We start from the raw sequence: 917819 nt of genomic DNA on the forward strand, positions 1-917819 counted from the left end.
TCACCTCAAACTGTGCAACACAACAGCAATGCATCACTATCGTACTGCACAGCAACGATGCATCACTAATCTACAACACATCAGCAGTGCATCACTATCGTACAGCACATCAGCAGTGCATCACTTCCAACCTGACAGCATGGCCTCAACGCAGCAGCGCATCACTACTGTGCAACACAACCTCAACATGGCAATGATTCACCTCAAACTGTGCAACACAACAGCAATGCATCACTATCGTACTGCACAGCAACGATGCATCACTAATCTACAACACATCAGCAGTGCATCACTATCGTACAGCACATCAGCAGTGCATCACTTCCAACCTGACAGCATGGCCTCAACGCAGCAGCGCATCACTACTGTGCAACACAACCTCAACATGGCAATGATTCACCTCAAACTGTGCAACACAACAGCAATGCATCACTATCGTACTGCACAGCAACGATGCATCACTAATCTACAACACATCAGCAGTGCATCACTATCGTACAGCACATCAGCAGTGCATCACTTCCAACCGGACAGCACAGCCTCAACGCAGCAGCGCATCACTACTGTGCAACACAACCTCAACATGGCAATGATTCACCTCAAACTGTGCAACTCAACAGCAATGCATCACTATCGTACTGCACAGCAACGATGCATCACTAATCTACAACACATCAGCAGTGCATCACTATCGTACAGCACATCAGCAGTGCATCACTTCCAACCAGACAGCACGGCCTCAACGCAGCAGCGCATCACTACTGTGCAACACAACCTCAACATGGCAATGATTCACCTCAAACTGTGCAACACAACAGCAATGCATCACTATCGTACTGCACAGCAACGATGCATCACTAATCTACAACACATCAGCAGTGCATCACTATCGTACAGCACATCAGCAGTGCATCACTTCCAACCTGACAGCATGGCCTCAACGCAGCAGCGCATCACTACTGTGCAACACAACCTCAACATGGCAATGATTCACCTCAAACTGTGCAACACAACAGCAATGCATCACTATCGTACTGCACAGCAACGATGCATCACTAATCTACAACACATCAGCAGTGCATCACTATCGTACAGCACATCAGCAGTGCATCACTTCCAACCTGACAGCATGGCCTCAACGCAGCAGCGCATCACTACTGTGCAACACAACCTCAACATGGCAATGATTCACCTCAAACTGTGCAACACAACAGCAATGCATCACTATCGTACTGCACAGCAACGATGCATCACTAATCTACAACACATCAGCAGTGCATCACTATCGTACAGCACATCAGCAGTGCATCACTTCCAACCTGACAGCACGGCCTCAACGCAGCAGCGCATCACTACTGTGCAACACAACCTCAACATGGCAATGATTCACCTCAAACTGTGCAACTCAACAGCAATGCATCACTATCGTACTGCACAGCAACGATGCATCACTAATCTACAACACATCAGCAGTGCATCACTATCGTACAGCACATCAGCAGTGCATTACTTCCAACCGGACAGCACAGCCTCAACGCGCAGCGCATCACTACTGTGCAACACAACCTCAACATGGCAATGATTCACCTCAAACTGTGCAACTCAACAGCAATGCATCACTATTGTACTGCACAGCAACGATGCATCACTAATCTACAACACATCAGCAGTGCATCACTATCGTACAGCACATCAGCAGTGCATCACTTCCAACCAGACAGCACGGCCTCAACGCAGCAGCGCATCACTACTGTGCAACACAACCTCAACATGGCAATGATTCACCTCAAACTGTGCAACACAACAGCAATGCATCACTATTGTACTGCACAGCAACGATGCATCACTAATCTACAACACATCAGCAGTGCATCACTATCGTACAGCACATCAGCAGTGCATCACTTCCAACCTGACAGCACGGCCTCAACGCAGCAGCGCATCACTACTGTGCAACACAACCTCAACATGGCAATGATTCACCTCAAACTGTGCAACTCAACAGCAATGCATCACTATCGTACTGCACAGCAACGATGCATCACTAATCTACAACACATCAGCAGTGCATCACTATCGTACAGCACATCAGCAGTGCATCACTTCCAACCGGACAGCACAGCCTCAACGCGCAGCGCATCACTACTGTGCAACACAACCTCAACATGGCAATGATTCACCTCAAACTGTGCAACTCAACAGCAATGCATCACTATTGTACTGCACAGCAACGATGCATCACTAATCTACAACACATCAGCAGTGCATCACTATCGTACAGCACATCAGCAGTGCATCACTTCCAACCAGACAGCACGGCCTCAACGCAGCACTGTGCAACACAACCTCAACATGGCAATGATTCACCTCAAACTGTGCAACACAACAGCAATGCATCACTATTGTACTGCACAGCAACGATGCATCACTAATCTACAACACATCAGCAGTGCATCACTATCGTACAGCACATCAGCAGTGCATCACTTCCAACCTGACAGCACGGCCTCAACGCAGCAGCGCATCACTACTGTGCAACACAACCTCAACATGGCAATGATTCACCTCAAACTGTGCAACACAACAGCAATGCATCACTATTGTACTGCACAGCAACGATGCATCACTAATCTACAACACATCAGCAGTGCATCACTATCGTACAGCACATCAGCAGTGCATCACTTCCAACCTGACAGCACGGCCTCAACGCAGCAGCGCATCACTACTGTGCAACACAACCTCAACATGGCAATGATTCACCTCAAACTGTGCAACACAACAGCAATGCATCACTATTGTACTGCACAGCAACGATGCATCACTAATCTACAACACATCAGCAGTGCATCACTATCGTACAGCACATCAGCAGTGCATCACTTCCAACCAGACAGCACGGCCTCAACGCAGCAGCGCATCACTACTGTGCAATACAACCTCAACATGGCAATGATTCACCTCAAACTGTGCAACACAACAGCAATGCATCACTATTGTACTGCACAGCAACGATGCATCACTAATCTACAACACATCAGCAGTGCATCACTATCGTACAGCACATCAGCAGTGCATCACTTCCAACCGGACAGCACAGCCTCAACGCGCAGCGCATCACTACTGTGCAACACAACCTCAACATGGCAATGATTCACCTCAAACTGTGCAACTCAACAGCAATGCATCACTATTGTACTGCACAGCAACGATGCATCACTAATCTACAACACATCAGCAGTGCATCACTATCGTACAGCACATCAGCAGTGCATCACTTCCAACCAGACAGCACGGCCTCAACGCAGCAGCGCATCACTACTGTGCAACACAACCTCAACATGGCAATGATTCACCTCAAACTGTGCAACACAACAGCAATGCATCACTATTGTACTGCACAGCAACGATGCATCACTAATCTACAACACATCAGCAGTGCATCACTATCGTACAGCACATCAGCAGTGCATCACTTCCAACCAGACAGCACGGCCTCAACGCAGCAGCGCATCACTACTGTGCAACACAACCTCAACATGGCAATGATTCACCTCAAACTGTGCAACACAACACAACAGCAATGCATCACTATTGTACTGCACAGCAACGATGCATCACTAATCTACAACACATCAGCAGTGCATCACTATCGTACAGCACATCAGCAGTGCATCACTTCCAACCGGACAGCACAGCCTCAACGCGCAGCGCATCACTACTGTGCAACACAACCTCAACATGGCAATGATTCACCTCAAACTGTGCAACTCAACAGCAATGCATCACTATCGTACTGCACAGCAACGATGCATCACTAATCTACAACACATCAGCAGTGCATCACTATCGTACAGCACATCAGCAGTGCATCACTTCCAACCAGACAGCACAGCCTCAACGCGCAGCGCATCACTACTGTGCAACACAACCTCAACATGGCAATGATTCACCTCAAACTGTGCAACTCAACAGCAATGCATCACTATTGTACTGCACAGCAACGATGCATCACTAATCTACAACACATCAGCAGTGCATCACTATCGTACAGCACATCAGCAGTGCATCACTTCCAACCAGACAGCACGGCCTCAACGCAGCAGCGCATCACTACTGTGCAACACAACCTCAACATGGCAATGATTCACCTCAAACTGTGCAACACAACACAACAGCAATGCATCACTATTGTACTGCACAGCAACGATGCATCACTAATCTACAACACATCAGCAGTGCATCACTATCGTACAGCACATCAGCAGTGCATCACTTCCAACCGGACAGCACAGCCTCAACGCGCAGCGCATCACTACTGTGCAACACAACCTCAACATGGCAATGATTCACCTCAAACTGTGCAACTCAACAGCAATGCATCACTATTGTACTGCACAGCAACGATGCATCACTAATCTACAACACATCAGCAGTGCATCACTATCGTACAGCACATCAGCAGTGCATCACTATCGTACAGCACATCAGCAGTGCATCACTTCCAACCAGACAGCACGGCCTCAACGCAGCAGCGCATCACTACTGTGCAACACAACCTCAACATGGCAATGATTCACCTCAAACTGTGCAACACAACAGCAATGCATCACTATTGTACTGCACAGCAACGATGCATCACTAATCTACAACACATCAGCAGTGCATCACTATCGTACAGCACATCAGCAGTGCATCACTTCCAACCAGACAGCACGGCCTCAACGCAGCAGCGCATCACTACTGTGCAACACAACCTCAACATGGCAATGATTCACCTCAAACTGTGCAACACAACACAACAGCAATGCATCACTATTGTACTGCACAGCAATGATGCATCACTAATCTACAACACATCAGCAGTGCAACACTATCGTACAGCACATCAGCAGTGCATCACTTCCAACCAGACAGCACGGCCTCAACGCAGCAGCGCATCACTACTGTGCAACACAACCTCAACATGGCAATGATTCACCTCAAACTGTGCAACACAACAGCAATGCATCACTATTGTACTGCACAGCAACGATGCATCACTAATCTACAACACATCAGCAGTGCATCACTATCGTACAGCACATCAGCAGTGCATCACTTCCAACCAGACAGCACGGCCTCAACGCAGCAGCGCATCACTACTGTGCAACACAACCTCAACATGGCAATGATTCACCTCAAACTGTGCAACACAACAGCAATGCATCACTATTGTACTGCACAGCAACGATGCATCACTAATCTACAACACATCAGCAGTGCATCACTATCGTACAGCACATCAGCAGTGCATCACTTCCAACCGGACAGCACGGCCTCAACGCAGCAGCGCATCACTACTGTGCAACACAACCTCAACATGGCAATGATTCACCTCAAACTGTGCAACTCAACAGCAATGCATCACTATCGTACTGCACAGCAACGATGCATCACTAATCTACAACACATCAGCAGTGCATCACTATCGTACAGCACATCAGCAGTGCATCACTTCCAACCGGACAGCACAGCCTCAACGCAGCAGCGCATCACTACTGTGCAACACAACCTCAACATGGCAATGATTCACCTCAAACTGCAACACAACAGCAATGCATCACTATTGTACTGCACAGCAACGATGCATCACTAATCTACAACACATCAGCAGTGCATCACTATCGTACAGCACATCAGCAGTGCATCACTTCCAACCGGACAGCACGGCCTCAACGCAGCAGCGCATCACTACTGTGCAACACAACCTCAACATGGCAATGATTCACCTCAAACTGTGCAACACAACACAACAGCAATGCATCACTATTGTACTGCACAGCAACGATGCATCACTAATCTACAACACATCAGCAGTGCATCACTATCGTACAGCACATCAGCAGTGCATCACTTCCAACCGGACAGCACGGCCTCAACGCAGCAGCGCATCACTACTGTGCAACACAACCTCAACATGGCAATGATTCACCTCAAACTGTGCAACTCAACAGCAATGCATCACTATCGTACTGCACAGCAACGATGCATCACTAATCTACAACACATCAGCAGTGCATCACTATCGTACAGCACATCAGCAGTGCATCACTTCCAACCGGACAGCACAGCCTCAACGCAGCAGCGCATCACTACTGTGCAACACAACCTCAACATGGCAATGATTCACCTCAAACTGCAACACAACAGCAATGCATCACTATTGTACTGCACAGCAACGATGCATCACTAATCTACAACACATCAGCAGTGCATCACTATCGTACAGCACATCAGCAGTGCATCACTTCCAACCGGACAGCACGGCCTCAACGCAGCAGCGCATCACTACTGTGCAACACAACCTCAACATGGCAATGATTCACCTCAAACTGTGCAACACAACAGCAATGCATCACTATCGTACTGCACAGCAACGATGCATCACTAATCTACAACACATCATCAGTGCATCACTTCCAGCCGTACAGCAAAGCCTCCACACATCAGCAGTGCATCACTTCCAACCGGACAGCACAACCTCAGCGCAGCAGCAGAGCATCACTACTGTGCAACACAACCTCAACATAGCAGCAATGAATCACCTCAAACTGTACAACACAACAGCAATGCGTCACTATCGTACTATCATCATCAGTGCATCACTTCCAGCCGTACAGCAAAGCCTCCACACAACAGCAGTACATCACTCCAAAATGTAGAGCAGAACTTCAACTTGGCAGCGATGCATCACATCCAACCAGTCAGCACAGCCTTAATGCAACAGCAGTGCATCACTACTGTGCAACACAACTTAGACAGTGCAGCAATGAATTACCTCAAACTGTACAACACAACAGCAATGCATCACTCTATTGTACTGCACAGGAACGATGCATCACTAATCTACAACACAGCAGCAATGCATCACTTCCAGCCGTACAGCACAGCCTCCACACAGCAGCAGTGCATCACTACTGTGCAACACAACTTAGACATAGCAGCAATAAATCACCTCAAACTGCACAACATAGCAGCAATGCTTCACTTCCAAACGTACAGCACAGCCTCCACACAGCCTCAGTGCATCACTACTGTGCAACACAACTTAAACATAGCAGCAATAAATCACCTCAAACTGTGCAACACAACAGCAATGCATCACTATCGTACTGCACAACAACGATGCATCACTAATCTACAACACATCAGCAGTGCATCACTATTGTACTGCACATCATCACTGCATCACTTACAATCGGACAGCACAGCGTCAACGCAGCAGCGCATCACTACTGTGCAACACAACCTCAACATAGCAGCAATGAATCACCTCAAGCTGTACAACACAACAGCAATGCATCACTATCGTACTGCACATCATCAGTGCATCACTTCCAGCCGTACAGCAAAGCCTCCACATAGCAGCAGTGCATCACTCCAAAATGTAGAGCAGAACTTCAACTTGGCAGCGATGCATCACATCCAACCAGTCAGCACAACCTTAATGCAACAGCAGTGCATCACTACTGTGCAACACAACTTAGTGCAGCAATGAATTACCTCAAACTGTACAACACAACAGCAATGCATCACTCTATTGTACTGCACAGGAACGATGCATCACTAATCTACAACACATCAGCAGTCCATCACTATTGTACTGCACATCATCAGTGCATCACTTCCAACCGGACAGCACAACCTCAATGCAGCAGCAGCGCATCACTACTGTGCAACACAACCTCAACATGGCAATGATTCACCTCAAACTGTGCAACACAACAGTAATGCATCACTATCGTACTGCACAACAACGATGCATCACTAATCTACAACACATCAGCAGTGCATCACAATTGTACTGCACATCATCAGTGCATCACTTCCAGCCGTACAGCAAAGCCTCCACACAGCAGCAGTACATCACTCCAAAATGTAGAGCAGAACTTCAACTTGGCAACGATGCATCACATCCAACCAGTCAGCACAGCCTTAATGCAACAGCAGTGCATCACTACTGTGCAACACAATTTAGACAGTGCAGCAATGAATTACCTCAAACTGTACAACACAACAGCAATGCATCACTCTATTGTACTGCACAGGAACGATGCATCACTAATCTACAACACAGCATCAATGCATCACTTCCAGCCATACAGCACAGCCTCCACACAGCAGCAGTGCATCACTAACGTGCAACACAACTTAGACATAGCAGCAATAAATCACCTCAAACTGCACAACATAGCAGCAATGCTTCACTTCCAACTGTATAGCACAGCCTCCACAAGCCACAGTGCATCACTGCTGTGCAACACAACTTAAACATAGCAGCAATAAATCACCTCAAACTGTACAACATACCCCATTGTATCACTCTATTGTACTGCATATCAGCAGTGCATCATTTCCAACGTACAGCACAACTTCAACTTGGCAGCAATGCAATAACTACCAACTGGACAGCGCAGTCTCAATGCAGCAGCAATGCATCACTACTGTGCAACAAACCTTAAGCATAGCAGCAATGAATCACCTCAAACTGTACAACTTAACAGCAACGCATCACTCTATTGTACTGCACATCAGCAGTGCATCACTTCAAACCATACAGCAGAACCTAAACTTGGCAGGAATGCATCACTCCAGACCATACAGTACAGTCTCAACACAGGAGCATTACATCACTACTATGCAACGCAACTTAAACATAGCAGCAATGAATCACTTCAAACTGTACAACATAACAGCAATGCATCACTTTATTGTAATGCACATCAGCGCTGCATCACTTCAAACCGTACAGCAAAACTTCAACTTGGCAGCAATGCATCACTCCAAACCATATATCACAGCAGCAGTGAATCACTGTACTGTACAACACAACTTAAACAGCAGCAATAAATCACCTCAAACTGTACAATGTAAGAGTAATGTATCACTCTATTGTACTGCACATCAGCAGTGCATCACTTCAAACTGTACAGCAGAACTTCAACTTGCCAGTAATGCATCACTCCACACCATGCAGCACAGCATCAATGAAGCAGCAGCGCACCACTCTACTGTACAACACAACTTGAGTATAGCAGCAATAAATCACCCCAAACTGAACACATAAGAGCAATGCATCCCTCTATTGTACTGCACATCAGCAGTGCAGCACTATTCTACTGCACAGCAGCTTCAATTCAGACAGAAGCAAAGCACTGGTCCACACCATGCAGCATAGTTACCACACAGTACACCACATCTTCAATGCATCACTCAAGAAACAACCACAGTTTCAACATTAACACTAGCAATGCATCACTACTATACAACAAAGATTTAAAACTGCAGCAGCAAACGTTTCCTCGACCTACTTATTGTAGCTGCAGCTTTGTCAAAAGAATTGTAACCATTTGACAGCAAGCTTCCTTCATGCATGGCACAGGTGGCTCTGCTGCTCGCCTATGGACGCAGCTTTCAGGAGGACCTGCACAAGTAGGATTCCAAAAGCCTAATCATTTATCTGCCTGGCCCGTTAGAAAAAAGTTGGTTAAAACAGTGAAGTGTGGCACATTTTAACTTTTGAACTCTAAACCTGGAACCACAAATAAACAAATCACTTAAAAAGTATGAGAGATTTTCTAAATGGCGGGCAACCAGATGTACAATTGCAAGAAGCAAAAGAACACAGAAGTTTCTTTACAAAAACTATTTCCCCAAGAGTTAATGATCCTTCCAGAAAAGCAAAATGTAAAGCAATTGTAGGAGGCTGGCTCATTTTATGATGTTCACCTATGATGTAGCACCCTATACGGAGTCCACGCAACCCTTAGTGTTAGTGAATAGGTGTCCAGATAGCAGAAGCTCTCTTACCAGTAGCTGAGGCGAGTAGTTAAAACTAATCCAGGAGGAATGTAAAGCACTTGCAATACCACAGTAGTTAGACAATAACTTAGTCACATGAAAGAACCATACAAGTGTTGCAAAAATAAAACATATTTTATTACAGCAATACTACCACACTGCCATTGGTGTACCTCCCTTTGGAGATGCTACATACAATTATACACATAAAATAACCACAAAAATAGCAAAGAAATATACAGGGCCCTAGGGGAGGGCCAAACCATATACTAAAAAAGTGGAATGTGAAAGTGGGACCCAACGGTCAGTGTGATGTGGTTAGTTAGGGGCTGGGGCCAATTAGAACTACCAGCGGTAAGTACAGCAGGTGACCCCAGCAACCAAGAGTAAGTCAGTTACCCACCCATTTGCCCCATGGACTAATACAGGAACAGGGGTGTGGAATTTATTAAAATATCTACTTGTCCAGGGGACAGGTTGCTTCTCAAATCTACTTGTCCTGTAAAAAGATCTACTTGTACCTTTGGTGCCATGTAGTGTGGCGACAAATTATGGCAGCAATTAATAGCCTCTCTGATTATGCCAGGGCTACTACCATAGTAGGGCTTGAATACTTGGAGTTTCAATCCCTACTGTAGCAATTTCCTTATTTTGCCACCTTTCTGCAGATCTGCATACTGGGGCTGGAGGAAGCAGTAAGCAATAGTTCCAGGGCAGGAATGCCTTTGAGTCTGCAAACCTACTAACCTGCATGTTTTAAAGATTTTTACCAGCTTCTCTCTAATATTTTCCCATAATAAGAAAGGTTGGACATTTACTCCTGACAATGGCAGAATTAGAACTTCTTCCAGGGTTGGGAAGAAAGTGGCTGGAGGGAAAATGAACTTGCAAATGCTCAATAGATTTTCACATGAGCAAATCTACACATCGTATTTACCCATGCTAAAATACAGTTCACAAATATTTTATAGGGGTACGACATATACCATGGGTGCACTTTTGTGACTTTCTTTAAGAATTTGGGGCCACAAGTAGGTAGGTTCAGATTTGTGACCTGCAAATTGCGAGTCGCAAATCCGAATGTAGGATGGTGTCCTTGACACCATCTGTGATTCGCAAGGGCTTCGCAAATGCCCACATCATGAATAATCATGAGGTGGGTCGCAATTTGCGACCCCCTCGCGAATGGTGGCCTGCTGGAGACAGCAGACCACCATGTCTGTGACTGCTTTTCAATAAAGCAATTTTTTTTGGGTTTTTTTGTAATGCAGCCCGTTTTCCTTAAAGGAAAACGAGATGCATAACAAAAGCGAAAAATGAAACGTTTTTGTTTCATTTTTTCAGAGCAGGCAGTGGTCCGCAGGACCACTGCCTGCTCTGAAAAAATGTTTACAGTGACATTCACAATGGGGGGGAAGGGGTCCCATGGGGATCCCTTCCCTTTTGCGAAAGTGTTAGCACCCATTTGAAATGGGTGCAAACTGCGATTGGTTTGCACCCGCGTTCGCGGTCACAAAACAATCCTACATTGCACTGCGAGTTGCAATTAGGAAGGGAACACCCCTTACTAATTGCGAGTCGCAAACCCGTTTTGTGATTCGGTAACCAGGTTACTGAATCGCAAAACTGGGTTTGTGCATCACAATGTGCTTTTTGCACGTCGCAAACAGCGAAAGTCGCTGTTTGCGACATGCAAAAAGCTACCTACATGTGGGTCTTGGTCCCTAATTAGGTCTGGTGTTAACAAAGACATTTTGTTTTTATTAAACTTCTATTTCTCTCTCTTTCGGCTGGCTGGCTTTACTGTGAGTGATCGCATTCTGCTCTTCCACAAGGAGCATATTGCCACACAAAGTAGTTTTGTTCAGTGTCAGGAACTACAGTGGCAATCAGTGACGTAACGAAACTGGAGGGTGCCCCTTTGCAAAGAACATGGAGGAGCCCCCTCTCCAGACTCACTCAGGGCAGGTACTGAAGGGGCCCCCTGGAGGGCGGCTGCGGGGCCTTTGTTATGCCGCTGGTGGCAACGTGTGCTTTAAGAGTTCAAAAACTTTTTGGGGGGGTTTTGCCAATGTTTGTTACAATGTTGAGGGCCTGGTAGCTCCCACAACAATAAAGTGTTACAAAAGCCATGTCAAAACAAGATACGCATTGATGAAACTAAAAGACTTATAAAAATATGTCAGATCAGTTGGCTTTGTCAGTGTTTGTTTATTTTCATGCTTCCCATAATCGTGTTGAAAATGGTTACACTGATTTTCCATTAGAAATATTTTTGGGAAATACTAGCATGCATCAACACATTTTACTAAATGACACTTCATTTGCATATAATCAGAGAGCATTCTGGGAGCATTATACTTAGCCTCTTAGCCTAAACTTTTCAAACATTTGTGTACATGTTTTTTTTTTTTGTACTGGAACCAACGTCAGTAGTGAAGTGTGACCTTAAAACATTTATTTGCAGCACGCACCCTAATAATGAAGGCTTTCAAATAATGAACCATAAATACAAGTTCAAACAGCACTATCTTTTGGAAACACATTACCTCAACTGCAGAGAGTTCCACTCTCTGTAAACAGGCAGCCAAAGGGTTTGTGCTGCAGGGGGTTGGGCCTACTTGTCCCAAGGACAAAGTAAACATAAAAACTTGTTGCCCTTGACCCCAAACAAGATGTCCCGGGCGTCAGGGACACAGCTGCAGAGGGGAGAAGATACTCTTTCTGAAGATTGGATGCCTGGACTTGTCCAGCTGCTGTCACGACCCCAGGAATAGGCCAGTGGAACCCAAGGACAGAATCCAGATGTGGAGGACCTGCAAAGGGAGGAGACAGGGTCCAGGAGTTGATGAAGGTCCCAAAAGTTGCCTACAAGCTGTCCCTTGGCGGTCGTCAGAATGCAGCAGGGTAAGTGACTAGCCAGGTTACCAACAAGCACTGACAAGTGTGAAAGTAATAAGATGAAAAGTTTGCAAAGTTGTGGGGACCAGCATGGTTTAGGAGACTCTACCCAGGAGGGGGAGTCAGAGCTGGCCCTCAACACACAGGAAGGCCAGCAGAAGTCAATGGAGTCCCCACGAGTGACCCACAGACGCTGGACACAGGGAGTCACAAGGAGGCATTACCAGCCCAGCAAAACAGAAGTCCCACATCGCAGGAGGAGTTGCAGGAGTGGAGCTGATAGTCAGTTTGCAGAGTGGTGGAGGCTTGGGCTACTTGAAGGCTGAAGATCTCCTAGAGAAAGAGTCACCAAGCCTTGTCAAGTGCAGCAGTTGCAGTGAACAGGGGAGCCATCCAATGGCAGAAGCAAGGGCCCCCAGTCTCCCAACTTGAATCGAAGACAGGTAGGATACAGAGGAGGCCATAGACTCACCACCTGTGTTGCAGAATCTTCGGATGTCCAGAGACAGCAGACCCCACCAACCGGTCGACGATGCCTTGACGTGCCTGTGGATGCAGGGGAGTGACTTTTTCACTCCAAGGGAGATTCCTTCTTGCTACCTGTTAGAAACAGAGCCCTTGTGACCCGGGGAGGATGCACAGCCTCGAATGCTGCAGAATTCTTGCAGGACCCGGAGAAATAATGTTTTAGTAGAAGACTTCCCACCATAAGCAGATTTGTTCAGTTCCAGGCGAAGACCAGCAGCAGTTCCAGAGGCCAGGGGCAGAAGATGTCTTGCAGAGAGTTCCTTGTAGAGTCTTGCTCAATGAATCTGAGGACCTACCCACAAGGGAGCCCTTACGTAACTCTAAAAGGGGGTGGGTCACTCTCTGCAGTGACCTACCTATCAGAGGGGATCAGGGACATCACCTGCCTGCCCTAACCAACCAGCTGTTCCCAGGGACCTCTGCTCATCTTATTTTCAAGATGGCAGAATCAAGTGGGCATGTGGCAGAGCTCTGGGCACCTCCCTAGGGGAGGAGCTGGACAGGGGGGTGGTCACACCCCCTGTCCTATGTGTAGTTTTGCACCAGAGCAGGAACCAGGGGCTCCTGAACTGGTGCAAAACAGATTATGTAAGGAGTGCCCCAGATGTACCCTTCAAAGTCCGGTGTTGCTCAGAGGCCCCCACGCCCCAACCCTTAGACATCTAATACACAGGGAGAGGTGGTCACATCTCTCCCTTGCAGTAAATCCTTTGTTGTGTTACTCCACCCTGAGCTTGGCTTATCAGCAGGAGGGCAGAACAGTGTCTGGGGTCAGCAACAGTGTGGACTGTCAGCTGAACCCAGTAAGGCTGCATAGGCAGAACTGGGGAATCCCGTGGCCTAGGGCAGTGGTTCCCAACCTTTTGACTTCTGTGGACCCCCACTTTATCATTACTGGAACTCGGGGACCCCCACTGAATCATTATTGGAATCCAGGGACCCCCCAACGAGTCATTACTAAAAGTTGGGGACCTAATCTTTTATTATTTAATTTTCTAAGCAGTCGCAGACCCCCTGTGGAGACTCTGCGGACCCCCAGGGGTCGTTGGACCACAGGTTGGGAGCCACTGCCATATGAAACCCCAGAGTACATGGTATCATGCAACTTACACTGGAATCGGCGTAGTTGCATGATTCCAACATGTTTGATACCAAACATTCTTAGGTTCGAAGTAGTCATTATGTAGTTGGACCACTTGACTTGACCAGTATCCACTACAGACTTTAAGGTGGCTTCCTCACACTTACAGAGTCCAGGAATTGGCCTGGGGTCTGTAGGGATACCCTGCTCACGCAGTGATACCCTCACACTTAAAGACATGCATCCTGCCCTTGGGCTGAAGGGGTGACTTGTGGGGTCTAAGAGCAGTGGTTAGGTTTGGCAGTGAAAGGGTGCATGCACCATTTCACACAGGCTGCAATGGCAGGCGTGAAGTCACCATTTGCTAGGGCCTCTATGGGTGGCGTAATACATGCTGCATCCCATAGGGGACCCCTAGTGTACCAAAGCCCTGGAATATATGGAGAATCCTGTTGTGGGTGTATATAAGGGATTTTATTTCTGTCAATTATAAGTAGGAACAAAGAGTAATTATGCGATTCTGTAGTTAAATATAAGGATACTTCTTTTATTGTTGTTACACATTTATCCAATTTGCTTTCTTATCTTTCTTTGATCCTTTTTGTCCTCCCTCTCTTCATTTATTCTGATTATTTCTTCTGTTCTTGTCATCTTCTCTTCAAGCAAGTACTTTTTTTGATGTTTGTTACTTCCTCCTCTTCTCTTGTGTAGGTATCTCTGGTCTTAGGCACCGTTCCCGAAAACATGGAGGTCAGAGGAAAAAAAGAAGAAAAAAATATGGAGTAGGTAAGTATGTCTTCTCTTCCCAGGATAGACTATTCACACCTGGTGGGAAGGGCAGGGGGAGAGTGGGACTGGTGAGGTTTGTGACTACAAATCTATTTTCTAGTCTGCTTTTCTGAGTCCAAGTGTTCTTGGTGAATATTAGGGTGGTGAAAGGTTGGAAAAGATAATAAATAAAACAACAGTCCAGTCTCTTATAATATTTGTATATCTTCTGTTTCTCTTTTCCCCTCTTCCCCTCCCTTGTATTTTTAATGTTGGTACACAATTGTGGCAAGAACTCCCATACATGAAACAGCCATGACCCTCCTGGGACGTGGCGGGTGATCGCGTCCTTCTCCTGGGTCCACTCGACTCCGGCGGGGAAATTTGGTTCCCCAGTCTCCTCCGGCTCTCCTCTCATCGTGTCCCTCGGTTGGACTGGGCAACTCCTCTTCTCACTCGGCGCGTCCTTTCGTTCCCCGTCTTCCTCTCGCTCTCCTATCACTGCGTCTCTCTATTGGACCGGGCAACTCCACTCCTCACTCTACGCGTCTTGTCGTTTACCGTCTTCCTCTCCGGTCGGATCTTCTGGCGTCTTTCACCTTTTTCCCTCCTCCAGTCCTGCGTCGACACCCTCTTCTTCCGGGTTAAGGTGTTCTAGAGGGCAGACATTGATCTTCATGGCTCCCCTGCAGTACTCGTTTGCCGGCCCCACTCTGTACGTGGGACTGTCTGTAACAGCCACTCTGTTACAGGTCCATATGCATTGACATGGTTACCCCCAAGTCTATGTTCTATTGAAAAGTCCATCCCCTGTAGGGGAATGAACCACTTCAAAAGTTTGGGATTCTCACCTTTCAATTGCTTGAGCCAGAGGAGGGGCTTGTGGTCTGTCTGAACAACTAAGTGAGTGCCAAAAAGGTATGGCCCAGACCACAGCAAAGGCTACCCTCTCAACGGCTGGCCAACGCTTTTCTCTGGGGGTTGATCCTGGCCCTCTTCATTTAGTTGTGAGAGTACTACTCCTATTCCTACTTCAGAAGCTTCAGTCTGGACAATGAATTGTTTGGAATAGTATGGGCGTTTGATAATTGGAGTTGAGCACATGGCCTTTGTCAGGATACCAAAGGCCTCTTGACAGTTAGCTGTCCACAATAACTTTTTGGGCATTTTGTTAGAGGTAAGATCATTCAAGGGGGCCACAATAGAGCTATAACCTTTTACAAATCTTCTATAGTACCCAGTCAGGCCTAGAAACGCTCTGACCTGGGTCTGGGTAGTTGGAGCAACCAAATCAACCATGCTTTGGATTTTGCACTGAAGGAGCTGAACTTGGCCTCTACCTACCAAGTGACCCAAGTAAATCACTTTGCTCTACCCTAACTGGCATTTTGTCACCTTGATAGTGGGGCCTGCCTTTTTCGAGGCCTCAAGCACAAGTACACTCCTGAGGTGGACCAGATGATCCTGCCAGGCGGAGCTAAAGACAAAAATATCATCTAGAGATGCTGCACTAAAGTTGTCCTGGCGTGCCAGAATTTGATTCATCAACCTCTGGAATGTGGCAGGTGCATTTTCCTACCCAAAGGGTATCACAGTAAAGTGAAGGTGCTCACCAGGAGTAGAAAATGCGGTCTTAGGCTTGGCAGCATCAGTCAACTTGATCTGCCAATAGTCTGCTGTCAGGTCAAATGTGCTGAGATATTTGGCTGAGCCAGAATATCAATCAGCTCATCTGCCATAAAATTGGATGGGCATCAGTCTTAGTGACTGCAGGAGGCCTCTGTAGTCCACAAAAAAACTCATCTCTCTCTGTCTACCCTGGGCTAGCCCAAGGGCTATCTGAAGGCGTAATTACCTCCAAATCCAGCATCTTTTGGACTTCTGCCCTGATGCAATCTCTGACATGGTCAGCCTGCCTGTAATGTTACTTTTTACAGGTAGACTATCACCTGTGTCCACATCATGGCTACACCTGATGGTTTGACCAGTGGTCAAGGAGAAGAGTTCTGAGAACTTGTCTGCAGTAAGCTTGTTGCTGTTTAGGGAGGTAGTCTGGAAAGACTATTCCATCTACTGAACCATCAACAGGGTTGTGGGAGAGAAGGTCAGGTATTGGGTCACTCACTTCTTCCAGCCCCTCATCAATGGCCATGAGCAAGCTCATGTCAGCCCTGTCATAATAAGGCTTTAGGCGATTCACATGAAGCACCCTGTGGGGGCTTCTGGGAGTGCCTAGGTCAACCAGGTCAGTGGCCTCACCTTTTTTGCTCTATGATTGTGTGAGGGCCACTCCACTTGTCTTGGAGTGCTCTTAGGGCCACAGGCTCTAAGACCCACATCTTCTGTCCTGGCTATTAAATACTCAGTACAGCCTTTTGGTCATGTCATACCTTTTGAAGCTCTTGGCTGGCCTCAAGGCTTTTGGGAGCCTTCTTCATGTCCTCTACCATGCGTGAACGCAGGCCTAGCACATAGTCAACTATGTTTTGCTTAGGGGGTTTGAGAGGTTGCTCCCATCTCTCCTCTACAAGAGCAGGTGTACCCCTAACTGGATGTCCAAACAGAAGTTCAAATGGATTGTAGCCCACTCCCTTCTGAGGAACGTCTCTGTAAGCAAATAGAAGGCAAAGCAGTAGGACATCCCATCTTCTCCTAAGTTTTTCTGAGGGTCCCATGATCGTGCCTTTTAGGGTATTCTTGAATCTCTCAACTAACCCGTTTACTTGTGGTTGCTAAGGAGTGGTGAATTTATAGGTTACACCACATTCCTTCCACATGGCTTTGGGATATCCAGACATGAAGTTTGCACCGCTGTCAGATACAACCTCCTTAGGAAAGCTCACCCTGGAAAATATTCCCAGGAGGGCCTTGGCCACTGCAGGATTTAAAGTGGACCTAAGGGGAATGGCCTCTGGGTACCTGGTGGCATGGTCCTCCACCACCAGAATAAATCTGTTCTCAGATGCAGTTGAAGGGCCAGTGGGGCCAATATTGTCAACCTCTACCCTTTCAAAAGGGAACCCAACCACTGGAAGTGGAATTAAGGGAGCCTTTGTGGTACCACCTGTCTTGCCACTGGCCTGGCAGGTGACACAGGAACAACAAAACTCAATCGATCAATCATAGATTTGTAGAGCACAACTAATCAACCGTAGGGACTCAAGACGCTGTTTGTGGGCGTGCTGCTAAGTCAAAGAGCCAGGCCTTGAGGTCCTTCCTGAACTGCTTTAGTGATGCAATCTGCCAGAGCTTGAGAGGTAGCGTGTTTCATGTCCGGGCTGCCAGGTAGGAGAAGGATCTTTCTCCTGCTGTGCTTTTCCGGATCTTGGGGATGGCTGCAAGAGCGGGCTGGGGGGACCTGAGATGTCTGTTGGGTACGTACAAGGCGAGGCGGTGGTTGCGGTATGCCAGTCCTATGTTGTGCAGTGCCTTGTAGGTGTGCATCAGGAGCTTGTATGTGATGTGTTTGTTGACTGGGAGCCAGTGTAGGTCTCTGAGCTGGGAGGAGATGTGGCTGTGTCAGGGAATGTCCAGGATGAGTATGGCTGCTGCATTATGAAATCTTTGTAGTCTTGATTGAAGTTTCTTGGTGACGCCCGCATAGAGTTCATTGGTGTAGTCCAGTTTGCTGGTGATGAGTGTGTGGTTGACTGTCTGTATGGGGTGTGGGTGTAGCAGGTCGCGGACAGATTAGAAACAGGTCAGAGATCACAAGTTTTAGGTGAATTTATTTTATTTTCCTTAAGAGTTTCTTTTAATGTTGTTTGGTATGTCCAAGTCCCAACAGTTCTTGTATTTAAGGTCCATTTTGTTTCTCTTCCCAGGTGTGTCTTCTCAGGTAAAGACCTCTGGACTCTCCGACCAGGTGAAGAACCTGTGGTGTTGGACGGTCGTCGTAGGAAGCAGGAAAGAGAAAAGGAAAGGTAAGTCTCGAAATTAGGGGACCTGGAGTGGTGTTAGAAAGGGAAGAGTGCGGTGAGGTGGGAGGGGTCTTGGGGTATACCCCAGTCCTATGTAAGTTATGTCCGATAAGGGTGTGCTCCCCGTGATCCAGAGTACTTTTGTGTATGAACAAGGGCAGTCCAAGTATAGAGGAAGAAAAGGAAGAGGGAAAAAACCCCAAGATATCTCTAATAATATACTGAGAGGGGGACTGTTGTAATCACAGTCCACCTGAGGTTGACATGCAGTGGGTTAAAGGGGGGGGGGGGTAACTTCTATTCTTTGGTGCCATTAATTTGATTATGGTGGAGGAATAAGAAAAAAAACAGAGGAAAAGGAAAAGAACACTTGTGGATTTACATGCAGGCAGGCTCTCCTCTTTTTATCCCTCTACCCTGCTGGAAGCCTTCCCTGCTCAACCCTTCCCTCCTCCGCTCCCTTCTCCCTCCCAAGAAGCATCCGGTAGCTGGTTTGGCGGCAGGAATGTACCTGCCTTAGCCACGCCCCTCCAGGGACGTGGCGGTCAGTGGGACTCTCGGGGCTTCTATGCCCCGCGCGTTGCACGGCTTCTCCGTCTCTCCTCTGTGCGTCCTCGTCCGGCTTCTCACTTTCTTCTTCCGATGCGGACGCGTCGGTTGTCCATTTTTTATGTTTAGGGAAACCCGGAAGTCCGGGTTTCCGACTGCTTCCTCTTCCTCTGTGACATCTTCGGTGCCCTCAGGGCACCCTTTTGTCCCGTTGGCGCTGCACCGAGTAGCCGGGCTGGAAATCACCCGACTACAGTGTCTTTCTCATGTTGGAGGGAATCCACTTGAAAATCTTCTGCAGGAGTCAGAGGGTGTGAAAGCATGACAAAGAGACGGCGTTAACTTGGCGGGTCATAGAGAGAGGAGTCCAGGATGATGCCCAGGTTGCGTGCGTGGTATGTGGGGGCAGGGGCATTTCCCAGAGCGGTGGGCCTCCAGGATTCCAGGCAGAAGGGGTGGAGCCGACTACGAGGATCTCTGTCTTGTCCGTGTTGAGTTTGAGGCAGCTGGCCTCCATCCAGGCGGCGACTGTTCTCATCCCGTTGTGGAAATTTCTCTTGGCCTTTACAGAGTCCTAGGACAGGAAGAGGATCAGTTGGGTGTCATCGAAGTAGTAGACTATGTTTAGCCCATGTTGTTAGATAATCTTGGCAAGCGGGGCCATGTAGATGTCGAAAAGTGTTGGGCTGAGTGAAGAACCTTTGGGCACTCCACAGCATGTGTCTTTGGGTACTGACGTGAACGGCGGTAGTCTGACACTCTGTGTTCTTCCGGTGAGGAAGGACCTGATCCAATCCAGTGCTTTATTTCAGATGCTGACGTTGTGTAGTCTGTCGCAGAGGGTGGAGTGAGAGATGGTGTCAAATGCAGCGGAGAGGTTGAGGAGGATGAGTGCGGCCATGCTTCTGCAGTCCAGAAATGATGCGTGTGTTGTCAGTGGTTTCAGTGCTGTGGTTGCTTCTGAATCCTGATTGGGATGGGTCCAGGATACAGTGTGTCTTGAGGAATTTGGTGAGTTGCTGGTTGAAGGTCTTCTCCGTTACCTTGGCTGGGAGAGGTAGCAGAGAGATGGGTCTGTAATTCTTCAGCTCCATAGGGTCGGCGGTGGGTTTCTTGAGTGGCGGGTTGATTTCAGTGTGCTTCCAATTTGAGGGGAATGTGGTGGTCTCGAAGGATCAGTTGGTAGTTCAGCAGAGCTCTGGTGCTATGGTGGTGCTGGCCAGGTTGAAGATATGATGTGTGCACAGATCCAGATTGGATGGAGTTCATCAGTCTTTGGGTATCCTCTTTGGTGATGAGGGTCCAGAAGTTCAGTATCTGGTGAGGTGCTAGGTCCGTGGTGGTGAGTGATGCTGGGAGTGTTTTGGTTCCTGAAGCCTTCATAGATGTCCTGGATTTTTCAGTGAAAGAAGGTGGTGGCTAGGTCGTTGCAGAGGTCTTGGGAGAGGGGGATGGATGAGGTATCTGTCCCAGGGTTCGTGAACTCTTTGAAGATGGCAAAGAGCTCTTTGCTGCTGTGAGTGCAGGTGTTGGGGAGTGCTTGAAAGGCGGCTTTTTTGGCGGCACTGATGTTCTGGTGATGCATGGTGACTGCATTTTTGTAGGCTGTCCAGTATTCTGTTGATTTGCTGATCCTCCATTTCTGTTCCAGTCGTCTGCGGGGGCGCTTGGATTCCTGTAGGTCTGCCATAAACCATTTTGGTGTTTTGCTCTGTCGATATCCTGCTGTTTTCCTTAGGGGGGCTACAGTGTTGGCACAGTTCGATAGCCAGGGGTTTAGACTGCGTGCAGCTTCATTGGTGTCTGCTGTGTCCGATGGGAGGGAGTGGTTGACAGTGTTAATGAGTTGTGCTTCCATGACTTTGCCCCAGGGTCTGCCGAGGGGAAGTAATGGCATGCGGTGTTCTTTGTGAGGGTAACGTGGACGTACTTGTGGCCGGTCCAATGGTGTTCGGAGGTGTGCGAGATGATGATGTTGTCTGCTGCTGAGAAGACGGGGTGTAGAATGCGTCCGGCTCTGTGGGTGGGGATGTTGACAAGTTGTTTGAGGCTGAGAGATGTGAGGTAGTCCAGGAGGTTTGTGGTGTTGGGTTCATCGTGTGTATCAAGTTGGAAGTTGAGGTGCGGGATTGGATGTAGTTGGAGGAGGTGAGCACTTGTGGGACAAAGAGGTCGGCGATGTCTTCAAAGAACTAGGGTCGGGGCCCAGGTGACCTGTAGATGAGGATGCCCCGGAGGGAGGTGTTTGGGTTGGTCTGAATGTGGAAGTGTAGGTGCTTTTGGGTTGATTAGACTGCTACTCATTGGTGGTTGGGGGGCAGATGTTGTTCTTGTAGACTATGGCAATGTAGACTACGGCAATGCCTCCTCCAGGCCGGTTGGCTCTGTCCTTGTGGATGATTTTGTAGTTGTGTCTTCAGACATATGGGGGCAGTGAAAGTGTAGGACAAGTCTTTTCCTGGTCGTACTCTGCCCAGGATGCCCTGCAAGGGGAATGTAATGGGCTACGGTCAAAAGGAATTCCCTAAACCTCTGAGGGATAACCAACCTTGTGGTGGCACCAGGCTTGGGGTCTCTAGCCTCAGAATAATGAAGCTCATTCTCCCAACAGACTCTGAGGGATCCACTGACATCCCCTGCCTCCTGTGCAGCAGCTTTCTGTCTGAGGCCTTCAGGAGAGGGGCAGGACTTCTGCTCCAAGCTCAGCCCCCCCCCCCCCTGCACCCAAAAGCTCTGCTGTGTCAGCAAAAAGCTCCTCTGATGCAGGTTCTTACAAGGACTTTGATCTTCCCCATGAGGGGACTGATCCTCACTTGAGTCCTGGGTGGGAAGTACATTTGTACCCTTCCTACCTCTCTTCTTGGGAGCTGACTGGTCCATACTTTCAGGCTCCAGTGCTCCTGATTCTCCCTGTTTCCTGGCCTGTGTTCTTTTTGTCACAAAGACATTGGCAGGGATAGCCAGCATTGCTGCACGGGTCTGCAGCACCACTTCATCCCAGGCTGAAGTCTCAAAATCAATGCCCATCAATCAATAGGAATCGAAGAGGACACTACAATGTTTTTAGGGCCAGTAACCGCCCCACCAGCTAAAGTTACCAACTGGATGGGGTAACAATTAGTGATGTTGTCTGCATTGGTAACTTGGTAACTCTGACCAAGCAGGATCTGCTCAGGGGATACCAGTGTTTCAGTCACCTTAGTGACACTGGCAACTGTGTCACTGTAAGCCTCTGCCTCAATACCATTCATCAGGGGGTGCTGCCCTTTTTTCCTCATATTAGGAGGCCAGGCAGCCGAAGTGGCAAGGTCAATGCCACCCTCTGATACCAAGACAGCTTCAGTGGTCTATCTGACTAGGCCAGGGTCCACTGCACTCCCCAAGGTGAACCCACCTTGGTTGAAGTACTACCACCAGTGCTATTGCTAGGGGCACTAGGAGGAGTGGTATTAATGGTAGTACTCTTGGTGTTTTTCTTAGGACATGTGCTGTCACTGTCCTATGGCCTCTTTCTTTACACAAGAAGCACCAAGGTTTCTTATTGGAGTCTTATTGGAGGAGGGGAAGCAGGAAGATTTGGACCCACCCCCAGAGGAATTTTGTGGACCTAATAAAGAATCCTTATTTTTATCAGTGGACCTCTCGCCATCTTTCTCCTTAAAAGAAGAACCTTTCTTCTCTGATCACCCTCACTGTGAGTTTTCTTACTAACCCTGGTGCGAACCCATGTGTCTGCCTTCTTTCCCAATTTTGGGAATGAGGTCAGATCTGTGACGCCACGAGGACTACGGCGCCCAACTTACAGACCGCAGTCAGATCAGCGGTCTGTGTCCTGGACGCCCATTTCTGCCATGGGCCGCGGTTTGACCCGCGTTTACGACCACTACCTATTTTTTGGTCCACAGCGCGATCGGTACATCTTTCTTTGGGTGCTGCTTCGTGCTGCGCCCACCTTTTACCCTTATAATCTCTCTACCTATTTTTTTCTGTCTTTTTTCTTTTTTCTATTTTCTTGTTTTCTCTTTCTTTGTGGTTTCCCTCTTAACAATCTTTTCTTCTTCCCAGGAGTCTGTGTTTCCTTCCCTGCATGCTTTGCTTCCTCTTTTACACCATGGCTATTTTTCCATTCACTCTAATGTGGCTTTTCCCAATTCAAGATGGTGTCTTCGGAACTTCCTGTGTGTCACTTCCAGTTTGCCGGTATATAAGCACAGTTGGTCTTTTGTTCCTTGCGTTACAAACACTTCCGTTATGGTGGTGCTCCTAGCTCCTGTATTCAGTGATTTTTTTGGACTACTTGTTTTTTCGTCTGCAGTTTTTGCTGATTCTAGTTCATATTCCACTTCTCGTTTTTCCTACCTCTTTTTCAGGAGTTCCTTGCCTCTGAGGTATTTCCCGGGATTGTTTTTTTTTCCTCTGGGACTCCTTCTGGAGGTCACGGTCTGCCTGGTGTTACTCTATAAGCAGCACCGTGGCTACTGGAAAGGGTCGCCCTTACCTTGGTCAGTCCAGAAACAGCAAGAGACCAAGTGGTGCCTCTATACTGACAGATAACTGCGGTAAGAAGCATTAAGATCGTGACAAGATCTGAGTCCACCTGGTATTGATGCAGTTTCTCAGACACACAGTTATTAAGAATGTGCTCCCTCATGATAAGATTGTACAGCCCTTCATAGTAATCCACATTATTACGATATAACCAGCCTTCCAGAGCCTTAACTACACAGTCCATAAAATCTACCTAGTCCTGGGAGGACTCCTTCTGAGTTTCTCTGAACTTAATTCTAAAGTCCTCAGTGGTGAGCCGCCCAAACCCATCAATCAGACCCTCCTTCAAGACCTGGTAGTTATCTGCATCTTCCTCCCTTAAAGTCAAATGTTTGTCTCTGCCTTTGTCTGCAAAAGAGAGCTAGAGGATAGCTGCTCACTGCCTCTGAGGGACCCTCTGTACCTTACAGGCCCTCTCTAAAGCAGTCATCCACTTGCGGATGCCATCCTCAGCCTTGTAAGGGGGGACTATCCTGCTGAGACTCCTCTAATCAAAGGAATCTTCCCTGACTCTGTACTGTCTTATACTGGGACCATGGTGTTCTAACCACATTTTTTTCTTTCCCTTTCCATCTCTAGGGCGTCCCACTCTACAGCCAGCTACTGTTGTTTCAACTTGAGCTTGGCCTGCTCAAGTCTCGGCAAACTGAACCCCAGAACTAGGGATCCCTCATGTGAGCTAGAGTGGATGGAGCCCACAGCAGAAGCTGAGGCATGAGAAACTGAGGATGAGGCAGATAGACTGCCTCTGGGGACTCTCTTTACCAATCCTGGGGGAGTAAATATGGGTCTACTGCTATGACCCTCTCTTGTGCTCCCACACAACTCCCTGCATTGTCAAGATTTTCCGCAGCACCCAGGAACTACCTGGTACCTCCTTTTCCAGCCTTGGGTTTCACCCTCATCATCCATTTTTCTCTCTATATCAGGATTTTGTATGCCATCCTGCCTAAGGAGGTCCAAGAGAATTGTTTTGTTAGGGTTTTTACCTTAACTTTTCCAACTGTCAGAGGGCCCTGAGTTCCCTGATCATCAGGCCCTCATACCTAGGCTCCTGAGTCTGGGCAGCTCCCTAAACTGTAGACATGGTACTAGAGTAGTTTGTGTGCTATACTTACCTACTTTAAGTCTCTAAACTTTTAAAAAGGCTTCGAGAAAGGGCTATGCTAGACCCCGGACTACCCAGGCAAAAAAAAGTTTAGGATTTCCTGCAGCTAGTAGTGCAGTATGTAACCAATAATAGTGATCTTTCTTATGAGAAGTCACTGCTGACCAAGTGGTAAAGCAATGCAAGTGTCTTATCCCACCACTGCACCACCAATGTAGGAGGCTGGCCCAGTTTACGGAGTACACCTATGGTGTGGCACCCTACACTGAGTCCAGGCAACCCTTAGTGAGTGTGAATAGGTGTCCACATAGCAGAAGCTCTCTAGGGGTAGCTGAGGCGTGCAGCTAAATCTAATCCAGGAGGAATGTGAAGCACTTGCAATCCCATAGTAGTCAAACATAACTTAGTCACAAGAAAGAACCACACAAGTGTTGCAAAAATAAAGGATTTTATTACAGCAATACTACCAAACTGCCATTGGTGTACCTCCCTTTGGAGATGCTACGTACAATTATACACATAAAATAACCACAAACATAGCAAAGAACTATACAGGGCCCTAGGGGAGGGCCAACCATATACTAAAAAAGTAGAATGTATAAGTGGTACTCCAACCAAGGGAAGTGTGGTGGTTAGTTTGGGGCTGGGGCCAATTAGAACCACCAGAGGTAAGTACAGTAGGTGACCACAGCAACCAGGAGTAAGTCAGTTACCCACCCAGTTGTCCCATAGGCTAACAGAGGAAGTAGTGGCTGGAGGTTGCAGAATTCAGGGTCCTTCCCAGTGGACCTTGAGAAAACCAGCAGGCAGGAGGATGGATGGGGAGTGCCCCCACCCCAGGATATACAGAAGACAGGAGTACCTACACTGAGGACCCAGGTACAGAGGGGAGGAGGAACTCTCTCAAAAGACTGTGAATGCCTCGGATTGTCCAGCTGCTGTCATGACCTGGGGAGCAGGCAGATGGAACCTAATCACAGATTCCAGATGTGGAGGACCTGCAAAGGAAGGGGACATGGCCTGGCACCCAAGGAGGTGCCCAGGTGTTGCAGGTGGCAATGCCCACCCTCCTGAAGATGAAGTTCCTTCTAGTTGGTGAAAGAAGAGGTCCAGCTGTGGGGTCCAGGAGTCGATGAAGATCCCAAGAGTCACCTATCTCTTGATGGTCGCAAGTTTGCTGGAGGGTCAGTGACCAGCCAGGTCACCAACACTCACTGGAAAGTGCAAATGGAAGCAGAAAAGAAGTTTGCAAAGTTGTGGGAACCAGCAAGGTCCAGGAGACTTTACGCGGGAGGGGGACTCAGAGCTAGCCCTCTGCAGTCAGAAGTAGATGGAACCCCATGAGTGACCCTTAGGCGCCGGACACAGAGAGTCACAAGGAGGCCTTACCAGCTCAGCAAAACAGAAGCCGCACGTCGCAGGAGTTGCAGGGCAGGAGCTGATCTTCAGTTTACACAGTGCTGGGGGCCAGGGCTTGGAGGCTGAAGATCTCCCGGAGGAAGAGTCAACAAGTCTTGGAAAATGCAAAAGCTGCGGTGCACAGGGGAGCCAGTCCAGTGGCAGGAGCAAGGGCCCACAGTCTCCCAACTTGGGTAGAAGACAAGTAGGACCCTGAGGAGGCCACAGACTCACCACCTCTGTTGCAGGATCTTCGGATGTCCAGAGACAGCAGACCCCACCAGCCGGTCGATGACGCCTTGAGGTGCCTGCGGATGCAGAGTAGTGACTCCTTCACTCCAAGGGAGATTCTTTCTTGCTTTCTGGTGCAGAGTCCTTGTGACCCTGGAGGATGCACAGCCTTGGATGTTGCAGAATTCTTGCAGGATCTGGAGAAACAATGTTGCAGTGGGAACCTTCCCTCCAGAAGCAGACTTGTTCGGTTGCAGGCGAAGAACAGCAACAGTTCCAGAGGCCAGGGGCAGATGATGTCTTGCAGAGACTTCCTTGTAGAGTCTTGCTCAATGAATCTGAGGACCTACCCATGAGGGATCCCTTAAATAACTCTAAAAGTGGGTTGGTCACTCTCTGCACTGACCTACTTATCAGAGGGGGGCAAGGACATCATCTGCCTGGCCTAACCAACCAGATGCTCCCAGGGGCCTCTGCTCATATTATATTCAAGATGGCAGAATCAAGTGGCCACCTGCCAGAGCTCTGGGCACCTCCTCTGGGGAGGAGCTGGACAGGGGAGTGGTCACTCCCCTGTCCTTTGTGTAGTTTCACACCAGAGCAGGAACTGGGGGTTCCTGAACTGGTGCAAACCGATTTTTGCAAGGAGGGCACCAAATGTGCCCTTCAAAGCAGTCTGGTGGCGCTGAGAGGCCACCCCACTTCAGCCCTTAGATGCCTAATACACAGGGAGAAGTGGTCACACCTCTCCCTTGAAAGAAATCCTTTGTTCTGCTCCTCTAGCCTGAGCCTGGCTCATCAACTGGAGGGCAGAACAGTGTCTGAGGTCATTAGCAACACAGAGTGGCAGCTGGGCCCCGTAAGGCTGCACAGGCAGAACTAGGAAATCCCCTAGGGAAGTCCCAGAGTACAAGTTATCATGCAACTAATACTGGAATTGGTGTAGTTGCATGATCTGAAAATATTTGTTACCAAACATGCCTAAGTTTGAAGCAGTCATTATGTATCAGGACCACTCATGTTGACCAGTGTCCACTACATACCTTAAGATGGCTTCCCTGCACTTACAGAGTCCAGGAATTGGCCTGGGGTCTGTAGGGGTACCCCGCAAATGCAGGGGTACCCTTACACTTCGAGACATGCACCCTGCCCTTGGGGATGAAGGGCCTACCAGAGGGGTGACTTATAAGGTCTAAGTGCAGTGGTAAGGTTTGACAGTCAAAGGGTGCATGCACAGTTTCACGTAGGTTGCACAGGCAGGCCTGAAGTCAGTTTGTGAGGGCTCCCTTGGGTGGCATAATACATGTGCAGCCCATAGGGGACCCCTGGTGTACCAATGCCCTGGGTACCTAAGTACATATACTAGCCCCTTGGGTGGCGAGGACGTAATGTTTACCTTCCCCCCAGGCAGGGATGGCATCAGAATTGGTTCTGCTGCCACCCCGACCCCCTCCCCATGACATCTGATGACGTCAGTGAGCGATCACGCTCCAACTTCATCAGCGGTCACCCCCATCGACCTGAGGAGAAACTGATTTGTTTCTCCTCGGGACGGATGAAGGGGCAGTTCGGAGAGGCATGATCGTGCTGCAGGAAGGCCGACTAGACACCAGGGACTTTGTTTACTTTTAGTAAACAAAGAATAGGACCGTCCCCTTGGGCAAGGGTCGCTCCCCAAGGAGGGCATTTTTTTTTAGGCCATTTCGGGCTATTTTTATTAGGCCAATCTGCCCCCTAAAGGGGGCAGAAACCACTAGACACCATGGTTTAAAAAAAAAATTATTTTACATAAGGGGAGTGGCCCTTTGGGCAAGGGCCGTTCCCCATGGAGGCATCTTATTTTTAGGCCATTTCCACCCCCCTTGGGGGCAGATCGGCCTATTTCTATCAGGCCCATTTGCCCCGAAGGGGGGCAGAAACCACTTAGGCACCAGGAATTGTTGTGTGTGTGTTTTGTTTGGGGGGGGCAGCCCCTTGGGCAGGGGTCACTCCCCATGGGGGCACATTCCTGTTGGCCATTTCTTCCGCCCCCCCCCCGGGGGGGCAAATCGGCCTATTTTTGCTAGGCCCTTCTAACCCCAAGGGGGGTGGAAACCACTCAGGCACCAGGGATCTGTGTGTGTGTGTTTTGTTTGGGGGTTGCCCCTTGGGCAAGGGTCACTCCCTATGAGAGCACATTACTGTTGATCATTTCTGACACCCCTTGGGGGCAGATAGGCCTATTTTTATTATGTCCATCTTTCCCAAAGGGGGGCCGAAACCACTTAGGCACCAGGGATCGGTGTGTGTGTGTGTGTTTTCTGTTTGGGGGGGCGGCCCCTTGAGCAAAGGTTGCTCCTTATGGGGGCACATTACTGATGGCCATTTCTACCATTTTTGTAAGGCCCATCTGTCCCCAAAGGGGGGCAGAAAGGCCACTAGACACCAAGGAGGAATTTAAAAAAAAAAAAAAAGAGGGTGGTGGTATGGCCATACCTCCACCCCAAATAAATGGGGACAAAGTTGTTCTGCACACTGGTGGGCAGATGTGGCAATTACCCCTGATCCATTCCTGGGGGGAGGGCAGAAAGCCTACTAGATGGCAGGGAATAAATAACAAAATAATAATAATTTTGCCAAATTTTGAGGTTTGCAAAGGATTCTGGGTAACAGAACCTGGCGAGAGCCCCACAAGTCGCCCCATCCTATATTCCCCTAGGTGTCTAGTTTTCACAGATGCACAGGTTTGCTAGGTTTCGGTAGGTGCTGGCTGAGCTAGAGGCCAATATCCACAGATAGGCACTTTCCAAAAAACACATCGGTTTTGAATGTAAAAATGTGATGTATCCATGTTGCGTTTTGGGGCGTTTCCTTTCGCTGGCACTAGGTCTACCCACACAAGTGAGGTACCGTTTTTATCGAGATACTTGGGGGAACACAGAATAGAAGAACAAGTGTTATTGCCCATTGTAGTTCTCACATGTAAAGAAATGGCTCCCTGTTGCAGTTACCCCCCACTTTTTGCCTGATACTGATGCTGACTTGACTGAGAAGTGTGCTGGGACCCTGCTAACCAGGCCCCAGCACCAGTGTTCCTTCACCTAAAATGTACCATTGTATCCACAATTGGCACACCCTGGCATTCAGATAAGTCCCTTGTAACTGGTACTTCTAGTACCAAGGGCCCTGATGCCAAGAAAGGTCTCTAAGGGCTGCAGCATGTCTTATGCCACCCTAGAGACCCCTCACTCAGCACAGACACACTGCTTACAAGCCTGTGTGTGCTGGTGAGAACAAAATGAGTAAGTCGACATGGCACTCCCCTCAGGGTGCCATGCCAGCCTCTCACTGCCTATGCAGTATAGGTAAGACACCCCTCTAGCAGGCCTTACAGCCCTAAGGCAGGGTGCACTATACCATAGGTGAGGGTACCAGTGCATGAGCACTGTGCCCCTACAGTGTCTAAGCAAAACCTTAGACATTGTAAGTGCAGGGTAGCCATAAGAGTATATGGTCTGGGAGTCTGTTTTACACGAACTCCACAGCACCATAATGGCTACACTGAAAACTGGGAAGTTTGGTATCAAACTTCTCAGCACAATAAATGCACACTGATGCCAGTGTACATTTTATTGCAAAATACACCCCAGAGGGCACCTTAGAGGTGCCCCCTGAAACTTAACCAACTAGCTGTGTAGGCTGACTGGTTCCAGCAGCCTGCCACACTAGAGACATGTTGCTGGCCCCATGGGGAGAGTGCCTTTGTCACTCTGAGGCCAGTAACAAAGCCTGCACTGGGTGGAGATGCTAACACCTCCCCCAGGCAGGAGCTGTGACACCTGGCGGTGAGCCTCAAAGGCTCACCCCTTTGTCACAGCCCAGCAGGGCACTCCAGCTTAGTGGAGTTGCCCGCCCCCTCCGGCCACGGCCCCCACTTTTGGCGGCAAGGCTGGAGGGAACAAAGAAAGCAACAAGGAGGAGTCACTGGCCAGTCAGGACAGCCCCTAAGGTGTCCTGAGCTGAAGTGACTCTAACTTTTAGAAATCCTCCATCTTGCAGATGGAGGATTCCCCCAATAGGGTTAGGATTGTGACCCCCTCCCCTTGGGAGGAGGCACAAAGAGGGTGTACCCACCCTCAGGGCTAGTAGCCATTGGCTACTAACCCCCCAGACCTAAACACGCCCTTAAATTTAGTATTTAAGGGCTACCCTGGACCCTAGAAAATTAGATTCCTGCAACAAGAAGAAGGACTGCCCAGCTGAAAACCCCTGCAGCGGAAGACCCGAAGACGACAACTGCCTTGGCTCCAGAAACTCACCGGCCTGTCTCCTGCCTTCCAAAGATCCTGCTCCAGCGACGCCTTCCGAAGGGACCAGCGACCTCGACATCCTCTGAGGACTGCCCCTGCTTCGAAAAGACAAGAAACTCCCGAGGACAGCGGACCTGCTCCAAGAAAAGCTGCAACTTTGTTTCCAGCAACTTTAAAGATCCCTGCAAGCTCCCCGCAAGAAGCGTGAGACTTGCAACACTGCACCCGGCGACCCCGACTCGACTGGTGGCGATCCAACACCTCAGGAGGGACCCCAGGACTACTCTGATACTGTGAGTACCAAAACCTGTCCCCCCTGAGCCCCCGCAGCGCCGCCTGCAGAGGGAATCCCGAGGCTTCCCCTGACCGCGACTCTTTTGAACCTAAAGTCCCGACACCTGGGAGAGACCCTGCACCCGCAGCCCCCAGGACCTGAAGGACCGGACTTTCACTGGAGAAGTGACCCCCAGGAGTCCCTCTCCCTTGCCCAAGTGGAGGTTTCCCCGAGGAACCCCCCCCTTGCCTGCCTGCAGCGCTGAAGAGATCCCGAGATCTCTCATAGACTAACATTGCAAACCCGACGCTTGTTTTTACACTGCACCCGGCCGCCCCCGCGCCGCTGAGGGTGAAATTTCTGTGTGGACTTGTGTCCCCCCCGGTGCCCTACAAAACCCCCCTGGTCTGCCCTCCGAAGACGCGGGTACTTACCTGCAAGCAGACCGGAACCGGGGCACCCCCTTCTCTCCATTCTAGCCTATGTGTTTTGGGCACCACTTTGGACTCTGCACCTGACCGGCCCTGAGCTGCTGGTGTGGTGACTTTGGGGTTGCTCTGAACCCCCAACGGTGGGCTACCTTGGACCAAGAACTGAGCCCTGTAAGTGTCTTACTTACCTGGTTAATCTAACAAATACTTACCTCCCCTAGGAACTGTGAAAATTGCACTAAGTGTCCACTTTTAAAACAGCTATTTGTCAATAACTTGAAAAGTATACATGCAATTTTGATGATTTGAAGTTCCTAAAGTACTTACCTGCAATACCTTTCGAATGAGATATTACATGTAGAATTTGAACCTGTGGTTCTTAAAATAAACTAAGAAAAGATATTTTTCTATATAAAAACCTATTGGCTGGATTTGTCTCTGAGTGTGTGTACCTCATTTATTGTCTATGTGTATGTACAACAAATGCTTAACACTACTCCTTGGATAAGCCTACTGCTCGACCACACTACCACAAAATAGAGCATTAGTATTATCTATTTTTACCACTATTTTACCTCTAAGGGGAACCCTTGGACTCTGTGCATGCTATTCCTTACTTTGAAATAGCACATACAGAGCCAACTTCCTACATTGGTGGATCAGCGGTGGGGTACAAGACTTTGCATTTGCTGGACTACTCAGCCAATACCTGATCACACGACAAATTCCAAAATTGTCATTAGAAATTGATTTTTGCAATTTGAAAAGTTTTCTAAATTCTTAAAAGACCTGCTAGGGCCTTGTGTTAGATCCTGTTTAGCATTTCTTTTAGAGTTTAAAAGTTTGTAAAAGTTTGAATTAGATTCTAGAACCAGTTGTAGATTCTTAAAAAGTATTCCAACTTTTAGAAGAAAAATGTCTAGCACAGATGTGACTGTGGTGGAACTCGACACCACACCTTACCTCCATCTTAAGATGAGGGAGCTAAGGTCACTCTGTAAAATAAAGAAAATAACAATGGGCCCCAAACCTACCAAAATACAGCTCCAGGAGCTTTTGGCAGAGTTTGAAAAGGCCAACCCCTCTGAGGGTGGCAACTCAGAGGAAGAGGATAGTGACTTGGAGGAAAATTCCCCCCTACCAATCCTATCTAGGGAGAACAGGGTCCCTCAAACCCTGACTCCAAAAATAATAGTCAGAGATGCTGGTTCCCTCACAGGAGAGACCAACACCTCTGAAATCACTGAGGATAGCCCCAGTGAAGAGGACATCCAGTTAGCCAGGATGGCCAAAAGATTGGCTTTGGAAAGACAGATCCTAGCCATAGAGAGGGAAAGACAAGAGATGGGCCTAGGACCCATCAATGGTGGCAGCAACTTAAATAGGGTCAGAGATTCTCCTGACATCCTAAAAATCCCCAAAGGGATTGTAACAAAATATGAAGATGGTGATGACATCACCAAATGGTTCACAGCTTTTGAGAGGGCTTGTGTAACCAGAAAAGTGAACAGATCTCACTGGGGTGCTCTCCTTTGGGAAATGTTCACTGGAAAGTGTAGGGATAGACTCCTCACACTCTCTGGAAAAGATGCAGAATCTTATGACCTCATGAAGGGTACCCTGATTGAGGGCTTTGGATTCTCCACTGAGGAGTATAGAATTAGATTCAGGGGGGCTCAAAAATCCTCGAGTCAGACCTGGGTTGATTTTGTAGACTACTCAGTAAAAACACTAGATGGTTGGTTAACTGGAAATGAAGTGTGTAACTATGTTGGGCTTTATAATTTGTTTATGAAAGAACACATTTTAAGTAACTGCTTCAATGAAAAGCTGCATCAGTATCTGGTAGACCTAGGTCCAATTTCTCCCCAAGAATTGGGAAAGAAGGCAGACCACTGGGTCAAGACTAGGGTAACCAAAACTTCCACTGGGGGTGACCAAAAGAAAGGGGTTACAAAAACTCCCCAGGAGAAAGTGGGTGACACTAGAAACAAAGAAAAAGAGTCCTCTGTAGGCCCCCAAAAACCAGAACAGGTGGGTGGGCCCCAAGACACAACCCAAAACAAAGGTGGGTACCAGGGTAAGAACTGGGATGCCACTAAGGCATGGTGCCACAACTGTAAACAGTCTGGGCACCACACCAAGGACACTTCTTGTCCCAAAAACAAACCTCAGAACAAAATTCCAGGGGTAACCAGTATAGCCATGGGAGATGACTCTTCAGATGAGGAGGTCTTCATAGCCTTCAACTGGAAACAGGGCCCAACAGGTGAGTTGGAGATTCCAGAGGGAAGTAGACACTTCCACCACCTACTGGTGAATGGAGTCCCAACCACTGCCCTGAGAGACACTTGTGCCAGTCACACTATTGTGCATGACAGGCTGGTGCTCTCAAACCAGTACATCCCAGGTGAGACTGCCAGGGTAAGAGTTAGCCTAGACAGGGTCACTAAGAGGCCTGTGGCTTTAGTACCCATAGAAGTGGGTGGCACTCTTAGCTGGAGAAGGGTAGTAGTCAGTACAGACCTCCCCCTTGATTGTCTCCTTGGAAATGACTACCCAGAGGTTAGTCAGAGCTCAAGAGAGGAACTGGTCCAGTGCCAGTCCTCTCCCAAGGTTTCTGGAAGTCCTGCCTCTGCAGTAAATGCAAGCAGGCCCCAGAAGAAGAAGAAAAGAAAACAGAGTAGGAAGGGTGGACAACCTTTAGCCAAGGTTACAGCAAGCCAGGGAGATTCTGCTCCAGTAGGGGAGAACTCCAAAAATGGCCCTGATAAAGTCCAACCTGACCCACAAGAAGTCCTGGCTAGTCAGGCAACTGTTAAACCTGAGTGGGTGGCTCCTCAGCTAACAGAAGAAAGAGTGGAAGAAGGGTGTTCACTACAAGATGTGGTAACCCCCCACTCCAATACAGCGGACAGGCAACCTGAACCCAAAGAAGCCTGTAACTTAGCCCCTTCCCTTTTAGGTGAAGAGCTAAAGGTGTGGTTCTGGGCACTGACAGCTGTCAGTGGCCTCTGCTGGGTGTTAGCCTTTATGGCTGCACTATCCTTGGCATGGTGGTCTGACCCCATGCCAAATAACAAGTTAGGCCCCCTGACCCTGTTGGTCATGGTGGGGTTACTCCAGCTCTGGGTAACCTCTTTGGGTAAGCTAGGGGTGACCTTGGCTAAGATAAGATTAGCAGAAGTGGATACCTCTGACCTCAAAATAGAGAGAATGGGTGAAGACATAAAAAGCACAGACAAGAGGCAGTTCAGACTAGGTCCTATCACTGTGGAAGTGGGTCAGTTCCCCAGAGGGAATGACCTGAACAGGAGGATGTAAGGCAGAGTAGGCCCTGCAACAAACCAGCCATTTCCTCTACTCTTCCTCGCCTGACAGACTAGGAAGACTCTTCCAGCGTTGGCTGAGTCTCCTGGCCTGTGGGCTGGGGGGGGCTTGTGTAAAGAAATGGCTCCCTGTTGCAGTTACCCCCCACTTTTTGCCTGATACTGATGCTGACTTGACTGAGAAGTGTGCTGGGACCCTGCTAACCAGGCCCCAGCACCAGTGTTCCTTCACCTAAAATGTACCATTGTATCCACAATTGGCACACCCTGGCATTCAGATAAGTCCCTTGTAACTGGTACTTCTAGTACCAAGGGCCCTGATGCCAAGAAAGGTCTCTAAGGGCTGCAGCATGTCTTATGCCACCCTAGAGACCCCTCACTCAGCACAGACACACTGCTTACAAGCCTGTGTGTGCTGGTGAGAACAAAATGAGTAAGTCGACATGGCACTCCCCTCAGGGTGCCATGCCAGCCTCTCACTGCCTATGCAGTATAGGTAAGACACCCCTCTAGCAGGCCTTACAGCCCTAAGGCAGGGTGCACTATACCATAGGTGAGGGTACCAGTGCATGAGCACTGTGCCCCTACAGTGTCTAAGCAAAACCTTAGACATTGTAAGTGCAGGGTAGCCATAAGAGTATATGGTCTGGGAGTCTGTTTTACACGAACTCCACAGCACCATAATGGCTACACTGAAAACTGGGAAGTTTGGTATCAAACTTCTCAGCACAATAAATGCACACTGATGCCAGTGTACATTTTATTGCAAAATACACCCCAGAGGGCACCTTAGAGGTGCCCCCTGAAACTTAACCAACTAGCTGTGTAGGCTGACTGGTTCCAGCAGCCTGCCACACTAGAGACATGTTGCTGGCCCCATGGGGAGAGTGCCTTTGTCACTCTGAGGCCAGTAACAAAGCCTGCACTGGGTGGAGATGCTAACACCTCCCCCAGGCAGGAGCTGTGACACCTGGCGGTGAGCCTCAAAGGCTCACCCCTTTGTCACAGCCCAGCAGGGCACTCCAGCTTAGTGGAGTTGCCCGCCCCCTCCGGCCACGGCCCCCACTTTTGGCGGCAAGGCTGGAGGGAACAAAGAAAGCAACAAGGAGGAGTCACTGGCCAGTCAGGACAGCCCCTAAGGTGTCCTGAGCTGAAGTGACTCTAACTTTTAGAAATCCTCCATCTTGCAGATGGAGGATTCCCCCAATAGGGTTAGGATTGTGACCCCCTCCCCTTGGGAGGAGGCACAAAGAGGGTGTACCCACCCTCAGGGCTAGTAGCCATTGGCTACTAACCCCCCAGACCTAAACACGCCCTTAAATTTAGTATTTAAGGGCTACCCTGGACCCTAGAAAATTAGATTCCTGCAACAAGAAGAAGGACTGCCCAGCTGAAAACCCCTGCAGCGGAAGACCCGAAGACGACAACTGCCTTGGCTCCAGAAACTCACCGGCCTGTCTCCTGCCTTCCAAAGATCCTGCTCCAGCGACGCCTTCCGAAGGGACCAGCGACCTCGACATCCTCTGAGGACTGCCCCTGCTTCGAAAAGACAAGAAACTCCCGAGGACAGCGGACCTGCTCCAAGAAAAGCTGCAACTTTGTTTCCAGCAACTTTAAAGATCCCTGCAAGCTCCCCGCAAGAAGCGTGAGACTTGCAACACTGCACCCGGCGACCCCGACTCGACTGGTGGCGATCCAACACCTCAGGAGGGACCCCAGGACTACTCTGATACTGTGAGTACCAAAACCTGTCCCCCCTGAGCCCCCGCAGCGCCGCCTGCAGAGGGAATCCCGAGGCTTCCCCTGACCGCGACTCTTTTGAACCTAAAGTCCCGACACCTGGGAGAGACCCTGCACCCGCAGCCCCCAGGACCTGAAGGACCGGACTTTCACTGGAGAAGTGACCCCCAGGAGTCCCTCTCCCTTGCCCAAGTGGAGGTTTCCCCGAGGAACCCCCCCCTTGCCTGCCTGCAGCGCTGAAGAGATCCCGAGATCTCTCATAGACTAACATTGCAAACCCGACGCTTGTTTTTACACTGCACCCGGCCGCCCCCGCGCCGCTGAGGGTGAAATTTCTGTGTGGACTTGTGTCCCCCCCGGTGCCCTACAAAACCCCCCTGGTCTGCCCTCCGAAGACGCGGGTACTTACCTGCAAGCAGACCGGAACCGGGGCACCCCCTTCTCTCCATTCTAGCCTATGTGTTTTGGGCACCACTTTGGACTCTGCACCTGACCGGCCCTGAGCTGCTGGTGTGGTGACTTTGGGGTTGCTCTGAACCCCCAACGGTGGGCTACCTTGGACCAAGAACTGAGCCCTGTAAGTGTCTTACTTACCTGGTTAATCTAACAAATACTTACCTCCCCTAGGAACTGTGAAAATTGCACTAAGTGTCCACTTTTAAAACAGCTATTTGTCAATAACTTGAAAAGTATACATGCAATTTTGATGATTTGAAGTTCCTAAAGTACTTACCTGCAATACCTTTCGAATGAGATATTACATGTAGAATTTGAACCTGTGGTTCTTAAAATAAACTAAGAAAAGATATTTTTCTATATAAAAACCTATTGGCTGGATTTGTCTCTGAGTGTGTGTACCTCATTTATTGTCTATGTGTATGTACAACAAATGCTTAACACTACTCCTTGGATAAGCCTACTGCTCGACCACACTACCACAAAATAGAGCATTAGTATTATCTATTTTTACCACTATTTTACCTCTAAGGGGAACCCTTGGACTCTGTGCATGCTATTCCTTACTTTGAAATAGCACATACAGAGCCAACTTCCTACATCACATTTTCCCCTTCCAAATGTAAGACAGTGTGTAAAAAAGAAGTCTATTTGAGAAATGCCCTGTAATTCACATGCCAGTATGGGGACCCTCGAATTCAGAGATGTCCAAATAACCGCTGCTTCTCAATACCTTATCTTGTGCCCATTTTGGAAATACAAAGGTTTCCTTGATACCTATTTTCACTCTTTATATTTCACCAAATGAATTGCTGTATACCCGGTATACAATGAAAACCAATTACAAGGTGCAGCTCATTTATTGGCTTTGGGTAACTAGGGTTCTTGATGAACCTACAAGCCCTTTATATCCCCGCAACCAGAAGAGTCCAGCAGACGTAACGGTATATTGCTTCCAAAAATCTGCCACAGCTGGAAAAAGTTACAGAAGAAAACGTGGACAGAAATGGCTGTTTTTTAGACTCAGTTTCAATATTTTCTTATTTCAGCTGTTACTCTCTGTAGGAAAACCTTGAAGGATTTACACAAATGACCTCTTGCTGAATTCAGAATTTTGTCTACTTTTAAGAAATGGTTAGCTCTTTGGGATGTACCATTGGTTTCATACCCATTCCTGTCACTAACTGGAAGGAAGCTGAAAGCACAAAAAATGGGGTATGTCCCAGTAAAATGTCAAAATTGTGTTGAAAAATGTGGTTTTCTGATTCAAGTCTGCCTGTTCCTGAAAGCTGGGTAGACTGTGAATTTAGCACTGTAAAACCTTTGATGACGCCACTTGCAGGGAAAAAAACACATGCTTTCTTGTGCAGCACTTTTTTCCCATTCCTCTCCCCCTCTGATCGCCCCCCACCCCAGAAAACATATTTGTTTTTTGGCTAATTCCTTGGTCTCCTCCAGGGGAACCCAGAAACCCTGAATCCCTTTACAATCCCTAGCATGTTGGGAAAAAGGACGCAAATTTGGCGTGGATAGCTTATGGGTACAAAACGTTATGAGGGCCTAAGCGCAAACTACTCCAAATAGCCAAAAAAAGGCTTAGCACGGGAGGGGGGTAAAGGCCTGGCAGCGAAGGGGCTGGGGACTTACAGGGGTACACCAGTATGCCAATTGTGGGCGGGGAAAGTAACCAACAACTAAATTTAGGGGAGAGAGCACTGTCACTGGGGTCCTGGTTAGCAGGATCCCAGTGAACTACAGATCAAGCACACTGACATCAGGCAGAAAGTGGGGGTAACTATGCAGAAAGATGGCACTTTCCTACAGCAATAACCAGTGTATTTTTCTGAGGAATGATGCTATTGCTACAAGTAGCTGCACTATAAGGTTTAGACCCAGAGCTGTTACAACACAGATATTTGTAAAGCAAGGCTCACTCAAGAGAGAGAAGCTTTACTCACACACAGTGCAGGTGGGAGGGGAAGGTTCCCCGACACACAGGCAGCCCTCATGGTACCCAGCATCTTGGTACAGGGAGACTGTGGCCAATGATCGGCTCCGGAAGGAAGCTGAATTCCAGAACTGTATTCACCAATATGTTGCCCCCGACTGAAAGCAGCTGGTCAGTCCCAGGTCCCAACAGCAACTGAATGCCACTGCAAGAACCTGACACCATCATTCCAGTCCAGAACATGAGGGGACACACAAAGCCACACAAGGGAACTACAGCAATACGAGGTAAGCAAAGACAACCAACTCAAAATAACATCAGGTCAGTAAACAGAAGTACAATGTGATAATGACCCAGAGACATCTGCAGCGGGAAGGCCTCCGCCAGTACAAGCATACTAGTGTTTTCCTGGGATCTCTCATCTCCCTCACAGACGGAAATATTAACGATGCATCAGTGATTTGTTTCTCCTAGACTAAGAACAACTAAAAAAACTAAATTAAAAACGGAGGCAGTCGTAATTTTGTCATTTTAATCTCTTTTTTGCAGAGATGATCGGCGGCAGCATAGCTCTGCCGGGCGCGTGAGTTTGTTTGCTTCATACTAGAGTGGGTGCAGCGGTGCCGTTGTTATGCCTTGCTGTGCTCCTCCAGTTTTAGCCAAGCCCTCATTTCCCTCACTTTCCCAGGACGTCAGAGGCGTCACTCTAACGAGTCCCCATCCAATTCAGAACTGACGTCTGATTGGAGAATATTTTCAAACACGAGGCTTGTTTAAAGGGGACTGTCAGTGCAGGGTTAACAAAGGTCCCACACACCCAGTGAGTATTTTAATGGTGATATCTGTGTTGATTCAGTCAAGGTGCAGCAGGCCATAAGGATTAAAGTCTTCTTTGCTCCTGCACACTTCAGGGGTGTGGGAAGAAGAAATTGAAGTTTTTTTCTTCTAAAGGGGCTTCCTCATGATGAAGGGACAAGAGTCTTTGGGGTCCAGTGGTTGGATGGCCTTGTGCGGGGATGACTGTTGTCACAAAAAACAGTTTCCCTAAGCTTGCCTGACCTCTTACTGTCTTTGCTGCATATTTCAGCATTGGAGATGGAAAGGAGTCTTCAGACATGGACCCCCTTGATCTCCTACTAAGGCGGTAAGTGGGCAGTGGCCATTTCTACGGGGTCACCAGCACAGTTAAGTAAGAATGGATGCAGGACTATGCTCTAATTTCCTGGGGCTTGCCTGCCAGGTGTCACACATCACGTGTGATACTAACTCAAAACGAACAAATTCATTCACTAAGGTATTAGTCATGAGCAGTTAGTCTGTTTTAGTAAGTGAAATCACTGGTAACTAAACACAAGGAAATGTTCCCTTTCACAGAATCACTGGCCGTCAGTGGATGAGAGGCTTTCACAAGTGTCCGATTTGGTGCTCATGGTTGGCAGGTAGCATCCCTTGACCTACACCTGACGTACACTTCCACCTGTGGAGTGGCCTGAGCAAGTTTCAACAGACTCTTGCACTTAGACAAGCCTGTATGGGGGAAGTGATGCAGGAGGTTGGTGGGACCGTGTGCAGTAGGCGTCCTGGAGGTAGGCTGTGCCGCAGGAACCTGGGGTGAAGCAAGCAGAGTGCTGGAGAAACCTGGTGGCACAGTAGGACCTTGGGTGGGAAGTCTTGCTGCAGAAGTACCTCAGACACATGCATGGAAGGAAGCATTACGTGAACTTAGGAATGGCTACGTCCAGGCACTTTAATACTGTATGTGGTCAGAACTCTGATCCAGAAAGTCATAGAGACATGTTGTTTTCATTGTGTATCTTAGTTTCATTTGTAGTAAGTTTTCATATTTGTATTAAAGTGTTTTTTGTTTAATCAAGTAAAGCACTGACTAGGCATTAATCCTATTATCCGATATTACTGTGTAAACTATATTCTGAGTGTCTAGTCCACCTCACCTCCTTGACTAAGCCTTGTACTGCTCTGTCTCGCAGCCCTGGTAGAGTCAGGCGCTAGAGAGGAGTACTTGGTTACCAGGTTTGAGGTCTAATAGTACTGTAGCCCCAGGACACCAGTGGTGAATGACTCCAACTGATGCAGCTGGAACCCAGTAATCCTTGACTGCCTTGATATCCCAGCAATCGAGTCACACCACCGCAGCGAGCCTGACAGTTGGTCCTGCAAATGTAAAAAGGCCAAAAGTGCTGAAAAATAACCTTTAATAGTGTCCACTGCAATGCCTTGGTCAGCCAAAGAGAAAGAGGAACAAAAAAACATCCAACAGCTTGGTTTGTAAAAAGTTAATCTTGCAGATATAACACCAGGCAACAAATCTGTTCTAGTGTCTGGTATAAATGGAATTTGTGGAGGAGCGCCTGGTTGCAAGGATACTTCCACAACCTCAGGCCGCAGATCAATTGCAGTCAACTGCCTCTGCTCAATCTCCACCCAAGGAGATGTAGATTGCGCTGGTTCAGGTGCAAGACCTTACCATGCTGCTGCAACAGAAGATTCCCTCACAAAGTGGAAGCCTGTTGGTGGAGAGTTACTCATGCTCAGAACTTCCACAGACTCTATGCTCTTGGTCTAATCTGTTGCTTTTAGGATGACTTGGGCCTGGTCACTCCTTGTCTTTTTCAGAACTCTGAGCAGAAGAGGAAGTCCTGCGTCCCATTCCATTCAGAATGCATCTCCTAGTGAGGATTCCTGCGGAACCTCCAATGTGCAAAATCTCTGACATCATGTTTTATTGACAGTGGCACAAAAGGTCCAACCAGTGTTCTCTTCACTGTCTGAAGGTGCTCTGCGCTACCTCAGAATGTAGATTCCACTCATGACCTGAAAAACGCTAAATGTTTAACTCATCCACTCTTGCATTCAGGGATCCTGCTAAGTGGCTCGCGATCAGGGACATGCCCAGACGCTCAAACCAAATCCAGAGGTGCAAAACCTCCTGGCACAGGACCCAAGGCCCCATGATACCCAGCTTGTTGCAGTACCACATGGTGGTGGTGGTATCTGTGAGAAGCTGCACCTACCTTCCCCACTGGATGGCAGGAAAGCCTTCAACAGAAGACAAATGCCTGCAACTCCAACAGATTGAGATGAGGTTCCGTCATAGACCAGAATCCTCTGATATCTACCTCCCTTAGATGACCTCCCCAATGCAGTAGTGATGTGTCCATCACCGCTGTCAGCTCTGTGTTAGGAAGGGATAGGGGACGGCCGTTGGATCAATTGCATTTGAGCAGCCACCATTGCAAATTGTGAGCGGCTGTTTCTGAAATCTGAATGGCAGGGCCCACTAGAGCTTCATATTCCATTGCAGAGCCTCCATTTGCCAGCTGGCATGGTCAACCAGGAAGATAAAGGAGGTTAAGAGACCTAGACGCCTCTGAACTGCTCCCACCCAGATCCAGGACCAAAGCTGAAACTTCAGGATCAAAGCCTGAATGACCTAGACTCTTTGCAGCGGAGGGAATGCCTCAAGATTACACACGCTCTGTCAAACCTGATCTTTAAATGAATTTCTGTAAATAGTTACATAAATATTGTCTGTGACACAGCAGAAAAACCATGGAGCTAGGGCATCTAAAGAAAGCTGAAAGAATCTTCCACAGAATCCACAGGAGGATGCTTCATTGATTCCTACCAGGCAACTTCTTAAAGTCTGTTGCACGCATTTACATTTCTGGAAAACCCTCCATCAGAAATATATGTGCTCCAATAATCCCCTTCAGCCATTCCCATGTCTGCTTTGCAGAGAGGAACCTGCTGAGTAGTGCATGGTTATTCTAATGCCTGTCACTGTCTGTATTTGGTTTTTGCGGAGATGAGGAAGACAAGATCTCAGGATAATCTCACAACTTTTAGCTAAAAGAGGTTTATGGGACACATGGGATCATGAGCCAACCTGAGTGTTGCAGTGGTGTGACCGAGATGAGTACACCAGTCCTGGAGAAGTACATCTGCCCCCAGCTAGGGTCAAAGGAGCTAGAATAAAGTTCACAAGAATCTAGTTAATTAAGAACCTCAAGCGCACCATAAGACAAGTTCCATTGATGGTGAATTTCCCACTGATTGGGCTATATCAGTAGAGAGACTTCCTTGCTTACCTGCGTATGAAGCCACTGCCTCCACACGCCACTGGATGGTTCCAATCCCCCACCTGCTGTGAGGGTCCAACAGGATGCGCAAGGCCAAGAGGACCATCAGGTGCAACAGCTGCAGGACCAAGATCCAGGCTTGAATCAGACACAAGGTCAGACTCCTAAATATCTGCAATCTTTTGAGGAAGAGCAAAGGCCCTCATCAGGTTTTTTTTGTGCACCCTCATCTACTCCCTTGTAGTAAGTATAATTTATAGTGCTACAAAGCACAGTAAGCAATAGTTATGAATACCAGCTTGCTTACAAGCAACATTCAGTACTTAGTAAAATACATTTCTAAGGGATATCTGTTCCTGATGATTGTGTAAGTTCACTATTTTTGACACATGCCAGATTGGATCTGGAAATATTTGTCGCAAAGTCTTGTTACCGGTGCTAGGCAATAGCAATAGCATAGGATGATATGGCCAGTCCCTCGAGTCTTCGCTGATGTTATGTGCATTTGTAATCCTGACGCTGAGCAGGTGCCTGTGCCTAGCCCTACCTATGGTAGGTTGGTTCATCGTCCGGTCAAATAAAAAAAAATAAGAGGCGGAGGCTCTGATTTGGAGAGGGAGGACTCGCTGTATGTTAAATTATGTATCAATCCATGTGTGGTGCTTGAATGCCAAGAATATCAGTTACTTTTTTCTACAACTCCATAGACACAGGATCTGGAGCTCACAAAGGCTTACATCTTCAAATCCAGTACAGCCTGTTATTTATCAATATCCATGAAAGACCTACATTGTGACCACCTTTGCAGACTGTGAACTTCCCAAGACAATTCTTCCTGGATTCTCCAAACTGGTGTTTGTGTTCTTAAAAATAAGATTTTGTATCCTCTTCTAAGGAAAGTAGATGCACCCACTACTCAGCACCAATAATCAAGGTCTTCTTTCAAAATGGGGAAAAAGGTCCAAGTAGAGAACCTCTTCTTCTTCAGAGTTCCTTCCTACTCTAGATCATCTTTTCCAGGTCTCCATCCTGACAGCAAGTTCAACTGCTCTGCAGCTCAAAGCCTTCAGCTGTGCCATGCTGGTTACCATTGCAAATGAACTCACTGACAAGGCTCTTCAAGGGGTCAATGTACCCAAGACCTCTCCTTGTGCAACCAGCAGGTTGGCCTTTGCTCCGTCACTTTCAAAACTAGCCCTGATCTTAACCGTGAAGCTAAACTCTGCTTCTGAGGCTTTCTTCTTTGGCACAAAGCCACGTTGGCGCTTGTTTTGTACTAGAAGCCCTCCCTTACACAGGTGATCTTTGACACTGCAAAAATTAAACCTGAGAAATCTCTCAAAGATATGCAGACTAAAACAAAAAGTATTTCTAGTTTAAACAGAATATCTTTTTTATCTAATAGTGGAAATTTCCCATTTATCTGTGCATACCTCGGAATGACAACTTTGATGGGAGCAATTTGTTACCCCCTATAGCATTGCTAGCAGATCTTGGGTACACCAATGGAATGTACATCTCTCTACAGATAGAATTTCCATCACAGGAGGATCTGGTATTGCTTAACTAGATATCATTTTGGGCGATATTAAAGGCGGCTACTACCAGCAGCACATCCTTGTATATAAAGACACCCCTTTTTATTGAGATTTTAGCAGGAAATCATTCATCAGTTAACAACTTTCCCTTCCAGTCTGTAACATATGATATTACTCATGCCTGGAAGATGAACCATAAGGTGATCAAGCCATGTCTAGGCCCAACTACTGAAGGAGTATAAACCTGCTCTCATGGAACACCCCACCCCTAAAGTGGGTGTGAACATCCTTAACCAGAAGGGCTAATCATACATGCTTTTTAGGCCTTACTTAAGGTGGGTGGCATCCCTTTGTACAGCCTGATATTTTAAAAAAAGACAGACTCTCCGAAAGAACATTTTTGTTCATGACAGATGCATAGTCCCAGAGATTATGAATACATCACCTTAAGAATACATCTTCCAGGCTTCCGACTGGTTTTTCTCCAGCTGTGTCTCTTCAGCACCACCAGATAGAACTACGCAGCCCCAGCCGTGACTGAGCCTTCGGATGGGACATCACTAGTGTGGTTTAAGCACCATCTAGCATACTAGCTTCAGCTCCTGTTTTTCCATTGATCACCGAAGTCTGGAGCTGTCCCTCTCTGGACCTCACTGGCGAATTCCTAAGCTATCAGCAGCCTCTAGGTAAAATATCTCCTTAAGGGGTCTCAGTGTTTAAGCCTTGCAGACACTGGCATCAGAACAAGTCCATTTAGGACCACCATTATAACTGTATGTGGTGTTTTCAGTTGGAATGTGAAGCAACCACAAGCAAGCCTGTGATTGTGCTTTCAAGGGGTCTATCTGGTGGTTCACACACCAGGATACAAACTTGTGCCATCTATCTGAGTATACAGATTTGGATGACATGCAGATAAGATCACATCCACTGCGTCATCTGTCAAGACTTCCCAACTCAGTCTGCAGGCCTGAAGGTGTAGGTTCTGGAGATGTGGGTGGAGAACTTTCCCATACAGCTGGGAAAGGAGGTCCACCCTGAGGGGAAGGCGAAGTGGAGAATACTTGGAGAGCTGCAGATCTTCATACCACACCCTTTTTGGCCAATCCCGGCCACCAGGATGATTTGGACCCTGTCCGGGAATATCTTGCCCAGAACCCCGTGGAATAAAGGGAATGAGAGGAAATATAGTGGAGACAGAAGTACCACTCTAACCCAAACAAGTCCCCTAATGCTCCTTGCCCCAGATGCTGAAGGGTATAGAACTTTGGGCAATGTGAGTTAAGACATATGTCAAAGAGGTAAATGTGGGGCATGCCTCAAATATTGAATATTCTCTTCACGACCTCCAGGCGCAGAAGCCACCTGTTGGCAAGATGATGCTGACTCAGTTCATCTGATCCAGGATTCAGGGAACCTACTAGGTGATTTTTGCCACCAGCAACCTTCCATGGCTGTGCTTTTCCAGGGTTTCTCAGGAGAGAACCCGGGGCCATCCTGCTCCTTGTTTCGTAATAAACCATATTGCTGTTATTGTCTGCCAAGATTTCGACTGACTGACCGCAATGGAAAGGGAAATGGATTGAACGCCAGGACAATCGCCATCAGTTTCTGCAGATTTATGTGAAGAGACTGCTAATCCGGAGACCAAAGGTCTCTGACACCCAGTTCCTCCAGCTGAGCACCCCACCACAGGGTGGCAGCATTCGTCTCCACATTGTTCATGACAAAGGAGGCTCAATCAATCAATCAGGTGTTTATTAAGTGCAACTACTCACCCAAAAGGGTCTCAAGGCTCGGGTGTGGGGGGGATAGCATTCCTTAGTGAGGTGGTTCTTCGAAAAGCCTTGTCTTGAGCTCCTTTGTGAAGTTGAGGAGAGAGGTAGTTCGTCAGACGTGGAGCGGAAGGGCGTTCCAGGCTGTGGCTGCGAGGTGGGAGAAAAAGCGTCCCCCTGTTCTAGTTTTCTTGATGCGGGGGACTTCTGCGAGCGAGAGCTAGGCTGAGCTTAGGGTCCTGTGGAGTACGTGGAAGTTGAGTCGCCTGTTCAGGTAGGCTGGCCCGGTGTCGTGGAGGGGTTTGTGTGCGTGGGTGAGGATCTTGGAGGTGATTCTTTTCTCTATGGGAAGCCAGTATAGTGGGCGCAGGTGTTGAGAGATGAAGCAGTGTCGAGGCAGGTCGAGGACCAGTCTGGCGGCGGCGCTCTGGATGTTCTATGGTTTGTGGGTGAGTTTATTGTTGAACCCGGTGTAGAGCGCGTTGCCGTAGTCCAAGTCTGCTGGTAATGAGGGCGTGTGTGGGACGGTCTTTCTGTGTTTGAGGGGGATCCATTTGAAGGTCTTGCGTAGGAGGCAGAGGGTGCGGAAGCAGGTGGATGTGACCGAGCTGATTTGGAGGTCCATGTTGAGTTTGGAGTCTAGGGTGAGCCCGAGGTTGCTGGCTTGGTTCGTGGGGGTGGGCGGGCTTCCGAGGGTAGGTGGCCACCAGGAGTCGTTCCACACGTCGGGTTGAGGGCCTATGATGAGTACTTCTGTCTTGTTTGCGTTGAGTTGAAGGCAGTAGTTTTTCATCAAGTTGGCGACTGGTCCCATGCCTTTGCGGAAACTGTGTCTGGCTGTGTTGGGTTCGTTGGATAGGGAGAGGATGAGTTGGGTGTCATCGGCATAGGAGACAATGTTGATTCCGTAGCTTCTGACGAAGGCGGCCAGCGGGGCCATGTAGAAGTTAAACAGCGTTGGTCTGAGGGAACTCCGCAGGTGGTAGGTGTTGGGTTTGAGAGGAAGGGGGCGAGTGTCACTCATTGAGTTCTGCCTGAGAGGAAGGATTGGATCCAGTCGAGGGCCTTGTCTCTGATTCCGGCTTCGTGAAGTCTGCGTTTCAGGGTGTGGTGGGAGACTGTGTCGAAGGCTGCCGAGAAGTCTAGCAGGATGAGTGTGCCATTTCTCCCTTGTCCAGCAGGGAACGGATGTCGTCTGTTGCAGCCAGGAGGGCTGTATCAGTGCTATGTTTTTTTCAGAATCCGGATTGTGAGGCGTTGAGGATGTTGTGGTCTTCGATAAAAGTGGCAAGTTGGCTGTTGATGGCTTTCTCGATGACTTTCGCTGGAAATGGGAGCAGGGAGATGGCCTGAAGTTTTTGAGGTTGGCTGGGTCTGCCGAGGGTTCCTTAAGGAGGGCGTTGATCTCGGAGTGTTTTCAGCCGTCGGGCAAAGATGCATCAGCTAGGGAGCGGTTGAGGTTCACAAGACATCCTTCTGAAAAGGTTCCCTCCACACCCCACCAGCAAATGTCCACAGAAACCACAATGGAGTCTGTGAGGTAGCCCTCATGTTGGAACCACTGTCTACAAAGGCACCACTAGAAAGCCCTCTTGTGCCAGCGTGTGAGCGTGACCAGGAGAATGCAAGAAGTTAGGAGACAGGTTGGTCTCTGCTCTAGTACTTCCAAAACTGTGCCTGATCTTATGCCCGAAGCTAGCTTCTGCGGCTTTCCTCTTTGGCACACTGCCGCTTTGGCACCTGTTTTAACACTGGTGCCCAAGAGGACTCCATTACACAGATGATTTTAGGAGACTGAAAAAATGAAACCTGAGAAATATCTCAAATAAACACAGAACATAACAAAACAAAAAGTATTCATAGTTTAAACAGAATATTTTTTTTATCTGATAGGGGAAATTTCACTTATCTTTGTGTACCTAGGAATGACTACTTTGATGGGAGCAACCTGTTACCCCCCTACAGCATGGCTGGCAGATCTTGGGTACACCATTGGATCTTGTGTACACCAGACTAAGGACACATAGGACTGGAATCTGAGCCACCTTTACCTGGAATCGTTGACTCAACACATGGATATCTCACACTCTGTGCTCCAGTGGAAAGGCTATTCCCAAGGTGGTATGAAGTACTGCCTCAATGAACAGGTGGCACTGAGAGGGTTCCAGGTGAGTCTGGGGCACATTGGGACTTAGCAGTCCTGCATCATGGATGCTGGGACCGCACCATCTTCAAAGTCCTTGCCTTCAGAGGCTAATCATCCAGGTATGGAAAAAAACAACAGAATTCCCAACCTCCTGAGGTGAGCTGCCACAACTGACACCATGTAGGAAGTTGTCTCTGTATGCACTATTTCAAAGTAAGGAATAGTATGCACAGAGTCCAAGGGTTCCCCTTAGAGGTAAGATAGTGGCAAAAAGAGATAATACTAATGCTCTATTTGTGGTAGTGTGGTCGAGCAGTAGTCTTATCAAAGGAGTAGTGTTAAGCATTTGTTGTACATACACACAGGCAATAAATGAGGAACACACACTCAGAAACAATTCCAGGCCAATAGGTTTTTGTTATAGAAAAATATCTTTTCTTAGTTTATTTTAAGAACCACAGGTTCAAATTCTACATGTAATATCTCATTTGAAAGGTATTGCAGGTAAGTACTTTAGGAACTTTGAATAATCACAGTAGCATATATACTTTTTACATAAAACACATTTAGCTGTTTTAAAAGTGGACACAGTGCAATTTTCACAGTTCCTGGGGGAGGTAAAGTATTGTTAGGTTTTGCAGGTAAGTACACCACCTACGGGGTTAAGATTGGGGTCCAAGGTAGCCCACCGTTGGGGGTTCAGAGCAACCCCAAACTCACCACACCAGCAGCTCAGGGCCGGTCAGGTGCAGAGTTCAAAGTGGTGCCCAAAACGCATAGGCTTCAATGGAGAGAAGGGGGTGCCCCGGTTCCGGTCTGCCAGCAGGTAAGTACCCGCGTCTTCGGAGGGCAGACCAGGGGGGTTTTGTAGGGCACCGGGGGGGACACAAGTCCACACAAAAAGTACACCCTCAGCAGCGCGGGGGCGGCCGGGTGCAGTGTAGAAACAAGCGTCAGGTTTTCAATGGGAGTCAATGGGAGACCAAGGGGTCTCTTCAGCGGTGCAGGCAGGCAAGGGGGGGGCTCCTCGGGGTAGCCACCACCTGGGCAAGGGAGAGGGCCTCCTGGGGGTCACTCCTACACTGGAGTTCCGATCCTTCAGGTGCTGGGGGCTGCGGGTGCAGGGTCTTTTCCAGCCGTCGGGATTTTAGAGTCAGGCAGTCGCGGTCAGGGGGAGCCTCTGGATTCCCTCTGCAGGCGTCGCTGTGGGGGCTCAGGGGGGACAACTTTGGTTACTCACGGTCTTGGAGTCGCCGGAGGGTCCTCCCTGAGGTGTTGGTTCTCCACCAGTCGAGTCGGGGTCGCCGGGTGCAGTGTTGCAAGTCTCACGCTTCTTGCGGGGATTGCAGGGGTCTTTAAATCTGCTCCTCTGTAACAAAGTTGCAGTCTTTTTGGAACAGGGCCGCTGTCCTCAGGAGTTTCTAGTCTTTCTTGAAGCAGGGCAGTCCTCTGAGGATTCAGAGGTCGCTGGTCCTGGAGAAAGCGTCGCTGGAGCAGGTTTCTTTGGAAGGCAGGAGACAGGCCGGTAGGACTGGGGCCAAAGCAGTTGGGTGTCTTCTTTCTTCTTCTGCAGGGGTTTTCAGCTCAGCAGTCCTCTTCTTCTTGTAAGTTGCAAGAATCTAAATCTTTAGGTTCAGGGAAGCCCTTAAATACTAAATTTAAGGGCGTGTTTAGTTCTGGGGGGTTAGTAGCCAATGGCTACTAGCCCTGAGGGTGGGTACACCCTCTTTGTGCCTCCTCCCAAGGGGAGGGGGTCACAATCCTATCCCTTTTGGGGGAATCCTCCATCTGCAAGATGGAGGATTTCTAAAAGTTTGAGTCACCTCAGCTCAGGACACCTTAGGGGCTGTCCTGATTGGCCAGTGACTCCTCCTTGTTATTCTCATTATTTCCTCCGGCCTTGCCGCCAAAAGTGGGGCCGTGGCCGGAGGGGGCGGGCAACTCCACTAGCTGGAGTGCCCTGCGGTGCTGGAACAAAGGGGGTGAGCCTTTGAGGCTCACCGCCAGGTCTTACAGCTCCTGCCTGGGGGAGGTGTTAGCATCTCCACCCAGTGCAGGCTTTGTTACTGGCCTCAGAGTGACAAAGGCACTCTCCCTATGGGGCCAGCAACATGTCTCGAGTGTGGCAGGCTGCTAGAACCAGTCAGCCTACACAGGTAGTTGGTTAAGGTTTCAGGGGGCACCTCTAAGGTGCCCTCTGGGGTGTATTTTACAATAAAATGTACACTGGCATCAGTGTGCATTTATTGTGCTGAGAAGTTTGATACCAAACTTCTCAGTTTTCAGTGTAGCCATTATGGTGCTGTGGAGTTCGTGTTTGACAGACTCCCAGACCATATACTCTTATGGCTACCCTGCACTTACAATGTCTAAGGTTTTGCTTAGACACTGTAGGGGCACAGTGCTCATGCACTGGTGCCCTCACCTATGGTATAGTGCACCCTGCCTTAGGGCTGTAAGGCCTGCTAGAGGGGTGACTTATCTATACTGCATAGGCAGTGTGAGGTTGGCATGGCACCCTGAGGGGAATGCCATGTCGACTTACTCGTTTTGTTCTCCCCAGCACACACAAGCTGGCAAGCAGTGTGTCTGTGCTGAGTGAGGGGTCCCCAGGGTGGCATAAGCTATGCTGCAGCCCTTAGAGACCTTCCCTGGCATCAGGGCCCTTGGTACCAGGGGTACCAGTTACAAGGGACTTACCTGGATGCCAGGGTGTGCCAATTGTGTAAAACAAAAGTACAGGTTAGGGAAAGAACACTGGTGCTGGGGCCTGGTTAGCAGGCCTCAGCACACTTTCAATTCAAAACATAGCATCAGCAAAGGCAAAAAGTCAGGGGCTAACCATGCCAAGGAGGCATTTCCTTACAACCTTCAATAAGACTTGTGATGTCTATGTCACACCAAAGGGAAGGACTGCAAATTGGTAGTGAGTCGAGTCTACTATAAAATACAGGTACGTCCTCTGGGATTTCCGGATAAGTATATGGAAATACACATCCTGTAGGTCGAGAGACACCATCCAGTCTCCAAGATTGAGTGCCAATAGAACCTGCGCAAGGCACATTGGGCCAGATGTAGCAAAAATAAAAATTGCGAGTCGCATTTTGCGAGTTGATGCGACTCGCAAAATGCGAGTCGCAAATTGGAATGCCAGAAAAAAAAGCGATCCGATTTTGCGACTCGCAGCCGGACTCGCAACGCTGTGTGCGAGTCCGCATTTTGCGAGGTCGCTGTTTGCGAGTGTGCAAAAATGAACTTGCAATTAGCGAGTGGGTGTCGCAAATTGCGAATACCTTCAAAATTGCTTGCAGATGCAGCAGAACACTCCAGAAAGCATACCAGAACACTCTGGAAACACTTCCTGGCACATGATGATGGCATCACAGCCAGGAAGTTAACAAATACACCTGGGAGGAGGGCTCAACAGTGAGCAGTGTCTCTGCCACTCACAGTAGGGTGCTGAGGAGTGGTAGGCACAGCACCATGGACGCAGCAGGGACCAGCCAGGCTGGCAGGAGGGGCAGGAGATCATAGATAACAGCCAGGACAGATTAATGTGGCACATGGCGTTAATGTGCCACATGACTGGTTGGCATTTTCCTGCCCATGGACAATTTCAACTTGTATATAGTTTCTTCATGACATTAATAAAACAGTTATTTTTGTTCCACTTAACAAATGGTTAATAGGTGAGTATGGTGGGAGTTGACACGTACCGTCCAAAATATTGCGTTGCAATGTGGTCCCGTCTCAGTCTGCCTTGATTAGCTAGACTCCTATCGCCATGATGGCGATGTGGTTGTTCTTGCTCTTCATCATCAGGATCTGGGTCTGCAGGGGTGAGAGGTAGCCCACGTCGGGTGGCTATGTTGTGGAGGATGGCGCATGCGACTACAATTTTGAAAGCGGTAATGGGGGTGTATTGGAGGGCGCCTCCACTGCGGTGTAGGCATCTGAATCTTGCCTTCAGCAGTCCGAAGGTGCGCTCGATCAGTTTCCTGGTCCTCTTATGCGCACTGTTGTATTGCCTCTCTGATTCAGTTCTGGGTGTTAAAAACGGAGTCATGATCCAAGGCCTGAGAGCATATGCACTGTCACCTGTTGGGCACAAAAGTACATGGTTAGGAAGTCCAGATTGTCGTGCACAGTGACCTGTGTGTATGTCTGCAAGTGTCTGTGGCTCTACCTAGGAGGTAACCGTCTCCAAATTCCCCACGTTCCAGGCGTTGATGTATCCCACTATGCCTAAAAATGTATGAGTCATGGGTACTGCCAGGAAACTTAGCTACGATGTCCGTGATGACATAATGGGCATCACAAACAACCTGTATGTTGAGTGAGTGGGTACACTTCCTGTTGCGGAAAATGTGTTCCAGATTAGCAGGGGGGCATATTTGAATGTGTGTCCCATCTACACACCCTATGCCATGAGGAAAGTGGACAATGCGGTAAAAGTCCAGCTTGGTGCTGTTAATTTCTGCCTCATTCCTTGGTAAGTATATGAAGTGAGACATGTGCGTGACTAAGGCATCTAGGAATGCCCTGAGGAACCTTGACACTGCACTTTGGGATACCCCACCTGCCACGGCAATGACCCCCTGATAGCTCCCTGAGGCCAAGAGGTGCAGTGCGCATAGTACTTGCACATGCGTAGGGATGGCGCAGCCACGCAGAGTCTTGTGTTCTAGCTGTGGTTTCAGTAAATCTATTAATTCTAGAATGGCTGCGCTGCTAAGGCGGTATTTGTCATAGATCTCCTCTTCAGTTTGCTGAAAAAGAGTCTGCCTGGTTCTATATATCTTCTCCTGTCTGTGGTCCCTCCTCCTCCTCTGCTGGGCTGCGTAGACTCTCCTCCTCACTGCTATCAGGTATATCTCCGCCATCTTGAGTAACCCAGATGCCTTCTGGGTCCCCTTTTATACTTTGGTAATGGTTACCACCTGCTCTGAGTTAGTGGTAAATGGGACATGCAAACTGGGCTTTTTGCGACTAGTCGCAATTTGCGGGTTGCAATTGCATAAGGTTTGCGACTCGCAAATTGCGACTTGCAATTTGCGGGTCGCAAAATGGGGTCGCAACGGATGCGACTCGCAAACGGGTCCCATCGCTTTTTGCGAGTCGGAAATGGGCTTTTTGCATCCCATTTCCGATTTTGCACTGTCGCAAATTGCGAATCGGCCCGTTTGCGAGTCGCAAACGTTTCCTACATCTGGCCCATTATCTTTGAACTTCCCTTTGCAGAGGAAATGGCTCCAGACCCTTATGTCCTGGATCAAAGTCCTCAGTACATCTTTTGAACAGGGAAGTATAGGGAATAGCATCCTTAACCAACTGCTCTGGCACCAACTCCATGGATCCTTTTTGAAGCAAGGCTGCCATGTTTTGCTTCAGAAGGAGGAGGATGGGGGAGGGATCTAAGGGGAAGACTCCTGGAGTGGTGGGGTACACACTTCTTTTACACAAGTTGTAAGACCCACTGAAAAAAGAAAAAGAAAAAGGGAAACCAGGCCTCCCACCTGTCTCAGAAGAACAGATGTGGAAGAATCGGAGCTGCTTTGACTGGGGAGGAAGATGAAGGAGTGACTGCTTGGGTGGCTGGACATCCTCTCCCTCCTTTCCTGTGGCCTCTATTTTGTGGCATTACATCCCGAGCAAACTGCGCGTGACAGAACTAATCTTAAATGTTCCAGGGCTGAATAGTCCTTCACTTAACTAGTTTAGTGCCTTCAAAGGACAGATCCATGAGTGAGGACTGGACATCAGAGGAAAATCTGGCTGTTCTGAGGGAGGTATGCTAGTCAACCACAGTGGATGTCCCCAAAGATCTGGCGGCCAAATCAGCACATATAGTCCTGAGTGGATTATTTATCCAGATGTTATCTGACCATCTCTGATAAGGTCTTAAAAATGGACCTGGAGTTCCTACAGAAGATTAGGGATGAGATGGCCCACCATGTTCCACAGCGATTGGACAAAGCGTCCTAGCAGGCACATAGCATTCAATAACTGAAGTATTAGGCTTCCCGCTGCAAAGATTCTTGGCCCAAGCCTCCATTTTATTTGATTCACTATCAGCAGAGGTAGTAAGGAAAGTGCCAGGGGGCACACGAGAAGAGGATGAGAACTGAATAACAAGGCTTTCCAAAGACGCAGAGAAAAGGGGAACTGACGTCAGCACAATGGTGGGGGTGCTCTACGGAGTCAGTAGTGTTATTGGGCTGTCACTTCTGGCATCAAACGGAGCTGGCACCCCTTACTGTCAAGAAAGAGGTGTGGAGAAAAGCTTTCCAGACCAATATGGCACCTGAGGAACTATGTAAGAGGGGCAGGATCTGCAGATAGAATTATCTAGCAGAATAGATGGCCACAAGCTAACATTTTCCATTCATTGAATGTGTGGCTGTAGAGATGCATGCTCGGCATAGACTAGAAAGCAGTTTCTCCCCAAAGTGAGCAGATGATGCAGGTGTTTGTAATAAGGTTCTTAATTTCTTAGTACAGTGTATCAAACTAAAGCCTACCGGTGGGCTTGAACATCCACATAAGTAGAGTTTAGTAAAGGAGTGAGGTGACCTAGTGGCAGATGAGAACTGTAGTTCACAGAAACAGAAGTTCAAAAGGTGGACTGATAAGTCATGTGAGATGCACATTAAAGTTTCAAATTGGTGTTAGGGGCTTTCTTGGGGGTCCTCTATGAAGGGTTGAACATGGTTTTTAAAAAAAGGGATAAATGCACTCTATTTTGCATGCATCGTGCAAGTGCAGCTAAATGTAAATGCATGGACGTGTGTAAGGAAATGCCTCCGTGGCATGGTTACACCCTGACTTTTTGCCTTTGTTGATGCCAAGTTATGATTTGAAAGTGTGCTGAGGCCTGCTAACCAGGCCCCAGCACCAGTGTTCTTTCCCTAACCTGTACCTTTGTTTCCACAATTGGCACACCCTGGCATCCAGGTAAGTCCCTTGTAACTGGTACCCCTGGTACCAAGGGCCCTGATGCCAGGGAAGGTCTCTAAGGGCTGCAGCATGTCTTATGCCACCCTGGAGACCCCTCACTCAGCACAGACACACTGCTTGCCAGCTTGTGTGTGCTGGTGGGGAGACACTGCCTATAGGCATAGATAAGTCACCCCTCTAGCAGGCCTTACAGCCCTAAGGAAGGGTGCACTATACCATAGGTGAGGGCATAGTTGCATGAGCACTATGCCCCTCCAGTGTCTAAGCAAAACCTTAGACATTGTAAGTGCAAGGTAGCCATAAGAGTATATGGTCTGGGAGTCTGACATGCACGAACTCCACAGCACCATAATGGCTACACTGAAAACTGGGAAGTTTGGTATCAAACTTCTCAGCACAATAAATGCACACTGATGCCAGTGTACATTTTATTGTGAAATACACCCCAGAGGGCATCTTAGAGATGCCCCCTGAAACCATACCCGACTTCCAGTGTGGGCTGACTAGTTTTAGCAGCCTGCCACACACCAGACATGTTGCTGGCCACATGGGGAGAGTGCCTTTGTCACTCTTTGGCTAGTAACAAAGCCTGTACTGGGTGGATGTGCTTCTCAACTCCCTCTGCAGGAACTGTAACACCTGGCGGTGAGCCTCAAAGGCTCACCCCCTTTGTTACAGCACCCCAGGGCACTCCAGCTACTGGAGTTGCATGCCCCCTCCGGCCACGGACCCACTTTTGGTGGCAAGGCCGGAGGAGATAATGAGAAAAACAAGGAGGAGTCACTGGCCAGTCAGGACAGCCCCTAAGGTGTCCTGAGCTGAGATGACTCTGACTTTTAGAAATCCTCCATCTTGCAGATGGAGGATTCCCCCAATAGGATTAGGGATGTGCCCCCCTCCCCTCAGGGAGGAGGCACAAAGAGGGTGTAGCCACCCTCAGGGCTAGTAGCCATTGGCTACTAACCCCCCAGACCTAAACACACCCCTAAATCGAGTATTTAGGGGCTCCCAGAACCTAGCAAGATAGATTTCTGCAACCTAAGACGAAGAAGGACTGCTGACTTGAAAGCCCTGCAGAGAAGACGGAGACACCAACTGCTTTGGCCCCAGCTCTACCGGCCTGTCTCCCCACTTCAAGAAAAACAGCAACAGCGACGCGTTCCACAGGGTCCAGCGACCTCTGAAGCCTCAGAGGACAACCCTGCATCTAAAAGGACCAAGAACTCCCGAGGACAGTGGCTCTGCTCCAAAGAAGAAACATCTTTGCAACAAAGAAGCAACTTTTAAAGAACACACGTTTCCCGCAGGAAGCGTGAGACTTTGCACTCTGCACCCGACGCCCCCGGCTCGACCTGCGGAGAACCAACACTACAGGGAGGACTCCCTCGCGACTACGACCCTGTGAGTAGCCAGAGTTGACCCCCCTGAGTCCACCCAGCGACGCCTGCAGAGGGAATCCAGAGGCTCCCCCTGACCGCGACTGCCTGCTTCAAAGAACCCGACGCGTGGTAAAGACACTGCACCCGCAGCCCCCAGGACCTGAAGGATCCGACCTCCAGTGCAGAAGTGACCCCCAGGTGGCCCTCTCCCTTGCCCAGGTGGTGGCTTCCCCGAGAAGCCCCCCCCGTTGCCTGCCTGCTTCGCTGAAGAGACCCCTGGGTCTCCCGTTGAAACCTATTGCAAACCTGACACCTGTTTGCACTCTGCACCCGGCCGCCCCTGTGCCGCCGAGGGTGTACTTTTTGTGCTGACTTGTGTCCCCCCCGGTGCCCTACAAAACCCTCCTGGTCTGCCCTCCGAAGACGCGGGTACTTACCTGCTGGCAGACTGGAACCGGGGCACCCCCTTCTCCATTGAAGCCTATGTGTTTTGGGCACCACTTTGACCTCTGCACCTGACCGGCCCTGAGCTGCTGGTGTGGTAACTTTGGGGTTGCTCTGAACCCCAACGGTGGGCTACCTTGGACCCAACTTTGAACCCTGTAGGTGGTTTACTTACCTGCAAAACTATCAAACACTTACCTCTCCCAGGAACTGTTGAAAATTGCACTGTCTAGTTTTAAAATAGCTTATTGCCATTTGTGTGAAAACTGTATATGCTATTTTGCTAATTCAAAGTTCCTAAAGTTCCTAAGTGAAGTACCTTTCATTTGAAGTATTACTTGTAAATCTTGAACCTGTGGTTCTGAAAATAAAGTAAGAAAATATATTTTTCTATACAAAAACCTATTGGCCTGGAATTGTCTTTGAGTGTGTGTTCCCCATTTATTGCCTGTGTGTGTACAACAAATGCTTAACACTACCCTCTGATAAGCCTACTTCTCGACCACACTACCACAAAATAGAGCATTAGAATGATCTATTTTTGCCACTATCTTACCTCTAAGGGGAACCCTTGGTCTCTGTGCATGCTATTTCTTACTTTGAAATAGCACATACAGAGCCAACTTCCTACATTGGTGGATCAGCGGTGGGGTACAAGACTTTGCATTTGCTGGACTACTCAGCCAATACCTGATCACACGACTAAATTCCAAAAATTGTCATTAGAAACTGATTTTTTAAATTTGAGCTATTTTTCTAAATTTTTAAAAGTCCTGCTAGGGCCTTGTGTTAGTCCCTGTTAGCATTTCTTTTAGAGTTTAAAAGTTTTGTAAAAGTTTGAATTAAGTTCTAGAAATAGTTTTAGATTCTTAAAAAGTATTCCAACTTTTAGAACCATAATGTCTACTGCAGAAGAGATAGTAATGGAACTCAACCTCACCCCTTACCTGCATCTTAGGATGTCAGAGTTAAGGTCTCTCTGCAAAATCAAAAAGATTAAAATTAAAACTGGTTCAAACCCTACCAAAGTACAGCTCCAGGAGCCTTTGGCAGAGTTTGCTAAAAACAACCCCTCTGATGATACCTTCCAAGAGGGGAAAGCTAGTGATGTGGAGGAATTCCCACCCCACTCCTAGTTAGGGAGAGCAGGGTTTCTCCAACCCTGTCTCCACAAGTGATAGTCAGAGATGCTGCTTCTCTCACAGGAGAGTCCAGCAACTCTGGAAGCATTGAGGACAGCCTCAATGAAGAGGACCTCCTGCTAGCCAGGATGGCCAAAAGATTGGCTTTAGAGAGACAGCTCCTAGCCATATAAAGGGAAAGACAAGAGATGGGTTTTGGTCCCATCAATGGTGGCAGCAACATAAATAGGGTCAGAGATTCTCCTGACATGTTGAAAATCCCAAAAGGGATTGTAACTAAATATGAAGATGGTGATGACATCACCAAATGGTTCACAGCTTTTGAGAGGGCTTGTGCAACCAGAAAAGTAAACATATCTCACTGGGGTGCTCTCCTTTGGGAAATGTTCACTGTAAAGTGTAGGGATAGACTCCTCACACTCTCTGGAAAAGATGCAGAATCCTATGACCTCATGAAGGCTACCCTGATTGAGGGCTTTGGATTCTCAACTGAGGAGTACAGGATTAGGTTCAGGGGGGCTCAAAACTCCTCGAGCCAGACCTGGGTTGATTTTGTTGACTACTCAGTCAAAACACTGGATGGTTGGATTCATGGCAGTGGTGTAAATGATTATGATGGGCTGTACAATTTATTTGTGAAAGAACACCTTTTAAGTAATTGTTTCAATGATGAACTGCATCAGCATCTGGTAGACCTAGGACCAATTTCTCCCCAAGAATTGGGAAAGAAGGCGGACCATTGGGTCAAGACTAAGGTGACCAAGACTTCCACAGGGGGTGACCAAAAGAAAGGGGTCACAAAGACTCCCCAGGGGAAGAGTGTTGAGACACCCAAGGGAAAAAGTAAAGAGTCTTCTATAGGGCCTCAAAAACCTGCTCAGGAGGGAGGGTCCAAAGCCTCTTCACAATCCAATTTTGGGTACAAGGGTAAAAACTTTGTTCCCAAAAAGGCCTGGTGTCGTAGCTGTAATCAGCAAGGACACCAAACTGGAGACAAGGCCTGTCCCAAGAAAGGTTCCACATCTAACTCTACTCCAGCTAACACTGGAATGGCCAGTCTCCAATTGGGATCAACAGTGTGCCCAGAGCAAATCAGGGTTCACACTGAAGATACATTAGTCTCTGAGGGTGGGGTAGATTTAGCCACACTGGCTGCCTGGCCCCCTAATATGCAAAAATACAGGTATCAACTCTTAATTAATGGGACAAGTGTAGAAGGCCTGAGGGATACAGGTGCCAGTGTCACCATGGTGACAGAGAAACTGGTTTCCCCTGGTCAATACCTGGCTGGACAAACTTATCCAGTCACCAACGCTGACAATCAGACTAAAGTACATCCCATGGCTATGGTAACTTTAGAGTGGGGAGGGGTCAATGACCTGAAACAGGTAGTGGTCTCCTCAAATATCCCTGTAGACTGTTTTCTTGGAAATGACCTGGAGTCCTTAGCATGGGCTGAGGTAGAACTCAAAACCCATGCAGCCATGCTGGGTATCCCTGAACTGGTGTGTGTCAAGACAAGGGCACAGTGCAAGGCTCAGGGTGAAAAAGTGGTGTTGGAGCCTGGAAAAAGGGCCCAACCCTCCAAGAGAAAAGGAAAGAAGACTGGGGAACCAGCTTCAACACAACAAGAGAAAGAGAACCTCTCTTCCCAGGAATAAATTCTGCCCTCTGAGGAACTGAGCACATGGAGTTAGAACCTTATCAGGTTGAGCTCCTAGGCCCAGGGGGGCCCTCAAGGGAACAGTTGTGTAAGGGGCAAGAAACCTGTCCCTCTCTTGAAGGCCTTAGGCAGCAAGCTGCTGAAGAGTCCAAAGGAAAAATAACAGGAACACATAGAGACTATTGGGAAGATGGACTCCTTTACACTGAGGCAAGAGATCCCAAACTTGGTGTCACTAGGAGCGTGGTATTGCCTCAGGAGTTTAGGGAGTTCATTCTGACCTTAGCTCATGATATTCCTCTTGCTGGGCATTTGGGACAGACCAAGACTTGGGAGAGATTAGTCAACCATTTCTATTGGCCCAACATGTCCCAGAAGGTAACCGAGTTTTGTGTCTCCTGTGCCACCTGTCAAGCCAGTGGTAAGACAGGTGGACACCCAAAGGCCCCCCTCATTCCACTTCCAGTGGTGGGGGTCCCCTTTGAAAGAGTGGGTGTGGACATAGTGGGTCCACTTGACCCTCCCACAGCCTCAGGGAACCAATACATACTAGTAGTAGTGGATCATGCTACTAGATACCCTGAAGCAGTTCCCCTTAGGTCGACTACTGCCCCTGCAGTAGCCAAAGCACTCATTGGTATTTTTACCAGAGTGGGATTTCCTAAGGAGGTGGTGTCTGATAGAGGTACCAACTTCATGTCAGCATACCTGAAGTATATGTGGGGTGACTTACTGTAGGAAAGTACCATCTTGCCTGGCATGTTACCCCCATTTTTCACTGTACATATGTTGTTTTAGTTGTATGTGTCACTGGGACCCTGGTAACCCAGGGCCCCAGTGCTCATAAGTGTGCCTGAATGTGTTACCTGTGTAGTGACTAACTGTCTCACTGAGGCTCTGCTAACCAGAACCTCAGTGGTTATGCTCTCTCATTTCTTTCCAAATTGTCACTGACAGGCTAGTGACCATTTTTACCAATTTACATTAGCTTACTGGAACACCCTTATAATTCCCTAGTATATGGTACTGAGGTACCCAGGGTATTGGGGTTCCAGGAGATCCCTATGGGCTGCAGCATTTCTTTTGCCACCCATAGGGAGCTCTGACAATTCTTACACAGGCCTGCCACTGCAGCCTGAGTGAAATAACGTCCACGTTATTTCACAGCCATTTTACACTGCACTTAAGTAACTTATAAGTCACCTATATGTCTAACCTTTACCTGGTAAAGGTTAGGTGCAAAGTTACTTAGTGTGAGGGCACCCTGGCACTAGCCAAGGTGCCCCCACATTGTTCAGAGCCAATTCCCTGAACTTTGTGAGTGCGGGGACACCATTACACGCGTGCACTACATATAGGTCACTACCTATATGTAGCTTCACAATGGTAACTCCGAATATGGCCATGTAACATGTCTATGATCATGGAATTGCCCCCTCTATGCCATCCTGGCATAGTTGGCACAATCCCATGATCCCAGTGGTCTGTAGCACAGACCCTGGTACTGCCAAACTGCCCTTCCTGGGGTTTCACTGCAGCTGCTGCTGCCAACCCCTCAGACAGGCATCTGCCCTCCTGGGGTCCAGCCAGGCCTGGCCCAGGATGGCAGAACAAAGAACTTCCTCTGAGAGAGGGTGTGACACCCTCTCCCTTTGGAAAATGGTGTGAAGGCAGGGGAGGAGTAGCCTCCCCCAGCCTCTGGAAATGCTTTCTTGGGCACAGATGTGCCCAATTCTGCATAAGCCAGTCTACACCGGTTCAGGGACCCCTTAGCCCCTGCTCTGGCGCGAAACTGGACAAAGGAAAGGGGAGTGACCACTCCCCTGACCTGCACCTCCCCTGGGAGGTGTCCAGAGCTCCTCCAGTGTGCTCCAGACCTCTGCCATCTTGGAAACAGAGGTGCTGCTGGCACACTGGACTGCTCTGAGTGGCCAGTGCCACCAGGTGACGTCAGAGACTCCTGCTGATAGGCTCCTTCAGGTGTTAGTAGCCTATCCTCTCTCCTAGGTAGCCAAACCCTCTTTTCTGGCTATTTAGGGTCTCTGTCTCTGGGGAAACTTTAGATAACGAATGCAAGAGCTCATCCGAGTTCCTCTGCATCTCTCTCTTCACCTTCTGATAAGGAACCGACTGCTGACCGCGCTGGAAGCCTGCAAACCTGCAACATAGTAGCAAAGACGACTACTGCAACTCTGTAACGCTGATCCTGCCGCCTTCTCGACTGTTTTCCTGCTTGTGCATGCTGTGGGGGTAGTCTGCCTCCTCTCTGCACCAGAAGCTCCAAAGAAATCTCCCGTGGGTCGACGGAATCTTCCCCCTGCAACCGCAGGCACCAAAAAGCTGCATTACCGGTCCCTTGGGTCTCCTCTCAGCACGACGAGCGAGGTCCCTCGAATCCAGCGACTCTGTCCAAGTGACCCACACAGTCCAGGGACTCTTCAGCCCAAGTTTGGTGGAGGTAAGTCCTTGCCTCACCTCGCTGGGCTGCATTGCTGGGAACCGCGACTTTGCAGCTACTCCGGCCCCTGTGCACTTCCGGCGGAAATCCTTTGTGCACAGCCAAGCCTGGGTCCACGGCACTCTAACCTGCATTGCACGACTTTCTAAGTTGGTCTCCGGCGACGTGGGACTCCTTTGTGCAACTTCGGCGAGCACCGTTTCACGCATCCTCGTAGTGCCTGTTTCTGGCACTTCTCCGGGTGCTACCTGCTTCAGTGAGGGCTCTTTGTCTTGCTCGACGTCCCCTCTCTCTTCAGGTCCAATTTGCGACCTCCTGGTCCCTCCTGGGCCCCGGCAGCGTCCAAAAACGCCAAACGCACGATTTGCGACTAGCAAGGCTTGTTGGCGTCCTTCCGGCGGGAAAACACTTCTGCACGACTCTCCAAGGCGAGAGGGATCCGTCCACCAAAGGGGAAGTCTCTAGCCTTTTTCGTTCCTGCAGAAACCTCAGCTTCTTCTGTCCAGTCAAAGCTTCTTTGCACCCGCAGCTGGCATTTCCTGGGCATCTGCCCATCTCCGACTTGCTTGTGACTTTTGGACTTGGTCCCCTTGTTCCACAGGTACCCTAGATTGGAAATCCACAGTTGTTGCATTGCTGGTTTGTGTCTTTCCTGCATTATTCCTCTAACACGACTACTTTGTCCTTAGGGGAACTTTAGTGCACTTTGCACTCACTTTTCAGGGTCTTGGGGAGGGTTATTTTTCTAACTCTCACTATTTTCTAATAGTCCCAGCGACCCTCTACAAGGTCACATAGGTTTGGGATCCATTCGTGGTTCGCATTCCACTTTTGGAGTATATGGTTTGTGTTGCCCCTATCCCTATGTTTCCCCATTGCATCCTATTGTAACTATACATTGTTTGCACTGTTTTCTAAGACTATACTGCATATTTTTGCTATTGTGTATATATATCTTGTGTATATTTCCTATCCTCTCACTGAGGGTACACTCTAAGATACTTTGGCATATTGTCATAAAAATAAAGTACCTTTATTTTTAGTATAACTGTGTATTGTGTTTTCTTATGATATTGTGCATATGACACTAAGTGGTACTGTAGTAGCTTCACACGTCTCCTAGTTCAGCCTAAGCTGCTCTGCTAAGCTACCATTATCTATTAGCCTAAGCTGCTAGACACCCTATACACTAATAAGGGATAACTGGGCCTGGTGCAAGGTGCAAGTACCCCTTGGTACTCACTACAAGCCAGTCCAGCCTCCTACATTGGTTGTGCAGTGGTGGGATAAGTGCTTGAGACTACTTACCACTCTTGACATTGTACTTTTCATAAGAGAAAAATATACAAAACAAGGTCAGTGTATATACACATAGCCAAAACGTTTTGCATTTCCTCTTTTCTAAGTGCTGAAAAGTACCTCTAAACTTTCAAAAAGTTCTTAAAAGTTTAAAAAGTTTTTTTCTGTCTTTCCAAAAAAGTTCTGAAAACTTTTTTCTCTTTTTCTATCACTTTAACTCTCTCTAAAAAATGTCTGGCACAGGCCAAAGTGTTGATCTGTCCAAACTTGCATATGACAACCTTAGCTGGAAAAGAGCAAGGAGTCTCTGTATAGAGAGAGGTTTGAGTGTAGGGAAGAATCCTTCCTTGGAACTGTTACTTAACATGCTTAGAGAACAGGATAAGGCCATAGGTGCCTCATCTGTTGAAAAAGTACCTAATAGTTCTCAATCTGATTCAGGGACTCCCCCAGGAAAAGATTCAGGAAAGAAACTTCCTAGCCTGCCCATTACTAGACAATCTAGCATAGATGGTAATGATGATGAGCCACACCATATAAATAGTGTTGTCTCACACCATAGCAAAAGCATTTATTCTCACCATACTGGTAGTAATGTTTCTGTAAACCAAGCTGTTAGGGTGGCTTCTGTAAGGGACAGGTCTCCTTCTGTTCATTCCCATCATAGCTCTGTTTCTAGAAATGTCCCTCCCACCAACCCTGATGACAGAATGTTAGAGAGGGAACTCAATAAGTTGAGGGTGGAACAAACCAGACTGAAGCTTAAAAAGCAACAGCTGGATTTGGATAGACAGTCTTTTGAATTAGAGAAGGAAAGACAGAAGTTGGGTTTAGATACCCATGGTGGCAGCAGCAGTATTCCCCATAGTCATCCTGCAAAAGAGCATGATTCCAGGAATCTGCACAAGATAGTTCCCCCTTATAAGGAGGGGGATGACATTAACAAGTGGTTTGCTGCACTTGAGAGGGCCTGTGTTGTACAGGATGTCCCTCAAAGGCAGTGGGCTGCTATCCTATGGCTATCATTTAGTGGAAAAGGTAGGGATAGGCTCCTTACTGTGAAAGAAAATGATGCTAATAACTTCCAAGTTCTTAAGAATGCACTCCTGGATGGTTATGGCTTAACCACTGAACAGTACAGGATAAAGTTCAGAGAGACCAAAAAGGAGTCTTCACAAGACTGGGTTGATTTCATTGACCATTCAGTGAAGGCCTTGGAGGGGTGGTTACATGGCAGTAAAGTTACTGATTATGACAGCCTGTATAACTTAATCCTGAGAGAGCATATTCTTAATAATTGTGTGTCTGATTTGTTGCACCAGTACTTGGTGGACTCTGATCTGACCTCTCCCCAAGAATTGGGAAAGAAGGCAGACAAATGGGTCAGAACAAGAGTGAACAGAAAAGTTCATACAGGGGGTGACAAAGATGGCAACAAAAAGAAGGATGGTAAGTCTTCTGACAAAGGTGGGGACAAATCTAAAAATGAGTCTTCATCAGGCCCACAAAAACACTCTGGTGGGGGTGGTGGGTCCAAATCCTCCTTTAATCAGAACAAGGAAAAGAAACCATGGTGCTATTTATGTAAAATAAAAGGCCATTGGACAACAGATCCCAGTTGTCCAAAGAAAGGCACCACTGCTCCTACCACTACAACCCCTACTGCTACACCTAGTGTCCCTACTAATAGCAGTGGTGGTGGGAGCAAACCTACTAATAGCCAATCCAAGGGAGTAGCTGGGCTCACTTTTGGTAATTTAGTTGGGGTTGGTCTAATTAGGGAGACCACAGAGGCTACTTTAGTCTCTGAAGGGGCTATTGATTTAGCCACTTTGGTTGCTTGCCCCCATAACTTGGAGAAGTACAAGCAACTAACCCTAATAAATGGTGTTGAGGTCCAGGCCTACAGGGACACAGGTGCCAGTGTCACAATGGTGATTGAGAAACTGGTGCACCCTGAACAACACATACTTGGACACCAGTACCAAGTAACCGATGCTCACAACATAACACAAAGCCACCCCATGGCTGTTGTAAATCTCAACTGGGGGGGGGGTAACTGGTCCAAAGAAAGTTGTGGTAGCTTCAGATTTACCTGTAGACTGTCTATTAGGGAATGATTTGGAGACATCAGCTTGGTCAGATGTGGAGTTGGAGGCCCATGCAGCAATGCTGGGCATCCCAGGGCATATTTTTGCTTTAACAAGGGCTCAGGCCAAAAAGCAAAAAGGACAGGGAAGCTTGGATCCTGGAACAATGGACCAAGTGCTCCCTAAAGCTAGGGCTAGTAGAAGCAAACCACTTCCTACTATCCCTCCCTCTACAGTGGATTCTACTTCTGAGGAAGAAGAATTCCCTCCCTGTGCAGAACCTACACCAGAGGAGCTGGAAGCAGACACTGCTGAGCTTTTGGGTGAAGGGGGGCCTGCCAGAGAGGAGCTGAGTGTGGCACAGCAAACCTGTCCCACATTAGAGGGTCTCAGACAGCAAGCTGTCAAACAGGCTAATGGGGATGTCAGTGACTCTCACAGAGTTTACTGGGAGGACAACCTCTTGTACACTGAGCATAGGGATCCTAAACCTGGAGCTGCCAGGAGATTAGTGATTCCTCAGGAGTACAGAAAGTTCCTCCTAACACTGGCACATGACATTCCCTTAGCTGGGCACCTAGGGCAAATGAAAACTTGGGACAGGCTTGTTCCCCTGTTTCATTGGCCTAGGATGTCTGAGGACACAAAGGAATTTTGTAAGTCCTGTGAAACCTGTCAGGCCAGTGGCAAGACAGGTGGCACACCAAAGGCACCCCTTATTCCACTGCCTGTGGTTGGGGTTCCCTTTGAAAGGGTAGGGGTTGACATAGTTGGCCCCCTTGACCCTCCTACTGCTTCAGGCAATAGGTTTATCTTGGTGGTAGTGGACCATGCCACAAGATATCCTGAAGCAATTCCTTTAAGGACCACTACAGCTCCTGCAGTGGCAAAGGCCCTCCTGGGAATATTTTCCAGGGTGGGCTTCCCAAAGGAAGTAGTATCAGACAGAGGAAGCAATTTCATGTCTGCATACTTAAAGGCCATGTGGAAGGAGTGTGGTGTAACGTACAAGTTCACAACACCCTATCATCCACAAACAAATGGACTGGTGGAGAGATTTAATAAAACTCTCAAAGGCATGATTATGGGTCTCCCTGAAAAACTCCGCAGGAGATGGGATATCCTTCTACCATGCCTCCTTTTTGCCTACAGGGAGGTACCCCAGAAAGGAGTGGGCTTCAGCCCCTTTGAACTTCTTTTTGGACACCCTGTTAGGGGTCCACTCACACTTGTAAAGGAGGGTTGGGAACAACCTTTAAAAGCTCCTAAGCAGGATATTGTGGATTATGTACTTGGCCTCAGATCAAGGATGGCTGAGTACATGAAAAAGGCCAGTAAAAACCTTCAGGCCAGCCAAGAGCTCCAGAAGCAATGGCATGATCAGAAGGCTGTTTTGGTTCAGTACCAACCAGGGCAGAAAGTGTGGGTCTTGGAGCCTGTGGCCCCAAGAGCACTCCAAGATAAATGGAGTGGTCCCCACACAATTGTTGAAAAGAAGGGAGAAGTCACCTATTTAGTTGACTTAGGCACTGCCAGGAGTCCCCTTAGGGTGCTCCATGTCAACCGCCTGAAACCCTACTATGACAGGGCTGATCTCACCCTGCTCATGGCAACTGATGAGGGACAGGAAGAAGACAGTGATCCTCTACCTGATCTCTTCTCTTCCACAGAACAAGATGCTCTTGTGGAAGGTGTAGTTTTGGCTGATTGTCTTACTGCTGAGCAGAAAGATAATTGCATAAATCTCCTAGGACAATTTTCAGAACTCTTCTCTACTGTGCCAGGCACCACTTCTTGGTGTGAGCACACTATAGATACTGGAGACAGTTTACCTGTCAAAAGTAAGATCTATAGGCAGCCTGACCATGTCAGGGACTGCATAAAGCAAGAAGTTCAGAAAATGTTGGAACTAGGAGTGGTTGAGCACTCTGACAGTCCATGGGCTTCTCCTGTGGTACTGGTACCAAAACCCAATTCTAAAGATGGAAAGAAGGAAATGCGGTTTTGTGTAGACTATAGAGGTCTCAACTTGGTAACCAAAACTGATGCTCACCCTATACCCAGGGCAGATGAGCTCATAGATACACTGGCATCTGCCAAGTATCTAAGCACTTTTGATTTGACTGCAGGGTATTGGCAGATCAAATTGTCAGAAGATGCTAAACCTAAGACTGCATTTTCTACCATTGGAGGACATTACCAGTTTACTGTAATGCCTTTTGGTTTGAAAAATGCACCTGCCACTTTTCAGAGGTTGGTGAACACAGTCCTGCAAGGGCTGGAAGCTTTCAGTGCAGCATATTTGGACGATATAGCTGTCTTTAGCTCCAGCTGGGATGATCACCTGGTCCACCTATGGAAAGTTTTGGAGGCCCTGCAAAAGGCAGGCCTCACTATCAAGGCTTCAAAGTGCCAGATAGGGCAGGGTAAGGTGGTTTATCTGGGACACCTTGTTGGTGGGGAACAGATTGCACCACTTCAGGGGAAAATCCAAACTATTATTGATTGGGTTCCCCCTACCACTCAGACTCAGGTGAGAGCCTTGCTAGGCCTCACTGGGTATTACAGGAGGTTCATTAAGAACTATGGCTCCATTGCAGCCCCTCTTAATGACCTCACATCCAAGAAAATGCCTAAAAAGGTATTATGGACAGCAAGCTGCCAGAAAGCTTTTGAGGAGCTGAAGCAGGCCATGTGCTCTGCACCTGTCCTGAAAAGCCCTTGTTACTCTAAAAAATTCTATGTCCAAACTGATGCATCTGAATTAGGAGTAGGGGCAGTCCTATCACAACTTAATTCTGAGGGCCAGGATCAACCTGTTGCTTTTATTAGTAGAAGGTTGACCCCTAGAGAAAAGCGTTGGTCTGCCATTGAGAGGGAGGCCTTTGCTGTGGTCTGGGCTCTGAAGAAGTTGAGGCCATACCTGTTTGGCACTCACTTCATTGTTCAGACAGACCACAAACCTCTACTTTGGCTAAAACAAATGAAAGGTGAAAATCCTAAATTGTTGAGGTGGTCCATATCCCTACAGGGAATGGACTATACAGTGGAACATAGACCTGGGAGTAGCCACTCCAATGCAGATGGACTCTCCAGATATTTCCACTTAGACAATGAAGACTCATCAGGTCATGGCTAGTCTTATTGTCCTTCGTTTGGGGGGGGGGGGGTTGTGTAGGAAAGTACCATCTTGCCTGGCATGTTACCCCCATTTTTCACTGTACATATGTTGTTTTAGTTGTATGTGTCACTGGGACCCTGGTAACCCAGGGCCCCAGTGCTCATAAGTGTGCCTGAATGTGTTACCTGTGTAGTGACTAACTGTCTCACTGAGGCTCTGCTAACCAGAACCTCAGTGGTTATGCTCTCTCATTTCTTTCCAAATTGTCACTGACAGGCTAGTGACCATTTTTACCAATTTACATTGGCTTACTGGAACACCCTTATAATTCCCTAGTATATGGTACTGAGGTACCCAGGGTATTGGGGTTCCAGGAGATCCCTATGGGCTGCAGCATTTCTTTGGCCACCCATAGGGAGCTCTGACAATTCTTACACAGGCCTGCCACTGCAGCCTGAGTGAAATAACGTCCACGTTATTTCACAGCCATTTTACACTGCACTTAAGTAACTTATAAGTCACCTATATGTATAACCTTTACCTGGTAAAGGTTAGGTGCAAAGTTACTTAGTGTGAGGGCACCCTGGCACTAGCCAAGGTGCCCCCCACATTGTTCAGAGCCAATTCCCTGAACTTTGTGAGTGCGGGGACACCATTACACGCGTGCACTACATATAGGTCACTACCTATATGTAGCTTCACAATGGTAACTCCGAATATGGCCATGTAACATGTCTATGATCATGGAATTGCCCCCTCTATGCCATCCTGGCATAGTTGGCACAATCCCATGATCCCAGTGGTCTGTAGCACAGACCCTGGTACTGCCAAACTGCCCTTCCTGGGGTTTCACTGCAGCTGCTGCTGCTGCCAACCCCTCAGACAGGCATCTGCCCTCCTGGGGTCCAGCCAGGCCTGGCCCAGGATGGCAGAACAAAGAACTTCCTCTGAGAGAGGGTGTGACACCCTCTCCCTTTGGAAAATGGTGTGAAGGCAGGGGAGGAGTAGCCTCCCCCAGCCTCTGGAAATGCTTTCTTGGGCACAGATGTGCCCAATTCTGCATAAGCCAGTCTACACCGGTTCAGGGACCCCTTAGCCCCTGCTCTGGCGCGAAACTGGACAAAGGAAAGGGGAGTGACCACTCCCCTGACCTGCACCTCCCCTGGGAGGTGTCCAGAGCTCCTCCAGTGTGCTCCAGACCTCTGCCATCTTGGAAACAGAGGTGCTGCTGGCACACTGGACTGCTCTGAGTGGCCAGTGCCACCAGGTGACGTCAGAGACTCCTGCTGATAGGCTCCTTCAGGTGTTAGTAGCCTATCCTCTCTCCTAGGTAGCCAAACCCTCTTTTCTGGCTATTTAGGGTCTCTGTCTCTGGGGAAACTTTAGATAACGAATGCAAGAGCTCATCCGAGTTCCTCTGCATCTCTCTCTTCACCTTCTGATAAGGAACCGACTGCTGACCGCGCTGGAAGCCTGCAAACCTGCAACATAGTAGCAAAGATGACTACTGCAACTCTGTAACACTGATCCTGCCGCCTTCTCGACTGTTTTCCTGCTTGTGCATGCTGTGGGGGTAGTCTGCCTCCTCTCTGCACCAGAAGCTCCGAAGAAATCTCCCGTGGGTCGACTGAATCTTCCCCCTGCAACCGCAGGCACCAAAAAGCTGCATTACCGGTCCCTTGGGTCTCCTCTCAGCACGACGAGCGAGGTCCCTCAAATTTAGCGACTCTGTCCAAGTGACCCACACAGTCCAGGGACTCTTCAGCCCAAGTTTGGTGGAGGTAAGTCCTTGCCTCACCTCGCTGGGCTGCATTGCTGCGAACCGCGACTTTGCAGCTACTCCGGCCCCTGTGCACTTCCGGCGGAAATCCTTTGTGCACAGCCAAGCCTGGGTCCACGGCACTCTAACCTGCATTGCACGACTTTCTAAGTTGGTCTCCGGCGACGTGGGACTCCTTTGTGCAACTTCGGCGAGCACCGTTTCACGCATCCTCGTAGTGCCTGTTTCTGGCACTTCTCCGGGTGCTACCTGCTTCAGTGAGGGCTCTTTGTCTTGCTTGACGTCCCCTCTCTCTTCAGGTCCAATTTGCGACCTCCTGGTCCCTCCTGGGCCCCGGCAGCGTCCAAAAACGCCAAACGCACGATTTGCGACTAGCAAGGCTTGTTGGCGTCCTTTCGGCGGGAAAACACTTCTGCACGACTCTCCAAGGCGAGTGGGATCCGTCCACCAAAGGGGAAGTCTCTAGCCCTTTTCGTTCCTGCAGAAACCTCAGCTTCTTCTGTCCAGTAGAAGCTTCTTTGCACCCGCAGCTGGCATTTCCTGGGCATCTGCCCATCTCCGACTTGCTTGTGACTTTTGGACTTGGTCCCCTTGTTCCACAGGTACCCTAGATTGGAAATCCACAGTTGTTGCATTGCTGGTTTGTGTCTTTCCTGCATTATTCCTCTAACACGACTACTTTGTCCTTAGGGGAACTTTAGTGCACTTTGCACTCACTTTTCAGGGTCTTGGGGAGGGTTATTTTTCTAACTCTCACTATTTTCTAATAGTCCCAGCGACCCTCTACAAGGTCACATAGGTTTGGGGTCCATTCGTGGTTCGCATTACACTTTTGGAGTATATGGTTTGTGTTGCCCCTATCCCTATGTTTCCCCATTGCATCCTATTGTAACTATACATTGTTTGCACTGTTTTCTAAGACTATACTGCATATTTTTGCTATTGTGTATATATATCTTGTGTATATTTCCTATCCTCTCACTGAGGGTACACTCTAAGATACTTTGGCATATTGTCATAAAAATAAAGTACCTTTATTTTTAGTATAACTGTGTATTGTGTTTTCTTATGATATTGTGCATATGACACTAAGTGGTACTGTAGTAGCTTCACACGTCTCCTAGTTCAGCCTAAGCTGCTCTGCTAAGCTACCATTATCTATCAGCCTAAGCTGCTAGACACCCTATACACTAATAAGGGATAACTGGGCCTGGTGCAAGGTGCAAGTACCCCTTGGTACTCACTACAAGCCAGTCCAGCCTCCTACACTTACAACTTCACCACACCATACCATCCACAAACCAATGGTCTTGTAGAAAGATTTAACAAGACATTGAAAGGCATGATCATGGGGCTCCCTGAAAAACTCAAAAGGAGATGGGATGTCCTCTTGCCATGTCTGCTTTTCGCCTACAGAGAGGTGCCTCAGAAGGGAGTAGGGTTTTCCCCCTTTGAACTTCTGTTTGGCCACCCTGTCAGGGGACCACTAGCTCTTGTAAAAGAAGGCTGGGAGAGACCTCTTCATGAGCCTAAACAAGATATAGTGGACTATGTACTAGGCATACGTTCAAGGATGGCAGAGTACATGGAAAAGGCAAGTAAAAACCTTGAGGCCAGCCAACAACTCCAGAAGAAGTGGTATGACCAAAAGGTTGCTATAGTTGAGTTTCAGCCAGGGCAGAAAGTCTGGGTTCTGGAGCCTGTGGCTCCCAGGGCACTTCAGGACAGATGGAGTGGCCCTTACCCAGTGCTAGAGAGTCAAGTCACCTACCTGGTAGACCTAGGCACTAGCAGGACCCCCAAAAGGGTGATCCATGTGAACCACCTCAAACTCTTCCATGACAGGGCAGATGTGAATCTGTTGATGGTAACAGATGAGGACCAGGAAGCTGAGAGTGAACCTCTCCCTGATCTCCTCTCCACAGACCCTAAAGATGGTTCAGTAGATGGAGTGATCTATTCAGACACCCTCTCTGGCCAACAGCAATCTGACTGTAGGAAGGTCCTGCAACAGTTTGCTGAGCTCTTTTCCCTAACCCCTGGTTAGACACACCTGTGTACCCATGATGTGGACACAGGAGACAGCATGCCTGTCAAAAACAACATTTTCAGACAGTCTGACCAAGTTAAGGAAAGCATCAAGGTGGAAGTCCACAAGATGCTGGAATTGGGAGTCATCGAGCACTCTGACAGCCCCTGGGCTAGCCCAGTGATCTTAGTCCCCAAACCTCACACCAAAGATGGAAAGAGAGAGATGAGGTTTTGTGTGGACTACAGAGGACTTAATTCTGTCACCAAGACAGATGCCCATCCCATTCCAAGAGCAGATGAATTGATTGATAAGCTAGGTGCCGCCAGATACTTAAGTACCTTTGACTTGACAGCAGGGTACTGGAAAATCAAAATGGCACCAGGAGCAAAAGAAAAGACAGCATTCTCTACACCTGATGGGCACTATCAGTTCACTGTGATACCCTTTGGTTTAAAGAATGCCCCTGCCACCTTCCAAAGGTTGGTGAATCAAGTCCTTGCTGGCTTGGAGTCCTTTAGTGCAGCTTATCTTGACGATATTGCTGTCTTTAGCTCCAGCTGGCAGGATCACCTGGTCCACCTGAAGAAGGTTTTGAAGGCCCTGCAAGCAGCAGGCCTCTCTATCAAGGCATCCAAATGCCAGATAGGGCAGGGAACTGTGGTTTACTTGGGACATCTTGTAGGTGGAGGCCAAGTTCAGCCACTCCAGTCCAAGATCCAGACTATTCTGGACTGGGCAGCTCCAAAAACCCAGACTCAAGTCAAGGCATTCCTTGGCTTGACTGGGTACTACAGGAAGTTTGTGAAGGGATATGGATCTATAGTGACACCCCTCACAGAACTTACCTCCAAGAAAATGCCCAAGAATGTAAACTGGACTGTAGAATGCCAACAGGCCTTTGACACCCCGAAACAAGCAATGTGCACAGCACCAGTTCTAAAAGCACCAGATTACTCCAAGCAGTTCATTGTGTAGACAGATGCCTCTGAACATGGGATAGGGGCAGTTTTGTCCCAAACAAATGATGATGGCCTTGACCAGCCTGTTGCTTTCATTAGCAGGAGGTTACTCCCCAGGGAGCAGCGTTGGAGTGCCATTGAGAGGGAGGCCTTTGCTGTGGTTTGGTCCCTGAAGAAGCTGAGACCATACCTCTTTGGTACTCACTTTCTAGTTCAGACTGACCACAGACCTCTCAGATGGCTAATGCAAATGAAAGGTGAAAATCCAAAACTGTTGAGGTGGTCCATCTCCCTACAGGGAATGGACTTTATAGTGGAACACAGACCTGGGACTGCCCATGCCAGTGCAGATGGCCTTTCCAGGTTCTTCCACTTAGAAAATGAAGACTCTCTTGGGAAAGGTTAGTCTCATCCTCTTTCGTTTGGCGGGGTGGGGGGTTGTGTAAGGAAATGCCTCCTTGGCATGGTTACCCCCGGACTTTTTGCCTTTGCTAATGCCAAGTTATGATTTGAAAGTGTGCTGAGGCCTGCTAACCAGGCCCCAGCACCAGTGTTCCTTCCCTAACCTGTACCTTTGTTTCCACAATTGGCACACCCTGGCATCCAGGTAAGTCCCTTGTAACTGGTACCCCTGGTACCAAGGGCCCTGATGCCAGGGAAGGTCTCGAAGGGCTGCAGCATGTCTTATGCCACCCTGGAGACCCCTCACTCAGCACAGACACACTGCTTGCCAGCTTGTGTGTGCTGGTGGGGAGAAAATGACTACGTCGACATGGCACTCCCCTCAGGGTGCCATGCCAATCTCACACTGCCTATAGGCATAGATAAGTCACCCCTCTAGCAGGCCTTACAGCCCTAAGGCAGGGTGCACTATACCATAGGTGAGGGCATAGGTGCATGAGCACTATGCCCCTACAGTGTCTAAGCAAAACCTTAGATATTGTAAGTGCAGGGTAGCCATAAGAGTATATGGTCTGGGAGTCTGTCATGCACGAACTCCACAGCACCATAATAGCTACACTGAAAACTGGGAAGTTTGGTATCAAACTTCTCAGCACAATAAATGCACACTGATGCCAGTGTACATTTTATTGTGAAATACACCCCAGAGGGCATCTTAGAGATGCCCCCTGAAACCATACCCGACTTCCAGTGTGGGCTGACTAATTTTAGCAGCCTGCCACACACCAGACATGTTGCTGGCCACATGGGGAGAGTGCCTTTGTCACTCTGTGGCTAGTAACAAAGCCTGTACTGGGTGGAGGTGCTTCTCACCTCCCCCTGCAGGAACTGTAACACCTGGCAGTGAGCCTCAAAGGCTCACCCCCTTTGTTACAGCACCCCAGGGCACTCCAGCTAGTGGAGTTGCCGGCCCCCTCCGGCCACGGCCCCACTTTTGGTGGCAAGGCCGAAGGAGATAATGAGAAAAACAAGGAGGAGTCACTAGCCAGTCAGGACAGCCCCTAAGGTGTCCTGAGCTGAGATGACTCTGACTTTTAGAAATCCTCCATCTTGCAGATGGAGGATTCCCCCAATAGGATTAGGGATGTGCCCCCCCTCCCCTCAGGGAGGAGGTACAAAGAGGGTGTAGCCACCCTCAGGGCTAGTAGCCATTGGCTACTAACCCCCCAGACCTAAACACACCCCTAAATCGAGTATTTAGGGGCTCCCAGAACCTAGCAAGATAGATTCCTGCAACCTAAGACGAAGAAGGACTGCTGACCTGAAAGCCCTGCAGAGAAGACGGAGACACCAAGTGCTTTGGCCCCAGCTCTACCGGCCTGTCTCCCCACTTCAAGAAAAACTGCAACAGCGACGCTTTCCACAGGGTGAAGCCTCAGGGGACTACCCTGCCTCTAAAAGGACCAAGAACTCCCAAGGACAGCGGCTCTGCTCCAAAGAAGAAACATGTTTGCAACAAAGAAGCAACTTTTAAAGAACACACGTTTCCCGCCGGAAGCGTGAGACTTTGCACTCTGCACCCGACGCCCCCGGCTCGACCTGTGGAGAACCAACACTACAGGGAGGACTCCCCGGCGACTACGACCCTATGAGTAGCCAGAGTTGACCCCCCTGAGCCCCCCCCAGCGACGCCTGCAGAGGGAATCCAGAGGCTCCCCCTGACCGCGACTGCCTGCTTCAAAGAACCCGACGCCTGGTAAAGACACTGCACCCGCAGCCCCCAGGACCTGAAGGATCCGACCTCCAATGCAGAAGCGACCCCCAGGTGGCCCTTTCCCTTGCCCAGGTGGTGGCTTCCCCGAGGAGGCCCCCCCCTTGCCTGCCTGCTTCGCTGAAGAGACCCCTGGGTCTCCCATTGAAACCTATTGCAAACCCGAAGCCTGTTTGCACTCTGCACCCGGCCGCCCCCGTGCCGCTGAGGGTGTACCTTTTGTGCTGACTTGTGTCCCCCCCGGTGCCCTACAAAACCCCCCTGGTCTGCCCTCCGAAGACGCGGGTACTTACCTGCTGGCAGACTGGAACCGGGGCACCCCCTTCTCCATTGAAGCCTATGTGTTTTGGCACCACTTCGACCTCTGCACCCGGCCGCCCCGTGCCGCTGAGGGTGTACCTTTTGTGCTGACTTGTGTCCCCCCCGGTGCCCTACAAAACCCCCCTGGTCTGCCCTCCGAAGACGCGGGTACTTACCTGCTGGCAGACTGGAACCGGGGCACCCCCTTCTCCATTGAAGCCTATGTGTTTTGGGCACCACTTTGACCTCTGCACCTGACCGGCCCTGAGCTGCTGGTGTGTTAACTTTGGGGTTGCTCTGAACCCCAACGGTGGGCTACCTTGGACCCAACTTTGAACCCTGTAGGTGGCTTACTTACCTGCAAAACTAACAAACACTTACCTCCCCCAGGAACTTTTGAAAATTGCACTGTCTAGTTTTAAAATAGCTTATTGCCATTTGTGTGAAAACTGTATATGCTATTTTGCTAATTCAAAGTTCCTAAAGTTCCCAAGTGAAATACCTTTCATTTGAAGTATTACTTGTAAATCTTGAAACTGTGGTTCTTAAAATAAACTAAGAAAATATATTTTTCTATACAAAAACCTATTGGCCTGGAATTGTCATTGAGTGTGTGTTCTTCATTTATTGCCTGTGTGTGTACAACAAATGCTTAACACTACCCTCTGATAAGCCTACTGCTCGACCACACTACCACAAAATAGAGCATTAGAATTATCTCTTTTTGCCACTATCTTACCTCTAAGTGGAACCCTTGGACTCTGTGCATGCTATTTCTTACTTTGAAATAGTACATACAGAGCCAACTTCCTACAACCAGATACCACACTCCTAAGGAAGTTGTCACCAGGTGGGAAGGAACCTCGTAGCCAGCTGGCTACCAACCACATTCTGCCCTGGGGGCACTTTTCAATCATTTATGGGACACCTAGACCTCAGATCTCAGCCGACTAGAAAGAAGGACCGCCTTGCTACACAGAGGAACCAGAAAAGAGGCTGCACTGATGAGGACTGCACCTGTTGGCTAGCGAGGAGATGCACTGTGCATGCTGTGTACTGCTCAAGAAGAAGCCAGCTCCAGAGCCCAGTCAAACCAAGAGAACTCCAAGGACGAGCTGAGTGGCCTTCCGTTTGCTGCACAGGTGGCACAACAGCTGAAGAATCTTCTGATGGATACTTCTCACTGCAGATTTCTTACCTTGTGAATAGAATCCTTTAGCTGTTGCCACAGCAAGATCTTGCTGGGCTAAGGATAAATAAGCATATTAGGCCAGACAACTGTGCATCTAAAGCTGGGATTTCACGAAGAACAGCAGAGAACAAACTTCTCCCACCATCGTGCACAGATCCTTTTAGTCAAGGGACGCCTTGCTGCCAAGATGACACCCACTTCTTTGGACAGGAGATGAAAACTCATCAGCAGTCTTCATTCAGTGTCCAGGCATGGAGTTGTAGGTAGCACAGACTAGGGAGCGGGATCCTACCCTACTGCTGTGACAGGAGGTCCTCTCAAAGAGGCACCCAGATCAAAGGACAGATGCTCACGGCCCTCACCTAGTCTGGAGCAACTAAGATGATTTGGGCCAACTCGTACCTGATTTTCAGAACTTTGGGCAGGAGACGTAGAGGTGGGAAGGAGTACAGAAGTCCCAAGCTCCAATGCCATTGAAAAGCATCTCCCAACAAGAACCACAATGGGAACAACAACATAAAAAAGTCTGGACACTGCACACTTGGTAGTGGTGAATAGATCAAGCCAGGTTTCTCTTCATTGCTTTAAAATGTCCTGTACCATCTCAGAGTTCAGCCACCATTCATGACCCGCTAGGCAACACTGGCTGAGTTTGTCCACCCTATGGTTCAAAGATTCTGATAAGTGCTGTAGTACTAGGGAAATGCCCTGATGATGCTGCATTTTACAGAGGCACAGGGCCTCCTGGTATAGGATCCATGACCCCCATTCTGCTTTGTTTTTATGCAATACCACATGGCAGAGGTGTTGTCCATGAGAACCTTTGATGGGCGGGAATAATGCTTTCAGTGACTAGCAAATTTCCCTAAACTCTGACCAGTTTATGTGGAGGCACTCTTCCACCAGATTCCAGAGCCCTGTGATCTCCACCTCTCTCATCTGACCTCCCAAACTACCAACAATCCATCCTCCACAACCATTCACTCGGGGTGGGATGGAGATAGATCCAACCCTGGTCTAGCAGCCACCACTGCAGATCTTTTGCAGTCCCTTCTGACTCTCTGATGGAATCTGACAGGTTCCTTTGGTGCTGGGCCCACTGAGACTTCGGGTCCAACTGCAGAGCCTACATGTGCCACATGGCATAGTCCACAAGCAGGATGAAGGAGGTCAAGAAGCCTCACAGCCACTCTGAGATCCAGGCTGAGGATGAAAACATCAGGATCATGGTCCAAATTTCCAGGACTCCAGGAACAGGAAAGCCTTGGAAGAAGACCACATCCAGGATTGATCCAATGAAGGGGAACTTCTGTGAAGGAGTTAGGTGTGACTTCAGCAAGTTGATGAAAAACCCCAGTGAAATCAACAGGTTGGCCATCATTTGGAGGTAGTTCACAACTGTCTGCAACCAGTCAATGTGGTATGAGATGACTGGTATTCCCACCTTCTGGCGGTGGGCAGCGACCAACATCACCACTTTTGTGAACATCCTAGGTGAACCTGTAAGGCTGAAGGGGGAGCACTGAGTACTGAAAGTGCTACCTACCCAGAAACCAGAGGTAACTCCTGTTGGACTTCAGGATGGGAATGTAGAAAAAGGCATCCTGTAGATCCAGCACCATCATCCATTCTCCACGATCCAGGGCAGAAAGAACCTGGGCCAGGGTGAGCATCCTGAACTTGTCCTTCCTGAGAAAATGTTCAGAGGGCAAAGAGAGGATAGGCAGGTCTCCCTTTTTCATCGGCACCAGGAGTTAACAGGAGTAAAAACCAGTCCTGACTTCTGATGCTGGCACCCTATCTATGGCTCCCGCTGTCCAAGAGGGCCCGAACCGTCTGTGCTGGTGTTGACGCTCAGGGTTACAACATTGGTTGTGGTCCTGTAAATAGGATCGGACTTAGCCCAGCCCTGGAACATGGTAAAGGGGTACAGTCTTTGTTGGGAAGGAATCCACTGGAGACTCTATTGGATTCTTTGGGCCCAAAGGCACTATAGAGGGATTCGTTAGGGTACTGAACAGTCCCATTATGGGCTCTCTCTAAAGATCTGGATTCGCTCCGCATTGCCAATGACCCAAGAACTTGAGTTGCTCAGGGCCAAGATTGCTTCTAACGTTGGGGACGGAGTCTGTGGCGGGGGAGTACCCCAGGCGATGCGCAACTTCTCTTGGTGGAAGCCATCATCAGGTAAGTCTTATTAGACTTACCAGATGATTTTGATCTGTACGAAGAGGGCTTGGGAGAATGACCACTGGGAGTAAGAAGGCGTCCTTGATTTCAAGAGGGACCAGGTCTTTTGTTCCTTTTGGTGATGTTCTATGACGTAGAGCTTGGCCTCAAGCTCTCTTATGGCATTCAGATTTATCAGACCACTTTTGTTGCACAATGTCAAGTAACGTGATGTGTACAAAAACCATGAAAGACCTTGTTTGTGGAAATCTTTACAAGGTTTGAACCCGGTTGCTTTTGGACGGGACAAGTCCCCTGCACAGTGCAAAAAGCTTGGAAAATAGTGTCTGCCAATCCTGATAGAAATTGAGGGAGTGATCTCTGGATCCATGGCAGAAGGCACAAAAAGAAATAAACTGTTGTCAGCGCTTGGAGATGGTCACTATGTAGGGGCTCCTACTTCACATCAGGTGCGGAACGGATCAGAAATGGAACTGCACGATGACGTCTGTTAACACATGAGGAAATTCTTCAACCTGGCATCTGAGGGTATTCACAAGGTGAGGAATCTATGGTTTGGAGTATCCATCAGAAGCAGCAAACCATCCACTGATGCAGATGTCATCCTAAAAGGGATGCAGTGCTAGGATATTTAGGTAGAGCTACCTCAAAAGGAACTTTGGGGTCCAGTCAACATTAGAGAAGGATACATTTTCCTTGAATCAGTGTTCATAAGGAAGGTATTGCTATGCCTGGCTTGGCACAGCTTTAGGTGATTTCCAGAACTCATTTAAACACCAGCACAAAGCGTCTTAACAAACAGCACTGAGCTAAGGGACTTGCACCTATTATGCGCTGCTTTACCAGGAGCATCTGTGGGAACGTGGACTAGTATGTAGTGTGGTAGTGTGGTTGTGCAGCCTTACCATGTAATAATGTTACAATCTCTATTAGGTTAAGATGGGTTCCTTCCCAAATACAATAGCTCAGACTTGGGTAGCTCTGGCAGAGAGGAGTCACACTAGCAACAGGGACAAGTGTAAAGCATTAGAAATGCAAAAGCTGTTACTAGGCCACAACACAATAAAAATCCATCATTTTATAAAATAAGAGTATTTTTTATCACCAAACCAACAAAACTCTATTGAGGGGAACCAGAGGTATGATTTTTGAAAGGTAAGTGAAATATTTTAACTTTAAGCTCTTAGATGCAGTAAATGGTTGCGAGAGTGTAAAGATAAGGTCCACACGATTCACATAGAAAGACACCGTTAATCACAGATTTCAAGAATACAACACCAGCTTAAGTTCCATTCGTCCTCTCTACTTTTCAGCTTCTTTCCCCCTCTTCATTCTACCCGGATATCAAATTCCAATCTCCACACTCTTCATTCTCTGCATCACCCACCTTATGTTATCACCACACATCTCCCCCTTTCATCATGAACATAACTGACACATTTACATTTCATATTATCACGAACCGTAAAAAGCTATGATTAATTTACAGTATAATCACACATATTAATCATAATACGTTAGACCGGTCAGCTCTTTGTGTGGTTTCCCCTGTACATTTTGCTTCTGACCTCCTGTTTTTGATCCTAAGCTGAATTTTGTTTTTGCTGGCTTTAGGACTCTAGTCCCTTTACCACTGCTGACCAGTGCTAAAGTGCAAGTGCCATCTGTCTAAATTATATTGGTGATTGGTTTATCCATTTTTGGCATGTTTGATTTACTAGTAAGTCCCTAGTAAAGTGCACTCTGTGTGCCCAGGGCCTGTAAATCAATGCTACTGGTGGGCCTGCAGCACTGATTGTGCCACCCACATGAGTATGTCTCAGACCGGACACTGCAGTGTCTTTGTAGTCAAACTGCCATTTCGAACTGGCAAATGCACCCACTTGCCAGGCCCATACTTTCCCTTTCACAACATGTAAGTCACCCCTAAGGTAGCCCCATGGGAAGGGTGCAGAGTATTTAAAAGGTAGGACATGTACTGGTGTGTTTTACATGTCCTGATAGTGAAATACTGCTAAATTAATTTTTAACTGTTGCAAGGACTATCTCTCCTAAAGGGTAACACGGGGAGTGCCTTGACATATATTTTACATTGTAATTTGCAATTGGGGGCAGATAGAGATATGGATTTTGGAGTCTCTGAACTCAATTTAAAAATACATATGTTGGTGAAGTTTTTTTTTTTTTTTTTTAATGCCACTTTTAGAAAGTGAGTATGTTCTTGCTTAACCATTCTGTGCCTCTGCCTGGCTGTGGAATACATGTCTGGGTCAGTATGACAGTAGGGGTGTTTGTGAATTCATTCTCGTTAGTCACACAAAGGGAGCTGAGGTGTGCCCTGCATATCCTGATGGGTCTTTCTGGCCTAGAGTGGTGGGAGGAGCTGACACTTGCACCTGAATAGGGCCATGCCTGTCCTTACACAAAGCAGTCTCTAACCCCCTAGGGTGTGTCTGGGCCAAGGCAGGAAAGGCAGGGTCTTGTGCACTACAAAGACTTTCTTTTGAAGTTTGCCTACTTCAAAGGCACAAAAGAGTATAAGCATTGGGCTTTTGAGACCACAACTTCAGAATCCTTCTGGACTGAGGACATTCTGTCATGAGGAAGACATAGATGCTGGAGGAATGACTGCCACTCTGCCTGTTGCTTTGCTGTGCTAGCTTGCTGCTTCTATCTTGGGAGTGAAAGGCCTGGACTTTGCTTCCTACATTCTGCTTCCAAAGGTTCTCCAAGGGCTTGGACTGAGCTTACCTCCTGTTAAGAAGTCTCAGGGAAAAAAACTTCATCTGCCAGCAACCGGGCTCTTTTGCTGGGATTCCTGACTTGCCAAGTGGTGCCAAATCCAGTACTTGGGTCCTTGGGAGTGTGTTCTGGTGAACCCAAGAAGAAACTAAGCCCCATATTTATACTTTTTGACGCAAAACTGGGCTGACGCAGTTTTGCATCAAAAAATTTACCGCCAGCTAACGCCATCTCTTTGTGCCGCTCGGGCATCAAATTTATACTTTGACGCACGGCGGCGCAAACCACTGGTCTGAGTCATTTTCTTTTTTACTCAAACCAATGCATCACGTCGTAAAGAAAAACAACGTTACTGCAGCGAAAATGAGTCGGTTTACGACGTCGCATACCGGATACGCGCCTTTTTTTTTACGCAATAGCATCAAAAAGCGGCACAAACCCTGCAAAATGTGCAAAGGAAAACCAAAATGGATCAATGTCTGTGCACTGTACGACACTTTCAAATACAATTCCTGTGTGTAACATTATGGGCCATATTTATACTTTTTGACGCAAAACTGCGCTAACGCAGTTTTGCGTAAACAAAATTAGCGCCGGCTAACGCCATTTCGATGCACCGTGCGGGCGTCAAATTTATACTTTGACGCACGGCGGCGCAACCAACAGGTGGGAGTCATTATTTCGTGACGCACACAGCGGCGTCAAGTCGTAAAGGAAACCAACGTTAACGCGATGCAAATGATTGTGGCTCGATTTACGACAGCGCAACCCGGAAAGCGCTGTTTATTTTGACGCAATAGCGTCAAATTTACCCGCGAAAACTGCCCTTTCAGCAGAGGAGAGCCAAAATGGATCCCAGATGCCACAACAGACCCCAGGAAGATGACAGCAGACCAGGAACCAGCCAGGATGATCCATACCGGAACCAGGACATTTTCAGAAAAAAAAGAAAGTGTCGCTTCAGTGCGGAGGAGCAGGAAATCCTGGTTAAAGAGGTGACGAAACACCAGCACCAATTGTTCATCACCTCTAAATTGCCCATCAGTAGGAGAGAGGCCATATGGAAACAAATTGTGGACAAGATCAACAGTGTGGCTGAAGAACGCAGGACAGTCACCGAGTGTAAGAAACGCTGGCATGACTGCAAACGTAGGACACAAGAAAAAATGGCCAGGAACAGGAAGGCAGCACTGCAGACTGGAGGGGGGAGTCCAGCACACCAGGAGGCCCTGGACCACATGGAGGAGATGGTCGCAGCCGTCATCCCTGAGGAGATCGTCACAGGGATTCAAGGACAGGACAGCGCAGACTACCACGACACAACGCACATGCAGGGTAAGTAGCATGGGGAATTAAAATGCAACAATGATACATGCTACCGGAGGGGGGGAATACCTACTACACAATGCATGTAAGTCAGCACAAATATGAAGTGGCATGGGTAAAGGGGCACGGCAGGGGGGCATGCCCAGCACAGACTGAATCTGGGGCACGACAAAATACAGCACCAACAATAGTCCCATTGGGCCATCCTGTAATTACAACAATAGAGCCAAGGGAAAGCAGCAACAGGTGTGAAGGCCACTACGTCAAACTCACATCCAGGCACTTGTCTGTCAAAATCTATCCTACATCAACTAGGTCCCTATCAGTAATCCAGTAGCCAAAACAACAACTGCAATGTAACTGCCACAACAGTTGACAATAACACCTCTCATCTCTGTGCAGCTATAGTAGCAAATGGCAGGAACCTCTCCATGGAACATACATACCTAAATTAGGGGGTGAGGATGACATCTGCAACTATTTATAGAAATAAGACAAAGGCACCAGTACACTCAAATGCCAATGCCCATAGTTGACACATACATCAGCCAAAGTAAACAGCAATAGGAGCCACACAGCACTAAGGACACACACATGCTGCATACGTCAGGGTCCCTCACGTGCCTGGCTAACAAGGCAACATCACTAATGTCATACTGCTCAGACAACAACATTGAGGAGGGGACACAGGCAACTGGTCACTGAAACACACCTGCACAGTCTGACAACCAAATCGGACCTTGATACGATAAACAGGGCAATCCAATTAAACACACATGACCCAACATCATCTCCAAACATCAACAATGTTTACATCCATACCACATCCTAACATTGACATGCATAGGATATGCCACATCACATGTACATTTCAGGCAATGTGAATAAAAAGTGTTTGGGGCAGGTCCTGAGAGGCAAGTGTGCTGCCAGGGCATTCACAACACCCACAGCCAGTCAAAGTATAGTGTGGTAAGTGTTACGTATACTTTGCGCATTAGCTTCAGGCTTTAGGCCTTTGTGCACCTTGCCCTGAATGTACTTTTACGCATTTGCTCACATCTAAGAGCCTCTGAGCACTTTGCACTAAATGCTTTTTATTAGGCTTCCTATCAGTTATTTTTGCAAATAGCCAGTCCTACGGTGTTGTTTATTAGTCAAATCACACTGTTTTGTCTACTTCAGCACTGGAGTTCGCCAGAACATATTCACTCTGTGCCCCAGTCAAGGATACAGTCTGGTACATTGCCGATAGACGTGGTAGGGGTTAAGATTTGGCATTCCTGCGTAGGGACACTTTGTCATCACGATGACATATTACTTATACAATCACTTCCTTGTCCCAACACACGCAAGAGGGAGTTTCCAAACAGAGAACCACAACTAGACGCTGCCTGCCTTGCTGCAGATGCAGAACCAGATCACAGGCCATTGCTCTGATATGAGGGATGATGTCTCCCCAGTGATTCAGACAGGCAAGCTCGAAGCTTAACATGCTGTGCTCTAAATAGAACAAGCAGAGGGATAGTAGAAACAGTTAGGCACCATGATAGCTTTGTACTAATGTTTTACTCTCCTGCTGACTATTTCAATTCTACCATGTTGTATTGTTTGGGTTATTGTGGCTCACACCTAAATATCTACAAGTCAGTTGTACAATTAAATCATCATATAAAACAAATACTGTCTTTGTCTTTTGTGTATGAGATCATACTGGAAAAGAGATAATTGTTTTGGATCTGAGTGACCACGACTTCCCTGAGAAGTTTCCAAAGATGTCATGCGCTCGGATGTCTAATCATTCCTTTGCCGTGGGAGACATGAGGCACTGCTAGTTAGCCAGAGCAAAAAGAAAGAATCAGGGTGAGAGAGTTAATTACAAGTGGGTCAGACTTAGTCCCCCACACCATTAGCTATCCTGCTGCCTAGAAAGCCAGTAATCTCATGTAGGATTATGAGTGCCCACCCAACAAAATGTCTCTCCATAAGAATTGTTAAACACGGAGGGACGAGTAGGACAAAAAGATGGCTATTCCTAAATTGTTACAAAGCAACACCTAGAGGCAATTAGGCAGACAAGTCTGATAGCTCTATATCATACATGTGACACGCAGGTGGGCCATAGGCCTACAACAATGCCCATATGAAGGACAGCAGATACCAAGACTAAAACAGAGCACAAAGTTAAGGCATCCAAAGGCTTGTATCTTATTGCAAAATTGTCACAACACAGACACACTAATTGTACCCTGTTTCATTGCAGAGGAACATGGATCTCCTGCCGATATGCCTGTCCCTGATTTCCCTGATGACATGGATGACGAGCCCATAAACATTCCACAGGAGACCATCTAAATGGTCCTTGAAAGCCTCCAAACCCCACCTTCAGTCACAGGGAGGAGCACAGAAGAAGCAGCCACCACAGTAGAACCACCCGCCACCCCAATAGTAAGACCTGCCAGCTCCAAGACAGCTGAGGACTCTGACGACACTGGCACCAGCTTCGAAAGAACCGTCGTTGGGGTACAGCGGGAGCTGGCCAAGGAGGTGCGGGTGGGGATGCAAACTATGGCAGCCAGCCTTGAGGGGGTGCGTTCGTGCATGATGTCTTCTGCTGATCAGGCAGCTGCTATGCAAGCCCTAACATCTCTCTTGCAGGAACTTGAAAAAACACAGAAGGAAATAAGCACAGCTGTCATCTAGTTGACACATCACCTACAACTGCAATCCAGTCAACGTATGCACGAATGCAACATTGAACCCCTCAGGGCCGACCTGGCTGCCTACCATCATGATGTGGCTGCCATTCTCAAAAACCAGCAGGCCCTCCTTGCTGCAGTACTGCCCTTAAGAACTCCACAGGGAGCAGCCCCTGGGATGTCTGCCTCCACGTCTTCTAACACTGAGGTGTGTGTTGCCCCTTCACAACCAACAACAACAAGGACAAACCAGGCAACACACACATCAGAAGAAGAAGACATGGAACAGATAACATTCTCACGGAAGAGTACCCGGAAGCACTAGTCCCTGCACCATGTCCTACTTTGACCAAGGTCCTACGTTTTGTCAAATGCCAGTCTCACTACAACTACACTCAATGACTGTTCTGCAATCCACTGTATGACTTGGCCCCATTGCCAGTGAATGTCTCTCTCCTACTATTTGCCAATTCCTGTCCCTCTGCACTGTCTGTGACATCACCCCAGCATGTCAGGAGCATCATCCACACCCCTTCTGTAGGATCACCATGTAAGAATGCACCAGAACGGACCCAGCAAACATGGACAATGGACATTTTGCACTACAGCACCTGTAAATAAAAAGCACTTGCACACCTATTATGTCTCTGTGTTATTTCACACTTCAACTGTGCAGTACATAACTCCAAAGTGCCTGTGTGGCAACCATGTAGATTGTCAATACTACTGTCCTGATATCATGTAGTCTGAAACATCTGTGCAGTGGCCAGGATTGCATCATAGCCTTACCATACTGAGGAGAATAACTGATGAAGGGACTAACCACACACAATCATGCTGTGTTGGACAGAATGATGCACCATCTATAGCTATTCTAGTCAACTAATGGTGGCTGAGAAATGTAGGCACCATGCAATACTAAAACATGAAATTATGCTGCAAAATGTAAGGAAACATTACCAAATTACACTGTATCAATCACCCTTTCTGAGTATACTTCCATGAAGGAAAGTCATGCTGAATGAGTACACACATGATGTAGGTCAACAATGAAAGCAACAAGACAAGAGTGTGAACAACTCCTCATCTACAAAGATCTCCCTGAACTTCACACTGCAGTCCGATCTATTAATTTACCCACAATAACAAGTCTGGAAGCACACTTTGTGAAGTAGGATACATACTCACCAACACAAAACCTTGGTGATCAATGCAAACTACCAATGGTCGGTCTCCCAAATGGTGGATACTTACCAAGTTAGCACACGGGTAGCTGGCATGTTAAACCTCAATTTCATGGGGATGGCGAGCATAGGACACAAATGTCATACAAAAACATTCACCTACACTGATGTCAAGGCCATGATAAAGTAGCACCTAACGCATCATGTAAAGGGTTAACTATATATTTATTACTATATATTAACACAAGAGGCAACTAAGGGAAAGGTAATACCTACACTAATTTAACCTGACTACTACTAACCCACAACTGTCCCTAACTAACCTAAGCTAAACTTACTCTACACATGTAACGAAACGATCTAAACATCAACCCCCCACCCACCATTCTGAGACAGGACACATGCAGGACAACACTTACTAACCTACACACATACTATACTATCCTAAACAAACATATATTTTTTTGTAAATTTATGTATATTTTTTTTTAATTTTTTTTATTTTACATAACAGGAATCCCAACATTGCCCCCCACCCACACAAAAAATAAAGATAGAAAGAATAAGGACCCCCCACCCTCTTCCTTAACACTAACTAAGCTAATTACCTATACTAACCTAATACTAATCCCCAAAACCCAACTATCAGTAGAAAATAGGAAAGAGGAGAGAGGGGAGGGGTAAAAGTTCAACAGGGCAGAAGTCCTAGAGGTTCGCCCTCCGTAGGGTCCGCCTGATGGAGCTGACCCTTTTTTTTTTATATAGGCCACATCCTGGCTCAGGTTGTCCACCTTATTGACCAGCTTGTCCAATTTTCTACTCAATGCCAGGAATGCGGCTGGGTCCACAGGAGGGGCTGATGTAGTTTGTGTGCCAGCCGAGGTTAAGCTTGTGCCAGGAGTTGACTGCCCACTGGAGTGTCCTGGTTGTAGAACACGGCTTGGTCCAGGTCTTGAGGATGAGCCAGGGTCTACTGTTCCCGACGTTGCTGGGGCCACTTGGGGAGACCTGGTGGATGTGGTGTTGGTGGCTGTTGTGGGCAATGTAGGCCGACCCTGTGGTTAGGCCCACCATGCCCCGGAGGCCCGATCCGATTGATATTTGCGGGCCATCCTCCGGTACCCAGACTACACCTGCAGGATGTGCCTGTATCGCATGGCACGCCTCTCAAATTGGTGTCTATCTGCGGCACTCATGTTTGCAGCTGTGAAGAGAAAAGGCAAATAATTTCCCTTGGAATTGCATTGGGTGGAATAGCACAATGGGTTATTTGTACATTACTAGTAATGTATTTGTTGCAGCAATTGTCACAACATAGTTCACTTAAAGGCTCAGAGGAAGTACATGTGAAGCCTGCATACATAAGGGCATCTCACACCTAGCATATCCATGTCTCTACATGATGGATGACATCACCCTAAACTACTCATCCAAATTATGCCTAAGGCATCTGACATTATGGCTGCACCTCTTCCGCATACTGACTTCACTACATATGTCACTCTATGTGATAACTATCACAATCCTCACTCAGTGCCATTTGTAATTTGTTGTGTGCTAATATTGAACCCATGGGCCATAACCGAATGTGGACACTAGGGGCCAGATGTAGGAATATGGAAAATTGCAACTTGCAATTTGCTATGCAGAACGGTGTCTCCGACACTTTCTGCGAGTCGCTATGGGGTCGCTAAGACCCACCTCATTAACATCAATGAGGTGGGTCCCAATTAGCACCCCCTTAGCAACTATGGGCACTCACGGGGATGGAGGCCTGCTGGGAACAGCAGACCTCCATGGCCGTGACTGCTTTTAAATAAAGCTGGTTATTTGTTCCCAAGTGTAGCCCATTTACCTGAAAGGAAAATGAGCTGCACTTAGAAAAAAAACCAAAATCTTTAGGCCCGTATTTATACTTTTTGAGCGCTGCATTTGCGCCGCTTTTTGACGCAAAGGCAACGCAAACTTACAAAATCCAATTGTATTTTGTTAGTTTGCACCGCTTTTGCGTCAAAAAGTGGCGCAAACGCGGCGCTGAAAAAGTATGAATACGGGCCTTAGTTTTGGACTATTTCAGGGCAGGTAGTGGTCCCTTGGACCACTGGCTGTATTGAAAATTTGTTTAGGTCCACTCACAAAGGGGAAGGGTTCCTATGAGGACCCCTTCCAGTTAGCAAGTGGGTTACCATCCACTTCAAGTGGATGGTAACTGCGAGTCCCTTTGCGACCACGTACTCGGTTGCAAATGGAATTGCATACCACTGCGAGTCGCAAATAGGACGGGAACACCCCTTCCTATTTGCGAGTCGGATATGCATTTTGCAAGTATGTTCAGAATCACAAAATCCATTTCTGCATAGCAAACAGACGTTTGCGACTCACAAAGAGCAATTTATGCCATTTGCAACTTGGAAACTGTTTGCTACATCTGGCCCTAGGTTCTAAATAAAGTTGCTAAAGGTCACAAGTACGTGTAATATACTGGTTGCTACAGTCCTAGGTACCCTGTTTCCCATTAACATGGCAGTCTTTGAGGGTGGGGTGGGAAGAACAACCAACAATCCCATGTTCAATGCACACCCAGGAGTGTATAGAAAGGTCAACAAGTATGTGCCTTCACACACAACACCTATAAAGGGCTAGCAACACGTTGGAGTCAGCCAAACATTGTCACATCCAAGGTCCACACATGTCAAAATGCTCTGACTTAGGCCAACATCACATACTATCAGTGAGGCATGTTTTACAACACACACAGAGGAGCTAGAACACCCATTATCATGAGTCGACAGAACACCTAGGCCATTGCACTCTAGTCACACACACTTCTAGTTCAACTAGTAGAAGTACATGCCCCCGGAAGATCCAACCTACAGTGTACACAGAGCATCCTCAACTAGGAAGATGCACATTTCCTCAAAGCCATTTGCCAAAGCTATCTGGGAGAATGTCAGTCTGATATGCAGACTCAGTTCAAGCCAAGTCCCAGAGCAAGTCTTACATTAACCAGTGTATTCCACTTGACTCATCCCATTCCCCATTGCGGCCCAACTGGAATGACCCACAGCCCCTAAATCTGAGAGATGGCTAAGTATTGGTTTACAGAAACAGAAGTGATATTTGAAATCCCACTAAAGCAACAATGCCAATGAACGGGCAGCGCATCAAATCATGAATTCTGTTGAACACACAGTAGTCCATCATGCATCACTAGCAAGCAATAAATATAGCACTCAGGCCACACTCACTGTAGGTATCGGGGTCCTCAAAATGTGCCACCTCTCCCACGGTGTACGGTGCTGGTCCACCTGTAAAGCATGAAAGGAAGAATATACTCAGACTCGGTGCACTGACAAATAATTGCAGTTACTATGACACTGTGTGAATATGACATGGTAATGATACACTTTCCCACATGCTCATACTGCATGGATGAATTTTTATTCAACATTAACATTGGATGAGTCTCCTGCTACAGTTACACACCCTACTACACACATGCAGTGGCCAGGACAGTCAGGTGTTGTCAAAGATACCCCTCCATTAGTATGCCCAAACAATAATGGCTTGCATACATCTCATCATGTGCATCCCAGAGAGACATCCAAAAGCTGGTTACTTGAGGACTGCATGACCCCTCACAATCAAACAGGCTAGGTGGACATTTTCAACACACAGCAACCAGACACACATGTGACATATGTGTGTACAACATAGCTGACTTCATGTGACGTGAAGGCACCACACATTTATAGCATCATCATGGGTTTCAAATTTTCTGTCTAGCTATGGCGTCAACATATGTAGGTATGTTGTTTCTACATGACTTTCTCACTGGCCTACCTGTAGAGTTCAAATAGAGGCATTAACGTGTCGCTTGTCTGACACAAATGCAACACTACATTACATACAGCTACAGGCATCTGGTATGTGTTGAAAACATGAGCCATCTGACTGCTAGCATTGGTCTTCCTACACATTGTGCAACAAATACACATTAGGGCCCATATTTATACTTTAGTAGCGCCGCATTTGCATCATTTTTTGACGCAGAGACAGCGCGAACTAGCAATATACAATTCTCTTTCGTAAGTTGGCGCCGTTTTTGCGTGAAAATGCGGTGCAAAATTGGGGCTAAAATGTATAAATATGGGCCTAGGTTTCCCTAGCGTTACACACATTCAGCTACTTATCTAGCAGATTGGGTAACAATCATCACATGTCCCCACACAGATTTCTATTATTCACATGTAATTGATTTGTACTCACCAACATGGCCACCAATCCTGATTCCCAGGTGGTCCAGCAGGTCCTGCTCCCTGGATATGAGATCAGCCCAGCGGTGCTTTAATTGATGCTCATTCCGCATGCTCCCGTACACCCGGACCAGGTGATGGCGCTCCTTCCCCCACCGGACTTTACGTGCCTCCGTGTGATACCCCTGTATCACACGGCCCCCAGCCTCCAGCATGAGTGGGAGGAAATGGCAAACGAGCCAAATGAATCCCCCCAATTCATCCTCACCCATCCTGGCAAGCAGAGGCCTACCTGACATATTAACTGACTTAAATGAGAAAAATGAAATAAACAAGTAAAAGTGGGAAATGGGGAAAGGTAGAGTAGTGAAGGAAAAAGAAAAATTAAGAAAAATAGCCCAACTAACCCCAAAGTTAAACTACCCAGAACAGACTCCCACAGACAATACAAACAAAAACAATTTTGTACAAAACTAGACTAAACAGACTGAGACAATATTAGGCAACAAGACTAGGATCACAAAAAGACAAAATACAAGGTACACAGGACACAAAAGCAGTTAAACACAGGACAACACCTTTCACACAACCACACAGTCTAGATAAATCTGAGACTGCAAAGTGAAAGTGAAAGTTAACTCCCAGTACAGATTTAGTAAACAGGATATCCTATTACATCACTTCCTGCATAAAATGGCCGCTGTTTTTATGTTCCCGTTATGGGTCATATTTTCACGCATACACAATGTGCGTCATATTTTTTGACGCATAACATTGCACAGAATGCAGAGTCAAAAATTCTGATATGAAAAATAATAAATTCATAAGGTACATGACATGTCCAACATATTGTCCATGTTGCGTCAAATTTCCCACGCATACAGCATGGGCATCATATTTTTTCCACGTACAGTAGTGCACAGAATGCAGAGTCAAAAAATATGATATGAAAAATAATAAATTCATAAGGTACATGACATGTCCAACATATTGTCCATGTTGCGTCCAATTTCCCACGCATACAGCATGGGCGTCATATTTTTTTCCACGTACAGTAGTGCACAGAATGCAGAGTCAAAAAATATGATATGAAAAATAATAAATTCATAAGGTACATGACATGTCCAACATATTGTCCATGTTGCGTCAAATTTCCCACGCATACAGCATGGGCGTCATATTTTTTCAACGTACAGGAGTGCACAGAATGCAGAGTCAAAAAATATGATATGAAAAATAATAAATTCATAAGGTACATGACATGTCCAACATATTGTCCATGTTGCGTCCAATTTCCCACGCATAAAGCATGGGCGTCATATTTTTTCCACGTACAGTAGTGCACAGAATGCAGAGTCAAAAAATATGATATGAAAAATAATAAATTCATAAGGTACATGACACGTCCAACATATTGTCCATGTTGCGTCCAATTTCCCACGCATACAGCATGGGCGTCATATTTTTTCCACGTACAGTAGTGCACAGAATGCAGAGTCAAAAAATATGATATGAAAAATAATAAATTCATAAGGTACATGACATGTCCAACATATTGTCCATGTTGCGTCCAATTTCCCACGCATACAGCATGGGCGTCATATTTTTTCAACGTACAGGAGTGCACAGAATGCAGAGTCAAAAAATATGATATGAAAAATAATAAATTCATAAGGTACATGACGTGTCCAACATATTGTCCATGTTGCGTCAAATTTCCCACGCATACAGCATGGGCGTCATATTTTTTCCACGTACAGTAGTGCACAGAATGCAGAGTCAAAAATTATGATATGAAAAATAATAAATTCATAAGGTACATGACATGTCCAACATATTGTCCATGTTGCATCAAATTTCCCACGCATACAGCATGGGCGTCATATTTTTTCCACGTACAGTAGTGCACAGAATGCAGAGTCAAAAAATATGATATGAAAATTATAATTTCATGGCAAAATATGAGAAACATTTATGAAAATTTATATTTGACTCTGCATTCTGTGCACTCCTGTACGTGAAATAATTATGACGCCCATGCTGTATGCGTGGAAATTTGAGGCATTTTTAAATTTTGTCTTCATTTTTATAAGTTGGGGAAGGAAATTTGTCATGGCCAAACGGTGCTATGTGATACACATTTGTGGTAAGCTAGGACACATGTCCCTTATTGGATGTATAGAAGGCATTCACACTGTAATATTTATGATACCTTAAAAAATGTGTTAACCATATTTGTACACATATTTTGGGCAATTGCTGATGGCTATTTTGAAATGATGGATGGGATACCATGATGTATTCCTTCTCAAAAATGTGTCCACAATTATGATGGTAATGCTTTTATCTATAGTCCAAACAGGGAGTGCAATAGTCACTTACAGTTTTTATGGGGCTAACCATGTCCTATTATGATTTTGTGTTTCTGATTTTTGTTTTACTTTTGACATGTAGGCCACACATGTGCCTTATGCATGTGTTTAGTTCACAAGTACATGATTCTTGTATATTTGGGGGGCGGTAGAGGTGGACTTAGGCCCCCAGCACCCTAGGGTTTGCCCATCCAGATTTGCTAATGTATCCATGGCTTTTATTTATTCTGTTATGCAAAACCTGCAGCAGCAGGCTAATGTAAGGCCATAGGGTATGAATCACTGTTAACCATACATTCATCTCATTTGCCCATTTGACGTTTGCACTATTGATGATTTGGAGCAATCTGGCATACCATTTTGCAATGACTATGTTTGCAAAATCTCAGCGTTCCTCATGTGCTGATGACAACTAGATTGTTGATGTATGTGGCCCTTTATGCATTACTTGGTTTAGTGGCATGTTACATTCTTCCTGCTAGGTTCAAACTGGGACACTACTGTGATGGGCTGCATTCAAATATTTTGTTACTTGGATGACATATGTTTATATGTGTGTGCGAATGTGGATCCACTATCACCTGTCTGGGTGAATGTTGTCACTGTAACTTCAAGGTCTCCTCATGAGTTAGTGGCAGCTAATGTTGTTCCAATTGGGTATTGTTTATATCAAAAATTGAGAGAACCCATTGAGGACATGGTCACGTACACATGGATGGTCCCACCCTGTCTCTGAACACGTGTGATGAGACTTTCAAATGATCAACATTTTTGGGCTGGGTGAGAGACTGTCTCAGGTGTCTGGATCAGGCATGTGTAATTGCCACATTTGTACTCCTGTTGGCCTCTGTGGATGGTAATGTATCATGAAACATCCTACCCTCTGTGAATACATTTGTGATGTTTTTTTTTGGTGTGATGATTGTTATAGCATTATTGCTCAATGAGACGACATTCTTCTTCAGCAATTTCAAACTAAAGGTGGGCAGAAATGAATAGGCCAAAGCATGATGTGGTGTTTGTTATCTGTGTTTATTTACAATTGTGCAATAAGTGTTGTTATAAGAAATTATGCGAAAAAATTATTGACAAGCTGTTGGCGCCTACGCACTCCTGCTGCCGTTTTAGGTTGTTCCCCCTCCTATTGCAGGGCAGCATCATCCTCTTCGTCATCCTCAAGCATGTCTGGGTCTGGTTCAAGGAGGGGAATGTTCCTTTTTACACAAATATTGTGCAATATGGCACAAGTGAGTATGATCTTACAGACCATCTCTGGGGAATAGGGTAGGCTACCGCCAGTTATGTCAAGGCAGCGGAACCTTGACTTTAGGATCCCAAAGGTCCGCTCAACAATGCTGCGTGTCCTCTTATGGGCGTCATTGTATGCCCGCTCTGCAGCAGTATTTGGGTTCCCAAATGGTGTCATTAGCCAAGGCTGGATGCCATACCCCTGATCAGCTGAAAGAGAAACACAGAATGCGATCAATTAGATGTAGGAGGCACTGTTGTACAGACCTTTGATGGCAGTAGTTGTCTTGTGTTGTCTGTGACTCTTTTGTGTACTAATGTGACAACCTATAGTTGGTGGAGAAAACTTTTGGATTGAGTTTTTTCCTTGGCTGACCAAGTGTTTGTTGGCTAACCGTTTGTCAGCAGTATGTATTTGGTTTTTCAGTACTGTGCGCCCTCCCTAGCATTGTGACTTGTCATACAGGTGTCCGTGTGTCTTCACTGGGGGTGAGATGATAGTTCCATGCAGAGTTAAAACATGAAAGTGTAGTTAACACGTTCATGTGAAAGTACCCTGGACATCCCATCCCATCCCTTAAAAGTTATGCAATGTATTAGTGTACAGGTTATTGTGAGACTTCCAATTTGCAAGGTGACATTTAGGCAACCACACTCATTAATGTCTTCACATTAAGCTGTAGAGTAAATTCCAATGTGTGACAGGTTCAATGGTGACTTCAGAAACATGGCTAGTGATGTGAGTACCTCAGTGTGTTCCTGGCTAGGTGTTGCTATTGTGGTGTATGTGTTGTTTGTCCTAGAGGGTTGCTGTGCAGTGTGTATATAAGTTGGATTTTTGTCCTTACCAACAAGTAGTCCATTGCCATACCGTCCATCCTGGAAGTGTTGGTTGATGGTGCTGTGACGGAAGATGAATGCATCATGTACACTCCCAGGATATTTAGCCACAATGTTGCTGATCAATCCTTGGTGATCGACTATGGCCTGCACGTTGATTGAATGTGTGTGCTTCCTGTTGCGGTAGAGGTGTTCACTCGCAGCAGGTGGCACAAGGCGTATGTGTGTGCAGTCGATTGCACCAAGGACGTGCGGGAAGCCACTGATGGCGTAGAACCCCTGTTTTGTTTCCTGCTGCTTCTGCAGTGTGTTAGGGAAGCAGATGTGGACGGGTGTCAGGCGAATGATGGCATCCAGTACTTTTGGCAGGAATGCAGAGAATGATGGTTGTAATATTCCACCAACCAGGGCAACAGTTGTCTGAAACAAGGCACTTGCCAGCAGGTGAAGTACGGCAAGCAGCTTTGTTTCTGTTGGTATGGTGTGGGGTGTCACCAAAGTGGGGGCCAACTGCTGTTCAATATTTCTCAGCAGCTGCTGAATGGCCTGCCAGTTCAACCGGTACCTCTGGATGATGTCGTGTTCCCTGAGGCCATGCAGGGTTGTTCTTGGGCGGAATATCCTCTCCTGCCTTCTGCGCTGCCTTTGGGGTCCCTGCTGTTGTTGTTGTAGCTGGTGTTGTTGCTGCAGGGCTCTGCGTCGACGTGCATGCTGAATGAAAATCACCTCCATGTCTCCCTGTTGCTGCTCTGTTGTTTGTTCTGTGTGTTCTGATTAAATACAGGTGTGTTTCCCCCATTTTAACGCCTGCCCTGACCCAGGCGTAAAATTTTGACGCTAATCGGGCTTTGCGTCATTTTTTTGTGCCGCCTCCCGGCCGAGAGTCATTTTTGCCCGGAAGCATAAATACGGCGCATGGCTGTGTGCGTCGTTTTTTGGACGGGAACGCCTACCCTGCATGTCATTAACACAGGGCGGGTTGCCGCATCCAGAAAATGACGCACATTGCGGAATTTTCCCTTGCGCCGGCTCGGGCGTCAGTGTTTAAATATGGGGCAACGTTTGCGCTGATTGTGCGTCAAAATTTTTGACGCGCAAACGGAGTATAAATATGCCCCTATATCTGAAAGTCCAGTCTCTCAGGCATGATGATACTCCAACATGCATACCACTGCAAACATGTATAGACCCTGTCACTCTACTGTAGTGAACAATACACACACGTCTGCACACATGCAGTGGCTCAAAATATCATGTGGTGACAAACATGCTCCATCAATTGTTTGCAGACTCATTTATGGAGTGTACTCCTCTCATCATTTGTAGTAATGAGAGACATGCAAAGCCACATTCCTGGAGCACTGCAAGACCAGTCACTCAGGTATTGTGGCTTGTGCATCAAGGGACAATCAGTTACTGTGTGATGCTCCTGTGGGTTGACTGAAGGTCATGATTTATCATGCTTTCTATGGTCCCTTACATGTAGGGCCTGTGTTGTGTGTAGGTTACATATGCTACATTAACAGTGTGTACCCTGAGCCACATATGCCCCCTATGACACCATAATGCCAGGGTCCTGTGCGTTAATTAACAATTTGAGGCAAAACATGGATTGGCCATTTTTAATATTTTAATACAACAATGAGATATATGCTAACAGTGTATATTGTGGTCATCCAGGACAGAATGCATGGGCACAGGTGTAGTCATTGCACCTGAAATGTGTCACTCATTGCCCTGTGTACCCATAATGGGTTTTGGAAATCACAGGTAGCCATATTCATCATCTTACATTTGCCAAGTTGGGAGATCAGCGGGTATACAGCAAACTGACACTGTCACATTATTAAAACATGGTTTAGCAAATGTACCACTGTGTCAATCATGATGATGTAGGTTTCAATTTGTATGTACCTTTGGAGTGGCAGCAGTCACAGGAATGCTGGTCTTCTGTGTAGGAAGTTGGCTGTGTATGCACTATTTCAAAGTAAGGAATAGTATGCACAGAGTCCAAGGGTTCCCCTTAGAGGTAAGATAGTGGCAAAAAGAGATAATACTAATGCTCTATTTTGTGGTAGTGTGGTCGAGCAGTAGGCTTATCAAAGGAGTAATGTTAAGCATTTGTTGTACATACACACAGGCAATAAATGAGGAACACACACTCAGAGACAAATCCAGCCAATAGGTTTTGTTATAGAAAAATATATTTTCTTAGTTTATTTTAAGAACCACAGGTTCAAATTCTACATGTAATATCTCATTTAAAAGGTATTGCAGGTAAGTACTTTAGGAACTTTGAATAATTACAGTACCATATATACTTTTCACATAAAACACAAATAGCTGTTTTAAAAGTGGACACTGCAATTTTCACAGTTCTTGGGGGAGGTAAAGTATTGTTATTTTTAGCAGGTAAGTAAATCACTTACAGGTCTCAGTTTTGGGTCCAAGGTAGCCCACCGTTGGGGGTTCAGAGCAACCCCAAAGTTACCTCACCAGCAGCTCAGGGCCGGTCAGGTGCAGAGGTCAAAGAGGTGCCCAAAACACATAGGCTTCAATGGAGAGAAGGGGGTGCCCCGGTTCCAGTCTGCCAGCAGGTAAATACCCACGTCTTCGGAGGGCAGACCAGGGGAGTTTTGTAGGGCACCGGGGGGGACACAAGTCCACACAAAAAGTACACCCTCAGCAGCGCGGGGGCGGCCGGGTGCAGTGTGCAAACAAGCGTCGGGTTCTCTGTAGGTTTCAATGGGAGACCAAGGGGTCTCTTCAGCGGTGCAGGCAGGCAAGGGGGGGGCTCCTCGGGGTAGCCACCACCTGGGCAAGGGAGAGGGCCTCCTGGGGGTCACTCCTGCACAGAAGTTCCGTTCCTTCAGGTGCTGGGGGCTGCGGGTGCAGGGTCTTTTCCAGCCGTCGGGACTTTAGGTTCAGGCAGTCGCGGTCAGGGGGAGCCTCGGGATTCCCTCTGCAGGCGTCACTGTGGGGGCTCAGGGGGGACAACTTTGGTTACTCACGGTCTCGGAGTCGCCGGAGGGTCCTCCCTGAGGTGTTGGTTCTCCACCAGTCGAGTTGGGGTCGCCGGGTGCAGTGTTGCAAGTCTCACGCTTCTTGCGGGGATTTGCAGGGGTCTTTAAATCTTCTCCTCTGTAACAAAGTTGCAGTTCTTTTGGAGCAGTGCCGCTGTCCTCGGGAGTTTCTTGTCTTTCTTGAAGCAGGGCAGTCCTCTGAGGATTCAGAGGTCGCTGGTCCTTAGGAAAGCGTCGCTGGAGCAGGTTTCTTTGGAAGGCAGGAGACAGGCCGGTAGGTCTGGGGCCAAAGCAGTTGTTGTCTTCTTTTCTTCCTCTGCAGGGGTCTTTCAGCTCAGCAGTCCTCTTCTTCTTGTAAGTTGCAGGAATCTAAATTCTTAGGTTCAGGGGAGCCCTTAAATACTACATTTAAGGGCGTGTTTAGGTCTGGGGGGTTAGTAGCCAATGGCTACTAGCCCTGAGGGTGGGTACACCCTCTTTGTGCCTCCTCCCAAGGGGAGGGGGTCACAATCCTATCCCTATTGGGGGAATCCTCCTTCTACAAGATGGAGGATTTCTAAAAGTCAGAGTCACCTCAGCTCAGGACACCTTAGGGGCTGTCCTGACTGGCCAGTGACTCCTCCTTGTTTTTCTCATTATCTCTCCTGGACTTGCCGCCAAAAGTGGGGGCTGGGTCCAGGGGGCGGGCATCTCCACTAGCTGGAGTGCCCTGGGGCATTGTAACACGAAGCTTGAGCCTTTGAAGCTCACTGCTAGGTGTTACAGTTCCTGCAGGGGGGAGGTGTGAAGCACCTCCACCCAGAGCAGGCTTTGTTTCTGTCCTCAGAGAGCACAAAGGCTCTCACCGCATGGGGTCAGAAACTCGTCTCTCAGCAGCAGGCTGGCAGAGACCAGTCAGTCCTGCACTGAACAATTGGGTAAAATACAGGGGGCATCTCTAAGAGGCCCTCTGTGTGCATTTTTTATTAAATCCAACACTGGCATCAGTGTGGGTTTATTATTCTGAGAAGTTTGGTACCAAACTTCCCAGTATTCAGTGTAGCCATTATGGAGCTGTGGAGTTCGTTTTTGACAGACTCCCAGCCCATATACTCTTATGGCTACCCTGCACTTACAATGTCTAAGGTTTTGCTTAGACACTGTAGGGGCATAGTGCTCATGCACCTATGCCCTCACCGGTGGTATAGTGCAACCTGCCTTAGGGCTGTAAGGCCTGTTAGAGGGGTGACTTACCTATGCCATAGGCAGTGTGAGGTTGGCATGGCACCCTGAGGGGAGTGCCATGTCGACTTAGTCATTTTCTCCCCACCAGCACACACAAGCTGGCAAGCAGTGTGTCTGTGCTGAGTGAGGGGTCCCTAGGGTGGCATAAGACATGCTGCAGCCCTTAGAGACCTTCCCTGGCATCAGGGCCCTTGGTACCAGGGGTACCAGTTACAAGGGACTTACCTGGGTGCCAGGGTTGTGCCAATTGTGGAAACAATGGTACATTTTAGGTGAAAGAACACTGGTGCTGGGGCCTGGTTAGCAGGGTCCCAGCACACTTCTCAGTCAAGTCAGCATCAGTATCAGGCAAAAAGTGGGGGGGAACTGCAACAGGGAGCCATTTCTTTACATTCTGATCTTAGCATACACCCATGTCTGTGATAGCCTCCATACTGGGAAGTTAGTTATTGTACATATACTGCATTACATCAGCAGGGGTGTACCAAACTAAACTAGCAAAGTATTAGGGAACTTTATTTGTATGATGTAATTGGTCAGGGGTCCCTTGCACAATATCATGCACGTAATACATTGTGACCATGCATTCCCCAACGTCAGGTATCCCATCATGACCCCATAACTTATGAGAAGTGCATGGCTATAGAGTAACACAGATGGGAAATGCATTAGCTCTGTTCCAGCTATTGTGCCCAAGACCAATTTGAAACACACAGGAACAATGAACAGGGGGCCATGGATAGTTGTTATCCCTCAATTTGTATCATTTGCTTCATGTTATACGCTACAGCTATGGAAAGTAGCACCAAACATTTAGATCTGAACCCGTGTGAATTACTTTGGCCTCCATTCCTAATTTAATTGCGGCACAACCAAGTCAAACTACCGGCCTAAGATATTACCTGAGGTTAGAAAGAAATTGGTACGTATGGGCCAGAATACAGTTCAGACATGTATTCAAAATAATTGGGGAACACATTCAGTCTTGGAATTAGCTGGTAAAAAACATCTCTTTCCTGGTACACTCACAGACCATGGATAAAACATATGTTAGAGCCGCATTAGCATAATCTTTTGACATAAAGGCAGCACTAATTTACAAGCTCCAGTTGTGTTTTGTAACTTAGTGCAGCTGTTGCGTCAACAAATGACGGTAATGTGTAGCAATTATTGTATAACTCAGGGCCACTGTATGTTTAACTTGCATTCCACATGTCCAAAAACATTGCTTGCAGCATAACAACAAATCTGCTACTGTCACTACAGAGCATTTAAATGTGCACATTACTCTATCTTGTACTCACCAACAGGGGCACCAATCACAATACCCAGGTGGTTCAGCAGGTCTTGCTCGCAGGCAACAAGGTCAGCCCAGCGGTGCTTTAGTTGGTGGTCGTTGCGTGGTGTGTTGTAGGCGCGTCGCAGATGGTACAAGACCTTTGACCACCATCTGCCTCCTCGCCTCTGTGTGATACCCCTGTATCACCTTGCCACCTGTTTCGATCATCAAGGGGAGGAAGTGGCACACCAGCCAAATGAATCCCGCCACTCCTCCTCACCCATTCTCCCCAGACCTGGCCTACTGAACATGACAGAAATTTTACTGAAATTAAGGGGTACAGAGGATAATAAAGGAAAAGGAGGGAGGAAAATGAAATAAAAGTAACCCTAAAACAGCCCAACTATCCCCAAACTAACAATACCCACAACAGACTCCTAACACTACAAAGACAAAATTAGACACCAAAAATGACAAAAATACACTTACACAGGATACTACAGACACTTACAAAACACCAAAAGACAATATAAGGAGCACAAAGGAGAAACATTCATAATATTCACACAGAGAGAAGTCAAAACACAGCCACACAGTCTAGAAAAATCACAGACTGCAAAGTGAAAGTGAAAGTACACCCACTGTGCCAATTCTGTAAACAAGATATCCTATTACATCACTTCCTGCCTCAAATGCGGTGCGTTTTTATTATGATGCGTCAAAATATTATGATGCTTAAAGTCTATGCGTACTTTTTTTTTTAATGCACATGCTTACAAATTACCCGCATCCATAGTTCCAAATATTTAGCATTGGTAACCAATTTCATGGGGTACAGTGTAGGAATTACTGCTCTGGGCCAATGGATGTATCATGGCTGTGAGTGTCATTTTTCTACGCATATGCGGCAATTTGTGACGCATATGTGTCTTTTTGGATGCGTATGTGTCAAAATTTCTGTGTTTTACTGGTTCTGGGTCATTTCTCACATTTTTATAGTACATGACAGCTGTCACTATACAGAGATAGGCTGTTTGCACCTACGTTGTGCATTCCAGTGTTTGGGCACATGTGGCAGATCACACTACTGCGGACCATGATCCTCTAGTCGTTGTACCAGATTAGCACTCTTCACTGACGCAATAGATACTCCAACTTTTGGAATACAGATTGGTATTACCCAGTTTGAGCAGGTTGTGCGTCAATAGAGGATAGCAAGGCTACGCAACTTAATGCCTTAACTCATTGCCTGTGTGTCAGTGTCTGTGAATTGGCTATTTCATTTTTAGTTGGCCCTCTGTGTGAACATCACAAGACGTGTTATCATAAATGTGCTTGCATGCATGTGTTGTAAATGTGGATAACCATCAGATGCTAATCAGTGTGGCAATGTGTCAGGAAATGTGTTTGTCATACACGTAGCAACAAATGCTCTGTGTACGTGCCTGACTTGTAGGACAAAAGCATCTCCCACTACAAACTATGCACAGGATAGATAGAGGACGTTTGATAACGTCAATGTTACAAGACTAAGCCATCACATGTACTGGAATGTTGGATACCACTTCCTGGTCACTTGTTTGGATACTACCCATGAGTCAGGCATTTGACAACGCTATGTGGGTACGGTGTTTGCGACACAGAGTCCCAAAACCAATCCAAAAATGTAATGTCATTCCACAGTTTGAGTCATATATATGACCTATGTTTCTCTTGTGGCAGTGGAGGACCAGCAGACCAGCATGTGTTCACATATTGCCATTGTTTAATTGCACAAGGGTGTCCAGTTCAAGTGTGTGGCCATGTGTACCCTGTGTCATTATTGGGGTCCATGTTGTCACAGTTACGTGCAGGTCTAGTCATGAGTCTGTGGAGTCATTCCCTGCATTAACAGAGTATCCTTCAAAGCAGAATTGAACGAAAGCCAAAGAGGAATTGACAACACACATGGGGATAGTCCAGCTATGGCACTGCAGAAGTTTTATGAGACTGACAACAGGGCAACCTTGGTGTGCTCACAAAGTTAATGAATCAGTAATTTTCACCTGGCAGGTTTCATCACAACATTTGTACACAGGGTGGCTTCTAAAATTCCCACTGCAACCGGGAACATCAGTGCCTCTGTGCTGATTAATTTCACAGCTATTCACCACGCAAGGCCCATCAATAGGTTGTGGCCGATGTGAATCTGTGTGTGGATCGTCAGGGCACAAACATGTTTTGTCCTTTCATGAACATTAGCAAACGTTGTTTGTTGTGCTGGAGCCACCATACCCAATCCATGCATACAGCCATGGTACACTGTCACTGTTTCTCACTCATGCATATATGAAACCCAGACAAGGGATGGGCCGTGATTAGGCTATTTGAAGACATGTCCCACACCATGATACGATAAGTAAACTGATTACACTGTACAATCTATTTGAGGATTCATCGTAGACCTACCAGACACAATACCCCAGGAGGAAAGCAGGGGCATGAAAAGCAACTATGAGACAAATGTAGCCACCGAGAATCTTTATGGTAACACAAAGACAGGAACCAATCAGGCTAACAGGATGGAGGCTCTGTCGGGAACTAACATGAACAAGGCAAATACCAGTGAGCAGACTCTGATTGGGAAAAGCTGGAACAACACTGTGGAAAATGAATACTGTATTTGTACTGTGGGCTACAACGTTACACAATCACCCAAAGCCTGTGTTACACAAGTGATTTATATGCCAATGCATAACAAGAATATGCATATAATGGCAGCTTCTAAGCCGTTCCAGGCAGCAGCAAGGGCAGTTCAGGTTAAAATGGCTGGTCTGCATGGAACTGCTCACAGGTGTGTGCAGCTTCAGTCTCTCACAAGTCCTGTAGGTGAGAATCAAGTTCAAAGGGCCAACAGTACCTTTCACATGGGAAGCAATGGACAGTTGATTACAGGTCCTACAGACTACCAGGCAGTGCATTATCTGACCTAAAGTCCATGCAGACAGATGAACTATGACTACGGCATGCCATACTAAAGAGGGAAGCACACTGAAGTCAGAATGTGAGTCTGGGTGTGTGTGGGATTATCTGGGAACAAAAAGTCAATTTCCAGGGCCCCCTAGAGAAGGGTGGGGAGAGACTGAAAACATGGCAGTGGCAGGACTTATGACCTGGGATGGACTGCGCAGGGCATGTCTTGTGAGCAATGCTTGTAATACCTGGGGCACTCATGCTATCCATTTGCAGCTTACATGGACTTCTTGTCACACATACTCCTTGCAGAGATAGCTGATGTCACAGTTACTGCTGTTAAGGGTCTGGTCATATATTCCTGTTACCAATGCAATAGCATATCCACTGCCTCATGTATGAAGCAGTTTATTACCATATGAATAATGGTATCATAGTTGTATGCCATATGCTGCAATGAACCATGTTGCCAACATGTATGTGTGCCATAGCTGTGGTCCTCTTTTTTTTTTTTTTAAACCAGGTTGCCTTCCCTTCAATGATACAAACGGTGATACACCCATCATAGAATGTGGAGATGTCCCGTGTACCCAAATCACTCTCCTTAACTATTATCTCCAGGAGAGATGATTGGCCAAGAACAACTAGACATTCTCAATTAGCAGAGTTACCCTTTCTACCAGTTCACTGGCCTGTGGTCTAAAGAGGGCTACCCTCATGAATTATTCCCATTCTAGAAAGACAACCGGTCATTTCTTTAGAAACAAATTGCACCCAATTGTGGGCCACAATGTTTTTTGGTATCCCCTCTTCCATAAAAACGTCCTCCAGAAATTCAATGAGGGCTCTGTAGTGTTCACCTGGTCTAAAGGTGTTACAACAAACTACTAATGTGTGATAATTCTTGATCCCAACCATCCTACAGGCCCAAGGAAATCAATGGTCAACCTTTCTCACTGTTTGTCAAGAATTTATTTTTCATTAGTTTTATCACTGTTGCCACGCAACACAATTCTTCACCCTTTCCTCAACATCACTGTCCATGCCAGGCCACCAGAATGATGGTCTCACTTTTATTTTTGTTAAACCACATCCTAGATGTCCCTCATGCGCAATAGTAATAATCAGTCTGTGGACCCCACTAGAGCGAACAAGTTGATTTCATCCTCATTAACGTTCCTCCCATTATGCTTAACTCATCTTTTACATTTAAGGCTTCACTTAATTCTTTATTCAAGGAACTTTTGTCACCCCATTGTTGTATAACTCTCACTTCTACTTTTCATCACCAGATCATTCTCCTTTGCAGCATTCCACTCCTCAATTTCCAGTGCTTTCTTTCCCTCAGTTCCACACTCCTCCCTGTCGGACACCTCCTCAATAGCTTCTTCCTCACTGACTGGCTTTCGTAATAGGTTGCAACCACATTTGTCCTGGCCCATGCATATTCTGCATATTTCTACATCAAAATTATAATCCAGTACCAATAATAAGCCCCTTGATATGTGTAGAGTGACATTCCCTTCCAACCCTCTCCCACATTTAAAGATCTAGGTTAAGGGTTTGTGCTCATTTCTCTCTAAAAGGTATCCCACACACATAGAATGTAAAGAGATCAATTCCCCAACAACAAGCTATAGCTTCCTTTTCTCTTACAGAATACCGTTCTGTACCATTCTTGACATGCGTCAATACTGCCCTGATTCCTAAGTTACTGGCATCAGTTGTAATATGTTTTACCTGAAACTTCAAAAGTGGGAGTCTGTACAATACTTTCTTTCACTCCTTTAGATGCTGTTTCACACCAACATCTTTATTTTGCCTTTTAGAAACGTTTGACAGTGCAGTTTCTTTAGTTTGTCAGTACTCTCTAACTTCACTTCTTGCAGCTGTTACTGTTCCACTCCCCACATTAATGTTATTTTCTAAACCTTCAGCTTCCTCACGTATAGTCATAGTTATCTCCTGAACACTCACACAACTATCATGGACCTCTTGTTTAATCTACTGAATCTTTTTACCATCAATCCTTGCTCTGCATAATTTTGCAAAATGTCCTCTCCTTCCACAGTTTCTACAAATTGCATTCTTGGCTGCACAAACTGTGCTGGATGCAATATGACCATGAGCACCACAACGAAAACATCCCACCTCACTAAATTTGGTATTTCTTTGCTTCATGTCGCCATTGTTTTTAGTTTTAGAGACATCAAATTTTTACTTTATATCACTTCTCCTATTGCTTTCCTCTCTATTGTCATATGCACTGCCTATTTTATTTATCACACTTTCATTTTTAGCATTATTCATCATGTCCATCTCCCTTAACCCCATTGCTGTATGTTCCTTACCTTCAGCTATCTTAATAGCCTCCTCCATGTTGGAGTCTTTGTTATGTCTTGTGCATTTCTACTTGTTGTTCCTTGAGTTTGTTCCCTGGTAACCGTGACTTGTGGTGGGAGTTGAGACTGGAAATTATATGCTCCAGCCAAACTATCATTTTCTGAGCTGGCTGCCAGGGGTTGCATGTATTACAGAGCTTCTTAATAAAATCTGTGGCGGCACCACTTCTGCGTGGAATTCACTTCTTAAAAGTGGTGAAGAGCATAGAATACTGCTCCGTTGAAGCTCTTATAGAAAAAGCAAATCTCCGATTCGTTTTGGCTCAGAAGGTTTTCTTTTATTTTCCCGTTAGTGGTGCATCTTACAACTTGATGGTGGCTAACCTGTGGGTGTTGTAGTATTTTGAGAGAGTACATAACACTGCCTGACCTACATTAGCTTGTTGGCGTGCAAAAACATCCACGAGTAATGTTTACCGAAAGTGTGTGGTGTAGCCCATGTTGCTGCTTTACATATGTCAGCTAAAGGAATGTTACCTAAAAACGCCTTAGATGCACCTTTTTTTACAAGTTGGGTGTGCTCCAGATGGAACAAATAATGGCCTTTTGGCTTTTGCATAGCAAGTTTGAATACATTTGACGATCCATCTTGCTATAGTAGATTTAGTAACAGGATTGCCTTTATGTGGTGGAGAAAATGCAATGGACTTCCTAAGGGTTTTGGTCCAATCAATATACAACATAACCTCTTTTTTAACATCTAATGTGTGTAGGGCCCCTTTCAGCAACCAAGTCAGGTTGAGGAAAGAAGACTAGCAGATCTATTGTTTGATTAATATAAAAATGAGACACCACTTTTGGTAAACAATTTTGGATTGGTACGAAGAACCACTTTATCCTTGTGTATTTGGAAAAAAGTTCTTGTAAGGTTAATGTCTGGAGTGTACGGACACGTCTGAGGGAGGATATTGCAACTAAGAAAGCCAATTTCCATTATAGAAACTGTAAAGGACATGAGTGAAACGGCTCAAATGGTGGGCCCACGAGTCCAGCGAGGACCACATTAAGGTTCCAAGAAGGCACTGGGGGTAGTCTTGGTGATATTACTCTTTTGAGCCCTTCCATAAAAGCTTTAATGACAGGAATTTTGAAAAGAGTAGAATGTTGTTTGTTCTAAAGGTAAACAGCTATGGCTGCTAAGTGTAACCTTACGGAAGGGTATGCTAAGTTTGCCTTCTGTAAATGAAGTAGGTAGAGAATTATATTTTGCAGTGATAGTTGGAAGGGATCTCAATTTTGAGCAATGCAATTGTGCACAAATTGTTTCCATTTTGTTGCATAACATGCTGTAGTAGTTGGTATATGTGCTTCCTTAAGAATATCCATCCAATTCTTAAGGTAGGTTTAGATAACCAAATTCTATGACTTAAGGAGCCAAATTGCAAGATTCAACTCCTTGGGTTTTTGGTGTATGATGTGACCATGGTTCTGAGGGAGGTCAGGTTCAAGGGGAAGTTTCTTGTGTGGTAATACTGATAGGTCTAATAGAGTGGTAAACCATGGTTGTCTGGCCCATGTGGGTGCCACTACGAGTGTGAGAGGAGTTTGCCTGAGTAACCAAACCAGATGCTGAAGGAGAGGGAGCGGTGGAAAAGTGTAGGCAAATATCCCTGACCTGTTCATCCATAGAGCATTGCCCTTGGTCTGAGGGTGTGGGAACCTGGAGGCGAAGTTTGGACATTTTGCGTTTGTTTGTTGTAAAAATGTCTATGTCTCGAAAACCCCACTTTTAAAAGTAGGGTAGAAGGACTCTGGGTGGGGTTTCCACTCGTGGACTTGTTGCCACATCCTGCTTAGGGGGTTGTCAAAATTGTTGTATGTTCCTGGGAGGTGTTCCCCTAGCAAGTATATATTGTGGCAAATGGCCCAATACCAAATTATCTGTGCAAGGCGAGACAGCTATACAGAATGTGTCTCTCCCCCCCCCCCCCCCACCTGTTTTTGCACATAACACATGGTCTGTGCGCCTGAGAACTACTTTATTGGTGAGATTAATTCCAAAGGCTTTGAGTGCTAAATGAACGGCTAGCAACTCTAAATACTTGATGGGTAGGGTCCGATGTGCGTCAAAAGACCCTGGACTGTGAGATTATGGAAGTGAGCACCCCACCCTGTATGTCAGGCGTCCGCTGACAGAATGATCTGGGGAACAGGGCCCAGGAACAGCCACCCCCTTAAAAGGCTGGTCTTGTTTTGTTCCACCACTGCAGAGAGTGAAAGGTGCAGCTGTCTACCAACACTAGTTCTTCTAAGCGATCCTGTGCCTGACACCATTGGCGTGATAGACATTCCTGCAGCGGTCGCATATGAAGACGAGCATGTGGTATGATTACAAAGCAAAAAGCCATCATTCTCAGGAGCTTCATGACCGAATTTACAATGACTGGGTGGCTGGGGCGAAAATGAGAAAGCTGTGTTTGAACGTTTTGTATCCCTACTGCATTTGGGCATGCTATTTCTACTGTGTGTTGAGAACGACTCCCAAAATAGGGCTGTATCTGAAGTGGGTTCAGACATGACTTGTGAAATTTATGGTGAAACCTAATTGATGAAGTAAGTCTATTGTGATTTGAGTATGCTGCAAGCATTGATTGAGATTGCTAGCTTTGATGAGCCAGTCATCTAGGTATGGGTCGACATGAATTTTCTGCCTGCGTAAGTGAGCTGCTACGACTGTGAGGCATTTTGTGAACACCTTTGGGGCTGTTGTAGGAAAGTACCATCTTGCCTGGCATGTTACCCCCATTTTTCACATGTATGTAAGTTTGTTTTTGCCTGTCTCACTGGGATCCTGCTAGCCAGGACCCCAGTGCTCATAGTTTGTGACCTGAATGTGTGTACCTGTGTAGCGACTGTCACTGAGGCTCTGCTAACCAGAACCTCAGTGCTTATGCTCTCTCTGCCTTTAAAATTGTCACTATAGGCTAGTGACCATTTTCACCTATTCTAATTGGCAAACTGGAACACCCTTATAATTCCCTAGTATATGGTACCTAGGTACCCAGGGTATTGGGGTTCCAGGAGATCCCTATGGGCAGCAGCATTTCTTTTGCCACCCATAGGGAGCTCAGACAAATCTTACACAGGACTGCCACTGCAGCCTGAGTGAAATCACGTATGTTATGTTACAGCCATTTTACACTGCACTTCAGTAACTTATATGTCTAACCTTCACTCAGTGAAGGTTAGGTGCAAAGTTACTAAGTGTGAGGGCACCCTGGCTCTAGCCAAGGTACCCCCCACATAGTTCAGGGCAATTTCCCCGGACTTTGTGAGTGCAGGGACACCATTATACACGTGCACTACATATAGGGCAATACCTATATGTAGCTTCACAATGGTAACTCCGAATATGGCCATCTAACATGTCTAAGATCATGGAATTGTCCCAAACCATGCCAAATCTGGTATTGGGGTGCCAATCCTATGCATCCCCGGGGCTCCACTATGGACCCCGGGTACTGCCAAACCAGCTCTCTGGGGTTTTCTGTGCAGCTACCGCTGCTGCCAACCCACAGACCGGGTTCTGCCCTCCTGGGGTTTGGGCAGCCCAGGCCCAGGAAGGCAGAACAAAGAATTTCCTCTGAGAGAGGGTGTTATACACCCTCTCCCTTTAGAAATAGGTGTTAAGGGCTGGGGAGGAGTAGCCTCCCTCAGCCTCTGGAAATGCTTTGAAGGGCACAGATGGTGCCCTCCTTGCATAAGCCAGTCTACACCGGTTCAGGGAATCCCCAGTCCCTGTTCTGGCGCAAAACTGGACAAAGGAAAGGGGAGTGACCACTCCCCTGTCCATCACTACCCCAGGGGTGGTGCCCAGAGCGCCTCCAGTGTGTCCCAGACCTCTGCCATCTTGAATCCAGAGGTGTGAGGGCACAATGGAAGCCTCTGAGTGGCCAGTGCCAGCAGGTGACATCAGAGAACCCTCCTGATAGGTGCTTACCTCACTAGGTTGCCAATCCTCCTCTGAGGGCTATTTAGGGTCTCTCCTGTGGGCTTTTCCTCAGATAACAACTTGCAAGAATTCACCAGAGTTCCTCTGCATCACCCTCTTTGACTTCTGCCAAGGATCGACTGCTGACTGCTCCAGGACACCTGCAAAACTGCAACAAAGTAGCAAGAAGACTACCAGCGACATTGTAGCGCCTAATTCTGCCGGCTTTCTCAACTGTTTCCTGGTGGTGCATACTCTGAGGGCTGTCTGCCTTCACCCTGCACTGGAAGCCAAGAAGAAATCTCCCATGGGCCGACGGAATCTTCCACCTGCTCCTGCAGGCACCAAACTTCAGCATCACCGGTACTTTGGGACCCCTCTCATCCTGACGCACGTGGCCCCTAGAACACAGATGGTGGACCCAAGTGGCCCAGACTATCCAGTGGTCCAACTGTCCAAATTTGGAGGAGGTAAGTCCTTGCCTCCCTTCTCCAGACAGTAATCCTGTGCACCACGTGAACTGCAGCTCCTAAGGCTTCTGTGCACTTTTGCAAGGAATCCTTCGTGCACAGCCTAGCTCAGATCCCCAGCACTCCGTCCTGCATTGCTCAACTCCCTGAGTTGACCTCCGGCTTCGTGGGACCCTCTTTAGTAGTGTTGAGACGACCGCTGTGCTCAGTCTTCTTGAACCCAAGTTCAAGGACTCCTGCGGGTGCTGCCTTTTTGTGTGTGGGCTCTCTGTGTTGTTGAGGGCCCCCTCTGTCTCCTCTCCCAAGTGGCGACATACTGGTCCTTCCTGGGCCCGGGCAGCACACTTTTTCTTCAACCGTGACCTTTGCAGCTAGCCAGGCTTGCTTGCGGTCTTTCTCCAAAGAAACAACACTGCATCCTCAAGCACTCCGTGGGACATCATCTGCACAAAGGAGAAGTTCCTAGCACCTTTCATTGTTGCAGAATCTTCAGCTTTTTCCATCCGGAGGCAGCGCTTTTGCACCATCACTCGGGGTTTAGTGGGCTCCTGCCCCCCCAGACACTTTCACAACTCTTGAACTTGGTCCCCTTCCTTTGCAAGTCCTCAAGTCCAGGAATCCGTCTTCAGTGCTTTACAGTCTGTTGTGGTCTTTGCAGAATCCTCTATCATGAGTTTAGTGTGTTTCTGGAGAAGTAGTATCACTTTACTCCTACTTTTCAGGGTCTTTGGGTGGGGTATCTTGGACACCCTTAGTGTTTTCTTACACTCCCAGTGACCCTCTACACACTACACTAGCCTAGGGGTCCATTTGTGGTTCGCATTCCACTTTCAGAGTATATGGTTTGTGTTACCCCTAGGTCTATTGCATCCTATTGTATTCTACAGAGTTTGCACTACTTTTCTAACTGTTTACTTACCTGATTTTGGTTTGTGTGTATATTTTGTGTATTTTACTTACTTCCTAAGAGAGTATATCCTCTGAGATATTTTTGGCACATTGTCACTAAAATAAAGTACCTATATTTTTAGTAAGTGAGTATTGTGTTTCTTGTGATATAGTGCTATATGATATAAGTGGTATAGTAGGAGCTTTGTATGTCTCCTAGTTCAGCCTAAGCTGCTCTGCTATAGCTACCTCTATCAGCTTAAGCTGCTAGAACACTACTAATCTACTAATTAGGGATAACTGAACCTGGCATAAGGTGTAAGTACCATCAGGTACCCACTATAAGCCAGGCCAGCCTCCTACAGTTGTGACCTCCAAAAGGGGTGCTCTTTGAATTGGTATTTTTCTCCTTCTATCACAAATCTAAGGTATTTGCAATGTGCCGGGTGTATGGGAATGTGAAAATAAGCGTCTTAGATTTAGTACCGATAAAAAGTCGCCCTGTTGCAGCAATAGGAGTACATCCTGAAGTGTGACCATATGAAAGTTTTCAGATATGATGCAATGATTTAACAGCCTGAGATCCAGAATAGGTCTTAAGGAGCCATCCTTTTTGGGTATGAGAAAGTATGGTGAATATACCCTGGTTCCCTGATGTTGTAAGGGGACTGGTTCTATTGCTGTTTTGGTCAATGAGCCCTGCACTTCCTGCTTGAGGAGAGTGTGATGTCTTGTGAACGTTCGTGAGTGCGAGGGGGACTATTTAGAGGCGTGGAATTGAGGTCCACACAATAACTATGTTGGATATCCAACACCCGTTGATCAATCATGATTTGTTTGCCAATTTTGAAAAAAGAACTGAAGGTGTCCTCCTACAGGTGTTTAGTAATGAGAGGAAAGGTGTACTGAGTTGATGCTTGGTGGCAGTATAGGAAGTTAAAGGGGAGAAATTTTCCCCCTACCTCTGTAGTTATTCCCTCTATAGGAACCCCTGTAAAATCTTATTTGGGGGGACATGTGGGGTTGACTTTTACTATACGATAACGAGGTTTCAGATGTAGAAGGTTTAGGGGCCTGATTTATATTGAGTTCTATGAAAAGTACCAAGCGAGGCAGGGAGTTGGAGTGCTCCCACGGATTTCGCAACTTCATCGTCCATCTTCTCTAATGCCCGATCTACTTGTGGGCCGATTAGGTGTTCTTTATCAAAGGGTACATTTAATATGGACTGCTGTACCTCCTGCTTAAAGCCTGAAATGCATAGCTACGCTTATCAGCGTAAAAGGACACTAGTGTTTATTCCTCTCACCGCTTGTGTCTGCGGAGTCTGAAGCACAGCAGAACGAATTGTTGGAAATTAATTGGCCCTCACTAACAATTTTCAGGCCTCGTTTCCTGTGCTCCTCTGGGAGGTACTGGAGATGTTTTGCCATTTTGTCCCAGGGAGCACAGTCTTATCTGCCAAGTAGACCTTGAGTATTGGCGACACGCCAGTGATTGGCTGCTTGAGCAGCAACACGTTTGCCAAAAGCATCAATGAGCTTGCTTTCCTTATCAGGGGGCGGAGCATCACAAGTGGCTTGTAAGTTAACTTTTTTCCTGGCAAACGACTAAAGAGTCAGCAGGAATGTGACGGTTAATAAAAACTGAGTTGGATGGGGAGCCCTTATATATTTATTTTCTCTCCACTGGCTGAGTGATAATGTGTGGACTTATGTGAGGTGGTGAGTGCCTCAAAAAGGAAGTAGTCTTCAATTGGCTTTTTGTGAAGAAACAGATGATGGTATGTGGCTGCCCTCCCAGTGAGTTCTTGGAAAGAACGTTGTATCATCTAGCGAAGGTCTAGCTAGATAGTCCTCTGTGTCACTGTCTATAAGTGTGTCTACATCATATTGAGACGAAGGGTCTGTGTCTGAATGCAAAGGGAGATTGTCATCCCCCATGTCCTGGATGTTGTTAAAAGACTGGAGTGAGCCCTGTGGAGAGACGTCAAGGGGGTTACCTTGAGGTGGTGGAGGACGAGTAGGTGGTGAAGTGACTTGAGATGGAGATGTAGGTAGAAGTGGGAGAATCTCGACCAAGTCTTTCTCCATTCTAGTTAGATGGATTAATCACCTCTTCAAAAGAAAGTTGTCGTTTTGAAGTAGTAGAAATGACAGCTTTAACCAGCACTCCCCCTGTGTGTGGCTGTATATGCAGTTGTGATTGCTTGGCATGGAGCTGTTGCTTCATCCTATGAATTATGGACTCAGGGGATGTTTTCGACTCCGAGGCTGCATGGAGTCCCTTTCTTTGCCCCCCCCCCCCCCCCAAGGTGAACTTATCGTTCGGTGCTGAAGTGGTCGGTGCCAAGGCAGGAAGTCTTTCTGGTGTTGAAACAGTCGGTGGCAAGTGAGACGGGAAAGCTTTTGGTGTAGAGGCAGGTGGTGTTCGGCTCGGTATGGAGGTATAAGGCTTATGCTTCGAAGACAAGCTTAATAGCGGGGCCTCTGATTGAGTCTTTGGATGCCTACCATGGCCCAAGAACAGTAACGGCTCGATAGCCTTCACTTCAATGCCAGAACAGGAGGCGTTTTACTCAGGGTTGGTTGACCTTGAGGAATTTCCTGCATCTCAAGAGTTATGTCTGCTTCGGAGGCCGAATCTTGGATAGGAAAAGCCTCCTCTGCTGTAGCCTCATAGGAGTTCCTGCTCCTGTTCGGTGTTTGACATGGTGTCTTGCAGACCGAAAATGTCGGGTGTTTCCTCTACTTATTGCTTCTGCATTTCTCAGCACTGAGCTCCGATCTTGCAGTCTTTTTCTACCGGAAAGACTGTCAGGCCTCACAGGCTTCTTCTCTATGCTCCAGTGACAAGCAAAGGTTGCAAACCTGGTGTAGATATGTAGGACGTTGACTCTGTGTATACTATACCAAAGTAAGGTATAGTGTGCACTAAAACTCCCAACGATCCCCAGAGGCTAAAGTAGATAGTACTAATGCTCTCATTTGTGGCAGTGTAGTCAAGCAGTTAGGCTTATCTGAGGGTAGTGCTAAGCATTTGTGGTACACACAGAGTCAAGAAATGAGTCACACACTCAATGATTAACTCCAGGCCAATGTTTTATGTTTCAAAAAATATACTTTGAAACTTTATTTCTAGAAACAAAAGGATCATTGTTTCAGGTACACACAGTCAGAAGAATGTATCTCTTTGAATTATCAAATGCATTTTCTTTAGAACTCACAGGTAAAACAGTGCAATTTCTCATAGAAAGTAATGCAATCCTAGGGAAGGAAAATTAACAACACAATTTGCAGGTCAATGCTCGACTTACGATCCGGGTTTTCGGAGTTAGGGTGTCTACAGGGCAAAGTTTAGGAAGACACAAAGGGTGCACCACCAGCAACATGGGGCTGGCTGGGTGCAGGGGTCAAAGTTGGTGTAGGGCGCCCAATTGAATCCTATGGAGACGGGGCACTTAGAAACAGCTTGCAGGTAAGTACCCGTGACTTCAGGGCACCAAACACACACCCTCAGCGGCAAAGGGACAGCCAGGTGCACAGTGCAAATAGTGTTGGGCGCCCAATGCTTTTCAATGAGGGAATCTCAGGGGGTCACAAAGATGCTACAGGCGTGGTCCAGGGAGCCTACTGAAGAAAACCAACTGCTGGACAGGTAAGTATAGAGCCCACTGGACGCTGCTGGACTCTCGGTTAGGTTCCCCAAGGCCAGGGGGCTGCAGGTGCAGGGGTATCTTTAGGCGTCAGGAAATCTTCAATGAAGCTAGGTGTGGTCGGGGGGGGGGGGGGGTCTTCTGGATTAAGGCTGCAGGCATTGTGTGGTCATGAGGGGTCAAACCAGGATGGACTCGAGGTCGGAATCTTCTGGGGACCTTAACTGGACTGGTGGGCCATCTGGACACGGGCCGTGGACGTCAGGTGCAGAATGGACAGGACTCGCAGATCCATGGAGGTTCTGGAGTTCTTCATGGAGGTTTCTTCGTGGACAGGGCCCCCTGTCCTTGGGAGATCTTGGTCCTTGGGTAGGCAGGCTTGTAGAGCTCGCTGGTCCTGCAGGACGAGTCATCTTCTTGTACCTGAATTCTTGAAGCTGCAGACAGGCCGGTAGGGCTGGGGCCAAGTCAGCTGTTGTCTGGAGCCGTCTTCTGAGGCTCTTCAATCTTTTTCAGGGCACCAGAAACCTGACCCGCAAGGTTTATGAGTGCCCCTAAATACGCCCAGTACCTTTTGTGGGTGGGGTGGGGATGGGGGCATATTCCTAACCCTACTGCCTAACATCCTCTAAAACAAGATGAAGGATTCTGCCAAGAGGGGTTCACCTCAGCTCTGGGCACCTTAGGGGTGGGGTCCTAGCTGGGATAGGCACACCTCTTGGTGTTTACTAGTTTTCTCGTCTGACTTGCTGCCAAAAGTGGGACTTGGCCCAGGGGGAGGGCATCTCCAGTACAAGACGTGCCCTGGGGCAGTGTAACCCAAGGCAGGAGCCTTTGAGGCTCACTGCCAAGTGTTGCAGTTCCTGCGCTTGTGAGTTATAAAGCACCTCCTCTCAAAGCAGGCTTTGTCCCTGACCCCAGAGAGCATAAAGACTCTCACCCCATGGTGTCAGAAATGTGTCTTGTTAGTGGCAGGCTGGCAGAGACTGGTCAGCCTTACACTAGAGGGTTGGGTAAAATACTGGTGTGTAGTAGGTAGAACGCAGCGCTAGAACATGGAATGTTATCACATGCTATATTCCATCTAGGCTAGTATGCATGTGCATAATGCGGACTACTGTAATTGTGTTTTCTTTCTATGTTATTGGCCACAGTTGCTGGGGCCTGGTTATAAATTGTATTTGAATAGCGCTTACTACCCCTGACGAGGCATTGAAGCACTTTGCTGCAAGTAGCACACTACTCGGGAGCTACATTAGTGGTCAGTCAACTGGTTATTGGGGTTACGGTTAGTTTTGCTAGCTCATTCCATGCATTCCAGCGGTAATTGTCAACATAGATGTTATCATTAGAGGGGGGTGGATAGGTGAGACAATTTTTTGCTGAAATTAATAGATATTGTTATGGTTTCAAAAGAACTTTAAGACAGTTAGGCATGAGATTTTTAGAGTGACTTGTACACAGAAGTTCGGGGGGACAGAAGGTAGAAAGAAGCAGAGGACGACTTTATAAAACATACTTGATGGAAGGCCAATTTTCAAGCAGGATTTTAATGATTATAACAGACTAAGCATTTTTGTAGGCAAATTGTGGCTGTAAACCTGTTGAAAGAAACAGTTTCAAAGATACTTCTCACAGTAAAAAAAGGAAAAACAAGAGACCATATTTAATACTATGCCATACAAAGTATTGTTAGTTTATGCAAATGATATGCACCATAAACAATATATATTATACAAAATGTTATGTAAACACCCCACTAACTTAAAAATATAACAACATAATTAATATAGACACACTCCAGTAACCATTAGCATATTCAGTGCCATGATTGTCACTCATGTAATTTCTGGTTTGGAAGGTGTTGTACCCTTCATCTGCCCCAAGGGCACCCCATGGCCAGCAGAATGGATGTGTCTGGGGTCACCTTATTCTTCCAGCATCCACCTTGCCTCGTAGTGAAGCACACCTGGCCCTGGTTAGCAGGATCCCAGCACCCACTCAGTCAAGTTAGCATCAGATATCAGTCAAAAAGTGAGAGGGGGAGAGGGAGAAAGAGAGAGCGGGAGGGAGAGAGATAGAGGGAGAGGGAGTGTGTGTGTGTGTGTGTGTTGGTGGGGGTGAGTGGGGGGGGTGAAATGTAACCATGCCAAAAAGGGGCATTTTTCTACAGATTGGTCCTTAGAAATTATAAATGACACTTTGGACAGAAACGGAAGTCTGTCCGTTCCATTAGTATTTAATTTTCCGAGGAGTGGAATGGCGGCCCAAAGGGCATGGCCCTAGGGCCTCCATTGAAGTGCGACGATCCAGATAGAATTTTCTTTGGTCCCGGAACACTAAGGAATGGAGTAACACGTTCAATGACAACACCTTCAAACTGGAGGTTTTCCGAACAGATAGGGCCTAATACAACCGGAGCGCGGTGAAAACACGACTGGAACAGACGGCAGAAGAAAACAATAAAAAAGAGTCGATGCCCATGAGCATTACCAGCAAGAGGAGGAGTCACTATACCTAGTGACTCAAAAGACTTTTCGAACAAAAAAAAATCTTGCAGCCTTCCAGACCAGACACTAGACGGCAGAAGTATGCAGTGCAGCCACGCATGCCATCAAACATGGTAATTTCATGTTCTCACTGTAAGGGCATGGTAAAAAGAAACTAACATGCCCTTCCTTTTAATATTAAGTGCTCTGTCTAGTGGGTTACCAAAGCTACCTCACTACATTCTCTCCCCACCCCCCCCAAAAAAAGGCGTAGCTTACTAATACTAAACAAGCATTTGTAATGCAATGGGTCTCATGTTTGCTCAAGTTAGAGCTATTAGCATTGTAAATTCCTAACTGGAATCGCAAAGCAACCTTGTCATTTTGCCTCACCACTATCCCCAACATGTTTACAACTTTAATCTGCAGGTTACACTTTGATCTGTGTAGCACAAACTTAACCCCCTAGAATCTAGAGTACCTGAGGTCTTGTCTTGTTAATATCTGATCAATTTAGTTCACTTGAAATTCTAGGGTAGCAGACAATGGCCACTTTCAATTTGGCACTTTTGCCTTGTGTCACAGTGCATCAACTACACAAGAAAAACATTTGTGATGCTTGTGTCATATGGGTGCTTTACGCTGGTCCCCAGACACAAGTGCTGAGCAAACTACAAGGAAATACAGGAAATTGTTTTGGATAGAAGAGGGGAACCACAACAGCATTAGGCAATGAATCCCCACACTTCCAAGTGATTTTAGTTTGATACTGCTTCCTACTGTTTTTGTTTCCTAGGACTTATTTAAAACAGTACCCATTATTACTCTTGATAATGCAGCACTGATGCCACCTTTATTAGCTTCCTTCATTGCCAGATCCCTCTGGTACTCGTGGCGCAAACCGACTTGTGCAGGTCATTCTCTACACTCAGCCACACTTCCCAAATTGTATAACATTTGCCCAATGTGGCTATATTGTTGTAAACTATCACACTGCCATACATCACATTAAGGCCACAGTGATTGGCATTACCAATGTTTATCTAAACCACTAAATTGCAGGACACTGCAGGGTAAATAAATCAATTTATATAGAAAATGTAACTTACCTAGTGTACGTCTGTTCGTGGCATGTAGTGCTGTCGATTCACATGCTGTGCGTAGTCCGCCATCTAGTATTGGGCTCAGAGTGTTACAGGTTGTTTTTCTTTCAAGAAGCTTTTTCGAGTCACAAGATCGAATGACTCCTCTCGGTGATAGTGTGGATGGGCATCGAGTCCTTTGTTAGATTGTTTTCCCGCAGGAAGGTGAAGTAAGGAGTGAAGAGTTGTATTTGCACATATATATATAGAAAGTAAAGAATATGTCCATGCAATGTATATACATATTTACATTATTAAGCACTAGGACTACAGGCTCCCGAGGAGGAGGGAGGGCACATGTGAATCTGCAGCACTATGCCACGAACAGATGTACACTGGGCAAGTGACATTTTCCATTCGATGGCATGTGTAGCTGCAGATACACATGCTTTGCATAGACTGAAAAGCAGTCCCCTCCTAGAATAAGCGGTGGCTAGCCTGTAGGAGTTGGAGTAGTTTTAAATAAGTGTTTTAAGTAGTGCTTGACCAACATTTGCTTGTTGGCGAGACAACACGTCCACACAATAGTGTTTTGTAAATGTTTGTGGTGTAGACCATGTGGCTGCTTTGCATATGTCTGCCTTTGGTATATTTCCTAAGAATGCCATTGAATCACCTTTCTTTCTAGTGGCATGTGCTTTAGGTGTTACTAATAGTTGCGTTTTAGCTTTAAGATAGCAAGTTTGAATACACTTTACTATCCATCTGGCTAATCGTTGCTTGGAAATAAGATTACCTTCATGAGGTTGTTGGAAAGCAACAAAAAGCTGTTTAGATTTTCTAAAGTCTTTCGTACTGTCTACATAATACATTAGAGCTCTTTTGAGATCAAGAGTGTGGAAAGCTCTTTCAGCAACAATCTGGCTGTGGAATGAAGACTGGCAATTCCACTGACCGATTAATGTGAAATGGTGAAACCACATTGGGTAAAATATTTGGATTTGTCTTAAGTACCATTTTGTGTTTGTGTACTTGAAAGAAAGGTTCTTTTAAAGTGAATGCTTGAATTTCACTTACTCTTCTTAAGGAAGTAACTGCTACCAGGAAAGCAATTTTCCATGAGAGAAACTGAAGAGCGCAAGAATGCATGGGTTCAAATGGTGGTCCCGTAAATGTTAAGGTTCCAGGCAGGAGCTGGTGGAGCTGTAGGTGGAATAACTCTTAAGCCCGCCCATAAAAACTTTTATGACACGAATCATAAACAGAGGTATATATTGTCTGTTTTGGAAGTAGGCTGATATTGCTGTTAAATTAATTTTAATAGATGAATATGCAAGATTTACTTTCTGTAAATTAAGCAAATAACATACAGCCTGTACTGATGCCTTAAGTGGATCAATGTTTTTAGGGTGGCAGTAATATACAAAACATTTCCATTTATTTGCATAGCACTGCCTGGATGTAGGTTTACGTGCTTGTTTTAGAATGTCCATACATTCTGATGGAAGCTGTAGGTATCCAAATTCTACGACCTCAGGTGCCAAATCGCTAGGTTGAGCATGCTGGGACTGGGATGCCTGATCTCACCCTTGTTTTGGGTCAATAAGTCCAGTCTGTTTGGGAGCTTGCGATATGGTACTACCAACAGATCCAATAGTGTTGTGTACCAGTGTTGACATGCCCACGTGGGAGCTATGAGTATCATAGTGAGGGAAATGTGACACATCCTGTTGACCAGAAACTGAATTAATGGAGAGGGTGGAAAGCATAAGCAAATATCCCTGACCAATTGATCCATAGAGCATTGCCCTTGGATTGAGGGAGTGGGTATCTGGACGCAAAGTTTTGGCATTTTGAGTTTTCGCTTGTTGCGAAAAGGTCTGTTTGGTGTTCCCCCACATCTGAAAGTGATATTGAATAACTTGTGGGTGAATCTCCCATTCGTGTATTTGTTGCCGCGTCCTGCTTAAGAGGTCTGCTAGCTGGTTGTGGATCACTGGGATGTATTCTGCTAGCAGGTGAATGTGATTGTGAATTGTCCATTTGTAAATTGTTTGTGCTAGAAAGGATAAATAGGATGAGTGTTACACCTGACCCCCCCCCCCGGTTTTTGCAGATAATACATTGTTGTCATGTTGTCTGTCCTTATTAAGACTGTTTTGTGTATGTTCTGCGGCTGGAATGCTTTGATGGCTAAAAACACTGACAGCAATTCCAGGTGGTTTGTGTGGTAAGTTTGCTGGATTGAGTTCCTTCCCCCAGTATTGTAAGATTGTTGAGATTGGCTCCCTGACCTGTCATGGATGCATCTGTTGTGATTATGGTCTGCGGCGCGGGGTCCTGAAATGGTCGCCCTTTTGATAAGTTAGTGTGATTCCGACATTGCAGAGATTTGTAAGTCTGGTGGTCCAACAACACTAGATCCTGTTGTAGTTGACCCTGTGCCCGAGACCATTGTTGGGAGAGACACTGTTGCAGTGGTCTCTTTAGACGTGCATTGGGCACTATTGCTATGCATGATGCCATCATTCCTAACAGCCTCATGACAAACCTTACTGTGTAAGTTTAATTGACCTGCAATTGGGAAATGAGTGTGAAACGCTTGTATTCGTTGTGGATTTGGGTAGGGTCATGCTGACTGAGTGTTCAGAATTGCTCCTAGAAAAGTTTGAATTTGTGATGGCTGAAGGTGAGATTTCTGGTAACTGATTGTGAACCCTAATTTGTGTAGGGTTTGTACTGTGTGTGCTGTTGACAGTTTAGAATGGTGCTGTCCTTTATTAACCAGTCATCCAGGTAAGGGAAGGCATGTATGTGTTGTCTTCTGAGGTATGCTGTGATTACAGCTAAACATTTTGTAAATACTCTTGGTGCTGTTGTTACCCCCAAAGGGTAGTACTTTGAATTGATAGTGCTTGCCTGCTATTACAAACCTTAGATACTTGCGTTGAACTGGGTGTATAGGACTGTGGAAGTAAGCGTCCTTTAGGTATAATGCTGTCATGTAATCTTGTTTTTGTAACAAGGCAATGACATCCTGTAGAGTGACCATGTGAAAATGCTTTGACAGGATATATTGATTAGAGGCCTGAGATCAAGAATGGGTCTGAGAGTACCATCCTTTTTTGGTATGAGGAAGTATTGAGAATATACTCCTGTCCCTTGCTGACTGATGGGAACTATTTGTATTGCCTCTTTTAGAAGTAGATTGTATCTCTTGTTTCAGCAGAGCAGTGCGTTCGAGAGAGAGCCTATGAAAACGGGGTGGAACCTTTGGTGGAGTAGAGATGAGTTCTAGGCAATAATTATTGCGAATAATTGACAGTACCCATTGATCTGTTCTAATTTGTTGCCAGTGAGAATGGAAATGTTGCAGTCTTCCTCCCACAGGAGATATATGTTGCTGTGGAATGGATGGGAAGTCATTGTTTTGAGGAGATAGAAGTACCCTTTGAGGCTGGGTATTTACCTCTGGACCTGGAATTTTGATCTCTCTAAGAACCCCTGAAAGACCCCCCCCTATTGTAAAACTGTTGTTCCTGTTTAGGAGGAGGACGTGGAAGCCTCTGTAGCTTGTGATTTCACTCCTCCTCTAAACTGAGGTTTACGAAAGGAGCCCCGAAATAGTGTAGTATAAAGGGCTCCCATGGCCTTTGCTGTTTCTGAGTCCTTTATGAGTTTATCAATGGTTGTGTCCACCTCCGGTCCAAAACCCTGCTGTTTACTGAACGGCATATTAAGGACCACCTGCTATATCTCAGGTTTAAAACCTGAGGGCCTTAACCAAGCAGGTCGCCTGATGATAATGCTGGTGTTTATTCCTCTAGCTGCAGTATCAGCTGCATCTAAAGCAGACCTAATTTGATTGTTTGCGATAGCGAGCCCTTCCTTCACTATTTGATGCGCTCTTTTTTTATGTTCTTTCAGGAGATATTGCAGGAATTCTTGCATCTCATCCCAGTGTGCCCTGTCGTACCTAGCTAAAAGGGCTTGGGAATTAGCAATGCACCACTGATTGGCTGCTTGTGTTGCTACCCTCTTACTTGCCGCATCAAATTTGTCAGGGGGAGGAGTACTCCCCAGAGGACTGGCTGTTTGCATGCTTCCTGGCTGCACTGACTACAATGGAGTCTGGTTGTAACTGCTGAGAAATATAAATTGGGTCTGTTGGTGCAGGCTTACATATATATTTTTTTTTTTATCAATTCTGGGCGTTAAAACTCTAGCTTTAACAGGCTCTTGAAAAATATCATCTGCATGTTTGAGCATACCAGGGAGCATTGGTGAACACTTGTGCTGCTTGTGAGTTGAGGATGGGGTGTTGAAAAGGAAATCCTCCTCTAATGGTTCAGCATGCATTTGCACCCCATGATATGTGGCCGCCCTGGTGATAACCTGATTGTACACTGTAGTATCCTTTCATTCGAGTCGAAAGTCCAGTTACCTCTGTGTAGGAAGATGTTTTCGGCTCCGAAGGTGGACTCCGATGTTTCGGCTCTGAAGTGGAGTAAAGTTGTTTCGGCTCTGATGTAGCAGGGTGCCGACTCGGCTCGGAGATGGAAGCCTGTATCTTTCGGCTTGACCCAGACACCGAAAGAGGTGTGGTAGCCTGTTGGGGGACTGTCTTGGCCTTTTTCGGCACCGAACCCAAGGGTCGGTCGACTATTGTTTTCAGGTGGAACCATGGCTAAGAAGCAGTGGTGCACCCAAGGCCTTGCAAGGTTTTTTACTTGCTGGCGTTGGGGCTGGTGTACTCACGTACTGCGCCACAGATATTGCCTGGCTGTCCTCGTTTGAATCTTGCTCGGAGTCCGCATCTGGAATGGAGACTGCAGTTTGTGCCTGTTCTTCGCCAAGGATGTCAGTGGTGGGCTCTGTGAATTTCAACACCATCTCCAATTGTCTTGCTCTTCGACCATGTAACGTTTTCTTTATCGAAAAAACTGACACGCCTCACAGCTTTCTTCCCAATGGTCTGGAGAAAGGCAGAGATTACACACAAAATGCTGGTCTGTGTGTGGCTACTGAGTGGCACTGAGGAAAGAAACAGAATGGAGTCTGTTCCATGTGCCTATGACGCAGAAGGTCCAAGAATGGCGCAGGCGTCCAAAAGGGCGTTTAACCGATGCAGACGGTACAATCGGATGGAGTGCAGTGGGAAACCGCGTTCGAAACTATGCAGACGGTAAAATAAAGGATGGAAAGTTCAGAGAAGTACCGAACCGAAAATCCCGGAGTGAGAGGGAACACATCGCAACCTGACGGCGGAAAGAAAACAATCCAACAAAGGAGTCTATGCCCTGGCGCACTATCACTGAGAGGAGTCACTCGATCCTGTGACTCAAAAAAAGATTTTGAAGAAAAACAACTTTTAACACTCCGAACCCAACACTAGATGGCAATATATGCATAGCATGTGTATCTGCAGCTACACATGCCATCGAACATATGGAAAATGTCACTTACCCAGTGTACATCTGTACGTGGCATGAGACGCTGCAGATTCACATGCTGTGCATTATCCTGCCATCTAGTGTTGGGCTCGGAGTGTTACAAGTAGTTTTACTTCAAAGAAGTCTTTTCGAGTCACAAGACCGAGGGACTCCTCCCTTTCGGCTCCATTGCGCATGGGCGTCGACTCCATCTCAGATTGTTTTCCCCATAGAGGGTGAGGTAGGAGTTGTGTATATAGTAAAAATGCCCATGCAATGGAGTATGTATGTACGTAATGTGTATAAAAATATATTTACAAATTTACAAATGTACAAGTTTTATCAACTTATAACGGCTACAGGCTGCCGGGGAGGCGGGAGGGCGCATGTGAATCTGCAACGTCTCATGCCACGAACAGATGTACACTGGGTAAGTTACATTTTCCGTTCAATGGCATGTGTAGCTGCAGATACACATGCTGTGCATAGACTAGTAAGCAGTTATCTCCCCAAAAGCGGTGGCTTAGGCTGTAGGAGTTGAAGTTGTTTGAAATAATGTTCGTAATACAGCCTGTCCTATTGTGGCTTGTTGTGTCGTTAACACATCTACACAGTAATGTTTTGTGAATGTATGAGGCGTAGACCATGTGGCTGCCTTACAGATTTCTGTCATAGGTATATTTCCTAGAAAGGCCATTGTGGCACCTTTTTTCCTAGTGGAGTGCGCCTTTGGCGTAACAGGTAGATCTCTTTTTGCTTTAATATAGCATGTCTAAATACATTTCACTATCCATCTGGCAATGCCTTGTTTGAATATTGGATTTCCTGCATGAGGTTTTTGGAAGGCTTCAAACAATTGTTTTGTTTTGCGAAACTGTTTTGTTCTATCAATATAATACATTAGTGCTCTTTTAATGTCTAACGTATGTAAGGCTCTTTCAGCTACTGAGTCTGGTTGTGGAAAAAAAGAATGGGAGTTCCACTGTTTGGTTTAGGTGGAACGGTGATATAACTTTTGGTAAGAACTTTGGATTTGTACGGAGAACCACTTTATGTTTGTGTATTTGTATAAAGGGTTCTTGTATAGTAAATGCTTGTATTTCACTTACTCTTCTAAGAGATGTGATAGCTATTAGGAAGGCTTCTTTCAAGGTAAAGTATTTCATCTCACAAGAGTGCATGGGTTCAAATGGTGGACCCATGAGTCGTGTTAATACAATATTGAGGTTCCACGAGGGAACTGGTGGTGTTCTTGGGGGTATGATTCTTTTTAAACCCTCCATAAAAGCTTTGATGACTGGGATTCTAAATAGTGATGTTGAATGTGTAATCTGCAGATAGGCAGATATTGCTGTGAGATGTATTTTAATGGAAGAAAAAGCTAGATTAGATTTTTGTAAGTGTAATAAGTAGCTTATGTTTTTTGTGGAAGCATGTAGTGGTTGAATTTGATTATTATGGCAGTAATACACAAATCTTTTCAATTTATTTGCGTAACAATGTCTTGTAGTTGGTTTTCTAGCTTGTTTAATGACCTCCATACATTCTTGTGTAAGGTCTAAATGCCCAAATTCTAAGACTTCAGGAGCCTGATTGCTAGATTGAGCGATGCTGGGTGCCTGATCTGTTGTTTGTGTTGAGTTAACAGATCTGGTCTGTTTGGTAGTTTGATATGGGGTACTACTGACAGGTCTAGTAGTGTTGTATACCATGGCTGGCAAGCCCAGGTTGGTGCTATTTGTATTAGTTTGAGTTTGTTTTGACTCAGTTTGTTTACCAGATATGGAAGGAGTGGGAGAGGGGGAAAAGCGTAAGCAAATATCCCTGACCAACTCATCCATAACGCATTGCCCTTGGAGTGAGGGTGTGGATACCTGGACGCGAAGCTTTGGCATTTTGCGTTTTCTTTTGTTGCGAATAGGTCTATTTGTGGTGTTCCCCAGCTTCGAAAGTAAGTTTGTAGTATCTGGGGATGAATTTCCCATTCGTGTGTTTGTTGGTGATCTCGACTGAGATTGTCGGCTAACTGGTTTTAAATTCCTGGGATGTACTGTGCTATTAGGCGAATGTGATTGTGAATCGCCCAATGCCAAATCTTTTGTGCTAAGAGACACAGTTGTGATGAGTGTGTCCCTCCCTGTTTGTTTAGGTAATACATTGTTGTCATGTTGTCTGTTTTGACAAGAATGCGTTTGTGGGCTATTAGCGGTTGAAATACTTTCAATGCTAGAAACACTGCTAGCAGCTCTAGATGATTTATATGCAGTTGTTTTTGTTGAACGTCCCATTGTCCCTGTATACTGTGCTGGTTGAGGTGTGCTCCCCACCCTATCATGGAAGCATCTGTTGTGATCACGTATTGAGGCACTGGGTCTTGGAATGGCCGTCCTTGGTTTAAATTTATAGGATTCCACCATTGAAGCGAGGAGTGTGTTTGGCGGTCTAGCAACACTAGATCTTGAAGTTGACCCTGTGCTTGTGTCCATTGTGTTGCTAGACATTGTTGTAAGGGACGCATGTGTAGTCTTGCATTTGGGACAATGGCTATGCATGAAGACATCATGCCTAGGAGTTTCATCACAAACCTCACTTGATAATGTTGGTTTGGGTGTATGTTTAGAATTACATTTTGGAAGGCTTGTACCCTTTGTGGACTTGGAGTGGCAACCCCTTTTTGTGTGTTGATTGTTGCTCCTAAGTACTGTTGTATTTGACATGGTTGTAGATGTGATTTTTGGTAGTTTATAGAGAACCCTAGTTTGTGAAGGGTTTCTATAACGTATTTTGTGTGTAGGAGACACTGTTGCAGAGTGCTGGTTTTTATTAACCAACCGTCTAAGTAAGGGAATACGTGCATGTGCTGTCTCCTGATGTGAGCAGCTACTTCTGCAAGGCATTTTGTGAATACTCTTGGGGCTGTTGTTATGCCGAACGGTAAGACTTTGAATTGGTAATGCACCCCTTGGATTACAAACCTCAAGTATTTCCTGTGGGAAGGATGGATGGGTATGTGGAAATAAGCATCTTTGAGATCTAATGTTGACATATAGTCCTGTTGTTTGAGTAAGGGAATCACGTCTTGAAGTGTCACCATGTGAAAGTGATCTGATTTGATGTAAAGGTTTAGTGTTCTGAGGTCTAATATGGGTCTCAGTGTTTTGTCCTTTTTTGGAATTCGGAAATACAGGGAGTAAACACCTGTTCCCTTTTGATGGTTGGGTACTAGTTCTATTGCTTCCTTTTGTAACAATGCTTGGACTTCTAGTTGTAACAGATCTAAGTGTTGTTTGGACATGCTGTGTACTCTTGGAGGCACATCTGGTGGCAAATGTAGGAATTCCATGCAATAACCATGTTGGATAATGGCTAGAACCCATGCGTCCGTAGTTATGTGTTCCCAGTTTTGGTAATAATCTGTGAGCCTCCCCCCCACTGGTGTTGTGTGTTGGGGGTTTGCGACGTTGGAGTCACTGTTTAGTTTGTGGGGTTTTTGGGCGTTGGAATTTCCCTCTTGTTTTAGGGAACTGTCCACCCCTATATTGTCCCAGAAAACCTCCTCTCTGATATTGGCCATGGTATGTGGGTCTAACTATTGAGGTGGAGGGCTCTGTACTCTGGGCTCGAAACCCCCCTCTAAAGTGTGGCTTCCTAAAAGTGCCTCTGCTCTGTGGGGAGTAGAGCGCGCCCATGGCTTTGGCCGTGTCAGTGTCTTTCTTCAGTTTGTCTATCGCTGTATCCACCTCCGGCCCAGACAATTGTTGTCCGTTAAAAGGCATATTCAGCACAGCCTGCTGGATTTCTGGCTTAAATCCGGAGGTGCGTAGCCACGCATGTCTCCTAATGGTTACCGCTGTGTTTACTGTCCTGGCCGCCGTGTCTGCTGAGTCCATAGCCGACCTTATTTGGTTGTTGGAGATAGTTTGGCCCTCCTCGACAACCTGTTGGGCACGTTTCTGGAACTCTTTGGGAAGGTGTTGAATGAAATGCTGCATTTCGTCCCTTTGTGCCCTGTCGTATCTGGCCAGTAGAGCTTGCGAATTGGCAATTCGCCATTGATTGGCTGCCTGTGCTGCCACCCTTTTGCCTGCTGCATCGAATTTCCGACTTTTTGTCGGGTGGTGGTGCGTCTCCAGAAGTCTGTGAGTTTGCCCTCTTCCGGGCTGCTCCTACTACCACCGAATCAGGAGTTAAGTGTTCTGTAATGTACACAGGGTCCGTAGGGGGAGGTTTATATTTCTTCTCCACCCTAGGTGTAATGGCTCTGCCCTTGACAGGGTCTTGAAACACCTGTTTGGTGTGTTTTAACATGCCTGGTAACATTGGCAAACTCTGGTATTGGCTGTGTGTCGATGACAGGGTATTGAACAAGAAGTCATCTTCTATGGGCTCTGCATGCAATGCTCCGTTGTGAAAAGTAGCTGTCCTGGAAACCACCTGCATGTAAGCAGTACTGTCCTCTGGTGGTGATGGCCTTGCCGGGTAGCAATCCGGACTATTATCGGAGACCGGTGCATCATACAAATCCCATGCATCCGGGTCATCTTTGCTCGTCCCTGTGTGCGTTGGTGACTGCATCATTGGGGGTGTTGCTACTGGGGACAGATGCGGCGAGTGTGGTGGCGATGGCTGTGGAGAAAACTGTGGTGGTGTTTTTTCTTTAGCCACTTTTGCTTTTGGCTGCATTTCCGCCTCATGGAATGCAAGCTTCTGCTTCATTTTAATTGGAGGAAGAGTTCTGATTTTCCCTGTGTCTTTTTGTATATGAAGCCTCCTCTGGGTATGGTCTGGCTCTCCCATGCCCAGTTCTTGTTCAAACCTGTGGTCTTGTAATTGTGAGGAAAGGCCCTGTTCGTCTGTGTAGGAGTTGTGTTTCGGCTCCGAGGCTGCATGTTTCGGTACCAAAACCTTTTCGGTACTCTTTTTCAGTTCCGAGGAAACCTTTTTGCCCTTCGGGGTGCCAATCTCTCGGTGTTGAGTCTGGTCGGAGCCGGTATCTCAGTGCAGAGTTTGTTCGGAGCCGGTATCTCGACCAGAGTCGGATGTTTTTGGCTGCTGGGAGGCCTTTTTCAGTGCCGATGTTTGGTCACTGTGTTTTCGGGTAGAGCCATGGCCTGTTGGCGGTGGCGTCCCCTGGACCTTCATGATTTTTGAATGAGCTTTTGCCGGGGTTTGTTTACTCACGGTTTGTTGCCTCGTTGGCTGCTCACTCTCGGGCTCGTCCAAGTCTGAATCTGGAATGGAGAAGGTCTCCTCTTCTTCGATGTCGGGGTGTCCTGCCGGTGTTGACGCCATTTGAAGTCTTCGAGCTAGACGATCATGCAGTGTCTTTTTGGATCGAAATGCCCGACAGGCCTCGCACGTATCCTCTGTGTTCGGGGGACAAACACAGATTACAGACCAAGTGTTGGTCTGTATAAGGATACTTAGCGTGGCAGTTGGGGCAGAAGGGGTTCCGTTCCATGAGCCTTGAAGATGGACGCGGTCGGGCCGACCAGGTCTCGCCGAGGAGTGGAAGCCCCGAAGGGCTGCCGGAGCTCTTCTTTCTTCGGTGTCGATGTGCTAGCACTAACCCGGTACCGAGCGCAAACAATACCGTTGAATTTTCCGATTGATAACTATCTTTTCCGAACCGAAACACAGAGCGAAGAGGAACATGTCCGAACCCAATTGCAGTTTGAAAACAATCTAAGATGGAGTTGACGCCCTTGCGCAATGGAGCCGAAAGGGAGGAGTCCCTCGGTCTCGTGACTCAAAAAGACTTCTTCGAAGAAAAACAACTTGTAACACTCCGAGCCCAACACTAGATGGCAGGATAATGCACAGCATGTGTATCTGCAGCTACACATGCCATCGAACATATGGAAAATGTCACTTACCCAGTGTACATCTGTTCGTGGCATTAGTCGCTGCAGATTCACATGCTTTGCACATCCCGCCATCTAGTGTTGGGCTCGGAGTGTTACAAGTTGTTTTTCTTCGAAGAAGTCTTTTCGAGTCACGAGATCGAGGGACTCCTACCATTTCAGCTCCATTGCGCATGGGCGTCGACTCCATCTTAGATTGTTTTCCCCGCAGAGGGTGAGGTAGGAGTTGTTTATTATAGTAATAGTGCCCATGCAATGGAGTGAATATGTATATAATGTAGTTTAAAGTGATATATTTACAAATGTTCAAGATCAACTTCAAAACGGCTACAGGCTCCCGGGGAGGCGGGTGGGCGCATGTGAATCTGAAGCGACTAATGCCACAAACAGATGTACACTGGGTAAGTGACATTTTCCATTCAATGGCATGTGTAGCTGCAGATACACATGCTTTGCATAGACTAGTAAGCAGTTATCTCCCCAAAAGCGGTGGTTCAGCCTGTAGGAGTTGAAGTTGTTTGAAACAATGTTCGTAGTACTGCTTGGCCTACTGTGGCTTGTCGTGCCTTTAACACATCCACGCAGTAGTGTTTGGTAAACGTATGAGGCGTAGACCATGTGGCTGCCTTACATATTTCAGTCATTGGAATGTTTCCTAGAAAGGCCATGGTAGCACCTTTCTTTCTAGTTGAGTGTGCCCTAGGTGTAATAGGCAGTTCTCTTTTTTTCTTTGAGATAACAGGTTTGAATGCAATTAACTATCCATCTAGCAATGCCTTGTTTGGAAATTGGATTTCTTGTATGAGGTTTTTGGAAAGCAATAAATAATTGTTTTGTTTCCCGGATTTGTTTTGTTCTGTCAATGTAGTACATTAACGCTCTTTTGATGTCTAATGTATGTAGTGCTCTTTCAGCTACCGAATCTGGCTGTGGAAAGAACACTGGTAGTTCTACTGTTTGATTCAAGTGGAATGGTGATATGACTTTTGGTAAGAATTTAGGATTTGTTCGTAAGACTACTTTATGCTTGTGTATCTGAATAAATGGTTCTTGTATGGTAAATGCTTGTATCTCACTTACTCTTCTTAGAGATGTGATAGCAATTAGAAATGCAACTTTCCATGTTAAGTATTGCATTTCACGTGAGTGCATAGGTTCGAAAGGTGGACCCATGAGTTGAGTTAAGACAATGTTGAGGTTCCACGAAGGAACTGGTGGTGTTCTTGGTGGTATAATTCTCTTCAGGCCTTCCATAAACGCTTTTATGACTGGTATCTTAAATAATGAAGTTGAGTGCGTAAATTGCAGATAAGCTGAAATTGCGGTAAGATGTATTTTAATGGATGAAAAAGCTAGCTTTGACTTTTGCAAATGTAGTAAGTAGCTTACAATGTCTTTAGCCGATGCGTGTAATGGCTGGATTTGATTATTATGGCAAAAATAAACAAATCTTTTCCACTTCTTTGCATAGCAATGTCTAGTGGTTGGTTTCCTAGCTTGTTTTATGATCTCCATACATTCTTGTGTAAGGTCTAAGTGTCCGAATTTTAAGATTTCAGGAGCCAAATTGCTAGATTCAGCGATGCTGGATTTGGGTGTCTGATCTGTTTGTGTTGAGTTAACAGATCTGGTTTGTTTGGTAGTTTGACATGAGGAACTACTGAGAGGTCTAGTAGTGTTGTGTACCAAGGTTGTCTTGCCCAAGTTGGTGCTATTAGTATGAGTTTGAGTTTGTTTTGACTCAATTTGTTTACCAGATATGGAAGGAGAGGGGGAAAAGCGTATGCAAATATCCCTGACCAACCCATCCATAACGCATTACCCCGAGACTGATCCTGTGGGTATCTGGATGCGAAGTTTTGGCATTTTGCATTTTCTTTTGTTGCAAATAGGTCTATTTGTGGTGTTACCCATCTTTGGAAGTAAGTGTTTAGTATTTGGGGGTGAATTTCCCATTCGTGGATCTGTTGGTGATCCCGAGACAGATTGTCTGCTAACTGATTCTGAATCCCTGGAATAAACTGTGCTATTAGGCGAATGTGGTTGTGAATCGCACAATGCCATATTTTCTGTGCCAGGAGACACAACTGTGTTGAGTGTGTTCCTCCCTGTTTGTTCAGATAATACATCGTTGTCATGTTGTCTGTTTTGACAAGGATGTGTTTGTGGCTTATTATGGGTTGAAATGCTTTCAGCGCTAGAAATACTGCTAATAGTTCTAAGTGGTTTATGTGAAACTGTTTTTGGTGAGTGTCCCATTGTCCTTGTATGCTGTATTGATTGAGGTGTGCTCCCCACCCTATCATGGAGGCATCTGTTGTTATCACGTATTGTGGCACTGGGTCTTGGAAAGGCCGCCCTTGGTTTAAATTTATACTGTTCCAAAATTGAAGCTAGGTGTATGTTTGGCGGTCTACCAACACCAGATCTAGAAGTTGACCCTGTGCCTGTGACCACTATGATGCTAGGCACTGTTGTAAGGGCCGCATGTGCAACCTTGCGTTTGGGACAATGGCTATGCATGAAGACATCATGCCTAGTAGTTTCATCACCATTTTGACTTGTATCTTTTGTTTTGGATAAATGGCCTGTATTACATTGTGAAATGCTTGAACCCTTTGTGGACTTGAAGTGGCAATCCCTTTTGCTGTGTTGATTGTCGCCCCTAAGTATTGCTGTGTTTGACACGGCAGAAGGTGTGACTTTGTGTAGTTGATTGAGAAACCTAGTTTGTGGAGGATTTCTATGACATATCTTGTGTGTTGTGAACACCGTTTTAGTGTGTTGGTTTTGATTAACCAATCGTCTAGGTACGGGAACACATGAATTTGCTGCCTTCTGATATGTGCAGCTACTACTGCAAGGCATTTTGTAAAAACTCTTGGCGCAGTTGTTATTCCGAATGGCAACCCCTTGAATTGGTAATGTACCCCTTGGAATACAAACCTTAGGTACTTTCGGTGTGAAGGATGTATTGGTATATGGAAATATGCATCCTTTAGGTCTAGTGTTGTCATGTAGTCTTGTTGTTTGAGCAGTGGGATTACGTCTTGTAATGTAACCATGTGAAAGTGATCCGATTTGATGTAGATATTTAATGTTCTAAGATCTAGTATAGGTCTCAGACTCTTGTCTTTTTTGGGTATCAGAAAGTACAGGGAGTAAACTCCTGTGCCTTTCTGTTGGTTTGGCACTAATTCTATTGCTTCTTTCTGTAGCAATGCCTGAACTTCTAGTCCTAGAAGATCTATATGTTGTTTTGACATATTGTGTGTTTTCGGTGGGACGTTTGGAGGGAATTTGCGAAATTCTATGCAATAACCATGCTGGATAACTGCTAAGACCCAAGTGTCTGTTGTTATTTCCTCCCATGTCCGTTGAATGGCATATTCAGCACAGCTTGCTGTATCTCTGGTTTAAATCCTGATGTACGCAGCCATGCATGTCTCCTTATTGTTACTGCTGTGTTGACAGTTCTAGCAGCTGTGCCTGCAGCATCCATTGCTGACCGTATCTGATTGTTGGAGATACTCTGTCCTTCTTCTACTACTTGCTGCGCTCTCTTTTGGAACTCCTTGGGTAAATGTTCAATAAAGTGTTGCATTTCATCCCAATGGGCCCTACCATATCTGGCTAACAAAGCCTGTGAATTTGCAATACGCCACTGGTTTGCTGCCTGTGCCGCCACCCTTTTGCCTGCAGCATCGAATTTGCGACTTTCTTTATCTGGAGGTGGTGCATCTCCTGAAGTATGAGAGTTGGCTCTTTTGCGCGCTGCCCCTACTACAACAGAGTCTGGTGTTAGCTGTTGTGTAATGTACACTGGGTCTGTTGGTGGCGGTTTATATTTTTTCTCCACTCTTGGAGTAATGGCTCTTCCTTTAACAGGCTCCTCAAACACTTGTTTGGAGTGTTGTAGCATAGGAAGACTCTGATACTGGCTGTGTGTGGACAACAGTGTGTTAAAAAGAAAGTCGTCTTCAATGGGCTCTGCATGAAGGCCGACATTATGAAATGCCGCTGCTCACGACACCACCTGTGCGTAGCCTGTACTATCCTCTGGTGGCGACGGTCTAGCTGGATAGCATTCAGGTCTATTATCTGACACTGGTGCGTCATAAAGGTCCCATGCGTCAGGGTCATCTTGACTCATTCCTGTATGAGTTGGGGATTGCATCATTGGTGGAGTGGCTACCGGTGATGGTTGCGGGGAGTGTTGTGGGGATGGTGGCAGTGTTACTTGTTTAGCCACCTTTGCCTGTGGCTGCTTGTCCTTTTCTTGGAAGGCAAGTTTGCATTTCATTTTGATTGGAGGAAGAGTGCTGATCTTTCCTGTTTTGTTTTGGATATGGAGCCTTCTTTGTGTGTAGTCTGGCTCTAGTGTCTCTAATTCTTGTCCAAATCTGTGTGTCTTCATTTGTGAGGACAGTCGTTGTTCCTCTGAATAGGAACTTGTTTTCGGTTCCGAGGCCGGTTGTTTCGGTACCGAAACCTTTTCGGCTGCTTTTTTCGGTTCCGACGAAACCTTTTTTAATTTCGGCGTCGTGCTCTCTCGGTGCCGACCCATTTCGGTGCAGCTTTCTCGGTGCCGAAGCTGCTCGGAGCCACTATCTCGGGCCCGAGATTGCTGTGTGGCGGTATCTCGACCGGAGTCGAATGACTTCGACACCAGCGTGCCCTTCTTCGGTGCCGATGATCGGTCACCTATTTTTCGGGTTAAGCCATGGCCTGTTGGCGGAGGCGTCCCCTGGGCTTTCGTGGTCTTTTCGTGAGTTTTTTGTTTAGACGTCTTACTCACTGTTTTCGGCGTTTCCTCTGGATCGATCTCCTCAGAGTCCGATTCCTGGATGGAGAATGTTTCTTCATCCTCCTCGAAACGCCCTTGTCCTGTCGGCGCCAACGCCATTTGCAGTCTTCTTGCTCTTCGGTCCCTGAGTGTCTTCCTGGACCGAAACGCTCGACAGGCTTCACAAGTATCTTCGTTGTGTTCTGGCAACAAACACAAGTTACAGACCAGATGTTGATCTGTATATGGATACTTGTTATGGCATTTTGGGCAGAAGCGGAAAGGGGTCCGTTCCATCAGCCATGAAGAGACACGTGGCCGGGCCGACCAGGCCCCGACGGGGGATCGAAAAAAAAAAACCCCGAAGGGCCACTGGAGCTCTTCGAAAATCGGTGTCGATGTGTTGTAAATAACCCGATACCGAACGCAAACAATACCGACGATTTTTCCGAGATTCTAACTAACTTTCCGACCCGAACACGGAGCGAAAAGGAACACGTCCGAACCCAATGGCGGAAAAAAAAACAATCTAAGATGGAGTCGACGCCCATGCGCAATGGAGTCGAAATGGGAGGAGTCCCTCGGTCTCGTGACTTGAAAAGACTTCTTCGAAGAAAAACAACTTGTAACACTCCGAGCCCAACACCAGATGGCGGGATGTGCACAGCATGTGTATCTGCAGCTACACATGCCATCAAACATATATATGGAAAATGTCACTTACCCAGTGTACATCTGTTCGTGGCATTAGTCGCTGCAGATTCACATGCTGTGCACATCCCGCCATCTGGTGTTGGGCTCGGAGTGTTACAAGTTGTTTTTCTTCGAAGAAGTCTTTTCGAGTCACGAGACCGAGGGACTCCTCCCTTTTCGACTCCATTGTGCATGGGCGTCGACTCCATCTTAGATTGTTGTAAGGAAATGCCTCCTTGGCATGGTTACCCCCTGACTTTTTGCCTTTGCTGATGCTATGTTTTGAATTGAAAGTATGCTGAGGCCTGCTAACCAGGCCCCAGCACCAGTGTTCTTTCCCTAACCTGTACTTTTGTATCCACAATTGGCACACCCTGGCATCCAGATAAGTCCCTTGTAAATGGTACCTCTGGTACCAAGGGCCCTGATGCCAAGGAAGGTCTCTAAGGGCTGCAGCATGTCTTATGCCACCCTGGAGACCCCTCACTCAGCACAGACACACTGAATGCCAGCTTGTGTGTGCTGGTGAGAACAAAATGAGTAAGTCAACATGGCACTCCCCTCAGGGTGCCATGCCAGCCTCTCACTGCCTATGCAAGTATAGATAAGTCACCCCTCTAGCAGGCCTTACAGCCCTAAGGCAGGGTGCACTATACCCTAGGTGAGGGCACCAGTGCATGAGCACTGTGCCCCTACAGTGTCTAAGCCAAACCTTAGACATTGTAAGTGCAGGGTAGCCATAAGAGTATATGGTCTGGGAGTCTGTTTTACACGAACTCCACAGCACCATAATGGCTACACTGAAAACTGAGAAGTTTGGTATCAAACTTCTCAGCACAGTAAATGCACAATGATGCCAGTGTACATTTTATTGTAAAATACACCCCAGAGGGCACCTTAGAGGTGCCCCCTGAAACCTTAACCGACTATCTGTGTAGGCTGACTGGTTCCAGCAGCCTGCCACAACCGAGACATGTTGCTGGCCCCATGGGGAGAGTGCCTTTGTCACTCTGAGGCCAGAAACAAAGCCTGCACTGGGTGGAGATGCTAACACCTCCCCCAGGCAGGAGCTGTAACACCTGGCGGTGAGCCTCAAAGGCTCACCCCTTTGTTCCAGCACCGCAGGACACTCCAGCTAGTGGAGTTGCCCACCCCCTCCGGCCACGGCCCCCACTTTTGGCGGCAAGGCCAGAGAAAATAATGAGAAAAACAAGGAGGAGTCACTGACCAGTCAGGACAGCCCCTAAGGTGCCCTGAGCTGAAGTGACTAACTTTTAGAAATCCTCCATCTTGCAGATGGAGGATTCCCCCAATAGGATTAGGGATGTGACCCCTCCCCTTGGGAGGAGGCACAAAGAGGGTGTACTCACCCTCAGGGCTAGTAGCCATTGGCTACTAACCCCCCAGACCTAAACACGCCCTTAAATTTAGTATTTAAGGGCTTCCCTGAACCTAAGAATTTAGATTCCTGAAACTACAAGAAGAAGAGGACTGCTGAGCTGAAAAACCCCTGTAGAGGAAGAACAGAAGACACCAACTGCTTTGGCCCCAGACTTACCGGCCTGTCTCCTGCCTTCCAAAGAAACCTGCTCCAGCGACGCTTTCCAAGGGACCAGCGACCTCTGAATCCTCCGAGGACTGCCCTGCTTCAAGAAAGACAAGAAACTCCAGAGGACAGCGGCACTGCTCCAAAAGAACTGCAACTTTGTTACAGAGGAGCAGATTTAAAGACCCCTGCAAATCCCCGCAAGAAGCGTGAGACTTGCAACACTGCACCTGGCGACCCCGACTCGACTGGTGGAGAACCAACACCTCAGGGAGGACCCTCCGGCGACTCCGAGACCGTGAGTAACCAAAGTTGTCCCCCCTGAGCCCACACAGCGACGCCTGCAGAGGGAATCCCGAGGCTCCCCCTGACCGCGACTGCCTGAACCTAAAGTCCCGACGGCTGGAAAAGACCCTGCACCCGCAGCCCCCAGCACCTGAAGGAACGAAACTTCTGTGCAGGAGTGACCCCCAGGAGGCCCTCTCCCTTGCCCAGGTGGTGGCTACCCCGAGGAGCCCCCCCCTTGCCTGCCTGCACCGCTGAAGAGACCCCTTGGTCTCCCATTGACTCCCATTGGAAACCAGACGCCAGTTTACACACTGCACCCGGCCGCCCCCGCGCTGCTGAGGGTGTACTTTCTGTGTGGACTTGTGTCCCCCCCCGGTGCCCTACAAAACCCCCCTGGTCTGCCCTCCGAAGACGCGGGTACTTACCTGCTGGCAGACTGGAACCGGGGCACCCCCCTTCCCTCCATTGAAGCCTGTGTGTTTTGGGCACCTCTTTTACCTCTGCACCTGACCGGCCCTGAGCTGCTGGTGTGGTAACTTTGGAGTTGCTCTGAACCCCCAACGGTGGGCTACCTTGGACCCAAAACTGAACCCTGTAGGTAATTTACTTACCTGCTAAAACTAACAATACTTTACCTCCCCCAGGAACTGTGAAAATTGCACTGTGTCCACTTTTAAAACAGCTTATTGTGTTTTATGTAAAAAGTATATATGCTACTGTGATTATTCAAAGTTCCTAAAGTACTTACCTGCAATACCTTTCAAATGAGATATTACATGTAAAATTTGAACCTGTGGTTCTTAAAATAAACTAAGAAAATATATTTTTCTATAACAAAACCTATTGGCTGGATTTGTCTCCGAGTGTGTGTTCCTCATTTATTGCCTGTGTGTATGTACAACAAATGCTTAACACTACTCCTTTGATAAGCCTACTGCTCGACCACACTACCACAAAATAGAGCATTAGTATTATCTCTTTTTGCCACTATCTTACCTCTAAGGGGAACCCTTGGACTCTGTGCATGCTATTCCTTACTTTGAAATAGCACATACAGAGCCAACTTCCTACATTGGTGGATCAGCGGTGGGGTACAAGACTTTGCATTTGCTGGACTACTCAGCCAATACCTGATCACACGACAAATTCCAAACATTGTCATTAGAAATTGATTTTTTGCAATTTGAAATTTTTCTAAATTCTTTAGAGTCCTGCTAGGGCCTTGTGGTAGTCCCTGTTAGCATTTCTTTTAGAGTTTAAAAGTTTGGTAAAAGTTTGAATTAGATTCTAGAACTAGTCTTTAGATTCTTAAAAAGTATTCCAACTTTTAGAAGCATAATGTCTAGCACAGATGTGAATGTGGTGGAACTCGACACCACACCTTACCTCCATCTTCAGATGAGAGAGCTAAGGTCACTCTGTAAACTAAAGAAAATAGCAATGGGCTCCAGACCTTCCAAACTACAGCTCCAGGAGCTGTTGGCAGAGTTTGAAAGAGCCAACCCCTCTGAGGATGGCAACACAGAGGATGATGATAGTGACTTGGAGGGTGATTCCCCCCTACCAGTCCTATCTAGGGAGAACAGGGCCTCTCAAGCCCTGACTCCAAAAATAATAGTCAGAGATGCTGGTTCCCTCACAGGAGGGACCAACCTCTCTGAAATCACTGAGGATAACCCCAGTGAAGAGGACATCCAGTTAGCCAGGATGACCAAAAGATTGGCTTTGGAAAGACAGATCCTAGCCATAGAAAGGGAAAGACAAGAGATGGGCCTAGGACCCATCAATGGTGGCAGCAACATAAATAGGGTCAGAGATTCTCCTGACATGTTGAAAATCCCTAAAGGGATTGTAACTAAATATGAAGATGGTGATGACATCACCAAATGGTTCACAGCTTTTGAGAGGGCTTGTGTAACCAGAAAAGTGAACAAATCTCACTGGGGTGCTCTCCTTTGGGAAATGTTCACAGGAAAGTGTAGGGATAGACTCCTCACACTCTCTGGAAAAGATGCAGAATCTTATGACCTCATGAAGGGAACCCTGATTGAGGGCTTTGGATTCTCCACTGAGGAGTATAGGATTAGATTCAGGGGGGCTCAAAAATCCTCGAGCCAGACCTGGGTTGACTTTGAAGACTACTCAGTAAAAACACTAGATGGTTGGATTCAAGGCAGTGGTGTAAGTGATTATGATGGGCTGTACAATTTATTTGTGAAAGAACACCTGTTAAGTAATTGTTTCAATGATAAACTGCAGCAGCATCTGGTGGACCTAGGACCAATTTATCCCCAAGAATTGGGAAAGAAGGCGGACTATTGGGTCAAGACTAGGGTGTCCAAAACTTCCACAGGGGGTGACCAAAAGAAAGGGGTCACAAAACCTCCCCAGGGGAAAGGTGGTGAGACAGCCAAAAACAAAAATAGTAGAGTCTTCTACAGGCCTCCAAAAACCTGCACAGGAGGGTGGGCCCAGAGCCTCTTCACAAAACAATTCTGGGCACAAGGGTAAAAACTTTGATCCCAAAAAGGCCTGGTGTCGTAGCTGTAGTCAGTCTGGACACCAAACTGGAGACAAGGCCTGTCCCAAGAAAAATACCACTTCAAACTCCACTCCAGCTGTAGGAAGTTGGCTATGTATGTGCTATTTGAAAGTAAGGAATAGCATGCACAGAGTCCAAGGGTTCCCCTTAGAGGTAAGATAGTGGCAAAAAGAGATAATACTAATGCTCTATTTTGTGGTAGTGTGGTCGAGCAGTAGGCTTATCAAAGGAGTAGTGTTAAGCATTTGTTGTACATACACAAAGGCAATAAATGAGGAACACACACTCAGAGACAAATCCAGCCAATAGGTTTTGTTATAGAAAAATATATTTTCTTAGTTTATTTTAAGAACCACAGGTTCAAATTTTACATGTAATATCTCATTTGAAAGGTATTGCAGGTAAGTACTTTAGGAACTTTGAATAATTACAGTAGCATATATACTTTTCACATAAAACACAAATAGCTGTTTTAAAAGTGGACACAGTGCAATTTTCACAGTTCCTGGGGGAGGTAAAGTATTGTTAGTTTTAGCAGGTAAGTAAATTACCTACAGGGTTCAGTTTTGGGTCCAAGGTAGCCCACCGTTGGGGGTTCAGAGCAACCCCAAAGTCACCACACCAGCAGCTCAGGGCCGGTCAGGTGCAGAGGTCAAAGAGGTGCCCAAAACACATAGGCTTCAATGGAGAGAAGGGGGTGCCCCGGTTCCAGTCTGCCAGCAGGTAAGTACCTGCGTCTTCGGAGGGCAGACCAGGGGGGTTTTATAGGGCACCGGGGGGGGGACACAAGTCCACACAGAAAGTACACCCTCAGCAGCGCGGGGGCGGCCGGGTGTAGTGTGCAAACAAGCGTCGGGTTCTCTGTTGATTTCAATGGGAGACCAAGGGGTCTCTTCAGCGGTGCAGGAAGGCAAGGGGGGGGCTCCTCGGGGTAGCCACCACCTGGGCAAGGGATAGGGCCTCCCGAGGGTCACTCCTGCACAGAAGTTCCGTTCCTTCAGGTGCTGGGGGGTGCAGGGTCTTTTCCAGCCGTCGGGACTTTAGGTTCAGGCAGTCGCGGTCAGGAGGAGCCTCGGGATTCCCTCTGCAGGCGTCGCTGTGGGGGCTCAGGGGGGACAACTTTGGTTACTCACGGTCTCGGAGTCGCCGGAGGGTCCTCCCTGAGGTGTTGGTTCTCCACCAGTCGGGTCGGGGTCGCCGGGTGCAGTGTTGCAAGTCTCACGCTTCTTGCGGGGATTTGCAGGGGTCTTTAAATCTGCTCCTCTGTAACAAAGTTGCAGTTCTTTTGGAGCAGTGCCGCTGTCCTTGGGAGTTTCTTGTCTTTCTTGAAGCAGGGCAGTCCTCAGAGGATTCAGAGGTCGCTGGTCCCTTGGAAAGCGTCGCTGGAGCAGGTTTCTTTGGAAGGCAGGAGACAGGCTGGTAAGTCTCGGGCCAAAGCAGTTGGTGTCTTCTGTTCTTCCTCTGCAGGGGTTTTTCAGCTCAGCAGTCGTCTTCTTCTTGTAGTTTCAGGAATCTAAATTCTTAGGTTCAGGGAAGCCCTTAAATACTAAATTTAAGGGCGTGTTTAGGTCTGGGGGGTTAGCAGCCAATGGCTACTAGCCCTGAGGGTGGGTACACCCTCTTTGTGCCTCCTCCCAAGGGGACGGGGTCACAATCCTATCCCTATTGGGGGAATCCTCCTTCTACAAGATGGAGGATTTCTAAAAGTCAGAGTCACCTCAGCTCAGGACACCTTAGGGGCTGTCCTGACTGGCCAGTGACTCCTCCTTGTTTTTCTCATTATCTCTCCTGGACTTGCTGCCAAAAGTGGGGGCTGGGTCCAGGGGGCGGGCATCTCCACTAGCTGGAGTGCCCTGGGGCATTGAAACACGAAGCTTGAGCCTTTGAAGCTCACTGCTAGGTGTTACAGTTCCTGCAGGGGGGAGGTGTGAAGCACCTCCACCCAGAGCAGGCTTTGTTTCTGTCCTCAGAGAGCACAAAGGCTCTCACCGCATGGGGTCAGAAACTCGTGTCTCAGCAGCAGGCTGGCACAGACCAGTCAGTCCTGCACTGAACAATTGGGTAAAATACAGGGGGTATCTCTAAGATGCCCTCTGTGTGCATTTTTTAATAAATCCAACACTGGCATCAGTGTGGGTTTATTATTCTGAGAAGTTTGATACTAAACTTCCCAGTATTCAGTGTAGCCATTATGGAGCTGTGGAGTTCGTTTTTGACAGACTCCCAGGCCATATACTCTTATGGCTACCCTGCACTTACAATGTCTAAGGGTTTGCTTAGACACTGTAGGGGCATAGTGCTCATGCACATATGCCCTCACCTGTGGTATAGTGCACCCTGCCTTAGGGCTGTAAGGCCTACTAGAGGGGTGACTTACCTATGCCACAGGCAGTGGGAGGTTGGCATGGCACCCTGAGGGGAGTGCCATGTCGACTTAGTCATTTTCTCCCCACCAGCACACACAAGCTGGCAAGCAGTGTGTCTGTGCTGAGTGAGGGATCCCTAGGGTGGCATAAGACATGCTGCAGCCCTTAGAGACCTTCCCTGGCATCAGGGCCCTTGGTACCAGGGGTACCAGTTACAAGGGACTTACCTAGGTGCCAGGTTTGTGCCAATTGTGGAAACAATGGTACATTTTAGGTGAAAGAACACTGGTGCTGGGGCCTGGTTAGCAGGGTCCCAGCACACTTCTCAGTCAAGTCAGCATCAGTATCAGGCAAAAAGTGGGGGGTAACTGCAACAGGGAGCCATTTCTTTACACCAGCTAACACTGGAATGGCTAGTCTCCAAGTGGGATCAACAGTGTGCCCAGAGCAAATCAGGTGTCACACTGAAGCTACATTAGTCTCTGAGGGTGGGGTGGATTTAGCCACACTGGCTGCCTGGCCCCCTAACATGCAAAAATACAGGCAGCAGCTCTTAATTAATGGGACAAGTGTAGAGGGCCTGAGGGATACAGGTGCCAGTGTCACTATGGTGACAGAGAAACTGGTTTCCCCTGGCCAATACCTGACTGGAAAAACCTATCCAGTCACCAATGCTGACAATCAAACTAAAGTACATCCCATGGCAATGGTAACTTTAGAGTGGGGAGGGGTCAATGGCCTGAAACAGGTGGTGGTCTCCTCAAATATCCCAGTAGACTGTTTGCTTGGAAATGACCTGGAGTCCTCAGCATGGGCTGAGGTAGAACTGAAAACCCATGCAGCCATGCTGGGTATCCCGGAACTGGTGTGTGTCAAGACAAGGGCACAGTGCAAGGCACAGGGTGAAAAAGTAGAGCTGGAGTCTGGAAGAAAGGCCCAGCCTACCAAGAGAAAATGAAAGTCAGCTGGGAAACCAGCTGCAACACAACAAGAAAAAGAGAACCTCTCTTCTCAGGAAGAAGTTCTGCCATCTGAGGGAACTGAGCCTATGGAGCTGGAACCTTATCAGGTTGAGCTCTTGGGCCCAGGGGGACCCTCAAGGGAAGAGTTGTGTAAGGGACAAGAAACCTGTCCCTCTCTTGAAGGCCTTAGGCAGCAAGCTGCTGTAGAGTCCAAAGGCAAGAAAAATGGAACACATAGGGTCTGTTGGGAAGATGGACTTCTGTACACTGAGGCAAGAGATCCCAAACCTGGTGCCACTAGGAGAGTGGTAGTGCCTCAGGGTTTCAGAGAGTTTATTCTGACCTTAGCCCATGATATTCCCCTTGCTGGGCATTTGGGACAAACCAAGACGTGGGAGAGGTTAGTCAACCACTTCTACTGGCCCAATATGTCCCAGAAGGTTAAGGAGTTTTGCCTCTCCTGCCCCACCTGTCAAGCCAGTGGTAAGACAGGTGGGCATCCAAAGGCCCCCCTCATTCCACTTCCAGTGGTGGGGGTCCCCTTTGAAAGCGTGGGTGTGGACATAGTTGGTCCACTAGAACCTCCCACAGCCTCAGGAAATATGTACATCCTAGTAGTAGTGGATCATGCTACTAGGTATCCTGAAGCTATTCCCCTTAGGTCGACTACTGCCCCTGCAGTAGCCAAGGCCCTCATTGGTATCTTTACCAGAGTGGGCTTCCCTAAGGAGGTGGTGTCTGACAGAGGTACCAACTTCATGTCAGCATACCTAAAACACATGTGGAATGAGTGTGGAGTGACTTATAAGTTCACTATACCATATCATCCACAAACTAATGGCCTTGTTGAGAGATTCAACAAGACATTAAAGGGCATGATCATGGGGCTCCCAGAAAAACTCAAAAGGAGATGGGATGTCCTCCTGCCATGTCTGCTTTTCGCTTACAGAGAAGTGCCTCAGAAGGGAGTAGGGTTCTCACCCTTTGAACTTCTGTTTGGCCACCCTGTAAGGGGACCACTTGCTCTTGTTAAAGAAGGCTGGGAGAGACCTCTTCATGAGCCTAAACAAGACATAGTGGACCATGTACTTGGCCTTCGCTCAAGGATGGCAGAGTACATGGAAAAGGCAAGTAAAAACCTTGAGGCCAGCCAACAACTCCAGAAGTTGTGGTATGACCAAAAGGCTGCACTGGTTGAATTTCAACCAGGGCAGAAAGTCTGGGTTCTGGAGCCTGTGGCTCCCAGGGCACTTAAGGACAAATGGAGTGGCCCTTACCCAGTACTAGAGAGGAAGAGTCAGGTCACCTACCTGGTGGACCTGGGCACAAGCAGGAGCCCCAAGAGGGTGATCCATGTGAACCACCTTAAGCTCTTCCATGACAGGGCTGATGTAAATCTGTTGATGGTAACAGATGAGGACCAGGAAGCTGAGAGTGAGCCTCTCCCTGATCTCCTCTCATCAGACCCTAAAGATGGCTCAGTGGATGGAGTGATCTACTCAGACACCCTCTCTAGCCAACAGCAGTCTGACTGTAGGAAGGTCCTGCAGCAGTTTGCTGAACTCTTTTCCCTAACCCCTGGTCAGACACACCTGTGTACCCATGATGTGGACACAGGAGACAGCATGCCTGTCAAAAACAAAATATTCAGACAGTCTGACCAAGTTAAGGAAAGCATCAAGGTGGAAGTCCACAAGATGCTGGAATTGGGAGTAATTGAGTACTCTGACAGCCCCTGGGATAGCCCAGTGGTCTTAGTCCCCAAACCTCACACCAAAGAAGGAAAGAGAGAGATGAGGTTTTGTGTGGACTACAGAGGTCTTAATTCTGTCACCAAGACAGATGCCCATCCCATTCCTAGAGCTGATGAGCTGATAGACAAATTAGGGGCTGCCAAATTCTTAAGTACCTTTGACTTAACAGCAGGGTACTGGCAAATCAAAATGGCCCCTGGAGCAAAAGAAAAGACAGCATTCTCCACACCTGATGGGCATTATCAGTTCACTGTTATGCCCTTTGGTTTAAAGAATGCCCCTGCCACCTTCCAAAGGTTGGTGAATCAAGTCCTTGCTGGATTGGAATCCTTTAGTGCAGCTTATCTTGATGATATTGCTGTCTTCAGCTCCACCTGGCAGGCTCACCTGGTCCACCTGAAGAAGGTTTTGAAGGCTCTGCAATCTGCAGGCCTCTCTATCAAGGCATCCAAATGCCAGATAGGGCAGGGAACTGTGGTTTACTTGGGACACCTTGTAGGTGGAGGCCAAGTTCAGCCACTCCAGCCTAAGATCCAGACTATTCTGGACTGGGCAGCTCCAAAAACCCAGACTCAAGTCAGGGCATTCCTTGGCTTGACTGGGTACTATAGGAGGTTTGTGAAGGGATATGGATCCATTGTGACAGCCCTTACAGAACTCACCTCCAAGAAAATGCCCAAGAAAGTAAACTGGACTGTAGAATGCCAACAGGCCTTTGACACCCTGAAACAAGCTATGTGCACAGCACCAGTTCTAAAAGCTCCAGATTACTCCAAGCAATTCATTGTGCAAACAGATGCCTCTGAACATGGGATAGGGGCAGTTTTGTCCCAAACAAATGATGATGGCCTTGACCAGCCTGTTGCTTTCATTAGCAGGAGGTTACTCCCCAGGGAGCAGCGTTGGAGTGCCATTGAGAGGGAGGCCTTTGCTGTGGTTTGGTCCCTGAAGAAGTTGAGACCATACCTCTTTGGTACTCACTTCCTAGTTCAAACTGACCACAGACCTCTCAGATGGCTGATGCAAATGAAAGGTGAAAATCCAAAACTGTTGAGGTGGTCCATCTCCCTACAGGGAATGGACTTTATAGTGGAACACAGACCTGGGACTGCCCATGCCAATGCAGATGGCCTTTCCAGGTTCTTCCACTTAGAAAATGAAGACTCTCTTAGGAAAGGTTAGTCTCATCCTCTTTCGTTGGGGGGGGGGGGGGGGGGGGGGGGGGGGGGGGGGGGGGTTGTGCAAGGAAATGCCTCCTTGGCATGGTTACCCCCCGACTTTTTGCCTTTGCTGATGCTATGTTTTGAATTGAAAGTGTGCTGAGGCCTGCTAACCAGGCCCCAGCACCAGTGTTCTTTCCCTAACCTGTACTTTTGATTCCACAATTGGCACACCCTGGCATCCAGATAAGTCCCTTGTAAGTGGTACCCCTGGTACCAAGGGCCCTGATGCCAAGGAAGGTCTCTAAGGGCTGCAGCATGTCTTATGCCACCCTGGAGACCCCTCACTCAGCACAGACACACTGCTTGCCAGCTTGTGTGTGCTGGTGAGAACAAAACGAGTAAGTCGACATGGCACTCCCCTCAGGGTGCCACGTCAGCCTCTCACTGCCTATACAGGTATAGATAAGTCACCCCTCTAGTAGGCCTTACAGCCCTAAGGCAGGGTGCACTATACCATAGGTGAGGGCACCAGTGCATGAGCACTGTGCCCCTACAGTGTCTAAGCAATACCTTAGACATTGTAAGTGCAGGGTAGCCATAAGAGTATATGGTCTGGGAGTCTGTTTTACACGAACTCCACAGCACCATGATGGCTACACTGAAAACTGGGAAGTTTGGTATCAAACTTCTCAGCACAATAAATGCACACTGATGCCAGTGTACATTTTATTGTGAAAACACACCCCAGAGGGCACCTTAGAGGTGCCCCCTGAAACCTTAACCGACTATCTGTGAAGGCTGACTGGTTCCAACAGCCTGCCACATCCGAGACATGTTGCTGGCCCCATGGGGAGAGTGCCTTTGTCACTCTGAGGCCAGTAACAAAGCCTGCACTGGGTGGAGATGCTAACACCTCCCCCAGGCAGGAGCTGTAACACCTGGCGGTGAGCCTCAAAGGCTCACCCCTTTGTGCCAGCACCGCAGGACACTCCAGCTAGTGGAGTTGTCCGCCCCCTCCGGCCACGGCCCCCACTTTTGGCGGCAAGGCCGGAGAAAATAATGAGAAAAACAAGGAGGAGTCACTGACCAGTCAGGACAGCCCCTAAGGTGTCCTGAGCTGAAGTGACTCTAACTTTTAGAAATCCTCCATCTTGCAGATGGAGGATTCCCCAATAGGATTAGGGATGTGACCCCCTCCCCTTGGGAGGAGGCACAAAGAGGGTGTACCCACCCTCAGGGCTAGTAGCCATTGGCTACTAACCCCCCAGACCTAAACACGCCCTTAAATTTAGTATTTAAGGGCTCCCCTGAACCTAAGAATTTAGATTCCTGAAACTACAAGAAGAAGAGGACTGCTGAGCTGAAAAACCCCTGCAGAGGAAGAACAGAAGACACCAACTGCTTTGGCTCCAGACTTACCGGCCTGTCTCCTGCCTTCCAAAGAAACCTGCTCCAGTGACGCTTTCCAAGGGACCAGCGACCTCTGAATCCTCTGAGGACTGCCCTGCTTCAAGAAAGACCAGAAACTCCCGAGGACACGGCACTGCTCCACAAGAACTGCAACTTTGTTTCAAGGAGCAGATTTAAAGACCCCTGCAACTCCCCGCAAGAAGCGTGAGACTTGCAACACTGCACTCGGCGACCACGACTCGACTGGTGGAGAACCAACACCTCAGGGAGGACCCTCCGGCGACTACAAGACTGTGAGTAACCAAAGTTGTCCCCCCTGAGCCCCCACAGCGACACCTGCAGAGGGAATCCCGAGGCTCCCCCTGACCGCGACTGCCTGAACCTAAAGTCCCGACGGCTGGAAAAGACCCTGCACCCGCAGCCCCCAGCACCTGAAGGAACGGAACTTCTGTGCAGGAGTGACCCCCAGGAGGCCCTCTCCCTTGCCCAGGTGGTGGCTACCCTGAGGACCCCCCCCCCCCCTTGCCTGCCTGCACCGCTGAAGAGACCCCTTGGTCTCCCATTGACTCCCATTGGAAACCCGACGCCAGTTTACACACTGCACCCGGCCGCCCCTGCGCTGCTGAGGGTGTACTTTCTCTGTGGACTTGTGTCCCCCCCGGTGCCCTACAAAACCCCCCTGGTCTGCCCTCAGAAGACGCGGGTACTTACCTGCTGGCAGACTGGAACCGGGGCACCCCCCTTCTCTCCATTGAAGCCTATGTGTTTTGGGCACCTCTTTGACCTCTGCACCTGACCGGCCCTGAGCTGCTGGTGTGGTAACTTTGGGGTTGCTCTGAACCCCCAACGGTGGGCTACCTTGGACCCAAAACTGAACCCTGTAGGTAATTTACTTACCTGCTAAAACTAACAATACTTTACCTCCCCCAGGAACTGTGAAAATTGCACTGTGTCCACTTTTAAAACAGCTAAATGTGTTTTATGTAAAAAGTATATATGCTACTGTGATTATTCAAAGTTCCTAAAGTACTTACCTGCAATGCCTTTCAAATGAAATATTACATGTAAAATTTGAACCTGTGGTTCTTAAAATAAACTAAGAAAATATATTTTTCTATAACAAAACCTATTGGCTGGATTTGTCTCCGAGTGTGTGTTCCTCATTTATTGCCTGTGTTAAGCCTACTGCTCGACCACACTACCACAAAATAGAGCATTAGTATTATCTCTTTTTGCCACTATCTTACCTCTAAGGGGAACCCTTGGACTCTGTGCATGCTATTCCTTACTTTGAAATAGCACATACAGAGCCAACTTCCTACAATTGTTTTCCCCGCAGAGGGTGAGGTAGGAGTTGTGTATGCTAGTAATAGTGCCCATGCAATGGAGTGAATGCGTCTGTACATAATGAAGTTTAAAGTAATATATTTACAAATGTACAAATGTTTAAGATCTACTTCTGAACGGCTACAGGCTCCTGGGGAGGCGGGTGGGCGCATGTGAATCTGCAGCGACTAATGCCACGAACAGATGTACACTGGGTAAGTGACATTTTCCGTTCGATGGCATGTGTAGCTGCAGATACACATGCTGTGCATAGACTAATAAGCAGTTATCTCCCCAAAAGCGGTGGTTCAGCCTGTAGGAGTTGAAGTAGTTTGAAATAATGTTCTTAGTACAGCTTGACCTACTGTTGCTTGTTGTGCAGTTAACACATCTACACAGTAGTGCTTGGTAAATGTATGAGGCGTAGACCATGTTGCTGCCTTACATATTTCATTCATTGGAATATTTCCTAGAAAGGCCATGGTAGCACCTTTCTTTCTGGTTGAGTGTGCCTTTGGTGTAATAGGCAGTTCTCTTTTAGCTTTAAGATAGCATGTTTGAATGCACTTAACTATCCATCTAGCAATGCCTTGTTTTGAAATTGGATTTCCTGTATGAGGTTTTTGAAAGGCGATAAATAGTTGTTTTGTCTTTCGAATTAGTTTTGTTCTGTCAATGTAGTACATTAGTTCTCTTTTGATGTCTAATGTATGTAGTGCTCTTTGAGCTACAGAATCTGACTGTGGGAAGAACACTGGTAATTCTACCGTTTGATTCAAGTGGAACGTGAGATTACTTTTGGTAAAAATTTAGGATTGGTCCGTAGAACAACTTTATTTTTGTGTATTTGAATAAATGGTTCTTGAATGGTAAATGCTTGAATTTCACTCACTCTTCTTAGAGATGTGATGGCAATTAAAAATGCAACTTTCCATGTTAAGTATTGCATTTCACAAGAGTGCATGGGCTCAAAAGGTGGACCCATGAGTCGTGTTAAGACAATATTGAGGTTCCATGAAGGAACCGGTGGTGTTCTTGGTGGTATAATTCTCTTTAGGCCTTCCATAAACGCTTTTATGACTGGTATCCTTAATAATGAAGTTGAGTGCGTAATTTGCAGGTAAGCTGAAATTGCCGTAAGCTGTATTTTAATGGAAGAGAAAGCTAGTTTAGATTTCTGCAAATGTAGTAAGTATGCTACTATCTCTTTTGCAGATGCGTGTAAGGGTTGAATTTGATTATTATGGCAGTAATAAACAAATCTTTTCCACTTATTTGCATAACAGTGCCTAGTGGTAGGTTTTCTAGCCTGTTTTATGACCTCCATACATTCCTGTGTGAGGTCTAAGTGGCCGAATTCTAGGATTTCAGGGAGCCAAATTGCTAGATTCAGCGATGCTGGATTTGGATGTCTGATCTGTTGTTTGTGTTGTGTTAACAGATCTGGTCTGTTTGGCAGTTTGATATGAGGTACTACTAAAAGGTCGAGTAGTGTTGTGTACCAAGGTTGCCTTGCCCATGTTGGTGCTATTAGTATGAGTTTGAGTTTGTTTTGACTCAACTTGTTTACTAGATATGGAAGAAGTGGGAGAGGGGGAAAAGCGTACGCAAATATCCCTGACCAGTTCATCCATAGTGCATTGCCCTGAGACTGATGTTGTGGGTATCTGGATGCGAAGTTTTGGCATTTTGAGTTTTCTTTTGTTGCAAATAGATCTATTTGTGGCGTTCCCCACATTCTGAAGCAAGTGTTCAGTATTTGGGGGTGAATTTCCCATTCGTGGATCTGTTGGTGATCCCGAGAGAGATTGTCTGCTAACTGATTCTGAATCCCTGGAATAAATTGTGCTATTAGGCGAATGTGGTTGTGAATGGCCCAATGCCATATTTTTTGTGTTAGGAGACACAACTGTGTCGAGTGTGTTCCTCCCTGTTTGTTTAGGTAATACATTGTTGTCATGTTGTCTGTTTTGACCACAGTGTATTTGTGGGTTATTATGGGTTGAAATGCTTTCTGAGCTAGAAATACCGCTAACAGTTCTAAGTGGTTTATATGAAACAGTTTTTGCTGAATGTCCCATTGTCCTTGGATGCTGTGCTGATTGAGGTGTGCTCCCCACCCTGTCATGGATGCATCTGTCGTTTTTACATATTGTGGCACTGGGTCTTGAAAAGGCCGCCCTTGGTTTAAATTTATACTGTTCCACCATTGAAGTGAGATGTATGTTTGGCGGTCTATCAACACCAGATCTAGAAGTTGACCCTGTGCCTGTGACCACTGTGATGCTAGGCACTGTTGTAAGAGCCGCATGTGCAACCTTGCGCTTGGGACAATGGCTATGCATGAGGACATCATGCCTAGAAGTTTCATTACTAATTTGACCTGTATCTTTTGGTTTGGATACATGGCTTGTATGACATTTTGGAATGTTTGGACTCTTTGTGGACTTGGAGTGGCAATTCCTTTTACTGTGTTGATTGTTGCTCCTAGGTATTGCTGTGTTTGACACGGCAGAAGGTGTGACTGAGTAATTGATTGAGAAACCTAGTTTGTGTAGGGTTTCTATGACGTAATTTGTGTGTTGTGAACACTGTTTTTGTGTGTTGGTTTTGATTAACCAATCGTCTAGGTACGGGAACACATGTACTTGCTAACTTCTGATATGTGCAGCTACTACTGCTAGACATTTTGTAAAAACCCTTGGCGCAGTTATTCCGAATGGCAACACTTTGAATTGGTAATGTATCCCTTGGAATACAAACCTTAGGTACTTTCTGTGTGAAGGATGAATTGGTATATGGAAATATGCATCCTTTAGATCCAGTGTTGTCATGTAGTCTTGTTGTTTGAGCAGTGGGATTACTTCTTGTAATGTAACCATGTGAAAATGGTCTGATTTGATGTATGTATTTAATATTCTGAGATCTAGTATAGGTCTTAGAGTTTTGTCTTTTTTGGGTATCAGAAAGTACAGTGAGTAAACTCCTGTGTTTAGTTCTTGTTTTGGTACTAATTCTATTGCTTCTTTTTGGAGCAATGCTTGAACTTCTAATCCTAGAAGATTTATATGTTGTTTCGACATACTGTGTGTTTTTGGTGGGACTGTTGGAGGGAATTCGCGAAATTTTATGCAATAACCATGCTGGATAATGAAAATGTCACTTACCCAGTGTACATCTGTTCGTGGCATCAGTCGCTGGAGATTCACATGTTCTGCATAGCTCGCCATCTGGTGTTGGGTCGGAGTGTTACAAGTTGTTTTTCTTCGAAGAAGTCTTTCGAGTCACGGGACCAAGTGACTCCTCCTTCTGTCTCCATTGCGCATGGGCGTCGACTCCATCTTCGATTGTTTTCCCCGCAGAGGGTGAGGTAGGCGTTGTGTTGTAGTAATATATATACAAATATACAAAGTTGAAGCTAACTTCCGAACTGCTACAGGCTCCCGGGGAGGTGGGTGGGCACATGTGAATCTCCAGCGACTGATGCCACGAACAGATGTACACTGGGTAAGTGACATTTTCAGTTCGATGGCATCTGTCGCTGTAGATACACATGTTCTGCATAGACTAGTAAGCAGTTATCTCCCCAAAAGCGGTGGCTCAGCCTGTAGGAATGGAAGTGGTTTGAAATAATGTTCGTAACACGGCTTGACCTACTGTGGCTTGCTGTGCGGATTGCACGTCTACACAGTAGTGCTTGGTGAACGTGTGTGGCGTAGACCATGTGGCTGCCTTACATATTTCTTGCATTGGGATGTTTCCTAGAAAGGCCATGGTAGCACCTTTTTTTCTGGTTGAGTGTGCCCTTGGTGTAATGGGCAGTTGTCGTTTTGCTTTAAGGTAGCAGATTTGGATGCATTTAACTATCCATCTGGCTATACCTTGTTTTGATATTGGGTTTCCTGCATGAGGTTTTTGGAATGCAATAAATAGTTGTTTAGTCATTCTGATGTTTTTCGTTCTGTCAATGTAGTACATTAATGCTCTTTTGACATCTAATGTATGTAGTGCCCTCTCAGCTACGGAATCTGGCTGTGGGAAGAACACTGGTAGTTCCACTGTTTGATTTAGGTGGAACGGTGAAATAACCTTTGGTAAAAATTTAGGATTAGTCCTTAGGACGACTTTATTTTTGTGTAGTTGTATAAAAGGTTCTTGTATTGTAAACACCTGAATTTCGCTTACTCTTCTTAGAGATGTAATGGCGATGAGAAATGCAACCTTCCAGGTTAGGAACTGTATTTCGCAAGAGTGCATGGGTTCAAAAGGTGGACCCATGAGTCTTGTTAAGACAACATTTAAGTTCCATGAAGGAACAGGTGGTGTTCTTGGTGGTATAATTCTTTTAAGCCCTTCCATGAATGCTTTAATGACTGGTATCCTATATAGGGAAGTTGAATAGGTAGTCTGCAGGTATGCAGATATTGCCGCAAGGTGTATTTTAATGGAAGAGAAGGCTAGGCTAGATTTTTGTAAGTGAAGCAAGTAACCCACTACATCCTTTGGAGTTGCGTGTATAGGTTGGATCTGATTATGATGGCAGTAGCAGACAAACCTCTTCCATTTACTTGCATAGCAGTGCCTAGTGGACGGCCTTCTGGCTTGCTTTATGACTTCCATACATTCTTGGGTAAGTTGTAAGTGTCCGAATTCTAGGATTTCAGGAGCCAGATTGCTAGATTCAGCGATGCTGGATCTGGATGTCTGATCTGTTGGTTGTGTTGTGTTAACAGATCCGGCCTGTTGGGCAATTTGATGTGGGGTACTACTGATAGGTCTAGCAGTGTTGTGTACCAGGGTTGCCTTGCCCAAGTTGGTGCTATTAAAATGAGTTTGAGTTTGTTTTGACTCAATTTGTTTACCAGATAAGGAAGGAGAGGGAGAGGAGGAAAAGCGTAGGCAAATATCCCTGACCAGTTCATCCATAGGGCATTGCCTTGGGACTGCCTGTGTGGGTATCTGGATGCGAAGTTTTGGCATTTTGCGTTCTCTCTTGTTGCAAACAAGTATATTTGAGGTGTTCCCCAGAGTCTGAAGTAAGTGTTTAGAATTTGGGGGTGAATTTCCCATTCGTGGACTTGTTGGTGATCTTGAGAGAGATTGTCTGCAAGTTGATTCTGGATCCCTGGAATAAACTGCGCTATTAGGCGAATGTGGTTGTGAATTGCCCATCGCCATATCTTCTGTGCTAGAAGGCTCAACTGCGTTGAGTGTGTCCCCCCGTTTGTTTAGATAATACATAGTTGTCATGTTGTCTGTTTTGACAAGAATGTATTTGTGAGTTATAATTGGTTGGAAAGCCCGTAATGCTTGAAAAACTGCTAGCATTTCTAGGTGATTTATATGCAGTTTTGTTTGATGTACGTTCCATTGTCCTTGTATGCTGTGTTGATCGAGGTGTGCTCCCCACCCTGTCATGGAAGCATCTGTTGTTATTACGTATTGTGGCACTGGGTCTTGGAATGGCCGCCCTTTGTTTAAATTTATACTGTTCCACCATAGAAGCGAGAGGTAAGTTTGGCGGTCTATCAACACCAGATCTAGAAGGTGACCCTGTGCTTGTGACCATTGTGCTGCTAGGCACTGTTGTAAGGGCCTCATGTGTAGTCTTGCGTTCGGGACAATGGCTATGCATGAAGACATCATGCCTAGGAGTTGTAATATCATCTTTGCTTGTATTGTTTGTGTTGGATACATGCGTTGTATGATCTTGTTGAAATTTTTAATTCTTTGTGGACTTGGAGTGGCTACTCCTTTTGTTGTGTCTATTATGGCTCCCAGGTATTGTTGTACTTTGCACGGCAAAATGTTGGATTTTGCAAAGTTGACGGTGAAACCTAGTTTGTAGAGGGTTTGTATGATTTGATTTGTGTGTTGTAAGCACCTTGTTAGTGAATTGGTTTTGATTAGCCAGTCGTCTAGATACGGGAATACATGTATTTGCTGCCTTCTGATGTGTGCAGCCACTACTGCTAGACATTTTGTAAAGACTCTTGGTGCGGTTGTTAAACCAAAAGGCAATACTTTGAATTGGTAATGTATTCCTTTGAATACGAACCGTAGGTATTTTCTGTGAGATGGATGTATTGGTATATGGAAATACACGTCTTTGAGGTCTAAGGTTGTCATGTAGTCCTGTAGTTTTAGCAATGGTAACACCTCTTGTAGCGTGACCATGTGAAAGTGGTCTGATTTGATGTAGGTGTTTAGTATTCTGAGGTCTAGGATTGGTCTCAGTGTTTTGTCCTTTTTTGGTATTAAGAAGTACAGTGAATAGACTCCTGTGTTTGGTACTAATTCGATTGCATTCTTTTGCAATAGTGCTTGAACTTCTATTTCCAGAAGTTCGGAATGTTGTTTTGACAAATTCTGTGCTTTTGGTGGTATGTTTGGAGGGAATTGTAGGAATTCTATGCAATAACCATGTTGGATAATTGCTAAGACCCAAGTGTCTGTAGTTATTTCCTCCCATGCTTTGTAATAATGACCTATTCTTCCCCCCACTGGTGTTGTGTGGAGGGGGTGAGTGACATCTGAGTCACTGCTTGGTTGTAGGGGTTTTGGGGCTTTGAAATTTTCCTCTATTCCTAGGGAATTGCCCTCCTCTGTATTGGCCCCGAAAGCCTCCCCTGTACTGTCCCTGGTAGCTGGACGGTGTTGCCTGCGAGGTGCTGGCTTGTGTGGCCTGACCCCGAAACCCCCCTCTAAAGGGTGTCTTGCGGAAGGTGCTGTAGGTTCCTCTGCTCTGCGGGGAGTAGAGTGTGCCCATGGCTTTAGCAGTGTCAGTGTCTTTTTTAAGTTTTTCGATTGCCGTGTCCACTTCTGGTCTGAACAGTTGTTTTTCGTTGAATGGCATATTGAGCACTGCCTGCTGTATCTCTGGTTTGAACCCAGACGTTCTTAGCCATGCGTGCCTTCTAATGGTCACAGATGTATTAATTGTTCTTGCAGCTGTGTCTGCTGCGTCCATAGAAGATCGTATCTGGTTATTTGATATGTTCTGTCCTTCCTCAACCACCTGCTTTGCCCTTTTTTGTAGTTCCTTGGGTAGATGCTCGATGAGGTGTTGCATCTCATCCCAATGGGCTCTGTCATAGCGCGCAAGTAGTGCTTGAGAGTTAGCGATGCGCCACTGGTTTGCAGCTTGTACTGAGACTCTTTTCCCAGCTGCATCGAACTTGCGGCTCTCTTTATCTGGGGGTGGTGCATCCCCAGATGTGTGGGAGTTGGCTCTTTTCCGAGCTGCTCCTACTACGACGGAATCTGGTGGCAGCTGTGTGGTGATGAAAACAGGGTCTGTAGGAGGTGCCTTATATTTCTTTTCCACCCTTGGCGTTATTGCCCTACTTTTGACCGGCTCCTTGAAGATTTCCTTTGCGTGCCGAAGCATACCTGGCAGCATAGGCAGGCTTTGGTAGGAGCTGTGGGTGGAGGAGAGGGTGTTGAATAAAAAGTCATCCTCGACTTGTTCTGAGTGGAGGTTTATGTTGTGGAATTGTGCTGCTCTAGCCACCACTTGAGAATATGCTGTGCTGTCTTCTGGTGGGGAGGGCTTTGTTGGATATGCCTCCGGACTGTTGTCCGACACTGGGGCGTCATACAAGTCCCAAGCGTCTTGATCCTGGTCACCTTGGCTCATGGTGGTATGAGCCGGGGAATGTGACGGAGTTTGCGTCGGTGAGACGTTAATTACAGGTGGAGGAGAGGGTGGCGGAGTCACCTTTTTCACCATTTTTGTTTGTGGCGCCTGGTCTGTTTGAAACTCCAGTCTCCTTTTTCTCCTAATAGGGGGAAGGGTGCTTATTTTTCCTGTTCCCTGCTGTATGAAAATACGTTTTTGCGTATGGTCCACTTCGGTGGATTGCGGCTCTTCCTCAAACCTATGCCTTCGCATCCGAGAGGACAGTGATTGCTCCTCTGTATAAGAGCCTGGACCTGGGTCGGTTACGGGTTGTTTCGGCACCAAAACCCTGCCTGTATCTTTTTTCGGCTCCGAGGTGGCTTTTTTCTTTTTTGGAGTCGAAACCTCTCGGCGTCGATCTTCGTCGGTGCCGCTGTCTCGGCGTCGAGCCGTTTCTACACCGCTATCTCGGTGTCGTTGCTTTTCTCCAGCACTTTCTCGATCCCGAGAAGGCTGCGTGCCGGTGTCTCGACCGGAGTCGGATGATCTCGGCACTGTTTGGGCCTTTTTCGGTGCCGATGGTCGGTCACCGAATTTATGGGTGGAGCCATGGCCTGGTGGCAGTGGCGTCCCCTGGGCCTTGTCACTTTTCTTCTGTGTTGTTTTCGACGTCTTACTCACGGTTCTTTGATCGTCGAATTCCTCGGAGTCCGATTCGTGGATCGAAAAGGTTTCTTCTTCCTCTTGTTCCTCGAACTCTCGGTGCGCTGTCGGCGTGGACGCCATCTGAAGTCTCCTGGCTCGACGGTCACGGAGTGTCTTTCGGGACCGGAGCGCGCGACAGGCTTCGCAAGTCTCCTCACTGTGCTCAGGTGACAGGCACAGGTTACAGACCAAATGTTGGTCTGTATACGGGTATTTGTTGTGGCATTTGGGACAAAAACGGAACGGGGTCCGTTCCATCGGCGTTGTTGGACACGCGGTCGGGCCGACCAGGCCCGGACGGGGGATCGAAAAGTACCCCGAAGGGCACCGGAGCGCGTCGATCTTCGATGCGGTGTTGAATCTAACTACGCCGATCCCGAACGCAACAATACCGACGAAAATCTGCCGATATTTACTAACTTTCCGTTCCGAAACTCGGAGCGACAGGAACACGTCCGAACCCGATGGCGGAAAGAAAACAATCGAAGATGGAGTCGACGCCCATGCGCAATGGAGACAGAAGGAGGAGTCACTCGGTCCCGTGACTCGAAAGACTTCTTCGAAGAAAAACAACTTGTAACACTCCGACCCAACACCAGATGGCGAGCTATGCAGAACATGTGTATCTACAGCGACAGATGCCATCGAACTTGCTAGTACCCAAGTATCTGTTGTTATCTCCTCCCAATGTTTGTAAAATTGGCTTAATCTTCCCCCCACAGGTGTTATGTGATGGGGATGTGTGACTTGTGAGTCACTGCTTATTTTGAGGACTTTTGGGGCTTTGGAATTTTCCTCTACTTCTTTGGAATTGTCCCCCTCTATATTCCCCCCGAAAACTTCCCCGCTGATATTGGCATTGGTAAGTGGGCCTCGTTTGTGATGTTGTGGTTTCTGTAGGTTGTCCTCGAAACCCTCCCCTAAAAGGTGTTTTGCGAAAGGTGCCTCTGCTCTGCGGGGAGTAGAGTGCACCCATGGTTTTTGCCGTATCAGTGTCTTTCTTGAGTTTTTCAATAGCAGTGTCGACTTCCGGCCCAAACAACGGCTGTTCATTAAATGACATATTTAGCACGGCTTGTTGAATTTCAGGCTTGAAAGTGCGGAGCCATGCGTGCCTTCTTATTGTTATTGCAGTATTTACTGTCCTTGCAGCCGTATCTGCTGCATCCATTGAAGACCGTATCTGATTATTAGAGATACTTTGTCCTTCTTCCACCACTTGTTGTGCTCTTTTTTGGAACTCCTTGGGTAAGTGTTCTATCAAATGTTGCATCTCATCCTAGTGAGCTCTGTCATATCTTGCCAAAAGCGCTTGTGAATTGGCAATGCGCCATTGGTTTGCTGCTTGTGCTGCAACTCTTTTGCCCGCAGCATCAAATTTGCGACTCTCTTTGTCTGGAGGTGGTGCGTCTCCCGAGGTATGAGAGTTTGCTCTCTTATGAGCTGCCCCGACAACTACTGAGTCTGGAGTTAACTGCGTTGTAATATAAACAGGATCTGTTGGCGGTGGCTTGTACTTTTTCTCCACCCTTGGAGTTATGGCTCGGCCTTTAACAGGATCCTGAAAGATTTGTTTTAAATGTTTTAGCATTCCTGGGAGCATAGGTAGTCTTTGGTACTAGCTATGAGTGGAGGTTAGCGTGTTAAACAAGAAGTCATCCTCAATTGGTTCTGAATGCAAGGTGACGTTATGGAAAGCAGCTGCCCTTGCGATCACCTGTGTGTAAGATGTACTGTCCTCAGGAGGGGACGGCCTGGTAGGGTACGAGTCTGGACTGTTGTCCGATACTGGAGCATCGTAAAGGTCCCATGCATCGGGATCATCTTGACTCATGGCAGTATGAGTCGGGGAGTGCATCAGTGGAGGAGTTGCTACTGGTGATGTGTGCACTGATGGTGGTGGAGAAGGTGGTGGAGTTATTTTCTTTGCCACCTTTGCCTGTGGCTCCTTGTCCTTTTCGTGAAAGGCAAGTTTTCTTTTTGTTTTAATTGGAGGAAGAGTGGTTATCTTCCCTGTGTCTTGATGAATGTGGAGCCTCCTTTGAGTATAGTCTGGCTCTACAGCTTGAAGTTCCTCTCCAAATCTATGTTTTTTCATTTGTGAGGCTAATCCTTGTTCCTCTGTATAGGAACCTGTTCTCGGCTCTGAGGCTGGATGTTTCGGTACCGAAATTTTCGGAGGTCTTTTTAGGCTCCGAAGAAACCTTTGTAATTTTCGGCGTGGTGGCGTCTCGATGCCGAATTTGTTGGTGCCACTGTCACGGTGCCGAAATTTCTCAGAGCCGATGTGTCGGGTCCGAGACTGCTGTGTGGCGGTATCTCGACCGGAGTCGGATGACTTCGACACCAGCGTGCCCTTTTTCGGTGCCTTGGCTCGGTCACCGCTTTTTTGGGTTAAGCCATGGCCTGTTGGCGGTGTGCGTCCCCTGGGCTCTTGCTGACTTCTCGTGAGTCTTATGTTTTGACGTCTTACTCACGGTTTTCGGCGTTTCTTCGGCCTCGAGCTCTTCCGAGTCCGATTCATGGATAGAGAAAGCTTCCTCTTCTTCCTCGAAACGCTCTTGTTCTGTCGACGCCATCTGCAGTCTTCTGGCTCTTCAGTCTCTTAACGTCTTTCTGGACCGAAACGCTCGACAGGCCTCACAAGTATCTTCCTTGTGCTCTGGGGACAAGCACAAGTTACAGACCAGATGCTGATCCGTATACGGATACTTGTTATGGCATTTTGGACAGAAGCGGAATGGGGTCCGATCCATCAGCCTTGAATTCACATGTGGCCGGGCCGACCAGGCCCCGACGGGGGATCGAAAAAACACCAAAGGGCCACCGGAACTCTTCTAAATTCGGTGTTGATCTGTTGTAACTAACCCGATACCAACGTTTTTTCCGAGATTCTAACTAACTTTCCGACCCGAAACACGGAGCGAAAAGGAACACGTCCGAACCCAATGGCGGAAAAAAAACAATCTAAGATGGAGTCGACGCCCATGCGCAATGGAGTCGAAAAGGGAGGAGTCCCTCGGTCTCGTGACTCGAAAAGACTTCTTCGAAGAAAAACAACTTGTAACACTCCGAGCCCAACACCAGATGGCGGGATGTGCACAGCATGTGTATCTGCAGCTACACATGCCATCGAACATATATATATATATAGACACACACACACACCTTTACTAGTCATCATCACCTTTTGAGATTTACCAATATCATTAGTTTCAAAACAAACCTGACGAAATGACATGCTAATTTTATTATATATCAACAAAGAGCCAGAAATACTACATTTTTACTGTGTGCGTTTCAGTTTATTACAATATCGACATATCTTCTGAAATGGCTCACGCTTGATGTGCATAGAAAATTCTACAAAACTGCACCAGCTTCCTACTTTCCCCCAGTTCATTCTCTCCCCAAGTTGCTCCATTAAACCCAACCTGCAAGTGAAAGGTGCCAGAATGTACAAGCAAATACTAGAGGTTAGTTTACTACACAAGAAAATGCAGTTCGAGGAAAGAACAAACTCCCAAGTGGTTCAGGTCTAAGCTATCATGTTATTTCAGCTCCAGGGGGTCCTGGGTCAACTGTTTCAAACAAAACGCCTGCTTGAGGGCCACTCCAGAGTAGAAATGATCTGTGAGAAGTGTGCGGGGTTGGTGTAATCGCTCCCAGGAAGCTGCACGTAAGAAAATGTGTAGGGTGTCCAGGGTGCTCACACTGGATCAAAGGAATGCATTTTTGGGGGGCTGTGGTGAGTGATGTGGCTGAAAAAGGAGACTGGTAAGTCACCACCTTAAGTTTTTAAAAGCGTAATCTCACACAGACCATTCTGGAGTAATCTTTGGAACTAAAACATATGCCTGAATATTGATCTTACAGTTGTACTTGTCCAAGTCTAGTAATTGTGAGGAAATACTCCAGGAATGAGGCTAGAAGTCCAGACAGTGGTTCCTGTCTGATGTGGCAACGTTGCAGCTGAAGATCACCGTACACTAGATATTTTAAGGTTGTACTGAGCTCCACGGCTTGCGATTTTGAAAGCGACTCTCTTGGAAAGATTCAGCACAGGTCATTTAATAAATTGATTTGGATACAACTAATGGTGCCTTTCTTCATTGCTTGCTTTAAGTAAAAATTCATTTTGAGCAGATCTCGAATGACGGGCTTTTGAGTTGCGCCCCTCCGCTGCCCGCAGCGGGAATGTGTGGGGATCACTCTCAAGATGATGGCGCCTTTGCAAGTCCCATCACTATGAAAGATTTGTGTAAGGCAGTGCATTTAAAAGGGTCCGCTCAACTAATGAACACTGAGTACTGGAATACAAATTGTGATGCTTGCATGGAGATTGTGTCCATCGTAAAAGGGCAACATATAATGTTTAAAGTCTCTCGACAATCCAGCAAGGACGTTTACTGGCTGATCCTTTGGTCCATGGATCTTTCCTTCAGTGTGACAGATCTTAAAAGTCAGACTGCAAGATATGATAAGGACTCATTTCACTTCAAAGGATTTGTAGACAGTGCTGCAAACATTCCAGTTTTCTCCATTAGTGGGGTAAGGACAGTCGCTCACAACACCATGACAGGTTGGAAAAGGTTGCCTCCTCTGCTTTAGAACTTGCCGAGCACTGTGGCCAACAAAGCCATCCGAATGTACATGCCATTCTCAGCCTGACGAAAATAGGCAGCTCTCGGGTCTGAGTCAACTTCGAAGCTGCAAAAAGCAAAAGGAGAGGGAGCTTAGTAAATACAGCACCGTTTTTTATTTCCTTATTATTCATTTGTGTAAAGCAGTTTTGTCAAATATTTACGCAGCAAGGACTGCCAGTCCCATCAACTCCCGCCTGATACGCATCAACTGAAGAGCAAGTGCTGTTTTCGGCTCCTTCACTACTTAACCCACACAGTACAAATAATATTGCAATTAATCTATGGAACGTTGGTGCTTTATACATGCTAAGATTCCATTTCATGGGGTGCTCCGTTCTCAGTATGCTATTATACAGTAACATTATGGTGACATTTTACTACATCAGGCATTTTATTGTGTTACAATAAGGTTGGGTCATCGAGGTTCTGGAATTTGGCAGCGGATATATCAGTGAGGTGCGGGTGGCACATTGGTACCAGCTTACTGATTAAACTACTTACCTTCACTCCTGACTCCCACTTCTTTTCAGTGGTGACCAGAAGGAGCCTATCAAAAGGGGTCGGATGCATGCCTAAACTTCACAAAAAGATACTCCAGGTATGAAAAGTCACTTAGCTGCTTACTTTCATTAAAGATACCAAAGAAGTCCTTAATCTGTTAATTCATTTTGACCCTAATGCACAGGTCAGATGCGGAAGCTTTAAATACTTGCATTCCCTAAGACAACACACTGTATAATGACAAGAACCTACTACGAAACATAAATCATGAATATATCACTACAATAAGTTTAATCATGGAATGTGCTAGGTTAGCCATGAGAGAATGAAAATGTCACTTACCCAGTGTACATCTGTTCGTGGCATCAGTCGCTGGAGATTCACATGTTCTGCATAGCTCGCCATCTGGTGTTGGGTCGGAGTGTTACAAGTTGTTTTTCTTCGAAGAGGTCTTTCGAGTCACGGGACCGAGTGACTCCTCCTTCTGTCTCCATTGCGCATGGGCGTCGACTCCATCTTCGATTGTTTTCCCCGCAGAGGGTGAGGTAGGAGTTGTGTTGTAGTAATAGTGCCCATGCAATGGAGTGACTAAGTATGTACCTATTTAAGGCTAAAATAATATATATACAAATATACAAAGTTGAAGCTAACTTCCGAATTGCTACAGGCTCCCGGGGAGGTGGGTGGGCACATGTGAATCTCCAGCGACTGATGCCACGAACAGATGTACACTGGGTAAGTGACATTTTCAGTTCGATGGCATCTGTCGCTGTAGATACACATGTTCTGCATAGACTAGTAAGCAGTTATCTCCCCAAAAGCGGTGGTTCAGCCTGTAGGAATGGAAGTGGTTTGAAATAATGTTCTTAACACGGCTTGACCTACTGTGGCTTGCTGTGCGGATAGCACGTCTACACAGTAGTGCTTGGTGAACGTGTGTGGCGTAGACCATGTGGCTGCCTTACATATTTCTTGCATTGGGATGTTTCCTAGAAAGGCCATGGTAGCACCTTTTTTTCTGGTTGAGTGTGCCCTTGGTGTAATGGGCAGTTGTCGTTTTGCTTTAAGGTAGCAGATTTGGATGCATTTAACTATCCATCTGGCTATACCTTGTTTTGATATTGGGTTTCCTGCATGAGGTTTTTGGAATGCAATAAATAGTTGTTTAGTCTTTCTGATGTTTTTCGTTCTGTCAATGTAGTACATTAATGCTCTTTTGACATCTAATGTATGTAGTGCCCTCTCAGCTACGGAATCTTGCTGTGGGAAGAACACTGGTAGTTCCACTGTTTGATTTAGGTGGAACGGTGAAATAACCTTTGGTAAAAATTTAGGATTAGTCCTTAGGACGACTTTATTTTTGTGTAGTTGTATAAAAGGTTCTTGTATTGTAAACGCCTGAATTTCGCTTACTCTTCTTAGAGATGTAATGGCGATGAGAAATGCAACCTTCCAGGTTAGGAACTGTATTTCGCAAGAGTGCATGGGTTCAAAAGGTGGACCCATGAGTCTTGTTAAGACAACATTTAAGTTCCATGAAGGAACAGGTGGTGTTCTTGGTGGTATAATTCTTTTAAGCCCTTCCATGAATGCTTTAATGACTGGTATCCTATATAGGGAAGTTGAATAGGTAGTCTGCAGGTATGCAGATATTGCCGCAAGGTGTATTTTAATGGAAGAGAAGGCTAGGCTAGATTTTTGTAAGTGAAGCAAGTAACCCACTACATCCTTTGGAGTTGCGTGTATAGGTTGGATCTGATTATGATGGCAGTAGCAGACAAACCTCTTCCATTTACTTGCATAGCAGTGCCTAGTGGACGGCCTTCTGGCTTGCTTTATGACTTCCATACATTCTTGGGTAAGTTGTAAGTGTCCGAATTCTAGGATTTCAGGAGCCAGATTGCTAGATTCAGCGATGCTGGATCTGGATGTCTGATCTGTTGGTTGTGTTGTGTTAACAGATCCGGCCTGTTGGGCAATTTGATGTGGGGTACTACTGATAGGTCTAGCAGTGTTGTGTACCAGGGTTGCCTTGCCCAAGTTGGTGCTATTAAAATGAGTTTGAGTTTGTTTTGACTCAATTTGTTTACCAGATAAGGAAGGAGAGGGAGAGGAGGAAAAGCGTAGGCAAATATCCCTGACCAGTTCATCCATAGGGCATTGCCTTGGGACTGCCTGTGTGGGTATCTGGATGCGAAGTTTTGGCATTTTGCGTTCTCTCTTGTTGCAAACAAGTCTATTTGAGGTGTTCCCCAGAGTCTGAAGTAAGTGTTTAGAACTTGGGGGTGAATTTCCCATTCGTGGACTTGTTGGTGATCTCGAGAGAGATTGTCTGCAAGTTGATTCTGGATCCCTGGAATAAACTGCGCTATTAGGCGAATGTGGTTGTGAATTGCCCATCGCCATATCTTCTGTCCTAGAAGACTCAACTGCGTTGAGTGTGTCCCCCCCTGTTTGTTTAGATAATACATAGTTGTCATGTTGTCTGTTTTGACAAGAATGTATTTGTGAGTTATAATTGGTTGGATATCCCGTAATGCTTGAAAAACTGCTAGCATTTCTAGGTGATTTATATGCAGTTTTGTTTGATGTACGTTCCATTGTCCTTGTATGCTGTGTTGATCGAGGTGCGCTCCCCACCCTGTCATGGAAGCATCTGTTGTTATTACGTATTGTGGCACTGGGTCTTGGAATGGCCGCCCTTTGTTTAAATTTATACTGTTCCACCATAGAAGCGAGAGGTAAGTTTGGCGGTCTATCAACACCAGATCTAGAAGGTGACCCTGTGCTTGTGACCATTGTGATGCTAGGCACTGTTGTAAGGGCCTCATGTGTAGTCTTGCGTTCGGGACAATGGCTATGCATGAAGACATCATGCCTAGGAGTTGTAATATCATCTTTGCTTGTATTGTTTGTATTGGATACATGCGTTGTATGATCTTGTTGAAATTTAGAATTCTTTGTGGACTTGGAGTGGCTACTCCTTTTGTTGTGTCTATTATGGCTCCCAGGTATTGTTGTACTTTGCACGGCAAAATGTTGGATTTTGCAAAGTTGACGGTGAAACCTAGTTTGTAGAGGGTTTGTATGATTTGATTTGTGTGTTGTAAGCACTTTGTTAGTGAATTGGTTTTGATTAGCCAATCGTCTAGATACGGGAATACATGTATTTGCTGCCTTCTGATGTGTGCAGCCACTACTGCTAGACATTTTGTAAAGACTCTTGGTGCGGTTGTTAAACCAAAAGGCAATACTTTGAATTGGTAATGTATTCCTTTGAATACGAACCGTAGGTATTTTCTGTGAGATGGATGTATTGGTATATGGAAATACGCGTCTTTGAGGTCTAAGGTTGTCATGTAGTCCTGTAGTTTTAGCAATGGTAACACCTCTTGTAGCGTGACCATGTGAAAGTGGTCTGATTTGATGTAGGTGTTTAGTATTCTGAGGTCTAGGATTGGTCTCAGTGTTTTGTCCTTTTTTGGTATTAAGAAGTACAGTGAATAGACTCCTGTGTTTGTTTGTGTGTTTGGTACTAATTCGATTGCATTCTTTTGCAATAGTGCTTGAACTTCTATTTCCAGAAGTTCGGAATGTTGTTTTGACAAATTCTGTGCTTTTGGTGGTATGTTTGGAGGGAATTGTAGGAATTCTATGCAATAACCATGTTGGATAATTGCTAAGACCCAAGTGTCTGTAGTTATTTCCTCCCATGCTTTGTAATAATGACCTATTCTTCCCCCCACTGGTGTTGTGTGGAGGGGGTGAGTGACATCTGAGTCACTGCTTGGTTGTAGGGGTTTTGGGGCTTTGAAATTTTCCTCTATTCCTAGGGAATTGCCCTCCTCTGTATTGGCCCCGAAAGCCTCCCCTGTACTGTCCCTGGTAGCTGGACGGTGTTGCCTGCGAGGTGCTGGCTTGTGTGGCCTGACCCCAAAACCCCCCTCTAAAGGGTGTCTTGCGGAAGGTGCTGTAGGTTCCTCTGCTCTGCGGGGAGTAGAGTGCGCCCATGGCTTTAGCAGGGTCAGTGTCTTTTTTAAGTTTTTCGATTGCCGTGTCCACTTCTGGTCCGAACAGTTGTTTTTCATTGAAAGGCATATTGAGCACTGCCTGCTGTATCTCTGGTTTGAACCCAGACGTTCTTAGCCATGCGTGCCTTCTAATGGTCACAGATGTATTAATTGTTCTTGCAGCTGTGTCTGCTGCGTCCATAGAAGATCGTATCTGGTTATTTGATATGTTCTGTCCTTCCTCAACCACCTGCTTTGCCCTTTTTTGAAGTTCCTTGGGTAGATGCTCGATGAGGTGTTGCATCTCATCCCAATGGGCTCTGTCATAGCGCGCAAGTAGTGCTTGAGAGTTAGCGATGCGCCACTGGTTTGCAGCTTGTACTGCGACTCTTTTCCCAGCTGCATCGAACTTGCGGCTCTCTTTATCTGGGGGTGGTGCATCCCCAGATGTGTGGGAGTTGGCTCTTTTCCGAGCTGCTCCCACTACGACGGAATCTGGTGGCAGCTGTGTGGTGATGAAAACAGGGTCTGTAGGAGGTGCCTTATATTTCTTTTCCACCCTTGGCGTTATTGCCCTACTTTTGACCAGCTCCTTGAAGATTTCCTTTGCGTGCCAAAGCATACCTGGCAGCATAGGCAGGCTTTGGTAGGAGCTGTGGGTGGAGGAGAGGGTGTTGAATAAAAAGTCATCCTCGACTTGTTCTGAGTGGAGGTTTACGTTGTGGAATTGTGCTGCTCTAGCCACCACTTGAGAATATGCTGTGCTGTCTTCTGGTGGTGAGGGCTTTGTTGGATATGCCTCCGGACTGTTGTCCGACACTGGGGCGTCATATAAGTCCCAAGCGTCTTGATCCTGGTCACCTTGGCTCATGGTGGTGTGAGCCGGGGAATGTGATGGAGTTTGCGTTGGTGAGACGTTAATTACAGGTGGAGGAGAGGGTGGCGGAGTCACCTTTTTCACCATTTTTGTTTGTGGCGCCTGGTCTGTTTGAAACTCCAGTCTCCTTTTTCTCCTAATAGGGGGAAGGGTGCTTATTTTTCCTGTTCCCTGCTGTATGAAAATACGTTTTTGCGTATGGTCCACTTCGGTGGATTGCAGCTCTTCCTCAAACCTATGCTTTCGCATCTGAGAGGACAGTGATTGCTCCTCTGTATAAGAGCCTGGACCTGGGTCGGTTACGGGTTGTTTCGGCACCGAAACCCTGCCTGTATCTTTTTTCGGCTCCGAGGTGGCTTTTTTCTTTTTTGGAGTCGAAACCTCTCGGCGTCGATCTTCGTTGGTGCCGCTGTCTCGGCGTCGAGCCGTTTCTACACCGCTATCTCGGTGTCGTTGCTTCTCTCCAGCACTTTCTCGATCCCGAGAAGGCTGCGTGCCGGCGTCTCGACCGGAGTCGGACGATCTCGGCACTGTTTGGGCCTTTTTCGGTGCCGATGGTCGGTCACCGAATTTATGGGTGGAGCCATGGCCTGGTGGCAGTGGCATCCCCTGGGCCTTGTCACTTTTCTTATGTGTTGTTTTCGACGTCTTACTCACGGTTCTTTGATCGTCGAATTCCTCGGAGTCCGATTCGTGGATCGAAAAGGTTTCTTCTTCCTCTTGTTCCTCGAACTCTCGGTGCGCTGTCGGCGTGGACGCCACCTGAAGTCTCCTGGCTCGACGGTCACGGAGTGTCTTTCGGGACCGGAACGCGCGACAGGCTTCGCAAGTCTCCTCACTGTGCTCAGGTGACAGGCACAGGTTACAGACCAAATGTTGGTCTGTATACGGGTATTTGTTGTGGCATTTGGGACAAAAACGGAACGGGGTCCGTTCCATCGGCGTTGTTGGACACGCGGTCGGGCCGACCAGGCCCCGACGGGGGATCGAAAAGTACCCCGAAGGGCACCGGAGCGCGTCGATCTTCGATGCGGTGTTGAATCTAACTACGCCGATCCCGAACGCAACAATACCGACGAAAATCTTCCGATATTTACTAACTTTCCGTTCCGAAACTCGGAGCGACAGGAACACGTCCGAACCCGATGGCGGAAAGAAAACAATCGAAGATGGAGTCGACGCCCATGCGCAATGGAGACAGAAGGAGGAGTCACTCGGTCCCGTGACTCGAAAGACTTCTTCGAAGAAAAACAACTTGTAACACTCCGACCCAACACCAGATGGCGAGCTATGCAGAACATGTGTATCTACAGCGACAGATGCCATCGAACATTTATTTTCCTTCGAAGATCAACTCTATTTGCAAACAAAGGAGACTTAGATGGGCAGTACCTTTACTACAAGGATGGCCAAGCTTTATATGCACCACTCAAACGTTAGCAATTTATGTACAAAGTAACCCTTGCTACAACCAGATCATCTTGTAGAAGTGTTAAATAGAAGCTCTTTTGATTATCTGGAAAGGAGTGGAAGAGGCAATCCCTATATTTACACAATGGATTGACAAATAATCCCTACTTGAGGTGCACAACCCAACATAGTAGATCACAGTTGCCATTCCTTAATTTACTAATATATCCTGATAAGGGCAGACTTATAACACAAGAATATAGCAAATCCACAGATAGGAAGTCCTTAATGCAATTCGAGGCACTTAAAGGAATCTGCCAGCTGGAAAGTTCCTATGTCTTAGGAGGAACTGCACAGATCTAAGCCCTGTCAATACACGTGCAAATCTATTCTCCAACTAACGTGTGCGAAGGGCTTACCTGCAGAAACTAATAACCAGAGCCAGAAAACAGTCAAAGAACACAAATAGAAGTGCCCTACTGGAGACCTTCAATAAACCTAAAATTTAAAAAACCTGTCTTCGCATGCCACCAGAGAAAACCAACCTTTCATCCCAAAATACATCACTGTTGATTAAATTATGATGTTCTGTGGACTGCATTACATAAACGCTTTTGTTCTGTATATACTATGTTAGTCCACATTAGGGCTGTGTCACCAGTGCTAAATATGTGATAGAATGAGTGATGGTGGCCAAAGCTCTGCTGAGAAGCCTGCTGCCAGTGCAATTAAATGTTTCCATGCCCACAAGTAAGGTGCTGTATTCTTGAATCCACCTCCTCCCTCAAATCCACTACCAGACACGGCCTCCCCCCTTTACCCCACTCTTGTAGGTTTCTGCTTTCTCCCATTCCAACAGTTTTTAGTTTATCTTTCTCAGTCTTTCTGCTTTGTTTTTTTCCCTCTCTTGCTCTATGTAAAGGTCTAGGAAGAAAAATAAGTGTTGGTCCCCCCCCCCCCCCCCCAAACAATGAGTGCTGGTGGCCCCAGTCAGCTCAAATTAAGCACTGTGTGTCACACCTATATATGAGCCTTTGGGTAAAAATTGAGGGCTATGTAGATGCCAGTAAGTTCCTATATATACCATCAGAAGACATACCCTTCAAAGAGTATCACTTTCCTCTATGTTCTGTAGCTCGAGATGCAGAAACAGTTTTGTAAAGAAGCTTAACAGAAAAAGAAATCACAATTCTATTGAGTGTGATGCTTAATCACTCCTGCAATCCTTTTCCCAGCATTCCACTAGTCAACATACACATTCTGCTATAATCGAACAAAACAGAATTAGAAATGAAAATGTCACTTACCCAGTGTACATCTGTTCGTGGCATCAGTCGCTGTAGATTCGCATGTTTTGCATAGCTCGCCATCTGGTGTTGGGCCGGAGTGTTACAAGTTGTTTTTCTTCGAAGAAGTCTTTCGAGTCACGGGACCGAGTGACTCCTCCTTTTGTCTCCATTGCGCATGGGCGTCGACTCCATCTTCGATTGTTTTTCCCCGCAGAGGGTGAGGTAGGAGTTGAATTGTAGTAATAGTGCCCATGCAATGGAGTGACTAAGTATGTACCTATTTAAGGTTGAGATGATACACATACAAATAGTTGAAGGTAACTTCCAAACTGCTACAGGCTCCCGGGGAGGCGGGTGGGCACATGCGAATCTACAGCGACTGATGCCACGAACAGATGTACACTGGGTAAGTGACATTTTCAGTTCGATGGCATCTGTTGCTGTAGATACGCATGTTTTGCATAGACTAGTAAGCAGTTATCTCCCCAAAAGCGGTGGCTCAGCCTGTAGGAGTGGAAGTAGTTTGAAATAATGTTCTTAATACGGCTTGACCTACTGTGGCTTGTTGTGCGGATAACACGTCTACACAGTAGTGCTTGGTGAATGTGTGAGGCGTAGACCATGTGGCTGCCTTACATATTTCTTGCATTGGGATGTTTCCTAGAAAGGCCATGGTAGCACCTTTCTTTCTGGTTGAGTGTGCCCTTGGTGTAATGGGCAGCTGTCGTTTAGCTTTATTTGGATGCATTTAACTATCCATCTGGCTATACCTTGTTTTGATATTGGGTTTCCTGCATGAGGTTTTTGAAATGCAATAAATAGTTGTTTAGTCTTTCCGATGTTCTTTGTTCTGTCAATGTAATACATTAATGCTCTTTTGACATCTAATGTATGTAGTGCCCTTTCAGCTACGGTATCTGGTTGTGGAAAGAACACTGGAAGTTCCACTGTTTGATTTAGATGGAACGGTGAAATAACCTTTGGCAAAAATTTTGGATTAGTCCTTAGGACGACCTTATTCTTGTGTAGTTGTATAAAAGGTTCTTGTATTGTAAACGCCTGAATCTCGCTTACTCTTCTTAGGGAAGTAATGGCGATGAGAAATGCAACCTTCCAGGTTAGGAACTGTATTTCGCAGGAGTGCATGGGTTCAAAAGGTGGACCCATAAGTCTAGTTAGGACAACATTTAGGTTCCATGAAGGAACAGGTGGTGTTCTTGGTGGTATAATTCTCCTAAGGCCCTCCATGAATGCTTTAATGACTGGTATCTTATATAGGGAAGTTGAATAGGTAGTCTGCAGGTATGCAGATATTGCTGCAAGGTGTATTTTAATGGAAGAGAAAGCCAGGTTAGATTTTTGTAAGTGAAGCAAGTAACCCACTACATGTTCTGGAGTTGTGTGTAATGGTTGTATTTGATTAATATGGCAGTAGCAAACAAACCTCTTCCATTTACTTGCATAGCAGTGCCTGGCGGATGGCCTTCTGGCTTGCTTTATGACTTCCATACATTCTTGGGTAAGTTGTAAGTGCCCGAATTCTAGGATTTCAGGAGCCAGATTGCTAGATTCAGCGATGCTGGATCTGGGTGTCTGATCTTTTGGTTGTGTTGTGTCAACAGATCTGGCCTGTTGGGCAATTTGATGTAGGGTACTACTGATAGGTCTAGCAGCGTTGTGTACCAGGGTTGCCTTGCCCAAGTTGGTGCTATTAATATGAGTTTGAGTTTGTTTTGACTGAGTTTGTTTACCAGGTAAGGAAGGAGAGGGAGAGGAGGAAAAGCGTAAGCAAATATCCCTGACCAGTTCATCCATAGGGCATTGCCTTGGGACTGTTTGTGTGGGTATCTGGATGCGAAGTTTTGGCATTTTGCATTCTCCTTCGTCGCAAACAAGTCTATTTGAGGTGTTCCCCAGAGTTTGAAATAGGTGTTCAGAATTTGGGGGTGAATTTCCCATTCGTGGACCTGTTGGTGATCTCGAGAGAGATTGTCTGCGAGTTGATTTTGGATCCCTGGTATAAATTGTGCTATTAGGCGAATCTGGTTGTGAATTGCCCAACGCCAATTTTTTTGTGCTAGCAGGCTTAACTGCGTGGAGTGCGTCCCCCCTTGCTTGTTTAGATAATACATTGTTGTCATGTTTTCTGTCTTGACGAGAATGTATTTGTGAACTATTATTGGTTGGAAAGCTTTTAGTGCTTGAAAAACTGCTAGAAGTTCTAGGTGATTTATATGCAGTTTTGTTTGATGTACGTTCCATTGTCCTTGTGTAGGAAGTTGGCTCTGTATGTGCTATTTCAAAGTAAGGAATAGCATGCACAGAGTCCAAGGGTTCCCCTTAGAGGTAAAATAGTGGTAAAAATAGATAATACTAATGCTCTATTTTGTGGTAGTGTGGTCGAGCAGTAGGCTTATCCAAGGAGTAGTGTTAAGCATTTGTTGTACATACACAGACAATAAATGAGGTACACACACTCAGAGACAAATCCAGCCAATAGGTTTTGTATAGAAAAATATCTTTTCTTAGTTTATTTTAAGAACCACAGGTTCAAATTCTACATGTAATATCTCATTTGAAAGGTATTGCAGGTAAGTACTTTAGGAACTTTAAATCATAAAAATTGCATGTATACTTTTCAAGTTATTGACAAATAGCTGTTTTAAAAGTGGACACTTAGTGCAATTTTCACAGTTCCTGGGGGAGGTAAGTTTTTGTTAGTTTTACCAGGTAAGTAAGACACTTACAGGGTTCAGTTCTTGGTCCAAGGTAGCCCACCGTTGGGGGTTCAGAGCAACCCCAAAGTCACCACACCAGCAGCTCAGGGCCGGTCAGGTGCAGAGTTCAAAGTGGTGCCCAAAACACATAGGCTAGAATGGAGAGAAGGGGGTGCCCCGGTTCCGGTCTGCTTGCAGGTAAGTACCCGCGTCTTCGGAGGGCAGACCAGGGGGGTTTTGTAGGGCACCGGGGGGGGACACAAGCCCACACAGAAATTTCACCCTCAGCAGCGCGGGGGCGGCCGGGTGCAGTGTAGAAACAAGCGTCGGGATCGCAATGTTAGTCTATGAGAGATCTCGGGATCTCTTCAGCGCTGCAGGCAGGCAAGGGGGGGATTCCTCGGGGAAACCTCCACTTGGGTAAGGGAGAGGGACTCCTGGGGGTCACTTCTCCAGTGAAAGTCCGGTCCTTCAGGTCCTGGGGGCTGCGGGTGCAGGGTCTCTCCCAGGCGTCGGGACTTTAGGTTCAAAGAGTCGCGGTCAGGGGAAGCCTCGGGATTCCCTCTGCAGGCGGCGCTGTGGGGGCTCAGGGGGGACAGGTTTTGGTACTCACAGTATCAGAGTAGTCCTGGGGTCCCTCCTGAGGTGTTGGATCGCCACCAGCCGAGTCGAGGTCGCCGGGTGCAGTGTTGCAAGTCTCACGCCTTTTGCGGGGAGCTTGCAGGGTTCTTTAAAGCTGCTGGAAACAAAGTTGCAGCTTTTCTTGGAGCAGGTCCGCTGTCCTCGGGAGTTTCTTGTCTTTTCGAAGCAGGGGCAGTCCTCAGAGGATGTCGAGGTCGCTGGTCCCTTTGGAAGGCGTCGCTGGAGCAGGATCTTTGGAAGGCAGGAGACAGGCCGGTGAGTTTCTGGAGCCAAGGCAGTTGTCGTCTTCTGGTCTTCCTCTGCAGGGGTTTTTCAGCTAGGCAGTCCTTCTTCTTGTAGTTGCAGGAATCTAATTTTCTAGGGTTCAGGGTAGCCCTTAAATACTAAATTTAAGGGCGTGTTTAGGTCTGGGGGGTTAGTAGCCAATGGCTACTAGCCCTGAGGGTGGGTACACCCTCTTTGTGCCTCCTCCCAAGGGGAGGGGGTCACAATCCTAACCCTATTGGGGGAATCCTCCATCTGCAAGATGGAGGATTTCTAAAAGTTAGAGTCACCTCAGCTCAGGACACCTTAGGGGCTGTCCTGACTGGCCAGTGACTCCTCCTTGTTTTTCTCATTATTTTCTCCGGCCTTGCCGCCAAAAGTGGGGCCTGGCCGGAGGGGGCGGGCAACTCCACTAGCTGGAGTGTCCTGCTGGGTTGGCACAAAGGAGGTGAGCCTTTGAGGCTCACCGCCAGGTGTGACAATTCCTGCCTGGGGGAGGTGTTAGCATCTCCACCCAGTGCAGGCTTTGTTACTGGCCTCAGAGTGACAACGGCACTCTCCCCATGGGGCCAGCAACATGTCTCGGTTTGTGGCAGGCTGCTAAAACTAGTCAGCCTACACAGATAGTCGGTTAAGTTTCAGGGGGCACCTCTAAGGTGCCCTCTGTGGTGTATTTTACAATAAAATGTACACTGGCATCAGTGTGCATTTATTGTGCTGAGAAGTTTGATACCAAACTTCCCAGTTTTCAGTGTAGCCATTATGGGGCTGTGGAGTTCGTGTTTGACAGACTCCCAGACCATATACTCTTATGGCTACCCTGCACTTACAATGTCTAAGGTTTTGTTTAGACACTGTAGGGGTACCATGCTCATGCACTGGTACCCTCACCTATGGTATAGTGCACCCTGCCTTAGGGCTGTAAGGCCTGCTAGAGGGGTGTCTTACCTATACTGCATAGGCAGTGAGAGGCTGGCATGGCACCCTGAGGGGAGTGCCATGTCGACTTACTCGTTTTGTCCTCACTAGCACACACAAGCTGGCAAGCAGTGTGTCTGTGATGAGTGAGAGGTCTCCAGGGTGGCATAAGACATGCTGCAGCCCTTAGAGACCTTCCTTGGCATCAGGGCCCTTGGTACTAGCAGTACCAGTTACAAGGGACTTATCTGGATGCCAGGGTCTGCCAATTGTGGATACAAAAGTACAGGTTAGGGAAAGAACACTGGTGCTGGGGCCTGGTTAGCAGGCCTCAGCACACTTTCAATTGTAAACATAGCATCAGCAAAGGCAAAAAGTCAGGGGGCAACCATGCCAAGGAGGCATTTCCTTACACAACCCCCCCCCAAACGAAAGAGGATGAGACTAACCTTTCCCAAGAGAGTCTTCATTTTCTAAGTGGAAGAACCTGGAAAGGCCATCTGCATTGGCATGGGCAGTCCCAGGTCTGTGTTCCACTATAAAGTCCATTCCCTGTAGGGAGATGGACCACCTCAACAGTTTAGGATTTTCACCTTTCATTTGCATCAGCCATTTGAGAGGTCTGTGGTCAGTTTGAACTAGGAAGTGAGTCCCAAAGAGGTATGGTCTCAGCTTCTTCAGGGACCAAACCACAGCAAAGGCCTCCCTCTCAATGGCACTCCAACGCTGCTCCCTGGGGAGTAACCTCCTGCTAATGAAAGCAACAGGCTGGTCAAGGCCATCATCATTTGTTTGGGACAAAACTGCCCCTATCCCATGTTCAGAGGCATCAGTCTGCACAATGAACTGCTTAGAATAATCTGGAGCTTTGAGAACTGGTGCTGAGCACATTGCCTGTTTCAGGGTGTCAAAGGCCTGTTGGCATTCCACAGTCCAGTTTACTTTCTTGGGCATTTTCTTGGAGGTGAGTTCAGTGAGGGCTGTCACAATGGATCCATATCCCTTCACAAACCTCCTGTAGTACCCAGTCAAGCCAAGGAATGCCCTGACTTGAGTCTGGGTTTTTGGAGCTACCCAGTCCAGAATAGTCTGGATCTTGGGTTGGAGTGGCTGAACTTGGCCTCCACCTACAAGGTGTCCCAAGTAAACCACAGTTCCCTGCCCTATCTGGCATTTGGATGCCTTGATAGAGAGGCCTGCAGATTGCAGAGCCTTCAAAACCTTCCTCAGGTGGACCAGGTGATCCTGCCAGGTGGAGCTAAAGACAGCAATATCATCAAGATAAGCTGTGCTAAAGGACTCCAAGCCAGCAAGGACTTGATTCACCAACCTTTGGAAGGTGGCAGGGGCATTCTTTAAACCAAAGGGCATAACAGTAAACTGATAATGCCCATCAGGTGTGGAGAATGCTGTCTTTTCTTTTGCTCCAGGTGCCATTTTTATTTGCCAGTACCCTGCTGTCAAGTCAAAGGTACTTAGAAATTTGGCAGCACCTAATTTATCAATGAGCTCATCAGCTCTTGGAATTGGATGGGCATCTGTCTTGGTGACAGAATTGAGCCCTCTGTAGTCCACACAAAACCTCATCTCTTTCTTTCCATCTGTGGTGTGAGGTTTGGGGACTAAGACCACTGGGCTAGCCCAGGGGCTGTCAGAGCGCTCAATTACTCCCAATTCCAGCATCTTGTGGACTTCCACCTTGATGCTTTCTTTGACATGGTCAGATTGTCTAAAGATTTTGTTCTTGACAGGCATGCTGTCTCCTGTGTCCACATCATGGGTACACAGGTGTGTCTGACCAGGGGTCAAGGAGAAGAGTTCAGGAAACTGTTGTAGGACTCTCCTACAATCAGCTTGCTGTTGGCCAGAGAGGGTGTCTGAGTAGATCACTCCATCTACTGTGCCATCTTTTGGGTCTGATGACAGAAGATCAGGGAGAGGTTCACTCTCTGCCTCCTGATCCTCATCTGTTACCATCAACAGATTCACATCAGCCCTGTCATGGAAGAGCTTAAGGCGGTTCACATGGATCACCCTCTTGGGGCTCCTGCTTGTGCCCAGGTCCACCAGGTAGGTGACCTGACTCTTCCTCTCTAGCACTGGGTAAGGGCCACTCCATTTGTCCTGGAGTGCCCTGGGAGCCACAGGCTCCAGAACCCAGACCTTCTGCCCTGGTTGGAACTCAACCAGTGCAGCCTTTTGGTCATACCAAAACTTCTGGAGTTGTTGGCTGGCCTCAAGGTTTTTGGTTGCCTTTTCCATGTACTCTGCCATTCTAGAGCGAAGGCCAAGTACATAGTCCACTATGTCCTGTTTAGGCTCATGGAGAGGTCTCTCCCAGCCTTCTTTAACAAGGGCAAGTGGTCCCCTTACAGGATGACCAAACAGAAGTTCAAAGGGTGAGAATCCTACTCCCTTCTGTGGTACCTCCCTGTAAGCGAAAAGCAGACATGGCAGGAGGACATCCCATCTCCTTTTGAGTTTTTCTGGGAGCCCCATGATCATGCCTTTTAATGTCTTGTTGAATCTCTCAACTAAGCCATTAGTTTGTGGATGGTAGGGTGTAGTGAATTTATAAGTCACTCCACACTCATTCCACATGTGCTTTAGGTATGCTGACATGAAGTTGGTACCTCTGTCAGACACCACCTCCTTAGGGAAACCCACTCTGGTAAAGATACCAATGAGGGCCTTGGCTACTGCAGGGGCAGTAGTCGACCTAAGGGGAATAGCTTCAGGATACCTGGTAGCATGATCCACTACTACCAGGATATACATATTTCCGGAGGCTGTGGGAGGTTCTAGTGGACCAACTATGTCCACACCCACTCTTTCAAAGGGCACCCCCACCACAGGAAGTGGAATGAGGGGGGCCTTTGGATGCCCACCTGTCTTACCACTGGCTTGACAGGTGGGGCAGGAGAGGCAAAACTCCTTAACCATGTTGGACATATTGGGCCAGTAGAAGTGGTTGACTAACCTCTCCCACGTCTTGGTTTGTCCCAAATGTCCAGCAAGGGGAATGTCATGGGCCAATGTTAGGATGAACTCTCTGAACAGCTGAGGCACTACCACTCTCCTAGTGGCACCAGGTTTGGGGTCTCTGGCCTCAGTGTACAGGAGCCCATCTTCCCAATAGACCCTATGTGTTCCATTTTTCTTGCCTTTGGACTCTTCAGCAGCTTGCTGCCTAAGGCCTTCAAGAGAGGGACAGGTTTCTTGTCCCTTACACAGCTCTTCCCTTGAGGGTCCCCCTGGGCCCAAGAGCTCAACCTGATAAGGTTCAAGCTCCAAAGGCTCAGTTCCCTCAGAGGGCAGAACTTCTTCCTGAGAAGAGAGGTTCCCTTTCTTTTGCTGTGTTGCAGTTGGTTTCCCAACTGACTTTCCTTTTCTCTTGGTAGGCTGGGCCATTCTTCCAGACTCCAGCTCTACTTGTTCACCCTGTGCCTTGCATTGTGCTCTGGTTTTCACACACACCAGTTCAGGGATACCCAGCATTGCTGCATGGGTTTTTAGTTCTACCTCAGCCCATGCTGAGGACTCCAGGTCATTTCCAAGCAGACAGTCCACTGGGATATTTGAGGAGACCACCACCTGTTTCCGGCCATTGACCCCTCCCCATTCTAAAGTAACCATTGCCATGGGATGTACTTTTCTCTGATTGTCAGCGTTGGTGACTGTGTAAGTTTTTCCAGTCAGGTATTGGCCAGGGGAAACCAGTTTCTCTGTCACCATGGTGACACTGGCACCTGTATCCCTCAGGCCCTCTATTCTAGTCCCATTAATCAAGAGTTGCTGTCTGTATTTTTGCATGTTAGGCGGCCAGACAGCTAGTGTGGCTAAATCCACCCCACCCTCAGAAACTAGAGTAGCTTCAGTGTGGACCCTGATTTGCTCTGGGCACACTGTTGATCCCACTTGGAGACTAGCCATACCAGTGTTACCTGGATGGGAGTTTGGAGTGGAACCTTTCTTGGGACAGGCCTTGTCTCCAGTTTGGTGTCCATGCTGTTTACAGCTATGACACCAGGCCTTTTTGGGATCAAAGTTTTTACCCTTGTACCCATTGTTTTGTGAAGAGGCTCTGGGCCCACCCTCCTGTGCAGGTTTTTGGGGGCCTGTAGAAGACTCTTTACTATTTTTAGTTTTGGTTGTCTCATCACCCTTCTGCTGGGGAGTCTTTGTGACCCCTTTCTTTTGGTCACCCCCTGTTGAAGTCTTGGACACCCTTGTCTTGACCCAATGGTCCGCCTTCTTTCCCAATTCTTGGGGAGAAATTGGTCCTAGGTCTACCAGATGCTGATGCAGTTTATCATTGAAACAATTACTTAACAGGTGTTCTTTCACAAATAAATTGTACAGCCCATCATAATTACTTACACCACTGCCTTGAATCCAACCATCTAGTGTTTTCACTGAGTAGTCAACAAAGTCAACCCAGGTCTGGCTCGAGGATTTTTGAGCCCCCCTGAACCTAATCCTGTACTCCTCAGTGGAGAATCCAAAGCCCTCAATCAGGGTACCCTTCATGAGGTCATAAGATTCTGCATCTTGTCCAGAGAGTGTGAGGAGTCTATCCCTACACTTTCCTGTGAACATTTCCCAAAGGAGAGCACCCCAGTGAGATCTGTTCACTTTTCTGGTTACACAAGCCCTCTCAAAAGCTGTGAACCATTTGGTGATGTCATCACCATCTTCATATTTAGTTACAATCCCTTTAGGGATTTTCAACATGTCAGGAGAATCTCTGACCCTATTTATGTTGCTGCCACCATTGATGGGTCCTAGGCCCATCTCTTGTCTTTCCCTCTCTATGGCTAGGATCTGTCTTTCCAAAGCCAATCTTTTGGCCATCCTGGCTAACTGGATGTCCTCTTCACTGGGGCTATCCTCAGTGATTTCAGAGGTGTTGGTCTCTCCTGTGAGGGAACCAGCATCTCTGACTATTATTTTTGGAGTCAGGGTTTGAGGGACCCTGTTCTCCCTAGATAGGACTGGTAGGGGGGAATTGTCCTCCAAGTCACTATCCTCTTCCTCTGAGTTGCCACCCTCAGAGGGGTTGGCCTTTTCAAACTCTGCCAAAAGCTCCTGGAGCTGTATTTTGGTAGGTTTGGGGCCCATTGTTATTTTCTTTATTTTACAGAGTGACCTTAGCTCCCTCATCTTAAGATGGAGGTAAGGTGTGGTGTCGAGTTCCACCACAGTCACATCTGTGCTAGACATTTTGCTTCTAAAAGTTGGAATACTTTTTAAGAATCTACAACTGGTTCTAGAATCTAATTCAAACTTTTACAAACTTTTAAACTCTAAAAAGAAATGCTAAACAGGATCTAACACAAGGCCCTAGCAGGTCTTTTAAGAATTTAGAAAAATTTCAAATTGCAAAAATCAATTTTTAATGACAATTTTGGAATTTGTCGTGTGATCAGGTATTGGCCGAGTAGTCCAGCAAATGCAAAGTCTTGTACCCCACCGCTGATCCACCAATGTAGGAAGTTGGCTCTGTATGTGCTATTTCAAAGTAAGGAATAGCATGCACAGAGTCCAAGGGTTCCCCTTAGAGGTAAAATAGTGGTAAAAATAGATAATACTAATGCTCTATTTTGTGGTAGTGTGGTCGAGCAGTAGGCTTATCCAAGGAGTAGTGTTAAGCATTTGTTGTACATACACATAGACAATAAATGAGGTACACACACTCAGAGACAAATCCAGCCAATAGGTTTTGTATAGAAAAATATCTTTTCTTAGTTTATTTTAAGAACCACAGGTTCAAATTCTACATGTAATATCTCATTTGAAAGGTATTGCAGGTAAGTACTTTAGGAACTTTAAATCATAAAAATTGCATGTATACTTTTCAAGTTATTGACAAATAGCTGTTTTAAAAGTGGACACTTAGTGCAATTTTCACAGTTCCTGGGGGAGGTAAGTTTTTGTTAGTTTTACCAGGTAAGTAAGACACTTACAGGGTTCAGTTCTTGGTCCAAGGTAGCCCACCGTTGGGGGTTCAGAGCAACCCCAAAGTCACCACACCAGCAGCTCAGGGCCGGTCAGGTGCAGAGTTCAAAGTGGTGCCCAAAACACATAGGCTAGAATGGAGAGAAGGGGGTGCCCCGGTTCCGGTCTGCTTGCAGGTAAGTACCCGCGTCTTCGGAGGGCAGACCAGGGGGGTTTTGTAGGGCACCGGGGGGGACACAAGCCCACACAGAAATTTCACCCTCAGCAGCGCGGGGGCGGCCGGGTGCAGTGTAGAAACAAGCGTCGGGATCGCAATGTTAGTCTATGAGAGATCTCGGGATCTCTTCAGCGCTGCAGGCAGGCAAGGGGGGGATTCCTCGGGGAAACCTCCACTTGGGTAAGGGAGAGGGACTCCTGGGGGTCACTTCTCCAGTGAAAGTCCGGTCCTTCAGGTCCTGGGGGCTGCGGGTGCAGGGTCTCTCCCAGGCGTCGGGACTTTAGGTTCAAAGAGTCGCGGTCAGGGGAAGCCTCGGGATTCCCTCTGCAGGCGGCGCTGTGGGGGCTCAGGGGGGACAGGTTTTGGTACTCACAGTATCAGAGTAGTCCTGGGGTCCCTCCTGAGGTGTTGGATCGCCACCAGCCGAGTCGGGGTCGCCGGGTGCAGTGTTGCAAGTCTCACGCCTTTTGCGGGGAGCTTGCAGGGTTCTTTAAAGCTGCTGGAAACAAAGTTGCAGCTTTTCTTGGAGCAGGTCCGCTGTCCTCGGGAGTTTCTTGTCTTTTCGAAGCAGGGGCAGTCCTCAGAGGATGTCGAGGTCGCTGGTCCCTTTGGAAGGCGTCGCTGGAGCAGGATCTTTGGAAGGCAGGAGACAGGCCGGTGAGTTTCTGGAGCCAAGGCAGTTGTCGTCTTCTGGTCTTCCTCTGCAGGGGTTTTTCAGCTAGGCAGTCCTTCTTCTTGTAGTTGCAGGAATCTAATTTTCTAGGGTTCAGGGTAGCCCTTAAATACTAAATTTAAGGGCGTGTTTAGGTCTGGGGGGTTAGTAGCCAATGGCTACTAGCCCTGAGGGTGGGTACACCCTCTTTGTGCCTCCTCCCAAGGGGAGGGGGTCACAATCCTAACCCTATTGGGGGAATCCTCCATCTGCAAGATGGAGGATTTCTAAAAGTTAGAGTCACCTCAGCTCAGGACACCTTAGGGGCTGTCCTGACCGGCCAGTGACTCCTCCTTGTTTTTCTCATTATTTTCTCCGGCCTTGCCGCCAAAAGTGGGGCCTGGCCGGAGGGGGCGGGCAACTCCACTAGCTGGAGTGTCCTGCTGGGTTGGCACAAAGGAGGTGAGCCTTTGAGGCTCACCGCCAGGTGAGACAATTCCTGCCTGGGGGAGGTGTTAGCATCTCCACCCAGTGCAGGCTTTGTTACTGGCCTCAGAGTGACAACGGCACTCTCCCCATGGGGCCAGCAACATGTCTCGGTTTGTGGCAGGCTGCTAAAACTAGTCAGCCTACACAGATAGTCGGTTAAGTTTCAGGGGGCACCTCTAAGGTGCCCTCTGTGGTGTATTTTACAATAAAATGTACACTGGCATCAGTGTGCATTTATTGTGCTGAGAAGTTTGATACCAAACTTCCCAGTTTTCAGTGTAGCCATTATGGTGCTGTGGAGTTCGTGTAAAACAGACTCCCAGACCATATACTCTTATGGCTACCCTGCACTTACAATGTCTAAGGTTTTGTTTAGACACTGTAGGGGTACCATGCTCATGCACTGGTACCCTCACCTATGGTATAGTGCACCCTGCCTTAGGGCTGTAAGGCCTGCTAGAGGGGTGTCTTACCTATACTGCATAGGCAGTGAGAGGCTGGCATGGCACCCTGAGGGGAGTGCCATGTCGACTTACTCGTTTTGTCCTCACTAGCACACACAAGCTGGCAAGCAGTGTGTCTGTGCTGAGTGAGAGGTCTCCAGGGTGGCATAAGACATGCTGCAGCCCTTAGAGACCTTCCTTGGCATCAGGGCCCTTGGTACTAGCAGTACCAGTTACAAGGGACTTATCTGGATGCCAGGGTCTGCCAATTGTGGATACAAAAGTACAGGTTAGGGAAAGAACACTGGTGCTGGGGCCTGGTTAGCAGGCCTCAGCACACTTTCAATTGTAAACATAGCATCAGCAAAGGCAAAAAGTCAGGGGGCAACCATGCCAAGGAGGCATTTCCTTACACCTTGTATGCTGTGTTGATCGAGGTGTGCTCCCCACCCTGTCATGGAAGCATCTGTTGTTATTACGTATTGTGGCACTGGGTCTTGGAAAGGCCGCCCTTTGTTTAAATTTATGTTGTTCCACCACAGAAGCGAGAGGTAAGTTTGGCGGTCTATTAACACCAGATCTAGAAGATGACCCTGTGCTTGAGACCACTGTGATGCTAGGCACTGTTGTAAGGGCCTCATGTGCAGTCTTGCGTTTGGGACAATGGCTATGCATGAAGACATCATGCCTAGGAGTTGTAATATCATCTTTGCTTGTATCTTTTCTGTTGGATACATGCGTTGTATGATGGTGTTGAAATTTTGAATTCTTTGGGGACTTGGAGTGGCTACTCCTTTTGTTGTGTCTATTATGGCTCCTAGGTATTGTTGTACCTTGCACGGCAGAATGTTGGATTTCGTGAAGTTGACGGTGAACCCTAGTTTGAAGAGGGTTTGTATGATCTGATTTGTGTGATTTGAGCACTCTATTAACGAATGGGCCTTGATTAGCCAGTCGTCTAGATATGGGAACACATGTATTTGCTGCCTTCTGATGTGTGCAGCGACTACCGCTAGACATTTGGTAAAGACTCTTGGTGCGGTTGTTAATCCGAAAGGCAGTACCTTGAATTGGTAATGTATTCCTTTGAATACAAACCTTAGGTATTTCCTGTGCGATGGGTGTATTGGTATATGGAAATACGCGTCCTTGAGGTCTAAAGTTGTCATGTAGTCGTGTAGTTTTAGCAATGGTAATACTTCTTGTAGTGTGACCATGTGAAAGTGGTCTGATTTGATGAATGTGTTCACTATTCTGAGGTCTAGGATTGGTCTCAGCGTTTTGTCCTTCTTTGGTATCAGAAAGTACAGTGAGTAAACTCCTGTGTTTATTTGTGTGTTTGGCACTAATTCGATTGCATTCTTTTGCAATAGTGCCTGCACTTCTATCTCCAGGAGATTGGAATGATGTTTTGTCAAATTTTGTGCTTTTGGTGGTATGTTTGGAGGGAATTGTAGAAATTCTATGCAATAACCATGTTGGATAATTGCTAGAACCCAAGTGTCTGTAGTGATTTCCTCCCATGCTTTGTAATAATGACTTATTCTTCCCCCCACTGGTGTTGTGTGGAGGGGGTGAGTGACGTGTGAGTCACTGCTTAGTAGTAGGGGTTTTGGGGCTTTGAAATTTTCCTCTATTCCTAGGGAATTGCCCTCCTCTATATTGTCCCCGAAAACCTCCTCTGTACTGTCCCTGGTAACTGGACGGTGTTGCCTGTGAGGTGCTGGCTTGTGTGCTCTGACCCCGAAACCCCCCTCTAAAGGGTGTTTTACGGAATGTGCTGTAATTCCCTCTGCTCTGCGGGGAGTAGAGTGCGCCCATGGCTTTAGCAGTGTCCGTGTCTTTTTTGAGTTTCTCAATCGCTGTGTCCACTTCTGGACCGAACAGTTCTTTTTCGTTAAAAGGCATATTGAGAACTGCTTGCTGAATCTCTGGTTTAAATCCAACGTTCGGAGCCATGCATGCCTTCTGATAGTTACAGATGTATTAATTGTCCGTGCAGCTGTATCTGCAGCGTCCATGGAGGAGCGGATTTGGTTGTTGGAAATGGTCTGTCCCTCCTCAACCACTTGTTTTGCCCTATTTTGTAGGTCCTTGGGCAGATGGTCAATGAGATGTTGCATCTCATCCCAATGGGCTCTGTCATAGCGCGCAAGTAGTGCCTGGGAGTTAGCGATGCGCCACTGGTTTGCAGCTTGTGGTGCGACTCTCTTACCAGCTGCATCGAACTTGCGGCTTTCTTTATCTGGGGGTGGTGCATCTCCAGATGTGTGGGAGTTGGCCCTTTTCCTAGCTGCTCCTACAACGACAGAGTCTGGTGGCAGCTGTGTAGTGATGAAAGCCGGGTCTGTAGGAGGCGCCTTATACTTTTTTTCCACTCTTGGTGTGATTGCCCTACTTTTGACCGGCTCCTTAAAGATTTCTTTTGCGTGCCGGAGCATACCAGGGAGCATAGGCAGACTTTGGTAGGAGCTGTGGGTGGAGGAGAGTGTGTTGAATAAAAAGTCATCCTCGACCTGTTCTGAGTGGAGGCTTACATTGTGAAATTGTGCTGCTCTAGCCACCACTTGAGAATACGCAGTGCTGTCCTCTGGTGGAGATGGCTTAGTAGGGTATGCCTCCGGACTGTTATCTGACACTGGGGCGTCGTATAAGTCCCATGCGTCTTGATCTTGGTCACCCTGGCTCATGGTGGTGTGAGCTGGGGAATGTGATGGAGTTTGTGCTGGTGAGAAGTTAATCACAGGTGGAGGAGAGGGTGGTGGGGTAACTTTTTTCACCACTTTTGTTTGTGGTGTTTGTTCAGTTTGGAACTCCAATCTTCTCTTTCTTCTAATAGGGGGAAGGGTGCTTATTTTTCCTGTCCCCTGCTGTATGAAAATACGCTTTTGCGTATGGTCTACATCAGTTGAGTGTAGCTCTTCCTCAAACCTATGCTTTTGCATTTGGGAGGTTAGCGAGTGCTCTTCTGTATAAGAGCCTGAAACTGGGTCGGTTGCAGTTTGTTTTGGCACCGAAACCCTGTCTGCATCTTTTTTCGGCTCCGAGGTGACTTTTTTCTTTTTCGGGGCCGAAACCTCTCGGCGTCGTTCTTCTTCGGTGCCGCTGTCTCGGCGTCGAGCCGTGTCTACACCGGTATCTCGGTGTCGATGCTTGTCTCCAGCACTTTCTCGGTCCCGAGAAGGCTGCGTGCCGGTGTCTCGACCGGAGTCGGACGATCTCGGCACTGTTTGGGCCTTTTTCAGTGCCGACGGTCGGTCACCGAATTTATGGGTCGAGCCATGGCCTGGTGGCAGTGGCGTCCCCTGGGCCTTGTAAATCTTCTTCTGAGTGGTTTTCGACGTCTTACTCACGGTTTGTGTATCGTCGAATCCTTCGGAGTCCGATTCTTGGATCGAAAAGGTTCCCTCCTCTTCTTGTTCCTCAAACTCCCGGTGGGCTGTCGGCGCAGACGCCATCTGAAGCCTTCTGGCTCGACGGTCTCGGAGTGTTTTTCGGGACCGGAACGCACGACAGGCCTCGCAGGTGTCTTCACTGTGCTCAGGTGACAGGCACAGGTTGCAGACCAAGTGTTGGTCTGTATAGGGGTATTTATTGTGGCATTTGGGACAGAAACGGAACGGGGTCCGTTCCATCGGCGTTCTTCTGCACGCGGTCGGGCCGACCAGGCCCCGACGGGGGATCGAAAAAATTACCCCAAAGGGCATTGGAGCTCTTCGATCTTAGACGCGGTGTTGAATCTAACTACGCCGATCCCGAACGCAACAATACCGACGAAAATCTTCCGAAATTAGCTATCTTTCCGTTCCGAAACTCGGAGCGACAGGAACACGTCCGAACCCGATGGCGGAAAAAAAACAATCGAAGATGGAGTCGACGCCCATGCGCAATGGAGACAAAAGGAGGAGTCACTCGGTCCCGTGACTCGAAAGACTTCTTCGAAGAAAAACAACTTGTAACACTCCGGCCCAACACCAGATGGCGAGCTATGCAAAACATGCGTATCTACAGCGACAGATGACATCGAACCTACAATTCCCAAGAGAGCGACCCAGCAGGGAGATGACAACACAGTCTCCTCTATTTAAAAGTTACGTGCTAGAAGTGTCTCCCATCCTCATCTTTTCGTGGACAGCACTTTCAGCATGCATACTTGGGAGACTGAAGTGAACAACATCCCACGGGTTCACAAAGGGATCATCATCAACAAGATATTAGGTGCTATGAGTGCCATGCAACTATCAGCCAGATATCAAGAACGCAATCTGAAAAATACAAAAGGTGACTAAGATCAAAGCACTACATAAAACCACAACAGAATGATAAAGAACTTTCTAATTCATGGAACATATCTACATGGACCCCAAATATATTATCCTGGGTGAGTGCCTTTCTTCAGTTCACAAATGTACCATAATTGGCATGTTTCTAAAACCTAACAGACTTTGTACACTTCTGTCCAGTAGGAGAGTCCACATACTCTTCAACACCCATTTGGATAAGTATCGATTTTACATATGCCATTTGCCTGGTGCAGTATTTAGTTCATTTTATGCAGTGACTTGCACACGTTTGCACTCATTTGTGTTACACTGACACGTTTGTTCATCACTGTTTTAAAATGTAAGTGGCAAACCTGTGAATGTGAAACGCATCCTGCTACTGGTTGTATACCTTAAGATTTTCTTTTTACACATATCTTAAGGCCTACTACAATAATTGAGTACCTACTCTGGCAGAGAGGGGCATATTCTGACAAATGCCATCATAACTCACACAGAGGTTAATTCTTAAGGCAGAAACAAATCAACCACTCTCTAGGGGTCAAATCAACACCCGGTTTGTTTGATTTACCCTAGCCATAGAGACAAGAATAAATCTAAGGTTCTATCAGGATGTAGCTTTAAAACCATCCTACATACACCAGTATAGGCTCTGCTCTTCGCACAAAAATGATGCAGCCACACCAACATCTATCTCCAAATACTCTCTTCTTGAGGGTTGTAGCCCACACTGCAACTCCTAGGGGTATTGTGTGAGGAGGAGTTATATGATGAAGCATGCCACCATTTGGGTGGGTGATCTTTCGTTCAATGAAAAAGGATGTTCCTTTCTTTAAAGACACATCAAGACAACTTCCATACCTAGAGTACATTTTGTGAAATGTATATTTACAATTTATAAAGTTTTTAAGTTTGGGGGATATACTCCTAGGCTTACATCTGTGCCCTCTTGTGTCTAGTCGCATGCATGTCTACGTATTCGTGTAAACTTCTATGGGAATCGAATTCTCTCCGAGAATTGAGCCATCCTCTTCCTTATAGGTGCTTTTCTATCAAACAGCACTTACTAGTGTTGAACTTGCACGATTGGGAGGGTAGTCATTGTTTCTCAATGTTATGTACAGTCCCTGTGCGTACGTTCTGTCAGTTCACGTGTATGCCCTGCAGTCTTGTCACAGGATTGCAGTTGCACAATGGGTCAGGTTGATTAGTGTGTGTGAACCTGGGAATTAGTGTTCGCCTCCATGACTATGTACGCTCTTTCTTTTGTGACATGTACAGGAGGTGAGTTTTGTCAGGTTTACTATTCTCAATGAGGTGCTCAGAGGGAGCCTGTACCCAATCCAACTTATTGGTTATGTCACGGCTTCTGTATGTTCAATCCTGCTGATCTAACCCACACAATTAATCAGAATTGTTGAAGGGGAAAAATAAAAATTGAGGTAGGGCAAATAGTCCTGAAGGTGTACCCCCAAGGAGACTGGAGGCTCTTAGAGAAACTGAGTACATCAATCCTAGTCGTAAAGTTAATTTTTTATATTTCAAGAGTAAGCTATTTTTTTGTCTCACGCACCTTCCAATGCTGTGCAAAGAGGTTGTTTACTAAAGTAATGCTTTTTCAGAAGATGCTAAAAGTTATGTAAGAGTCTGAGGCCTAGACAGACTTGATGGCCCTGACAGACCTCACCAGTCCTGATGTTATAGGTTTCAAGACCACCATGTTATGTTTATTGCTGGATGGGACTGCAGGACCACAACCACAATTAGGTGCCCTCACTTTAGCCCACTGGCAAATAAAACAAATCATGTGATCTCCTTTTTCCACTAATAAATGTCCCCCCTGCCCCAATGATGCATGAGTAGGAAACGGATTTGCTAAAACACTCACTATTGTCTAGCAATTATTCTAGGCACACAGTAGCTGGCTGGCTCCATCATGTATGTACATGGCTGGCCCGCTGCAATTTTATTTACATAAGCCTCCTCTTCATACAAGATCAACAGGACAATAAATCATAAAGATGTTTTTCTTGGTGGCTGTGAGGTCGGAGGGGTCTTAAATAACCAGATATTGCCCATCAGTGGCAAATAAAATCACAAAGCAGTATTAAATGTTACCTTTCTGCTTTCAAATGGCTGGTTTAAAAGACACAAGACAAGCAGTTTCACCCCACACAACACACTGCTTACAACCGATGCTGGACAGTCAATATTTCTCAGGCTCACTGATTCCATAGAACGGCTCCTTGTTGTGAACCTCCACCATTCAACATTCAATCTGTAACACATCTGCCCTCTCCCAAACCTTCACTCCAAAGTGAGTGGAATGGACTGTAGTTAGGTAGCCACATTTTATTCTTAAGAACATGCAACTCCTTGCGATTATTATTCTCTCCCACTGGTAGGAGCCGGGTCCACCTCCACCTGTTCTCAGGAGACTGAGTTGCTCCCCACCTTACCTGATCTCGTTCACACGAGGAAGGGGATGCATCACCACCATCTTTTTCTTCGCTCTGGTCATAATGTGTGGAGTAAGAATAAACTGTCCAAAACACTGTGACAAAAGGAAAATGTAGTGGTCAGCTCCCAAGTGTACGTTTCATAGATGGCAGAATTTTAAGAATGTTAAAGGTTTAATTACTTTTAAAATAAAATGTTCAGCAACAGCAAGAATAAAATAAACAGCACTAACAGCAAGGGGCGTATGTAGAGGTATGAGAAAAGGAAAAGAGAAGCTATCAAATTACAGAATGTGTGAATACTACCGAGCTAGCAGGAATGCAGGTAAACAGGGAGAATTGTTCCCCATTACCGGAGAGGTATGGGTAAATCTAAAGGTCTAGTCATTTCACCTTCAACGCTCAGTCATATTTACCCAGATAGTTCTCCTATTAAGGTTAGCAGATGGCACCCTGTGTCTGTATCTCAGTTTACACCTATTGTAAATATTGATTGAGCGGTGATCAAAGTGTGTTGTAGATCAAAGAATAAGTATTTTTTTTCTGACAGTTCATTCATTACAACCATAGGCATAAGGTACTTAAATGCTGGTTGGAGTATAAGTCTCTCTCATACCCCGGCTAATATTTTCAAGATAGTGATGTTGAGGAAAGCATGTGGAATGTTAACAGTGTGTGTTTTCTATTATACCAGAAAGATTAGCATAAGAAAGGGGACAATCTCCTTTATGTACGCCTTATTTTTAAAAGAACTACTACCCGGAATCTTTGCAGAGGGGGTCTGTGAAGAAAATGTTCACTTACATTGGCCAGACCTTATTTCACTCAGTTTGGAAACTACAAAACTCCATGTATCTGAAGGTGAAAAACTATGATGCACAAAAAGAACAACAAAAGGTGCTGCAACCTTCTTTGTACATAAAATTGAAAAGTATACATGGTTTTCACAGAGAAGTATGTACTTGACATTGTGGTCAAAGTTATGATATGGGAACTGTTTGAGTGCTTTCAGAAACCATTTACAAAGTCTGTAAATCAAAGCATTGGCCATGAACAAGCTAGAGAGACAAACATGGTAACCCAAGTTGGTCAGAAGACAAGTTGGACCTGGGAGCACCACAGAACCACCACCTGTGAGTAGAGCCTTTACACTGTCTGTGGCACAGTAGGATCCACCAGCCGGTCATCATCTTCAGGTGCCTGAAAATGCAGGGGAGTGACTTTCACTCAATGGGAGATTCCTTCTTGCTTCTTGGATGCAGTCAGAGTCCTTGTGACCCTGGAGGATGCACAGCCACAGCTGTTGCACAATTCTTGCAGGAGCTGGAGAAACAATGTTGCACTGGGAGCCCTCTAACCGGGATACAGTCTAGTTTCAGTTCCAAAAGCAGACCAGCAGCAGTTCTGGTGGCCAGGAGCGGATGTCTTGCAGGGAGTTCCTTGAGGAGTCTTCAAAGAATCTGAGGACTCACCCTCTGGGAAGCCCTTAAGTAACCCTAAAAGGGGGCTGGTCACTCTCTGCAGTAATCCACCTATCATAGGGGGTCAAGGACGTAATCTACCTGGCCTAACTAGTCAGCTGCTCCCAGGGGCATCCGCCTAACATGTTTCCAAGATGTCAGAATCAACCAACCACCTGGCAGAACTCCCTGCACCCCCCCTAGGGAAGGAGATGGACAGGGGCGTGGTAACTCCCCTGTCCTTTGTGTAGTTTTGCGCTAAAGCGGGAACCAGGGGTTCCTCAACTGGTGCAAACTGGATTATGCAAGGAGGGCACCAAATGTGCCTTTCAAAACAGTCTGGTGGAGCTCAGAGGCCATCCCAGCGCAGCAATACCTATTTCAAAGGGAGAGCTGGTCACACCGCTCCCCTGCAGGAAACAGTGTCTGAGGTCGACAGCAGCGTGGGCTGGCAGACAGACACCGTAAGGCTGCACAGGCAGAACTGGGGGATCCTCTAAGGATCCCCCAGAGTACATGGGATCAAGCAACTAGCACTGGAATTTGTGTAGTTGCACGATTCCAATGTGTTCGATACCAACCATGCCTAGGTTTGGAGAAGCCATTATGTAGATGGAGCACTCATGTTGACCAGTGTCAACTACCTTAAGATGGCTTCCCAGCACTTACAAAGCCCAGGGAATGGAGTCTGGGGTTTGCAGGGGCACCCTCATACTTAGGAGCATGCACCCTGCCTTTGGGCTGAAGGGCCTACCAGAAGAATGGCTTACAGTATCCAAGTGCAGGGACCTTGATATAAGGCAAGCTCTATATCTGAAGTGAAAGGCGCATACACCATTTCACGCAGGCTGCACTGACAGGCCTGTACTAGGGACTTGGGTGCACCAGTATGCTAAGTGTGGGGTGTAAAAGTTTACCAGCAACCAAATTTAGAGGAGCAACTACGGACACTGGGGTCCTAATTAGCAAGATCCCAGTGCACTACAGTCTAAACACACGGACACCAGGCAAAAAGTGGGGGCAACTATGTCAGAAAGATGCTGCTTTCCTACACTGTGCATCTGACCCAAAAGGATTTTGGGAATTATTACTTGGGTAGACCTCTCTTCCTCCCCAACTAATAACGATTTTTTAGCTAGGAAAATGGGTTAACAATACAACCATATTCATCTATACTGTCAAGCCAAACCTAAAAAGGGCCATCTATTCCATCTCTTATACCTAGACCTCTTCCACATCAAACTAATACTTGAGAGATCATTTGGATGACAGGTAATCTCAGTGACTTAGATCAAAAGGGCAGAAATCGACAAGGAGATTGTATTTGGGGAGGAAGGGGGCTTGGACCACAGATGAAGGCAATGTTTTTCAACAGGAATGTAAGGAAATGCCTCCTTGGCATGGTTACCCCCTGACTTTTTGCCTTTGCTGATGCTATGTTTTGATTTGAAAGTGTGCGGAGGCGTGCTAACCAGGCCCCAGCACCAGTGTTCTTTCCCTAACCTGTACTTTTGTTTTCACAATTGGCACACCCTGGCATCCAGGTAAGTCCCTTGTAACTGGTACCCCTGGTACCAAGGGCCCTGATGCCAGGGAAGGTCTCTAAGGGCTGCAGCATATCTTATGCCACCCTGGGGACCCCTCACTCAGCACAGACACACTGCTTGCCAATGGAACGAAGGAGGAGGAGTCCCTCGGTCTCGGGACTCGAAATGAAAATGTCACTTACCCAGTGTACATCTGTTCGTGGCATCAGTCGCTGTAGATTCGCATGTTTTGCATAGCTCGCCATCTGGTGTTGGCCCGGAGTGTTACAAGTTGTTTTTCTTCGAAGAAGTCTTTCGAGTCACGGGACCGGGTGACTCCTCCTTTTGTCTCCATTGCGCATGGGCGTCGACTCCATCTTCGATTGTTTTTCCCCGCAGAGGGTGAGGTAGGAGTTGAATTGTAGTAATAGTGCCCATGCAATGGAGTGACTAAGTATGTACCTATTTAAGGTTGAGATGATACATATACAAATAGTTGAAGGTAACTTCCAAACTGCTACAGGCTCCCGGGGAGGCGGGTGGGCACATGCGAATCTACAGCGACTGATGCCACGAACAGATGTACACTGGGTAAGTGACATTTTCAGTTCGATGGCATCTGTCGCTGTAGATACGCATGTTTTGCATAGACTAGTAAGCAGTTATCTCCCCAAAAGCGGTGGCTCAGCCTGTAGGAGTGGAAGTAGTTTGAAATAATGTTCTTAATACGGCTTGACCTACTGTGGCTTGTTGTGCGGATAACACGTCTACACAGTAGTGCTTGGTGAATGTGTGAGGCGTAGACCATGTGGCTGCCTTACATATTTCTTGCATTGGGATGTTTTCTAGAAAGGCCATGGTAGCACCTTTCTTTCTGGTTGAGTGTGCCCTTGGTGTAATGGGCAGCTGTCGTTTAGCTTTAAGGTAGCAGATTTGGATGCATTTAACTATCCATCTGGCTATACCTTGCTTTGATATTGGGTTTCCTGCATGAGGTTTTTGAAATGCAATTGTAAGGAAATGCCTCCTTGGCATGGTTACCCCCTGACTTTTTGCCTTTGCTGATGCTATGTTTTGAATTGAAAGTGTGCTGAGGCCTGCTAACCAGGCCCCAGCACCAGTGTTCTTTCCCTAACCTGTACTTTTGATTCCACAATTGGCACACCCTGGCACCCAGATAAGTCCCTTGTAACTGGTACCTCGGGCTCTGATGCCAGGGAAGGTCTCTAAGGGCTGCAGCATGTATTATGCCACCCTAGAGACCCCTCACCCAGCACAGACACACTGCTTACCAGCTTGTGTGTTCTAGTGAGAACAAAATGAGTAAGTCGACATGGCACTCCCCTCAGGGTGCCATGCCAGCCTCTCACTGCCTATGCAGTATAGGTAAGACACCCCTCTAGCAGGCCTTACAGCCCTAAGGCAGGGTGCACTATACCATAGGTGAGGGTACCAGTGCATGAGCACTGTGCCCCTACAGTGTCTAAGCAAAACCTTAGACATTGTAAGTGCAGGGTAGCCATAAGAGTATATGGTCTGGGAGTCTGTTTTACACGAACTCCACAGCACCATAATGGCTGCACTGAAAACTGGGAAGTTTGGTATCAAACTTCTCAGCACAATAAATGCACACTGATGCCAGTGTACATTTTATTGTAAAATACACCACAGAGGGCACCTTAGAGGTGCCCCCTGAAACTTAACCGACTATCTGTGTAGGCTGACTAGTTCCAGCAGCCTGCCACACTAGAGACATGTTGCTGGCCCCATGGGGAGAGTGCCTTTGTCACTCTGAGGCCAGTAACAAAGCCTGCACTGGGTGGAGATGCTAACACCTCCCCCAGGCAGGAGCTGTAACACCTGGCGGTGAGCCTCAAAGGCTCACCCCTTTGTCACAGCACCGCAGGACACTCCAGCTAGTGGAGTTGCCCGCCCCCTCCGGCCCCCACTTTTGGCGGCAAGGCCGGAGAAAATAATGAGAATAACAAGGAGGAGTCACTGGCCAGTCAGGACAGCCCCTAAGGTGTCCTGAGCTGAGGTGACTAACTTTTAGAAATCCTCCATCTTGCTGATGGAGGATTCCCCCAATAGGATTAGGGATGTGACCCCCTCCCCTTGGGAGGAGGCACAAAGAGGGTGTACTCACCCTCAGGGCTAGTAGCCATTGGCTACTAACCCCCCAGACCTAAACACGCCCTTAAATTTAGTATTTAAGGGCTCCCCTGAACCTAAGATTTTAGATTCCTGCAACTACAAGAAGGACTGCCTAGCTGAAAACCCCTGCAGAGGAAGACCAGAAGAGAACAACTGCCTTGGCTCCAGAAACTCACCGGCCTGTCTCCTGCCTTCCAAAGAACTCTGCTCCAGCGACGCCTTCCAAAGGGACCAGCGACCTCTGAATCCTCTGAGGACTGCCCTGCTTCGACGATGACAAGAAACTCCCGAGGACAGCGGACCTGCTCCAAAAAGACTGCAACTTTATCCAAAGAAGCAGCTTTAAAGAACCCTGCAATCTCCCCGCAAGAAGCGTGAGACTTGCAACACTGCACCCGGCGACCCCGACTCGGCTGGTGGAGAACCAACACCTCAGGGAGGACCCCCGGACTACTCTACGACTGTGAGTACCACAACCTGTCCCCCCCGAGCCCCCACAGCGCCGCCTGCAGAGGGAATCCCGAGGCTTCCCCTGACCGCGACTCTCTGAAACCTAAGTCCCGACGCCTGGAAAAGACCCTGCACCCGCAGCCCCCAGGACCTGAAGGACCGGACTTTCACTGCAGAAGTGACCCCCAGGAGTCCCTCTCCCTTGCCCAAGTGGAGGTTTCCCCGAGGAAGCCCCCCCTTGCCTGCCTGCAGCGCTGAAGAGATCCCTTGATCTCTCATTGACTTCCATTGCGAACCCGACGCTTGTTCTAACACTGCACCCGGCCGCCCCCGCGCCGCTGAGGGTGAAATTTCTGTGTGGGCTTGTGTGTCCCCCGGTGCCCTACAAAACCCCCCTGGTCTGCCCTCCGAAGACGCGGGTACTTACCTGCTGGCAGACTGGAACCGGGGCACCCCCTTCTCTCCATTGAAGCCTATGCGTTTTGGGCACCACTTTGAACTCTGCACCTGACCGGCCCTGAGCTGCTGGTGTGGTAACTTTGGGGTTGCTCTGAACCCCCAACAGTGGGCTACCTTGGACCAAGAACTGAACCCTGTAAGTGTCGTACTTACCTGGTAAAACTAACAAAAACTTACCTCCCCCAGGAACTGTGAAAATTGCACTAAGTGTCCACTTTTTAAATAGCTATTTGTGAATAACTTGAAAAGTATACATGCAATTGAAATGATTCAACGTTCCTAATGTACTTACCTGCAATACCTTTCAAACAAGATATTACATGTTAAATTTGAACCTGTGGTTCTTAAAATAAACTAAGAAAATATATTTTTCTATAACAAAACCTATTGGCTGGATTTGTCTCCGAGTGTGTGTACCTCATTTATTGTCTCTGTGTATGTACAACAAATGCTTAACACTACTCCTTGGATAAGCCTACTGCTCGACCACACTACCACAAAATAGAGCATTAGTATTATCTCTTTTTACCACTATTTTACCTCTAAGGGGAACTCTTGGACTCTGTGCATGCTATTCCTTACTTTGAAATAGCACATACAGAGCCAACTTCCTACATTGGTGGATCAGCGGTGGGGTACAAGACTTTGCATTTGCTGGACTACTCAGCCAATACCTGATCACACGACAAATTCCAAAATTGTCATTAGAAATAGATTTTTGCAATTTGAAAAGTTTTCTAAATTCTTTAAAGTCCTGCTAGGGCCTTGTGTTAGTCCCTGTTAGCATTTCTTTTAGAGTTTAAAAGTTTGGTAAAAGTTTGAATTAGAACCTAGAACTAGTTTTAGATTCTTAAAAAGTATTCCAACTTTTAGAAGCATAATGTCTAGTGCAGAGATGAATGTGGTGGAACTCGACACCACACCTTACCTCCATCTTAAGATGAGGGAGCTAAGGTCACTCTGTAAAATAAAGAAAATAGTAATGGGCCCCAGACCTTCCAAACTACAGCTCCAGGAGCTGTTGGCAGAGTTTGAAAAGGCCAACCCCTCTGAGGATGGCAACACAGAGGATGAAGATAGTGACTTGGAGGAAAATTCCCCCCTACCAGTCCTATTTAGGGAGAACAGGGCCTCTCAAGCCCTGACTCCACAAATAATAGTCAGAGATGCTGGTTCCCTCACAGGAGGGGCCAACAACTCTGAAATCACTGAGGATAACTCCAGTGAAGAGGACATCCAGTTAGCCAGGATGGCCAAAAGATTGGCTTTGGAAAGACAGATCCTAGCCATAGAAAGGGAAAGGCAAGAGATGGGCCTAGGACCCATCAATGGTGGCAGCAACATAAATAGGGTCAGAGATTCTCCTGACATGTTGAAAATCCCTAAAGGGATTGTAACTAAATATGAAGATGGTGATGACATCACCAAATGGTTCACAGCTTTTGAGAGGGCTTGTGTAACCAGAAAAGTGAACAAATCTCACTGGGGTGCTCTCCTTTGGGAAATGTTCACAGGAAAGTGTAGGGATAGACTCCTCACACTCTCTGGAAAAGATGCAGAATCTTATGACCACATGAAGGGTACCCTGATTGAGGGCTTTGGATTCTCCACTGAGGAGTATAGGATTAGATTCAGGGGGGCTCAAAAATCCTCGAGCCAGACCTGGGTTGACTTTGTAGACTACTCAGTAAAAACACTAGATGGTTGGATTCAAGGCAGTGGTGTAAGTAATTATGATGGGCTGTACAATTTATTTGTGAAAGAACACCTGTTAAGTAATTGTTTCAATGACAAACTGCATCAGCATCTGGTGGACCTAGGACCAATTTCTCCCCAAGAATTGGGAAAGAAGGCGGACCATTGGGTCAAGACTAGGGTGTCCAAATCTTCCACAGGGGGTGACCAAAAGAAAGGGGTCACAAAACCTCCCCAGAGGAAAGGTGGTGAGACAGCCAAAAATAAAAATAGTAAAGAGTCTTCTACAGGCCCCCAAAAACCTGCACAGGAGGGTGGGCCCAGAGCCTCTTCACAAAACAATCCTGGGTACAAGGGTAAAAACTTTGATCCCAAAAAGGCCTGGTGTCGAAACTGTAGTCAGTCTGGACACCAAACTGGAGACAAGGCCTGTCCCAAGAAAGATACCACTTCTAACTCCCATCCAGCTAAAACTGGAATGGCCAGTCTCCAAGTGGGATCAACAGTGTGCCCAGAGCAAATCAGGTGCCACACTGAAGCTACATTAGTCTCTGAGGGTGGGGTGGATTTAGCCACACTGGCTGCCTGGCCCCCTAACATGCAAAAATACAGGCAGCAGCTCTTAATTAATGGGACAAGTGTAGAGGGCCTGAGGGATACAGGTGCCAGTGTCACCATGGTGACAGAGAAACTGGTTTCCCCTGGCCAATACCTGACTGGACAAACCTATCCAGTCACCAATGCTGACAATCAGACTAAAGTACATCCCATGGCAATGGTAACTTTAGAGTGGGGAGGGGTCAATGGCCTGAAACAGGTGGTGGTCTCCTCAAATATCCCAGTAGACTGTTTGCTTGGAAATGACCTGGAGTCCTCAGCATGGGCTGAGGTAGAACTGAAAACCCATGCAGCCATGCTGGGTATCCCTGAACTGGTGTGTGTCAAGACTAGGGCACAGTGCAAGGCACAGGGTGAAAAAGTAGAGCTGGAGTCTGGAAAAATGGCCCAGCCTACCAAGAGAAAAGGAAAGTCAGCTGGGAAACCAGCTGCAACACAACACCAAAAAGAGAACCTCTCTTCTCAGGAAGAAGCTCTGCCCTCTGAGGGAACTGAGCCTATGGAACTGGAACCTTATCAGGTTGAGCTCTTGGGCCCAGGGGGACCCTCAAGGGAAGAGTTGTGTAAGGGACAAGAAACCTGTCCCTCTCTTGAAGGCCTTAGGCAGCAAGCTGCTGAAGAGTCCAAAGGCAAGAAAAATGGAACACATAGGGTCTATTGGGAAGATGGACTCCTGTACACTGAGGCAAGAGATCCCAAACCTGGTGCCACTAGGAGAGTGGTAGTGCCTCAGGGTTTCAGAGAGTTTATTCTGACCTTAGCCCATGATATTCCCCTTGCTGGGCATTTGGGACAAACCAAGACGTGGGAGAGGTTAGTCAACCACTTCTACTGGCCCAATATGTCCCAGAAGGTTAAGGAGTTTTGCCTCTCCTGCCCCACCTGTCAAGCCAGTGGTAAGACAGGTGGGCATCCAAAGGCCCCCCTCATTCCACTTCCAGTGGTGGGGGTCCCCTTTGAAAGAGTGGGTGTGGACATAGTTGGTCCACTAGAACCTCCCACAGCCTCAGGAAATATGTACATCCTAGTAGTAGTGGATCATGCTACTAGGTATCCTGAAGCTATTCCCCTTAGGTCGACTACTGCCCCTGCAGTAGCCAAGGCCCTCATTGGTATCTTTACCAGAGTGGGTTTCCCTAAGGAGGTGGTGTCTGACAGAGGTACCAACTTCATGTCAGCATACCTAAAACACATGTGGAGTGACTTACAAATTCACTACACCATATCATCCACAAACTAATGGCCTTGTTGAGAGATTCAACAAGACATTAAAGGGCATGATCATGGGGCTCCCAGAAAAACTCAAAAGGAGATGGGATGTCCTCCTGCCATGTCTGCTTTTCGCTTACAGAGAGGTGTCTCAGAAGGGAGTAGGATTCTCACCCTTTGAACTTCTGTTTGGTCATCCTGTAAGGGGACCACTTGCTCTTGTTAAAGAAGGCTGGGAGAGACCTCTTCATGAGCCTAAACAAGACATAGTGGACTATGTACTTGGCCTTCGCTCAAGAATGGCAGAGTACATGGAAAAGGCAAGTCAAAACCTTGAGGCCAGCCAACAACTCCAGAAGTTGTGGTATGACCAAAAGGCTGCACTGGTTGAATTCCAACCAGGGCAGAAAGTCTGGGTTCTGGAGCCTGTGGCTCCCAGGGCACTCCAGGACAAATGGAGTGGCCCTTATCCAGTACTTGAAAGGAAGAGTCAGGTCACCTACCTGGTAGACCTGGGCACAAGCAGGAGCCCCAAGAGGGTGATCCATGTGAACCGCCTCAAGCTCTTCCATGACAGGGCTGATGTAAATCTGTTGATGGTAACAGATGAGGACCAGGAAGCTGAGAGTGAACCTCTCCCTGATCTCCTCTCATCAGACCCTAAAGATGGCTCAGTAGATGGAGTGATCTACTCAGACACCCTCTCTAGCCAACAGCAGTCTGACTGCAGGAAGGTCCTGCAGCAGTTTGCTGAACTCTTTTCCCTAACCCCAGGTCAGACACACCTGTGTACCCATGATGTGGACACAGGAGACAGCATGCCTGTCAAAAACAAAATATTTAGACAGTCTGACCAAGTTAAGGAAAGCATCAAGGTGGAAGTCCACAAGATGCTGGAATTGGGAGTAATTGAGTACTCTGACAGCCCCTGGGCTAGCCCAGTGGTCTTAGTCCCCAAACCTCACACCAAAGAAGGAAAGAGAGAGATGAGGTTTTGTGTGGACTACAGAGGTCTCAACTCTGTCACAAAGACAGATGCTCATCCCATTCCTAGAGCTGATGAGCTAATAGATAAATTAGGGGCTGCCAAATTCTTAAGTACCTTTGACTTAACAGCAGGGTACTGGCAAATCAAAATGGCCCCTGGAGCAAAAGAAAAGACAGCATTCTCCACACCTGATGGGCATTATCAGTTCACTGTTATGCCCTTTGGTTTAAAGAATGCCCCTGCCACCTTCCAAAGGTTGGTGAATCAAGTCCTTGCTGGGCTGGAATCCTTTAGTGCAGCTTATCTTGATGATATTGCTGTCTTCAGCTCCACCTGGCAGGATCACCTGGTCCACCTGAAGGTGGTTTTGAAGGCTCTGCAATCTGCAGGCCTCTCTATCAAGGCATCCAAATGCTAGATAGGGCAGGGAATGAAAATGTCACTTACCCAGTGTACATCTGTTCGTGGCATCAGTCGCTGAGATTCACATGTTTTGCAATAGCTCGCCATCTGGTGTTGGGTCGGAGTGTTACAAGTTGTTTTTCTTCGAAGAAGTGTTTTCGAGTCACGGGACCGAGTGACTCCTCCTTCTGTGCTCATTGCGCATGGGCGTCGACTCCATCTTCGATTGTTTTCCCCGCAGAGGGTGAGGTAGGAGTTGTACTATAGTAATAGTGCCCGCGCAATGAAATGTGTAAGTATGTACCTATTAAAGGTTTAAATAATATATATACAAATGTACAAAATTGAAGGTAACTTCTGAACTGCTACAGGCTTCCGGGGAGGTGGGTGGGCACATGTGAATCTCAGCGACTGATGCCACGAACAGATGTACACTGGGTAAGTGACATTTTCAGTTCGATGGCATCTGTCGCTGTAGATACACATGTTCTGCATAGACTAGTAAGCAGTTATTTCCCCATAAGCGGTGGTTTAGCCTGTAGGAGTAGAAGTTGTCTGAAATAGAGTTTCAAATACAGCTTGACCTACTGTAGCTTGTTGTGCGGATAGCACATCTATACAGTAGTGTTTGGTGAATGTGTGAGGCGTAGACCATGTGGCTGCCTTACATATTTCATGCATTGGGATGTTTCCTAAAAAGGCCATTGAAGCACCTTTTTTCCTTGTTGAATGTGCCCTGGGAGTAATGGGCAGTTGTCTTTTTGCTTTAAGGTAGCAGATTTGGATGCATTTAACTATCCATCTGGCTATACCTTGTTTTGATATTGGGTTACCTGCATGAGGTTTTTGGAATGCAATAAATAGCTGTTTAGTCTTTCTGATGTTCTTTGTTCTGTCAATGTAGTACATTAATGCTCTTTTGACATCTAATGTATGTAGTGCTCTTTCAGCCACAGAATCTGGCTGTGGGAAAAAAACTGGTAGTTCTACCGTTTGATTTAGATGGAACAGTGAAATTACTTTTGGTAAAAATTTAGGATTAGGTCGTAGGACGACCTTATTTTTATGTATTTGTATAAAAGGTTCTTGTGTTGTGAACGCTTGAATTTCACTTACTCTTCTTAGAGATGTAACGGCGATGAGAAAGGCAACTTTCCAGGTTAGGAATTGTATTCTGCAAGAGTGCATGGGTTCGAAAGGTGGGCCCATGAGTCTTGTTAGGACCACGTTTAGGTTCCATGAAGGAACAGGTGGTGTTCTTGGTGGTATAATTCTTTTAAGACCTTCTATGAATGCTTTGATGACTGGTATCCTATACAAGGAAGTTGAATAGGTAGTCTGCAGGTATGCAGATATTGCTGCAAGGTGTATTTTAATAGAAGAGAAGGCTAGCTTTGCTTTTTGTAAATGGAGCAAGTAATTTACTATATGTTTTGGAGTTGCGTGTAGTGGTTGTATCTGATTATGATGGCAGTAACAAACAAATCTTTTCCACTTACTTGCGTAGCAGTGTCTAGTGGATGGCCTTCTGGCCTGCTTTATGACTTCCATACACTCTTGGCTAAGTTGTAAGTGTCCGAATTCTAGGATTTCAGGAGCCAGATTGCTAGATTCAGCGATGCTGAATCTGGGTGTCTGATCTGTTGGTTGTGTTGCGTTAACAGATCTGGTTTGTTGGGCAGTTTGATGTGGGGTACTACAGAGAGAACTAGCAGTGTTGTGTACCAGGGTTGTCTTGCCCACGTTGGTGCTATTAAAATGAGTTTGAGTTTGTTTTGACTCAATTTGTTTACTAGATAAGGAAGGAGAGGGAGAGGAGGAAAAGCGTAAGCAAATATTCCTAACCAGTTCATCCATAGGGCATTGCCTTGGGATTGCTTGTGTGGGTATCTGGACGCGAAGTTTTGGCATTTTGCGTTCTCTTTTGTTGCAAATAAGTCTATTTGAGGTGTTCCCCAGAGTGTGAAGTAGGTGTTTAGAATTTGTGGGTGGATTTCCCATTCGTGGACTTGCTGGTGATCTCGAGAGAGATTGTCTGCCAGTTGATTCTGGATCCCTGGAATAAACTGTGCTATTAGACGAATTTGATGGTGGATTGCCCACTTCCATATGTTTTGAGCTAATAAGCTTAACTGCGTTGAATGTGTTCCTCCTTGTTTGTTTAGATAATACATCGTTGTCATGTTGTCTGTTTTGACAAGGATGTATTTGTGGATTATGATTGGTTGGAAAGCTTTTAGTGCTTGAAAAACTGCTAATAATTCTAGATGATTTATATGCAGTTTTGTTTGATGTATGTTCCATTGTCCTCTTAAGTTGTGTTGATTGAGATGTGCTCCCCACCCTGTCATGGAAGCATCTGTTGTTATTACGTACTGTGGCACTGGGTCTTGGAAAGGCCGCCCTTTGTTTAAATTTATACTGTTCCACCATAGAAGCGAGAGGTAAGTTTGGCGGTCTATTAACACCAGATCTAGAAGGTGACCCTGTGCTTGAGACCACTGTGAGGCTAGGCACTGTTGTAAGGGCCTCATGTGCAGTCTTGCGTTTGGGACAATGGCTATGCATGAGGACATCATGCCTAGGAGCTGTAGTATTGTTCTTGCTTGTATTGTCTGATTTGGAGACATGTGTTGAATGACTCTGTTGAAATTGTGAATTCTTTGTGGAGTTGGCGTTGCTACTCCTTTTGTCGTGTCTATTATGGCTCCTAGATATTGCTGTACTTTGCTTGGCTGAATGTTGGATTTTGCAAGGTGAACCCTAGTTTGTAGAGGGTTTGTATGACTTGATTTGTGTGGTTTGAGCATTGTGTGAGCGAAGTGGTTTTGATTAGCCAGTCGTCTAGATACGGGAATACATGTATTTGCTGCCTTCTGATGTGTGCAGCGACTACTGCTAGGCATTTTGTGAATACTCTTGGAGCGGTTGTTAAACCAAAAGGCAATACTTTGAATTGGTAATGTATTCCTTTGAATACAAACCTTAGATATTTTCTGTGTGATTGATGTATTGGTATATGGAAATATGCGTCTTTGAGGTCTAGGGTTGTCATGTAGTTGTGTTTTTTGAGCAATGGTAACACTTCTTGTAGTGTGACCATGTGAAAGTGGTCTGATTTGATGAATGTGTTTACTACTCTGAGGTCTAGAATTGGTCTCAGTGTTTTGTCCTTTTTTGGTATCAAAAAGTACAGTGAATAAACTCCTGTGTTTATTTGTGTGCTTGGTACTAATTCTATTGCATTTTTTTGCAGTAGTGCTTGAACTTCTATCTCTAGAAGCTGTGAATGGTGTTTTGATAAATTTTGTGATTTTGGTGGTATGTCTGGAGGGAATTGCAGGAATTCTATGCAATAACCATTTGGATAAATGCTAGGACCCATGTGTCTGTAGTTATTTCCTCCCATGCTTCGTAATATTGACTTATCCTTCCCCCCACTGGTGTTGTGTGGGGGGGGGTGAGTGACGTGTGAGTCACTGCTTGTTGGTAGTGGTTTTGGGGCTTTGAAATCTTCCTCTATTCCTAGGGAATTGCCCTCCTCTATACTGGCCCCGAAAGCCTCCCCTGTACTGTCCCTGGTAGGTGGACGGTGCGGACTGTGAGGTACTAGCTTGTGTGGCCTGACCCCGAAACCCTCCTCTAAAAGGTGTTTTGCGGAAGGTGGTATAAGATCCTCTGCTCTGCGGGGAGTAGAGTGCGCCCATGGCCTTGGCAGTGTCAGTGTCCTTTTTGAGCTTTTCTATGGCTGTGTCGACCTCCGGACCGAACAGAAGTTTTTCGTTTACTGGCATGTTAAGTACTGCCTGCTGAATTTCTGGCGTGAATCCAGACGTTCTGAGCCATGCGTGCCTACGGATGGTAACCAACGTATTAATGGTCCTTGCGGCTGTGTCTGCTGCATCCATAGAGGAGCGTATTTGATTGTTGGAAATGTTTTGACCCTCCTCAACAACCTGTTTTGCTCTTTTTTGTAGATCTTTTGGGAGATGTTCAATGAGATGCTGCATCTCATCCCAGTGGGCTCTGTCGTATCGCGCTAGCAGCGCTTGTGAGTTTGTGATGCGCCACTGGTTTGCTGCTTGGACAGCGACCCTCTTCCCGGCTGCATCGAACTTTCTGCTTTCTTTATCTGGGGGAGGTACATCCCCAGAAGTGTGTGAATTTGCCCGTTTTCTGGCAGCCCCTACCACCACAGAGTCTGGTGGCAGCTGAGAGGTGATGAATACAGGGTCCGTAGGAGGCGCCTTATACTTTTTGTCCACTCTAGGCGTTACTGCCCTACTTTTAACTGGTTCCTTGAAGATCTCCTTTGCATGGCGTAGCATGCCTGGGAGCATAGGCAGGCTTTGGTAGGAGCTGTGGGTGGAGGAGAGGGTGTTAAATAAAAAGTCATCCTCTACTTGTTCAGAGTAGTTCCACATTATGGAACTGTGCTGCTCTAGCCACCACTTGTGAATAGGCTGTGCTGTCCTCAGGTGGTGATGGCCTAGTTGGGTATGTGTCTGGGCTGTTATCAGACACTGGTGCATCGTACAAGTCCCACGCGTCTTGATCTTGGTCATCGTGGCTCATGGCGGTGTGAGCTGGCGAATGTGACGGGGTGTAAGTTGGCGAAGCCGGAGTTACAGGTGGAGGCGAGGGAGGAGGTGTTACCTTCTTTGCTGTTTGTTGCTGAGGAGCCTCTAGTGCTATAAACTGAAGTGTTCTCTTTCTTTTGACAGGTGGAAGGGTACTGATCTTCCCTGTCCCCTGCTGAATAAAGATACGCTTTTGCGTGTGATCCACTTCAGTGGATTGCAGTTCCTGTTCGAATCTGTGTTTTTTCATTTGTGAAGACATAGAATGCTCTTCAGTATAGGAGCCTGAAACTGGGTCTGTTGGTGCTTTTTTCGGCTCCGAAAACCCTGTTGTTTGTCTTTTCGGCTCCGAGGTAACCTTCCTCTTCTTTTGTGCCGAAAAATCTTGGCCCCTATGGTCTTCGGCGCCACTGTCTCAGCGTCGATCCGTGTCGACACCGAACTCTCGGTGTCGATGCTTCTCTTTAGCACTCTCTCGGTCCCGAGGAGGCTGCGTGCCGGTGTCTCGACCGGAGTCGGACGATCTCGACACTGAAAGGGCCTTTTTCGGTGCCGATTGTTGGTCACCGGTAATTTGGGTTGAGCCATGGCCGGTTGGCAGTGGCGTCCCCTGGGCCTTTTTGCCTTTTTTAAGTTCTGATCTCGACGTCTTACTCACAGTTTTTGTATTGTCGAGTTCGTCGGAGTCTGAATCCTGGATGGAAAAGGATTCCTCCTGTTCCTCTTCTGTCTCGAACTGTCGATGCTCCTTTGGCGTGGACGCCATCTGCAGTCTTCTCGCTCGACGGTCGCGCAGAGTTTTTCGGGACCGGAACGCCCGACAGGCCTCACAGGATTCATCGCTGTGCTCGGGTGACAGGCACAGGTTACAGACCGAGTGTTGGTCCGTATAAGGATATTTGTTGTGGCATTCAGGGCAGAATCGAAACGGGGACCGTTCCATCGGCGTTGTTCTCCACGCGGTCGGGCCGACTAGGCCCCGACGGTGTGCCGAAATCTACCCCGAAGGGCACCGAAGCGCTTCGATGTTCAATGCGTTGTCGTATGTGTTTATCTCGAACCGGATCGCAACGATACCGTCGAAAATCTTCCGTTTTCAGCTATCTTTCCGTTCCGAAACTCGGAGCGACAGGAACACGTCCGAACCCGATGGCGGAAAGAAAACAATCGAAGATGGAGTCGACGCCCATGCGCAATGAGCACAGAAGGAGGACTCACTCGGTCCCGTGACTCTAAAACACTTCTTCGAAGAAAAACAACTTGTAACACTCCGACCCAACACCAGATGGCGAGCTATTGCAAAACATGTGTATCTACAGCGACAGATGCCATCGAACCTGTGGTTTACTTGGGACACCTTGTAGGTGGAGGCCAAGTTCAGCCACTCCAGCCTAAGATCCAGACTATTCTGGACTGGGCAGCTCCAAAAACCCAGACTCAAGTCAGGGCATTCCTTGGCTTGACTGGGTACTACAGGAGGTTTGTGAAGGGATATGGATCCATTGTGACAGCCCTCACAGAACTCACCTCCAAGAAAATGCCCAAGAAAGTGAACTGGACTGTAGAATGCCAACAGGCCTTTGACACCCTGAAACAAGCTATGTGCACAGCACCAGTTCTAAAAGCTCCAGAATACTCCAAGCAGTTCATTGTGCAAACAGATGCCTCTGAACATGGGATAGGGGCAGTTTTGTCCCAAACAAATGATGATGGCCTTGACCAGCCTGTTGCTTTCATTAGCAGGAGGTTACTCCCCAGGGAGCAGCGTTGGAGTGCCATTGAGAGGGAGGCCTTTGCTGTGGTTTGGTCCCTGAAGAAGCTGAGACCATACCTCTTTGGTACTCACTTCCTAGTTCAGACTGACCACAGACCTCTCAGATGGCTGATGCAAATGAAAGGTGAAAATCCAAAACTGTTGAGGTGGTCCATCTCCCTACAGGGAATGGACTTTATAGTGGAACACAGACCTGGGACTGCCCATGCCAATGCAGATGGCCTTTCCAGGTTCTTCCACTTAGAAAATGAAGACTCTCTTGGGAAAGGTTAGTCTCATCCTCTTTCGTTTGGGGGGGGGGGGTTGTGTAAGGAAATGCCTCCTTGGCATGGTTACCCCCTGACTTTTTGCCTTTGCTGATGCTATGTTTTGAATTTAAAGTGCGCTGAGGCCTGCTAACCAGGCCCCAGCACCAGTGTTCTTTCTCTAACCTGTACTTTTGATTCCACAATTGGCACACCCTGGCACCCAGATAAGTCCCTTGTAACTGGTACCTCTGGTACCAAGGGCTCTGATGCCAGGGAAGGTCTCTAAGGGCTGCAGCATGTATTATGCCACCCTAGAGACCCCTCACCCAGCACAGACACACTGCTTACCAGCTTGTGTGTGCTAGTGAGAACAAAATGAGTAAGTCGACATGGCACTCCCCTCAGGGTGCCATGCCAGCCTCTCACTGCCTATGCAGTATAGGTAAGACACCCCTCTAGCAGGCCTTACAGCCCTAAGGCAGGGTGCACTATACCATAGGTGAGGGTACCAGTGCATGAGCACTGTGCCCCTACAGTGTCTAAGCAAAACCTTAGACATTGTAAGTGCAGGGTAGCCATAAGAGTATATGGTCTGGGAGTCTGTTTTACACGAACTCCACAGCACCATAATGGCTGCACTGAAAACTGGGAAGTTTGGTATCAAACTTCTCAGCACAATAAATGCACACTGATGCCAGTGTACATTTTATTGTAAAATACACCACAGAGGGCACCTTAGAGGTGCCCCCTGAAACTTAACCGACTATCTGTGTAGGCTGACTAGTTCCAGCAGCCTGCCACACTAGAGACATGTTGCTGGCACCATGGGGAGAGTGCCTTTGTCACTCTGAGGCCAGTAACAAAGCCTGCACTGGGTGGAGATGCTAACACCTCCCCCAGGCAGGAGCTGTAACACCTGGCGGTGAGCCTCAAAGGCTCACCCCTTTGTCACAGCACCGCAGGACACTCCAGCTAGTGGAGTTGCCCACCCCCTCCGGCCCGGCCCCCACTTTTGGCGGCAAGGCCGGAGAAGATAATGAGAAAAACAAGGAGGAGTCACTGGCCAGTCAGGACAGCCCCTAAGGTGTCCTGAGCTGAGGTGACTCTGACTTTTAGAAATCCTCCATCTTGCAGATGGAGGATTCCCCCAATAGGATTAGGGATGTGACCCCCTCCCCTTGGGAGGAGGCACAAAGAGGGTGTACTCACCCTCAGGGCTAGTAGCCATTGGCTACTAACCCCCCAGACCTAAACACGCCCTTAAATTTAGTATTTAAGGGCTCCCCTGAACCTAAGATTTTAGATTCCTGCAACTACAAGAAGGACTGCCTAGCTGAAAACCCCTGCAGAGGAAGACCAGAAGACAACAACTGCCTTGGCTCCAGAAACTCACCGGCCTGTCTCCTGCCCTCCAAAGAACTCTGCTCCAGCGACGCCTTCCAAAGGGACCAGCGACCTCTGAATCCTCTGAGGACTGCCCTGCTTCGACGACGACAAGAAACTCCCGAGGACAGCGGACCTGCTCCAAAAAGACTGCAACTTTATCCAAAGAAGCAGCTTTAAAGAACCCTGCAATCTCCCCGCAAGAAGCGTGAGACTTGCAACACTGCACCCGGCGACCCCGACTCGGCTGGTGGAGAACCAACACCTCAGGGAGGACCCCCGGACTACTCTACGACTGTGAGTACCAAAACCTGTCCCCCCTGAGCCCCCACAGCGCCGCCTGCAGAGGGAATCCCGAGGCTTCCCCTGACCGCGACTCTCTGAAACCTAAGTCCCGACGCCTGGAAAAGACCCTGCACCCGCAGCCCCCAGGACCTGAAGGACCGGACTTTCACTGCAGAAGTGACCCCCAGGAGTCCCTCTCCCTTGCCCAAGTGGAGGTTTCCCCGAGGAAGCCCCCCCTTGCCTGCCTGCAGCGCTGAAGAGATCCCTTGATCTCTCATTGACTTCCATTGCGAACCCGACGCTTGTTCTAACACTGCACCCGGCCGCCCCCGCGCCGCTGAGGGTGAACTTTCTGTGTGGGCTTTTGCGTGCCGGAGCATACCAGGGAGCATAGGCAGGCTTTGGTAGGAGCTGTGGGTGGAGGAGAGTGTGTTGAATAAAAAGTCATCCTCGACCTGTTCTGAGTGGAGGCTTACATTGTGAAATTGTGCTGCTCTAGCCACCACTTGAGAATACGCAGTGCTGTCCTCTGGTGGAGATGGCTTCGTAGGGTATGCCTCCGGACTGTTATCGGACACTGGGGCGTCGTATAAGTCCCATGCGTCTTGATCTTGGTCACCCTGGCTCATGGTGGTGTGAGCTGGGGAATGTGATGGAGTTTGTGCTGGTGAGACGTTAATCACAGGTGGAGGAGAGGGTGGTGGGGTAACTTTTTTCACCACTTTTGTTTGTGGTGTTTGTTCAGTTTGGAACTCCAATCTTCTCTTTCTTCTAATAGGGGGAAGGGTGCTTATTTTTCCTGTCCCCTGCTGTATGAAAATACGCTTTTGCGTATGGTCTACATCAGTTGAGTGTAGCTCTTCCTCAAACCTATGCTTTTGCATTTGGGAGGTTAGCGAGTGCTCTTCTGTATAAGAGCCTGAAACTGGGTCGGTTGCAGTTTGTTTTGGCACCGAAACCCTGTCTGCATCTTTTTTCAGCTCCGAGGTGACTTTTTTCTTTTTCGGGGCCGAAACCTCTCGGCGTCGGTCTTATTCGGTGCCGCTGTCTCGGCGTCGAGCCGTGTCTACACCGGTATCTCGGTGTCGATGCTTGTCTCCAGCACTTTCTCGGTCCCGAGAAGGCTGCGTGCGGGTGTCTCGACCGGAGTCGGACGATCTCGGCACTGTTTGGGCCTTTTTCGGTGCCGACGGTCGGTCACCGAATTTATGGGTCGAGCCATGGCCTGGTGGCAGTGGCGTCTCCTGGGCCTTGTAAATCTTCTTCTGAGTGGTTTTCGACGTCTTACTCACGGTTTGTGTATCGTCGAATCCTTCGGAGTCCGATTCTTGGATCGAAAAGGTTCCCTCCTCTTCTTGTTCCTCGAACTCCCGGTGGGCTGTCGGCGCGGACGCCATCTGAAGTCTTCTGGCTCGACGGTCTCGGAGTTTTTTTCGGGACCGGAACGCACAACAGGCCTCGCAGGTGTCTTCACTGTGCTCAGGTGACAGGCACAGGTTGCAGACCAAGTGTTGGTCTGTATAGGGGTATTTATTGTGGCATTTGGGACAGAAACGGAACGGGGTCCGTTCCATCGGCGTTCTTCTGCACGCGGTCGGGCCGACCAGGCCCCGACGGGGGATCGAAAAAATTACCCCGAAGGGCACCGGAGCTCTTCGATGCGGTGTTGAATCTAACTACGCCGATTCCGAACGCAACAATACCGACGAAAATCTTCCGAAATTAGCTATCTTTCCGTTCCGAAACTCGGAGCGACAGGAACACGTCCGAACCCGATGGCGGAAAAAAAAACAATCTAAGATGGAGTCGACGCCCATGCGCAATGGAGACAAAAGGAGGAGTCACTCGGTCCCGTGACTCGAAAGACTTCTTTGAAGAAAAACAACTTGTAACACTCCGGCCCAACACCAGATGGCGAGCTATGCAAAACATGCGTATCTACAGCGACAGATGCCATCTAACATACTTCTTCGAAGAAAAACAACTTGTAACACTCCGACCCAACACCAGACGGCGGACTATGCACAACATGTGTATCTGCAGCTACACATGCCATCGAACATCAGATTCCTGCAACTTAAGAAGAAGAGGACTGCTGAGCTGAAAAACCCTGCAGAGAAGACGGAGACACCAACTGCTTTGGCCCCAGCCCTACCGGCCTGTCTCCCCCCTTCGGAAGAAAACTGCTCCAGCGACGCTTTCCCCAGGACCAGCGACCTCTGAATCCTCAGAGGACTGCCCTGCTCTAAAAATACCAAGAAACTCCAGAGAACAGCGGCCCTGTTCAAAAAGGACTGCAACTCTGTTTCCAGAGAAGCAGCTTTAAAGACCCCTGCAATCCCCGCCAGAAGCGTGAGACTTGCAACACTGCACCCGGCGACCCCGACTCGACTGGTGGAGAAACACCACCTCAGGGAGGACCCTCCGGCGACTCCGAGACTGTGAGTAACCAAAGTTGTCCCCCCTGAGCCCCCACATCGACACCTGCAGAGGGAATCCCCAGGCTCCACCTGACCGCGACTGCCTGACTCTAAAATCCCGACGCCTGGAAAAGACCCTGCAGCCCCCAGGACCTGAAGGATCGGAACTCCAGTGCAGGAGTGACCCCCAGGAGGCCCTCTCCCTTGCCCAGGTGGTGGCTACCCCGAGGAGCCCCCCCCCTTGCCTGTCTGCATCGCTGAAGAGACCCCTTGGTCTCTCATTGAAACCTATTGAAAACCCGACGTGTGTTTGCACACTGCACCCAGCCGCCCCCGTGCTGCTGAGGGTGTACTTTGTGCTGACTTGTGTCCCCCCCTCCCCTACAAAACTCCCCTGGTCTGCCCTCCGAAGACGCGGGTACTTACCTGCTGGCAGACTGGAACCGGGGCACCCCCATTCTCCATTGAAGCCTATGTGTTTTGGGCACCACTTTGAACTCTGCACCTGACCGGCCCTGAGCTGCTGGTGTGGTAACTTTGGGGTTGCTCTGAACCCCCAACGGTGGGCTACCTTGGACCCCAATTTGAACCCCGTAGGTGGTTTACTTACCTGCAAGAACTAACAATAACTTACCTCCCCTAGGAACTGTAAAAATTGCACTGTGTCCACTTTTGAAATAGCTATATGTGTTGTATGTAAAAAGTATATATGCTATTGTGATTATTCAAAGTTCCTAAAGTACTTACCTGCAAGACCTTTCAAATGAGATATTACATGTGGAATTTGAACCTGTGGTTCTTAAAATAAACTAAGAATTGAAAATGTCACTTACTCAGTGTACATCTGTTCGTGGCATCAGTCGCTGTAGATTCGCATGTTTTGCATAGCTCGCCATCTGGTGTTGGGCCGGAGTGTTACAAGTTGTTTTTCTTCGAAGAAGTCTTTCGAGTCACGGGACCGAGTGACTCCTCCTTTTGTCTCCATTGCGCATGGGCGTCGACTCCATCTTCGATTGTTTTTCCCCGCAGAGGGTGAGGTAGGAGTTGAATTGTAGTAATAGTGCCCATGCAATGGAGTGACTAAGTATGTACCTATTTAAGGTTGAGATGATAGATATACAAATAGTTGAAGGTAACTTCCAAACTGCTACAGGCTCCCGGGGAGGCGGGTGGGCACATGCGAATCTACAGCGACTGATGCCACGAACAGATGTACACTGGGTAAGTGACATTTTCAGTTCGATGGCATCTGTCGCTGTAGATACGCATGTTTTGCATAGACTAGTAAGCAGTTATCTCCCCAAAAGCGGTGGCTCAGCCTGTAGGAGTGGAAGTAGTTTGAAATAATGTTCTTAATATGGCTTGACCTACTGTGGCTTGTTGTGCGGATAACACGTCTACACAGTAGTGCTTGGTGAATGTGTGAGGCGTAGACCATGTGGCTGCCTTACATATTTCTTGCATTGGGATGTTTCCTAGAAAGGCCATGGTAGCACCTTTCTTTCTTGTTGAGTATGCCCTTGGTGTAATGGGCAGCTGTCGTTTAGCTTTAAGGTAGCAGATTTGGATGCATTTAACTATCCATCTGGCTATACCTTGTTTTGATATTGGGTTTCCTGCATGAGGTTTTTGAAATGCAATAAATAGTTGTTTAGTCTTTCTGATGTTCTTTGTTCTGTCAATGTAATACATTAATGCTCTTTTGACATCTAATGTATGTAGTGCCCTTTCAGCTACGGTATCTGGCTGTGGAAAGAACACTGGAAGTTCCACTGTTTGATTTAGATGGAACGGTGAAATAACCTTTGGCAAAAATTTAGGATTAGTCCTTAGGACGACCTTATTCTTGTGTAGTTGTATAAAAGGTTCTTGTATTGTAAACGCCTGAATCTCGCTTACTCTTCTTAGGGAAGTAATGGCGATGAGAAATGCAACCTTCCAGGTTAGGAACTGTATTTCGCAGGAGTGCATGGGTTCAAAAGGTGGACCCATAAGTCTAGTTAGGACAACATTTAGGTTCCATGAAGGAACAGGTGGTGTTCTTGGTGGTATAATTCTCCTAAGGCCCTCCATGAATGCTTTAATGACTGGTATCTTATATAGGGAAGTTGAATAGGTAGTCTGCAGGTATGCAGATATTGCTGCAAGGTGTATTTTAATGGAAGAGAAAGCCAGGTTAGATTTTTGTAAGTGAAGCAAGTAACCCACTACATGTTCTGGAGTTGTGTGTAATGGTTGTATTTGATTAATATGGCAGTAGCAAACAAACCTCTTCCATTTACTTGCATAGCAGTGCCTGGTGGATGGCCTTCTGGCTTGCTTTATGACTTCCATACATTCTTGGGTAAGTTGTAAGTGCACGAATTCTAGGATTTCAGGAGCCAGATTGCTAGATTCAGCGATGCTGGATCTGGGTGTCTGATCTTTTGGTTGTGTTGTGTCAACAGATCTGGCCTGTTGGGCAATTTGATGTAGGGTTCTACTGATAGGTCTAGCAGCGTTGTGTACCAGGGTTGCCTTGCCCAAGTTGGTGCTATTAATATGAGTTTGAGTTTGTTTTGACTGAGTTTACCAGGTAAGGAAGGAGAGGGAGGAGGAGGAAAAGCGTAAGCAAATATCCCTGACCAGTTCATCCATAGGGCATTGCCTTGGGACTGTTTGTGTGGGTATCTGGATGCGAAGTTTTGGCATTTTGCGTTCTCCTTCGTCGCAAACAAGTCTATCTGAGGTGTTCCCCAGAGTTTGAAATAGGTGTTCAGAATTTGGGGGTGAATTTCCCATTCGTGGACCTGTTGGTGATCTCGAGAGAGATTGTCTGTGAGTTGATTTTGGATCCCTGGTATAAATTGTGCTATTAGGCGAATTTGGTTGTGAATTGCCCAACGCCAAATTTTTTGTGCTAGCAGGCTTAACTGCGTGGAGTGCGTCCCCCCTTGCTTTTTTAGATAATACATTGTTGTCATGTTGTCTGTCTTGACGAGAATGTATTTGTGAACTATTATTGGTTGGAAAGCTTTTAGTGCTTGAAAAACTGCTAGAAGTTCTAGGTGATTTATATGCAGTTTTGTTTGATGTACGTTCCATTGTCCTTGTATGCTGTGTTGATCGAGGTGTGCTCCCCACCCTGTCATGGAAGCATCTGTTATTACGTATTGTGGCACTGGGTCTTGGAAAGGCCGCCCTTTGTTTAAATTTATGTTGTTCCACCACAGAAGCGAGAGGTAAGTTTGGCGGTCTATTAAGACCAGATCTAGAAGATGACCCTGTGCTTGAGACCACTGTGATGCTAGGCACTGTTGTAAGGGCCTCATGTGCAGTCTTGCGTTTGGGACAATGGCTATGCATGAAGACATCATGCCTAGGAGTTGTAATATCATCTTTGCTTGTATCTTTTGTGTTGGATACATGCGTTGTATGATGGTGTTGAAATTTTGAATTCTTTGGGGACTTGGAGTGGCTACTCCTTTTGTTGTGTCTATTATGGCTCCTAGGTATTGTTGTACCTTGCACGGCAGAATGTTGGATTTCGTGAAGTTGACGGTGAACCCTAGTTTGAAGAGGGTTTGTATGATCTGATTTGTGTGATTTGAGCACTCTATTAACGAATGGGCCTTGATTAGCCAGTCGTCTAGATATGGGAACACATGTATTTGCTGCCTTCTGATGTGTGCAGCGACTACCGCTAGACATTTGGTAAAGACTCTTGGTGCGGTTGTTAATCCGAAAGGCAGTACCTTGAATTGGTAATGTATTCCTTTGAATACAAACCTTAGGTATTTCCTGTGCGATGGGTGTATTGGTATATGGAAATACGCGTCCTTGAGGTCTAAAGTTGTCATGTAGTCGTGTAGTTTTAGCAATGGTAATACTTCTTGTAGTGTGACCATGTGAAAGTGGTCTGATTTGATGAATGTGTTCACTATTCTGAGGTCTAGGATTGGTCTCAGCGTTTTGTCCTTCTTTGGTATCAGAAAGTACAGTGAGTAAACTCCTGTGTTTATTTGTGTGTTTGGCACTAATTCGATTGCATTCTTTTGCAATAGTGCCTGCACTTCTATCTCCAGGAGATTGGAATTATGTTTTGTCAAATTTTGTGCTTTTGGTGGTATGTTTGGAGGGAATTGTAGAAATTCTATGCAATAACCATGTTGGATAATTGCTAGAACCCAAGTGTCTGTAGTGATTTCCTCCCATGCTTTGTAATCATGACTTATTCTTCCCCCCACTGGTGTTGTGTGGAGGGGATGAGTGACATGTGAGTCACTGCTTAGTAGTAGGGGTTTTGGGGCTTTGAAATTTTCCTCTATTCCTAGGGAATTGCCCTCCTCTATATTGTCCCCGAAAACCTCCTCTGTACTGTCCCTGGTAACTGGACGGTGTTGCCTGTGAGGTGCTGGCTTGTGTGCTCTGACCCCGAAACCCCCCTCTAAAGGGTGTTTTACGGAATGTGCTGTAATTCCCTCTGCTCTGCGGGGAGTAGAGTGCGCCCATGGCTTTAGCAGTGTCCGTGTCTTTTTTGAGTTTCTCAATCGCTGTGTCCACTTCTGGACCGAACAGTTCTTTTTCGTTAAAAGGCATATTGAGAACTGCTTGCTGAATCTCTGGTTTAAATCCAGACGTTCGGAGCCATGCATGCCTTCTGCTAGTTACAGATGTATTAATTGTCCGTGCAGCTGTATCTGCAGCGTCCATGGAGGAGCGGATTTGGTTGTTGGAAATGGTCTGTCCCTCCTCAACCACTTGTTTTGCCCTATTTTGTAGGTCCTTGGGCAGATGGTCAATGAGATGTTGCATCTCATCCCAATGGGCTCTGTCATAGCGCGCAAGTAGTGCCTGGGACTTAGCGATGCGCCACTGGTTTGAAGCTTGTGCTGCGACTCTCTTACCAGCTGCATCGAACTTGCGGCTTTCTTTATCTGGGGGTGGTGCATCTCCAGATGTGCGGGAGTTGGCCCTTTTCCTAGCTGCTCCTACGACGACAGAGTCTGGTGGCAGCTGTGTAGTGATGAAAGCCGGGTCTGTAGGAGGCGCCTTATACTTTTTTTCCACTCTTGGTGTGATTGCCCTACTTTTGACCGGCTCCTTAAAGATTTCTTTTGCGTGCCGGAGCATACCAGGGAGCATAGGCAGGCTTTGGTAGGAGCTGTGGGTGGAGGAGAGTGTGTTGAATAAAAAGTCATCCTCGACCTGTTCTGAGTGGAGGCTTACATTGTGAAATTGTGCTGCTCTAGCCACCACTTGAGAATACGCAGTGCTGTCCTCTGGTGGAGATGGCTTCGTAGGGTATGCCTCCGGACTGTTATCTGACACTGGGGCGTCGTATAAGTCCCATGCGTCTTGGTCACCCTGGCTCATGGTGGTGTGAGCTGGGGAATGTGATGGAGTTTGTGCTGGTGAGACGTTAATCACAGGTGGAGGAGAGGGTGGTGGGGTAACTTTTTTCACCACTTTTGTTTGTGGTGTTTGTTCAGTTTGGAACTCCAATCTTCTCTTTCTTCTAATAGGGGGAAGGGTGCTTATTTTTCCTGTCCCCTGCTGTATGAAAATACGCTTTTGCGTATGGTCTACATCAGTTGAGTGTAGCTCTTCCTCAAACCTATGCTTTTGCATTTGGGAGGTTAGCGAGTGCTCTTCTGTATAAGAGCCTGAAACTGGGTCGGTTGCAGTTTGTTTTGGCACCGAAACCCTGTCTGCATCTTTTTTCGGCTCAGAGGTGACTTTTTTCTTTTTCGGGGCCGAAACCTCTTGGCGTCGGTCTTCTTCGGTGCCGCTGTCTCGGCATCGAGCCGTGTCTACACCGGTATCTCGGTGTCGATGCTTGTCTCCAGCACTTTCTCGGTCCCGAGAAGGCTGCGTGCCGGTGTCTCGACCGGAGTCGGACGATCTCGGCACTGTTTGGGCCTTTTTCGGTGCCGACGGTCGATCACCGAATTTATGGGTCGAGCCATGGCCTGGTGGCAGTGGCGTCCCCTGGGCCTTGTAAATCTTCTTCTGAGTGGTTTTCCATGTCTTACTCACGGTTTGTGTATCGTCGAGTCCTTCGGAGTCCGATTCTTGGATCGAAAAGGTTCCCTCCTCTTCTTGTTCCTCGAACTCCCGGTGGGCTGTCGGCGCGGACGCCATCTGAAGTCTTCTGGCTCGACGGTCTCGGAGTGTTTTTCGGGACCGGAACGCACGACAGGCCTCGCAGGTGTCTTCACTGTGCTCAGGTGACAGGCACAGGTTGCAGACCAAGTGTTGGTCTGTATAGGGGTATTTATTGTGGCATTTGGGACAGAAACGGAACGGGGTCCGTTCCATCGGCGTTCTTCTGCACGCGGTCGGGCCGACCAGGCCCCGACGGGGGATCGAAAAAATTACCCCGAAGGGCACCGGAGCTCTTCGATCTTAGACGCGGTGTTGAATCTAACTACGCCGATCCCGACGTTGCGTACACTACCGACGAAAATCTTCCGAAATTAGCTATCTTTCCGTTCCGAAACTCGGAGCGACAGGAACACGTCCGAACCCGATGGCGGAAAAAAAACAATCGAAGATGGAGTCGACGCCCATGCGCAATGGAGACAAAAGGAGGAGTCACTCGGTCCCGTGACTCGAAAGACTTCTTCGAAGAAAAACAACTTGTAACACTCCGGCCCAACACCAGATGGCGAGCTATGCAAAACATGCCTATCTACAGCGACAGATGCCATCGAACATATATTTTTCTATACAAAAACCTATTGGCCTGGAATTGTCTGAGTGTGTGTTCCTCATTTATTGCCTGTGTGAATGTACAACAAATGCTTAACACTACTCCTTTGATAAGCCTACTGCTCGACCACACTACCACAAAATAGAGCATTAGTATTATCTCTTTTTGCCACTATCTTACCTCTAAGGGGAACCCTTGGACTCTGTGCATACTATTCCTTACTTTGAAATAGTGCATACAGAGCCAACTTCCTACAAGGAAGAATTACCACTGATAGTGATAATATTCATAGCGCAGCCACTAAATGTATCACAGTACTTTGTGTTTACAGTTCACTTAATTGAAGCATTTTTCATGATTTATTAATAGTGATGATTTATAGAAATGAGGGGGGTCTAGAGTTCAGATACAACACTGCATTGTGTGTCAGAATACGCAGTGGCATGCTTTATTTCTTTACTGGGAATGGACTAGTGATGCCAACACTCCCTTACCTTGCAAATCACGCAGAGCAGTCAGATAGCAAATCATTTTTATATCCACTGTAAATTCCATAGAACAGAATGTAGGCAAGTACCCCTTTATGACATGGTCACCCCACTTTTTGCCTGATATTTGATGCAATTCTGACAGAAAGTGCACTAGGTGCCTGCTAATCAGGTCCCCAGTGCCAGGTCTCTTTCGCTAAAACTGTGCAACTGTTTCCTAATAGGGAATATCTTTGTCCCCACTGCAAGTCTCTAGTAAATGGAACCCCCGGTACCTAGGGCATGGGTACCAGAGAAGGTCCTCAAGGGCTGCAGCATGTACTGTCCCACCCACAGGGACCTCTCACCTAGCACATGCAGGCTGCGTGTCTTGGTGCAGGTTAAAGTGAAAACAAGACATGGGAAACCGCCTACGTGCCATGTCCATTAATACTGCGAGTAATATATGTAAATCACCCCTACAGCAGGTCTTACAGCTCTAAGGCAGGGTGCATTATATAACATGTAAGGACATATCTGCACGAGCCGGTCTGCCCCTGCTATGTCTTTGTTGATTCTTACACATAGTGAGTGAACAGGGAAGCCATTTTAAGTACATGTGCTGGACACCGGTCACTACGAGTTATCCAGCTACATGATGGCTTCGCTGAAAATAGGGATTTGTGGTACCAAATATCCCATATTAAATAAACCCTTACTGGTGCCAGTATTTATACATACATGCACTGAGAGGGCACTTGAGGTGCCCCTTGAAAACCTACCAATTACCAGTCTGTCTAGTTTTAGCCAGCTTGCCACAACCAGATATGCTTCTGACCCCCAAGGGTGAGAGACTTTGCTTTCAAGCAATCAGAAACAAAGCCTGCTCTGGGAGAGGTGTTTACACTCCCTCCCAACAGGATGACCTGGGAATCTGTATTCCAAAGCAAGGGGGGCTTCAAAGAAACCCACCGGCCTTGTTATGCAGATCTGGTTCGCTCAAAGGAGGGATGCTCCCGCCACATTGTGCAAAAGTCATCTCGCCCTGCAGCAGTTGTGCCTCCAAAGCCTGGGAGGAATGCCTGCCTTCAAAGACCCAGGAACACCCTTGGAGCAGTGAAGCTGCTTCCCTGCATCTTGCAGGTACCCCAAGACAAACTGCGAGGAATCCAGACGGCTGAAAACCCGACACCTGAAAGCACCACTGCACCCGTGCCGCACAGCCAGAGTCTAAGTGGGCCAATGGTGTCAGAGTGGTCCTCCAGAGACAAAACCCCACTTCGGACTTGCCCACTGTGGACCCTCCGACATCGCCTGCGGCCTCTGCCTGCAGGCCGCCTCAACCTCAAGTGCTTGGGTGGAGAAGACCCAACGCCTCAAGACACCTCTGCACCCGTCACCCCTTGCCCGTGGAGAAGAGGACCTGAGTTGTCCCCATGTCACCGAGCATCTCGGATTGGACACCGAATGGATCCCCAGTCCTAACTTGCGGCATCTTTTCGACCAGACCAATCTACACTGAGTAACACTGGGCACTCGATGCTGGACTACATCTCTGCACCCAGCCGCCCCAGTGCTGCCCAGTGTGACCTTTAGCGTGGCCCTGACCCTTGCCCAGTACTTACCATAAGTCCAGGAGATTGGCCTTGTAAGTCACTGTACTATACCTGAAAGCAGTACTTGTTCTTCTCTCCATAGGATAACAGTGCTGCGTCTGAAAATTGCACTGTCTTGACTTTTGAAATCGACCAATATTTGTCTTGCAAAACATACTTACCTGATTTTATTGATTCTGCTCCCAAATCATATGGAAAATGTCACTTACCCAGTGTACATCTGTTCGTGGCATGAGACGCTGCAGATTCACATGCTTTGCACATCCCGCCATCCAGTGTTGGGCTCGGAGTGTTACAAGTTGTTTTTCTTCTTAGAAGTCTTTTCGAGTCACGAGATCGAGGGACTCCTCCCCTTTCGGCTCCATTGCGCATGGGTGTCGACTCCATCTTAGATTGTTTTCCCCGCAGAGGGTGAGGTAGGAGTTGTGTATTATAGTAATAGTGCCCATGCAATGGAGTAAATATGTATGTACATAATGTGGTTTAAAGTGATATATTTACAAATTTACAAATGTTCAAGATCAACTTCGAAACGGCTACAGGCTCCCGGGGAGGCGGGTGGGCGCATGTGAATCTGCAGCGTCTCATGCCACGAACAGATGTACACTGGGTAAGTGACATTTTCCGTTCGATGGCATGTGTAGCTGCAGATACACATGCTTTGCACAGACTAGTAAGCAGTTATCTCCCCAAAAGCAGTGGCTCAGCCTGTAGGAGTTGAAGTTGTTTGAAGTAAAGTTCGTAGTACTGCTTGTCCTACTGTGGCTTGTTGTGTTGTTAACACATCCACGCAGTAATGTTTGGTAAACGTATGAGGCGTAGACCATGTGGCTGCCTTACATATTTCAGTCATTGGAATGTTTCCTAGAAAGGCCATAGTAGCACCTTTCTTCCTAGTTGAATGTGCCTTTGGTGTTATAGGCAGTTCTCTTTTTGCTTTGAGATAACAGGTTTGAATACATTTAACTATCCATCTGGCAATGCCTTGTTTGGATATTTGATTCCCTGTATGAGGTTTTTGAAAAGCAACGAACAGTTGTTTTGTTTTCCGTATTTGTTTTGTTCTATCAATGTAGTACATTAAAGCTCTTTTGAGGTCTAATGTATGTAGTGCTCTTTCAGCTACAGAATCTGGTTCTGGAAAGAACACTGGTAGTTCTACAGTTTGATTTAAGTGAAACGGTGATATGACTTTTGGTAAAAACTTCGGATTAGTTTGTAAAACTACTTTATGCTTGTGTATTTGAATAAAGGGTTCTTGTATGGTAAATGCCTGTATTTCACTTACTCTTCTTAGAGATGTGATGGCAATGAGGAACGCAACTTTCCACGTTAAATATCGTATCTCACATGAGTGCATGGGTTCAAACGGTGGACCCATGAGCCGTGTTAAGACAATGTTGAGGTTCCACGAAAGAACTGGTGGTGTTCTTGGTGGTATAATTCTTTTTAGGCCCTCCATAAAAGCCTTTATGACTGGGATCCTAAAGAGTGAAGTCGAATGCGTAATTTGTAGATAAGCTGAAATTGCGGTGAGATGTATTTTAATGGATGAAAAAGCTAGCTTTGACTTTTGTAAGTGCAGTAAGTAGCTTACGATGTCTTTTGCAGATGCGTGTAAGGGTTGAATTTGATTATTATGGCAGTAATAAACAAATTGTTTCCATTTATTTGCATAGCAATGTCTTGTTGTAGGTTTTCTAGCTTGTTTTATGACCTCCATACATTCATGTGAAAGGTCTAGATGTCCGAATTCTAAGATTTCAGGAGCCAAATTGCCAGATTCAGTGATGCTGGATTTGGGTGTCTGATCTGTTGTTTGTGTTGAGTTAACAGATCTGGTCTGTTTGGCAGTTTGACATGAGGCACTACTGAAATGAACTGCGCTATTAGGCGAATGTGGTTGTGAATCGCCCAATGCCAAGTTTTCTGTGCTAGGAGACACAACTGTGTTGAGTGTGTTCCTCCCTGTTTGTTCAGATAATACATCGTTGTCATGTTGTCTGTTTTGACAAGAATGTGTTTGTGTGTTATTATCGTTTGAAAAGCTTTCAACGCGAGAAATGCTGCCAGTAATTCTAAGTGATTTATGTGAAACTGTCTCTGTTGAGGGTCCCATTGTCCTTGTACGCTGTGATGGTTGAGGTGTGCTCCCCACCCTATCATGGAGGTATCTGTTGTTATTACGTATTGAGGCACTGGGTCTTGGAAGGGCCGCCCTTTGTTTAAATTTATAGTGTTCCACCATTGAAGCGAGGTGTATGTTTGGCGGTCTATCAACACTAGATCTTGAAGTTGACCCTGTGCCTGTGACCATTGTGATGCTAGGCATTGTTGTAAGGGCTGCATGTGCAATCTTGCGTTTGGGACAATGGCTATGCATGAGGACATCATGCCTAGTAGTTTCATCACTATTTTGACATGTACCTTTTGTTTTGGGTGCATGGCCTGTATTACATTGTGAAATGCTTGTACCCTTTGTGGACTTGGAGTGGCAATCCCTTTTCTTGTGTTGATTGTTGCTCCTAAGTATTGTTGTACTTGACACGGCTGAAGGTGTGACTTTGTGTAGTTGATTGAGAAACCTAGTTTGTGAAGGGTTTCTATGACATACTTTGTGTGTTGTGAGCACCGTTCCTGCGTGTTGGTTTTTATTAACCAATCGTCTAGGTACGGGAACACATGTATTTGCTGTCTTCTGATATGAGCAGCCACTACTGCCAGGCATTTTGTAAAAACTCTTGGCGCAGTTGTTATCCCGAATGGCAACACTTTGAATTCGCCCTCTTGCGTGCTGCACCTACTACCACAGAGTCTGGTGTTAACTGTTGTGTTATGTACACAGGGTCTGTTGGTGGCGGTTTATATTTTTTCTCCACCCTTGGAGTTATTGCCCTTCCTTTGGCAGGCTCTTCAAACACTTGTTTGGAGTGTTTTAGCATTCCAGGTAGCATGGGGAGGCTCTGGTACTGGCTATGTGTGGACGACAGTGAGTTAAATAGAAAGTCGTCTTCAATTGGCTCTGTATGTAGGCTAACATTATGAAACGCCGCAGCCCTTGACACCACCTGTGTGTAGGCGGTAGAGTCCTCAGGTGGTGACGGTCTGGCTGGATAACAGTCGGGACTGTTATCTGACACTGGCGCATCATAAAGATCCCACGCGTCTGGATCATCCTGACTGTAAAGAAATGGCTCCCTGTTGCAGTTACCCCCCACTTTTTGCCTGATACTGATGCTGACTTGACTGAGAAGTGTGCTGGGACCCTGCTAACCAGGCCCCAGCACCAGTGTTCTTTCACCTAAAATGTACCATTGTTTCCACAATTGGCACAACCCTGGCACCTAGGTAAGTCCCTTGTAACTGGTACCCCTGGTACCAAGGGACCTGATGCCAGGGAAGGTCTCTAAGGGCTGCAGCATGTCTTATGCCACCCTAGGGACCCCTCACTCAGCACAGACACACTGCTTGCCAGCTTGTGTGTGCTGATGGGGAGAAAATGACTAAGTCGACATGGCACTCCCCTCAGGGTGCCATGCCAACCTCCCACTGCCTGTGGCATAGCTAAGTCACCCCTCTAGTAGGCCTTACAGCCCTAAGGCAGGGTGCACTATACCACAGGTGAGGGCATATGTGCATGAGCACTATGCCCCTACAGTGTCTAAGCAAAACCTTAGACATTGTAAGTGCAGGGTAGCTGTAGGAAGTTGGCTCTGTATGTGCTATTTCAAAGTAAGGAATAGCATGCACAGAGTCCAAGGGTTCCCCTTAGAGGTAAAATAGTGGTAAAAATAGATAATACTAATGCTCTATTTTGTGGTAGTGTGGTCGAGCAGTAGGCTTATCCAAGGAGTAGTGTTAAGCATTTGTTGTACATACACAGACAATAAATGAGGTACACACACTCAGAGACAAATCCAGCCAATAGGTTTTTATATAGAGAAATATCTTTTCTTAGTTTATTTTAAGAACCACAGGTTCAAATTCTACATGTAATATCTCATTCGAAAGGTATTGCAGGTAAGTACTTTAGGAACTTCAAATCATCAAAATTGCATGTATACTTTTCAAGTTATTCACAAATAGCTGTTTTAAAAGTGGACACTTAGTGCAATTTTCACAGTTCCTAGGGGAGGTAAGTATTTGTTAGGTTAACCAGGTAAGTAAGACACTTACAGGGCTTAGTTCTTGGTCCAAGGTAGCCCACCGTTGGGGGTTCAGAGCAACCCCAAAGTCACCACACCAGCAGCTCAGGGCCGGTCAGGTGCAGAGTTCAAAGTGGTGCCCAAAACGCATAGGCTAGAATGGAGAGAAGGGGGTGCCCCGGTTCCGGTCTGCTTGCAGGTAAGTACCCGCGTCTTCGGAGGGCAGACCAGGGGGGTTTTGTAGGGCACCGGGGGGGACACAAGCCCACACAGAAATTTCACCCTCAGCAGCGCGGGGGCGGCCGGGTGCAGTGTAGAAACAAGCGTCGGGTTTGTAATGGAAGTCAATGGGAGATCTCGGGATCTCTTCAGCGCTGCAGGCAGGCAAGGGGGGGGGGTTCCTCGGGGAAACCTCCACTTGGTCAAGGGAGAGGGACTCCTGGGGGTCACTCCTCCAGTGAAAGTTCGGTCCTGCTGGTCCTGGGGGCTGCGGGTGCAGGGTCTCTCCCAGGTGTCGGGACTTAGGATTCAAAGAGTCGCGGTCAGGGGAAGCCTCGGGATTCCCTCTGCAGGCGGCGCTGTGGGGGCTCAGGGGGGACGGGTTTTTGTACTCACAGTCTTAGAGTAGTCCTGGGGTCCCTCCTGAGGTGTTGGATCGCCACCAGCCGAGTCGGGGTCGCCGGGTGCAGTGTTGCAAGTCTCACGCTTCTTGCGGGGAGCTTGCAGGGTTCTTTAAAGCTGCTGGAAACAAAGTTGCAGCTTTTCTTGGAGCAGGTCCGCTGTCCTCGGGAGTTTCTTGTCTTTTCGAAGCAGGGGGCAGTCCTCGGAGGATGTCGAGGTCGCTGGTCCCTTTGGAAGGCGTCGCTGGAGCAGGATCTTTGGAAGGCAGGAGACAGGCCGGTGAGTTTCTGGAGCCAAGGCAGTTGTCGTCTTCTGGTCTTCCTCTGCAGGGGTTTTCAGCTAGGCAGTCCTTCTTCTTGTAGTTGCAGGAATCTAATTTTTTAGGGTTCAGGGTAGCCCTTAAATACTAAATTTAAGGGCGTGTTTAGGTCTGGGGGGTTAGTAGCCAATGGCTACTAGCCCTGAGGGTGGGTACACCCTCTTTGTGCCTCCTCCCAAGGGGAGGGGGTCACAATCCTAACCCTATTGGGGGAATCCTCCATCTGCAAGATGGAGGATTTCTAAAAGTCAGAGTCACCTCAGCTCAGGACACCTTAGGGGCTGTCCTGACTGGCCAGTGACTCCTCCTTGTTGCTTTCTTTGTTCCCTCCAGCCTTGCCGCCAAAAGTGGGGGCCGTGGCCGGAGGGGGCGGGCAACTCCACTAAGCTGGAGTGCCCTGCTGGGCTGTGACAAAGGGGTGAGCCTTTGAGGCTCACCGCCAGGTGTCACAGTTCCTGCCTGGGGGAGGTGTTAGCATCTCCACCCAGTGCAGGCTTTGTTACTGGCCTCAGAGTGACAAAGGCACTCTCCCCATGGGGCCAGCAACATGTCTCTGGTGTGGCAGGCTGCTGGAACTAGTCAGCCTACACAGACAGTCGGTTAAGTTTCAGGGGGCACCTCTAAGGTGCCCTCTGTGGTGTATTTTACAATAAAATGTACACTGGCATCAGTGTGCATTTATTGTGCTGAGAAGTTTGATACCAAACTTCCCAGTTTTCAGTGTAGCCATTATGGTGCTGTGGAGTTCGTGTTTGACAGACTCCCAGACCATATACTCTTATGGCTACCCTGCACTTACAATGTCTAAGGTTTTGTTTAGACACTGTAGGGGTACCATGCTCATGCACTGGTACCCTCACCTATGGTATAGTGCACCCTGCCTTAGGGCTGTAAGGCCTGCTAGAGGGGTGTCTTACCTATACTGCATAGGCAGTGAGAGGCTGGCATGGCACCCTGAGGGGAGTGCCATGTCGACTTACTCGTTTTGTCCTCACTAGCACACACAAGCTGGCAAGCAGTGTGTCTGTGCTGAGTGAGAGGTCTCCAGGGTGGCATAAGACATGCTGCAGCCCTTAGAGACCTTCCTTGGCATCAGGGCCCTTGGTACTAGAAGTACCAGTTACAAGGGACTTATCTGGATGCCAGGGTCTGCCAATTGTGGATACAAAAGTACAGGTTAGGGAAAGAACACTGGTGCTGGGGCCTGGTTAGCAGGCCTCAGCACACTTTCAATTGTAAACATAGCATCAGCAAAGGCAAAAAGTCAGGGGGCAACCATGCCAAGGAGGCATTTCCTTACACAACCCCCCCCCAAACGAAAGAGGATGAGACTAACCTTTCCCAAGAGAGTCTTCATTTTCTAAGTGGAAGAACCTGGAAAGGCCATCTGCATTGGCATGGGCAGTCCCAGGTCTGTGTTCCACTATAAAGTCCATTCCCTGTAGGGAGATGGACCACCTCAACAGTTTAGGATTTTCACCTTTCATTTGCATCAGCCATTTGAGAGGTCTGTGGTCAGTTTGAACTAGGAAGTGAGTCCCAAAGAGGTATGGTCTCAGCTTCTTCAGGGACCAAACCACAGCAAAGGCCTCCCTCTCAATGGCACTCCAACGCTGCTCCCTGGGGAGTAACCTCCTGCTAATGAAAGCAACAGGCTGGTCAAGGCCATCATCATTTGTTTGGGACAAAACTGCCCCTATCCCATGTTCAGAGGCATCAGTCTGCACAATGAACTGCTTAGAATAATCTGGAGCTTTTAGAACTGGTGCTGAGCACATTGCTTGTTTCAGGGTGTCAAAGGCCTGTTGGCATTCCACAGTCCAGTTCACTTTCTTGGGCATTTTCTTGGAGGTGAGTTCAGTGAGGGCTGTCACAATGGATCCATATCCCTTCACAAACCTCCTGTAATACCCAGTCAAGCCAAGGAATGCCCTGACTTGAGTCTGGGTTTTTGGAGCTACCCAGTCCAGAATAGTCTGGATCTTGGGTTGGAGTGGCTGAACTTGGCCTCCACCTACAAGGTGGCCCAAGTAAACCACAGTTCCCTGCCCTATCTGGCATTTGGATGCCTTGATAGAGAGGCCTGCAGATTGCAGAGCCTTCAAAACCTTCTTCAGGTGGACCAGGTGATCCTGCCAGGTGGAGCTAAAGACAGCGATATCATCAAGATAAGCTGTGCTAAAGGACTCCAAGCCAGCAAGGACTTGATTCACCAACCTTTGGAAGGTGGCAGGGGCATTCTTTAAACCAAAGGGCATAACAGTAAACTGATAATGCCCATCAGGTGTGGAGAATGCTGTTTTCTCTTTTGCTCCAGGTGCCATTTTTATTTGCCAGTACCCTGCTGTCAAGTCAAAGGTACTTAAGAATTTGGCAGCACCTAATTTGTCTATGAGCTCATCAGCTCTTGGAATTGGATGAGCATCTGTCTTGGTGACAGAATTGAGCCCTCTGTAGTCCACACAAAACCTCATCTCTTTCTTTCCATCTTTGGTGTGAGGTTTGGGGACTAAGACCACTGGGCTAGCCCAGGGGCTGTCAGAGCGCTCAATTACTCCCAATTCCAGCATCTTGTGGACTTCCACCTTGATGCTTTCCTTAACATGGTCAGACTGTCTAAAGATTTTGTTCTTGACAGGCATGCTGTCTCCTGTGTCCACATCATGGGTACACAGGTGTGTCTGACCAGGGGTTAAGGAGAAGAGTTCAGGAAACTGTTGTAGGACTCTCCTACAATCAGCTTGCTGTTGGCCAGAGAGGGTGTCTGAGTAGATCACTCCATCTACTGTGCCATCTTTTGGGTCTGATGACAGAAGATCAGGGAGAGGTTCACTCTCTGCCTCCTGATCCTCATCTGTTACCATTAACAGATTCACATCAGCCCTGTCATGGAAGAGCTTAAGGCGGTTCACATGGATCACCCTCTTGGGGCTCCTGCTTGTGCCCAGGTCCACCAGGTAGGTGACCTGACTCTTCCTCTCTAGCACTGGGTAAGGGCCACTCCATTTGTCCTGGAGTGCCCTGGGAGCCACAGGCTCCAGAACCCAGACTTTCTGCCCTGGTTGGAACTCAACCAGTGCAGCCTTTTGGTCATACCAAAACTTCTGGAGTTGTTGGCTGGCCTCAAGGTTTTTGGTTGCCTTTTCCATGTACTCTGCCATTCTAGAGCGAAGGCCAAGTACATAGTCCACTATGTCCTGTTTAGGCTCATGGAGAGGTCTCTCCCAGCCTTCTTTAACAAGGGCAAGTGGTCCCCTTACAGGATGACCAAACAGAAGTTCAAAGGGTGAGAATCCTACTCCCTTCTGTGGCACCTCTCTGTAAGCGAAAAGCAGACATGGCAAGAGGACATCCCATCTCCTTTTGAGTTTTTCTGGGAGCCCCATGATCATGCCTTTTAATGTCTTGTTGAATCTCTCAACTAAGCCATTAGTTTGTGGATGGTAGGGTGTAGTGAATTTATAAGTCACTCCACACTCATTCCACATGTGCTTTAGGTATGCTGACATGAAGTTGGTACCTCTGTCAGACACCACCTCCTTAGGGAAACCCACTCTGGTAAAAATACCAATGAGGGCCTTGGCTACTGCAGGGGCAGTAGTCGACCTAAGGGGAATAGCTTCAGGATACCTGGTAGCATGATCCACTACTACCAGGATATACAGATTTCCTGAGGCTGTGGGAGGTTCTAGTGGACCAACTATGTCCACACCCACTCTTTCAAAGGGAACCCCCACCACTGGAAGTGGAATGAGGGGGGCCTTTGGATGCCCACCTGTCTTACCACTGGCTTGACAGGTGGGGCAGGAGAGGCAAAACTCCTTAACCATGTTGGACATATTGGGCCAGTAGAAGTGGTTGACTAACCTCTCCCACGTCTTGGTTTGTCCCAAATGTCCAGCAAGGGGAATGTCATGGGCCAATGTTAGGATGAACTTCCTGAATAGCTGAGGCACTACCACTCTCCTAGTGGCACCAGGTTTGGGGTCTCTGGCCTCAGTGTACAGGAGTCCATCTTCCCAATAGACCCTATGCGTTCCATTTTTCTTGCCTTTGGACTCTTCAGCAGCTTGCTGCCTAAGGCCTTCAAGAGAGGGACAGGTTTCTTGTCCCTTACACAGCTCCTCCCTTGAGGGTCCCCCTGGGCCTAAGAGCTCAACCTGATAAGGTTCAAGCTCCAAAGGCTCAGTTCCCTCAGAGGGCAGAACTTCTTCCTGAGAAGAGAGGTTCCCTTTCTTTTGCTGTGTTGCAGTTGGTTTCCCAACTGACTTTCCTTTCCTCTTGGAAGGCTGGGCCATTCTTCCAGACTCCAGCTCTACTTGTTCACCCTGTGCCTTGCATTGTGCTCTTGTTTTCACACACACCAGTTCAGGGATACCCAGCATTGCTGCATGGGTTTTTAGTTCTACCCCAGCCCATGCTGAGGACTCCAGGTCATTTCCAAGCAGACAGTCCACTGGGATATTTGAGGAGACCACCACCTGTTTCAGGCCCTTGACCCCTCCCCATTCTAAAGTAACCATTGCCATGGGATGTACTTTTCTCTGATTGTCAGCGTTGGTGACTGTGTAAGTTTTTCCAGTCAGGTATTGGCCAGGGGAAACCAGTTTCTCTGTCACCATGGTGACACTGGCACCTGTATCCCTCAGGCCCTCTATTCTAGTCCCATTAATTAAGAGTTGCTGTCTGTATTTTTGCATGTTAGGCGGCCAGACAGCTAGTGTGGCTAAATCCACCCCACCCTCAGAAACTAGAGTAGCTTCAGTGTGGACCCTGATTTGCTCTGGGCACACTGTTGATCCCACTTGGAGACTAGCCATACCAGTGTTACCTGGATGGGAGTTTGGAGTGGAACCTTTCTTGGGACAGGCCTTGTCTCCAGTTTGGTGTCCATGCTGTTTACAGCTATGACACCAGGCCTTTTTGGGATCAAAGTTTTTACCCTTGTACCCATTGTTTTGTGAAGAGGCTCTGGGCCCACCCTCCTGTGCAGGTTTTTGGGGGCCTGTAGAAGACTCTTTACTATTTTTAGTTTTGGTTGTCTCATCACCCTTCCCCTGGGGAGTCTTTGTGACCCCTTTCTTTTGGTCACCCCCTGTTGAAGTCTTGGACACCCTTGTCTTGACCCAATGGTCCGCCTTCTTTCCCAATTCTTGGGGAGAAATTGGTCCTAGGTCTACCAGATGCTGATGCAGTTTATCATTGAAACAATTACTTAACAGGTGTTCTTTCACAAATAAATTGTACAGCCCATCATAATTACTTACACCACTGCCTTGAATCCAACCATCTAGTGTTTTCACTGAGTAGTCAACAAAGTCAACCCAGGTCTGGCTCGAGGATTTTTGAGCCCCCCTGAACCTAATCATGTACTCCTCAGTGGAGAATCCAAAGCCCTCAATCAGGGTACCCTTCATGAGGTCATAAGATTCTGCATCTTTTCCAGAGAGTGTGAGGAGTCTATCCCTACACTTTCCAGTGAACATTTCCCAAAGGAGAGCACCCCAGTGAGATCTGTTCACTTTTCTGGTTACACAAGCCCTCTCAAAAGCTGTGAACCATTTAGTGATGTCATCACCATCTTCATATTTTGTCACAATCCCTTTGGGGATTTTTAACATGTCAGGAGAATCTCTGACCCTATTTATATTGCTGCCACCATTGATGGGTCCTAGGCCCATCTCTTGTCTTTCCCTTTCTATGGCTAGGAGCTGTCTCTCTAAAGCCAATCTTTTGGCCATCCTGGCTAACAGGAGGTCATCTTCACTGAGAGCATCCTCAGTGATTTCAGAAATGTGGGACCCTCCTGTGAGGGACTCACCATTTCTGACTAACACAGTTGGAGACAGGACTTGAGGGGTCCTGTTCTCCCTATTTAGGACTGGAGGAGGGACATTGGCCTCCAAGTCACTAATTTCTTCCTCTGTGATGTCATCATCAGAGGGGTTGGCTTTTTCAAACTCTGCCAACAGCTCCTGGAGCTGAATTTTGGTAGGTCTGGAGCCAATGGTTATTTTTTTGATATTACAGAGAGACCTTAGCTCCCTCATCTTAAGATGGAGGTAAGGTGTGGTGTCGAGTTCCACCACATTCATCTCTGTATCAGACATTATTTTGCTAAAAGTTGGAAGACTTTTTAAAGAATCTAAAACTGTTTCTAGAATCTAATTTCAAACTTTTAACAAACTTTTAAACTCTAAAAGACAATGCTAAACAGGGACTTAACACACAAGGCCCTAGCAGGACTTTTAAGAATTTAGAAAACTTTTCAAATTGCAAAAATGAATTTCTAATGACAATTTTGGAATTTGTCGTGTGATCAGGTATTGGCTGAGTAGTCCAGCAAATGCAAAGTCTTGTACCCCACCGCTGATCCACCAATGTAGGAAGTTGGCTCTGTATGTGCTATTTCAAAGTAAGGAATGGCATGCACAGAGTCCAAGGGTTCCCCTTAGAGGTAAAATAGTGGTAAAAATAGATAATACTAATGCTCTATTTTGTGGTAGTGTGGTCGAGCAGTAGGCTTATCCAAGGAGTAGTGTTAAGCATTTGTTGTACATACACATAGACAATAAATGAGGTACACACACTCAGAGACAAATCCAGCCAATAGGTTTTTATATAGAGAAATATCTTTTCTTAGTTTATTTTAAGAACCACAGGTTCAAATTCTACATGTAATATCTCATTCGAAAGGTATTGCAGGTAAGTACTTTAGGAACTTCAAATCATCAAAATTGCATGTATACTTTTCAAGTTATTCACAAATAGCTGTTTTAAAAGTGGACACTTAGTGCAATTTTCACAGTTCCTAGGGGAGGTAAGTATTTGTTAGGTTAACCAGGTAAGTAAGACACTTACAGGGCTTAGTTCTTGGTCCAAGGTAGCCCACCGTTGGGGGTTCAGAGCAACCCCAAAGTCACCACACCAGCAGCTCAGGGCCGGTCAGGTGCAGAGTTCAAAGTGGTGCCCAAAACGCATAGGCTAGAATGGAGAGAAGGGGGTGCCCCGGTTCCGGTCTGCTTGCAGGTAAGTACCCGCGTCTTCGGAGGGCAGACCAGGGGGGTTTTGTAGGGCACCGGGGGGGACACAAGCCCACACAGAAATTTCACCCTCAGCAGCGCGGGGGCGGCCGGGTGCAGTGTAGAAACAAGCGTCGGGTTTGTAATGGAAGTCAATGGGAGATCTCGGGATCTCTTCAGCGCTGCAGGCAGGCAAGGGGGGGGTTCCTCGGGGAAACCTCCACTTGGTCAAGGGAGAGGGACTCCTGGGGGTCACTCCTCCAGTGAAAGTTCGGTCCTGCTGGTCCTGGGGGCTGCGGGTGCAGGGTCTCTCCCAGGTGTCGGGACTTAGGATTCAAAGAGTCGCGGTCAGGGGAAGCCTCGGGATTCCCTCTGCAGGCGGCGCTGTGGGGGCTCAGGGGGGACGGGTTTTTGTACTCACAGTCTTAGAGTAGTCCTGGGGTCCCTCCTGAGGTGTTGGATCGCCACCAGCCGAGTCGGGGTCGCCGGGTGCAGTGTTGCAAGTCTCACGCTTCTTGCGGGGAGCTTGCAGGGTTCTTTAAAGCTGCTGGAAACAAAGTTGCAGCTTTTCTTGGAGCAGGTCCGCTGTCCTCGGGAGTTTCTTGTCTTTTCGAAGCAGGGGGCAGTCCTCGGAGGATGTCGAGGTCGCTGGTCCCTTTGGAAGGCGTCGCTGGAGCAGGATCTTTGGAAGGCAGGAGACAGGCCGGTGAGTTTCTGGAGCCAAGGCAGTTGTCGTCTTCTGGTCTTCCTCTGCAGGGGTTTTCAGCTAGGCAGTCCTTCTTCTTGTAGTTGCAGGAATCTAATTTTTTAGGGTTCAGGGTAGCCCTTAAATACTAAATTTAAGGGCGTGTTTAGGTCTGGGGGGTTAGTAGCCAATGGCTACTAGCCCTGAGGGTGGGTACACCCTCTTTGTGCCTCCTCCCAAGGGGAGGGGGTCACAATCCTAACCCTATTGGGGGAATCCTCCATCTGCAAGATGGAGGATTTCTAAAAGTCAGAGTCACCTCAGCTCAGGACACCTTAGGGGCTGTCCTGACTGGCCAGTGACTCCTCCTTGTTGCTTTCTTTGTTCCCTCCAGCCTTGCCGCCAAAAGTGGGGGCCGTGGCCGGAGGGGGCGGGCAACTCCACTAAGCTGGAGTGCCCTGCTGGGCTGTGACAAAGGGGTGAGCCTTTGAGGCTCACCGCCAGGTGTCACAGTTCCTGCCTGGGGGAGGTGTTAGCATCTCCACCCAGTGCAGGCTTTGTTACTGGCCTCAGAGTGACAAAGGCACTCTACCCATGGGGCCAGCAACATGTCTCTGGTGTGGCAGGCTGCTGGAACTAGTCAGCCTACACAGACAGTCGGTTAAGTTTCAGGGGGCACCTCTAAGGTGCCCTCTGTGGTGTATTTTACAATAAAATGTACACTGGCATCAGTGTGCATTTATTGTGCTGAGAAGTTTGATACCAAACTTCCCAGTTTTCAGTGTAGCCATTATGGTGCTGTGGAGTTCGTGTTTGACAGACTCCCAGACCATATACTCTTATGGCTACCCTGCACTTACAATGTCTAAGGTTTTGTTTAGACACTGTAGGGGTACCATGCTCATGCACTGGTACCCTCACCTATGGTATAGTGCACCCTGCCTTAGGGCTGTAAGGCCTGCTAGAGGGGTGTCTTACCTATACTGCATAGGCAGTGAGAGGCTGGCATGGCACCCTGAGGGGAGTGCCATGTCAACTTACTCGTTTTGTCCTCACTAGCACACACAAGCTGGCAAGCAGTGTGTCTGTGCTGAGTGAGAGGTCTCCAGGGTGGCATAAGACATGCTGCAGCCCTTAGAGACCTTCCTTGGCATCAGGGCCCTTGGTACTAGAAGTACCAGTTACAAGGGACTTATCTGGATGCCAGGGTCTGCCAATTGTGGATACAAAAGTACAGGTTAGGGAAAGAACACTGGTGCTGGGGCCTGGTTAGCAGGCCTCAGCACACTTTCAATTGTAAACATAGCATCAGCAAAGGCAAAAAGTCAGGGGGCAACCATGCCAAGGAGGCATTTCCTTACAGTAGCCATAAGAGTATATGGGCTGGGAGTCTGTCAAATACGAACTCCACAGCTCCATAATGGCTACACTGAATACTGGGAAATTTAGTATCAAACTTCTCAGAATAATAAACCCACACTGATGCCAGTGTTGGATTTATTAAAAAATGCACACAGAGGGCATCTTAGAGATACCCCCTGTATTTTACCCAATTGTTCAGTGCAGGACTGACTGGTCTGTGCCAGCCTGCTGCTGAGAGACGAGTGTCTGACCTCATGCGGTGAGAGCCTTTGTGCTCTCTGAGGACAGAAACAAAGCCTGCTCTGGGTGGAGGTGCTTCACACCTCCCCCCTGCAGGAACTGTAACACCTAGCAGTGAGCTTCAAAGGCTCAAGCTTCGTGTTACAATGCCCCAGGGCACTCCAGCTAGTGGAGATGCCCGCCTCCTGGACCCAGCCCCCACTTTTGGCGGCAAGTCCAGGAGAGATAATGAGAAAAACAAGGAGGAGTCACTGGCCAGTCAGGACAGCCCCTAAGGTGTCCTGAGCTGAGGTGACTCTGACTTTTAGAAATCCTCCATCTTGCAGATGGAGGATTCCCCCAATAGGATTAGGGATGTGACCCCCTCCCCTTGGGAGGAGGCACAAAGAGGGTGTACCCACCCTCAGGGCTAGTAGCCATTGGCTACTAACCCCCCAGACCTAAACACGCCCTTAAATTTAGTATTTAAGGGCTTCCCTGAACCTAAAGAGTTAGATTCCTGCAACAACAACAAGAAGGACTGCCTAGCTGAAAACCCCTGCAGAGGAAGACCAGAGGACAACAACTGCCTTGGCTCCAGAAACTCACCGGCCCGTCTCCTGCCTTCCAAAGAACTCTGCTCCAGCGACGCCTTCCAAAGGGACCAGCGACCTCTGAATCCTCTGAGGACTGCCCTGCTTCGACGACAAGAAACTCCCGAGGACAGCGGACCTGCTCCAAAAAGACTGCAACTTTATCCAAAGGAGCAGCTTTAAAGAACCCTGCAATCTCCCCGCAAGAAGCGTGAGACTTGCAACACTGCACCCGGCGACCCCGACTCGGCTGGTGGAGAACCAACACCTCAGGGAGGACCCCCGGACTACTCTACGACTGTGAGTACCAAAACCTGTCCCCCCTGAGTCCCCACAGCGCCGCCTGCAGAGGGAATCCCGAGGCTTCCCCTGACAGCGACTCTCTGAAACCTAAGTCCCGACGCCTGGAAAAGACCCTGCACCCGCAGCCCCCAGGACCTGAAGGACCGGACTTTCACTGCAGAAGTGACCCCCAGGAGTCCCTCTCCCTTGCCCAAGTGGAGGTTTCCCAGAGGAAGCCCCCCCTTGCCTGCCTGCTGCGCTGAAGAGATCCCTTGATCTCTCATTGACTTCCATTGCGAACCCGACGCTTGTTCTAACACTGCACCCGGCCGCCCCCGCGCCGCTGAGGGTGAAATTTCTGTGTGGGCTTGTGTCCCCCCCGGTGCCCTACAAAACCCCCCCTGGTCTGCCCTCCGAAGACGCGGGTACTTACCTGCTGGCAGACTGGAACCGGGGCACCCCCTTCTCTCCATTGAAGCCTATGCGTTTTGGGCACCACTTTGAACTCTGCACCTGACCGGCCCTGAGCTGCTGGTGTGGTAACTTTGGGGTTGCTCTGAACCCCCAACGGTGGGCTACCTTGGACCAAGAACTGAACCCTGTAAGTGTCTTACTTACCTGGTAAAACTAACAAATACTTACCTCCCCCAGGAACTGTGAAAATTGCACTAAGTGTCCACTTTTAAAATAGCTATTTGTGAATAACTTGAAAAGTATACATGCAATTGAAATGATTCAAAGTACCTAATGTACTTACCTGCAATACCTTTCAAACAAGATATTACATGTTAAATTTGAACCTGTGGTTCTTAAAATAAACTACGAAAAGATATTTTTCTAAACAAAACCTATTGACTGGATTTGTCTCTGAGTGTGTGTACCTCATTTATTGTCTATGTGTATGTACAACAAATGCTTAACACTACTCCTTGGATAAGCCTACTGCTCGACCACACTACCACAAAATAGAGCATTAGTATTATCTCTTTTTACCACTATTTTACCTCTAAGGGGAACCCTTGGACTGTGCATGCTATTCCTTACTTTGAAATAGCACATACAGAGCCAACTTCCTACACTGACTCATCCCTGTATGAGGTGGGGATTGCATCATTGGTGGAGTGGCTACCAGTGATGGCTGTGGAGAGCGTTGTGGAGATGGTGGCGGGCTTACTTGTTTAGCCACCTTTGCCTGTGGCTGCTTGTCTGTCTTGGAAGGCAAGTTTTCGTTTCATCCGAATAGGAGGGAGAGTACTGATCTTCCCTGTTTCTTTTTGGATGTGGTGCCTTCTTTGTGTGTAAGCTGGCTCCATTGACTCTAGTTCCTGTCCAAATCTATGTGTTTTCATTTGTGAGGACAGGCCTTGTTCCTCTGTGTAGGAACTTGTTTTCGGTTCCGGGGCCGGATGTTTCAGTACCAAAACTTTTTCGGCTCCGACGCCACTTTTTTGCTCTTCGGCGTCGTGATCTCTCGGTGCCGAGATTGCTCTGACCCGGTGTCTCGGGGTCGTGACTGCTCTGTGCCGGTATCTCGACCGGAGTCGGATGACTTCGACACATGCATGCCCTTTTTCGGTGCCGATGCTCGGTCACCTATTTTTCGGGTTAAGCCATGGCCTGCTGGCGGTGGCGTCCCCTGGGCTTTTATGGTCTTTGCGTGAGTTTTGTGTATCGATGTCTTACTCACGGTTTTCAGCGTCTGTTCAGGTTCGACATCTTCTGAGTCCGAATCCTCGATGGAGAAGGCTTCCTCTTCTTCTTCCATCTGTTTTTGTCCTGTCGGCACTGACGCCATCTGTAGTCTTCTTGCTCTTCGGTCCCTTAAAGTCTTTCTGGACCGAAATGCTCGACAGTATCCTCCTTGTGTTCTGGAGACAGGCATAAATTACAGACCAGATGCTGATCTGTAGAAGGATACTTGTTGTGACATTCGGGGCAGAAGCGGAATGGGGTCCGTTCCATTAGCCTTGAAGACGCACGTGGTCGGGCCAACCAGGCCCCGCCGGGGAATCTAAAACCCCGAAGGGCCACCGGAGCTCTTCCAAATTCGGTGTTGATCTGTTGTATCTAACCCGATACCGAACGCAAACAATACCGTCAAATTTTCCGAGATTTTCACTAACTTTCCGAACCGAAGCGCAGAGCAAAAAGGAACACGTCCGAACCAGATGGCGGAAAGAAAACAATCTAAGATGGAGTCGACGCCCATGCGCAATGGAGCCAAAAGGGGAGGAGTCCCTCGATCTTGTGACTCGAAAAGACTTCTTCGAAGAAAAACAACTTGTAACACTCCGAGCCCAACACTAGATGGCGCGATGTGCAAAGCATGTGTATCTGCAGCTACACATGCCATCGAAAATAAAAATACATGCTATTTTTGTAAATTGGTGTGGATCTCCTTGAATTGCGTGTCTCATTTATAGACTGTATATTTGCAGATATCTCACACTTCTCTCTGATTAGCCCAAGCCTGCCAGACGATGCTATCCATTAAAAGAGCACATTGGGATTGCTAGCGCAAGCCCCTGTCCACTAGTAAGGAAACCCTGGACTCTGAACGATATACCTCATGTTGTCATATAAAGAGCCAGCTTCCATCACAGAATCACAAATTGGTGACCCGTATGGCCTTATTAAATGCAAGATAGATAGTAATCATTTAAGCAAACTACAACAGCATATCCAGTAACAACAAGCAATGCACTGAGCAGATGTGTGAATAGCAAGTGCAACCTCCCCCTGTTGAAATACTCAAGGCCTTGTACACGCTGCAACGACTTAACACTTACAGCATCGTACTCCTCCACAGTATTGAACCTCTCCTTCTGGATACGGGTCATGTACAGGACATCAGTGTCAAGAAGAGCCTCTTCGATGTTCTCAAACTCTTCCTGTAAAAGAGGATAGCTGTCATATTCACATATTCATGCAATTGGTCTTTCTCCTTTCTCCTTTGTGCAAAGAACTGCAGTGATACTCTTCTGTTGCCTGGACAAGTATCCCGGCATGTGGGGGGTCCGAAAACTTTGGACTCTTTAAGGCAATCTGTCTTACTAAGGAAAAGTTAGCGATACTCATTACAACAGACAATATGACGAGATAGGGGTAAAAAAACATCAAAACAAATTAAAACAAGAGCACTTTCTTCAAAGAAAGACCAACCCGGAAATTAAAGAGGAAATTAAAGGATGATTTAAATAGCTTTTGGGATGTGCAACTTCAATTTGTCGATGTCAACTAGGCCCGTCATGGATATTGTTACTAATGTCTAGAGAAAGATAGTGAACCTGCTTCTCTGCATTAGTATTCCGAAAAAATAAACAGCAGCATTGCGACAGCATCTTCTCAAGGGTACTATGCATTGTCTCACCTGCTTAATTCCCTTAGAAGCTACAAAGTGTATGATCTCTGACGGCATGCGCAGGTTCTTGGGGGTGACGTAGCGCAGATTCACACGGTACTGGGTCAGCAGACATGCCAGTGAGTGCACGGTACGACCATGCTTCAGGTCCCCGACCATAGTGATCTTTTTGAAATAAGGAAAAAAACATACACGATTTAATACAGCACAGAGCAGAAGTGTGCTTTTTACACTCCGAGTTCCACAAGAGAAAGACAAAAGAAAACTCTGGATGGGAATCTTATATTACCTGCCCACAACTCCTGGAACGGAGTTTGGCTTGTGGGGGAGGAGTGGGGACATTTTGTCCTTTTTTAGGACAGAACATACTTAAGGATTTTCAAAATGTCTTATTGATTCTTTCACTTTCAGCAAAACACGAGCTTCACCAGTCTGACTTGGGAATCCTTAATCTACTAGCTCTGCCGGAGTGCAAGGTGTGCCATGTAGCTTCAACAGCAACAAAACATGCCGAGCTGTCTACCTCGGTTCACAACTGTTTCTCAGTAAAATAACACATAGAAGGCGTTTGCAGACACAGATTGATCAATTATGAAGAATTTTATTAAATTAGAAAAGTAATTTCTTGGCAAGGATATAAACGTCCATTAGATTCTTTATCTTTTACCAAAGTACTGAATCAAAACTGATAACTTGGGGATGTGTGATAAAGAAATTCCACAATATTTAAGAAAACAAAAAGGTTCAGCATAAGTGCAGTGCCAAACCTAGGCTCAACACTAGCACATACGTTTGAGACTGTGTCCTATGACTGGATGAACAGAAGACCAAGTTACCAACTTGTACAATGCTTCCAATATAGTGATACAAGAAAGCAGTTAACACCACAGACCTCTGACTAAGTGAGCATTAAATCCCCTGAGTAAATGAGCTAAGCTACTGTGAAGAAAACCACACAGAATGGATAGGTTAATTTACAGCCTCCAATGTGTTCTGCAAAGAGGCACCCCAACTGCATCTCTCCTGCCTGAAAACTGCTGTAGCGCAGAGTCCTCACAGGGTCAAAGCATACATGCCTTGCTTCCTCCGCGGAACAGATGTAACAGAATTAAAGTAGTGTAAGGAAATGCCTCCTTGGCATGGTTACCCCCTGACTTTTTGCTTTTGCTGATGCTATGTTTTGAATTGAAAGTGTGATATTTTAAAAGTGGACACAGTGCAATTTTCACAGTTCCTGGGGGAGGTAAGTTATTGTTAGTTCTTGCAGATAAGTAAACCACCCACGGGGTTCAAATTGGGGTCCGAGGTAGCCCACCGTTGGGGGTTCAGAGCAACCCCAAAGTTACCACACCAGCAGCTCAGGGCCGCTCAGGTGCAGAGGTCAAAGCGGTGCCCAAAACACATAGGCTTCAATGGAGGTAAGGGGGTGCCCCGGTTCCAGTCTGCCAGCAGGTAAGTACCCGCGTCTTCGGAGGGCAGACCAGGGGTTTTTTGTAGGCCACCGGAGGAGTAGGAGGGGGGGTGGGGTGGGGGGAAACAAAAGTCAGCACAAAAAGTACACCCTCAGCAGCGCGGGGCAGCCGGGTGCAGTGTGCAAACACGCGTCTGGTTTACAATAGGTTTCTATGAGAGACCAAGGGGTCTCTTCAGCGTTGCAGGCAGGCAAGGGGTGGGCTCCTTGGGGTAGCCACCACCTGGGTAAGGGAGAGGGCCTCCTGGGGGTCACTCCTGCACTGGAGTTCCGATCCTTCAGGTCCTGGGGGCTGCGGGTGCAGGGTCTTTTCCAGGCGTCGGGAATTCAGAGTCAGGCAGTCGCGGTCAGGGGGAGCCTCGGGATTCCCTCTGCAGGCGTCGCTGTGGGGGCTCAGGGGGGACAACTTGGGTTACTCACAGTCTTGGAGTCGCCTGGGGGTCCTCCCTGTAGCGTTGTTTCTTCATCAGTCGAGTCGGGGTCGCCGGGTGCAGTGTTGCAAGTCTTACGCTTCTTGCGGGGATTGCAGGGGTCTTTAAATCTGCTCCTCTGGAAACACAGTTGCAGTCTTTGTTGAACAGAGCCGCTGTTCTCGGGAGTTTCTTGGTTTCTTGGAAGCAGGGCAGTCCTCTGAGGATTCAGGGGTCGCTGGTCCTGGGGAAAGCGTCGCTGGAGCAGTTTTCTTCTGAAGGCAGGAGACAGGCCGGTAGGACTGGGGCCAAAGCAGTTGGTGTCTTTTCTGCAGGGGTTTTTCAGCTCAGCAGTCCTCATCTTCGTAAGTTGCAGGAATCTAAATTCTTAGGTTCAGGGGAGCCCTTAAATACTAAATTTAAGGGCGTGTTTAGGTCTGGGGGGTTAGTAGCCAATGGCTACTAGCCCTGAGGGTGGGTACACCCTCTTTGTGCCTCCTCCCAAGGGGAGGGGGTCACATTCCTATCCCTATTGTGGGAATCCTCCATCTGCAAGATGGAGGATTTCTAAAAGTTAGAGTCACTTCAGCTCAGGACACCTTAGGGGCTGTCCTGACTGGCCAGTGACTCCTCCTTGTTTTTCTCATTATCTTCTCTGGCCTTGCCACCAAAAGTGGGGCCGTGGCCGGAGGGGGTGGGCAACTCCACTAGCTGGAGTGTCCTGTGGTGCTGGAACAAAGGGGGTGAGCCTTTGAGGCTCACCGCCAGGTGTTACAGCTCCTGCCTGGGGGAGGTGATAGCATCTCCATCCAGTGCAGGCTTTGTTACTGGCCTCAGAGTGACAAAGGCACTCTCGCCATGGGGCCAGCAACACGTCCCGAGTGTGGCAGGCTGCTAGAACCAGTCAGCCTACACAGTTAGTTGGTTAAGGTTTCAGGGGGCACCTCTAAGGTGCCCTCTGGGGTTTATTTTACAATAAAATGTACACTGGCATCAGTGTGCATTTATTGTGCTGAGAAGTTTGATACCAAACTTCCCAGTTTTCACTGTAGCCTTTATGGTGCTGTGGAGTTCGTGTTTGACAGACTCCCAGACCATATACTCTTATGGCTACCCTGCACTTACAATGTCTAAGGTTTGGCTTAGACACTGTAGGGGCACGGTGCTCATGCACTGGTGCCCTCACCTATGGTATAGTGCACCCTGCCTTAGGGCTGTAAGGCCTGCTAGAGGGGTGACTTATCTATACTGCATAGGCAGTGTGAGGTTGGCATGGCACCCTGAGGGGAGTGCCATGTCGACTTACTTGTTTTGTCCTCACCAGCACACACAAGCTGGCAAGCAGTGTGTCTGTGCTGAGTGAGGGGTCCCCAGGGTGGCATAAGATATGCTGCAGCCCTTAGAGACCTTCCCTGGCATCAGGGCCCTTGGCACCAGGGGTATCAGTTACAAGGGACTTACCTGGATGCCAGGTGTGCCAATTGTGGGAAGAAAAGTACAGGTTAGGGAAAGAACACTGGTGCTGGGGCCTGGTTAGCAGGCCTCAGCACACTTTCAATTCAAAACAGAGCATCAGCAAAGGCAAAAAGTCAGGGGGTAACCATGCCAAGGAGGCATTTCTTACACCTGCTAACCAGGCCCGAGCACCAGTGTTCTTTCCCTAACCTGTACTTTTGTTCACACAATTGGCACACCCTGGCATCCAGGTAAGTCCCTTGTAACTGGTACCCCTGGTACCAAGGGCCCTGATGCCAGGGAAGGTCTCTAAGGACTGCAGCATATCTTATGCCACCCTGGAGACCCCTCACTCAGCACGGACACACTGCTTGCCAGCTTGTGTGTGCTGGTGAGGACAAAACGAGTAAGTCGACATGGCACTCCCCTCAGGGTGCCATGCCAACCTCACACTGCCTATGCAGTATAGATAAGTCACCCCTCTAGCAGGCCTTACAGCCCTAAGGCAGGGTGCACTATACAATGGGTGAGGGCACCAGTGCCTGAGCACTGTGCCCCTACAGTGTCTAAGCCAAACCTTAGACATTGTAAGTGCAGGGTAGCATAAGAGTATATGGTCTGGGAGTCTGTCAAACACGAACTCCACAGCACCATAATGGCTACACTGAAAACTGGGAAGTTTGGTATCAAACATCTCAGCACATATAATTCACACTGATGCTAGTGTACATTTTATTGTAAAATACACCCCAGAGGGCACCTTAGAGGTGCCCCCTGAAACCTTAACCAACTACCTGTGTAGGCTGACTGGTTTTAGCTGACTGGTTTTAGCAGCCTGCCACACTCGAGACATGTTGCTGGCCACATGGGGAGAGTGCCTTTGTCACTCTGTGGCCAGTAACAAAGCCTGCACTGGGTGGAGATGCTATCACCTCCCCCAGGCAGGAGCTGTAACACCTGGCGGTGAGCCTCAAAGGCTCACCCCCTTTGTTCAAGCACCACAGGGCACTGCAACTAGTGGAGTTGCCCACCCCCTCCGGCCACGGCCCCACTTTTGGCGGCAAAGCCGGAGGAAATAATGAGAATAACAAGGAGGAGTCACTGGCCAGTCAGGACAACCCCTAAGGTGTCCTGAGCTGAAGTGACTAACTTTTAGAAATCCTCCATCTTGCAGATGGAGGATTCCCCCAATAGGGATAGGAATGTGACCCCCCTCCCCTTGGGAGGAGGCACAAAGAGGGTGTACTCACCCTCAGGGCTAGTAGCCATTGGCTACTAACCCCCCAGACCTAAACACGCCCTTAAATTTAGTATTTAAGGGCTACCCTGAACCTAAGAATTTAGATTCCTGCAACTTAAGAAGAAGAGGCCTGCTGAGCTGAAAAACCCTGCAGAGAAGACGGAGACACCAACTGCTTTGGCCCCAGCCCTACCGGCCTGTCTCCCTTCTTCGGAAGAAAACTGCTCAGGCGACGCTTTCCCCAGGACCAGCGACCTCTGAATCCTCAGAGGACTGCCCTGCTTCCAAAAGACCAAGAAACTCCAGAGAACAGCGGCCCTGCTCAACAAAGACTGCAACTTTGTTTCCAGAGGAGCAGATTTAAAGACCCCTGTAATTCCCGCCAGAAGCGTGAGACTAGCAACACTGCACCCGGCGACCCTGACTCGACTGATGGAGAAACAACACCTCAGGGAGGACCCTCCGGCGACTCCGAGACTGTGAGTAACCAAAGTTGTCCCCCCAGAGCCCCCACAGCGATGCCTGCAGAGGGAATCCCGAGGCTCCCCCTGACCGCGACTGCCTGACTCTAAAATACCGACGCCTGGAAAAGACCCTGCACCCGCAGCCCCCAGGACCTGAAGGATCGGAACTCCAGTGCAGGAGTGACCCCTAGGAGGCCCTCTCTCTTGCCCAGGTGGTGGCTACCCCGAGGAGCCCCCCCCTTGCCTGCATCGCTGAAGAGACCCCTTGGTCTCTCATAGAAACCTATTGAAAACCTGACGCGTGTTTGCACACTGCACCCGGCCGCCCCCGAGCTGCTGAGGGTGTACTTTCTGTGCTGACTTGTGTCCCCCCCGGTGCCCTACAAAACCCCGTGGTCTGCCCTCCGAAGACGCGGGTACTTACCTGCTGGCAGACTGGAACCGGGGCACCCCCTTCTCCATTGAAGCCTGTGTGTTTTGGGCACCTCTTTGACCTCTGCACCTGACCGGCCCCGAGCTGCTGGTGTGGTGACTTTGGGGTTGCTCTGAACCCCCAACGGTGGGCTACCTTGGACCCCAATTTGAACCCCGTAGGTGGTTTACTTACCTGCAAGAGCTAACAATAACTTACCTCCCCCAGGAACTGTTGAAAATTGCACGGTGTCCACTTTTAAAATAGCTATATGTGTTTTATGTAAAAAGTATATATGCTACTGTGATTATTCGAAGTTCCTAAAGTACTTACCTGCAATACCTTTCAAATGAGATATTACATGTAGAATTTGAACCTGTGGTTCTTAAAATAAACTAAGAAAATATATTTTTCTATACAAAAACCTATTGGCCTGGAATTGTCTCCGAGTGTGTGCTCCTCATTTATTGCCTATGTGTATGTATAACAAATGCTTAATACTACTCTTTTGATAAGCCTACTGCTCGATCACACACCCACAAAATAGAGCATTAGTTTTATCTCTTTTTGCCACTATCTTACCTCTTGGACTCTGTGCATACTATTCCTTACTTTGAAATAGTGCATACAGAGCCAACTTCCTACATTGGTGGATCAGCGGTGGGGTACAAGACTTTGCATTTGCTGGACTACTCAGCCAATACCTGATCACACGACAAATTCCAAAAATTGTCATTAGAAATTGATTTTTGCAATTTGAACTAAATTTCTAAATTTTTAAAAGTCCTGCTAGGGCCTTGTGTTAGTCAAGTTGAAATTAATGATTTGATTTTAAATAGCTGTAATGTTTAACTGAGAGGGCAAGGCTCTCCTACATAACAAACGGTGTAGGAAAGTGCCTTCTTTTGACCTGGCTGCCCCCAAACTGTTTGCCTGGTACTGAAAATGTCACTTACCCAGTGTACATCTGTTCGTGGCATCAGTCGCTGGAGATTCACATGTTCTGCATAGCTCGCCATCTGGTGTTGGGTCGGAGTGTTACAAGTTGTTTTTCTTCGAAGAAGTCTTTCGAGTCACGGGACCGAGTGACGCCTCCTTCTGTCTCCATTGCGCATGGGCGTCGACTCCATCTTCGATTATTTTCCTCGCAGAGGGAGAGGTAGGAGTTGTGTTGTAGTAATAGTGCCCATGCGATGGAGTGACTAAGTATGTACCTATTTAAGGTTAAAATAATATATATACAAATATACAAAGTTGAAGCTAACTTCCGAATTGTTACAGGCTCCCGGGGAGGTGGGTGGGCACATGTGAATCTCCAGCGACTGATGCCACGAACAGATGTACACTGGGTAAGTGACATTTTCAGTTCGATGGTGTAGGAAGTTGGCTCTGTATGTGCTATTTCAAAGTAAGGAATAGCATGCACAGAGTCCAAGGGTTCCCCTTAGAGGTAAAATAGTGGTAAAAAGAGATAATACTAATGCTCTATTTTGTAGTAGTGTGGTCGAGCAGTAGGCTTATCCAAGGAGTAGTGTTAAGCATTTGTTGTACATACACATAGACAATAAATGAGGTACACACACTCAGAGACAAATCCAGCCAATAGGTTTTGTATAGAAAATGAAAATGTCACTTACCCAGTGTACATCTGTTCGTGGCATCAGTCGCAGTAGATTCGCATGTTCTGCAATAGCTCGCCATCTGGTGTTGGGCCGGAGTGTTACAAGTTGTTTTTCTTCGAAGAAGTCTTTCGAGTCACGGGACCGAGTGACTCCTCCTTTTGTCTCCATTGCGCATGGGCGTCGACTCCATCCTCGATTGTTTTTCCCCGCAGAGGGTGAGGTAGGAGTTGAATTGTAGTAATAGTGCCCATGCAATGGAGTGACTAAGTATGCACTTATTTAAGGTTGAGATGATACATATATAAATAATTGAAGGTAACTTCCAAACTGCTACAGGCTCCCGGGGAGGTGGGTGGGCACATGCGAATCTACTGCGACTGATGCCACGAACAGATGTACACTGGGTAAGTGACATTTTCAGTTCGATGGCATCTGTCGCTGTAGATACGCATGTTCTGCAATAGACTAGTAAGCAGTTATTTCCCCAAAAGCGGTGGATCAGCCTGTAGGAGTGGAAGTAGTCTGAAATAATGTCCTTAATACAGCTTGACCTACTGTGGCTTGTTGTGCGGATAACACGTCTACACAGTAGTGCTTGGTGAATGTGTGAGGCGTAGACCATGTGGCTGCCTTACATATTTCTTGCATTGGGATGTTTCCTAGAAAGGCCATGGTAGCACCTTTTTTTCTGGTTGAGTGTGCCCTTGGTGTAATGGGCAGCTGTCGTTTAGCTTTAAGGTAGCAGATTTGGATGCACTTAACTATCCATCTGGCTATACCTTGTTTTGAAATTGGGTTTCCTGCATGAGGTTTTTGAAATGCAATAAAGAGTTGTTTAGTCTTTCTGATGTTCTTTGTTCTGTCAATGTAATACATTAATGCTCTTTTGACATCTAATGTATGTAGTGCCCTTTCAGCTACGGTATCTGGCTGTGGAAAGAACACCGGAAGTTCCACTGTTTGATTTAGATGGAACGGTGAAATAACCTTTGGCAAAAATTTAGGATTGGTCCTTAGGACGACTTTATTTTTGTGTAGTTGTATAAAAGGTTCCTGTATAGTAAACGCCTGAATCTCGCTTACTCTTCTCAGGGAAGTAATGGCGATGAGAAATGCCACCTTCCAGGTTAGGAACTGTATGTCGCAGGAGTGCATGGGTTCAAAAGGTGGACCCATAAGTCTAGTTAGGACAACATTTAGGTTCCATGAAGGAACAGGTAGTGTTCTTGGTGGTATAATTCTCCTAAGGCCCTCCATGAATGCTTTAATGACTGGTATTTTATATAGGGAAGTTGAATAGGTAGTCTGCAGGTATGCAGATATTGCTGCAAGGTGAATCTTAATGGAAGAGAAAGCTAGGTTAGATTTTTGTAAGTGAAGCAAGTAACCCACTACATGTTCTGGAGTTGTGTGTAATGGTTGTATTTGATTAATATGGCAGTAGCAAACAAACCTCTTCCATTTACTTGCATAGCAGTGCCTGGTGGATGGCCTTCTTGCTTGTTTTATGACTTCCATACATTCTTGGGTAAGTTGTAAGTGCCCGAATTCTAGGATTTCAGGAGCCAGATTGCTAGATTCAGCGATGCTGGATCTGGGTGTCTGATCTTTTGGTTGTGCTGTGTCAACAGATCTGGCCTGTTGGGCAATTTGATGCAGGGTACCACTGATAGGTCTAGCAGCGTTGTGTACCAGGGTTGCCTTGCCCAAGTTGGTGCTATCAATATGAGTTTGAGTTTGCTTTGACTGAGTTTGTTTACCAGGTAAGGAAGGAGAGGGAGAGGAGGAAAAGCGTAAGCAAATATCCCTGACCAGTTCATCCATAGGGCATTGCCTTGGGATTGTTTGTGTGGGTATCTGGATGCGAAGTTTTGGCATTTTGCGTTCTCCCTTGTCGCAAACAAGTCTATCTGAGGTGTTCCCCAGAGTTTGAAATAAGTGTTCAGTATTTGGGGGTGAATTTCCCATTCGTGGACCTGTTGGTGATCTCGAGAGAGATTGTCTGCGAGTTGATTTTGTATCCCTGGTATAAACTGTGCAATTAGGCGAATTTGGTTGTGAATTGCCCAATGCCAAATTTTTTGTGCTAACATGCTTAACTGCGTGGAGTGCGTCCCTCCCTGCTTGTTTAGATAATACATTGTTGTCATGTTGTCTGTTTTGACGAGAATGTATTTGTGAACTATTATTGGTTGGAAAGCTTTTAGTGCTTGAAAAACTGCAAGAAGTTCTAGGTGATTGATATGCAGTTTTGTTTGATGTACGTTCCATTGTCCTTGTATGCTGTGTTGATCGAGGTGTGCTCCCCACCCTGTCATGGAAGCATCTGTTGTTATTACGTATTGTGGCACTGGGTCTTGAAAAGGCCGCCCCTTGTTTAAATTTATGTTGTTCCACCACAGAAGCGAGAGGTAAGTTTGGCGGTCTATTAACACCAGATCTAGAAGGTGACCCTGTGCTTGAGACCACTGTGATGCTAGGCATTGTTGTAAGGGCCTCATGTGCAGTCTTGCGTTTGGGACAATGGCTATGCATGATGACATCATGCCTAGGAGTTGTAATACCATCTTTGCTTGTATCTTTTGTGTTGGATACATGCGTTGTATGATGGTGTTGAAATTTTGAATTCTTTGTGGACTTGGAGTGGCTACTCCCTTTGATGTGTCTATTATGGCTCCCAGGTATTGTTGTACCTTGCGTGGCCGAATCTTGGATTTTGTGAAATTGACGGTGAACCCTAGTTTGAAGAGGGTTTGTATGATATGATTTGTGTGATTTGAGCACTCTATTAACGAATGGGCCTTGATTAGCCAGTCGTCTAGATATGGGAACACATGTATTTGCTGCCTTCTGATGTGTGCAGCGACTACCGCTAGACATTTGGTAAAGACTCTTGGTGCGGTTGTTAATCCGAAAGGCAGTACCTTGAATTGGTAATGTATTCCTTTGAATACAAACCTTAGGTATTTCCTGTGCGATGGGTGAATTGGTATATGGAAATAAGCATCCTTGAGGTCTAAAGTTGCCATGTAGTCGTGCAGCTTTAGCAATGGCAATACTTCTTGTAGTGTGACCATGTGGAAGTGGTCTGATTTGATGAAAGTGTTGACTACTCTGAGGTCTAGGATTGGTCTCAGTGTTTTGTCCTTCTTTGGTATCAGAAAGTACAGTGAGTAAACTCCTGTGTTTATTTGTGTGTTTGGCACTAATTCTATTGCATTCTTTTGCAATAGTGCCTGCACTTCTATCTCTAGGAGATTGGAATGGTGTGTTGTTAAATTTTGTGCTTTTGGTGGTATGTTTGGAGGGAACTGTAGAAATTCTATGCAGTAACCATGTTGGATAATTGCTAGAACCCAAGTGTCTGTAGTGATTTCCTCCCATGCTTTGTAATAATGACCTATTCGTCCCCCCACTGGTGTTGTGTGGAGGGGGTGAGTGACATGTGAGTCACTGTTTAGTAGTAGGGGTTTTGGGGCTTTGGAATCTTCCTCTATTTCTAGGGAATTGCCCTCCTCTATATTGTCCCCGAAAACCTCCTCTATACTGTCCTTGGTAACTGGACGGTGTGGCTTGTGAGGTGCTGGCTTGTGTGCTTTGACCCCGAAACCCCCCTCGAAAGGGCGGTTTACGGAATGAGCTGTAATTCCCTCTGCTCTGCGGGGAGTAGAGTGCGCCCATGGCTTTGGCAGTGTCCGTATCTTTTTTGAGTTTCTCAATCGCTGTGTCCACTTCTGGACCGAACAGTTCTTTTTCATTAAAAGGCATATTGAGAACTGCTTGTTGAATCTCTGGTTTAAATCCAGACGTTCGGAGCCATGCATGCCTTCTGATAGTTACAGATGTATTAATTGTCCGTGCAGCTGTATCTGCAGCGTCCATGGAGGAGCGGATCTGGTTGTTGGAGATGGCCTGTCCCTCCTCAACCACTTGTTTTGCCCTATTTTGGAAGTCTTTGGGCAGATGTTCAATGAGATGTTGCATCTCGTCCCAGTGGGCTCTGTCATAGCGCGCAAGTAGTGCCTGGGAGTTCGCGATGCGCCACTGGTTTGCAGCTTGTGCTGCGACTCTTTTACCAGCTGCATCAAACTTGCGGCTTTCTTTATCTGGGGGTGGTGCATCTCCAGATGTGTGAGAGTTGGCCCTTTTCCTAGCTGCTCCTACAACAACAGAGTCTGGTGGCAGCTGTGTTGTGATGAAAGCCGGGTCTGTAGGAGGCGGCTTATACTTTTTTTCCACCCTTGGTGTGATTGCCCTACTTTTGACCGGGTCCTTAAATATGTCTTTTGCGTGCCGGAGCATACCAGGGAGCATAGGCAGGCTTTGGTAGGAGCTGTGGGTGGAGGAGAGTGTGTTGAACAGGAAATCATCCTCGACCTGTTCTGAGTGGAGGCTTACGTTGTGAAATTGTGCTGCTCTAGCCACCACCTGAGAGTACGCGGTGCTGTCTTCTGGTGGAGATGGTTTTGTAGGGTATGCCTCTGGGCTGTTATCTGACACTGGGGCGTCGTATAGGTCCCATGCGTCCTGGTCTTGGTCACCCTGGCTCATGGTGGTGTGAGCTGGGGAGTGTGATGGCGTTTGTGCTGGTGAAACGTTAATCACGGGCGGAGGAGAGGGTGGTGGTGTAACTCTTTTCACCACTTTTGGTTGTGGTGCTTGTTCCGTCTGGAACTCCAACCTTCTCTTTCTCCTAATGGGGGGAAGGGTGCTTATTTTTCCTGTCCCCTGCTGAATGAAGATACGCTTTTGCGTATGGTCCACATCAGTTGCTTGTAGCTCTTCCTCAAACCTATGCTTCTGCATTTGGGAGGTTAGCGAGTGCTCTTCTGTATAAGAGCCTGAAGCTGGGTCGCTTGCAGTTTGTTTCGGCGTCGAAACTGTGTCTGCGTGTTTTTTCGGCTCCGAGGTGACTTTTTTCCTTTTCGGGGCCGAAACCTCTCGGCGTCGATCTGTTTCGGTGCCGCTGTCTCGGCGTCGAGCCGTGTCCACACCGGCATCTCGGTGTCGAGGCTTGTCTCCAGCACTTTCTCGGTCCCGAGAAGGCTGCGTGCCGGTGTCTCGACCGGAGTCGGACGATCTCGGCACTGTTTTGGCCTTTTTCGGTGCCGACGGTCGGTCACCGAATTTATGGGTGGAGCCATGGCCTGGTGGCAGTGGCGTCCCCTGGGCCTTGTAAATGTTTCTTTGTGTGGTTTTCGACGTCTTACTCACGGTTTGTGTATCGTCGAATCCTTCGGAGTCTGAGTCTTGGATCGAGAAGGTACCTTCCTCTTCCTGTTCCTCGAACTCCCGTCGGGCTGTCGGTGCGGACGCCATTTGAAGTCTTCTGGCTCGACGGTCTCGGAGTGTTTTTCTGGACCGGAACGCACGACAGGCCTCGCAGGTGTCTTCGCTGTGCTCCGGTGACAGGCACAGGTTGCAGACCAAGTGTTGGTCTGTGTAGGGGTATTTATTGTGGCATTTGGGGCAGAAACGGAACGGGGTCCGTTCCATCGGCGTTCTTCAGCACGCGGTCGGGCCGACCAGGCCCCGACGGGGGATCGAAAAACTACCCCGAAGGGCACCGGAGCTCTTCGATCTTCGATGCGGTGTTGAATGTAGGTATGCCGATCCCGAACGCAACAATACCGACGAAAATCTTCCGAAATTAACTATTTTTTTCTGTTCCGAAACTCGGAGCGACAGGAACACGTCCGAACCCGATGGCGGAAAAAAAACAATCGAGGATGGAGTCGACGCCCATGCGCAATGGAGACAAAAGGAGGAGTCACTCGGTCCCGTGACTCGAAAGACTTCTTCGAAGAAAAACAACTTGTAACACTCCGGCCCAACACCAGATGGCGAGCTATTGCAGAACATGCGTATCTACAGCGACAGATGCCATCGAACATATATTTTCTTAGTTTATTTTAAGAACCACAGGTTCAAATTTAACATGTAATATCTTGTTTGAAAGGTATTGCAGGTAAGTACATTAGGAAATTTGAATCATCTCAATTGCATGTATACTTTTCAAGTTATTCACAAATAGCTATTTTAAAAGTAGACAGTGCAATTTTCACAGTTCCTGGGGGAGGTAAGTTTTTGTTAGTTTTACCAGGTAAGTAAGACACTTACAGGGTTCAGTTCTTGGTCCAAGGTAGCCCACCGTTGGGGGTTCAGAGCAACCCCAAAGTTACCACACCAGCAGCTCAGGGCCGGTCAGGTGCAGAGTTCAAAGTGGTGCCCAAAACGCGTAGGCTTCAATGGAGAGAAGGGGGTGCCCCGGTTCCAGTCTGCCAGCAGGTAAGTACCCGCGTCTTCGGAGGGCAGACCAGGGGGGTTTTGTAGGGCACCGGGGGGGACACAAGCCCACACAGAAATTTCACCCTCAGCGGCGCGGGGGCGGCCGGGTGCAGTGTTAGAACAAGCGTCGGGTTCGCAATGGAAGTCAATGAGAGATCAAGGGATCTCTTCAGCGCTGCAGGCAGGCAAGGGGGGGCTTCCTCGGGGAAACCTCCACTTGGCCAAGGGAGAGGGACTCCTGGGGGTCACTTCTGCAGTGAAAGTCCGGTCCTTCAGGTCCTGGGGGCTGCGGGTGCAGGGTCTTTTCCAGGCGTCGGGACTTAGGTTTCAGAGAGTCGCGGTCAGGGGAAGCCTCGGGATTCCCTCTGCAGGCGGCGCTGTGGGGGCTCAGGGGGGACCGGTTTTGGTACTCACAGTCGTAGAGTAGTCCGGGGGTCCTCCCTGAGGTGTTGGTTCTCCACCAGCCGAGTCGGGGTCGCCGGGTGCAGTGTTGCAAGTCTCACGCTTCTTGCGGGGAGATTGCAGGGTTCTTTAAAGCTGCTCCTTTGGATAAAGTCGCAGTCTTTTTGGAGCAGGTCCGCTGTCCTCTGGAGTTTCTTGTTGTCGTCGAAGCAGGGCAGTCCTCAGAGGATTCAGAGGTCGCTGGTCCCTTTGGAAGGCATCGCTGGAGCAGAGTTCTTTGGAAGGCAGGAGACAGGCCGGTGAGTTTCTGGAGCCAAGGCAGTTGTTGTCTTCTGGTCTTCCTCTGCAGGGGTTTTCAGCTAGGCAGTCCTTCTTCTTGTTGTTGCAGGAATCTAAATCTTTAGGTTCAGGGAAGCCCTTAAATACAAAATTTAAGGGCGTGTTTAGGTCTGGGGGGTTAGTAGCCAATGGCTACTAGCCCTGAGGGTGGGTACACCCTCTTTGTGCCTCCTCCCAAGGGGAGGGGGTCACATCCCTAATCCTATTGGGGGAATCCTCCATCTGCAAGATGGAGGATTTCTAAAAGTTAGAGTCACCTCAGCTCAGGACACCTTAGGGTCTGTCCTGACTGGCCAGTGACTCCTCCTTGTTATTCTCATTATTTTCTCCGGCCTTGCCGCCAAAAGTGGGGGCCGGGGCCGGAGGGGGCGGGCAACTCCACTAGCTGGAGTGTCCTGCGGTGCTGTGACAAAGGGGTGAGCCTTTGAGGCTCACCGCCAGGTGTTACAGCTCCTGCCTGGGGGAGGTGTTAGCATCTTCACCCAGTGCAGGCTTTGTTACTGGCCTCAGAGTGACAAAGGCACTCTCCCCATGGGGCCAGCAACATGTCTCTAGTGTGGCAGGCTGCTGGAACCAGTCAGCCTACACAGATAGTCGGTTAAGTTTCAGGGGGCACCTCTAAGGTGTCCTCTGTGGTGTATTTTACAATAAAATGTACACTGGCATCAGTGTGCATTTATTGTGCTGAGAAGTTTGATACCAAACTTCCCAGTTTTCAGTGTAGCCATTATGGTGCTGTGGAGTTCGTGTAAAACAGACTCCCAGACCATATACTCTTATGGCTACCCTGCACTTACAATGTCTAAGGTTTTGCTTAGACACTGTAGGGGCACAGTGCTCATGCACTGGTACCCTCACCTATGGTATAGTGCACCCTGCCTTAGGGCTGTAAGGCCTGCTAGAGGGGTGTCTTACCTATACTGCATAGGCAGTGAGAGGCTGGCATGGCACCCTGAGGGGAGTGCCATGTCGACTTACTCATTTTGTTCTCACTAGCACACACAAGCTGGTAAGCAGTGTGTCTGTGCTGAGTGAGGGGTCTCTTAGGGTGGCATAATACATGCTGCAGCCCTTAGAGACCTTCCCTGGCATCAGGGCCCTTGGTACCAGAGGTACCAGTTACAAGGGACTTATCTGGATGCCAGGGTGTGCCAATTGTGGAATCAAAAGTACAGGTTAGGGAAAGAACACTGGTGCTGGGGCCTGGTTAGCAGGCCTCAGCACACTTTCAATTCAAAACATAGCATCAGCAAAGGCAAAAAGTCAGGGGGTAACCATGCCAAGGAGGCATTTCCTTACACAACCCCCCCCCCCCCCAAACGAAAGAGGATGAGATTAACCTTTCCCAAGAGAGTCTTCATTTTCTAAGTGGAAGAACCTGGAAAGGCCATCTGCATTGGCATGGGCAGTCCCAGGTCTGTGTTCCACCATAAAGTCCATTCCCTGTAGGGAGATGGACCACCTCAACAGTTTTGGATTTTCACCTTTCATTTGCATCAGCCATCTGAGAGGTCTGTGGTCAGTCTGAACTAGGAAGTGAGTACCAAAGAGGTATGGTCTCAGCTTCTTCAGGGACCAAACCACAGCAAAGGCCTCCCTCTCAATGGCACTCCAACGCTGCTCCCTGGGGAGTAACCTCCTGCTAATGAAAGCAACAGGCTGGTCAAGGACATCATCATTTGTTTGGGACAAAACTGCCCCTATCCCATGTTCAGAAGCATCTGTTTGCACAATGAACTGCTTGGAGTAATCTGGAGCTTTTAGAACTGGTGCTGTGCACATAGCTTGTTTCAGGGTGTCAAAGGCCTGTTGGCATTCTACAGTCCAGTTTACTTTCTTGGGCATTTTCTTGGAGGTGAGTTCTGTGAGGGCTGTCACAATGGATCCGTATCCCTTCACAAACCTCCTGTAGTACCCAGTCAAGCCAAGGAATGCCCTGACTTGAGTCTGGGTTTTTGGAGCTGCCCAGTCCAGAATAGTCTGGATCTTAGGCTGGAGTGGCTGAACTTGGCCTCCACCTACAAGGTGTCCCAAGTAAACCACAGTTCCCTGCCCTATCTGGCATTTGGATGCCTTGATAGAGAGGCCTGCAGATTGCAGAGCCTTCAAAACCTTCTTCAGGTGGACCAGGTGATCCTGCCAGGTGGAGCTGAAGACAGCAATATCATCAAGATAAGCTGCACTAAGCCCAGCAAGGACTTGATTCACCAACCTTTGGAAGGTGGCAGGGGCATTCTTTAAACCAAAGGGCATAACAGTGAACTGATAATGCCCATCAGGTGTGGAGAATTCTGTCTTTTCTTTTGCTCCAGGGGCCATTTTGATTTGCCAGTACCCTGCTGTTAAGTCAAAGGTACTTAAGAATTTGGCAGCCCCTAATTTGTCTATTAGCTCATCAGCTCTAGGAATGGGATGAGCATCTGTCTTGGTGACAGAGTTGAGACCTCTGTAGTCCACACAAAACCTCATCTTTCTCTTTCCTTCTTTGGTGTGAGGTTTGGGGACTAAGACCACTGGGCTAGCCCAGGGGCTGGCAGAGTACTCAATTACTCCCATGTCCAGCATCTTGTGGACTTCCACCTTGATGCTTTCCTTAACTTGGTCAGACTGTCTAAATATTTAGTTTTTGACAGGCATGCTGTCCCCTGTGTCCACATCATGGGTACACAGGTGTGTCTGACCAGGGGTTAGGGAAAAGAGTTCAGCAAACTGCTGCAGGACCTTCCTGCAGTCAGACTGCTGTTGGCTAGAGAGGGTGTCTGAGTAGATCACTCCATCTACTGAGCCATCTTTAGGGTCTGATGAGAGGAGATCAGGGAGAGGTTCACTCTCAGCTTCCTGGTCCTCATCTGTTACCATCAACAGATTTACATCAGCCCTGTCATGGAAAAGCTTAAGGCGGTTCACATGGGTCACCCTCTTGGGGCTCCTGCTTGTGCCCAGGTCCACCAGGTAGGTGACCTGACTCTTCCTCTCTAGTACTGGGTAAGGGCCACTCCATTTGTCCTGGAGTGCCCTGGGAGCCACAGGCTCCAGAACCCAGACTTTCTGCCCTGGTTGAAATTCAACCAGTGCAGCCTTTTGGTCATACCACAACTTCTGGAGTTGTTGGCTGGCCTCAAGGTTTTTACTTGCCTTTTCCATGTACTCTGCCATCCTTGAGCGAAGGCCAAGTACATAGTCCACTATGTCTTGTTTAGGCTCATGAAGAGGTCTCTCCCAGCCTTCTTTAACAAGAGCAAGTGGTCCCCTTACAGGGTGGCCAAACAGAAGTTCAAAGGGTGAGAATCCTACTCCCTTCTGAGGCACCTCTCTGTAAGCGAAAAGCAGACATGGCAGGAGGACATCCCATCTCCTTTTGAGTTTTTCTGGGAGCCCCATGATCATGCCCTTTAATGTCTTGTTGAATCTCTCAACAAGGCCATTAGTTTGTGGATGATATGGTGTAGTGAATTTATAAGTCACTCCACACTCATTCCACATGTGTTTTAGGTAAGCTGACATGAAGTTGGTACCTCTGTCAGAAACCACCTCCTTAGGGAAACCCACTCTGGTAAAGATACCAATGAGGGCCTTGGCTACTGCAGGGGCAGTAGTCGACCTAAGGGGAATAGCTTCAGGATACCTAGTAGCATGATCCACTACTACTAGGATGTACATATTTCCTGAGGCTGTGGGAGGTTCTAGTGGACCAACTATGTCCACACCCACTCTTTCAAAGGGGACCCCCACCACTGGAAGTGGAATGAGGGGGGCCTTTGGATGCCCACCTGTCTTACCACTGGCTTGACAGGTGGGGCAGGAGAGGCAAAACTCCTTAACCTTCTGGGACATATTGGGCCAGTAGAAGTGGTTGACTAACCTCTCCCACGTCTTGGTTTGTCCCAAATGCCCAGCAAGGGGAATATCATGGGCTAAGGTCAGAATAAACTCTCTGAAACCCTGAGGCACTACCACTCTCCTAGTGGCACCAGGTTTGGGATCTCTTGCCTCAGTGTACAGGAGTCCATCTTCCCAATAGACCCTATGTGTTCCATTTTTCTTGCCTTTGGACTCTTCAGCAGCTTGCTGCCTAAGGCCTTCAAGAGAGGGACAGGTTTCTTGTCCCTTACACAACTCTTCCCTTGAGGGTCCCCCTGGGCCCAAGAGCTCAACCTGATAAGGTTCCAGCTCCATAGGCTCAGTTCCCTCAGAGGGCAGAACTTCTTCCTGAGAAGAGAGGTTCTCTTTTTGGTGTTGTGTTGCAGCTGGTTTCCCAGCTGACTTTCCTTGTCTCTTGGTAGGCTGGGCCATTTTTCCAGACTCCAGCTCTACTTTTTCACCCTGTGCCTTGCACTGTGCCCTAGTCTTGACACACACCAGTTCAGGGATACCCAGCATGGCTGCATGGGTTTTCAGTTCTACCTCAGCCCATGCTGAGGACTCCAGGTCATTTCCAAGCAAACAGTCTACTGGGATATTTGAGGAGACCACCACCTGTTTCAGGCCATTGACCCCTCCCCACTCTAAAGTTACCATAGCCATGGGATGTACTTTAGTCTGATTGTCAGCGTTGGTGACTGGATACGTTTGTCCAGTCAGGTATTGGCCAGGGGAAACCAGTTTCTCTGTCACCATAGTGACACTGGCACCTGTATCCCTCAGGCCCTCTACACTTGTCCCATTAATTAAGAGCTGCTGCCTGTATTTTTGCATGTTAGGGGGCCAGGCAGCCAGTGTGGCTAAATCCACCCCACCCTCAGAGACTAATGTAGCTTCAGTGTGACACCTGATTTGCTCTGGGCACACTGTTGATCCCACTTGGAGACTGGCCATTCCAGTTTTAGCTGGATGGGAGTTAGAAGTGGTATCTTTCTTGGGACAGGCCTTGTCTCCAGTTTGGTGTCCAGACTGACTACAGTTTCGACACCAGGCCTTTTTGGGATCAAAGTTTTTACCCTTGTACCCAGGATTGTTTTGTGAAGAGGCTCTGGGCCCACCCTCCTGTGCAGGTTTTTGGGGGCCTGTAGAAGACTCTTTACTATTTTTATTTTTGGCTGTCTCACCACCTTTCCCCTGGGGAGGTTTTGTGACCCCTTTCTTTTGGTCACCCCCTGTGGAAGTTTTGGACACCCTAGTCTTGACCCAATGGTCGGCCTTCTTTCCCAATTCTTGGGGAGAAATTGGTCCTAGGTCCACCAGATGCTGATGCAGTTTATCATTGAAACAATTACTTAATAGGTGTTCTTTCACAAATAAATTGTACAGCCCATCATAATCATTTACACCATTTACTTGAATCCAACCATCTAGTGTTTTTACTGAGTAGTCTACAAAGTCAACCCAGGTCTGGCTCGAGGATTTTTGAGCCCCCCTGAATCTAATCCTATACTCCTCAGTGGAGAATCCAAAGCCCTCAATCAGGGTACCCTTCATGAGGTCATAAGATTCTGCATCTTTTTTAGAGAGTGTGAGGAGTCTATCCCTACACTTTCCTGTGAACATTTCCCAAAGGAGAGCACCCCAGTGAGATTTGTTCACTTTTCTGGTTTCACAAGCCCTCTCAAAAGCTGTGAACCATTTGGTGATGTCATCACCATCTTCATATTTAGTTACAATCCCTTTGGGGATTTTCAACATGTCAGGAGAATCTCTGACCCTAGTTGTGTTGCTGCCACCATTGATGGGTCCTAGGCCCATCTCTTGTCTTTCCCTTTCTATGGCTAGGATCTGTCTTTCCAAAGCCAATCTTTTGGCCATCCTGGCTAACTGGATGTCCTCTTCACTGGAGTTATCCTCAGTGATTTCAGAGTTGTTGGTCCCTCCTGTGAGGGAACCAGCATCTCTGACTATTATTTGTGGAGTCAGGGCTTGAGAAGCCCTGTTCTCCCTAGATAGGACTGGTGGGGGGGAATCACCCTCCAAGTCACTATCATCATCCTCTGTGTTGCCATCCTCAGAGGGGTTGGCTCTTTCAAACTCTGCCAACAGCTCCTGGAGCTGTAGTTTGGAAGGTCTGGAGCCCATTGCTATTTTCTTTAGTTTACAGAGTGACCTTAGCTCTCTCATCTGTAGATGGAGGTAAGGTGTGGTGTCGAGTTCCACCACATTCACATCTGTATTAGACATTATGCTTCTAAAAGTTGGAATACTTTTTAAGAATCTAAAACTGGTTCTAGAATCTAATTCAAACTTTTACAAACTTTTAAACTCTAAAAGAAATGCTAAACAGGATCTAACACAAGGCCCTAGCAGGTCTTTTAAGAATTTAGAAAACTTTTCAAATTGCAAAAATCAATTTCTAATGACAATTTTGGAATTTGTCGTGTGATCAGGTATTGGCTGAGTAGTCCAGCAAATGCAAAGTCTTGTACCCCACCGCTGATCCACCAATGTAGGAAGTTGGCTCTGTATGTGCTATTTCAAAGAAAGGAATAGCATGCACAGAGTCCAAGGGTTCCCCTTAGAGGTAAAATAGTGGTAAAAAGAGATAATACTAATGCTCTATTTTGTGGTAGTGTGGTCGAGCAGTAGGCTTATCCAAGGAGTAGTGTTAAGCATTTGTTGTACATACACATAGACAATAAATGAGGTACACACACTCAGAGACAAATCCAGCCAATAGGTTTTGTATAGAAAAATATATTTTCTTAGTTTATTTTAAGAACCACAGGTTCAAATTTAACATGTAATATCTTGTTTGAAAGGTATTGCAGGTAAGTACATTAGGAACTTTGAATCATCTCAATTGCATGTATACTTTTCAAGTTATTCACAAATAGCTATTTTAAAAGTGGACACAGTGCAATTTTCACAGTTCCTGGGGGAGGTAAGTTTTTGTTAGTTTTACCAGGTAAGTAAGACACTTACAGGGTTCAGTTCTTGGTCCAAGGTAGCCCACCGTTGGGGGTTCAGAGCAACCCCAAAGTTACCACACCAGCAGCTCAGGGCCGGTCAGGTGCAGAGTTCAAAGTGGTGCCCAAAACGCATAGGCTTCAATGGAGAGAAGGGGGTGCCCCGGTTCCAGTCTGCCAGCAGGTAAGTACACGCGTCTTCGGAGGGCAGACCAGGGGGGTTTTGTAGGGCACCGGGGAGGACACAAGCCCACACAGAAATTTCACCCTCAGCGGCGCGGGGGCGGCCGGGTGCAGTGTTAGAACAAGCGTCGGGTTCGCAATGGAAGTCAATGGGAGATCAAGGGATCTCTTCAGCGCTGCAGGCAGGCAAGGGGGGGCTTCCTCGGGGAAACCTCCACTTGGGCAAGGGAGAGGGACTCCTGGGGGTCACTTCTGCAGTGAAAGTCCGGTCCTTCAGGTCCTGGGGGCTGCGGGTGCAGGGTCTTTTCCAGGCGTCGGGACTTAGGTTTCAGAGAGTCGCGGTCAGGGGAAGCCTCGGGATTCCCTCTGCAGGCGGCGCTGTGGGGGCTCAGGGGGGACAGGTTTTGGTACTCACAGTCGTAGAGTAGTCCGGGGGTCCTCCCTGAGGTGTTGGTTCTCCACCAGCCGAGTCGGGGTCGCCGGGTGCAGTGTTGCAAGTCTCACGCTTCTTGCGGGGAGCTTGCAGGGTTCTTTCAAAGCTGCTGGAAACAAAGTTGCAGCCTTTCTTGGAGCAGGTCCGCTGTCCTCGGGAGTTTCTTGTCTTTTCGAAGCAGGGGCAGTCCTCAGAGGATGTCGAGGTCGCTGGTCCCTTTGGAAGGCGTCGCTGGAGCAGGATCTTTGGAAGGCAGGAGACAGGCCTGTGAGTTTCTGGAGCCAAGGCAGTTGTCGTCTTCTGGTCTTCCTCTGCAGGGGTTTTCAGCTAGGCAGTCCTTCTTCTTGTAGTTGCAGGAATCTGATTTCTTAGGTTCAGGGTAGCCCTTAAATACTAAATTTAAGGGCGTGTTTAGGTCTGGGGGGTTAGTAGCCAATGGCTACTAGCCCCGAGGGTGGGTACACCCTCTTTGTGCCTCCTCCCAAGGGGAGGGGGTCACAATCCTAACCCTATTGGGGGAATCCTCCATCTGCAAGATGGAGGATTTCTAAAAGTTAGTCACCTCAGCTCAGGACACCTTAGGGGCTGTCCTGACTGGCCAGTGACTCCTCCTTGTTGTTTTCTTTGTTCCCTCCAGCCTTGCCGCCAAAAGTGGGGGCCGTGGCCGGAGGGGGCGGGCAACTCCACTAAGCTGGAGTGCCCTGCTGGGCTGTGACAAAGGGGTGAGCCTTTGAGGCTCACCGCTAGGTGTTACAGCTCCTGCCTGGGGGAGGTGTTAGCATCTCCACCCAGTGCAGGCTTTGTTACTGGCCTCAGAGTGACAAAGGCACTCTCCCCATGGGGCCAGCAACATGTCTCTAGTGTGGCAGGCTGCTGGAACTAGTCAGCCTACACAGACAGTCGGTTAAGTTTCAGGGGGCACCTCTAAGGTGCCCTCTGTGGTGTATTTTACAATAAAATGTACACTGGCATCAGTGTGCATTTATTGTGCTGAGAAGTTTGATACCAAACTTCCCAGTTTTCAGTGTAGCCATTATGGTGCTGTGGAGTTCGTGTTTGACAGACTCCCAGACCATATACTCTTATGGCTACCCTGCACTTACAATGTCTAAGGTTTTGTTTAGACACTGTAGGGGTACCATGCTCATGCACTGGTACCCTCACCTATGGTATAGTGCACCCTGCCTTAGGGCTGTAAGGCCTGCTAGAGGGGTGACTGACCTATACTTGCATAGGCAGTGAGAGGCTGGCATGGCACCCTGAGGGGAGTGCCATGTCGACTTACTCATTTTGTTCTCACTAGCACACACAGGCTTGTAAGCAGTGGGTCTGTGCTGAGTGAGGGGTCTCTAGGGTGGCATAATACATGCTGCAGCCCTTAGAGACCTTCCCTGGCATCAGGGCCCTTAGTACCAGAGGTACCAGTTACAGGGGACTTATCTGGATGCCAGGGTGTGCCAATTGTGGAATCAATGGTACATTTTAGGTGAAAGAACACTGGTGCTGGGGCCTGGTTAGCAGGGTCCCAGCACACTTCTCAGTCAAGTCAGCATCAGTATCAGGCAAAAAGTGGGGGGTAACTGCAACAGGGAGCCATTTCTTTACACATAGGTTTGAGGAAGAGCTGCAATCCACCGAAGTGGACCATACGCAAAACGTATTTTCATACAGCAGGGAACAGGAAAAATAAGTACCCTTCCCCCTATTAGGAGAAAAAGGAGACTGGAGTTTCAAACAGACCAGGCGCCACAAACAAAGATGGTGAAAAAGGTGACTCCGCCACCCTCTCCTCCACCTGTAATTAACGTCTCACCGACGCAAACTCCTTCACATTCCCCGGCTCACACCACCATGAGCCAAGGTGACCAAGATCAAGACGCTTGGGACTTATATGACGCCCCAGTGTCGGACAACAGTCCGGAGGCATATCCAACAAAGCCCTCACCACCTGAAGACAGCACAGCATATTCTCAAGTGGTGGCTAGAGCAGCACAATTCCACAACGTAAACCTCCACTCAGAACAAGTCGAGGATGACTTTTTATTCAACACACTCTCCTCCACCCACAGCTCCTACCAAAGCCTGCCTATGCTGCCAGGTATGCTTCGGCACGCAAAGGAAATCTTCAAGGAGCCGGTCAAAAGTAGGGCAATAACGCCAAGGGTGGAAAATAAATATAAAGCACCTCCTACAGACCCTGTTTTCATCACCACACAGCTGCCACCAGATTCCGTCGTAGTGGGAGCAGCTCGGAAAAAATCCCGAGGTTTCCCCTGACCGCGACTCTCTGAAACCTAAGTCCCGACGCCTGGAAAAGACCCTGCACCCGCAGCCCCCAGGACCTGAAGGACCGGACTTTCACTGCAGAAGTGACCCCCAGGAGTCCCTCTCCCTTGCCCAAGTGGAGGTTTCCCTGAGGAAGCCCCCCCTTGCCTGCCTGCAGCGCTGAAGAGATCCCTTGATCTCTCATTGACTTCCATTGCGAACCCGACGCTTGTTCTAACACTGCACCCGGCCGCCCCCGCGCCGCTGAGGGTGAAATTTCTGTGTGGGCTTGTGTCCCCCCCGGTGCCCTACAAAACCCCCCTGGTCTCTATTTTGTGGTAGTGTGGTCGAGCAGTAGGCTTATCCAAGGAGTAGTGTTAAGCATTTGTTGTACATACGCATAGACAATAAATGAGGTACACACACTCAGAGACAAATCCAGCCAATAGGTTTTGTTATAGAAAAATATATTTTCTTAGTTTATTTTAAGAACCACAGGTTCAAATTTAACATGTAATATCTTGTTTGAAAGGTATTGCAGGTAAGTACATTAGGAACTTTGAATCATTTCAATTGCATGTATACTTTTCAAGTTATTCACAAATAGCTACTTTAAAAGTGGACACTTAGTGCAATTTTCACAGTTCCTGGGGGAGGTAAGTTTTTGTTAGTTTTACCAGGTAAGTAAGACACTTACAGGGTTCAGTTCTTGGTCCAAGGTAGCCCACCGTTGGGGGTTCAGAGCAACCCCAAAGTTACCACACCAGCAGCTCAGGGCCGGTCAGGTGCAGAGTTCAAAGTGGTGCCCAAAACGCATAGGCTAGAATGGAGAGAAGGGGGGTGCCCCGGTTCCGGTCTGCTTGCAGGTAAGTACCCGCGTCTTCGGAGGGCAGACCAGGGGGGTTTTGTAGGGCACCGGGGGGGACACAAGCCCACACAGAAATTTCACCCTCAGCGGCGCGGGGCGGCCGGGTGCAGTGTTAGAACAAGCGTCGGGTTCGCAATGGAAGTCAATGAGAGATCAAGGGATCTCTTCAGCGCTGCAGGCAGGCAAGGGGGGGCTTCCTTGGGGAAACCTCCACTTGGGCAAGGGAGAGGGACTCCTGGGGGTCACTTCTGCAGTGAAAGTCCGGTCCTTCAGGTCCTGGGGGCTGCGGGTGCAGGGTCTTTTCCAGGCGTCGGGACTTAGGTTTCAGAGAGTCGCGGTCAGGGGAAGCCTCGGGATTCCCTCTGCAGGCGGCGCTGTGGGGGCTCAGGGGGGACAGGTTTTGGTACTCACAGTCGTAGAGTAGTCCGGGGGTCCTCCCTGAGGTGTTGGTTCTCCACCAGCCGAGTCGGGGTCGCCGGGTGCAGTGTTGCAAGTCTCACGCTTCTTGCGGGGAGTTGCAGGGTTCTTTAAAGCTGCTTCTGGAAACAAAGTTGCAGTCTTTTTGGAGCAGGTCCGCTGTCCTCAGGAGTTTCTTGTCGTCGTCGAAGCAGGGCAGTCCTCAGAGGATTCAGAGGTCGCTGGTCCCTTTGGAAGGCGTCGCTGGAGCAGAGTTCTTTGGAAGGCAGGAGACAGGCCGGTGAGTTTCTGGAGCCAAGGCAGTTGTTGTCTTCTGGTCTTCCTCTGCATGGGTTTTCAGCTAGGCAGTCCTTCTTGTTGTTGCAGGAATCTAAATCTTTAGGTTCAGGGAAGCCCTTAAATACTAAATTTAAGGGCGTGTTTAGGTCTGGGGGGTTAGTAGCCAATGGCTACTAGCCCTGAGGGTGGGTACACCCTCTTTGTGCCTCCTCCCAAGGGGAGGGGGTCACATCCCTAATCCTATTGGGGGAATCCTCCATCTGCAAGATGGAGGATTTCTAAAAGTTAGAGTCACCTCAGGACACCTTAGGGGCTGTCCTGACTGGCCAGTGACTCCTCCTTGTTGCTTTCTTTGTTCCCTCCAGCCTTGCCGCCAAAAGTGGGGGCCGGGGCCGGAGGGGGCGGGCAACTCCACTAAGCTGGAGTGCCCTGCTGGGCTGTGACAAAGGGGTGAGCCTTTGAGGGTCACCGCCAGGTGTTACAGCTCCTGCCTGGGGGAGGTGTTAGCATCTCCACCCAGTGCAGGCTTTGTTACTGGCCTCAGAGTGACAAAGGCACTCTCCCCATGGGGCCAGCAACATGTCTCTAGTGTGGCAGGCTGCTGGAACCAGTCAGCCTACACAGATAGTCGGTTAAGTTTCAGGGGGCACCTCTAAGGTGCCCTCTGTGGTGTATTTTACAATAAAATGTACACTGGCATCAGTGTGCATTTATTGTGCTGAGAAGTTTGATACCAAACTTCTCAGTTTTCAGTGTAGCCATTATGGTGCTGTGGAGTTCGTGTAAAACAGACTCCCAGACCATATACTCTTATGGCTACCCTGCACTTACAATGTCTAAGGTTTTGCTTAGACACTGTAGGGGCACAGTGCTCATGCACTGGTACCCTCACCTATGGTATAGTGCACCCTGCCTTAGGGCTGTAAGGCCTGCTAGAGGGGTGTCTTACCTATACTGCATAGGCAGTGAGAGGCTGGCATGGCACCCTGAGGGGAGTGCCATGTCGACTTACTCATTTTGTTCTCACTAGCACACACAAGCTGGTAAGCAGTGTGTCTGTGCTGGGTGAGGGGTCTCTAGGGTGGCATAATACATGCTGCAGCCCTTAGAGACCTTCCCTGGCATCAGGGCCCTTGGTACCAGAGGTACCAGTTACAAGGGACTTATCTGGGTGCCAGGGTGTGCCAATTGTGGAATCAATGGTACATTTTAGGTGAAAGAACACTGGTGCTGGGGCCTGATTAGCAGGGTCCCAGCACACTTCTCAGTCAAGTCAGCATCAGTATCAGGCAAAAAGTGGGGGGTAACTGCAACAGGGAGCCATTTCTTTACAAAGATGGAGTCGACGCCCATGCGCAATGGAGACAGAAGGAGGAGTCACTCGGTCCCGTGACTCGAAAGACTTCTTCGAAGAAAAAAAACTTGTAACACTCCGACCCAACACCAAATGGCGAGCTATGCAGAACATGTGTATCTACAGCGACAGATGCCATCGAACAGATGTGATTTAGACTAAAAGTGCACTGGTTCCTACTAGCCAGGTCCACAGTGTCAGATCTCCCAAAATTGCAGTTTCCCAAATTGGCAAAACCTTTAGCACCCTCTGTAAGTCCCTAGTAAACGGTACCCCTGGTGCACAAAAGAGGGTCCCCCCTAAGGGCTGCAGCACAAATTGTGCCACCCTAAGGGACCCCCTCACCAAGCACATGACAGACTGCCATTGCAGACTGCGTGTCTTGGTGCAGACAAAAGTGAAAACATGACACTGCACACAGTGTGTGTGCCATGTCCCTAACTCTGCATGCAATATGTGTAAGTCACCCCTACAGCAGGCCTTGCAGGGTGCATTATATTTCATGTGAGGGTATATCTGCAAGAGCAGGTATGTCCCTCCTATGTCAATTCTCAGACACGGTAAGTGGCCGGGGAAGCCATTTTAAATACATGTGCTGGACACTGGTCAATACGAGTCCCCAGCTACATGATGGCTTCACTGAAGATAGGGATGTCTGGTATCAAACATCTCATGTAGATAAGCCCACACTTATTCCAGTGCTGGACTTACCAATTACATGCACCCAAAATGCACCTTAGAGGTGGTCCCTGGAAAACCTACCAGCCTCTGGTGTCCTTCTGCCAGCCTGTCACCCAAGACACTGATCTGACCTCCTAAGGTGGGAGATGCTGCTCACGTTTGTGTGTGGGCTCGCGGATTAGAACCTGCACTGTTTTGGTCTTGCTACTCCGCTCTAAAGACCACCTTTAATTGTGCAGCTGTTCGTAGGCACACATTACTCCGAATGTCGAGGAGCAGTTGTGCGGGCAGAGACCGACTGAGGCTGCGCTCGCCACATTGCAAGGAGGGAACTCTTCATCGTTGGATTGTTCTCAGGCCGTATCTCAGCAGGGATGGATCAATATCATATGTGGCAAAAAAAAATAAAAAATCTGACAGAGCTGTGATTTGTTCTATAGTCAAACCGTTACAGCCACTTTTGGTGGATAAAACGCCTAAAACAGGTATGAATTTCCTTAGCACCAAGCCACCTGTGTATGGTAGTCACTTCTCCAATCTATGGCCACTTTCCATTCTCAGGTGGGACTCGTCGTGGAGAGATCAGAGCTCCTACACACAAACGCAAATTTGGGGAGCGAGTTTCTCTGGGGGTTAACTGCTATGGACCTGGGTCACAAGGCCCTACCCACACCACCTGGCTGCACAGATCATTCCCTTTGTTAGAACAGGCCAATATACAGCTTATTCTGCACAGCTCGTCTAGGGAATATTTCCTTTGTGCAAGGGTAGCTTTCAGTACCTCTGCTCAACAGTTAGTGGACTGATTCCCTTGAGGTGGTTTTCAGGCAGCTTTCAGCAGGACGCAGAACTCCCAGGTTCCTGTTCCAGAACCTGGCAAGTTGGCAAACAGGGAACCCAACTCAGGAGCTAATTTTTCTTTCTCACCTGCACTGGTGACGGACAACTGGTCAATGAGAAATCCTGGCATATTAACTGGCAAACGCCACTTCATATGTTTACAAAGTCTGCAGACAAAGATTGTGGATTTCATGGGGCCATCTCTTGTTTAAGGTGGTTCCTGAATTTGTGTATTCCTCAGAGACTGGTCAACCCAAGCTTTGAACTCAAGTTTCAGAAAGGAGGAGGGGTGGAGCAGAGCTCCGAGTCAGAGAGACCCAAAACAACGGCACAAAAGAGGGAGAGGTTTGCTCGCTTAGCTACCTCACAACCTGTTAGGGATAACACCTTGGGAAAACAATGGAGCAAGACATCAACAAGGACCATCCTTATACCTCAAAGGGGCCTTCTGTTTCTATACACCATGGAGTCTGATCCATTTCAGTGGTGATCAGGGATGTTCTGGAGGAACCCTGCAAACTACACTGCTGCTGGCACACTTCTTACAATTTTTCAGAAGCAGCCATCTTTGTGATAGCATATTCTGGGGGACAGGGTTATGCCCACTTCCCACAGGAAGTTGCCATATGAAGGACGTCGCAGATTGGATGAGGCTCAGCCGCCTAAAGCTGAACTCTGAAAAAACTGAAGTCCTCATCCTCGGCAACACCCCGTCCGCCTGGGACGACTCCTGGTGGCCCACGGCACTCGGCACCGCACCGACCCCCGCAGACCACGCCCGCAACCTCGGCTTCATCTTGGACCCCCTTCTCACCATGACCAAGCAAGTCAACGCCGTGTCCTCCGCCTGCTTCCTCACCCTCCGCAAGATCTTCCGCTGGATCCCCGCCGACACCAGAAAAAACGTGACCCACGCCCTCATCACGAGCCGCCTGGACTACGGCAACACCCTCTACGCTGGGACCACCGCCAAACTCCAAAATCGCCTGCAACGCATTCAAAACGCCTCAGCCCGCCTCATCCTCGACGTACCCCGCAACAGCCACATCTCCGCACACCTGAGACACCTGCATTGGCTCCCAGTCAGCAAAAGGATCACCTTCCGACTTCTCACCAACGCACACAAAGCCCTCCACGACAAGGGACCGGAATACCTCAACAGACGGCTCAACTTCTACGTCCCCACCCGCCCCCTCCGCTCCTCTGGCCTCGCACTCGCCGCCGTCCCTCGCATCCGACGCTCCACGGCGGGTGGGAGATCTTTCTCCTTCCTGGCGGCCAAGACCTGGAACTCCCTCCCCACCAGCCTCAGGACCACCCAGGACCACTCCGCTTTCCGGAGACTCCTAAAGACCTGGCTGTTCGAGCAGCGATAACCACCCCCTTTGTCCCTAGCGCCTTGAGAACCGCACGGGTGAGTAGCGCGCTTTATAAATGCTAATGATTTGATTTGATTTAAGGGGTATAGCGATCAAGGGCCAGTAGCCCATTGGCTACTACCCTACATAACCCAAATACAGATGATCCAAAATGAGTTCCTGATCTGCAAGAGACATACACAGCACATACACCAACGATCATCCAAGTACACAAAGGCAGGATAAACATGCATGTGAAACCAGTCTTTCGTGGAATGGGATGGAGAACCCAGATGCAGGACATATAGCAAGGCAGGGACAAATCCAAGCTGCTGAGCCATGAAGAAAGGTGCAAAGAGCAGGCATCAGGGCAACCTGTACCTCTAGAACATGGATGCAACCAGATACTAGGCTGTGGAATTTCACCATCCAAAGGCACAACTGACCGGTGCAGAACACACATGGTAACAAATCCATGAGCACAATATCACTGGAAGCAATATTCAGTATGGTAATAATGCAAAACAATTTTAGTTGCAGGCCTCAGAACAGCAGTTATTCAAAAGATACTAGAAATGGAGCAGCATGGGAAGCAATTTTAACACAAAGGCACCCTCTACAATTTCAGCCTACTTTGTGTTTTAAGCTACTCACAGTCATCCCATTGACAGTTCCCAGTTCTTCCCGGATGGTAAAGACATCCAACAAAGCTTGTGTGGGGTGTTCTCCCACCCCATCTCCAGCATTGATGACAGGTTTGCGACAGAGCTTTGCAGCAAGCTGAAAAATAGAAAACACTAAGATAAGCGGTTATCAATTCAACACAAAGTGTAATGATGTTGCGTTCACAAGTCCAAGTCGCACATAAGATGTCTGCAAACAAATATTTGCTATAGACAATAAAGTTTCTTGAAAGTTAATTCGAATGAGGGATCATAAAGTATCACTCGCCATTTTTAGGTCTTGACTAAGGCAGTGCATGTATGATCTATGGCAAGACATTTTGTTAGCTTACAATGGGCTTAAATCCCTCCCACTGGTGGCACTGGTTGGTCTCTGCCACTCGTTTGCACGATTATTATCTAAGGGCTTTTGTGGGCTTTACTTCCCTGTCATGAGTTTGTCCCTTCCCTGGAGCATCAATGCATTACTGTGTCCTTACACTTCTCGTTTATTTTGGTGTTACTATTTTCTTTTTAGTTAAGCACTCTACGAGAATGTCTGCGTTTTTCAGTAGTCTCCCTCATGTGGTTCTTTGCCCTTCCCCGTCTAAGTGTTGCTCTGCTTTGCCATGTCTTTTCCTGCCCCAGCGTTTGTGTTGTCATTTTCTAGATGCAAGCGTGCAAATGCCCGGTACAATTTGAAAGATTTTCTTTCCATGGTGCTGAGATCTCATCCTTGCGAAAGACCCCTGGTGTCGAAGGTTATACAGACAAGTTTGCACAGACAGAGCTCAAGACCTGCCCTGGCTCTGGAAATGGCAATCACAACAAGTGACAGTACCTCCACCGCCCCCGGCTGGGGATGGCGCAGCACCATCACATCAGCATAACAACTCATGGTCTGCACAGAGTCCACCAAATTCTCTCCTTTCAGTGCAGACGATGTCGATTCAGAGAAGTTGATCACTGATCCTCCAAGGCGATACATGGCCGAACAGAAGGAGCTGCATGTTCTGGTACTGGCCTCATAAAACATGGAGGCCATCACCTTCCCCTACAAGGAAAGAGGACAGAGCACGAAAACTAGTGAGAAGGTTCCACAATAGTAGCCAACAATCAATGTGGAAAGAGTAATATGCATCCTTACAATGTAACGGGTATGTGAAAACAGCCAGAAAATTACCTAGTAAGTGTTGCTTCTCGGTGTGCATACATATTCCTGCAGACCTATATTTGCTTAGCTGGTATGGGAAACAGGTGTCATTTGTAATCATTACTCTTAGAACCTTATAGTATATATACACATCTGCCCTTCTCCACTGCTAGTTAATCCAGCCTTTACCGATTTCCTATGTGCTGTTAATGACTAGCTGAGCACTATTGTTGCTCTGCTTCAGTGGGAGACAATTTTAGGTTAGGAGGAGGCACATCACTATCTTTAAATCTCCTCTTCATGACCTTCTGCACATTCTTGCTAGTGTGTGATCTGCTTTATAAGTTGCAATGGTTGCATTAATTGAATTAAATGATTCGCACAAATAGAATAATGCATCAATATCTGCCCCACAGACTTTAGGGCAGGAAAGCAGGCGCTGTGGCTGGGCATGGGTATGCTGCTGAAAAAGGACTCCAGGATTGCAAAGCGCTCACCTTCAGAATGTCCAGACTCCTCTCCTTCTGCACCATCATTCGCAAGGTGTGCGCCACATTGAAGAGATGCGACATCTGGGCAGACACAAAATTACAGGCCAGCGTCATCACATATGCATTTAAAACCCCAAAGCTGCCTCCTAACTCGCTGCATGCGATCTTGACCATGGTCTCCCCTGGCCACAAAGGAAATAAAGAAACATCTGACAACCATATTGTAGGAAGTTGGCTCTGTATGCACTATTTCAAAGTAAGGAATAGTATGCACAGAGTCCAAGGGTTCCCCTTAAAGGTAAGATAGTGGCAAAAAGAGATAATACTAATGCTCTATTTTGTGGTAGTGTGGTCGAGCAGTAGGCTTATCAAAGGAGTAGTGTTAAGCATTTGTTGTACATACACACAGGCAATAAATGAGGAACACACACTCAGAGACAAATCCAGCCAATAGGTTTTGTTATAGAAAAATCTCTTTTCTTAGTTTATTTTAAGAACCACAGGTTCAAATTCTACATGTAATATCTCATTTGAAAGGTATTGCAGGTAAGTACTTTAGGAACTTTGAATAATTACAGTAGCATATATACTTTTCACATAAAACACAAATAGCTGTTTTAAAAGTGGACACAGTGCAATTTTCACAGTTCCTGGGGGAGGTAAAGTATTGTTATTTTTAGCAGGTAAGTAAGTCACTTACAGGTCTCAGTTTTGGGTCCAAGGTAGCCCACCGTTGCGGGTTCAGAGCAACCCCAAAGTTACCACACCAGCAGCTCAGGGCCGGTCAGGTGCAGAGGTCAAAGAGGTGCCCAAAACACATAGGCTTCAATGGAGAGAAGGGGGTGCCCCGGTTCCAGTCTGCCAGCAGGTAAGTACCCGCGTCTGCGGAGGACAGACCAGGGGGGTTTTGTAGGGCACCGGGGGGGACACAAGTCAGCACAAAAAGTACACCCTCAGCAGCGCGGGGGCGGCCGGGTGCAGTGTGCAAACAGGCGTCGGGTTTCCAATGGTTTTCAATGAGAGACCAAGGGGTCTCTTCAGCGGTGCAGGCAGGCAAGGGGGGGGCTCCTCGGGGTAGCCACCACCTGGGCAAGGGAGAGGACCTCCTGGGGGTCACTCCTGCACTGGAGTTCCGATCCTTCAGGTGCTGGGGGCTGCGGGTGCAGGGTCTTTTCCAGCCGTCGGGAAATTAGGTTCAGGCAGTTGCGGTCAGGGGGAGCGTCGGGATTCCCTCTGCAGGCGTCACTGTGGGGGCTCAGGGGGGACAACTTTGGTTACTCACGGTCTCGGAGTCGCCGGAGGGTCCTCCCTGAGGTGTTGGTTCTCCACCAGTCGAGTCGGGGTCGCCGGGTGCAGTGTTGCAAGTCTCACGCTTCTTGCGGGGGATTTGCAGGGTCTTTAAATCTGCTCCTCTGTAACAAAGTTGCAGTTCTTTTGGAGCAGTGCCGCTGTCCTCAGGAGTTTCTTGTCTTTCTTGAAGCAGGGCAGTCCTCTGAGGATTCAGAGGTCGCTGGTCCTTAGGAAAGCGTCGCTGGAGCAGGTTTCTTTGGAAGGCAGGAGACAGGCCGGTAGGTCTGGGGCCAAAGCAGTTGGTGTCTTCTTTTCTTCCTCTGCATGGGTCTTTCAGCTCAGCAGTCCCCTTCTTCTTGTAAGTTGCAGGAATCTAAATTCTTAGGTTCAGGGGAGCCCTTAAATACTAAATTTAAGGGCGTGTTTAGGTCTGGGGGGTTAGTAGCCAATGGCTACTAGCCCTGAGGGTGGGTACACCCTCTTTGTGCCTCCTCCCAAGGGGAGGGGGTCACAATCCTATCCCTATTGGGGGAATCCTCCTTCTACAAGATGGAGGATTTCTAAAAGTCAGAGTCACCTCAGGACACCTTAAGGGCTGTCCTGACTGGCCAGTGACGACTCCTTGTTTTTCTCATTATCTCTCCTGGACTTGCCGCCAAAAGTGGGGGCTGGGTCCAGGAGGCGGGCATCTCCACTAGCTGGAGTGCCCTGGGGCATTGTAACACGAAGCTTGAGCCTTTGAAGCTCACTGCTAGGTGTTACAGTTCCTGCAGGGGGGGAGGTGTGAAGCACCTCCACCCAGAGCAGGCTTTGTTTCTGTCCTCAGAGAGCACAAAGGCTCTCACCGCATGGGGTCAGAAACTCATCTCTCAGCAGCAGGCTGGCAGAGACCAGTCAGTCCTGCACTGAACAATTGGGTAAAATACAGGGGGTATCTCTAAGATGCCCTCTGTGTGCATGTAGGAAGTTGGCTCTGTATGTGCTATTTCAAAGTAAGGAATAGCATGCACAGAGTCCAAGGGTTCCCCTTAGAGGTAAAATAGTGGTAAAAATAGATAATACTAATGCTCTATTTTGTGGTAGTGTGGTCGAGCAGTAGGCTTATCCAAGGAGTAGTGTTAAGCATTTGTTGTACATACACATAGACAATAAATGAGGTACACACACTCAGAGACAAATCCAGCCAATAGGTTTTGTTATAGAAAAATATATTTTCTTAGTTTATTTTAAGAACCACAGGTTCAAATTTAACATGTAATATCTTGTTTGAAAGGTATTGCAGGTAAGTACATTAGGAACTTTGAATCATTTCAATTGCATGTATACTTTTCAAGTTATTCACAAATAGCTACTTTAAAAGTGGACACAGTGCAATTTTCACAGTTCCTGGGGGAGGTAAGTTTTTGTTAGTTTTACCAGGTAAGTAAGACACTTACAGGGTTCAGTTCTTGGTCCAAGGTAGCCCACCGTTGGGGGTTCAGAGCCACCCCAAAGTCACCACACCAGCAGCTCAGGGCCGGTCAGGTGCAGAGTTCAAAGTGGTGCCCAAAACACATAGGCTAGAATGGAGAGAAGGGGGTGCCCCGGTTCCGGTCTGCTTGCAGGTAAGTACCCGCGTCTTCGGAGGGCAGACCAGGGGGGTTTTGTAGGGCACCGGGGGGGACACAAGCCCACACAGAAATTTCACCCTCAGCAGCGCGGGGCGGCCGGGTGCAGTGTAGAAACAAGCGTCGGGTTTGCAATGTTAGTCAATGAGAGATCAAGGGATCTCTTCAGCGCTGCAGGCAGGCAAGGGGGGGCTTCCTCGGGGAAACCTCCACTTGGGCAAGGGAGAGGGACTCCTGGGGGTCACTTCTCCAGTGAAAGTCCGGTCCTTCAGGTCCTGGGGGCTGCGGGTGCAGGGTCTTTTCCAGGCGTCGGGACTTAGGTTTCAGAGAGTCGCGGTCAGGGGAAGCCTCGGGATTCCCTCTGCAGGCGGCGCTGTGGGGGCTCAGGGGGGGGACAGGTTTTGGTACTCACAGTCGTAGAGTAGTCCGGGGGTCCTCCCTGAGGTGTTGGTTCTCCACCAGCCGAGTCGGGGTCGCCGGGTGCAGGGTTGCAAGTCTCACGCTTCTTGCGGGGAGATTGCAGGGTCTTTAAAGCTGCTCCTTGAAACAAAGTTGCAGTCTTTTTGGAGCAGGTCCGCTGTCCTCGGGAGTTTCTTGTCTTTTTCGAAGCAGGGCAGTCCTCCGAGGATTCAGAGGTCGCTGGTCCCTTGGAAGGCGTCGCTGGAGCAGAGTTCTTTGGAAGGCAGGAGACAGGCCGGTGAGTTTCTGGAGCCAAGGCAGTTGTCGTCTTCTGGTCTTCCTCTGCAGGGGTTTTCAGCTAGGCAGTCCTTCTTCTTGTAGTTTGCAGGAATCTAATTTTCTAGGGTTCAGGGTAGCCCTTAAATACTAAATTTAAGGGCGTGTTTAGGTCTGGGGGGTTAGTAGCCAATGGCTACTAGCCCTGAGGGTGGGTACACCCTCTTTGTGCCTCCTCCCAAGGGGAGGGGGTCACAATCCTAACCCTATTGGGGGAATCCTCCATCTGCAAGATGGAGGATTTCTAAAAGTTAGAGTCACCTCAGCTCAGGACACCTTAGGGGCTGTCCTGACTGGCCAGTGACTCCTCCTTGTTGCTTTCTTTGTTCCCTCCAGCCTTGCCGCCAAAAGTGGGGGCCGTGGCCGGAGGGGGCGGGCAACTCCACTAAGCTGGAGTGCCCTGCTGGGCTGTGACAAAGGGGTGAGCCTTTGAGGCTCACCGCCAGGTGTTACAGCTCCTGCCTGGGGGAGGTGTTAGCATCTCCACCCAGTGCAGGCTTTGTTACTGGCCTCAGAGTGACAAAGGCACTCTCCCCATGGGGCCAGCAACATGTCTCTAGTGTGGCAGGCTGCTGGAACTAGTCAGCCTACACAGACAGTCGGTTAAGTTTCAGGGGGCACCTCTAAGGTGCCCTCTGGGGTGTATTTTACAATAAAATGTACACTGGCATCAGTGTGCATTTATTGTGCTGAGAAGTTTGATACCAAACTTCCCAGTTTTCAGTGTAGCCATTATGGTGCTGTGGAGTTCGTGTTTGACAGACTCCCAGACCATATACTCTTATGGCTACCCTGCACTTACAATGTCTAAGGTTTTGTTTAGACACTGTAGGGGTACCATGCTCATGCATTGGTACCCTCACCTATGGTATAGTGCACCCTGCCTTAGGGCTGTAAGGCCTGCTAGAGGGGTGTCTTACCTATACTGCATAGGCAGTGAGAGGCTGGCATGGCACCCTGAGGGGAGTGCCATGTCGACTTACTCGTTTTGTTCTCACTAGCACACACAAACTGGCAAGCAGTGTGTCTGGGCTGAGTGAGAGGTCTCCAGGGTGGCATAAGACATGCTGTAGCCCTTAGAGACCTTCCTTGGCATCAGGGCTCTTGGTACTAGAAGTACCAGTTACAAGGGACTTATCTGGATGCCAGGGTCTGCCAATTGTGGACACAAAAGTACAGGTTAGGGAAAGAACACTGGTGCTGGGGCCTGGTTAGCAGGCCTCAGCACACTTTCAATTGTAAACATAGCATCAGCAAAGGCAAAAAGTCAGGGGGCAACCATGCCAAGGAGGCATTTCCTTACAGTGCATTTTTTAATAAATCCAACACTGGCATCAGTGTGGGTTTATTATTCTGAGAAGTTTGATACTAAACTTCCCAGTATTCAGTGTAGCCATTATGGAGCTGTGGAGTTCGTTTTTGACAGACTCCCAGACCATATACTCTTATGGCTACCCTGCACTTACGTCTAAGGTTTTGCTTAGACACTGTAGGGGCATAGTGCTCATGCACCTATGCCCTCACCTGTGGTATAGTGCACCCTGCCTTAGGGCTGTAAGGCCTGTTAGAGGGGTGACTTACCTATGCCATAGGCAGTGTGAGGTTGGCATGGCACCCTGAGGGGAGTGCCATGTCGACTTAGTCATTTTCTCCCCACCCGCACACACAAGCTGGCAAGCAGTGTGTCTGTGCTGAGTGAGGGGTCCCTAGGGTGGCATAAGACATGCTGCAGCCCTTAGAGACCTTCCCTGGCATCAGGGCCCTTGGTACCAGGGGTACCAGTTACAAGGGACTTACCTGGGTGCCAGGGTTGTGCCAATTGTGGAGACAATGGTACATTTTAGGTGAAAGAACACTGGTGCTGGGGCCTGGTTAGCAGGGTCCCAGCACACTTCTCAGTCAAGTCAGCATCAGTATCAGGCAAAAAGTGGGGGGTAACTGCAACAGGGAGCCATTTCTTTACACGCCCCCCCTCAGCCCACAGTCCAGGAGACTCAGCCAAAGCTGGGAGAGTCTTCCTAGTCTGTCAGGCGAGGAAGAGTAGAGGAAATAGGCTGGTTTGTTACAAGGCCTACACTGCCTTACATTCTCCTGTTCAGGTCATTCCCTCAGGGGAACTGACCCACTTCCACGGTGATAGGACCTAGTCTGAATTGCCTCTTGTCTGTGTCTTTAATCTCTCCACCCATTCTCTCTATTTTTGGGTTAGCGGTATCCACCTCTGCTAATCTTATCTTAGCCAGGGTCACCCCTAGCTTACCCACAGAGGTTACCCAGAGCTGGAGTAACCCCACCATGACCAATAGGGTCAGGGGCCTAACTTGCTATTTGGCATGGGGTCAGACCACCATGCCAAGGAGAGTGCAGCCATAAAGGCTAACACCCAGCAGAGGCCACTGACAGCTGTCAGTGCCCAGAACCACACCTTTAGCTCTTCACCTACAAGGGAAGGGGCTAAGTTACAGGCTTCTTTGGGTTCAGGGTGCCTGTCTGCTGTATTAGAGTGGGGGGTTACCACATTTTGTAGTAAACACCCTTCTTCCACTCTTTCTTCTGTTAGCTGAGGAGCTACCCACACAGGCTTAACAGTTGCCTGACTAGCCAGGACTTCTTGTGGGTCAGGTTGGACTTTACCAGTGCCACTTTTGGAGTTCTCCCCTACTGGAGCAGAATCGCCTTGGCTTGCTGGAACATTGGCTAAAGGTTGTCCACCCTTCCTACACTTTTCTTTTTCTTCTGGGGCCTACTTGCAGTTACTGCAGAGGCAGCACCTCCAGAATCCTTGGGAGAGGACTGGCACTGGACCAGTTCCTCTCTTGGGCTCTGACTAACCTCTGGGTAGTCATTTCCAAGGAGACAATCAAGGGGGAGGTCTGTACTGACTACCACTCTTCTCCAGCTAAAAGTCCCACCCACTTCTATGGGCACAAAAGCCACAGACCTATCAGTGACCCTGTCTGGGCTAACTCTTACTCTGGCAGTCTCACCTGGGATGTACTGGTTTGAGAACACCAGCCTGTCATGCACAATAGTGTGACTGACACAAGTGTCTCTCAGGGCAGTGGCTGGGATTCCATTCACCAGTAGGTGGTGGAAGTGTCTACTTCCCTCTGGAATCTCCAACTCACCTGTTGGGCCCTTTTTCCAGTTGAAGGCTATGAAGACCTCCTCATCTGAGGAGTCATCCCCAATGGCTACACTGGTCACCCTTGGGATTTTGCTAAGGGGTTTGTTTTTGGGACAAGAAGTGTCCTTAGTGTGGCGCCCTGTCTGTCTACAGTTTTGGCACCATGTCTTAGTGGCATCCCAGTTCTTACCCTGGTACCCACCTTTGTTTTGGATTGTGTCTCGGGGCCCACCCACCTGTTCTGGTTTTTGGGGGCCTACAGAGGACTTTTTGTCTTTGTTTCTAGTGTTACCCACTTTCTCCTGGGGAGGCTTTGTAACCCCTTTCTTTTGGTCACCCCCAGTGGAAGTTTGTCACCCTAGTCTTGACCCAGTGGTCTGCCTTCTTTCCCAATTCTTGGGGAGAAATTGGACCTAGGTCTACCAGATACTGATGCAACTTTTCATTGAAGCAGTTACTTAAAATGTGTGCTTTCATAAACAAATTATAAAGCCCAACATAGTCATGCACTTCATTTCCAGTTAACCAACCATCCAGTGTTTTCACTGAGTAGTCTACAAAATCAACCCAGGTCTGGCTCGAGGATTTTTGAGCCCCCCTGAACCTAATCCTGTACTCCTCAGTGGAGAATCCAAAGCCCTCAATCAGGGTTCCCTTCATGAGGTCATAAGATTCTGCATCTTTTCCAGAGAGTGTGAGGAGTCTATCCCGACACTTTCCAGTGAACATTTCCCAAAGGAGAGCACCCCAGTGAGATCTGTTTACTTTTCTGGTTGCACAAGCCTTTTCAAAAGCTGTGAACCATTTGGTGATGTCATCACCATCTTCATATTTAGTTACAATCCCTTTAGGGATTTTCAACAGGTCAGGAGAATCTCTGACCCTATTTAGGTTGCTGCCACCATTGATAGGACCTAGGCCCATCTCTTGTCTTTCCCTTTCTATGGCTAGGATCTGTCTTTCCAAAGCCAATCTTTTGGCCATCCTGGCTAGCAGGAGGTCCTCTTCACTGAGGCTATCCTCAGTGACTTCAGAGGTGCTGGCCCCTCCTGTGAGGGAAGCAGCATCTCTGACTATCACAGTTGGAATCAGGGATTGAGGGTCCCTGGGTTCCCTAGTTAGGACTGGAAGGTGGGAATTCTCCTCCATGTCACTAACATCATCCTCTGGGTTGTCATCCTCAGAGGGGTTGGCTTTTTCAAACTGCCAAAAGCTCCTGGAGATGTTGTTTGGAGGGTCTTGAGCCAATTGTGATTTTCTTTATTTTGCAGAGTGACCTTAGCTCCCTCATTTTAAGATGGAGGTAAGGTGTGAGGTCGAGTTCCTCCACATTCACATCTGCACCAGGCATTATGTTTCTAAAAGTTGGAATACTTTTTAAGAATCTAAAACTAGTTCTAGAATCTAATTCAAACTTTCACAAAACTTTTAAACTCTAAAAGAAATGCTAACAGGGACTAACACAAGGCCCTAGCATGACTTTTAAGAATTTAGAAAAATAGTTCAAATTGCAAAAATCAATTTCTAATGACAATTTTTGGAATTTGTCGTGTGATCAGGTATTGGCTGAGTAGTCCAGCAAATGCAAAGTCTTGTACCCCACCGCTGATCCACCAATGTAGGAAGTTGGCTCTGTATGCACTATTTCAAAGTAAGGAATAGTATGCACAGAGTCCAAGGGTTCCCCTTAGAGGTAAGATAGTGGCAAAAAGAGAATACTAATGCTCTATTTTGTGGTAGTGTGGTCGAGCAGTAGGCTTATCAAAGGAGTAGTGTTAAGCATTTGTTGTACATACACAAGCAATAAATGAGGAACACACACGCAGAGACAATTCCAGGCCAATAGGTTTTTGTATAGAAAAATATCTTTTCTTGGTTTATTTTAAGAACCACAGGTTCAAATTCTACATGTAATACTTTGCATGAAAGGTATTGCAGGTAAGTACTTTAGGAACTTTGAATAATCACAATAGCATATATACTTTTCAAATAAAACACATATAGCTATTTTAAAACTAGACAGTGCAATTTTCACAGTTCCAGGGGAGGTAAGTAATTGTTAGTTCTTGCAGGTAAGTAAACCACCTACGGGGTTCAAATTGGGGTCCAAGGTAGCCCACCGTTGGGGGTTCAGAGCAACCCCAAAGTTACCACACCAGCAGCTCAGGGCCGGTCAGGTGCAGAGTTCAAAGTGGTGCCCAAAACGCATAGGCTTCAATGGAGAAGGGGGTGCCCCGGTTCCAGTCTGCCAGCAGGTAAGTACCCACGTCTTTGGAGGGCAGACCAGGGGGGTTTTGTAGGGCACCGGGGGGGTACACAAGTCCACACAGAAAGTACACCCTCAGCAGCGCGGGGCGGCCGGGTGCAGTGTGCAAACAAGCGTCTGGTTTGTAATAGGAATCAATGGGAGACCAAGGGGTCTCTTCAGCGATGCAGGCAGGCAAGGGGGGGGCTCCTCAGGGTAGCCACCACCTGGGCAAGGGAGAGGGCCTCCTGGGGGTCACTCCTGCACTGGAGTTCCGATCCTTCAGGTCCTGGGGGCTGCGGGTGCAGGGTCTTTTCCAGGCGTCGGGATCTGAGAGTCAGGCAGTCGCGGTCAGGGGGAGCCTCGGGATTCCCTCTGCAGGCGTCGCTGTGGGGGTTCAGGGGGGACAACTTTGGTTACTCACAGTCTCTGAGTCGCCGGAGGGTCCTCCCTGAGGTGTTGTTTCTCCACCAGTCGAGTCGGGGGTCGCCGGGTGCAGGGTTGCAAGTCTCACGCTTCTGGCGGGAAACGCTGTTGCCTTTAAGTTGCTCCTCTGGAAACAAAGTTGCAGTCTTGGGTGAACAGGGCCGCTGTCCTCTGGAGTTTCTTGGTCCTTTTAGAGCAGGGCAGTTCTCTGAGGATTCAGAGGTCGCTGGTCCTGGGGAAAGCGTCGCTGGAGCAGTGTCTTTTCGAAGTGGGGAGACAGGCCGGTAGAGCTGGGGCCAAAGCAGTTGGTGTCTCCGTCTTCTCTGCAGGGTTTTTCAGCTCAGCAGTCCTCTTCTTCTTAGGTTGCAGGAATCCGAGTTCCTAGGTTCTGGGGAGCCCCTAAATACTGAATTTAGGGGTGGGTTTAGGTCTGGGAGGGCAGTAGCCAATGGCTACTGTCCTTGAGGGTGGGTACACCCTCTTTGTGCCTCCTCCCTGAGGGGAGGGAGGCACATCCCTATTCCTATTGGGGGAATCCCCCTTCTACAAGATGGAGGATTTCTAAAAGTCAGTCACCTCCGCTCAGGACACCTTAGGGGCTGTCCTGACTGGCCAGTGACTCCTCCTTGTTTTTCTCATTATCTCTCCTGGACTTGCCGCCAAAAGTGGGGGCTGGTTCCAGGGGGCGGGCATCTCCACTAGCTGGAGTGCCCTGGGGCATTGTAACACGAAGCTTGAGCCTTTGAAGCTCACTGCTAGGTGTTACAGTTCCTGCAGGGGGAGGTGTGAAGCACCTCCACCCAGAGCAGGCTTTGTTTCTGTCCTCAGAGAGCACAAAGGCTCTCACCGCATGGGGTCAGAAACTCGTCTCTCAGCAGCAGGCTGGCACAGACCAGTCAGTCCTACACTGAACAATTGGGTAAAATACAGGGGGCATCTCTAAGATGCCCTCTGTGTACATTTTTTAATAAATCCAACACTGGCATCAGTGTGGGTTTATTATTCTGAGAAGTTTGGTACCAAACTTCCCAGTATTCAGTGTAGCCATTATGGAGCTGTGGAGTTCGTTTTTGACAGACTCCCATACCATATATTCTTATGGCTACCCTGCACTTACAATGTCTAAGGTTTTGCTTAGACACTGTAGGGGCATAGTGCTCATGCACATATGCCCTCACCTGTGGTATAGTGCACCCTGCCTTAGGGCTGCAAGGCCTGCTAGAGGGGTGACTTACCTCTAGCAGAGCCACTCTACACCAATCTAAGAGGCAATAGGCCTAAACAGGATGAGATCAGGTCAGGGTTTTGCCGCCCCATGATTTATGGAACTCCATAATTTCAAAGATTGCAAAGTATCTATCTGGTTAAGCATGTCTATTAAGGGAAGTACTTGTCTCCCTAGCCAATACTTCATTCTGGAAGCTGTGGAAAGTAAATATTTATCTGTCTCTATGAACAGCTGGAGGACCCTTGTCAGGAAGACAAACCATTAAAGTCCAGCACCTGAAATGACTCGCCTGGGCAGTAGAAAGACAAACTGCCCTAGAGACATCCGCCAGCTGCCTAGTTGCACAACATCTGGATCTGCAACAGGATCCATTGCCTTCAGTCACTGAGGAGTGTTATCCTGAACCATTACTGATTGTCCCTTACACTGGGGATGCCTGTACATATCACTCCTGTCAACTATGCAAATCAAATTTTTATTTTTTTATTTTTTTAAACTTCGGGCAGTGGTTGGTGAATGTGTTATCAGCCGAGGAGGGCTACTTAGATTCCAGAACTGCTAGAATCATTTCCCAAGCCTGTGTGGTTCTGAAGATTTGTATCAGGCATGTTCTTGACCACATTCTAAGACATGAAACCAAAATCCAAACTGTTCATACCGAAACAAACCGGAATATTGGCTTTGAAATCTGCTCTGCTTTATATAAATCCCAAATTCAATCCAATTTACTAGGGTGCATGCAAGTCACCTGCCACATAACAGTAATGATAGAGAGTTCAGCAGCAAAGTAAAGATGAAACCAAGAGCTAAGAGCTATAGAGTTGTTTGGGGGCTGTCTGTGTGCACCAAATGTCTGTGAGCATTTATCACGTATAATCTTACTTGTAATATAGTCCTTTCCTTTTAAAAGAAAGTAATGCACTGACAATCAAAATATTAATAGACTGTTGGACCCCACTACTTTGAGAGAGTCCCGCCCTAAACAGCACCATATGGCCATTCAGTCACAGTGCAACTGTTCATAGGTGCAGGAAACAAAGGTAATGAAATGAAAATGTCACTTACCCAGTGTACATCTGTTCGTGGCATCAGTCGCAGTAGATTCGCATGTTCTGCAATAGCTCGCCATCTGGTGTTGGGCCGGAGTGTTACAAGTTGTTTTTCTTCGAAGAAGTCTTTCGAGTCACGGGACCGAGTGACTCCTCCTTTTGTCTCCATTGCGCATGGGCGTCGACTCTATCCTCGATTGTTTTTCCCCGCAGAGGGTGAGGTAGGAGTTGAATTGTAGTAATAGTGCCCATGCAATGGAGTGACTAAGTATGCACCTATTTAAGGTTGAGATGATACATATATAAATAATTGAAGGTAACTTCCAAACTGCTACAGGCTCCCGGGGAGGCGGGTGGGCACATGCGAATCTACTGCGACTGATGCCACGAACAGATGTACACTGGGTAAGTGACATTTTCAGTTCAATGGCATCTGTCGCTGTAGATACGCATGTTCTGCATAGACTAGTAAGCAGTTATTTCCCCAAAAGCGGTGGATCAGCCTGTAGGAGTGGAAGTAGTCTGAAATAATGTCCTTAATACGGCTTGACCTACTGTGGCTTGTTGTGCGGATAACACGTCTACACAGTAGTGCTTGGTGAATGTGTGAGGCGTAGACCATGTGGCTGCCTTACATATTTCTTGCATTGGGATGTTTCCTAGAAAGGCCATGGTAGCACCTTTCTTTCTGGTTGAGTGTGCCCTTGGTGTAATGGGCAGCTGTCGTTTAGCTTTAAGGTAGCAGATTTGGATGCATTTAACTATCCATCTGGCTATACCTTGTTTTGAAATTGGGTTTCCGGCGTGAGGTTTTTGAAATGCAATAAAGAGTTGTTTAGTCTTTCTGATGTTTTTTGTTCTGTCAATGTAATACATTAATGCTCTTTTGACATCTAATGTATGTAGTGCCCTTTCAGCTACGGTATCTGGCTGTGGAAAGAACACTGGAAGTTCCACTGTTTGATTTAGATGGAACGGTGAAATAACCTTTGGCAAAAATTTAGGATTGGTCCTTAGGACGACTTTATTTTTGTGTAGTTGTATAAAAGGTTCCTGTATAGTAAACGCCTGAATCTCGCTTACTCTTCTTAGGGAAGTAATGGCGATGAGAAATGCCACCTTCCAGGTTAGGAACTGTATGTCGCAGGAGTGCATGGGTTCAAAAGGTGGACCCATAAGTCTAGTTAGGACAACATTTAGGTTCCATGAAGGAACAGGTAGTGTTCTTGGTGGTATAATTCTCCTAAGGCCCTCCATGAATGCTTTAATGACTGGTATTTTATATAGGGAAGTTGAATAGGTAGTTTGCAGGTATGCAGATATTGCTGCAAGGTGAATCTTAATGGAAGAGAAAGCTAGGTTAGATTTTTGTAAGTGAAGCAAGTAACCCACTACCTGTTCTGGAGTTGTGTGTAACGGTTGTATTTGATTAATATGGCAGTAGCAAACAAACCTCTTCCATTTACTTGCATAGCAGTGCCTTGTGGATGGCCTTCTTGCTTGTTTTATGACTTCCATACATTCTTGGGTAAGCTGTAAGTGCCCGAATTCTAGGATTTCAGGAGCCAGATTGCTAGATTCAGCGATGCTGGATCTGGGTGTCTGATCTTTTGGTTGTGCTGTGTCAACAGATCTGGCCTGTTGGGCAATTTGATGCAGGGTACCACTGATAGGTCTAGCAGTGTTGTGTACCAGGGTTGCCTTGCCCAAGTTGGTGCTATCAATATGAGTTTGAGTTTGCTTTGACTGAGTTTGTTTACCAGGTAAGGAAGGAGAGGGAGAGGAGGAAAAGCGTAAGCAAATATCCCTGACCAGTTCATCCATAGGGCATTGCCTTGGGATTGTTTGTGTGGGTATCTGGATGCGAAGTTTTGGCATTTTGCGTTCTCCCTTGTCGCAAACAAGTCTATCTGAGGTGTTCCCCAGAGTTTGAAATAAGTGTTCAGAATTTGGGGGTGAATTTCCCATTCGTGGACCTGTTGGTGATCTCGAGAGAGATTGTCTGCGAGTTGATTTTGTATCCCTGGTATAAACTGTGCAATTAGGCGAATTTGGTTGTGAATTGCCCAATGCCAAATTTTTTGTGCTAGCAGGCTTAACTGCGTGGAGTGCGTCCCCCCCTGCTTGTTTAGATAATACATTGTTGTCATGTTGTCTGTTTTGACGAGAATGTATTTGTGAACTATTAATGGTTGGAAAGCTTTTAGTGCTTGAAAAACTGCTAGAAGTTCTAGGTGATTGATATGCAGTTTTGTTTGATGTACGTTCCATTGTCCTTGTATGCTGTGTTGATCGAGGTGTGCTCCCCACCCTGTCATGGAAGCATCTGTTGTTATTACGTATTGTGGCACTGGGTCTTGGAAAGGCCGCCCCTTGTTTAAATTTATGTTGTTCCACCACAGAAGCGAGAGGTAAGTTTGGCGGTCTATTAACACCAGATCTAGAAGGTGACCCTGTGCTTGAGACCACTGTGATGCTAGGCATTGTTGTAAGGGCCTCATGTGCAGTCTTGCGTTTGGGACAATGGCTATGCATGATGACATCATGCCTAGGAGTTGTAATACCATCTTTGCTTGTATCTTTTGTGTTGGATACATGCGTTGTATGATGGTGTTGAAATTTTGAATTCTTTGTGGACTTGGAGTGGCTACTCCTTTTGATGTGTCTATTATGGCTCCCAGGTATTGTTGTACCTTGCGTGGCAGAATTTTGGATTTTGTGAAATTGACGGTGAACCCTAGTTTGAAGAGGGTTTGTATGATATGATTTGTGTGAATTGAGCACTCTATTAACGAATGGGCCTTGATTAGCCAGTCGTCTAGATATGGGAACACATGTATCTGCTGCCTTCTTATGTGTGCTGCGACTACCGCTAGACATTTGGTAAAGACTCTTGGTGCGGTTGTTAATCCGAAAGGCAGTACCTTGAATTGGTAATGTATTCCTTTGAATACAAACCTTAGGTATTTCCTGTGCGATGGGTGTATTGGTATATGGAAATAAGCATCCTTGAGGTCTAAAGTTGCCATGTAGTCGTGCAGCTTTAGCAATGGCAATACTTCTTGTAGTGTGACCATGTGGAAGTGGTCTGATTTGATGAAAGTGTTCACTACTCTGAGGTCTAGGATTGGTCTCAGTGTTTTGTCCTTCTTTGGTATCAGAAAGTACAGTGAGTAAACTCCTGTGTTTATTTGTGTGTTTGGCACTAATTCGATTGCATTCTTTTGCAATAGTGCCTGCACTTCTATCTCCAGGAGATTGGAATGGTGTGTTGTTAAATTTTGTGCTTTTGGTGGTATGTTTGGAGGGAATTGTAGAAATTCTATGCAATAACCATGTTGGATAATTGCTAGAACCCAAGTGTCTGTAGTGATTTTCTCCCATGCTTTGTAATAATGACCTATTCGTCCCCCCACTGGTGTTGTGTGGAGGGGGTGAGTGACATGTGAGTCACTGTTTAGTAGTAGGGGTTTTGGGGCTTTGGAATCTTCCTCTATTTCTAGGGAATTGCCCTCCTCTATATTGTCCCCGAAAACCTCCTCTATACTGTCCTTGGTAACTGGACGGTGTTGCTTGTGAGGTGCTGGCTTGTGTGCTTTGACCCCGAAACCCCCCTCGAAAGGGCGTTTTACGGAATGAGCTGTAATTCCCTCTGCTCTGCGGGGAGTAGAGTGCGCCCATGGCTTTGGCAGTGTCCGTATCTTTTTTGAGTTTCTCAATCGCTGTGTCCACTTCTGGACCGAACAGTTCTTTTTCATTAAAAGGCATATTGAGAACTGCTTGTTGAATCTCTGGTTTAAATCCAGACGTTCGGAGCCATGCATGCCTTCTGATAGTTACGGATGTATTAATTGTCCGTGCAGCTGTATCTGCAGCGTCCATGGAGGAGCGGATCTGGTTGTTGGAGATGGCCTGTCCCTCCTCAACCACTTGTTTTGCCCTATTTTGTAAGTCCTTGGGCAGATGTTCAATGAGATGTTGCATCTCGTCCCAGTGGGCTCTGTCATAGCGCGCAAGTAGTGCCTGGGAGTTCGCGATGCGCCACTGGTTTGCAGCTTGTGCTGCGACTCTTTTACCAGCTGCATCAAACTTGCGGCTTTCTTTATCTGGGGGTGGTGCATCTCCAGATGTGTGAGAGTTGGCCCTTTTCCTAGCTGCTCCTACAACAACAGAGTCTGGTGGCAGCTGTGTAGTGATGAAAACCGGGTCCGTAGGAGGCGGCTTATACTTTTTTTCTACCCTTGGTGTGATTGCCCTACTTTTAACCGGCTCCTTAAAGATGTCTTTTGCGTGCCGGAGCATACCAGGGAGCATAGGCAAGCTTTGGTATGAGCTGTGGGTGGAGGAGAGTGTGTTGAATAAGAAATCATCCTCGACCTGTTCTGAGAGGAGGCTTACGTGGTGAAATTGTGCTGCTCTAGCCACCACTTGAGAGTACGCGGTGCTGTCTTCTGGTGGAGATGGCTTCGCAGGGTATGCCTCCGGACTGTTATCTGACACTGGGGCGTCGTATAGGTCCCATGCGTCCTGATCTTGGTCACCCTGGCTCATGGTGGTGTGAGCTGGGGAGTGTGATGGAGTTTGTGCTGGTGAAACGTCAATCACGGGAGGAGGTGAGGGTGGTGGTGTAACTCTTTTCACCACTTTTGGTTGTGGTGTTTGTTCCGTCTGGAACTCCAACCTCCTCTTTCTCCTAATGGGGGGAAGGATGCTTATTTTTCCTGTCCCCTGCTGAATGAAGATACGTTTTTGCGTATGGTCCACATCAGTTGCCTGTAGCTCTTCCTCAAACCTATGCTTCTGCATTTGGGAGGTTAGCGAGTGCTCTTCTGTATAAGAGCCTGAAGCTGGGTCGCTTGCAGTTTGTTTCGGCATCAAAACTTTGTCTGCGTGTTTTTTCGGCTCCGAGGTGACTTTTTTTCTTTTCGGGGCCGAAACCTCTCGGCGTCGATCTGTTTCGGTGCCGCTGTCTCGGCGTCGAGCCGTGTCCACACCGGCATCACGGTGTCGAGGCTTGTCTCCAGCACTTTCTCGGTCCCGAGAAGGCTGCGTGCCGGTGTCTCGACCGGAGTCGGACGATCTCGGCACTGTTTGGGCCTTTTTCGGTGCCGACGGTCGGTCACCGAATTTACGGGTCGAGCCATGGCCTGGTGGCAGTGGCGTCCCCTGGGCCTTGTAAATGTTTCTCTGTGTGGTTTTCGACGTCTTACTCACGGTTTGTGTATCGTGGAATCCTTCGGAGTCTGAGTCTTGGATCGAGAAGGTACCTTCCTCTTCCTGTTCCTCGAACTCCCGTTGGGCTGTCGGTGCGGACGCCATCTGAAGTCTTCTGGCTCGACGTGTTTTTCGGGACCGGAACGCACGACAGGCCTCGCAGGTGTCTTCGCTGTGCTCAGGTGACAGGCACAGGTTGCAGACCAAGTGTTGGTCTGTGTAGGGGTATTTATTGTGGCATTTGGGGCAGAAACGAAACGGGGTCCGTTCCATCGGCGTTCTTCAGCACGCGGTCGGGCCGACCAGGCCCCGACGGAGGATCGAAAAACTACCCCGAAGGGCACCGGAGCTCTTCGATCTTTGATGCGGTGTTGAATGTAAGTACGCCGATCCCGAACGCAACAATACCGACGAAAATCTTCCGAAATTAGCTATCTTTCCGTTCCGAAACTCGGAGCGACAGGAACACGTCCGAACCCGATGGCGGAAAAAAAACAATCGAGGATAGAGTCGACGCCCATGCGCAATGGAGACAAAAGGAGGAGTCACTCGGTCCCGTGACTCGAAAGACTTCTTCGAAGAAAAACAACTTGTAACACTCCGGCCCAACACCAGATGGCGAGCTATTGCAGAACATGCGTATCTACAGCGACAGATGCCATCGAACATGTCACTTACCCAGTGTACATCTGTTCGTGGCATCAGTCGCTGTAGATTCGCATGTTTTGCATAGCTCGCCATCTGGTGTTGGGCCGGAGTGTTACAAGTTGTTTTTCTTCGAAGAAGTCTTTCGAGTCACGGGACCGAGTGACTCCTCCTTTTGTCTCCATTGCGCATGGGCGTCGACTCCATCTTCGATTGTTTTTCCCCGCAGAGGGTGAGGTAGGAGTTGAATTGTAGTAATAGTGCCCATGCAATGGAGTGACTAAGTATGTACCTATTTAAGGTTGAGATGATACATATACAAATAGTTGAAGGTAACTTCCAAACTGCTACAGGCTCCCGGGGAGGCGGGTGGGCACATGCGAATCTACAGCGACTGATGCCACGAACAGATGTACACTGGGTAAGTGACATTTTCAGTTCGATGGCATCTGTCGCTGTAGATACGCATGTTTTGCATAGACTAGTAAGCAGTTATCTCCCCAAAAGCGGTGGCTCAGCCTGTAGGAGTGGAAGTAGTTTGAAATAATGTTCTTAATACGGCTTGACCTACTGTGGCTTGTTGTGCGGATAACACGTCTACACAGTAGTGCTTGGTGAATGTGTGAGGCATAGACCATGTGGCTGCCTTACATATTTCTTGCATTGGGATGTTTCCTAGAAAGGCCATGGTAGCACCTTTCTTTCTGGTTGAGTGTGCCCTTGGTGTAATGGGCAGCTGTCGTTTAGCTTTAAGGTAGCAGATTTGGATGCATTTAACTATCCATCTGGCTATACCTTGTTTTGATATTGGGTTTCCTGCATGAGGTTTTTGAAATGCAATAAATAGTTGTTTAGTCTTTCTGATGTTCTTTGTTCTGTCAATGTAATACATTAATGCTCTTTTGACATCTAATGTATGTAGTGCCCTTTCAGCTACGGTATCTGGCTGTGGAAAGAACACTGGAAGTTCCACTGTTTGATTTAGATGGAACGGTGAAATAACCTTTGGCAAAAATTTAGGATTAGTCCTTAGGACGACCTTATTCTTGTGTAGTTGTATAAAAGGTTCTTGTATTGTAAACGCCTGAATCTCGCTTACTCTTCTTAGGGAAGTAATGGCGATGAGAAATGCAACCTTCCAGGTTAGGAACTGTATTTCGCAGGAGTGCATGGGTTCAAAAGGTGGACCCATAAGTCTAGTTAGGACAACATTTAGGTTCCATGAAGGAACAGGTGGTGTTCTTGGTGGTATAATTCTCCTAAGGCCCTCCATGAATGCTTTAATGACTGGTATCTTATATAGGGAAGTTGAATAGGTAGTCTGCAGGTATGCAGATATTGCTGCAAGGTGTATTTTAATGGAAGAGAAAGCCAGGTTAGATTTTTGTAAGTGAAGCAAGTAACCCACTACATGTTCTGGAGTTGTGTGTAATGGTTGTATTTGATTAATATGGCAGTAGCAAACAAACCTCTTCAATTTACTTGCATAGCAGTGCCTGGTGGATGGCCTTCTGGCTTGCTTTATGACTTCCATACATTCTTGGGTAAGTTGTAAGTGCCCGAATTCTAGGATTTCAGGAGCCAGATTGCTAGATTCAGCGATGCTGGATCTGGGTGTCTGATCTTTTGGTTGTGTTGTGTCAACAGATCTGGCCTGTTGGGCAATTTGATGTAGGGTACTACTGATAGGTCTAGCAGCGTTGTGTACCAGGGTTGCCTTGCCCAAGTTGGTGCTATTAATTTGAGTTTGTTTTTACTGAGTTTGTTTACCAGGTAAGGAAGGAGAGGGAGAGGAGGAAAAGCGTAAGCAAATATCCCTGACCAGTTCATCCATAGGGCATTGCCTTGGGACTGTTTGTGTGGGTATCTGGATGCGAAGTTTTGGCATTTTGCGTTCTCCTTCGTCGCAAACAAGTCTATTTGAGGTGTTCCCCAGAGTTTGAAATAGGTGTTCAGAATTTGGGGGTGAATTTCCCATTCGTGGACCTGTTGGTGATCTCGAGAGAGATTGTCTGCGAGTTGATTTTGGATCCCTGGTATAAATTGTGCTATTAGGCGAATCTGGTTGTGAATTGCCCAACGCCAAATTTTTTGTGCTAGCAGGCTTAACTGCGTGGAGTGCGTCCCCCCTTGCTTGTTTAGATAATACATTGTTGTCATGTTGTCTGTCTTGACGAGAATGTATTTGTGAACTATTATTGGTTGGAAAGCTTTTAGTGCTTGAAAAACTGCTAGAAGTTCTAGGTGATTTATATGCAGTTTTGTTTGATGTACGTTCCATTGTCCTTGTATGCTGTGTTGATCGAGGTGTGCTCCCCACCCTGTCATGGAAGCATCTGTTATTACGTATTGTGGCACTGGGTCTTGGAAAGGCCGCCCTTTGTTTAAATTTATGTTGTTCCACCACAGAAGCGAGAGGTAAGTTTGGCGGTCTATTAACACCAGATCTAGAAGATGACCCTGTGCTTGAGACCACTGTGATGCTAGGCACTGTTGTAAGGGCCTCATGTGCAGTCTTGCGTTTGGGACAATGGCTATGCATGAAGACATCATGCCTAGGAGTTGTAATATCATCTTTGCTTGTATCTTTTCTGTTGGATACATGCGTTGTATGATGGTGTTGAAATTTTGAATTCTTTGGGGACTTGGAGTGGCTACTCCTTTTGTTGTGTCTATTATGGCTCCTAGGTATTGTTGTACCTTGCACGGCAGAATGTTGGATTTCGTGAAGTTGACGGTGAACCCTAGTTTGAAGAGGGTTTGTATGATCTGATTTGTGTGATTTGAGCACTATATTAACGAATGGGCCTTGATTAGCCAGTCGTCTAGATATGGGAACACATGTATTTGCTGCCTTCTGATGTGTGCAGCGACTACCGCTAGACATTTGGTAAAGACTCTTGGTGCGGTTGTTAATCCGAAAGGCAGTACCTTGAATTGGTAATGTATTCCTTTGAATACAAACCTTAGGTATTTCCTGTGCGATGGGTGTATTGGTATATGGAAATACGCGTCCTTGAGGTCTAAAGTTGTCATGTAGTCGTGTAGTTTTAGCAATGGTAATACTTCTTGTAGTGTGACCATGTGAAAGTGGTCTGATTTGATGAATGTGTTCACTATTCTGAGGTCTAGGATTGGTCTCAGCGTTTTGTCCTTCTTTGGTATCAGAAAGTACAGTGAGTAAACTCCTGTGTTTATTTGTGTGTTTGGCACTAATTCGATTGCATTCTTTTGCAATAGTGCCTGCACTTCTATCTCCAGGAGATTGGAATGATGTTTTGTCAAATTTTGTGCTTTTGGTGGTATGTTTGGAGGGAATTGTAGAAATTCTATGCAATAACCATGTTGGATAATTGCTAGAACCCAAGTGTCTGTAGTGATTTCCTCCCATGCTTTGTAATAATGACTTATTCTTCCCCCCACTGGTGTTGTGTGGAGGGGGTGAGTGACGTGTGAGTCACTGCTTAGTAGTAGGGGTTTTGGGGCTTTGAAATTTTCCTCTATTCCTAGGGAATTGGCCTCCTCTATATTGTCCCCGAAAACCTCCTCTGTACTGTCCCTGGTAAGTGGACGGTGTTGCCTGTGAGGTGCTGGCTTGTGTGCTCTGACCCCGAAACCCCCCTCTAAAGGGTGTTTTACGGAATGTGCTGTAATTCCCTCTGCTCTGCGGGGAGTAGAGTGCGCCCATGGCTTTAGCAGTGTCCGTGTCTTTTTTGAGTTTCTCAATCGCTGTGTCCACTTCTGGACCGAACAGTTCTTTTTCGTTAAAAGGCATATTGAGAACTGCTTGCTGAATCTCTGGTTTAAATCCAGACGTTCGGAGCCATGCATGCCTTCTGATAGTTACAGATGTATTAATTGTCTGTGCAGCTGTATCTGCAGCGTCCATGGAGGAGCGGATTTGGTTGTTGGAAATGGTCTGTCCCTCCTCAACCACTTGTTTTGCCCTATTTTGTAGGTCCTTGGGCAGATGGTCAATGAGATGTTGCATCTCATCCCAATGGGCTCTGTCATAGCGCGCAAGTAGTGCCTGGGAGTTAGCGATGCGCCACTGGTTTGCAGCTTGTGCTGCGACTCTCTTACCAGCTGCATCGAACTTGCGGCTTTCTTTATCTGGGGGTGGTGCATCTCCAGATGTGTGGGAGTTGGCCCTTTTCCTAGCTGCTCCTACAACGTGCCCCTTAAACCATGTGACTGCCCTGGACCCAAGAGACAGGTTCCGGGGCAAGGTCTGATACGGAGGGGTGGTGTTAGAAAAGGGTGGACCCTGCAAGATATTCACTTTTTGATGTATGGAGTACACTTTTTTGCCTTATCTTTACTTGTGTACTGTAGGAAACTGGATCATCATCTGGGGTGGGTGAATATCCAGCAGAAGGAATAATTACAACACTTGTCAGGGCGAACCCTTAAAGTCATTAAATTAACCTGAGCATAACCCTATTACATACGGCACAGAGCAAACAAGCTTAACTTAGGGCAAATTATGCAGTACCAAAACAATAATAAACTCAAAACAATAAAAACTCCCAAACCGAATAAAAAAAAATAAGAGTAAAATTTAAGAAACACCAAAGTGACAAAAATCCAGTAAGTGGAACCGTAGATATGAATTTTAAAGGGTTAAGTAGGAATAGCAGCAAGAAGCATAAAGTGCTAATGGTAGACTGGGATCTAAGCGGAATTTGATGCCGAACATGATGGCGAGCGGATCGGCTACATTAACAAGCTTCGTCATAGACAAACGTTCCATCTTCTGACTTAGTCCTCTATGTCACAAACCACCACAAGAGTACACTTCTAAAGCCCTCCCCAATCCTGAGCATCTCAGGGGAGGCACTAGAGACTCACAGAGTCGTCAAGGCAGAGGCCAACAGCAGGGTCCAGGTCCAGTTGCCGGTGGTCAGCAGGACAGTTGCAGGAAAGGGCTCTTGTAGATTTTTGTATCATTGTAGCTTGAGCAGGAGGTCAGTGTTATGAACCTTGGAGTCCACTTCTTTGTCCTGCGTACTAGAGGGAGCAGGTCCCGCTCTTCAAGGCCCCTCACAGGTCACAGAAAGTAATTACAGTCCTCTTCCCATTCAAGTCCAGGTGTTATCTAAAGTGGGTGCCTGGAGATACAGCAATCATGCCTGACCCAAGCAAGTGGGTGGGAATGACTACAAGGCATGTCCTAACCAATGCGCTAAAAGTTCCTGGGACTAGCTCTGCCCACTTTGGGCATTTTCAAGATGGCAAAAGTCTTTGGCACCACTAAACTCGGGCTCTGATGGCTGGGGTGAGTGTAGGGAGTGTACCATAGTTACCAGTAACCATAGTGTCCTCCCACATCTAACACTAAAATCCAGTTTGGCGCAGCCAATGAGCCCACAATAAACCCAGAGACAGAAATCTGGTAGAACAAAAGTAGGGTTTTCCAGCAAGCAGACAGTGGATACACAAGAATTGATTAGCCATCCAGTTCCTTCCTTTCAAGTGCGCCCCCAGTTTTGTATGTAAACCCAGCAGACCTTTCAAGCAGGTTCTGGCACTGTAATGTCAAAAGGGATGCTGACACTTCCCACCATGCATGAGGTTTAGAAGAGTCATCGCTGCCCATTCAGGTCAACCTATTGCTGGTTGCTGGGAGGCATTTTACAGCTTTTTCAAATGTATTAAAATGCTAAATAATGACTGGCAGATGTTTGAGAGCAAATGCAATTAGCCTCCAGGAGCTTCGGGGAGAGAAGGTAATTTTCTGAAAGTTACCTTTCCTTAATATTTATTTAAAAAAATCCTACTGCACCTCTGAATTGGATTTTCATAACATTTTAAAATAGGTGTTTAATCATTTCTCTAACTAGTCCCAATCCAAAGATACAATATTTTGAATTTTACATCTACACTTTCTACATGTACCCACTACAGCTGTTGGGTGCTAGTCACTGTAAGGACACATTAACATTCAATTTCTACAGCTACTACTTTCAAAATATTATGCACCCTGTGCCTTGTGGACCACAAGGCCAACACGGGGTTGTAGGAAGCCAGGCATTTTGCAGATTGTCCCCTAACTTTCTGCCCCCATCTGCACTACTAGATACTGGTTTTCGACTGACAGGGCACTGAAGCCTACAAACCCAGCATCAGTGCCAGTGTTCTTTTCTCAATTGTGTACAATTAGCACACACTTTAGCACCTCTGTAAGTCGCTGGTAAATGGTACTCGTGGTACCTAGGGCACGGGTACTAAAAAGGGTCCCTAAGGGCTATTAATTACACCACTCTAAGGGAGCCCCATACAGCATTACATGCATTAGGTGTCACGGTGCAAACCAAGAGGGAAAACATGACAGGGCACACATTGTGTGCCATGACAAAGTCACTGCATTTGACATATGCAAGTCACCCCTACAGCAGGCATTGAAGCCCTAAGGCAGGGTGCATTATATTGTATGTGAGGACATACCTGCATGAGCAGCTGGGTCCCTGTGATGTCTAGCTCTATTACTAGACATTACAGGTGAACAGGGAAGCTATCTTAAGGTATGTACAGGGCACTGGTCATTACGAGTTCCCAAGCTACGTAATAGATTCACTGAAACCTAGGGTGTTTGGTATTAGACCCCTCGTCTCAATAAATCCATAAGGATGCCAGTATTGGATTTATTATGACACACCCAGAGGACACCTTAGAGGTGCCCCATGAAAACCTACGAGTCCTCTAGTGTGCTGGCTGACTGATATCGACCACCTCGCCACCACAGACGAGTTTCTAACTACCTGGAGGTGACAGCCCATGCTCTGGGGTTGGAAACAAAGCCTGCTCCGGAGGAAGATGTTATCAACTCCTCCTGCAGGATGCCTAGTGAATCTGCATACCAAAGACCAGGACTTCAAAGTCCCTGAGGCCTTTGATGTAAGACACCAGCTTCCTTCAGATCTGGGAGATGCCACCCCCTACCCTGAGGCTTATGTGGCACCAGGACAGGTGGGAAATTAGCTATGCAAGTAGGGAGTGTTGGACTACAAGGCTAGTCACACCCCTAGGGTGGGCTGTCTGATATGCTCCACAAAGGAATGGTTCCACCATCTTGTTTGGGGTACAACTAGGAACTCTGGGACAGGGTTATTGTAGGAAGTTGGCTCTGTATGTGCTATTTCAAAGTAAGGAATAGCATGCACAGAGTCCAAGGGTTCCCCTTAGAGGTAAAATAGTGGTAAAAATAGATAATACTAATGCTCTATTTTGTGGTAGTGTGGTCGAGCAGTAGGCTTATCCAAGGAGTAGTGTTAAGCACTTGTTGTACATACACATAGACAATAAATGAGGTACACACACTCAGAGACAAATCCAGCCAATAGGTTTTGTATAGAAAAATATCTTTTCTTAGTTTATTTTAAGAACTATAGGTTCAAATTTAACATGTAATATCTTGTTTGAAAGGTATTGCAGGTAAGTACATTAGGAACTTTGAATCATTTCAATTGCATGTATACTTTTCAAGTTATTCACAAATAGCTATTTTAAAAGTGGACACTTAGTGCAATTTTCACAGTTCCTGGGGGAGGTAAGTTTTTGTTAGTTTTACCAGGTAAGTAAGACACTTACAGGGTTCAGTTCTTGGTCCAAGGTAGCCCACCGTTGGGGGTTCAGAGCAACCCCAAAGTTACCACACCAGCAGCTCAGGGCCGGTCAGGTGCAGAGTTCAAAGTGGTGCCCAAAACGCATAGGCTTCAATGGAGAGAAGGGGGTGCCCCGGTTCCAGTCTGCCAGCAGGTAAGTACCCGCGTCTTCGGAGGGCAGACCAGGGGGGTTTTGTAGGGCACCGGGGGGGACACAAGCCCACACAGAAATTTCACCCTCAGCGGCGCGGGGGCGGCCGGGTTCAGTGTTAGAACAAGCGTCGGGTTCGCAATGGAAGTCAATGAGAGATCAAGGGATCTCTTCAGCGCTGCAGGCAGGCAAGGGGGGGGCTTCCTCGGGGAAACCTCCACTTGGGCAAGGGAGAGGGACTCCTGGGGGTCACTTCTGCAGTGAAAGTCCGGTCCGTCAGGTCCTGGGGGCTGCGGGTGCAGGGTCTTTTCCAGGCGTCGGGACTTAGGTTTCAGAGAGTCGCGGTCAGGGGAAGCCTCGGGATTCCCTCTGCAGGCGGCGCTGTGGGGGCTCAAGGGGGACAGGTTTTGGTACTCACAGTCGTAGAGTAGTCCGGGGGTCCTCCCTGAGGTGTTGGTCCTCCACCAGCCGAGTCGGGGTAGCCGGGTGCAGTGTTGCAAGTCTCACGCTTCTTGCGGGGAGATTGCAGGGTTCTTTAAAGCTGCTCCTTTGGATAAAGTTGCAGTCTTTTTGGAGCAGGTCCGCTGTCCTCGGGAGTTTCTTGTCGTCGTCGAAGCAGGGCAGTCCTCAGAGGATTCAGAGGTCGCTGGTCCCTTTGGAAGGCGTCGCTGGAGCAGAGTTCTTTGGAAGGCAGGAGACAGGCCGGTGAGTTTCTGGAGCCAAGGCAGTTGTTGTCTTCTGGTCTTCCTCTGCAGGGGTTTTCAGCTAGGCAGTCCTTCTTGTTGTTGCAGGAATCTGGTTTCTAGGTTCAGGGAGAGCCCTTAAATACTAAATTTAAGGGCGTGTTTAGGTCTGGGGGGTTAGTAGCCAATGGCTACTAGCCCTGAGGGTGAGTACACCCTCTTTGTGCCTCCTCCCAAGGGGAGGGGGTCACATCCCTAATCCTATTGGGGGAATCCTCTATCTGCAAGATGGAGGATTTCTAAAAGTTAGAGTCACCTCAGCTCAGGACACCTTAGGGGCTGTCCTGACTGGCCAGTGACTCCTCCTTGTTATTCTCATTATTTTCTTCGGCCTTGCCGCCAAAAGTGGGGGCCGGGGCCGGAGGGGGCGGGCAACTCCACTAGCTGGAGTGTCCTGCGGTGCTGTGACAAAGGGGTGAGCCTTTGAGGCTCACCGCCAGGTGTTACAGCTCCTGCCTGGGGGAGGTGTTAGCATCTCCACCCAGTGCAGGCTTTGTTACTGGCCTCAGAGTGACAAAGGCACTCTCCCCATGAGGCCAGCAACATGTCTCTAGTGTGGCAGGCTGCTGGAACCAGTCAGCCTACACAGATAGTCGGTTAGGTTTCAGGGGGCACCTCTAAGGTGCCCTCTGTGGTGTATTTTACAATAAAATGTACACTGGCATCAGTGTGCATTTATTGTGCTGAGAAGTTTGATACCAAACTTCCCAGTTTTCAGTGTAGCCATCATGGTGCTGTGGAGTTCGTGTAAAACAGACTCCCAGACCATATACTCTTATGGCTACCCTGCACTTACAATGTCTAAGGTGTTGCTTAGACACTGTAGGGGCACAGTGCTCATGCACTGGTACCCTCACCTATGGTATAGTGCACCCTGCCTTAGGGCTGTAAGGCCTGCTAGAGGGGTGTCTTACCTATACTGCATAGGCAGTGAGAGGCTGGCATGGCACCCTGAGGGGAGTGCCATGTCGACTTACTCATTTTGTTCTCACTAGCACACACAAGCTGGTAAGCAGTGTGTCTGTGCTGGGTGAGGGGTCTCTAGGGTGGCATACTACATGCTGCAGCCCTTAGAGACCTTCCCTGGCATCAGGGCCCTTGGTACCAGAGGTACCAGTTACAAGGGACTTATCTGGATGCCAGGGTGTGCCAATTGTGGAATCAACTCTACATTTTAGGTGAAAGAACACTGGTGCTGGGGCCTGGTTAGCAGGGTCCCAGCACACTTCTCAGTCAAGTCAGCATCAGTATCAGGCAAAAAGTGGGGGGTAACTGCAACAGGGAGCCATTTCTTTACAGTTATGCTCACTCCCCTCAGAGTGGATGTAGTCACCCAAGGGGTACGTAACCCATTGGTTACTACCCTTCACTCCCATAAAACGCCCCTAAATTGAGTATTTAAGTGCCCCCCTGACCCCAGGAGCTCAAATTTGCCTAACTGGAGAAGGAGGGCAAAGAAGAACTGACCAATGCGAGAACAGAGGACCAGCCTAGACTTCTAGCACCAATACCTGCTGCTGCTGAACCATAAATCGTCCAGACCAGACTGATCCTGCAGCTATGCAACTTTCAAAAGGCTGCCAGCACCTCACTAACTAACCAGCATCTCCCTTAGAGTAGCAGAGCTACTTCCCTGCATCTGCAGGCATCAACCGCACTTGTCCGGTCCTACATTGTGCTGACCATCAGGCTCAACGAGGGAGCAATGTGCCAGGAGGAGGTTGTTGCGTGACCAGGAGCCCAATGCCTCTAACCAAGCTTCCATACGCTGCCCCCTCAGGAACCTCACAGCACTAATACCCTGGACAATGGAGCTTTTGCTGCAACCAAGGCAGGTTTGTGTCTGTGTCAGACACCACTGCCACAACAAGAGGACCTCCAAAGAGGCGATGGAATCAATGAGTCTGCCCATGAGAGCAGACCTAAGGTTTTTCTTCCACCTCTGCAGGTCAAGGCAAGCACCGTGAGAGCCTTTGATGCACAGGACCAGCCAACCAAAACCCACTGCACCCGAATGCCCCAGCCCAGGACTATTGACTGTGCCACTTGCTCCCAGGACCCTCATAAACTGAGGATTCTGTTGCGAGCTCCCAGACTTGCTCCCAAGTCCCCCTCTGCAGCCGTTTCTAGGTTCCCCCCTGCCCACTGCCAACCATACAGTGCACAAGGCACCTGACCCGTTCCGCACCTCTGCACTTGTACTCCCCAGTGTAGCAAAATGCCCCTTTTGGCAATGTTATCTCCCCCCCAAACACACACACGTTTTGCCTTGTGTTGATGCTACCTGTATTTTTCCTGACCCTTTAGTGCAGGGTAGACCAGTCTGCCACTAACAGACGAGTTTCTGACCCCATGGGGTGAGCGCCTTTGTGCTCCCTGAGGTCAGAAACAAAGCCTGCTCTGGGTGGAGGTGCTTCACACGTCCCCCATGCAGGAACTGTAACACTTGGCAGTGAGCCTCAAAGGCTCAGGCCACCTGTTACAGTGCCCCAGGGCACTCCAGCTAGTGGAGATGCCTGCCCTCCCCCACCCCCAGACAAGGCCTACTTTTAGTGGCAGGTCTGAAGGGAAAATTAGGTAAAACAAGGAGGAGTGACTACTGCAGCTAGGACCACACCTAAGGTGTGCAGAGCTGAAGTGGCCCCCTCCTTGCAGACTCTTCATCTTGGTTTGGAGAAGAGGGGCCAATAGAGACAGGAATGTGCACCACCACCCCCCCAAAGGGAGTGGGCACAGGAAGAGTGTAGCCACCCTCAGGGAAAGTAGCCATTGGCTACTGCTCTGACTCCTGTAATGCCCCTAAATCTAATATTTAGGAGTACCCCTGAACCTGACTCACCAGATTCCTGACGACCTCAAGAAAAAAGGACTGCAAAGCCGACCCCAGCAGTAAAGACTCCAGATGACAAAACTTGGCCCCAGGCCTCCCGGCCTGTCTGCAGCTTCAAGACTCTAGCTCCCAAAAGGTGACACATCTTGAAAGACCAGCAACCTCTACAACCCCCCCAGAGGACCAAGAACTACTGATGACAGCAGCCCTGTTCAGAAGAAACCTCCAAAAGGACTCCAGAACCACGCTGGATCTGCGAGCCCTGCCCACTCTTCACCAGACACCAATAGCCAGAGTCCAGGTGATCCACTGGTCCAGAGAAGGTCCCCAGGCGATTCCAACCAACTTAGTCCATCCTGGGTTGACCCCTCCTGGCCAGCACAATGACGCCTGCTGCCTGAATCTAGGACCCCCCTGACTGCGACCACATCCTACAAAGATTCCTGTTGCCCAAGGAGACCCCTGCACCTGCAGCCCCCAGACCATAGAGAATCCAACCGCCGGTCCAGCAGGTGCCTCTCCCACCTTTCCAGCCTTTGTTTTTCCAGAACACCAACCCCGTGGACCCAGCCTGCAACATCTTTTGTGATCCTCAGAGTTTCCCCATTGAAAAGCATTGGGCACCCAGCTGTGTTTGCACCCTGCACCCGGCCACCCCTGTGCTGCTAAGGGTGTGTGGTTGGTGTGGACCTGCGGCCCCTCCGGTGCTGAACTAAAATATCCCTCACCCCCAAAGCATGTGTCCTGGAACCGCGGGTACCTAACTGCAATCTACTTTCAATAGAGCACCCTTTGGACCGCTGCACCCAGCCAGCCCTGTGTCAACTTTTGAAACTGAAAAGTGTTATTTACTTGCAAACTGCTTTACCTGCAAAAACCAAACAAAGTACACCTGACACATATGCTTGATACCTATTTACAACTGTACTTACCCGCAAAAAAGATATTCTGGTTGTAGTAATAAAGTAACAAAATAGATTTTTGCTATATAAAAAACAATTGGCCTGGAGTTAGTCATTGAGTATATGCCTCACTTCCTGACTGTGTTCAACAAATGCTTTGCACTACCCTCCAATAAGGTCAACTGCTCGACCGCACAACCACAAAAAAGAGCACTGGTAGTACCTACTTTAGCCTCAGTTAAGCTTCTGAGTAACCCCTGGACTCTGTGCACACTATACCTCATTTTGGTAGAGTACATACAGAGCCAGCTTCCTACACCCAGGTCGGGTAAAACCGAACTGCTGGTGATTCTTGTGACCATGGCCCCCTAACATTTAAAGGGGACCCCCGCGATATTGCTGCAGTACCCGTATGCAGTACATGTTCTTTTTACCATTGAAAAGCATTACTGAGTAAAAGCGCATCTGTGTGTATTACTCCCCCCACTGTGCAAAGAAATAACTTGAACAGTACATACCTTATTCTGAAACATAATATAAAAGTGTTATATTTTTCTAAAATCGGTTTTGAGTTTCTTCTGGGGTGTCTCATTTGTTCATTGTTCAACAAATGCTTAGCACTACCCTCAGATAAACCTAAACTGCACACCCACACTATCCCTGTAAGCCAACAAGGCTCGCCTGTACTATCTGCATAGTGTAACACTACCTTTGGTGCACTGCATAGATAGCCAGCTCTCTACAGGAATGACTTATGAATATTTAAAAGATTACAAAAGGTTTTATTTTGACATGCCCAATTGCAGTTTTTACACTGCTACAGTCAGGTTATACAGGTAGGCCTGAGGCCATGAAGTGGATGGCCCTGTAAGTGCTGCAGGCCACTAGTGACATTTAACTTGCACGCCCTGGATACATTTTGGAACACCAGTTATACTCCAATAAGGAATATGCCAAGTCAACCATGGCATGGGGGAGCACAGGCCCTTTACACAGTTTAGGAGGGTTAAAGGGCACAGAGTTCCAACAGCAGCGAAAATATAGTGTCCAGCAAAAGGCAAAACATACAGGGTGACCTCGTAGAAAAGATCGATTTTCTACATGTATACTAGAGCGTGCCACGCCCTCATCTTACTCAATGTACCCAAACTTTTAGACCTAAAATCAAAATTAAAGAAAAAGGTTTTCTTTTGCAGATTTGGTACATACATTTTTGGAACTAGTGGTAGTTGCTGCACACTATTTGGCCAATTATGTGTGTTATAGATGTAAACACTAACAAGCTTAAAGGTAGTAGCAATCATTTTCAAAATATTAAGAAATACTCCACAGCACAATTACCCTTGTTGATCTTTAGTGTTATCACCAACACAACAGGTTTCAACTTAATGAGCACGAAGAAAGGACACTAATCAGCTATACTGGAACTCACAGCAGTATTCTGCATGTTTCATTGATCAATGGGTCATGCTCAACTTACTTTATTAGAAAAAAATGCAGTTGGCAAAGATGTGTTAATCTTAGGAGTTTTAGCATGGTTTTGAACCTTCAACTGTTCTCTAACTAATTTCTTGACTGAGCTTTATTTGAAGGAGCAACGTTTTCCCCCAAATAAATAACTTTGTTGAAACTACATCAGCAGCTTATATGTACCTGTAGGAAGCTATTAAGTTGGTCAATAAAAAAGAAAGTACCTGCTCCTTGGTGAACTGCTTGACAGACAGCACGTGCTGACCGATGAGGGGATGGAGCAGCGGCGAGATCTGCGGGTGTGGACCACTCTGCATGGCCAGGCTCTGAGGGGAGTTGATTCTAGGCAGTGGAGGAGGGTGAGGATATCCATCCTGAAGGAATGCAAGCTCTAGAAACACACAGAACCAGTTGGGTAGAGCCTCGCAAATGGTTTACAGCACATTACAGATGAGGACAATGAGTTTAGGCAGCTTAAACAATCAGCGATTCTGCAGCGTTTTCCATGTTGATGTGAGATAGCATGATTGAGGAAGCACAGTGATTGACAAAGAGAGTGAAAAGTAGAAGAACGGATACTGCGGGCGGTGCTCCTGCGTGGAAGCAAGGTCACTAATGGCTCTTAATCAGGTGGACCGAGGTGAAGCATACACTGCTGCATACAGGAAATGAACAAAACTCTTACTCACTTTCTCATCAAGTAAGAAGCTGCAAAAATGCAGCTGCCTAAGTAAGCCCTGCTGAGCATTTTGTGATTGAAAATTTAGCAGATTTAAGCATTGCCCACATCTTCAAGCTGACTTGAGAACATTTGATCTATTAATCATCACAGTCAAAAAGCCTCGCCTAAGCAGTCGTGCTTCTCTCGCAACTTAATTCAAGAAAGACTTGCACAAGGAGAGTTCAAACCCATCCTCTCAAGGAGGCCAATTGCACTGCCCAACAGATCTCCACCCAAATCACAGAATGTGATTTTCTCTATTTTATTACAATCCAGGAGGGACAGTTCTTCAACCAATTTCACAAAGAACTCCATGATCAGCCAAGACTTGTTCCAACAGCCTCAAAATGCACAAAACGTTTAATAACTCCTTGCATTTCACCTTAGTATTGGGTTGACTTGCCCTCTAAACCAACTAACATCTTCAACTTGCCAAAAGTTAATACCCTTATCAAAATCTACTGGTTGCCTCGTCTTTCAACACTGTAGAAAATTTAGTCCCCAAGCTTTCACGCAAGTTGCAGACTGCTTGATCACAACTCACACCTATACATCCATCAATCACACTCGAAACACAGGCCTAACACTCCCTCTAGTCCCACAAAAATGTAATCATGCATAATAACCTCTTGAAGCATTAAGTATATGTAAAGAAATGGCTCCCTGTTGCAGTTACCCCCCACTTTTTGCCTGATACTGATGCTGACTTGACTGAGAAGTGTGCTGGGACCCTGCTAACCAGGCCCCAGCACCAGTGTTCCTTCACCTAAAATGTACCATTGTATCCACAATTGGCACACCCTGGCATTCAGACAAGTCCCTTGTAACTGGTACTTCTAGTACCAAGGGCCCTGATGCCAAGGAAGGTCTCTAAGGGCTGCAGCATGTCTTATGCCACCCTAGAGACCCCTCACTCAGCACAGACACACTGCTTACAAGCCTGTGTGTGCTAGTGAGAACACAATGAGTAAGTCGACATGGCACTCCCCTCAGGGTGCCATGCCAGCCTCTCACTGCCTATGCAGTATAGGTAAGACACCCCTCTAGCAGGCCTTACAGCCCTAAGGCAGGGTGCACTATACCATAGGTGAGGGTACCAGTGCATGAGCACTGTGCCCCTACAGTGTCTAAACAAAACCTTAGACATTGTAAGTGCAGGGTAGCCATAAGAGTATATGGTCTGGGAGTCTGTCAAACACGAACTCCACAGCACCATAATGGCTACACTGAAAACTGGGAAGTTTGGTATCAAACTTCTCAGCACAATAAATGCACACTGATGCCAGTGTACATTTTATTGTAAAATACACCACAGAGGGCACCTTAGAGGTGCCCCCTGAAACTTAACCGACTATCTGTGTAGGCTGACTAGTTTTAGCAGCCTGCCACAAACCGAGACATGTTGCTGGCCCCATGGGGAGAGTGCCTTTGTCACTCTGAGGCCAGTAACAAAGCCTGCACTGGGTGGAGATGCTAACACCTCTCCCAGGCAGGAATTGTCACACCTGGCGGTGAGCCTCAAAGGCTCACCTCCTTTGTGCCAACCCAGCAGGACACTCCAGCTAGTGGAGTTGCCCGCCCCCTCCGGCCAGGCCCCACTTTTGGCGGCAAGGCCGGAGAAAATAATGAGAAAAACAAGGAGGAGTCACTGGCCAGTCAGGACAGCCCCTAAGGTGTCCTGAGCTGAAGTGACTCTAACTTTTAGAAATCCTCCATCTTGCAGATGGAGGATTCCCCCAATAGGGTTAGGATTGTGACCCCCTCCCCTTGGGAGGAGGCACAAAGAGGGTGTACCCACCCTCAGGGCTAGTAGCCATTGGCTACTAACCCCCCAGACCTAAACACGCCCTTAAATTTAGTATTTAAGGGCTACCCTGAACCCTAGAAAATTAGATTCCTGCAACAAGAAGAAGGACTGCCCAGCTGAAAACCCCTGCAGCGGAAGACCAGAAGACGACAACTGCCTTGGCTCCAGAAACTCACCGGCCTGTCTCCTGCCTTCCAAAGATCCTGCTCCAGCGACGCCTTCCAAAGGGACCAGCGACCTCGACATCCTCTGAGGACTGCCCCTGCTTCGAAAAGACAAGAAACTCCCGAGGACAGCGGACCTGCTCCAAGAAAAGCTGCAACTTTGTTTCCAGCAAACTTTAAAGATCCCTGCAAGCTCCCCGCAAGAAGCGTGAGACTTGCAACACTGCACCCGGCGACCCCGACTCGGCTGGTGGCGATCCAACACCTCAGGAGGGACCCCAGGACTACTCTGATACTGTGAGTACCAAAACCTGTCCCCCCTGAGCCCCCACAGCGCCGCCTGCAGAGGGAATCCCGAGGCTTCCCCTGACCGCGACTCGTTGAACCTAAAGTCCCGACGCCTGGGAGAGACCCTGCACCCGCAGCCCCCAGGACCTGAAGGACCGGACTTTCACTGGAGAAGTGACCCCCAGGAGTCCCTCTCCCTTGCCCAAGTGGAGGTTTCCCCGAGGAATCCCCCCCTTGCCTGCCTGCAGCGCTGAAGAGATCCCGAGATCTCTCATAGATTAACATTGAAAACCCGACGCTTGTTTCTACACTGCACCCGGCCGCCCCCGCGCTGCTGAGGGTGAAATTTCTGTGTGGGCTTGTGTCCCCCCCGGTGCCCTACAAAACCCCCCCCTGGTCTGCCCTCCGAAGACGCGGGTACTTACCTGCAAGCAGACCGGAGCCGGGGCACCCCCTTCTCTCCATTCTAGCCTATGTGTTTTGGGCACCACTTTGAACTCTGCACCTGACCGGCCCTGAGCTGCTGGTGTGGTGACTTTGGGGTTGCTCTGAACCCCCAACGGTGGGCTACCTTGGACCAAGAACTGAACCCTGTAAGTGTCCTACTTACCTGGTAAAACTAACCAAAACTTACCTCCCCCAGGAACTGTGAAAATTGCACTAAGTGTCCACCTTTAAAACAGCTATTTGGGAATAACTTGAAAAGTATACATGCAATTTTTATGATTTGAAGTTCCTAAAGTACTTACCTGCAATACCTTTCGAATGAGATATTACATGTAGAATTTGAACCTGTGGTTCTTAAAATAAACTAAGAAAAGATATTTTTCTATATAAAAACCTATTGGCTGGATTTGTCTCTGAGTGTGTGTACCTCATTTATTGTCTATGTGTATGTACAACAAATGCTTAACACTACTCCTTGGATAAGCCTACTGCTCGACCACACTACCACAAAAATAGAGCATTAGTATTATCTATTTTTACCACTATTTTACCTCTAAGGGGAACCCTTGGACTCTGTGCATGCTATTCCTTACTTTGAAATAGCACATACAGAGCCAACTTCCTACATTGGTGGATCAGCGGTGGGGTACAAGACTTTGCATTTGCTGGACTACTCAGCCAATACCTGATCACACGACAAATTCCAAAATTGTCATTAGAAATTGATTTTTGCAATTTGAAAAGTTTTCTAAATTCTTAAAAGACCTGCTAGGGCCTTGTGTTAGATCCTGTTTAGCATTTCTTTTAGAGTTTAAAAGTTTGTAAAAGTTTGAATTAGATTCTAGAACCAGTTTTAGTTTCTTAAAAAGTATTCCAACTTTTAGAAGCATAATGTCTAGCACAGATGTGAATGTGGTGGAACTCGACACCACACCTTACCTCCATCTTAAGATGAGGGAGCTAAGGTCACTCTGTAAAATAAAGAAAATAACAATGGGCCCCAAACCTACCAAAATACAGCTCCAGGAGCTTTTGGCAGAGTTTGAAAAGGCCAACCCCTCTGAGGGTGGCAACTCAGAGGAAGAGGATAGTGACTTGGAGGACAATTCCCCCCTACCAGTCCTATCTAGGGAGAACAGGGTCCCTCAAACCCTGACTCCAAAAATAATAGTCAGAGATGCTGGTTCCCTCACAGGAGAGACCAACACCTCTGAAATCACTGAGGATAACCCCAGTGAAGAGGACATCCAGTTAGCCAGGATGGCCAAAAGATTGGCTTTGGAAAAGCAGCTCCTAGCCATAGAAAGGGAAAGAAAAGAGATGGGCCTAGGTCCCATCAATGGTGGCAGCAACTTAAATAGGGTCAGAGATTCTCCTGACATCCTAAAAATCCCCAAAGGGATTGTAACAAAATATGAAGATGGTGATGACATCACCAAATGGTTCACAGCTTTTGAGAGGGCTTGTGTAACCAGAAAAGTAAACAGATCTCACTGGGGTGCTCTCCTTTGGGAAATGTTCACTGGAAAGTGTAGGGATAGACTCCTCACACTCTCTGGAAAAGATGCAGAATCTTATGACCTCATGAAGGGTACCCTGATTGAGGGCTTTGGATTCTCCACTGAGGAGTATAGAATTAGATTCAGGGGGGCTCAAAAATCCTCGAGCCAGACCTGGGTTGATTTTGTAGACTACTCAGTAAAAACACTAGATGGTTGGTTAACTGGAAATGAAGTGTGTGACTATGTTGGGCTTTATAATTTGTTTATGAAAGAACACATTTTAAGTAACTGCTTCAATGAAAAGTTGCATCAGTATCTGGTAGACCTAGGTCCAATTTCTCCCCAAGAATTGGGAAAGAAGGCAGACCACTGGGTCAAGACTAGGGTAACCAAAACTTCCACTGGGGGTGACCAAAAGAAAGGGGTTACAAAAACTCCCCAGGAGAAAGTGGGTGACACTAGAAACAAAGAAAAAGAGTCCTCTGTAGGCCCCCAAAAACCAGAACAGGTGGGTGGGCCCCAAGACACAACCCAAAACAAAGGTGGGTACCAGGGTAAGAACTGGGATGCCACTAAGGCATGGTGCCACAACTGTAAACAGTCTGGGCACCACACCAAGGACACTTCTTGTCCCAAAAACAAACCCCAGAACAAGATTCCAGGGGTAACCAGTGTAGCCATGGGAGATGACTCCTCAGATGAGGAGGTCTTCATAGCCTTCAACTGGAAACAGGGCCCAACAGGTGGGTTGGAGATTCCAGAGGGAAGTAGACATTTCCACCACCTACTGGTGAATGGAATCCCAACCACTGCCCTGAGAGACACTTGTGCCAGTCACACTATTGTGCATGACAGGCTGGTGCTCTCAAACCAGTACATCCCAGGTGAGACTGCCAGGGTAAGAGTTAGCCTAGACAGGGTCACTAAGAGGCCTGTGGCTTTAGTGCCCATAGAAGTGGGTGGCACTCTTAGCTGGAGAAGGGTAGTAGTCAGTACAGACCTCCCCCTTGATTGTCTCCTTAGAAATGACTACCCAGAGGTTAGTCAGAGCCCAAGAGAGGAACTGGTCCAGTGCCAGTCCTCTCCCAAGGATTCTGGAAGTCCTGCCTCTGCAGTAAATGCAAGCAGACCCCAGAAGAAGAAGAAAAGAAAACAGAGTAGGAAGGGTGGACAACCTTTAGCCAAGGTTACAGCAAGCCAAGGAGATTCTGCTCCAGTAGGGGAGAACTCCAAAAATGGCCCTGATAAAGTCCAACCTGACCCACAAGAAGTCCTGGCTAGTCCGGCAACTGTTAAACCTGAGTGGGTGGCTCCTCAGCTAACAGAAGAAAGAGTGGAAGAAGGGTGTTTACTACAAGATGTGGTAACCCCCCACTCTAATACAGCAGACAGGCAACCTGAACCCAAAGAAGCCTGTAACTTAGCCCCTTCCCTTTTAGGTGAAGAGCTAAAGGTGTGGTTCTGGGCACTGACAGCTGTCAGTGGCCTCTGCTGGGTGTTAGCCTTTATGGCTGCACTATCCTTGGCATGGTGGTCTGACCCCATGCCAAATAACAAGTTAGGCCCCCTGACCCTGTTGGTCATGGTGGGGTTACTCCAGCTCTGGGTAACCTCTTTGGGTAAGCTAGGGGTGACCCTGGCTAAGATAAGATTAGCAGAGGTGGATACCTCTGACCTCAAAATAGAGAGAATGGGTGAAGACATAAAAAGCACAGACAAGAGGCAGTTCAGACTAGGTCCTATCACTGTGGAAGTGGGTCAGTTCCCCAGAGGGAATGACCTGAACAGGAGGATGTAAGGCAGAGTAGGCCCTGCAACAAACCAGCCATTTCCTCTACTCTTCCTCGCCTGACAGACTAGGAAGACTCTTCCAGCGTTGGCTGAGTCTCCTGGCCTGTGGGCTGGGGGGGGCTTGTGTAAAGAAATGGCTCCCTGTTGCAGTTACCCCCCACTTTTTGCCTGATACTGATGCTGACTTGACTGAGAAGTGTGCTGGGACCCTGCTAACCAGGCCCCAGCACCAGTGTTCCTTCACCTAAAATGTACCATTGTATCCACAATTGGCACACCCTGGCATTCAGACAAGTCCCTTGTAACTGGTACTTCTAGTACCAAGGGCCCTGATGCCAAGGAAGGTCTCTAAGGGCTGCAGCATGTCTTATGCCACCCTAGAGACCCCTCACTCAGCACAGACACACTGCTTACAAGCCTGTGTGTGCTAGTGAGAACACAATGAGTAAGTCGACATGGCACTCCCCTCAGGGTGCCATGCCAGCCTCTCACTGCCTATGCAGTATAGGTAAGACACCCCTCTAGCAGGCCTTACAGCCCTAAGGCAGGGTGCACTATACCATAGGTGAGGGTACCAGTGCATGAGCACTGTGCCCCTACAGTGTCTAAACAAAACCTTAGACATTGTAAGTGCAGGGTAGCCATAAGAGTATATGGTCTGGGAGTCTGTCAAACACGAACTCCACAGCACCATAATGGCTACACTGAAAACTGGGAAGTTTGGTATCAAACTTCTCAGCACAATAAATGCACACTGATGCCAGTGTACATTTTATTGTAAAATACACCACAGAGGGCACCTTAGAGGTGCCCCCTGAAACTTAACCGACTATCTGTGTAGGCTGACTAGTTTTAGCAGCCTGCCACAAACCGAGACATGTTGCTGGCCCCATGGGGAGAGTGCCTTTGTCACTCTGAGGCCAGTAACAAAGCCTGCACTGGGTGGAGATGCTAACACCTCTCCCAGGCAGGAATTGTCACACCTGGCGGTGAGCCTCAAAGGCTCACCTCCTTTGTGCCAACCCAGCAGGACACTCCAGCTAGTGGAGTTGCCCGCCCCCTCCGGCCAGGCCCCACTTTTGGCGGCAAGGCCGGAGAAAATAATGAGAAAAACAAGGAGGAGTCACTGGCCAGTCAGGACAGCCCCTAAGGTGTCCTGAGCTGAAGTGACTCTAACTTTTAGAAATCCTCCATCTTGCAGATGGAGGATTCCCCCAATAGGGTTAGGATTGTGACCCCCTCCCCTTGGGAGGAGGCACAAAGAGGGTGTACCCACCCTCAGGGCTAGTAGCCATTGGCTACTAACCCCCCAGACCTAAACACGCCCTTAAATTTAGTATTTAAGGGCTACCCTGAACCCTAGAAAATTAGATTCCTGCAACAAGAAGAAGGACTGCCCAGCTGAAAACCCCTGCAGCGGAAGACCAGAAGACGACAACTGCCTTGGCTCCAGAAACTCACCGGCCTGTCTCCTGCCTTCCAAAGATCCTGCTCCAGCGACGCCTTCCAAAGGGACCAGCGACCTCGACATCCTCTGAGGACTGCCCCTGCTTCGAAAAGACAAGAAACTCCCGAGGACAGCGGACCTGCTCCAAGAAAAGCTGCAACTTTGTTTCCAGCAAACTTTAAAGATCCCTGCAAGCTCCCCGCAAGAAGCGTGAGACTTGCAACACTGCACCCGGCGACCCCGACTCGGCTGGTGGCGATCCAACACCTCAGGAGGGACCCCAGGACTACTCTGATACTGTGAGTACCAAAACCTGTCCCCCCTGAGCCCCCACAGCGCCGCCTGCAGAGGGAATCCCGAGGCTTCCCCTGACCGCGACTCGTTGAACCTAAAGTCCCGACGCCTGGGAGAGACCCTGCACCCGCAGCCCCCAGGACCTGAAGGACCGGACTTTCACTGGAGAAGTGACCCCCAGGAGTCCCTCTCCCTTGCCCAAGTGGAGGTTTCCCCGAGGAATCCCCCCCTTGCCTGCCTGCAGCGCTGAAGAGATCCCGAGATCTCTCATAGATTAACATTGAAAACCCGACGCTTGTTTCTACACTGCACCCGGCCGCCCCCGCGCTGCTGAGGGTGAAATTTCTGTGTGGGCTTGTGTCCCCCCCGGTGCCCTACAAAACCCCCCCCTGGTCTGCCCTCCGAAGACGCGGGTACTTACCTGCAAGCAGACCGGAGCCGGGGCACCCCCTTCTCTCCATTCTAGCCTATGTGTTTTGGGCACCACTTTGAACTCTGCACCTGACCGGCCCTGAGCTGCTGGTGTGGTGACTTTGGGGTTGCTCTGAACCCCCAACGGTGGGCTACCTTGGACCAAGAACTGAACCCTGTAAGTGTCCTACTTACCTGGTAAAACTAACCAAAACTTACCTCCCCCAGGAACTGTGAAAATTGCACTAAGTGTCCACCTTTAAAACAGCTATTTGGGAATAACTTGAAAAGTATACATGCAATTTTTATGATTTGAAGTTCCTAAAGTACTTACCTGCAATACCTTTCGAATGAGATATTACATGTAGAATTTGAACCTGTGGTTCTTAAAATAAACTAAGAAAAGATATTTTTCTATATAAAAACCTATTGGCTGGATTTGTCTCTGAGTGTGTGTACCTCATTTATTGTCTATGTGTATGTACAACAAATGCTTAACACTACTCCTTGGATAAGCCTACTGCTCGACCACACTACCACAAAAATAGAGCATTAGTATTATCTATTTTTACCACTATTTTACCTCTAAGGGGAACCCTTGGACTCTGTGCATGCTATTCCTTACTTTGAAATAGCACATACAGAGCCAACTTCCTACAGTATACAGTAGCCAAGCTAATCGATCCTCACCCATCAACGCTCTTATCATAAAATCATTCATTTTCAAGGATGCATCGCATCCTCTTCTGTCTAATCCAGCAAAGTTCATGTGCCAAACATACAACCCAAAGATCTCTACACAATCTGCCAGCAATATCATCACACTACGCAGGTCCATTAATTACAGTGTGCACTACCTGCAGTTCCCCCAATGAGCTGATTGCACCATTTAAGAGTGTGGCAATCCAATTTCTGTTCTGTGCACACCATAAACACGTACCAACACCCTGTGAAACTCTAAATCTACTATATGTCTGATAAAATAAAGCCCAAATTGACTCTTGTAGACCATCTCCTAGGACGAGAAGGCCCTTCAACCCAGACCATATAGCCCAGAGGGCAGGCACACAGTCCAGTTCCTTAAATGTGCAGTGAAAACTTTGCATGAAAAGAAAGCCAAGACATATGCAACAACAAAACTCAGGCACAAGAAATAAGGAACTAAGGTGGGTTAAACAACTTAACGTAGAAGATAATAAGCAAAGTCTGTCTAACATACCAGACTCTTGCCACATCAATGTGTGCAGAAGCAGAGAAAGAAATGCCAGCATGTAGAATTTGCATTGTTTGAAAGTAAATTAACATATCTACAGAAATAAGCCACACCAAGGGTCAGACATGAAGAACAAATAAAACTTCACTGCCTGCGAAAAATACAACATTTGATTAAGTGCCTATTTTAGATACAATACGGTAATGAATGGCAAGCGATGAACAAATATGGAAGGACAAACTTGGAAACAAAAACAGACACATGATTAGTTTCAAATGCGGACACGTGTCCTTATGTCGAGTGAGATCTTTAGCCAATTCTGACTTTTTAGCCAAGAGAAGTTAGATTCTGGGACTTTGCAGGTTCACTCTTAGGGTTTTAATATCCCAGTACGTGCAATGCAGTTGGCTAGAAGGCTAAGACTCTAACATGATCGGGGTCCAACAGCTGGGTAGGTTTTCCCATTCAAACTGCAATGACATTATTTTTGGTAAATCTGTTTTCCGAGACATGTAGCTGATACCATTCGTCGATATTAAATTTGTTGGAACATTCTGTTATTCAGTCTCCTTGAGTTGATGACTGAATAATATATTTCAGTGTATTCCGAGACCAAATTAAGAATTGAGGGTCACTAGGAAACACGTAGCCAAACCTAATGGAGGAACTAAACAGGAAATCACTCATTCGAAGAAAACACAAAACGGAGGTGAAAACAAGACGTTCAAACCTGTCTCTTCTGATTTCTTCTGCAGCTTTTCCTTCAGCTCTTCAGGGTCTGAGACGGGTACATGCATAACCAGAACACACAAACAGGTCAGTGAAAACATTGGCGTTGGTTACAACTAGCACGCTACCCACGTAAAACAAGACGAGACACACATTGAGGGAGAAAAACAGGTCTGCCAAGCTTTGCTGCTCAATGTTGGAGGGCGAAGCTGCTGCAGAAGCTTTCCCAATAGCAAGATCTGCACCAAAGGAAGCAACCAAGGCCTTGATAACAGTGAAACCCACAAAATAATCCATAATTAAAACCACAAGGCAGAAGGATTATGAACAGCATTTCAGATGTTTTGAAATACCACGCAGATTTTCTGATATTTTGTTTTCAGAGAAAAAGGCAGCGCACCAGTATGCATGCAAAGTAAATAAGCATGAAAATTCCTGCATGGGTTGGACCTCATTCATGCCTCCGCTTTTCTTCTGTGCCCTGACCAGGTCCCCTATGGATCGCCAGCAAGCCCCCTACAACATCACTGCATGGAGATCTAAAACAGGAGACGTCATAACAGGCCACCTACATTTTCCCCTCACCTGACGGGAGGATTTGATAAGGGTCCTAATCCTTAGAGCTCCTTAGAGATACCACCAGGCAACTGGCAACATGCTGACGCTAACAAAGATATTAAATAAAAATTGGTCAATAACTCTAACCTTTCCCATTATCTCGCCTTTCCCAAATGCCAGTCCACCATATTGTGCTCCACATTTTGGGGGTGCAGGCCACTGCTACCCACCACCTTACAAACCCTGGCAGTTGAAGAAAACCTACAGGTAATGACAGCGATGCACATGAATGTGGTCTAAAGCTATGAGGTTCTCTGACATAATGTAAAGTTTCTTAACTGTAGATGTAGTTTTGCAGCTTGAAGAATTTTCTGGATTCAAATGCTGTGCTTTAGTCTGCCATCTAGTGGGTGGGTTCGGAATTTTTAATACAAAATTTTTTTTCAGTCCATCTTCTTTTTCTACTTTATAGGTGGGCATCAGTGGAACCTCCATTTGGTGTCTTCCTTGTGAAATCATACTTCCTCCAGCTGTTCCCACCTTGTTTCGCCATTTTAAGATTTTTATTTTTATTTTTCTCCCATCTTCTTGGTGGAGGTGGGTGGGTCGCTTGTGAATCCAGAAAATTCTTCGAGATGCGAAACTACTACACCTTCTGGTAAGAAACGTTTGCAGCGTGAATCTTTTCTTAATTCACATGCTGTGCACTGATATTAAAGCGGTTTTAATTACTTTGGTGGCTGGGTTTAAGATGGGTATTGACTTGTAAATAGATACTTTAGCACCCTTGGTCCATCCTGAGCTTCTTTGCTCATTTGAATGTCAATGCAATAATGTTTTGTAAGCGTGTGTACTGATGACCAAGTTGCTACCGTGCAAATTGCTTGTGTGGATTATTTGACATAAAAGCAATGGTTGCGCCCTCCTTCCTTGCTCAGTGTGCTCCTGGTGTGATCTTTAATGCTTGACCTGCATGGTTGGGACATAACTGAATTATTCACGCAATCCATCCTGCAATTGCGATCTTTGTAACTGGTTTCTGTAAGTAGCTTTCTGAGAGGGATACAAACAATTGCTAAGTTTTCCTGAAAGGTTCTCTCTTTTCAATGTAGTCATAATGGAGCGTCTTGCATCCAATGTGTGCAATGCCCTTTCAGTGTGTCTCTTTGGATTTTGAAAGAAACTTGATATTTGACTCGATTGATTATTGTGAAACAACCTTTGGCATGAACTGTGGATCTGTTCTCATGACAATTCTGCCCTGAATTTGTAAGTAGGGTTCTTGCATTGTGAGTGCCAGTAACTCACTAACCTGGTGTAGAGAAGTAACAGTTACTAAACAAGCATTTTCAATGCAACAGGTCTCGCATTTGTTCGAGTTAGAGCTATTAGCGTTGTAAAGCAAAAAAAATTAAAAATAAATAAAACCGTAGCGCGATCGCGCTATGTAAAATGCAGCGTGATCGCGCTGCGTGGAAAATAAACAGATAAAGTAGTCCGGACTCCAGGCTGAAAACATGGAGCCTCGTATGTTTTTGGTACTTTACCGGTGCTGTGTACGTGGGCTAAACACAGGAAAAGGCATGACGTATGCATGCCTTTCACAAATGAAAGCAAGCGGATTTTAAAAGGCAAGCCCACGAACCAATGTAAGTGACTGACGTGGCATGGGCGTGGTTTCAAGCCCAAAGAGAGATTACAGAATGGACGGAGCACTTTGTGCTCGCCCATAAAGTGTACAGTAGCTTGGTGTGATGGCTCAAAGGGTTCGTTCACGAGTTGTGTGAGAACTACATTTAGGTTCCATGTGGGGGCTGGTTCCCTTCTTAGTGGTGCTATCCTTATTGCATCCTCTAAGAATCTTTTTACCACTGGGGCTGTGAAAAAACTTCTTCCCATTTGGCCTCTTGTGTAGGCTACTACTGCAGCTAGATAAACCTTTAGAGATGCAAAGATGCATATGTAAGACCCTCTTGTAAAAGGGTAATTAAATATCTTAACAGTGTCTTTTCCCTTGTGATCTTCTCGTTCAACCTCATTTTCCACACACCAAAGTGAAAATCTTTCCCACTTTGCCATAACATTTCCTAGGTACTGTTTTTCTAGCTTCCTTTAACATCGCCATTGTTCTTTCTGGTAACCTTGTGTCTCCACATTCAAAGTCTTCAGGAGCCACACTGTTAGTCTGAAATATTCTGCTTCCGGGTGCAGAACCCTCCAGTTTCACATTCATAGCAGATCCTGTGGTCTTGATAGTGTTTGAAGGTTTTTTTGAGCTAATTGCACTATTTCTGAATACCAAGTTTGTCTTGCCCATTGCAGAGCAATTAAAATCAAGGTCATGTGACTCCTCTTGCATTTGTTGATGACCCTGTGTAACAGTGGAATTGGAGAGAAATTGTACGCAAATATCACTGATCAGTTTCGAAAGTGCATTCCTCAGTGACTGCGGGTGTGGCTGTCCGGAGGCCAAAGTTTGGCATTTTGCGTACCAAGGTGTTGCAAACAGATCTATTGTTGGTGTACCCCACTTTTTGAAACTCTTCTCCACCACTTTCTGATTGAGCTCCCACTCGTGAGAGCATGAGGCCTGTCTGCTTAGTCCGTCTTCCTCGCAATTGTCTTTCCCCGGCAGAGGAATCGCTTGAATCTATATGTTCCTCTGAATTACCAATTTCCAGATTTGCTAAGCTAACCTTGAGTGGTGGATATGGAGTCCCCCACCACCTTGTCCGTTGATGTAAAACATGGTTATTGTATTGTCTGTTTGAACTAATATCTGCTTCCCTTGAAGATGTATTTGGAAAGCGTTCAAAGCTAGAAAAAATAGTCTTTAACTCAAGGATGTTGATGTTCTGTACTGCTGCCCGATTCCTCCAGATTCCTTGTATTTCCACAGAGCCCATGTGCGCTCCCCATCCTATATATGCGGAGCGTCAGTGGTTATCATTACTAAAGGAGTTAGTTGCAGAAATGGCCTTCCTTGTGTTATTTTTTTCCTCTGTTGAACCACGCAATCTCCTCTGGAACCTTTTGCGTGACAACCACCAGATCTTCCCAACTCCCTGTCGATTGAGACCACTGTTTCTGAAGCCACTCCTGGACTGGTCTCATATGCAGTCTCACATATGGGGTCAAGGGAATGCATGATGCCATCTTTCCCAATAATTTCCCTACAGTCCTCTCTGTCAGAGATTGTCCCTTCCAGTAACGGCCAATCTCCTCCAGAAGAGACCAAGTCCTCTTCTCGCTGGGGAATGCCTTCCCCTGAATCAAATTCAATCTTGCTCCCAAGAAAATGTTTTCCTGTTCTGGAGATGACTTTTCTATGTGTAATGAGAAACCTAGAGTGTACTGTATCTTCATCACCATTATAATGTTCTGCTTGCATTTTTTGAGCAAGTGTGCTCTTACTAACCAATCGTCTAGGTATGGATATACATGAATACCCATTCTTCTTAGGTGTGCTGCCACCGTTCCTAGGCACTTTGTAAAAATTCTTTGTACTGACTTTATTCCAAATGCTAGTATCTTAAATTGATAATGTCTACCATAAACCTTAGGTACTTGTACGGTGCGTTAATTGGTACATGCAAGTAAGCATCTTTTAAGTCTATAGTTGCCATATAATCTCCCATTTGCACTTGTGGAATAACTTCTTGTAAAGTAGTCATTGTGAACTTTTGTAAACCGGAGATCTAGAATAGGACGCAGGGATATGTCCACCTTTGGTATTAGGAAATATGTAGAATAATTTTGTTGGTTGATTTCTTGAATTGATACATGTTCTACTGCTTGCTTGTTTGATAGTTCTTTGACTTCCTTGAGAAGACTAGCTATTTCCTCCCTGGAATGGGTCTTCCTCTTTGGACCTCTTGTTGGAGGGAATTTGTCTAGTTCCATGCAATACCCTAACTGTATTGTGTTTAGAACCCATTTGTCTGAAGTTATCTTCCTCCACTCCTGGAGAAGGTTTTGTAATCTTCCACCTAATGGTGTGCTGTGATGGTATTCTGCATACTCGATGTTTCCTGTTTCTGATGGTATTTGTGCTATAGTTGTTAATGGAATACAGTATTGTTTTTAGTGGGAATTGTACCTCCTCTAAGATGGTTGTCGTCCTCCTAGAAAGGAATTACTTCCCTGCTGTTGGTACTTCCAGCTTTGTTGTGATGCAAAGGTCTGAGTACCACCGTGGAAGCCGAATGCAAAATCCCTGACTAGAATGAATCTCTAGAGTCTGGTCGTCTTGCAGAGAAAGACCCCCTTCTAACACCTCCATGAAACTATAGTGTGCCCATGGACTTAGCTGTTTCACTGTCTTTTTTTTTGCTGGTCAAAGCTATCATCAACTGAGATCCCAAACAATTGTTGACCATTAAAAGGGGTATTAATTGTATTTGCTTGCACTTCGGGCTTAAAACCAGAAATTGCCAGCCACGAGTGACGTCTGAGTAACCCTCTTCATCAATTGGCTACTAGATGTATCAGCTGCATCCAGTGCGGATATTAAGCAAGCGTTTGCCTTGTTTTTACCACTGGCTACCAGACTTGCTGCTCTCTTTTTATATTGTTCTGGGAGATACTTCATTAATTCTCCCATCTACTCCCAATGCTGATGTGTATGTCTGTTCAGCAGGGCATTTGTATTTGCAATGTGCCCTTGGTTTGCCGCACTCCGCTTTATCCCACGGCCCAGGAGTTCTATTCTTTTACTTTCGTTATGTGGGGGTGGCCATGAATTTGAGAGGATGTTCGCCCTAGGCGTGCCAGCGGAAGGCAATCGTTTCGATGCAGAGGCTCATTTTTCTTTGGACTCTGGCGCCTTAGCGGATTTTGCTGACTCTTACCTCCTTTCAACTCTTCTTCAGCACTTCGTCCCAGACTGCTATGTTCTTATGCTCACCCTTCCAAGGTTTTTCCTTCCGCTCACTCAGCGACACTTTCCTTATCAATTGAAAGTCCCACATCTTTAAGGGATGGTGTAGATTTTTTGTCTTTCTCCGAGTGATGCAAAGCAAAACAAACGCTGTGGGATAGCGTAACTGGATGGACGGAATGCGGAACCAATCAAACAATCACCCCCAGTCACAGATCTTGGTTTAATCCATCCATTATTTTGCTCACCATGCCACCCCAGTTTGAACCCAGCCATATGCAAATCAGTCTTGACCCTGTTCCTCATGGGAACAGTTCAGCCCGAACTGCCAGGCCAGGTTCTCCCTGGACCGGAAACAAGCATCCTGGGACCGGTTTCGGGGTTTCACCCCTCATCAGGATTCAAGCTAGCCTGGCTGATGAGGGGTGAAACCCCGAAACCGGTCCCAGGATGCTTGTTTCCAGTCCAGGGAAGACCTGGCCTAGCAGTTCGGGCTGGACTGTTCCCATGGGGAACAGGGTCAAGACTGATTTGCATATGGCTGGGTCCAAACTGGAATGGCATGGGCAGCAAAAAAACTATGGATTTAGGCCCAGATCACTGTACTGGGGGTGAATGTTTGACAATGTTCAGCATTCCGTCCATCACTTCTTGTTTTTTGCTTTGTCGCCCTAAGTGGGAAGGGTATGCCCAGACGTGGGTCCCTTGCTTCCCATGCCACTGGATTCAAGCTCGCCTGGCTGATGAGGGGTGAAACCCCAAACCGGTCCCAGGATGCTTGTTTCCAGTCCAGGGAAGACCTGGCCTAGCAGTTCGGGCTGGACTGTTCCCATGGGGAACAGGGTCAAGACTGATTTGCATATGGCTGGGTCCAAACTGGAATGGCATGGGCAGCAAAAAAACGATGGATTTAGGCCCAGATCACTGTACTGGGGGTGAATGTTTGACAATGTTCAGCATTCCGTCCATCACTTGTTGTTTTTTGCTTTCTCCGAGTGATGGGCCATTCTTTGTTTCGCTTCCACCCTCTGTGTCTTCGGAGTAAACACAGAGCAGGTGTTACAATCTTCACTCCGATAGTCGCGCAGAAGACAGATTACACAAAAGATGCTCATCCTTCTGTGCGTATGTGTGATGGCATTCCTGCAGAAGCGGAATTTGTTTTCTCCATCACTTCACACCACCCCAACGCACGCTCCTCTCCCCCCCTCCCCTCAGGTCTGGGCATTCTCTGCCCTTTGCTTTGAAAGAAATTCTCCCTCCCTAGTCTGTCTGCTCACTGTCAATGATGTTCTCACCCTTTGAAGTTTTTCACCAATTTTTTCGCCAATTCTTTGACCACCTTCCTCGAGTTGGAGACACGTCTGCAAAAAACCATCCAGAACTAACGGCGGGGAAAAAAAAAAAAGAATATGAAGATGGCGACCTAAGGTGGGAACATCTGGAGGAAGTATGACGACATCACAAGGAGACACCAAATGGAAGTTCTGTCAACGCCCACCAACAAAGTAGAAATTGAAGATGGACTAAAAAGCTTACTACAAAATTCCAGAACCAACCACTAGATGGCCAAATAATGCACAGCATGTGAATCCACAAAAGATTCACACTACAAAAACACACTACATTTAGTATCAAACTTTAGAAGATACCTTTAATGCTGCACAAATATTGCCCCACTCTAAAGTGCAGAAGACTCTACACACACGCACAGACCTGCCAACTCACACGGTGCTACTGTGTCACACGGTTTCAGCTCCCTCTACACAGTTACCCAGTGAGGAGCTGAAATCCCACGGTGGCAGGCAAAGTGAGCTGGAACCCGCTGAACAGAGTGGATTTACAGCTCGTCTTTGGAAGCTTTGAACAGCTGATGTCCATTAAGGTGTGTGAAAATACCCTTTGTTTTTTTTTTTGAGGTGGTGGAGGACTTGGTGGAGGACTTGGTGGAGTGAGGAGTGCCTCTTATATAGGTTTCGGCAGTCAATCCCACGCCCTCTAAAGCCCAGCTCACTCACACAGTGACATTTATTTAAAGGTTGGCAGGTATACATGTCCTGCCCCCCCCCCCCCCCCAAACCCCCCTACAAGTGATGCCTTGGCTCTTTTAAGGTGTGTAAGGAAAATGTCACTTACCCAGTGTACATCTGTTCGTGGCATTAGTCGCTGCAGATTCACATGCTGTGCATAGTCCGCCGTCTGGTGTTGGGTCGGAGTGTTACAAATTGTTTTTCTTCGAAGAAGTCTTTTCGAGTCACGAGACCGAGGGACTCCTCCTCCTTTGTTTCCATTGCGCATGGGCGTCGACTCCATCTTAGATTGTTTTCCCCGCAGAGGGTGAGGTAGGAGTTGTGTATGTTAGTCATAGTGCCCATGCAATGGAATGAATAAGTATGTACAAGATAAAGGTTAAGGTAATATATTTACAAATGTTGGAGATTACTTCCAAACGGCTACAGGCTCCCGGGGAGGCGGGTGGGCGCATGTGAATCTGCAGCGACTAATGCCACGAACAGATGTACACTGGGTAAGTGACATTTTCCGTTCGGTGGCATGTGAAGCTGCAGATACACATGCTGTGCATAGACTAGTAAGCAGTTATCTCCCCAAAAGCGGTGGTTCAGCCTGTAGGAGTGGAAGTAGTTTGAAATAAAGTTCTTAGTACAGCTTGACCTACTGTGGCTTGTTGTGCAGATAGCACGTCTACACAGTAGTGCTTAGTAAATGTGTGAGGCGTAGACCATGTTGCTGCCTTACATATTTTGTTCATTGGAATATTTCCTAGGAAGGCCATGGTAGCGCCTTTCTTTCTGGTTGAGTGTGCCTTTGGTGTAATAGGCAGCTCTCTCTTTGCTTTAAGGTAGCAGGTTTGGATGCACTTAACTATCCATCTGGCTATACCTTGTTTTGATATTGGGTTTCCTGTATGAGGTTTTTGAAATGCAATAAATAGTTGTTTTGTTTTCCTAATTAGTTTTGTTCTGTCAATGTAGTACATTAGTGCTCTTTTGATGTCTAATGTATGTAGTGCCCTTTCAGCTATTGAGTCTGGCTGTGGAAAGAACACTGGTAGTTCTACTGTTTGATTTAAGTGAAACGGTGAGATAACTTTTGGTAAGAATTTTGGATTGGTTCTTAGAACTACCTTATTTTTGTGTATTTGAATAAATGGTTCCTGTATAGTAAACGCCTGAATTTCACTTACTCTTCTTAGAGATGTAATGGCAATGAGAAATGCAACTTTCCACGTTAGGTATTGTATTTCGCAAGAATGCATGGGTTCGAAAGGTGGACCCATGAGTCTTGTTAAGACAATGTTGAGGTTCCATGAAGGAACAGGTGGTGTTCTTGGTGGTATAATTCTTTTTAGGCCTTCCATAAATGCTTTAATGACAGGTATTCTAAACAGTGAAGTTGAATGAGTAATCTGCAGGTATGCAGATATTGCTGCGAGATGTATCTTTATGGAAGAGAAGGCCGGATTTGATTTCTGCAAATGTAGTCAGTATCCTACTATATCTGTTGGAGATGCATGTAATGGTTGAACTAGATTATTATGGCAGTAGCAAACAAATCTTTTCCATTTACTTGCATAGCAGTGTCTAGTGGATGGCCTTCTAGCTTGTTTTATGACCTCCATACATTCTTGTGTGAGGTTTAAGTGTCCAAATTCTAGGATTTCAGGAGCCAAATTGCTAGATTCAGCGATGCTGGGTTTGGATGCCTGATCCGTTGTTTAAGCTGTGTTAACAGATCTGGTCTGTTGGGTAGTTTGACATGAGGCACTACTGACAGGTCTAGTAGTGTTGTATACCAAGGTTGTCTTGCCCATGTAGGTGCTATTAGTATGAGTTTGAGTTTGTTTTGACTCAATCTGTTTACTAGTTATGGAAGGAGAGGGGGAAAAGCGTACGCAAATATCCCTGACCAATTCATCCATAGAGCATTGCCTTGAGACTGCTGGTGTGGGTACCTGGATGCGAAGTTTTGGCATTTTGCGTTCTCTTTTGTTGCAAATAGGTCTATTTGAGGTGTTCCCCAAATTTGGAAGTAAGATTTTAGAATTTGGGGGTGAATCTCCCATTCGTGTACTTGTTGGTGATCCCAAGAGAGATTGTCTGCTAGCTGGTTCTGGATCCCTGGAATAAACTGTGCTATTAGGCGAATGTGGTTGTGAATTGCCCACTGCCATATCCTTTGTGCTAGGAGACACAGCTGTGTCGAGTGTGTTCCCCCCTGTTTGTTTAGATAATACATTGTTGTCATGTTGTCTGTTTTGACAAGAATGTATTTGTGGATTATGATGGGTTGAAATGCTTTCAACGCTAGGAATACTGCTAACAATTCGAGGTGATTTATATGAAACCTTCTTTGATGTACGTCCCATTGTCCTTGGATGCTGTGTTGATTGAGGTGTGCTCCCCACCCTGTCATGGAAGCATCTGTAGTTATCACGTATTGTGGCACTGGGTCTAGGAAAGGCCGCCCTTTGTTTAAATTTATACTGTTCCACCATAGAAGCAAGATGTATGTTTGGCGGTCTATCAACACCAGATCTAGAAGGTGACCCTGTGCCTGTGACCATTGTGATGCTAGGCACTGTTGTAAGGGCCTCATGTGCAATCTTGCGTTTGGGACAATGGCTATGCATGAGGACATCATGCCTAGGAGTTTTAACACCATCTTTGCATGTATTTTTTTGTGTTGGATACATGGCTTGTATGACTTTGTAAAAATTTTGAACCCTTTGTGGACTTGGAGTGGCTATCCCTTTTGTTGTGTTGATTGTCGCTCCCAAGTATTGCTGTGTTTGGCACGGCAGAATGTGTGACTTTGTATAGTTGATGGAGAACCCTAGTTTGTAGAGGGTTTGAATGACATAATCTGTGTGGTGTGAACACTTTGTTAGGGAGTTGGTCTTGATTAGCCAATCGTCTAGGTAGGGGAACACGTGTATTTGCTGCCTTCTGATATGTGCAGCTACTACTGCTAGACATTTTTTAAAGACTCTCGGTGCGGTTGTTATACCGAACGGCAACACTTTGAATTGGTAATGTATTCCCTTGAATACGAACCTTAGGTATTTCCTGTGCGAGGGATGTATCGGTATGTGGAAATACGCGTCTTTTAGATCTAAGGTTGTCATGTAGTCTTGTTGTCTCAACAGTGGTAATACTTCCTGTAGCGTGACCATGTGAAAGTGTTCCGATTTGCTGTAGGTGTTTAGTGTTCTGAGATCTAAGATTGGTCTCAGTGTTTTGTCTTTTTTTGGTATTAGAAAGTACAGTGAGTAAACTCCTGTGTTCTTTTGTGGACCTGGTACTAATTCTATTGTGTCTTTTTGCAGTAATGCTTGAACTTCTAGTTGTAGAAGGTCTAAATGCTGTTTTGACATATTCTGTGTTTTTGGTGGGACGTTGGAGAAATTCTATGCAATAACCATGCCGGATAATTGCTAAGACCCAAGTGTCTGTTGTTATCTCCTCCCAGAATTTGTAGAACTGGCTTAGTCTTCCCCCCGCTGGTGTTGTGTGAAGGGGTTGAGTGACTTGTGAGTCACTGTTTGGTTGGTGGGGTCTTGGGACCCTGAAATTTTCCCCGGTTTCTAGGGAATTGTCCCCCTCTGTATTGGCCCCGAAAGCCTCCCCTTTGGTACTGTCCCTGGTAGGTAGACAGTGTTGTTTGTGAGGTACTAGCTTGTGTGGTTTGACCTCGAAACCCCCCTCTGAAGGTTGTTTTGCGAAATGTGCCAAAAGTGCCTCTGCCCTGCGGGGAATAGAGTGTGCCCATGGCCTTAGCTGTGTCAGTATCTTTTTTCAATTTTTCAATTGCCGTGTCCACTTCGGGTCCAAACAATTGTTGTTCATTGAACGGCATATTGAGCACTGCCTGTTGTATCTCGGGTTTGAAGCCGGATGTGCGCAACCATGCGTGCCTCCTTATGGTTACCGCGGTATTTATTGTTCTTGCAGCTGTATCCGCTGCATCCATAGAGGAACGTATTTGGTTGTTGGAGATATTTTGTCCCTCCTCAACCACTTGTTTTGCCTGTTTCTGGAATTCTTTGGGTAGATGCTCGATGAGATGCTGCATCTCGTCCCAATGGGCTCTGTCATATCGCGCTAGGAGCGCCTGCGAGTTAGCGATGAGCCACTGGTTTGCAGCTTGTACTGCAACCCTTTTCCCAGCTGCGTCGAACTTGCGGCTCTCCTTGTCTGGAGGTGGTGCGTCGCCTGATGTGTGCGAGTTGGCTCTTTTACGAGCTGCTCCTACGACAACTGAATCTGGTGGCAGTTGTGATGTGATAAAAGCAGGGTCCGTGGGCGGTGCTTTATATTTCTTCTCCACCCTTGGAGTTATTGCTCTGCTTTTGACAGGTTCTTTAAAGATCTGTTTAGCGTGCCTTAGCATTCCCGGGAGCATAGGGAGGCTTTGATAATTGCTATGGGTGGAGGAGAGGGTGTTGAAAAGGAAGTCATCTTCGACAGGCTCCGAGTGTAATGAAAATGTCACTTACCCAGTGTACATCTGTTCGTGGCATCAGTCGCAGTAGATTCGCATGTTCTGCAATAGCTCGCCATCTGGTGTTGGGCCGGAGTGTTACAAGTTGTTTTTCTTCGAAGAAGTCTTTCGAGTCACGGGACCGAGTGACTCCTCCTTTTGTCTCCATTGCGCATGGGCGTCGACTCCATCTTCGATTGTTTTTCCCCGCAGAGGGTGAGGTAGGAGTTGAATTGTAGTAATAGTGCCCATGCAATGGAGTGACTAAGTATGCACCTATTTAAGGTTGAGATGATACATATATAAATAATTGAAGGTAACTTCCAAACTGCTACAGGCTCCCGGGGAGGCGGGTGGGCACATGCGAATCTACTGCGACTGATGCCACGAACAGATGTACACTGGGTAAGTGACATTTTCAGTTCGATGGCATCTGTCGCTGTAGATACGCATGTTCTGCATAGACTAGTAAGCAGTTATTTCCCCAAAAGCGGTGGATCAGCCTGTAGGAGTGGAAGTAGTTTGAAATAATGTCCTTAATACGGCTTGACCTACTGTGGCTTGTTGTGCGGATAACACGTCTACACAGTAGTGCTTGGTGAATGTGTGAGGCGTAGACCATGTGGCTGCCTTACATATTTCTTGCATTGGGATGTTTCCTAGAAAGGCCATGGTAGCACCTTTCTTTCTGGTTGAGTGTGCCCTTGGTGTAATGGGCAGCTGTCGTTTAGCTTTAAGGTAGCAGATTTGGATGCATTTAACTATCCATCTGGCTATACCTTGTTTAGAAATTGGGTTTCCTGCATGAGGTTTTTGAAATGCAATAAAGAGTTGTTTAGTCTTTCTGATGTTCTTTGTTCTGTCAATGTAATACATCAATGCTCTTTTGACATCTAATGTATGTAGTGCCCTTTCAGCTACGGTATCTGGCTGTGGAAAGAACACTGGAAGTTCCACTGTTTGATTTAGATGGAACGGTGAAATAACCTTTGGCAAAAATTTAGGATTGGTCCTTAGGACGACTTTATTTTTGTGTAGTTGTATAAAAGGTTCCTGTATAGTAAACGCCTGAATCTCGCTTACTCTTCTCAGGGAAGTAATGGCGATGAGAAATGCCACCTTCCAGGTTAGGAACTGTATATCGCAGGAGTGCATGGGTTCAAAAGGTGGACCCATAAGTCTAGTTAGGACAACATTTAGGTTCCATGAAGGAACAGGTAGTGTTCTTGGTGGTATAATTCTCCTAAGGCCCTCCATGAATGCTTTAATGACTGGTATTCTATATAGGGAAGTTGAATAGGTAGTCTGCAGGTATGCAGATATTGCTGCAAGGTGAATCTTAATGGAAGAGAAAGCTAGGTTAGATTTTTGTAAGTGAAGCAAGTAACCCACTACATGTTCTGGAGTTGTGTGTAATGGTTGTATTTGATTAATATGGCAGTAGCAAACAAACCTCTTCCATTTACTTGCATAGCAGTGCCTGGTGGATGGCCTTCTTGCTTGTTTTATGACTTCCATACATTCTTGGGTAAGTTGTAAGTGCCCGAATTCTAGGATTTCAGGAGCCAGATTGCTAGATTCAGCGATGCTGGATCTGGGTGTCTGATCTTTTGGTTGTGCTGTGTTAACAGATCTGGCCTGTTGGGCAATTTGATGCAGGGTACCACTGATAGGTCTAGCAGCGTTGTGTACCAGGGTTGCCTTGCCCAAGTTGGTGCTATCAATATGAGTTTGAGTTTGCTTTGACTGAGTTTGTTTACCAGGTAAGGAAGGAGAGGGAGAGGGAGAGGAGGAAAAGCGTAAGCAAATATCCCTGACCAGTTCATCCATAGGGCATTGCCTTGGGATTGTTTGTGTGGGTACCTGGATGCGAAGTTTTGGCATTTTGCGTTCTCCCTTGTCGCAAACAAGTCTATCTGAGGTGTTCCCCAGAGTTTGAAATAAGTGTTCAGAATTTGGGGGTGAATTTCCCATTCGTGGACCTGTTGGTGATCTCGAGAGAGATTGTCTGCGAGTTGATTTTGTATCCCTGGTATAAACTGTGCAATTAGGCGAATTTGGTTGTGAATTGCCCAATGCCAAATTTTTTGTGCTAGCAGGCTTAACTGCGTGGAGTGCGTCCCTCCCTGCTTGTTTAGATAATACATTGTTGTCATGTTGTCTGTTTTGACGAGAATGTATTTGTGAACTATTATTGGTTGGAAAGCTTTTAGTGCTTGAAAAACTGCTAGAAGTTCTAGGTGATTGATATGCAGTTTTGTTTGATGTACGTTCCATTGTCCTTGTATGCTGTGTTGATCGAGGTGTGCTCCCCACCCTGTCATGGAAGCATCTGTTGTTATTACGTATTGTGGCACTGGGTCTTGGAAAGGCCGCCCCTTGTTTAAATTTATGTTGTTCCACCACAGAAGCGAGAGGTAAGTTTGGCGGTCTATTAACACCAGATCTAGAAGGTGACCCTGTGCTTGAGACCACTGTGATGCTAGGCATTGTTGTAAGGGCCTCATGTGCAGTCTTGCGTTTGGGACAATGGCTATGCATGATGACATCATGCCTAGGAGTTGTAATACCATCTTTGCCTGTATCTTTTGTGTTGGATACATGCGTTGTATGATGGTGTTGAAATTTTGAATTCTTTGTGGACTTGGAGTGGCTACTCCCTTTGATGTGTCTATTATGGCTCCCAGGTATTGTTGTACCTTGCGTGGCAGAATTTTGGATTTTGTGAAATTGACGGTGAACCCGAGTTTGAAGAGGGTTTGTATGATGTGATTTGTGTGATTTGAGCACTGTATGAACGAATGGGCCTTGATTAGCCAGTCGTCCAAATATGGGAACACATGTATTTGCTGCCTTCTTATGTGTGCAGCGACTACCGCTAGACATTTGGTAAAGACTCTTGGTGCGGTTGTTAATCCGAAAGGCAGTACCTTGAATTGGTAATGTATTCCTTTGAATACAAACCTTAGGTATTTCCTGTGCGATGGGTGTATTGGTATATGGAAATAAGCATCCTTGAGGTCTAAAGTTGCCATGTAGTCGTGTAGTTTTAGCAATGGCAATACTTCTTGTAGTGTGACCATGTGGAAGTGGTCTGATTTGATGAAAGTGTTCACTACTCTGAGGTCTAGGATTGGTCTCAGCGTTTTGTCCTTCTTTGGTATCAGAAAGTACAGTGAGTAAACTCCTGTGTTTATTTGTGTGTTTGGCACTAATTCGATTGCATTCTTTTGCAATAGTGCCTGCACTTCTATCTCCAGGAGATTGGAATGGTGTGTTGTTAAATTTTGTGCTTTTGGTGGTATGTTTGGAGGGAATTGTAGAAATTCTATGCAATAACCATGTTGGATAATTGCTAGAACCCAAGTGTCTGTAGTGATTTCCTCCTATGCTTTGTAATAATGACCTATTCTTCCCCCCACTGGTGTTGTGTGGAGGGGGTGAGTGACATGTGAGTCATTGTTTAGTAGTAGGGGTTTTGGGGCTTTGAAATCTCCCTCTATTTCTAGGGAATTGCCCTCCTCTATATTGTCCCCGAAAACCTCCTCTATACTGTCCCTGGTAAGTGGACGGTGTTGCTTGTGAGGTGCTGGCTTGTGTGCTTTGACCCCGAAACCCCCCTCGAAAGGGCGTTTTACGGAATGTGCTGTAATTCCCTCTGCTCTGCGGGGAGTAGAGTGCGCCCATGGCTTTGGCAGTGTCCGTATCTTTTTTGAGTTTCTCAATCGCTGTGTCCACTTCTGGACCGAACAGTTCTTTTTCATTAAAAGGCATATTGAGAACTGCTTGTTGAATCTCTGGTTTAAATCCAGACGTTCGGAGCCATGCATGCCTTCTGATAGTTACAGATGTATTAATTGTCCGTGCAGCTGTATCTGCAGCGTCCATGGAGGAACGTATCTGGTTGTTGGAGATGGTCTGTCCCTCCTCAACCACTTGTTTTGCCCTATTTTGGAAGTCCTTGGGCAGATGTTCAATGAGATGTTGCATCTCGTCCCAGTGGGCTCTGTCATAGCGCGCAAGTAGTGCCTGGGAGTTCGCGATGCGCCACTGGTTTGCAGCTTGTGCTGCGACTCTCTTACCAGCTGCATCGAACTTGCGGCTTTCTTTATCTGGGGGTGGTGCGTCTCCAGATGTGTGAGAGTTGGCCCTTTTCCTAGCTGCTCCTACAACAACAGAGTCTGGTGGCAGCTGTGTAGTGATGAAAACCGGGTCCGTAGGAGGCGGCTTATACTTTTTTTCCACCCTTGGTGTGATTGCCCTACTTTTGACCGGCTCCTTAAATATGTCTTTTGCGTGCCGGAGCATACCAGGGAGCATAGGCAGGCTTTGGTAGGAGCTGTGGGTGGAGGAGAGTGTGTTGAACAAGAAATCATCCTCGACCTGTTCTGAGTGGAGGCTTACGTTATGAAATTGTGCTGCTCTAGCCACCACCTGAGAGTACGCGGTGCTGTCTTCTGGTGGAGATGGCTTTGTAGGGTATGCCTCCGGGTTGTTATCTGACACTGGGGCGTCGTATAGGTCCCATGCGTCCTGATCTTGGTCACCCTGGCTCATGGTGGTGTGAGCTGGGGAGTGAGATGGAGTTTGTGCTGGTGAAACGTTAATCACGGGCGGAGGAGAGGGTGGTGGTGTAACTCTTTTCACCACTTTTGGTTGTGGTGCTTGTTCCGTCTGGAACTCCAACCTTCTCTTTCTCCTAATGGGGGGAAGGGTGCTTATTTTTCCTGTCCCCTGCTGAATGAAGATACGCTTTTGCGTATGGTCCACATCAGTTGCTTGTAGCTCTTCCTCAAACCTATGCTTTTGCATTTGGGAGGTTAGCGAGTGCTCTTCTGTATAAGAGCCTGAAGCTGGGTCGCTTGCAGTTTGTTTCGGCGTCGAAACTTTGTCTGCGTGTTTTTTCGGCTCCGAGGTGACTTTTTTCCTTTTCGGGGCCGAAACCTCTCGGCGTCGATCTGTTTCGGTGCCGCTGTCTCGGCGTCGAGCCGTGTCCACACCGGCATCTCGGTGTCGAGGCTTGTCTCCAGCACTTTCTCGGTCCCGAGAAGGCTGCGTGCCGGTGTCTCGACCGGAGTCGGACGATCTCGGCACTGTTTGGGCCTTTTTCGGTGCCGACGGTCGGTCACCGAATTTATGGGTTGAGCCATGGCCTGGTGGCAGTGGCGTCCCCTGGGCCTTGTAAATGTTTCTTTGTGTGGTTTTCGACGTCTTACTCACGGTTTGTGTATCGTCGAATCCTTCGGAGTCTGAGTCTTGGATCGAGAAGGTACCTTCTTCTTCCTGTTCCTCGAACTCCCGTTGGGCTGTCGGTGCGGACGCCATTTGAAGTCTTCTGGCTCGACGGTCTCGGAGTGTTTTTCGGGACCGGAACGCACGACAGGCCTCGCAGGTGTCTTCGCTGTGCTCAGGTGACAGGCACAGGTTGCAGACCAAATGTTGGTCTGTGTAGGGGTATTTATTGTGGCATTTGGGGCAGAAGCGGAACGGGGTCCGTTCCATCGGCGTTCTTCAGCACGCGGTCGGGCCGACCAGGCCCCGACGGAGGATCGAAAAACTACCCCGAAGGGCACCGGAGCTCTTCGATCTTCGATGCGGTGTGGAATCTAAGTACGCCGATCCCGAACGCAACAATACCGACGAAAATCTTCCGAAATTAGCTAATTTTCCGTTCCGAAACTCGGAGCGACAGGAACACGTCCGAACCCGATGGCGGAAAAAAAACAATCGAAGATGGAGTCGACGCCCATGCGCAATGGAGACAAAAGGAGGAGTCACTCGGTCCCGTGACTCGAAAGACTTCTTCGAAGAAAAACAACTTGTAACACTCCGGCCCAACACCAGATGGCGAGCTATTGCAGAACATGCGTATCTACAGCGACAGATGCCATCGAACAGACACGTTATGGAACTCTGCTGCCCTAGCTACCACCTGTGCATACGCTGTACTGTCTTCAGGTGGTGAGGGCTTAGTAGGATACGACTCAGGGCTATTGTCTGATACTGGGGCGTCATAGAGATCCCACGCATCCTGGTCATCTTGGCTCATAGTGGTATGAGCTGGTGAATGTGACGGAGTCTGTGCCGGTGATGTATGAGTTACCGGTGGTGGAGTTACCTTCTTTACCACTTTTGCTTGTGGTGTCTTTTCTTGTGGTTGGAAATCGAGTTTCCTTTTTCTCCTGATTGGGGGAAGAGTGCTGATCTTCCCTGTACCACTTTGTATGAAGATCCGCTTTTGGGTGTGGTCTACATCTGTGGTTTGTAAATCTTCCTCAAACCTGTGTTTGCGCATTTGGGAGGACAGTGATTGTTCCTCTGAGTACGAACTGGCTGTCGGTTCAGTTGCTGGTCGTTTTGGCACCGAAACCGTGTCTTTTGTTGTTTTCGGCTCCGACGAGATTTTTCTCTTTTTCGGTGTCGAACTTTCTCGGCGTCGGCCATCTTCGGTGCCGCTGTCTCTGTGCCGAGCAGCCTCGGTGGTGCTGTCTCGGTGTCGACCCTTTTCTGCAGCACTTTCTCGGTCCCGAGATTGCTGCGTGCCTGTGTCTCGACCCGAGTCGGACGACCTCGGCACCAGTTCGCCTTTTTTCGGTGCTGATGGACGGTCACCTACTTTATGGGTTGAGCCATGGCCTGTTGGCAGTGGCGTCCCCTGGGCTTTGTCTGTTTTCCCGTGTGGTGCTTGCTTCGACATCTTACTCACGGTTTCTTCGACGTCGAATTCCTCCGAGTCCGATTCATGGATGGAGAAGGCTTCCTCTTCTTCTCCCTGTTCCTCGAACCCTCATTGTCCTGTCGGCGTGGACGCCATCTGCAACCGTCTGGCTCTTCGGTCACGGAGCGTTTTTCTCGACCGAAACGCTCGACAGGCCTCACACGTTTCTTCCTTGTGCTCGGGTGACAGGCACAAGTTACAGACCAAATGCTGGTCTGTATAGGGATATTTACTGTGGCATTTAGGACAGAATCGGAACGGGGTCCGTTCCATCAGTCTCGATGTTGCACGCGGTCGGGCCGACCAGGCCCCGACAGGGGATCGAAATTACCCCGAAGGGCTACCGGAGCTCTTCAGGATTCGGTGTCGATTCTAATCTAACCCGATACCGAACGAAACAATACCGACGTAGTTTTCCGAAGTTATGACTATCTTTCCGTCCCGAAACACGGAGCGAAAAGGAACACGTCCGAACCCGATGGCGGAAAAAAAACAATCTAAGATGGAGTCGACACCCATGCGCAATGGAAACAAAGGAGGAGGAGTCCCTCGGTCTCGTGACTCGAAAAGACTTCTTCGAAGAAAAACAACTTGTAACACTCCGACCCAACACCAGACGGCGGACTATGCACAGCATGTGTATCTGCAGCTACACATGCCACCGAACTGTTAGTTTTGCCTCATTTTCCTCACCAGAGGTCAGCTATTTACTGAGCCTGTCATTTGTGTGATGCAGATTCCAGGACACTAGATTACTAACCTTTTAGGAGTACGTGCACAGCTCATGCTTCACTAATAACCCGAGATCTCACAGTCACACATAGAAAAGTGGGTTAAGAATTCAAGGAAATAAGGGATGAATGTATAATTTTACATGGGCACAATAATCCAGTATATTAGATGTTTGGCACAGAATAAGATAAATGTAATATGACAGGCGGAGCAGAGAGCAAATCCACATGATTGTACTTCTACTTATGAAGACACAATATACCAACACCAACCCTACCAGAGACAAAACTGTGAATGTGGCATCCCACCAGCTTTTCAAAATGCATAGGCCTAAGGAATGCAGGGATGCATAAGATGAATAAGGAACTTGAAAGTGGCGCTAACCACTCCCTATTTTGTGTGCGGGGAGGAGAGTTTAGACAAAGGGATTGACTATGCAATCTGTCATGGCAGAGGAGGGCTCATTTGCTGCAAGAGGAAGCATCTAAAAAGGTTTGCTGTGGTGGAAAGTAGGGCTCACCAAGTGTACCAGTCCCAACAGATGTATACGAAGGGAAACCTGCAGAGAGATCACAGGGCAGCAGAAGCCCCGGGGCAGCAGTGCCACATGCTGAGCATACAGTACCCGAACTGAAGACAATGACCGGGAATTCTGGGTCTACATTTTCCAGGGTAGAAAGACCAGGAGGCAACAAGGTGAAAAAGGGAATGTGAGAAAGAGCAAAACAATGTTTTATCATCTTCTTTTAGTTGATGTTGTTAAATTGAGCAGAGCTTGGCAAATAAAACAAAAAATTTAATTTGCCTTAGCAGACAAGCTAAGCACCAGCAACAGACTAAAGCCAGATCATTTCATGGCCAGCTCTGCAATGGAGACTGTAAAAGGAATAAGTTACTTACCCTATTAGCATCTGTTTGTAGCAAGCAAGTACTGCTGTAGACTTACATGATTTGCATACTCCTGGCATCTAGTGCTGGATCTGGACATTACAAGGTTTTTTTTTTTCCTTCGAAAAAGCTTCGAGTCATCGGCTGTAGTGACTCCTCCCTTAATCAACAATGCGCATGGGCATCTACTCCACCTGTAGATTGTTTTCTGTACAACAGAATAAAGATGAGAATGAAATGGAGTGTCCCAGTAAATGTAGGTGCCTGTGCATTGTGGCTAAAGAGGGAAACATATAGGGTCATTGCAAACTACTGGGGAAGTGGGAGGGTGCGTTTGAATCTCCAGCACTACATACTACGAACAGAAGCTTGCATGGTAAAATACAGTTCGTAGCATGTGTGAATGTAGATACACAGGCTTTGAATAGACTGTAAAGCAGTATCCTCCCCATGGTGGCTAGTGGGCAGATGTTCGAATTAAAGTTCTTAATACAGTTTGGCCAACCACATCTTGCTGAAGTGCTAATGAACAAGTTACTCACAGTCCATAACGCTCTTTTTGGTGGATACTCTAACCCTCGATTTCTCCCCTTGTGAATACCACGGGTATTAGACTGGATCCAGAGAATATTCTCATCAATTCCCTTGCACGTAAGTAAGTGGCTGCATGTTGCTCTGCGTCGGGTCCACCCCGCCCTGGATGAGACCCTGGGGTTGTTACATTGCTACCATCTCTGCGCACATATGTTAGTTTCTGGCACCTTTCAGCATCATCCGATGCGGAGCCTTCAATAATCAAATTGTGCCAGTGCACAGATCTGAAGCTTGGATTTTTATCAGTATTGACTGGATGACTAGATTCCAGGGAACGCGGAGATGTGGGTTGGTGAAGAATCTGTGTTTAGTGTCCACCAGAGAAAGCATTACTGAAGGTAAGTAATTTGTTGTTCTGATTGATACTTCCAACCATAGATTGTTCACCTTGTGAACAGATACCAAAGCAGTACCTCCCGAAGCGGTGGGTCAGTGGAACAACTCAGACCAGGAAACTGTGGAGGACAGATTGGGGAAAATGCCCCACCCAGCGGACCTGGCCATCCAGGCAGTAGCGCTTTGTGAGCAGGTAGAGTGACGCCCACATAGCAGGCTGGCAAATGTCCTAGATTGGCACACTGCCTTTACCCGGGTGAAATGAGCATGTTGGCATTCTGGAAACTGTTTCTTGGCCAGTCCATTTAATCTTGATGCAAAAGATAATCCATCTGGAGATGGTTCTTTTCTGAAAAGATATCCCCTTTTTAGCCCCCAAAGAACCCTACGAACAGCTGAATGTTCACCCAAACTTCTTCTGCATAAACTATTTTGGCGGAAGGGAGGCTGTCTGCCAAGAAGACACCTACCTCTTCGGGAGGAAGATTAAACACCTTCAACTATCACCACTCAATTTCTACTCAAGGAGGTGAAGGTTGTGAAGGCTTGGGTACAAGACCCTGCCCTGTTCCTGCAATAGAAGGTTCTCCCGAAGGGGCAGCTGGATTGGAGGACATAAGCTCATGGCCAGAAGTTATGAGTACCACACACTTCACCTAATCTGGAGCCACTAAGGTGACTTGGCTGGTCTTTCCCAAAATTTGTCAGAACTCTGGGTACGAGAGGTAGGGGTGGGAAGGCGTTCAGGAGTCCAGAGCTCCAATCTAAGCATAAGGTGTCTCAGAGAAGGAGTTGCCTTGGAAAGCCAACAAGCAGCAGGTTTGACACTGCGCCTTCCCTGTCAAGGCATAAAATATCAAGCCAGGCTTCTTTCTAATCTGGATGCAGCCACCATATTCTTTATTCACTACACCACAGGTTTAAAAAAAAAATGTTTGGGGGTCAGAGCAAAAAAGTTTGAATTCAGAGCCCCCTTCAAAAATTCATGACAAGAATGGGGAGAGCAGAATAGGCAGGACTGGGATCCGGCACGGCACATAGATCATTTCAGGTGAATTTTTCTGTAGCTCATAATCCTCACTATATGTGAGACTTATAAAAGTGCAAACATATCAAACTAAAACAAAAATTGACAAAAAACACTAGGCCCCATAATTGGGTGCTGTGAGCCTGGGTCCCAATACAACTGCACCAGCTACAATAATGACGCTTTAAAAAAATAAAATAAAAATAAAAAAAATCCACTAACTCCCCAACCTTCCTCAATGCATCCCTCTCTGGTAGCTATCAAATAGTGCCCCTTCCTCTGAGCCATCTCTTTCATGCTATCCAATGATCTCTCTACTTTCCTCCTTTTCCTGGACGTTACTCAGAGACCCAAGGTGTCCAGACAATCAGAGCACTGAGGATGAATGTGACCCTGCTGGCCTCCTCCCGCTCACCTCCTCCACTCACCTTGAAGGACATCTGCATGTAAACAGATGTCGCAGTGAATGGGATGTATGGAGACCTACATGCCCCATGCTTTTTATTTTAGATTTACAAAAGCAGTTTTTGTACTGTTTGTTAAAAGGCAATCATCCCTGAAGAGTTGTTGCGGCCCTTAAAGTGCCTCTGTGTAAAAGTGAAGGGAGGGCGAGGTCGGGAGGAGTTTTCCTGTGCTGTGAAGCTGAGGTGGGGACCGAGAGCTAAGGAAGAAACAGGCCTTCTCACCGCAGTGCCTTCTACCTGAGAAAATGCAAACGTGTGCTTAGGAGCCGGTATGGGCTTCGATTGATGGAGTCACTTCAAGCTCCATGGTGACAATGAGTTATTCTTTTTGATACTTACTGGCAGGGTGTTATAAGCAGAGTTCTAGAAAGTGTATTTTTTTAAATAAACACTTACACAAATGTTTGCACAAGGTATAGTTTACTTATTACTAAAATATATATGTTGAAAACACTTGTTTTTATCTTAAAACATCAAATAATTTTGCGGCAGCCTACCTTATTTAGGGTATAAGACAATTTTAAAATAATGGTATGCATAGTCACAGTGACTTCTGCACCAGGCTGCAACCTCGTGCCATTATAAACAAGTCCCTATTCACCACATCTGCAGGGGACACATTACCCAGAAGAAATTTCATAACCTAAAATAATGTATTTCCATCTGATTAGCGTATCTTGCATTATTTTCCACTTAAGGTTTCTGCATTACTTTATATACAGTTAACTGAAAGTCAGAAACAAAATACTTGAAGAATATTTTGTTCTTTTTAGTCCCGTTTTTGTCTCTTCCACGACCGGAGTGCTGTGGAGGCGGGACCAAGAACGTGGCTAAAAAGAACAAAAAATTATGTAACTGTCTTGTTTTCACTTTCAGTTAACTCTACATACAAGAAAACAAACATTAAACGAAAAAATAAATGCAAGTTAAGCTAATTGGATGGAAATACATTCTTTTATATTATGAGATTCCCTATGTATTTCTTTTTTTTAATCACTTCAGGATTTCAAGTAAATGAAGACAGCTTGGAAATGCACCAGGTTACTTTCAGGCCACCTTCATGTATAAGTTCTTGTAGTCATTTGCCCCCCCATCCCCCTCCCCCAGCCCCCGGGAATGCAACCACGGCTCCCCAGAGGGCAAGCCCCACATTTTGAAGACTTGGGCACTAGACAATGTCGGCTGAGTTCATCAGCCCTGCCATTCAAAGATTAAGCAATTTCCAAAGGCGCAAATCATCGTGGCACATAGCCCATAACCCTACTCCACCCAGTTTGTTGCAGTACAACATAGAGGTAATGTGGTCTGTGAAAACCTGCACTCATTTCCCCTTGATGGATAGTTGGAACTCTTTCGGTTCCAGGCATATTATCTGCAGCTCAAACAAGGAGATGAGGAGATGGGCTTTCACCAGTCTCCATCTCTCCACTGCTTCCAGATGACCTCTCCAACCTGCATCCGTCACAACAGTTAGCTCAGGTTGAGGAAGGGGGAGGGGTCAGCCGCCAGTCCAATTGCGGTCTAGCAGCTCACACAGGGCGCCTGCAGGTCTTTTGCAGTCTCCTTCAACAACTGGATGTAATTGGACAGGTTCCCTTGGTGCTGAGCCCAGTTAGATTTTTCATTCCACTGCAGAGCCTGCATGTGCCACCTGGCATGCTCCACAAAGGATGCAGAAGGCCAATAAGCTTCAGAGCGGCTCTCAGAGACCAAGGTTGTAAGGAAATGGCTCCCTGTTGCAATTACCCCCCACTTTTTGCCTGATACTGATGCTGACTTGACTGAGAAGTGTGCTGGGACCCTGCTAACCAGGCCCCAGCACCAGTGTTCTTTCACCTAAAATGTACCATTGTCCCCACAATTGGCACAACCCTGGCACCCAGGTAAGTCCCTTGTAACTGGTACCCCTGGTACCAAGGGCCCTGATGCCAGGGAAGGTCTCCAAGGGCTGCAGCATGTCTTATGCCACCCTAGGGACCCCTCACTCAGCACAGACACTGCTTGCCAGCTTGTGTGTGCTGGTGGGGAGAAAATGACTAAGTCGACATGGCACTCCTCAGGGTGCCATGCCAACCTCACACTGCTTGTGGCATAGGTAAGTCACCCCTCTAGCAGGCCTTACAGCCCTAAGGCAGGGTGCACTATACCATAGGTGAGGGCATAGGTGCATGAGCACTATGGCCCTACAGTGTCTAAGCAAAACCTTAGACATTGTAAGTGCAGGGTAGCCATAAGAGTATATGATCTGGGAGTCGGTCAAAAACGAACTCCACAGCTCCATAATGGCTACACTGAATACTGGGAAGTTTGGTATCTATTTGGTTCTCAAACTTCTCAGAATAATAAACCCACACTGATGCCAGTGTTGGATTTATTAAAAAAATGCACACAGAGGGCATCTTAGAGATACCCCTGTATTTTACCCAATTGTTCAGTGCAGGACTGACTGGTCTGTGCCAGCCTGCTGCTGAGAGACAAGTTTCTGACCCCATGTGGTGAGGGCCTTTGTGCTCTCGGAGGACAGAAACAAAAGCCTGCTCTGGGTGTAGGTGCTTCACACCTCCCCCCTGCAGGAACTGTAACACCTAGCAGTGAGCCTCAAAGGCTCAGGCTTCGTGCTACAATGCCCCAGGGCACTCCAGCTAGTGGAGATGCCCGATCCCTGGACACAGCCCCCACTTTTGGTGGCAAGTCCAGGGGAGATAATGAGAAAAACAAGGGAGTCACCCACCAGTCAGGACAGCCCCTAAGGTGCCCTGAGCTGAGGTGACCCCCTGCCTTTAGAAATCCTCCATCTTGATTTTGGAGGATTCCCTCAATAGGAATAGGGATGTGCCCCCCTCCCCTCAGGGAGGAGGCACAAAGAGGGTGTAGCCACCCTCAAGGACAGTAGCCATTGGCTACCGCCCTCCCAGATCTAAACACACCCCTAAATTCAGTATTTAGGGGCCCCCAGAACCTAGGAAACTAGATTCCTGCAACCTAAGACGAAGAAGGACTGCTGACATGAAAACCCTGCAGAGAAGACGGAGACACCAACTGCTTTGGCCCCAGCTCTACCGGCCTGTCTCCGCACTTCAAGAAAAACTGCAACAGCGACGCGTTCCACAGGGTCCAGCGACCTCTGAAGCCTCAGAGGACTACCCTGCATCTAAAAGGACCAAGAACTCCAGAGGACAGCGGCTCTGCTCCAAAGAAGAAACATCTTTGCAACAAAGAAGCAACTTTTAAAGAACACATGTTTCCCGCCGGAAGCATGAGACTTTGCACTCTGTACCCGACCCCCACGGCTCGACCTGCGGTGAACCAACACTACAGGGAGGACTCCCCAGCGACTGCGACCCGGTGAGTAGCCAGAGTTGGCCCCCCTGAGCCCCGACAGCGACGCCTGCAGAGGGAATCCAGAGGCTCCCCCTGACCGCGACTGCCTGCTTCAAAGACCCGACGCCTGGTAAGGACACTGCACCCGCAGCCCCCAGGACCTGAAGGATCCGACCTCCAGTGTAGGAGCGATCCCCAGGTGGCCCTCTCCCTTGCCCAGGTGGTGGCTACCCAGAGGAGTCCCCCCCTTGCCTGCCTGCATCACTGAAGAGACCCCTTGGTCTCCCATTGGACTCCATTGCACCCGGCCGCCCCCGTGCTGCTGAGGGTGTACTTTTTGTGCTGACTTTTGTCCCCCCCTGGTGCCCTACAAAACCCCCCTGGTGTGCCCCCCAAGACGCGGGTACTTACCTGCTGGCAGACTGGAACCGGGGCACCCCTGTTTCCATTGAAGCCTATGTGTATTGGGCATCACTTTGACCTCTGTACCTGACCGGCCCTGAGCTGCTGGTGAGGTAACTTTGGGGTTGCCCTGAACCCCCAACGGTGGGCTACCTTGGACCCAACTTTGAACCCTGTAGGTGGTTTACTTACCTGCAAAACTATCAAACACTTACCTCCCCCAGGAACTGTTGAAAATTGCACTGTGTCCAGTTTTAAAATAGCTTATTGCCATTTGTGTGAAAACTGTATATGCTATTTTGCTAATTCAAAGTTCCTAAAGTTCCTAAGTGAAATATCTTTCATTTAAAGTATTGTTTATAAATCCTGAAACTGTGGTACTTAAAAGAAACTAAGAAAATATATTTTTGTATATAAAAACCTATTGGCCGGTAATTGTCTTTGAGTGTGTGTTCCTCATTTATTGCCTGTGTGTGTGTACAACAAATGCTTAACACTACCCTCTGATAAGCCTACTGCTCGACCACACTACCACAAAATAGAGCATTATAATGATCTCTTTTTGCCACTATCTTACCTCTAAGGGGAACCCTTGGACTCTGTGCATGCTATGTCTTACTTTGAAATAGTACATACAGAGCCAACTTCCTACAAAGGTCATAGGTTGAAACGCTGGGATCACGGATTGAATGTTCTGGACTCGCTGCTGTGAAAGAAAGGCTCAGAAAACCACTGTGTGCAGAATGGCTCCAGTGAAATGGAGGACTGCAATGAACTCAGTTATGAGTCTGGCAAGTTGAAGGAAAAAAATCCAATGATATCAACAGGTTGGCCATCATCTGGAGGCGGTTTAATTGAGGCGAACAAGTCTTTATCAGCCAGTTGCCAACGTACAGGAAAGACTGTGTAGGAAGTTGGCTCTGTATGTGCTATTTCAAAGTAAGGAATAGCATGCACAGAGTCCAAGGGTTCCCCTTAGAGGTAAGATAGTGGCAAAAAGAGATAATACTAATGCTCTATTTTGTGGTAGTGTGGTCGAGCAGTAGGCTTACCCAAGGAGTAGTGTTAAGCATTTGTTGTACATACACATAGACAATAAATGAGGTACACACACTCAGAGACAAATCCAGCCAATAGGTTTTTGTATAGAAAAATATATTTTCTTAGTTTATTTTAAGAACCACAGGTTCAAATTCTACATGTAATATCTCATTCGAAAGGTATTGCAGGTAAGTACTTTAGGAACTTCAAATCATCAAAATTGCATGTATACTTTTCAAGTTATTCACAAATAGCTGTTTTTAAAAGTGGACACAGTGCAATTTTCACAGTTCCTAGGGGAGGTAAGTATTTGTTAGGTTAACCAGGTAAGTAAGACACTTACAGGGCTCAGTTCTTGGTCCAAGGTAGCCCACCGTTGGGGGTTCAGAGCAACCCCAAAGTCACCACACCAGCAGCTCAGGGCCGGTCAGGTGCAGAGTTCAAAGTGGTGCCCAAAACACATAGGCTAGAATGGAGAGAAGGGGGTGCCCCGGTTCCGGTCTGCTTGCAGGTAAGTACCCGCGTCTTCGGAGGGCAGACCAGGGGGTTTTTGTAGGGCACCGGGGGGGACACAAGCCCACACAGAAATTTCACCCTCAGCAGCGCGGGGGCGGCCGGGTGCAGTGTAGAAACAGGCGTCGGGTTCGCAATGTTAGTCTATGAGAGATCTCGTGATCTCTTCAGCGCTGCAGGCAGGCAAGGGGGGGGGATTCCTCGGGGAAACCTCCTCTTGGGCAAGGGAGAGGGACTCCTGGGGGTCACTTCTCCAGTGAAAGTCCGGTCCTTCAGGTCCTGGGGGCTGCGGGTGCAGGGTCTCTCCCAGGCGTCGGGACTTTAGGTTCAAAGCGTCGCGGTCAGGGGAAGCCTCGGGATTCCCTCTGCAGGCGGCGCTGTGGGGGCTCAGGGGGGACAGGTTTTGGTACTCACAGTATCAGAGTAGTCCTGGGGTCCCTCCTGAGGGGTTGGATCGCCACCAGCCGAGTTGGGGTCGCCGGGTGCAGTGTTGCAAGTCTCACGCTTCTTGCGGGGAGCTTGCAGGGTTCTTTAAAGTTGCTGGAAACAAAGTTGCAGCTTTTCTTGGAGCAGGTCCGCTGTCCTCGGGAGTTTCTTGTCTTTTCGAAGCAGGGGCAGTCCTCAGAGGATGTCGAGGTCGCTGGTCCCTTTGGAAGGCGTCGCTGGAGCAGGATCTTTGGAAGGCAGGAGACAGGCCGGTGAGTTTCTGGAGCCAAGGCAGTTGTCGTCTTCTGGTCTTCCGCTGCAGGGGTTTTCAGCTGGGCAGTCCTTCTTCTTGTAGTTGCAGGAATCTAATTTTCTAGGGTTCAGGGTAGCCCTTAAATACTGAATTTAAGGGCGTGTTTAGGTCTGGGGGGTTAGTAGCCAATGGCTAGTAGCCCTGAGGGTGGGTACACCCTCTTTGTGCCTCCTCCCAAAGGGAGGGGGTCACAATCCTAACCCTATTGGGGGAATCCTCCATCTGCAAGATGGAGGATTTCTAAAAGTCAGAGTCACCTCAGCTCAGGACACCTTAGGGGCTGTCCTGACTGGCCAGTGACTCCTCCTTGTTTTTCTCATTATCTTCTCCGGCCTTGCCGCCAAAAGTGGGGCCTGGCCGGAGGGAGCGGGCAACTCCACTAGCTGGAGTGTCCTGCTGGGTTGGCACAAAGGAGGTGAGCCTTTGAGGCTCACCGCCAGGTGTGACAATTCATGCCTGGGGGAGGTGTTAGCATCTCCACCCAGTGCAGGCTTTGTTACTGGCCTCAGAGTGACAAAGGCACTCTCCCCATGGGGCCAGCAACATGTCTCGGTTTGTGGCAGGCTGCTAAAACTAGTCAGCCTACACAGATAGTCGGTTAAGTTTCAGGGGGCACCTCTAAGGTGCCCTCTGGGGTGTATTTTACAATAAAATGTACACTGGCATCAGTGTGCATTTATTGTGCTGAGAAGTTTGATACCAAACTTCCCAGTTTTCAGTGTAGCCATTATGGTGCTGTGGAGTTCGTGTTTGACAAACTCCCAGACCATATACTCTTATGGCTACCCTGCACTTACAATGTCTAAGGTTTTGTTTAGACACTGTAGGGGTACCATGCTCATGCACTGGTACCCTCACCTATGGTATAGTGCACCCTGCCTTAGGGCTGTAAGGCCTGCTAGAGGGGTGTCTTACCTATACTGCATAGGCAGTGAGAGGCTGGCATGGCACCCTGAGGGGAGTGCCATGTCGACTTACTCGTTTTGTCCTCATTAGCACACACAAGCTGGCAAGCAGGGTGTCTGTGCTGAGTGAGAGGTCTCCAGGGTGGCATAAGACATGCTGCAGCCCTTAGAGACCTTCCTTGGCATCAGGGCCCTTGGTACTAGAAGTACCAGTTACAAGGGACTTATCTGGATGCCAGGGTCTGCCAATTGTGGATACAAAAGTACAGGTTAGGGAAAGAACACTGGTGCTGGGGCCTGGTTAGCAGGCCTCAGCACACTTTCAATTGTAAACATAGCATCAGCAAAGGCAAAAAGTCAGGGGGCAACCATGCCAAGGAGGCATTTCCTTACACAACCCCCCCCCAAACGAAAGAGGATGAGACTAACCTTTCCCAAGAGAGTCTTCATTTTCTAAGTGGAAGAACCTGGAAAGGCCATCTGCATTGGCATGGGCAGTCCCAGGTCTGTGTTCCACTATAAAGTCCATTCCCTGTAGGGAGATGGACCACCTCAACAGTTTAGGATTTTCACCTTTCATTTGCATCAGCCATTTGAGAGGTCTGTGGTCAGTTTGAACTAGGAAGTGAGTCCCAAAGAGGTATGGTCTCAGCTTCTTCAGGGACCAAACCACAGCAAAGGCCTCCCTCTCAATGGCACTCCAACGCTGCTCCCTGGGGAGTAACCTCCTGCTAATGAAAGCAACAGGCTGGTCAAGGCCATCATCATTTGTTTGGGACAAAACTGCCCCTATCCCATGTTCAGAGGCATCAGTCTGCACAATGAACTGCTTAGAATAATCTGGAGCTTTTAGAACTGGTGCTGAGCACAAGCTTGTTTCAGGGTGTCAAAGGCCTGTTGGCATTCCACAGTCCAGTTCACTTTCTTGGGCATTTTCTTGGAGGTGAGTTCAGTGAGGGCTGTCACAATGGATCCATATCCCTTCACAAACCTCCTGTAATACCCAGTCAAGCCAAGGAATGCCCTGACTTGAGTCTGGGTTTTTGGAGCTACCCAGTCCAGAATAGTCTGGATCTTGGGTTGGAGTGGCTGAACTTGGCCTCCACCTACAAGGTGGCCCAAGTAAACCACTGTTCCCTGCCCTATCTGGCATTTGGATGCCTTGATAGAGAGGCCTGCAGATTGCAGAGCCTTCAAAACCTTCTTCAGGTGGACCAGGTGATCCTGCCAGGTGGAGCTAAAGACAGCAATATCATCAAGATAAGCTGTGCTAAAGGACTCCAAGCCAGCAAGGACTTGATTCACCAACCTTTGGAAGGTGGCAGGGGCATTCTTTAAACCAAAGGGCATAACAGTAAACTGATAATGCCCATCAGGTGTGGAGAATGCTGTTTTCTCTTTTGCTCCAGGTGCCATTTTTATTTGCCAGTACCCTGCTGTCAAGTCAAAGGTACTTAAGAATTTGGCAGCACCTAATTTATCTATGAGCTCATCAGCTCTTGGAATTGGATGAGCATCTGTCTTGGTGACAGAATTGAGCCCTCTGTAGTCCACACAAAACCTCATCTCTTTCTTTCCATCTTTGGTGTGAGGTTTGGGGACTAAGACCACTGGGCTAGCCCAGGGGCTGTCAGAGCGCTCAATTACTCCCAATTCCAGCATCTTGTGGACTTCCACCTTGATGCTTTCCTTAACATGGTCAGATTGTCTAAAGATTTTGTTCTTGACAGGCATGCTGTCTCCTGTGTCCACATCATGGGTACACAGGTGTGTCTGACCAGGGGTTAAGGAGAAGAGTTCAGGAAACTGTTGTAGGACTCTCCTACAATCAGCTTGCTGTTGGCCAGAGAGGGTGTCTGAGTAGATCACCCCATCTACTGTGCCATCTTTTGGGTCTGATGACAGAAGATCAGGGAGAGGTTCACTCTCTGCCTCCTGATCCTCATCTGTTACCATCAACAGATTGACATCAGCCCTGTCATGGAAGAGCTTAAGGCGGTTCACATGGATCACCCTCTTGGGGCTCCTGCTTGTGCCCAGGTCCACCAGGTAGGTGACCTGACTCTTCCTTTCTAGTACTGGGTAAGGGCCACTCCATTTGTCCTGGAGTGCCCTGGGAGCCACAGGCTCCAGAACCCAGACTTTCTGCCCTGGTTGGAACTCAACCAGTGCAGCCTTTTGGTCATACCAAAACTTCTGGAGCTGTTGGCTGGCCTCAAGGTTTTTGGTTGCCTTTTCCATGTACTCTGCCATTCTAGAGCGAAGGCCGAGTACATAGTCCACTATGTCTTGTTTAGGCTCATGAAGAGGTCTCTCCCAGCCTTCTTTAACAAGAGCAAGTGGTCCCCTTACAGGATGACCAAACAGAAGTTCAAAGGGTGAGAATCCTACTCCCTTCTGTGGCACCTCTCTGTAAGCGAAAAGCAGACATGGCAAGAGGACATCCCATCTCCTTTTGAGTTTTTCTGGGAGCCCCATGATCATGCCTTTTAATGTCTTGTTGAATGTCTCAACCAAGCCATTAGTTTGTGGATGGTATGGTGTAGTGAATTTATAAGTCACTCCACACTCATTCCACATGTGCTTTAGGTATGCTGACATGAAGTTGGTACCTCTGTCAGACACCACCTCCTTAGGGAAACCCACTCTGGTAAAGATACCAATGAGGGCCTTGGCTACTGCAGGGGCAGTAGTCGACCTAAGGGGAATAGCTTCAGGATACCTGGTAGCATGATCCACTACTACCAGGATATACATATTTCCTGAGGCTGTGGGAGGTTCTAGTGGACCAACTATGTCCACACCCACTCTTTCAAAGGGAACCCCCACCACTGGAAGTGGAATGAGGGGGGCCTTTGGATGCCCACCTGTCTTACTACTGGCTTGACAGGTGGGGCAGGAGAGGCAAAACTCCTTAACCATGTTGGACATATTGGGCCAGTAGAAGTGGTTGACTAACCTCTCCCACGTCTTGGTTTGTCCCAAATGTCCAGCAAGGGGAATGTCATGGGCCAATGTTAGGATGAACTTCCTGAACAGCTGAGGCACTACCACTCTCCTAGTGGCACCAGGTTTGGGGTCTCTGGCCTCAGTGTACAGGAGTCCATCTTCCCAATAGACCCTATGCGTTCCATTTTTCTTGCCTTTGGACTCTTCAGCAGCTTGCTGCCTAAGGCCTTCAAGAGAGGGACAGGTTTCTTGTCCCTTACACAGCTCCTCCCTTGAGGGTCCCCCTGGGCCTAAGAGCTCAACCTGATAAGGTTCAAGCTCCAAAGGCTCAGTTCCCTCAGAGGGCAGAACTTCTTCCTGAGAAGAGAGGTTCCCTTTCTTTTGCTGTGTTGTAGTTGGTTTCCCAACTGACTTTCCTGTTCTCTTGGTAGGCTGGGCCATTCTTCCAGACTCCAGCTCTACTTGTTCACCCTGTGCCTTGCATTGTGCTCTTGTTTTCACACACACCAGTTCAGGGATACCCAGCATTGCTGCATGGGTTTTTAGCTCTACCTCAGCCCATGCTGAGGACTCCAGGTCATTTCCAAGCAGACAGTCCACTGGGATATTTGAGGAGACCACCACCTGTTTCAGGCCATTGACCCCTCCCCATTCTAAAGTAACCATTGCCATGGGATGTACTTTTCTCTGATTGTCAGCGTTGGTGACTGTGTAAGTTTTTCCAGTCAGGTATTGGCCAGGGGAAACCAGTTTCTCTGTCACCATGGTGACACTGGCACCTGTATCCCTCAGGCCCTCTATTCTAGTCCCATTAATTAAGAGTTGCTGTCTGTATTTTTGCATGTTAGGCGGCCAGACAGCTAGTGTGGCTAAATCCACCCCACCCTCAGAAACTAGAATAGCTTCAGTGTGGACCCTGATTTGCTCTGGGCACACTGTTGATCCCACTTGGAGACTAGCCATACCAGTGTTACCTGGATGGGAGTTTGGAGTGGAACCTTTCTTGGGACAGGCCTTGTCTCCAGTTTGGTGTCCATGCTGTTTACAGCTATGACACCAGGCCTTTTTGGGATCAAAGTTTTTACCCTTGTACCCATTGTTTTGTGAAGAGGCTCTGGGCCCACCCTCCTGTGCAGGTTTTTGGGGGCCTGTAGAAGACTCTACTATTTTTAGTTTTGGTTGTCTCATCACCCTTCCCCTGGGGAGTCTTTGTGACCCCTTTCTTTTGGTCACCCCCTGTTGAAGTCTTGGACACCCTTGTCTTGACCCAATGGTCCGCCTTCTTTCCCAATTCTTGGGGAGAAATTGGTCCTAGGTCTACCAGATGCTGATGCAGTTTATCATTGAAACAATTACTTAACAGGTGTTCTTTCACAAATAAATTGTACAGCCCATCATAATTACTTACACCACTGCCTTGAATCCAACCATCTAGTGTTTTCACTGAGTAGTCAACAAAGTCAACCCAGGTCTGGCTCGAGGATTTTTGAGCCCCCCTGAACCTAATCCTGTACTCCTCAGTGGAGAATCCAAAGCCCTCAATCAGGGTACCCTTCATGAGGTCATAAGATTCTGCATCTTTTCCAGAGAGTGTGAGGAGTCTATCCCTACACTTTCCAGTGAACATTTCCCAAAGGAGAGCACCCCAGTGAGATCTGTTCACTTTTCTGGTTACACAAGCCCTCTCAAAAGCTGTGAACCACTTGGTGATGTCATCACCATCTTCAAATTTTGTCACAATCCCTTTGGGGATTTTTAACATGTCAGGAGAATCTCTGACCCTATTTATATTGCTGCCACCATTGATGGGTCCTAGGCCCATCTCTTGTCTTTCCCTTTCTATGGCTAGGAGCTGTCTCTCTAAAGCCAATCTTTTGGCCATCCTGGCTAACAGGAGGTCATCTTCACTGAGAGCATCCTCAGTGATTTCAGAAATGTGGGACCCTCCTGTGAGGGACTCACTATTTCTGACTAACACAGTTGGAGACAGGACTTGAGGGGTCGTGTTCTCCCTTTTTAGGACTGGAGGAGGGACATTGGCCTCCAAGTCACTAATTTCTTCCTCTGTGAGGTCATCATCAGAGGGGTTGGCTTTTTCAAACTCTGCCAACAGCTCCTGGAGCTGAATTTTGGTAGGTCTGGAGCCAATGGTTATTTTTTTGATATTACAGAGAGACCTTAGCTCCCTCATCTTAAGATGGAGGTAAGGTGTGGTGTCGAGTTCCACCACATTCATCTCTGTATCAGACATTATTTTGCTAAGAGTTGGAAGACTTTTTAAAGAATCTAAAACTGTTTCTAGAATCTAATTTCAAACTTTTAACAAACTTTTAAACTCTAAAAAGACAATGCTAAACAGGGACTTAACACACAAGGCCCTAGCAGGACTTTTAAGAATTTAGAAAAATTTCAAATTGCAAAAATCAATTTCTAATGACAATTTTGGAATTTGTCATGTGATCAGGTATTGGCTGAGTAGTCCAGCAAATGCAAAGTCTTGTATCCCACCGCTGATCCACCAATGTAGGAAGTTGGCTCTGTATGTGCTATTTCAAAGTAAGGAATAGCATGCACAGAGTCCAAGGGTTCCCCTTAGAGGTAAGATAGTGGCAAAAAGAGATAATACTAATGCTCTATTTTGTGGTAGTGTGGTCGAGCAGTAGGCTTACCCAAGGAGTAGTGTTAAGCATTTGTTGTACATACACATAGACAATAAATGAGGTACACACACTCAGAGACCAATCCAGCCAATAGGTTTTTGTATAGAAAAATATCTTTTCTTAGTTTATTTTAAGAACCACAGGTTCAAATTCTACATGTAATATCTCATTCGAAAGGTATTGCAGGTAAGTACTTTAGGAACTTCAAATCATCAAAATTGCATGTATACTTTTCAAGTTATTCACAAATAGCTGTTTTTAAAAGTGGACACAGTGCAATTTTCACAGTTCCTAGGGGAGGTAAGTATTTGTTAGGTTAACCAGGTAAGTAAGACACTTACAGGGCTCAGTTCTTGGTCCAAGGTAGCCCACCGTTGGGGGTTCAGAGCAACCCCAAAGTCACCACACCAGCAGCTCAGGGCCGGTCAGGTGCAGAGTTCAAAGTGGTGCCCAAAACACATAGGCTAGAATGGAGAGAAGGGGGTGCCCCGGTTCCGGTCTGCTTGCAGGTAAGTACCCGCGTCTTCGGAGGGCAGACCAGGGGGGTTTTGTAGGGCACCGGGGGGGACACAAGCCCACACAGAAATTTCACCCTCAGCAGCGCGGGGGCGGCCGGGTGCAGTGTAGAAACAGGCGTCGGGTTCGCAATGTTAGTCTATGAGAGATCTCGGGATCTCTTCAGCGCTGCAGGCAGGCAAGGGGGGGATTCCTCGGGGAAACCTCCTCTTGGGCAAGGGAGAGGGACTCCTGGGGGTCACTTCTCCAGTGAAAGTCCGGTCCTTCAGGTCCTGGGGGCTGCGGGTGCAGGGTCTCTCCCAGGCGTCGGGACTTTAGGTTCAAAGAGTCGCGGTCAGGGGAAGCCTCGGGATTCCCTCTGCAGGCGGCGCTGTGGGGGCTCAGGGGGGACAGGTTTTGGTACTCACAGTATCAGAGTAGTCCTGGGGTCCCTCCTGAGGGGTTGGATCGCCACCAGCAGAGTCGGGGTCGCCGGGTGCAGTGTTGCAAGTCTCACGCTTCTTGCGGGGAGCTTGCAGGGTTCTTTAAAGTTGCTGGAAACAAAGTTGCAGCTTTTCTTGGAGCAGGTCCGCTGTCCTCGGGAGTTTCTTGTCTTTTCGAAGCAGGGGCAGTCCTCAGAGGATGTCGAGGTCGCTGGTCCCTTTGGAAGGCGTCGCTGGAGCAGGATCTTTGGAAGGCAGGAGACAGGCCGGTGAGTTTCTGGAGCCAAGGCAGTTGTCGTCTTCTGGTCTTCCGCTGCAGGGGTTTTCAGCTGGGCAGTCCTTCTTCTTGTAGTTGCAGGAATCTAATTTTCTAGGGTTCAGGGTAGCCCTTAAATACTGAATTTAAGGGCGTGTTTAGGTCTGGGGGGTTAGTAGCCAATGGCTAGTAGCCCTGAGGGTGGGTACACCCTCTTTGTGCCTCCTCCCAAAGGGAGGGGGTCACAATCCTAACCCTATTGGGGGAATCCTCCATCTGCAAGATGGAGGATTTCTAAAAGTCAGAGTCACCTCAGCTCAGGACACCTTAGGGGCTGTCCTGACTGGCCAGTGACTCCTCCTTGTTTTTCTCATTATCTTCTCCGGCCTTGCCGCCAAAAGTGGGGCCTGGCCGGAGGGGGCGGGCAACTCCACTAGCTGGAGTGTCCTGCTGGGTTGGCACAAAGGAGGTGAGCCTTTGAGGCTCACCGCCAGGTGTGACAATTCCTGCCTGGGGGAGGTGTTAGCATCTCCACCCAGTGCAGGCTTTGTTACTGGCCTCAGAGTGACAAAGGCACTCTCCCCATGGGGCCAGCAACATGTCTCGGTTTGTGGCAGGCTGCTAAAACTAGTCAGCCTACACAGATAGTCGGTTAAGTTTCAGGGGGCACCTCTAAGGTGCCCTCTGGGGTGTATTTTACAATAAAATGTACACTGGCATCAGTGTGCATTTATTGTGCTGAGAAGTTTGATACCAAACTTCCCAGTTTTCAGTGTAGCCATTATGGTGCTGTGGAGTTCGTGTTTGACAAACTCCCAGACCATATACTCTTATGGCTACCCTGCACTTACAATGTCTAAGGTTTTGTTTAGACACTGTAGGGGTACCATGCTCATGCACTGGTACCCTCACCTATGGTATAGTGCACCCTGCCTTAGGGCTGTAAGGCCTGCTAGAGGGGTGTCTTACCTATACTGCATAGGCAGTGAGAGGCTGGCATGGCACCCTGAGGGGAGTGCCATGTCGACTTACTCGTTTTGTCCTCATTAGCACACACAAGCTGGCAAGCAGGGTGTCTGTGCTGAGTGAGAGGTCTCCAGGGTGGCATAAGACATGCTGCAGCCCTTAGAGACCTTCCTTGGCATCAGGGCCCTTGGTACTAGAAGTACCAGTTACAAGGGACTTATCTGGATGCCAGGGTCTGCCAATTGTGGATACAAAAGTACAGGTTAGGGAAAGAACACTGGTGCTGGGGCCTGGTTAGCAGGCCTCAGCACACTTTCAATTGTAAACATAGCATCAGCAAAGGCAAAAAGTCAGGGGGCAACCATGCCAAGGAGGCATTTCCTTACAGACTGTTACTACTAACCTCTGCAGATGTGCAGAAACACCATCACCTTCCTGAACACCTGAGGTGAACTGGTAAGGCCGAAGTAGGGCATTGAGAACTGAAGGTGCTGCGGCCTACCTAAAACCACACACAGCATCTGTGGGACTGCAGGACAGGGATGTAGGAATAACCCTTGCTGTATGTTTTTAACCTTCTCATTACCACCCAGCTTTTAAAGAAAAGATCCCTATGGTAGGTGAGTGAGATGTTTTATATTTTTTCCTGTCTGGATCATCAACCCCATCTGCCTGCAAGTACTCCCTTCCAAAGCCTTAAAAGGGGCATAACTGTTGGGGAGGGGGGGGTTTGGCCCTACAAGCACTGCCAATCCAGGAGAGCGCAATATCCCTTTGCTCTCTTTAGAGCAGTCCAGGGCTGAGCCTGGCGTCTCTACAAAGAGTCTTGTGCCACTAAATGGCATGTCCATGACAGACTGTTGGGCGTTGCTCGAAAAAGCTGTGGAGTGATTTCAATTGTGGTGCCAAAGCATCACACTGGTCCCGACTGCCCTACTCAAGCAGTCAGCAGTGTCCCGGCCCAAATGTATTGAATACTTGGCTAAGGAGTTGGAAAATGGGTCCAACGTCATCTGGGACGATCAACAAATTGCCCACCACCATACCCCATAAAGCATGGGAGAATCTCCCCAGGAGGCAGCTTGTGTGAAGGCAAGGCTGGCCTGGTATGAGGGGATGGTCAGAAACATTTGCAGAAACAAGGCATTTGGGTTCAACCTAGTTGTGTAGGGCTCCACCACAAGGCTCTCTGGAAGAGGAAGGTAGGTCCCCTATAGTATGCTTATGCTGCCTTGCGATCTGCCCATCGATTTGGGCGCAAGATCCTGGCTCTGCTCAGTTGCCCAGAAGAGTACCTGTCAGTTTTATTCAGCAGGAGGGGAGGCTCTAGAGATGTTTGTCCGGGTGAAGGACTTCAGTGAGTACCTGGTCTTCACCTCATTAGTTGGTAAATTAAGGTCTACTACCTCTGCAACTTTCCTTATAACTGTGGCAAACGTGTGAATCTCTTTGGCATCCGTAGCTAGTGTGGGTGAATGTAGGCCATTGTCAGGGGTGTAGCCACCCCACTGGCATCCTGTAGGTTCTTGTCTTTGGCTTTCATCCTCCTCAGGATCAGGCATTTCATAGTGGTATGGTAATGTCTCAGAATCAGAATTTTGTTGGTGTGGTTGCAAGCTTGGTTGAGGCCGTTGTTGATGCTCAGAGTTAGAAAGTATTATCGACTCCCTCGCCGGCGTTGCCACTCAGTTTGTCATTGCACTGTAAATTGGAACCATGTCTGGAATCAGGGTGGACTACGAGACAGGGTTGAGCGGCATAGCTGGGGACAAATCTGCAGGAGTTAAAGCAAGTGGAGCCCACCTCGGACCCTAGGTCCCACAGATGCTTAAGAGAGATCCAGACGGGTATCAAATGTTCCATTCATGGCCTCCCTGGATTTGCAGAGTTGTTGCAGCATCCCTGATGGTCCAGGGAAGTCGGGGTGCTTCCGGATGAGAGCTAGAGCCAGTTCAGAGGACGGAGACAGAGTTACCTGCTTGGAGGTACCTGGGGCATCGTGGGACTCGACTGCTTGAGTTTGTCACTTTTTAGACTTATCTGACGAACTAGACCTCAAAGATGAACGATTTCAAGAGCAGACTCGGGAATGAGCCCATTTAAGCCCCTGGCAGAGATTGTGTTTTCAGATGGTGTTACATGACATAGTATTTAGCTTCATGCCCTCAAATGGCCTCTGGGTTCATTTTTGCACACCTGTCACATGAAATCCAATCCGGTTTTGTCAGGCCTGACAGAATTCACATGAGCAAGCTCCGGATCTGAATCAGAAGACATGGTGAGAAAGGAATGGATGTCAGCTCGCAGAAGTGGTGGCTATATAAAGGCCCTGACATCATATCCTGCGTGGGACAGACCAAAAGCCCGGGTGCATGACACCACCTACTGATGTGCAAGGGAACTGCAGGGACAATTCTGCAAATCCAGTCTGGTGCCTGGGGGTATTCACAACATGAGGCATCTGCAGTTGAAGTATCCATCAGAAAGCTGTCTCAAAGAATGTTCATGGTCATGTGGTAGTGGGACAGTGAAAAAAGAACTGCGGGTATGTCAAATTCTGGGCATGGCCTCAGTTGAGTAAGAGTCAATCCTAGCTTGGAACTGGACAAAACTATGAGTTGTGTCCTCTGGTGCAGCAGCAGCTTTGGATGTCGACAGTGATGAACGAGGGGCTGACATGGTGTATGGCACCAAGCCAGATATCAGTGTAGAACTCTGAATAAGTTCAAGGACGCCAAGGGAGAACCTGCTGGTGGAAATCTGGATGGAGGACCCTGTGGACCCTTGGTGTTCATAGGCACAGCAGAGAGAACTGGGAGCAAGCCAAGGATGCCCAGCATAGCCTCATGAAAGGCTCTGACTTGCTCTGGTGGTCGCTGGACCTGGGAATTCAGGGTGCATCGGAACAAGTGATGGAATCGGCTCATCGGTTCAGGACAGAGAAGCAAGGCAAAGCACTTGAAGAGACGAAGGAAGGGCCAGAGTCCTGCTTGGACTTGTTTCTTTTTAGAATTAGCTGAAGATTTGGACTTCAAGGTGATGTCGAGCCGGTCTATATCACAGGGTGATATGCTGTGCTGTTGTCTGATGAACAGAGGTTTGATGTCTTAATCCTCCATGAGGCGGGGTGGGACTGATACTGTAGTCCTCCCAAGGATCTTCCTCTACCCCTGTGGGTGCAACATATGGGTCCCTATCCCATTAAAGGCTACCTGGGTCTGAAAGGAGTGAGCAGACCCCTCTTAAGGCTCTGCACTGGTGGAAGAGGCGGCGGCAGTGGTGAGACTGGCCTATGTGGAGGAGGATGTGTTGGTATGCGAGACCTTGGTGAAGAAAGTGGTTTCCATAAGGCTGTAGCATGCAGCGTCTTAGTTTGGTAAGGTAGATGGAGGTAAAGGCGGGGGTGTTATCTACTCACTGCACTTCTTGAACCCTGGTTGCCGAGGTGCATCAGATTCAAATTCTTCCTCGAAAGCGAGCTTTTGCTTTCTTGCAATAGGAGGAAGCATGGAAATGAAAATGTCACTTACCCAGTGTACATCTGTTCGTGGCATTAGTCGCTGCAGATTCACATGTTGTGCATAGCCCGCCATCTGGTGTTGGGTCGGAGTGTTACAAGTTGTTTTTCTTCGAAGAAGTCTTTCGAGTCACGAGACCGAGGGACTCCTCCTCTTTTGCTTCCATTGCGCATGGGCGTCGACTCCATCTTCGATTGTTTTCCCCGCAGAGGGTGAGGTAGGAGTTGTGTGTGTTAGTAATAGTGCCCATGCAATGGAGTGAATAAGTATGTACCAATTAAGGTTTAAGTAATATATTTACAAATGTACAAAGTTGAAGATAACTTCCAAACGGCTACAGGCTCCCGGGAAGGCGGGTGGGCACATGTGAATCTGCAGCGACTAATGCCACGAACAGATGTACACTGGGTAAGTGACATTTTCAGTTCGATGGCATGTGTAGCTGCAGATACACATGTTGTGCATAGACTAGTAAGCAGTTATCTCCCCAAAAGCGGTGGCTCAGCCTGTAGGAGTGGAAGTAGTCTGAAATAGAGTTCTTAGTACGGCTTGACCTACTGTGGCTTGTTGTGCGGATAGCACGTCTACACAGTAGTGCTTAGTAAATGTGTGAGGCGTAGACCATGTGGCTGCCTTACATATCTCGTGCATTGGAATATTCCCTAGGAAGGCCATGCTAGCGCCTTTCTTTCGGGTTGAGTGTGCCGTTGGGGTAATGGGCAGCTCCCTTTTTGCTTTAAGGTAGCAGATCTGGATGCATTTAACTATCCATCTGGCTATACCCTGTTTTGATATTGGGTTTCCTGTATGAGGTTTTTGGAATGCAATAAACAGTTGTTTTGTTTTTCTGATTTCTTTTGTTCTGTCAATGTAGTACATTAGTGCTCTTCTGATGTCTAATGTATGTAGTGCCCTTTCAGCTACCGAGTCTGGCTGTGGGAAGAACACTGGTAGTTCTACTGTTTGATTTAAGTGTAACGGTGAAATAACCTTTGGTAGAAATTTAGGATTGGTTCTTAGGACTACCTTATTTTTGTGTATTTGGATATAAGGTTCTTGTATTGTAAACGCCTGAATTTCACTTACTCTTCTTAGAGATGTGATGGCGATGAGAAATGCAACTTTCCAGGTTAGGAATTGTATTTCGCAAGAATGCATGGGTTCAAAAGGTGGACCCATGAGTCTTGGTAAGACGATGTTGAGGTTCCATGAAGGAACGGGTGGTGTCCTTGGTGGTATAATTCTTATGAGGCCTTCCATAAACGCTTTAATGACAGGTATCCTAAATAGTGAAGTTGAATGGGTAATCTGCAGGTATGCAGATATTGCTGCGAGGTGTATTTTAATGGAAGAGAAGGCTAGGTTCGATTTTTGTAAGTGTAGTAAGTAACCCACTACATCCTTTGGAGATGCGTGTAATGGTTGAATTTGATTATTATGGCAGTAGCAAACAAACCTTTTCCATTTGCTTGCATAGCAGAGTCTAGTGGATGGTCTTCTAGCTTGCTTTATGACTTCCATACATTCTTGGGTGAGGTTTAAGTGTCCGAATTCTAGGATTTCAGGAGCCAGATTACTAGATTCAGCGATGCTGGGTTTGGATGCCTGATCTGTTGTTTGTGTTGTGTTAACAGATCTGGCCTGTTGGGTAACTTGACATGGGGTACTACTGATAGGTCTAGCAGTGTTGTGTACCAAGGTTGCCTTGCCCATGTTGGTGCTATCAGTATGAGTTTGAGTTTGTTTTGACTCAATTTGTTTACTAGATATGGAAGGAGAGGGAGATGGGGAAAAGCGTACGCAAATATCCCTGACCAGTTCATTCATAGGGCATTGCCTTGGGACTGCCTGTGTGGGTATCTGGATGCGAAGTTTTGGCATTTTGCGTTCTCCTTTGTTGCAAATAAGTCTATTTGAGGTGTTCCCCAAATTTTGAAGTAAGTGTTTAGAATTTGGGGGTGAATTTCCCATTCGTGGACCTGTTGGTGATCTCGAGAGAGATTGTCTGCAAGTTGATTCTGGATCCCTGGAATAAACTGTGCTATTAGGCGAATGTGGTTGTGAATTGCCCATTGCCATATTTTTTGTGCCAGGAGGCACAGCTGTGTCGAGTGTGTCCCCCCCTGTTTGTTTAGATAATACATTGTTGTCATGTTGTCTGTTTTGACAAGAATGTACTTGTGGGTTATGATGGGTTGGAATGCTTTTAACGCTAGGAAAACTGCTAGCAGTTCGAGGTGATTTATATGCAGCTTTGTTTGATGTACGTCCCATTGTCCTTGGATGCTGTGTTGATTGAGGTGTGCTCCCCACCCTGTCATGGAAGCATCTGTTGTTATCACGTATTGTGGCACTGGGTCATGGAAAGGCCGCCCTTTGTTTAAATTTATACTGTTCCACCATAGAAGCGAGATGTATGTTTGGCGGTCTATCAACACCAGATCTAGAAGGTGACTGTAAAGAAATGGCTCCCTGTTGCAGTTACCCCCCACTTTTTGCCTGATACTGATGCTGACTTGACTGAGAAGTGTGCTGGGACCCTGCTAACCAGGCCCCAGCACCAGTGTTCCTTCACCTAAAATGTACCATTGTATCCACAATTGGCACACCCTGGCATTCAGATAAGTCCCTTGTAACTGGTACTTCTAGTACCAAGGGCCCTGATGCCAAGAAAGGTCTCTAAGGGCTGCAGCATGTCTTATGCCACCCTAGAGACCCCTCACTCAGCACAGACACACTGCTTACAAGCCTGTGTGTGCTAGTGAGAACAAAATGAGTAAGTCGACATGGCACTCCCCTCAGGGTGCCATGCCAGCCTCTCACTGCCTATGCAGTATAGGTAAGACACCCCTCTAGCAGGCCTTACAGCCCTAAGGCAGGGTGCACTATACCATAGGTGAGGGTACCAGTGCATGAGCACTGTGCCCCTACAGTGTCTACACAAAACCTTAGACATTGTAAGTGCAGGGTAGCCATAAGAGTATATGGTCTGGGAGTCTGTTTTACACGAACTCCACAGCACCATAATGGCTACACTGAAAACTGGGAAGTTTGGTATCAAACTTCTCAGCACAATAAATGCACACTGATGCCAGTGTACATTTTATTGTAAAATACACCACAGAGGGCACCTTAGAGGTGCCCCCTGAAACTTAACCAACTATCTGTGTAGGCTGACTGGTTCCAGCAGCCTGCCACACTAGAGACATGTTGCTGGCCCCATGGGGAGAGTGCCTTTGTCACTCTGAGGCCAGTAACAAAGCCTGCACTGGGTGGAGATGCTAACACCTCCCCCAGGCAGGAGCTGTGACACCTGGCGGTGAGCCTCAAAGGCTCACCCCTTTGTCACAGCCCAGCAGGGCACTCCAGCTTAGTGGAGTTGCCCGCCCCCTCCGGCCACGGCCCCCACTTTTGGCGGCAAGGCTGGAGGGAACAAAGAAAGCAACAAGGAGGAGTCACTGGCCAGTCAGGACAGCCCCTAAGGTGTCCTGAGCTGAAGTGACTCTAACTTTTAGAAATCCTCCATCTTGCAGATGGAGGATTCCCCCAATAGGGTTAGGATTGTGACCCCCTCCCCTTGGGAGGAGGCACAAAGAGGGTGTACCCACCCTCAGGGCTAGTAGCCATTGGCTACTAACCCCCCAGACCTAAACACGCCCTTAAATTTAGTATTTAAGGGCTACCCTGAACCCTAGAAAATTAGATTCCTGCAACAAGAAGAAGGACTGCCCAGCTGAAAACCCCTGCAGCGGAAGACCAGAAGACGACAACTGCCTTGGCTCCAGAAACTCACCGGCCTGTCTCCTGCCTTCCAAAGATCCTGCTCCAGCGACGCCTTCCGAAGGGACCAGCGACCTCGACATCCTCTGAGGACTGCCCCTGCTTCGAAAAGACAAGAAACTCCCGAGGACAGCGGACCTGCTCCAAGAAAAGCTGCAACTTTGTTTCCAGCAGCTTTAAAGAACCCTGCAAACTCCCCGCAAGAAGCGTGAGACTTGCAACACTGCACCCGGCGACCCCGACTCGGCTGGTGGAGATCCGACACCTCAGGAGGGACCCCAGGACTACTCTGATACTGTGAGTACCAAAACCTGTCCCCCCTGAGCCCCCACAGCGCCGCCTGCAGAGGGAATCCCGAGGCTTCCCCTGACCGCGACTCTTTGAACCTAAAGTCCCGACGCCTGGGAGAGACCCTGCACCCGCAGCCCCCAGGACCTGAAGGACCGGACTTTCACTGGAGAAGTGACCCCCAGGAGTCCCTCTCCCTTGCCCAAGTGGAGGTTTCCCCGAGGAACCCCCCCCTTGCCTGCCTGCAGCGCTGAAGAGATCCCGAGATCTCTCATTGACTTCCATTACAAACCCGACGCCTGTTTCTACACTGCACCCGGCCGCCCCCGCGCCGCTGAGGGTGAAATTTCTGTGTGGACTTGTGTCCCCCCGGTGCCCTACAAAACCCCCCTGGTCTGCCCTCCGAAGACGCGGGTACTTACCTGCAAGCAGACCGGAACCGGGGCACCCCCTTCTCTCCATTCTAGCCTATGCGTTTTGGGCACCACTTTGAACTCTGCACCTGACCGGCCCTGAGCTGCTGGTGTGGTGACTTTGGGGTTGCTCTGAACCCCCAACGGTGGGCTACCTTGGACCAAGAACTGAACCCTGTAAGTGTCTTACTTACCTGGTAAAACTAATCAAAACTTACCTCCCCTAGGAACTGTGAAAATTGCACTAAGTGTCCACTTTTAAAACAGCTATTTGTCAATAACTTGAAAAGTATACATGCAATTTTGATGATTTGAAGTTCCTAAAGTACTTACCTGCAATACCTTTCGAATGAGCTATTACATGTAGAATTTGAACCGGTGGTTCTTAAAATAAACTAAGAAAAGATATTTTTCTATATAAAAACCTATTGGCTGGATTTGTCTCTGAGTGTGTGTACCTCATTTATTGTCTTGTGTATGTACAACAAATGCTTAACACTACTCCTTGGATAAGCCTACTGCTCGACCACACTACCACAAAATAGAGCATTAGTATTATCTATTTTTACCACTATTTTACCTCTAAGGGGAACCCTTGGACTCTGTGCATGCTATTCCTTACTTTGAAATAGCACATACAGAGCCAACTTCCTACATTGGTGGCAGCGGTGGGATACAAGACTTTGCATTTGCTGGACTACTCAGCCAATACCTGATCACACGACAAATTCCAAAATTGTCATTAGAAATTGATTTTTGCAATTTGAAAAGTTTTCTAAATTCTTAAAAGTCCTGCTAGGGCCTTGTGTTAGATCCTGTTTAGCATTTCTTTTAGAGTTTAAAAGTTTGTAAAAGTTTGAATTAGATTCTAGAACCAGTTTTAGATTCTTAAAAAGTATTCCAACTTTTAGAAGCAAAATGTCTAGCACAGATGTGACTGTGGTGGAACTCGACACCACACCTTACCTCCATCTTAAGATGAGGGAGCTAAGGTCACTCTGTAAAATAAAGAAAATAACAATGGGCCCCAAACCTACCAAAATACAGCTCCAGGAGCTTTTGGCAGAGTTTGAAAAGGCCAACCCCTCTGAGGGTGGCAACTCAGAGGAAGAGGATAGTGACTTGGAGGAAAATTCCCCCCTACCAGTCCTATCTAGGGAGAACAGGGTCCCTCAAACCCTGACTCCAAAAATAATAGTCAGAGATGCTGGTTCCCTCACAGGAGAGACCAACACCTCTGAAATCACTGAGGATAACTCCAGGGAAGATGACCCCCTGTTAGCCAGGATGGTCAAAAGATTGGCTTTGGAAAAGCAGCTCCTAGCCATAGAAAGGGAAAGAAAAGAGATGGGCCTAGGTCCCATCGATGGTGGCAGCAACTTAAATAGGGTCAGAGATTCTCCTGACATCCTAAAAATCCCCAAAGGGATTGTAACAAAATATGAAGATGGTGATGACATCACCAAATGGTTCACAGCTTTTGAGAGGGCTTGTGTAACCAGAAAGGTAAACAGATCTCACTGGGGTGCTCTCCTTTGGGAAATGTTCACTGGAAAGTGTAGGGATAGACTCCTCACACTCTCTGGAAAAGATGCAGAATCTTATGACCTCATGAAGGGTACCCTGATTGAGGGCTTTGGATTCTCCACTGAGGAGTATAGAATTAGATTCAGGGGGGCTCAAAAATCCTCGAGCCAGACCTGGGTTGATTTTGTAGACTACTCAGTAAAAACACTAGATGGTTGGTTAACTGGAAATGAAGTGTGTGACTATGTTGGGCTTTATAATTTGTTTATGAAAGAACACATTTTAAGTAACTGCTTCAATGAAAAGTTGCATCAGTATCTGGTAGACCTAGGTCCAATTTCTCCCCAAGAATTGGGAAAGAAGGCAGACCACTGGGTCAAGACTAGGGTAACCAAAACTTCCACTGGGGGTGACCAAAAGAAAGGGGTTACAAAAACTCCCCAGGAGAAAGTGGGTGACACTAGAAACAAAGAAAAAGAGTCCTCTGTAGGCCCCCAAAAACCAGAACAGGTGGGTGGGCCCCAAGACACAACCCAAAACAAAGGTGGGTACCAGGGTAAGAACTGGGATGCCACTAAGGCATGGTGCCACAACTGTAAGCAGTCTGGGCACCACACCAAGGACACTTCTTGTCCCAAAAACAAACCCCAGAACAAAATTCCTGGGGTAACCAGTGTAGCCATGGGAGATGACTCCTCAGATGAGGAGGTCTTCCTAGCCTTCAACTGGAAACAGGGCCCAACAGGTGAGTTGGAGATTCCAGAGGGAAGTAGACACTTCCACCACCTACTGGTGAATGGAATCCCAACCACTGCCCTGAGAGACACTTGTGCCAGTCACACTATTGTGCATGACAGGCTGGTGCTCTCAAACCAGTACATCCCAGGTGAGACTGCCAGGGTAAGAGTTAGCCTAGACAGGGTCACTAAGAGGCCTGTGGCTTTAGTACCCATAGAAGTGGGTGGCACTCTTAGCTGGAGAAGGGTAGTAGTCAGTACCGACCTTCCCCTTGATTGTCTCCTTGGAAATGACTACCCAGAGGTTAGTCAGAGCCCGAGAGGGGAACTGGTCCAGTGCCAGTCCTCTCCCAAGGATTCTGGAAGTCCTGCCTCTGCAGTAAATGCAAGCAGGCCCCAGAAGAAGAAGAAAAGAAAACAGAGTAGGAAGGGTGGACAACCTTTAGCCAAGGTTACAGCAAGCCAAGGAGATTCTGCTCCAGTAGGGGAGAACTCCAAAAATGGCCCTGATAAAGTCCAACCTGACCCACAAGAAGTCCTGGCTAGTCAGGCAACTGTTAAACCTGAGTGGGTGGCTCCTCAGCTAACAGAAGAAAGAGTGGAAGAAGGGTGTTTACTACAAGATGTGGTAACCCCCCACTCTAATACAGCAGACAGGCAACCTGAACCCAAAGAGGCCTGTAACTTAGCCCCTTCCCTTTTAGGTGAAGAGCTAAAGGTGTGGTTCTGGGCACTGACAGCTGTCAGTGGCCTCTGCTGGGTGTTAGCCTTTATGGCTGCACTATCCTTAGCATGGTGGTCTGACCCCATGCCAAATAGCAAGTTAGGCCCCCTGACCCTATTAGTCATGGTGGGGTTACTCCAGCTCTGGGTAACCTCTCTGGGTAAGCTAGGGGTAACCCTGGCCAAGATAAGGTTAGCAGAGGTGGATACCTCTAAGACCAAAATAGAGAGAATGGGTGAAGACATAAAAAGCACAGACAAGAGGCAGTTCAGACTAGGTCCTATCACTGTGGAAGTGGGTCAGTTCCCCAGAGGGAATGACCTGAACAGGAGGATGTAAGGCAGAGTAGGCCCTGCAACAAACCAGCCATTTCCTCTACTCTTCCTCGCCTGACAGACTAGGAAGACTCTTCCAGCGTTGGCTGAGTCTCCTGGCCTGTGGGCTGGGGGGGGCTTGTGTAAAGAAATGGCTCCCTGTTGCAGTTACCCCCCACTTTTTGCCTGATACTGATGCTGACTTGACTGAGAAGTGTGCTGGGACCCTGCTAACCAGGCCCCAGCACCAGTGTTCCTTCACCTAAAATGTACCATTGTATCCACAATTGGCACACCCTGGCATTCAGATAAGTCCCTTGTAACTGGTACTTCTAGTACCAAGGGCCCTGATGCCAAGAAAGGTCTCTAAGGGCTGCAGCATGTCTTATGCCACCCTAGAGACCCCTCACTCAGCACAGACACACTGCTTACAAGCCTGTGTGTGCTAGTGAGAACAAAATGAGTAAGTCGACATGGCACTCCCCTCAGGGTGCCATGCCAGCCTCTCACTGCCTATGCAGTATAGGTAAGACACCCCTCTAGCAGGCCTTACAGCCCTAAGGCAGGGTGCACTATACCATAGGTGAGGGTACCAGTGCATGAGCACTGTGCCCCTACAGTGTCTACACAAAACCTTAGACATTGTAAGTGCAGGGTAGCCATAAGAGTATATGGTCTGGGAGTCTGTTTTACACGAACTCCACAGCACCATAATGGCTACACTGAAAACTGGGAAGTTTGGTATCAAACTTCTCAGCACAATAAATGCACACTGATGCCAGTGTACATTTTATTGTAAAATACACCACAGAGGGCACCTTAGAGGTGCCCCCTGAAACTTAACCAACTATCTGTGTAGGCTGACTGGTTCCAGCAGCCTGCCACACTAGAGACATGTTGCTGGCCCCATGGGGAGAGTGCCTTTGTCACTCTGAGGCCAGTAACAAAGCCTGCACTGGGTGGAGATGCTAACACCTCCCCCAGGCAGGAGCTGTGACACCTGGCGGTGAGCCTCAAAGGCTCACCCCTTTGTCACAGCCCAGCAGGGCACTCCAGCTTAGTGGAGTTGCCCGCCCCCTCCGGCCACGGCCCCCACTTTTGGCGGCAAGGCTGGAGGGAACAAAGAAAGCAACAAGGAGGAGTCACTGGCCAGTCAGGACAGCCCCTAAGGTGTCCTGAGCTGAAGTGACTCTAACTTTTAGAAATCCTCCATCTTGCAGATGGAGGATTCCCCCAATAGGGTTAGGATTGTGACCCCCTCCCCTTGGGAGGAGGCACAAAGAGGGTGTACCCACCCTCAGGGCTAGTAGCCATTGGCTACTAACCCCCCAGACCTAAACACGCCCTTAAATTTAGTATTTAAGGGCTACCCTGAACCCTAGAAAATTAGATTCCTGCAACAAGAAGAAGGACTGCCCAGCTGAAAACCCCTGCAGCGGAAGACCAGAAGACGACAACTGCCTTGGCTCCAGAAACTCACCGGCCTGTCTCCTGCCTTCCAAAGATCCTGCTCCAGCGACGCCTTCCGAAGGGACCAGCGACCTCGACATCCTCTGAGGACTGCCCCTGCTTCGAAAAGACAAGAAACTCCCGAGGACAGCGGACCTGCTCCAAGAAAAGCTGCAACTTTGTTTCCAGCAGCTTTAAAGAACCCTGCAAACTCCCCGCAAGAAGCGTGAGACTTGCAACACTGCACCCGGCGACCCCGACTCGGCTGGTGGAGATCCGACACCTCAGGAGGGACCCCAGGACTACTCTGATACTGTGAGTACCAAAACCTGTCCCCCCTGAGCCCCCACAGCGCCGCCTGCAGAGGGAATCCCGAGGCTTCCCCTGACCGCGACTCTTTGAACCTAAAGTCCCGACGCCTGGGAGAGACCCTGCACCCGCAGCCCCCAGGACCTGAAGGACCGGACTTTCACTGGAGAAGTGACCCCCAGGAGTCCCTCTCCCTTGCCCAAGTGGAGGTTTCCCCGAGGAACCCCCCCCTTGCCTGCCTGCAGCGCTGAAGAGATCCCGAGATCTCTCATTGACTTCCATTACAAACCCGACGCCTGTTTCTACACTGCACCCGGCCGCCCCCGCGCCGCTGAGGGTGAAATTTCTGTGTGGACTTGTGTCCCCCCGGTGCCCTACAAAACCCCCCTGGTCTGCCCTCCGAAGACGCGGGTACTTACCTGCAAGCAGACCGGAACCGGGGCACCCCCTTCTCTCCATTCTAGCCTATGCGTTTTGGGCACCACTTTGAACTCTGCACCTGACCGGCCCTGAGCTGCTGGTGTGGTGACTTTGGGGTTGCTCTGAACCCCCAACGGTGGGCTACCTTGGACCAAGAACTGAACCCTGTAAGTGTCTTACTTACCTGGTAAAACTAATCAAAACTTACCTCCCCTAGGAACTGTGAAAATTGCACTAAGTGTCCACTTTTAAAACAGCTATTTGTCAATAACTTGAAAAGTATACATGCAATTTTGATGATTTGAAGTTCCTAAAGTACTTACCTGCAATACCTTTCGAATGAGCTATTACATGTAGAATTTGAACCGGTGGTTCTTAAAATAAACTAAGAAAAGATATTTTTCTATATAAAAACCTATTGGCTGGATTTGTCTCTGAGTGTGTGTACCTCATTTATTGTCTTGTGTATGTACAACAAATGCTTAACACTACTCCTTGGATAAGCCTACTGCTCGACCACACTACCACAAAATAGAGCATTAGTATTATCTATTTTTACCACTATTTTACCTCTAAGGGGAACCCTTGGACTCTGTGCATGCTATTCCTTACTTTGAAATAGCACATACAGAGCCAACTTCCTACAGTGACCCTGTGCTTGTGACCATTGTGATGCTAGGCACTGTTGTAAGGGCCTCATGTGCAGTCTTGCGTTCGGGACAATGGCTATGCATGAGGACATCATGCCTAGGAGTTGTAATACCATCTTTGCCTGTATTTTTTGTGTTGGATACATGGTTTGTATAACTTTTGGGAAATTTTGAACCCTTTGTGGACTTGGAGTGGCTATTCCCCTTGTTGTGTCTATTGTTGCTCCTAGGTATTGCTGTACTTTGCACGGCAGAATGTGTGTGTAAAGAAATGGCTCCCTGTTGCAGTTACCCCCCACTTTTTGCCTGATACTGATGCTGACTTGACTGAGAAGTGTGCTGGGACCCTGCTAACCAGGCCCCAGCACCAGTGTTCTTTCACCTAAAATGTACCATTGTTTCCACAATTGGCACAACCCTGGCACCTAGGTAAGTCCCTTGTAACTGGTACCCCTGGTACCAAGGGCCCAGATGCCAGGGAAGGTCTCTAAGGGCTGCAGCATGTCTTATGCCACCCTAGGGACCCCTCACTCAGCACAGACACACTGCTTGCCAGCTTGTGTGTGCTGGTGGGGAGAAAATGACTAAGTCGACATGGCACTCCCCTCAGGGTGCCATGCCAACCTCCCACTGCCTGTGGCATAGGTAAGTCACCCCTCTAGTAGGCCTTACAGCCCTAAGGCAGGGTGCACTATACCACAGGTGAGGGCATATGTGCATGAGCACTATGCCCCTACAGTGGCTAAGCAAAACCTTAGACATTGTAAGTGCAGGGTAGCCGTAAGAGTATATGGGCTGTGAGTCTGTCAAAAACGAACTCCACAGCTCCATAATGGCTACACTGAATACTGGGAAGTTTAGTATCAAACTTCTCAGAATAATAAACCCACACTGATGCCAGTGTTGGATTTATTAAAAAATGCACACAGAGGGCATCTTAGAGATACCCCCTGTATTTTACCCAATTGTTCAGTGCAGGACTGACTGGTCTGTGCCAGCCTGCTGCTGAGAGACGAGTGTCTGACCTCATGCGGTGAGAGCCTTTGTGCTCTCTGAGGACAGAAACAAAGCCTGCTCTGGGTGGAGGTGCTTCCCACCTCCCCCCTGCAGGAACTGTAACACCTAGCAGTGAGCTTCAAAGGCTCAAGCTTCGTGTTACAATGCCCCAGGGCACTCCAGCTAGTGGAGATGCCCGCCTCCTGGACCCAGCCCCCACTTTTGGCGGCAAGTCCAGGAGAAATAATGAGAAAAACAAGGAGGAGTCACTGGCCAGTCAGGACAGCCCCTAAGGTGTCCTGAGCTGAGGTGACTCTGACTTTTAGAAATCCTCCATCTTGTAGAAGGAGGATTCCCCCAATAGGGATAGGAATGTGACCCCCTCCCCTTGGGAGGAGGCACAAAGAGGGTGTACCCACCCTCAGGGCTAGTAGCCATTGGCTACTAACCCCCCAGACCTAAACACGCCCTTAAATTTAGTATTTAAGGGCTCCCCTGAACCTAAGAATTTAGATTCCTGCAACAACAAGAAGAAGGACTGCCCAGCTGAAAACCCCTGCAGAGGAAGACCAGAAGACAACAACTGCCTTGGCTCCAGAAACTCACCGGCCTGTCTCCTGCCTTCCAAAGAACTCTGCTCCAGCGACGCCTTCCAAAGGGACCAGCGACCTCTGAATCCTCTGAGGACTGCCCTGCTTCGACGACGACAAGAAACTCCCGAGGACAGCGGACCTGCTCCAAAAAGACTGCAACTTTGTTTCAAGAAGCAGCTTTAAAGAACCCTGCAACTCCCCTCAAGAAGCGTGAGACTTGCAACACTGCACCCGGCGACCTCGACTCGGCTGGTGGAGAACCAACACCTCAGGGAGGACCCCCGGACTACTCTACGACTGTGAGTACCAAAACCTGTCCCCCCTGAGCCCCCACAGCGCCGCCTGCAGAGGGAATCCCGAGGCTTCCCCTGACCGCGACTCTCTGAAACCTAAGTCCCGACGCCTGGAAAAGACCCTGCACCCGCAGCCCCCAGGACCTGAAGGACCGGACTTTCACTGCAGAAGTGACCCCCAGGAGTCCCTCTCCCTTGCCCAAGTGGAGGTTTCCCCGAGGAAGCCCCCCCTTGCCTGCAGCGCTGAAGAGATCCCGTGATCTCTCATTGACTTACATTGCGAACCCGACGCTTGTTCTAACACTGCACCCGGCCGCCCCCGCGCCGCTGAGGGTGAAATTTCTGTGTGGGCTTGTGTCCCCCCCGGTGCCCTACAAAACCCCCCTGGTCTGCCCTCCGAAGACGCGGGTACTTACCTGCTGGCAGACTGGAACCGGGGCAACCCCCTTCTCTCCATTGAAGCCTATGCGTTTTGGGAACCACTTTGAACTCTGCACCTGACCGGCCCTGAGCTGCTGGTGTGGTAACTTTGGGGTTGCTCTGAACCCCCAACGGTGGGCTACCTTGGACCAAGAACTGAACCCAGTAAGTGTCGTACTTACCTGGTAAAACTAACAAAAACTTACCTCCCCCAGGAACTGTGAAAATTGCACTAAGTGTCCACTTTTGAAATAGCTATTTGTGAATAACTTGAAAAGTATACATGCAATTGAAATGATTCAAAGTTCCTAATGTACTTACCTGCAATACCTTTCAAACAAGATATTACATGTTAAATTTGAACCTGTGGTTCTTAAAATAAACTAAGAAAAGATATTTTTCTATAACAAAACCTATTGGCTGGATTTGTCTCTGAGTGTGTGTACCTCATTTATTGTCTATGTGTATGTACAACAAATGCTTAACACTACTCCTTGGATAAGCCTACTGCTCGACCACACTACCACAAAATAGAGCATTAGTATTATCTATTTTTACCACTATTTTACCTCTAAGGGGAACCCTTGGACTCTGTGCATGCTATTCCTTACTTTGAAATAGCACATACAGAGCCAACTTCCTACAGTGTGATTTTGCATAGTTGACGGAGAAACCGAGTTTGTAGAGGGTTTGTATGACCTGATCTGTGTGGTGTGAACACTTTGTCAGTGAGTTGGTCTTGATTAGCCAATCGTCTAGATACGGGAATACGTGTATTTGCTGCCTTCTGATGTGTGCAGCTACTACTGCTAGGCATTTTGTAAAGACTCTTGGTGTGGTTGTTATACCGAACGGCAATACTTTGAATTGGTAATGTATTCCTTTGAATACGAACCTTAGGTATTTCCTGTGCGAGGGATGTACCGGTATGTGGAAATATGCGTCTTTGAGATCTAAGGTTGTCATGTAGTCTTGTTGCTTTAGCAATGGTAACACTTCTTGTAGCGTGACCATGTGAAAGTGTTCTGATTTGATGTAGGTGTTTAGTGTTCTGAGATCTAGGATTGGTCTGTGTTTTGTCCTTTTTTGGTATTAGAAAGTACAGTGAGTAAACTCCTGTGTTTATTTGTGTACCTGGTACCAGTTCTATTGCATTCTTTTGCAGTAATGCTTGAACTTCTATCTCCAGAAGGTCTGAATGCTGTTTTGATATATTCTGTGTTTTTGGTGGTATATTTGGAGGGATTTGGAGAAATTCTATGCAATAACCATGTTGGATAATTGCTAAGACCCAAGTGTCTGTTGTTATTTCCTCCCAAGATTGGTAATACTGACTTATTCTTCCCCCCACTGGTGTTGTGTGGAGAGGATGAGTGACCTGTGAGTCACCGTTTGGTTGCAGGTGTTTTTGGGCTTTGAAATTTTCCCCTGTTTCTAGGTAATTGTCCTCCTCTGTACTGGCCCCGAAAGCCTCCCCTTTGGTACTGTCCCTGGTAGGTAGACGGTGTTGAATGTGAGGTACTGGCTTGTGTGGCCTGACCCCGAAACCCCCCTCTGAAGGTTGTTTTGCGGAAGGTGCCGAAAGTGCCTCTGCCCTGCGGGGAATAGAGTGCGCCCATGGCCTTGGCAGTGTCAGTGTCCTTTTTTAGCTTCTCAATTGGCGTGTCCACTTCAGGTCCGAACAATTGTTGCTCATTGAATGGCATATTGAGCACCGCTTGCTGTATCTCCGGTTTAAAGCCAGATGTTCGTAACCACGCGTGCCTTCTTATTGTTACTGCTGTGTTAATTGTTCTTGCAGCTGTGTCAGCTGTATCCATAGAGGAGCATATTTGGTTATTGGAGATGTTTTGTCCCTCTTCAACCACCTGTTTCGCCCTTTTTTGTAAATCCTTGGGTAGATGCTCGATGAGGTGCTGCATCTCGTACCAATGGGCTCTATCATATCGCGCTAGGAGCGCTTGAGAGTTAGCAATGCGCCACTGGTTTGCAGCTTGTACTGCGACCCTTTTTCCGGCTGCGTCGAACTTGCGGCTTTCTTTATCCGGAGGTGGTGCATCGCCTGATGTGTGAGAGTTGGCTCTCTTGCGAGCTGCCCCTACTACAACCGAATCTGGTGGCAGTTGTGAGGTGATGAAAGCAGGGTCTGTGGGCGGTGCTTTATATTTCTTTTCCACCCTTGGTGTTATTGCTCTACTCTTGACAGGCTCTTTGAAGATTTGCTTTGCGTGCCTTAGCATTCCTGGGAGCATAGGCAGGCTCTGGTAGGTGCTATGGGTGGAGGAGAGGGTGTTGAAAAGGAAGTCATCCTCGACAGGTTCCGAGTGTAGCGACACGTTATGGAACTCTGCTGCCCTAGCTACCACCTGTGAATACGCAGTGCTGTCCTCTGGTGGTGAGGGCTTGGTAGGGTACGCCTCCGGACTGTTGTCTGACACTGGGGCGTCGTATAGGTCCCAAGCGTCCTGGTCATCTTGGCTCATGGTGGTGTGAGCCGGTGAGTGTGACGGAGTCTGTGCCGGTGATATGTAAGTTACAGGTGGAGGAGAGGGTGGCGGAGTTACCTTCTTCACCACTTTTGTTTGTGGTGCTTGTTCCTGTATTTGGAACTCAAGTCTCCTTTTTCTCCTAATAGGGGGAAGGGTGCTGATCTTCCCTGTTCCACTCTGTACGAAGATCCGCTTTTGAGTGTGGTCTACTTCAGTGGACTGTAACTCTTCCTCGAAACTATGTTTGCGCAATTGAGAGGACAGTGATTGCTCCTCTGAATATGAGCTGGTAGTTGGCTCGGTTTCCGGTCGTTTCGGCACCGAAACTATGTCCTTACTCGTTTTCGGCTCCGAGGCGACTTTTCTCTTTTTTGGAGTCGAAACTTCTCGGCGTCGATCCTCCTCGGTGCCGCTGTCTCTGCGTCGAGCAGCTTCGGCGCCGATGTCTCGGCGTCGAACTTTGTCGGCAGCACTTTCTCGGTCCAGAGATTGCTGCGTGCCTGTGTCTCGACCCGAGTCGGACGATCTCGGCACTAGTTCGGCCTTTTTCGGTGCCGATGGGCGGTCACCGACTTTATGGGTTGAGCCATGGCCTGTTGGCAGTGGCGTCCCCTGGGCCTCGTCTGTTTTCTTGTGTGCTGGCTTCGACGTCTTACTCACTGTTTCGTGGACGTCGAATTCCTCCGAGTCCGATTCATGGATAGAGAAGGCTTCCTCTTCTTCTCCTTGTTCCTCGAACTCTCGGTGTCCTGTTGGCGTGGACGCCATCCGTAATCTTCTGGCTCGCCGGTCACGGAGCGTTTTTCGGGATCGAAACGCACGACAGGCCTCACAAGTTTCTTCCTTGTGCTCGGGCGACAGGCAGAGGTTACAGACCAAATGTTGGTCTGTATATGGGTATTTGTTGTGGCATTTAGGGCAGAATCGGAACGGGGTCCGTTCCATCAGCCTCGATGTTACACGCGGTCGGGCCGACCAGGCCCCGACGGGGAATCGAAATTACCCCGAAGGGCTAGCTGAGCTCTTCACGATTCGATGTCGATTCTATCTAACCCGATCCCGAACGCAACAATACCGACGTAATTTTCTGAATTTCTAACTATCTTTCCGTTCCGAACCCGGACCGAAAAGGAACACGTCCGAACCCGATGGCGGAAAGAAAACAATCGAAGATGGAGTCGACGCCCATGCGCAATGGAAGCAAAAGCGGAGGAGTCCCTCGGTCTCGTGACTCGAAAGACTTCTTCGAAGAAAAACAACTTGTAACACTCAGATCCAACACCAGATGGCGGGCTATGCACAACATGTGTATCTGCAGCTACACATGCCATCGAACCTATCTTTTGCTTTGGAGACTCCGCCAAGATCCTGCCCAGGTCTTGGGGTGAATAAATAAGCATTTTTGCCATTGAGCTCTTCTGCCTGAGTTCTGAAAATGGGAGCCCCTGAAGTTTGAGCTGGGTGCCACAAGGATTTTCGGCCTCGACTTCAACCTTGCATGTGGAGTTGTTTCTTTGAAGATGAAGGCATAGGGCCCTTTAAGGGAGATGGCGTCTGACTTTTGAGTGGGTGGTGTCTCAGCACTTAAACAGTTTTGTGGCTCCGAAGGAGGCCGTAGTGGGCCTCCAGCTTTCTTTTTAGCTGGTTTGGGGCTGGATGCCCAACTCTCTTGGGAGTTAGGCATCCACCATAAGGCTTCACTACCATAAGGCTTTTTTACCTGTGCTGTGGGCCAGTATGCACAGACTTCAGCATCAATCTTTGTATGCTGTTCTGCCTGCTTTTACTTTGAGGGTGTGTGCTGTTCTTCATCAAGACTGATGACACTTTTGCAGGGCTGGGTGTGCACTCTGTGACTGATGCTTCAGAGGACCCTGGCAATAGTTCCTCAATGTCAGGGGGATCCTGTTCTCTTGAATGTGGCCAGTATATCTCTCTCTGCTCCCTGAGCGTCTTCTTGAACTGGAAAGCCAGGCCAAAGTTGCAGTTGGACTTCTGGTCTACAGGAGGAAGGCGTAGATTAACACTGTGTAGTGATTGGACCACCCACTGGTATTTAGTGTTGCAATGTGGACAGAATCTAAAAGAAGTTGGCTCCATCTAAGGACATTCTTGGAGGCAGAGTCCTCAGTATCTAGATTAAGACTGGATCGAATAACATCTATAGAGTGGATCACATATTCAGTCAAAGCCAAACATACTTTTCCTCCAGATCAAATGAATCAAAGCAGGGCCCAACGCTGCCACAAGCAATGGAGTGATTATTGGAACAGTTGCTTAAAAATGCCGAAAACATATGTAGGAAGAAAAGACAATCTAGGGGTGGAGTTGCTGCCCCTGTTCATGGTACTTCATAGAATAGCATCTTGAAATGTCAGGACCCATCACTAGAAGACAGGTCTACGCAAAGCATGTGTATCTACAGCCTCGCATTCTATGAGCACACGCTTTCGAGTGAAATGCAGCAGGAGTTGTAGGTAAAGTGGAAGAAGGTTAGGGAGTAATGGAAGACATGGAAGTTCCATAATATCGGCCACACCACAACCATGCACCAATTAGCTGGTGACCAAAATATTTTAGTACAGATTTCAAACAAAATCTCTCCCCTAGACCTTTCTTAAAATAAGGTAGCAACAAAGTGCAGTTGAACTTTTTAGTAGTCCACTGAAAGGGATATCCAACTTTGGAAAAGGCCAGGAAATTGGGAGCAGCAAAGTGAGGAGACCAGTTCTCTCATGTTGGCAAATAATTCATGATTTAAGCAAATTTAAATGCACAGTAGTCTACGGGAAAAAGCAGCCACACCTCCAAGCCCCACTGAGAAAGGGACACACTATTAGCAAGAGACAACCAAAAGATGAATGTGTCACAAAGGTGCTGAATGAGTCACAAGGGAAGGACTGCTTTAATATCTCCCAGTATGACCAGTACCACTTTATAGCCACCAAAACTCCAGACCTACCTTCTCTTCCTACTCCCTGCACATCTACTCCACCCTTATCACGTGACCACATTAGATGAAGCGGTCCAGCCCACATTGAGCTCAGCATGGACTCAATAGTGTCCACCAGTGTGAAATAAAAACTTAAGTCTCAGGAACATTCTCCTTTTATCTGGCCAGACCACTGCATCGATATAGAAGGGCCCAAATCTGCCCATTCTCAGACTACTGCAACACTGCATATGCACACCACTCAGACGAGCTGATCACAAAGGAGCAAGTCTCTGCCTCTGCACTGGAAAACATATCCATGCCATCTCAGAAGTACAGAAATGAAATCTCATGTTCCCACCAGCTTTCCATCAAAGACTGGGCTAACTAAGCAGGCCACAGAGAAGAAGGCGAGGCAATCAATCAACATTTTTCAGGTATCTTACATTGCACATTAGCTTTTGGTCCCTTCCAGTAACATTCAAAAGGACCTTCCCATGGAAGAAAATTAGTTACTTACCTGTAACTGCAGTTCTCCAGTATTGGTATCTTTCATAGATTCACATGCTTGAATCATCCCCGTCGTCGAGGTGGGAGCCTCACGGTAAACTTAAATATATAAAAAGCAGTAAGTCAGTAAAAGTAAAACCAGTAGGCCCTAGTAGGCCTCATAGGGTATTTTACAGTCTATCCACTTTGTTTTGTGAAAAGACCCAAACTTGAGTATCAACCAATCAGGATTCAGCCCCTCCCAAACACTCCCAACAGAGGCTGAATTCCCTCAGATTTTCTAGTAGGAGTGTGAAGTTTAATATCTGTATAATAGGGGAGCCTCTGAGGGGAGGAGGGTGGGTCGCATGTGAATCTATGAAAGATACCAATACTGGAGAATGAAAATGTCACTTACCCAGTGTACATCTGTTCGTGGCATTAGTTGCTGCAGATTCACATGTTTGGCACAGTCCGCTGCCTGGTGTTGGGCTCAGAGTATTACAAGTTGTTTTTCTTCGAAGAAGTCTTTTTTGGTCACGGGACCGAAGGACTCCTCCCTCTTCGGCTCCATTGCGCATGGGCGCCGACTCCATCTTAGATTGTTTTCCCCGCAGAGGGTGAGGATGGAGTTGTTTGCTATAAATAGTGCCCATGCAATGGAGTGAATATGTATGTACGTTAAGAGTTTATAATAATTATTTACAAATGTACAAATGTTTAAGATTTAAGATCTACTTCTAAACGGCTACAGGCTTCCCGGGGAGGCGGGAGGGTACATGTGAATCTGCAGCGACTAATGCCACGAACAGATGTACACTGGGTAAGTGACATTTTCAGTTCGATGGCATATGTTGCTGCAGATACACATGTTTGGCATAGACTATAAAGCAGTTACCTCCCCTAAAAGCGGTGGTTTAGCCTGTAGGAGTTGAAGTAGTTTGGAATAATGTTCTTAGTACAGCTTGGCCTACTGTAGCTTGTTGTGCATTTAGTACGTCTACACAGTAGTGTTTAGTAAACGTATGAGGCGTAGACCAGGTTGCAGCCTTACATATTTCGCTCATAGGAATGTTTCCTAGAAAGGCCATTGTAGCACCTTTCTTTCTGGTTGAGTGTGCCTTTGGTGTAATAGGCAATTCTCTTTTGGCTTTAAGATAGCATGTTTGAATACATCTGACTATCCATCTAGCAATGCCTTGTTTAGAGATTGGATTTCCTATGTGTGGTTTTTGAAAAGCTATGAACAGTTGTTTTGTTTTCCTGATTAGCTTTGTTCTGTCAATGTAGTACATTAGTGCTCTTTTGATGTCTAATGTATGTAGTGCCCTTTCAGCCACGGAATTTGGTTGTGGGAAGAACACTGGCAATTCTACTGTTTGATTTAAATGGAATGGTGAGATTACTTTTGGCAGAAATTTTGGATTTGTTCTTAGAACTATTTTATTTTTGTGTATTTGAATAAATGGTTCTTGTATGGTAAATGCCTGTATTTCACTTACTCTTCTGAGGGATGTGATTGCAATGAGAAATGCGACTTTCCAGGTTAGATATTGCATTTCACAGGAATGCATGGGTTCGAAAGGTGGACCCATGAGTCTTGTTAAGACGATGTTAAGGTTCCATGAAGGAACTGGTGGTGTTCTTGGTGGTATAATTCTTTTTAGCCCTTCCATGAATGCTTTAATAACTGGTATTCTAAATAGAGACGATGAATGAGTAGTTTGTAGGTAAGCAGATATTGCTGCGAGGTGTATTTTTATAGATGAAAAAGCGAGATTCGCTTTTTGCAAATGTAGTAAGTATCCTACTATGTCTTTTGTAGAGGCATGTAATGGTTGTATTTGATTGGTATGGCAGTAGTAAACAAATCTTTTCCACTTAGATGCATAGCAGTGTCGAGTGGAAGATTTTCTAGCTTGTTTTATGACCTCCATGCATTCTTGTGTGAGGTCTAAGTGTCAGAATTCTAGGATTTCAGGAGCCAAATTGCCAGATTCAATGATGCTGGGTTTGGATGCCTGATCTGTTGTTTGTGTTGTGTTAACAGATCTGGTCTGTTGGGTAGTTTGACATGCGGTACTAGTGAAAGGTCTAGTAGAGTTGTATACCAAGGTTGTCTTGCCCATGTGGGTGCTATCAGTATGAGTTTGAGTTGGTTTTGACTCAACTTGTTTACTAGATATGGAAGGAGAGGGAGAGGGGGAAAAGCGTATGCAAATATCCCTGACCAACTCATCCATAGAGCATTGCCTTGTGATTCGCGGTGTGGGTACCTGGATGCGAAGTTTTGGCATTTTGCGTTTTGTTTTGTTGCGAACAAATCTATCTGGGGTGTTCCCCAAATTTGAAAGTACTTGTTCAGAACTTGGGGGTGAATTTCCCATTCGTGGACTTGTTGGTGGTCTCGCGAAAGGTTGTCTGCTAGTTGGTTTTGTATTCCTGGAATAAATTGTGCTATTAGGCGAATGTTGTTGTGAATCGCCCACTGCCATATTTTTTGTGTTAGGAGGCACAATTGTGTTGAGTGTGTTCCTCCTTGTTTGTTTAAATAATACATTGTTGTCATGTTGTCTGTTTTGACAAGAATGTATTTGTGTGTTATTATGGGTTGAAAGGCTTTTAACGCTAGAAATACTGCTAACAGTTCTAGGTAATTGATATGAAATTTTGTTTGGTGTATATCCCATTGTCCTTGAATGCTGTGGTGATTGAGGTGTGCTCCCCACCCTGTCATGGAAGCATCTGTTGTTATAACGTATTGAGGCACTGGGTCCTGAAATGTCCGCCCTTTGTTTAAATTTTTGCTGTTCCACCATAGAAGCGAGAGGTATGTTTGGCGGTCTACCAACACCAGATCTTGAAGTTGACCCTGTGCCTGTGACCATTGTGATGCTAGGCACTGTTGTAAGGGTCGCATGTGTAGTCTTGCGTTTGGGACAATGGCTATGCATGATGACATCATGCCTAGAAGTTTTAGCACAAATTTTGCTTGTATCTTTTGGTTTAGAAACATAGCACTTATTACCTTGTGGAATGCCTGCACTCTTTGTGGACTTGGAGTGGCAATTCCCTTTGATGTGTTGATGGTTGCTCCTAGATATTGTTGTGTCTGACACGGTTCTAGGTGTGATTTTGTATAGTTGATGGAAAACCCCAGTTTGTGAAGGGTTTGTATGACATATGTGGTGTCGTTTGCGCATTTTTTTACTGTGTTGGTCTTGATTAGCCAATCGTCTAGGTAAGGGAACACATGTATCTGTTGTCTCCTGATGTGTGCTGCTACTACTGCTAGACATTTTGTGAACACTCTTGGTGCAGTTGTTATTCCGAATGGCAACACTTTGAATTGGTAATGTATTCCTTTGAATACGAACCTTAGGTACTTTCTGTGAGAAGGGTGTATTGGTATATGAAAGTACGCATCCTTTAGGTCTAATGTGGTCATGTAATCTTGCTGTTTGAGCAGTGGAATGATGTCTTGTAGTGTGACCATGTGAAAATGGTCCGATATGATGTAGGTATTTAGTGTCCTGAGATCTAATATTGGTCTTAATGTTTTGTCTTTTTTTGGAATTAGAAAGTACAGGGAGTAAACTCCTGTGTTTTTTTGTTGTACTGGTACTAACTCTATTGCATCCTTTTGCAGTAGTGCTTGAACTTCTAGTCCTAAAAGTTCTAAATGTTGTGGTGACATTTTGCGTGTTTTGGGAGGGATGTTTGGTGGGAATTTGTGGAATTCTATGCAATAGCCATGTTGGATTATTGCTAATACCCAATTGTCTGTTGTAATCTGTTGCCAAGATTGGTAGAATTGGCTTAGTCTTCCCCCCACTGGTGTTGAGTGAAGGGGTTGCGTGACTTGAAAGTCACTGTTTAGGTGGAGGTGTTTTTGGAGTCTGGAATCTTCCCCTACTCCTTGGGAATTGACCCCCTCTATATCCCCTGAAACCTCCCCTTTGGAATGAACCCTGATATGGTGTGGTTCTTGTTTGTTGGCTGGTGGTGTCTGTGGGTTGGCCACGAAACCCCCCTCTAAATGGAGTTTTTCTAAAAGAGCCTCTGCTCTGCGGGGAGTAGAGTGCGCCCATGGCTTTGGACGTGTCTGTGTCCTTTTTAAGTTTTTCAATGGCTGTGTCCACTTCAGGGCCAAAAAGTTGTTTTTCGTTGAAGGGCATATTAAGGACAGCCTGCTGGATTTCAGGTTTGAAGCCTGAAGTGCGGAGCCAAGCGTGTCTCCTTATGGTGACAGCAGTGTTGACTGTTCTCGCTGCAGTATCGGCTGCGTCCAGTGAAGAGCGGATTTGATTGTTTGAGATCGTTTGTCCCTCTTCAACTATTTGCTGCGCCCTTTTTTGGTATTCTTGGGGAAGATGGTCTACGAGAAGTTGCATCTCATCCCAGTGTGCGCGGTCATATCTGGCCAGTAGCGCTTGAGAATTTGCGATGCGCCACTGGTTGGCTGCCTGTGATGCTACTCTTTTTCCTGCCGCATCAAATTTTCTGCTTTCTTTGTCCGGAGGTGGGGCGTCGCCAGATGTATGGGAATTTGCTCTTTTGCGAGCTGCCCCTACTACTACGGAGTCAGGTGGTAACTGCGAAGTAATAAACACTGGGTCTGTGGGTGGTGGTTTGTATTTTTTATCCACCCTTGGGGTGATGGCTCTTGATTTTACGGGCTCTTCAAAAATTTGTTTTGCGTGCAGTAACATCCCTGGTAGCATTGGGAGACATTGATATTGGCTATGTGTAGCCGAGAGGGTGTTAAATAAAAAATCATCCTCTATAGGATCGGAATGCAGTTGGACATTGTGGAATTCTGCAGCCCTAGCCACCAGTTGCGAGTATGAGGTACTGTCCTCTGGCGGTGACGGCTTTGTGGGGTATGAATCTGGATCATTGTCCGGCACTGGGGTGTCGTATAGGTCCCAAGCGTCTTGATCCTGATTATCTTGACTTATGGTAGTTTGCGCTGGTGAGTGCATTTGTGGCGGTGTTTGTGCCGGCGATGCCTGTTGTGGTGGAGAGGGCGGAGGCGTGACTTTTTTTAACCACTTTGGCTTGTGGTTGTGCGTCATCCTTGAGGAGACCGATCCTTCTTTTCCTCATTATTGGGGGAAGGGTTGATATCTTCCCTGTGTCTTGCTGGATGTACAGTCTCTTTTGTGTGTAGTCTGATTCTACACTTTGGAGCTCTTGTCCAAATCTGTGCATCTGGCCACTTATTCCTTGTTCCTCTGTGTAGGATGAAGGTGTGGAAATTTTCGGCGCCGAGAGAGAATCTTTTTTCGGCTTCGGCACCGACAGAATTTTTGTTCCTTTCGGCATGGAGTCTCGGTGCCGATGTTTTTCGGTGCCGGTATCTTGTTTTTGTCTCTCGGAGCCGCTATCTCGGCTCCGAGGTTGCTCCATGGCGGTCCCTCGACCGGAGTCGGGTGTCTTCGCTATGGGCGTGCCCTTTTTCGGCGCCTTCGACGGGTCGCCTGTTTTATGGGTCGAGCCATGGCCTGTTGGCAGTGGCGTCCCCTGGGCTTTCGTTTTCTCGATGGTTTTACTGTTCGACGTCTTACTCACAGTTTGTTGCTGTTGTTCGACGTCGGAGTCTCCGGATTCTGAGTCCGGAACCGAGAATGTTTCCTCTTCGTCGTCGAAACGTTGTTTTATCGGCGTGGACGCCATTTGTAGACGCCTGGCTCTTCGGTCCCGGAGTGTTTTTCTGGACCGGAAGGCTCAACAGGCCTCACAGGTATCCTCCTTGTGCTCGGGGGACAAGCACAAGTTACAGACCAAGTGCTGATCTGTATAAGGATACTTACTGTGACATTTTGGGCAGAAACGGAACGGGGTCCGTTCCATCGGCTTCGATGTCGCACGCGGTCGGGCCGACCAGGCCCCGATGGGGGAATCGAAGCTACCCCAAAGTCTTCCGATGATCGGTGTCGATGTACCTAACTATCCCGATACCGAACGGAACAATACCGACGCTTTCTTCCGAGATTCTGACTAACTTTCCGAACCGAAACACGGAGCGAAAAGGAATACGTCCGAACCCGACAGCGGAAAAAAACAATCTAAGATGGAGTCGACGCCCATGCGCAATGGAGCCGAAGAGGGAGGAGTCCTTCGGTCCCGTGACCAAAAAAGACTTCTTCGAAGAAAAACAACTTGTAATACTCCGAGCCCAACACCAGGCAGCGGACTGTGCCAAACATGTGTATCTGCAGCAACATATGCCATCGAACCTGCAGTTACAGGTAAGTAACTAATTTTCTTCTCCAGTATTGGATCTTTCATAGATTCACATGCTTGAATCAGAGTAACGAGCAGTAATGTTTTCTTACTTACTGAATTACATTGACTGTAATTCCATCGTAATTCTATACGTGATGTGATTCACATTAGTTCAGTTTTAAATATGCACTTACATATAATGAAAATGTCACTTACCCAGTGTACATCTGTTCGTGGCATCAGTCGCTGTAGATTCACATGTTTTGCATAGCTCGCCATCTGGTGTTGGGCCGGAGTGTTACAAGTTGTTTTTCTTCGAAGAAGTCTTTCGAGTCACGGGACCGAGTGACTCCTCCTTTTGTCTCCATTGCGCATGGGCGTCGACTCCATCTTCGATTGTTTTTCCCCGCAGAGGGTGAGGTAGGAGTTGAATTGAATTGTAGTAATAGTGCCCATGCAATGGATTGACTAAGTATGTACTTATTTAAGGTTGAGATGATATATATACAAATAGTTGAAGTTGAAGTACGAACTGCTACAGGCTCCCGGGGAGGCGGGTGGGCACATGCGAATCTACAGCGACTGATGCCACGAACAGATGTACACTGGGTAAGTGACATTTTCAGTTCGATGGCATCTGTCGCTGTAGATACGCATGTTTTGCATAGACTAGTAAGCAGTTATCTCCCCAAAAGCGGTGGCTCAGCCTGTAGGAGTGGAAGTAGTTTGAAATAATGTTCTTAATACGGCTTGACCTACTGTGGCTTGTTGTGCGGATAACACGTCTACACAGTAGTGCTTGGTGAATGTGTGAGGCGTAGACCATGTGGCTGCCTTACATATTTCTTGCATTAGGATGTTTCCTAGAAAGGCCATGGTAGCACCTTTCTTTCTGGTTGAGTGTGCCCTTGGTGTAATGGGCAGCTGTCGTTTAGCTTTAAGGTAGCAGATTTGGATGCATTTAACTATCCATCTGGCTATACCTTGTTTTGATATTGGGTTTCCTGCATGAGGTTTTTGAAATGCAATAAATAGTTGTTTAGTCTTTCTGATGTTCTTTGTTCTGTCAATGTAATACATCAATGCTCTTTTGACATCTAATGTATGTAGTGCCCTTTCAGCTACGGTATCTGGCTGTGGAAAGAACACTGGAAGTTCCACTGTTTGATTTAGATGGAACGGTGAAATAACCTTTGGCAAAAATTTAGGATTAGTCCTTAGGACGACCTTATTCTTGTGTAGTTGTATAAAAGGTTCTTGTATTGTAAACGCCTGAATCTCGCTTACTCTTCTTAGGGAAGTAATGGCGATGAGAAATGCAACCTTCCAGGTTAGGAACTGTATTTCGCAGGAGTGCATGGGTTCAAAAGGTGGACCCATAAGTCTAGTTAGGACAACATTTAGGTTCCATGAAGGAACAGGTGGTGTTCTTGGTGGTATAATTCTCCTAAGGCCCTCCATGAATGCTTTAATGACTGGTATCTTATATAGGGAAGTTGAATAGGTAGTCTGCAGGTATGCAGATATTGCTGCAAGGTGTATTTTAATGGAAGAGAAAGCCAGGTTAGATTTTTGTAAGTGAAGCAAGTAACCCACTACATGTTCTGGAGTTGTGTGTAATGGTTGTATTTGATTAATATGGCAGTAGCAAACAAACCTCTTCCATTTACTTGCATAGCAGTGCCTGGTGGATGGCATTCTGGCTTGCTTTAGGACTTCCATACATTCTTGGGTAAGTTGTAAGTGCCCGAATTCTAGGATTTCAGGAGCCAGATTGCTAGATTCAGCGATGCTGGAGCTGGGTGTCTGATCTTTTGGTGGTGTTGTGTCAACAGATCTGGCCTGTTGGGCAATTTGATGTGGGGTACTACTGATAGGTCTAGCAGCGTTGTGTACCAGGGTTGCCTTGCCCAAGTTGGTGCTATTAATATGAGTTTGAGTTTGTTTTGACTGAGTTTGTTTACCAGGTAAGGAAGGAGAGGGAGAGGAGGAAAAGCGTAAGCAAATATCCCTGACCAGTTCATCCATAGGGCATTGCCTTGGGACTGTTTGTGTGGGTATCTGGATGCGAAGTTTTGGCATTTTGCGTTCTCCTTCGTCGCAAACAAGTCTATTTGAGGTGTTCCCCAGAGTTTGAAATAGTTGTTCAGAATTTGGGGGTGAATTTCCCATTCGTGGACCTGTTGGTGATCTCGAGAGAGATTGTCTGCGAGTTGATTTTGGATCCCTGGTATAAATTGTGCTATTAGGCGAATTTGGTTGTGAATTGCCCAACACCAATTTTTTTGTGCTAGCAGGCTTAACTGCGTGGAGTGCGTCCCCCCTTGCTTGTTTAGATAATACATTGTTGTCATGTTGTCTGTCTTGACGAGAATGTATTTGTGAACTATTATTGGTTGTGTAAGGAAATGCCTCCTTGGCATGGTTGCCCCCTGACTTTTTGCCTTTGCTGATGCTATGTTTACAATTGAAAGTGTGCTGAGGCCTGCTAACCAGGCCCCAGCACCAGTGTTCTTTCCCTAACCTGTACTTTTGTATCCACAATTGGCAGACCCTGGCATCCAGATAAGTCCCTTGTAACTGGTACTCCTAGTACCAAGGGCCCTGATGCCAAGGAAGGTCTCTAAGGGCTGCAGCATGTCTTATGCCACCCTGGAGACCTCTCACTCAGCACAGACACACTGCTTGCCAGCTTGTGTGTGCTAGTGAGAACAAAACGAGTAAGTCGACATGGCACTCCCCTCAGGGTGCCATGCCAGCCTCTCACTGCCTATGCAAGTATAGGTCAGTCACCCCTCTAGCAGGCCTTACAGCCCTAAGGCAGGGTGCACTATACCATAGGTGAGGGTACCAATGCATGAGCATGGTACCACTACAGTGTCTAAACAAAACCTTAGACATTGTAAGTGCAGGGTAGCCATAAGAGTATATGGTCTGGGAGTTTGTCAAACACGAACTCCACAGCACCATAACGGCTACACTGAAAACTGGGAAGTTTGGTATCAAACTTCTCAGCACAATAAATGCACACTGATGCCAGTGTACATTTTATTGCAAAATACACCCCAGAGGGCACCTTAGAGGTGCCCCCTGAAACTTAACCGACTATCTGTGTAGGCTGACTAGTTCCAGCAGCCTGCCACACTAGAGACATGTTGCTGGCCCCATGGAGAGAGTGCCTTTGTCACTCTGAGGCCAGTAACAAAGCCTGCACTGGGTGGAGATGCTAACACCTCCCCCAGGCAGGAGCTGTAACACCTGGCGGTGAGCCTCAAAGGCTCACCCCTTTGTCACAGCACCGCAGGACACTCCAGCTAGTGGAGTTGCCCGCCCCCTCCGGCCCGGCCCCCACTTTTGGCGGCAAGGCCGGAGAAAATAATGAGAATAACAAGGAGGAGTCACTGGCCAGTCAGGACAGCCCCTAAGGTGTCCTGAGCTGAGGTGACTAACTTTTAGAAATCCTCCATCTTGCAGATGGAGGATTCCCCCAATAGGGTTAGGATTGTGACCCCCTCCCCTTGGGAGGAGGCACAAAGAGGGTGTACCCACCCTCAGGGCTAGTAGCCATTGGCTACTAACCCCCCGGACCTAAACACGCCCTTAAATTTAGTATTTAAGGGCTCCCCTGAACCTAAAGATTTAGATTCCTGCAACTACTAGAAGAAGGACTGCCCAGCTGAAAACCCCTGCAGAGGAAGACCAGAAGACAACAACTGCCTTGGCTCCAGAAACTCACCGGCCTGTCTCCTGCCTTCCATAGAACTCTGCTCCAGCGACGCCTTCCAAGGGACCAGCGACCTCTGACTCCTCTGAGGACTGCCCTGCTTCGAAAAAGACAAGAAACTCCCGAGGACAGCGGACCTGCTCCAAAAAGACTGCAACTTTGTTTCAAGGAGCAGCTTTAAAGACCCCTGCAACTCCCCGCAAGAAGCGTGAGACTTGCAACACTGCACCCGGCGACCCCGACTCGGCTGGTGGAGAACCAACACCTCAGGGAGGACCCCCGGACTACTCTCCGACTGTGAGTACCAAAACCTGTCCCCCCTGAGCCCCCACAGCGCCGCCTGCAGAGGGAATCCCGAGGCTTCCCCTGACCGCGACTCTCTGAAACCTAAGTCCCGACGCCTGGAAAAGACCCTGCACCCGCAGCCCCCAGGACCTGAAGGACCGGACTTTCACTGGAGAAGTGACCCCCAGGAGTCCCTCTCCCTTGCCCAAGTGGAGGTTTCCCCGAGGAAGCCCCCCCTTGCCTGCCTGCAGCGCTGAAGAGATCCGTTGATCTCTCATAGACTAACATTGCAAACCCGACGCTTGTTTCTACACTGTACCCGGCCGCCCCTGCGCTGCTGAGGGTGAAATTTCTGTGTGGGCTTGTGTCCCCCCCGGTGCCCTACAAAACCCCCCTGGTCTGCCCTCCGAAGACGCGGGTACTTACCTGCAAGCAGACCGGAACCGGGGCACCCCCTTCTCTCCATTCTAGCCTATGCGTTTTGGGCACCACTTTGAACTCTGCACCTGACCGGCCCTGAGCTGCTGGTGTGGTGACTTTGGGGTTGCTCTGAACCCCCAACGGTGGGCTACCTTGGACCAAGAACTGAACCCAGTAAGCGTCTTACTTACCTGGTAAAACTAACAAAAACTTACCTCCCCCAGGAACTGTGAAAATTGCACTGTGTCCACTTTTAAAGTAGCTATTTGTCAATAACTTGAAAAGTATACATGCAATTGAAATGATTCAAAGTTCCTAATGTACTTACCTGCAATACCTTTCAAACAAGATATTACATGTTAAATTTGAACCTGTGGTTCTTAAAATAAACTAAGAAAAGATATTTTTCTATACAAAACCTATTGGCTGGATTTGTCTCTGAGTGTGTGTACCTCATTTATTGTCTATGTGTATGTACAACAAATGCTTAACACTACTCCTTGGATAAGCCTACTGCTCGACCACACTACCACAAAATAGAGCATTAGTATTATCTATTTTTACCACTATTTTACCTCGAAGGGGAACCCTTGGACTCTGTGCATGCTATTCCTTACTTTGAAATAGCACCTACAGAGCCAACTTCCTACATTGGTGGCAGCGGTGGGATACAAGACTTTGCATTTGCTGGACTACTCAGCCAATACCTGATCACATGACAAATTCCAAAATTGTCATTAGAAATTGATTTTTGCAATTTGAAAAGTTTTCTAAATTCTTAAAAGACCTGCTAGGGCCTTGTGTTAGATCCTGTTTAGCATTTCTTTTAGAGTTTAAAAGTTTTTAAAAGTTTGAATTAGATTCTAGAACCAGTTGTAGATTCTTAAAAAGTATTCCAACTTTTAGAAGCAAAATGTCTAGCACAGATGTGACTGTGGTGGAACTCGACACCACACCTTACCTCCATCTTAAGATGAGGGAGCTAAGGTCACTCTGTAAAATAAAGAAAATAACAATGGGCCCCAAACCTACCAAAATACAGCTCCAGGAGCTTTTGGCAGAGTTTGAAAAGGCCAACCCCTCTGAGGGTGGCAACTCAGAGGAAGAGGATAGTGACTTGGAGGAAAATTCCCCCCTACCAGTCCTATCTAGGGAGAACAGGGTCTCTCAAACCCTGACTCCAAAAATAATAGTCAGAGATGCTGGTTCCCTCACAGGAGAGACCAACACCTCTGAAATCACTGAGGATAACTCCAGTGAAGAGGACATCCAGTTAGCCAGGATGGCCAAAAGATTGGCTTTGGAAAGACCGATCCTAGCCATAGAGAGGGAAAGACAAGAGATGGGCCTAGGACCCATCAATGGTGGCAGCAACATAAATAGGGTCAGAGATTCTCCTGACATGTTGAAAATCCCTAAAGGGATTGTAACTAAATATGAAGATGGTGATGACATCACCAAATGGTTCACAGCTTTTGAGAGGCCTTGTGTAACCAGAAAAGTGAACAGATCTCACTGGGGTGCTCTCCTTTGGGAAATGTTCACAGGAAAGTGTAGGGATAGACTCCTCACACTCTCTGGACAAGATGCAGAATCTTATGACCTCATGAAGGGTACCCTGATTGAGGGCTTTGGATTCTCCACTGAGGAGTATAGGATTAGATTCAGGGGGGCTCAAAAATCCTCGAGCCAGACCTGGGTTGACTTTGTAGACTACTCAGTAAAAACACTAGATGGTTGGATTCAAGGCAGTGGTGTAAGTAATTATGATGGGCTGTACAATTTATTTGTGAAAGAACACCTGTTAAGTAATTGTTTCAATGATAAACTGCATCAGCATCTGGTAGACCTAGGACCAATTTCTCCCCAAGAATTGGGAAAGAAGGCGGACCATTGGGTCAAGACAAGGGTGTCCAAGACTTCAACAGGGGGTGACCAAAAGAAAGGGGTCACAAAGACTCCCCAGGGGAAGGGTGATGAGACAACCAAAACTAAAAATAGTAAAGAGTCTTCTACAGGCCCCCAAAAACCTGCACAGGAGGGTGGGCCCAGAGCCTCTTCACAAAACAATGGGTACAAGGGTAAAAACTTTGATCCCAAAAAGGCCTGGTGTCATAGCTGTAAACAGCATGGACACCAAACTGGAGACAAGGCCTGTCCCAAGAAAGGTTCCACTCCAAACTCCCATCCAGGTAACACTGGTATGGCTAGTCTCCAAGTGGGATCAACAGTGTGCCCAGAGCAAATCAGGGTCCACACTGAAGCTATTCTAGTTTCTGAGGGGGGGTGGATTTAGCCACACTAGCTGTCTGGCCGCCTAACATGCAAAAATACAGACAGCAACTCTTAATTAATGGGACTAGAATAGAGGGCCTGAGGGATACAGGTGCCAGTGTCACCATGGTGACAGAGAAACTGGTTTCCCCTGGCCAATACCTGACTGGAAAAACTTATACAGTCACCAATGCTGACAATCAAACTAAAGCACATCCCATGGCAATGGTAACTTTAGAATGGGGAGGGGTCAATGGCCTGAAACAGGTGGTGGTCTCCTCAAACATCCCAGTAGACTGTCTGCTTGGAAATGACCTGGAGTCCTCAGCATGGGCTGAGGTAGAACTAAAAACCCATGCAGCCATGCTGGGTATCCCTGAACTGGTGTGTGTAAAAACGAGAGCACAATGCAAGGCACAGGGTGAAAAAGTAGAGCTGGAGTCTGGAAAAATGGCCCAGCCTACCAAGAGAAAAGGAAAGTCAGTTGGGAAACCAACTGCAACACAGTCAGAAAAAGAGAACCTCTCTTCTCAGGAAGAAGTTCTGCCCTCTGAGGGAACTGAGCCTTTGGAGCTTGAACCTTATCAGGTTGAGCTCTTAGGCCCAGGGGGACCCTCAAGGGAGGAGCTGTGTAAGGGACAAGAAACCTGTCCCTCTCTTGAAGGCCTTAGGCAGCAAGCTGCTGAAGAGTCCAAGGGCAAGAAAAATGGAACACATAGGGTCTATTGGGAAGATGGACTCCTGTACACTGAGGCCAGAGACGCCAAACCTGGTGCCACTAGGAGAGTGGTAGTGCCTCAGTCGTTCAGAGAGTTTATTCTGACCTTAGCCCATGATATTCCCCTTGCTGGGCATTTGGGACAAACCAAGACGTGGGAGAGGTTAGTCAACCACTTCTACTGGCCCAATATGTCCCAGAAGGTTAAGGAGTTTTGCCTCTCCTGCCCCACCTGTCAATCCAGTGGTAAGACAGGTGGGCACCCAAAGGCCCCCCTCATTCCACTTCCAGTGGTGGGGGTCCCCTTTGAAAGAGTGGGTGTGGACATAGTTGGTCCACTGGAACCTCCCACAGCCTCAGGAAATATGTACATCCTAGTAGTAGTGGATCATGCTACTAGGTATCCTGAAGCTATTCCCCTTAGGTCGACTACTGCCCCTGCAGTAGCCAAGGCCCTCATTGGTATCTTTACCAGAGTGGGTTTCCCTAAGGAGGTGGTGTCTGACAGAGGTACCAACTTCATGTCAGCATACCTAAAACACATGTGGAATGAGTGTGGAGTGACTTACAAATTCACTACACCATACTGTAAGGAAATGCCTCCTTAGCATGGTTGCCCCCTGACTTTTTGCCTTTGCTGATGCTATGTTTACAATTGAAAGTGTGCTGAGGCCTGCTAACCAGGCCCCAGCACCAGTGTTCTTTCCCTAACCTGTACTTTTGTATCCACAATTGGCAGACCCTGGCATCCAGATAAGTCCCTTGTAACTGGTACTTCTAGTACCAAGGGCCCTGATGCCAAGGAAGGTCTCTAAGGGCTGCAGCATGTCTTATGCCACCCTGGAGACCTCTCACTCAGCACAGACACACTGCTTGCCAGCTTGTGTGTGCTAGTGAGGACAAAACGAGTAAGTCGACATGGCACTCCCCTCAGGGTGCCATGCCAGCCTCTCACTGCCTATGCAGTATAGGTAAGACACCCCTCTAGCAGGCCTTACAGCCCTAAGGCAGGGTGCACTATACCATAGGTGAGGGTACCAGTGCATGAGCATGGTACCCCTACAGTGTCTAAACAAAACCTTAGACATTGTAAGTGCAGGGTAGCCATAAGAGTATATGGTCTGGGAGTCTGTCAAACACGAACTCCACAGCACCATAATGGCTACACTGAAAACTGGGAAGTTTGGTATCAAACTTCTCAGCACAATAAATGCACACTGATGCCAGTGTACATTTTATTGTAAAATACACCACAGAGGGCACCTTAGAGGTGCCCCCTGAAACTTAACCGACTGTCTGTGTAGGCTGACTAGTTCCAGCAGCCTGCCACACCAGAGACATGTTGCTGGCCCCATGGGGAGAGTGCCTTTGTCACTCTGAGGCCAGTAACAAAGCCTGCACTGGGTGGAGATGCTAACACCTCCCCCAGGCAGGAGCTGTGACACCTGGCGGTGAGCCTCAAAGGCTCACCCCTTTGTCACAGCCCAGCAGGGCACTCCAGCTTAGTGGAGTTGCCCGCCCCCTCCGGCCACGGCCCCCACTTTTGGCGGCAAGGCTGGAGGGAACAAAGAAAGCAACAAGGAGGAGTCACTGGCCAGTCAGGACAGCCCCTAAGGTGTCCTGAGCTGAGGTGACTCTAACTTTTAGAAATCCTCCATCTTGCAGATGGAGGATTCCCCCAATAGGGTTAGGATTGTGACCCCCTCCCCTTGGGAGGAGGCACAAAGAGGGTGTACCCACCCTCAGGGCTAGTAGCCATTGGCTACTAACCCCCCAGACCTAAACACGCCCTTAAATTTAGTATTTAAGGGCTACCCTGAACCCTAGAAAATTAGATTCCTGCAACTACAAGAAGAAGGACTGCCTAGCTGAAAACCCCTGCAGAGGAAGACCAGAAGACGACAACTGCCTTGGCTCCAGAAACTCACCGGCCTGTCTCCTGCCTTCCAAAGATCCTGCTCCAGCGACCTCGACATCCTCTGAGGACTGCCCCTGCTTCGAAAAGACAAGAAACTCCCGAGGACAGCGGACCTGCTCCAAGAAAGACTGCAACTTTGTTTCCAGCAGCTTTGAAAGAACCCTGCAAGCTCCCCGCAAGAAGCGTGAGACTTGCAACACTGCACCCGGCGACCCCGACTCGGCTGGTGGAGATCCAACACCTCAGGAGGGACCCCAGGACTACTCTGATACTGTGAGTACCAAAACCTGTCCCCCCTGAGCCCCCACAGCGCCGCCTGCAGAGGGAATCCCGAGGCTTCCCCTGACCGCGACTCTTTGAATCCAAAGTCCCGACGCCTGGGAGAGACCCTGCACCCGCAGCCCCCAGGACCTGAAGGACCGGACTTTCACTGGAGAAGTGACCCCCAGGAGTCCCTCTCCCTTGCCCAAGTGGAGGTTTCCCCGAGGAATCCCCCCTTGCCTGCCTGCAGCGCTGAAGAGATCCCGAGATCTCTCAGAATAACATTGCGAACCCGACGCCTGTTTCTACACTGCACCCGGCCGCCCCCGCGCTGCTGAGGGTGAAATTTCTGTGTGGACTTGTGTCCCCCCCGGTGCCCTACAAAACCCCCCTGGTCTGCCCTCCGAAGACGCGGGTACTTACCTGCAAGCAGACCGGAACCGGGGCACCCCCTTCTCTCCATTCTAGCCTATGCGTTTTGGGCACCACTTTGAACTCTGCACCTGACCGGCCATGAGCTGCTGGTGTGGTGACTTTGGGGTTGCTCTGAACCCCCAACGGTGGGCTACCTTGGACCAAGAACTGAACCCTGTAAGTGTCTTACTTACCTGGTAAAACTAACAAAAACTTACCTCCCCCAGGAACTGTGAAAATTGCACTAAGTGTCCACTTTTAAAACAGCTATTTGTCAATAACTTGAAAAGTATACATGCAATTTTTATGATTTAAAGTTCCTAAAGTACTTACCTGCAATACCTTTCGAATGAGATATTACATGTAGAATTTGAACCTGTGGTTCTTAAAATAAACTAAGAAAAGATATTTTTCTATACAAAAACCTATTGGCTGGATTTGTCTCTGAGTGTGTGTACCTCATTTATTGTCTATGTGTATGTACAACAAATGCTTAACACTACTCCTTGGATAAGCCTACTGCTCGACCACACTACCACAAAATAGAGCATTAGTATTATCTCTTTTTACCACTATTTTACCTCTAAGGGGAACCCTTGGACTCTGTGCATGCTATTCCTTACTTTGAAATAGCACATACAGAGCCAACTTCCTACACATACCATCCACAAACTAATGGCTTAGTTGAGAGATTCAACAAGACATTAAAAGGCATGATCATGGGGCTCCCAGAAAAACTCAAAAGGAGATGGGATGTCCTCTTGCCATGTCTGCTTTTTGCTTACAGAGAGGTGCCACAGAAGGGAGTAGGATTCTCACCCTTTGAACTTCTGTTTGGTCACCCTGTAAGGGGACCACTTGCTCTTGTTAAAGAAGGCTGGGAGAGACCTCTTCATGAGCCTAAACAAGACATAGTGGACTATGTACTTGGCCTTCGCTCTAGAATGGCAGAGTACATGGAAAAGGCAACCAAAAACCTTGAGGCCAGCCAACAGCTCCAGAAGTTTTGGTATGACCAAAAGGCTGCACTGGTTGAGTTCCAACCAGGGCAGAAAGTCTGGGTTCTGGAGCCTGTGGCTCCCAGGGCACTCCAGGACAAATGGAGTGGCCCTTACCCAGTGCTAGAAAGGAAGAGTCAGGTCACCTACCTGGTGGACCTGGGCACAAGCAGGAGCCCCAAGAGGGTGATCCATGTGAATCGCCTTAAGCTCTTCCATGACAGGGCTGATGTGAATCTGTTGATGGTAACAGATGAGGATCAGGAGGCAGAGAGTGAACCTCTCCCTGATCTTCTGTCATCAGACCCAAAAGACGGCTCAGTAGATGGAGTGATCTACTCAGACACCCTCTCTGGCCAACAGCAAGCTGATTGTAGGAGGGTCCTACAACAGTTTCCTGAACTCTTCTCCTTAACCCCTGGTCAGACCCACCTGTGTACCCATGATGTGGACACAGGAGACAGCATGCCTGTCAAAAACAAAATGTTTAGACAGTCTGACCATGTTAAGGAAAGCATCAAGGTGGAAGTCCACAAGATGCTGGAATTGGGAGTAATTGAGCGCTCTGACAGCCCCTGGGCTAGCCCAGTGGTCTTAGTCCCCAAACCTCACACCAAAGATGGAAAGAAAGAGATGAGGTTTTGTGTGGATTACAGAGGGCTCAATTCTGTCACCAAGACAGATGCTCATCCAATTCCTAGAGCTGATGAGCTCATAGATAAATTAGGTGCTGCCAAATTCTTAAGTACCTTTGACTTGACAGCAGGGTACTGGCAAATAAAAATGGCACCTGGAGCAAAAGAGAAAACAGCATTCTCCACACCTGATGGGCATTATCAGTTTACTGTTATGCCCTTTGGTTTAAAGAATGCCCCTGCCACCTTCCAAAGGTTGGTGAATCAAGTCCTTGCTGGCTTGGAGTCCTTCAGCACAGCTTATCTTGATGATATTGCTGTCTTTAGCTCCACCTGGCAGGATCACCTGGTCCACCTGAAGAAGGTTTTGAAGGCTCTGCAATCTGCAGGCCTCTCTATCAAGGCATCCAAATGCCAGATAGGGCAGGGAACTGTGGTTTACTTGGGCCACCTTGTAGGTGGAGGCCAAGTTCAGCCACTCCAACCCAAGATCCAGACTATTCTGGACTGGGTAGCTCCAAAAACCCAGTCTCAAGTCAGGGCATTCCTTGGCTTGACTGGGTATTACAGGAGGTTTGTGAAGGGATATGGATCCATTGTGACAGCCCTCACTGAACTCACCTCCAAGAAAATGCCCAAGAAAGTGAACTGGACTGTGGAATGCCAACAGGCCTTTGACACCCTGAAACAAGCAATGTGCTCAGCACCAGTTCTAAAAGCTCCAGATTATTCAAAGCAGTTCATTGTGCAGACAGATGCCTCTGAACATGGGATAGGGGCAGTTTTGTCCCAAACAAATGATGATGGCCTTGACCAGCCTGTTGCTTTCATTAGCAGGAGGTTACTCCCCAGGGAGCAGCGTTGGAGTGCCATTGAGAGGGAGGCCTTTGCTGTGGTTTGGTCCCTGAAGAAGCTGAGACCATACCTCTTTGGGACTCACTTCCTAGTTCAAACTGACCACAGACCTCTCAAATGGCTGATGCAAATGAAAGGTGAAAATCCTAAACTGTTGAGGTGGTCCATCTCCCTACAGGGAATGGACTTTATAGTGGAACACAGACCTGGGACTGCCCATGCCAATGCAGATGGCCTTTCCAGGTTCTTCCACTTAGAAAATGAAGACTCTCTTGGGAAAGGTTAGTCTCATCCTCTTTCGTTTGGGGGGGGGGGGGGGGGGGGGGGTTGTGTAAGGAAATGCCTCCTTGGCATGGTTGCCCCCTGACTTTTTGCCTTTGCTGATGCTATGTTTACAATTGAAAGTGTGCTGAGGCCTGCTAACCAGGCCCCAGCACCAGTGTTCTTTCCCTAACCTGTACTTTTGTATCCACAATTGGCAGACCCTGGCATCCAGATAAGTCCCTTGTAACTGGTACTCCTAGTACCAAGGGCCCTGATGCCAAGGAAGGTCTCTAATGGCTGCAGCATGTCTTATGCCACCCTGGAGACCTCTCACTCAGCACAGACACACTGCTTGCCAGCTTGTGTGTGCTAGTGAGAACAAAACGAGTAAGTCGACATGGCACTCCCCTCAGGGTGCCATGCCAGCCTCTCACTGCCTATGCAAGTATAGGTCAGTCACCCCTCTAGCAGGCCTTACAGCCCTAAGGCAGGGTGCACTATACCATAGGTGAGGGTACCAATGCATGAGCATGGTACCCCTACAGTGTCTAAACAAAACCTTAGACATTGTAAGTGCAGGGTAGCCATAAGAGTATATGGTCTGGGAGTTTGTCAAACACGAACTCCACAGCACCATAATGGCTACACTGAAAACTGGGAAGTTTGGTATCAAACTTCTCAGCACAATAAATGCACACTGATGCCAGTGTACATTTTATTGCAAAATACACCCCAGAGGGCACCTTAGAGGTGCCCCCTGAAACTTAACCGACTGTCTGTGTAGGCTGACTAGTTCTAGCAGCCTGCCACACTAGAGACATGTTGCTGGCCCCATGGAGAGAGCGCCTTTGTCACTCTGAGGCCAGTAACAAAGCCTGCACTGGGTGGAGATGCTAACACCTCCCCCAGGCAGGAGCTGTAACACCTGGCGGTGAGCCTCAAAGGCTCACCCCTTTGTCACAGCACCGCAGGACACTCCAGCTAGTGGAGTTGCCCGCCCCCTCCGGCCCGGCCCCCACTTTTGGCGGCAAGGCCGGAGAAAATAATGAGAATAACAAGGAGGAGTCACTGGCCAGTCAGGACAGCCCCTAAGGTGTCCTGAGCTGAGGTGACTAACTTTTAGAAATCCTCCATCTTGCAGATGGAGGATTCCCCCAATAGGGTTAGGATTGTGACCCCCTCCCCTTGGGAGGAGGCACAAAGAGGGTGTACCCACCCTCAGGGCTAGTAGCCATTGGCTACTAACCCCCCGGACCTAAACACGCCCTTAAATTTAGTATTTAAGGGCTCCCCTGAACCTAAAGATTTGGATTCCTGCAACTACAAGAAGAAGGACTGCCCAGCTGAAAACCCCTGCAGAGGAAGACCAGAAGACAACAACTGCCTTGGCTCCAGAAACTCACCGGCCTGTCTCCTGCCTTCCAAAGAACTCTGCTCCAGCGACGCCTTCCAAGGGACCAGCGACCTCTGACTCCTCTGAGGACTGCCCTGCTTCGAAAAAGACAAGAAACTCCCGAGGACAGCGGACCTGCTCCAAAAAGACTGCAACTTTGTTTCAAGGAGCAGCTTTAAAGACCCCTGCAACTCCCCGCAAGAAGCGTGAGACTTGCAACACTGCACCCGGCGACCCCGACTCGGCTGGTGGAGAACCAACACCTCAGGGAGGACCCCCGGACTACTCTCCGACTGTGAGTACCAAAACCTGTCTCCCCTGAGCCCCCACAGCGCCGCCTGCAGAGGGAATCCCGAGGCTTCCCCTGACCGCGACTCTCTGAAACCTAAGTCCCGACGCCTGGAAAAGACCCTGCACCCGCAGCCCCCAGGACCTGAAGGACCGGACTTTCACTGGAGAAGTGACCCCCAGGAGTCCCTCTCCCTTGCCCAAGTGGAGGTTTCCCCGAGGAAGCCCCCCCTTGCCTGCCTGCAGCGCTGAAGAGATCCGTTGATCTCTCATAGACTAACATTGCAAACCCGGCGCTTGTTTCTACACTGCACCCGGCCGCCCCCGCGCTGCTGAGGGTGAAATTTCTGTGTGGGCTTGTGTCCCCCCCGGTGCCCTACAAAACCCCCCTGGTCTGCCCTCCGAAGACGCGGGTACTTACCTGCAAGCAGACCGGAACCGGGGCACCCCCTTCTCTCCATTCTAGCCTATGCGTTTTGGGCACCACTTTGAACTCTGCACCTGACCGGCCCTGAGCTGCTGGTGTGGTGACTTTGGGGTTGCTCTGAACCCCCAACGGTTGGCTACCTTGGACCAAGAACTGAACCCAGTAAGCGTCTTACTTACCTGGTAAAACTAACAAAAACTTACCTCCCCCAGGAACTGTGAAAATTGCACTAAGTGTCCACTTTTAAAGTAGCTATTTGTCAATAACTTGAAAAGTATACATGCAATTGAAATGATTCAAAGTTCCTAATGTACTTACCTGCAATACCTTTCAAACAAGATATTACATGTTAAATTTGAACCTGTGGTTCTTAAAATAAACTAAGAAAATATATTTTTCGATACAAAACCTATTTGCTGGATTTGTCTGAGTGTGTGTACCTCATTTATTGTCTATGTGTATGTACAACAAATGCTTAACACTACTCCTTGGATAAGCCTACTGCTCGACCACACTACCACAAAATAGAGCATTAGTATTATCTATTTTTACCACTATTTTACCTCTAAGGGGAACCCTTGGACTCTGTGCATGCTATTCCTTACTTTGAAATAGCACCTACAGAGCCAACTTCCTACAGGTTGGAAAGCTTTTAGTGCTTGAAAAACTGCTAGAAGTTCTAGGTGATTTATATGCAGTCTTGTTTGATGTACGTTCCATTGTCCTTGTATGCTGTGGTGATCGAGGTGTGCTCCCCACCCTGTCATGGAAGCATCTGTTGTTATTGTGGCACTGGGTCTTGGAAAGGCCGCCCTTTGTTTAAATTTATGTTGTTCCACCACAGAAGCGAGAGGTAAGTTTGGCGGTCTATTAACACCAGATCTAGAAGATGACCCTGTGCTTGAGACCACTGTGATGCTAGGCACTGTTGTAAGGGCCTCATGTGCAGTCTTGCGTTTGGGACAATGGCTATGCATGAAGACATCATGCCTAGGAGTTGTAATACCATCTTTGCTGGTATCTTTTGTGTTGGATACATGCGTTGTATGATGGTGTTGAAATTTTGAATTCTTTGGGGACTTGGAGTGGCTACTCCTTTTGTTGTGTCTATTATGGCTCCTAGGTATTGTTGTACCTTGCACGGCAGAATGTTGGATTTTGTGAAGTTGACGGTGAACCCTAGTTTGAAGAGGGTTTGTATGATCTGATTTGTGTGATTTGAGCACTCTATTAACGAATGGGCCTTGATTAGCCAGTCGTCTAGATATGGGAACACATGTATTTGCTGCCTTCTGATGTGTGCAGCGACTACCGCTAGACATTTGGTAAAGACTCTTGGTGCGGTTGTTAATCCGAAAGGCAGAACCTTGAATTGGTAATGTATTCCTTTGAATACAAACCTTAGGTATTTCCTGTGCGATGGGTGTATTGGTATATGGAAATACGCGTCCTTGAGGTCTAAAGTTGACATGTAGTCGTGTAGTTTTAGCAATGGTAATACTTCTTGTAGTGTGACCATGTGAAAATGGTCTGATTTGATGAATGTGTTCACTATTCTGAGGTCTAGGATTGGTCTCAGCGTTTTGTCCTTCTTTGGTATCAGAAAGTACAGTGAGTAAACACCTGTGTTTATTTGTGTGTTTGGCACTAATTCGATTGCATTCTTTTGCAATAGTGCCTGCACTTCTATCTCCAGGAGATTGGAATGATGTTTTGTCAAATTTTGTGCTTTTGGTGGTATGTTTGGAGGGAATTGTAGAAATTCTATGCAATAACCATGTTGGATAATTGCTAGAACCCAAGTGTCTGTAGTGATTTCCTCCCATGCTTTGTAATAATGACTTATTCTTCCCCCCACTGGTGTTGTGTGGAGGGGATGAGTGACATGTGAGTCACTGCTTAGTAGTAGGGGTTTTGGGGCTTTGAAATTTTCCTCTATTCCTAGGGAATTGCCCTCCTCTATATTGTCCCCGAAAACCTCCTCTGTACTGTCCCTGGTAACTGGACGGTGTTGCCTGTGAGGTGCTGGCTTGTGTGCTCTGACCCCGAAACCCCCCTCTAAAGGGTGTTTTACGGAATGTGCTGTAATTCCCTCTGCTCTGCGGGGAGTAGAGTGCGCCCATGGCTTTAGCAGTGTCCGTGTCTTTTTTGAGCTTCTCAATCGCTGTGTCCACTTCTGGACCGAACAGTTCTTTTTCGTTAAAAGGCATATTGAGAACTGCTTGCTGAATCTCTGGTTTAAATCCAGACGTTCGGAGCCATGCATGCCTTCTGCTAGTTACAGATGTATTAATTGTCCGTGCAGCTGTATCTGCAGCGTCCATGGAGGAGCGGATTTGGTTGTTGGAAATGGTCTGTCCCTCCTCAACCACTTGTTTTGCCCTATTTTGTAGGTCCTTGGGCAGATGGTCAATGAGATGTTGCATCTCATCCCAATGGGCTCTGTCATAGCGCGCAAGTAGTGCCTGGGAGTTAGCGATGCGCCACTGGTTTGCAGCTTGTGCTGCGACTCTCTTACCAGCTGCATCGAACTTGCGGCTTTCTTTATCTGGGGGTGGTGCATCTCCAGATGTGTGGGAGTTGGCCCTTTTCCTAGCTGCTCCTACAACGACAGTCTGGTGGCAGCTGTGTAGTGATGAAAGCCGGGTCTGTAGGAGGCGCCTTATACTTTTTTTCCACTCTTGGTGTGATTGCCCTGCTTTTGACCGGCTCCTTAAAGATTTCTTTTGCGTGCCGGAGCATACCAGGGAGCATAGGCAAGCTTTGGTAGGAGCTGTGGGTGGAGGAGAGTGTGTTGAATAAAAAGTCATCATCGACCTGTTCTGAGTGGAGGCTTACATTGTGAAACTGTGCTGCTCTAGCCACCACTTGAGAATACGCGGTGCTGTCCTCTGGTGGAGATGGCTTCGTAGGGTATGCCTCCGGACTGTTATCTGACACTGGGTCGTCGTATAAGTCCCATGCGTCTTGATCTTGGTCACGCTGGCTCATGGTGGTGTGAGCTGGGGAATGTGATGGAGTTTGTGCTGGTGAGACGTTAATCACAGGTGGAGGAGAGGGTGGTGGGGTAACTTTTTTCACCACTTTTGTTTGTGGTGTCTGTTCAGTTTGGAACTCCAATCTTCTCTTTCTTCTAATAGGGGGAAGGGTGCTTATTTTTCCTGTCCCCTGCTGTATGAAAATACGCTTTTGCGTATGGTCTACATCAGTTGAGTGTAGCTCTTCCTCAAACCTATGCTTTTGCATTTGGGAGGTTAGCGAGTGCTCTTCTGTATAAGAGCCTGAAATTGGGTCGGTTGCAGTTTGTTTTGGCACCGAAACCCTGTCTGCATCTTTTTTCGGCTCCGAGGTGACTTTTCTTTTTCGGGGCCGAGACCCCTCGGCGTCGATCTTCTTCGGTGCCGCTGTCTCGGCGTAGAGCCGTGTCTACACCGGTATCTCGGTGTCGATGCTTGTCTCCAGCACTTTCTCGGCCCCGAGAAGGCTGCGTGCCGGTGTCTCGACCGGAGTCGGACGATCTTGGCACTGTTTGGGCCTTTTTCGGTGCCGACGGTCGGTCACCGAATTTATGGGTCGAGCCATGGCCTGGTGGCAGTGGCGTCCCCTGGGCCTTGTAAATCTTCTTCTGAGTGGCTTTCGACGTCTTACTCACGGTTTGTGGATCGTCGAATCCTTCGGAGTCCGATTCTTGGATCGAAAAGGTTCCCTCCTCTTCTTGTTCCTCGAACTCCCGGTGGGCTGTCGGCGCGGACGCCATCTGAAGTCTTCTGGCTCGACGGTCTCGGAGTGTTTTTCGGGACCGGAACGCACGACAGGCCTCGCAAGTGTCTTCACTGTGCTCAGGTGACAGGCACAGGTTACAGACCAAGTGTTGGTCTGTATAGGGGTATTTATTGTGGCATTTGGGACAGAAACGGAACGGGGTCCGTTCCATCGGCATTCTTCTGCACGCGGTCGGGCCGACCAGGCACCGACGGGGGATCGAAAAACTACCCCGAAGGGCACCGGAGCTCTTCGATCTGGTGTTGAATCTAACTACGCCGATCCCGAACGCAACAATACCGACGAAAATCTTCCGAAATTAGCTATCTTTCCGTTCCGAAACTCGGAGCGACAGGAACACGTCCGAACCCGATGGCGGGAAAAAAAACAATCGAAGATGGAGTCGACGCCCATGCGCAATGGAGACAAAAGGAGGAGTCACTCGGTCCCGTGACTCGAAAGACTTCTTCGAAGAAAAACAACTTGTAACACTCCGGCCCAACACCAGATGGCGAGCTATGCAAAACATGCGTATCTACAGCGACAGATGCCATCGAACTTATATTTATATTCATAAACATCCGAATATAAGAGCAATAAAAGGTGTGTGGCAAGAAATCCTGACACAATTTATGCTATTATTATGGAGAATACGACACGTTAACACAGTATAAGAAAATACACCATTAATGACCATACCTCGAGTGTGGTGTGTAAGAGGCTCACCTTAACGAAATAGATGCCTCAGCACTGCTTGTCCCACTGCTGTATCGACCTGGTTAGTCTCCTCTAGACAGTAATGTCTTGTAAATGTGTGTTGGCTGGACCATATCGCTGCTCTACAGATGCTATGTAGTGGTACACCTGCAAAGAGTGCAGCTGAAGTGGCTACCGATCTTGTAGAGTGGGCTCTCACCCTGGTGTGGAGCGGCTTTCCTGCTTTTGAATGGCAGAACTGAATCGCCAGGCCAATCCATCTTGCTAAAGTCTGTTTGGACACCGCGTGTCCCTTTTTTGTTCCGCCGAATGCTACAAATAATTGATCCGACTGGCGGATGGCCTGAGTTTTCTGTAGATAAAACTTTAAACATCTTTTAATATCGAGAGAATGTAATGTTTTTTCCGCCACTGTTTGCGGATTTGGAAAAAAGGTTTTTAAGATGACTGGTTCATTTAAATGAAATGTTGAGGGAACTTTCGGGATGAATTTAGGATTTGTCCGCAGGATGACACCTGAGTTTGAAAACTGGAGGAACGGCTGTTTGATAGTGAACGCCTGAATGTCACTGACTCTTTTTGCCGAAGTAAGAGCTAACAGTAACGCTGTTTTCCATGCGAGGAATTTTAGGTCAGCTTTGTGGATCGGCTCAAAAGGAGCTTTCATGAGCTGCATCAACACAACATTCAATGACCATAGAGGCGGAGGTTTCCTAATTGGCGGGAAGACCCGAAAAAGGCCCTTCATAAATTGTTTGACAATTCTTGTGGAACACAAAGAGAGTCTGTCTGGTGATCTGCGGTATCTGGAAATTGCTGCCAGATGTACCCGTATGGAAGAATATGCAAGTCCTGATTTTGCCAGGAGCAGGAGATATGGAAGTATCTGTTCCGGAGTAGAAGATAAAGGATGTATATTTTCCGCTGCACACCAAACACAAAACCGTTTCCATTTAAGTCTATAGGTTTTGTTGGTAGTGTCAGCTCTAGCTTTTGCTAAGATGTCTCTACACTCTGGGGAAATTTTGAGATTTAAGTATTCATTGTGTTCAGGAGCCAAGCCGACAAATGAAGAGACGACGGATGTGGGTGTGTGACTTGTCCCTGGTGCATCGTTAAAAGAGTCGGACTCTGTCTGAGTGGTAGATGTGGTCGTTCGGAGAGCATGAGGAGCTCCGTATACCATATTTGTCTGGGCCATCTGGGAGCTATGAGTAGAAGTCGACACCCCCCCGTCTTCATTTTTCTGATGACTCTCGGAATAAGCGGGATCGGAGGAAAAGCGTAGGCATAAACTCCTGACCATCTCATCGAAAACGCATTCCCCCACTAATCTTTTTGGGGAAGCCAACTTGCGTAGAACTGGCATTTCTTGTTCTCGAGAGTGGCAAATAGGTCTAAGTTTGGTTTGCCCCATAATAGAAACAGGCCATTGAGAGTTTTCTGGTCTAGCTCCCACTCGTGATAAGGAATTACTGTCCTGCTCAGGGTGTCTGCTAGAACATTGATCTGTCCTGGCACATGCTCCGCTTTTAGTGAAATATTGTGTTTGATGGCCCATGTCCAAATTTGTTGGGCTAGCTGCGAGAGTTGTAGGGATCTTGTGCCTCCTTGCTTGTTTAGATAAAACATGCTGGTCATGTTGTCCGTCCGGATTAAGACGCTTGAACATTGTATCTTTGGCAAGAAAGCTTTTAGAGCTAAGTGTATTGCTTTGAGTTCTAGATAATTGATGTGGAGCTGGCTCTCTTGCTGATTCCAGATTCCGCTGATTTGCAGGTCCTGGCAGTGTGCACCCCATCCTTCGAGAGAGGCATCCGTTGTTACTATGTAACTTGGTGTTTCGAAGAAGAAAAGACAGCCCTGTTGAGAAATTGGTTGGAGTCGCCCACCACCTCATAGTGTTCTTCATTAGAGGCGTTATGCGAATCTTGTCTTCGAAGGAGCCGTGGACCTGTGTCCATTGTATGTCCAATTGCTCTTGCAGGGGTCGCATATGGAGCCTGCAATCTGGGACTAGCGGAATGCACGATGATATCATTCCGAGCAATGATTTGTAGATGCGGACTGAAACGAACTTTTTTCTGGATAGGTTGTCTGCCAAAGAGGTTAACTTTTGTTTCCTCTCGTGTGATGGGTACGCTTTGCTGCGTACTGTGTCCAAAATTGCTCCCAAGAAACTCAATTCTTGTTTGGGGTATATCTGAGATTTCTGGTAGTTGACTACAAACCCCAGGCTGTGTAACAATTGAAGGCAATAGGAAATATGATTTGTTACTTGGAATTTTGAGGGTGCCTTTATAAGCCAGTCGTCCAGGTAAGGGAAGACCTGGATACCTGACTGGCGAAGATGTGCTGCTACTGGAGCTAACATTTTTGTGAAGATTCTGGGGGCTGATTTGAGACCGAAGGGTAGAACCCGGAATTGGAGGTGCATACCTTCCTACCCTGAACCTTAAAAATTTGCGATGTTTGCGATATTTGGGGATATGAAAATAAGCATCCTGGAGGTCTAGGGATTCCATCCAATCTCCCGTGTTTAAGAGACGCAGGACATCCTGCAACGTTACCATCCTGAACGATTGTTTCTTTAGAAACTTGTTTAGTGCTCTCAAGTCCAGGATGGGGCGCCAGTCTCCTGAGGGTTTCTTTAGAAGGAAAAACCGGGAGTAGAATCCTTTGTTCTTTTGAGATAAAGGGACTGGTTCTATTGCTCCTTTTGTTAGCATTATTCTTACTTCCCTGAGAAGTTGGTTCAACCTCGGAGGCGGTGTACCCGATGGAGGGACACTCGGTGGTGTTTGCATGAATTCCAGAGTATGACCTCTGGTCACTACATCTAGTACCCATCTGTCCGATGTTATAGCCTTCCACTTGGGGAAATAAGAATTGATGCGATCTCCGACCTTCAATATTGATTGGGGAGGTGTTGAGATTATCCGCTGGTCATTGCTTTCTGCCTGTATCTCTTCCTCGGGCAGCTCCTCTTCCTCTAGCCGGATGTTTGTAAGCTGCGGCTGGTGGTAATCGATAATGCTGCTGTTGTTGATGGTGCTGATGTCCTGGTCCTGTGGAGGAAGATGGATATTGTGACCTGTATTGTGGGTATCCACCTTGAAAGGAGTAATTACCTCTACCCCTTGCTCCACGAAAAGGTAGTTTTTTATACTGCAGGGTACCTAGGGATTTTGCTGTATCGGTATCCGTCTTGATAGCCTGCAGCATGTCGTCGACATGTTTGCCAAACAAACTCTCTCCATCGAAGGGCATGTCGAGAACACGAGTCTGGACTTCTGGTCTGAATGAAGTAGCTTTAAGCCACCCTTGTCTGCACAGGACTGCTGCTCCAGCTAATTGTCGAAAGCCAGTGAGGGAAATATCTATTGAACTGTCTATTATCTCTGCGGAGACCCTTTCTCCCTCCTGCAAGACCTTTTTAGCTTCCACCTTGAGATCTTCTGGCAGTGAATCTACAAAAGCGGACATGTCTGCCCACATCTGGCGATCGTACCTTCCCAGGATGGCGAGGGAATTGGCCGCCTTGACCGTTACTGCAGCAACCGAGGAGAATTTCTTACCGATATTGTCTAGTCTCCTTCCCTCTTTGTCTGGGGGAGACGCAATAGGCGTAGAGGGGTTTTTGGATCGTCGTTGAGCCGCCTGTGATATAACAGAGTCAGGTTTCGGCTGTGAGACTAAACAGGCCGGAGAATCATCTGGGGCCTTGTATTTTTTCTCTAGCCTTGGCATTTGTGAAGGCACTGTTGCCGGGTTTTTCATTGCCTTCAAACCCTCCTGCCATAAGAAATCCACAATCGGTATGGCTCTTACAGATCTCTTTGATGGCTCTTTAAAGTCATACAAAAAACACTCAGTTTCATGGGAAACAATTGCCAGGCCAAAACGTTTCGCCGCTCTCTCTATGATATTATGGAAACCTCCTATGTCTTCTGGAGGAGAATCCACTGGAGCTGCTGGAGGTGGAGATGGTGTGGGAACGAGATAATCGTCCCATTCACTAGCCGCTGAATCTGCTAGCTCGCCCTCTTCCCTGTCGTCGTCCGACGAGAGATAAGCTTCCGGAGCTTGGCTAGTTACAGGTCTACTAGCCTGTGGCTTTTCGGAAACATTAGTAGTTTGAGCTTGCTGGTAACTTTGAGGTCTAGGTGGCGTGGACTGAGTGGACGGTGGGAACCTTTTATAGTAGTCCTTCAACATATGTTGTAAATCTGTCACTAATGTGCTAGGCATAGCTAGTGGCGATGGTTGGTTTGCCTGTGGATAAGATGTTGAAGCATAACTATGCTGGTAATGTTGATCCTCTTCTTCATCAAACTCTTGACATTTGACATTTAGTTGGGACGGGCTACTAGCTGCCCCAAACATTCCTTGATCCTCATCATCATCATCGTCTAAAAGATGTTGCGGTGGGTATGGCAGCACTTTACTAGGTGATGTATGCATCGGCAAAATGTCAGATGGCTTGTCCCCTATATTAATAAGGGAAAGGGGTAAGAATCTGGTGGAGTCCTCATGATGGTATGAGGAATGATCTGGTGAAATGTCCAAAGGTTTGTAAACTGTTAATGCTGTGGTGATCGTCGGTTCCATCGTCGACGGTTCCCTCGTCGACGGTTCTCTCGTCGACGATTCCCTCGTCGACGGTACTGTCGTCGACGGTACTGTCGTCGACGCTTCCGTCCATGACTGCGTCTTTGTCCATGGGTCCTTAGTCGACGGTCCCTTCGTCGACGGGTATTTTACCGACGACGGTCGCATCGCCGACGTATCTTGCGTAGATGGGAGTGCCCTGGATGATTTGTGAACCCAGGAGGCCTCTGCTGTCGACGCTGTGGATGCCGACGAAGCTCTTTTGAAGATTTTTGCAGTAATAATCGTCGTCGATGACAACGGCGACGACGTCATAATCATCGGTGAGGATGGTGTTGTGAACGTCGACGATACCGTGGTCGCTGTTACCGTCGACACTGTCGTCGACGGGGCGGTCGTCGACGGTTGTTTTTTCACCGAAAAGCGTTTTTCTGGCTCTTTTTGTGGTAACAGAGACAGGGATGGTTTCTTTGAGGTGCTTTACCGGTGTAACGGCGTAGTAGGTTCTGAATGAACCTTTTTTGGTCCATGTTTAACTGCCTCTTCAGTTAAGACTTGTTTTGTCTTTTTGTGCATTTTTCTTGGTGGTTCATCCGCACCTCTATCTTTCATCTCACCTGTTCTTTTCTGAGGGCGAGAAGTTTGTGGTGACTCTTCGCTGTCTGATGAAGGATGCTCTAAGGCTTTCTGTTTTTGCAGCCATAAGAGAAGTCTACCCTCTCGGTCTGAGGGTTTTTTGACTAAAGGTGCGACAGATTTTGCAGTCTCTCACCTTATGGTCTGGATGAAGGCAGTAAATACACTTCTTGTGGGGGTCATCAATATGTAGTCTCTTCTTCCCACAGTTGTCACAGTCTCTGAACAGACCCTTCTTTGCCTTTTCAGACATAGTAAAGTTGTAACTAGTTTCCTGAGAGAAAAAACAATCTTCAGTCAGAAAATAGGAAAAAAACTGAGCAGAGCTCAGGGAGACTCCCTTCACACGACGTGCGGTAGAAAATCTGAGGGAATTCAGCCTCTGTTGGGAGTGTTTGGGAGGGGCTGAATCCTGATTGGTTGATACTCAAGTTTGGGTCTTTTCACAAAACAAAGTGGATAGACTGTAAAATACCCTATGAGGCCTACTAGGGCCTACTGGTTTTACTTTTACTGACTTACTGCTTTTTATATATTTAAGTTTACCGTGAGGCTCCCACCTCGACGACGGGGATGATTCAAGCATGTGAATCTATGAAAGATCCAATACTGGAGAAGCACTGTGAGTGATGGAATTGATACCGGTCTGTAACCAGACTATGAAGGTGAATACTAGCAAGACTCGTCTATAGACGAGAATAAGTTTCCTTCTACCTAGCACCCCCCAGCACCCTTATGCCCAGTGAGGAACAGGTGGGGGAATTGGCCAGAATGGGAGACCCCTGGATTGTTCCCTCGGAACTTCTGTGGACTGGCCTTCGACTCCACTGACACACAGGTGCCCTTCAAGAAGGCAGGAGGCTCTGGAACCTGGGGAGGGTGTTCTGCTAGCTGGAAGCGGAAAAGTTGTGAAAAACATCTCTCTCCCTTCTCGCCCTCCCCCAAACAGAAGAGAACACTGTAAGGAAATGCCTCCTTGACATGGTTACCCCCTGACTTTTTGCCTTTGCTGATGCTATGTTTTGATTTGAAAGTGTGCTGAGGCCTGCTAATCAGGCTCCAGCACCAGTGTTCTTTCCCTAACCTGTACTTTTGTTTTACACAATTGGCACACCCTGGCATCCAGGTAAGTCCCTTGTAACTGGTACCCCTGGTACCAAGGGCCCTGATGCCAGGGAAGGTCTCTAAGGGCTGCAGCATATCTTATGCCACCCTGGGGACCCCTCACTCAGCACAGACACACTGCTTGCCAGCTTGTGTGTGCTGGTGAGAACAAAACGAGTAAGTCGACATGGCACTCCCCTCAGGGTGCCATGCCAACCTCACACTGCCTATGCAGTATAGATAAGTCACCCCTCTAGCAGGCCTTACAGCCCTAAGGCAGGGTGCACTATACCATAGGTGAGGGCACCAGTGAATGAGCAATGTGCCCCTACAGTGTCTAAGCAAAACCTTAGACATTGTAAGTGCAGGGTAGCCATAAGAGTATATGGTCTGGGAGTCTGTCAAACCCGAACTCCACAGCACCATAATGGCTACACTGAAAACTGGGAAGTTTGGTATCAAACTTCTCAGCACAATAAATGCACACTGATTCCAGTGTACATTTTATTGTAAAATACACCCCAGAGGGCACCTTAGAGGTTCCCCCTGAAACTTTAACCAACTTCCTGTGTAGGCTGACTGGTTCTAGCAGCCTGCCACACTAGAGACATGTTGCTGGCCCCATGGGGAGAGTGCCTTTGTCACTCTGAGGCCAGTAACAAAGCCTGCACTGGGTGGAGATGCTAACATCTCCACCAGGCAGGAGCTGTAACACCTGGCGGTGAGCCTCAAAGGCTCACCCCCTTTGTTCCAGCACCGCAGGGCACTCCAGCTAGTGGAGTTGCCCGCCCCATCCGGTCACCGCCCCACTTTTGGTGGCAAGACCGGAGGAAATAATGAGAATAACAAGGAGGAGTCACTGGCCAGTCAGGACAGCCCCTAAGGTGTCCTGAGCTGAAGTGACTAACTTTTAGAAATCCTCCATCTTGCAGATGGAGGATTCCCCCGATAGGGATAGGATTGTGACCCCCTCCCCTTGGGAGGAGGCACAAAGAGGGTGTACCCACCCTCAGGGCTAGTAGCCATTGGCTACTAACCCCCCAGACCTAAACATGCCCTTATTAAATTTAGTATTTAAGGGCTTCCCGAACCTAAAGATTTAGATTCCTGCAACTTACAAGAAGAAGAGGACTGCTGAGCTGAAAACCCCTGCAGAAGAAGAAAGAAGAAGCCAACTGCTTTGGCCCCAGTCCTACCGGCCTGTCTCCTGCCTTCCAAAGAAACCTGCTCCAGCGACGCTTTCCCCAGAACCAGCGACCTCTGAATCCTCAGAGGACTGCCCTGCTTCAAGAAAGACTAGAAACTCCCGAGGACAGCGGCCCTGTTCCACAAAGACTGCAACTTTGTTTCAGAGGAGCAGATTTAAAGACCCCTGCAATCCCCGCAAGAAGCGTGAGACTTGCAACACTGCACCCGGCGACCCCGACTCGACTGGTGGAGAAACAACGCTACAGGGAGGACCCTCCGGCGACTCTAAGACTGTGAGTAACCAAAGTTGTCCCCCCTGAGCCCCCACAGCGACGCCTGCAGAGGGAATCCCGAGGCTCCCCCTGACCGCGACTGCCTGACTCTGAAATCCCGACGCCTGGAAAAGACCCTGCACCCGCAGCCCCCAGGACCTGAAGGATCGGAACTCCAGTGCAGGAGTGACCCCCAGGAGGCCCTCTCCCTTGCCCAGGTGGTGGCTACCTCGAGGAGCCCCCCACATTGCCTGCCTGCACCGCTGAAGAGACCCCTTGGTCTCTCACTGAAAACCATTGAAAACCCGACGCATGTTTGCACACTGCACCCGGCCGCCCCCGCGCTGCTGAGGGTGTACTTTTTGTGCTGACTTATGTCCCCCCCGGTGCCCTATAAAACCCCCCTGGTCTGCCCTCCAAAGACGCGGGTACTTACCTGCTGGCAGACTGGAACCGGGGCACCCCCTTCTCTCCATTGAAGCCTATGCGTTTTGGGCACCACTTTGAACTCTGCACCTGACCGGTCCTGAGCTGCTGGTGTGGTAACTTTGGGGTTGCTCTGAACCCCCAACGGTGGGCTACCTTGGACCCCAATCTTAACCCCGTAGGTGGTTTACTTACCTGCAAAACCTAACAATACTTTACCTCCCCCAGGAACTGTGAAAATTGCACTGTGTCCACTTTTAAAACAGCTTATTGTGTTTTATGTAAAAAGTATACATGCTACTGTAATTATTCAAAGTTCCTAAAGTACTTACCTGCAATACCTTTTAAATGAGATATTACATGTAGAATTTGAACCTGTGGTTCTTAAAATAAACTAAGAAATGAAAATGTCACTTAGCCAGTGTACATCTGTTCGTGGCATTAGTCGCTGCAGATTCACATGTTTAGCACAGTCCGCTGCCTGGTGTTGGGCTCGGAGTATTACAAGTTGTTTTTCTTCGAAGAAGTCTTTTTTGGTCACGGGACCGAAGGACTCCTCCCTCTTCGGCTCCATTGCGCATGGGCGTCGACTCCATCTTAGATTGTTTTCCCCGCAGAGGGTGAGGATGGAGTTGTTTGCTATAAATAGTGCCCATGCAATGGAGTGAATACGTATGTACATAAAAAGTTTATAATAATTATTTACAAATGTACAAATGTTTAAGATTTAAGATCTACTTCTAAACGGCTACAGGCTTCCCGGGGAGGCGGGAGGGCACATGTGAATCTGCAGCGACTAATGCCACGAACAGATGTACACTGGGTAAGGGACATTTTCAGTTCGATGGCATATGTTGCTGCAGATACACATGTTTAGCATAGACTATAAAGCAGTTACCTCCCCTAAAAGCGGTGGTTTAGCCTGTAGGAGTTGAAGTAGTTTGGAATAATGTTCTTAGTACAGCTTGGCCCACTGTAGCTTGTTGTGCATTTAGTACGTCTACACAGTAGTGTTTAGTAAATGTATGAGGCGTAGACCAGGTTGCAGCCTTACATATTTCGCTCATAGGAATGTTTCCTAGAAAAGCCATTGTAGCACCTTTCTTTCTGGTTGAGTGTGCCTTTGGTGAAATAGGCAATTCTCTCTTGGCTTTAAGATAGCATGTTTGAATACATCTGACTATCCATCTAGCAATGCCTTGTTTAGAGATTGGATTTCCTATGTGTGGTTTTTGAAAAGCTATGAACAGTTGTTTTGTTTTCCTGATTAGCTTTGTTCTGTCAATGTAGTACATTAGTGCTCTTTTGATGTCTAATGTATGTAGTGCCCTTTCAGCCACGGAATCTGGTTGTGGGAAGAACACTGGCAATTCTACTGTTTGATTTAAATGGAATGGTGAGATTACTTTTGGTAGAAATTTTGGATTTGTTCTTAGAACTATTTTATTTTTGTGTATTTGAATAAATGGTTCTTGTATGGTAAATGCCTGTATTTCACTTACTATTCTGAGGGATGTGATTGCAAAGAGAAATGCGACTTTCCACGTTAGATATTGCATTTCACAGGAATGCATGGGTTCGAAAGGTGGACCCATGAGTCTTGTTAAGACGATGTTAAGGTTCCATGAAGGAACTGGTGGTGTTCTTGGTGGTATAATTCTTTTTAGCCCTTCCATGAATGCTTTAATAACTGGTATTCTAAATAGAGACGATGAATGAGTAGTTTGTAGGTAAGCAGATATTGCTGCGAGGTGTATTTTTATAGATGAAAAAGCGAGATTCGCTTTTTGCAAATGTAGTAAGTATCCCACTATGTCCTTTGTAGAGGCATGCAATGGTTGGATTTGATTGGTATGGCAGTAGCAAACAAATCTTTTCCACTTAGATGCATAGCAGTGTCTAGTGGAAGCTTTTCTAGCTTGTTTTATGACCTCCATACATTCTTGTGTGAGGTCTAAGTGTCCGAATTCTAGGATTTCAGGAGCCAAATTGCTAGATTCAATGATGCTGGGTTTGGATGCCTGATCTGTTGTTTGTGTTGTGTTAACAGATCTGGTCTGTTGGGTAGTTTGACATGCGGTACTAGTGAAAGGTCTAGTAGAGTTGTATACCAAGGTTGTCTTGCCCATGTGGGTGCTATCAGTATGAGTTTGAGTTGGTTTTGACTCAATTTGTTTACTAGATATGGAAGGAGAGGGAGAGGGGGAAAAGCGTATGCAAATATCCCTGACCAACTCATCCATAGAGCATTGCCTTGTGATTCGCGGTGTGGGTACCTGGATGCGAAGTTTTGGCATTTTGCGTTTTGTTTTGTTGCGAACAAATCTATCTGGGGTGTTCCCCAAATTTGAAAGTACTTGTTCAGAACTTGGGGGTGAATTTCCCATTCGTGGACTTGTTGGTGGTCTCGCGAAAGGTTGTCTGCTAGTTGGTTTTGGATCCCTGGAATAAATTGTGCTATTAGGCGAATGTGGTTGTGAATCGCCCACTGCCATATTTTTTGTGTTAGGAGACACAATTGTGTTGAGTGTGTTCCTCCTTGTTTGTTTAAATAATACATTGTTGTCATGTTGTCTGTTTTGACAAGAATGTATTTGTGTGTTATTATGGGTTGAAAGGCTTTTAACGCTAGAAATACTGCTAACAGTTCTAGGTAATTTATATGAAATTTTGTTTGGTGTACATCCCATTGTCCTTGAATGCTGTGGTGATTGAGGTGTGCTCCCCACCCTGTCATGGAAGCATCTGTTGTTATAACGTATTGAGGCACTGGGTCCTGAAATGTCCGCCCTTTGTTTAAATTGTTGCTGTTCCACCATAGAAGCGAGAGGTATGTTTGGCGGTCTACCAACACCAGATCTTGAAGTTGACCCTGTGCCTGTGACCATTGTGATGCTAGGCACTGTTGTAAGGGTCGCATGTGTAGTCTTGCGTTTGGGACAATGGCTATGTGTAAGGAAATGCCTCCTTGGCATGGTTGCCCCCTGACTTTTTGCCTTTGCTGATGCTATGTTTACAATTGAAAGTGTGCTGAGGCCTGCTAACCAGGCCCCAGCACCAGTGTTCTTTCCCTAACCTGTACTTTTGTATCCACAATTGGCAGACCCTGGCATCCAGATAAGTCCCTTGTAACTGGTACTTCTAGTACCAAGGGCCCTGATGCCAAGGAAGGTCTCTAAGGGCTGCAGCATGTCTTATGCCACCCTGGAGACCTCTCACTCAGCACAGACACACTGCTTACCAGCTTGTGTGTGCTAGTGAGGACAAAACGAGTAAGTCGACATGGCACTCCCCTCAGGGTGCCATGCCAGCCTCTCACTGCCTATGCAGTATAGGTAAGACACCCCTCTAGCAGGCCTTACAGCCCTAAGGCAGGGTGCACTATACCATAGGTGAGGGTACCAGTGCATGAGCATGGTACCCCTACAGTGTCTAAACAAAACCTTAGACATTGTAAGTGCAGGGTAGCCATAAGAGTATATGGTCTGGGAGTCTGTCAAACAAGAACTCCACAGCACCATAATGGCTACACTGAAAACTGGGAAGTTTGGTACCAAACTTCTCAGCACAATAAATGCACACTGATGCCAGTGTACATTTTATTGTAAAATACACCACAGAGGGCACCTTAGAGGTGCCCCCTGAAACTTAACCGACTGTCTGTGTAGGCTGACTAGTTCCAGCAGCCTGCCACACCAGAGACATGTTGCTGGCCCCATGGGGAGAGTGCCTTTGTCACTCTGAGGCCAGTAACAAAGCCTGCACTGGGTGGAGATGCTAACACCTCCCCCAGGCAGGAGCTGTAACACCTGGCGGTGAGCCTCAAAGGCTCACCCCTTTGTCACAGCCCAGCAGGGCACTCCAGCTTAGTGGAGTTGCCCGCCCCCTCCGGCCACGGCCCCCACTTTTGGCGGCAAGGCTGGAGGGAACAAAGAAAGCAACAAGGAGGAGTCACTGGCCAGTCAGGACAGCCCCTAAGGTGTCCTGAGCTGAGGTGACTCTAACTTTTAGAAATCCTCCATCTTGCAGATGGAGGATTCCCCCAATAGGGTTAGGATTGTGACCCCCTCCCCTTGGGAGGAGGCACAAAGAGGGTGTACCCACCCTCAGGGCTAGTAGCCATTGGCTACTAACCCCCCAGACCTAAACACGCCCTTAAATTTAGTATTTAAGGGCTACCCTGAACCCTAGAAAATTAGATTCCTGCAACTACAAGAAGAAGGACTGCCTAGCTGAAAACCCCTGCAGAGGAAGACCAGAAGACGACAACTGCCTTGGCTCCAGAAACTCACCGGCCTGTCTCCTGCCTTCCAAAGATCCTGCTCCAGCGACGCCTTCCAAAGGGACCAGCGACCTCGACATCCTCTGAGGACTGCCCCTGCTTCGAAAAGACAAGAAACTCCCGAGGACAGCGGACCTGCTCCAAGAAAGGCTGCAACTTTGTTTCCAGCAGCTTTGAAAGAACCCTGCAAGCTCCCCGCAAGAAGCGTGAGACTTGCAACACTGCACCCGGCGACCCCGACTCGGCAGGTGGAGATCCAACACTTCAGGAGGGACCCCAGGACTACTCTGATACTGTGAGTACCAAAACCTGTCCCCCCTGAGCCCCCACAGCGCCGCCTGCAGAGGGAATCCCGAGGCTTCCCCTGACCGCGACTCTTTGAATCCTAAGTCCCGACGCCTGGGAGAGACCCTGCACCCGCAGCCCCCAGGACCTGAAGGACCGGACTTTCACTGGAGAAGTGACCCCCAGGAGTCCCTCTCCCTTGCCCAAGTGGAGGTTTCCCCGAGGAATCCCCCCCTTGCCTGCCTGCAGCGCTGAAGAGATCCCGAGATCTCTCATAGACTAACATTACGAACCCGACGCCTGTTTCTACACTGCACCCGGCCGCCCCCGCGCTGCTGAGGGTGAAATTTCTGTGTGGACTTGTGTCCCCCCTGGTGCCCTACAAAACCCCCCTGGTCTGCCCTCCGAAGACGCGGGTACTTACCTGCAAGCAGACCGGAACCGGGGCACCCCCTTCTCTCCATTCTAGCCTATGTGTTTTGGACACCACTTTGAACTCTGCACCTGACCGGCCCTGAGCTGCTGGTGTGGTAACTTTGGGGTTGCTCTGAACCCCCAACGGTGGGCTACCTTGGACCGAGAACTGAACCCTGTAAGTGTCTTACTTACCTGGTTAACCTAACAAATACTTACCTCCCCTAGGAACTGTGAAAATTGCACTAAGTGTCCACTTTTAAAATAGCTATTTGTGAATAACTTGAAAAGTATACATGCAATTTTGATGATTTGAAGTTCCTAAAGTACTTACCTGCAATACCTTTCGAACAAGATATTACATGTTAAATTTGAACCTGTGGTTCTTAAAATAAACTAAGAAAAGATATTTTTCTATAACAAAACCTATTGGCTGGATTTGTCTCGGAGTGTGTGTACCTCATTTATTGTCTATGTGTATGTACAACAAATGCTTAACACTACTCCTTGGATAAGCCTACTGCTCGACCACACTACCACAAAATAGAGCATTAGTATTATCTATTTTTACCACTATTTTACCTCTAAGGGGAACCCTTGGACTCTGTGCATGCTATTCCTTACTTTGAAATAGCACATACAGAGCCAACTTCCTACATTGGTGGATCAGCGGTGGGGTACAAGACTTTGCATTTGCTGGACTACTCAGCCAATACCTGATCACACGACAAATTCCAAAATTGTCATTAGAAATTGATTTTTGCAATTTGAAAAGTTTTCTAAATTCTTAAAAGACCTGCTAGGGCCTTGTGTTAGATCCTGTTTAGCATTTCTTTTAGAGTGTAAAAGTTTGTAAAAGTTTGAATTAGATTCTAGAACCAGTTGTAGATTCTTAAAAAGTATTCCAACTTTTAGAAGCAAAATGTCTAGCACAGATGTGACTGTGGTGGAACTCGACACCACACCTTACCTCCATCTTAAGATGAGGGAGCTAAGGTCACTCTGTAAAATAAAGAAAATAACAATGGGCCCCAAACCTACCAAAATACAGCTCCAGGAGCTTTTGGCAGAGTTTGAAAAGGCCAACCCCTCTGAGGGTGGCAACTCAGAGGAAGAAGATAGTGACTTGGAGGAAAATTCCCCCCTACCAATCCTATCTAGGGAGAACAGGGTCCCTCAAACCCTGACTCCAAAAATAATAGTCAGAGATGCTGGTTCCCTCACAGGAGAGACCAACACCTCTGAAATCACTGAGGATAACCCCAGTGAAGAGGACATCCAGTTAGCCAGGATGGCCAAAAGATTGGCTTTGGAAAGACAGATCCTAGTCATAGAGAGGGAAAGACAAGAGATGGGCCTAGGACCCATCAATGGTGGCAGCAACATAAATAGGGTCAGAGATTCTCCTGACATGTTGAAAATCCCTAAAGGGATTGTAACTAAATATGAAGATGGTGATGACATCACCAAATGGTTCACAGCTTTTGAGAGGGCTTGTGTAACCAGAAAAGTGAACAGATCTCACTGGGGTGCTCTCCTTTGGGAAATGTTCACAGGAAAGTGTAGGGATAGACTCCTCACACTCTCTGGACAAGATGCAGAATCTTATGACCTCATGAAGGGTACCCTGATTGAGGGCTTTGGATTCTCCACTGAGGAGTATAGGATTAGATTCAGGGGGGCTCAAAAATCCTCGAGCCAGACCTGGGTTGACTTTGTAGACTACTCAGTGAAAACACTAGATGGTTGGATTTAAGGCAGTGGTGTAAGTAATTATGATGGGCTGTACAATTTATTTGTGAAAGAACATCTGTTAAGTAATTGTTTCAATGATAAACTGCATCAGCATCTGGTAGACCTAGGACCAATTTCTCCCCAAGAATTGGGAAAGAAGGCGGACCATTGGGTCAAGACAAGGGTGTCCAAGACTTCAACAGGGGGTGACCAAAAGAAAGGGGTCACAAAGACTCCCCAGGGGAAGGGTGATGAGACAACCAAAACTAAAAATAGTAAAGAGTCTTCTACAGGCCCCCAAAAACCTGCACAGGAGGGTGGGCCAAGAGCCTCTTCACAAAACAATGGGTACAAGGGTAAAAACTTTGATCCCAAAAAGGCCTGGTGTCATAGCTGTAAACAGCATGGGCACCAAACTGGAGACAAGGCCTGTCCCAAGAAAGGTTCCACTCCAAACCCCCATCCAGGTAACACTGGTATGGCTAGTCTCCAAGTGGGATCAACAGTGTGCCCAGAGCAAATCAGGGTCCACACTGAAGCTACTCTAGTTTCTGAGGGTGGGGTGGATTTAGCCACACTAGCTGTCTGGCCGCCTAACATGCAAAAATACAGACAGCAACTCTTAATTAATGGGACTAGAATAGAGGGCCTGAGGGATACAGGTGCCAGTGTCACCATGGTGACAGAGAAACTGGTTTCCCCTGGCCAATACCTGACTGGAAAAACTTACACAGTCACCAACGCTGACAATCAGAGAAAAGTACATCCCATGGCAATGGTTACTTTAGAATGGGGAGGGGTCAATGGCCTGAAACAGGTGGTGGTCTCCTCAAATATCCCAGTGGACTGTCTGCTTGGAAATGACCTGGAGTCCTCAGCATGGGCTGAGGTAGAACTAAAAACCCATGCAGCAATGCTGGGTATCCCTGAACTGGTGTGTGTGAAAACAAGAGCACAGTGCAAGGCACAGGGTGAACAAGTAGAGCTGGAGTCTGGAAGAATGGCCCAGCCTACCAAGAGAACAGGAAAGTCAGTTGGGAAACCAACTGCAACACAGCAAAAGAAAGGGAACCTCTCTTCTCAGGAAGAAGTTCTGCCCTCTGAGGGAACTGAGCCTTTGGAGCTTGAACCTTATTAGGTTGAGCTCTTAGGCCCAGGGGGACCCTCAAGGGAGGAGCTGTGTAAGGGACAAGAAACCTGTCCCTCTCTTGAAGGCCTTAGGCAGCAAGCTGCTGGAGAGTCCAAAGGCAAGAAAAATGGAACACATAGGGTCTATTGGGAGGATGGACTCCTGTACACTGAGGCCAGAGACCCCAAACCTGGTGCCACTAGGAGAGTGGTAGTGCCTCAGCTGTTCAGGAAGTTCATCCTAACATTGGCCCATGACATTCCCCTTGATGGACATTTGGGACAAACCAAGACGTGGGAGAGGTTAGTCAACCACTTCTACTGGCCCAATATGTCCAACATGGTTAAGGAGTTTTGCCTCTCCTGCCCCACCTGTCAAGCCAGTGGTAAGACAGGTGGGCATCCAAAGGCCCCCCTCATTCCACTTCCAGTGGTGGGGGTTCCCTTTGAAAGAGTGGGTGTGGACATAGTTGGTCCACTAGAACCTCCCACAGCCTCAGGAAATATGTATATCCTGGTAGTAGTGGATCATGCTACCAGGTATCCTGAAGCTATTCCCCTTAGGTCGACTACTGCCCCTGCAGTAGCCAAGGCCCTCATTGGTATCTTTACCAGAGTGGGTTTCCCTAAGGAGGTGGTGTCTGACAGAGGTACCAACTTCATGTCAGCATACCTAAAACACATGTGGAATGAGTGTGGAGTGACTTACAAATTCACTACACCATACCATCCACAAACTAATGGCTTAGTTGAGAGATTCAACAAGACATTAAAAGGCATGATCATGGGGCTCCCAGAAAAACTCAAAAGGAGATGGGATGTCCTCTTGCCATGTCTGCTTTTCGCTTACAGAGAGGTGCCACAGAAGGGAGTAGGATTCTCACCCTTTGAACTTCTGTTTGGTCATCCTGTAAGAGGACCACTTGCCCTTGTTAAAGAAGGCTGGGAGAGACCTCTCCATGAGCCTAAACAGGACATAGTGGACTATGTACTTGGCCTTCGCTCTAGAATGGCAGAGTACATGGAAAAGGCAACCAAAAACCTTGAGGCCAGCCAACAGCTCCAGAAGTTTTGGTATGACCAAAAGGCTGCACTGGTTGAGTTCCAACCAGGGCAGAAAGTCTGGGTTCTGGAGCCTGTGGCTCCCAGGGCACTCCAGGACAAATGGAGTGGCCCTTACCCAGTGCTAGAAAGGAAGAGTCAGGTCACCTACCTGGTGGACCTGGGCACAAGCAGGAGCCCCAAGAGGGTGATCCATGTGAACCGCCTTAAGCTCTTCCATGACAGGGCTGATGTGAATCTGTTGATGGTAACAGATGAGGATCAGGAGGCAGAGAGTGAACCTCTCCCTGATCTTCTGTCATCAGACCCAAAAGATGGCACAGTAGATGGAGTGATCTACTCAGACACCCTCTCTGGCCAACAGCAAGCTGATTGTAGGAGAGTCCTACAACAGTTTCCTGAACTCTTCTCCTTAACCCCTGGTCAGACACACCTGTGTACCCATGATGTGGACACCGGAGACAGCATGCCTGTCAAGAACAAAATCTTTAGACAATCTGACCATGTTAAGGAAAGCATCAAGGTGGAAGTCCACAAGATGCTGGAATTGGGAGTAATTGAGCGCTCTGACAGCCCCGGGGCTAGCCCAGTGGTCTTAGTCCCCAAACCTCACACCAAAGATGCAAGAAAGAGATGAGGTTTTGTGTGGACTACAGAGGGCTCAATTCTGTCACCAAGACAGATGCTCATCCAATTCCAAGAGCTGATGAGCTCATAGATAAATTAGGTGCTGCCAAATTCTTAAGTACCTTTGACTTGACAGCAGGGTACTGGCAAATAAAAATGGCACCTGGAGCAAAAGAGAAAACAGCATTCTCCACACCTGATGGGCATTATCAGTTTACTGTTATGCCCTTTGGTTTAAAGAATGCCCCTGCCACCTTCCAAAGGTTGGTGAATCAAGTCCTTGCTGGCTTGGAGTCCTTTAGCACAGCTTATCTTGATGATATTGCTGTCTTTAGCTCCACCTGGCAGGATCACCTGGTCCACCTGAAGAAGGTTTTGAAGGCTCTGCAATCTGCAGGCCTCTCTATCAAGGCATCCAAATGCCAGATAGGGCAGGGAACTGTGGTTTACTTGGGACACCTTGTAGGTGGAGGCCAAGTTCAGCCACTCCAACCCAAGATCCAGACTATTCTGGACTGGGTAGCTCCAAAGACCCAGACTCAAGTCAGGGCATTCCTTGGCTTGACTGGGTATTACAGGAGGTTTGTGAAGGGATATGGATCCATTGTGACAGCCCTCACTGAACTCACCTCCAAGAAAATGCCCAAGAAAGTGAACTGGACTGTGGAATGCCAACAGGCCTTTGACACCCTGAAACAGGCAATGTGCTCAGCACCAGTTCTAAAAGCTCCAGATTATTCTAAGCAGTTCATTGTGCAGACTGATGCCTCTGAACATGGGATAGGGGCAGTTTTGTCCCAAACAAATGATAATGGCCTTGACCAGCCTGTTGCTTTCATTAGCAGGAGGTTACTCCCCAGGGAGCAGCGTTGGAGTGCCATTGAGAGGGAGGCCTTTGCTGTGGTTTGGTCCCTGAAGAAGCTGAGACCATACCTCTTTGGGACTCACTTCCTAGTTCAAACTGACCACAGACCTCTCAAATGGCTGATGCAAATGAAAGGTTAAAATCCTAAACTGTTGAGGTGGTCCATCTCCCTACAGGGAATGGACTTTATAGTGGAACACAGACCTGGGACTGCCCATGCCAATGCAGATGGCCTTTCCAGGTTCTTCCACTTAGAAAATGAAGACTCTCTTGGGAAAGGTTAGTCTCATCCTCTTTCGTTTGGGGGGGGGGGTTGTGTAAGGAAATGCCTCCTTGGCATGGTTGCCCCCTGACTTTTTGCCTTTGCTGATGCTATGTTTACAATTGAAAGTGTGCTGAGGCCTGCTAACCAGGCCCCAGCACCAGTGTTCTTTCCCTAACCTGTACTTTTGTATCCACAATTGGCAGACCCTGGCATCCAGATAAGTCCCTTGTAACTGGTACTTCTAGTACCAAGGGCCCTGATGCCAAGGAAGGTCTCTAAGGGCTGCAGCATGTCTTATGCCACCCTGGAGACCTCTCACTCAGCACAGACACACTGCTTGCCAGCTTGTGTGTGCTAGTGAGGACAAAACGAGTAAGTCGACATGGCACTCCCCTCAGGGTGCCATGCCAGCCTCTCACTGCCTATGCAGTATAGGTAAGACACCCCTCTAGCAGGCCTTACAGCCCTAAGGCAGGGTGCACTATACCATAGGTGAGGGTACCAGTGCATGAGCATGGTAGCCCTACAGTGTCTAAACAAAACCTTAGACATTGTAAGTGCAGGGTAGCCATAAGAGTATATGGTCTGGGAGTCTGTCAAACACGAACTCCACAGCACCATAATGGCTACACTGAAAACTGGGAAGTTTGGTATCAAACTTCTCAGCACAATAAATGCACACTGATGCCAGTGTACATTTTATTGTAAAATACACCACAGAGGGCACCTTAGAGGTGCCCCCTGAAACTTAACCGACTGTCTGTGTAGGCTGACTAGTTCCAGCAGCCTGCCACACCAGAGACATGTTGCTGGCCCCATGGGGAGAGTGCCTTTGTCACTCTGAGGCCAGTAACAAAGCCTGCACTGGGTGGAGATGCTAACGCCTCCCCCAGGCAGGAGCTGTAACACCTGGCGGTGAGCCTCAAAGGCTCACCCCTTTGTCACAGCCCAGCAGGGCACTCCAGCTTAGTGGAGTTGCCCGCCCCCTCCGGCCACGGCCCCCACTTTTGGCGGCAAGGCTGGAGGGAACAAAGAAAGCAACAAGGAGGAGTCACTGGCCAGTCAGGACAGCCCCTAAGGTGTCCTGAGCTGAGGTGACTCTGACTTTTAGAAATCCTCCATCTTGCAGATGGAGGATTCCCCCAATAGGGTTAGGATTGTGACCCCCTCCCCTTGGGAGGAGGCACAAAGAGGGTGTACCCACCCTCAGGGCTAGTAGCCATTGGCTACTAACCCCCCAGACCTAAACACGCCCTTAAATTTAGTATTTAAGGGCTACCCTGAACCCTAGAAAATTAGATTCCTGCAACTACAAGAAGAAGGACTGCCTAGCTGAAAACCCCTGCAGAGGAAGACCAGAAGACGACAACTGCCTTGGCTCCAGAAACTCACCGGCCTGTCTCCTGCCTTCCAAAGATCCTGCTCCAGCGACGCCTTCCAAAGGGACCAGCGACCTCGACATCCTCTGAGGACTGCCCCTGCTTCGAAAAGACAAGAAACTCCCGAGGACAGCGGACCTGCTCCAAGAAAGGCTGCAACTTTGTTTCCAGCAGCTTTGAAAGAACCCTGCAAGCTCCCCGCAAGAAGCGTGAGACTTGCAACACTGCACCCGGCGACCCCGACTCGGCAGGTGGAGATCCAACACTTCAGGAGGGACCCCAGGACTACTCTGATACTGTGAGTACCAAAACCTGTCCCCCCTGAGCCCCCACAGCGCCGCCTGCAGAGGGAATCCCGAGGCTTCCCCTGACCGCGACTCTTTGAATCCTAAGTCCCGACACCTGGGAGAGACCCTGCACCCGCAGCCCCCAGGACCTGAAGGACCGGACTTTCACTGGAGAAGTGACCCCCAGGAGTCCCTCTCCCTTGCCCAAGTGGAGGTTTCCCCGAGGAATCCCCCCCTTGCCTGCCTGCAGCGCTGAAGAGATCCCGAGATCTCTCATAGACTAACATTACGAACCCGACGCCTGTTTCTACACTGCACCCGGCCGCCCCCGTGCTGCTGAGGGTGAAATTTCTGTGTGGACTTGTGTCCCCCCTGGTGCCCTACAAAACCCCCCTGGTCTGCCCTCCGAAGACGCGGGTACTTACCTGCAAGCAGACCGGAACCGGGGCACCCCCTTCTCTCCATTCTAGCCTATGTGTTTTGGACACCACTTTGAACTCTGCACCTGACCGGCCCTGAGCTGCTGGTGTGGTAACTTTGGGGTTGCTCTGAACCCCCAACGGTGGGCTACCTTGGACCGAGAACTAAGCCCTGTAAGTGTCTTACTTACCTGGTTAACCTAACAAATACTTACCTCCCCTAGGAACTGTGAAAATTGCACTAAGTGTCCACTTTTAAAATAGCTATTTGTGAATAACTTGAAAAGTATACATGCAATTTTGATGATTTGAAGTTCCTAAAGTACTTACCTGCAATACCTTTCGAACAAGATATTACATGTTAAATTTGAACCTGTGGTTCTTAAAATAAACTAAGAAAATATATTTTTCTATAACAAAACCTATTGGCTGGATTGGTCTCTGAGTGTGTGTACCTCATTTATTGTCTATGTGTATGTACAACAAATGCTTAACACTACTCCTTGGATAAGCCTACTGCTCGACCACACTACCACAAAATAGAGCATTAGTATTATCTATTTTTACCACTATTTTACCTCTAAGGGGAACCCTTGGACTCTGTGCATGCTATTCCTTACTTTGAAATAGCACATACAGAGCCAACTTCCTACACTATGCATGATGACATCATGCCTAGAAGTTTTAGCACAAATTTTGCTTGTATCCTTTGGTTTGGAAACATAGCACTTATTACCTTGTGGAATGCTTGCACTCTTTGTGGACTTGGAGTGGCAATTCCTTTTGATGTGTTGATGGTTGCTCCTAGATATTGTTGTGTCTGACACGGTTCGAGGTGTGACTTTGTATAGTTGATGGAGAAACCCAGTTTGTGAAGGGTTTGTATGACATATGTGGTGTCGTTTGTGCACTTTTTTACTGTGTTGGTCTTGATTAGCCAATCGTCTAGGTAAGGAAACACATGTATCTGTTGTCTCCTGATATGTGCTGCTACTACTGCTAGACATTTTGTGAATACTCTTGGTGCAGTTGTTATTCCGAATGGCAACACCTTGAATTGGTAATGTATTCCTTTGAATACGAACCTTAGGTACTTTCTGTGAGAAGGGTGTATCGGTATATGAAAGTACGCATCTTTTAGGTCTAATGTGGTCATGTAATCTTGCTGTTTGAGCAGTGGAATGATGTCTTGTAGTGTGACCATGTGAAAGTGGTCCGATATGATGTAGGTATTTAGTGTCCTGAGATCTAATATTGGCCTTAATGTTTTGTCTTTTTTTGGAATTAGAAAGTACAGGGAGTAAACTCCTGTGTTTTTTTGTTGTACTGGTACTAACTCTATTGCGTCCTTTTGCAGTAATGCTTGAACTTCTAGTTCTAGAAGGTCTAGATGTTGTTTTAACATATTCTGTGTTTTTGGTGGGACATCTGGAGGGAGTTTGAGAAATTCTATGCAATAACCATGTCGGATAATTGCTAAGACCCAAGTGTCTGTTGTGATCTCCTCCCAAGATTTGTAAAACTGACTTAGTCTTCCCCCACTGGTGTTGTGTGAAGGGGTTGAGTGACTTGTGAGTCACTGTTTGGTTGGAGGGGTTTTTGGACTTTGAAATTTTCCCCGGTTTCTAGGGAATTGTCCTCCTCTATACTGGCCCCGAAAGCCTCCCCTTTGGTACTGTCCCTGGTAGGTAGACGGTGTAGATTGTGAGGTGCTGGCTTGTGTGGCTTGACCCCGAAACCCCCCTCTGAAAGTTGTTTTGCGGAAGGTGCCGAAAGTGCCTCTGCCCTGCGGGGAATAGAGTGCGCCCATGGCCTTGGCTGTGTCAGTGTCCTTTTTCAATTTCTCAATTGCTGTGTCGACTTCGGGTCCAAACAATTGTTGTTCATTGAACGGCATATTGAGCACCGCTTGCTGTATTTCCGGTTTAAAGCCAGATGTGCGCAACCATGCGTGCCTTCTTATGGTTACTGCAGTATTTATTGTTCTTGCAGCTGTGTCCGCTGCGTCCATAGAGGAGCGTATTTGGTTATTGGAGATGTTTTGTCCCTCCTCAACCACTTGTTTTGCCCGTTTCTGAAATTCCTTGGGTAGATGCCCGATGAGATGCTGCATCTCGTCCCAATGGGCTCTATCATATCGCGCTAGGAGCGCCTGAGAGTTGGCGATGCGCCACTGGTTTGCAGCTTGTACTGCGACCCTTTTCCCAGCCGAGTCGAACTTGCGGCTCTCCTTATCCGGAGGTGGTGCCTCGCCTGATGTGTGCGAGTTGGCTCTCTTGCGAGCTGCCCCTACCACGACTGAATCTGGTGGCAGCTGTGAGGTGATAAAAGTAGGGTCCGTGGGCGGTGCTTTATATTTTTTCTCCACCCTTGCAGTTATCGCTCTACTCTTGACAAGTTCTTTGAAGATCTGCTTTGCGTGCCTTAGCATTCCTGGAAGCATAGGCAGGCTTTGGTAGGTGCTATGGGTGGAAGAGAGGGTGTTGAAAAGGAAGTCATCCTCAACAGGTTCTGCGTGTAACGACACGTTATGGAACTCTGCTGCCCTAGCTACCACCTGTGCATACGCTGTGCTGTCCTCAGGTGGTGAGGGCTTGGTAGGGTACGACTCAGGACTATTGTCTGATACTGGGGCGTCGTATAGGTCCCAAGCGTCTTGGTCATCTTGGCTCATGGTGGTATGAGCCGGTGAATGTGACGGAGTCTGTGCCGGTGATACATGAGTTACAGGTGGAGGAGAGGGTGGCGGGGTTACCTTTTTAACCACTTTTGTTTGTGGTGTTTGTTCCTGTGTTTGGAACTCGAGTCTCCTTTTTCTCCTGATTGGGGGAAGGGTGCTGATTTTCCCTGTCCCACTTTGTATGAAGATCCTCTTTTGTGTGTGGTCCACGTCAGTGGTCTGCAACTCTTCCTCAAATCTGTGCTTGCGCATTTGAGAGGACAGTGATTGTTCCTCTGAATACGAGCTGGCAGTCGGTTCGGTTGCCGGTCGTTTTGGCACCGAAACTGTGTGTCTGCTTGTTTTCGGCTCCGAAGAGAATTTCCTCTTTTTCGGAGTCGAGCCTTCTCGGCGTCGATCCTCCTCGGTGCCGCTGTCTCTGCGTCTAGCAGCTTCGGTTCTGCTGTCTCGGCGTCGATCTTTTTCGGCAGCAGTGTCTCAGTCCCGAGATTGCTGCGTGCCTGTGTCTCAACCCGAGTCGGACGATCTCGGCACCGGTTCGGCCTTTTTCGGTGCCGATGGTCGGTCACCTACTTTATGGGTTGAGCCATGGCCTGTTGGCAGTGGCATCCCCTGGGCCTTGTTTGTTTTCTTGTGTGGTGCTTGCTTCGACGTCTTACTCACGGTTTCTTCGACGTCGAATCCGTCCGAGTCCGATTCATGAATGGAGAAGTGTAGGAAGTTGGCTCTGTATGCACTATTTCAAAGTAAGGAATAGTATGCACAGAGTCCAAGGGTTCCCCTTAGAGGTAAGATAGTGGCAAAAAGAGATAATACTAATGCTCTATTTTGTGGTAGTGTGGTCGAGCAGTAGGCTTATCCAAGGCGTAGTGTTAAGCATTTGTTGTACATACACATAGACAATAAATGAGGTACACACACTCAGAGACAAATCCAGCCAATAGGTTTTTGTATAAAAAAATATCTTTTCTTAGTTTATTTTAAGAACCACAGGTTCAAATTCTACATGTAATATCTCATTCGAAAGGTATTGCAGGTAAGTACTTTAGGAACTTTAAATCATAAAAATTGCATGTATACTTTCCAAGTTATTGACAAATAGCTGTTTTAAAAGTGGACACTTAGTGCAATTTTCACAGTTCCTAGGGGAGGTAAGTTCTTGTTAGTTTTACCAGGTAAGTAAGACACTTACAGGGTTCAGTTCTTGGTCCAAGGTAGCCCACCGTTGGGGGTTCAGAGCAACCCCAAAGTCACCACACCAGCAGCTCAGGGCCGGTCAGGTGCAGAGTTCAAAGTGGTGCCCAAAACACATAGGCTAGAATGGAGAGAAGGGGGTGCCCCGGTTCCGGTCTGCTTGCAGATAAGTACCCGCGTCTTCGGAGGGCAGACCAGGGGGGTTTTGTAGGGCACCGGGGGGGACACAAGCCCACACAGAAATTTCACCCTCAGCAGCGCGGGGGCGGCCGGGTGCAGTGTAGAAACAAGCGTCGGGTTCGCAATGTTAGTCTATGAGAGATCTCGGGATCTCTTCAGCGCTGCAGGCAGGCAAGGGGGGGGTTCCTAGGGGAAACCTCCACTTGGGCAAGGGAGAGGGACTCCTGGGGGTCACTCCTCCAGTGAAAGTCCGGTCCTTCAGGTCCTGGGGGCTGCGGGTGCAGGGTCTCTCCCAGGTGTCGGGACTTTGGATTCAAAGAGTCGCGGTCAGGGGAAGCCTCGGGATTCCCTCTGCAGGTGGCGCTGTGGGGGCTCAGGGGGGACAGGTTTTTGTACTCACAGTCTTAGAGTAGTCCTGGGGTCCCTCCTGAGGTGTTGGATCGCCACCAGCCGAGTCGGGGTCGCCGGGTGCAGGGTTGCAAGTCTCACGCTTCTTGCGGGGAGCTTGCAGGGATCTTTAAAGCTGCTGGAAACAAAGTTGCAGCTTTTCTTGGAGCAGGTCCGCTGTCCTCGGGAGTTTCTTGTCTTTTCGAAGCAGGGGCAGTCCTCAGAGGATGTCGAGGTCGCTGGTCCCTTTGGAAGGCGTCGCTGGAGCAGGATCTTTGGAAGGCAGGAGACAGGCCGGTGAGTTTCTGGAGCCAAGGCAGTTGTCGTCTTCTGGTCTTCCGCTGCAGGGGTTTTTCAGCTAGGCAGTCCTTCTTGTAGTTGCAGGAATCTAATTTTCTAGGGTTCAGGGTAGCCCTTAAATACTAAATTTAAGGGCGTGTTTAGGTCTGGGGGGTTAGTAGCCAATGGCTACTAGCCCTGAGGGTGGGTACACCCTCTTTGTGCCTCCTCCCAAGGGGAGGGGGTCACAATCCTAACCCTATTGGGGGAATCCTCCATCTGCAAGATGGAGGATTTCTAAAAGTCAGAGTCACCTCAGCTCAGGACACCTTAGGGGCTGTCCTGACTGGCCAGTGACTCCTCCTTGTTTTTCTCATTATCTTCTCCGGCCTTGCCGCCAAAAGTGGGGCCTGGCCGGAGGGGGCGGGCAACTCCACTAGCTGGAGTGTCCTGCTGGGTTGGCACAAAGGAGGTGAGCCTTTGAGGCTCACCGCCAGGTGTGACAATTCCTGCCTGGGGGAGGTGTTAGCATCTCCACCCAGTGCAGGCTTTGTTACTGGCCTCAGAGTGACAAAGGCACTCTCCCCATGGGGCCAGCAACATGTCTCGGTTTGTGGCAGGCTGCTAAAACTGGTCAGCCTACACAGATAGTCGGTTAAGTTTCAGGGGGCACCTCTAAGGTGCCCTCTGGGGTGTATTTTATAATAAAATGTACACTGGCATCAGTGTGCATTTATTGTGCTGAGAAGTTTGATACCAAACTTCCCAGTTTTCAGTGTAGCCATTATGGTGCTGTGGAGTTCGTGTTTGACAGACTCCCAGACCATATACTCTTATGGCTACCCTGCACTTACAATGTCTAAGGTTTTGCTTAGACACTGTAGGGGTACCATGCTCATGCACTGGTACCCTCACCTATGGTATAGTGCACCCTGCCTTAGGGCTGTAAGGCCTGCTAGAGGGGTGGCTTACCTATACTGCATAGGCAGTGAGAGGCTGGCATGGCACCCTGAGGGGAGTGCCATGTCGACTTACTCGTTTTGTCCTCACTAGCACACACAAGCTGGCAAGCAGTGTGTCTGTGCTGAGTGAGAGGTCTCCAGGGTGGCATAAGACATGCTGCAGCCCTCAGAGACCTTCCTTGGCATCAGGGCCCTTGGTACTAGAAGTACCAGTTGCAAGGGACTTATCTGGATGCCAGGGTCCGCCAATTGTGGATACAAAAGTACAGGTTAGGGAAAGAACACTGGTGCTGGGGCCTGGTTAGCAGGCCTCAGCACACTTTCAATTGTAAACATAGCATCAGCAAAGGCAAAAAGTCAGGGGGCAACCATGCCAAGGAGGCATTTCCTTACAAGAAGGCTTCCTCTTCTTCTCCTTGTTCCTCGAACCCTCGTTGTCCTGTCGGCGTGGCCGCCATCTGTAATCTTCTGGCTCGCCGGTCACGGAGCATTTTTCGGGACCGAAACGCACGACAGGCCTCACACGTCTCTTCCTTGTGCTCGGGCGACAGGCACAAGTTACAGACCAAATGTTGGTCTGTATATGGAAATTTATTGTGGCATTTAGGACAGAATCGGAACGGGGTCCGTTCCATCAGTGTCGATCTTACACACGGTCGGGCCGACCAGGCCCCGACGGGGGATCGAAATTACCCCGAAGGGCTACCGGAGCTCTGCACGATTCGGTGTCGATTCTATTCTAACCCGATACCGAACGAAACAATACCGACGTAGTTTTCCGAAGTTATGACTATCTTTCCGTCCCGAAACCCGGAGCGAAAAGGAACAAGTCCGAACCCGATGGCGGAAAAAAAACAATCTAACATGGAGTCGACGCCCATGCGCAATGGAACAAAGGAGGAGGAGTCCCTCGGTCTCGTGACTCGAAAAGACTTCTTCGAAGAAAAACAACTTGTAACACTCCGACCCAACACCAGACGGCGGACTATGCACAACATGTGTATCTGCAGCTACACATGCCACCGAACACTGGTTTCCCCTGGCCAATACCTGACTGGACAAACCTATCCAGTCACCAATGCTGACAATCAAACTAAAGTACATCCCATGGCAATGGTAACTTTAGAGAGGGGAGGGGTCAATGGCCTGAAACAGGTGGTGGTCTCCTCAAATATCCCAGTAGACTGTTTGCTTGGAAATGACCTGGAATCCTCAGCATGGGCTGAGGTAGAACTGAAAACCCATGCAGCCATGCTGGGTATCCCTGAACTGGTGTGTGTCAAGACAAGGGCACAGTGCAAGGCACAGGGTGAAAAAGTAGAGCTGGAGTCTGGAAAAAGGGCCCAGCCTACCAAGAGAAAAGGAAAGCCAGCTAGGAAACCAGCTGCAACACAACACCAAAAAGAGAACCTCTCTTCTCAGGAAGAAGTTCTGCCCTCTGAGGGAACTGAGCCTATGGAGTTGGAACCTTATCAGGTTGAGCTCTTAGGCCCAGGGGGACCCTCAAGGGAAGAGTTGTGTAAGGGACAAGAAACCTGTCCCTCTCTTGAAGGCCTTAGGCAGCAAGCTGCTGAAGAGTCCAATGGCAAGAAAACTGGAACACATAGGGTCTATTGGGAAGATGGACTCCTGTACACTGAGGCAAGAGATCCCAAACCTGGTGCCACTAGGAGAGTGGTAGTGCCTCAGGAGTTCAGAGAGTTTATTCTGACCTTAGCCCATGATATTCCCCTTGCTAGGCATTTGGGCCAAACCAAGACGTGGGAGAGGTTAGTCAACCACTTCTAATGGCCCAACATGTCCCAGAAAGTTAAGGAGTTTTGTGTCTCCTGCACCACCTGTCAAGCCAGTGGTAAGACAGGTGGACACCCAAAGGCCCCCCTCATTCCACTTCCAGTGGTGGGGGTCCCCTTTGAAAGAGTGGGTGTGGACATAGTGGGTCCACTTGAACCTCCCACAGCCTCAGGAAATATGTACATCCTAGTAGTAGTGGATCATGCTACTAGGTATCCTGAAGCTATTCCCCTTAGGTCGACTACTGCCCCTGCAGTAGCCAAGGCCCTCATTGGTATCTTTACCAGAGTGGGCTTCCCTAATGAGGTGGTGTCTGACAGAGGTACCAACTTCATGTCAGCATACCTGAAACACATGTGGAATGAGTGTGGAGTGACTTATAAATTCACTACACCCTATCATCCACAAACTAATGGCCTTGTTGAGAGATTCAACAAGACATTAAAGGGCATGATCATGGGGCTCCCAGAAAAACTCAAAAGGAGACGGGATGTCCTCTTGCCATGTCTGCTTTTCGCTTACAGAGAGGTGCCTCAGAAGGTAGTAGGGTTCTCACCCTTTTAACTTCTGTTTGGCCACCCTGTAAGGGGACCACTTGCTCTTGTTAAAGAAGGCTGGGAGAGACCTCTTCATGAGCCTAAACAAGACATAGTGGACTATGTACTTGGCCTTCGCTCAAGAATGGCAGAGTACATGGAAAAGGCAAGTAAAAACCTTGAGGCCAGCCAACAGCTCCAGACGTTTTGGTATGACCAAAAGGCTGCACTAGTTGAATTTCAACCAGGGCAGACAGTCTGGGTTTTGGAGCCTGTGGCTCCCAGGGCACTCCAGGACAAATGGAGTGGCCCTTACCCAGTGCTAGAGAAGAAGAGTCAGGTCACTTACCTGGTGGACCTAGTCACAAGCAGGAGCCCCAAGAGGGTGATCCATGTGAACCGCCTAAAACTCTTCCACGACAGGGCTGATGTAAATCTGTTGATGGTAACAGATGAGGACCAGGAAGCTGAGAGTGAGCCTCTCCCTGATCTCCTCTCATCAGACCCTAATGATGGCTCAGTGGATGGAGTGATCTATTCAGACACCCTCTCTGGCCAACAGCAATCTGATTGTAGGAAGGTCCTGCAACAGTTTGCTGAGCTCTTTTCCTTAACCCCTGGTCAGACACACCTGTGTACCCATGATGTGGACACAGGAGACCGCATGCCTGTCAAAAACAAAATCTTCAGACAGTCCGATCAAGTTAAGGAAAGCATCAAGGTTGAAGTCCACAAGATGCTGGAATTGGGAGTAATTGAGCACTCTGACAGCCCCTGGGCCAGCCCAGTGGTCTTAGTCCCCAAACCTCACACCAAAGATGGAAAGAGAGAGAGGAGGTTTTGTGTGGACTACAGCGGTCTCAATTCTGTCACCAAGACAGATGCCCATCCCATTCCTAGAGCTGATTGATAAATTAGGGGCTGCCAAATTCTTAAGTACCTTTGACTTAACAGCAAGGTACTGGCAAATCAAAATGGCCCCTGGCACAAAAGAAAAGACAGCATTCTCCACACCTGATGGGCATTATCAGTTCACTGTTATGCCCTTTGGTTTAAAGAATGCCCCTGCCACCTTCCAAAGGTTGGTGAATCAAGTCCTTGCTGGCTTGGAGTCCTTTAGCACAGCTTATCTTGACGATATCGCTGTCTTTAGCTCCAACTGGCAGGATCACCTGGTCCACCTGAAGGTTTTGAAGGCTCTGCAATCAGCAGGCCTCTCTATCAAGGCATCCAAATGCCAGATAGGGCAGGGAACTGTGGTTTACTTGGGACACCTTGTAGGTGGAGGCCAAGTTCAGCCACTCCAGCCTAAGATCCAGACTATTCTGGACTGGGCAGCTCCAAAAACCCAGACTCAAGTCAGGGCATTCCTTGGCTTGACTGGGTACTATAGGAGGTTTGTGAAGGGATATGGATCCATTGTGACAGCCCTCACAGAACTCACCTCCAAGAAAATGCCCAAGAAAGTAAACTGGACTGTAGAATGCCAACAGGCCTTTGACACCCTGAAACAAGCTATGTGCACAGCACCAGTTCTAAAAGCTCCAGATTACTCCAAGCAATTCATTGTGCAAACAGATGCCTCTGAACATGGGATAGGGGCAGTTTTGTCCCAAACAAATGATGATGGCCTTGACCAGCCTGTTGCTTTTATTAGCAGGAGGTTACTCCCCAGGGAGCAGCGTTGGAGTGCCATTGAGAGGGAGGCCTTTGCTGTGGTTTGGTCCCTGAAGAAGCTGAGACCATACCTCCTTGGTACTCACTTTGTAGCTCAAACTGACCACTGACCTCTCAGATGGCTGATGCAAATGAAAGGTGAAAATCCAAAACTGTTGAGGTGGTCCATCTCCCTACAGGGAATGGACTTTATAGTGGAACACAGACCTGGGACTGCCCATGCCAATGCCTTTCCAGGTTCTTCCACTTAGAAAATGAAGACTCTCTTGGGAAAGGTTAGTCTCATCCTCTTTCGTTTTGGGGGGGGGGGGGGGTGATGGGGGGGGAGGGGGGGGGGTGATGCGAGGTGGGGGTTGTGTAAGGAAATGCCTCCTTGGCTGATGCTATGTTTTGAATTGGAAGTGTGCCGAGGCCTGCTAACCAGGGCCCTGATGCCAGGGAAGGTCTCTAAGGGCTGCAGCATGTATTATGCCACCCTAGAGACCCCTCACCCAGCACAGACACACTGCTTACCAGCTTGTGTGTGCTGGTGAGAACAAAATGAGTAAGTCGACATGGCACTCCCCTCAGGATGCCATGCCAGCCTCTCACTGCCTATGCAGTATAGGTAAGACACCCCTCTAGCAGGCCTTACAGCCCTAAGGCAGGGTGCACTATACCATAGGTGAGGGTACCAGTGCATGAGCACTGTGCCCCTACAGTGTCTAAGCAAAACCTTAGACATTGTAAGTGCAGGGTAGCCATAAGAGTATATGGTCTGGGAGTCTGTCAAACACGAACTCCACAGCACCATAATGGCTACACTGAAAACTGGGAAGTTTGGTATCAAACTTCTCAGCACAATAAATGCACACTGATGCCAGTGTACATTTTATTGTAAAATACACCCCAGAGGGCACCTTAGAGGTGCCCCCTGAAACCTTAACCGACTATCTGTGTAGGCTGACTGGTTCCAGCAGCCTGCCACAACCGAGACATGTTGCTGGCCCCATGGGGAGAGTGCCTTTGTCACTCTGAGGCCAGTAAAAAAGCCTGCACTATGTGGAGATGCTAACACCTCCCCCAGGCAGGAGCTGTAACACCTGGCGGTGAGCCTCAAAGGCTCACCCCCTTTGTTCCAGCACCGCAGGGCACTCCAGCTAGTGGAGTTGTCTGCCCCCTCCGGTCACTGCCCCACTTTTGGCGGCAAGGCCGGAGGAAATAATGAGAATAACAAGGAGGAGTCACTGGCCAGTCAGGACAGCCCCTAAGGTGTCCTGAGCTGAAGTGACTAACTTTTAGAAATCCTCCATCTTGCAGATGGAGGATTCCCCCAATAGGGATAGGATTGTGACCCCCCCCTTGGGAGGAGGCACAAAGAGGGTGTACCCACCCTCAGGGCTAGTAGCCATTGGCTACTAACCCCCCAGACCTAAACACGCCCTTAAATTTAGTATTTAAGGGCTTCCCTGAACCTAAAGATTTAGATTCCTGCAACTACAAGAAGAAGAGGACTGCTAAGCTGAAAGACCTCTGCAGAAGAAGAAAAGAAGACACCAACTGCTTTGGCCCCAGACCTACCGGCCTGTCTCCTGCCTTCTAAAGAACCCTGCTCCAGCGACGCTTTCCCCAGGACCAGCAACCTCTGAATCCTCAGAGGACTGCCCTGCTTCAAGAAAGACAAGAAACTCCCGAGGACAGCGGCACTGCTCCAAAAAGACTGCAACTTTGTTACAGAGGAGCAGATTTAAAGACCCCTGCAAATCCCCGCAAGAAGCGTGAGACTTGCAACACTGCACCCGGCGACCCCGACTCGACTGGTGGAGAACCAACCCCTCAGGGAGGACCCTCCGGCGACTCTGAGACCGTGAGTAACCAAAGTTGTCCCCCCTGAGCCCCCACAGGGACGCCTGCAGAGGGAATCCCGAGGCTCCCCCTGACTGCGACTGCCTGACTCTAAAATCCCGACGGCTGGAAAAGACCCTGCACCCGCAGCCCCCAGCACCTGAAGGAACGGAACTTAAGTGCAGGAGTGACCCCCAGGAGGCCCTCTCCCTTGCCCAGGTGGTGGCTACCCCGAGGAGCCCCCCCCCTTGCCTGCCTGCACCGCTGAAGAGACCCCTTGGTCTCCCATTGAAACCTACAGAGAACCCGACGCTTGTTTGCACACTGCACCCGGCCGCCCCCGCGCTGCTGAGGATGTACTTTCTGTGTGGACTTGTGTCCCCCCCCGGTGCCCTACAAAACCCCCCTGGTCTGCCCTCCGAAGACGCGGGTACTTACCTGCTGGTAGACTGGAACCGGGGCACCCCCTTCTCTCCATTGAAGCCTATGTGTTTTGGGCACCTCTTTGACCTCTGCACCTGACCGGCCCTGAGCTGCTGGTGTGGTAACTTTGGGGTTGCTCTGAACCCCCAACGGTGGGCTACCTTGGACCCCAATCTTAACCCCGTAGGTGATGTACTTACCTGCAAGAACTAACAATACTTTACCTGAAAATTGCACTAAGTGTCCACTTTTAAAACAGCTATTTGTGTTTTATGTGAAAAGTATATATGCTACTGTAATTATTCAAAGTTCCTAAAGTACTTACCTACAATACCTTTTAAATGAGATATTACATGTAGAATTTGAACCTGTGGTTCTTAAAATAAACTAAGAAAAGATATTTTTCTATAACAAAACCTATTGACTGGATTTGTCTCCGAGTGTGTTCCTCATTTATTGCCTGTGTGTATGTACAACGAATGCTGAACACTACTCCTTTGATAAGCCTACTGCTCGACCACACTACCACAAAATAGAGCATTAGTGTTATCTCTTTTTGCCACTATCTTACCTCTAAGGGGAACCCTTGGACTCTGTGCATACTATTCCTTACTTTGAAATAGTGCATACAGAGCCAACTTCCTACAAACACTAAGATCCCAGACAGAGGGCAGGACTGGTGGAAGTTGGAACAAAAATATAGATCCCCACAAAAAGTGCCATTTTAGGCCCGAGAAAATGCTGGTGGTGGGTTGGGCTGGCCACCTGTAGCCCTGAACCATGAACATTAGCCCTACAGGGCCAGAGAAAAGGGCCTGTGAAAGATGGCCCGGGGAGAAAAATAGAAAAACAAAAGCATGTGCGGCTTCACTGCTACGTCCTCAAAAATACACTGGGGCCAGCCATGACCCAAGGCATTAGCGCAACCTCCTTATTTAATGTTTCCAGGGGAGTGAGTGTGCGTGGAGCCTCTCTTGCACAGTTTTGACTCCAGGTCCCTCTCATTTCCCCAGGAGTTGTGCATAAATAAAGGCCCCCGGGCACCGCATCTGCTGGGCTGAAGCAATTTTGCAGCTGGGAGCTTTACACACCACTGTGCCTAGAGTGGGGTTATGAGGAGGGGGCATCAGATTTTTGCAGACCAAGGAGATGTGCCAGCTCCTCTGCACTCAACAGGAGGTGCCAGCACAGGAAACTGGCAAAGACTTTGGGGATCCTGAGGCTCTCCGTGCAGCTCCCCATTAACACTACCATCCAAGTACCCAATTGAGCATGGGCACCCATCCTCAAAGGTCAAGAAAAGGGCTACACAATGCAAGGTCACGATGTAGAAAAGCAGCTTTTGCTGCTCATTGCATATTCACCCCCCCGGTCTGAAGCTGTCCATAATCCCCCATGAGAGGGGGTTAAAACTGCATATTTTTCCTTGTGTGGCCCCCGAAAGGGCTGGGGCACCACCATCTTTGAACAGTGTTGCGGGGGGTTTTACTGAGGTGCTGACACCCTGACAAATTCAATAGGCCTCCCTAAGTGATAAAGACACTCCCTTTTTATTGTGATGTTACTTCTGGTATAGGGGAAAGGGGGCGACTAAGGGGTGATGTGATATGAGAGTGTTACAGGAATTTCTAACTACCTGATTGTATACACTTCTAATTTAATGCCTAGTATTTAGTGGTCTGTGTTTAATACCGATACTACCCGGAGAGATTCAAGTGCTACAACGGGGTACTTAGGCCCCAGTAAAAAAGGAGAATTGTGGGTTATTTCTTGGGAAGGGCTCCCATCCTTCAAACTATTACCCCAATTGTTACACTAGTGAAAGATATTTCAAGAAAGGTAATCGCCATTTGCATGGCTCTTCTGCAGCAAAAGCCACAAAAGAAATGAAATGAAGCAAAAGTAAATGTCCTAAAGTGGTCTAATATTAATTCTTCTACGCTTTTTTTTTATTTTTGATCATTTCTAATCTAATGGTCCTCACAGCAAAATTGTAATGGCGCTGGTGAAAGGTTTTACCATGAGCTGGCACGCCGTTTCCATCCTCTAACTCACATCATGCATGCATGTAAATACCAGAGTTACTCAGTAAAAATAACGAGATGCCAGGATCCTTTAAGCTACTCAGTTTGCGGGGGGCGCAAAGGAAACTCAGGGGGGGCAACCTATGCACCCCCAAAACCCCAGTTCTGCTGTAGTTCAGCAATCTTGGTTTGAAAATGTTACAAATGGCTCAACTTTTAAGCTATCCTTTTCTCAAGCTTGCCTTTTGCCACTTTCACAACTACACCACCTTCCAATCGCTTAATATTTACGTTTATAAAACAATTTAAACCAAAGCTTGATTACAGTGCATTCGCTTCATGACACTATCTGGAACCCCTTTCCAACTAAAACTGTATGTTTCAAAAACTGTGTCCAACTTTAAACTGATTAGCGTAGCACACAACTGTCAACTTCTGAGATCAGCAGGCTCTTAAACAGACTCCCTTTAACAAAACCTGCATGAAGGGTTCAAATCAAGCCACGTGTAAAAGAATAACACGCTGAAGCCGAACAACCAACAATGAACACCACATTACCACTCTTTGTGCTTAATTCAGAAACAGTGACAAACATGTCACTTTTCCTGAATTTGGCTCTGGAGTCTCTCAACCAGCACATTTTGTGACACATAATGGTTGCATTGAAGGGATTAGCATATTGGTAGGAAGGTTTATTTTCCTGACAAATAAAGGAACCCTTTACAAGATAGATGATTGATCATGCAAAATTAGTTTTCCCACCCATAACATTTCAGGACACCTTTTCATGCCAAATTGATTTTACCAGCTGATTGGAGGATCCTCGTTGTTGTCTGCTTTCTGAAGACTGGAGACAACAGACATTGACAGGTCATGTTTACAGACAGCCGTGTCGTCACACTGCAGACGAGCTTTGGATACACGTAAATGTACAGCACAACTAAATCACCTCAAGGTACCAACAATAAAACAATAAGGGCTCAGAACCTCAACTTAGTCTTGAGAAAGATGTAATAGCTCAAACCTTTACAGATTATCACTTCTGAGAGTTTGGAACAAGAATGTTTTCAAGAGATTAAGGGCCATATGTACGAAAGTTTTTTCCCATAGACACAGAATGGGTAAAATCCTTTGGTACATCTGGCCCTAAGTGTTTAACCAACTACCCCCTAAATCTTCACTTTGCTGTACATTACCTTTTATGTCACACATATTTATCCTCACAGAAGGAATGGCCGAGGCACCAGACAGGCTTTTCAGTGGGATTTGTAACAATGCTAAGTCAAGGTCGTAAACCAGGCAATGCCGGATGAAGCCAAAAAGTCAATCCATTAACACTTGGTTACAATGCTGGAAGAAGTCTAAGCAAAGCCAAATGATGTTAAGGATACTGAATGGGGCTGTTTATGGAGGATACATCTGAGAACAGAACAGGCTATCATTTCCCAACCCTTATTAAAAGTGGTTGGTAAGCTAAGTAAATTGCATGTCTAAGCCAAGTCACCCATAAACAGTCTTCCCAAAAATATCTTTATAGAGCAAAAACCCTAAAATTAACCATGGTGTCATTATGCTCATATGGAGAATCCTGGTAGGTGTAGTCTGGATACAATAAAATCACAAGCAATCCTTTCACTTCTATAGATCCCCGATTGCTTCCCTTCGCCTTCTATGTAAACATTCTTCCATCGATACCCGGCAAACGGTATCAAGAACAGAGTAACTGCGCGCTCTGAAGATGAAATTCAGATGTAATATTTAGAAGGACAACTCACTGGGAACGAAAGTACGACAACTCATTCCCTGTAACAAGCCTGCATTCCCGTGGATACTCATAGCATGCAGAGCCATGAACTCACATGCGCCTATACTTAAAACAGGTTAAAGTGAATACAAGTCATGCAGTATAGCCATTCTCAACAAAGCAATAATGCTCAGGTCTGTGCCACAACAAACAGTTCCTTTGTTACCGATAGCTCAGTGACCAAGTTTACAATGAGGGACCCCAATACTTAGGACATTACCAAAATAACCCAAAGAAAGAAAGACTCGGCGAAGAGGGACAAATAAAGGGGAGAAGTGGCATATTTAGTATGCAGTGGAGTATGTGCCTCCTCAGAGATGCAAAGTGAGGGATTCTAAATAACTGCTCAAAAAGACCCATTCACAAATAGACCAATCATCTGAATAGCTTATGAATGTAGAAAACGGACTTCAAGATCTTTGTTAGTTTACAACCAAAATTCGAAGACTATGGAATGCTCGCGTCTGTATCAAGCTTTGCGCATTGGACTTAAACATGAATGTATTTCCTTTGTCTAAATTACTACCGAATAGTGCAAACAGAAGTACATCTAATGATAGAAGCAATGCGTAACATCGTTACTGCAGCTATCTTGAAAAATTGGCACTTAGAAGGGATAGAAATAAACATGCCATAATTCATACACACGGACAACACAGCACATTTGCATCGACTGGGTGAAGGATGCAAGATTTAACTAGATCAAACTCCCAGCTATGTAGACCTCCTGTGAGATAACCCACACCATGAAGGAAAGTAATGGGAACCGAAAGCTTGTCGATAGTGAGCCAAAGAATAAACAGACCATATGAATCACAGGAACAAAATTCTACTCAGTCATGGAATGATCACACGTAGGGACTTGGAAAGCTCAGAGAAAGATAGATAGCAATACACACATTTTGTGAAAGATTGCAAGTCCTGATGACCTGAAGAGGATAATCCTCATTCAGCACACCTACAATCTAACACATGCTTTCATATGCCCAAAGGCGACAAGGGGGCTGAAAGAAAGGTCCTCAAATTTGCCCCATACAAAAAGGTGAGCAAATTCAAGATGCATGAACATCCAAAGCTTCCCATGAATGGGTGTTAAGCATAACTAGCAGCATACAGCAGCGTTAAGCAAAACAGAAAAACACTATAGAGGATAATTTCAAATGCTAGGGAAAGTTTCAGAAATGTTGCTTATTATGAAGGATAAGCCAATGGCAAAATCTGCAATATGAATGTGGCAGCACCAGAGCTCTTTTATGTGACCCACCACCCACTGCTCCGTCTGACCTTTGTGCAATGACTCGTCATTGACAACTAAAGCACAACCAAACGTACTTCAACCACCACTGTTGTACCTTCCTAATAAGCCACGGCCCAATGGCCCAAACATATTTAACAATGAAAAACCAAATAAAAAAAAAACTATCAAAAATACTAAACACTATTTGCAATAATCCTCTAAAAACAAATATTTGATGGGGAGAGAATAACCTGGGCTTGCTCAAGTTAAAAAGAAGCTGCTGTCACATTCAAGGCCAGAAATGGAGTAGGGTGCTGAAGATTTTCACTTGTAGCAATAAAGAAAGAAATAAGCACTTGGACAGCACCCACGTTTCTGGAGACCTAAGGATTTGAGAGACTATTCCCTGCTAATGCAGAAGACTCCAGCAGTTCAGCATGCTGCAGAGGAACATGGAGATGGTTCTGGTTAGCTGGGAGGCATGTTTTGCTGAAAGCGGTGTCTAACCTGGGAGCCCTGGGTCGGATGCTCGATGAATGCGGGGAGGCAGGTGGAAGCGTCCGTCACCGGCGGGGCCCATCCTGCGCGGACTCGGAGCTCTGCTGCGGATAACCTCACTCTGCACCGTATGGCGGGGATGTTCTGGAGTCTGGAAAATCACAGAAGTTTAGAACATAATATATTATCTACTGGGAAAAATTATAGTACACCATTATACCACTCGCACAGAGAACAAATTAGGAGTTAGAATTAAGAAAGTACAAAAGCAAATGACACAAAATTGTTTACAAAACTAATTTGTGAAAAAGTTTGATGAATTACAGTTCCTCATTGAAAACTCTAGATTGATAGGCTGAAGTTCTGGGTAAACAATTGTAGGAAGTTGGCTCTGTATGTGCTATTTCAAAGTAAGGAATAGCATGCACAGAGTCCAAGGGTTCCCCTTAGAGGTAAAATAGTGGTAAAAATAGATAATACTAATGCTCTATTTTGTGGTAGTGTGGTCGAGCAGTAGGCTTATCCAAGGAGTAGTGTTAAGCATTTGTTGTACATACACATAGACAATAAATGAGGTACACACACTCAGAGACAAATCCAGCCAATAGGTTTTTATATAGAAAAATATCTTTTCTTAGTTTATTTTAAGAACCACAGGTTCAAATTCTACAGGTAATATCTCATTCGAAAGGTATTGCAGGTAAGTACTTTAGGAACTTCAAATCATCAAAATTGCATGTATACTTTTCAAGTTATTCACAAATAGCTGTTTTAAAAGTGGACACTTAGTGCAATTTTCACAGTTCCTAGGGGAGGTAAGTATTTGTTAGGTTAACCAGGTAAGTAAGACACTTACAGGGCTTAGTTCTTGGTCCAAGGTAGCCCACCGTTGGGGGTTCAGAGCAACCCCAAAGTTACCACACCAGCAGCTCAGGGCCGGTCAGGTGCAGAGTTCAAAGTGGTGCCCAAAACACATAGGCTAGAATGGAGAGAAGGGGGTGCCCCGGTTCCGGTCTGCTTGCAGGTAAGTACCCGCGTCTTCGGAGGGCAGACCAGGGGGGTTTTGTAGGGCACCGGGGGGGACACGAGTCCACACAGAAATTTCACCCTCAGCGGCGCGGGGGCGGCCGGGTGCAGTGTAGAAACAAGCGTCGGGTTCGCAATGTTAGTCTATGAGAGATCTCGGGATCTCTTCAGCGCTGCAGGCAGGCAAGGGGGGGGTTCCTCGGGGAAACCTCCACTTGGGCAAGGGAGAGGGACTCCTGGGGGTCACTTCTCCAGTGAAAGTCCGGTCCTTCAGGTCCTGGGGGCTGCGGGTGCAGGGTCTCTCCCAGGTGTCGGGACTTTAGGTTCAAAGAGTCGCGGTCAGGGGAAGCCTCGGGATTCCCTCTGCAGGCGGCGCTGTGGGGGCTCAGGGGGGACAGGTTTTGGTACTCACAGTATCAGAGTAGTCCTGGGGTCCCTCCTGAGGTGTTGGATCGCCACCAGCCGAGTCGGGGTCGCCGGGTGCAGTGTTGCAAGTCTCACGCTTCTTGCGGGGAGCTTGCAGGGATCTTTAAAGCTGCTGAAAACAAAGTTGCAGCTTTTCTTGGAGCAGGTCCGCTGTCCTCGGGAGTTTCTTGTCTTTTCGAAGCAGGGGCAGTCCTCAGAGGATGTCGAGGTCGCTGGTCCCTTCGGAAGGCGTCGCTGGAGCAGGATCTTTGGAAGGCAGGAGACAGGCCGGTGAGTTTCTGGAGCCAAGGCAGTTGTCGTCTTCTGGTCTTCCTCTGCAGGGGTTTTTCAGCTAGGCAGTCCTTCTTCTTGTAGTTGCAGGAATCTACTTTTCTAGGGTTCAGGGTAGCCCTTAAATACTAAATTTAAGGGCGTGTTTAGGTCTGGGGGGTTAGTAGCCAATGGCTACTAGCCCTGAGGGTGGGTACACCCTCTTTGTGCCTCCTCCCAAGGGGAGGGGGTCACAATCCTAACCCTATTGGGGGAATCCTCCATCTGCAAGATGGAGGATTTCTAAAAGTTAGAGTCACCTCAGCTCAGGACACCTTAGGGGCTGTCCTGACTGGCCAGTGACTCCTCCTTGTTTTTCTCATTATTTTCTCCGGCCTTGCCGCCAAAAGTGGGGCCTGGCCGGAGGGGGCGGGCAACTCCACTAGCTGGAGTGTCCTGCTGGGTTGGCACAAAGGAGGTGAGCCTTTGAGGCTCACCGCCAGGTGTGACAACTCCTGCCTGGGGGAGGTGTTAGCATCTCCACCCAGTGCAGGCTTTGTTACTGGCCTCAGAGTGACAAAGGCACTCTCCCCATGGGGCCAGCAACATGTCTCGGTTTGTGGCAGGCTGCTAAAACTAGTCAGCCTACACAGATAGTCGGTTAAGTTTCAGGGGGCACCTCTAAGGTGCCCTCTGTGGTGTATTTTACAATAAAATGTACACTGGCATCAGTGTGCATTTATTGTGCTGAGAAGTTTGATACCAAACTTCCCAGTTTTCAGTGTAGCCATTATGGTGCTGTGGAGTTCGTGTTTGACAGACTCCCAGACCATATACTCTTATGGCTACCCTGCACTTACAATGTCTAAGGTTTAGTTTAGACACTGTAGGGGTACCATGCTCATGCACTGGTACCCTCACCTATGGTATAGTGCACCCTGCCTTAGGGCTGTAAGGCCTGCTAGAGGGGTGTCTTACCTATACTGCATAGGCAGTGAGAGGCTGGCATGGCACCCTGAGGGGAGTGCCATGTCGACTTACTCGTTTTGTCCTCACTAGCACACACAAGCTGGTAAGCAGTGTGTCTGTGCTGAGTGAGAGGTCTCCAGGGTGGCATAAGACATGCTGCAGCCCTTAGAGACCTTCCTTGGCATCAGGGCCCTTGGTACTAGAAGTACCAGTTACAAGGGACTTATCTGGATGCCAGGGTCTGCCAATTGTGGATACAAAAGTACAGGTTAGGGAAAGAACACTGGTGCTGGGGCCTGGTTAGCAGGCCTCAGCACACTTTCAATTGTAAACATAGCATCAGCAAAGGCAAAAAGTCAGGGGGCAACCATGCCAAGGAGGCATTTCCTTACAACAATGTTATAGGATTGTGCAGTAAAGTACTCACATTTGAAACAGCCACAAAATATATGGAGGCTGGCTACCTCATTTTATGATCCAACCTATGGCTAGTTGGATGCTTAGATCATGAGCCTTTTCGCAAGCCCCCTCGTCCCCTACTCCCTAGGCACTAACTGTCAGACGTTTGCTGCTCGTTACTAATAAAAGTGAAAAAACCTCATGAAATGGGAAAAGGAAAGGTCGTGTGTGAATCTAGTAAAGACTAACCTTGGAGAACTGTAGTTACAGGTAAGTAAATGGATACCTGTAAGGAAATGCCTCCTTGGCATGGTTGCCCCCTGACTTTTTGCCTTTGCTGATGCTATGTTTACAATTGAAAGTGTGCTGAGGCCTGCTAACCAGGCCCCAGCACCAGTGTTCTTTCCCTAACCTGTACTTTTGTATCCACAATTGGCAGACCCTGGCATCCAGATAAGTCCCTTGTAACTGGTACTTCTAGTACCAAGGGCCCTGATGCCAAGGAAGGTCTCTAAGGGCTGCAGCATGTCTTATGCCACCCTGGAGACCTCTCACTCAGCACAGACACACTGCTTGCCAGCTTGTGTGTGCTAGTGAGAACAAAACGATTAAGTCGACATGGCACTCCCCTCAGGGTGCCATGCCAGCCTCTCACTGCCTATGCAAGTATAGGTCAGTCACCCCTCTAGCAGGCCTTACAGCCCTAAGGCAGGGTGCACTATACCATAGGTGAGGGTACCAGTGCATGAGCATGGTACCCCTACAGTGTCTAAACAAAACCTTAGACATTGTAAGTGCAGGGTAGCCATAAGAGTATATGGTCTGGGAGTTTGTCAAACACGAACTCCACAGCACCATAATGGCTACACTGAAAACTGGGAAGTTTGGTATCAAACTTCTCAGCACAATAAATGCACACTGATGCCAGTGTACATTTTATTGCAAAATACACCCCAGAGGGCACCTTAGAGGTGCCCCCTGAAACTTAACCGTCTATCTGTGTAGGCTGACTAGTTCCAGCAGCCTGCCACACTAGAGACATGTTGCTGGCCCCATGGGGAGAGTGCCTTTGTCACTCTGAGGCCAGTAACAAAGCCTGCACTGGGTGGAGATGCTAACACCTCCCCCAGGCAGGAGCTGTAACACCTGGCGGTGAGCCTCAAAGGCTCACCCCTTTGTCACAGCACCGCAGGACACTCCAGCTAGTGGAGTTGCCCGCCCCCTCCGGCCCGGCCCCCACTTTTGGCGGCAAGGCCGGAGAAAATAATGAGAAAAACAAGGAGGAGTCACTGGCCAGTCAGGACAGCCCCTAAGGTGTCCTGAGCTGAGGTGACTAACTTTTAGAAATCCTCCATCTTGCAGATGGAGGATTCCCCCAATAGGGTTAGGATTGTGACCCCCTCCCCTTGGGAGGAGGCACAAAGAGGGTGTACCCACCCTCAGGGCTAGTAGCCATTGGCTACTAACCCCCCAGACCTAAACACGCCCTTAAATTTAGTATTTAAGGGCTACCCTGAACCCTAGAAAATTAGATTCCTGCAACAACAAGAAGAAGGACTGCCCAGCTGAAAACCCCTGCAGAGGAAGACCAGAAGACAACAACTGCCTTGGCTCCAGAAACTCACCGGCCTGTCTCCTGCCTTCCAAAGAACTCTGCTCCAGCGACGCCTTCCAAAGGGACCAGCGACCTCTGAATCCTCTGAGGACTGCCCTGCTTCGAAAAAGACAAGAAACTCCCGAGGACAGCGGACCTGCTCCAAAAAGACTGCAACTTTGTTTCAAGAAGCAGCTTTAAAGAACCCTGCAATCTCCCCGCAAGAAGCGTGAGACTTGCAACACTGCACCCGGCGACCCCGACTCGGCTGGTGGAGAACCAACACCTCAGGGAGGACCCCCGGACTACTCTACGACTGAGTACCAAAACCTGTCCCCCCGAGCCCCCACAGCGCCGCCTGCAGAGGGAATCCCGAGGCTTCCCCTGACCGCGACTCTCTGAAACCTAAGTCCCGACGCCTGGAAAAGACCCTGCACCCGCAGCCCCCAGGACCTGAAGGACCGGACTTTCACTGGAGAAGTGACCCCCAGGAGTCCCTCTCCCTTGCCCAAGTGGAGGTTTCCCCGAGGAAGCCCCCCCTTGCCTGCCTGCAGCGCTGAAGAGATCCGTTGATCTCTCATAGACTAACATTGCGAACCCGATGCTTGTTTCTACACTGCACCCGGCCGCCCCCGCGCTGCTGAGGGTGAAATTTCGGTGTGGGCTTGTGTCCCCCCCGGTGCCCTACAAAACCCCCCTGGTCTGCCCTCCGAAGACGCGGGTACTTACCTGCAAGCAGACCGGAACCGGGGCACCCCCTTCTCTCCATTCTAGCCTATGCGTTTTGGGCACCACTTTGAACTCTGCACCTGACCGGCCCTGAGCTGCTGGTGTGGTAACTTTGGGGTTGCTCTGAACCCCCAACGGTGGGCTACCTTGGACCAAGAACTGAACCCTGTAAGTGTCTTACTTACCTGGTAAAACTAACAAAAACTTACCTCCCCCAGGAACTGTGAAAATTGCACTAAGTGTCCACTTTTAAAGTAGCTATTTGTGAATAACTTGAAAAGTATACATGCAATTGAAATGATTCAAAGTTCCTAATGTACTTACCTGCAATACCTTTCAAACAAGATATTACATGTTAAATTTGAACCTGTGGTTCTTAAAATAAACTAAGAAAAGATATTTTTCTATAACAAAACCTATTGGCTGGATTTGTCTCTGAGTGTGTGTACCTCATTTATTGTCTGTGTGTATGTACAACAAATGCTTAACACTACTCCTTGGATAAGCCTACTGCTCGACCACACTACCACAAAATAGAGCATTAGTATTATCTATTTTTACCACTATTTTACCTCTAAGGGGAACCCTTGGACTCTGTGCATGCTATTCCTTACTTTGAAATAGCACATACAGAGCCAACTTCCTACAATACCTACCAGTAGGAGTAGCTTTGCAGCTTGAAGAAACGTCTAGCTTCACATGCTGTGCATTACTAAACCATCTAATGGTTTTGGTTTGGAATGCTCTTCGTCCTTTTTAGGGTCGAGCCTGCGCTGCATGGCTCGTGCATGCGTATCGCAGCGAGACTCTTTAGTATTCAGAAATGGGCTTGGAGCCCTGTCAACGTCACGTCAGTGTTTTTTTATTGGTTTGTGGGTTTGCCTAATAAAATCTGCTTGCTTTCATTAGTCAAAAGCACGCATATGTCATGCCTTTTCTGGTGGCTAGCCCTCCTCGAGCGCAGCGACCAAGTACAGAAAACATGCGAGGCTCGCTGTTTTCCATTGGGGCTCGTGGACTTTTTTCTCTAATTTACGAACGTGATCTCGCTTGGCAGAAGTCGAGCGCTTTACATAGTTAATTGCACTTTTTCGGGTTAAGTATATAAATGCACTTTTGCCATATAGGTGAAAAGTCGGGTTAGGAGTTTACAACGCTATCAGCTATAACATGAGCAAACGGGAGACCCGTTGCATTGCAAATGCTTGTTTTCCTCTGTATTCTTTTTCATGGGCGTTGTCTGTGGCCATTTAGTGCCATGTCAATCCCTCCCAGGACACCAGGCAGGCACCCCAGAAGCCTCTGTGCGTGGTCACCATCTTCAGATTCTTTTTCCTGCCGTTAGGTCCGGAAGCATCATCCGAAGCTCTGCGGACGCTGTAGGAAGTTGGCTCTGTATGTGCTATTTCAAAGTAAGGAATAGCATGCACAGAGTCCAAGGGTTCCCCTTAGAGGTAAAATAGTGGTAAAAATAGATAATACTAATGCTCTATTTTGTGGTAGTGTGGTCGAGCAGTAGGCTTATCCAAGGAGTAGTGTTAAGCATTTGTTGTACATACACATAGACAATAAATGAGGTACACACACTCAGAGACAAATCCAGCCAATAGGTTTTTATATAGAAAAATATCTTTTCTTAGTTTATTTTAAGAACCACAGGTTCAAATTCTACATGTAATAGCTCGTTCGAAAGGTATTGCAGGTAAGTACTTTAGGAACTTCAAATCATCAAAATTGCATGTATACTTTTCAAGTTATTGACAAATAGCTGTTTTAAAAGTGGACACTTAGTGCAATTTTCACAGTTCCTAGGGGAGGTAAGTTTTGATTAGTTTTTCCAGGTAAGTAAGACACTTACAGGGTTCAGTTCTTGGTCCAAGGTAGCCCACCGTTGGGGGTTCAGAGCAACCCCAAAGTCACCACACCAGCAGCTCAGGGCCGGTCAGGTGCAGAGTTCCAAGTGGTGCCCAAAACACATAGGCTAGAATGGAGAGAAGGGGGTGCCCCGGTTCCGGTCTGCTTGCAGGTAAGTACCCGCGTCTTCGGAGGGCAGACCAGGGGGGGTTTTGTAGGGCACCGGGGGGGACACAAGTCCACACAGAAATTTCACCCTCAGCGGCGCGGGGGCGGCCGGGTGCAGTGTAGAAACAAGCGTCGGGTTCGCAATGTTAGTCTATGAGAGATCTCGGGATCTCTTCAGCGCTGCAGGCAGGCAAGGGGGGGATTCCTCGGGGAAACCTCCACTTGGGCAAGGGAGAGGGACTCCTGGGGGTCACTTCTCCAGTGAAAGTCCGGTCCTTCAGGTCCTGGGGGCTGCGGGTGCAGGGTCTCTCCCAGGTGTCGGGACTTTAGGTTCAAAAGAGTCGCGGTCAGGGGAAGCCTCGGGATTCCCTCTGTAGGCGGCGCTGTGGGGGCTCAGGGGGGACAGGTTTTGGTACTCACAGTATCAGAGTAGTCCTGGGGTCCCTCCTGAGGTGTTGGATCGCCACCAGTCGAGTCGGGGTCGCCGGGTGCAGTGTTGCAAGTCTCACGCTTCTTGCGGGGAGCTTGCAGGGATCTTTAAAGTTGCTGGAAACAAAGTTGCAGCTTTTCTTGGAGCAGGTCCGCTGTCCTCGGGAGTTTCTTGTCTTTTCGAAGCAGGGGCAGTCCTCAGAGGATGTCGAGGTCGCTGGTCCCTTCGGAAGGCGTCGCTGGAGCAGGATCTTTGGAAGGCAGGAGACAGGCCGGTGAGTTTCTGGAGCCAAGGCAGTTGTCGTCTTCTGGTCTTCCGCTGCAGGGGTTTTCAGCTGGGCAGTCCTTCTTCTTGTTGCAGGAATCTAATTTTCTAGGGTTCAGGGTAGCCCTTAAATACTAAATTTAAGGGCGTGTTTAGGTCTGGGGGGTTAGTAGCCAATGGCTACTAGCCCTGAGGGTGGGTACACCCTCTTTGTGCCTCCTCCTAAGGGGAGGGGGTCACAATCCTAACCCTATTGGGGGAATCCTCCATCTGCAAGATGGAGGATTTCTAAAAGTTAGAGTCACCTCAGCTCAGGACACCTTAGGGGCTGTCCTGACTGGCCAGTGACTCCTCCTTGTTATTCTCATTATTTTCTCCGGCCTTGCCGCCAAAAGTGGGGCCTGGCCGGAGGGGGCGGGCAACTCCACTAGCTGGAGTGTCCTGCTGGGTTGGCACAAAGGAGGTGAGCCTTTGAGGCTCACCGCCAGGTGTGACAATTCCTGCCTGGGAGAGGTGTTAGCATCTCCACCCAGTGCAGGCTTTGTTACTGGCCTCAGAGTGACAAAGGCACTCTCCCCATGGGGCCAGCAACATGTCTCAGTTTGTGGCAGGCTGCTAAAACTAGTCAGTCTACACAGATAGTCGGTTAAGTTTCAAGGGGCACCTCTAAGGTGCCCTCTGGGGTGTATTTTACAATAAAATGTACACTGGCATCAGTGTGCATTTATTGTGCTGAGAAGTTTGATACCAAACTTCCCAGTTTTCAGTGTAGCCATTATGGTGCTGTGGAGTTCGTGTTTGACAGACTCCCAGACCATATACTCTTATGGCTACCCTGCACTTACAATGTCTAAGGTTTTGTTTAGACACTGTAGGGGTACCATGCTCATGCACTGGTACCCTCACCTATGGTATAGTGCACCCTGCCTTAGGGCTGTAAGGCCTGCTAGAGGGGTGTCTTACCTATACTGCATAGGCAGTGAGAGGCTGGCATGGCACCCTGAGGGGAGTGCCATGTCGACTTACTCGTTTTGTCCTCACTAGCACACACAAGCTGGCAAGCAGTGTGTCTGTGCTGAGTGAGAGGTCTCCAGGGTGGCATAAGACATGCTGCAGCCCTTAGAGACCTTCCTTGGCATCAGGGCCCTTGGTACTAGAAGTACCAGTTACAAGGGACTTATCTGGATGCCAGGGTCTGCCAATTGTGGATACAAAAGTACAGGTTAGGGAAAGAACACTGGTGCTGGGGCCTGGTTAGCAGGCCTCAGCACACTTTCAATTGTAAACATAGCATCAGCAAAGGCAAAAAGTCAGGGGGCAACCATGCCAAGGAGGCATTTCCTTACACAACCCCCCCCCAAACGAAAGAGGATGAGACTAACCTTTCCCAAGAGAGTCTTCATTTTCTAAGTGGAAGAACCTGGAAAGGCCATCTGCATTGGCATGGGCAGTCCCAGGTCTGTGTTCCACTATAAAGTCCATTCCCTGTAGGGAGATGGACCACCTCAACAGTTTAGGATTTTCACCTTTCATTTGCATCAGCCATTTGAGAGGTCTGTGGTCAGTTTGAACTAGGAAGTGAGTCCCAAAGAGGTATGGTCTCAGCTTCTTCAGGGACCAAACCACAGCAAAGGCCTCCCTCTCAATGGCACTCCAACGCTGCTCCCTGGGGAGTAACCTCCTGCTAATGAAAGCAACAGGCTGGTCAAGGCCATCATCATTTGTTTGGGACAAAACTGCCCCTATCCCATGCTCAGAGGCATCAGTCTGCACAATGAACTGCTTAGAATAATCTGGAGCTTTGAGAACTGGTGCTGAGCACATTGCCTGTTTCAGGGTGTCAAAGGCCTGTTGGCAGTCCACAGTCCAGTTTACTTTCTTGGGCATTTTCTTGGAGGTGAGTTCAGTGAGGGCTGTCACAATGGATCCATATCCCTTCACAAACCTCCTGTAGTACCCAGTCAAGCCAAGGAATGCCCTGACTTGAGTCTGGGTTTTTGGAGCTACCCAGTCCAGAATAGTCTGGATCTTGGGTTGGAGTGGCTGAACTTGGCCTCCACCTACAAGGTGTCCCAAGTAGACCACAGTTCCCTGCCCTATCTGGCATTTGGATGCCTTGATAGAGAGGCCTGCAGATTGCAGAGCCTTCAAAACCTTCCTCAGGTGGACCAGGTGATCCTGCCAGGTGGAGCTAAAGACAGCAATATCATCAAGATAAGCTGTGCTAAAGGACTCCAAGCCAGCAAGGACTTGATTCACCAACCTTTGGAAGGTGGCAGGGGCATTTTTTAAACCAAAGGGCATAACAGTAAACTGATAATGCCCATCAGGTGTGGAGAATGCTGTCTTTTCTTTTGCTCCAGGTGCCATTTTTATTTGCCAGTACCCTGCTGTCAAGTCAAAGGTACTTAGAAATTTGGCAGCACCTAATTTATCAATGAGCTCATCAGCTCTTGGAATTGGATGGGCATCTGTCTTGGTGACAGAATTGAGCCCTCTGTAGTCCACACAAAACCTCATCTCTTTCTTTCCATCTTTGGTGTGAGGTTTGGGGACTAAGACCACTGGGCTAGCCCAGGGGCTGTCAGAGCGCTCAATCACTCCCAATTCCAGCATCTTGTGGACTTCCACCTTGATGCTTTCCTTAACATGGTCAGACTGTCTGAAGATTTTGTTCTTGACAGGCATGCTGTCTCCTGTGTCCACATCATGGGTACACAGGTGGGTCTGACCAGGGGTTAGGGAGAAAAGCTCAGGAAACTGTTGTAGGACTCTCCTACAATCAGCCTGCTGTTGGCCAGAGAGGGTGTCTGAGTAGATCACTCCATCTACTGTGCCATCTTTTGGGTCTGATGACAGAAGATCAGGGAGAGGTTCACTCTCTGCCTCCTGATCCTCATCTGTTACCATTAACAGATTCACATCAGCCCTGTCATGAAAGAGCTTAAGGCGGTTCACATGGATCACCCTCTTGGGGCTCCTGCTTGTGCCCAGGTCCACCAGGTAGGTGACCTGACTCTTCCTCTCTAGCACTGGGTAAGGGCCACTCCATTTGTCCTGGAGTGCCCTGGGAGCCACAGGCTCCAGAACCCAGACTTTCTGCCCTGGTTGGAACTCAACCAGTGCAGCCTTTTGGTCATACCAAAACTTCTGGAGCTGTTGGCTGGCCTCAAGGTTTTTGGTTGCCTTTTCCATGTACTCTGCCATTCTAGAGCGAAGGCCAAGTACATAGTCCACTATGTCCTGTTTAGGCTCATGGAGAGGTCTCTCCCAGCCTTCTTTAACAAGGGCAAGTGGTCCCCTTACAGGATGACCAAACAGAAGTTCAAAGGGTGAGAATCCTACTCCCTTCTGTGGCACCTCTCTGTAAGCGAAAAGCAGACATGGCAAGAGGACATCCCATCTCCTTTTGAGCTTTTCTGGGAGCCCCATGATCATGCCTTTTAATGTCTTGTTGAATCTCTCAACCAAGCCATTAGTTTGTGGATGGTATGGTGTAGTGAATTTATAAGTCACTCCACACTCATTCCACATGTGCTTTAGGTATGCTGACATGAAGTTGGTACCTCTGTCAGACACCACCTCCTTAGGGAAACCCACTCTGGTAAAGATACCAATGAGGGCCTTGGCTACTGCAGGGGCAGTAGTCGACCTAAGGGGAATAGCTTCAGGATACCTGGTAGCATGATCCACTACTACCAGGATATACATATTTCCTGAGGCTGTGGGAGGTTCTAGTGGACCAACTATGTCCACACCCACTCTTTCAAAGGGCACCCCCACCACTGGAAGTGGAATGAGGGGGGCCTTTGGATGCCCACCTGTCTTACCACTGGCTTGACAGGTGGGGCAGGAGAGGCAAAACTCCTTAACCATGTTGGACATATTGGGCCAGTAGAAGTGGTTGACTAACCTCTCCCACGTCTTGGTTTGTCCCAAATGTCCAGCAAGGGGAATGTCATGGGCCAATGTTAGGATGAACTTCCTGAACAGCTGAGGCACTACCACTCTCCTAGTGGCACCAGGTTTGGGGTCTCTGGCCTCAGTGTACAGGAGTCCATCTTCCCAATAGACCCTATGTGTTCCATTTTTCTTGCCTTTGGACTCTTCAGCAGCTTGCTGCCTAAGGCCTTCAAGAGAGGGACAGGTTTCTTGTCCCTTACACAGCTCCTCCCTTGAGGGTCCCCCTGGGCCTAAGAGCTCAACCTGGTAAGGTTCAAGCTCCAAAGGCTCAGTTCCCTCAGAGGGCAGAACTTCTTCCTGAGAAGAGAGGTTCCCTTTCTTTTGCTGTGTTGCAGTTGGTTTCCCAACTGACTTTCCTGTTCTCTTGGTAGGCTGGGCCATTTTTCCAGACTCCAGCTCTACTTTTTCACCCTGTGCCTTGCACTGTGCTCTTGTTTTCACACACACCAGTTCAGGGATACCCAGCATTGCTGCATGGGTTTTTAGTTCTACCTCAGCCCATGCTGAGGACTCCAGGTCATTTCCAAGCAGACAGTCCACTGGGATATTTGAGGAGACCACCACCTGTTTCAGGCCATTGACCCCTCCCCATTCTAAAGTAACCATTGCCATGGGATGTACTTTTCTCTGATTGTCAGCGTTGGTGACTGTGTAAGTTTTTCCAGTCAGGTATTGGCCAGGGGAAACCAGTTTCTCTGTCACCATGGTGACACTGGCACCTGTATCCCTCAGGCCCTCTATTCTAGTCCCATTAATTAAGAGTTGCTGTCTGTATTTTTGCATGTTAGGCGGCCAGACAGCTAGTGTGGCTAAATCCACCCCACCCTCAGAAACTAGAGTAGCTTCAGTGTGGACCCTGATTTGCTCTGGGCACACTGTTGATCCCACTTGGAGACTAGCCATACCAGTGTTACCTGGATGGGAGTTTGGAGTGGAACCTTTCTTGGGACAGGCCTTGTCTCCAGTTTGGTGTCCATGCTGTTTACAGCTATGACACCAGGCCTTTTTGGGATCAAAGTTTTTACCCTTGTACCCATTGTTTTGTGAAGAGGCTCTGGGCCCACCCTCCTGTGCAGGTTTTTGGGGGCCTGTAGAAGACTCTTTACTATTTTTAGTTTTGGTTGTCTCATCACCCTTCTGCTGGGGAGTCTTTGTGACCCCTTTCTTTTGGTCACCCCCTGTTGAAGTCTTGGACACCCTTGTCTTGACCCAATGGTCCGCCTTCTTTCCCAATTCTTGGGGAGAAATTGGTCCTAGGTCTACCAGATGCTGATGCAGTTTATCATTGAAACAATTACTTAACAGGTGTTCTTTCACAAATAAATTGTACAGCCCATCATAATTACTTACACCACTGCCTTGAATCCAACCATCTAGTGTTTTCACTGAGTAGTCAACAAAGTCAACCCAGGTCTGGCTCGAGGATTTTTGAGCCCCCCTGAACCTAATCCTGTACTCCTCAGTGGAGAATCCAAAGCCCTCAATCAGGGTACCCTTCATGAGGTCATAAGATTCTGCATCTTGTCCAGAGAGTGTGAGGAGTCTATCCCTACACTTTCCTGTGAACATTTCCCAAAGGAGAGCACCCCAGTGAGATCTGTTCACTTTTCTGGTTACACAAGCCCTCTCAAAAGCTGTGAACCATTTGGTGATGTCATCACCATCTTCATATTTTGTCACAATCCCTTTGGGGATTTTTAACATGTCAGGAGAATCTCTGACCCTATTTATATTGCTGCCACCATTGATGGGTCCTAGGCCCATCTCTTGTCTTTCCCTTTCTATGGCTAGGAGCTGTCTCTCTAAAGCCAATCTTTTGGCCATCCTGGCTAACAGGAGGTCATCTTCACTGAGAGCATCCTCAGTGATTTCAGAAATGTGGGACCCTCCTGTGAGGGACTCACTATTTCTGACTAACACAGTTGGAGACAGGACTTGAGGGGTCCTGTTCTCCCTATTTAGGACTGGAGGAGGGACATTGGCCTCCAAGTCACTAATTTCTTCCTCTGTGATGTCATCATCAGAGGGGTTGGCTTTTTCAAACTCTGCCAACAGCTCCTGGAGCTGAATTTTGGTAGGTCTGGAGCCAATGGTTATTTTTTTGATATTACAGAGAGACCTTAGCTCCCTCATCTTAAGATGGAGGTAAGGTGTGGTGTCGAGTTCCACCACATTCATCTCTGTATCAGACATTATTTTGCTAAGAGTTGGAAGACTTTTTAAAGAATCTAAAACTGTTTCTAGAATCTAATTTCAAACTTTTAACAAACTTTTAAACTCTAAAAGACAATGCTAAACAGGGACTTAACACACAAGGCCCTAGCAGGACTTTTAAGAATTTAGAAAAATTTCAAATTGCAAAAATGAATTTCTAATGACAATTTTGGAATTTGTCGTGTGATCAGGTATTGGCTGAGTAGTCCAGCAAATGCAAAGTCTTGTACCCCACCGCTGATCCACCAATGTAGGAAGTTGGCTCTGTATGTGCTATTTCAAAGTAAGGAATAGCATGCACAGAGTCCAAGGGTTCCCCTTAGAGGTAAAATAGTGGTAAAAATAGATAATACTAATGCTCTATTTTGTGGTAGTGTGGTCGAGCAGTAGGCTTATCCAAGGAGTAGTGTTAAGCATTTGTTGTACATACACATAGACAATAAATGAGGTACACACACTCAGAGACAAATCCAGCCAATAGGTTTTTATATAGAAAAATATCTTTTCTTAGTTTATTTTAAGAACCACAGGTTCAAATTCTACATGTAATAGCTCGTTCGAAAGGTATTGCAGGTAAGTACTTTAGGAACTTCAAATCATCAAAATTGCATGTATACTTTTCAAGTTATTGACAAATAGCTGTTTTAAAAGTGGACACTTAGTGCAATTTTCACAGTTCCTAGGGGAGGTAAGTTTTGATTAGTTTTTCCAGGTAAGTAAGACACTTACAGGGTTCAGTTCTTGGTCCAAGGTAGCCCACCGTTGGGGGTTCAGAGCAACCCCAAAGTCACCACACCAGCAGCTCAGGGCCGGTCAGGTGCAGAGTTCCAAGTGGTGCCCAAAACACATAGGCTAGAATGGAGAGAAGGGGGTGCCCCGGTTCCGGTCTGCTTGCAGGTAAGTACCCGCGTCTTCGGAGGGCAGACCAGGGGGGGTTTTGTAGGGCACCGGGGGGGACACAAGTCCACACAGAAATTTCACCCTCAGCGGCGCGGGGGCGGCCGGGTGCAGTGTAGAAACAAGCGTCGGGTTCGCAATGTTAGTCTATGAGAGATCTCGGGATCTCTTCAGCGCTGCAGGCAGGCAAGGGGGGGATTCCTCGGGGAAACCTCCACTTGGGCAAGGGAGAGGGACTCCTGGGGGTCACTTCTCCAGTGAAAGTCCGGTCCTTCAGGTCCTGGGGGCTGCGGGTGCAGGGTCTCTCCCAGGTGTCGGGACTTTAGGTTCAAAAGAGTCGCGGTCAGGGGAAGCCTCGGGATTCCCTCTGTAGGCGGCGCTGTGGGGGCTCAGGGGGGACAGGTTTTGGTACTCACAGTATCAGAGTAGTCCTGGGGTCCCTCCTGAGGTGTTGGATCGCCACCAGTCGAGTCGGGGTCGCCGGGTGCAGTGTTGCAAGTCTCACGCTTCTTGCGGGGAGCTTGCAGGGATCTTTAAAGTTGCTGGAAACAAAGTTGCAGCTTTTCTTGGAGCAGGTCCGCTGTCCTCGGGAGTTTCTTGTCTTTTCGAAGCAGGGGCAGTCCTCAGAGGATGTCGAGGTCGCTGGTCCCTTCGGAAGGCGTCGCTGGAGCAGGATCTTTGGAAGGCAGGAGACAGGCCGGTGAGTTTCTGGAGCCAAGGCAGTTGTCGTCTTCTGGTCTTCCGCTGCAGGGGTTTTCAGCTGGGCAGTCCTTCTTCTTGTTGCAGGAATCTAATTTTCTAGGGTTCAGGGTAGCCCTTAAATACTAAATTTAAGGGCGTGTTTAGGTCTGGGGGGTTAGTAGCCAATGGCTACTAGCCCTGAGGGTGGGTACACCCTCTTTGTGCCTCCTCCTAAGGGGAGGGGGTCACAATCCTAACCCTATTGGGGGAATCCTCCATCTGCAAGATGGAGGATTTCTAAAAGTTAGAGTCACCTCAGCTCAGGACACCTTAGGGGCTGTCCTGACTGGCCAGTGACTCCTCCTTGTTATTCTCATTATTTTCTCCGGCCTTGCCGCCAAAAGTGGGGCCTGGCCGGAGGGGGCGGGCAACTCCACTAGCTGGAGTGTCCTGCTGGGTTGGCACAAAGGAGGTGAGCCTTTGAGGCTCACCGCCAGGTGTGACAATTCCTGCCTGGGAGAGGTGTTAGCATCTCCACCCAGTGCAGGCTTTGTTACTGGCCTCAGAGTGACAAAGGCACTCTCCCCATGGGGCCAGCAACATGTCTCAGTTTGTGGCAGGCTGCTAAAACTAGTCAGTCTACACAGATAGTCGGTTAAGTTTCAGGGGGCACCTCTAAGGTGCCCTCTGGGGTGTATTTTACAATAAAATGTACACTGGCATCAGTGTGCATTTATTGTGCTGAGAAGTTTGATACCAAACTTCCCAGTTTTCAGTGTAGCCATTATGGTGCTGTGGAGTTCGTGTTTGACAGACTCCCAGACCATATACTCTTATGGCTACCCTGCACTTACAATGTCTAAGGTTTTGTTTAGACACTGTAGGGGTACCATGCTCATGCACTGGTACCCTCACCTATGGTATAGTGCACCCTGCCTTAGGGCTGTAAGGCCTGCTAGAGGGGTGTCTTACCTATACTGCATAGGCAGTGAGAGGCTGGCATGGCACCCTGAGGGGAGTGCCATGTCGACTTACTCGTTTTGTCCTCACTAGCACACACAAGCTGGCAAGCAGTGTGTCTGTGCTGAGTGAGAGGTCTCCAGGGTGGCATAAGACATGCTGCAGCCCTTAGAGACCTTCCTTGGCATCAGGGCCCTTGGTACTAGAAGTACCAGTTACAAGGGACTTATCGGGATGCCAGGGTCTGCCAATTGTGGATACAAAAGTACAGGTTAGGGAAAGAACACTGGTGCTGGGGCCTGGTTAGCAGGCCTCAGCACACTTTCAATTGTAAACATAGCATCAGCAAAGGCAAAAAGTCAGGGGGCAACCATGCCAAGGAGGCATTTCCTTACAGACGCCGTGAAAGAAGTCCCTGAAATTCGATGAACTGTTGAGAACATCAAGAAGAAATTCCACCAATAAGGACATCCACAGAGAGGAGAGAAATAACCGAAAAACAGACTAGCACTGCTATCTGAGATTGCACTGGTAGGGGGGCGGAACATTCCCTTTAGCTTCTGTCCCAAGCGTCACCATAAGTTGACCCACAAAGGCAACGATCAAGTCTGAAACCTCTGTCTGCCAAGAGACATCAGTGGCAAAGGCTACAATGCATGCCCAGATTCCTCCCAAAGACGCGAAGGACCAGAGCAAAGCAGAGGCAGACACACTACGCCACTATGCAGGTGCAAATGAAAGGGAGCTTAGACTATGGAGTGAAAAGGACGGCAATGTGGGCACCGAGGAGGCTCAAGCCAAGAGATCCAAAGCCAAGGGAGAAGCTGTAGAGTTGGAGCCAGAGCTGCCGGTGAAGATCCACAAGGCAGGAGAAGTCCAAAAATGCCCTCAGGTAACAGCCAAAAACCAAGTGTGAACGGACAAAACAAAATGTCTGGCTCCAAGTTCCATAATAGTGCATTGGCGCTGAAAGAATCATCGACTAAAGTCAAGTCGAAACACCGGGAGCCCCACAGGACCCGACACAGGGACAGTAGTGGAGGGCATTCCTCTGAGAAAGGCTAGACTTCGAAAGAAGAGCAGCAGCGAGCAAAGAACTGGACAGATATCGAAAATCCTGGATCCAAAGAAGAGGCCGCCAAGCACAATCGACGCCGAACAGAGGGCAGCTGAATCATAGCGTGAGAAGAGAAGCCTTGAAGCAGAAATGACAGCTATACTACAGCGAAGGCGAGAATATTTCACACTGTTTTACGCTCATTGCTATTCTTGTTGGATGTTCTGGGTGCACTGGAGACATTTAAGTGTTTTTTTTTTTTTTTTTTTTAAAGGAATGCAACTGTTCACTTTGCTTTATTTTTAAACGTAATACTGATGCTGAATTTGAACCTGGAATCTGTTAATGGCACGGGGCAGGCTAGACTAGAAGTGCCACTCCTAGAGACGCTTTCTTGCATTGCTCGCTCTAGCTATCAAGTTGGGCGGGGCTAAAACCTTGGCTTCAGCTACTTAATGACGATACAAGCCCGGCATACGTGTGCAACAAAACTAAAAAATATCATCCCTGCAGATCACTTCGCCCTGCTAACCAAAATTTGCTGTGCACTCCCATGGTCGGTAAGTCATGAGCAGGGGGCCGTTCCTTTCACTTTTCTAGCGCCAAAACTAAGGGATTCCCTTCCTGAACTTATTAGGCGTATAACATCAGAGGCCACCTTTAAGGCCCTCCTGCAGAGCCATCTCTTTAAAGAAATATGATCAGCACTGCTCAGTATAGTCCCGGGGTCTTCTCTTGCTTCTAGCGACAACTCCATGCCAGAACTCCCCTGTTGGAGCAGCTGTCATGCTGTAGAAATACTGTTCATTAATCTGATTTCAATGAACCCCTTCAAGAAATTGTAATCCCATCGAAGTCTTAGGGGGAGTCGAGCAGAGAGGATACGGAGCAGGTCGAACTCGAACCGCCCACCATGCCAGAGCCACAAGAGAAGGTGAGTACAACGTTCTAAGAAGACCTCGAGGACCAGGGAATATTTCAAGATGCATGCGGAGTTGATCAGTGGCAGGACCCTGACACTGACTCACCGGAGGAGGGAGTAGACTCCTACCCTTTGAGGTCATCCCCTCCACATGAAATCAAAATGTACAATTCGATGGTGAGGAAGGCAGACATGTATGGGCTTCAATTGAAAGAGAGACTTGCTTCCTGGTAGAAACCCACAAGAGCAAATATCTCTCTGTGCTGCCCAGCATCCTATATGTGGGAAGGGATGCATTCAGGAAGCCAGTAGCCTTCGAGGGATTGAAAAGAAGTATGAACACTGGTCCAAGGATGGGCTGTACATCGGGGGAAATGCAATGGCAGAATCCATTATGCCCATGACAAGAAACAGGGCCAATGTCCACAAATTCACCAGCCCGTAATCCAGAGAAAGAGCAAGAGAAAGGAAAATGGAGGGAGGAGCAGCAACAAGGTGGAGGGTTGCTAACTCAACACCCTCCTAAATCGGTACCTCCACCAACATTAGGAAGACGTGGAAGAGCTAACGAAACACCTCTCAGAGCAATTCCAAAGGCTAGTGTAGGAAAATGCCACTGTTGGCATGGTTACCCCCTACTTTTTGCCTAGTGTTGATGCCAGCTTTGATTTAAAGTGTGCTGGGATCCTGCTAACCAGGCCCCAGCACCACTGCTCTTTCCTTAAAACTGCACCTTTGTTTCCACAACTGACACTGTGCACACAGTTAAGCCATTTGTAAAAGGTACCCCTGGTACAAGGGCCCTGTGGCCAGGGAAGGTCCCTAAAGGGCTGCAGCATGTATTATGCCACACTAGGGGACCCCTTACTTAGTACATGCACACTGCCTCATAGCTTGTGTGCGCTAGTGGGGAGAAAAGAAAGTCGACATGGCACTCCCCTCAGAGTGCCATGCCCACAAACCACTGCCTGTGGCATAGGTAAGTCACCCTCTAGCAGGCCTTACAGCCCTAAGGCAGGGTGCACTATACCACAGGTGAGGGCATAGCTGCATGAGCACTATGCCCCTACAGTATCTAAGCCAATCCTTAGACATTGTAAGTGCAGGGTAGCCATACTGAGTATATGGTCTGGGAGTGTGTCATTACGGACTCTACAGCACCATAATGTCTACACTGAATACTGGGAAGTTTGGTGGTATCTTCTCAGCACAATAAATTCACACTGAAGCCAGTGTGGGCTTTATTGAAAAATGCACACGGAGGTCATCTTAGAAATGTCCCCTATATATTAACCCAACTACTAGTGCTAGGCTGTCCGGTCTATGCCAGCCTGCCACTTCCAGACGAGTGTCTAACCACATGGGGTGAGTACCTTTGTCACTCTGTGGTCATAAACAAAGCCTGTCCTGGGTGGAGGTGCTTCACACCTCCCCTTGCAGGAACTAACACCTGGCGGTGAGCCTCAAAGGCTCAGGCCTGGTGTTACAGTGCCCCAGGGCACTCCAGCCAGTGGAGATGCTCACCCCAGGACGAGCCCCCACTTTTGGCAGCAAGTCCAGAGGGATAATGAGAAAAACAAGGAGTCACCCCCTCAGCCAGGACCACCCTAAGGTGTCCAGAGCTTAAGTGAACCCCTCCTTAAGAAATCCTCCATCTTGCTTTGGAGGATTAGGACCAATAGGGGTAGGGAAATGGGCACAAGGAGGGTGTACCCACCCTCAAGGACAGTAACCATTGGATATTGCCCCTGACCCTAAACACACCCCATAATTCAGTATTTAGGGGCGACCCTGAACCCAGCTCTTCAGATTCCTGACAACCTCTAGAAAGAAGGACTGCTGAGCTGAAAACCCCACAGAGAAGAGGAGACAACAACTGACTCGGCCCCAGTCCTATCGGCCCATCTCCTGCTTCGAAAAGCTGCACAAGAAGAGGCAACACATTCTGCAGGACCAGCAACCCCTGAAAAGCCTCCAGGGGACTGCCTGCCTCACTGAGGACCAAGAAACTCTCGTGGACAGCGGACCTGTCCAACAAGAAGACAAAGAAACCATCTTTAAAGGGACTCCCACCTCACTTCAGAAGCGTGAGTACAAACTACTCTGCACCAGGCACCCCTGGCCATGACCAGAGGAACCAACCAGCCAGAGAGGACCCCCCCCAGGCGTGCCCACCCTGGGCTGACCTCTCCACCCCTCCACGACGACGCCTGCAGAGGGAATCCCGAGGATCCCACTGACCGAGACTGCCCGGGACGAAGATATCCGACGCCTGGATAAGCACTACTCCCGCAGCCCCCAGACTCGAGAGAAACCAACCACCTGTGCAGAAGTGACCAGCAGGCGGCCCTCCTCCCTGCACAGTGGGTGGCTTGCCCGAGAAGCCCCCCTGGGCCTTGCCTGCAGCACCTAAGTGCCCCCCCACTCCCCCCCTTGGGTCCACCCGTTGAGTTCCATTGGGAACCCGACACCCTGTTTGCACCCTGCACTCAGCCGCCCCAGTGCTGCTGAGGGTGTACCTTTCATTTAATGTACTTACCTTCTAAATGAATCAATGTGGTTCTAGAAATAAATTAAGAAAAATATTTTTTCCATATGAAAACCTATTGGTATGGTGTTAAGTCATTGAGTGTGTTTTCACTTATCGCTTGTGTATGTACAACAAATGCTTAACACTACCCTCTGATAAGCCTAACTGCTTGAGCACACTACCACAAATAGAGCATTAGTATTATCTATTATTGACTCTGTCAAGCCCCTTGGGGAACCCCCTGGACTCTGTGCACACTATATTTCATTTCGATGTAGTATATACAGAGCCAGCTTCCTACAACTAGCAGCTGAGCTTGCGAAAGAGGGGGAAGACCATTGCCAATATGTGCCTGAAGTCAAAGCTCGGCCCACAGACACAGGTACAACTCTGATGAGACACACCTGGCTATGGGTGTCAGGGTTCAAGAGCAAGGTGCAATGAAGCATCATCAATACCCCATTCACTGGAGAACATCTGTTCGGCTCAGCAGTGGATGACAAGCTACAACTTATGATGACACAACCAACGCCTTTGGGATGCTGCAGTTATGGGATCACCAATTTAGAAAGGCAACCCCATGAGGAAACTAAGTGGAAGGGGACGTTTCCAGAGCGCAACACCGCAGGCACCCTACCACGACACAGGGTGTAAAGAAATGGCTCCCTGTTGCAGTTACCCCCCACTTTTTGCCTGATACTGATGCTGACTTGACTGAGAAGTGTCCTGGGACCCTGCTAACCAGGCCCCAGCACCTGTGTTCTTTCACCTAAAATGTACCATTGTCTCCACAATTGGCACAACCCTGGCACCCAGGTAAACCCCTTGTAACTGGTACCCCTGGTACCAAGGGCCCTGATGCCAGGGAAGGTCTCTAAGGGCTGCAGCATGTCTTATGCCACCCTAGGGACCCCTCACTCAGCACAGACACACTGCTTGCCAGCTTGTGTGTGCTGGTGGGGAGAAAATGACTAAGTCGACATGGCACTCCCCTCAGGGTGCCATGCCAACCTCACACTGCCTATGGCATAGGTGCATGAGCACTATGCCCCTACAGTGTCTAAGCAAAACCTTAGACATTGTAAGTGCAGGGTAGCCATAAGAGTATATGGTCTGTGAGTCTGTCAAAAACGAACTCCACAGCTCCATAATGGCTACACTGAATACTGGGAAGTTTAATATCAAACTTCTCAGAATAATAAACCCACACTGATGCCAGTGTTGGATTTATTAAAAAATGCACACAGAGGGCATCTTAGAGATGCCCCCTGTATTTTACCCAATTGTTCAGTGCAGGACTGACTGGTCTGTGCCAGCCTGCTGCTGAGAGACGAGTTTCTGACCCCATGCGGTGAGAGCCTTTGTGCTCTCTGAGGACAGAAACAAAGCCTGCTCTGGGTGGAGGTGCTTCACACCTCCCCCTGCAGGAACTATAACACCTATCAGTGAGCTTCAAAGGCTCAAGCTTCGTGTTACAATGCCCCAGGGCACTCCAGCTAGTGGAGATGTCCGCCCCCTGGACACATCCCCCACTTTTGGCGGCAAGTCCAGGAGAGATCATGAGAAAAACGAGGAGGAGTCACTGGCCAGTCAGGACAACCCCTAATGTGTCCTGAGCTGAGGTGACTGACTTTTAGAAAGCCTCCATCTTGTAGAAGGAGGATTCCCCCAATAGGAATAGGGATGTGCCCCCTCCCCTCAGGGAGGAGGCACAAAGAGGGTGTACCTACCCTCAAGGACAGTAGCCACTGGCTACTGCCCTCCCAGACCTAAACACACCCCTAAATTCAGTATTTAGGGGCTCCCCAGAACCTAGGAAATCAGATTCCTGCAACTTACAAAGAAGAGGACTGCTGAGCTGAAAAACCCTGCAGAGAAGACGGAGACACCAACTGCTTTGGCCCCAGCCCTACCGGCCTGTCTCCCTCCTTCAGAAGAAAACTGCTCCAGCGACGCTTTCCCCAGGACCAGCGACCTCTGAATCCTCAGAGGACTGCCCTGCTTCCAAAAGACCAAGAAACTCCCGAGAACAGCGGCCCTGTTCAACAAAGACTGCAACTTTGTTTCCAGAGGAGCAGATTTAAAGACCCCTGCAATTCCCGCCAGAAGTGTGAGACTTGCAACACTGCACCCGGCGACCCCGACTCAACTGGTGGAGAAACAACGCTACAGGGAGGACCCCCCCGGCGACTCCGAGACTGTGAGTAACCAAAGTTGTCCCCCCTGAGCCCCCACAGCGACGCCTGCAGAGGGAATCCCGAGGCTCCCCCTGACCGCGACTGCCTGACTCTAAAATCCAGACGCCTGGAAAAGACCCTGCACCCGCAGCCCCCAGGACCTGAAGGATCGGAACTCCTGTGCAGGAGTGACCCCCAGGAGGCCCTCTCCCTTGCCCAGGTGGTGGCTACCCCGAGGAGCCCTCCCCCCCCCCCCCTGCCTGCATCACTGAAGAGACACCTTGGTCTCTCATTGAAACCTATTGAAAACCAGACGTGTGTTTGCACACTGCACCCGGCTGCCCCCGTGTTGCTGAGGGTGTACTTTTTGTGCTGACTTGTGTCCCCCCCCCGGTGCCCTACAAAACCACCCTGGTCTGCCCTCCGAAGACGTGGGTACTTACCTGCTGGCAGACTGGAACCGGGGCACCCCCTTCTCCATTGAAGCCTATGTGTTTTGGGCACCACTTTGAACTCTGCACCTGACCGGCCCTGAGCTGCTGGTGTGGTAACTTTGGGGTTGCTCTGAACCCCCAACGGTGGGCTACCTTGGACCCCAATTTGAACCCCGTAGGTGGTTTACTTACCTGCAAGAACTAACAATAACTTACCTCCCCTAGGAACTGTTGAAAATTGCAGTGTCCACTTTTGAAATAGCTATATGTGTTTTATGTAAAAAGTATATATGCTATTGTGATTATTCAAAGTTCCTAAAGTACTTACCTGCAATACCTTTCAAATGAGATATTACATGTAGAATTTGAACCTGTGGTTCTTAAAATAAACTAAGAAAATATATTTTTCTATAACAAAACCTATTGGCCTGGAATTGTCTCAGAGTGTGTGTTCCTCATTTATTGCCTGTGTGTATGTACAACAAATGCTTAACACTACTCCTTAGATAAGCCTACTGCTCGACCACACTACCACAAAATAGAGCATTAGTATTATCTCTTTTTGCCACTATCTTACCTCTAAGGGGAACCCTTGGACTCTGTGCATACTATTCCTTACTTTGAAATAGTGCATACAGAGCCAACTTCCTACACAGGGCAACAGCAGTTGACAATGTAGCAGTGCCAGCTCCAAACAACCCAGCACCAACGAGGTAGAGGGAGAGGCCAGCCCTCAGAGGAGTAAGCCCCTAAACCAAGTGACTCCACATACCAGCTGTTAACATAATATCAGTTTGGTGGTGAGAGTAGGCAGGGGGCATAAGAGTGGCCTTCCTACTAGAGTGGAAGAGGGTCATTTCAAACAAACTGAACCTCAACATTGTTCACCATAGTTATTCAGTAGAACTTACAAAGACATCAAAGGAGGACAGGTTCAAGAAAAGTTCACACTTGAAAGAAGACAGACAATGCCAGCAACAAGAAGAGCAGGGACTCTAAGAAAAGTAGGCAATACAGTGAAACTACTCCACTTGCTTCCCAGTTCCAGAAACTGACAATTCTTTAAAACCAATTCTGGACCTCAGCTTCTTAAAGTGCAATAGAACCGCGACCTCCAAGGTCCCTTGCAGAGGGTACTGAAGGACCCAGAACTGATGGCAGAGGGCATTGCTGCAAGTGGCAAATAAACCCACTTGGGGTGTCCCACAAGATGCACTGCACCATCTCCAGATAGAGAGACTACCATGGAAGATGTCACTGACTCAAGCCATTGGCCCCGATATTCCGAGAACTGGCCAGATGATCACACACTACCCAAATTCCATGTGTACACATGCCTACAGCTTTAGTGCTTCTCAGAGTCCCCACTCTCTTCTTGCTGACATAACACATCACAGTCATTGTGTCCATCAATATCTGAAAAAAATGACGGAAAGGAAGATGGCCTTGAGTGCCAGCTGAATCACCGTCAGTTCCTGTAAGTTGCAAGTCCTGCAAGTTGATGTGGAGCTGTCACCACACGTGGTCAAAGCTGGTGCAGGACAGAAAGACATCAATTGAGACTGGTACTCCTTCACTGACCATCTTGGCATGTCTGAGGACGTGTGGATTCATTCAGTCCGCTTCTCCACGGGTCAGGGGCGACGAGTGTAGATGTGTCCTGAGGCATCTGATTTTCTCCACCAGGGCACTTGCGGTTGAGGGGGCCTGCGAGGCGTCAGCAGGCCCACAGTGGTCAAGGCTGAGGTTGACTGTCTCCGGAGGGCTGGGGAACCACGCTGGCACCGCTGGCCCACTTCAACTCAAGCTGTGCCGTGGCACATCCAGGTGTCTAGGTTTTGGTGGTCAGAAGTCCTCACAGGTTGTCTTGGGGTGTCTGCAGATGCAGGGAAGCAACTCTGCTGCTCCACAGGAGTTCCTGGGTGTAGTTTTAGAAGGCAGGCAGTCCTCCCAGGCTCAGAGGAGTGGGGACAGGGAGGGGAAATACAGCAGTTGCAGGACGTGAGGACTTTGGCGCAATTCAGCAGGAGTGAGGCCGGCAGGGCTGGGTCCAGGTCAGGAGCTTATTCTTGTGCTTTCGCAGCGCTTCAGTGTCCTTCGTAGGTCAGCAGGAATCTGATTTCCTGGTGCCATGGGCTCTCCTAAATACTGCATTTAGAGGGGTTTTGGGGAGTGTAGGGTAGTAGCCAATGGGCTACTTACCCCTGGGGTCTCTACATCCCCAGGCATAACCCTGTCCCAGAGTTCCTTAATCTGCCAACACCAAGATGGCAGATTTTTAAATTTCATGTCCACTTCGGACAGCGCACCTTAGGGTTGGGACTTAGCTGAGGGGTGGACACCTCCCTGAACACTAAATTTCCCACATGTCGAGGTGCCAAAGGGGGTTGGTATCTCCCTTGTGAGGGAAGCCAGATCAGCATATGAAGGGTGCCGGGCCTCTTTTAAGCCCCCTGCCTTGGAATGCAGATTTGCAGGTCATCCTGTGTGGAGTAGATCACCTCTCCCAGAACAGGGTTTGTGGTTGACCACCTGAGAGCAAAGGCCCTCATCCTAGGAGGTCAGACTCTTGACTGGTGGTGGCAGGCTGGCTTTAACTAGTCAGTTCGCACACAGGTAGTTGGTAGGGTTACAGGAGGCACCTGTAAGGTGTCCTCCGAGTGCAAGTATTAATAAATCCGTCGCTGGCATCAGTGAGGGCTCATTAATAGGATATGTTTGATACCGTACATCCCTAATTTCAGTGAAGCCATCATGTCGATGGGAAACTCGTAATGACCAATGTCCAGTGCATGTACTTAAAATGGCTTCCTTGTTCACTCACTATGTCCAAGAAAGGACAAGACATAGCAGGGGCATGTCTGCTCGTGCAGTTATGCCCTACCATGTTATATTATGCACCCTGCCTTAGGGCTGAAAGGTCTGCCGTAGGGGTGACTTACATATCTTGCACACAGTGTTAGGGGACATGGCACACAGGCTGTGTGCTATGTTGTGTTTTCACTTTTAGCTGCACCAGGACACGCAGCCTGCAATGGCAGTCTGCACATACTAGGTGAGGGGTCCCAGCGGGTGGCACAATACATGTTGCAGCCCTTGGGGACCCTCTCTGGTACCCATCCCCTACATACCAGGGGTACCATTTACTAGGGACTTAGAGGGGCCAAACATCTTGCCACTCGGGGAACAATTGTACAGTTTTAGGGAAAGGGATCCAGCACTGGGGACCTAGTTAGCAGGAACCCAGTGCACTTTCAGTCAAAACTGCATCATGTATCAAGCAGAAAGTGGGGGTGGCCATGTTAAAAAGAGGCACTTTCCTACAGCTTACATGACCAAGAGGACGTAAGAAGCCAGCAAACCTAGAAGGCATAGGGCCGTCCGGACTCTAATCCGAGGCACTCCTGAAACATCTGAATCACAAACGGAGTGTTTTGGCTCCTCGAGGGAGGAGGGAAAGCTCAAAGTGATGTGTCCAGCACTGCCCTTAAGACAGTTGATTTTGATGGAAAAACCCGAATAAAAAAAGCTAAAGGGTTACTGTAAGGAAATGCCTCCTTGGCATGGTTGCCCCCTGACTTTTTGCCTTTGCTGATGCTATGTTTACAATTGAAAGTGTGCTGAGGCCTGCTAACCAGGCCCCAGCACCAGTGTTCTTTCCCTAACCTGTACTTTTGTATCCACAATTGGCAGACCCTGGCATCCAGATAAGTCCCTTGTAACTGGTACTTCTAGTACCAAGGGCCCTGATGCCAAGGAAGGTCTCTAAGGGCTGCAGCATGTCTTATGCCACCCTAGAGACCTCTCACTCAGCACAGACACACTGCTTGCCAGCTTGTGTGTGCTAGTGAGGACAAAACGAGTAAGTCGACATGGCACTCCCCTCAGGGTGCCATGCCAGCCTCTCACTGCCTATGCAGTATAGGTAAGACACCCCTCTAGCAGGCCTTACAGCCCTAAGGCAGGGTGCACTATACCATAGGTGAGGGTACCAGTGCATGAGCATGGTACCCCTACAGTGTCTAAACAAAACCTTAGACATTGTAAGTGCAGGGTAGCCATAAGAGTATATGGTCTGGGAGTCTGTCAAACACGAACTCCACAGCACCATAATGGCTACACTGAAAACTGGGAAGTTTGGTATCAAACTTCTCAGCACAATAAATGCACACTGATGCCAGTGTACATTTTATTGTAAAATACACCACAGAGGGCACCTTAGAGGTGCCCCCTGAAACTTAACCGACTGTCTGTGTAGGCTGACTAGTTCCAGCAGCCTGCCACACCAGAGACATGTTGCTGGCCCCATGGGGAGAGTGCCTTTGTCACTCTGAGGCCAGTAACAAAGCCTGCACTGGGTGGAGATGCTAACACCTCCCCCAGGCAGGAGCTGTGACACCTGGCGGTGAGCCTCAAAGGCTCACCCCTTTGTCACAGCCCAGCAGGGCACTCCAGCTTAGTGGAGTTGCCCGCCCCCTCCGGCCACGGCCCCCACTTTTGGCGGCAAGGCTGGAGGGAACAAAGAAAGCAACAAGGAGGAGTCACTGGCCAGTCAGGACAGCCCCTAAGGTGTCCTGAGCTGAAGTGACTAACTTTTAGAAATCCTCCATCTTGCAGATGGAGGATTCCCCCAATAGGGTTAGGATTGTGACCCCCTCCCCTTCGGAGGAGGCACAAAGAGGGTGTACCCACCCTCAGGGCTAGTAGCCATTGGCTACTAACCCCCCAGACCTAAACACGCCCTTAAATTTAGTATTTAAGGGCTACCCTGAACCCTAGAAAATTAGATTCCTGCAACTACAAGAAGAAGGACTGCCTAGCTGAAAACCCCTGCAGAGGAAGACCAGAAGACGACAACTGCCTTGGCTCCAGAAACTCACAGGCCTGTCTCCTGCCTTCCAAAGATCCTGCTCCAGCGACGCCTTCCAAAGGGACCAGCGACCTCGACATCCTCTGAGGACTGCCCCTGCTTCGAAAAGACAAGAAACTCCCGAGGACAGCGGACCTGCTCCAAGAAAGGCTGCAACTTTGTTTCCAGCAGCTTTGAAAGAACCCTGCAAGCTCCCCGCAAGAAGCGTGAGACTTGCAACACTGCACCCGGCGACCCCGACTCGGCTGGTGGAGATCCAACACCTCAGGAGGGACCCCAGGACTACTCTGATACTGTGAGTACCAAAACCTGTCCCCCCTGAGCCCCCACAGCGCCGCCTGCAGAGGGAATCCCGAGGCTTCCCCTGACCGCGACTCTTTGAACCCTAAGTCCCGACGCCTGGGAGAGACCCTGCACCCGCAGCCCCCAGGACCTGAAGGACCGGACTTTCACTGGAGAAGTGACCCCCAGGAGTCCCTCTCCCTTGCCCAAGTGGAGGTTTCCCCGAGGAATCCCCCCCTTGCCTGCCTGCAGCGCTGAAGAGATCCCGAGATCTCTCATAGACTAACATTGCGAACCCGACGCCTGTTTCTACACTGCACCCGGCCGCCCCCGCGCTGCTGAGGGTGAAATTTCTGTGTGGACTTGTGTCCCCCCCGGTGCCCTACAAAACCCCCCTGGTCTGCCCTCCGAAGACGCGGGTACTTACCTGCAAGCAGACCGGAACCGGGGCACCCCCTTCTCTCCATTCTAGCCTATGCGTTTTGGGCACCACTTTGAACTCTGCACCTGACCGGCCCTGAGCTGCTGGTGTGGTGACTTTGGGGTTGCTCTGAACCCCCAACGGTGGGCTACCTTGGACCAAGAACTGAACCCTGTAAGTGTCTTACTTACCTGGTAAAACTAACAAAAAACTTACCTCCCCCAGGAACTGTGAAAATTGCACTAAGTGTCCACTTTTAAAACAGCTATTTGTCAATAACTTGAAAAGTATACATGCAATTTTTATGATTTAAAGTTCCTAAAGTACTTACCTGCAATACCTTTCGAATGAGATATTACATGTAGAATTTGAACCTGTGGTTCTTAAAATAAACTAAGAAAAGATATTTTTCTATACAAAAACCTATTGGCTGGATTTGTCTCTGAGTGTGTGTACCTCATTTATTGTCTATGTGTATGTACAACAAATGCTTAACACTACTCCTTGGATAAGCCTACTGCTCGACCACACTACCACAAAATAGAGCATTAGTATTATCTATTTTTACCACTATTTTACCTCTAAGGGGAACCCTTGGACTCTGTGCATGCTATTCCTTACTTTGAAATAGCACATACAGAGCCAACTTCCTACAGTTACAAAGTTGGCTGTATCTAGATTCTATTAGCCTAGGACCGTCCTGATATTCAAAACCACTTCTGCAAAATGGTCCGGTAAATTTGTGAGAACCATCTGTGACATGTACCAAGGATGTGCACATCTTTCCAGCAAACATGCTGCATTAAGGGAATGGGGTGCTAAGCTGCCAGAGGAGAGAACACTTTTTGCTAAGGGCCTCCACCTTCTACGACTCTATCCAATGGAGCAACCAGAAAGAATCCCATTTTTTTCAGTAAGGAAGCAAAACAGACCTTGGAGGTCTGATCCAAGTCCAATTAGAGATCCAAGCACTTTGTTTCAGAGGCACTGGAAGGAGAGGCCATAGAGATCACTGGCTATACCTACATTCATACATAGGCCATGGACATAGTCACAAGAGCCCCAACGCAGAGGTGACATGGGGTCATAACAGAACTTAGCAATACAACAGAGCTCTATTGTAGGAAAGTGCCACTGTTGGCATGGTTCTTCCCTAAAACTGTACCTTTGTTTCCTCCATTGGCACAGCCCTGGCACACAGTTAAGTCCCTTGTAAAAGGTACCCATGGTACCAAGGACCCTGTGGCCAGGGAAGGTCTCTAATGGCTGCAGCATGTATTATCGCACCCTAAGGGACCCCTCACTCAGCAAATGCACACTGCCTTGCAGCTTGTGTGTGCTGGTGGAGAGAAAAAGAAAGTCGACTTGACACCCCTCTCAGGGTGCCATGCTCACAAACCACTGCCTGTGGCATAAGTAAGTCACCCCTCTGGAGGCCTAACAGCCCTAGGGCAGGGTGCACTATACCACAGGTGAGGGCATAGCTGCATGAGCAATATGCCCTTACAGTGTCTAAGTCCATTCTTAGACATTGTAAGTGCAGTGTAGCCATATTGAGAATATGGTCTGGGAGTTTGTCATTACGAACTACACAGCACCATAATGGCTATACTGAATAGTGAAAAGTTTGGTATCAAACTTCTCAGCACACTAAATCCACACTGATGCCAGTGTGGGATTTACTGAAAAATGCACACAGAGGGCATCTTGGAGATGCCCCCTGATGTTAGCCCAACAAGCTAGAGTAGTACTGACCGGTCTATGCCAGCCTGCCACTGTCAGACAAGTTTCTGACCACATGGGGTGAGTGCCTTTGTGCTCTTCTGTGGCCAGAAGCAAGGCCTGTCCTGGGTTTAGGTGCTTCACACCACCCCCTGCAGGAACCGTAACACCTAGCAGTGAGTCTCGAAGTTACAGTGCCCCAGGGCACTCCAGCTAGTGGAGATGCCCCCCAGCCCCACCCCCGACAAAACCCACACTGTTGGCGGCAAGTCCGGTGGGAAAATTAGGGCAAATGGGGAGGAGTGACCACCCCAGCCAGGACCACTCCTAAGGTGTCCAGAGTTGAGGTGACCCCCTCCCTACCTGTAGAATCCTGCATCTTGGTTTGGAGGACTGGGACCAATAGGGATAGGAATGTGCCCCCACCCCCCTCCTCAAAGAAAGTGGACACAAGGAGGGTGTAGCCACCCTCAGCGACAGTAGCTCTAGCCCGTCCCTAAATCTAGGATTTAAGGCCTCCCTGAACCCAGCTCACCAGATTCCTGGTGACGTACAAGAAGAAGGACTGCTAGCTGAAGCCCCCTGCAGAGAAGAAGGAAGACGACAACTGCTTTGGCCCCAGCCCTACACGCCAGTCTTCTGCTTCAAAGAACTTACAAAAAGACCAGCGACTCATCCAGCGAGCCCAGCGACCTCTGCTAACTCCCGAGGACTGCCCTGCACCCAGGCGATTGCGAGCAAGTGCCCACCCTGGGTTGACCACTCCACCCTTCCACGACGATGCCTGCAGAGGGAACCCTGCGGACCCCCCTGACTGCGAAGCTCCGGACGAAGATATCCGATGCCTAAAGGCACATTGCACCCGCAGCCCCCAAGCCTTGGCGAAACCGACTCTAGTGCCTCAACGTTTTCAGGCAGCCCTCCTCCCTGTTTGATCGGTGGTGTGCCAGAGACATCCCCCTGGACCTCACCTGCAGCTTCTCTGAATGACCCCTGTGCCGCTGAGGGTATGTGTTTGTTGCCTATTTGCGGCCCCTCCAGTGCTCTTCTAATTCCCTCTGGTCTGCCCTCCAAGTCGCGGGTACTTACCTGCTGACTAACCGGATTCCGAGTACCCCCTGTCTCCATAGGAGCCCACGTTAAATTTGATCAACTTTGACCTCTGCACCCGGCTGGCCCGTGTTGCTGGTGGTGGGTGTTCAGGGTTGACTTGAACCCCAACCGGTGGACTTTCTAAAACCCAGAGACTGAGACTGTAAGTGTTGTACTTACCTGTAAAAAGATCTAACTTTTCTTCCCCCCAAGAACTGTTTTGAAAAGTGTCCATTTTTAAAATAGCTTTTTGCCAATAATTAAAAAACTGTATTAGTTACCTATTTCAAACAAAGTACTGTTGATACCTGTGTGAACTTTTAAGGTACTTACCTGCAACTTGAATCTTGTGGTTCTAAAAATAAACTAAGAAAATATATTTTTGCTATATAAAAACCATTGGTCTGGAGTTAAGTCATTGAGTGTGTGCTTCTATTATCTGTGTGTGCAGAACAAATGCTTAGCACTACCCTCTGATAAGCCTAACTGCTCGACCACGCTACCACAAAGAGAGCATTAGTATTATCTACTTTAGCGTCTGTTAAGCCTCCGGGGAGCCCATGGACTCTGTGCACAATATATCTCATTTTGATATGGTATATACAGAGCCCGCTTCCTACATCTATCCATCCTCATTTTGAGCCATCAGATAGTCAACTCACAATAATAGTAACTGCTTTGGTATGCAACACAGATGAATCTTAGTACACCTTCTTGCCAACAGAATCTAGAAAACTGGTCTTATCAAATGATCCATCGGCTGCAGATTGAGAACTACTGCAATAGCTTGGAGCTGTAACTACTGGTGACATGGGTGGATTCATCTGGAATGGCATATGCTTGTTATCAAACTCAAAGTCGACCACCCAGGAGCAGCTAGATCTCTGCTAAATTTCCAGGGACAACTTAGTGTGTTAATCACAAAGAATACCACAGTCCACGGAATACCAAAAAATGCAATGAGAAGGCCTGGGCCAGCACTCCGCACTCTCTGCTTTGATTTGAGATTTCTAAAGTCCTTCACATCCCCTTCAAACGTCTTGTCGGGATATATATATATATCAGGCTCTCTTTGAGGTGATGGACTGAAAAGAGTTATTGGTATGCGAGACTCAAGTCTGTGCTTTTATCTCCGACAGCTCTGCAGGCATACACATAAGTGGCAGTCATCTGTGGGACCAGTAGAGACAGAATGGAAGCAAGTAGATTTACAACTGGGAAATTCTGCAGTATCTTCTGGAGGAGGGCTTTGAAAAGGTAACTAAAAAGCCAATCATTTTCACCCTAGAAATCCACAGACCGGCCTGCGGGAGCACGGAGGAGGTCAAATAGCAAAACTATAGCACCCAGGCCTGCAGGGTTCACCGGCAATGTGGATTCCATAATAGAGGGGGGATTCAACAATACCGGTCCTACAAGTGAATGAGTATTCCAGGTGGGGCAGAACTGAAGCAAGGGGTGACTGAGTACTTCGAGAGGAGTCTCACACATAAGCCCTTGGTGGGAATCCAGTTCATATGAATCAACCCCTTCAAGCACCTAGCCTGGAGACCCCTAACACCCTAGTGTTCCTCACCCACTAGCCATATGGCAACCTATCTTAAGCAAGGTACAGACCCATTCAAGGTAAAATACACTGACAATTAATAAGAAGTTGGTGTTTTGGTACTGGCCAGCTGAGTCTCTACCCAACCAGAGCTGGAAGGATGATGCACCTAGTGGTTGTATAGGAGGATGGGGTCTGTGGTTTGCATGCACCCGGTTTAATTTAAAAAAAAAAAACTCTTGCTGTATTTGTTGTTTCTGTGTCATGGCACAGTAAGCAGTACATTTACTTACTAATGAATAAATGAAATGTGGAGAGGGGAGAGAGGCTTGACTTGGGGGAGGGGTGTGCAAGTTCGTGCTCATCTGTAAATATGGTGATTGGTACGATGTCACGCTGCAAATAAATGGAACATGAAAATACAGAAATCAATGCAAGAGAGCCTGGCTATCGGGTGCATCATGTTTCTAATCAGGTGAACCGTGCTTAGTTTATCAGGTGTTGTGTTAGTTTATTAACTAAAATCCCATCACCAACTGCTTTGCAACAAGCTATTGAATCAAATGTGCACACAAAAAGACTGAGAATTCTCAGCAGTGATGACTCTAGTTTGACCCCTATCCTTTGGGAGGTTTACATGCTGCCCTGTTAAAGTCACATGAAGAAGATCCACAAAGCAGTGCTATGGGTGGGTTAAGAGAAGCAACACTATCATAGCGTCAAAAAATGGACGTGGACTAATGTTTCCAATTATAAATGCGGAGACACAAAACAGGTTAAGAACTGGTATGATTAACAAGGGACAGAAGGCCATCTGAAGACAACGTCTCAATAAAGACAGACTTCAGAGAATACAAGGGACGAACAAACATCACTAAAGTTTGTCCAAGGCTATTTGCTAAAGGAGTTTCTCAATAGGCAATTCAAGCCCCAAAGCAGCCTCTAGTATGAGCACAGAGTAAATAAAAGTGATGTCCTCACCCCAGAGTCCTATAAGATATTGTAGGAAAAGGGCTCCCTGTTGCAGTTACCCCCCACTTTTTGCCTGATATTGATGCTGACTTGACTGAGAAGTGTGCTGGGACCCTGCTAACCAGGCCCCAGCACCAGTGATCTTTCACCTAAAATGTACCATTGTTTCCACAATTGGCACACCCCTGGAACACAGATAAGTCCCTTGTAAATTGTACCAGTGGTACCAAGGGCCCTGTGACCAGGGAAGGTCCCTAAGGGCTGCAAGCAAGTGTTGTGCCACCTTTAGGGGCCCCTCACGTAACACATGCACACTGCCATTGCAGATTGTGTTTGTTGGTGGGGAGAAAAAGGCAAAGTAGACATGGCATCCCTCTCAGGGTGCCATGCACACAAAATACTGCCTGTGGCATAGGAAAGTCACCCGTCTAGCAGGGCTTACAGCCCTAAGGCAGGGTGCACTATACCACAGGTGAGGGCATACCTGCATGAGCAATATGCCCCTACAGTGTCTAAGTCTATTCTTAGACATTGTAAGTACAGTGTGGCCATATTAAGTATATGGTCTGGGAGTTTGTCAAAAACGAACTCCACAGTTCCATAATGGCTACACTGAATACTGGGAAGTTTGATATCAAACTTCTCAGAATAATAAACCCACACTGATGCCAGAGTTGGATTTATTACAAAATGCACACAGAGGGCATCTTAGAAGATGCTCCCTGTAATTTACACAATCCTTCAGTGCAGGACTGACTGGTCAGTGCCAGCCTGCCACTGAGATGAGTTTCTGCCCCCCTAGGGTGAGAGCCTTTGTGCTCTTCGAGGACAGAAACAAAGCCTGCACTGGGTGGAGGTGCTTCTCACCTACCCCTGCAGGAACTGTAACACCTGGTGGTGAGCCTCAAAGGTTCATGCCTTTTGTTACAGCACCCCAGGGCAGCCCAGCTAGTGGAGATGCCCGACCCTCTGGACAGAGCCCCCACTTCTGGCAGCAAGTCCGCAGGAGATAATGAGAAAAACAAGGAAGAGTCACCCACCAGTCAGGACAGCCCCTAAGGTGCCCTAAGCTGAGGTGACCCTTGCCTTTAGAAATCCTCCATCTTGGTTTTGGAGGATTCCCCCAATAGGATTAGGGATGTGCCTCCCTCCCTTCAGGGGCTACTGCCCTCCTGACCTAAACACACCCCTAAATTCAGTATTTAGGGGCACCCCAGAACCCAGGAAATCAGATTGCTGCAACCTGAAACAAGAAGGACTGCTGACCTGAAAGCCCTGCAGTGACGACAGACAACTGCTTTGGCCCCAGCCCTACCGGCCGGTCTCCTGACTCGAAGAAAACTGCAACAGCGACGCATTCCGACAGGGACCAGTGACCTATGAAGCCTCAGAGGACTGCCCTGAACCAAAGGACCAAGAAACTCATGTGAGCAGCGGCTTTGCTCAACAACAAACAACTTTTGCAACTTTCTTGCAACATCTAAAGACTTCACTCTTCCCGCTGGAAGCGTGAGACTTCACCCTCTGCACCAGACGCCCCTGTCTCGAGCTCCAGAGAACCAACACCACAGGGAGTGAGTGAGTAGCCCGAGACGACCCCCCTGGACCCTCACAGCAATGCATGCAGAGATAATCCAGAGGCTCCCCCTGATCGCGACTGCCTGTAACAAGGCACCCGATGCCTGGACCAAGAACTGCATCCGCAACCCCCAGGACCAGAGGGAACCAAACCTCAGTGGAGTGACCCTCAGGTGACCCTCTGCCTAGCCCAGTCGGTGGCTGGCCCGAGAAGCCCCCCCTGTGCCCTGCCTGCACCGCTAGAGAGACCCCCAGGTCCTTCCTTTGAAAACTATACAAAACCAGACGCCTGCTTTGCACACTGCACCGGCCACCCCTGTGCTGCTGAGGGTGTGTTTTGTGTGCCTACACAAACAAACACCAGTCACTTGTTCACAATCTGAGATTCTGAAAGTCCCTGAAGCTTGTATTTCATAAGAGTTTCCATACATTTTTTACATTTATTTTAATAACGTACTTGTGTTCTTTAATCACCATAAAGAAATTATTTAAAAAAGTTTCAGAAGTGATTTGCTCTTTTATTTACTCTAAGTTTATATTTCAAAGTTGAAAATACTGTCTTTCTTTGATTTTTTCCATTTTTTTTTTATTGTCCTCAACATAAAAAATTCGTAATGTTGGTAAAATACTAGCCAGAGTGCAGCCCGCGATGCCACGTTCCCTTCTCAAGATAGATTTGTGAGTGAGGAGGCCTCACTGGATGCAGAGCATAAGCCTAAATACCAGCGCTGTAATTCACTTGAAATACAAATCTAGCTCTTTTCATACTCTTTCTATACCCTGTTGCCATGCACAAATCATTTTCTGGATTGTGAAGCAGCTCTTCTGCATGCATCATTTACACAGTGCTTCGTAGCCCTGACAAGGGCACATAGGGCTCAGATTGTTGACACACGCACCAACTCCCTGGTGCCGACCACAACCACTGGCCGACACCAGGGAGGGGTTTTAAAAATCCTTGGTGCTTCGCAGCACTGAAAAGGTCACGCAGGGCTCAGATTGTCTCTAGGTTCCTCTGGGGCCTCCAGGTGTTTGGCTATGATGTTTTTCTGACCCTATTTAGTGTGGAAGCGGATGTCAATAATTTGAACTCATTAACCCTATCAGTGCGTGTGTCGGCCAATGGCCAACACACGCACACCCGCCCTGGTGCAGGCCACAGTCACTGGCCGACACCAGGGAGGGGTTTTAAAAATCCTACGGTGCTCCACAGCCTTGACATGGTCATGCAGGGCTCAGATTGTCTCTAGGGGCCTTCAGGTGTTTGACAATGTTTTCTGACCCTATTCAGTGTGGAAGCAGCTGTCAATTTGAACTCCTTAATATACTCCCTTAGAACCCAGGTAGCAAAACAGAAAATAAGTTGTTAAATCCGAAATTGTGCTAATGTTTCAATTAAAGATATCCATATGTTGATGCAACCAGAGCCCAAATACCATATCCATTATGGAAAGTTATTTATGAGTAAATTTTTACTCAACTTCCTAAAAAGAACTTATCTTAAGTATGTAAAAGTGTAACTGTTGCACGGGATGCACAAGATCCTCACCTCTGTAGCATCCCCCCTTTCCACACGTACCTTAGGCACCTCCATCACAGGAGCAGGCACTTTAGGCTGCTGTGACACCAGTGTAGATGGCCACTTCCTCACATCCTGTCCGAATCCTGGAGGAGCCAACACCTGCGCACAAGTACATGTAGTTAATAGAAGTGGGGATTGATAGGGGTGGGCAGAAGTGTACTTCTATCAGTGTGACTGAGCAACAATCATCAAAATTACACTTTCATCTTGTGAATTGTGCAGGAAAATCCTCGCACAAAAAGAGTGTAAGGGTTCTGAAAAGAAAAAACGCTTAAAAATGAATCAATTATTTTGTTATTTTATTCAAGGCAATTGTTTAAAAAAAAAAAAAAAAAGCACCACGTTTGTGAAGATTTACCTAGAATTTCATTTATAAAAGCTAATCCCTGCAATGCTGTACACTAGAAGTTGGAATTAAACACTCCTTACAGGTGCTTTAACCTCACAGTAAGGATACAGGTAACTGCATGTTCTTTGTTAGGACTGTTAAGTGTTCAGCTTTTGTAGAACAAAAGAGAAGTGGAGCCCATGAACAGCATGCTTCAAGGTGTGAGCACACACTATATGCCATCCAGTACATTCTACCATCACATTCTATGTTCTGCATACATCGGAAGACTGAGGATGAGTGGTTGTGTTGTGAAGGGCATCACTGCATCACGTACAGATCTGCAATGTGCACTCGTCTTCATCATCAACACTGAACCCCAGACTGCCGGTGTTTCATGAGTGACAACATAAGATGCATCTGCTGTCCAACATATAAAGACTTTCAGGTATCTATAGAAGCCATGGCTGCAGTACGTACCTGACCATCGATATAGGCGACTTCTCCACGTAGGATCACCCTTCGTACTGCTCCTTTCACCTTCATGCCCTCGAAGGGTGTCCACTTGGATTTGGTGAACTGCATGTGACTGGGTATGACCCACTCATGCTCCAGGTCGACCTGTTTGAAAACAATAGGCAGAAATTGTCATTCTCCAAACAGGGGCACTTGACATTAATAAGATGCAGCATGTAAAAGGTCAGAGCACTGGACACCAACATTCCACACCCTCTGCTAGAGATGCTGGTTTTATGAAGGACTAGCTGCTGCATTACGGGCTCCTATGAGCTCAGCACTTAGAATTTCAAGAGAAGCTTTATTTTCTATTAATCATTTGGGAATAAAAAAAAAACTTCAAATGAACAGGTATAGGCTCAGTCTTTGGTCTCCAGCTCCACACTCTTTCCCAAGTGACATGAGACTGGCACACTGGGACTAACGATGCACGCCTTAAAGCCAAACCTTGCGAGGGACTTGGTCGCGCTCTGGACATCCTGTCTGAAGATAAAGGTAAGACGCTACAAATGTAAGCAGCAAAAGCTTGCCAGGTGTACAGCAAAAATTATCTGTGAATGGGCGCAGTAACTTCAATTCAACAGAGACGGACAAAGTAAAAAGTAATTTACCTGTCTAAGTTGGTACCAGCTGATGATTAGAAAAATAGCAAGAACAGGATTACAACGTACTTTACATAACCCTTAAAGTATGTATCAGGTTTGACAAGCACACAAGGAAGCAAGCGTACTGTCAAGTGTGAGAATTGATTGTAAGGGGAGACTGGACACACTGGGCAGTCCCTAATTTTCAGACCTCTGCTCATCTATGAAATAAGGCCTGAAAATAATCAAGATGGTGATAAATTAAACTGAACTCAACTGGATCTGTGTCTAATTCAAAGGTTGGAATCCAGGAGACTCACTAAGGAGCCAATCCTCTAAAGCATGTACTTCAAAGTGGAAGACTAAAGTATCCTACATCACAAATCCTCACCTCTATGTAGGTGTTCTCCTGCACTGGCAGCGAGAAGATCTTGCGAGGGTTTTCATACAGTCGTTTGATGATATCATCTATGGTCAGACGCCCTTCAGATACGGCGGTCAGGAGCAGCGGCAGCATGGTCTCTAGTCCGGGATAGCCTGGAGGCGGGTCCTTGCTACTTTTCTCTTCCACAGTATGAGGTGCTAAAATACAGAACAGTCAAGTGTGAGCTATCAGCCCTTACTCCTCCATGGGTACAAGAAAGGCTGAACTCCTAGCCACCAAAGAGAATTAGTGAGCAAGACGACATAGCCCGCAGACACATATACCCGATAAACTTTCCACGGGACGTGAGCAAAGTTTGTACAAACTGTTCTGACATCCCATGGCCCTAAAGCTAATGCTCAAAAAGGAGCATTCCCCAAAGACCACAAGCAGCAACAGATCAAAGCTGCAGCGACTCGTGAAAAACCTCAATATGCGCTACCTTTTCAAATCTGTAGGTCAAATATCTGTCAGAGAAAACGCAAGCACACGGCAACTGCTAATTCAGCAGATAACACTTGCTAAAGCTGAAAAGGCATGTAGTCTACGGTGTCTTGATATAAAAGGTCAACAATCTGGTCCAAGCACTCTTGCAATTTCTGGGAGGAATAGAAGGCAAAATACTCAGTCAAAGTCAGACCCCCTGTTAAGCTGGGGTCACAAAAAGAACAGACAAAAGTTGTGACTATCTTTGGTGATGTGAAGCATGAGGATAAATGCTGAGATTGACTGCGTGTTCACCTAGTTGCTACAATCCTTATGTTCTGCCACTGTGCTCTAACTCTGGGTATCCAGCTGCATCCCAAGGTCTCTGAATCAAAATCCCAACCACCAGCTAAACTCTTCTACCAATCTCTACAACGCTCTTATATGCCCCCTGCCACCAATCTCAGTTTATCATCTGAACTCAGTTTCAAATCACATTCAAATCTACCTTACACATCCCACTATGTTCCCTGTTCTGGAAACGCTAACGAAGAAACCTCTGCAAACCATTTTTTCTCGACTCAATAAAATTCTCGAACTGATCGGTCCAAGAGACAGAACTCAATGCCATCCTCTATGGTGGTGCCATTGTACTGCCCACCTTCAAGAACAAACTCACCATGATCAGTGGCAAAGCAATCAATAGACTCCAGGTTTTCCCACAAGGCCTCCAGGTCTTCGCGGGTGCCCAGCATAGGGCGCACTTGCCCACGTGCTGTGCCTATGAGGCCCAGATCATCCTGGCACAGGAAGAGGTGGTGGGGGGCCACCTCACAGGTGACCTGAATGCCCTTCTGCTTGGCAGCTTTAATAATCAGGATCTGAAAGGCAAGGGCAAAATAATAAAATACGAGAAGGAACTCTCAACTTCGCAACAAACACCAGCAGCTTCAAGTGAATGAAACACTTTTCAAGTAATCCAATAATTTACCACTATAAATGAGACATTGCAATCTCTGACTAAACTGTGACCTGTGCTTAGATACAGGTGGGTGCGCCATTTTATTGATATTGACATGCCACAAGTCACTAGAAACAAATGGAGATCATTTCAACATTGGCCTACTGGTAAGTGCAGTTCCCAAAGTTGTACCATCTTATTATTCTATCGTAACACACCACATCATGAAAGGACAGCTGTCTTTATTTTTCAGCTACAAAAATCCTTTTGCTTATGACACAACTTCTCCATATAGACATTATCCTCACTCTCACCAGAACCTGTTTATGCTCAACCTCCAGGCACTAAAGTCAACACATCACCATCCCCTTCTTTTTGCTTTAGTCATAACATAACTTGGTGGCATCTCAAGCAGCCTCAACCAAATCACTGCATCTTAAAGCACCAGGCAATTGGATGCCTTGTTTGAACTGTGAGGCTACAGAGAAAAAAGTCCCTTGCAGATATAAATTGGAAAGCAAGTGGTGAAAGGGGAAGCAGCTGAATGAGATTGGTACAGGGTTGATGAGGTGAGTTGGACCTTCAACTGGGAAAACAGTCAGTGTGGCTCAAGAACAGAATTAAAGAAAGGTTGAGGTTTCAGTCACCTACCACACCAGCCACATTCAGTACCCAGCCACAGTAATCTGGGTGATATATGGACTGGGTGAATGGCAGACAGCACCTGCCAGAAAGACTGGTATCATTACTGTAGACCCAGATGATGGAAACGCAAAGAAAAATGCCATTGCAAATGAAAGGAAAGGGGGTCTGGATGGTCTGAGTGGAATGCCACATTTTCACAGCCTCATACAGAATCTTAACATCCTGAGGGCACCTTCTGTTAGCACAATTCTCTTACCCAGTCAAGTTAACTAACAGTTTAAATAAGAGGTAACAGAGTTTTAACTTGGGGCAAAAATGCAGATGCAAACCGAGGTGAAACATGCATCCTTTCATCAGACATAAAATGAGTACTGGCATATGTCTGTGCAGCACGTCTACTTAAAAAGAAATTAAAAAACAAGTTAGTCAATAGCTTTAAACTAAGATAAGCTAGGTTTTGTTTGACCTCAGTGATTAGCAGTGTGTGTACGCTTAAAAGTCTGATCCAATCTACAATTTTTATTAAAGGGAATTGTAGACCCCTGAAACTCCAAGTGCGTGCACTGACAGGATGTCAAATGATGCACATCTAAACTTCTGTATGTACAAGTTCTGCAAGCACTTCATGTTCAGACATCACTTAACATCACGCACGGTAATAGATTTGCTCTCGGTTCCTCACCTCTTCCTTTTTAGCCACATGGCAGATGTGAACCGAGCGCTGGTACAGCTGAGCCACCATCAGAATAGCAGCAACAGTCTGCTTCTCTGCATGCGCCACGATGGGAAGATGCTTCGGCCACTTTTCGAAATGCTACATTGGAAAGGAAGGAGGTCAGCTACACAAGACAGAAATCACAAGCCCTCCCGACTTCTACAGTCAACGGTTCCTCACACAAGAGCGATAGCAGTAGACAGGTTACAGCACAAATATCCCAGGTTAATAGCCAAAACAGAAAATGGGCAATAAATCTGGCTACTTTAACCACATACTTGACTGGCATTAGGTACAGTTGGTGGATCCTACACCGGTGAGTTATGAGCAAAAATGTTTTGTAAAAGGAATGCCCGCAAAGTATTATAGGGCGAGTTTCCGAGTGCAGCAAATACTGTAGCATCTTGACTGTAATGCTCAGAACAGCCCGTAGAGGGCACCACTATAAAAATGACATATGTAAGAAACATGGTCATGTAACCTATAGTCAGCCCCTAGAAAGCATACCCACATGAAAAAAGAATGGCAGAAAGTAATGCAGTGCAACCATATATGTAACCCCTAGAGGGCATAGTGCCTTACATATTTTCAGACCTAGCAAGCCTACTGCACTATTACAAGCAAGGCCCTTAAAACACAAACTACTCCCAGGTGTAAAACTAAAGTTCCAGCTGAGAGAGCTCAAAAAGACATTGAATGGTGGAAGAGGTTACTATTTTGGGGTCACTCCTCAACCTAGTGTGGGGACCCAGATATGACCTAGACAGAGTGTGTCGTGCTAAATGGTTTAGTGGTGGTCCCATTGTTGTAGGACCACCACAGGCTGAGTTATGGGCAAAAATCATTTGAAAAAAAGAGATGCCCCGCAAAGCATTATGGGGCAAGTTTTCAGAGGGCAGTGAATATTGTAGTTTCTGCTCTTCTGCTGTGCTGGAAGAGCCGCTTTGAGGATTTCTGTGTTTCTTAATGTTTTAAATACTCCAGTTTGTATGTTTTCCAACTGCTAAACTTGTTAAGTGGTATTCATGTAAAGCGCTCCTCATATTGAGGTCGTGCTATAGGAAACTTCACGTAGTCATGTAAAGCGCTCCTCCGATCGAGTTTGCGCTAAATGAACCTTTTAAAAAAAAAATTTTATTAAATAAATGAAAAAGTACCCCCCTCCAGCTTGCAGCCTTTGGGCGGGGACACCGAAAGAATCAGCGGCATGCCCAAAAAATACAAGGAAGAAACAACATACGGCCAAGCAGCGCGAAGCTGCAAGGTAAAATAAAAAAAAGGAGTGTGCCACACTTAGGTATATGGCGGATCGTGCAATAATCCATGTAATGGGTCAGTCTCCAAGCTGGAAACAAGGCAGTCTCAATGCTGGACAAACGTAAAGCATTTACCTACCAAATCAGGGAAATTTTGAAAGGCAGGCCAAGGAACGAATTAAAGTAATGGGCGTGGTGCGAGCCCACAGATGCAGATTACATGTCAAGACAGCACTTGCGCGCTGCCTGGGCTTGACCTAAAACATAACACTTTTCTTTATATAATTTAGGCAGCAAGTTCCGCACAATCTGATTTATTTATTTTACACATTTGAAAAATCAACAGTGCCATTTCTGAAGCAGTAATGTTATCCTATGGAGGAAAGGCATATACTGCATACAGGTACTTTCCAGTGACTTGCAGGACCTATGTTCTGGACTTAAGGCACAGGGAGGGTCCAAGGCAGCATCAACAGGTCACCTTGGGAAGCACTGGGACGTACGGGTGCTGAGGTGCTTTTCAGCGTCAGGTGCCCTTATGTTATCCTATGGGAAAAGGAGCCTATACTTCATTTGGGCATTTAGCAACAACTTACAGGACTGTTCGGCAAGATGCTGCAGGTAGTGACTAGATGACGTGTCCAGGTGAACCAACAAGTGGCCTCAAGTCTCACGATCCTCAGGGACGTTGGGACACCTTTGGTCCTCTTCTTCTCAGGCCAGGGCGGCTGGGTGCAGTGGTGTCCTGAGGCGTAGGGTTTCGGTCACCAGGAGCTTTCGCAGTAGAAGGGGCCTGCATAAAGAGGCTGCTTCGTGAAGTCCACTGTTGGCAAACCCAAGGTGGGATCCAGCTCTGGAGAGACTGGGGACCACACTGGCACCGTTGGCCCACTTCAACTCTGGCTAGGAGGCACAGGTGCAATGGTTCTGTCCCATGTCTGGTTTTGGCATTCCGGATTCGTCATGAGTCTTTGGTGCCTGCAGGAAAGTAGCTCTGCTACTCCACGGGAGATCTTGGTTACTTCTCGAAGTGCTAGCAGTTCTCCTAGACTTTTGAAGGCAGAACATCGGCAGGGCGAGCCTTTGGTACAATTATCAAGGACAGCAGGCAGGCCAGCAGGGTTGAGCAGAGGTTAGTTGCTGCTCCTCAGTTCTTGCTTTTCACAGCTCTTCAGGTCCTTCTACTGTAGTCTAGCAATTCTGAAGTCCTGGTATCAGGGGTTCCTCTGAATATTCAATTTAGGGGCATCAAGGGTAGTAGCCAATGGGCTACTTACCTTTGGGGTCACTACAACCCCTAGATGCCCAATTCCTCAGCAGCCATCACCCCGTCCCAGAATTCCTAATTCCACTACACACAAGATGGTGGAATTCCTAATTTCGTGTTCACTTCAGGCTGGTCACCTTATAGGTGTGTCCAGCCTGGCAGTGCAACATGCCTCCTCCTTAGCTAATTTTCCACCTGTCTTGGTGTCAAATGGGCCTCAGAGCAGGGTGTTGCCTCTCCCAGGTCTGGGGAAAGCTGGGGTTGGCATACCAAAGGCAGCAGGGACTTTGAAATCCCTAGCCTTTGGTATGCACATTTCTTAGTCATCCTGATGGCGGAGGTCATAGCCCCTCCTACCAGAGCAGACATCATTTCTGACCTCAAAGAGCAGAAGCTCTCACCACTAGGGGCACAGAAACTAGTCTGTGGTGGCAGACTGGTCGAAACCAGTCAGCCAGCACGTAGAGGACTAGTAGGTTTCAGGGGGAACCTCTAAGTTGCCCTCTAGGTGCAAGTCATAATAAATCCAATACTTACATCAGTATTGATGTATTAAAATGAGATCTTTGATACCATACCCCACTATTTTCCTTGCAGCCATTACACAGCTGGGTAACTTGTGCTGACCAGTGTCCAGTATCTGCTTTAAGATGGCTTCCTGGTCACTTGCGATGGCTAGGAATAGAACAAGACTTCACAGGACCATATCTGCTCATGCAGATATGTCCTCACATGTATTACAATGCACCCTACCTTAGGGCTCATAAGGCCTGCTGTAGGGGTGAATAATATAATACATGCAGTGACTTTGGCAGGGCACACAAAATGAGTGCTATGGCGTGTTTTTACACAGGGCTAGCACCCTGACATGCAGTCTGCAATTGAAGGCTGTGTGCAATTTGTGTGCAGGCCCCTTAGGGTGGTATAAATTACGTTGCAGCCCTCTTTAGTACCAATTACATAAGTACCAGGGGTACCATTTACTAGGGACTTAGAGGTGCTAAGGTCCTGTACCAATTGTGGAATAGTTAGACTTTTTAAGGAAAGAGCACTGGCACTGAGTTTTTTTTTAGCTTCAATACACTGTCAAAGTCGAAAACCAGCATCTAGTAATTGTAAAAGAGGGCTAAAAGTGGGGTGCATCTGAAAAAAAGCCCAGTTTCCTACACGGGCTAGATCCCAAAGGGAAGTCCTATAGGCTATGTGTAGGAAGTTGGCTCTGTATGTGCTATTTCAAAGTAAGGAATAGCATGCACAGAGTCCAAGGGTTCCCCTTAGAGGTAAAATAGTGGTAAAAATAGATAATACTAATGCTCTATTTTGTGGTAGTGTGGTCGAGCAGTAGGCTTATCCAAGGAGTAGTGTTAAGCATTTGTTGTACATACACATAGACAATAAATGAGGTACACACACTCAGAGACAAATCCAGCCAATAGGTTTTTGTATAGAAAATGAAAATGTCACTTACCCAGTGTACATCTGTTCGTGGCATCAGTCGCTGAGATTCACATGGTATGCATGAGCTCGCCATCTGGTGTTGGGTCGGAGTGTTACAAGTTGTTTTTCTTCGAGGAAGTGTTTTCGAGTCACGGGACCGAGTGACTCCACCTTCTGTGCTCATTGCGCATGGGCGTCGACTCCATCTTCGATTGTTTTCCCCGCAGAGGGTGAGGTAGGAGTTGTACTATAGTAATAGTGCCCGCGCAATGAAAAATGTAAGTATGTACCTATTAAAGGATTAAGTAATATATATACAAATGTACAAATTGAAGGTAACTTCTGAACTGCTACAGGCTTCCGGGGAGGTGGGTGGGTCCATGTGAATCTCAGCGACTGATGCCACGAACAGATGTACACTGGGTAAGTGACATTTTCAGTTCGATGGCATCTGTCGCTGTAGATACACATGGTATGCATAGACTAGTAAGCAGTTAGTTCCCCATAAGCGGTGGTTTAGCCTGTAGGAGTAGAAGTTGTCTGAAATAGAGTTCTTAATACAGCTTGACCTACTGTAGCTTGTTGTGCGGATAGCACATCTATACAGTAGTGTTTGGTGAATGTGTGAGGCGTAGACCAAGTGGCTGCCTTACATATTTCTTGTATTGGGATGTTTCCTAAAAAGGCCATTGAAGCACCTTTTTTCCTTGTTGAATGTGCCCTGGGAGTAATGGGCAGTTGTCTTTTTGCTTTAAGGTAGCAGATTTGGATGCATTTAACTATCCATCTGGCTATACCTTGTTTTGATATTGGGTTACCTGCATGAGGTTTTTGGAATGCAATAAATAGCTGTTTAGTTTTTCTGATGTTCTTCGTTCTGTCAATGTAGTACATTAATGCTCTTTTGACATCTAATGTATGTAGTGCTCTTTCAGCCACAGAATCTGGCTGTGGGAAGAATACTGGTAATTCTACCGTTTGATTTAGATGGAATGGAGAAATAACTTTTGGTAAAAATTTTGGATTAGGTCGTAGGACGACCTTATTTTTATGTATTTGTATAAAAGGCTCTTGTGTTGTGAACGCTTGAATTTCACTTACTCTTCTTAGAGATGTAATGGCGATGAGAAAGGCAACTTTCCAGGTGAGGAATTGTATTCCGCAAGAGTGCATGGGTTCGAAGGGTGGGCCCATGAGTCTTGTTAGAACCACGTTTAGGTTCCATGAAGGAACAGGTGGTGTTCTTGGTGGTATAATTCTTTTAAGCCCTTCTATGAATGCTTTGATAACGGGTATCCTATACAAGGAAGTCGAATATGTAGTTTGCAGGTATGCAGATATTGCTGCAAGGTGTATTTTAATAGAAGAGAAGGCTAGCTTTGCTTTTTGTAAATGGAGCAAGTAATTTACTATATGTTTTGGAGTTGCCTCTAGTGGTTGTATCTGATTATGATGGCAGTACCAAACAAATCTTTTCCACTTACTTGCGTAGCAGTGTCTAGTGGATGGCCTTCTGGCCTGCTTTATGACTTCCATACACTCTTGGCTAAGTTGTAAGTGTCCGAATTCTAGGATTTCAGGAGCCAGATTGCTAGATTCAGCGATGCTGGGTCCGGGTGTCTGATCTGTTGGTTGTGTTGCGTTAACAGATCTGGTTTGTTGGGCAGTTTGATGTGTGGTACTACAGACAGATCTAGCAGTGTTGTGTACCAGGGTTGTCTTGCCCACGTTGGTGCTATTAAAATGAGTTTGAGTTTGTTTTGACTCAATTTGTTTACTAGGTAAGGAAGGAGAGGGAGAGGAGGAAAAGCGTAAGCAAATATTCCTGACCAGTTCATCCATAGGGCATTGCCTTGGGATTGCTTGTGTGGGTATCTGGACGCGAAGTTTTGGCATTTTGCGTTCTCTTTTGTTGCAAATAAGTCTATTTGTGGTGTTCCCCAGAGTGTGAAGTAGGTGTTCAGAATTTGTGGGTGGATTTCCCATTCGTGAACTTGCTGGTGATCTCGAGAGAGATTGTCCGCCAGCTGATTCTGGATCCCCGGAATAAACTGTGCTATTAGACCAATTTGATGGTGGATAGCCCACTTCCATATTTTTTGAGCTAACAAGCTTAACTGCGTTGAATGTGTTCCTCCTTGTTTGTTTAGATAATACATCGTTGTCATGTTGTCTGTTTTGACAAGGATGTATTTGTGGGTTATGATTGGTTGGAAAGCTTTTAGTGCTTGAAAAACTGCTAATAATTCTAGATGATTTATATGCAGTTTTGTTTGATGTATGTTCCATTGTCCTCTTATGTTGTGTTGATTGAGATGTGCTCCCCACCCTGTCATGGAAGCATCTGTTGTTATTACGTACTGTGGCACTGGGTCTTGGAAAGGCCGCCCTATGTTTAAATTTATACTGTTCCACCATAGAAGCGATAGGTAAGTTTGGCGGTCTAGCAACACCAGATCTAGAAGGTGACCCTGTGCTTGAGACCACTGTGAGGCTAGGCACTGTTGTAAGGGCCTCATGTGCAGTCTTGCGTTTGGGACAATGGCTATGCATGAGGACATCATGCCTAGGAGCTGTAGTATTGTTCTTGCTTGTATTGTTTGGTTTGGAGACATGTGTTGAATGACCCTGTTGAAATTGTGGATCCTTTGTGGAGTTGGCGTTGCTACTCCTTTTGTTGTGTCTATTATGGCTCCTAGATATTGCTGTACTTTGCTTGGCAGAATGTTTGATTTTGCAAAGTTGACGGTGAACCCTAAATTGTAGAGGGTTTGTATGACTTGATTTGTGTGGTTTGAGCATTGTGTGAGCGAACTGGTTTTGATTAGCCAGTCGTCTAGATACGGGAACACATGTATTTGCTGCCTTCTGATGTGTGCAGCGACTACTGCTAGGCACTTTGTGAATACTCTTGGAGCGGTTGTTAAACCAAAAGGCAATACTTTGAATTGGTAATGTATTCCTTTGAATACAAACCTTAGATATTTCCTGTGTGATTGATGGATTGGTATATGGAAATAAGCGTCCTTGAGGTCTAGGGTTGTCATGTAGTCGTGTTTTCTGAGCAATGGTAACACTTCTTGTAGTGTGACCATGTGAAAGTGGTCTGATTTGATGAATGTGTTTACTACCCTGAGGTCTAGAATTGGTCTCAGTGTTTCGTCCTTTTTTGGTATCAAGAAGTACAGTGAATAAACTCCTGTGTTTATTTGTGTGCTTGGTACTAATTCTATTGCATTTTTTTGCAGTAGTGCTTGAACTTCTATCTCTAGAAGTTGTGAATGGTATTTTGATAAATTTTGTGATTTTGGTGGTATGTCTGGAGGGAATTGCATGAATTCTATGCAATAACCATGTTGGATAATTGCTAGGACCCATGTATCTGTAGTTATTTTGTCCCATGCTTCGTAATATTGATGTATCCTCCCCCCCACTGGTGTTGTGTGGGAGGGGTGAGTGACGTGTGAGTCACTGCTTGTTGGTAGTGTTTTTGGGGCTTTGAAATCTTCCTCTATTCCTAGGAAATTGCCCCCCTCTATACTGGCCCCGAAAACCTCCCCTGTACTGTCCCTGGTAGGTGGGCGGTGCGGACTGTGAGGTGCTAGCTTGTGTGGCCTGACCCCGAAACCCTCCTCTAAAAGGTGGTTTGCGGAAGGTGTTATAAGATCCTCTGCTCTGCGGGGAGTAGAGTGCGCCCATGGCCTTGGCAGTGTCAGTGTCCTTCTTGAGCTTTTCTATAGCTGTGTCGACCTCCGGACCGAACAGAAGTTTCTCATTTACTGGCATGTTAAGCACTGCCTGCTGAATTTCTGGCTTGAATCCAGACGTTCTGAGCCATGCGTGCCTACGGATGGTAACCGACGTATTAATGGTTCTTGCGGCCGTGTCTGCTGCATCCATGGAGGAGCGTATTTGATTGTTGGAAATGTTTTGACCCTCCTCAACAACCTGTTTTGCTCTTTTTTGCAGATCTTTTGGGAGATGTTCAATGAGATGCTGCATCTCATCCCAGTGGGCTCTGTCGTATCGCGCTAGCAGCGCTTGTGAATTTGCGATGCGCCACTGGTTTGCTGCTTGGACAGCGACCCTCTTCCCGGCTGCATCGAACTTCCTACTTTCTTTATCTGGGGGAGGTGCGTCCCCAGAAGTGTGTGAGTTTGCCCGTTTTCTGGCAGCCCCTACCACCACAGAGTCTGGTGGCAGCTGAGAGGTGATGAAGACAGGGTCCGTAGGAGGCGCCTTATACTTTTTGTCCACCCTAGGCGTCACTGCCCTACTTTTAACTGGCTCCTTGAAAATGTCTTTTGCATGGCGTAGCATGCCTGGGAGCATCGGCAGGCTTTGGTAGGAGCTGTGGGTTGAGGAGAGGGTGTTAAATAAAAAATCATCCTCTACTTGTTCCGAGTGTAGTTCCACATTATGGAATAGAGCTGCTCTAGCCACCACTTGTGAGTAGGCTGTGCTGTCTTCCGGTGGTGATGGCCTAGTCGGGTATGTGTCTGGGCTGTTATCAGACACTGGTGCGTCGTACAAGTCCCACGCATCCTGATCTTGGTCGTCGTGGCTCATGGCGGTGTGAGCTGGCGAATGTGACGGGGTGTAAGTTGGCGAAGCCGGAGTTACAGGTGGAGGCGAGGGAGGAGGTGTTACCTTTTGTGTTGTGTCTTGCTGAGGAGTAAACTGAAGCGTTCTCTTTCGTTTGACAGGTGGAAGGGTACTGATCTTCCCAGTCCCCTGCTGAATAAAGATACGCTTTTGCGTGTGATCCACGTCAGTGGATTGCAGTTCTTGTTCAAATCTATGTTTCTTCAGTTGAGAAGACATAGAATGCTCTTCGGTATAGGAGCCAGAAACAGGGTCTGATGTTGCTCTTTTCGGCTCCGAAAGCCCTGTCGATTGTTTTTTCGGCTCCGAGGTAACCTTCCTCTTTTTCTGTGCCGAAAATTCTTGGCCTCTATGGTCTTCGGCGCCACTGTCTCGGCGTCGATCGGTGTCGACACCGAACTCTCGGTGTCGATGCTTCTGTTTAGCACTCTCTCGGTCCCGAGGAGGCTGCGTGCCGGTGTCTCGACCGAAGTCGGACGATCTCGACACTGAATGGGCCTTTTTCGGTGCCGATTGTTGGTCACCGAGAATTTGGGTGGAGCCATGGCCGGTTGGCAGTGGCGTCCCCTGGGCCTTCTTTCCTTTTTTAAGGTTTGATCTCGACGTCTTACTCACAGTTCTTGTAGAGTGTAGCTCGTCGGAGTCTGAATCCTGGATGGAAAAGGATTCCTCCTGTTCTTCTTCTGTCTCGAACTGTCGACGCTCTTTCGGCGTGGACGCCATCTGCAGTCTTCTCGCTCGACGGTCGCGCAGAGTTTTTCGGGACCGGAACGCCCGACAGGCCTCGCAGGATTCTTCACTGTGCTCGGGTGACAGGCACAGATTACAGACCGAGTGCAGGTCCGTATAAGGATATTTGTTGTGGCATTCGGGGCAGAATCGAAACGGGGTCCGATCCATCGGCGTTGTCCTCCACGCGGTCGGGCCGACTAGGCCCCGACGGGGTGCCGAAATCTACCCCGAAGGGCACCGAAGCGCTTCGATGTTCAACGCGTCGTCGTATGTGTCTATCTCTAACCGGATCGCAACGATACCGTCGAAAATCTTCCGTCTTCAGCTATCTTTCCGTTCCGAAACTCGGAGCGACATGAACACGTCCGAACCCGATGGCGGAAAGAAAACAATCGAAGATGGAGTCGACGCCCATGCGCAATGAGCACAGAAGGTGGAGTCACTCGGTCCCGTGACTCGAAAACACTTCCTCGAAGAAAAACAACTTGTAACACTCCGACCCAACACCAGATGGCGAGCTCATGCATACCATGTGTATCTACAGCGACAGATGCCATCGAACATATCTTTTCTTAGTTTATTTTAAGAACCACAGGTTCAAATTCTACATGTAATATCTCATTCGAAAGGTATTGCAGGTAAGTACTTTAGGAACTTTAAATCATAAAAATTGCATGTATACTTTTCAAGTTATTCACAAATAGCTGTTTTAAAAGTGGACACTTAGTGCAATTTTCACAGTTCCTAGGGGAGGTAAGTTTTTGTTAGTTTTACCAGGTAAGTAAGACACTTACAGGGTTCAGTTCTTGGTCCAAGGTAGCCCACCGTTGGGGGTTCAGAGCAACCCCAAAGTCACCACACCAGCAGCTCAGGGCCGGTCAGGTGCAGAGTTCAAAGTGGTGCCCAAAACACATAGGCTAGAATGGAGAGAAGGGGGTGCCCCGGTTCCGGTCTGCTTGCAGGTAAGTACCCGCGTCTTCGGAGGGCAGACCAGGGGGGTTTTGTAGGGCACCGGGGGGGGACACAAGCCCACACAGAAATTTCACCCTCAGCAGCGCGGGGGCGGCCGGGTGCAGTGTAGAAACAAGCGTCGGGTTTGTAATGGAAGTCAATGGGAGATCTAGGGATCTCTTCAGCGCTGCAGGCAGGCCAGGGGGGGGTTCCTCGGGGAAACCTCCACTTGGGCAAGGGAGAGGGACTCCTGGGGGTCACTTCTCCAGTGAAAGTCCGGTCCTTCAGGTCCTGGGGGCTGCGGGTGCAGGGTCTCTCCCAGGCGTCGGGACTTAGGATTCAAAGAGTCGCGGTCAGGGGAAGCCTCGGGATTCCCTCTGCAGGCGGCGCTGTGGGGGCTCAGGGGGGACAGGTCTTGGTACTCACAGTCTTAGAGTAGTCCTGGGGTCCCTCCTGAGGTGTTGGATCGCCACCAGCCGAGTCGGGGTCGCCGGGTGCAGTGTTGCAAGTCTCACGCTTCTTGCGGGGAGCTTGCAGGGTTCTTTAAAGCTGCTGGAAACAAAGTTGCAGCTTTTCTTGGAGCAGGTCCGCTGTCCTCGGGAGTTTCTTGTCTTTTCGAAGCAGGGGCAGTCCTCAGAGGATGTCGAGGTCGCTGGTCCCTTTGGAAGGCGTCGCTGGAGCAGGATCTTTGGAAGGCAGGAGACAGGCCGGTGAGTTTCTGGAGCCAAGGCAGTTGTCGTCTTCTGGTCTTCCTCTGCAGGGGTTTTCAGCTAGGCAGTCCTTCTTCTTGTAGTTGCAGGAATCTAATTTTCTAGGGTTCAGGGTAGCCCTTAAATACTAAATTTAAGGGCGTGTTTAGGTCTGGGGGGTTAGTAGCCAATGGCTACTAGCCCTGAGGGTGGGTACACCCTCTTTGTGCCTCCTCCCAAGGGGAGGGGGTCACAATCCTAACCCTATTGGGGGAATCCTCCATCTGCAAGATGGAGGATTTCTAAAATTTAGAGTCACTTCAGCTCAGGACACCTTAGGGGCTGTCCTGACTGGCCAGTGACTCCTCCTTGTTTTTCTCATTATTTTCTCCGGCCTTGCCGCCAAAAGTGGGGCCTGGCCGGAGGGGGCGGGCAACTCCACTAGCTGGAGTGTCCTGCTGGGTTGGCACAAAGGAGGTGAGCCTTTGAGGCTCACCGCCAGGTGTGACAATTCCTGCCTGGGGGAGGTGTTAGCATCTCCACCCAGTGCAGGCTTTGTTACTGGCCTCAGAGTGACAAAGGCACTCTCCCCATGGGGCCAGCAACATGTCTCGGTTTGTGGCAGGCTGCTAGAACTAGTCAGCCTACACAGATAGTCGGTTAAGTTTCAGGGGGCACCTCTAAGGTGCCCTCTGGGGTGTATTTTACAATAAAATGTACACTGGCATCAGTGTGCATTTATTGTGCTGAGAAGTTTGATACCAAACTTCCCAGTTTTCAGTGTAGCCATTAGGGTGCTGTGGAGTTCGTGTTTGACAAACTCCCAGACCATATACTCTTATGGCTACCCTGCACTTACAATGTCTAAGGTTTTGTTTAGACACTGTAGGGGTACCATGCTCATGCACTGGTACCCTCACCTATGGTATAGTGCACCCTGCCTTAGGGCTGTAAGGCCTGCTAGAGGGGTGTCTTACCTATACTGCATAGGCAGTGAGAGGCTGGCATGGCACCCTGAGGGGAGTGCCATGTCGACTTACTCGTTTTGTCCTCACTAGCACACACAAGCTGGCAAGCAGTGTGTCTGTGCTGAGTGAGAGGTCTCCAGGGTGGCATAAGACATGCTGCAGCCCTTAGAGACCTTCCTTGGCATCAGGGCCCTTGGTACTAGAAGTACCAATTACAAGGGACTTATCTGGATGCCAGGGTCTGCCAATTGTGGATACAAAAGTACAGGTTAGGGAAAGAACACTGGTGCTGGGGCCTGGTTAGCAGGCCTCAGCACACTTTCAATTGTAAACATAGCATCAGCAAAGGCAAAAAGTCAGGGGGCAACCATGCCAAGGAGGCATTTCCTTACACAACCCCCCCCCAAACGAAAGAGGATGAGACTAACCTTTCCCAAGAGAGTCTTCATTTTCTAAGTGGAAGAACCTGGAAAGGCCATCTGCATTGGCATGGGCAGTCCCAGGTCTGTGTTCCACTATAAAGTCCATTCCCTGTAGGGAGATGGACCACCTCAACAGTTTAGGATTTTCACCTTTCATTTGCATCAGCCATTTGAGAGGTCTGTGGTCAGTTTGAACTAGGAAGTGAGTCCCAAAGAGGTATGGTCTCAGCTTCTTCAGGGACCAAACCACAGCAAAGGCCTCCCTCTCAATGGCACTCCAACGCTGCTCCCTGGGGAGTAACCTCCTGCTAATGAAAGCAACAGGCTGGTCAAGGCCATCATCATTTGTTTGGGACAAAACTGCCCCTATCCCATGTTCAGAGGCATCAGTCTGCACAATGAACTGCTTAGAATAATCTGGAGCTTTTAGAACTGGTGCTGAGCACATTGCTTGTTTCAGGGTGTCAAAGGCCTGTTGGCATTCCACAGTCCAGTTCACTTTCTTGGGCATTTTCTTGGAGGTGAGTTCAGTGAGGGCTGTCACAATGGATCCATATCCCTTCACAAACCTCCTGTAATACCCAGTCAAGCCAAGGAATGCCCTGACTTGAGTCTGGGTTTTTGGAGCTACCCAGTCCAGAATAGTCTGGATCTTGGGTTGGAGTGGCTGAACTTGGCCTCCACCTACAAGGTGGCCCAAGTAAACCACAGTTCCCTGCCCTATCTGGCATTTGGATGCCTTGATAGAGAGGCCTGCAGATTGCAGAGCCTTCAAAACCTTCTTCAGGTGGACCAGGTGATCCTGCCAGGTGGAGCTAAAGACAGCAATATCATCAAGATAAGCTGTGCTAAAGGATTCCAAGCCAGCAAGGACTTGATTCACCAACCTTTGGAAGGTGGCAGGGGCATTCTTTAAACCAAAGGGCATAACAGTAAACTGATAATGCCCATCAGGTGTGGAGAATGCTGTTTTCTCTTTTGCTCCAGGTGCCATTTTTATTTGCCAGTACCCTGCTGTCAAGTCAAAGGTACTTAAGAATTTGGCAGCACCTAATTTATCTATGAGCTCATCAGCTCTTGGAATTGGATGAGCATCTGTCTTGGTGACAGAATTGAGCCCTCTGTAGTCCACACAAAACCTCATCTCTTTCTTTCCATCTTTGGTGTGAGGCTTGGGGACTAAGACCACTGGGCTAGCCCAGGGGCTGTCAGAGCGCTCAATTACTCCCAATTCCAGCATCTTGTGGACTTCCACCTTGATGCTTTCCTTAACATGGTCAGACTGTCTAAAGATTTTGTTCTTGACAGGCATGCTGTCTCCTGTGTCCACATCATGGGTACACAGGTGTGTCTGACCAGGGGTTAAGGAGAAGAGTTCAGGAAACTGTTGTAGGACTCTCCTACAATCAGCTTGCTGTTGGCCAGAGAGGGTGTCTGAGTAGATCACTCCATCTACTGTGCCATCTTTTGGGTCTGATGACAGAAGATCAGGGAGAGGTTCACTCTCTGCCTCCTGATCCTCATCTGTTACCATCAACAGATTCACATCAGCCCTGTCGTGGAAGAGCTTAAGGCGGTTCACATGGATCACCCTCTTGGGGCTCCTGCTTGTGCCCAGGTCCACCAGGTAGGTGACCTGACTCTTCCTTTCTAGTACTGGGTAAGGGCCACTCCATTTGTCCTGGAGTGCCCTGGGGGCCACAGGCTCCAGAACCCAGACTTTCTGCCCTGGTTGGAACTCAACCAGTGCAGCCTTTTGGTCATACCAAAACTTCTGGAGCTGTTGGCTGGCCTCAAGGTTTTTGGTTGCCTTTTCCATGTACTCTGCCATTCTAGAGCGAAGGCCAAGTACATAGTCCACTATGTCCTGTTTAGGCTCATGGAGAGGTCTCTCCCAGCCTTCTTTAACAAGGGCAAGTGGTCCCCTTACAGGATGACCAAACAGAAGTTCAAAGGGTGAGAATCCTACTCCCTTCTGTGGCACCTCTCTGTAAGCGAAAAGCAGACATGGCAAGAGGACATCCCATCTCCTTTTGAGCTTTTCTGGGAGCCCCATGATCATGCCTTTTAATGTCTTGTTGAATCTCTCAACCAAGCCATTAGTTTGTGGATGGTATGGTGTAGTGAATTTATAAGTCACTCCACACTCATTCCACATGTGCTTTAGGTATGCTGACATGAAGTTGGTACCTCTGTCAGACACCACCTCCTTAGGGAAACCCACTCTGGTAAAGATACCAATGAGGGCCTTGGCTACTGCAGGGGCAGTAGTCGACCTAAGGGGAATAGCTTCAGGATACCTGGTAGCATGATCCACTACTACCAGGATATACATATTTCCTGAGGCTGTGGGAGGTTCTAGTGGACCAACTATGTCCACACCCACTCTTTCAAAGGGAACCCCCACCACTGGAAGTGGAATGAGGGGGGCCTTTGGATGCCCACCTGTCTTACCACTGGCTTGACAGGTGGGGCAGGAGAGGCAAAACTCCTTAACCATGTTGGACATATTGGGCCAGTAGAAGTGGTTGACTAACCTCTCCCACGTCTTGGTTTGTCCCAAATGTCCAGCAAGGGGAATGTCATGGGCCAATGTTAGGATGAACTTCCTGAACAGCTGAGGCACTACCACTCTCCTAGTGGCACCAGGTTTGGGGTCTCTGGCCTCAGTGTACAGGAGTCCATCTTCCCAATAGACCCTATGTGTTCCATTTTTCTTGCCTTTGGACTCTTCAGCAGCTTGCTGCCTAAGGCCTTCAAGAGAGGGACAGGTTTCTTGTCCCTTACACAGCTCCTCCCTTGAGGGTCCCCCTGGGCCTAAGAGCTCAACCTGATAAGGTTCAAGCTCCAAAGGCTCAGTTCCCTCAGAGGGCAGAACTTCTTCCTGAGAAGAGAGGTTCCCTTTCTTTTGCTGTGTTGCAGTTGGTTTCCCAACTGACTTTCCTGTTCTCTTGGTAGGCTGGGCCATTCTTCCAGACTCCAGCTCTACTTGTTCACCCTGTGCCTTGCACTGTGCTCTTGTTTTCACACACACCAGTTCAGGGATACCCAGCATTGCTGCGTGGGTTTTTAGTTCTACCTCAGCCCATGCTGAGGACTCCAGGTCATTTCCAAGCAGACAGTCCACTGGGATATTTGAGGAGACCACCACCTGTTTCAGGCCATTGACCCCTCCCCATTCTAAAGTAACCATTGCCATGGGATGTACTTTTCTCTGATTGTCAGCGTTGGTGACTGTGTACGTTTTTCCAGTCAGGTATTGGCCAGGGGAAACCAGTTTCTCTGTCACCATGGTGACACTGGCACCTGTATCCCTCAGGCCCTCTATTCTAGTCCCATTAATTAAGAGTTGCTGTCTGTATTTTTGCATGTTAGGCGGCCAGACAGCTAGTGTGGCTAAATCCACCCCACCCTCAGAAACTAGAGTAGCTTCAGTGTGGACCCTGATTTGCTCTGGGCACACTGTTGATCCCACTTGGAGACTAGCCATACCAGTGTTACCTGGATGGGAGTTTGGAGTGGAACCTTTCTTGGGACAGGCCTTGTCTCCAGTTTGGTGTCCATGCTGTTTACAGCTATGACACCAGGCCTTTTTGGGATCAAAGTTTTTACCCTTGTACCCATTGTTTTGTGAAGAGGCTCTGGGCCCACCCTCCTGTGCAGGTTTTTGGGGGCCTGTAGAAGACTCTTTACTATTTTTAGTTTTGGTTGTCTCATCACCCTTCCCCTGGGGAGTCTTTGTGACCCCTTTCTTTTGGTCACCCCCTGTTGAAGTCTTGGACACCCTTGTCTTGACCCAATGGTCCGCCTTCTTTCCCAATTCTTGGGGAGAAATTGGTCCTAGGTCTACCAGATGCTGATGCAGTTTATCATTGGAACAATTACTCAATAGGTGTTCTTTCACAAATAAATTGTACAGCCCATCATAATTACTTACACCACTGCCTTGAATCCAACCATCTAGTGTTTTCACTGAGTAGTCTACAAAGTCAACCCAGGTCTGGCTCGAGGATTTTTGAGCCCCCCTGAATCTAATCCTATACTCCTCAGTGGAGAATCCAAAGCCCTCAATCAGGGTACCCTTCATGAGGTCATAAGATTCTGCATCTTGTCCAGAGAGTGTGAGGAGTCTATCCCTACACTTTCCTGTGAACATTTCCCAAAGGAGAGCACCCCAGTGAGATCTGTTCATTTTCTGGTTACACAAGCCCTCTCAAAAGCTGTGAACCATTTGGTGATGTCATCACCATCTTCATATTTAGTTACAATCCCTTTAGGGATTTTCAACATGTCAGGAGAATCTCTGACCCTATTTATGTTGCTGCCACCATTGATGGGTCCTAGGCCCATCTCTTGTCTTTCCCTTTCTATGGCTAGGATCTGTCTTTCCAAAGCCAATCTTTTGGCCATCCTGGCTAACTGGATGTCCTCTTCACTGGGGCTATCCTCAGTGATTTCAGAGGTGTTGGTCTCTCCTGTGAGGGAACCAGCATCTCTGACTATTATTTTTGGAGTCAGGGTTTGAGTGACCCTGTTCTCCCTAGATAGGACTGGTAGGGGGGAATTGTCCTCCAAGTCACTATCCTCTTCCTCTGAGTTGCCACCCTCAGAGGGGTTGGCCTTTTCAAACTCTGCCAAAAGCTCCTGGAGCTGTATTTTGGTAGGTTTGGGGCCCATTGTTATTTTCTTTATTTTACAGAGTGACCTTAGCTCCCTCATCTTAAGATGGAGGTAAGGTGTGGTGTCGAGTTCCACCACAGTCACATCTGTGCTAGACATTTTGCTTCTAAAAGTTGGAATACTTTTTAAGAATCTACAACTGGTTCTAGAATCTAATTCAAACTTTTACAAACTTTTAAACTCTAAAAGAAATGCTAAACAGGATCTAACACAAGGCCCTAGCAGGTCTTTTAAGAATTTAGAAAACTTTTCAAATTGCAAAAATCAATTTCTAATGACAATTTTGGAATTTGTCGTGTGATCAGGTATTGGCTGAGTAGTCCAGCAAATGCAAAGTCTTGTACCCCACCGCTGATCCACCAATGTAGGAAGTTGGCTCTGTATGTGCTATTTCAAAGTAAGGAATAGCATGCACAGAGTCCAAGGGTTCCCCTTAGAGGTAAAATAGTGGTAAAAATAGATAATACTAATGCTCTATTTTGTGGTAGTGTGGTCGAGCAGTAGGCTTATCCAAGGAGTAGTGTTAAGCATTTGTTGTACATACACATAGACAATAAATGAGGTACACACACTCAGAGACAAATCCAGCCAATAGGTTTTTGTATAGAAAAATATCTTTTCTTAGTTTATTTTAAGAACCACAGGTTCAAATTCTACATGTAATATCTCATTCGAAAGGTATTGCAGGTAAGTACTTTAGGAACTTTAAATCATAAAAATTGCATGTATACTTTTCAAGTTATTCACAAATAGCTGTTTTAAAAGTGGACACTTAGTGCAATTTTCACAGTTCCTAGGGGAGGTAAGTTTTTGTTAGTTTTACCAGGTAAGTAAGACACTTACAGGGTTCAGTTCTTGGTCCAAGGTAGCCCACCGTTGGGGGTTCAGAGCAACCCCAAAGTCACCACACCAGCAGCTCAGGGCCGGTCAGGTGCAGAGTTCAAAGTGGTGCCCAAAACACATAGGCTAGAATGGAGAGAAGGGGGTGCCCCGGTTCCGGTCTGCTTGCAGGTAAGTACCCGCGTCTTCGGAGGGCAGACCAGGGGGGTTTTGTAGGGCACCGGGGGGGGACACAAGCCCACACAGAAATTTCACCCTCAGCAGCGCGGGGGCGGCCGGGTGCAGTGTAGAAACAAGCGTCGGGTTTGTAATGGAAGTCAATGGGAGATCTAGGGATCTCTTCAGCGCTGCAGGCAGGCAAGGGGGGGGTTCCTCGGGGAAACCTCCACTTGGGCAAGGGAGAGGGACTCCTGGGGGTCACTTCTCCAGTGAAAGTCCGGTCCTTCAGGTCCTGGGGGCTGCGGGTGCAGGGTCTCTCCCAGGCGTCGGGACTTAGGATTCAAAGAGTCGCGGTCAGGGGAAGCCTCGGGATTCCCTCTGCAGGCGGCGCTGTGGGGGCTCAGGGGGGACAGGTCTTGGTACTCACAGTCTTAGAGTAGTCCTGGGGTCCCTCCTGAGGTGTTGGATCGCCACCAGCCGAGTCGGGGTCGCCGGGTGCAGTGTTGCAAGTCTCACGCTTCTTGCGGGGAGCTTGCAGGGTTCTTTAAAGCTGCTGGAAACAAAGTTGCAGCTTTTCTTGGAGCAGGTCCGCTGTCCTCGGGAGTTTCTTGTCTTTTCGAAGCAGGGGCAGTCCTCAGAGGATGTCGAGGTCGCTGGTCCCTTTGGAAGGCGTCGCTGGAGCAGGATCTTTGGAAGGCAGGAGACAGGCCGGTGAGTTTCTGGAGCCAAGGCAGTTGTCGTCTTCTGGTCTTCCTCTGCAGGGGTTTTCAGCTAGGCAGTCCTTCTTCTTGTAGTTGCAGGAATCTAATTTTCTAGGGTTCAGGGTAGCCCTTAAATACTAAATTTAAGGACGTGTTTAGGTCTGGGGGGTTAGTAGCCAATGGCTACTAGCCCTGAGGGTGGGTACACCCTCTTTGTGCCTCCTCCCAAGGGGAGGGGGTCACAATCCTAACCCTATTGGGGGAATCCTCCATCTGCAAGATGGAGGATTTCTAAAAGTTAGAGTCACCTCAGCTCAGGACACCTTAGGGGCTGTCCTGACTGGCCAGTGACTCCTCCTTGTTTTTCTCATTATTTTCTCCGGCCTTGCCGCCAAAAGTGGGGCCTGGCCGGAGGGGGCGGGCAACTCCACTAGCTGGAGTGTCCTGCTGGGTTGGCACAAAGGAGGTGAGCCTTTGAGGCTCACCGCCAGGTGTGACAATTCCTGCCTGGGGGAGGTGTTAGCATCTCCACCCAGTGCAGGCTTTGTTACTGGCCTCAGAGTGACAAAGGCACTCTCCCCATGGGGCCAGCAACATGTCTCGGTTTGTGGCAGGCTGCTAGAACTAGTCAGCCTACACAGATAGTCGGTTAAGTTTCAGGGGGCACCTCTAAGGTGCCCTCTGGGGTGTATTTTACAATAAAATGTACACTGGCATCAGTGTGCATTTATTGTGCTGAGAAGTTTGATACCAAACTTCCCAGTTTTCAGTGTAGCCATTAGGGTGCTGTGGAGTTCGTGTTTGACAAACTCCCAGACCATATACTCTTATGGCTACCCTGCACTTACAATGTCTAAGGTTTTGTTTAGACACTGTAGGGGTACCATGCTCATGCACTGGTACCCTCACCTATGGTATAGTGCACCCTGCCTTAGGGCTGTAAGGCCTGCTAGAGGGGTGTCTTACCTATACTGCATAGGCAGTGAGAGGCTGGCATGGCACCCTGAGGGGAGTGCCATGTCGACTTACTCGTTTTGTCCTCACTAGCACACACAAGCTGGCAAGCAGTGTGTCTGTGCTGAGTGAGAGGTCTCCAGGGTGGCATAAGACATGCTGCAGCCCTTAGAGACCTTCCTTGGCATCAGGGCCCTTGGTACTAGAAGTACCAATTACAAGGGACTTATCTGGATGCCAGGGTCTGCCAATTGTGGATACAAAAGTACAGGTTAGGGAAAGAACACTGGTGCTGGGGCCTGGTTAGCAGGCCTCAGCACACTTTCAATTGTAAACATAGCATCAGCAAAGGCAAAAAGTCAGGGGGCAACCATGCCAAGGAGGCATTTCCTTACACTATGCCAATGCTTGACTGAAATGAATGTGGTTCCCACGTTGGAAAATTCAACCTGATGAATAGAGGGTGACCTCTGCCCGCCTTCTTTTTCTTAAGTGAGGTGATGGGTCAGCGGTCACCAATCTGCTTCTTAGCCCACCTCTTCCCTTCAACTTCTTTCGGTCATTCTAGTCGTCCCACTCTTTCACTTTTTCGTCTAATCATTCCCTAGTCCATCTTACCTGATAGCCATAACCATTACCCTGCCTCTACTGTTTCCGACACATTTTAACTAGCGCTGTCGCCCAGTCCTCCCTTGCTGCCCGCTAATCTCCTCTTGCTGCATATGTACAGGTGGGTAGCAGCTACATATATACTTTTAAAACACTGCAGCAACCTTTTCCCCACAGCTGTCTCTTGCAAAGTAAATTTGCCTATAATTCCTAATTATAATAAGGTTGTATGTATGTGTAGAACAAACCTGGGATTCAATACCTGCTCCGTTGTCTTCTCAAAACTGTACATTTTTCATCAAAAATTATTTTTACATTCAGGTATTTTACCAAAATGGAGAATGATCAGCCTGAGTACATTAGACCAGTAGTCTCCATTTTGGTTTGTTTCTGAATCAACTTATTGCTCTCATGCACTACCATGCCTAACACATGCTGCCACTGGTAAGACATTAAACACCACAAGTCCCTCTGAAAGGAAAGCACCCAACAGTCACCGCCAACCCAAAAACACTACATAAAGTTACTCACCTCCATCCAAAGTGACACATTGTCCATTTTGAGATCAGAAAAGGTGTCATTCAGATACAGCTTGAGCCCAGCGGCACAGGCTGCAATTGGTGTCAACATGCTGGCGTTATCAGAAGATGCTCCGACAAAGATAGCAAAGTCACATCGAGCCCCGGATTCAGCCAACTGAAAAGGGAAATATTGGGTCACAAAGTGATCGGCCAATGAAAAGCAAGCAAGGTGAATACACAGGTATTTCACTTCAAATGTCCAACGAATGATCTTTTAAGGGGAAAGTTTGCAGAATGCAATATTAGCCTATCTACTACTCAGATCTGTGAAACAAGCAGAGGAAATGGAAGGAAAAGTAAAGAAGACGTAATGCTGCAATTTGGCATATGTGACTATTCTTTCCAAGTGATCGTCTATTGCTCCACTTGCTTGTGACAGGACAAAGCAAGGTTAAAGAAGAGGCAGAAGCTTTCACACTGAATTATTAAGAAAGACACAGCAACAGATTGTATCTACACGTGGGGAAGGAGTGGCTCGATCATGCACAATCTTAACAGACTATCTGGAAAAGGCCCTGCCTCTCAAAACAATAAAAACAAAGACAGCACATCCCTCTAATATTCATACCTTATGTGCCAGCGAGAAGGAAGCAGAGTCTATGATGGCAGGGGAGGTGTTGGGCATAGCGCACACCATGGTGACACCGCCTGCTAATGCCGCTGCTGTGCCAGAAGAAAAGTCTTCTTTATGCGTGGCGCCGGGTTCACGGAGGTGGACATGCACATCAATGAAACCTGTAGAAAGAGACAATGAGAGTAAGAAAGACCAGGAGCAGAGAAGACTTGAAACTCCCATCCTGGATGGCCTGGAAAGGATTGCTCAATACTGGGATAATCATGTCCATCAAATAAAGTGGCTCACGTGCTACGTTTGGTGCAAGAGGCAGATACTAGATCAGTGTCAAAAGTTCTCTCTCTGAGCACAAAGAGAAACACAATGTGTAGGGAACTGGGCTTTTTGTTGCAGTAACCCCCCCCGTCCCAACTTTATGCCTGGTGTAAGGAAATGCCTCCTTGGCATGGTTGCCCCCTGACTTTTTGCCTTTGCTGATGCTATGTTTACAATTGAAAGTGTGCTGAGGCCTGCTAACCAGGCCCCAGCACCAGTGTTCTTTCCCTAACCTGTACTTTTGTATCCACAATTGGCAGACCCTGGCATCCAGATAAGTCCCTTGTAACTGGCACTTCTAGTACCAAGGGCCCTGATGCCAAGGAAGGTCTCTAAGGGCTGCAGCATGTCTTATGCCACCCTGGAGACCTCTCACTCAGCACAGACACACTGCTTGCCAGCTTGTGTGTGCTAGTGAGGACAAAACGAGTAAGTCGACATGGCACTCCCCTCAGGGTGCCATGCCAGCCTCTCACTGCCTATGCAGTATAGGTAAGACACCCCTCTAGCAGGCCTTACAGCCCTAAGGCAGGGTGCACTATACCATAGGTGAGGGTACCAGTGCATGAGCATGGTACCCCTACAGTGTCTAAACAAAACCTTAGACATTGTGAGTGCAGGGTAGCCATAAGAGTATATGGTCTGGGAGTCTGTTTTACACGAACTCCACAGCACCATAATGGCTACACTGAAAACTGGGAAGTTTGGTATCAAACTTCTCAGCACAATAAATGCACACTGATGCCAGTGTACATTTTATTGTAAAATACACCACAGAGGGCACCTTAGAGGTGCCCCCTGAAACTTAACCGACTATCTGTGTAGGCTGACTAGTTTTAGCAGCCTGCCACAAACCGAGACATGTTGCTGGCCCCATGGGGAGAGTGCCTTTGTCACTCTGAGGCCAGTAACAAAGCCTGCACTGGGTGGAGATGCTAACACCTCCTCCAGGCAGGAGTTGTCACACCTGGCGGTGAGCCTCAAAGGCTCCCCTCCTTTGTGCCAACCCAGCAGGACACTCCAGCTAGTGGAGTTGCCCGCCCCCTCCGGCCAGGCCCCACTTTTGGCGGCAAGGCCGGAGAAAATAATGAGAATAACAAGGAGGAGTCACTGGCCAGTCAGGACAGCCCCTAAGGTGTCCTGAGCTGAAGTGACTCTAACTTTTAGAAATCCTCCATCTTGCAGATGGAGGATTCCCCCAATAGGGTTAGGATTGTGACCCCCTCCCCTTGGGAGGAGGCACAAAGAGGGTGTACCCACCCTCAGGGCTAGTAGCCATTGGCTACTAACCCCCCAGACCTAAACACGCCCTTAAATTTAGTATTTAAGGGCTACCCTGAACCCTAGAAAATTAGATTCCTGCAACTACAAGAAGAAGGACTGCCTAGCTGAAAAACCCCTGCAGAGGAAGACCAGAAGACGACAACTGCCTTGGCTCCAGAAACTCACCGGCCTGTCTCCTGCCTTCCAAAGATCCTGCTCCAGCGACGCCTTCCGAAGGGACCAGCGACCTCGACATCCTCTGAGGACTGCCCCTGCTTCGAAAAGACAAGAAACTCCCGAGGACAGCGGACCTGCTCCAAGAAAAGCTGCAACTTTGTTTCCAGCAGCTTTAAAGAACCCTGCAAGCTCCCCGCAAGAAGCGTGAGACTTGCAACACTGCACCCGGCGACCCCGACTCGGCTGGTGGAGATCCGACACCTCAGGAGGGACCCCAGGACTACTCTGATACTGTGAGTACCAAAACCTGTCCCCCCTGAGCCCCCACAGCGCCGCCTGCAGAGGGAATCCCGAGGCTTCCCCTGACCGCGACTCTTTGAATCTAAAGTCCCGACGCCTGGGAGAGACCCTGCACCCGCAGCCCCCAGGACCTGAAGGACCGGACTTTCACTGGAGGAGTGACCCCCAGGAGTCCCTCTCCCTTGCCCAAGTGGAGGTTTCCCCGAGGAACCCCCCCCTTGCCTGCCTGCAGCGCTGAAGAGATCCCTAGATCTCCCATTGACTTCCATTACAAACCCGACGCCTGTTTCTACACTGCACCCGGCCGCCCCCGCGCCGCTGAGGGTGAAATTTCTGTGTGGACTTGTGTCCCCCCCGGTGCCCTACAAAACCCCCCTGGTCTGCCCTCCGAAGACGCGGGTACTTACCTGCAAGCAGACCGGAACCGGGGCACCCCCTTCTCTCCATTCTAGCCTATGCGTTTTGGGCACCACTTTGAACTCTGCACCTGACCGGCCCTGAGCTGCTGGTGTGGTGACTTTGGGGTTGCTCTGAACCCCCAACGGTGGGCTACCTTGGACCAAGAACTGAACCCTGTAAGTGTCTTACTTACCTGGTAAAACTAATCAAAACTTACCTCCCCTAGGAACTGTGAAAATTGCACTAAGTGTCCACTTTTAAAACAGCTATTTGTCAATAACTTGAAAAGTATACATGCAATTTTGATGATTTGAAGTTCCTAAAGTACTTACCTGCAATACCTTTCGAATGAGCTATTACATGTAGAATTTGAACCTGTGGTTCTTAAAATAAACTAAGAAAAGATATTTTTCTATATAAAAACCTATTGGCTGGATTTGTCTCTGAGTGTGTGTACCTCATTTATTGTCTTGTGTATGTACAACAAATGCTTAACACTACTCCTTGGATAAGCCTACTGCTCGACCACACTACCACAAAATAGAGCATTAGTATTATCTATTTTTACCACTATTTTACCTCTAAGGGGAACCCTTGGACTCTGTGCATGCTATTCCTTACTTTGAAATAGCACATACAGAGCCAACTTCCTACATTGGTGGATCAGCGGTGGGGTACAAGACTTTGCATTTGCTGGACTACTCAGCCAATACCTGATCACACGACAAATTCCAAAATTGTCATTAGAGATTGATTTTTGCAATTTGAAAAGTTTTCTAAATTCTTAAAAGACCTGCTAGGGCCTTGTGTTAGATCCTGCTTAGCATTTCTTTTAGAGTTTAAAAGTTTGTAAAAGTTTGAATTAGATTCTAGAACCAGTTTTAGTTTCTTAAAAAGTATTCCAACTTTTAGAAGCATAATGTCTAGCACAGATGTGAATGTGGTGGAACTCGACACCACACCTTACCTCCATCTACAGATGAGAGAGCTAAGGTCACTCTGTAAACTAAAGAAAATAGCAATGGGCCCCAAACCTACCAAAGTACAGCTCCAGGAGCTTTTGGCAGAGTTTGAAAAGGCCAACCCCTCTGAGGATGGCAACTCAGAGGATGAAGATAGTGACTTGGAGGGAAATTCCCCCCCTCCAGTCCTACTTAGGGAGAGCAGGGCTTCTCAAGCCCTGACTCCACAAATAATAGTCAGAGATGCTGGTTCCCTCACAGGAGGGACCAACAACTCTGAAATCACTGAGGATAACTCCAGTGAAGAGGACATCCAGTTAGCCAGGATGGCCAAAAGATTGGCTTTGGAAAGACAGATCCTAGCCATAGAGAGGGAAAGACAAGAGATGGGCCTAGGACCCATCAATGGTGGCAGCAATATAAATAGGGTCAGAGATTCTCCTGACATGTTGAAAATCCCCAAAGGGATTGTAACTAAATATGAAGATGGTGATGACATCACCAAATGGTTCACAGCTTTTGAGAGGGCTTGTGTAACCAGAAAAGTGAACAAATCTCACTGGGGTGCTCTCCTTTGGGAAATGTTCACAGGAAAGTGTAGGGATAGACTCCTCACACTCTCTGGACAAGATGCAGAATCTTATGACCTCATGAAGGGTACCCTGATTGAGGGCTTTGGATTCTCCACTGAGGAGTACAGGATTAGGTTCAGGGGGGCTCAAAAATCCTCGAGCCAGACCTGGGTTGACTTTGTTGACTACTCAGTGAAAACACTAGATGGTTGGATTCAAGGCAGTGGTGTAAGTAATTATGATGGGCTGTACAATTTATTTGTGAAAGAACACCTGTTAAGTAATTGTTTCAATGATAAACTGCATCAGCATCTGGTAGACCTAGGACCAATTTCTCCCCAAGAATTGGGAAAGAAGGCGGACCATTGGGTCAAGACAAGGGTGTCCAAGACTTCAACAGGGGGTGACCAAAAGAAAGGGGTCACAAAGACTCCCCAGCAGAAGGGTGATGAGACAACCAAAACTAAAAATAGTAAAGAGTCTTCTACAGGCCCCCAAAAACCTGCACAGGAGGGTGGGCCCAGAGCCTCTTCACAAAACAATGGGTACAAGGGTAAAAACTTTGATCCCAAAAAGGCCTGGTGTCATAGCTGTAAACAGCATGGACACCAAACTGGAGACAAGGCCTGTCCCAAGAAAGGTTCCACTCCAAACTCCCATCCAGGTAACACTGGTATGGCTAGTCTCCAAGTGGGATCAACAGTGTGCCCAGAGCAGATCAGGGTCCACACTGAAGCTACTCTAGTTTCTGAGGGTGGGGTGGATTTAGCCACACTAGCTGTCTGGCCGCCTAACATGCAAAAATACAGACAGCAACTCTTAATTAATGGGACTAGAATAGAGGGCCTGAGGGATACAGGTGCCAGTGTCACCATGGTGACAGAGAAACTGGTTTCCCCTGGCCAATACCTGACTGGAAAAACTTACACAGTCACCAACGCTGACAATCAGAGAAAAGTACATCCCATGGCAATGGTTACTTTAGAATGGGGAGGGGTCAATGGCCTGAAACAGGTGGTGGTCTCCTCAAATATCCCAGTGGACTGTCTGCTTGGAAATGACCTGGAGTCCTCAGCATGGGCTGAGGTAGAACTAAAAACCCATGCAGCAATGCTGGGTATCCCTGAACTGGTGTGTGTGAAAACAAGAGCACAGTGCAAGGCACAGGGTGAAAAAGTAGAGCTGGAGTCTGGAAAAATGGCCCAGCCTACCAAGAGAACAGGAAAGTCAGTTGGGAAACCAACTGCAACACAGCCAAAGAAAGGGAACCTCTCTTCTCAGGAAGAAGTTCTGCCCTCTGAGGGAACTGAGCCTTTGGAGCTTGAACCTTATCAGGTTGAGCTCTTAGGCCCAGGGGGACCCTCAAGGGAAGAGCTGTGTAAGGGACAAGAAACCTGTCCCTCTCTTGAAGGCCTTAGGCAGCAAGCTGCTGAAGAGTCCAAAGGCAAGAAAAATGGAACACATAGGGTCTATTGGGAAGATGGGCTCCTGTACACTGAGGCCAGAGACCCCAAACCTGGTGCCACTAGGAGAGTGGTAGTGCCTCAGCTGTTCAGAGAGTTCATCCTAACATTGGCCCATGACATTCCCCTTGCTGGACATTTGGGACAAACCAAGACGTGGGAGAGGTTAGTCAACCACTTCTACTGGCCCAATATGTCCAACATGGTTAAGGAGTTTTGCCTCTCCTGCCCCACCTGTCAAGCCAGTGGTAAGACAGGTGGGCATCCAAAGGCCCCCCTCATTCCACTTCCAGTGGTGGGGGTGCCCTTTGAAAGAGTGGGTGTGGACATAGTTGGTCCACTGGAACCTCCCACAGCCTCAGGAAATATGTATATCCTGGTAGTAGTGGATCATGCTACCAGGTATCCTGAAGCTATTCCCCTTAGGTCGACTACTGCCCCTGCAGTAGCCAAGGCCCTCATTGGTATCTTTACCAGAGTGGGTTTCCCTAAGGAGGTGGTGTCTGACAGAGGTACCAACTTCATGTCAGCATACCTAAAGCACATGTGGAATGAGTGTGGAGTGACTTATAAATTCACTACACCATACCATCCACAAACTAATGGCTTGGTTGAGAGATTCAACAAGACATTAAAGGGCATGATCATGGGGCTCCCAGAAAAACTCAAAAGGAGATGGGATGTCCTCCTGCCATGTCTGCTTTTCGCTTACAGGGAGGTACCACAGAAGGGAGTAGGGTTCTCACCCTTTGAACTTCTGTTTGGTCATCCTGTAAGGGGACCACTTGCCCTGGTTAAAGAAGGCTGGGAGAGACCTCTCCATGAGCCTAAACAGGACATAGTGGACTATGTACTTGGCCTTCGCTCTAGAATGGCAGAGTACATGGAAAAGGCAACCAAAAACCTTGAGGCCAGCCAACAACTCCAGAAGTTTTGGTATGACCAAAAGGCTGCACTGGTTGAGTTCCAACCAGGGCAGAAAGTCTGGGTTCTGGAGCCTGTGGCTCCCAGGGCACTCCAGGACAAATGGAGTGGCCCTTACCCAGTGCTAGAGAGGAAGAGTCAGGTCACCTACCTGGTGGACCTGGGCACAAGCAGGAGCCCCAAGAGGGTGATCCATGTGAACCGCCTTAAGCTCTTCCATGACAGGGCTGATGTGAATCTGTTAATGGTAACAGATGAGGATCAGGAGGCAGAGAGTGAACCTCTCCCTGATCTTCTGTCATCAGACCCAAAAGATGGCACAGTAGATGGAGTGATCTACTCAGACACCCTCTCTGGCCAACAGCAGGCTGATTGTAGGAGAGTCCTACAACAGTTTCCTGAGCTTTTCTCCCTAACCCCTGGTCAGACACACCTGTGTACCCATGATGTGGACACAGGAGACAGCATGCCTGTCAAGAACAAAATCTTTAGACAGTCTGACCATGTTAAGGAAAGCATCAAGGTGGAAGTCCACAAGATGCTAGAATTGGGAGTAATTGAGCGCTCTGACAGCCCCTGGGCTAGCCCAGTGGTCTTAGTCCCCAAACCTCACACCACAGATGGAAAGAAAGAGATGAGGTTTTGTGTGGACTACAGAGGGCTCAATTCTGTCACCAAGACAGATGCTCATCCGATTCCAAGAGCTGATGAGCTCATTGATAAATTAGGTGCTGCCAAATTTCTAAGTACCTTTGACTTGACAGCAGGGTACTGGCAAATAAAAATGGCACCTGGAGCAAAAGAAAAGACAGCATTCTCCACACCTGATGGGCATTATCAGTTTACGGTTATGCCCTTTGGTTTAAAGAATGCCCCTGCCACCTTCCAAAGGTTGGTGAATCAAGTCCTTGCTGGCTTGGAGTCCTTTAGCACAGCTTATCTTGATGATATTGCTGTCTTTAGCTCCACCTGGCAGGATCACCTGGTCCACCTGAGGAAGGTTTTGAAGGCCCTGCAATCTGCAGGCCTCTCTATCAAGGCATCCAAATGCCAGATAGGGCAGGGAACTGTGGTTTACTTGGGACACCTTGTAGGTGGAGGCCAAGTTCAGCCACTCCAACCCAAGATCCAGACTATTCTGGACTGGGTAGCTCCAAAAACCCAGACTCAAGTCAGGGCATTCCTTGGCTTGACTGGGTATTACAGGAGGTTTGTGAAGGGATATGGATCCATTGTGACAGCCCTCACTGAACTCACCTCCAAGAAAATGCCCAAGAAAGTAAACTGGACTGTGGACTGCCAACAGGCCTTTGACACCCTGAAACAGGCAATGTGCTCAGCACCAGTTCTCAAAGCTCCAGATTATTCTAAGCAGTTCATTGTGCAGACTGATGCCTCTGAACATGGGATAGGGGCAGTTTTGTCCCAAACAAATGATGATGGCCTTGACCAGCCTGTTGCTTTCATTAGCAGGAGGTTACTCCCCAGGGAGCAGCGTTGGAGTGCCATTGAGAGGGAGGCCTTTGCTGTGGTTTGGTCCCTGAAGAAGCTGAGACCATACCTCTTTGGGACTCACTTCCTAGTTCAAACTGACCACAGACCTCTCCAATGGCTGATGCAAATGAAAGGTGAAAATCCTAAACTGTTGAGGTGGTCCATCTCCCTACAGGGAATGGACTTTATAGTGGAACACAGACCTGGGACTGCCCATGCCAATGCAGATGGCCTTTCCAGGTTCTTCCACTTAGAAAATGAAGACTCTCTTGGGAAAGGTTAGTCTCATCCTCTTTCGTTTGGGGGGGGGTTGTGTAAGGAAATGCCTCCTTGGCATGGTTGCCCCCTGACTTTTTGCCTTTGCTGATGCTATGTTTACAATTGAAAGTGTGCTGAGGCCTGCTAACCAGGCCCCAGCACCAGTGTTCTTTCCCTAACCTGTACTTTTGTATCCACAATTGGCAGACCCTGGCATCCAGATAAGTCCCTTGTAACTGGCACTTCTAGTACCAAGGGCCCTGATGCCAAGGAAGGTCTCTAAGGGCTGCAGCATGTCTTATGCCACCCTGGAGACCTCTCACTCAGCACAGACACACTGCTTGCCAGCTTGTGTGTGCTAGTGAGGACAAAACGAGTAAGTCGACATGGCACTCCCCTCAGGGTGCCATGCCAGCCTCTCACTGCCTATGCAGTATAGGTAAGACACCCCTCTAGCAGGCCTTACAGCCCTAAGGCAGGGTGCACTATACCATAGGTGAGGGTACCAGTGCATGAGCATGGTACCCCTACAGTGTCTAAACAAAACCTTAGACATTGTGAGTGCAGGGTAGCCATAAGAGTATATGGTCTGGGAGTCTGTTTTACACGAACTCCACAGCACCATAATGGCTACACTGAAAACTGGGAAGTTTGGTATCAAACTTCTCAGCACAATAAATGCACACTGATGCCAGTGTACATTTTATTGTAAAATACACCACAGAGGGCACCTTAGAGGTGCCCCCTGAAACTTAACCGACTATCTGTGTAGGCTGACTAGTTTTAGCAGCCTGCCACAAACCGAGACATGTTGCTGGCCCCATGGGGAGAGTGCCTTTGTCACTCTGAGGCCAGTAACAAAGCCTGCACTGGGTGGAGATGCTAACACCTCCTCCAGGCAGGAGTTGTCACACCTGGCGGTGAGCCTCAAAGGCTCCCCTCCTTTGTGCCAACCCAGCAGGACACTCCAGCTAGTGGAGTTGCCCGCCCCCTCCGGCCAGGCCCCACTTTTGGCGGCAAGGCCGGAGAAAATAATGAGAATAACAAGGAGGAGTCACTGGCCAGTCAGGACAGCCCCTAAGGTGTCCTGAGCTGAAGTGACTCTAACTTTTAGAAATCCTCCATCTTGCAGATGGAGGATTCCCCCAATAGGGTTAGGATTGTGACCCCCTCCCCTTGGGAGGAGGCACAAAGAGGGTGTACCCACCCTCAGGGCTAGTAGCCATTGGCTACTAACCCCCCAGACCTAAACACGCCCTTAAATTTAGTATTTAAGGGCTACCCTGAACCCTAGAAAATTAGATTCCTGCAACTACAAGAAGAAGGACTGCCTAGCTGAAAAACCCCTGCAGAGGAAGACCAGAAGACGACAACTGCCTTGGCTCCAGAAACTCACCGGCCTGTCTCCTGCCTTCCAAAGATCCTGCTCCAGCGACGCCTTCCGAAGGGACCAGCGACCTCGACATCCTCTGAGGACTGCCCCTGCTTCGAAAAGACAAGAAACTCCCGAGGACAGCGGACCTGCTCCAAGAAAAGCTGCAACTTTGTTTCCAGCAGCTTTAAAGAACCCTGCAAGCTCCCCGCAAGAAGCGTGAGACTTGCAACACTGCACCCGGCGACCCCGACTCGGCTGGTGGAGATCCGACACCTCAGGAGGGACCCCAGGACTACTCTGATACTGTGAGTACCAAAACCTGTCCCCCCTGAGCCCCCACAGCGCCGCCTGCAGAGGGAATCCCGAGGCTTCCCCTGACCGCGACTCTTTGAATCTAAAGTCCCGACGCCTGGGAGAGACCCTGCACCCGCAGCCCCCAGGACCTGAAGGACCGGACTTTCACTGGAGGAGTGACCCCCAGGAGTCCCTCTCCCTTGCCCAAGTGGAGGTTTCCCCGAGGAACCCCCCCCTTGCCTGCCTGCAGCGCTGAAGAGATCCCTAGATCTCCCATTGACTTCCATTACAAACCCGACGCCTGTTTCTACACTGCACCCGGCCGCCCCCGCGCCGCTGAGGGTGAAATTTCTGTGTGGACTTGTGTCCCCCCCGGTGCCCTACAAAACCCCCCTGGTCTGCCCTCCGAAGACGCGGGTACTTACCTGCAAGCAGACCGGAACCGGGGCACCCCCTTCTCTCCATTCTAGCCTATGCGTTTTGGGCACCACTTTGAACTCTGCACCTGACCGGCCCTGAGCTGCTGGTGTGGTGACTTTGGGGTTGCTCTGAACCCCCAACGGTGGGCTACCTTGGACCAAGAACTGAACCCTGTAAGTGTCTTACTTACCTGGTAAAACTAATCAAAACTTACCTCCCCTAGGAACTGTGAAAATTGCACTAAGTGTCCACTTTTAAAACAGCTATTTGTCAATAACTTGAAAAGTATACATGCAATTTTGATGATTTGAAGTTCCTAAAGTACTTACCTGCAATACCTTTCGAATGAGCTATTACATGTAGAATTTGAACCTGTGGTTCTTAAAATAAACTAAGAAAAGATATTTTTCTATATAAAAACCTATTGGCTGGATTTGTCTCTGAGTGTGTGTACCTCATTTATTGTCTTGTGTATGTACAACAAATGCTTAACACTACTCCTTGGATAAGCCTACTGCTCGACCACACTACCACAAAATAGAGCATTAGTATTATCTATTTTTACCACTATTTTACCTCTAAGGGGAACCCTTGGACTCTGTGCATGCTATTCCTTACTTTGAAATAGCACATACAGAGCCAACTTCCTACACCTGGTATTTGACGCAACTTTGACTGAAGTGCACTGGTTCTCTCCCAACCAGGTTCCCAGTGCCAGTGTTCTTCCCCCCAAAGCTGTCCAACTGGCAAATCCTTAAGCACCCTCTATAAGTCCCAATAAATGGTACCCCAGGTGCCTGGGGTACCGAGGAAGGTCCCTAAGGGCTGCAGCACAAATTGTGCCAAACTAAGGGGCCCCTCACCAAGCACATGACAGGCTGCCGCTGCAGGCAGTGTGTCTTGGTACAGGCAGAAGTGAAAACACAACATGTCACACATCCCTGTGTGCCATGTCCCCCATCACTGCATGTAATATTTGTAAGACACCCCTACAGCAGGCAGACAGCCCTAGGGCAGGGTTCTTAATATTGCATGTGAGGGCATACCTGCAGGAGCAGATTTGCCCCTGTGCTGGTCAGTTCCATTACTACCAGTGCAAGTGACCAGAGAAGCCATTTTAAACCATGCACTGGACACTGGTTGTAGGAAGTTGGCTCTGTATGTACTATTTCAAAGTAAGGAATAGTATGCACAGAGTCCAAGGGTTCCCCTTAGAGGTAAGATAGTGGCAAAAAGAGAATTCTAATGCTCTATTTTGTGGTAGTGTGGTCGAGCAGTAGGCTTATCAAAGGAGTAGTGTTAAGCATTTGTTGTACATACACACAGGCAATAAATGAGGAACACACACTCAAAGACAATTCCAGGCCAATAGGTTTTTGTATAGAAAAATATATTTTCTTAGTTTATTTTAAGAACCACAGGTTCAAATTTTACATGTAATACTTCAAATGAAAGGTATTGCAGGTAGGTACTTTAGGAACTTTGCATAATCCAAACAGTATACACAGTTTTCATATAAATCACATATAGCTATTTTAAAACTAGAAACTTAGTGACATTTTCACAGTTCCTGGGGGGAGTAAGAGTTTGTTAGTTTATGCAGGTAAGTAAACCACCTACGGGGTTCAAGTTTGGGTCCAAGGTAGCCCACCGTTGGGGGTTCAGAGCAACCCCAAAGTTACCACACCAGCAGCTCAGGGCCGGTCAGGTGCAGAGTTCAAAGTGGTGCCCAAAACACATAGGCTTCAATGGAGAAGGGGGTGCCCCGGTTCCAGTCTGCCAGCAGATAAGTACCGCTTCTTTGGAGGGCAGACCAGGGGGGTTTTGTAGGGCACCGGGAGGGACACAAGTTAGCACAGGAAGTACACCTTCAGCAGCACGGGGGCGGCCGGGTGCAGTGTGCAAACACACATCGGGTTTCCAATGGAAATCAATGGGAGACCAAGAGGTGTCTTCAGCGATGCAGGCAGGCAAGGTGGGGGGCTCCTCGGGGTAGCCACCACCTGGGCAAGGGAGAGGGCCTCCTGGGGGTCACTCCTGCACTGGAGTTCCGATCTTTCAGGTCCTGGGGGCTGCGGGTGCAGAGTCTTTACCAGGCGTCGGGATCTGGGAAGCAGGCAGTCGCGGTCAGGGGGAGTCTGGTGTGTGGCAGGCTGCTAAAACTAGTCAGCCTACACAGATAGTCGGTTTAGGTTTCAGGGGGCACCTCTAAGGTGCCCTCTAGGGTGTATGTTACAATAAAATGTACACCGGCATCAGTGTGCTTTTATTGTGCTGAGAAGTTTGATACCAAACTTCAGTTTTCAGTGTAGCCATTATGGTGCTGTGGAGTTCGTGCATGACAGACTCACAGACCATATACTCTTATGGCTACCCTGCACTAACAATGTCTAAGGTTTTGCTTAGACACTGTATGTAAAGAAATGGCTCCCTGTTGCAGTTACCCCCCCCACTTTTTGACTGATACTGATGCTGACTTGACTGAGAAGTGTGCTGGGACCCTGCTAACCAGGCCCCAGCACCAGTGTTCTTTCACCTAAAATGTACCATTGTCTTCACAATTGGCACAACCCTGGCACCCAGGTAAGTCGCTTGTAACTGGTACCCCTATTACTAAGGGCCCTGATGCCAGGGAAGGTCTTTAAGGGCTGCAGCATGTCTTATGCCACCCTAGGGACCCCTCACTCAGCACAGACACACTGCTTGCCAGCTTGTGTGTGCTGGTGGGGAGAAAATGACTAAGTCGACATGGCACTCCCCTCAGGGTGCCATGCCAACCTCACACTGCTTGTGGCATAGGTAAGTCACCCCTCTAGCAGGCCTTAAAGCCCTAAGGCAGGGTGCACTACACCACAGGTGAGGGCATATGTGCATGAGCACTATGCCCCTACAGTGTCTAAGCAAAACCTTAGACATTGTAAGTGCAGGGTAGCCATAAGAGTATATGGTCTGGGAGTCTGTCAAAAACGAACTCCACAGCTCCATAATGGCTACACTGAATACTGGGAAGTTTAGAATCAAACTTCTCAGAAGAATAAACCCACACTGATGCCAGTGTTGGATTTATTAAAAAATGCACACAGAGGGCATCTTAGAGAGGCCCCCTGTATTTTACCCAATTGTTCAGTGCAGGACTGACTGGTCTCTGCCAGCCTGCTGCTGAGAGACGAGTTTCTGACCCCATGCGGTGAGAGCCTTTGTGCTCTCTGTGGACAGAAACAAAGCCTGCTCTGGGTGGAGGTGCTTCACACCTCCCCCCTGCAGGAACTGTAACACCTAGCAGTGAGCTTCAAAGGGTCAAGCTTCGTGTTACAATACCCCAGGGCACTCCAGCTAGTGGAGATGCCCGCCCCCCTGGACCCAGCCCCCACTTTTGGCGGCAAGTCCAGGAGAGATAATGAGAAAAACAAGGAGGAGTCACTGGCCAGTCAGGACAGCCCCTAAGGTGTCCTGAGCTGAAGTGACTCTAACTTTTAGAAATCCTCCATCTTGCAGATGGAGGATTCCCCCAATAGGGAAATGAATGTGACCCCCTCCCCTTGGGAGGAGGCACAAAGAGGGTGTACCCACCCTCAGGGCTAGTAGCCATTGGCTACTAACCCCCAGACCTAAACACGCCCTTAAATTTAGTATTTAAGGGCTTCCCTGAACCTAAGAATTTAGATTCCTGCAACTACAAGAAGAAGAGGACTGCTGAGCTGAAAGACCCCTGCAGAAGAAGAAAAGAAGACACCAACTGCTTTGGCCCCAGACCTACCGGCCTGTCTCCTGCCTTCTAAAGAAACCTGCTCCAGCGACGCTTTCCCAAGGACCAGCGACCTCTGAATCCTCAGAGGACTGCCCTGCTTCAAGAAAGACAAGAAACTCCTGAGGACAGCGGCACTGCTCCAAAAAGACTGCAACTTTGTTACAGAGGAGCAGATTTAAAGACCCCTGCAAATCCCAGCAAGAAGCGTGAGACTTGCAACACTGCACCCGGCGACCCCGACTCGACTGGTGGAGAACCAACACCTCAGGGAGGACCCTCCGGCGACTCCGAGACCGTGAGTAACCAAAGCTGTCCCCCCCGAGCCCCCACAGCGAATCCCGAGGCTCCCCCTGACCGCGACTGCCTGACTCTAAAATCCCGACGGCTGGAAAAGACCCTGCACCTGCAGCCCCCAGCACCTGAAGGAACGGAACTTCAGTGCAGGAGTGACCCCCAAGAGGCCCTCTCCCTTGCCTAGGTGGTGGCTACCCCGAGGAGCCCCCCCCTTGCCTGCCTGCACCGCTGAAGAGACCCCTTGGTCTCCCATTGACTCCCATTGGAAACCCGACGCCAGTTTACACACTGCACCCGGCCGCCCCCGCGCTGCTGAGGGTGTACTTTTTGTGTGGACTTGTGTCCCCCTCGGTGCCCTACAAAACCCCCCTTGTCTGCCCTCCGAAGACGCGGGTACTTACCTGCTGGCAGACCGGAACCGGGGCACCCCCTTCTCTCCATTGAAGCCCATGAGTTTTGGGCACCTCTTTGACCTCTGCACCTGACCGGCCCTGAGCTGCTGGTGTGGTGATTTTGGGGTTGCTCTGAACCCCCAACGGTGGGCTACCTTGGACCCAGAACTGAACCCTGTAGGTGGGTTACTTACCTGCAAAAACTAACAATACTTTACCTCCCCCAGGAACTGTGAAAATTGCACTGTGTCCACTTTTAAAACAGCTATTTGTGTTTTATGTGAAAAGTATATATGCTACTGTAATTATTCAAAGTTCCTAAAGTACTTACCTGCAATACCTTTCAAATGAGATATTACATGTAGAATTTGAACCTGTGGTTCTTAAAATAAAGAAAATATATTTTTCTATAACAAAACCTATTGGCTGGATTTGTCTCTGAGTGTGTGTTCCTCATTTATTGCCTGTGTGTATGTACAACAAATGCTTAACACTACTCCTTTGATAAGCCTACTGCTCGACCACACTACCACAAAATAGAGCATTAGTATTATCTCTTTTTGTCACTATCTTACCTCTAAGGGGAACCCTTGGACTCTGTGCATACTATTCCTTACTTTGAAATAGTGCATACAGAGCCAACTTCCTACACTGTAGGGGCATAGTGCTCATGCACTTGTGCCCTCACCTATGGTATAGTACACTCTGCCTTAGGGCTGTAAGGCCTGCTAGACGGGTGACTTATCTATACTGCATAGGCAGTGTGAGGTTCGCATGGCACCCTGAGGGGAGTGCCACGTCGCCTTACTCGTTTTGTCCTCACCAGCACGCACAAGCTGGCAAGCAGTGTGTCTGTGCTGAGTGAGGGGTCTCCAGGGTGGCATAAGACATGCTGCATCCCTTAGAGACCTTCCCTGGCATCAGGGCCCTTGGTACCAGTTACAAGGGACTTACCTGGATGCCAGGGTGTGCCAATTGTGGAAACAAAAGTACAGGTTAGGGAAAGAACACTGGTGCTGGGGCCTGGTTAGCAGGCCTCAGCACACTTTCAAATCAAAACTTAGCATCAGCAAAGGCAAAAAGTCAGGGGGTAACCATGCCAAGGAGGCATTTCCTTACACTGGTGAATACAAGTTTCCCAGCTACATAATGGCTTCTCTGAAGATAGGAATGCCTGATACAAAACATATCGGATTGATAAGCCCACACTGATTCTACTGATGGATTTATCAATACATGCAACCAAGAGGGCACCTCAGAGGTGCCCCCTGAAAATCTACCAGCCTATGGTGTCCTTGCTGACTGGTTTCTGCCAGCCTGCCACCCAAGACGCTGATCTGATGTAAGGAAATGCCTCCTTGGCATGGTTGCCCCCTGACTTTTTGCCTTTGCTGATGCTATGTTTACAATTGAAAGTGTGCTGAGGCCTGCTAACCAGGCCCCAGCACCAGTGTTCTTTCCCTAACCTGTACTTTTGTATCCACAATTGGCAGACCCTGGCATCCAGATAAGTCCCTTGTAACTGGTACTTCTAGTACCAAGGGCCCTGATGCCAAGGAAGGTCTCTAAGGGCTGCAGCATGTCTTATGCCACCCTGGAGACCTCTCACTCAGCACAGACACACTGCTTGCCAGCTTGTGTGTGCTAGTGAGGACAAAACGAGTAAGTCGACATGGCACTCCCCTCAGGGTGCCATGCCAGCCTCTCACTGCCTATGCAGTATAGGTAAGACACCCCTCTAGCAGGCCTTACAGCCCTAAGGCAGGGTGCACTATACCATAGGTGAGGGTACCAGTGCATGAGCATGGTACCCCTACAGTGTCTAAACAAAACCTTAGACATTGTAAGTGCAGGGTAGCCATAAGAGTATATGGTCTGGGAGTCTGTCAAACACGAACTCCACAGCACCATAATGGCTACACTGAAAACTGGGAAGTTTGGTATCAAACTTCTCAGCACAATGAATGCACACTGATGCCAGTGTACATTTTATTGCAAAATACACCCCAGAGGGCACCTTAGAGGTGCCCCCTGAAACTTAACCGACTGTCTGTGTAGGCTGACTAGTTCCAGCAGCCTGCCACACCAGAGACATGTTGCTGGCCCCATGGGGAGAGTGCCTTTGTCACTCTGAGGCCAGTAACAAAGCCTGCACTGGGTGGAGATGCTAACACCTCCCCCAGGCAGGAGCTGTGACACCTGGCGGTGAGCCTCAAAGGCTCACCCCTTTGTCACAGCCCAGCAGGGCACTCCAGCTTAGTGGAGTTGCCCGCCCCCTCCGGCCGCGGCCCCCACTTTTGGCGGCAAGGCTGGAGGGAACAAAGAAAGCAACAAGGAGGAGTCACTGGCCAGTCAGGACAGCCCCTAAGGTGTCCTGAGCTGAGGTGACTCTAACTTTTAGAAATCCTCCATCTTGCAGATGGAGGATTCCCCCAATAGGGTTAGGATTGTGACCCCCTCCCCTTGGGAGGAGGCACAAAGAGGGTGTACCCACCCTCAGGGCTAGTAGCCATTGGCTACTAACCCCCCCAGACCTAAACACGCCCTTAAATTTAGTATTTAAGGGCTACCCTGAACCCTAGAAAATCAGATTCCTGCAACTACAAGAAGAAGGACTGCCTAGCTGAAAACCCCTGCAGAGGAAGACCAGAAGACGACAACTGCCTTGGCTCCAGAAACTCACCGGCCTGTCTCCTGCCTTCCAAAGATCCTGCTCCAGCGACGCCTTCCAAAGGGACCAGCGACCTCGACATCCTCTGAGGACTGCCCCTGCTTCGAAAAGACCAGAAACTCCCGAGGACAGCGGACCTGCTCCAAGAAAAGCTGCAACTTTGTTTCCGGCAGCTTTAAAGAACCCTGCAAGCTCCCCGCAAGAAGCGTGAGACTTGCAACACTGCACCCGGCGACCCCGACTCGGCTGGTGGCGATCCAACACCTCAGGAGGGACCCCAGGACTACTCTAAGACTGTGAGTACAAAAACCTGTCCCCCCTGAGCCCCCACAGCGCCGCCTGCAGAGGGAATCCCGAGGCTTCCCCTGATCGCGACTCTTTGAATCCTAAGTCCCGACACCTGGGAGAGACCCTGCACCCGCAGCCCCCAGGACCTGAAGGACCGGACTTTCACTGGAGGAGTGACCCCCAGGAGTCCCTCTCCCTTGATCAAGTGGAGATTTCCCCGAGCAACCCCCCCCTTGCCTGCCTGCAGCGCTGAAGAGATCCCTAGATCTCCCATTGACTTCCATTACAAACCCGACGCTTGTTTCTACACTGCACCCGGCCGCCCCCGCGCTGCTGAGGGTGAAATTTCTGTGTGGGCTTGTGTCCCCCCCGGTGCCCTACAAAACCCCCCTGGTCTGCCCTCCGAAGACGCGGGTACTTACCTGCTGGCAGACTGGAACCGGGGCACCCCCTTCTCCATTGAAGCCTATGTGTTTTGGGCACCACTTTGAACTCTGCACCTGACCGGCCCTGAGCTGCTGGTGTGGTGACTTTGGGGTTGCTCTGAACCCCCAACGGTGGGCTACTTTGGACCAAGAACTAAGCCCTGTAAGTGTCTTACTTACCTGGTTAACCTAACAAATACTTACCTCCCCTAGGAACTGTGAAAATTGCACTAAGTGTCCACTTTTAAAACAGCTATTTGTGAATAACTTGAAAAGTATACATGCAATTTTGATGATTTGAAGTTCCTAAAGTACTTACCTGCAATACCTTTCGAATGAGATATTACATGTAGAATTTGAACCTGTGGTTCTTAAAATAAACTAAGAAAATATATTTTTCTATATAAAAACCTATTGGCTGGATTTGTCTCTGAGTGTGTGTACCTCATTTATTGTCTATGTGTATGTACAACAAATGCTTAACACTACTCCTTGGATAAGCCTATTGCTCGACCACACTACCACAAAATAGAGCATTAGTATTATCTATTTTTACCACTATTTTACCTCTAAGGGGAACCCTTGGACTCTGTGCATGCTATTCCTTACTTTGAAATAGCACATACAGAGCCAACTTCCTACATTGGTGGATCAGCGGTGGGGTACAAGACTTTGCATTTGCTGGACTACTCAGCCAATACCTGATCACACGACAAATTCCAAAATTGTCATTAGAAACTCATTTTTGCAATTTGAAATTTTTCTAAATTCTTAAAAGTCCTGCTAGGGCCTTGTGTGTTAAGTCCCTGTTTAGCATTGTCTTTCAGAGTTTAAAAGTTTGTTAAAAGTTTGAAATTAGATTCTAGAAACAGTTTTAGATTCTTTAAAAAGTCTTCCAACTTTTAGCAAAATAATGTCTGATACAGAGATGAATGTGGTGGAACTCGACACCACACCTTACCTCCATCTTAAGATGAGGGAGCTAAGGTCTCTCTGTAATATCAAAAAAATAACCATTGGCTCCAGACCTACCAAAATTCAGCTCCAGGAGCTGTTGGCAGAGTTTGAAAAAGCCAACCCCTCTGATGATGACATCACAGAGGAAGAAATTAGTGACTTGGAGGCCAATGTCCCTCCTCCAGTCCTAAATAGGGAGAACAGGACCCCTCAAGTCCTGTCTCCAACTGTGTTAGTCAGAAATGGTGAGTCCCTCACAGGAGGGTCCCACATTTCTGAAATCACTGAGGATGCTCTCAGTGAAGATGACCTCCTGTTAGCCAGGATGGCCAAAAGATTGGCTTTAGAGAGACAGCTCCTAGCCATAGAAAGGGAAAGACAAGAGATGGGCCTAGGACCCATCAATGGTGGCAGCAATATAAATAGGGTCAGAGATTCTCCTGACATGTTAAAAATCCCCAAAGGGATTGTGACAAAATTTGAAGATGGTGATGACATCACCAAGTGGTTCACAGCTTTTGAGAGGGCTTGTGTAACCAGAAAAGTGAACAGATCTCACTGGGGTGCTCTCCTTTGGGAAATGTTCACTGGAAAGTGTAGGGATAGACTCCTCACACTCTCTGGAAAAGATGCAGAATCTTATGACCTCATGAAGGGTACCCTGATTGAGGGCTTTGGATTCTCCACTGAGGAGTACAGGATTAGGTTCAGGGGGGCTAAAAAATCCTCGAGCCAGACCTGGGTTGACTTTGTAGACTACTCAGTGAAAACACTAGATGGTTGGATTCAAGGCAGTGGTGTAAGTAATTATGATGGGCTGTACAATTTATTTGTGAAAGAACACCTGTTAAGTAATTGTTTCAATGATAAACTGCATCAGCATCTGGTAGACCTAGGACCAATTTCTCCCCAAGAATTGGGAAAGAAGGCGGACCATTGGGTCAAGACAAGGGTGTCCAAGACTTCAACAGGGGGTGACCAAAAGAAAGGGGTCACAAAGACTCCCCAGGGGAAGGGTGATGAGACAACCAAAACTAAAAATAGTAAAGAGTCTTCTACAGGCCCCCAAAAACCTGCACAGGAGGGTGGGCCCAGAGCCTCTTCACAAAACAATGGGTACAAGGGTAAAAACTTTGATCCCAAAAAGGCCTGGTGTCATAGCTGTAAACAGCATGGACACCAAACTGGAGACAAGGCCTGTCCCAAGAAAGGTTCCACTCCAAACTCCCATCCAGGTAACACTGGTATGGCTAGTCTCCAAGTGGGATCAACAGTGTGCCCAGAGCAAAACAGGGTCCACACTGAAGCTACTCTAGTTTCTGAGGGTGGGGTGGATTTAGCCACACTAGCTGTCTGGCCGCCTAACATGCAAAAATACAGACAGCAACTCTTAATTAATGGGACTAGAATAGAGGGCCTGAGGGATACAGGTGCCAGTGTCACCATGGTGACAGAGAAACTGGTTTCCCCTGGCCAATACCTGACTGGAAAAACTTACACAGTCACCAACGCTGACAATCAGAGAAAAGTACATCCCATGGCAATGGTTACTTTAGAATGGGGAGGGGTCAATGGCCTGAAACAGGTGGTGGTCTCCTCAAATATCCCAGTGGACTGTCTGCTTGGAAATGACCTGGAGTCCTCAGCATGGGCTGAGGTAGAACTAAACACCCATGCAGCAATGCTGGGTATCCCTGAACTGGTGTGTGTGAAAACAAGAGCACAATGCAAGGCACAGGGTGAACAAGTAGAGCTGGAGTCTGGAAGAATGGCCCAGCCTACCAAGAGAACAGGAAAGTCAGTTGGGAAACCAACTGCAACACAGCAAAAGAAAGGGAACCTCTCTTCTCAGGAAGAAGTTCTGCCCTCTGAGGGAACTGAGCCTTTGGAGCTTGAACCTTATCAGGTTGAGCTCTTAGGCCCAGGGGGACCCTCAAGGGAGGAGCTGTGTAAGGGACAAGAAACCTGTCCCTCTCTTGAAGGCCTTAGGCAGCAAGCTGCTGAAGAGTCCAAAGGCAAGAAAAATGGAACGCATAGGGTCTATTGGGAAGATGGACTCCTGTACACTGAGGCCAGAGACCCCAAACCTGGTGCCACTAGGAGAGTGGTAGTGCCTCAGCTGTTCAAGAAGTTCATCCTAACATTGGCCCATGACATTCCCCTTGCTGGACATTTGGGACAAACCAAGACGTGGGAGAGGTTAGTCAACCACTTCTACTGGCCCAATATGTCCAACATGGTTAAGGAGTTTTGCCTCTCCTGCCCCACCTGTCAAGCCAGTGGTAAGACAGGTGGACATCCAAAGGCCCCCCTCATTCCACTTCCAGTGGTGGGGGTTCCCTTTGAAAGAGTGGGTGTGGACATAGTTGGTCCACTAGAACCTCCCACAGCCTCAGGAATGAAAATGTCACTTACCCAGTGTACATCTGTTCGTGGCATCAGTCGCAGTAGATTCGCATGTTCTGCAATAGCTCGCCATCTGGTGTTGGGCCGGAGTGTTACAAGTTGTTTTTCTTCGAAGAAGTCTTTCGAGTCACGGGACCGAGTGACTCCTCCTTTTGTCTCCATTGCGCATGGGCGTCGACTCCATCTTCGATTGTTTTTCCCCGCAGAGGGTGAGGTAGGAGTTGAATTGTAGTAATAGTGCCCATGCAATGGAGTGACTAAGTATGCACCTATTTAAGGTTGAGATGATACATATATAAATAATTGAAGGTAACTTCCAAACTGCTACAGGCTCCCGGGGAGGCGGGTGGGCACATGCGAATCTACTGCGACTGATGCCACGAACAGATGTACACTGGGTAAGTGACATTTTCAGTTCGATGGCATCTGTCGCTGTAGATACGCATGTTCTGCATAGACTAGTAAGCAGTTATTTCCCCAAAAGCGGTGGATCAGCCTGTAGGAGTGGAAGTAGTCTGAAATAATGTTTTTAATACGGCTTGACCTACTGTGGCTTGTTGTGCGGATAACACGTCTACACAGTAGTGCTTGGTGAATGTGTGAGGCGTAGACCATGTGGCTGCCTTACATATTTCTTGCATTGGGATGTTTCCTAGAAAGGCCATGGTAGCACCTTTCTTTCTGGTTGAGTGTGCCCTTGGAGTAATGGGCAGCTGTCGTTTAGCTTTAAGGTAGCAGATTTGGATGCATTTAACTATCCATCTGGCTATACCTTGTTTTGAAATTGGGTTTCCTGCGTGAGGTTTTTGAAATGCAATAAAGAGTTGTTTAGTCTTTCTGATGTTTTTTGTTCTGTCAATGTAATACATCAATGCTCTTTTGACATCTAATGTATGTAGTGCCCTTTCAGCTACGGTATCTGGCTGTGGAAAGAACACTGGAAGTTCCACTGTTTGATTTAGATGGAACGGTGAAATAACCTTTGGCAAAAATTTAGGATTGGTCCTTAGGACGACTTTATTTTTGTGTAGTTGTATAAAAGGTTCCTGTATAGTAAACGCCTGAATCTCGCTTACTCTTCTCAGGGAAGTAATGGCGATGAGAAATGCCACCTTCCAGGTTAGGAACTGTATGTCGCAGGAGTGCATGGGTTCAAAAGGTGGACCCATAAGTCTAGTTAGGACAACATTTAGGTTCCATGAAGGAACAGGTGGTGTTCTTGGTGGTATAATTCTCCTAAGGCCCTCCATGAATGCTTTAATGACTGGTATTTTATATAGGGAAGTTGAATAGGTAGTCTGCAGGTATGCAGATATTGCTGCAAGGTGAATCTTAATGGAAGAGAAAGCTAGGTTAGATTTTTGTAAGTGAAGCAAGTAACCCACTACATGTTCTGGAGTTGTGTGTAATGGTTGTATTTGATTAATATGGCAGTAGCAAACAAACCTCTTCCATTTACTTGCATAGCAGTGCCTGGTGGATGGCCTTCTTGCTTGTTTTATGACTTCCATACATTCTTGGGTAAGTTGTAAGTGCCCGAATTCTAGGATTTCAGGAGCCAGATTGCTAGATTCAGCGATGCTGGATCTGGGTGTCTGATCTTTTGGTTGTGCTGTGTCAACAGATCTGGCCTGTTGGGCAATTTGATGCAGGGTACCACTGATAGGTCTAGCAGCGTTGTGTACCAGGGTTGCCTTGCCCAAATTGGTGCTATCAATATGAGTTTGAGTTTGCTTTGACTGAGTGTAAGGAAATGCCTCCTTGGCATGGTTGCCCCCTGACTTTTTGCCTTTGCTGATGCTATGTTTACAATTGAAAGTGTGCTGAGGCCTGCTAACCAGGCCCCAGCACCAGTGTTCTTTCCCTAACCTGTACTTTTGTATCCACAATTGGCAGACCCTGGCATCCAGATAAGTCCCTTGTAACTGGTACTTCTAGTACCAAGGGCCCTGATGCCAAGGAAGGTCTCTAAGGGCTGCAGCATGTCTTATGCCACCCTGGAGACCTCTCACTCAGCACAGACACACTGCTTGCCAGCTTGTGTGTGCTAGTGAGGACAAAACGAGTAAGTCGACATGGCACTCCCCTCAGGGTGCCATGCCAGCCTCTCACTGCCTATGCAATATAGGTAAGACACCCCTCTAGCAGGCCTTACAGCCCTAAGGCAGGGTGCACTATACCATAGGTGAGGGTACCAGTGCATGAGCATGGTACCCCTACAGTGTCTAAACAAAACCTTAGACATTGTAAGTGCAGGGTAGCCATAAGAGTATATGGTCTGGGAGTTTGTCAAACGCGAACTCCACAGCACCATAATGGCTACACTGAAAACTGGGAAGTTTGGTATCAAACTTCTCAGCACAATAAATGCACACTGATGCCAGTGTACATTTTATTGTAAAATACACCCCAGAGGGCACCTTAGAGGTGCCCCCTGAAACTTAACCAACTATCTGTGTAGGCTGACTAGTTTTAGCAGCCTGCCACAAACCGAGACATGTTGCTGGCCCCATGGGGAGAGTGCCTTTGTCACTCTGAGGCCAGTAACAAAGCCTGCACTGGGTGGAGATGCTAACACCTCCCCCAGGCAGGAATTGTCACACCTGGCGGTGAGCCTCAAAGGCTCACCTCCTTTGTGCCAACCCAGCAGGACACTCCAGCTAGTGGAGTTGCCCGCCCCCTCCGGCCCGGCCCCACTTTTGGCGGCAAGGCCGGAGAAAATAATGAGAAAAACAAGGAGGAGTCACTGGCCAGTCAGGACAGCCCCTAAGGTGTCCTGAGCTGAAGTGACTCTAACTTTTAGAAATCCTCCATCTTGCAGATGGAGGATTCCCCCAATAGGGTTAGGATTGTGACCCCCTCCCCTTGGGAGGAGGCACAAAGAGGGTGTACCCACCCTCAGGGCTAGTAGCCATTGGCTACTAACCCCCCAGACCTAAACACGCCCTTAAATTTAGTATTTAAGGGCTACCCTGAACCCTAGAAAATCAGATTCCTGCAACTACAAGAAGAAGGACTGCCCAGCTGAAAACCCCTGCAGCGGAAGACCAGAAGACAACAACTGCCTTGGCTCCAGAAACTCACCGGCCTGTCTCCTGCCTTCCAAAGATCCTGCTCCAGCGACGCCTTCCAAAGGGACCAGCGACCTCGACATCCTCTGAGGACTGCCCCTGCTTCGAAAAGACAAGAAACTCCCGAGGACAGCGGACCTGCTCCAAGAAAAGCTGCAACTTTGTTTCCAGCAGCTTTAAAGAACCCTGCAAGCTCCCCGCAAGAAGCGTGAGAATTGCAACACTGCACCCGGCGACCCCGACTCGGCTGGTGGCGATCCAACACCTCAGGAGGGACCCCAGGACTACTCTGATACTGTGAGTACCAAAACCTGTCCCCCCTGAGCCCCCGCAGCGCCGCCTGCAGAGGGAATCCCGAGGCTTCCCCTGACCGCGACTCTTTGAACCTAAAGTCCCGACGCCTGGGAGAGACCCTGCACCCGCAGCCCCCAGGACCTAAAGGACCGGACTTTCACTGGAGAAGTGACCCCCAGGAGTCCCTCTCCCTTACCCAAGTGGAGGTTTCCCCGAGGAATCCCCCCCTTGCCTGCCTGCAGCGCTGAAGAGATCCCGAGATCTCTCATAGACTAACATTGCGAACCCGACGCCTGTTCCTACACTGCACCCGGCCGCCCCCGCGCTGCTGAGGGTGAAATTTCTGTGTGGACTTGTGTCCCCCCCGGTGCCCTACAAAACCCCCCTGGTCTGCCCTCCGAAGACGCGGGTACTTACCTGCAAGCAGACCGGAACCGGGGCACCCCCTTCTCTCCATTCTAGCCTATGTGTTTTGGGCACCACTTTGTACTCTGCACCTGACCGGCCCTGAGCTGCTGGTGTGGTGACTTTGGGGTTGCTCTGAACCCCCAACGGTGGGCTACCTTGGACCAAGAACCGAACCCTGTAAGTGTCTTACTTACCTGGTAAAACTAACAAAAACTTACCTCCCCTAGGAACTGTGAAAATTGCACTAAGTGTCCACTTTTAAAACAGCTATTTGTGAATAACTTGAAAAGTATACATGCAATTTTTATGATTTAAAGTTCCTAAAGTACTTACCTGCAATACCTTTCGAATGAGATATTACATGTAGAATTTGAACCTGTGGTTCTTAAAATAAACTAAGAAAAGATATTTTTCTATACAAAAACCTATTGGCTGGATTTGTCTCTGAGTGTGTGTACCTCATTTATTGTCTATGTGTATGTACAACAAATGCTTAACACTACTCCTTGGATAAGCCTACTGCTCGACCACACTACCACAAAATAGAGCATTAGTATTATCTATTTTTACCACTATTTTACCTCTAAGGGGAACCCTTGGACTCTGTGCATGCTATTCCTTACTTTGAAATAGCACATACAGAGCCAACTTCCTACATTGGTGGATCAGCGGTGGGGTACAAGACTTTGCATTTGCTGGACTACTCAGCCAATACCTGATCACACGACAAATTCCAAAATTGTCATTAGAAATTCATTTTTGCAATTTGAAATTTTTCTAAATTCTTAAAAGTCCTGCTAGGGCCTTGTGTGTTAAGTCCCTGTTTAGCATTGTCTTTTAGAGTTTAAAAGTTTGTTAAAAGTTTGAAATTAGATTCTAGAAACAGTTTTAGATTCTTTAAAAAGTCTTCCAACTCTTAGCAAAATAATGTCTGATACAGAGATGAATGTGGTGGAACTCGACACCACACCTTACCTCCATCTTAAGATGAGGGAGCTAAGGTCTCTCTGTAATATCAAAAAAATAACCATTGGCTCCAGACCTACCAAAATTCAGCTCCAGGAGCTGTTGGCAGAGTTTGAAAAAGCCAACCCCTCTGATGATGACCTCACAGAGGAAGAAATTAGTGACTTGGAGGCCAATGTCCCTCCTCCAGTCCTAAAAAGGGAGAACACGACCCCTCAAGTCCTGTCTCCAACTGTGTTAGTCAGAAATAGTGAGTCCCTCACAGGAGGGTCCCACATTTCTGAAATCACTGAGGATGCTCTCAGTGAAGATGACCTCCTGTTAGCCAGGATGGCCAAAAGATTGGCTTTAGAGAGACAGCTCCTAGCCATAGAAAGGGAAAGACAAGAGATGGGCCTAGGACCCATCAATGGTGGCAGCAATATAAATAGGGTCAGAGATTCTCCTGACATGTTAAAAATCCCCAAAGGGATTGTGACAAAATTTGAAGATGGTGATGACATCACCAAGTGGTTCACAGCTTTTGAGAGGGCTTGTGTAACCAGAAAAGTGAACAGATCTCACTGGGGTGCTCTCCTTTGGGAAATGTTCACTGGAAAGTGTAGGGATAGACTCCTCACACTCTCTGGAAAAGATGCAGAATCTTATGACCTCATGAAGGGTACCCTGATTGAGGGCTTTGGATTCTCCACTGAGGAGTACAGGATTAGGTTCAGGGGGGCTCAAAAATCCTCGAGCCAGACCTGGGTTGACTTTGTTGACTACTCAGTGAAAACACTAGATGGTTGGATTCAAGGCAGTGGTGTAAGTAATTATGATGGGCTGTACAATTTATTTGTGAAAGAACACCTGTTAAGTAATTGTTTCAATGATAAACTGCATCAGCATCTGGTAGACCTAGGACCAATTTCTCCCCAAGAATTGGGAAAGAAGGCGGACCATTGGGTCAAGACAAGGGTGTCCAAGACTTCAACAGGGGGTGACCAAAAGAAAGGGGTCACAAAGACTCCCCAGGGGAAGGGTGATGAGACAACCAAAACTAAAAATAGTAAAGAGTCTTCTACAGGCCCCCAAAAACCTGCACAGGAGGGTGGGCCCAGAGCCTCTTCACAAAACAATGGGTACAAGGGTAAAAACTTTGATCCCAAAAAGGCCTGGTGTCATAGCTGTAAACAGCATGGACACCAAACTGGAGACAAGGCCTGTCCCAAGAAAGGTTCCACTCCAAACTCCCATCCAGGTAACACTGGTATGGCTAGTCTCCAAGTGGGATCAACAGTGTGCCCAGAGCAAATCAGGGTCCACACTGAAGCTACTCTAGTTTCTGAGGGTGGGGTGGATTTAGCCACACTAGCTGTCTGGCCGCCTAACATGCAAAAATACAGACAGCAACTCTTAATTAATGGGACTAGAATAGAGGGCCTGAGGGATACAGGTGCCAGTGTCACCATGGTGACAGAGAAACTGGTTTCCCCTGGCCAATACCTGACTGGAAAAACTTACACAGTCACCAACGCTGACAATCAGAGAAAAGTACATCCCATGGCAATGGTTACTTTAGAATGGGGAGGGGTCAATGGCCTGAAACAGGTGGTGGTCTCCTCAAATATCCCAGTGGACTGTCTGCTTGGAAATGACCTGGAGTCCTCAGCATGGGCTGAGGTAGAACTAAAAACCCATGCAGCAATGCTGGGTATCCCTGAACTGGTGTGTGTGAAAACAAGAGCACAGTGCAAGGCACAGGGTGAACAAGTAGAGCTGGAGTCTGGAAGAATGGCCCAGCCTACCAAGAGAACAGGAAAGTCAGTTGGGAAACCAACTGCAACACAGCAAAAGAAAGGGAACCTCTCTTCTCAGGAAGAAGTTCTGCCCTCTGAGGGAACTGAGCCTTTGGAGCTTGAACCTTATCAGGTTGAGCTCTTAGGCCCAGGGGGACCCTCAAGGGAGGAGCTGTGTAAGGGACAAGAAACCTGTCTGTAAGGAAATGCCTCCTTGGCATGGTTGCCCCCTGACTTTTTGCCTTTGCTGATGCTATGTTTACAATTGAAAGTGTGCTGAGGCCTGCTAACCAGGCCCCAGCACCAGTGTTCTTTCCCTAACCTGTACTTTTGTATCCACAATTGGCAGACCCTGGCATCCAGATAAGTCCCTTGTAACTGGTACTTCTAGTACCAAGGGCCCTGATGCCAAGGAAGGTCTCTAAGGGCTGCAGCATGTCTTATGCCACCCTGGAGACCTCTCACTCAGCACAGACACACTGCTTGCCAGCTTGTGTGTGCTAGTGAGGACAAAACGAGTAAGTCGACATGGCACTCCCCTCAGGGTGCCATGCCAGCCTCTCACTGCCTATGCAATATAGGTAAGACACCCCTCTAGCAGGCCTTACAGCCCTAAGGCAGGGTGCACTATACCATAGGTGAGGGTACCAGTGCATGAGCATGGTACCCCTACAGTGTCTAAACAAAACCTTAGACATTGTAAGTGCAGGGTAGCCATAAGAGTATATGGTCTGGGAGTTTGTCAAACACGAACTCCACAGCACCATAATGGCTACACTGAAAACTGGGAAGTTTGGTATCAAACTTCTCAGCACAATAAATGCACACTGATGCCAGTGTACATTTTATTGTAAAATACACCCCAGAGGGCACCTTAGAGGTGCCCCCTGAAACTTAACCAACTATCTGTGTAGGCTGACTAGTTTTAGCAGCCTGCCACAAACCGAGACATGTTGCTGGCCCCATGGGGAGAGTGCCTTTGTCACTCTGAGGCCAGTAACAAAGCCTGCACTGGGTGGAGATGCTAACACCTCCCCCAGGCAGGAATTGTCACACCTGGCGGTGAGCCTCAAAGGCTCACCTCCTTTGTGCCAACCCAGCAGGACACTCCAGCTAGTGGAGTTGCCCGCCCCCTCCGGCCAGGCCCCACTTTTGGCGGCAAGGCCGGAGAAAATAATGAGAAAAACAAGGAGGAGTCACTGGCCAGTCAGGACAGCCCCTAAGGTGTCCTGAGCTGAAGTGACTCTAACTTTTAGAAATCCTCCATCTTGCAGATGGAGGATTCCCCCAATAGGGTTAGGATTGTGACCCCCTCCCCTTGGGAGGAGGCACAAAGAGGGTGTACCCACCCTCAGGGCTAGTAGCCATTGGCTACTAACCCCCCAGACCTAAACACGCCCTTAAATTTAGTATTTAAGGGCTACCCTGAACCCTAGAAAATTAGATTCCTGCAACTACAAGAAGAAGGACTGCCGAGCTGAAAACCCCTGCAGAGGAAGACCAGAAGACGACAACTGCCTTGGCTCCAGAAACTCACCGGCCTGTCTCCTGCCTTCCAAAGATCCTGCTCCAGCGACGCCTTCCAAAGGGACCAGCGACCTCGACATCCTCTGAGGACTGCCCCTGCTTCGAAAAGACAAGAAACTCCCGAGGACAGCGGACCTGCTCCAAGAAAAGCTGCAACTTTGTTTCCAGCAGCTTTAAAGAACCCTGCAAGCTCCCCGCAAGAAGCGTGAGACTTGCAACACTGCACCCGGCGACCCCGACTCGGCTGGTGGCGATCCAACACCTCAGGAGGGACCCCAGGACTACTCTAAGACTGTGAGTACCAAGACCTGTCCCCCCTGAGCCCCCCACAGCGCCGCCTGCAGAGGGAATCCCGAGGCTTCCCCTGACCGCGACTCTTTGAATCCTAAGTCCCGACGCCTGGGAGAGACCCTGCACCCGCAGCCCCCAGGACCTGAAGGACCGGACTTTCACTGGAGAAGTGACCCCCAGGAGTCCCTCTCCCTTGCCCAAGTGGAGGTTTCCCCGAGGAACCCCCCCCTTGCCTGCCTGCAGCGCTGAAGAGATCCCTAGATCTCCCATTGACTTCCATTACAAACCCGACGCTTGTTTCTACACTGCACCCGGCCGCCCCCGCGCTGCTGAGGGTGACATTTCTGTGTGGGCTTGTGTCCCCCCCGGTGCCCTACAAAACCCCCCTGGTCTGCCCTCCGAAGACGCGGGTACTTACCTGCAAGCAGACCGGAACCGGAGCACCCCCTTCTCTCCATTCTAGCCTATGTGTTTTGGGCACCACTTTGAACTCTGCACCTGACCGGCCCTGAGCTGCTGGTGTGGTGACTTTGGGGTTGCTCTGAACCCCCAACGGTGGGCTACCTTGGACCAAGAACTGAACCCTGTAAGTGTCTTACTTACCTGGTAAAACTAACAAAAACTTACCTCCCCTAGGAACTGTGAAAATTGCACTAAGTGTCCACTTTTAAAACAGCTATTTGTGAATAACTTGAAAAGTATACATGCAATTTTTATGATTTAAAGTTCCTAAAGTACTTACCTGCAATACCTTTCGAATGAGATATTACATGTAGAATTTGAACCTGTGGTTCTTAAAATAAACTAAGAAAAGATATTTTTCTATACAAAAACCTATTGGCTGGATTTGTCTCTGAGTGTGTGTACCTCATTTATTGTCTATGTGTATGTACAACAAATGCTTAACACTACTCCTTGGATAAGCCTACTGCTCGACCACACTACCACAAAATAGAGCATTAGTATTATCTATTTTTACCACTATTTTACCTCTAAGGGGAACCCTTGGACTCTGTGCATGCTATTCCTTACTTTGAAATAGCACATACAGAGCCAACTTCCTACACTGAGTTTGTTTACCAGGTAAGGAAGGAGAGGGAGAGGAGGAAAAGCGTAAGCAAATATCCCTGACCAGTTCATCCATAGGGCATTGCCTTGGGATTGTTTGTGTGGGTACCTGGATGCGAAGTTTTGGCATTTTGCGTTCTCCCTTGTCGCAAACAAGTCTATCTGAGGTGTTCCCCAGAGTTTGAAATAAGTGTTCAGAATTTGGGGGTGAATTTCCCATTCGTGGACCTGTTGGTGATCTCGAGAGAGATTGTCTGCGAGTTGATTTTGTATCCCTGGTATAAACTGTGCAATTAGGCGAATTTGGTTGTGAATTGCCCAATGCCAAATTTTTTGTGCTAGCAGGCTTAACTGCGTGGAGTGCGTCCCTCCCTGCTTGTTTAGATAATACATTGTTGTAAGGAAATGCCTCCTTGGCATGGTTGCCCCCTGACTTTTTGCCTTTGCTGATGCTATGTTTACAATTGAAAGTGTGCTGAGGCCTGCTAACCAGGCCCCAGCACCAGTGTTCTTTCCCTAACCTGTACTTTTGTATCCACAATTGGCAGACCCTGGCATCCAGATAAGTCCCTTGTAACTGGTACTTCTAGTACCAAGGGCCCTGATGCCAAGGAAGGTCTCTAAGGGATGCAGCATGTCTTATGCCACCCTGGAGACCTCTCACTCAGCACAGACACACTGCTTGCCAGCTTGTGTGTGCTAGTGAGGACAAAACGAGTAAGTCGACATGGCACTCCCCTCAGGGTGCCATGCCAGCCTCTCACTGCCTATGCAGTATAGGTAAGACACCCCTCTAGCAGGCCTTACAGCCCTAAGGCAGGGTGCACTATACCATAGGTGAGGGTACCAGTGCATGAGCATGGTACCCCTACAGTGTCTAAACAAAACCCTAGACATTGTAAGTGCAGGGTAGCCATAAGAGTATATGGTCTGGGAGTCTGTCAACCACGAACTCCACAGCACCATAATGGCTACACTGAAAACTGGGAAGTTTGGTATCAAACTTCTCAGCACAATAAATGCACACTGATGCCAGTGTACATTTTATTGTAAAATACACCACAGAGGGCACCTTAGAGGTGCCCCCTGAAACTTAACCGACTATCTGTGTAGGCTGACTAGTTTTAGCAGCCTGCCACAAACCGAGACATGTTGCTGGCCCCATGGGGAGAGTGCCTTTGTCACTCTGAGGCCAGTAACAAAGCCTGCACTGGGTGGAGATGCTAACACCTCTCCCAGGCAGGAATTGTCACACCTGGCGGTGAGCCTCAAAGGCTCACCTCCTTTGTGCCAACCCAGCAGGACACTCCAGCTAGTGGAGTTGCCCGCCCCCTCCGGCCAGGCCCCACTTTTGGCGGCAAGGCCGGAGAAAATAATGAGAATAACAAGGAGGAGTCACTGGCCAGTCAGGACAGCCCCAAAGGTGTCCTGAGCTGAAGTGACTCTAACTTTTAGAAATCCTCCATCTTGCAGATGGAGGATTCCCCCAATAGGGTTAGGATTGTGACCCCCTCCCCTTGGGAGGAGGCACAAAGAGGGTGTACCCACCCTCAGGGCTAGTAGCCATTGGCTACTAACCCCCCAGACCTAAACACACCCTTAAATTTAGTATTTAAGGGCTACCCTGAACCCTAGAAAATCAGATTCCTGCAACAAGAAGAAGGATTGCCCAGCTGAAAACCCCTGCAGCGGAAGACCAGAAGACGACAACTGCCTTGGCTCCAGAAACTCACCGGCCTGTCTCCTGCCTTCCAAAGATCCTGCTCCAGCGACGCCTTCCGAAGGGACCAGCGACCTCGACATCCTCTGAGGACTGCCCCTGCTTCGAAAAGACAAGAAACTCCCGAGGACAGCGGACCTGCTCCAAGAAAAGCTGCAACTTTGTTTCCAGCAGCTTTAAAGAACCCTGCAAACTCCCCGCAAGAAGCGTGAGACTTGCAACACTGCACCCGGCGACCCCGACTCGGCTGGTGGAGATCCGACACCTCAGGAGGGACCCCAGGACTACTCTGATACTGTGAGTACCAAAACCTGTCCCCCCTGAGCCCCCACAGCGCCGCCTGCAGAGGGAATCCCGAGGCTTCCCCTGACCGCGACTCTTTGAATCTAAAGTCCCGACGCCTGGGAGAGACCCTGCACCCGCAGCCCCCAGGACCTGAAGGACCGGACTTTCACTGGAGGAGTGACCCCCAGGAGTCCCTCTCCCTTGCCCAAGTGGAGGTTTCCCCGAGGAACCCCCCCCTTGCCTGCCTGCAGCGCTGAAGAGATCCCTAGATCTCCCATTGACTTCCATTACAAAACCGACGCCTGTTTCTACACTGCACCCGGCCGCCCCCGCGCCGCTGAGGGTGAAATTTCTGTGTGGACTTGTGTCCCCCCCGGTGCCCTACAAAACCCCCCTGGTCTGCCCTCCGAAGACGCGGGTACTTACCTGCAAGCAGACCGGAACCGGGGCACCCCCTTCTCTCCATTCTAGCCTATGCGTTTTGGGCACCACTTTGAACTCTGCACCTGACCGGCCCTGAGCTGCTGGTGTGGTGACTTTGGGGTTGCTCTGAACCCCCAACGGTGGGCTACCTTGGACCAAGAACTGAACCCTGTAAGTGTCTTACTTACCTGGTAAAACTAATCAAAACTTACCTCCCCTAGGAACTGTGAAAATTGCACTAAGTGTCCACTTTTAAAACAGCTATTTGTCAATAACTTGAAAAGTATACATGCAATTTTGATGATTTGAAGTTCCTAAAGTACTTACCTGCAATACCTTTCGAATGAGCTATTACATGTAGAATTTGAACCTGTGGTTCTTAAAATAAACTAAGAAAAGATATTTTTCTATATAAAAACCTATTGGCTGGATTTGTCTCTGAGTGTGTGTACCTCATTTATTGTCTTGTGTATGTACAACAAATGCTTAACACTACTCCTTGGATAAGCCTACTGCTCGACCACACTACCACAAAATAGAGCATTAGTATTATCTATTTTTACCACTATTTTACCTCTAAGGGGAACCCTTGGACTCTGTGCATGCTATTCCTTACTTTGAAATAGCACATACAGAGCCAACTTCCTACATTGGTGGATCAGCGGTGGGGTACAAGACTTTGCATTTGCTGGACTACTCAGCCAATACCTGATCACACGACAAATTCCAAAATTGTCATTAGAAATTGATTTTTGCAATTTGAAAAGTTTTCTAAATTCTTAAAAGACCTGCTAGGGCCTTGTGTTAGATCCTGCTTAGCATTTCTTTTAGAGTTTAAAAGTTTGTAAAAGTTTGAAATAGATTCTAGAACCAGTTTTAGTTTCTTAAAAAGTATTCCAACTTTTAGAAGCATAATGTCTAGCACAGATGTGAATGTGGTGGAACTCGACACCACACCTTACCTCCATCTACAGATGAGAGAGCTAAGGTCACTCTGTAAACTAAAGAAAATAGCAATGGGCCCCAAACCTACCAAAGTACAGCTCCAGGAGCTTTTGGCAGAGTTTGAAAAGGCCAACCCCTCTGAGGATGGCAACTCAGAGGATGAAGATAGTGACTTGGAGGGAAATTCCCCCCCTCCAGTCCTACTTAGGGAGAGCAGGGCTTCTCAAGCCCTGACTCCACAAATAATAATCAGAGATGCTGGTTCCCTCACAGGAGGGACCAACAACTCTGAAATCACTGAGGATAACTCCAGTGAAGAGGACATCCAGTTAGCCAGGATGGCCAAAAGATTGGCTTTGGAAAGACAGATCCTAGCCATAGAGAGGGAAAGACAAGAGATGGGCCTAGGACCCATCAATGGTGGCAGCAATATAAATAGGGTCAGAGATTCTCCTGACATGTTGAAAATCCCCAAAGGGATTGTAACTAAATATGAAGATGGTGATGACATCACCAAATGGTTCACAGCTTTTGAGAGGGCTTGTGTAACCAGAAAAGTGAACAAATCTCACTGGGGTGCTCTCCTTTGGGAAATGTTCACAGGAAAGTGTAGGGATAGACTCCTCACACTCTCTGGACAAGATGCAGAATCTTATGACCTCATGAAGGGTACCCTGATTGAGGGCTTTGGATTCTCCACTGAGGAGTACAGGATTAGGTTCAGGGGGGCTCAAAAATCCTCGAGCCAGACCTGGGTTGACTTTGTTGACTACTCAGTGAAAACACTAGATGGTTGGATTCAAGGCAGTGGTGTAAGTAATTATGATGGGCTGTACAATTTATTTGTGAAAGAACACCTGTTAAGTAATTGTTTCAATGATAAACTGCATCAGCATCTGGTAGACCTAGGACCAATTTCTCCCCAAGAATTGGGAAAGAAGGCGGACCATTGGGTCAAGACAAGGGTGTCCAAGACTTCAACAGGGGGTGACCAAAAGAAAGGGGTCACAAAGACTCCCCAGCAGAAGGGTGATGAGACAACCAAAACTAAAAATAGTAAAGAGTCTTCTACAGGCCCCCAAAAACCTGCACAGGAGGGTGGGCCCAGAGCCTCTTCACAAAACAATGGGTACAAGGGTAAAAACTTTGATCCCAAAAAGGCCTGGTGTCATAGCTGTAAACAGCATGGACACCAAACTGGAGACAAGGCCTGTCCCAAGAAAGGTTCCACTCCAAACTCCCATCCAGGTAACACTGGTATGGCTAGTCTCCAAGTGGGATCAACAGTGTGCCCAGAGCAGATCAGGGTCCACACTGAAGCTACTCTAGTTTCTGAGGGTGGGGTGGATTTAGCCACACTAGCTGTCTGGCCGCCTAACATGCAAAAATACAGACAGCAACTCTTAATTAATGGGACTAGAATAGAGGGCCTGAGGGATACAGGTGCCAGTGTCACCATGGTGACAGAGAAACTGGTTTCCCCTGGCCAATACCTGACTGGAAAAACTTACACAGTCACCAACGCTGACAATCAGAGAAAAGTACATCCCATGGCAATGGTTACTTTAGAATGGGGAGGGGTCAATGGCCTGAAACAGGTGGTGGTCTCCTCAAATATCCCAGTGGACTGTCTGCTTGGAAATGACCTGGAGTCCTCAGCATGGGCTGAGGTAGAACTAAAAACCCATGCAGCAATGCTGGGTATCCCTGAACTGGTGTGTGTGAAAACAAGAGCACAGTGCAAGGCACAGGGTGAAAAAGTAGAGCTGGAGTCTGGAAAAATGGCCCAGCCTACCAAGAGAACAGGAAAGTCAGTTGGGAAACCAACTGCAACACAGCCAAAGAAAGGGAACCTCTCTTCTCAGGAAGAAGTTCTGCCCTCTGAGGGAACTGAGCCTTTGGAGCTTGAACCTTATCAGGTTGAGCTCTTAGGCCCAGGGGGACCCTCAAGGGAAGAGCTGTGTAAGGGACAAGAAACCTGTCCCTCTCTTGAAGGCCTTAGGCAGCAAGCTGCTGAAGAGTCCAAAGGCAAGAAAAATGGAACACATAGGGTCTATTGGGAAGATGGGCTCCTGTACACTGAGGCCAGAGACCCCAAACCTGGTGCCACTAGGAGAGTGGTAGTGCCTCAGCTGTTCAGAGAGTTCATCCTAACATTGGCCCATGACATTCCCCTTGCTGGACATTTGGGACAAACCAAGACGTGGGAGAGGTTAGTCAACCACTTCTACTGGCCCAATATGTCCAACATGGTTAAGGAGTTTTGCCTCTCCTGCCCCACCTGTCAAGCCAGTGGTAAGACAGGTGGGCATCCAAAGGCCCCCCTCATTCCACTTCCAGTGGTGGGGGTGCCCTTTGAAAGAGTGGGTGTGGACATAGTTGGTCCACTGGAACCTCCCACAGCCTCAGGAAATATGTATATCCTGGTAGTAGTGGATCATGCTACCAGGTATCCTGAAGCTATTCCCCTTAGGTCGACTACTGCCCCTGCAGTAGCCAAGGCCCTCATTGGTATCTTTACCAGAGTGGGTTTCCCTAAGGAGGTGGTGTCTGACAGAGGTACCAACTTCATGTCAGCATACCTAAAGCACATGTGGAATGAGTGTGGAGTGACTTATAAATTCACTACACCATACCATCCACAAACTAATGGCTTGGTTGAGAGATTCAACAAGACATTAAAGGGCATGATCATGGGGCTCCCAGAAAAACTCAAAAGGAGATGGGATGTCCTCCTGCCATGTCTGCTTTTCGCTTACAGGGAGGTACCACAGAAGGGAGTAGGGTTCTCACCCTTTGAACTTCTGTTTGGTCATCCTGTAAGGGGACCACTTGCCCTGGTTAAAGAAGGCTGGGAGAGACCTCTCCATGAGCCTAAACAGGACATAGTGGACTATGTACTTGGCCTTCGCTCTAGAATGGCAGAGTACATGGAAAAGGCAACCAAAAACCTTGAGGCCAGCCAACAACTCCAGAAGTTTTGGTATGACCAAAAGGCTGCACTGGTTGAGTTCCAACCAGGGCAGAAAGTCTGGGTTCTGGAGCCTGTGGCTCCCAGGGCACTCCAGGACAAATGGAGTGGCCCTTACCCAGTGCTAGAGAGGAAGAGTCAGGTCACCTACCTGGTGGACCTGGGCACAAGCAGGAGCCCCAAGAGGGTGATCCATGTGAACCGCCTTAAGCTCTTCCATGACAGGGCTGATGTGAATCTGTTGATGGTAACAGATGAGGATCAGGAGGCAGAGAGTGAACCTCTCCCTGATCTTCTGTCATCAGACCCAAAAGATGGCACAGTAGATGGAGTGATCTACTCAGACACCCTCTCTGGCCAACAGCAGGCTGATTGTAGGAGAGTCCTACAACAGTTTCCTGAGCTTTTCTCCCTAACCCCTGGTCAGACACACCTGTGTACCCATGATGTGGACACAGGAGACAGCATGCCTGTCAAGAACAAAATCTTTAGACAGTCTGACCATGTTAAGGAAAGCATCAAGGTGGAAGTCCACAAGATGCTAGAATTGGGAGTGATTGAGCGCTCTGACAGCCCCTGGGCTAGCCCAGTGGTCTTAGTCCCCAAACCTCACACCAAAGATGGAAAGAAAGAGATGAGGTTTTGTGTGGACTACAGAGGGCTCAATTCTGTCACCAAGACAGATGCCCATCCAATTCCAAGAGCTGATGAGCTCATTGATAAATTAGGTGCTGCCAAATTTCTAAGTACCTTTGACTTGACAGCAGGGTACTGGCAAATAAAAATGGCACCTGGAGCAAAAGAAAAGACAGCATTCTCCACACCTGATGGGCATTATCAGTTTACTGTTATGCCCTTTGGTTTAAAGAATGCCCCTGCCACCTTCCAAAGGTTGGTGAATCAAGTCCTTGCTGGCTTGGAGTCCTTTAGCACAGCTTATCTTGATGATATTGCTGTCTTTAGCTCCACCTGGCAGGATCACCTGGTCCACCTGAGGAAGGTTTTGAAGGCCCTGCAATCTGCAGGCCTCTCTATCAAGGCATCCAAATGCCAGATAGGGCAGGGAACTGTGGTTTACTTGGGACACCTTGTAGGTGGAGGCCAAGTTCAGCCACTCCAACCCAAGATCCAGACTATTCTGGACTGGGTAGCTCCAAAAACCCAGACTCAAGTCAGGGCATTCCTTGGCTTGACTGGGTATTACAGGAGGTTTGTGAAGGGATATGGATCCATTGTGACAGCCCTCACTGAACTCACCTCCAAGAAAATGCCCAAGAAAGTAAACTGGACTGTGGACTGCCAACAGGCCTTTGACACCCTGAAACAGGCAATGTGCTCAGCACCAGTTCTCAAAGCTCCAGATTATTCTAAGCAGTTCATTGTGCAGACTGATGCCTCTGAACATGGGATAGGGGCAGTTTTGTCCCAAACAAATGATGATGGCCTTGACCAGCCTGTTGCTTTCATTAGCAGGAGGTTACTCCCCAGGGAGCAGCGTTGGAGTGCCATTGAGAGGGAGGCCTTTGCTGTGGTTTGGTCCCTGAAGAAGCTGAGACCATACCTCTTTGGGACTCACTTCCTAGTTCAAACTGACCACAGACCTCTCAAATGGCTGATGCAAATGAAAGGTGAAAATCCTAAACTGTTGAGGTGGTCCATCTCCCTACAGGGAATGGACTTTATAGTGGAACACAGACCTGGGACTGCCCATGCCAATGCAGATGGCCTTTCCAGGTTCTTCCACTTAGAAAATGAAGACTCTCTTGGGAAAGGTTAGTCTCATCCTCTTTCGTTTGGGGGGGGGTTGTGTAAGGAAATGCCTCCTTGGCATGGTTGCCCCCTGACTTTTTGCCTTTGCTGATGCTATGTTTACAATTGAAAGTGTGCTGAGGCCTGCTAACCAGGCCCCAGCACCAGTGTTCTTTCCCTAACCTGTACTTTTGTATCCACAATTGGCAGACCCTGGCATCCAGATAAGTCCCTTGTAACTGGTACTTCTAGTACCAAGGGCCCTGATGCCAAGGAAGGTCTCTAAGGGATGCAGCATGTCTTATGCCACCCTGGAGACCTCTCACTCAGCACAGACACACTGCTTGCCAGCTTGTGTGTGCTAGTGAGGACAAAACGAGTAAGTCGACATGGCACTCCCCTCAGGGTGCCATGCCAGCCTCTCACTGCCTATGCAGTATAGGTAAGACACCCCTCTAGCAGGCCTTACAGCCCTAAGGCAGGGTGCACTATACCATAGGTGAGGGTACCAGTGCATGAGCATGGTACCCCTACAGTGTCTAAACAAAACCCTAGACATTGTAAGTGCAGGGTAGCCATAAGAGTATATGGTCTGGGAGTCTGTCAACCACGAACTCCACAGCACCATAATGGCTACACTGAAAACTGGGAAGTTTGGTATCAAACTTCTCAGCACAATAAATGCACACTGATGCCAGTGTACATTTTATTGTAAAATACACCACAGAGGGCACCTTAGAGGTGCCCCCTGAAACTTAACCGACTATCTGTGTAGGCTGACTAGTTTTAGCAGCCTGCCACAAACCGAGACATGTTGCTGGCCCCATGGGGAGAGTGCCTTTGTCACTCTGAGGCCAGTAACAAAGCCTGCACTGGGTGGAGATGCTAACACCTCTCCCAGGCAGGAATTGTCACACCTGGCGGTGAGCCTCAAAGGCTCACCTCCTTTGTGCCAACCCAGCAGGACACTCCAGCTAGTGGAGTTGCCCGCCCCCTCCGGCCAGGCCCCACTTTTGGCGGCAAGGCCGGAGAAAATAATGAGAATAACAAGGAGGAGTCACTGGCCAGTCAGGACAGCCCCTAAGGTGTCCTGAGCTGAAGTGACTCTAACTTTTAGAAATCCTCCATCTTGCAGATGGAGGATTCCCCCAATAGGGTTAGGATTGTGACCCCCTCCCCTTGGGAGGAGGCACAAAGAGGGTGTACCCACCCTCAGGGCTAGTAGCCATTGGCTACTAACCCCCCAGACCTAAACACACCCTTAAATTTAGTATTTAAGGGCTACCCTGAACCCTAGAAAATCAGATTCCTGCAACAAGAAGAAGGATTGCCCAGCTGAAAACCCCTGCAGCGGAAGACCAGAAGACGACAACTGCCTTGGCTCCAGAAACTCACCGGCCTGTCTCCTGCCTTCCAAAGATCCTGCTCCAGCGACGCCTTCCGAAGGGACCAGCGACCTCGACATCCTCTGAGGACTGCCCCTGCTTCGAAAAGACAAGAAACTCCCGAGGACAGCGGACCTGCTCCAAGAAAAGCTGCAACTTTGTTTCCAGCAGCTTTAAAGAACCCTGCAAACTCCCCGCAAGAAGCGTGAGACTTGCAACACTGCACCCGGCGACCCCGACTCGGCTGGTGGAGATCCGACACCTCAGGAGGGACCCCAGGACTACTCTGATACTGTGAGTACCAAAACCTGTCCCCCCTGAGCCCCCACAGCGCCGCCTGCAGAGGGAATCCCGAGGCTTCCCCTGACCGCGACTCTTTGAATCTAAAGTCCCGACGCCTGGGAGAGACCCTGCACCCGCAGCCCCCAGGACCTGAAGGACCGGACTTTCACTGGAGGAGTGACCCCCAGGAGTCCCTCTCCCTTGCCCAAGTGGAGGTTTCCCCGAGGAACCCCCCCCTTGCCTGCCTGCAGCGCTGAAGAGATCCCTAGATCTCCCATTGACTTCCATTACAAAACCGACGCCTGTTTCTACACTGCACCCGGCCGCCCCCGCGCCGCTGAGGGTGAAATTTCTGTGTGGACTTGTGTCCCCCCCGGTGCCCTACAAAACCCCCCTGGTCTGCCCTCCGAAGACGCGGGTACTTACCTGCAAGCAGACCGGAACCGGGGCACCCCCTTCTCTCCATTCTAGCCTATGCGTTTTGGGCACCACTTTGAACTCTGCACCTGACCGGCCCTGAGCTGCTGGTGTGGTGACTTTGGGGTTGCTCTGAACCCCCAACGGTGGGCTACCTTGGACCAAGAACTGAACCCTGTAAGTGTCTTACTTACCTGGTAAAACTAATCAAAACTTACCTCCCCTAGGAACTGTGAAAATTGCACTAAGTGTCCACTTTTAAAACAGCTATTTGTCAATAACTTGAAAAGTATACATGCAATTTTGATGATTTGAAGTTCCTAAAGTACTTACCTGCAATACCTTTCGAATGAGCTATTACATGTAGAATTTGAACCTGTGGTTCTTAAAATAAACTAAGAAAAGATATTTTTCTATATAAAAACCTATTGGCTGGATTTGTCTCTGAGTGTGTGTACCTCATTTATTGTCTTGTGTATGTACAACAAATGCTTAACACTACTCCTTGGATAAGCCTACTGCTCGACCACACTACCACAAAATAGAGCATTAGTATTATCTATTTTTACCACTATTTTACCTCTAAGGGGAACCCTTGGACTCTGTGCATGCTATTCCTTACTTTGAAATAGCACATACAGAGCCAACTTCCTACAATTGTTGTCATGTTGTCTGTTTTGACGAGAATGTATTTGTGAACTATTATTGGTTGGAAAGCTTTTAGTGCTTGAAAAACTGCTAGAAGTTCTAGGTGATTGATATGCAGTTTTGTTTGATGTACGTTCCATTGTCCTTGTATGCTGTGTTGATCGAGGTGTGCTCCCCACCCTGTCATGGAAGCATCTGTTGTTATTACGTATTGTGGCACTGGGTCTTGGAAAGGCCGCCCCTTGTTTAAATTTATGTTGTTCCACCACAGAAGCGAGAGGTAAGTTTGGCGGTCTATTAACACCAGATCTAGAAGGTGACCCTGTGCTTGAGACCACTGTGATGCTAGGCATTGTTGTAAGGGCCTCATGTGCAGTCTTGCGTTTGGGACAATGGCTATGCATGATGACATCATGCCTAGGAGTTGTAATACCATTTTTGCTTGTATCTTTTGTGTTGGATACATGCGTTGTATGATGGTGTTGAAATTTTGAATTCTTTGTGGACTTGGAGTGGCTACTCCCTTTGATGTGTCTATTATGGCTCCCAGGTATTGTTGTACCTTGCGTGGCAGAATTTTGGATTTTGTGAAATTGACGGTGAACCCGAGTTTGAAGAGGGTTTGTATGATGTGATTTGTGTGATTTGAGCACTGTATGAACGAATGGGCCTTGATTAGCCAGTCGTCCAAATATGGGAACACATGTATTTGCTGCCTTCTTATGTGTGCAGCGACTACCGCTAGACATTTGGTAAAGACTCTTGGAGCGGTTGTTAATCCGAAAGGCAGTACCTTGAATTGGTAATGTATTCCTTTGAATACAAACCTTAGGTATTTCCTGTGCGATGGGTGTATTGGTATATGGAAATAAGCATCCTTGAGGTCTAAAGTTGCCATGTAGTCGTGTAGTTTTAGCAATGGCAATACTTCTTGTAGTGTGACCATGTGGAAGTGGTCTGATTTGATGAAAGTGTTCACTACTCTGAGGTCTAGGATTGGTCTCAGCGTTTTGTCCTTCTTTGGTATCAGAAAGTACAGTGAGTAAACTCCTGTGTTTATTTGTGTGTTTGGCACTAATTCGATTGCATTCTTTTGCAATAGTGCCTGCACTTCTATCTCCAGGAGATTGGAATGGTGTGTTGTTAAATTTTGTGCTTTTGGTGGTATGTTTGGAGGGAATTGTAGAAATTCTATGCAATAACCATGTTGGATAATTGCTAGAACCCAAGTGTCTGTAGTGATTTCCTCCCATGCTTTGTAATAATGACCTATTCTTCCCCCCACTGGTGTTGTGTGGAGGGGGTGAGTGACATGTGAGTCATTGTTTAGTAGTAGGGGTTTTGGGGCTTTGAAATCTCCCTCTATTTCTAGGGAATTGCCCTCCTCTATATTGTCCCCGAAAACCTCCTCTATACTGTCCCTGGTAAGTGGACGGTGTTGCTTGTGAGGTGCTGGCTTGTGTGCTTTGACCCCGAAACCCCCCTCGAAAGGGCGTTTTACGGAATGTGCTGTAATTCCCTCTGCTCTGCGGGGAGTAGAGTGCGCCCATGGCTTTGGCAGTGTCCGTATCTTTTTTGAGTTTCTCAATCGCTGTGTCCACTTCTGGACCGAACAGTTCTTTTTCATTAAAAGGCATATTGAGAACTGCTTGTTGAATCTCTGGTTTAAATCCAGACGTTCGGAGCCATGCATGCCGTCTGATAGTTACAGATGTATTAATTGTCCGTGCAGCTGTATCTGCAGCGTCCATGGAGGAACGTATCTGGTTGTTGGAGATGGTCTGTCCCTCCTCAACCACTTGTTTCGCCCTATTTTGGAAGTCCTTGGGCAGATGTTCAATGAGATGTTGCATCTCGTCCCAGTGGGCTCTGTCATAGCGCGCAAGTAGTGCCTGGGAGTTCGCGATGCGCCACTGGTTTGCAGCTTGTGCTGCGACTCTTTTACCAGCTGCATCGAACTTGCGGCTTTCTTTATCTGGGGGTGGTGCATCTCCAGATGTGTGAGAGTTGGCCCTTTTCCTAGCTGCTCCTACAACAACAGAGTCTGGTGGCAGCTGTGTAGTGATGAAAGCCGGGTCCGTAGGAGGCGGCTTATACTTCTTTTCCACCCTTGGTGTGATTGCCCTACTTTTGACCGGCTCCTTAAATATGTCTTTTGCGTGCCGGAGCATACCAGGGAGCATAGGCAGGCTTTGGTAGGAGCTGTGGGTGGAGGAGAGTGTGTTGAACAAGAAATCATCCTCGACCTGTTCTGAGTGGAGGCTTACGTTATGAAATTGTGCTGCTCTAGCCACCACCTGAGAGTACGCGGTGCTGTCTTCTGGTGGAGATGGCTTTGTAGGGTAGGCCTCCGGGCTGTTATCTGACACTGGGGCGTCGTATAGGTCCCATGCGTCCTGATCTTGGTCACCCTGGCTCATGGTGGTGTGAGCTGGGGAGTGAGATGGAGTTTGTGCTGGTGAAACGTTAATCACGGGCGGAGGAGAGGGTGGTGGTGTAATTCTTTTAACCACTTTTGGTTGTGGTGCTTGTTCCGTCTGGAACTCCAACCTTCTCTTTCTCCTAATGGGGGGGAAGGGTGCTTATTTTTCCTGTCCCCTGCTGAATGAAGATACGCTTTTGCGTATGGTCCACATCAGTTGCTTGTAGCTCTTCCTCAAACCTATGCTTTTGCATTTGGGAGGTTAGCGAGTGCTCTTCTGTATAAGAGCCTGAAGCTGGGTCGCTTGCAGTTTGTTTCGGCGTCGAAACTTTGTCTGCGTGTTTTTTCGGCTCCGAGGTGACTTTTTTCATTTTCGGGGCCGAAACCTCTCGGCGTCGATCTGTTTCGGTGCCGCTGTCTCGGCGTCGAGCCGTGTCCACACCGGCATCTCGGTGTCGAGGCTTGTCTCCAGCACTTTCTCGGTCCCGAGAAGGCTGCGTGCCGGTGTCTCGACCGGAGTCGGACGATCTCGGCACTGTTTTGGCCTTTTTCGGTGCCGACGGTCGGTCACCGAATTTATGGGTGGAGCCATGGCCTGGTGGCAGTGGCGTCCCCTGGGCCTTGTAAATGTTTCTTTGTGTGGTTTTCGACGTCTTACTCACGGTTTGTGTGTCGTCGAATCCTTCGGAGTCTGAGTCTTGGATCGAGAAGGTACCTTCTTCTTCCTGTTCCTCGAACTCCCGTTGGGCTGTCGGTGCGGACGCCATTTGAAGTCTTCTGGCTCGACGGTCTCGGAGTGTTTTTCGGGACCGGAACGCACGACAGGCCTCGCAGGTGTCTTCGCTGTGCTCAGGTGACAGGCACAGGTTGCAGACCAAGTGTTGGTCTGTGTAGGGGTATTTATTGTGGCATTTGGGGCAGAAACGAAACGGGGTCCGTTCCATCGGCGTTGTTCAGCACGCGGTCGGGCCGACCAGGCCCCGACGGAGGATCGAAAAACTACCCCGAAGGGCACCGGAGCTCTTCGATCTTCGATGCGGTGTGAAATCTAAGTACGCCGATCCCGAACGCAACAATACCGACGAAAATCTTCCGAAATTAGCTAATTTTCCGTTCCGAAACTCGGAGCGACAGGAACACGTCCGAACCCGATGGCGGAAAAAAAACAATCGAAGATGGAGTCGACGCCCATGCGCAATGGAGACAAAAGGAGGAGTCACTCGGTCCCGTGACTCGAAAGACTTCTTCGAAGAAAAACAACTTGTAACACTCCGGCCCAACACCAGATGGCGAGCTATTGCAGAACATGCGTATCTACAGCGACAGATGCCATCGAACATATGTATATCCTGGTAGTAGTGGATCATGCTACCAGGTATCCTGAAGCTATTCCCCTTAGGTCGACTACTGCCCCTGCAGTAGCCAAGGCCCTCATTGGTATCTTTACCAGAGTGGGTTTCCCTAAGGAGGTGGTGTCTGACAGAGGTACCAACTTCATGTCAGCATACCTAAAGCACATGTGGAATGAGTGTGGAGTGACTTATAAATTCACTACACCATACCATCCACAAACTAATGGCTTGGTTGAGAGATTCAACAAGACATTAAAAGGCATGATCATGGGGCTCCCAGAAAAGCTCAAAAGGAGATGGGATGTCCTCTTGCCATGTCTGCTTTTCGCTTACAGAGAGGTGCCACAGAAGGGAGTAGGATTCTCACCCTTTGAACTTCTGTTTGGTCATCCTGTAAGGGGACCACTTGCCCTTGTTAAAGAAGGCTGGGAGAGACCTCTCCATGAGCCTAAACAGGACATAGTGGACTATGTACTTGGCCTTCGCTCTAGAATGGCAGAGTACATGGAAAAGGCAACCAAAAACCTTGAGGCCAGCCAACAGCTCCAGAAGTTTTGGTATGACCAAAAGGCTGCACTGGTTGAGTTCCAACCAGGGCAGAAAGTCTGGGTTCTGGAGCCTGTGGCTCCCAGGGCACTCCAGGACAAATGGAGTGGCCCTTACCCAGTGCTAGAAAGGAAGAGTCAGGTCACCTACCTGGTGGACCTGGGCACAAGCAGGAGCCCCAAGAGGGTGATCCATGTGAACCGCCTTAAGCTCTTCCATGACAGGGCTGATGTGAATCTGTTGATGGTAACAGATGAGGATCAGGAGGCAGAGAGTGAACCTCTCCCTGATCTTCTGTCATCAGACCCAAAAGATGGCACAGTAGATGGAGTGATCTACTCAGACACCCTCTCTGGCCAACAGCAAGCTGATTGTAGGAGAGTCCTACAACAGTTTCCTGAACTCTTCTCCTTAACCCCTGGTCAGACACACCTGTGTACCCATGATGTGGACACAGGAGACAGCATGCCTGTCAAAAACAAAATCTTTAGACAGTCTGACCATGTTAAGGAAAGCATCAAGGTGGAAGTCCACAAGATGCTGGAATTGGGAGTAATTGAGCGCTCTGACAGCCCCTGGGCTAGCCCAGTGGTCTTAGTCCCCAAACCTCACACCAAAGATGGAAAGAAAGAGATGAGGTTTTGTGTGGACTACAGAGGGCTCAATTCTGTCACCAAGACAGATGCTCATCCAATTCCAAGAGCTGATGAGCTAATAGACAAATTAGGTGCTGCCAAATTCTTAAGTACCTTTGACTTGACAGCAGGGTACTGGCAAATAAAAATGGCACCTGGAGCAAAAGAGAAAACAGCATTCTCCACACCTGATGGGCATTATCAGTTTACTGTTATGCCCTTTGGTTTAAAGAATGCCCCTGCCACCTTCCAAAGGTTGGTGAATCAAGTCCTTGCTGGCTTGGAGTCCTTTAGCACAGCTTATCTTGATGATATTGCTGTCTTTAGCTCCACCTGGCAGGATCACCTGGTCCACCTGAAGAAGGTTTTGAAGGCTCTGCAATCTGCAGGCCTCTCTATCAAGGCATCCAAATGCCAGATAGGGCAGGGAACTGTGGTTTACTTGGGACACCTTGTAGGTGGAGGCCAAGTTCAGCCACTCCAACCCAAGATCCAGACTATTCTGGACTGGATAGCTCCAAAAACCCAGACTCAAGTCAGGGCATTCCTTGGCTTGACTGGGTATTACAGGAGGTTTGTGAAGGGATATGGATCCATTGTGACAGCCCTCACTGAACTCACCTCCAAGAAAATGCCCAAGAAAGTGAACTGGACTGTGGAATGCCAACAGGCCTTTGACACCCTGAAACAGGCAATGTGCTCAGCACCAGTTCTCAAAGCTCCAGATTATTCTAAGCAGTTCATTGTGCAGACTGATGCCTCTGAACATGGGATAGGGGCAGTTTTGTCCCAAACAAATGATGATGGCCTTGACCAGCCTGTTGCTTTCATTAGCAGGAGGTTACTCCCCAGGGAGCAGCGTTGGAGTGCCATTGAGAGGGAGGCCTTTGCTGTGGTTTGGTCCCTGAAGAAGCTGAGACCATACCTCTTTGGGACTCACTTCCTAGTTCAAACTGACCACAGACCTCTCAAATGGCTGATGCAAATGAAAGGTGAAAATCCTAAACTGTTGAGGTGGTCCATCTCCCTACAGGGAATGGACTTTATAGTGGAACACAGACCTGGGACTGCCCATGCCAATGCAGATGGCCTTTCCAGGTTCTTCCACTTAGAAAATGAAGACTCTCTTGGGAAAGGTTAGTCTCATCCTCTTTCGTTTGGGGGGGGGGGGGGGGGGGGGGGGGGGGGGTTGTGTAAGGAAATGCCTCCTTGGCATGGTTGCCCCCTGACTTTTTGCCTTTGCTGATGCTATGTTTACAATTGAAAGTGTGCTGAGGCCTGCTAACCAGGCCCCAGCACCAGTGTTCTTTCCCTAACCTGTACTTTTGTATCCACAATTGGCAGACCCTGGCATCCAGATAAGTCCCTTGTAACTGGTACTTCTAGTACCAAGGGCCCTGATGCCAAGGAAGGTCTCTAAGGGCTGCAGCATGTCTTATGCCACCCTGGAGACCTCTCACTCAGCACAGACACACTGCTTGCCAGCTTGTGTGTGCTAGTGAGGACAAAACGAGTAAGTCGACATGGCACTCCCCTCAGAGTGCCATGCCAGCCTCTCACTGCCTATGCAGTATAGGTAAGACACCCCTCTAGCAGGCCTTACAGCCCTAAGGCAGGGTGCACTATACCATAGGTGAGGGTACCAGTGCATGAGCATGGTACCCCTACAGTGTCTAAACAAAACCTTAGACATTGTAAGTGCAGGGTAGCCATAAGAGTATATGGTCTGGGAGTCTGTCAAACACAAACTCCACACCACCATAATGGCTACACTGAAAACTGGGAAGTTTGGTATCAAACTTCTCAGCACAATGAATGCACACTGATGCCAGTGTACATTTTATTGCAAAATACACCCCAGAGGGCACCTTAGAGGTGCCCCCTGAAACTTAACCAACTGTCTGTGTAGGCTGACTAGTTCCAGCAGCCTGCCACACCAGAGACATGTTGCTGGCCCCATGGGGAGAGTGCCTTTGTCACTCTGAGGCCAGTAACAAAGCCTGCACTGGGTGGAGATGCTAACACCTCCCCCAGGCAGGAGCTGTGACACCTGGCGGTGAGCCTCAAAGGCTCACCCCTTTGTCACAGCCCAGCAGGGCACTCCAGCTTAGTGGAGTTGCCCGCCCCCTCCGGCCGCGGCCCCCACTTTTGGCGGCAAGGCTGGAGGGAACAAAGAAAGCAACAAGGAGGAGTCACTGGCCAGTCAGGACAGCCCCTAAGGTGTCCTGAGCTGAGGTGACTCTGACTTTTAGAAATCCTCCATCTTGCAGATGGAGGATTCCCCCAATAGGGTTAGGATTGTGACCCCCTCCCCTTGGGAGGAGGCACAAAGAGGGTGTACCCACCCTCAGGGCTAGTAGCCATTGGCTACTAACCCCCCAGACCTAAACACGCCCTTAAATTTAGTATTTAAGGGCTACCCTGAACCCTAGAAAATCAGATTCCTGCAACTACAAGAAGAAGGACTGCCTAGCTGAAAACCCCTGCAGAGGAAGACCAGAAGACGACAACTGCCTTGGCTCCAGAAACTCACCGGCCTGTCTCCTGCCTTCCAAAGATCCTGCTCCAGCGACGCCTTCCAAAGGGACCAGCGACCTCGACATCCTCTGAGGACTGCCCCTGCTTCGAAAAGACAAGAAACTCCCGAGGACAGCGGACCTGCTCCAAGAAAAGCTGCAACTTTGTTTCCGGCAGCTTTAAAGAACCCTGCAAGCTCCCCGCAAGAAGCGTGAGACTTGCAACACTGCACCCGGCGACCCCGACTCGGCTGGTGGCGATCCAACACCTCAGGAGGGACCCCAGGACTACTCTAAGACTGTGAGTACAAAAACCTGTCCCAAGGCTTCCCCTGATCGCGACTCTTTGAATCCTAAGTCCCGACACCTGGGAGAGACCCTGCACCCGCAGCCCCCAGGACCTGAAGGACCGGACTTTCACTGGAGGAGCGACCCCCAGGAGTCCCTCTCCCTTGATCAAGTGGAGATTTCCCCGAGGAACCCCCCCCTTGCCTGCCTGCAGCGCTGAAGAGATCCCTAGATCTCCCATTGACTTCCATTACAAACCCGACGCTTGTTTCTACACTGCACCCGGCCGCCCCCGCGCTGCTGAGGGTGAAATTTCTGTGTGGGCTTGTGTCCCCCCCGGTGCCCTACAAAACCCCCCTGGTCTGCCCTCCGAAGACGCGGGTACTTACCTGCTGGCAGACTGGAACCGGGGCACCCCCTTCTCCATTGAAGCCTATGTGTTTTGGGCACCACTTTGAACTCTGCACCTGACCGGCCCTGAGCTGCTGGTGTGGTGACTTTGGGGTTGCTCTGAACCCCCAACGGTGGGCTACTTTGGACCAAGAACTAAGCCCTGTAAGTGTCTTACTTACCTGGTTAACCTAACAAATACTTACCTCCCCTAGGAACTGTGAAAATTGCACTGTGTCCACTTTTAAAACCGCTATTTGTGAATAACTTGAAAAGTATACATGCAATTTTGATGATTTGAAGTTCCTAAAGTACTTACCTGCAATACCTTTCGAATGAGATATTACATGTAGAATTTGAACCTGTGGTTCTTAAAATAAACTAAGAAAAGATATTTTTCTATATAAAAACCTATTGGCTGGATTTGTCTCTGAGTGTGTGTACCTCATTTATTGTCTATGTGTATGTACAACAAATGCTTAACACTACTCCTTGGATAAGCCTATTGCTCGACCACACTACCACAAAATAGAGCATTAGTATTATCTATTTTTACCACTATTTTACCTCTAAGGGGAACCCTTGGACTCTGTGCATGCTATTCCTTACTTTGAAATAGCACATACAGAGCCAACTTCCTACATCTGACCTCCTAGGGTGAGAGCCTTTGCTCACAGGAGGCCCAGAACAACGGCCTGCCTGGGAAGAGGGTGTAACACCCCCTCCCACAGGATGACCTGCGGATTAGCCTCCTTGGTCCGGTGAGCTACAAAGAAGCTGCTCCCTTTGGAATGCAAATCTGGCTCCCCTAACAGGAGAGGAAGCCACCCCGTCCCTATGCCTCTCGTGGCACCTGGCTAGTCAGGTAGGTGTGCCATCCCCAGGCTAGTACCACCCCGAAGGTGCGCTACTGCAAGGTGGACACAATTTTTCAGGAGTAGCTATCTTTGTGATGGCATACTTAGGGATTGTCGGACAGGTTTATGCCCAGTTCCCAAAGGAAGTGGTCATATAGGGGGGGGGCATAGTGACCCCAAGGGTCAGTACCACCTTGGCTACTACCCTACACACCCATAACACTCCTAAATTCAGTATTTAGGGGAGCCCTTGGCACCAGAGAAGAAGATATCAACCAGCTAAGACCAAGAACACAGAAGAGTTGAGAAAGAAGAAGAGGAGAAAGAAAGCAGCTGACCTGGTACCAACCCAGCTGGCCTGTCTGCATCCCTCGTAGAGAATCTGCACATAAGTCAACTCATCCTACAGCTCTGACTCCAGAAACCCAGGAGGACTGCCTGCCTTCGAAAGAAAAGACTCAAGACCTCCTGTGAACAGCAGGGCCTGTTCCCCAACAAACTCCAAACAAGGGACTCTGAAGCTGCCGAAACTGCCAAAACCTGACACCTAAAGTCACCACAGCACCCACTGTCTCTGACCAGAGTTGTAGTGGATCACTGGTACCAACAAGGTTCCCTAGCCCTCTGAAGTCCGAGAACATCATGGTTTCACCATTCCAAAACTCCCAGATGACTCCTGCAGCGCCCCTCTACCGCAACTGCTTCGGTCAGCCAAAACAGCCACCTGAAGACACCTCTTCACCTGTCGTCCCTGTGTCAGAGCATCGTGAGGCCTGAGCGCCACTGTTGGTTCAGCTTGACTGGTCTCCTGGCCAGAGCCTGCAGCTTCTTTCCACGGTGACCAATCTCCATAGGAACGCATCTGGCACCCGATGCTGTTTTGCACTCTGCCACCCCCTTGCCGCTGAGGGTACACTGTGGGTGCCGCCTTGGACGTTTCCCACTATTCATCCTAACCCCAAGAGATTGGTCTTGTAAGCTGCTGTACTCTACCTGTTTGCAGAACTTTTTTCCTCCCACGGGATAACATTGCAGAACTCAAATTATAGTGCCCACTTTTTAAAGTGAAAACAATTGCTATTTCAAAACGTACCTACCTGAGCGATTTTTCTCTAATGGCTAAACATATATAAAGATACTCGCTATTTATAGAAATTGGAGTGGATCTTCTCTGAGTCGTGCGTCATTTATTGACTACTGTGTGTCTTTGTGGATGTCTTACACTCCTCTGTGTAAAGCCAGAGGCTGCTTGATAACACTACCGCTAAATAGAGCACTTTGGGATAGCACAGCGAGCCCTGTCCACTCACTGGGGAACCACGGTATTCACCTACCACAAAGGGCCAGCTTCCTATATGTAGGAAGTTGGCTCTGTATGTGCTATTTCAAAGTAAGGAATAGCATGCACAGAGTCCAAGGGTTCCCCTTAGAGGTAAAATAGTGGTAAAAAGAGATAATACTAATGCTCTATTTTGTGGTAGTGTGGTCGAGCAGTAGGCTTATTAAAGGAGTAGTGTTAAGCATTTGTTGTACATACACATAGACAATAAATGAGGTACACACACTCAGACAAATCCAGCCAATAGGTTTTGTTATAGAAAAATAACTTTTCTTGGTTTATTTTAAGAACCACAGGTTCAAATTTAACATGTAATATCTTGTTTGAAAGGTATTGCAGGTAAGTACATTAGGAACTTTGAATCATTTCAATTGCATGTATACTTTTCAAGTTATTGACAAATAGCTACTTTAAAAGTGGACACTTAGTGCAATTTTCACAGTTCCTGGGGGAGGTAAGTTTTTGTTAGTTTTACCAGGTAAGTAAGACACTTACAGGGTTCAGTTCTTGGTCCAAGGTAGCCCACCGTTGGGGGTTCAGAGCAACCCCAAAGTCACCACACCAGCAGCTCAGGGCCGGTCAGGTGCAGAGTTCAAAGTGGTGCCCAAAACGCATAGGCTAGAATGGAGAGAAGGGGGTGCCCCGGTTCCGGTCTGCTTGCAGGTAAGTACCCGCGTCTTCGGAGGGCAGACCAGGGGGGTTTTGTAGGGCACCGGGGGGGGACACAAGCCCACACAGAAATTTCACCCTCAGCAGCGCGGGGGCGGCCGGGTGCAGTGTAGAAACAAGCGTCGGGTTCGCAATGTTAGTCTATGAGAGATCAACGGATCTCTTCAGCGCTGCAGGCAGGCAAGGGGGGGCTTCCTCGGGGAAACCTCCACTTGGGCAAGGGAGAGGGACTCCTGGGGGTCACTTCTCCAGTGAAAGTCCGGTCCTTCAGGTCCTGGGGGCTGCGGTGCAGGGTCTTTTCCAGGCGTCGGGACTTAGGTTTCAGAGAGTCGCGGTCAGGGGAAGCCTCGGGATTCCCTCTGCAGGCGGCGCTGTGGGGGCTCAGGGGGGACAGGTTTTTGTACTCACAGTATCAGAGTAGTCCTGGGGTCCATCCTGAGGTGTTGGATCTCCACCAGCCGAGTCGGGGTCGCCGGGTGCAGTGTTGCAAGTCTCACGCTTCTTGCGGGGAGCTTGCAGGGTTCTTTCAAGGCTGCTGGAAACAAAGTTGCAGCCTTTCTTGGAGCAGGTCCGCTGTCCTCGGGAGTTTCTTGTCTTTTCGAAGCAGGGGCAGTCCTCAGAGGATGTCGAGGTCGCTGGTCCCTTTGGAAGGCGTCGCTGGAGCAGGATCTTTGGATGGCAGGAGACAGGCCGGTGAGTTTCTGGAGCCAAGGCAGTTGTCGTCTTCTGGTCTTCCTCTGCAGGGGTTTTTCAGCTAGGCAGTCCTCCTTCTTGTAGTTGCAGGAATCTAATTTTCTAGGGTTCAGGGTAGCCCTTAAATACTAAATTTAAGGGCGTGTTTAGGTCTGGGGGGTTAGTAGCCAATGGCTACTAGCCCTGAGGGTGGGTACACCCTCTTTGTGCCTCCTCCCAAGGGGAGGGGGTCACAATCCTAACCCTATTGGGGGAATCCTCCATCTGCAAGATGGAGGATTTCTAAAAGTTAGAGTCACTTCAGCTCAGGACACCTTAGGGGCTGTCCTGACTGGCCAGTGACTCCTCCTTGTTGCTTTCTTTGTTCCCTCCAGCCTTGCCGCCAAAAGTGGGGGCCGTGGCCGGAGGGGGCGGGCAACTCCACTAAGCTGGAGTGCCCTGCTGGGCTGTGACAATGGGTGAGCCTTTGAGGCTCACCGCCAGGTGTCACAGCTCCTGCCTGGGGGAGGTGTTAGCATCTCCACCCAGTGCAGGCTTTGTTACTGGCCTCAGAGTGACAAAGGCACTCTCCCCATGGGGCCAGCAACATGTCTCTGGTGTGGCAGGCTGCTGGAACTAGTCAGCCTACACAGACAGTCGGTTAAGTTTCAGGGGGCACCTCTAAGGTGCCCTCTGGGGTGTATTTTGCAATAAAATGTACACTGGCATCAGTGTGCATTTATTGTGCTGAGAAGTTTGATACCAAACTTCCCAGTTTTCAGTGTAGCCATTATGGTGCTGTGGAGTTCGTGTTTGACAGACTCCCAGACCATATACTCTTATGGCTACCCTGCACTTACAATGTCTAAGGTTTTGTTTAGACACTGTAGGGGTACCATGCTCATGCACTGGTACCCTCACCTATGGTATAGTGCACCCTGCCTTAGGGCTGTAAGGCCTGCTAGAGGGGTGTCTTACCTATACTGCATAGGCAGTGAGAGGCTGGCATGGCACCCTGAGGGGAGTGCCATGTCGACTTACTCGTTTTGTTCTCACTAGCACACACAAGCTGGCAAGCAGTGTGTCTGTGCTGAGTGAGAGGTCTCTAGGGTGGCATAAGACATGCTGCAGCCCTTAGAGACCTTCCTTGGCATCAGGGCCCTTGGTACCAGAAGTACCAGTTACAAGGGACTTATCTGGATGCCAGGGTCTGCCAATTGTGGATACAAAAGTACAGGTTAGGGAAAGAACACTGGTGCTGGGGCCTGGTTAGCAGGCCTCAGCACACTTTCAATTGTAAACATAGCATCAGCAAAGGCAAAAAGTCAGGGGGCAACCATGCCAAGGAGGCATTTCCTTACACTATACAATGGCATTAAGATTTTTGATATGTAACTCTACAATCAACGCAGGTGTGGTTTAGTAAGTCACCAGCTGTATAAGGAATGAACCAGTTGCTTGGTGTTGTATCTTGTAACATCGTGATGCAGCAGACTGGAATCTTTGGAGTCAAAAGAAGGACTCGCTCTTAGATAATATTAAAGGGCTCATGATGAGGACTATACAACCAGGAGCACAGACAATTTATTCACACTGTGAAGAGCAGCAGGGCTGTGGTCTCCACGAATAAAAGCAGATATTTCTGGAGTAAATGGATAAAGCTCTTCACGAAGCAAGTGGGTACTTACTGTATTTATCTGTCAAATAAAACTATGGACACTACGAGCAACATGCAGTGCCAAAACGGCCATTCCAAGATCAGCTCAGTTCTGTGCCAGTAAGACTCATGTCCCATGTGCACGAGCCAGGTACATACCCACCAGAGACTGTGTGTATCTTATGCCTTGCCACCCAGCTTTCCCGTGACTCTCCATCAGACACTACAGATGATCTAGTAGTAGAAAGGTAAGAATTCTCATGGACGTTCAAACGGATTCTTATTTTACAATCTTACCAAACTGCAATTCAGCACCAATAACTAGCTCAAGTGTATCAGTAACTTATCTACGTCTAGCAACTATCCGGTCTATGTAGAAAAAAAAGCTTCCCAAATTGACAAAGCATATTTGTGGCCTATCAATCAGTTCCTGCAACAAATAAGCTGATGGAAGAAATGCTTGAAATAAATCTCAGCCAGGGGCAATAGCATGGAGCCAAATACCAGACCATCATTTCTTACCCACTTTGTCACTTTAGACTGAAAAACTGACACATACATATCAGTCTTGATTTTGCTGTAACAGGAACAGTCCAGCCAGAACTTCAAGGCCAGGCTCCTCCAGGTGAGAACAGAAGCACTCCCAGAGCAGCTCAACCTGCTTAACCTGCTTAACTCTCTTCAGTGAAATATAGCTTAGTCCTGCGGCACAATCAGCACAGAATCCATGCCTGGGAATACCAGTCATACTTAAGACATCTACTGCAAGAAACATGGTGGAAGGGATGCTTGCATCACAGCCACCGATGCACGCTCAGGGCACATCCCAGTCCATGGGTTTTCACCCACTGTGCCATTACCATATGCAAATCAGTTTGGCCCAAACTGTCACCATCGTTTGTTTTCATTCAAAGACAAGTTTGGCGACTGTCCATCGCCATTTGTTTGATGTACTGATTTGCAACACACAGTTAACATTTCGGTGTCAATGGTGTTCCGTTTGTTTAGTTGCCAAATGCTATTATGTTATTCACCGCATTGGTGGTTCTTGCTCCGGATTCTATTCTGGCTATTATCCCAGACTCTTGAGCAGACAGGAGGAGTAAATTAATAAAATTCACCTAGATAATTTCATCCAGTTTTTATAAACGCAAGACAACATGGGACATGAGAGTAAATTTATCACTTGCACTTCAGTTTTACACCCCATCACGACACAATCAGATTGTTGGCCCCAACAGACCCAAAAGATCATGGATGTACCCAGGGATCACTGCACACCTTGACGACTCACATACCTGGCAGACGAATGAGCTTCTGAGATGTCATACAGTCCACATGCGTCTTCACTGGAGGAGCCGCCCCAATCTGTCGCAGCGCCTAAGCAGAGGCAAAATTCACACTGTAAAGCCAAAGTCTTGTATCATCAGTCGTTCAAGGAAAGAAGTAAAATTTGACTTTAAGGATACCATCTCAAGGGGCTAGTTCTCTACTGTGAAGCACAATCCTCAGTGGTTTATCATCTCATTCAGGCAAGAAGAGAATAGGTATTTACCTTTAATAATTGTTCCGTGGTTTGAAGACATTATAGTTTTGCATGCTTTGCAAACTTCTATCATTTAGTGCATCCTAATTAAAGTCAAGTTAATTGAAGTGCATCGTCAAAGGGTGTATAGGCAATGATTTTTCAACAACTACCCTATAATGCCACATGCAGCTGCTCCATTTTTACTCTGTTTCATGCCATTGGGGGATTTCTAAATATGCACTAGGGAATTAATGTGTAACGTTGCATCTCATGGGAAGATAGGACATGTATAAATCTCCACATCTACCAGTCTTTCTTTCAACACTCTTGAGGTGATACCTCTGTGGGGTGTGCTTGACCTCTGATCATAAGCTGAATTATAGGGTAGGCCCACTCAGCCTCATATCCTTTATAGTTAAGTAAAACAAGTACCTTTTGTAGGAAACTGGTTATTCAAATGTAAGGAAACACTGCAGATAGTCCAAAGCGACCCTTATCGATTGACAGGGGTTGAAATAACCCTAAAAGCGCTATTTTGTGGTAGTGTGGGTAGGCAGTTAGGCTCATCAGAGGATAGTGCTAAGCATTTACTGCACACACAGAGCCAGTAAGCGGTATAGGTGGCTAGATCAGTTTATTGTGTACACCTATTGTGTGGCACCCTATACTGAGTCCAGGCAACCCTTTGTGGTAGTGAATGTGTCCAGATAGCGAAAGCTCACTAGGGGTAGCTGAGGAGAGCATGATTCTATGTTACAGCAATACTACTAGACTAGCATTGGTATATCTCCCTTTGGAGATATTTACACAATATATACATAAAATAACAAGCAGAAATAGCATAAAAATACAGGACTATATTGGGGGGGGGGGGGAGGGCAAACCATACACTAAGTGGAATGTGAAATAGTGAACCCAACTAAGGCGAGTATGGTAGTTAGCTAGGAGCAGGGGAAGGATGAAAACACCAGAGGTAAGTACTGGAAATGTTCCCAGCGTCCAGGTGCAGAGGGGCTACCTACACCGTCGTCCCATAGGCTAGCATACGGAAGTAGTGGTTGGAGTTAGTGTGTTTCAGGACCCTTCCCAGTGGACCCGAGGAAACCGGCACACAAGTGGAAGGTTGGAGAGTGCCCCCACCTCAGGATACAGAAGCCAGGGACCTAGATGCAGAGGGGAGAAGAGACTCTCACTGAAGGCAATGGAAGCCTCAGATTGTCCGGCTGCTGATGCAACCTGTAGACCAGGCGGTGGAACCCAGGGACGGATTCCGACGTGGAGGACCTGAAAAGGAAGGGGACAGAGTCCAGCACCCTTGGAGGTACCTAGGTGGTGCAGTTAGCAATGTCTACTCTCCTAGAGGTAAAGTGCCTGCAAGTCTGTGGAGGAAAAAGTCAAGCTGTGGGGTCCAGGACCAGCAGAAGATCCCAGGAGTCTATTATAAGCTGTCCCTCAACGATCGCCGGATTGCAGGAGGGTCAGTGACAATGAAAATGTCACTTACCCAGTGTACATCTGTTCGTGGCATCGGTCGCTGTAGATTCGCATGTTTTGCATAGCTCGCCATCTGGTGTTGGGCCGGAGTGTTACAAGTTGTTTTTCTTCGAAGAAGTCTTTCGAGTCACGGGACCGAGTGACTCCTCCTTTTGTGTCCATTGCGCATGGGCGTCGACTCCATCTTCGATTGTTTTTCCCCGCAGAGGGTGAGGTAGGAGTTGTATTGTAGTAATAGTGCCCATGCAATGGAGTGACTAAGTATGTACCTATTTAAGGTTGAAATGATATATATACAAATAGTTGAAGGTAACTTCCGAACTGCTACAGGCTTCCGGGGAGGCGGGTGGGCACATGCGAATCTACAGCGACTGATGCCACGAACAGATGTACACTGGGTAAGTGACATTTTCAGTTCGATGGCATCTGTCGCTGCAGATACGCATGTTTTGCATAGACTAGTAAGCCGTTATCTCCCCAAAAGCGGTGGCTCAGCCTGTAGGAGTGGAAGTAGTCTGAAACAATGTTCTTAATACGGCTTGACCTACTGTGGCTTGTTGTGCGGATAACACGTCTACACAGTAGTGCTTGGTGAATGTGTGAGGCGTAGACCATGTGGCTGCCTTACATATTTCTTGCATTGGGATGTTTCCTAGAAAGGCCATGGTAGCACCTTTCTTTCTGGTTGAGTGTGCCCTTGGTGTAATGGGCAGCTGTCGTTTAGCTTTAAGGTAGCAGATTTGGATGCATTTAACTATCCATCTGGCTATACCTTGTTTTGATATTGGGTTTCCTGCATGAGGTTTTTGGAATGCAATAAATAGTTGTTTAGTCTTTCTGATGTTCTTTGTTCTGTCAATGTAATACATTAATGCTCTTTTGACATCTAATGTATGTAGTGCCCTCTCAGCTACTGAATCTGGCTGTGGTAAGAACACTGGAAGTTCCACTGTTTGATTTAAATGGAACGGTGAAATAACCTTTGGTAAAAATTTAGGATTAGTCCTTAGGACGACCTTATTCTTGTGTAGTTGTATAAAAGGTTCTTGTATTGTAAACGTCTGAATCTCGCTTACTCTTCTTAGGGAAGTAATGGCGATGAGAAATGCGACCTTCCAGGTTAGGAACTGTATTTCGCAGGAGTGCATGGGTTCAAAAGGTGGACCCATAAGTCTAGTTAGGACAACATTTAGGTTCCATGAAGGAACAGGTGGTGTTCTTGGTGGAATAATTCTTTTAAGGCCCTCCATGAATGCTTTAATGACTGGTATCCTATATAGGGAAGTTGAATAGGTAGTCTGCAGGTATGCAGATATTGCTGCAAGTTGTATTTTAATGGAAGAGAAAGCTAGGTTAGATTTTTGTAGGTGAAGCAAGTAACCTACTACATCTTTTGGAGTTGCGTGTAATGGTTGGATTTGATTAATATGGCAGTAGCAAACAAACCTCTTCCATTTACTTGCATAGCAGTGCCTGGTGGATGGCCTTCTGGCTTGCTTTATGACTTCCATACACTCTTGTGTAAGTTGTAAGTGTCCGAATTCTAGGATTTCAGGAGCCAGATTGCTAGATTCAGCGATGCTGGATCTGGGTGCCTGATCTGTTGGTTGTGTTGTGTTAGCAGATCCGGCCTGTTGGGCAGTTTGATGTGTGGTACTACTGATAGGTCTAGCAGCGTTGTGTACCAGGGTTGCCTTGCCCAAGTTGGTGCTATTAATATGAGTTTGAGTTTGTTTTGACTGAGTTTGTTTACCAGATAAGGAAGGAGAGGGAGAGGAGGAAAAGCGTAGGCAAATATCCCTGACCAGTTCATCCATAGGGCATTGCCCTGGGACTGCCTGTGTGGGTATCTGGATGCGAAGTTTTGGCATTTTGCGTTCTCTTTTGTCGCAAACAAGTCTATTTGAGGTGTTCCCCAGAGCTTGAAGTAAGTGTTCAGAGTTTGGGGGTGAATTTCCCATTCGTGGACCTGTTGATGATCTCGAGAGAGATTGTCTGCGAGTTGATTCTGAATCCCTGGGATAAACTGTGCTATTAGGCGAATTTGGTTGTGAATTGCCCAATGCCATATTTTTTGTGCCAACCGGCTCAACTGCGTTGAGGGTGTCCCCCCTTGCTTGTTTAGATAATACATTGTTGTCATGTTGTCTGTTTTGACGAGAATGTATTTGTGAACTATTATTGGTTGGAAAGCCTTTAGTGCTTGAAAAACTGCTGGCAGTTCTAGGTGATTTATATGCAGTTTTGTTTGATGTACGTTCCATTGTCCTTGTATGCTGTGTTGACCGAGGTGTGCTCCCCACCCTGTCATGGAAGCATCTGTTATTACGTATTGTGGCACTGGGTCTTGGAAAGGCCGCCCTTTGTTTAAATTTATATTGTCCCACCATAGAAGCGAGAGGTAAGTTTGGCGGTCTATTAACACCAGATCTAGAAGGTGACCCTGTGCTTGTGACCATTGTGATGCTAGGCACTGTTGTAAGGGCCTCATGTGCAGTCTTGCGTTCGGGACAATGGCTATGCATGAAGACATCATGCCTAGGAGTTGTAATATCATCTTTGCTTGTATCTTTTGTGTTGGATACATGCGTTGTATGATGTTGTTGAAGTTTTGAATTCTTTGTGGACTTGGAGTGGCTACTCCTTTTGTTGTGTTTATTATGGCTCCTAGGTACTGTTGTACCTTGCACGGCAGGATGTTTGATTTTGCGAAGTTGACGGTGAACCCTAGTTTGTAGAGGGTTTGTATGATTTGATTTGTGTGGTGTGAGCACTTCGCTAACGAATGGGTCTTGATTAGCCAGTCGTCTAGATACGGGAATACATGTATTTGCTGCCTTCTGATGTGTGCAGCGACTACTGCTAGACATTTTGTAAAGACTCTTGGTGCTGTTGTTAAACCGAAAGGCAATACTTTGAATTGGTAATGTATTCCTTTGAATACAAACCTTAGGTATTTCCTGTGCGATGGATGTATCGGTATATGGAAATACGCATCTTTGAGGTCTAAGGTTGTCATGTAGTCGTGTAGTTTCAGCAATGGTAACACTTCTTGTAGTGTGACCATGTGAAAGTGGTCTGATTTGATGTATGTGTTTACTATTCTGAGGTCTAGGATTGGTCTTAGCGTCTTGTCCTTTTTTGGTATTAAGAAGTACAGTGAATAAACTCCTGTGTTTATTTGTGTGTTTGATACTAATTCGATTGCATTCTTTTGCAATAGTGCTTGAACTTCTGTCTCCAGGAGCTGGGAATGATGTTGTGATAAATTCTGTGCTCTTGGAGGTATGTTTGGAGGGAATTGTAGAAATTCTATGCAATAACCATGTTGGATAATTGCTAGAACCCAAGTGTCTGTAGTGATTTCCTGCCATGCCTTGTAATAATGACCTATTCTTCCCCCCCACTGGTGTTGTGTGGAGGGGATGAGTGACATGTGAGTCACTGCTTAGTTGTAGGGGTTTTGGGGCTTTTAAATTTTCCCCTATTCCTAGGGAATTGCCCTCCTCTGTATTGGCCCCGAAAGCCTCCTCTGTACTGTCCCTGGTAACTGGACGGTGTTGCCTGTGAGGTGCTGGCTTGTGTGGCCTGACCCCGAAACCCCCCTCTAAAGGGTGTTTTGCGGAAGGTGCCGTAGTTTCCTCTGCTCTGCGGGGAGTAGAGTGCGCCCATTGCTTTAGCAGTGTCCGTGTCCTTTTTAAGTTTTTCTATCGCCGTGTCCACTTCTGGACCGAACAGTTCTTTTTCATTGAAAGGCATATTGAGAACTGCCTGCTGTATCTCTGGTTTAAACCCAGACGTTCGTAGCCATGCATGCCTTCTGATGGTCACAGATGTATTAATTTTCCTTGCAGCTGTGTCTGCTGCGTCCATGGAGGAGCGTATCTGGTTGTTTGAAATGTTTTGACCTTCCTCAACCACTTGTTTTGCCCTCTTTTGTAGGTCTTTGGGTACATGTTCAATGAGGTGTTGCATCTCATCCCAATGGGCTCTGTCATAGCGCGCAAGTAGTGCTTGAGAGTTTGCTATGCGCCACTGGTTTGCAGCCTGTGCTGCGACTTTCTTTCCAGCTGCATCGAACTTGCGGCTTTCCTTATCTGGGGGTGGTGCATCCCCAGATGTGTGGGAGTTGGCCCTTTTCCTAGCTGCTCCTACAACGACAGAATCTGGTGGCAGCTGTGCAGTGATGAAAACAGGGTCTGTAGGGGGCGCCTTATACTTCTTTTCCACTCTTGGTGTGATTGCCCTACTTTTGACCGGCTCCTTAAAAATTTCTTTTGCGTGCCGGAGCATACCAGGGAGCATAGGCAGGCTTTGGTAGGAGCTGTGGGTGGAGGAGAGGGTGTTGAATAAAAAGTCATCCTCGACCTGTTCTGAGTGGAGGCTTACATTGTGAAATTGTGCTGCTCTAGCCACCACTTGAGAATACGCAGTGCTGTCCTCTGGTGGAGATGGCTTCGTAGGGTATGCCTCCGGGCTGTTATCTGACACTGGGGCGTCGTATAAGTCCCATGCGTCCTGATCCTGGTCACCCTGGCTCATGGTGGTGTGAGCTGGGGAATGTGATGGAGTTTGTGCTGGTGAGACGTGAATTACAGGTGGTGGAGTAACCTTCTTCACCACCTTTGTTTGTGGTGTTTGTTCAGTTTGGAACTCCAGTCTTCTCTTTCTTCTAATAGGGGGAAGGGTGCTTATTTTCCCTGTTCCCTCCTGTATGAAAATACGCTTTTGCGTATGGTCTACATCGGTAGATTGCAGCTCTTCCTCGAACCTATGCTTTCGCATTTGGGAGGTTAGTGATTGCTCCTCTGTATAAGAGCCTGAAACTGGGTCGGTTGCAGGTTGTTTTGGCACCGAAACCCTGTCTGCATCTTTTTTCGGCTCCGAGCTGACTTTTCTCTTTTTCGGGGCCGAAACCTCTCGGCGTCGATCTTCGTCGGTGCCGCTGTCTCGGCGTCGAGCCGTGTCTACACCGCTATCTCAGTGTCGATGCTTGTCTCCAGCACTTTCTCGGTCCCGAGAAGGCTGCGTGCCGGTGTCTCGACCGGAGTCGGACGGTCTCGGCACTGTTTGGGCCTTTTTCGGTGCCGACGGTCGGTCACCGAATTTATGGGTCGAGCCATGGCCTGGTGGCAGTGGCGTCCCCTGGGCCTTGTCAATCTTCTTATGTGTTGTTTTCGACGTCTTACTCACGGGTTCGTGGGTCATCGAATTCCTCGGAGTCCGATTCGTGGATCGAGAAGGTACCTTCCTCTTCTTGTTCCTCGAACTCTCGGTGGGCTGTCGGCGCGGACGCCATTTGAAGTCTTCTGGCTCGACGGTCTCGGAGTGTTTTTCGGGACCGGAACGTACGACAGGGCTCGCAGGTGTCTTCACTGTGCTCAGGTGACAGGCACAGGTTACAGACCAAGTGTTGGTCTGTATAGGGGTACTTGTTGTGGCATTTGGGACAGAAACGGAACGGGGTCCGTTCCATCGGCGTTCTTCTGCACGCGGTCGGGCCGACCAGGCCCCGACGGGGGATCGAAAAACTACCCCGAAGGGCACCGGAGCTCTTCGATGCGGTGTTGAATCTAACTACGCCGATCCCGAACGCAACAATACCGACGAAAATCTTCCGAAATTAGCTATCTTTCCGTTCCGAAACTCGGAGCGACAGGAACACGTCCGAACCCGATGGCGGAAAAAAAACAATCGACGATGGAGTCGACGCCCATGCGCAATGGACACAAAAGGAGGAGTCACTCGGTCCCGTGACTCGAAAGACTTCTTCGAAGAAAAACAACTTGTAACACTCCGGCCCAACACCAGATGGCGAGCTATGCAAAACATGCGTATCTACAGCGACAGATGCCATCGAACACCAGGTTACTAACAAGCACTGGCAAACGCAAGCAGGAGCTAAAGATGTATTTACAAAGTTTTGTGGACCCTTGAGGGGGAGTCAGGGCTGGCCCTCAGTACGTAGGAAGGGCAGCAGAAGTTGTTGGAACTCCCACAAGTGACCCACAGGGGACAGGCACAGGGAGTCAACAAGGAGGCCTCAGCAGCACAACAAAACAGAAGTCCAGTGTCACTGGAGTTGCAGGACAGGGGTCGATCTTCGAGTTGCAGAGTGGTGGAGACCGGGACTTCTTAGCACCTGAAGATCTCTTGGAGGAAGAGTCAACAAGCCTTGGAAAAAGCATCAGTTGCGGTGCATAGCGGTTCCAGTCCAGTGGCAGGAGCAGAGGCCCAGTGTCTCCCAAGCTGGTCAGAAGACAAGCAGGACCCAGAGGAGGCCACAGACCAACCACCTGTGATGCAGAGCCTTTCGATGTCCATGGGACAGAAGACCCCACCAGCCTAAAAAGATGTTGGTCACTCTCTAAGTTGACCTACCTATCAGAGGGGGTCAGGGACGTCATTTACCTGGCATAACCAGTCAGATGCTTCCAGGGGCCTCTGCATATCTTAGTTTCAAGATGGCAGAATCAAGTGGCCACGTGGCAGAGCTCTGTGCATCTCCCTAGGGGAGGAACTGGACAGGGGAGGGGGCAGGAGTGACCACTCCCCTGTCTTTTGTGCAGTTTCACGCCAGAGCAGTGTAAAGAAATGGCTCCCTGTTGCAGTTACCCCCCACTTTTTGCCTGATACTGATGCTGACTTGACTGAGAAGTGTGCTGGGACCCTGCTAACCAGACCCCAGCACGAGTGTTCTTTCACCTGAAATGTACCATTGTTTCCACAATTGGCACACCCTGGCATCCAGGTAAGTCCCTTGTAACTGGTACCCCTGGTACCAAGGGCCCTGATGCCAGGGAAGGTCTCTAAGGGCTGCAGCATATCTTATGCCACCCTGGGGAACCCTCACTCAGCACAGACAAACTGCTTGCCAGCTTGTGTGTGCTAGTGGGGATAAAATGACTAAGTCGACATGGCACTCCCCTCAGGGTGCCATGCCAACCTCACACTGCCTGTGGCATAGGTAATTCACCCCTCTAGTAGGCCTTACAGCCCTAAGGCAGGGTGCACTATACCACAGGTGAGGGCATAGGTGCATGAGCACTATGCCCCTACAGTGTCTAAGCAAAACCTTAGACATTGTAAGTGCAGGGTAGCTATAAGAGTATATGGTCTGGGAGTCTGTCAAAAACGAACTCCACAGCTCCATAATGGCTACACTGAATACTGGGAAGTTTAGTATCAAACTTCTCAGAATAATAAACCCACACTGATGCTAGTGTTGGATTTATTAAAAAATGCACACAGAATGCATCTTAGAGATGCCCCATGTATTTTACCCAATTGTTCAGTGCAGGACTGACTGGTCTGTGCCAGCCTGCTGCTGAGAGACGAGTTTCTGACCCCATGCGGTGAGAGCCTTTGTGCTCTCTGAGGACAGAAACAAAAGCCTGCTCTGGGTGGAGGTGCTTCACACCTCTCCCCTGCAGGAACTTTAACACCTAGCAGTGAGCTTCAAAGGCTCAAGCTTCGTGTTACAATGCCCCAGGACACTCCAGCTAGTGGAGATGCCCGCGCCCTGGACACAGCCCCCACTTTTGGCGGCAAGTCCAGGAGAGATAATGAGAAAAACAAGGAGTCACTGGCCAGTCAGGACAGCCCCTAAGGTGTCCTGAGCTGAGGTGACTCTGACTTTTAGAAATCCTCCATCTTGATTTTGGAGGATTCACCCAATAGGAATAGGGATGTGCCCCCCCCCCCTCCCCTCAGGGAGGAGGCACAAAGAGGGTGTAGCCACCCTCAAGGACAGTAGCCATTGGCTACTGCCCTCCCAGACCTAAACACACCACTAAATTGAGTATTTAGGGGCTCCCCAGAACCTAGGAAATCAGATTCCTGCAACTTATGAAGAAGAGGACTGCTGAGCTGAAAAACCCCTGCAGAGAAGAAGACACCAAGTGCTTGGGCCCCAGCCCTACCGGCCTGTTTCCCTCCTTCAGACGAACACTGCTCCAGCGACGCTTTCCCCAGGACCAGCGACCCCTGAATCCTCAGAGGACTGCCCTGCTTCCAAGAGACCAAGAAACTCCCGAGAACAGCGGCCCTGTTCAACAAAGACTGCAACTTTGTTTCCAGAGGAGCAGATTTAAAGACCCCTGCAATCCCCGCAAGAAGCGTGAGACTTGCAACACTCCACCCGGCGACCCCGACTCGACTGGTGGAGAAACAACGCTACAGGGAGGACCCCCCCGGGGACTCCAAGACTGAGTAACCAAAGTTGTCCCCCCTGAGCCCCCACAGCGACGCCTGCAGAGGGAATCCGGAGGCTCCCCCTGACCGCGACTGCCTGACTCTGAAATCCCGACGCCTGGAAAAGACCCTGCACCCGCAGCCCCCAGGACCTGAAGGATCGGAACTCCAGTGCAGGAGTGACCCCCAGGAGGCCCTCTCCCTTGCCCAGGTGGTGGCTACCCCGAGGAGCCCCCCCCCCTTGCCTGCCTGCAACGCTGAAGAGACCCCTTGGTCTCTCATTGAAACCTATTGAAAACCCGACGCGTGTTTGCACACTGCACCCGGCCGCCCCCGCGCTGCTGAGGGTGTACTTTTTGTGCTGACTTGTGTCCCCCCAGGTGCCCTACAAAACCCCCCTGGTCTGCCCTCCGAAGACGCGGGTACTTACCTGCTGGCAGACTGGAACCAGGGCACCCCCTTACCTCCATTGAAGTCTCTGTGTTTTGGGCCCCTCTGACCTCTGCACCTGACAGGCCCTGAGCTGCTGGTGTGGTAACTTTGGGGTTGCTCTGAACCCCCAACGGTGGGCTACCTTGGACCCCAATCTTAACCCCGTAGGTGGTTTACTTACCTGCAAGAACTAACAATAACTTACCTCCCCCAGGAACTGTGAAAATTGCACTGTGTCCACTTTTAAAATAGCTATAGGTGTTTTATGTAAAAAGTATATATTCTATTGTGATTATTCAAAGTTCCTAAAGTACTTACCTGCAATACCTTTCAAATGCGATATTACATGTAGAATTTGAACCTGTGGTTCTTAAAATAAACTAAGAAATGAAAATGTCACTTACCCAGTGTACATCTGTTCGTGGCATCAGTCGCTGTAGATTCGCATGTTTTGCATAGCTCGCCATCTGGTGTTGGGCCGGAGTGTTACAAGTTGTTTTTCTTCGAAGAAGTCTTTCGAGCCACGGGACCGAGTGACTCCTCCTTTTGTCTCCATTGCGCATGGGCGTCGACTCCATCTTCGATTGTTTTTCCCCGCAGAGGGTGAGGTAGGAGTTGAATTGTAGTAATAGTGCCCATGCAATGGAGTGACTAAGTATGTACCTATTTAAGGTTAAAATAATATATATACAAATAGTTGAAGGTAACTTCCGAACTGCTACAGGCTCCCGGGGAGGCGGGTGGGCACATGCGAATCTACAGCGACTGATGCCACGAACAGATGTACACTGGGTAAGTGACATTTTCAGTTCGATGGCATCTGTCGCTGTAGATACGCATGTTTTGCATAGACTAGTAAGCAGTTATCTCCCCAAAAGCGGTGGCTCAGCCTGTAGGAGTGGAAGTAGTCTGAAACAATGTTCTTAATACGGCTTGACCTACTGTGGCTTGTTGTGCGGATAACACGTCTACACAGTAGTGCTTGGTGAATGTGTGAGGCGTAGACCATGTGGCTGCCTTACATATTTCTTGCATTGGGATGTTTCCTAGAAAGGCCATGGTAGCACCTTTCTTTCTGGTTGAGTGTGCCCTTGGTGTAATGGGCAGCTGTCGTTTAGCTTTAAGGTAGCAGATTTGGATGCATTTAACTATCCATCTGGCTATACCTTGTTTTGATATTGGGTTTCCTGCATGAGGTTTTTGAAATGCAATAAATAGTTGTTTAGTCTTTCTGATGTTCTTTGTTCTGTCAATGTAATACATTAATGCTCTTTTGACATCTAATGTATGTAGTGCCCTCTCAGCTACGGTATCTGGCTGTGGAAAGAACACTGGAAGTTCCACTGTTTGATTTAGATGGAACGGTGAAATAACCTTTGGTAAAAATTTTGGATTAGTCCTTAGGACGACCTTATTCTTGTGTAGTTGTATAAAAGGTTCTTGTATTGTAAATGCCTGAATCTTGCTTACTCTTCTTAGGGAAGTAATGGCGATGAGAAATGCAACCTTCCAGGTTAGGAACTGTATTTCGCAGGAGTGCATGGGTTCAAAAGGTGGACCCATAAGTCTAGTTAGGACAACATTTAGGTTCCATGAAGGAACAGGTGGTGTTCTTGGTGGTATAATTCTCTTAAGGCCCTCCATGAATGCTTTAATGACTGGTATCCTATATAGGGAAGTTGAATAGGTAGTCTGCAGGTATGCAGATATTGCTGCAAGGTGTATTTTAATGGAAGAGAAAGCCAGGTTAGAGTTTTGTAAGTGAAGCAAGTAACCCACTACATGTTCTGGAGTTGTGTGTAATGGTTGTATTTGATTAATATGGCAGTAGCAAACAAACCTCTTCCATTTACTTGCATAGCAGTGCCTGGTGGATGGCCTTCTGGCTTGCTTTATGACTTCCATACATTCTTGGGTAAGTTGTAAGTGCCCGAATTCTAGGATTTCAGGAGCCAGATTGCTAGATTCAGCGATGCTGGATCTGGGTGTCTGATCTTTTGGTTGTGTTGTGTCAATAGATCTGGCCTGTTGGGCAATTTGATGTGGGGTACTACTGATAGGTCTAGCAGCGTTGTGTACCAGGGTTACCTTGCCCAAGTTGGTGCTATTAATATGAGTTTGAGTTTGTTTTGACTGAGTTTGTTTACCAGATAAGGAAGGAGAGGAGGAAAAGCGTAAGCAAATATCCCTGACCAGTTCATCCATAGGGCATTGCCTTGGGACTGCTTGTGTGGGTATCTGGATGCGAAGTTTTGGCATTTTGCGTTCTCCTTCGTCGCAAACAAGTCTATTTGAGGTGTTCCCTAGAGTTTGAAATAGGTGTTCAGAATTTGGGGGTGAATTTCCCATTCGTGGACCTGTTGGTGATCTCGAGAGAGATTGTCTGCGAGTTGATTCTGAATCCCTGGTATAAATTGTGCTATTAGGCGAATTTGGTTGTGAATTGCCCAACGCCAATTTTTTTGTGCTAGCAGGCTTAACTGCGTGGAGTGTGTCCCCCCTTGTTTGTTTAGATAATACATTGTTGTCATGTTGTCTGTTTTGACGAGAATGTATTTGTGAACTATTATTGGTTGGAAAGCTTTTAGTGCTTGAAAAACTGCTAGCAGTTCTAGGTGATTTATATGCAGTTTTGTTTGATGTACGTTCCATTGTCCTTGTATGCTGTGTTGATCGAGGTGTGCTCCCCACCCTGTCATGGAAGCATCTGTTATTACGTATTGTGGCACTGGGTCTTGGAAAGGCCGCCCTTTGTTTAAATTTATGTTGTTCCACCATAGAAGCGAGAGGTAAGTTTGGCGGTCTATTAACACCAGATCTAGAAGATGACCCTGTGCTTGTGACCACTGTGATGCTAGGCACTGTTGTAAGGGCCTCATGTGCAGTCTTGCGTTTGGGACAATGGCTATGCATGAAGACATCATGCCTAGGAGTTGTAATATCATCTTTGCTTGTATCTTTTGTGTTGGATACATGCGTTGTATGATGATGTTGAAATTTTGGATTCTTTGGGGACTTGGAGTGGCTACTCCTTTTGTTGAGTCTATTATGGCTCCTTGGTATTGTTGTACCTTGCACGGCAGAATGTTGGATTTCGTGAAGTTGACGGTGAACCCTAGTTTGAAGAGGGTTTGTATGATCTGATTTGTGTGGTTTGAGCACTCTATTAACGAATGGGCCTTGATTAGCCAGTCGTCTAGATATAGGAACACATGTATTTGCTGCCGTCTGATGTGTGCAGCGACTACTGCTAGACATTTGGTAAAGACTCTTGGTGCGGTTGTTAATCCGAAAGGCAATACCTTGAATTGGTAATGTATTCCTTTGAATACAAACCTTAGGTATTTCCTGTGCGATTGGTGTATTGGTATATGGAAATACGCGTCTTTGAGGTCTAAAGTTGTCATGTAGTCATGTAGTTTTAGCAATGGTAACACTTCTTGTAGTGTGACCATGTGAAAGTGGTCTGATTTGATGAATGTGTTTACTATTCTGAGGTCTAGGATTGGTCTCAGCGTTTTGTCCTTCTTTGGTATCAGAAAGTACAGTGAGTAAACTCCTGTGTTTATTTGTGTGTTTGGTACTAATTCGATTGCATTCTTCTGCAATAGTGCCTGCACTTCTATCTCCAGGAGATTGGAATGATGTTTTGTCAAATTTTGTGCTTTTGGTGGTATGTTTGGAGGGAATTGTAGAAATTCTATGCAATAACCATGTTGGATAAATGCTAGAACCCAAGTGTCTGTAGTGATTTCCTCCCATGCTTTGTAATAATGACCTATTCTTCCCCCCACTGGTGTTGTGTGGAGGGGGTGAGTGACATGTGAGTCACTGCTTAGTAATAGGGGTTTTGCGGCTTTGAAATTTTCCCCTATTCCTAGGGAATTGCCCTCCTCTATATTGTCCCCGAAAACCTCCTCTGTACTGTCCCTGGTAACTGGACGGTGTTGCCTGTGAGGTGCTGGCTTGTGTGCCCTGACCCCGAAACCCCCCTCTAAAGGGTGTTTTACGGAATGTGCTGTAATTCCCTCTGCTCTGCGGGGAGTAGAGTGCGCCCATGGCTTTAGCAGTGTCCGTGTCCTTTTTGAGTTTCTCAATCGCTGTGTCCACTTCTGGACCGAACAGTTCTTTTTCGTTAAAAGGCATATTGAGAACTGCTTGCTGAATCTCTGGTTTAAATCCAGACGTTCGTAGCCATGCATGCCTTCTGATAGTTACAGATGTATTCATTGTCCGTGCAGCTGTATCTGCAGCGTCCATGGAGGAGCGTATTTGGTTGTTTGAAATGTTCTGTCCCTCCTCAACCACTTGTTTTGCCCTCTTTTGTAGGTCCTTGGGCAGATGTTCAATGAGATGTTGCATCTCATCCCAATGGGCTCTGTCATAGCGCGCAAGTAGTGCCTGAGAGTTAGCGATGCGCCACTGGTTTGCAGCTTGTGCTGCGACTCTCTTACCAGCTGCATCGAACTTGCGGCTTTCTTTATCTGGGGGTGGTGCATCTCCAGATGTGTGGGAGTTGGCCCTTTTCCTAGCTGCTCCTACAACGACAGAGTCTGGTGGCAGCTGTGTAGTGATGAAAACCGGGTCTGTAGGAGGCGCCTTATACTTTTTTTCCACTCTTGGTGTGATTGCCCTACTTTTGACCGGCTCCTTAAAGATTTCTTTTGCGTGCCGGAGCATACCAGGGAGCATAGGCAGGCTTTGGTAGGAGCTGTGGGTGGAGGAGAGGGTGTTGAATAAAAAGTCATCCTCGACCTGTTCTGAGTGGAGGCTTACATTGTGAAATTGTGCTGCTCTAGCCACCACTTGAGAATACGCAGTGCTGTCCTCTGGTGGAGATGGCTTCGTAGGGTATGCCTCCGGGCTGTTATCTGACACTGGGGCGTCGTATAAGTCCCATGCGTCCTGATCTTGGTCACCCTGGCTCATGGTGGTGTGAGCTGGGGAATGTGATGGAGTTTGTGCTGGTGAAACGTTAATTACAGGTGGAGGAGAGGGTGGTGGAGTAACCTTTTTCACCACCTTTGTTTGTGGTGTTTGTTCAGTTTGGAACTCCAATCTTCTCTTTCTTCTAATAGGGTGAAGGGTGCTTATTTTTCCTGTCCCCTCCTGTATGAAAATACGCTTTTGCGTATGGTCTACATCAGTTGATTGTAGCTCTTCCTCAAACCTATGCTTTCGCATTTGGGAGGTTAGCGATTGCTCTTCTGTATAAGAGCCTGAAACTGGGTCGGTTGCAGTCTGTTTTGGCACCGAAACCCTGTCTGCATCTTTTTTCGGCTCAGAGGTGACTTTTTTCTTTTTCGGGGCCGAAACCTCTCGGCGTCGATCTTCGTCGGTGCCGCTGTCTCGGCGTCGAGCCGTGTCTACACCGTTATCTCGGTGTCGATGCTTGTCTCCAGCACTTTCTCGGTCCCGAGAAGGCTGCGTGCCGGTGTCTCGACCAGAGTCGGACGATCTCGGCACTGTTTGGGCCTTTTTCTGTGCCGACGGTCGGTCACCGAATTTATGGGTCGAGCCATGGCCTGGTGGCAGTGGCGTCCCCTGGGCCTTGTAAATCTTCTTCTGAGTGGTTTTCGACGTCTTACTCACGGTTTGTGTATCGTCGAATCCTTCCGAGTCCGATTCGTGGATCGAAAAGGTTCCTTCCTCTTCTTGTTCCTCGAACTCTCGGTGGGCTGTCGGCGCGGACGCCATCTGAAGTCTTCTGGCTCGACGGTCTCGGAGTGTTTTTCGGGACCGGAACGCACGACAGGCCTCGCAGGTGTCTTCACTGTGCTCAGGTGACAGGCACAGGTTACAGACCAAGTGTTGGTCTGTATAGGGGTATTTATTGTGGCATTTGGGACAGAAGCGGAACGGGGTCCGTTCCATCGGCGTTCTTCTGCACGCGGTCGGGCCGACCAGGCCCCGACGGGGGATCGAAAAACTACCCCGAAGGGCACCGGAGCTCTTCGATCTTTCGACGCGGTGTTGAATCTAACTACGCCGATCCCGAGCGCAACAATACCGACGAAAAGCTTCCGAAATTAGCTATCTTTCCGTTCCGAAACTCGGAGCGACAGGAACACGTCCGAACCCGATGGCGGAAAAAAAACAATCGAAGATGGAGTCGACGCCCATGCGCAATGGAGACAAAAGGAGGAGTCACTCGGTCCCGTGACTCGAAAGACTTCTTCGAAGAAAAACAACTTGTAACACTCCGGCCCAACACCAGATGGCGAGCTATGCAAAACATGCGTATCTACAGCGACAGATGCCATCGAACATATATTTTTCTAAACAAAAACCTATTGGCTTGGAATTGTCTCATTAGTGTGTGTTCCTCATTTATTGCCTGTGTGTATGTACAACAAATGCTTAACACTACTCCTTTGATAAGCCTACTGCTCGACCACACTACCACAAAATAGAGCATTAGTATTCTCTCTTTGCCACTATCTTACCTCTAAGGGGAACCCTTGGACTCTGTGCATGCTATTCCTTACTTTGAAATAGCACATACAGAGCCAACTTCCTACAAGCAGGAACTGGGGGTTTCTGAACTGGTGCTAAACGTATTATGCAAGGAGGGCACCAAATGTGCCCTTCAAAGCAGTCTAGTGGTGCTCAGAGGCCAGCCCTCAGACAACTAATAAACAGGGGGAGTTGGTCACAACTCTTCCCGCACAAAATCCTTTGTTCTGCCTTTCTCCTCTTGAGCCCAGCTCACCAGCAGGAGGGCAGAACAGTGTCTGGGGTCGGAAGCAGCTTGGGTGGGCAGCCAGACCCCGTAAGGCTGTCCAGGCAGAAATGGGGGATACTCTAAGGAACCGCCAGAGTACAGGGGATCATGAAATTAGCACTGGAGTCAGTGTAGTTGCATGATCCCAACATGTTTGATACCAAACATGCCTAGGTTCAGAGAAGCCAATTTGTAGTTGGACCAATTGTGTTGACCAGTGTCCACTATATACTTTAAGATGGATTCCCTGCACTTACAAAGCCCAGGGTATGGAGTCTGGGGTTTGTATGGGTCACCTCACTTCAGAACATGCACCCTGCCCTTGGGCCTACCAGAGGGGTGACTTAGTGTCTAAGTGCAGTGACCAGGATATAATGCAAGCCTTATATCCTGAGCAAAAGGTGCATGCTCCATTTCATGCAAGCCTACAGGCAGTTTGCATGGGCTCAGATGGGTGGCATAATACATGCTGAAGCCCATGGGGGTCCCCTGGTGTACCAATGCCCTGGGTACCTAAGTACAATTTACTAAGGACTTACATGGGTGCACCAGTATGCCAATTGTGGGTATAAAAGGTTTACCAGTAAAGAAATCCAACACCAATTTATAAAACTAACAGATGTTTATATTATTTTAGACACCAAGATCACCATAAACAGGTACTTTTTAAGATATCAATTTCTATGTCACACTAAAATACACTCTTACTGTGGCTTCAAGGGATAATGTTAACTTATGGGGAATAAACATACTGCATTTGGGCACTTAGCAACGACTTACAGGACCGGTCTTAGGGAATTGAGTATGGGGCAAGGTCTGAGGTAGCACCAAGAATTCACTTCAGGGAGCAGTGGGGCATTCGGGTGATGAGGTGAATTACAGCGTTGGGTGTCCTATTCACTTTAATAGGAAATGGTCCTAGAGAAACAAGGCTGAAAGTGGGACCTGGGTGACCCAAAGGGGGGCTTCAGATCTTGGACATGCATGGACACCTTTGGTCCACTTGAACTTGGGCTGGGGGGGAGGGGGGGGTAGAGGAACATGTGAAGTGGGGCTTTGAGGCAGATCCATGTGGTTCTTGTTTCCTGCAGAAAGAGGCTGCAGAAGGCGACTGGGGAACAAGTCTGGCCAAACCCATTGTGGGCTCAGCTCCAGAGGTTCTCAGGACTCCGTGGGCTCGGTCTCCTCCCTCACTCGACCTATGGGGCTCAGGTGCAGAGGTGCTTTGAGGCGTCAGGTTGCGGTGGTCAGAGGCTTACTCTGGGTCTTGGTGACCTGGTGAAGAGGGGAAACATGGCAGTGGGGCTACTCTCCTGAATGGCCTATGGATCTCAACATCTCTCGATCGGCGGTCTGCTTTGGTGATGTTGGAATCCAGATTGGACCAACAAGCTTTGGTCATTGCAAGGGGTCTACTAGCCCAGGTATAGGTGCAGGGAGCTTGCAGGAGGGGTCAGCGTCTCAGGACATCGATGAAGTGGCGGGACTGACCCCCAGGGCTCCAAACAATCTTCTCCTGCCTTGTTCCCTCAAAGGGCCTGATGGCCAACAGGACAGGGTACCAGACTCTGCAAACAGTACCCAAAGATGCAGGGAAGCAGCTCCTCTGTTCCAAGGGAGATCTTTTCTGGTTGTTGATATGCTGGGCAGTCCTCCAAGGGTTTTGGGGCGTGTAGGAAGTTGGCTCTGTATGTGCTATTTCAAAGTAAGGAATAGCATGTGTAAGGAAATGCCTCCTTGGCATGGTTGCCCCCTGACTTTTTGCCTTTGCTGATGCTATGTTTACAATTGAAAGTGTGCTGAGGCCTGCTAACCAGGCCCCAGCACCAGTGTTCTTTCCCTAACCTGTACTTTTGTATCCACAATTGGCAGACCCTGGCATCCAGATAAGTCCCTTGTAACTGGTACTTCTAGTACCAAGGGCCCTGATGCCAAGGAAGGTCTCTAAGGGCTGCAGCATGTCTTATGCCACCCTGGAGACCTCTCACTCAGCACAGACACACTGCTTGCCAGCTTGTGTGTGCTAGTGAGAACAAAACGAGTGTAGGAAGTTGGCTCTGTATGTGCTACTTCAAAGTAAGGAATAGCATGCACAGAGTCCAAGGGTTCCCCTTAGAGGTAAAATAGTGGTAAAAATAGATAATACTAATGCTCTATTTTGTGGTAGTGTGGTCGAGCAATAGGCTTATCCAAGGAGTAGTGTTAAGCATTTGTTGCACATACACATAGACAATAAATGAGGTACACACACTCAGAGACAAATCCAGCCAATAGGTTTTGTATAGAAAAATATATTTTCTTAGTTTATTTTAAGAACCACAGGTTCAAATTCTACATGTAATATCTCATTTGGAAGGTATTGCAGGTAAGTACTTTAGGAACTTTAAATCATAAAAATTGCATGTATACTTTTCAAGTTATTGACAAATAGCTGTTTTAAAAGTGGACACTTAGTGCAATTTTCACAGTTCCTAGGGGAGGTAAGTATTTGTTAGGTTAACCAGGTAAGTAAGACACTTACAGGGCTCAGTTCTTGGTCCAAGGTAGCCCACCGTTGGGGGTTCAGAGCAACCCCAAAGTCACCACACCAGCAGCTCAGGGCCGGTCAGGTGCAGAGTTCAAAGTGGTGCCCAAAACACATAGGCTAGAATGGAGAGAAGGGGGTGCCCCGGTTCCGGTCTGCTTGCAGGTAAGTACCCGCGTCTTCGGAGGGCAGACCAGGGGGGTTTTGTAGGGCACCGGGGGGGACACAAGTCCACACAGAAATTTCACCCTCAGCGGCGCGGGGGCGGCCGGGTGCAGTGTAGAAACAAGCGTCGGGTTCGCAATGTTAGTCTATGAGAGATCTCGGGATCTCTTCAGCGCTGCAGGCAGGCAAGGGGGGGGTTCCTCGGGGAAACCTCCACTTGGGCAAGGGAGAGGGACTCCTGGGGGTCACTTCTCCAGTGAAAGTCCGGTCCTTCAGGTCCTGGGGGCTGCGGGTGCAGGGTCTCTCCCAGGTGTCGGGACTTTAGGTTCAAAGAGTCGCGGTCAGGGGAAGCCTCGGGATTCCCTCTGCAGGCGGCGCTGTGGGGGCTCAGGGGGGACAGGTTTTGGTACTCACAGTATCAGAGTAGTCCTGGGGTCCCTCCTGAGGTGTCGGATCGCCACCAGCCGAGTCGGGGTCGCCGGGTGCAGTGTTGCAAGTCTCACGCTTCTTGCGGGGAGCTTGCAGGGTTCTTTAAAGCTGCTGGAAACAAAGTTGCAGCTTTTCTTGGAGCAGGTCCGCTGTCCTCGGGAGTTTCTTGTCTTTTTGAAGCAGGGGCAGTCCTCAGAGGATGTCGAGGTCGCTGGTCCCTTTGGAAGGCGTCGCTGGAGCAGGATCTTTGGAAGGCAGGAGACAGGCCGGTGAGTTTCTGGAGCCAAGGCAGTTGTCGTCTTCTGGTCTTCCTCTGCAGGGGTTTTTCAGCTAGGCAGTCCTTCTTCTTGTAGTTGCAGGAATCTAATTTTCTAGGGTTAAGGGTAGCCCTTAAATACTAAATTTAAGGGCGTGTTTAGGTCTGGGGGGTTAGTAGCCAATGGCTACTAGCCCTGAGGGTGGGTACACCCTCTTTGTGCCTTCTCCCAAGGGGAGGGGGTCACAATCCTAACCCTATTGGGGGAATCCTCCATCTGCAAGATGGAGGATTTCTAAAAGTTAGAGTCACCTCAGCTCAGGACACCTTAGGGGCTGTCCTGACTGGCCAGTGACTCCTCCTTGTTTTTCTCATTATTTTCTCCGGCCTTGCCGCCAAAAGTGGGGCCTGGCCGGAGGGGGCGGGCAACTCCACTAGCTGGAGTGTCCTGCTGGGTTGGCACAAAGGAGGTGAGCCTTTGAGGCTCACCGCCAGGTGTGACAATTCCTGCCTGGGGGAGGTGTTAGCATCTCCACCCAGTGCAGGCTTTGTTACTGGCCTCAGAGTGACAAAGGCACTCTCCCCATGGGGCCAGCAACATGTCTCGGTTTGTGGCAGGCTGCTAAAACTAGTCAGCCTACACAGATAGTCGGTTAAGTTTCAGGGGGCACCTCTAAGGTGCCCTCTGTGGTGTATTTTACAATAAAATGTACACTGGCATCAGTGTGCATTTATTGTGCTGAGAAGTTTGATACCAAACTTCCCAGTTTTCAGTGTAGCCATTATGGTGCTGTGGAGTTCGTGTAAAACAGACTCCCAGACCATATACTCTTATGGCTACCCTGCACTTACAATGTCTAAGGTTTTGTTTAGACACTGTAGGGGTACCATGCTCATGCACTGGTACCCTCACCTATGGTATAGTGCACCCTGCCTTAGGGCTGTAAGGCCTGCTAGAGGGGTGTCTTACCTATACTGCATAGGCAGTGAGAGGCTGGCATGGCACCCTGAGGGGAGTGCCATGTCGACTTACTCGTTTTGTCCTCACTAGCACACACAAGCTGGCAAGCAGTGTGTCTGTGCTGAGTGAGAGGTCTCCAGGGTGGCATAAGACATGCTGCAGCCCTTAGAGACCTTCCTTGGCATCAGGGCCCTTGGTACTAGAAGTACCAGTTACAAGGGACTTATCTGGATGCCAGGGTCTGCCAATTGTGGATACAAAAGTACAGGTTAGGGAAAGAACACTGGTGCTGGGGCCTGGTTAGCAGGCCTCAGCACACTTTCAATTGTAAACATAGCATCAGCAAAGGCAAAAAGTCAGGGGGCAACCATGCCAAGGAGGCATTTCCTTACAACGAGTGTGTCGACATGGCACTCCCCTCAGAGTGCCATGCCAGCCTCTCACTGCCTATGCAAGTATAGGTAAGACACCCCTCTAGCAGGCCTTACAGCCCTAAGGCAGGGTGCACTATACCATAGGTGAGGGTACCAGTGCATGAGCATGGTACCCCTACAGTGTCTAAACAAAACCTTAGACTTTGTAAGTGCAGGGTAGCCATAAGAATATATGGTCTGGGAGTTTGTCAAACACGAACTCCACAGCACCATAATGGCTACACTGAAAACTGGGAAGTTTGGTATCAAACTTCTCAGCACAATAAATGCACACTGATGCCAGTGTACATTTTATTGCAAAATACACCCCAGAGGGCACCTTAGAGGTGCCCCCTGAAACTTAACCGACTGTCTGTGTAGGCTGACTAGTTCCAGCAGCCTGCCACACTAGAGACATGTTGCTGGCCCCATGGGGAGAGTGCCTTTGTCACTCTGAGGCCAGTAACAAAGCCTGCACTGGGTGGAGATGCTAACACCTCCCCCAGGCAGGAGCTGTAACACCTGGCGGGTGAGAATAACAAGGAGGAGTCACTGGCCAGTCAGGACAGCCCCTAAGGTGTCCTGAGCTGAGGTGACTAACTTGTAGAAATTCTCCATCTTGCAGAGGGGCACCCCCCTTCTCTCCATTCTAGCCTATGTGTTTTGGGCACCACTTTGAACTCTGCACCTGACCGGCCCCGAGCTGCTGGTGTGGTGACTTTGGGGTTGCTCTGAACCCCCAACGGTGGGCTACCTTGGACCAAGAACTGAACCCTGTAAGTGTCTTACTTACCTGGTAAAACTAACAAAAACTTACCTCCCCTAGGAACTGTGAAAATTGCACTAAGTGTCCACTTTTAAAACAGCTATTTGTCAATAACTTGAAAAGTATACATGCAATTTTTATGATTTAAAGTTCCTAAAGTACTTACCTGCAATACCTTTCGAATGAGATATTACATGTAGAATTTGAACCTGTGGTTCTTAAAATAAACTAAGAAAAGATATTTTTCTATACAAAAACCTATTGGCTGGATTTGTCTCTGAGTGTGTGTACCTCATTTATTGTCTATGTGTATGTACAACAAATGCTTAACACTACTCCTTGGATAAGCCTACTGCTCGACCACACTACCACAAAATAGAGCATTAGTATTATCTATTTTTACCACTATTTTACCTCTAAGGGGAACCCTTGGACTCTGTGCATGCTATTCCTTACTTTGAAATAGCACATACAGAGCCAACTTCCTACATTGGTGGATCAGCGGTGGGGTACAAGACTTTGCATTTGCTGGACTACTCAGCCAATACCTGATCACACGACAAATTCCAAAATTGTCATTAGAAATTCATTTTTGCAATTTGAAATTTTTCTAAATTCTTAAAAGTCCTGCTAGGGCCTTGTGTGTTAAGTCCCTGTTTAGCATTGTCTTGTAGAGTTTAAAAGTTTGTTAAAAGTTTGAAATTAGATTCTAGAAACAGTTTTAGATTCTTTAAAAAGTCTTCCAACTTTTAGCAAAATAATGTCTGATACAGAGATGAATGTGGTGGAACTCGACACCACACCTTACCTCCATCTTAAGATGAGGGAGCTAAGGTCTCTCTGTAATATCAAAAAAATAACCATTGGCTCCAGACCTACCAAAATTCAGCTCCAGGAGCTGTTGGCAGAGTTTGAAAAAGCCAACCCCTCTGATGATGACATCACAGAGGAAGAAATTAGTGACTTGGAGGCCAATGTCCCTCCTCCAGTCCTAAATAGGGAGAACAGGACCCCTCAAGTCCTGTCTCCAACTGTGTTAGTCAGAAATGGTGAGTTCCTCACAGGAGGGTCCCACATTTCTGAAATCACTGAGGATGCTCTCAGTGAAGATGACCTCCTGTTAGCCAGGATGGCCAAAAGATTGGCTTTAGAGAGACAGCTCCTAGCCATAGAAAGGGAAAGACAAGAGATGGGCCTAGGACCCATCAATGGTGGCAGCAATATAAATAGGGTCAGAGATTCTCCTGACATGTTAAAAATCCCCAAAGGGATTGTGACAAAATATGAAGATGGTGATGACATCACCAAATGGTTCACAGCTTTTGAGAGGGCTTGTGTAACCAGAAAAGTGAACAGATCTCACTGGGGTGCTCTCCTTTGGGAAATGTTCACTGGAAAGTGTAGGGATAGACTCCTCACACTCTCTGGAAAAGATGCAGAATCTTATGACCTCATGAAGGGTACCCTGATTGAGGGCTTTGGATTCTCCACTGAGGAGTACAGGATTAGGTTCAGGGGGGCTCAAAAATCCTCGAGCCAGACCTGGGTTGACTTTGTTGACTACTCAGTGAAAACACTAGATGGTTGGATTCAAGGCAGTGGTGTAAGTAATTATGATGGGCTGTACAATTTATTTGTGAAAGAACACCTATTGAGTAATTGTTTCAATGATAAACTGCATCAGCATCTGGTAGACCTAGGACCAATTTCTCCCCAAGAATTGGGAAAGAAGGCGGACCATTGGGTCAAGACAAGGGTGTCCAAGACTTCCACAGGGGGTGACCAAAAGAAAGGGGTCACAAAGACTCCCCAGGGGAAGGGTGATGAGACAACCAAAACTAAAAATAGTAAAGAGTCTTCTACAGGCCCCCAAAAACCTGCACAGGAGGGTGGGCCCAGAGCCTCTTCACAAAACAATGGGTACAAGGGTAAAAACTTTGATCCCAAAAAGGCCTGGTGTCATAGCTGTAAACAGCATGGACACCAAACTGGAGACAAGGCCTGTCCCAAGAAAGGTTCCACTCCAAACTCCCATCCAGGTAACACTGGTATGGCTAGTCTCCAAGTGGGATCAACAGTGTGCCCAGAGCAAATCAGGGTCCACACTGAAGCTACTCTAGTTTCTGAGGGTGGGGTGGATTTAGCCACACTAGCTGTCTGGCCGCCTAACATGCAAAAATACAGACAGCAACTCTTAATTAATGGGACTAGAATAGAGGGCCTGAGGGATACAGGTGCCAGTGTCACCATGGTGACAGAGAAACTGGTGTCCCCTGGCCAATACCTGACTGGAAAAACGTACACAGTCACCAACGCTGACAATCAGAGAAAAGTACATCCCATGGCAATGGTTACTTTAGAATGGGGAGGGGTCAATGGCCTGAAACAGGTGGTGGTCTCCTCAAATATCCCAGTGGACTGTCTGCTTGGAAATGACCTGGAGTCCTCAGCATGGGCTGAGGTAGAACTAAAAACCCATGCAGCAATGCTGGGTATCCCTGAACTGGTGTGTGTGAAAACAAGAGCACAATGCAAGGCACAGGGTGAACAAGTAGAGCTGGAGTCTGGAAGAATGGCCCAGCCTACCAAGAGAACAGGAAAGTCAGTTGGGAAACCAACTGCAACACAGCAAAAGAAAGGGTACCTCTCTTCTCAGGAAGAAGTTCTGCCCTCTGAGGGAACTGAGCCTTTGGAGCTTGAACCTTATCAGGTTGAGCTCTTAGGCCCAGGGGGACCCTCAAGGGAGGAGCTGTGTAAGGGACAAGAAACCTGTCCCTCTCTTGAAGGCCTTAGGCAGCAAGCTGCTGAAGAGTCCAAAGGCAAGAAAAATGGAACGCATAGGGTCTATTGGGAAGATGGACTCCTGTACACTGAGGCCAGAGACCCCAAACCTGGTGCCACTAGGAGAGTGGTAGTGCCTCAGCTGTTCAGGAAGTTCATCCTAACATTGGCCCATGACATTCCCCTTGCTGGACATTTGGGACAAACCAAGACGTGGGAGAGGTTAGTCAACCACTTCTACTGGCCCAATATGTCCAACATGGTTAAGGAGTTTTGCCTCTCCTGCCCCACCTGTCAAGCCAGTGGTAAGACAGGTGGACATCCAAAGGCCCCCCTCATTCCACTTCCAGTGGTGGGGGTTCCCTTTGAAAGAGTGGGTGTGGACATAGTTGGTCCACTAGAACCTCCCACAGCCTCAGGAAATATGTATATCCTGGTAGTAGTGGATCATGCTACCAGGTATCCTGAAGCTATTCCCCTTAGGTCGACTACTGCCCCTGCAGTAGCCAAGGCCCTCATTGGTATCTTTACCAGAGTGGGTTTCCCTAAGGAGGTGGTGTCTGACAGAGGTACCAACTTCATGTCAGCATACCTAAAGCACATGTGGAATGAGTGTGGAGTGACTTATAAATTCACTACACCATACCATCCACAAACTAATGGCTTGGTTGAGAGATTCAACAAGACATTAAAAGGCATGATCATGGGGCTCCCAGAAAAACTCAAAAGGAGATGGGATGTCCTCCTGCCATGTCTGCTTTTCGCTTACAGAGAGGTGCCACAGAAGGGAGTAGGATTCTCACCCTTTGAACTTCTGTTTGGTCATCCTGTAAGGGGACCACTTGCCCTTGTTAAAGAAGGCTGGGAGAGACCTCTCCATGAGCCTAAACAGGACATAGTGGACTATGTACTTGGCCTTCGCTCTAGAATGGCAGAGTATGTGGAAAAGGCAACCAAAAACCTTGAGGCCAGCCAACAGCTCCAGAAGTTTTGGTATGACCAAAAGGCTGCACTGGTTGAGTTCCAACCGGGGCAGAAAGTCTGGGTTCTTGAGCCTGTGGCTCCCAGGGCACTCCAGGACAAATGGAGTGGCCCTTACCCAGTGCTAGAAAGGAAGAGTCAGGTCACCTACCTGGTGGACCTGGGCACAAGCAGGAGCCCCAAGAGGGTGATCCATGTGAACCGCCTTAAGCTCTTCCATGACAGGGCTGATGTGAATCTGTTGATGGTAACAGATGAGGATCAGGAGGCAGAGAGTGAACCTCTCCCTGATCTTCTGTCATCAGACCCAAAAGATGGCACAGTAGATGGAGTGATCTACTCAGACACCCTCTCTGGCCAACAGCAAGCTGATTGTAGGAGAGTCCTACAACAGTTTCCTGAACTCTTCTCCTTAACCCCTGGTCAGACACACCTGTGTACCCATGATGTGGACACAGGAGACAGCATGCCTGTCAAAAACAAAATCTTTAGACAGTCTGACCATGTTAAGGAAAGCATCAAGGTGGAAGTCCACAAGATGCTGGAATTGGGAGTAATTGAGCGCTCTGACAGCTCCTGGGCTAGCCCAGTGGTCTTAGTCCCCAAACCTCACACCAAAGATGGAAAGAAAGAGATGAGGTTTTGTGTGGACTACAGAGGGCTCAATTCTGTCACCAAGACAGATGCTCATCCAATTCCAAGAGCTGATGAGCTAATAGACAAATTAGGTGCTGCCAAATTCTTAAGTACCTTTGACTTGACAGCAGGGTACTGGCAAATAAAAATGGCACCTGGAGCAAAAGAGAAAACAGCATTCTCCACACCTGATGGGCATTATCAGTTTACTGTTATGCCCTTTTGTAAGGAAATGCCTCCTTGGCATGGTTGCCCCCTGACTTTTTTGCCTTTGCTGATGCTATGTTTACAATTGAAAGTGTGCTGAGGCCTGCTAACCAGGCCCCAGCACCAGTGTTCTTTCCCTAACCTGTACTTTTGTATCCACAATTGGCAGACCCTGGCATCCAGATAAGTCCCTTGTAACTGGTACTTCTAGTACCAAGGGCCCTGATGCCAAGGAAGGTCTCTAAGGGCTGCAGCATGTCTTATGCCACCCTGGAGACCTCTCACTCAGCACAGACACCCTGCTTGCCAGCTTGTGTGTGCTAGTGAGGACAAAACGAGTAAGTCGACATGGCACTCCCCTCAGGGTGCCATGCCAGCCTCTCACTGCCTATGCAGTATAGGTAAGACACCCCTCTAGCAGGCCTTACAGCCCTAAGGCAGGGTGCACTATACCATAGGTGAGGGTACCAGTGCATGAGCATGGTACCCCTACAGTGTCTAAACAAAACCTTAGACATTGTAAGTGCAGGGTAGCCATAAGAGTATATGGTCTGGGAGTTTGTCAAACACGAACTCCACAGCACCATAATGGCTACATTGAAAACTGGGAAGTTTGGTATCAAACTTCTCAGCACAATAAATGCACACTGATGCCAGTGTACATTTTATTGTAAAATACACCCCAGAGGGCACCTTAGAGGTGCCCCCTGAAACTTAACCGACTATCTGTGTAGGCTGACTAGTTTTAGCAGCCTGCCACCAACCGAGACATGTTGCTGGCCCCATGGGGAGAGTGCCTTTGTCACTCTGAGGCCAGTAACAAAGCCTGCACTGGGTGGAGATGCTAACACCTCCCCCAGGCAGGAATTGTCACACCTGGCGGTGAGCCTCAAAGGCTCACCTCCTTTGTGCCAACCCAGCAGGACACTCCAGCTAGTGGAGTTGCCCGCCCCCTCCGGCCAGGCCCCACTTTTGGCGGCAAGGCCGGAGAAAATAATGAGAAAAACAAGGAGGAGTCACTGGCCAGTCAGGACAGCCCCTAAGGTGTCCTGAGCTGAGGTGACTCTAACTTTTAGAAATCCTCCATCTTGCAGATGGAGGATTCCCCCAATAGGGTTAGGATTGTGACCCCCTCCCCTTGGGAGGAGGCACAAAGAGGGTGTACCCACCCTCAGGGCTAGTAGCCATTGGCTACTAACCCCCCAGACCTAAACACGCCCTTAAATTTAGTATTTAAGGGCTACCCTGAACCCTAGAAAATTAGATTCCTGCAACTACAAGAAGAAGGACTGCCCAGCTGAAAACCCCTGCAGCGGAAGACCAGAAGACGACAACTGCCTTGGCTCCAGAAACTCACCGGCCTGTCTCCTGCCTTCCAAAGATCCTGCTCCAGCGACGCCTTCCGAAGGGACCAGCGACCTCGACATCCTCTGAGGACTGCCCCTGCTTCGAAAAGACAAGAAACTCCCGAGGACAGCGGACCTGCTCCAAGAAAGGCTGCAACTTTGTTTCCAGCAGCTTTAAAGAACCCTGCAAGCTCCCCGCAAGAAGCGTGAGACTTGCAACACTGCACCCGGCGACCCCGACTCGGCTGGTGGAGACCCGACACCTCAGGAGGGACCCCAGGACTACTCTGATACTGTGAGTACCAAAACCTGTCCCCCTGAGCCCCCACAGCGCCGCCTGCAGAGGGAATCCCGAGGCTTCCCCTGACCGCGACTCTTTGAATCCAAAGTCCCGACGCCTGGGAGAGACCCTGCACCCGCAGCCCCCAGGACCTGAAGGACCGGACTTTCACTGGAGAAGTGACCCCCAGGAGTCCCTCTCCCTTGCCCAAGTGGAGGTTTCCCCGAGGAACCCCCCCCTTGCCTGCCTGCAGCGCTGAAGAGATCCCGAGATCTCCCATAGACTAACATTGCGAACCCGACGCCTGTTTCGACACTGCACCCGGCCGCCCCCGCGCTGCTGAGGGTGAAATTTCTGTGTGGACTTGTGTCCCCCCCGGTGCCCTACAAAACCCCCCTGGTCTGCCCTCCGAAGACGCGGGTACTTACCTGCAAGCAGACCGGAACCGGGGCACCCCCTTCTCTCCATTCTAGCCTATGTGTTTTGGGCACCACTTTGAACTCTGCACCTGACCGGCCCTGAGCTGCTGGTGTGGTGACTTTGGGGTTGCTCTGAACCCCCAACGGTGGGCTACATTGGACCAAGAACTGAGCCCTGTAAGTGTCCTACTTACCTGGTTAACCTAACAAATACTTACCTCCCCTAGGAACTGTCAAAATTGCACTAAGTGTCCACTTTTAAAACAGCTATTTGTCAATAACTTGAAAAGTATACATGCAATTTTGATGATTTGAAGTTCCTAAAGTACTTACCTGCAATACCTTTCGAATGAGATATTACATGTAGAATTTGAACCTGTGGTTCTTAAAATAAACTAAGAAAATATATTTTTCTATAACAAAACCTATTGGCTGGATTTGTCTCTGAGTGTGTGTACCTCATTTATTGTCTATGTGTATGTACAACAAATGCTTAACACTACTCCTTGGATAAGCCTACTGCTCGACCACACTACCACAAAATAGAGCATTGGTATTATCTATTTTTACCACTATTTTACCTCTAAGGGGAACCCTTGGACTCTGTGCATGCTATTCCTTACTTTGAAATAGCACATACAGAGCCAACTTCCTACACCTTTGGTTTAAAGAATGCCCCTGCCACCTTCCAAAGGTTGGTGAATCAAGTCCTTGCTGGCTTGGAGTCCTTTAGCACAGCTTATCTTGATGATATTGCTGTCTTTAGCTCCACCTGGCAGGATCACCTGGTCCACCTGAAGAAGGTTTTGAAGGCTCTGCAATCTGCAGGCCTCTCTATCAAGGCATCCAAATGCCAGATAGGGCAGGTGTAGGAAGTTGGCTCTGTATGTGCTATTTCAAAGTAAGGAATAGCATGCACAGAGTCCAAGGGTTCCCCTTAGAGGTAAAATAGTGGTAAAAATAGATAATACTAATGCTCTATTTTGTGGTAGTGTGGTCGAGCAGTAGGCTTATCCAAGGAGTAGTGTTAAGCATTTGTTGTACATACACAAGACAATAAATGAGGTACACACACTCAGAGACAAATCCAGCCAATAGGTTTTTATATAGAAAAATATCTTTTCTTAGTTTATTTTAAGAACCACAGGTTCAAATTCTACATGTAATAGCTCATTCGAAAGGTATTGCAGGTAAGTACTTTAGGAACTTCAAATCATCAAAATTGCATGTATACTTTTCAAGTTATTGACAAATAGCTGTTTTAAAAGTGGACACTTAGTGCAATTTTCACAGTTCCTAGGGGAGGTAAGTTTTGATTAGTTTTACCAGGTAAGTAAGACACTTACAGGGTTCAGTTCTTGGTCCAAGGTAGCCCACCGTTGGGGGTTCAGAGCAACCCCAAAGTCACCACACCAGCAGCTCAGGGCCGGTCAGGTGCAGAGTTCAAAGTGGTGCCCAAAACGCATAGGCTAGAATGGAGAGAAGGGGGTGCCCCGGTTCCGGTCTGCTTGCAGGTAAGTACCCGCGTCTTCGGAGGGCAGACCAGGGGGGTTTTGTAGGGCACCGAGGGGGACACAAGTCCACACAGAAATTTCACCCTCAGCGGCGCGGGGGCGGCCGGGTGCAGTGTAGAAACAGGCGTCGGGTTTGTAATGGAAGTCAATGGGAGATCTAGGGATCTCTTCAGCGCTGCAGGCAGGCAAGGGGGGGATTCCTCGGGGAAACCTCCACTTGGGCAAGGGAGAGGGACTCCTGGGGGTCACTCCTCCAGTGAAAGTCCGGTCCTTCAGGTCCTGGGGGCTGCGGGTGCAGGGTCTCTCCCAGGCGTCGGGACTTTAGATTCAAAGAGTCGCGGTCAGGGGAAGCCTCGGGATTCCCTCTGCAGGCGGCGCTGTGGGGGCTCAGGGGGGACAGGTTTTGGTACTCACAGTATCAGAGTAGTCCTGGGGTCCCTCCTGAGGTGTCGGATCTCCACCAGCCGAGTCGGGGTCGCCGGGTGCAGTGTTGCAAGTCTCACGCTTCTTGCGGGGAGCTTGCAGGGTTCTTTAAAGCTGCTGGAAACAAAGTTGCAGCTTTTCTTGGAGCAGGTCCGCTGTCCTCGGGAGTTTCTTGTCTTTTCGAAGCAGGGGCAGTCCTCAGAGGATGTCGAGGTCGCTGGTCCCTTCGGAAGGCGTCGCTGGAGCAGGATCTTTGGAAGGCAGGAGACAGGCCGGTGAGTTTCTGGAGCCAAGGCAGTTGTCGTCTTCTGGTCTTCCGCTGCAGGGGTTTTCAGCTGGGCAGTCCTTCTTCTTGTTGCAGGAATCTAATTTTCTAGGGTTCAGGGTAGCCCTTAAATACTAAATTTAAGGGCGTGTTTAGGTCTGGGGGGTTAGTAGCCAATGGCTACTAGCCCTGAGGGTGGGTACACCCTCTTTGTGCCTCCTCCCAAGGGGAGGGGGTCACAATCCTAACCCTATTGGGGGAATCCTCCATCTGCAAGATGGAGGATTTCTAAAAGTTAGAGTCACTTCAGCTCAGGACACCTTAGGGGCTGTCCTGACTGGCCAGTGACTCCTCCTTGTTATTCTCATTATTTTCTCCGGCCTTGCCGCCAAAAGTGGGGCCTGGCCGGAGGGGGCGGGCAACTCCACTAGCTGGAGTGTCCTGCTGGGTTGGCACAAAGGAGGTGAGCCTTTGAGGCTCACCGCCAGGTGTGACAATTCCTGCCTGGGAGAGGTGTTAGCATCTCCACCCAGGGCAGGCTTTGTTACTGGCCTCAGAGTGACAAAGGCACTCTCCCCATGGGGCCAGCAACATGTCTCGGTTTGTGGCAGGCTGCTAAAACTAGTCAGCCTACACAGATAGTCGGTTAAGTTTCAGGGGGCACCTCTAAGGTGCCCTCTGTGGTGTATTTTACAATCAAATGTACACTGGCATCAGTGTGCATTTATTGTGCTGAGAAGTTTGATACCAAACTTCCCAGTTTTCAGTGTAGCCATTATGGTGCTGTGGAGTTCGTGGTTGACAGACTCCCAGACCATATACTCTTATGGCTACCCTGCACTTACAATGTCTAGGGTTTTGTTTAGACACTGTAGGGGTACCATGCTCATGCACTGGTACCCTCACCTATGGTATAGTGCACCCTGCCTTAGGGCTGTAAGGCCTGCTAGAGGGGTGTCTTACCTATACTGCATAGGCAGTGAGAGGCTGGCATGGCACCCTGAGGGGAGTGCCATGTCGACTTACTCGTTTTGTCCTCACTAGCACACACAAGCTGGCAAGCAGTGTGTCTGTGCTGAGTGAGAGGTCTCCAGGGTGGCATAAGACATGCTGCATCCCTTAGAGACCTTCCTTGGCATCAGGGCCCTTGGTACTAGAAGTACCAGTTACAAGGGACTTATCTGGATGCCAGGGTCTGCCAATTGTGGATACAAAAGTACAGGTTAGGGAAAGAACACTGGTGCTGGGGCCTGGTTAGCAGGCCTCAGCACACTTTCAATGGTAAACATAGCATCAGCAAAGGCAAAAAGTCAGGGGGCAACCATGCCAAGGAGGCATTTCCTTACACAACCCCCCCCCAAACGAAAGAGGATGAGACTAACCTTTCCCAAGAGAGTCTTCATTTTCTAAGTGGAAGAACCTGGAAAGGCCATCTGCATTGGCATGGGCAGTCCCAGGTCTGTGTTCCACTATAAAGTCCATTCCCTGTAGGGAGATGGACCACCTCAACAGTTTAGGATTTTCACCTTTCATTTGCATCAGCCATTTGAGAGGTCTGTGGTCAGTTTGAACTAGGAAGTGAGTCCCAAAGAGGTATGGTCTCAGCTTCTTCAGGGACCAAACCACAGCAAAGGCCTCCCTCTCAATGGCACTCCAACGCTGCTCCCTGGGGAGTAACCTCCTGCTAATGAAAGCAACAGGCTGGTCAAGGCCATCATCATTTGTTTGGGACAAAACTGCCCCTATCCCATGTTCAGAGGCATCAGTCTGCACAATGAACTGCTTAGAATAATCTGGAGCTTTGAGAACTGGTGCTGAGCACATTGCTTGTTTCAGGGTGTCAAAGGCCTGTTGGCAGTCCACAGTCCAGTTCACTTTCTTGGGCATTTTCTTGGAGGTGAGCTCAGTGAGGGCTGTCACAATGGATCCATATCCCTTCACAAACCTCCTGTAGTACCCAGTCAAGCCAAGGAATGCCCTGACTTGAGTCTGGGTTTTTGGAGCTACCCAGTCCAGAATGGTCTGGATCTTGGGTTGGAGTGGCTGAACTTGGCCTCCACCTACAAGGTGGCCCAAGTAAACCACGGTTCCCTGCCCTATCTGGCATTTGGATGCCTTGATAGAGAGGCCTGCAGATTGCAGAGCCTTCAAAACCTTCCTCAGGTGGACCAGGTGATCCTGCCAGGTGGAGCTAAAGACAGCAATATCATCAAGATAAGCTGTGCTAAAGGACTCCAAGCCAGCAAGGACTTGATTCACCAACCTTTGGAAGGTGGCAGGGGCATTCTTTAAACCAAAGGGCATAACAGTAAACTGATAATGCCCATCAGGTGTGGAGAATGCTGTCTTTTCTTTTGCTCCAGGTGCCATTTTTATTTGCCAGTACCCTGCTGTCAAGTCAAAGGTACTTAGAAATTTGGCAGCACCTAATTTATCAATGAGCTCATCAGCTCTTGGAATTGGATGGGCATCTGTCTTGGTGACAGAATTGAGCCCTCTGTAGTCCACACAAAACCTCATCTCTTTCTTTCCATCTTTGGTGTGAGGTTTGGGGACTAAGACCACTGGGCTAGCCCAGGGGCTGTCAGAGCGCTCAATCACTCCCAATTCCAGCATCTTGTGGACTTCCACCTTGATGCTTTCCTTAACATGGTCAGACTGTCTAAAGATTTTGTTCTTGACAGGCATGCTGTCTCCTGTGTCCACATCATGGGTACACAGGTGTGTCTGACCAGGGGTTAAGGAGAAGAGTTCAGGAAACTGTTGTAGGACTCTCCTACAATCAGCTTGCTGTTGGCCAGAGAGGGTGTCTGAGTAGATCACTCCATCTACTGTACCATCTTTTGGGTCTGATGACAGAAGATCAGGGAGAGGTTCACTCTCTGCCTCCTGATCCTCATCTGTTACCATCAACAGATTGACATCAGCCCTGTCGTGGAAGAGTTTAAGGCGGTTTACATGGATCACCCTCTTGGGGCTCCTGCTTGTGCCCAGGTCCACCAAGTAGGTGACCTGACTCTTCCTCTCTAGTACTGGGTAAGGGCCACTCCATTTGTCCTGGAGTGCCCTGGGAGCCACAGGCTCCAGAACCCAGACTTTCTGCCCTGGTTGGAACTCAACCAGTGCAGCCTTTTGGTCATACCAAAACTTCTGGAGTTGTTGGCTGGCCTCAAGGTTTTTGGTTGCCTTTTCCATGTACTCTGCCATTCTAGAGCGAAGGCCAAGTACATAGTCCACTATGTCCTGTTTAGGCTCATGGAGAGGTCTCTCCCAGCCTTCTTTAACAAGGGCAAGTGGTCCCCTTACAGGATGACCAAACAGAAGTTCAAAGGGTGAGAACCCTACTCCCTTCTGTGGTACCTCCCTGTAAGCGAAAAGCAGACATGGCAGGAGGACATCCCATCTCCTTTTGAGTTTTTCTGGGAGCCCCATGATCATGCCCTTTAATGTCTTGTTGAATCTCTCAACTAAGCCATTAGTTTGTGGATGGTAAGGTGTAGTGAATTTATAAGTCACTCCACACTCATTCCACATGTGCTTTAGGTATGCTGACATGAAGTTGGTACCTCTGTCAGACACCACCTCCTTAGGGAAACCCACTCTGGTAAAGATACCAATGAGGGCCTTGGCTACTGCAGGGGCAGTAGTCGACCTAAGGGGAATAGCTTCAGGATACCTGGTAGCATGATCCACTACTACCAGGATATACATATTTCCTGAGGCTGTGGGAGGTTCCAGTGGACCAACTATGTCCACACCCACTCTTTCAAAGGGCACCCCCACCACTGGAAGTGGAATGAGGGGGGCCTTTGGATGCCCACCTGTCTTACCACTGGCTTGACAGGTGGGGCAGGAGAGGCAAAACTCCTTAACCATGTTGGACATATTGGGCCAGTAGAAGTGGTTGACTAACCTCTCCCACGTCTTGGTTTGTCCCAAATGTCCAGCAAGGGGAATGTCATGGGCCAATGTTAGGATGAACTCTCTGAACAGCTGAGGCACTACCACTCTCCTAGTGGCACCAGGTTTGGGGTCTCTGGCCTCAGTGTACAGGAGCCCATCTTCCCAATAGACCCTATGTGTTCCATTTTTCTTGCCTTTGGACTCTTCAGCAGCTTGCTGCCTAAGGCCTTCAAGAGAGGGACAGGTTTCTTGTCCCTTACACAGCTCTTCCCTTGAGGGTCCCCCTGGGCCTAAGAGCTCAACCTGATAAGGTTCAAGCTCCAAAGGCTCAGTTCCCTCAGAGGGCAGAACTTCTTCCTGAGAAGAGAGGTTCCCTTTCTTTGGCTGTGTTGCAGTTGGTTTCCCAACTGACTTTCCTGTTCTCTTGGTAGGCTGGGCCATTTTTCCAGACTCCAGCTCTACTTTTTCACCCTGTGCCTTGCACTGTGCTCTTGTTTTCACACACACCAGTTCAGGGATACCCAGCATTGCTGCATGGGTTTTTAGTTCTACCTCAGCCCATGCTGAGGACTCCAGGTCATTTCCAAGCAGACAGTCCACTGGGATATTTGAGGAGACCACCACCTGTTTCAGGCCATTGACCCCTCCCCATTCTAAAGTAACCATTGCCATGGGATGTACTTTTCTCTGATTGTCAGCGTTGGTGACTGTGTAAGTTTTTCCAGTCAGGTATTGGCCAGGGGAAACCAGTTTCTCTGTCACCATGGTGACACTGGCACCTGTATCCCTCAGGCCCTCTATTCTAGTCCCATTAATTAAGAGTTGCTGTCTGTATTTTTGCATGTTAGGCGGCCAGGCAGCTAGTGTGGCTAAATCCACCCCACCCTCAGAAACTAGAGTAGCTTCAGTGTGGACCCTGATCTGCTCTGGGCACACTGTTGATCCCACTTGGAGACTAGCCATACCAGTGTTACCTGGATGGGAGTTTGGAGTGGAACCTTTCTTGGGACAGGCCTTGTCTCCAGTTTGGTGTTCATGCTGTTTACAGCTATGACACCAGGCCTTTTTGGGATCAAAGTTTTTACCCTTGTACCCATTGTTTTGTGAAGAGGCTCTGGGCCCACCCTCCTGTGCAGGTTTTTGGGGGCCTGTAGAAGACTCTTTACTATTTTTAGTTTTGGTTGTCTCATCACCCTTCTGCTGGGGAGTCTTTGTGACCCCTTTCTTTTGGTCACCCCCTGTTGAAGTCTTGGACACCCTTGTCTTGACCCAATGGTCCGCCTTCTTTCCCAATTCTTGGGGAGAAATTGGTCCTAGGTCTACCAGATGCTGATGCAGTTTATCATTGAAACAATTACTTAACAGGTGTTCCTTCACAAATAAATTGTACAGCCCATCATAATTACTTACACCACTGCCTTGAATCCAACCATCTAGTGTTTTCACTGAGTAGTCAACAAAGTCAACCCAGGTCTGGCTCGAGGATTTTTGAGCCCCCCTGAACCTAATCCTGTACTCCTCAGTGGAGAATCCAAAGCCCTCAATCAGGGTACCCTTCATGAGGTCATAAGATTCTGCATCTTGTCCAGAGAGTGTGAGGAGTCTATCCCTACACTTTCCTGTGAACATTTCCCAAAGGAGAGCACCCCAGTGAGATTTGTTCACTTTTCTGGTTACACAAGCCCTCTCAAAAGCTGTGAACCATTTGGTGATGTCATCACCATCTTCATATTTAGTTACAATCCCTTTGGGGATTTTCAACATGTCAGGAGAATCTCTGACCCTATTTATATTGCTGCCACCATTGATGGGTCCTAGGCCCATCTCTTGTCTTTCCCTCTCTATGGCTAGGATCTGTCTTTCCAAAGCCAATCTTTTGGCCATCCTGGCTAACTGGATGTCCTCTTCACTGGAGTTATCCTCAGTGATTTCAGAGTTGTTGGTCCCTCCTGTGAGGGAACCAGCATCTCTGACTATTATTTGTGGAGTCAGGGCTTGAGAAGCCCTGCTCTCCCTAAGTAGGACTGGAGGGGGGGAATTTCCCTCCAAGTCACTATCTTCATCCTCTGAGTTGCCATCCTCAGAGGGGTTGGCCTTTTCAAACTCTGCCAAAAGCTCCTGGAGCTGTACTTTGGTAGGTTTGGGGCCCATTGCTATTTTCTTTAGTTTACAGAGTGACCTTAGCTCTCTCATCTGTAGATGGAGGTAAGGTGTGGTGTCGAGTTCCACCACATTCACATCTGTGCTAGACATTATGCTTCTAAAAGTTGGAATACTTTTTAAGAAACTAAAACTGGTTCTAGAATCTAATTCAAACTTTTACAAACTTTTAAACTCTAAAAGAAATGCTAAGCAGGATCTAACACAAGGCCCTAGCAGGTCTTTTAAGAATTTAGAAAACTTTTCAAATTGCAAAAATCAATTTCTAAGGACAATTTTGGAATTTGTCGTGTGATCAGGTATTGGCTGAGTAGTCCAGCAAATGCAAAGTCTTGTACCCCACCGCTGATCCACCAATGTAGGAAGTTGGCTCTGTATGTGCTATTTCAAAGTAAGGAATAGCATGCACAGAGTCCAAGGGTTCCCCTTAGAGGTAAAATAGTGGTAAAAATAGATAATACTAATGCTCTATTTTGTGGTAGTGTGGTCGAGCAGTAGGCTTATCCAAGGAGTAGTGTTAAGCATTTGTTGTACATACACAAGACAATAAATGAGGTACACACACTCAGAGACAAATCCAGCCAATAGGTTTTTATATAGAAAAATAACTTTTCTTAGTTTATTTTAAGAACCACAGGTTCAAATTCTACATGTAATAGCTCATTCGAAAGGTATTGCAGGTAAGTACTTTAGGAACTTCAAATCATCAAAATTGCATGTATACTTTTCAAGTTATTGACAAATAGCTGTTTTAAAAGTGGACACTTAGTGCAATTTTCACAGTTCCTAGGGGAGGTAAGTTTTGATTAGTTTTACCAGGTAAGTAAGACACTTACAGGGTTCAGTTCTTGGTCCAAGGTAGCCCACCGTTGGGGGTTCAGAGCAACCCCAAAGTCACCACACCAGCAGCTCAGGGCCGGTCAGGTGCAGAGTTCAAAGTGGTGCCCAAAACGCATAGGCTAGAATGGAGAGAAGGGGGTGCCCCGGTTCCGGTCTGCTTGCAGGTAAGTACCCGCGTCTTCGGAGGGCAGACCAGGGGGGTTTTGTAGGGCACCGAGGGGGACACAAGTCCACACAGAAATTTCACCCTCAGCGGCGCGGGGGCGGCCGGGTGCAGTGTAGAAACAGGCGTCGGGTTTGTAATGGAAGTCAATGGGAGATCTAGGGATCTCTTCAGCGCTGCAGGCAGGCAAGGGGGGGATTCCTCGGGGAAACCTCCACTTGGGCAAGGGAGAGGGACTCCTGGGGGTCACTCCTCCAGTGAAAGTCCGGTCCTTCAGGTCCTGGGGGCTGCGGGTGCAGGGTCTCTCCCAGGCGTCGGGACTTTAGATTCAAAGAGTCGCGGTCAGGGGAAGCCTCGGGATTCCCTCTGCAGGCGGCGCTGTGGGGGCTCAGGGGGGACAGGTTTTGGTACTCACAGTATCAGAGTAGTCCTGGGGTCCCTCCTGAGGTGTCGGATCTCCACCAGCCGAGTCGGGGTCGCCGGGTGCAGTGTTGCAAGTCTCACGCTTCTTGCGGGGAGCTTGCAGGGTTCTTTAAAGCTGCTGGAAACAAAGTTGCAGCTTTTCTTGGAGCAGGTCCGCTGTCCTCGGGAGTTTCTTGTCTTTTCGAAGCAGGGGCAGTCCTCAGAGGATGTCGAGGTCGCTGGTCCCTTCGGAAGGCGTCGCTGGAGCAGGATCTTTGGAAGGCAGGAGACAGGCCGGTGAGTTTCTGGAGCCAAGGCAGTTGTCGTCTTCTGGTCTTCCGCTGCAGGGGTTTTCAGCTGGGCAGTCCTTCTTCTTGTTGCAGGAATCTAATTTTCTAGGGTTCAGGGTAGCCCTTAAATACTAAATTTAAGGGCGTGTTTAGGTCTGGGGGGTTAGTAGCCAATGGCTACTAGCCCTGAGGGTGGGTACACCCTCTTTGTGCCTCCTCCCAAGGGGAGGGGGTCACAATCCTAACCCTATTGGGGGAATCCTCCATCTGCAAGATGGAGGATTTCTAAAAGTTAGAGTCACTTCAGCTCAGGACACCTTAGGGGCTGTCCTGACTGGCCAGTGACTCCTCCTTGTTATTCTCATTATTTTCTCCGGCCTTGCCGCCAAAAGTGGGGCCTGGCCGGAGGGGGCGGGCAACTCCACTAGCTGGAGTGTCCTGCTGGGTTGGCACAAAGGAGGTGAGCCTTTGAGGCTCACCGCCAGGTGTGACAATTCCTGCCTGGGAGAGGTGTTAGCATCTCCACCCAGGGCAGGCTTTGTTACTGGCCTCAGAGTGACAAAGGCACTCTCCCCATGGGGCCAGCAACATGTCTCGGTTTGTGGCAGGCTGCTAAAACTAGTCAGCCTACACAGATAGTCGGTTAAGTTTCAGGGGGCACCTCTAAGGTGCCCTCTGTGGTGTATTTTACAATCAAATGTACACTGGCATCAGTGTGCATTTATTGTGCTGAGAAGTTTGATACCAAACTTCCCAGTTTTCAGTGTAGCCATTATGGTGCTGTGGAGTTCGTGGTTGACAGACTCCCAGACCATATACTCTTATGGCTACCCTGCACTTACAATGTCTAGGGTTTTGTTTAGACACTGTAGGGGTACCATGCTCATGCACTGGTACCCTCACCTATGGTATAGTGCACCCTGCCTTAGGGCTGTAAGGCCTGCTAGAGGGGTGTCTTACCTATACTGCATAGGCAGTGAGAGGCTGGCATGGCACCCTGAGGGGAGTGCCATGTCGACTTACTCGTTTTGTCCTCACTAGCACACACAAGCTGGCAAGCAGTGTGTCTGTGCTGAGTGAGAGGTCTCCAGGGTGGCATAAGACATGCTGCATCCCTTAGAGACCTTCCTTGGCATCAGGGCCCTTGGTACTAGAAGTACCAGTTACAAGGGACTTATCTGGATGCCAGGGTCTGCCAATTGTGGATACAAAAGTACAGGTTAGGGAAAGAACACTGGTGCTGGGGCCTGGTTAGCAGGCCTCAGCACACTTTCAATGGTAAACATAGCATCAGCAAAGGCAAAAAGTCAGGGGGCAACCATGCCAAGGAGGCATTTCCTTACAGCAGGGAACTGTGGTTTACTTGGGACACCTTGTAGGTGGAGGCCAAGTTCAGCCACTCCAACCCAAGATCCAGACTATTCTGGACTGGATAGCTCCAAAAACCCAGACTCAAGTCAGGGCATTCCTTGGCTTGACTGGGTATTACAGGAGGTTTGTGAAGGGATATGGATCCATTGTGACAGCCCTCACTGAACTCACCTCCAAGAAAATGCCCAAGAAAGTGAACTGGACTGTGGAATGCCAACAGGCCTTTGACACCCTGAAACAGGCAATGTGCTCAGCACCAGTTCTCAAAGCTCCAGATTATTCTAAGCAGTTCATTGTGCAGACTGATGCCTCTGAACATGGGATAGGGGCAGTTTTGTCCCAAACAAATGATGATGGCCTTGACCAGCCTGTTGCTTTCATTAGCAGGAGGTTACTCCCCAGGGAGCAGCGTTGGAGTGCCATTGAGAGGGAGGCCTTTGCTGTGGTTTGGTCCCTGAAGAAGCTGAGACCATACCTCTTTGGGACTCACTTCCTAGTTCAAACTGACCACAGACCTCTCAAATGGCTGATGCAAATGAAAGGTGAAAATCCTAAACTGTTGAGGTGGTCCATCTCCCTACAGGGAATGGACTTTATAGTGGAACACAGACCTGGGACTGCCCATGCCAATGCAGATGGCCTTTCCAGGTTCTTCCACTTAGAAAATGAAGACTCTCTTGGGAAAGGTTAGTCTCATCCTCTTTCGTTTGGGGGGGGGGGGGTTGTGTAAGGAAATGCCTCCTTGGCATGGTTGCCCCCTGACTTTTTGCCTTTGCTGATGCTATGTTTACAATTGAAAGTGTGCTGAGGCCTGCTAACCAGGCCCCAGCACCAGTGTTCTTTCCCTAACCTGTACTTTTGTATCCACAATTGGCAGACCCTGGCATCCAGATAAGTCCCTTATAACTGGTACTTCTAGTACCAAGGGCCCTGATGCCAAGGAAGGTCTCTAAGGGCTGCAGCATGTCTTATGCCACCCTGGAGACCTCTCACTCAGCACAGACACACTGCTTGCCAGCTTGTGTGTGCTAGTGAGGACAAAACGAGTAAGTCGACATGGCACTCCCCTCAGGGTGCCATGCCAGCCTCTCACTGCCTATGCAGTATAGGTAAGACACCCCTCTAGCAGGCCTTACAGCCCTAAGGCAGGGTGCACTATACCATAGGTGAGGGTACCAGTGCATGAGCATGGTACCCCTACAGTGTCTAAACAAAAACTTAGACATTGTAAGTGCAGGGTAGCCATAAGAGTATATGGTCTGGGAGTCTGTCAAACACGAACTCCACAGCACCATAATGGCTACACTGAAAACTGGGAAGTTTGGTATCAAACTTCTCAGCACAATAAATGCACACTGATGCCAGTGTACATTTTATTGTAAAATACACCACAGAGGGCACCTTAGAGGTGCCCCCTGAAACTTAACCGACTGTCTGTGTAGGCTGACTAGTTCCAGCAGCCTGCCACACCAGAGACATGTTGCTGGCCCCATGGGGAGAGTGCCTTTGTCACTCTGAGGCCAGTAACAAAGCCTGCACTGGGTGGAGATGCTAACACCTCCCCCAGACAGGAGCTGTGACACCTGGCGGTGAGCCTCAAAGGCTCACCCCTTTGTCACAGCCCAGCAGGGCACTCCAGCTTAGTGGAGTTGCCCGCCCCCTCCGGCCACGGCCCCCACTTTTGGCGGCAAGCCTGGAGGGAACAAAGAAAGCAACAAGGAGGAGTCACTGGCCAGTCAGGACAGCCCCTAAGGTGTCCTGAGCTGAGGTGACTCTGACTTTTAGAACTCCTCCATCTTGCAGATGGAGGATTCCCCCAATAGGGTTAGGATTGTGACCCCCTCCCCTTGGGAGGAGGCACAAAGAGGGTGTACCCACCCTCAGGGCTAGTAGCCATTGGCTACTAACCCCCCAGACCTAAACACGCCCTTAAATTTAGTATTTAAGGGCTACCCTGAACCCTAGAAAATTAGATTCCTGCAACTACAAGAAGAAGGACTGCCTAGCTGAAAACCCCTGCAGAGGAAGACCAGAAGACGACAACTGCCTTGGCTCCAGAAACTCACCGGCCTGTCTCCTGCCTTCCAAAGATCCTGCTCCAGCGACGCCTTCCAAAGGGACCAGCGACCTCGACATCCTCTGAGGACTGCCCCTGCTTCGAAAAGACAAGAAACTCCCGAGGACAGCGGACCTGCTCCAAGGAAAGCTGCAACTTTGTTTCCAGCAGCTTTAAAGAACCCTGCAACTCCCCGCAAGAAGCGTGAGACTTGCAACACGGCACCCGGCGACCCCGACTCGGCTGGTGGAGATCCAACACCTCAGGAGGGACCCCAGGACTACTCTGATACTGTGAGTACCAAAACCTGTCCCCCCTGAGCCCCCACAGCGCCGCCTGCAGAGGGAACCCCGAGGCTTCCCCTGACCGCGACTCTTTGAATCCAAAGTCCCGACGCCTGGGAGAGACCCTGCACCCGCAGCCCCCAGGACCTGAAGGACCGGACTTTCACTGGAGAAGTGACCCCCAGGAGTCCCTCTCCCTTGCCCAAGTGGAGGTTTCCCCGAGGAAGCCCCCCCTTGCCTGCCTGCAGCGCTGAAGAGATGGAGCAGGTCCGCTGTCCTCGGGAGTTTCTTGTCGTCGTCGAAGCAGGGCAGTCCTCAGAGGATTCAGAGGTCGCTGGTCCCTTTGGAAGGCGTCGCTGTAGCAGAGTTCTTTGGAAGGCAGGAGACAGGCCGGTGAGTTTCTGGAGCCAAGGCAGTTGTGGTCTTCTGGTCTTCCTCTGCAGGGGTTTTCAGCTGGGCAGTCCTTCTTCTTGTTGTTGCAGGAATCTAATTTTCTAGGGTTCAGGGTAGCCCTTAAATACTAAATTTAAGGGCGTGTTTAGGTCTGGGGGGTTAGTAGCCAATGGCTACTAGCCCTGAGGGTGGGTACACCCTCTTTGTGCCTCCTCCCAAGGGGAGGGGGTCACAATCCTAACCCTATTGGGGGAATCCTCCATCTGCAAGATGGAGGATTTCTAAAAGTCAGAGTCACCTCAGCTCAGGACACCTTAGGGGCTGTCCTGACTGGCCAGTGACTCCTCCTTGTTATTCTCATTATTTTCTCCGGCCTTGCCGCCAAAAGTGGGGGCCGGGGGCGGGCAACTCCACTAGCTGGAGTGTCCTGCGGTGCTGTGACAAAGGGGTGAGCCTTTGAGGCTCACCGCCAGGTGTTACAGCTCCTGCCTGGGGGAGGTGTTAGCATCTCCACCCAGTGCAGGCTTTGTTACTGGCCTCAGAGTGACAAAGGCACTCTCCCCATGGGGCCAGCAACATGTCTCTAGTGTGGCAGGCTGCTGGAACTAGTCAGCCCACACAGACAGTCGGTTAAGTTTCAGGGGGCACCTCTAAGGTGCCCTCTGGGGTGTATTTTGCAATAAAATGTACACTGGCATCAGTGTGCATTTATTGTGCTGAGAAGTTTGATACCAAACTTCCCAGTTTTCAGTGTAGCCATTATGGTGCTGTGGAGTTCGTGTAAAACAGACTCCCAGACCATATACTCTTTATGGCTACCCTGCACTTACAATGTCTAAGGTTTTGCTTAGACACTGTAGGGGTACAGTGCTCATGCACTGGTACCCTCACCTATGGTATAGTGCACCCTGCCTTAGGGCTGTAAGGCCTGCTAGAGGGGTGTCTTACCTATACTGCATAGGCAGTGAGAGGCTGGCATGGCACCCTGAGGGGAGTGCCATGTCGACTTACTCGTTTTGTCCTCACTAGCACACACAAGCTGGCAAGCAGTGTGTCTGTGCTGAGTGAGAGGTCTCCAGGGTGGCATAAGACATGCTGCAGCCCTTAGAGACCTTCCTTGGCATCAGGGCCCTTGGTACTAGAAGTACCAGTTACAAGGGACTTATCTGGATGCCAGGGTCTGCCAATTGTGGATACAAAAGTACAGGTTAGGGAAAGAACACTGGTACTGGGGCCTGGTTAGCAGGCCTCAGCACACTTTCAATTGTAAACATAGCATCAGCAAAGGCAAAAAGTCAGGGGGCAACCATGCCAAGGAGGCATTTCCTTACACAACCCCCCCCCAAACGAAAGAGGATGAGACTAACCTTTCCCAAGAGAGTCTTCATTTTCTAAGTGGAAGAACCTGGAAAGGCCATCTGCATTGGCATGGGCAGTCCCAGGTCTGTGTTCCACTATAAAGTCCATTCCCTGTAGGGAGATGGGCCACCTCAACAGTTTAGGATTTTCACCTTTCATTTGCATCAGCCATTTGAGAGGTCTGTGGTCAGTTTGAACTAGGAAGTGAGTCCCAAAGAGGTATGGTCTCAGCTTCTTCAGGGACCAAACCACAGCAAAGGCCTCCCTCTCAATGGCACTCCAACGCTGCTCCCTGGGGAGTAACCTCCTGCTAATGAAAGCAACAGGCTGGTCAAGGCCATCATCATTTGTTTGGGACAAAACTGCCCCTATCCCATGTTCAGAGGCATCTGTCTGCACAATGAACTGCTTAGAATAATCTGGAGCTTTTAGAACTGGTGCTGAGCACATTGCTTGTTTCAGGGTGTCAAAGGCCTGTTGGCATTCCACAGTCCAGTTCACTTTCTTGGGCATTTTCTTGGAGGTGAGTTCAGTGAGGGCTGTCACAATGGATCCGTATCCCTTCACAAACCTCCTGTAATACCCAGTCAAGCCAAGGAATGCCCTGACTTGAGTCTGGGTTTTTGGAGCTACCCAGTCCAGAATAGTCTGGATCTTGGGTTGGAGTGGCTAAACTTGGCCTCCACCTACAAGGTGGCCCAAGTAAACCACAGTTCCCTGCCCTATCTGGCATTTGGATGCCTTGATAGAGAGGCCTGCAGATTGCAGAGCCTTCAAAACCTTCTTCAGGTGGACCAGGTGATCCTGCCAGATGGAGCTAAAGACAGCAATATCATCAAGATAAGCTGTGCTAAAGGACTCCAAGCCAGCAAGGACTTGATTCACCAACCTTTGGAAGGTGGCAGGGGCATTCTTTAAACCAAAGGGCATAACAGTAAACTGATAATGCCCATCAGGTGTGGAGAATGCTGTTTTCTCTTTTGCTCCAGGTGCCATTTTTATTTGCCAGTACCCTGCTGTCAAGTCAAAGGTATTTAAGAATTTGGCAGCACCTAATTTATCTATGAGCTCATCAGCTCTAGGAATTGGATGAGCATCTGTCTTGGTGACAGAATTGAGCCCTCTGTAGTCCACACAAAACCTCATCTCTTTCTTTCCATCTTTGGTGTGAGGTTTGGGGACTAAGACCACTGGGCTAGCCCAGGGGCTGTCAGAGCGCTCAATTACTCCCAATTCCAGCATCTTGTGGACTTCCACCTTGATGCTTTCCTTAACATGGTCAGACTGTCTAAAAATTTTGTTTTTGACAGGCATGCTGTCTCCTGTGTCCACATCATGGGTACACAGGTGTGTCTGACCAAGGGTTAGGGAGAAGAGTTCAGGAAACTGTTGTAGGACTCTCCTACAATCAGCTTGCTGTTGGCCAGAGAGGGTGCCTGAGTAGATCACTCCATCTACTGAGCCATCTTTTGGGTCTGATGACAGAAGATCAGGGAGAGGTTCACTCTCTGCCTCCTGATCCTCATCTGTTACCATCAACAGATTTACATCAGCCCTGTCATGGAAGAGCTTAAGGCGGTTCACATGGATCACCCTCTTGGGGCTCCTGCTTGTGCCCAGGTCCACCAAGTAGGTGACCTGACTCTTCCTTTCTAGCACTGGGTAAGGGCCACTCCATTTGTCCTGGAGTGCCCTGGGAGCCACAGGCTCCAGAACCCAGACTTTCTGCCCTGGTTGGAACTCAACCATTGCAGCCTTTTGGTCATACCAAAACTTGTGGAGCTGTTGGCTGGCCTCAAGGTTTTTGGTTGCCTTTTCCATGTACTCTGCCATTCTAGAGCGAAGGCCAAGTACATAGTCCACTATGTCTTGTTTAGGCTCATGAAGAGGTCTCTCCCAGCCTTCTTTAACAAGAGCAAGTGGTCCCCTTACAGGGTGGCCAAACAGAAGTTCAAAGGGTGAGAATCCTACTCCCTTCTGTGGCACCTCCCTGTAAGCAAAAAGCAGACATGGCAAGAGGACATCCCATCTCCTTTTGAGTTTTTCTGGGAGCCCCATGATCATGCCTTTTAATGTCTTGTTGAATCTCTCAACTAAGCCATTAGTTTGTGGATGGTATGGTGTAGTGAATTTGTAAGTCACTCCACACTCATTCCACATGTGTTTTAGGTATGCTGACATGAAGTTGGTACCTCTGTCAGACACCACCTCCTTAGGGAAACCCACTCTGGTAAAGATACCAATGAGGGCCTTGGCTACTGCAGGGGCAGTAGTCGACCTAAGGGGAATAGCTTCAGGATACCTAGTAGCATGATCCACTACTACTAGGATGTACATATTTCCTGAGGCTGTGGGAGGTTCCAGTGGACCAACTATGTCCACACCCACTCTTTCAAAGGGGACCCCCACCACTGGAAGTGGAATGAGGGGGGCCTTTGGGTGCCCACCTGTCTTACCACTGGATTGACAGGTGGGGCAGGAGAGGCAAAACTCCTTAACCTTCTGGGACATATTGGGCCAGTAGAAGTGGTTGACTAACCTCTCCCACGTCTTGGTTTGTCCCAAATACCCAGCAAGGGGAATATCATGGGCTAAGGTCAGAATAAACTCTCTGAACGACTGAGGCACTACCACTCTCCTAGTGGCACCAGGTTTGGGGTCTCTGGCCTCAGTGTACAGGAGTCCATCTTCCCAATAGACCCTATGTGTTCCATTTTTCTTGCCCTTGGACAGTGTACAGGAGTCCATCTTCCCAATAGACCCTATGTGTTCCATTTTTCTTGCCCTTGGACTCTTCAGCAGCTTGCTGCCTAAGGCCTTCAAGAGAGGGACATGTTTCTTGTCCCTTACACAGCTCCTCCCTTGAGGGTCCCCCTGGGCCTAAGAGCTCAACCTGATAAGGTTCAAGCTCCAAAGGCTCAGTTCCCTCAGAGGGCAGAACTTCTTCCTGAGAAGAGAGGTTCTCTTTTTCTGACTGTGTTGCAGTTGGTTTCCCAACTGACTTTCCTTTTCTCTTGGTAGGCTGGGCCATTTTTCCAGACTCCAGCTCTACTTTTTCACCTGTGCCTTGCATTGTGCTCTTGTTTTTACACACACCAGTTCAGGGATACCCAGCATGGCTGCATGGGTTTTTAGTTCTACCTCAGCCCATGCTGAGGACTCCAGGTCATTTCCAAGCAGACAGTCTACTGGGATGTTTGAGGAGACCACCACCAGTTTCAGGCCATTGACCCCTCCCCATTCTAAAGTTACCATTGCCATGGGATGTGCTTTAGTTTGATTGTCAGCATTGGTGACTGTATAAGTTTTTCCAGTCAGGTATTGGCCAGGGGAAACCAGTTTCTCTGTCACCATGGTGACACTGGCACCTGTATCCCTCAGGCCCTCTACACTTGTCCCATTAATAAAGAGCTGCTGCCTGTATTTTTGCATGTTAGGCGGCCAGGCAGCTAGTGTGGCTAAATCCACCCCACCCTCAGAGACTAGAGTAGCTTCAGTGTGGACCCTGATTTGCTCTGGGCACACTGTTGATCCCACTTGGAGACTAGCCATTCCAGTGTTACCTGGATTGGAGTTTGGAGTGGAACTTTTCTTGGGACAGGCCTTGTCTCCAGTTTGGTGTCCAGACTGACTACAGTTTCGACACCAGGCCTTTTTGGGATCAAAGTTTTTACCCTTGTACCCAGGATTGTTTTGTGAAGAGGCTCTGGGCCCACCCTCCTGTGCAGGTTTTTGGGGGCCTGTAGAAGACTCTTGACTATTTTTATTTTTGGCTGTCTCACCACCTTTCCCCCGGGGAGGTTTTGTGACCCCTTTCTTTTGGTCACCCCCTGTGGAAGTTTTGGACACCCTTGTCTTGACCCAATGGTCCGCCTTCTTTCCCAATTCTTGGGGAGAAATTGGTCCTAGGTCTACCAGATGCTGATGCAGTTTATCATTGAAACAATTACTTAACAGGTGTTCTTTCACAAATAAATTGTACAGCCCATCATAATTACTTACACCACTGCCTTGAATCCAACCATCTAGTGTTTTTACTGAGTAGTCTACAAAGTCAACCCAGGTCTGGCTCGAGGATTTTTGAGCCCCCCTGAATCTAATCCTATACTCCTCAGTGGAGAATCCAAAGCCCTCAATCAGGGTACCCTTCATGAGGTCATAAGATTCTGCATCTTTTCCAGAGAGTGTGAGGAGTCTATCCCTACACTTTCCTGTGAACATTTCCCAAAGGAGAGCACCCCAGTGAGATCTGTTCACTTTTCTGGTTACACAAGCCCTCTCAAAAGCTGTGAACCATTTGGTGATGTCATCACCATCTTCATATTTAGTTACAATCCCTTTAGGGATTTTCAACAGGTCAGGAGAATCTCTGACCCTATTTATGTTGCTGCCACCATTGATGGGTCCTAGGCCCATCTCTTGTCTTTCCCTTTCTATGCTAGGATCTGTCTTTCCAAAGCCAATCTTTTGGCCATCCTGGCTAACTGGATGTCCTCTTCACTGGAGTTATCCTCAGTGATTTCAGAGTTGTTGGTCCCTCCTGTGAGGGAACCTGCATCTCTGACTATTATTTGTGGAGTCAGGGCTTGAGAAGCCCTGTTCTCCCTAAGTAGGACTGGAGGGGGGGAATTTCCCTCCAAGTCACTATCTTCATCCTCTGTGTTGCCATCCTCAGAGGGGTTGGCTTTTTCAAACTCTGCCAAAAGCTCCTGGAGCTGTACTTTGGTAGGTTTGGAGCCCATTGTTATTTTCTTTAGTTTACAGAGTGACCTTAGCTCTCTCATCTGTAGATGGAGGGTAAGGTGTGGTGTCGAGTTCCACCACATTCACATCTGTGCTAGACATTATGCTTCTAAAAGTTGGAATACTTTTTAAGAAACTAAAACTGGTTCTAGAATCTAATTCAAACTTTTAACAAACTTTTAAACTCTAAAAGAAATGCTAAACAGGATCTAACACAAGGCCCTAGCAGGTCTTTTAAGAATTTAGAAAACTTTTCAAATTGCAAAAATCAATTTCTAATGACAATTTTGGAATTTGTCGTGTGATCAGGTATTGGCTGAGTAGTCCAGCAAATGCAAAGTCTTGTACCCCACCGCTGATCCACCAATGTAGGAAGTTGGCTCTGTATGTGCTATTTCAAAGTAAGGAATAGCAGGCACAGAGTCCAAGGGTTCCCCTTAGAGGTAAAATAGTGGTAAAAAGAGATAATACTAATGCTCTATTTTGTGGTAGTGTGGTCGAGCAGTAGGCTTATCCAAGGAGTAGTGTTAAGCATTTGTTGTACATACACATAGACAATAAATGAGGTACACACACTCAGAGACAAATCCAGCCAATAGGTTTTGTTATAGAAAAATATCTTTTCTTAGTTTATTTTAAGAACCACAGGTTCAAATTTAACATGTAATATCTTGTTTGAAAGGTATTGCAGGTAAGTACATTAGGAACTTTGAATCATTTCAATTGCATGTATACTTTTCAAGTTATTCACAAATAGCTATTTTAAAAGTGGACACTTAGTGCAATTTTCACAGTTCCTGGGGGAGGTAAGTTTTTGTTAGTTTTACCAGGTAAGTAAGACACTTACAGGGTTCAGTTCTTGGTCCAAGGTAGCCCACCGTTGGGGGTTCAGAGCAACCCCAAAGTTACCACACCAGCAGCTCAGGGCCGGTCAGGTGCAGAGTTCAAAGTGGTGCCCAAAACGCATAGGCTTCAATGGAGAGAAGGGGGTGCCCCGGTTCCAGTCTGCCAGCAGGTAAGTATCCGCGTCTTCGGAGGGCAGACCAGGGGGGTTTTGTAGGGCACCGGGGGGGACACAAGCCCACACAGAAATTTCACCCTCAGCGGCGCGGGGGCGGCCGGGTGCAGTGTTAGAACAAGCGTCGGGTTCGTAATGGAAGTCAATGAGAGATCAAGGGATCTCTTCAGCGCTGCAGGCAGGCAGGCAAGGGGGGGCTTCCTCGGGGAAACCTCCACTTGGGCAAGGGAGAGGGACTCCTGGGGGTCACTTCTGCAGTGAAAGTCCGGTCCTTCAGGTCCTGGGGGCTGCGGGTGCAGGGTCTTTTCCAGGCGTCGGGACTTAGGTTTCAGAGAGTCGCGGTCAGGGGAAGCCTCGGGATTCCCTCTGCAGGCGGCGCTGTGGGGGCTCAGGGGGGACAGGTTTTGGTACTCACAGTCGTAGAGTAGTCCGGGGGTCCTCCCTGAGGTGTTGGTTCTCCACCAGCCGAGTCGGGGTCGCCGGGTGCAGTGTTGCAAGTCTCACGCTTCTTCCCGGGAGTTGCAGGGTTCTTTAAAGCTGCTTCTTTGGGTAAAGTTGCAGTCTTTTTGGAGCAGGTCCGCTGTCCTCGGGAGTTTCTTGTCGCCGTCGAAGCAGGGCAGTCCTCAGAGGATTCAGAGGTCGCTGGTCCCTTTGGAAGGCGTCGCTGGAGCAGAGTTCTTTGGAAGGCAGGAGACAGGCCGGTGAGTTTCTGGAGCCAAGGCAGTTGTTGTCTTCTGGTCTTCCTCTGCAGGGGTTTCAGCTAGGCAGTCCTTCTTCTTGTTGTTGCAGGAATCTAGTTTCTAGGTTCAGGGAGAGCCCTTAAATACTCAATTTAAGGGCGTGTTTAGGTCTGGGGGGTTAGTAGCCAATGGCTACTAGCCCTGAGGGTGAGTACACCCTCTTTGTGCCTCCTCCCAAGGGGAGGGGGTCACATCCCTAATCCTATTGGGGGAATCCTCCATCTGCAAGATGGAGGATTTCTAAAAGTTAGAGTCACCTCAGCTCAGGACACCTTAGGGGCTGTCCTGACTGGCCAGTGACGACTCCTTGTTATTCTCATTATTTTCTCCGGCCTTGCCGCCAAAAGTGGGGGCCGGGGCCGGAGGGGGCGGGCAACTCCACTAGCTGGAGTGTCCTGCGGTGCTGTGACAAAGGGGTGAGCCTTTGAGGCTCACCGCCAGGTGTTACAGCTCCTGCCTGGGGGAGGTGTTAGCATCCCCACCCAGTGCAGGCTTTGTTACTGGCCTCAGAGTGACAAAGGCACTCTCCCCATGGGGCCAGCAACATGTCTCTAGTGTGGCAGGCTGCTGGAACTAGTCAGCCTACACAGACAGTCGGTTAAGTTTCAGGGGGCACCTCTAAGGTGCCCTCTGGGGTGTATTTTGCAATAAAATGTACACTGGCATCAGTGTGCATTTATTGTGCTGAGAAGTTTGATACCAAACTTCCCAGTTTTCAGTGTAGCCATTATGGTGCTGTGGAGTTCGTGTTTGACAAACTCCCAGACCATATACTCTTATGGCTACCCTGCACTTACAATGTCTAAGGTTTTGTTTAGACACTGTAGGGGTACCATGCTCATGCACTGGTACCCTCACCTATGGTATAGTGCACCCTGCCTTAGGGCTGTAAGGCCTGCTAGAGGGGTGACTGACCTATACTTGCATAGGCAGTGAGAGGCTGGCATGGCACTCTGAGGGGAGTGCCATGTCGACTTACTCGTTTTGTCCTCACTAGCACACACAAGCTGGCAAGCAGTGTGTCTGTGCTGAGTGAGAGGTCTCCAGGGTGGCATAAGACATGCTGCAGCCCTTAGAGACCTTCCTTGGCATCAGGGCCCTTGGTACTAGAAGTACCAGTTACAAGGGACTTATCTGGATGCCAGGGTCTGCCAATTGTGGATACAAAAGTACAGGTTAGGGAAAGAACACTGGTGCTGGGGCCTGGTGTAGGAAGTTGGCTCTGTATGTGCTATTTCAAAGTAAGGAATAGCATGCACAGAGTCCAAGGGTTCCCCTTAGAGTTAAAATAGTGGTAAAAATAGATAATACTAATGCTCTATTTTGTGGTAGTGTGGTCGAGCAGTAGGCTTATCCAAGGAGTAGTGTTAAGCATTTGTTGTACATACACATAGACAATAAATGAGGTACACACACTCAGAGACAAATCCAGCCAATAGGTTTTTGTTTATAGAAAAATATATTTTCTTAGTTTATTTTAAGAACCACAGGTTCAAATTTAACATGTAATATCTTGTTTGAAAGGTATTGCAGGTAAGTACATTAGGAACTTTGAATCATTTCAATTGCATGTATACTTTTCAAGTTATTCACAAATAGCTATTTCAAAAGTGGACACTTAGTGCAATTTTCACAGTTCCTGGGGGAGGTAAGTTTTTGTTAGTTTTACCAGGTAAGTAAGACACTTACAGGGTTCAGTTCTTGGTCCAAGGTAGCCCACCATTGGGGGTTCAGAGCAACCCCAAAGTCACCACACCAGCAGCTCAGGGCCGGTCAGGTGCAGAGTCCAAAGTGGTGCCCAAAACGCATAGGCTAGAATGGAGAGAAGGGGGTGCCCCGGTTCCGGTCTGCTTGCAGGTAAGTACCCGCGTCTTCGGAGGTCAAACCAGGGGGGTTTTGTAGGGCACCGGGGGGGACACAAGCCCACACAGAAATTTCACCCTCAGCAGCGCGGGGGCGGCCGGGTGCAGTGTAGAAACAAGCGTCAGGTGTAAGGAAATGCCTCCTTGGCATGGTTGCCCCCTGACTTTTTGCCTTTGCTGATGCTATGTTTACAATTGAAAGTGTGCTGAGGCCTGCTAACCAGGCCCCAGCACCAGTGTTCTTTCCCTAACCTGTACTTTTGTATCCACAATTGGCAGACCCTGGCATCCAGATAAGTCCCTTGTAACTGGTACTTCTAGTACCAAGGGCCCTGATGCCAAGGAAGGTCTCTAAGGGAAGCAGCATGTCTTATGCCACCCTGGAGACCTCTCACTCAGCACAGACACACTGCTTGCCAGCTTGTGTGTGCTAGTGAGGACAAAACGAGTAAGTCGACATGGCACTCCCCTCAGGGTGCCATGCCAGCCTCTCACTGCCTATGCAGTATAGGTAAGACACCCCTCTAGCAGGCCTTACAGCCCTAAGGCAGGGTGCACTATACCATAGGTGAGGGTACCAGTGCATGAGCATGGTACCCCTACAGTGTCTAAACAAAACCCTAGACATTGTAAGTGCAGGGTAGCCATAAGAGTATATGGTCTGGGAGTCTGTCAACCACGAACTCCACAGCACCATAATGGCTACACTGAAAACTGGGAAGTTTGGTATCAAACTTCTCAGCACAATAAATGCACACTGATGCCAGTGTACATTTTATTGTAAAATACACCACAGAGGGCACCTTAGAGGTGCCCCCTGAAACTTAACCGACTATCTGTGTAGGCTGACTAGTTTTAGCAGCCTGCCACAAACCGAGACATGTTGCTGGCCCCATGGGGAGAGTGCCTTTGTCACTCTGAGGCCAGTAACAAAGCCTGCCCTGGGTGGAGATGCTAACACCTCTCCCAGGCAGGAATTGTCACACCTGGCGGTGAGCCTCAAAGGCTCACCTCCTTTGTGCCAACCCAGCAGGACACTCCAGCTAGTGGAGTTGCCCGCCCCCTCCGGCCAGGCCCCACTTTTGGCGGCAAGGCCGGAGAAAATAATGAGAATAACAAGGAGGAGTCACTGGCCAGTCAGGACAGCCCCTAAGGTGTCCTGAGCTGAAGTGACTCTAACTTTTAGAAATCCTCCATCTTGCAGATGGAGGATTCCCCCAATAGGGTTAGGATTGTGACCCCCTCCCCTTGGGAGGAGGCACAAAGAGGGTGTACCCACCCTCAGGGCTAGTAGCCATTGGCTACTAACCCCCCAGACCTAAACACGCCCTTAAATTTTGTATTTAAGGGCTACCCTGAACCCTAGAAAATTAGATTCCTGCAACAAGAAGAAGGACTGCCCAGCTGAAAACCCCTGCAGCGGAAGACCAGAAGACGACAACTGCCTTGGCTCCAGAAACTCACCGGCCTGTCTCCTGCCTTCCAAAGATCCTGCTCCAGCGACGCCTTCCGAAGGGACCAGCGACCTCGACATCCTCTGAGGACTGCCCCTGCTTCGAAAAGACAAGAAACTCCCGAGGACAGCGGACCTGCTCCAAGAAAAGCTGCAACTTTGTTTCCAGCAGCTTTAAAGAACCCTGCAAGCTCCCCGCAAGAAGCGTGAGACTTGCAACACTGCACCCGGCGACCCCGACTCGGCTGGTGGAGATCCGACACCTCAGGAGGGACCCCAGGACTACTCTGATACTGTGAGTACCAAAACCTGTCCCCCCTGAGCCCCCACAGCGCCGCCTGCAGAGGGAATCCCGAGGCTTCCCCTGACCGCGACTCTTTGAATCTAAAGTCCCGACGCCTGGGAGAGACCCTGCACCCGCAGCCCCCAGGACCTGAAGGACCGGACTTTCACTGGAGGAGTGACCCCCAGGAGTCCCTCTCCCTTGCCCAAGTGGAGGTTTCCCCGAGGAATCCCCCCCTTGCCTGCCTGCAGCGCTGAAGAGATCCCTAGATCTCCCATTGACTTCCATTACAAACCCGACGCCTGTTTCTACACTGCACCCGGCCGCCCCCGCGCCGCTGAGGGTGAAATTTCTGTGTGGACTTGTGTCCCCCCCGGTGCCCTACAAAACCCCCCCTGGTCTGCCCTCCGAAGACGCGGGTACTTACCTGCAAGCAGACCGGAACCGGGGCACCCCCTTCTCTCCATTCTAGCCTATGCGTTTTGGGCACCACTTTGAACTCTGCACCTGACCGGCCCTGAGCTGCTGGTGTGGTGACTTTGGGGTTGCTCTGAACCCCCAACGGTGGGCTACCTTGGACCAAGAACTGAACCCTGTAAGTGTCTTACTTACCTGGTAAAACTAATCAAAACTTACCTCCCCTAGGAACTGTGAACATTGCACTAAGTGTCCACTTTTAAAACAGCTATTTGTCAATAACTTGAAAAGTATACATGCAATTTTGATGATTTGAAGTTCCTAAAGTACTTACCTGCAATACCTTTCGAATGAGCTATTACATGTAGAATTTGAACCTGTGGTTCTTAAAATAAACTAAGAAAAGATATTTTTCTATATAAAAACCTATTGGCTGGATTTGTCTCTGAGTGTGTGTACCTCATTTATTGTCTTGTGTATGTACAACAAATGCTTAACACTACTCCTTGGATAAGCCTACTGCTCGACCACACTACCACAAAATAGAGCATTAGTATTATCTATTTTTACCACTATTTTACCTCTAAGGGGAACCCTTGGATTCTGTGCATGCTATTCCTTACTTTGAAATAGCACATACAGAGCCAACTTCCTACATTGGTGGATCAGCGGTGGGGTACAAGACTTTGCATTTGCTGGACTACTCAGCCAATACCTGATCACACGACAAATTCCAAAATTGTCATTAGAAATTGATTTTTGCAATTTGAAAAGTTTTCTAAATTCTTAAAAGACCTGCTAGGGCCTTGTGTTAGATCCTGCTTAGCATTTCTTTTAGAGTTTAAAAGTTTGTAAAAGTTTGAAATAGATTCTAGAACCAGTTTTAGTTTCTTAAAAAGTATTCCAACTTTTAGAAGCATAATGTCTAGCACAGATGTGAATGTGGTGGAACTCGACACCACACCTTACCTCCATCTACAGATGAGAGAGCTAAGGTCACTCTGTAAACTAAAGAAAATAGCAATGGGCCCCAAACCTACCAAAGTACAGCTCCAGGAGCTTTTGGCAGAGTTTGAAAAGGCCAACCCCTCTGAGGATGGCAACTCAGAGGATGAAGATAGTGACTTGGAGGGAAATTCCCCCCCTCCAGTCCTACTTAGGGAGAGCAGGGCTTCTCAAGCCCTGACTCCACAAATAATAGTCAGAGATGCTGGTTCCCTCACAGGAGGGACCAACAACTCTGAAATCACTGAGGATAACTCCAGTGAAGAGGACATCCAGTTAGCCAGGATGGCCAAAAGATTGGCTTTGGAAAGACAGATCCTAGCCATAGAGAGGGAAAGACAAGAGATGGGCCTAGGACCCATCAATGGTGGCAGCAATATAAATAGGGTCAGAGATTCTCCTGACATGTTGAAAATCCCCAAAGGGATTGTAACTAAATATGAAGATGGTGATGACATCACCAAATGGTTCACAGCTTTTGAGAGGGCTTGTGTAACCAGAAAAGTGAACAAATCTCACTGGGGTGCTCTCCTTTGGGAAATGTTCACAGGAAAGTGTAGGGATAGACTCCTCACACTCTCTGGACAAGATGCAGAATCTTATGACCTCATGAAGGGTACCCTGATTGAGGGCTTTGGATTCTCCACTGAGGAGTACAGGATTAGGTTCAGGGGGGCTCAAAAATCCTCGAGCCAGACCTGGGTTGACTTTGTTGACTACTCAGTGAAAACACTAGATGGTTGGATTCAAGGCAGTGGTGTAAGTAATTATGATGGGCTGTACAATTTATTTGTGAAGGAACACCTGTTAAGTAATTGTTTCAATGATAAACTGCATCAGCATCTGGTAGACCTAGGACCAATTTCTCCCCAAGAATTGGGAAAGAAGGCGGACCATTGGGTCAAGACAAGGGTGTCCAAGACTTCAACAGGGGGTGACCAAAAGAAAGGGGTCACAAAGACTCCCCAGCAGAAGGGTGATGAGACAACCAAAACTAAAAATAGTAAAGAGTCTTCTACAGGCCCCCAAAAACCTGCACAGGAGGGTGGGCCCAGAGCCTCTTCACAAAACAATGGGTACAAGGGTAAAAACTTTGATCCCAAAAAGGCCTGGTGTCATAGCTGTAAACAGCATGGACACCAAACTGGAGACAAGGCCTGTCCCAAGAAAGGTTCCACTCCAAACTCCCATCCAGGTAACACTGGTATGGCTAGTCTCCAAGTGGGATCAACAGTGTGCCCAGAGCAGATCAGGGTCCACACTGAAGCTACTCTAGTTTCTGAGGGTGGGGTGGATTTAGCCACACTAGCTGTCTGGCCGCCTAACATGCAAAAATACAGACAGCAACTCTTAATTAATGGGACTAGAATAGAGGGCCTGAGGGATACAGGTGCCAGTGTCACCATGGTGACAGAGAAACTGGTTTCCCCTGGCCAATACCTGACTGGAAAAACTTACACAGTCACCAACGCTGACAATCAGAGAAAAGTACATCCCATGGCAATGGTTACTTTAGAATGGGGAGGGGTCAATGGCCTGAAACAGGTGGTGGTCTCCTCAAATATCCCAGTGGACTGTCTGCTTGGAAATGACCTGGAGTCCTCAGCATGGGCTGAGGTAGAGCTAAAAACCCATGCAGCAATGCTGGGTATCCCTGAACTGGTGTGTGTGAAAACAAGAGCACAATGCAAGGCACAGGGTGAAAAAGTAGAGCTGGAGTCTGGAAAAATGGCCCAGCCTACCAAGAGAACAGGAAAGTCAGTTGGGAAACCAACTGCAACACAGCCAAAGAAAGGGAACCTCTCTTCTCAGGAAGAAGTTCTGCCCTCTGAGGGAACTGAGCCTTTGGAGCTTGAACCTTATCAGGTTGAGCTCTTAGGCCCAGGGGGACCCTCAAGGGAAGAGCTGTGTAAGGGACAAGAAACCTGTCCCTCTCTTGAAGGCCTTAGGCAGCAAGCTGCTGAAGAGTCCAAAGGCAAGAAAAATGGAACACATAGGGTCTATTGGGAAGATGGGCTCCTGTACACTGAGGCCAGAGACCCCAAACCTGGTGCCACTAGGAGAGTGGTAGTGCCTCAGCTGTTCAGAGAGTTCATCCTAACATTGGCCCATGACATTCCCCTTGCTGGACATTTGGGACAAACCAAGACGTGGGAGAGGTTAGTCAACCACTTCTACTGGCCCAATATGTCCAACATGGTTAAGGAGTTTTGCCTCTCCTGCCCCACCTGTCAAGCCAGTGGTAAGACAGGTGGGCATCCAAAGGCCCCCCTCATTCCACTTCCAGTGGTGGGGGTGCCCTTTGAAAGAGTGGGTGTGGACATAGTTGGTCCACTGGAACCTCCCACAGCCTCAGGAAATATGTATATCCTGGTAGTAGTGGATCATGCTACCAGGTATCCTGAAGCTATTCCCCTTAGGTCGACTACTGCCCCTGCAGTAGCCAAGGCCCTCATTGGTATCTTTACCAGAGTGGGTTTCCCTAAGGAGGTGGTGTCTGACAGAGGTACCAACTTCATGTCAGCATACTTAAAGCACATGTGGAATGAGTGTGGAGTGACTTATAAATTCACTACACCATACCATCCACAAACTAATGGCTTGGTTGAGAGATTCAACAAGACATTAAAGGGCATGATCATGGGGCTCCCAGAAAAACTCAAAAGGAGATGGGATGTCCTCCTGCCATGTCTGCTTTTCGCTTACAGGGAGGTACCACAGAAGGGAGTAGGGTTCTCACCCTTTGAACTTCTGTTTGGTCATCCTGTAAGGGGACCACTTGCCCTGGTTAAAGAAGGCTGGGAGAGACCTCTCCATGAGCCTAAACAGGACATAGTGGACTATGTACTTGGCCTTCGCTCTAGAATGGCAGAGTACATGGAAAAGGCAACCAAAAACCTTGAGGCCAGCCAACAACTCCAGAAGTTTTGGTATGACCAAAAGGCTGCACTGGTTGAGTTCCAACCAGGGCAGAAAGTCTGGGTTCTGGAGCCTGTGGCTCCCAGGGCACTCCAGGACAAATGGAGTGGCCCTTACCCAGTGCTAGAGAGGAAGAGTCAGGTCACCTACCTGGTGGACCTGGGCACAAGCAGGAGCCCCAAGAGGGTGATCCATGTGAACCGCCTTAAGCTCTTCCATGACAGGGCTGATGTGAATCTGTTAATGGTAACAGATGAGGATCAGGAGGCAGAGAGTGAACCTCTCCCTGATCTTCTGTCATCAGACCCAAAAGATGGCACAGTAGATGGAGTGATCTACTCAGACACCCTCTCTGGCCAACAGCAGGCTGATTGTAGGAGAGTCCTACAACAGTTTCCTGAGCTTTTCTCCCTAACCCCTGGTCAGACACACCTGTGTACCCATGATGTGGACACAGGAGACAGCATGCCTGTCAAGAACAAAATCTTCAGACAGTCTGACCATGTTAAGGAAAGCATCAAGGTGGAAGTCCACAAGATGCTGGAATTGGGAGTAATTGAGCGCTCTGACAGCCCCTGGGCTAGCCCAGTGGTCTTAGTCCCCAAACCTCACACCACAGATGGAAAGAAAGAGATGAGGTTTTGTGTGGACTACAGAGGGCTCAATTCTGTCACCAAGACAGATGCCCATCCAATTCCAAGAGCTGATGAGCTCATTGATAAATTAGGTGCTGCCAAATTTCTAAGTACCTTTGACTTGACAGCAGGGTACTGGCAAATAAAAATGGCACCTGGAGCAAAAGAAAAGACAGCATTCTCCACACCTGATGGGCATTATCAGTTTACTGTTATGCCCTTTGGTTTAAAGAATGCCCCTGCCACCTTCCAAAGGTTGGTGAATCAAGTCCTTGCTGGCTTGGAGTCCTTTAGCACAGCTTATCTTGATGATATTGCTGTCTTTAGCTCCACCTGGCAGGATCACCTGGTCCACCTGAGGAAGGTTTTGAAGGCTCTGCAATCTGCAGGCCTCTCTATCAAGGCATCCAAATGCCAGATAGGGCAGGGAACTGTGGTTTACTTGGGACACCTTGTAGGTGGAGGCCAAGTTCAGCCACTCCAACCCAAGATCCAGACTATTCTGGACTGGGTAGCTCCAAAAACCCAGACTCAAGTCAGGGCATTCCTTGGCTTGACTGGGTATTACAGGAGGTTTGTGAAGGGATATGGATCCATTGTGACAGCCCTCACTGAACTCACCTCCAAGAAAATGCCCAAGAAAGTAAACTGGACTGTGGACTGCCAACAGGCCTTTGACACCCTGAAACAAGCAATGTGCTCAGCACCAGTTCTCAAAGCTCCAGATTATTCTAAGCAGTTCATTGTGCAGACTGATGCCTCTGAACATGGGATAGGGGCAGTTTTGTCCCAAACAAATGATGATGGCCTTGACCAGCCTGTTGCTTTCATTAGCAGGAGGTTACTCCCCAGGGAGCAGCGTTGGAGTGCCATTGAGAGGGAGGCCTTTGCTGTGGTTTGGTCCCTGAAGAAGCTGAGACCATACCTCTTTGGGACTCACTTCCTAGTTCAAACTGACCACATACCTCTCAAATGGCTGATGCAAATGAAAGGTGAAAATCCTAAACTGTTGAGGTGGTCCATCTCCCTACAGGGAATGGACTTTATAGTGGAACACAGACCTGGGACTGCCCATGCCAATGCAGATGGCCTTTCCAGGTTCTTCCACTTAGAAAATGAAGACTCTCTTGGGAAAGGTTAGTCTCATCCTCTTTCGTTTGGGGGGGGGTTGTGTAAGGAAATGCCTCCTTGGCATGGTTGCCCCCTGACTTTTTGCCTTTGCTGATGCTATGTTTACAATTGAAAGTGTGCTGAGGCCTGCTAACCAGGCCCCAGCACCAGTGTTCTTTCCCTAACCTGTACTTTTGTATCCACAATTGGCAGACCCTGGCATCCAGATAAGTCCCTTGTAACTGGTACTTCTAGTACCAAGGGCCCTGATGCCAAGGAAGGTCTCTAAGGGAAGCAGCATGTCTTATGCCACCCTGGAGACCTCTCACTCAGCACAGACACACTGCTTGCCAGCTTGTGTGTGCTAGTGAGGACAAAACGAGTAAGTCGACATGGCACTCCCCTCAGGGTGCCATGCCAGCCTCTCACTGCCTATGCAGTATAGGTAAGACACCCCTCTAGCAGGCCTTACAGCCCTAAGGCAGGGTGCACTATACCATAGGTGAGGGTACCAGTGCATGAGCATGGTACCCCTACAGTGTCTAAACAAAACCCTAGACATTGTAAGTGCAGGGTAGCCATAAGAGTATATGGTCTGGGAGTCTGTCAACCACGAACTCCACAGCACCATAATGGCTACACTGAAAACTGGGAAGTTTGGTATCAAACTTCTCAGCACAATAAATGCACACTGATGCCAGTGTACATTTTATTGTAAAATACACCACAGAGGGCACCTTAGAGGTGCCCCCTGAAACTTAACCGACTATCTGTGTAGGCTGACTAGTTTTAGCAGCCTGCCACAAACCGAGACATGTTGCTGGCCCCATGGGGAGAGTGCCTTTGTCACTCTGAGGCCAGTAACAAAGCCTGCCCTGGGTGGAGATGCTAACACCTCTCCCAGGCAGGAATTGTCACACCTGGCGGTGAGCCTCAAAGGCTCACCTCCTTTGTGCCAACCCAGCAGGACACTCCAGCTAGTGGAGTTGCCCGCCCCCTCCGGCCAGGCCCCACTTTTGGCGGCAAGGCCGGAGAAAATAATGAGAATAACAAGGAGGAGTCACTGGCCAGTCAGGACAGCCCCTAAGGTGTCCTGAGCTGAAGTGACTCTAACTTTTAGAAATCCTCCATCTTGCAGATGGAGGATTCCCCCAATAGGGTTAGGATTGTGACCCCCTCCCCTTGGGAGGAGGCACAAAGAGGGTGTACCCACCCTCAGGGCTAGTAGCCATTGGCTACTAACCCCCCAGACCTAAACACGCCCTTAAATTTTGTATTTAAGGGCTACCCTGAACCCTAGAAAATTAGATTCCTGCAACAAGAAGAAGGACTGCCCAGCTGAAAACCCCTGCAGCGGAAGACCAGAAGACGACAACTGCCTTGGCTCCAGAAACTCACCGGCCTGTCTCCTGCCTTCCAAAGATCCTGCTCCAGCGACGCCTTCCGAAGGGACCAGCGACCTCGACATCCTCTGAGGACTGCCCCTGCTTCGAAAAGACAAGAAACTCCCGAGGACAGCGGACCTGCTCCAAGAAAAGCTGCAACTTTGTTTCCAGCAGCTTTAAAGAACCCTGCAAGCTCCCCGCAAGAAGCGTGAGACTTGCAACACTGCACCCGGCGACCCCGACTCGGCTGGTGGAGATCCGACACCTCAGGAGGGACCCCAGGACTACTCTGATACTGTGAGTACCAAAACCTGTCCCCCCTGAGCCCCCACAGCGCCGCCTGCAGAGGGAATCCCGAGGCTTCCCCTGACCGCGACTCTTTGAATCTAAAGTCCCGACGCCTGGGAGAGACCCTGCACCCGCAGCCCCCAGGACCTGAAGGACCGGACTTTCACTGGAGGAGTGACCCCCAGGAGTCCCTCTCCCTTGCCCAAGTGGAGGTTTCCCCGAGGAATCCCCCCCTTGCCTGCCTGCAGCGCTGAAGAGATCCCTAGATCTCCCATTGACTTCCATTACAAACCCGACGCCTGTTTCTACACTGCACCCGGCCGCCCCCGCGCCGCTGAGGGTGAAATTTCTGTGTGGACTTGTGTCCCCCCCGGTGCCCTACAAAACCCCCCCTGGTCTGCCCTCCGAAGACGCGGGTACTTACCTGCAAGCAGACCGGAACCGGGGCACCCCCTTCTCTCCATTCTAGCCTATGCGTTTTGGGCACCACTTTGAACTCTGCACCTGACCGGCCCTGAGCTGCTGGTGTGGTGACTTTGGGGTTGCTCTGAACCCCCAACGGTGGGCTACCTTGGACCAAGAACTGAACCCTGTAAGTGTCTTACTTACCTGGTAAAACTAATCAAAACTTACCTCCCCTAGGAACTGTGAACATTGCACTAAGTGTCCACTTTTAAAACAGCTATTTGTCAATAACTTGAAAAGTATACATGCAATTTTGATGATTTGAAGTTCCTAAAGTACTTACCTGCAATACCTTTCGAATGAGCTATTACATGTAGAATTTGAACCTGTGGTTCTTAAAATAAACTAAGAAAAGATATTTTTCTATATAAAAACCTATTGGCTGGATTTGTCTCTGAGTGTGTGTACCTCATTTATTGTCTTGTGTATGTACAACAAATGCTTAACACTACTCCTTGGATAAGCCTACTGCTCGACCACACTACCACAAAATAGAGCATTAGTATTATCTATTTTTACCACTATTTTACCTCTAAGGGGAACCCTTGGATTCTGTGCATGCTATTCCTTACTTTGAAATAGCACATACAGAGCCAACTTCCTACATCAGGTTTTCAATGTTAGTCTATGAGAGATCAAGGGATCTCTTCAGCGCTGCAGGCAGGCAAGGGGGGGCTTCCTCGGGGAAACCTCGACTTGGGCAAGGGAGAGGGACTCCTGGGGGTCACTTCTCCAGTGAAAGTCCGGTCCTTCAGGTCCTGGGGGCTGCGGGTGCAGGGTCTTTTCCAGGCGTCGGGACTTAGGTTTCAGAGAGTCGCGGTCAGGGTAAGCCTCGGGATTCCCTCTGCAGGCGGCGCTGTGGGGGCTCAGGGGGGACAGGTTTTGGTACTCACAGTCGTAGAGTAGTCCGGGGGTCCTCCCTGAGGTGTTGGTTCTCCACCAGCCGAGTCGGGGTCGCCGGGTGCAGTGTTGCAAGTCTCACGCTTCTTGCGGGGAGTTGCAGGGTTCTTTAAAGCTGCTTCTTGAAACAAAGTTGCAGTCTTTTTGGAGCAGGTCCGCTGTCCTCGGGAGTTTCTTGTCGTCGTCGAAGCAGGGCAGTCCTCAGAGGATTCAGAGGTCGCTGGTCCCTTTGGAAGGCGTCGCTGGAGCAGGATCTTTGGAAGGCAGGAGACAGGCCGGTGAGTTTCTGGAGCCAAGGCAGTTGTGGTCTTCTGGTCTTCCTCTGCAGGGGTTTTCAGCTGGGCAGTCCTTCTTCTTGTTGTTGCAGGAATCTAATTTTCTAGGGTTCAGGGTAGCCCTTAAATACTAAATTTAAGGGCGTGTTTAGGTCTGGGGGGTTAGTAGCCAATGGCTACTAGCCCTGAGGGTGGGTACACCCTCTTTGTGCCTCCTCCCAAGGGGAGGGGGTCACAATCCTAACCCTATTGGGGGAATCCTCCATCTGCAAGATGGAGGATTTCTAAAAGTCAGAGTCACCTCAGCTCAGGACACCGTAGGGGCTGTCCTGACTGGCCAGTGACTCCTCCTTGTTATTCTCATTATTTTCTCCGGCCTTGCCGCCAAAAGTGGGGGCCGGGGGCGGGCAACTCCACTAGCTGGAGTGTCCTGCGGTGCTGTGACAAAGGGGTGAGCCTTTGAGGCTCACCGCCAGGTGTTACAGCTCCTGCCTGGGGGAGGTGTTAGCATCTCCACCCAGTGCAGGCTTTGTTACTGGCCTCAGAGTGACAAAGGCACTCTCCCCATGGGGCCAGCAACATGTCTCTAGTGTGGCAGGCTGCTGGAACTAGTCAGCCCACACAGACAGTCGGTTAAGTTTCAGGGGGCACCTCTAAGGTGCCCTCTGGGGTGTATTTTGCAATAAAATGTACACTGGCATCAGTGTGCATTTATTGTGCTGAGAAGTTTGATACCAAACTTCCCAGTTTTCAGTGTAGCCATTATGGTGCTGTGGAGTTCGTGTAAAACAGACTCCCAGACCATATATTCTTTATGGCTACCCTGCACTTACAATGTCTAAGGTTTTGCTTAGACACTGTAGGGGTACAGTGCTCATGCACTGGTACCCTCACCTATGGTATAGTGCACCCTGCCTTAGGGCTGTAAGGCCTGCTAGAGGGGTGTCTTACCTATACTGCATAGGCAGTGAGAGGCTGGCATGGCACCCTGAGGGGAGTGCCATGTCGACTTACTCGTTTTGTCCTCACTAGCACACACAAGCTGGCAAGCAGTGTGTCTGTGCTGAGTGAGAGGTCTCCAGGGTGGCATAAGACATGCTGCAGCCCTTAGAGACCTTCCTTGGCATCAGGGCCCTTGGTACTAGAAGTACCAGTTACAAGGGACTTATCTGGATGCCAGGGTCTGCCAATTGTGGATACAAAAGTACAGGTTAGGGAAAGAACACTGGTGCTGGGGCCTGGTTAGCAGGCCTCAGCACACTTTCAATTGTAAACATAGCATCAGCAAAGGCAAAAAGTCAGGGGGCAACCATGCCAAGGAGGCATTTCCTTACAGGGCGGGTGTCCAACTCTTTGTGAAGTTGGTCCTGAGATTTTAAAAGGACAAGCAGCCTGGCAAGGTTTTGCACCAGTCTTTGCAACAGTTCTTCAGTTTTCATTCTCCTTGGTCCTCCTTCAGTCTTCCTCGGTTCCCAGTAGTCTACTTCTTGACTTGATCTGTTTTCCTGGTGACAGGGGCCACCTAAGTACTAATCTTAGGAGCGTTCCGGGAAGTGTAAGGTAGTAGCCAATGGGCTACTTGGCTCTAGGGTCACTACACCTCCTATATGACCACTTCCAGCAAGGACTGGGCACAAACCTGCTCCAGAGTCCTTAATTTCACCACACACAGGATGGTGGAATTCTCCTTTTCTTGTTCACTTCGGGTAGCCCACCTGGAGGGTTGTATGGGCTGCCGGCTTTCCAGTGTATTTTATTTTTAAGTGTAGTATATCTTTCTTGTGTGTGTTAAAGTACTTTTCATTTAAGGTAAATCACTGATTGGACATTGATCTTAATAGATTGTATTATGGTGTAAACTGTATTCCGAATGTCTAACTCGTCTCATCTGCTCAGTTCTATAATAAGCCCCCCCGCACTGTTTATCCAGAAGTGGTCTTTTGAGTGTTTGCTTTTTTCTTCTCCATCCTTGAAGCCACTGTCTTAACCTGGTTGTGACTGCTCCTCCTCTTGTTGCACCCTATATTTAGCTGAAGCTCTATTTACCAGGGTGCTGCACATGGGGATATCAGGGGTGAAGGCCTCAAAGGATAGAAGTCTTCTTCATACATCTCCTCCTCAGAGAAGATTTCCAGTTGTTTCTCTTGGGGTTCAGATATCTGCAACTCTACGCGCCTTTCTTCTTCATGGCCACTGTCTTCGACGGGTTTCAAAGGGATTCAAAACCCTTTTAGGGATTCGTCAAAATCAGTCTTTCGGAGGGTCGCTATTTTAGCTTTGAGGTATCATTTTTTTATTTCAACCCTTGAGTGCTTCATTCCTCACAGAGGGTGGGTGCCATCTTTCTTTTCGGAGTCAGCGCGTCTTGCTTCGCCTCCTCCTTCCAGTGGTCTCGGATGCTCTTCAGCTTCAAGCTGTTGTCCAAGGGGCACTGTAAAGAAATGGCTCCCTGTTGCAGTTACCCCCCACTTTTTGCCTGATACTGATGCTGACTTGACTGAGAAGAGTGCTGGGACCCTGCTAACCAGGCCCCAGCACCAGTGTTCCTTCACCTAAAATGTACCATTGTATCCACAATTGGCACACCCTGGCATTCAGATAAGTCCCTTGTAACTGGTACTTCTAGTACCAAGGGCCCTGATGCCAAGGAAGGTCTCTAAGGGCTGCAGCATGTCTTATGCCACCCTGGAGACCTCTCACTCAGCACAGACACACTGCTTACCAGCTTGTGTGTGCTAGTGAGGACAAAACGAGTAAGTCGACATGGCACTCCCCCCAGGGTGCCATGCCAGCCTCTCACTGCCTATGCAGTATAGGTAAGACACCCCTCTAGCAGGCCTTACAGCCCTAAGGCAGGGTGCACTATACCATAGGTGAGGGTACCAGTGCATGAGCATGGTACCCCTACAGTGTCTAAACAGAACCTTAGACATTGTAAGTGCAGGGTAGCCATAAGAGTATATGGTCTGGGAGTCTGTCAAACACGAACTCCACAGCACCATAATGGCTACACTGAAAACTGGGAAGTTTGGTATCAAACTTCTCAGCACAATAAATGCACACTGATGCCAGTGTACATTTTATTGTAAAATACACCACAGAGGGCACCTTAGAGGTGCCCCCTGAAACTTAACCGACTATCTGTGTAGGCTGACTAGTTTTAGCAGCCTGCCACAAACCGAGACATGTTGCTGGCCCCATGGGGAGAGTGCCTTTGTCACTCTGAGGCCAGTAACAAAGCCTGCACTGGGTGGAGATGCTAACACCTCCCCCAGGCAGGAATTGTCACACCTGGCGGTGGGCCTCAAAGGCTCACCTCCTTTGTGCCAACCCAGCAGGACACTCCAGCTAGTGGAGTTGCCCGCCCCCTCCGGCCAGGCCCCACTTTTGGCGGCAAGGCCGGAGAAAATAATGAGAAAAACAAGGAGGAGTCACTGGCCAGTCAGGACAGCCCCTAAGGTGTCCTGAGCTGAAGTGACTCTAACTTTTAGAAATCCTCCATCTTGCAGATGGAGGATTCCCCCAATAGGGTTAGGATTGTGACCCCCTCCCCTTGGGAGGAGGCACAAAGAGGGTGTACCCACCCTCAGGGCTAGTAGCCATTGGCTACTAACCCCCCAGACCTAAACACGCCCTTAAATTTAGTATTTAAGGGCTACCCTGAACCCTAGAAGATTAGATTCCTGCAACTACAAGAAGAAGGACTGCCTAGCTGAAAAACCCCTGCAGAGGAAGACCAGAAGACGACAACTGCCTTGGCTCCAGAAACTCACCGGCCTGTCTCCTGCCTTCCAAAGATCCTGCTCCAGCGACGCCTTCCAAAGGGACCAGCGACCTCGACATCCTCTGAGGACTGCCCCTGCTTCGAAAAGACAAGAAACTCCCGAGGACAGCGGACCTGCTCCAAGAAAAGCTGCAACTTTGTTTCCAGCAGCTTTAAAAGAACCCTGCAAGCTCCCCGCAAGAAGCGTGAGACTTGCAACACTGCACCCGGCGACCCCGACTCGGCTGGTGGCGATCCAACACCTCAGGAGGGACCCCAGGACTACTCTGATACTGTGAGTACCAAAACCTGTCCCCCCTGAGCCCCCACAGCGCCGCCTGCAGAGGGAATCCCGAGGCTTCCCCTGACCGCGACTCTTTGAATCCAAAGTCCCGACGCCTGGGAGAGACCCTGCACCCGCAGCCCCCAGGACCTGAAGGACCGGACTTTCACTGGAGAAGTGACCCCCAGGAGTCCCTCTCCCTTGCCCAAGTGGAGGTTTCCCCGAGGAACCCCCCCCTTGCCTGCCTGCAGCGCTGAAGAGATCCCAAGATCTCTCATAGACTAACATTGCGAACCCGACGCTTGTTTCTACACTGCACCCGGCCGCCCCCGCGCCGCTGAGGGTGAAATTTCTGTGTGGGCTTGTGTCCCCCCCGGTGCCATACAAAACCCCCCTGGTCTGCCCTCCGAAGATGCGGGTACTTACCTGCAAGCAGACCGGAACCGGGGCACCCCCTTCTCTCCATTCTGCCTATGTGTTTTGGGCACCACTTTGAACTCTGCACCTGACCGGCCCTGAGCTGCTGGTGTGGTGACTTTGGGGTTGCTCTGAACCCCCAACGGTGGGCTACCTTGGACCAAGAACTAAGCCCTGTAAGTGTCTTACTTACCTGGTTAACCTAACAAATACTTACCTCCCCTAGGAACTGTGAAAATTGCACTAAGTGTCCACTTTTAAAACAGCTATTTGTGAATAACTTGAAAAGTATACATGCAATTTTGATGATTTGAAGTTCCTAAAGTACTTACCTGCAATACCTTTCGAATGAGATACTACATGTAGAATTTGAACCTGTGGTTCTTAAAATAAACTAAGAAAAGATATTTTTCTATACAAAACCTATTGGCTGGATTTGTCTCTGAGTGTGTGTACCTCATTTATTGTCTATGTGTATGTACAACAAATGCTTAACACTACACCTTGGATAAGCCTACTGCTCGACCACACTACCACAAAATAGAGCATTAGTATTATCTATTTTTACCACTATTTTACCTCTAAGGGGAACCCTTGGACTCTGTGCATGCTATTCCTTACTTTGAAATAGCACATACAGAGCCAACTTCCTACAGGCACCCACCAGCAGTGTCCTTGCACCAGGACCAGAGGGCACTCTTGGTTTGGACTTCTCTTTGCGGGCTTTGGCACCAATGGTGTATTTGGCTTTGAGTTCAAAGGCTCCTGCTTGGCCTGCTGTGGTTTTAAGGTGATACCTGTAACACCTGTTGTCTTATCAACCCCTTCTTCAGTACCTGTTCCTTATCAGGTTAAACAATACACATTTAAAAGTCTGGCCCCGCCACTTGGGCCACTTCGATTTCCTCCGTCTTTTCTTCATTAATACTAGACAGACCATTGAATATCTGATGTCCTTCGATGGTTCTTTCCTTGTAAATGCTTGTCCCAGTTACTGTGCTCACTGCTCCGTTAAATACATTTAGAATTTACTTCGACGATCCTGGAGTTCTGCACTTTGCTTCCCGACCAAAGGGTGTAAAAAAATTATCTTAAGACAGTGACCACGCAGAAGGTTTTCCCGGGTATAGTTCTGACATCACAAGAGGGGGCAGACACACCACAAATGGTGGTCCACATTGGAAATAGGAGGGGAGGGATTTGAAGTGGGTCAGAGAAAGAAGAAAAAAAAAAAAAAAAAGGAAAATTCCAGACTCAACCACTAGACGGCGCAATAATGCATAACCTGTGAATCCAGACAACATTTGTAATGCAAAACCAAGTTACTTCCTCTAGGCATTTCACACTTTAGGGGTAGCAAAGACATCTCTAATGATTTATCAGTAGAGGTTTGAAACCTAGGTACAGTATGGCATTGTAAATTCTCAACCTCAATATTGAGCGCCAGACCCAGTGAGAAAAATACACATTTAAAGGAAAGTAAAATCGCACATTCAAAATTGAGAATGCACGCATTAAACCAGAATATTTGTTGCCTACCACCCAGCCCCATCAACTGATAGTTCAGCTGCAGGAGGCATTAACAAGCTCCTTCATATGGAATGGTAATGTCATGCAAACTGTCTACAGGCACTGCTGGTCAATGCACCAGGTCACTGTAAGTCACCCCTATGGTAGGCTCCCTTAGCCTAGAGGGTAGGGTGCAGGTTCCCGTGTGTGCATGAGCAGAGGTGCCCCTACGAACCCCAGTTCCAATGTACTGGACTTTGTAAGTGTGGGGAAGCCATTGTACCCCTGTACTGGGTACAGGTTACCTGCGGGCCAGCTACAAAATGTTAACTTCGCAACTAGGAATGTTTGGTATCAAACATGTCAGAAACATATCCCAATACTAATGCCAGTATTGGTAGCATGATTCCATGGTTTGCGGGCAGCACGCTGCCATAGCCTCTCAGACAGGTTTCTGCACTCCTGCTGCTTGACCAGCTCAGGCTGGGGAAGGCAGAACAAAGGATTTCCAGTGGGAGAGGGAGGCAACACCGGTGCCCTCCTTGCATAATCCGGTTTGCACCCGTCTAGGGACCCCAGTCCTGCTCTGGCAAGAAAGCACACAAAGGAAAGGGGAGTGACCAGGCCACTGTCCATTAGCACCCCAGGGGTGGTTCCCAGAGCTCCTCCAGGTGGCCACTTGATTCTGCCGTCTTGAAAACAGGATGTGCAGGGGCCCCTAAGAGCATCTGGTTGGTCAGGACAGGCAACTTATGTCAGTGGCCCCCTCTAATAGGTGGTCACCATGGAGAGTGACCAAGCCCCCTGTTAGGGCTATTTAGGGACTCCCTTGCATATAGGTCCCCAGATCCGGCATGCAAGACACCAGAAGGACTCCTCTGCAACAACCTCTTCTGCTCCTGGCCACCGGAACCACTGCAGGACTTCGTAGGAGCCAAACAAGCCTACAGCTCCTAAGACTACGCTGCCTTGTAACATTGTTTCTTCGGCGCCTTCCAGTAATTGCAACATTTCCACAGCTGTGCATCCCCTGGGGTCGGCAAGATTTCAGCTGCACCAAAGAAGCAAGATGGAATTTCCCTTGGAGTGAAGGAGTCACTCCTCTGCATCCGCAGGCACCGAAGGCAATGACGACCAGCTGCAGGGATCTTCTGCCATCCAGCTCCAGGAAGAATCTCCAACACAGGTGGTGGATCTCAGTGGTTTCCTTGGTCCTCTCTCCCTGCTTTCCAACTTAGGAGACAGTGAGCCCTTGCAGGACAGTACCCTTGTGCACACGACTCTTGCAGCAACCAAGGCTTGTTAACTCCTGCTTCAAGGGAACTTCAGGCTCCAAGTAGCCCCAGCCTTCAGCACTTCATCCTTGCAAGGATAGTCTCTCCTCTGCAGCTCCAATGATGTGGTACTCCTCTCAATGTGAGCTGACTGGACCTCACTGGATCGTACTGTGCCTGCTGCCAGTGGGTTGCCTGTGGGTGCTGCGAAGGCTTCTGCTGGCTTTTCGGACTGCTGAGGGTCAGCCCGGACTCGCCTCAAAGGATCGAGTCGCCTGGACCTTGCTGGTCCTCTCCTTCTCTACAAATCTTCCTCTGCTCAGATGTGCATTTGCCAAGGCTTGTTGGTGGTCCTCCTGTCCACTGACCATCTGTGACCCAGCGACCGACGTGAGACATCTTCGCAACTCCAAGGACCTCCCTGCAGCTCCTGGGCACCACAGCTGATCTTCACCTTCCCTTGTCGACACAGATCTTCCACAGAAGGGTGGGTAGTGGCTCCTGCCCCACTTGGACAATCCTGTATGGACTGGACTCTGTCCCCTTCTCTTGCAGGTCCTTTTCTGTCTGAATCCACCGCTGGATTCCACTGATCTTGCAATCTTCCTTTTCTAAGTCCCCTTATTAGTCCTTGGGAGGATCAGGTAACTTACCCCTCTACTCTCCTGGTAGCCACCTAGCTACTCACCTCTTGGGGTCTCGGAGTTCTCTCAGCCCCCTTTTAACTATTCCACATCCTTGGATGGGTCACTTAACTTCGCATTCCACTATTTTAGTATATGTTTGCCCATCCCCCACCCCTTAGCGCCCTTGCTATTTTCTGCTATTTCTGGACAATGCTTGTTTTATATGCTAATTCCTAATAATTACTGTGAACATACAGTGTGTACTTACCTCCAGTGGCGGGGACTGCCTAGAAGTAATCTAGCTCAGTGCTACTGTAATAAAGTACCTTTTTTCCTAACAGTGTGTGGTTCCTTTCAAGTGTGATAAGTTACCGTGTGACTGCTGTGGTACTGCAAGTACCTTACACTCCTCCTAGATAAGTCTTAACTGCTCACCACAGCTACCACCAAAGAGCCCCGACTTCCTAGACACTGTCCCACTCACTAATAGGGGTTGCCTGGACCTGGTATAAGGTGCAAACATCATAGGTGTCCAACCCACACAAGGCCAGCTTCCTAAACTAGATCTAGGGGTGTTACAGGGGAGTAAGAGGTAGGGTCCACCTTACCTGGGGTGTCTGTACCCACTATTAAGCCCCCCTCCAGTGGGAAGTTCTACTATCTTCAAGATGGGGGGCACTGAAAAATGTGCTTCACTTCGCTTCCAGCACCTGAGGGGTGGAGTTGGTGAAGATTGGTACACCACCTATTCTCACCTGATTTTCCCACCAAAAGTGGGGGCTTTAACCGGCAGTGGCCATCTGCTGCTAGCAGCAGAGCCAGGGGTCGCAGCTTACCCCTCAAGCACTGTGCCTTCCTGGGGGTGCAGAAGTGACACCTCTGCCCAGGATGGGCTTTGTTTCTAGCTGCAGAGAGCAAGGACTCTCACTTCATGGGTCCAGAAACATGTCTAGTCAGGGTCCACACCAGGATTGGTAGGTATTCAGGGGGCACCTCTAAGGTGCACTCTGAGTGCACGTAGCAATAAATCCAACACTGCCATTAGTGTGGCGTTTTAGAGAAGAGTTGTTTGGTACCAAACACTCCTGGGTTCAGAGAAACTATCATGGTGCTGGGGAACTCCAGTTGTCAAGTTTCCAGCACATTTATTTTCTATGGCTTAACTGGCACTTACAATATTAAGAATAGACTTCGATATTGTGGGGGCATATCTGCTCACGTAGATATGCTCAACACCTGAGATATAGTGCTGCTTGCCTTAGGGCCACATCATTTTCCAGGAAAAAAGTGGGGGGGGCTAACCATGTCAAAAGAGGCCCTTTCTCACACTGGGCTAGGCTTTCCTCGTTTGCCATCGAACATACAGGTATATGAAGTACTTTTCTGAACCATCACCAGGAGTCATAGGTTTTACCAAACATGAATCGAAAGACATTCGCACTGCCGAACAATAGCACCTCCAAGGTGATGACTTTCTTCCAATTAGTGAAAGAGTGCCCACTACCATAGCTGAATGTGCTGCATCTTTACAGACCACCTAATCCAATAAAAAGACAGAAGATAATGGCATCTGTGCCCGCCATACCTCTTCAAACAGTTTCCAGTATCTAAGGTTTTTTTCTCCGCCATATCTTATACACAATTCAGAATGGGCTGCCTCGGATCGATCTGACAATACTCAGTTTGCATTCGCCACTCCCGAATCAGCTCTTTTCATTATACTATTGTCAATCACTGTTACAGCTCGTATATCCATCCATTTTTGTATTATTCACCCTGGTGTGAATAGTATTTGAGAGCTCTAAGTGTTCTCTTCAAACCTATTTCCTTTCCGTTTCTTCACTTGTCAGTCAAAACTACCATCTATTTGACCTTACGCAAGTTGTCAGCTTCTTTCTATCTTGTGTAACAGTGGGTTAAGAACTTCCCAGGACCTAATAATATCCCACAATTGGTTCTGGATTTAAATAAGATGGTTCACTGCAGCTTATCAACCATTATAGTACTGCGCTTCGTCGTACACACCCGTTTCCTACCATCCTAGATTACTAACATTTCTAATTCATCATTTGCGGCTGCAGATTTTAACTTCACTCTACGAACTCATTTGTTGTATGCAGAACTCATTTGTTGTACACTACTTACCTCTACAAACAGCTTGGTGCACTTGATATCGATGATCAAGGGTACCGAATAGTCGACCGCCATTCGTCTTGTACGGTAACCTTTGGTTACGAAGGATGAGAGGCGACGCCCCCCAGCATTCCGCATGGAGAGATTGATGACCATGTCAAAGTGGTTCTCAGAAAGGTAGTCCATGATGCTAGGCTGCTTCTCTTTCAGGGGGCAGTCGTTGTCAGACTCCTCGAAGGGCCAGTCCACTGCCTTAACCTGTTAAAACCAAAAGAAGTCAGACACACTAGAGAATCTGCTTTTAAGAACAAAATCCATTTAACAGGCCCAATCAAATAATGAATCCCTGATTGCAGGAAACCGGAAACTCTGGATTTTAAGGCAGAACACTGCTTTCAGTCAATGCATCAAAGCAGATGAACAGGGAATATGATGTGCAACCTCTTATCCAAAATACCGCCTGGACATTCATTCTCACAGCCTTAACTTGTCCCAGTCACATGCCCACACTTCTGTCCATCAGTTTTTTTTCTCCATAGTGCAATGTTAGCCTTCGTACTCTGACTTCTCCTTACCTTTATATCATGTTCTGTGTAGAAATCAGCAGTTCCAAGACTGGCGTACAACCCATAGCCAAGGCTCTCCAGCGTCCTCACAGTGGTGAGCAGCTCGCACTTGTTCTGAAAAGGTAAGCATGGCAAGAAATTGAACAGCCTGCCCCTAGAGCCTCACAAGGTACCCACCGCGACCAAACACACAAAAAACTCAGAGCCTTTGTGCTCCCTTCGAAGCAAACTTGTAAAAGTACCATATCCTTCAGTATCCGTAGTACATCACCATATCTACATCACTTTAGAGATGGCAGTACCCCAAAACCACAAAGACTGCAAGGCTTCATTAAACAGAGGAAACCACGAGCGCTCGTCTGCAGTATCCCTGTGTCATTGCTACAGTAAACTACAGAGCCTGCATGCTCTCCCCACAAAATGTTCAGCAATCAACTGAAATGCCCTAAAACCTCAACAACCCCACAGTCTAATCTTCCATTACATTCTCTGAAAAATGTTGCACCTCCACACACTCCGCAGAGAGAATTATCCTGTGCACTGTGTAGATAGTGCTGTATTTGAATGCCATCTCTAAGGAAGTGTAAAATACTGCAACCTCCCTTGTACAGAAACTGCAACACTCACCTGGCCCCACCCTAAAGATTACAGTAAATATGTGCCTAATGGAAGAAATGCAGCACATTTTATTTAGAAACTATTTACTGTGAAAGTTTTGGAATGCTACAAAAAAGCAGCACAAAATCTCACTCTTTATAGACTGCATCACACCACATCCCCCAACAGTAATAATGTTACCAAGGAACCCTAAACACTCATCTGGTAAGCAGCAAGGTCACGCTCCCACACATTAATTTCTTGAATCATTGACCACAAGAGCGCCTTAGACTAACCGCACCTTGTAGCTCCCAATGGTCAGCAGCACATTCTTCTTCGGGATCTTAAAGCCGGTGCTCAGCATGGCTTTAAGGTACGCCTCGTAACGGTTTTCCCCAAAGCAGGCCACTTCCCCAGTGCTGGTCATCTCCACACCCAGCACCACATCTGCCCCCGCCAGCCTGGAGAAGGAAAATTGTGGCACCTGAAAGAACATGTGGTAATCGTAACTGAGCTTGGAAAGTCAGGGGGAGGGTTGGTTTTAAGAGCCATTTAATATATAAAAGAAAAAACATTTAAGAACATTTTGCATTTAGCCAACAAAGGACATCCATATTTGTCATAACAACAGGCTTTGGTTCGTACAGCACAGTGGACTATGACATCACTAATATACCATTATATAGCTGATTGTATACAGACTGATTAACAGCCAGTGTGAATGCGGAAAATCTGATCCTTTGGATTCCTTTTGTTGTGTGTGTATCGAGATCATCACTTCAGGTGGAGACTTTGTAATCAAATATTTTATCTAGTAAGCCATTCCTACTCAACTTGTAATGGAAGTGAAGTATAAGCGTGAACATTCCACCACCTGTGTCCTGTTGTGAAAGGCTAAAAATTATCACGGCAAAAAGATGCCGCAGGAATATCACACTTTCAACAGAATTTGATGGTAGAGGAATATATTGTACCTTACATAGAATAATAATTTGATGGTGGTGGAGTACGGTCATGGTACTATGGTCTATCCATTTTCAAATTACTTTAAAAGTGGGCTTTCATTTGAAGCATCATTTTAACTTTGACTCCTGACGCTGCTGTTGAACAAGTTACTTGCTTCCAGTAACTTTCTTTCTGGTGAATGCTAAATTTGCCCTCCAATTACTCCCCTTTAGAAAATTCCCCAGGAGGCAGACTTGTGTAATTTTTCAAAGAGTGCTCCAGTGTAGAAAAATGCCCCTTTTTGAAATGGTCAACACACCTTTAGCCTGGCACATGACACAATTTTTACTGAAATTCCTGCTATCCAGGTCCCCAGTTCCAGATCTCTTTCCCTAAAACTGTATAATTTTTCCCCAATTAGCAATGCCTCTGGCACTCCTGTATGTCTCTAGTAAACGGTATCCCTGGTACAGAGGACATGAGTACCAAAGAAGGTACCCATGGGGTGCACCAGGTGTTGTGCCACCCTCAGGAACCCCTCACCTACCTCATGCAGACTGCCTTTGCAGGCTGCGTGTCTTGTTGCAGCTAAAAGTGAAAACACAACATGGCACAAAGCCTGTGTGCCATGTCATCTCTACAGGAGGCCTTCCAGATCTCAGGCAAAGTGCATTACATTACACGTGTAGGCATACCTGCACGTGCAGATATGCCCCTGCTAAGCCTTTGTCTCTACTTAGACATAGTACTAAGTACAAGAGGTGAACACTGGTCAATGCGAGTTCCCCAGCTACATGACGCTTCACTGGAAATAAGGATGTTTGGTACCAAACCTAAAGTATTAATCAACCCTCACTTATTCAAGTGATGGATTTATTAATACATGCACCCTGAGGGCAACTGAAAGGTGCCCCCTGAAAAACCAACCATCTACCCTTGTGCTGGCTGACTAGTTTAAACTAGCCTGCCGCCAACAGGCAAGTTTCTCAACCCCAAGGGTGAGAGGCTCTGCTCTCGGGCAGTCTGCAACAAAGCCTGCTCTGACAGGGGTGTTAACACACCCCTCCCAACAGGATGATCTGTTAACCTGCATTCCAAGGCAGGAGGCTTCAAAGAGCTCACCGCCCTTAGTAAGGAGATCTGGCTTCCCTTAGAAGGGAGATGCAGACCCCACCCACCTCACCAACCAGGGCCCATTTGACAGCTAGGCAGCTAGGACATTTAGTAGTCAGAAAGGTGCGCTCAATACAGTTCCACCCCTAAGGTGCGCTGCCTGTTGTGGACACAAAATTTAAAAGTCCATCATCTTGGTCATGACAAAACTAGGAACTCTGGGATAGGGTTATGCCGACTTCCCAAAGGAAGTGGTCATATGGGGGGCATAACGACTCAGGGGTAAGTAGCCCATTGGCTACTACCCTGCACTCCCCTAACGTTCCTAAATTCAGTATTTAGGGGAGCCCCTGGCACCAGAACATCATATCCTGCTGACCTGAAGAAAGGAGGACACTCCAGAGATGCAAAAGCAAGAACTTAAGACCAGTGACCAACCCTGCCAGCCTGCCTATTGACTTTGACAATTGCGGCAAAGATCCCTAGTCTTGCAACTGCATGTGGTTCCAAAAACACAAGAGGACTGCAGCCTTCACCGCAGCACAAGGAACTCCTGTGGAGTAGCAGAGCTGCTTGCCTGCATCTTACAGGCACCTAAGAAGAACTGAGACACCTCTGGACAGCCAAAACCTGAAACCGTAGAGCATCACTGCACCCATGCCCCCTAGCGTGAGTCGAAGTGAGCCAACGATGCCAGCGTGGTCCTCCAGAGTATGAAGTCCACCTTGGGTCTCTTCATTGTGATCTTCCCGACAATGCCTGCAGCCTCTTTGTACAGGCCCGACTCTACCGCAACGGACCTGGAGCCTAAGACCCAATGACTCAGGATACCTCTGCACTGACCAACCTGGACTGAGGAGAAGAGGACCAAGGGTGTCCCTATGTTGCCTAGCCTCATGAGATCTGAGCCCACTTGTTGGTTCAGCTTGACTGAACCCAGAGTCCACAACTGCAGACTCTTTCTGCATTACCCCTGTACTGCAACTGCTCAGGTGTAAGGAAATCTGATGCCCAAAGACACCCCTACACCCGGCCACCCTGGCCCCAGGAGATGAGTACTGAAGGTGTCCCCACGTCCTGAGCATCGCAGTTCTTGAGCTCCTTTCTTGGTTCACTCGGTCTGGCCCCCCCAATCCCTACCTGCAGTGCCTTTCTGACTGAACGACCCCCACGGACTCCGCTGGCTTTGTTCTGTGACAGAGCGGAGCTGCATGTAAGTGGCACCTGTATGCACTGATGTCGTTCCTTGCTCAACTCTTTCCGCGCCTTCAGGCACAGGGCACCAAACAACTGGAGATACCAGCGTACAGATCTCTTATTTGGGACCTGTTTAGATAGTGAAAAGACACCACTACACAGAATGGGAAGGTGGGCGGGGACTGAGGAAAACTGCAGTCTGATTTACCACCAGGAAGAGCGTTACCACAAGTAACTTGTTCTTCTAGAGGATACTTCTATCCACAGATTCCTCACCTTTAGAATAGATACAAACTCAAAACCTCCAAAGGTTGTTACAAAGTAACTCCTTTTGGGTGGACAACCCCAGCTACCAGAGCTGAGACAAAGGTCAGGGAGTAAGGAGGCGTTTTCTTTCCCTGGCAGGAAGACCAGTTGAGTTGGGCCCAGAAACTCAATTTACTTGAAAGGGATCTGTCCTGTCACAAATAAATATTAGGTGACACCTGGAATGCTCCCATCTTTTGTCCCCCCGGTTAGGCTGACACCAAACCCAGCTATCCCCAGAAATGGTTTTCAGTGATCACAGAGGAAGGGATTACAATTACCCTCATTACACCTGGCACACAGGTTCTGCAGGAGGGAAGAAGGGTTTCCTCATCTTGGATTTTGAGGGAGAGGAGTACTGTGGGAGTGTCTGTATTAGGGCAAACGGGAACTGATGAACAAACTGGGTAGGGTCATCCCCAGGAACTTTTACCCCATTGATTAGGGAGTACCCAGGAGTCATATTGAAATTCGGGTTTGTCCAAGCCAAGGTTCCCAGCACCCTCTGAAGTAAAAAAAAAAAAAAAAAAAAAAAAAAAAAAAAAACGAAATCTACGTTTGGACTTTTAAGATTTCTTATTTAAAATTTTCTAAGCTCCAAGACACCAGCAGGACCATCCTGCTTCAAGTATCCGGCTTTCGGTTTGATGGTGGTGGCTTCAATTTCAGCTGTGGCCTGTTTGGGTGGGGGGGAGGTGAGGTGGAGGTGTTATTTTATTCTCAAAAAGTGACAAAGGCTTTAAAAGCTTTTCCCCAACTTTTCGCCTTTCACTAGGACCAATCCACTTGTTATAGAGCGGCATGGCTTCAAATTGCACCTAGGTCCTGGGTCTACTGGTTCCATTGATTATCACTTGGACTTTGAGTTTTATGGCACCATGTTAAATGATAAAATTCGTATCGTTTTGGTCTTATTTTACTCATTTTTTTCTTCTTTTTAAAATTGGTTGTGGAATTTTAGTATTTGGTGTGAGTTCGGAGTTTCCCCCTATCTTGATGGCTTGCTGTTGAAGGTGGGCTCCTTAAAACCAGTCAAAGTCCACCTCCAGGCAACAGTGAACCTCCTGATATCGTCTGGGTTCTTGATGAAGAAGCAGAAGTCTCACCTGGCTCCTTCGGAGAGAATTTGATTCAGAAGAGCTGCACGGCAAACAAAGCTGTCTTGACCAACCATGAATCAAATGTAAACATCTTAAGGATCACAAGATGGGCACATGAATATATCCGTCCTGCAGGTCCAAGGCTACCGTCCAGTCCAATCTGAGCATTTTGAATTGTTATTTACTTCCACAGAAAAGCATTCAGAGGGCGAAAATCTAATATAGGATGAAGCCTTCCATCCTTCTTTGGCACGCAGAAATAACAGAAGTTACAACATGTCACAATTCCAGAGTATAGAGTCCTCTTGACAGTGGCAGCTGATAAACAGTGTGCAGGGAACCAAAGTCTGGGTATGCCCATCTCACGTAGGGTGATGAACTTAGATGGCATGGCGGGCAAAATAACAATGGGCTGGAATGTGGCTCACCAGTGGGTGAGATTAATTCAAGGATTCCAGCCATAACTTTTTTTGTAAACTTAACTTTAACTGAGAAACCTGTAGGTCCAGAACCTCAGCTGCATGTTGAATTACCACAGGAAGGGAAGCGCTCTCTTCCACTGGGGGCCCAGAGGGGGTATCAACCCTGTATCAAGAGGAAGTATTAAGCTTACTGATCTCTTATACATGCATGTATAAACTGTCAACAATGTAGGGTTAATTAATTCCAATCATCACCATTGTCCTCTCCAAATAGTGATAAATTCTGATCACAATTGGAACCAAAAAGATAAGCCTCTGAAGATGGCTCTGCAGTATTGTAATAGTATTTATATAGCGCTTACTACCCCTGACGAGGCGTTGAAGTGCTTTTCGGCAAGTAGCGCGCTACTCCGGAACCCATAAAGAATTAGTGATGGATTAGTATCGGGAAATATGAGTACAGTTTTAGTATTATTATGAGTTAATTTGAGCTGCGGATATGAGTTTGTTAGATTTATTGGACTAATGGAGGGGTGGAGGAGGAAAGAAATCCAGAAGTGTTAATTGGGAGTAAATCCCTCAGTAGTAGTAATGTATTGTCTTGATCAGGCAGTATGGAACCCAGAAGCGCTTGAGTGGTGTCAAAGTGTGACACTGGTCGGGGTCAGAAGCCAGAGCTGGCAGTGGATTTCCCCTCTGGCAACATCAGGACCAGCACTGATGAATGACGAGGGAGCCCAGTTCTTGAAGCTGAATAGTAATCAGCACTGGAGTCTGAGCCAGTCAAGGCCACCTCAGGTTCCACACAAACTGAGCAGAGGACTAATTTGCCAGGATATCTCGACTGAAAGGCCCCAAAGGATCTTTGGGTCCCAAAGACACACCAGAGGGAGCCGGAAGAATGCCAAAAATATGCAGCATGGCCTGCGGCACTGCTAATGGCCTTGGGCACACTGGGATCAACTCTTCAATCTGGAATTGGAAGCAAGACTGACTGCCACCTGGATGCCTTTGAGGCTTCTGTTTAGAATAGGGAGTGGTGGGATGGGATTGAGTCCTGATTCGCCTTATGTTTTTGCTTTGATTTGGACTTAATCAGGCAGACCTGTCACAGAATCAGCCTCAAAAGCGCGAATGGGACTGCGGCATTGACTTAGAGCAGGATTTAAGTAAGGGCCATGATGTTTTTTCGTTGTTCATCTATGTACACTTTCATTCCCTGGTTCAGAATTGCCTTCAGCTCCAGGATGGCACACTCATCACAGGACGTGGGAGTCGTGCCCTAAGCCAAAATGCACATCTTGTGCAAGTCCTGTACAGACACCTGTTTGACTGTCAAGGACACCTTGTAGAAAAATGCCACTGTCGGCATGGTCACCCCTAAATATTTTGCCTAGTGTTGATGTCAGCTTTGATTGGAAGTGTGCTGGGACTCTGCTAACCAGGCCCCAGCACCAGAGCTCTTTCCCTAAAACTGTACCTTTGTTTCCACAATTGGCACAGCCCTGGAATACAGTTAAGTCCCTTGTAAAAAGGTACCCCTGGCCAGGAAAGGGCCCTAAGTGCTGCAGCATGTGTTATGCCACCCTACAGGACCCCTCACATGCTCACTGCCTTGCAGCTTGTGTGCTAGTGGAGAGACAAGACAAAGTCGACATGGCACTCCTCTCTGAGTGTCATGCCCACCAACCACTGCCTGTGGCATAGGTAAGTCACCCCTCTAGCAGGCCTTACAGCCCTAAGGCCGGGTGCACTATACCACAGGTGAGGGCATAGCTGCATGAGCACTATGCCCCTACAGTGTCTAAGCCAATTCTTTGACATTGTAAGTGCAGGGTAGCCATATTGAGTATATGGACTGGGAGTTTGTCATTGGAAACTCCCCAGTATTCAGTGTAACCATAATGGTGCTGTGAAGTTTGGTATCAAACCTTTTAGCACAATAAACTCACAGTGATGCCAGTGTGGGATTTATTCGAAACTGCACACAGAGGGCATCTTAGAGATGCCCCCTGTATGTTAACCCTACTGCAAGTGTAAGGCTGACCGGTCTATGCCAGCCTGATACTTCCAGACGAGTTTCTGGCCACATGGGGTGAGTACCTTTGTCACACTGTGGTCAGGAACAAAGCCTGCACTGGGTGGAGGTGCTTCACACCTCCCCCTGCAGGAACTATGTAAGGAAATGACTCCTTGGCATGGTTACCCCCTGACTTTTTGCCTTTGCTGATGCTATGTTTTGAATTGAAAGTGTGCGGAGGCCTGCTAACCAGGCCACAGCACCAGTGTTCTTTCCCTAACCTGTACTTTTGTTCACACAATTGGCACACCCTGGCATCCAGGTAAGTCCCTTGTAACTGGTACCCCTGGTACCAAGGGCCCTGATGCCAGGGAAGGTTTCTAAGGGCTGCAGCATATTTTATGCCACCCTGAGGACCTCTCATTCAGCACAGACACACTGCTTGCCAGCTTGTGTGTGCTGGTGAGGACAAAACGAGTAAGTCGACATGGCACTCCCCTCAGGGTGCCATGGCAACCTCACACTGCCTATGCAGTATAGATAAGTCACCCCTCTAGCAGGCCTTACAGCCCTAAGGCAGGGTGCACTATACCATAGGTGAGGGCATCAGTGCATGAGCACTGTGCCCCTACAGTGTCTAAGCCAAACCTTAGACATTGTAAGTGCAGGGTAGCCATAAGAGTATATGGTCTGGGAGTCTGTCAAACACGAACTCCACAGCACCATAATGGCTACACTGAAAACTGGGAAGTTTGGTATCAAACTTCTCAGCACAATAAATGCACACTGTAGGAAGTTGGCTCTGTATGTGCTATTTCAAAGTAAGGAATAGCATGCACAGAGTCAAGGGTTCCCCTTAGAGGTAAGATAGTGGCAAAAAGAGATAATACTAATGCTCTATTTTGTGGTAGTGTGGTCGAGCAGTAGGCTTATCAAAGGAGTAGTGTTAAGCATTTGTTGTACATACACATAGACAATAAATGAGGTACACACACACTGAGACAAATCCAGCCAATAGGTTTTGTTATAGGAAAATATATTTTCTTAGTTTATTTTAAGAACCACAGGTTCAAATTTTACATGTAATAGCTCTTTTGAAAGGTATTGCAGGTAAGTACCCTAGGAACTTTGAATCATTACTTTAGCATGTATACTTTTTACATAAAACACAATAAGCGGTTTTAAAAGTGAACACTTAGTGCAATTTTCACAGTTCCTGGGGGAGGTAAGTTATTGTTAGTTTTCACAGGTAAGTAAGTCACTTACAGGTTTGAGTTTTTGGTCCAAGGTAGCCCACCGTTGGGGGTTCAGAGCAACCCCAAAGTTATCACACCAGCAGCTCAGGGCCGGTCAGGTGCAAAGGTCAAAGAGGTGCCCAAAACACATAGGCTATAATAGAGAGAAGGGGGTGCCCCGGTTCCAGTCTGCCAGCAGGTAAGTACCTGCGTCTTCGGAGGGCAGACCAGGGGGGTTTTGTAGGGCACCGGGGGGGACACAAGTCCACACAAAAAGTACACCCTCAGCGGCGCGGGGGCGGCCGGGTGCAGTGTGTAAACAAGCGTCAGGTTTGTAATAGGAATCAATGGGAGACCAAGGGGTCTCTTCAGCGTTGCAGGCAGGCAAGGGGGGGGGCTCCTCGGGGTAGCCACCACCTGGACAAGGGAGAGGGCCTCCTGGGGGTCACTCCTGCACTGGAGTTCCGATCCTTCAGGTCCTGGGGGCTGCGGGTGCAGGGTCTTTTCCAGGCGTCGGGATTTCAGAGTCAGGCAGTCGCAGTCAGGGGGAGCCTCGGGATTCCCTCTGCAGGCGTCGCTGTGGGGGCTCAGGGGGGACAACTTTGGTTACTCACAGTCTGAGTCGCCGGAGGGTCCTCCCTGAGGTGTTGGTTCTCCACCAGTCGAGTCGGGGTCGCCGGGTGCAGTGTTGCAAGTCTCACGCTTCTTGCGGGGATTGCAGGGGTCTTAAAATCTGCTCCTCTGGAAACAAAGTTGCAGTCTTTGTTGAACAGGGCCGCTGTCCTCGGGAGTTTCTTGGTCTTTTGGAAGCAGGGCAGTCCTCTGAGGATTCAGAGGTCGCTGGTCCTGGGGAAAGCGTTGCTGGAGCAGTTTTCTTCTGAAGGAGGGAGACAGGCTGATAGGACTGGGGCCAAAGCAGTTGGTGTCTCCGTCTTCTCTGCAGGGGTTTTTCAGCTCAGCAGTCCTCTTCTTCGTAGGTTGCAGGAATCTAAATTCTTAGGTTCAGGGGAGCTCTTAAATACTAAGTTTAAGGGCGTGTTTAGGTCTGGGGGGTTAGTAGCCAATGGCTACTAGCCCTGAGGGTGTGTACACCCTCTTTGTGCCTCCTCCCAAGGGGAGGGGGTTACATTCCTATCCCTATTGGGGGAATCCTCCATCTGCAAGATGGAGGATTTCTAAAAGTTAATCACTTCAGCTCAGGACACCTTAGGGGCTGTCCTGACTGGCCAGTGACTCCTCCTTGTTATTCTCATTATTTCCTCCGGCCTTGCCGCCAAAAGTGACACCCACCCCCCACTGAAGGACTGCTGAGCTGAAGACCCCAGAGAAAAGAAGGGACACCAACTGACTCAGACCCCAGCTCTACCAGCCCGTCCCCTGCTTCAAAAAACTCCACAAGAAGAAGCAGTGCATTCTACACAACCAGCAACCCCTGAAAAGCCTCCAGGTGACTGCCTGCATCACAGAGGACCAAGAAACTCCTGTGGACAGCGGACTTGCGGAATAAGAAGGCCAAGAAACCATCTTTAAAGGGACTCCCAACTCACTCCAGAAGCATGAGTCCCAACTACTATGCACCCGAACCCAGCCCATGTCCAGAGAAACCATCTAGCCAGAGAGGATCCCCAGGGGATTACGACTGTGTCCACCCTGGGCTGACCTCTCCAGACTCCCACGACTACGCCTGCAGAAGGAATCCCGAGGACCCCCCTGACCGCGGCTGCCCGGGACGAAGATTTCTGTCGCCTGCAGAAACACTGCACCCGCTGCCCTCAGGCCGAGAGAAATCGACCACTGGTGCAGCAATGACCAGCAGGCATCCCTCACCCTTGCCCAGTCAGTGGCTTGCCCGAGGAGCTCCACCCCTCCCCCCCACCCCACCCTGCCAGCTGCGTCTAAGTGACCCCCCGGACCCGCCATAGACTTATATTGAGAACCCGACGCCCTGTTTGCACACTGCACCTGGCCACCCCTGTGGGTGTGTTTTTTTGCCTACTTGGGTTACCTCACGTGCTCCTTCAAACCCCCCTAGTCTGCCCTCCAACAATGCGGGTACTTACTTGCCAGCAGACCAGAACCAGAGTAGCCCCGTCTCCATAGGGGCCCATGTTATTTTTGGCTCCTGCTTGACCTCTGCACCTGACCAGCCCTGTGTTGCTGGGTGTTTGGGGTTATCTTGAACCCCCAACGGTGGGCTACCTATGCCCCTGAGATTGAATCTGTAAAAGTTTGTTACTTATCTCAAAAACTGTACTTTACTTACCTCCCCCAGGAACTGTTGAAAATTGCAGTGTGCCCGCTTTTTGCCATTTTAAAGAAAACTGTGTACATTGTAGATTCCAATCAAAGTTCTAAGTATTACTATGCAAAGTACCTTTCATTTAATGTACTCACCTGCTAAGTGAATCTTGTGGCTGTTCTACATATAAACCTATAGGTATGGAGTTAAGTCAATGAATGAGTGTTTTCACTTATTGCTTGAGTGTGTACAACAAATGCTTAACACTACCCTCTAATAAGCCTAACTGCTCGACCACACTACCACAAAGAGAGCATTAGTATTATCTATTGTTGCCTCTGTCAAGCCTCTTGGGGAACAACTCGGACTCTGCACACTGCATCTCATTTTTGATATAGTATATACAGAGCCCGCTTCCTACAAACTTCGTACCCTTGCACACTGGATTTCAATCTGAAGAAATCATCAATACAGATGAAAAAGGGAAGAGGGTTACAGATTCACATTCAAAGGCACAGAAAAAGGGAACTGTTATTAGTGCATGAGGGTGGTGATGAAGTGCAGCTCTGCTCTGTCACTTCCAGGGCAGAATAAAACTAATGCAGAAGAAGGTTGAAGAGGGTTTGTATGATCTGATTTGTGTGGTTTGAGCACTCTATTAACGAATGGGCCTTGATTAGCCAGTCGTCTAGATATGGGAACACATGTATTTGCTGCCTTCTGATGTGTGCAGCGACTACTGCTAGACATTTGGTAAAGACTCTTGGTGCGGTTGTTAATCCGAAAGGCAGTACCTTGAATTGGTAATGCATTCCTTTGAATACAAACCTTAGGTATTTCCTGTGCGATGGGTGTATTGGTATATGGAAATACGCGTCCTTGAGGTCTAAAGTTGTCATGTAGTCGTGTAGTTTTAGCAATGGTAATACTTCTTGTAGTGTGACCATGTGAAAGTGGTCTGATTTGATGAATGTGTTCACTATTCTGAGGTCTAGGATTGGTCTCAGCGTTTTGTCCTTCTTTGGTATCAGAAAGTACAGTGAGTAAACTCCTGTGTTTATTTGTGTGTTTGGCACTAATTCGATTGCATTCTTTTGCAATAGTGCCTGCACTTCTATCTCCAGGAGATTGGAATGATGTTTTGTCAAATTTTGTGCTTTTGGTGGTATGTTTGGAGGGAATTGTAGAAATTCTATGCAATAACCATGTTGGATAATTGCTAGAACCCAAGTGTCTGTAGTGATTTTCTCCCATGCTTTGTAATAATGACTTATTCTTCCGCCCACTGGTGTTGTGTGGAGGGGTGAGTGACATGTGAGTCACTGCTTAGTAGTAGGGGTTTTGGGGCTTTGAAATTTTCCTCTATTCCTAGGGAATTGCCCTCCTCTATATTGTCCCCGAAAACCTCCTCTGTACTGTCCCTGGTAACTGGACGGTGTTGCCTGTGAGGTGCTGGCTTGTGTGCTCTGACCCCGAAACACCCCTCTAAAGGGTGTTTTACGGAATGTGCTGTAATTCCCTCTGCTCTGCGGGGAGTAGAGTGCGCCCATGGCTTTAGCAGTGTCCGTGTCTTTTTTGAGTTTCTCAAATCGCTGTGTCCACTTCTGGACCGAACAGTTCTTTTTCGTTAAAAGGCATATTGAGAACTGCTTGCTGAATCTCTGGTTTAAATCCAGACGTTCGGAGCCATGCATGCCTTCTGATAGTTACAGATGTATTAATTGTCCGTGCAGCTGTATCTGCAGCGTCCATGGAGGAGCGGATTTGGTTGTTGGAAATGGTCTGTCCCTCCTCAACCACTTGTTTTGCCCTATTTTGTAGGTCCTTGGGCAGATGGTCAATGAGATGTTGCATCTCATCCCAATGGGCTCTGTCATAGCGCGCAAGTAGTGCCTGGGAGTTAGCGATGCGCCACTGGTTTGCAGCTTGTGCTGCGACTCTCTTACCAGCTGCATCGAACTTGCGGCTTTCTTTATCTGGGGGTGGTGCATCTCCAGATGTGTGGGAGTTGGCCCTTTTCCTAGCTGCTCCTACAACGACAGAGTCTGGTGGCAGCTGTGTAGTGATGAAAGCCGGGTCTGTAGGAGGCGCCTTATACTTTTTTTCCACTCTTGGTGTGATTGCCCTACTTTTGACCGGCTCCTTAAAGATTTCTTTTGCGTGCCGGAGCATACCAGGAAGCATAGGCAGGCTTTGGTAGGAGCTGTGGGTGGAGGAGAGTGTGTTGAATAAAAAGTCATCCTCGACCTGTTCTGAGTGGAGGCTTACATTGTGAAATTGTGCTGCTCTAGCCACCACTTGAGAATACGCAGTGCTGTCCTCTGGTGGAGATGGCTTCGTAGGGTATGCCTCCGGACTGTTATACGACGCCCCAGTGTCAGATAAGTCCCATGCGTCTTGATCTTGGTCACCCTGGCTCATGGTGGTGTGAGCTGGGGAATGTGATGGAGTTTGTGCTGGTGAGACGTTAATCACAGGTGGAGGAGAGGGTGGTGGGGTAACTTTTTTCACCACCTTTGTTTGTGGTGTTTGTTCAGTTTGGAACTCCAATCTTCTCTTTCTTCTAATAGGGGGAAGGGTGCTTATTTTTCCTGTCCCCTGCTGTATGAAAATACGCTTTTGCGTATGGTCTACATCAGTTGAGTGTAGCTCTTCCTCAAACCTATGCTTTTGCATTTGGGAGGTTAGCGAGTGCTCTTCTGTATAAGAGCCTGAAACTGGGTCGGTTGCAGTTTGTTTTGGCACCGAAACCCTGTCTGCATCTTTTTTCGGCTCCGAGGTGACTTTTTTCTTTTTCGGGGCCGAAACCTCTCGGCGTCGATCTTATTCGGTGCCGCTGTCTCGGCGTCGAGCCGTGTCTACACCGGTATCTCGGTGTCGATGCTTGTCTCCAGCACTTTCTCGGTCCCGAGAAGGCTGCGTGCCGGTGTCTCGACCGGAGTCGGACGATCTCGGCACTGTTTGGGCCTTTTTCGGTGCCGACGGTCGGTCACCGAATTTATGGATCGAGCCATGGCCTGGTGGCAGTGGCGTCCCCTGGGCCTTGTAAATCTTCTTCTGAGTGGTTTTCGACGTCTTACTCACGGTTTGTGTATCGTCGAATCCTTCGGAGTCCGATTCGTGGATCGAAAAGGTTCCCTCCTCTTCTTGTTCCTCGAACTCCCGGTGGGCTGTCGGCGCGGACGCCATCTGAAGTCTTCTGGCTCGACGGTCTCGGAGTGTTTTTCGGGACCGGAACGCACGACAGGCCTCGCAGGTGTCTTCACTGTGCTCAGGTGACAGGCACAGGTTGCAGACCAAGTGTTGGTCTGTATAGGGGTATTTATTGTGGCATTTGGGACAGAAACGGAACGGGGTCCGTTCCATCGGCGTTCTTCTGCACGCAGTCGGGCCGACCAGGCCCAGACGGGGGATCGAAAAAATTACCCCGAAGGGCACCGGAGCTCTTCGATCTTAGACGCGGTGTTGAATCTAACTACGCCGATCCCGAACGCAACAATACCGACGAAAATCTTCTGAAATTAGCTATCTTTCCGTTCCGAAACTCGGAGCGACAGGAACACGCCCGAACCCGATGGCGGAAAAAAAACAATCGAAGATGGAGTCGACGCCCATGCGCAATGGAGACAAAAGGAGGAGTCACTCGGTCCCGTGACTCGAAAGACTTCTTCGAAGAAAAACAACTTGTAACACTCCGGCCCAACACCAGATGGCGAGCTCTGCAAAACATGCGTATCTACAGCGACAGATGCCATCGAACACACATTTTCTTCTTTAATTTAGTTATAGGAAATCTACCTCCCTCTTCTTGTTTAGAGCTCAACAGCCAAATGAAAAACGAAACCAGCGAAGACTGGTAGCTGTAATCATCTGTGAAGCTTCAGAGTTGTAAACTGCATATAAATTATTTCTAAATTTAGAAGTACTTTCAATCTTACATATTGCATTTCAACACGTGAATGCCACATGACTAAAACAGAGACCTTGCAAATTGACTGGTAATAGTGCAAGGCTAAGGTGAAGAACTGTGCTCCAAATTATCAGATGGAGAAGTTTCACTGGCCTAAGACCCGTGATCAGTGGCAAAGTGCAGAAGTAGCCCAGCAGACTGCTCAGGCATCTATTAAGGGACTACCTTCCAAAGCGTTTGACGCATATTTAAAAGGGCAATGCATCCAAAAAATGAGGTTAATTTTTCACTGCCTGCTTCCTGTGGAAGCAGGTCTATAACAACGAAACCATTGGCAACTTAATGACGAAACATATAATTTAGCATTTCTTTTTCACAGATTCCTCTTGTAAGGAAATGCCTCCTTGGCATGGTTGCCCCCTGACTTTTTGCCTTTGCTGATGCTATGTTTACAATTGAAAGTGTGCTGAGGCCTGCTAACCAGGCCCCAGCACCAGTGTTCTTTCCCTAACCTGTACTTTTGTATCCACAATTGGCAGACCCTGGCATCCAGATAAGTCCCTTGTAACTGGTGCTTCTAGTACCAAGGGCCCTGATGCCAAGGAAGGTCTCTAAGGGCTGCAGCATGTCTTATGCCACCCTGGAGACCTCTCACTCAGCACAGACACACTGCTTGCCAGCTTGTGTGTGCTAGTAAGGACAAAACGAGTAAGTCGACATGGCACTCCCCTCAGGGTGCCATGCCAGCCTCTCACTGCCTATGCAGTATAGGTAAGACACCCCTCTAGCAGGCCTTACAGCCCTAAGGCAGGGTGCACTATACCATAGGTGAGGGTACCAGTGCATGAGCATGGTACCCCTACAGTGTCTAAACAAAACCTTAGACATTGTAAGTGCAGGGTAGCCATAAGAGTATATGGTCTGGGAGTTTGTCAAACACGAACTCCACAGCACCATAATGGCTACACTGAAAACTGGGAAGTTTGGTATCAAACTTCTCAGCACAATAAATGCACACTGATGCCAGTGTACATTTTATTATAAAATACACCCCAGAGGGCACCTTAGAGGTGCCCCCTGAAACTTAACCGACTATCTGTGTAGGCTGACTAGTTTTAGCAGCCTGCCACAAACCGAGACATGTTGCTGGCCCCATGGGGAGAGTGCCTTTGTCACTCTGAGGCCAGTAACAAAGCCTGCACTGGGTGGAGATGCTAACACCTCCCCCAGGCAGGAATTGTCACACCTGGCGGTGAGCCTCAAAGGCTCACCTCCTTTGTGCCAACCCAGCAGGACACTCCAGCTAGTGGAGTTGCCCGCCCCCTCCGGCCAGGCCCCACTTTTGGCGGCAAGGCCGGAGAAAATAATGAGAAAAACAAGGAGGAGTCACTGGCCAGTCAGGACAGCCCCTAAGGTGTCCTGAGCTGAAGTGACTAACTTTTAGAAATCCTCCATCTTGCAGATGGAGGATTCCCCCAATAGGGTTAGGATTGTGACCCCCTCCCCTTGGGAGGAGGCACAAAGAGGGTGTACCCACCCTCAGGGCTAGTAGCCATTGGCTACTAACCCCCCAGACCTAAACACGCCCTTAAATTTAGTATTTAAGGGCTACCCTGAACCCTAGAAAATTAGATTCCTGCAACTACAAGAAGAAGGACTGCCCAGCTGAAAACCCCTGCAGCGGAAGACCAGAAGACGACAACTGCCTTGGCTCCAGAAACTCACCGGCCTGTCTCCTGCCTTCCAAAGATCCTGCTCCAGCGACGCCTTCCGAAGGGACCAGCGACCTCGACATCCTCTGAGGACTGCCCCTGCTTCGAAAAGACAAGAAACTCCCGAGGACAGCGGACCTGCTCCAAGAAAGGCTGCAACTTTGTTTCCAGCAGCTTTAAAGAACCCTGCAAGCTCCCCGCAAGAGGCGTGAGACTTGCAACACTGCACCCGGCGACCCCGACTCGGCTGGTGGAGACCCGACACCTCAGGAGGGACCCCAGGACTACTCTGATACTGTGAGTACCAAAACCTGTCCCCCCTGAGCCCCCACAGCGCCGCCTGCAGAGGGAATCCCGAGGCTTCCCCTGACCGCGACTCTTTGAATCCAAAGTCCCGACGCCTGGGAGAGACCCTGCACCCGCAGCCCCCAGGACCTGAAGGACCGGACTTTCACTGGAGAAGTGACCCCCAGGAGTCCCTCTCCCTTGCCCAAGTGGAGGTTTCCCCGAGGAACCCCCCCCTTGCCTGCCTGCAGCGCTGAAGAGATCCCGAGATCTCTCATAGACTAACATTGCGAACCCGACGCTTGTTTCGACACTGCACCCGGCCGCCCCCGCGCTGCTGAGGGTGAAATTTCTGTGTGGACTTGTGTCCCCCCCGGTGCCCTACAAAACCCCCCTGGTCTGCCCTCCGAAGACGCGGGTACTTACCTGCAAGCAGACCGGAACCGGGGCACCCCCTTCTCTCCATTCTAGCCTATGTGTTTTGGGCACCACTTTGAACTCTGCACCTGACCGGCCCTGAGCTGCTGGTGTGGTGACTTCGGGGTTGCTCTGAACCCCCAACGGTGGGCTACCTTGGACCAAGAACTAAGCCCTGTAAGTGTCTTACTTACCTGGTTAACCTAACAAATACTTACCTCCCCTAGGAACTGTGAAAATTGCACTAAGTGTCCACTTTTGAAACAGCTATTTGTGAATAACTTGAAAAGTATACATGCAATTTTGATGATTTGAAGTTCCTAAAGTACTTACCTGCAATACCTTTCGAATGAGATATTACATGTAGAATTTGAACCTGTGGTTCTTAAAATAAACTAAGAAAAGATATTTTTCTATACAAAAACCTATTGGCTGGATTTGTCTCTGAGTGTGTGTACCTCATTTATTGTCTATGTGTATGTACAACAAATGCTTAACACTACTCCTTGGATAAGCCTACTGCTCGACCACACTACCACAAAATAGAGCATTAGTATTATCTCTTTTTGCCACTATCTTACCTCTAAGGGGAACCCTTGGACTCTGTGCATACTATTCCTTACTTTGAAATAGTACATACAGAGCCAACTTCCTACATTGGTGGATCAGCGGTGGGGTACAAGACTTTGCATTTGCTGGACTACTCAGCCAATACCTGATCACACGACAAATTCCAAAATTGTCATTAGAAATTCATTTTTGCAATTTGAAATTTTTCTAAATTCTTAAAAGTCCTGCTAGGGCCTTGTGTGTTAAGTCCCTGTTTAGCATTGTCTTTTAGAGTTTAAAAGTTTGTTAAAAGTTTGAAATTAGATTCTAGAAACAGTTTTAGATTCTTTAAAAAGTCTTCCAACTCTTAGCAAAATAATGTCTGATACAGAGATGAATGTGGTGGAACTCGACACCACACCTTACCTCCATCTTAAGATGAGGGAGCTAAGGTCTCTCTGTAATATCAAAAAAATAACCATTGGCTCCAGACCTACCAAAATTCAGCTCCAGGAGCTGTTGGCAGAGTTTGAAAAAGCCAACCCCTCTGATGATGACCTCACAGAGGAAGAAATTAGTGACTTGGAGGCCAATGTCCCTCCTCCAGTCCTAAATAGGGAGAACAGGACCCCTCAAGTCCTGTCTCCAACTGTGTTAGTCAGAAATAGTGAGTCCCTCACAGGAGGGTCCCACATTTCTGAAATCACTGAGGATGCTCTCAGTGAAGATGACCTCCTGTTAGCCAGGATGGCCAAAAGATTGGCTTTAGAGAGACAGCTCCTAGGCATAGAAAGGGAAAGACAAGAGATGGGCCTAGGACCCATCAATGGTGGCAGCAATATAAATAGGGTCAGAGATTCTCCTGACATGTTAAAAATCCCCAAAGGGATTGTGACAAAATATGAAGATGGTGATGACATCACCAAATGGTTCACAGCTTTTGAGAGGGCTTGTGTAACCAGAAAAGTGAACAGGTCTCACTGGGGTGCTCTCCTTTGGGAAATGTTCACTGGAAAGTGTAGGGATAGACTCCTCACACTCTCTGGAAAAGATGCAGAATCTTATGACCTCATGAAGGGTACCCTGATTGAGGGCTTTGGATTCTCCACTGAGGAGTACAGGATTAGGTTCAGGGGGGCTCAAAAATCCTCGAGCCAGACCTGGGTTGACTTTGTTGACTACTCAGTGAAAACACTAGATGGTTGGATTCAAGGCAGTGGTGTAAGTAATTATGATGGGCTGTACAATTTATTTGTGAAAGAACACCTATTGAGTAATTGTTTCAATGATAAACTGCATCAGCATCTGGTAGACCTAGGACCAATTTCTCCCCAAGAATTGGGAAAGAAGGCGGACCATTGGGTCAAGACAAGGGTGTCCAAGACTTCAACAGGGGGTGACCAAAAGAAAGGGGTCACAAAGACTCCCCAGGGGAAGGGTGATGAGACAACCAAAACTAAAAATAGTAAAGAGTCTTCTACAGGCCCCCAAAAACCTGCACAGGAGGGTGGGCCCAGAGCCTCTTCACAAAACAATGGGTACAAGGGTAAAAACTTTGATCCCAAAAAGGCCTGGTGTCATAGCTGTAAACAGCATGGACACCAAACTGGAGACAAGGCCTGTCCCAAGAAAGGTTCCACTCCAAACTCCCATCCAGGTAACACTGGTATGGCTAGTCTCCAAGTGGGATCAACAGTGTGCCCAGAGCAAATCAGGGTCCACACTGAAGCTACTCTAGTTTCTGAGGGTGGGGTGGATTTAGCCACACTAGCTGTCTGGCCGCCTAACATGCAAAAATACAGACAGCAACTCTTAATCAATGGGACTAGAATAGAGGGCCTGAGGGATACAGGTGCCAGTGTCACCATGGTGACAGAGAAACTGGTTTCCCCTGGCCAATACCTGACTGGAAACACTTACACAGTCACCAACGCTGACAATCAGAAAAAAGTACATCCCATGGCAATGGTTACTTTAGAATGGGGAGGGGTCAATGGCCTGAAACAGGTGGTGGTCTCCTCAAATATCCCAGTGGACTGTCTGCTTGGAAATGACCTGGAGTCCTCAGCATGGGCTGAGGTAGAACTAAAAACCCATGCAGCAATGCTGGGTATCCCTGAACTGGTGTGTGTGAAAACCAGAGCACAATGCAAGGCACAGGGTGAACAAGTAGAGCTGGAGTCTGGAAGAATGGCCCAGCCTACCAAGAGGAAAGGAAAGTCAGTTGGGAAACCAACTGCAACACAGCAAAAGAAAGGGAACCTCTCTTCTCAGGAAGAAGTTCTGCCCTCTGAGGGAACTGAGCCTTTGGAGCTTGAACCTTACCAGGTTGAGCTCTTAGGCCCAGGGGGACCCTCAAGGGAGGAGCTGTGTAAGGGACAAGAAACCTGTCCCTCTCTTGAAGGCCTTAGGCAGCAAGCTGCTGAAGAGTCCAAGGGCAAGAAAAATGGAACCCATAGGGTCTATTGGGAAGATGGACTCCTGTACACTGAGGCCAGAGACCCCAAACCTGGTGCCACTAGGAGAGTGGTAGTGCCTCAGCTGTTCAGAGAGTTCATCCTAACATTGGCCCATGACATTCCCCTTGCTGGACATTTGGGACAAACCAAGACATGGGAGAGGTTAGTCAACCACTTCTACTGGCCCAATATGTCCAACATGGTTAAGGAGTTTTGCCTCTCCTGCCCCACCTGTCAAGCCAGTGGTAAGACAGGTGGGCACCCAAAGGCCCCCCTCATTCCACTTCCAGTGGTGGGGGTCCCCTTTGAAAGAGTGGGTGTGGACATAGTTGGTCCACTAGAACCTCCCACAGCCTCAGGAAATATGTATATCCTGGTAGTAGTGGATCATGCTACCAGGTACCCTGAAGCTATTCCCCTTAGGTCAACTACTGCCCCTGCAGTAGCCAAGGCCCTCATTGGTATCTTTACCAGAGTGGGTTTCCCTAAGGAGGTGGTGTCTGACAGAGGTACCAACTTCATGTCAGCATACCTAAAGCACATGTGGAATGAGTGTGGAGTGACTTATAAATTCACTACACCATACTGTAAAGAAATGGCTCCCTGTTGCAGTTACCCCCCCACTTTTTGCCTGATACTGATGCTGACTTGACTGAGAAGTGTGCTGGGACCCTGCTAACCAGGCCCCAGCACCAGTGTTCCTTCACCTAAAATGTACCATTGTATCCACAATTGGCACACCCTGGCGTTCAGATAAGTCCCTTGTAACTGGTACTTCTAGTACCTAGGGCCCTGATGCCAAGGAAGGTCTCTAAGGGCTGCAGCATGTATTATGCCACCCTGGAGACCTCTCACTCAGCACAGACACACTGCTTACCAGCTTGTGTGTGCTAGTGAGGACAAAACGAGTAAGTCGACATGGCACTCCCCTCAGGGTGCCATGCCAGCCTCTCACTGCCTATGCAGTATAGGTAAGACACCCCTCTAGCAGGCCTTACAGCCCTAAGGCAGGGTGCACTATATCATAGGTGAGGGTACCAGTGCATGAGCATGGTACCCCTACAGTGTCTAAACAAAACCTTAGACATTGTAAGTGCAGGGTAGCCATAAGAGTATATGGTCTGGGAGTCTGTCAAACACGAACTCCACAGCACCATAATGGCTACACTGAAAACTGGGAAGTTTGGTATCAAACTTCTCAGCACAATAAATGCACCCTGATGCCAGTGTACATTTTATTGTAAAATACACCACAGAGGGCACCTTAGAGGTGCCCCCTGAAACTTAACCGACTATCTGTGTAGGCTGACTAGTTCGAGCAGCCTGCCACAAACCGAGACATGTTGCTGGCCCCATGGGGAGAGTGCCTTTGTCACTCTGAGGCCAGTAACAAAGCCTGCACTGGGTGGAGATGCTAACACCTCTCCCAGGCAGGAATTGTCACACCTGGCGGTGAGCCTCAAAGGCTCACCTCCTTTGTGCCAACCCAGCAGGACACTCCAGCTAGTGGAGTTGCCCGCCCCCTCCGGCCAGGCCCCACTTTTGGCGGCAAGGCCGGAGAAAATAATGAGAATAACAAGGAGGAGTCACTGGCCAGTCAGGACAGCCCCTAAGGTGTCCTGAGCTGAGGTGACTCTAACTTTTAGAAATCCTCCATCTTGCAGATGGAGGATTCCCCCAATAGGGTTAGGATTGTGACCCCCTCCCCTTGGGAGGAGGCACAAAGAGGGTGTACCCACCCTCAGGGCTAGTAGCCATTGGCTACTAACCCCCCAGACCTAAACACGCCCTTAAATTTAGTATTTAAGGGCTACCCTGAACCCTAGAAAATTAGATTCCTGCAACAAGAAGAAGGACTGCCCAGCTGAAAACCCCTGCAGCGGAAGACCAGAAGACGACAACTGCCTTGGCTCCAGAAACTCACCGGCCTGTCTCCTGCCTTCCAAAGATCCTGCTCCAGCGACGCCTTCCGAAGGGACCAGCGACCTCGACATTCTCTGAGGACTGCCCCTGCTTCGAAAAGACAAGAAACTCCCGAGGACAGCGGACCTGCTCCAAGAAAAGCTGCAACTTTGTTTCCAGCAACTTTAAAGATCCCTGCAAGCTCCCCGCAAGAAGCGTGAGACTTGCAACACTGCACCCGGCGACCCCGACTCGACTGGTGGCGATCCAACACCTCAGGAGGGACCCCAGGACTACTCGGATACTGTGAGTACCAAAACCTGTCCCCCCTGAGCCCCCACAGCGCCGCCTGCAGAGGGAATCCCGAGGCTTCCCCTGACCGCGACTCTTTTGAACCTAAAGTCCCGACACCTGGGAGAGACCCTGCACCCGCAGCCCCCAGGACCTGAAGGACCGGACTTTCACCGGAGAAGTGACCCCCAGGAGTCCCTCTCCCTCGCCCAAGTGGAGGTTTCCCCGAGGAACCCCCCCCTTGCCTGCCTGCAGCGCTGAAGAGATCCCGAGATCTCTCATAGACTAACATCGCAAACCCGACGCTTGTTTCTACACTGCACCCGGCCGCCCCCGCGCCGCTGAGGGTGAAATTTCTGTGTGGACTTGTGTCCCCCCCGGTGCCCTACAAAACCCCCCTGGTCTGCCCTCCGAAGACGCGGGTACTTACCTGCAAGCAGACCGGAACCGGGGCACCCCCTTCTCTCCATTCTAGCCTATGTGTTTTGGGCACCACTTTGGACTCTGCACCTGACCGGCCCTGAGCTGCTGGTGTGGTGACTTTGGGGTTGCTCTGAACCCCCAACGGTGGGCTACCTTGGACCAAGAACTGAGCCCTGTAAGTGTCTTACTTACCTGGTTAATCTAACAAATACTTACCTCCCCTAGGAACTGTGAAAATTGCACTAAGTGTCCACTTTTAAAACAGCTATTTGTCAATAACTTGAAAAGTATACATGCAATTTTGATGATTTGAAGTTCCTAAAGTACTTACCTGCAATACCTTTCGAATGAGATATTACATGTAGAATTTGAACCTGTGGTTCTTAAAATAAACTAAGAAAAGATATTTTTCTATATAAAAACCTATTGGCTGGATTTGTCTCTGAGTGTGTGTACCTCATTTATTGTCTATGTGTATGTACAACAAATGCTTAACACTACTCCTTGGATAAGCCTACTGCTCGACCACACTACCACAAAATAGAGCATTAGTATTATCTATTTTTACCACTATTTTACCTCTAAGGGGAACCCTTGGACTCTGTGCATGCTATTCCTTACTTTGAGATAGCACATACAGAGCCAACTTCCTACATTGGTGGATCAGCGGTGGGGTACAAGACTTTGCATTTGCTGGACTACTCAGCCAATACCTGATCACACGACAAATTCCAAAATTGTCATTAGAAATTGATTTTTGCAATTTGAAAAGTTTTCTAAATTCTTAAAAGACCTGCTAGGGCCTTGTGTTAGATCCTGTTTAGCATTTCTTTTAGAGTTTAAAAGTTTGTAAAAGTTTGAATTAAATTCTAGAACCAGTTTTAGTTTCTTAAAAAGTATTCCAACTTTTAGAAGCATAATGTCTAGCACAGATGTGAATGTGGTGGAACTCGACACCACACCTTACCTCCATCTACAGATGAGAGAGCTAAGGTCACTCTGTAAACTAAAGAAAATAGCAATGGGCCCCAAACCTACCAAAGTACAGCTCCAGGAGCTTTTGGCAGAGTTTGAAAAGGCCAACCCCTCTGAGGATGGCAACTCAGAGGATGAAGATAGTGACTTGGAGGGAAATTCCCCCCCTCCAGTCCTACTTAGGGAGAGCAGGGCTTCTCAAGCCCTGACTCCACAAATAATAGTCAGAGATGCTGGTTCCCTCACAGGAGGGACCAACAACTCTGAAATCACTGAGGATAACTCCAGTGAAGAGGACATCCAGTTAGCCAGGATGGCCAAAAGATTGGCTTTGGAAAGACAGATCCTAGCCATAGAGAGGGAAAGACAAGAGATGGGCCTAGGACCCATCAATGGTGGCAGCAACTTAAATAGGGTCAGAGATTCTCCTGACATCCTAAAAATCCCCAAAGGGATTGTAACAAAATATGAAGATGGTGATGACATCACCAAATGGTTCACAGCTTTTGAGAGGGCTTGTGTAACCAGAAAAGTGAACAGATCTCACTGGGGTGCTCTCCTTTGGGAAATGTTCACTGGAAAGTGTAGGGATAGACTCCTCACACTCTCTGGAAAAGATGCAGAATCTTATGACCTCATGAAGGGTACCCTGATTGAGGGCTTTGGATTCTCCACTGAGGAGTATAGAATTAGATTCAGGGGGGCTCAAAAATCCTCGAGCCAGACCTGGGTTGATTTTGTAGACTACTCAGTAAAAACACTAGATGGTTGGTTAACTGGAAATGAAGTGTGTGACTATGTTGGGCTTTATAATTTGTTTATGAAAGAACACATTTTAAGTAACTGCTTCAATGAAAAGTTGCATCAGTATCTGGTAGACCTAGGTCCAATTTCTCCCCAAGAATTGGGAAAGAAGGCAGACCACTGGGTCAAGACTAGGGTAACCAAAACTTCCACTGGGGGTGACCAAAAGAAAGGGGTTACAAAAACTCCCCAGGAGAAAGTGGGTAACACTAGAAACAAAGAAAAAGAGTCCTCTGTAGGCCCCCAAAAACCAGAACAGGTGGGTGGGCCCCAAGACACAACCCAAAACAAAGGTGGGTACCAGGGTAAGAACTGGGATGCCACTAAGGCATGGTGCCACAACTGTAAACAGTCTGGGCACCACACCAAGGACACTTCTTGTCCCAAAAACAAACCCCAGAACAAAATTCCAGGGGTAACCAGTGTAGCCATGGGAGATGACTCCTCAGATGAGGAGGTCTTCCTAGCCTTCAACTGGAAACAGGGCCCAACAGGTGAGTTGGAGATTCCAGAGGGAAGCAGACACTTCCACCACCTACTGGTGAATGGAATCCCAACCACTGCCCTGAGAGACACTTGTGCCAGTCACACTATTGTGCATGACAGGCTGGTGCTCTCAAACCAGTACATCCCAGGTGAGACTGCCAGGGTAAGAGTTAGCCTAGACAGGGTCACTAAGAGGCCTATGGCTTTAGTACCCATAGAAGTGGGTGGCACTCTTAGCTGGAGAAGGGTAGTAGTCAGTACAGACCTCCCCCTTGATTGTCTCCTTGGAAATGACTACCCAGAGGTTAGTCAGAGCCCAAGAGAGGAACTGGTCCAGTGCCAGTCCTCTCCCGAGGATTCTGGAAGTCCTGCCTCTGCAGTAAATGCAAGCAGGCCCCAGAAGAAGAAGAAAAGAAAACAGAGTAGGAAGGGTGGACAACCTTTAGCCAAGGTTACAGCAAGCCAGGGAGATTCTGCTCCAGTAGGGGAGAACTCCAAGGATGGCCCTGATAAAGTCCAACCTGACCCACAAGAAGTCCTGGCTAGTCAGGCAACTGTTAAACCTGAGTGGGTGGCTCCTCAGCTAACAGAAGAAAGAGTGGAAGAAGGGTGTTTACTACAAAATGTGGTAACCCCCCACTCTAATACAGCAGACAGGCTCCCTGAACCCAAAGAAGCCTGTAACTCAGCCCCTTCCCTTGTAGGTGAAGAGCTAAAGGTGTGGTTCTGGGCACTGACAGCTGTCAGTGGCCTCTGCTGGGTGTTAGCCTTTATGGCTGCACTATCCTTGGCATGGTGGTCAGACCCCATGCCAAATAGCAAGTTAGGCCCCCTGACCCTGTTGGTCATGGTGGGGTTACTCCAGCTCTGGGTAACCTCTTTGGGTAAGCTAGGGATGACCCTGGCTAAGATAAGATTAGCAGAGGTGGATACCTCTAAACCCAAAATAAAAAGAATGGGTGGAGACATTGAAGAGGCAGGCAAGAGGCAATTCAGACTAGGTCCTATCACTGTGGAAGTGGGTCAGTTCCCCAAAGGGAATGACCTGAACAGAAGGATGTAAGGCAGAGTAGGCCCTGCAACTAACCAGCCTATTTCTCCTACTCTTCCTCGCCTGACAGACTAGGAAGACTCTCCCAGCTTGGGCTGAGTCTCCTGGCCTGTGGGCTGGGGGGGGCTTGTGTAAAGAAATGGCTCCCTGTTGCAGTTACCCCCCCACTTTTTGCCTGATACTGATGCTGACTTGACTGAGAAGTGTGCTGGGACCCTGCTAACCAGGCCCCAGCACCAGTGTTCCTTCACCTAAAATGTACCATTGTATCCACAATTGGCACACCCTGGCGTTCAGATAAGTCCCTTGTAACTGGTACTTCTAGTACCTAGGGCCCTGATGCCAAGGAAGGTCTCTAAGGGCTGCAGCATGTATTATGCCACCCTGGAGACCTCTCACTCAGCACAGACACACTGCTTACCAGCTTGTGTGTGCTAGTGAGGACAAAACGAGTAAGTCGACATGGCACTCCCCTCAGGGTGCCATGCCAGCCTCTCACTGCCTATGCAGTATAGGTAAGACACCCCTCTAGCAGGCCTTACAGCCCTAAGGCAGGGTGCACTATACCATAGGTGAGGGTACCAGTGCATGAGCATGGTACCCCTACAGTGTCTAAACAAAACCTTAGACATTGTAAGTGCAGGGTAGCCATAAGAGTATATGGTCTGGGAGTCTGTCAAACACGAACTCCACAGCACCATAATGGCTACACTGAAAACTGGGAAGTTTGGTATCAAACTTCTCAGCACAATAAATGCACCCTGATGCCAGTGTACATTTTATTGTAAAATACACCACAGAGGGCACCTTAGAGGTGCCCCCTGAAACTTAACCGACTATCTGTGTAGGCTGACTAGTTCGAGCAGCCTGCCACAAACCGAGACATGTTGCTGGCCCCATGGGGAGAGTGCCTTTGTCACTCTGAGGCCAGTAACAAAGCCTGCACTGGGTGGAGATGCTAACACCTCTCCCAGGCAGGAATTGTCACACCTGGCGGTGAGCCTCAAAGGCTCACCTCCTTTGTGCCAACCCAGCAGGACACTCCAGCTAGTGGAGTTGCCCGCCCCCTCCGGCCAGGCCCCACTTTTGGCGGCAAGGCCGGAGAAAATAATGAGAAAAACAAGGAGGAGTCACTGGCCGGTCAGGACAGCCCCTAAGGTGTCCTGAGCTGAGGTGACTCTAACTTTTAGAAATCCTCCATCTTGCAGATGGAGGATTCCCCCAATAGGGTTAGGATTGTGACCCCCTCCCCTTGGGAGGAGGCACAAAGAGGGTGTACCCACCCTCAGGGCTAGTAGCCATTGGCTACTAACCCCCCAGACCTAAACACGCCCTTAAATTTAGTATTTAAGGGCTACCCTGAACCCTAGAAAATTAGATTCCTGCAACAAGAAGAAGGACTGCCCAGCTGAAAACCCCTGCAGCGGAAGACCAGAAGACGACAACTGCCTTGGCTCCAGAAACTCACCGGCCTGTCTCCTGCCTTCCAAAGATCCTGCTCCAGCGACGCCTTCCGAAGGGACCAGCGACCTCGACATTCTCTGAGGACTGCCCCTGCTTCGAAAAGACAAGAAACTCCCGAGGACAGCGGACCTGCTCCAAGAAAAGCTGCAACTTTGTTTCCAGCAACTTTAAAGATCCCTGCAAGCTCCCCGCAAGAAGCGTGAGACTTGCAACACTGCACCCGGCGACCCCGACTCGACTGGTGGCGATCCAACACCTCAGGAGGGACCCCAGGACTACTCGGATACTGTGAGTACCAAAACCTGTCCCCCCTGAGCCTCCACAGCGCCGCCTGCAGAGGGAATCCCGAGGCTTCCCCTGACCGCGACTCTTTTGAACCTAAAGTCCCGACACCTGGGAGAGACCCTGCACCCGCAGCCCCCAGGACCTGAAGGACCGGACTTTCACCGGAGAAGTGACCCCCAGGAGTCCCTCTCCCTCGCCCAAGTGGAGGTTTCCCCGAGGAACCCCCCCCTTGCCTGCCTGCAGCGCTGAAGAGATCCCGAGATCTCTCATAGACTAACATTGCAAACCCGACGCTTGTTTCTACACTGCACCCGGCCGCCCCCGCGCCGCTGAGGGTGAAATTTCTGTGTGGACTTGTGTCCCCCCCGGTGCCCTACAAAACCCCCCTGGTCTGCCCTCCGAAGACGCGGGTACTTACCTGCAAGCAGACCGGAACCGGGGCACCCCCTTCTCTCCATTCTAGCCTATGTGTTTTGGGCACCACTTTGGACTCTGCACCTGACCGGCCCTGAGCTGCTGGTGTGGTGACTTTGGGGTTGCTCTGAACCCCCAACGGTGGGCTACCTTGGACCAAGAACTGAGCCCTGTAAGTGTCTTACTTACCTGGTTAATCTAACAAATACTTACCTCCCCTAGGAACTGTGAAAATTGCACTAAGTGTCCACTTTTAAAACAGCTATTTGTCAATAACTTGAAAAGTATACATGCAATTTTGATGATTTGAAGTTCCTAAAGTACTTACCTGCAATACCTTTCGAATGAGATATTACATGTAGAATTTGAACCTGTGGTTCTTAAAATAAACTAAGAAAAGATATTTTTCTATATAAAAACCTATTGGCTGGATTTGTCTCTGAGTGTGTGTACCTCATTTATTGTCTATGTGTATGTACAACAAATGCTTAACACTACTCCTTGGATAAGCCTACTGCTCGACCACACTACCACAAAATAGAGCATTAGTATTATCTATTTTTACCACTATTTTACCTCTAAGGGGAACCCTTGGACTCTGTGCATGCTATTCCTTACTTTGAGATAGCACATACAGAGCCAACTTCCTACACATACCATCCACAAACTAATGGCTTGGTTGAGAGATTCAACAAGACATTAAAAGGCATGATCATGGGGCTCCCAGAAAAACTCAAAAGGAGATGGGATGTCCTCTTGCCATGTCTGCTTTTCGCTTACAGAGAGGTGCCACAGAAGGGAGTAGGATTCTCACCCTTTGAACTTCTGTTTGGTCATCCTGTAAGGGGACCACTTGCCCTTGTTAAAGAAGGCTGGGAGAGACCTCTCCATGAGCCTAAACAGGACATAGTGGACTATGTACTTGGCCTTCGCTCTAGAATGGCAGAGTACATGGAAAAGGCAACCAAAAACCTTGAGGCCAGCCAACAGCTCCAGAAGTTTTGGTATGACCAAAAGGCTGCACTAGTTGAGTTCCAACCAGGGCAGAAAGTCTGGGTTCTGGAGCCTGTGGCTCCCAGGGCACTCCAGGACAAATGGAGTGGCCCTTACCCAGTGCTAGAAAGGAAGAGTCAGGTCACCTACCTGGTGGACCTGGGCACCAGCAGGAGCCCCAAGAGGGTGATCCATGTGAACCGCCTTAAGCTCTTCCATGACAGGGCTGATGTGAATCTGTTGATGGTAACAGATGAGGATCAGGAGGCAGAGAGTGAACCTCTCCCTGATCTTCTGTCATCAGACCCAAAAGATGGCACAGTAGATGGAGTGATCTACTCAGACACCCTCTCTGGCCAACAGCAAGCTGATTGTAGGAGAGTCCTACAACAGTTTCCTGAACTCTTCTCCTTAACCCCTGGTCAGACACACCTGTGTACCCATGATGTGGACACAGGAGACAGCATGCCTGTCAAGAACAAAATCTTTAGACAATCTGACCATGTTAAAGAAAGCATCAAGGTGGAAGTCCACAAGATGCTGGAATTGGGAGTAATTGAGCGCTCTGACAGCCCCTGGGCTAGCCCAGTGGTCTTAGTCCCCAAACCTCACACCAAAGATGGAAAGAAAGAGATAAGGTTTTGTGTGGACTACAGAGGGCTCAATTCTGTCACCAAGACAGATGCCCATCCAATTCCAAGAGCTGATGAGCTCATTGATAAATTAGGTGCTGCCAAATTTCTAAGTACCTTTGACTTGACAGCAGGGTACTGGCAAATAAAAATGGCACCTGGAGCAAAAGAAAAGACAGCATTCTCCACACCTGATGGGCATTATCAGTTTACTGTTATGCCCTTTGGTTTAAAGAATGCCCCTGCCACCTTCCAAAGGTTGGTGAATCAAGTCCTTGCTGGCTTGGAGTCCTTTAGCACAGCTTATCTTGATGATATTGCTGTCTTTAGCTCCACCTGGCAGGATCACCTGGTCCACCTGAAGAAGGTTTTGAAGGCTCTGCAATCTGCAGGCCTCTCTATCAAGGCATCCAAATGCCAGATAGGGCAGGGAACTGTGGTTTACTTAGGCCACCTTGTAGGTGGAGGCCAAGTTCAGCCACTCCAACCCAAGATCCAGACTATTCTGGACTGGGTAGCTCCAAAAACCCAGACTCAAGTCAGGGCATTCCTTGGCTTGACTGGGTATTACAGGAGGTTTGTGAAGGGATATGGATCCATTGTGACAGCCCTCACTGAACTCACCTCCAAGAAAATGCCCAAGAAAGTGAACTGGACTGTGGAATGCCAACAGGCCTTTGACACCCTGAAACAGGCAATGTGCTCAGCACCAGTTCTCAAAGCTCCAGATTATTCTAAGCAGTTCATTGTGCAAACTGACGCCTCTGAACATGGGATAGGGGCAGTTTTGTCCCAAACAAATGATGATGGCCTTGACCAGCCTGTTGCTTTCATTAGCAGGAGGTTACTCCCCAGGGAGCAGCGTTGGAGTGCCATTGAGAGGGAGGCCTTTGCTGTGGTTTGGTCCCTGAAGAAGCTGAGACCATACCTCTTTGGGACTCACTTCCTAGTTCAAACTGACCACAGACCTCTCAAATGGCTGATGCAAATGAAAGGTGAAAATCCTAAACTGTTGAGGTGGTCCATCTCCCTACAGGGAATGGACTTTATAGTGGAACACAGACCTGGGACTGCCCATGCCAATGCAGATGGCCTTTCCAGGTTCTTCCACTTAGAAAATGAAGACTCTCTTGGGAAAGGTTAGTCTCATCCTCTTTCGTTTGGGGGGGGGGGGGGTTGTGTAAGGAAATGCCTCCTTGGCATGGTTGCCCCCTGACTTTTTGCCTTTGCTGATGCTATGTTTACAATTGAAAGTGTGCTGAGGCCTGCTAACCAGGCCCCAGCACCAGTGTTCTTTCCCTAACCTGTACTTTTGTATCCACAATTGGCAGACCCTGGCATCCAGATAAGTCCCTTGTAACTGGTGCTTCTAGTACCAAGGGCCCTGATGCCAAGGAAGGTCTCTAAGGGCTGCAGCATGTCTTATGCCACCCTGGAGACCTCTCACTCAGCACAGACACACTGCTTGCCAGCTTGTGTGTGCTAGTAAGGACAAAACGAGTAAGTCGACATGGCACTCCCCTCAGGGTGCCATGCCAGCCTCTCACTGCCTATGCAGTATAGGTAAGACACCCCTCTAGCAGGCCTTACAGCCCTAAGGCAGGGTGCACTATACCATAGGTGAGGGTACCAGTGCATGAGCATGGTACCCCTACAGTGTCTAAACAAAACCTTAGACATTGTAAGTGCAGGGTAGCCATAAGAGTATATGGTCTGGGAGTTTGTCAAACACGAACTCCACAGCACCATAATGGCTACACTGAAAACTGGGAAGTTTGGTATCAAACTTCTCAGCACAATAAATGCACACTGATGCCAGTGTACATTTTATTATAAAATACACCCCAGAGGGCACCTTAGAGGTGCCCCCTGAAACTTAACCGACTATCTGTGTAGGCTGACTAGTTTTAGCAGCCTGCCACAAACCGAGACATGTTGCTGGCCCCATGGGGAGAGTGCCTTTGTCACTCTGAGGCCAGTAACAAAGCCTGCACTGGGTGGAGATGCTAACACCTCCCCCAGGCAGGAATTGTCACACCTGGCGGTGAGCCTCAAAGGCTCACCTCCTTTGTGCCAACCCAGCAGGACACTCCAGCTAGTGGAGTTGCCCGCCCCCTCCGGCCAGGCCCCACTTTTGGCGGCAAGGCCGGAGAAAATAATGAGAAAAACAAGGAGGAGTCACTGGCCAGTCAGGACAGCCCCTAAGGTGTCCTGAGCTGAAGTGACTAACTTTTAGAAATCCTCCATCTTGCAGATGGAGGATTCCCCCAATAGGGTTAGGATTGTGACCCCCTCCCCTTGGGAGGAGGCACAAAGAGGGTGTACCCACCCTCAGGGCTAGTAGCCATTGGCTACTAACCCCCCAGACCTAAACACGCCCTTAAATTTAGTATTTAAGGGCTACCCTGAACCCTAGAAAATTAGATTCCTGCAACTACAAGAAGAAGGACTGCCCAGCTGAAAACCCCTGCAGCGGAAGACCAGAAGACGACAACTGCCTTGGCTCCAGAAACTCACCGGCCTGTCTCCTGCCTTCCAAAGATCCTGCTCCAGCGACGCCTTCCGAAGGGACCAGCGACCTCGACATCCTCTGAGGACTGCCCCTGCTTCGAAAAGACAAGAAACTCCCGAGGACAGCGGACCTGCTCCAAGAAAGGCTGCAACTTTGTTTCCAGCAGCTTTAAAGAACCCTGCAAGCTCCCCGCAAGAGGCGTGAGACTTGCAACACTGCACCCGGCGACCCCGACTCGGCTGGTGGAGACCCGACACCTCAGGAGGGACCCCAGGACTACTCTGATACTGTGAGTACCAAAACCTGTCCCCCCTGAGCCCCCACAGCGCCGCCTGCAGAGGGAATCCCGAGGCTTCCCCTGACCGCGACTCTTTGAATCCAAAGTCCCGACGCCTGGGAGAGACCCTGCACCCGCAGCCCCCAGGACCTGAAGGACCGGACTTTCACTGGAGAAGTGACCCCCAGGAGTCCCTCTCCCTTGCCCAAGTGGAGGTTTCCCCGAGGAACCCCCCCCTTGCCTGCCTGCAGCGCTGAAGAGATCCCGAGATCTCTCATAGACTAACATTGCGAACCCGACGCTTGTTTCGACACTGCACCCGGCCGCCCCCGCGCTGCTGAGGGTGAAATTTCTGTGTTTGACTTGTGTCCCCCCCGGTGCCCTACAAAACCCCCCTGGTCTGCCCTCCGAAGACGCGGGTACTTACCTGCAAGCAGACCGGAACCGGGGCACCCCCTTCTCTCCATTCTAGCCTATGTGTTTTGGGCACCACTCTGAACTCTGCACCTGACCGGCCCTGAGCTGCTGGTGTGGTGACTTCGGGGTTGCTCTGAACCCCCAACGGTGGGCTACCTTGGACCAAGAACTAAGCCCTGTAAGTGTCTTACTTACCTGGTTAACCTAACAAATACTTACCTCCCCTAGGAACTGTGAAAATTGCACTGTGTCCACTTTTAAAACAGCTATTTGTGAATAACTTGAAAAGTATACATGCAATTTTGATGATTTGAAGTTCCTAAAGTACTTACCTGCAATACCTTTCGAATGAGATATTACACGTAGAATTTGAACCTGTGGTTCTTAAAATAAACTAAGAAAAGATATTTTTCTATACAAAAACCTATTGGCTGGATTTGTCTCTGAGTGTGTGTACCTCATTTATTGTCTATGTGTATGTACAACAAATGCTTAACACTACTCCTTGGATAAGCCTACTGCTCGACCACACTACCACAAAATAGAGCATTAGTATTATCTCTTTTTGCCACTATCTTACCTCTAAGGGGAACCCTTGGACTCTGTGCATACTATTCCTTACTTTGAAATAGTACATACAGAGCCAACTTCCTACACCTCTCCATTGCCAGATTAGAGAACAGCTTTTGAGTTGGACTTACGTGGGATCCCGGCCAGAGCTTATTTAAACTACAATACAAACAAATGCTCTGCTCATGGCACACTCACAGGCAGAATGAACACACATTCTTTCTACATGTTCTTGGGACTGATAACTTACCTTGACTCCCACAATGCCTGTTCCCTTCATCAGGCCGACAGACTCAACTTCTTCTCCCATAATGACTTGCGTGGCCAGGGCCACCATATCCACCCCAAGGGTCTTCGAGACAAAGGGAAAAGAGCGAGACACCCTCACGTTGCACTCAATCACTTTCAGCTGGTCATCCTGTGATAAGAATAGTAGTGAAGTGTCAAAGGGAATCAAAACAAACCATAAAATGCATCTGTAAATCGACTAATGGCCTTCAGTGAGAATGAAAACGTCCATAACTTTAAAAAAAAAATACTAAATCAACAGAAGAGACGCCCTCTGTCGCTTGGAAACCCTTTGTGAAATTAGCATTTCTATATCATTTCTTGAGGTGTGCAAGATTAAAGGGTTTCCAGAGCTCTTTTAGCAACTCGATGAGTTTCTGAAGTAGAACCAGTGGCCATATTTTTATACCATTTGTACTCCTTTCAGTTATTCCTGCTGTAGCATTGCAGCGCAGAGCCCAGTGAATGAGGATCATTATTCTGACATTGCGCAGATATTACGGAGAGATGCTCTTTATAGGCAGGTCCATCTCAGCTATGCAGACCTTAGAGGACAGCAACCCTCAGTAAGAACAAGCACTCTCGACCATTCATACCTATGTGAACACGGATCCTCACACACCTTTACCAAGTCTGTGAGTGACAACTAAATCAAATGTTCTCCCCTCCAAACCCTCACACCCTGCCCCCCACCTCCCTTTGCTAGCCAGCGGGTACGGAGTGAAACAAGGAGTTGCTATTGGTATCTTTGGAAAGGATAACCCCCCCCCCCCCTAACTATTTGCTTACACAAACCTAATCACACCTTCCCTTACATCCTTGTACTTCCGCATCCGAACAAACATCCTCTTAAGAGTCATATTCTACTATATATTAACACTGTCTCTTTTTCACTTCTTTTGATTTATTGATATAATTGCCTGCATCCCAGATGAACTTGTATGGACAGTGTCCTGACCCCATTGGGAGGCTGGAACGAAATTATACAGCTACATCAGACTACTGTATTCCAGCAGAACAGACCGCTGCCGCCCATCCAAGGGCAAGCACAGGCAGTCCTTTGAAGGAAGAACACTAATTCAAGCACAAGTAGAGCAATGCTGGTGTAAATATGTGGCAGAGCATAAAAACCAATGCAATATCTTGTAGCAACTAAATATGGCATCAAAACACAATCTAAGTAAACAGCTTGAAATGAAGAGGGAAAGTGGGACAGGGAAACAGATGAGTAGTAATCTTAAGAACTCCAGGTGTACGGTTATGGTGCTGTGTATGGTATATTGCCGTCATGCTGCCAGTATGGGAGTTCTGACTCAAACACTATCCTAGTGTCTCCTTTACCTTGGCGATCAGCTGAAGATTGTAGGGACCTGTGACTTGAAGCTCCTGTCCGATGGCATGCACAATGGCCTTGATTCTCTCCAGGGTCTTCTGCGTGATATCCTGGGGGGGCGTGACCAGCGTGGCGTCGCCTGAATGTACACCTGCGTTCTCCACATGTTCGCAGATGGCAATGGCAACCACAAGTCCATCACAGGCAACAGCATCAACATCAATTTCCTAAAACGAGAGGAGAGCATCAGAGCTACAACAGCACTGAAGGGATGAAATCAACAACCATAGACACCATGTAATCTGAAAAGGCACGATCTTTAGCGTCTGGAGGATGCTCAGGTCTACAATATTCTGATAATTCACACAATATCTTCATAACAAACCACTGACAACTGAATCAACATTACTGAATATATCTGCAGAAACATGCATCGCCTGAGAAACTACAAGCCTTGGAAGGAGGAGGATCCAGTGTTAAAAGAATTTACAGATGACTGTTTTGGGCCATACGCCCAGAGACTGGATTAAAAATAAACAAACAGCATGTAACTAACTCTGTGAGCAGTGAGTAAAACTTCTCTTGTACTTGGTCACCTGCAAGTCAATGAAACAGGTATGAGTGGCAGTCGCTTGCAAACCTATATGTAAAGTGCCTGTGTCTTCAAGCGCTTTCTTTGAAAGGCATTGGCGACTTGGAGAGACAAATGTACATTAGCCTTGCAAATTTTTTTTAAAGCTATGCAGAGTAATTCGGTCTCACTAGTATACAGAAGTGGCTTACAGGATCCATCGGTCCCCACACTGCATTGATGTGCTAGACAAAGTGCTGCTTCGTAAGAAGAGCGTCCCCTGAAGCCCACATCCCCAAACACAGGAGCACACTAGAATGGGTTCCACGACTCAATACCCTTGAATGACAAGCTAACCCGTGATGACCTGACCCAGACCCAACAGCCTGCAGTCACCGTATACACAGAAAACCTTAGCACCTTAACATCCAATCCATGCAAAGATCTCTTGTTTAACACTTTAGATACTCCAAATTCTAGGTATCTAAGCCCCACGGCGTGTTTACCTTAGCTTCCTGTATGAACTTGGAGATGACCACTGGGTACTCCTTGGACACTGCCACGGCGCTGCTGAGGAACTTCTCCAGATCGCTGTCAGAGTATGCTACATTCATAGCAGCCCCGCTTAGTACATAGGAGGGACGCACCACACATGGGTACCCCACTTTGGAGCAGAACTGCTTGGCAGACTACAAAAACATTTAAGATACAAGTTATGTATTGGACATAAAATATCACCACAGTGGGCGTCCGCTTCACCCAGTGTCCTAAAACCTGAAAGGAATTAAATTACAGCAAAACTTACAAGAGAATCATTCACAAACACAAGAGTGGAGAGCATACGCTGAATGCTACACAAGCAACAGCCACTGAACAAAGAGGACATACAAATCCATCTCTGCTATGTTTTCTTTTTGCTGAGCTAGTCTGCGGTCGTACAGAACTGCATGAGTTTTCCTACAGACCGAGAACCACTACATTTTGCAATCTGCAACATGTATAAAGGCATTCACACTAACTGTTTGTCACTGATTATTTTGAACGAAAATACCTATCACACCTCTGCTCAGACTTCCACCGATAAAGCCAGGCCAGAGGTGTCCGAATACAGGAAGCGATAGTATTTACAGCCCTGATGTAGCCAATTATGGAAGGCCATGTATTGAAAATGTCACTTACCCAGTGTACATCTGTTCGTGGCATCAGTCGCTGAGATTCACATGGTATGCATTAGCTCGCCATCTGGTGTTGGGTCGGAGTGTTACAAGTTGTTTTTCTTCGAAGAAGTGTTTTCGAGTCACTGGACCGAGTGGCTCCTCCTTCTGTGCTCATTGCGCATGGGCGTCGACTCCATCTTCGATTGTTTTCCCCGCAGAGGGTGAGGTAGGAGTTGTACTATAGTAATAGTGCCCGCGCAATGAAGTGTGTAAGTATGTACCTATTAAAGGTTTAAATAATATATATACAAATGTACAAAATTGAAGGTAACTTCTGAACTGCTACAGGCTTCCGGGGAGGTGGGTGGGCCCATGTGAATCTCAGCGACTGATGCCACGAACAGATGTACACTGGGTAAGTGACATTTTCAGTTCGATGGCATCTGTCGCTGTAGATACACATGGTATGCATAGACTAGAAAGCAGTTATTTCCCCATAAGCGGTGGATTAGCCTGTAGGAGTAGAAGTTGTCTGAAATAGAGTTCTTAATACAGCTTGACCTACTGCGGCTTGTTGTGCGGATAGCACATCTATACAGTAGTGTTTGGTGAATGTGTGAGGCGTAGACCATGTGGCTGCCTTACATATTTCATGCATTGGGATGTTTCCTAAAAAGGCCATTGAAGCACCTTTTTTCCTGGTTGAATGTGCCCTGGGAGTAATGGGCAGTTGTCTTTTTGCTTTAAGGTAGCAGATTTGGATGCATTTAACAATCCATCTGGCTATACCTTGTTTTGATATTGGGTTACCTGCATGAGGTTTTTGGAATGCAATAAATAGCTGTTTAGTCTTTCTGATGTCCTTTGTTCTGTCAATGTAGTACATTAATGCTCTTTTGACATCTAATGTATGTAGTGCTCTTTCAGCCACAGAATCTGGCTGTGGGAAAAAAACAGGTAGTTCTACCGTTTGATTTAGATGGAACGGTGAAATAACTTTTGGTAAAAATTTCGGATTAGGTCGTAGGACGACCGTATTTTTATGTATTTGTATAAAAGGTTCCTGTGTTGTGAACGCTTGAATTTCACTTACTCTTCTCAGAGATGTAATGGCGATGAGAAAGGCAACTTTCCAGGTTAGGAATTGTATTCCGCAAGAGTGCATGGGTTCGAAAGGTGGGCCCATGAGTCTTGTTAGGACCACGTTTAGGTTCCATGAAGGAACAGGTGGTGTTCTTGGTGGTATAATTCTTTTAAGACCTTCTATGAATGCTTTGATGACTGGTATCCTATACAAGGAAGTTGAATAGGTAGTCTGCAGGTATGCAGATATTGCTGCAAGGTGTATTTTAATAGAAGAGAAGGCTAGCCTTGCTTTTTGTAAATGGAGCAAGTAATTTATTATATGTTTTGGAGTTGCGTCTAGTGGTTGTATCTGATTATGATGGCAGTAACAAACAAATCTTTTCCACTTACTTGCGTAGCAATGTCTAGTGGATGGCCTTCTGGCCTGCTTTATGACCTCCATACACTCTTGGCTAAGTTGTAAGTGTCCGAATTCTAGGATTTCAGGAGCCAGATTGCTAGATTCAGCGATGCTGGATCTGGGTGTCTGATCTGTTGGTTGTGTTGCGTTAACAGATCTGGTTTGTTCGGTAGTTTGATGTGGGGTACTACAGAAAGATCTAGCAGTGTTGTGTACCAGGGTTGTCTTGCCCACGTTGGTGCTATTAAAATGAGTTTGAGTTTGTTTTGACTCAATTTGTTCACTAGATAAGGGAGGAGAGGGAGAGGAGGAAAAGCGTAAGCAAATATTCCTGACCAATTCATCCATAGGGCATTGCCTTGGGATTGCTTGTGTGGGTATCTGGACGCGAAGTTTTGGCATTTTGCGTTCTCTTTTGTTGCAAATAAGTCTATCTGAGGTGTTCCCCAGAGTGTGAAGTAGGTGTTCAGAATTTTTGGGTGTATTTCCCATTCGTGGACTTGTTGGTGATCTCGAGAGAGATTGTCTGCCAGTTGATTCTGGATCCCTGGAATAAACTGTGCTATGAGGCGAATTTGATGGTGGATTGCCCACTTCCATATGTTTTGAGCTAATAAGCTTAACTGCGTTGAATGTGTTCCTCCTTGTTTGTTTAGATAATACATCGTTGTCATGTCTGTTTTGACAAGGATGTATTTGTGGGTTATGATTGGTTGGAAAGCTTTTAGTGCTTGAAAAACTGCTAATAATTCTAGATGATTTATATGCAGTTTTGTTTGATGCATGTTCCATTGTCCTCTTATGGTGTGTTGATTGAGATGTGCCCCCCACCCTGTCATGGAAGCATCTGTTGTTATTACGTACTGTGGCACTGGGTCTTGGAAAGGCCGCCCTTTGTTTAAATTTATACTGTTCCACCATAGAAGCGAGAGGTAAGTTTGGCGGTCTATTAACACCAGATCTAGAAGGTGACCCTGTGCTTGAGACCACTGAGGCTAGGCATTGTTGTAAGGGCCTCAAGTGCAGTCTTGCGTTTGGGACAATGGCTATGCATGAGGACATCATGCCTAGGAGCTGTAGTATTGTTCTTGCTTGTATTGTTTGATTTGGAGACATGTGTTGAATGACTCTGTTGAAATTGTGAATTCTTTGTGGAGTTGGCGTTGCTACTCCTTTTGTCGTGTTTATTATGGCCCCTAGATATTGCTGTACTTTGCTTGGCTGAATGTTGGATTTTGCAAAGTTGACGGTGAACCCTAGTCTGTAGAGGGTTTGTATAACTTGATTTGTGTGGTTTGAGCATTGTGTGAGCGAACTGGTTTTGATTAGCCAGTCGTCTAGATACGGGAATACATGTATTTGCTGCCTTCGGATGTGTGCAGCGACTACTGCTAGGCATTTTGTGAATACCCTTGGAGCGGTTGTTAAACCGAAAGGCAATACTTTGAATTGGTAATGTATTCCTTTGAAAACAAACCTTAGATATTTTCTGTGTGATTGATGTATTGGTATATGGAAATATGCGTCTTTGAGGTCTAGGGTTGTCATGTAGTTGTGTTTTTTGAGCAATGGTAACACTTCTTGTAGTGTGACCATGTGGAAGTGGTCTGATTTGATGAATGTGTTTACTACTCTGAGGTCCAGAATTGGTCTCAGTGTTTTGTCCTTTTTTGGTATCAAGAAGTACAGTGAATAAACTCCTGTGTTTATTTGTGTGCTTGGTACTAATTCTATTGCATTTTTTTGCAGTAGTGCTTGAACTTCTATCTCTAGAAGCTGTGAATGGTGTTTTGATAAATTTTGTGATTTTGGTGGTATGTCTGGAGGGAATTGCAGGAATTCTATGCAATAACCATGTTGGATAATTGCTAGGACCCATGTGTCTGTAGTTATTTCCTCCCATGCTTCGTAATATTGACCTATCCTTCCCCCCACTGGTGTTGTGTGGGGGGGGTGAGGGACGTGTGAGTCACTGCTTGTTGGTAGTGGTTTTGGGGCTTTGAAATCTTCCTCTATTCCTAGGGAATTGCCCTCCTCTATACTGGCCCCGAAAGCCTCCTCTGTACTGTCCCTGGTAGGTGGACGGTGCGGACTGTGAGGTACTGGCTTGTGTGGCCTGACCCCGAAACCCTCCTCTAAAAGGTGTTTTGCGGAAGGTGGTATAAGATCCTCTGCTCTGCGGGGAGTAGAGTGCGCCCATGGCCTTGGCAGTGTCAGTGTCCTTTTTGAGCTTTTCTATGGCTGTGTCGACCTCCGGACCGAACAGCATTTTTTCGTTTACTGGCATGTTAAGTACTGCCTGCTGAATTTCCGGCTTGAATCCAGACGTTCTGAGCCATGCGTGCCTACGGATGGTAACCGACGTATTAATGGTCCTTGCGGCTGTGTCTGCTGCATCCATAGAGGAGCGTATTTGATTGTTCTTCAACAACCTGTTTTGCTCTTTTTTGTAGATCTTTTGGGAGATGTTCAATGAGATGCTGCATCTCATCCCAGTGGGCTCTGTCGTATCGCGCTAGCAGCGCTTGTGAGTTTGCGATGCGCCACTGGTTTGCTGCCTGGACAGCGACCCTCTTCCCGGCTGCATCAAACTTTCTGCTTTCTTTATCTGGGGGAGGTGCATCCCCAGAAGTGTGTGAATTTGCCCGTTTTCTGGCAGCCCCTACCACCACAGAATCTGGTGGCAGCTGAGAGGTGATGAATACAGGGTCCGTAGGAGGCGCCTTATACTTTTTGTCCACTCTAGGCGTTACTGCCCTGCTTTTGACTGGCTCTTTGAAGATCTCCTTTGCATGGCGAAGCATGCCTGGGAGCATAGGCAGGCTTTGGTAGGAGCTGTGGGTGGAGGAGAGGGTGTTAAATAAAAAGTCATCCTCTACTTGTTCAGAGTGTAGTTCCACATTATGGAACTGAGCTGCTCTAGCCACCACTTGCGAATAGGCTGTGCTGTCCTCAGGTGGTGATGGCCTAGTTGGGTATGTGTCTGGGCTGTTATCAGACACTGGTGCATCGTACAAGTCCCACGCGTCTTGATCTTGGTCGTCGTGGCTCATGGCGGTGTGAGCTGGCGAATGTGACGGGGTGTAAGTTGGTGAAGCCGGAGTTACAGGTGGAGGCGAGGGAGGAGGTGTTACCGTCTTTGCTGTTTGTTGCTGAGGAGCCTCTTGTGCTACAAACTGAAGTGTTCTCTTTCTTTTGACAGGTGGAAGGGTACTGATCTTCCCTGTCCCCTGCTGAATAAAGATACGCTTCTGCGTGTGATCCACTTCAGTGGATTGCAGTTCCTGTTCGAATCTGTGTCTTTTCATTTGTGAAGACATAGAAAGTTCTTCAGTATAGGAGCCTGAAACTGGGTCTGTTGGTGCTTTTTTCGGCTCCGAAAACCCTGTTGTTTGTTTTTTCGGCTCCGAGGTAACCTTCCTCTTCTTTTGTGCCGAAAAATCTTGGCCTCTATGATCTTCGGCGCCACTGTCTCGGCGTCGATCCGTGTCGACACCGAACTCTCGGTGTCGATGCTTCTCTTTAGCACTCTCTCGGTCCCGAGGAGGCTGCGTGCCGGTGTCTCGACCGGAGTCGGACGATCTCGACACTGAATGGGCCTTTTTCGGTGCCGATTGTTGGTCACCGTGAATTTGGGTGGAGCCATGGCCGGTTGGCAGTGGCGTCCCCTGGGCCTTTTTGCCTTTTTTAATTTCTGATCTCGACGTCTTACTCACTGTTTTTGGATGGTCGAGTTCGTCGGAGTCTGAATCCTGGATGGAAAAGGATTCCTCCTGTTCCTCTTCTGTCTCGAACTGTCGATGCTCTTTTGGCGTGGACGCCATCTGCAGTCTTCTCGCTCGACGGTCGCGCAGAGTTTTTCGGGACCGGAACGCCCGACAGGCCTCACAGGATTCTTCGCTGTGCTCGGGTGACAGGCACAGGTTACAGACCGAGTGTTGGTCCGTATAAGGATATTTGTTGTGGCATTCAGGGCAGAATCGAAACGGGGTCCGTTCCATCGGCGGTGTTCTCCACGCGGTCGGGCCGACTAGGCCCCGACGGTGTGCCGAAATCTACCCCGAAGGGCGCCGAAGCGCTTCTATGTTCAATGCGTTGTCATATGTGTTTATCTCGAACCGGATCGCAACGATACTGTCGAAAATCTTCCGTTTTCAGCTATCTTTCCGTTCCGAAACTCGGAGCGACAGGAACACGTCCGAACCCGATGGCGGAAAGAAAACAATCGAAGATGGAGTCGACGCCCATGCGCAATGAGCACAGAAGGAGGAGCCACTCGGTCCAGTGACTCGAAAACACTTCTTCGAAGAAAAACAACTTGTAACACTCCGACCCAACACCAGATGGCGAGCTAATGCATACCATGTGTATCTACAGCGACAGATGCCATCGAACACTAATTAACTCTCCCAAAAATAGCTTTTCTGCGGCAGAAAGTAAATCGAGTTTATAGCAAATACCGTGATTGCAATGCACAATGAAGCATTTTAAAGACAAATCTGGAAAGTAATGGAAAGACATTTTAAATTGGCTAGGTTCCTTATCAGAAACGTCTCCTGTTTTGAATTACCGCTTGAAGCATGCATTAAAATGAGCACCAGCGTTTTGCCAAATGTATTGCCCTCACTGAATCGTGATCAGACCTACAGCACTTCTGCATATTGCACATTCTTTCTTAAGACTGCTTCGGTGCAATGCAGATATTCTCCAACATTTTCCATCTGTTACAAAGTTTCCACAACCTCAAGGCTGTGATTTTCTTTAACAAACCACATTTTCCCCTGCCCCAACCACTTGGATAGCTACTGAAGACCGTGCAGACTATTTTGCAAGAGCTAGCCATGTATTTCTGCCTCCATAAACCCCATCAACTACCTCCATATCAGAAAGTTCCTTCCACTGCGGCTGACTGATGCCTATGGTGTCCAGCATGCGGGAAAACTTGAAGCGGTTCTCAGCAGAGTCAATGGCCTCGGGAGAGGTGCCCAGGATTCGGCACTGCTGCCGGTGCAATGCCATGGCGATGTTGTTGGGCAGTTGGCCACCCATGGAGAGGATAATACCTTCGGGGTTCTCCAACTCGTAGATGTCCATCACCACCTTATGGAGAGCAACAGTGTTTTTAGTGATTCGTTCTCAATTAAAAAAAGTTATGTCCCTATAACTGTTAAGTTTGTTTATTAAAGATTCCTGTGTTTTTGCCATCTGGACAGATGCTTGTTTATTTTACTTCTCCTTAGCCGTCCCCTTGAGTGTAGATTTACAAGGATTCAAAGACACTGGTTATGGCTGCCTCCCGGTTGTCAAATCAAACTACTTGTGGTTCAAAAAGATACCTGAAAACCACCTTTAACTCTCTACAACTGAGCTTTATGCTGCCAATGGGTCACAAAAGATTAAGATCATACATGGGCATACCTTGCTGACCGACTCCTACGACCAGCAAATATTGTCCAAAGCTGACTTTTTATTAGCAGGACTTTCAGTAATATCAATTAACAAAAAGGAGACATTCAACAGATGAATATTTTGAGGCATTAACCCCAAGGAGTAAATGTGGCAAACTATGAAAACGTTTTACAGCAAAATATAATAGAGAGATTCCTTGTTGCACCTAAATTACTGGAAACACAGGCCTTTAAGAATAGTCACTAACGTTGCCCTTGATAGCTTGAGAAGGATACAATGATTTCTGAAACAATGTCTCTTCTGAGACGGGCCTATTTCCTATCGCACTGTAAACATAGGAACGAGAACCACATAGCCAAACCTCTCATCCTCTGGCCCTTGTAACCATGGCACCAGAGACCACTCACCTCAAACGAGATCTCATCGAAGTACAATCGGTCACACATGTCATAATCTGTACTGACAGTCTCTGGGTTGTAGTTAACCATAATTGTCTTGAAGCCCATCTGTAGAACAGAAAAAATACAACGTTAAACACATTTCAAAGCAAGCAGCAGTAACTTGCAACATGTACTAATGCTTCATTTTTGAAGAGGTTAAGAGCATCCTGGACCATATTAGAAAATATATTGAGTAACAACCAACCCAACCTTTAAGCTACATAAACAGCTACTCTGCTCCGCGGAGCCTCCAGCTCTCTTGGACTAGAAAGCACCAAAAAAACTATATTCTGCCAAAGTAAGGGGTGCAAACCGGTTGTGTGTACGAAGGATGAGGAATACTATGTTTAATGTATAGAATTTACATCCCAACAAATTTCCAACCACAAAAGTAACAATGTTCTACAAGTTTTTCAGGATGGCAATGACAGTGGCTGCTTAAAGCAGAGGGTTTTCTCACCTAAAATGTCCAGACTAAACACACAGAAGGGACAGGACAGATCACACAGGAAAAGACACTTAAAGGGCACGTGGAGCTTTAAGGAAATGAAGCCATAGGACACACAAACATTCTGAAACACTTATGCCCGGGTTTTAACAGCTTTTAAAACTAATACTCTTCACAAGTATCACCATTCCTCTGCCTCTCTACCCACTCTCTTCCAATCCCAAATGAGCCACTGGAGGAATACTCAAAGAACAACCATACTAGAGTCCCTTGGCTGATCCCACGAACCAAAACAATAACAAGATCATGAATTGGCCATGGATATTGTGACCCACTGGTGAAACAGAGGTCAGCACACTTAGCATCTCTAAGTGGTTGCAAAGCGATATGCAGTTTAACAAAACAAAATAAACGAACTGCTAAATATACAGGCTAGCCAGTCAAACTTTCAATCCGGGCAAGGCATAAAGTTAACATTTCTTTACATGTAGTTGACTTACTCTCAGTCATCCGAGCCAACTTAAAAACTAAGTAGTTTGGGTTATAAGAAAAGCTGCCATTTTGGAGAAAAAATACATTTGTGTATTCATGTGATGTTCTAAACAGCAATGCCTGCCAAGGAGCCCAATGTACTCTAAAGTGGATGCTCACTCAGAACGAGTGAAGAGGAAACCCTAAATGCCACATACATTAGGACTATGCGTGCACTAAATCCCGATACGGGTCAGAGCCTACAGAGCTCCCACGTGAGCCACTGGCATCAAAATTACCACCAGTCTCTTCCATTCAACTTTGCCACCACATGAAAACCTCCCAACAGCAGATAGCGTGATCACAACTACTCACTTTGCGGAGCTCCTGGATACATCCCACTGCGCACCAGTCAAACTCAACACTGCTCCCAATGCGGTAAACACCAGATCCAATCACCATGACGTGGGGTTCGGTAAAGCCCAGGTCGTGCTCAATCCCGTTGTACGTCAGATAAAGGTAGTTAGTCTGGGCCGGCCACTCGGCAGCGACAGTGTCGATCTGTTTCACCACCGGCAGGATCTTCCAGTGATGCCTCAGCTTTCGCACGGCTAGCTCCGTGCTATTTAGGAGATAAATAAACACAAGAATAATGCACAGGTTTACATCTGTAAGCCAGAGTACTGCAAACAACTCTTGCACCTGATGCCTGGAAATCAAACCAGGAGACCAATCTAAACTAGTCTTGAAATCTAGAAGATGTGAATACATGGAAATTGAAGAGAGACATGAAGCAAATGTGATCTACGGAAGATTGAATGAGAAGATTCAGATTAGCTGGAGGGAACGTGGCGAATGAGATTGCTAGTTTGTATGGGTGCCTAGTTACCTGTGCACTGCCTGAGCGATTTGTTTGTCTGAAAATCCCAACTGTTTGGCTTTCAGGAGCACCTCGGAGGGCATCTTGCTCTCGTCCTGGCGATAGGTCTCCAGCATGCTTGCATGGTCAGTGATGTTTTTCATTTTGTGCAGGAACCAGCGGTCAATCTTGGTCAAGTCGTAGAGACGGTCGATGTTATAGCCAGCTCTCAGAGCAGCTGCCAGCACAAATATTCGTTTATCTGTGGGGGTCTCAAGCTCCTACATTGAAAACACAGAGGATCAGTCACAAACCAGAAGACCGGCTTAGAAGACTTATGTAGTTATGGAGATGCCATGAGTTGGTGAAAACATTTAAGTGTGATGGTTTATAAATGGAGGTGGCAAGTCAATCTGACCATAGAAAGATGGCTCAATGACCACTGTTTAATAATGGTAACCTTCGGTTGTGCAAGATGGTTAGAGAGCCCATATACAGGCTACACTGAATTACCCGACCCTAGTTGCAGTACACCTGCATTGGACTACTGCCAAACATTTCTACTCTAATATCTCCTTAGTTGGTCTATCCACCCTAGGTAGGATAAAAGAACATCTCAAGCTAGAGTCTGCCTTGTGGAGTGGAATTACTTTTAAATTGGAGGACAATGCTAATGACTGATATTTCAGACCAACTATTTTATCCCTTGGTCACCTGGTCCTTTAGAATCTATTCATGTAAGAAGCTGACAAAACAGATTCTCATAAAGGTGGTGGGTAACAAGATATTTGCGACTGATCTAACTTCTACCCATCTGTATCAACACTCCAGTAGCAAAAACAACAGCTGCTACGACCAGATGCAATCCTTTTTTTTCCATCTTTGTAGTAATAGGTTTTTAATTTAGCAGACACAATCTGTTTTAACTGGCCCTTTAGAGTGGGCCCAAATTGCAGCAAACGTTTTTTCGATTGCAAATTTCTTTTAAGCCGGCTCCCATCAGCAAGGACCGTACACAAAGATTATAGCGCATAGACTGTAGGAAGGAAAATTAACAATCAGGAAAGGAAGCCTCTAAGGCGGACAATGAAGTGCAGCCTCTTTGTGGTGGTGCCTAATCAGGACACAGCTTTGGGAGATGTTATTTCTCCAGATGTTGGACAGATTAGTGCATAAATGGCAGTACACAGGCTCTATCACATTCCTTCCCACCTAGCAATTTCCAGTGCTTACCATGTCGGAGGCAGGTTTCAGAGTGTGATCAAAGCCCACGCAGTTCTCGTCCACCATCCGCAAGGCTTTCTGCAAAGCTTCCTCAAAATTCCGCCCAACAGCCATGACCTCCCCTGTAGATTAACATAATTTTAGTAACCAACAGCAAGACTCCTGGGTTATCCATCTTTAAATACGACATTACAACTTCCCATGATGTATTTTACTTAAATTTGCAGATTCAAAACACCGCTCATCGCGGGGCACAGAAATCCCAAATCAAGGGTATCTCAGCATAAACTTATTGCAGCAGAAGACATCTCCTTGTACAGGGCTGCAGATCTTTCCCTAGGCATCCCTCAAAATAGATCACAGCAATCTTCCCATGCCCTGTTTCTGTACGTAAAAGTAAAATTTGGCAAGCACCCTCTAAAGGACAAGTGCCCTCTAAGGATACCCATAGGAAAGAAAGAAAGAAAGAAAGAAAGCGGCAAAGGGCTATTCTAAGGGAATAAAATATCAACAGCAGTTGTTTTGGTTGTCACTGCAAGAAATTTCTCAACCCTCAAAAATAGTTATCCACCAACAGGGCTGTTTCATTGATCGCAACAGTCTTTCACAGAGAAGCCTGTGGTTTTGGAAAATTCCAACAGCCGGGTTTACAGTAGGAAATCAACAGCTGAAGGTGGTGGACTTTTTTGGGGAACACAAGTGGGGTCTTACCCACGCTCTTCATGGAGCTTCCGATCTTTGTGCTGACCCGAAGGAACTTGCTGAGGTCCCACCGGGGAATCTTCACCACACAGTAATCCAGGCTGGGCTCAAAGTTGGCTGTGGTAGAGTTAGTGACAGAGTTCCTACAGAGACGAGCACAGTTCAGAAAGTGTACGTTAATCTTCATTTGATACAGGAGTTCACAAACTACACAATGTGGACGGAACTATCACCACAGGAGTACTGGATGTCAGGGAAATTGTATTTTTGGGGGTCCTGGGGCATTTTGCGATTACTGTACAGAATCTAACAAAAAATATAACGCAAAGATGGCTAGACAGCCCCCTTCCCTCGATTGAAGGCGGCAATATGTCAGCCTTTCAGAGGCGCATGCCTACAGCTCTCCCCAAGAGGTGGCTGACTCCAGCCCAACTAGCCTTTCTTCTGCACCCATCTTTTGCAAAATGTTCACTTTTCCCTCCAGACTGGTCATCAACCAACATGCGTCAGAACTGTCTCCAGACCTGCCCTACCTGTCAGAGCCACCAGGTCACAAAATGACGACCTTACCCACCAGCCACTCTTCCATCAAGCGTGTGACTGACCCAGCACCACAGTCATACCAACCTGTCCGAGGCACCAGGTTACAAAATCTTAATATTTCCTAACAGACAAGATAGCATTTTCTCCCCTAGACCTGTCTTTTGCATTAAGATATCAGATGCTACAAACTGCTTTAGCCAGCAAACCTAAAAACAAAAAATATTTCCTAAAGACAAAAAGTTGCCTTTGTCACAGGCCGCTGTCTTGGTCACCGTGCACAGGCCAGCAGATAATGGCAGGTCTGTGCATGGAGGCGTCACAGCTGTTGTGGCGTTTCCATAACAACTGGGCCCTAATGTAAAAAATGTGTGCCGCGCAGAATATTAGCTCCATCAATCGCAGTGCCACTGGAAAGAGTGACATATCTGAAAAATAAACTGCGTGTGCATGCCTCTGACGACCCCCCCCCCCCAACCTCTCCCTCAATCCTGACTGGAGCGGTTCAACACCCCCCTCTGTGAACTGCTGCAAAAGGCTGCTTTGGAGTAAAACAATGCAGCATTGCAGCTCTAGCGACCATAATAAACTACTGGCTTGCAGGCTAGCGAGGTAGCTCAATGCACCCACCTAAAAGAGATTTGTGTAACTGGCATGCGAAAACTTTGAATCTCAAGGACAGACTCAAACTTTCATCATTTTAAAGTAGATGAAATAAGTAAATGTAGCTCAAGTTTACTCTTTGAATGTTTTATTTTATGTGTGCCTTACACAATAGGGGAAAGCATGTCTATTTGTGATCGCTGTTTACTGGGTGAACATGTGCGTTTTGCTTATAAATTTGAAGCCATTTGACGAACATGTAGAATTTAAAAACAAACAAATCCAAGGCTTTTTATAAGAAGTCAAAGTGCACATTAGTAAGGGTATGCAATACAGAGTGCGGTGGCGGGAGGGTAGGGCCATTGACAAAATAAAATCTGTTTTCTTGGCCTTTCACTTACAGGTAACTTCATATAAAATATGACTCAAACACCATACATGAAACATTAATGCATGTTTAAATTAAATCTGTGGAAATGTACTGTTGCAGTAGGAAAGCGTATTTGGTTAATGCGACCACTACAGAGATTTGCATCTTTCTCTTAGTTTGTGCATATGTGTATTTAAAGTTCTCGTATCTCCCACCCTAGTTAGAAGGCACGGTGAACATGTAAGTCAATATTTTACAAATGTATTAGACACTGAATAAGATAAGCTATGCACAAAATTATTGTGTTAAAGGCAAAACAAGTGTCAAACAAGCTACCTCAATAATTACAGCCCTATTTGCATAAACGGAAGTCTGAGCAATGGAAAAACCCAAGCTAGCTTGATGCCCACAAAGTATACACAATAGGTCGCTAAGCGACATCACAAGCAATGTCTAGTCTAGACCTAAAAAGGGGAGGACTGGGCTTTGCCATTGCGTTAAATGACAAAGCTGAGTTAGCAGTTTAAAACTAGCCTTCTAGGCTGCAGTAGTAGACTGGGAGCCATGTTTTACCTTTGTCACAGCCAGCGAGGTCCAACCAGTGCTGAAGTCCCTGTGGTGACTCTCTAATTTACAGTCCCTGGGTACCATATGCTAGGGACCTACAAGTTAATTTAGTTTATGCTGAGTATTCCGTGATAGCAGCACATATTCCTGTGCCCCCCTTGCCTGAGTTTTCCCACAGTCACAGAAATGACTGCCCAAGCTTCTTCAAACCTAAATAAATCAGTCATAAAATGGTACTGGAAGTACAGAACAGATAATCTGTCACTTAATACAGTGTGTGTGCGTTCACATGAAGCCGCATGCTACCATTCTTTCATTACAGGGTAAATCATACATTAAAACAAAAAAATAAATTTTTGTCAAGCCTAGACTATGCATACTGTATGAATCACACAGGTCTCGGGCTATGGAAAACAGTTTAGCACAGAAAGTAAATGCAAAACAAAAGTTCCAGAACTTAAAATTGTGAATACTTTATCCTTGCCTCACAAACAAATAAGTACAACACCCACTGAACTGCAAACAGGCACAAGCATACTTCACACACTGCATAAGACGCTCTGGACCCCAGCAAAATCCAAGCCTAGTCTTTTATTTCCAAAGTGTGTAGATTTATTAGGTAGGTGGTGCATTACCTGCAATTCAACATAAAGAACTAACAAAACAATTATTACAGAGCACTGCTTACCGGAGAACGGGGAGGGGGATTCCCAGTGCCAGTTTAGCTGCCACATATGCCAGAGGATAGCCAGTGGCCTTGCTCGCCAGAGCTGAACTCCTGGACAGACGGGCGTTCACCTCGATGATATAATACTGAAATGGCGGAAAGCCCAAGAAAATAAAGCATTAACAGTGAACTAGGGGTAAGAATGCGCCTTCAGTTGGAAAGAATACAATTCAATATTGGGACACAGGTGACCCTAAAGCCAGTGGCTCCCCAACCTTTTCACTATTGTATCCGCACTTTATTACTACTGGAACCCGGGGACACCACTGAACCATAATTGAAATGTGGGCACCACCCACTTAGTCACTACTGAATGCGCTGGACCTAATCTGCTAATATTATTGACTTTTCCAGGGGTCCCCAGACCACAGGTTGGGAGCCACTGCTCTAGGCCATACTACTACTCTACCCCCATTTCAAGACTTGCCAGTTGGAGCAGAGGTCAACAACAGCACCGTTTCTAATATACCTTCCCCCAAGGAAGAGCACAAAAAGGCAGCATACTATGGACTATGTATACATCTCAGTTACTGCTTCAGAGAGAAACAGACATTAAATAATGCAATGTGATTAAAACTGTTTTCACATTCAGACAAGCAAACATTAACTTTGTCAGACTACAAAGCTCAGTGCACATAACTGAAGTCACTGAGCTTCAATTACTATTTTGAATTACCTACAAAAAAGTAAACTGAAATTTACTTAGGATCACAAGGATTAGGCAGAATATCCCCACCTAGGTGCAGGATCCAAAATCTCGCACAGGCAAGAACATTCCCTCTACTGCTTGTGAAAATGCAATAAAATCCCACAGTTGAGAACTAATTTATCACACTTCCCAAAACTGCTGTTTTAGACAAAACAATACCTTCTTAGTAAGGGAAACCTAAACATATGCACATAGGTACTGGGCTGACATGCTATGGAGGCTTTATTAGTGAGCCTAACAATTCAATTCAATTTAGGCAGCCCAAGGCACGTCGGGAACATACAGAAGTTGCTGCAAAAGTCGTGGCATACCACCTCCTTCATGCCCCAGGGTTAGAGCAGAATCTTTGGTGCCCTACCCCTAAGATGAACGATAGAAAAGATGCCACAAATAAGACAGTTCAAGAAGACCGTAATCCCACAGAACTCAATGTACAACACAGAGGATGCAATACATGCAACGTTTATCACAGAAACTGCCGTTTATACACCAGTATCAGTAAGGCACAAAAACCTTGTACAAATCACTAAACTCAAGGGACACAATAGCCTGGAGGAGACATGGGGCTGACAAATTGTAGGAAGTTGGCTCTGTATGTGCTATTTCAAAGTAAGGAATAGCATGCACAGAGTCCAAGGGTTCCCCTTAGAGGTAAAATAGTGGTAAAAATAGATAATACTAATGCTCTATTTTGTGGTAGTGTGGTCGAGCAGTAGGCTTACCCAAGGAGTAGTGTTAAGCATTTGTTGTACATACACATAGACAATAAATGAGGTACACACACTCAGAGACAAATCCAGCCAATAGGTTTTTGTATAGAAAAATATCTTTTCTTAGTTTATTTTAAGAACCACAGGTTCAAATTTTACATGGAATATCTCATTCGAAAGGTATTGCAGGTAAGTACTTTAGGAACTTCAAATCATCAAAATTGCATGTATACTTTTCAAGTTATTCACAAATAGCTGTTTTAAAAGTGGACACTTAGTGCAATTTTCACAGTTCCTAGGGGAGGTAAGTATTTGTTAGGTTAACCAGGTAAGTAAGACACTTACAGGGCTTAGTTCTTGGTCCAAGGTAGCCCACCGTTGGGGGTTCAGAGCAACCCCAAAGTCACCACACCAGCAGCTCAGGGCCGGTCAGGTGCAGAGTTCAAAGTGGTGCCCAAAACACATAGGCTAGAATGGAGAGAAGGGGGTGCCCCGGTTCCGGTCTGCTTGCAGGTAAGTACCCGCGTCTTCGGAGGGCAGACCAGGGGGGTTTTGTAGGGCACCGGGGGGGACACAAGTCCACACAGAAATTTCACCCTCAGCGGCGCGGGGGCGGCCGGGTGCAGTGTAGAAACAAGCGTCGGGTTCGCAATGTTAGTCTATGAGAGATCTCGGGATCTCTTCAGCGCTGCAGGCAGGCAAGGGGGGGGTTCCTCGGGGAAACCTCCGCTTGGGCAAGGGAGAGGGACTCCTGGGGGTCACTTCTCCAGTGAAAGTCCGGTCCTTCAGGTCCTGGGGGCTGCGGGTGCAGGGTCTCTCCCAGGCGTCGGGACTTTAGGTTCAAAGAGTCGCGGTCAGGGGAAGCCTCGGGATTCCCTCTGCAGGCGGCGCTGTGGGGGCTCAGGGGGGACAGGTTTTTGTACTCACAGTCTTAGAGTAGTCCTGGGGTCCCTCCTGAGGTGTTGGATCGCCACCAGCCGAGTCGGGGTCGCCGGGTGCAGTGTTGCAAGTCTCACGCTTCTTGCGGGGAGCTTGCAGGGTTCTTTGGAGCTGCTGGAAACAAAGTTGCAGCTTTTCTTGGAGCAGGTCCGCTGTCCTCGGGAGTTTCTTGTCTTTTCGAAGCAGGGGCAGTCCTCAGAGGATGTCGAGGTCGCTGGTCCCTTTGGAAGGCGTCGCTGGAGCAGGATCTTTGGAAGGCAGGAGACAGGCCGGTGAGTTTCTGGAGCCAAGGCAGTTGTCGTCTTCTGGTCTTCCGCTGCAGGGGTTTTCAGCTAGGCAGTCCTTCTTCTTGTAGTTGCAGGAATCTAATTTTCTAGGGTTCAGGGTAGCCCTTAAATACTAAATTTAAGGGCGTGTTTAGGTCTGGGGGGTTAGTAGCCAATGGCTACTAGCCCTGAGGGTGGGTACACCCTCTTTGTGCCTCCTCCCAAGGGGAGGGGGTCACAATCCTAACCCTATTGGGGGAATCCTCCATCTGCAAGATGGAGGATTTCTAAAAGTTAGAGTCACCTCAGCTCAGGACACCTTAGGGGCTGTCCTGACTGGCCAGTGACTCCTCCTTGTTTTTCTCATTATTTTCTCCGGCCTTGCCGCCAAAAGTGGGGCCTGGCCGGAGGGGGCGGGTAACTCCACTAGCTGGAGTGTCCTGCTGGGTTGGCACAAAGGAGGTGAGCCTTTGAGGCTCACCGCCAGGTGTGACAATTCCTGCCTGGGGGAGGTGTTAGCATCTCCACCCAGTGCAGGCTTTGTTACTGGCCTCAGAGTGACAAAGGCACTCTCCCCATGGGGCCAGCAACATGTCTCGGTTTGTGGCAGGCTGCTAAAACTAGTCAGCCTACACAGATAGTCGGTTAAGTTTCAGGGGGCACCTCTAAGGTGCCCTCTGGGGTGTATTTTACAATAAAATGTACACTGGCATCAGTGTGCATTTATTGTGCTGAGAAGTTTGATACCAAACTTCCCAGTTTTCAGTGTAGCCATTATGGTGCTGTGGAGTTCGTGTTTGACAAACTCCCAGACCATATACTCTTATGGCTACCCTGCACTTACAATGTCTAAGGTTTTGTTTAGACACTGTAGGGGTACCATGCTCATGCACTGGTACCCTCACCTATGGTATAGTGCACCCTGCCTTAGGGCTGTAAGGCCTGCTAGAGGGGTGTCTTACCTATACTGCATAGGCAGTGAGAGGCTGGCATGGCACCCTGAGGGGAGTGCCATGTCGACTTACTCGTTTTGTCCTCACTAGCACACACAAGCTGGCAAGCAGGGTGTCTGTGCTGAGTGAGAGGTCTCCAGGGTGGCATAAGACATGCTGCAGCCCTTAGAGACCTTCCTTGGCATCAGGGCCCTTGGTACTAGAAGTACCAGTTACAAGGGACTTATCTGGATGCCAGGGTCTGCCAATTGTGGATACAAAAGTACAGGTTAGGGAAAGAACACTGGTGCTGGGGCCTGGTTAGCAGGCCTCAGCACACTTTCAATTGTAAACATAGCATCAGCAAAGGCAAAAAGTCAGGGGGCAACCATGCCAAGGAGGCATTTCCTTACACAAATGTACAGCCATAGACGCCTCTGCAGTTGAGCTTTGTGTAGAAGATAATTTTTTGTTTAGAAGAGAATGTTTTTCTGGCGCTGTCTAATGGAGATTTAACAGACTAGTCCTATAAAGGCTACCAATGTCCACAACTCGTACTTTCTATTTCTGGGAGACTGAACAGAAGCCAATTGGAACATGGGTGGATGAAAGAGTCACCAGAATGAAAATGTCACTTACCCAGTGTACATCTGTTCGTGGCATCAGTCGCTGTAGATTTGCATGTTTTGCATAGCTCGCCATCTGGTGTTGGGCCGGAGTGTTACAAGTTGTTTTTCTTCGAAGAAGTCTTTCGAGTCACGGGACCGAGTGACTCCTCCTTTTGTCTCCATTGTGCATGGGCGTCGACTCCTTCTTCGATTGTTTTTCCCCGCAGAGGGTGAGGTAGGAGTTGAATTGTAGTAATAGTGCCCATGCAATGGAGTGACTAAGTATGTACCTATTTAAGGTTGATATGATACATATACAAATAGTTGAAGGTAACTTCCAAACTGCTACAGGCTCCCGGGGAGGCGGGTGGGCACATGCGAATCTACAGCGACTGATGCCACGAACAGATGTACACTGGGTAAGTGACATTTTCAGTTCGATGGCATCTGTCGCTGTAGATACGCATGTTTTGCATAGACTAGTAAGCAGTTATCTCCCCAAAAGCGGTGGCTCAGCCTGTAGGAGTGGAAGTAGTTTGAAATAATGTTCTTAATACGGCTTGACCTACTGTGGCTTGTTGTGCGGATAACACGTCTACACAGTAGTGCTTGGTGAATGTGTGAGGCGTAGACCATGTGGCTGCCTTACATATTTCTTGCATTGGGAGGTTTCCTAGAAAGGCCATGGTAGCACCTTTCTTTCTGGTTGAGTGTGCCCTTGGTGTAATGGGCAGCTGTCGTTTAGCTTTAAGGTAGCAGATTTGGATGCATTTAACTATCCATCTGGCTATACCTTGTTTTGATATTGGGTTTCCTGCATGAGGTTTTTGAAATGCAATAAATAGTTGTTTAGTCTTTCTGATGTTCTTTGTTCTGTCAATGTAATACATTAATGCTCTTTTGACATCTAATGTATGTAGTGCCCTTTCAGCTACGGTATCTGGTTGTGGAAAGAACACTGGAAGTTCCACTGTTTGATTTAGATGGAACGGTGAAATAACCTTTGGCAAAAAATTAGGATTAGTCCTTAGGACGACCTTATTCTTGTGTAGTTGTATAAAAGGTTCTTGTATTGTAAACGCCTGAATCTCGCTTACTCTTCTTAGGGAAGTAATGGCGATGAGAAATGCAACCTTCCAGGTTAGGAACTGTATTTCGCAGGAGTGCATGGGTTCAAAAGGTGGACCCATAAGTCTAGTTAGGACAACATTTAGGTTCCATGAAGGAACAGGTGGTGTTCTTGGTGGTATAATTCTCCTAAGGCCCTCCATGAATGCTTTAATGACTGGTATCTTATATAGGGAAGTTGAATAGGTAGTCTGCAGGTATGCAGATATTGCTGCAAGGTGTATTTTAATGGAAGAGAAAGCCAGGTTAGATTTTTGTAAGTGAAGCAAGTAACCCACTACATGTTCTGGAGTTGTGTGTAATGGTTGCATTTGATTAATATGGCAGTAACAAACAAACCTCTTCCATTTACTTGCTTAGCAGTGCTTGGTGGATGGCCTTCTGGCTTGCTTTATGACTTCCATACATTCTTGAGTAAGTTGTAAGTGCCCGAATTCTAGGATTTCAGGAGCCAGATTGCTAGATTCAGCGATGCTGGATCTGGGTGTCTGATCTTTTGGTTGTGTTGTGTCAACAGATCTGGCCTGTTGGGCAATTTGATGTGGGGTACTACTGATAGGTCTAGCAGCGTTGTGTACCAAGGTTGCCTTGCCCAAGTTGGTGCTATTAATATGAGTTTGAGTTTGTTTTGACTGAGTTTGTTTACCAGGTAAGGAAGGAGAGGGAGAGGGAGAGGAGGAAAAGCGTAAGCAAATATCCCTGACCAGTTCATCCATAGGGCATTGCCTTGGGACTGTTTGTGTGGGTATCTGGATGCGAAGTTTTGGCATTTTGCGTTCTCCTTCGTCGCAAACAAGTCTATTTGAGGTGTTCCCCAGAGTTTGAAATAGGTGTTCAGAATTTGGGGGTGAATTTCCCATTCGTGGACCTGTTGGTGATCTCGAGAGAGATTGTCTGCGAGTTGATTTTGGATCCCTGGTATAAATTGTGCTATTAGGCGAATTTGGTTGTGAATTGCCCAACGCCAAATTTTTTGTGCTAGCAGGCTTAACTGCGTGGAGTGCGTCCCCCCTTGCTTGTTTAGATAATACATTGTTGTCATGTTGTCTGTCTTGACGAGAATGTATTTGTGAACTATTATTGGTTGGAAAGCTTTTAGTGCTTGAAAAACTGCTAGAAGTTCTAGGTGATTTATATGCAGTTTTGTTTGATGTACGTTCCATTGTCCTTGTATGCTGTGTTGATCGAGGTGTGCTCCCCACCCTGTCATGGAAGCATCTGTTATTACGTATTGTGGCACTGGGTCTTGGAAAGGCCGCCCTTTGTTTAAATTTATGTTGTTCCACCACAGAAGCGAGAGGTAAGTTTGGCGGTCTATTAACACCAGATCTAGAAGATGACCCTGTGCTTGAGACCACTGTGATGCTAGGCACTGTTGTAAGGGCCTCATGTGCAGTCTTGCGTTTGGGACAATGGCTATGCATGAAGACATCATGCCTAGGAGTTGTAATATCATCTTTGCTTGTATCTTTTGTGTTGGATACATGCGTTGTATGATGGTGTTGAAATTTTGAATTCTTTGGGGACTTGGAGTGGCTACTCCTTTTGTTGTGTCTATTATGGCTCCTAGGTATTGTTGTACCTTGCACGGCAGAATGTTGGATTTCGTGAAGTTGACGGTGAACCCTAGTTTGAAGAGGGTTTGTATAATCTGATTTGTGTGATTTGAGCACTCTATTAACGAATGGGCCTTGATTAGCCAGTCGTCTAGATATGGGAACACATGTATTTGCTGCCTTCTGATGTGTGCAGCGACTACTGCTAGACATTTGGTAAAGACTCTTGGTGCGGTTGTTAATCTGAAAGGCAGTACCTTGAATTGGTAATGTATTCCTTTGAATACAAACCTTAGGAATTTCCTGTGCGATGGGTGTATTGGTATATGGAAATACGCGTCCTTGAGGTCTAAAGTTGTCATGTAGTCGTGTAGTTTTAGCAATGGTAATACTTCTTGTAGTGTGACCATGTGAAAGTGGTCTGATTTGATGAATGTGTTCACTATTCTGAGGTCTAGGATTGGTCTCAGCGTTTTGTCCTTCTTTGGTATCAGAAAGTACAGTGAGTAAACTCCTGTGTTTATTTGTGTGTTTGGCACTAATTCGATTGCATTCTTTTGCAATAGTTCCTGCACTTCTATCTCCAGGAGATTGGAATGATGTTTTGTCAAATTTTGTGCTTTTGGTGGTATGTTTGGAGGGAATTGTAGAAATTCTATGCAATAACCATGTTGGATAATTGCTAGAACCCAAGTGTCTGTAGTGATTTCCTCCCATGCTTTGTAATAATGACTTATTCTTCCCCCCACTGGTGTTGTGTGGAGGGGGTGAGTGACATGTGAGTCACTGCTTAGTAGTAGGGGTTTTGGGGCTTTGAAATTTTCCTCTATTCCTAGGGAATTGCCCTCCTCTATATTGTCCCCGAAAACCTCCTCTGTACTGTCCCTGGTAACTGGACGGTGTTGCCTGTGAGGTGCTGGCTTGTGTGCTCTGACCCCGAAACCCCCCTCTAAAGGGTGTTTTACAGAATGTGCTGTAATTCCCTCTGCTCTGCGGGGAGTAGAGTGCGCCCATGGCTTTAGCAGTGTCCGTGTCTTTTTTGAGTTTCTCAATCGCTGTGTCCACTTCTGGACCGAACAGTTCTTTTTCATTAAAAGGCATATTGAGAACTGCTTGCTGAATCTCTGGTTTAAATCCAGACGTTCGGAGCCATGCATGCCTTCTGATAGTTACAGATGTATTAATTGTCCGTGCAGCTGTATCTGCAGCGTCCATGGAGGAGCGGATTTGGTTGTTGGAAATGGTCTGTCCCTCCTCAACCACTTGTTTTGCCCTATTTTGTAGGTCCTTGGGCAGATGGTCAATGAGATGTTGCATCTCATCCCAATGGGCTCTGTCATAGCGCGCAAGTAGTGCCTGGGAGTTAGCGATGCGCCACTGGTTTGCAGCTTGTGCTGCGACTCTCTTACCAGCTGCATCGAACTTGCGGCTTTCTTTATCTGGGGGTGGTGCATCTCCAGATGTGTGGGAGTTGGCCCTTTTCCTAGCTGCTCCTACAACGACAGAGTCTGGTGGCAGCTGTGTAGTGATGAAAACCGGGTCTGTAGGAGGCGCCTTATACTTTTTTTCCACTCTTGGTGTGATTGCCCTACTTTTGACCGGCTCCTTAAAGATTTCTTTTGCGTGCCGGAGCATACCAGGGAGCATAGGCAGGCTTTGGTAGGAGCTGTGGGTGGAGGAGAGTGTGTTGAATAAAAAGTCATCCTCGACCTGTTCTGAGTGGAGGCTTACATTGTGAAATTGTGCTGCTCTAGCCACCACTTGAGAATACGCAGTGCTGTCCTCTGGTGGAGATGGCTTCGTAGGGTATGCCTCCGGACTGTTATCTGACACTGGGGCGTCGTATAAGTCCCATGCGTCTTGATCTTGGTCACCCTGGCTCATGGTGGTGTGAGCTGGGGAATGTGATGGAGTTTGTGCTGGTGAGACGTTAATCACAGGTGGAGGAGAGGGTGGTGGGGTAACTTTTTTCACCACTTTTGTTTGTGGTGTTTGTTCAGTTTGGAACTCCAATCTTCTCTTTCTTCTAATAGGGGGAAGGGTGCTTATTTTTCCTGTCCCCTGCTGTATGAAAATATGCTTTTGCGTATGGTCTACATCAGTTGAGTGTAGCTCTTCCTCAAACCTATGCTTTTGCATTTGGGAGGTTAGCGAGTGCTCTTCTGTATAAGAGCCTGAAACTGGGTCGGTTGCAGTTTGTTTTGGCACCGAAACCCTGTCTGCATCTTTTTTCGGCTCCGAGGTGACTTTTCTTTTTCGGGGCCGAAACCTCTCGGCGTCGATCTTCTTCGGTGCCGCTGTCTCGGCGTCGAGCCGTGTCTACACCGGCATCTCGGTGTCGATGCTTGTCTCCAGCACTTTCTCGGTCCCAAGAAGGCTGCGTGCCGGTGTCTCGACCGGAGTCGGACGATCTCGGCACTGTTTGGGCCTTTTTCGGTGCCGACGGTCGGTCACCGAATTTATGGGTCGAGCCATGGCCTGGTGGCAGTGGCGTCCCCTGGGCCTTGTAAATCTTCCTCTGAGTGGTTTTCGACGTCTTACTCACGGTTTGTGTATCGTCGAATCCTTCGGAGTCCGATTCTTGGATCGAAAAGGTTCCCTCCTCTTCTTGTTCCTCGAACTCCCGGTGGGCTGTCGGCGCGGATGCCATCTGAAGTCTTCTGGCTCGACGGTCTCGGAGTGTTTTTCGGGACCGGAACGCACGACAGGCCTCGCAGGTGTCTTCACTGGGCTCAGGTGACAGGCACAGGTTGCAGACCAAGTGTTGGTCTGTATAGGGGTATTTATTGTGGCATTTGGGACAGAAACGGAACTGGGTCCGTTCCATCGGCGTTCTGCACGCGGTCGGGCCGACCAGGCCCCGACGGGGGATCGAAAAAATTACCCCGAAGGGCACCGGAGCTCTTCGATCTTAGACGCGGTGTTGAATCTAACTACGCTGATCCCGAACGCAACACTACCGACGAAAATCTTCCGAAATTAGCTATCTTTCCGTTCCGAAACTCGGAGCGACAGGAACACGTCCGAACCGGATGGCGGAAAAAAAACAATCGAAGATGGAGTCGACGCCCATGCGCAATGGAGACAAAAGGAGGAGTCACTCGGTCCCGTGACTCGAAAGACTTCTTCGAAGAAAAACAACTTGTAACACTCCGGCCCAACACCAGATGGCGAGCTATGCAAAACATGCGTATCTACAGCGACAGATGCCATCGAACATATAGTCATTACGCTTTTCTCCAGTGTTTGTGACACTACCAGCAGTGCTCGGTGGGGATTCCGCACCGAGCACACACCTCCAGCTCACCTCAGACCCAATCACTTAGAAGGTGAAAATCTTCAGCTGACGGCATTGCACCAAAAACAATGCACACAGTAGGAAGTGGTAAGTAGACCCTCTGGATCATGGAAAGGAAATGTGCACTTCACTTACATCCATAGAGGGAAGGCGTGGAGAAGGCCATGCTCCTACCAGCAGTACACATACATTAAAAGAAATAGCTAATCATCTTTTATTGACCTGGCTCAAGCTTTCATCACTTCACAAGGCCTGGCAAAAGCCTTTGTATGTGAGTAATAGTTGCAAAACAGTATCTCACCTGCTTCTTGAAGCACCCCAACTGACTGAGTAAGTGGAATGTTCACAACATGACCTGATATTATGAAGAATACCGCAGAGAATGAGCTAAATTAATATGCGCATGAATCAAAGGTACTGCCAATCCAATTTGCATAAGGTGCATCTGACTACAATCAAACTCAAAAGACAAAAGGTAAACTAAGCAGGAAGGGTGGTCCCTGCCGTCCCTGCCATGGGAACTACATTTTATTTGGTTGGCTCTAACAAAGTATGCAAAAATAGTTTAATTTCAGCTCCAGTTAAGAAAACCTGTAAAGGAGAGGATAAGGGTACCTGTCTGAGGGTTAAAAATGACAGAATGATGCAACAAGGTATTTGTCTCACAAAATCAGCATTTTTCACTGATCACTGCAATGTTGCATCAGAAGACAGTAAGCCTGTGAGCACAGTATTAAGACAAACACTTATGTCAACATAAAAGGATTTCAAACGCACTGTTTGTCAATAAGCATTCTTTGTTTACTGAAGAAACGTGACAAACTTACAGGACTTAGAGGACATGCAAAACTATAAGTCTGTACCAAACAACTTAAATTAGCTTAATTCAGCACGGTCTTGAAATACTCATTTATCATAGGAGTACTTTTATTTGAGAAATCATGAACTGATTAACAGCCACACAGCACAAATATATTGCAAGTAATTTCTAGGTAATCACCGTAGCTGGGAACTGGTTTGTAGGAAGTGCGAAAATACAAACTTGTTGTTATAATAATTCTCTCCGATATGGATGCGTGCAACAGAAACAACTAAATAGCAAGTAAAGGTACATTTGTTGCTGTTTTTTGAAACACTAGAGAAATTTCAGATTTCAACAGACCCCTGCAATAGGCGGTCTCACACAAGTTCCTCTCTTGTAATTTCACTGGCCTTACCTGCTCAGACTCTGGATTGAGCGCATACTGGATGTTGCATTCTCCCACAATGCCCAGGTGCTGAATGACCTTGATGGCTGTGTTGCGCAGGATGTTGTACTCACGATCATTGAGCGTCTGGCTTGGAGCCACGACAATGGACTCTCCAGTGTGAATGCCCAATGGGTCGACGTTCTCCATGTTGCAAACCTGACCAAGGAAGAGAGATCAGCCACAAGAGATACTGTTCTTCCATCACACTTATCTTAATTAAGGTATTGTTCTTACAACAAACAACCAAAGAAATGCCATATGAAAACATCTATGCATCCAGCTGCACGTTTAGTCACTCAGACACAGTAATCTAATCAAGAAAGATAGATAGTGGTATATAGGAGTGAAAAAACACCATTCAAAATACGTACATCTATGATACACTATGTATTGACAGCATGGGCACTTCAAGGTAGTTGATGGACTTACAGAAACCAGGAAAAGGACGATATGCAGGTTCATATAGTAATTTATCCCACTGAACAGCAGCAACACTAGCAGAGTAGGCTAGGAGAAACATACACGTAAAATGTTGAACTCTGCAAGTGGTAGTCTGCAGACTTTCCACCACTCGTTCCTAGACAAGGCAGCTTCCACAAACTTACACCACACTAAGGCTCTTCTGTGAAAGCTACCTGCTTATCAGCGGTGCTGGATCATATTCAGAATCTCATCAAGTGCAAGCAAAGTCAGTACCCGCACCCCAAAACCATCATGCTGCTCATCGACAACTCCTGGGTCAGAGGGAGCAAGCTGTGATAGCACGCTACACAGAAACCCTCAACTACCATATAGCCACTCACAGCAGTAATAGCCCCACTGCTACTATAGACCCCACCTACTGGTCTCTGTTCAAGCCTACACTTAAGCACACAGTATCTGACAAATGTTTATAACTCCTCCTTCGTGAATATAGCATCACTAACTTGCATCCATTATCACCACTTCTGGGGACATTAACCTGGCTAGATTGCCCACCCATCCACAAGTCCCGACGTGAGGGCAGACTGCACAACCTCAGTTAACATTATATCCAGTCGGAGGAGACAACAGAGATGTACCACCTCATCACAACTCCCCGCTACAAGGCCACACCCCACAAGCTCACCGTTATGCAGTTGTTGTAGGCATCCCGGACCACCTCGTACTCTATCTCCTTCCAGCCTTTCAGTGACTTGTCCACCAGGACCTGGGTGGTGTGTGCAAATGCTTGTGACACAAGGGCTGCAAGTTCTTCCTTCGTGTTGGCAAAGCCTGAGCCCAACCCACCCAGGGCATAAGCAGATCGAACAAGGACAGGGTATCCTATCCGCTCAGCTGCAGCAACGGCCTAAGGTAGAAAGGAAGAACGTGCATCGATAAATTATATACATCAATAAATATTACTACTCTAAATACAAAGGTTGCAAATTATGCTTCAGTTTTACAGACTTTTGTGAAAGCAAGTGAAGCCTGGGGCAAAAGGTTCTGTCAAGGACGTGGGAAGTAGAACTGGGATGTAAAGCAAGGTGTCCAAGCATCCTAGTGTCTAGGTGCAACATTCCCTGCTGGAAATAAAACAAGCCTCTGCTCTCAACAGAAGCAGACTGAGGTGGTAGTAATGCAAACTGTGTTTATTTAAAAAACATTACAACACAATTAAACACAGTTAAAACGATAAGTGTACCCCTGCACATTCTGGTGCCTTGTAGAACCAAAAGCGAGCAGCAAAACAGTACGTAAAACGCACTGAAGTAACCCTCAGTTTAGTTAGCTTAGAAGAACTCAGAGGTAGGAAGCAAAATGATCAACTGAATATGGTCAAACTCACACTAAATTTTCCAAAATCCTTAGCAATGTATTTTAGCATTAATAGAGAAGCATAACTGTGTTTTAACAGTCTTACAATCCTCTGGCAGAGAGCATGCTGTGCAGGAATGAAGAGTCAACCCACCTTTTTTTTTTTTTTACTGTATGTTCCACCTGCAAAATGTTTATGGTACAGCCACAGACTAACAGACTCCTCCACGCCACAAAGATGACGCCTCCTCGTCCAGCTTCAACTGAATCCGCCAAAGCTAGAGGTCATTGACCTTAGTATGCGTTAGTACCAAACATCACTTGCATCTATACACATAGGAGGTGTGTCTATCAACCCCTTTGATGGATCCACAGATGACACCCTGACCTCTGTCTCCCCCTCTCGCACACCGTGCCCACCGCAGCTGAACATCACCTGCTCCAGTGAGAAGGCAGCCTCGCTGGGCGCCACGTGCTCGCTGATCTCCTCCATCTTCTCCACGAACACCTTGCGGTCCTCCGTCATCTCGATGGATGAGACGGGAGTGCCCAGCACCCGCACGTTGTAGCGCTCCAGCACACCCAGCTTGGTTAACTCTACCCCGCAGTTCAGGGCTGTCTGACCACCGAAAGTAAGCAGGACCCCATCCGGGCGTTCATTCTTGATGACCTGAGATGGAACAAAACAGGAAGGGGTGAAATATAAATACATTCCATCCTTTGTCCATAGAAAAATGCCCACATCCATCTCTGAAGACGAGTAGATAAGGCAAGGTGAACCCTCCCCAAGACATTGAGACAGAAAATGAAAATGTCACTTACCCAGTGTACATCTGTTCGTGGCATCAGTCGCTGGAGATTCACATGTTCTGCATAGCTCGCCATCTGGTGTTGGGTCGGAGTGTTTTTCTTCGAAGAAGTCTTTCGAGTCACGGGACCGAGTGACTCCTCCTTCTGTCTCCATTGCGCATGGGCGTCGACTCCATCTTCGATTGTTTTCCCCGCAGAGGGTGAGGTAGGAGTTGTGCTGTAGTAATAGTGCCCATGCAATGGAGTGACTAAGTATGTACCTATTTAAGGTTAAAATAATATATATACAAATGTACAAAGTTGAAGCTAACTTCCGAACTGCTACAGGCTCCCGGGGAGGTGGGTGGGCACATGTGAATCTCCAGCGACTGATGCCACGAACAGATGTACACTGGGTAAGTGACATTTTCAGTTCGATGGCATCTGTCGCTGTAGATACACATGTTCTGCATAGACTAGTAAGCAGTTATCTCCCCAAAAGCGGTGGCTCAGCCTGTAGGAATGGAAGTGGTTTGAAATAATGTTCTTAACACGGCTTGACCTACTGTGGCTTGCTGTGCGGATAACACGTCTATACAGTAGTGCTTGGTGAACGTGTGTGGCGTAGACCATGTGGCTGCCTTACATATTTCTTGCATTGGGATGTTTCCTAGAAAGGCCATGGTAGCACCTTTTTTTCTGGTTGAGTGTGCCCTTGGTGTAATGGGCAGTTGTCGTTTTGCTTTAAGGTAGCAGATTTGGATGCATTTAACTATCCATCTGGCTATACCTTGTTTTGATATTGGGTTTCCTGCATGAGGTTTTTGGAATGCAATAAATAGTTGTTTAGTCTTTCTGATGTTTTTCGTTCTGTCAATGTAGTACATTAATGCTCTTTTGACATCTAATGTATGTAGTGCCCTCTCAGCTACGGAATCTGGCTGTGGGAAGAACACTGGTAGTTCCACTGTTTGATTTAGGTGGAACGGTGAAATAACCTTTGGTAAAAATTTAGGATTAGTCCTTAGGACGACTTTATTTTTGTGTAGTTGTATAAAAGGTTTGTAAGGAAATGCCTCCTTGGCATGGTTGCCCCCTGACTTTTTGCCTTTGCTGATGCTATGTTTACAATTGAAAGTGTGCTGAGGCCTGCTAACCAGGCCCCAGCACCAGTGTTCTTTCCCTAACCTGTACTTTTGTATCCACAATTGGCAGACCCTGGCATCCAGATAAGTCCCTTGTAACTGGTACTTCTAGTACCAAGGGCCCTGATGCCAAGGAAGGTCTCTAAGGGATGCAGCATGTCTTATGCCACCCTGGAGACCTCTCACTCAGCACAGACACACTGCTTGCCAGCTTGTGTGTGCTAGTGAGGACAAAACGAGTAAGTCGACATGGCACTCCCCTCAGGGTGCCATGCCAGCCTCTCACTGCCTATGCAGTATAGGTAAGACACCCCTCTAGCAGGCCTTACAGCCCTAAGGCAGGGTGCACTATACCATAGGTGAGGGTACCAGTGCATGAGCATGGTACCCCTACAGTGTCTAAACAAAACCTTAGACATTGTAAGTGCAGGGTAGCCATAAGAGTATATGGTCTGGGAGTCTGTCAAACACGAACTCCACAGCACCATAATGGCTACACTGAAAACTGGGAAGTTTGGTATCAAACTTCTCAGCACAATAAATGCACACTGATGCCAGTGTACATTTTATTGTAAAATACACCACAGAGGGCACCTTAGAGGTGCCCCCTGAAACTTAACCGACTATCTGTGTAGGCTGACTAGTTTTAGCAGCCTGCCACAAACCGAGACATGTTGCTGGCCCCATGGGGAGAGTGCCTTTGTCACTCTGAGGCCAGTAACAAAGCCTGCACTGGGTGGAGATGCTAACACCTCCTCCAGGCAGGAGTTGTCACACCTGGCGGTGAGCCTCAAAGGCTCACCTCCTTTGTGCCAACCCAGCAGGACACTCCAGCTAGTGGAGTTGCCCGCCCCCTCCGGCCAGGCCCCACTTTTGGCGGCAAGGCCGGAGAAAATAATGAGAATAACAAGGAGGAGTCACTGGCCAGTCAGGACAGCCCCTAAGGTGTCCTGAGCTGAGGTGACTCTAACTTTTAGAAATCCTCCATCTTGCAGATGGAGGATTCCCCCAATAGGGTTAGGATTGTGACCCCCTCCCCTTGGGAGGAGGCACAAAGAGGGTGTACCCACCCTCAGGGCTAGTAGCCATTGGCTACTAACCCCCCAGACCTAAACACGCCCTTAAATTTAGTATTTAAGGGCTACCCTGAACCCTAGAAAATTAGATTCCTGCAACAAGAAGAAGGACTGCCCAGCTGAAAACCCCTGCAGCGGAAGACCAGAAGACGACAACTGCCTTGGCTCCAGAAACTCACCGGCCTGTCTCCTGCCTTCCAAAGATCCTGCTCCAGCGACGCTTCCGAAGGGACCAGCGACCTCGACATCCTCTGAGGACTGCCCCTGCTTCGAAAAGACAAGAAACTCCCAAGGACAGCGGACCTGCTCCAAGAAAAGCTGCAACTTTGTTTCCAGCAACTTTAAAGATCCCTGCAAGCTCCCCGCAAGAAGCGTGAGACTTGCAACACTGCACCCGGCGACCCCGACTCGGCTGGTGGAGATCCGACGCCTCAGGAGGGACCCCAGGACTACTCTGATACTGTGAGTACCAAAACCTGTCCCCCCTGAGCCCCCACAGCGCCGCCTGCAGAGGGAATCCCGAGGCTTCCCCTGACCGCGACTCTTTGAATCCTAAGTCCCGACACCTGGGAGAGACCCTGCACCCGCAGCCCCCAGGACCTGAAGGACCGGACTTTCACTGGAGAAGTGACCCCCAGGAGTCCCTCTCCCTTGCCCAAGTGGAGGTTTCCCCGAGGAACCCCCCCCTTGCCTGCCTGCAGCGCCGAAGAGATCCCGAGATCTCTCATAGACTAACATTGCAAACCCGACGCGTGTTTTTACACTGCACCCGGCCGCCCCCGCGCCGCTGAGGGTGAAATTTCTGTGTGGACTTGTGTCCCCCCCGGTGCCCTACAAAACCCCCCTGGTCTGCCCTCCGAAGACGCGGGTACTTACCTGCAAGCAGACCGGAACCGGGGCACCCCCTTCTCTCCATTCTAGCCTATGTGTTTTGGGCACCACTTTGAACTCTGCACCTGACCGGCCCTGAGCTGCTGGTGTGGTGACTTTGGGGTTGCTCTGAACCCCCAACGGTGGGCTACCTTGGACCAAGAACTGAACCCTGTAAGTGTCTTACTTACCTGGAAAAACTAATCAAAACTTACCTCCCCTAGGAACTGTGAAAATTGCACTAAGTGTCCACTTTTAAAACAGCTATTTGTCAATAACTTGAAAAGTATACATGCAATTTTGATGATTTGAAGTTCCTAAAGTACTTACCTGCAATACCTTTCGAACGAGCTATTACATGTAGAATTTGAACCTGTGGTTCTTAAAATAAACTAAGAAAAGATATTTTTCTATATAAAAACCTATTGGCTGGATTTGTCTCTGAGTGTGTGTACCTCATTTATTGTCTATGTGTATGTACAACAAATGCTTAACACTACTCCTTGGATAAGCCTACTGCTCGACCACACTACCACAAAATAGAGCACTAGTATTATCTATTTTTACCACTATTTTACCTCTAAGGGGAACCCTTGGACTCTGTGCATGCTATTCCTTACTTTGAAATAGCACATACAGAGCCAACTTCCTACATTGGTGGATCAGCGGTGGGGTACAAGACTTTGCATTTGCTGGACTACTCAGCCAATACCTGATCACACGACAAATTCCAAAATTGTCATTAGAAATTCATTTTTGCAATTTGAAATTTTTCTAAATTCTTAAAAGTCCTGCTAGGGCCTTGTGTGTTAAGTCCCTGTTTAGCATTGTCTTTTAGAGTTTAAAAGTTTGTTAAAAGTTTGAAATTAGATTCTAGAAACAGTTTTAGATTCTTTAAAAAGTCTTCCAACTCTTAGCAAAATAATGTCTGATACAGAGATGAATGTGGTGGAACTCGACACCACACCTTACCTCCATCTTAAGATGAGGGAGCTAAGGTCTCTCTGTAATATCAAAAAAATAACCATTGGCTCCAGACCTACCAAAATTCAGCTCCAGGAGCTGTTGGCAGAGTTTGAAAAAGCCAACCCCTCTGATGATGACATCACAGAGGAAGAAATTAGTGACTTGGAGGCCAATGTCCCTCCTCCAGTCCTAAATAGGGAGAACAGGACCCCTCAAGTCCTGTCTCCAACTGTGTTAGTCAGAAATAGTGAGTCCCTCACAGGAGGGTCCCACATTTCTGAAATCACTGAGGATGCTCTCAGTGAAGATGACCTCCTGTTAGCCAGGATGGCCAAAAGATTGGCTTTAGAGAGACAGCTCCTAGCCATAGAAAGGGAAAGACAAGAGATGGGCCTAGGACCCATCAATGGTGGCAGCAATATAAATAGGGTCAGAGATTCTCCTGACATGTTAAAAATCCCCAAAGGGATTGTGACAAAATATGAAGATGGTGATGACATCACCAAATGGTTCACAGCTTTTGAGAGGGCTTGTGTAACCAGAAAAGTGAACAGATCTCACTGGGGTGCTCTCCTTTGGGAAATGTTCACAGGAAAGTGTAGGGATAGACTCCTCACACTCTCTGGACAAGATGCAGAATCTTATGACCTCATGAAGGGTACCCTGATTGAGGGCTTTGGATTCTCCACTGAGGAGTACAGGATTAGGTTCAGGGGGGCTCAAAAATCCTCGAGCCAGACCTGGGTTGACTTTGTTGACTACTCAGTGAAAACACTAGATGGTTGGATTCAAGGCAGTGGTGTAAGTAATTATGATGGGCTGTACAATTTATTTGTGAAAGAACACCTGTTAAGTAATTGTTTCAATGATAAACTGCATCAGCATCTGGTAGACCTAGGACCAATTTCTCCCCAAGAATTGGGAAAGAAGGCGGACCATTGGGTCAAGACAAGGGTGTCCAAGACTTCAACAGGGGGTGACCAAAAGAAAGGGGTCACAAAGACTCCCCAGCAGAAGGGTGATGAGACAACCAAAACTAAAAATAGTAAAGAGTCTTCTACAGGCCCCCAAAAACCTGCACAGGAGGGTGGGCCCAGAGCCTCTTCACAAAACAATGGGTACAAGGGTAAAAACTTTGATCCCAAAAAGGCCTGGTGTCATAGCTGTAAACAGCATGGACACCAAACTGGAGACAAGGCCTGTCCCAAGAAAGGTTCCACTCCAAACTCCCATCCAGGTAACACTGGTATGGCTAGTCTCCAAGTGGGATCAACAGTGTGCCCAGAGCAAATCAGGGTCCACACTGAAGCTACTCTAGTTTCTGAGGGTGGGGTGGATTTAGCCACACTAGCTGTCTGGCCGCCTAACATGCAAAAATACAGACAGCAACTCTTAATTAATGGGACTAGAATAGAGGGCCTGAGGGATACAGGTGCCAGTGTCACCATGGTGACAGAGAAACTGGTTTCCCCTGGCCAATACCTGACTGGAAAAACTTACACAGTCACCAACGCTGACAATCAGAGAAAAGTACATCCCATGGCAATGGTTACTTTAGAATGGGGAGGGGTCAATGGCCTGAAACAGGTGGTGGTCTCCTCAAATATCCCAGTGGACTGTCTGCTTGGAAATGACCTGGAGTCCTCAGCATGGGCTGAGGTAGAGCTAAAAACCCATGCAGCAATGCTGGGTATCCCTGAACTGGTGTGTGTGAAAACCAGAGCACAGTGCAAGGCACAGGGTGAAAAAGTAGAGCTGGAGTCTGGAAAAATGGCCCAGCCTACCAAGAGAACAGGAAAGTCAGTTGGGAAACCAACTGCAACACAGCCAAAGAAAGGGAACCTCTCTTCTCAGGAAGAAGTTCTGCCCTCTGAGGGAACTGAGCCTTTGGAGCTTGAACCTTATCAGGTTGAGCTCTTAGGCCCAGGGGGACCCTCAAGGGAAGAGCTGTGTAAGGGACAAGAAACCTGTCCCTCTCTTGAAGGCCTTAGGCAGCAAGCTGCTGAAGAGTCCAAAGGCAAGAAAAATGGAACACATAGGGTCTATTGGGAAGATGGGCTCCTGTACACTGAGGCCAGAGACCCCAAACCTGGTGCCACTAGGAGAGTGGTAGTGCCTCAGCTGTTCAGAGAGTTCATCCTAACATTGGCCCATGACATTCCCCTTGCTGGACATTTGGGACAAACCAAGACGTGGGAGAGGTTAGTCAACCACTTCTACTGGCCCAATATGTCCAACATGGTTAAGGAGTTTTGCCTCTCCTGCCCCACCTGTCAAGCCAGTGGTAAGACAGGTGGGCATCCAAAGGCCCCCCTCATTCCACTTCCTGTGGTGGGGGTGCCCTTTGAAAGAGTGGGTGTGGACATAGTTGGTCCACTGGAACCTCCCACAGCCTCAGGAAATATGTATATCCTGGTAGTAGTGGATCATGCTACCAGGTATCCTGAAGCTATTCCCCTTAGGTCGACTACTGCCCCTGCAGTAGCCAAGGCCCTCATTGGTATCTTTACCAGAGTGGGTTTCCCTAAGGAGGTGGTGTCTGACAGAGGTACCAACTTCATGTCAGCATACCTAAAGCACATGTGGAATGAGTGTGGAGTGACTTATAAATTCACTACACCTTACCATCCACAAACTAATGGCTTAGTTGAGAGATTCAACAAGACATTAAAGGGCATGATCATGGGGCTCCCAGAAAAACTCAAAAGGAGATGGGATGTCCTCCTGCCATGTCTGCTTTTCGCTTACAGGGAGGTACCACAGAAGGGAGTAGGGTTCTCACCCTTTGAACTTCTGTTTGGTCATCCTGTAAGGGGACCACTTGCCCTTGTTAAAGAAGGCTGGGAGAGACCTCTCCATGAGCCTAAACAGGACATAGTGGACTATGTACTTGGCCTTCGCTCTAGAATGGCAGAGTACATGGAAAAGGCAACCAAAAACCTTGAGGCCAGCCAACAGCTCCAGAAGTTTTGGTATGACCAAAAGGCTGCACTGGTTGAGTTCCAACCAGGGCAGAAAGTCTGGGTTCTGGAGCCTGTGGCTCCCAGGGCACTCCAGGACAAATGGAGTGGCCCTTACCCAGTACTAGAGAGGAAGAGTCAGGTCACCTACTTGGTGGACCTGGGCACAAGCAGGAGCCCCAAGAGGGTGATCCATGTGAACCGCCTTAAGCTCTTCCATGACAGGGCTGATGTGAATCTGTTAATGGTAACAGATGAGGATCAGGAGGCAGAGAGTGAACCTCTCCCTGATCTTCTGTCATCAGACCCAAAAGATGGCACAGTAGATGGAGTGATCTACTCAGACACCCTCTCTGGCCAACAGCAGGCTGATTGTAGGAGAGTCCTACAACAGTTTCCTGAGCTTTTCTCCCTAACCCCTGGTCAGACCCACCTGTGTACCCATGATGTGGACACAGGAGACAGCATGCCTGTCAAGAACAAAATCTTCAGACAGTCTGACCATGTTAAGGAAAGCATCAAGGTGGAAGTCCACAAGATGCTGGAATTGGGAGTGATTGAGCGCTCTGACAGCCCCTGGGCTAGCCCAGTGGTCTTAGTCCCCAAACCTCACACCAAAGATGGAAAGAAAGAGATGAGGTTTTGTGTGGACTACAGAGGGCTCAATTCTGTCACCAAGACAGATGCCCATCCAATTCCAAGAGCTGATGAGCTCATTGATAAATTAGGTGCTGCCAAATTTCTAAGTACCTTTGACTTGACAGCAGGGTACTGGCAAATAAAAATGGCACCTGGAGCAAAAGAAAAGACAGCATTCTCCACACCTGATGGGCATTATCAGTTTACTGTTATGCCCTTTGGTTTAAAGAATGCCCCTGCCACCTTCCAAAGGTTGGTGAATCAAGTCCTTGCTGGCTTGGAGTCCTTTAGCACAGCTTATCTTGATGATATTGCTGTCTTTAGCTCCACCTGGCAGGATCACCTGGTCCACCTGAGGAAGGTTTTGAAGGCTCTGCAATCTGCAGGCCTCTCTATCAAGGCATCCAAATGCCAGATAGGGCAGGGAACTGTGGTTTACTTGGGACACCTTGTAGGTGGAGGCCAAGTTCAGCCACTCCAACCCAAGATCCAGACTATTCTGGACTGGGTAGCTCCAAAAACCCAGACTCAAGTCAGGGCATTCCTTGGCTTGACTGGGTACTACAGGAGGTTTGTGAAGGGATATGGATCCATTGTGACAGCCCTCACTGAACTCACCTCCAAGAAAATGCCCAAGAAAGTAAACTGGACTGTGGACTGCCAACAGGCCTTTGACACCCTGAAACAGGCAATGTGCTCAGCACCAGTTCTCAAAGCTCCAGATTATTCTAAGCAGTTCATTGTGCAGACTGATGCCTCTGAACATGGGATAGGGGCAGTTTTGTCCCAAACAAATGATGATGGCCTTGACCAGCCTGTTGCTTTCATTAGCAGGAGGTTACTCCCCAGGGAGCAGCGTTGGAGTGCCATTGAGAGGGAGGCCTTTGCTGTGGTTTGGTCCCTGAAGAAGCTGAGACCATACCTCTTTGGGACTCACTTCCTAGTTCAAACTGACCACAGACCTCTCAAATGGCTGATGCAAATGAAAGGTGAAAATCCTAAACTGTTGAGGTGGTCCATCTCCCTACAGGGAATGGACTTTATAGTGGAACACAGACCTGGGACTGCCCATGCCAATGCAGATGGCCTTTCCAGGTTCTTCCACTTAGAAAATGAAGACTCTCTTGGGAAAGGTTAGTCTCATCCTCTTTCGTTTGGGGGGGGGTTGTGTAAGGAAATGCCTCCTTGGCATGGTTGCCCCCTGACTTTTTGCCTTTGCTGATGCTATGTTTACAATTGAAAGTGTGCTGAGGCCTGCTAACCAGGCCCCAGCACCAGTGTTCTTTCCCTAACCTGTACTTTTGTATCCACAATTGGCAGACCCTGGCATCCAGATAAGTCCCTTGTAACTGGTACTTCTAGTACCAAGGGCCCTGATGCCAAGGAAGGTCTCTAAGGGATGCAGCATGTCTTATGCCACCCTGGAGACCTCTCACTCAGCACAGACACACTGCTTGCCAGCTTGTGTGTGCTAGTGAGGACAAAACGAGTAAGTCGACATGGCACTCCCCTCAGGGTGCCATGCCAGCCTCTCACTGCCTATGCAGTATAGGTAAGACACCCCTCTAGCAGGCCTTACAGCCCTAAGGCAGGGTGCACTATACCATAGGTGAGGGTACCAGTGCATGAGCATGGTACCCCTACAGTGTCTAAACAAAACCTTAGACATTGTAAGTGCAGGGTAGCCATAAGAGTATATGGTCTGGGAGTCTGTCAAACACGAACTCCACAGCACCATAATGGCTACACTGAAAACTGGGAAGTTTGGTATCAAACTTCTCAGCACAATAAATGCACACTGATGCCAGTGTACATTTTATTGTAAAATACACCACAGAGGGCACCTTAGAGGTGCCCCCTGAAACTTAACCGACTATCTGTGTAGGCTGACTAGTTTTAGCAGCCTGCCACAAACCGAGACATGTTGCTGGCCCCATGGGGAGAGTGCCTTTGTCACTCTGAGGCCAGTAACAAAGCCTGCACTGGGTGGAGATGCTAACACCTCCTCCAGGCAGGAGTTGTCACACCTGGCGGTGAGCCTCAAAGGCTCACCTCCTTTGTGCCAACCCAGCAGGACACTCCAGCTAGTGGAGTTGCCCGCCCCCTCCGGCCAGGCCCCACTTTTGGCGGCAAGGCCGGAGAAAATAATGAGAATAACAAGGAGGAGTCACTGGCCAGTCAGGACAGCCCCTAAGGTGTCCTGAGCTGAGGTGACTCTAACTTTTAGAAATCCTCCATCTTGCAGATGGAGGATTCCCCCAATAGGGTTAGGATTGTGACCCCCTCCCCTTGGGAGGAGGCACAAAGAGGGTGTACCCACCCTCAGGGCTAGTAGCCATTGGCTACTAACCCCCCAGACCTAAACACGCCCTTAAATTTAGTATTTAAGGGCTACCCTGAACCCTAGAAAATTAGATTCCTGCAACAAGAAGAAGGACTGCCCAGCTGAAAACCCCTGCAGCGGAAGACCAGAAGACGACAACTGCCTTGGCTCCAGAAACTCACCGGCCTGTCTCCTGCCTTCCAAAGATCCTGCTCCAGCGACGCTTCCGAAGGGACCAGCGACCTCGACATCCTCTGAGGACTGCCCCTGCTTCGAAAAGACAAGAAACTCCCGAGGACAGCGGACCTGCTCCAAGAAAAGCTGCAACTTTGTTTCCAGCAACTTTAAAGATCCCTGCAAGCTCCCCGCAAGAAGCGTGAGACTTGCAACACTGCACCCGGCGACCCCGACTCGGCTGGTGGAGATCCGACGCCTCAGGAGGGACCCCAGGACTACTCTGATACTGTGAGTACCAAAACCTGTCCCCCCTGAGCCCCCACAGCGCCGCCTGCAGAGGGAATCCCGAGGCTTCCCCTGACCGCGACTCTTTGAATCCTAAGTCCCGACACCTGGGAGAGACCCTGCACCCGCAGCCCCCAGGACCTGAAGGACCGGACTTTCACTGGAGAAGTGACCCCCAGGAGTCCCTCTCCCTTGCCCAAGTGGAGGTTTCCCCGAGGAACCCCCCCCTTGCCTGCCTGCAGCGCCGAAGAGATCCCGAGATCTCTCATAGACTAACATTGCAAACCCGACGCGTGTTTTTACACTGCACCCGGCCGCCCCCGCGCCGCTGAGGGTGAAATTTCTGTGTGGACTTGTGTCCCCCCCGGTGCCCTACAAAACCCCCCTGGTCTGCCCTCCGAAGACGCGGGTACTTACCTGCAAGCAGACCGGAACCGGGGCACCCCCTTCTCTCCATTCTAGCCTATGTGTTTTGGGCACCACTTTGAACTCTGCACCTGACCGGCCCTGAGCTGCTGGTGTGGTGACTTTGGGGTTGCTCTGAACCCCCAACGGTGGGCTACCTTGGACCAAGAACTGAACCCTGTAAGTGTCTTACTTACCTGGAAAAACTAATCAAAACTTACCTCCCCTAGGAACTGTGAAAATTGCACTAAGTGTCCACTTTTAAAACAGCTATTTGTCAATAACTTGAAAAGTATACATGCAATTTTGATGATTTGAAGTTCCTAAAGTACTTACCTGCAATACCTTTCGAACGAGCTATTACATGTAGAATTTGAACCTGTGGTTCTTAAAATAAACTAAGAAAAGATATTTTTCTATATAAAAACCTATTGGCTGGATTTGTCTCTGAGTGTGTGTACCTCATTTATTGTCTATGTGTATGTACAACAAATGCTTAACACTACTCCTTGGATAAGCCTACTGCTCGACCACACTACCACAAAATAGAGCACTAGTATTATCTATTTTTACCACTATTTTACCTCTAAGGGGAACCCTTGGACTCTGTGCATGCTATTCCTTACTTTGAAATAGCACATACAGAGCCAACTTCCTACAAGGTTCTTGTATTGTAAACGCCTGAATTTCGCTTACTCTTCTTAGAGATGTAATGGCGATGAGAAATGCAACCTTCCAGGTTAGGAACTGTATTTCGCAAGAGTGCATGGGTTCAAAAGGTGGACCCATGAGTCTTGTTAAGACAACATTTAAGTTCCATGAAGGAACAGGTGGTGTTCTTGGTGGTATAATTCTTTTAAGGCCTTCCATGAATGCTTTAATGACTGGTATCCTATATAGGGAAGTTGAATAGGTAGTCTGCAGGTATGCAGATATTGCCGCAAGGTGTATTTTAATGGAAGAGAAGGCTAGGTTAGATTTTTGTAAGTGAAGCAAGTAACCCACTACATCCTTTGGAGTTGCGTGTAAAGGTTGGATCTGATTATGATGGCAGTAGCAGACAAACCTCTTCCATTTACTTGCATAGCAGTGCCTAGTGGACGGCCTTCTGGCTTGCTTTATGACTTCCATACATTCTTGGGTAAGTTGTAAGTGTCCGAATTCTAGGATTTCAGGAGCCAGATTGCTAGATTCAGCGATGCTGGATCTGGATGTCTGATCTGTTGGTTGTGTTGTGTTAACAGATCCGGCCTGTTGGGCAATTTGATGTGGGGTACTACTGATAGGTCTAGCAGTGTTGTGTACCAGGGTTGCCTTGCCCAAGTTGGTGCTATTAAAATGAGTTTGAGTTTGTTTTGACTCAATTTGTTTACCAGATAAGGAAGGAGAGGGAGAGGAGGAAAAGCGTAGGCAAATATCCCTGACCAGTTCATCCATAGGGCATTGCCTTTGGACTGCCTGTGTGGGTATCTGGATGCGAAGTTTTGGCATTTTGCGTTCTCTCTTGTTGCAAACAAGTCTATTTGAGGTGTTCCCCAGAGTCTGAAGTAAGTGTTTAGAATTTGGGGGTGAATTTCCCATTCGTGGACCTGTTGGTGATCTCGAGAGAGATTGTCTGCAAGCTGATTCTGGATCCCTGGAATAAACTGCGCTATTAGGCGAATGTGGTTGTGAATTGCCCATCGCCATATCTTCTGTGCTAGAAGGCTCAACTGCGTTGAGTGTGTCCCCCCCTGTTTGTTTAGATAATACATTGTTGTCATGTTGTCTGTTTTGACAAGAATGTACAGTATTTGTGAGTTATAAGTGGTTGGAAAGCCCTTAATGCTTGGAAAACGGCTAGCATTTCTAGGTGATTTATATGCAGTTTTGTTTGATGTACGTTCCATTGTCCTTGTATGCTGTGTTGATCGAGGTGTGCTCCCCACCCTGTCATGGAAGCATCTGTTATTACGTATTGTGGCACTGGGTCTTGGAATGGCCGCCCTTTGTTTAAATTTATACTGTTCCACCATAGAAGCGAGAGGTAAGTTTGGCGGTCTATCAACACCAGATCTAGAAGGTGACCCTGTGCTTGTGACCATTGTGATGCTAGGCACTGTTGTAAGGGCCTCATGTGTAGTCTTGCGTTCGGGACAATGGCTATGCATGAAGACATCATGCCTAGGAGTTGTAATATCATCTATGCTTGTATTGTTTGTGTTGGATACATGCGTTGTGTGATCTTGTTGAAATTTTGAATTATTTGTGGACTTGGAGTGGCTACTCCTTTTGTTGTGTCTATTATGGCTCCCAGGTATTGTTGTACTTTGCACGGCAAAATGTTGGATTTTGCAAAGTTGACGGTGAAACCTAGTTTGTAGAGGGTTTGTATGATTTGATTTGTGTGTTGTAAGCACTTTGTTAGTGAATTGGTTTTGATTAGCCAGTCGTCTAGATACGGGAATAGATGTATTTGCTGCCTTCTGATGTGTGCAGCCACTACTGCTAGACATTTTGTAAAGACTCTTGGTGCGGTTGTTAAACCAAAAGGCAATACTTTGAATTGGTAATGTATTCCTTTGAATACGAACCGTAGGTATTTCCTGTGCGACGGATGTATTGGTATATGGAAATACGCGTCTTTGAGGTCTAAGGTTGTTATGTAGTCCTGTAGTTTTAGCAATGGTAACACTTCTTGTAGCGTGACCATGTGAAAGTGGTCTGATTTGATGTAGGTGTTTAGTATTCTGAGGTCTAGGATTGGTCTCAGTGTTTTGTCCTTTTTTGGTATTAAGAAGTACAGTGAATAGACTCCTGTGTTTGTTTGTGTCTTTGGTACTAATTCGATTGCATTCTTTTGCAATAGTGCTTGAACTTCTATTTCCAGAAGTTCGGAATGTTGTTTTGATAAATTCTGTGCTTTTGGTGGTATGTTTGGAGGGAATTGTAGGAATTCTATGCAATAACCATGTTGGATAATTGCTAAGACCCAAGTGTCTGTAGTTATTTCCTCCCATGCTTTGTAATAATGACCTCTTCTTCCCCCCACTGGTGTTGTGTGGAGGGGGTGAGTGACATCTGAGTCACTGCTTGGTTGTAGGGGTTTTGGGGCTTTGAAATTTTCCTCTATTCCTAGGGAATTGCCCTCCTCTGTATTGGCCCCGAAAGCCTCCCCTGTACTGTCCCTGGTAGCTGGACGGTGTTGCCTGCGAGGTGCTGGCTTGTGTGGCCTGACCCCGAAACTCCCCTCTAAAGGGTGTCTTGCGGAAGGTGCTGTAGGTTCCTCTGCTCTGCGGGGAGTAGAGTGCGCCCATGGCTTTAGCAGTGTCAGTGTCTTTTTTAAGTTTTTCGATTGCCGTGTCCACTTCTGGTCCGAACAGTTGTTTTTCGTTGAATGGCATATTGAGCACTGCCTGCTGTATCTCTGGTTTGAACCCAGACGTTCTTAGCCATGCGTGCCTTCTAATGGTCACAGATGTATTAATTGTTCTTGCAGCTGTGTCTGCTGCGTCCATAGAAGATCGTATCTGGTTATTTGATATGTTCTGTCCTTCCTCAACCACCTGCTTTGCCCTCTTTTGTAGTTCCTTGGGAAGATGCTCGATGAGGTGTTGCATCTCATCCCAATGGGCTCTGTCATAGTGCGCAAGTAGTGCTTGAGAGTTAGCGATGCGCCACTGGTTTGCAGCTTGTACTGCGACTCTTTTCCCAGCTGCATCAAACTTACGGCTCTCTTTATCTGGGGGTGGTGCATCCCCAGATGTGTGGGAGTTGGCTCTTTTCCGAGCTGCTCCTACTACAACGGAATCTGGTGGCAGCTGTGTGGTGATGAAAACAGGGTCTGTAGGAGGTGCCTTATACTTCTTTTCCACCCTTGGCGTTATTGCCCTACTCTTGACCGGCTCCTTGAAGATTTCCTTTGCGTGCCGAAGCATACCTGGCAGCATAGGCAGGCTTTGGTAGGAGCTGTGGGTGGAGGAGAGGGTGTTGAATAAAAAGTCATCCTCGACTTGTTCTGAGTGGAGGTTTACGTTGTGGAATTGTGCTGCTCTAGCCACCACTTGAGAGTATGCTGAGCTGTCTTCTGGTGGTGAGGGCTTTGTTGGATATGCCTCCGGACTGTTGTCCGACACTGGGGCGTCATATAAGTCCCAAGCGTCTTGATCCTGGTCACCTTGGCTCATGGTGGTGTGAGCCGGGGAATGTGACGGAGTTTGCGCTGGTGAGACGTTAATTACAGGTGGAGGAGAGGGTGGCGGAGTCACCTTTTTCACCATTTTTGTTTGTGGCGCCTGGTCTGTTTGAAACTCCAGTCTCCTTTTTCTCCTAATAGGGGGAAGGGTGCTTATTCTTCCTGTTCCCTGCTGTATGAAAATACGTTTTTGCTTACGGTCCACTTCGGTGGATTGCAGCTCTTCCTCAAACCTATGCTTTTGCATCTGAGAGGACAGTGATTGCTCCTCTGTATAAGAGCCTGGACCTGGGTCGGTTACGGGTTGTTTCGGCACCGAAACCCTGCCTGTATCTTTTTTCGGCTCCGAGGTGGCTTTTTTCTTTTTTGGAGTTGAAACCTCTCGGCGTCGATCTTTGTCGGTGCCGCTGTCTCGGCGTCGAGCCGTTTCTACACCGCTATCTCGGTGTTGTTGCTTCTCTCCAGCACTTTCTCGATCCCGAGAAGGCTGCGTGCCGGTGTCTCGACTGGAGTCGGACGATCTCGGCACTGTTTGGGCCTTTTTCGGTGCCGATGGTCGGTCACCGAATTTATGGGTAGAGCCATGGCCTGGTGGCAGTGGCGTCCCCTGGGCCTTGTCACTTTTCTTATGTGTTGTTTTCGACGTCTTACTCACGGTTCTTTGATCGTCTAATTCCTCGGAGTCCGATTCGTGGATCGAAAAGGTTTCTTCTTCCTCTTGTTCCTCGAACTCTCGGTGCGCTGTCGGCGTGGACGCCATCTGAAGTCTCCTGGCTCGACAGTCACGGAGTGTCTTTCGGGACCGGAACGCGCGACAGGCCTCGCAAGTCTCTTCACTGTGCTCAGGTGACAGGCACAGGTTACAGACCAAATGTTGGTCTGTATACGGGTATTTGTTGTGACATTTGGGACAAAAACGGAACGGGGTCCGTTCCATCGGCGTTGTTCGACACGCGCTCGGGCCGACCAGGCCCCGACGGGGGATCGAAAACTACCCCGAAGGGCACCGGAGCGCGTCGATCTTCGATGCGGTGTTGAATCTAACTACGCCGATCCCGAACGCAACAATACCGACGAAAATCTTCCGATATTTACTAACTTTCCGTTCCGAAACTCGGAGCGACAGGAACACGTCCGAACCCGATGGCGGAAAGAAAACAATCGAAGATGGAGTCGACGCCCATGCGCAATGGAGACAGAAGGAGGAGTCACTCGGTCCCGTGACTCGAAAGACTTCTTCGAAGAAAAACAACTTGTAACACTCCGACCCAACACCAGATGGCGAGCTATGCAGAACATGTGTATCTACAGCGACAGATGCCATCGAACATAATATTTTATCTCCTCTTCCGAAGTCTACACACTTAGCCATGTTAGTGTAAACTGTGGTGGGATGTTCTATTCAGCATGTTAGATTTAATCATGTCAGCAGCACCAATAGCCATTGGTTAAACATGCTCAGTCAACGTCTAGTTACAGATGCACCAACTCTTACAATTGTATCTTTCCTAGACCAGCTTGCACTGGATAAAAGGAGCGCTGTCCAAACAAAGCATCACTAAGAACCAGGGAATGCTCACCTCATAAGAAGAAACAAATCTGCAATTTTGTCTAAACATTGACCTTACCTTGCTCCCCAAGCCAACATAGTGGCAAAGTATGTTAAGATGTAAACCTCTCTTCCAAGGAAAACTCTGCCACTCGTTCTGGTAGGACCAAGTATCCAGAACACCCATCAACCCCAACCCATGAGCTAAACTTAACTCACTTGAAGATCATGAAGCTCCTCAGAAATGAACTTTTAAGTCTGGCTTCCAATTCAAAGAGAAATGGCACATGGGCCATGTCACCATGTTCAATCCTCCTCCAGCAATGAAACTGTCGCTAACAGCCAATAATCTGAAGTAATCAAAAGGGGAACTATAGCACTTTTACAACACTCCAAATAAAGATAATGCATTTAAATGAAGAAGCATCTAGTGGCGCCTTGAAGACTTTCAAAAACTCCACATTGAAATAAGTGTATTGCGCAAACAATTATGAATCCACTTTATGGCAAACATGGTGTAAGGAAATGCCTCCTTGGCATGGTTACCCCCTGACTTTTTGCCTTTGCTGATGCTAAGTTATGATTTGAAAGTGTGCTGAGGCCTGCTAACCAGGCCCCAGCACCAGTGTTCTTTCCCTAACCTGTACTTTTGTTTACACAATTGGCACACCCTGGCATCCAGGTAAGTCCCTTGTAACTGGTACCCCTGGTACCAAGGGCCCTGATGGTACCAAGGGACCCCCCGGCGACTCCAAGACAGTGAGTAACCAAAGTTGTCCCCCCTGAGCCCCCACAGCGACGCTTGCAGAGGGAATCCCGAGGCTCCCCCTGACCGCGACTGTCTGAATCCAAAATCCCGACGCCTGGAAAAGACCCTGCACCCGCAGCCCCCAGGACCTGAAGGATCGGAACTCCAGTGCAGGAGTGACCCCCAGGAGGCCCTCTCCCTTGCCCAGGTGGTGGCTACCCCTAGGAGCCCCCCCCTTGCCTGCATCGCTGAAGAGACCCCTTGGTCTCCCATTGAAACCTATTGAAAACCAGACGCGTGTTTGCACACTGCACCCGGCCGCCCCCGTGCTGCTGAGGGTGTACTTTCTGAGCTGACTTGTGTCCCCCCCGGTGCCCTAAAAAAAAACCCTGGTCTGCCCTCCGAAGACGCGGGTACTTACCTGCTGGCAGACTGGATCCGGGGCACCCCCTTCTCCATTGAAGCCTATGTGTTTTGGGCACCACTTTGAACTCTGCACCTGACCGGCCCTGAGCTGCTGGTGTGGTAACTTTGGGGTTGCTCTGAACCCCCAACGGTGGGCTACCTTGGACCCCAATTTGAACCCCGTAGGTGGTTTACTTACCTGCAAGAACTAACATTAACTTACCTCCCCCAGGAACTGTGAAAATTGCAGTGTCCACTTTTAAAATAGCTATATGTGTTTTATGTAAAAAGTATATATGCTATTGTGATTATTCAAAGTTCCTAAAGTACTTACCTGCAATACCTTTCAAATGAGATATTACATGTAGAATTTGAACCTGTGGTTCCTAAAATAAACTAAGAAAATATATTTTTTCTATACAAAAACCTATTGGCTTGGAATTGTCTCTGAGTGTGTGTTCCTCATTTATTGCCTGTGTGTATGTACAACAAATGCTTAACACTACTCCTTTGATAAGTCTACTGCTCGACCACACTACCACAAAATAGAGCATTAGTATTATCTCTTTTTGCCACTATCTTACCTCTAAGGGGAACCCTTGGACTCTGTGCATGCTATTCCTTACTTTGAAATAGCACATACAGAGCCAACTTCCTACAGTGATGATTAAAAAGTACTAGGACCGTGCAGAGGTTCAAGTGTCTGCAATTTAGAAGCAGCCTTACTGGTATCACGTTTGAAGTTCAAATAAAAACTCTGGCAACAGGATTCTCTGTGAGATTTGCATAATCTGCCACCGCCGTGGGAAGAGCATCTAGGCCGAGATCTGGTTTCCATTATATTTTAATTCTACCTGAATCCTATTTTTCTTTTTCACTTGGTCACACAATAAGCCAAGGCTACGTACAGAAATCCTGGCCCCCTCCAAATATAAACCACCGATGATATGTGTTCTAGAGGCGCGACCGCGGAGAATGTCACTGGGATTCTTTGAAACGTGCACTGACCAGGCCTCTCTGCAGAACCCACATACATCCAATCAATGATGCAGGAAGGCAAGTTCCTACAGAGCTGTAGTGACACCAAGATGCAGTCTCCGCTTGCTTCCTTCATGTTAAGAGCTACTCACCTCAGTGACATAATCTGCTGTGAGGGGGAGAAAGTACACCTTGTCGGCCAGGCCCTTGGACGTCTGTACTGTGGCAATGTTGGGATTTATCAGAACTGTCTGGATTTTCTCTTCTTTTAAAGCTTTGATTGCCTTTAACCAAAAGAAAAATTACAAGCAAATGAGCATTATTAACACAGGAGTGAGGGGAGTTCGTATGATGAAAAGGCAAGCAAGGGTTGAGCAATCTGACCTGGGAGCCAGAGTAGTCGAACTCCCCGGCCTGCCCAATGGAGAGCCCTCCAGAGCCAAGGATTAGAACTTTGGTGGGCCGAGAATCAGCCAGGACCCCCACATCCGGTGAATTTTCATATGTCAGCATCTCCCGCAACCTTTTCTTCACTACGGAGAGAACACAATTATTTAACAGGCATTTGCAATGGGTCTCGCATTTGCTCGAGTTACATATATTAGCGTTGTAAATCCCTAACTGGACTTTTCTTGCCACATAAATTGAAAATTAAAAGTAACAGTTGACCCAAGCGAGCAGATATAAGGCGCCACGGCCGCCATGAGTGTGAGCGCGAAGAGGAGGCACGAAAGGAAAAAGAAGTTTGCCCGCAGTCAAACGTATCGGCAATCGTGCTATTATCCGTGTACAGGGCACTAACAAAACCTCCCGAGGGAGGAACTTAAAGCATTTACCAATGATAAGTAAGGATTTTTAAAAGGCAAGCCCACAAACGAGTGATAGTGATGGGTGTGCTTAAAAGCCCACATATAGATTACAACAGGTCACAGCTCTTGTGCACTCGACCTAAAAGTGAGCAAGAGAAAAATAGAAGGAAGGAATCACCACTTTCCCTTCTTCAGATTTTCATTTTCACAGCACAATTCTAAAAGAAATACTAAAGTGCTGCTACAGAACATCTTAGCTGAACAAAAACAGAACAGTTTACTTAGACAGTGCCATATAACCTGCATGCAAATATTTCAGAGAGTCACATCTATAACAGTCCCCATTAAAAGTTGCAGGGCTCCAATCCACTTTCTGAACTTGGCCTTCCATAACTTGCACAGGAACATCTAACTCTCCACCTTGAACCAAGTACAGAAACAGCAAATCACCTCAAAAATCAATCCCGCAATGCTCTTATTACTCCAATCCACTGCGCTGGAACAACTTTTCACTACATCACAATCCATTAATCACTCGCTGACTTTATGCTGGTCCACGAGCATTTGGAAATACCACAAATATACTACCTCATAACAGAGCACGGATAAACAGCCTTCTAACATCACCTGTGTGAGCTCTGAACAGTTACAAACTAAAACCTATTGCAATATTGTTATATTTCACTCAACACCCTTTTTGATACACAGTGGTGTTTGGCTATTATCAATAATAGCTCAACATTTTCTTCAAACTTCTCAAAACATCAGATGCACATAAAAGAGAAATCAATGCTTGCCTTTCTAGCAGAAGGCAGAAAGAAAAAACGCTTAATCTACGAAAGGTGCTGTGCCAAAGAACTACTTCTGGGGATGAAGAGTGCAGAAGTGCACAGGGTACTGGAAATAGTAGCTTGCCTGTCTTCCCACACGGGCTCCCATTTTTCAGATCACGGACTGTGTCCAAGAACACATCAAAGAGGCCAACCAGGTCCATGGGCCCAGCTCTGTGTTCCGGATGGAACTGGACACTGTAAAAGAAAAAAAATACATACATCAGGAAATATTACTTGTTATGAGCTATATTCGTTGATGCACGTATTTTTTTTATATTTGTGTCATCTAGCAGCTGTGTCCTGTAACAACAGAATTAGAGTTGAAAGTGGTCACAGATTCACTTTTTGAAAATAAAAATGTATGCCTTCTAGTGATTGGACAGAAAAGAGACCCCCCCAAAAAAAAAAAAACAGAAAGAATAATAAAATACAACAAAAAAGACTTCACTGTGGGAGTTGCTACTGGACGTGTCTGCATTGAGATTTCTGTATGAAGTAGAACAGTGCACCACAGATTAAAAAATGAAACGCGGCCATGAAATGGAGGGTGCGTCTGAACAGAACATAGATGTGAAGCTGCAGGCAGGTTTACTCGCGTCACCAGTTCTTCAGATCACACACAAACTCACCCTACTGCAGGGGATCACATCAAACCAGACCACACCCTCCCCCTCCTCTTCCAAATGGTCTACGTTTGAAGACTTCAGTGAGGCCTATGGTATAGGACCATGGGTTCTGCTAGAGCTATCTCTTCACCTGAAGAATGGTTTGGTCTCATGAACGACACCCTCGTTAGAGCGGTCGTTGGCGTTGGTGAAGAGCGCAGACCAGCCCTTGGGAAGAGTGGTTGGGTCCACAGCAAAGCCATGGTTCTGAGAAGTGATGAAGCAGCGCTGCGTATCCTCATGAATGCACGGCTGGTTGTGGCCACGATTCCCGTACCTGAAAAGACATTTCACATTTAAAAAGCACTGGTGAAGAACAGAAGCAGCACGAGCAGAATAGAACGAACAGAAGCAACGTGGTCAACACCTGCTTGCGTGACCATGGGTTATTAAAGAGCGGTGTGCTCAAAATGCAGGTTCGGAAGGTCAGGATGGAACACAGGAAGCAAACAAGAGGAAGTAAGGGAACCAAATGAGGGAGAGGAAATGAAGCTGTCCCTGCCATTAAGAAGGAAGCGGAAATGTCCTTAAGGCCCAGTGGCAAAGAGAACGGACGTGCCTAGAAAGTCGTACAGAAAGAGGTGAGAGCTCCCACATCACAGCAACATGGGCAAGGTAGAGCGAGAGCCCGGGCTACAGGGGCAAAGAGAACACACCAGCAAAAACGGGCAAGAGGCCATTACCCAAAGTGATAGGTAGACCGAGTGCACATTGTACAGCAACAAGGGGAGAGGAGGGTCCAAAGCAGGAGCAAGGGGAAATGTTGGTTCAAAAGAATGAAGCAGAGGATGGAACTCTCTCAGCAACAAAGTAATACAGGTATAAAGTTAAAAAAAGAACATCCAGATCAAAGCAATCTGAGGAGACATGGCTAGTGTACCACAGAAAATAAAAAGTATGTTTGGAGGTACCAGAGATGTGCTTCTCCTCTCCACTCACTTAAGTTTATAGGTCTTGGCCCCAATGACCAGTGAGAGGATCTGGTGTCCCAGGCAGATACCGAACACTGGCTTGGGCTGCTCTTCAGAGACAATTCGCCGGATGTTGTCCACTGCTTCTTGGCAGAAGACCGGGTCCCCTGGCCCATTGCTAATAAACAAACCATCAAAATCTAAAACAAATATGGAATACAGAGAGGGGGTTACATTTCAGCTGAGTAAAACAACTGGGATTAACTTTTAGCCAACTAAACCCACTGCAATTGTATTTCTTGTACAGAGAACAGAGCCAACTGGAAAGTCTCTAGATGCTACAATATTAGACAGATGGGAACTGAATGTCTGAACTGGCCAGGGTCCTGAGTCGCCTGGTTCTGAAGTCTGCAATACAAACTAGATCTTACCTCCTGCTTGTAAAATGTTTCTTACCAAGTAACCATGTCCATAAGAGGCGCTATTTCTTCCACGCCATTACCCAACTTTATTTACTTAGACAAGCTTATTTAGCTGTAGCTTCAACTAATCTGAATACGTTATAGTCACCTACAAACTAGCCAGATCAGAGCCTAGGCCTGATCTAGCGTTTATATACGAAGGATAAGCAGCAGAGATATTACTAGGCCATTCTAGACTCTCCAGTATACACTTCTGCTCACTGAGCCATAGCAACTCTTCCTGCAAGATAAGCAGTTCTAGAGAATCATTCCTTACGTGTACTGTGCAAACCATGACCAGCCCACATGCTTTCCTTCCAGCAAACTGAAACCTCAACTCCTTCAAGATACATCCACTGAGACAGTTTCCTAATGGTAGAAAATATGAGCTCGGGATAGTTAGCCCCGTTCAGTCCTTCCTCTGAAAGCAGCTTCTCTCCAACCACAAGAGCTGCCTCTTAGTAAGAAAAGGAAAATATATATATATTTTTAATGTAACTTGCATTGTTAGACCAGAGTCCAGAGACCCCTGTAAGCAGTGTGTACATTACAAATGTTAGCCAGTTACAAACACATGACACCTCCAGAAACACAGGATTTTTTAATCACTTTACCCAGCACTCCATGTTGTTACAAACTCAGCTGAAGCACATAGGTGATCCTTCTTTCCCAGAACCACTCACTTTTATCATCATCACCCAAAACACTCAAAGGCCTCTCCCTCTGGTCTCTTGGTGGAACTGGGTATGCGTCTTTGCAGGTGCACATTTACTTAAGGTATTTATAAACTTCAAACCTATTCCGCAAGAAAAACTTCAGCAGCTCACCTAGACAAACATTGGCAGCAGAATCACCACCTTCACAATGCTGCATTGTTTAGGAACATCGTCAACTTCTATTACTAAAACAATGATTCCTCTTCTATTACAAAGATGTGCCACTCATATGTACTCATCATTTGGTCAGAGCGAAACAAAACGGAAGTGTGAAATATTGAAAACTATTGCTCCAAACAGCTCAAAACTGTCTTGTGCTCCTGGAAGAGCCAGTGACAACTGGAAACACTGAATTGGCTAGAAACATAAATGTTTTATAAATCTAATTTTTCTGTTCTATTGATATACGCATCAGTCTCAAAGAACTCCAGAGCAAGTGAAAAGCAGCATGTTGGCACTATACAAGATGCCTAAATAAATTAAAGCACTAGAAACGAAATAGTTACAAATTCCAATAGTTTTGCAGCTTTTTTTTTTTTGTTTTGTTTCTTGGGTGTCGTCGACCATAATTCGGTGGCAAGTCCATCCTCTGTGTGATGTCAGTCATGCTCCCGGACGTTCATGTGTGGTTCATGTTTAGAAACCCCTAAACTGCAAAGCACCCACTGCCTTTGCAGCCAGTCTTAGTGCCCCGTCCACATCCAGTTCGAAGAGGGCTTCTCTTGTGAAAGGCATCTTGAGTGCCGGTGCCTCTGTTTTGTATCCTGAGACCCTTTAGCCAGTTGTGCCTTCTGAGGGTGGTACCCGTGCACGTCTGCCTTTACGATGTTCCGGCCCTCCTGGGTGGAGGCCTTGGCTCTCTGGAAGGTGCTGCATGAGACCTTCCATTTCATTCCACTGCTGGTGGCCGCAGCTGTTGGAGCGCATTAGAGTTGGCAATTTTTCCACTGTGTAGCCATCTTTACATCTTCCTGCCCCCCAGGGTGCATCCTTTTGCTCTCCTTCTCTAGTGGTGGCCTGGTTGACGTCAGAGTATTGCTCCTTTCCCTGGCTGCTGCCACGATTAAAGAGTCCACAGCACACTTCCCTTAATGTATTGAGGTCCTTGTGTGAAATGTTTATATTTCTTCTCTGCTCAGGGGGTTAGAGCTGTGGATGGTTCCTGAAGGGCCTCCTTACCTTGGTTGAGGATGCTCTGTAACAGTCAGGCACAGGTTAGCCTTTTGTGATGGCATGAGTGTTTCTAGGAAGAAATATGAATCCTTCTCTTCCTCCAGTTAAACCTATAGGTGTCCGCTGCCATCTTGAGTCCACTGTATATGCACAAGTTGTCCGGTGGTGAGGGCCTCGAGGGGCAGTAGACGCCCTTCTCAGGAGTATTCGGAGTAAGATCCTTCTACATGTCGTGTTGACCCCAACCCCTGTGTGTGGTTAATTCCTCTTCGTCACAATCAACAAACTCCTTCTGCTTCTCTTCATATAGCTCTAGCGTTCAGGATGCCTAAATATCTTTCAAGGAGTCAAAATGGTTCTTCCTTTCTGTCCCTTGAAGGAGTGCTGCCGTTTTCGCTTTGAGCCAGCATTGCTTTTGCTCTAACAGTTGATCTGCTTCGACCATCGAGGACTCATTCCTTTTCAACATCGGCAGCCCCTTCGCCTTCAGATCTTTCTCCTTCACCCCCTCGCTACCCTCCCCGGCACCTACCGGCGCTGAAGCTTGGTTAGAAGGCTTCCCCTGCCCTACTTGAGGTCATCTGGTCAGGACCACTGCAGCTCTTTTTGCTTATACTGCCCTTCGCCCATTGGGTGTCCAACAGCGGCACTGAGGAAGCCTTTGAGGAAAGAGTCCTCACCTTCCAGTGTCTGTGACCTTTTGCAGGTGTTTTTCTGCATCTCTTACCGCCCTCCTCGCGTCCTCCAGCTTTTCTACGTCACTGATCGTTTCTTCACCATCTGACTTCTCCCCCCTGTTGGCTCGGCTTACTCAAAGTTATCCTCTTCTTCCTCGCTGGAAAGGGGAGGTACTTCAGGGACCTCCTGTGTCCTCTGAGTGTCTGCTATGACATTGTGTGCCGGATACTGCTTAAGTCTCGCTTTCAGCTTCTTCAGGACAAGTTCAGCACAAGCCTCACATTCTTCTACAGTGATTTTTCAGGAGGCACAATCTGCAGATTTCGTGGCGATCTCAGTGCAAACCTGTGGTGGAAGTTGAGCAGGAAATTAAGAGGGATGTTCTCTATGTCCCCTTGTTGCCTCCCTCCTCTGCATTCTCCTGTCCAAGGGGTTCAGAGGAGAGACCTTTCCTCCTCCATTGGGGTTGAGGAGGCCCTCCCTTGCTGGTCGGTCTTTCGTGGCCTTTGGTATTTCCAGAGGTAACTCCTTTCTAGGGTCGAGCCTGCGTTGCATGCGCTTGCGCATGCGTATCGCAGCGAAACTCTTTTGTATTTAGAAAAGGGCTCGGAGCCCTGTCAACTTCAAGTCAGTGTTTTTTATTGGTTCTGGGGCTTCCCTAATAAAATCTGCTTGCTTTCATTAGTCGAAGGCACGCATATGTCATGCCTTTTCCGGTGGCTAGCCCTCCTCGAGCGCAGCAACCAAGTACAGAAAACATGCGAAGCTCGCTGTTTTCCATCGGGCTCGTGGACTTTTTTTTTCTCTAATTTACGAGCACGATCTCGCTTGGCAGAAGTTGAGCGCTTTGCATACTTGATTTCACTTTTTCGGGTTATGTACATAAATGCACTTTTGCCCGATAGGTGAAAAGTCGAGTTAAGAGTTTACAACGCGATCAGCTCTAACATGAGCAAACGCGAGACCCGTTGCATTGTAAATGCTTGTTTTTCCAGTCGTCTCCTTATATTCTTGTGAACTCCTCAGTCTTCTTCTCGACCCAACAGCAGAAAAAAGAATCTGAAGATGGCGACCATGCACAGGAACTTCCAGCGCGCAAGCCTGACATCACCCAGGGGATGGACTTACACGAAAAGTCGGTTAATGACATCTAGGGAGAAACAGATTCTGGACCCAATCACTACCTGGCAAAAGATATGCAATGCATGTGAATCCAGAAAAGGGTTCATGGGGCAAAACTGATGAATCAATGCAGCAATTACTGCACATCCTTGGAACGATTTCACAAATCCGGGTTACTACCCTTGGAGTAACTTGGGAGGGAGCACTGCTGCTATTGAGTGGCTCAAAGAATTGGAGGGGCACAGATAATCAGGAAGTTGATACTGTCCTATCACCTTAGTACAGGGTCTATGATATATGGTAGGAAGCGGCAAAGGCTGGTACTGACCTTTGGAATCCAGGGGATGGTTCCAGGGAACCACGGTCACAGCTGCTCCTCTCTGGCACAGACAGCGGATCTGGTTGTACTTGAGCCCACAGTCTAGAGCCGCAATCTTCAAGGAGCCTCCAGGGTTGTAAACTTGTGGTTCCTACAAACAACAGAAAAGATCACATTTCTGCAGGTATGTATTGAGCACTCACTTTTTTAGGTCTGGCTTAGTGACATGGGTTCAACTGGTTAGCTAACTAATAAAAACATACAAGCATAACTACAGGAGGTTTGGGTCACCTCTCTTCATCCAGAAATCTTTTAAAGTGCTGTTGGAAGATGGCCTTGTGTGTGGTGAGCACCTATGGTGTTATCACCTATATCAGGTCCAGGTATCCTCTATTAGTGAAGCGTAGGCAGTGTCTAGAGGCCAGGCTCTCTAGAGGTAGCTGTGGATGAGCTGCAAAGACTTCTAGGAGACATACAAATCTTATGCAATACAACAATAGTCACACAGCACTTACACACATGAAAGAACCACAGTGTTACAAAAATAAAGATTCTTTACTACAAAAACACAAATACTAGGATACTGTATAGGCAATACACTATTTTATACACATTAGTAGTCAGTAAATAGTAAGCAATAGGCATTGATAAAAGCAATAGCAAATAGTGAGGGCCCTAGGGGAGCGCCAAACCATATGCTAAAACAGTGGAATGTGAAAGGCAGTCCCCCCACCCCCCCAAGGAAGTGGTGTCACAGTAGAGGCAAGCTGGAGGAACTAGAAACCCCAAAAGGTAAGTACCAGGGTGCCCCCCAGCGACCAGGAGAGAAGAGGAAAGTGCCTGGTTTCCCCTAAACCCAACAGGAGGACTTTGAAAAAGACTGGAAGAAACCAAAGGTGGATCCTGACAGAAGAGGACCTGCAAAGGAAAGGGACCAAATCTAATTTGAGTTGGAGTGTTCGGATGTGGCAGGAGCCACTACCCGCCATTCTGTGGATGCAGGACCAGGTCAACGGTGGACGAAGGTCAGCAGTGCAGCACAGGAGCTGAAGAGGAGTCCCAGAAGTGATGCAAGTGATGTCTCACGTCAGCAGTTGTAATGCAGTCCGTCAATGGTGCTGAAAAACCACCAACCACCCTTGGCAAATGCAAGAATCGGAGAAGAAGGTTTTGCAAGGCTGAATAGGACCAGTAAGGTCCAAGGGACTCGACCCAAGGAGGGGAGTCAGAGGTGACCTCAGCACCCGGGAGAGTCACAAGAAGAGGAGGCACCACCCCACAGGCAATCCAGTGGCAGCAGGCATAGGAGCCCCAGTGAGGTCCACTCAGCACACCTGGAGGAGTGTCCCACCTCGCTGGCACAGCAGGCAGGAGACTGTGCATTGCAAGAAGAAGTGCTGGGGGTCAGGGCTATACGGAGCCTGAAGATCCCTTAGAGGATGAACAAACAAGCCTTGGTAGGTGCAAGAGTCGCGGTACACAGGGGAAACAGCTCTGCAAGGAAGGGCAAGGGCTTACTGTCTCCAAAGTTGGGCAGCTAGTAGAGAGGGCCAAGGGTACCAAGTCCAGACCACCACCTGTGATGCAGGATCCACACAGCTTCGAAGGAGAGAATATCTACATAGCCGGTCATCGTTGCAGTTGGTGCCTGCGGATGCAGGGGAGTGACTCCACTACAAGGGAGATCCCTTCTTACTTTTTGTGTAGGCTGAAGACTCGTCGCCCTCAGAGGATGACAGCCTGGAAATTGCAGATTGTCGGTTGCTGGACGGTCCAGTTGCAGTCCCAGTGGCCAGAAGATGAAGTGAACGATGCAGGAGTCCTGCTGGAATCTTGCATTTCGAATCTGAGGACCCCACCCAAGAGGGAGTCCCTAAATAGCCCAGGAAGGGGGATTGGTCACCTAGCAGGGTGACCACCTATCAGGAGAGGGCTGTGACGTCACCTACCTGACCTGATCACTGAGATACTCCCAGGGGCCTCTGCCCACCTTGGATTTAAGATGGCAGAATCAAGGGGCTACCTGGATGGGCTCTGGGCATCCTCCCTGGGATGTTTATGGAACGCGGAGTGGTAACTCCCGTCTCCATTGTCCACTTGCGCGCCAGAGCAGGGGTCCCTCGACTGGTGCAAAACGGTTTATGTAAGGAGGGCAATAAAATGTGCTCTTCAAAGCAAACTGGTGGCTTGGGGAGGCTACTCCCCCCAAGCCATGTCAAGGGAGGGGGTGTTACCTCCCTCTCCCACAGGAAATCCTTTGTTCTGCCTTCCTCTGCCTGAGATGGTCAAGCAGCAGGAGGGCAGAAACCTGTCTGAGGTTTAGCAGAAGCGCAGGCTTCCTGGAAAGTCCCAGAAGACTGGTAGGAACAATGCTGGGGGTCCTCTAAGGAGCCCCCAGTGTGTATGGAATCATACAACCAATTCAGGCAACAGAATTGTGGTATGCTTCAGACATGTTTGATCCCAAACATGCCCAGGTTCGGAGTTACCATTATGTAGCTGGACACAGGTAGTGAGCGACCTGTGTCCAGTACCTGGGTAAAATGGATTCCTCGCACTTACGAAGTCCAGTGCAATGGAGCTGGAGTTCGTAGGGGCACCACTGCTCACACAGGTACCTGCAGCACCATGCCCTCTGGGCTAGGAGGGCCGATCATCGAGGTGACTTAGTGACCTGTAGTGAGAGGGTGCAAGCACCCTTTCACGTGGGCTGCAATGGCAGGCCTGCACACATTTTTCCTGGGCTCCCATGGGTGGCACGATACATGCTGCAGCCCATGGAGAACCCCTGAGGCCGCAATGCCCTGGGTACCTAGGTTCCATATACTAGGGACATATATGAGGGCACCAGTATGTTAACTGTGATCTGTGCAAAGTCCTAAGTAACCACATTTGGAGGGAGAGCGCACAGTCACTGGGGTCCTGGTTAGCAAGATCCCAGTGAACACAGTCAAAACACACTGACAAGCAGGCAGAAAGTGGGGGTTACCATGCGAAAAAGAGGATACTTTCCTACAAGTGCCATCCACATTTTCCTTCAATCCACCACAGCATACAGCAGTGGGTAATGTGTCAGGCTACCTCAGACACAGTCTCTCTTGTACTGTTAGTCTCCATATTTTGCCTGGTCACACACACATGTTCTGCTAAAAAGAAGTGCCCATCAGCAACAGGGATGGTGGACCAATACACTACTTTAACAATACTTAATTTTATGTTGCATTCTTTAACCTTTTTTTTTTTTTAGGTTTGGCGTTAGCCAAGGCCTTTAGATTTTAGAAAAGTTAATTTTTAACATATTCATGTATACGTGCTTTCAGCCAGCCCTCTTCATCTTGTGGTCTGTTGTGATTTACATTTTTCTTCTGCCCACTACAGCATACAGCAAGGGGCGATGGGTCAGCCCACTTGTTCTTTGGCTAACTTCACTTAGAGAGACCCCCATCCTGCCCTTACACAAGACACACATCTTCCCACAAGGTAGTACCCTTCAGTGTATGGACTATGGCAAGGTGTGCTTTGTCAGACTAAAGTATTTTTTGCCATTTTTTTCTTAATATTAGAGAGTGCCCAGCCGCTTACAATTTTATATAAAAAAAAGGCAAGCATTGACGAAGCCAAAAGACTGACAGCTAATGCCCCACCAACTGATTTTGACAAAGCTAGTTTTAATTTTTTAAGTTAGCAATATATTTAAACGATGTGTTCAGATTACAGTAATTGAAGTCCAATATCACTTGCATCAAAAGGAGTCTATGGCATATGCTTAAATAAAATAAAGTAACAACTAATCCAGCATACAAAGAACAGAGTGATTGCATTTGCTAATGCTTTTTTAAATGCAACTAAATACTTCACCAAGTCCTTCTGCAGTCTGCAAAGGGGGACAATATGTGAGAAAAGAAGTAGAACCATTCCTTTCAATGTTGCCTAAGCTGTATCTTGTTGGAGCAGCTCAGGAGGAGTTCATTACTTCAGTTTACCCTTACTTTCTCACAATCACTTCCTACTTACAGCTCCAATTTATAATTTTACTTAAGCTGCCACAATGGAGGCGCACCCTTACTTCAGTTAAGTGTGCTTTGTATCTAGTCTAAAACCACCTCACATCACTCAATTAGTCTCTTTGGAATTACATTTTTAACAACAGTCTTAGTACTATTTCCATTTAAATTATTAAACTTGCGACATTGCGATTCCATGTCTGCAGGAAGCTGGCTCTATATGCATTGCACTAAAATGAAGTACACTGTGCAGAGAGTCTGGGGGATCCCCAGTTCGTACTGCAAAGGCAAAAGTAAATAGGACTAATGCTGTATCTGTGGTAGTGTGGGCGAGCAATTAGCTTATCAGCGGGTAGTGCAAAGCATTTGTTGTACTCACAGAGGCAATAAGTGAGACACACTCGAAGAATAAACCAGAGACCAATTTGGAAAAATAAATTATTTTTATATATATATATTTTAAACCCAAGAACTTTGTAATCAGGAAAGTATACTTGTAGGAAGTTGGCTCTGTATGTGCTATTTCAAAGTAAGGAATAGCATGCACAGAGTCCAAGGGTTCCCCTTAGAGGTAAAATAGTGGTAAAAAGAGATAATACTAATGCTCTATTTTGTGGTAGTGTGGTCGAGCAGTAGGCTTATCCAAGGAGTAGTGTTAAGCATTTGTTGTACATACACACAGACAATAAATGAGGTACACACACTCAGAGACAAATCCAGCCAATAGGTTTTGTTATAGAAAAATATATTTTCTTAGTTTATTTTAAGAACCACAGGTTCAAATTTTACATGTAATAACTCTTTTGAAAGGTATTGCAGGTAAGTACTCTAGGAACTTTGAATCATTACATTAGCATGAATACTTTTGTCATAAAACACAATAAGCTGTTTTAAAAGTGGACACAGTGCAATTTTCACAGTTCCTGGGGGAGGTAAGTTATTGTTAGTTTTCACAGGTAAGTAAGTCACTTACAGTTCTCAGTTTTTGGTCCAAGGTAGCCCACCGTTGGGGGTTCAGAGCAACCCCAAAGTTATCACACCAGCAGCTCAGGGCCGGTCAGGTGCAAAGGTCAAAGAGGTGCCCAAAACACATAGGCTATAATGGAGAGAAGGGGGTGCCCCGGTTCCAGCCTGCCAGCAGGTAAGTACCCGCGCCTTCGGAGAGCAGACCAGGGGGGTTTTGTAGGGCACCGGGGGGGACACAAAGTAGCACAGAAAGTACACCCTCAGCAGCGCGGGGGTGGCCGGGTGCAGTGTGCAAACACGCGTCGGGTTTCCTTCAGGTTTCAATGAGAGACCAAGGGGTCTCTTTAGCGGTGCAGGCAGGCAAGGGGGGGGCTCCTCGGGGTAGCCACCACCTAGGCAAGGGAGAGGGCCTCCTGGGGGTCACTCCTGCACAGAAGTTCCGTTTCTCTAGGCGCTGGGGGCTGCGGGTGCAGGGTCTTTTCCAGGCGTCGGGAAATGGAGTTCAGACAGTCGCGGTCAGGGGGAGCCTGGGGATTCCCTCTGCAGGCGTCGCTGTGGGGGCTCAGGGGGGACAACTTTGGTTACTCACAGTCGTAGAGTCGCCGGAGGGTCCTCCCTGAGTTGGTTGTTCTCCACCAGTCGAGTCGGGGTCGCCGGGTGCAGTGTTGCAAGTCTCACGCTTCTTGCGGGGAATTGCAGGGGTCTTTAAATCTGCTCCTTGTAACAAAGTTGCAGTTCTTTTGGAGCAGTGCCGCTGTCCTCGGGAGTTTCTTGTCTTTTTCGAAGCAGGGCAGTCCTCAGAGGATTCAGAGGTCGCTGGTCCCTTGGAGAGCGTCGCTGGAGCAGGTTCTTTGGAAGGCAGGAGAGAGGCCGGTAAGTCTGGGGCCAAGGCAGTTGGTGTCTTCTGGTCTTCCTCTGCAGGGGTCTTTCAGCTCGGCAGTCCTTCTTCTTGTAGTTGCAGGAATCTAATTTCTAGGTTCAGGGAAGCCCTTAAATACTAAATTTAAGGGCGTGTTTAGGTCTGGGGGTTAGTAGCCAATGGCTACTAGCCCTGAGGGTGGGTACACCCTCTTTGTGCCTCCTCCCAAGGGGAGGGGGTCACATCCCTAATCCTATTGGGGGAATCCTCCATCTGCAAGATGGAGGATTTCTAAAAGTTAGAGTCACCTCAGCTCAGGACACCTTAGGGGCTGTCCTGACTGGCCAGTGACTCCTCCTTGTTATTCTCATTATTTTCTCCGGCCTTGCCGCCAAAAGTGGGGGCCGGGGCCGTAGGGGGCGGGCAACTCCACTAGCTGGAGTGTCCTGCGGGGCTGTGACAAAGGGGTGAGCCTTTGAGGCTCACCGCCAGGTGTTACAGCTCCTGCCTGGGGGAGGTGTTAGCATCTCCACCCAGTGCAGGCTTTGTTACTGGCCTCAGAGTGACAAAGGCACTCTCCCCATGGGGCCAGCAACATGTCTCTAGTGTGGCAGGCTGCTGGAACCAGTCAGCCTACACAGATAGTCGGTTAAGTTTCAGGGGGCACCTCTAAGGTGCCCTCTGTGGTGTATTTTACAATAAAATGTACACTGGCATCAGTGTGCATTTATTGTGCTGAGAAGTTTGATACCAAACTTCCCAGTTTTCAGTGTAGCCATTATGGTGCTGTGGAGTTCGTGTTTGACAGACTCCCAGACCATATACTCTTATGGCTACCCTGCAGGGGAGTGCCATGTCGACTTACTCAGTTTGTTCTCACTAGCACACACAAGCTGGTAAGCAGTGTGTCTGTGCTGAGTGAGGGGTCTCTAGGGTGGCATAATACATGCTGCAGCCCTTAGAGACCTTCCCTGGCATCAGGGCCCTTGGTACCAGAGGTACCAGTTACAAGGGACTTATCTGGAGGCCAGGGTGTGCCAATTGTGGAATCAATGGTACATTTTAGGTGAAAGAACACTGGTGCTGGGGCCTGGTTAGCAGGGTCCCAGCACACTTCTCAGTCAAGTCAGCATCAGTATCAGGCAAAAAGTGGGGGGTAACTGCAACAGGGAGCCATTTCTTTACAATACTTTTAAGCATAAATACTTAGCAGTTTCAGAAACCGACATGGTGCAATTTTCAGAGTTCTCGCGATGTTATTCTATTGACAAAAACAAATGTTCAGCAAACACAGGGTTAACAACAACTTACAAAGTCAATCTCAGAGAGTTAATTTAAGTACAGGGCACTGATCAGGACCACACCAACAGTTCACACTGGATGGCACTGGGGCAACCAAGTGCAGAGATGCATTAAAACGTCAGTGCACCTTTGGTCCTCTTCTCCTGTGCCCTGGGGCAACAGATGCAGAAGTGTCTTTAGGCAGTGGGTTTTCACACCTGGGACCACTTGTAGTCAGGTGGTCCTATTTGTTGAGGCTGTAAGCGTCATGAGGGAGTCCAGCAGGGGTGGATCCAGAGTGGAATCAAGCTCTTAGGAGCGGGGGGATATTGCGAGCACCGGAGACCCACCTCGGCTACTGTCTGGGTGCACTGGTTGCTGTAGCTGTCAGATTTTCTCTCCCCACAACCCGTGGGAGAGGGGACGTGCGTGCAGAGGCTGCAGGTGTCTCGGGAGAGTCTAAGATGGGAGAGACCACACTAGACCTGGTCTCTGGGCAGCTGGGGACCCACATTTGCAGCGTCGGTTTGTTTCACCTCAGGCTGTGGACATTGGGTACAGTCACTTCTAGTGTCACGTTTCCGGGGTTCCAGCAGCCGCAGAGTCTTTCCTTTGGAGTTTCTTGTTGTAGGGCAAGTACGGTGCCCACAGAAGGCTTGAGTCTTTAATGAAGCCTGGACAAGTTGGCTTCTTGTGCAGGATCCTTTCAGATCAGCAGACAGCCCGGGGGGGGGGGGGGGGTTCTAGGATTCAAAGGTACCACCTAAATACTCAATTTAGGGGTGTTGCAGGGACTGCCGTGCGGTAGCCAATGGGCTGACCACTTTGAGGGTGACTACACCCTTCTTATGACCACTTCCGCTGGGCATAACCCTAGCCCAAGTGGCCTAATTCCTTCTGAGCAAGATGGAGGAATTTAAAAAGTAGTGTCTGCTTCAACTCGCCCACCTTAGGGGTGGGACTGGCATGAAGTGGGCACTTCTCCTAACTGAACTAATTTTCCCACCTGTGCTGCTGCCAAAAGTGGGGACAGGGCAGGAGGCTGGTCATCTCCACTATCTGGAGAGACCTGGGTCGCATAAAGGCAGAAAGGGCCTTCTAAGCTCCCCGTCCTGGAAGTCCATCCTGCCTGGGAGAGGAGGTCACACCTCTGCCCAGAGCAAGCCTTTGCCTCAGTCCTCGAGGGCACTGGCTCTTACCTTGGAGGACCAAAAAGCATCTGTGGTGGCTGACCTGGCCAGGACCTGTCAGTCAGCACAGTAATAGCTGATAGGTTTTCAGGGGATACCTCCAAGGTGCCCTCTGTATGCATTCCATAATAAATCCACCACTGGCCTGGCAGTTTGGGCTGGCCTGTTTACATGGGGATCAGGGGCAAGACTGATTTGCATCTGGCTGGGTCCAAACTGGAATGGCATGGTGAGCAAAACAACTGATGGATGTAACCCAGATCTGTGACTGGGGGGTGAATGTTTGGTTTGTTCTGCATTCCATCCATCAACTGTTCTTTTTGCATGGGTCCTTCAAAGTGGCACAAGTTGTGCTTCAGCTCTGAGGGGCCCTCTTCAGTACCCATTGCCAAGGGATCAGGAGTACCATTTTCTAGGTACTCATAGGGGACTGAAGGGCCAGATCACATGGGGAATCACGTGAACAGGCGTCTTGTTTTGGGGAAGGAACACTGGCACTGGGGGGGCTGGATAGCAGGAACTCAGTGCATTTCAGTCGAACCCAGCTCCCTACAATGTCCCTGTAGGAAGTTGGCCCTGTATGCACTATTTCAAAGTGAGGAATAGTATGCACAGAGTCCAAGGGTTCCCCTTAGAGGTGAGATAGTGGCAAAAAGAGATAATTCTACTGCTCTATTTTGTGGTAGTGTGGTCGAGCAGTAGGCATATCAGAGGGTTGTGTTAAGCATTTGTTGTACACACACTCAGAGGCAATTCCAGGCCAATAGGTTTTTGTACAGAAAAATATATTTTCTTAGTTTATTTTAAGAACCACGGGTTCAAGATTTACAAGTAATACTTCAAATGAAAGGTATTTCAGGTAGGTACTTTGAATTAGCAAAATAGCATATACAGTTTTCACATAAATGACATATAGCTATTTTAAAACTAGACACTTAGTGCAATTTTCAACAGTTCCTGGGGGAAGTAAGAGTCTGTTAGTTTTTGCAGGTAAGTAAACCGCCTACGGGGTTCAAGTTTGGGTCCAAGGTAGCCCACCGTTGGGGGTTTAGAGCAACCCCAAAGTTCTCAGGGCCGGTCAGGTGCAGAGGTCAAAGTGGTGCCCAAAACTCATAGGCTTCAATGGAGAAGGGGGTGCCCCGGTTCCAGTCTGCCGGGGGGGGGACACAAGTCCACACAAAAAGTACACCCTCAGCAGCACGGGGGCATCCGGGTGCAGTGTGCAAACAGGCGTCGGGTTCGCAATAGGTTTCAATGGGAGACCAAGGGGTCTCTTCGGCGATGCAGACAGGCAAGGGGGGGCTCCTCAGGGTAGCCACCACCTGGGCAAGGGAGAGGGCCACCTGGGGTTCGCTCCTGCACTGGAGGTCGGATCCTTCAGGTCCTGGGGGCTGCGGATGCAGTGCTTTTACCAGGTGTCGGGTCTTTGAAGCAGGCAGTCGCGGTCAGGGGGAGCCTCGGGATTCCCTCTGCAGGTGTCGCTGTGGGGGCTCGGGGGGGGCCAACTCTGGCTACTCACGGTCTCGTAGTCGCCGGGGAGTCCTCCCTGTGGTGTTTGTTCACCACAAGTCGAGCCGGGGGCGTCGGGTGCAGAGTGCAAAGTCTCACGCTTCCGGCGGGAACCGTGTGTTGTTCCAAAGTTGCTTCTTTGTTGCAAAGTTGCAGTCTTTGTGGAACAGAGCCGCTGTCCTCGGGAGTTCTTGGTCCTTCTAGAAGCAGGGTAGTCCTCTGAGGCTTCAGAGGTTGCTGGCCCCTGGGAACGCGTCGCTGGAGCAGTGTCTTTAGAAGTGGGGAGACAGGCCGGTAGAGCTGGGGCCAAAGCAGTTGGTGTCTCCGTCTTCTCTGCAGGTTCAGTTCAGCAGTCCTCTTCTTAGGTTGCAGGAATCTAGTTTCCTAGGTTCTGGGGAGCCCCTAAATACTGAATTTAGGGGTGTGTTTAGATCTGGGGGGTTAGTAGCCAATGGCTACTGTCCTTGAGGGTGGCTACACCCTCTTTGTGCCTCCTCCCGGAGGGGCGGGGGGCACATCCCTATTCCTATTGGGGGAATCCTCCAAAATCAAGATGGAGGATTTCTAAAGGCAGGGGTCACCTCAGCTCAGGACACTTTAGGGGCTGTCCTGACTGGTGGGTGACGACTCCTTGTTTTTCTCATTATCTCTCCTGGACTTGCCGCCAAAAGTGAGGCTGTGTCCAGTGGGCGGGCATCTCCACTAGCTGGAGTGCCCTGGGGCATTGTAACACGAAGCCTGAGCCTTTGAGGATCACTGCTAGGTGTTACTGTTCCTGCAGGGGGAGGTGTGAAGCACCTCCACCCAGAGCAGGCTTTGTTTCTGTCCTCAGAGAGCACAAAGGCTCTCACCACATGGGGCCAGAAACTCGTCTCTCAGCAGCAGGCTGGCACAGACCAGTCAGTCCTGCACTGGACAATTGGGTAAAATACAGGGGGCATCTCTAAGATGCCCTCTGTGTGCATTTTCTGTTAAATCCAACACTGGCATCAGTGTGGGTTTATTATTCTGAGAAGTTTGATAACAAACTTCCCAGTATTCAGTGTAGCCATTATGAAGCTGTGGAGTTCGTTTTTGACAGTCTCCCAGACCATATACTCTTATGGCTACCCTGCACTTACAATGTCTAAGGTTTTGCTTAGACACTGTAGGGGCATAGTGCTCATGCACCTATGCCCTCACCTGTGGTATAGTGCACCCTGCCTTAGGGCTGTAAGGCCTGCTAGAGGGGTGACTTACCTATGCCATAGGCAGTGTGAGGTTGGCATGGCACCCTGAGGGGAGTGCCATGTCGACTTAGTTGTTTTATCCCCACTAGCACACACAAGCTGGCAAGCAGTGTGTCTGGGCTGAGTGAGGGGTCCCTAGGGTGATATAAGACATGCTGCAGCCCTTAGAGACCTTCCCTGGCATCAGGGCCCTTGGTACCAGGGGTACCAGTTACAAGGGTCTTACCTGGGTGCCAGGGTTGTGCCAATTGTGGAGACAACGGTACATTTTAGGTGAAAGAACACTGGTGCTGGGGCCTGGTTAGCAGGATCCCAGCACACTTCAGTCAAGTCAGCATCAGTATCAGGCAAAAAGTGGGGGGTAACTGCAACAGGGAGCCATTTCTTTAGAGTCCCTATTTCCTTTTAATGTCATTAATAGGATTACACTTCTAACATATACTACAGTTGATTATGCTCAATTTTACTTAATTGAAATTGAGGTCAATATAAATAATTTTAAATATGGTTTAACAATTCAAACTATTTAAGCTCCTTCAGTTTATTAAATATTTAACTTTTTTAGGGTCAGAATTAGAGATGGTCCTCTATTTTAATACATTTATATAAATATTTAACATTGGTTGGATTTATTAATTTCGTTTTATTAAATTAATACAAATTCAATCAACTATGTAGCGTTGCCGTAAAAATAAGGGTTTGGAGATAAATGATATTTAAATTTTAGGGGTCAAGGATGTTGGGGATGGGAGGTGTGTCTCAAAGGAATGGTAAAAGGTAGGTCAGAATGCTGACAGGGAAGTAACAGTGGTCGAATTGATGTATTGTAACCCCATCAAGTAACAGCTAAACGATTATGAACAGTCCTGTACAGTCCATAAAGACTTCAAGTTGAGCACTAAATGTCATGGAGCATTAAAACCCTTCCAACATCAAAGCAGCAATTTTAAAATGCACTTAAATCGGAGAAGCGGATTCCTGGGTACCAACAGCAGATGAGTAGGCATGCAGCTATTATCAGGCATTAGCTGACCAAAAGGACCAAATCACTAGTTCATTTGAAAACAGCTACTTGTACTGTTGCAAAGCATTACTCGGGATAAAAGGGCCAAGCGCAGGCTTACCTTCAATGAAACCTCTTTCACCAAATTCCTAGTGTTGGGATCTTCAAGTGGAACAGTGCCCTCCTCTGTTCCATCCAAGATCAACTTCCCCAGCATAGTTCCCTTCTCCCGAATCTTCTTTGTCAAGGCCCTGGTGTCGACTCCTAGATGGGGCACAGAAAAAAGGCAGGTGGTAAAGGACCACTTTTTATCAGAAAAAAAAATAACCGCTCAAGATTGGCACCCCGCCTTAGAACACCACCATACAAGAAAAAGACTATAGGTGGTACATCCTTCTCCGTTCAAGCAGCCAAACTACGGAATTAATTACCCCCAACTATAAGAGCCACAAATAACTATCTTGTCTTCAGAAAACTACTCGAGTTGACTCTTTCCTTCATAACCACCATATTCAAACAGCTATGGACTGCATAGGCTTATGTTGATAAATATTATTTATCTGATTATGTGTATATTCTAGTTATATATAGTTCTTTAGAAAATATGTATCGCTACTATGTCATAACAACAAACTACACACATACTCTTTAAACCTGTTTAACTAATGTACATTTACTCATGGTTTAAATAAGTATATGTATACTTAACATGTTCATAGGTCATTACATAACTCCTAGATAAGTTGTTATACTAGATACTTATGAATCCCTGCCCTCATTTTATATCACACTTTGTCTACCCATCACCATATGTCATGTCTCTCTCAATCTAGCTTCCATTCCCACTCTGACTCATCCCAAATGCATTCTACTACTTTCATCTCCTAAATAACCCTGCCTAAGCTCTTCCCTCCTCTTCCACGCCTAACTCACCCAAAAACTCACTGTACTACCATGATCTCCCAAACAACCCTAATAAATTCTCCTTCATTTATCTCACCCTGCTACTATGATCTCCCTAACCCTTTCCTCAGACTCTTCCTTCCTCCATCCCAAGCCTAAATCCTATTACCATAAACTCCCAATTAACACTTCTGGATTCTTCCCTCCTCCACCCCTCTATTACTCCAGTCAATCCAACTAACAAACTCACATATCCGCGGCTCAAATTAACTCATAATAATACTTAAACTGTACTCATATTTCCCTATACTAATCCACCACAAATTTTTGGGTTCCAGAGTAGCGTGCTACTCTCCGAAAAGCACTTCGATGCCTCGTCAGAGGTAGTAAGCGCTATATAATGAAAATGTCACTTACCCAGTGTACATCTGTTCGTGGCATCAGTCGCAGTAGATTCGCATGTTTTGCAATAGCTCGCCATCTGGTGTTGGGCCGGAGTGTTACAAGTTGTTTTTCTTCGAAGAAGTCTTTCGAGTCACGGGAACGAGTGACTCCTCCTTTTGTTTCCATTGCGCATGGGCGTCGACTCCATCTTCGATTGTTTTTCCCCGCAGAGGGTGAGGTAGGAGTTGAATTGTAGTAATAGTGCCCATGCAATGGAGTGACTAAGTATGCACCTATTTAAGGTTGAGATGATACATATATAAATAGTTGAAGGTAACTTCCAAACTGCTATAGGCTCCCGGGGAGGCGGGTGGGCACATGCGAATCTACTGCGACTGATGCCACGAACAGATGTACACTGGGTAAGTGACATTTTCAGTTCGATGGCATCTGTCGCTGTAGATACGCATGTTTTGCATAGACTAGTAAGCAGTTATCTCCCCAAAAGCGGTGGATCAGCCTGTAGGAGTGGAAGTAGTCTGAAATAATGTTCTTAATACGGCTTGACCTACTGTGGCTTGTTGTGCGGATAACACGTCTACACAGTAGTGCTTGGTGAATGTGTGAGGCGTAGACCATGTGGCTGCCTTACATATTTCTTGCATTGGGATGTTTCCTAGAAAGGCCATGGTAGCACCTTTCTTTCTGGTTGAGTGTGCCCTTGGTGTAATGGGCAGCTGTCGTTTAGCTTTAAGGTAGCAGATTTGGATGCATTTAACTATCCATCTGGCTATACCTTGTTTTGATATTGGGTTTCCTGCATGAGGTTTTTGAAATGCAATAAATAGTTGTTTAGTCTTTCTGATGTTCTTTGTTCTGTCAATGTAATACATCAATGCTCTTTTGACATCTAATGTATGTAGTGCCCTTTCAGCTACGGTATCTGGCTGTGGAAAGAACACTGGAAGTTCCACTGTTTGATTTAGATGGAACGGTGAAATAACCTTTGGCAAAAATTTAGGATTGGTCCTTAGGACGACCTTATTCTTGTGTAGTTGTATAAAAGGTTCCTGTATAGTAAACGCCTGAATCTCGCTTACTCTTCTTAGGGAAGTAATGGCGATGAGAAATGCCACCTTCCAGGTTAGGAACTGTATTTCGCAGGAGTGCATGGGTTCAAAAGGTGGACCCATGAGTCTTAAGACAACATTTAAGTTCCATGAAGGAACAGGTGGTGTTCTTGGTGGTATAATTCTTTTAAGGCCTTCCATGAATGCTTTAATGACTGGTATCCTATATAGGGAAGTTGAATAGGTAGTCTGCAGGTATGCAGATATTGCCGCAAGGTGTATTTTAATGGAAGAGAAGGCTAGGTTAGATTTTTGTAAGTGAAGCAAGTAACCCACTACATCCTTTGGAGTTGCGTGTAAAGGTTGGATCTGATTATGATGGCAGTAGCAAACAAACCTTTTCCATTTACTTGCATAGCAGTGCCTGGTGGATGGCCTTCTGGCTTGTTTTATGACTTCCATACATTCTTGGGTAAGTTGTAAGTGCCCAAATTCTAGGATTTCAGGAGCCAGATTGCTAGATTTAGCGATGCTGGATCTGGGTGTCTGATCTTTTGGTTGTGCTGTGTCAACAGATCTGGCCTGTTGGGCAATTTGATGCAGGGTACTACTGATAGGTCTAGCAGCGTTGTGTACCAGGGTTGCCTTGCCCAAGTTGGTGCTATTAATATGAGTTTGAGTTTGTTTTGACTGAGTTTGTTTACCAGGTAAGGAAGGAGAGGGAGAGGAGGAAAGCGTAAGCAAATATCCCTGACCAGTTCATCCATAGGGCATTGCCTTGGGACTGTTTGTGTGGGTATCTGGATGCGAAGTTTTGGCATTTTGCGTTCTCCTTTGTCGCAAACAAGTCTATCTGAGGTGTTCCCCAGAGTTTGAAATAAGTGTTCAGAATTTGGGGGTGAATTTCCCATTCGTGGACCTGTTGGTGATCTCGAGAGAGATTGTCTGCGAGTTGATTTTGGATCCCTGGTATAAATTGTGCTATTAGGCGAATTTGGTTGTGAATTGCCCAACGCCAAATCTTTTGTGCTAGCAGGCTTAACTGCGTGGAGTGCGTCCCCCCTTGCTTGTTTAGATAATACATTGTTGTCATGTTGTCTGTTTTGACGAGAATGTATTTGTGAACTATTATTGGTTGGAAAGCCTTTAGTGCTTGAAAAACTGCTAGAAGTTCTAGGTGATTTATATGCAGTTTTGTTTGATGTACGTTCCATTGTCCTTGTATGCTGTGTTGATCGAGGTGTGCTCCCCACCCTGTCATGGAAGCATCTGTTGTTATTACGTATTGTGGCACTGGGTCTTGGAAAGGCCGCCCTTTGTTTAAATTTATGTCGTTCCACCACAGAAGCGAGAGGTAAGTTTGGCGGTCTATTAACACCAGATCTAGAAGGTGACCCTGTGCTCGTGACCATTGTGATGCTAGGCACTGTTGTAAGGGCCTCATGTGCAGTCTTGCGTTTGGGACAATGGCTATGCATGAAGACATCATGCCTAGGAGTTGTAGTACCATCTTTGCTTGTATCCTTTGTGTTGGATACATGCGTTGTATGATGGTGTTGAAATTTTGAATTCTTTGGGGACTTGGAGTGGCTACTCCTTTTGATGTGTCTATTATGGCTCCCAGGTATTATTGTACCTTGCGCGGCAGAATTTTGGATTTTGTGAAATTGACGGTGAACCCTAGTTTGAAGAGGGTTTGTATGATATGATTTGTGTGATATGAGCACTCTATTAACGAATGGGCCTTGATTAGCCAGTCGTCTAGATATGGGAACACATGTATTTGCTGCCTTCTTATGTGTGCAGCGACTACCGCTAGACATTTGGTAAAGACTCTTGGTGCGGTTGTTAATCCGAAAGGCAGTACCTTGAATTGGTAATGCATTCCCTTGAATACAAACCTTAGGTATTTCCTGTGCGATGGGTGTATTGGTATATGGAAATAAGCATCCTTGAGGTCTAAAGTTGCCATGTAGTCGTGTAGTTTTAGCAATGGCAATACTTCTTGTAGTGTGACCATGTGAAAGTGGTCTGATTTGATGAAAGTGTTCACTACTCTGAGGTCTAGGATTGGTCTCAGCGTTTTGTCCTTCTTTGGTATCAGAAAGTACAGTGAGTAAACTCCTGTGTTTATTTGTGTGTTTGGCACTAATTCGATTGCATTCTTTTGCAATAGTGCCTGCACTTCTATCTCCAGGAGATTGGAATGGTGTGTTGTCAAATTTTGTGCTTTTGGTGGTATGTTTGGAGGGAATTGTAGAAATTCTATGCAATAACCATGTTGGATAATTGCTAGAACCCAAGTGTCTGTAGTGATTTCCTCCCATGCTTTGTAATAATGACTTATTCTTCCCCCCACTGGTGTTGTGTGGAGGGGGTGAGTGACATGTGAGTCACTGTTTAGTAGTAGGGGTTTTGGGGCTCTGAAATCTTCCTCTATTTCTAGGGAATTGCCCTCCTCTATATTGTCCCCGAAAACCTCCTCTATACTGTCCCTGGTAACTGGACGGTGTTGCTTGTGAGGTGCTGGCTTGTGTGCTCTGACCCCGAAACCCCCCTCGAAAGGGTGTTTTACGGAATGTGCTGTAATTGCCTCTGCTCTGCGGGGAGTAGAGTGCGCCCATGGCTTTGGCAGTGTCTGTATCTTTTTTTAGTTTCTCAATCGCTGTGTCCACGTTCGGAGCCATGCATGCCTTCTGATAGTTACAGATGTATTAATTGTCCGTGCAGCTGTATCTGCAGCGTCCATGGAGGAGCGGATCTGGTTGTTGGAAATGGTCTGTCCCTCCTCAACCACTTGTTTTGCCCTATTTTGTAAGTCCTTGGGCAGATGTTCAATGAGATGTTGCATCTCGTCCCAGTGGGCTCTGTCATAGCGCGCAAGCAGTGCCTGGGAGTTCGCGATGCGCCACTGGTTTGCAGCTTGTGCTGCGACTCTCTTACCAGCTGCATCGAACTTGCGGCTTTCTTTATCTGGGGGTGGTGCATCTCCAGATGTGTGGGAGTTGGCCCTTTTCCTAGCTGCTCCTACAACGACAGAGTCTGGTGGCAGCTGTGTAGTGATGAAAACCGGGTCTGTAGGAGGCGCCTTATACTTTTTTTCCACCCTTGGTGTGATAGCCCTACTTTTGACCGGCTCCTTAAAGATGTCTTTTGCGTGCCGGAGCATACCAGAGAGCATAGGCAGGCTTTGGTATGAGCTGTGGGTGGAGGAGAGTGTGTTGAATAAAAAATCATCCTCGACCTGTTCTGAGTGGAGGCTTACGTTGTGAAATTGTGCTGCTCTAGCCACCACCTGAGAATACGCGGTGCTGTCCTCTGGTGGAGATGGCTTCGTAGGGTATGCCTCCGGACTGTTATCTGACACTGGGGCGTCGTATAGGTTCCATGCGTGTTGATCTTGGTCACCCTGGCTTATGGTGGTGTGAGCTGGGGAGTGTGATGGAGTTTGTGCTGGTGAGACGTTAATCACGGGCGGAGGAGAGGGTGGTGGGGTAACTCTTTTCACCACTTTTGGTTGTGGTGTCTGTTCAGTTTGGAACTCCAACCTTCTCTTTCTTCTAATGGGGGGAAGGGTGCTTATTTTTCCTGTCCCCTGCTGTATGAAAATACGCTTTTGCGTATGGTCCACATCAGTTGATTGTAGCTCTTCCTCAAACCTATGCTTTTGCATTTGGGAGGTTAGCGACTGCTCTTCTGTATAAGAGCCTGAAGTTGGGTCGCTTGCAGTTTGTTTCGGCACCGAAACCCTGTCTGCGTGTTTTTTCGGCTCCGAGGTGACTTTTTTCTTTTTCGCGGCCGAAACCTCTTGGCGTCGATCTTCTTCGGTGCCGCTGTCTCGGCGTTGAGCCGTGTCCACACCGGCATCTCGGTGTCGAGGCTTGTCTCCAGCACTTTCTCGGTCCCGAGAAGGCTGCGTGCCAGTGTCTCGACCGGAGTCGGACGATCTTGGCACTGTTTGGGCCTTTTTCGGTGCCGACGGTCGGTCCCCGAATTTATGGGTGGAGCCATGGCCTGATGGCAGTGGCGTCCCCTGGGCCTTGTAAATCTTCCTCTGCGTGGTTTTCGACGTCTTACTCACGGTTTGTGTATCGTCGAATCCTTCGGAGTCCGATTCTTGGATCGAGAAGGTACCTTCCTCTTCTTGTTCCTCGAACTCTCGGTGGGCTGTCGGCGCGGACGCCATCTGAAGTCTTCTGGCTCGACGGTCTCGGAGTGTTTTTCGGGACCGGAACGCACGACAGGCCTCGCAGGTGTCTTCACTGTGCTCAGGTGACAGGCACAGGTTACAGACCAAGTGTTGGTCTGTATAGGGGTATTTATTGTGGCATTTGGGGCAGAAACGGAACGGGGTCCGTTCCATGGGCGTTCTTCAGCACGCGGTCGGGCCGACCAGGCCCCGACGGGGGGATCGAAAAACTACCCCGAAGGGCACCGGAGCTCTTCGATCTTCGATGCGGTGTTGAATCTAACTACGCCGACCCCGAACGCAACAATACCGACGAAAATCTTCCGAAATTAGCTATCTTTCCGTTCCGAAACTCGGAGCGACAGGAACACGTCCGAACCCGATGGCGGAAAAAAAACAATCGAAGATGGAGTCGACGCCCATGCGCAATGGAGACAAAAGGAGGAGTCACTCGGTCCCGTGACTCGAAAGACTTCTTCGAAGAAAAACAACTTGTAACACTCCGGCCCAACACCAGATGGCGAGCTATTGCAAAACATGCGTATCTACAGCGACAGATGCCATCGAACATACAATTACAATACAACACAATAATTAAAACTGATGTGCAATGTTCTGGGTGATTCAGAAGAGCCATTCTGTGCAAGTTTATTGCACCCCATTCATCAGTCGGCAAACACTCTAGAGAGGTCTGGAGTTTCAGGCAATAAACACTGTATGTCCCTCTTAAAACTTCTTTCACTGCCAGTACCTCCCTGCTTCTTGTGCTTTAAGACACATTAGTAAGAAGTTCTGCTTTACCATGCCATGCATGAAGAAGTCATAATGAATTAACACCAATAAACTAGAGTATCTTGACAGCACATGTCGATATCAAGTGCAAGAGCCATGCCAGACTTTCTAAATAATCTCAGTCATAGTTTTTAGTACTGCATTTAAATGCAACTCATTTAGGGATCCTAAAAATGATACTCTTCGTGGGGAAATGTTATCTGCCTCCGCCTTATGTACATTCACAGGTTACTAAGAGTGCTGCTCTGGAGTTTTAGATATTAGATGGATGCAAAGTCCAGGTTGCACGTCCAAAATAGTGATGAAGAGTATGAGGCAAAGAAAAGATGAAAATACTCTTTTGCACATAAAATAAAGGGGTGTATCAGATTGAAAAGCTTGCCCCAGTAGCCAGTAGATGGCAAAAAGGTGAAGAAGTAAATCTAGAAAACCTCCCTTATTGTGGGAGGACACCAAAAAGTAAATACTGATACAGACACAGGTCCTTGTAGATAGCGAAGACTGCACAAAAAAGGAACATTTATTAGTGGGGCTAAATTCAGCACTCCCACACTTAATTAAATCTACATTTTTAGCCTCACATAATTGTCCCCTGCTTTTGGCAAGGGGTGTAAACATGCAGTCATTTTATATGGTTACTTCCAAGGACTTGCTTGGGGAGAAGAACTGCAGTTTTGAGGTTACATTATCCTGTAACAGAAGTTATTACTTGTGGCATCAGTAGAAGGATAGAACTAACTGGAAAGCACATTCTGCCTCTCAGGTACTGAACGAGGTTAATGGATCACTGTGAAATGTGTGCACTAGATACATACAGTGCTTTTGCTTTCTGCAAGTTGTTTTTATATTTTCAGTAATGCCAAGGTTTTCCAGTACCTTAATAATGGTGGTACATTAGAACTTAAACACTATGTCGTATTTAAAGTGTAATAAATAATTATTGCAAACAAAGACTGAATGTGCATAACCCACGGTACATTAGGAACTTCCGCCCGACTGAATACAGGTAACTCAGTATAGAGGCACAAAGGATACCAAACTGGAAAAGCAAACAACCTGAGTGATTACATGACCAACTAAAAAGACTGTACTAAAGAATACAGAATTATAGTGTATGTTTTGGTTTTGACTTCCATTTCTTTATTTTGTTCGCACATTGTCATGACCTAGGGCTTCCAAGCATGTTATAATTGGAATATTTGGTTGTCTAATACAGAATGTTTGGTTGTTTCACAGCATTTGAATTGCTGCTAGTAGTCATGCTCGCTGTGGGCTTTGTGTATACCTGCTTCCTGCACCCTCATCAAGAAAAAAACTCTACAATCAACACTTCCAAAACAAAACATCCACCAACACAATGAGCTCTTCTCTGTAAGCCACTAGATTCCTGACAACGTATGTGCACCATGCCCGAGTACTAAGCCACACTGCAGCCTAGTTTCAATGACTCGGGTACTGCGTTGTGGCCATTACATTATTTGTGGTTAAAAAAGAAATGATGAAAAAAGGGCAGCAAAAACTGCATCCACCCCAGTGACTAACCTTCGAGTCCTGGGATGTTGTGCTCCTTAAGCCACTGATCCAAGGAGAGAGCAGCGCACCAGTGGCTTGGATTTTCTGACTTCTCACCCACGATGAGGGCTGATGTGTGGATGTGGCTTGATTCAAACCACTGCAAGAAGGGCAAAAAGCATAAAAACAAAAGAATTAACAAAATAAAGAAGTTATACTCTTCTAATAAATTCTGCACTCTCATGTAAGGTATGCTCAAACCCAGTTGGGCAAGCAGGATATATTGCCATCAGTGTGCACCACAGCCACTTCAGAAACATACCAGTGAAACAGATAAAAAATTATTGTACAGGGAATAGGAGACTTACGCTAGAGCAGGTGTCTCCAAACAAGTATCTCATGAGCTACGAGTAGCTCTCCAGCTACCTATAAGTAGCTCTCCTGTGGTCAGTCCAGCCTACGAGTATAGAAGCATTTGCTAGGTTTAATCAATATATGTATAGCATAATTAATAAGTGCATATTTGAGATGAAAATGTGTGTATTTTCGGAACTCAAAATTATGTTTTGGAAGAAATGGCTGAATGTTCAAAATGTATTTAATCCTATTATATGAGCAATAAATCATGTGGTGTTGGAGAAACATACGAATCATTCTTACTTTGGGATGCTATTCGGATTACAGTTATGGCTGTTATGTGCTACCCTTTTAGAGGCCTTTCAAATTGATAATTCTTTTTTTTTACTGCTGATAATCCTGCCGGATGCACTGATGTGATCACTAACAATCTTGGATGGGGTGGTGACCAGTACATCACCAATATTAGCAGCTCTTATAACAGAAAAGGTCGGAGACCCCTGCACTAGAGAATGTTGCTCATCACTGAACCAAAAATCTATCTTTTGGGAGAGGACGAGGAGGTCAACAAAGTGGTAATGGCAAGCAGAACAGGGCTTCGGAACATCACAAGTTTGACTTTGAAAGGTGAAGGTTTTTTCATCAGGTGTGAGTGCTATAAACTTGGGGCAAAGATACAACCCTAAACATGACTAAACCTCCTGAGAGATAGGATTTTGTTGACATCGTCTTACGATCAAAGTTCTATTGCGGCACTTAGACAGGGCTAGATTGGGGCACTAACAAAACGGTTCCCAATCTCATCAGGAGATGAAATCCTGTAAAAAAAAAAATGGGGTACAAATATGGGGACGCTGGACCCAACCTGGTTTGTTGGTTACCACTCTGAAAGAAGGATAGAATAAAATGTGTCAGCCATGGGCCAGAATAAAATGTAGCATCCCAAAAATGTAAAAGTAAAAAACCACCACCTAAATATTTAGACATCCCACTCAGCAACAGTAAAGTCTCCTAGTGGTGATGTCATGGTGATCAGATGTCTGCAGCTTCCCTGATTACAGACATGTTCAACTGAAGTCCACAATCAATTTAAGATCTGAATTGGTACCTTTATTTTGCAAGGGGACTAGTGGAAACATGGCCAGTTCACTGCATGGAGTCCAAGGTGCTCATTTCTAGCAACATACTTGTGTGTCAGGACCAATTGTCAGCGCCCTAGATTTTTTCAATGGGACCTTGCAGGGTTTCTCACTTGGCAGGGGGTGGCCCCTGGCATAAATATTTACCCACATATCTGTTCATAATGGAAGATGGTCTAGTTATTGTGGTAACTTATGCATGCATGTAAATAACACATAGGTTTAAGTGACAATAACTGGTTGAGCGTCCAAAAGAGGTCAAATGGCAGGTGAGCAGTGTAGGAAGTTGGCTCTGTATGTGCTATTTCAAAGTAAGGAATAGCATGCACAGAGTCCAAGGGTTCCTCTTAGAGGTAAGATAGTGGCAAAAAGAGATAATACTAATGCTCTATTTTGTGGTAGTGTGGTCGAGCAGTAGGCTTATCAAAGGAGTAGTGTTAAGCATTTGTTGTACATACACACAGGCAATAAATGAGGAACACACACTCAGAGACAAATCCAGCCAATAGGTTTTGTTATAGAAAAATATATTTTCTTAGTTTATTTTAAGAACCACAGGTTCAAATTCTACATGTAATATCTCATTTGAAAGGTATTGCAGGTAAGTACTTTAGGAACTTTGAATAATTACATTAGCATGTATACTTTTTACATAAAACACAATAAGCCGTTTTAAAAGTGGACACAGTGCAATTTTCACAGTTCCTGGGGGAGGTAAAGTATTGTTAGGTTTCACAGGTAAGTAAGTCACTTACAGGTTTCAGTTCTTGGTCCAAGGTAGCCCACCGTTGGGGGTTCAGAGCAACCCCAAAGTCACCACACCAGCAGCTCAGGGCCGGTCAGGTGCAGAGGTCAAAGAGGTGCCCAAAACACATAGGCTTCAATGGAGAGAAGGGGATGCCCCGGTTCCAGTCTGCCAGCAGGTAAGTACCCGCGTCTTCGGAGGGCAGACCAGGGGGGTTTTGTAGGGCACCGGGGGGGACACAAGTCAGCACAAAAAGTACACCCTCAGCAGCGCGGGGGCGGCCGGGTGCAGTGTGCAAACACGCGTCGGGTTTTCAATGGTTTCTTATGAGAGATCAAGGGATCTCTTCAGCGTTGCAGTCAGGCAAGGGGGGGGGCTCCTCGGGGTAGCCACCACCTGGGCAAGGGAGAGGGCCTCCTGGGGGTCACTCCTGCACAGGAGTTCCGTTCCTTTAGGTGCTGGGGGCTGCGGGTGCAGGGTCTTTTCCAGCCGTCGGGAAATGGAGTTCAGGCAGTCGCGGTCAGGGGGAGCCTCGGGATTCCCTCTGCAGGCGTCGCTGTGGGGGTTCAGGGGGGACAACTTTGGTTACTCACAGTCTTGGAGTCGCCGGAGGGTCCTCCCTGAGGTGTTGGTTCTCCACCAGTCGAGTCGGGGTCGCCGGGTGCAGTGTGGCAAGTCTCACGCTTCTTGCGGGGAGTTGCAGGGGTCTTTAAATCTGCTCCTTGAAACAAAGTTGCAGTTCTTGTGGAGCAGTGCCGCTGTCCTCGGGAGTTTCTTGTCTTTCTTGAAGCAGGGCAGTCCTCAGAGGATTCAGAGGTCGCTGGTCCCTTGGAAAGCATCGCTGGAGCAGGTTTCTTTGGAAGGCAGGAGACAGGCCGGTAAGTCTGGAGCCAAAGCAGTTGGTGTCTTCTGTTCTTCCTCTGCAGGGGTTTTTCAGCTCAGCAGTCCTCTTCTTCTTGTAGTTTCAGGAATCTAAATTCTTAGGTTCAGGGGAGCCCTTAAATACTAAATTTAAGGGCGTGTTTAGGTCTGGGGGGTTAGTAGCCAATGGCTACTAGCCCTGAGGGTGAATACACCCTCTTTGTGCCTCCTCCCAAGGGGAGGGGGGGTCACATCCCTAATCCTATTGGGGGAATCCTCCATCTGCAAGATGGAGGATTTCTAAAAGTTAGAGTCACTTCAGCTCAGGACACCTTAGGGGCTGTCCTGACTGGCCAGTGACTCTTCCTTGTTATTCTCATTATTTTCTCCGGCATTGCCGCCAAAAGTGGGGGCCGTGGCCGGAGGGGGCGGGCAACTCCACTAGCTGGAGTGTCCTGCTGTGCTGGCACAAAGGGGTGAGCCTTTGAGGCTCACCGCCAGGTGTGACAGCTCCTGTCTGGGGGAGGTGTTAGCATCTCCACCCAGTGCAGGCTTTGTTACTGGCCTCAGAGTGACAAAGGCACTCTCCCCATGGGGCCAGCAACATGTCTCTGGTGTGGCAGGCTGCTGGAACTAGTCAGCCTACACAGATAGTCGGTTAAGGTTTCAGGGGGAACCTCTAAGGTGCCCTCTGGGGTGTAGTTTACAATAAAATGTACACTGGCATCAGTGTGCATTTATTGTGCTGAGAAGTTTGATACCAAACTTCCCAGTTTTCAGTGTAGCCATTATGGTGCTGTGGAGTTCGTGTAAAACAGACTCCCAGACCATATACTCTTATGGCTACCCTGCACTTACAATGTCTAATGTATTTCTTAGACACTGTGGGGGCACAGTGCTCATGCACTGGTGCCCTCACCTATGGTATAGTGCACCCTGCCTTAGGGCTGTAAGGCCTACTAGAGGGGTGACTTATCTATACCTGTATAGGCAGTGAGAGGCTGGCATGGCACCCTGAGGGGAGTGCCATGTCGACTTACTCGTTTTGTTCTCACCAGCACACACAAGCTGGCAAGCAGTGTGTCTGTGCTGAGTGAGGGGTCTCCAGGGTGGCATAAGACATGATGCAGCCCTTAGAGACCTTCCTTGGCATCAGGGCCCTTGGTACCAGGGGTACCATTTACAAGGGACTTACCTGGATGCCATGGTGTGCCAATTGTGGAATCAAAAGTACAGGTTAGGGAAAGAACACTGGTGCTGGGGCCTGGTTAGCAGGCCTCAGCACACTTTCAATTCAAAACATAGCATCAGCAAAGGCAAAAAGTCAGGGGGTAGCCATGCCAAGGAGGCATTTCCTTACAAGCAGTGACTGAGTAACAAGTACATAGTGGAAAGAAAGGAAGATCCCTGGGGGAGAGAAGAGACTGAGTTCTACTTGGTACCTACCTGGCTCCCAGTCAACAAGAAAATCACCTTCAAACTCCTCACCCCCGCTCACAAGGCACTGCACAACACCAGACCAGAATACCTCAGACGGCTCTTGTACACCCCAACAGCTTTACTCCGCCGACCTTGCCCTCGCCACCGTCCCACGCATCCGCAGAACCACCACCGGTGGAAGATCATTCTCGCACCTCACCGCCAAGACGTGGAACCTTCTTCCCACCCACCTGCGTCAGACCAAGTACCCCCTTACCTTCAGGAGACTTTTCAAGACTTTGTTGTTCGAGCAGTAGCAGCCCCCCATCCCCTTCAGCGTCTTGAGACCCTCACGGAGAGTACTGCGCTCTACAAATTCCCCGACTGATTGGTACAAAAGTGAGGTAGTACTGGAGCAGTGAACGAGGAGAGGAAGCACATGAGTGCAAGAGGCCACTAGGCTGCAGGCTAGAAATTATATGATTAGTGGTAATTCATACACCCCAATGCACATGCTAAAGAAAAAAGGTATCTAGGACCTTGCCGCAGTTTTTACTCGACTGAAGAGTAATTTCATTGGACTCTGAAGGATTAAACATAGTTTGGGGCAGGCAGCCACAATGGAATGTGAAAATCTGTGGTAGGAAGTGCGCTGTTAAATAATAAATACACCCCTATGTGAATCTGAGACTGAAGTTGAAGATGTTCACAAGGTTGCATTATTTACAAGCCAAGAACCCCTTTCTTTGGTTGGGTCACCATTCATATCACTTATGGTTATCACACAAGCATCTTAATCTGCAACAGTAAAGATGGAGTGTGACACGAGGAGTAGACCTTTAACACCTAGACAACGCAAAACAAGGCTTGGTGCTCTCTAAAGTGAAAGCTGCAGAAAGTCACAGCTATCTTATCAGACCTAATTATGTATATTGTAAAGAGCAGATATGGTGTCTCTCTCTCAATGGACTGGTTTACTTGGTTGTGCATCTGTGTAAGGGTGTGCCTGGACTCCAAATACCCAGAGGAGGGCGATAGAAAAATCTAAGAGCTGGGCAGGAGGTGGAGATAGACAGGAGGTGAAAAGAGGGCAACATAAGAGGGAGGAGGAGGTGGAGAGGGATAACAAGAGTTGGGTAGGAGGGGGAAGGGGGTTAACAGACAGGTAGGAGGTGGAAAGGGTTAACAAATGGGCAGGAGGTGAAGAGGAATAACACAAGAGAACGGCAGGAGGTGGATAGGGGTAACATAAAAGATGGGCAGGAGAGGGATAAGCAATGGGCAGGAGGTGGAGAGGGTTACTGAATGGGCAGAAGGTGGCGAGAGATAACATGAGAGGGATAATGTGAGAGAATGGCAAAAGGTGGAGAGGGGTAACATAAAGAGATGGGCAAGGAGAGGGACAACTTACCTAGAAGACCTAGTGCTGATGAAATAAAGAAAGAATATACCCCTTCCCCTCTGCAACATAGGAATGAGAAGTATCTCCTACGAAAGAGTAAAGAGAAAATATGTTCATGGAGGCCGATCTGAAAGGGTGAACACCTGAATGACATCATATTTAGCATACCCTACAATTTGAAGCACCTCTCTGCCAGAGATCTGAAAGCCCACCTTCAGTAAAATGTTCTTAAGGGCACCTGGTCTGTGGAACTTCACGTCTCTTCTTGAAGAATCCTCACATCCCTAAACATCTCTGCGTACATCAGTGGTGGAGGATGGGAGGAGCATTGTGGCGACCGTAAGAGAAGGGGGAAGAGTCCGACAGGTTTAAATCAAGGAGATCAGGAGCCTTCGGGAATCAAGACGTCTTTATTACAGTCTGAATTGGAAGCTGGGGTTCCTGTACAGACAGCTTGCCTCCTACTGCCCTAGAAGCTCACACTTAGGTCCGAAAAGAGAAGGAAGAATACACCCAGTGTCACTTTACAGGAAAACTGGTGAATTAATTTTTGAGACTCAGCTCTTTTGAAGCTTAGCTGTGAATGTTCGTTCCTCCCAAGATCTTGCAAGACATTTCTTCTGACCACCACAGGCAAGGAACGGAAGAGTAACTCAGTGTATTAACATTAGTGCATCAATGACATTAGTTAGTTCATTGCTTGTGAAGCATAAGCCTCATCTGCTCATGGCCTCATTTACAGTTTAGTGGGCGCCCCGTCGGCAGACAGGCTGTCTGAGGTCATTACCTCCACCTCCCTGGTAGACGAACACCCAACATATTTACAGATCTCCACCAGCCTAGCAAATATCTTTTTTTTTTTTTTTTCCAAAGAGCCTCCTCTAAAGTCACTGAAAGTTTGCAAATCAGCAGTCATGTTTGATGTGGCAGATCAGCCATTTTTTTGTTTTATAGAAACAAAATCCCATAGCAGAAGTTGACTTTTGTAAAACAAAAGACTAATTACCCTGACATCCTGGGCGTTTTCTCCTAGGACACAGGGGTAATTTTTATTTTTTTCTTCTTCTATGGTTAAGATGGAGTGACGGTGGTAATAACAATTCAGATGTACACAGAAGAATGTCTCAAATTGTTAAACAATACCAGAAACTGGCAGTCCCAAACAGAGAACAAGCATTTGAAATGCAACAGGTCTCGCATTTACTCGAGTTGGAGCTATTGGCATTGTTAATGCATAACTGGACTTTTTTGCCACATGAATTGTTCAACCCTCCTGAATATTTTGGTCCTTTCTGCCAAATAAGTCACTGGCCCTGCATAATACTAAAGGGCTAGTAGGCCTACTGGATTTTTTTATTTTTTTAAACAAGATATTGGAAACACAACTACTCCTAGGTGCTAAACATATTTACTTGTCAGTTGGTACAGGCAACATTGCCTGTGGGGCACTGAATAAATAATTGTACTCCAAGAATGCGTGCTTACTGGATCACTGTCCCTTGACTGCAGTCTGGGGAGTCAAACAAAACACCAATGATTTTTCACACACTTGAGGAGAGCCATCTCACATAATATTAATGATCCTCAGTCAGTCTTGAACTGAAAGATTAGTTATAAAATATTGACCATTGTACAGCATAATCAACTGTAATCTCTACTCGCGGTTAGTTTTATAAATACACGCACACACAGCTCATCTAGTCCGGTTTCTACTTTGTATGCACAGCTTGCATCACATTAAACAAATAAAACTACAGGTCCCAGAATGCAAAGCAAAGACAAATTAAGTGAGCGCATCAAACTAGGGAGCTGGACAACTCAACGAATACTATGCCATGGGCGGGTTTCCAGCTTGTATCACGTCATAAAAATAAAACTACAAGTCCCTGAATGAATATTCCTGCTGCAAAGAACGCGTACTAAACAGATCAAAGTGCATATAATGTTAAAATTTGAAAATAACTCTCGCAATTAATTTACTTTTTGGAGAGAGAACGTACTTTTGTCTAGTGGAAGTTTGGAGTCATAAGATAGCGCACGCAGGGTTAATATGCCTGCTGCAAAGAACATGTACTATGCAGATTAGTGTGCATATAATGTAAAAATGTCAAAATAAATGGTGAATAATGTTCTTTCTGGAGAGTTAACGTACTTATGTCTAATGGAAGTTTGGACTCATAAGGTATTGCAAAGGGTTATGCGCCTGCTGCAAGGAGTGCTAGGCAAATCACAAAGTGCATAAAATGTTAAAATGTCAAAATAACTGGCAATTTATGTCCTTTCTGGAGATAGGACGTACTTTTGTATAGTGGAAGCTTGGAGTCATCATAAGGTAGTGCACAGGGTTAATGTGCCTGCTGCAAAGAATATGTACTAAGTAGACCAGAGTGCATATAATGTAAAAACGATACCGCTGATGGAGTTCGCAAGCTGAGCGCCATGACAGCCATGGATCGCAAAGAAAAAAGGAGTTTGCCCAACCTGAAGTATATCGGCAATCGTGCAATTATCCCTGTAACGGAGTAAGTGTCCAAGGCGGTAACCAAACAGCCCCAAGGCGGGACAAGTGTAAAGCATTTACCAATGACATCAAGTGATTTTTGAAAGGCAAGCCGACAAACAAATTAAAGTGATGTGCCTGAGGTGGGCGTGGTTAAAAGCCCACAATACTTACAACAGGTCAAAGAGTTTGCGTACTCGACCTAAAAATGTAGATCAGACTGTCTACTCTAAATATGGTGGAGACAATGTGGCGCACTCAGACGGCCAGAGTTCATCTCACTATTGGTGCAAGTTACCCGCCAGCAGAATCAGCAGAGGTACTGCTAGCAAAAACAGAACAGTCAACATAGCAGGCAGACGATCTGCTTGGCACACAGGGAACTCCCTCACATCATATCTGCAGCTGATTTCACAGTCTACCAAACTCTACATGAGGCTCTTAGGAGGTCATCAATTTATGCAAGGCCCCTATGTTCACTGACTCCTCTAACTTGGTGCGAGACATTCATTGTGCCTAGAATTATAAAACATCTTACTACTACCCCTGTGAATTGAACTACTGCATTTATTTAATGCTTTCAGTCTGTAAAGCTTGATCAGTTAAGTGTGTGTTCTATTCACTTATTTTTTCAAAAAGCACTATAAAACTCCTTAGGCCGCGCTACCAAGTATTCTGAGCCCAAGCCACGGGTTTTTTTTCTTGTTTAATTGTTTTTAAACAATCCTGTTCCAATGAAAACCAATGTAGTTACTGTTTGAATGAATTATTGCTTGTATTAAAAACACTGATATCTTGTACCAAGGAAAACACATTAAAAACACAGTCCTGAAAAAAAGGCATCCTGGGGAGGAGGGTACGCATTACGCAGCAGGAGGGGCCACAGAACCCTCCACGCTGCACCCTGATCCCAGGGTGACATTAGAGAAACAATCAAAAACCATCAACTTAACCGCTTAGGTGCGGGCGTCGGCCACTGGCCGACGCCCACACACCCTCCCTGGTGCGGGTCACGACCAGTGGCCGACACCAGGAAGGGTATCAATAAATCCTCGGGTGCGTCGCACCCGCGGATTTTTTTTTTTTTAAACCCCCCCCCCCCCCCCCCCGGGAGACACGGAAGCTTCCGTGTCTCCCCCCGCCCCCCCACCCGCCCCTTTGTGACGTCAGCGCGCCTCGCGGCGCGCTGACGTTGCAAAGGTGTTTTCCCCATCAAAGCAGGAAGCAGCCTTGCGGCCGCTTCCTGCTTTGATGGGGAAAACGGCCTCTCACACGTTCGGGAAGGCCTCGTAAGAAAGGGGAGTGTCTCCCCTTTCTTACGAGGCCTTCCTGAAAGTGTTTCCTGGCCCCCGATCGCAGCACAGCACAGCTGCGATCGGGGGCCAGGAAACACTTTCAGGAAGGCCTCGTAAGAAAGAGGAGACACTCCCCTTTCTTACGAGGCCTTCCTGAAAGTGTTTCCTGGCCCCCCGGTCGCAGCTGTGATCGCGCCCCCCCCCCCCCCCCCCAGGGGGCACCTACCTTTTTTTATTTTTTATTAATTATGCCCCCGGGGGGGGGCCCGTTTTCCGAGGGGGCCGCCCCCCCAATGTGAAATCCCTGGCGTCTAGTGGTGTTTCCTGGCCCCCGATCGCAGCTGTGCTGCGATCGGGGGCCAGGAAACACTTTGAGAAGGCCTCGTAAGAAAGGGGAGACTCTCCCCTTTCTTACGAGGCCTTTTCAAAGTGTTTCCTGAAAGTACGTGCTGATTGAGGGAAGAAGCGCAGGTAAGGTGGCCTCTACTGTTGCACGTATCTCACACACCATCGATTTTGTGACTGTCTACGTAGGCTAGTGTTTTAGAGCAACAGTTTAGCCAATAGCAGAGATGGCATCTTGATGGATGACTGCTGCCTACACTCGGGTTATAGAGGACCGCTCTGACATAGGATCAGAGACTGAGACATCAGATACTGAGACAGCATCTGAGGGATAGGACAATGGCGCAGACTCTGGGAGTGATTTTTCAGTCAGAGGAGTCCCATTCGATAACTCCTCTTCCAGTACATTATGAGGGAGGTGATGAGGACAGTCCTGCTGTCCCTTCGCAAGCTGTTTGTGCAACTGGGTAATAGTGGGTTAGGCCAACCCAGAGAGCAGGTGAATGCGGCGGCAAGCAGAGAGAGAGTGCTCTCTTGGGAGCTCCCCAATTTAGTTCAGCCCCAAATTCCACCACCCAAATCATATTGTGGAGACATCAAAATTATCCATGGCAAAACAAACTGGTTTTGTAAGGCAGGCACCTGTGTTTTTGGTCCTGGATTCGGCGGCCATATAGAGAAACACACTAAACCCAAACATTTCTGGAAACTAGACATTCGGGGGAGTCCACAGAGGTGTGACTTGTGTGGCTTCCCCAAAGTTTTCTTACCCAGAATACCCTGCAAAGCTGAAATGTTGAAAAAAAACTCAATTTTTCTCGCATTTCTGTCACACAAACTACAGGAATATGCTGGGATCCACAATATTCCTACCACCCAGTGACTCCTCACCTGTCCTGATAAAAACACTACCCCACTTGAGTGCCTACACCTAGTGTCTGTGTCAGGAATGGATCACCCCAGGGTCAACAGCTGCCTCACGTAAGGACCAACATTGACCGTTGTGTGATCTATTCCTGTCGCAGGCACCAGGCCTACCCACACAAGTGAGGTATCATTTTTATCGGGAGGCTTGGGGGAACGCTGGGTGGAAGGAAATTTGTGGCTCCTCTCAGATTCCAGAACTTTCTGTCACCGAAATGTGAGGAAAACTTGTTTTTTTAGCCACTTTTTGAGGTTTGCAAAGGATTCTGGGTAAAAGAACCTGGTCCGAGCCCCGCAAGTCACCCCTCCTTGGATTCCCTTAGGTCTCTAGTTTTCAGAAATGCACAGGTTTGGTAGGTTTCCCTAGGTGCCGGCTGAGCTAGAGGCCAAAATCTACAGGTAGGCACTTTGCAAAAAACAGCTCTGTTTTCTGTGATGTGTCCACGTTGTGTTTTGGGGCATTTCCTGTCGCGGGCGCTAGGCCTACCCACACAAGTGAGGTATCATTTTTATCGGGAGACTTGGGGGGACGCTGGGTGGAAGGAAATTTGAGGCTCCTCTCCGATTCCAGAACTTTCTGTCACCGAAATGTGAGGAAAACTTGTTTTTTTAGCCACTTTGAGGTTTGCAAAGGATTCTGGGTAACAGAACCTGGTCAGAGCCCCGCGAGTCACCCCATCTTGGATTCCCCTAGGTCTCTAGTTTTCAAAAATGTACAGGTTTGGTAGGTTTCCCTAGGTGCCGGCTGAGCTAGAGGCCAAAATCTACAGGTAGGCACTTTGCAAAAAAACAGCTCTGTATTTTGTGAAAAAATGGGATGTGTCCACGTTGTGTTTTGGGGCATTTCCTGTCGCGGGCGCTAGGCCTACCCACACAAGTGAGGTATCATTTTTATCGGGAGACTTGGGGGAACATAGAATAGCAAAACAAGTGTTATTGCCCCTTATCTTTCTCTACATTTTTTCCTTCCAAATATAAGAGAGTGTGTAAAAAAGACGTCTATTTGAGAAATGCCCTGCAATTCACATGCTAGTATGGGCACCTCGGAATTCAAAGATGTGCAAATAACCACTGCTCCTCAAAACCTTATCTTGATCCCATTTTGGAAATGCAAAGGTTTTCTTGATACCTCTTTTTCACTCCTCATATTTCAGCAAATGAATTGCTGTATACCCAGTATTGAATGAAAACCAACTGCAGGGTGCACCTCATTTATTGGCTCTGGGTACCTAGGGTTCTTGATGAACCTATAAGCCCTTTATATCCCCGCAACCAGAAGAGTCCAGCAGACAAAACGGTATATTGCTTTCAGAAATCTGACATCGCAGGAAAAAGTTACAGAGTAAAACAAAGAAAAATGGCTGTTGTTTTCAGCTCAATTTCAATATTTTTTTATTTCAGCTGTTATTTTCTGTAGGAAAACCTTGTAGGATCTACACAAATGACCCCTTGCTGAATTCAGAATTTTGTCTAGTTTTCAGAAATGTTTAGCTTTCCGGGATCCAGCATTGGTTTCACACCCATTCCTGTCACTAACTGGAAGGAGGTTGAAAGCACCAAAAATAGTAAAAATGGGGTATGTCCCAGTAAAATGCCAAATTTGTGTTGGAAAATGTGGTTTTCTGATTCAAGTCTGCCCGTTCCTGAAAGGTGGGAAGATAGTGATTTCAGCACCAGAAACCCTTTGTTGATGGCATTTTCAGGGAAAAAACCACAAGCCTTCTTCGACGGCCCTTTTTTCCCATTTTTTTGGAAAAAACTAAATTTTCACTGTATTTTGGCTATTTTCTTGGTCTCCTCCAGGGTAAACCACAAACTCTGGGTACCATTAGAATCCCTAGGATGTTGGAAAAAAAGGACGCAAATTTGGCGTGGTTAGCTTATGTGGACAAAAAGTTATGAAGCCCTAAGCGCGAACTACCCCAAATAGCCAAAAAAGGGCTCAGCACTGGGGGGGGAAAGGCCCAGCAGCTAAGGGGTTAAACTCACTGTCAAGAAATATACCACAAAACAACAAAGGGATTAAAAGACCCAAGAACAGCAACACCACAAACTGTTTGCTTTTGAACGTGCAGCGACTCGGGATTTTGACACCCTAAGGCAGTCCAACATATGAATTCCCAAGTTTAACAAGTGGAGAACAACCCTCCGTCCCCCTCCCACCCCTTTTACCTCCTTCTCCCCTTCTCATTCCCCGGCCTCTCACTAGGTCTTTAGTGAGCGGTTCTGTTGTTTTTTATCTTGGTTGTTCCTACATCTTTTCTTTTCTTTTCCTCTCAATTCTTTGATAATAATCATTCTGTTCATACTCAGTGGTTTAAGTCTTGATGTTGCATTGTCACGAGTGTTGGTATTGTAACCGGCAGCATATCCGGATTGAAGTGTGGAAACTTAATAAACAGATTTAAAAAAAAAAAAAAAAAAAAAAAAAAAAAACAGGTGGAGAACAAGATCAGGCACAGGAAATCTCCAATCTTGAATCCATGATCATTAGACCCGCAGTTAAGGGGGGAGTGACAGTGATTATGCCCATTCAGATGTACATATAAGAGTGTCTCAGATTGTTAAACGATACCAAAAAGTAATAAAATTCGGAGAAAAATCCAAAAAATGACATCACGGAGGATGTAGAATTTATGGTAAAGAATGAACAATAATCAAGCAGGAAGTAGAATTCCTTCTAGAAAACCAACCACAAATGCCTTATTTCGACATCCTACGGATGTGCCCAAGAGAAGAGTTTCTGGGAAGGGTTCAATATCGGAACCACGTGTGAAGTTTGTGGATCATTGTGAAGGACCCTTGTTATCCCATGCCATCATGTGTGAAAGATGCAAGAGACATGCTGGACATTTTGGCAGGCATAAAACTGGGACCATCCGAACTACTAGTAATATTAATTGTTGAATCATTATACAACAGCATTCCCCAAGAAGAGTCATTAAGGATAACAGAATCTCTGTCTCCATCACAGCTATGGAATTTATTCTAGACTGTGCCCACCTGGCATTGGCAGCACCAGGTTACCCTTGAGGATGACAGTGCGCTTTACAAATTCACCACATAACATGCGGTTTTTTCAAGTTCAAAAATGATTTCTTGTTCCAAGCGCACAGTACTTTAATGGGCGGCAAGTTCGCTCCAAGGCTGGCCTGTCGTATGCCCCTCATTTTGGGACAGAGCACGTGCCTAATGAGATCAAACCATTCTGGGCACACATCACCATATGGAGACAGTATATACACAATATTTTTGTCAGCTGGAAAAGCATGGAAAGCCAGGTCAATGTTTTCTCAAGATGGGTTAATACTGTATGCACACAATTCTAGCTCTACGCTATAAACATGACTGACAAGTTCTAGCGCTGTGACTGACTGGATCGTAGCACATCCAGTGGTACTTAGAGTTTTGTTCACGGACAGACAATAATAAAACCAAAAAGAGAGGCCAAGCCATCGTCATGTAACTTGTGTCACTGTAAAGCGCCGAGCGGCTGCTGGGGGGCAGAGAGCGCTGCATGGAAGGCGGCAGCACACTGGCACCAGGAGGAGAAGGGGCGGGGGACTGATGCTCCTCGGTGCTGCTCAAGGTCACAGGGGCAGGAATGCCCGATAAGGCGCTGGGAACGGCGGCAGCTGGGCGGCATGGACGGGGGAGGCCCGCTCCGCCAGGCCCCGGGTTACCTCACGAGGCGCTAGGCCTCCAGGCGCACGGACAATGCAACATGTACTCATGCACACGGGCAACACCCTTACACACCCATGCGTGCAGGCAGGACATGCAAGTACTGGTGCACAGAGAACGTACACAGAGCGAATACTAATACCCAGACAACACGTACTCCTGCATACACAGCAAATACTCATGCACAGAGGCAACACATACTCGTGCACACTGGCAACACATGCGACAACACACACACACCCATGCGTGCAGGCAGGACATGCAAGTACTGGTGCACAGAGAACGCACACAAAGCGAATACTAATACCCAGACAACACGTACTCCTGCATACACAGCAAATACTCATGCACAGAGGCAACACATACTCGTGCACACGGGCAACACATGTGACAACACACACACACCCATGGGTGCAGGCAGGACATGCAAGTACTGGTGCACAGAGAACGCACACAGAGCGAATACTAATACCCAGACAACACGTACTCCTGCATACACGGCAAATACTCATGCACAGAAGCAACATATACTCGTGCACACGGGCAACACATGCAACACATGCGACAACACACACACACACACACCCATGCGTGCAGGCAGGACATGCAAGTACTGGTGCACAGAGAACGCACACAGAGCGAATACTAATACCCAGACAACACGTACTCCTGCATACACAGCAAATACTCATGCACAGAGGCAACACATACTCGTGCACACGGGCAACACATGCGACAACACACACACACCCATGCGTGCAGGCAGGACATGCAAGTACTGGTGCACAGAGAACGCACACAGAGCGAATACTAATACCCAGACAACACGTACTCCTGCATACACGGCAAATACTCATGCACAGAAGCAACATATACTCGTGCACACGGGCAACACATGCGACAACACACACACCCATGCGTGCAGGCAGGACATGCAAGTACTGGTGCACAGAGAACGCACACAGAGCGAATACTAATACCCAGACAACACGTACTCCTGCATACACAGCAAATACTCATGCACAGAGGCAACACATACTCGTGCACACGGGCAACACGCCAACACATGAGACAACACGCTTACACACCCGTGCAGGCAGGTCATGCAAGTACTGGTGCACAGAGACAACGCATTGGTACTCGTGCACACTGAGCGAATACTAATACCCAGACCACACGTACTCCTGCATACACAGCAAATACTCATGCACAGAGGCAACATACAGGTACTCGTGCACACAGAGCAAATGCTCATGGCCAGACACAACATAGGTACCTATGCACTGGCTGGAAATACACATGCACAGCAACAAATATAGGTACTCGTGCACACAGAGCAAATACTCAGGCAGAGGGAACACATTTAAGTACTCGTGCACACAGACAGCAAATACTAATGCACAGAGACAACACATACGTACTCATTCCCATAGACACGCTAACACATGCATGCATACAAGACATGTGAGTACTCGATCACAGAAACAACATAGGTACTTTTGCGCAGAGACACTACGTACAGGGAGGTACCCGTTCACACGGGGAACCCAGCTACAGGCAGGGGTGCATCGAGACAGCACATACAAGTACTCATGCACAGAGACAACACAGAGGCCTCTATGCATAGAAAGAATACATGTGGGTGCTTAGGCACACAGGCAGACTTACACGCACCAGTGCATAAAGACACACAAGGGTCACTCAGTTCTCTCTCTCTCGCCCGGTGGCCCTACTGCGATGTCTTCCCGAGTTTATGAATGAATAAAAGTTTGCATGCCGAGATTTTAAGACCCAAACGTGTCATGTTACAGCAAAACTACAACACCCACAATTCAAAGCGCAGTTAGCTGAATAGCCCGAGCCCCCTCAAGGTGCACATGAGCAGATGGATGGATGAATGCTCGTCTGGACTCTGCGTGTGCCACTTGGACTTCCGCAGCTTTCAAATCCGTTTCTGCTTGTTGTGACCGTCACTGAGAGCTTTTAATTATTTACCTATACGGGGCTATTAAATGGTCTGAAAGGCTTGGGCGGGAGCCCGCAAACAACTGCTCTCATTTAAAGTGTTCTGTAACTGGCCGCGTGGGTGCGCTCCGGTCATGCCGGGCACTGGTGGTCGTGCCTGGGACACCCTCACATGTTTGCTGTCCCAGCCAGTGTGTACACTGCACTTTAGAGCTCAGACACAAAGGGAAGCATGCAATAAATCGCAATCAGGCGCCCGAAAGATAAAACGTGCTCAGGCCAGGCACTCCCCGACTGAGCATCGTTCCCGTCCCTTCACTGCCAGTGAACACATCGGAAGCCCTGGGGCTAGTTTCGTACAGAACAAAACAAAATACCCTTGAAGCATGTCAGCTGCATCGCGAACAATGGCACAGTCAGCAACCTACTCCTGTCACAGCCCATCTGACACCTTAGGTGTGGAATATAGTAATGCAGCTTCGATGCTTTCAAAACCCCACACTTAACAAGAAATGACACACCCAACTGTCAGAACCCCCTTCAGAGGGCCACAGGGCAACTGGACCCAACCATGGGGGTTGAGGCCTTTTACTCCTGATGTCCCAGGGCCCCACTTTCTATGCAACCTGAGCACCTGACTAAGTGGGGGGAGCAGGGGAGACCGGCTCAACTCGAAATACGTGCAGAAGCAATAAAAGATTGTCCAGTCAAATACTTGCCTTAGCAAAGCCAATAGGTATCACCTATGCAAGATCTATTGGCTTTGCCAAAAAGTTCTAGACAAGGCTGCTATTGAACATGACTGGAGGTTAGTGGCGTGAAGTGTTGTCGCGTGGAATGGGGAAGAGTAGAGTGTTGTAGAGTGCAGTGCCAGAGAGTGTTGTGTACTAGGGTGGTATAGAATAGCACAGAAGAGTGGAGTGTCGTAGAGTACAGCGGAGTGATGCAGGGTAGAGTGCAGTGACATAGAATATAATGGTGTAAAGTGCTTGAAGTGACAGAGTGCAATGGTGGAGATTAGAGTGGCGTAGAGTTGAGTGTTACAGAGTAAAGTGCACTGGCATGGAGTGTGTTGCAGAGTAGCGAAGAGGAGAGTTATGAAGAATAGACTGGAGTGCAGTGACGTAGAGTAGAGTAAAGTGCAGCAGCGGAGTGGCGTAGAGTGGAGTATGCATGGTATGACAGCACACTGCCACTACAGACAACACATTTCCAATCGCAATTACCATTCCATGTGACTGACATACAGTTTTACTGATGTAAGAATACAGCGCTGGTAGAAATGGGGTTCCTGGTTGGCACCTCAGCCAGGCAGCAACCGCTATTCTAGTAAGGGCGAGAGAGCTACACACCCAAGATAATCCCTGCTCACCCCCCTTGGTAGTTTGGAACAAGCAGTCAGGCTTATCCCAGAGGCAATGCGTGAAGCGTCTGCACAACACACACAACACTAGTGACACAATAAATACACCACATAGGAAACGCCACAACCAGTTATATGAAAATAAACTGTATTGTACAAAACAACACTAGACCAAACACGACATGTATCAGTAATACCAAGGTACACAAGCAGCAGTCAGATAAACACCTAGGTTACTGGGACTCCGTAGTCAGGTCATCAGCATCACCAGAAATGCACACATCATGAAAATATTATCAGCATCATCGCCGTAGTGAATGAACATAGAATAAAACATTCCCCAAATGGCATTAGTCATATCAGGCTTTATCATGCCTGCCAGTAACAGGAACAACCACGTATACTAAAAACATCTCCATTGGGCATCATACGCCATGAACATCCCCTGCTGGGAACACACAGGGCGGGTTCACCTGCACCTCTACTACCTGACAGGCGCTAACACCATGACAGGCAACAGGGGGGACAGCCCCGTATGTGGGCCACTGGGCATAAGCGCAAATTTGTGAAGTTATTTGGTGAACTCTTCCACCACGATCCACTTAGAAGCTTCTGCGCTCCTAGGGTCATCAATGTGGCAATTATCAGGGAGACAACCCCTCTCCTCTCACAAGGGCTACCTCAAGCACACAACCCTCTGCCACGAGGGAACTCCGAAGAGACTCCCCTCCTGCCCGGCGAGGGACACAAGACGAGCAGCGAGGCACTCCTCACTCCCACGTCAGGGAGAAATACCCAACAAAGTATGCCCCAGCACCGGACAACACTCCGCTTCAGCCCACATACCTGCGGGTGCCGCCACTTACTCCTGGCAGGGTCGGCCTCCGGCAGCAGTCTCTCGAGAGGGGTCAGAGAGCCGCCGTACTCCTCTCGGCAGCCCAGGCCGCAGCGGTGACTCCACCGAAGCAGGTGCCTGCGTGTGCCCCGGGGTCACCTGAAAAAGCGCCTCCTGTGCGCTTCATAAATCACTGCCGGCGGCTCTTTACTTCTCCTGCCCCCTGGGGTGGGGCATACCGGGGGAGGGGATTGGCCACATCAGCACAAAGGGGGTCAGGCATGCTCCACTAGTGCTGTCACCCCGACCAAATGGATAAAGTAGGCACCACTCACGCCGGCCACACTAACGAAAAACAGCGCTCTTCGTGTGCTGTCAAAAACAGAAATAAAGCACTCTCTCCACGCTTGGTGTAAAGGAGGGAGCACTCTGGGCAAAGATGCGAACGCTCTTCACGCGCTAATGCACCAGGGCACTTTCCATACGCTTTCCACGGGAAAGGGGCACTCCTCTTGTGCCCAACTAAAGGAAGCAACACCCATCCCAAGAAACGCTGGGGAGAAGAGGGGCACACCACCCAACCCCTGGAGACAACAATGGGGACACAGGGCTGCGGGGCCCAAGCAAGGAGGCCAGCACAAGGGTTCCAAGTCAGTGGCAGTCCCTCTCGGTGACCAGCAGGTCACAGGTCAGCACAACAGCAGAGTAGGCAGTTCCTGGTGAGTCCTTCCAGCAGTATCCATTGTCCAGTTCATTAGTCCATAAGTGCCCAAAAATGTGTGTTGGGGGTGGGGGGGGGCAACCTCCTGTACTTATACTTATTTTGCACAGCCTCCCAAAACGGGTAGAGGGTGCTCTAACAAGCCCTAACCAGTTCCAGCGATGACCCCCTTTTCCTCCAGGACACGCTCCAGACATCATTAGGGGTGAACAAGCCCTTTGTGTGAGGGCAGGACACAGCCTATACAAATGTAAGTGCGTCCTGCCTCTCCCTCTCCGAGCCCAGGAAGTCCATTCAGTATGCAGATGCAATCCAGTTACACCTCCACCCTCCCTGCGTACTGGCTGTCTGAGAAGTACGCACAAAGCCCAGCTGTCAGTCTGCCCCAGGCGTGGATTGAAGTCAAGCTACAAAAGTACCAATTATAAGCACAGAGAAATGCCCACTTTCTAAAGAGGCATTTTTACAGTGGTAATAAAAACATTCAACAATACCAGTAATCAGCATTTTTCACTACCATTCCAACCATACCAAACATGCCTATGCCACCCCTCACAGATCAAACAATGGCACCTGTTAGGGCATTTCCAATGCAATCCTATGAGAAGAGCAGCGCTCACAGTAGTGGGAAACTAAATAGGCTGTTTGTCACTACTAGAACATGTAGTACATAGACACATAAGTCCTACCTTTTACATACACAGCACCCTGCCCATAGGGCTACCTAGGGCCTACCATAGGGGTGACTTAGGTGTAGTTAAAAGATTTATTTGGAGTTTAGACCCAAGTAGTTGGACTTGCCAAGTCAATGGGGCAGTAAACTGCAAGCAGGCTCTGCAGTGGCAGGCCTTAGGTTTGAAAGGATACTTCTGCGGGTGACGCAAGCAGCGCTGAAGGCCCACTAGAAGCATTTAATTTACAGGTACTGGGTATAAGGGATACCACTGTGCAAGGGGCTTATAGATCAATTAAATGTAACAATGTAGGTTATGACCTCCTTACAGAAAATCTCTCCAACAAAAAGTATCCTATGTAATTAATCAATAACCCAGAAATCACTGGGGGATGGAGACCATAACCAAAGTGAAGCTAGACCCACGTTCAGTTGACCAATACCTCAATGTTGATTCAAAAGGCCAGGGCACCCGTATGAAATAAGATAAGAGTCTGTGCAGTTAGGTTCTTGGCCTTCGGAGAATCAATATATAATCCAAACAGAGTTAAAGTTCAGTGTCTTTATTCTTGTGCGAGATTTTCATACATGTTCATCACATCAGAAAGATTCCATAAGTGGTCATCACAACAACATCCAACAGCCGCTGGGGGTCGCGTAACTAGTTAGCATGGAGGAGTGCTAAGAGCCTAACTGCACAGACTCTTATCTTATTTCATACGAGTGCCCTGGCCTTTTGAATCGGTTTGGTATTTCCTATTGGAGAAACACTGGAGGTGCTGGGAGGACCCTCCGTTCAGGAGCACCATATTTACTATCCATTGTTAAAGAAATGTTTTGGTGATATTCTGTTAGCGCCTATCCCTATAATTCCCCCCCCCCCTTTTCTTCACAATACCTCAATGTTGTTAGGTAGACCCTTACTGGTGTCATGCTAAAACCAGGATGGGCTCAACCATGTTCCAGGTGGCTATCATCCTACTGAGATCACCAGATAAAAATACCTTGAAAAACCAAAGTATCCCTTTATTAGCAGCGATTCTGGTATGATTAAAATCATATTGCAAGGGGGTACGTCTATGGAGGTTATGGTTCTACATCCTACGTATCAGTCGACATGTTTAAGCCTTAACATTAGATGCCCATAGGGTTCAGGGCTTTCGTCAGCACTAGGTTACTTTTGCCCCCGAAAAACATTCAGTAGTGTCAAAGAAAGCCTAACTAAGAATTGTCACAACACAACATTTAACATTTAATATAAAGCATGCAAAAATGACAAAGGTGCCGTGGTTGAGAATGAGTTCCCTTCTTAGGATCTGTAAAAGAACACATGAAACACCTAATTTTTAACTGCAGGTACACATCCATCACCATGCAAGGGACCTTACCATCCCCACCGTAATAGGTCTGGCTTTTTGTCAAGAGAAAAGAGAGAAAAGAGAAGAGAGAAAAAAAGTGTGAGTGTGTGTGTGTGTGTACGAGTGTGAGTGCGAGTGAGTCCGTCCACAGCAGTCATAGAAGAAAAACCCTAGAGTGATGCAATACCTTGGGCTACAACAATATAGAAGCTGAAGGTAAGGCCCTTTTACCCAACAGACTACATTAGCATAGTTCAGTTGAACCCTTCAATAGAGTGTTATGACAAGGAGTCGAAGATGAAGCTTGCTAATTAAGTGGTGAATTTAAAGGGCATAAATAGCAAAACAGTGCATATTAGATACTTTTGCCAAGTGGCCAGTGCTTGTGTTGCATCTTTAACAAAGCCCAAGGATGCACATCTATTTACTTTGTTAACAAAATAATTAACACCAACATATTATCAACACAGCAAAATAAAAAACACACACAAGTACAAGAATGATTAATAAATAGCACTGTGTTTATGTGATCCAAGGAGATCAGATCTATTATGGACAAGGGTGGGAAGGCTGTGGTGATCCTTTTGGACCTTTCTGCAGCTTTCGACACAGAGTCACCCCATCCTCTTGGATTGTTTAAAGAAGATATGAGTTTCTGGAAAAGCACTGAATCCCTTTCACTCTTTTTTAACTGACAGGGAGCAGTCAGTCACCCCAGAGAAGTTCATGTCTAGACCATTCTCACTGCACCGAGGTGTTACCCAGGGTTCGTCGTTGGGGCCCTGCAGGAAGCTGGCCCTTTATATGAGGTAGTTAAATACTGTGTAAAGGAACCAGGGGTCCCCCAATGAGTGGCCAGGGCTTGTTATGCAATCTTTAAGTGCTCTATTAAAGGATAGTGTGGACGAGCAGAATTAGGCTTAACACAGGAGTACAAGACATCCACAAATACACACAATAGTCAATAAATGAGACACGACTCAACAAGCAGGGGCAAAATCAACTGGTTTTGCCTATGCAAAAACTATTGACTGTCAGTATTTTTTTTTTTACATGATGCACAGCAGTTCTACTGTGCAACAAGGCTTGAAGAAAAAAAAAGGGGGTCAGCTTTGACCGAGCCATAGCATTTTTCGCCCAACTGCGGTGCAACATGTATTCAAAACAACAACAAAAAACTAATAGAGTTTGCATAGCTTTGCCAATGCTCGTCGCTTTTACTGCACGCAAGTTTCAATTACACCTAGTGTCAGTGCTTGAAATGGAAAAATAATAGTGCAGGTACTCTGTGCCACAGTACCTGCTTGCTTCCGAGAAGTGCCAGTACTCTCCAATTAAAAGTAATACGTTTTTCTTGAGACTCTCCCTCTCAAAATAAAAAAGTGCTGGTACTCAGTACCGGCCCATTCAAAGCACTGCCTAGTGTACGATCTGCAATTAGGCAACAGTGAGAAAAAAGATCTGCAAGTGAAGATATTCCAGTTCAGAAACATTAATCTTACTGCTAGACTTTGACAGCAACGGAAGACACTTGAGATGAGAATCCCCTAATACCCAAAGCAACAAGCATTGGTTAAGCAATTCGGCCTGGCGCTGACACAATTATGTCTTTTTTTTTTTAACTTTTTATTGGAAGCATATGCTGAGAAAAAAATAAAAAGGAAAAAATATTCTATCTAAACCTGGCCACTGTTATTTCCATTTTTTTTTTTTTTTTTTACTCAAGCAGCAGTGTTCCTAGTGTTTTTAATAGCGCTTTTAGCCGCGACATGATTTTATTAATAATTGCGAATTGGATAAGAATGAATGACCATCTGACCAACAATCAAAGCACACCCGGCTGCAATGTAAGACTATCACTTCAATACTTTAGAACACCTAGAGCTGCCAAACTGCCTGTGAATCCAGCATGGACACGTCGAAGGAACGATCATTTCTGGACAGAGGCAATAATGCATGCAGTGTGCCTGTGTGAATTCCTTTCACCGTCCAAAGGCGGTACACACTGCAATGAAGCACCTCACAGCAGCTTGAGGCACATGTGAGGCAGGCTTGGGAGGAGAGTGCAATACTGGTGGAACAATGTCTCTGCTAAGATTTTACGAAATTCACTGCAGTAAGAAAACGTGCCCACCTGGAATCACAGAGAAGGATGCTCTCACCCCTTTGAAAGCAGGGGGAAGAGCTGGGGACCGATTACTGTTTATTTAGAGCAGAGCAGACAGTGAAATATGAAGACTGGGGTCCTGTTTGGCTATATCTGCAGTGCATGGTTCCAGGGTGGCAATACGTTTTCAGCTCTTTGTCCAGCGGTTTTATCATTAGTAAAGCACCAAAACACTCACTTAACCGATGTGCCCTTTAAATAGAGTCCTAGGATTTCCTCCCACTGGATGTGTATGGGTGTTTGGCTGCGGATGATCAGCAGACGTTTAAAGTGTCTAGTTTACTAATGGATGCTTGAAGAAGTAAAATGCACCTGATCCTGCTAAAGATCTTCGTAGTGTGTTAGGTCTACGAGTGGGTGAAAATACCGTGAAATATAGAACAAAATGGACAGAAATATCCTCTTGTGAATCTACATGGCAACACCAGGACTAAATATAGGGATTCCTTGCTTAGTATAGTAAAAGTCAACATTACCCAATACAAACATGGAAGAACCAAAGGTTGGCAGGCAGAGCTCCAAGAACCGACTGCAGTGAGAGACAGAGGCACTCGGGGCAGCCAGAAACAAGCACCCGCCACAGTGGAAGAAATGAACCCCGTCGTGCACACGGTCAGTGAAGCAGCAGCCCTTCCAACAGTGGAATGCCCTAAACAGCTCCTCCAGCCTGCGGAGATCAGGTCAGGGAGAGCAGCAACCAGGAGACCACACGGGAGACCCCCAGAAACTGCGACGCCTCAGTCAGTGGCTGGGAGGCACCGGCATGTTATGCATTTAGTAGCTGAACACCAACCCACACACAAATCTGAAAAACAATGCATCGTAACGGAGTAGCAGACCACTTCCGCTCTTGGAACCCTCTAATCACTTGTTGGCTGTTCTCGTTGCATTTGACCCTGTACAGTGCTCTGCTCCTTTTCGGCTAGGTCTGAGTTACAAAAATACCACACACACACTCCTGTGCACGTTGGGTGGATGACATTTTTTACCACTCCTGTGGCAACCATAAGACTGAAAATGAACCTAATGTGTTCTTCTCAAGTGTCAATTCACAGTGGTGAAAAAGTATATTTCTAAAAACAAAAACAAAAAAATACACAAAAAGTAATAGGATTTCACTGTTTTGTCTTTTTGTCTACAAGCTACAGCAAAATAATACCAGCCCTATGTTATGCAATGGTATTTAGGAATTATTACTGTACCCTTATCCTGAAGTGAAGCCCCCCTGGTCACACGTGTTTACACATCACCCTACATGTAAAACACCTTTGCCTTAGTAATTTCACCATTTCCATTTGATTTGTCATGCCCAAATCCACAGCGCTAGTCTGTGAGGCACTTTTGTTGTGCACGTTTACACACAGCCCTATAAAGCTCTGTTGTCACACCTACTTCCTATTATATTACAAATAAAGCACATCTGTCGAGCCTTTTATTACCAATTACAAGGTGGTTTTCCACACAGGCCACCGTCGAAATGTGCATGCCAGTGATTTGTTTTTAAAAAGTGCATTGGGGATGCCTTTCTACACTGTCCTGTACATATGGGTGCATAACCGTGCTTGTTCCCATTCTCCTTTCTCCCTTTAGCCCCTAACACCACCCTAGCCCTGCACTGCAATGGCCTGCGGATACCGGGACTAGGGTGAAATGAAAGACTGGCTGGCGGGCTCACTTCAAGTGATCGGGGCAGTAAAGAAAGCAATCTCTTGGAGAGGTCTGATAAAAGCAGCGCTATGCTAGGCGCTCAAGGATGCAACAAAAGGACTGCTGCTACTGCGAATCATACAAAGGGACTTACAAAGAGACGGCAGAAACTGCATGCCTCTTAGGTACTGCAGGGGCAGCCACACATCAGCCTCGACTTGCATAGCTCCCCCTGTGGTTGCCTGCTCGTCCAACAGCACAATGTGGCTGAGGTCTGTGCACGGCCAGCTCCTCAGTGTATGTGTCTTGCAGGGGGCTAGTCATACCCCTTCTCACAACGGAGGAGCAAGCAAACTAGGGATCAACGAGGGTACACCAGAGTTAAAGCGAACAAAGGATCTACAACTAAGAAAAAGTCCCAGCAAAGAATTGTGGTGCAATCCGAGCGGCACGTTTTCACAACTTCTGGTAAAGCACATGCGAGGTAAAGTAAAACACTGCTTTCATTAAGTTTGGATATAAAAGACCGAAGAATATGGCCTAAAATTATAACCCCACCCGCAGGAGTAAAGGAAATGCCTACCGCTTGGATTAGGTTCTGAATAAAATAGACACTTGGTTCTTTTTGGCCTTAAATGCTTTCTAAGGTTTGGAAAATAATTAGGAAATATGTCCTGGGGTCAGCGAGGCAGTCAAAGATAACACCATAAGAACTAGACTTGGGTCATTATTAAAAGGAATTGTCTACCAATAAAGAATACCAAGGAACATTAGCCATCCCTAAAGGGATGAGGAAGGACATAGGTGTCTCTTACCCGGCTCAGCCCAAACTCATCGTGTTCGTCATGAGGGATGCCATAGTTTCCTACGAGGGGGTAAGTGAGCACCAAGATCTGCGATTTGTAGGACGGGTCAGTCAGGGCCTCTGGATACCCCACCATGCCAGTCTGGAAAACTGCAAGAGACAAAGCAGAACGATGAGTGAATAACACCATGTACCAGGTCAGTGTTGCTTGCCAACCATACATTGCCATGTAAGAGGACAAGACTATGTGTAACCTTTCGGACGCCCAAGTTACACCATCGCAGCATAGCGACACCTCATGCATTACAGCAGTTCAAAACAGGTCGAGGGAGCTGTAAAGATGAAGCAACCTCATTACTAGGGTTTAACACAGATTACATTTTCCGCAAAGGGTGCCCAGGAACATTAGTGAAATAAAGGCATTTTTTTCATTGAACTGGCTCCCCTTGCACAGACTATGTAGTATACAACTCAAAAATAAATAAAAGGATATTATATTTCCCAATCCAATGGTCCCTATCATATAGACTGGAAGGACAAACGGACACCAAGATTTATCTTGAAATCTTCAGCTCTCTGTAGCTAGCAATCAACACATGGAGCAGCCTAATGGCAATATGTAAAAAAAAAAAAAAAAAAAATCTTTTTCAGCCTAGAGACATATTTACCTATCCTAGGTTATATATGCACACACACACAGTTTACATACAGACGTGCAGGGTGTAATATGCTTTTTATTACCGTTGTTGGGTGTGGGGAGGTGCCATTCAATTGGAGCAGCATTGGGTTGGTCCTTAAGGATATGGGGATGTTGTTACAGATCCTAATTGCATAGATGGAAAAGGTTTGGTACCTTGTTTTTTCTTTTTTACAGGTATGGAGAGAGCCACAAGAGATCAACTGGTGAGCAAAGTAAGCGTGGGTACCGGTGGTAGTTGCTTTGTAAATGATGCCGCTGGTTTGGAAGATGGTTCGTGCAGGCAAAGGAAGCAAATGGAGTCCCACGAGGATGAGAGAAGAGGGTATTGCGCTCATTTCTACTGGCCCTGCATGAGAGATGCTATGTCGTGTAGGATGGATTTGCAAAAATTGAGCAATCTACTAGATTAGTCGGCTTGAGATCAGACTGACAAGTTTCGTGAAGATAGGTCTGCAAGGGGAAAAAGGTGTGTTGGGGAGAAGAGGCAGGGCTAAAAAGTTTTGGGTCTTATACAAGCATCCGAAATACTGTGACCAAGATATTCTAAGTGTTGTGCCATGAAATATTATCTTAGAAAGCCTGCACATTAGGTACCTTGCAAAATAAGTTATCCATTAGCCTTTAGAAAACACTTGCAGTTGATGCAGCTCCAAATGGGAGTCTCTGATATTTGTAAGCACCATAAGGTTTGACAAAGGTTGTTCAGAGTTTGCGAACCTTCACAGAGCGATCTGATAAGCATCATGTAGATCAATTGTCAAAGAAATACTTGGCATCTCCAATATTTGCCATTGTTTCTTGGATGCCTGGTAGAGGGTAGCAATCCACAAGTATATCTTGATTGAGTGACCTCAAGTCAACAGTCTTAAGTCACCAGAGTGTTTCTTGGTAAGTACAATGGGAGAAACCCACTCCGATTAACCAGTATCTGTAATTACACTCAGAAGTAAGTTTCTGTAAAAGTTTTTTTTTTTCAAATCTCCCCTGACACTCATGGGAACTGGTCTCACCTTATGTATCACAGGTTTGAAATTACATTTCAGTTAATTTAGGTTTGAAACCTTTCACTATACTAATTGCGTTAGAAAAGACTTTAGGAAATTTATGTTGCATTAATTGTTTTACCTCACATGTTGCATCTAAGAAGAGAATAGGCATTTCTCCTACTATTATAGGTTCTTCATGACCTGGGTGTAGATAAATCCCTAGTTTGGCCAAGTCTTTCCGCCCTACAATACCACTCCCTTTAACCACAACATTCTTTAGTTTGAATCTCTCTGCCAAGACACTGACGAGTGAACATGAAATATCCAAGTAACTCTACACCCTGTTCACTAAATGCATTGGGATTTACATCTGCTGGAATTATGGGTATTTTTCAGCCATAACTTAAATGTAGAATCCACTATTGGGGTGACTGGTGCTCCAGCGTCTGCCATGACAAATTATATTACACCGTTGATGGTCACTTGGCAGAATGGCCCTTTGATCTTGCAAGTCTGGTTGTTTTCACTGCAAAATGCAGTCTTGAATTTCATTATTTGTATCCGATAGGCTGACATTGTGAATCTTGGCCTTGTTAGTGGAATTCATACTTGCCCTACAGACTGCCTGAAAGTGACCTATCTTCCTGCAACAGGCACAACTTTTGCCAATAGCTGGACATGAATGATGATTTTTCAATGAGGTTTTTCGAACCACATCTATAAGACACATTTACACCTCCTCCACTGGCAAACTTGTTGGACTTGCTAAACGCACAAATTTGCAATGCACCTGAAATACAATGGACTAGTGAAAAACCTGACGAATTAGAAGCCTGGTCAGTGTTATGGTCAGACATGACTTTCGGAGTTAAAATATGCAGAGCAAGGCCAAAAAGCGCGGCGCGACGTGGAAATAAAGTGAATGTTATGCAGGTTTCATGCAAAAGGGCACTCCAAATGCAGAAACATGTGAGATGGCCACTAACATTTAATCGGCCTGCGCGGGTTATGTCAAGGCAGCGTGATCACCCCGAGAAAAGCACAACGTTCAACCCAGGAGTAAAAAACCCAGTCACAGAGAGAAAATGCTCTGCCGATGACACTCCAGAAAACTCACCGCATGAAACGTGCAGAGTTCTCTCCGAAACAGCTGCACCTTCACTCCGAAGCCTTTCCCTCGGTCAAAAATGTACAATATTGTCCACACTGGAACAACGCGTCCCCAAGGAGACTCAGATGAGCCCCCCTCTAACCAACAACACTACCCCACTCCTGGTACCAATAAATGTAGTGTGGGTAACTGGTAGAAGAATCATCCCACATACAGAAATCTGTAGGAAACAGGAATATTCTTTTATTCCAGTAAGTTTTTTTATAATGAACCCACGACCAGACAGCAGCCAGTTGGCTCCGAGGACTACAGGGGAATGGCCAACCCATGGTCTCAGAACCAAGCACAACATCCTCAGTCATGGTGACATGACCTAAGCACAGGCGTATACAAATTAATAAAAGCAATGCTACTACCACATTTTACACATGCCATCCTGCAAGAACTCCTGATTACATGCAAGACTGCCTGATAGAAATACACGTTCTGGAGAGGCCACCATCAACACAGGACTGGGGGCACTAAAAACATTGTGGGACACAAAAAGCGATCTGAAGAAAGATGTATATAATGCAATTTGGTTCCACCAGGACTTGGAGGCTGCTCCAGCTCTGAGTGGGTGATTCTAACTGCCGAGGCTTGCGAACATAAGAGGAGTCTGTGAACTGAAATGTAATGTCCCCTGACTTCAAGCAGAAGCGCTGTACACCAGCACGGAGGATGAATATCCAGAAGCAGGAGGGTTCCTGCCTTTTTTTTACTGAGATGGGAGGTTGACGTCCCTGCCTATTGAGAATCAGCCAAAATAAGATTTGCTGATCTCAGGAGGCTCGCTTTTATCCATCTTTGTAAGCCTCTGGCAAAGAAAAGCGCAGCTTGGACTCTGCCCTCACCTTCACGTCTCTCCCCAGTACAAGGCACAGGTCAGACCAACTGGAACTGGTCAGGATAATTTTACTTACGCAACTCAATTAAGCCCCAGAACTTCTATTGAGAGGTGAAGTATGAGGGTGGAAGGGATGGGGTGTGTCCCCACCCAAAAAGACACTAATTTCAGGGACGGAAGCACTAAAAGTGGCAAGCTAGCCGGCATGTCAAGTATGCAGCGAAACATCCAAGTCCTGCAACCACCATGCACAAGGTGTCTAAAACCGACCACCCTTCAGAGTCTACGGGTTGACAGCACTGAGGCATGTGCGCACACATTGCACAGATGTGGAAATGCAGACACCTGTCTGACCTTTACAGGAGAGGCAGCAAGCACTGACCCACCAAGGAGTAGAGATGCTAAGGACTGTTACCAATATTGCACCTCTCCTCACGGGTGAGTATAAATTTTCACCAGACTATCGCGATAGGGTTTAAGGAGGGGGGTGGGGGAGAGATTAGGAATGGTGTGTTGGGTAAAGCTTCCTTCAGGACAGACGACTACAATCAAGCTTCTTTTGTTACAAGATATTGTTTCCATATAATAGCACAGGACACATGTAAAGTACTTCAACAAAAGGCTTCACGTCAGGTCAGTGCTAAAGCACTTCTGTTTGCACAATTGATAACCCAATACTCTATTCAGGGACACAGAGGTCGACTCTGAAGTGCTTCAGATAAGAGACAGCCTCTATTTACATTTCACGATAACACTAGTCGTGTCAGCGGACTGGGTAAACCACTGGGACAGGATAGCGCGTGTTCATTCACATTTTCTGATATATAGCAGAGGGATATAAACGCATGCTTCATTGTAACAAAACAAAAAAACCAGGCTGTTCAACACTTGCAATGTGCCTGTTCCTTGGGAGGGATTAATTCATGTAATTTATGGAGCAGTTTCCCAGAGAGGGTGCCCCGGGCTCATAGTCGTGGGCCCTTGCATAAGAACTCTGAGTCATGCTAATTTAAAGAAAGTTGGGGAAAAAAAACAATGCTTGCAGCTGTCTACAGAGAGGCACTTGATGTTCCATCTTCCTGAAGTGAAGGGGAGAGGTTTGAGGGCAGCAAGTCCAGTTTTGAGACATCAGGGAACTCTAACACTGGGAGATTAAGGAAGAAGCCACGATTAGTAAACATCAGTTCTATTAAACGATAGCCGACTCTCAAGGCACGGAGCAGGCTTGGTTACAGAGAAGACGCCGGGCATTGAGTCTAAGGATGCCCGGGAGTGCCTGCTGCTCCTCACCGGTAAGGCATGGGGACCAGGCCGCCCTCTGTGCCATGGGTACCCTTCAGCTGTCCATGGTCACGGCCAGGCCCCTCTAATTACTCAAGGTCCTCGAAAGGGGGCGATGCCCAGGGTCGCACCACCCGGTCTTGTTCTTTATTCTAGGGCTCTAGGCTCATTTTCTTTCACTCAGTCGATAGCTTAAAGGGGCGCATCCCTGAATCTACTTTAACTTGCACCTGTATATGGCCGAATATATATATATATATAACTTGAATCTACGTCACTTTGATTAACTGCACATTGTACTTGAAGCTTTTGCTTCTACTTAATGACCAAGTTCCAAGTTATTGCCGCACTACATGCAGTTTTTAAGATGTACTTGAATTTTGATTGTATACTACATAAAGGTAGGCAATCTAACGCACAGTATGAAACACGTGTATTCCGGGATGCACGACTTGTGTGAGACAGCTATTAATTAGCGTGAAGTGTTTATATACAAAACGTATTTCATGGCTCTGTGTCTGGTTTCTCCTGAAATAACCAATAAAGGTGGTTAAGTTCTACAGGGAACCACGTAAAGCATCGAATATATCTTACAGGGGGAGTACCAAGGCCCCAGCCGGGGGCATTTTCACTCTCTCTGACCAAGGAAATAAACTTAGCTGAGAGCTTCGCTTCACTCCAGTGACAGACAACCAGAGAACCATCTCCCTAATCTGAAGGAAAGCTTCCATCCACCGCCGCCTACGGGCGCTGCAGGCCGGCCGTGTCCCCACGTTACCCCGCTGAGCTGGCACGGTGCCAAGGCTCCTGAGACCCGGCCCCGGGGCACCAGCGGGTCCTCCAGGGCGGCCCCGGAACTGTCCACAAGGAAACGTGCTCAAATAAACGGAATATCCTTCCAGGTGGTAAATGAATGTCTGGGAGAGAGTAAACACCAGTCTGGCCACGTGGTGAGAGAGCAAGGGTCGGTGCAGGCTCTCGGGCAGGGCTTTACCTGGGCAGGTACCGAGCACCAATACGTCTGTACTTAAGAGTACTTCACTTCTACGTTATATTAAATATATTATTAAAAGAGTACTTCCCCCTTAAGTAGCCAGCAGGTACTCTGTGACAGAGAATACCTACTCTTTTCTATTTCACATTCAAGCACCGCACAAAAGAGATGCTGAAAATTATTTTCTTCCCCAAATCTGACCTCTGCTCCTGTGAGCCCCTGAAATATACACGATGTTGGCTTTACGCAGTCAGTGATTTGTGGGGGGCTCATCTTGAGAGCAGTAAGTGCATGTGGATTCTTCACACCTCAGGAGCAGCCACTGAGCCCCCCTCTCCTCCCCCTCAAAGGGGGAAGAAAGTTGGCAGTTAATACCCTTAGCCACATTATGGTTCCCCTTCAATGTCTCGGAAATAGAGGGGCTCCAACACACCCGCAAGCCCGCGTGTAAACACGACAGGCAGTGAAAACTGCGCCAATCTCGCGTCAGCCTTGGGGTGAACAATATGAAAAATTCCTAAATCCGACCTTCAATCTGGTGGGAGATATCACACCTTGGTGCCCGGTCCAAACCACCAGGGGCACCAACTAAAGGGTCATGGAAAGCCTCAAGTGCATAACAGCTGTAGATTGCAGGGACCAGGCTGGAGCTGAAATCAAGGCTGGCCAACTCCGGTTTGACAGCCGGGTCCTCCCTCCTGCCGCCTTCACAACCCCCAATTCACCCTCTGAAGTACCCTGAAACACGAAAGGTAACAAGAAGCAACCAAAGCATGCCGGGACGCCCGAGTCTGTCACTGTCTGAAGCAAGAGAGGGGGCCTTCAACGTGGCCCAGTCTTTGGCACTGCGGTCTACCTCTCTGCAGGTACTGGCCATGTAATACTGCTCCATTGGCAACCATATGGCCATCGAGTGAAACATCCGCTAGTTACATAATCAATCAGAAAGAGGCTGGCATCAGTGATGTTTGCCAGTATGCCTATCGAAATCATACTCTATCAGGCCAGACAATGTTCAGCCTGTAAGGGTGTCCTGGACTTTATGAGCAAGGTAAGCATCGGACGTCTCTGTTCAATCACTTTCAAAACCTGCTACCACAGCTCCCAATCCCACATAACGTACAACCCTGAGCCAAGGAGCCTTGGCGTTACAGAGGAGGGATGTGGCCTTAGTGTAGCTATACCACTGCAGGAGACAGACACAAGGAGACAAAACCTTGCAATACTCTGCATGCTACAGTACATACTCTAGGGGACAGAAACCTTTGTGACTAATAGTCAATATTTACAAACCTACCTTACTTTAAGACTCAGCATGTGGTGCACAAAAGCTTACACCGCAGCTATTGGGTTGACTGGAGCAAACTATGGCCGCCCACTGACCTCCTGTTACTACAGGGGTATAATTGTGCAACACCACCCAGCATGGCGGGTTATATACAGCCTGGCCTGCTTTACTATTCATGGACCACCCCGCATAAGCATGAAAGGGTTACTTATGGCATGCTTTGGCACAAGACCTTACAGGCATGCGAATCACTCCCTCGCACTAAGCATCCCCCAGACTGTCACATTTAGTTATTCTCAGGCTACATGGCATTCTTTAATGGGTCGTCACTGCTCGTTAGGAACAAGGACCGAAGTTAGCTGTAAACAACTTTAAGCATAGAACTGTGTTGTACTTTATAGAGTTTATGTTCAGTATTCGCAATACCAATAGAACTCTTTAAAATTAATAATGTCAGTGTTCACCACGGCTACCTGCCCATGGTCTACTTGCACTACCGCCAGACAGGCCTCTTGGCGCTATGAGAGCCCACCTAGGTACCTTGTGATGCGCACTAACTTTGAAAGCAATGAGGGGGGGTGGGGGGGGAGGACGCACTTTGACTCTTGCCCTTTATAAAACATCCAACATGCCCAGTGCAGGCCATCGGGGAGAACGTCTCTTCACCTTGCTGCACAATAGCGCCTGGAGGCGCGCGGGACTGATACGGGAGAAAACTAAAAGTAAATTCAAAGTTGGGGTAAGTGCCCGTCCCATACAGAATACACGGAACCTATGATGTGCTAGAGATGAGAATACAAGCTGAAGACGTGATAACCGGGAGGCGCCTTGAAGCCATCCTTCCAGGCACCCATCACACACCGACCCCGCGCGAACATCCCTCCCCGGGCCCAGCTTGAAGCTCCCGCAGCAGCATCCCCGGGCCAACGCCACCCGCACCCACGACTCACCCACTTCCCCGGACACCGAGACCGGGGCCCCGAAGGGCTGCCCCCGGAAGAGAGAGCCATCCTCCAGCTGCAGAGAGGCCATGGTTCGCGCGGGGTGGGAGAGGAGAGGCCTGCGCCGCCGGACACGTGTGGAGCCGCGAGAGAGCACACCCGGCACAACCTGCGCACACAGGAGAGAGGAGGGGCCACGGGAAGGGGCGGGGCCAAAGCATGCGGAGGGGAGGGGTCAAGAGGTAGAGTCGGCTGCTGATAGGTGGAGGTTCGTGAGAGATCACTCGGCTCAACCTACACACACACAGGAGAGAGGCGGTGCCAAAGGAAGGGACCGAGAGAGAGTGTGTACACCCCCCGCCCCTCAACCTGCGCACACAGGAGAGAGGCGGGTCGAAGGGAAGGGGCGGAACCAAAACATGCGGATGGGAGGGGTCCAGAGGTAGAGCCGGCTGCTGATAGGTGGAGAGGGGTCCAGAGGTAGAGCCCTGTTGATAGGTGGAGGTTCGTGAGCGAGCACTTGGCTCAACCTGCGCACACAGGGGAGAGGCGGGGCCAGATGCGGATAGGTGGAGCCTCGAGACACCACTGACTCAACCTGCGCACACGGGAGAGGGGCTCCCCGACCGAATCTGCACCCCCTACGTCAGAGGGGGCTTGTTCATTCAGCTGCTTCCTGAATGTTTCAGCTCGTGTGTCCGTCTCCGCTCCCCGAACGCGATGTTGCGCATGCGCGAGCAGTCACAGCAACACAGATTCAAACGAGGTGTTTAACCCCTTCGCTGCCAGGCCTTTTCCTTCTCAGGTGCCAGGGATTTTTTGGTCTATTTGGGGCTCTTCGCTTTTAGGCCCTCATAACTTTTTGTCCACATAAGCTACGCAAGCCAAATTTTAGTCCTTTTTTCCCCACATCCCAGGGATTCTACAGGTACCCAGACTTTGTGGGTTCCCCTGAAGGAGACAAAGAAAATTGCCAAAATGCAGCAAAAATTTAGTTTTTTCAAATAAGGGAAAAAAGGGCTGAAGAAGAGGGCTCGTGGTTTTTTCCTTGAAAATGGCATCAACAAAGGGTTTGCGGTGCTAAAATCACCATCTTCCCAGCTTTCAGGAACGGGCAGACTTGAATCAGCAAACGCAATTTTTCAAACCAATTTTGGCATTTTATTGGGACATACCCCATTTTAATGTAGACAAAATTTATAATTCACCAAGGGGTCATTTGTGTAGACCCTACAGTGTTTTCCTATAGAAATAACAGCATAAATAAAAAATAATAAAATTGACGTCCAAAAAACCAACTGTTTTTCTCCACTTTTTACTCTGTAACTTTTTTCTGCGATGTTAGATTTTTGAAAGCAATATACTGTTAAGTCTGCTGGACTCTTCTGGTTGCGGGGATATATTGGGGTTCTCGGTTCATGAATAACCCTAGGTACCCAGAGCCAATAAATGAGCTGCACCTTGCAATGGGTTTTCATTCTAAACCAGGCGTACATCAATTCATTTTCTGAAATATAAAGATTGAAAAATAGGTATCAAGAAAACCTTTGTGTTTCCAAAATGGGCCATGACAAAGTGTTGAGAAGCAGTGGTTATTTGCACATCTCTGAATTCCGGGGTCTCATACTAGCATGTGTTACCAAGCTCTCATGGCCCAAACGTAAAAACAAGACCCAAAATAATTAAATGTACTCTTGCTTGCCATGGGATAAGATGTTTTATTGTGCGGGGGAGAGCTGAAAGACTGTTACCCACTCCATTTGGGGTGGGGGTATAACCAGGGCCATACTGGTTGTTAGCCAACACCCCATTATTATTATTTTTAATTCCCTGGCATCTAGTAGACTTTCTGCCCCCCCGGGGTGTGTATCAGGGTTAATTGCCCCATATGCCCACTGGTGGGCAGGACAACTTTGGCCCCATTTATTTGGGGCGGGGGTACGGCCATAACCCCACCCTCTTATTTTGAAAAAAAAATCTTCACTGGTGGGCTTTCTGCCCCCCTTGGGGACCGATGGGCATTCTAAAAATATGCCGGTCTGTCCCCATGGGGGCGGGATACAGCCAACAGTAATATGCTCCCATGTGGAGCGACCCTTGCCCAAGGGGCTGCTCCCCCAAACAAAACACACACATACACACACACCAATTCCTGATGATTAGTGGTTTCTCCCCCCCGGGGCCATATTGGCCCTAAAAAAATGATCCGATGTACTCCCAAAGGGGGCAGAAATGGCCTAAATACAATTTGCCCCCCCCAGGGGAGCGACCCTTTCCTAAGGGGTCGCTCCCCATACATAAAAACATAAAGTAAATAAAAATATATATATATATATCCCTGGTGTCTAGAGATTTCTGCCCCAAAGGGGGGCATAAAAAGCCTAAAAATATTTTGCCCCCCTCTGGGGAGCAGCCTTTACCCTTTTAACTTTATGCATAAGTATGATTAAAAAAAATCCCTGGTGTCTAGTGGTTTCTGCAACTGAGGGGGGCTGGAATGTCCTAAAAATAATTTCGCCCCCCCCGGGAGCGACCCTTGCCTAAGGGGTCACTCCCCACATATAAAAAAAAAATGTCCCCAAAAATGTTTTATCCCTGGTGTCTAGGGGTTTTTCTGCCCCCGGTGGGGGATGGGGGGGGAGGCAGAAATGGCCTAAAAGTAATTAGGCCCCACCGGGAGTGACCCTTGCCTAAGGGGTGGCTCCCCACATATAAAAAAAAATAAAATAAAAAAAAAAAAGTTATCCCTGGGGTCTAGGGGTTTTCTGGCCACCCTGGGGGCAGATCGTCCTAATTATATTAGGCCGATCTGCCACCGTGGGGGCAGAAATGGCGTAAAAATGTTTTGCCCCTCCTTGGGAGCGGCTCTTGTCCAAGGGGCCACTCCCCTTATGAGTTCCCTGGTGTCTAGTGGTTTCTGCCCCCCTGTGGGCAGTAATGGCCTAAAAATAATTTGCCTCCCGGGGGGTGACCCTTGCCTAAGGAGTCGCTCCCCACATACCAAAAAAATAAAAATAAACAAAAAAAATATATCCCTGGTGTCTAGGGGCTTATATTAGGCCGATCTGCCCCCATGGGGTTGGTGGGGCCGGGCAGAAATGGCCTAAAAATATTATGGGCCCTTAGGGAGCGACCCCTGCCCAAGGGGCCTCTCCCCTTATGTGTCAGCATGATAAAAAAATAAAATTCCCTGGTGTCTAGTGGTTTCTGCCCCCAGGTGGGGCAGAATTGGCCTAAAAATAATTTGGCTCCCCGGGGAGTGACCCTTGCCTAAAGGGTCACCCCCACACATAAAAAAAAAAAAAAGATCCCTGGTGTCTAGGGGCTTTCTGCCCCCCGGGGGCAGATCGGCCTAATTATATTAGACCGATCTGCCACCAGGTGCGGCAGAAATGGCCTAAAAATAATATGGACCCCTAGGGAGCGATCCTTGCCCAAGGGGCTGCTCCCCTTAGTACCTAAAAAAAAAATCCCTGGTGTCTGGTGGCCATTTCGGCTGCCCAATCGCATTGCGATCGAACAGCAGAAATGCTGTGAGAGACAAGAAAGGTAAGGTCTTTCCTTTCCTTTCTTGTCCCTCCCACCCTACCTCCCGGTCAGAAGAGAAATGCGGAAGCATTTCTCTTCCGGTGTTCTAGCTGTCTGCGCATTCCCGCCTGTCTGCGCATTCCCATCTGTCTGCGCTCCCCCTGATGTCAGAGGGTGCTCAGAAATACCGCTGCTGCCTGTATGTTTGAGCTTGTACGTCTGTCGGTGCCTCCCCAAACGTGATGTTATACAGGCATATCACTGGATGAAATACTTATCCTACCAAGGTCACACAAACTGTCCAATAGTCGCAGAGGACATGGATGCTGCCCTAGCACGATCTGCTCCGGCACCAGGCCAGGCCAAATTGGGCCCAGTAAAGGAAGAACGGGTTGACGCCGTCCAAGGATGCTACAACCAGCCGCATGTGGCTCGACCACCGAGACTGGAGGAAAAGGGGTACGGTAGCTGTGGTCTAGAGCACCGGATACCAGGAGTATGCCCTGCCAAGGGAAAGAACTGCTCCAAATGTGATAAGCCCAACGATTTTGCCAAAGTTTTCCGAGGGAGGTGGCCCAGATCCATGACCACGTTGGTCCGGAAGGCAGCAATAAAGCAAATTATGCCAGACAATGGCACTGGGATGGTGGCGGTGGACGCATACCCAGGCAACAAACCCTACTAGGATGATGAAGACAAGGAGATATTTGTTGTTTCGTTTGCCGACAGGTTGGACCAGAGGTGGAGGCCACCACCCATGTGTACCATAAAGGTAAATGGCACGACAGTGACTGTGCTCATAGACACTGAGGCGTCGTAAATGTTATGGATGTGAAACAATACAGCAAGATATCTCCCCCACCAGAGCTCACACCATGCTGGACCAAGATATATGCCTATAGGGGCGTGGACCCGTTACCCCGGCGAGGGGCGATAGAGGTTACTGTTGGTAGTGAGCGCCGTTCGACACGTGCCAAATGCCATGTGTTGGAAGGCAAGAAAGGAACCCTTCTCCGATGCCACACGGTGGAAGACCTGGAGCTAGGGTTTTTCGCCCGGCAAGTCCACGACTCCCTGTCTGAGGCGGTGCTGGCCCACTTCCCGGAGTTGTTTCAGGGGCTAGGAAAACTGAAAGGAAAGTAGTTCCAGTAACATGTTGATCCTGTAGTACGACCCATTGCCCTAAGGCACCGGCAGGTGACTTTTCACTTATGACCCCAGGTGGAGAGTGAACTACAGACAATTGAGGAGTGGGGGGGTCATAGAGAAGGTGACCGGCCCGACGCCCTGGGTGTCGCCACTCATCATCGCCCCAAAGCCTAAGCAGCCTGACACCATTCGCCTGTGTGTGGACATGCGCCTTCCCAACATTGCCATAAATTGAGAACGCCACATCACACCCACCATGGACGATATTGTTGTGGATCTTAACAGGGCCCAGTGGTTCTCTAAGTTGGACCTATACTTGGGATACCATTAGTGGGAGCTAACCCCAGTAAGCCGGAACGTCACCACATTCTCAACCCATGTGGGGCTGCGACGTTACAAGTGCCTTAGCTTTGGGGGCTCTTCGGCCGTGCAGATCTTCCACAATGCCATCTGGGAGACACTGTCCGGTTTGACCGGCGTCATTAATCTAAGTAACAACATCTTAATTTTCTCCAACACGTTAGAGGAACATCAAAAACAGCTGAGAGCCACTCTCCAGAGGTTAGCGGAAGCAGGACTAACTTTGCACCAGGAGAAATGCGCCTTGTACCACAACTCCATTTACTTTTTTGGCTACATCTTTTCAAGGGAAGTTCTGAAGGTTGACCCCAAGAAAGTAGAGGCCATCCAAGGAGCAGCCTTACCTCGCAACGCCACTGAAGTCAGGAGCTTCCTTGGTATGGCAACGTACTATGGGAGGTTCATCCCCAATCTGGCCACACTTGCCGAACCTCTTCGACAGCTCACGAAGGCCAACACCCCCTGGGAGTGGGGCATAGAAGTGGACAAGGCGTTCTAAGCAGTCAAAAGTTCACTGTTGGACTATGTGGTCATGGCATACTTCCAACCGCACAAGAGAACGGAAGTCGTGGTGGACTCCAGCCCCATTGGGCTCAGAGCGGTATTGCTGCAGGACAGAGCCACCAGCAGTGGACGCCAGTGGCCTATGCCAACAGGGCCCTCTCGGCAACGGAGGCCCGGTATGCGCAAATTGAGCTGGAAGTGCTGGCCATACGACGGGCCTGTCAGCATTTCAACTTGTATTTTTGAGGGCATGAATTTATGATGGTTACTGACCACAAACCACTGGTATCCCTCTTTGCGGGCACGGCCCGAATTGCCCCGCCAAGAATTGAAAGGTGGGCGGTGCTCCTCCAGCCCTACCGGTTTTACATTGTCTACTGGCCTGTAGTCAACAATCCTGTGGATTACTTATCACGCCATCTGTTGCGGCCACGCTCGCAGGTAGAAGAAGAGGATGGACGGACAGAAAGTTTCGTAAGCATGATTGTGAACCTAGCATGTCCCACAGCGCTGATGGTGACGGAGATCACTGACGCCTCAATCCGAGATGCAGTCATCGGCTGAGCCAATCAGTCATGGAAATGTTTCCTTGACAAGAAGCACAATTTTGACTCTGAGGAGCGCAAGACGATGCAGTGGATTTGGAATGTGAGGCCTGAAGCTCTCTGTGAGTCCGTGTTCTGCCATTTAATGGAGTTTGTTTGACCAATGACTTTGTGTTTCACCACTGCGCATATTAGTTGCTCAATGTTCACCAGTGGCACATTGTATGTTTTGTTTAGTTGAGCCGCCTATGGGCTTTGACATTGCATTAGCCATTCCATTCTGTATTCTGCCTATTGGCTTTGACATGCTGTATTCAGTCTAGCCGCCTATTGGCTTTGACATTGCATTCCTATTGGCTTTGACATGATGTATTCAGTTTAGCTGCCTATTGACTTTGACATGCTATTAGATATTCTGCCTATTGGGTTTGACATGATATCATATATTACATTTTGTATTCAGCTCCGCTGCCTATTGGCTTTGACATGATATTATACATTGCATTTTGTATTCAGCTCAGCTGCCTATTGGCTTTGATATGACACTAGACATTGCATTTGATATTTAGGTTAGCTGCCTATTGCCTTTAACATGGAGTTAGACATTGGAGTTGAGAATCCAAGCTGTATTTTTCCAAGCTGTGTTTTTGCACAAGATGAACCAAGATGTTTTTCTCACAGTAGACTAGACCTGATAAGAGAGGGTACACTGGTTGTTTTTCTCTCCGCTTGAGCCTGGGAAGAGGAGAAGTCTTGGAGACCTGGCCAGTCTCCAAAGACTTACTCAGTTTTCCCGAGTCTGAGAGGAGGGGGCACACCTTTGTAACGAATGTCACAGGCTGCAGAGATTCAGATTCGAATCTGCCTGACTTCGTGCTGGAGCTTGGCGCCAGCTGCCAGCATCCCGTGTGGATAGATGAATCTCTTTCTCGCAGCTGACAGGGAGTCATCAGCTTGCATACCCTAGAAAGATGAAGCTGTAAATAGTTTCCCACACGGTGAAGTATTTGTTTTGCTTTGCATTCAATATCTTATAAATATAACCTGCTGTGTATATTGCAAACTGTGCATTAACGTGTGTTTGAAAGCTACTAATTCGTCATTCATAAAAAATTGCAGTTGGGGAAGAATTAACAACAATAAAAGTCTTCTTTGAACTCAGAAGTGCATTTCTGGTGTGTTATGTTAGTGCTTAAAACTAGATAAAAGCAGAAGCACTACAGTCCGGAAGGCCTTCCTCTCCAGGGCCAGCACTTAGTAATACCCCGCAGTCCACACCTTAGAGTTGTAGAATAAGCTTACCAGGGTCATCAGGGGACAGCGAAGACTAAGGCCTGTTTGCGTGAGAAGGTGTGGTTCCCCAGGATGGACGCCATGGTAGATGACCTGATACCAACAGGTGATCCCTGTGCGATCACCACTCGAGATCCTGTCCTTGCTGCAGAGATGACCGAACCGCCCAGCACTCCACCATGCCCCCGGGTAAGCCTGGATTTTGGTAGTTTTCCTGATGGCTGGCTGACGGCTGTCATGACTGACTTGTGCGCCCGGTTCCCGATGGCCCCGGTTTGTCCACGTCATTTGAGCACGTCCATCCTGTCTTGGAGAAGGTTTTCGCTCTCCTGGGTCTGCTGGAGGACATAACAATGGACAATGGTCCTCCAGTTCACGGCCAGGAGTTTCAGGTTTTGTTCGCCATATCACACTGGTGAATTACCCCTCAATGGCCCCAGGCAAACGGGCATGTTGAGCACTTCATGTGGACCTTGAACCCCGCTTTACGAACTGGAGTAAGTCATTAAGAGAACGCCAAGATATGCCTGCATGCATTCCTGAGGGCATACCGGCAGACACCCCATAGCACGACTGGGTGTGCCCCAGCAGTGCTGATGTTTCGTTCGTCACCACAGGACTGCAGATACGCTGATGTGCAGTGGCAACCCACTGAGTTGGATATACGCAGGAGAAGCGAAACAGACCAATGTCTAGGCCAGCGAGAGGAGAAGGGCGAAATTTTCTGTCCTAAAAGTGGGGGAATCTGTCATTCTGAATGATCGCCACCCAGGTTGGAAGTTCTGTACCCCTTTTGAACCTGACATTTGGACAGTCCAGAAGATCGCTGGGACCATTGTTGCTGCCAGAAAAGTGGGGCGTCAGGTGGCCTGGAATGTGTCGTGGTTCTGGAGGGTGGAGCCTTGGGATGGCGATTCAGGAGCTGACCCGTTGGAGGAGAGTGGCGAAGAGCTTGAAGGAGGCTACGTTTCGCAGCCAAGTTCTCCAGATGAATGCCGACCAGGATGTGATGGAGGTCCAAGCAGAGATCTCGAAGGGTCCTGTTCCCCGGATCGGGGACCCGCACAAGGGCTGAAGCAGAGCGGGAGAAGTGAAAGGTACCACCTGCTTCACAACCCTGAGCCCAGCCAAAGTTTTAAGAGACTTCGGGCCTGATTACAACTTTGGAGGAGGTGTTAATCCGTCCCAAAAGTGACGGATATACCACCAGCCGTATTACGAGTTCCATAGGATATAATGGACTCGTAATACGGCTGGTGGTATATCCGTCACTTTACCGTCACTTTTGGGACGGATTAACACCTCCTCCAAAGTTGTAATCAGGCCCTTCATGTGTTTAAAACAAATGTGACTGGTGTCCGTGTACAGCCAATAACTCCTGCTGTTATCTTCTTTTCCTTTCTCTTTCTTTTCTTTTGTATCCCTGGTTGTTATTGTTATTCATATGCCTTGTTCGAGGGTGAATGTTTTTGTAGTAGTTCACTAAAACATGGGGGGGAAGTAGACAACCACCCAGGCTCTCCCCTACATTGTTGCCTGCTCTGTGACACCATACATTGTACGGGGCGGAGGTTATAAAATAAAGCTGTGCCCGGCCTGCGCGGTATTGGCGCACTAGTTAACTGTACAGCTTTCTGCAGCGTGGTTTTGTTCCCCCATTAGGCCGTACAGTCCACAGTCAGCGCGACGCACCCAGCTGTGCTACAGTAACTAGAACCTCCGCCCCGCCATGCAGTTATGTCATCGAACATTTTACTACAAATGTTATGTTCACACATCAATTTTGTTATAACAGATGTAATGAGTGCTGTAATATCTGGGTTAATTATCAGCGCACGGCGATTGCACAAGTTATATTTAACCTCTATCATATTATTTTACTTGTAGCCCTGGGGAAGTGGTGGTCTCCAGGGTGTGGGGGCTAGGCGCAGCCCTTGCATAGTTACTAAGCTTAGCCCTGGGGAGGTGGTGGTCTCTGGGGATTCTAAAAGCACTAGTAAGGGGGATCCTGTGTGCCCCCATCCTATTTTTAAGCCATAATGCCCTGGGGATCTGGCCAACCCTGGGGCAAAATAACTGTGAAACTTGGGAGACCATTTTTTTAAACCTCTGCAAAATCTACAGATTCAGCCGCAGATTTTGCAGAGATTTAAAAACAAAATACCTTTAAGACCTGGTGGGGTCCCAGGGGGACCCCTGTACCAAAGCTAGTGTGTTAGACTATACATATCCTGTTACCTTTTCTTTTTATGTTTTTATTGGGACTCTGGGAAGCTGAATTCCACAGGTGCCTGAAAGAATGTATGAGATTTAGGAGTGTAAGTACGTCTGATGTCTTAGGGGTCACCTCCTCCCCATTTTTAGGTCTGCACTGCCCACAGTGCATGTACTGCCTCTGCAATATATATAGCTTACCTTTTGGGGTTAGTAGCCTATCCATTGCTTGCTGTTGGACCGGACGCAAAAACGACAAGGTGATGGATGGAATTCTTGAATTAATCCCGGCCCATGGAAATCGCTTGGGCAGCATCCCATTACAAATTTATTTTTGCCCACCATGCCACCATATCACCCCAGTTTGGAACCTGCCATATACAAAGCAGTTTTTACCCTACTCCTCAAGGAACAGTCCAGCCTGAAATGCCAGGCCAGATCCTCCCTGGACCATAAACAAGCATTCTGGGACCATTTTCAGGGTATCACCACCTATGGGCCAGGCTAGCTTGAATTCAGTGGCACAGTGACCACAGGATAAACATCTGGGCATAAGCTTCCTACGTATGGCAACACCACACCACTCCACTTTACACTACTCCTCCCTACAACACTCTACATCACTTCACTCTGCAACACTCTGCTCCACTCTATGCCCTTCTACTCCATGCAAGCCTCACTTCATGCCATGCTACTCCACTCCAAGACACTCCACTGTAAGACTTTCTATGGCACGGCTCGCCACTCCACTCCACACCGCTACACTCCATTCTACCCCACTCCACTCCAATTCAATACAACCCAATCTACCCCACTCCACTGCACTACAATCTATGCCACTCCACTCAAACCTTCCATTTCAATCTACCATACTCTAAATTACCCAATCTACTCTGCTGCACTGTATCACACTCCACGTTAACCTACCCCCACTCTACTTCAGTCCAATCCACTCCACTGTACTCCACTACAATTTAGCCCACTCCACTCTAATCCCCTTTACCACTCTGTATTTAACCCCAATTTACCCCATTTCAATCCAATCAATCCCACTAAAAATGTACCACATACCACTGCAATCTAACCCACTCAACCCCAATCTACGGCATTACAGTCTAGTGCAGTATACTCCACTACAATCTACTTCACCTCAATCTACTCCACTATACCCCATTCTCCTCCACTCCAATCTACACTATTCCACTATAATCTAACCCACTTCAAACTACTCCACTCCAATCTACTCCAGTATACCCCAATCCACTATTCCCCAATTTACCCCATTCCAGTGTATCTCAGCCACTCTACTGCAGTCTACCCTGATATACCTCAATCCTATCTACCGCAATCAACACAGACTTACTCCTTTGAGACGTGCATCAGCTGCAAGGTGCTTCATTTGCATCTATCTTTACTAATATAGCTGAGCTGTTGTCTTAATGTATCAATGCTCATGCTGTATTACAGTTTATTCACACCTCATGACAGTATATTTCATTAGTGTGTAGCTCACTCTTGCAGGGATGCATTTCTTGCACTTACCTTGTTGGAGTCTCAATATTAGCCAAGCCTGGTTTGTGTTTATGTAACTTTCTTCACATAGAGAGGTAGGCCTCTTTTTGCCCTTAGTTGTGTGACCTTAGCTGTTCTTGCTGGTCCAGTTGATGCCTTGTTATTTGTTGTTTAGCAGGGCTCCTTCTCTGCCCCACTATCTCCTACCACCGTTTTTGGTCTGCCGTTGCCCTTTTCATTGCTCAGCTCGGCCCCTAGGCACTGTCACTCGATGCTTGTTGTCGGTTATGTCTTGGCTGGTGGGTCTGTGTGTTTCTTTTACACTCTTTGCATTTTATTTTGCCCTTTTATTGTTGTCCTGCTGCTACTGCATTGACTTAATAGTATCTTTATTCAAATTCCAACATGTAGTCCTCTTTTGTACTTGGTGTACTCCTCTGTGTCTATGGCCGGAATATTGCTATTCCTCTTTTTCTCATAAATCCATGTATATCTGTGGGTTCCAGTATGGCTCCACTCCACTCAGTGCAACTGCAAGCCACACAGTGCCACTTCACTATACTCAGTGCCTCACCACTTCACACCTCACACCACATAATATGACTACACTCCAAGCCACACAATGCCACCCTACACCAGACAATTACACCGCTCTTAATACCACACCACACAATACCAACTCTACTCCACCAGCACTAAGCCACTCCACCCTACACCATTGATCTTCAAACTTTTTAACCCCAGGCCCACACAGACACATACACCCACACCCACACCAATTTTTTCACAATTATTCTATTAAATGGGCAATGTTTAAACGTTTTTAAATATTGCAGATAACTTGTGTTACTGTTATAAAAAATGCAATCAAATACATGATGCCAACCATACTATTCTGGTCAGGCATGTACTGCTCATTTTTTTCATCTTAAGACACAGCACGGTTCTCAGCATAATGCTTCTCTTGGCCATAGCCTGGTGCCTCACCTCCCTGGGATCATTTGAGGCCCCCCAGGGGAACCCACCACCCAGTTTAAAGGCCCCCTGTTCTACACAATGGCACTGTACTCCACTCCTCTAAGTGCAACTCCACACCACTTAATGCCACTCCAGTACACTCCAAGCCACACAGTGCCACTCCATCCCACAATGTACCACACTACTCTAATCCACACAATGCTACTCTTTTACATGTTGCACAATGCTACTTCAAACCATGCCAGTCCACTAAATGACAATACACTACACTCCAGGCCACAAAATGACACTTCCCCCAAGCCAAGGCACTCCACTTCAGTAAGTGCACTCTACTTCTTGCAACATAACATAACTCCACTTAATAAAATTTCACTCCTCTACACTCCACTCCACACAGTGCCATGCAACACAATGCCACTCCACTCCTTCTAAATCAATATAGTTTACATATGTGCAGGAGCAGTGCGTGGCAGGGGCGGCTGGTGCGGGGTGAAGAAAAATTAATAATTGAAGAAAAAAAACGTACCTGAATGCGCTGCCGCCATCACCACCACCAAGCATCACCTCTTTCCTTGGCAACAGGCACAGGCTCCCAAGCCTGCCCTGCGGACAATCTAAACGTTACCATCATGACACAAGTGTTCATATTTGGGGGAGCGCCGAGCCAGGGTGCTCCTAGGCAGACTGCGAGAGTCTGCCTGTTCTCTCCAACCCAGCACTGCATTGCTGGATTGGACAGAGCTTAGTGCGCATGTATGTTTGCCCAGCCTGAGACGGCCGGCTAAACATACATGCGTACTGAGGGGGAGTACTGAGCATTCCCCCTCTGTGCTCGTCAGGTCCCGTGGCCCCACCCCTTCTGCAATACAACAATAATAAACATAGTTCATTATTGCTGTATTGTAGAGGTTTGGCAGCTGCTGCTGCTGGCGGGGGCGATGCTCCTCCGACCTAACGGAGGACCCACCCCTGCATATATGAGATCTATTGATTTTGCCAATGCTTGTTTTGCAACACCTTTGGCGTCCCGTAATCTTTGTGTTCCCTGGAGGTATAATGAGGGCAGATCTTCCAGTCTTTCCCACGGGTGAGTGAGAAGGACCATTAGAGTCCAAGGGGCTGGAATTCTGGTCTGAGCCGGGCGGTCTCCAAACATATTTTCCTTTCATATTTTTAGATACATCTTTGAGTGCAATGGGTTTGTAACCACCCCTCACTCCCCCACCTCCAGAGATCATGACGGTTGGACCGTGGGTCATCCTCCAATATCATTGATAACTGTATTCGCAGCAACTGATGCTGAGACTGTGTGTTAATTTTCATTTATTGGTGAACATGTATTTGCGTCATATCATTTTAAATGTTTTTATTTGTTCTCTTTTTAAGTTAAATCAGAGTTTAACTTGTTGTGGAGCAAAATATACATGTCAGATTAGAGGCTAACCGTAAACTTTGATACGTCAATACAGGTGTTGGAAATATGGCTGAAGGTGGTCCACTGTTTTCAAGGGCAGAAACAGACACACTTGCCACGATTCTTAAGGAAGTTAATTATATGTGAAGATCTCAACCTTTAACACCACTCTACTAGACATGGCACCCAAGGTAAAATATTTCATATTAGAACTGATTTTTATTAATCAACATGTAGATAACACTAATAAAAGTATAGATGAAATATATCATGTCTATGGTCAACCGCCTGATTGGGGTACAGATATTGCCAGGTTACAGTCAAAACTAACCAATTTGAAAGTCCGTGGAGATATACATATTATGTCCATCCTATATTAATAGGCCTCCCTTTTTTGGGCAATCTGTAAAATATTTCCGACATGATGATGTCATGTCAGATGGCTATTTTTTTCTTCGGTGCCAGGGTACATTACAGAGCCTTATTGTGTGAGCCCTCTGAAATTCTAAATCTGCAATACTCAAACGTCCTATTACCTAACATTACATGGATGCTCTGGCAGAAAAGGTCTAGGCAGAGTTTTTGATGCCCTGTTGCTAGAACATGGCAAAGAGAAATCAAGACCGCCCCCCTCCCCCCCGGAAAGAATAAGTCATGGAAGGATTATAAAAATTACCTTTTCATCAAGGTTTAGTTATGTCCATGGTATGCTGTGGCTTACAATTGCTAAATCTTTATTGACGAGTGTTGAAAGAATGATAAAACAATTCCTATTGGGGGTCTACAAGCCTAGGACCCTGAGGACTAAACTGTAGGCTCACACAGAGGCTGAAGGCCTGTGTCTCCTAAAATGTGTTTTTATTATAGGGCTAATCATCTGTCACAGATGGTATCTGATAAGTGCAAAATGAGATTGCAGAATGAATCCTATGTGCAGACAACTGGAGTTTTTTATGTTGCTAAGAAACTCTGCACTGGACTTGTTTCACTCAACTAAGGGCCCGGTTTAATTAGTGGCCAACCCATCATTGAGTAAATTATGAGAACATGGAGTCTTGTGTATATGGAGGGGGGCTGGATCCATGCACAAGCACCTACATGGAATACTGCTCACTTTAACTATACCCAAGAAGGACCTCCCTGATATGCAAGCCCTAGTAGATCCAATGGGCTCTTAACACAATAAGATATTGGGGTATTAACCTAACTCCCACACTGCCACCTTGGACGCAGGCCAGTTGGCTGCAACTACGGAGATCCATTCTAACAGATCTTAGACGTTGGAAACCCCACATTGTCTTTTTGCTGGTAGGCATCAATGTCATAAAAATAAGGCCGTCCACCTTTTTTGGTCCCTTTCTACTCTGATCACCCAAGATGACGACTCGCTTACAGAGGGACTTTCGCTCCTTAATCAAGAATGGCAAGCATCCAAGGATCTGTAACTCTGTACCAATGCAGGCTACAGAAAGTGCTGGACTAGCCTGCCGTAATATGCTCGAGCACTATTGGGCCGCCCACTTACGATACATCTCTGAGTAGGTGGCCAACGAGTGTGAGAAACACTGGTTCCACATGGAGCTGTCAGTGGACTGCTGGCCCCTCTGGGTTCTAGCCTGGCTACCCAAGCACGTTTCATTGTTCAGCACCTACATAGCTACCCCCCATTAGGACGGTACTTGACATATGAGACAGGTTGGGAATCAGGTGAGGGCTTATTACCTTCCTCTCCTCCAACACTCCAATTGCACGCAACCCGGATTTCACTCTTGTGCTACTGCCTCCATTATTTACTAGTTTGGAGGCAGAGGTGTGTAGGAAATTAAGAGACCTCTTTGCGGGAGCCTCCATTAAATCATTTGAACAGTGTAAGGCTTATTACTCTCTCCCTGAAACAACAAGGCTACAGTACTGCCAGCTGCATCATTGGGCATTGCACCCCTCCAATTATTCTGGGGCTACCATATCCTATACTGACTTGAAAAATTAGTGAGCGCATATGACAGGTCTAAAGGACTAATCTCCAATACACACCGGACCATTCAACACTCTACACCTCTTCAAACCCACACATTTCAAACTTTCAGGCAGACTACCACTACAGATGGCATTTTGTCTAAGCAATTGGAACCCCTTTGGCGAGACATACCTAAAACTTAAGAAAGCTTATCCCACTGTGAAATAGCTCATATGATAATTTTTCAATGGTATTATACACTGGCTTAACTCTCCACCATATACCCCTCCACATCTTTTTTCTGCTGGTAAAGCAGGCAAGTTGTGGGGGATTATTGACACATCCGCTGGTGACGCCAAGCAGGAATTGGAATGTTTGGGGATCAGAGTGTGCTGGTGTCATGCTAACTGACCAAGCAGGCCGCTTCCCTTTTGCGACCCACCCGCCACCACAAAACTCTTGGCCACAGCAAGGCCTGATACCGGGGGAGTTCAGGGCATAGGCGACCTTAGATAGGATCTCACATATAACTGCCGTAACATAGGAGGTTGCACCAGACATCAGTGAACAGACTTTGGTTGATACCAGTTACTGAGAATCCCGGCGACCCAGTGGGCCTGAACTTCGACCAACAACCCCACTGCGGGCTTCACGAAGGAGTGCAGACTGAAAGGGGGTGTGGGCTACCACCAATTGTATCCCCTGGGCCTATAGTGACCACATTTGAGTATTTGCCAGTGCAGCACTGGGACTGCCTGTCCCCCTCTGCTACGTGGGGTAATTCGGGTCTTACAACATATATTACTGAGTGTAGAGTGCAGCAGGGGCTGACATTGCTGCTGGTGAAGTGGTGTGCACAGGCTCTCAGCTAGAACAGCAAAGCCATTCCGTTCCGAAAATTCCAGTATTCCTCTTCCCGGATTATATCTGTGCAGTGCCGCAGGGCTCCCTTTTTGGGGGTGACGTGCAGATTGAGGCAGGCTGACCTCCACTATTCCCTCCTTTTTCAAGTTAAACTGAAGGCCATGGTTTGAATTAAAAGTTACTGCTTTACCAAGCCCGTGGATGCCTGGGACTGGGTTGAGACATCCGCTTTCCCTTCACTGCCATGCCGACAACATGAGGCACAAACATCGCATCGCCAGAAGCACTGGGCACGCAAACATGGTGGTGCTGGATTCAAAGGGGCATCTACCTCAGAACAGGCAAAGGAGGGGCTGGCCCAGACTTGAGGTTGGAGGTTACATTGTGGGCAGACTGCATTCACCCCTTGTTTACTGTTCAGATGATGGCATATCCGATGTCAAAGCATGGTCTCAGCAACTCTGCAGGAGCTGACAAGGGAAACAGCAGAGGAGCTTATATCACAACAAGAACCTCAGGTGAAGTAATCTGTATTCATCAGATTGTAGTAACAGGTCGTCCCAACAGACCCAGAGCGAGTAGAACTGCAGACTGCTTACACACTGTGGAAACTGAAGACAGCCTGGCTACCCCCCTTGCCTAGCACCCGGCCAAACATGATGCATGCTGGTAACATGCAGGACCTTTTCATCCATGGGCCTTTTTTTTTTTTTTTACTGTTTAGGTGATCATAATGTTTGAGGGTTGTCCACAGTAGGGATTTCTTTTTTTACAGTTTTGTATAACTGTGATGATGTGGCTTATGATCCGCTACAGAGCCCACACCCTCCCCACTTAGGATACTGACATGTGATAACTGTGATGATGTGGCTTATGATCCGCTACAGAGCCCACACCCTCCCCACTTAGGATACTGACATGTGATAACTGTGATGATGTGGCTTATGATCCTCTACAGAGCCCACACCCTCCCCACTTAGGATACTGACATGTCTAAACTTAGCATAATCAGGTAGAATGTCCATGGTATGGGCTCCACACGTAACAGACATGCTGTTCAGCAGTATCTTAGGTGATGGGGTGTTTAAATTGCACTGCTATAAGAGACTCATATAATGGTCGGGGAGGGTTCCCGTTTTTAAAAAATGCTGTAGAAGGAAATGTTTTGTACCACATACTCTGGCTTTGCTTGCAGAGCCATAATCTTGCTTAGACCAGGTGTTCTCTTCAGGCTCACAATAATCAAAATTGACCTGAAGGGCGGTCCCATGCTGGTCGAGGGGCAACTAGATGGGAGGATGGTCTTGTTAGGAAGCATTTAGGGCCCTCCATTCAACATAGCAGGCCTACTTCTCACGTCTGTTCTCCATATTCACTAAATGGGCCCACATCCCCTGTATCATTGACTTTAGGTGTTTAGTTGACCCACAGCGTGATTGATCCCACCTACAACTCCCATACTCCCCGGTGTAGGCTTCAACACTGGACTTTGTTGGACTGATGGAGATTGCTGAACTCAGACTCTAGGGAATGTTCCTATAATTCTCCCGCTCCCCCCCCACATGCTTTGCGTATCCGATTCGATTGGATACTCTGTGTCACAGCTACTAGGCTATTGGCATCAAGGGCAGAATATCTGGGGGAAGACCTATTCCAACCTTAATCCCCTCCAGGTACAGTTTTAGTGGGGTGTGTCATAGTCACAGGTTCGCACTAGGCATTTACAGCCCACCATGCTTGGAGATCAGGTATTCTGTGACACAACAGCAGAGACACTCTCCCATAGCCTACTCGACAACTGGGGAGCATGTGTGTCCAAGGTAATTGACTGGGAAGCGATGAAAGTTATCCTCAGAGGTCACTGCATCCATGCGGTTGTAGGGGTGAAGGCAGGCCCACACAGTGACATGTCCTGCATTTAGACATCCCTGGGTGCACTGCAAACTATGGCCAAAGCTGACTGTACAATGATGGGTGCAATGATTAAGGCACTGCATAGACAAATGAGTGAGCAACTACAACACCTCGACATCCGTGCGTACCAAGCGAAGCAGTATGCAGATGTTTATTGTCCTGGCTCCTGCGCAGCATGAACCTGCCCACACAGATCACGATAATCAGGGATTCATCAGCAATTGTCACAAATCAGTCAGATTCACAAGGCATTTACTATGCATTATCAGACCGCATATGACCCTCTATTATGGACAGTCAGGTTGCAATATGTCACTTTCTTGCGTCTGTCAACTTAGTAGTCCGTCGTCCACTAGATAGGGAAGATCTTAACGCACCCCTTTCATGAGAGAAAGAGACGGTGTCATGCGGGGCACAGCAACTCATAAAGCACTGGGTATGGATTCCTAATCTAATTCTACAAAGCCTACAAGCACCTTTTAGCCCTGAAACTCCTCAGACCTTAACAAGAGTTCCAAACGGACGGTTGACTTCTGCCCACCCTCCGCAAATCTTAGTATCCTTTTCCAAGCCTGTGAAAGACCCCATGGAGCTTGCCTCTTAATACCCGCATTCTATGTTGAGGTCTGATTATAAAATCCTGAGCAAGGTTATAGCGGGTAGGCTGTGTGAACACATGCCACGTCTGGTGCACACAGGTAGGTCCACCACCACTTTAAATATACACCTTCTGCACAGGGTAATGAAGCTTCCTCTGGTCCAGTGGCCATTTGCTGCATGCTTGGTGCTGGACTTGCATGAAGCATTTGATATAGTGGATTGAAATTGCCCGTTTTTGACCATGACTACTTTTGGCATCAAGGGATGACTATATGCGTTAATTTTACACATATACATTGAACGCACAGTGCGGGTGAATATTGGCCAGTGTATCTTCCCCTGTTTCTGAGTGAGCAGAGGAATGTGGCAAGTCTGTCCACTGTCCCCTCTGCTCTATGGAGCCCTTATCCCTGAGGCTCCAACAGCAGGGGCGTTCATGGAGTATCCCATTGTCTGGGGAGATCCATGTAGTCTTGTTATATGCAGATGATGCATTATTCTACATCCGAAACATACAGGAGGGCATAGCTGATATCCAAGACATACCCCTGGAGTTTCATGTTGCTTCTGGCCTGGGGGTGACCTGTGCCAAATCATGCCTGTTTATGCTGCACCCGAACTGTCCCCAGCAGCATTTCATTGTGGATTCCAATCCTTTGTGTTAGGAGCCCCGCACGTTTTGATACCTTGGCATAAACATCTATCACGAGACAAAGTATCTAATGGATGGCAACCTTATAAGAAGCATAGCAACCCACATCCCCACATGGCTTTTTGGAGCACTTTGCAAGGTAGAGTGTCCCTATCTAAGATGGTAATGCTCCCTCTGCTACTTTACTTTTCCTATAACCTCCTGGTCTGTGTCACCCAGAGGCACATCCCATCCATTACACTTGGCCATAAGGAGTTTCATTCAAAACAAGGGGAGTTGCCACATTGCACTCCCTAAACTACAGTGGTCCATAGACTAATGCGTATTGGGGGCTCCAAATTTTGAACATTATTAGTTGGCGGCCCAGGTGCATTGGTCGGCAAGTTGGTTGTCAGGCCATCAAACAGAAGAACTTGAATCTCCCACAGCAGCCCGAGCACACTTTGTGGTCTAGCGGATCTTCCTTCCCCAGGACAGGCTTTCACATGATGCTGATGGATTATTGCTGATCACATGAGAGTTTTAATCAGAGCTTGCGATACATCACGCAGATTCTTTGCTTGAGATACCACTGAGCTACATAACCTCATTCAGCAAAATGTTTGGTAGCGTGGGCACGAGGGCCTGGGTAGAGGCAGGCATAGGTACACTAGTTGCTTTGTATCAGGAGGGTACATTATTTTCTTATAAATGCTTACAGGAGGAACATGCCCTTCCAGCAGGTCATTTCTTGGCATACGGGCGCTTGCTGGGCCACCGTAGAAATACTCTGGGCCATCACAGACAATATGCCAGTACAGCGACAAACAACACATTACACATAGTTTATACAGTGGAAAAGGAAATTTGGCAGTGAATTACATCATGCAATACGTAGCTACCAGCTATGTAGGTACCTTGCAATCTCGTGTGCATGGGAACGTCACTCGAGGGTGGCCATACTCCAGCTTGGGGATCATGTGCACTGCATTGTGAGGGCTGTCTGGTTGGGGCAGTGGAAATTGCCTGGTACGATTTGCAATTTCAGGGCGGCTAACTATGGTGGAAGGCTGCTGGTCAAGGAATTCAGGAGCACTCGGAGTTACGCTGTATGTAATAAGTGCTGTGTTGGGAAATAAACAGAAATAATTATTTGGAAAAGAGCTGAACTCTCTAATTGGGAGCAGAAAGGCAAACTTTGGCCGTTTGTCGGTTGTCCTTCAGGCCTCTTAATTGTATGAAGCGCCTGGTGACAGTGAGCACATAAAGGGTAGTTACATGAGAGGTTGCTTTAACAGGAGGGGATGGGTGGATTGAGGAGAAAGGTGGCGGTTCTCCTTTGTGATGTGTACACCTGCATAGGGGCATTGCAAGAGAAGTTCTCATCTGACTGGGGAATTGAGAGGTGTTGTGTGGGTAAACTGATAAAAACGTGATGCCTTCATCAATATGAGGCCTCCCATTGGCATGGGTAAGATTCCACTTTGTCATTGGGTAAGGCTGTGGTTTAGTGAGTTATGGGTTTCTCAAGGGGAAGCACCTGTTGTAAGGGCCTTATATTGTAGCAACATCACATCCCATGCAGCTGCGATGGGGCACCGTCTGATACAGCAGGCCTCCTACCAGTGTAGTGCAAGCCTATCTGCCTCATCCTAGCAGGACACTGCCAATTGCCATGGGCCTGCGACGCGGTTGCGGGGCCTTTCAATACAAAGAGAGGAGGCATTTGGCCGATATGAGGGCCAGCTTAGCAAATTTGGCTTATACTTTGTGTTGGTTCCATCAATGGGAATAATCCTACTGCGGTGGCCTCCCATGTTTTCAGTGCATTAAGTTATGGGACTGTGGCCAAAGTGCTATGCAGCTTGTCCCAAAAGTGTGCCAATGTGTAGCAGGACTAGAGCATGTGTTGAAAGTGCACCACTGGGAAACAGCATCTCAGGCAGGTGAGGTGTGCCACTAGGAATATTCTGTTAAGGGGGGGGAGGGGTTGAGGTAGCCCCTATGTAGAAGCACTTATTGGTTATTCTTTTAGCATGCTTTATGTGTTACCATCTTATGTGATTCCAGGGCCCTGGCACATTCATGATCATGAAATTGCCTCCTGTGGTTCTCCGTACAGAACTGCCTAAGTTGCATCAGGGGTGTGTCAATGTGTTCCAATGGCTTTACAAAGCCAAATGATAAGATGTCACCCGTGTACCATTTGATATATTGTACAAACAACTTTGTGTCTAGTTTTTTCTGTAAGGATTTATCATAGGGAGTCCATTGAGGCAGCAGGCATCAGTATGTGATGAATTGTCCTGGGAGATGGCATAGTCCTGGTCAAAAGCTGGCCGTCCCGGAAGAGGTCTTCCACTGTGTCAAATGAGTGTGCCTGCCAGTCTGGTAGCTGCTCTCTTGTCAATGAGCCCTACACGCTGGTGAGGCCCTGTATTGCAATGTTAGGGGCATATGGAGCAATCTGGTTTGTTTGTTAGGCGAAAGTTTCTGGTTAGACATTTCCACGGCAACCATCCAGGAAAGCAGCAGGGCATCATCAGTGGTGATCTTGAATGTGTTTTTGCCCACCAGCCATCGAGCCACCCAATCAAGCTGTGCCACCAGGTAGTAAGACTCGAAACATGGGTCCCCTCAGACCTCCCTGAACCACTGTCAACCCATCATTCCAGATTGTATCCCCCATCAAATGTTCTAGATCACAGAAGTGGTATGGTGGAAAGGATTATCATCTTTGAGAATGCAATCTTGCCGGTGAGGGCTCTGGGGGTCTGCTGAGAGTTGCCCTCAAATTTGTCTTCCTGCAAGTGGTGAAGTGGAACCCCAGGTAACGGAAGGCTGTGGACTTCCAAGCTAAGGGTGTAGGGGCAATGCTGGCGGTGTGGGGTTTCACCTCGGAACAAGAAAGTATCGAATTTTCCCCAGTTAACTTGGAGCCCAGTCACCGCTTTGAAGTCCTGAAAGGCAGATGTCGAACAGGAGATGTCGATTTTCATGTCTCGGATGTAAAGTAGAACATAATTTGCGTAAAGGAACACTAAGTTCCTCCATCCAGCTGTATCCCCCCCCGACAAACGGGGATCTTCCAACTGAGGCAGTGCGCCATTGGCTACATGGATATGGAGAACAGGATTGGGGAGATGGGACAACCCTGTTTAACCACGACCAACAGGAAAGGGGTGCAATATTAGGCAGCCCACTTGGACCCTTGAAGAGGTGTTTATCTTTAGTAGTATGTTGTAAGCTAGGAGGCATGGACCTAGAACGAAGGATGATAGGGTCGCAAACAGGTGCTCCATAAGAGTCAATCAATACAGACTATTAGGCTGATCTAGTATATAGTGGGGATGCCTGGTCTATTACACTGAATAGGCGACAGATATTATAGGGGTGGCCAGTTAGCTGTGTAGGTCAGAGTGATACATACTGAAGAATGGCAGATTGCAATTGTAATATCCAGCCTGTAGACAGAGTGATTTCTGTTCTAGTAGGGACCACCACACCAGCAGTTATCCAGGTTTGTCCCCTTATGAGTGGATTCGAGCTGTGTATTTGCTAGAGTTAGGCTGGCAATCTGAGAGATACTGCAGTACGGTGCCTCAGGAAGCCCTTGTTAATAGGGTGGAGCAGACTGATTAAAAAGCCGCCTACAGTGTTGAAGAAAGAAGTGGATGGGCTGGCCTGTGGTCTTTGGTTTTTACAGATAGTCTGCTAATGACAGGGTCACGAGTTCCATTGGCATGCTTCACGTGGCGTTAGCATGGCATGACTCAGCATGTACCTAAGAAGTGCACTTTGTCCAGAAGGTATTGGGTGGTCTGTTTTTGGGTCTTCAGCTGTGGTACCATCTCTGTGATATTACTTTCTGTGTTGGTGAACCGGGAAGCCAGTTTTCGCAGGTCCTTCTGAAGGAGACCAAATTCCACACATATCTCCTTTATGTGCGCTTCTACTGATGAGCAAGAGGGTTTATTGGTAAGTAGGATGGTGGCCTGTTTTTCACCCAAGTCCTGTGGAGAGCTGGAGGTCTTTGCCCCGTGTCAAGGCTCCTCCCCATGATGGAGTGTGGGATAGGGTGGACGGGGGTGAGGTTTTGGTGATTTTGGTTTACCCATGGTGTGCTCCCAGTCTACCGCGCCAATACGTTGCTGGATCACTGTATGCAGGATGACTCCAATCATGTTCCGCGGGGTAAAAGTCTGCTAGTGTCAGCTGTGGTCTTTGTAGTAGCCAGCTCCCTACACCCTCCCCCTCTGCCGGGCATGCCCCGGTATGGTATGCAAGGTTGGTTCTGGCCAGTCGACAGTCTGATGCAGCACTGTGTCTGTCTGTGTGTGTGTGTGTCTGTGTGTGTATCCGTGTGTGTGTGTGTAATAGGAGGATTAATGTTGATTGCGGCATTCAGGTCCTGGAGCAAAGTTACTCCATGGCTGCCATCTTTGGCTCCATGGCAACCCCATAAGCACCCTCTCATACACACACTGTATATAATGGGTTGAGGCTGTAGACTTGTCACCTGGTTTGTTTGTGCACTAGCATACACCGCACACAACCTGTTAAATGTAGTCCTTAGGGAGTGGGGCTTAGGTGGCGAGTCGACAAGGAAATACTGGAAACAGTACTTACATACCCCAGGATGATGCAGAATACCAAGTTCAGTAGATCCTGCATAATATATTTCATATAGCTTACCTCACTCCTGCAACTCTGTCCTAAATGTTTGGGTCCTCCTCTGTTTGCCCGAGATGCCAACATGCAGGTGCTGACACGATGCACGTATTCTGGAGTTGCTCAGTCTGTAACCTTATGGGTGTCCGTGTCCAACTTGCTGAGAGGTGACTAGATGTGTTCACAATGTAAGTCGCACTGTTGGGATTGTTCATGTGCTCAAAAACAGATAAAGCTGCTAACCGGTTTATAAACCAAGCATTGCTGATAGCATGCAGACTAATTGCCATGCACTGGAAAGCCCAGGTATTGTTAGATATAACCCACTGGTGTGCGGCAATACTGAAGTGGGGACAGGGAGAGGAGCTCAGGAGGCAAGAAATATGAGGACTACGCAAATACCCCAGAAATGTGGAATGGGAAGCACTATTACTTGACTTGCACACATACAAGAGTTGGTGGCCAGTCACTTAAACCTACCCTGGCGGGGACATAACCCCCTCCTCCCCTGTCCCCTTTTATCCACATTCCCACACCTCCATCATAACCCCTTCCAGCCTGTCCATGGGTGAGTGACAACACCCTTCTGTTACACCCTTTGATGTCCCCGAATAGCTTCCTAGTGGCCATTATAGCTTCATGGATGTCACTGTTGATTTTCAATGTTTGCAGTACTTGCTTGAGATAGGAAGATTGAATAGCACTTATGGTAATGGCAGAATGTGAGTTAACATCGACACATGACTTGTTTTTTCCAATGTTGCTGTTTAAGGACTGAACCAAGGACTCCTGCTGATACTGATGTGAAACTATTTTAATAATGACGATGTAGCTGGATTGCGGATTTTACTAATGATAATGTAACTTTCATAGATGTCATTTATTCAAGATTGTGATATTGAAAATGCAATTTAAAACTGGTTAAAAAAAAGTTATTGGAGATGCAGTTGGGTAGTTAGCTTTCACAAAAAAATACTAATGGTAGGTCAGCACTAATGAGGGACACATTAGCAAAGCACATTTACTTTTGATAATTATTGAAATTATGAACTATGATTCAATCTCAAGACCGGAGCCATGGATTATGCATTTCCTTTGTCCATTTTATTAATCAGCAGCCTTTACAATTAGAAAAAAACTTTATTTCACAGAAATCTTAGGGAAGGGGTATTCCACATAACCTATCAAACTCTAAATTCATAACATAGTCCATGTTTATGTCCCCTCTTTCTTCGTGAGATAAAAACGGTCAGTTCCTTCTTGTTCACTCCCGTTTGGAGCAGTCATTCCCTAGAAGAGAAAATACACCTTGTAACTATTCCATGCAGAACCAATATGACGTTCAAGTGGAGGGCACGCAAATAGCAATGTCACCTTAAATCTCAAATACAGTATTCAAAAGCATGATAATGGCAAAATAGTCATACTACTACCATAGGAAAGTTCCAAATGTATCCTGCATCAACTTTGTCACCGGGTCAACAGAAACCTCTTGCTAAAGCGGGTGTTGTCTTCATGTCCTTAACCCCTTCACTGCCATGGACATAATGCTATTAAAGAACGAGTTACTTACCTTCGGTAGCGACTTTTCTGGTTGATACATTAGCTACCTGTGGATTCCTCACCTAATGAATACTCCCATTGCGCCAGCATTCGACGGAAATCTTCTTCCTAGCTTCTGCATGTCGACGAGGACGTCACAGTTGCCCACGCGACGCCGTCTGACGTCACAGGCAATAAGAGGTCTTCGCCGACGTGCCGACGTAAGTACCAACATTTTTTACGTGCCTGAGAATAATAGGCCATTGAGATGAAAGAACAATAGTAATATTTAATGATATTCCTGTGGATTCCTCACCTAATTTGAGAATTCAACCTACCATTTTTTTAAAACAAGTAAATAAATATATGAACTATATATATATATATACATATAAACATATATACATAATATATACAAATCCTCAAAACCAAGAGGAGCACACTCAAGAATTACTTGGTTAGACCAAAAAGGCAACGGGGAGGCAGATGGGACCGTGAGGAATCCACAGGTAGCTAATGTATCCACCAGAAAAGTCTCTACCGAAGGTAAGTAACTCGTTCTTCTGATGGATACAACTACCTGTGGATTCCTCACCTAATGAATAGAGTCCCAAAGCAGTACCGCACTCGGTGGTGGGTGCCTGAATGGTCAAACCAAGAAATCCTGCAGCACTGACCGTGCAAAATGGCCATCCCTTCTGACCTCAGAGTCCAAGCAGTAATGCTTCGCAAAAGTATGAAGGGATGACCAAGTTGCGGCCTTGCAGATGTCAACCACAGGAACACCCCTAGCCAAGGCCGAAGAGGCCGACTTAGCTCTGGTGGAATGAGCTCTTATACCATGAGGAGGATCCTTCTTTGCTAAAGAGTAACACATTTTAATGCAAAGAACAACCCACCTGGAGAGTGTTCTCTTGTGGACTGCCTTTCCTCTCCTCTTTCCCACGTATCCGATGAAAAGCTGATCCTCCAGCCTGAAATCCTTTGTCCTGTCTATATAAAAGCTTAGCGCCCTCTTTGGGTCCAAGCGGTGTAGTCTCTCTTCTTCCTTTGACGGATGAGGCGGAGGATAAAACGTGGGTAGAGTAATTGTCTGGGCCAAATGAAAGGGTGAAACAACCTTCGGAAGGAAAGCAGCCTTGGTCCTCAACACCATCCACGATAACATCCACTACATCAGGTGGGAGAGAGAAAAAACTCAGGTTGCCCCGTTCAATCTCCAGGCATGAAGGTGCAGGCTCTGGAGGTGGGGGTGTAAAACCTGCCCCTGCGACTGCGAGAGGAGGTCTGCCCTGAGAGGGAGACGGAGCGGAGGGCACAGTGAGAGTTGGAGAAGGTCCGAGTACCACCCCCTTCTTTGGCAAATCCGGAGCAATTAAGATGACTTGAGCCCTGTCTTGGCGAATTTTCCTCAACACAAGAGGAATCAAGGGTATGGGGGGGGAAACGCGTAAAGCAACTGGTCGCACCAGGTCGTCTGAAACGCATCCCCAAAAGCTCCTTGTACCGGATACTGGAGGCTGCAGAATAACGGGCAGTGCGAGTTCTACCGGGTGGCAAACAGATCTATCTGAGGAAACCCCCACATCTGGAAGATTAACCGGACTTGATCTGGATGGAGACGCCACTCGTGATCGGCTGAGAAATGGCGAATGAGATTGTCCGCACGTACGTTCAAGACTCCGGCCAGATGATTTGCTACCAAGTAAATCTGATGGTCCTTTGCCCAGGACCATAGCCGTAGAGCTTCTCTGCAGAAAAGGTACGACCCTACCCCTCCCTGTTTGTTTATATACCACATCGCGGTAGTGTTGTCCGTCAGGACCTGAACCGACTGACCACGAAGGAATGGGAGGAAGGCCTTGAGAGCCAGACGTACAGCCCGTAACTCCAACAGATTGATATGAAACACCTGTTCTACTGGAGACCAAAGTCTCTTGATCTCCAGGTCCCCCGAATGAGCTCCCCACCCTAGAGTGGAAGCATCCGTTATTACTGTGGCCACAGACGGAGCTTGCGAGAACGGCCTTCCTCTGGAAAGATTGCCGTCCGCAATCCACCATTTCAAATCCATGGCAGCATCTCTGGAGATTCTCACCGAGCCTTCGGGATCCCCTTTGTGTTGAGACCACTGCCTTCGGAGCCACCACTGAAGAGCCCTCATGTGCCAGCGAGCATGCGTGACCAACAGTATGCAAGAAGCAAACAGACCGAGCAGATGTAGGACCTTGAGGACTGGAATGACCGCTCCACTTTGAAGCATTGGAACCAACGCCTGAATGTCCTGAATCCGCTGAGGCGGAGGAAAGGCTCGGTTCAATGTTGTATCCAGTACTGCCCCTATGAACAGGAGGCGCTGACAGGGCTTTAGGTGAGATTTGGGCACGTTCACCGAAAAGCCCAGGTCAAACAACAACTGGGTTGTCGACTGCAGGTGATGCAACACGAGCTACGGAGACCTGGCTTTGATCGACCAGTCGTCTAGATAAGGAAATACTGCAATCCCCTTCCTTCTGAGCTCTGCCGCAACCACCGACATCACCTTCGTGAAGACTCGAGGTGCTGAAGTAAGACCAAACGGGAGGACCGCAAACTGATAGTGCTGCGACCCCACCACAAAACGGAGATACTTCCTGTGTGACTTGAGTATCGGGATATGAAAGTAAGCATCCTGCAAGTCGACAGACACCATCCAATCTCCATTGTTCAGCACCAAAAGCACCTGAGCTAGGGTCAGCATCTTGAACTTTTCCTGTTTGAGGAACCAATTCAAGATCCTTAGGTCCAGGATTGGTCTCAACCGATCATCCTTCTTGGGAATCAGGAAGTACCTTGAATAACAACCTTGACCCCTTTCCTGCTCTGGAACCAACTCCACCGCTCCCTTTGAAAGGAGGGCTTGAACCTCCTGTTCCAACAACAGGAGGTGTTCTTCTGAACAATAAGATGGGCGGGCGGGATGGGGGCGGAAACTCCCGAAAGGGAAGGGTGTAGCCTTTTCTCACAATGCTGGTAACCCAGGAGTCTGAAGTTATGACCTCCCACTTGTGGAGAAAATTCAATAACCTCCCCCCTACAGGAGTGGAGTGAGTGGGAATTGGTGGAAGCCTAAGGCTGCTTCCCCTGCTGTACCCCACCAGAGGAAGAGGAAGAGGCAGAGTGCTGCTGAGAGGCTCCCCTGGTACGGACCCTACCCCTCCCTCTAAAAGATCTATAGGAGAGAGCAGAGGTAGGCTGCTGGAATTTCCCTTGAAAGGAGGAGGAGGAGCAGCCACGACCAAATCCTCGAAAACCTCCTAAAAAATCTGGAGGAGGCGGAAGAAGTGGCTTGCAAGCCCAGCGACTTGGCCGTGGCCCTGCTCTCCTTGAACCTCTCTAAGGCCGAATCCGCCTTGGCACCAAAGAGCCTGTCCCCATCAAAAGGAAGGTCCAGTAGGATCAACTGCACATCCGAGGAAAATCCTGAGTTACGAAGCCAAGCCTGCCTCCTCGTAACTACAGCAGTGCCCATTGCCCTAGCAACCGAGTCAGTTGTATCCAACCCAGATTGGATAACCTGAGTTGCAGTTGCCTGAGCGTCCGATACTAGATTTAACAGCCCCTCAGGGACCTCCGTATGCGTTGATGCAATCTCGTCCATCAGGGCATAAATGCACCTTCCTAAAAGACATGTAGCATTGGTGGACTTCAATGCCATGCTACATGAAGAGAACACCTTTTTGGATGCCACATCTTCTTGGAGTCTCTATCCGAGGGCACAGATGGAAAAGAGCCAGGAGCAGACCTTGCCGAGCAGGAAGCCTGGACCACCAAGCTTTCAGGTGTTGGATGTCTGGTAAGAAAACCAGGGTCAGCCGGTGCAGCCCGATACCTCCTAGCCACAGATCTATTGACAGCTGAAGAAGACCCCGGCTTCTTCCAGACTTCCAAAACAGGGTCCAGCAGCGCCTCATTGAACGGCAAAAGTGGTTCTGCCGATGTAGAGGCCGGGTGCAACACCTCTGTCAACAAATTCTGCTTGGCTTCAGTTACCAGCATAGGAAGATCCAAGAAGCTAGCTGCCTTCCTGATAACAGAATGGAAAGTGGCCGCCTCTTCTGTATACTCCCCAGGAGATAACAAGTCCCACTCGGGGGAAGTATCTAGGCCACTAGCAGTGTCCAGCCCATGGAGACCCTCACGAGAGTCCGCAATCTCTCCTTCCTCCAGGTTTTGTCTCTGGTACTCCTGCTCTTCAAGGAGGCGGATAGCAAGCCTCCTCGAGTGCAGCCTCTCCTCTTTCCTCGGCGTCAGCGGATGTCGAAGAACAACGCCGGTCCTCGGATCCGTCCGACGCCGGATCTACAGGCGCCATAGGTCCCTTCGGCACCGAACAAGGAGTTGGATGGAGAGAAGACTGCTTCGGAGTCGCAGGAGGTCTAGACGGCGCCACTGGTTGAAACATCGAAGCCGCCGGAGCCGAAGTCTCAGGAGCCACCGGAGCCGATACCGGCGCCGAGCCCACGTTCCCCAGGGGGAGAAAGGGCATAAAGGGTGCCGGTCGAAGCGGAGCTGGAGCACCCATGTTGAAGGCCAAAGGGCCCGAAGGACCATCCGGTCCACCACCGGGAGCCATCTGCTGGAAGATGGAAAACATCGCATTTAAAAATGCGGTACTATCAGCTCCAGGAGCCGGGAAATCCGGGTACTGGGGTGCCTGGTTCGAAGGCGACACCGATGCCGGTCTCGACGTCTGCAACGACGGAGAAAACATTTGAGGCTGCGGAACCTCAAACACTGAAGGTGGTTGGCCCGACGACCCAGGTGAAGTTGGTGAGGCTGGAGAAGGCAACGGCGTTGACGGATGGGGAGTGACAGTGGGACTGACGTCGAGTTGATGGTGACCTTGACCGAGACCTCTCTTTACTCGACCAGCGCCGTGATTCTCGATGACGCCGGGAGTCCCGATGACGCCGATGAGACTTCGGTGACGAGGATTTTCGATGATGTCTCTTTTCCTTCCTTTTCGACTTCGCCAGAAAAAGCTTAGCCTTGCGCTCTTTCAGGGCCTTAGGATTCATATGTTGACAAGAATCGCAGTTGTCAACATCATGATCGGAACTAAGACACCACAAACAGTCAGAATGTGGGTCCGTTACCGACATTTTGCCCCCACACTCACGGCAGGGCTTGAATCCTGACTTTCTTTGCGACATTGTAATCTCAAAGAAAAAATAGATCCAAAAAACACACTGTAACTGTCGAACAGCAACAGTAGCTCCCTCGAAGATAACCGTTTCGAATGGCACGGAAAAAAGTGATCTGAAGTCGGCGAGGACCTCTTATTGCCTGTATGACGTCAGACGGCGTCGCGTGGGCAACTGTGACGTCCTCGTCGACGTGCAGAAGCTAGGAAGAAGATTTCCGTCGAATGCTGGCGCAATGGGAGTATTCATTAGGTGAGGAACCCACAGGTAGTTGTATCCATCAGAAATAGGCCGATCTGCCCCCAGGGAGGGAAGAAGCCATTAGGCACCAGGGATGTTTTTATTTATATTGAGAACAGGAGCGACCCCTTAGGCAAGGGTTGTTCCCCCCTCAAGCAATTTTTTTAAAAGACCATTTCTGCCCCCCCCAGGGGGCAGATTGGCCTTTATTAATTAGGCCGATCTGCCCCTTTTGGCAGGGGGTGGGGTGCAGAAGCCACTAGAAACCAGGGTTTTTTTTTGTTTGTTTTTTTAAACCTTTATACTGATAAGGGGTGCGACCCCTTATGCAAGCTCCCAAATGGCCTAAAGTACAAATTACTTACCTTCGGTAATGAAATATCTGGTAGAGACATATTCTAGTTGCAGATTCCTTACCTTAGAATTTCCCCCCAGACGTTAGACTGTATCCGGAGAGTTTTCTTCGAGCAATACCCTTGGGCGTCTGTAGGTGGCGTTGTTCGACTCTGCAGGCATCGACTGATGCCTTGATGACGTCGGGAGTAGTACATTGACGCCGCCCTCGCGCAGTGATGTCAGTTTCTTTTAACCACTTTCCACGCCAGAGCGCAGAGCCGCTAAGAGCACTGAGATTGGTGCGACAGAGCTAAGGACCTGAAAGGGGGAACACCTGTCCCTAGAAATAATTTTGCAAAGCGGTGAGGATGGGTGGGCGGTAAGGAAGCTGCAACTAGAATGTGTCTCTACCAGATATTTCAAATACCGAAGGTAACTAACCTGTACATCTGATAGAGACTTCTAGATGCAGATTCCTTACCTTAGAATTGATACCCAAGCAATGCCACCCTGTGTGGTGGGCTGCGAACAAAGATCATACTAGAAAGTCTTGCAGCACTGAACGACCAAAGTAGCCGCCTCGACGGACCTGACTATCCAGGCAGTAATGCTTATCAAACGTGTGCAGGGATGCCCATGTAGCTGCCCGACAGATATCCAGGACAGGAACTCTGCGTGCTAACGCAGTGGAAGCCGCAGTTTCTCTGGTGGAATGAGCACGCAAGCCTTCAGGAGGTTGCTTTTTAGCCAAAGTGTAGCACATTTTGATGCAAAGAAGCACCCATCGAGAGATGATATGCTTTTGCACCGCCTTCCCTTTCTTAGCACCCACATAGCTAAAGAGTTGATTGTCCACCTGGAAATCTTGAGTACAATGGAGGTAGAACACCAACACTCTTTTTGGGTCCAGACAGTGGAGTCTCTCCCCTTCTCATGGGAAGGGTGTGGGAGTGTGTAGAAGGTAGGCAAAGTGATGGACTGGCCTACATAAAATGGTGTAAATACCTTAGGAAGGAATGAAGCTCTAATGCGTAACACCACTTTGTCAGGGTGTACAGACAAGTTTGGAGGCATTGAAGAAAGCACCTGGAGCTCACTCACCCTGCAAGCAGAGGTGATAGCGACAAAGAAAGACAGTTTGAATGCGAGGATCCGCAAGGGACAATTATGCATTGGCTCAAAGGGGGTACACATTAAATAAGTAAGTACAAGATTAAGATCCCACTGAGGCATAATAAATGGAGTGTGAGATAATAAGTGGGTGAGCCCTTTTAAGAACCTACTGACAATAGGAGATTTAAAGAGTGAGGGCTGACCAGGTAACCTTTAAGGGTGCCCAAAGCAGAGCCCTGCTGGGCTAAATAATGAACAGAAGAACCTCTGACAGAGGGGCACAAATGTGATCAACAGATTTGTTGGTACACCATGCCACAAGATTTATTCCAACGACAGGCATATACAGTTTTAGTCGATGGATGCCTGGCTGCCAAGAAACATTGCAGACTTTGGGTGGAAGGGCAAATGCATTCAACTGTTGCAGCTCAATCTCCACGTATGAAGGTGGAGGTTGGACAGGTGCCGGTGGAGAACCGTCCCCTGCTGCTGTTACAGAAGATCCGCCCGAAGAGGCAGTCTGAGTGGAGGATAGATGGACATGTTCAATAGCTCTGGATACCACACTCTTCAAGCCACAGTCCGGAGCCACCAAGATAACTTGGGCCTGGTCATACTTGATTTTCTTGAGAACTCTGGGTAGAAGAGGGCTAGACGGGAAGGCGTACAGGAGGCTGGAGCTCCACTCGAGATGAAAAGCGTCTCCGAGCGAGTGCCGTCTTCGAAAATTCCAACGTGCAAAACAGCTGGCATTGCGTGTTCTCTGCGGAGGCAAACAGATCTAACCAAGGCTCTCCCCACTTGAGACCTTGCGTCACCTCCGGATAGAGCCGCCATTCGTGATCAACTGTGCGTCGGCGGCTGAGTTTGTCTGCTCTGGCGTTGAGAGCCTGCCAGATGTTCAACCATCAGCGTAATGCCCTGATATTCCAGCCATGTCCAGAGGCGTAGTGCTTCCTGACAAAGGGTCCAGGACCCAACCCCGCGTTGTTTGTTGGAGTACCACATGGCGGTAGTGTTGTCTGTGAACACCTGCACCACTTTCCCTTTGAGAGAGGGAAGGAATGCTTTTGACCTAAGCCTGATTGCCCGGAGCCCGGAGCTCCAGCATTTTTATGTGGAGCCCCGAATCCGCCGGAAACCAAAGGCCTCTGATCTCTGCTTCTCCCATGTGGCCACACCAACCCACAAGTGACGCATCTGTCACTATAGAGAGATCTGGTTGGGGAAGGGAGAGGGATCTGCTGTTGACACAATTTGGATTCTAAAGCCACCACTGCAGGTCTTTTGCAGTCCCTTCCGAGATCTGGACCATGTCTGAGCGATTTCCCTGATGCTGCGCCCACTGGAACTTTAGGTCCCACTGCAGAATGCGCATATGCCATCTGGCATGTGTACTAGCAGGAGACAGGAGGCCATGAGGCCCAGCAGGCTCACACTCACCGAAACCCAAGACCGAGGCTGAAAGAAAGATCTGAATCATAGCCTGAAGGTCTTGGACTTGCTTGTCTGGAGAATAAGCGAGAAATTGCACTGTATCCAGAACAGCTCCAATGAAAGTGAGCGTCTGAGAGGGAGTCAGGTGTGACTTCGGCACGTTTATAGTGAACCCCAGCTTGTGCAGGAGGTTCGCCATAGTCTGAAGGTGAGAGACGACTGTCTGGGGAGAAGGCGCCTTCAACAGCCAGTCATTGAGGTAGGGGAAAACTGAGACCCCTAACCTGCACAGATGAGCTGCAACCACCGCCATCATTTTTGTGAACACCAGAGGGGCGCTGGTAAGGCCGAAAAGGAGCATGGTAAACTGAAAGTGCTCGTGACCTACCATGAATCGTAGGTAACGTCTGTGGGCAGGCAGGATGGGGATGTGAAAATAAGTGTCCTGCAAGTCCAACGCTACCATCCAGTCTCATGGGTCTAAGGCAGACAGAACCTGAGCCAGGGTGACCATTTTTAATTTCTCCTTCTTGAGGAAGTAGTTCAGGACCCGAAAGTCTAGGATTGGATGTAAGCCCTTGTCCTTCGTTGGTATAAGAAAGTAGCAGGAATAACAACCACGACCCACTTCTGGCACAGGGACTCTTTCTATAGCTCCCTTGGCCAAGAGAGCCATGACTTCCTGGTGGAGAAGCACAAAATGATCCTCCGGAAGATGATGGAAGGATGGTGGCATGTGTGGTGCTGCAGATTCGAAAGGAGGGTGGGGAGGAGTAGCCCTTCCGAATGATCTGCAAAACCCACCCATCAGTGGTGATAAGTTCCCAGTGGGGCAGGTGATGGTGGATCCTGCCCCCAACTGGGTAGGAGTGACGGGACGGACTAGGAGGGTTTGGAGACGGCAGCAAGGGGGGGGGGGGGCAGAGGTGTAATGGACAGACCTATGGTTCCCTGTCTCACAGCCACGTGGAATTCCGCGACTTCGGCCATGCATATGCTGCCCAGCGTGCGTGGCACGGTAGCTGGGTTGAGGACATGACAGGGTGCCCCTTCCGTGTTCCACGAAATGGATGAAAAGCTGAATGCGGTGGGTGAGTGGCAGAGGAAAGACCAAGGGACCGAGCCGTAGACTGGGAATCATTGAATCTCTCCAAGGCAGAGTCCGCTTTGTCTCCAAAGAGACGGGTGCCATCAAAGGGCATGTCCATGAGTGACTGTTTGACATCCCCCGAGAAGCCACAAGTGCGTAACCAGGCATGGCGCCGTAGGACCACTGTTGTTGCAACCGATCTGCCCAGAAAGTCTGTCGTATCCCGCCCACAACGGATAGTGAACTTTTCTGCATCTCTCCCATCTTTCACTGCTTGGGAGACGATAGCACGGGCCTCCTCCGGAATCTGCGGCAGGACTTGTGCTACTGAAACCCACAGAGAGTGGGTATAACATCACAAAAAACATGCAGTGTTCAAAGACCGCAGTGCGAGGCTGCAGGAAGAAAACTTCTTGGCAAATTGTTCCAGCCTTTTGGATTCACTATCCTGGGGTACGGAAGGGAATGCGCCTGAAGAAGTGGAAGCCTGGATAACACGACTCTCAGGAGTGGGGTGTTGGGACAGGAATTTTGGATCGGTCGGTGCAGGCCAATGGCGGCTAGCAATAGTCCTGTTCACAGGAGCCCCTGTGTTGGGTTTGGACCATGTACCCAAAAGGACATCGGTGAGGGCCTCATTGAATGAGAGAAGGGGTTCTGAAGTAGAAGCCCCAGGCTGAAGCACCTCAGTCAGGAGATTAGACCTGACTTCCACAGTAGGTAGCTCAAGGCTGAGGACCTCAGCTGCCCTACTGACCACCATACTGTAAGTTGCTCCCTCCGCCGTAGACACAGTAGGAGGAGACAGCATGCCAGCGTCAGGAGAAGTATCCAGACCACTGGCTTCGCCCAAATCCTGTTCCCAGTCCACAGCATGGTCATCCTGGTATTCATAATGGTCCAGGGATCCATCCAATTCCTCCCCATAGGAAAAAGTGTCTGAATCAGACCTTGGGTGAATAGGCCCCACTGAAGCCGATGGTGCCGTCGACCGATGCCTCTCCGAGTCGTCTGGGATAAATTCTTGTTCTCCTCCAGGGGAACCCACAAACTATGGGTACCTCTCGAATCCCTATGAAGTTGGCAAAAAATATAAATAAAAAGAAATACGTTTAAAAAAAAAAAAAAAAACGCACTTTTGCCATGGGTAGCTTATGTGGCCAAAAAGTAATGAAAGCCTAAGCACGAACTGCCCCGAATAGCCAAGAAAACGCCTGGCACCTGAGGGGGAAAGGCCTGGCAGAGAAGCGGTTAGTAAAATGTAAACTTTGTTATTAAAGCTGGGAAATGTTATATTCGGTGTCAGGAAAAGAGGTGAGGATCATGCTAGCTGCAGACACCTAACCTTAGAATCGATACCCAAGCAATACCATCTCCGGTGGTGTGTTTGCAGACCAATTTCAAAGGAGTAAGTCCTGATGGGGCAAAAGGGCAAAATTCTCATTTTTATGGACCTGGGCCTACCTGGCAGTAGTGTCTGATAAACGTGTGCAGGAAGCAGACGCTGCTGACTGGCAGAGGTCCAGTAACAGAACTCTTCATGCCAACGCAGGGGTCGCATCTTGAGATCTGTTGACATGAGCCTGCAAACCTTCACATGCATCAAAAATTCATAAATATCTTACCCGGCCTGCAGAACGATTAGACTGAATCTACTTGACCTATCTGTAATATACTTGACCCTCACACTGTTGTTAAGTTGTGTGATCCTAGGCAATATTTTATTTAGCTGTCATTTTTTCATTATCGTATATGAGAGCACCTTCAAATATGAAAGTTCAGCATTTCTGCTGTACAAAAAACCCTTTTTGATTTAATAGGCCAAACGTTTGCTTCATGCATATTACAAATCTAGCCCACATTAGGCTACACATGAACCCTGACTTGCCTCTTAGTTCACTAATATCATTGTCATCAGGGTGGGGGGCAGAAATTTGTTAATTCTTGATAAAGATCTCAGTTTAAAAAAATATATTGCTAAAAAGTGATATGGTTGTGCACTGTCATTTTCAAACATTTTCCATTGGCATAATACATTTTCAGAATAACCTTCGGTAATAATTTATCTGGTAGAGACATTTTCTAATTGCAAATTCCTTACCTTTGGATTTCTCCCAGGCGTCAGACTAGATCCGGAGATTTTTTTATTATCGCAGTACCCTTGTGCACAGTCAAGTGGTGGCAGTCGTCTCCGCGTCTGTCGTTGGCGTCGTGGTCGCTGTGATGGCGTAGGAGGTAGTATGTAGGTGCCACCTCAGCGTAGTGAGGTCAAGTTTCTTTTCACAACTTTTACGCCAAAGCACAGAGCCATGAGGAACACCAAGAACGGTGTCCCAAAACTAAGGCCCTGTAATGGTTATCCCCGTCCAATGAAATCAGTTCGCGAGCAGGAAGGATGGGTGGGTTGGTAAAGAAACTGCAACTATAATGTCTCTACCAGATACATTTTTATGGAAGATAAGTAACTAGTTCATCTGATAGAGACTTCTAGTTGCAGATTCTTTTCTCAGAATAGATACCCAAGCAAGACCATCTTCTGAGGTAGGCTGATAATCTAAGCTCATACTAGAAAGTCCTGCAGGACCGAATGACCAAAGCAGCCGTCTCTGCGGACCTGACTGTCCAGACAGTAATGCATTTTAAATGTGTGCAGAGATGCCCACGTTGCTATTTGACAGATATAAATGACAGGAACTCCAGGTGCTAACGCTGTGGTAGCAGCATTAGCTCATGTAGAGTGAGCACGCAACCCCTCAGGGGCTTGCTTCTTAGCCAAAGCGTAGCACATTTTGATGCAAAGAAGCATCCATCGTGAGATGTTACACTTCTGCACCGCCTTCCCTTTCTTCATGCCCCCCCCCCAAAAAAAGAGTTCATCATCCAACCCAAAATCTTTGGTAAGATTGAGGTAGTATGCCTAGGCTCTTTTTGCATCCAGACGGTGGAGTCTCTCCTCTTCGTGAGAAGAATGTGGGAGTGAATAAAAAGGGAAAGTGATGGATTGGGCTTCATGAAAGGGCGTGACCACTTTGTGAAGGAATGAGGCCCTCGTATGGAGCCCCACCTTGTCAGGGAAAACAGACAACAATGGGGGTTTAGAAGAAAGAGCCTGAAGCTCACTCACCCAGCGAGCACAGATCACGGCAACCAGAAGAGCAAGTTACTTACCTTTGGTAATGCTTTTTCTGGTGGATACATTTGCTACCTGTGGATTCCCCACCTAATGAATTCTCCCCATGCGCAGCATTAGACGGAAACTTCTCTCTCTAGCTCTGCACGTCAGGCGAGGACATCACAATTGCCCGACTCCACGCGGCTCCGCTTGACGTTATCGTGGCAATAAGAGGTCCTCGCTGTCGTGCTGACGTCAGTTCATGCAATTTTTTAGGTGCCTTTGAAACATATAAAGAACATCGACAATCTACACCCTTTAAGATTAACAAGAATAAACTTTATAGAGAATCTTCATCTAAAAACTTTTGCACAGTTCTTTAAATAAGGGCACATACCAACATGAAGGGTTTGCAAACTTGAAAATAACTTGAATGTGAACTATAAACATATATACATATGTAGAAACATTGAAACTGAAGTGCACACCCAAGGCGATCCTGGTATGACCAGACAGACAACGGGGAGGCGGGAGGGACCGTGAGGAATCCACAGGTAGCTAATGTATCCACCAGAAAAAGCGTTACCGAAGGTAAGTAACTTGCTCTTCTGATGGATACAACTACCTGTGTATTCCTCACCTAATGAATAGAGTCCCAAAGCAGTACCACCTCGGAGGGTGTCCGTCTGGTCAAACCAGGAAATCCTGCAGCACCGACCGCACAAAATTGCCATCCATTCGCACCTCTGCATCCAAACAATAATGCTTCACAAAGGTGTGGAGGGAAGACCAAGTCACAGCCTTGCAGATGTCCACTATCGGAACACCTCTGGCCAAAGCCGATGAGGTTGACTTGGCCCTGGTGGAATGAGCCCTGATCCCCTCAGGAGGATCCTTCTTTGCCAATGAGTAACATATTTTAATACAAAGAACGGCCCACCTGGAGATCGCTCTCTTGTGGACGGCCTTCCCCTTCCTCACGTATCCAATAAAGAGTTGTTCATCCAATCGGAACTCTCTCGTCCTGTCGACATAAAAACTGAGAGCCCTCTTAGGGTCCAGATGATGGAGTCTTTCCTCCTCCTTAGATGGATGCGGAGGAGGGTAGAACGTCAAGAGAGTTATTGATTGTCCCAAGTGAAATGGAGACACCAACTTGGGGAGGAAAGCCACCCTGGTCCTCAAAACCACCTAATCCTTATAAAAAGTGGTGAAAGGCGGGTGAGCAGAAAGAGCCTGCAGTTCGCTAACACGTCTAGCCGAAGTGATGGCCACCGTTTTGAAAAACAAATATCCTAATGGGCAGCAATGAAGTCAACACCAAATTCAAGTCCCACTGCGGCATAATAAAAGACCTGGGAGGAAATTTATTAGTAAGCCCCCTCAAAAATCGAACAACCAAAGGAGATCTGAATAGGGAGGGCTGATCTGGAAGATATAAAAAAAGTCGAAAGGGCCGAAAGATAGCCCTTAACCGTGGGCAAAGCACAACCACGCTGAGCCAATGACAACGCGAACAACAAAACATCTGAAAGATGGGCACTTAAGGGATACATTTTCTTCTCCCCACACCAACGAACAAAATTAGCCCACCTACTTGCATAGACCAACTTGGTGGAGTGTCGTCTGGCTGATAAAAGAACGTCCACCACCTCCGGTGGGAGAGCAAAGGAACTCCGGTTGCCCCGTTCAATCGCCAGGCATGAAGCTGCAGGCTTTGGAGGTGGTGTGTCGAACCTGCCCCTGCGAAAGGAGGTCTGCCCTGAGAGGGAGACGGAGCGGCGGGTACAGTGAGTCGGAGAAGGTCTGCATACCACACCCTTCATGGCCAATCCAGAGCTTTCAGAATGACTTGGGCCCGGTCTTGCCGAATCTTCCTCAAAACCCGAGGAATCAAGGGTATGGGAGGAAACGCGTAAAGCAACTGGTCGCACCAGGACATCTGAAACACCCCCCCCAACGCTCCTTGCATCGGATACTCGAGGCTGCATAACGACTGACAATGCACATTCTCGAGTGGCAAAGAGGTCTATTCAGGGAAAACCCTCCATCCGAAAGATGTAAAGAACTAGATCCGGATGCAGACACCACTCATGGTTGTCCGAGAAGAAGCGACTGAGCTTGTCCGCATGTACGTTTAGGACCCCGGCCAAATGGTTTGCCACTACACAAAGCCGATGGTCCCGCACCCGGGACCAGAGTCGCAGAGCCTCTCTGCAAAGAAGGTACGACCCTACACCCCCCTGTTTGTTAAAATCGCAGTCGTGTTGTCCATCAGAATCTGAACTGACTGACCGCAAAGGGAAGGGAGGAAGGCCTTGCGGGCCAAACGAATCGCCCCAGTTCCAGCAGATTGATATGAAACCTCTGCTCTACTGGAGAACAACGACCCTTGATCTCCAGATCCTCCAGATGAGCTCCCCACCCTACGGTGGAGGCATCCGTTATCACTGTGGCCACCAGAGTTGGCTGCGAGAACGGCTTCCCTTGAGAAAGGTTGCCTTCCACAGCCCACCATCGGAGATCCGCTGCAGTGTCTCTGGAGACCCTTATCGATTCCCCGAGATCTCCTCTGTGCTGAAGCCACTGCTTGTGGAGGCACCACTGAAGAGCTCTCATATGCCAGTGTGCATGCGTGACCAACAGAATGCAAGAAGCGAACAGACCGAGCAAACAAAGGACCTTGAGGACCGGAACTACTGCTCCTTCTTGAAACATTGGAACCAGCGCCTGAATGTCCCATATCCGCTGTGGCGGAGGAAAGGCTCGATTCAATGTTGTGTCCAGTACTGCCCCTATGAACAGAAGACGTTGAGAGGGCTCTAGGTGAGACTTGGGCACATTTATTGAAAAACCCAGACTGAACAACAACTGGGTTGTCAGCTGCAGATGACGCAGCACAAGCCCCGGAGACTCGGCTTTGATCAACCAATCGTCCAGGTAAGGGAATACTGCTACTCCCTTCCTCCTGAGGTGTGCTGCAACAACTGCAATCACCTTCGTGAAGACCCGTGGTGCGGAAGTAAGACCAAAAGGAAGGACCGCAAACTGGTAGTGCTGCGATCCTACCACAAACCGGAGATACTTCCTGCGCGACTTGAGAATGGGAATGGGAATGGGAAAATAAGCATCCTGCAAGTCGACCGACACCATCCAATCCTCCTTGTCCAACACCAAAAGCACCTGTGATAGAGTCAGCATTTTTAATTTCTCCTGTTTGAGGAACCAATTCAAAATCCTCAGGTCCAAAATAGGCCTCAGATGACCATCCTTCTTGGGGATCAGGAAGTACCTGGAATAACACCCCTGACCCCTTTCTTGCTCTGGAACCAACTCCACTGCATCTTTCAATAATAGGGAGAGAACCTCCTGTTGTAACAGCAAGAGATGATCTTCTGAACAAAAAGGAAAGACGGGGAGGGAAGTGAGGCGGAATCTCCCGAAAGGGAAGGGCGTAACCTCTTCTCACCAAACTGATGAAGTCTGTTGTTATGGACTCCCATATGGGAAGAAAGAGTGAAAGCCTCCCCCCTACCAGAGAGGTATAAGAAACAATGGTGAGAGGACTAGGGCTTCTTTCCTTGAGGTAACCCTCCAGCGGAAGAGGAAGGGTGCTGCTGCTGGGTGGCACCTCTTGTGCCGACTCTACCCCGCCCCCTGTATGAGCGATAAGGGAGGCTGGAGGACTGCTGCGATCTCCCACGAAAGGAAGAACCTCTTCCAAAAACATGCAGCCGTCTAAGAGATCGAAATGGGGTAGCAGCAGCCTGCAGACCCAAAGATCTAGCTGTGGCCCTACATTCTTTAAAGCGCTGTAGTGCAGAGTCCGCTTTTGAACCAAACAGTTTTGCCCCATCAAAGGGCAGATCCAGCAACATAGACTGGACGTCTGTCGAAAATCCAGAAGTGCGTAACCACTCATGCCGTCTAGAGGCAACGGAAGTCCCCATGGCTCTTGCAATAGAGTCCGTGGTATCCAGCCCTGTCTGAATAACCTGTGTAGCCGCCACCCGAGCGTCCGAAAGAAGACTACACAAGTCCTGGCACATGTCCGGAAGTACAGTCTTCGTCGCATCCATTATGGCATGGATATACCTGCCCAGAATACATGTTGCATTGGCAATTTTAGAGCCATGCTGCAAAAAGAAAACACCTTCCTGGCCGATTGGTCCATCCATTTGGATTCCCGGTCCGAGGGTACTCCCGGAAATGAACCAGGGGCCGACCTCGAAGAGCAGGATGCTTGCACCACCAAGCTCTCTGGTGAAGGGTGTTTGGATAAAAACTCCGGGTCCCCAGGCGCAGATCTATAATGCCTGGCCACCGACCTACTATCAGCCAAGGAAAAAACAGGCTTCTTCCAAACCTCTTCGATCGGATCCATCAGGGCTTCATTAAATGGTAAAAGAGGATCCACCATGGCTGTAGCAGAATGCAAATCCTCAGTCGAAAGGTTGGTCTTCACCTGCGCCGTCGGTAAAGGAAGATCCAGAAATGCTGCGGCCTTCCTAATAAGATTGGTAAGAGGCTGCCTCCTCTGTATGTTCATCAGGGGAGGCCAGATCATATTTGAGAGGTATCAAGACCACTTGCTGAGTCCAACCCAGGGAAATCACCCTGGGGCTCAATGATCTCCCCTTCTTCGAGGAATTGCTGCTGATATTCCCTCTCCTCTAAAAGTCTAAGTCATGGAGCAGAGCAACGTCGGTGAATGGCGCTGGGAAGGCGTCATGACAGGTTCGCCGGATCCACCGACGCCGCAGATGGATCCATCAGCGCCATGGAGAAGGCACCCGCATCCGATGCCGACATCCGACCTCTCGGCCCCATCACCTCCAACACCAGCATCAAAGGTCTCTCCCTCAACGTCGAGGGCTGCACTGTCGGCAGAGGGGCCTGACTTGAATCTCCAGCCAAACAAAATGGCATAAACGGCATTGGTTTATATGGAGCTGGAACGAGATTGAAAGCCAGGGGACCAGTGGGGCCAGCTGGCACACCACCTCCCGGAGCCATATTTTGAAAAATCTGGAACATGGCATTAAGGAATGCCGCAGGATCCGTACCCGGAGCCGGGAACGAAGGATAAGCCTGTGGAGCCGGTGCCGGGCTGGACTCTTCAGGTTCAGTATGCACCGGCGAAGCCAGATGACTGAGGATCCACAACTTCAAAGACTGACGGGCCGGGAACGTTTGCGGCGTCGCAGGTTGAGGGGGACACAGTCGGACTCACTTCTCAAGACTTTTGGTGCCGGGACAATGGAGACCTCGACCGACTTCTGGACTGACGTCGGGAGTCACGATGACGTCACTTCTTATGGGATGACTTTCCAGAAGAGGACCGATGGTGCCGCTTCCTCTCCTTCTTGGACCTTGCCAAGAAAAGCGTTGCCTCGCGTTCCTTCAATGCCTTCGTATTCATCTTTTGGCAGGATCCGCATTCTTGGAAGTAGTGATCAGAACTGAGGCACCAAAGACAATCGTTGTGCGGATCAGTCACAGACATGCAACCTCCACATTCCCTGCAAGGCTTGAACCCCGACTTTTTCGGAGCCGACATCCTGGAAATACACAAAGTATACCTTCCGAAGAGCTAATGATACAGGTAACAGAAAAGTAACCGTTATCGAAGGCACGGAAAAAAGTGAACTGACGTCAGCACGGCGGCGAGGACCTCTTATTGCCACGATAACATCACGCGGAGCCGGGCAATTGTGATGTCCTCGCCGACGTGCAGAGCTAGAGAGAAGTTTCCGTTGAATGCTGCGCATGGGGAGAATTCATTAGGTGAGGAATCCACAGGTAGTTGTATCCATCAGAAATGCAGTTTTAAGAATAAGGAGCCGCACAGAACAGCTGTGTAATGGCTCAAAGGAAGCACATATCAGCTAAGTAAGAACAACATTAAGGTCTTACTGAGGCGTGATAAAGTGGGGGCGGGGTTACAAATGGGTAAGACCATTAAGTAATCTACCCACAAGAGGAGACTTAAAAAGAGAATGTTGGTCCACCAACATTAGGGAGGCTGAGAGCCGCCAAGTAACCTTTAAACAGTGCCAATGCAGAGCCCTACTGGGTGAAAGATATGATGAACCAAAGAACTGCAGAGAAAGAAGCGGGGGTGGGGGGAGTGGGTCGGTGGAGGAAATCAAGAGACTTGTTTCTACACCATGACACAAATTGATGCTGACAAGCGTATACCATTTTGGTGGAGGGACTCCTGGTTGCCAAGATAAACTCACAGACTTCGTGTGGAAGGTCAAAAGCCCTCAACTGCTGCCGCTCTATCGCCACATGGAAGGCGAAGATTGAACAGCTTCAGATGGAGAACCATCCCCTGCTGCTGCACCAGAAGTGCCTCCCTAATTTGCAGTCTGACTGGAAGATCAGTGGCCATGCTCAATAGCTCTGGGTACCGTACTCTCCGTGCCCAGTCGGGAGCCACAAAGATTACTTGGGCCAGAAGTGGTATTGGCAGGAAGGCGTAAAGGAAGCCCGAGATCCACTCAAGACTAAAAGCGTTGCAGAGCGAGTGCAGTCATGAAAACTTCAACATGCAAAACAGCTGACATTGAGTGCTCTCTACAGAGCCGAACAGATATAACCAAGGCTCTCCCCATTTGTGAAAGAGACCTTGCACCTTTTCTAGATGTAGACGCCATTCTAGATCGACTGACTCAATGACTGCATTTGTCTGCTCTGACGCTTGGGGATCACACCAGATGTTGAACCACCAGTGATATGCCCTGATGTGCCAGCCATGTCCAGAATCACAGAGCCTCTTTATAAAGGGTCCAGGACCCTACTCCACCCTATTTGTTGCAGTACCACATGCCAGTAGTGCTGTCTGAACACTTGCACTACTTTCCCTTGGAGAGAGGGAAGGATTTCAATGCAAGCGTGATTCCCTGGAGCTCCAGAAGGTTGATGTTGGGCCCAGAATCCGCATGAGACCAGAGGCCTATGATCTACGCCTCTCCTATGTGGCCGCCCCATCCCAGTAGTGAGGCATCTGTCACTACTGAGATATCTGGTTGGTGAAGCAAGAGATCCAGATTCCAAAGCCACCACAGCAGATCTTTCACAGTCCCCTCCGAGATCTAGACCATGTCGGAGAGATTACACTGATGCTGTGCCCACTGGAACTTAAGTCCCATTGAAGAGCCCGCATATGCCATCTGGCATGTGTCACTAGTAGGATGCAGGACGCCATGAGGCCCTGCAGCCTCTGAGTTGTTTTCACCGAAAGCCAGGATAGAGGCTGAAACATCAGAATCATAGCATGAATATTCTTGATTTGCTTTTTGGGAGGATAGGTCAGAAACTGCACTGTGTCCAGAACAGCCCTGATTAAACGGAGCATCTGATAGGAAGTCAGGTGAGACTTTGGCATGTTTATAGTGAACCTCAATGTATGCAGGAGGTTCGCCTTAGTCTGAAGGTGGGAGACAACTTTCTGGGGCGTGTCTGCCTTCAACAGCCAGTCGTCGAGATAGGGGAGGACCGAAACCCCTAACCTGCGCAGATGAGCTGCAACCACCGCCATCACTTTCGTGAACACCCGAGGGGTGCTGGTAAGGCCCAATGGGATCATAGTAAATTGAAAGTGCTCGTGATCTACTAGGAATCGTAGACAGTACCCGTGGGCAGGCAGGATGGGAATATGGAAACAAGCACCCTGCAAGTATAACGCTACCATCCAGTCTCCTGGGTCTAAGGCAGACAAGACATGAGCCAGAGTGAGCATTTTGAACTTCTTCTTGCAGAACAGAATGAGGGCCCGAAGGTCTAGGATAGGACATAAGTCTTTGCCTTTTTTGGGCACCAGAAAGTAGCAGGAACAACAACTACAACCTACTTCTGGCACAGGGACCCTCTCTATGGCCCCTTTGGCGAAGAGAGCCGTGACTTTCTAGCAGAGAATTGCCAGATGATCATCTGGTAAGGGGCCGTAAGATGGAGGCATGGCCGGTGGGGATTACCCCCTTTGTATGATATGCAAAACCCACCTGTCTGTCGTGATGGTCTCCTAGTGGGGCAGGTGAATGCAAATCCTGCCACTAACTGGTATAAGAGGGTGGGTACGGACTAGGAAGGTTTGGAGGCTGCACCAGGGTGGAGTGGGCAAACCTGTGTTTTCCTGTCCCATGGGCCTGCAGGATTCTGCATCCCCGGTGGCTGTAAAAGGGACACAACAGGAAGCCCGTTCCTTTGCCACAAAAGGGGCAAAATATGGACTGTTGGTGGTGAGGTGAAACAGAGAGGCCAAGGGATCGAGCCATAGCCTGGCACTCAAACCTCTCATGCGCCGAGTCCGCCTTGTCCCCAAAGAGACAGGTGCCATCAAAGGGCATGTCCATGAGGGTCTGTTGGACATTTCCTGGAAAAACAGATGCCCTCAACCAGGCATGGCTCCTCAAGGCCACCGTCAACGCATCCCATTTACCTGTAGAATTGGTTGTGTCCATTTCACAGGGAATGATGAACTTAGCTGCATCTCTCCCATCAGCAAAGACTTGGGAGATGTTAGCCCGGGTCTTCTCCAGGATCTGCGGCAGAACTTGCACGACCGTATCCCACAAGCAGTGGTTAAAGCAGCACAAAAGGCATGCAGTGCTCACCGACCGCAACGCCAGACTGGAGGAAGAAAACCTCATCTTCTTACCAAGTTGGTCTTTGATTCTCTATCCGGGGGAGTGGAAAGTAATGCACCAGATGACAATGATGCCTGGATGAAAAGGCTCTCAGGTGATGGGTGTTGGGCCAGGAATTTAGGGTCGTTTGGAGCAGGCTGATGGGGGCGAGCGATTCTACTGTTTACAGGAGCCAATGTTCTGGGTCTGGACCAAGTACCCGGAAGGACATCAATGAGGGCTTCATTGAAGGGGAGGCTCGGCGGTAGAAGCCCCAGCTTGAAGCACCTCCGTCAGGAGATTCGTCCTGACCGCTATAGTGGACAGCTCCATGTCAATGACCTCAGCCACCCTACTGACCACAACAGAATAAGAGGTTCCCTCCGCAGTAGCCACGGTAGGAGGAGAATGCATGCCAGCGTCTGGAGAAGTATCTAGACCATTAGCTTCACCCTATTCCTGTGCCCAGTCCAAATCAGGGTTATCTAGCTGGTATTCTAAAGGGTCCAGCGTCCCCTCCTATCCTTCCTTGTATTTGTACCCATAGTAATAAGGGTCCAACCCCAATCTGGGGTGAGAACCACATCGAAGTCAGAAGCAGCCTCGGCAGGCGCTGTTCTTTCTCCGGGTCATCGTGGGTAAGAATTGGGTCAACGTCGATCGTGTGCACCACCAATGTCGGAAGCACTGATGACCTAGCTGGTGTCGGGGAAGGTCGCGATGGCACGACCAGGGTCAGCAAGGATCCGGAGAGACCACTGGGGGCAGAGGCCAAAGACGCTGGCGTGGAACCAAAAGGGCCCTCATATGAACCCCTAGGCCTCGAAGGTGCCACAGAAGGGTCAGAATGCCCAAATATGAGGCTCATGGCCTCAAAACTCCTTGACTTTGGCAAGGGTCGCCCTGGCTCACGGAAAATTGGGGAGGTGCGGAGCACAGCAAGGACACTCCTCCCACGTCGCATCGGCTGAGCGATGCGGTGAAGTTGGAAAACGCCTGGCCTTCTTTGACGACTTCTTTCTCTGACCTGAATGACACGAATATTATGATGATGAGTGGTGGTGACTCCGCGAACAGTCTCAAGACACACCTCATGAGTGACACCATGAACGATGCAGAGTCGAGCGTCCGGCCTTCATGAGCTTTAGGGACCGCTCCCTCAAAGCCTTCGGGTGCATGGCCTGGCACTCAAAGCACAACTTCGGGTTGCACTACAAACACAAACGGACCGGATGCCGATCTGTCCCCAACATCATATGGTGACAGGCCTCGCAAGGCTTGAACCCCTTCTTCGGGGACATCATGATGCGCCAAGGGTCAACACAAAAAACAGACAAAAGGGTCCAATACACTTAAAAAATTAACAGGGTATCTCTTCTCCAGATCAGTGTGCGGCACAGAAAAGAACGGACGTCACTACGCCGATTTCCTCAAGTAGTGGAACTAAAATGTTGTGGATGATTGCATGGCAAAGTAGTGGCTAATGGAAGGTAGGTATTCATACACAGACTTTTGAAAGGTTTCCCTATTGGAAGGTAAACCTCAGTCAATTTCGAAGTACTTAACTTTTGTATGATACAACAAGATACAAGTAGGAAAATACAGGTCTGTTTGAGATGGGAACTGGGGGCAGCAAACAACACTCTACGGCCTTTTCCCCTGCTTAGGTCAGACTTTAGAATGACAACATGTTTGAGCCTTTTTTGGGCGTTTCAGGTATGAAATCACAAAGTGTCCTTTTCACCCTTGCTACGTTCTCCAGAACATATGAAGTGGAGGCTGCCGCTTCTGTAACAGTAAGACTTTCAATGACAGGCAAAAGAAAGTAAAGGAAAACACAAGACTTCATGTGGTTGTCTGATGAGGAACAAAATATGCAATGTACTTTACCCTCTGGATTTGGAGGATAAACAATTTCTAGCACCAAGAAGTTTTATGACTCACATTGTGTGGATGAAGAAACTGGTTCTTATCCAGTCCGCCCAATGAAATCAGGTGATCAGAAGATGAGCTGGAATCCAAAGGCACCTAACAGTGAGCTGTAGCCTCGGAGTTCTGAGCAGTATCCACCAACTGATAGGGAGTAAGAACCGCAAGTCCTTAGGATTCACAAAACCCATCGGTCTTTGAGGTGGGCAGAAGACTTTAGTAGGAGTGTGAACCTCTGGGGCCATGTGTAGGAAGTTGGCTCTGTGTATACTATTTCAAAGTATGAAATAGTCTGCACAAATTCCAAGGTTTCCCCTTAGAGGTAAGATGGTGGCAAAATCAGATAATACTAATGCACTATTTGTGGTAGTGTGGTCGAGCAGTAGGCTTATCAGAGAGTAGTGTTAAGCATTTGTTGTACAGACACAGGCAATAATGAGGAACAAAGACTTACTCCAGTCCAATAGGTTTTTATATCAAAAAATATTTTCTTAGTTTATTTTAAGAACCACAGGTTCAAGATTTACAGTTAACACTTTAAATGTAAGGTACTTCACTTAGATACTTTAGGAACTTTGAATAAAAGCACTATCATATACAGTGTTTGTAAAAATGGCAATAAGCTATTTTCAAAATGGACAGTGCAAAAATCAACAGTTCCTGGGGGAGGTAAGTAAAGGTTAGATTAGGAGGTAAGTAAAACACTTACAAGTCTCAGTTCTGGGGCATAGGCAGCCCACTGTTGGGGGTTCAAGGCAACCCCAAAGTTACCACACCAGCAACTCAGGGCCGGTCAGGTGCAGAGGTCAAAGTGGTGCCCAAAACACATAGGTGCCTATGGAGAACAGGGGTGCTCTGGTTCCAGTCTGCCAGCAATTTAGTACCTGCATCCTTAGGGGGCAGACTGGGGGGGGATGGTGGGGGGGCAGGGAGGGAGGATTGGGCGCACAAGTAGGCATACAAAATACACCCTCAGCAGCACAGGGGCAGCCGGGTGCAGTGTGCAAAGCAGGCGTCTGGTTTCAATGGAGGGACCTGGGGGTCACTCTAGTGGAGCAGGCAGGCACAGGGGGGGCTTCTTGGGACAGCCACCACCTGGACAAGGCAGAGGGTCACCTGGGGGTCACTCCTGCGCTGAAGTTCGGTTCCTTCAGGTCCTGGGGGCTGAGGGTGCAGTGTTGGTTCCAGGCGCCGGACCCTTGTTGGAGGTCGCGGTCAGGGGGCGCTTCTGGATTCTCTGCAGGCATCGCTGTGGGGGCTCAGGGAGGGGTCGTCTCTTGTCACTCACTGGCTCGCAGACACCCGGGTAGTCCTCCCTGTAGTGTTTGCTCTCTGGATCTTGAGCCGGGGGCGTCGGGTGCAGAGTGTGAAGTCTCACACTTCCGGCGGGAAACGTGAAGTCTTTGAAAGTTGCTTCTTTGTTGCAAAGAAGTAGCTGGTTTTGAACAGGGCCATTGTTCAAGGGAGTTTCTTGGTCCATTAGTCCAGGGCAGTCCTTTGAGTCTTCAGAGGTCGCTGGTCTCTGATGGATGCACCGCTGGTTGTAGGTTTTCGAAGTTGGAGACAGGCCGGTAGGGCTGGGGATAAAGCAGTTGTGGTCGCCAGTCTTCTCTGCAGGCTTGTAGGTCAGCAGTCCTCCTCGTTTCTTCAGGTTGCAGGAATCTGATTCCTGGGATCTGGGGTGCCCCTAAATACTGAATTTAGGGGTGTGTTTAGGTCTGGGAGGGCAGTAGCCAATGGCTACTGTCCTGGAGGGTGGCTACACACTCTTTGTGCCTCCTCCCTGTGGGGAGGAGGGCACATCCCTAATCCTATTGGGGGAATCCTACAAACTCAAGATAGAGGATTTCTCAAGGCAGGGGTCACCTCAGGACACCTTAGGGGCTGTCCTGACTGGTGGGTGGCTCCTCCTGGTTTTCCTCATTATCTCCTCCAGCCTTGCCGCCAAAAGTGGGGGCAGTGGCCAGAGGGGCAGGCATCTCCACTAGCTGGTATGCCCTGTGGTGCTGTAACAAAAAGGGGTGAGCCTTTGAGGCTCACCACCAGGTGTTATAGTTCCTGCAGGGGGAGGTGTGAAGCACCTCCACTCAGTACAGGGTCCCCATTTGGCCAGCAAGTTGTCTGGTTTGTGGCAGGGACTGGTCAGCCTACCTCTAGAAGTCAGGTTGGCGTTCAGGGTGCATCTCTAAGATGCCCTCTGGGTATATGTTATAATAATTTGCACACTGGCATCAGTATGCATTTATTGTGCTGAGAAGTTTGATATAAAACTTCCCAGATTTCAGTGTAGCCATTATGGAACTGTGGAGTTCGTGTTTGACAAACTCCCAGACCATATACTCTTATGGCTACTCTGCACTTACAATGTCTAAGGTTTTGCTTAGACACTGTAGGGGCATAGGGCTCATGCAGCTATTCCCTGACCTGTGGTAGCGTGCACCCTGCCTTAGGGCTGTAACGCCTGCTAGAGGGGTGACTTACCTATGCTACAGGCAGTGTGAGGTTGGCATGGCACTCTGAGGGGAGTGCCATGTCGACTTAGTCATTTTCTCCCCACCAGCACACACAAGCTGTGAAGCAGTGTGCATGTGCTGCGTGAGGGGTCCCCAGGGTGGCATAAGACATGCTGCAGCTCTTAGAGACCTTCCCTGGCATCAGGGCCCTTGGTACCAGGGGTACCAGTTACAAAGGACTTATCTGAGTGCCAGGGTTGTGCCAATTGTGGAGACAAAGGTACAGTTTAGAGAAAGACCACTGGTGCTGGGGCCTGGTTAGCAGGGTCCAATCACACTTTCAAATCATTACTTAGCATCAGCAAAGGCAAAAAGTCAGGGGGTAACGATTCCAAGGAGGCATTCCCTTGCAGCTACCCTCTAATAAGCCTAACTGCTCGACCACACCACAAACCGAGCATTATTATTATCTATTAATGCCTCTGTCAAGCCTCTTGGGGAACCCCTGGACTCTGTGCACAGTGTATCTCATTTTGATATTGTACAGACAGAGCCAGCTTCCTACAGTAGGTTTGTAGAGGGCACCTCTAAGGTGCCCTGTGGGTGCATTTATTATTGCATTCATCACAGGATTCAGTGAGGGTTTATCAATACAAAATGTTTGATAACAAACATCCCTATCTTCAGTGAAGCCATCATGTAGCTAGGGAACACATAATTACCGGTGTCCAGCACATGTACCTAAATGCTTCCCTGGTCACATGCTATGCCGGAGAATCAACAATGACATAATGGGGCATATCTGCTCACGCTGTCACATTTATTATAATGCACCCTGCCTTAGGGCTATAAAGCATGATGGAGGGGTGACTTGCATATAGTGCATGCAGTGTTAAGGGACACTGCACATATGCTGCGTGCCATGTAATCTTCTCATTTTAATTCCTCACCAAGCAACCAACCTGCAATGGCAGTGCAGTGTGCACTTGGTGACAGGGTCCTCGAGGGTGGCACAATCTGTGCTGCAGCCCTCCCGGGCTTTTCTTTAGGAACCCATGCCCAAGGTTCCAGAGGTACGGTTTACTAGGGGCTTAGAGTGATAGTGAAAGGTTCTTCCAATTGCAAAAACAACTGTGCAGTTTTATGTCAAAGAACACTGGCACCGAGGATCTTCTTAGCAGGAACATAGTGCAGGTCAGTCTAAGTTGCATCTAAAAACCAGGCAAAAAGTTGGAGGGGGGGAGAGGGGGTACAGCAAACAGAACACAGCTCCCTACAGCATGGTAGTCCCAGCCTCTACTTTACCAGGTGCATTCCCTTCTGCATCCCTGGACAGGGAATCCAAGATGATAGACCAGCTTGGGAACAAGATGTTTACTTCCATCAGCCTGGCATTGAAGTCTGTGCACACCTCATACTATTTGGCCCGTTTTTAAGATACCTTACGGGAGGATATGGTTGCACAAGGACTGCCACAGGTCACAGAGGCGGCCAGGGCCAACCTCCCCCAAGCAGTGAAAGACTGGAGAGGTACGGAAGATAGGTGTGTACTGGATAGGACTGACTCGCTGGGAGGAGAAGTTTCGTCAATGCTGGACTTATGGTGCAACGCCAGGCTGACAACATCTGGCTTTCCGAGGGATGTTCAGGCAAACCTTGAACATACCCTTCGACTGGACTGGCTTGTTTGGAGAGAAGGCTGACTCGACGCTGGAGCGCTTCAAGGACTGTTGGGCTACGTCCAAGTCCTTGGGCCTCTCAGTAACCCCTCATACACAGTCTGCCTTTCATCCCTCATGGGAGGGGCGTACCAACACACCAGCCCTATGCCATCCACCATCCTGCGCTGGCTCTATAAGCTAAGGGAGGACGTGGGTGCTGTTTCTTCAGAACGAGGGGGTCTGGAAGACAGAAGCTGTCTGCCACCATGCCCCTGGCAGCTGCAACCTCAAAGTCCGCCTAGTTTGATTCTGCATTACCATGCATGCCCAGTTCGAGGTAGAATTCAGCATCATCCCCTCCACTGGCAGTCTGTTACATCAGACGCTTGGGTTCTGCAGATAATTCGGAAGGGCTATGCCCTGCCTTTTCAATCCTTCCCTCACCAATACCACCGGCATATGAACGGCTGGTGAAGGATCATTTGTCTATGCTCTGACATGAAGTTACAGCTCTTAGCCAAGGGAGCTATAGAAAGGGCCCCATATCAGAAGTAGGCAGTGGTTGGTATTCACGCTACTTTACGATACCCAAAAACAACAAGGGTCTTCGCCCTATTCTAGACCTCCTAATCGCCAATCTCTTCCTCAAGGAGGAGAAATTAAAGATGCTCAGGTCTTGTGTGCCCTAGACCAAGAAGAACGGTTGGTAGCACTGGACTTACGGGTTGCAAATTCTTTTTACATTCACATCCTGCCTGCCCACAGACGTTAACTCTGGTTTACAGAAGCTCTTCAGGTGTTCGCATTCGCTGGAGTTCACTATAAACATACCAAAGTCACACCTGACTCCCTCTGAAACACTCGTCCATCAGAGGTGTTGTGGATACAGTGCAGTTTTGGCCTAATCCTCCCGAGCAGCGTGTCCAGGATATTCAGGTTATTATACCGTTGTTTTGGCCTCTATCTTGGGTTCGGTGAGACGGACTTTGAGGCTGCTGGGCCTCATGGCCTCTTGCATCCTGCTGATAAATCATGCAAGAAGGCATATGTGGTGTCTGCAGTGAGACCTGAAGTTCCAGTAGGTGCAGCATCTGGGGAATCTCTCGGATGTTGTAAGGAAATGCCTCCTTGGCATGGTTACCCCCTGACTTTTTGCCTTTGCTGATGCCAAGTTCTGACTTGAAAGTATGCTGGGACCCTGCTAACCAGGCCCCAGCACCAGTGTTCTTTCCCTAAACTGTACCTTTGTCTCCACAATTGGCACAACCGTGGCACTCAGGTAAGTCCCTTGTAACGGGTACCCCTGGTACCAAGGGCCCTGATGCCAGGGAAGGTCTCTATGGGCTGCAGCATTGTCTTATACCACCCTGGGGACCCCTCACTCAGCACATGCCCATTGCTTTACAGCTTGTGTGCTGGTGGGGAGAAAATGACTAAGTCGACATGGCACTCCCCTCAGAGTGCCATGCCTACCTCCCACTGCCTGTGGCATAGGTAAGTCACCCCTCTAGCAGACCTTACAGCCCTAAGGCAGGGTGCACGCTACCACAGGTGAGGGCATAAGTACTATGCCCATACAGTGGCCAAGCAAAACCTTAGACATTGTAAGTGCATGGTAGCCATAAGAGTATATGGTCTGGGAGTTGTTCAAACATGAACTCCACAGTTCCATAATGGTTACACTGAAATCTGGGAAGTTTGGTATCAAACTTATCAGCACAATAAATGCACACTGATGCCAGTGTGCAATTTATTGTAACATACACCCAGAGGGCATCTTAGAGATGCCCCCTGAATGCCAACCAGAATTCTAGTGTAGGCGGACTAGTTTTTGCCAGCCTGCCACAGACCAGACATGTTGCTGGCCAGGAACAAAGCCTGTACTGGGTGGAAGTGCTTCTCACCTCCCCCTGCAGGAACTCTTAACACCTGGAGGTGAGCCTCAAAGGCTCACCCCTTTTGTTACAGCACCACAGGGCATCCCAACTAGTGGAGATGCCCGCCCCTCCGGCCACTGCCCCTACTTTTGGCGGCAAGGCTGGAGGAGATAATGAGGAAAACAAGGAGGAGCCACCCACCAGTCAGGATAGCCCCTAAGGTGTCCTGAGCTGAGGTGACCCCTGCCTTTAGAAATCCCCCATCTTGAGTTTGGAGGATTCCCCAATAGGATTAGGGATGTGCCCTCCTCCCCACTGCGAGGAGGCACAAAGAGGGTGTAGCCACCCTCCAGGACAGTAGCCATTGGCTACTGCCCTCCCAGACCTAAACACACCCCTAGATTCAGTATTTAGGGGCTCCCCAGAACCTAGGAAACTAGATTCTTGCAACCTAAACCAAGAAGGACTGCTGACCTGAAGCCCTGCAGACAAGACGGAGACAACAACTGCGTTCGACCCAGCCCTACTGGCCTGTTGCCTGACTCAAAGAAAACTGCAACAGCGACGCATCCGACAGGGACCAGCGACCTCTGAAGCCTCAGAGGACTGCCCTGAACCTAAGGACCAAGAACCTCCTGTGAACAGGGGCCCTGTTCAAAACCAGCTACTTATTTGCAACAAAGAAACAACTTCCAAAGATTGCACATTTCCTGCCGGAAGCGTGAGACACTACACTGTGCACCAGACGTCCCCGGCTCGAGATGGAGAGAACCAACACCACAGAGAGGACTCCCCGGCGACTGCAAGCCTGTGAGTAGCCAGAGACGACCCCCCTGGGCCCCCACAGCGACGCATGCAGAGAGAATACAGTGGCTCCCTCTGACCGCGACTGCCTGTAACAAGGGACCAGACGCCTGGAACCAACACTGCACGCGCAGCCCCCAGGACCTGAAGGAATCGAACCTCAGTGCAGGAGCGACTCCCAGGTGACCCTCTGCCGAGCCCACCCAGGTGGTGGCTGTCCCGAGAAGCCCCCGCTGTGCCTGTCTGCAACGCTAGAGTGACCCCCCCCCCCCCGGTTCCTCCATTGTTTTCAACCTAAAACCCGATGCCTGCTTTACTCACTGCACACGGCCGCCCCTGTGCCGCTGAGGGTGTACCTTGTGTGCCTTCTCGTATCCACCTCCCCCCCCGGTGCTCTACAAAACCCCTGTGGTCTGCCCCCCCAGAGGATGCGGGTACTTACCTGCTGTCAGACTGGAACCAGAGCACCCCTGTTCCCCATAGACGCCTATGTGTTTTGGATACCTCTTTCCTGTGCACGTGACCAGCCCTGAGCTGCTGGTGTGGTAACTTTGGGGTTGCCTTGAAACCCCAATGGTGGGCTGCCTATGCCCCAAACTTGAGACTTGTAAGTGTCTGTCTTACCTCCAAAACTAACCTTTACTTACCTCCCCCAGGAACTGTTGATTTTTGCACTGTGTCCACTTAAAATAGCTTATTGCCATTTCTACAAAGACTGTACATGATATTGTGTTTATTCAAAGTTCCTAAAGTATCTACGTGAAGTACCTTGCATTTAAAGTGTTTGATGTAAATCTTGAACCTGTGGTTCTTAAAATAAACTAAGAAAAGCTATTTTTCAATATAAAAACCTATTGGCCTGGAGTAAGTCTTTGAGTGTGTGTTCCTCATTTATTGCCTGTGCATGTACAACAAATGCTTAACACTACCCTCTGATAAGCCTACTGCTCGACCACATTACTACAAAATAGAGCATTAGAATTATCTCTTTTTGCCACTATCTTACCTCTAAGGGGAACCCTTGCATTCTGTGCACACTACTTCTCAATTTGAATTAGTATATACAGAGTCAAGGTCCTACATATATGTACTCCCTTAAACACACTGCAACCTGCCCATGAGGCTACCAAGGGCCTACCTTCGGGGTGCCTGACAAGTAGTAAAAGGGAAGGTTTAGGCCTGGCAAGTGGGTAAGCTTGCCAAGTCGAATTGGCAGTTTAAAACTGCAAACACTGACACTGTAGTGGCAGGTCCGAGCCATGGTTACAGGGCTACTAATGTGCTGCAGGCCCACTAGTAGCATTTGATTTACAGTCCCTGGGCAACTCTAGTGCACTTTACTAGGGACTTACCAGTAAATCAAATATGACACTCATGGATAAACCAATCAACGGTACAAGCTCTATAGGGAGCACTTGCGCACTGATTAGAAGTGGTGAAGTGCACAGACAATAAACCATCAAAAACGGACCAGAAAAATATTGTAGGAAGGCAGCAAAACGTTTGGGGATAACCCTGCAAAAAGGGCCATTTCCAATATCACACCTGCAGGAGCTGATGGTGAGCCTCAAAGGCTGAAGCCTCTTGTTACAGTGCCATGGGGCACTCCAGCTAGTGGAGTTGTCCTCACACGGACAAAGCCCCACTTTTGGCAGCAAGTCCATCAGGAAAATTATGGAAAGCAGGGAGGACCCCCCAAAACTCACCCCTCCCCCTGCCATCCAAAGCTAGGGCCATCCCTAGGGTGTCCAGAGCGGAGGTTGCCCCCCCCCCCTTCCTGCAGAATCATCCATCTTAGTTTGGAGAACAGAAACCAATAGGGTTAGGTTTGCGTCCCCCTCCCCAAAGGGAGTGGACACAAGAACGGGGTGTAGACACCCTCTGGGACAGTAGCCATTGGCTACTGCCATCTGACCCCTGTAACCCCCCTAAATCCAGGATTTAAGGGCTTACCTGAACCCAGCTCATGAGATTCAGGCTGACCTGACAAGAAAGAAGGAGGACTGCTGAGCTGAACCCCCAGCAGATAAGACAACGACAACTGACTGCCTCAAAAAACCTGCACAAAAACAGTGAGGCATCCAGCAGGGCCAGCCACCTCGACCAAGTTATAGAAGTCTGTCCTGCACCCAAAAGGACCAAGAACTGCAGTGGACAGTGGCCCTGTCCAAGAAGGAAACATCCAGGGACTCTGGCACACCTCCAGACACGCGAGTCCTGACCACCCTGCACCAGACACCCTACGGCCGGTGACCACGTGGCCCAACCAGCTAAAGAATCATCAGGTGATTGTGAGCAAGTGCCCACCCTGGGTTGACCTTTCGACCCCCCCACAAAGATGCCTGCAGAGGGAAGACCGAGGACCCCAACCCCTGAACGCGAAAGCACTGGATGAATATACCCGCACTGTGAGAGACTGGCACCTTATTGCAGTACTCCCCCACATTTTTGCCTGGTTTCCGAATGCAACTTGGACTGGAGTGCACTGGGATCCTGCTAACTAGGTTCCCGGTACCAGTGTTCTTTCCCTAAAACATTTTAAAAGTGATTGGATACATCTTTAGCTATCACTACAAGTCCCTAGTAAAAAGGTACTTAGGTACCCAGGGCATGCAGTACTTTGGATAAGCCCCTGGTGGCAGTGGCACTGATTGTGACAACCTCAAGGGACATGCATCAAGATGTGCACAGCACTGCCATAGCAGACAGAGTCTCCTGCTGCAAACCTAAAATACAAACTCTACTTGGCACACTACCTGTGTGCCCGGTCCACCGTACACTGCATTAACTATGGGTAAGACACCCCTATAGCAGGCCTTACAGACCTAAGGCAGGATACTCCATACTATATGTGAGGGCACAGCTGAATGAGCAGTATGTTCCCACTGTGTCCCTGGCAAACCTGGGATATAGTGAGTGAATAGAGCTGCCATTTTAATGTATGTGCTGGACACTGGCCAACATGAGATTCCCAGCAAAATAATGGCTACTCTGAACCCTGGGTTGTTTGGTATCAAACCACTCCGAATGATATATTCAAACTGGTACCAGTACTGGATTTATAATAAAATGTACCCAGGGATCACCTTAGAGGTGTCCCCTGCAAAAGCCAACTATCCTGGCATATTTTCTGACTGGTTTCATCCAGCCTGCCACACCCACACAGTTTATATACAAACCTTGGTGGAGAGCCCAGTCTCCCTGGTTCATAAACCAATGCCCTCCCTTGGTGGAGGAGCTAACCACCCACTCCCCCAGGAACGTGCAAAACCCCGGTAGTGAGCTTCAAAGGGCTACAGCCCCTGAAACTCGAGCCTCCAGGCCTGCTGCTAGCATCTGAGGGGTTGCCACTTTGCAAAACACCCACTTTTTGAGTGAGCAAAGGTGGGAAACCACACAAAGATTAGGAGTGGCGGCCTAGCATGCACCACCTCTAAGGTGTTGTCTGCGAAGTGGACCCTCAAATTCAGTTTCCTCCATCTTGAAATGAAGGAAACTAGCCAATCAAGTTTAGGGAAGTCACCCTTCCCAAAGGAAGTGGACACTAAAGTGGGTGGAGCCACCCATAGGTAAGTGTCCCATTGGACATTACCAGGTTTCCCCTAGAACGCCCACTAAATTCTGTATTTATTGGCCATCCCTAGAACAAGAAATCAGATTTCAAAATACAAAGAAGACCTGAACCAAAGAAGATCCAAAGCAAGAGAACTACAGACCTGTTGCACAAGAAAAGGCGCAAAACCCTGCCTGCTGCACCCAGGACCTGCAAATTGCTGCTGTGGAGGAGCTGGACACTGGACCGAGCCCAAGAAACCCAGGTAATATCCAGGCTTAAAGAATCACCCCAGATATCCCTTTTGAGTGGAGGCACCACTCAAAAACCAAGCAAGATCCAATAAGCCAGTGAAGGTCGCTTCACTGGCTGGCCGATATGTCCACAACCGGAATTTGCAGCCGGACCCCACGACACACTAACTACCGTCCCGGACGTGACCTACAAGTGTGCCAAGATTGGTGACACTGTGCCCTCCAGTGGCCGAGTTACGCCAATTCCCTGGGACAACCTCAAACCAGCTCCCCAAGAGCTGACAGGATCAGGAGGAAGCCCCTGTAGAGGGACTTTAATAACACCCTGGGACCTACCACCAGAATGCTCACAGTGTCCTGTAAGCAGCCAGAGAGACTCACCTCCAAAAGGACTCAGTTGCGCACAGCTCTGGATCTCACCCCGCATCCGGCCGCTCTGCGCCCGCAACAAGGAACCAGCTGTGCTCCACTGATCCCCAAACCCTTGTGACCTCAACAGCCCAAGGGGACCCCCAGAAACCATCTTTTCCAAGTGGGCCCTACAGGTGGGCCTGTGCCAAAAGCGTTTCCTACGCTCCTCCCGCCGGAAACGGGAGCCGCAAGAGGCTCTCCGGCTGGTGCATGGTGCCTACTGACTGCTGCGACCACCCTGCAAAAAAAAAAAAAAAAAAAGAGACTGGTAACTTCATTGTACGATTTTGAATGGTAACTGTACATTGATTCCAATGATGCGTAATTATGCGCAGAAAGACTAACTTTATTACAACTTTTAAAACTAATATCTAAAAAAGTCTTTGAAAGATCTTGGTCTTAAAAATGTAATAAAACTGAAGTATTTGTATAAACTCTGGTCTCGAGTTATTCATTGAGTGCATGTGCTGCATGATTGGTTTTGTGAGCACAACAAATGCTTAGCACATCTCCTGGATTAGCCTAACTGCTCGACCAGCTACCTTCAAAATTGTAGCATTAGGTGGTCTAATGTTTGCTCCTGGAAACCAAAGTGTGGTCGCCTGGACCCACTGCATAGTGTGCCTAGTTTTGCACACTGCATAGAAGGCCAGCCTCCTACAGATGCCTAAAAGACCACTGCACCCGCAGCCCCCAGAGAACCCGACCTCCGGCACAGGTACATTCCTCCCTGTCTAGCTTAGGGTTTGCTCCAGGGGACCCCCTGGTCCTCACATACAGCATCTGCGTGACCCCCGGGGTCTCCTCACAGAGATCCATTGGAAACCCAATGCCTTGTTTGCATCCTGCACCCAGCTGCCATAGTGCCACGGAGGGTGTGCGTTTGATGCCTCCTTGTGGCCCCAACAGTGCTCCTCTAACCCTCCCCTCCTACCCCCAGGTCTGCCCACCACAGAACAGGTACTTATCTTCTGGCATATCGGATTCAGAGTGCACCCTGTCTCCGTAGGAGCCCACTTTAAAATGGCTCAAATTTGACCTCTGCACCGGAACGGCCCAGTGTTGCTGGGAGCTTGGGGTTCACTTGAACCCCCAGCGGTGGACTTCCTAAGACCCAGAGACTGAAACTGTAAGTCAAGTACTTACCTCTAAAACTGTGCTTTAGTTTCTTCCCCAAGGATGTGTCCTGAAAATTGCAGTGTCAACATTTAAAATAGCTTTATTGGCATTTATTCAAAAACTGTATGCTATATGAATTCCATTCAAAGTATTATTATTGATATATATGTGAAATAATATCTATTGATGTAATTACATGCAAAGAGAATCTTGTGATTCTAGAAATAAACAAAATTTATTTTTCTATATAAAAACCTATTGGTCTGTAGTTCAGTCATTAAGTGTGTGCTTCTTCTATTGTATCTGTGTGTAGAACACATGCATTTGTAGTATCTACTTTAGCCTCTGTGGAACACCTGGAGTCTGTGCATGTCATTTTGATATAGTATATAAAGAGTGAGCTTCCTACAAAGGGGGACTGACTGAGTTGGCGAGGTAGCATGTTCCAGGTCTGTGCTGCGATGTAGGAAGAGTATCTCCCTCTGGCTGCATTGTTACCAATTCTAGGGGTGGCAGCAAGGGCAACTTGTGCAGAGCTGAGTTACCGGTCTCTGTTTGGGTCTGAGAGACTCAGTTGGTGCACGAGTCGCTGAGTCTGAGTGGCTCTGTGAGTGTGCGCATGAGTACCTCAGTGAGTGTGAGTGCTTGGGGATTCTCTGAGCAGGTCTGTGTGAGTTCACGAGTGCCTCTGTGGGTGTATTACTGGGTGCATGAGTATGTGAGTATTGTAGGAAGCAGCATATATAGTGAACCAAAACGAGGTACACTGCGCAAAAAGTCAAAGCAATCAGAGGAACAAATTACATCCCAAATGCTCCTTTTTTCGGTAGTGTGGTCAAGCGACTCCTACCGTAAGTGAGACACACACTGAAAGAAATCACACCAATTTATAGTAATAACATGTACTTTTATATAAAGTCTGATATTTTGATTTATGAATTTTTACAGCTTGCAAAACTTGATACAGTGCATTTTTCAGATGTGGTAAAGTTATCCTATGAAGGAAGAACTAGCACTGCATACATGTATAGTAAAGCGACTTACGTGATCAATCTCCTGGACTTCGGCCACACGGACCATTCACCTCAGGCAGCAGGGTGCATGGGTACAGCTCAGCGTCAAGTGCCCCATGTAAGTCTATGGGGACCGGTTTGGTCACAAAGTTGCTTGAGGGATGGATTGGGAGTCCACATCAGAGGAACCCACGTGGGTTTCGAACCTTGAGACCCTTAGGCACGTAGGGACACCACCGATCCACTTCACCTCAGGCTGTGGGGTGCAGGTGCACTGGTGTTTTATCGCATCAGGTCTGGTGCTGGAGTTCCTTGTGGTTGTAAGGAGCCCCGCAGAAACACTCTATAGGCATCGACTTGGGGTTTAGTCCGAACAAGCCAACAAGTGGCCTCAGGTCTCACGAGGCAGAGAGATGTGGGGACAGCCTTGGTCCTCTTCTCCTAGGCCCAGGGCAGACGGGTGCAGAGGTGTCCTGAGACATGGGGTCTTTGTCACTCACTGTTGCTAGGGGTCTGCAGAATCAGGCTGCAAACGCTGTCAGGAAGTCCACATAGGGCAAGCTCTGGGTAGGCTGTGTCTGAACGGCCTGGGGACCATGGTGACACCACTGGACCACTTCAACTCGGGCTAGGCAGCTCAGCTGCAGTGATGTTGCCCAGTGTTGGGTTTTTGGCAGTCAAGGTCCTCATGGTTCTTCCTTGGGTGCCTGCAGATGCAGGGCAGCAGCTCCTGTAATCCAAAAGAGTTCTTCTTGGTGATTTGTGAAGCACGGACAGCGCTCCCTGATTTTTGGAACCTGCAGTGGCAGGACAGGTCAGATGCTCCTCAAGGGCCAGGCGCAGCAGACTTGGCACCACGTCAGTCGTACTTCTTAGGTCTATGGTTTTGCAGTCTTGTTGCACACTCCTTTTGTGTCATGGAAGAAAGTCAGAGAATCTGTGTAGGAAAGTGCCCTTGTTGGCATGGTTGCCCCCCACTTTTTGTCTGATATTGGTGATAACTTGACAGAGCGTGATGGGATCCTGCTAACCAGGCCCCAGCACTAGTGTGCTTTCCCAAAACTGTAGCATTGTGTCCACACAACAGCACACCCTTGGTACACAGTTAAGTCCCTTGTAAAAAGTACCCATGGTACCAAGGGCCCTGTTAACTGGAAAGTCCCCAAGTGCTGCAGCATGACTTATGCCACCCTGGGGACCACTCACCTAGCACATGCACATTGCCATTGCAGCTTGTGCGCGCTGGTGCTGAGAAAAAGGCAAATTCGACATTGCACCTCTCAGTGTGCCACACCACAAACCACTGCCGATGGTATACGCAAGTCAACACTCAAGCAGGCTTTACAGACCTAAGGGAGGGTGCACTATACCATAGGTGAGGGCATACCTGCATGAACAATATGCCCCTAAGTGTCTAAGTCCATTCTTAGACATTGTAAGTCTAGTGGGGCCATATTAAGTATATGGGCTGGGAGTTTGTCATTATGAATTCCACAGATCCATAAACTAAAGTCTAGAATGTTTGGTATCAAACTTGTCAGCACAATAAACCCAAACTGATGCCAGTGCTGGTTTTATTGAAACATGCACCCAGAGGGCATCTTAGAGATGCTCCCTTTATTTACCCATTCCTTTAATGCAGGACTGACGGGTCTGCGCCAGCCTACCACGAACAGACAAGTTTCTGATTCCATGGGGTGAGAGCTTTTGTGCTCTCGTAGGCCAGAAACAAAGCCGACACTGTGTCCGTGCTTCACACCTCCACCCTGCAGGAATTCTAACACCTGGTGGTGAGCCTCAAATGATCAGGCTTCTTACCTAGAAGCAGGCCTGATTCTGAGTGCCCCCAGTCTCCATAGTTTCCCACTGTAAAACCCGGCAGCAACGTTGACCTCTGCATAAAGCCAGCCCCGTGTGGCTGGTGGAGGGTGCTTGGCACTAACTCAAACTCAGACCCATGGTATTATAACCCCCAGAGAATGGAACTGTAGGTCTGGCACTTACCGCCATAACTGTACTTTCTTTTATTCCCTACGGAACTGTTACTGAAAATTGCAGTGTGTCAACTTTTAAAACATATTTGCTATATTCACATAAGCCATTTATATTGCCAAATCAAAACAAATAGGTATTGATACATATTTTGGATACTTACTTGTAAATGTGCTTTCCTTGCAAATTGAATCTTGTGGTTCTAGAAATAAATGGACAAAAACAAGTTTTGGTATCTAAAAAAAAATGCCCTGAAATTAGGGCTTTGAGAGCATGCTTCATTTATTACCTGTGTGTACAAAAAATGCTTTGCACTACCCTCTGATAAGCCTAACTGCTCGACCACAGTACAACAAAACAGCATTAGTATCATATTTGTTGCCTCTAAACTCTGGTGAATCCCTGTACAGACTATGGGGGTCATTCCGACCCCGGCGGGCGGCGGGCAGAAACCACCCAAACACCGCCCCGCGGTCAGATGACCGCGGGGGACATTCCGACTTTCCCGCTGGGCCGGCGGGCGATCTGCAAAAGATCGCCCGCCGGCCCAGCGGGAAAGCCCCAGCAAAGATGAAGTCGGCTCCGAATGGAGCCGGTGGATTTGCTGCGGTGCGACGGGTGCAGTGGCACCCGTCGCGATTTTCAGTGTCTGCCAAGCAGACACTGAAAATCTTTATGGGGCCCTGTTAGGGGGCCCCACGACACCCGTTCGAACAGGCTGGCGGGAAGGGGGTCGGAATCCCCTTGGAGGATTCCTTTGGCCAGGAGAAAACCGGCGGGAAACCGCTGGTTCCCCTTTTCTGACCGCGGCTTTACCGCCGCGGTCAGAATTGGCCAGGAAGCACCGCCATCCTGTTGGCGGTGCTTCCACGGTCCCCGGCCCTGGCGGTCATGGACCGCCAGGGTCGGAATGACCCCCTATATCTCAATTTGATATAGCATATCCAGAGCCATCTTCCTACAATCTTGTATCAGTGGTTCCCCTAAATAGTCAATTTAGGGGAACAGGTATTGAGAGTGAAGGGTAGTAATCACTGGAGTACTGTAGGAATCTGGCCTGGTGTGTGCTAACTACCTATGGTATGATCACCTTATACAAGGTCCATGTATCCCTTATGAGTGAAGTGGAGTCAGTGTCAAGGAAGCCAGGCTCTCTAAAGGTAGCTGTGGATAAGTAGCCAAGGCTTATTTAGGAGACACGCAAAGCTCTCATGCAATACCACTGTAGTCATACAGCACTTACACAAATGAAAGAAGGCACTCAGTGCTACGGAAATAGAGGCTCTTTATTAGAGTAATACAAACACTAGTTATGCAATACTCTAATTGTAGCTAAGTAAACATACTATACATGTACAGTAACAATCAGGAATAGGCTTAAAAAGCAATTGAGAACACTGAAAAACAGCAGACAAAACTCTAGACCAGGGGGAGTGGGGGTGGGGTGTTGTTGGTGTGAGGTGGATGCAGGAGTTAGTCGACGGTGGAAAGAAGACGGTCAACACTGGGGCAGGTGAAGAGTTCCTGGCTGATGCGGTCGAGGTCCCACGCTGGATGAAGGATTGCAGTCAGTCTGTGGAGTGAAAAAAAACATATACAAGACCTGAAAAAGGAAAATATCGCAGTTGCTAGCAGTGGAGCTGTTGGGGACCAGGAAGGCCAAGTGAGGGAGAGAGGGAACTAAACCCACAGGGGATGTCCGTAGCGACCCTCGGCAGTGCGGAGAGTCCAAAGAAGAAGATGCAGCCCACACAGATGACTCGCAGGCAAGGAGCACAGGAGTCACGGTGAGGCCCATGCAGGACACTTAAAAAGGAGTCCCACGTCGCTGAATAACCATGCAAAGGGCTGAGCGTCACAGGGAAGAGTGATGTGGACAGGAGCAACACAAAGACTGAAGTTCCCCTGGAGGCGGTGCCATCAAGCCTTGTCAGTTGCAAGAGACACTATGCATGGAGAAGGGAAGGTCCTACCTTCACCCAAGTTGGACAGCTGGTAGGGAGATCGCAAAGGACCACCAACTGTGATGCAGGATCCACACAGTTCCATAGAAGAGGAGATCCATGCAGCCGGTCATCATTGCAGCAGAATGCCTGCAGATGCACAGGAGCGACTCTTTCATTCCACGGGAAGTTTGCTTCTTAGGGCAGACTGAAGACTCGCCACCCTCATATGATGCACAGCTGGGGAAATGTTGCAGTTGCTAGAAGAAGCCAGAGAAACAATGTTGGAGAGCAGAGGCGTAGCTGTAGATGCGGACTGTAGGTCCATGTGGAGTCCAGCTGCGGTTCGAGAGGCCAGAAGTTTCAGTAAACGATGCAGATGATTCCTGCTGGAGTCTTGCATGTCGAATCTGGGAACCCACCCATGAGGAAGACCCTAAATAGCCCTGGAAGGGGAACTGGTCACCTAACCACATGGCCACTAAGATGCCCCCAGAGGCCTCTGCCCACCCTAAGGTCAAGATGGCAGAATCAAAGGGCCATCTGGAGGAGCTCTGGGCACCAACCCTGGGGTGGTGATAGACAGGAGAGTGGTCATTCCCATTTCCATTGTTCAGTTCCAGGACAGAGCAGGGATTAGGGGCCCCTCAACTGGTGCAGATTGGTTTTATGAAAGGATGGCACCAATGGTGGCCATCAAAGCATACCAGTGGCTTGGCGAGGCTACACCTCCCAAGTCATTTAACACCTTTTTTCTACCCAAAGGCAAAGGGTGTTGCCTCCGTCACCTAAAGGAAAATCTTTTGTTCTGCCTTCCTGGACTACAAGTCGGAAACGTTTGATAACAAACATGCCCATGTTCAGAGTTACCCTTATGTAGCTGGAAAAGGTAGTGACCTATGTCCAGTGCACGCGTGAAATGGCATCCCCGCACTAATGAAGTCCAGGAAAATGGAGATGAGTCTGTGGGGGAATCTCTGCTCATGCAGGGGTGCCCTCCGACATCGGTACTTGCAGCAGGCCCTCTGGGCTAGGAGGCCCTGCCTTAGGAGTGACTTACAGGGACCTGGTGCAGTGATCTTTAGTGAAAGGTTGCATGCACCTTTACATGCAGGCTGCAATGCCAGCCCTGCAAACACATTTTACATAGGTCCCCATGGGTGGCATAACATGCTGCAGCCCATGGGGAACCCCTGGTGTCTCCCGCCCTGGGCACCATATACTAGGGACTTACATGGGGCACCAGTATGCAAATGTGGGAGGTATGAAGTCATAGCAAACAAATGTACAGGGGGAGTGCACAGTAACTGGGGTCCTGGTTAGCATACTGACAAGCAAAAAGTGGGGGTAACCATGCCACAATAAGGGTACTTTGCTACAGCTACATACCCTGGAGTCACAACACCCTGTAGATGACCACTTTCTGTGGGGAGTGGGCAACACCATGTCCAGAGGCCCTAAATTCCCCCAGACACAAGTAGAATTTCCTAGGCTGTGTCAATTTCGGGCTGGTCACCCTAGGGGTGTGTCCAGCCTCGCAATGCAAAATGCCTCCTACATAGCTAATGTTCCTGAATATCCAGGTGCCAGATGGGGTCTGGGGGTGGGCATCTCCCTCTCAGAGACTAGATCTGTCTTGGAATGCAGATCATGCTATGGGAAGGGGTGTCCAACACCTCACCCTGAGAAGCTTTGTGTCTGACCTCCAAAGAGCAAAGGATCTCACCCCTGGATCTCACTCTACTCTGTTGGTGGCAAACTGGCTAGAACTGGTCAGTTAGCTCAGAAGCAGTTGTTATGTTTTCAGGAGGAAACTGTAAGGTACACTCTGGATGCGTGCATTAATAAATCCATCGCCAGGGCTTATAAAACATGAGAGGTTCAACATCCCTATTTTCATTGAAGACATCATGGAGCTGGGCAACTCGTATTAATCAGTGGCCAACACATCTATTTAAAATGGATTCCCTGTTCACCTAATATATCTAAGAAACGACAGACCTAGCAGGGGCATATCTTCTCTTGCAGATATGACCACGCATATAATAATATGCACCCTGCCTTAGGGCTATAAGGCCTGCTATAGGGGTGACTTACAAATATTACATGCAGCGTTTTGGGGACATGGCACACAGTCCATAATTTATGTTGCGTTTTCACTTTTAGGAGGCACCTTGTCAAGCAGTCTGCATGAGGTCAGTGCTGGGTCCCTTAGAGAAGAACAAGTTCTGCTACAGCTCTTAGCGACCCTCTGCAGTACTGAGGCACTCTAGGTAACACTTACTATGGGACTTAGAAGGGTGCTACAGAGCCTTATCACTTGGGATCAAGGGATCAGGTGTCTTGTTTTGGGGAAAGACTGGCACTGGGGACCAGCTTACCAGGAAGCCAGTGAACTTCAGTTAAAGCTGCATCAAAACTTGGCAACAAGTTGGGAGGGGGCAAGGGACGGACAGCTAAGTACATGTGTGAGTATGACTTTTTTGTGATGTTCGTTAATTGGTTGCAATGTTACACAAGGAGGACGGGCTGGGAGTTGAGATTAATTTGTGAGTATGGCATGTGGTGCCAAAAAAATCTTGCCATTGAATGTATTATGACCTTGGCCTAAGTTGTTAAATATAGGGCTGCTCAGTTCCAAGGCAACCAAGACTTACTTGGTTTCACCTTATCCCATTTTCTTCTACCGTCCTACTCTTCCTTTCTCCTTATTTTATCCTTGCAGGTTCATTTTCTTCTCTACTTTCTCCTGGTGATTGCTTCTCTATGACCCTGTTCCCCTTCCCATTCTGCCTTTTGCTCTTTGGCCAGGTCACTGGCAAACTGGTCTACATTCTAAAAGTTTTAACATCTCATTTTCAGGGATAGGGAGGTCTTTCCATTATTGTAACACAGGAGCAGCTCACTACTATTCATGGAAATAATATGTGTGACACCCTCACATTTACAATATATGAGGTTCTATTTTGATGTATGTAGGAAGTTGGCTCTGAATATACTATCTCAAAGTGAGAGATAGTGTGCACAGAGTCTAAAGGTTCCCCTTAGAGGTTGATAGTGGGAAAATTAGATAATTTGAATGCTCTATTTTTTGGTGGTGTAGTTGAGCAGTAGGCTTGTCAGAGGGTAGTGTTAAACATTTGTTGTACACACACAGGCAATAAATGAGGAACACACACACTCAAAAGACTTAACCCAAGTCCAATAGTTTGCCTGCAGAACATCAGGATCCCTCGGCGCCGGCGAAAAGTGAGGGCTACTTTGAGCGACCTCAAAAACTGAAGGGACCAGTGACAACTCCGGACTCTCCTGCTGAGGCGTGACAGTAGGACTCATCTCCCATGTCTTCTGGCACCGTGAAGATAGAGACCTCGACCTCGATCGGCTCCGCTCCGAACGGCGCAGAGAGTCTTGATGATGATGCTTCTTATGCTTTTTGGGAGAAACATGGAAGGAATCCTTTTTATGGCCCTTCTTCTGTGCTTTGGCTAAGAAGAGCTTCGCCTCGTGCTCCTTCAGAGCTTTTGGATTCATGCTCTGACACGAAGAGCAACCTTCCACATCATGCTCTGAACTAAGGCACCAAATACAGTCCGAGTGGGGGTCGGTCACTGACATCCGACCCCCGCATTCTCTACACGGCTTGAAACCGGACTTCTTCGGAGGCGAAATTGTAATCACCAAAAATCGTTACAGTTAACAACGAGCCAGGAAGAAAAAACATTGGCGTCGAAGGCACGGAAAAAAGGAAAACTGATGTCAGTACGCCGACAAGGACCTCTTATTGGCACGTTGACGTCAGACGGAGTCACGTGGAGCCATGCCATTATGACGTACTCGTCGACGTAGACAGCTAGGAAGAAGACTTTCCGTCGGATGCTGGCGCAAGGATCCAATTCATAAGGTGAGGAATCCAAAGGTAGTTGTATCCATCAGAAATATATTTTAATTTATTTTAGAACCACAAGATTCAACTCAGGTTACTCACGTTATCGCAGTCACCTGGGAGTCCCCTCTGCGGTATTTGTTTTCTGGAGCTCGAGATGGGGGCATTGGATGCAGAGTGAGAAGTCTCACGCTTCCGGCGGGAAAGGAGAGTTCTTTCAAAACTTGCAAAAATGTTGCAGTGTCCTCAAAGGTCGCTGTTCCGACAGATGCGTCGCTGTGCAGTTTGAGTCTGGGGACAGGCCGGTAGGGCTGGAGCCAAGTCAGTTGGTGTTTCCGTCATATCTGCGGGGCTTTCAGGTCAGCAGAACTTATTTGTGCAGGTTGCAGGAATCTGATTTCCTGGGTTCAGGGTCGCCCCTAAATACTCAATTTAGGGGTGTGTTTAGGTCTTGGGGCAGTAGCCAATGGCTACTGCCCTTGCGGGTGGCTACACCCTCTTGGTGCCTCCACCCTGAGGTGATGGGGGCACATCCATATTGCTTTTGGGGGCATCTTCCAATCTCAAGATGGAGGAATTATAAAAGTTAAGCGTCACCTCAGGGCACCTTAGGGGCTGTCCTGACTGGTGGGTGGCTCCTCCTTGTTTCCCTCATCATCTCCTCCAGCCTTACTGCCTAAAGTGGGGGGGAGTCCATCTCCACTAGCTGGGATGCCCTGGGGTGTTGTAACAAAAGGCATGAGCCTTTGAGGCTCCCCGCCAGGTGTTACAGTTCCTGCAGGGGGAGGTGAGAAGCATATCCACCCAGTACAGTCTTTGTTCCTGGCCACAGCTTGACAAACGTACTCTCCCCATGTTGCCAGAAACTCGTCTGGTTGTGTCAGACTGGCAGAAACTGGTCAGCCTAGCACTAGGAGTCGGACTGGTATTCCGGGTCCCTCTCTAAGATGCCCTCTGGATGTATTTTAAAACAAATACCACACTGGCATCAGTGTGCATTTATTGTGCTGAGAAGTTGGATACCAAACTTCTCATATTTCAGTTTAGCCATTATGGAACTGTGGAGTTCGTGTTTGTTAAACCCCCAGACCTTATACTCTTATGGCTAACCTGCAATTACAATATCCAAGGTTTTGCTAAGACACCGTAGGGGCATAGTGCTCATGCAGCTATTCCCTCACCTGTGGCATAGTACACCCTGCCTTAGGGCTGTAAGGCCTGCTAGAGGGGTGACTTATCTATGCCATAGGCAGTGTGAGGTTGGCATGGCACCCTGAGGGGAGTGCCATGTCGACTTAGTCATTTTCTCCCAACCAGCACACACAAGCTGGCATGCAGTGTGTCTGTGCTGAGTGAGGGGTCTCCAGGGTGTCATACGGCATGCTGCAGCCCTTAGAGACCTTCATTGGCAACAGGTTCTTGGTACCAGGTGTACCATTTACAATGGACATATCTGTGTGCCAGGGCCGTGCCAATTGTGGGTACCGGTTAGGGAAAGAACACCAGGCAGATCTTATCCTCCAAACCCACCCTTGCTGCCATCCACAGAATCAGGAAGAGCACATCTGAAGGCATATGCTTTTCTTACCTTGTAGCCCAGTCAAACACGCTTCCACTCAAGCTCAGATATGCAGACTCACTGAACCAGCTCACAAAGGATCTAAAGACATGGATCGCAGAGTGTGCAGCACGTCCGCAACAGCTATTTGAGCCTCCATGGGTGATAAGCCGCCATTTAAAAGCGTCTGATTGCTCAAATGACTGATGTGTGCAAAAATACCTTTATTAGGAATGAAAAACAATAGCTTTACAAGTATGTCTCAATAAAAACATAAAAGAAAAGAAATGTTTTACCTAGAAGTTATTTTGAAAGATTAGCAACACATAACTCACCCACTGTTCAATATCAGTCATGTTTGGCCACTAGAAATGGCTGCCAATACTCTTTTTAGTTTTGATAGTTCCAGAGTGACCTCCAATTAGTGAAGAATGTAACTTATTAAAAATGTGTTTTGCCAATTCTTCACCAACGATAACTTGTGCCTTCTTCCCCTTTCCTACAAAGAACACCTTTTCACCTAATTTGCCAAAAAAACATGAGAACGTTTAAGGGACGATTTCTATTTACTGCAGATGTTGCACGAGAGATACATTAAAAGCACGTAATATATATATATATACACACACACACACATACACACACACGCTAACAATCATTAAAAAAAATAAAATATAATGAAATGAATCAGACTAAACAATATTTGTTAACACATAAGTAGGTAGATCAATATAATTGAAAGGATCACCAATTCATGAAGCTTCATTCAAACAAGTACAGTAAATTGTATGAATGTATAACAATTTTCTAATTCCAAAGTAATTTGAAAAATAACTTACCATCAATGGTGATTTTTTTGGAAAGTCTCCGTAATCCATGCTTCATTATTTTACTGAAATCATCAGGGTACACATTACTGCGTATATAAAATTCAGAATCTGGTTGTACTTTGTAGCATCCATTGTTCTTTACAATAACAAAATAAATATAAACTGAAGAAAATCTAAACATCGTAATAGTAAAAAAATAAAATCACATGGATGAATATATGTTAACAAAGGTAAATAATGTGTTCCTCTGATTGACAATTTGCACCCACACATTTGTTTTTTGAGAATGGATACCATAAGAATATCTCTCCACAGTAGCTGCCTCCGCTCTGGTGGGAGGAGCACATAAGCCATCAGAAGTCTGCTTCTTCGCCAAGGCATTGCACCTTTTAATAGGAAGAAAAAGATAGTTGGAGATGGTCCTCTTCTCTCATCAGCTTGCCTAATTTTCACAGCAATTAAGCAAATAAAAAGCTGATCATTCATTTAGCGTTGTTTAGTACAATGAATGACCGCTGTGGGTCAAATATATGTAAGAATGAGGAGGTAGAGAAAAAGTCGTCAGGACAATATTTAGACCAACGTGAAAGAGTGAACACTTTTGGAAAAAGAGAACCAGCTTGCCTCAATAGATGGTAGTTAAATGTGTGGCTACAGAGAGGGTTAGATGCTCGTTAACACTTATGTAAGAAGTAATTACGGGAAAAAAAGAATATTGTATCGTCAACAAACCTATAGGTCCTCATTACAACCCTGGCGGTTGGTGTTAAAGCGGCGGTAAAACAGCCAACAGGCCGGCGGTAAAAAAAATGTAATCACAACCGTGGCGGAAACCGCCAACATAGACAGCCACTTTAACACTCTGACTGCCACAGTGGTACAAACAAACAGCATGGTGGTCACCACCAACAGACAGGCGGAAGACAATGTATCGCCCACAGTATCATGAGAGGCCAATCCGCCACCTTTTCAGGGGCGGATTCAACGCGAACAAAAACACGGCGGAAAAAGAACTTGGAAGGAAAAATGCTCACCTCTACACACCATCTGAGGAACCAGGATGCCATGGAGTCGGAACTTCATATTCTACCAGCCATTGTCTTCCTGCTCCTCTACCAGGAGCACGAACGCCAGCGGCAAAGACCACAGTGAGTACTGCACCTACGACACAGGGGAGGGGGGAGGGAAAAGAGTGACACACACACGCAACGCCCCCACCCTCACCCACTACAACACACACACACACAAATACATGTTGATACATTACAGTTACACCCCCCAAGGCCCCCGGAAGAATGCAAGGACAATGGAAATGATTGTAACGATTCTGATCAATAAAAATCCAGTACTCATAAATATATATACACACTATTGCCAAATATATACACCAAGAATTAAAGTCCATGTGCTGCACATACATAGTCCGTGGACCACTGGGACCAAAATGCATGGGCGAGGCCCACACAAGATATCCAATCAAAACGGAGCGAACACTGCAGGGGCATCAGATCGAAATAAAACAGGCACCTCAGGGGGAAGGGAAGGGGGGGCACCTCAGCCGAATGAGTGCACAACGCCAGATCCATGAGGGGGCTCCATGCCCATTGATGTATCCTGGGGAGTGCAACGCCACAGTCTCACAAGTCTTTTCAGTGGGTGGTTTGCCCACTGCTGCATCCTGGGGAGTGCAAAAGCCACAGTCTCACAAGTGAATAACAGTCTCCACTGGTTCTGGAGGGGGGTTTGTGCCCAGAGTGCTTCATCCTGCCAAGGACTGAGGTAGTGGATGCTTTTCTCCACTGGTTCTGGAGGGGGCTTTGTGCCCAGCGTGCTTCATCCTGCCAAGGACTGAGGTAGTGGATGTGAATCTCCACTGGTTCTGGAGGGGGCTTGGTGCCCAGAGTGCTTCATCCTGCCAAGGACAGAGGTAGTGGATGTGAATCTCCACTCACGGTGGGCCATGGAAGCTGTCCAGGCCCCTGAAACTGACCACCAGCTTCGTACGACTGACCACAGAGGATGGCAGCCATATCTGCGGTGGTGCCACTGGCATATGTGGCGTGTCCACTGGCGGTAATTGTGGCAGCCTCAGTAGCGGCGGTGCTTGCGGCGCTCATTGGCCTGCAGTGCTGGTGGCGGCGGTGTCCTGGGACGCGGTGATGGTAGCGGCGGTGTCCTGGGAAGTGGTGCTGGTGGTGTCCTGGGAAGCACTGCTGGTGGCGGCGGTGTCCTGGGAAGCAGTGCTGGTGGTGGCGGTGTCGTGAGAAGCAGTGCTGGTGGCGGCGGTGTCCTGGGAAACGGTCTTGTCCGCTGTGCAGGTTGGCGGTGACTTCCCTTTCTTTCTGTGCCCCTTCCCCACCTTGGATGGTGGCACAGCTGTCTTCACACTCCCAACTGTAGTCCTGGGAGAGCCCTTGGTGGCAGGTGTTTTGCCCTTCTCCCTCCGGGCTGTGGCCAACTTCTTATGTTTCTGAGGTGGGGGACTGTCTGTGGTCTGGCTCCTTGGCACACTGGCTGTCCTGCTGCTTGGCGCACTCCAGAAGCCGGTTACTGCTGGCACCACTGTTCCCGTTGATGTGGTGGCTGAGGTGCTGGGTTGTGACCTGGAAAGCCGTGCCATAGGTGACGGAAGGGGTGGGGGAGGTGAGGGGGAAGAGGTCAAGGTTTGACAGGAAAAGTTTTAGACACACTGGGAAGGGTAGATGGAGGGGGTTTGGGAGTGGAGGAAGAGGTAGTGGTTGTAGGAGGTGTACATCTGCTGAATTTGGGTGAAGGTGCATGGGCTGGAGGCTGTTGTGAGGTGGATGGGTGTTGGGTGGGTGGGTGCCTGCGTTTGTGTACTTTGGGAGGAGGGCTCACAGACACACTGGGAGAGGAAACTGGGGATGTGTGACTGGTAGTGGTGTGGTGAGTGCACATGAGCGGTGTGTGGTGATGGACGTAGTGGCTGAAGATGTAGTGCATGCAGGTGTGAGTGGAGACGTGACAGGGAGGGATGAGGGAGACAAGGAGGAGGGGGACACAGTGGAGGCAGTGGATGCTGGTATGTCTGCAAGGGTATGATGCTTGTGTGAGTGCCTGTGGGATGTGTGGTGCTTATGTTCGCCAGAGCTACCCTTGTGTGTTGAGGTGTGTGCATGCTGGTCTGATAGTGTGCTTGGGATAGGCTGAGGTACAGGGGATTAGGTCTGGGTGGAGGAAGTTGGAGGGGGAGGCTGGACACAGGGACAATGGCTGCCATCAGTGCTGAGGCCAGCGTATGAAAAGCTTGCTGTTGGGCTGCCTGACCAGAATGAATGCCCTCCAGGTATGCATTTGTCTGTTGCAACTGCCTCTCTACACCCTGGATAGCATTCAGAATGGTAGACTGCCCAACAGTGAGGGATCTGAGGAGGTCAATGGCCTCCTCACTGAGGGCAGCAGGGCTGACAGGGGCAGGGGCTGAGGTGCTGCTGTGAGGGCGGTGCTGGTCGGGGGGGTGGCGGCTGTACCTGTAGATGCAGGGGGGAAAAAAGAGGGGCCCGCCACCGCAAGGGAGCTCCCATCAGAGGAGGAGTCCGTGTCGCTGGTCTCAGCTCCTGTCCCCGCCTGGAACTCCCCTTGCCCGCCGTTTCGCCCTCCAGGGCCATGTGGGATGCAGCTCCCTCCTGCTCCGGTGCCACTGCTCCTCTGCCTGATGATGCTAATGCACACAAGAACAGGTAGACCACAAAAAGGTGGGGAAGACAGAAGAAAGACATGTTCAGTGCATGCAATACCGCTACAGGTGGCGGACACTACAGACACAGCAGCCCTCTGCACTACGCCATGCACTTAGAGTTCCCTAATTAATCACAGGGACATGGGGTACAAGGCCTATGCCCGACTGCTGCACACATGAGTCACAGGAGCCAGACTAGGTGTAGATGGCTCTTAACACTGGTGGGGTGCCACATAGCCTGCCTTACGGAGGTAACATGCCTACAAAACTCGTCCTGGCCAAGGTGTACCCACAGCCCACCTCCCCCAACCAGACACCTCCAATGTGTGCTGAATCAGCTGAATGAGAGTGTACTCACCCCCTTGTGGCTGCTGTGATGCTCAAGCGCCCATCCAACTCCGGGTACGCCACCGCCAGGATCTGGAACATCAGGGGTGTTATGGTGCAATGGGCACCCCCCCCTCAAGTCCCCCCCTACCCCACGTTGGGAGGCCATCGCCAGCACAGTTACCTCATATCCCATTGTCCCACCTTACAGGTCAGGCAGCCGCCATTTCAGGGGGCCACATGGCATTATGTTTAAATGCGTCACACATACCTAGGCCTTGCATACACACTAAGACAGGCACATATCGGATTGAAAAATATGTGCAATAAAGTTGTGTTTTCATACATCAGTGTTGGCTGACCCTCTGCTCGCTGTTCTCCTCCACAGAGTACGTCCGCTGGGGCAGGTGAGGAGATGGCGGCATCCTCCGGTGTACAGACCGCTGGTGGACCTGTTGACAATGGAAGAGCGACATGTAATTGTCACCTACAGACTGGACCGTGCCACAATCCATGAACTGTGTGCCCAGTTGGAGCCAGACCTGATGTCAGCTATCCGCCATCCCCCCTATAGTGCTGGTGCTGTCAGTACTCCATTTCCTGGCAAGTGGGTCTTTTCAGACGACAGTGGCCATAGCCTCTGGGATGTCCCAGCCTATGTTCTCCAATGTGTTGTCCAGAGTGTTGTCTGCCCTGCTGAAACACATGCACAGCTACATCGTGCTCCCTCAGATGGAGGATTTGCCTACAGTGAAAGGTGACTTCTATGCCCTGGGACATATCCCCAACATCATAGGTGCCATTGATGGGACACATGTGGCCTTGGCCCCCCCGCAGGAGTGAACAGGTGTACAAAAACCGGAAGAGCTACCATTCAATGAATGTGCAGATGGTGTGTTTGGCCGACCAGTACATCGACCATGTCAAGTTTCCTGGATCAGTGCATGACGCTTACATTCTGAGGAATAGCAGCATCCCTTATGTGATGGGGCAACTCCAGAGGCACTGTGTGTGGCTACTAGGTGAGGACATGGACCCTATACAGTGTGACTAGGTGTCTGGGAATGGGGTTGCCCCTAAGGGTAAGTGTGTGTCTAACAGTTGTAACAACATTTGCAGATGACTCTGGCTACCCCAACCTGTCATGGCTACTGACCCCAGTGAGGAATCCTAGGACAAGGGCAGAGGAACGCTACAATGAGGCACATGGGCGAATTAGAAGGGTTATAGAGAAAGACCTTCAGCCTCCTGAAGGCCAGGTTTAGGTGCCTACATGACGGGTGTTTCCCTATTCTACGCACTAAAGAAGGTGTGCCAGATCATCGTGGCCTGCTGTATGCTGCACAACTTGGCTTTGCGACGACAGCTGCCTTTTCTGCAGGAGGATGGTCCTGAAGGAGGTCTTGTGGCAGCTGTGGAGCCTGTGGATAGTGAAGACGAGGAAGCAGAACAGGAAATAGACAACAGAAACAAGGTGATTCATCAATACTTCCAGTGAGACACAGGTAAGACGACATCACTGCCTGCTACATCTGATACACTTGTTCTACCTCTCATCTGTCTGTCACTTTCACCCAGTGTATGGACCCTGATTTGTCACTTTCCCTTTCGATTTCACAGATGTGGGTCCCACTGTGTGACCTCTGCTATGTTTCCTCATGGACAAGAGCTGTGTGACATAGGTATGCTGACAATACAATGGATATTGCTATTTTCCTCAGTTATTGCAAATACACATTTGTGAAAGCACAGACTGACTCCAGATTGTTTTGTGATTTAAGTGTGTTTATTTAAGTGCTAAATAGTGGAGGGGGTTGTAAAATGGTCAGGGGTGATGGTGGAGGAATGTCCATGGCAGAGTCCAGTCTATTTGTTTCACAGGTGCATTGTCCAAAGGGACATAGGAAGGGGAGCTGGGGCAGTTGGATGGACAGGGTGACAAAGTGGAACAGAAGGATGACAATCAGGGTGGTCTTATTTCTTGACGGGGGTCTTGGCATCGTGCTCTGTCTTTGTCCTAGATCTCAGGGACCGCTTGCGGGGTGGTTCTCCATCTGCAGGGGGTGGGGTGCTGGTGTTGAGGTCCTGTGGCGGTGCCTCCTGTCTACTAGCGCCGGCGGTGGGCAGTTCATCGTCCAGGCTAGTGTCAGGGGCCCCTTGTTGTTCCACAGTGTTCCTCCTGGTGTTCACGAGTTCCTTCAGCACCCCTACAATGGTGCCCAGGGTGGTATTGATGGATCCGAGTTCCTCCCTGAACCCCAAATACTGTTCCTCCTGCAGCCGCTGGATCTCCTGAAACTTGGACAGTACTGTTGCCATCGTCTCCTGGGAATAGTGGTAGGTTCCCATGATGTTGGAGGGCCTCATGGAGAGTGGGTTCCCTAGGCCTGTCCTCCCTCTGTCGCCCAGCAGCCCTCCCAGTTCCCCTGTGTTCCTGGGCCTCTGTCCCCTGAACCGTGTGCCCACTGCCAATGCCCCCAAGTCCCTGCTGTTCTTGGGGTGGTGGGTTAGCCTGAGTTCCCTGAAGTGGTGGACACACTGCTGCTTGACGTGTCATGGGGACAGAGGTATGGGCCCGGTGGGTGCTGGTGTTTCCAGAGGGGGGAGGCTCTGTTGTGGCTTCTGCCAGTGTGAGGGGAACCGACTGTCCTGAGGTCCCAGATGGGCCGGGCTGGTCCTCTAGATCCAGTTGGACAGAGCTGCTGTCATCAATGTGGGCCTCTTCTGTGGGTGGAGTGGACATGTCTGGAACATCCTGTCCGGTGACGTTGGTTAGGGGGTCCTGCAGGGGGTTTAAAGGCATAGTTTATCTGTGTGTTCCATGGTGTGCAATGGGTGGGTGACCCTGTACCCCAGTGGTTGCATTCCTGTGTAGGAGCTTGTGTGCTTGATGTTTAGGGGTCTGTGTGGGTATGTGCAGTGGACATGCATTTATGATGGGTACCCATGCTTTGTTGTTGCATGCAGGGCCTGGTGTTGGGATGTGTGGTTTGTGATAGTGGGACATCTGTGAGGAGTTGGAGTGATGGGGGGTGAGGGTGAGGGTATGTGATTGCATGCAAGTAGGGTGGGGGATGAAGTAGTGAAAGCTTTGACTTACCAATTCCTCCAGCTACTCCTGTGAGGCCCTCAGGATGCAGTATAGCCAAGACCTGCTCCTCCCATGTTAGTTGTGGGGGAGGAGGTGGGGGTCCGCCGCCAGTCCTCTGAACCGCGATGGGGTGTCTTGAGACCACGGAACACACCTTCCCCCGTGGGCCGTTCCACCTCTTACTGATGTTATCCCGTGTTCTTGGGTGCTGTCCCACTGCGCTGACCCTGTCCACGATTCTGCGCCATAGCTCCATCTTCCTAGCTATGGTGGTGTGCTGCACTTGTGATCCGAATAGCTGTGGCTCTACCTGGATGATTTCATCCACCATGACCCTGAGCTCCTCCTCAGAAAACCTGGGGTGTCTTTGCGGTGAACATGGGGTGGTGTGGGTGATGTCTGAGGTGATGTTTAGGGGTGTGTGGTGTTTTGTGCGTGGATGTGTGTGTGATGGTGTTTTGTGCATCTGTATGGTGTTGTCATCTTTGCTGTGCTGTCTCTCTGGCCTTCGTCAATATTTTAGGTAGTAAGGGTTTGTGGGTGATGTGGGAGTGGTGTGTGTATGTGTATAAGGTGCGTGTATTTGGAATTGTCCAATGTGGTTGTGTTTTGTAAGAGAGTGTATTTTGAGCGCGGCGGTGTGTTATCGCAAGTTTACCACTGACCTTTGGTGTTACCGCCAATGTTGTAATGAGGGCCATAGTGATTAGGCTCAAATGGAGTTCACGAGAAAATCTCCAAAAACAAATGTAAGATTTCAGTGTGCTCTAAAAAAACATGTTTAGGCTGCTAGTGAAACAAGCTGCTTGAAATACTATCGACAGCTGGTGACTAACATGGAAGATCGGTCAGGCACCCGCAAACAGGCTGGAAACACTGAAAGATAACCTTTGTTTGTGCTAAAAAAGGACGATAGTCCCACGCCAATGAGCTGACACCACCATCATCAGTTTTGTGAAGACACGAAAGAGGATCACAGTAAACTTAAAAAGCTACTTGCTCACTTTGAAACACAGTTAACGTGTGAAAAATTCAGGATGCAGGTGTGTGAATAAGCATTGTGAAGGTCCAGCACTACTATAAAGTATCCTGTTTGAGCACTGACAACACCTCAGCCAGGGTGTGCATTTAGAAATTGCCTTTGTGGAGGTAGCTGTTGACTGACCACAAAAAAAAAAAAAAAAAAAAGGACCTTTTAGTTTTTTTTGTGCACAAAGAAATGAAAAAGAAAAAGAACCACAACCTATCTCTGGAGGTAGGACAACCTACTCTGCGCTTGTGCAGAAGAGAGATGGAAACACCCGCTGGAGCAAGGAAGATTAGCTCTCCATCAGACACTGAATGAACATAGCAACAGGTCATGAGCTTCGCAGGTTTCTAAACGTAGATGACCACTGCTGTTGCTTTTGCCATCTCCATTCCTCCCAATGACTCCCTCCCATTTCTGTTAGTCAGCACAAACCTTGGCACTGAAAAAATAAAAAATACCAAGCCAAAGGCACTTTACTGTCAAGTCTGCGAAGATCCACATCCAGAGCCGATCCCAAATAGCCTGCTCTTCCTTGCCAGCACCAAATGTTGCGGCGTTAGTCACACAAGCGCAGAACATTTTGATAGCTGCCTGTGGATCTTCCACGGTGTGTACAAGCTTGAACTTTCTGGTGCAGAGCCTGTGGGTGTCTAAAACTGAAACTTTATAACAGAGGGCACAAAAACGCATAGACCTCAGCCAGATTATGTTGTGACTTTAAAGACTCATATTGACTAGCAGGCTGTATGTCACCACACTAGACTGAGGAATAATAGTGGGTAAGAGACAAAGAGCCCACACAAACAGTTGTAGACTACAGTTCTAAGAAAGACTATTATTTTGCCACACTATGTTCTATCTTGCGTGCGATGTTTAATTAAAACACAAGTATTAAATGGAACATTTGTTGTACACACACGGGCAGTAAATATGAACACACACTCAATGACTTAACCCCAGACCAATAGGTTTTTTATATAGAAAAATATTCTTCTCTTAATTTACTTTAGAACCACAAGATTCTGAATTCAAGTAAGTACATAAATTGTAAGGTACTTGGCATAAGCAAATATAGAACTTGGAATGAAAACAGTAAGGTACACAGTTCTGGCAAATATGCAAATAACCTATTTTAAAAGAGGACACTGCAAAATTCAACAGTTCCTGTAGGAGGTAAGTAGAAGTTAATTTAGCAGGTAAGTAAAGCACTTACAAGTTCAGTCTCCAGGGCATAGACAGCCGACTGTTGGGGGTTCAAGTCAACCACAAACACCCAGCAACACAGGGCCGGTCAAGTGCAGAGGTCAAAGTAGCATAGGCGCTTATGGAGGAAAGGGGTGCTCCGGTTCCACTCTGCTAGCAGGTAACTACCTGCGCCCTCTGGGAGCAGACCCAGGGAGTTTTGTAGAGCACTGGGTTGGGGGGTGTCCAAAACAGGCGCACAGAGCCAGCCAGGTGCAGTGTGCAAAGTAGGTGTCAGGTTTTGAATAGAAATCAATGGAGGGACCCAGGGGTCACTCTGGTGATGCAGGCAGGGCATGGGGTTCTTCTTGGGCCAGCCACGACTGGGCTAGGATGAGGGACGCCTGCTGGTCACTTCTGGACCAGCAGTTGGTTCCTCTTGGGCCTGGGGGCTGCAGGGGCAGTGCTTCTTCCAGGCGTTGGGGTCTCTGTTACCAGGAAGTTGCGGTGAGGGGGAGCCTCTGGATTCTCTCTGCAGGCTTCACCGTGGGGATGCAGGGAGATTGTCTCAGGGTGGCCACGTCGTTGGAGTCACCTGGGGGTCCACGCTGCAGTGTTGGTTTCTCTGGACACAAGCTGGGGCGTTGGTGCAGAGTGGTGGGGACTCACGCTTCAGGAGTGAGGTGGGTGTCTCTTTAAAGATGGTTTCTTCCTTGTTGTTTGACAGAGCCCATATCCACTAGAGTTTTTTGGTCCTTTGGGTTGAAGGGCAGTCCCCCGAGTCGGCAGAGGTCGCTGGTCCCGCAGGATGCGTCGCTGTTGCAGGTTCTTTGAGTCTGGAGACAGGCAGGTAGGGCTGGGGCCAAGTCAGTTGTTGTCTCCATCTTCTCCACGGGTGTTTTGAGGTCAGCAGTCCTTTAGGTTTTCAGGAAATCTGAAATCCTGGGTCCAAGGTCGCCCATAAATACTGAGTGTAGGAGGGTGTTAGGGCTGGAGGGCAGTAGCCAATGGCTACTGACCTTGAGGATGGCTACACCCTCCTTGTGCCTCTCTTTGGGGAGGGGGGCACATCCCTATCCTTATTGGGTAAATCCTCCAAAACAAGTTGGAGGATTTTCCAAGGAGGGGGAGGGGGTCACTACAGCTCTGGTCAACTTAGGGGTGGAACTGGCTGAGCGGGTGACACATCCTTGTTTTTCTCATTATCTCCACCGGACTTTCCGCCCAAAGTTGGGGCTGTGTCCAGGGGGCGGGCATCTCCACTAGCCAGAGTGCCCTGTGGCGGTGTAACACGAAGCCTGAGCCTTTGTGGCTCACTGCTAGGTGTTATAGTTCCTGCAGGGGGAGGTGTGAAGCACCTCCACCCAGTGCAGGCTTGGTTTCTGGCCTCAGAGAGCACAAAGGCTCTCACGCCAGGAGGTCAGAAACTAGTCCCTCTGTGGCAGGCTGGCACAGACCAGTCAGTCTTGCATTGAAGGATTGGGTAAAATACAGGGGGCATTTCTAAGATGCCCTCTGAGTGCATTTTGTAATAAATCCAGCACTGGCATCAGTGTGGGTTTCTTATTTGGAGAAGTTTGATATCAAACTTCACAGTGCTCAGTGTAGCTATTATGGAGCTGTGGAGCTGTGGCTGAATGAGATGTGGTTGCTTGCAGTGAAGAGTGGGTCTAGGGTGTGACCGGCGATGTGGGTGGGTGTGTTGACCAGTTGTCTGAGTCCGAGGTTGGAGAGGTTGGTGGTCAGTGATGCGATGTTGGCGTCGTTGTTGTTCTCCAGGTGGAAGTTGAGATCTCCCAGGAGGATGTAGTCCGTTGAGGCGAGGGCGTAGGTGCTTGCGAGGTCGGAAATGGTGTCACTGAAGGGGGCTCTTGGTCCTGGAGGTCAGTACCAGGGACTTATCTGTGTGCGAGGGGTGTACCAATTGTGGAAATAATGGTACATTTTAACTGAAAGAACACTGGTGGTGGGGCCTGGTTAGCAGGATCTCAACACACTTCAGTACTCAGTAGAGTCAGCATCAATAGCAGGAAAAAAGTGTTTGGGGTAGGTGGGGGTTGTGGACTGCAAAAAGGAGGCATTTTCCTGCAGAGGGTGTGTAAGCTTGTTGAGGAGACAGCGTTAATTTGTTGTGTTATTGATAGGGAAGCCAAGGGTAAAGGCCAGGTTACGCAATTGGTTAATGTGGGCGGGGGCATTAACATGAGTGGGGGGGCCACCAGGAGTCGTTCCAGGCAGACTGGGGTGTAGGCAATCACAAGCATTTTTTGTCTGAGTTGAGCTTGAGGCAGCTGACGTCCAACCAAGGGCAGACTGCTCTCCTCCCATTGGGAAAATGCATCTTGGCTTGAGCAGAGTCGTCCGACATGGAGAGGATCAGTTGGGTGTCATTGTCGTAGGATACTATCTTTACCTCGTGTTTGATGATCTTAGCGAGCGAGCCATGTAGAGGTTAAAAAGCTTCTGGCAGTATGTGGATCCTTGGGCTACTCTGCAGCAAGTGTCTAAGTTCTGATGTGAATGTTGGTAGTCTGACCATCTGTGTTCTTCTGGTGAGGAAGGACCAGATCCAGCTCAGGGCTTTGTCTCAGATGCCAGCGTCGAGCAGCCTGTCACAGAGGCTGAAGTGGGAGACTGTCTAAAATGCAGTAGAGAGGTCTAGAAGGTTGAGTGCGGCAGGGCCTACGCTGTGCAGTATGATGCGTATGTTGTTGGTGGTGGCCAAAAGTGCAGTTTCGGTGCTGTGATTGCTTCCAGATCGGAAATGGGAAAGTCCTAGGATACGGTGTCTCTCGAGGAACTCTACAAGTTCCTAGTTGATGGCTTTTTCCGTTACCTTGGCTGGGAAAGTGAGCAGAGACATGGGTCAGTAATTCTTCAGCTCTCTAGGGTCGGCTTTGGGTTTCTTGAGTAGCGGGCGGATTTCTGCGTGTTTACAGTCTGAGGGGAATGTGGCAGTCTTAAACGATAGGTTGATGGTTCAGCAAAGCTCTGGTGAAATGATGGGAATGACAAGCTTGAGGATGTGATGAGGGCATGGATCTGAGGGTGCTCCCAAGTGGATGGAGTTCATTATTCTTTGGGTGTCCTCTACAGTAATGGTGGTTCAGCAGTTCGTATCTGGTGGGGGAGCAAGGTCCATGGTGCTGAGCGGTGAAGGCGGGCTCTGTATGCTGAAGCCTTTGTAGATGTCCCAGATCTTACAGTGAAAGAAGGTGGGGAAGATCGTTGCGGAGGTCTTGGGAGGGAGGGATGGATGAGGTTTCTGCCCTGCGGTTCGTGAACTCTTTGACAAGGATGAAGAGCTGTTTGATATTGCGAGTGCTGGTGTTGAGGCATGCTTGAAATGCAGCTTTTTGGGTGGCTCGTATGTTCTGGTGGTACGCTGCGTCAGTATTTTTGCAGGCGGTACGGTTTGGTGGATTTGCGGAGGCTCCATTTGCATTACAATCGTCTGCAGGCGCGCTTGGATTGATGTAGGTCTTGGGACTTGGGAGTTTTGCTATGTAGATTCCATGCCAATTTCCTTAGGGGGGCTACATTGGCTGCACATTCAGAGTCAGCGCTTTAGTTTGCCTGCAGATTCATTGGAGTGGTTGACAGCGTTTGGTGATCTGTGCTTCCGTGACTATACCCCAATGTTTGCCAGGGGGTTAGGGAATGTGGTGGCGTGCAGTGTTTGAGTAGGTTAAGTAGATGCACTTGGTCAAGCCAACAGTGTTTGGAGGTGTGGATGAAGGTGAGGTTGTCCCCTGCTGAGAGAATGGCGTAGAGGATGTGAAGGGGTTTGTGGGTAGGGACGATGACTAGTTGTTTGACGCCGAGAATTGTGGGGTCGTACAGGATGTTTGATGTATTGGGGGTCATTGAGGGTATCAAGCTGTAAATCGAGATCACAGAGTGGGATGTAACAGGAGGAAGTGAGTGCTTGGAGGGGCAATGAGGTTGACAATGTCATGTAAAGACTGGGGTTGAGGTGCAGGTGGCCTGTAGATGAGGGTGCCACGTAGGAAGGTGTTTCGGTTGGTCAGGATGTGGAAATGTAGATGCTCATGCGTTGACAGAATGCGACTAGATGATGAAAGGCGGAGGTTGTTCTAGTAGATTATGGCAATGACACCTCCAGGAAGGTTGGCTCTGTCCTTGTGTATGATTTTGTAGTTGTGCGTAATGGCCATGGCAATGTCCGTGGTAGCTGCAGGGGTGATCCAACTCATAGCGAGATGGTGACGTCCAGAGCTGTTGAGTCGAGGTCTCAGACTTGTAGTGCATGCTTGACGAGGGAGCATGTGTTAAGGAGCAGTGAGGAATCATGGGGTGGTACTTGGGAGTATGCTGGAGCAGGCACAGCAAGAAAATGATCCATGTTTGTACATGTGGTCAGCTTGGTGGCATGCTGAGGATCTTATGGGGTTGAGGGCAAGTAGAGTGCTTGCGCTAAACCAGCAGAAGGGGTGAGAACCAGGGTCCCTGGTGCTGGGTGGCGTCCATGCACAAACAGGCTTCCCTGTGGCGCACTAGCGTGGCGGCCGTCGTTAAGGAAGAGAGGTATGGAGGCGGTGGTCCAGCGATAAGGAGGTGGGAGAAGCGCTTTGCATGGGGCAGGTGGGGATGCTGGGACACCAGCAGTGCGGGGTAAACACAAGAGGGAGAAAAAGAGAAAAGGACAGAAAAGCAGCAAGTGAAAGGGAAAAAAAGGTCCAATTATTATGCCCAGTGGTGCCTCTGAAATGGGGGAGACTTAAAAAAGAGGCCTTTGAAGAAAGTGCAAATAGGACAGGAAGTGCAGTGACTAGTTGCAGACTCGCTAAGGGGGATTATGCATCCATGTGTGGGAAGAATAGCCAGCCCATTTAGATGTGCCAGCTGCACCATTTCATCCTGCCAAGGGTGGGCCATCAGGATATTTATGATCCAGTCACACCTGAGCTTCCTTGGCGTGTGCCTGTCTGGAGGGAATGCACAAGAGATGATGCGTCACCCACCCAAACATGTAGACATGCCAGTAGGCAGTAAATATTTAAGAAAATAAAACGGCAAATTTATTAATGTGACATTTTCAGCCACACAAATTAATGTTAGACTTGACCATAAGTTGTGATTTTGAATTGCGAGTCCATAGACACCAAAGTCCAAATTTTGTTTTTTTCAATTCGAAATTAGACAGGCTGCTTCAAGGTAACCCTGATGTTAGCTTAAGTGAAAGTTAGGCCTTGCGGTGGTGAAAGACAAGTGTAATAGTTTTTGTATTACCACAACAGGTTAAAATTAAAAATACACGTCCAACTTGCCCCTGCCCTTTGATCTGTCCCAGGCCCACTCAGGGGTTACATATGTTTTAAAAATAAAGGTTTGAACCTGGAAAGATTTAACTTGACTGATCAAAATGGAAGTTTAGAACTGCACACACAGACTCTGGAATGACAAGCAAGTTATGTTGACGTACTACTTAATTGGGATGCGCAATCATTACTGTGGGCGCACTAGTAGCCTTTAATTTACAAATCCAGGGCATAGGTAAGTACAATTTATTAGGGACTCATAAGTAAATGAAATATGCCAACTGTGTTAAGCATACATCACCATATTTTAAGGCAAGAGCGCATGCACTTCAACACTGGTTAGTAGTGGTAAAGTGCTCAGAGGCCCGACAACAAGAAAAAGTCTGAGAAAGAGAAGGAAGGCCAACATTTGGGGGTGAACCTTAAGAGAAGGACATTTGACAATAAGCAAAATGCAAAATACATACAGATATTGTATTTAATTCTCATTTTTGAACCACTGTAACAATATGTCCTGCAGAAAAAAATATAAACTGAGCCGATAGGATAGATGCTCGTACAAAATACCAGTAGACTGGACTAACCAATTAACTGAAAGAAGAAATTGACTGCCCATACACAATTAAGTTCAGCTGCTAACTGTACATCAACTATATTAACAGGGGAGCTATACTATATGTGAGTTATACTAAGTATGATGATGTACCTCACCTACTTATCTCAAATGTAGGTCACTCTTCTTTCCATGAAAGAAACAGTAATGGGGCAGATGTCAGACAATACAAGAGCGTATAAATCCTCTGAAAAATGGCCATTTAATTTTGGAATCCTAGAGAAACACTGCACTGGTCGCCACCATACTCTACACCACTCTACTCTGTACTAATACATTCTGCACCAATACACTCTATTCCACTGTATTCTATGACACTGCTCTGCCCCATGCCACTGTACTCTACGCCAGTGCACTCTAAACAACTGCACTGTATGCCGCTGCCCTTTACTCTGCACCACTGTACTCTATGCCACTCCACATCACTCCACTGACACTACAAAACTGCACTCTACACCACACTACTCTTTACTACTGCACTCTATGCCACTACACTGCATCACTGCACCCTATGCCACTGCACTCTAGGCACTATACTCTGCACTGCACCACTCTACGCCACTGCACTCTGCAACATGAGTCTACTCTGCACTCTATGACACTGCACCACTCTGCATTACTGCACTCTCTGCCACTCTACTCCACTCTGTGCTACTCTACCACATGCCACTGCACTCTAAACTACACTGTGCACCACTACCTTCTACTCTGCAACATTGCACTCTCCGCCACTGTACAGCAATTTACTCTGTACTACTGCATTCTATGCTACTGCACTCTATGCCACTCTACATCAATCCACTCTACGCAACTGCACTCTACCACGCTATAATCAACTCTGCACTGCACCACTCAACACTACGCCACTGCACTTTCTGCCACGCAAGTCTACTCTGCACTCTATGCCACTGCACCACTCTACACTACTGCACTATGCCACTCTATTGTATGCCACTCTACTCCACTCTGTCCCATGCCACTGCACTCTACGCAAATGCACTCTAAACAACTGTACAGTACCCCACTGCACTGTACTCTAAATGAACTTCACGCCACTATGCCACTAACTTATAGCCATGCTAAACAGCAGCCACTCTGGTCAAAACACATTGGCAAAGCCAATAACTATTGCGTAGATAAGACCTATTGGCTTTGCCAGTGCCTGTTAGTACTATGAGGTAGGAGGTCCCTGAAAGAACTGTGAGTGTGTAAGTCCTTGTTTTAAACATGCAACTGATGCCTCGTCGGGCGTAGTAAACGTTATATAAATACAATTACATCATAATATAGGCTGCTACAAAATGTGCAAATACATTCCAGTTAAATTAAAAAAAAGTGTTTTTCAAATACAGATTTGATTAATATATAGTTTATACCTAGAACTAACATTTATAACAGTCTAATAAAACCACACACTCCACAGCTCACCTTGGAACACCATTACAGTATCTCTCTGAAAGAAAATATCTTTGCTATTAGAAAACTTCAAGTGACTCCTTTGGTTAAAGTCAATTCAGGTTTTCAAGCCCCTTTATGTTTGCAGATTTACCAGTTGCCCAAGTTTGCATTTCTTCAGGGAAGGAGAACCCCTGGCAAGAAGGCAGTTTCCTATCTATCTGCCCCTCCCTGCCTCTGAGCACAGGAGACCCCCTGCCTTTCAGTCCAGTTGGGGAAACTAATCTGCCTGTAATTTGGCCCTGCCTCCGTTGTCCTTTTGGTGAAAGGCTAAAATTACGGACAAATACCGTCCCTTAACCCTTTCATCGCGGACAACGGACGGCAAGGCCAAATTACAGGCAGTCCGTGGAAATTACCGACAGGTGGTCACCCTAATAACAGTAACATTCATGCCTGCGCGCCTGGCCCCACCTAAACAGAGGCTCGCATTTCATAATGGTAATCGCGCTAACTGCCATTTATTTAGTGCTCACAAAATGCGTGCGGCGTCCCGAGCTGCTTCTAACGGCCCAATGCGGTGTGCTCACAAAACGCGTGCGGCGTCCCGAGCTGCTTCTAACGGCCCAATGCGGTGCCGTGACGCAGCTCGGGAACAGGTAACTAGTAGAAGGGCAGTGACACAAAAGAAAGTCAGTGAAAGAGGAAAGCCGAGATTATATGTATAGAATATATAATCAGCACGAGTACTGACCTTAGAGAAGGGGTAGCGCTGCTCCGACGAGTCTATAACGCGGTACTGCTGCTCCGACCGCAATCTGTTGTGCCCCTGGCAATGCCGACCGTTACAATGAAAAACGCGCATGCGCATGCGCGTCATCTTCAATAAATTTCAAAGCGCGCATGCGCTACAGAAGTGCCCGTTGAGGGGAGCAGTTCCAGACGGCGAAATTGACAAAATCGCCGGTGCGCATGCGCACAGTTGTGCGCATGCGCACATAACAGAGCCGACCCGATTCGGACGGGGAGCGGCTAAAGACAGAACACCAGCTAGTGCTCCCATTCCCTTCGTCCTTTCTGGGCACGCGGCGGGCGCCTGTCTCTGCACCGGGTCACTGTCCTGGCATCTTCATGTTCGCCGGAGACATGGGGGGTGCCTTCTACAGAGGCTCTACTTCCCTCCACAAACAGTGGAGAAGTAGCTGTCTGCGGCCACGTGGGTTGCTGTCCCAACTCGTCGCCAATGTAGTGTTGGGGCCCTAGGCCCTCATGCTACTAGAAATAAGTGATGTAGACACGGTTGCTTGGTATCTGGAACTGGCCCTGGGCACGTGCGCCCGGCCCTTTTTATTGCCAGGGTCACCTGACCAGTGACGCCTGTGTTGGGTGGGTGTGGGGTGTATGTGGGAGGCCAGCCCTCAGCAGAGAGGCTGGCCAAACACTAGAACGTGTCCAGCAGGACACTAAACCCAGTGCTTAATTTGTGCTTGATGTGTCCGGTGCGGAGCACCAGCACTTATTTTTGCGGGCCGGCGCTTATTCTTCTGCCTCAAGCATTTGCTCGAGCAAAAGGCACATATGGGAAAGACGGAGAAATAATAAAACGAAAAAGCATCACAAAGGGAGAAAGTAGAAAGCTGCAAAAAAGTAGAAGGTGAAAGTCCTTTACAGAACCAAATCCAACCGTCACCATTTCTACATGCACCTCACATAATGGGCTGGGGAGTGCATATGGGCTCTCTCAAAGTCGGGTGTTTGGAAGGATCAAGAAGCAGTACAGCGTGTCAATGTTTCGATCTAAAAACAGTGTTCCTAGCCTTAAAAGCATTTCAGAAGCAGTTGTTGGGGAAAAATAATACTGATCCAATGGAATATCGAGGTCTGGGCCCCTGTGTTAATGTTGGTGATGAGTGCTGCGGTCAGGAAGGGTCCTCAGCCCTCTTGGTCCTTACGAACATTGCGCCGGACTTTTAAAAAGGCGATTAGAGCAGGCCAAAATGCTACAGGCCCATCTCTTTTATTGATTAGTAGTTAAAGTTCTGGGTAGGATATCATGGGATAGGTTGCGTTCCTGGGTGGATGACAACAATATACTATCAGGGTGTCCATATGAGTTTCAGGAGGGCAAGTCGACCTCTTTATGATAGCTAGTGAGCACGCCCTAGCTCGCACTGGGAATATGTATTTTGCTTCTATGGATTTTTCGGCCACATTTAACCAGGTAAACCGGAACAAACTGTGTAAAATTTTGGATATGGGGGTTGACTCAGACATTGTCTATTTTCTGTGTGACTTGCATTTAGATACCTGAGCAGTAGTAAGATATTCTGCAGTGCTAGATTGTTCTGAGAGTTTTAACCCATTAGCTGCTACCCACCCCCCCCCCCCCCGCTTTGTTAGCCCGTGCACCTAAGCTGTCCAGGCCAAATTTGTGTCCTTATTTTCCAACATTCTGGGGATTGTAAAGGTACCCAGAGTTTGTGGGTTTCCCTGGAAAAGACCAAGAAATTAGCCAAAATACAGCAATTTTTATGGGGAAAAAGTGCTGCAGAAGAAAGCATCTGGTTTTTCCCTGCACCTGGCATCAATTGTGGTGCTAACATCAACATCTTCCCAGCTTTCAGGAATAAGCAGGCTTGAATTCGAAAATCTAATTTTCCAACACCATTTTGGCATTTTACTCCAACATACTCCATTTTTACTATTTTTGTGCTTTCAGCCTCCTTCCAGTTATTGGTAGAAATAGGTGTGAAACCAGTGGAGGATCCCAGACAGCTAAACATTTCTGAAAAGTAGACAGAATTCTGAATTCAGCAAGGGGTCATTTGTGTAGATCCTTCAAGATTTTCCTACAGAAAGTAACAATTGAAATAAAATAATATTGAAGTCGAGTTGAAAAAACCAGCCCTTTCTGACTAGGTTTTCTTCCGTAACTTTTTCCAACCATGATAGATTTGTTAAAGCAATATACCATTAGGTTTTCTGGACCCTCCTGGCTGTGGGGATATATAGGTCTTGCAGGATCATCAAGAACCCAAGCTACTCAGAGCCAATAAATGAGCTGTACCTTGTAATGGGTTTTCATTGTATACAGCAATTCATTTGGTAAAATATAAACAGTGAAAAAATGGGTATCAAGGAAACCTATGTATTCCCAAAACGGGGACAAGATAAGGAGTTTAGAAACCGAGGTTATTTGCACATCTCTGAATTCAGGGGGGGGTGGGGGGGGGGTAGGTCACCATACTAGCATGTGTATTATAGGGCATTTCTCAAATAGACATCTTTTTTTTACCCACTGTCTTACATTTGGAAGGAACAACTGTAGAGAAAGACAATTGGCAATAACAATTGTTCTTCTATTCTGTGTTCCCCCAAGTCTCCTGATAAAAATGGTACCTCACTTTTGTAGATAGGCCTAGTGCCTACGATAGGAAACATCCCAAAACGCAACATTTACACATCACATTTTTTCCATTGAAAATTATTTTTTGTTGTTTTTGTGCAAAGCTCCTAGCTGTGGATTTTGGACTCTAGCTCAGCTGGCACCTAGGGAAACGTACCAAATCTATACTTTTATGGAAAGTAGACACCTAGGGGAATCCAGTATGGGGTGACTTGTTGGGTTCTCACTGGGTTCTGTCACTCAGAATCCTTTGCAACCCTCAAAATTGGGATAAAAAAACATGTTTGCTGCACATTTCGGCGATGGAAAGTTCTGGTGTCTGAGAGCCAAAAACTTCCTTCCACCCAGCATTCCCCCAAGTCTCCCGATAAAAATGGTACCTCACTTGTGTAGGTAGGCCTACTGCCCGTGACCGGAATGGATCACACAACGGTTATTCCTTACATGAGGGCAACCGTTGAACCTGGGTGATCCATTCCTGATGCAGGCACTAGGTACAAGCACTCAAGTAGCGTAGCGTTGTTATCAGGACAGGTGGGGAAACACAGGGTGGTAGGAATTTTGTGGATCCCAGCATATTCCTGTAGTTAGTTTGACAGAAATGCAAGAAAAAATATTTTTTATTCAACATTTCACCTTTGCAGGGTATTCTGGGTAAGAAAACTTTAGGTAATCCACACCTCCGTGTATAGTTTCCAGAAATGTCTGGGTTTGGTAGGTTTCTCTGTATGGCCGCTGAGCCCAGGACCAAAAATGCAGGTGCCTGCCTTACAAAAACAGGTTTTGTTTGTGATAGATAATTTTGATGTCTCCACAATACCATTTGAGCAGTGGAATTTGGGGCTGAACTAAATTGGAGAGCCCCCAAGAGAGCACTCTCTCTGTGCTTGCCGCCACCTGCAGCTGCTCTCTGGGTTGGACTAACCCGCTATTGTCCCACTGCATAGACTGTGCTTGTGAGGGGACAGCACGACTGTCCTCATCACCTCCCTCAGAATCACTGGAAGATAAGTTGTCGGATGGGACTCCGACGACTGAAAAATCACTCCCAGAGTCTGCTACATTGTCCTATCCTTCAGATGCTGTCTCAGTATTTGATCTTTCGTCAGAGCTGCCCTTCATAACCAGAGTTAGGACTTGAGCAGCAGTCATCCAACCAGATGCCACCTCTGCTGCTGGCTAAACTGTCCCTCTAAAGCACTAGACAATGATGATGATTGGGGGGGGGGGGAGGAAAGAGAGAGAGAAAAAAAATCACACCCACCAGCAATTTTGTGACTGTTTACATCACAACCCTACCTTCGCTTCTCCCTTTAATCAGCACATTCTCTCAAGACACTCAAAAAATACACTATTACTTCACCTTGTCACATACATATCATCACAGTCTTTAGCACCTGTGGCACCCAGTCCGACAAGCATTATTGGTGCTCCCACTCCCATGACCACCTCTTCTGATTCCCTCACTACCACAAGCAAAAGTGGCCAATGCATGCACTGATGAGTTTAACATGAGATGTGAGGCGAGGCAGGTGTATTCTCCTCCCTTTTCTTTTTTGTGATATTTAAAGGGGCCGAGAAGTCATTAGTGGAGGCTAAGGTAGACTGCCCAATAATTGGCTCACATTCTTTACCAGTCCTGCTATATGCGGACGCTGCGTCCTAATGGCCAGAACCGCAAATGGTCTGCAATAGATATTGGATGTATTCGATAAACTCATGGGGGAACTGGATCGTTCAGGCGACCTGACAAAATCATACATCATGGTGATGAGCCCCAAACTGTCAAAGTCCAGGACCGTCAACCTAAAAGGGGCTCCACTAGCTAAAGTTGAGAGAGTGCCTATCAAAGGCATTTGTTATGTGTCCCACAATGCACCTCCCCCCGTCAATGAGGACCTGGGGCTTAAATGTCTTAGCAATCTTATTGCTGTGAGCCTGCTGTTTTCATGGATTAGGGCAGTGGTTCCCAACCTTTTGATTCCTGTGGACCCCCACTTTAACAATTATGGAACCCAGGGACCCCCACTGAATCATCATGGGAATCCGGGGACCCCCGTCTGAGTCATTACTGGAAGCTGGGGACCTAATTTGTCAATATTTGTTAATATTTTTTAATTTTCTAGGCTCAGGCGGACCCCCTGAGAAGGCTTCGCGGACCCCCAGGGGTCCCCGGACCACAGGTTGGGAACCACTGGATTAGGGTGTTCAAGGAGGAGTTAGCCCTTAATCTTCTAATTGTCTAGAGATGAATCCAGCCCTCAAAATTCCTTGGTTAAAATACTTGAAGGAGTCTTTTACCAAGCTAGGGAGGGCGGGGATATTCCTTAACCCAGAGGGCAGAACCAAGACAGACGCTAAGTGGGTCAAAGATTATTACTGAGAAGGGGCATTAATGCTAAGGGATAAGGGCGAGATGGCTAAATCCTCTGTTCGCCGATATGTGCTTTTCTGCAACTTGGGATATTGAGCCATATTTAATAATGGTAGAAAACAATAGGGACAGAAGTCTACTAACTCGCCTGAGGTTCAACCTGTTGCATTTGTCTCTAGGCTTTCTACTGGGATGAAATGATTTTGAGTTGCTGAGTCAAAGTAGATGTGATAATATGTCCCCCCAATATACTGAATATTATATGTTGTGCTGTAAATGTTATCTTGCATCAAGGATTCAATATATTGTCCGCCTCCTCAAAGGGTCTGGTTTTAGGCAAGTTAGGCCGGCATTCTTATACTTGCACACATTTACAGGGGCCTGGGTGATAGCTAGCGTTACTAAATTTGTAAATGCTGCTATTTTAATCAGACATACCTTGGAAGAGCTTTCTTTTTAACATTGTTTTTAGTTATTTTTTTGATATAATTTCTATTTTAATCAGACATACCTTGGAATATAATTTCTTATTGTATTTATTAGGTATCTACTTCTGTTTTTTTCTTATAGTTTCATTTATGTTAACCAAATAAAGAAAAAAAAAAAGAGATACTGATCCAAACATACAAGATCCGACAATGTTTTATATCAGCGAACAGGGACACATCTAGGAATTCTAGGAATTGTGGACGTGGGTGCAGCAGAGAAAAAAAAATACATTTTACAGCGATTCACTGTGTTCAAGCGGACAAATTAAGCAGACAAGCTTCATCCTCCCACAAGTGGGAACTCAATCAAGTAGTACTCAAACAGATCTTTGAATGGTGGGGAACACCAGAGGTAGTCTTAATCGCAACACAAGCAGATGCCAATACTTAGCGTCAAGATGCCCAGACCACCAATCTCTGGGGAATGCCCTGTAGATAAACTAGTCTGGGACATTTGAACCCCCCCTCCCACCCCCCCCCCCACGGACCCTCCTGCATCCCCTCCCCTAATGGATACCAGTGTTACTCAGGGTAATTAACAATTGCACACAAAAAAAACAAGGTGAAGCTGATACTTATTGCCCCACAGTGGGCAAGACTGACATGGTACTCAAAACTAATACAAATGGCACAGGGAAATATTAAAAAATTACTAAAGCGGCAAGACCTGCTGTCAGTGCAAGGAGGGAGAGTGCTTCATTTGGAAACAGTCGCTAAGGTTGGCAGCATGGATCCTGAAGGCTTAGGCCTGTATTTATACTTTTTTAGCGCCGCATTTGTGTCACTTTTTGACGCAAAAGCGGCGCAAACATGCAAAATACAATTGTATTTTGTAAGTTTGCACCGTTTTTGCGTCAAAAAGCGGCGCAAATGCGGCGCTAAAAAAAGTATAAATACGGGCCTTAGAGTTTGGTCATCAAAACTTGCCCGAAAAGATAATGGCAGTTCTAAGAGGCAAGAAGGCCAACAACTAGAAAATGTTATATGCCAAAGATCAGGTTTGGTACAGCCAAACACTGGACATTACTGTCCTTAAATACCTCACACATCTTCTAGACTGCGATCTTACTTACGCATTGTTAAAAGTTTACCTGACAGAAATTGTGGCACACAGAAGGGGACATATAGGAAGCTTTTTTAGAGCACCAGTCATAAAAAGCTTCCCAGTGAGGGCAAAGAGAATTGCACCACTCAGTCAGGTACCACCACCTACATGGAGCCTTAATCTTATTTTAACCCAACTCATGACAAAGCCCTTTGAACCTCTACACAAATCTTCATTGAAGATGCTTACACTGAAAACTGCCTTTCCGGTATCTATGACCTCAGTCTGCAGAGTGAATGAACTACACGTGCTTACAATCCAAGAGCCATACCTGAGAATACACATGAAGAGTAATTACAAGGACGGTCCCTCATTTCCTTCCCAAGGTAATTTCATATTAATCAAATGATTTAAATTCTAAGTTTTTTTTCTCCCTAGAACCAAAAAATCAAGGGGGAAAAGAAAAGCGTTACTCACACTAGATGCAAGAAGAGTAATTGTCCAATATATAAAGGGCAAAGTCAAATAGGAAAACAAAACAAATATTTGTTTCCTTTGTTAGCAGCAATCTTTGCAAACCAGTGACCAATGATACAATTGCCAAATGGTTTTCACAAACCATCCAAATGTGTCGTGCAATTGCAGAAGTACAGTGGTTCCTTGAGGACTTCCTCCCTGTTATTACGCAGGCTGTTCAAGTTGGTGGCAATGCTGTGCAATTCACCACCCCCTGTGGTTTGGATACCACGGTTTACCTAACCAGCGTGGTGGGCACCAGTGTTGGCTCCAAGGAGACACCCTGGCATGACATCCATGGGCTTCTCAGAGGACGTTCACTCCACATTAATCCCTCAGGTGCCCTGAATGTAATGGTTACGTCCTGGGCAGCACCGCTCGGGTGCCAGCACGTAACCGTTACGTCCAAGTAGGGGCCCTCGGGGGAAGCGGGGGCTCGCACCCCCCCCTCCGCTGAGCAGGGATGGAATTGTTTCCCCTCCTACCCACCCATTTTTTTTTTGTTAGTTTCACATGAGGGGAGCGACCCCTTAGGCAAGGGTTGCTCCCCTGAGGGGGGGCAAATTTGTTTTAGGCCATTTCTGTCCCCCTTGGGTGCAGATTGGCCTATTGTAATTAGGCCAATCTACCCCTGGGGGGGGGCGGAAAACCCTAGACATCAGGGATTTCTTTTCTTTTTGCTTATTTTATTTTTTTATGTGGGGAGTGACCCCTTAGGCAAGGGTTGCTCCCCGGGGGGGGGGGCAAATTGTCTTTAGGCCACTTCTGCCCACGGGGGCAGATCAGCCTATTTTTATTACGCCAGTCTGCCCCCAAGGGGGGCAGACACCACTAGATACCATGGATTTTTTTTATTTTGTGTAAGTATCACGCAAGGGGGCAAAATAGTTTTCAGCCATTTCTTGCCCCCTTGGGAGCAGATCGCCCTATTGGTATTTTGCCGATCTGCTCCAAATGGGGGGCTGAAACCACTAGGCCCTGGAGATTTTTTTTTTTTTGCGCCAATTTCATGCAAGGGGCAGGTCAGCCTATTTTTGTAAGGCCCATCTGCCCCCAGGGGGGCAGAAAGCCCACCAGAGACCAGGAAAGATTTTTTTTCAAAATAGGAGGGGGAGGGCATGGCTGTACCCCCACCCCAAAGAAATGGGGCCAAAGTTGTTCTGTCCACCAGTGGGCAGATGGGGCAATTACCCCCGATCCACACCCTGGGGGGCAGAAAGTCTAGTAGATGCCAGGGAATTAAAAAACAAAATAGTGGGGTGATGGCTACCAACCAGTATGGGCATGGTTATGCCCCCACCCCAACTCAAAGGGGTAACAGTCTTTCAGCTCTCCCCTCACACACTAAAACATCTTATCCCACGGCAAGCAAGAGGACATTTTTTCAACATTTTTGTGATGGAACCTTCCGGAACGGGCAGGAATCCAAAAAATTCCTACCACCCAGCATTGTCTCTTCTATACTGATAAAAATGTTGCCCCACTTATCTGCCTAGAAACTTTTTTATTTTTTTCTTGTCAAACTGCCCTTTTGGACCTGCTTTGGTTCCCCCTCAATTTCGACATGTTTTTGGCTCTTCCCTGTCACAGGCACTTGGCCCACCTACACAAGTGAGGTTTAATTTTTACCGGGAGACTGAGGGGAACGTTGGCTGGTAGGAAATTTGTCCCGTTGCGGTGATCCCACACAGAAATGTGGGAAAAATTAGATTTTTTTTTTAGCTAAATTTGAGGTTTGCTGAGGATTCTGGGTAAGAAAACACTGGGGGATCCACACAAGTCACACTTCCCTGGATGCCCTTTAGTGTCTAGTTTTCAGAAATGTCTGGGTTTGGTAGGTTTCCCTATATGGCTGCTGAGCCCAAGACCAAAAACGCAGGTGCCCCTTCCCCGCAAAAACAGGAAGTTTAGTATTTGATAATTTTGATGTGTCCAGATAATGTTTTGGGGCATTTCCTTTCGCGGGCACTAGGCCTACCCACACAAGTGAGGTACAATTTTTATCAGGAGACTTGGGGGAATGCTGGGTGGAAAGAAATTTGTGGCTCCTCTCCGATTCCAGAACTTTCTGTTACCGAAATGTGAAGAAAAAGTGTTTTTGGCCAGATTTTGAGGTTTGCAAAGGATTCTGGGTAACAGAACCTTGTGAGAGCCCCACAAGTCACCCCATCTTGGATTCCCCTGGGTGTCTAGTTCTAAAAAAAAAAAAATGCACCTGTTTGGTTGGTTTCCCTAGGTGCCGGCTGAGCTAGAGGCCAAAATCCACAGCTAGGCACTTTGCAAAAAACAGCTCTGTTTTCTTTGAGAAAATGTGATGTGTCCCTGTTGTGTTTTGGGGCATTTCCTGTCGCCGGTGCTAGGCCTACCTACACAAGTGAGGTACCTTTCTTATCGTGAGACTTGGGGGAACGCTGAGTGGAAGCAAATTTTGTGGCTTCTCTCAGATTCCAGAACTTTCTGTCACCGAAATTTGAGGAATACGTTTTTTTTGGCCAAATTATGAGGTTTGAAAGGATTCTGGGTAACAGAACCTGGTGAGAGCCCCACAAGTCACCCCATCTTGGATTCCCCTAGGTGTCTAGTTTTAAAAAATGCACAGGTTTGGTAGGTTTCCCTAGGTGACGCCTGAGCTAGAGATCAAAATCCACAGCTAGGCACTTCCCAAAAAAACACATCAGTTTTCAATGTAAGAATGTCATGTGTCCATGTTGCGTTTCCTGTCAAGGGAGTTAGGCCTACCCAGGCAAGTGAGGTACCATTTTTATCAGGAGACTTGGGGGAACACAGAATAGAAGAACAAGTGTTATGCCCCTTGTCTTTCTCTACATTTTTTCCTTCCAAATGTAAGACAGTGTGTAAAATAGACGTCTATTTGAGAAATGCCCCATAATTCACATGCCAGTATGGGGACCCCAGAATTTAGAGATGTGCAAATAACCACTTCTTCTCAACACCTTATCTTGTGCCCATTTCGGAAATACAAAGGTTTTCTTGATACCCATTTTTCATTATGTCCCAGTAAAATGCCAATATTGTGTTGAAAAATGTGGTTTTCTGATTCAAGTCTGCTTGTTTCTGAAAGCTGGGAAGATGGGGATTCTAGCACCGCAAACCCTTTGTTGATGCCACTTTCAAGGAAAAAAATCACAAGTCTTTTTCTGCTGCCATTTTTTCCCCATTTTGTTTTTTTTTAAACAAAACTTTTGCATGTATCTTGGCTTATTTCTTGTTCTCCTTCAGGGAAACCCACAAACTCTGGGTACCTCTAGAATCCCTAGGATGTTGGGAAAAAAAGGACGCAAATTTGGTGTGGGTAGATTCTGTGGACAAAATGTTATGAGGGCCTAAGCGCGAACTGCCCCAAATAGCCAAAAAAATGCCTGGCACCCGAGGGGGAAAAGCCCTGGCAACAAAGGGGTTAATGGACATGCTTTCGATTGCTGTTACCGTGTTGGTGACAAAGCAGCTCCTTAACTTGAGCGCTTTAAGGATTGTATGGTCACTGAGCACTTCTCGGCCTATCCACCCGTCATTACACGGCTAGGACTTCAGTATTTACAGACCATGTGGACAGCAGAGGCAGCGTGCAGCACAGCCTTCCAACCCTCCTGATGTTGCAGCCTTAAAACCTCCTAGTTGATCACTTGAGGAACATACCCACCCTATTGTAGGCAGGACCTGACATTTTCCGCCAGGCTGACAGTAACTTCAGACGAGCAAGTCCTCAAAGTTGTCCAGCGGTGTTACTTCCTACTGTTTCTTGCCACTTGCCACACCTTCCATCATCCTCCGACTGGCTGACAGTGAACGATTTGTCCCTTTTCCAGGAGGATGTGCAGGTCCTTCTAGCCATGGAAGCCAAAGAGAGTATACTGGCATCAGAAGTAGGCTTTGGTTATTACTCCTGCTACTTCTCGTGCCGAAGGATGGAGGCCTTTGTCTTATTTTAGACCCTTTCGCTCTCAATGTTTTTCTACAGAAGGACCAATTCCAGATGCTCACCCTGTGGGAAGCTGGCCTGGTGTGTGGTGAGCACCTCTGGTGTTATCACCTTATAACAGGTCTAGGTATCCCCTATTAGTGAGGTGTAGGCAGTGTCTAGGAAGCCACGGCTCTCTAGAGGTAGGTGTGGATGAGCAGCCAAGACTTATCCATGAAACATGCAAAGATTTTCCAGTACCACCTTAGTCACACAGCACTTACACACATGAAAAAACCACACAGTGTTACAAAAATAAAGGTAGTTTACTATGGTAACACAATTCCATTTCCAGTTGGAGTGTCCAGTTGGGGGGCAGGAGCCACTATCCACTCTTTTGGAGATGCAGGACCAGGTCGACGGTGAAGAACAGGAGTCGGTTATGCAGTGCAGGAGAAGAGTTCCAGGAGTGATTCAGTCGATGTCCCATGTCGGAAGAAGATTTGCAGTCAGTGGTGTAGAAGAACCACCAACAAGCCTTAGCAAAGGCAAGAGTTGCAGAGCTGCTGGGGACAAGGAAGGTCTGGTGGGGGACTCAACCCACAGAGGGGAGTCCCAGATGACCCTACAGCAGTACAGAGAGTTAGAAGGCAAGGATGCAGCCCTCACAGGCTGCAGGCACAGGAGTCTCTGTGAGGCCCACTCAGCACACCTGGAGAGGATTCCCACATTTGGAGCAGCATTTGCAGGGAAGAGTGCTGGAGGCCGTGGCTAAAGGGAGCCTGAAGATCCCTTGGAAGAAGAGCCAACAAGCCTTGGTAGCTGCAAGAGTTGTGGTGCACAGGGGTACCGTCTTGCAAGGAGAGGCAAAGACTCACCATCTCCCAAGTTGGACAGCTGGTAGAGGAGACCGAGGGGACCACTCCAGAACTCCACCTGTGTTGCAGGATCCACATAGAGTTGCAGGGGGAGGATCCACACAGCCAGACATCGATGCAGTTGGTGCCTGCGGATGCAGGGGAGTGACTCCTTCATTCCACAGGAGATTCCTTCTTGCTTCTAGTGCAGACTGAAGACTTGCCACCCTCAGAGGATGCACAGCCGGGGAAACTATGTTGCAGAGTGAAGCCGCAGTTGGGGCTGCAGATCGTGGGTTCCTGTGAAGTCCAGTTGTGGTTCCAGTGGCCAGAAGATGAAGTAAACTATGCAGAGGAGTCCTGCTGGAATCTTTCACATCGAATCTGAGGACTTCTCCAAGAGGGATACCCTAAATAGCGCTGGAAGGGGGACTGGTCACCTAGCAAGGTGATCACCTATCAGGAGGGAGCTGTGGCATCTCCTGCCTGAGCTGATCACTCAGATCCTCCCGGGGGCCTTTTCCCACCTTGGATTCAAGATGACAGAATCAAGTGGCCACCTGGAGGAGCTCTGGGCACCACCCCTGGGGTGGTGATGGATAGGGGAGTGGTCACTCCCATTTCCATTGTCCAGTTTAACGCCAGAGCAGGAACCGGGGGTCCCTGGACCGGTGCATACCAGTTTATGTAAGGCGGGCACCAAATGTGCCCTTCAAAGCATACCGATGGCTCGGGGAGGCTAGCCCTCCCAAGCCATGTAACACCTATTTCCAAAGGAAGAGGGTGTTGCCTTCCACTCCCACAGGAAATCCTTTGTTCTGCCTTCCTGGGCTTGAGCTGGTCAAACAGCAGGAGGGCAGAAACCGGTCTGTAGGATGGCAGCAGCATGGGCTGCCTGGGAAAACCCTACAAACTGGTGGGAGCAAAGCCGGGGCTCCTCCATGGAGCCCCCAGAGCGCATGGAATCATAAAACAAATACTGGCAACAGTATTGGGGTATGATTCCAACATGTTTGATGCCAAACATGCCCAGGTTCAGAGTTACGATTATGTAGCTGGACCCAGGGAGTGACCTGTGTCCAGTACATGGGTGAAATGGCTTCCCCGCACTTACTTAGTCCAGGAAAATGGCACTGGAGTTCGTGGGGCACCTCTGCACACAGGTCCTTGCACCCTGGCCTCTGGGCTAGGAGGGCCTGCTATAGGGGTGACTTACAGTGACCTGGTGCAGTGACCTGAAGTGAAAGGGTGCATGCACCTTTTCACGTAGGCTGCAAAGGCAGGCCTGCAGACAGTTTGCATGGGCTCCCAGGGGTGGCATAATAAATGCTGCATCCCATGGGGATCCCCTGGTGCCCCAATGCCCTGGGTACCTAGGTACCATATACTAGGGACTTATATGGGGGCACCGTTATGCCAATTGGGGGGTATACAAAGTCAGGAACAACCAAATTTACAGGGAGAGAGCATAGACACTGGGGTCCTGGTTAGCAGGATCCTAATGAACACAGTCAAAACACACTGACAGCAGGCAAAAAGTTGGGGTAACCATGCAAAAAAGAATGTGCTTTCCTACACACCCTGGCAAAGGTCTTGTCTACCCTTGATCCTGCAGTCTGGATGGTAAAGCTGGACCTACAGGACTCTTATTTCTATAGACAATCACCCACCTCCAGACTGTGGTGAACCTCCTCATTTCAGTGGGTTTGCTATCAATGTGCCAAAGTCGCACCTGACTTCTCCACAGGTGCTCCCATTTGTCTGAGCCATTCTGGACACACTGACGCTTCAGTTCTTCCTCCCAGAATGGGATCTTCATGACATTCCAGCTATGATCCCAATGTTTCAGCCTCTGTCCTGTAACTCACTAATAACAACTCTGTGTCAGAGTCACCAGATCCTCGGGGTCTGCGCACGTTCCCAACACATCCTCTAATGAACAGCTCCAAGACTCTGATAGACAATTTACAGAGACTGTGAGAGTTCAAGAGGGGAAGAGGGGATTAGGAAGGGTACTGCTGGGAAGGAGACCTTTAATAGGAAAAAAGGTTAGAACACACAATATAACCTTAAGTAAATATTAATAAACATAGGCCCTCACCGCCGCCGGCCTGTCGGGGGCTGCCAGAATACCGTTCCGCGGTCGAAAGACCGCGGCGGTGATTCTGACTTTCCCGCTGGGCTGGCGGGCGGCCGCCTTCAGGCCGCCCGCCAGCCCAGCGGGAAAGAGGCTTCCACGATGAAGCCGGCTCGGAATCGAGCCGGCGGAGTGGAAGCTGTGCGACGGGTGCAGTTGCACCCGTCGCGTATTTCACTGTCTGCCAAGCAGACAGTGAAATACTTGTAGGGGCCCTCTTACGGGGGCCCCTGCAGTGCCCATGCCAGTGGCATGGGCACTGCAGGGGCCCCCAGGGGCCCCGTGACCCCCCCTACCGCCATCCGGTTCCCGGCGGGCGGACCGCCGGGAACTGGATGGCGGTAGGGGGGGTCGGAATCCCCTCGGCGGCGCAGCTAGCTGCACCGCCTTGGAGGATTCAAAAGGGCGGCGGTACACTGGCGGGAGACCGCCAGTGTTGCCGGTCCGACCGCGGCTTTACCGCCGCGGTCGGAATGCCCTTGGGAGCACCGCCGGCCTGTCGGCGGTCCTCCCGCGGTCCTCCAACCCGGCGGTCTCGGACCGCCAGGGTTGGAATGACCACCATAGTCTTTCGGAAAATATGAGCAATCTTTAATTGCAGTTTAAAGATGAACAGATTTTGTGATGATCAGATACCTGTAATGGAATCAAGATTAATTGAAATAAAACTTTTCTTATTCAAGCATGAATTAGAATAGCAAGAATATGCATAATAGGAGCATATAATATTGCATCTAGAACTTCTGATCCTATACATATATTTTCCTTGAAATGTTTTCAACACATATTACACTCTTAAAACACTAGAGAAGAAATATGTTTCAATGGGTTCAATAGTTCAAGAAATATTTCCCATACTTGTCAACTCGAATTGTACCAAGCGTTTATCCTGGAATGGTAATATGCAGTTCACAACATAAATAAACTCTAGTAGAAAAATTGCATGTCCTGCTGACTCGAATGCCACCATGCAAAGTCAAGAAATGGTTGCAAAATAAATAGCAACAGGTTTTGAAATTATCTTAAATTGAATTATACATCGTGCCACTTCAAAACCTTCTTTTAAATGTCAATAAATAGTAGCACACAATGTACCACAAGCTTTCAAAGCTTCATAAATGAACCGTGCCTCTTTCCGATTCGTGATCATTCATGTATGTGTCAATAAATGCCAGCGCGCAATGCAACTCAAGATTTCAAAGCTTTTCAAACGAATCGCGCCTCCTGCTGATTCATAAATATCCACGCGTCTGTCAACAAACACTGGCTCGCAATGTAACACAGTTTTTTTTTTTAAGCTTTTCAAACGAATCGCGCATCCTGTCGATTCGTAAACCTCAACGCTTATGTCAATAAATGCTGGCGCGCAATGTAACACAAGTTTCAAAACTATAAACGAATTGCGCTTCTTGCCGATTCATAAACATCCATGTACACACTTTAACAAAAATACTCGAGTGCACTTTTTATGACCTTAAAACAATTTGTTAACATAAATAAACGATCAGATCTTAGAATGAGATAATTCTAGAATAAACCCAACTACCGTCTTACCACCCAGGAACAAGATGCACCAATGAAGTTTTCAAAGCAGAGAACTGGGAGATCAAAAAGGCCACCGGAACAGGAGCTCTGGAAATAGCTGCTCTTCTGCACCGGGACCTCTGAATAGTGAGCACTGGGAGTTGGGCTGACTCTCCTTATATAGAGTCTTGGCCCAGCCCAGAACCACACCCAGGCATGTTGCAGGGAAGGTCTCTAGAAGGCCCTGGAAAGGGGCCACACCCTAACCCACTCTGAAAACCTGTAGCAATACCTTGCAAAGAAACAGTATTTGTAAACATATTAAGAATAAGTGTTTAGGATTGAACTCTGCAATGCAAAAGGGTAAAATACAACATATCAGCACAATGCATGAATCATGTTGTTTTGAAAGTGATGTTTTTTTTGCATTTTGTGATGCCAATAGAGCGCGTACTGTTCTGGTGTTGACACTCTGGGACTGTTGGCTGTAGGAAGCTGGCTCTTTATATGATATATCAAAATGAGATATATTGTGCAAAGAGTCCAGGGGTTCCCTTAGTAGTGGACCGAGGTTTGCTCTAGCAATCCCACGGTGTGCTTTTAGGGGGATGTGCGGTTGAGCGTCCTTAGGCTTATCAGAGAGGAGTGGGAGACACCTGCATTTACACAGTCAATACATGAGGCACATGATTCAAGGCAATCCACACCAATTTACAAAAATAACAAGTATCTTTATATATGTTTTGGCACCAGAATCTATACAATCAGGTGAGTACATTTTTGCAAGAGAAATCTTTACAGTTTTCAAAAGTCGACAGTGCAATTTCTGAAAATCTGCAATGTTATCCTATGGAGAGAAAAACAAGTACTGCATTCAGGTTTAATAAAGAGACCTATGGGTCCAGTCTCCTGGGCTTAAGGCAAGTATCGGGCAAGGGTCAGGACCACACCAACAGGTCACCCCAGGCGTCATTGGGACAGCCAGGTGCAGAGGTGTAGTACGGGGTTGGGTGCCCAATGTTAGTCAATGGGGATCAGTAAACTGTAAACTTCGTACTTGTATAGCACGCTACTCACCCATTAGGGTCTCAAAGCACTGTACACATACCACTGTGGAACCCCTCCTGGCTTTTCCCTGTGAGGTGCCCACTCCTGGGCAACCTCCAAGATGAAACCAGGCATCCCAGCGCTGTTGTGGAGATTAAGCAAGCTATTGCCCAGAGTCAGACCCATGAATTAGATTAGGCACCGATGCGAGAATTATCAGGTCTGAGTAAATTGAGCCCAAGACCCACCGAGGCAGGAATTGAACCCTGGTCCCAGGCCAGATTTCTGCATCAGGGTTTGCTGCTCTAACCATTGAGCCACACTTCTCAGTCCTTTTGAAAAGAGGCTGCAGGTCTGGACAGAAATAACCCACAAGTTGGTTCCAATCTTGAGATGTCCAGGGACGTGGGGACACCTTCAGTCCTCTTCTCCATGGGCCAAGTGCGACAAGTGCAGAGGTGTCCTGAGGCGTAGGGTTTTCTCTACCAGAGCACTCATGGTTGAGGGGGCCTGTGTGCAGAGGATGCAGGCCATGTCAGTGGGTCCACAGTGGGTAAGTCCAAGGTGGGCTTTGTCTCTGGAGGGCTGGGGGCCACCCTGGTCTACTTTACCTCGGGCTGTGCGGCACAGATGCAGTGGACCTTTCAGGTGTCAGTTTTCAGTAGACCAGAGTCCTCACTGTTCTCTTGGGGTGCCTAGAAGATGCAGGGGAGCAGCTCCACTGCTCCACAGGATTTCCTGGGTCTTTGATGAAGGTGGCAGTCCTCGTAGGCTTTTGAAGGCACAGCAGCTTGCAGGACAAGTTGACTTTGGGTCAAATCGGAGGGAACAGCAGACAGGCCAGCAGGGTTGGGACTAAGTCAGGTACTTCTTCCTCAGGCCTTGCTTTTCTGGCTCCTGAATGTCGTCCTTCTTCATATGTCAGCAGGAATCTGCTTTTCTAGTGCTTGGGGCTCCTCTAAATACTGCATTTAGGGGTCTTTCGGGGAGTATAGGGCAGTAGCCACCGGGCTACATATCCCTGGGGTCACTACACCCCCTATATGATGAACACTTCCTATGGAAAGTGGGCATAACCCTGTCCCAGATTTCCTAAATCTGCCAACACCAAGATGGCAGGTTTCTAAAAGTTGCATCCACCTTGGGGGTGGGCATACCTCCCTGAATATTAAATTTCCCACCAGTCTGGGTGCCAAATGGGCCCTGTGGCAGGGGGTTGGCATTTCTCCTGTGAGTGAAGCCAGATCTGCATACAAAGGGTGGTGGGCTGCTTTGAAGCCCCCATTGCCTTGGAATGCAAAATCACAGATCATCCTGTCGGGTGCTGTGTGTAAATACATCTCACAGAGCAGGCTTTGTGACTGACTGCCCAAGAGCACAGTCTCACATCCTGGGGCATCGGACTGGTGTCTGGTGGTGGCAGGTTAGCTAAAACTGGTCAGTCCGTACACGGGTTTTTGGTAGGTTTTCAGAGGCAATCTTTAAGGTGCCCTCGTGGTGCATGTAATAATAAATCCATCAATGGCATCAGTGAGGGTTTTATTAATACGAGATGTTTGATACCAAACTTCCTTATTTTCAGTGAAGCCATCATGTAGTTGGGAAACTTGTATTGACCAGTGTCAAGCACTTATGTTTAAAATGGCTTCCCTGTCCACTCATGATGTCTTTGAATTGACAAAGACATAGCAGGGGCACATCTGCTCATGCAGATCTGCCCTCACATGTAATATAAAACACTCTTCCTGAGGGCCGTAAGGCCTGCTGTACGTGTGACATATATTACACACAGTGTTAGGAGACATGGCACACAGGCTTTGTGCTATGTTGTGTTTTCACTTTAAGCTGCACCAAGACACGCAGCCTGGAATGGAAGTCTGCATGTGCTAGGTGAGGGGTCCCTGAGGGTGGCACAATACGTGCTGCAGCTCTTGTGGAACCTCTTTGGTACCCATGCCATAGGTGATTTGGGTACCGCTTACTAGGGACTTACAGGGGGATCAAAAGTTTTTTCAATTGGGGAACAATTGTACAGTTTTAACGAAAAAGATCTGTGTGAGAAAGTAGCCTCTTTCTAGCCTTGTTACCCTCACTTTTGGCCTGTTTGTGAGTGTATGTCAGGGTGTTTTCACTGTCTCACTGGGATCCTGCCAGCCAGGGCCCAGTGCTCATAGTGAAAACCCTATGTTTTCAGTATGTTTGTTATGTGTCACTGGGATCCTGCTAGTCAGGATCCCAGTGCTCATAAGTTTGTGACCTATATGTATGTGTTCCCTGTGTGATGCCTAACTGTCTCACTGAGGCTCTGCTAACCAGAACCTCAGTGGTTATGCTCTCTCTTTCCAAATTGTCACTAACAGGCTAGTGATCAATTTCACCAATTCACATACTGGAACACCCTTATCATTCCCTAGTATATGGTACTGAGGTACCCAGGGTATTGGGGTTCCAGGAGATCCCTATGGGCTGCAGCATTTCTTTTTCCACCCATAGGGAGCTCTGACAATTCTTACACAGGCCTGCCACTGCAGCCTGAGTGAAATAATGCACACATTATACCACAGCCATTTTCACTGCACTTAAGTAACTTATAAGTCACCTATATGTCTAACCTTTACCTGGTAAAGGTTGGGTGCTAAGTTACCTAGTGTGTGGGCACCCTGGCACTAGCCAAGGTGCCCCCACATCGTTCAGGGCAAATTCCCCGGACTTTGTGAGTGCGGGGACACCATTAAACGCGTGCACTACACATAGGCCACTACCTATGTGTAGCTTCACAATGGTAACTCCGAATATGGCCATGTAACAGGTCTAAGATCATGGAATTGCCCCCTCTATGCCATCCTGGCATTGTTGGTACAATCCCATGATCCCAGGTACTGCCAAACTGCCTTTTCAGGGGGTTTTCACTGCTGCTGCTGCCAACCCCTCAGACAGGTTTCTGCCCTCCTGGGGTCCAGCCAGGCTTGGTCCAGGAAGGCAGAACAAAGGACTTCCTCAGAGAGAGGGTGTTACACCCTCTCCCTTTGGAAAAAGGTGTGAAGGCAGGGGAGGAGTAGCCTCCCCCAGCCTCTGGAAATGCTTTCATGGGCACAGATGGTGCCCATTTCTGCATAAGCCAGTCTACACCGGTTCAGGGACCCCTTAGCCCTGCTCTGGCGCGAAACTGGACAAAGGAAAGGGGAGTGACCACTCCCCTGACCTGCACCTCCCCTGGGAGGTGCCCAGAGCTCCTCCAGTGTGCTCCAGACCTCTGCCATCTTGAAAACAGAGGTGCTGCTGGCACACTGGACTGATCTGAGTGGCCAGGGCCAGCAGGTGATGTCAGAGACTCCTTCTGATAGGCTCCTTCAGGTGTTGCTAGCCTATCCTCTCTCCTAGGTAGCCAAACCCTCTTTTCTGGCTATTTAGGGTCTCTGCTTTGGGGAATTCCTTAGATAACGAATGCAAGAGCTCATCAGAGTTCCTCTGCATCTCTCTCTTCACCTTCTGCCAAGGAATAGACTGCTGACCGCGCTGGAAGCCTGCAAAACTGCAACAAAGTAGCGAAGACGACTACTGCAACTCTGTAACGCTGATACTGCCGCCTTCTCGACTGTTTTCCTAGTGGTGCATGCTGTGGGGGTAGTCTGCCTCCTCTCTGCACTAGAAGCTCCGAAGAAATCTCCCGTGAGCCAACGGAATCGTCCCCCTGCAACCGCAGGCACCAAAGAACTGCATTACCGGTACCCTGGGTCTCCTCTCAGCATGACGAGCGAGGTCCCTTGAATCCAGCAACTCTGTCCAAGTGACTCCCACAGTCCAGTGACTCTTCAGTCCAAGTTTGGTGGAGGTAAGTCCTTGCCTCCCCACGCCAGACTGCATTGCTGGGAACTGTGACTTTTGCAGCTACTCCGGCCTCTGTGCACTTCCGGCGGAAATCCTTTGTGCACAGCCAAGCCTGGGTCCACGGCCCTCTAACCTGCATTGCACGACTTCCTAAGTTGTCCTCCGGTGACGTGGGACTCCTTTGTGCGACTTCGGGTGAGCACCATTTCACTCCTCTTTGTAGTGCCTGTTCCGGCACTTCTGCGGGTGCTGCCTGCTTCTGAGAGGGCTCCTTGTCTTGCTCGACACCCCTTCTGTCCCCAGACGTAATTGGCGACATCCTGGTCCATCCTGGGCCACAGCAGCATCCAAAAACCCTAACTGCACGATTTGCAGCTAGCAAGGCTTGTTGGCGATCTTTCGGCGGGAAAACACTTCTGCACAACTCTCCACAGCGTGGGGAATCCATCCTCCAAAGGGGAAGTTTCTAGCCCTTGTCGTCCCTGCAGAATCCTCAGCTTCTACTGTCCAGTAGCAGCTTCTTTGCACCCACCGTTGGCATTTCCTGGGCATCTGCCCATCTCCGACTTGCTTGTGACTTTTGGACTTGGTCCCCTTGTTCCACAGGTACCCTCAACTGGAAATCCATTGTTGTTGCATTGCTGGTTTGTGTCTTTCCTGCAGAATTCCCCTATCACGACTTCTGTGCTCTTTGGGGAACTTTAGTGCACTTTGCACTCACTTTTCAGGGTCTTGTGGTGGGCTATTTTTCTAACCCTTACTATTTTCTAATAGTCCCAGCGACCCTCTACAAGGTCACATAGGTTTGGGGTCCATTCGTGGTTCGCATTCCACTTTTGGAGTATATGGTTTGTGTTGCCCCTATCCCTATGTGTCCCCATTGCATCCTATTGTAACTATACATTGTTTGCACTGTTTTCTAAGACTATACTGCATATTTTTGGTATTGAGTACATATATCTTGTGTATATTTGCTATCCTCATACTGAGGGTACTCACTGAGATACTTTGGCATATTGTCATAAAAATAAAGTACCTTTATTTTTAGTATATCTGTGTATTGTGTTTTCTTATGATATTGTGCAAGTGACACTAGTGGTACTGTAGGAGCTTCACTTGTCTCCTAGTTCAGCCTAAGCTGCTCTGCTAAGCTACCATTATCTATCAGCCTAAGCTGCTAGACACCCTATACACTAATAAGGGATACCTGGGCCTGGTGCAAGGTGTAAGTACCCCTTGGTACTCACTACAAGCCAGTCCAGCCTCCTACAATCTGGCACTGGGAACCTGGTTAACAGAAACCTAGTGCATGTTCAGTCAGAATTGCATCAACAAACAGGCAAAAAGTGAGGGTGACCATGTCAAAAAGGGGCACTTTCCAACAATGGCATTTTGTATCCTATTGGTCAAGCACACAAAGTGGTATATACGGGTTCTGCAGTGGGATCTGAAGTCACAGTGGGCAAAGCATTAGGGAGACCTTTGATTACATCCAGATTTCAGAGTAGACTGCAAAAGACTTGAAGTGGTTTGTGCTGGGCTGCAATTGGATCAGCAGGAAACCCCCTCTCTATCCCTGCCCTCAACAGAGTTAACAGTGGTGACCAAATGTGTTGCTTCTGTTTTGGTGTGGCCACTTGGGAGAGGTGGATGCCTTCTGGAGCTGCAGGCCATCTCCTTGGCGCCAAAAACCTTTCTATTGTTGATCAAAGAGAGGCTTGTGCAGGTTTTCGTGGAAAACCCCTACCATGTGGTATTGCAACAAACAGGGCAGAGTGGGGCCATAGACCCTAAGCCAGGAAGGACAATGGCCCTCATTATGACATTGGGGGTAAATTCCAAATACCGCTGCTGTGACTGCCCCAACATACCACCACGGAGGTGAACATCCGTCCACCAGATTATGACACATACACACAAAACCGACAGCAAACAGCCACAAATCTTCCACACCCACTGAATGTGATAAACTGTTGGAACTACCACCCATACGGTTACGCCACCAAAACAATGCCCACCAAATAACGACCCACTTATCACCATAGCGGACATTTAACGGCGGTAAACCATTGGCGGTGCACACCGCAGTGGCGGATATGGCCACCCAAAAACAAAACAAGACAACATTGGACCGAACCACCTGACACAAATACACACACCCCAAACACCCATCAACAGCACTATAAAACACACCCCCACATCACCCACAATCCTTTGCAATCCCATCCCCCCCACTCCATCTCACACAGTGCACCACCCATTTACCAAACCTAAATGCCAAGCCGTGCATGTCATACCGACTGCATGCACATCCCTTCCATCTCTGGATGCACACCCACCACCAATGCATGCACAGCATGGAGAACTGACAATTCCCACAATCCATCACCATACTCAACCAAAGGTGGGAGGACAACAGCAATAACATTGGGAAAGCTAGAAATGCAAAATATGTCACAGACATGTATCAAAATACATCACTTGCATCCCCACAGGTGCCCCAGCCAATGTCAGCGGCGAGGCGGTGCCACAGCTACCCAGTCCCCCACCAGAAGATGCCCCCAGTGAAGACAGCAACTCAGGAGCTCTGGATCTAGATGAACTCCCTGGCCCATCTGGGACCACTAGTCAGTCGGCTACCCCAACCCACAGCCAGCCCACCACAGACCCCCCACCTCAGCATCTAACAGCACAGCAGCCAGCCAACGTCCCCAGGACACGTCAATCAGTAGTGTGCCCACCTGTACAGGGACACGAGTCTACACCACACAGGCAAGACAGTGAGGGTCCTGGTGTCAGTGGGAGTAGGCACACAGTTCAGGGGACACAGGCACAGGAGGCCAGAGACACTCGGAGGACAGCTGTGCACCAGGGGGCGGACAGGCCCAGGGAACCGACTTCTCAAGAGGCACTCACTAATGTCCTGGGGGCATACCAACAATCCCAGGACAGGAAGGGTCAGGTGATCAACATCATGCGGGAGCACCAGTGGCTGCAGGGGGTATGCCAGCAGGAGGTAATTCAGCAGTTGCAGGGCCTAAATACCAATATGTCCTCCATTGTAGGGGTGCTGGGTGACATGGCCAGCACCAGCGGGCTACTTCCACTAGCCACTCCGCCTAGAAGCCATCAACATCTGCTGCAGCTAGTGGATAGGAGGCCCTGCCACAGGACTCACAGGCCACCAGCACCCCTCCCCCTGCAGAAGGTGAACTAGCACGTGAACGGTCCCTGTGACCTAGGCAGACCCCAGAGACAGTTGCCAAGACCACCACCAGGAAATGAGCCCCTCCAGAATGCCCCCTTGTGTTCCACTGTGTCACCTTGTCCACTTTCAACTGCCATTGCTCCCCTTCCTGTGGCCCTTTGGACACTGGACCTGTGCAACAAACAGACTGGCCCACTACACTGGACTTCTCCCGTCCATCAGCCCCACTCTATTGCACTTTGCATTGTATAATTGATCCATTAATGAACACCCTTGGATACAACTTGAGTAATAGTGCTTTATCTTAAAGTAATGTACAATGTATTGAACTGTACTGAACTGCATGAACCTGAGCAAATGTCCTGTAATATGTTGATCCATGCTACATATGTGTCTCAGCATTCTGTACACATCACAGCATTACACTGTTGCAACCACACCAACATATGCAATAAGGGAAGGCATAGGTGGCAGTCAGTTGGGATGCAAAGTTAGTGACTGGCATTATGCCACAGCCACACAGCACAACACTTAAATGGAGAAATGTTTAGTTCAACAGTCTTACCTGAATGCCATTGGAAATACTGCAGGATCATATGTGTCCTGTTGTCCACATCGTCATCCTCTTCCTCTTCCTCCTCACTGTCCTCAGTGTCCACTGCTGCTACAGGTGCATTGTCACCCCGTCCTGCAGGTAGGGCACATGGTGTCTGCGGGCCAAATTGTGCAACATGCAGCACACAACAATCTTGCAGACCTTCTCAGGGGAGTAGCATAGGGATCCACCTGTCAGATAGAGGCACCTGAACCTGGCCTTCAGGAGACCGAAGGTCTTTTCAACAATCCTCCTGGTGCACCCATGAGCATCATTCTACCTATTCTCAGCCCCTGTTCTCGGGTTACTAACAGGGGTCAAGAGCCAGGACAGGTTTGGGTAGCCGGAGTCACCTGGAAGAAGTGAGGGACACACATTAGCCCTGCACAGTGGCATGAGTATGACTCCTGAAGGCATACAGGCCCTCATTTTAACTTTGGCGGTCTTTTGACCGTCATGGTTAATGTGGCGGTATCACCGCCAACAGGCTAGCGTTGTATACCGCAACATTATGAGTGTGGCGGGTTGGCCGCAGCCAACCCGCCACATCACCACTCATTCCACTATGGCGGTGTGAACTGCTGGGCCGGAGATGTGCATCTCCGACCTGGCGGACCACATATGACCGCCAGCGGTATAATGAGCCGGCCTACCACCAGCAGCGCCCCGCCAACAGGACACCACCAAGCCGTCTTTTTGGTGAAAATATGTCTGGCTGTGTCCTACTGGTGGGGCCTCGACCGCCAGCATGGCTACTGCCGTATTTCCGCCCTTATTGTGGCCATATTATGGTGGGCAGAAGACTGCCAGCACTGGTGGTCTTCTGGTGCCCTTGGCATCAGCAGTTTCCTGAGGAAACTGCCAATGTCCTAATGAGGGCCACACTGACATACATTGGGTGGGGACTCAGGCTCACCTATAAGCCACACTCTGTGTCTCTGTAGTTGTGCCGTCAGCTGTGGGACGCTGCTATTCCTGCACCCAGCAGCCCCAGTGCCACCCGGTGTGACCTGTTGGTGTTGTTCTGATTGGTGCCCAGTACTTACCTTAATCCCCTGATATTGGCTTCATAAGTCGTTGTTAACCCTGTGTTCGCTGAACATTGTTTTTCCTCCATAGGATAATATTGAGAGAACTCTGAAAAACTGCGCTGTCTATTTTTGAAACTGCAAAGTATTCATGATTCAAAGTCTACTTACCTGATTTCGAAGTTCTTGGGTTTGAAACATAAATAAAAAGATTTTGTATTTGTCTAAATTGGTCTCAGATTTATTCTTTGAGTGTATCTCTCGTGTATTGCCTCTGTGAGTACAAATGCTTAGCATTACCCTCTGATAAGCCTCTCCGCTTGCCTACACTACCACAAAATAGAGCATTAGTCCTATCTACTTTTGCCTCTGCAAACCCATTAGGGATCCACTGGACTCTCCGCACAGTCTACTTCATTTTAGTGCACTATTTATAGAGCCAGCTTCCTTCAACAGCCATTTCCAAGAGATGGGGATTTTGCCTGCTCTATTCCGCAGGACTTCTTGGTTTGATCCCGTTCACAGACCCTCCACCTGGGAGGTTCTGCTTTGGAATCCATTCAAAATGTGAAGAATCTGTGGTTAGAAGTATCTAGTAGAAGAACACATTACTTACATTCAGTATTGCCTTTTCTGGTAGACACTGTATTTAACTGCAGATTCCCCACCCACCCTCCTCTTTCTGCAAACTGAACTCTTTTCTTTTCATTTTTCTTGTGCTCAAGCCTTGTGGATACCTTCCAGCCCTATTCCTTTTTTTTCAGCACTAGTTGTGCCTGCCATCCTTGAACCTTTCATCCACCTTTTCTGTCCTGGTGACTCTCCTGTATCTGACCATATTGGACTGATAATCACTTATCAGTGTATCAGGGTTTTTTTCTGTACTTCTAAACTTTTCCTCTACTTCTGGAGCCATCTTTATAAAAGAAACTGCTCTCTGAATGTTAAAATATTTGTGTCTGACACATCCAGCCATGGATGCCCTCACTGTATGAGATGTTCAGGTACATAAGAGAAAAGGCTCTTGGGTATAATACTGTAAAACCATGAAAAATGCTTGCCTTCACTTCGGATGTATGATGGCACTACGATTGCAATTAAAACGGATGACTTTACAACTCAGTCGCAACTACGCATTAAACAGTACCCCCGACGTTACTGCCACGCATACAACGCATATAGATTAACATGAACTAAAAGACAATGACAACGCATGTTATTACCACGCACACTATTACAACGGAAGCATATGTGCCGCATTTATACATAACGTAATAAATATTTTAGAATCCATTTTTGAGAAACAATATAAACAGTGTATTAACAATATAGATACATATAAATTTACAACATTTTTTATAAAACAAAAAAGGCAACAAAAATTTACCTTTGAACTTGAAGAGAGTAACAACAAATTGCCAAAAAAGAAAGAAAAACAGTAAATCACAGGAAAATATGTTAGTAAAATGAAGGCATTCACTTGGTGCTTACATGAGATGTAGATTCATATCAGTCCATTTTGTATTCCAATTACTTTAGACCATTCCCCCCACCAAAATGGCTGTCAAACATACATCAGAAGGTCAAACAATAATTAAATCACTTTCAAAATAAATGTTTAGTCAGGTAATAAAGTTTAAAAAAAATAAGGATTCGAAAACATATTTTAGTTTAATTTAAAAATCTCTTTTGATAAAAACTATTTAAAGTGCTATCCACCATTTTGTGAGCAGTGGTCATTTGAAGTGAGCACAAGCGACTGCAAGAACTCCGGGAAGAAATCTCGTAGAATAGTAAAAAACGGCCACCTATTGGTTTACGTAAGTTTAGTACAAGTCTGCAAACCTTTAAACAATTAATAATTAATTTAAAATGATATATTTGACAATATTGTTTTATTTTGTCAGAGAATTCAACTCAAACTCAAAGGAAGTATTACAGATATAAAGAAATTATCTTCGTTTAACACACAGGTAAAAGTACAAAACCATAAGTAGTAAGAACATATAGAAAAATGTTCTATTAATGAAAAAATATTTGATAAGACAGTATAGTAAAAATATGTTGATGTTTTTTAATATTGAATGGAGAAGTTAAAATACTATAATTACAACAAAAGACATGAAAAAAATATTCAGAAAGTAATGTTACACAGTGAACAAACAAAAATGACTATTATAAGTTTCTATAGGACTCATATTAGGTAAGGTGAAGCAGAGTAACTAATTTGAAGACATACCTAGTGTAACGTGTACTCACCTTAGTGAACTTCTAAGACAGTGATGTAAGGGTCAAATTACTATAGTAACTGTATAAGTTACTTGGTTCAGAACAGGTGCTGGATAGTGACTAGATATAGAAGGTCAGTTATCCAACTCCGCCGGGGACTTACCCCAGAGCAGGTGATGGACAGTGACTGGGGGCAAAATGAATATTCTAACTCAACCAGGTACCATTCTAAATGCGCCCTCTACTCACTGTCCAGCACCTGCCCTGAGGTAAATAAAGTTAAAAGAGTTAAAATAGTAAATTTGCCCAGTCACTATACAGCCTAACGGATCCAGTGTCTCTACTAGGGTGAAGACATGGCTTTTCGAGTACTCCCACACGGCCCTAAGTTTGGCTAGGCTTATACCAGATCAATTCCAAAATACCCTCCTGGGTGATAGTGTGCTCTACAAATCTGCATAACATAACATAATGCTCGTTAGCTGAAAATGTCAGTCTAGTGAGTGAAATCTTTGTTCTCTGGCAACAGGTCTTCATTATTAAATAACACTGACTTGCCCCAACTACCTGTGGGATTCCTGAGTAATTTGGACTATTATACATATAAAACTATATGTAGGTTTTTAATTTAAAAAAAGCTAATTCTTTTGTAAGAAAAGTATTTTAGAACACACTCTGAAAGGCTATATTGGCTAATTTCCACCCAGTTACTTTTCTTAAATCAATTTTAATAAAAGATAGTCACTAGAAATCATATAGGTGGTCATTATGACATTGGCGGTAAAAACCGCCTACCGCCGAGGTGACTGCCGCCAAAAATATTGTCACCACAGCTACCATCCATCCGCCATATTATGATCACTGCCCAACTTCTGACACAAGAAGGACAGAAATCCGGCAGTGATCATGCTGGTGGACGGTGGTAAACTAGTGCTGCTACTACCAGCACCACCACGCCAGTAGAACACCACCAGCCGTATTTTGACCAGAAATACGGCCTGGCGGTGCTCTGCTGGCAGGGCGCTGCTGACGGTAGCAGCACCCCTTCCCGTTCCCTGCCGGACGACCTCCTTGCCGGACAAGGTATGTCGGGTGCCCGACAGGGGAGGGGGAGGGAAGGGTGGGGGTGTTGTGTGTGTCTGAGTGTGTGAGTGCATGTGTGAATGCGTCTGTGTTTGTTGTGTAGTTTGCGTGATTGTATGCGTGTGAGTGATTGCATGTATGCAGTGTGTGTATGAATGCATGTATGGCAGTGTTAGTGAATGGGTGTATACGTGGTGCTTGAGTGTCTGTGTGCGTGTATGCAGGGAGGGGGGGTGGGGTGACGGGCACTGTTACTGGTGGAGATGGGGGAGAGGGTGATGTGTGCATGTGTGGCTGTGGGGTCAGTTGTGTGGTATGTGCATGTCTGCGGGGGTGTGTGTGTGTGTGTATAGGGGAGGGGGGTGTTTGTGGATCGGAGGGGGTGGGGTGTGTTTGTAGATTGGAGGAGGTGGTGGTGTGTTTGTGGATCGAAAAAGGTGGGGGGAGTGTTTGTGGTATGGAAGGGGTGGGGGTTAGTTTGTGGATTGGAGGGGTGGGGGGTTAGTGTGTGTGTGGGGGGCGGGTGGAGGAGTGAGTTTGGATGGAGGGAGGGTAGGGGGCATCAGGTGAGTGTTGCGGGGGTTGGGGAGCTGCCTACCAGTGACAGGGAAGGATTTCCCTGTCACCGTTGGGGCTACCACCATGGTTTTCGCGATGTTGCTAATGCCACAGAAACCACGGCGGTAGGCTAGCTCATAATGCCATGGGCGGTACTCCGTGGGCCGCTGGGCTGGAGATAGACATCTCTGCCCTGGCGGCTCATACCGCCATGGATGCATGAGTGGAGAAGTGGCGGGTTGGCTCTCATAATATGGCCGTATGTACGGCCATATTAACCCGACTGCCAGGGTCATAATGACCACCATAGTTCTTAGAAAACTTTCACAAACCTTTTAAAGGAAGAGTGAAAGAAAAAGGGATTATTTAGTCTAATAGGCTGCAGCCTTAAAGGCTAGGAAACTGGCACTGTTACTTTGAGAAATAGTATCCCATCATGCCCAGTTGAGTTACGTTTTTTACCCAGCTCCTGATTTTAGGGCACTGGTGCTGGAAATGTGCACATTCTGCAGATTCACACCATTTATGTTTTTTGGCTATTTGATGGATCTGATTTTTGCTTGCTCTAGAACTCTGAGCACTTTACATCTGCTAACTAGTGGTAAAATGCTTGTGCTCCTTTTTTCAGAATGGTAAAATTGGTATATTTCTGATTGACACTTTTAATTTACTCATCAGTCCCTAATATATGGTACCCATGGAATGTAAATTAAATGCTAGCAATGGACTGCAGCACTTATTGTGCCATCTGCTGCACTGACATTGTAAAGCATGTCTATTTGAGACTTCTAGCTGCAGAGTCCTTCCTTTGAATTATCCCCAGGCTTTGGACTGGATCTGGAAGATTATTTTGAGAAGTACCTCTGTGCGGCGATAGATGGCATCAATCAGCTCCACGTCTGTCGGCCGTGCCAGAAGTGACGTCGCAGTACCTATATAGGTGCCACCTAAGCATGCAAACATCAGTTCTTTTCTTTCCACGCCCAACTTGCACTAATCCAGAGAAGAGTTACCCCTCAGTAATTTTGACATTTTGTCAACAGTTTTTAAGGTTTTTCCTCCTGGGTGTCATCAGGGAAGACTGGTTTTAAACCCTGAGGAGTCTGTTCCTGCCCACTGTTGATGACGGATCTGCACCTCGTCTGTCTGTGGTGTTTGGAATGTGACCAAGACCCAAAGCTGTGCTCCGATTGCCAGGCCATGCATCCATAGGCTTTGAGGTAGCGGTCCCTAAAGCTAATGGGAACCCAGGCATGTGACTCCACGTCAAGGGGGAGGTCCCCGGAACGATCGCAGGGTCCGAAGTAGCCTTCATCCCACTCAAAGTCCTTGGGACGATCAGGTAAGTCGAGGCACAAGAAGAAGTGCAAGAAGTGGAAGCGGTCTTCAACTTCCCCTCGGTCGATGTGATGAGGGAACACATTGGTATTCTCAGCCTTGTTCTCCGGAACCTGTGCCTGGGCCGGCTCCATGCCTCCCCAGTTTTCCGGGAGCTGGAGCTACCTCTGCCCAGCTCAAGGAGTTTTATGAGGCAACGCACGTAGTTTTTTTAGCAATCTGACCCCACTAGTCTTATGAGGAGGAAATTGACTGGCAGGAAGATCTGGGTGAAGCCAGTGAACAGAATACTTCTCCAGATACTGATGTGCTACAGGGGAGGTAGCTTCCTACGCAATGGTGGTGCAGATGGCGGCGAGGTCCTAGATCTTCAACTGCCCTCGGTGGCAGTCAAGACTTATCTCTTGACAGAGGTGCTACACCCGGGAGTTTCCACCACTGAAACTTTACTCCAAGTCCAAACCCAGCACAGGGGCTCCTGTGAATAGGATGATTGCCCGCAACCATCAGCCTGCTCTCGGGGACCCAACCTTCCTCACACGGCACCCTGCCCCTGAAAGCCTGGTGGTTCAAACCTTAACTTCCCACAGCACTTTCCCTACTGTTCCCCTGGAAAGGGACTCCAAGAGGCTGGATTAATTTGGGATGAAGATGTTTTTTTCTCCCAGCTTGGTATTGGGGTCCGTGAACACAGAAAGCCTTTTGGGCCCTTATTCCCACACCCGGGTTTAACACCGTTGCGTTAGTACTGCCATAGGATCCGGGGGATGGCCGGACAGTACTCTCTCAGGCTGTTACAATGAGAGAGTTGCAGCAATGTTAAAAATTTGTTGCGGACTTGACACAACCAACTTGCTCGGTAGAGAGTGTAGGAAGCCGGCCTGATGTGTGGTGAGCACCTATGGTGTTATCACTTTATACCAGGTATCCCCTATTAGTGAAGTGTAGGCAGTGTCTAGGAAGCTAGGGCTCTCTATCTAAAGGTAGCTGTGGATAAACAGCCAAGACGTATCTAGGAGACATGCAAAGCTTATGCAATTCAACTATTTATTTATTTTTTGGTAACATCTCTTTATTATTTCAGAGTGACATACATAGTGGAGCACTCCTAAATCGACAGTTCAGGTACATGGAAAAGAAAACATACCATATATCATAGAGATACAAATACAACTTCAACGTCAAACTATAAACTATGCCACTTGACAATTAATCCACCTCCTCACCAGTAAGACTGAGGAGGCATATGCAATAGAATCCAAGAGAGGGGTGGGGGACAAGGCATCCAAGTGCATTATAGGTATATGTTATGCAAGTGTGCTGGTGCAATGGAGTAGAGCATAAGTAATACGAGCTAAAGAGTGGGGTGAGTCATATTATGGTAGATAGAGCCACAGGGGTGTCAAGGTTTTCTTTATGCCGAAACATTGTTAGAGTCATCTCCTGTGTGGAAGCAACAACATCCACAACAATCATTCACAGAGAGGGAATACATCCGGGGGGTGCAAGTCGTCAGCCTGCCTCAATGTCTGCGGGAGATTTAAGGTGGGTGAGTGTCGTCCCTGACCTCCATCTTAACAATAAAGGCGTCCCATATGTCTGAGCCGCCCTGCACTACTCCTCTATACGGTAAGCTGTGCAGTGTCTAAGCCTCAGCTTGGGACTGCTGTAGCAAGACCCGTAACCACCCATCCTGATTAGGGGCGTGTGGTGCCTTCCAATTGATAGCTATTTGTCGTTTGAAAACAATGTATGCCAAGTCAATAAACCTATGTAATTGCTTATCCTTACTGGAGCAACGCCTCAGTCCCAGCAGACAAGATTCAGGAGTCGGCTGCAGAGCGTGGGCGGGGATGTCGCACACCACGGCAGTGATGCGTTGCCAAGCCATGGCCAGCGGGGGACAATTCCACACCATGTGGTAAAAATCTGCCAGGGTGTCCGCGTAGTGAAGGCAAACTGAGTCTGACGCAGGGAACATGCGTTTTATGCGGAGAGGGGACAGGTAAGAGTGATGTATGTAGTTAAATTGAGTGTAGCGGAGTCTTGCATTTCAAGAGATTTCGACCACGCCGCCGAGGACAGGGGGTGGGCAACGTCTCATCCCAGAGAGACTTTGCGTAATCTAGGTCCTGGAGTGTGTCCAGTAGCAACAAGGAGTACAGTCGCGACACCACTCTCCCAGTTCCACCCATTGAAAGGAGCAAAGTGAGGATCTGCGACGTAGGAGGTTCAACGTCTCCCATGCCCCATGTGATATGAAGGAGGTGCCGTATAGTGCAGTATAAATTACTGGCCAGTATCTTTGTGTGGGTCGATAATTCGTCGAATGTTAGTAGCATATCCTCAGAGTAAAAGTCTCCAGCCGTGACAAGGCCCGCAGCCCTCCACGGGGACATATTGTGATGCGCCAGCAAGGTCCGGGCCTCAGGTAGAAGTGTCAGAGGGTATGGGGGAGTATGGTGTGCAAGGTCCTCCACCATGGACATAGCATAGCCAGCACGCCTTTGCAGTAGCTAATACAACATTGCTGCGTAAAGGGGGGGAAGATTTGTCTGTCAGCCAAGTCAACAATGGTGCCGGTGCCAAGGCACTGAGTAGGACCATTTTTTCCCCTGAACAATGTTCGCCCAGCCAATCTGCTGGCCACTGTAGCTGGGCTGCTGCATATGACATTTCGAAGTTGGGGACACCCAGTCCACCCCCAATCTGCGGGAGTTGAATGGTAGACGAGGCCGCGCAGCATCTGTCTTTACCCCATATGAAGTCCATCGCCATGCCTTGTAGTGTTGGCAGGGCTGTAAAGGGTCACCGGCCACGGGAGCACTGCCGACAGACCGGCGGTGCTCCCACGAGCATTCTGACCGCGGCGGTTCAGCCGCGGTCAGAAGCGGCAAGTCGGCGGGCTCCCGCCGACTTACCGCTGCTCGGGGGAATCCTTCATGGTGGCGGAGCGCGCTCCGCCGCCATGAGGATTCTGACCCCCCCTACCGCCATCCTGTTCATGGCGGGAAAGCCGCCATGAACAGGATGGCGGTAGGGGGGGTCGCGGGGCCCCTGGGGGCCCCTGCCGTGCCCATGCCAATGGCATGGGCACGGCAGGGGCCCCCGTAAGAGGGCCCCGAAAAGTATTTCAGTGTCTGCCTTGCAGACACTGAAATACGCGACGGGTGCCACTGCACCCGTCGCACCTTCCCACTCCGCCGGCTCGATTACGAGCCGGCATCCTCGTGGGAAGGGAGTTTTTCCCTGGGCTGGCGGGCGGTCTTCTGGAGACCGCCCGCCAGCCCAGGGAAAAACTCATAATACCCTCCGCGGTCTTCTGACCGCGGAGCGGTATAATGGGGGCGGAATTCCGACGGGCGGCCTCCGCCGCCCGCCGGAATCAGAATCACCCCCCATGTCTCCAGAACCTGACACATAGACGTCGTGTGATCACGCATCTAGATCAGAGCGTTGTCCGCATACAAGGAGATTATGTGATATGTGTGCAGCTCTGGGATACCCCAACATTGTGCGTGTTGTCTAAGGTGGGCGGCTAAGGGCTCCATAGTTATGGCAAACAACAAAGGAGATAGTGGGCACCCTTGTCTGGGGACCCTGGAGATGGGGAATGGGTCTGAGATAATTTGCCCCGTCTTGACGCGGGCCGACAGGTTAAAGTATCTTGATCCATGTTATGAATCCTGCACCAAGCCCCATCGTAGCGAGTGATTGAAAAAGAAAGTCCCAACTCAGCGTATCAAACGCTTTTTCTATGTCCAGTGACACGGCAACTTCATTGCGGGTGGGAGTAGAATCAGTGTGATTTAGTATACAGACTAATCTGATATTCAGGAAAGTATTCCTGCCAGGTATAAAACCTGATTGCTCCTCGTGAATCAAATGAGGGATATAAGGGAGAAGCCGGTTGGACAATATTTTCCCGAGTATTTTGCAGTCTGTATTTAGGAATGAAAGAGGGCGATACGAGCAAACATCTAGGGGGTCGCAGCCAGGTTTCGGGAGTACGGCTATGAAGGCCACCTGCATTGAGGCAGGCAGCAGAACGCAGGACTGCGCCTCATTAAATACCTGAAGCAGGGGTTGCAGGAGGTGGGGTGCTAACGATGCGAAATAATCAAATGGGAGACCATCTGAGCCGGGAGCCCTGCCACGGGGCATTTGGGATAACGCAAGGCGTATATCTTCCGCCTCAATAGGTCCATTCAATGTGTCCGCTTGTTCCGGGAGCAGGTGGTTAAGCTGTAGGGAGTCCAGGAAGCCAGTCACACGTTCCCTTTGAGGGAGAGGGGAAGGTGCGTATAATTCACGATAGTAGGTATAAAAAGCTTCATTGATCACCCTTTGAGTATTTACTATTTCACCGGTATCCAATTGGATCGCTCCAATGGGCGAAGATTGGGGGTTATCACGTGCCAGCCAAGCCAGCAAGCGGCCTGCTCTGTCACCTTCCGCATACTGATGTATATTGTAATGTCGATAATCATGTTTGCACAGTCTGTCATCAGCTTCTCTGCAGTCTGCTCGTAAGGATATAAGCGTAATCGCCACTCTCTCACCTCTAGTCACTGCGACCTCTACTGTTTGTAGCTTAGTTTCCAGCTCCGACAACTCCCCGACCAAGACTCGACGGGCCCTGAAGGAAGCCGCTGTGCAATGGCCTCGTATCACCACTTTGTGAGCGTCCCACTCCGTTGCCCTATGCAAAGTCGGGTTATGATTTTGTGAGAAATAAGTGGCCAGGCACTGAGCTAGCTCTGCCTGAAAAGGAGGGTCCGTCAGGGCTTCTGGCCGCAAACGGCACGTAGGTATCCAAGTCCTCGGACGGCCCCAATGCAGGGCCACCTGTAAAGGGCAGTGATCCGACTCAGTTCGTGCCAGGTAAGCGGCGGCGTTAATCTTGGGTACCACTGAAGGAGGGACAAAGAACAGGTCTATCCTTGTATGTAAGTCGTGCACCGGAGAGTAAAATGAGTATTCACGGTCTGTCGGGTGTCGCAGGCGCCAGACATCATTCAGGCCATTTTTCACGCTCCACTCACCAAACTCATTTGATATCTGCCTGCTCGGAGCAGAGGGCGGGGGAAGAGCAATCGAGATGAATATCCAGAACACAATTGAAATCTCTGCCCCAAATACTCTCCACGGAAGGGTCTCTGAGTAGATCAGCGGACATTGCATGTAGAAAGCTTTTTTGGGAAGAATTGGGTGCCACAAGGGTCAAAGGCACATCATCCCGGCAACCCTCTATCAGCACATAACGACCATCAGGATCCAATTGTGTATGGGAAATCGTGTACGGTACACTTGCTGCAATCCAAATTGCTATGCCTCGAGCAAAGGACGAGGAGATAGTGCCCACCAATTGTCCCCTCCAGCTAGCGCACGTCCTCTCTATCGTGGTTGAAGATAAGTGCGTTTACAGCAGCATTGCAATATGGACTAGGTGTCGCCTCAAGGAATTATATATGCGTTGTCGCCTGCGCGTAGTGGACATGCCCCTAACATTCCATGTGACTACGCTATAGCGAGGGATGTGTGTCTGAGGTTGTACTACAACTACTGCTATACTATCATGTGTGACAGCAGGGGAGCTCCCAAGCACTAACCCCCCACTGTTCGTAGGATCACAATAGGCTCATTCCCCTGGACAAGAGTTTTGGTTTGAGAACACCAGTAAAACCTCGCTCCCCTCCTGTGACTACCAGCCGTGGCATTAATGAAACAAACTGATGGAAACACAAAAAAGAAAATCCCCTACAGAATGGGGGTGGAAACAACCACACATGACAGATAAAAACAACACGCAAACATAGAACAAGGCCTGCAAGCAGGCATAATAGAAAATTGGTCCATATGGAGCGGGGCGCGGTATGGGAGTTCAGATTGCGGAAGTCTTGCCCCCGGCCTTCCACGCAGCAGCACAGGCCACTCCAACCTCAGATCCCATACTGGTTGTTCCAGTTGCGTGGCCCAGGACCGCGATCGCCAGCTCGCCGGCACGGCATATCATACATCGAACAGATAGGCCCAAAGGGGTGAAAGAGTATCTTAGGGCTTTTCCCCATGGAAATAGCAGTAGCACGGATCATGTAGTTCAGATGTCGTCCGCCGATCGTGGGGTGAGTAACGGGCCCTGATGGGAGTCCCCAGTATCTGAGGAGTCAGCCCGGTCAGCTTCGGCATCAGCCAGTTCATTCAAGGCCAAGTAAGGATTAGAAACAAATTGCGTGGCTTTGCGCAGTAGGTGGGTACGTTCCTCCGCCGACTGCGCCTTGGTAGGTTTGTTCTCAGAGGGGGCCCGACATCCGCGTCTCCCTTTGGTGGGCGTCCAGGACTCCTTCGAGTTCCTCTGTTGTACAGGTTGGGCAAGCCCCTTAGCGTGAGACCAGGTCCAGGCGTCCTCCGAGGAGGTAAAAACGTGCACAGTAGAGCCATCCTGTATCCGCAGTTTTGCAGGGAAAAGAAGGGCATAATTAATGTTATGCTCATGGAGACGTTGTTTCGCTGAGTAGGACCAGTATGCCAATTGTGGGGCGTGCAAAGTCCTAAGCAACCAAATTGAGAGAGAGAGAAAGAGCACAGTCACTTGTGTCCTGGCTAGCAGGATCCCAGTGAACAAAACATACTGAGAGCAGGCAAAAAGTGGGGGTAACCATGCCAAAAGGAGGTACTTTCCTACATAACCCCCACCCAAATGAAGGACAATAACACTAACCTTGGCCAGATGAGTCTTTATTGTCTAAGTGGAAATATCTGGAGAGTACCTCTGCATTGGAGTGGTTACTCCCAGTATTATTTTCCACCCTATGGCCCCTTCCATGTGGGGAGGTGGACTACCCTATCAGTTTGGGTTTTTCTCCTGTAATGTGCCTAAACTGTGAGCCCTCTAGTTCCCTAGTTGGAGGTTGTGGACTTAAGGGTATTTAAGCAGGGCAGGATTGCTGTCCCTGTGGCTCTATAGTAGGACAGGGTTGCTGTCCTAAAGGCTCTAGAGGTGGACATATCTATCTTAGGTTTTCTAGGGTGGAGCAGAGTTGCTGCTCCAAAGTTTCCCTGGAAGGACAGGATGGTTCTTCCAAGTTTTTTAAAAGTAGATCAGGGTTACTGTTCTACCCTAGGTTCCTTCCAGATGGATTTGTTTACCCCTAGGAACTCACCTGTTATAGTCTTAGGCTCCTGTGGTGTAGTTTCCTCCCCGGGAGTGGGTGCCTCCCTTAGAGGAGTGGGATCCTCAGCAGGAGTTTGGACAGGAGGTATTCTGTATCCTGCCTGCCTCTGTTCTTAGGAGTGTCCTGGGCCATTATTCCAGGCTCCAGGGCTCCTTGCTCTCCTTGCTCTTTAGCCTACATTGAGGTCGAGGCACAGAGGTGTTTAGGGGTGCCCAGCATGGCTGCCTGGGTTTGAAACTCTACCAGCCCAAGCTGTGGTCTCCAGGTAATTACCTAGGAGACACTCTACAGGTAAGTTAGAAGACCCTACAACCTGTTTAGGATCAGTAACCCCACCCCAACTAAAGTCTACCATAGCTATAGGGAGGCACTGAGTGGAGCTATTCACATCAGTGACTTGGTACCTGTGACCAAGTAGGTGTTGTTCAGGTGACACCAGTTTTTCAGTTACTGTGGTGAGGCTGGCGCCGGTGTCCCTGTAAGCCTCAGCCTCAACACCATTTATCAATGGGTGCCGCTTGTACTTACCATGTTGAGGGGACAAGCAGCTAAGGTAGCAATGCCAGTTCCACCCTTAGAGACAAAAACTGTCTCAGGGGTTTATATGTCTACCCCAGGGCCCACTACAGTCCCAAAGGTGAACCCAACTATACTTTTGGGCTGACTACTGCTACCACTGTTGTTGCTACTACTAGGTGGCTGCTAGGGGTACTAGTGGTAGCAATGGTAGTAGGCGTGGTGCTGTTTTTAGGACACGTGGTGTCACCTGCCCTGTGGCCTGGCTACTTACAAATGTAACACTAAGATTTCTTGTTAGAAGAGGAAGAGGACTTAGACCCACCCCCAGAAGAGTTTTGTGGGCCTGATGAAGATCATTTTTGTGTCTTTGTCCCCACCCTTGTCTTCATACTTACCTGCTTCCTTTTTTGTGGTGACCCCCTGTATGGGTTTTTCTACTCACCCTGGTGCAGACCAACTTGTCTGCCTTTTTTCCCAATTCTTGGGGAGAGATAAGATCAGAGTCCACCAGGTATCAATGCAGTTGATCTGATACAGAGTTATTTTAAAAGTGCTCTCTTATAATGAAATGTTATAAGCCCTGGTAGTCACTCACTTTGCTCCCATGCAACCAGCCTTCCTGAGCTTTAACTGAGCAGTCCGCAAAATCTACCCAATCATGGGAGGACTCCTTTTTGGTTTCCCTGAACTTACTCCTATTTTGTTCAGTGGTCAAACCAAAACCATCTAACAGTGCATTTTTGAGTGCTGTATAGTTGTCTGCATCTTCCTCTCTGACAGTGAGGAGTTTGTCTCTGCCTTTGTCAGAGAAGGAGAGCCACAATATTGCTGCCCACTGCCTTTGGGAGACCTTCTGAACTTTACCTGCCCTCTCCAAAGCAGTGAATGATTTGTAAATGTCATCTCCCACCTTGTTAGGTGGGACTATCTTGCTTGGGTTTCTAGAATCATAAACTCCTCCCAGATTATGATGTCCCTAAGACCAAGATTGCTGCCACCATGGGGTGCTAACCCCACACCCTGTCTCTCTCTTTCCACTGCCAAGGCCTCCCTGTCTAGAGCCAGCTGTTGCTGCTTCAGCCTCAGCATGGCCTCCTCCTCCAATCTCAATTTCCTAAGCTCCCTATCTAAGAAATCTTCCCCTCAGGTGGAGCCGTGGGTTCCCTCAGATACTGAGGAGACATTTATTGACAGAGGAGAAATTATCCCTCCTCCTTGGGACTCTTTGGACCAACCCTGTTGGGGCAAAAGTGGGCTACTGACATGACCCCCCTCTCACTACCCGCACTGCTCCGAACAGGGCTTTGGTGTTCCCCGGGTTCTTCCTGACCCTCCCCAGTGTAGCCTAAATCTGCCCTGTCTAGGACTGGACGGTCAGTTTTTACTTCTTCCTCCTCCTGGCTTCCTGCATTATCCTGGTCAGCCTGGAGGAGTAACTCTAGAAGCAGACTCTTATTGGGATTTCTCCCAGTCTTCAGTTTTCTAGAGGCACACATTTCCTTCAGCTCTTGGAAAGTAAGACCCTCATAGTGAGAGTCTGGGGCCTGAGAGTTGTGCTCTACTGAAGATATTCCTGCTAGAGTGGTGTAGCTGTACCTAACCTAACAATTAAGCTCCATAGGAAAGTTTGGAGCAAGTGCTATTCTAGACCCCTAGCTTACCCAAACTTAGGAATCTAGAAATCCTGACAACTAAGTGTAGTATGTACCTAAAAGCTATTACTAGCCTATCCTGTGGAAAGTGACTAGTGACAGAGCGGTAAGGCAATTGCAAGTGCTTAGTCCACAACTGCACCACCAATGTAGGAAGATGGCCTTGTGTGTGGTGAGCACCTATGGTGTTATCACCTGGTACCAGATTCAGGTACCTCCTATCAGTGAAGTGTAGGCAGTGTCTAGAAGCCAGGACTCTTTAGAGGTAGCTGTGGATGAGCAGCCAAGACTTATCTAGGAGACATGCAAAGCTTATGCAATACCACTATAGTCACACAGCACTCACACACATGAAAGAACCACAGTGTTACAAAAATAAAGGTACTTTATTATAGTAACACAAATACTAAAATACTGTAAAGGCAATACCCCAACTGGAGGTAAGTAAACACACTATTATACACACATTAGCATTCAGGAAATAGCATAGAATGCAATAGGAATTGGCAAAAGCAGTAGAAAATAGTGATGGCCCTAGGGGAGGGCCAAACCATATACTAAAAAATGGAATGTGAAAGGCAGTGCCTCACCCAAGGGAGTGGAATCAGTAGTGGGGAGCAGGAGGAACTAGGAACCCGGAGAGGTGAGAACCAGAATGACCCTCAGCAACCATGCAAGCAGAGGTAAGTACCTGGTTGTACTCAAAATCAACAGGAGGAATTTGGAAATAGATTGTGCAAGACCCAACCAAGACTGGAAAAACCAAAAGGTGGATCCTGACAGAAGAGGACCTGCAAAGAAAGGGGACCAAGTCCAGTTTGAGATTCAGTGTCCGGTTGTGGCAGGAGCCACTACCGACCCTTCTGTGGTTGCAGGACCAGGTCGACGGTGGGCGAAGAAGGTCAGTCGTGCAGCACAGGAGCAGAAGAGGAGTTCTATGATGTCCTATGTCTGCGGTCATGTTGCAGTCAGTAAGTGGTGCTGGAAACCACAAACAAGCCTTGGTAAATGCAAGAATTGGAGAAGAAGGTTTTGCAAGGCTGAAAAGGACCACCAAGGTCCAGGGGACTTGACCCAAGGAGTGGAGTCCGAGGGGACCCTCAGTAGCTGGGAGAGTCAGAAGAAGAGGAGGCAGCCCCCACTGGTGACCCACTGGCAGCAGGCACAGGATCCGTGGTGAGGCCGACTCAGCACACTTGGAGGAGTGTCCCATGTCTCTGGAGCAGCAGGCAGGAGACTGTGCATTGCAGGAAGAAGTGCTGGGGGCTGGGGCTACACAGAGCCTGAAGATCCCTTGGAAGAGGAACAAATAAGCCTTGGTCTCTGCAAGTGTTGTGGTACACAGGGTTACTTGCAGGACAGGCCCTTGCCTGTCCTGCAAGGACAGGCAGGGGCTTACCATCTCCAAGTTGGACAGCTGGTAGAGAGGACCAAGGGGGCCACTACAGACCATCACTGTGATGCAGGGTCCACGCAGCTCAGAAGGAGAGGAGATTCACACAGTCAGTCGTCTTTGTAGTTGGTGCCTGCAGATGCAGGGGAGGGACTCCTTCACTCCAAGGGAGATTCCTTCTTACTTCCTGTGCAGGTTGAAGACTCGTCAGAGGATGCACAGCTGGGAAAATGTTACAGTTGCTGGAAGGAGCCAGAGAAACAATGTTGCAGAGCAGAGTCATTGCTGTAGTGGAGGATTGTCAGTTCCTGGAAGGTCAAGTTGCAGTCCCAGTGGCCAGAAGATGAAGTAAACAATGCAGAGGAATCCTGCTGGAATCTTGCACATCAAATCTGCGGTCCCACCCAAAAGGGAGACCCTAAATAGCCCAGGAAAGGGGATTGGTCACCTAGCAGGTTGACCACCTATCAGGAGGGGGCTGTGATGTCACCTGCCTGACCTGGCTACTCAGATGCTCCCAAAGGCCTCTGCCCACCTTGGATTCAAGATGGCAGAATCAAGTGGCCTCCTGGAGGCACTCTGGTCACCACCCCTGGGGTGGGGATGGACAGGGGAGTGGTCACTCCCCTTTCCACTGTCTAGTTTCATGCCAGAACAGGGATTAGGGGTCCCTGGACTGGTGCAAACCAGTTTATGCAAGGAGAGCAGCAAATGCGTCCTTCAAAGCATACCAATGGCTTGGGGAGGCTACCCTAATAGGCTAACACCTATTTCCAAGGGTTTACCTCCCTCTCCCACAAGAAATCCTTTGTTCTGCCTTCCTCTGCCTGAGCTGGTCAAGCAGCAAGAGGGCAGAAACCTGTAGTGAAAGGATGCATGCATCTTTTCACGCAGGCTGCAGTTGCAGGCCTGCAGACACATTTTGCATGGGCTCCCATGGGTGGCACAATACATGCTACAGCCCATGGGAAACCCCTGGTGCCCCAATGCCCTGAGACCCTAAGTACCACATACTAGGGACTTATAAGGGGGCACCAGTATACCAATTGTGGGGTGTGCAAAGTCCTAAGCAACCAAATTTAGAGAGAGCGAGCCCAACCACTGGGGTCTAGGTTAGCAGGATCCCAGTAAACAGTCAAAACACTCTGACAGCAGGCAAATAGTAGGGGTTACCATGCCAAAAACAGGGTACTTTCCTACCGAGCGGTTTCCATGACAGTGGCCTTGAGGTGCCACACCTCACTGAGGACATTTGGCTTTTCAGAGAACATCCAGGCTTTCCTTAAGGACATGTCCTTCAATGGCACCTGACTCTTTGGAGACTCGGCACTTGAGTGCTTCAAGACTCTCAGGCTACGGCCAGGACCTTGAGCCTCACGGTGGCCCCTCATCCCCGCAATCTGCCGTTTGCTCCTTTCATGGCTGCAGAAGGGGCTTCCAGCTGAGCCAATTCCCAGCCAGCCACCGTGCCGCGCATGCTTCCCTACCTCTGTGTGGATGAGGGCACGGTACCCACAGACCTCGTAAGACAGGTGGCCAGCAGTGTGGGTAGTTCCTCCAACCCCACTGCAGCAGCCTCCAAACCCTCTTAGTCTGCCCCTCCACCACCATGAGCACTTAGTTAGAGGCAGGATCACCATCACTGGCACTCTTAATCATTTCAACATCACAAGACAAAATAAAATGATCAGCGGAGTATTGAAACTTTTCACCCCAGTCATAGATTCAGGTTTAATCCATCATTCTTTTGCTCACCACGTTGCCCCAGTTTGGACCCAGCCATATGCAAATCAGTCCTGACCCTATTCCCCATGGGAATAGTCCAGCCCTAACTGCCAGGCCAGGTCCTCCCTGGACAAGAAGCAAGCATTCTGAGTTACTGTAGAAAAGTGTGACAAGGATGGCAAGAAGAAGGATGGTAAGTCTTCAGACAAGGGTGGGGACAAATCTAAAAATGAGTCTTCATCAGGCCCACAAAAACACTCTGGTGGGGGTGGTGGGTCCAAATCCTCTTCTAATCAATTAAAGAAACCATGGTGCTAATTTTGTAAAGTCAAAGGTCATTGGACAACTGATGTCAGTTGTCCAAAGAAAAGCACCAAGCCTCCCACTACCACAACCCCTACTGCTACACCTAGGGGGTTATTACAACATTGGCAGTAAAATGCGTTACCGCCGTGCAGAAGACCGCCAATAGACCGCCGCGGCCGCGGAATCCCGCCACAGCTATTATGACCCACATCTCGGAATCCGCTGAAATTCAGACACCCACACAACAGCGCCACACCAAAGGTCAGTGATAAACTGGCGAAAACAAAACCTCCACCTCCAATCCAACAGAAACACGCCCATGCTATTACGACCCACGAATCCACGCAGCGGTCTTTCAACCGAGGTATTCCATTGGCGGTACACACTGCCGCGCTCAAAATGCACACACATCTCCAAAACACCGCCACATTGGACAATTCCAAATACACACACCTGACACACATACAAACACCACTCCCACACACCCAACACTATATAAAACACACACCCACATAACCCACAAACCCCTACGAACACAAATTAGAGACGAAGGCCAGAGAGACTGCACAGCCAAGACAACACCACCATACAGCGGCACACAACACCATCACCCAACCCACATCCACGCACAAAACACCACACACCACTACACATCACCACACACATCAACACTCACACCGCCCCACACATCACACACAGCACCCCATGTCACGCCAAAGACACCCCCGCTTCTCCGAGGAGGAGCTCAGGGTCATGGTGGAGGAAATCGTACGGGTAGAGCCACAGCTATTTGGCTCACAGGTACAGCACACATCAATAGCCAGGAAGATGGAGCTATGGCGAAGAATCGTGGACAGGGTCAACGCAGTGGGACAGCACCCAAGAAATAGGGAGGACATCAGGAAGAGGTGGAACGACCTACGGGGGAAGGTGCATTCAACGGTTTCCAGGCACAACATCGCGGTTCAGCGGACTGGCTGCGGACCCCCACCTCCTCCCCCACAACTAACAACATGGGAGGAGCAAGTCTTGACCATCATGCATCCTGAGGGCCTCGCAGGAGTCAGTGGAGGATGGGACACTGGTAAGTCAAATCTTAACTATCATATCCCCCACCCTACCTGCATGCTATAACCCCCCCCACCCTCACACCCTCCCCTATCACCCCAAATCCTCAATAATTTACTAATAACACAAACCACACATCCCAACACCAAGCCCTGCATGACAGAACTAAGCATGGACACCCAGCACTAAAGCATGCCCACTGCACACACCTATACAACCCCCTAAACCACCATCACCCAAGCTCCCACACAGGAATGCTTGCACTGGGGTACACGCTCACCCACCCATTGCACACCATTACACACACACATATAATAATCATGCTCTTATGCCCCTGCAGGAACCCGAAGGACCGTCACCACACCAGAGGGTCCAGACAACACCACTCCACCCCCAGAAGAGGCCCACAGTGACGATAGCAGCTCTGCCCTACTGGATCCTGATGACCAGCCCGGACCATCGTGGGCCTCGGGACATTCGGTTCCCCTTGCACAGGCGCAGCCCAACACTGACCTTCCACCCTCTGGTAACACCAGCACAGCACCCACCCAGCGGGACCAAACCTCCCTACCCAGGACAGGTCAATCAGCGGTGTGTCCACCACTACAGGGAACCCCGGCTAACCCACCACCCCAACAACAACAGGGACCTGGGGGCAGTGGTAGTGGGCACACGGTCCAGGGGACGGAGGCACAGGAACACAGGGGAACTGGGAGGGCTGCTGTGCGACAGGGGGCGGACAGGCCAAGGGAACCCACTCTCCACGAGGCCCTATCCTCCATCATGGGAGCATACCACCACTCCCAGGAGACGATGGAGACGGTCCTGGACAAGTTGCAGGAGACCCTGCGCCTGCAGGAGGAACAGTATTTGGGGTTCAGGGAGGAGCTCAGGACCATCAACTCCGCCCTGGGCCCCATCGTAGGGGTGCTGAAGGACATACAGCAGACCTTGATGGACACCGTGGCACTCCAAGGGGCCCCTGACACTAGCCAGGACGATGAACTGCCCACCACCTCCGCCGGCGCTAGTGGACAGGACGCCCCGCCACAGGACCACCAAACCAGCACCCCACCCCCTGCAGACGGACAACCACCACGCAAGCGGTCCCTGAGATCCAGGAACAGGACAGAGCAAGATGGCAAGACCCCGCCAGGAAATGAGACCACCCTGTTTGTCCTCTCACTGTCCCACCTTGTTACCCTGTCCATTCTGAAACTGCCCCAGCTCCACTTCCTATGCCCAGATGGGCAGTGCACCTGTGAGACTAATAGACTGGACTCTGCCATGGACATTCCTCCACCATCACCCATCACCATTTTACCACCCCCTCCAATAATTAGCACTTCAATAAACACCCTTGAAACACAAAACAATCTGGAGTCAGTCTGTGATTTAGTAAATATGTATTATCAATGACAGTGTGATAATGTGTTTCCTATTGTAAAGCTAACATACCTATGTCACACATCACAAGTACTTGAAGGATGCAAGCAGATGACACGTTGGTAACCACACCTGTGAAACAGTAATCGAAAGGTACAACTCAGTTACCAAATAGTGGTTGAAACCGACAGACAGGATAGAGGTAGACCTGTGAAAGTTAATGTAATGTCAAACATGAAAATGTTCTCACCTGAGTGTCACTGGAAATATTGCTGTATGACTGACTCCCTGTTGTTGTTGTCTTCTTCCTCAGCTTCCTCCTCATCACCGTCCACAGGCTCCACAGGCTCCACAGGCTCCACAGCTGCTACAACACCGTCATCTGGATCATCCTCCTGCAGAAAAGGCACCTGGCGTCGCAAAGCCAGATTATGAAGCATGGAGCAGGCGATGATGATCTCGCACACCTTCTTCGGTGAGTAGAATAGGGATCCACCTGTCATATGGAGGCACCTGAACCTGGCCTTCAGGAGGCCGAAGGTGCGTTCGATCACCCTCCTAGTCCGCCCATGGGCCTCATTGTACCGTTCCTCTGCCCTGGTCCTGGGATTCCTCACTGGGGTCAATAGCCAGGACAGGTTGGGGTAACCAGAGTCTCCTAATAGCCATACACGGTGCCTCTGGAGTTGACCCATCATATCAGGGATGCTGCTATTCCGCAGGATGTAGGCGTCATGCACTGAGCCAGGGAACATAGCATTAACCTGGGAGATGTACTGGTCTGCCAAACATACCATCTGGACATTCATTGAATGATAACTCTTCCGGTTCCTGTACACCTGTTCACTCCTGTGGGGGGGGACCAGAGCTACATGGGTCCCATCAATGGCACCTATGACGTTGGGGATATGTCCAAGGGCATAGAAGTCACCTTTCACTGTAGGCAAATCTGCCACCTCAGGGAAAATGATGTATCTCCTTACGTGTTTCAGCAGGGCAGACAGCACTCTGGACAACACGTTGGAAAACATAGGCTGGGACATCCCTGATGCCATGGCCACTGTTGTCTGAAAAGACCCACTTGCAAGGAAATGGAGCACTGACAGCACCTACACGTCAGGGGGGATTCCAGTCGGATGGCGGATTGGTGACATCAGGTCTGGCTCCAACTGGGTACATAGTTCCTGGATTGTGGCACGGTCAAACCGGTAGGTGACGATGACATGTCGCTCTTTCATTGTCAACAGGTCCACCAGCGGTCGGTACACCGGAGGATTCCGCCATCTTCTCAACTGTCCCAGCTGACGGTGCCTACGAAGGACAACAGCGACGAATCAGTCATTATTCCTCCAGGTATGTACCCACAGTTACACACAAGACTACACCACTCACAAAACCCTTCCTGTATGTGTGTTGAGTGTAGGCCTAGCTATGTGTGACGCAGAGGTAAATTAGGCCATGTAGGCCCCTGAAATGGCGGCTGCCTGACCTCTAAACTGGGACAATGGGATTGTGGGGTAACTGCGCTGGCGTTGCACAGCGTCGCGGTAGGCGGTCGTAGACCGCGGCGCAATGCTGCATTGGTTAACATAGGACCCTATGGGTCCCAGGAGCCAATGAACAGGTGCGCCGGCGGTGATGATGCGCACCGCCGCGGACATCACCGCCGCGGACGTCACCGCCATTTTCTATCTGTTCAATCACTAGATACCTGACCTTCGACAGGAGAGGACCTACACTGCAAGTGCTGCTGTGACCTCGGTCTGGAAGCGACGATGGCTGCTGCGTCTGGGGAAAGGGCCCCTGCCGTCACTGCACAGGAGTTGGAGAAACTGGTAGACGAGGTCCACCCCCAGTACACGCTACTCTATGGTCCTCCAGACCAACAGGTTAGTACACAGGGAGCACGTTGTATGGGCTAGGCCTGGGTAGAGAGGGCTGGTTGGAAGAGGGAAGGGGGCAGAGTTCATAGAACATTAATGCATGGGAATGAATGGGCCACATGGCCAGAGTAGGGAGGGGGCCACTCACAACGACGGTGCAGTTGGTAATGACTGTTCCTCTTTCCTTGTGCATGTCATGTAGGTCAGCGCCCACCAGAAGAGGGACATTTGGCGTGCCATCGCCAAGGAGGTCCGGACCCTGGGGGTCCATCAGAGACGGGGCACCCACTGCCGTAAGAGATGGGAGGACATTCGCCGCTGCAGCTAGAAGACGGCGGAGGCTCAGCTGGGGATGGCCTCCCAACGTGGGAGGGGTGCCCGTTGCATCATGACCCCCCTGATGTTCCGGATCCTGGCGGTGGCCTACCCGGAATTGGATGGGCGCTTGAGGGCATCACAGCAGACACAAGGGGGTGAGTACACTCTCATTCTGCGGACTTTTCGTGCAGTGGAGGTGTCTGGGTGGGGGAGGTGGGCTGTGGGTGTCCCTAGGCCAGGGCGAGTTCGGTAGGCAAGGCCCCTCTGTAATGTAGGCCATGTGGCACTCTACCCCACCTCAGCAGAGTGCCAAGTCGCGGTATAGTTGCCCCTGTGGCATCCATGTGCGCAGATGTCCACCATTGCCATGTAGGCCATATCCCAGAAATTGCATGTGCAGAGGGCAGGAGCACGGCGTAATGCAGGGGGCTGCTGTGTCTGTCTTGTCTGCCAACGGTAGCGGTATGCCATGCACTAAAACTCTCTTTCTTCTGTCTCCCCCCTTTTTCTGCTCTCCCTGTCCTTTTGTACATCAGCATCATCAGACGGAGGTACAGTGGCACCGGAGCACGAGGGAGCTGCATCCCACATGGCCATGGAGGGCCACACCACGGACTCTGAATGCACCAGTGGGACGGAGGGCGAGGGGAGCTTCACGACGGTCACCGGATCACCAACCAGCGACACGGACTTGTCTGCCGATGGGAGCTCCCTTGTGGTGGTGGCACCATCTGTGCCCCACACTTCTACAGGTACAGCCGCCACCTCCCCTACCAGCACCGCCCTCCTAGCAGCCCCTCAGCCTTCGCCCCGTGCTCGCTCACCCAGGAGGGTGGGCATCACCTTCGCCCCAGGCACCTCAGGCCCTGCCCCTGTCACCCCTGCTGCCCTCAGTGAGGAGGCCATTGACCTCCTCAGGTCACTCACTGTTGGGCAGTCTACCATTGAGAATGCCATCCAGGGTGTAGAACAAGAGTTGCAACACGGTAATGCATTCCTGGAGGGCATTCATTCTGGTCAGGCTGTCCTTCAGCAAACCCTGCAATCTCTGGCCTCAGCACTGATGGCAGCCATTGTCCCTGTGTCTAGCCTTCCCCCTCCAACCTCCTCCACCCAGACCCAATCTCCTGTACCCCAGCCCATCCCAAGTACACCTACAGACCAGCATGCACACAAGTCAGCACACACAGGTAGCTCAAGCAAACATAGGCACCACACAACCCACAGGCACTCACGCAAGCCTCACCCACGTACAGACACAGCAACATCCACTGCCTCCACTGTGTCCCCCTCCTCCTCTTCTCCCTCCTCCCTCCCAGTTTCGTCTACACACACACCTGCATGCACCACATCTACAGGCACTATGAATCGCACAAGGAGACCCAGCACCACAAGCCGCTCACCTGCACTCACCACCTCCACTCCC

The 917819-nt window shown here is 48.1% G+C and overlaps 1 protein-coding gene and 1 long non-coding RNA gene across 6 annotated transcripts; one reads left to right on the plus strand and one right to left on the minus strand.

The window, feature by feature from the left end:
- The first annotated feature begins 14733 nt into the window (after positions 1 to 14733).
- LOC138297211 (uncharacterized) lies at positions 14734 to 87378 on the plus strand. The gene is made up of 3 exons (XR_011203934.1): positions 14734 to 15139; positions 18946 to 19044; positions 86409 to 87378. It is a non-coding gene; the product is annotated as an uncharacterized lncRNA (long non-coding RNA).
- A 74446-nt stretch (positions 87379 to 161824) lies between these two features.
- On the minus strand, positions 161825 to 779256 carry CAD (carbamoyl-phosphate synthetase 2, aspartate transcarbamylase, and dihydroorotase). Of its 5 annotated transcripts, none has more exons than XM_069233593.1 (45): positions 779072 to 779256; positions 770886 to 771025; positions 744701 to 744830; positions 735942 to 736084; positions 723789 to 723930; positions 719339 to 719510; positions 718491 to 718676; positions 717817 to 717929; positions 716477 to 716625; positions 716245 to 716376; positions 697040 to 697273; positions 695933 to 696154; positions 694792 to 694980; positions 683390 to 683514; positions 680631 to 680764; positions 679929 to 680041; positions 678726 to 678976; positions 678212 to 678458; positions 676885 to 676983; positions 675944 to 676168; positions 668932 to 669114; positions 667863 to 668081; positions 666484 to 666651; positions 633130 to 633312; positions 632241 to 632345; positions 631678 to 631923; positions 557503 to 557584; positions 501231 to 501397; positions 500613 to 500777; positions 479779 to 479910; positions 478170 to 478371; positions 477032 to 477222; positions 476021 to 476161; positions 475210 to 475311; positions 437214 to 437355; positions 333318 to 333455; positions 313411 to 313458; positions 302820 to 302986; positions 271336 to 271410; positions 270527 to 270739; positions 269678 to 269803; positions 239419 to 239574; positions 238838 to 238939; positions 190373 to 190467; positions 161825 to 163307 (listed from the first exon to the last, which is right to left on the minus strand). In XM_069233593.1, exons 1-45 carry the CDS (start codon positions 779151 to 779153, stop codon positions 163205 to 163207), a joined length of 6879 nt encoding a protein of 2292 aa, XP_069089694.1. In that variant the 5' UTR covers positions 779154 to 779256; the 3' UTR covers positions 161825 to 163204. The 5 variants fall into 5 exon arrangements, with proteins under 5 accessions (XP_069089694.1, XP_069089696.1, XP_069089695.1 ...); XM_069233595.1 differs by having other exon boundaries at positions 333423 to 333455; positions 779072 to 779255; XM_069233594.1 differs by lacking the exon at positions 333318 to 333455 and adding an exon at positions 434471 to 434512 and having other exon boundaries at positions 779072 to 779255.
- Positions 779257 to 917819: the final 138563 nt, after the last annotated feature.

Source organism: Pleurodeles waltl, chromosome 5 (assembly GCF_031143425.1).
Source record: "Pleurodeles waltl isolate 20211129_DDA chromosome 5, aPleWal1.hap1.20221129, whole genome shotgun sequence".
Lineage (NCBI taxonomy): Eukaryota > Metazoa > Chordata > Amphibia > Caudata > Salamandridae > Pleurodeles > Pleurodeles waltl.

Bases quoted from the DNA above. Each gene is read 5' to 3' on its own strand.
- CAD (XM_069233593.1), bottom strand. From the start codon at position 779,153: ATGGCCTCTCTGCAGCTGGAGGATGGCTCTCTCTTCCGGGGGCAGCCC. The intron at 333,456-437,213 runs GTTAGACACCGC...TGGAAAATGTAG, and splicing joins ATCCGACCCAGGGCTCCCAG to ACCCAGAATTCCCGGTCATT. The intron at 239,575-269,677 runs GTGAGTAGCTTA...TATTTCAAAAAG, and splicing joins GAACTGTCAATGGGATGACT to ATCACTATGGTCGGGGACCT.